This window comes from Bos taurus, chromosome 13 (assembly GCF_002263795.3).
Source record: "Bos taurus isolate L1 Dominette 01449 registration number 42190680 breed Hereford chromosome 13, ARS-UCD2.0, whole genome shotgun sequence".
In the NCBI taxonomy this organism is placed as follows: domain Eukaryota; kingdom Metazoa; phylum Chordata; class Mammalia; order Artiodactyla; family Bovidae; genus Bos; species Bos taurus.
Genome location: NC_037340.1, coordinates 18,321,013 through 19,474,445, shown reverse-complemented (window position 1 = coordinate 19,474,445; position 1,153,433 = coordinate 18,321,013). Strand labels below are relative to the sequence as shown.

The following is a 1,153,433-nucleotide window of genomic DNA, read 5'->3' as shown; positions in this document are numbered from 1 at the left end:
TGCTTCTCCAGGGACCTCCTAGGGGCTTCATCTCTCCCTGACATGGGCCACGTTAATGACCTCACAAACAGGGGCAAGTCTACTTTCTCCAAGGCTGTGTCTTTCCTTCTGCCGACAATCTCCCATCATCTCAGCCTATCCAGTGCTGTGCTTCATCCCACTTAGGTGCTATGGTCTAAGAAACACGACCTTTCTTTCCTATTCCCATTTCACCTTTCGCCCCTATGTCATCAGATAGTGATGTATGACATTATTTCTTATACATGCTGAAATACTCATCATTGAGAGCAAGGAAAAGATCAAATCTGCAAAAACAAGACATGATTTCAGCCCTTAAGTACAATATGGTAATATAATGAAACTCGTCATTTATTGCTGCCTATTCAACTGTACTTTAATATTCATTATTTCTATTGAGACCTATCTATTTAAACATCAGCTCTGCACAGTCAAGCCTGTAAGTATCTGTTGAATGAGTGAATGGATGTCTGATGTTCAGTCTGAACTGGTAAGGCGGCCACGGGTTCCATTTTCAGGTTTTCTAGTGCTATGATACACTTTTCCTATTTTGATATTTTTCTTTAGGTTCTCTGTTCATTTCTAAAGAATGGCAAAGAGCGGCATGCACTGTGGGAGGTAAATTTTGGCGAATTTCACTTTTGGGTGAATTTCATTATCTTTACCTGTCAGCTAACTTCCAGAAATGCATGAACTGGGAGACGGGGAGAGGAGAAAACACAGCACACGATCGCTGACAGTTGGTGGAGCAGCAAGTGCCCCAGAGTGGGTGTCACTAGCCCCTGCTTCCACGCTCTGATCTGAAGCTTGTACAACAGATGTACTGGGGGTTGGAGAACAGGGTGCTCATTTGCGGAGGTGAAAGAGCAGGGAAAACGCGCCGGCCATGATGGTTGGGGGAGGGTGGGGAAGCCGAGACAGTGCCGCGGGCTGGTGACCCTGTTGCTTCTGCTGGGTGTTTTTCCTTCAGAAATAGTTTTAACCATTTGCAAGGCTAGAAGCTACAGAAAACATTGCTAATTTACCCTTTCTTTCGAAGGCCAGAGCACTGGGACTGGCTTGCATGGAGCTTCTTGTTAATTTCATGTTTATTTCTGAGTAGGATTTAACCTCCCTCTTGACAAATATAACATCCCAGAAGGTTTCTGTTAATCATAAAATATTGCATGAACGTAATATAATTCTGGTGTAAAAAACTGAGTAATTTTTTTTTCCCGGTAATTAACTGGGAGGTTTTTTTATACTTGAGTACTGAATACTTATTAGCCCTGTTTTTATTTTTAATCTTTTCTTTTATTTTTCTTTTGGTCTTCCTGTCTCTCACATAAGCCCACAATTTACATTCTCATTTCCATATTTCTCCAAGTAAAAGAAAATTCCTAGGAAGTTGAAGCAATACCTATCTATTTGACATGCCAAATACATTCTTCCAATGATCTAATGGTATATTTCCACAATAAAGATGGTTTAAAAAAAAAAAGTTTCTGACAAAGGAGCAGTTAACTCACAATTATCATTTCAGAGTTAATCCGTAACTTCATATTTTAATTAATGTGTATATTTTACTAAATGACTTTTCTGTCTTTATTTGACCAATAAAAAGTTGAAATTGCATAGATTTTTCTGCTCCTCAGAATGTAAAAAATGGGAAGCTATAGAAGATGCAGAACATTCTGACTTTTGAAAAAGCTGGTAGAGGGAGAGACCATGTCTGCTTCTAGTTACACAAACTAGTTAAGAAAAAGAATTTTAAGCCAGCTAATATTTTTCCTTTCATTATTTGTGATTTAAACCAGCTCATCTTTTTCCTTTCATTATTTTCATGACATCTAATAACTGGTCTGATTGAATTGGAACATTTGCAATGGGTTTGTGTATGTTAGAACAAGAGTCTAAAAAAGTCACATATTTCACTAACAGTTTTATACTTTTCATGAAATACAGAACTGAAAAAGGCTATTTCTCTATTCCCTCCGTTCTGATCCTCTGCAATGCAAATTAGGTCATTAGTTATTGACAATACTGTCAATTAAGAGAGTAAAATCAGTATCAACCCACATGCCTGACCTCCAATTGTGTATTTCATTTTAGAGGAATGTTGCATCAATGACAAACCCAATATTTCTGCTTATCACTTCGATTCTAAAGCCACTGAAAGGATCATGGTATAGAATCTTTGTGAAGGTGAAAGTGTTAGCCTCTCAGTCCTGTCTCTTTGCGACCCCATGGACTGTAGCCCTCCAGGCTCCTCTGTCCATGGAATTTTCCAGGCAACAGTATTGGAGTTGGTTACCATTCCCTTCTCCAGGGGATCTTCCTGACTCAGGGATCAAACCCAAGTGTCCTGCATTGCAGGCGGATTCTTTACTCTCTGAGCTACCATGGAAAAGAACTTTTAAAAAAATTATCATCATCATACCTAGTATCTGCTTTAGCTTAAATAGTCTCAGGCCCTAGCACTGCAGCGAGTGGAGATGGAATCATGAAAGATATTGACTGCCCTTGTACCTGCAAGGCAGTCCATGCCCCCTTCACATAGTGAGTCCCCGTAGAAGAGAATAATGAGATAGAGTTGTTAGAAAATGCTTCATGATCGTGAAACTGAGGAGAAATTAGCCTGGTAACAATCAGAAACAGCTTTTGTGGGTTTGGCCTTAGAGCTTGGCCTTCTCTCTCATCTGCACACAAATTTATTAACTGCAGGGGTAGGGGGCTGGGGTTTCCTCTACCTTGCATTCCTCTGTAGCCATGAATTAATTCCCAAATGCCAATGTGAGTCTGTTTTCCTTTTCATGCATCATATGTGGCGAGGCAGCTGGAAATACTACTCTTTGTGCCCCCTGCACTCACTCATCTCAGCCTCTTGTTCACGCAGGGGGGTAAAGCAGTTAAAAGAAATTATTCATCCTTTTCCTTATCTCCATGTGTGCACAATAATTGTCTCAAAATTGGTACAGCTTACTTTGCTAATGAAAACATCCAAAATATGGACAGAAAATAATAAAGTCCATGTCAGTTAAAAAAAAAAAGCCCTAACTTTTATATTCCATCAGTCAATAATCATAGAATTGTAAAGCAAAAAGAATTTTACAGATCTTGAAAAAAGCACAAGAGTAGAGATGAGTTGGTCTAAAGAGAAAACAACAACACTGAATTTGGAATCAGAAAATCCAGGGAGGTCAAATGTTGTATGAACAAGGAAAGTTCACTGTAGCTTATATGACTTTTATTTTTATGTTTTATTTTACACTGGAGTATAGCCAATGAAATGGCAGAAAGTGAAAAAGAACTAAAGAGGGCATCAAAAGATGAGATAGCTGGATGGCATTACTGATGCAATGAACATGAACTTGGGCAAACTCCAGGAGATGATAAGGGACAGAGAGGCCTGGAGAGCTGCAGTCCATGGGATCACAAAGGATCAAACATGTTGAAAACAACATCGTAGCCAATGAACAATGTTGTGGTAGTTTCAGGTGAACAGTGAGGGGACTCAGCTGTATATGTACGTGTATCCATTCTCCCCCAGGCTCCCCTCTCTTCAGCCTGCCACATAACACTGAGCAAGAGTTCCCTGTGCTGTGTAGTAGATCCTTGTTGGTTATGCATTTTAAATATAGCAGACTTTTATATGTCAATCTTCTGAATGTCAAGATGATACCTTTTAAGGAGTTTTCAACAGAGACCAAGCACTGAGTACAGCATGCTTCTTTTCAAAAGACATGCAAATAAGAAGACAGAGATGTGGCCATTTTAGTACTAAAGGAGACTTTCAACCCAGAATTCTATATCCAGACAAAATAGCCTTCAGAATAAACTCAAAAAAAACAAAAAGACTTTTTCAAACAAACAAAAACTGAGTGATTGAACGTACTGGTAGGAGAGCTGCTTCAGATCAGACAGAGACTTCAGTTCAGTCGCTCAGTCGTGTCCGACTCTTTGCGACCCCATGAATTGCAGCGTGCCAGGCCTCCCTGTCCATCACCAACTCCCAGAGTTCACTCAAACTCATGTCCATCAAGTCAATGATGCCTTCCAGCCATCTCATCCTCTGTCGTCCCCTTCTCCTCCTGCCCCCAATCCCTCCCAGCATCAGAGTCTTTTCCAATGAGTCAACTCTTCGCATGAGGTGGCCAAAGTACTGGAGTTTCAGCTTTAGCATCATTCCTTCCAAAGAAATCCCAGGGCTGATCTCCTTCAGAATGGACTGGTTGGATCTCCTTGCAGTCCAAGGGACTCTCATCTACACAAAGAAATGAAGAGCATTAGAGATGGGATGAACAGCAGTAAAACACATTTTTTCTCATTAATTGCCTTAAAAAATAGCTGTTTAAAGCATAAATAGTGAAAATGTCTTAAATGTTTACAGAATACACAGAAGTAAAGTTTATGACAATACTGCAAAGAATTGGAATGAGGAATTGGAAATACACCATAATGAGGTGCTTTCCCAACAAGAAGCAATAAAGTTTATTTGAAACTGAACACAAATTATAGAAAAATTATATTGTAAATCTTAAGACAACCACTAGCAATTATCTTAAAGAAGTTAAATAATTCAATAGAGGAGATGAAATTGAATTATAATTGCTTAATTAAACCTAGACAAGTCAGAAAAAGAAGAGAATAAACAAAGAACAGATGGAACAAATAGAAATCAGACAGCAAGCTAGTTGATTTTAACCCAACCATTTCAAAAAATCACTAAGTGTGAAGGGAGGAACTGGATGTTTGGGCCAGATTTGTGCTTCAAATCTTCAGGTAAAATTTTTTAGAGTTACCTATTTTATTCCCCAAGCTCACCTTTCCAGAAAAGAACTGGCTCCCTATGTGAAGCTGGGGTCCCTGTATGCTATCTCCTGGGAAACACTGCCAAGTGCAGTGAGAGTTGTCTAGACTGGAATTCAAGGTTTGGGGATTCCAGCTGGACTGGACTCTTGTGGGCCAGTGCTCAATAGTGCAGCGAAGATTATATCAGAGGCCTCTTGATCCAGGAAGAGAGCCGCCTGTAGAACAGAAGAGTCCAAGAGGGCTTTGCAGAGCAGTAGGACTTGAGCTGTGCCTTCCCCAGTGGCTCAGAGGTAAAGAATCTGCCTGCAGTGCAGGAGACTCGGGTTTGATCCCTGATCTGGTAAGATCCCTAGAGAAAGAAATGGCAACCCATTTCAGTATTCTTGCCTGGAGAATCCCAAGGACAAAGGAACCTGGAAGGCTAGAGTCCATGGGATCACTAAGAGTTGGACATGACTTATCAACTAAACAACAATAGGACTTAAGTTGCATCCAGAAGTTGCTCAGTGGCAAACAGCTTCGAATGAAGGGAAGATGGCAGGGTGGTGGAATGAGGCCCAGAGGTATTTGATTTTGCCTAAGATTTCTATCCTACTAAATATTTCAGTGGTTGCTGACCTGAAAAGTGTTTGTCAGCTTTGCAGACTTCCTATTTGCTGCTTCAGAGGTAGAATCTGAATATAGCTATTAAAACATCTTTGGTGGCTGTTTGATCTCTTGTCTGAAGCCTTTGAAATGATTTTCCATCAACTTCATTCATGGTGATTTTGGAGGGAGGTAGGGCCTTTGAGTTACTCTCATTTTTACCTGAAGGTACAGCCTATCCTTTTGTTAAATGCATTTTACTGGTATTTATGGAACAATTTATGCTGTCTAATCAAACAAATTAGAACACTTATTTTTGCTTTCCTCAATTCAGTCAATTGTTAATAATCATGTTGTCATTTTTTCTCAGACTTGGCACCAAAACTTTATTCATTTTCCTTAGAAATTCTGTCACCAACCTACTATAAAAACTGTCATTATCTCTCAAAGTCACAGTCCTGACATCTGTTAAGTAAAGGTTTATTTTACACTTCAAAAGTCAATCTGCACAGCTGACTAAACTCCTTCAGAATTTTACAGCTTGCTCTTGTCAAATATTTGGGAAAATAAAATTTGCTTGTAGAAAAATATTTGGTTTTCATAGAAAAGAAAATACTCTTTATTTATCAAAAGATTCTTTTGTTTCTTCCCCCCCAAAAGAAAAGAACTTTGCTTATCGATTGGTTTTTAGAAAAAGAAATAAGAAAGTTGAATTAATGTCTGTGTGTTTTATTTCAAGTGACACACCGATTTCTTTCTTCTAACATCCCTGAAGGTTGAATAGGTCATCTAAATTCCACAGAACTTAATGGAAAGCAAAGCTGAACAACCTTCTCTAGTTGGCCTGGAGAAGGAGGGGAGACACTGCTTGCTGTTCCTCTGGGTGCCCCTCCAGTCTCTCTCCATAGCTCCCTCACATCCACCCCAATAAACTTGGATTTGACCATGGCTCTCTGTGCTAATGAGCCTCTGTGATTCATTATATTAATCTAGGGCTAACTTTTGGGCCTTGGACTGGTATCTCCCATAAGATCAGCAGCAGCATTAGATTAGAAATAAAATGCATGACAAATGTAATGCACTTGAATTGTCCTAAAAGCATCCCCCCTCCCCCCGGTCCATGGAAAAATTGTCTTCCACAAAATCGGTCCCTGGAGCCAAAAAGTTGGGGACTGCTGTTTTGGGGGACAAATTCCTACTAGTCCTCTAATGTCTCTGAAAGCAAAGGAAGGTAATGAAGATCTAATAGAGTATTTTCTTTATATTGAGGTTTATGCTAAGAATATTCCACAGGCTTCTTTGTTTAATCCTTGCAAGTCCTACAAGATAGGTATTGTCTCCACGTCCCAAGTCAAAGCTTATGATTGGACTCTCAATCTTTGCTGCTTCCCAGCAGCCTCCCTGATACCCTGTTTGATCCTTTTACTAATACACCTTTTTTTTTTTGCTGTGTTTGGCATCTTGTGATTCCAAGCTTCCAACTTTTCTTTAGTGAGAGTGTGTGACTTGGTAGCTACACAAAATTGTGAGCCTGTAAATTCTTAACTGTCCTTTTGTGCTTTAGAATTATTTCCAGACAAGCTCTGTTCTTGGACTGCTACCTACTTTCTCATGTGGATTTAGTATCTAATATAAATAGAGGTGGGGATGAGCATGGAGTGTACAAGAATCTCTATAGGTGAGTTTAGGTTCCAAGCTTAAATGATTCACTACTGCTTCTGACATCAGATCAGATCAGTCGCTCAGTTGTGTCCAACTCTTTGTGACCCCATGAATAGCCATGAAACAGAAGATGCAATGTACATGAAGTCAGAAGACCTGATCTCTGACATTTGTTCTGTAATTAATTCATCAACTGTTTCACTTTGGATTCTTCCAATGACATTCTTATTTTGGTGCCAAATGGAGAGATGATAGTAACTATCTCTGGTTTCTGTAAAAACCAAGTAAGTCATGTGGAAGTAGTTTGAAAACTAAAGGACTTTCAGAGATGTTTCTAATCAACTTCATTCTTGTTACACCTCTAATGGAGTCTTTTCAGGCTTCTGTTGTCCTTAAGTTAGAAACCAACCTCCTGATCAGTCTTCACTGATCCGGCTTCTAGGTTCTAGGTGACTGAGTTCTGATGGACTTAGACAGACAGGGGGGTTTTGTGAAGATGGTGGCAGGCTCACAGAATCCCTGTTTGGCTTGGAAACTAGAAGGACGGAGGGGACTCTAGAGGCCAGATGGAAGGACCAGCCCCTGGATGGCTCTGCTGCCACTGCTGGATGCACAGGTGCCAGTGCCATGAATAAATGCCACATTCTTCCTTTGACTTTGCAACTCCTGCCCAGAGCCAGAGACCAGAGTGATCCAGGGTATGTGAGTGAACAAACACAGGTCCTGTGACTATGCCTTGGATGCCGGGAGATGGGAGGTGAAGGGTCTCTCTGCTTCATTCTCCATAGCAGGAGATTATAGCTGTGGATACAACTGATGTCATGGAGAGTGGGAGATGCCTGCCAACGAAAGAGTGGGTGCATGCTAGATGGTGAAACCGAAACAAAAACAGTTCAAACCTGCGTAACCTAGCCGTGCTTCACTCATTAGCTTTATGTGGCACCACCAACACCCTCACACCCATGCTGTACTGACTAATGTTATTTCATTTCCTCTTTTGTGCCAAGCTCTTTATCACCTCCAAGCCACCCAACTGGGACGTTTCCCCATTTCATACCTTCTTCGGTGAACCCCTCTCAGCCTCTAAGTTTCAGCTTCGGTGAAACTTCTATGGGAAATACTTTTTGGATCACCACTACTTTTGGCCAAATTGAGGTTAGCCCCTTCCTCACACACCCATTGTATACTTCCACATAAACCCACGCTTCTTTTTCATTGCACTTACAATGAAACAATCATTGGTATTAGTTTGTAAATATCTGTCTCACTCACTAGACCAAGAGCTTCATGAGTATAATGTGTTTATCTACCTTATTCACATGTATATCCCAGTTTCCAGTCAAGATTCAATAAATATTTATTGGGCAAATGACTGAGTTAATAGACAAGGGTATGAGGATATGTTTACCAGCAACCTGAGACCCTCAGGTAGTCCCACGTCCCTAAATATTAGCAGCCATGGCCCTCTCTTCCTGCCTATGGTGCTGTGAGGTCCTGAAGGACACGCCCACATGCTTATTCCTTTTTGGACCCCGCTCGTTGGTATAATTTTAGGAATATGGAGTAAATGGATTACCAGATGAATGGATGGATAGATGCATGAATGAAGCATCTGGAGTTGCGATGAAAAAGCTCTTCCTACTGTTCTCCTCTGAGCCCCTCCAGTATGTCTTAGATTAAATTCCTTTTGTTACTTCAAACTAGGAGAAAAAAATGAGTATGAGCATATTCTTTTATCAGCTGATCGATACGTACTAGATGTTCTGTTAGGTATCAACAGGGGTTAAAAATAATTTTAAAACTTCATTTTCCCCTCTCCAGGAGCTTATCAACAAGGCAGGGAGACAGGTCAATAATACATGAGGAAGTAAACAATAAAGGTTGAAGCCAATAACGCAAGACAGTAGTAAGAGAGACGTAACAGAATGCTGTATCATTAATTGCCAATAGAGTGCGGACCAGAAGACTATTCATTCCAAGGAGACTGAGGTTTTAGCTTTTAGATTGGCCCTGCTTTCTATACCTGACTACCGTTCATTCACACAGTGGATATGCAAATTCTTCCCAAAGGAATTGCATCTTCTAAAAAACATTTTCTCTGCCCTCTCATGGCATCCCCTCCCTGGCCTCTCCACTTTCCCAAGTACCCTTTGAATTGTGCATCCTGGAAACAAGTACCATCCTGTGCTCTAGGCTTGGGGCAGCTGTAATTCTGTGTCTTTCCCAAGAAACTCCAAATGTGAACCCTTGTCAGCCCAGAGGCCCCATAGGAGCTGTTCCATAGAAGATCATCATGAAGGAGAAGATTGGTTAGGAGTTGCCCATTATCTGTTTTGGCTAGACAACTCCTTCATAACAAATTGTAGAAGTTGCTATGTTTCATCTAGTTTTGTTAACTGGAAATGTGTCTATCCTTCAGAATCTTGGATTTTCTCTGTGTCTATTGGACACTCAGCTTGTTCAGGAGTTTGGGCCAAGTCTGAAGCCAGACTAATGAGTTTGAATTCTGGCCCTGCCACTTCCTATGTGTTTTTAATCTCTTTAGGCCTCAGCCTTCTCATCTGTAAAATGGGCACCATAAAAGACCTTGCCTATAAGATTTAGTATGAACGTTAATAAAGAGCATGCAAGTGAAGACAGCACAATCCCTGCTACGGAAGCAGTGCCTGGTCAACTTTAGCTTGTGTGTGTATGCTCAGTTACTCATTTGTGTCTGACTTTTTGCTACTCCATAGACTGTAGCCTGCCAGGTTCCTCTGTCCATGGGATTTCCTAGGCAAGAATACTGGGTTGTCGTTTCCTTCTTTGGGGGATCTTCCTGATCCAGGGATCAAACCTGTGTCTCTTGCATCCCTTGCATTGCAAGCACCCTTTGAATTGTGCCACTGCGCCACCCAGGAAGGCCACCTCCAACTGTCGTTCTTAGGTAGCCAAAACCTCTCGGTCTGCCTTCTTTTTTTCCTCTGTGGATTTATTTCCCCCAGTTCCTTCATGTCCTTTCACTCTTTCCCAGCACTGAACTTCATAGGGAAGTTTTCTGATTGGACAGATGAGTGCTGTGAACTTGCCCCTTTGTATGGAAGTCTCAGGGGAACAAGCCAATGTGAGTCCTTCACAGCCAACAGTAGCGTGACTCCCTCCTAGAAAGTGTGTGCTGTTAGGAGTGATCCTGGGGACAGGAACCACACTAGGAGTCAGAGTGAGAAGTGTGAATATTGTGGAGTGAGTACCAGGCAGGAGCAAACAGCTTCAAGATTGCTGCTGGGGCCCTTACAGCCAGATGACAGAAAGTGGGCCTCTCTGATCCGGCCTGGGCTCATCTCAGGGTCTCTGGGTAGGGAGATGCCTTTCCATCTCATCAGGGCTCTTGCCAATCCAGGGTCAGAGTGATTGCCAAGACCAATTGCTCTGGTGCGTCAGTAATCAGCAGCCTAAATTGTGCTCATCTCTGTGAGATTAGAAAAAAATTCCCAACCGCACTCTGGACCTCGCAGTCTGTGCAAGCACACTAATCAGAAAAACAATTTCCACCTGGGCAACTCCGCATCCAGGACAACAAACACCATGTCATTTTCGGGCAATTAGAGACGGTGGCTTCCCTCTCACCAAGGACGTTAAATTGTGTGCATACATCGTAAGACAGAAACACTGCACAGAAAGGGGAGAAAGAGACCTGTGATCACACTTTAATTAGCTTCTTCTCTGACATTAGTCAGGTCTCCCTCTGTCCACCTGTCCTAGGTCCTGTAATCATCTCTTACCAAGGGCGATGAACATATGTCCCTCCTGTTCTAACAGGTACCTGTCTGAACAAGGAAGGAGACCAAGGCTCGCCCCTCCCTCCCTGCCGATGGAGATGTTTAAGCTTTCAATTTCATTCCAGGCCCCTGGGTCTGAGGCCCAATTTTGAACAAGTTGGCATGGGGTGGGTTCTGGTGGTGTACTTTTTAATTGCATTATCCTGAGTGATGAAAATCTTTTCATTCTTCACGCATAAAAGCTCAGGCTGCACGGGGTACACGCTCCCCACCGTGACTTTGAGCTAGGGCCCAGTTCCCTCCCAGGGCCACTTTGTCAGCTGTTCCAAGATCTTTTGTCATCTCGGTGCTATTAATTGCCCTTGAGCAGCACCAGGCTTTTTAATTCAGATTTTCCTAGAACAGCAGGAGGGAAAATGGAATGATTGTAAAAGGGAGTTAATGATAATTGCTAATGTAGGTAGAGGTTTTTGTTGTTGTTTAAGACGGTCCTTTAAATTTTGTAATCTTGAAATAAAGAAGCAAAGATTGGATAAAGCGTCGCAGTGCAAGGACCTTCTTGATAAGCTGGAGGAGAGGCAATGACTATGATTTCTTTTCTCTCCTTGTTTTATGGAATGAAGTTGTCCCACAATCAGAACATCCAAAAGATCTTGCTTGAGTCAGAAATGCAGGAGATTCCTGTGAAGACCACCAGTGTATGTCCTGATTTCAGAGACTTGAAGGGGAAAAGAAACATTCAACCTGAGAAACATAAAGGAAAATGTACATAGACATCTTAGGAGACTTTAAATGCCATCCATATTGGGATTTCCCTGGGAGTCCAGGGGTTAAGAATCTGCCTTCAGTTGCAGGGAACTTGGGTTCAATCCCTGGTCAGGGAACTAAGATCTCACGTGCTGTGGGGCAGCTAAGCCCATGCTCCATAACTACTGAGCCCATGGGACACAATAAAGATTCTGAGTGATGCAGCTGAAACCAGACACAGCCAATACACACACACACACACACACACACACATACACACCAACTATAGTTCTGACTGCAGGTGAAATAATAAAGTCTTAAAGAAAAGCTCCCAGGGCTTCCCTGGTGGCTCAGTTTGTAAAGAATCCATCTGCAATGGTAGGAGACCTAGTTTCGATCCCTGGGTCTGGAAGATCTCCTGGAGAAGGAAATGGCGACTCATTCCAGCATTCTCGCCTGGAGAATCCCACAGACAGAGAAGACTGGCAGACTACAATCCATGGGGTCGCAAAGAGTTGGACATGACTAAGTGACTAATACACCACCACCACCAAAGAAAATCTCCTAACCTTTGAGGAGTTTGGAATAAATATTTGAAGGATCAGGCCCTTGACATAGACTTTAAAAGAATCCAGAGAGATTTTTAGCATTAACACGTAAGTTAACCCACCATCTTGATACCAAGTAAAGGAAGCTGTCTTTTTTTTAAGACAGAATTATCAACCATTTCCATGGCAACCCCTTCCAGTATTCTTGCGTAGAGAATCCCATGGACAGAGGAGCCTGGTGTGCTACAATCTATGGGGTCACAAAGAGTTGGACGTGACTGAGTGACCAAACAGCAATAGCCATTAAAATTGTGTTTTAATTCTGCTCAAAATGTATCCTTACACAATTTCTTAATATAAAACATCAATTATTGTATTGTGATAGATGAACATTCCTCTTTCCTTAAATAGTAGTCATCAGAAATCCAAAGAAGTGTGGCGTTTTGTCCTCACTGAGCTCCCATTCCAGTCTCTTCTGCATCAGTCTCTCCCCTGCCTCATGCATCAGATGGGAAGACGCAGCCCCTCAAAACCCAGTGGCTTCTTGCCAGCATTTTGGAGGCCACGGTAGTTTTCTTGAGAAACCACTTATGACCTCCACCCTGGATCTGATGTAAGTTCTGTGGAAGGTCAGTCTCTCCGCATGGAGACCTTGAAAATGATGAACCATCTCCCTGCCCTTGGGCTTTGAAGCCTTTCAGGATGGTTTCAAATGGTGAGAGGCAAGTTGATTTCAAGGTCACTCTGGGTTTTTTGCTTCAGCCACTCTCCTCTCTGAGTTTCAGTTCAGTTCAGTTCAGTTGCTCAGTTGTGTCCAATTCTTTGCAAAACCCCATGAACCACAGCACTCCAGGCCTCCCTGTCCATCACCAACCCCTGGAGTCCACCCAAACCCATGTCCATTGAGTCAGTGATGCCATCCAACCATCTCATCCTCTGTCATCCCCTTCTCCTCCTGTCCTCAATCTTTCCCAGCATCAGGGTCTTCTCCAATGAGTCAGGTCTTCGCATCAGGTGGCCAAAGTATTGGAGTTTCAGCTTCAAAATCAGTCCTTCGAATGAACACCCAGGACTGATCTCCTTTAGGATGGACTGGTTGGATCTCCTTGCAGTCCAAGGGACTCTCAAGAGTCTTCTCCAACACCACAGTTCAAAAGCATCAATTCTTTGGCGCTCAGCATTCTTCACAGTCCAACTCTCACATCCATACATGACCACAGGAAAAACCATAGCCTTGACTAGACGGACATTTGTTGGCAAAGTAATGTCTCTGCTTTTTAATATGCTGTCTAGGTTGGTCATAACTTTCCTTCCAAGGAGTAAGTGTCTTTTAATTTCATGGCTGCAATCACCATCTGCAGTGATTTTGGAGCCCAGAAAAATAAAGTCAGTCACTGTTTCCACTGTTTCCCCATCTATTTCCCATGAAGTGGTGGGACCAGATGCCATGATCTTCATTTTCTGAATGTTGAGCTTTAAGCCAACTTTTTCAGTCTCCACTTTCACTTTCATCAAGAGGCTTTTTAGTTCTTCTTCACTTTCTGCCATAAAGGTGGTGTCATCTGCATATCTGAGGTTATTGATATTTCTCCCAACAATCTTGATTCCAGCTTGTGCTTCCTCCAGCGCAGTGTTTCTCATGATGTACCCTGCATAGAAGTTAAATAAGCAGGGTGACAATACATAGCCGTGACGTCCTCCTTTTCCTATTTGGAACCAGTCTGCTGTTGCTCACATCTAAATTCCAGGAAGGGGATGCACAACTCCAAAGTGGCAGGGACTCCTCTGCGGCAGATGTGGACTCATGAGGGATGAAAGAGCCGGCACCTCACAGAGGACAAAGGGCTGTAAGTTGGAACCCTCTAAGTGAAGGGTTTCTGATGCGGGTGCAAGCACCCCACACACCAACCTCTCCTGGCAACAAATATCCTCACTGAGGTCAGATTCAATGGCTAACACTTAATCAAAAATATTGCCATCTTCAAGTCTCAATATCTTCTTCCAGGATGTGATTAAAGACCCATTTACGTGACAGTTGCTTAGAACTGGCAAGAAATGGGCACCTCAAGGTATTGTTAGTATTATTTTAAAATTCTCTGGTCCTGTTAAAAACTCACTCTTCCTTACACACATTGGGTCCCTACTCTGCAAAGGCACACTTCTGTGGCACTGTGAGAAATAAGAGTTTATAGGTACAGGTGTCACTTGATACCTTTCCCATTCAGAGTTGGAGAAATTTGCACTTTGTTATCCAGCCCAGCATCCCACTTGAAGGCAAATGATTTCTGCTTATTGTATTCCCTTTTCAAACTAGGCAGGAAGGCAGACCTTAGGTTCATCCTATGCCTGAAAACCCTGGGAAACTTGTTTCTGGGAATCAGCCAACAACCTGAGTAGGACAGTGTACTCGGATTCTGTCTTGCACTTAAGAACCCTGTGAAGAGCTGTAACAGGCCCCAGGCCCAGGCGGCCCCTCAGGGTGGAGCTGGGCTGGGGTTCTGACAGTGCCACTTCCCCTCTGGGTGGCTCTAGGCCAGTGATAGAGTCACTCTAAGCCCGTGCCCTCAGCCGCGTCCTGGGAGAAGGACACCTGGGTGGTAGGGCTCATGGGAAGATTAAAGTACAATCAGAGCACTGAGCAGACGCAGAGAAAGGACATGTGGACATGGGGAGGACGGGGAGGGAGGGGCAAATTGGGAGCACAGCACTGACATACATACACTGCCATGTGGGCTCAGACGGTCAAGAATCTGCCTGCCAGGCGGGAGGCCCGGCTTCGATCCCTGGGTTGGGAATATTCCCTGGAGAAGGAACTGGCAACCCACTCCAGTATTCTCTCCTGGAGAATCCCATGGACAGAGGAGCCTGGAGGGCTATAGTCCACGGGGTGACAATGAGTCAGACATGACTGAGTGACTAACACACACACACACACGGGTGTGTAAAATAGAGAGCTAGTGAGAAGCTGCTGTATAGCACAGGGAGCTTGTACAGCTTGGTGCTCTGTGATGGCCTAGAGGGATGGGTGGGGGAAAGATGGGAGGGAGGCTAACAAGGGAGGGGATACATGTATGCATATAGCTGATTCACTTTGTGGTACAGCACAAACCAACACAACATTGTAAAACAATTATACTCCAATAGTAAAAGTTTTTTTTTTTTTTAAGAGTATTTAGAATTATGGGTGGTACATGACAAGTACTTGGTAAACGTCAGCCTGCACTGTGTCCTTGGGCACCTGGGTTACATCGTAGGCACACACCTAAGATGAGAGGGACATTTGGGAGAGTGAGAAGGAGTGCCGTTTTTAATCACACTAGGACAAAAGCTGGAGAAGGCAATGGCACCCCACTCCAGTACTCTTGCCTGGAAAATCCCATGGACGGAGGAGCCTGGTAGGTTGCAGTCCATGGGGTCACGAAGAGTCGGACACGACTGAGTGACTTCACTTTCACTTTTCACTTTCATGCTTTGGAGAAGGAAATGGCAACCCACTCCAGTGTTCTTGCCTGGAGAATCCCAGGGACGGGGGAGCCTGGTGGGCTGCCGTCTGTGGGGTTGCACAGAGTCAGACACGACTGAAGCGACTTAGCAGCAGCAGGACAAAAGCAGGAGCTAGGACAGCCCCAGACTTAGGTCATCCTCAAGAAGATCACGTCCTACTTCCCCAGCAGAGGTCTTGCCTGAAGCTTTTGGTAGTTCCCGCCTTTGCTTTACTTCCAGTGTGGCATCCCCTCTCCTGGCTCAGATGTGCCTGATGGAGATCCAGGCACTCTTTATCCCTCTCCTCTGGACCCCAACCTAAGCAAGCCCAGCCACTCTGGAGTGTGGGCAGGCCCCAAGCTCTAATGCCACCAGGCTTTGTAGCTAATGCAAAGTGCAAAGCCCTTTCCCGGTGTCTGGCCGCTGGCTCCTTTCATCGAGATAAGGCCCTCTCCAGCAGGGAATTCTAGCCCTCATCTCACTTCTGGCCGCCCAAACATGCCAGCCCCACTCCATCAGCCTGCAGCCGCTGCAGCACTTAGAGCTGCAAATGACAAAGACACTTCGCAGAGGGGATCGATGGCGGTGTGAGCAGAGCCGTTTGAGCGTGGGCAGCAACAAAGATGCTCCGGTGCTCAGGCACTGCTCTACCCTCTGGGGAAAAGCGAGTCAACATTTTGTTCTCTGGAGTTGCCACTCCTGCCCACCTGCCTATCCTGAACACAAGCCCCCCCCCCTTTTTTTTTTGAAGACGATCTCCACTAAAAAAATAAAAATCCAGCCATTTGATTTAGCTCTTCTTTGTTCTCACAGGTAGCCATACCAAATTTGCTGTTTGTAAAGTGAAGATTGAAAGGAGAAACACCTCTTTCTGACTATTCTCCCAGAGGAACTTTTAGAGACTTAGAAGAAGTAAAATGAAATCAAACCATATTATTTAAACTTGCAATTGTTGTATGAGAAAAGAGTTTGTAAAATCTACCGTTTTATTTCCTTTCTTCCGGAACAGTAAGCAGCCACAGCTTTTCTGAGTCTGTGAACTGCATATTCTTCCCTTTCCTCTGTGTTCTGTCAACTCAAAAATGTGGGTTAATAATGCCTTCCTCCCAGCCTCTTGAGATTTTCTGTGTAGATTGATGATAATAAAATAACAGGAATAATCTGTGTTTATATGGTGCTGTACAGTTTATAGAGAAAGCAGTTTCACTTAATCCTCACAACGACCCAGTGAGGTGGGTAATATGAGATTCTACACATGATGGGGGTTAAGAGCATCACGCTACAAAAAGCTGGGCATTGTGCTTATTGATGGTGTAACTTAACAAATGATGACAAATTGTGTCCATGTGCTTGGCTCTTCCTGGAGGAGGGTTGGAGCCCCCTTCAGCAGCCTGAGTAAGTCTCAGCCTCAGTATTTTGGCTTCCCAAACAGCTGGGTGAGCCGAGAAGCAGGGTGGGGGTTGCTGGAGGAAGGGCTAGGACTAGGTCTCTCCTGCTCATGGCCACAGTCTTCCAGGGAAGCCCTTTCTGGATCATGACTCCCTTAGAGTCTAGTATCATCTTCCCCTTCTCCGCTCCAGTTTGGCCTCACTCTTGCCCCCTGTCCTGCTCACTGCCTCCCACAGAAAGAACCTACTTGCCAGGTGTGTTCAACATCAATGACACAGTAGAGAAACCCACCTCCACATCAGCCCAGAAAGCCAACAGGGATTCAGTCTCTTTTTCCCAGGAGGACCAGCACCATCACTCCATTGGCACAAACATCACCTCTTCCATCCCTGACTGAACTTCAGAGATTAGACTTCTGGAAGTGAATGGATTTTGCAAACGATCACTTGAAATTATTAAATTTCCAATCTGGATTTCTGCTCCATAAATACCAGCCCCTCCACTATGGAATATTTTTCTCTTTGGTCTTGGATGTCACTTCTTTGAGGCACCTGTGTCCTTCTCCAAACTGGTTGCTCTTCCTGGGGCTCCCCTGGCTTCCTTAGGGGTCACCCTACTGAGACAGTGTAAGCCTTTATGTTCCCTTTTCCCTCTCTCAGAAGACTATGAGTTACTTGAAGGCAAGCACTGTAATCTCCTATCTTTCTACTTCAGGGATCTAGCACCTGGATGAAAAATAATTTTCAAATGAGTCAATAAATCTAATGAATTCATCAAAGCAGCCTAGAAAGGAGAGGAAGGTAAACTCAGCACATTCCTGGATTGCACATCATGCGTGACTCATCGGCGCCCATTGGATGACTATATTTGCCAGAATCAAAGTGGCTCAAATGAATCTCTCACCCTCAAGGTTATCCCCACTTTGTCCTATTTTTAGACTACAAAAGCATCATCCTTAAACCAACAAGCTGCAAGATGATTACAAAAGGGAGTTGGGAGGGTACATGTGAATTTTTTTTCTAAAATGCTTAAAGAAAAATATGAAAATGATTAATAAAAATGATGAACTAACTTTGTCTAAGGCTCACTACCCTGATTTCTTTGGGCTCATGAACACAGAAAAAGCTCACCATCTTTGCTGGTTAAATTGTCCAGCTCGCATGGACAACTGGTCTACTCAAGCTGATGTGGCTGTTGAAGAGCGTAAGTGGATACCACGCTGTCAGGAAGCAGTGCAAGGGCTCTGGGGATGACCCCCTATCAATCTGGGCCAAACATTAGTGAGGAATCTCCTGGCTTGATAGCCAGTGTCTGCTGCTGTGCATTCTTAGCACTCAACTTCTGTCGCACTTCAGTTATTTCAGACAAGTACCACTCTGGGTGATTGATCATTATTTTTACTTTCATGAGGTTTAGGTGGCTGGGAAGAAAACCACAGCAAAAGAGCATGGCAGGAAGTTTCTTTGCAAAAGATTCATGTATTACTTCTGGGTTATGGCTTCTTAAAACCCAAATTCTTAAGTGTTCTGAGGTTAAAAGCTTCCTATTTGCCACAAAGTTGAAGGATGATGATTTACCTGGTGTTATTTTACAAGCACAATTTTACATTCGGCCATCTCTAGATGAATGAGTCTTTAATTTTCACTTGGGAAGGTCATTATTAGAGAAGGAGATTCTGGATCCTGACAGAGCTCGTCAGGGAAACGAAATGAAGGGATTACACTTAAAGTGTACAGCCTACTTCTTCCCTGGAAATGTTTTTGGCTATGGGTGGGAAGGAGACTGGCTGAGTCATCCAGATATGGAAGTTGTATTAGTCTGCTTCCCAATTACTTGAGAAAAATGGAGGGAAAAGTAAGAGTATGGTCATAACTTGTAAACTTTCCCCTTAATTTCATCTTTCTCTCTTGATACATAGATTGACTAGAAAGGAGCATTCAATTCAATGAATCTAATCACAATATAGTATTAATTTTATAATTATAGCTACCATTCACTGGAACAGAATATGTGTACTCCAGTGAGCTGAGTACTGTCATTATCTCTGTATTTCTGATGAGGAAACTCCAACTCTGAAATGGGGAAAGTTACCTCCTTAGGGTCACACTGCTGGAAACATGCAGAGCCAGGATGAACACAGAGGTCTGTCAGATGCCACAGACCAGCTGTGCACTCTTAGTCTACGATTCTTCTCTTCCTTAGAGCATGAGACGAGGATCTCTGCAGGTACTGAAGGACTCGGTCTGCATCTCACCGCACTACTGGTACCGCTATGATGACAGCAAAGGTCTCCAGACCCGAGGCTCTCATTTTGTTATAGCTCTGTGGCACTGTGACCTGACCTGGCAACCATTCAGACATGTACCTGCGATACCCTGAGAAATGTCCAATTGCTTATCATTTCTTGCTTTCTAATAAGCATTCTTTTTGTTCTAACAATTTTTTTTGTAGATTTCTCTTTGTTCTGCCAATAAATTTATAGCTAAGAAGTCCATTTTCTTAGCTCATGTATCTTAATTTCTGACTGGAAAACATGACCACTCTGAAGAGCTGCCCTACGTATAGGTTTGGAACAAAAGTGCCCGTGAGGGATGACTAAGCTACCCTAAGGCTGGTCTGAGTAGGCGGCACTGAGGGAGCAAGTGGGAGCTGAGGGGCTCTGAAAAGACTGACCTGATGTATTTGGACTCATCCACCCACTGTCCTCCTGAGAGTCTCAAATTCCTGGTATTGCAGTCCTTGCTTTGGATTAAAGCCTCACATCACCAATTAAAGCAGGTCCATGCTGTTGTTTAATGTCTCTAGCTATCTTACTGCATTGCATTGAACCAGACAGCTGGCTGACTGGGAACAGGTAGGTGGATGGGATAGGATACAGAGGAGGTAGATTTCAGTGTAAGAAGCAGATTCAGGAAAGAACTGAGGCAGGGGAATGCACTGTCTGGTCAGGGTCAGTCAGGTAGATCAGTGCCCGCTAGGGCACTTTGAGTTGAGGCAGGTAAATACTGAAGAAACAGTTTGCCAGGGAGTAAAAGTAATGGTTCTCCGGTTGGCTAAGAGGCTTTTAGGAAACACTGATGAATAGGTTGTGTAGTTGGTGGATGACATAGCACCAAGTGTTCAAGGTAGAGAACCCGAGAAAGGAGAGGGGTGTGAGAGGGGCAACAAGGGACTGAAGAAGGTAAGTCTGTGAAATACTGATGGACCCAATGTCAGGGCTCCTAACAGAGAGGCCCCAGAAGAACTCAGACCACGTGGCTTCTGGTGTGAGAACAGCAAGGGGCATTGAGACCTGTTGAGTCTGTAAAGGACACTCAGCTCTGGGGGTCCCAGCTTCCTCCCTTATCTGCAAAGCAGGAGTAGCCGCCACCGCCTCCTGCAGCTCTGTGTCCACTGCGAGTCATCGCATTGCCACCCAGTTGGTTCCCTGTTTACTTCTGAGGCCTGGCAGGCATTCACTCCAGGGGGATGAAGGTGGAGAAGGGTCATGGACACCACCGAACTCCAGCATCTCTCTCTGCCACCACTGCATCCATTCTACACCCGAGATCTAACCAGCCTCACAACAACTAACCCCCCGCATTCCCATCAGATCGGTCTTCATTTATTCTAAGATGCGGATGAACACGATGCAAAGCACAAATTAGGCCCCAAGAGTGCCTTGCTGCTAAATTGGTTGGATAAGTGGCAAGTGTGGCGAATCAGCCCTTAGCGAATTTAGAATTTGAGAATCTTGATGATTATCCCTGGATGGGAGAGGAGGCGGTGGGGAGCCGGGTAACCCATCCCTGACCTCCCGTTGTCGAGTAATCAAGGCCAATCATAGACTCGGGCTGAGAGGAGAGGGCTCTGCCAATCATGTGTGCAGAAAATGCTATTTAGGCAAAGGAAAGCCTCTTGAGCACGCATCTTGCCTATTTTGCGGGTTCGCGGGAGAAATTATGTAAGGAGAGGTGTGCTCACAGGAAGTGAAGCGCAGCCTCCAGGGGGCGGCCCCTCCCTCTCGGATTCCCAAGACCGGCCTCCCTTTTCCTAGCTCTACTCAGGCAACAGCACCCCTTCTGCCATCAGTGACTAGCTAGCCCGCCCCCGGCCTCCTGGCATTGGCGTTTGCCCCCTTGGCAGCTATCTAGGTCGATTGCTCCTATTTCATCTGGTACAAGTTTATTCTGAAGGGTTCTCCTGAGCCCTGGCTTCACTGTGAATCCAGAGGCTCTCTCTAAGGTTCAAAGGGCACGTGCCTCTTTTGAGAGTCAAAGAGAGAATGTGGTTGGCTTACTCAACGGCTGCCAGCGAAACAGGCCCTTCCCCACTCCCTGGGGAGGACTCAACCCAGAGGATGACAGATCCTAGGGAGCCTCTTCTCCCAACACGAGGTTCACTCCAGTGGTCTTTCCCCACACAGACTCAGGAGATGTCAACCATGTTTAATAGCAGCTTGAGTTCACCAAAGATGGTTCCAGAAGGATTTTTCCTTGGCCTATTTGTTTTTGGGTTTTTCGTTTTTTTTTTGTTAAAGAGAACAGCAATAGAACTAAACATATATACGATGGCATTTTGAAGTCAGGCGTCTTAGGAAAGTAATACCATCGTTGTTTTTCAGGCAGCCTAGGCTGTGGTCACATGATTTCATTTCTTTATTTAACACATAATTATTAAACACATGCTACATGCTGAGAATTGTGCTGTGCATTCAAGATATGACTGAGCTTGGGAGAGATGACAGGTTTTTTTTTGTTTTTTTTTTTTTTGGTCCAGGGGAAAGAAACACAGGCTGTCTAGAGAGACCATCAGAATAAAGAGATCTTTAAATAAGATCCTCTCCTGTGCTGGGTAAGACAGTGTCTCCTCCTTAGATATGTACCTTAATACTTAATAGCTCAACGTTTCTATAGCTCTACCTCCCTGATAAAACTGTTTTTATTCCTTAAAATAAGGAATTAAAAAAACCTTTATTCCTTAGAAATCGATTCCTTAGTGATTCCTTAGAATCACTGCTTTGAGGCTATTATTACTGACCACTTTTTTCTGCCCTAGGATGAAATCTGGACTCTAGCTCAATCAAGTGTTGGCCTGAATATTTGTTTAATAATGTCTGTGAGTCAAAAACATCATTATGAAGCCATTCCTCGAGGTAACGGAAGAAACAGGTAGATTATGAAGACTTCATTGCTGTGCAGGGTTTCTAGCCCCCATTATAAAATTGATGGATCCAGCACATAGGAGAAATTACAAATATGTCACCCTGATAATTGGTACAAGAGGAAATGCAAATAAGAAACACAGGGAAATCATTTATATTTTCACAAGGATAACCAAAGAAGTGCATACCAAAGCAAGTTTGGGGAATCATTTGCTTCTGAATTAGAAAAAAAAAAAAAAAACTTTTATCTAAACTTTATGAAAAGAATGATCTTATACATTTACTTCAGTTTGTTTACTGTTGGCATTGTTCAGTTCAGTTCAGTTGCTCAGTCGTGTCTGACTGTTAGCAACCCCATGAACTGCAGCATGCCAGGCTTCCCTGTCTATCAACAACTCCCACAGCTTGCTCAAACTCATGTCCCTCGAGTTGGTGATGCCATCCAACCATCTCATCCTCTGTCATCACCTTCTCCTCCTGCCTTCAATCTTTCCCAGCATCAGAGTCTTTTCAATCCTAAAGGAAATCAGTCCTGAATGTTGATTGAAAGGACTGATGTTGATTTCCCAGAAATCTTGATTCCAGCTTGTGCATCACCCAGCCCAGCATTTTGCAAGATGCACTCTGCATGTAAGTTAAATAAACAGGGTGACAATATACAGCCTTGATGCACTCCTTTTCCTATTTGGACCTAGTCTGTTCTGTGTTGGGTTCTAACTGTTGCTTCTTGACCTGCATACAGACTTCTCAGGAGGCAGGTCAGGTGGTCTGGTATTCCCATCTCTTCCAGAATTTAACACAGTTTGTTATGATCCACACAGTCAAAGCCTTTGTTGTAGTCAATAAAGCAGAAGTAGATGTTTTTCTGAAACTCTCTTGCTTTGTCAATGATCCAATGGATGTTGACAATTTGATCTCTGGTTCCTCTGCCTTTTCTAAATCCAGCTTGAATATCTGGAATTTCATGGTTCACGTACTGCTGAAGCCTGGCTTGGAGAATTTTGAACATTACTTTCCTCGTGTGTGAGATGAGTGCAATTGTGCTGTAGTTTGAACATTCTTTGGCATTGCCTTTCTTTGGGATTGGAATGAAAACTGACCTGTGTCTTGTGGCCACTGCTGAGTTTTTCAGATTTGCTGGCATATTAGTGCAGCACTTTCACAGCATCATCTTTCAGGATTTGAAATAGCTCAACTGGAATTCCATCACCTCCACTAGCTTTGTAGTGATGCTTCGTAAGGCCCACTTGACTTCGTACTCTAGGATGTCTATCTCTAGGTGAGTGATCACACCATCATGGTTATCTGGGTCATGAAGATCTTTTTTGTACAGTTCTTCTGTGTATTCTTGCCACCTCTTCTAATATCTTCTGCTTCTGTTAGGGCCACATTATTTCTATCCTTTATTGTGCCTACCTTTGCATAAAATGTTCCCTTGGTAGCTCTAATTTTCTTGAAGAGATCTCTAGTCTTTCCGATTCTATTATTTCTTTGCATTGATCACTGAGGAAGGCTTTCTTATCTCTCCTGGCTGTTCTTTGGAACTCTGCATTCAGATAAATATATCTTTCATTTTCTCCTTTGCCTTTAGCTTCTCTTCTCAGTTATTTGTAAGGCCTCCTCAGACAACCATTTTGCCTTTTTGCATTTATTTTTCTCGGGGATGGTCTTGATCACTGCCTCCTGTACAATGTCACAAATCTCCATCCATAGTTTTCCAGGCACTAAATCAGATCTAATCCCTTGAATCTATTTGTAACTTCCACTGTATAATCATAAGGGATTTGATTTAAATCATACCTGAATGGTCTAGTGGTTTTCCCTACTTTCTTCAATTTAAGTCTGAATTTTGCAGTAAGGAGTTCATGGTCTGAGCCACAGTCAGCTCCTGGTCTTGTTTTTGCTGACTGTATAGAGTTTCTCCATCTTTGGCTGCATAGAATATAATCAATCTGATTTCAGTATTAACCATCTAGTGATGTCCATGTGTAGAGTTTTCTCTTGTGTTGTTGGAAGAGGGTGTTTGCTATGACCAGTGCGTCCTTTTGGCAAAACTCTGTTACCCTTTGCCCTGCTTCATTTTGTACTCCAAAGCCAAATTTGCCTGTTACTCCAGGAATCTCTTGACTTCCTACTTTTGCATTCCAGTCCCCTATGATGAAAAGAACATCTTTTTTGGGTGTTAGTTCTAGAAGGTCTTCATAGAACCTTTCAACTCCAGCTTCTTTAGCATTACTAGTTGGGGCATAGACTTGGATTACTATGATATTGAATGGTTTGCCTTGGAAACGAACAGAGATCATTCTGTTGTTTTTGAGATTGAATCCAAGTACTGCATTTCAGACTCTTTTGTTGACCATGATGGCTACTCCATTTCTTCTAAGGGATTCCTGCCCACAGTAGTAGATATAATGGTCATCTGAACTAAATTCGCCCATTCCAGTCCATTTTAGTTCAGTGATTCCTAAAATGTCGATGTTCACTCTTGCCATCTCCTGTTTGACCACTTCCAATTTACCTTGATTCATGAACCTAACATTCCAGGTTCCTATGCAGTATTGTTCTTTACAGCATCAGACTTTACTTCCATCACCAGTCACATCCACAACTGGGCATTGTTTTTGCTTTGGCTCTGTCTCTTCATTTTTTCTGGAGTTTTTTCTCCACTCTTCTCCAGTAACATATTGAGCACCACGTACCAACCTGGCAAGTTCATCTTTCAGTGTCATATTTTTTTGCTTTTTCATACTGTTCATGGGGTTCTCAAGGCAAAAATACTGAAGTGGTTTGCCATTCGCTTCCTGTGGACCACATTTTGTCAGAACTCTCCACCATGACCTGTCCGTCTTGGGTGGCCTTACATGATGTGGCTTATAGTTTCATTGAGTTAAACAAGGCTGTGGTCCATGTGATCAGTTTGATTAGTTTTATGTGATTGTAGTTTTCATTCTGTTTGCCCTCTGATGGATAAGGATAAGAGTTGGCATTGTGAATTGGTATAAACCTTTTGGGGAAAGTAATTTGACACAGAATAGGGCAACAAAGAAGTTTGTCATAAAGTTTGACCTAGTAATTTCTCTCCTAAGACTTTATCTTAAGAAAATAATTTAGTAGAAGCCAAAGCTCTATGAAGAGTATTCTCTAAAACATTACCAACATGAAGGGGAAAGGACACTCTCTAAATGTCCAACCATAGGATCATGTGGGTACAGTATACAATGAATTAACATGTAGTCACCAAGAGAAATAGCTTAAGAAGAATATATGAACAATGTGAGAAATGTGATGAAACATTATTTTAAAAAAGTTAAGACCTTACTGTGTAGCACAGGGAACTCTACTGGATACTCTTTACTGGCCTATAAGGGAAAACAATGTTAAAAAAGAGTGGATATATGTATATGTGTAACTGACTCACTTTGCTGCATACCTGAAACTGACACAACATTGTAAATCAACTACATGCCAATAAAGTTATTTTTAAAATCAGAATTAAAAATGATACTATGATTGTCATATGTAAAATATGCACAATAAGGAAATTGTAGCCATTGTGTTAAGATGACATTTTTCAATATCTTTCTTACATTTTTATGACTCATTTTTAATGAAAAAGTATTCACAAATGAAATCTAAGTCCTCTGTCAAATACATGATGGTCATGCACCATCTCCTAACAGTCTCATGAGTTACAGTTGCACTTTGGGGACTGGGAAATGACTTTTAACCAAGATCTATCCCAAGGATGCTGGGGCTTCCCAGGTGGCTCAGTGGTAAAGAACCCGCCTGCCAATGCAAGAGATGCACATTCAATCCCTGGGTCAGGAAGATCCCCTGGAGAAGGAAATGGCAACCCGCTCCAGTATTCTTGTCTGGGAAATCCCATGGACAGAGCAGCCTGGTGGGTGACAGTGCATGGGGTTGCTAAGAGCTGGACATGACTGAGTGACTAAACAACAACATCCTGTGTTGCTGAGTAGTGTGAAGTGTATTAGAGTAGCAGCAGCAAGGAGAAAATGGTCATACTGGTTCAGGCACCACATATCCAGCTCCGTATTGCAGAGCACATTGGACTCAGTGGCAGGCTTCCCAGAACTCCAGCATCCTGGTGGAAATACCCTCTAGAAAGCATGGAAAAGCCAAACCCATGGAGCTAGGCTGAAAGGTTTTTAATTAGATAAGAAGGACTGACTGTGGCCTGGGTTTCACATGACACATGTATTTTTTTCATCTATTTTCTCAGGCAAATACTATTGTTGTTAGTGTCTCTAGGATACAGTCAGCCTAGATTTAATATAATATTATTTGGTTACCTTTTTAGATATATGATAAAAGTCTGACTCTTCATAAGACTTACAGATTCTTTTCTGGGCGTTTGAAAATGAGTCTGTCCTTCACCTAAGTGTACTCTCCAAAATGTCCCCATCTTTTTAATTCAAGTAAAGAGAGACAAAGACCTGAGAGCTGCCAGGAAGCTGGGCTGCCCTTTTGTCTGTACTTAGCACTTTTGATCCAAGACTTCCTGAGAGGAGAGACAGCACAAACCACCCATGCAGGGGGCCAGAGGGCAGCGAGTTTTATATTGCTCTCATTTCCTCTGGAGGACCCCCTGGGTGTGACCTCTTGGCTTTCCACAAGAAACATGGGGACCCTGACGCCGCCTATTTTAATAAATAGATGGTACCCAAAGCTCTCTGATGACACTTTATAAACCCCCCTCCACGAGAGGACCTCTGAGCCTCCAGGCCCCAGGTAACTTCTGAGTCCAGGGTCACCCAGCTTCACCTCCTGCAAAGACTTGGTCCCCTCCAGAGTACTTGTGAGCAGGGAAGAAACACAATTGCTTCCTTTGAGCTGTAACTCATTATTCAAAAGGAATGGCTCCCCCTCTGGGAGTGTTTCTCTGCTTCTTTGTTACTAAATAATAAGTGCAGAATATAATGAAGTTACCACTGTTGATGTATTAATGAGGGCATTGAAATTTGACTAAAAATTCATAACCACTGAACTTACATCATCATCTATATTTTGCCTTCTAACAGTCATGTGAAAATCCCAAGGATGTCAGATTTTATGCCTCTATTATTGGCCCGGGCATGATTCTTTCTGTGGAATCACACCCTACTTTGAAGAGGGGTGTCAGTAAAACAGTTTCAAAGCTGCTTAGCAAGATGCAAAGGGAAAGACTGTATCAAACCTATTTGCTGTAAAACAAGCATCACATGGGGTGAGCATGTCTTGAGTTTTGGAATCCAGCCAATGTTGCTCTCATGGAGAAAAATTCAGAAACTTAGAAAACCATCACCCTCTTCAGGGCAATTTCTAGAGCAAATTCCATCAGTATATATTTCCACTCTGTTCCTTATAAATTAGCACCATCTGTTTCCCCAACAATTTTTAAAATGTAAACTATCTTGTAAGCTATTGTAAAATTTCAATTTAATTCATATACATCAGAATAAAAGTGCTGGAAGTTTTTAAGGGGCATGAGGTAGTATGTATGTGTTTTTAGTCATGTCCAACTCTTTGCAACCCAATGGATGATAGCCCATCAGGCTCCTCTGTCCATGGGATTTCCCAGGTGAGAATACTGGAGTGGGTTGCCATTTCCACTTCCAGAGGATCTTACTGACCCAGGGATGAACCTACATCTCTTACGTCACTTGCATTGGCAGGTGGATTCTTTACTGATCAGCCATTGGGGAAGCCCAGCATAAGGTTGATAGGTATGATGACAAGGAGGGAAAGTTAGCATTCTAGCCCTTTCTGTACCGTGCTGCTTAGACTGGCTTGTAATTGCCTCCCTTGGAGCCTAGATTACTAAATTAGCCCCAAGACGGTATCATACAGAGCATCCTGAGAAACTTTGCTCTTTACAAAGCATTTCCTTCTCAAATTTCCAGCTACAGGACTTCCCTAGCAGTACAGTGGTTAAGACTCCGGGATCCCAATGCAGGGTTCAATCCCTGGTCAGGGAACTAGATCCTGCATGTTTCAACTAAGACACGGCACTGTCAAATAAATTTTAAAAAAAACAGCTATTTATCCACAGCTACTATTCCTTGGTGACTGAGCAGAGCTTTTACCACTTGAGCTGTTTTGTATCAAGACCAAATAAAATGAACAAGTACAGTGTTTTCAGCCAAAGTCCTGTGTGATAATTTTATTGTGATCCTACTTCATGACTTCATGCCTACATTCAGAAAGAAGTTCTTATACAGTCCTCAGTAGCATTCTTAATCTGTAAGAGAAATAATCATAAGGCTGTTATCTTATCTGTGTGCCAGAAGACCAACATAGCAATGGGAGTCTTTCTTCTCTCCTTCATCTGTGGAGCCAGAATTTCAAAAGTAATGGTGGTGGTTGGCAAGGGATTTTATTGGGTATGATTTCACCATCAAAGTTCAAATACAACTTTTCTCATTTCCTATGCATTTACCTCCTTCTCTAAATATAAAACCACAATTTTCTCTCCACATCCTTTATTATCTCCTAAGGAATTGATAAGCCACTCTCTTCCAGCTTCACCTCTAAGGTCTCCCTCCTAGTTTCAGTCTCTTTAGATGTTCAACAAAGCAGAATCAACAGAATTATCTAAGGAGACACATTAGAGTTACTGTGAGAACGGAGGGCAGCCTTTCTCCTAGTGTTGTTTGCTTTTATGACTGCATGCATTAAAATACTCAACATTGTAACTCTGAGTAAAATAGGATTTTGAAAAAAGTCAGTTCTCTGGTGGGAGGGGAGTGAAGAAGGGGAGGAGGGAGGAAATGTCTCATCAGAACTTACAGATGTTGGGGAGGAAAACCTTCCCCTTCTTCTAGGTTCTTTGGCTACTCTCATAATTAAATTGACACAAGACAGATTAACCAGAGAAAAACAAATTTAATTGTGTACACTAGGGCGCCTATAAAATGTGATTCCCCAATTTGGTCCAAGCAAGAAACTTTAATATCTTTTGGACAAGGAAACAATACATTTGTGAAGAATTGACAAAGCAGAAGGGTTGATCTTGGGGTAGTAAATTTGTGAAGAAAGTAACAAGGTTTGTTTATGCAGCCTTCTTGGCACTGAATTCCCTATTTTGGGTGATAAGGATGCCTTTTATCCTCACAGTAAAGGGAGTAGACCTCTGCATGTGAAACTTATTTCCTGCTTTAATAGGGACACAGTGTCCTTCTTGCACTTGTACGTTTGGGGTGGCTTATTTTGCTCCTCTTCAGCTCTGCCTTTGAAACTGAGTCCATAGATTGCTCTATTGAACTCGTCTCCTAGTCTTGGAAGTACACCAGTTTAGTTAAACGACTGTGTCTCATTTAGGAGGTGTGGTAGGTGGGATTCCCAAAGTTAGTCCTACATGATGTGAGTATTTCCACCAGGTTTAAAAATATTAATGAATTTATTTACTTGGCCATACCAGGTCTTAGTTGCAGCACCATAGATCTTTAGCTGTGGCACAAGAACACTTATTGGCTTATGGGATCTAGTTCCCTGACCAGGGATCGAACCTGGGTCCCCTGCACTGGGAGCACAGAGTCGTAGCCTCTGGACCACCAGGGAAGTCTGTCCATCAGGTTTTCAATAAGACACATTTCTGTGAAAACAAAAACAATGGTTAATGGTCAGAGCAAACCATAATCCCAGTTTCTGAATTTTGAAGGCAGTCAGTCCAGAAGATTATCTCTATGTCAGTCTAGAAGTATCTTCAGAGGCTTAAGACCAGCAGTAGCAGTCTGACAGATTTTCCTGGTTTGTGTACCAAAGGTCTTGTACGGTTTTTCCCAGTGGTCATACAGCAAGAGGCATGAAGGTTGGCCATATGTGGGCCACTGTAGCGATCTCTTCAGAACTGACATCAAGTTGTCCAACGTTACCTTATGTGGCTTTGAGAAAAAAAAAGCACTTTAGTTCTCAATGATTCTGAGTCAGAAGAGTGAGAGAAAAATTGGAAACTTTAGTTCGGAGAGTTGCTGCCAAATATTGGAGGAGTTGAGAACAATTCAGTTTCTTGTTCAGTTTACAGATAGAAAACAAAACTTAAAAAAAAAAAAAAAAGCTAACAACTAGAATCTAATATCCACAAGTGTGTATTATAGTTTCTACGAAACTACAATTTTTCTCTCTACACAGAAGATGCTATAACTGGAAACTCAGGCTAGAAATAGGGAACAGGGAGCAGTCCAACAAGATTATCAAACTTTCAACTAAATGAGAAATCTTCTGCTAGTTATGACAAGAAAAATGCATATGTTTGCCCTAGGGAAGACACAACCGCTATTAAAACCACATTATTAAGGGCAAAAAAGCCACATCTTGATGAATAGAATCAGGCTCCCATGCTCTCAGAAACTGGTGAAGCAGTACCGCTTCTTGAAAATTCTTAAGTAATTATTCATAAGAGATGGTAAATATTGTACCTGCCAAAGATCCTTGGGGGGTAGCACCTGAAATTACGTTCTATAAGCCAGAAATTTATTTATAATTTCTTATTTTCACTTAAAAAAGTTCTGTAAATTGTGCTTTCTACCCTTTCATATACTAGTGTTGATTTTAATATAAAAATAAAGTTTTAAATTTTCTTCTGTGTGTGTCTGGCACACTACAGGGTGTACATGCTTCAATTTAATAAGCACCCAAGTGGAGGTGCTTTTGACCTGCAGGAAGCACTTGGAAACCTTATTAAGATTCAGATTCCATACATCCAGGATGGGATCCCAGATACCGGATATCTAAAGAACTCCAGGTTGTCCCTATGCAGTTGGTCCAACAGCTACATTTAAAATGTCAAGACTGTGGACCAACAGATTGCACAGAGTAATCTCTGACCAGCAGCTTTAGCATCTTCTGGGAACTTATTAGTAACACAGACTCTTGGCCACTTGTTAAGATCTACTGAATCCAAAACTCTGGGGGTGGGATCCAGAAACCTGTGATTTTAAACAAGCCCTCCATGAGGGCTTCTGATTTAGACTTCTTAACCAGGTTAGTAAGCGTTAAGCCAACTGAGAGTACAGGTTATGGAGGAAACCTGTGATATACGGATGGCTTGAAGATCCATGCAGACAACTTCTAACTAAGAAAAGGAATTTCCTGGACCTGACTCAGGAGTCAAGAATCAGAGCTGAACTCATTGTGACCAGGCAACCTAAACATATTGTACATAAAGATCCATAGGAGATCATCTGGAGGTAAAGCTACAGCAGAGATTAGGAGGAAGGTTCCAAGAGGAAATGAAAGTCCACTAAGACCATTTTATCCTCTTGAGGCTTGGATTTTAGATACCTGAGGTCAGCATTCGAGCCTGATGAGTGGGCAGAGGGGGTTAGGGAAGGGATGGGGAATACTCCTGCATAGCCAATGTGCCATCTTATTGTAATAAACCTGGTATGCGGAACATTGATTTCTACATGTTAGCAGTCACTCTTTTGGGAAACTTTGTTTTAGCCATTTTAGAGTCTCCATCAGTTTCCTAAGGGAAGCTCCCAAATACGTTCTTTAAAAAAATAAAAGGTAAAAAAAAAAAAAAAGAAAATATATTCGCCAATTTGATTAAAAAAAAAAAAAAGAGAAAGAGAGAGAGAATACAGATACATTAGGCTTCTTCAACAGGCGTATCATCTTGTTTAACATTTAAGAAAGCAACAGAAGGTATTTCAGACCATGAGGCTATGTACTAATGAAAAATGAAAGAAGAAACTTACGACCAAAGCAAAAAGAAACAAATGCTGCCTGAAAAATAGAAATGACCAAAACAAAACAAAAATGATTTAAAAAACCACCTGCAGGATAATCCTGATTCTGTTCTTAAGGAGCACAACAAATCCATTCAATTTCGTCAAAATCAAGATAAGGCTTAAGGGAAATTTGAGATGCATACAATAGTAGTTTAGCAATACTGTCTACTACCCAAGTAAAAATATTGTATGTTAATTAATAAAGAAACAATGGTAGGAGATTTCATGAAGTGTGAATAAAAAGGTTGACATGAATCTTTGTGCAAAATGCTTAAAACTGGGTTAAAACAAAATCTTTAATAAAAATTTAAGATCTAAGTATATAAAAAAAACAATGAATCTGTATAAACTTTTGCTTCTAATGGGGAGAGAAATATGTCCAAATCCATATAGAATTAACTATAGAAAGAGTACAAGGGGTCATGTCTGGGAGTACTCTAGCCCCAAGGAAAGTAGCAGGAGCCTCTGGTGAAATGATCAAGCCTCTTGGCTCTCCTGGTGGCTCAGATGGTAAAGAATCTGCCTGCAATGCAAGAGACCCAGGTTTTACCTCTGGGTTGGGAAGATCCCCTGGAGAAGGAAATGGCACCCCACTCCAGCATTCTTGCCTGGAAAATCCCATGGACAGAGGAGCCTGGAGGGCTGCAGTCCATGGGGTCCCAAAGAGTCGGACACGACTGAGCAACTAACACGCATCTTCTGGCTGCCCAAAGGTGCTCTCACTACTTCACCATATTGCTAAAGCTGGACAGCCTCATAGCAAAAAAAAAAAAACCCCAAAAACCCTGGCATTCAGTTTGGAATGAAGCCAAGACTGCAGTCCCCAAATATTTGATATTAGTTCTCAGAAATGAGGTGTTTAGAGATATGAGGTGCAGCTTGTGATTTTATCATCATGTTTCTACCAAAGAGTAAGTGGCAGAGTCATAGCTTCAGCAAAGGATTTCATTTTGTTCTGTTCTCTTTGAGTGTTTTATTTTTTAAGTTTTTAGAGCCAGCCTCTAGTTCATAAGCAGTCTCTGTACGGCAGGAGCTTTGAGGAGTCCCTGGGCTGCCAGCTTTCCCCAAGGCCCCCCAATAGCCTGCTGTAGCTCTGCCCCTTTCTCTGGCCTGTCTGGAGGTTATCCTCACCTCTCCTCCAGATGACAGAGGCCAGGCCTGGTGGACCAGCAGGTGAGAGGATGTGATACCTTGTGTGAACAGCCCTGGCCTGAGTGGGGTTCTTGAGTGGATCAGGATATAGGAACCAGGTCATGGGCTGTCACAGACTCCCATAAACTGTAAGAATCAGAGGCAGGACTGCCCTGGTGGTCGATTGGTTAAGAATCTGCCTGTAAATGCAGGCAACTTGAGTTTGATTCCTGGTCTGGGAATATTCCACATGCTGAGTAACTAAGCCTGGGTACCACAACTACTGATGCCCACACACTCAAGAGCCTGTACTCTGGGACAGAGAAGCCACCCCAGTGAGAGGCCTTGCACTGCAAACATAGAGCAGCTCCCCCTCGCCTTAACTAGAGACAGCCACGCACACAGACCCAGCACAGACAAAAATAAATAAAATAAATAAATTTACAATAGCATTCAAGAAACAATAAGATGTTTCACTCAAAAAATAATAATAATAATTCAGGGGCTTTCTTCTTGTCCTGGCCCCATTTATTCTCTTCATCCTCTATCTAGGACCCTTGATCTTCTTCACCAACTTTCCCTGCACCCTACAATGAATACTTTAGGAAAAAGAAAGGTAACAGTCTAGATGACTGCTCTGAGAGAATTTGGACAAAATACATTTATATAGAAGCCTACATATAAACAGATTGTGTGATCACCCTGCCCCCTTAAATGCTCCATCCAAAGAACACAAAAGATTTAAGTCGAAGAGGTTAACCCCTAAGACCTAACAGGATATTCAGAACAAGAACATCAAATAATTAAACATAGCTATCAAATTGTTAACAGGTGCTAGGTACTATAATCTATAAGGAGACTAAGCAGCCTATGTGCACAGTGAGTTTCTCAACAGCTGTTTCTAGTTATGCTAAGTTTTTCTACAATGTATCCACTTGGTTTTCAGAGAGACAAGGCTTCCATCTGAAGGAAGATCCTGAAGCATAAATCAGACACCCAAACACAGATATTATGAAGATAAAAACTGAACTATACCATTTGTTTTATTGTGTTTTCAAAAGAAAACTTCATTAACCAGCATAGAATATATCTTCTTCATAATCACAGCGTGATGCCCAACATTTATTGGACAATTACTAAGAGAAAGTGATATGCTAGTTACTATAGCTCTACTTAACATGATTTAGTCCTTACCAGATCCAACACTGGGGCTTCCCAGTTGGCTTTAGTGGTAAAGAATCCACCTGCCAATGCAGGAGACATGGGCTTGATCCCTGGGTCGGGAAGATCCCCTGGAGTAGGACATGGCTACCCCCTCTGGTATTCTTGCCTGGAAAAATCCCATGGACAGAGGAGCCTGGTGGGCTACAGTCCATAGAGTCACAAAGAGTTGGACACAATTTCTAAGTCAGAAGTGACTTAGCAGCAGCAGATCCTACACGGCAGAGGTGGAAACAGGACAGGAACTACTTGAATGCCAGTCAGTTCCACTGGAATGGATGAACTGAAACCAGTTAATCTTCAGCTTTGCATCGTCACCCCATTGAATCACCAGAATAACTTTGCAGTTAGCTGAGCCCCGGATTTGTGCCTGGTCCTCGGCTCTGCTGTGATAGGTGAAGAAGGAGTTGGGAGAAGGAGTCTCCAGGGACACAGATGTCTTCCTGACTGGAAGGCGTGCTCCTAATCTGTGCCACCAAGGTTGTGCCCCATGGTAAAGAGGAAAGTCTCCGGGAAAAAAAAAAAAAAAAACCACAACAATCAGAGCAGTTGTTAAAAAGGCAAAATGTTGGGTACTCAGAAAAGGGAAAAATTCTACTTCAGAAACACCAAAATACACTCAATATAAGTTTTACTTTAAAAAACTAACAAACTTGCTTCCAGCAATGTTATACTATCCAGAATGACAACTGAATAAAACTTACTAATAAATAAATCTGTTGAAATTCTGTGTCCACTGATGCTATGTCCTAAGGCCTAGTCTCTAAGGTCTTAAGTATCAAGAATTAGTTTCCAATTTAATTCCTGGAAACTAAGAATTTACTAATGTTGTTGACTTTTCAGTTTCCTCTCTACCCCAAAGGGAGCATTAGAAATGTTCTCCAATTTGGAGAACAAAAAAGTTGTCCTTTCCATCCTTAATGAGTCCTCAGAGCCTGGCTCTAAGACCTGAGGCTGAAAAATGAGGAGCAGGAGGAGAAATAAAACGCAGGAAAGGTGGGGAAATGGGCAAAATTTGAAAGGAAAGAAAATAGATAACAAAGTATGGTGGGATGAATGTGTGTGTGTGTGTTTGATTAAAATCAATCAAATTTGATTTGATTGAAATCAATCTGATTGAAATCAGAACAAATTGGAGGAGGATTATGGAAACAGGGATGGAAGAAGGAGATGATAAGATGAGCAATGAAAGGAGAGAGGGCAGAGAACGCACTGGTCATAACAAATACTCTTCCCACAACAAAAGAGAAGACTCTATACATGGACATCACCAGATGGTCAACACCGAAATCAGATTGATTATATTCTTTGCAGCCAAAGATGGAGAAGGTCTATACAGTCAGCAAAAACAAGACCGGGAGCTGACTGTGGCTCAGATCATGAACTCCTTATCGCCAAATTCAGATTTAAATTAAAGAAGGTGGGGAAAACCACTAGACCATTCAGATATGACCTAAATCAAATCCCTTATGACTATACACTGGAAGTGAGAAATAGATTTAAGGGACTAGATCTGATAGAGTGCCTGATGAACTATGGACAGAGGTTCATGACATTGTACAGGAGACAGGGATCAAGACCATCCCCATGGCAAAGAAATGCAAAAAAGCAACATGGCTGTCTGAGGAGGCCTTACAAACAGCTGTGAAAAGAAGACAAGTGAAAAGCAGAGGTGAAAAGGAAAGATATAAGCATCTGAATGCAGAGTTCCAAAGTATAGTAAGGAGAGATAAGAAAGCCTTCCTCAGTGATCAATGCAAAGAAATAGAGGAAAACAACAGAATGGGGAAGACTAGAGATTTCTTCAAGAAAATTAGAGATAACAAGGGAACATTTCATGCAAAGATGGGCTCGATAAAGGACAGAAATGGATGGACCTAACAGAAGCAGAAGATATGAAGAAGAGGTGTCAAGAATACACAGAAGAACTGTACAAAAAAGATCTTCATGACCCAGATAATCACGATGGTGTGATCACTCACCTAGAGCCAGACATCCTGGAATGTGAAGTCAGGTGGGCCTTAGAAAGCATCACTACGAACAAAGCTAATGGAAGTGATGGAATTCCAGTTAAGCTATTTCAAATCCTGAAACATGATTCTGTGAAAGTGCTGCACTCAATATGCCAGCAAATTTGGAAAAGTCAGCAGTGGCCACAGGACTGGAAAAGGTCAGTTTTCATTTCAATCCCGAAGAAAGGCAATGCCAAAGAATGCTCAAACTACCGCACAATTGCACTCATCTCACATGCTAGTAAAGTAATGCTCAAAATTCTCCAAGCCAGGCTTCAGCAATACGTGAACTGTGAACTTCCAGATGTTCAAGCTGGTTTTAGAAAAGGCAGAGGAACCAGAGATCAAGTTGCCAACACCTGCTGGATCATCAAAGAAACAAGAGAGTTCCAGAAAAACATCTATTTCTGCTTTATTGACTATGCCAAAGCCTTTGACTGTGTGGATCACAATAAACTGTGGAAAATTCTAAAAGACATGGGAATACCAGACCACCTGACCTGCCTCTTGAGAAACCTATATGCAGGTCAGGAAGCAACAGTTAGAACTGGACATGGGACAACAGACTGGTTCCAAATAGGAAAAGGAGTACATCAAGGCTGTATATTGTCACCCTGCTTATTTAACTTATATGCAGAATACATCATGAGAAACTGGATGGAAGAAGCACAAGTTGGAATCAAGATTGCCGGGAGAAATATCAATAACCTCAGATATGCAGATGACACCACCCTTATGGCAGAAAGTGAAGAGGAACTAAAAAGCCTCTTGATGAAAGTGAAAGAGGAGAGGGAAAAAGTTGGCTTAAAGCTCAACATTCAGAAAACGAAGATCATGGCATCTGGGCCCACCACTTCATGGGAAATAGATGGGGAAACAGTGGAAACAGTGTCAGACTTTATTTTTCTGGGCTCCAAAATCACTGCAGATGGTGACTGCAGCCATGAAATTAAAAGATGCTTACTCCTTGGAAGTAAAGTTATGACCAACCTAGACAGTATATTGAAAAGCAGAGATATTACTTTGCCAACAGAGGTCCATCTAGTCAAGGCTATGGTTTTTCCAGTGGTCATGTATGGATGTGAGAGTTGGACTGTGAAGAAAGCTGAGCGCTGAAGAATTGATGCTTTTGAACTGTGGTGTTGGAGAAGACTCTTGAGAGTCCCTTGGACTGCAAGGAGGTCCAACCAGTCCATCCTAAAGGAGATCAGTCCTGGGTGTTCACTGGAAGGACTGATGCTGAAGCTGAAACTCCGATTCTTTGGCCACCTCATGCAAAGAGTTAATTCATTGGAAAAGACCCTGATGCTGGGAGGGATTGGGGCAGGAGGAGAAGGGGACAACAGAGGATGAGATGGCTTGATGGCATCACGGACTCGATGGACGTGAGTTTGAGTGAACTCCGGGAGTTAGTGATGGACAGAGAGGCCTGGCGTGCTGTGATCATGGGGTCGCAAAGAGCTGGACATGACTGAGCAACTGAACTGAACTGAAGTCTTTGATAAAACTTTTTTTCTCATCATGAAAAGGTAAGGGTGGTATAAAGGGATGTGACAGCAAAAATTTGGCCACATGCAGCATTTTTATGGCTTCATAGAAAAAAATCTTCCTAGGATTAGAAAGAGACCTTAAAATTCATGCAGCCTTACCCCAAAGTTGAATCATAAATTCCTCTTTCATAACTTCCAAACGGAAGAATCATGGTGGAGAAACAGAATAAGTAGCCAGCTGGATAAATTCACACATCTGTGATAGGACCTTGATTGACTGTAACTTGACCATTCCTATCCACTACTTCTTTTCTCTAACACAATGTGAAGCTGATTTTTCCATGAGATTTTGCCATAGGCTAGAACAAATCTGACTCCATATTGTATCTGTCTCTTTAACCTTTATATTCTATTGCTTTTGCTTCGATTGTTATTGCCTAATTCTTTTGCTATTGCCTATCACCTCAAATGGACAGGATAGCCCATTCTCAAGGCTCTGACCTTTAAAGGTATAACACTTTCCCCTTCCTATAAAGATAAAAAGTTGAAGAACAGAGAATAACACTTATCCTGTTGGAGGTTTACAGGAACATCATGACATGACCTCCATGGACAGCTGCACAAATGAAGGATTCCAATACCAAGAAGTCTGCAACAACCAACCACACCCTCCCCCTCACCTTGCCTTTAAAAATGCTTTGCTGAAAGCCTTCAAAGAGTTCAAGGTTTTGAGGGATATGGACCACCTATTCTTTTTCATGGCCCTGCAATAAATCTCTGCTCCCAACATTGATATTTCGGTGATGTACGGACTCAGTGTAGGTCAGGTACATGAACTTCTATTTAGTAACAATTGGAGAAACCGTGTTCTTCTATGACGTCAACACATGCAGAGTGAATAGTTGCATTCTGTACTTTAAGGGTTGTATATATTTTTGTTTTTAGGCAACTTCAAGTTATAATTATTGATGAATAAGCATCCCATTGGCCAACCCAGGAAAGCTGATACTCTTTTAGAAGTAAATTTACAAAAAATGGCCTTCCTTCAGCCAATATCCTTGCCTGCCTCCTGCCTTTCCTTTCATCATGTTTATCCCCAATTTCCAAACTGTGGTCACAGAAAACTGATGGGGTGAGGAAGCAGATTCTTACCTTTATCTTTGTTCTCCTTTTGTCAACTTAGAAATTCTGTACAAAATGGATGTTTTCTGCATGCATCTAACAAAAAAATGCCTGAAAAATCCACGGTATACATGGCTGTCTGTGAGAGGTATCTGCTTTTGTTGAAAGTTTCAAATCACTAGTTTTAAATTAAAATTAACACTTGATGTCAAAGGGTAGGCATTCATGGCAGAAAATTAACATCTTGGGGAAAAAATTAACTGGTGAGATAAATACACACATACTTTATGGTATGTCCTGTACATTACCTAGTACATCTCATGCATGTTTCCTGGGAATTGTACATGCATGGTTAAAAGCAATAGTTTTTCCATAAACTATCTTGTGCCAGTGACTTGCTTTGTACAGATATAAAAGGTGTACATGGATGAATGCTGTCTTTGAATGTAAACCTCCTGGACTCGTACATTTTGCTGGTCACAGCAGTAGATCCGGGAAATATTCAGTTGGTTGGACCTTTCTAGTAGTTTCCTTTTTAAAAAATCAAAAGCAAAAATCAAAACTATTTTCACTGCAAAACCAAATTCTAAATAACACCCACCAGAATTAGCCAAGCAACATTTCACCTGAAAATCACCTGCGGAATTTAGAAGGCAATTTAGAATTAGTAATGGGTGTGTTAAATGGATATATTGAGAAAATGCTGTGGTGATGAGTCAACACTTCTGAAAGAAACCTCATTTCAGGGTTTCCTGAGTGAGGGCTCTAAATTATAAGCCTACCTACACATTAGCACATGGGTGAGAGAAGTCAGGTCACCCAGACATTGGTTGTGTGCGTAACTTCGAAAAGAATAAACACTACTTTGGAAATTGCTCTGGTTCGTTCTGCCAAAAGGAACACCCTTTCTGGGCACATAGCCACTCGATAGTTGCCCTGCTTTCTTTGTGACTATGGAACCCTGAAACACTGTTTGCAATTTTATCAAAGGATTCACTGACTCAGGGTAATCAGGGAGAACTATTGGTGATTAAAATGTAAAAAGGCGGGCCTGAGGTTCCTTCAAAGAAATTTAGCCTTCATCTTAATACACTGCTGACCTTTTAGGTATTTATTTAAACTTGAATCCTGTCATCTATCTCTATTGCCACACAACCAACATTTCTTATCAACTCCTTTTAAAATTATTTAAATATATTTATTGAAGTATAGTTGATTTACAATATTGCCTTAGTTTTAGGTGTACAGCAAAGTGATGCAATTTATATGTATGTAACTTTTTCAGATTCTTTTCCATTACAAGGTTATTACAAGATACTAATATAGTTCCCTCTGCTATATAGTTTGTTATCTATTTTATATATAGGTCCTAGTTGGTTATCTATTTTATGTATAGTCATGTATATCTGCTAATTCCAAATGCCTAATTTATCCTCCCCCCCCCCCCACTTTCCCTTTTGATAGCCATAAGTTTGTTTTCTGTATCTGTGAGTCTATCTCTGTTTTGTAAATAAATACAACAGGAGGTCTATAAGACACATTTTCATGTCTGCCACATGGATCCCATATAATTTCAGTCAAAATCCCATTGGTATTTTTTTCCCACAAGGTGATGAGCTAGTTCTAAAAGGTACGTGGAAATGTAAAGGAATACCTAAAATAATTTGGAGAAAAAAATAACAAAATTTGAAAACACTCATCACCTAATTTCAAGGCTAACTATAAAGCTGCACAATCACACATACATCTGAATCAATGAAACAGCATAGAATCTAGAAATAAATGCATGCATATATGGTCTATTGGGTTTTTTTTAAGGTGCAAAGATAATGAAGAAATGATATTCTTTCAATAAATGATGCTGGAAAAATTGAATATTGACATGCAAAAAAATGAACTTGGACTCTTACCTCACATTGCATATTAAAATTAACTCGAAATAGCTCATAGATGTAAATGTAAAATCAAAACCCAAAACCTCTAGAGGAAAATATACTAAGATAATATTTATAATTCTTATTTAGGCAAACATTTCTTAGGACATGAAAATCAAGAACTATAAAATAAAAAATTTATAAATTAGAATTTATCATAATTAAAAGCTTTTGCAAATACATTATTAAGAAAATAAAAAGCAAGAAACAGACTGGAAGAAAATGTTTTCAGAAATATACAGTTGGCCACCAACTTACAATGGTTCGATTTACAATATTTTCAAATTACAATGGGCTTATTGGGAGATAACCTCATGATAAGTTAAGGAAGATTTGTATCCAGAATATATAAGCAAAGCATGTAAAGAGCTCTTACAACCCAGTAATAAGAGAAACAGCTCAATTTTAAAAAGATAGGAGAGTCAAAACTTTTGACCAGATGCTTCATAAAAGAAGATATATATATATATATATATATATATATATATATATGACAAATAACATAAAGATATGTCTAATATAAAAAACTATTGGAAAAATGCAAATTAAAGCCACAATACTACACCACTACATATGCACTAGAATATATAAGACGAAAAAGACTGACAATGCCATGTGTTGCTAAGGATATGCAAACACTGGAATGCTCATATATTGCTTGTAAAATGCAAATGGTACAACCAATTTGGACACCACTTTGGCGGTTTGTTATAGAGTTAAACAGGCACTTAACATATGATCCAATAACTCCATGTTTTTGTATTAATATTTACCCGAGATAATGAAAAATATATGTCCACACAAATACTTGTAAATTAAAGTTCATTGCAGCTTTATTTATAATAGCCCCAAATTGGAATCAATCTGTATCTTAGAATATCCATATATTCACATAAGGAAATTACTATTTACCAATAGAAAGGAATGCTCTGCTGGTACACACACATAGATAAATCTCAAAAGGACCATGCTAAGTGGAAAAGGCCAGATATAAAAAGCTGTATGATTCTATTTTATATGAAATTCTAGAAAAGGCAAAACTATAGTGGCTTATATAGTTTCAGAAAGATCAGTGGCTTCTAAAACCTGGAGATGGTAAATGGAGATTGATGGAAAATGAGCACTGCTGCTGCTGCTGCTAAGTCGCTTCAGTCGTGTCCGACTCTGTGCGACCCCCATAGACGGCAGCCCACCAGGCTCCCCTGTCCCTGGGATTCTCCAGGCAAGAACAATGGAGTGGGCTGCCATTTCCTTCTCCAATGCATGAAAGTGAAAAGTGAAAAGTGAAAGTGAAGTTGCTCAGTCGTGTCCTACTCTTCTCAACCCCATGGACTGCAGCCTACCAGGCTCCTCTATCCATGGGATTTTCTAGGCAAGAGTACTGGAGTGGGGTGCCATTGCCTTTTCCGAAAATGAGCACTAGGGAACATTATTTGGGTGATGGGGTTGTTCTTTATACTATCAGGGCAGTGGTGGTTACAGAACACTGCATGTTTTTCAAAATTCATTGACTTTTACCCTTAACATTGGCAAATTTCACTGCACATAAATCATAGCTCAATAAGGTTGATTTTAAAAATTAAGAGAAAACAAATATAAAGTGCAGGGACATAAAGTACAGCTGGAATAAGATTAAGAAAAATGGTGCTTATTCATTAAAGGACCATGGATTTGGTTCTAAGATTTCTCACTGCCATCCTGAAAATGGAAATCTAATTATTTACAAAAGTCACTGTTCTTGGATTTCAGTCCAGATAAGAATTCCCCTATTTTAAAGCAGACACCATATGAAATCAGAACAATATTATTATAATATAATCCACAGTGAATTTCACTGTACTATTTCTCACATTGACCCCATTTTACAGGCAACTCAGTGAAGCAATTGGGGAGATAGTCCTTAAAATATTTTAAATAAGCAGTTCTTTACTGAGTTGTCTTAATTCATGGTGAGATTTCAGAGCATCTGAGGGTACTCTGCACTCTGTAATCTTCAATTATTTTTTCTGAAATGTTATTTCTCTCAACAGAACATTTAACAAACATTGGCAATGAGCTCAAGGTTGCATTTCTTGGCGTGAGCAGAGATATAAGCTATTCTATGGTGCCACCAACTCCCGTCCCAAACATTCTACTCTGAGTAAAAGTCAAGGGTTCTAACAAGAAAGGACTGTGTGAGCTTAACCCTTTGAGCAATATTCTCTTTTAGTATTTTCACATGAGAAATACACAGAGGTTAATGCCTTTTAGCTATTAACCTTCTCTAAAGCTTCTCAGAGATTAAGAAATTCAAGCCAATTGTATGTTTTTATGAGGTTCAAGTTTATTAAAAATGAAGATATGCTAAAACAAGCCCCTAAATATTATAATAAAAACAATGCTAGGAATTAATAACTTACTATGAATTAATAGTAGTTCATAAACCTTGTCAGTGTATCTGTATTACTGCTTGTCTACCTTTATTTGGAGATAATGTCAAAAATTTACATTGAAGCCCTCAGAAGTCCACATTCTTAACCATCACATTATAAGGCTGAACTGTACAAAGATGCCAATTGTTCATCATTTGCTACCTACAAAATTAGCAATTTCATGTGGTTCCACTTAATAGAATGCTGAGGTTGACTCCAGCCGTGTTCATATGAGTCTGCATATATGGGACACACTGGTTTACTGCCACTCAAGAATACACATCCACCTTTTATCTGACTTTGGCAAATGCAGTATTTATATCTGAGTGCTTTTTTGCTCCGGGGCAAAGACATTTTAAAATTCATGTCTCCTTTGTGAAGACATGGGAGGCATAGGAAAGTTGATGAGGGCTTAACCAAAAGAAAAGCTTCCTAACGATTAGAGCTGTCAAAGGTGGGCTGAAGGCCAATGTGGACCATGGTGGGGGCCTCTTGCCTGAGAGGCATCCTCGGAGGTGGGACCTGCTATTATCCAAAACGTTTATTAAGGTTCATTCTCTCAAGGTGACTCACCCGGGGCAGGAGGTGGGCACGCATCTGCTTGCCCACAGAGTGGTAAGCTTGCTCTGCTGCCCCCTGTACTGTGGATGCTCTGATATTTATGCTAGATGCCAACATTTAGAAATCAAAAGCAGGGATTTCCCTGAGTGGTTAAGAAGCGTGCCTTGCAATGCAGGGGACACAGGTTTGATCCCTGGTTGGGAAGCTAAGATTCCACATGCCACGAAGCAATTAAGCTTTCACTCCACAGCTACTGAGGCTTCGAGCTACAACTAGCCAGTCTGTGTGCCACAACGCAATGAAGATCCTGTGTGCAGCAAGAGCGACACAAACTAATAAATAAATATTTTTAAGATTACAAAAAAGTAAATCAAAAGCAAGGAAATTCTACTGGAAAATAGTAAACATTCCTTTTGTTTCAGCTGAAAACTTTTGTAATTTACAAAAGATTTAGAGAGAAATAATGCTATGTCTTTAAGAAGCCAAAGTTTGAGAAACTGTATAGTTAATTATGATAAATTCCTTTCCTGCCTAACAGCTTACTAAAACCATCCATTCTTTCTTTTGGACAGATCCCGTAGGGCTCTTTAGATATTCAGCATTGGGATTTAGTAGCATTGAATTTGCTATAAATTGACTCTGGAGAGTAATCTGATCATGGCTACTGCCCTCATCTGCATTTTATTGGTATATGGTGCTTACCTGTGTTCACCTTGATAACAGAACCACTCAAGAGACCTGCTCTAAACAGTGGCCAGATCCCAGGGTCCCGACTAGAGCTGGAAGCCAAAAACTGCTGCCACATTCCACTAACCAGCTCATCCTGACTAGTAGGACCACCAAGGTGAACAACATCCAAGAAACAAAACCCAGGTGTCCTTGAGGCTGCACAGAACTAGGTGGAACATTTCTGCAGGCTAGAACATTTCTCTTTCCTTCCACACTACGTCCACACAGGGCTCGCCTGAGCTGGACAAGGACAAGCAGAGTCCTGTTATCTGTGAAGTTTGGTTTCACTGATTACAGATTGTCATGATCATCGGGCTCAGTTAATTCAGTCTTAATTTTCCCAAAAGGCATTTTACGTGGGGACTAATGTGTTTGTCCCTCGATCATCCTCATCAGCAGAGTGTTCAGTGGTAAGGATCAGATTAGAAATCATTTCTTTGATTTTCCTCTAATGTCTCCAAAGGGAGGAGACTCTCTGCCTCTCCCCAAGTGTTCTCTGATGATGCAGACAGCCCTGGGACAGTTGGGATGGGGGTGTCCTGTTTGCGACTCCTAGTCACTCATTGTCATTGGCCAGTCTTTTGACATGTGACTCAGCCATGAGACAAGTGGTTTACCCCTCAAGACTGCATCCTGTTTTACAGCTGTTCTTGGATCTCTGGAGCCAAGAGCAGGGTGAGATACTCATCACTGCCTCCCCAGTTCTATCAGAGGCTGGTACAAGCTTCACTTTCTGCTCATTAGTTTTCTCTGGCTTATAGATCTTCCCTGATGGCACAAGCAGTAAAGAATCCACCTGCAATGCAGGAGACACAGGAGACATGGGTTTGATCTCCAGGTCAGGAAGATCCCCTGGGGGAGGAAATGGCAACCCACTCCAGTATTCTTGCCTGGAAAATTTCATGGACAGAGGAGCCTGGCGGGCTATAGTCCATAGGGTTGCAAAGAATCAGACATGACTGAGCACACATGAACTTATAGATCTTAAACAAAAGCAGCAGCCAAGAGTCTCCTACCCAGCAAAAGTGACCAAGAGCAGGACAGCAGGGCCATGCACCCTGGGTCTCCTCTCCCTGGAGGTCTGCACTGCTTCATGCTGGCCTTGTCTCTTTCCCCACTCCCCATGCCTGCCAGACAGCCCCCAGGCACATGCAAAGTGCCTCCATTTTCTGTATCACTTTACTCCTCTGCTCCCAGGCCTTGGAATAATAAATTCTAGTTCCCTGGATTGGTTCCCCTTTGCATTATATTATTCAATCCTTTCTCCTCCAAGTTTTCGCTTAACATAGTGCGTGCTCAAGGCTGCTGTCTGGGTCTTTATCAGAGGAGAATTTTAAGGTTTTGGCAATTAAGAGAAAGAACCATGGAAAATTCCTTCCACTGCCCCCAGCCAGGTCAAACAGAGGAGAGGAGAGGACAGCAAATATTAAACTAATGCCAGCCATCATCTTCGAATAAAGGCCAGAAAGCAGAAATTATTGCTCTGTGTCAGTGCACATGTGTATTTTAGTCAGCAAATGAAACTGCTGTGGACCCAACACCCCACTCTTCTGTGTAGGTGGCTGGCCCAGACTGAAGGATGGATCTGATATTACATTCTGCGATGTCGCACCAGTGACTTCAATAACCACATTTTCTTTTTACATCCAGATCACATTAGGAACCCATTTGCTTTACTCAAAAAAACTGTAAGCTGTTTAGTCCTGAGTCTCCGGTTATTGTTGACATTTGTACATGACTGAGCACAGTGACTAAAGCCTCTGCTCTTGTCACCAAACATTCAGAAACATTTAGAACTGTGATTTTTACGTTTTAACCTGGGGCTCTTCAGTTTTCCTAATGGAAGAAATCCAGATGATAACATTAGACATTATGCTATCAGATTAGCTATTTTACAAAAAAGAAAACAATAGGGAACAAGAATAAATGAAATAACACCAGTCAGGTGAGATAATTAAACCCATCTTCACACTGAGAGAGGAATGTCAGCCCATTCCTTCTTCTTCTTCTTCTTTTTTTTTTAACTGTGTAAGCTTTAGCTCTTATTTCATTTCAAACAGCTTTCCATATCACTGCTTGTTTTACAGATATAAATTGGCAGAATGAATTAAGTTTTGCTCGCAGCATTTAGTTTAGTGATAATCTGCTTCTCAGAGGAAGGGAAACGAATGGGGGAAAAATTAGCAAAGTGCATCCACCCTACAATGCCAGGTCTGCAATGAGATCTAAAGAGGCTGAGAGAAAAGCACTGTTCAAGAGTATTACAGCCAGGTTTTGACATTATTACTGAACCCTACTGGAGAAAGCACTGTCAAGACCCATCTGAAGTGTAAATGTGAAATGAAAGTTATTCTTTAATGTGGATGAGGAGTGGAAGGATAAAGTGCAGCCGTTAAGGGAGGCCAATAGGTGATGTCCCCAAAGGAGGTGAGATCCCGGTCACGGAGCACTGTGGAAACAAGCCACAAAGCTCAGAAGCCCAGGTGGGCAAGAGTTAGTTTCTCTGTAGTGGTCCTGTGGTATCGTGGAAGGAGCAACCAAAAGGAGAATATATCTGCTTGAGCCTGGGGTCTACCACCTTGGGGCAGTCTGTTTGATGCAGGCAAGCAACTATGACTTTTCATTGTCTGGACCATCTTTTTTGGCACACTCTTTAAGAGCAAAAAGTAAAAGGATAGCAGAAGGGTATGAAAAGAAAAAAAGTTTTTTTTTTTTTGGTTCTCACCAATTTTAGAACACTTTGATAGATTCCTTTGTTTTTACTTTTTAAATGCAAAGTTCATAGAAAAACAGTAATTTTTAAGAGGATATCTGGTCACATGATCCCTCTGTTTAAAATCTCATGGTGGTTTCTCCAGGAGAAAATTCAAATTTCTCAGAATGGCATGCCTGGCATAAAGGGGATATTCTACTTCAGTTAAGTGAATAAGTGAAAAACTAGTATCACTGGCCACTAATCTGTGGTGCCAACAATAATAAGTATGAAAAATGGAGTATTGATAATACTTTGATAACACTAAGCCCAGAGCTTAAGACAATTTTCTTGGCTTCCGTGGAAGATTCACACAGGCGACAAAGGTGTTAAGAACTTTCCAGAACTAAAATGAGAAGTTATCTTTAATCAAAAAGATTGAACGAGAATTAAAGAGACCAGCTTCCACTCAGTGGCTCAACATTGTCTTACACAAAATCACTGGAAAACCATTGGATGCCTGTACTACAGATCTCTCCCTTGGTCTGAGAAACATTATCTTACATCATCCCTTTACACTCTTACTGTTTTTCTACAAAAGCTGACCATCTCTGAGTTCCAGCCCATTAGGAGACTAAAACTAATTTGATAAACTCACTTAAATGGAGGCGTTCATGGATGATAATGGCTAAATTGGTGACGAAATCCCAAAGGGGATCATCCCTGTGTGTATGAATCAAGTCCCAGGGCACAAAACAAAAAATGGTCCAGAGGCACCTTGACAGCCAAGAAGGAAGGAATTGGCATGATTTTCTCCTTTAGGTTGGGATGAAGGAAAGATTCTGGGTGGCCCACCCTCGGAAGTACAAGCCCAGCCCTATCATTTATGTAGTGTAGTTTACATCCATGTGTTGTTAATCCACAGATACTATTGTCGGTCTTCATTCTTCCTCCAGTTTTGTGCTTCCTTCTGGAATCATTTTCCTTCAGCTGAAATTTCTTCAATGTTTCTAAGAGAATTCCTAGAGAAAACTGTTCTCAACTTTGGCTTGTCTGAAAATGCCTTTGTTTTTGCCTTCAGTTTTGATCTCCATTTCCCTGCCATTTTCTCATAGAATTTTAGCTTTTCTTTCTTTTACTTTAGCACTTTACAGGTGTCATTCTATTGTCTTCTGGCTTTCATGATTCCTGTTGAAATGTCAGCCATCAATTTTATTGTCCCTCATTTAAATGTAATGTGCTTTTTCCTCAGGCTAAAGATTTTTTCCTTTGTTTTTGGTTTTTTAGAAGTTTGACTGTGATATACATAGGGGTAGTTTCTCTGAATTTATTCTACTTAAAGCGTACTGAGTTTTGTGAATCTATCGGTTTGTGTCTTCAATCAGTTTGAAAACCTCAGCAATTATCACTTCAAATATTTCTTTGAACCTCTTCTCTATCTCCTCCTGGGATTCCATTAACACATATGTTAGACCTTTTATTGAGCCCCACATTTCTCTTGTGCTTTATCTGTTTCCTCCATTCACTCAACACTCCCCTGAAATGTGTGCTTCACTTTGTTTCTTATTGATCCACCTTTGAGTTCATTAATCTGTGTTTTTATTGTCTTAGTTTTAACATCCAAAGAGATCTTAATTTTGAATACTGTATTTTCCATTTCTAAACCATCCATTTGGTTCTTTTTTCTGGATTACAATCCCCTGTTGATATTCTTCATTGTCATCCTTTTTTGTACATCTTTTGCTATATTTTCTTTAACATATTAATAGTGACTTTAAAGCCCTTATCTCTATGTTTGAGTCAGGAGGTATACGGGCCCCCTAGGGTAAAATAATTGGAGATTCAATCTCTATTGACCAAAACTCCAAGATAAGAATAGCAGGACAATTAAGCGAGAAGGCTGGATTCTGCACAGATCACATGTTTCTTGTTCCTGAAGTCAGGAGACCTCCTTGACCACACATGTGCAGAAAAGGCTCTTTGGAAGCCAAAGGGGCATCATGTCAAGGGATGTTCTACCCGTAGGCCTTTGCAGTAGAATCCATCTTGGCTAAGAGATGCATGTGCACACATGGGAGGATCCTGAGATACACCAAATATGGACTGTGAACCAGACAAATCAAAATGATTGCCCAAAGGAAACCCAGAAGAAATGCCCCATAAAAGTAATTCAAACTACCTTGAGGGCATGACTCAGGAACTCTCCTGCTGAGTCTGCCTGTGTGTCTATCTACACATACTGTACTCTTTTTCCTCTAATAAATACTTTACTTGCTACTCTACTTTCCATCTTTGTGGAATTTCTTTTCTACAAAGCTTAAGGGCCAGGGCCCTTGTCACTGACCACTTGTCTAGTGTCTAGGATCTGGTGCTTTCACCACTGTGACCCAGTCCAATTTCTGGCTGGGAACCTAAGCCCCCACTTTAAGCCATTGTAGGCCGAACCCACCTGAGATCATGTTCATGTCTATGGGTCTCCTACTGCCTCTTATTTTCTCCTGAGTATAGGTGACATACCTACAAAGGTCCATATAGTCAAAGCTATGGTTTTCCCAGTAGTCATGTGTGGATGTGAGAGCTGGACAATAAAAAAGGCTGAGCGTCAAAGAATTGATGCTTTTGAACTGTGGTGTTGGAGAAGACTCTTGAAAGTCCCTTGGACTTTGAAGAGATAAAGCCAGTCAGTCCTAAAGGAAATCAGTTCTGACTATTCATTGGAAGGACTGATGCTGAAGCTCCGATACTTTGGCCACCTGATGTGGAGAGCCAACTTATTGGAAAAGACCCTGATGCTGGGAAAGATTGAAGGCAGGAAGAGAAGGGAATGACAGGATGAGATGGTTGGATGGCATCACCAACTCAATAGACATGAGTTTGAACAAACTCAGAAAGATAGTGAAGGACAAGGAAGCCTGGTGTGATGCAGTCTATGGGGTCTCAAAGAGTCAGACACGATTGAGTGGCTGAACAGCAATAGGTCACATATTTTTGCTAATCACTAGTCTAGTAAGTTTTGATAATATTTTGGACAGTATCCATTTAAAAAGTCATAAAATCTCCAGAAGACATCTTTCACCAGTAAGTATTTACTCTGTTTTCCTGTCAGGTAGCTAAAGCAATGGGTTAATCACTGTGATCCACTTATAGATTGAGCTCACACAGGAGCAGTGAGTAGTCTTAGTGTGACTAACTTCATTTTTTATCCAGCCTTTTTTTGGGGGGAGTGGAGGGAGAAGAGGGGAATGGCCCTTCTGAGATTTCTGATTAAGAGCCTGATGTATATCTATCTATTCAGTCCTGGAAGACTGCAGGGAATTAAATTTTGTACTTCAAAAGTATTAGACTTGGTTATTATATCTCTTATTTTCCTCTCCAACACCCTTCAACTCTTCTCCAACTTTTCCCAATGGCTCTGAAATCTTGTACATCAGTACATATCTTGAAAGGGAAGTCACTCAGTCGTGTCCGACTCTTAGCGACCCCATGGACGGCAGCCTACAAGGCTCCTCTGTCCATAAGATTTTCCAGGCAAGAGTACTGGAGTGGGGAGCCATTGCCTTCTCCGAAATGCAACTTAGGCCTTAGGAATTTTGTACCACCTTGGCCAGTTCTGTGTGGCTGGTAACCTTAGCCACCAAAAAAAAAAAAAAAAAAAAAAAAAGCTTTTAAATCATTTCCATGTAACAATTAGATTAAAATTTGTCCTTTGAAGTCTGCTTGAGTTGGCATTTTGGATATCACTTAAATTGACAATCAGGGTGTTTGAAGCAGGCCATCTCTCTCTAGTAGAACTTTCTTCTGTAAACCTCCTAAGACTATGGAAAATTTCAAAATTTCTGTGTTTTTGAGAAGCACGTGGAACTGTTTTCAAACCATCTATCTCATCCCAGCTATCTACTGCTGCTTTGCAAACCAGTCCCAAAGGTAGTTGCTTAAAAGAGCAACAATCATTTCTTTTGATCGTGAATCTACCATTTGGGTAAGTCCTGATAGGGATGCCTCATCTCTGTTTCATAGGGCATCTGCTGGAGTGCCTCACCTGGAACGATTTGATCCTGTGTTTGAAAGGATCTGGTTCCATGATAAGTTAACACATGTCTGGCTATTTGGTGATATCTGTCATCTGGGAGATTAGCGGGAGCTATTGGCTGAGATTCCTTTCCACATGGACCTCTCCATGGAGCTGTTTGGATATTCCCACAGTATGGAGTCTAAGTTCTAACAGGCAGGAAATGGAAACTGCAAATCTCTTAAAACCTAGACTTAGGATTTGTTACAGCATCACTTCTGCAGCATTTTGCTTGTCAAAGCAGTCACTTAGCTTGCCCAGATTCAACAGTAGGGGACATAGAGCCTTTGATCAATTGCAGAAATGTCTAAGAAGCTGTAAGTCACCTCATTCATGCCATCCCATAACTAAATAAATGTCCTATGAGACAAATAGACCTCAATTTTAGACCCCCTAAGTCTCTAATATATAATTTCAGCCTTTCATAATCACCAAAAGCCTCCCTAGTTTCTCTTTCCTTTAGAAGAGTGCCTCTGAGTGGGTCACTCGAAGTATAACCCTCTGTCTGGGCCCAGAGTCTGAGAATGTTCTCAGAGCTGAAATTACTCACCTCTGAATGGCATCCCCTGGCTAGGATTCAAGTCCATCTTTGCTGCTTCCAAAGTTCCTCAGCAACTTGAAACCGTGGTTCTTGTTGAGACTGCCTTGTACAATATATTAAAGTAAGAAGAGAAGAGGGCCCAAGAGAGAATCCCAAGAACCTCCAAAGTTAAAGAAATAGAAGTTAGATTAGACTGAGAAGTACCAGCCAAAGAAGTAGGAAGGAAACCAGGGGAGAGCAGAGCCACAGAAGCTAAGGTTGAGTGTTGAACGGGTGAGAGTGGTCTCATGCCACAGACGGACCATTAAGTTAAGGAATGAAGACTGCCTTAGATCTAGGGACAAAGAGACGGTGCAAGCGGTGTTTTGGTACAAGGATGGGTGTAGAAGCCAGAAGTATATGGTTAAGGAGTAAATGGGAGGTGATTGATCAGGTGAAGACACGGTGAGCACACAGTTCTTCCAGTTTATCTAGTTGTAAAGAGGAGGAGAAAGAGGGTGAAAGCTGAAAAGGGACATGAGATTGAGTCAAGGATTTTTTTAATTTAAATATAGGATTAACTTGAATGTGCTTGAATTCTAATGGAAGGAGGCCAATAGAAAGAAAGATATTGAGACTATAGAAGACAAAGGGGTAACAGACAAACATCAACATCTCTTGAGACGCAGCGAGAGAGCTGATCCAGGACAGACGTGGAGAAATCAGCCCTAGGCTAGGATTTGCACAGTGTGACTGAGGAGGAACTGGGTAAATTCTTTTCTTCTATTAAATCGGGAAACAAAAAGGAAAGAATGGGATGCCTGAGCAGCTCAGTTTCAGGTAGGGCAGCAGAAAATGGTAGGGGTTTCTAGAAAATTATTCCGTTTTCTGAGTGAAATAGGAACATAGCTCCCTTCTAAAAGTATGATAAGACATGCAGAGGTAGAAGATTTGAGAAGAGATTAGGTTTGAAATAAGCACTGTGGGGAATAAGAAAGATAGATAAAGATTACTGGGCATCTTTGAGTCTAATCGAGGCTATAAATCAGCATTACGCAGTCTGAGAGGTTTTTGATAAAAGGAAACATAGAAGTCAAACAGTTAAGCTAACTTGGAGTTGGAATTTTATGGAGCACGTGTCTCTGAAGAATAATAGATCAAAGACACTGAGAATTTTGGCAACCAAGTGCTTAAAGCAGTGGTCCAAGTAGTCTAGGCTGGAAGGATGGAAAGATAAGATAAAGCATTAGAACGAATGAATTAAAGCAGTCAGAGATGTGTGCATATGGTCAAGGATCAGGGTGAGAGTTAAGGTAAAAGTTTACAACTAGAGAGTAAGATACAGAAAGTTAAACTTTCAGAGCAAAAGAGTTCTGAGCAATAGCAAAGCAAACAGCAGAAACCTGAGCAGATGGCTAAAGTGAGGGATTGATAAAAGACCACTGATGGTGAGGGAGTCTGAGAGCTTCAAGGCCTGGTTGCTAAACCAGCAGCACAAATGAAATGATAAAAATTGCTGAGTGGATTAGAGGTGTTGATGGGGATTCTGAAGTATGTGACTGAGAGACTCAGACCCAAGGAGTGGGTAAGTGTTGAGTGTGGAGTGTGGGCATAGATGAGGCAGAGGAGAGGACCCAAACTGTAGACGAGAGGACCAGTGCAGTGTGAGAAGTGGTACTGGGCTTCCAGAAGAATGAGAATGCCATCTTCCAAGACTGTGGATCACAGAGCTACCATGGGTCAGTGGGCATCATTCTTTTACGGAGACCATCGGCACTAATGGTCTTCAGGGGTAAACCAGGTGTCATCTGCAGCAGAGAAGCTACTCTGTTAGTGCCACCTGCCTTCTGCTGTCACGGGGAATAGATGGGGCTCCACCAATAAATGGGCTGTTTTCAGTTGTGTGCTTGTGACTGCTGCCCTGACCAAGAGGGAGCAAGTCTGCCATCACTTCCTCCAAACCCCTCACCCTTCTGAAGATACCAAGGAGACCCTAGACCCCAAAGCTCTCAGCATGTTAACTCAGGCACAGCTACCTTCCCAGGGAGTTGTCCCTGGCCTGGGCAACCAACAGGGTCTCCCTCCCCCAATCTCATTCTCTGCTGGAGCATCATGATATTAACCGTCGTGGGCCAGCACAGGAAGAACAGAGGCAGATGTCATACATAAATAGACACTCACTTCATGAAAGACCATGGCTCAGAGTGCTAACAAATGAAAACTTCGCTTTGATTCCAGTGCAGTAAAGCGAGGCAAGGACCGTGTCATCACGTGCTCCCTTTGTAGCTTTGGATGCGTGAGCAGAACATGGCAGCCGTGCTTCCTACTGAGACATAGCTGATGTGGTTTCTGCAGAACGAGATCAGTCATCCCTTTGGATTAAAGCTGACCATTGGGATGTCACTGACTTTATAGGTTTGCTTCTATTTTGTTTGTAGATTTTTTTCAAAGCAAAGTGTTTTATTATTTAAGTAACATTATAAAGGAACACTGAAATCTACAGATTATTTTTCTGGAAAGAGGGTCTCTCTGTACATGATTGTGAGAAGCAAGTGACAAAAAAAGAAAGTTCAACAGTACAGAAGTCTCGGCTGAAGTCCAACGACAAACAGTTATGCTGGGCGAAGCCTTGTAGGTCCTCCATGTTTGCCTGGGAAGCTTGAGGATGAGATCATAGGTCTTCAGTCTTCACTGCAGGTTCCTGGGAAAAAAGAACTCAGTTTTGCAAACACTTTCTTGTTCACGCTCTGCTTTCACTTAAAAAGAAGGGATGGGAGGAGGGAGGGAAGAGATACTTTCATCTATATCTGGGGGTACCCTGGGGAACATGTGTATGGAATTACACTATCTCTTACAAGCACTTTTCATTTGCTATGCTGGCAATTCAAGGATGGCAGAATGTAAGATACCCTAGACTATCAAGATGGCCTCCACTCGAAGTGCTTGGAAATGCCACTTGTAATCTTAAAACAAAACCCACCTTCCCTCTCCAAGAACAGTCAGCAGTTTAATTATGCTAAGTACTTTTCACCCCAGGAGGCTTCAGGTTGCTGTATTAAGCAACAGAGCAGCATTCTTTTAAGGCTTAAGGCTATACATTTAGAAAGCTAGTAAATGTCTCACATCAGAAAGCCTAAAGTCTTTTAGGTAATTTCCAAGGATCGCATCTTACAAACGCACTTTGCAGTTCATGCAAAGAGAAGCCGTATTACCCCTAGCTCTTTACAAAGCCTCCTTGGCCTTGCTAAGCTTTCTTAGATAAATATGGATGGAGACTTTTCCCAACAAAGACAAAAACATTTGGTTGAACATGTAAATGCAATTGTTCAAGCTGTAAATTAAATTCAATTACATACAGAAAGTAGTATCTTAAGCCTAGTGCTAATTATACTGGTGAGTTTCAACTCATTCAACTCGGATAATGCTCAGAAAGAAGAAATCTGGCGGCAGCCAGCCATGCGTCCAACCGGCCTGTCCCCTTTTGTCACTGGGGTTCTGTGTGTTGGCAGAATCATTTGACATTCAGAGTCTAAGGAAAGTAGAGAGAGACATCCAGGGTGTGATGATGGAAAATGTAGACAAGAGTAGGGTTGATGTGCACCCCACGAGGGTATTGAAGAACAAAAAAGCTGCTTCAAGGTACAAAGAAGCAGAGGAGGCCTTTTGAGGGAATATGCTAGGAGGTGATGGATCTGTCCTTGTATCCAACCACCCCGCCCCCAGGGCAACAGTCCAAAGCCAGGCAGATTCCATCGCTCCTCTCCTTGGTGGGGCCATTGCACTCTTGGCTGGGAGTCTCCCCGGGAAGATTAGCTGACTCATCACCCTGTTGGTCGCTGGGGGCTCGTCCCCTCTTTCAGCATTGCTCCCCCTTTTTGCTGTTTACTTTCACTCTGACTTTGACCCCTTGGTGACCAAGTTATCTGATAAGTGCATTCCAGGGAAGGAGATGACAGTGTGCTAACCAAGCCAGAACTGTTTATTCTTAAAAAGCCCTCATGGGGAGTACAACTTCGGCCCAGAGAACCAATTGCTGAGGTTGAGATTTCAAGCATTCATCAAGGAGATGTGTCAAGAGAGGCAGCCCCTATCCCTGCAACCCCGCAACACTCCAAATCACACTCTGGGTCATTCCTGCTGCTAGGCTGGACTGGATCACAGGCATTGGATTTGTTCAGAAGATGTTGATCCTAAAATCCAGGCATTGCCCTGGGCTTCTGTTGTGGAGAAGATCTTACTGAGAGAGAGAGAGAGCGAGAAAGAAAGAAAGAGATGTGTACCTCTTGAAGAACACAGATCTGAGATTCCAAATTCACTTTTAGCCAAAAGATGTTGTCATATCCTATACAGCCAAGATAATCTCAGCTATCTTTCACAATGTTTTAAAGACTTGACACTGCATCTTTGTGTCAGTTATCTACTGCCATGTAATAAACCACCTCCAAACACAGTGGCTTAAACAGCAAGTCACCCCTTAATTAGCTCAGTGTTCTGCTGAGCCGTTCCTGCCTGGCCCTGGTGGTCTCTGCTGGGCTCTGTCACGTGTCTGTGCTGGCTCATTCCACTAGCCTCATTCACACAGCTGGCAGTTGGCTGGATATGGACAATGGCGGACACTAGGCCACCTGCCTCTCGTCAACCATCAGGTTAGCCTAGGCACCTTAATCTGGAAGAAGCAGGGCCCCAAGGGTAGCTACAGGGCAAGCCCAATGTGCAAGGACTTTTCCAGCGGTTGTGTGTGTTAGCTTCATTGCTGTTCCACCAGTACAAGCAAACCACACAGCCCAGCCCAACCCACTGTCAGAAGGGGCTACCCAGAGATGTAGATCCTGTCGATTTCTACTTAGTGGACTCAGATACTACTCAGAAAGAAGGAATCTGGCAGCAGTAAGAGGGACCATTACTGGAAAAATCAACCCAAGCTACACAAGATATATACATGGTTTTAAACAAAGAAGCAAAATCAGGAGTCCTGCCCTCTAAAGCAGGGCTTCCCAGGCTTTTGAGTTTCACGGACAAATAAAATTTAGTTATTTGACATGAGAGTAAAGCATAGGATTGTCGAGACTCTTATTTTGTGGAAAAAGAATATTAAAAACACTCAGGTAGTTACCATCGACCATCCCGATTATTTTGATAAAAGAAAGGACATTTCAATACCAGAGTAGGAACGAGGCATCATTTTAGAATATACTAGTCCTCTAAACAGAATAAATTTGGTTTTATGAAAAGCTATCTATGTTGCCTTCATTTTTCTCATTTCACTGAAGATCAATGGAAACCTCAATTAGAGTCGCCCTAGTCAGGTGACTGACATCTTGGAGTCATTGAGCTACAGAAAGATAATAGGATAAGGCAGACTGTGCTGATGAGGAGTCATTACGTGTGTATTGAGTGTGCATGAGAGCACCATCTCTGTGCTCAAAGGAGTGAGAGGAAGGGAAGACAGCAATTTTCCTCAAGACATTTATAGTCTTGACTAGAAGTAAATACTAGGCATTCATATGTATGTGTGCTTAATTGCTCAGTCGTGTCTGACTCTTTGTGACCCCATGGACTGTAGCCTGCCAGGCTTCTCTGTCTATGGGATTCTCCAGATAAGAATACTGAAATGGGTAGCCATTCCTTTTTCCAACAGATCTTTCCAACCCAGGGATCGAACCTGCGTCTCCTACATTACATTACTCCTACTCTTTTCTATCTGAGCCTATCAGGGAAGCCCCGGCATTCATATAAATGGTCAAAAATTTGCAAAACAAAAATTCCAAGTGCAGAAAAGAATTGCAAAATTAATAGAGATGAGCCTGGCATACTGCTGTAGCACCAGCTCAAAGGCAAAAGAGAAGAATCATGTTGTTAATTAATTTTCCATTTAGTTCATTAATCCCAGCTTACATGGAAGAGTCCAAGAAGGACCTTGAGAATGATTTTCTTACTTATCTCCAGTGTTTTGACTTGTCAGCTTAGATTCCAGCTCTGCTGTGCAAAAATGCGTCTACATCTAAGCCGCGAGCATGGTAGACTGGCGGGGCTGTACTGGTTGCGTTCACTCTGCAGTCCTCCAAACATGTATCACTTTCACCAATCTGCCTGAGCTGATTACACTGAAATGAAGAATGAGAAAATAGAATTTGTGAGCCCATTGCTTTTTAATATTCTTGGAATCTTTCTGCAGAAGAAATAACCTGTTGAGACAGCATATGCTTGCAAGGATGACTGTCATTCTTCCTCTTTTTGAGAACCTGCCCACATTTTCTCTAGTGACGTAGAAAGCACCATTCTGGTGCACCCAGAATGGTTTTGCTTGATTTGGGAGTTTTTTCCGAATTTCTTGTCTGTATTCCTTCTACTCAGCACAGCAGATGGGGGAGATTCTCACTTGAAGATCAGCCCACCAGAAGCTGAAGAGAAACCACTGCCAAAATCTCACCACTTCATTGTTATTCAATGCGATCCTCCATTCAAAGAAGATGCCTTCTGTAAGAAACCACTTTTGGGGAGAGACCTAATTTTAGAATGGCTATAATACAAACATACTGAATGCAGAAGTGAAACCTCAGATCCCATTTTTTGTACAATTTCATAAACACCATTCCCTTTCATGGCTTGTCTCTTCGCCAAAAGAATGGCACAGCAGCTAACCTCCTTCGCTATTTCTAAGCGAATGGTTCTTTGCCATCGAGCGTGCTTTTGAAGGTGTGGCGAAAGATCTTACAAGTTCCGAAGCATGCCGCCTTCACTCACATCACTGAGAGAAACATATGGCCATTTGCACTGGAATGATCTAGTCCAACTTTTCCCTCTTCAGATTGGGAAACTGAGATCCTAGTATCTAATACAAGGTTTAAAATCTAGGTCTTTGAGATGTCGATGCTTTATTCTCTGAAATCTCCCCCCTAAACTAGGTTCTGCCTGAGGAAAAAGCCCTGGCAGAAATGACATGATGTGTTACCATTTGTTCTGAAAGGCTCAGAAAACACTACCCCTAGATCAGAGCTGCCTTCCTCCAGAATCAACTTCTTTTTGTTCATTTCTTCTAGTCCATTCACACCGAAGCAAGAATTTTTTTTTTTCTTTTGCTGCAACCACAGTTTATCATAGCCTGAGTCCTGGGAGCATTATTTCCATTCATAAACTCAGGTTTCTATAAGGAAAAGAGTCAGAATTTAACTAAGAGATAACCTCAGTAATTTGAAAACCTAATCAAAGGGACTTTCCTTCCAGTTCCAGCTTTACTCTAAGTCAGTCTCCTTTAACACAGGGCATCTGTCACTCCTGTGTGCAAAGTCACTCACCTGTGCAGCTCTTTTAAATCACCACCAGATACCATTTTCAGATAAGCAGAGACTCGCGCTGCACGGGGGCTTGAATTAAACATCAGAAGCTCACTTCGGCCCCACCAGCCTTTAGCAGGAACACAGTAGACACTAACAGATGGCCTCTGCTGCTCTCCAGAAGTGACTCCCTTGCTGCGGAGGTCACCAGGATCAGAAGGTACAGGATTGGTCTCCCCTCCCACAGTTACTAACTTTCACCCACCACTGAGCTCCTGTGGTTCTCAGCTTCAGTCTTCATGCTTAGAAAAATTATTCAAAATTCCTTCTTTGCATGAACACGTCTTTTTTTTTTTTTTCATGTGCATGTAGGATCCGAATCCAAATTTCTCATTATGTACACTCTTCAGAATGGTGACCAAGCAAAAATGTTACTCCCTATTCTGCAACATGTCCAGTTTTCCCGCTTTTGTCTATCATGATTGTACCAAGACATGAGTGTGTAGAAAACCATGTCTAGATCAGCAGGACTCAGGGGCTGCCTAAGGAGCTGTTGTGTGTTGAAAGAGAGTGGGAGAGTGGTAATGTGGGTTGTCTTTCTAACACTTGTAAGAAACATTCGTCTCAGTTCAGTTCAGTTTCTTAGTCGTACAACCCCATGGACAGCAGCACTTCAGGCTTCCCTGTCCATCGCCAACTCCCGGAGTTGCTCAGACTCATGTCCATCGAGTTGATGATGCCATCCAAGGTGATGTTGTCCCCTTCTCCTCCTGCTTTCAATCCTTCCCAGCATCAGGGTCTTTTTCAATGAGTCAGTTCTTCGCATCAGATGAGCAAAGTATTGGAGCTTCCGCTTCAGCATCAATCCCTCCAATGAATATTCAGGACTGATTTCCTTTAGGATTGACTGGTTGGATCTCCTTGCACTTCAAGGGACTCTCAATTATACCTGACTACTGGAAAAACTATAGTTCTGACTATATGGACCTTTGTCAGTAAAGTAATGTCTCTGATTTTTAATATGCTGTCTAGGTTTGTCATAGCTTTTCTTTCAAGGAGCAAGTGTATTTTAATTCATGTTCAAGTTGGATTTAGAAAAGGCAGAAGAACCAGAGATTGAATTGCCAATGACCATTGGATCATAGAAAAAGCACGAGAATTCCAGAAAAACATCTGTTTCATTGACTACACTAAAGCCTTTGACTGTGTGGATCACAATAAACTTTGTGAAATAATTAAAGAGATGGGAATATCAGATCACCTTACCTGCCTCCTGAGAAATCTGTATGCAGGCCAAGAGTCAATAGTTAGAATCAAACATGGAACAAAAGACTGGTTTCAAATTGGGAAAGGAGTACATCAAGGCTGTGTATTGCTACCTTGCTTATTTAACTTATATGCAGAGTACATCATGCAAAATGCCATACTGGATGAAGCACAAGCTGGAATCAAGGTTGCCAGGAGAAATATCAATAACCTCAGATATGCAGATGACACCACCCTTATGGCAGAAAGTGAAGACTAACTAAAGAGCCTTTTGATGAAAGTGAAAGAGGAGAGTGAAAAAGTTGGCTTAAAATTCAACATTCAAAAAACTAAGATCATGGCATCCGGTCCCATCACTTCGTGGCAAATAAATGGGGAAACAGTGGAGGCACTGTGTGTTGAAAGAGAGTGATAATGTGCGTTGTTGTCTTTCTAACATTGTAAGAGACATTCCTCTCAGCTTCCCACAAGCCATCACCACTCTCTAGCTTGTGTCACATTTGGCAGTAGTTCAAGGGAATTTTAAGTTTCCACTTGATTTGCCTATCAGTTTAAAACTCAGAACAATCTAAAGATTCTCCTTGAAAAACTAATCCAGGCTCCTCTGTCCGTGGAATTTTCCGGGCAAGAATACTGGAGTGAGTTACCATTTCCTCCTCCAGAGGATCTTCCCGACCCAGGGATCAAACCTGCATCCCTAGCATCTACTACATGGACAGGCAGTTTCTTTACCACTAGTGCCACCTGGGAAGCCCATTATCCTTCAATTTAAAAATAAATAAATTTAAAATTAAAAAAAAAGTAAGAACAAAACTCCCATGTATAAAATAAGCTATAAAGATATATTGTACAGCACAGGAAATATAGCCAGTATTTTATAATAAATAGATATATAGTTTCATTAGTGTCATCTTAGGCAATAATGTCCATTAAAAAAAAAAAGCTAATCCAAGTTCACTGTATTCTGAAGTAGAGTACCTCATGGAACAAAATTGCAATTAGCAGAATTCCTGGTCTCTTTGTTAGGGGGCTCACTTACAGTGGCATTGGTGAATGTTCTCTGTGATCAGGGAAGATGGAGGGAGGAGAATAATTTCTCCCCTGCAGTTATTCTTCGTACCTTATAGTTTCTTTGTATTTTGTTGCCCAAGGAGATGTTTGTCCAGGTGCAAGCATTGCAACAAAGGGTCCCGTGTCCCAGCCTGTGTCAGTATCGATCCGAGGAAAAATTTTCCAAAGTAGGGAAATCCTATCGGGTTAAGTAATATGAATAGAAACTTGGCCTTAAAAGAGGTGCTGTCTGCGATTCTATGTTTCTTATGCTTTGTTAGTAGAAAAAGAATTTATTGAATAAGTAAAAATTAGGCAAACACATTTTTGTCAGCAAAAAAATACATGTCTCAGTCAGCAAGACACACAGAGACACAGGAATAATAAAGAGGAAGAAACTCTTCAGTTTGGGCATTTTTCGAAGAGGAACTAGAGTGGGGTTTGGCAGATTTGTACAGTGGGCATAGAGTGATGATATAAGGATGGGTGTCAACAGAGGACCCCAGGACTCACTGAACCTGTGTGCTTGGGGACACTTTGACTTGCTACCTCTTTAGGGGTCCTTGGGGGCATGCTGGCCATTTCCACAAATAAACCAAAGCTTTGAAGGCCCTCAATTACTCCATTATCTGTCTGATGCCCACTGAATGAGGGACAGCAAAGCTCATTTCCAGGAAGCCTCTAGAGTTGGCTGGAGATGCTGAAGACCCAGAGAAGGCAGCTTTTAATCTGGCTAATTGTTATTCCTCTCCATAGAGGGCTTCCCTGGTGGCTCAGATGGTAAAGAAGCTGCCTGCAATGCAGGAGACCCCAGGTTCAATCCTTGGGTCAGAAAGATCTCCTGGAGAAGAGCATGGCAACCCACTCCAATATTCTTGCCTGGAGAATTTCATGGACAGAGGGATCTTATGGGCTATAGTCCATGGGGTTGCAAAGAGTGACTAATGACTGAGTAACTAACCACTTTCCTCCACAGAGGCTTGGAGCTTGCCTTGCATGAGAGGGCATCAGCAACAAGAATCATCCTTATATTTTTTTAATTTTTATTGAAGTATGGTTGATGTATGATATTATATGTGATTGATGTAAAACACAGTGATTCACAATATTTAAAAATTATACTTTATTTATAGTTACCATGGGCTTCCCTGGTGGCTCAGCAGTAAAGAATTCACCTACAATACAGAGACATGGGTTTGATACCCGGGTTGGAAAGATTCCCTGGAGAAGGAAAATGCAACCCACTCCAGCATTTTTGCCTTGGAAATCCCATGGACAGGGGAGACTGGTGGGCTACAGTTCATGAGGTCTCAAAAGAGTTAGGCATGACTTAGTGACTAAGCAACAACAATAACATAGTTACTATAAAAATACAGCTATATTCCCTGTGTTGTAAGCATATCCTTATAGCTTATTTATTTTATACATAGTAGTTTATACCATTTAATCCCCTGCCCCTATCTTGGTTTTTGAACCAAGATTCTTTGCTCTATCAACCTATCTCTCATAATCTAACCAAGTAAGGAAATAAAATAGCAAACCCAGCTGCACCAGAGAATAAATACCTTACAAGTGATTTAACTCTCAGATGTATTTTCTGAGATTGTAAGAGCCTCTTTATACACTGGCCATGTTCTTGGCTAGTGAGGGATCTGTCTTTGAGGCAATACTTAGAGCAAAAGAATTTTCAGTCACTTGTAATTGCTAAGCCTAGAGATGAAAAGGGTACCTGATCCCACACCTTGTGGGTCACGTGACCGATTATGGCTCCACCTCTGTCCTTTGCAATGATCACATTTTTACTTTACGAAAATTCTCTCCTCCTCTGGAATGTGAATCTTCAAGCTAATGTCCTTCTACCTTTTTGTTTCTCTTATGGCAACACCTACCTTAAGCATGGTAGAATAAAAGGGCTCAAAATGGAACTTTCTAGAGCTTAGAATCATTGCATGGAACATTTTCTCCTCAAGTCCTGCACCAATGCCTGCCATACCTCAGTTAGAGTCACCCACTGAGCAGGCACTTTCCTTCAGACGATGCTTCCAGGGCAAACTCGTCAGTCAGGAGGGATAAAACCTGATTCCCTCACACCTATTATCTTGCCTTGGGTTCTCACATTAGCTGGCCAGGCTATGCTTCGGGTATTTCTTAGTTTCCACATATTTTCATAAACAAGATTTGAGCTGATGTTCCCAACAGCCCAAGAGAATCATAAGTGTATATGATCTCCCCATTGCTGGTGAAAAATGTCATATGCAAAGGGTATTCAAGCTATAATGTGGCAGCAAGGGTTAGCACCAGATCTTATACGCCCTTCCATGTACATTACGTACAGCTAAGTGTAGACAAATGTGGAAGGAAAGAGGAATAAGTGAGGGGATCTGTTAGGCAGGGGAAAACTACTAGCCAGGATGCTGAGAGAGGGGTGGGGGGTAGGCAGGAGGATGTGCAGGTCTGAACCTGCAGGTGGGGGGTGGGAAGGGAGAACAAGAGAAGCTGAGCCAGGGATGGCAAGGAACAGTGGTCAACATAAGGAGCCCCATGGAAGAACCACTATGGACCACTGTGTAAGTCACCAAGAGACCTGGGGAGAAACCTGCGGTATTTGGGGCTTGGAGGGAGGCAGTATCAGAAAGAGGGCGCTGGACTGAGCACAAAAGAACTCCCACTGGCTGGGCTCTGCCAGCAACAAGCACAAATGATTTAACCACCTTGTGTCCTCAGGTGTGAAATAAAAGGCTTAACTCAGATTTGCTCCAGTGTCCTGGGAGGTCTTGAGCAGTTGAGACCTGGATGCATGAATGACGTGAGAGGGAGGGAGGTGGGGGCTGAGAGCAGTGGAGGGTGACACGGGCCCCAGGTCTGTCTACACCAACTCCTCATTTCATGGCCTGTCTTGAAGCAGCCTGGTCAGAACTAGATGCTGGTCTTTGCCATCTGCGGACGGGATCCCGGTGACAGCGTTTGAGTCGTATCTGTGATAAGAAAGGACACTTTGACCAAACGGGACTAAATTGAAACCATTTTCTCAAAGTGGAGTCTCTTTATTGGCCACTTGCAGATGCCTTCAGGAGCATAACAAGGATTAAGAGAATTTTAAGCCCATAAATTAGAAGCAGCCCTGAAGCCCTGGGGAATTTGTCTGTCTGGGGCTGTGCCTTGGGGCCAAGACACTTCAACATCCATCCAGCCTTCCATCAGCCACCTTTGACCAACACTAAAAGCCCGTTACCAAGCAGGGAGTGAGAATAATTTCCCTTCTATTATCCTCCCTCTTCTCCAAATGTGGTGCTAGCCACTGGGACTTGTAATTGCAGACATCACCCAAGGACTATGGATATAAATTTCACAAAGGGCAAGACCTTCCATTATGAGTGGGAAGATAGCTTTAATTAAAAAAAAAAAATCAATATATTGTTTCCAATCATTAGAATCCCATGTCAGTGGCAAAAATCAATCCTTTTCATATGAAAATGCTTACATTCACACTCGGATGTTATATTACACATGAGTCATTGAGGGGCGTGGCAAGTGGGTCAACCTGGAAGCCTAGCATGGCCTTTGCAGAGAGTCAGGGGGTTTTGGGGGACCCCTGGGAAAGAAGAGATTCTACATGACACCACTGAGATCTGAAATTCTGTGAGATGGAAAGGGCGTCTATCCCATCTTGATAGATTCTCTCCTCATTCTTCCAAATCCTCAAATGAAAGCAAAAATAAAAAGAAAAGTTGAAATCCATTTTAAAGAGTGAGAGGGGATTCCCTGGTGGCTCAGTGGTAGAGAATCCTCCTGCCGGTGCAGGAGACATGGGTTTGATCCCTGGTCCAGGAAGATCCCACACGCCTCGGGGCAACTAAGCCGGTGTGGCACAACTCCTGAGCCTGAGTGGTGCCACTACTGAAACCCACACACCCTGGAGCCCGTGCTCTGCAACAAGAGAAGCCACGGCAGTGAGACGCCACGCACCTCCAACCAGAGGGTAGCTCCCGCTCTCCACAAAGAGAGCGAAAAGCCCACGAACCAACAAAGACCCAACATAGCCAAAATAAATAAATACATAAAATTATTTTTTTTTTAAAGAGTGGGAGTTTTTTTGTTTTGGGAGTGATGTCTCTCCCTCCACTGTGATGGCCGATTTTGACAATCGGGTTCAACTAACAAGCACCAGGACAAAAAGGGCTCCATTTTTTAAAAAGATAATTTATCTATTCATGCAAGAAGATGCCTTTGATTTTAATCATCGGCAGGATTGGATGGTCTCCTCTGGTTTCCTGCGACGTAGCAGCAATGGAGACAGGGTGAACTGACTGGAGAGCATCACATGTTACCGAAATAGACTCTTGACAGCATCCAATTCCCAGAGGGGCTATTCCATTTCCCATACAACATAATAGTAATGATCTTATGAAGAAATTTTGCTTTTATGGAAACTGTTTATTTCTGAGAACATTCGAATGTCAGGCTAAGTGTACAACTTCCCTAATAAAGAAGTAAGAAGAAAACAAGGATTCTAATTAAAAACATTGTTTAAGGAGACACTTGTGAGATAAAAGAAAATCTCACTTTACAAGGAAAACTTAATCATGTATATTGCTGAAATGCACTGCAGATTATTCAAGCTGATTTCCCCAGACTCCACGCCTTGTCATTATTTATGCTCTTCTAGCCCAATTCTTCTGGGTCTGGTTTCCCTTCACTCCAGTTCAGCAGTTGCTCCCTTTGAAGTCAGTGTGAACCCTATGCCCGGAGGGGAGAGGGATGCCTGAAGAATATCTAGTCTATTTGCTGCTTCTTCACATTTCGCTGGGTTAGAAAATGATGGAATGGTCTTGCTGTCTGTCAAGGGCTGCCCAGTTTGATTTCCTGACTGTGTGGACTGAGCAAACATGCCTGGCTGCAGTGTGCAGTTAGGGCCAGGATAATGCTTTTGTTAGCATTTGAGGACATCATGGGGCTGATTTCAAAAGCTCATCTATTTACCACTTCTTGATTGTTTTCCTGCCTCTGCAAACTAGATGCTACCCAAGTTATTCCTTGCTGCTGATGTGAACGTGGACTCAGCCTGGCTGGACCTGAAAGCCCTTAGGGTTTTCCCATTCCGTAACCGTGGGAAAAGACTTCACCTTCCTGTGCTTCATTGCTTCTTATACCACTTGGGGATAATTCTGGTACCCATATGATAAGGGCTTTTTTTTGTATTAGGTCATTAAATTTATACAAAAAGCCTTTCTCAGCTAGATAGTAATATCATCCCCATGTTACAGAGAAGGAACTCGGAACTAGGGAAGCTGAGCTGCCCAATACAGAGCCTTTGGGAGGGTCTGTGAATATGATGACATCAAGTATAGCACCATCTATATAGGGAGGGTGCATGTTAACACACCTTATAATAGTTTACATCATCCCCAGTGATATTTAAAAATATTGAACAGAGGGGACTTCCCTGGCAATCCAATGGTTAGGACTCCCCACTTTCACTGCCAAGGGCTCCCCTGGTTGGGGAACTAAGATCCTGCAAGTTGCATGGTCTGGCAAATATAAAATAAAATAAAGTAAAATACAGTGGATACAGATAGAACTCTGGGGAACACCAAGAATCAGGGAGCAGGTCAAAAAAAGAGAGAACTGAGTTCTCAGTCATAAGGGCACAAGGAGCAGCACTTAGGGTCTGACTGTGCCCCCAAGCACTGTGCTGAGGTTTCGCCTGTTTTGACCCATTGCATCAATCATCCATTGATGAGAAGACTGGGGCATGAAAGTTTGGGGATTTTCCCAAGGGAACCTATTTCCTTAAGTATCATACTCTATAGTCCGAAGGGGACTGATCAGAAGAGCGAGAGGCTGAGGAGGAGAACAAGAGACAGCTTAAGACCAGCTTAAGGCGACACTGATTTCTGCCTCCTTCTAATAACTTTGGGTTCTGTTTGCTCTTCTTTCATATGATACTGCTTATATGTAGAATCTATAAACATGGCACAAATGACCTTATTTATAAAATAGAAATACAGTCACCGATGTAGAACACAGACTTATGGTTAGTAGGGGAGGAAGGAAAGGGGTGGATAAGTTGGGAGACTGGTATTAACATATATAAACTACCATATATAAAATCAGTCCTGAATATTTATTAGAAGGACTGATGTTAAATCTGAAGCTCCAATACTTTGGCCACCTGATGCAAAGAGCTGACTCATTGGAAAAGACCCTGATGCTGGGAAAGACTGAAGGCGAAAGAAGAAGAGGGTGGCACAGAATGAGATGGTTAGATAACATCACCAACTCAATGGACATGAACTTGAGCAAACTCTGGGAGATAGTGGAGCACAAAGGAGCCTGGTATGCTGCAGTCCATGGGACTGCAGAGTCAGACATGACTTAGCGACTGCACAACAACAACAAATATATAAAATATAACGAATAAGGACCTACTGTACAGCACAGGGAACTCTATGCAATACTCTGTAATGGCCTATACAGGAAAACAACTAAAAAAGACTGGGGATACATCTATATAGAACATTCTCTTTGCTGTACAGAAGATGTTGTAAATCAACTATCAGTTCAGTTCAGTTCAGTCGCTCAGTTGTGTCTGGCTCTTTGCAACCCCATGAATCGCAGCACGCCAGGCCTCCCTGTCCATCACCACCTCCCGGAGTTCACTCAAACTCTCGTCCATTGAGTAGGTGATGCCATCCAGCCATCTCATCCTCTGTCGTCCCCTTCTCCTCCTGCCCCCAATCCCTCCCAGCATCAGAGTCTTTTCCAATGAGTCAACTCTTTGCGTGAAGTGGCCAAAGTACTGGAGTTTCAGCTTCAACATCAGTCCTTCCAATGAACATCCAATCAACCATACTCAAACACTAAAAAAATAAAGACCATGGAGGGAGGGATCCAGTGATTGCAGGACCTGAGCATTTTAAGAAGCTGTTCAACAACTCAGTCTGAAAAATTAAAAGACTTATGAAAGACTTTTACTTGATACTAGGACAGGATTTGACCATCTTTCAACTCTGAGTTCACCAAGGGGAATTTATTTCAGAATATTTGGATGTCACCCCTTACTTTAAACTCTTCTTTTCTTTTGAGGGGTTGGTGGGTGGAGAGAGTAATCAAAACATTTCTTTAATTAGAAGAAGTCTAAAATGAAGGAGGGGATCAAGATTTCATTGCTTTTTTCTTTTTTGGTTTTTCAAGAAGTGTACCCAATTAAATGCTGTTGGGTAGTTCTGGGAAGAAGTTAATAAATAGGGAGTAGGGGAAATGCAGACACAGAGGGAAGAGAGTGTTCCCAAGTTGAGGTTTTGTTTGCCAAGTTTCATCACAGAGCAAAGCTTAGCTCTAAAGGAGAACCTCTAGGGAGACAGAGTTTAGAATAGCAATGCAAAGAGAAACTCTAAACAGGCGAGCTGGGGAGATGTTTCTCAAAGACAGCTCATCCTCAACAGGTGCTGGCAACATCTGTAACAAGACTATCTATGATAAAAAGCTTCTTATACCTTAATCCACCTTATATTACATTCACTAACATTCTGCTGTCCTCCTTCCCCTGAGAAGCAGGAATAAATAATGTGCCCTTAAACTCACATCTCTGCTTTCTGCCTAAGAACATTCAAAGTAAAAAGAAAGTAAAAAAGTAGTTCCCACCACTACCTTTTCCCCAGGAGAATGCAGATTGTAAACATGAAGATACATCTGGGGTGAGCCAATGGAAGAAGCCCTGCTATAAACAATCCATCTATTAAAAAACCTGAACATGATGCACTCAGTTGACCCTAGGAAAGATGCAAATGATGGAGAGATCTTAATTTAATTCCAGTGTTGTTACTATGATACAAGTGTCCATGTTTGGGAAATAGAATCAAGTTCCTCCTGAGAGATGCATGACAACATCAGGGCCTTCATCCATTCATGCATGCATCCATCCACTCATTTGTTCTCCAACAAATACACATTAACTATTTACAATGTGTAAAACCCAGAACTACAGAAATACAAAGTCTAGAAAAAACTCCAGGAAGCACTGTGTATCACTTGTGTTTTGTGGTGTGTGGCAAAGGTAGCTGGGAATTGGATATATTCCCAGTATTCTTGCCACCTGCTCTAGTATTCTTGCCTGGAAAATCCTATGGACAGAGAAGCCTGGTGGGCTACAGTCCATGGGGTCGCAAGAGTCGGACACGACTGAGCGACTAAACCACCACCACCTGTCTTCCCACCTCAATTACCCACCTTTAAAGTGGGTCTGCTGCAAAATTCAGTTAACCCAGTTCACCGTGTAGCTGAAGGTAGAGCTTGGTAACTTAGTACATAGCCACTCTTCATAGAAATAACATGAGATGATCAGATTTCACGGTGCTGCTCCTTTTGGACTGTACAAGACGAGCATAGCTTTGGCTTCCTCATCCATACCTCACTTTTGACTCACTCATTCCTGCATCCATCAGGACTCTTGCACTGAATTTGAATGACAAGCAGCCATGTGGGATAAGAAAAAAGAAAGCTATCATAGGTGAAGGGAGTGGTGGGAACCATGGCATGGATTGGTGAAGCCACATTTCCCTGGCATGCTTGGGAAACGGTTTACACCTGTTCGGTCAAGGCCTGATGCACAGGTCCAGAGTAGGTGGAGGAGGACTGGAGAAGTGTGAAAGGGGAAGATCCACTGGGTGGTAGCCCTGGAGGTGCTTCCTGCTCCACAGAAGTTTTTCTCTGCTATGACAGCTAGAGAATCCTTTACCTATGACATAATTCAAGCCTATCTTTCTTGAGGATTTTTAAAAAACTAATACAGACTGAGAAAGAAATACAGAGGACCTGAGAGGTATATCTGAGGATGCTAGTTAAAGTGATTCTACAGTTTATTGACTGAATACATGGGAACATGTCAAGAAATTGCTAAAAATAAAAAGCCTATAATTTCAAAATAGCTGACTATAACAATTTTATTCTGCAAAAGAGAGCTTACTGTAATTTACCAAATCAACATGGATTTTTTTAAAATTAGGGGATGATTACCCTGCAACAAGCCATATAGAAAATACTTCTTGAATGTTGAAATAAAGAATATCAATAAATGCCCACAGAAGAATAAACAGCAATATAAACCTCACGATCTCTGTAAGAGAATATACTGTGTATATACACGTATTCACTTGTCTATTTTTATCTTCACTGGTATCCTTTTAAGATTAATAATACCACTGAAACTGACAAAATAAATAGGTTATATAATTCAATGCCAATTTACAGAAAAAAAATCTTGGATCAAACAGAAGTCAGTAAAGTTTTGTTATGTGTTATACACAGAGCATTTGAAGCCCCATCCCCAATACACACAAACACACAGACACATGTACACACACATATATATACATATACAAGATGCACATGTACATACAGGGACTTGTAAATGCATACACAATGCACACACAGAGACACACATAGTTACACACACACATAAACACATACACGTTCAGTACACACACATACACACACATAAAAAGACATGTACACACACACACAAACACAATGTACACACGTACACACACAGAGATACACACACACACATTACACACATACAAATACATGCATACACAAAGATACACACACACATTCAATGATGCAGTGCACCGAGCATCACCTTGTGTGTTTTCGTATCCAAATGGACTTGAACCATCTAATCTGGGTCTATCCCATAAAAAAACATTCACAAGAGGGCTGTGAAAAGCAACTCCGATTTGATTGGCCATTTTGTTTTTTACTTTGCTTCGTACCTGAGTCTGCCAAGCAAAGGGCAGAAGGGGCCTTTCGGACCCAGGTCACCAGACTTTGTGGGACACACACTCTCTTGCATCTCCATTCCTTAAATGCCCCCTTTGTCTTTTATCAGATAGGTATCTTCTGTGTCACCAGGCAGCCTGTCAGCTCTGAGTGTGGATCAAGTCTGCATGTCAGAACGTGCCAGGCTCATGGCAATCACCACCCGGTGAGCTGAACTCTGATCAGGTCTGCAGTCTGAAATTTCATTCTTGGTGAACCGAAGACAGTCACCTAATATCATTTCAGCTAAACTGAAATTTATGTTGATGGCAGACCTTTTCCAAAGCACTGGACAGCGTCTTCCAGAGGATCAGCTTTGGGGACAAAAGGGGACATTTTGATCAACCTCAGACCTACCACAGGATGAAAGCTCTGGCTCTTCATCACAAAGGTGAAAGATCAGAGATACCAGCTCAAAACTTCAAAGTGACAATCACATCTGCTTCATTTCAGGGTCACTTGTATTAGATTTATCAAGGTGTTGTTTCAAGAAAATGCAACATCCCAGGCTCAAGCCTCAACTCCCCAAATAGTCTCTCTAAAGGCAGAGCTCCAGAATCTGGATGCATAGAATGTTTCCAGGAGGTTTATTCATTCGCTGAAGTTTGAGGACAACTATTAATGCCTCATGGCTTCCAGAGAATGATGTTCTAGGCAGAAGGACAGATCTATTTTGGAGAGAATGGAGTCCTCAGAGAAGCATCCAGTTTTCCAAGATAGTCACCATGAATCTCATAGATCACAAAGTTGAACCTTTTCCATCCTCTGACCACTTTGAAAATGCACTCCATTGTTTCTCTCTCATCCAAATTATCCTTCCTCAACTTTCCAGTAATTACAAGTGCATGTCCAAAGAGCCTCTTGATGAAAGTGAAAGAGGAGAGTGAAAAAGCTGGCTTAAAACTCAACATTCAGAAAACTAAGAACATGGCATCTGGTCCCATTACTTCATGACAAATAGATGGGGAAACAATGGAAACAGTGACAGACTATTTTCTTGAGCTCCAAAATCACTGCAGATGGTGACTGCAGCCATGAAATTAAAAGACACTTGCTCCTTGGAAGAAAAGTTATTACAAACCTAGACAGCATATTAAAAAGCAGAGACATTACTTTGCCAACAAAGGTCCATCTAGTCAAAGCTATGGTTTTTCTAGTAGTCATGAATGAATCTGGGAGTTGGACCATAAAGAAAGCTGAGTGCCGAAAAATTGATGTTTTGAACTGTGGTGTTGGAGAAGACTCTTGAGAGTCCCTTGGACTGCAAGGAGATCAAACCAGTCAATCCTAAAGGAAATCAGTCCTGAATATTCATTGGAAAGACTGATGCTGAAACTCCAATACTCTGGCCACCTGATGCAAAGAACTGACTCATTAGAAAAGACCCTGGAAAAGAGTGAAGGTGGGAGTAGAAGGGGATGACAGAGGATGAGATGGTTGGATGGCATCACCAACTCGATGGACATGAGTTTGAGCAAGCTCCAGGAGTTGGTGATGGACAGGGAGGCCTGGTCAATGGAGTCGCAAAGAGTCAGACATGACTGAGTGACTGAACTGAACTGAACTTCCAAGGTGACAAGATGTTTGTGAGGTTTAATTCATTAGGAGTTGGAGAGTTACTAGAGAAGTTTTGTATCAGCATCAATATTATTATTTATTTGTCATGCAGTTTGAGAATTTTGGACAGGGAAGCCTACAGTCAATGGACTCGCAGAGTCAGATATGATTGAGCGACTGAAATGAACTGAACTTCTAAGGTGACAAGATGTTTGTGAGGTTTAATTCATTAAGGCTTGGAGAGTGACTAGAGAAGTTTTGTATCAGCATCAATATTATTATTTATTTGTCATGCAGTTTGAGAATTTTCTCTCCATCATGGGCAAAAATGACAAACATCCATTTCATTCCTCAGGGTATATGAGTAAAAACCTGGCTATTGGAAAGCAGGAAATTAGCTCAGTGTTTGCTATAATAACCACCAGTGTGGAGATGAAATAAGAATCTATTAGCTGCAGGTGGAAGGTTATCTGAAGCCCCTAAAGGGGGCTGCTGCTGATACATTCAGAGCTGGTATAAGCAGAGAATCAGACATCCCAGCCCCTCTCCTGTTTCCCTTTAAGAGGTCAGCAGAAAAGCCCAGAAACACCCAGTGTGTGAAGATATCAGTGACAATAAATATTTTTTTTTCAGTTAATGGGTTTCATGGATATGGAGATTTTTAAGTTAAGGCAATTATCTAATTTCAACTCACCACTTGCTAATTTACTAATTCATTAACTTGAGGAAACTGCCACGCTGTGAGATACTGGCCTCCCGACAACGGAGCTGAGTCTTGGCGAGGATTTATTTCCAACAACGCCAGGGACAAAAAGCATGAGATATTTTTGAAGAATAATAAAAAATGGATTAAAGGGAACAGAAATAATTTATCATGTGCAGATGTGCAGAAACAAAAGATGGCGGCTGTGCAGTCTGGTTTTATAAAAACAAAATTACAGTGAAGGCATATCACCCAATCACCCATTTGTGAACACAGGGCTCTGGGCATCTGATGAGCTATCAGGCGTATTAGCTTTCATAAAAATTACATCATCAAAGGAACAGTCAGTAAATTTCCCCTCTTCTGACTAACCCACTTCAGACCTTGCAACCTTGATGAGATGAGAAAGCAAAAAAAAAAAAAAAAATATATATATATATATATATATATATATATATGGCAGATTCTTTGTTGAACTCCAAAGACTGTGTGCCTGCCAGTGCCTCTCTAAGGAAGTATACAGCTGCCGAAGGACTTAAAAGTCCTCTGCCATTCTCTCAGTAAGAAAAGATGAAAGAGATAAATTGAAGAAAGGAAGAAAATATAGATTGAGGTATGACTTGCAGCTTCCAGAATCTTCCAAGGGGGAAAGCACTTCCAGAAAATACTTAGGGAAATCTTAGAAGTATATTAATTACCAAGCAATCCTGCTTTCATAGAGGGCTGAAATATTTTATCCAGGACACTTACTTAAAAAAAACACAAGAAAAACTGTCATGGTTTTCAGAAGGATTAGCAATCAAAATAGTTACAATTTTTTCCTATTTTGTGTGCTTTTCACACTCTTAAATGTGCCCTTTGATGAGTAATTTATTAATCCTTTTCTATCAAATTAGTGCTTTCCTGTATTATTCAAAAAATAATTCCATACCTTAAGGTCATAAAAATATACTTCTATATAATCCCCTAAGATAGCTTCTAAAAATTCTACTGTTCTGGCTTTTACACTTTGGTCGAGACTCCACTTGGGACTGATTTTTTTCCAATAGAGATATTTGTTTGTTTCAGAGTTTTTTTAATTAAGAAGACTACCCTTTCTCCAGAGATCAAATTGGCAACATCTGTTGGATCATTGAAAAACCAAGAGTTCCAGAAAAACACCTACTTCTGTTTTATTGAGTATGCCAAAGCCTTTGATGTGGACCACAACAAACTATGGAAAAGTCTTAAAGAGATGGGAATACCAGATCACCTGACCTGCCTCCTGAGAAATCTGTATGCAGGTCAAGAAGCAACAGTTAGAACTAGACATGGAACAACAGACTGGTTCCAAATTAGGAAACAAGTATGTCAAGGCTGTATATTGTCACCTTGCTTATTTAACTTATATGTAGAGTACATCATGAGAAACGCTGGGCTGGATGAAGCACAAGCTGGAATCAAGATTTACAGGAGAAATATCAATAGCCTCAGATATGTTGATACGACCCTTATGGCAGAAAGCGAAGAAGAGCTAAAGAACCTCTTGAAAGTGAGAGGAGAGTGAAAAAGTTGGCTTAAACCTCAACATTCAGAAAACTAAGATCATGGCATCTGGTCCCACCACTTCATAGCAAATAGATGGGGAAGCAATGGAAACAGTGACAGACTTTATTTTGGGGGGCTCCAAAAATCACTACAGATGGTGACTGCAGCCATGAAATTAAAAGACGCTTGCTCCTTGGAAGAAAAGTTATGACCAACCTAGATAGCATATTAAAAAGCAGAGACATTACTTTGCCAACAAAGGTCCATCTAGTCAAAGTTATGGTTTTTCCAGTAGCCATGTATGGATGTGAGAGTTGGACTATAAAGAAAGCTGAGCGCCAAAGAATTGATGCTTTTGAACTGTGGTGTTGGAGAAGACTCTTGAGAGTCCCTTGGATTGCAAGGAGATCCAACCAGTCCATCCTAAAGGAAATCAGTCCTGAATATTCATTGGAAGGACTGATGCTGAAACTGAAACTCCAATACTTTGGCCACCTGATGCAAAGAACTGACTCATTGGAAAAGACTCTGATGCTGGGATAGATTAAAGGCAGGAGGAAAAGGGGGCGACAGAGGATGAGAGTGTCATCACTGACTCAATGGACATGAGTTTGAATAAACTTTGAGTGTTGGTGATGGACAGGGAGGCCTGGCGTGCTGCAGTCTATGGGGTCTCAAAAGGTTGGACCTGACTGAGCAACTGAACTGAACTGAACTGAACCCTTTCTCCATGACTGTGCAGGGTCACCTCTTGCTATACAGCAAGTCTCTCTGTGTATAAGGGGCTATCTCTGGAGTTTCTGTTCTATTCCACTCATCTACATTCTTATCTTTGCACCAATACCATGGTGCCCTGTGCTTGAGTTTCCAAGGAGCCTTGATACAGCAAGTCCTCTTTCTCCTCCTCCTTTGTCATCATCTTCTTCAAGAATACCTTGACTATACCTGTCTGCCTTTGCTTTTCTACACAAATTCCACAAAAAAAGAGGAAAAAAAAACTATTGATATTTCAACTAGAGGTATGTTACACTATAGAACAATTTTGGGAAGAATTTAAGTCTGTAATATTAATCTTTTAATACATGAGTCCTTTGTGTCTACTTATTTAGACTTTCTCTAATTGCTGACAATAAATTCGATTTTTACAATTTAATTTTAAAAGAGTCATACCTGACTCTCTAAAGTTTGTGGATTGAGTCTGTAGGTGTGTAATGCAATGCAGAGAATGTGTGCTGGTGCCTGTGTATTTCAAACCTTCAGTTGCTAATTTACCAATTCAATAACTTGAATAACCTTTATGATATAAGCCTGTTGATTAAAATGCTCAGCTCTTAAGAAATTTGTTTTCAGCACTGTATTATATATATCAACATGTTTTTAATTGTAAATATACGCCCACAAAAAATATTTAGGAATTCATACTTTTTGCATGAAGCTTAGTAAATAGGTACTTTTGATAATGAGCTTTCTCCTGGGAGAAAGCATGAGTCCAATTACATTCTGCTTTGCATTTTCTGTTGGGTACTCTTTTGGTTTTTGAATTTATAAACATTTAGATGATATGAGTATAATTTCCCATAAAGCCGTTGAATTATTTTTATATGCCTTAGGAATGACCAGAAATAATTTCCTTTCCTCATTGGCTAACATGAGACCTCTTATGACCTTCATAAATAACAAAAAATGATTAAACAGAGTGGATCTCTATTAGAAAGACATGATGCTACTTGAATAGATTTATATTATTTTACCCATTTATAGTGGGTAAACTATAACTTTTATTTTACCCATTTGTAGTGTGTGGGAAGCACCCTGTATATACCCTCACACACCTCTTGTAATGTATCACAGAAGCAATTCCATGAGGAGTTATTGTAAATAATGATAGATTACTGACTGGTTCTCTAGTAGATTCTCAGTAATCAGTAGTTGAAGAAAGAAGGGAGAAAGAAAAATAAGGAGATAGAGAAGGAAGGCAAGATAGAAGGGTAGGAAAGTAAAACAAACTTTAAGACAAAGTTACAGCCTAAAGAATCAATGCATGAAGCACTAGATGAATAAATGGATTAAAAAATTAATGGATGGATGAAAATGAATAGAGGAATAAAATAGTGATGCTTTAAAATCAATGGATGAATGAGTAAATAATTAAGAAATATATAAGAAGAATAGAAGGAAACAAATAAAAAAATGGATGGATGGATTAATAAAAGTGAGTGAATGACAGAAACAGTAGATGGATAGATGAAGGAAGAATAAAAATGAGTGAATGAAAGAAGACGTGACTGTGTGAACGAAAAATGAGTAAATAACCGAATTTGTGAAAGTATGAGAACCAAAGCGATTAGTCTGAAGCCTTCAATTTACAGACACGGAAACAAGAGCTCCATGGGATTAAGTGATTTCTCGTGATAGTGATGGAGCAGCTGGACGCTAGGTTTGCTGAATATGAATGAATCTTGTACACTTTTCACAGCGTGATTCAGCTTGATTCTCTTGAGAGCAGAGCCCAAGACAAGGACTTTGTCCAGACAGTTTATTTGGGAGGTTATGAAGGAGCAGGAGGAAAGCTACAGAAGTAGGGAGTGGAAAAAAAAATGCACATGCTACAAGTTGAGAAGTATGTTTTATTTAGTGGATTTTCTGAAAACTCAAGACTGCTCTGAGGGACTGCTCTGAAAAGGTAAGGGAGGAGTCAGGATACATAGTAGTTTTTGCAACAAAAACCGGTAAACACCATGGACTGTAGCCCTCCAGGCTCCTCTGTCCATGGAATTCTCCGGGCAAGAATACTGGAATGGGTTGCCATTTCCTTCTCCAGGGGATCTTTCCAAACCAGGGATGAAACCTGGGCCTCCTGCATTGCAGACAAATTCTTTACCATCTGAGCCACCAGGGAAGCCCCCAGTCAAAATATTACTGTCAATTAAAAAAAAAAAAGAAATCTCAATACTTTAGCACTTTTCTGCATATAGGAAGATTGTAAGAGTCTGGGCTCATTGAAATCACTTCTTTGATAGACACCTTAGCTAGCTAGGTTTAGCATCCTGCTTTTTTTCCATCCTAAATCCCCTCAGGGTACACAATCAGGGATGGCTGTATCATCTGATGGCTTGATGACCACAGCCACTTCTGTTTACTGATATGGTGGGCAACATGTTTCATCCACTTCTGCAGTGGCATTGAATCCTTGAGAACTCATCTCCCAGAATCATCCACCCACAGGGCCAGTGAAGTGAAGAGAAAGTTGGTCAGTTCGGTTCAGTTCAGTCACTCATATCCAACTCCTTGTGACTTCATGAACCACAGCACGCCAGGCCTCCCTGTCCATCACTAACTCCTGGAGTTTACTCAAACTCATGTCCATTGAGTCAGTGATGCCATCCAACCACCTCATCCTCTGTCGTCCCCTTCTCCTCCTGTCCTCAATCTTTCCCAGCATCAGGGTCTTTTCCAATGAGTCAACACTTCACGTGAGGTGGCCAAAGTACTGGAGCTTTAGCTTCAACATCAGTCCTTCCAATGAACACCCAGGACTAATCTCCTTTAGGGTGGACAGGTCGGATCTCCTTGCAGTCCAAGGGACTCTCAAGAGTCTTCTCCAACACCACAGTTCGAAAGCATCAATTCTTCGGTACTCAGCTTTCTTTATAGTCCAACTCTCACATTCATTCATGACCATTGGAAAAACCATAGCCTTGACTATGACAAAGCCTTGACCTTTGTTGACAAAGTAATGTCTCTGCTTTTTAATATGCTGTCTAGGTTGGTCAGTGTTGTCCAACTCTTTGCGACCCCACAGACTGTATAGTCCTAGAATTCTCCAGGCCAAACTACTGGACTGGGTGGCCTATCCCTTCTCCAGCAGATCTTCCCAACCCAGGGATTGAACTGGGGTCTCCTGCATTGCAGGTGATTCTTTACTAACTGAGCTATCAGGCAAGTTCCAAAGGCCTGGAGGCAGCAGCATACATCTGTCACTGCCCACTCACCTTTGGTTGAGGATGATGGTAGGGGATGTGAACCCAGGCTGTCAGTGTGTACCAGCAGAGACTCCCAGCAGGCGTTGGAGGAGCGCAGGGGACAAAAAGGAAGAAGGAAGCTTATGCTTGAAGTGAAGATTACTGGCCGGAAGTGAGTGAAAGCCTTACTGCCTGTCCATCTAGGTAGCTAAAATCAGAGGTGAACTTGTAAGCATGTGAGTCATAGAGCCAGAAGAACCAAGAGCACTCGAGCAAATGGATTTGTTCTAGAAAAGTTCTAGAAGATGCTAGAAAAATGTTAGAGAAAAGAAGATGAGTAATCATTCATGATTTAGTGGTATGGCTAATTATTACCTACTCAGCCACAAAAATAAACTCAGGTTTAAGTTTCACTTTTCTTCAGGTTCCAGACAGTTTATAATCCTGTAATAAATCGTAGTACTAATAATAAACTGTTAGAGTATGCTACTGGAGATCAGTGGAGAAATAACTCCAGAAAGAATGAAGGGATGGAGCCAAAGCAAAATCAATACCCAGTTGTGGATGTGACTGGTGATAGAAGCAAGGTCCGATGCTGTAAAGAGTAATATTGCATAGGAACCTGGAATGTCAGGTCCATGAATCAAGGCAAATTGGAAGTGGTCAAACAAGAGATGGCAAGAGTGAACATTGACATTCTAGGAATCAGCGAACTGAAATGACTGGAATGGGTGAATTTAACTCAGATGACCATTATATCTACTACTGCAGGCAGGCATCCTCAGAAGAAATGGAGTAGCCATCATGGTCAACAAAAGAGTTCGAAATGCAGTACTTTGATGCAATCTCAAAAATGACAGAATGGTCTCTGTTCGTTTCCAAGGCAAACCATTCACTATCACAGTAATCCAAGTCTATGCCCCAACCAGTAATGCTGAAGAAGTTGAAGTTGAACGGTTCTATGAAGACCTACAAGACCTTTTAGAACTAACACCCAAAAAAGATGTCCTTTTCATTATAGGGGACTGGAATGCAAAAGTAGGAAGTCAAGAAACACCTGGACTAACAGGCAAATTTGGCCTTGGAATATGGAATCAAGCAGGGCAAAGACTAATAGAGTTTTGCCAAGAAAATGCACTGGTCATAGCAAACACCCTCTTCCAACAACACAAGAGAAGACTCTACATATGGACATCACCAGATGGTCAACACCGAAATCAGATTGATTATATTCTTTGCAGCCATAGATGGAGAAGCTCTATACAGTCAACAAAAACAAGACCAGGAGCTGACTGTGGCTCAGATCATGAGCTCCTTATTGCCAAATTCAGACTTAAATTGAAGAAAGTAGGGAAAATCACTAGACCATTCAGGTATGACCTAAATCAAATCCCTTATGATTATACAGTGGAAGTGAGAAATAGATTTAAGGGCCTAGATCTGATAGATAGAGTGCCTGATGAACTATGGACAGAGGTTCATGACATTGTACAGGAGACAGGGATCAAGACCATCCCAATGGAAAAGAAATGCAAAAAAGCAAAATGGCCATCTGGGGAGGCCTTACAAATAGCTGTGAAAAGAAGAGAAGCGAAAAGCAAAGGAGAAGAGGAAAGATATAAGCATCTGAATGCAGAGTTCCAAAGAATAGCAAGGAGAGATAAGAAAGCCTTCCTCAGCGATCAATGCAAAGAAATAGAGGCAAACAACAGAATGGGAAAGACTAGAGATCTCTCCAAGAAAATTAGAGCTACCAAGGGAACATTTCATGCAAAGATGGGCTCGATAAAGGACAGAAATGCTATGGACCTAACAGAAGTAGAAGATATTAAGAAGAGGTGGCAAGAATACACAGAAGAACTGTACAAAAAAGATCTTCACGACCCAGATAATCACGATGGTGTGATCACTCACCTAGAGTCAAATATCCTGGAATGTGAAGTCAAGTGGGCCTTAGAAAACATCACTGCGAACAAAGCTAGTGGAGGCGACGGAATTCCAGTTGAGCTGTTTCAAATCCTGAAAGATGATGCTGTGAAAGTGCTGCACTCAATGTGCCAGCAAATTTGGAAAACTCAGCAGTGGCCACAGCACTGGAAAAGGTCAGTTTTCATTCCAATTCCAAAGAAAGGCAATGCAAAAGAATGCTCAAACTACCACACAATTGCACTCATGCATTGGAGAAAGAAATGGCAACCCACTCCGGTGTTCTTGCCTGGAGAATCCCCGGGACAGAGGAGCCTGGTGGGCTGCCGTCTCTGGGGTCGCACAGAGTCGGACAAGACTGAAGCGACTTAGCAGCAGCAGCAGCACACGCTGGTAAAGTAATGCTCAAAATTCTCCAACCCAGGCCTCAGCAATATGTGAACCATGAACTTCCATATGTTCAAGATGATTTTAGAAAAGGCAGAGGAACCAGAGACCAAATTGCCAACATCCGCTGGATCATGGAAAAAGCAAGAGAGTTCCAGAAAAACATCTATTTCTGCTTTATTGACTATGCCAAAGCCTTTGACTGTGTGGATCACAATAAACTGTGGAAAATTCTGAAAGAGATAGGAATACCAGACCACCTGACCTGCCTCTTGAGAAATTTGTATGCAGGTCAGGAAGCAACTGTTGGAACTGGACATGGAGCAATAGACTGGTTCCAAATAGGAAAAGGAGTACGCCAAGGCTGTATATTGTCACCCTGCTTATTTAACTTATATGCAGAGTAGATCATGAGAAATGCTGGGCTGGAAGAAGCACAAGCTGGAATCAAGATTGCTGGGAAAAATATCAATCACCTCAGATATGCAGATGACACCACTCTTATGGCAGAAAGTGAAGAGGAACTAAAAAGCTTCTTGATGAAGGTTCATCAACATTCAGAAAATGAAGATCATGGCATCCGGTCCCATCACTTCATAGCAAATAGATGGGGAAACAGTGGAAACAGTGTCAGACTTTATTTTGGGGGGCTCCAAAGTCACTGCAGATGGTGACTGCAGCCATGAAATTAAAGACCCTTACTCCTTGGAAGAAAAGTTATGACCAACCTAGATAGCATATTGAAAAGCAGAGACATTACTTTGCCAACAAAGGTCTGTCTAGTCAAGGCTATGGTTTTTTCTGTGGTCGTGTATGGATGTGAGAGTTAGACTGTGAAGAAAGCTGAGTGCCGAAGAATTGATGCTTTTGAATTAACTTCAAAAGCATCAGCGGTGTTGGAGAAGACTCTTGAGAGTCTCTTGGACTGCAAGGAGATCCAACCAGTCCATTCTGAAGGAGATCAGCCCTGGGATTTCTTTGGAAGGAATGATGCTAAAGCTGAAACTCCAGTACTTTGGCCACCTCATGCGAAGAGTTGACTCATTGGAAAAGACTCTGATGCTGGGAGGGATTGGGGGCAGGAGGGGAAGGGGATGACAGAGGATGAGATGGTTGGATGGCATCACCGACTCGATGGACATGGGTTTGGGTGGACTCTGGGAGTTGGTGATGGACAGGGAGGCTTGGCGTGCTGAGATTCATGTGGTCACAAAGAGTCGGACACGACTGAGCAACTGAACTGAACTAGAGTCTTAAGAGTTACTTTTATTTTTCTTTCAACTCAAGGCAAATTATTAAATTTGAAATAAAAAAGAGAAGGCTTTTAAAAAAGTCAGTACATAGAAACGTGAAGAAAATAGGGTATTTCTCCTGTTGAAATGCCCTTTGCATGTGTGCTCAGTCACTTCAGTCATGTCCAAGTCTTTGTGACGCTATGGACGATCCACCAGGTTCCTCTGTCCATGGGGGTTCTCCAGGCAATACTGGAGTGGGTTGCCATGCCCTCCTCCACGGAATCTTCCTGACCCAGGGATTGAACTGCATCTCTTATGTCTCCTTCACTGACAGAAGGGTTCTTTACCACAATGTTCTTTAGCCCAACAATGTGTGTAGCTCTTACAAGTGTAGGAGAGGGAAAAAACTTTTCTTTCATCCTCTTACATTTAGTGCCTAGGGCCCACAGATTAAACTTACAAAAGAAGATAAACTTACAAAAGATAGAGTCACAGGAGAAAAGGCATAAAAATCTTATTTGATGTTAATATTTTAATATCACATGCATGGGAGCCATCATAAAAAAGAAGTGAAACTCGAAAGAAGGAGTTAGAGCTAGGGGCTTATATGTCATTTTCACAAAGGGCAATGGATTCATGGAGAAGTGACAGGGGAAAGGAAAAGGGAATTGGATTCTAGGAGCAGCAAATTGCAGGGAAGTAAATATATGGGAAACTAATGGAAGATAAGGATTTTGTTAATATGGTTCTTTGGTGTAGACCCATCTATGTGCTGACTTTATGTCTCTTGGGATAGTGGTAGTTTTTCCTCCTCCTAGGGTGGGGTGGGGGATTGGAGGGAAGGAGACCTTCTCAAAGAGAAATTTATGTCCCACTTTTAGGCAGAGGTCAGAGAGCAGAGTGCTTGCTACTTCTTCAGGTCAAAACCACCCTTACATCAATGTGGTAGATCTGGGGGTGATGTAGTCTCATGCTCTTCGTAGGGAAAGCCCACACTCCACGTGTTGTTTCTTGTTTTCCCTCTTATCACAAGTTACGGCAACTTTGCCGGAGGACACTTTAAACTGTGAGAGTGGCTATTTTTTAAGTCTCTGCACCGATAACGGCCAGCTCAGGGTCCTGTCCTCTTCCATAGGCTGAGCAGGAAATACAGCATTCACTGTTTAGGGAATGTTTTCCTTTAAGCTCATGCTTGTCAGGTTCTTCCAGCCATGCCTCTCTAATACCCCCTTAGCCTCCTAATGTGTTCTCACCTGCCTTCACCAGCAAGACCCATGACCTCTGGATATCACCCGCCTTCCTTCCAATGCCAAGGATTCCAATGCCAGAGGGCCAAGCTGATAACCTAGTTCAAACTAACTCATTTAAGGTTGGTCATGGCAAAGCAGGTATCCTTCCAAAGGAGTGTTTCTATTTTAATGTGAATATTGGTGTTGTAATCCCTCAGAAGAAATAATATAGAAATTTCTGGAACTCTGGAAGGTCCAAGAGAGAGACTGTGAAGGTCCTGAAAGACATTGTCTCCACTGCCCAGCCCTGCAATTAGCCTTCCCTAGGCCAAGAGTTTGACTCCCAAATCTCCCTCCTAACTGGGAACCTTATTGTCCTTCTTCAATCTTTATCTCAGTAATGATCATTGTCGCCAATCCAGTTCTTAATCCAGGAACCTGGACATCAATCTCCACTCCTTTCCTGCTCTAAATCTTCCCCATGCCAATCCTGCCAGCTTTCCTGCCTAATCACCTTGCCCAGTCGTACTTTCCTCTCTTTCAACTACTCAGGCTTCCAGAGAAGTCTTCAGGTAACTTGTACTTGATCAGGATGCCGTCTGCTTACAATCCTTCAGTGCCCCTTGTTGCCCTTAAAGTCTGTGGTCCCTTTCGCATGACCCTCTGCCTGGCAACGCCACCTTTGTCCACTGTCTCCTCACCTTGGAAGTTACATCGTGCTCTCAGTTTCAGAATTTCACACAATGTATTTTTTTTTAAAGGATAGAAACAGATTTACATTTTCTTCTCATCAAAGTGAGACCTCTCAACTAAAAGATCCCTGCACAAATCTCGCCTCTCCTCACCTACCAGCAGCCATCACATCCGCCTCCTTTCATTCTCAGACCCCAAAGTCTTCCTCTAACTGCTCCTTTGTTGTTGTTCCGTCATGCAGTCGTGTCTGACTCTTTGTGACCTCATGAATATAGACCACCAGGCTCCTCTGTCCATGGGCAGGCAAGAACACTGGAGTGGGTAGCCATTTCCTTCTCCAGGGGATCTTCCTGACCCAGGAATCAAACCTGTGTGTCCCACGTCTCCTGCATTGGCAGACTGATTCCTTACCACTCAGCCTTCTTCCCAAATTCCAGGTAGTCCCTGGTTGAACCTACACTGTTAAAAAGCCAGATTCTCTGTGGGCAAGGAAAACCTAGCCCTTCCTCTCAACTTAACTCTTAAGACATGGACACACAACAAGGAAACTGGATGATAAATGCAGTGCACAGAGTTATCACTTCTTCCTGCCTCTACCCCCTGAATACCAATCTTAAATCATTCTTTTATTTCCATCCAAACAAAAGCATCTACTTCTGGAGAGCAGGATGGTCCGGGAGAGACAGATCTAGTTGAATGTGGACAAAGATCAGAGTGGCCCAGCAAAAAAGGCAGGGCTATGTTGATCCTTGGAATTGCAGACCTAAGGATTCTTTCCAAAGCAAACTACTGCACAATCCCCTGTGGGGCTAATGTCTGCAAAGTGCCATTGGCATTTTATGAATTGTATTAATTACACTCTTAAACCCCATGCAAATTACAAAATCATTTTTTCCAATTGAGTTAATAAAGCCAGTTTAGTACAGGCATGCTGCCTTTCAGCAGAAAATTAACCCTGTGCACTATTTGCAGATAACCAAAATTTGGTGGAGGGTGTTCCTGGGTTATGAGTGCAGTACATGCCAGGGTGTCTGCTCTGTGATTTTTTTCTTCTGTGTGAGTGTGATCCATTTCCCTCTGACAGAGTTGGACGTGCAGGGCACGGTCACACTTTCTGATGGTGTTTTATCCATCACTGGGGAGCTGCAAATTCATTCTCGAAGTCTCAATCCTGAGAGATGCTTATTATCACTTGGAGACTTTCAGAGAAAGCAAGATGATTTTTGAAAGTGGCTGGCTAATTCTGACTGATCTCACCTCTGACAGCCTTAGTATCCTTTCCTCAAGAAATCCAGGCAGTGAAAGATAAAGAATCTCCTCTCCTAATCCTGACTGTCTGCAGAGGGACCCTGGAAGAACCAGAATGCCTCCAAGTTTTCTGACCTTGCAGTCAAAGCAGCTGGCCTGAGCCATTCAATAGAGCCCGTGACCATCTTGCTTCATGGCTATTATCAAGCTTGTAGGATGCCTTCGGGAGGTTTAGAAATAGATGTCACCTCCAGGTAGAGCATTTGCAATTAGCTGCCCCTCTGGGAAGTACCCTCTTTTGTGTATTATGGTCTGTGGTAGCAGCCGTTTGCTGTCTACTGATGGCTTGTGTGGGACACACCTGTTCCCGGTGGCCTTTCCCTAAGACAAGTCATGAGATGTAAATAGATGGTTTCTCATCTGTGTTTTGTAAGGTGCCTATCCTTTATTTTGGCTTCCCCAGTGGCTCAGTGGTAAAGAATCTGCCTGCAATGCACGAGATGTGGGTTCAATCTCCCTCGGGAAGGGGACATCTCCTGGAGAAAGAAATGGTAACCCACTCTGGTATTTTCACCTGGGAAATCCCATGGTTAGAGGAGCCTGGCAGGCTATAGTCCATGGGGTCGCAAAAGAGTCAGACACGGCTGAAGAGACTAAACAACAACATTCTTTCTTTCATATCCTCACGGTTACATCTATGGCAGGAATGAACCCAATGAAGTAAAATCAGTAAAAAGCAAGAATGGATATTAATAGTTTAATGTGTTCTCTCCCAGGAGATGTATCTTTATTCAATGTTTTCTGACAAAAAACAAGACTAAAAATGTTGAAATATTCCATATGAGGGTTAGCCAGTGCTGGAATCGTATTTGGGTGAGGAGATTTCAGCTTAGGCCTCTCAGGCAAGACAGCTCTGGACCCTTCAGTCAAGGCAGGAACCGGTCGGTTGCCTCCGATCACCAGGGGACGTGATTTGAAACTGGTTTTGCTGTGGTACAGTCCCGGGCAGCAGGACGACTCACTAACTAGTTTCCCTGTTTCCCCTGCTTTCTGCCATGTTGGTCCCTTCTCTTCCATTGCCCGGAGTAAGGAACCTCCAGGCATTGTTCACTTCACTTTGGTTTGGTACTGAGCCTCGCCCTGACTCTGAAAGCAGAGTTCTCAGCTCTCAACACTGGGCTTCTCTGGGAGGGGATGGTTCTGCTCCCATCCAGACACTGACCCACTGAGAATGACCTGTGTTCATGGAGCATGCGACTGACTTCTCTGGAGGGTCCAGCCTGCATCAGGAATGACTTTCCAGCCCCTGGCACTGCTTACCCATATTTATTCCTGCCCCATGTAGGTGGTCCCTGCAGGTCCCAGCATATCTAGCATTTTGAATCATCCCAAATTAATATCAAACAAGGCTTTTCTATATGGTTCCTCAGATCAAATATGTTTGGTCCCTGGACTTTTGTGTAATTCCATTTATTGCACAAAAAAAATATGATTACCATCTCATTTTATCCTGGCAATGATTTGAGTGAGGTAGATAAATTAGGCATGACTATTCCAGGTTAAGAAACAGGGAGAGATGAGCAAACAGAGGTTCAACAGTGACCGATTCAGACTCACACAGCCAACCCATAGTGGAGCATTTGCCCCGATGTTCAATTCCACCTCTTGTCACAATGCCAGGCTTTCCTCACTGTCAATCAAGGTTGATTTTAATCTAGAGATGGTTCCCATGGGAGAGCATGGTGTGCTGAAGTTCAAACTCCACGGGCTAAAGAACACTTTAAACTTCAGTTCTTACAGTTTTTCAAAATGGAACAGTTCTTTAGGCTGCAAGTGAAGGTTGCAGTTTTCAGGAAACGCAAGAGGTGCCCTGCTGGGAGGTAATTGAGATTTGGGAAATACAAATAGGAAAGACTTCATGATTCTGCCTCCAGCAGAGAACCCACAGGGTTCCATGTTCTTGGTTCCTGGTGACCCGTCCCACCCACACTGGGGTCCAGCAGGCTATGTACCCTCTACAGTCTGCACAGATGACTCCAAGGGATTCTAAGGGAAGTGAAATGATGAATGTGGGCTGGGTCAGGCAGGCATGTTGAATACGAATTTTAACAGGGGAACAGTTGTCCCACAATTGTGGGCAGAATTCTGAATGTGGTGGAGACTACAGTTTTTAAACTCTATTTCCTTTCCAAGTCCCAAAATAAAAGTGATTTATTTATTTTTTATTTTTGTGGTTGACCTTGATCTTATTTTATCCAGTGCAATTTAGCCCAGGTGTCAGCAAATGTTTTTCCTAAAGGATCTGTTAGTAAATATTTTTAGTCTTTGAGGGCATTATTTATGTAACTAAAGGGTGTGGCTGTGTTCCAATAAAACTTTATTTACAGAAACAAGTAGTGGGGACACAGTGTGCCAAGCCCTGGTTTAGACTGATGTTGTCTGTGTGTTTCTGAAACTTAAAAAAAAGTGACAACATTCATTATCAGCAAGTGGCATTCCTACTTCCATACTTACTCAAAACCGTTATTCCAAGCATAAGGGTCTCACCAGAAATCAAAGTCCACTGAGGCTCAATAAGAAAACCTTGTTACTGAATTCAGGAGTAAAATCTGTTTACCATTTCATATCCAAAGTCAACTTACTGCTTGTGTAAGAGTTGTTGTTCAGTCACTAAGTTGTGTCTGACTTCTTTGCAACCCCATGGACTGCAGCATTCCAGGCTTCCCTTTCCTTCACTATCTCCTAGAGTTTGCTCAGACTCATGTCTGTTGAGTTGGTGATGCCATCTAACCATCTCATCCTCTGTCGCTCCCTTCACCTCTTGCCCTCAATCTTTCCCAGCATCAGGGGCTTTTTCAATGAATCGGCTCTTTGCATCAGGTGGCCAAAGTATTGGAGCTTCAGCTTCAGCATCAGTCCTTACACACACACACACGGAAGTCGCTCAGTCGTGTCTGACTCTTTGCGACCCCATGGATTGTAGCCCACCAGGCTCCTCGGTCCGTGGGATTTTCCAGGCATGAATACTGGAGTGGGTTGCCGTTTCCTTCTCCGCATCAGTCCTTAGTACACCTTTATTAACCATGGGATTAATGGAGACAGTTTGCATTATATAAGAATTTTGGAATGTGAGAAATCTCACCTTTTATAGGAAAGATTAGGTGATTTTCATTCTTTGACAGAGGTAGATGCTTTATCTAAACAACCTGGTGGGTAAAGACAACCATGACAAAAAAAATGCAAGCAATAAAGTATGAATAATTCTGTATGTTATGGAAATATATATGTCAATATATAAGGATATATAATATTCCTTTAACATTCAGATTTATTCATATTTTATTTATGATTTAGCATATTTATGATATAGAAGGAATTTCAGCTAATATTTATAACATGAATTAAAAGTAGGTCTATTATGCATTATTATAGAGTATGTGTAATTAGGATATTCTATCTCTCTAATCTCTTTAGATCTCTGTGGAAATGTTGCTTACAGGACAATACTCAGTTGATTAGAGTTTGAACATCTGAACAGTCCTCTGCATCTTCATCTCCAGGCTGGCAGGGCCCTGGCGCCTAACCTCTTTGTCATCCTGCCTCCCAGAAGTGAGAGATGCTATTAGTGGGAATTTGCTGTTCGGGTAAATGGTGTTAGACATGAAAAAAAACCTCATTAGAGTTTCTACACTAAGGCAATCAACTTCTGTGCATCGTGATAATGGGTTGACTTTCCAGGGGCTTGGGTTTCTTCCAGAGGCTCAGCGTCAGCACCGTCAGGTCCAGTGGCTCTCCTGTCACACCACACAGTCCTAGTGGCCGCGTCTTCATGTACATGGTGCGGAAAGAGCACATTAAAGCAGCACAAGGACCATGCTCGATGCCTTTTCCAGCGTCAGACTCCAGTAAAGATACTGAAGCAGGATGCACCAAGGCTGAAGGTGCATCACGTATAAGATTTTATGAAGCAGCACCTGGTGAACCCTAAACAAAATGAAAAGGGGCTGGATGTGTGGAGTCCCAAAGGGACACCTCTACTCAGTCTTCCTTAAGCTCATCATCACAGAGGAAATAGAAGGCAGAATCCAGAGGGGGAAATTCTTCAGCCTTGACTCTGGAGGTGCACCCATTGAGCATCCTTACCCTTGACCACCGGACTAAATCTATACATGGATCTGAAGGTAAACTCTTACCAAGAGCAGATTTAATCTAAACCCCAGTTCAATGTCTTTAATGAAATAGTTCTGTAAGAATCTGAAGCTCCTAAATGGGTTGCATACACTTGGCACTTTCTGCCAATGTATGAAGTGCATACTTTAAGCATGGAGGGGCGCCCTCATGGTTTCAGCTGGTCATTTAAGCAAGTTCGTCAAGTAAATACACATCCTGAAGCAAGAGGAAAAAGGCCAGCCTCTCCAATTCCTTTAGAGGCTTTTCAGCCACCCTCATTGAAATAAATGTACTGGAAACAGCAGAAGTAGAAAATAGCACAAAGACGATAACGTTTGCATAAAGAAGCCATTAGGAAGGTGTGCCGATGGAACGGTTGTGTGATGTCGCATAACAAATGCACGCTCTCGTTTAGTTATTTTAAAGATTTCGTTTATCTAGTAGTTTTTAGCAGTTAAAGAGTATGATACTGAGTGATTCTGCTGAGATGCCAGCAGTTCTTGAAAAAGCATTCACAGAATGATTAAAAACCTAATAAAAGAGTAAATCCCAATGTAATATTTATCCAGCCCGAATTTTCGGCTTAATACATCCAAACTCATCCCATCCCCCCATCTGCGCAATCACAGCTTAATAAAGGACATATTTTAAAATGCAGGCTGTTAGAAAACAGTGAGAGGAGCCAGAAACAGAACCACAAAACTCTTCCAAATGCCTCCAACATGGAGACTTACACACACTCGAAACTGGATGGAGATTTTTGGGTGCTGTCTTGAAGTCCCTGTTAAAGGCAGGAGCTGATATATCCTGGATGGCCCGGCAGGAGTGGTCCTGCAGGAGACTGAAGTTCAAGAAAGCTAAATGTAGATGCTCAAAAAGAATATAGAAAAGGCAGCCTCACAAGTTATGCAGATTAAAAGAAGAAATATTTTCTCATCTATCAAATTAGCACCAAGTAGGTTGGGTTTCCCAGGTGGTGCCAGTGGTAAAGAACCCACCTGCCAATGCAGGAGATGTAAGAGACGTGGATTTGATCCCTAGGTGATGGACGATCCTCTGGAGGAAGGCATGGCAACCCACTCCGGTATTCTTGCCTGGAGAATCCCATAGACAGAGGAGCCTGGCAGGCTACAGTCCATATGTCTGCAAAAAGTCGGGCATGACTAAAGAGACTTAGCACGCACGTACAGGTGATGCCTTAACTGGGGGCCCTTTAGTCTCAAAATGGCAACCCACTCCAGTATTCTTGCCTGGAGACTCCCACGGACGGAGAAGCCTGGGGGGCTACAGTCCACGGGGTCACAAAGAGTCGGACACGACTGAGAGACTTCACTCACTCACTCAAGATCCATCTAGCAGGATAGGCTGAGTGAGCCTCACCAGCCTGGAGTCTCTCTCCTGCTTAGAGATTTCCAGGCTCCCTTCCCACTAGGAACAGCAGTGTATCACCTGCTGCCCTCCATCTGCAGCTCCAAGCCCACACTACCCCCAGCCCCTCTCACTGCCCTGCTCATACCAGCCACCTGCCCAGCCCTCAAATTGATGGGGGGCAAGGACAACCTCAGGGCCCTTGTACCTGGATGCTGCCTGGATGTTGTTTCCTTGCATCTTCACAAGGCTTCTTTTCACCGTGTTCCAGGCTTAGGTGTCATTTCCTATCTAAACTAGATAGATCCAGTCCAAAACAACGTCAGCCTGGGACTTCCCTGGCAGTTCAGTGGCTAAGAATCCGCACTTCCATTGCTGGGACCCAGGTTCAATCCCTCCCTGGTCAGGGAACTAAGATCCTGAATGCCTTGTGGCACAGCCAAAAAATAAATAAAAATAAAATTTTTAAATAGCATCAGCCAGCAAGCTCTAATGCTGCTTTACTTTCTTCACAGGACTAATGGTTTCACCAACAATATACTGTGAATGTATTTATTTATTTTTGCCCATCTTCCCACAGGAACTGAGTGCCTTGAAGACAGGAAACTCTGTTGTTGTTCATGGCTATTATCTCAAGAGCCCAGAAGCATACCCAACACACAGTAATAAGTGCTGATGGGATGGACTTAAATGGCATGACATGGGATCATCAAGGTTGTTCTACCTGCATTCCTGTTCCAGGACAGCGTGGAGAGATGTGGGTACAATCAGGATGGGAAATCATCTGACACAGGTTATCAAACACCTCTAAAAAGTTTCTATTCTTTGACTTCATTTACTGCTTTTAGAAATTTACTCTAGAGAAATAATCAGAGATCCAGACAGTTTACATACGAAGACATTCACTGCAGTGTTATTTATAACAAAGGAAAATGGAAATGATTGGAATACATAGTAATACTGGTAAGGAAACAGAATGGCTCCGCTGATTGAGGGCAGTTATCAAGTGTGGAGTAAGGTGCTAAGTGATTTAAATGTTCTGTACACAAGCTGTGTTGAATTTGCAGATGAGGACACAGAGGTAACTAGTCCAGGGCATCATTTAGAGGCGTTGGGGAAAATTGGGACTCAATTTCTTGCTGCCCAGCCCAAGCTCAGAAATCATAGACTGTGCCTGAATTACAAAACGATGCTAAGCATCGTCTAGTATTGGGGAGAGGCTGACTAGGAGAAGGGAGGGTCAGGGGTGTACTGGGGAGGCCGGGATCTAGGGGACCTTTCAGCTCTGAGCATTTCCAGCTCCCCCTTGTCCTCTGAAGTTCTTTGTATGCAAAGGACTTTGCAAATATGTCTCAGTGACCTTTAGTAGATCAACATTCAGCAAACAAACCTTTCCTCTACTCCCACCCTCCCGCGTTCCTATTGTTGCCAGGGCTTCCTCTCAAATCCCTGAACTATCCTCCATGGAGTCTCACTCATTTCCTGTCCAGAGAGCCTTGGCATCCAATCTGTGGGTCAGAAGCAGACGGAGGAGTTAGCAACGCCAGGGCTGGTGTCTCCTATTGTCCTTGGGGAGCCTACAGGCTGTTCTGCTGACCTCCCAGCCCTGGGTGCTGCCACCTGGGTAGAAGGCCACTGGCCCTGCCCCCAAACCTGTGGACGGGTCCCCTTCCAGCCTTGCATCCCCTCCCCTAGAAGGACACTTAGCATCCCAGACGCTTGCAGCTCCATTGACTTCCTGTCTTCAGCTCCAGATGGTCTGGATTCACTTTTCCAAATGGCTCTGCCTCTAATTCCTGTGCTCCTTTTAAGATTGTGTCCCATCCATGTTTTCTCTTGCTACATTTGAAATTGTTTTAAAGTTGATGCTGCTCAGCGAATTAATCAAATTTCTGCCAGCCACACCACCCTCCATGGGCATTTCAGTGTATGTGAGTGCATGTGTGAGTGTGTGTGAGTGTGTGTGTATAAAGGGAAAATTCCTTTCACATGGCCTCTTGTCTCCAGAAATCTGAAAGTGTCTTTGTCTTGGCAGTTGTCCCAGCAACACCACCCTCTGCCCTTTCTTTGGCTTACTCTTAGGGTATTTTGAGAAAAGCCCAAGGGTTTTGCAACAGCTACAAGTAACAAGACCAGTTTAACCCAGTTAGGGAAATCCAAATTTACCCAACAGAGGATTTGCTGGAGCTGAACTGTGACTGTGTGCCTTGGACCTCGGACCCCTTTCCTGGCTCCCTTTGGCACGTCCTCTTCTCCTTCCCCTGATTTCAGTCAGCAGAGGACCCCTAATTACAAGCAGAGTTTCCAGACCACTTCTCTTTTACCTGCTTTGTGTCAATTCCTTGGGGACTTCTGGGGAAAATGAAGACTTGATATGATCAGTTCATTAAACAGGCATTCAGTGTCGACGGACAATGGCAACCTCAGGTGGTATCTCAACTATTTAACGTTTTCCTATAGTATCAACAACATCTTAATCCAAAGGGGTCCTTCCTATGGGAACTTCAACCCCACAGAGTAGACAAATATTCTCAATCACCCCGTTTCTCAAGTTGCTGTGTTTTTGGCCTCTTTCCTTTCACTCTAGACCAGTAGGCTGTGCCTGTCCATAAGAGTGGCTCTGACCTCAGCCCTGAGAGGGGCATATTCTTGGAGGCAAAGCCCTGAAGCTACTTAGGGCGCCTCCGCTCACCGTGGACCTTACCCTGGGAACATGAATGTTCAAAGCAACAAATCCCACGAGAATCTGAATATGGATTGGATTTCTAGCAGTGAGAATCAAAAGTGAACTTCCTTCCTCTTTAACTTACGCTGAGGGTTTCACTTCTCTTTGCTTTTCTTGAAGCAGGATGAAGCAGGATAGGGGAGGAACTAGCCAGAGGACAGGGCCTTCTTTCTAATACTGTTTTTATTGATGAATAGCCATCTCACCCCATTTCCTGGCGTTCTCCACGGCTGCAGTGCAGTCAATTATACTCTCAGGGTTGTCTGCTACAGAGATCATTCTGCCTTATTCTTTTAGAAATTGGTTGGAATTTCAAACAAAGGGGAACATGTTTTTAAGGAGGAAGAAAAGAGGGGGAAGACTGTTCTGTCTTTCTGGCTGCAGACAAATAACTGTTTGGTGAGCTTGCAAAATCTACCAGGCTGATGCCTTCATGCCTGGGTTCATTTCTCCAGTTCCAAAGGATGCCCCGAGTCTCTGCCAAAAGGCCCTACTCTAAGGTATGGCACCCCCAGTTGCTGGAAATAAAGAGGTTGAATGTGGACCAGTGTGCAGGGCAGACCAGGCCCCCTGGTTCTTCTACACCAGAATGACCAGTCAACTCAGACAGAAGAAAAAAAAAAAAAAACCTATCAAACCAAACCACCAGTGTCAACAAGCAAGTGTCAACAACAAGTAAGTTGACTGAAGTCATCTTCCAGTGGCAGAATGGGTCAGTAGCCAAGAGAGCTATGTGTAATTTTTAGCTCTGCCACTCTGCCAACTGTAGGTCACAAAACACGCCTTTTACATCCCTCCAGGTCCTAGTCTGCTACTCGATGGGACAAAACTCAGAACACTGGAGCTGTAGGGAGGATAGGATAAAATGTCATTGGTGAAATATGCATCTTAGTTGTGAGTGTTAAGGATACATAAAGGGAATTCCCTGGTGGTTCAGTGGTAAAGAATCTGCCTGACAATGCAGGAGATGCAAGAGATGTGGGTTTGAACCCTGGGTCAGGAAGATCCCCAGAAGGAGGGCATGACAACCCATTCCAGTTTTCTTGCCTGGAGAGTCCCATGGACAGAGGAAAGTGGTGGGTTACAGCCCATGGGGTCGCAAAGAGTGTCCTTTGGTTTCAAAGGAGCATTGGGGAACAAGAAAACAAAAAAGGATTCAACTACAGAAAACTGGGGCTTTATTTTAAATTTTAAGAAACTGCCACTGGAAATCTCCAAGGTATGTCTTTGGAACTAATTTTGGATGTGGCCGCTCACCCTTGTGCCGTGAGCTAATCCCTCAGGTTCATGTACCTATCCCCATGGGGACACAAATGAACACAACGACGATGACAAGGATACATAACCTGTTGATCTGTGTAACGGGAAGTAGTTTGGTCTCAAGAGAAGGTCTACCATGCCCATCCCACAAAAGGGAAGGCACCCTGTCTGGGCCCCAATCTGAAGGGGAGGAGAAGATCATGCAAGAAACTGGATGGCTCGGAGCATTGTGGGCCCTTCCTAGGACTAAAGGAAACCATGCACTTCCTGTATAGTTTTGTAGATCCTGCAGAGTGACGGTGGGGTCCATCCTGAGTTGGAGATGCAGTCTCTGTTTCTCAAGGATGCAGCATTTCTGCAAAGGACCAGCTCTCTTATACACACACAGCTGCCCACAGGGCCTCTGTACATGGGCCCCATCAGGCCACTCCTTTCTTGTGAAGAGGAAGGAGATGCATGATTTATGGTAAAGTGGGGGTGTGATTCACTTGCTGGTGTATCAGCTTCTGCAAAAGAGTATTAGCTGTTATAACTACCAGCTAAGCATTTCTCAACCAAACTTCATAGGCCCGTGAACTGGAGGGATTAGCTCCTGGCACAGGGCTGAGCCGCCACATCCAAAATTAGTTCCAAAGACATACCTTGGAGATTTCCAGTGGCAGTTTCTTAAATTTTAAAATAAAGCCCCAGTTTTCTGTAGTTGAGTCCTTTTATGTTTTCTTGTTCCTGAATGCTCCTTTGAAACCAAAGGTATTGATATATTCTACCCTGCAGGGAAATCAATAAAAACTTTAATCACAAAATTAAATAAAAACCAAAGCTACTGACATTACACGGTAATACTCACTGAAGCAACAACTTGAAGTTTTATGGTTCTCCTGCGGCTGGACTTATTATTTGCAGGAAAATCAATATCATCTTTAGAGTAATTTGCAACGCATCTTGTCGTCACAGAAAACAAGTTCCTAGTAGGCTTTACTGAAAAAAGGTACAGATGAGGTATCAGAATGTGTCTGCCCATCCAGAAATGGATTATTCCTTGACTGCAGGGAAAAAATACAAATAGAGTGGCCCCAGATGTTGTGGCCCACTGGGTGCCAAAGCTTGTCAACATCCAGCTCTGGGCCACTTTCTACAAGCAGACTCTGCTGCTCTTGTCAATGGGTCACAGGCCTGTCCTGGAATAATGAAAAGCTGGAGGGAGTACATGAGTTAAAACGTCCCCGGAAATGCTGCCCACGCTTCAGAGAACTTGCAGTAATAGCACCCATTTGTCTTATGACCTTAGTGTTGTTAGGTAACGAAAGGTCCTATTTCATGTTTCGGGGGAGGAAAAAAACGGCTTTTGCAAGTCACAGTATCATGGAATCAGATGTAACCTTAAGAGGAGTTAAGCTCAGTAAGTCTAGCCTCTCTGGAACATGGCGAGCAGCCGTAGCTACCCGGAGGGATGTGATTCCTCTCAACTGTCGTATTTCTGGCCTCATCATTCAGCAGCGATGCAGATCCAGAAACATGTGTCTGTGTACAAACTTTTATCTTCATGAGCCTCATGCTTTCCAGTTCTAATGAATTATTAGGCTGCAAGCTTGTTCCTCTCCCCATAACGCTGTCTGTGTGGTAAGCCGCAGAGTGTAAAGTGAAACCATTGGCAGTCTGTACCATCAGGAGTCTCCCAAACAGGGATGTGGTAACACACTTTCAGTGAACTTTTGGAGAACCCTGAGTTGCTACAAAGGTTTATTGGAGTCTAATTCAATATGCTCAGTATGCTCCAGTCCCCCATACTCTTGTGTTAGAACTTCAGAACACCGGGTTTTCAGGATCTGAGGCTGTTCGCTCAGAATCAAAAGCAGAACCAGAGAAGGCGGCCCACTTCATACATGGCAGGAACCCGATGGAGCAGGAGTGGACATTTTGAAATTCAGGAAATGAAAACCAAGAAATGTTGCAAGGGTGAGAACAATCATAAACCCAGCCAAGGTCAGTGCTCATGGGCCTGGAGTCGCCAACCTTGAATCGGCGGAGCTGGGCTTAGAATCCAGACGTTGAGCTTGAGGACTGTTTCCCAAGGCAAGAGTCAGAAATCCTTGGCTGGATGACACCATCCTTGGGAAGCAGGAGGTCTCTACATATGAGATGACTGTGAATCAGGAGGCTGCTCGAGGTCTAATACCAGGGTATTATCTTTTACAGGGATTACTGGTCAGGAAGCCCACTCCAGCAACTGTGGTGGGAGGCCGACAGATAGAGGGTGTGGGACTCTCCGGGTCAGTAACAGCAAAGAAATCAAGGGTCATTCTGACACTTGCTGGCTTCTATGTCAGCTCCCTAGTTCATAGCCCTTCAGTTCTAATATGCTCTTTTGGAACAACTTCCCTGATTAAACCAATAATTGGCTCATCAAGATAACTTCCTAAAGACAGTCTGTTCCAGAAAGTTCTTCTCACGTACACAGTCCGCATCTTCCTCTTTTGTGACCAGGGCTCACCTCCGCCCCTTTTCCAATCCATGCTCCCTCAGCTGAACAGCCCTTTCTTATGCTAAATGCAAACAACAAACAAACCCCAGCCACACATGTTTCTATCACTGAGCAACAAATTGCATCTGAAAGGTTACACCACAGGAAATGGTCAAGAGCCATCATTTTGGACATAAAAATGGGCATTTCATATGGTTCAAATGAAGAATTCTCCCTCTCTGTGTCCGTATCCTCAGCCAGACCGTGAGGAAAGGCTTTGTTTGGTTTTCTGCTTGTATAATCAGACTTTAATATGTCCTGGCACATCACTGGTCTTGGTCAACGGCCGATGGATGAGTGATGGAGTTGATCCTGGGCTTTGGGAGCCAGGCCATCTTCTTGGGGAGACTGTTGGGGCTGAGCATCTTCTGATAATAAAGAAGTTATGTGACCTAGAAACAACCCTTCCGCCTGACAGAACTATAAACAGTACACATTTCTCTGGATAATCTATTTCCTCAATAAAACCATGACCACACTGACAGATAAACACACCATTTTATGCCCTGGCCCAGTGGTTTTTCCCTCAAGTTAGCATGTCCTCAGCACCTCATGGGATGGGAGCCAGGGCCCAGGTCTTACTTTTTTTTTTTCTTCTGCTATTTACATGTGGTAGGCTGACAACAAAGGTCGAGCCATATTGGCTGAAGACACTGGCTTTAAACATTTCTGTACAGCATCACGCAGGGCCAGTCTAGTTCCTGGTTAGGTGCCGACACCCACAGACATTGCCTTCTCTAAAGTGTTGGCTGTTGTGAACTCATGCCCCTGCTGTTTCTTATACCATATATGCTTCAAGGAGCCATGATTAATTTGCCAATTTGTGATCAGGCTGCCTTAATCACTAACGTGTGAAATTCCTGAGAAATCTTGCAGAAGTGTCTTTAAACCAAGATATTTTCTTCATGATTATCTTTGGACTTTTCCCAGAATCAAATGAAGACATCCTTCCAACTAAACATAGGATAATTTCTAGCATAAAAACTTCTTGAGAGCTAAGTGACATCACTTAAAGACCAGGAACTTCGAGGAAAAAGATGGAGGAGGACAAGGAAAAACATTCTGCTAAGAAACATTTGAAGAAGATTTTGGCTAAAAACGATGCTCATTTCAAAATACATATGTCACTGGCTTTAACAACTCTTCAATGAATCTCTGGGTAAAATTAGCACATTTGGTTTTTTTGTTCTGCTTTCACCATTTATTTTCTCTTTTTGGTGGGTGTTGTTGGGGGCAGGTGGAAATTTCAGTGACTTTGGAAAAATAAAGTTTTTGATCTTAACATTGAAATTTCATTCCTAAAGTCAGTGAAGCAATTGCTCTAATGACTAGGCTTCTTTAAGATCTTCTCAGAGTTTAGGAGTCAGATACTGTTCAGAGGGAGGGTCAGGGCAACAGACGATGTATGGGGAGGGAATGCTGCTGAGCTGGGGCGGTCATCGACATTTCAGACTGAATCTCAGGGTCCACACTGCTTTGGCTCCTGGGGCGAAAGGCAGAAGCCGTTGGAGAGATCAAGCTCCACAGGGTTGAAAAGGCATGTTTTACGCCAGTGAGTTGATCTGCACTTGCCCTTCTGATATCAGCACCTATCCAGGAGGAATCAAATCAGATTAGCAGTTTCTTGGTCCTGAGAGTGGTGGGTGGCTTAAGTGATAAACTATAAAGCCCACTTTAAAGTTTCAAGCAGACAGTGAAAAGCAGAGTTCCGCTTATGGATGGTGAAATTTTGTCTCCCACTGCCCCTCTGGGTTTGCCTGATTTAGGGGATCAAGAGGAACAGGTGGTGAGATCTGCCATAATGTAACGTGTTCAGTTCAGTTCAGTTCAGTTGCTTAGTCGTGTCCTACTCTTTGCGACCCCATGAATTGCAGCATGCCAAGCGTGTAGCTGAAGTCAAATGTGTTCTATTTATGTTTGAATTTAGATGACGTGGTGCAACACCTAACTCCTGGTTTCCTAGACTCTGTCTGCCAACGGATCATCCAGGGCTTAGGTGACAATCCCAGTGGTGTTTGGTGCTAGGGTCTGACACTGCTTCGTCACTGAATTCCATATCTCTCGACCAAGGGGCCCAGGAGGCTCAGGCTGCCTTGTCCTCCCCGGTGGTCATCACCGTACCCCTGTTCACCTGGCAGATACCTCTGCCATGTCTGGCACCATGTTGGATCAGCCCTGAAAGTTTCCCCTCTCATCACCTGCTGATGTCCTGAATAGGGGACACTCCAATCTCTCTGTGCAGAACATATGCTCAGCTTTCTGAGGACATAGTCCAGTTGGACCTTCTATACTTCTCTCTTTGTTCCAGAGTTTTCAGAGTCTTTTTTTAATAGCATAGTTGATGTATAATGTTGTGTTAATTACTGCTGTACAGCAAAGTGATTCAGTTACACACACGCACACACACACACACACACATACATACATGTGCTCAGTCGTGCCTGACTCTTTGCAATGCCATGGACTGTAGCCCACCAGGCTCCTCTATCCATGGGATTTCCCAGGCAAGAATACTGGAGTGGGTTGCCATTTCCTACTCCAGGGGATCTTCTTGACGGAAGGATTGATTGAAACTGCGTCTCCTGCACTGGCAGGCAGATTCTTCACCACTGAGCCACCTGGAAAGCCCATACATATACACACACACACGTTTTTTTAATATTCTTTTCCATTGTGGTTCATCATAAGATATTGAATATAGTTCTCTGTGCTATACAGTAGGACATTATTGTGTATCTATTTATGTAAAAGTTTAGATATGCTAACGCCAACTTCCCACTCCTTCCCTCTCCCAATCCCCTCTCCCTCGGCAGCTACCCGTCTGTTCTCTGTGTCTTTGAGTCTGTTTCTGTTTCATGGTGGTGGTGGTTTAGTCACTAAGTCATGTCCGACTCATATAATCCCATGGATTGTAGCCTGCCAGGCTCCTCTGTCCGTGGGATTTCCCAGGCAAGAATTCTAGAGTGGGTTGCCATTTCCTTCTCCAGAGGATCTTCCCGACCCAGGAATCGAACCCAGGTCTCCCGCATTGCAGATTCTGAGCTCATACCAACTGAGCTATGAGGGACACTCCTTTCTGTTTGACAGGTAGGTTCATGTGTGCCATATTTTAGACTCCACATATAAGTGATGTTGCTGCTGTTGTTCAGTCACTAAGTCACGCCCAACTCGTTATGACTTCACGGACTGCAGCACGCCAGGCCTTCTTGTCCTTCACCATCTCCCGGAACTTGCTCAAACTCATGTCTGTTGAGTCAGTGATGCCATCCAACCATCTCATCCTCTGTCACCCCTTTCTCCTCCTGCCCTCAGTCACCACATATAAGTGATATCGCATGGTATTTGTCCTTCTCTTTGTGAAGACTCTTAAGTGTCTTAATTGCATGTCCTTGCTGCTGCTGCTGCTGCTGCTAAGTCGCTTCAGTCGTGTCCGACTCTGTGCGACCCCATAGACGGAAGCCCACCAGGCCTCCCCCGTCCCTGGGATTCTCCAGGCAAGAGCACTGGAGTGGGTTGCCGTTTCCTTCTCCAATGCATGAAAGTGAAAAGTGAAAGGGAAGTTGCTCAGTCGTGTCCAACTCTTAGCGACCCCATGGACTACAGTCTACCAGGCTCCTCCATCCATGGGATTTTCCAGGCAAGAGTACTGGAGTGGGGTGAGATCGCCTTCTCCATTGCATGTCCTTAGGACTTGATTATTGTCATTTATTTGCTAAGTTAAGTCTTACTCTTTTGTGACCCCATGAGCTGTAGCCTGCCAGACTCCTCTGTCCATTGGATTTCCCAGGCAAGAATACTGGAATAGGTTGCCATTTTCTTCTCCAGGGGATCTTCCCGACCCAGGGATCAAACCCACCTCTCCTGTGTTGGCAGGTGGATTCTTCACCACTGGCCCACCAGGGAAGCCCCAAGGACCTGATTAGCAGTCCCAAAATTCATTTTACCATTTCTCCGCGGGATGCATGAGGACCATAGCATTTTATGCATCAAAAAAATCTGCATTGATACACCAGAGTTCTTGAATAAAGGTTACCTTCCCCTACCCACATCTCAGACATGACCCTCAAAATAATCACAGATCTTCAAACGGCTAGTAGAAACCTCCTAGGAATAAAGTTTAACAGCTCTGTTTATGGAAAAGTAAATGGAAACAAAAGTGGTCGTCATTTAAGTAGTGAACTATTTGTAGGGACTGGTCATTTATAGAAATCGTCTAGTTAGGAAAGAAGGCAGTGAGTTACTTGTCACTGCCCTGACCCAGAGCTGCCTGGTGGGACAGAGACCTCTTCCAGAATTGAAAATAACACCTGTGATGGAAGAAAACACAAGATTCTCACTTACCTTCTCCAAGGAAAAATGGTATTTCCTTTAAAAGAAGTTCTATTTTTTCTTTTAAATGGAAAAAAAAAAAAGACTGGTCAATAGGCAACTATGCTTTAAAACATCCACTTGGATGTATTTTCATATGGTTTTTAGTAGACACATCTCCTTGGGCTAAAATAACATTTAAAAGAAAATCTTTGGACAATGTGTAAATGTTCAGTAGGTCATATAAATGCATGGATTTTTTTGTGTATTTGACTTCTCAGCATGTGAAATGTTAGGGTTGCTGACTGTATTTCACGATATCCCAGAACTACTTTGCCTGAGCTTGAATTTTAATTTTGGAAAGCTTTCTCACAGAAGTGGGGAGATTTATGCAGAAGTGAGAACCACACTTGATCAGGGGTGATAAAGCTCCTCTCCAGAGAACATACAGATGTTTCAGGCAAGCACTCAGGATTTTAAAGGACTTGCTAGGAACCAGAAGAAGCCTTTCAGAAGGCATTGGCCTGGGGCTTCAGCCTTGAGAGCAAACCCTGGGAGTTTAGAAATCACTTCCCAGAGACAATGAAGCTATACCAGCGTGTTGGAGCCAAGACTGGCCCTCAGCATAATTACAAGTTTGTTCTGAATACTTCTTTGCTTCATCTTCCCCGTCCACCTGACACCATTACGCTCTTGAGATTCCCATCTGAGAATGAAGGCCCCGAGGTGCAGACCTTCCCTCCATCACTGTGTTCTCTGTCTGAGCCCCCGGCCCTGAACCCTGGCTGCCTTGATGTTCGTGAACCCATCCAGGCTCATGGATTGCCCTCCACTCGGAAGAGATGTTCATTTAAACAGGGGCACCTTGAAAAAGCTATTCGCCTTCATCCAAATGAATTCAATCATAGAAATGTTAAATGCCAGAGACTCAAGTGGGGACCTATTCGGGGGGCAAGAGGGGCCCCTTAAATTACATCATGTAAATGGCTCTTCTGTCACATGTAAGTGTGACATGCTCTTATACTCCGAGGAGGTCCTTTCTACATCCCCCAGACATCAGAGATCAATGTCAGCATTATCACTAAGAGCTGTTCTCGCTCCAAGAGCAAGCGGAAACCTTTCTCCCTCAGACTGTCAAAAAGGACAATCTGAATTAGCAGAGGATGAACTGTGGAATGTGTTCCTTTTTTCAAATGTATACAATTTATAGATCTCAATTTTTTAAAAAGTTTAGCAGAGGTCCTTGGGGAGTTTTAATGAACTGATAAGAATGATTTGTAATTCAGGCAATAATTGCTTATATGTAAATAGCTGCTTCTGAGATGCTGAACGTTCTGTTTGAAACCAGTTGTTCTCTTTAAACCTTGGCCTGCCATTTAATTTGCATTTGCAGTTTACCCCCAGACACTTTATTTTGTAGCTCATGCAAAGGTAAATTTCAGCAAACTAATCCACATATGAGGTCCAAATTTCTGTGGCTTTTACCAGAGTTGCTGATTTTTGAAACCTGGGGTATCTGATGTTTTATTATGATGGATACTCAGTTTTAAGGCACATTTAAAACATGCAGTTTTGCTGTCTTTTCTTTGTGATGCTAATTTTAGCCAAGGCTGCAGTTATAAAAAAAATCTACATAAATAAATACATAAATAAAATCTACAAGGCTTCCTGGAACTATCCCTTTCCTGAAACAATAGTTTCCAGAAATGATTCTAATTAGTGAGCATTCCATTGGCTTCAGTGGGCAGCTTTATAGATGGTTTGCATTTGCAGGAACTTGTTCACAGCACACATCTACTTTCATAAACACACACAATACACGTGTGCATTTTCCGTTAGTTTGTTGGCTTCGATTACGTACCATCCACAGTCCAAATCATCCTGCAGCTAAATATTAAACATGGACGTGTAGGGTTCAGCTGACACTCTGAGCACATAGCATGGTGGAAATAACACAGAGCTCTCGTTCAGAGATCTGGTTGCTGATAAATCTGTAATCCCTTTTCTAACATTTCTGTACATTGAAAAATAGGGATTCAAGATCCCAGAAATACACACAATGGAAATCCCAATGGCAACGAAAGGGATATTGTGCAGGTGGCCCCCTTCAGTCTTGGGAAAGAGTTGACTTCCCATGTAGCTCTTCCAAACAGCTGGAGAAATCCAACCCCAGTGTCAATCAGATTCCAGCAAGTGGGGGTCAGCGCTCACATCTGGCTAGCCCAGTTTCCTGCAGCATACCCTCACACCCTGCTCCTTCCCGCACGTGTTCACTCTTCAGGAAATATTTTATTTATTCCACCATCTGCAAAACAAGATGGCCTCTGGAGCATAGACGAGCACTGGACCTCTTCTTCCAATTCGTCTTAGGTCAGGGAACAACTGTGCAGCAGAAAGGAATCTTTCCACACTGACAGGGTGATTAACAGTGCTCACCTCTCTTTGGGGGGAGCTGGTGCTTTTATTACATCTCCTATGAGCAGAGATGAAGCCATGAACTTACAGCGATTTTCTTTTACAGGGTGAGAGAACGACAGCATCGTATCAATTAGTGTTGGCACGAGAAAAATGAAACTCAATAGTTTTCTACGTCCCAGCCTCAGGAAAACACTTTCTGTCAGAGTTACCCAAGAGGCTTGTGACAAGCCGCAGCCTCACCAAAGGTCCACACCCCTGACTTTCCTCTTCTGATCCAGGGGGAGGGGCTGCCAGGGCACCGCGAGCAGTGGACTGGCTCCAGACTCGGGGACTCTAAAGATGTAAATTTCTGTTTGTGTTGGAGGAGCACCTTCAAAATGTTGGCGGACCATGTAAGGGATTTTTCCTTTGTTTTGGAACTTGCTTGAATGGAACCAAGCTCTGCTGGAATTCTCGTCAGAACAGGCTCTCTCATGGTTTCTACTATTTCCTGTCTCTGGCCAGCTTGTTGTGATCCCAACAAAGCTTCTCATGGTATTTTATCCTGTTTGGACTCAGTTCCAGGACAAACCTGAGATTAAGTTGAGGCAACGGAAAATGGAAGAGAAACATTGTTGAGGAAAAGCTTGGCCTGGCCCCTCCATCCCAGCTAAAAGACCGTGAAAGTTTATTTTTGTTGTTTATTTTAGTGGCAGGTCGGTGGAGAGGAAAGTTCACCATATTAAAGCCAAGGACCCGAGCTCCACCTCTTATTCTGCTGTTGCTTAAGATTGAATTTGCAAAGATATTTGGCCTGATCTATAAAGGAGACTGGAATTTCTGTAAAAGTTCATCCAGCTTTCTCAGAGCCTACGCATATTCCGGGTGCTAATGCATTTCATTCTGAAAAGGCTTCAACACTTGGAAAGGCTATTTTTCTGACTGAGTTCTTGACAACTTAGGTCACAGCACTGATCATCCATGGAGAGTCTATAACTCGACATTTTTACTTTACCACTGATAGTAATATTCCAAGCAGGTACTCTGGGAATTAGTCACAAACACCTTTACTCTAGTTGATGGTTTTGCTGATCCAGGAAAATTGAAAGATTTTTGTCCTTTTGAAAATGGGAACATCTGGACTTCCCTGGTAGTTTAGTCATTAAGAATCTGCCTATCAATGCGGGGGCCATGGGTTCGAGAGCTGGTCTGGGAAGATTCTGCATGCCACGGGACAGCTAAGCCCATGTGCTTACTGAGCACTCGCTCTAGAGCCCATGCTCTACAAGAGAAGCCACTGCAGCGAGAAGCCACACACTGCAGCTAGGGTAGCCCCTGGTCTCTGCAAGTAGATAAAGCCCTCATGCAGCAATGAAGACCCAGAACATCCAAACATAAATAAAAATTGCAAGAAAAACGTTAATAGGAAAATCTGATGCTGTTTCTCCCTTTAAATCTTTCCCTAACATAACAAAAGAAAAGGAGAGAAGGGACGCCCCCCCCCCCTTTCCAAGCTTACCCAGGTCCTCCCTGTCCAACTTCTCAGGTCGTGCGCTAGACAATAGAAGGCTCTATTCACCTGGAGGTGGTGAAATGACACTTTTGGAATCCTGCAGAGTGGTGGCCTCTCCCGTCACACCTTCCTACTCTAATTGCAATGGATGACCTGCCTTTTCTGAAACAAGTCGGACACGTTCCTGCTTCTTCTATCTTTGTTCACAGATTCCCCTGCTTGAGACCTCCACTACTGCATTATAAGTATTGCTTTTGGCCTCTTTCCTCAAACACAATAAAATCCTCAAAGGTGGGCATGCTGCACGGCGCCTCCCCACACAGGTAAACAGAAGTCTTCAGAAAGCAGCCCGTCTTGCTGTGTTTTGCCTAGTTTACATTTTCCAGAAAGACAACTATTAAGAAGAGGGAGAGATCACACGTAACATTTTAAGTGACACACAATTAAAAATGCCTCATGGGAATCTATGCAAACCAATTATAACCTGTCTTCTCTTGCACCTAACGGAACAGCCCCAACTCAGTCAGGGTCTGTCTCCCTTCATCGTTGTTCTCTGTACTGGCTTGTTCTTGAGGCCCCCAATGTTCAGAACATTCGAGAGAGGCAATAACAAGTTTCCATATTTCTTTCAGTTTGATCTTTCTTCTGTTATTCTGATTATTGCCATTTTTAACAGCATTATAATACCAAAAGAAAAAACTTAAATGAAGGCCCACAGAACATTAAAATCCAGGTAACGGGGATAAGAGATAACATGTAAGGGGGTCAGCAAAGATAAAATGCGTAGATGGAACTGTAATATTAGCAGAGTCCTGACAGGGATACGCTACAGGAAAACAGTTAGGAGCACTGGACCCTGAAGCCTACAGACTGAATCAGAGCTCTAACACCTGTTTACCTTCTCTGTGCCTCAGAGTTCTCACCTTTGAAATGGAAATAATCTGCAGTTATGTGCAGTATTTATGTTCTATAAAGTCATCAAGAACTCTGAATTAGTGAATACCGAACCATGACTCGAGAAGAAACATGGGCTTAGCTTCCCCGAGTCTCTGGTCCCAACATTTTTGTCAGTTGACCAGTATATAACCTTACTTGGTGTGTGTGCGCGTGTTTATGAGACTTTTTAACTGAAGTATAGTTGATTTACAATGCTGTGTTAGTTTCACGAGTACAGCAAGGTGCTTCGGTTATATGCATTCTTTTTCAGATTCTTTTCCATTGAAGGTTATTAGAAGATACTAGATATACAATTCCCTGAATTATAAAGCAGATCCTTGTTGTTAATCCTTTTTATATATAGTAATGTGTATCTGTTAATCCCAGACTCCTTATTTGTCTACCACCCCCTTTTTCTTTGGTAACCATGAGTTTGTTTTCTATGGCTATTAGTCTATTTATGATTTGTAAATAATTTCATTTGTATCACTTCCTCTAGATCTGCACATCTAAAGCAACATCGTATGGTATTTGTCTTTCTCTATATGGCTTACTTCACTTAGTGTGAAAATCTCTAGGTCTATCCCTGTTGCTGCAAATGGCATTATTTCATTCTTTTCTATGACAGAGATAGTCCGTGTGTGTGTGTGTGTGTGTGCTACATCTTTTTCCATTCATCTGTCAATGGACACTGAAGCTCTTTCCACACCTTGGCTGTTGTAAATAGTGTTACTGTGAACACTGGGGTGCATGTAACTTTTCAAGTTAGAGTTTCCCTTTTTTCCGGATAAATGCCCAGTTATATGTGTTTCTTTAAATCCACTTTATTTACTATACACTGTTGACTCATTAGCACTGAACTCACATTCACAGCCAATAGCACTGTGTAGCTCATGACTGAATGAAGCTTATCCGACACCCACATTTTCTTCGTAAAGCCCCGCTCAGCCTTCTTGTGCTTAGGACACTGGACAGCACTTCAGCACATGTCAGGGATCTACTTTAAACAGCAAAGCCACCACCAAGACACGCAAAGATGCAAAGCCATGGCACCAAATAGACAGCAGAAAGGATGACTGTTTACAGTCGGAGCTGAAACAAGCAGGCAGAATGTTGCTCTGCTTAGCCTCAGATGGAAATATGCATGTGTGGTGACAACAATCTCTCATCCGTGTCTACAAAGGACCATGAAGTGACCACATTGATTTATTTGGAGATTATAAGTAGTTTTTAGTGTGTAGATGAATTTACATATACAGAATCCACAAACGATGAAGATCCATCATTTAAGAACTAAGGATTTTTTTTGGCACATGCTAAGCCCCGTATACAGTGCTTGTTATTATCACACAAGATATTATTATACCAGGTTTTATACCCATGTGATGGCTCATTTCTTTGCTGTGGTGGTGAATTTTATGTGCCAACTAGGTTACTCAGGTATTTAACCAAATAGTAGTCTAAATGCTGCTGTGAAGATACTTTGTCGACATGACTAACATCAACAATTAGTTGAATAAGTAAGGGAGATTACCCTCAACAGTGTGGGTGGGCCCCACCCGAGTAGGTGAAGTCTCTAAGAGCAAATATGGAGGTTTCCTGGGGAAAAAACATTCTACCTCAGCATCGACTCCTATCTATTTAGCCTGTTATCTTGTTACTCCCCACTGTCACATGAGTGAATTCCTTAAAGTAAATCTCACTCTCTCTCATACACACACACACACACACACACACACACACACACACACACACCTCCTATTGGTTCCTCTGGAGAGACCTAATTGATAAATTCACTTTGGATACTTTTCTCTCTTGCGATGACACAGTCAAGTGGGGGGGTGCTGGACTGAAAATCAGGAGGACCAGACCTTGTCTCATGAGCATTTCCCCATCCCGTGTCTAGACTGGCCATTCTCTGCGGTTTTTCTCAGCGCCCAGATTCCCCAGATGGTGGAAATACCTGAGCACAGGCCTTCCCCTCCCCTCCCCTCTCTTAGGATTCTTTCCCTAGAATCATGGAGTGTGAGAGTTGGATAGAACCTTGGAGATTATATCATCCAGGCTCTTTGTTTCTTTATTTCTTCAAGTACAAATGGCTCACATTCCCTTTCTCCTTCCTGACAAGGGGCATAAACTCTTGTAAGACCTACTCGATTTGCTGCCAGATTCTCTGAACCTTAGGGAAGTCCTGCCAAGTGAGGCCCCAATGACAAAAAATTAGGAGAAATTAGTGGTGGGGGTGGAAGGGGTAGGCGAGATGGGATTCTTTGAAAGCCCTGAAATGCTAGCAGAAAATTGATCAAAGCCGAGATGAATTTCGCCCATCTCTTCTAACGAGCTGCTAATATTGGAGTGGCAGTCCTGTCAGGATAATTTGTCACACATGTCCCCGTGTGGGCTGGAGCCCCTTCAGAGTCATCTTCCCAACTCACTGCCACAGGCAACTTGTCTGAAACAAAGCTCGAAGACATAATGGAAAGGGAAATGTGGGCGGTGGAGGGAGAGGGATGGCCACCCACTCCTCAGGTCTCCCAGCCTCCAGCATCCACCATCATTAGGCTGGAAGAACCCGATGGGACTTCCACTACATTTGTGCTCCTGCCAAGGCTGCAGTGTCCACTGCTGCAAATACGCTGTCCAGAAAAGAACACCACCTCCTGAAAAATAACACGGTGTCAACACTAGTTAGCAGACCCATTAAGCTCTGTGATAAGCGAGATTTCTCGCTGAGGCAGGCTGGCAGGAATTTCTCTGCCAGGGCAAAGTTCTCTTGGGCAGAATGACTGCCTGTGACCCCAGAGGGGCCTGGGTCCGAGCACCCGCTGTGGGATGCTGCTTACACAGCTTGTCCATCCATCAGAGGGGACCCTGGAACTTGCCTAAGTGGCTCTCAGGCACACCATCAATTGCACACTCTGTTGTCACCACTGAGCCTTACAAAGGTTCCATTCTTTCTCTCTGCTTTTAACATACAAACAGCAACAAAACATCTGTTGTGTGTTGACCAGAGAACAAAACGATGGAACAGAATTCAAGGTGCAGTGGGTATTGGGGTTAAAAATAATGCCGATGTTGGAGGCCAGTTTATAGAAGGTCTCTTCTGGACTGAGCTGTTAGTGCAGAGAAGAGAAGGTGAAATCTCCCCTTATTTTTCCTTAGCTTTAACAATATGCCAAATACTTTAAAAACTGTATTGTGCTTCTTTAAGGAAGACTTCTGAATTATTTCTATGTTTATAGACCTATTTACACATACCCTGTTCCAACTAAGGGCTTCCCTGGTGGCTCAGATGGTAAAGAATCTGCCTGCAATGTGGGAGGCACAGGTTTGATCCCTGGGTAGGGAAGATGTCCTAGAGAAGGGAAAGGCTACACATGCCAGTATTCTTGCCTGGAGAATCCCACAGACAGAGGAGCCTGGCAAGCTACAGTCTATGGGTTCGCTAAGAGTCGGACATGACTGAGAGATTAACACTTTCACTTCTCCAACCAAAGTAGGTTTGAGGATGCATCGTTTCTGAAACAACATTAATTGCATACTCTCTTTATATGGAAGCTATTTGACTAAGTCATGTTAAAGAAAGACCAGTCACAAGTATCCAAGGATGCTGTGGCTTGAGGCATCTTCCACACCACCCAGCCAGGCCAAATCCATCATTTATCAGAAAAGTGTTTTGTCCAGATTAGTGAAGTGAGTTTTCAAAACTCATATTAACACATATGTGTGGAACCTAGAAAAATGGTACTTGTTTGCTGGGTAGGAATAGAGATGCAGACATAGGAAATGGACATGGGGACAGTGGTGCAGGGGATTGATTGGGGGGTTGGGATTTAAATATGTATACTACCGTGTGTAAAATAGATGGCTAGTGGGAAGCTGCTGTATAACACTGGAATCTCAACTTGGTGCTCTGTGATGACCTAGAGGGATGGAATGAGGGATGGAAGAGAGGTCCAAGAGGGAGGAGATATATGTATACATACAGCAGATTCACTTCACTGTACAGCAAAAATTAACACAAAAGTGTAAACAACTATATCCTAATAAGTTTTTAAAAAACCGCTCATACAGAAGCATGTTTCAAACCTAGATGTCCTCAAAATCCAATGTTTCTCCTATGTGTTAGTGTTAGTTGCTCAGTCGTGTCCGACTCCTTGCAACCCAGTGGACTGTAGCCCAGCCGGCTCCTCTGTCCCTGAGATTCTCCAGGCAAAAACACTGGAGTGTGTTACCACTTTCTTCTCCAGGGGAATCTTCCTGACCCAGGGATTGAACCCGGTCTCCCACATTGTGGGCAGATTCTTTACCATCTGAGCTACCCCACCATGTTAGTTTTATAGGAGTAAAAAAGTGAAAATCTGGGAGAGCTCTCTGTGGACAGAGAGGAGCATCTCAAATCCAAATCGTCAAGGCTCAAAACTCAAGCCATCTGGACTGGACAGGTACCTGGAAAGTCAGGCTTAATGCCAGACAGCAAGGAAAGAGTATCCTAGCAGGGGAAGGACATAAGAATGCAGGCCACCAGGAGATAAGACCAACTGGAATAGCTGAACAGAGAAAGAGTTAGGTTAATATGGAGTAGACTTGAAAATCTTAGGAAAAAACTACTCTGACTATGAAATCACTAAATCCAACTTAAATTTTATACTAGGAAAAGTAGAATCTATAACCTTGTTCAAAGACTCTTCTGAGAAATGCACAGGATCACTTACCCATCCGTCAAGGAGTTCCTTAACATGCAGATGTGAAATTGCCAACATTGTTGATGACTGGCAACCCAGGTAAAGTCAAGGCAAGTTAGAGAACACAGCATAGGTACGTCCCCACACCCCGGCCAAAGGTGGGTGATAACAGTGTAGGGGAAGACAGGGAAGCAAAGCTCGATAAAGTTTTAATTAATCTTCCAGGAGGAACGGCAAGGGAGTATCATGCTATAGAAATAGCTAAGGAGAATGAACAAATGTTTTCTTGTACCTTTACTCCGCTCTCTGCCTTTTCCTCTGCTGTATTTCATGCCTTTTTTCCATCTGGGTTTTATATAGAAGGATATATATAGCAAGTTAATTTGGTAGGCATTTTTGGGGGGCAAAAGTCCAGAGAGAAATATTCCTCTAGCTAGACGTTAGAACTCACCTTTACTCATCTTTGTTCTATTGTTCTTGTTTGTTCATGTTCTTCTTCCCCAGTCAGCCAAAATCAACAGAATCTAGATGTTAATGGTCTCCATGAGGCAGAGTTTTAAAGAGACCCATTTATCATCCAGCATAAAAGCAAATGGGAAGCAGAGGAGTAAAAGGGCTCCAATACATGACCCCAGCAACTGGGAGTCTCCGTGTCTTGCAACTTTTCCCAACACAGAAATTGTTGCAGAGTTTCTCATCCTTGCTTAAATCTGTTGCTGAATTGTTGAATTCACCTGCCTCTTTTCTGACATGCGAATGATTCAAATCCTTAACTGCAAAGCACAGAGAGGTTCTGGACAGGTAAAGAAGACGATGCTTGTAAAGCACAAAGAGCCTGGCGTGCATAAGCGTGTTGAAGCCACTCTCGTCATACTTTCTGTCTCTGCCTCCTCCTCTCTTGCTCCTCCTTCTCCTCATCATCTTTATTATCATCTCTAAGCCGTGGTCTGACTGATAGGTCACATTTTGTTTTTCTGAGTTTCCTATCAGGGATGAATGAATGTTAAATTTTATTATAGCCTTTCAAATATCTCTAGGGTCTTTGATGAGTAAGTATACAGAGTTGGGAGAGTAGCTCAGGGTTTAGCAAATACAGAGTTTTCTTCTCTCTCCCTCCCTCTTTTTATCTTCCATTCTCTCTCTCTTTTTCCATGAGTATCTCTCTTTAACTTGTTTCCTGGGAAGATAGAATGTCTTAAATATTTTGAACCGATATAAGACTGTATGAGATCACATGATTTTTTAACTATAAAATTTCACTCTCATGGTATATATAGTTGAAAAATCATTTAAAGGTTTAGTGATCAAGTTTGACAAGTAAAACTATGAATCACCTTGCATTTAATATCATTTTGTATTATTATAACATTTTTAACATTATGCAAGTAATGCAACTGCTTTCTCCATTGCTTCTCATTATTTCCCTGAAAATGTTTTTTTTTTTTTTTAAATTATAGTCTGTCTTTAAATGATAGTTTAGCTAGGTAGAGAAGACTAGCTTCTATAAATTAGGAATTGCATCTGGCTGCATGCCATGTGATCAATAAGGCTGGTTTGGGAGACTTGTCAAAATAGAGATCTTTTTAATGTAGTAAGAAGTTGGATATTGGAAGTCTTATGCTATTGCAATGGCTCAGAGAAGTCATCAAAAGCTTCTGCTTTACAAATCTGCACCCCTCACCGTGCGGTTTTAGTTCTCAGTGTCATAAATGGTTCACGTATCAATAATCATTAAGTCTATGTTCCAGGCAGAAAAAAGGAAACGGATAAGGAAAACATGTACAAGGCAATTTTGTCCTTTTTATTGGGAAAATAACTTATTTCCAGGAACCACTGCTCAAATAACTTTCTGCTTTTATTTCTGTGTCACATGGCCAATCCTCATCCTGAGGGAGTTTGGGGAAGTGAGTATTTTTAAGTGCAAACATTGCTGTTCCAAGTAATGCTAGAATTTTATTAGTCAGCAAGAGATGAGAATAAAATAGATACTATATAGAAAACCAACAGTGTTGGCCACACAGATGTATAATTATTTCTTTTCCATACAAGAAATTGCCCAATATTTGTTTTAATCTAGTTGGTGGGAAACCTGATGCTCGTCTGTTTTTTAAGTCCTCTTCTACTTATTCCATTGTTCCTGTAGTCCTTGCGTAAGTTCTTCCATTTGTTGATGGCATTGCTTCTCTTTCATTTTGTTGAATTTCATCAAATATTAGAGGATCCCCAGGCGCCTGTTTCTGAAGTTGAGATTCTAGGTTAGTCCACTGGCTGCCTTTATGGCACTGCTGCTTGACTTGACCTTCCAGGGTAATTTGGGGTAACGATGTGGGGGACAACTGTAGCACACGATATCTCAGCATCTAATCCTCCAAATGGTGCAACTCCGTACTTTCTGGGAGCTGCAAGCCAGCCCAGATTCTGCCAGTTCTTTCATAAGATCTGACAGTCACTCTTCTTTTATGAGTCAGATGCGTCTACTGCTGTTGCTTGTAGGGTGGGGAGAGCAAAGCTCAGGGGTAAACCCTGAATAAAGGGGTTAACCTGACCCCTCCCTCTGAGGTATCACAACGAATCACCCTCCTGGTTGTTCTCTTGCCTCCAGCTCCCACCACCCCCAGGCAGGAAGTTCGTTAGTGCTTCTCCCATCTGTATGTTATGGCTTCCTCCTAGGCCTGTCCTGGTCTCCAGCCTTGTTCCTTGGCTGATGGCCCCTCTGAAGATTTTCATTTACATTCTTTTAAGATTTCTCATAGTTCCTGTTCTCTCTTTTTTCCAAGTAAGACAATGCATATACATTCATTTCCATGGTTATGATGGATTTGATGTGAGAAAAGCAAGTCTGCAGTGTTTTTCTCCAACTAAAAAATTAAAGCCTGATTCAAATATATTGTGAAACACATTTATATCCTTTCTTTCATGAGATTATCTCTGTTGCCCCATAAAGTAGCTTGCGTAGTTATTATGACACACAATTCACAGATGAGGAAATAGAGAGTAGGGTTAATCATGCTTATCTCCTACATCTAAGATATACCTTACTCTTTGCATGGTATTGTTTTTATAGTTTTTTTTGTCATATGTCCTTCTGCTTATGTTTTCATTTCTGAAAGCTACTTATTGCACCACTGGGGAAATATGAAAGACAAAACTCAGCTCTTTCTTTTCTGAGTGATAAAGCTCAGATTCCAAAACAGAACCCTAACTCACACGGCATCCCAGATCACAGCTGTCTCCTATCTTCTCTTGGGCCTGATGTTCTTGCTTCCACAGCGAGGTTTCTGCTTGATCTCTCCAGTGCCTTCTAAAACTTCAGAATCGTTCTCTTTTGTGTCTTCAGTTCCTTACCCTCTAGTCTAGAAAGAAGCCAGGAAAGTAACTGACCCCAAGCTTTGGTGCTTAGAACCAGAGCTATAATAGCTTAAAATTCATGTCCCCAAAATCCAAGGTACAGAGAGTCCAAAATGAATCTAATCTTGTCCTTTACAAAGTTAAAAGGAAGAAACTCAAGGAAATGAACAACAGTAGTTAATCTCAAGAGATAAACATGGTACTAGGATCAGAGCCAAAGAGTAAAAAATACAGAAGAATAAGAATAGCAAAGAGGAACAAAAAGAAGAAGGAAGAGAAAGAGAAGAGGAGGAGGAGGAAGAGGAGGAGAAGCAAGCAAGGGAGAGAAGGGCGGGGGAAGAAGAGAAGCAAAAGAACAATCATCACCACTACCATCACCTTCACCATGGAGTAAGGGCCTTAAGCAATTTTCTCAAATTGGATTATGGTACGTGAGCTCAGTGTTCCAGCTCCCGGTAATCTGGTCCATTGGTGGGTATGGTTGGTGTAAACACACAGGGTTGGAGTCAGCATCCCTCATCTTTTCTCTCAGGCCCCATTTCTCCATCAGACAAATTAGCTGTTCTGATGAATTTAAGTGAAGACTAATATGTTATTTTCTTCTATGTAGTGTATTTAGAACTAATTTCAGGTCCTATAAACATCTCTTTAATTTACTAATGAGATTTTGAGGCTTCATAAGAATACTAGAGTAGGTCATTTGGGAAATGTGATCTTCTATATTTTGTGCAAATTTGGAATTATCTTATTGTCGAAGGCAAGCCTTCCCAAGAACAACAGTAATTATTTTCAGCTACTCTAAATGGTCCTGAGTGAGTGAAGATGAGGTGTGTTTATGCCTATCATATATTAATGGAAGACACACCCATTTTGCTATCAATACCTCTTTTAAGTTAGAGCAACCAATAACAGATTTAATAATGATTAGTAGAAAGAGAAATATTAGTTTTGGAAAGCTTTGATACACTCACAAAGTAGATGTTAATGGGCAAAATATATTTGCCCAGTTTCAATTTAGAGTTATTTCCCCTGACTGTTACAGACAAAAGCCTAATGAAACTGATGGGTAGAAGATGACGGAGTATGCTGTGTTTCTAGCATATTCTCTATGAGTGATGCCTCCTTATAGATTTTGCCATCTTTCCTGGTACACGTGACTCCTTTCCTTTCTACCAGATTTAGCAAGAAAACTTGCTTCCTGAGAGTTTGTTTTTGTAACTTCCAGGATCTTGATATTCCTGTGGCATACTTGCTCCTGCAGAGCAAGCAAGAAGAATGTAAGATGACAGAAACAAGCTGCAAAGTTCAAAGCTCAGTTCTCTAGATCCCTGCAAAATCTTGCAGCTGCGATCCGGAGAGATGCCCATTTTGCATATTTCTCCACTAAACTCTCTCAGGTGTACCCTCACGCCACCAGCTTTGTTAGGAAATAACCCCATTTTTCCTGTGGGTTCTGGAGGAAAGAGCTTGAAATGACCCGAGGGATAGGCTAATGGTCCCAGAAAGAATGTTTAACGGGGATGAAGGTTGCTCCAAGCTTACTTAAATTTCATCTCCTTCATAAAAATTTATCTGACTACCCAACTGAGGATGTTTTTCCAGTTCTCTGAATTCCTAAAACCCTCGGAATATATCACAGAAATAGTAACAACGTGAAGTGATAGATACGTTCATTAATTTGATTGTGGCAACATTTCACACGGTACACTTATGTCAATCAAGGTACACTTTAAATATACACAATTGTATTTGTGAATGTTACCTCAGTAAAGTTGATAAATAAATAGATATCTGCTTACACAAATGAACAAATACATACATACAAAAGGGCTTCCCTGGTGGTTCGTTGGTAAAGAATCTACAATACAGGAGACACAGGTTCAATCACTGGGTCAGGGAAATCTCCTGGAGAAGGAAATGGCTTCCCACTCCAGCGTTCTTGCCTGGGAAACCCCATGGACAGAGGAGCCCTGGTGGGATACAGTCCATGGGGTTGCAGAAGAGTTGGACATGATTTAGTGACTGAACAGCAACACACACACACATACATTTTTAAACAGAGACTCCTTTCCACATTGAATTACCTTGGCACCTCTTTCAAAATCAGTGAGCCATATAAGAGCAAGAGTGTTTCTGGATTCTCTATTTTCCATGGGTGTACATATTATTTTTATGCCAGTATTCAACTTTCCTGATTACTGTAGCTTTATCGTAATGTTTGAAATCTTGTAACGTAGGTTTTTCAGCTGTATTCTAGTTCTCTTCTCTTTTTCTGAAAACTGCTTTTTTTTTTTTTTAAGCCCCTTACTTTTATAATATCAACAGAACCCACTTGCTTACTGGGATTTGTATTATGAAAGCACTGATTCTATCGACCAACATAGGGAGAACTGTCATTTTAATAATATTAAATCTGCCAATTCATGAAAATAATATATTTCTCCATCTGTGTACAGTTTGCTTCCTTTCTCTCAGGTTTGTCAATATGCTTTTTAGTCTACAGGTATTAAGTATGTTTTGTTAAATTTGTCTCTAAGTATTACATGTTTCGGATACTAATAATGGTATTATTTTATTTCGATTTTCAGTTTTTCAATCATCTCCCTTCCTATTGAGGTGGCCTGCACATGATAAAGCTAGGGTTCCACCCCTGCTTCTTGTACCAGCTCTCACAATTCTTCGCATGAGCGCTGGGTGTCTATAACTTGGCTGTGGAAACAAGATGCTAAATAAAGATGTGTCTTCAGAAACTCAGCTGTCTGACCATCCTCCCCTTCGAACTTTGGTCCACAGGCTTCTTCCTCTGCTTAAGATTTTCAATTGTTCAGAAAATTAAGACGATATTTATTAAAGAGGTCTGCAGTGTCTGGATTCCAGTTGTTGTTTTCTAAACAGTGGCTACTAGCAACTGTGCTTGCTGGGTTCTGATTGCTACACACACTTCCTCTTCTATTCATTAAGGGGTGAATCATGTGTTTACTAGTTGAAGCACACCCCCCTGAAGAGTGCTCATATTATTAGTCCCATCTGAGAGCAAAGGAAACAGTTTCAGTAAAAGCACATTATAAAAATGCTTCTTCCTTGCACATCAGGCTATACCTTTGCTTGCATGAGCTCATCTGCTTTTCAGAGAGACCCTCCTGGCTGGGTGAGTTACTTGCTATGACCTCTGTTGCAGCCGATAAAGAGACAAGAAGGGTTTGGGGCTAATTATTGGGTCCAAGGTCCCATGGAAGGTCGGCGGGGGAGCATAAAACAGAACATTGGCCTCCTGCTTCCTTGGCTCAACGCTCTGTCCACCCCCACATCCTCTTAAATTATAGTGACTCAGTGGGGTGGCAGGATGGGGTTTGGACAGAAGACAAGGCGGCGCTGACATCAGTGAAATGAAAAGAAGCCAAGTCAAGGACATGTCCTGATTGCCCAGAAGACGATGAGGACTCTGGTGAAGGTCCTTGCTGACTGAACACACATCTTTCACTGCGTGGGCACAGCTCCCAGCCCCGGTCTCCTCCAGCCTAGAGAGCTCAGGGACTAGAGCCTTGAGCTCCAGATCTCCACACACTACTAGCCTAGAAGTTTCTCCTGCATCACCCCTGCGTCTCCTCTTCTTTCAGCCTATTGGAGCTCATCAGGAGGAGCGCTCACCAGAATGCAAGATGACTTCAGAGGGGAGGTACCCTCAGGAAAAACGACGCTCTCCTCTTGCCCAGGTACTGATCTGGGTGTTCACTGCGGCTGGTGTCCTTTGCTCAAGAGAAGGGAGCTGGGTTTTTCTTTTTTCCTAGTGCATTTTCAAGCACTTAGAACTATTTCTCTAGAGAGCAAAAGGGTGATTATTAGTAGGAAGAAAGAGGTGACCGAGGAGCAAGTCCAAACAAGTTCTGCAGGAAAGTGGCTCAGTATTTCCCTTGATTTGCTCTAGTGGAAAGAAAACGCCAAAGGTGACTCCAAGGTCAGCAACGGACAGCTCTTCTCCTCTACTTTGAAAGAGATTTTTGCAGCAATTCTACTTGGTTTTGGATCAGAGGCAGAAAAGGAAACTGACGTTTAAAACTGACATGGGAAGAATAATATATGGGGAGAAGCCCCGTGAATATTACAATTTCAGGGTTAAGAGGCAAACAACAAGATGATCCCAAAGATAACTGCGATATTTGTAAGGATGATTGTTATTAAAGTAGCCACTATGTACTAGGCACACCAGCATATCTATCTGTCTGTGGATATGCACGTGTATATGCACACAACTCATTAAGTAGGCATGACTATTCCTATTTTATAAATTAAAACAGAAAAACAGAAACAATTGCTCAAGCTCATCAAGGCAAAATGATTTTCCCAAGGCCTGAAGTTTGTAAATAGCGTAAATAGAGTTTGGAATTAATTCTATTTGGGTCCCCAGATCACAATCTTTGCTAAATGTTTACGTGTTTAGTGCTGCAATCAAAATATGTATTTCTCTAAAATTGACAATATCAGGGACTGGTGCCTCAGACTGAGGCCATTGCACCTCAGTGGGATTACCACATACGTCAAACATTAAGGGTTCAGAAATTCAGCTCTATGCATCCATCCAATGGTGGCAAAACATTGATGAATTGATTGGACTGAAGGCAAAAGGAAAAGGGGCGGCAGAGGATGAAGTGGTTAGATAGCATCATTGACTTAATGAACATGAATTTGAGCAAACTCTAGGAGATAATGAAGGACAGGGAAGCATGGTGTGCTGCAGTGCATGGGGTAGCAAAGAGACAGACACAACTTACTTACTCAACAACAACAAACAAAGCCAACTTTATAAAAGTGTGTTTTTCATACCAGTAAATTGTTCACTTTTAGCAGAGTGACTTTTCCTTTTTGAGCATATTTAGTCAATTCCTTATAAAGATTAATCTAGCACTTGGAAGTAGATAGAACTGGATCAAATCAAAGAGGAAGATGGAGCGAGCAGTTTGAATAAAAGTAATAAGTAGGATAAGGGAACTGGAAATAGACAAAGAGATATTTAAACTAGACACCTGCAGACTTGGCAGATGCCTGAACTTAGGTGGAGAGAGGAAGAGGAATTAAAGATGTTTCTGGGTTTTCCTTCATGATGAACAGACAGGGGTTCCCATCTTAGGGAGATAACTGATTACAACATGAGATGCCTTTAAACTTGAACATGGGGACTTTAAAGTTCAAGTAAGTTCAACAGAAGATGCCAATTAGCACCTAACATTGCAGGATCAATTAGGATAAAACAAAACTTTAGGATTTTCAGGGAGCACTGCTGCTACAGAGGATACTAGATTGAAATTTTATTGGGGGCAGAGATTATGACTATTTACTATTTGCATCCCCTGTAACACATCCCCTCTACCATCCAGCCACAATGCCAACTCCATTCTCAGCACCCTAGATTCTTCTATAACATCATGTCATGGGCTATGAACAAGCTTTGGTTACTTGATGGAGTAAAGGATATATACTGGGATGCCTTTGTTCTCAGCACAAGAGAAGCACTACCGGCTTTCAGGAAGGTGGTCTTTATTCTGGGGAGGATGTTTCCCTCCTCAGTTTAGATACTGAGTATTTCTATAGGGCCACCTATAGACTTTTCCCTTCCCCACCTGTGGAGAAAAGAAATCCTAGGAGAGGAGGATGCAGCCAGCTGATGTATTTGGTGGGTATCCCAGGGCCTATCACTTTAAGCACAGCTGGAAAACGGAAAGAGTTTTAAATACTGTGGGAAGGAGAACTGACTCCTTTCCCACATGGAGCCTCCAAACGACCTGGAAATGTCCGCGGACCAGGCATCTTGCCATAGACGGTATGAGTCAGGTTCCCTGAGGCGCTCAGACATGTCCAAAAGCCTCATTTGGCTTCTTCTCCTCTCTGAGACACTCAAGACTCAGAGCAAATCTCACCATAGTGGTGAACAGCAAGGGCTGAGTAGAAGCGTCCAGCCAGAGGGTAACTAGGAAGTCTTCCTCGTGACCATCATTTGTTTAAAAAAAAAAAAATTGCTTAGTCAGAAATGCTCCCAGGACCCCCCAAACTACTATTCTTTCTCCTTGTAAAAAACTATTTTAATAATAAAATAATTATATCTATAAATTATAATATGTATTATGTATTAGATAATATTAGCTCAGTTGGTAAAGAATCAGCCTGCAATGCAGGAGACCCTGGTTTGATTCCTGGGTTGGGAAGATCTGCTGGAGAAGGGATAGGCTACCCACTCCAATATTCTTGGGCTTCCCTTGTGGCTCAGCTGGTAAAGAATTTACCTGCAATGTGGGAGACCTGGGTTCGATCCCTGGGTTGGGAAGATCCCCTGGAGAAGGGAAAGGCTACCCACTCCAGTATTCTAGCCTGGAGAATTCCATGGACTGTATAGTCCATGAGATTGCAAAGAGTCAGACATGACTGAACAACTTTTACTTCACTTCAACATATCATGTATATTAATATAATTAACATTTATATTGTAATATATAATATACATAATATACAATTATAGCATATATAATATATTTGTTGTAGTCGTTTAGTCACTCAGTCGTGTCTGACTCTTTGCAACCCCATGGACTGCAACACGCCAGGCTTCTCAGTCCTTCACTATCTCCCGGAGTTTGCTCAAACTCATGTTCATTGAGTTGGTGATACTGTGTAACCATCTCATCCTCTGTTGCCCCCTTCTCCTCCTGCCCTCAATCTTTTCCAGCCTCAGGGTCTTTTCCAATAGGTCGGCTCTTCACATCAGGTGGCCAAAATATTGGAGCTTCAGCATCAGTCCTTTCAATGAATATTCAGGGGTTGATTTCCTTTAGAACTGACTGGTTGATTTACTTGCAGTCCAAGGGACTCTCAAGAGTCTTCTCCAGCACCACAGTTCAAAAGCATCAATTCTTCAGTGCTCAGCCTTCTTTATGGTCCAACCATCATATCTCTACATGACTACTGGAAAAATCATAGCTTTGACTATACAAACCTTTGTTAACAAAGTGATGTCTCTGCTTTTCAATATGCTGTCTAGGTTTGCCATAGGTTTCCTTCCATGCAGCAGGTGTCTTTTAATTTCATGGCTGCAGTCTTTAGACTATATTAATAGAATGGATTTATCTTATTTGATTTTCCTGGTGGCTCAGTCGGTAAAGAGTCTGCCTGCAATACAGGAGACCTGGATTCAATCTCTGGGTTGGGAAGAGTCTCTGGAGAAAGAAATGGCAATCCACTCCAGTATTCTTGCCTGGAGAATGTCATGGACAGAGAAGCCTAGTGGGCTACAGTCTGTAGGGTCACAAAGAGTCGGACACGACTGAGTGGCTCACTTTCACTTTATCTTATTAATAATCATCTAACAATAGCAATAGTTTACACTTATTTTGTGTCAAGTACTGTGTGATGCACTTCACAGTCATCAAATTTAATCCTCACAGCAATTTTGTAAAATTTTTTTGGTTAAGTAATTTTTAACCCCTAATTTGTTACCTATTTTGTAATCCTAGACTCTCAGAAGGAAGAGCTTTTTCAAGACCATGCAGGCTAGACTGAGTCATGAACTTGGCAGTGCCTGTTATCTAAGAGTAAGCCTATCTGATTCCCACTGTTTCTAGGCTTTTTGAACCAACCTACCAGTTATATCTTGGATTCTATATCTCTTGGAGTGTTTGCCTCAATCTTCATCCTCCTGACTACCAATGGACACCTAATCCTGATCCCTTAAGCCCACAAGACTCTGAGAGGTTCTTTTGTCCATGTAAAAATACTAAATTCATTTACTCCCATTAATCTCACCCAGTATGTGGCAGAAACCACTTCTTTATTCTAAAGTTATAGGAAGCATTTGTGAATGAATGACGTGCCCTGTGCAAAGCAAGTGAGGAGCCCTGCTCTACAGTTTTGCAGTGACCTTATATGGCTTATGGCAGAAACCCTGTCAGGGGTTTATACCAACCTGCCAAAGGACTTCCCTGGTGGCTTAGACGGTAAAGTGTCTGCCTACAATGTGGGAGACCCAGGTTCAATCCCTGGGTCAGGAAGATCTCCTGGAGAAGGAAATGGCAACCCACTCCAGTGTTCTTGCCTGGAAAATCCCATGGGCAGAGGAGCCTGGTAGGCTACAGTCCATGGGGTCGCAAAGAGTCAGACACAACTGAGAGACTTCACTTTCTTGTATACTCATATGAACACCCTTTTCTACCCTACCTGCACATCAATATTGAGTTATTTGTTGTTCAGTTGCTCAGTCGTGTCCGACTCTTTGCAACCCCACGGACTGCAGCACTCCAGGCTTCGCAGTCCTTCACCATCTCCCAGAGTTTGCTGAAACTCATGTCCATTAAGTCAGTGATGCCATCCAACTATCTCATCCTCTGTTGTACCTTTCTTCTCCTGCCTTCACTCTTTCCCAGCATCAGGTCTTTTCCAATGAGTTGGCTCTTCGCATCAGGTGGACAAAGTATTGGAGCTTCAGTTTCAGCAATAATCCTTCCAATGAATATTCAGGGTTGATTAATTTTAGGATTGACTGGTTTGATCTCCTTTCTGTAAAAGGAACAGTCCAAAGAACTCTTGAGAGTCTTCTCCAACACCACAGCTTGAAGACATCATTTCTTCAGGTCTTAGCCTTTTTTATTGTCCAGCTCTCACATCCGTACATGACTACTAGAAAACCACATCTTTAACTATAAGGACCTTTGTAGGCAAAGTAATATCTCTGCTTTTTAATATGCTGTCTGGATTTGTCATTTCTTTCCTTCTAAGGAGAAAGCGTCTTTTAATTTCATGGCTGCAGTCACCATCCATAGTGATTTTGGAGCCCAAGAAAATAAAGTCAGTCACTGTTTCCATTGCTTCCCCATCTATTTGCCATGAAGCGATGACACTAGATTCCATGATTGAATATTGAGATTTACATCAGGTTTTTCACTCTTCTCTTTCACTTTCATCAAGAGGCTCTTTAGTTTCTCTTTGCTTTCTGCAATAAGGGTGGTATCATCTGCATATCTGAGGTTATTGATATCTCTCCTGACAATCTTGATTCCAGCTTGTGTTTCATCCAGCCTGGCATTTTACATGCTGTACTCTGCATATAAGTTAAATAAGCAGGGTGACAATACACAGCCTTGATGTACTCCTTTCCCAATTTGGAACCAGTCTGTTGTTCCATGTCCAGTTCTAACTGTTGCTTCTTGTTCTGCATACAGGTTTCTCAGTAGACAGATAAGATTGTATTCCCATCTCCTGAAGAATTTTCCACAGTTTGTTGTGATCTACACAGTCAAAGGCTTTAGCATAGTCATGATATAGAAGTGAATGTTTGCCTGAAATTCTCTAGCTTTTTCTATGATACAAAAGATGTTGGCAATTTGATGTGGGCAAATTGAATTATTGGGAAGTGCTTATTCAACGCCATCAATCTCTACCTTAACAAAGTCACTAACAATCTAGCCACTCACCAAACAGCAAATGATGGCATTGAAAAGTATGCCCCAGGACTTCCCTGGTGACGTACTGCATAAGAATCAGCCTGCCAGTGCAGAGGTCATGACTACCATCCCTGGTCTGGGAAGATCCCATATGCCACAGAGCAACTAAGCCCGTGGGCCACAACTCATGAGGCCTGCATTCCCAGAGCCTACGTTCCCCAACAAGAAAAACTGCTGCAATGAGAAGCTCATGAACTACAACTGGAGAGTAGCCGCCGCTCGCCACAGCTGGGGAAAAGCCCAAGCAGCAGTGAGGACCCGGGACAGCCAAAAATAAATAAATACAATTAAAAACATATATATTTAATAAAAAATTGTGCAGAAAATTATTATTATTTTTTTAAAGTATACCCATGAAAATACACCAAATCTCGATTCAGAGTCTCCTCTAGGGACTACCCTGATAGTTCAGTGGTTAAGAATCCACCTGCCACAGGCTATGGAGCGACTAAGTCCACACACTGCAGCTGCTGAAGCCGTGTGCTCTGGAGCCCGTGTGCCACAACTAGGACCTGGCCCAGCCAAATGAAATAGATAAATAAATGTTTTTAAAAAAGAATCTCCTCTAGATGGTTAAGTCATCTATTAAGTCATATAAGACAAAAGAGTTTGAAATTTCACATCACAAATGTTTGCTTAGAACAGATTGGTGAGTCTCTTAACACACATGGAGTGGGCTGTCCTAGATTTGAATTTGACGTCATCCAGATAGACTTTGATCCACCAACACCTTGCCTATAGGCAGCTGGGTCTTGGCTGCTGTAATGTGAGTTGGTAACCTGTGTGGAGGATCTAGTTGGCAGGTGGCATGAGAACCCCCCACCTCCACAGTGGACACCGTTGTAGGAATTCTCAAGATGGAATGCACAGAGCAAGTCGACAGCAGCATGAGTTAAGCGGCCTCCCTCGCCGGTCAACACAAGGGGGCTGCTGTGTCGTGGTTCACATGTTAGCGGTGCACCTGTGCCGAGGGGATCAAGAACAGCCAATACCCACAGTCTCAGTGAATTTCCACTTCTAGAACAGTAGAGTTCAAAAGAATCTGAGGCATTTCTTTTATCTCCCAAATTCCCTGCCAACATAGGTCCATTGAGCCAAATCGTTCTGTTCAGTCTTTTTTCTACAAAGATAGCAGGGACTTGGGATGAAGACAACTGGAGTGCTGTGACTGGTTTCATGTTGGCTCAGGTATATTTTAATTGAAGAAATACTTAGTTCCACTGCAGATCTTATCATCTCTGCTTCAAAATCAGAATGGGGTGCCCTAATATGCAAACAGTGATGGCTAACTTTGAGTTCTGGCACCCTATGGCCTGCAGGAAGAATGGCCAACTCCCCGGGCCTGATTTACTAGGAGGCATTAACTCTACTGCATCACATCCCCAAGGGCTGGGAGCAACACGGAGCGTGTCCAGCTTTCTGGAAAAAACTAGTCCCTGTCTTGAAACCAGATCCACTCGTGCTTTGGTTAATTGCATCTGAATTTTATTTTTCCAAGAATCCCAAATTAAACCACTTTTAAGGGCATGATTCAAATATTTTTCAATCTATGGTGGTTTCTGTGTTTTTCATCTCCATTTTGCCCATTTTTTTTTTTTTTTCTGCTGCAAAACAAAGGCAGACTTGAAGGGAGACAGATGGGGCAAACATGTGTAAGGTGGGGCTGTTTTAAATGACAGCTCTGGGGAGGGACAGAAATGGGCTCTCCTCATTATGTTTATGGAACACTAAATACAAAGGAATCAAGCTGCTTTAGGACTCAAACGCTTATGGTAGCTCATATTGCATTGGGAGAAAATGTTAACATTAATAAGTTATGTAAGAATAGTCTCCAAGATCAACACATTCAAGGCCAGTATAAACACCAGCATATACATTCAGATATGCAATTCCACCAGCTTCATGAACTCACAGGAAAAGAAAATTCCAGTTTGCGTGGCTGTGAGGTTTCTTTCAGTTGCCAGCAGTTTCAAGGGTGTATTGGAATTTTTCAAATTAACTGAGGACATTTTACTCAATTTTATCTCTCAGTGCTTTTGTGTCACTTTTTCTTCAAGGTCTGTGCATTCTACTGATTGAAGTGCTCATACGTTGATTCCTTGAAAAGGAACAGATCATCATTATGAGATTTTTTTTTTTTAAAGAAGAGTGTCAGAACAGTCCTGTCTGACTCTTTGCAACCCCATGAACTGCAGCACGCCAAGTTCCTCTGTCCTCCAGTATCTCCTGGAGTTTGCTCAAATTCACGTCTATTGAATTGGTGATGCTATCTAACCATCTCATCTTCTGATGCCCTTTTCTCCTTTTGCCTTCAATCTTTCCCAGTATCAGAGTCTTTTCTCTCCATTTACTTTCCCTCTTTCTAACCCTGCCCTCTCTTTATTTCCATCACTTCCCTGCTTAGTCATTTATTTCTTCTCTGAGAAACTTTCGCAACACCTGGTCTTTAAAAAGGATCCTTCATTAATCCTAAAGCATTCTATGAAGAATCAGCTTCCTAAAGTCAGAAAGAGGATTCCCTGTGCATGCCTGGGTCTGGGACAGGGTACAGGAGACCTGGAAATGCTGGCATATTAATACAATCTTACATTTCAAATTCTGCTCAGTGGAGCCATGCTATCTGAGCTCGCTGTAAATGGTGAATAAACCCAGCTTGTAACTTAATGATCCTTGTGTTTGTGTGTCTGTGAATACATTAAGAGCTCTCAAAGCAAAAATTGTGTAGTCATAAATAAGATAGAAGTGAATCACAGGTAGTCACATAGAAACAGGTCTCAACCCTCCCACTCTATCAGTGGGGTTATGAACACAGGATTCTTTCCCTGTTCAGCTCACAATGGCAGCTTGAATCCCACTCCAAGATGCAGTGGCTTGGGCCGTGAGGTTTAAGGGTCTTCATTTCATATCATCTGTACTGCAAAAATCATCCACTTTACTTGGAATTGATTTCAAAATCAGATTCATGTGGTGCCTGCTATACCACAATAAACAAATAAATTAGCTGCTGAGATACGGAAATTTACATGATTCAGTGTACTTAAAAACTGTTAACTATGAACTTATTAATTGAAAAACCACAGGATAATAATCAGCATGTCCTTCAGTGGGGAAATAAAAAACGAATCTCTGGTTTAAAGTGAATTTGTAAGGTAATAAAGATGTATTTCTTCAAACAAACCTATGCCTCCAGCCACCTGATGTGATATTTTTATCTTTATCTTTGGACATCCATGCTTTGTTTGTGGACTCCATATTGATTTCCTTCTGAAAATACGTAGTAGAACTCTACCTCTCTACATGGGCTTTTTTTTTTCCCACTGCTCCATGCAGGTTATATTCATTTCAGTCAATCTTGTTTTTCTGCCTCCTGTCTAGAGAACTTTAATTAAAATGATCTGCTAAAGCTTGAATCTCTTAAAGGGAGCACTTGGAATCTTAAATGACGTTTTCATCACAGAAGTTTTCAGGAAATATGCCTTCCCCCTCAAACATATGCTCCAAGGGGAATGTTTGTCTAGAAGCGACTAGGTGGCACTGAGGATCAGCATATAACAAACTGTAGGGGGAAATAACAATGATCTTTACATCCAGGCATTCAAGCAGGCACATTTGTGAGGTCTGGCTGGTCGAGCTGGCCAACGCACAGTTCATCATGATCCTCGTTCAATCTCAAAGAAGAGGTCAGTAGAAGATGAGGCTGCCTGTTCACTGTCGCAGCAGGCAGATCCTGTGGCCTCTTGGAAGTTGTCTTCTGAAACTGTCCAGCTGTCGCCGATGTGCACAGACCGACTTGAGGAGGTTCCTGAATGGTTCTTTCATGTAATGATTAAAAACATGAAATCTGGTGGTGGTGGTGGTGGTGGTTTAGGAGCCAAGTCAGCTAAATGCCTGACTCTTGGGCCCCCACGGACTGTAGCCCATCAGCTTCCTCTAGGATTTTTCCAGGCAAGAATACTGGAGTGGGTTGTCATATCCTTTTCCAGGGGATCTTACAGATCCAGGGGTTGAACCTGTGCCTGCTGCATTGTAAGCATATTTTTTACCATCTGAGCTACCAGGGAAGCCCTCATGTAATGATTAAAAAAAAAAACAAAACATGAAACCTGGCTTAGACCATTTAGTTAAAATTTAGTTTAAATTTGTTTCCAATGTCTTTACCAATGTTACTGTTCCCTCTAAGAATTGTATGGAAACCATCCCCTTCACTCTTCATCTTTTTCCCTTGTATTCTCCTTTTCTGGTTGACTTATCAAGACCTACTTATGAAGTGGAAAAAAAACAAAAACAAAAACAACAACACCTGTTGCTCTTGAGGGTTTCCTTCCCACAGAATTTAATTCTGAGGGTTGTGAGAGTTTCAGAAAGGGCTGGTGCCATGAGCCGTCAGCTCTCCTGGGACAGACAGGACGCCCCCACCTGTGGTGAGCTGGAGTTCCTGGCTTCAACAGCAGCTTGGCCCCAGTGGCCATGTTTAGGATCGAGCATCAGACCACTTATGAAGACGGCATTGATGAACTGCAGAAATTATATGCATAGTTCATTAGAACCTTGACCATCACACGTCACTGTAATGTACTCAATCCGCCAAGTGTGTGTTAGTCATTCAGTCGTGTCTGACTCTTTGCAACCCCATGGATCATAGCCTGTCAGGCTCCTCTGTCCATGGAGTTCTTCAGACAAGAATACTTGAGTGGGTTGCCCTTCTCTTCTCCAGGGGATCTTCCTGGCCCAGGGATAGAACCCAGGTCTCTGGCATTGCAGGCAGATTTTGTTCCCTTCTGAACCACCAGCAAATGCAATGCTTTTAAGTATTCTACTGATCTTTGGACATGTCTCCAAAGCTGACACGTAAAAACAAACAGAAGCTCCATGTGAGTCGAGCATTACAAAGGCGTAGCCTTTTTGCGAGTTCATCCTTTCTCTCTCTGAAGAAAGCCTTAACAAAAATGTATTCTCATTTTATGAGACTGGATAGATTTGGCAAGCTGTTAATCAGATGCCAGTTAGATGCGGTTTTTTAAAATATGACTTCAACTTCTTTGACATTATTCCACTGATAGATGGGGTGCAGGGGCCTCTTTCCTTACATCTGGACAGGCTGGTAACTGCTTCAACCAACACAATGAAAGATGCTTTGTGACATGTGAGACTAGGTCAGTGAAGACTAGGCAGCTTCTCCTCTGGTTCTCTCAGAACGCTCTCTCCAGATGCTTCTTCTTGGACCCAGTCCCATGCTGTGAGAAGCCTGAGCCATGTGGAGAGGCCACATGTCAGTGCTCAGGGGACAGCCCCAGCTTAGCCCATGTGCCTGGCGTGTGAGTGAAGAAGCCTCCAGATGATTCTGGCTCCCAGCTTTTTGAGTCACCAGCGGCCATTCACATCTTCCCAGCTGAGACTCCAAACATCACAGAGCGGAGATAAGCCACCCTGCTGTGCCCTGTCCAAATTCCTGAGACATCATCTGCAAGCATCAATAAAGCGATGATTGTTTCAGGTCACTACATCTACAAATAACTGGGACATACAAAGTAACAGCTGTCAAGGAAGGTAAGTACAGAATAAAAATAAAGATGCCTTCATATATTCCAGCCAAATGCTTTTAAAGGGGAAAAGAGACTCAAAAGCCACTGGCATATCCTTTGCGGTAGACTTAGATGAAGACACGGAAGGTGGCTTTATTTGCTCTGCAGTTCACACAAGGTTTAGAGGGATAGGAAAAAGGTGGGATTATGAAACCAGCTCAATAAGTGCTTGTCAGAATGATACAATAAACCAAATCTCACAAGATGAAACAAGATGAAATATAACAGCGATACATGCAAATGTCCCATCTGTGTTAAGAAATGAATAACCCTGAACAATATGGTATGAAGAAGATGTGACTTAACTAACCAGGAACAGCATAAAAGGCTTAGATGTTGAGAGTAAGCTTCGCATAAACCAAGAGCCCATGGAGGTTGTCTTGAGAAAGAACGTGGTCTGAGGTTGCCTAAGAGAAAGGATGTAGCCAGAATAAAAATAAGATGGCGTGTTGGAGGTCCCCCTCTGCTCTCTGGTATCTGGGAGTTCATTCTGGCCATTTCTCTTCAAGACCAACTGAAGCATCCCACATGGTCTAGACCAGTGGTCCCCAACCTTTTTGGCACCAGGGGCCAGTTTTGTGGAAGACAATTTTTTCATGAATGAGGGCAGGGGATTTTTGGGGGATGATTAAAATGTATTTGTGCATTTTATTTCTGTTATTATTACATCAGCTGCACCTCAGATCATCAGGCATTAGATCAGGCATTAGTTAAAAGATCTTGAAGGTTGGGGAATCCCTGGCCTAGAGGGTATTTGTGAAAGACCTCTTATGGGGAATGGATGGAGAACCTGGGATATTTACTCAGAAAATGGAAGCATATGGGTTTCACAAAAACTGCTTTCAATTATATGGAAGGAAGTAAAGTTACAGTGGATGAGAATCCTCAAGCACAGATCCAAGGATGGGGCCATGAACACTCTGAGTGAAAACTCAGGGGAGCCACAGACGTGCATGCGTGCTAAGTGGCTTCAGTTGTGTGAGACTCTTTGTGACCCCATGGACTGTAGCCCACCAGGTTCCTCTGTCCATGGGGATTCTCCAGCCAAGAACATTGGAGTGGGTTGCCTCACCCTCCTCCAGGGGATCTTTCCAACCCAAGGATCAAACCCGCATCTCCTGTGGCTCCTGCATAGCAGGTGGATTCTTTACCACTGGAGAAACCCCAGGGAACCACATGGAACCAATAGAAAGAACAGTTTAACACAAAGGCATCCATTCCAACCAAAGCTGGAACTAAGCGCTGACAGGGGCAGTGAGTATCTCAAAAGAAAAGTGTTTGGTAGAAATGACCCAGAGGGGATTGGAAAAACAAAGTCTTTAACATTTAGCCACTGAGTTTCTCTAATTCTTTTGGAGATCGCTTCTAGTTCAGTTTGTTTGAATGAATAAAATGTCTTTTATCCACTTATTTGTCCATGTATTCAACAAATAATTAAGTGCCTATGAGCTAGGTACTGTGCCAGGCCATGTAGGGGACAGAAGAATGACTAAAACTTCATCCTTACTCTCTAGGATCTCTCGATATGGTAAATGGCTTGAGGTGAATAACAGAGTTAAAAGTATAAAAGAAAAACCTGTAAAGAAAGTCAAAATGCTTTTTTAAAGAAACTTTTTTTATTTTATAGTGGATTAGTGATAGTTTCAGGTGAACAGAGAAGGAACTAGCCATACATACATATGTATCCATTCTGCCCAAACTGCCCTCCCATCCAGGCTGTCACATAACACTGAGCAGAGTTCCCTGTGCTAAACAGTAGGACCTTGTTGGTTATCCATTTTAAACAGCAGTGTGTACATGTCCATCCCAAACTCCCAACTGTCTCTTAATTACATGGAGAGTGCAGTGCAATGGTCCTGAAGTGTTTCACTGTTGCCTTTTAGTGGTATGCTGAAATAGACCCTGACCCACGGTACAGTAAGAATCTCACATCACTACCTTATTTGCATCAACTTCAGGCTCAATGTTGGGCCTCTGTGTGAGAAATCTATGAAATCAATATTGACATTTTGTTCTAGAAACACTCATTCAGAGCTCCCCAGTTCCCAAATTTTCTGATTTTGGTCCCTTAAAAAAAAAGCTTTAGCAATAGGAGATAGTGATAAACGAGGAAGGTTATTTGTGTGTGTGTGTGTGTGGTTAAAGAGAAAGAGTAGGATATCCCCTGGGTGTTCAAACCAAACACAAAGGTTACAATATTCATCACTATGCTAATGATGTGCCATTCGTTGTAAGTATCACCTTAACGATAATTATATCAGCTTGCCCAGGAGAACTCTCAGTATCAAATAAATTCAAGGGACTCACTTAAGGTTGGTTTAGTGTCGAACATATTGTCTGCTCTCTTATTGCTGCAGTGAAATCTCATTCCCTCCCCCTGCTCGCAAGCAGAGACTACTGGGTGCTTTGACAGTTGACATCAGGGCTCTTCATTGGCCAGCTGTCAGGGGTGTCTCTCCCCAACAGGCGGCGTGCCTTACAGAAGCGGCACATGCGTGCTGCTCCTCCTAGCCTGGCAGCCAAGGCAGGCAGACCCTCAAGCATGCAGTCCTGGCTTCCTAGTGCCTCCTGTTGCTGCACACGGAGCACCTCAGCTCTCCATCAGGAGGGAGGACAAAGAGCCAGAGAGGGTCCTACAGCCATCTTAAAACTTCTTAAACCCAAACCAGGCCTACAGCTTTGGGTTTGAGAAGGTTTAGGGTCAATCCTAAAGGAAATCAACCCTAAATAGTCATTGGAAGGACTGATGCTGAAGCTGAAGCTCCAATACTTTGGCCACCTGATGAGAAGAGCTGACTCACTGGAAAAGACCCTGATGCCGGGAAAGATTGATGGCAGGAGGAGAAGGGGACGACAGAGGATGAGATGGTTGGATGGCATCACCGATTCAATGGACGAGTTTGAGCAAGCTCTGGGAAACAGTGAAGGACAGGGAAGCCTGATGTGCTGTGGTCCATGTGGTCACAAAGAGTTGGACACGACTGACTAAACAACAACATCATCTATTAAACACCATTGAAAGATGGCTGTTCTGAGTAGAGGGAGATGGCTACCTTGGGGTGATTACTCATTCTTTCCATCTTCAAAGTCTTTTATTGAACATGTCAAAATATTGATTTTGTTGTTTATATTTTGATTTTTCAGCCACGAGGCATGTGGGATCTTAACTCCCCAACCAGGGATTGAACCTGCACCCTCTGCATTGGAAGGCGAAGTCTTAACCCCTGGATCACCAGGGAAGTCCCTCCCCATCCTTTTACAAGTTCTCTCTGTATTAAAATAAGACTGGAATCCCCATGATAGTTGATGTGGCCCTCATGGTCCTGCCCTCCTCCATTTTTAGAACATATAGAAAGTAGCATATGTCCATGCCCAACCTCCAATCTTCTCCATCCAGAACAACCCTCATGCCTCTTATCATTTCTTCTATGGCCTGATTTCCATCTTCTCATCTTCACTGTGACCTACTTGGACACTTTCTAGTTTACTCCTTGTCATATGGTTTCCAGACTTTGATTCAATACTGCAGCTGAATTAACCTGTCCAGGGAACCATGCAGCTACCACTTCCTTAAATTGGCACATCTTTCCTGGATTTGACATCTTTATATTCTGTGTCTTCATTTCATGCCCATTCCAAGGCCATACAGAGCTCGGACAGAAACCCTGATAAAGACCTTCCTCCATGTAAATATAGATCCATTGCTCAAACTTCACAAGTCCACCTAACCTCGGAATCCAGATCACGGTTTCTTTCTCTTCCTGAGGATCTTGCTCATGTGTTAATTCACCAAGATTAATTGAGCACCTATTCTGTGCTAAGTGCCATACTAACATTGTTAAATTCTTGGCTGAAATCGATTTATGTTAAAATTAAGACTATTTCACATTTCCTTCTCCAAGGGGGAGGGAGATGGGTTTGATGTGGTGAAACCATGCTGTTTCCCAGCTGTTGTTGTTTAGTCTCTCTGTCTTGTCCAATTCTTTGTGACCCCCTGGACTGTAATCTACCAGGCTCCTCTATCCATGAGATTTCCTAGGCAAAAATACTGCAGTGGGTTGCCATTTCCTTCTCCAGGGGATCTTCTCGAGCCCATGTCTCCTGCATTGCACGTTGCCAGCAGGGAAGCCCACTATTTCCCAGACACTCCTCTTATTTTCAAAGTACATGCAAGCCCTCACACAAATAATCTATTTCAGGGGTTCCTGTGGGTCTCTATTAAGCTTATCAAACTGGGGTTGCCATCACCTCCTTTTCTCAGCTTTTTGAAAATCTGAATGTTTGCCCATCTCTAGGATCCTGATTCTCAATCTATAAATTCTCAGAAGCCTAGAGGGTAAACTTCACTGAAGCCTAGAGGTCTGGACCCATTTTAAAGGTTAGGTGATCTCCTTGCCCAGCTAGATGTCATCCTTTCCAATTCTTGAAGAAGAGCGAAAAAGCAAAGCAGGGCTGGGAGGCTGTCTTCCGTCTGATAGCCATGAGCTTCACACTATTGTTCTGGTCAGGATCTGGTTCCTTTCTGCCTCTCCTCTCAACAGAAGGAGAAGTTGTTTCTGTTGCCTCAGGTTCCAGCTTTTCCTGACACATGACGCTTGATAATTTCATGAAGTGTATGCCATATCTTGGACTTACCCTTTTATAAGAGAACATTGTGAACAGCAGTAAAGTTTCCTCTGGCCTCTGCCTCCCTTTTTCTTCCTCAATGTAATCGTGAATGATTGTGCTGTCAGAGTTTGCTTTTCCCTTAGATCCTTCCCTCTTTAATGAACCACATTCGCATTTATGGTCTATAACCAGGAGGCTATAACATATTTCCTTTGAAGTCTTTGAAATCTGCTTTCCTAAAATTCCATGTTTATGCCTAACTGCTGCATATTTAATTTCCTTGCTCATCTGGACTCCTGGGTGAGACTTTCACTTCATTCCAACATCTCCATTCTATCTTCATCCTCAGTAAGATCAGGACGAGTCTAAAGTAGACTGTATCTTCTGGACCAGAGAGTTATCAGCTAGGAAAAGCAAAGCTTTATGAGCCCCTGCATTGCAGTAATCACAGTGGTTATGTAATTTTATTGAAGCAACCACCAGAGGATGCTCATATAATTATTCTCCTTTACTAATGGGGACATGGAAGTTGGCAAGGATAAGCTCCTCATATGAACTTGGGCAGGTGGCTTCTTTCTGGGACTGAACACGCTTCCCAGCTTCCCTTGAAGTTCAAGCCAGTGGAATGTGAGTGGAAGCAATTCACTCCATTCTAGTCCAACCCGTTAAAAAAAAAATCCCATTTACCCAACCCACGCACTTTCTTCATCTACTGGTGTGACGCAGATGCAGGCAGGTCCTGGAAGCCAAATGTGGAATGTGGCAGAGCTAAAAAGATAAAGGAAGCTGAGTTACTGAAGCTGTGTTTGAGAAAAGTCTCCCATTAATCAGGAACACCTTTCTGAACATTAAGTAAGAATGAATTTTTCATAAACCATTGAGAGTTGAGATTTTACCCACTCTTGCCACCAATGCTACCCTCATTAAAACAGCAGAGCAATTAAAGGTACCTGGAACGAAAGTCTATACTTAATTTTAACCTTCCATCTTCAAGTTTCTCCCTTATAAAAGCGTGATGGTAAACGTACTATCTCAGTGCTTGCTATGGGAGCTGTGTGAGATAACACTGGTCAAGTGCTTTGTAATGAGCAGTATGCCCAACATTTAGGATCTGCTCAGCAAAAAGTCTGATGCGACTTAGCAACTAAACCACCACCACAGCAAATACACGGCAGGACTAATGTTATCACTATGTTGCACTTCCATGGAGCCATATCTGCCTCTAAATCTACCGTGTGATCTCTTTACAGAGACTTTATCTTTGTCATTTCCTTGGCTGTGTTGTCTGGTATATCATAATACCAGCACATTTTTTTTCTAATTAGCCTTCCCTTGCATATACACACATGTTTTTCTCTGTGATTCCATCCTTAGGTTAGTGCAATCTTACATAGAATAATGAAAACCTTTTTTATTATTATGTGTGTAATCCACTCATTGCAGATTAACTATACCTTTTCTCTTTCGTCATGATAAAGCTCATGTTGTCAACTATCCTTCGGTATTCATGGGAGATTCGTGGATACCAAAATCCAGGGATGCTCAAACCTCATATAAAGTGGCATGTGTGTGTGTATATGTGCATGCATGCTGTCACTTCAGTCACATCTGACTCTTGAGACCCTATGGAGTCCCTAGCCTTCCAGGTTACTCTGGCCATGTGATTCTCCAGGCAAGAATACTAGAGTGGGTTTCCATGTCCTCTTCCAGGGGATCTTCTCGACCCAGGGATTGAATCACATCTCTTACATCTCCTGCATTGGCAGGCGAGATACTTACCACTAGCACCACCTAGGAAGCCCATAAAATGGCATAGTATTTCCAAAAACCAATGTAGATACTATAATATACTTTAAACCATCTCTAGATGGCTCATAATACCTAATAAAATGTAAGTGCTATGTAAATAGTTGCCAGCATGTGGCAAATTCAAGTTTTGCTTTTTGGAACTTTCTGGAATTAATTTTTCTGAATATTTTCAGAATATATTTTATCAGTATTTTCTATCTGTGGTGGCTTGAATATCCAAATTCAGAACCCAGAGATATGGAGGACCAATTGAATTACCTTGGAGATAAAATCTGACTGCTTGGTTAAAATTTTCAAGTGACTTTATTCCAACTTCTGAAACAATCATCCCATTGAAGTTCTAATATAGTCTTTTAGAGCTGTGCATCACAAACTTTAATTTATAGACAAATGACCTGGAGATCTTAGTAGAAGACAGAATCTGATTCAGTGGAGCTGGGGCAGAGACAGATTTTGCAGAATCAATAGCCTGGAGTAACAAGACTCTAGAGTTTTACATAAAAAAAATTCATTAACCACCAATTTGGTTGCATTTCATTTAATTCATGCCAGATGATAAACTTATTCTTTGCCAAAGCCCAATAAAGAGGAAGCTAAGCCATTCAATAAAGAAGAGAAATTAATAGGTCCTTTACAGCCAAAATAAGAAAAGTCCATGTAGAAAATAGAATTCTATTTTTGAAAGATTTAGAAAAACAGTCTCATAGTCTTTTAATGTATTATATAAGAAAGTAGAGAAATGCATTAAGAATGAGAAGGGTAAGAGAAAATGTTGTCTTTTACTAGCAAGAGTTCTTAAATTCTCAGATTTAGCACACATCAGTATCACCTTAAGGCTGTTTAAAATTTGGATTGGGCTTGTCTGGTGGTCTGGTGTTAAGACTCCAAGCTTTTAATGCAGGGGCATGGGTTTGATCCCTGGGTCAGGAAGATCCCTGGGGAAGAAAATGGGAACCCACTCTGGTATTCTTACCTGGAGAATCCCATGGACAGAGGAGTCTGGTGGGATATAGTCCATGGGATTGCAAAGAGTTTAACACAATTTAGCAATTAAACCACCACCACTGGGAACTATGATTCCACATGCTTGCTACATGGTGCAGCCAAAAAAAGACTAAAACATGTACTTACTATTCTGTGGTCAGATTGCCTGATACTTTGCATTTCTTCCAAGTGCCCACATAATGCAGATGCTGTTGGTCAGAGGACCATGCACTAAGAATCTCTGGATGAAAGGACAAGGGAAAATTGCTGGCAAATTTCCACAAAGTCAAGCTATTCTGTTTTAGTCTGGACACAGAGAAACCTGGGGATAGAAGAAAGAAAAATATGGCAAAATAAGAGAAACAGTTAAAATCCATTGCAGTCCCTGACAGCTTGAACTACAAACACTTAAGGACATGCCCAGAGTAATTTCAGCATCATTAGCTATCCTTTTAAAGATTTTTTTCTTTTGACCAAAGCAAGGATGGAACAATTCAGATTCCTCTTCAAAATGGAGAAGGAAAATGACCCCCAAAAAGCCTGGACTTCTAACTTCTCTACATAGGAAGTTAGAAAAAAGGACAGAAAAAAATAATCACAAAATCTATCTGTCAAGCACCTTGAAAAGAACAGGGCAATGAGTAATAACAAGAATTGCTTTCCAAAGAAAGCGTTCTTTCACATGGTTTTATATTTGGAAAAGACCTTAAAATCACACGGCTCCAGCAACTTATTCTAAAGATAAGAAAACTGATGTACAAAGACACTTTTGGCACCCAGGTTCATGCAGCAGATGGAGGTGAGGTCTTGGTCTCCCGGGTCATTCCTAAAGCAGTTTCGAGTTCTGCTGCTTTCAACTGCAGGCTCAACTATACTTAGAACTTGAGCCCATCTGATGATGGAAGACACCTATTGGGAGCCCCAGGGTGCATCGTGGCCAAGTTCAACCCATGTGCAGCATCCTGGGTTCTATTTCCAAGCCCTGTCCTGTATGTTGCATGGCCTCTCAGACTCTTCCAGTCATACAGGGCAGGGAAGGCAGACAGTGAGCGGGTTGGGCGTCCGAAGGAAGCCTTGCATCACACTGCCCTATGACAAGACCTCTCATTCCACGTGTGAAATAGACTCATCGATACCCTGAATAAGACTAAAGTGTACAGTCACCCATATGGCACTAATAAGAGCCTGCAACACACAGGGAAGCATTGCTCGACACCTGAAAGTACGAAAGGAGAAAGGTTTCCTTATCCTTAAGTGCTTACTGGGTCCACAGCTGTATCATCAAAGGTCCATCATCTGCACATTCGTGCATAGTACCATCTTTAGCACAAAGTGTGCAATGTGAGGTGGGTTAGAACTCTTCCAGTCTGACACCTCCAGATTACAGTGCCCACAGGTGAGGCTTGGTACATTAGGTCGTGATTCTTTGGTAAAAACATGGACTGAGGGCCCTCCATGCCCTTCCCCCAAGTGTCATTTCCCTTTAGGGATCTCTTTTACTAACATCACCACCACCATCACCATAACCATCAGCTTGTCATTGTTGTCATTTTGTTGTTAAGTCGTGTCTGACTCTTTGTGATACCATGGACCGTAGCCCGCTAGACTCCTCTGTCCATGAAATTCTCCAGGCAAGAATACTGGAGTGGGTTGCCATTCCCTTCTCTGGGGGATCTTCCCCTGGAGAACCAGGTCTCCTGCTTGGCAGGCAGATTCTTTACCACTGAGCCACCTGGGAAGCCCTATCACCATCAGCATCACCTCTAAATGTTGGATCAGCTGTTCCCCTCAGCCTTTTCCTTGGCTCCTGTTATGCAGATGATCAAGGCTCTAACATCAGTCACTTTGCCGAGAGCAAGAGGAGAGAAGCAGAAACAGGGCATGGGATAGACACAGGCTGCTTTCCAAAGCACAGCTTCTGGAGTCCACCTGAGCCAGCTAGCCCCCTGAAACTTATAGATGCCTTCCCATTCCAGTCATAAGTCCAGTAAAGAGGGCCCCTTTCAGGGAAGACTCCTCACAGCCCCCTTTTAATTCTTGGCCTCTTTTTCCCAATTGAGATCAGGTCCTGCGTGGCTCTCCAGCAGTGGCTTCTGTGACAAGAAGAATGTTGTTCTGCACAGCCCTGTCCAATTCAGTAGGCACCAGTCAACAGCCAACGAGCCACTGAGCATTCCAAAGGTGGCTTGTGCAACCGACGAAATGAATTCTTGCTGTATTTAATTTTAATCACTTTAAGTTTAAATTGTCATATGTGGTCAGTGGTACTACACAATAATGCCATTTAAGGCGTATTCCATTCTGCATAAGAGTTGGACCTTAAAGAAGGCTGAGTGCCGAAGAATTGATGCCTTCGGATTGTGGTACTGGAGAAAACTCTTGAGAGTCGCTTAGACTGCAAGGAGATCAAACCTGTCAATCCTAATGAACCCTGAATATTCATTGCAAGGGCTGATGCTGAAACTGAAGCTCCAATAATTTGGCCACCTGATGTGAAGAACTGACTCATTGAAAAAGACCCTGACGTCTGGAAAGATTGGGGGAAAGAGAAGAAGAGGGCGGCAGAGGATGAGATGGTTGTATGGCATCATTGACTCAATGGGCATGAGTCTGAGCAAACTCTGGGAGATAGTGAAAGACAGAGAAGCCTGACGTGCTGCAGTCCCTAGGGTCGCAAAGAGTGGGGCATGACTGACTGAAAACCAGCAAAATTCTGCAATATCTTTCAGCCTCACTCAAGTAAAAATGAGTTCTTAGTTCTGAAATGAAAAACAAAATAAAATAGATAGGGCCCTTTTGTGGAGTTGCTTCAGAAAGAAGGGCAGTGAAATATAGTCCATGACCTCAACATGAGCTAGAAAACTCTGCCATTCGGCTGAGCCACAGCCTGGATAAAAATTAAATGAACCACTAGCTTCATCATTGACAAAAACCTCTAACACACCAACACTTGATTTGCACTAGGGGGAAAAGTCAAGTTGAAATGTTGCAACAGCCACCTTTTTTCAAGTTTCCAGCACTTCCTGATTTCTTTGGTATCAAATGACTGCTTGTCACATTCCTGTGACATTAGCACTTCCTGGTTCCATAAATACTGGACATGGACATTTTGGGATCCCCAAACCAAACAAAGCAAGGCACCAAGGTTTTTGTTTTTAGTAACTTAACCTTTTGAACCTCCTTGTTGTTCATTCCAATGGGTAACAAGGGCGGGACTTAGATCCCCAGATAATCTGAAAAGCAAGAAAGCAACACTTAATTCTGAGAGTTAGAAAGTAAACGATTAGTTAAAATCTCTAATTAACAACTGAGCTTTTTAAACCTTTGGTGGTTCAGACCGTAAAGAATCTGCCTGCAATGCAGGAGACCCGGGTTTGTTCCCTGGGTCAGGAAGATCCCTTGGAGGAGGGCATAGGAACCCACTCCAATATTCTTGCCTGGAGAATTCAGATTGCAGAGCATTGAGAAATGGAAGAGGGAAGAGAGAGTAGGCCAGCGCCTCGGAAGCAATCCAGACCTTCACAAGAAGGGGCCGCTGCATGGAGGCAGGAGATGGGATAGCACAGCCTGTGCATTTACCCCAGCCTCTCCAGCCCAAGGTCCATGGGCGTAGACATGACTGAGCGACTAACATTTTCACTTTCCTCACACCCTTAACAGTTGTCTCAACCTGAATTAAGTTGCCTCTCCCACCCTCTCCCTTCCCTGTGTCTGGCCCCTTGAGCTCCATGCACAAATGTTTAAGAGCTGGTCTTTGGACTCAGACTGCCTGGAGTTGAAAATTCACCTGAGTATCTGGGTGACCTTGGGCCAGCTACTTAATACTCTAGCCATATTCTCTTTACATGCTAAATGGGGATGATAACAGCCTCATTCACAGAGTTAAGAAATAGATGAGTTAATGTTCCTAAAACGCTTAGAAGGTCTAGTGCATTTGCTATTGTTTACTCTCTAAGTCGTGTCTGACTCTCTTTTTCGACTCATTTCTTAACTGCATTTAAGCAGTCACAGTTAGTGACATGAAATTTTCGCTCTGCAGCCCACTGGTTATCGAAACTTTGTCTGTGTGCTTCCCTTCTAGGACCTTCTGTTTGTCTTCATTAAAAAAGAACAATCCACTCACGCTAAGAGGACTGTCATGAAGAACGCAGGAGAGGGTGCTTGTGGAAGTGACATTAGATAGGAAGCTGGTGGACGTTCTCAAAGGTTCAAGGGTAATGGCAGCTGGACTCCCCCAGAGCCTCGGGAGTGTCCACATCCACATCCAAGTCCGCTTTGCAGACTGGAAATCTGATGGGCAGCATGAGAGGCAGACACATCCCGCAGCAGCAGGGCAGAGGGGGCTACTGACCACAGCCACGCCATCGTGCGCTCCAGAAAAGGCATTTCCTGGGTGGAGGAGGTGACCCCAGGTACATCCCTCTCTGCAACAGGCTGAGGGTCCACTCCGGGTCAGACTGGTTCCTTCCTCAGCCTGAGCACTCTCTCCCAGTGCTGAAATAAGCATTGCCAAAATCTTGCCCCCTAGACCCACTCACACGAGTTGCTGACCAGCACGTTGCTTCCTAGAGGCACACAGGCTCGCTGGTTATTTCCTGGTCCTGCTGACCAGGAAGTCATCTGGTCTCTTTTTACCTTTAGACGTAGATATCATCGATTGATGCTCACAGGGTAATCTTTTTCCTTCTGCTTCTCAGGGACTGCCTCCCAAGTGCCTATAACCAAAAGGCTAAAACAGTATGTGATTGTTTCAACGCAGCTAGTGGTTAAAGGTTATAGTTTCATCCTGAAAGCGTCTGAAGCCATTTTGTCCCTAGGGTGTGTTTATTTGTTTTCTTTGTGTGCCAGTGCTTTCTCTTTGATCTTCCAGATCTACACTCTGTCTTCTCCACCCTGCTTCCTGCCCCAGAAAGCTGGTGGATATGGATTCCATCAATGGACTCCCTGACTCCAGGCTTGGCGGAAGGCAGGGAGGGCAGGGAGGAGCTCGGGTTATTTACTACCCTTGGCCCCTTTCTGAGATATTGCCGTGGCCTATTTGCATTGCTCCAGCAAACGTCCCTGCCCCTCTCCGGAAGGTCTCCTCTATTAGTGGCTTAAGAATTCCAGACACCACTGGCCCCCTCCCTCCCGTTGTCTCCCCAGTCCTAGTCGTGGTGACTTCTCTGCTGCTATTAACCCCAGGTTACTACCATATTCCTTTGTGCTTCTCCACATTTTCATAAAGGGCCTCTTTGTGAACCAACCTTTGAAATGTCCTAATTCCAGTGAGCCATCTGTTCCTTGTTGCTGTCTTGAATGATGCACTTTGTTTCGGGTCTTAGTGTTTGCAATTTTCCACGTAGATGTATGGAATGTTAACATGTTAAGTAGTGAGCAAATGACCTCACGGCAGAAATACTTCAATGGCGTGGGAGGCAGGGATGCTGGATTCCCGGGCTCAGACCCTGATGGCATCATCCACCAGCCAAAATCGCCACCCACAGCCTCATGCCCTGAGCCACAGCTGCCGGGACACAGGAAATGAATGTCTCACCAGTACACACAGCCCCTCCAATATCCAAAAGGACCAGTCACAGCCATGAAGACCAGCAGTAGGAAAATTCACAGTCAGTGTATTTTTTATTAATTACAGACTCAATTTTTAGTAGTAAAGAGCCCGCCTGCCAATGCAGGAAAAGAGACTTGGGTTCAATCCCTAGGTCAGGAAGATCCCCTGGAGGAGGGCCTGGCAACCCACTCCAGTATTCTTGCTTGGAGAATCCCGTGGACAGAGGAGCTTAGTGGGCTACAGTCCATAGGGTCGCAAAGAGTCGGACACAACTGAAGCGACTTGGCACACATACACATAAAATTTTTAGAGCTAGAAATTTCGTTAAGACCCCCACCTTTCATTTCCCATGTAAAGAAATAAACCCAGTCCTACCAAGCCATTGAGCCTAGATGTTTCACAGAACCTGGTCAGGGACCCAGTTTCTTTAATTTCCAGTCCAGTAACTTCTAGAAGAAGACAGCTACTCCTGAAAATTTAAGAAGCCAGTCTTCCATCAGAGGTTTTTAAACATTTAAGGCATTTCATTTGCTTAATACAGAAACTGTACCAACTTGCTTTCAATTTAGAGTTCCACTAAACCTCATCAAAAAGAAAAAAACAAAGCATGGGGATAAAAAGATTTTTTTCAGATATATCTATTCTATTAGCACAAATGTGTGTGAAGGTATGTGCATGCCCACATGTGTGTATGTGCCTGTGTGCTAACCTGTGTGTATATTTCCTTTTCAGCCTGATCCTGGCTGTCATTAGTTTAGCTTGCTGTAGCCCTAGGCATGTGCCTCTCTTTATGGCTGGGTTAGCATTCACACTGGGGAATCGTGACAGGCTTTTCCAAACCACGAGGAACAAGTTGGATACTGGATAGAAAAATTACCCATCAAATCACATTTTCTTGATGTGAGTTAACTTACAAAAAAATTAAGAAGAGTCATTTCTTAAACCTGCTATCTGAAGGTAAAAAGGAACTTCAGGCAATGCCAGAATATTGAAATATAGGCAAAATAGGGAGGATTGGATTCACTAAAGGCTTGTCATAAGTACTTTGACTTTTTATTCAAATTTTATTTGGGGCGATTTTTAGGAATTGGAAGTTTCATTTTGTCACTTGAGAATGCCAAAAGCGAACATTTTCCATTTTAATATAATTTTCTTGTTTGGACAAAATCAAGTGTAAAAAGCCAGATGGCATCTACGAAGAAATATTGTTCTTTGAAACCCATCACTTTGGCTAAGCCCAAACTCTGGGGGCCCAAACCCCAAGAATCAGGGAGTGAGATTTCCTTCTGGGCTGTGTCTTGTCTCTGGTGACCTGGAAGACACAGTACCGCATGGACAAAAAGACCGACTCTACATTCTGCAACAGAAAAAGTGACTCTTAAGAAGAAAAGCCAGGAGGGGACCCAGTTGAAGGGTCTGGAGGCCCCTGTGCATTTTTCCAACTTCCCTCTCAGAGCAGCAGCTGCTGGACTGGGGTCCCAAGGCCTGGGGGAGTCAGTGGGTAGATGTCAGGGTTGAGCCAAAGACAGCATCCAGGAGGAAGCTGTGCCTGAAGGCTCACCGGACTGCCCAGAAGGGCTCTGCAGTGGCTGTTCAAGGCAAGTCCAGGTGCAAAGCTGCAGTACCCAAGGCAGGAGTGAAAGCGGTTGTCATGGGGACAGAGCGGCATCTGGATAAAACACCTGAGTCACTGGAGCACAGAAACCAGGATGCTTTACCAGGACCTCAGAGGGGCTTTTGGGATGCCTCGCTGCCCCAGAGACAGAGGGCCTCGCTTTGCAAAGCAGTTTTTCTTTGTCTGACAACATGTATTTGAAAATGGGCCTACTTAGAAAGCCAAACTAAGAGAAACTAAGGCACAAAAGGAAAGTCTAACGATTTCTTATATATTGGTTTGCAAATGTCTGGGTGGCATCTGAAAGGCAGGAGTGGAACATACGCTGGGGATGTGCCCCAGCCTGTGCTGTTCAGCTCAGCCTTGTGGAAGATTCCATGATCTTCTCCGCCTGGGTCAGGGCAGGCCCACCTGGGTGCAGTGGTTTTGCAGCATTAGAAAGAGTTCACATGGTCTGAGGACCCTTCAGTGCAAGAAGCATAGATGCCTATGGAAGTTTCATCAAATAGACATTCCTGCCACCACATACCACAGGGAGCCTCCCTGAGGAAAGGACCTCCCCCTGAAGGGACTCTGGGGCATAAGAATGGATGAAAGTGCAGCTGTTGTTGGTTTCATTCCTGCCTTCACGACTCCCTTGTCTTTATCTACCCTCTAGTCCCATCCACAAATGAAGCATTTAAACATCTGCTGATGCCAAGACCCTGGTGAGCCTCACACACGTAAACATGGCTATAATCAGGCAGCCAGTCCCCAGTGCTGACCACAACCTGCCATCTGCTATTTTTCCACTTTCCTTGTTTATGTGTATTTACTATGCAGCCACCGTATTATCTCATTTAAAACATAGATTTAAAAGGTCTGGTGGGTTTGAGCTTTTTTCCCCTCCAAAATTATTGATCTGGGGAGAGGACAAATGACAGGAGAAACTGTCGAGTTGAGCTCCTCAAGGGACAAGACTCTGATATGTTAAAACAGCCTTAGGTGCCTGCTCCCCTCTCTCAGATGCTGGGTTTGAAAGCCAGCCAACTGGGTTTGTGACTTGTCTCCACCATGGACTGGCTGTGAGAACATCTTCCACGAGCTATTAGACCTTTCCTAGCCTCAGCTTCCTCCTCTAGCCACTGGGGATAATGAGAGGGTCTAGCTGAGATTGTTGGGAAGGTTAAATGTGTTTGCATCTGTAAACGTGCAGAATGGAGTGGGCCTCAGACTAAGCACTGGGTGTGGGTACGGGTGTTGGTGGTGACTGCACCCTGCATTGGTGTGGGAACTTTCCCGGGTTCCAGGAGCTGAGTTACAAAACCAAACAGGCCTGGAATAAAGGGAACCTTTTCCCTAACACTGGGAAAGCCCTGTCACGCGTATTTAGCTTGAAAACGTATGCCCCTGCAGTAATGCATGCAGACATAGAGAAGAGGCTTGTGGACATAGTTGGGGAAGGAGACGGTGGGGTGAACTGAGAGACTAACATTGAAACATGTATATTACCATATGTACAATAGATAGCCAGTGAGCATTTGCTGTATGACTCAGGGAACTCAAACCTGGTGCTCTGTGACAACCTAGAGGGGTGGAATGGTCCCCTCTAGGAAGGTCCAAGAGAGAGGGGACATAATGTGTACCTGTGGCTGATTCATGTTGATGTATGGCAGAAGCCAACACAATATTGCAAATAAGTTATCCTCCAATTAAAAATAAGTAAATTAAAAAAAAATACTGATAGTTTTCAGGGCTCTACAAGTGACTGTTAAATAAACCTCTCCATTTCCCAGTGTCATCAAGTATCAATGCCTTCTCCTCACTTACGTGCTGACATTTTTCCTTGAGATGTTGAGCCCTCTCTCTAAATAGATCAGCAAGGATTCTTTCAGAAATCTGTGTTTATTAATGTACCTTCATCTTCTGTTCCAAATGTTCTTAATCTTGTAAATTAGTAACCAGTGAAGGTGACCATTGCTGATTTTAAATACTTCATGTTGTTTTTAATGGGTTTTACAGAGCTGGGGTCTGATGAGCATACATGTAATAAAAATACATCCTCCTCTTTTTTTTTTTTTCCTTAAACACATTTTCCTCATACGATTTGGCAAAAAGGCAGATACTTATAGAGTAAGTTCTTTTGCTGTTTATATTTCTCCTGGCAGGGCTCCAAAGAGCATTTAGCAGTGTATCAATCAGCCAGAATGGGAGCTCAACAGACCACTGCATTTTCCCTACTGCACCTGAGAACTCCAGCTGAATACTCAGCACTCTTGTTGAGCCAAAAATATCTTTTCAGGGTGTATTGAATTCATGGATTGCCTATTCTCACCTTTCCCTTCCAGGTGAAGGCAGAGATTGCTAGTGGGACCTCCTAGCCCTGGGATTGTGGCAAATGGGAACCATTCGCTCCTCTAGATGCCGGGAGAAAAATGGTGGCTTGGCTCTTACTCATATTACACCTTAGTGTTCAGACGAATTGCCAATAAGGGTGTAAGATGAACATAGCCATGAAAATGGGACAGTGTGATTAGTTTATCCTCTCCTTCGTGATGAATTTGAACAGGGGTGGCAGGAGCAAGCTAGACTTGAATGAAACTCAGCTGTTAGGTTTTAAGTAAAAATGGAATAAAAGGATGAAATGGATTTTTGATATTTTAGTACAAGAAAATCCAAAAAGTCAATTTATCTTCCTTTATTAGATTTGTGCAGATCTAGGAAATATCATACATTTCAAGTAATAATAGCAGCTTTTCTCTCTGCAAAGATGCTGTGCTTCTAGGTCTTCCCTGGGCAAGAACTGCTTCTTGCCTTGTCAGTTCTTCTTGGAGACTCTTTATATAATAAGCTGAACGTGTGAGTCGCCAGCTCTCAATTACACAAGAGAAAGGAACGCTGATCTCAGAGGCAGAGAACTGGAGTAATTGCCTCAAGGAAGATGAAGTCAACAGTGTGCCCAACGCTGGAGAAATAGTCTAGAAGGAACAACCACCTTTTAACAGTGTTGACATATCAGCAAAATTAAACCTCTGGACATGAGCATTCTTTAAATTGGCCTCATTGCCTCTGCTTGTGAAGAGTGGGTGTGGATGTGGGTGGGTGGGTGGTTGTGTAATGGCTTTTGCATGCAAAGCTATGCTGTGAAAACATAGCTTGGCTTACGAACTGCCCCAAAACAAACTTCTGAGCATAGTATTTCCTTAAAGGTATATCTTGCATACAAGGAAGGCTCCCATATTTGTATATTTTCTCTGACTTTGTTTTATTCTTGGAAATCTGAGGAGTTGATTCCCTGGAGCCTATTTATAACGATGCTCCAGGTTCAGCTGCGTGTCCCCTCTGGCTTTCCTCCTAAAGCAGAGAAGCATTTGCACAGAGCACACCAGGTGTTACTTTCATATTCTCAGACATACTAGAATACATTAGCACAAACACTAAATCAAAACATAGCGAAATTAATGATCATTGCCTGGATACCTAGACCAAACTCCTTATTACCGCGCAGGGTCTGTGTGCTTTGCGTCTCTGTTCTCATTTGATACTGAGATTGGACAATTTGGTACTGATACTAATCAGTATTTTTAACTGTGAGTGGATGTTCACATAAATTACAGACCAGAATTCATCATCTCTTTCAGTCAGCATCATGTCATCCATTTCCTTTGGCTTGTTAGATAATGACATATCCAAAGCCTGGGTTCTTGGGGTTTCATTTTGCTGGACTGGACCCAAAGAAAACTCACCCTGCTGGCTTGAGCCCCAATTTCATGCCTGGGAGCTAAAGCACATGACAACCGTTCGTCATCCCCATTTCTTTCTTTTATTTTTTCCCCTACTATTTGGAAACCAATTCACCAAAGGAAACTAGTAAAAAGTCTCTTGTAAAACATTAAAGAAACTGAAGCGTGTGGGTGTAGCTTTCCTAAAGATGCTGAAGGGCTCAGAGATCCTGGACATTCCATAGAGCTTTCTAATTGTATCCATGCCAGGCAGCTGTATATGTGCCTCGTCCTTTCAGAGATAAACTATATCCCATGTAGCTCCTGGTGGTTCAGACTGTAAAGAATTTGCCTGCAGTGAAGAAGACCTAGGTTTGATCCCCTGGTCAGGAAGATCCCCTGGAAAAGGGAATGGCCACCCACTCCAGTATTCTTGCCTGGAGAATTCCATGGATAGAGGAACCTGGTGGGCTACAGTCCATGGGGTCGCAAAGAGTCGGACATGACTGAGCAACTAACACTTCTACTTTCTTTCATGCAATTAAAGCAAAAGCATAATTATCTGTCATGGCCTCTATTATCTGTACACTCTTTTATTAGGCACTAATACAAATGTTTCTATATAAAATATCATCTTATTGTCTTTCTAATTATACTTTTAGCCATAGTAACCCAGAAAAAGGAAATGTAGACTTTTCTCAAAACCTATAGGTTAGGAAAATAAAATTACTATCAGGTACCTGTATTCTTCCAGCTTACAAAAACTGCAGAAGTGAACAGAATCGGTTGCCATGAAGAAAGGAATGAAAACAAATACATCTCATTCAAATTTCTCAGTCACTGGGTGTTTCCCATTCCCCACAAAGGAATGACCAGTTTTCTGCTTACAGTAGTAATGGAGGATTGAGGAGGATTCTGTTGATCCACTGGGAAAAATACCAGGGAAGGATCTGATCCAGAGCATCCCTCAGAGACCACCTTTCCAGACTCTAGGTCCATCTTTCTGTCCAAGATAAATCTGAACAACAGTCCTGAGAAAGTTCCTGAAAGGCCAGGAACGTGTATTGAGTAATAGGTGACCAAAGGAGATATAGAATTCCCTGAAGAAAGCAGAAAAAGATTTACTCATCAACAAGGGAGGTAGATATTGCTAAAATTATTGAGTCAAAACTTTGCCCTTTTGTTCACAGAGGAAGCTGGAGAGAGCTCACGGAAGCAGATGGTAATTTCCAAGTTGGGGATGGAGGAAACCCTATGTAAAGAATAACAAATATTCTGGTCTTCCAATGAGTCGAGGATTCAGAATTTTCAGGAGCTTGTGCAATTTCATTGCCCCGTAGATCTGCCACTAATTTCTGAGGATGAAATGAAAAGAATTAACCCGTCTAAGACCCCATGAGTAACTGTAAATTAGAGGAACTATTTTAAAACTTGAGTGAGGACAAAGGATGAGAGGGTGACAGGGCAGGGGGTTATTTTAGGGTCTATCCGTGGTGTTTCTCTGTACCTGCTTCCTCAACCTCTCCAATTTTCTCTCTGCTCGATATCTACTCCTAGGCACTAACCGGCAAAGGAGTTAATGTTTGGTGCATTTTCTGAGTTCCCAGGATCCTGACAAAAAGAAGACGCCTACAACAAACCTGTTTGCCTCAGAAACTGCTGCAGGTGTTTCTTCCTACTCTCTCTCTTTTTTTTTTTTCAGTTTGATTTTTTCAGTTTGAACCAGAAAGTGACTGGTATGCACTTAGTGTGTGCTAAGTTCTGTGCTGGACACAGGGATACAAAGATGGGCAGGACCAAGTCCTGACCACAGGATGCTCAGAATGTAGTGGGAGGGGCAGATGAAGAAACCAGCCAGTGACTGGGTGCTGGGTGTGAAGCAGTGATGAGGAGGAGGAAGTACAGAGGAAAAGATGACTCTGACTCTTTACTAGGGGATCTGGGAAGGCTTCCCAGAGGACATCAGAGACATGTCTCAAAAAGGGAGGTACAAGGTGCAGAGAGGCAAGGTGAAGAGGCATCCAGAGATGAGAGTGTGGGGAAGGGTGCTAAGGAGGTGCCAGGAACGTGCAGGCTTTAGAAGCTACCAGGAGTTGGATGCGGGTAGATTTTTGTCTGTGGCGGATGAAAGGGAGAGAAGAGGCTGGAGAGGAGGGCAGAGTCCAGAGCCTCTCCTCACATGACAGACCAAGGAGCTCACAGTGGTCTGTAGAGGATGCAGTGCCGCTAAAGGACTGTAAGCAGAGAAGTGACACCATCAGCTCTGGGGCCCAGTGTAAGGTATGAGCTGAAATCTGGCAAAACTAGAGAGTTTGGGTGTTGTCAATTTAGTCACTAGGTTGTGTTAGACTCTTTTGTGAACCCATAGCCTGCCAGGCTCCTCTGTCCATGCCAATGTAGGAGACAAGGGTTTGATTCCTGGGTGGGGAAGATCCCCTTGGAGAAGGAAATGGCAACCCATTCCAGTATTCTTGCCCGGGAAATCCCATGGAAAGAGGAGCCTGGTGGACTACAGTCCATAGGGTCACAAAAGAGTCAGACCTGACTTAACAACTACACAACAACAATAAAAAGATAGTCCAGTAGACATGAGGTCCCTGCAGTGCTCCAGGGGAGGAAGAGGAACATCCAGCTGACCAGTCACCGGAAGTCCTCCTGTTGAGCGGAACAGACTGAAGCAAAGGCTCTGCCTTCTATCTGGTCCTGCTTCCCTTCTCGGAGCAGTGCTGTGATCCTCTAAGTTCCCACAGATTATGCAGGCAGGAAAGGACTCTCTGGCGGTATGGAAAGAGAATAAAAATGGGCTGATTCTCTAGGCTGCACGTGGTCCCAAAGGTACCTGATGGAAAGTGTCCACATGAGTGGTACCTGCCACGGAGTTCCATGGGTGGCGACCCTGGAGGCGACCAGGGGAGCAGCCCCCCCGTCACAAAATGGCACTCGAGTCCATACCCTGCCTCAAGACCAGCCAGGGTAAACTCACCTTCCAGAGTCACCTTAGTAAGTGCAGGGTTTTGCACACTGGCCAATTTAAATCTATAATTCAACTAAAAAGTGAAAATAAAAAGTTTTTTTGAAATTTTCTCTTGATATGATTTTCCCAAGGTTTAGAATCTCCTCATCCATCAGCCTCACCACCAAAGTCAAGACCTGAAACAACAGAAAAAATGCATTCCTGATTGCTTAAATAATATTTTTTATATCAGAATTTACTTCCTCTACTGGTCAACATTTAGAGCTTTAGTTCACCAATATAACGTGAATTAAAGCAGGTTTCATCTGTCAGCAAGTGAACAAACCTTTATGGCATGCCTCTTGGGTCTGGATGTTTTCAGTTAAGGAAGATCAAGACCTAGTTAGGAGTGGCTTAAGCAACCACAGATACACCTTATCTCACATAAGAAGTCTGAAGGTGGGCTGGTTCCAAGTTTTGGTTAATTGGCAGTAGCTTGACAATGTTGTTCAAGTCCCAGAGTGTCTCTCCTTCCCATTCTGCCTGGGAGCTAAAGGAGTGGATCTTAGCTTGTGTTCTCGAGTTGGGTCCCCTCATGATGCCAAGATGGTTGCCACAGATCCAGATGGTTGCCCTTTTCAAGGGCAAGGATAACAGTCACAAAAGCCTAGATGGGTCCATTTCTAAACCAACCACTAGCAACAAGAATAGGAAAACCTACGATTGACTTAAAATGATTAAAGTGCACCCTCTGGGCCAGGCTGAGGACTGGCTTTTCTGAAGCAGTGAAAATTAAGGATTGTGTTGGCAAGGAAGAAAGTGTAGTGGCTGATAGATAATCAATTAACAATGTTGTTTAGTTGCCAAGTTCTGCCCGACCCTTTTGTGACCCCAAGTACTGTAGTCTACCATGCTCCTCGGTTCATGGGATTCTCCAGGCAAGAATACTGTAGTGGGTTGCCTTTCCATATCCAGGGGATCTTCCTCACCCAGGGATTGAACTCACATTTCCTGAATTGGCAGGTGGATTCTTTACCATTGAGTCACTTGGGAAGCCCAGTCAATTAAAAATAGCTGCTCCTTTATTCTTAGTACAGGAGACCCATTAGCACACAAGCCCCAGGAGATTCTAGTGTCAAGAAGCTTGCCTTCTAGTTGAGGGGTGAGGATGCTAGTGGCCAACTTAGAAGAAGAGGGGGCCTTAGCTGTAGAGTTACCAGCCTCAAGAAGTGAAGAACATGAGGCATCTCTCTCTCAGTGGGTGGGTTTTAGTTTCATCAAGTGTATACTAAATATATTAAGTATATTTAACATACACTTAAGCAAGACATCCCCAGCTCATGCCCGATGCTTAGCTTGCTCTTGCTTCTCAGACCAGCCTCCCCTTGGTGGCCCCAAGCTTGTCTTTCAGCATCGTGGTTGTCAGTTTTTGTAGTTCCCAGCTTGTCGTCTGTCTCATAAAAAGGCCCCCACTGGGTTCCCTCACAGCTTCTCCCCAGCTACTCCACGGCTGGGAACCGGGGCCCTTGGCCATCCTACAGACGCTGAAAACTACGAAACAAAAGAACTGAAATTGTCCCCAGCCTAGCAGAGGTCCCTCGGCCTCGCCCACTTGGAGATGCTCTGCATAGTGAGAATACTGAATCAGGCTGAGGCAAGCCTGGAGCACCAGCTCTCAGAGCAATTTCAGACACATTACGTAAATTGCACAGCCTGTTTAATACCTCAGTTTCACCAGCTGTAAAATAGCAATAAAACACTCTGACGCCTGCAAAGGATCATAAAGGTATTATGAGACTCAAACGAAACGTCATGCATGAAAGCCATCTGAGAGGGACGAGTCAGAGGACAACAAGGTGAGCATGGGATTATGGTTCTGGAGTCCTGGAGCCACAAGCCTGTCATGAGGAGGTGCTCACCCTTGCCAGGGGGCCCAGCCTGCCGCCACCCCCCACCCGTCCGTCACCATATGAGCAGCAAGGCTTGAGGGTCCCTCTCAAGACACCATAGCACGGAGGCTTACACAGCACAGACCTACTTTCTCATGGCTCTGGACACTTGGAGTTCAAGGTCAAGGTGTTGGCAGGGTTGGGGTCTGATGAGGCCTCTCCTCCTGGCTTGATGATAGCTGCCCTCTCCATCCACATAGCTTGTGTGCAAATAGGAGAGCGATCTCTGGCATCTCTTCCTCTCCTCATGAGGACACCAGTCCTATTCGATCAGGGCCCCACCCTTACGACCTCACCGAGCCTTAATTATCCCCTCAATGGGCCCATCTCTGAGGACAGTCACTTTAGGGGTTAGGTCTTCAAACCTGGATTTTAGGGGCTTCCCTGGTGGCTCAGACAGTAAAGAATCTGCCTGTAATGCAGGAGAGCCGGGTTCGATCCCTGGGTAGGGGAGATCCCCTAGAGAAAGGAATGGTAACCCACTCCAGTATTTTTGCCTGGAGAATCCCATGGACAGAGGAGCCTGGAGGGCTACAGTTCATGGCGTCACAAAGAGCCGGACATGACTGAGCCACTAACACTAATGCTTTCAGTTCAGTTCATAACAGACGCCCAGAGAAAGGACCGGGCTGATTGAGTATTTTTAAGGAGTCAGGTGATCTCTGCCCTGTGCTGTGGGCGTTGTCTGTTACAGAGTCCTAGCCAAGCCCATGGGGCTTCTATTTTGACGGATTCCAGAACAGGAGGACTGCTGACCAGTCAGTATCCATGAATATAAGTCAACCTGCAGGAGGGTGCTGTACTTTTAAATGGAAGGAGAGATGTTTTTGTTAATGTCGTTGCTGTTTTATTAATTTGAATAGAACCACCTGAGAACATGGAGTAGGAAATGGCAACCCACTCCAGGATTCTTGCCTGGAGAATTCCATGGACAGAGGAGCCTGGCAGGCTACAGTCCACGGGGCCACAGAGAGCTGGTCATGACTGAGTGACTAAACAAGAACCTGAGAACAGGGCGGTTAATTCCACCCCAAGGCACACTTCCCGGGGCTGGGGAAGAGGGGTGGCGCAGGGCTTGGAGTCCTCTGCAGGGAAGTTAGTGACGGAAGCTGAAGGGAGCTTAGAGCCCACCATTCCTGGTACGAGGTAGATCTGAAAAGTGGCAGTCTAGGACATCACACCTCTTCAGTCAGGCTCCTGCCAGCAGGGCTGGATGGACAGCTGCAGAGGGAGGTGGAAGAGAGATTGGCTTCACAAGGAGGAGGGCAAGAATATTTCAATACCATATTTCCATTACTTCTTTGTCTCCACAAGCTGGTGAGCCCTGGGGCATTTGGGTTAGATGATGACAGTGCTGGATTTCAAAACCCAGATTGAGGCAAGGGACAAAAAGAAGCAGAGAGGAGGAATTTCTGAAGATGACTGAGCCTTATCTTCCCAGTATAGGTGGAGATCAGTCCTTCAGATATTGGTGCAGAGAGGTTTGAGGTGGACTCTACTGGCCCCACGTCTCTTGGGACAGGACACTCATGGTGTCTAATCAAAGCATAATGGATAAGGAGATTAACCAGTTCAAGGATTGTGGCCGAATAAAGGATACAGCAGCCAAGGCTCTCTTCTCCTCTGGAGCAAGGTCAGCGGGACTCAGAAGACCAGCTCTTATCTTGACCTTGTTTGTCTGACCAGAGAGGGTAGCCAGTACCTATCAAAGGAAAGATTTAGCAGCTGTATCTACACCCCGATAGAGGTCAGGTGTGGGGACCTTAAACTTTACTGATGCTTTAACAAGGGGAGCAGTTCCCTTGGATGGCTCACCTGCTTATGTGAACACCATCTGAAAAAGCCCATGGGATCACAGCAGGGGCAGGATGCCAAGAGCAGAGCAGCCTGATGCCAGGGATGGGGCCTCAGGAACACACTGCCACAGGCTCAGAAATCTCCCTAGGCATGGCTCTGTCACCAGAGGAGACAGCCGGAGTGTGCGATGACTCTATCAGAATTGGGCGCTCCAGCCAACAGGGCAGGTGGGACGCTGTTTGGAAGTTGATCTTGGAAAAGCCAGAGAGAATAAGCATCCGCCTCTAGTTCACTGGAGGATCTTCAGCAGGCAGGCAGGGAGGCTGGACTCTGAATAAAGCTCATGATTTCGAAAGGAAGAAAAAAAAAATCTCCATTAAGATCTCCTGCTCACAATCTCTGAATGAGTTCCGATTTATTTCAAGAACACATTTCCCCCCTCCCCCCAGCCCTGAAATAAGTGTGAACCGAACTGTGAAAAACAGACCGTGACCATATTGTTGTCACTAGCAATTCACAGCAACAATCTTCAGTTTCGAATTCTCACCCTCTTTTTCTTTTTTGCATGGAAGGATTTGGAGATCCAAAGAAATCTCCAGCCAAGATGACTCAAAAGATTTCCATGTTGGAAATCATGATCCTTCTTCTCCCAGCCTGCAGCTCTGCAGAGTATCACCCAGGGGTGCTCCCTGAGACATGCTTTGGGAGCAGAGGCCTTCCTTGCCCTGGCTTCCGGAGAAGTCCCTCCAACATAACTGAGCCCTTCTCTGCAAAGACAGGAAACTCCCCAGGGAAGTCAGACCTCAGCAAACCTCCTGCACAAACCAAGCCTGTTCTTTTCCATCACATCCTCAGCCCATCTGAATGCATTACAAACCACAGAGTTGCAAATTGTACTTGATTATTTATAACCATGAAATAAATGGAATAATGTAGGTCTTGTGAATTTTTTTTTTCAATGACAGATAAGGCAAGGAATAGAAAACCCCCTGGTGCAGCTAAATGATGAATGCATGATGAATTCATAGCCTGCTTGCCTTTGACGACCTTTCTGGAATGAGTGGGAACCAGTTTCCAGGATGCAAAGCCCATATGTAGTTTCCACAACTTTCAGATTTCGTAGCCCTGAGTTCCTTCATAAAACACTGGGGTTCAGAGAAATACATAAATTTTGAAGAAGAACACATATTCCGCCCCCCTCCCACCCACTCCCCAACCCAGGGAAGCTCATCTTCTTGTGGCAAAGGCCACAAAATAGCATCCTCTCACCTGATTCTAATTTGGGATAAAGGCAGAAATAATATGCCTAGATATTTACTTCTGAAATCATGCTGGAAGAATACTCTGAGATGAAAGGAAGCCTTGTGAGTTGCTGTCATTGGTTTCGTATGATTAAAGGTAGGGTACCTACACAACCTGGACAAGCCACATCAAAGCCTTCATTAGGCCAGCAGGTACAGTCCCTAGCGTCTGACTACAGTGAGGCTCTGAAGCTAATATGCTTTTGTTTGATAAAAGTCCAGATTCCTGACGAAACAGCGATATGGAGACAGCGATGCTGCCCCTCTGTACTCCTTTCTTTGGACGGACATCTGTCCTTGGTGAAGCTCTGGGTAGCTGGACCACAAACTTCCCATAGCTGTTGTTGGTGTCAGTTTGATGACAGCCAACATTTGTTGACTTACACACTCGGCACTGTGTCAAATACCCCAGCCATGCTAGCTCACGCCATCTTCCCACTGAGAGTGTGAGATGGGTTTTACAGGTAAGGAAGGTGTCTAACCTCTCACAGCAAGGAAGGTGCACTGCCAGAGCCCCCAGGGGGCCCCACTTACCTAGACTGCTTCCTCATTTCAACTTCCTACTTTCCACTCAGGGAGGGTAAAGGAAAAACCCAGAGCAGACTGGCCTGTGAATTCATTCAAGGGTTCTTTCTAAGGGCCCCTAATCAGTGAGGAGTCATGGAAAAGGCAGATGAACCTGACTGAGGCTGCTCTATTTTGGAGCCAAAGCTAAGGGAAAAAAATCACCCATTTGATTCTTTCTGTTCCTAAACCTTATAACCTCTACAAAGAAAACTAAATGAGCTCAAGAACTACTCTGCCTTCCTAAAGCATTCATAATCTCTTGTGCTGTGCTGTGCTCTGCTCAGTCGCTTCAGTCATGTACAACTCTTTGCAACCCTATGGACTGTAGCCCACAAGGCTCCTCTGTCCATGGGATTCTCCAGGCAAGAATACTGGAGTGGGTAGTCATGCCCTCCTCCAGTGGATCTCCCTGATTCGGGGCTCGAACCTGGGTCTCCTGCATTGCTGGAGGATTTTTTACCCACTGAGCCACCGGGGAAGCCCTCATAATCCTATCCTGGTCCCCTAAGTATTACTATGGGCTTCCCTGGTGGCTCAGTGGTAAAGAAATCTGTCTGCCAATGCAGTAGATGCAGTTTTGATCCCTGGGTTGAAGAGATCCCCTGGAGGAAGAAATGGCAACCCACTCCAGTATTCTCGCCTGAGAAATCCCATGAACAGAGAAGCCTGGTGGGCCATGGGGTCACAAGAGAGTCAGACGTGACTTAGCAACTCAGCACGCAAGGGTTACAGCAGTGAAGACCTTACACTCCAGCAGAGGGAAAGGGAGAAGCAGTAAATACAAGAAGCTTCCACTCCCACAGCACAAGAACCCTCTTTGAGAACACCTGCTTTCCATGGGCAGACATGCAAGCTGAAAGTAATCACCTATAAAGTGGATGTCAAGGCTGTGAGCACTGCCAACACTCCCGGCCAACGTGAGCTGACTGGTCACACATACGATGCATGGACCTACCCAGCGGGAGAACTCCTGAGCCATGCAAGTACAGCTGCCACAGCTCCCCTGAGTGTGTGTGTGTGTGTGTGTGTGTGTGTGTGTGTGTGTGTATTTAGTCGCTCAGTCATGTCCAGCTCTTTGCAATGCCATGGATTGTAGCTGCCCAGGCTCCTCTGTCCATGGGATTTTCCAGGCAAGAACACTGGAGTGGGTTCCCATTTCTTCTCCAGGGGACCTTCCTGACCCAGGGATGGAACTCGAGTCTCCTGCATTGGCAGGTGGATTCTTGACCAGGCTTCACGGTGAAAACCACCCCCACTTTTAAAAGAGACTGTGCTAGAAACTTAGCACCTCTCCTACACCAAGATGTAAGACAGAATATCCACCACGCCTCTGCAAACAGCTGTGAAGTCTAAACCCATACAGTAAACTGATGTTGCTGCTGAAACAAGCACACTTACCACAGGGAACTACTGTGCCTATGACATTCTCTTTTTAAGCTGTTTAAAATTATAATATAATTGCTTTGCACGTTGTGTTAGTTTCTGCTGTACAACATTGTGAATCAGCCATATGTATACATATATCCCCTCCCTCTAGAACTCCCCACCCGTCTTGGTCATCACAGAGCACCGAGCTGAGCTCCCTGTGTTATGCAACAGCTTCCCACTCACTATCTAATTTTACACACAGAAGTGTATATAAGTCAAAGCTACTCTCTCAATTCGCTGCCCCTCTTCTTCCCCCATTGTGCCCACAAGTCCATTCTCTATGTCAGTGTCTCTCTTCCTGCCCTGCAAATAGGTTCATCGGTACCGTTTTTCTAGATTCCATATATATGCGTTGCTCTTAAGTGGTAACAAACTCCATGGCTGCAGAATTGGACACGCATCATCTGTATACATGGATACCATCACGCTTCCTGGCATTCCCGAAAGTTCATCTAGAGAAAAACGGTCCACATCTTAATGTCTTTCCATACATTTTATTTTCCAGAATCAGGGAAAGATAAATGTTTGCTAATACAGAATTAAATCAGCAGGTGCCAAAACACTCTGGTGCTTTCCTCTGCCCGACACTTTGCGTGGTGGGAGGACAGAAAGGTCCACAGGAAGCAACCAGCACTGCAAGGATGCTGATGTCTCTGAAATCTGGACTTTTTTTCCTGTCTTTTATGGCTAACTTTCAGAAGTAATTAGGGCACTCATTTCTAAGCTAATGCCTTCTAATGGTCACTTAATTCTGGACAAACTGCAGAGTAGAATGCTTTTGAAACTAGAATTAATTGTTTAAAAGACATTATTGGGATTAGTCTGGTAAATGTAGAGAGAGAGAAAAAAGATGTTTTACTGAGACATTAAAAATAATGAAGTCCCCTCCAGTCCCAGACCTCATACGTTTTGTGGGTTTCTTTCTTTCTTTCTCTCTCTGAAAGTAATCAGCCCAGAGAATGAGGCAATACCAGAGACCTTTACACCTGTTTATGAGAGTTCAATGATGTCTCCTATCATCGCATCAAATCAGTCAGGCTAAGAAAGGGAACGCACAGAGCAGGAATGGGCTTTGCTGCAATTATTTTTCTCTCCTCTCTCATTTCAAAACATCCATCTAATCACTGCTGTGCTCAGAGTCTCAAAAAAGCCAGTAGAAAGCACAAAGGGAATAAGTTGCAATCTTCTACAGCTGCAGGCTACTGAGGGACTAAAGCGTGGAAACAGCAAAGCACACTGAGGCAAAGGTGACGAGCGGAGTGGAGGGAGACTTCTGAAAGAGTCCATAAAGTGAGAGAATTTTGAGTGGGAAAAACCTGGGCAGGTTTCAAAGCCTTGACGTGTATGTGGAGAAGGAAAAGAAGGAAATGCTGGTTTCAGGGAACAGCTGGAGCAGAGATCCCGAGGTAGGAAAATGGACAAGCAGCTTAGGCGTATCTGACCGTCCTGGGTGTAAGGTAAGAGGGTGGCCACAACAGGGGAAAGTCCAAACGCTACAGAGTCAGGACACTGATGCAGGAGAAACCGTGAGTCATGAATGGTTTTTGAGTAGAAAACTACATTAATCAAAGCTGTAATTTCAAGTTTTCATGGTGAGTTTCTTTTCTCCGCATAGGAAAGATGAGACAGCTATAATTGAAAGGGAAAGGAAAAAAGAGGGAGACTTCCTTGATAGTCCAGTGGTAAAGAATCCACCTTTCAGTGCAGGGTTCAATCCCTGATCGGGGAACTAAGATTCCATATACCTCAGGGCAGCTAAGCCTGAGTGCCACAACCAAAGAAGTGCACACCCCCCAACCAGAGAGCCTGTGTGCCACAACTACTAAGCCCTTACGCTCCAGAACCTGCACAGCACAGCTAGAGAGAAGGCCACACACTGCAATCAGAGATGCTTGGACACTGTGATGAAGACCCAGCACAGCCCGTAAAATAAGATAAAATAAATTTGAAAAAAGAAAGAAAATTGATTAAAAAAAAAAAAAAGGATGAAGAATCATGGGGGAAAAGGTGGAAAACAGGACTGGGAGCCTCAGTGATACATATTTCTACTTTGGCATGCTGTTTGGGGAAAACATTTTCTTTATCTACCTTGGCATTTCCTATTTGTTGTTTAAGTGTTGACAGTCTACTCTCTTTAACTTCTTTGCAATATTTAAATATCACTTCAAAACTACATCACTGTACTGGACTTCCATCCTGAGCTTTTGTCCCAAATGTTCAAATGCCAACTTGGCATATGAAGATAGATACGCCATTGATCTTCAAATGCAAGTTTGGCATATGAAGATAGATATATGCAATTGATCTTCAGACTGGACAGAGCCAAATTTCTCTTCCAAAATCTCCCTGATTTATTCGGTCTTCCCATCACTTGACATCACCTCCATCCTCCAAATCACCCAGACAGGAACTACAGAAGTTATTTTAGGTTATGCTTCCTCTCAACCCATCAACATAAAACACCTGGTCAAATCCTGTTACAAATCCTCTCTTAATATCTCTGCATCCACCCCATTCACTTAATCCCCTCTGCTGTGGGCCTGTTTCAAGCCCACTAGCTTCTTATCACCCCTGGACAAGCAGATGAAGCTCCTGATTGGTGTCCTTGTCTCCAGTCTCTTCCCTCGCTAATCTGTCCTTCAACGTGTGGCCAAAATCACAGATCAGAAGGTGTTAGACTTTTTCTCACAAACCTTTGTTGATCTCTCCACACTGCTACACAGTTAAGGCCACCACCTGAATATGACATCCAGCATCTTGGAAGGATCCACCCAAACCTCCATTAAGCCCTCTGTGATTTCTGGATCCCTTGTTCTCCAAGCCTGGACCTTTTCCTCCAGATTTGCCTGTTGAACTCCTGCTGATTTTTCAAGTCCTAGCTCATTCCATGGGGTCGGGAAGAGTCGGACACGACTGAGCGATTTCACTTTCACTTTTCACTTTCATGCATTGGAGAAAGAAATGGCAACCCACTCCAGGGTTCTTGCCTGGAGAATCCCAGGGATGGGGGAGCCTGGTGGGCTTCCGTCTATGGGGTCGCACAGAGTCGGACACTACTGAAGTGACTTAGCAGCAGCAGCTCATAGGTTGTTCTTGTTTTTTAGTCACTAAGTTGTATCCGACTTTTTTGCAACCCCATGGATTATAGCGTACCAGACTCCTCTGTCCATGGATTTCCCAGGCAAGAATACTGGAGTGGGTTGCCATTTCCTTGTCCAAGGGATCTTCCAGAACCAGGGATTGAACCTGCATCTCCTGCATTAGCAGGCGGATGGATTCTTTACCGCTGGCCCACTGGGGAAGCCCAGCTCTTAGGTTACTACTGCCGCAAAACCTTTCTGATTTCCCCAGCACAGCTGAATAAATGGCTACTTCCTCTTCATGTGCATGCATGCATGTGTGCACACACACACTCAAACACACACACATACAAACACACACACACACACATATATAAAAACACGGAGTTCCTCAAGTGTCCTACTTCTGTCTGTTATTTATTATTTTCTGTGTTTCCCAATTTTAAACTCCTTGAGTATAGGGTCATGTTACATCCATAGTATGTTCCCTACGATCTAGCATAATGGCTTGCAAGTAATGGACTCTCAGAGAATGAATGTAGATTTGATTTATCCTTGAATTTCTTCCCAAGCATTAAAATTTCTATAAGATTCCTGACCAGGAACCAAATCAGCCAATTAAAATGAAAATTGTATCCTTACCTGTTTATTAAGTAATTTGGGCCTTAAGTTCTTAATGGTTAATCCAATATGTCTTGGGTCTTAACTATGCATTCTAATAAATAATTTATTCGTATACTCGTTAAACAAATATTTATTAAACCTTGGCTTTGCTCCTAGGACTGTTCTAGGTGCTACAGACATGGTAACGAACAAATGAACTAGTTCAATTGCATCTAGTTTAATTTCTAATGGGAAACTGATGTTTAAAACTGGAGAGAAATACATAGGCGGATGAAGATAAAACAAAGGAATAAGATACTTGGGTATCTTATTGGGTAGTCAGTTACTTGGGTAGTCAGTGAAATCTCTCCAAGGAGATGACATTTCATCCTACAAACCCAGGTGCCTACAGCAATAAGGGTACATATTAGAGACTGCAAGGAACACCAGGCTTTTATTTTGTATATAGGTGAATTCCTGGATCAGAAGCAACACTGTGCATTAGACCTTAATGATATTTTCTTGCCAAGATGGAAAGGCTGCCACTGGATTGCTACTGTCTACCCATACCCTCACCCTAGGAATATACTCTATCAGGGTTTCAAGGCTACTTACTGATGCTAATAAGTCTCTTAGGGAGGGCAGTATCAGATAAACTCTACTGACAAAACATCCAAGCTGTTGAAGCTATGCTGAGTCTCACCTCTGACACCATGGTCACTTCGGTCATACACCCATGGAAGAGTCTAAAACAGCTGGACAATGAGGTTGGCTAATATCCACAAGGATTGTTGTTTAGTTGCTCAGTTGAGTCTGACTCTTCGTGAACCCAGGGCCTGTAGCCCGTCAGGCTCCTCTGCTTATGGGACTTGCCAGACAAGAATACTGGAGTTGGTTGCCATTTTCTTCTCCAGGGAATCTTTCCGACCCAGAGATCGAAGACACATCTCCTGCCTTGGCAGGCAGATTCCCTACCTTTGAACCACCTGGGAAGCCCTCATCCATAGAGATAACTCATCTTGAAAATCTAACAGCCAAGACATATTTCTGTCACAGAATCCTTTTGGTGAGCATTTGTGTGCATCAAGAATATCTCAGTCTGGACCCATTCCAGTAGGTCCATCCACATGACGCCCTCCCTCCCTCATCGTCTGGCGAGTCCTTCAGTATCCTTCCTCCATGTATCCAACTATAGAGCCACATCATTAACTATCCCCAGAGCATAAGCTGGTACAGATTCTGATCTCAGGCTCTCTCTCCTTTCTGACAGTGTGGCTTTGAGATATTTCTATTCAGTTATTTGTGCTGGAAAAATGTCCTTTCTCCCCTCCCCTCAGGACCACCTGTGATAAATGCAGCTGTAATAACACAGCAGTCCCTTCCCAGTGGGCCCAGCACACTTGCACTTAGCAGAGCCATCTGGAAACCAGGCTTAAAAATGATGCCTCTGTAGCCATCTTTTCATGGGACCTCCTAGGGGTTTGCAGGGCAGATTAAGGAGGGTGTGGCAGATGAGGGGGGCAGTTACCCTGGGAATGTGAGCCGTGTGCTTACATAACTGACTTGTACCCTCACAACCTGCTGATTCCTGCCTCACGGACATTGCTTCCATGTGATGAAGGCCTGCTGGGGATGTCTGATTTTCTGGCAACAGCAATCAGATAATCCTTACTCCATCATGGGCAATGTGAGTCACATGGTGGCTTGGAGTTTGTGATACCAAAGCCGGGTATAGAAAAGCTTTCTTTCAAAAGAAGAATATGTTCTCCAAAATATGTTTTGCTCCCCAATTCTGGTGATATCCCATTAGATGCTTTCGTGTTTCATTTGGTGTCTCATGTGGGCATTTTTATTTTTTAAGACGTTTAAAGCACCAGCAATATGTGAACTGTGAACTTCCTGATGTTCAAGCTGGTTTTAGAAAAGGCAGAGGAACCAGAGATCAAATTGCCAACATCTGCTGCATCATCGAAAAAGCAAGAGAGTTCCAGAAAAACATCTATTTCTGCTTTATTGACTATGCCAAAGCCTTTGACTGTGTGGATCACAATAAACTGTGGGAAATTCTGAAAGAGATGGGAATACCACACCACCTGACCTGCCTCTTGAGAAACCTGTATGCAGGTCAGGAAGCAACAATTAGAACTGGACATGGAACAACAGATGGTTCCAAATAGGAAAAGGAGTATGTCAAGGCTGTATACTGTCATCCTGCTTATTTAACTTCTATGCAGAGTACATCATGAGAAACGCTGGGCTGGAAGAAGCACAAGCTGGAATCAAGATTGCTGGGAGAAATATCAATCACCTCAGATATGCAGATGACACCACCCTTATGGCAGAAAGTGAAGAGGAACTAAAAAGCCTCTTGATGAAAGTGAAAGAGGAGAGGGAAAAAGTTGGCTTAAAGCTCAACATTCAGAAAACGAAGATCATGGCATCTGGTCTCATCACTTCATGGGAAATAGATGGGGAAACAGTGGAAACAGTGTCAGACTACTTTTTTGGGCTCCAAAATCACTGCAGATGGTGATTGCAGCCATGAAATTAAAAGACGCTTACTCCTTGGAAGGAAAGTTATGACCAACCTAGATAGCATATTCAAAAACAGAGACCTTACTTTGTCAACAAAGGTCCGTCTAGTCAAGGCTATGGTTTTTCCAGTGGTCATGTATGGATGTGAGAGTTGGACTGTGAAGAAAGCTGAGCACTGAAGAATTGATGCTTTTGAACTGTGGTATTGGAGAAGACTCTTGAGAGTCCCTTGGACTGCAAGGAGATCCAACCAGTCCATTCTAAAGGAGATCAGTCTGAGTGTTCTTTGGAAGGACTGATGCTAAAGCAGAAACTCCAATATTTTGGCCACCTCGTGTGATGAGTTGACGCATTGGAAAAGACTCTGATGCTGGGAGGGATTGGGGGCAGGAGGAGGAGGGGACAACAGAGGATGAGATGGCTGGATGGCATCACTGACTTGATGGACGTGAGTTTGAGTGAATTCCGGGAGTTGGTGATGGACAGGGAGGCCTGGCGTGCTGCAATTCATGGGGTCGCAAAGAGACGGACACAACTGAGCAACTGAACTGAACTGAAAGCACCAGAATGCTGCTAGGCCAGGAGAACTGAACAAATGGCTCATCCTCAGCTTGCACTGACCAGAAATGAACATTTTTCTGTAGCTTCTCCCCAGTCTTGTAATTCACCTTGTATTAATAAATGGATTAGAGTGGGGCATGCAGACATTGTATATATTACCTCTCAAACCCAAAGAGGCTCCCACTTAGTGATATGAAGTCCAAGTACGGTTTTTTCAGGACCGCCTAGAAGTTAGCAGTCACCATAATGTCACCAAAGTGGTTGTGCCCATATTTTCAAGAGATCTACCTTAGATCTTCTGGTTTGCATGTGTCTTACAGGAACATCATGACCTGACCTGCAGTGGACAGCTGAAGAAAGAAAGGATTCTGACCCCACCTGGCTGTGTGTAAGTTCAGACTTAGAGGTGGAGAAATGACAGGCACCGTGTTGGAACAGGAAATGAGCCAGCATAGCCCAAAGCAAAGGGTAGTGCTAAGGAAGCTTAGTGGAATTAAGACATTAAATGAATCCACGATTCGGCCATTGGAGGGTTCATCTTTAAGTGTATTTGAATAATCTTAACTCCACAGAGTCCAACAGGAATGGGAAATGTTAGTAGGCATTCTAGTCGCCCCAATTCCCTAGTAACTCATTATCAAATGCTAGCTCATCCAAACTCCAGGAGCAGAGGGACCATAAACATCTTTTATGAGAAGCTTTTTCTTTGATCCGTTCAGGTGAGACAGATGAATCCTCGAGTCCTTGTTCCAAGAAAGCTCTCTAACTGCTGAGACTAGACTTGGTTTCATCAATAAATGAGCTGTTAAAATTGATTTCTCCTCATTGAAAGGCACTTCATTCACAAACATTCTCTGCCACATGGAGACCGTTTTAGTCCACAGTCTGGGCTGTTCCAAATGGAACTCTTTCATGACAAACACGCCTTTCAGAACTCTTATTGGTGGTGTCAGTGTGTAAAATCTTATTTTTCCACAGATTCACAGTACCTCCAACTTGAATGTCAGCCAGGGTTTCAGGGCTCTTTCATCCTTAGAAACAAAACTCGTGAGTTTAGAAACTCTTTTATTCCTATCGCAGCCCCACCAGTCAACTATTTGGGAAAGATGTGTGTGTGTGTGTGTGTGTGTGTGGTAGTTGCTCAGTTGTGTCTGACTCTTTGCGACCCTATGGACTATAGCCCTCCAAGCTCCTCTGTCCATGGGATTCTCCAGGCCAGAATACTGGAGTGAGTTGCCATTCTCTTCTCCAGGAGATCTACCCAACCCAAGGATCAAACCCAGGTCTCCCACATTGCAGGCAGATGCTTTACCACCTGAGCCACCGGGGACGACCTCTATTTGGGAAGGATAAATATCACTTAAGGAAAGACAGTTTGTGATTTTCTTCTCGATATCTCATGATAGCACGATTCAGTGTAGCACACGAGTGAGAGAACATTTACTCTGTTACTCCCATTCTCGGGGAGAAAAACACCTCTGCCAGAATAACAGTGGTCATATTTTTGGAAATCAGGGAAATGTATAAAAATTCAGCTTAAAAAAATGTGTGGGCTGTCAAATACCGTCTCCATTCTTTTGACAGACAGGCAAGAGCAAGAAATTAAGAAGCCGGCACAGGGTTAGGAGAACTCTGCAGGGGGAACTGCCGATGGACACCGTCTCCCTGTCCCAATTTTGCTGCCTGTCTCTTGTTTCCCTCCGAAACTCAAAGAGGGAACCTACAACAACGTGCAGATTCATTGGTGAGCACATTTGAAAAGATGTCTGGGATCAACCTGTTGTGAAATAAATATAATTATGGATAGTATGCTAAAACTGCCTGACCGGAAATGTTTAAATTTCCAAGATGATTAATACTGTTCAGACTCGGCCAAACTCCTTGCTGAACTCCTGGTCCACTGTCGCCCTCCTCCACAGTCCAAGGTGGACGCTCCCTCTTCTCTATTACACACCCCCAAAGCATTCTGTATTTGCCTGTGCCTAGTTCTATACGTTTCTTGTGACATCTGCTGGTATTTCCAGTTAAAATAAGAAGAGTATTGTAATTTCCAACCATGTCTCTTCTCATTTGGCGATGTGAGCCATTTTACAGCGCCTTATCCATGAAGGCTAGGATTTGTTTGGCTTCCATGTGAAACATCTTGGTTTAGGAAAATGCCTTTTGTTTTTTTTGCAGAAATACTTGAAAACAGTCCAGGGTAGGGAGCTCAGCTCTGGGGTAGGCATGGGACAATGAGGCATTCTTATTTACTTCACCTTTTGCTTTTTCTCAAACTGTTTACAATAAGAAAGGGAGGGAAGCTTTTGTTCCTTAGAAACTGAGAAGGAAAGAAGAAAAATGATTATCCTCTACAGATAATGGGTGGTCAGCAATTATATAAAAATGGAACAAACACTCGGAAGGGCCAAGCTATTCTATCAGCACAGCTGCACAATGACAACCATATGCTCTGGCCTGAGGGGTTAACTATTACACTGAAACTGATTAGAGTAGTTTATCTTCATGGAAAACAGCTCCATCTGAACAGATCATTACCCGCAATAGGTAAACATCAATGGGTTAAGAGCTTGCTTTATGTACCTCCAACTATGCTCAGAGTATTATCCAAGAATTGATTATCCAATCAGACTTGAATTCACACACTAACATTAAGGAAATGTTTTAATAGCATGAGGTTCTAAACAGCTGAAAGGATTAGAAAAAAAGGCAGTAGACTGTCCAAGAAAGGTTCCCATTTAGTTGGAACCCCATGTTAGAGAGATAGAGCCCTAAAAATGTTAGATCGCAGTTCTTAGTGGATGGGAGAGATGGACAGAGCTGTCTGGGTGACTTTTTCAGTCTGTCCACCAACCTCACACTTGCTGTCTTCAATTCTGATGTGTTTCCATAAGATTAAGCAGTGTATGTGAGTGTGTGTGCATGTGTGCGCACATGTGTTCACAGGTCAGTCTTTTTTCCACTGTTTTTATTCTTTGTCCAGAATTAGAAAATACCATGTGTGGATCCAAATGGAAAGTGGCTTCTTTTCTCCTGCCTTGATTAACTGATTCATCCATTCATTCAATGGCATTTATTGAGATATTGTCTTAGGTGTTGGGATATATTGGTAAATGAGACGTAGAAAGGCACTAAATAAATAGCATATGTAAATGTAAACTCATCTCAAACCTAAACTAGGATGTAAAGAAGGACAGAGACCATCCCTAAAGTAATCTGCATGATGAGAAAGTGGTAAAGATGATTATACTCATTATTAATAATAGCATGATGCTTGTGCACTAATTTTATATGCATAGTATTTCAATTGTTTAAAACTATTATCATGTGGTATGCCATCTGTCTACATTATATTATATATATATATATGTATATATACAGTTTATAATGACTTATGAGACTAATTATTTTACACGTGTATGTGTGTGATCTTCCTGAGTAGGTTGTAAATTCCACAAAGGCAGGTCATGTGCATTTCATTTATTTATTAGCTGAGTTTTTGAATTTATTTTTTAATTGGAGGAAAATTGCTTTACAATGTTGTGTTGGCCTCTGCCTTACAGCAATGCAAATCAGCCGTAATTATCTGTATATCACCTCCCTCCCATCTCCCAACCCAGCCCTCTAGGTCATCACAGAGCATCAAGCTGGGCCCCCTGTTTTATGTAGTAACTTTTCCCCAACTATCTATTTTACACATGGTAGTGTTTATATGTTGATGCTGCTTTCTCCGTTCATCCCACTCTTTCCTTCCCCCACTGTGGGGGAGGAGATTAGTCCGTTCTGTGTATCTGTGTCTCTGTCCCTTCCTGCAACTAGGTTCATCGATACCAATCTCTAGAGTCCATATATATCCATTAATGTATGATATTCGTTTTTCTCTTTCTGATTTACTTCACTCTGTGTAACAGGCTCTAGGTTCATCCACCTCTTTTCATTTCTTGATCTTTCCTAATGACTATCAATATGCTGGGGTTAAAGTATGTAGTAAAATATTGCCTCCCATTTATACAAATCTTAATCGTTTCCAAACACTTTGATAGATTATCTCATTTGATTTTTATAATATCTTGTTAGTGAATTCCAATGATGAGAAACGAGAAGTTCGACGAGAATACCTTATTTATTTATTCAAGATCACATAATTAGTTAGAAGCCAAGTCCTCTGTCCTTTGTCTTTCTCTTTCGCTTAATGCTTTCTTTTTTTTCATTGTGCCATGTGGCTTCTCATGTGGCTGTGTGTATCGGATTTTTCAGGCACATGTCAGATATATATCAAATATCTATTTATATACTGTGAGGAATGAACTCATTTTGGGAAATTAGGGATGCAAGCAGAGAAGATTAGATTGCCTGATAACTCAAATCAAGCTGCTTATCTTCGGGTAGCCAAGATGGTCTGAGAATTATGTGAGCAAAGGCAGAGATGTGACTGCACCACAGCTGTGGTTCAGGGGGACTGATGAGCTGAGGCCATTCACAGAGTAAGTCATGAACACCCAGAGTCAAATGAAGATGAGTCTCTGTCATCAAAGAAAGCATTTGAGGGCGTGGCAAGAAACAAGGGGCTGTGGAAATGATAACAGGGCCAAAGTGAAGCAGTTGCCCCAGCCTGCATCCCAGCCTTGCTCTTCGTGCCTTCTCCCTGCTTTTCTGAAAATGAATGCCAGTGCCATTCCAGGGCTTTCTTCATTCATGTTGCAGGTCTTGACATAGAATATATTAGTCTGTCCACAGAAATGTGTAGCTTGTGTCTGATTATCAAGCAAGAGATATAAAAACAATTAAAGCCACTACCAGCCCTAGAACTCGATGGGGGGACGGGACACAAACTGTGTTTCTCCTGTTTCTGAACATCACATGGTTCCAGCCAGACTCAGCCTCGTTTGTTGCAAATACACATCCAGAAAAATCAATCAGGGATTCATGTCCTGCTTTTCTACAATTTAGCAGCAAGCATCAAACAGCAGCAATGTCAGCCATGAGACATAACTTTTATGCTAGTTTCGGCTATGCCCTATAAAGTTTTTTTTTTTTTTCCCTCAAATCCGTAAGGTCACAAAGACCTTCTCCTTCAATAACATAACTTAGATGTACAAATTAAAATTCCATTTCCTGCATCCTTTCCATTCATAAGATGCAATTAAAGTAGAGGATCTAATATACTCTGTGATGTTGGCAAGGACCTTAATCTTTATTTGCCTCAATGGGTGCTGCCAAAATAGCTCTTTCATTTATTAAAGCCATTTATGATCCCCACCAACTTTGAGCTGAATGGCATCCCAAGGCCAATATGTTCATTCTTCCACTTGTTTCAAGAAGCAAAACCCACTAGGTGAGCCATCAACTGATTGCATGCTAAGTCGTTAGAGTCGTGTCCGACTCTTTGTGAACCCATTGACTGTGGCCCACCAGGCTCCTGTTTCCATGGGGATTCTCCAGGCAAGAGTACTGGAGTGGGTTGCCATGCCCTCCTCCAGGGGATCTTCCCAACCCAGGGGAACCCTCATCTCTTACATCTCCTGCATTGACAGGTGGGTTCTTCACCGCTAGCTCCACCTGGGAAGCCTGTGCCAGTTTTTTATATTAGCATCTTTATCTCCATATTGAAACAAAATACACAATAATGAATACTGTTGCTTTTTTTTTGTTGCAGGAAACTGCCCTCAGCCAGAAACCTCTTTTCTTGTCAATTTAGCCAAGGTACATTGTAACTAACTTTTAAATAAGGCACCCCCAAGCTCTGGCCCTAGCACATTTTTCTAATCTTTGATAGCACAATTCCTTGCCTAACCTGTTAGCTATATCCAGAGATCAAAGAAGTAGAAATGAAGAATAAGTGTTTAACAAAGGCCCAGATCTCTTCCCTGCTTCCTCTTCAGTTATCTCATGAACAAACTGTGTGAACTGTGTGAACAAGATCACATATGAAGATAGATCACGAGAAGCCGACAAGCTTGCATGCAGTGGGGGGATGCTGACGATGCTGACCCCCTATCTCAACGAGTAACTGTGCGTACATCCCTGTTTCTCCTTAACAACTGTCATGGCTGAGCAGAGTCTTCGGAGCTGGTTTTGGGGGACATGAGTCTTCCTCCTCCTGATATTGCCAGCTTTCTGATCAAAAGCAACTTCCCTTGCTACAAACACTTGCCTCTCTTTGTGTTGATTTTTGAGCAGCAAAAAGCCGGACCTGAGTTTAGTAACAGTAAGCCTCTATAGAACATGCAAAACTGTGCCAGCAGTGACAGGGAGATTGTTCTGCAGTTTTAGCCTTTTGTTTGGGATGGTCAGAGTTTGGCTGCCTGTGGCAATACACCCTCAGAAATCAAGCTGGGCTGTCCTGGGAGTAACAGAAGCCCACCTGGCAACCCCACCTTGGGCTGCTGGTCGTTGCAGGCTAGGAATCACAGAAGGCAGCTATTGTGGTAGGAAGCAAGCCCCGGGAAGAAAGCTCGTGGTTTCACTTTGTGGGAGGTGAGAAAATGCACACTGATTTTCCTCTATTTGTCAGGCCCCTCCACACAAATTGGGCTTCCCTTGTGGTTCAGGTGGTAAAGAATCTGCCTGCAATGCTGGAGACCTGGGTTCAATCCCTGGGTTGGGAAGATCCCCTGGAGAAGGGAACAGCTACCCACTCCAGTATTCTGGCCTGGAGAATTCCATGGACTGTATAGTCCATGGGGTCGCAAAGAGTCAGACATGACTAAGTAACTTTCACTTTCACACAAATTATCTCATTTATTTCCCACAAGCGTGTGAACTAGGTATTATCTCACTGTGTAGATGAAACAACCAAGGATCCGACAGTAGCTTGACCCAAGTTCAGAGAGCTATTAAGCTATGAAACCAGGCTTTCAACCCAAATCTGGCTTACTCTGGAGTCTCTTTCTACTTCAACAGTTTTCATGTAAACTCAGTAAGATCTCTGAGTCATAAAAGTGTACTTATACACATAATACAGAAGCAGCATAACAACTCTAAAATAGCCCGAATAAGTACAGTGTGAAAATACAAATAACAAAGTGGAGAAATACACATAGTCTTCCAACCATTATCTTAGATGGTTAGAGGGGGGAGAAAACCCCTTTTTGACTATTTTATCTATAGGCTTCCTAGGTGGAACTAGTGGTAAAGAACCCACCTGCCAATGCAGGTTAGATGAAAGAGACATGGATTTGATCCCTGGGTAGGGAAGATCCCAGGAGGAAGGCATGGCAACCTGCTTCAGTATTCTTGCCTGGAGAATCCCATCATGTCTGACCCTTTGCAATCCTGTGGACTGTAGCCCGCCAGACTTCTTAGTCCATGGGATTCTCCAGGCAAGAATACTGGAATGGGTTGCCATTTCCTTCTCCAGGGGATCTTCCTAACCCAGAAATCAAACCTGGGTCTCCTGAATTGCAGGCAGATCCTTTACCATCTGAGCCATTAGGGAAGCCCATAGACAGATAGATAGAGATATACATATCTATAGATATAGATATAGGCTCCAAATGGCAGGTTTGGTGAATGATAACAAAAATACTATGTTAAGGGTGGAAACTGGAAAAAACAGTCCATTGGAACCCTGTCCCTGGTGGCAATGCCCTGAACATTTGCCTGAAGTGGAACCCGCATGATAACCCAAGTAGAAACTGCCCAGCTTCTGTGTATGTGCATGTGGGTGCTCAGTCGTGTCCGACTCTTTTTGACCCCATGGGCTGTAGCCCACCAGGCTCCTCTGCCCACCAGATTTTCCCAGGCAGGTATACTGGAGTGGGTTGCCATTGCCTTCTCCAGGACATTTTCCTGATTCAAGAATTGAACCCACATCTCCTGTGTATCCCGCATTGGAAGGCTGGCTTCTTTACCACTGAGCTACCTGGGGAGACCTGCCCAGCACCTGAGAACCCTCCAAATGGGTTCGGTCATGATTTTTTAAAAAGTATTTGTTGATTCAATTCCCTCCTAAAAATTAATCATACAGAAAGATCTATTAGATTATCTGTCTTAACAACAGAGGTCATGTCTAATTTATCTTTATTTTTTATTTACTTTAAAAAAATTTGAGGGAAAAGTCACATAATATAAAATATACTCCTTGAACCATTTTTAACTGTATATTTCAGTGTCACTAAGTACATTCACATTGTTGTGAAACTCTCACCATCATCCATCTCCTGAATTCTTCACTTTCCTAAAAGGGAACTCTGTGCCCATTAAACACTAAGTCCCCATTCCTCCTCCCTCCCCCTCCCTCCACTCCCCCGCTACCCCCCACCTCCAAAGGTATCTTGTTGTGGTGGCTGTTTATTAAGTGTCAGGTTTAGAAAGGAACATCAGCCATGTGAAACCTACCCTTCAAGAACTGGCATCATGTTAGCTGACTCGGCCAGTCAAGCCTTCACTGGAAGCTTGCCAGTTAATTGGGACTACAGCAAGGACACAGCCCATTTCCCCAACCAAGGGCTTAACAGTCTGGCTCAGGGAAAATAACATATTTTTTTAACGTGTATACTACACAGAAGGGGCTTCCCCAGTGGCTCAGGGGTAAAGAATCTGCCTGCCAATGCAGGAGATACAGGTTCGATCCCTGGGTCAGGAAGATTTCCTGGAGAAGGAAATGGCAACCGACTCCAGTATTTTTGCCTGGAAAATCCCATGGATAGAAGAGCCTGGCAGGCTACAGTCCACAGGGTCGTAAAGAGTCAGACAAGAGTGAGCACTCACATACACAGTGATACTACACTGTGATACCAAAAAAGGAGATACCAAAAAAGTGTGACTGAGATCTCACTCTACAGAGAACTTATTATGCTTGGGACATCTTCTTAGTTCACAAGGATTCTTCTTTCCAATGTCCAGATCTTTCTCCAGAGAAGGCAGATATGTCTCTACAAAACACCCATCCTCTTGGCTCTAAGCCCTTCATGCAGGACTGGACCGTTGGGTAACCAAAGCTAAACTGGCTCTATCAGATCTTCTCTGTGGGAAGTCAGAATTTCCCATCAAGAGTCTCCTGGGTAGGAGTCCTTGCAGCTGAATACTGTTGGCTTTGATACTCAAGAGAGGAAGTTTATGCTGTTTGGTCCCTGAAGTCACTAGAGCTGCCCTTCTTTCTTCCCTTCTGAAGTTTTATTTCTTCATTTTTTCCTGGAATTCTATTCTATCCTTTCAATGAATTCCTTCTCTTGATTTCCTCAGAGGTGGTTTCTACTAAGTGCAACCAAACGAAATTTCAGCATTTCAGAAGTGCGACTAGATGACTCTAAGAATCAGCATAGCCAGAACTAAGTGAGCTGAAACTGGAAAGAAAGCAAATATGCAAAGCTGAATATAGAAAGAAACATTTTTTGTAGTACAACAGAGTGAAACAAAGTGACTCAAAGTGAAGGAGGGGACTAAATGACATGGAAAACATAGCATGGAGTCGACTGGGAGACTGGGAGTGAGGAGGAGAGCTCTGTTGCCAGGGGAACCATGGGCTCTATGCCAACAGTCAAGAGAAGATAATTGTGATGGAGGCGGTTGGCCAGATACCTAGGTAAAATTTAAGGGTTTCTTTTTTTGTTATTCCTTTGGGCTGGGACTTTATGAAGTAGCATTCCATTTTACAGGTGCATGTCACAGTAACTTTGTGCGGTGGCTTGGCATATCATAGCACTGATGGCTTTGCTATATGAAAGGACATTTAACAAGGAACATCTTATATAGAACTTCATATCTGATGCATTTTGAGGGATGAGTGACCCTGATGGCTGTCACAGGACAGTTAAACCCCACCTGCAACATGGGATTACCTGGGGCTTGGCCAAGGCCTTCCACGCCATGGTGGCTAGACCTGCCCAAGGACTGGTTGAGGCAGTCATGATCAAATGCAACATCTCGTTGGCAGGAGAGATCTCCTGGAGCCATACACTGACAAAATCGGGGAAGATTACTTGATTTGAGTTTTTTATTTTGGAAGATGCAGACCAAGCTCTCTGTTGGCCCTTGGGGGTGGGTGGGTCCAGCCCATCTCAGTGTCAGTATGAGGAAGTGGTCCACGCAGGAACAGCACTTGTGACTTCACAGCCCATCATGGGTCTGGTTTCCTCAGACCCTCATCCCCTGCCGCAGCTTTGGATTCAGTTCCCTAGCCCTGTCAGCCCAGAGAAGCGTGTGAGGCATTTATCAGTTTTACTTATTTAACACAGTGAAAGCAAAGTTACATATATTTTGCTTAAAAAATTTAGTTCCGAGGTCTGGTTTTCCTGAACCAAGTTCATACATATCAAAAGCCCAAGGAATCAGAATGCAGTGTGTTTTTTTGGCTAAATCTGTTTCCATCACATCTTCTATTCAATGTCTTCCAATATGTCCTTTGAATCCTTCCAGTAAATTTTCTTAGCATGAGGTGTCAGAGACTAAAAGGTAATTTTGAGAGTGATGACTGAATGTATTTGACCAATTGGATCTTCTTCAATTAAAAGTTAAGGCTGATGTAGTAAATCGGTACAGTTTACTGTGGAGAACAGTGTAGAGGAAGTATGGAGGTTACTTAAAAAACTAAGAATGGAGCTACCATATGACCCAGCAACATCACTCCTGGCTATATATCCAGAGAAAGCATAATTCGAAAAGACACATGCACCCCAGTACTCCTGGTAGCTTTATTTATAGTAGCCAGGGCATAGAAACAACCTAAGTGTTCATCAACAGAGGAATGGATAAAGATGTGGTACATACATACGATGAAGTATTAGTCATAAAAAGGAATGAAATCATGCCATTAACAGAGATGTGGATAGACCTAGAGACTGTCACACAGAGTGAAATAAGTCAGAAAGAGAAAAACAGATATTAGTATCATATAAAATTGCTTAGATGTGGAATTTAGAAAATGGTACAAATGAATTTACTTGCAAAGCAGAGAGAGAAACACAGATGTAGAGAACAAATGTATGAATACCAAGGGGGTAAGGAGCATGGGATGAATTGGGAGATAGGGATTGACATATATCTAACACTATATATATAAAACAGATAACTAATGAGAACCGACTGTGTATTGCACAGAGAACTCTACTCGGTGTTCTGTGGTGACCTAAATGGGAAGAAAATCCAAAACAGAGGGATATATGTATACATATAGCTGATTCAATTTGCTGTACAGCAGAAACTAACATAACATTGTAAAGCAACTATAGTCCAATGAAAATTGTTTTATAAAACCCATGACTTCCCAAATTTTACCATATGAGAACAAATTATGCCTCCAGAAAATGACATTGGCTATCAAAATCTAATAGTATTAGTAATTTGCTTCAGGGCTCACTGACCCAGTAAGTAAATACTTTCCTTAAAAAATAATTTCTCACCATGCTAAAAGCATTTAGAGAAATGGTTAATTCTTAAAATGATAAGCAACTATCTTCATTTCAGTAGGTTCCTCTAATTATAATTTTCATTGAGGACTATGATTTAGTTCTATAAATTTAAGTGCTAAATAAACAGCATACCCTAAACTTCAGTCCAGACTCTGTCCTGGCCCAAAGGAAACTGATGAACAATTTTTCTTTTGCACTTTTTCTTTTTGTCAGAGTCCTAAGTGAAGCACAGAAATATCCCCAGAAAATCCGTCCTCTTGGTATTTGCAACATGAGGAAGTTCTGAAAGTCTTCTGAGAGCAGGTTAGGGAAGTTCTATGACGTTTCCTGCCTACTGTAGGATATTTATCCCAACCCAAATCTTGTTTTTTAAAAAGATTCATTTATTCCTAGTTTTGGGTTTCACACTGGGCTTTTCCACTGACCACAGAAATGCAGCAATAATCTTTGCTTGAGTCTCTGCAGAAAATATTAGACATCTGAAGCAGAATCTTGAATTATAACAGCTCTTAAGTAACCAGTTCATCTTAATAACAAATCTCCCCCACAAACTTTCCAAAACCATTCCAAGGCATTTGGAACCTGTCTTTTCATATTGTTGCTTTGAGAACAAAATGAGTTTCTCTTGCAAGATTAATTAAAACGGACATGTTGTGGAAGCACAAACAAAACTAGAATTTGTTCACTATAAATGCTTGTCATGACAACATTTGCTATAATGTCAGTTGACATCTTGCTTTATTTCTTTAAATATGAAAAAACAAATAAGGGAGGAAGACTTGCAGTAAAAGAAAAAAATTATGTCAATCCCATTTCTTATCACAAACATAAAGGAATAAGGGTTAAAAGTTCTCTCTTCTCTCCAGCTGGATAAAAGTTGCACTAGGAAAAACAAAGAGACAAATTTGGCATTAATAAGAAGATTATTAGCAATAATCAATACAGAGAGAAATGCTTTCTGAAGACTAGTGTCTGGCAAATTTGTTGTTTTTCAGTTGTTAAGTCTTATCTGACGCTTTGCAACCCCATGGTCTGCATCACGCCAGACTTCCCTGTCCTTCACTATATCCTGGAGTTTGCTCAAACTCATGCCGATTGAGTTGGTAATGCTATCTAAACATTTCATCCTCTGCTGCCCTCTTCCCCTTTTGCCTTCTATCTTTCCCAGCATCAGGGTCTTTTTCAGTGAATCAGCACTTCACATCAGGTGGCCAAAGTATTGGAGCTTCAGCTATAGCATCAGTCTTTCCAATGAATATTCAGGGTTGATTTCCTTTAGGATTGACTGGTTTGATCTCCTTGCTATCCAAGGGACTCTCAAGAGTCTTCTCCAGCACCACAATTTGAAAGCATCAGTTCCTCAGCCCTCAGCCTTTTTATGGTCCAACTCTCACATCCATACATGACTACTGGAAAAACCATAGCTTTGTCTATAATTATCTTTGTTGGCAAAGTGATGTCTTTGCTTTTTAATATGCTATCTAGGTTTGTCATAGCTCTCCTTCCAAGAAGCAAGCATCATCTAACTTCATGGCTGCAGTCACCACCTGCAGTGATTTTGGAGCCCAAGAAAAGGAAATCTGTCACTGCTTCTACTTTTTCCCCTTCTATTTGCTATGAAGTGATGGGACCTGATGCCATGATCTTAGCTTTTTTTAATGTTGAGATTTATGCTAGCTTTTTCACTCTCCTCTTTCACCCTCATCAAGAGACTCTTTAGTTCCTCTTCACTTTCTGCCATAAGAGTGGTATCATCAGCATATCTGAGACTCCAGCATGTGACTTATCCAGCCCAGCATTTTGCATGATGTACTCTGCATTTAAGTTAAATAAACAGGGTGACAATATACAGCCTTATCATATTCATTTGCAAATAATCGCAAACAATACAAAATACGTGCATGTATATGCATAACTGAAATGCATTGCTGTACACCTGAAAGTAACGCAACATTGTTAATCAACTAGACTCCAATATAGAATAAAAATTTTAAAGTAAGTCCTTCTAATAACTTACCTGCAGAGTAAGAGATGAGAATATGAGGCACTTTATAAAAGAAATAAGGTATAATAAGTTCTTTCTGAAAATGGACTTGATTTTTGAGGTTAGGATGATTGAAAAAGGGAAGGAAAGAAGAAAGTCTTCAAATTTGAGTATTATGTGCAAAGTCAAGGAGAAACTGACTTAAGGAGGAAGATAAGTTCCTTGGGAATGGAAATGTTGGGAGGGCTGCAGACTCTCCCCCCCCCATGTGGAGTCTGATAAAGGTAGAAACATGGAACTGGAACTCAGGGGCCTTCTGGGCTGGAGATGGAGGCAGCAGATGTCAGGGTGGGAGCATTAAAGGAAGTCGTGGTCAGAGTTTAGCCAATTCAGGAAACTGAAGGAGGGGCTTGCTAAAGACAGGTACCTGCAATATTCCAGAGTGGAACAGGGGAAGCATTTCATGAGAAATACAAAGAAAAGAAGGAAGAAAAACAAAGAGGGAGTGGTATCATGAAAGACAAAAAAAGGACCTATGTACAATGAGAGTGTAGACAGCAGTGACAAATGTTCTGGGGGAGTAAGGGTCTGAGTGTGTGGGGTCTTCAGACCCTGTGACCTTATGCCTGCAGTGCTCTTATAAGGTGGAGAAGACAATGGCACCCCACTCCAGAACTCTTGCCTGGAAAATCCCATGGAAGGAGGAGCCTGGTAGGCTGCAGTCCATGGGGTCGCTAGGACTCGGACACAACTGAGAGACTTCATTTTCACTTTCATTCATTGGAGAAGGAAATGGCAACCTGCTCCAGTATTCTTGCCTGGAGAATCCCAGGGACAGGGGAGCCTGGTGGGCTGCCATCTATGGGGTTGCACAGAGTCGGACACGACTGAAGTGACTTAGCAGCAGCAGCAGCAGCAGCTGTTAAGGAAACAAAGACCAAGGAAAATTAAAGCACTTGTTACTCATACAGCCAGTTAGGAGGGAGCCAAGACCAGAACTTAGATCCTGGACTTCTTGCTATGCTGTCTCTGCTCTGTCAGCCTGCACCTTGGGTTAATGGAACCCAGTTTCACCAAAGGAAAAATGTAGGAGATCAGGTTTAGCAAGATAAGTCCAGGTGATGCTGAAAAGATACTAAAGTAGGGGTTTTAAATGTTATTCTAAGGAATGAAGATTCACTAAAGAACTTTGAGCAGGAGAGTCTTCCTAGCCAAAGAGGTATTGGGGAAATATTTATGTGGTAGTTTTCAGATGAACTGTCAATATTTTGCTCAGATCAGTCTTAGATTGAAGAGTTATGAATTAATTGCTTCCCCAAATGATTTATACTGAATAAAATGCCTTAATTTTATCAGAAATTAATAATGATAAGAAAGGGAAAATCTCAACTCTAAAGTCATCTATTATTTAACTCTATCATACCACCTAAGAAATATCTAGAAATAAAACGAAAGGTCCAACGATATTTGGAATCACCCCAATCTTTAGGTAGAAGCCTGATTTGGCCTGAGTCCTCTATAGCCCACCCCTACATACATCCATATCTCTCCTAAGACTAATGATTAGTGCCATATGGTGATAGCTTATTTTACAAGATCCCTCCCTTTTTCTCCTGTACATGTGCATCTGTTAGAAAGAAGAATAAAAGCATATTCTTGTACCTTTGGAAGAATGCCTTAGGGAAAATGCCTTGCACACAGGGCAGACTTTGTCTAAAGGGGCTGCCCTCCATGAGCGGGTTGCTCTGGTTCCAGCCAAAGCCCTGGATGAGCTCTGCTGGGTCCTCCTCTCTCCACTCAGATCTTTACAGCTTTGAGATTCTCCAAAGTCAAGGTAATGGTCTGCCTCACTGAGGGGCAATACACTGATGGGTAGAAATTGACCTGACACTACGAAAACCCCAAGGTCCCATGGTTCCCGAAGTCTGATTAGCTGGTTCATTGCAAGACGAACATCAAGCACTGGAACACAGGGGGGAAAATGCCACAAATAGTGCTTCAAATTGATTTTAGGGTCACGGCCATCTGCACTTCTGACCCTGACTTTGACCCCCCTCACATCTCACTTTCCATCTCTGCTGCTATCCTGACTGTACACGCTCTGAGCAGAGAGCACGCCCGCTTTACATGTGCTTGGGCTGAACACCGCCGTGGGATTGTTGCCGGGCAACAGCAGCCAGAACAATTTGTTTGGGGAGCATTTTGAGAATGATTGCACTTGCGGGTTGGGGTGGGTTGGTAGTGTGTCGTCGTTCTTTTTTTTCTTCCTGTGGTACCTATTCCTGGATGTTGTAAATATTCATCTGAATTTTGCATATATGAGGGGAAAACGTTATTTAAATGAGCTTGGGAGGGTAATTTGCTCGGGTGCATCACTACACTCTTTTATGTTTTGCAGGCAGTCTGCTGCAGAAGGAGGAAAAGCCATTTTGTGACCGTTATTGACACAGATGACAATGCTATGCTGGCTTGTTTCAGTTCCGTAGAACAATGGGAGCAGAAGAAGATGCAGTTTAATGAAGGCATTTAGCAAATTGTTGGTAAATGGTGGGGATACAAGGGCCCCAGCGAAGTCATCAGGCACATTTCCTCTCTAATGTGGCTGCAGTTACTCTCCTGGCCTCCCCGCTCCTCCTCTCCAAGAGACAGACTTCCTCTTCCTCTCCTTTCCACGCTGGAATACAGCACTTGGCTAAACCCAGGAGAGCTGATTTGAAAGGTAATGGGAAGAAACAGTTCCTTTCCAAAGGAATCTGGCAGCCTTAAAGATCTGCAGCGCACCGATTTCAGATAAATGCGTTGGAGAGGAATCGCAAATAACTCAGAAAATCATCAGTGTCAATACTGCCCACACCCTTGGAATATTAATATGTACACACACCCACCACCCCCATGGAGATGCGTTTATTTCACAATTCACAAATGGTAAAGAAACCTTTCCTTAATTTCTTTTCTTTAGGGACTTGGGGAGCCAGGAGTAAAATTGTGATTCTTCCAAATGCTTCCCCATATGACTTATATACTCCCATTAAAGTGAATTTCCTCAGTCTACACACATTCTGTGGGTCTTAGTGACCAACTTCCTGACTCATGAAAGAGAAACTCTCCTTGAGGCTGCTATGTCCCCTCTCTCGTCTGTGACTTAGTCAGGAGCCTCTGACCCTATATGACAGAATTCGAGGTTGTAACACCATCCAAACACAGCAGTTGTGTTTAGGGCTCAGTCAGTTACAAACTCCATCTCTCCATCCCCAGGGACATGTCTGTGGATGTAAGACAGGCCTCTAGGCCATCTGAACATGTGAGCCCCTAAGTTGTGGGCTTCTGGTCCAAACTGTGTTCAAGTAGATATTTTTTCTAAAGGAGTCCCATCCCAGGGCTATCATCCCAGATCTTCGAGCTTATTTTTTAAGTTGTTTTATACAGGAGGCAGCTTTTGGCCAAGAATTCAGTAAAACTCTTTCTGGTTCATGGTTACCGCAAGAACAAGTCAAAGATGAAGTTTCATTTTGGGTGAGAGCACTCAAATATCCAGGATTCAAACTGGTGTGGAAGGAGCCTCCACACTGTTCTCCATAGAGTTACCGCGTGTTGTTGTTCGGTTGTTCAGTCGTGTCCAACTCTTTGTGAGCCCATGGACTGTCATGTGATCCAGTAATCCCACTCTAGGCATATATCCAGAGAAAAAGCTAATTCAAAAAGATACATGCATCCCAATGTTCAGAGCAGCACTGTTTACAATAGCCAAGACATGGAAGCAACCTAAGTGTTCATTGACAGATGAATAGATAAAGAAGATGTGGTTAAACATATACAATGGAATATTACCCAGCCATCAAAAAAGAATGAAATAATACCATTTGCAGCAACTTGGATGGACCTAGAGATTATCATACTAAGTGAAGTAAGTAAGACTGCTGCTGCTGCTGCTGCAGCAAAGTCGCTTCAGTCGTGTCCGACTCTGTGCGACCCCATGGACTGCAGCCCACCAGGCTCCTCCACCCATGGGATTTTCCAGGCAAGAGTACTGGAGTAGGGTGTCATCGCCTTCTCTGAAGTAAGACTGAAAAAGACAAATATCATATGATATTGCTTATATGTGAATCTGAAAAAAAAGATACAAATTAGCTTATTTATAAATCAGAAATAGACACACAGACATAGAAAGCAAACTCATGGTTAGCAAAGGAGAAAAGTGGAGTGGGGTATAAATTAGGGGGATTAACATACACACTACGAAGTATAAAATAAATATCAAGTACCTAATGTATAGCACAAAGAATTATACTCAAATTTAGTAATAACCTATAAGGGAAAAGAATCTGAAAAAGAATATATATATTCATATATATATATATATGACTGAATCGCTTTGGTGTACACCTTGAAACTAACACGATACTGTAAATCAACTATACTTCAATTTAAAAGAAACACAAACTGGGGTGAAAGGTCAATAGTAAAGAGGATAGAGACGTAGGGGGAAGCGAATTCAAAAGTGAAGGCATTGTTTACCATTCATCAAGGCATCCAGCGCTGGATTAGAACACCAGGTCCCTCAAAAGTTTCCATCTGGACATCGCCTTCAAGACAACCTTGAAAGCCCACAACTTCTACGAAAGTGAAAGTCGCTCAGTTGCGTCCAACTCTTTGTGACCCCATGGACTACAGAGTCCATGGAATTTTCCAGGGCTGAATACTGGAGTGGGTAGCCTTTCCCTTCTCCAGTGGATCTTCCCGACTCAGGAATTGAACCGGGGTCTTCTGCATTGCAGGTGGATTCTTTACCAACTGAGCTATCAGGCAAGCCCCCGCAACTTCCATATTTCCACCAAACCTGTTTGTTGAGCATGTGTTAGGTGTAAGCCATGTTCATAGGTCTTGCATAGGCTATTTGATGGTAAGATGCAGACTCTCCCCTCAAGATTGCAGGCACAAGCTTTCTCGTGGCTTTGGCAGGAGAGATTCAGCCTCAGGCAACAGCACCTCCATCAATCCAACACCACTGTGATACAGCACCCAGCCCCTCAGAGAGGACGTCTGACTCTAGCAATGACCTGCAGCCCCCTTTGCTTCTACTTCCCTTTGAAAGATATCCTTTATCTCCTGATTCAGAGTTTACCTCCGGGAACAACCCTTCTCTTTTGCTCACACCTCTAGGCGAAGAGCGTATGTTACAAATGCCACAGCCATATTTAGATGTGTCTGTTGTTCAGCTCCTCCGAGCCTGCCCCCAAGTTACCTTCTCCATGGCAATTACTCATGAAATCTGAACAAGCCTGCAAATTAGTGTTAGGTTGCTTTCATTTCCCAATTAAATGCCTACCTGCTAGTATACGATTCTGGTTTGGCGTGGTCAACCTTTTCCCCTTCAGCTTTTAGGAAGAATAAAAAAAGGTACCCACCTTCTTTACACAGAGAATAATTATCGTGCAGAGCTGTCCACCTACGGCAACAATGCAACATGCATTGTGAGTGTATTCGAAGAAGAGCCGGACAAGGATGAAGAAAGTTCCATGGTATAAACATTAGACAGACAGGTGGATGGGTTTGTATAGACCATATGGCCCCCTTCTGCCTTGAAACATACAGAATTATATTTTGTGAAAATCCCTTCAAGAACTGTGTCTAAACAGAAAATCATGGCAAAGAAAATTCTCGTGATGCCTTAGCCGTGTCCATTATTTTGATGTCGATTTTGTATTTCTGGGGATATGTTTTCAAGATAGAGCTAACACACTTGTTGTAGCATAAATGAGGTGGCAGAGGGTAAGGGGGAGAGACAGGGAAGAGGAATTCAGTCTTGTTTTCTCAAGAGGAATGGATATATACTTGACTAACTCGTAGACGAGGAAAACGCTTGTACCCCTGCGCAGCCCCTGGAAGCAACCACTGTGATGCGAATCCAACGTTCCGAGCTGAACGACAGACACAAAACGCACCAGATAATGAGAAACAGTGTCATTTCTGGAAAACATTAGAGAATATTTTTCTCCCCCTCAGGAAGGCAGAGCATATGATTCCCATTCTCACATTATGACAGAAAACGCTGCGTGCACTCTATGTGGAGGATTGCCGCCTGAAATTCCGAGAGCCCATACTTGATGAGGGGCTTCAAACATGCTTCTTCAAGCCCAGTTTAATTGACATCCTGATTGACAAGATAACACAGTTTTGACAGCAACTCTGCACTAAAAGCATTTCTCTTCCGATTTTCAAGAGGTTCTCTCCCAGAGGTTGGGATATGAGAAATCCATAGCCTTTCCAAGCAACTTAGTCTGAGCTGTTGAAATATGGCCAGTGTTTGGTGAGACCACTCCAGCCTAAGAACAGCAGTAAGGTCCTTTGCATTGTGACAAAATGGTACTTCTCTGTCTCACTCACCTCTGGCCACACACGGGCAGAACGGCCTGCCCCTCTAATCCGCACGCTCCATCCCAGGGGACCCTGGAGGTTACTCCTTTGTGCCTGAGGCCTCTTAGGTCGTCGGTGGCCCCTTCCATGGCCCTTTGATCTGGCTTCTTGCTGAGATGCCTCTAGTTGCTACTGACACTCAACTTGTCACAGTGATGCCAGCAGCCTGATCCTTCCACTAACTCCTTCAGTGTCCAGGGCCACCATGATACTTCCAAGGTGGCACCAGAGCCTGCAATGCTTATGGAAATGCACCAACCCAGAAATACCTGTGTGGCTACTGGGGCAAAGGCCCTTGCTGGAGCTATGTCATGTCCCGGCAACAAGCTGGAAGGGAGAGCACTCCCTCCATCTGCACTGGTGCTGTGCTCTCATGCCAGCCAGGATGCCGTGGCTCCTCGCATGTGACACAGGGCTCTCAGGGAAACAGCGCTTGTCTGTGACATTGAGGTCTTTGTCATTACTTCCTCTTCCTAGGGCTGCTGTCTGAGTCCTTGGGGGTTTGGGTGAAAGATATTAGAGAGACAGTTGCTACAGTGCCCTTAATCATGTTCTTCCACGTGCCTCAATACATACTCAGGCCGAGACCTTCCCCAGGAGGATTCCCCGTCGTCACGCAACTAGACACCCAGCAGGGTGACATCAGCACCCTCAGGACACTGTCACCAAACTGGGCCCCATGTCACAGTGCTAAGAATGGAACAGAGCAGTATTTCTACACACCCTTGAATTTCACTTTTATGTAAACTAATACCAAATCTCGTGAGAAAGTCTAGCAGGTGTTAGATGATTCTACTGCAAGTAAAAACAGATTCCATGAATCTGTAAAGAGGAATAATTTCACTTTTTCCTCTGTTCTCTTGTCATGGATGAGACTACTGGAGAGTGTCAGGAGGTAGTCCATCCCTCCGAAGTTTGGGAGAATCACATTGTTTACAACAAAGAGAAGAGCAAGTAAAATATAGTAATACTAAACATCAAAAAAGCAAAGGAGCTAATCAGATAGTCTTTTCAATCTTTTGTCTACTCTGCTGGCAAAACTAATTTAGATGATAACTACAAGATATCATACTAACCTATTGGCCAGCAAAAAAAAAAAAATTAGGCATTTAACCAATCCTTTTAGCTATATAGGGCCAAGTAATTGGTTTGATTCACTTTTTCCCACCAACATGACTGATTCATAGATTGCCTTGGTTGGCTGGCATTTGATAAACACACTAACGGGAGACTCCAGAAGGAAGTCATCACCAGCCTCCATTTAAAAACATCCTTTCTTTTTTAATGCATCAAATACAATAAAAATAATTTTGTAGGCAATGTTATATGTTTTCTCAGTTCGTTTAATCATGCAATCCATATGGCTCAAGAAATAAGGAACATGTTTATAACCTTTAAAGGAATATGATATCCTTCTAAACTTTTAAAAAACTTCTTCTAAGCTTCTTTCTAAAAGTTCAAGTCTGGGTAAAAGATTATGCTTTTCAACTATTTCTCATTATGAAAATGCCAACAGTACCAACCTCCTTGTTTTATTTTATTGCTTAGACTTACTGAAGCTACGCAAGATGACTGCAATCGATATTTGTGAGAAGACCAAAGTGAGAAGTCCATCTTTTAGACCCTGAAAACTGAAAAAGGGGACTGTGCCCCTCTCCATAAACAACATAAAATGCTACCCATCAGGGTTCATCCTGAGGTTAGAAACCTGCCAGTTTCAGAGGGAGATAAGCATCTCCTTCAAGAATTTTAGCCTTTTCCCCATTTCCTTGTATCACTTAACAAAACAAATACAGTCAGCCAATACACCCCAAGAAGAGTATCAGTGTATTGCCTTTTCAGTTTCTTGTGAATTCAAAGCCATCAAAGACATAATTAAAACACTTCCACAAAAAGAAAGCCCAGCCTGAGACAGCTTCAATCCACAATCCCTGTCTCTTCAGAACCTGTAATTACTCCGTGTACTCAGTGCACAAAATAAGGTTTGCTTATAATTTGGGGACCATGCTTTCTCTTCAATGTGTAAAGAAACACTTGTGTCAAATGATACCGCATTTTACAGAATGGCAGCTCTTGGTGGCTCAGTGGTAAAGAATCTGCCTGCCATGCAGGAAACATAGGAGACATGGGTTCGAGTCCTGGGTCAGGAAGATCCCCTGGAGAAGGAAATGGCAAACCACTCCAGCATTCTTGCCTGGAGAATCACATGGACGGAGGAGCCTGGCGGGCTAGAGTCCATGGGATCATAAAGAGTCGAACATCGCTGAGCGACAAGACAGAGACAACAAAGGTCTCCCTGCACTAAAAGACAACAGCACTTGGCTACCTGGACGTGGTCCTGGGAGGGGACGATTACAGTGAATGCGACAGAAACTCACACCCTTTTATAAACTACCTCAAGAGACAACAATAATTTTAATTTTCCTGACACCCTAGCTCACGGGTCTAAAATATATGCTTTTAGAAGACAAGGACTGCAGAACACCAGCGACAAAGTGTGGTAGTTACCCAAAGGTTGGGAATTCCCCGGATAATTCGTCTATCAGAAAGGATCATCAAGACTTCCCTCGCAGTCCAGTGGTTAAGATTTTGCCTTCCAAAGCAGGGGCCGTGGGGTGGATCCCTGGTTGGGGAACTAAAATCCCACATGCCTCAACAGCCAGTAAACCAAAACCTAAAACAAAAGCAATATTGTAACAAATTCAATAAAGACTTTTAAAATGGTACACATAAAAAAAATTTTTTTAAATAAGGAGCATCATCTGTATTTGGGAAATCTGCACCAAACAGAGGCTTCTCAGATTTCTCACCATTTCCAATTTACCCTGAATTATGGGCTATACTTTTGTCTCTGAGGGGGTCTGGTGAAGCACAGAGGTAGAGAGGATGGATTTCTTGTAGAGATCCCTCTGTGTATATCCTGATAGAGTGAAGGGGTTGAAGAAGGAAAAAAAAAAAAAAAAAAACAAGCATTTGTGCTCATCCACTCCCCTTAAGACATCAAAGCACCCACCAGAGCACTCATTTTGTGCTAAATACTGTGATAGATGCTTAAGACGAGAAGCCTTCAAATGCGCTTTACAACCAGGGGCTGGCACACATCCATCATTGGTTGAATCTCTCATTTCTCAGCTACTCTCTGATGCCTAAGTGTGAAAAAATCAGTATGCCTGAATTGAATTTTTAGATCGCTTTACGTCAATACACATTTGTTTGTTTTCTAAATCAACAACAAATGCAACAGTGAACATTCGGGCTGCTCAGTTGTGCGGCCTCGCCTGCTGCCTGGTGCTGAAATGGGGTTCAGCTTGTTCACGTCTGGATTAAGCCTCATTCCGTGAAGGGGAGTAAATGATTTCCTTATAGAAAACCAGCACGGTGGCTTGTGCACACCTCTGTGTGTGTGTCTGTGCATGTGGCATACGTGCCTGCGTGTATACATGCTGGCAGTTGTTTCCACATTGTTCAGAAATAGCTAAGGAACAGTCTTAAAGAGGTGGATGCAAAGGCAGGGTACTCAGTTTTGTCTGGGGCTGACCGAGCCAATTGGAACCCCATATTTAGTTCTGATTTTAAAGTGAAGTTGCAGTTTGCACTGTCCACAAGCTGGAGAAAGCTCTAGTCCCTCTGAAGAAGCAAACATGTGGGGAAAGGCTGACTGGATTAAATATCAGAAATTTTGTTTCCAATTAGTCTCACAAATCCCATGGATATAGCCTTGAGTTAAAAAAATGCAAATGTGAAGAATATCCATAATTTAATAAAGACAAACCCTTCATGATTTCTGAAAAGAATTTCTGCCTAACCAAGCAAGGGAAGATGGACCAGCTGTTCTTGCTGAGTGAGGGAGCAATGCTGTTTCTCTCAGATCCCAGAGGGCATGCCTGCTCTCTAGGGAAGCACCACCCACCCGAGTATCTCCTCTCCTGCTCTTTCACCCTGCAAAAGAAACCAGGTTGAGAAGCTTCAGCATGGTAATTTAGGGTTTGAAAGACTTGTCTTCACTTATTCATTCATTCAATTGTACATTAGCTCTTTCCATCTATGTAAGTCTATAGATGCCTCCTTGCTGCCAAGTTCAAGCTCATACCGCTGATCTCACGACAGGCTGATAAATCAAGAGCTAGGGTGTTGAGGAAAGAAGTAGTACTGCTATTTGGAAAGTCAGCAGACAGAGAAGATGGTGGACTAGTGCCCCCGAGAACAATCTTACCAGAGTTAGAATTCAGACTGCTTTTATACTAAAAGGGAGGGCTTGTGGCTGGTTATTGCAAACCTCTTGATGCTGGAATCCTTTGTTCTTACAGCTGTCCAAGTAGGTCTGGTCACAATGTTTCTGTAAACCTGCAACAAGACAATTGCTATTCTCTGTTCTGCAAATTTTTATGTCTATGCGAATGGGAAAATGTTATACCTTTAAAGGGCAGAGCCTTGAGAATGGGCTCTACTATGTATTTCAGGGTACAGGCACCATTCTTTTACAAAAGGTACACAGTCAGCATGGCTAAGCTCAGACAACACAGCACAGCGTTAGAGCTAAAGGAATACACTCAATATGGAAGTCTGTTCTTCTCTCAGATTTGTTCTTCTCTGTTACATCCTCAGTGCCACTTGAAAAGACTTAAACTTCACAGCATGTCCTTGAACTGAAGTCAGAGAAAGTAGCAATGGATAAAGAGAGCAAAATGAAGAAACTAAAGGAAATGTATTCACATCTTTTATAGTTCCCTTGCAGCTAGAGTCTGACCTCCAAGATTAAAGCCATGTTTGACCATGGGCTTGGTCTAGTGCCCACAGTAGAGCCACGAGCAGTTTATCTATTGTGAGGGTTTCCTCCAGCTGCGGTGGCAGTGAGTCCACTCCTAGGTAACCTGACCAGGGATAGGCTTCCTCTGAGGACGTCTTTCCTCTGGGGCTCCCGGTCTTATGACGCGCATACCCGCTAATTCCCCTGCATTCACTGACAGGGAGGGAGGTGAGGTGATATGTTAGTTTCCTAGGGCTGCTTGTAGAAACTACCACACACTGGGTGATGTAAAACATCAGGAATGTATTGTTTCGTGGTTCTGGAAATCAGAAGTCCAAATCAAGGTGCTGACTCTTCTGGAGGCTCTGAGGAAGAGTCTGTTCCATGCTCCTCTCTGAGCTCTGCTAGCTCCCTGGCCTTGTGGTTGTATCACATGTTTCTGTAGTCACACGGCATTCCTCTGTCTGCATGAATGTCCCTGTCTTTTTTTCCATCTTCATATGAGTCGTGTTCGATTAGTGACCTACCCTACTATTCAGGATGACCTCAGTTCAGTTCAGTTCAGTTTCTCCATCATGTCTGACTCTTTGTAACCCCATGGACTGCAGCACGCCAGGCTTTTCTGTCCATCACCAACTCCCAGAACTTAATCAAATTCACATGTACCGAATCAGTGATGCCATCCAGCCATCTCATCCTCTGTCGTCCCCTTCTCCTCCTGCCTTCAATCTTTCCCAGCATCAGGGTCTTTTCCAGTGAGTCAGATCTTCGCATCAGGTGGCCAAAGTAATGGAGCTTCAGCTTCAGCATCAGTCCTTCCAATGAATATTCAGGACCGATTTCCTTTAGAATGGACTTGTTGGATCTCCTTGCAGTCCAAGGGACTCTCAAGAGTCTTCTCCAACATCACAGTTCAAAAGCATCAATTCTTTAGCAGTCAGCTTTCTTTATGCTCCACCTCTCACATCCATACATGACTACTAGAAAAAACATAGCTTTGACTAGATGGACCTTTGTCGGTGGCTTCATTTGAACTAATTTTATCTGCAAAGATCCTGTTTCCAAAAAGGGTCACATTCACAGGTATCAAAAATACGATTTGAATCTTACTGTGGCACACAGTTCAGCCCACAATAGATGGCAAGTCATGTCATACTCAAGGGCCTCTGTATACTAAAATAAAGTATAATGCTTTTTCATTAGAGTATAGTTGGTTTACAATATTGTGTTGATTTCTGCTGTACAGTTAAGTGAATCAGCTATATGTATTACTCAGGTATTAAAAGGAATGGAATTGGGTCATTTGTAGAGACATGGATGGACCTAGAGACTGTCATACAGAATGAAATGTCAGAAAGAGAAAAACAAATATCATATATTAATATAAATAGGTAGAATCTAGGAAAATGAGCAGGGAACCTATTTGCAGGGCAGGAATAGAGATGCAGACATAGAGAGCAGAAATGTGGATGTGGCAAGGGTGGGGGATAAAATGAACTGGATATTTACATATAGTTTTAATATTATTCAGTAGGCAGCACAAGGGAATGGAGGAAAGACACGGGAGACATAACGAGAGGAGAATCCTAGAGACCTAGACAGAGGCCATTGCGGCAGCTCAGACAGTGGAGGTGTGGCAGGAGCAGTGGCCCAGCTTGAAGAGGGGAGGAGAAGCCACAAACCCCTTCTGTTTGCCTGCTCTGTGAACAGGACAGCCCACACACAGCCAAGGTCCAGAGCTTGGACCTAACAGACTGTTCCTACCACATCAAATCTACAATTGGCTGCATGTTTATAGTGCAGTATCTTGAAAGACATAGACAGCAGGATATTTCCAACTGATAGGGGGAGGAATTTACTTGTAAGTAACTCTACGACCCTGAAAAACTCACAGGCAGAAGGAATCCTTCAGTGTTCAGATTACCCTGACTTGGGAAGAGGTGGCCGTGTGTCTTCTCAAGACTCCCTTGGGATGGAGGAAGGCATGCGACTGAAAGTGAAAGTCACTCAGTCATGTCCGACTCTTTGTGACCCATGGACTTCACAGTCTGTGGAATTCTCCAGTCCAAAATACTGAAGTGAATAGCTGTTTGCTTCTCCAGGGGATCTTCCCAACCCAGGGATGGAACCCAAGTCTCCTGCATTGCAGGCAGATTCTTTACCAGCTGAGCCACCAGGCATGAGAGAGAAGGAGCCAATTCCATTTAGGAATCCCTCTGTCGGGACCTGAAAGAGAAGGGATGATGGCAGATCCCAGGCTGCAAGTGGCCCTGCTCACTACACCCAGCCACCCACTCAGGGGGTAGAGCTCCTGTGGGGACTCAAGAGGCTGGTAGATGGGCCGATGGGCTAGAAGTCCATCCAGAATTTCAGAGGCAGGAGGACCAAATGATTGATGCTTTATTCACAAGATCTGCATTCTCTGATGCTGTGTTCTGTTCAACATATGCTTTTCATCAATTTGTGTAGATGGAAACCACCTATGAAAGACATTTTAAAAAATATTCAGAAACTACTGAAGAAGGGAAAGCTTCTAGAACTTGTCAGTGCTGGCTTTCACTTTCACATCACGCTGGGGTTCAGTTGGCAAGGATGGGGTGAGACCAACATCATCATTTGATGTGAGAAATCTAATAGGCCCAAGGAGTGAAATTAAAGACCGGGGCACCCCACCTTCTCTGTGAATGGTTGTACCATTTCCCATAGATTCAATCTGCTGCCCTTGACCTCTTACCACCAACCAAAGATGGAATTTTCTATTTGTCTCTCATCATAAAGCTCATCACTTTAAAAAAAGAAAATTGTGTTAAATTTGACTCAGGTAATAGAATTCTACAGGCTGCTGACTTGTGAGGAAAGTAAGACAGCTGTTTTCATGTGTTAAGAAGAACTTGAATCGACAGTTCACATAATCTTCTGTGAACATTTTTCCCCACCGTGTGTAGATAACTATGTTTGGCTTGAGTTGTTGAATCTCTGAATTTGCACTTATGTATTGATATGCAATGAGCCGCAGAGAACTAATCGTCCACAGCATAGTCTGACAGCTCATGTTCCAAAGGAGCACTCTTTCCTGGGGTCAATCACCTTCTAAAAGAAAAATAAATCTTAATGTTTTCCTCTCAACCAACAGGGACCTTTCCTGTGTGCCGTTGACAAGACGTGGACAGACCTGGTCCAGAGTCCTGAGGCTAAGACCGCACAGGTGTCTGTGCTGGTGTTCAAGCAAGCAGTCAGCAAGAAGAGCGACTGTCCAGCAGCCCTGAGAGTGGAGCTGAGAACTGTGCCCCTCCAGGGGGAAGGGGAAGCTGGCTTGGTTGAAGGCAAGCCAGCTGGAGGCCTTGCAACAGGCAGAAAGCACTGACTGCATTCTCTGAATTTTCAAAAATGCCCAACAGGAAGGGAAACCCAGAAAAATAAGCATCAGCTCTATCAAAAAGGGGAAGATCTCAACTTAGCAGAAGGAAGAAGATCTGTGCTCCAGGACATGAGATGCTTAAATGGCATACCACATTTGGCGATCTCTAGGACAACACGGGGCTTCCCAGGTGATGCTAGTGGTAAAGAATCCACCTGCCAATGCAGGAAACTTTAGAGATGCAGTTTCAATCCCTGGGTCAGGAAGATCCCCTGGAAAAGAGTGTGGCAACCCAACCAGTATTCTTGCCTAAAGAATCCCCACAGAGAGAGAAGCCTAACAGGCTACACTGGCTAGTCCATAGGGTAGCAAAGAGTCATACACAACTCAAGTGACTTAGCATACATGATGCATGCACGCATGACCACCAACTATCTTGCTCTCAGGAGATTTTCTTCTACTTCTTTAAAAATAAGGGGTAGGAATGGGTGGGAAGTGGGAAAGAGATTTAAGAAAGAGGGGATTTGTGTCCATCTGTGGTTAATTCATTTTAACATATGACAGAAATCAAACCAATATTGTAAAGCAATCATCAATCAATTAAAAATAAATAAATAAATATTAAAAATAAATAAAAATAATATTTAATAAATGTATATAATATGTAAATCCTACAATGAAGCAATAGTGTAATATCAAGAGTAAAGTAATAAATACATGAATAAAATACATAAGTAATAAACACTAGTTATACAAATTATAAACATTGCAAATAAAGCTGAGCTTCTCCCATCAATGCTCTTCCCCAGACCTGATTTCTGTTTCAAAATATGTGTTATGCAAATAGGTAATCTTCTCTGTCCTTTTCCAGATCTTTTTCTTACATGCGCACACATGCACATACCCAGTACATATTCTTGTAGGGAGTATTCTATTCACACATGATGATAGATACTATCTTACTACACATGTTATTCTATATTTTTCATTTCAAAAATATTCGTTTTGCTTATCTTCCCATGTCAGTATATACTGAGCCACCTTTTGCAAAGTATTCCATGATATGGATCTAAAGAGTTTATTCCCTTATTATAGATATTTAAGCTATTCTTAATTTTTTTTGCAGACAATGGTGAAAGTATCAACTTACAGGCAGCAATGTATAGAGAACACATTTCCTTCCACACTTGCCAACACTTGGTATCATTATTGGGTCCTTTAAAAAGAAAGTGTAAGCCTGATCTCTCCTGGGTGACTTGGTCATTCACTTACTGAAAGACAGAAAGTCAGAAGATCCCTCAAGGTCCACAGCAACTCTTTGATTCAATGATGATGAGTAAAAGGATTCTGCGTGATGTTCTACAGGAAGATTACCTGGAATGGCATATTTTTTAAAGGTTTGTGTGTGTGTGTGTACCCCAAATTCGGAGAAGGCAATGGCACCCCACTCCAGTACTCTTGCCTGGAAAATCCCATGGACGGAGGAGCCTGGTAGGCTGCAGACCATAGGGTCACTAAAAGTCAGACACAACTGAGCGACTTCACTTTCACTTTTCACTTTCATGCATTGGAGAAGGAAATGGCAACCCACTCCAGTGTTCTTGCCTGGAGAATCCCAAGGATGGGGGAGACTGGTGGGCTGCCGTCTATGGGGTCACACAGAGTCGGACATGACTGAAGCAACTTAGCAGCAGCAACAGTACCCCAAATTAATATTACTTCATTGTATGCCACTTAGAGTTTCTAATTTTTAGTTATTATAAAGGGTTACCTCAGTGGACAATTGCATATGTGTTTGTGTGTAGATAGCTGGATAAATAGATCATTTTCTTAGAATAAGGCCTACTAGAAGACTGACTAGGTCAAAGATGATGAGCATTTTTGCAATCCAAATATGGATCCCAGGTCAGCTTTTCAGAGTCATCTGTGCCAGGAGCTGCTGATTTGGGGCCAGTTTCCTTTGGCGAGGGGTGGACCATCCTAATGGACAGTTTTAATTTATCATGGGTATCATACCAGTTGGCAGACTCAAGCCTCTGTGAGCTTGGCAGCAATGGGTTCCATCCAAGGCTGATTGTTACCTCCACCTGCCCAGAGTTCATTATGGACCCTGGAGGAAGGCCCATCCATCCACAATGAGCTCCTCATGGGCAGAGAGAACAATGGTGGCCATTGAGGTGCTGGCAGGAGATGTCAGCTTTGTGAAGACAGCTGCCTCTCCCCTTCAGTTCACCAGCCGCCTCTGGAGAGCTAAGTGAACTGCTCCCCCATCAAATGTCCTTCCTCTCTGTATGAGGGAGAAGGATAACGAATGTCTACTACATGAAGCAATTAATCTTTAGAAAAAATAAGAACTAACGTGGGAAGAGCATCTGTAGAAGACGCTGCATTCTATTTTCGGCAAAACGTGAGCATCTATAGATAAATTGCTCTGTCTACAGCACATTCAGATTTTACCACCTGTGAATTTAATTGAGTCAGTACCTAAGTACCGATTTAAGTAATATGCTCACTTATAAAGTTGGTGCCTGTAATGTATCCTTACAACAAAGAGGAGTTGGTTTTCTTTGGATTTTCAAAGTTAAAAACATGGTTATCTTACCTTAGGTTAGCTTAAAGTTTAAAGGAGGGCAATGACCCAGGGTCATCGGTCACTTTGTGCAAACATCTGTTTTCCTCTGGGTCACAAAGGCACGTAGCCTCCCTGTTTTCAATTATTGCATCATTCTCAGGGCTTCAGGGAGTCCCTGTCCAGCCACTGTGGGTTCCCCAGGCTGCCCTCAAATAGCAGCTCTGAAATGGCAGCCAGTGCATGGCAACACATGGACAAGGGAAAGGATGTGTTTGGGAATGAAGCAGTTGACACATCTGTATAACGAATGTGCGGGTGTTTGATAATTATGATCAACCTTGGATCACTCACGGGAGGCATCTGCACTGTGCAGGTAGCTCGGCTTTGCCTCAGCAAGTCAGTCTCTCTGTGGTTTGAACTGGAAGCTGATGGATTCTGGATGTGCATTCTTTGCAAGGAGAGATGGCCACAGTATCCTCCATATCCATTTTCAGAGCCCAGCACTTGACTGAGCCCACACCGTGGCAGGAAAAGGGCCTTAACATAACAGATACTTCTCATGGCATTCAGATTCATTCTAGGGATAAAACTTGGGAAGAGATGTCTCCACTGATCCCACGGCCAACATTGTTCCTCTAGTGAGTATGTATGAATGTATCGTTCCTTTGTGTGTATAGGTGTGTGTTTCCCTGCCAGACTCCCAAAGTATTTAAAGGTGGTAGGATTATGAATAGTTCTATTGAAAGGTGCTTTATATTCTTCTGTATTTCCCATTTCTACCATAAACATATTATATTAGAAAATAAATATGTATTTAAAATTCTTAGGTTTACAGTTGAAATTTGTCTTTATCATTCAGAATCTCCTGAAGACATTTACTGGATTCCTAACTGTATTATTTTTTAAGAAGTGCTAACCCAGTTGTCTCAAACTACCCTAAGTCTTTCTAGATACTTCTAGACCTATGGACTTTGAAATTCCAGTCTATTAATCCCTTGATACTGTCTTTGAAATATTTAGCAGGAGATGGGTGGGGGTTAAAAGGAAAAAAATTTTTTTAAATGAAGAGTAGATATTTAAGGGATTTCCCTGGCTGTCCAGTGATTAAGACTTTCTTCTAGTGCATGGGGTGCAGGTTCAATCCTGGCTGGGGAACTAAGATCCCACATGCCTTGGGGCCAAAAAATCAAAACATGAAACAGAAGCGATACTATAAGAAATTCAATAAAGACTAAAAATGGTCCAAATACAAAAAAAAGAGAGAGAGAGAAGATGTTTAACATCTTATATTTTCTCACTTATAGATCTTTAAATAAGCTTTCTGGTTGTTGGAACCTAAAAAGATGCCAGAGGTACTGACAACCCTGCATTTTGTTTACCTACTAGAAGGCAATGGCATCCCACTCCAGTACTCTTGCCTGGAAAATCCCGTGGACAGAGGAGCCTGGTAGGCTACAGTCCATGGGGTCGCTAAGAGTTGGACACAACTGAGCGACTTCACTTTCACTTTTCACTTTCATGCATTGGAGAAGGAAATGGCAACCCACTCCAGTGCTCTTGCCTGGAGAATCCCAGGGACGGGGGAGCCTGGTGGGCTGCGGTCTATCGGGTCGCACAGAGTCGGACATGACTGAAGTGACTTAGCATAGCATAGCATTAGGTGCAACCAGGATCCTCCAATGGTTTTATTCCATTCCATCCTCATTCGGACCTTCCAGAAGTAAAGGAGTTAGGCATCAGGCAAACGCACTGAGAAAAACTCATTTCTGGTTTGGCTTGATTCTCTGGAAACCCCTCCACTCAAGCCCTGCATCCCAGAGCCACAACTGATGGTCTCATGTCCGACAAGCACTTTACTCTGGGGTTAACACAGCATTTGTAGCAACCCAGGACATTTACCATGGGCTGGAGGCCTTTGTGTAAAGCACCTTGTCATTTTTATTGCCTTTCTTTGAAGAAATATTTGCCCAACAATTTTTTTTATTAATAGATATATTTTTCTTGTAGCAAGAAGGGATTATTTGCAGACACTAAAGTATTTATTTTTCCCATAACCTTTCAAAGTATTGGCCTCGGGTTTGGAATTCACTTTCCCTATCAGGAGACTAGGATAGAAAGAATTCCTCAAACGTGACCCGTGAAGATAAACAGGCCAGTTGAGGAGCCTGCTTTCAGCAACGCCAGTCATGCGAACATCTTTGTCTTGCCAGAGCAGAAAGGGCATGTTCTGACCTTCTCCCTACCATGTTCCCTTCTGAAGGAGCCCAGGGACTCAGCTGTGAAAAAGAATGAAATAATTCCTTTTGCAGCAAGATGGATGGACCTAGAGATTATCTCACTAACTGAAGTAAGGCAGACAGAGAAAGACAAATATCATATGATGTCACTTATATGTGAAATAAAAAAAACGATGCAAGTGAACTTACAAAACAGAAATAGACTCACAAACAGAGACAAGAAACTTATAGCTACCAAAGTGGAAAGGGGGTCAGAGGGATAAGCTGGGATTTGGGGAGTAACATGTGTGCGTGCATGCTAAGTCGCTTCAGTCATGTCCAACTCCTTGCGACCCACTGGACTGCAGCCCTCCAGGCTCCTACGTCCATGGGGATTCTCCAGGCGAGAATACTGGAGTGAGTTGCCATGTCCTGCTCCAGGGGATCTTCCTGACCCAGGGACTGAACCTGCATCTCCTGAATTGGAAGGCGGGTTCTTTTCGACCAGCACCACCTGGAAGCCACTGGGGAGTTAACAGATACACACTGTTTTATATAAAATAGATAAGCAACAGGGACCTACTGAATAGCACAGGGAACTATGCTTAATATTTTATAATGACCTATAAGGGAAAAGATTCTGAAAAAATAAATTTATGTGTGTATGTATAAATGAAGAATTTTATACATACACACACACACACACACATATATAACTGAATCACTTTTCTGTACACCTGAAACTAACATAACATTGTAAATCCGATATACTTCAGTTTTATAAAATCTTAAAAAAAAAAAAAAAAGAATGAAGGAGCCCAGGGCACTCAAATACCCTGAGAGTCAAAAAGGATCCAAAAAGACGGTAGCTGAAAATCTCCTAAGTTGATGAAAAAAGATAAGGCAAATCAAAAGGAATCAAAATGCCAAGTATGTTACTGTTAAATTAGACTTTTAAATACGCCATTGATATCAGAGGGGTTGGAGTGCAATTGTCTCCTTAAATTTGGCAGGGAAATCATTAATCATTCAATGTTAAAATTATACAGATTGTTGAATAAATGAGCGGCAGTAGGCCCACATGGTGGTGAACCAAAAGGAAAAAAAAAAGAAAGAGGGAGACGAGAGAAAGGAGAGGGAAGAAATAAAAAATTCCTCTTTGCAGGCAAATGAAAAAGTAAACCCAAACTTCATGGTCATTTCAAGCCCCAGTCTTTGGACTCTTGCCTTCCTAAATGGCAAGTTGTTTTAAAAGTTTGAAAAAGCTTCCCAGGTCCAAAGATAGAGCTTACTCTAGTATCAGGCAGCTTTTAATAGATGTGAACTCAGCGCAGATACGAGTGTTGCATAACTTTGGGGCTTATGGCGTCCACTTGCTTGTCATCTGGTGAGCTGCCAGGGCTCCTGTCATCACTGGGCACCAACATCTACAGTCCAGATGCTGAATGGCGTTCAGGGGACACAACGCTTCTGCTTTAATGGGGCTTCATGAGTGTGACTTTACAACTTTCAATCCACGTGGCTTCCAGATGACACGGATTCCCCCCTGCCTCCTAACACAGTTGTACCAAACCAGGTTTAGGGACCCTGAGTTCTACTTTTGCTGTTTGCCTAACAGCATGGTGAGGGAAAGCCTGCAACCTAACACATGCAGATGGCAGATCGAGGAAGCCAGAGAGGTAAAAATTTACCAGATTTCTGGAACAAGCTGTTTTAGCATATCTTCTATTAACTGGACATCTTATCCAGTGAAAAACTGTCAGTTGTGTAAACTTCAGTAGAACAGCCATCCTGGGCCTGCTTTGTCTTATGACAATATGTCGTAATAATGTGTCATATTATTCAAATGTTCACAAGTTACTCAGTCAATTATCCATCAGAGTTTTTAATTGAGCATCTATGTACTTAGGTCATAACACTGTATAAATACTACAGAGATCATGGGAATGGAGATGAGGTCCCTGCCATCAAAGACCATGTCCGTAGCAAGCTTGCTATCTGTTTCCTAGCAGGAATTCCCAAATCACCTCCCCTTCCAGTCAAAGACATTTATTATTTCCTTGAGCAACTTGAGACTCTGAGTTATCTCGGTCGGTGAGAATATTAAGCCATCACCAACCTTCTTTATCCACCCTGCACCCATCAGATGTGTTTCCCACACCCCAGGTCATGGTTCCCAGCCCACCTGGCCTCACTGGTGATGGTCTTCTCCTATGTCTCCATAGATCCGCCAATCAACCTGCACAGGTGAACGGATTTATCTTACAAAAATTCCAGTTCCATTATATCACCTTCCTGAAGAACCCGCTGAAGCTCCCCACCAAGATCCAATCTGGATTCCTTCCTGGGCACTCGGATGGAACCCCGTTATGGCACCGATGCAAAATTAGGAGATGTGCTAAGCTACTCAGTCATGTCTGACTCTTTGCAACCCTATGGACTGTATCGCAGCAGGCTTCTCTGTCCATGGGATTCTCTAGGCAAGAATACTGGAGTGGGTTGCCATTTCCTCCTCCAAGGGATCTTTCTGATCCAGGGATTGAACCTGAGTCTCCTGCATTGGCAGGCAGATTTTTTACCTCTGAGACACTGGGGAAGCCCAGTAGGAGATGTGGCAAAACTAAAATAATCTAGCCAGCGGAGTTCCCCATCCAATCTAAATACGTTAAGTGAGAATCACAGTTGAATCGGCCTTACCTGTGGTATTTTGGGCTGCATTAATTTTTGTGAGTGGCACCCACCTTTATGCATATAAATTAAGTAATTATACTAGTAAATTGGAACTTTTGCATTTAGAATCAGCACCTGTAAATAACAGGAGTCAAGAGAAAGAAGTCCAATTGAAACTTTGGCCCTTAATATTTGAAAGCAGCACCTTGTAGACAGCTTGAAGACTGAAAGATTTTGAAGAGACCTCACAGATAAAGAGAGGAAACAAAAAAAGAGCACCTAATCGTTTTGTTTGTACATTATTTTCTATTTAAAGATAATAAGGTGGTACAGAAAAGTTGAAACACGAAAATTATATATTTGGTCATCTCATCTCAACTTCCTGCAGAGTAACAGTTGTCACAAAATTACCATACTTGTGTTGGACATAATTTGTTACAACTTGATGGCCTGAAAGCTCACATCTACCCTGATACTGTGAATCCTGCCCTCTCTGACTTTCCAGGAAAAGCAGGGATGATAAATGGAGTTTGTTGAGGATTAACTCTGTCAATCAGCCATCATTGATAATATTCTGTCAGTGCTGATCTGGAGTAAAACTGGATTAAATCAAAGCCTCATTTCTGCCACGAGGAAATTGACCATTTGGAAAGTGACATTAACATTGTAGGTAAGCCTGCAATGCATCTGGCCATTTACCTGTGCTATGTCAACCCATCTCAGTGACACTGTGAATTAGGCAGTGTTGTCCCTGTCTTATAAATTTAGGAAACTAAGAAAAGTTCACTAACCTATCCAAAGCCCCTCGGCTGGTGAGTGGCAGAACTAGGACTCAACACCCTCTGGTTTTGGTGTGGGTCGGTTCTTAACCAGAGATGGAGACGCTGGCAGAAGACCTAGTATCTTTCAAGCTACCCCCCTAGCAGGATGCCCCGGGAGTCTGAGTGGCGAGACAGCTCAGTCACTGTGGCCACCAGGATCTTCTTCAGTAATGTTAACATACAAAGCAAGACGGAAAGCTTTCAAAACTCTGTCATTATGTGTCTCCCTGCCATTTTAAAGTCCTCTTCCAACAATAAACATTAAACATTTTAAATCGCTAGTCGTGAAGCATCAGGACCTTTGGATTTGGCCTCTGTATCATTTTATCTCTAATATTATTTTCAAAGCCAACATAATATTCAGGCTACTCATAGCAGGACCTGAGAGAGGAAACGACTTTCCTGGACAACTTTCCCTACTGGTCTGGACTCCGTGCTCCTTCCCAGGGCTCTGCTTTTGGCATTAGCGCATCACCAACGTTTGCTAAAATTTAAACTGAATCTGGGAGTTTAACAAGCTCAGCCACTAACATCTTCTGCAAGCCTGCGCTTGTGCTTCTATGCATACACACACACACACACACGCATACATGGACACACCCACACGCATACGGACACAGAGTAAAAGACACACACACACACGTGCTCAGGCAGTTCATGGCAACTAGACTGAGTCTATCAGGTTATTCTTTGCCAAGTGCAGAGTCCGAAGAAGGTGGGCAAGAAAGGAAATCTGTTTAGACGGAAAATGAGATCAGAGCAGATGCAGAGCCTGGGCCCTTGCTGGGTGGCCGTCAGGTGGGGCACCAAGCAGCACAGAAGGAGAGCCGAAGAAGCTGATCCAGGGCCCTGAGAGGCCAGAGCAAGCCCTCTACTTTCCAGACACTCCCAGAACTGCCTCCAAGGATGCTCCGGTCCCCAGCACTCTGACTTGACTGTGTTGACTTTCAGGACCTGGGCCGTTATAATCCACTCTACATAAAGCTGTTTCGAGGCCAAGAAAGAATGAACTGTGGTTCCCACAACGCCTGCATGAGGCCGGAGATGGGAGGACACAGATGCTCTCACAGTGGCTGTGATCCACTTGCTCTAGAAAGTTTACCTAGACGCGCTTGCAGCACTCAGAGGCCATCTTTACATACGAGTGGGGCCAAGTGTGTTTATGGAAATAGCCACGTTCCGATTTAGCCAGGGTTTATCTGTGAAATCCTCATTCACAGTAGTGAAGAGCAAAGTTTGGCCTGGATGGGGGAACTGTGATTATTTGTTGAAACAGTTGATGCTACATATTAAACAAGCAGCTGTTTTTAGGCTCTGAAGTTCTCTTTTATTTCCACAGCAGCACTTACATTCTGTACTCACTCCCAAGGAAAATAAAAAGAGCCGTAGCCCAAAAAGGTGCTCAGAGCTCCAGAAAGCTACAGGAAGAGATGCCATAAATAGGAAAGTTAAGTAAGACACTAATTTACTTAAAATGATGGCAGTGATAGCAGCCATCTCTGACCTCGACATTAGTGCATTGTTAACTCATGAACCGGAGAAGGCAATGGCACCCCACTCCAGTACTCTTGCCTGGAAAATCCCATGGACAGAGGAGCCTGGTAGCTGCAGTCCACGGGGTCGCTAAGAGTCGGACACGACTGAGCGACTTCACTTTCACTTTTCACTTTCATGCATTGGAGAAGGAAATGGCAACCCACTCCAGTGTTCTTGCCTGGAGAATCCCAGGGACCGGGGAGACTGGTGGGCTGCCGTCTATGGGGTCGCACAGAGTCAGACACGACTGAAGCGACTTAGCAGCAGCAACCCATGAACTCTCCCAACAACAGCCACAGGAGGTGGGTACTCATATTACCCCTGTTTTATGGATGGAGACACCCAGGTACAGGAAGACTAAGTTGTCCAGGGTCATCGAGATATAAACCCAGGCAGCTGTGTCCTTACCTTCTTGAGATCTGAGTAAACACACTTGGACCAAGTCAGCCTGGAGTTCTTATAGCCCTGCCTTTCTGCAGAAGAGCATTTATCCCAGGGGGGCGGGGACAGAGGTGTAAAATCAGAAGTTAATGCGAATGACCCACATCCGTGCAGTATCATATGCCAAGTCAAAGTGCGGAAAACTGGAAGTTTTTCACTTTCTTGGAAAACTCCAAGTTTTCACTTTTCTTCCACTCTTGGCATTTCGAGGTGATAGAATCTCTGTTTGTCATAAACAGACTAAAACAACAGCAACAAAAGGGACCAAAAACACACAAAAACTTAGGAACCGCTTCAAGGTTTCTCTCTGGGAACTAAATACATGCAGGATTTCTGTTATCTCTGGCATATTTTTGCAATAATCAACAAGAGATTTTCTCCCCAGGGAGAAAATGAGGACTGGAAATACCAGCTGTATTAGACGATGTTGTTTTCTTTCTTTTTTTAAAAGTTTTTTAACCTATGGATCTATTTTTCTAGAAAAAATGAGCTACTGTCACCTCAAACAAGTAGCTTTGCCCCTGAGTGTCATTGACAGGACTTCTGAGATAAGTCAAACATGTAGTCCCTTTAGACAGGTCTCGGCATCTGTTGTTCGTCTAGAATTGTAGGCAGGGCAGAAGCTAGGAAGGCTGAAAGGAAGCTATTTACAGAGAGAAGCCTAAACAATACTTGAAAGCTAATTTAGAATGCTGGAAATGCTATCTTCCTTTCTCATCAGGCAGCACTTTTTTCCAACAAGATTTGGGGATAATGATCTGGTCTTTGAATGTAGGTAAAGTTTATGCTCAGAAAGGACCACAGCATTTAGTTACTGTTTTACTGCAAAACTGAACCCAATTTTGACCACAGCCCTTACTAGCAACTTGGCTTTTCCATAACCCATCAGCTCTGCCCTAGGCTTCTGTGGCTTAAGGCATCATTTGTTCTTTTAAGCACTGGCACTCGGCCATCTTTTCTCTCACACATTCCACCTTCACATGGCTGTCTGGTGATAGGCTTTCCACTTTTCTCTCCTTACTCCACGAACGTGCCCTGTCCTATGGCAGGGTTTTTTTTAATTGACTCTCAAATGATCTTGAAGGTAGCTCATAAAATCAGAACCCCAGGCTCTCCTCATGGCTGCCAGCTCTGAGAGCTCTGTGTGATCTTTTAAACATTTTTGAAGAAAGGTGTCTGTGTGTACTAATCCTAGCAGCCCCCAGGGACCCTTTCTTCCCCAGACCCCAGTGGCCTCAGGCTGCATTTCCCATTAAGGATTTATTTTCTGCTAAGAAGTGATGTTCCTGCCCCCTTGCAAAAGGTTCTATTCCCATTTAGTGCCTGTTAGAAGCTCCTGGGTTGAGCAGGCGGTCTCAGGGTACAGGTTTCAAAGCACGTTATTCATACAGAAAATAAAATTAGGGCTGAGAAAGCCCAGTTTTGTGATAGGTGGGAGGGAGGCAAGCCGTCATTCTTGCTTGATCCTGGGCGATGCACTGAGCCTGTGTCTTCACCCCTGCAGAGAGTAGAGGGAACCAAACTAGTTCCCCTCCCCACCTTGTGAGAGCCTCCTGGGGGCAGTGACATGATGCTTTCGGAGTTCTTCGGTGTCCTTGCCTGGGGGCTGGAAGAATGATGGGTACTACACTTACCAATGGTCCCATGTGAGATGGGCATTTTTTGGCTGACACGCCATCAGAACTGGATCTGAATTGTTTGCGATGCACCGAGGCACAGCCTGTTGATAAATAGGAATCCAGGACTCTCACATGGGCTGGCCTCGGGTAAACCACAGCTCACGCTCTATTTTTAGTTAATAGAGCTGTGCTGAAATATGGCGCTGAGTACAAGCCTCCTCACCCGTGGTTCGTCTGGGTCACACGTAATAGCTGAATAGAGTAAGGAGGTCACGCTGAGCCATGTTAAGGTATACAAGAAAAACTGAGCCTGGTGTGGGGGTCAATGGCCATACACACCCCAGCATCACTGTCTCCCTTTGGGCGGTGATCTCCACACCGTGCCCCACTGTTCCCCCCAGGAGCCTGGCCAGGTGCTCAGAGCTCACCCTGCTTTGTGCTGAGCACCCCATGCTCCCACAACGGGTGTCTACTCTGATCGAGACAATTACGGCCATCTCACTTTCTGCAGCAAATTGTCTCCACTCTGTTTCATCCCTCCTGCCACAGCCAAGCCCCTGCCTGTTGACTCTGATGCATTTTTCACACAATCTCATTTTCATCCCTGTCACCAGAGTCCAAATGCCAACGTCCTGATTATTCTCGCTGTGACAAATACACTCTCTTCAGCAGTCTCTTCAGATCTCGGTCTCCTGGGAAAACAATTCCCTCCTCTCTGAGCCTTCTCATAATACCACACCCTCAGATCACCGCCATTCTCCTGCCTCCGAATCCTTCACAAGCTCATCTTGCCCATTTTTCATATCTATTCTGAGATGGCATCTTTGTCCATGTTCCGCTTCACCTGCTTCCTGCCTGTCAGTGTGTCTCTGGGCAGCTCCTTGGTCCACGAGACATATCCTGCTGCCCCTGTAGGTGGCTGCCAGGCTTAATTTTAGCGCTCCACCAATTACAGTAAGTCCTGTCATCAGATCAAAGCATCTGCTTGCTGGCCAGAATGGGGATAATTCTTCAGACACAGCAAACAAACTCGAGAATTTCTTCTGAGTCAGCTGTGGGGTGCTCAGGCATGCGAAATCACAGGGCAAGTTCACACGTTCAAACCTAATGACGGGGAAGTTCATTTGATATGAAAGTCAGGCTTGTATGCTAGCTGCCCCATAGGCCAGGCTGAAGGACGCGCTTCTTTGGAAATGTTCTTTGGAGCTTAGTCCATCTCAAAACACCCCCACTCAGGTAACTGTGTCCTAGGAGTAAATTTGATGTCCTTTTGATAAAGAAGCCCAGGATGCCCAGCCAGTCCCTCCCATCTGTGACCACAGAGAGGTCTTCCTTAAGCTTTTGGATTGAAAAACAGTCAAATGACTGTTTCTATAAATATTTTACAATGTTGATAAGTTATCAATAAAAAATTATCAAATGAATTATCAACCTTACTTCTTTCTGTTTTATATATGCCCACTAAACTTTTCAGCAAGGAAACCATCATTCAGTTTCACAAATAGCAGGTCAAGGACATTCAGATCATTACTCAACTGGTCCACCAAGAATATCCAGGTCAGTAGACAAGGCCCAATATGCCCATGAGGAAAGGTGGAACTCAGATTATAAAACCAGATACTGCCCACCATTGCCTCAGCTCTAGAACCGCCCCCTTACCCCTGGATGGTCTCAGCAAATGCCTCCCTATATAGAAATGATGTGTTCCAAAGAATCTCCCCTGATCAGTGGTTCCAGGTTTGTAGAATCTTTTTATTGGCCTATTTTGCTATTAAAAAAACAATTGAAAAGACCTCTCCTCGGCTCTTACCAGTGGCGTTGGGGAGAGTGGTGTTGGGGAGAGTGGTGTGTGCCCACAGTCGACTCCGGACTGCTCTCTCTGAGTATCTCTGGTATCCCAGGAATTTAAACCTTAGGGATGTTGACAGGAGGGCTGACATTTCCCATCTGAAGTCTGGAAGGAGATCAGTCCTGTGAAACAGATAGGCTGCTCTTGAAATAAAGTTCATTGGAGTATGATTAAGGGAAAATCTCAGAAGCCAAGGATTATCAGGTAACAGAGGTGACTGCCAGGCCTACTGTGAGCAGTTAAGTTGCTATATATGTGAAATGTATTTTGTTTCAGAAAATGAGTAAAATTTTAAAAATAAATCAGGGAAGTGAATTTTTGTTCTTTTGTTCACATTCCCTTCCTTCATCATATAAAAATGTGGAGAAAACAGATCATTCGCTCTTCTTGTTCCACCCTACTTGCTACACATTTTTATTATCTTCCTATATATTAATTATTACAAAAATATTTTAAAGTAAGTGAAAGTGAAGTCGCTCAGTCATGTCTGATTCTTTGTGACCCCGTGGACTATAGCCCACCAGGCTTTTCCATTCATGGGATTCTTCAGGCAAGAATACTGGAGTGGGTTGCCATTTTTAATCACCAAGTTAAATTAAAAATTGATTCATGTCATATAAATGAAGATATACACAGTATTCAAAGGTCCTAGAAGGCAAGGAACACTGAGTTCCAGCACTTTTCACAATGCCCGGCACATAGTAAGCACTCACTAAACACTTCAATTAATGGATGAATGGAGGAATTTAAGAAATCTACTTTACAGGCTTGGGTTAAGAATTCAATGAGATGACTGTTCCTGGTACAGAGTAGATATTCAATACTTTCTCTTTTCCTTCCCCCACAAAATAGAGAAATCTATTTCAGACCACCAGTCAGTATTCACAAATAGCAGGTCAAGGACATTCAGGTCTTCACTTGACCAGTCCACCAAGAATACCCAGATCAACAGGCAAGGGCCAATATGCCCATGAGGAGAGGTAGAACTCAGATTATAAAATCAAATACTTCTCTATATTGCCTGAGCTCTAGAATCCCCTGGATGGTCTCAGCAAATGCCTCCCTAGAGAAAAGATGTGTTTCAGAGAATCTTTCCCCCATCAGTAAGTTGCCAAGGCCATGTCCAGCTCTGTGTCCCTGCCCGAGGCTGCCCTTGGCCAGAGAGAAGTTTGAAGAAGGAATCTAGTTCTCGTTTATCTGGTCAGCAACAAGAGCTGAGCAGCAAAGGGATGGTGAGTAATTCTATATTGCTCTACACTTTTTATTTTAAGGATAAGCTGGGATCTTGCTCAGATAATTTGAGTATGCTGCTGCTAAGTCACTTCAGTCGTGTCCGACTCTGTGCAACCCCATAGACGGCAGCCCACCAGGCTCCCCCGTCCCTGGGATTCTCCAGGCAAGAACACTGGAGTGGGTTGCCATTTCTTTCTCCAATGCATGAAAGTGAAAAGTGAAAGTGAAGTTGCGCGGTCGTGTCCGACTCTTTGCGACCCCATGGACTGCAGCCTACCAGGCTCCTCCGTCCGTGGGATTTTCCAGACAAGAGTACTGGAGTGGGGTGCCATATAATCCTTACCTAAAATATGGCAACAGGCTTCAGACCTCTTGAGTGCTTTCCATCCCTAGAAATCTTGGAATGATTTAAAATACCTGCTTCGTTCCTCCACTGGGAAACTCCCTCAGGTGGTGGGACACACAGTATTACCTAAGCATGCGTGAGTACAATCTGGCCAAAGGAAACCACAGTTGAATAAACTTAAACATCACTCCTTGGAACAATTCCTTCCAACTCATCATTTTTCTCAAATAAAATGGCAATACCAACTGTACATTTTGTTTAAGCAAATGTTTGAAAAGTCATTATAAAGTAACCATGGAAGATCAGAATGTTTTTATTATAACCTTAGATCAGTATTTGCACTAAAGAATTAGAGAGAAATGGAACCAATATGCAACAATTTTATTATTTTCATGTGAAGTTTCAATCATGTTTGGTGTCAATTTCCTTGGTTATATCTTTAAATTTTACATTCGGTAATTAAGACCCCTAGGAAACAACAAGTAGAGACCTGGCAGCCATCTCCATGGCCAAGTAACCCAAGTTAACATCGCCAGGCATGGCACCACAGCTGCACGTCTCCCTATGTGATGCACTAAGAAGGAGATGGCTTCATTTTTGTAGTATTATTACCAAAAATTCACAACTTGAATCTATTCACAAGGAAACATCACATAAACACACACTGAGAGCGGCTAACAAAATAAACCTGTACTTTCCAAAAATGGCAAGGTGTGGATGATTAACACTGAAAGGAAGTTTCATAATCATTTCCACTTCTACTTTTCCTCCTATGCTCTCCTCCCCTCTTCATCTCCTAGTGTCTTGGCTGGGGTGAATTCATGCCTACTTATTCAATCAACAACCAGTGGCAAGAACTGGAATTTAGCTTTGACCTCTGATGAGTCTGGGTGGCACAACAATCCAGGTTTCGGTTTGGCCAGAACCATAAGCAAAGATCAGCAAATTCTGGCACAGATAAGAGGGAAATTCGATTAACGATCATTTGATGGAATGGACATAAGGTGAGTCTTGACTGTTTTGGTTGCAGAAATTTTCACACACTACGTGTGAACACCACCTGCTATCTTTCTTTGTACCTAAACAGAGACACTGGAAATGAACCGAGATACCAGAGACGGTCAGAATAATTCTTGATGTATAAGGTTTAATGTACAAAAATCTGACCCATAGAAAAATGTTGCATTAGTTCTATCCAGTTTAGATAGGAGATTCCAAGTGGATTCCTGTAATATATAGTTTACAAATCCTCTCTAATCCTCACACTTCCTCTCTTTTAGAGACCACAGAGAAGCAATAAATGTCAGTGACATATCCACAGAGCCCTTGTTCATTCTAAGAGCTTGGGGGTGGGGGGTGGTCCACACATTTTTCAACAGTATGTGAAACCATTAGAAATCATGGCACCACTGCATGGCTTTTTTCACACCCCTATAGATAGCACTGACCCACTGAAATAGATTACTTCAAAAAACATAAAAGAAGTAGATGTAGCACCTTTATTTTGTCAAGTTGGATGAAATCAGACTCCTTGCATTTGGTACTATCATGACAAAAGGAACAATTTCAGCTTCACTGTACAGTAGAAAGATTTACGGCTGGAACGCATTCTTCCCTCCCCTGGGCAAGAACATTTGGAATTATTAACAAAAATGCTGTGACTATTTCTTGGCTGGAATTTTTTGTACTACTGGTGTGGTCCAATCAACTGGAGAAAAAACTTGGTTTACATATATATAGATATTTATATATGTATTGACATAGTGAGAGAGAGGGGAGAAAACATTTTTATAATTTAATTCATGAGTTTGGGGCTTTTCATGCACAAGATTATGCTTTTAGCCATCATATTCTTAGGTAGTTAAAAATGACAGTTTCTCAATGTAAATATTTGCAAAATTCCAGTTTAGTTCAGGGCACTTGAAAAATAGTGTATTTACAATCCTCCAGTAAAGACCTCTAAAGTTACTATCAGCAGTGGGACTCTGTTTATTTGTAGTTGGGATGACCAAGAAAATTGAGGTGAGATATTAATCACAGGGAAAATTCACTTATAATGTATGCAAACATTCAAGAGATGAAACTGGCTAGTTGTAGGCCTAAATATGTTCTTTATCATGGGAAGCTTCAAAAGATACTCATAATCTGCACTTGGAATCCCTGCCTTTTACTGCCCTGGCTTAATTTTCCTCTGTCTGAAGCCAAATGGAAAAGGGAGATGAAGGAAGTTAAGAACATTAATCCACTTTAGAGGTCCTGAGAGCAATGGATGAAATTGTTCAGCAAAAAGCAAAGTCTTTGGGGGCACATCAGAGGTGCAACTTAGGTATATAATATGACTAAGAACTGGGGCCTCTGTTTTACATTCCCATCACAACCCCCATGTAGATCCCCAGCTTCCTGTTGCCTCCAGGTTTGGACCACCTGGTTCCCATGTGACAGCTTAGACGTCTCACCATCCCACCCAACACGAGGTCCCCTCCCTCCTCACATTCAAAGTTTGATGAATCCTTCTCATTATTCTGGACGTTAACCATTGATTTATTTTGACCAAACTTCATCTCTGATTTAAGTGTCTCCCTTTTTTGTTTTTCTCACCAATTAATGCTTGGCCTTTTCAAAACCCTGTATAAAAAGACGTATCACCTCTGATACTTGAACTTTCTTAGTTTGCTCCCCTGCAACTAACTTCACAGTTCTTTTGTTGCCTTTTTTGCTCAGCTTCAGCTATAATTATTTACTTGTCGGTGTTTTCCTTCTCTGTTACCTATTTTCCATTAAAATTTTTTTTTTTTACTGGAGTATAGTTGATTTCCAGTGTTGAGTAAATTTTAGATGTACAGCAGAGCAAATCAGTCATACATACGGTGGCTCAGATAGTTAAGAATCTGTCTGAAATGCAGGAGACCTGAGTTTAACCCATGGGTCTGGAAGACCCCTGGAGAAGGGAATGGCTATTCACTCCAGCATTCTTGCCTGAAAAATTCCATGGACAGAGGAGCCTTGCGGGCCACGGCTACAGTCCATGGGGTCGCAAAGTGTTGGACATGACTGAGAAACTAACACTTTCACTTTCACATACATATATCCATTCTTTTTCAGATTCTTTCCCATATAGGTGAATACAGAGTACTGAATAGGGTTCCTTGTGCTATAAGTGGGTCTTTATTAGTTATCTATTCTGTACATATAGTATAGAGCTTCTCCATCTTTGGCTGCAAAGAATATAATCAATCTGATTTTGTTATTGACCATCTGGTGATGCCCATGTGTAGAGTCTTCTCTTGCATTGTTGGAAGAGGGTGTTTACTATGATCAGTGTATTCTCTTGGCAAAACTCTATTAGCCTTTGCCCTGCTTCATTCTGTACTCCAAGGCCAAATTTCCCTATTACTCCAGGTATTTATTGACTTCCCACTTTTGCATTCCAGTCCCCTATAGTAAAAATGACATCTTTTTTGGGTGTTAGTTCTAGAAGGTCTTGTAAGTCTTCATAGAACTGTTCAACTTCAGCTTCTTCAGCATTACTGGTCAGGGCATAGACTTGGATTACTGTGATATTGAATGGTTTGCCTTGGAAACAAACAGAGATAATTCTGTCATTTTTGAGATTGCATTCAAGTACTGCATTTTGGACTCTTTTGTTGACTGTGATGGCTACTCCATTTCTTCTAAGGGATTCTTGCCCACAGTACTAGATATAATGGTCATCTGAGTTAAATTCACCCATTCCAGTCCATCTTAGTTTGCTGATTCCTAAAATGCTAAAGCTTTTGATTGTGTGGATCACCACAAACTGTGGAAAATTTTTCAAGAGATGGGAATACCAGACCACCTGACCTCCCTCTTGAGAAATCTGTATGCAGGTCAGCAAGCAACAGTTAGAACTGGACATGGAACAACAGACTGGTTCCAAATCAGGAAAGGAATACATCAAGGCTGTATATTGTCACCCTGCTTATATAACTTATATGCAGAGACCATCATGAGAAATGCTGGGCTGGATGAAGCACAAGCTGAAATCAAGATTGCCGGGAGAAATATCAATAACCTCAGATACGCAGATGACATGACCTTTACAGCAGAAAGTGAAGAGGAACTAAAAAGCCTCTTGATGAAAGTGAAAGAGGAGAGTGAAAAAATTAGCTTAAAGCTCAACATTCAGAAAACAAAGATCATGGCATCTGGTCCCATCACTTCATGGCAAATAGATGGGGAAACAGTGAAAATAGTGACAAACTTCATTTTGGGGGGCTCCAAAATCACTGCAGATGGTGACTGCAGCCATAAAATTAAGACACTTGCTCCTTGGAAGAAAAGTTATGACCAACCTAGACCGCATATTAAAAAGCAGAGACATTATTTTGCAACAAAGGTCCATCTAGTCAAAGTGATGGTTTTTCCAGTAGTCGTGTATAGATGTGAGAGTTTGACTGTAAAGAAAGCTGAGCACCGAAGAATTGATGCTTTTGAACTGTGCTGTTGGAGAAGACTCTTGAGAGTCCCTCGGACTGCAAGGAGATCCAACCAATCCATCCTAAAGGAAATCTATCCTGAATATTCATTGGAAGGACTGATGCTGAAGCTGAAACTCCAGTACTTTGGCTACCTGATATGAAGGACTGACTCATTGGAAAAGACCTTAATGCTGGGCAAGATTGAAGGCAGGAGGAGAAGGGGACGACAGAGCTTGAGATGGTTGGATGGCATCACTGACTCAATGGATATGGTTTGAGTAAACTCCAGGAGTTGGTGATGGACAGGGAGGCCTGGAGTGCTGCAGTCCATGGGGTCGTAGAGTTGGAAACGACTAAGCGACTGAACTGGACTGCATATATATAGTAGTGTATATTTTCCATGTTTTTTCTCATCTGCTGGGGTCTTTAACTCTAGAACTACATTGAAAACCGTGATGCACTTGGATACAGGTTGTGTGAAGAGCATTACTTCAAAGAAAATTGCCCAAATGTGTGGCAAAAGCTTCAACCTCCTGGCTTGCTCTTCCCAAAGGATTGTTTGGAAAAGTGTCTGGTTTCTACCATTTTCCCTGATTTGATTAGTTTATTCTCAGTCCCAAACCACAAAGTTGGTTAGACACTTAAGGGAAAATTTTAAGTTATTAGAATGAAAAAAAACCCCACAATTTTTTGTGTTTTTTTTTAAACAAAGTAGTGAAAGATATAAGTAAGAACATAATAAACCATTAACTGAAGACCATTGAAAAGGGATCTTTCTAATTTGGCAAATTGTTTAGTATTTATTCCTGTTAACAAAGTTTAGGTCCCTACTTGGACCGTATTCCATGGGACAGAAAGATGGAGAAGAACTTTTTGTTTTCCCTCTCAAGCTGAGAGCAGCAAGAATGCATTTTGTTAGTTGAACTTATTATAAATCATTGCCAAAGGGAGAAACTTTTTTGGAAGTTTGTCACGGTAAATCAATGTATTTGTCATGGGTTAAAGAATGGCAGAAGATACATGAAAACCTGATGCTGATCACTTGGTTACAAATGACTTGCAGATGTTAAAATGTGTTTCCTAATAAAAAGGGGAAAAAAAGACAAAATGCCAAGCTGCCTGGCAAGAAGGGGCCAGACACCTGCCTAAAAAAAAAATTGAGAATCAAAATAAGCGGCAACCACTGAGATAGTCTGGAAACTTCCTTCCTAAAAGCTAAGAATAGCCCCTTCCATATTCTTTTTTTTTCATGTGAACCACAGATTTCTAGACTAAATACATACCAAGTGCATCATGATCATTTCTTTCTCAGCGCAGATGAGACTGACTTGCTTTTGCAACTTTGGTGACATTGTGATTTAGCAAGGGTCTGGTGCTAATCCCCTCATGGCTCTATCTAATGATAGTAGAACACTCCTTCAGATATTCTGGCAAAGTCCTATCACCTGCCTGCTTGTTCTTCATGTTCATCATAGAAGTTCAAAGAAATGTTTACAATGTGACAAACACCATTGCAATAAACCCTCAGAGTCTCTTACCAGTATGAGATAGAGATCAACTCTTAAGTTGGATCATTTCTCAGAAACAGGTCAATCAAATTCCTGGAAGGCATTCTAGCCTGAGATGAAGGAGCTACAGGTCACCCAACACAAAAAGCAAGTGTATTTCTCAGGTCAAGAGGCAAATACCCAATTACCTTCTAGAATAATCAGACCTCACTGAGACCCAACTTTCACATTTATAGGCAAGTCTGATGAGTGGATTAAAGGATTTGCAGGCTCAAGAAGCACATACAGAAAATGGATTATGATAGTCCTCAAGGATTAATCAAACACTCTGAACTTCTTATTTTACTGTAAATGTTATAAAGATATCATTGTGATATGGTTGTAGATACACTGCAGTTAGACTCTGTGAATATAAAATTTTGATTCAAAGACCAAACAAAGAATCCTTTTCAAAGTCCTTTTAAAATAAATTTAGGAAAACATCAAATCAGTAAGCTCTTCAGATAAGAAGACAATAGGCACTACTTTTAAAAGAAATCTCTTTCTCTCCACAAATAGTAGGAAATGTTATTTCTTTATTCACACACAAGGGCTCTTCCCCAATGGCTCAGTGGGTAAATAATCCTACTGCCAATGCAGGAGATGCAATGAATGTGGGTTCGATCCCTGGGTCAGGAAAATCCCTTGGAGGAGGAAATGGCAACCCACTCCAATATTCTTGCCTGAAACATTCCATGGACAGAGGAGCCTGGTTGGCTACAGTCCATGGGGTTGCAAAGAGTCATGCACGACTGAGTGACTAAGCAAACAAACATCTTATTTGTGCTTTGGGAGGATTTTATTTTCCAGTAGAAATTGGTATGGGGACTTTCAGAATTTGAGTTAATGTTTATTCTTTAAATATTTGTTTTGGTCAATTGTGAGCTAACTGCATCTAAACCCATTTAAAAGGTATAATTAAAAATAGGATGTTGAGGCCAAACATTTTTAGAGTCTATTGCTTTGGCAGTTTAATTTTATGCAAAAAAACAAAAAACAAAAAACAATGAAGCCCACTTAAATGAACACCTGCTCAAAGAATAGCCTTGTGGAAAAGATCATTTCTGAAATCAAACAAATATAAATTTAAAAAAGCCACACTATAAAATGATACATCGTTACTCTTGGTAAGCCTACAATGAAATAATGAACATTTATACAATACAAGTATATAGACAACCACATAGTCTATTTTTCACTTCCAGTCTCAGTTAATCACAATCATTCTTGGTAAAACAATTCTCAGGTGAAAATATAAACAGATATAAAAGCTATTAAAATGAAGATATTCATAAATTTATTCATAGTCTCGCATGGCACACAATGCATGATAAAGGTACACATGCAAATATCGAACCAGCAGCTGAAAAATGTCCAGAGATCCGCCTAATTAAAGTAATCTTCATTTCTAACATTTCCATAGTTTAATTAAAGGATAAGCTATCTGTTTGTGATATATCATTCCTATGGAATTTTGTAAATGTCATTTACTTTTATAAATTCAAAAACTCAGAAAAGATATGGCTTATCTTAGATATTACTTAGATATTGTCCGTCCAATTCCATCATCTAATAGCTATTCAGAAAATTTGTACTCTAAGATTATCCTATTTTACATTATTTTTACATAAGCTAAGGCTATAAATTACATTTAGGGCCCTGAGATAAGATTTCAGCTTCTCCTTAAGCATAATGATCTGATCGTACTTCAAACATTTCTCCAGAGTCAAAATTCTTTGGACAGAGTCCATGCAAGAAAAGTAATATTTATTTCATTACAGAATTTTTTTTTCTGATGTAGAATGTGTAAGCTCGATCACTGTAGTCCGTGACTCATTCTGTATTTAATTAGTCATAGAAGATTCCTGAGTTCGCATCTGATATGGCAGCCACCTCACATGAAAACTCTAGAAGCTTTCTGACCAGCATTTCAGGAGTCCTATCTAGTGGAGTTTCTACAGAGTAACACTGTTGGGAAACGTGCTCTCAGAACATGTTTACAGTCTTAAAGAGCTGGCATGACTCCTGAGGTGGTTTACAGAGTTCGTATCCCAAACTTACAGAAGAGGAAGTCTTGATAAGATATTGACATTAGGGGAATAAAAAGCAAAACAGGCTTTTCCTGTGATTAGCACAATGGAAACATATGACCATTCTATTTTTATTTATCCCATGTTATTAGCAGAGCTTTTGTACACTCTAATTCCCCTAGAAAAACGAGGAGATTGTTAAGAATTTCTATTAAGTTTTGTAAATGCTGAAATGGAAGTGAAGTTCATTCGGGTCTAGGGGATCGTCATGTTTCAGAGATTCCCATGAATAGAACTGCAGCCCCTGAGATGTGCACAAACCCTGGTGGCCATATTTTCACAGGAACACACCAAGCAGAAGGAAGGGCAGCTTGAGAGCCAGAGGCAGTGCCTTCTCATGTAATCTGTGCAATTACTTGCTGCCTTGAAGGATGCAAATTTGCCTAGAGAAGGGGCTGGCTCCTGCAAAGTGGAGGAAAATAATAGAGGAAACCCATAAACAGCAAAGAGCAATGTCTTTCTTAGCTCACCATTCCCACTCCTGGTTCCATGATGCATCTTCTTCCTAGTTACTAAAGATGAATCCTGGCCATGGTGCCAACCAAGGTTCAAGCACTGATCTCTCTTTAATTTTGGTCTTTATGGACCAAATTTTCATCATAATTCAAGGCAATGAATTAATAACAACAGTATCAATATGTCTGGAGTTTCTATCATGGGTCAGGGGCTTCACACATGCTGTTGCTTAAACTTCATAATAACCCTACCGAAGAGGAATTATTCTCAGATGTTCCAAATGAAGGCTTGGAGAGGTAAGGAATTTGTCCAATGGCAACCTCTCATCAGTGGCAAATCCAGGATTTGGAATCAGGTAGGTTGAATGCCAAATCCAGTGGTCATGCCACTTCACCACACTACTTAGGTATGAACTTTCAGAATATGTGACAAAAGATAGGGGAGAGATTGTTTTATAAAGGTGTCCTTCTTGTCCACCTTTATTCCCATCACCTTTCCACCTGGCTGACTTCAAGACCATATTTCTTCTAAGGGTTACTCAGTCTTTTTTTTTATATATTGCTTTACCAAATCCAAGTACAGTCTCTTAACCCATAACTCTTAACTACATGACTTAGACAGTATCCCAGATAAAAACTTTATAAATCATCACTAGATTAGAGTGAGAGTTTAGGTTAATTGAGTGGCCCCAAATGGGATTTATTTCATCTTGGGGACAATTTGGTAATGCAGGGAACTGCTGCATCAAGACAGCCTCTGAATCCTCTGGCCTGGATTGGCTAAGACCAGGGAAGCCTGTTAAGGCTCCTCCCATCCCTGCCCCACACTGTATAGTGTAACTGCCCAAAGGAGATGAACTTTGTCTCATCTTCCAGTTTCTTGCTTTCAGTGCACTGTACGAGCCTCTGTTCCCCTATCTGTTCTGTCCTTCCCCACCACAGCCTTCATCTTGTGTCTCAAACTTCCTGGGTCTGTAATACTCCTATGTGTTCACTGATTCATTAATAAATATTTATTTTCTACCATGTGTTCAGCATCATGAACACGGACAGTGAGGAAGACATAGACTTCTCAAGGGTTCTTATCTCTTACTCCTGATTGCCTTGGTTGGTAGAGATCAGACATAGAGCACGTTGCCCAGAACTAGCTCAATAGGTCTCTGCTAGTCATAGTCCAAGAGAGAAGAACAAACCTGACTCCATATTGGATGTATTCCTTCAGCTCTAACTCTGTGCTCTGTTGCCTGAGCTTAGCCATGCTGGCTCTGCACCTTTCCTAAAAGAATGTTGCCTACAACCAGGAAAGCACATCCTTGAGGTTCTGGTACAACACTTTTCCATTCATATAGAAATTAAAAAATTGCAGAACAGAGAATAACTATTGCCTTCTTGGAGGTTTACAGAAACATGTGACCAGATCTATCTGGACAGGTGCAAGAACAAAGGATTCTAGCACTGAGAAGTTTGCAAGAAGTTCACAGCCCCTCATCTTTGACTATAAAAGAAGCCCACAGTCTAACTCAGGTAAAATAGTAATTCGTGGCGCTAGTCCACCATTTTCTCTGTCTGCTGGATTTTCAAATAAAGTCAGTATTCCTTGCCCAAACTCCTCATCTCCCAATTTATCAGCCTGTTGTGTAGCAAGCACTATGGGCTTGGACTAGGTAACAGTAAGCAAGCATGGATGAAGTTGATAGAGAGTTAGTGCTCATTTCCAGAGCAGCAAAGACTGCTACAGAAAGTACTACTTCCTCTGTTGCCAGAAGGGCTGGTGTCTCTTGAAGAGTGTGGATTCTTCTAAGCATCTGGGTTTGGATGATTAAAGAACATCCCTAATCTTGATAAATTGTCCCTTGGTCTTTGTTATTTTATACGCAGGTTTGATAACATCTTTTTATCTGGCAGCAGAGGGGCTTCTGAACCAGAATGGGTGGATGATTTTCTCTGGAAAATGGAGAAAGGTGATCTGGTTGGTTTCCTTTGATGTTTTTGAACAAGACAGATGATTATCCTGGGTCCAGTGATTCGCATGTGTGGGAGACCCTCCTTTGTAGTAGGGAGTTTCTTTCTTCCCAGGCCTTCCCTAAATGAAGTTTTATCTTACAGATCCATCTCTAATTTGAAATTCCTTGTGAATGACGTGAATAAACCTTTGGCTCTTGAACTGTATGATCCTCTTGGCTTCTTCAATATTGAAATGAATTCTTGAGTAAGATCTGTAGGAGGACAGTTTGCATTAATTATGATCACATCTGAAATTCTTGTCTTGACCGTTCACTAATCTAATTATTCTCATTTTTGTCGTCAACCTAAAACAGAAGGAAATGATAGAGTAGTTAGAAGGATTTGTCTGGGAGGTATTTAGATCAGATAAGTGATTTTAAAATCACATCCTCTTTTTTTTTTTCTTTTTGTTTTTTTGCAGTAGTGTCCTTTCTTCCAACAGTATTATATATTCATATATAAAAAGATCATAGAATTGTTCTTATTGAAACAGAGTACAGAACCTTCTTCCATCTTGCCCCTGCTTTCCTTTCCTGTCTACACTCTTTCCCATCATGTGGGACTTTGGGAAGGGTCTATGTGAACCTCTAGAAGTAGAGTTTGAAAATGATAAGACTAGATTATCTATGTCGGCAATCAGGCTAGCTCTAAAATTAACATCATTGATTCCAAGGTCAGTCTCAGCCTTATCACGATCTTGTCTCTCCAACATGACTGTTTCAAGATCTTTGGAATCTGAATTTTGGTGCAGATTATAATTACTGCTCCCGTCACAATGTTAGTTGCTCTTTCACTGTGTCATATGAGGCGTCCATTTCCTGAGTTGCCCTAGTAAAACTGTATCTTCCATAGAACCAAGCATAGAATGAGATACATTATATGTTTTTCAGTTTATAGATATTTGGCCCCCTACAGATCAAATTTTTTTTTTAAATGTCTGTTGCTTTATGGAATTCTCTTAACAAGCCCAAGAATTAAAAACACTACGCAGGACAAGGTCTACGAGGGCAGGAACCATGTCTGTCTTCCTCACCTTTGCAGTGCCAATGGCACGGAGCAGGTGCTCAATAAATACTCATTGAATGAATAACATTAATTAATTTCCATTAATCTACTAAATGTTCATTTTATCTTGTTTTTCTAATTTATATCACTCTATGCTTCTGTATTTTCAGCTGCAAAACAGTATCTGGCCCCTAGGGATTGTTGGAGAAATTAGATGCATTTAGTGCAAAGTAAGCACTTAGTTAATATTTGTCAGTAAGAGAAGAATGCTGCCTTTTTAACATAAGCCAAGTGTTCGAATTCACTGAATTAGTCATTTGCTTTATTATCTTACTGAGGAAGGATTATTTTTTTTTTTAACCTGGAAATCAGACTGACCAACAAATAGTAATAAATCTGCCTTTTACATAACTCTTAGAATGTTATGAGGATTTCTGTTCAGATAACTTTCTTTGTTGAGTTTTGCAGAGATTATAAAACAAAGTATTTTACAATGGAAATAGCCATTTTGATTTAATTCACCAATAACTCAGAAGCAGCTGCAGGCAATCTTTCTCTTATGTTCCAAAAAGAAAAGAAAAAAAAAAAAAAAAAAACTGGCCTAAAAAAAGAAGCAAGGAAGAACTTAACCCCAAAGGATAATGTTTTGGAAAGTTTCAATGGACTGAAACTTGGGGTTACAATAGAAATTTCTTACAAACCTAACTACAGCTTCCACTAGAGTGAAGAGCATAATGCATATTGTGGTACCAACTTAATTTACTCTGTAATTGTACCAGACGGCAAACAGGACTCAGACAAAGAGAACAGCAACGCCTTGTGAGATGAATAGCTGGTCAGAGAATATTGACAAAGGGTATTTGTCAGCAAAAAAAAAAAGGCAGAAGTGGGGCTATATGGACATAGTTTTTCCCTCCATTCCTTGACAAGGTATTCATTTAAAAGGAATTCGCTATTCTCTCATGTAGTTTACTTGTCAGATGGTACAATTACAGTTATTTTGCAGAGTCAATTTTCTGTTATATAATCACACAGACTTGTGTCTAATGCAACAGAAAATTGCCCGGGTGGAATAACTTTCAGGTGTTGGTTTGACTCTTGGGGGTTTCCGTTTGCTTTTTGGTCCCAAAGTTTCCTTTCTGTTCAAATCCATCCCAGAGAAATCTGAGTCCCAACCCCACTCAGAAGAAGCACTATGTGTCGCTGTTAAGGGAATGAGTGTTCAAATCAGACACACCAGTGTTCACAGGGGTGAGATTCTGGTCCTACTGCCTAGCTGCCATTTATTTGTGAGTCTATCCAGTTGCCAACACATCTTATGAGACAAAGATGAGTTTAGTACTTACTGCCTTGATGGACAGTACCACCTCCAAACTGTTCTGGAAGCATCTTGGGAAGAAAAAGAGAAGATTGCATCCTACTGAGGATTTGAAGTGTAGTTCAAAGGGAAGTTTTTCAAAAGCTGAGCCCTGATTCAAATTGAGTTAGGATTACAGTACAGCAGTCCAGATGAATGAAAAAGAGTGAGGTGAGGGTTTTCAGACTAAGGATTCAAAGAATGTTAGGACATCAACCATCCATTTATACTTTCCATTGAAGGGGTGGTGGATCTTGTGGTTACATTTCTGGCATGAACATTCCAACCGTTTGGCCGGCAACATGCTTCCCGGAACAATAAAGCAAGGCTAATTCTACCCGGTGACAAACTTCTTGAAAAGAAGTATCATACTTCTACGTTGTCTGTGCCACGGAACCGACTGCATGGCCTGAGCTCAAGAAACAGCTGCTGATCAGTAGTCTCCCCACTCCATGCCTCCCTCACCCCACAACCCCTCTAGTCCCAGACAGAGGGTTAGAGCCTGGGCTCAGAAGATACCGTGTTTCCAAGGTCACAATGGAGCTGTATCTGCTTGACATTTTAACAGTGTAGTCAAATTCAGTCTAAAAATCGAACCACTCCAGGTGTCTTTAACTGGGGAGAGAATGCCTGAGGCGTTGGGAAACATGCTTCAAGACTTACTGTCTTCCCTTCAGCCTACTGGAGTCGTTGGGCAAGGGAGCATTAGAGGTTGCAAATAGGAGCTGAGGTTTTCCTGCTCAGAAGCAGACCTTCCTGTGGATCTTGGGAATCTCAGCAACATGGAAGGCACTGCCCATGCAACTTCTTTGTGGAAGATTTCCTGCCATTGCACATTCTCCCTGGCAGTCATGTTCCAGACCGAGATGTGCTGTGAGCCGGATGGACTTGTTCTCCTCATTAGAATCTCAAACGTCCCAGAAGAAGAAAAGGACCATTGTATCTGGCACACCTTGGCACTACCTGGTCTCAGCTCAGTTCTGCCTATTTATTTCCTGTGCTTTCTTTTTCTCTGAAGCCCTTTGGTATTATTCCAGCTCTTAATAGCCTACATTCTGATGTTTTTCCCAAACAAAGCATCCTTGTGTCAGCTGTCAAATACTTATATTCGACTTTGCTTTTTTTGGACAAATAGAAGGAGAAATGTTTTAGTTCTCTTCATTACTCTAAAACAGCAATTAAGACACTGACCAGAACTCTCTTGCGCCCGATTGGAAACAAAGCCATCCCACTCAGCCTTCCCTAGAATTGAATTATGGAAGCTTGATGTCATTTTGGTTTCCATGCAGTACAACCCCTTAAGAGCAATTTCATCCTTTCTTAGGCCTGATAACCAGTCCGAGTGCCAATTCTCTGAGGTACCAGGGATCGAATCTTACAAGACCATAATTTCATTTTCCTTATCTGTATTATATCATTTCTTGCCACATAACATCTCTTAACATTGTTTGTATTGCCTTTATTATATCTGTGAATGAAGTTAATAAAACTTAGGCCATTTAAAATACATGGAAGATTTTAAAATCATTTTGGTAAAATAATTTTAGCATGCCTGGTGGAGCTGGCTTGCCTCTTCCAAATGATACTGCAATCACACCATTCCAACACCTCATAATAATTTTTTATATTTTTCTTACGAATTAAATTCTTTTGATCAATTTTGTTATCTACCTAATACCTTTCTGCTCAGTTTAAGACTATCAGTGACCAAGTTCTTTACATGTGTTTTGTACCAACCCCTTGTAATAGGCTTCAGAGTTGAAAGATCAGTCTCTTTTCTTATAGATAACCAATTTTCATTTTAATGGAAAAATAATAATTATTTTAGTTGTACTATTTCTTTAATGGAAATAGCAATCAATGACTCTGGAACTAGTCTAACCATCTTGGCTGCACTTTGAAATAACAGTCTTATTATTACAGGAAAGAACTGAATTTGTACTGTCATTTTAACTTAATCTAAAAAAACAGAAAAATGTTCTACAAATTATTGTCATGGAACTGAAGAAGGTTATACTGCCTTGTAACTAGTTTCCAGGAAACCAAGATGCCCATCTCTTCCTCAGGCTTGCTCTTTACGTTTTGCTAAAATCCCTTGAGTCCCTTGGAAGAGGACAGGGCAGGATCCCCTAAATATGTGTGGGCTGCCTCTGTCATCTGCTACTGTATTAGCATCTCAGGAGCCAGCAAAGTGATCTGGTGAGCTATGGCTAACTGTTTAATAAACTCTGCTGTAGTCATGGCTTCCCTGGTAGCTCAGTTGGTAAAGAATCCACTTGCAAAGCAGGCGACCCCAGTTTGATTCCTGGGGCAGGAAGATCTGCTAGAGAAGGGATAAGCTACCCACTCCAGTATTCTTGGCCTTCCCTCATGGCTCAGCTGGTAAAGAATCTACTTGCAATGCAGGTGACCTGGGTTCGATCCCTGGGTTGGGAAGATCCCCTGGAGAAGAGAAAGGCTACTCTCTCCAGTATTCTGACCTGGAGAATTCAATGGACTATACAGTCCATGGAAAGGACTACTCCAGACACCGTGTGTGGGTGCTTCCCCCACACCAGGCAACTCTGCGACACCAGCAGCATGTCCTAGAATTTGATTCAATATGTGCTCCAGGCTTATTTGTGTCCGACTCTTTGCACCCCATGGACTACAGCCTGCCAGGCTCCTCTGTCTGTGGGCTTCTCCAGGCAAGAATACTGGAGTGGACTGCCATTTCCTCCTCCAGGAGATCTTCCCGACCCAGGGATCAAACCCACATCTCTTGTGTCTCCTGCATTGGCAGGTGGGTTCTTTACAATTTAACTCAATTCTGACACTATTTACCTGCAGGTAGCACCACATCTCACAGGTTAAGGGCTCAGTCCCACTTGGGATGCCAGTCACAAAGAGTAGGTCCCCAAATTAGCTGCAACTTCCATCTGACTTGGCTACAATTCAGAGGTTCCCACAATGTCCTCCTCAGGTTCTATTAAATTGCCAGAGTAGGTCACAGAACTCAGGGAAACAGAACTTATATTCACAGAACTTATATATCCACTCTAAAGGATAAAGTGGGCTTCCCTGGTGGCTCAGTAGTAAAGAATGCTCCTGCCAATGCAGGAGATGCGAGTTCGATCCCTGGGGCGGGAAAATCCCCTGGAGAAGGAAATGGCAACCCACTCCAGTATTCTTGCCTGGGAAATCCCATGGACAGGAAAGGGATCACAGAGTCGGACACGACTGAGCGACTAAACAACAACCAAAGGATAGAGTAAAGGATGCAGAAGAATAGCCAGATGAGCGGATTCACAGGGCAGTTCTGGGAGGGCCCTGAGGGCAGACTCCTCAGACCCGTGGACTTGGGCTGCATTACCTCCTGGTCCGTGGATGTGTTCATCAGCCTAGATACTCCCAGAACTCCACACCTTTGGGATTTTGTGGAGGTTCCGTCACATACAGATTAATATGCTCTCTCTCTCCAGCCTCTCTCCCCTCTGGAGGACATGGGTAGGGCTAAAAATTCCAAGCCTCTCATCATGATTTGATCTTTTTGGTGATTGCCCCCTGAGTCAGGAGTCTACCTAGAATAGCCTTTGCTGCTGCTAAGTCGCTTCAGTCGTGTCTGACTCTGTGCGACCCCATAGACGGCAGCCCACCAGGCTCCCCTGTCCCTGGGATTCTCCAGGCAAGAACACTGGAGTGGGTTGCCATTTCCTTCTCCCATGCATGAAAGTGAAAAGTGAAAGTGAAGTTGCTCAGTCGTGTCCGACTCTTAGTGACCCCATGGACTGTAGCCCACCAGGCTCCTCCATCCATGGGATTTTCCAGGCAAGAGTACTGGAGTGGGATGCCATTGCCTTCTCCGAAGAGTGCTGGAGTAGGGTGCCATTGCCTTCTCTGAATAGCTTCAGTGGAACAAAAAACATTCCTATCACCCAGGAAATCCCCAGGGATTTAGGAGTTCAGTGTCAGGAACTGGTGTCAAGGACCAAACGTTAGAACAAAGGGTGATCCTGGTGCTCTTATCACTTAGGAAATTACAAGGGTTTTAAAACCTCTGTCCCAGGAATCGGGGCTGAAGCCAAACTAAAAAATATATTTTCTATGACAAGGCACAATATCTTCATCATGAAAAACAGAAGCTCAGGTCCTCTCAGAGAACTAAGCTGGAGTTAATATTGGTGTAAGCAGGGTTGCTGTGTACAGTTATACATGTTCCGCACTGCACAACCAATTGAGTGGTGTTCCCTGGAGCTGTATGGATATCCTGTCATCCTTCAAGTGACATGGTATAGATGTTTCCATTTAGCCGTAGACTCACCATAAAAGGAACGCACATTTTGCTTTCTTAGCAGGGCTGCTGCTGCTGCTAAGTCGTTTCATTAGATGCCAACTCACTCATCGCCATTCCCTTTGTCACTGTGAAATTTGGCTGGCTGGCTCAGTCAACAACTTCTGTCTGCAGTGCTCATGTGAAGGAGAAGAGACTTTTATGTTATATTAATTTTTTCTCATAGTTTCAATGATACACTTCATACATCAGTTTTAAGCCAATGTGTCTCGAGAGTTATGAATTATAAGTAGATAAGGATGAGGTCTCTGAGTTCTCGAGAGGATGATCAGAATTCTTTGCAGGATGGGGAATTATGTGTCATTGCAAAGAGCTATAAAATAGCCTTTTATATTAGGGAGAAACAATTCTTAGCAACATAATCTGAAGAAAGCAAAGATTGACAAGATCTTCCCTGGGCTGATAGTCAGGTGACTTTCAGGCAGGTGGGATGTTCTCCTTCAGGGAACATATTGGGACCCTTACGGGAGGGGGAGTAAGGGGACAGTGGTTTCATTTTTCTAAACAACATAGAGCATGGGTTATAAAAGAACACTCCACAAACTACCACGCGTAGATTAACCTCTAGTCCGACTAGAGGTCATATGTGCAAATGTGTTGAGATTCTACCAGAAAATAGCAATAAAAGCAGACTTGCAATCAGACGGACCCTTGGCTCTACCATCTTCTAGCTCTGTGATCTTGAACAAATTATTTAACCTCTCTGAGCCTCAGTTTTATCATCATAAATTGGGGTTACTTACTACTCATGATCTCTTAGGAAAAAGCGTATGAAAAAATAATGCACACAAAAAGCAAGTTGCAGAAAACCCTCACTAGATTATTTAAATTTAAATTTAGACCATCTTTTGATTTCATAACTGTTACTCAAACTCTTCCTTTTCTTAAAGAAATCAGAGATCCAGAATCTATTTGTGTGTATTTAAAAGTTTTAGTGTGAAATGCAAGTGACATTTGCCTGTATCCACTGTCAGAGAAACGTCAGCAGAGGCTTAGCTTACTACCAAACCAGTCACAAAAGACAAGTGAGAATGTCTTTGCCTCCAGGAAGTTCTCCTGGTCTTTGGAGGCAAAAGAGTCAATTTCCAGGACAGAGAATTTCCTGGGAGCCCCGGAGCAGAGAAAAATTACCAGGCAGAAGAACACATCAGAGTGCAGTTACTTCCATAGTCAAGGGTGCTACTTGCTTGCAGGACGCAGCTCTGGACAATTTTCCAAATCCAGATAAAAGAGAGAGATATCGAGCCAACTCAGGCTCTGTCTCTTTGACTCTCCACTCCCACCCATATTCAAAGACAGCCAAAAAATCTGGCTGTGTAGATAAAATACTCATTTTTAAGTTGAATATTTCATATTTTTATTTGGATGTTTGACAGCATGTATTTATGTACTTATGTATGCCCTACGTACCACCCCCGAGGGTTTGAGATGGCAACATCACAAAGACAGCCTTAGGTTATAATTTGCTCTAAAAACCCTCCAACACACGCCTTACAAAAACAGTGTTTGAAGAGGAGTTCTCAGCCTACATAAACATAACACCACTAATTTCGGTAGTAAATGAAATTAATAAACAACGTATTAGGCATAAAATCAAATCCACAAATGTATCTTAAAATGCCAGCATGTACGCAATCATTTTAACCAGATGAGAACACTCATCATTATTATAAAATTAATCTGCAAACCCACTTGTATTTTTCTTCATATCTGACACTAAGACACAATTTAAAAAGCAAACTTCCTAAAGCTAATGTTATTCCCACACCACTCTGGTCAAATGTGACCAGAGTGAAAATTCAGTGGGTCCGTAAATGAAAAAAGAAAGAACATATTAGGGAATTCCCTGGTGGCCCAGTGGTTGAGACTCAGTGCTTTCAGGGCTGAGGCCCGGGTTCAATCCCTGGTAGGAGACCTGAGATCTCATAAGCTGAGTGGTGCAGCCAAAAAAAAAAAAGAAAGAAAGAACACACATAATATCACACCAGGATAAAGGCTTCATTTCTTCACATCAATCACATAATACAGCCAAAAAAGGAACTCATCAAATAATAAATAGTGACCACAAGAGTGACAGCCACCATTGCTTTAAACACACAAAATATACTGGTACTGAACGAAAGCCTGCCCCTAGTTTGGGTTGGGTACTTCACATCACTAGATCTTCATGGTCATCATTATATTTTATTAATAACAAATTAAAAATAAGGAAAGGGGTTAGTTTATAAATGGTGCAAGCATTCAGTTCCGGCCTGTAGTAGTCCAGCAGCACTCGGCAAAGGATGCATTTTCTCAGCCCAGTAGATAGAAACATTCCCCCAAGTGTGAAACTGCGCCCATGGCTGCCTCACCAAGATTCCATCAGGCTCCATCCAGGCTCACGTATTTGTAGCTGTCTTCAGAGCACACATCTCTCTACTCGCCAGACACAAGATGACCTCCTTCGGCTTCACCATAAGTCCATGAGAAAGTTAGTGTGCTTGCCTTACAGTGGAAGGAACAGGAGCCCAGAGACCTCAGACCACAAGTAGGACAACAGAGTCTTATCTGCTGGGTCCCAAAGGCCTTGCCTAGAACCTCCACACTGTCTACCCTGTCCCCAGACTCTTGTTGGTATTGTTATTGTTTAGTCACTTAGCTGTGTCCAATTCTTTTGCAACCCCATGGACTGTAGCCTGCCAGGCTTCTCTGTCCATGGGATTTCCCAGGCAAGAATACTGGAGTGGGTTGCCATTTCCTTCTCCACAGGATCTTCTCAACCCAGGGACGAATTCACGTCCCCTGCGTTGGCAGGAGGATTCTTTACCACCATGCCTCAAGGAAGCCCGTCCCCACATTCTTATCTCATGTTTAATTCTTACTCTTATTTCACATGACTTCTCATCCCCAGTACCAAGAGTATTAGTGAAATGAAGCTCACTGTCAGATTTCTATCATTTTCTTTAATTGTCTGTGAGTAAAATCAAAACACTAAAATTATGGGTTTGGGGACTTTTCCGGTGGTCCAGTGGCTAAGACTTTGCCTTCCAAGGCCGGGGGTGTGGGTTTGATCCCTGGCTGGGGAGCAAAGATCTCACATGCCTCATGGCCAACAAACCAAAACATAAAACAGAAGCAATATTGTAATAAATTCAAAAAAGACTTTAAAAATGGTCCACATTAAAAAATCCTTTTAATAAATTAAAAAAATAAAATTATGGGCTTACAGTTCAAGGCCCTGGCACATAGACCCTGGGGTATGGCCACACCTGAAGGTCAATACAGTCAACGACAAAGGAGGATAATCTGATGACCTCCATGCTGACTCTTGGTGACCGAAGTACAAACTTCTTTCTCACTCACAGCATGGGTCTCAGTTAGCTGCCCAGAGAGACTGTCAGTTAGTTGAGAACAAGGACAGAACCTTACACAGTAATTCTCCTCATGGAGGTTAAAACATGCAGCATAGTCCTGTGCTTTGATATAGTGAGTGTATATTTTTATCTGATGTGTTCAGTAAATATAACTTGCTTGCATCAAGATGGTGAGTTCAGGTTCCCAGCCTGCCTCTCCACCCCGTGCCGCTCCAGCCCTCAGAAAATGCTGAGAAGATGACAACAGATATAAGCCTCACGGGTACTTGAACTTAACCTCCATGGCACTTTGGAAGCTCACAGTCATCACTGAAAACCCAGCCTTTTTAATAACCACAAAGAACAGCTCAGTGCTAAACCACCTCCTAATCTTACTGTTGTCTCTCTAAATTCCTCCGTATTAATCTAGTCAATCATTCAGCAATACCTTAAGGATCTAATTCGGGGCAGGAGGAAAGAGAGATGAAAGATGACTGTAACCACCTTCAGGGATCACACCATCCAGTGGAGAAAAGGTGAGAAAAACATCCATTGCGATCCAATGAGGTTTGGAGAGGTGCCTAAGGGCCACTGTGAGGGGGTGCCTTCTTGAAAAAGTCAGTGTGGACCCTCCCCAGTCCTCTACCTGGTCAAGCTGAGTCGGTCCAAGCATCCTTCTCCTCCCCTTTCCATCCTGCATGTTCTTAGCAAAACCAAGGGGAGAAGGGCCCCCACACTTAGAGCATCTGCATTCCCGTCTGCCCCCTCACCCTTAGCTCTTGGCTCAGCCCTGTCAATGACAGAGGCTAGCCACCAGACACAAATCCCTGAACGTCTCACATCCTGGAAATGCATTTATCACAGTGCATACTCTCTTCCTGGGTGCCTGCATGGAGCTTTGGGCTGGCACCCTCTCCTGCCTCCTCAGGGCACTGGTTGCCTTAACAACACCTCATCCAGTTTCCCCAGCCAGAAACCAGCCCGTCAAGATCCTCACTTGCACAGCCTCCCATTGAATCAATTACAGTGTTTGGCTACATAAGTCTCTTTCAAAAGATTTCTCCTGAATTACCTCTCAAAAATGCCCATTCATCTCCAAAGCAATAATAAGGTGAGCAATGGAAGTTGGGTCACATGACTCCTTTTGCTTTTCCATGGGCATTCAAGGCCTTTCATCATTTCCCTCCTGTTTACTTCCCAGGATTCAAGTATTCCAAGGCGGACCACTTTCATTCACAGCTTTTTCGTCATGTGATCCAGACTTCTTTCTCACCAAATGCTAAGTTCCAGAAACCCGGAAACTACTTCCTTGGACATGCCATGCTTTTTCACATCCTTGAGGTTTTCTTAAAGTTTGCGTCTGAATTACCCTAGACCCCTTCTTTTCCTTCACTGTCATGTCCCCATGGTCACTCTGTCTAGCTACTTCTATCTCTTCAATGGCTGTTTAACATGGCATTTCTATATCCGACTAAGTCTTGTTTGACGGAAAATTGCTCCTGCTCCTCCAGGAACTCTTCCCTGGGACCTTTCCTCCAAAGGCTGCCTCAGGTGCTTCTTCCCATCCTTGTTTCACAAGGGATAATCTGGCCTCGTTTTCTGGCCTGGTTTTCTTGCTTCTATGTGGGTGATGGGCCCCTTGGGGTTAATGGTGACCTTGCTTCTCTGTAATCTCAGTGGCTACTATGATGGCCAGGACATAGCAAATACTCAAATTGTTGCAGAATGGATGAGTATGGTAGAATTAGGAGAAAAATTAGAATGAAATGGGCTATTTGGTCCTTCTTTCTGTCCACGGCTGTCTAAGTTTTGGGTTCTTAGTGCCTGTTCTCATGTAAAAAGGATAAATGGCCAATATTTGGCCCCGTTTCAGCCAACCCCTCCCTGACCATTGAAATACTATTCATCTCAAAGATACGAATCGGGGGAGGGAGACTAACTGTAGATGGTGGAGAGAAATTGACCCAGTTTCATGGTTTTGTTATGAAAAAGCTGGTTTAAATAGCTAAGACACACACTTCCCTGGTGGTCCAATGGCCAGGACGCCTCACTCCCAGGGCTGGGGACCCGTGTTCGATCCCTAGTCAGGGAGATGGATCCCACGTGCAGCAACTAAGAGTCCACATGGCACAGGGAAGATTGGGGATCCTAGAGCGCTGCAGCTGAGACCTGGCACAACCAAACAAATAAATAAATTGGATTCCTTCTTTCTCTTGTCTTCGATCAGCCAGCCCAGCCTTTGAAGCTGAGGGTAAGAGGTGAGCCAGGGGCTGCTACGAACGAGGGGGCTGGGCAGTTGGTTCCACTCATATGGGCTCATGCGTGCTATTACATATGGTGATGTTGCCTGCTTCCCATTCTAGGAGCAAAGATTTTTTTTCAAGCATTTGTCTTTCTCTATGGATTTTTCTTTGAGAATCTTGAAAAGACAATACAAAACTGCTGTTAAACTGTGGGAACATGTAGATCATCCAGGACAAATATGTGCCACTTCCTTCCTGCCATTTTCTCCCCCTTCCAAAGAATAGCAGGGTTTTTCACTGGTGTTTTTGAACATGATCAGAAGGGCTACCCTGTAGCACCATTGATGGAGGCCTCCCAGCTGAAAGCTTATAGCCACCGCCATTCTTACAAGCCATATCCTGCCATTGATTTTTACATAGAACTCCCCATTGATTGCAATAGGGAGTTTTTCCCCTAGATCGATGGCAGGATATAGCTAGTGACATTAAGCATAGATAAAAGATCCTGGCGTTAACTGTCAACAGAACGAAAATTTAGATGTAAACTCATTTAACAAAAATTGACTTTCAAAGGTTCATCAGAAAAGAAGGCATTTCAAAATGCCTCCCCTCCACCCCTTAAGTTCAATGTAAATAAGATTTCTTATTCCCAAACCATGATTTCCTTAGATATGTCTTTTTACTTTTTATGTTTATCTAAATCCAATTTTCATTAGTACTTCCAATGGCTTTAAAGATTTTTTTTTAAAGAAATGTGGATTTTGCCCTCAAATAGCACTAATATCTAGAGGGGTAGAGAGATGGGTGCAGGTATAACTCTAGCACAAAGAGGGAGGGAAAAAGAAAGCAAACGAAGAAGGGACAGGGTGTTTCAAACTCTGGAATGTTAAGAAAGATGTGTGTGGAGTATTTATATGGGTTCTCAAGTACTAGAAGGAAAAAATCAAAGACTTAACCATCCAAATTTTTCATTTCATATGATGCACACATTTATCAATCCTAATAGAATACCAATAGGTATACCTATATTCCCAGCCAAAAAAGGGAAATTACCGGTAGGCACAATGGGAAGGAAAGCTATGACAAACCTAGACAGCATATTAAAAAGTAGAGACATCACTTTGCCAACAAAGGTCCATATATTCAAAGCTGTGGTTTTTCCAGTAGTCATGTATAAATAGGAGAGTTGGACCATAAAGAAGGCTGAGCGCTGACGAGTTGATGCTTTCAAATTGTGGTGCTGGAGAAGACTCTTGAGAGCCCCCTGGACTGCAAGGAGATCAAACCAGTCAATCCTAAAGGAAATCAACCCTGACAATTCATTGAAAAGACTGATGCTGAAGCTGAAGCTCCAGTACTTTGGCCACCTGATGTGAAGAGCCGACTCATTGGAAAAGACCCTGATGCTGGGAAAGATTGTGGGCAGGAGGAGAAAGGGGCAGCAGAGGATGAGATAGTTGGATGGCATCACTGACCGAATGGACATGAGTCTGAGCAAACTCCGGGAGATAGTGGAGAACAGAGGAACCTGGCATGCTGCAGTCCACGAGGTCACAAAGAGCAGGACAGGACTTAGCAACTGAACAACAAGAAGCATGGGCTGTTAGCAGGGTCACCTTACCTCCCGGGATTTCCAGGAAGTCCCAGTTGCCCTGATGCAATAATTAAGTAATTATTAAGAGTGCCCCTTACACTCTCAAAGGTAACTCAGTTAAGCTGATAAGACTCCACGCCCGCACTGTTAGCAATGCTGATGTCAAAATCTTAGTTGTGGGAAGTGAATAAATGAGAATAGAATAGTGGGATGTGGAGGACAATGATGTGCCAGTTGGGGGTTCAGAGCCTGAGGGCCTGAGGCTGGAGGGTGGGGGCACAGTGTTGCCCCCCGGCCACCTGCGGCAGTGGAGATGGGAACCTTGCTGTGAAATTAGATTCTTTTCGATCTTGCCTCTCCTTTTCCTCTTTTTTTCCTTTTGTCCATTGTTCTCTGTCATTTTCCCATTCTCTGCTTTTCCCTCCCTCCTAGAGTCACCAGTTGGTTTGGTTGGTTTAGTCACTAAGTTGTATCTGACTCTTGTGACCCCATGGACTGTAGTCCTCCAGGCTCCTCTGTCCATAGGATTTTCCAGGCAAAAACGGAGTGTGTTGCCATTTCCTTCTCCAGACTCACCAGTTGCTGGATGGCTATTCCCAACATCACCTGCTCCTCTGGCCAGAATCTCTTGTTGGGAAGCCATCCTTTCTGATCTGCCAGCTGGTCTGTCAACAAACATTGACTCGACAACTGTTTGACACTGGGCAGAGTGCTAAGTACTATGGATCTCATGGGGGAAAAGTCATCAAGAGCTGTGATTGTTTATAGATGTGGATTTTAACATGGGTCCACCTTGCAGGACTGGCTTCCCTGGTGGCTCAGCGGTAAAGAATCTGCCTGGAATGCAGGAGACACAGGAGACACAGGTTCAGTCTCTAAGTCAGGAAGATCCCGTGGAGGAGGGCATGGCATCCCACTCCAGTATTCTTGCCTGAGAAATCCCATGAACAGAGGAGACTGGCAGGCTACAGTCCATGAGGTCCCAAAGGGTTGGACATGACTGAATAGACTTGAGCATGCACATACATACCATGCAAGACAGGCATATAAACATGATTTCAAATTCGTAGACAAACTTGAGGTTTCCAGTCTAGCTGATAAAGAGCTTAGAAGTCATCGCCCCATCCTAACAGCAAGTAAAACCTTAACAAACTGAAAATCAACAACGGTCATTTGAGCCAGCCTAGAGGCGAGGTCCGGAGAAGGCAATGGCAACCCACTCCAGTACTCTTGCCTGGAAACTCCCATAGACAGAGGAACCTGGTAGGCTGCAGTCCATGGGGTCACTAAGAGTCAGACACGACTGGGCGACTTCACTTTCACTTTTCACTTTCATGTATTGGAGAAGGAAATGGCAACCCACTCCTGTGTTTTTGCCTGGAGTCCCATGGACAGGGGAGCCTTGTAGGCTGCCGTCTATGGGGTCACACAGGGTCAGACACGGCGACTGAAGTGACTTAGCAGCAGCAGCAGCAGCAGAGGTGAGGTCACAGGACAAACTGCTGCTTCCCAAATTGGAGACACTGAGAGGCAAATACAGAAAATCATGACTTACTGGAGCAGAAACCCACAAGCCACAACCCTCCTGGGAAACAGTGCTGGGGCAGGGAAACTTCAACTGTCATGGACTGAACTTGAACTGAATTCCTGGAGCCTCAGTGTGGACAAGTCTGAGAGTTAAAAACTCCAGGGAGGCCCAGTCACGGTGGAGGGGACGAAGGAGGACATTCCTAGTCTTGGGTGAGTTTTTGCCTCCTGGAGATCTACCTGGTTCTCATAAGGAAGAGCAGAGCAAACTCTCTGAGTGCTTCAGTTGGGGAGGGAAAAGCAACCATCACGAAATATTCCAGACATTTTGTTCCATTAACCAGGGCTGCCCTCAGGAGAGACTAGTTAACCTCAGCCTCACCTACTGGGGTTTCATCAGACCCCACTGACCACCAGGAGGGGAAATACCCAACTGCAGCCCACTATCCTGTGCCATCTAAGGGACAGACTATGGAGCCAAGAAGCATGTTTGAAGTTCATGGTCCAGAGTCACAGGCTCACCAAGACTGAGACCTCTTCCTAGGACCCCAGCATACTCCCCACCAACCACCACCCAACCTCACCATCACAGCCCTAAAGACCTCCTTACAGCAGTGCCTTCTACCCAGCTCAGCATGTCCACTATCAAGAAAAAATTCTGAATTTGCTGATAAATTTGTGAACATATAAAACTGTCTTGAAGGTTTCATCAGTCTGGACAACTTAAGTTAGAGTCAGGAACTCTGAAACATTTTTCTAATTAGTGGGGGAATCAGGTGAGGTTGATTCATGTATATTTGAAAATTGACATTAATCTCATTCAAACATGTTTAATGAATAATCATTAAAATTTGATATAAGTAGACTTCACAAATTATTCCATTTATAACAGAGGAATTATGTGGATAAAATGAAGCACAGTAGAGCTTTGCTCTCTGCACATAACATTATCTGACCAGCAGATTAAAAAGATGTGTAAGGCTCATGTGTCAAAAAATACTTTTATATTTTTAGGTGCTTTCTTTCTTTTTCTCCCTGTTCATACACCCACGTAATGAATCTCAGATTTTACACAAAATAAGCTGCTTACGTTGACATCCTGGAAGTGAAATCTTAAATTTGAGGAAACGGCTATGAACCCTCGTAAACTTACAGTTCGTACATCTCAGACGTTTGGCTTCCAGAAATTTCAGTGCACAAAGGGAAGTTTATATAGCTCTTGAAATTATTTTACAGGAAGCTGAATTGTGTGGCTCTCCCATCCCAGGAGACCTGCCATCTTTGTCCACTGATTACCCGCTCATTGCACCCAGCAATTCAGAATGGGCCTGGATCTGGATATTCAGATGTGAGTGTGGCATTTGGATTTAGCCTGATTTGCAAACAGCATAATTCCCAAAAACCCATGTGAGTAACGAAAGAAAGAGGACAGAGTGGTGGGAAGCTGTAATTAACATGAACCCGAGGATTCACAAGCTGGGAGGCAGAAGCTCCCATGTTGACCTGGATTCCAGAAGAGTTTGCCACATCCATAAAGCACTAATCATGCAAAAGATAGGTTAGAGCTGGGAAGATGATCAAAAAAGATCACCCTCTTTTTAAGGATTATCCTTCGGGTGAAAAGGGAAGAAAAGATGTGCATGACCCCCAATTTCTTCTGTGACAGATAAAATCATTACACAAGATTAGAAACCCAGAGGGTGGGAACTGCTTCCCTACCAGAAAAGCCTTTCTTTTCTTCTCCAAACCACCAGGCTTCCTGCTGGTGTCCTGAGCGGATGGCCAGCTTTTGGCCTCCTGTTTGAGACAGTTTGATTCCTCTCTCCTCTCCGGGGCAGAGAAGCTGTTCAACCATACTCAGCTGTCCCAGCTTGTTTCTAGCTCAGCAGACAGGGGTTCTTTATTATTATTATTATTAATTTTTATTGGAATATAATTGCTTAAATGTTGTGTTAGTTTCTACTGTACAGCAAAGTGAATTAGCTGTCCATAAACGTATATTCTCTCTTTTTTGGATTTCCTCCCCGTTTAGGTCACCACGGAGCACTGAGTGGAGTTCCCTTAGCTATACAGTAGGTTTTCATTAGTTATCTATTTTATACATAGTATCAATAGTGTATACATATTGATCACAATCTTCCATTTCCTCCCACCTCCTCCCTTTCCCCCTTGGTATCCATATGTTTGTTCTTTACATCTGTGTCTCTATCTCTGCTTTGCAAATAAAATCATCTATACCATTTTTCTAGATTCCACACATATGTGTTTGTATACAATGTTTTTCTCTTTCTTACTTACTTCACCCTGTATACAGTCTCTAGGTCCACCCATGTCTCTCAGTTCAGTTCAGTTCAGTCCCTCAGTCGTGTCCGACTCTTTGCGACCCCATGAATCGCAGCACGCCAGGCCTCCCTGTCCTTCACCAACTCCTGGAGTTCACTCACACTCACGTCCATTGAGTCGGTGATGCCATCCAGCCATCTCATCCTCTGTCGTCCCCTTCTCCTCCTGCCCCCACTCTCTCCCAGCATCAGAGTCTTTGCCAATGAGTCAATTCTTCGCATGAGGTGGCCAAAGTACTGGAGTTTCAGCTTCAGCATCATTCCTTCCAAAGAAATCCCAGGGCTGATCTCCTTCAGAATGGACTGGTTGGATCTCCTTGCAGTCCAAGGGACTCTCAAGAGTCTTTTCCAACACAATGAAGCAGTTCTACTGTAGTTAAACACCTGGATGCATAAGAGATTTATGGGGGCTGGGGTGGGTACTATTCATATTTCTATAAGGTTGTTTATAGTCAGTCTTAGTTCTTCACTTCTGCATGCACACACACACGCATGCACACACACACTCACTGGAAGTTAGGAAGGGCTTTCTGGAGTTTTGCATCCCCCACCCGGCTATCTGGGGTTGGCTTGCATGCAGTGTGCAGTGTTTGTAGCTGTGAACATCATCAGAGCTGTCCAGAACATCTTCCTGGATTTTCTTCTGAGCACATAGTAGGATTGCAATTCCTTGCCCTCCTAGACAAGTATGGACCTGTGATCAGCTCTGGCAAGAAAAGGAATAGGAGTGACATGCTCCCGTCCAGGGCAAGCTTGAAAAGCCTGCGTATGACTCGCATTCTTTTTCCTCTCTGTTGAGTTGACTGGCAATTTTTTAGCTGATGTTCTATCAGACTAGGTCCCAGACACGGGACAAGGCAGAAAATGGACAAGTGCACAGACAGAACGTGTATCCTGTTTTTTCACACTGCTGAGATTTAGAAGTTGCCTGTCACCCCAGTTTAACCTCAAAAATTTCCCGGACTTCTGAGAAATTCTTGTGTTTACACGGCCTGTCTTAGAGCAGAGTCTCAGAGACCAACACTTTCTCTGTGCGCTTTCTTTATACCCCGATGGAAGTCCGTCCCGCCAAGGCCAGCACAGACGCCTGCTGGTTTCCATATCAGCCAAGTGCTTCATAAAACCTCCCCAAAGCTCTTGACATCAGATTTAGGCTGTGCACCTCTTCAAAGAAGAAAGGGTCACTTTAAGAGTCTGAGCCCTTAGTTGTTGAAACGAGCTCTTGGTCTTTATCCCTTTCCTACCTGAACTCACTCTCTCATAAAATTCTAACAAAGACAACTAGCCCATTAGACATTAATAAAGACATAGGGCCGCCAATCCATTTTGGGAAATACACACTGAGTCATCCATTTCTCCACCTAACTATTCATCTGCCCCCACTTCCAGGAATTATTTCTGTCGAGAACAGCAGTTATTCATTCTCCAGTCCCCAGTCTTCCTTGGCTCGGCCATCTCTCAACCCATAATAGGGCAATTTGAAACACAAACCAACTCGGGGAAGCGGTCTGTCTCTGAGCACGTGTGTTGCTGCCTCGGTCTCCTCCAGGAGCCCCTCTGCTGGCGTTGCCCTGTCAGCAGCCTCTAAGATTAGTTGCTGCTCTAAGATTCTCACCTTCCGTCAGCTCACAAATAATCACAGACTCTCTGCATGCGGCTCTCAGCAAACTCTAGATTCATTAGCCTGCATTTAAAAAAAATCAATTGATAATATCAGAACCTACTCACTCCCACAGATCTGAAAGGAAAGAAACTTAGGTGGGAAAAAGCACAGTGATGCTGGAATATTCAAATATGGGATTTACATGATAATGGAGGAATAGATTCCATTCTGCACCATCCTACCTGCAAATGATCACAGCTCCCTTGGCACAGCAAAAGCAGATCGTTAGATTAAACCTGGAAGTTCAAAAGATTGATGGACATCTTTTGCTCATTTCCAAAACAAAGACAGCAAGAGACTCCTGACTACACCCTGGATAACTGGTCTTTCTTTCCAATCTGCATAACTGAGCTTTTTATCTCACGTCAAAATCCTCTCTGCTGAGACTACCTGTAAAGTGGATTCAATTATGCCACGTTGTTCTGAAGACATTTCTGTTTCTGGAAAGTGAGGCCTCTCTTTGGGTTGGGTGCCCCTTCTCTGTGTTGCCCCAGTAGCCCTGGCACCCTGCTTGTGTGTGCTGTTCACGCTGATGGGAGCCTAGCATCCTTATCTGACTGCATTCCTCCAGGGAGGGACCACATCTGACTTCATTGCTGCATCCTTGGCAGTGAGCAACATGCCTGGCACAGAGCAGACACTTGATAAATACTGAATGTTGAGGGCTTTCAATGATGCCACTTTTGAGTATCCCAGACTCTCCTGCTACCAGGATGGCAGTCAAGGGAGAGCTGGGGTCCCCTTACAAGCTGTCTTCCCAGGAGACTCCAAGGAGCTCTCCTCACCAAGAGGATGGCTCAGTTACCAGGAGCATTGTGGGTCTGCTGAGAAATCAAATTCAGCAGACGGCATGACGTCTGTGATTACCAAATGGGAGTGTATTCCACTCCTAAGCCGACTGACAGCTTGATTTGGGCTCAGAGGTTACTGAAGAAGGATGTGCCATCTCTTTCCATGCATGATTCATACAACAGGAAAAGCTTAAGAGAAGTGCATTTCTTTGGCTCAACACCGCACTCTCCCAAAATAAAAGACATTTCCACATGAAGTCACAGGTGCCTAATTTTTGCAAATATACAAGCAGCAACCACCTAGAATACTATAAAATGAATTTCTGCAAGATTGTGGGAGACACTCTCTAGTGCTCCTTCCAACCCTAAAAATTGTATAACTTTGGAGATTTATTTCACTTGCAGAAGATTTCAGATATGCAGATATTTCTAGTTCAGTGAAAGAGAGATCAGAAAAGAATAACTTTATAAATGATACAGAAGGAATTTAATCATGGCCACAGCACACAAAAAGAGCAGCCGAGACTCCACTTTGAAGCAAGTGTCTCAGAAAATCACCAATGGTGGTTTCATCTTCAGAGGCTGATTTGTCCAAACAGGAAGGACCAGGGCCATGGAGCCATTTCAGAGGGTGGCCGTAGGACAGGTGATCAGAAAAATCAAGTCATCCTCCATCTAAAACAGTCTTAACTAGATACTCTTTCTTCAAGAATTTAGGGCTTTCCTGGTGGCTCTGATGGTAAAGAATCTGCCTGCAATGCAGGAGACCCAGGTTCAGTTTCTGGGTTGGGAAGATCCCCTGGAGGAGGGCATGACAACACACTCTAATATTCTTGCCTGGAGAATCCCATGGACAGAGGAGCCTGGCGGACTACAGTCCCTGGAGTCACAAACAGTCGGACACCCTTCAAGAATTTCTTTTTGTAGCACTGGTTCTAAAATTGAGGGAGAGGGTAGAGCAGGGTTCTAATAACCATATTAGAATTAACCCAGGAGTCTTTCTAAATTACATGTCCTTTCATACAACTGACTAAAAAATGTTTACTTTCATTTAGTAGTCAAAGAAAATAAAATAATTAGACTACAGGGAAATATTCTCTTCCTTCTCAAAATTTTCAAGGATTGTTGAAAAAAGAATACATGCAATATAAATCGATGCATACTATTTTGGACTCCAATTTGGCAATAGATCAAGAACTTTGAAACTTTCTTTAACCAAATGATTCCATTTCATGGAGTTTGTTCCAACAGAATAGTTTGAACTATGCACCCTGGTTTAACTATTCAACTTATCATTACTTGTAATGATGATAATTATATACTCCATATCCCAAATAAATGGAGAAACCTGGAAAAAAATAAAATAAAAATTAAGAAATAAATACGTCCTTATGGAGAGGCTGAGAGAGTGGGTGGGGGAGGGGTGATAAGGCAAGAGTATGTTTGAAAGGTTCCTCAGGTGATTCTCTGCTTCAGAATCATTTCACAGAAAATAGAATAAAAAGAATTTTCCTTCCTTTCCATCTATTTTGTTAACCATTTTTCCTCCAAAGTTGGCTTCACTTCTCACATGGCCTGACTTTCCTTCTTCTGGGTAGGCTGTTAAGGAAATGACTATAACAATTTATTCAGTAAAACTGTCTTAGCCAAGTCTAAAAGGTTCTCTCTTTTTTTTTTTCTCAATTTCAAAAATTCTATTAATTTGTGGTGATAAAAATCTTTCTCATCTTGAGAGTTCAGTGAAAAAATTCAAAAAATACGTGACTGCCAAAAGCTGTGGTAAATTCCCCTTTGTGTTGCTGCATAAATAAAAATTTACCCCAATCAGACCTCCCATGTTTAGGGACCTTCCTCAAACCCCTTGACTTTTTAAGATTATGAAACATGCTCTGGGTCCAAGCCTCTCTGAGTCCACACCCTCCCACTCCAGGAGGAGACGGAACATCTGTTCCTCAGCTCTGTGGGAAAGTATATTAAATTATTGGATGCTTTCCTTTTCAAAATGGTGCTGGCTTTTTTCTTTCCTTTTTTTCCCCCTAAAGTCTCCAGGGCACAAACAAAATAAAATAATCCCTTCGATGTTTAAATCAGATAACAGCATCCGCATCAACAAAAATAACAGTTAATAGCACAAAATCAGGTCTTATAGACCTGCAGAGAATCAAGAGTCGGGATCAGGCATTGCTCTTCTCAGCCTCCATGAAATAAATTTACCTCAGGAGAGTTGTGGACTTCCTTGGTGGCTCAGACTGTAAAGAATACGCCTGCAATGCAGGAGACCGGGGTTTGATCCCTGGTTTGGGAAGTTCCCCTGGAGGAGGCGTGGCAACCCACTCCAGTATTCTTGCCTGGAGAATCCCATGGACAGTGCAGTCTGGTAGACTACCATTCATGGGGTTGCAACAGACCCGACTGAGGGACTAACAGTTTTAGGAGACTTGTAGATGCGAGGGTGGGCTGAAAACTGCACAGTGGGAGAGTAGGGGAAGATGATGGAATTCTGCACATTTGAGAATCCCACACGATTCAATTTGTGTGTTTCAATCCTGGCAGACTCTATGGAGAATTGTGTAGGTGCGTGTGCCTGAGAGAGAGAGAGAGAAAAGGGATACATCGGAGGAGGATGGAAACAAAGTACGTAAGTTTTCTTCCTGAGAAAATATGACATCTTTCACATCATGTTATGAAAGACTGAAAAAATTAGAAAAGGGATTTCACTGGAGTCAATCTTGAAAAAAAAAAAAAAAGTTTAAGTAAGTGTGAGCCCAGCATCATTCACATTTAAACACCAACCAAGGACCAGTAAGACCTTTGTTTTTGTTGCAGATTTGTAATGTGCCTACCGTCTTCTTTTTTAAGTCATGCTTTTCTAAAAAAACAACAAAAACTAGCCAAAAAGAAGTTTGCTTTTGTTTTAGCAAGAGCAGAGAGGAATAAAGAAACCCACCTCAGTTTTGATTCAGTTCAGTGGTTATTTTCGAACACTTCTAAGCCTGAGTCTCTGCCCTCATGAAGTGGATGTTTAACAGAGACACACAATCAAAGACATTGTAGTTCAGCTTGGAAAGGAAGATTCCCAGAGAAGTGTATTCACACTTGGCTCCCAAACTTCCAGAATTTCCAGGTGAGCCTTTGAGACTGCTCAAGCCTGGATGTCTCTCTCTGGATTTTTGGAATCAGAGTATCAAGGAGAGGATAGTCTGTTCAAATTTCCCCTGGAGAAGTGGAAGCAGTGGTCCGACCCTGGGTTCTGGGAGGAGGAAAATGATAAAGGATGTCTAGGAGGCTGTAGGTGAGACAAGCTCATTGGAGGGAGAGCTGAGAACTGGATGGGAGTGCTTGGCTCTTGGGAGCAGCTCAAGCTTAGCTGCATGATCAAACTGGAGAACTGAAGTGGACAGATCAGAAAGGGCTTTGTGTGTACTGTCAAGATGGTTGGACTTCACCCCGGGACAATACAGTTGGATGAATGGAAGGTGACAAGTTACCAGGAGCAGCAGAAGTGCTGGGGGCTATGGGAATAAAGCTGAGAGGTGTCAGGAGCCATTCCAGATCCACACTCCTCCCACTCGGGGTTTAGAGCACTGTTTATCCCTCCACCTTTACCCTTCTGTCTACACTCTACACAATTCACCTTCAGGGAAAAAAGATGAGGTGGAAACATCCACGTTGTTTAGGATGGGCTGGTCCAGCTCCCCTTTCTCACAAAAAGTAACAGAAATGCACACAGCTTCACCCAGGGAGAAAAGACACAGCCCTCCATGCTTTGCACCAAACTCTCCAGGCTGCCTGGTGTGCCTTCTTGCTCCACCTAAGGCTACTTTAGATGCTCATTTTAGCTGATCTCACTCGAAAATAAATTGTTGGTTTCAGTCTCTCTCTGACACTGGTGCTCACCCGCCATAGGATGACACGCATCCTGTCGTCCTGGTCACATGACCATGGCCTCGGAGTGTGACTCTCCTCTCTGGCTTCATTAGAAAGTCTTGATGTCCTAAGCATCTGAGTGCACACAGCAGGGAGGAGCGGCTCTATCACAGAGGAAAGGCTGAGCTTTGTCTTCAGGAGTATTGATGCAGCTCAACCAGCGAAACTGGAAAATGGGGACAGACACTGGTGGGAAGATTTAACAAAAACATCTCGTGGTAACAGGTCAGGAAGGTGGATCTTTGAAAACCACACATTTCTCTTCTGTTTAAGTAAATATACTTGTACTAATAAGTGAGGTTTCCCTACGTGGAGGAAGTGAGAGATAAGTGAGAGGAAAAGCACCCCTAGATAACAGAGGTTTTTTATCTTTGGCAGTAGCCACATAGAAAACAAACTGTATTGGGGAGGATTTAAAGCCATCACACACTGCTATATTTTAAATGGATAATCAACAAGGACCTACTGTATATCAGACGGAACTCTGCTCAATTTAGGTGGCAGCCTGGATGGGAGGGGGACTTTGGGGGAGAAATGGATACATGTGTATGTATGGCTAGTCCCTTCGCTGTTCACCTGAAACTATCACAACATTGTTTGCTAATATGCAATACTCCAATACAGAATAAAAACGTTTTTTAAAAAATGAAAGCAACCCTCCTTCATCCAGAAGGTCTGTAAACAGCGCTGTTGTTGAAAGCATCAACCCTTGTGGAGAATCTCGGTTTAACGTAACTGCTGCTACTAAGTCGCTTCAGTCGTGTCCGACTCTGTGTGACCCCGTAGACGGCAGCCCACAAGGCTCCCCCATCCCTGGGATTCTCCAGGCAAGAACACTGGAGTGGGTTGCCATTTCCTTCTCCCATGCATGAAAGTGAAAAGTGAAAGTGAAGGCACTCAGTTGTGTCCGACTCTTAGCGACGTCATGGACTGCAGCCTGCCAGGCTCCTCCATCCATGGGATTTTCCAGGCAAGAGTACTGGAGTGGGGTGCCATTGCCTTCTCCAAACGTAATTGCAGACATTTTCTAACAGGCCACTACCTTCTCCCCACAGCTGCCCATGCCTGGCTTTCGATGTTCTCAACTTTACTACGCCTTCATACATTGCTGTGGGGAAAGCAAGGGGCCGAGATTAAGAGGATTTATCAAAGAATGACTGACCCAAAACTTTGTCTTCTACACTGTCTGACCCGAACAAACAATTTGAACCCTTATTCAAAAGAAAACTCAGAAATCTCCATCTCCCCTACTCAGAAAATTTTTCTCTTAAAGCTCTGTTAGTACATTGGAAAGAATATTCAGAGGTTGAAACTAGTAAAAGCCATTATGAAGATCTAGAAATTAATTTGGGTGAAAGGAAGCCTTAACCAACACATGATTTTATGGAGTAGGGAGAAGTGTCTTTGCATTAAATTCTTGTTTGGGGGAAAAAAAAACCTAAATGTGAATTGAATTACTATTCAAATGCTACGGTTTAATTCATTTGTTGAATGAAGCCAAGATCCAGATTAAAAGAAAAGCAATTTAAAATACAAATCTAAAAGATGAGCTCATAAGTGAACTCTTGAAAAAAAAGAGAGAAAATCTTTCACAACAGAAGCATCCCAGTTTTGAGCTATTCTCTCTTCCCAGGAGAAGAAAAGAGAAATGGAGTAATAAGCAGAAATAGAAAGACACAAGGGGGAGAGGGAAGCCAGAATATTCTGTTTTCTGTGGGCAGGTAACTTGTCTATGTCTCATATCCCATGTGTGCATGCCTGCTAAGTCACTTCAGTCATGACCGACTCTTTGCAACTCTATGGGCTGTAGCCCACCAGGATCCTCCATCCATGAGATTCTTCAGGCAAGAATACTGGAGTGGGTTGCCATTCCCTCCGGGGGATGCTCCCAGCCCAGGGACTGAACCCACATCTCCTATGGCTCCAGCATTACAGGCAAATTCTTTACTGTTGAGCCACCAAGGAAGGCCATCTCACACCCCACCTGAACCCAAATGCTGAATGTTTAAGTAAGAATAATAACCCTTTTAGGGGGTGTTTGACATAGTCTAGTAAAACTTTTGACTGTAGTTTCAGAAACATCTGTCTCCTGCATCCATCATTTGTCTTTGGTGTGCCTTAGACTACAGTCTTGGGTGGAACTAATAGCTTAATTCTGCAAGCTCATGCCTCCAGGAGAAGGAGGTGAGAGCACAGAAATATTAGGTCACCATCAGAGAAACGACTTGAAAGCCAGCAGCTGACAGCGTTTAGTTTCATCGACTTAAGACGGACTATGTAGCTTTTAAAAGTGAATTATGAAAGCAGTCAGGGGTTTGCTCAAGGCAAATGTTGGTAGGTATCACAATCAGACTGCTTGTGGCTACTTCTAAGCTTCCAGCAGACAGGACTTTGTGGTCAAGATGGCACAGAGGATTTTTCAGGACCCGGAGTTCAGCTTTTCTTAGTCTGATGCCAAACCCAAGAGGGGCATGAAAACCGATTTTTATAGAGTCCAAGGCACTGACAGTATATAAAGTTTTATAATCTGATTTCTACAACACGATCCTTGCTGTGTAAATTCTCATCCTGCTGAGAAGGCAGAATGGAAGACATGGGTTGTGAGGGGCAAGTCTAGACCTGCTCAAAGCCCAGGGGTTAACAAGTTGATACCGGTAATTACTTAGGCGGTAAGCCTGAAAAATTCAATATCGAAATCAGGGCTGGTTCGACAGAGATAACCCTGGGTGCTAGGAGGGTGGACACAGAGGCAGCAGGCATGTGGCAACTGCCTGGCCTCCAACACTTTGGAGCTGTGGGATCTTGCTAAGTTTTCTTATGAAATCAAAGGCAGGGCAGATTTCTATGTGCAGCCCCTTCGTGCTGTCCTGACAGCAAATATCAATATGTGCAATATCAAGGCAATTGTCTTCCTTTTTGGCTCAAAAACCAGATTAAGTACATGCGACTGAAATTTAAAAATTTAGCCTCACTAATGACCATCCCCCGCCTCAAAAAAAGATCTGTGATATAAGCAAGTAAACAAGGCATTAATTCTGACCCTGCACAGCCCCCCTCTAGATGTATGCTGATATTAATAAATCAGGTATTCCTTCTGACTCTGCACTTAAGACATGCTCAGCATTAGCACTCTGCTTTTCACTTATTTTATTCATAATTATTCAAAATCATCCACTGAGGCATAGAATGATTTCTATGGCAATTTCATGGTCCTGACTTCAAAGAAGTCACATTATTTTCTGAGATTCACCCAACAGTCTGAATGACAAAATCAGAGAAGTGCTTATTTCTAGCTCTCTGCTTGGCAGTGACCCAGATGAGTGATGGTGTGACGTGGGCAAACACTTCATTTCGGGTCCTGGGACCTGGTTCGGGGCCCCAGCTCCAGACCCCTCCTGGCCCGGTGGTGTCAGATGAGTCTTCAGTGAGGCCTTGCTTTATTTTTGTTTCCTTTAAAACCATAGAGCACTGACATATATACTCTACCATGTGTAAAATAGCTCATGGGAAGCTGCTGCATAACATAGGGAGCTCAGCTTGGTGCTCTGTGATGGTCTAGAGGGGTGGGATGGGGGTGGGGTGAGATGGAGGTTCAAGAGGAAAGGGATATACATACACTTACAGCTGATCCACGTTATTATACACAGAAATCAGCACAATATTGTAAAGCAGTTATCCTCCAATTTAAAAAGAGAGAGAAAATAAAGGGGGAAAGAGAAGGGGGAACCATATTCCCATTGTTTCCCTCCCTTCTGAAATTCTTCAGCCTTGCCATCAAACATTTTTACTATGCTCACTAGAATTATGCTTTTATGAAACATTGATATGCTAAAGAATACAATTTCAAGCTACCTAACCATTGCATAAATACAGCCTGGAAGGAGATACCATAGTGACTCACATAAAGTTAATGAAAAAGAACGACTAATGCATAGCAGAGTGTTAGATGGTCTGTTTTTATTAAATCAATATTCGTGCATAATTTACAGAGTAAAATGTACTACAAAGTTTATCATGGATAACGAGAGTCATTCCCTTCCCCACACCTCTTTCCACCAAAGTCCTGCTGCCCAGTGGCAAGAGCTTCAGCTTTTTAGCTGATTCTTTCAGTGCTTGCTTTCATGTTGCGAAATATTATAATTAAATTCAGACCGGATATATCAATTCTCTTTTAAAATAGGGGAGGATTTAACTCTCTTATACCAATAAATACACACACACACACACACACACACACACACACACACACACACACAGTTCTCTGTTACCCATTATCCTCCCATAACATTATGTAACAAATTTGCTACCCTGTGCAATTATTGTTTCCAGCTGAATCACAGAGTGAACTGTGACAACGTTTCCTTTTTCATATAAATTTTTTTTCAGTTCACAATTGCCTCAGTTTGGTTGGCTGATTTGATTTGTTTTGATGCCCCATCACTCAATCATTCTTTGATAGAGATGAGGCCTGCTAGTATGCCCACATGCGTCATAAATCCTGACCCTTTTTTTGATTCGTGTTTCTGGAGCCTCCTGTCGCTTGCTCTAATCTGTTCTGTTTTCAATGAATGGCTGCAGTTCTGTGCCTTCTCTTCACCATCAACCCAGGAACATTTTTTTTCTCCTCCTTTTCATACAAAATCCAGTTTCCTGGTCTCCTATCTTTCTCTTTACTCCTTTGTCTTTCTAGAGCAATGTTCTAGTGGCTTCCATAGACAAGACCTAGGGATGCTCACTGTTTTGAGATTTTAATAAGCCTTTGAAAAATCTTCACTTTCATTTGCTAATTTTATTCGCTCAATAATTTCAGGTTAGAAAACAATTGATTTACAATTTTAAGGGCATTGTGATCTGTTTTTCCAGTTTCCACTAACTCAATCCTTTGTGTGTGCCTGTGTGTGTGTCTGTTTGTTTTTTTTTTTTTAATCTGTAGAAGCTTCTCGGGTTTTTTTCTTTATTTCTGTTGCTCTGGAATTCCATATTAATGAATCTTGGGTGCTTTTCTTTGTATTTTTCTGTTTTTAGTATTTTGGAATCAGTGTAGAAACTCAGGTCCTTCAGTTTTGCAATTTTTTCTTGGATTATATCTTCGATAATTTTCTCCCTTCTTTTTCCTGTTTATCTTTCTGGAATTCCTATTAATTAGATATTTTACTTACTGGATTGTAAGTAAAATACTTACGTATTACTTACTGTACTTTTCTTCTTTTTTTCTTTTGATGAGGATAAAAGTCATCTTCATTCTTCTACTTTTTGAATAATTTTTAATTTTTCCCCTCTCTATTAAATATTTTTTTACTATTATTAATTTCTAAAAGCTCCTTCTAGTTTTCCCATTGCATATTATTCTTATTGAACTACACATGCTCAGTCCACCTTGATGTTGAATAAGGACAATTTTACTATTGTCATTATTATCAATGATAATAAGTTTATCCATTAGTATTTCTATTAATAACCGTTGCTCATGTCCCCTGGCCACTGTGAATAAGAGGTAGTTTAAAAAAGAAGTGTTATTGGTGAGAACTCAGAACCTGGAATATTTCACATGTTTTTTGCCTGACTCTGAATAGCTCTTTCTTCTCCCTTTCAACTTGATGGCACCTTTTCATTGGCTTTCCCCAAACTTTCTGGGCTCCTTTCCTCCAGTCACTTTCTAATCAGCCCCTGACTACACCATGACCTCGCTGTGAACCCTCTGGCTCCTGGCAAGTCTTTCTCTCGCAAACCCATCTTCGTGTTTCCACATTTTCTTCACCTCTTCCTGGTTCCAATCGCCCTGGTTGGCTTTCTCCTTGTCAGGTCATCAGCAGGATCTTGATAATTTGGCTCACAGATCACTGACCCAGCAAGGCATAATTGAGCTTCAAATTAAGTCCTTTAATTGCAGCATGTGGCCCTGAGCTCCTCAGAGAAAAGGCTTCGTGTGGAGCGGAAAATAATCGAGGAAATAAGAACAAACAATGGCTTCTCAGAACACATCCCACGATTCCACACACAAACAGTGAAGGGAAACTGCGCATATCCAAGTCAGAGGGGCTTATTCTCTGACCTGAGCTCATAGAGAAAACACAGGAGGGAGGCTGCTCTGAAGTCTGCAAAGACCTCACCTCTGCCCTGGATGACACAGATGGAGAAATATTGGGGTATCTTTCCCCCTTCTTAACCTGGAGTTGTTCACTGAGACAAGCCAAAATCCTTTCTTTGCCTGGAATATGAATTACTGGCAACCCTTCCCCATTGACCTTTGAATGCAGAGACTCAGATTTCTGAAGAAAGTGTCCATTTCCATTCCTGGGTCTTTCCGTCATTCTCCCTAAGTACCGCATCGTCTTCCTGCAGAGAACTGGAACTGTGGTTGCAAATGAGATCTCTGCTCTTTTGAATATTTCTCATGCCCTTGGGATTCTCCAGCTTACTTATTTATTTATATACAACAGAGATGGAAGTGCCCCAAAGAAGACCTTCGTGTGCTGAAACTTCTTGGTTTTTGCTAGAGCTTTCAATTCTGGAGTGAAAGGGCAGAGGAGAAAAAGAATGCGAGGAAATATCAAAGGCACAACAGCAAAAGTAACAGCACCTGCAGGGGACACGAGCGAAGGGTAATTGTTTGACAACTTTCTGCATGAGACCACAGTGCAAGAGCAACCTAGGAAAAGATACACAGTGAATCTTGCAAGCATGTGAGTATGGTTTAACAACAATACTGTTGTCTGGCCGAAAGCTCCTGAATTGTTAACTGTTTAATACAAAGAAATGCTGGCAATACCTCAAGTTAGAAACCCCTGGTTAACTCTCTACTCCCACCCTCCCTCAGTAAACCTCCCAGTGAGTTCAGGAGGTTTGCCAGTCCCACAAAATATTTTGGTTTAGAATAGAAGATTGTTTATCTTGGCTGCTAAAATTTCACATGTCATCTCCGACCTTTTCTTGGGTTGAAAAATACTGAATTCGCAGAAGAGATAAGAAACCTCGCCCTTCAGAATAAAATAAAGAAAATACATTTTGATTCCTCGAATACGTCATAGGAAGATTAAGTCATGCATGTTCTTTAAATGTCCCCCCACCCTCTGTTGCCTCCCCAGACCATACTCCCTGCAGACGGACATTAGTAAGGCTGAAAAGGGGGACTTTATACCAGCCTCAGACCATTCAGGATACACTCCTTGCCTTTTTATAATAAAGCCCAAATTTAAAAATTTTGCCCAATCACAACAGTGAGGTAATCAGTTTTCACCATCAATATCCAATTGTGAATAAAATAATAAAAATAAAAGTGTAATTTATCCCAAAAGTGACTTTCAAATAATTCTTTCATTGATATTTTTCCTGGTAAATAAGGGATCTTTGTAATTTCCGTAGGAAAATTGAAGTAATTTATGTAAAAGAAAGTTTGGGTGCTTTTTAATCAATTGAGAGAACCATAGCCAGTGGAACAAAGTGGAAGATAAAAGTGATAATTTGGGAGGGGGGGAAGTATTTCACTAACCAACCCTTAAAAATACCAATATTGCTAGTTTCTTTATCTTTCCCAAAGCAGGGACTTTGAGATTAATATTTTAAAGCCTGCCCTGTGAAAGCAAGGATGCAGCTGCTGGCCTGTTTTTCTTGGCAGGCACCCGGACCCTTTGTGGGTACTGAATAAATCCAACGTTTGGGCTGAGCAACTCTAGAACGAGGCTGCTGCATGGTTCTCCTGAGAGTTCAAACACTTGAGTGAAAAGATATGTATAAAACTCACTTGTTGGGATGCCAGGAAATACGGACACTTAACCAGGTGTGAAAACATGGCTGAGCTTCTGTAAACGTGGTGTCGGATGTCACCGGTCTCAGGAGGTGATGGGAAATGCGCCTTCTCGGGCTGCAGACTCTTGGCAAAAAAAACCTCAGCTCCCCAACCTGCACCAAGAAATGACCATCTATGCTTTGTGGACCATCTCTACTTTGCAGTTTCCTTGAGGCTTTCAATTACGAAAACATTCCTTTTCTCTTTTGTCTGTTTTCAAGTTTGGTCCAGGTCAGTAAGCACCTGAAGCTTTTTTTTTTTTTTGGACAGCAAATAACAAGCTTCATCAACTTCCTGATGAGGGAAAATGCTTTTGGAGTCTTAGCACTTGAGCCTTCGGCATTCTCCTATGCTAGCTAAGGCTAGATAATATCTGAGATCAAATGCACTTGATGAAGTTTGAAGTGCCCCAAAGCTTACTCCATTTTTTTTTAAAAGAGAACTTAGTCCAATTACACTCAAATAAAAGTGGACCACTTAGCTTCCTCACCAGAAAGCTACCATTTTTAAATAAGTTTTTTTTAGAGCCAGTATCTAAATGTACCGAGAAATTTTTATAGCAAATGAGTTGCCCCTGGGATGCTAAGAAGCCAGGAAGAGAATGCTGCCACTTGGAAGACAGCGGAAAAACATAATCTTAACATTTGTAGAAGTTACTAAAGTATTTCATTTAAGAAGGGCTGAGAGAAATTGAAAGAATAGTTTTATAGAAATAAACAATCCTTAAGGAAATCCTGGTGGCCCTTTCACAAGCACAGCAACTGTGACTTTCTTTGGCCAATTTGCTTAGTTCAAGCTACTATTCAAAAACAAAAGAAGACATTCACTATTTTATATTTACCTATTGTTGCTAGGATTAAATCCATAATTCTCAGGTATTTTTCTTGATTTGTGTAAATCACTGGGTGACCAAGACGCTCTGTACGTTTCCTCACGCAGCTCACTTACAGAAGATGATCACTGCTCCTGATGACCAGAGCATCTTTCAGAGCACCTGAATCAGTCCCTTCAAGATGTATTTTACCTCATACTCATGATTAACTGATAGGCAGAAACATACACAAAGCAATTACACTCCTTGTTAAAGAGCCGAGAGTCTCCTTTTTCTCCATGTGGTCTCTAAGCCCCTGGATGGAACTGGAAGGGAAGATCTGAGTCATCCCATTAAGACGGGGACTTGTTTCAGTCAACTCAACCACAAAGCTCATCTGCCCAGAAGACATCTATCCAGTGGCACCTGACTTGTGGCTCTCCCTTTTAACGTCTACTTAAAGTCTCACAGACACAACTTCCTCCTGATTCTGCCTCCTCTGGCTCACTCCAACCCCCTCCTTCCCTGCCTAGCCCCAAGGTCTGCTCTGCACATGAGGCTCCCGGCAGTGTGCCAGGCAATGGTCACCTCATCCCTGCTTCATAATCACAGTGAAAGCACATTGCCGTGATGTCATGGGTAATCACAACAAAGCGAACATCATCCCTGTGACCCAGTGGAGGAAACTAAAGGATGACACCTGTCCTGGTCAAAATCAGCCTGTTGAGAGAGATGGGAGGGAACTGAGAAGTGAAGTTTGTATTTTAGACAAAGCTAGGGCACATTGGTTTGAAAACAATACCATGTTACTAGATCTCCAGCAAATAATAATGTTTCAAATAGATTCAGCTTATTCCATATGCTGGATTACAAGAAAGTTGAGAAGAGCTGTACAAAGAGGCAAGCCTTGAGCAAGATTTTGAAGAAGAGGCAGAATAAGGACTCATCATGCAGAGGTACCTGACTTGTGTGGTCCCTGTTTTTTTACAAGAAGAAGAAATAGTAGCAGCAAAGGTGAGAGGGCAGCAGGGGAGGGGGGAGGCGAGACCCCAGGAAGGCAGCTGGAAGGTCTCTAGTTGGCTGGTCTGATTTCCGTGTGGAAGTAGGTAGACTCTTCTGCAGACAGAGGGGAGCCCTTGATGGCTTCTGAGCAGAAGATTGTCATAATCAGAGTAGTATTCTCAAGGAAGATGAATCTGACCATGCAAGTGGGTTGGAGGCAGAAGAGCAGAGCAGACAGTACCTGGGAAGCTGGGGCACTCATCTTCAAGGGAGATGAAGGTCTGAGTCACTGGTGAAAGTGGGGCTGGAAGTAGGGGACAGAGGATGCATCAAAGACTTGGATATGAGTTGGACCTGAGGAGTGAGGAAGGAACTGCAATTACTCTGAGGTTCACAGCCCAAATGACCAGGAAGGCTGTGTCACCAAACAGGGACCCGAGGAACTTATCCTAGATGTTTCAGTGAGGGAACAATCAGATGTCCAAGTCCGGCCTTGAAGACACGGGCCTGCAGGAGAGAAATGAGCTAAGAGCCAGAAATGGGGATGAGTGTGTGGTGTGGGGGGCAGGGATGGGGTCTGCATAAGGTAAGATCCCAGGGTGACTGGCAAGGTGCTATTCACTTCCTAAGTATCAGTTTCTAAAATGGATGAGAAAGGGAGAAAAATATGAATATATATTCATTAGCACCCCCCCCCAACTTACAGCAAAAATGGAATCAATGAAATTCAGAGACAAATAAGAGCTGGAAAGTACAAGAGACCCAAGGAAGCAAGTGCTCTGAAAAAATTTAGTTAAATTGAAACCATTCCTGCCATCTAGAAATTACTTAATAAAATAGGCATAACGTGATGTAATTATATCACAGAGCATAACTTGCCCTAATGAACGACAACAACCACTAGCAAAATTCAAGACTATTTTTTAAAGTACCAAGAGTACTGCTCTGTTCAATAAATCACGTAATCAAATAGACCTATGACATTCTTTCAAAATAGTAGGTATTTCTGAATTTGAGCATCCGAGCATCCTGCTTGCCAGAAGTGGCTTATTACATGGGATGTCCAATCTTTGGAATCTCTCATTGAGAACAATGTTTCAGGTCATCAGCTGTTGTAAATAATTTGGTTTGTTTGTTTATTGCCTCCTGAAACTAGTAACAGGTCATAGCAATGAAGTTATAGACAATAGTTATCCCTTTAAACGATTGCTTTCTCACTTCTTGAGAGGTTGGTTGTTAGTGGAAAATCTGAGTGTACTTGTCCAAAAAATTGTCAGGGGCAGAGAAGAAATGGGGACATGTAATAATATTAACAATTTGTATTCCCAAAGCATCCTCACTTCAAAGACTTGAGGGTGATTTTAGAGCTATTTTGTAACACCAGTGTAGATAGAAAATGTGATGGTTTTCATTCATGCTAGTGATTTTTGAGCTTGGTCAATAAAATTTTCTGTACTCTGTGTGTGATCAGTCACCGAGTCATATTCGACTCTTTGCGACCCCATGGACTGTAGCCCATCAGGCTTCTCTGTCCTTGGAATTTCCCAGGCAAGAATACTGGAGTGGGTTGCCATTTTCTCCTCCAGGGGATCTTCTCAACCCAGGGCTCGAACCCACATCTCCAGCATCTCCTGCATTGCAGGGGGATTTTTTACCACTGAGACATAGGGGAGGCCCTTGCGGTACTCCACCAATAGAGTTTTATTAAGATGTCAATTCTTAGATCTGAGTCCTCTTTGAAACAACGGTCAGTCCTTTCTAAACCTTCACGGTTAATATCTCATCTGAAATAACCCGCACTAAAGTTCCCCTGGCTCCAGGACTAAGAAGAAATAATAATTGGAGGAATCATAGCCTTCCATTTCAAAAGAAAATAAGTTTGCTACAGGAGTGATGGTGGGGGATAGAGGTAGAAAGGAGGGCTTTTGCTGGGAGATGGGAGTTGTATAGGGAAGCCACCGTATGCAAAATTTAACTTCCATCAATATGTAAATAAATAAACAGACAGATGGACATTCCAACTCTGTTAGTGAAGTCCAGGAACATCTGTCTCCACATTTTCTCAACCCAGCTGCCAAAGATAAAGTAAAATGTATTCCAGCTATTGGAATTCATAAATAATTTGTACAAAGTCCAGGCATCTTTCAATTTCCACATCCTTTTGTGTGGTTCTCAAGCAAGTTGGCAGCTAAGGGATCTAAAATCACGCTCAGCCACCATCCTCCCCCCACAGCCACGAACCCTCAAAGGCGCAGAGGATGAGGTCCCCACGATTCTGCCTTCCTGGTCCATCAGGTGGTTTCCCTGAGGACAGAGGGGAGCAGAGGAATGATCTGTTCCAGTTATGAGAGAATTAGCAAAGGTGGAGAAGCCCAGCCCAGACACCCTTGCACTGAGTCCACTGACACTCCTGGAGAGCTGGTCTTGGAGGGATTCCAACTCCTGCCCTTGGGGCTTCCCAGGCGGCACTTGTGGTAGAGAACATGGCTGCCAACACATGAGGCTTAAGAGATGAGGGTTCAATCCCTGGGTCGGGAAGATCCCCTGGAGGAGGGCATGGCAATCTACTCCAGGATTCTTGCCTGGAGAATCCCATGAACAAAGGAGCTTGACAGGCTACAGTCCATGGGGTAGCAAAGAGTCGGACACGACTGAAGCGACTGAGCATGCATGTGGGCACACACTTGCCCTTAAAAAATATATCAACAGGGAAACTATGATGCTCCCCACTTGCTGTCACTGTTGGAGATGGCTGGGCCCAGGGATGGACCTTTGCTCGAGGGCCCCCTTGGGCTGTGTGTATCCCTCCCACTACCGCCTCTTCTCAGCCCAGGGAATGGAGAGGGCAAAAGTGTGAATTGCTTCCTTTGTCTTGGCCCCCACTCTTTCCTCTGTCACCATGCTGCGTCCTGTCTCCCTCACCAGCTGTCTCAGAAACACCAGCCTCCAGCTCCCACCTCCCTCCTGTCTCTGAGGAAAGGGTCTGAGGTCAGTGGTTGAAGAAGAAATGCCAGCCTTAAGATCTCAGGCTTTCAGGGAGAGGTGTCGGGACAAAGCCAATTGGTTGGGAGTAACCCAAGTTACTTTTTTGTCTTCAGGCTGGATGAGAAGACTGCATTGAAATAGATAAACAGGGCTGAGCCTGTTTCAAAGCTTATAAGGAAAGGGAAGTAAAACTGGCTTCTAAGCTGCTCTGTGACGCCACCAAGACCACAGTTTTCATTGTATTTGGTGGATGAGCTAATTGTGGTCAGAGAAAGTGCTGGGGCTTGCAATGAACTGACACATTTTTTTTTTCCCCTAGGAAACACAGCACACAGGTGACATCCTTATGCAATTCAAGTGTTTCCTCAAGGGTTTGGAAAGATATTTAAACCAAAAGAGTTCAAGATAAAGGGGAAGGGGGCAGAAAAGAATATCTGTGTGTGATTGTGAAGGTTGAGTGGTGAGCAGGAAGAGAAGTTCAAAAGAGATAGAATAATGGCTCACAAAAGACAGCGATATGTGGGAAGGAACAATTAATTGAATCAGTCTGTTAAGGCTCAAAACAGTCTGATAGAGACGACGTAATATCCTGATTCCAAGCTAGGAGCCCGAGTCTTCCATATGATTAGTAATTAAAGCCAGCTCTGGGGAAATGCATTCTTTAATTTGTATATTCAAAAAGGGCAATGCAGTTAGCTCTCTGACCTCAGTCCAAACTTTCTTTTGGGAAGGTAAATTCTTCAAGATCCTTGAAAAAAAAAATGTGTGGAAGCATTCTATGTAACCATGACGAACTTGAGGTCCTAATGAAAGAACCAGGAAACAGCCTTCACTTCCTAATGTGCAGCCAACCACATCCTACCCAAAACCCCAAAGTCTGCCTTTGATGACTCAACTGCTAACCTTCATGAACTTAAAGGGATCTTACTGACAATGATGTCACTAGCTTTTCTATTTCTTCCTCCATCTTGTTAGCTGACGCACATACTCACCATACCCAATGTGTGCTAAGTTCGGTCTAACTCTATGCAACCTTATGGATTGCAGTCCGCCAGGCTTCTCTGTCCATGGGATTCTCCAAACAAGAATACTGGAGTGGATTGCCATGCCCTCCTCCAGGGAATCTTCCATGACCCATAGATCAAATCTGTGTCCCTGCATCTCCTGCATTGGCAGGCGGGTTCTTTACCACTAGTGCCATCTGGGAAGCCCCGGGTACCCATATCCATTCACTAAAGCCACCAGGAGCCTATGGCCACAAACAGAATCATATCAGCCCTGGCTTGGGGAGAGCCATGGGTACCAGAGGAATGGTGTTCCTGATCTCTGTCAAACAAGTCACTAGCACAGTTAAGCTGAGTGTGGAAGAATTCTTGATCATCTTATGCTGTTTTCAAACTGGATAAGGCTCCTCCTCCTCCTCCAACTCTGGGAAGGTGAGTTATACAAGCTTTATGACCTAGATCATGATAAGCAAGAAAAAGCCACGTAATGCAGTACTTGGATGCAATCTCAAAAATGACAGAATGATCTCTGTTTGTTTCCAAGGCAAACCATTCAACATCACGGTAATCCAAGCCTATGCTCCAACCAGTAACGCTGAAGAAACTGAAGTTGAACAGTTCTATGAAGACCTACCGGAGAAGGCAATGGCACCCCACTCCAGTACTCTTGCCTGGAAAATCCCATGGACAGAGGAGCCCGGTAGGCTGCAGTCCATGGGGTCGCTCAGAGTCGGACAGGACTGAGCAACTTACTTTCACTTTTCACCTTCATGCATTGGAGAAGGAAATGGCACCCCACTCCAGTGTTCTTGACTGGAGAATCCCAGGGACAGGGGAGCCTGGTGGGCTGCTGTCTATGGGGTCGCACAGAGTCAGACACAACTGAAGTGACTTAGCAGCAGCAGTAGCAGTATAAAGACCTACAAGACCTTTCAGAACTAACACCCAAAAAAGATGTCCTTTTCATTATAGAGGACTGGAATGCAAAAGTAGGAAGTCAAGAAACACCTGGAGTAACAGGCAAATTTGGCCTTGGAGTACGAAATGAAGCAGGGCAAAGGCTAATAGAGTTTTGCCAAGAGAATGCACTGGTCATAGCAAACACCCTCTTCCAACAACACAAGAGAAGACTCTACACATGGACATCACCAGATGGTCAACACTAAAATCAGATTAATTATATTCTTTGCAGCCAAAGATGGAGAAGCTCTATACAGTCAGCAAAAAACAAGACCGGGAGCTAACTGTGGCTCAGATCATGAACTCCTTATTGCCAAATTCAGACTTAAATTGAAGAAAGGAGGGAAAACCACTAGACCATTCAGGTATGACCTAAATCAAATCCCTTATGATTATACAGTAGAAGTGAGAAATAGATTTAAGGGACTAGACCAGATAGACATAGTGCCTGAAGAACTATGGACGGAGGTTTGTGGCATCGTACAGGAGACAGGGATCAAGACCATCCCCATGGAAAAGAAATGCAAAAAAGCAAAATGGCTGTCTGAGGAGGCCTTACAAATAGCTGTGAAAAGAAGAGAAGCGAAAAGCAAAGGAGAAAAGGAAAGATATAAGCATCAAAATGCAGAGTTCCAAAGAATAGCAAGGAGAGATAAGAAAGCCTTCCTCTGCTATTAATGCAAAGAAATAGAGGAAAACAACAGAATGGGAAAGACTAGAGATCTCTTCAAGAAAATTACAGATACCAAGGGAACAATTCATGCAAAGATGGGCTCGATAAGGAACAGAAATGGTATGGACCTAACAGAAGCAGAAGATATTAAGAAGAGGTGGCAAGAATACATAGAAGAACTGTACAAAAAAGATCTTCATGACCCAGATAATCACGATGGTGTGATCACTAACTAGAGGCAGACATCCTGAAATGTGAAGTCAAGTGGGCCTTAGAAAGCATCACTACGAACAAAGGTAGAGGAGGTGAAGGAATTCCAATTGAGCTATTTCAAATCCTGGAAGATGATGCTGTGAAAGTGCTGCACTCAATATGCCAGCAAATTTGGAAAACTCCTCAGTGGCCACAGGACTGGAAAAGGTCAGTTTCATTCCAATCCTAAAGAAAAGCAATGCCAAAGAATGCTCAAACTACTGCACAATTGCACTCATCTCACACTCTAGTAAAGTAATGCTCAAAATTCTCCAAGCCAGGCTTCAGCAATATGTGAACTATGAACTTCCAGATGTTCAAGCTAGTTTTAGAAAAGGCAGAGGAACCAGAGATCAAATTGCCAACATCCGCTGGATCATGGAAAAAGCAAGAGAGTTCCAGAAAAACATCTATGTCTGCTTTATTGACTATGCCAAAGCCTTTGACTGTGTGGATCACAATCAACTGTGGAAAATTCTGAAAGAAATGGGAACACCGGACCACGTGACTTGCCTCTTGAGAAACCTATATGCAGATCAGGAAGCAACAGTTAGAACTGGACATGGAACAACAGACTGGTTCCAAATAGGAAAAGGAGTATGTCAAGGCTGTATATTGTCACCCTGCTTATTTAACTTCTATGCAGAGTACATCATGAGAAACGCTGGGCTGGAAGAAGCACAAGCTGGAATCAAAATTGCTGGGAGGTTATATTAATAACCTCAGATATGCAGATGACACCACTCTTATGGCAGAAAGTGAAGAGGAACTAAAAAGCCTCTTGATGAAAGTGAAAGTGGAGACTGAAAAAGTTGGCTTAAAGCTCAACATTCAGAAAACGAAGATCATGGCATCTGGTCCCATCACTTCATGGCAAATAGATGGGGAAACAGTGTCAGACTTTATTTTTGGGGCTCCAAAATCACTGCAGATGGTGACTGCAGCCATGAAATTAAGACACTTACTCCTTGGAAGGGAAGTTATGTCCAACCTAGATAGCATATTGAAAAGCAGAGACATTACTTTGCCAACAAAGGTCCGTCTAGTCAAGGCTATGGTTTTTCCAGTGGTCATGTATGGATGTGAGAGTTGTACTGTGAAGAAAGCTGAGTGCCGAAGAATTGATGGTTTTGAACTGTGGTGTTGGAGAAGACTCTTGAGAGTCCCTTGGACTGCAAGGAGATCCAACCAGTCCATCCTAAAAGAGATCAGTCCTGGGTGTTCATTGGTAGGACTGATGCTAAAGCTGAAGCTCCAATACTCTGGCCACCTCATGCAAAGAGTTGACCCATTGGAAAAGCCCCTGATGCTGGGAGGGATCGGGGGCAGGAGGAAAAGGGGATGACAGAGGATGAGATGGCTCAATGGCATCACCGATTTGATGGACATGAGTTTGAATAGACTCATGAATTGGTGATTGACAGGGAGGCCTGGCATGCTGCGATTCATGGGATCACAAAGAGTCGGACACAACTGAGCGACTGAACTGAAGTGATTGGAGAGAAAGATATAAAAAGGAAAAATTTATTTTCTTGCAGGGGGATTTTATTCTCTGCTTCCAGGAATAGACAAGGGTTCTCTCCACACAATAGGGAGAAAGCAAGCATAAAGTGGCCACAGGGTTAGGAAGAAACAATGGAGGATACACTGTCCTGCTGGTGGGCCAGTGGGGCTGCGGGATACACCACCTGGGAGGAAGCAGTCACAGAGCGTGCCGTGGAGTCTGTGAATGAAGGTCCCATGTTGAGGGTGGATGAGAGCAAGGCCAACACCAAGGCTTAAAGAGCCCAGAGAGCAGAAAGTACCTCTAATCAGGGTTCAGCATCCACAGAATCACCTGTCATCATGCCGGGAGGGAGGGGAAGGGGGGGTAAGGCCTCCAGCCCCAGAGGTTCTGGTTTGGCAGGTCTGGGATGGGGCCAGTACATTTGCATGTCCTACAAATTCCCAGGTGGTGCCAAGACTGCTGACACTGTTGATAGATATATTTCTGCAAGGGAGCTTGGTTACTATGCAGGACTATGACAGGAAACGAGGTGTCCACGTGCCTTTCATGGGCAGTGCAACAGTCTATTCTAGCTCATCGCTGAGAGGCACAGAGTGTCCAGTGGGGCCCATGGTCTCAGGAACCAGAGACAGAGCTCATCGCTAAGTGTCATTTCTCTGCCTTGGGGAAAAGTTTGGTTCAAATATATACACAGCTTTTCGAGCCCTTCTCTAAACTAATGGAAGGTGTCGCTATTCCGTGGTTCCACTTCTTTGTGTTCTCCATTTCAAGATAACACAAGAAATCCCTATATTTTAGGCCAGGATTTTTTTTTTTCCTCTCCTTCTTCAGAAGCAATGGTTTGTATCCAGGCCTATTTAAAGTCCTTGGAGATATCTGAACACCTGTTCAGAAAACCGAGAATCACATTAGCTCTGGAGAAAGCTAATATGGATCAACACCTTGGCTGTTTGGTGTTGAGTCGCTCTCCATGGGAAATTACGGTAATACACACCATCCTTTTAACTGAAAGAGTCAGTGACTCCCAGACAGATATATTCCATTTGGCCATCCAGAAATTGTGTCCCCAGGTGATCAGAGTGAGACAGTCACTTTAGCTATTGGTTCAAAAGCCTCACTTCCACTGTAAAACCATTTCAGCACTTGTTCATTAAATTTAAAACATCAAAGAGGATTCGCCAATCTGGAAAACATTTATGAAAAATTTAAATGGGGTGTCACTTTGGCAGTGTAAGTGGCACAACTGTTTGATTTTCAACTATTTACAGATGTATCTGACTCTGGGATTAATGCTTATATTTTTCCTGGAGAAATGGTGTAGGCAAAATTTTGACCAAATTGGCCTGAAAGAAAATTGGTCTAAATATATGTAAGGTGGAACGATTCTCCTGACTATGGTCTATGTCTCTTTGTGCATGAGAAACGAGAAGCATCTTTTTTCAAATTCATCTTGTTTTATAGCTCTTGATACCAGAAATTCTACATCAGAAAATTTAAGGACTTCATGTCCTAGCCTCATTTTTGTTTGGAACTCCTGAGTCCCAGAGTTGCCAAATCCTTTCTTTCCTAATTCATATTTATGTTTGAAAACTTTCTTTAAATAACTATTTGGGAACTGGTCACATAAGACAGCGCCAAAAGACAATATGAATTGGGAACATGTCTGGCCGTCCACAAGTCTAGAAGTTTTCTCTGATATTGTTTTTCTACTGTAGATTCCAGTAAATGAATGATGCTATGACTCATAGCTTCAACCCTTGGGGAAAAAGAGGAGAAAGTTCAAGTCTTAGCCTAGAATATATTTGAAAGATTAAACATTTTCTGTAACATATTTTAGTTATTATTTATGTCACTTCTAACTCTTAAAATGATTTGCTGTGACTTACGTAAGCATATACAATACTTTTAAAAGCAAGCCAAGAAAATGAGGGGAAAAAGAAACAATAATCGCTATAAGTACACTTCACTAAAATTCTGCTGTATATTGGGATCTACAATTTCTAGCAGCCAGCCCAAAGAAGGAAACACTCTTTTTGAAACTATTAGGAAAGAAAGCAATTGCTCAAGAGAAGTATAATTGGTTTTGGTTCCAAGACCCGAGTGAAGAGTTTAACCTGGGTCAGTTTTGAAAGAATTCTCTGTATTCTCAACAGCTTTCCTACTTGATAGAATAATGATTTTTAAAAGACTTGGATTCTATACATCCCTGAATGCATGCCAGTGGTTCAACCCCAGAGGAGAGTTCAATCAGAGAATGCCATGATGTGGTCCAGAGAATTCCAGAACATTCCAGAGAATCCACTGTACCCTGGTGTGGCTTAATCCAAGACAATGTGGTCTATTTAGAAAAAAATGGATGGATTGCACATCTTTAAGGCAATTGTCCCTTTCAATTATCTTGAAAACAAGCCTTTGGACAATGTAAAGCACTGACTCATAATCCACCTCGTGCATTTCACTTGCGGAGCTTTACAAATGCAGTCATCTTCATGGTCTTCCTGAAATCTCAACCCTTGATCTCAACCTTCTCTGCTTGCTCTCTGCTCCTGTCCTAGATCGGGTCACTGCACCTCCCCTGGAATTACAACTCCAAGATCCTTCAGTCTCAACACTTTGGGAAGAGTTAGAATAGTTCAGATGGAATTATTAATAAGTTTTAGATTTCTAAAGTACACTTCTGACTTACTTATTTTCTTTTACTTACAAAATTAGCTATATCATCTTTGGATCTCATCCTGTCTTTCCAAGCATTTTTATCCCATACAGATTCTGCCCTTGCATCTCTTTGCCAGTGCTCACACTGTTTCCTCCAGGGGAAATACCTCTCTGATACCAACAGAAATGAAACCCCATACCCATCTAGCACTCAAAGTCAGTTAGCTGTGTATCCCACAGATCGAATAGAACAATGTCTTTCCCAAGTTTGGTGTCCAGTTAATATTGAATGAATAAGTGAATGCATGAATGTTCATCTCAGAAGTTTCTCTTGGCTGTGTTAGGCAGAAAAGTCAGAATTCTCCCACTCTTTTTACTTTATTTAACACAATCCTTTTGTGAGAAAATAGTCATTTGGCCCTGTTTTGGCATTTCTTAAAAACCAAAGAGAAAAGCTTTCATATGTGTTCCCTTCAAGGATCCTTCAAGCGAGCCACGTGTCGTACCCTCTTAAGGAGACCTTGTGTCACACTACGAATCAGAGCATCTGTGAGGGGCGAGTCCAGGCATGGCACAGGGAAACCCACAGGACAGGAATTTGCTCAAGACCTTGAAACCGGGCACCTCTGCTGCTGAGCAATAGCTCAGTTAGTTAGGAAACGAGGTTGCTCTTCACCTGCCTGCTGTTACAGGTTTTGTGACACTACAGGACACTGTGATTTAGCAAAGGAAAATTGCCTGGTAATAGGAATAGAACCTCATTAAGATGAAACAGTGTCTGACATCCTCGAGTCAGACAAAAGAGAATACGAAATTGATGTGGTCAGCATTATTGCCAAGCTGCATTTGAGAAGAATCAAACCAAGTGCAATTGACAGCTCTTGAGGAAGAAAATACCCACAAATGAAACAGTAGCACACTGAATGTAAACCTCGAGTCCTAACTGCATTAAAATATGACTTTGTGTTTGGTTTCCTTCCACAGTGAGATCATTCAGAGCAAATCTGAAAAAGGAACAAGGTGTGTACACTCCACAAAGCCCTCCGGCAGAGGGTGGTGGGAGGGTTAATTTAATTACCCAACTCTCATAATCCTAAAATAAGTGTGGACTTGTTTCTCATGCTGGAAAGACCAAAAGTGCTCAGGAAAAGGTGACAGAGAAGAACTGGTTTTGTTTGGTGATGCTTGATTGGGAGGGCACCGCTGTCATTGGCCACCGCCCTCAAAAGACCCTTCACCATAAGATAAAGGCCATGTCAGTTACCTGATCTTGTTTCCAGCCACCTCCCAAAATTTGTAGGTGGCATGGAGGCATTTGTCTATAGCGCCCTTAGCTTGTGAGCCATACAGTCTCTATGTATATACAGCCTTGATTCACTGGAATGGAAGGTGGTCGTCAAGCGTCTATCTGAAAAAAAGTGACGACTAGTGGCAGCCTTGGTATCCACCTTGATGATATTGTTGTTGTTTAGTGTTATTTATTATTAATAGAAGAAAACCTGGTGATCCTTTCTTTTTCCAACAAAAATATTTTTATGCATGATTTTCATACAAATTCTCCCAAGATACAACCGCTTCTCTCCCACCAAGGAGACCATGCTGCTGCTGCTGCTTGGTCATTCAGTTGTGTCTGACTCTGTGCAACCTCACGGACGGTAGCCCATCAGGCTCCTATGTCCATGGGATTCTCAGGCAAGAATACTGGAGTGGGCTGCCATGCCCTCTTCCAGAAGATCTTCCCAACCCAGGGATCAAACTGGGGTCTCCTACATTGCAGGCAGACCCTTTACCACTGAGAACCAGAGAAGCCCACAAGGGGATCACGTCCAACCTTTTATCCCCAGCCTTTGATGTCCCTCCCATCCTGAGCACATTTCCAATACAGACAAAGAGCAGCAGCAGGCAAAAGAAAGAGGAGTCGAACGTCTTTTAGAAACCCAACCTCAAGGGCGGCTCAAGGAATGGGTAGATTCCACTGCTGCCTCCTGGCTAAGACCCCTCTTCTTCCTTCTGTTTATTCTTTTCCAAGTGAAAAAAATTATTATTTTTGAAATAATGTGAAGCCATATTTTACAAAGTATGGACACTTAACATAGTCTGCTTCTTTTTATGTTCGTTTATTGATTTTGGCTGCATCAGGTCTTAGCTGAAGTACACAGGCTTCTCTCTAGATGTGGTCCATGGGCTCAGTTGTTGTGGTCCCAGGGGCTTAGTTTGCCCTGAGGCATGTGTGGAATCTTAGTTCCCTGACCAGGGATCAAACCCAAGACCCCTGTATTGGAAGGTGGATTCTTAACCACTGGACTACTAGGGAAATCCCCATAGCCTACTTCTTAATTTTAAACACTTCAATTGAAATGCACTTATATGTGATCAATGTTACAGTTTTAAAGAATAAATGTCTTGTGTTAGACTATTTCTCTAGAACAGAATGTTTGCAGAGAGTAAATCTGCAGAGATCATCATCTTACTGGACACATGACTCTTTTCAGCCAGCTGTGATGGCAATAATCAGTCAGCTCTGTTCAGTCGCTAGTCATGTCCGACTCTTTGTAACCCCATGGACTGCAGCACGCCAGATCTCCCTGTCCATCACCAACTCCTGGAGTTTACTCAAACTCATGTCCATCGAGTCAGTGATGCCATCCAACCATCTCATCCTCTGTCGTCCCCTTTTCCTCCTGCCTTCAATCTTTCCCAGCATCAGGGTCTTTTTCAATGAGTCAGTTCTTCGCATCAGGTGGTCAAAGTATTGGAGTTTCAGCTTCAGCATCAGTCTTTCCAATTAATATTCAGGACTGATTTCCTTTAGGATGGATTGGTTGGATCTCCTTGCAGCCTAAGGGACTCTCAAGAGTCTTCTCCAACACCATCATTCAAAAGCATCAATTCTTCGGCGCTCAGTTTTCTTTATAGTCAGACTTTCACATCCATACACGACTACTGGAAAAACCATAGTTTGACTAGAGGGACCTTTGTTGGCAAACTAATGTCTCTGCTTTTTAATATGCTGTCCAGGTTGGTCATAACTTTTCTTTCAAGGAGCAAGTGTCTTTTAATTTCATGGCTGCAATCACCATCTGCAGCGATTTTGGAGCCCAAAAAAATAGTCTGACACTGTTTCCCATGAAGTGATGGGACCAGATGCCATGATCTTAGTTTTCTGAATGTTGAGCTTTAAGCCAGTTTTTTCACTCTCCTCTTTCACTTTCATCAAGAGGCTTTTTAGTTCCTCTTCACTTTCTGCCATAAGGGTGGTGTCATCTGCATATCTGAGGTTATTGATATTTCTCCCAGCAATTTTGATTCCAGTTTGTGCTTCATTCAGCCCAGCATTTCACGTGATGTACTCTGCATATAAGTTAAATAAGCAAGGTGACAATATACAGCCTTGACATACTCCTTTCCCAATTTGGAACCAGTCTGTTGTTCCATGTCCAGTTCTAACAGTTGCTTCCTGACCTGCGTACAGATTTCTCAGGAGGCAGGTCAGGTGGTCTGGTGTTCCCATCTCTTGAAGAACTTTCCATAGTTTGTTGTGATCCACACAGTCAAAGGCTTTGGCAGTCAATAAAGCAGAAATAGATGATTTTCTGGAACTCTCCTGCTTTTTCAATGATCCAACAGATGCTGGCAATTTGATCTCTGGTTCCTCTACCTTTTCTAAACTCAGCTCAAACATCTGGATGTTCACACTTCACGTATTGCTGAAGCCTGGCTTGGAGAATTTTGAGCATTCCTTTACTAGCATATGAGATGAGTGCAATTGTGCAGTAGTTTGAGCATTCTTTGGCATTGCCTTTCTTTGGGATTGGAATGAAACTGACCTTTTCCAGTCCTGTGGCCACTGCTGAGTTTTCCAAATTTGCTGGCATATTGAGTGCAGCACTTTTACAGCATCATCTTTTAGGATTTGAAATAGGTCAGCTGGAATTCCATCACCTCCACTAGCTTTGTTCATAGTGATGCTTCCTAAGGCCCACTTCACTTCACATTCTAGGATATCTAGCTGTAGGAGAGTGATCACACCATTGTGATTATCTGGATCATGAAGATCTTTTTTGTATAGTTCTTGTATAGCTTTTGTATAGATGGCAATAATAAAGGGTAGGAAAAAGCAGAATAAACCAAAAAGTGCAATATTTGCCTTACAGGGATTTACTTGGAAATGTGACCCATAATAATTGCAAAAGAGAGAAACACTGTCCTGTCATTTTTTAGAAACCCACCTCATCTGAACAAGTTGATCTAAAATGAAGGAACAAAGGACTTTGCTCACTTTAATCTCATTTCCTAAAGTAAGTTCTTCAAAAGGGCAAAGAGACAATGTGGTGACAGACAAAGTAATGGCCTGGCAATGCCGAGTCTCAGCTCTGCCTCTGGGTGATGAGGACCCCAGGAGTCAGTTACTGAAACTGATCCAGCTTTCCCCACTTGCGAGGTGAGATTCAATAATTGACTTCTCATAGATTGAAAAAGCTGTTCTAATAATAATAATAATAATTCATAAATAAGATGGAGGAGAAGAAAGCTTCTTTTGAAAAATTCTGAACTTCATGAATCAAATCACAGTATTTACATTATTCAAGACATTCTCTTAAAAGACTCACCTTCTAGCTTTGACTCTCCTGGAAGATTTTTTTCTAAAGAGCGTTACCATGAGAAATAGAGTTTTTTGGGTCTTTTTTCTACTACAAGATAAAGATGGTGCATGTTATCCATGGAAGGATGAGAGGGAAGGTGAGTAACTTCATGAGTTGCTCCAGGAGACTGTGCCAACAACCCTATGGAGTCATTTTGCCAGTTATGGGGAGATGGCAAAGTCCACTCCAAAAGTGATGCTGGGGTCAGAAAACAAGTAAGCACTACAAAAAAATTATAACCCTTTAATTCTTCTGTGAAATGTGAACATTTTATTTTCTCTGTGTTTATCATACTGCAAAGACTTGTTAATGAGTTCTGTATTTGGGAAGGAGTTTTTGTGATTTAAGGGAAAAAAAAGTGAAAACCCCACAAATAGAAGAACCATCATTTCAACATTAATATAATTCCTTTTCCCACCCATTTCTCACAATCATGTATACTCTTGATATATTTAATCTTTTGCAATGGTTCCCATAGCAACTCCTCCTGGTAGTGGCAGAGCTGAAGGCTACTGGAATCTTGAAACTCAGCCTGCCCTGGGCAGGTTTCTCTCTCTCTCTCTCTTTCTACATTTACTTGTTTATATTAAATCTTGGGTGTTTTAGAACTCCCTTGTATTTGCCTTCAAAATCCTGCCAGAGTTGAGAACGTGAGAGCATGAGATCCTTTTAAGGACAAAAAGATGTATCATTTTTGTTTTGTTTCATTTGGGGGTTTCCAAGCAGAGGTCCTGACTCATTTAAATCTGAACTCTCCATCACCATTTACAAATTCCTTAACAGCACTTAACCAACATGAGGAGGTACTACTTAAGTGATAGGTAGTCCTTAGAATTTGTCCCTAGAGAGTAAAATCATCACCTCTGCTCTGCCCTCAGTTCTGGGGTGACCAGGAAATCAAGGTACTGAAAATCTGTAGAAATTCCTGGGTGACACAGGCAGGGTTTGCAAAGGCAGCTTTGGGACCATGTAATGCTTATAAATTCAAATGGTAGAACATTCTTCTCATTTCCTTCCTGCAATTTGTTTCTCTGCCTCCAGATAATACCAGCTCTGAGGAGTGGGCTTGGGGACCAGAAAATCAAATATTATTATTAATCACTGTAATTACTTTTCTTGGCCAAACTGGAGAGCTGGGAAGCAAATCAAATTCTCTTGAGTTCAGTCTTAACTAAAACACGTTACTGAGCCATGATTACTTCATCCTTAGTCATCTTAAACTAGGACTATTACTGCAAAAAAAAAAAAAAAATGGTTTCTAAAATATAATCGATCTTGTTTATTTACATATATTCAACTCATAGGGTTTAAAGCACTTCTTCCTAAAGATGGAGAAAGATCTTGTCTAATTCCCAAACATACTGAAAACTTCAAGAGAAACAATATTAGTTTAAACGTTACTTACAAATACTGGTATGAGAATATACTTCTGTTTACTAGTTGAGAAAGATTAAAATTTCAGAGTTAATAATACTTAAATGTATTGGTTGAAATTATAGCAGTTATACTTCTAATAAATTAGCTGTACATTCTCTTTTTTAAAAATTTACTTTATTTTTACTTTATGCATATTCTTTTTTGCACCATGCCACATGGCTTGTGCAAGCTTAGTTTTCCCAACCAAGGATTGAACTTGCACCTCCTGCATTGGGAGCATGCAGTCTTAACTGCTGGACCACCGGGGAAGTCCTTGTATTCCCTTTTTCTGATAAAAATACATCTAGGGCCTCCATTGTTGCCAAACTCTATAGAGTACCACTCACATTGAAAAAAGTCATAGATTTAGGTATTTATTACAATTCTCCAGCAAATGAGATTAAACTCCTTTGATCTTAAACAAACTGAAAAGAGCATATTGTGACAATTTTCTGAGAGCAGAAAGCAAAATTACCCCGAGGAAAGTAAACCTTTTTCGAATTTGCACAGAAGCAAATACTAAATATATTAAATGCATTCCATTTAAAGCCACTGATATGGTCTATAGAATACACCAAAATATTTCGATTGGGATTTATGGTTAGATGAAACTCGTGGATATTTTGTGCTACATTCAACAATGATTCAAAAGATTGCTTGAATGTTTCAGCCAGTAGATTTCACCATCAGGAAGTCAGGTTTGAGACCACATGAGTATGACATTCTAGCCATTTGTTAAAATGTCACAGTGACTTAGCTTTACAGGTGGCAGGAAACCAAAACTTTGATTTCTGTGAGCTAGTTTAGACACACTGCATTGTTATGTGATTCAAGGCACATCAATTTACCCCATCCAGGCTAGCTTCTTCACCTAAAAAACACCAGTGCTGAAACCCTAAAGTCTCTTGATTGTATATTTTATAAGATTATAAATTTGATCCATAACCTTCAGAAATTCACAATTGCATTGTAGTCAAAGAGATACAGCCTTTTTTAAAAAGCTGGCTTTTCATAGGTCAAATGGCAGCATGAGACATTCAAATATGTCAGCTTCTATTTCCTTTTTGAAAAACATATATTGAGCTATAAATGACATATAATAAACTGTACATAATTAAAGTATGCAATTTGATAAGTTTTGATTCATGCATATACCCATCATCACCACAATCAGGATAATGATCATCTCCATCACCCAGACAAATTCCTTATGTTCCTCTGTAATCCCCCTTTCCTGTTCCCCTGTCCCTCCCTTCCCCTCAACCCCATTCCAATCCCTAGGCAACCACAGATCTGCTTTATTCACTACAGATTAGGGTGTGTTTTTTTTAATTTTATATAAAATTTTTACATTTAAAAATACACAGTAGGAATTATTTTTTGACTTGACTTCTTTCACTCAGCATAATTATTTTGAGATTCATTCCTATTCTTGCAAATATTGATAATCTATTCCTCTTTATTGTTTAGCATTATTCGATTGTATGGAGATACCAGAATTTGTTTATCCATTAACCTGTTAATGGACATCACAGTTGTTTCCAGTTTGGGATTACTACACATAAAGCTTCTAAGAACATTTATGTATAAATCTTTGGACATATATTTTTATTTCTAAGAACAGAGTGGCTAGATCATATAGTAAGTGTATCTTCAACTTCTTAAGAAGCGGACACACTGTTTCCAAAGGATTATGTGCATATACATTCCCACCTGCAGAATATGAGAATTCCAGTTTCTCCACATCCTTGCCAACTTTGGTATCATCAGTGTTTCTAATTTTACACATTCTAATCAGTGTGCATCAAAATGTAATTGAGGCTTTAATTTGCATTTTCCTATGATCAGCGTGGGCTTCCCTGATGGCTCAGTTGGTAAAGAATCCACCTGCAATGTGGGAGACCTGGGTTTGATCCCTGGGTTGGGAAGGTCCCCTGGAGAAGGGAATGGCAACCCACTCCAGTTTTCTTGCCCAAAGAATCCCCATGGACAGAGGAGCCTGGTGAGCCACACTCCATGGGGTTGCAAAGAGTCAGGCATGACTGAGCGACTGAGCACAGCACAGCATGTTCAGCATATTTCCATGAGTTTATTTGCCACCCATATGTCTTCTTTGATGAAATATCTTTTCAAATAATTTGCTCGTTTTGGTTTTGGCTGTTTATCTTATTTGTTGTTATTCAGTTGCTCAGTTGTGTCCAACTCTTTGCAACCCCATGGACTGCAGCATGCCTGGCCTTGCCAGGCCTTATTACTGAGTCTTAAAACTTCTTTCTGTATTTTGAATTCTAAGTTCCTTAGCTGACATGTGATTTGCAAATATTTTGTTCCCATCAGTGGCTGACAGTTTCTGCCTTTTAATTGGAGTGTTAGGCCATTGTGATTTAATGTAATTATAGGTATGATAGGGTTATATCCACCATCGTGTTTATTTTTTTTGTCGCATCTATTTCTTGTTAAATGGTTGAATTATATCTATCTTTTCACTATTTATTTGTATATGTCCTGTCTGTTTCTCCCTCTCTTTTTTCTTCTTTCTCTGCTTTCCTTTGGATACATTGTTGTTATGTGTGTGGGCTCAGTCACTCAGTCCTGTCCAACTCTATGCAACTCCATGGACTGTAGCCTTCTAGCCTCCTCTGTCTATGGTATTTTCCAGGCAAGAAAACTGGAGTGGGTTGCCATTTCCTTCTCCAGGGGATCTTCCTGACCCAGGGATCCAACCTGTGTCTCTTGCATTGGCAGGCTGATTCTTTATCACTGTGCCACTTGGAAAGTGACTTTAAGATACAGTATCCCTGCTGGCTCAGACAGTAAAGAATCCACCTGCAGTATGGGAAACCTGGGTTCAATCCCTGGGTTGGGAAGATCCCTTGGAGGAGGGCATGGCAACCCACTCCAGTATTCTTGGCTTGGAAAATACCATGGACAGAGGAGTCTGGTGGGCTACATCACATGGTGTCACAAAGAGTTGGACACAACTGAGTGACTAAGCACAGCAAATTTTTTAAATTGCATATTTATTTCAGAGCTATTCATTTTCATCTACTTGATGACAGGCATTAGTCCAGACACTGGAAATACAATAGTGAGTAAAGCAGACAAAATCTCTGTTACTCCCTAGAGATGTAACCTCTAGCTGGGGAGAGAAAGGTGACCAGGATGACTGGAGCAGGGTGTGCCAGGAGAAGATGGGAGGAAGCTGAAGTAAGAGGTTCAGCCAGGACTCAGATCACATAAGATCTTGTAGATCATGTTAGGGTGTTTGCCTTTTATTCTCGGTGTCATGAGAAGCTACTGACAGGTTTTGAGCATGAAAGACACATAATCTCGTTTACATTTTAAAAGAATGACTCTGGTTACCGGCTGGCAAACCTAGAGGAAAAGCAGAAAGTGCAATTAGGAGGCTGTTGCATTTTTCCAAGGGAGAGAAAGTGGTGGTGTAGAGTAGAATGAAGCAGTTCAGATGTTAAATGGCTGGATTCTAGCTATATTTTTAAGACATAATGGACAGAACCTACTAATAGGTCAGATTTGGGGGAGAAAAAAGAGAAATCAGGGATGATTCCCAGGCTTTTTTCTGAGCAGCTACATGAAAGCTAGTGCCATTTGCTGAGGAAGATTAGGTTTTGCTTTGGATATATGAAACTTGACGTGTTTATTAGATATTCAAACGGAGAAGTCAATTAGAATGACGGACAGGAGCCTCAAAGATGAGGGGAAAGGTCATGTTGTAGCAGAATAATTCAGAGTCACCAGGGGGCTGTGTAAACTTTTAAGAAAATATTTCCATTGGTGCATCCCAGGAGGAGAAGCCCTTATTTTCTTGTGAAGCATATATGCTGCGTTTCTTTGCACTCCAAGTCCAATGCACAGCCTATACTTAGTGTGTTAGTGTAGGTTCTTTCGATCACATACAACAGAAGCTGACTCTGGATAACTAAAGCCAAAAAAAAAAAAAAGGGGGGAGGAATTAGCTAAAAGGCATTTTCCAATACAGTCACAGAATTGAAGGAATATTGGAAACCATGACACAGGAAGGGCAGCATGAAGGGCCAGCTTAGAGACCTCTGTGATAAGAGTTTGAGGAAATGCTATGAATGAAACTCAGGTCCATTGGTGCTAAGTCCTCCATAGTCATTGCGATGCTCTAAAAAGCCAGAAGGACCACCTATCCCTCATATGTTAGAGAAAGAGATTGAAAGAAATCCTTGCTATTAAAGTGTAGTCTTTTGCCAAATGGTGCAGCCAGTATTACCCACTCCAGTGTTCTTGCCTGGAGAATCCCAGGGACGGGGGAGCCCAGTGGGCTGCCGTCTATGGGGTCGCACAGAGTCGGACACGACTGAAGCGACTTAGCAGCAGCAGCAGCCAGTATTTACTTGAATACTCTTTCAGTCCCACTTTCTTTCTCTTCTTCTTCTGAGACTCCACTGATACAAATGTTAGATCTCCTGATATTGTCCCTCAGGTTCCTGTCATTCTTTTTATTTTTTCTATTTCCTTCTGTTGTTCAGATTGGATAAATTCTATCAATCTGTCTTCAATTTCACTGATTCTATTCTCTGCTATTCTCTGCTATACTCAACCTAGATTTTGTTTCTCTTATTTCTTTATTTAGTTGTATAATTTCCATTTGGCTCTTTCTTAAATCACTTTAATTTCTTTGCTGAGATTTTCCTTTTTTTTTTTTTTCATTTGTTTCAAGAGAATTTGTAATACCTTGGTGAGGCATTTTTATGATCATTGTTTTTTTTTTAATTTTTTAAAATTTATTTTTGGTTGTGATGGGTCTTCATTGCTGCATGCAGGCTTTCTCTAATTGCAAGAAGGGGCCACTTTTCATTGGGTGCACGTGCTTCTCATTTCAGGGACTTCTCTTGTTGCAGAGGAGCACAGGCCTCTGGGCGCACAGGCTTCAGTAGCTGCAACTCAGCAGTTGTGGCATACTGGCTTAATTCTCCACAGCAAGTGGAATCTTCCTAAACCAGGGATTGAACCCATGTCCCTTGCATAGGCAGGCAGATTCTTATCCACTGTACCACCAGGGAACTCCTGATCACTGCTTTAAAAGTCTGGCTTTTTAAAATTATTTCCTGGACTTTTTTTTTTTTTTTTTCCTTAGCAGACTCTAGGTCCTATTTATTAAAGGCTCTTTTATGATACTAGGCAGTCACCACATTTGGGTTTAGCCCACAGGTCCTGGCCTAATTGTGAGACCGTGGTTTCAGCACAAGTTAGTTTTCAGGGCCATGTGATATTACTTTGCTGCTTGTTTTCTTTGGTGCCACTGGGGCTCCCGCTGGTCCCTGATGGTACTTCTTGGGGTGATGGGATGTAGTTTTCTCAAAGTATCAAGTGCCTTTAGGTGGGGGAAGGGGTTCTCTGTCCAAGAGGACCAAGAGTCAACCTGGACCAGGTTCTCATTGTGGTTGGGTTCCTTTTATTTGTGCCACCCAACCATGCTGTGTGGAGGATGCCAATCTCAGGCCTGGAGGGAATTAGAGCACTTCCCTGGCCATTTGCTGTTTTGCAGTAGGATTCCCCTTGAGAGTGCCTCCCGGTGAGGAGCGAGAGTTCTTCTCCTGGTCGTTCATCATTACAGGGCTCCCAGTCAGTCCCCCTGCTGGTGCCCCTGAGCTTCTTGTGTGGCTGGCAAAACTCTCATTCAATTGAGGGGAGGTTCAGCTTCTCTAGCTGGCATCATGACCTGGAAATGTTCTCCACATCATACCCTGGGTCATTCATGGGACTCAGCCTGGCTTGTTTCCTTGTCTCGTATCTCTGTCTTTTATTGCCTGGTGGGCCTGATGTCCAATGTCCTGAGGACTTTTGTTTCACCTATTTTTCCTAGTCTTCTAGCTTTTCAAGTGAAAGGGTAAATCTGGTCCATTTTAATTTGTCTTGGCTTACAATACAAATGTTACCCTTATGCCCTTCTATGTAGAAAAGTGACTTAGAATTAACGAGTCAATGTGGGATTTCATTTAGGAGGCTGTGTCCAAGTAAGCCTAAACAGGGAGAGAAGTGGATGGATTTGAGAGGTATTAGGAGGACTCAAGATTGCCGGGAGAATTATCAATAACCTCAGATATGCAGATGACACCACCCTTATGGCAGAAAGTGAAGAGGAACAAAAAAGCCTCTTGATGAAAATGAAAGTGGAGAGTGATAAAGTTGGCTTAAAGCTCAACATTCAGAAAATGAAGACCATGGCATCTGGTCCCATCACTTCATGGAAAATAGATGGAGAAACAGTGGAAACAATGTCAGACTTTATTTTGGGGGGCTCCAAAATCACTGCAGATGGTGACTGCAGCCATGAAATTAAAAGACGCTTACTCCTTGGAAGAAAAGTTATGATCAACCTAGATAGCATATTGAAAAGCAGAGACATTACTTTGCCAACAAATGTCTGTCTAGTCAAGGCTATGGTTTTTCCAGTAGTCATGTATGGATGTGAGAGTTGGACTGTGAAGAAGGTTGAGTGCCTAAGAACTGATGCTTTTGAACTGTGGTATTGGAGTAGACTCTTGAGAGTCCCTTGGACTGCAAGGAGATCCAACCAGTCCATTCTGAAGGAGATCAGCCCTGGGATTTCTTTGGAAGGAATGATGCTAAAGCTGAAACTCCAGTACTTTGGCCACCTCATGTAAAGAGTTGACTCATTGGAAAAGACTCTGATGCTGGGAGGGATTGAGGGCAGAAGGAGAAGGGGACGACAGAGGATGAGATGGCTGGATGGCATCACTGACTCGATGGACGTGAGTCTGAGTGAACTCCGGGAGTTGGTGATGGACAGGGAGGCCCGGCGTGCTGCGATTCATGGGGTCGCAAAGAGTCAGACACGACTGAGCGACTGAACTGAACTGAACTGAGGAGGACTCAACAGTATTTGGTGACTGATTGGCAGAGGAAGGAGGAGAAGATGTTAGCATGGCATGGATGCACGGTGACACTGCTCACTGACACAGGGAACTCTAGAGGAGGAGCTGGTTTGGAGTGACATATGTTTGGTTTGGAATACATCCAATTTGACTTGGATAAGCAGGATGTTTATGGAGTGAGGGGTGAAAACTCATTAAAAGGTAAGGCTAGAGAATGAAATAGTCAGAAAGAAAGTAGATTATAAAGAATAGAAATAGAAGAATAGAAGATGAGAATTGTGACCATGGGACTTCCCTGGTGTTCCAGTGATTAAGACCTTACCCTTCCACTGTGTGGGATGTGGGTTCAATCCCTGGGTGGGAAACTTAGATCCTGCATTCTGCATGATATGGTCTAAAAAAAAAAAAAAAGAATTGCAATCACGCCTTTTTGTAGTATTTTATGGGATCACTGCTACTCTCCTTTGTGAGAAGCATTTATTTAGCACTTAGAAACAGACATTTCACTGACCACTTTGAACACATCAATAAAAAGTAAAGTTGGCTTCGACTTCTGACTTTAGAATTAGCAAAGTTAAAGCTTCGTATTAATGGAATAGGTCTTTCATAACGAATTCCTTGCTAGTTGCTTTACTTTTACAAGAGTGAAAAGTCATGATTTGTACCATCAGGCTGTTATAAGCTTACATCCTATTAAGAAAACACTGATCCCAAATGTAGATGGCAGGCTGATGTCCAGAGCTGTCAGGGCATTGAGCCAAATTGACAAAGCAAGGTATGAGGATTCACCTCAGGATTCAGACAAGGTAATGGGTTTGGTTGTAACACATCACAGAGAAAAAAGGGAACCTCCTGCCGTCAACTAAGAATTTCCAAAATGAAAAAGTAATTACTTACAAGAAATCTTCATTATAAAATATTTATTCCAGTAATAATAATAATAAAACTAACAGTCCTAATTCTAAAATTGGAGGTGGAAACCATTTCTATTTTTATTGACATGTGAAAATCAGAATTGTTTCAGGCTGACTCTGAACGATCTGATTATGAGCCAACATCAAAAGTGCAGACAGTTTTCGGCAAGGAAAGCAAACACCTGCTGAACTTCCCATCATGGTTAATACTGTGCTGAATTTTGAGATATAAGATCAGAGTTTAAATACTTGTCTAACAAAACAGCATCTGGCTGAAGACATTGATCTTTATTTGTCTAAAACACACAGAACACTCTCTCTCCTGTCAGTGAGCATCGCTGTCAAATGCTCTGGGTGTAGCCACGAATGCTGGCGGGATTGCACGTTGAGGCATGGATGTTAAGCGTGCATTTAATCAGCTGCAGAAGGTGAGATGGAGCATCACACTGACTAATTTCAGGAGTAACTGTAATAGGCTCTTAATTACATGTAGTGTCTGGTAGATTCATTTAGTTGCTGATTGCAAGATGTAGAGGCAAATATTGAGCAGGTTATAGATGGTGCACATTTTAAAAAGAAACCCATATTCTCAAGCCACATTATTGTGAGTCTAAATTGGGGGAACGTCTTTGGAGAGCAATTCGACAACACCTATGGAAACTGAATGTGTTTCTATTGCCTTCAACTGAGCAGTGTGGGTCTAATAGTCCACCCTGCAGGTAGTTTCACAGTTGTGCACAAAGACATATGGACAAGGGCGGTTATTGCAGAGTGAAGGGTAATAGCAAACTATTGGAAAAAACTTAGGTGTTCATCAGTATGGAACTGGTTAAATAAATTATGGTATTTCCATACGCGAGAATAAAGTGCAACGAGGTGGTTCAGTGGTTAAGGATCGGCCTGCCAATGAAGGAGACACGGGTTCAATCTCTTGGCTGGGAAGATCCCCTGGAGAAGGAAATGGCAACCCGCTCCAGTATTCTTGCCTGGGAAATCTCATGGACAGAGGAATCTGGCGGGTTGCAGTCCATGGGGTTACAAAATAGCTGGACACAACTTAGTGACTAAGCAACAACAACAAAAATAATGAGATGGTATTTCAATAAATACCAATTTGGAACATTTTCTGAGATATGTAGATATGTGAGGAAAACAAAATTCAGAACAGTGTGTAACATACTCCTATTTGTACAAAGAAGGAGGGGCAAGTATAAATACTCTGCATATATAAGTATATGTTTGGAAGATACATAAGAAATGAGTAATCTTGCTTGTTTCTGGAAAATAGGGAAACGCAGGCAGGGAATGTGGAAAGGTTTACTTTTCATATATAACCTTTATAGGCTTTGAATATTTTACTATGTCATATATAAGCTATTCAAATATCAAAAATTAAAAATCCATCAAATATTTAAAATTATATCAAACTCCATTATGAATTTTGACATGGCTTCATGAAAAAATACTTGCTAAAAGATGGAGTAGAGATACTTAAGAATGTACCAAATCCTCTTAAAATTGCATATTTCAAGGAAATGAGAAGTTTCTGATAAAACAGATGATGATTAACACGGTCGGAAATATAGAAACAAAGGAGTTCCGGTGTTTTCCTTGCTGGGCACATTAGCGTCACATGCTGAGGGGGAAAAAAAAAATCATGACAGTCTTTCTGAACCGAAGATCCTTAGTTCCTCACCATCCCTCCTCTTCCTCTCAGAAGCTCAGACCCAGGAGTTGCATAGCATTCGTTAGGCTTTTATTAATATATAGGTTTGCCTGACCAACAAGGGAATCAGGAAAGTGAGAAAAGAAAACATTTGAAATTGTACACACACGAAAGAGCATGTTACTGGGATAAAACATTGTACTGGAATAAAAATGCGAGGATAAAAATATTTATCAAATTTCTAGGTAATGAACAGTAACTATCGAAATGACCTTCGTTTGCGTGACTTGACCTCCAAGTTTGTAGAAGAACACAGGCCATAAACAAATGCACGTGATAAAACAGGATAAGGGAGTAGTTAGCTCCTGAGCAGCCTGATGGCCCAGAGAAAGAACATCCAGGTGATGGCGAGTGAAAGCGAAAGTCGATCAGTCGTGTCTGACTCTTTGAGACTATGGACTATACAGTCCACGGAATTCTCCAGGCCAGAATACTGGAGTGGGTAGCCTTTCCCTTCTCCAGGGGGACCTTCCCAACCCAGGGATCAAACCCAGGTCTCCCGATTTCAGGTGGATGCTTTACCAGCTGAGCCACAAGGGAAATCAAAGATTACTGGAGTGAATAGCCTATCCTTCCCAACCCAGGAATCGAACCAGGGCCTCCTGCATTGCAGGCAGATTCTTTACCAACTGAGCCACCAGTAGAGTCCGAGAATACTGGAGTGGTGAGTACTTCTTGGCAAATTTTGCTTGAAGACATAAACTCTAAACTTAAAGTCATTATTTTGCATTTATAAATATTAGAAGCTTTGTTAACTCCTTTTCATATTGAAAACAATTTTCTTTTAATGGACATGGTTCAAGACCTTACTGCATTAAGGGAGTTTTAGTTTTAGTTAGACATTTTTAAAAAACGTGTTTTGTTTTCTCTTTTTGGCCAGTTTTAACAATTATAAGCTGATGGACTAAAAGGCTGAATAAGGACAGTAGCCACCAGTTAGAGAAGCGTGTCACCAGGTGGAGGACATGCTTCAAAAATCCAATTGGCCTGGTCATGAACTGTCAGTGAGAAAAGTCACTTTTTAGCTTAAGAATTGCCCTCATCACTCATGAGAGATGCTCAACATTGCTAATCCTCAGGGAAATGCAAATCAAAACAGCAATGAGTTATCACCCCACACCTGTCAGAACTGCTGTCATCAAAAAAGAACACAAATAACAAATGTTGATGAGGATGTGGAGAAAAGGGAACCCTCATACACTGTTGGTAGGAATGTGAATTGGTGCAGTCACTGTAGAAAATGGTCCAGAGGTTTCTCAAAAAACTAAAAATATAACTATCATATGACCCAGCAATTTCTCTCCTGTGTTTATATCTTTAAAAAAAAACAACACTAATTCAAAAAGACACATGCACTGCAGTGTTCATAGCAGTATTATTTACAGTTGGCAAGATTTAGAAGCAACCTAAGTATCCATCAGTAGATGGATGGATAAAGAAGATATAGTGTAAATATACAATGGAATACTACTCAGCCATAAAGAACAAAACTTGCCATTTGCCTGGATGGACGTGGAGGGCATTATGCTAAGTGAAAGAAGTCAAAGAAAAAGACTGCATGACATCACTTACATGTGGTATCTAAAAAAATACAAGGAACTAGTGAATATAACAAAAAAGCAGCCGACTCACAGATACAGAGAACAAACTAGTGGTTACCAATGGGGCAAGGGAAGAAGGGAGGGGCAATTTTATAGAGGTAGGGGATTAAGAGGTACAGACTATTAGGTTTAAAATAAGCTACAAGGATATATTGTACAATACAGGAAACACAACCAATATTTTATAATAGCTATAAATGGAGTACAACTTTTAAAAATTCTGAATCACTGTATCGTACCCCTATATTTATATCATAATATACATCAGCTATACTTCAATCTAGAAATAAAAGAACTGTCTTTATCAAAGTTTAATCACATTCCACAAGTTGCTGGATGTTTTCTTGGGCATAGTCCATGCTGGTAGAACTTAACGGACTCTAAAGGCAACTTAGCAGAAGATGAAAAGCATATGCTCCCCAGCACACACAGGTGGCTGCATTTTAAAGAACTGAACTGTTGCCAGAGACAGACAGCAATTTCTATGGGAGAAACACAAGGAGAGAAGAAAACGAAAAGCAAGAGATAATGAAAAGAGGATACATCAGAGGATAAAAAAAAGTTAATTTCCTCTAGAGAAGCCATCTCCTCCCCTTCCTTCCTGCCTCATAGCTCCTCCAGACACCAGACTCAAGTCTCACCTCCATTCACCTAATAAAAACCATTTCCACCCCCTCCTCTCCACTTGAATCTGTCTCAGGCGTTCTACCCTAAACTTGAACGGTTCCTCTCTCTCTACCTTGAAATTGTTCTCTGAACGTCTCTGCACGCGTGGGGCTGCAAGATGGCAGATGAGTAACTCATGATTCATCATCAAGCTCACAGCCGAGTAAGTGTTTGATGGCCCTTGACTCTGAAGCTTGAACTCAACAAAGCAGAACAGACTTCAACATAATCTATCGTGACACAAAGGTCCTACCTGTTGTAGTGACTAGAACTTAGGCTAACGGCTGAACGGAAGTATCTTCTCGCACTTTGGTTATTATTATTTCTGTTCACAGATTTTCTGCAGCTCCAAACACTACGTATTTGGTATTTGCATCACTTCCTGTGATTCAGCTAAAACATGTGTCATCTATAACATGGAGGGTTAGAAATGGTCGTATACATTCCCTCATGCCTCCAGTTTTATCAATCTATGATTCTGTACATGGGATAACACAAAATCAGAGTAGCCTCAGTAAATTAGTCGTTCACTGATTCTATAACATATTTATTGAATGTTCAGTATGTGCCCGATGCTATACAAGGCCCCTAGGATACAAAATGTGAACAAGACATAGATCTTGCTTTAAAATTGCAAGACATTGAACATGAGTGTTGAGCTGAAGGGAGGGCTGGAGAAAGCAGGTCACAGAAATAAACAATTGGCTAAAATAAGGGTGATCCTTGCTATGGCAGAAATACACCTTCCATGGTAGAATAGCACAAAGGAAGGAAACCTAAAGCCCGGGGTCAGAGAAGATCTCTGGGAACAAGTGGGTTGTGAGAGAAATCACTAAGTTGTAAATGCTGTCTATCAGAGAAGGGTGAGCAAGTAACAGAGCATCCAGAAGGGATGAGCCTGCTCTGGAGAGAACTCACCAGTGGGACCCATTTGTCCACTGATTTTCTCCAGTTTTTTTTTTTTTGGCCACACTCTACAGCATGCATGGAATGCATGGATCTTAGATCCACAACCAGGGGTGGAACCTGCGCTTCCTGCAGTGAAGCCCAGGTTCTTAACCACTGGACGGCCAGGGAAGTCCTTGCCCCAGTTCTAACACAGACCTGCTTTACCACGTGCCAGCAATGGATGCTTGTTGAGTGAATAAATGTTGATGACTAATCTGTAACATAACGTGGAGGTGGGGGTGCGGTGGGGAGGAATGTTAAAGAACAAAGTTTTAGGAGTAACACAGTCATAAAGAGATATATGCCTCCTGGAAAGGAGTTTGCAGTTTATTCTATAGGTGGGTTTCCCAGGTGGCACAGTGGTAGAAAATCTGCCTGCCAATGCAGGAGATGCAAGAGACATCGGCTCAATCCCTGGGTCAGGAAAATCCCCTGGAGTAGGAAATAGCAACCCGCTCCAGTACTCTTGCCTGGAATGTTCCATAGAGAAGCCTGGAGGGCTACAATTCCTGAGGTTGCAAAGAGTCGGACATGGCACACACACTTCGGGTAGCACAAAGCAGTGAAGAATTATCCCCAGAAACAGACTTGGAAACATTCATCATCGTTTTTCCCAAGAGTGAAATGCTATGTGTCTGCCCATCCTGCCTCAGTCCCCAAGAGCACGTGTGAGTACCTGGAAGCATCCTTTGAGCATATCTCTGCTGGTACATCCTTCTTTGATGAAACGTTTCTGTAAGGAAGTTCAGAAGGATGAGAAGCAGACTGTGTGGGTTGGTACAAAGTACAGCCATATCCTTGATATAATCCTAACACCTTGGGGAAGGGGAGGGTCTGTCATCGTTATCAAAGAATGAAAATCCCTGGAGGCTCTATCATACTGAATGGAGTAAGTCAAAGACAAGTATCATACACCACTTACATATGGAATCTAAACAAATGATACAAATGAACTTCTTTACAAAACAGACCCATAGATTTCAGAAACAAACTCATGGTTACCAAAGGTGAAAGATGAGGGGAGGGATAAATTAGGATTTTGGAATTAGCATGTATGCACTACTGTATAAAAAATACTCAACAAGGACAATACTGTACAGTGCAGGGAAATTTATGAAACAATGTATATGGGAAAAGAAGCTAAAAAAGAACGGATATATGTATATGTATAACTGAATTACTACCATACACCTGAAACTAACACAACATTGTAAATCAACTATACTCTAGTATAAAACAAAATCTAAATTTAAAAAATTTAAATTAATAAGTAAAACTGAAAACAAAAAGAAAATAGTTGGAGGCTAATTTCAAGGAATCTGTCGAGTCTGCCTTTCCAATAAGGACGTGCCTGGGCCAGCGCCGTGACCAGCCTGTTGCTGTTCAGTTGCTAAGTCATGTCTGACGCTTTGTGACCTCATGGACTGTAGCCCATGAGTGGGGTCTGGCCTGAGTCTCTGGGCTGCACACGAGGGCAGTCCCAGGCAGGGTGGTTCTACCACTGTGAGTCAGGAGGCATTCCTCATATGACTGTCCATGGAGTCACCTAGGATGGGACTCAGATTAACTCTTAGTAAATGGGGTTGGTCAAGGCAGGAAAGTGGTGGCTTGGTGCTTCCGATGAAGAGGGGTGAAGTGGCGGTGTTATCAGAGTTGCCCAGGGACAAGAGTGAGACGGTGTAAGATGTACCTTGTGAGGGCTGGGAATCTGAGTGCCAACTCTAGGGCAGCCTTGCAAGGGTTGAGCTGCTCTCCTCCCAGTGTGGGTACCTGAAAACCAGAAACACAGAAACCAGAAATTTCTGAAAACCAGAAATACCTGGTAAAATAGAAAGACCCAAAATAGGAACACACCCAAAGAACAGAGAACCTGAGGGAGATAAAGTTTTAAAAGACCGACCACTTGCCAAGGCTCTTAGTTCCCATACCCAACTCCCAGATTCATCATGCTGCACATCTTTGTTTTATAAAACTCTGTACCGCTGTATGGAGGAGGATGTACAAGGTTTGTGCCCTGGAGGGGGATGACCGACACTGTCCACACACCTAAGGTACTTACAGAGGCTATGATCAGAGACAAGGACATGATTCTAACCAAAGATGCTCTAAAAGGAAGGGTGTAAATACCAAATGTACACGAGTACACAATTCAGGCCTTGAGACACACGAAAGGTGGAAGCGACACGTGTATCTACTGACATCCGATCCTTCCAGGTCTCTAGAAAGAACGTCCTCATCTTGGGTAAAATCTCCATGCTTACCTGTCATTTCTTCACCACCACCCTCCAAACCTCAAGATGATTTCTTGTCCGGATGCTTCATTCAATCAGCTTTATGGTTCTCTGATACCTTAGAGACAACATTCAACCTGAAATCTGCCTATTATAGTGAACAAAGCTAGAGTGTGAAGTCACAAAGATCTTTGGAGAAATTTTTAGATGATATTTCCTTTCTTTTTTACATCTTGTAACATGAGAAATAAATCAGGTTCTTAGTTTCAAGTATTCCAAACCAAAATAGAAGATAAGTACCTCTTCTCACCTTTATTTTGAGATGTTGCCATTTGTGAATAATATTTTAAGGTTAAGAATCAGGAAATTATATAATTAACACCCTAGAAAAGCTCATTTATGGTTGAGAGGAGTTTCCATGTAGGTTACAGCACATTCTCAACAGCTCCATTTTCACATGCACATGTCAATGAAAAAAAAGCAATGACTAGGTAACAGACCACAGGACAGCTCAAGGGCAAATCATAAACAGTATCGGAGACAAAGGAATTTACAACCAGGGCATGTCGCTTTATTATTAGTCATACATGTTGCTGCCTACCGTAGTATCTACTTAAAAGACTTTATTCCAGATTCCAAATTATAATTATCCAATTATGTATCACCTGGTTCGAGAATTATAGGTAAAGAGACTTTGGATGATTAAATAGTGCCTCATAACACTTGTCTTAAAATTTGACTCTTTGTTGTTTAAAAAGAGAGAAAACACCTTATTTTTTGAAGGGGAGAAAACCCAGAAGATGTTAATAACGGTAGCATTTAAGTCGAATCACTTTATTTGGTGTCACGTGCTATGTTCATTTCAGTTTTCCTGCAGAAGAGGAAGGCTCACTGAAGGTTTATCTGATATTTCCTCTCTCAGGGCTGTGGGCTCTTTTCTTTGCCACATCTCTCTGACAAATAGATGTACACTATTACTTTCTGAGCATGCTCGGAGGCAGCGGCTTCAGCAGAAGTCCCCTTTTCTGAACTCCACAGATTGAACCAGGGACCCATTAGAGAAGACAGCTTTGGCATGGGATTCAGGAGCTGGGCTGCTGGTCCTGGCTCCTCCACCAGCTTCCACATGACCTTGAAGATGCCATCACCACTCTGGGGCCTGAGTCTTCATGTCAGATTGAAAGCGGGCTGCACGGGATAATCTCAAGGATCCCCCTCTACCCCTCAGATCATCATCTCTGGTTATGGAAAAGAACAGTCACGGAGAGAACAGAGAACAAAGGTAAGAGACAGTGGTCTGGAAGAAAACTAGTTCAAGCTGAAAATCCAGGCCAGCAATGTAAGCCAAAAAAATGGCAGGTGGTGGAATTGCAAGAGCCTGTTTTTCAGTTTCACAGTTTCCATCTCAGATCTCGGAATGCCAGCATCTCCAGTCTTTTCTCCACATTGGCATCTCTGACTCCAAGTCAGCCCTAAGCCCAACCATTGGCTCCCGAAGTCCCTAGCGAGGGCTGCTCCTGGTCCCCGCGTGTCTCTCTTCCCACGCTCCCTTTGTCTCACACGGACTCATCAACAGTACACAGAGTGAAGGGGCTGAGAAAAAATGAAGGGGATGTGCAGACACGCAGCAAGGACAATGACACAGTGAAGGCGGGAGGAAAGCTTGCGTCGCAAAGGAATCCACAGTGAACAGAGAGGAGCAAATGGATGACTACGAATTGGAGGTCTGAGACAAGCCTCATCCCCCTTGGTGGGTAAATATCAGAAAATACCCAGAGGAGGAGGAGGAGGGAGGAAGCCCTAAAGAGAGTCAGCTTCCCAGGAATGATTGAAAAAAACTCAAGAAATGGGGAAAAAAAATTGAATCCAAAAGAGAATATATTATCCACTCCCAAGTGAACACACTGACGACCCACTCCTGGCATTACTCAAATCCAAGCAAGTCCAGGCATCAGAGAGACACACCAGAGGGATCAGATGATAGGGCTACGTGACTTAACAAGTCTTTCCTCGCGTGTCTATGCTGGTCCCTGGGTGGGAGCCGCAGCAAGGGCCCGAGGGCTTCTCGAACAAGAATAAAATCGGTGTAATCAATTGGACCTTGGTTGATGGGGCAGGGTATTAAATTGCTAGTCTGAGCCAAGGGTATAGCAATATACAAGTGTGTTTTCTCTGCGGGTTCTCAAGTTCTCCATCGCCATAAAAGCAAACTGCTTCTTGACAATAAACACCCACATTTCTTAAGAACATTTGGGTCCTTGAGGGATTTTCAGGTGGCTGATGGGGTATGTTTGGGGAAGGGAGGCATTTTACATTTACATCTAACTAAACATAAGGATGTAAACATATTTTTCTGACCTAGATAAAAATAACATCAGGAGAAGATTCTGACAAAGACCACAGCACTTCAGCCCAAATGGAAGTGGTGACTATCTGCAGACAGTGTAGCCCATGTCCCCTTCGCCACAGACAGCTCCTGTGAGTGCCCTGCTAAGAAAAGACTGGTGGCCTCATCTGTGATATCAAAGAACAGCCAGGCGTGCTGGAGCCCATCCAAATGTATTCCTGTTCCTCCCAGAGGACGGTACTCCGTGACAGGACAGTCTCTGTTTTTAGAGATGGGGAACTCCCAGAGCGAGATAAAACAGGTTTGCAAGTGAATTCTGCTCTGACATGGAAGCACCAAAGAAACTAGCTACCGAAGCAAAACAACTCAGGCAGCAACCCAGAGCCCAGGTCACCGGCTCCCCACTCCCTGGGATGGGTTTTTCTGTTGCTGTTGTGGAGCAGGTCAGTTCCCAGTTAACAAGAATTCCAGATTCATTTTCCTTGCAGGTTCTAACCAAGCTCCACCTGACTGACGAGTTCTTAGATTCTAACAACCTTTCTGCAAGAATGGCGTGTCTTCCAGGATGAAACCTGATCACCTTCTTAAATAGCTTGGATCCTAATGAAAGGTTGTAAGAGACAATACAAGAAGTTTCCTCCCTAAAAATCCAAATTTACGGCCTGATAATTCACTCCAAAGAAATCAGACCGACTCAAAGCTATCCCTGGGTTCATTAGAGCTTCAGTATCATACCTACTGCTGAGCTGATGACAGGCGGGGATTTTACAGAAAATCAGTGAATCCAATTAGCTCCAGGGGTCCCCAAGTCAAGCACTCCCAGGCTAGAAATTATTGGTGAAATTTCTAGACACAGATTGACAACAGGAGCCAGGACAGCCTTCTCCTCACCTTCGGAACATGATTAGGGAGCACGTACCCTAGCCAACTTTTTTAATTTACAATAGAAAAAAAAGTGCATCCTAGGAATTCTGTCACCTCACGGACTCATGCTCAGGGGACTGGCATGTGCTTACACTAATGAACCCCAAACAAACTTGTCAGAGATGTTCACATTATGCACTTGTAGGAACATACATATCCAGGCACCCAGACTGTATAAAAATCATTGTCATGGTACAATTATATAGTTGTTGGTTGATGATGGAGTCACTTTGAGATTCTCTCCCTGGAAAATTTCAGGCACCAGTCTTGCAATAAAGGACTGAAGAGTTCACTTGTGTTTTAGACTATTCATTCTCAAACTGTTTTCTTAAAATAACAGGGCTCCAGAAGCCAGGCCAAAATATTCCACAAGTAGTGTCCAACAACACCAGGCAGAGACAACTGCGAGGAAAAAGATGGAGTTATGATTGTCAAGTGGGTTTCCTCACATATATCTTTCTTAAATCCTTGATGCTGCTTCCCCACAAGGCCATTAGAATACACTGGCAGATGACAACGTGGGTGAACAAATAGCAAATAGTCAAGGAAACTCAGTAACAGAGGACCCTGCTGATTCAACAGCTTGTTTCTCTTCCCCTGTAGGTGTGTGCTCATGGTGGTGGTTTATATCACTAACATGTCACACACCTGTGTTCAGTTTTTCAGGTTTCAGAGGAGGGGCAGTGTCTCTACCCCCAGCTCAACCGACTGTTTAAAAATACCTGTCTTGGGACTTCCCTGGTGGTCCAGTGGTTAAGATTCCACGCTGCCACTGCAGGGGGTGCAGACTTGGTCCCCAGTTGGGGAATGAAGATCCCACACGCTGCATGGCGCAGCCAAGAAAAATAATAAAAAAAATTTTTTTAAAGTCTATCCTACCTTAATAGGAGGAAAAGAACACGCACACACCCCCGCTACCTACTCATCAGGGACTTTCTCGTAAGAAAAACAAGATGGAAGGCGATTCGGTCCGTCCGTCCCCTTCAAGCTTTCTCTGTAAAGGCCAGCTAGTAAATATTTCAGACCTTGTGAGCAGCATGTTCTGTTCCAACTATGTAACTGCTCTTATAGTACAAACGCAGGCATAGAAAATATGTGACTAAATGAGAATTATGTGTTCTGATAAGGTTTTAATTATTAATACTGAAATTGGAATTTTATATAATTTTCATGCCATAAAATCTTTTTTCAACCACTTATAAATACAAAAAAAAAAAAAAACACATTTGACCCACAGGCCATAATTTACTGACTTACCCTAAGGTCTAGCTGCTTTCAAATGCATCCTTGATCACTGGGGAACAGAGTGCCTGACTCTGATTTTGGTCCTTGACTAGATTACACCCACTGAATTGGCTTTGCTGCAGTTCCATCAAACTATTAATACACAAAGAAAGCTGTAGAAATGGCAGATGAACTTCCTTCTTGAAGGAAATGTTAGATAGAAGCCCAATAATGCATCCAACATGACAAGGAGTTGATTTAAGTGAAGTGGAACCACAGGCCCAGGGAAAGAGGATATAGGAGTCACCCTTCGGACAGTCACTGGGAGTGCTTAATAGAATGACAGTTTTTCGGACTTCACTTAGAACCTCTGGATCATCTTCTTTCAGGCATGGAGAATGGTCATCTGCGTTTTAAATGAGATCCTTAGACAACTCTTTGAAACAGTAAAAGTTGAATAACATCACCCAAAGAGCTCTGCTAAGGATAATTGGAAAAACATAATTCCAGGTTATAACACCAATTACTGAAGAATTTGGAGAAAATGAGCCGAGAGAGACGGAGCCACCTGGGAAACGGGGAAGGTTCTTGGCGTACATGATGAGGAGATCAGCCCCAAGACTCATTTGTCTGCGTTCAAATCTTGGCTCTGCAGGTTACTAACTGGGTAACCTTGGGCAAGTCACTTAACCTCTCGGTAAGTACCTTCATTCTAATTGATATCACCCATTGTAGAAGGAGGATGTTGATATGCAAACATTGGGAAGATTCTGTGAGTGCCTGTAAGCTTTTAGAATAATTCCCACCTTCCAGAATCCTTCCCTGTCCAATCAGACACATTCTAATGCCTTTCCCAATGTCTCCTCCTGTTGTTTCTCTTTCTTTTCATCTCCTAGTCTGCTATTTTACTGTCTTGGAAACAAAAACACAGCATTATAGAACCAAAGTGGAGAAAGCAAAGCTGATCCTGGTTGAAGGTGTCAGGGTCAGATTGAAGAGATTAGGAGGAGGCTTGGAGGGAGATAAACTGTGTTACCTTGAAGCCACACTAAGGTGAAAACCCCACAATATAATACGTAGTGTCCTGACCAGGTGTGGCTGAAGGCACTTTGGCTTCCTTAATGGACTGGGCTGAATTCTGATGACACACCTGTAGACCAAGACCAGTTTTTGGATGTCCAGCTTGAGTCCAGCTGAGTCCTCACTGCCCCTTATGGCCCAGCAGCAGCAGTGTCCACATTAACCCAGAGGATGTGTACACTCAATGAGTATCATCTTTTACTACAAGTACACATTAAGTGTAATAAGTATTTTCCAAAGGACTTTCCTGGTGATCCAGTTGCTAAGACTCTGCACTCCCAAAGCAGGGGAAAGGGGGTTCGATCTCTGGTTAAGGAACTAGAGCCCACATGTCAAAACTAAGAGTTCTTGAGGTACAACCAAAGATCCCACAAGCAGCGAACTAAAACCCAGCATAGCCAGATAAATAATAAGTACTTTTCAATCATTAGCAATCATTTCAATAGGTTTTTGGCACATACAGTGCCTTAAGGAAACAAAATGTAAGAGTGACTTGATTGAAGTGTTGTGTGTATATTTCAGTATATGTAAGGAGTGGGAATACTGCCCCAAGGTGATAACATCCATTCTTTGGAGGCAAAAGAATCTCAGCATTATACAATAGTTTATGGTCATCTGGGGGCTCCCCTGGTGGCTCAGGGGTAAAGAATCCACTTGCAATGCGGGAGACCCAAGTTCAACCCCAGTGTAAGGAAGATCCCCTGGAGGAGGAAAGAGCAACCCACTCCAGAATTCTTGCCTGGGAAACCCCATGGACAGAAGAGACTGGCAGGCTATACAGTCCACGGGATCGCAAAACAGTCAGACACAACTTAGCACCTAAACAACAATGGTCATCCGGAGGGCCACAGCACATTGACAGGTATACAGTACATCTGAAGCATTAAAATCTCACAGGGAAAAGGAGCAATTGAGAAAAAAGTGAATGTGAAGTTGCTCAGTCGTGTCCGACTCTTTGCGACCCCATGGACTGCAGCCTTCCAGGCTCCTCTGTCCATGGGATTTTCCAGGCAAGAGTACTGGAGTGGGTTGGCATTTCCTTCTTCAGGGGATCTTCCCAACTCAGGGACTGAACCTGGGTCTCCTGCATTGCAGGCGGACACTTTATCCTCTAAACCACCAGGGAAACCCAATTGAGAAAAAAGGTGTCTAAAAATCTTGGCAGGGTGGTGTAGGAGAAGATTAATTCATTAATCTTGAAATACTGTTTCAGTGAACAAGGCTGATGCAAATTTGGTGGCAGAAAAAACTCAGGATGCTCAGATAAAAAGAACCGCTAAAATAAACCCGATGCCTGCTGAAGATTCCAAGGGGGGCCGCACAGTTTCTGGAAGACATCGTCACTGGCAAAAGTTTTAAGACGGGCCATGATGGGGTGAAATTAAAGCAACGCATCGTAACGCACACTCCATTGTGTTGTCAGTTAGCTCCGAGCCGGATTTTAAAGAGCCTTATCGCTGGAAACTGAGAAATCATTTTTTTTTTTCCAAGAGAAAAATCCACTCTATTCTTGAATTAAAAATTATGCCCCATGAATTCTGAACGATAACAATAGCTACAATAAAATGATTGAGATGCCAAAATTCATCTAATCACACATTCTGTCTGGCCTATTCAAGCACAAAAGAATGAGACCCAGCCTTTCTTCTCACTGCTATCTGTAAATAGGCAAGAATGTATGAAAGATTGTGATCAAGTTCTGTCGGAAACTCTCATATTTCCACAAAATGTCGCTTGCCTTCTAGAGAAGAAATCGGCTGCAAATTTAGTTTATTAAACCAGGATACGAACACTGGGGTTTAAAAGAGCAATATTAATATTCTGTTCAAATCATCTCCTGATTTCTATTTTGAAGGGCACCCTCTGACAGCTTGATTTTTATTACACTGAAGAAAAAGAAAAACGGCTCCTTGCCATTAATCAAAAGAACCAAAAAAAAATAGGTCTCACTAAAAGCTGACTCTGACAAGTCCAAATGGAAAGTTTGATTTTTGTGAAGAGGTAAAGAATATCTTTCGAAATATTGCAATCAGTTCCGAAAAACTTAATTTTTTTTTTCTCCGTAGCTTTGCAGCTATTGGGATCGTCCATCTCAAAGGCTTCCCTGAGTGATTTCCTTCTGTCTCATGGCAGAAAATGAACTATTTAGCTCCACACATAATGGCAAACTCCATTTCAGCGTAGCATTACACCAGACTTGCTCAGACCCCGATCGATACATTTGGTTATGAAGCATCAGTCCTTCCCACAGTGGAGATGCTCACTGGAGATAAAGACGGGAGAGCATTCCTGATTTATGCCCTCTCAGCAGCACACTGACAGGCCAGGCCCCAGGAAGCAGCGTGGAAAACCAGATGAGGACAGCCAGAGGGTCCTTGGGGAAATGCTGACCAGCAGGGACCCGGGATCACACCTCAAAACCAGCAGGACACAGCCCTGTTGCAGCACATCCTGCCCCGTGGGAAACCTGGACTCTACTTCCGGCTGAAGCAGGTCTGTGAGCCACAGGGCTCTCCTGAAGCAGCTGAGGGCCTGTCCCCGAGGTGGGCTCATGGGGCACTCATCAGCGGGGCGCTGCTCCTGCCCCTCTGTGCTCACTCCTTACAGCTTGCTTTGACCAACCGCTAGGATTGAAGCATCATTGCAGCTACAGCCCCCAAGGTGTTGGGGCTCAGCCTAAGACACCCCGCAGATTGAACACCTCGAAGCACAAGTGGTAACGGAGAATTCTCGATAGCAGAGTCCTGGTCACAGGCAGCCCCCCAGTGTTGAGCAGCCCCTTCTCTTTGAGGATGTGGTTCACCTCGGTCAGAGTCTGAGGTCCTTGCAGTTTCTGCCCATTCAGCATCTCCTTCTCCAGTTCTTTATCAGTTTTCCAGTCCTGGTGAAGGCCTGCTTAAGACTTAGATTTATTTCACAGGACAGGTCTGTAAAAAGGCATAAAAAAGAAAACTTTGCAACTATCATGCAGTTTTGCTGGAGAACTCTGAAATTTGTTGAACGTTTTGAGGGTAGCTGTGCTAGATCAACAGGCTTTAGTAAAGACCAAAGAGTAAAAGAAAAGTAGCCATCAGGAACATTCTAGCAGCCAAGCACGGATGACCCACCTAGGTCCACAGAGAGAAGGTATACATGTTCCTGGATTTATGCTTTTATATCTTCTCCGGTAAAAGTAAGTGTTAGTCGCTCAGTTGTGTCCAACTCTTTGTGATCCCATGGACTGTAGCCCACTAGGCTCTTCTGTCCGTGGGATTCTCCAGGCACGAACACTGGAGTGGATTGCCATGCCCTGCTCCAGGGGATATTACCCACCGAAGGATTGAAACTACATCTGTTATGTCTCCTGCATAGACAGGCAGGTTCTTTACCACTAATCCACCTGGGAAGCCTGTAAGACAAACCACAAATAGCTTTTTGCTGCTGTTGTTTAATCTACATGTATGTGTAATACTCCATAGAGATGACTGGAACCAAAGAGTCAAACATCCAAAACCTTTAAATTCATGCTTGGCTGTTAAACAGAAAGAAAATAATAAAGGGGTAAAACAGGTTCCTCGAAAAAACTGACATCAAAAACTGACATTGGAGTTCAAAAGGATCCATTTGGACAAACTCATACATCGAGCACAGGAGATGAAATGATTACTCAACTTCCTTTAAGGCATCTGCCCATCAGCTATTAATACAAGCACTGCTGCTGCTAAGTCACTTCAGTCGTGTCCAACTCTGTGCGACCCCAGAGACAGCAGCCCACCAGGCTCCCCCATCCCTGGGATTCTCTAGGCAAGAACGCTGGAGTGGGTTGCCATTTCCTTCTCCAATGCATGAAAGTGAAAAGTGAAAGTGAAGTCGCTCAGTTGTGTCCGACTCTTCATGACCCCATGGACTGCAGCCCTCCAGATTCTTCCATCCATGGGATTTTCCAGGCAAGAGTACTGGAGTGGGGTGCCATTGCCTTCTCTGAATACAAGCACAGAGGATCCATATTTTCTGTCAGCAATTTCATACAGTATGAATGTTCTGAGGAAAATCATTGTTTAAATCAGATAACCCACGTGAGGGGTCCTGCACACAGCAGACAACTGATGGAGGCTAGGCTCCTTCCTATGACTTGATAAGTTATTGTTGTTCAGTCGCTAAGTCGTGTTTGACTCTTGGTGACCCCATGGACTGCAGCACACCAGGCTTCCCTGCCCTTCACCATCTCCCAGAGTTTGCTCAAACTCATGTCCATTAAGTCAGTGATGCCATCCAACTATCTCTCCTCCTGTTGTCCCCTTATTCTCCTGCCTTCAGTCTTTCCCAGCATCAGAGTCTTTTCCAATGAGTCTCTTCGCGTCAGGTGGCCAAGTTTTGGAGCTTTAGCTTCAGCATCAGTCCTTCGAATGAACATTCAGGGTTGCTTTCCTTTAGAATTGACTGCTTTGATCTCCTTGCTGTCCAAGGGACTCTCCAGAGTGCTCTCCAACACGACAGTTGGAAAGCATCAATTCTTGGGCTCTCGGGCTTCTTTGATAGGTTAACGTGCTATTTTAGAGGATATCCACCTACACAGGGAAAAGACCAATAACAAAATCCCCCTATGCACTCCCAGAAGACCTGTATTTATTCCAACACAGTGGCCCAAACATTCCCCCTCTGGTTTAGAGGTGAATTCTGATGAGAAATATCGTTTGTGAGTATTTCAGGTAATCCATTTGAGATTATATTTTGCCAAGTCTCTCTTTTCCTTTTCTTGTTTTGATTTGGGTTTTCATAACAACAGCTGGGCTCTGAATCAGCTTCTTTTTGTTCCTTCTAAAGTGGCTGGAATCTGAGGGGGCTTTGAAAGATGCCTCTCCATGCCATTGATCAAAGATTCTTTTCCCTGAGAACGGGTTCCCTCCCTATCTGTACATTCATCAAATCCTCCCCTTTTTCTCAAGCTCCAGGAGTGTTTTCTTTCCCTCCCTCTAGCCTGAAGTCCGAGTCCATATTAGGAAAGTTGATGGAGTGGTTCTGTTGTGAGGGAGATCCCGAGGGGCTTTCATCTCCAAGACCACAGACTCCATCTCCGGGTTAGCAAACTCATCAGGCTGTGCCTTATCTGTCCCCTCGGAGCCCCTCCATTGCGGGGTCAGAGTCCACACCTGAGAACTAGCAGCGACCAATCTGGCATGTTTGTGAAGCAATGACCTCCAAGGGACAGCTCCCCCCTCCCCAGGGGGGACTTGACCCTTGAACACACATCCGGGATCCTTTTCCAAATGACAATTTCTCACTTTCTTTGCTGTCAGCCACTCAGCCATTTGTCTTCCGTGAGTCATTTTATCTTTTGCAATAAATTTTTATTGCGCAACTATAATTCTCTTAGACTTGAAGCTCTAATTAGGAATCATCTTAGTCATGTAAAACTTTGGGGGTTTTTTGGTTAGAATAGCATTAGGTAGCCACTCTTTCACTCCACAGAGCAAATGCTTTATTTATTTCCATACACAGTGTTGCCTTCCTAATCGTATTCTAATTGCCTGCATTTGGACTCTTTCTGGCTTAGCCAGTCTTGTTCTGAGACTAGCCCCTCTAATTCACAGTGAAGAAGTAAATAAATGGCTAGTATTTACAGAACTAAAACATTGCACCCGTCCTTTAAGAAAGGAAGAGAACTCAGCTTGGGAATCTGTTGCCTAGCAACATGGCAATAACTTTTCTCTCCATTTCCCAAACCAGTTGATAGCCTCCTGTTGGTTTGTCAGCATTCCAATGCAAAACTCCCCCACCCCACCACCACCTTTTTAAAATTAGGAATGAATGTTTGGTACTTTAGTTTCAGAGAATTGACTTAAACTGTCACCACTTTTTTTTTTCCCCGAATTTCAAAGTCATCTTGATTTCCTCATTCTCACTAGGCCCCAGTTTGTTTTCCTTCCCTGATAAAAACTGCTCTTATCCTCCAATTAAGTACTACATCTAAGAACAATTTGCATATTTCTCAGAAAAGGACACCAGCCTCAAATAGAAGTTGAATAGATTTTAATTAATAATAATAACACCAGGCAATTAAATGGCAATTTATACTTTGCAAAATCCTTTCATGTCCACTCATTCATTGAATTCAACTTTTAGAAACTCATCCAAGCTTCTTCCTTGGTTTATGACACCATGCTGAAACATTTCTGAACTTTGGTAAAGAGGTTGGTGGTACTGTTTTTGGTGATTTTGCTCTAAGGAGACGCTGTCGAGAGGCTAGGCTTTTGCATGGTAATGTTGGGATTACCATCCTCAGCCTGGTCAGAAATCCAGAGGAAAATCAGAATCTTTCCTCTGCTCCTTTTTTTCTTTCTCCCACATGAAGCTTGATTTTATAGGTGGTGAAAAGCCCCATTTTTCTTGCTTCTTCCATTCCAGCCCCTCTGGGTCTGTGATGGAAAGCAATGTCTCTGAGCACCCAGGACAATGGCTAAACTGAGGAGGCTCCCAGGCTCATCCTTATCTTGATGCCTTTTTCTGACTATTCAAGGCCTTTGAAATATGCTCCAGACAGAAAGTAAAGAGACACTCTGACAAAGCATCTCCTTATAGCTTATAGCACATTTGCCGTCAGTGCCACTGTGAACCACATTAGCTGTGTTAAGTGGTTCATGAGTTTTCGTTTTGACTCTGGTCCTTCTTGGCAGTTCGCTTCAAGTGGGCTTCCACTTGACTCCCAAATCCTGGGATAGTGTAAGGAGCTACAAAGCACAGTGATTCCTAGACTTCATTCATTCAGTCAGGGAGCAGTTTCCGGGATGGCTGGGCCCAGGTTCAGCACAATGAATAGACAAATTTATGAAAACCACCCATGTCTCCTCTGTTCAGTGAAAATACTCCGAGAAGTTTTGGTCTGTGCTTTCAGAGGTTGGAAACAAAGCTTTAGCACAACCAGTCTCAAAACCGCTCAGGGAGTCAATGTAAAGATGTGAATAAATTAAACTAGATGAGGGAATTTTCACTTCGAAGGCTTGTGTTTAGACATCAACAAAATGTAAGAGAAACAAACGTGTCCTAAAATATCAAAATCCTTTGGCAGCTGTATTATTTGGTTTGTGTTTTAGTGTATGTGAATATGTATATTTTAAGGCTCCAAATATGTAACGTTTAAAAAAAAGAGAGAAAATATACTTAAATATTCACCCTGACATCCCACAATGCTTTCACTGACCAAGTAAACCTTAGGAGAAATTATGTCTCTTTCATTCCTTTTTTTTTTTCTTAATTCTTTCATACCAGAAAGAGGATCTCCGGAGAGTCTTTCTCATCCTCCTCCGTCATTTCCCCACATCCGGCAGCTGATCTAGTCTTCGCCTCAAAGAGGCTCATCTCCTTAGAACGGGGAGTAACAATGCGCATGCGTGCCTGCGGAACCAGGCCAAGCACCGAGAAAGCATCCTTTACCAGGACGTAACATTGGAGATCAGTCCTGGGTGTTCATTGGAAGGACTGGTGCTGAAGCTGAAATTCCAATTCTTTGGCCACCTCATGCGAAGAGCTGATTCATTGGAAAAGACCTTGATGCTGGGAGGGATTGGGGGCAGGAGGAGAAGGGGATGACAGAGGATGAGATGGCCGGATGGCATCACTGACTCGATGGACGTGAGTCTGAGTGAACTCCAGGAGTTGGTGATGGACAGGGAGGCCTGGCGTGCTGCAATTCATGGGGCTGCAAAGAGTCGGACACGACTGAGTGACTGAACTCAACTGAACTGAACTGAACATTGGAGAAGGAAATGGCAACCCATTCCAGTATTCTTGCCTTAAGAATCCCGTGGACAGAGGAGCCTGGTAGGCTGCTGTCCATAGGTTCGCACAGAGTCGGACACGACTGAAGCGACTTAGCATGCATGCATGCATTGGAGAAAGAAATGGCAACCCACTCCAGTATTCTTGCCTGGAGAATCCCAGGGACAGAGGAGCCTGGTGGGCTGCCGTCTATGGGGCTGCACAGAGTCGGACACAACTGAAGTGACTTAGCAGCAGCAGCAGCAATGTCCTGGTAAAGGATGAGATCCGAACCCAAATGAAACATCAACCTCTGTTTCAAACATGATTAAGGATTTCCAAGTGGCCATAGTGGACCATGACATCAAGTCCAGCCTCTCTCTTGGCTCTGGTCCCACACCAGAAGCCCACCTTGTCTCTCGGAGAGGAAGCCCTCTCAAACGGGGCTAGAACAAGTGCCCAGGAGAGGTCTCAGAGGGAACAGGAGACAGAAGAGTGAGGCCGCTGTTCTCCCTTCATCTCACATCCTGCTGGGTTAGTAGGAAAGTAGTTTGGGTCCAGAGGACAAGAAGAGCATCCATCAGTCACGCATGACACCGGACAGTTGTATTTAATATCTGCTTTTGCAGCAAACACCAGTAACAACGTTCTGAAGAAGGTATGTCAGTTTAACCGGTGAAAGAAACTCGTAGAATGGAGCACCCTTCTCAGCTTTTACAACTTAAGTGTTGGAGATTGTATTTTTATTCCCGATCTGGCTTCTCCCAAAACTTGCCCCCACTGTTGTGTTCTGTAGGTTCAGAAAAGCCTATTCTTAGTGACCCTTCTTTTCTGTTCAATTTTTTTTCCATTGTGGTAAAAAGAGCATAATATAAAACATATTGCTGCTGCTGCTGCTGCTGCTAAGTCGCTTCAGTCGTGTCTGACTCTGTGCGACCCCACTGACGGCAGCCCACCAGGCTACCCCGTCCCTGGGATTCTCCAGGCAAGAACACTGGAGTGGGTTGCCATTTCCTTCTCCAATGCATCAAAGTGAAAAGTGAAAGTGAAGACGCTCAGTCGTGTCCGACTCTTCGAGACTCCATGGACTGCAGCCTACCAGCCTCCTCTCTCCATGGGATTCTCCAGGCAAGAGTCCTGGAGTGGGGTGCCATTGCCTTCTCCATAAAACATACTACTGTTACCATATTTAACTGTGCAGCTCAGTGGCACTAAGTACATTCACATTGTTTTGCAGCTTTCATCATTTCCTGAATTTTTCACCTTTCTAAACTGAAATTCTCTTCCCATTAAACATGAACTCTCCCTCTCCCCTTTCTCCCCCTCTGCCCACTTCCCCTCCCATCCCCCAACCTCCCCCCATCTACCAGTATATTTTCTGACTCTATGAATTTGACTATTCTGCTGCTGCTAAATCGCTTCAGTTGTGTCCGACTCTGTGCGACCCCAGAGACGGCAGCCCACCCATCCCTGGGGTTCTCCAGGCAAGAACACTGGAGTGGGCTGCCATTTCCTTCTCCAATGCATAAAAGTGAAAAGTGAAAGTGAAGTCGCTCAGTCGTGTCCGACCCTCAGCGACCCCATGGACTGCAGCCCACCAGGCTCCTCCGTCCATGGGATTTTCCAGGCAGGAGTACTGTACCCCCTATAAGTGGAATCAGTATTGGTATCTAATGTATTAATATATTGGAATGCATTTTTAATACTGGAGACAAGCCTATTCAGTTGAGTGAAAGAGGAAAACTGGAGTAGATGAGTACGTTGGTGGAAATAACACACTTGGTGCTTCCCTAATAACCCCATCTGCGCCCTCCTCTCTCTGGGGTTCACCCTCTTTCCAGGAGCCCCGTGCGCTCACTGTCCTCTGGCCCACGACTGTCACCTTGATGCTTACAGCATGCCTTCCACACAACATCCCAAACCCTAGATCTTTCCCAAACTTTCTTTTCATCAAATGTCCCCAATCTATATCCTTTCACCCCAGCCCCGAGGTGGGAGTTCTCTGCCAAAATAGCTAATCAGATCAACTTATTCATAAACCAATACCTTAACTTAACCCCACAAAAATGTAAATAATGTGTGAATCTCAAGGTTCTATAATGAGGTCATTTAGGTAAACTTTTTCCTTTTCTGAACCCCTTAAATTATACCTCCTAGTCAAATTCAGTCTGTAGTTTAACAGCATCTTTATCCATATAAAACAAAATAAATGATTTAGCCATGGTTATCAGGTTTACAGATCAGTTAGAGATTGCAGAAAATAGCCTTAAGTACCAGCAAACTTTCCTAGGGAAAAGCGATAAAACACTTTACATCTGATCTGTAATATCCTGTACCCTGGGAGCGCTAGCCCTGCAGTGAACAAAATTGCCATTTCTGCCAGATTTCATGGTCAGTGATTCTATGATATGGAGAAATGGCCAGTATGAATTAAAATGAAATCATCAATGGCCCCACACTGACAACCTATGACAGACTTGAACCATGTCTCCCAAAAGTGTGTTCATAACTCACCCCACTTCACCATGGAGTCCACTAAAACAGTATTAGGTATATGGGGAAGTGTCCGTATAAAAACATAACATAAAACACTCAAATGCACCATATTATTCTTACTGATACACTGTGCTATCTCAGGATGTCCTGAGTTCAATAGTCAAAAGTCCATTTTTGACAAAAAAAGAAGCTATACTATGTGTTCCAATACAACACACTAGAAAAACACACAACTCAAGGCCTGCAGGCTCTCCTTGGTTCCCACACAGCTCCTTTGTATTCAGAGAGGGTGCTGGGCTCCACACTGCCCCTGGGTCTATAGAGCCTTCCTCCCAGCTCTGATTGCACAAATTCACTTCCACTCTCCCAAAAAGCCCCCAATCTCCATCTTTCACTTACTACCCTAAACTTCTTACATATTACTGTCATTGTTGTTCAGCCTCCAAGAGACCACTTTGTGAATTCATGGACTGTAGCCCGCCAGACTCCCATGGGGTTCTCCAGGCAAGAATACTGGAGTGGGTTGCCATTCCCTTTTCCAGGGGACCTTCCCAACCCAGAGACTAAACCTGCATCTCCTGCATTGGCAGGTGGATTCTTTACCACTGAACCACTAGGGAAGCCCTCTTGCATATTTAACCAGACTCAATTTCCATTCTCATTAAAAAAAGAAGAACATCTCCTAGTGTACTTGGGAGTCTCATAGTCCCCCTTAGGTTCATTTTCACTCACCATCTCACCAGATTGTTTATCTCATTTTAAGATCTGCAACCACCTTCCAGTCTCCTGAAATCCTTACCCATTTCATACCCTGGTACCAAATGAATCGTCACAGAATATCAATTTGTCTTAATTTCCTACTCAGAGGTGCTCAGTGAATGATTTCTCCTTACCTGTTGAACAGAGTCCAATCTTAAGCCTCATGGTTAAATCCCTCCCAAATGTCTTCAACTACACGTCCCCATCTTGTCATGGTCCCTGATGACCAGGATATTTCACTCATTCTAACTCTCCACCATCCACTTCTCTCTAGGGTTGAAGACCTCCTGCTACTTCTAGCTATTAAAATTCTATGCATTCTTAAAGACCCAAGCAACTATATCTTTATTGCCTAAGCTTCTCCCCCAGTTTCAGTCAGAAATATGTAGTCTCTTCCTTTTCACGTATTTATTCTCTAAGATTATATATCAAGTAGGTGATGGTGTCTCATGTCCAGAGTATTATAATTACCATATTTGTGTTTAATTTTTTCACATAGCCCAGCTTTTCCACATAGTTCACCTCTTGGATGTCTAATACTTCTGTGTAAATATCACAATATTAAATATAGTGTCTTACATGCAGTAGGAATTTGAAAAGTTTTCATCAGCCAACTAAATGAATGAATGAATAAGCCATCCTTGGCAACACCTTTGCTAATAATAGACTATTTTTAAACAGTTAAAAATTTTGCTCTCTCAATATTTTTTGTGGGAGGCAAGTAGTTTGGCTTCAAAAGATGTCTATACAAAAAAAAAAAAAAAATAGAGTTGAGAGGTGAACGAGGCTATAATTAATTAGTTACTATCAATGATGCATGCACAAGTTTTTGTTTTTCTAAGTACAGTACTTAGCATGGGTGAAAGAAGGGTTTTTCTCAGGTAAATTAATCCACAGTTATCAAGCATCACTAGGGGTAGCTACATGTGGGTACTCCTATTCCATCATAGCTAGATGCAATTGGCCAACTTCCCTGGAACAAAATTAGTATATGACCACTAAGTTTAAAATGCCAACTTAAGTCCAGGTAAAATAATAGATACAAAAACTCATAAAATATAAATGAGACAAGACCTCCACAGTCAATTCTAATAAACGCTCTTATAAGATATACAGCACTCTCAAAATATTTCCTCTTTTTGCTCTAGCATACTGATAAAGGGAGGTCATTGCTAGCTCAGAAATGACTAGTTTCCTGTCTCAAAAGCATGGAAGTCTATCCATTGTGATAATACCCATTTGAAAGGAGATTTTATGAGATGCTGCTTGTGCTGTATGGGTGAAGAACCATCTGTCTGGCATCAGAGTTGCTATGTTCAAATTACCAATGTTTCTATGCGTTTAAAACCCAAAAGGATGTGGAGACCAATAACATGATTTGAGTTTTTAAAACCACCATGTGGATTATGCCCCTCCGGCAGTGTTCAACAAAGTCCGCACACTTCTAGTATCTATAGCTTTGACACTAGTTATTCCTCCAAGCAGTTGACAATTGTCAGGTGCTGTGTTAAGTTTCAGGGATAAAAAGATGGACAAGATATGACTCTCAAGGAACTCTCAGCCCAGGCTGAGAAACTGACATGTAACTAGCATTTAGCATGAGGTGACAGCTTTACAGGGGCTTCCCAGGTGGCGCTAGTGGTAAAGAACCCATCTGCCAATGCAGGAGATGTAAGAGATGTGGGTTTGATCCCTGGGTTGGGAAGATGCCCTGGAGCAGATCATGGTAACCCATCCAGTATTCTTGCCTGGAGAATCCCATGGATAGAGGAGCCTGGCGAGCTTCAGTCTGGACACGACTGAAGCGACTGAGCACAGCACAGCACAGGAGCTTAACAGAGGCATGTTCCATGTGATGGAAAGACACAAAAGAAGGAGCCCCCAAATCTGCTAGGGAAATAAAGAGAGAGAGATTCTTATAATAACTAATACAATGTAAATGCTATGCAAATAGCTGCTGCTGTGTGGCAAATTCAAGTTTAATAGCATTTTGGAACTTTTTGGACTCTTTTTCCTGAATACTTTTCAATTTACTATTGGTTGAACCCATGGATGTAGACCTGCAGACACAGGGGGCTGACTGCATACCAAACTTACAAGCTTTTCTCTGGGCAGTAACAAAAAATATAATGTTCTATTGTATTTACATAAATATTTTTTCTATTTCCTACAATTGGCATATAAAGAATTTTTAAACAAAAAACACTTTAAAGTTAGCTGACTACATTCATAATTTTCAACATCTTTCTCTGTGAACCCACAGGCATATTAAAAGATCATAATTTAGAGAAGAAAACTAGATGATAATTAAAACAAGTCCTACAGAGCCTGTGTTTTCATTGTTTGAAACTATATCATATCTGAATGAAATATCATATCTCACTCCTCTGTATGCCTCAGTCAGATCGGACCTCCTGAATCATTTTGAGGAGACACAATTCATAGTGTTCATCTAACACTTTCTAAACAATCCTCTTGATCTTTTTTATTTTCTGCAGTTCAACTCCTCCCAACACTGAGTCGGAAAGCACACTACAGACCTTCTCTTTCAAACTCCAGTTCAGGGTTTATTAAGAGATTTGGATCTCAACACAAGGCAGGGAAATCTGCATCTCAGCCTTGATGATGAAATTGGTTAATTACTGTGATAAGCAAGGCTAGATCTCTCTGCATTTTGCTGGTACTCATCAAACTTACACCATTTTCAGTTCAGTTTAGTTCAGTTGCTCAGTCGTGTCCGACTCTTTGCAACCCCATGGATCTCTACACCATTTTGGAAAGCAGAAAACTTGGAGTGGCACTTATTTGTATACTTACTTTATTTCACTATTTATTATACTAAATACAAGTCAGTTAAGTTTCAATCATGTTGTTGGCCAGCAAGAGAGAATCAAAAAATCAAAAAGAGTAAATGCAGGTGGGTGAGGAATTCAGGATGGGAAACACATGTATACCCATGGCTGATTCATGTCAACCACTACAATATTGTAAAGTAATTAGCCTCCAATTAAAATAAATAAATTATTTTTAAAAAGTAAATGCAGACACATTGGACATAGTTTCTTCACACCTTGTAAGCAGCCACTGCGAGGAAGTATAGTATCCATCACTTGAAACCCTCTTGCTTGGCCCCTTCCACATCTTCAGATAATAACTTCATCACCATGCCCATATTCTTGGGTTCTTGAGAACAGACTGGTTGAGAGGGTGCATTGTGCTGTAAAGTACAATTTGCCTGGAAAGGAGATTGCCATCTCACTCATTAATTTTACATTACCATACTGTGCTTCTATTGATGTTTATCACAATGCTTTTTACAGCTACTTACAACGATGGCAAAAATACACAGATTGTTCTGTCGTTAAGCAGAGTAAACAATTTTTTTTGAGTGATGCAAAGGAAGGAAAAACTTATATGATCACCTTCTCTGACTCTAGCAAACTATTCTACGATCACAAGTGTGTGTTTGTGTGTAAACAGTTGTGGGCAACATACATCGAGGCGATAGAATTACTTCATTGCCCTTAGATTGTTGAACTGTTGGAGATCTTGGGCTCTTCTGCAGAATGTTGGGTTAATGGCACATTATAAAGATGTGTTATAAAGATGTGACTCAATCTCAATTTTCTCTTTTATCCCTACATCATTGGAAAATGAATGAGATGCAATAGTCGTAGAACTTCTAGCCTAGTTGTTTGCTTAAGATTTAGTGTATCTGTGCATGTCAATTCCTCTCCCCGCAAAAGACAAAACCATCATAGAGAACACTTTGGAAGCAAAAATAGTAATTTTATGTAGAGAAAGCACTGGACTGGGAATCAGAAAAAGGATTTCAGATGCCCATTCAGATGATCATTTAAGCACATTCATTTAACAAGAGTCTGGAACTGATAAATGAGACAGACCTTGGTTTAAATTGAAACTCTACCACATATATCTGTGTGACCTTCAGCAAATTACTGCCTGAGCCTCAGTTTTTTGCTATAAAAGGGACACAATAATAGTAACCAACTCATGAGGTTGTTGTAAACATTGCATGCAATAAAGCATATGAAGCATTTAGCACAGCATCTGGTACATAATAACATACAAGAAATAATGTGTATCATTATTACTCCTAAGACATTATTTATAGGCAACAAATTCTTCAGCCCTATAACATGATTAGCGACTAAACAACAACAATAACGCAAATGTTCATATCTGAGGGTTCATCCAGTTGCAAGAGTCTCTGATTGAATTGGACGATGATTACACTTTACAAAAGAATTCTTCACAAAACAATTCGAATGACAAAAATAGCAAGTCAAGTCATTCACAGAAATATGAACGCTATTTTATTATAGAAATCTTATATGAGGTAAAGACCTGAGATAAATGATAGTGTGAGGGAATTGAGACTGTGTTTCTCTGTATTTGTTTATCTTTCCCAATAGACTATAAACTTTTTGAGGCAGGGATTATGTCTTATTTACCTTTGGGATCCCAATATAAATGAATGAATCATTTAATGATGGAAACAAGCAACCTAATATCTCTGATTTTGTGAAGAATACAGTCAAGTGATAGACACGTTAAAAAAAAGTATGCACAACATTGCTAATTATTAGAGAAATGCAAGTCAAAACTACAGTGGGGTATCGCCTCACACTGGTCACAATGGTCATCATCAAAAAGTCTACAAATAGTAAATACTGAAGAGCGTGTGGAAGAAAAGGAGCCATCCTACTCTGTTGGTGGGAGTATGAATTGGTGCAGCCCCTATGGAGAACAGTATGGAGGTCCCTTAAAAATCTAAAAATAGAACTACCATATGATCCAGCAATCCCACTCCTGGGCATGTATCCAGAAACTATGAAAATGAATTTAAAAACACACATGCACGCCCATGTTCATAGCAGCTCTATTTAAAGTAGCCAAGACATGGAAGCAATCTAAATGTCCATTGACAGATGAATGGATAGAGAAGATATGGTGTTTATATATATATAGAGAGAGAGAGAGTATAAAGGCATATATTATATATAAATATATATGTATGTATGTATGAGTGTGCTTGTAGGTCAGGTAAAATAATGACCAAGAACTGACCACTGGGATTAGCAACATGAAAGTCATCTATGACCTTGAAGATGGAGGTTTGGAGAGGTGGTGAAGCAATCAAGAGGATGCAAGAGAGAATGACTAGAGGGAAATTACAGAGAACGTATGTAAGAAACTTTCAGTTTTTATAAAAAGATAAACAGAGTAGTAGCAACAGGGGAAGTGCTCTCTAGAAAGATTTTTAGTTTGTTGCGTTTTTTCTAAAATGAGAAATAATTGCATATCCATGTGCTGATGGGAATAATCCACTGGAAATGGAGAATGATGGTGTAGGAGAGAAAAGAATTGTTAGAACAATGTCCTAGTTTAGGATGGGATAAGATCTAGTGGACCAAGGGAGCAGTTGGCTTTAGCTAAAGATCAAGTATGGTTCCTTGGCAATCCTCAGCAGTGAAGGTGAAGGAGAAGTAAGCACGTTTAATCATGTGGTTCTTTGTATTCATTCTGTTCTAACGATGAAAAAAGATTGGCTTCTTTCTTAAATTCACATGTGATGACTAGAACAGCCCTGAAATTATTATTCCAAATTGCAAATGTTATGGAAATAATTTTAATTCAGCAAATAACTGTTTCACCTGGCTTTTCAGGAATGTACCTATTGCCTGAAGCAAACTACCACCCGACAATATAGCTCACTTCTGGAACCAGCCATGGAACAGTGCTTTTTTTTAGAATAGACGTTTAAATTTAGATTTACTATATAGCTTATTATCTCAGTACAACAGCAATCTGTAATAATACTTCGTATCTGAATTATCATTCTATATTATGAAGCAATAGTCTTTAAAGTTCTTTTTGATTACTCTCCATCTGCTCAGAATGCTCATAGTCCTTATCAGATATGTCATTTATTTCACACTTTATCAGTTGGAACGTTGTGCACTTTATTTCATGGATGTGTGATACATGTGTGTGCACACATGTCAATAAACATAATATTATAACTAACTGGAGAATATGGGCCACATTTTCTTGTATTTCTGCATTACTGATGATGACTGAAGTGGTGACCTAAAAACAAGCAAAACCAGGAAATCTCTGGAGACACATTCCATTGTCATATAGCCATAAAAAACAGAGGTAGAAAATAAATTTAGCTATGAGTCCATGGAAAAATTATTCTGGACTACCAGAAATAAATGGCAAGCTTATATGTATTCTTCAAAGAAGAAGGCAACTTACCAAAATGAACATCCAATCATGTTTAAAAACAGTATCTTTCTTTTAAAAATTGGAGGAAAAGTTTCCTGAGAGAGTGCCTGAAAATAGAAGGCTAGAATTAAAGATCTTTCATATAAACCTCATACAGAGAAGTTGGCTGCTCATCTATACAGATAATGAAAGGTAAAATATAATCCCACGTTGGGAGTTGCATTCTAAAGGTCTCCATTGGTACACCAGCAAGTGAAACTTGTATGCTTCTTCTTTCCTGTCTGAGGTTGAGCCTCTTCTGCGTGGTAGACCATATCTACCTGCTGTGGGCTTCTCAAGGGAATATCTTATACCATCCTATGTCATGGTCTCAAGTACACTTGACCTATACCTGTTAAATTTAATTTTCACAGAGAAATCTTCCAGGGATGACAAATATTTCTGTAGACCACAGTTTCTAATTACTGGAGAGTACATGTCAAAGCAAAATTCAGACTTAAATTGAAGAATGTAGGGAAAACCACTAGCCCATTCAGGTATGACCTAAATCAAATCTGCTAAAATTATATGGTAGAAATGACAGATTCAAGGGATTAGATCTGATAGACAGAATGTCTGAAGAACTATGAACAGAGGTTCATAACATTGTACAGGAGATGGTGAACAAAACCAACTGCAGCAGAAAGAAATGCAAAAAGGCAAATGGTTGTCTGAGGAGGCCTTACAGATAGCTGGGAAAAGAGAAGCAAAAGGCAAAGGAGAAAAGGAAAGATAGTTCCATCTGACTGCAGAGTTCCAAAGAATAGCAACGAAGATAAGAAAGCCTTCCTAAGTTGATCATGCAAAGAAATAGAGGAAAACAATAGAATGGAAAAGACTAGTGGCCTCGTCAAGAAAATTAGAGATACCAAGGGAAATTTTCAGGCAAAGATGGGCCAATAAAGAACAGAAATGGTATGGACCGAACAGAAGCAGAAGATATTAAGAAGAGGTGGCAAGAATACACAGAAGAACTATACAAAAAAAATCTTCATGACCCAGATAATCATGATGGTGTGATCACTCACCTACAGCTGGATATCCTAGAATGTGAAGTAAAGTGGGCCTTAGGAAGCATCACTACAAACAAAGCTAGTGGAGGTGATGGAATTCCAGTTGAGCTATTTAAAATCCTTAAAGATGATGCTGTGAAAGTGCTGCAGTCAATATGTCAGCAAATTTGGAAAACTTAGCAGTAGCCACAGGACTGGAAAAGGTCAGTTTTCATTCCAATCCCAAAGAAAGGCCATGCCAAAGAATGCTCAAACTACCCCACAATTGCACTCATCTCACATGCTAGTAAAGTAATGCTCAAAATTCTCCAAGCCAGGCTACAACAGTACATGGACCAAGAACCTCCAGATGTTCAAGCTGGATTTTAAAAAGGCAGAGGAACCAGAGATCAAATTGCCAACATCTATCTGTTGGATCACAGAAAAAGCAAGAGAATTCCAGAAAAACATCTACTTCTGCTTTATTGTCTACACCAAAGCCTTTGTCTGTGTGGATCACAACAAACTGTGGAAAATTCTTCAAGAGATGGGAATACCTAACCACCTTACCTGTCTCCTAAGAAATTTGTATGCAGGTCAAGAAGCAACTGTTAGAACAACATGGAACAACGGACTAGTTCCAAATTGGGAAAAGAATATGTCAAGGCTATCTATTGTCACCCTGCTTATTTAACTTATATGCAGAGTACATCATACAAAATGGCAGGCTGGATGAAGCACAAGCTGAAAATGTCGATAACTTCAGATATGCAGATGACACCACCCTTATGGCAGAAAGTGAAGAGGTACTAAAAAGCCTTTTGATAAATGTGAAAGAGGAGCGTGAAAAAGCTTGCTTAAAAAGATCATGGCATCTGTTCCCATCACTTCATGGCAAATAGATGGGGAAACAATGGAAACAGTGACAGACTTTTATTTTCTTGGGCTCCAAAACCACTGCAGGTGGTGACTGCAGCCATGAAATTAAAAGACATTTGCTCCTTGGAAGGAAGGTTTTGACCAACCTAGACAGCATATTACAAAGCAGAGACATTACTTTTCTGAGAAAGGTCATCTAGTCAAAGCTGTGGTTTTCCAGTAGTCATGTATGGATGTGAGAGTTGGACCATAAAGAAAGCTGAGCACTGAAGAATTGATGCTTTTGAACTGTGATGTTGGAGAAGACTCTTGAGAGTCCCTTGGAATGCAAGGAGATCCAACCAGTCAATCCTAAAGGAAGTTAGTCCTGAATATTCATTGGAAGGACTCATGCTGAAGCTGAAGCTCCAATACTTTGGCCACCTGATGCGAAGAACAGACTCACTGGAAAAGCCCTTGATGTTGGGAAAGATTGAAGGCAGGAGAAGGGGATGACAGAGGGTGAGATGGTTGGATGGCATCACTGACTCAATGGACATGAGTTTGAGCAAGCTCCAGGAGTTTGTGATGGACAGGGAACCTAGGGTGCTGCAGTCCATGGGGTCAGTCTATGACTGAGCAACTGAACTGAACATGTCAAAGCAAAATTCTGGTGCTTATTATTTGTATTTATAAATTATAAAGTGCAAATTACTCTGTTAATCAATGGTTTCCTAAAATGTGATTAAAGTGACATATATTGTTAACATTTATTAATTAGGCTTTGTTAGAAAATTCATTGTTCTATACTGAATTGTTACAGTTCATTATAGAACAATTAGGAAATATGGAAATAAACAAGGAAAAAGAAAAGCACAAAGAAGTAATTTTATATTATCATTCCAAAACCATGTCCCCAATTCACTAGTGTATCTTCCCAGTAAATATTTTTCTAGCTAGTTGGCATTTTATGATACCTGTTTATAACATGGGTTTCTTCATCATAATTAATAATATCAATATAACATAAATGATATTCCATGTCATTAGTAGTTTTCTAAAATACCATTTCTACTGGCTGTATCAGTTAACAAATGCACTATACCATAATTTATTTAACAAATATTCTGTCATTGGTCACTGATGTTTTTTCCTAATTTTTCATTATTATAAGAGAAGCTAAAATAAATATTTCTATTAATGAATTTCCAAAATCTGAGGCTATTTCCTTAGGTTAAATTCATCAGAGTGGAATTACTTAGGTAAAAGTTGTAAGTATTACTGAGACTAAATATATACTGCCAAATGACCCTATAGAGAGACTGAGCAATTTACACTCACCACAAAGTAAGAGAAAAATCCTGTTTTCTCTGTAACGTGATATTAGTTTGGGGTAATTTCTCCATTCTTTACAATGAGAGGGTAGTGTGCATTTTGAACATTCTGACATGAAAAATATCTCATTTTTTAAAATTTTCATTTTGTTGAACGCTGGTGACTTGAAATTTTTTATAAATTTCCTGGCTGTTTACTGTTCATATTTTGGAAATTTCTGCTTACGTCTTTTGCATTGGGATAACCTTCTACTGGTGTCATCTTTTACCTTTCATTTGTGCATTTATATGTTTAAGATATTAGCCTTTTGCTCTCACATGTTACAAATATTTTTTGTTCATTTTTTCTTTAATTGTATTAAAAGGTGTTTTCAATGTACTGAACTTTTTAGTGGGGAAATCTACTGGTTTTTAGTACTAAATGTGTGTATGTTGGCTTCCCAGTATCCATATCCTTCTTAGTCAAAGTGAAAGTGTTAGTCGCTCAGTCACATCTGATTATTTGCAACCTCATGGACTGTAGCCTGCCAGCCTCCTCTGTCCATGGAATTCTCCAGACAAGAATATTGGAGTGGGTAGCCATTGCCTTCTCCAGGGCATCTGCTCAACCCAGGGATTGAACTTAGCTCTCCTGCACTGCAGGCAGATTCTTTACCTTCTGAGCCACCAAGGATACCCTCCTTAACAGCACTCCCTGTGGATATCCTCGAGAGCAGTGGTCCCCAACCTTTTTGGCCCCAGAGACTGGTTTCATTGAAGACAATATTTTCACGGAGCAGGGTGGGAGGAATTGTTTCAGGATGATTCAAGAGTATTACTTTTATTGTGTACTTTATTTCCATTATTATTACATTAGCTCCATCTCAGATTGTCAGGTATTAGATCCTGGAGGTTGAGGACTCCTGCTCTAGGGTGACTATAATTAGAAGCTTCACCTCTCTTAGCCAGAGCATGGATACATGATAAAATTAGTCCTTTAGTGCATGCTGTCTTTGAAATTTAAAGTTTGAGCTGGGGAACAAAAGATACTGAAAAAGATTTGAGTTCCTCCAACTCCAGTTGAAGTGCCCTGTTCGCTGCTCAAAATCATTCTTAGGATTTTAATTTCCTAGTCTCCAAAGCTCTTAGGATAACTCCCTGAGTGCTCAGTCACTAAGTCGTGTCTGACACTTTTGCGACTCCGTGGACTGTAGCCCATCAGGCTCCTCTGTCCATGGGATTTCCCAGGCAAGAATACTGCAGTGGGTTGCCATTTCCTTCTACAGGGGATCTTCCCGACCCAGGGATTGAACCTATGTCTCCTGAATTGGCAGGCAGATTCTTTACCACTGGGCCACCTGGGAAGCCCCTTAGGATAACTGCCATTTCCCAAGCCTGCCTATTTCCAGACATCCACTCTGTGAGCTCCAGATATTAATCCAACAACTGTCCTTTTCCTTAATGAATTAGCCTGGGTAAGAGCAATGCTGTGGTAATTGAACAAAGAACCTGACAAACCTCACCCAAGTTCATCTCTCACTCAAGTTCTGTGCTGTTGAGAAAGTTCTGCTCTTGAAAGCCAATCAGGACCCACACTGGCAGAACTTTCATATGAATACATATGTCCATGGCGATAGGGGCAAAGGAGAGAGTAAGTTAAACATCTCTGAAATTTCCTGCCTGGAAGTAGCATACCATTGTTTCTGCTTACTCTTCCTTGATCAGAGAAGGTCATGTGACCAAGCCAGATATTACAGAGGCAGAAAGGTATAACTTTTACCCATTGAGCAAATGTGAGTATTTGGAACCAATATCAGTATAATATTGACTATGCTTAATTCATCAGAGAGGTTTCCTGCTGTTTAGAACCAAAAATCTTTTATAATACAGTTTTCCTTTTGGAGATCTACCTTCAATACTATATCTAGAAAGTCCTTCCAAACACCAAAATTATAAAAATGTTTCTTGGAACTGACCTCTAGTTTTTTGTAGATTTTAAATCCAAATTTCCCAAGTTGGTATTATACTTTGAAAATAAAAATAGTTCTACATAATTATGCCAAATGCTGCAGTCTAATGCAGCTCCTGAATTCACAATGCACATTAACTTCATTTTTAGAGTTTTTTTGCTGTGAAGAACCCAGCTTAATTTAGTTTAATTTGGCACTTCGCAAACTTATGTATCCATAGAATTAGTTTTCATGTTAATTCTATTAACAGCCTACAAGTTAATGTTCCTTTGAACACGTTTAGGAATTGCTATTTTCTCTCTTACTTGGGATTTATGCTGTTATTCTGGAGGTAGAGTTCTGTATCTGTAATCCAAAGAGTTAGTGAATTGTTCTAGCACCATATGTTAAATAGATTTTAGTTTATGCAGTAATCCTGTGGACTTTGGTATCCACTGGGGGTCCTAGAACCAACCCCCCATAGATACCTAGAGGTGATTGTTTCCTGTTTCAATGATCTTTCTTTTAGTTCTGATACAAGCAATACTTGTTTTAAACAATATGGCTTTGCTGTTATCCATTACTACAGGTCCTCTGTTTCTCTTTTTATATTTTTCTTCCTGGTTTCCATTCAGTATTCCACAAAACTGTTAATGGCAGGAATTGTGACCAGCAAAAGAATACACAGGTGAATAATACACAAGAGGGTCTGCAGACACGAGACTTATATTCTTGCAGGATATGCAACCATTAAGCAGTTAATTATACAAACTATTCTTTAGAATTTTTATGCACATGAAGAAGTATGGGGCTACAGGGAAACAAGAGGGGATGAACTGAAGTCTGCCTTGATGTTGAACTGGTTCTTAGAGGACATGGAAGACATAACCAGGGGAAGAGAAAGAGTCAAACAGAAGGAATAGTAAAGACCGTGGGGTGCAAATACACTAGCAATTTGTAGACTAAAGTTACATGCCCAGAGCATCCATGTGTCAGACCAGAAAGCCAAGATGCAGTGCATGAGGTCAGAGGGGGCTGTGTGATGCAGGACTCTGTGGACTACAGTGGGTCAGAGCTTGTGTTTGAACAGCAATAAGAAGCTGTGAATGCAGAAGACCCCAGTTTGATTCCTGGGTCAGGGAGATCCCCTGGAGAAGGGATAGACTACCCACTCCAGTATTCTTGGGCTTCCCTGGTGGCTCAGATGGTAAAGAATCCTACAGCAATGTGGGAGACCTGGGTTTGATCCCTGGAGTTGGGAAGATCCCCTGGAGGAGGGCATGGGAACCTACTCCAGTATTCTTGCCTGGAGAATCCCCATGGACAGAGGAGCCTGGTGGGTTATAGTCCATGGAGTTGCAAAGAGTCCAATACAACCAGTAACTAAGCACAGCACAGTAAGAAGCTACGGAAGGATTTGAAGCAGTGGAGTTATAAGATCAAAGATGTTCCTTATTATTACTGTTTAAGAAAAAATAAAGAATGGAGGTTGCCAAGGGCAATGATTGAAAAGGGAGACTACTTAGAAGGCAATCCAAGAAATGATAGCTGCCTGGATGGTAGGAGAGCTGACATGATGTGGAGGAATGGAAAATATTTAGGGGATTTGATAGTCTATGAGATTTTCTCAGATCAATTCAGAATCCAAAGCCCAATGTGATTTAATTAAGATTAAATTCAATCTATGAATAGCTTTGTGAACAGTGGATGGTTTTGTGCCATATTTATCCTCTAACCAGGAACATAGTTTGCCCTTCCGTTTATTCACATCCTGCTTTATCCCTCTTTGGCAATATTTCCTTCTCTTCTTCATATAAATCACATGTACTTCTTGCAAGGCCCACTTTAAGGAGTTGTGTTTTCTTGTTATGAATTAGAATCCTTTTTTCCAAATGTATTTTTCACCTGATTACCACATTGTCTGATATACAAGAAAGCTTCCAGCTTTGGTAATGATTTTGTGACTCATTACTTTGCAATACTATTCACAATTACATCTAATTGGAGAAGGAAATGGCAACCCACTCCAGTACTCTTGCCTGGAGAGTCCCATGGACAGAGGAGCCTGGCAGGCTACAGTCCACGGGGTCGCAAAGAGTCAGCCACGACTGAGCACATCAGCACATTACATCTAATTTTTTTCCCAATTGATTATCTTGGGGTTTCTGTGGATAACAACTACTTAATCTCTCCTTTCAATGGCTATACTTCTCTGCCAAACCCCTTCTCCAACTTACTACATTGCCAAAAGTTCTAGAGATGATATCACATATTCTTGTCTTGCTCCTAACTTTATGGGAGATACAAGGTACAGTACTTTCTAAAGAACATTCCATAGGATTTTGATACATGGTTATACAAATAAGAGATTGCTGGGTCAAATAAGCTTGGAAAACACCATCTTGAGCAAAGCAAAACTGATTTCTTGATTGCATTTGATTCTCAGAAAACGTAAATGTTAATGTTCTTTTTTTTTTTTTTTTTTTTGGTTAGCATTCATTTTGAACATTAAAAAAAGAATCTGGCAATAGAGTATTTCCCAAATTTACATACACATACATACCCCTTTCCTTTTCTCTCCTCTTCAGTATCTCTTAGGCTTCATGAAACACAAATTTGGGAAATGCTGCCTATTTCACCACTGTTTTTCTCTATATCACCTCAGTTGTAGGCAAGGGCTACTCGAAGTAACTAGCTTTCAGTCCCAAACTCCTGGGATGGGGACTTTGTTGATCCCCAGCTACAGCCAGGGAAGCACTTCACCTCCAGGCCTGGGACAAGTCCTGCACCCATGTCCCCTGGGGCCAGTCCAAGACTGACAAGGGACAATTCTCAATTCTCCAAGTTCTGTGAAGTCAGGCTATCAGGAAAATCATCTGTGTCCTCCCAGTGTGGATACAGGAGGATTACTCAAGAAAAATCCCCTGTGGATTTCCTGATGCATCCCCTGTTGGCACCAAACCACTAGACTCACTTAAAAATGAAGGACTGAGTCATTTACCCTCCGTCCATTTTATTCAGTGATCTGTGATTCTAGCATCATCTAACTACTTGATACCTGTCTGTGAAAGTGTGAAGACTGCATAAGTGGGAATAATAAATCTTAGTCTTTTTAGCGATGGCACAATTCCAGGGTGATCCTTGTCCACATGACAGCTTCCCAAAATTCAACCAACTTAAAAAAAAATTATTATATGTACCATTTTTCGTCTTTACTGAGTTTGTTGCAATATTGCTTCTGTTAAATGTTTTGGTTTTGGAGCGCAATGCCCCTGGGTCTTAGGTCCCCAACCAGGGATTGAACTCACATCCTCTGCTCTGGAAGGCGAAGTCTTAGCCATTGGACCACCACATAAGTCCCAACGTTTTATTTTAGAATTAAGCAAAAACACTCTATCGCCCTTCACTTAACATTGCTTTCTTTTTTTTTAAATCTCATATCAAAGCAATCCATATATAGTACAAACTGTAACACAAGTTGAATGGATGCGTTAGAAGAAAAAAGTCACCTCCGTTGCTGCCTGATGAGGGAACCTAACAGGTGAGTTGTCTGGACTGGCACCACAGTGCCTCAAAGATGCAACCTTTCTACACAAACACATTAACCATCTGCAGCACTGTTATAGCACTGGCGGTTCTCTTTGCCCAGCAACTCCCCCACAGCGCATGTACCCACAGTCACACTCAGAACTCAAATTGTTTCACACCCAGAAAGCCCCAAAATATGAATGTGTAGCTATACTATACACATAACCAAAGACGCCGCTTGAATAAAGATATTTTTATTGCCACTCATTAAATTGCTATGTTTGAAATGTCTCAAACAAATGCTGTGGAACAGCATCGTGCCAAACTACCCACACAAACAGAAAGGCAACTCAGCTTAAAAAAACAAAGTGCTAACAGCCACCGTGCTCTGATTGGAGCCACATGGGACTCGGGGCTGCCATGTGCTGCTTTTTCCACCCGAATTCACTGGGAACTTTCCCTCCTGAGGGCCCCTCTCTCCCATTTCCTCCCCACTCCCTGGTTTAGAGCACACTGCATGAAAATTGAATGCTTTTTATCTTTTACCCAAGGAGAGAGGGCAATGCAAATTGATTATGATCAAATAGAGAGACCTGTTTATTTTGATCCGTGAGCCACCTAGACTACATGTTACGTGTTTCAAGAAGGACTCACCCAACTACCAGCCATAATCAGGATGCAGCTCATTTTCAGGAGGACTGTTGGCCCACCTGAGGTGTAGCCCGTGGTGTGAATGTCCCCGGCTGCGTTCTCAATGGAGACACTGCTTATGGCACAGCCCAGGCCCCTGGGGGAGAAAAGAGGAGATGATGAAAGCATCTTTTACTGAGGAAGAAACAGAGATGTGAAGTTTCTTTCCCTTATCCAAGATCCCCAAACTCCTAACAGATGGCAGAAGGACAGAGATTGAGGGTAACTGACACCGAAGCCCCAGATGTGTCTGCCCTGTGGTTTAACTCCTGAGGTCAGCTTGCAGCAAGGTTTCCCTTTTGCCTAAGAAAACAATAGTGGTTGATGGTTTAGTCACTAAGTCGTGTCCAACTGTAGCCCGCCAGGCTCCCTTGTCCATGGGATTTCCCAGACAAGAATACTGGAGTGGGTTGCCATTTCCTTCTCCAGGGGATCTTCCCAACCCAGGGATCGAACCTGTGGACTGGCATCTCCTGCATTGCAGGCAGATTCTTTACCCACTGAGCCACCAGGGAAGCCTCAGCCTAAGAAAATAGCATATTTTAATCATGAAATAGACATTTATTTCATTGAATATGCAATTTGCTATATTTAGGACTATTGAAAAGCAGAGTTTTACTTTAAAAAAAACAAAAAAACTTTTCTTTTGCCTTGACTAGAGCAAAGCATCCAAATCTGTTTCTTTACTGCAGGGTCTCCTAAGTGCCACTATGTGGACTATCACAACAGCACCGTAGGGTATGTTCCCCACATAATGGATGGAAGAAGTGTCTCAGGATAAGCACAACATCCAGTTGAATGCCCTGTGTCTTGCCAGCACTTGATGCAGATGGGCGTTCTGTAAACATGGTACCCTGCCCTGCAGCTCATGAGGGCAGATTCCAAAGCATCGCAGCTGCACAGGTGCACTAAGTCAGCACATCCTCTGCGCACTATCAGGAGCACACTCAGCATTTACACATACACTGTCACCACCCTGCCTCCCTGTCCCTTGGCCTCCTATAAATGCCTGGACCTTGCCTGCACTTCAAGGAAAGTTAGAAGCCACTCATTTGTTGTAAAAGAGAATGTGGGGAGAGCTCCTCTGAGCCAAGAAAACATATGGTCTAATTTCCTGGAAGAAAGAATGGAAGGAAAGGATTCTAAAAGAGTTCTATTTTTAGAGGGAAAAGGTATTGAACAGGGTAGTGCATTGGCTAGATTGTTTTCAAGAATAATTTTGAAAAACAGACGTGCTGGACCAGGTGTGATGTTTCCTGAAACCAGATCACCTTAAAAAAAAAGCTAAAAAGGAAGTGCAGGTCAGTGTTTCACTCCCTGGACATTGGAGGTGATAAGGTTAACCACCCATGCCACCACCTTCTTGCCACCAGCAGCCTCAATTCCTAGCTACACAACCAGGCAGGATGGAGGACAAAGGTCTACAAAGTGACCGTCTCTCCACACGAGTAGAACCCTTTCCGCTCTGACCTAGTCAGGGACTTAATTATCCATCCAAAAGAATGATATTTCCAATTCCTCCTGTTACCCAAAGCACAACACAAAACACCACAGCTATGGGCAAAAACCTAGAATACACTCAGAAGGAGAAACCTGCAGGACCATGCAGACAGAGAAAAGGCCATTCGCAGACAGCACTGTGACACAGGCTTGGCGAGTACAGGGGAGAAGCAAAGCCCCCTAGCACATGTCTGGTAAATTTTCGTCCTCTTGGTGAACCTGGAACACAAGCAGAGGGTGAGGTTCTCTTCCAGCTGGTTCTGGGGACCCTGCTACAAGAAGTTCTCTTACTAGGACCAAAGGCAGAGTTCAGAGAGGCCCACTGAGAAACAAATCTGATGGGTTCAAAGCAAGAGAAATACTGCCTGATTCTAAAAGCTTTCTCATCCCCAAATGAGGCTCAGCATTCTCACCAGTTGAAACTAGGAAGAAAATGGATTTTTCCCCCCTCAAATCCTGATAAACAGTGGGGCCAGGATTCAAGCACAGACCAGGTAATTTGTTGCATAGTGATGCTTTATTAACTACATAGAAACCACACAGAAACCTCATCCCACTCCTGGGTTCACTTGTTTGTTGATTATTGTTGCTGCATTACTGTTGTCTGGAGCGAGATGGACTCTTCCTTAGGAGGGTTGACTGGGTGGGTGACTCTCTCCTTCAAGGGTCTTGGGTCCCTGTGGGGAGACCAGGTGAGTAAGCTGTGTTGATGAGTAGCCCAAGCTGACTTCAGTCTGCATGGACTACGCCTGACATAGAGAAAGGGGAACTAGGCATAGAATAACGAGATGAGATGGTTCAATAGTTTAAGAGTCTGCACTTCCAGGGCAGAGGGCACAGGTCTGATCCCTGGTCAGGGAACTAAGATCCCACATGCTGTGCGGTGTAGCCAAAAATTTTTTTAAAATAATTAATTAAAAATAATGACATGACATGTTTACTGCATTCTTAAAACACAGTCTCAGATCATGTCTTTCTGCCTCAGTTGTCACCCCACAATGGCCTGAGGCCCTACACTGTGACCATCACCTCCCAAGAAGGGTCCTGAGAGAGAGACTTCTCTGGAGGGCAGGGAGCTTGGCTTGCTCATCTCTGTGGCTTGTACCCTGTGTGCTGTATTCCCGCAATTCCCAGAACAGCAGCTTCCATACCACCAGCGCTCAATAAATATTTATTGGAGTCAGTCTGCTGTAACCTTCTTCATACTAGCACTTTGACGATGCTAAACATCTTAGCCAGTCAACTTGAGAATAACAAAACTGTTTTTCTAAAGGAGGAAGCATATTTCCAAATGACACGTGTAAGCTTTTTCTGATTACAAAAGTAATACATATTCATGGTAGAAATTTGGAAAATTCAGAAAAGCATAAATAAAAAGTAAAATAATTAATACTCCCATCATTTACAAAAGAACCACTGTGAACATGCTTATTCTTCCAGGTTTCTTCCTATGCCTCTATTCACATATATTATAAAACTGAGATCACAGCGATTACTATTTTTAATCTTTTTAACATAACTTATGAGCTCTATCATGCATGTCCTTAAATATTCTTGAAGAACATGATTTCTAATGGTTGCAATGTGTTCTACCATATGGATGCTTCAGCATTCTGTAATTTAACCAATTTCCTTTGTTGGGTATTTTGGTTGTTTTTAATTTCCCACTATTATAAATAAAGTTTCAGTGAACATCCTAGCACATAAATCTTTGCACCCATTTTAATTATTTCCATATGTGAAGTTCGTAGAAGTGGAATGGCTCAAGGACTAAAAAGCAAGAGTATACTGAAGATGAAAAATGATACGCAGGCCAGAGTCTAACTTCATCCATTTAGGGCGGTGAGGATGAAGGAACCATCTCTCGGGCTCAAAGCACAACCCTGACGTTTTTGGTTCATCTTCCACTCTATGAGTAGACTATTCTGTTGAGCGTTGATGCCACTTAACAAAAGGAAGCTATGGAGCCAGACAGACCTGTGTTCTAATCCTGACACCTCCACTTGTCAGCCATGTGACCTTGGGTGATGCCCTGAGCCCTACTTTCTCCAAAGACACAGTGAAGATAAGAGAAAGAAGCGTCCAAAACTGCGAGCTTGTTCTCCTCTCTTTCTTACTAGCAGGACCCTGTTTCTCATTTGAGGAAACACTGTACCGAGTGAAGTTATGACAAAGTCAGGTTCCCTGGGCAGTTAAATGTGGCTAGAGGTGACCTTAACTATTAATACTTAATCCTAAGATGTAGGGGGAAATTGTGGAACTCCTAGACAGACTTTTTTCCTAGCTTTTTTTAAGATTGGAATATAATTGCTTTACAGTGTTGTGTTAGTTTCTGCTATACAACAATGAGAATCATATATATATATATATATATATCCCCTCCTTTTTGAGCTTCCCCCCCACCTTCCATAACACCAACGTCCCCACCTCCCAGGTCATCGCAGGGCCCAGAGCTGAGCTCCCTGTGCCATACAACAGCTTCCCACCAGCCATCTATTTTACACATGGCAGTGTATAGATGTCAGTGCCACTCTATCAACTGTCCCTCCTCCTCCGTCCCCTCTGTGTCCACAAGTCCATTCTCTGCATCTGTGTCTATATTCCTGCCCTGCAAATAGGTTCATCAGTACCATTTTTCTAGACTCCATATATATGTGTTCAGTTCAGTTCAGTTCAGGTGCTCAGTCGCGTCCGACTCTTTGCGACCCCATGGACTACAGCACGCCAGGCCTCCCTGTCCATCACCAACTCCCGGAGTTCACTCAAAGTCATTGAGTCAGTGATGCCATCCCACTAGCTCATCCTGTGTTGTTTCCTTCTCCTCTTGCCTTCAATCTTTCCCACCACCAGGGTCTTTGCAAATGAGTCAGTTCTTTACATCAGGTGGCCAAAGTATTGAAGTTTCAGCTTCAGCATCAGACCTTCCAATGAACACTCAGAACTGATCTCCTTTAGGATGGACTGGTTGAATCTCCTTGCACTCCAAGGGGCTCTCAAGAGTCTTCTCCAACACCAATATTCTAAAGCATCAATTCTTCGGTGCTCAGCTATCTTGATAGTCCAACTCTCACATCCATACATGATTACTGGAAAAACCATAGCCTTGACGAAACAGAATTTTGTTGGCAAAGTAATGTCTCTGCTTTTTAATATGCTGTCTAGGTTGGTCAAAACCTTCCTTCCAAGGAGCAAACGTCTTTTAATTTCATGGCTGCAGTCACCATCTGCAGTGATTTTGGAGCCCCAAAATATAAAGTCAGCCACTGTTTCCCCATCTATTTGCCATGAAGTGATGGGATCAGATGCCATGATCTTCGTTTTCTGAATGTTGAGCTTTAAGCCAACTTTTTCACTCTCCTCTTTCACTTTCATCAAGAGGCTTTTGAGTTCCTCTTCACTTTCTGCCATAGGGTGGTGTCATCTGCATATCTGAGGTTATTGATATTTCTTGCGGCAATCTTGATTCCAGCTTGTGTTTCTTCCAGTCCAGTGCTTCTCATAAGATACTCTGCATATAAGTTAAATAAGCGGGGTAACACTATACAGGCTTGATGTACTCCTTTTCCTATTTGGAACCAGTCTGCTGTTCCATGTCGAGTTCTAACTGTTTCTTCCTGACCTGCATATAGATTTATCAAGAGGCAGGTCAGGTGGTCTGGTATTCCCATCTCTTTCAGAATTTTCCACAGTTTATTGTGATCCACACAGTCAAAGCCTTTGGCATAGTCAATAAAGCAGAAATAGATGTTTTTCTGGAACTCTCTTGCTTTTTCCATGATCCAGAGGATGTTGGCAATTTGATCTCTGGTTCCTCTGCCTTTTCTAAAACCAGCTTGAGCATCTGGAAGTTCACAGTTCACATATTGCTGAAGCCTGGCTTGGAGAATTTTGAGCATTACTTTACTAGTGTGTGAGATGAGTGTAATTGTGTGGTAGTTTGAGCATTCTCTGGTATTGCCTTTCTTTGGGATTGGAATGAAAACTGACCTTTTCCAGTCCTGTGGCCACTGCTGAGTTTTCCAAATTTGCTGGCATATTGAGTGCAGCACTTTCACAGCATCATCTTTCAGGATTTGAAATAGCTCAACTGGAATTCCATCACCTCCACTAGCTTTGTTCGTAGTGATGCTTCCTAAGGCCCACTTGACTTCACATTCCTGGATGTCTGGCTCTAGGTGAGTGATCACACCATCGTGATTATCTGGGTCATGAAGATCTTTTTTGTATAGTTCTTCTGTGTATTCTTGCCACCTCTTTTTAATATCTTCTGCTTCTGTTAGGTCCATACCCTTTCTGTCCTTTATTGAGCCCATCTTTGCATGAAATGTTCCCTTGGTATCTCTAATTTTCTTGAAGAGATCTCTAGTCTTTCCCATTCTGTGGTTTTCCTCTATTTATTTGCACTGATCACTGAGAATGGCTTTCTTATCTCTCCTTGCTATTCTTTGGAACTCTGCATTCAGATAGGTATGTCTTTCCTTTTCTCCTTTGCTTTTCACTTCTCTTCTTTTCACACCTATTTGTAAGGCTTCCTCAGACAGCCATTTTGTTTTTTTGCATTTCTTTTTCTTGGGGATGGTCTTGATCCCTATCTCCTGTACAATGTCACAAACCTCCATCCATAGCTCATCAGGCACTCTGTCTATCAGATCTAGTCCGTTAAATCTATTTCTAACTTCTACTGTGTAATTGTAAGGGATTTGATTTAGGTCATATCTGAATGGTTTAGTGGTTTTCCCTACATTCTTCAATTTAAGTCTGAATTTGGCAATAAGGAGTTCATGATCTGAGCCATAGTCAGCTCCCAGTCTTGTTTTTGCTAACTGTATAGAGCTTCTCCATTTTTGGCTGCAGAGAATATAATCAATCTAACTTTGGTGTTGACCATCTGGTGATGTCCATGTGTAGAGTCTTCTCTTGTGTTGTTGGAAGAGGGTGTTTGCTATGACCAGTGCATTCTCTTGGCAAAATTCTATTAGCCTTTGCCCCCTTCATTCTGAATTCCAAGGCCAAATTTGCCTGTTACTCCAGGTGTTTCTTGACTTCCTACTTTTGCATTCCAGTCCCCTATTATGAAAAAGACATCTTTTGGGGATGTTAGTTCTAGAAGGTCTTGTAGGTCTTCATAGAACTATTCAACTTCAGCTTTCTCAGCATTACTGGTTGGGGCATGTGTTAATATACTATATTTGTTTTTCTCTTTCTGACTTACTTCACTCTGTATGACAAACTCTTGGGTCATACACTTTACACAAATGAATCAGTTTTGTTCCTTTTTACGGCTGAGTAATATTCCATTGTGTGTTTATATGTACTGTGCTGTGCTGTGCTTAGTCACTCAGTTGTGTCTGACTCTCTGTGACCCCATGGACTATAGCCTGCCAGGCTCCCCTGTCCATGGGAATTCTCCAGGCAAGAATACTGGAGTGGGTTGCCATACCCAGTGGATCTTCCCAACCCAGGGATCAAACCCAGGCCTCCCACGTTGGAGGCGGATTCTTTACCATCTGAGCCACCAGGGTAGCCCATCTATATATTACACAGACATAATTATCATACAACATCATGCAAGTTTAAGGTGTACAACATGATGATGTAATACACATATGTATTGCAAAATGATCACCTCATTGAGATTAGTTAACACACCCATCACCTCATGTACTTATCTTGTTTTGTGTGTGTGGTGAGAACATTTAAGATCTACCCTCTTAGAAACTTTCAAGTATAAGATACAATCTTATTAACTGTAGTCACCATGCCTTACACGTTTTTCCAGGGCCCATTCATCCTCTAACTCAAGTTTGTACTTTTGACCAATATCCATTTCCCCCTCAACCCTGGAAACCACCAATCTGTTCCTTATTTCTATGAGTTTTTCTTGTTCAGATTCCACATATAAGTGAGATCCTACAGTATTCATCATCCTCTGTCTGACTTATTTCACTTAGCATAAGACTCTTAAGGTCCATTCAAGTTGTTGCAAACAGCAGGATTTCCTTCTTTTTAATGACTAAACAATACTTCTGCATGTATATGTACATGGCATTTGTAACATTTGTATAATGTGCCATATAAAAATATAATATAAACATCATTTTCTTCATCCATTCATCTGTGGATGTACACTTGATCTGTTTTCGTGTCTTGGATGTTGTAATGCTGCAATGAACTTGGGAGAACAGCTATCTCTTTTTTACTTCTTTCTTTTTTTATTAAGGCATAATTGACATACAATATTATGTCAGTTATTATTATATTATTATATTTTTTCATTCCAATCCCAAAGAAAGGCAATGCCAAAGAATGCTCAAACTACTGCACAATTGTACTCATCTCACACACTAGTAAAGTAATGCTCAAAATTCTCCAAGCCAGGCTTCAGCAATATGTGAACCGTGAACTTCCTGATGTTCAAGCTGGTTTTAGAAAAGGCAGAGGAACCAGAGATCAAATTGCCAACATCCGCTGGATCATGGAAAAAGCAAGAGAGTTCCAGAAAAGCATCTATTTCTGCTTTATTGACTATGCCAAAGGCTTTGACTGTGTGGATCACAATAAACTGTGGAAAATTCTGAAAGAGATGGGAATACCAGACCACCTGACCTGCCTCTTGATAAATCTATATGCAGGTCAGGAAGCAACAGTTCGAACTGGACATAGAACAACAGACTGGTTCCAAATAGGAAAAGGAGTTCGTCAAGGCTGTATATTGTCACCCTGTTTATTTAACTTATATGCAGAGTACATCATGAGAAACGCTGGGCTGGAAGAAACACAAACTGGAATCAAGATTGCCGGGAAAAATATCAATAACCTCAGATATGCAGATGACACCACCCTTATGGCAGAAAATGAAGAGGAACTCAAAAGCCTCTTGATGAAAGTGAAAGAGGAGAGTGAAAAAGTTGGCTTAAAGCTCAACATTCAGAAAACAAAGATCATGGCATCCGGTCCCACCACTTCATGGGAAATAGATGGGGAAACAGTGTCAGAATTTATTTTTCTGGGCTCCAAAATCACTACAGATGGTGACTGCAGCCATGAAATTAAAAGACGCAAAAAAAAATAAATAAATAAAAAAATAAAAGACGCTTACTCCTTGGAAGGAAAGTTATGACAAAACTAGATAGCATATTCAAAAGCAGAGACATTACTTTGCCAACAAAGGTTCGTCTAGTCAAGGCTATGGTTTTTCCTGTGGTCATGTATGGATGTGAGAGTTGGACTGTGAAGAAGGCTGAGCGTCGAAGAATTGATGCTTTTGAACTGTGGTGTTGGAGAAGACTCTTGAGAGTCCCTTGGATTGCAAGGAGATCCAACCCGTCCCTTCTGAAGGAGATCAGCCCTGAGATTTCTTTGGAAGGATGGATGCTAAAGCTGAAACTCTAGTACTTTGGCCACCTGATGCGAAGAGTTGACTCATTGGAAAAGACTCTGATGCTGGGAGGGATTGGGGGCAGGAGGAGAAGGGGACGACAGAGGATGAGATGGCTGGATGGCATCATTGACTCGATGGACGTGAGTCTGAGTGAACTCAGGGAGCTGGTGATGGACAGGGAGGCCTGGCGTGCTGCGATTCATGGGGTCGCAAAGAGTCAGACACGACTGAGTGACTGATCTGATCTGATTATGTCAGTTTCAGGTATACAGCATAATGATTCAATATTCATACACACTATGAAGTGATCGGCACAATAAGCCTAGTTAACATCTGTCACAATATATAGCATTCTTTTCTTGAAGTAAGAACTTATAAGACTTACTCTCCCAGCAACTTTAAAGTATGCAATACAGTATTATTAACTATAGTTGCATGCTGGAAATTATATTTCCAAGACTTGTTTATTTCATAGCTGGAAGTTTGTACATTTTGACTCCCTTCACACGTTTTGCCCCCTCCCCATCCCTAGATAGCTGTTTGAGATAATGGTTTATTTCCTTCAGATATTATCCAGAAGTGGGATTGTTCGATCATGGTAGTTCTAAGTTTATTTTTTTTTAAATCTCCATACTGTTTTCCATAGTGGCTGGCCCAATTTACATTTGGGGAAGACTTCTTAAAAGCAGGACTATTTGAGGAAGAAACTCTCTCACATTCCCTCCTTCCTGATGCTTGGAACTCAGATGTGATGGCTGGAGCTCTGGCAGTCATCTTGTGATCTTAATGAAGCAATTCTTTAAGAACATTAGAAAAGAAAAGCTAGTGTCCAAGTCCCTTGGGATACCATGGAGCTGTCACATTTGCCCTGGACTGACTCATTCACTTTCTTATAACTGTGCCAAGAAATATTGTTTAAGCCAGCCTTGTTTAGAATTTTCTCTTATCAGCAGCCAAACCTAATTCTAGTTGATGAGAATACCTCTATTACATAATCATTGTGAGGATTAAATAGAGTAATTTATTAATATGCTTGGCATAGAGCTGGCTCTCCGTGAAGGTTTAGTCCTTTACTGTTCTAATTGTATCCAGTTTTTATTCCCAGCACATGCTAACCTCCTCCTGACCCTCTACCCCTTACCCTTTTCCCTCCCAATATGAAACCACAAAAAAGACCTACTCCTCCAACTTCCAGTGGAGACTTTCTTCCTGATAATCTTAGCAGTCTACCTGCTGACACAAATTTTTCCATTTTTCACCATTTTCTGCTTCCCTCCTTGAAGCCTAGGTTTCCATTGATTTACTGGGATTTCTGGACTTATATGCCTCTCTTAGGTATTCAGAACCATTCCTGATTTTCCAACAATTAATCCAGAAATTTACTTTCTATTTCTCATCTAGACATAGTCATAAACCACTCCAAATAGCTTCAAACAGCTATCATACACTCAGACATATTTGTGCCTGAAGTTCTAATTGACTGTTTAGATCACCTCACAGATCAGATCTGACAAATTCCCTGGTCAGAAGAAACTCAGAATACTTTATTCTCAATTTGGAAACCAGAAAAATAGCTAACTGTTCATCTAAAGTGCTGAGCATGCCCTACCTACCTATCTTCTACATTCTCTTAGTGGGCTGGGAACCCAAAATGATAACCAGGGCAGGGCCAATGCCTTGAATGGTGGGAATAAAATTAGTTTAACCAGTCAACAGAGTGACATTATGAAATGTGATCACAGTTGTTCAATTAAAAGGCAAAACCATTGTTTGAACTGAAAGTTGTCTTCAATTTTGGTTGCAAATATACACAGAATTAAAGAGACTAAACTACATTTACTAAATAGGTTTAATATTGAAAAATTAGAAACAACTGAAATGTAGCAAGAGATTCATAAATATGTTATAAGCATAGATATAATCCTCAGTTACAAAAGTATAACTGTATATAAAGTAGATCGCAACAAGGAAAACATTTGTAGTATTAGGAAAATGAACTACACAGATGGCATACACAACAAGGCCATTCTATCCGTCTTCGTCACTGTTAGCTGCTGATTTTTCAGTTTCTCCCACACATTTGTGGAGCATTTTGGCACCTACTTCACAATGTTGCTCTCCACCCTAGTTCTATTCAACCCTCCTGATGGCGTGGTTATCTGATATAATATACATCCATGAACCTGGTGTATGGCTCTTCATATCTGGAATTCCAGTGTTCCACTATCCTAAGGTTCATGGCTTTGATCCATTTTGAGCTAATTTTTATATATGGTGTGAGATGGGAGTCGATCTTGACGGCCTCAATACTTGAAATTCTCTCTCTTCTTGACCTTCAATCTGGCTTCCCTCCAATTTTCACCCCATCTCACTTCACTTTCATTCTAGTTTTATAAAAAGTGTTGTTTTCTTTTCTACAGGTCTCTATTGTCATTGTTGATTTAATTTTAGACTCCCTTTCTTGACTGCAAGTTTGTGAACAGAAACCTCCATATTTGACTTTCTATTCACCAAAACCTCTGATGAAGCCTGGAACTCTGTGGGTATTAATCCATGTTTATGTGAAAAAACAAAGATGACGTCAGGAAAAAGGTTTCAAAGTAAAATATAGAATTCATATGTTTGTGTGTTTTATGTGTGTGTGCATACACACAGAGAGATATAGATCTTGTCTTTTTTCTTGTATTTTTTATAGTAAAGAAATATGGAAATAACAGGAAAACATCTGTATTTAAGGAGAAGAGGGAGAAGAGCTAAAATTCTGACAAACAGGAAAAATAACTTATTATGCTGACAACCTCATGTGGTTGTGAGATCAAATGAAACCATGTAATTGAAAGCAACTTTTATTTGTAGCTCTCTACAAACACAAGGTAAAGCTCTAAACAAGCCTCAGATGTTTATGCCCTTGTCATCATCCAGTAAAGTCTGAATTCCTTTAGGGAAAGACCCATTTCATGTGGCTCTCCTGCACCTCGCACCGTGTCTGGCAAAGAGCAATCCAAATTCTTTTGCTTATTCAATTAATATGTCTTGAGTAGGTACCACGTGCCAGACTATGCATTGTTCTGGAGACTATAAACATCTGCCATCGTGACCTACTGTGCAGTTGAAACAGCGAATAGGTTTATATGAACAAAATTAAATCTGCTGGTGTTCTTGACATGCTGTCCTTTCATAATCTCAATGATGATGACCATGCAACATATTTCAAATGATTTTTAAGGAAGTGGGACCTCCCTGGTAGTCCAGTGGTTGAGAATCCACCTGCCAATGCAGGGGACACAGGTTTGATCCTTGGTCTGGGGAGTTTCCATCTGCCACAGAGCAACGAACCCCATGTGCCACAACTATGATGCCTGTGCTCTAGAGCCCGCGCTCTGTGACAAGAGAAGCCACAGCAGTGAGAAGCCCACACACCGCAATGAGAGTGTAGCCGTCGCTCGCTGCAACCAGAGAAAGACAATGAGCAGCAAGGAGGACTCAGTGCAGCCAAAGATAAAGGTTTGCTAATTAATTTAAAGAAAGAAAGGTGAAGAAAACCTAAGGCAATACTAGCAAAACCAAAACCTCTCAGGCATTTCCAGAGTACCTATTCTGGGTAAATTGCCCTAGAATCTGTGAGGAATAAGGGGATATCTGAGACTTGCCTCCTGCATAAAAGGTGCAAAGACCAGTGGAGAGAAGGGTAGAAGGGTAGGCTCTGAGGCATGCTGGAAGGGAGGCTTGAACAAAATGCCGAGACCGTTCAGCGCAGGGCAGGATGACAAGGAGAACATCATGTTATCTTAGGCACATTTCTGCTCATGCCTACCTGTTGGGCCACTTAAGAGGGCTAGCTTTACAAAGAGATTGGGGCATCTGTGCAGTCATCTCCCTGCCCACACTGATGGAAAGACGGCTTCTGCAGGAGTCATCACTGAACACTGGGCTCCTGTGAACGTACTGGATGAGCCCCGAGTGTAGTGGGCTTTCCATTTCTTCCAGAACAAGTAAGTGGGCAGGACAGGAAGCTGGGGACCATCTAATCCAATCTCCCACTCTGCTTCATTAATTGTTTTTTATATCTCTGAGTCTATGACCTCACTCAAGGATGAATGTCTTTCGACCCCACCTTTCAGGAGACCCTTGGATTTTTTTGATGGTACCCATTGTTAAAGAAAAAGTTGAAGAAATGAGCATTCAATTAAATATATAACTCAGACAATCTGTTTTATCAAAGCAGATTGATCATAAATCAGAAGAAGAGGTACATTCCGAATCACATACATGAAACAGAAACTTGGCAACGGGCCCATCCTGGACTGCCATCCTCCCAGGTCTATACAAGGTCAATATGGTAATTCATTTCCAGAAATTACTTAATTCTAGTGTCTGTAACCAAATGGTGATTTATCTTCAAGTACAGAAGCATGTCATGTCAGGTAAAACTGTTATTTGAAAATTCAAGTTTACACTCAGGTGAATTGTTACTATATCATAAAACTGACTCTTTTATAGAAGGAACATTTCTTAAACACGCTAAAATTGGACTCCACTGACAAAAGTCCTCTCTCGCTACCTTTCCTAGAGCACTGTGCCTACCCAGAGCTGGGCGTATCTCTACAGAAACCTTCCGCTGCGGTCAGCAGATAATGTCTGTGCTCAGGCAAGTTCCAAAAGTCTGAGTGGTAAAAGTCTTTACGCTGCCAAGCCAGACTGCTGGAGGTCAGTCGTAACTTCCTTTCAAATTATTGTAATTAATAACAGATTTCCTTCCTGTTATTGACCCAGGCATAAATGCAGGCTTGAAAAATAGCCAAGACAGATTTACATGATGCCCTACCAGAAAGTTTCCCTCTATGGCACCAACATAAGCCTTACTCCAGATTTCTGGCAGAGCGCATCTCCGTTGCCTTGCTCCAGCAAAGTGGGCCTACGCACACTGCAAAATAAACTCAGAGAATGCTCAGCAATCTGCTGGCGGAGGTGCTTGCTAAGTGAGCAGCTCTCCCCTCCGCCAGCCAAAGCGTGATCATTTCTCTGTTCACCTCATTTGCATTATCTAGTGAAAAATGCACAACCTTGGACCATATTTGAAGCCATGAATTTACTAGAACTTGACAATGAGAAGTCAAACCCAGTATGGAGGACTTCTCTGAATGCCTGTTCAATGATACAGGACAGCAGACACATTTTATGATGATGTGGGTGACATGCTTTATCTGTAAAAGTTTCATGCATTTATTTAATAAACATTTAACAAACACCAAGAAGACAAGGTAAGAATCTTACCCTTTGGTAGAAAGAGATAAACTTGGGGTAGGTTGGAGGGCTGGCTGGACGTGACACAGTCTGAGAGAAATGGACGCCCCTCTGGAGACAGGTTGATTCTATCTTGGGCTGGAGAATGGCTGGACTCTTTGTATATTTAATGTAAAATTTGGGGAGATAATCTACCCTAGTGACCCTATAAACATCCTTCCTTCCTTGTGCAAACATGAAAGCCTTCAAATGATGATCTCCTTAACAGAGACGTAAATCTGTTGGTTTTTTTCCCTAGAATTGAAAGTGTGTTTGGAAGAATCCCAGTGACAATGAAAACTCTTGTTTTGTTTTGTTTTCCAAAAAAGAAAAGGCTATCTTCTTTTGTGCAGATGTAGGACATTTTACAGCCTTTCTTACTCTCCTGAGCGATCTCTTTCCTATTGGAAGTTTGGTGCTGCACGTAAGCTGATGATACCTAATTTCCCCTCTACTCTTTAAAGGAAGAAAATGATAGCCAGACCGGGCACAAGACATTGCCATCTGTAGGCATTGCTGCTGCTGCTAAGTCACTTCAGTCGTGTCCGACTCTGTGCGACCCCATAGAAGGCAGCCTACCAGGCTCCCCTGTCCCTGGGATTCTCCAGGCAAGAACACTAGAGTGGGTTGCCATTTCCTTCTCCAATGCATGAAAGTGAAAAGTGAAAGTGAAGTCGCTCAGTCGTGTCCGACTCTGTGCGACCCCATAGACAGCAGCCCACCAGGCTCCTCCGTCCATGGGATTTTCCAGGCAAGAGTACTGGAGTGGGGTGCCATTGCCTTCTCCGTTGTAGGCATTAGAAGAAACCAATTTAATTTTTAGGATTTTCCAAGTCTTCGAAGCTAAAGGCAAAGAAGAGGGGAAACCAGCATAGACTTGCTGGGATTCTGGAAGTGATTTTTCTCTCTTATGTAAACTATTAAGATGATGGAAACTGACATCATTATATTTACTCCATAAGATCTTGTTTTGTAATTGCATTTGAATATAGTAATATATTACAGCAAAGGAAATAAGGAAAAGTAAGGTGGGATGCTCTGTCAGTGTGGGAGCTGAGAGACACATTCACAGCAACCTGGACTTCTGGTGGGGGGTTGTGGACATCGGAACATATCAGGGAATCAGAAGCCATCAGCAAATCCAACATGTTGTCAATGTACAAAGTAGTTCTGGGCTCCCTACAGAAAGGCACAAGCAGAATCAATCAAACTTGGCTTTAATGAAGACACGAGTCAATCATTAGAATTAGCCAGGGCTAATTCTAGCACTGTCTAAAACAAAAACCAAAAAAAAAAAAAAATTCAATTTATTGTCTTCTGGTCCTCCTCTAAAATGTAACTATCAGCTTAATTAGAAAAAGACTTCATTCATCCAAGACAAATGAGGAGACTCATCGCTGATGTGTGGAGGGCTAAGAATTTCTATAACTCCCAAGAACGTATTTACAGAATTACACAGCCTCTGATGAAATTCTCATTGCATCCCACTCGTGGAGGTAGCGGAAGGGAGTTATCCTCATCTTTAAATGAACAAATGCCGAGAATATCCCACCCAATAGCCTCTCTCCACAGAGCAAGGAAATGTGTGATTTTGGGGACTGAATGCACATTTAGCTTCCTCTTTCTGTGTTGACTATATTTCTCAAATTCATTTTTATTGAACTGGTCCAGCTTAAAATGTAATTGGCTTCAGAGAAGACAAAAATAGGTCTCCTAACAGTTGTACTGAATTTTTAAAATGTAAAATAGAAAAATTAAATGATGCGAGCACACTGATTCAAGGATGCCAGTTCCAGCCCACGTTATATCCCACACATGTGCAGTTCCATCCAGATGGTATAGCTTTCCTTTTAAGATGCCCAGAAAATGATTACATGTGTAACCATATTAAGCAATTTATCATTTGGCTTGGAGGGAGCAATTTTACCTACATTACAGTTCTGCATTTTATTTTTTTAATTTTTATTGAAATATAGTTGATTTACAATGTTGTGTTAAGTCTCAGATGTACAGCAAAGTAATGCAGTTATACGTATATATGTTCTTTTTTACATTCTCTTTCTTTATAAGTTATTACAAGATACTGAAATAGTTCCCTGTGCTTTAGAGGAGGTCCTTGATGGTTATCTATTTTGCATATAGTACTGTGTATACGTTTATCCTTAACTTCGAATTTATCCCTCTTCTCCACTTTAATGTAAGGAAAGCCAATACATGTAGTTGCACATTTAGCAAGAGTTCCTATGAGGGAACTTCCCTGGTGAGCTTCCCTGGTGGCTCATACGGTAAAGCATCTGCCCGTAATGCAGGAGACCCAGGTTCGATCCCTGGGTTGGGAAGATCCCATGGAGAAGGAAATGGTGACCCACTCCAGTACTCTTGCCTGGAAAATTCCATGAACTGAGGAGCCTGATAGGCTACAGTCCATGGGATCGCAGAGTCGGACGTGACTGAACAACTTCACTTTCACTTTCCTACCAGGGAACATCTATTAAGGATTCACTTGCAGGTATGGCTGTAGTGAGTGTTCAATAGAGCTCACATGTGTCTGAGGAAGCCAAGTACCTTCCTGTAAATCACATACCATGAAACATCTTATTTTGTCCTCAGAATTCAGTTTTCATGTACAGACTAAATTTTTAATGATGGTCTTTTTATGTTTCTCCACCAAAATATCATTCCCAGAATATTCTTAAGAGGCAAAAAAGCATATAGTCATTTAGACTCATCCATTTTTTTTCAGTTCAGCTTGCATTTTTATATTAAGATCATAATGTATTATATTAATAAAATGACTCTGTGTGCAGTGATGGCTCTAGTTACCTGATGGGTTGTAAAAGTGCTTGTGTTTCTTCATTCAGATTTTTTTTCCTCATTTGAGAGCAAGTCAGGGCAGTTGGTATGAATCAAGTCCCCAGACCAGAGAAGAGCCCCACAGGTAAAAGGTCATGGGAATGACTCAATTGCAACACAAAGGAAAATGGTCAAAATGGTCCACGCAGTAATATTTCTCCTTAACCCTTTCCCAATCTCCTTTGTAGAATGCAGCCCATACCCTTGAGATGCTTGGAAGGGAAAATACCTTCTCTCCAATATTTCTGTGGAAGATTGTTATAGGGCCACAAACCACTTGCCCTTGTAGGAACTCCTGGCAGAGAATTGAGTGTAGACAGGCTTCTCCAAAGAGGAGGAGGAAAAATTGTTCATCTTTCTCTGTTCCTTGTCTCCAATCCTCTTTCTGCTCTAAGTGCCTCCCTTTTTTTTTTTTTTTTTTTTTTTAACCTCTAACACACACCTCAAATACCTTTCCCCAGTGTGGTCTAAACTCCCCTTTCTTTAATCTTGGAGAAGGAAATGGCAATCCACTCCAGTATTCTTAACCTGGAGAATTCCATGGACAGAGGAGCCTGGCGGGCTACAGTCCACGGGGTCGCAACAAGTCCGACATGACTGAGCGACTACATTTTCTTTAATCTAGAATGTGATTCAACTGCTCCGTCCAGTCTTCTTTACTTCTTCCACAATAAGCCTCTAGAGGATCCTTCACCTCTTTCATTGCCAAGATTTTCCATTTGCTCCTTTGACAAAAGTACCATAGCACCCGTGTCCTCTCCATTCTTTGTTTGGTGTAAAACGTGGCACATCCAAGCTGAATTGGATAGCGTTGAGATGTTCATGGAGCCAGTCACAGCCATGCTCCACCAGCAGTCCCTGCCCTCCGAGACTGCCCTGCAGAGATCTCCCACAGCACCAGAGTGCAGCTTTGTGACATGAATAGCCCTCTCCAACAGCATCCAAGGTAGAGAACCAACCAGAATGGGGATTTGGGCTAGACATGCAAGGAATGGTCAGTTGGTATCATAAGAATGGAACAAAAAGAAAGACACATCATGACAAAAGATTGTGCTAATCTTAAGGGAGCACCTGTGCTGTGCTTAGTCTCTCAGTTGTGTCCAACTTTGCGACCCCAAGGACTGTAGTTCATGGGGATTCTCCAGGCAAATACTGAAGTAGGTTGCCATGCCCTCCTCCAGTAGATCTTCTCAACCCAGGGGTCGAACCCAGGTCTCCCACATGGCAGGCGGATTCTTTACCGTCTGACTACCAGGGAAGCCCAAGACAGCACCTGACCTATCTCTATTTCCATGGCTTCCATACTGCTGCTGCTGCTGCTAAGTCGCTTCAGTCATGTCCGACTCTGTGTGACCCCATAGAGGGCAGCCCACCAGGCTCTCCTGTCCCTGGAATTCTCCAGGCAAGAACACTGGAGTGGGTTGCCATTTCCTTCTCCAATGCATGAAAGTGAAAAGTGAAAGTGAAGTCGCTCAGTCATGTCTGACCCTCAGCGACCCCATGGACTGCAGCCCACCAGGTTCCTCCATTCATGGGATTTTCCAGGCAAGAGTACTGGAGTGGGGTGCCACTGCCTTCTCCGGGCTTCCATACTAGCCCACATCTATCTTGAGTGAGTGTTGCTTAAGGTAGAAAATGCCTAGTTAAATTGGTACTAGCCCATCCATTTTCTCTTGACACTCAACCTCCTTCGCCCTTCCTCCTACATCCAGGAATCCCAATACTGTTGCTGATGGTTCTAGAACTTTCTCTCCACCCCTTAACCCTTGCTTCTTCAGCAATGCATCTCCACTCACCAACCATGGAGGTTGTTAGACACAGCTAAAGGGCACAGACAGACACAGCTAAAGGGCACACTCCTATTCCATTTCTTGAACTCACAAGACTGTCCTAAAGACACTTTAGTTAAATGCACTGGCTAGCTGAGTGCATATGAGAACAGCTGGGAAAGACATGTATGAAATATAGAAGGCAAGCAGTTTTTGGAGCTGGTATCTAGGATCTAGTGGAGGTCAGAACAAGTAAACATGTAATCACTTAACTAGTTCCAGAAGACAGTTTAAGCAAATGAGGAAGACTGGGGGTCAGAACCAGTGATTAAAATATGGTTCAGAGTAGTCTGGAGTGATAATTCATGGACCATTTGGGAAATGCAATAGGTGCCTGAATGAAGATGGTTTTTCATGATGACCATTTTCATCTCCCGGAGTTTAATCGGCAGTTTTCTTTTTCCTGGAAATTTTATTTTTTATGTTTATTTCTGGTTCCTGATATTGGATTAAAAGCAATGAAATCAACCCGTCTTAAACTGTACTAAGTAGTGTTGAGCCCTCTGCTAGTCTGCAATTTATTATCTGGCCCATCTTTACCACCCCAGTGATGGCTTGCTTTGCAATAATGTTGCAGTTTAAAGCATTTTGATAAAGGGTAGACAGAGCCTATTGTGAAGGAATGAAATTTGTGTTTCTACAATAAAACAAATGTCGTTTTGTCTTTTAAAGCCAAAGAGACTCTCTCCTCCAACCCCTTTAATTTGATTCCACTCTGAAAAACTATCTCCTTTCCTTTGCTTCACTGGAAAATGGTATTCTTATGTAAAAGCTGATGTAGACACTTTTATTTCTTAACCCCAATTTTTGTGTCCTCTGTCCCAGCAAGTGATCAAGTCTACTTACAATGGTTGTCAGAATCTCAAGTGACCCACTGCCCTCTCTTTCCAAACAGCTCATTGTCAACAAAATTCAGGGACACCAGGGAGATCCCATAGATTAAAATTTCATTTGCTATAGAATGCAAGTACTTGAACTAAAGGAAACCAGTCAAAGTTAATTTGGCCTTAAAATCCCCATTGAGAAGTAAAACCTATCTTTGATATTTACTTTGTGGCAGAAAATATTCCTTCAATCAGTCAAAAACAACAAGGAAACTTCTTGGAGATGCATGAACTAAAACATCATCAGCTCTACTCTAATTTTGTAATTATCTCTAATTATTCGGGACAAAATTAATTTTAGTTTAGGTATGTATGTGAGCAGGCTTCCCAGGTGGCGCTAGTGGTAAGAACCCACCTGCCAATGCAGGAGACATAAGAGACGTGGGTTTGATCCCTGGGTTGAGAAGATTCCTGGAGGAGGGCATGGCCACCCACTCCAGTACTCTTGCCTGGAGGATCCCACAGATGGAGAAGCCTGGTGGGCTACAGTCCATGGAGCCACAAAGAGTCAGACATGACTAAAGCAATCTAGCATGCATGTACCCACATGTGTGTGAGCACACACATACAACTATGGGTTTCACAAAGCACGTGCAGAAAAAAACAGGGACTTGAAAAGCAAGGTGAAGCCAACAATATTAGAAACTAACAAAAATCGGGAATTACTGGACTAGACAATGTACACAGATTTTTGTCTTTTGCCTTGGACTGCAAGGAGGTCAAACCAGTCAATCCTATAGGAAATCAGTCCTGAATAATCACTGGAAGGACTAATGCTCAAGCTGAAGTTCCAATACTTCGGCCACCTGATGCAAAGAACTGACTCATTGGAAAAGACCGGGATGCTGGGAAAGATTGAAGGCAGGAGGATAGGGGGATGACAGAGGATGAGATAGTTGGATGGTATCACCGACTCGGTGGACATGAGTTTGAGCAAACTCCAGGAGTTGGTGATGGACAGGGAAGCCTGGTGTGCTGCAGTCCACGGGGTCGCAAAGAGTCAGATACGACTGAGCGACTGAACTGATACTTTTCAACATTAAGTACCACTCGAACTGCACGATGACCGGGTTCTCTTCTTTCTCTGCTTCTCACATGATCTCTGTCTGCTTAGCAGAGCACAACTTCAACAGGAAATAGAACAGAACAAGATGCAGATCATCCTGGCTCTGGGTCATGGCTGTAAGCCCAAGACTTCAGGTCAATGCCTGGCTGAGAGGGAGGGGTCTTGTCAGACCCAGACATCAGTCCACAGGGGGCTGGCGGTCCTGCTGCCTCCCTCCCTCTGAAATAGAGTTATCCCGGACAGTGACAGATGACCAACCCCGAGGCGACAGTCCGTGGCTGCCTCCAACAGACAGAGAGCCTGCAGAGGGAAGGAGAGCCACATCACCCATTTCAACTGGGTCAATAGCTGATCTTTGTTTTCAAAACTGCCCTCAGGCTACCAGGGTTTTACTCCTCCAGTCTCTTGGCTGAGCTTTTTGGAAAACCAACCACGCCCATTTCCTACAAACTGGCTTAAAGCGGCAGACAGGTTACAACCATCTCAGCTCACATGAGATGAGTAACTCTTTCTCTGATAAGAGACTTGTGCCTTCCCACTCCAGACCAGGAGTCGTGTTCCATTTAGAATGTTATCTCTTTTAAGGAGGACCCTGTCTCTTCTTGGCTTCATTTCAGTTCGGTTCAGTTCAGTCGCTCAGTCATCTCCGACTCTTTGCAACCCCATGGACTACAGTACACCAGGCTTCCCTGTCCATCACCAACTCCCGGAGCTTACTCAAACTCAAGCCCATTGAGTTGGTGATGCCATCCAACCATCTCATCCTCTGTCATCCCCTTCTCCTCCCACCTTCAATCATTCCCACATAATAGAGAAATGTTAATAAATATTTAAAATGGGTAACCAGCAAGGACCCATTGTATAGCACAGGAAAAACTATGCTATACCCAAGTATTTAGTGCAGGGAACTCTGCTCAATATTGTTTAACAACCTAAATGGGGAAAGGATTTGGAAAAGAATAGCTACGTGTGTATGTATGACTGAATCACTTTGCTCTACACCTGAAACTAACACCACATTATTAATCAACTCTACTCCCATATAAAATAAAAAGTAAAAGCAAAGAAAGAGTATGTTATCCTTCTCCACTCATGTTTTTAGGCCCCTTAAGTACAAAATGTTCTGATATCTGATAGATTATGATGATGATTCACAGGGACAACAGAAGCTGGCTCTTGGGTGCAAATGACACATACAAAATTAGTTGACTTTATCAGCTATTTGCATCTAGAATCAATAGCTCTCCTGGTTGGTGCCTCCCAGGTTTGACTATCTGGCCTGTTGATTTACACTCTCAGCATCCCCTTGCTAACATCTTGCCTTCAACACACGAAATGAGACAAGGTGGCCTCGTCTAATTCTCACTGCTCTAAGGCAATCTGTGCACTTACGTCTTTGCTAAAAATGTCTCCTGAAAGGTCCATCTAAAGAATCTATTTCCCACTTACATACTATTAAGTTAAAAAAAAAAATCAAATATTTGCATACAATATTTACCTGAGTTTCTATGTTGAATCACTGAGACACAACACCGTATATGAATCATCTATTACCCAAAACTTGGGAAGGGTCTGCATGACAAAGACATGTAGAAAATAAAGACAAACTGTTAGCATTATTTGGAAGAAAAAACAAGTGATATGCTACCTAAATGTTTAGGACACAAAAAGTACTTCACAGAATATTCCTTTGTGTTATGATGTCTGTCCTGATTTTTCCAGGTAAAGTTGATTTACTGAATAAAGGACAGAGTAGGCTGCCACTTCCCTCCCCCTGACATGGTACACTAGCCTAGAGACAGTTGTTCTGTGGTTTTCAAGTTTTGTATATTTTGGCAAATTGATCAGAGACGAACCTTACTCATCTCATTTCACAGCTCTCTCATAGGTTTTTTATATGCAGTGAAGATTGGTGTGTTGTTTTGTAACCTACATTGAGTAGCAAAATACTAAATTTTTCCTTCCTATTTTAATAAATGTACCTTAAAAAAAAAAACCTTGGGAATTTACCACATATTGGATTTTTAAGAATTCAATTATCAGATTAATTATTCATTTAGAAAATATTAAGGACCTACCACCTACTAGACACCAAAAAAGTAAGAAGAAAAGCTATGGTCTTTGTTCCACAAAATTCCCATACTACAAATGGCTGAAAATGAACCATTATCTGGTTAGGTAATACTGGGTCATTTTAGCAAAGGAAATGTTGAGAGACAAGTCATAGAAAATGGGCCCCTGAAGGCTATTGGTCATCTATCTGTTAAACTACACTGCACTTGAACTTTAGAAAAAGGAGAAAAAGCATACCTTTGAATGAAGTAAGCTACTTGCAATATGTCAGACAAACATGATGCATTTTGTTCACACCTTTTCTTATAACAGGTTTCTTTCAAAGGTAAGGTATATTTTTACACTAGCAATTCTTTTTAAGATCAGTAAATGCTGAGTTAAAAAAAAAAAAAATCTGCAAAGTGCCTAATTCACATATGGACGTTTTAGGAGGGATAGAGTTGGTTAGATACAAGAAGACGTTCAGCATTTTCTAAATGCATACTAGTTCATCACTTTCCTCAGGAGGAAGGGTGAAGGCTGGCTTGCATTTTTCCCTTGCTGGAAACATCAGTGTATTCATTTTCTGAACATAAAATAATAATGATTTATAATAGCATCCCCTCCTAGGGTAGAATCTATTGGCTAGAATCATATTACTAATGGAATCTAAGCTATTTTCACTTATTATTCATAGTTAGACTCAGGTTCAGCTCTAGGCAAAATTGTTAAATAGGCAAAACTTATCGCTGGTGCTGTCCCCTTTGGTAGAAATTTCCCCTAGTGGGGAAATCTAGACCTATATTTACTAAGGTGTTTATAGCAAATGCAGCAAAACATTCAAATTACCTCTTCCAGGGATATTTGTGCACTAACAAGGAATTGTTAACATTCCAGAAAAAGGTAACACTTAATTTGAGATTTCAGGTCCTTATGGGCAGCCAGAGAAGAACTATTTGGTTCAGATTGCTCCAAGGAGTGCCCTTCATGGTCGTCCATGCTTCTCTGTCTTTGTCGAGCTTAACTCTTATAAAAAAAAAAAAAGAAAGAAAGAGAGAAAGAAAAAAAGAAAAACAGCAAATGGTTCCATTTTAAGCATAAATCTTGCTATTACTCATAAGTATGTATTAGATGAGGTATTTCAATTTGACATTACAGAATAGCACTTTGCAAAATGTTGCACAATCTGATTATACATGTAGCATTCCTATTCTCCATGCTTTTTCAAAATACAGAAGGCAAGACACTCAACACATTTTCTTTGTTTATCTGAAGGAAATTTCCCTGAACTGAGGAAGAGGAGAAATTGTAGAATACAGACAACATCAGTGGTCTCCTTATCTACAGATATCTTATACATGAGAAAGAACAACAGAATTTCCGTTGACCTGATAGCCAAATCAACTCTTCATTTTTAGTCTCTCCCAGAGAAAGAGTGAGTAGAATGAAATTAATTTTGGACTAAGAACCAAAGCTATAAGTTCAAATCATGGACTTCCTGCTGTGAGATCTTGAACAAATCACGTCTTCCTGGGCTGCTGCTGCTGCTGCTAAGTCGCTTCAGTCATGTCCAACTCTGTGCGACCCCATAGACGGCAGCTCACCAGGCTCCCCTGTCCCTGGGATTTTTCCAGGCAAGAGTATTGGAGTGGGTTGCCATTTCCTTCTCCAGTGCGTGAAGGTGAAAAGTGAAAATGAAGACACTCAGTCATGTCCGACTCTTAGCAACCCCATGGACTGCAGCCCACCAGGCTCCTCCGTCCATGGGATTTTCCAGGCAAGAGTACTGGAGTGAGGTGCTATTGCCTTCTCCTCTTCCTGGGCTAGGATCTAAAATTCTCACCCAGATGGAGAGCTTGATTTCAAAAATCCCCACCAGCAATAAAGCCCCTTGAATTTTAGAGCACAATATTAGACAAAAATGAATAATAGCCCAATAAAAAAACCCCAACGTGGAATGACAAAGTATGGCTTTAAATCTTTGAGCTACTTGGAATAATGAATGGAATCCTTTCCCAAGTTCACATTCGCACCTCTTATAGCCTTCCAATTTATGATTCATTAAGGAAAAAAAAAAAACCTTTCTTCCTGATTTAGTGAAAAGCTCATTTTAAATGTAATTCAGGTCAAAGTTTCCTTTTCTATGTCGGGTGAAATTACATAACTAACTCCAGAAATAGGATTACAGAATGGGTAGGATAATAGCATTTCCAATAATTAATGAGTCTGGTTGTCTTGGTAGACGCAGTGAACATTTCATGCAGATCTGTATTTATTCTGTAGTCAAATATAGGCCAAAATGAGACAGATAGCATTTGACTTGTACATCATAGTGGGGGAAAGCCTTGCCCGTTGCCCTGCTCCTTTCCGTGAATTGCTTAATATCACTTAAGTGGCTTTTGAGAAATTGGATTTTCCCCACTTTTCCTCAGGCAGGAACCAGAAACAGGAAAAGCTCTAAATACAGTTAACGGGACCCTCTCCTCCAGACTATTTCCTGAAGCTGAATACAGATCAGAGCTCAGATCGGTCCCTTTATTTTCATTTAACATCATCTTCAGAGGAACACTTTTAAATAATAATAAACTACTCTTTGAGTCTCTGATTTAAGTAGTGACTATTGATTGGCTGGTTAGAACTTCCGTGCTTTATGAATTGTTCTCTGGAGGTGATGAAATGAGGAAATCAATGCTCCTATGTGTGTTTATAGTCAGTCTAGAGAGCGAATTGGATTTTCAAACACCAGAGACAAAAGGATATTTTAGAATGCCATTACTTAAGGAATACAGCTTTAAAAGGCCTAAGCACATCAAGGCCAATATTGCTCAAAATATCCCTAAATGTTCTGAAATGAGTCGTTAATGTGGAGAGTCCATCCTCAACCACTTTCTATAAAAGAGAAATTGTCATATGCATCTTTGTTCCCTGGCTGTTTAATTCATGCAGAGCAACATCATCGGATGACTCAGAGCATGCCGTGGAGTCACATGGACCGGGGTTGGTCCCAGCTATGGGGCCTTAAGCACATGGCTTTGCGTATCTAAGCTTTCGTGCCTTATCTATCAAAGGGAATCATAATAGTCCTTCCCCCAAGGACTGCAAGGAGGATTAAATAATGTGAACCGTTTGTAACAAGTCTATGGGAGGTAACATCACAGATGGTGACTATGTGCTTAGTTGTGTCCAAATCTTTGTGACCCTTTGGACTGTAGCCCACCAGGCTCCTCTGTCCAGGGGGTTTTCCAGGCAAGATTACTGGAGTGAGTTGTCATTTCCTGCTCCAGGGGATCTTCCTGACCCAGGGATCGAGCCTGTGTCTCCTGTGTGTCCTGCATTGCAGGCAGATTCTTACCCGCTGAGCCATCGGGGAAGCCTGATGGTAGCTGTCATATTACTATTATCGTCACTACATAGTAAGTAGATACTCAATAACTATTGATGGAGGGAACTTTGGAAAAGAGTTTTCAGAGGTCTGTGCTCCCTGGTCTGCCCCAATGTCTCTCCCATGGCCCACCCTCATTCCCACTGACTTAGGGTATCTATTTAGAATTTGGTGGTGCAAAACAAGACCCCTGTCTCTTCCATTTGGACCTTGGGTGGGTATTCATTAACTACACATTCCTCCAACCATGCTCAACCTGTTGAGCTCACCTCCATACTCATCCCATAAAACTAACCCTTCGCAGCTGGCCTTGTTTCGGTAGTCCCTAACCATGGAGCACTAGATTTAAATCCCACTTTGATGTGGGATTTGGTGTTTGAATCCGAATTGCACTCAATCTTTTCCCCTGCAGGGTGGAAAAGGCTGGATTTCCCCCAGATGCCACAGGAAGGAAGGGAAATGGGTACTGGGAAGAAAAGCAATAACTATCCACCAGATTACTTGTCCAGAAAAAAGTAATTGTAACCACATATGATGTTAGATATTAACCAGACTTAGTGTGGTGGTGATTTTGCAATATATGCAAATATCGAATCATTAGGCCGTAACCTAAAACTATTATCAGTATAATTGATATGTATGTCAGTAAAAATGACCCAGTTCAAATTTTGCTTCTTTAATGTAAATTCAAGTCATCTCCATTGACAGTAATTCATCTCTCCTGTAAACTCCAATTAGGGTTTGTGCTTACCTTTCTCTCTCTATGGTTTTGTTTTTGGCTGTGCTGCAAAACTTGCGGGATCGTAATTCCCAGACCAGGAATTGAACCTGGACCCTCAGGAGTGAAAGCATGGAGTCCTAACCACTGGACCACCAGGGAATTCCCCGTGTCTACCTTTCCAATATCACTTGATCACATTGTGCCTAATAGACCGTCATTTCTGCAAACTCCAAGCCCTGAGTTATACTACGTGATTCTTTGTTTTGCTACCCAGTGCCCCACTATAAATAGTGTTTTATAAATGTTTATCAAAGGAATAAATTAATAAACTCCGTAATGGAAGATTTACAATCAATAATAATTTTTCATTATAATAACTGGTTATTACATTTTGTTTCCTATCATTTTTACCAGTTATTTAATCTTTCTATCAGCCGCTTTCTCTAGGGAAAGAATAACTTTAAATAATCACTTGTAAAAGCTTGAATGGTTATACTAAAGTGCAGGTGAGATTAATAATACTCTGACTTAAGGGTATATATCAAACAAAAGGTTGTTTTCTTTCTCTTTTTCTCATTGTATTCTCCAAAGGAAAATGGAGTCATTTCAATGTGTTTAAGTAAAGGGAGGTGTCCATAGGTTTACAAATAACAGCAAGCACAAATACACTCTTAAAAATGCTCAGGTCGGTACTTCCCTGGTGGTCCGGTGGCTAAAACTTCGCACTCCCAAGGCAGAGGGCCTGGATTCAGTCCCTGGTCAGGGAGCTAGATCCCATGTGTCGAAACTAAGAACCTGGTGCAGCCAGATTAATTAATTAATTTTAAAAAGTCTCCAGGTCATCTCATCTTAGTGGAAATTGAAAAAGAAATTGTCTGCATAATGCTTCTAGAAGACAAAATTTTTTCCTGGGAATGAGAATCTCTCCTACGCTCAAAGTTCACTGACTTGCAGGACAGGCCAAGGAGATAAGTGACACAGATGGATGGAGGCAAAGACTAGCAGAGCACCCAGGACTGAAGCTAGGAGTACTGCCCCCTAAATGGGCTACTATCCTCCCCCATCGTGAACACAAATGCTTGGGACAGTGAGCACTAATGTGGGAGAAAACAGTCACATATCCTTCAGGATATGTGAAGGAGAGAAGTCCAAAGGAAACACGTTTGTGCAAGTAAAGGTTATCTTCTTTAATTATCATTATAATTAAAGGTATAAAACATCCCAAACTTAACCATTAAATGTCCAAAAGAACTAGGAAATCATTGGTCTATCTCCCCACCCAATGCTGAAATCATCAACGAACCTTTATTTTTCCCCTTAAAATAAACATCATTACTATACTCATCAACTGGATCTTTTAAAGGTTTTGAGGTTAGCATTTAATCACATGGGTGTAATTTCCATCCCATCTTGCCTTACAATAATTTGAGCAGAGTCACAGCCCCCCAAAAATGTGTTTGAATGGACACACTTGACAATTAGCACACTCTAATGTATTTCCTGAGTTGCACTGCAAATCATTACGAACATTTTAAATGACGTTTCTGTGCAGCTGGAAACTCTGTACATTATATTTTACAGGTCCTTCCCTTACTCTACTAGCCTGGAAGCTTGCTGTAAAGAGTGTGAGCAACAATTGTTGTTGTTTATTTGCTAAGTCACGTCTGACTCTTTTTGAGACCCCATGGACTGTAGCCGGCCAGGCTTCTCTGCCAATGGGATGTTCCAGGCAAGAAACCTGGAGTGGGTTGCCATTTCCTTCTCCAGGGGATCTTCCTGACCCAGAGGTTTCACACACATCACCTTCATTGGCAGGCAGATTCTTTACCACTGAGCCACCTAGAAAGCCTGAGTGATAGGCTTCTAATAAATCAAATTCTAGGAAAGTGACTGTTTCAGGATCATCACAGCAACACCTGTTAACGTAGGTTACTTCTGGATCCAGATCCTCCAGATCTCTGGAATGATACTTTTTATTCTTTATATTAGTGGGAGTATAAAATACATTCTATAAATATTCTCAGTATTACCTATTTCAGTATCGTAAATGTTATCAGTTTATTTGCTGCCATAAATTCCAGGGTGGAGAAGAGAGAATGAGAATTTTATGGGAAGTTTTGTGTTGTTATTCTTTTTAAATTATTTACAAGGCTAGTAAAATACATGTCCAATGTTTTGATTTCAATCAGAAACAGAAGTTTCCTTTCGTCACTGCTTGTCAGTATTTCTTAGTGCAGCCAGCTTTACAGAATTTCATTCCATTTAAAATCATCTTATCTTACAAGTAAAAGTGACAGCTCTGAGTGAAATAAAGATATTTTCTTGAGTAGAAGCAGTAATTATTTCCATTTTTCATTAAAGTAACCCATTCAGTAGTAAAGATTAGAGAAAATTTAAATGATGAAATAAAATTGCCATGAAAGCAGAAATGAGCTAATGGAAGAAAACACATAAACAAGATATTCAAATATGAATTATGTTTGAAAATTAAAAATGCAAGTGATGATAAACATGAACAGCAAATACCTTGCATTTCCACAATACCTTATATCTAAAAATGTAAGGCAAATGAGCAAACTCCTGCAAACAACTTCCACCTTTCTTTGCAGGAAGAAAGGTGAAAGAAGACAGGATTCTCTTTCATCTTTAGCAGAAAGAAATAGAAGTCAAAAGAAAAACAAAGATTTAAGGAATTTTTTTTTCTGCCTCACTCTTCACCTTTTAGCATTCTTCTGAGAAATGAATTTTCTTTGAAGATATTTGTCTCTCCATGGGTTTTCTATACTCCATAATTCCACTGGATCGTAGAGTGAGATAGTCTTGGTGTGCAGGGCCAAGATGGTAATGTGTGTGTATTTTGGAAGGAATACACTCCTTTCTTGCCTTACCTCATTTTTTCTCTTTGGTGTTTCTGAGTGGAGGGCAAAGACGGAATGGAAAGGCGGGAACTAAAAATCCCTCCACTCCAGCTCTGAGGCTTCTGGAAACCTCCTGCAGGTAATGTAAACCCATGCCAAGCTCATCAGAAAATGGACACAAGATCTGGAAACTACAGCATTTACTGGTTGTACCAAGTGGCAGCCCTAATATCTCAGTCTTTGGTGGTATTTTCTCTGCCATGCAAAGCCATACTGTTATTATTAGAATAAACTGGGGCTATACATTTCTCCACCAACTAGAAACTCTGGAAAGATCTTAATCCCAGCTTAATTAAGAAAAGAAAAAACAGGCATCTGTTTTATTTATTTTTTTAAATCTCAAAATTCTCATCAAGATTATTTGAAATGTTATCCATTCTTCCAGGTGTAGTCAAGGGAAAGAAAAATATGTTAAAAGAAACAGCTCTCAGGACAAAAAGCAATGCTGTTTTGGAGCACTCTATCACCTATTACACCCACCCAGTGGCCACCACAAAGCACACCCTCCATCTGGTTTTGTTCCCCTGGCCCCCCTGCCCCCACAGTGACAGACACAGTGCTCAGAGGCCCTGTGACAGGCAGTGTGTCCAACATGAGTCGGATTTCTCACATCCAGGTTTGGGTAAGTCACTTAATTTCTTTGAGCTTAAATTCTTTCATCTATAAGATGGAAATTATATTAGATGGGGGGTGGGGGGCTTCCCTTGTGGCTCAGCTGGTAAAGAATCCGCCTGCAATGCGGGAGACCTGGGTTCGATCCCTGAATTGAGAAGATCCCTTGGAGAAGGGAACGGCTCCCCACTTAGTATTCTGGCCTGGAGAAGTCCATGAACTATATAGTCCATGGGGTCACAAAGAGCTGGACACGACTAAGCGACTTTCACTTCAGTGTGACCTGGCATTGCTAGTGCTCAGCAGCTATTCCATATTTCTTATTAATTCTAGCCAGTGATCATTATAAGTGTGTTTTAGAAATATTTTTTTTAGTTCCTCACACATTTAAATGAGTAGTTGATATCCCTGAGCTCAAAAGGGAACTAAACATAACCATTCTACTGCAGAATCCTGTAGGAGGTGACTTGAGAATAGAGACAGATCAGGACTTGAACTCACTGTGAATTTTCCCTACGTTCTCAAAAACCTGTAAGTCTTCTGCACAGCAAGAGAAGCAGCCAACAAATGAAAAGACAACCTGTGGAATGGGAAAAACATACTTACAAATCACATATCTGATAAGGGGTTAATACCAAAAACACGTAAAGAACTTACAGCTCAATAGCAAACAAACAATCCAACTAAGATATGGGCAGCAAATATTTTTCTAAAGAAGACACACAAATGGCCAACAGGTACATGAAAAGATGCTCAATATCATTAATCATCAGAGAAATGCAAATCAAAACCACAGTGAGATAACAGCTCACAGCTGTTAGAATGTCTGTTGTCAAAAAGACATGAGATAATAAGTGTTGATGAGGATGTGGAGAAAAGGGAACCCTTGTGTACTATTGGTGAGAATGTAAATGGTATAGCCACTGTGGAAGAACTTGGATATGCCTCAAAAAATTACAAATAGAACTACTGTATCACCCAGCAATCTCACTTTTGGGTACATATCCAAAGAAAATGAAAACAGGATGTCAAAGAGATATTGTATTCCCATGTTCATTGCAGCATTATTCACAATAACCAAAATATGGAAACAGCCTAAGTATCTGTCAATAGATAGATGGATAAAAAGATGTGGTATTTTTATACAATGGAATATTATTCAGTCATTAGAAAGAAGGAAATACTGTCATTTGAGATAACATAGATGGGCCTTAAGAGCACTGTGTTAAGTGAAAGAAGTTGGGCAGAAAAAAACAAATGTGTATGATATATGGAATCTGAAAAAGCCAAATTTATAGAAACAGAGTAGAATGGTAGTTAACCAGGGGCTGGAGAGAGGAGGGAGGGGAATAAGAAGACAGTAGTCAAAGGTACAAAGTTCCAGTTAGAAAATGAGTAAGTTCTGGGACTGTAATGCAGACTATGGTGATTACAGTTGATAAAACTGTATTATTCACTTGAAAGAGGCTGCTGCTGCTGCTAAGTCGCTTCAGTCGTGTCCAACTCTGTGCGACCCCATAGACGGCAGCCCACCAGGCTTCCCCGTCCCTGGGATTCTCCAGGCAAGAACACTGGAGTGGGTTCCCATTTCCTTCTCCAACGCATGAAAGTGAAAAGTGAAAGTGAAGTCTAAGACAGTAGATCTTAAATGTTCCCACCACAAAAAGAAATGATAATCATGAGATGCGATGTGGGTGTTAGCTAAGCTAGAGTGGTAACCATTTTGTAATATAAAAGTGTATCAAATCAACTTGTACAACTTAAATTTACAGTGTTACATAAACGTAGTGGGGCGGTGGGGAAACCTAGGTATCGTTGGTCCAGTGAAAGGCTGCACTTGGAAGTGACGTTGTATCTTTCAGGTGCGGTGGGCACCAAGCGAGATACTCTACTGAGAAAAGTGCAAGGATTTCATGCCTTCAGCTCCTCTCTCCTCTCACATCTATGCAACCTTGGGCAGGTCACTTCATCTTTTTAAGCAAGCGTCTGCACGTCTGAAAAATGGTGGATTTACCAGAATCTCCTCCATTGGTGGTTTTCAAGAGTCAAGTAAGCTCAAATGCTTGGCAAGTGGTAGGCTTAAAATAAAGACTGGCTGTTGTTTATTAATAGGATTCTCTCCTAAATTAAAAAGGTGAGGTAGACTGAGAAGATATGTCTATAACAAGGTCAGTTCGAGCATGCTGCCCTCAACCCCGGGAGCGACCACTGCAGCACTAAGGTCCACGTGGCAATGTTCTCAAATGACAGATGAAATGCCTGCTCTGGAATCTGAACAGGCAGAGAGCTCTTGGCTTTGGGTTATAAAACCAGCACTCACCCCATCCGTTTCAGTCCTATGCGGACCTTCCCCTTCCTTGCTCAGTGACTAGCGTGTCCCCCTGGCCGGTATAGGCAGAGCCACCAATACCGCAAGGTGATGGGGGGTCCTGCAGTCGGCTGCCCCGTTATCTCTGAGCAGGTGACCAGCGTCCAGAGGTGACCATCATTTCCAACCAGCTAGGAGAGGAAGGAGGAGAGAACTATAATAATGTTAGTCAGGTAGCCACTTCTACCTTATCAGCCCCAGCAGATGCAAACACGCGCAGACAAATACTATACCAGAGGGTAGGATAAAAGTGGAATTAGAAAATAGCTACCTTCAGGAGATCCTGAGCTTCCGAACTTGATATGCAATTGTCATATAGATAACATGGAAAAACAGATAATAAACACAGCTTTTAATTCAAACATGACCTTCAAAGAGCTTTTCCCTTAGAAACACAAATGAAAGGCCCCCAGATATTTGAAAGAGCAGATTCAAAGAGTAAGCCTCCCCCTGGGGGTTCCCCACACCCCGAGCTCAGGGCACACCCCAGACAGCTCTTCCCAAGAACAGTGTTGGACTTTTTATCACATTTTACCACAAATTCTGAAGTTCCTTATCACATGGGAAAGCTTCCTTTACCACGTTCTTATCTCATTCCAAATGTATCTTATCAATATTCACGGGGTGAGTGCGTGAGTATTTCTAAGGGACAGCAGAGAACAGTGTATGATAAATGGAACACTGCTGCCATTCTGATCGGTGGGAGAGATCAAGAGAAAGTGGCCAGCTGGAAAGATCAGCTGGGCTCGGCTGAAGCGCCAGGATCATCTATAATGTGGCAGGAGTGATGCATCGCTGAGCCCAGGGACCCTTCCGAAAAGGCAGGGGACCGAGAGACCCAAGTTCGGAGTGGACCGGGGTTTCCTGCAGAAGTGGCTTCTAACTGCAGCCAAGTAGAAGCCACTTAGTGTCCTTGAGAGGCAAGCAAGTCTCTGCATTAAAACTGTCCTCTCCTCAAGCCATATTTTATGGGTGCCAGAGCAGAGCATTTTAAATGAGCTGAACTACGTGTGCAGTCCTCTTAAGGATCAGGCAGGCCCTTCTCACCGTGACATTGAACCAGAGACTGTTCCCGCTCCTTAGCAGTTTGTAAATCACACAGGAAATTCTGAAAGGACCAAGTCCCCTCCCACGCCCCTGTTGTCTGCCCTTGTTCTCCCCCATCTCCTTGGCTTCCATTCTGAAATAGATCGTTAGTGTCTTGTGTAGAAAACTTTCCAGAGGATAGGATGGGTAAACATACAGCTTGCTCTCTCAAAACAAGCATTCAAAATGCTTTACTCCTTCCCAAGAGAACTGTAAAATATGATTTTCTTAATGAGCTTGTATGAATGGCCTGGTTAAGAAAGATGATTACACCAAGGAATTAAATTCCACCAAATATAACAAGACACACACATACTGGATCTTGATATGAAGACCCAGAAGCATTCTCGGATGAATCAAATAAAAAGGCATAAACTCGATCTGTAAGAAAAGAGGAATTTGATCCTAATAACGAATATATTGTTCGATCAAAAAGTAGATGAAGTGATACCTTTCAGAAAACTTCCTAACTCTTATCAGTCCAGCCCCTGGACACCAGGTGCAAAGCCAAGACTGAAAGTTGTCATTTACGGATGACCTAGGAGGCAGGTCAGTGACCCCAATAGACACCGGGGCCCTTTTACTGGACAGAGAAGTTGCAATTCACAAGCAATTGAGCGGAAATGATTTCCTCTCTGGGGCGGTTGAGCTGGCATAACAAAGTCACGAAAGCTGTGACGGGGTTAGCTGACTTGTTTCAAAAACAATGCTAATGTTGTCAGGGTGGCAGGGTCAAACCCCATATGGGCTCATTGTCTTTGGAGAGGGAGAAATGATAAACACGGTCAGGGAGGCTTCACGAGCAAACATCTCAGGTCACATGGGGACCCAGTACCAAGACTTCACCAAACCCCATCAGTACTTTTGGAAAAGCAATCCAAAGGGCAAACTCTCTAGCTAATTTTACCCACTATGTGTGACCCTGTGCAAGGAAGACATGAGGTTATGATAGCATCGTGTCAGCCAAGAATCCTGGACAAGGCAATGATCCTATTTCATTGGATGTTGTCAAGGAGATCAGAGGAAAGAAAACTGGGAAATCAGGGCCGGAAGTATGACAGTTTTAAGAATAGAGCGTGATATCTCCCAAATAAAATCTAATAGGACAATCATAAACAACCCTAAAAGGGAGAACAAAATGAATAATCTTAAAAGGTCCAAGGAGCCCCAAAGAAAGACTCTCTTATGGCTATTCTTAACAGTCAACAAAAGTCTCACCTCAGGGGGTCCCTCCCCAACCCCAAAACCTAACACAGCCTCCCTGCTCCATCAATGAACTGCACTGCTGCTTTGCAGGGTAAAACAGACTTAAGACACATGGCTCTTTCTTTTTTGATCTGTGTTCTCAGTGGGAAGTAAAATTGCTATTCAACATGTCAGTGGATACTTGTGAATAAACACCACATTCTCAAGTAACTTAGATTTTTCCCAGTTTAAGTTTTGCACCATTATGAATTAAAGATAAACTACCACCTCTAAATAGGAATTTGGTGACTCAGCTCCTGGAAAACAAATTATTTCAACAGCTTCAGCATCAAAGAGCTGATAGGTAAGCATCACCACCAGTTCAGAATTCAGCCCTGTTGTATAAATATGTTTAGATCCTGCCTTCTAGCCAGGCTGTTGTGTGTGCCAAACATAAGCCTCAACTCTGTTTGAAAAGTGAGAAGATAGAAAGGGACCATCTTTTTTAATGATTGGCTGACCAATCATTCAGAAAGTTGGACTGGATCCTGATGCTAAGCATTTCCGCAATAAACACTTACAGGAAGAAGGCCATTCTTAAAAATGTAAGGGACAACTCACCAATGGCAAGGTTAGAAAACAAGTAGAGGCTGTAAGGACTCAGGATTGAGATTTGACAGCTGAGCATGAGAGAGGTGTCAATTATGTCTTTGAGAAAGTCAGTATTTCAAATCTCAGTTTCTCTGAAGGATCACCCCCTCTTCAGCCCTACAAATAAACTCCCTGATGTTTTTCATAGCTTCTACAATGAAGATCGCAACCAACACAATTACATCTCGTAATTCTGGGCCATTTAATATTACCACTCTCAGGCTGGGCTTCCAAATTCCACAGACCTTCGTTTTTCTACTATTAATTTATATTAGAGCAGAGTTGCTTTACAATGGTGTGTTAGTCTCTGCCATACAGAAAAATGAATCATCTATCTGTTTACATATATCCCCTCTTTTTTGGATTTCCTTTTCATTTAGGTCACCACAGAGCACTGTGCTATACAAAGGTTCTTATTAGATATCTCTTTTATATATAGCATCAAGAGTATATATGTGTCAATCTCAATATCAATCTGTAAGGAGTAAGATGAATTTGATCTTCCCATCCCTGTTCCCCCTCAGTATCCATATGCTTGTCCTACGTCTGTGTAGCTGTTTCTGCAGATAAGATCTTCTATACCAGTTTTCTAGAGTCCACATATATATGTTAATATACAGTGTTTGTTTTTCTCTTTCTGATTGACTTCACTCTGGATAACAGTGTCTAGGTCCATCTGTGTCTCTCCACAGGCCCTTAGGACAAAGTCTCAGAGATCCACACTGACAGAAAAGTCTAGATACGGACACCTCTATCATTTTTATATTATTATTGAAGTATAGGTGATTTAGAATATTGTGTTAGTTTCAGGTGTACAGCAAAGCGATTTAGTTGTGTACCTTTTGCAGACTGTTTTCCACAATAAGTCATTACAAGATGTTGAACATAATGTTCCATGCCATGCAGTAGGTCCTTGTTGTTTATATATACTAGTTTGTATCTGTTAATCCCATCAGTTTCAGTTCAGTTGCTAAGTCAGTCCAACTCTTTGAGACCCCATGGACTGCAGCACGCCACATTTCCCTGTCCACCACCAACTCCCAGCGTTTGCTCAGACTCATGTCCATTGAGTCGGTGATGCCATCCAACCATCTCATTCTCTGCCGTCCCCTTCTCCTCCTGCCTTATTAATATGCCTAATTTATCCCTCCTCTCTCTGCCTCTCTTTTTTGGTTACTTTCTCCCTAAGTTTGTTTTCTATGTCTGTAACAGACACATACACTTATAAATGGAAACTATGATTTGATGGATATGCTGCAAACCATTTTCCTTGAGAACATATTTCTAGCTCTCTTTGAAGAGGAGAAAGTGGGAGAGAAAAGGTCAACAGCCAAAGAGATGATGCTGACATGTCAGATGATCCAAATAATCAACTTTAAAAAAAGCAAAAACCTGGGTAATAAGGAAAATGAGAAATGTAATTAAGCTTTCCCAGTTCTATTATAAACAGAAGAATGATTTACTGTCTCAGCATCCTAATGATTGCTGCTCACACACCTTCACAGAGTGAAGCTTTCCACAAAGGATTCAGCCTGGGGAATTTCACTGTTCACATTGAACCATCTCGTTCGTCAAGCCCTTCCCCTGGACTCACAATGTCACATCTGAATTCTCCCTCAGCGTGACTCCAGCCCCTCCTGGGAACATGGGATTGTCTCATTGATGTTCAGGGAAAACAGACAAGGAAAAGAAGAATGGACTGTGCTCAGTGGTGACCTAAATGGGAAGGAAATCCAAAAGAGAGGGGATACATGTATATGCACAGCTAATTCACTTTGCTGTGTAGCAGAAACTAACACAATATTCTAAAGCAACTATACTCCAATAAAAATTAATTAAAAAAAATAAGAAGGGTCAATACTGGGATTGACATCCTTACAATGATGTCTCGTATTTTCAGGCCTTTTCCTGACCAGCCCAGCCCAAAGTTCCTGTATCTCTCTTCCTCTCCACAAGCTCTTATCTTGAACATTCACTGGGTACTTGCCCTAACTGGTAGAGTTAGTTGTCTGTTTATGCAAACTTATCATGCTGTCAGAGTAGAAGGTGAACTAATTGACACAGAAGCCATTGGAAATGAGATAATGTGATAAGGTCATATATTTTTATAACTCTCCCCAACTTCATTTAACACAATAGCTTATATAGTAAATAATCAATAAATCTGTTAATTAAACGTATGTAGGTAAAGTATTTTGTTGGAGAGCCAAAACTTCATTATTCAACAACCCAGTCAGGCATTTAACTTAGATGATCTTTAAATTCCTTCTGAGCTTTAATAGTCTGTGGTTCTTATTCATTAATTTGCAATCAAATGTTATAGTAAGGTTTATCTTTGCATGGTATAACAGTATAAGGAAAAAAAGATGTTTGTTGAAAAACTAATAGAGTCTGACATATAAGACTCAGGGAAAATGAGCAAAAACTTCCTTTTTTCTCTCTCTCGCTTTTTCCCCCCTGCACTTCAAGTACATCTATTTGATTCAAATTGATTATTTAATTATACATCCTTATTCATTTTGATAAGTTTCATTTGGTGCTCTAAATCAAATTATAATAAATATATATGTATAATCTGTGATGCTGTGCCTGGATCACTGAAATGGATTTCACTCCAGCTAATTAGTGGCAAACTCAGGCTTCAGTCACTGATCTATTTCCCCAAGACCCACAACCTTTTGAAAATCTTGCAAAGTGGAAAATATCCAAATCATCTTATTAATTGGCTATTCAAGTCACCATCTATCCTTTCTCTGCCACATCTATTAATAACAGCTCATTCACAGCCAATTCAATAAATATTTACTAAGGGGCTATTATATTTCAGGCAATGTACTCCCCACTAGAGTCAAGAAAAACATATAAACTAGGTTACAATTCAGGAGAGGCAGGCAGAATTATACAAGCAGTCATGACTCGGCAGTCACATGACAGAGAAGAGCTGCAGACTCTCCTGGCTTCAGGAGTGGTTCCCAAAGGAAGAGCATCTCCCCAAAGGAAGAGATCCCGGCTGAAATCTGAGGGCTTAGTAGCATCTGGCGAGATGTGATAGTTCTGTCAAGGGATACTCTGTAGTCATGAATACTCTTTGGAAGGACTGATGCTCCAATACTTTGGTCATCTGATGTGAAGAGCTGACTCAATGGAAAAGACCCTGATGCTGGGAAAGTTTGAACGCAAAAGGAGAAGAGGACAGCAGAGGATGAGGTGGTTGGATAGCATCACTGAGTCTATGGGCATGAACTTGGGCAAACTCCAGGAGATGGTGCGGGACAGGGAGGAGGCCTGGAGTGCTGCAGTCCTTGGGGTCACAAAGAGTCGGACATGACTTAGCAACTGAAAAACAACAACAACAAATTCTCTAGTCAGGAGGAACTGGTCATATGAAAGAGAGGAGGTGAGAAAGAGCATGTTGTTAGGGGAGCAATTTTAAGCTGGACTGGAGTTCAAGGGTGTAGAGGTGGAAGGAAGGAAGGGAGGGAGGGAGGGAGGGAAGGGGAAACCAGAAAAACAAGTGTGAGCAGTGCTAAGATCAGCCAGGATTTGTGAGCCGTATTCAGAAGTTTGGACTTTATCTTCTGGGTGATGGCAAAGCCCACTGAAGTGGCCTAAGATACAGGAATAGGGACTTCCCAGGTGGCTCAGTGGTAAAGAATCCACCTGCAAAAGAGGAGACACAGGGGATACGGGTTCCATCCCTGTATTGGGAAGATCCCCTGGAGGAGGACACAGCAACCCACTGCAGTGTCTTTGCCTGGAGAAGCCCATGGAGAGAGGAGCCTCGTGGGCTACAGTCCATTAGGTCACAAACAGTCAGACCCAACTGAAGCTACTGAGCACACACACATGCAAGATAGAGGAATAAAATGATACAATGATATGAAACTGTAGTGTAGATAATTAATGAAAGATGGTCAAGACGTGCCCAAGGAGAGCAGTTAGGAGAAGGTGGAATGACCTAGACCAGGGCAGTTGCTTTGGAGACAGAGAGATGTGGTTGGTCTTTTCAGACTTTGAGGTAACATCTAGAGGAGTCAGTGATTGGTTGAATTTGGGATGAGCAGATGGAGAAGTCAAGGATGACTCATGCCTAAAGTTTTGCTCACTCCTTCCCTGCCTTCCATTACACACCCACCATTCTGGTTTAGGCCACTCTTCCTCTTTACCAACAGATCTTTCATTGGCCATCTTAACATTCTGTTTCTTCAGCAGGCTGTACATTTTGGTGGAAGGTCCAGCTCCACTCAAATTTCTGCTGCTTAGAAGTTTTCATGTTTCCCTGCTGTCTGCTGAATTAGGTACAAGGCTCTCCTATAGGCCTTCAGAGCCCTCCAAAACTTGACACTTCATAGCCCACCTTTCTGGTTTACTGTTTCTCTGCCTGCCCTCTAAATCCTAAGCAAATGACACTGTTCACCTTTCAACAAATTAAACCCACATTTCTCACCTTGTTTCCTCTCTGGAAATCCTTCCATTCCATGAGGATCGTCTCCAACGTCATGTCCACCATCAACTCCTCTCCATCAGCATGTCCCTTCCAAGTCCCTCAAAAATTCCTCATAGCATTTCTACTGTACTTCTGTTGTGACACTCACTGTTTTGTTTTGTTTTTTTCTTAATTATAATCATTTGTGTCTTGGAATTATCACCCTCTGCTGCAATCCAAGATTCCTCTAGGCCAAATCCATGTCTGTTAACCCAGGAGCTTTGGGTGGGTAGTAATTGTCTGTTGGCCTGAATTAATGAGATTCCATTGCACATGTGTAAGCATTTGTTAATAAGAGTTAATTTTTTTCTTTTCTAGTGGCATCTAGAACAGAGGTCCCAAATTGGCAGTTAGAAGCTGAATCTGGCCCACAGATGTGCTTTGTTGAATCCACAGTTATTTTTTTAATTGAGTCAACATTTTTCAATGGAACATTTTAGGTAAAATGCCAGATTTTCAGCTTCTCTAAAAGTAGAGTATTCTGGCAACAGCGAGCCCATATTCATTTCCGAGAGAAAACGACTAAAGTGGGAGCCAACCTGCCCCCTTTGGATGGAGCATGCACACCTCACTTCACCCCACAGCCCAGCCCTCGCTGGTCCGCTGCCTCACTGATGTAACAATGCCTCCCCTGCGGGCAGTAGAGCTTGCCACCCCTGCTCTCAAGTCCTTGCAAGGGCAATCCATAGCACCTCCATTGACTGATGTTACTAGCCCAGGACTGTCTTTCAAATCAAATTTGAGGGGTACATGAATTGGACCATGGTGTTCCTTTGCCTTGTGCCCTCCACAACATCTCCCCTACAGTGCCAAAAGTTCTCCGAGTACTGAGCTACACTCTTTTCTCATCAAAATGCACCTGCCTTCTAATGCAAGTTAGATGATTAGTATGTGTTCAATGTTAACAAATTAATAATGATAATATTTCCTGCATGGGTGTAGTATAAGTATAGCAAGTCTGTGTCAAGAACAATGTAACACACGCATGCACACGAACACACGTAGACACCATGGCTGACATCACAAATCAACCACAGGTCTCTTTCCAGGTAGATCCTCAGAAATCATCTCTCTACAGCCCTTCAGGGAGCCACCACCAATGGCTTGGAGCTGGCACTGAGGCAGGCACCCTGCATCCATCAGGTACATCACCTCTTTATTCACACAGCAGGGAGGTGGGTGGACAGAACAGGCAACATTATTATCATTTTGGTGAGAAAACTGATTCCAAACAAAGTCTGCCACTTGTTCCACATTAAGGAAGATAAAGGTATCTGAGATAAATTTTAAATCCTGCCCTCAGAGTCACAAATCCACTCCCCTATAGGAAGGAGGGGAGGAGTGACTTAACTATTCAACAGGAAAAGATTTAGAAGCTCTGGTTGATTTTAAATGAAAAGAAATGAAAATATGACGTGGCTCGCCCACAGTTAATGTGAACACAGGTGCTCTCCGCTCCAGGCTTCCTAGGGCACTTGTACCTCTGCTGAGCTCCTGAATGCCCCAGTGGCTTCCATTTAACAGAAATAAACTCACTGGGGATGGACAGTCCAGCATAAGGACAAAGGGTGACTCAGCTGGAAGAGGGAGGAGGTGGCGATTACATGCACCACACCAGAAAACTGCCCTGGACTCGAGAAAGAGGAGATGCCAGTGCATAATGTTGCTCACTTTGGGACCCACCCATGTCACTGGAAACATGGAGGAGGCTTTAGGAGGATTTTTTCACACACTGGGGGTGGAGAATCACTTCATGTCTTCAAGACACCTTCCGTGATTAGTATTCTGTGCTTCCACACAAAGGTCACTTAGCTAGAAAGGGTGGAAGTCCAACTTTGCTGATGCCCTCTCTGGCAGACTTTCTTTCAGATAGTATATTTGGATTTTAACAGAGGAGATCGATGCCTTAGATAACATGATCCATCCATACAACACAATGCACTAGAGACACACAGTTTCTGTATGTCTCTGCAGGAGACACAGGTTTGATCCCTGGGTCAGGAAGATCCCCTGGAGAAGTGTTCTTGCCTGGGAAATCCCATGGACCCCAGTCCATGGAGTTGCAAAGAATCAGACACAACTTATCAACTCAACAACAAAAAATCCTATCTTGTATGTTATCTTGTATCCTGAAATGTGACTGAATTTGTTCATTAGTTCTAACAGTTTTTGATGGAATATTTGGGGGTTTATCTATATAATATCAGAGAAGGCAATGGCACCCCACTCCAGTACTCTTGCCTGGAAAATCCCATGGACGGAGGAGCCTGGTAGGCTGCAGTCCATGGGGTCACTAAGAGTCGGATACGACTGAGCGACTTCACTTTCACTTTTCACTTTCATGCATTGGAGAAGGAAATGGCAACCCACTCCAGTGTTTTTGCCTGGAGAATCCCAGGGGTAGGGGAGCCTCGTGGGCTGCCGTCCATGGGGTTGCGCAGAGTAGGACACGACTGAAGCGACTTAGCAGCAGCAGCAGCAGCTATATAATATAATGCCATCTGCAAATACAGAAATTTTATTTTTTTCTTTCCTTTCCAATTTAGATGTTTTTTTCCTTTCTTTTTCTTGCCTGATTGTTCTGGCTACAACTTTCAGGACTATGCTGAAGGAAAATGATGATATTGGGCATCCTTGTATTGTCCTGATCCTAGAAGAAAAGATTTTTTTAATATGATATTAGCTGTGGAACTTGTTATATATGGCCATTATTGCATTGAGGTATGTTACTTCAATACTGTTTGTTGAGCATTTTTATCATGAAAGACTGTTGAATTTTGTTGAGTGGTTTTTCTGCATCTCTTGAGATAAATGTATGATTTTATCCTTCATATTGTTAATGTGGTACATCACCTTGATTTGTGGGTGTTGTTCAACACCCTTGTATCCCTTAAATAAATCCCACTTGATCATGGTGTATAATCCTTGTAACATATTATTGAATTCCGTTTGCTAATATTTTGCTGAGGATTTTTGCATATGTGTCCATCAGGGATATGGTAAGTCATTTGAGTTGCCCCTGGCAGTCCATCACTCTCCTTGTATTGCTTAGTCCTTCCTCATAGCCAAGGTATTTACATGATGGGATGTAAATGATGAAACTAGGGATTTGGGAGGCTCAGGGGACCTGAAAGATGGACTATCACTCAGCCTGGAGTGATACTCCAAGAAATCAAGACCCTAAATAATGGGACATGCCACTCAGGAAGTTTTCATAGCAAAAGATACTCCATAAAAACAAGCTTAACTGTAGTACAAAAGGGAGCACAACCAGGGCAGGAGAGAAAGATGTCTCATCGCAGCACGGTAGTCAAATAGGCAACACTATGTATTACAGCCTTTCTGTGAACGTCGGGATGAAATGAGGACATGGTCCAGAGCCTAGAGTTTTCTGAGTTTAAGACATGGCCATTCGTCAGTGAAGTAAGTCAGAAAGAGAAAACGAATATTGTATATGAATGTATACATATATAGTCTAGAAAAATGGTACTGATGAGCCTGTTTGCAGGGCACGAGTAGGGACACAGACATAAAGAACAGATTTGTGGACACAGCAAGGGGAAGGAACAAATTGAGAGAGTAGCACTGAAACATGTACTTTAGCATATGGAAAATAGATGGCTAATGGGAAGTTGCGGATAACACAGGGAGCTCAGCCTGGGGCTCTGTGACAGCCTGGAGGGGTGGGGCTCGAGAGGGAGGGGACGTACGTATACCTGTAGCTAAAGCATGTTGTTGTATGGCAGAAGCAACGCGACGTTGTAAAGCAATTATCCTCCAATTGAACATTTTTTAAAGGACACAACCGTGAGGCTGGCCAGTAGACAGCCCTGACAATCACTCTCAGGCACCAACACCCAGAGGATGGTGAGTGGTTCGGCCTGTGGAGGCAGAGCTCTGGGCCAGCTACGAGCTTCAGGGAGGCTTCCCCGAGGTCAGGAGCTGAACCCAGGCCAACTATAGCCCAAAGTGTAAAGGGGCAGTGAGGGATTATGCTGCCAAGAGAGGACAGAATGTGAGAGCTCGAGGACAATTCGAGCCCATTGCAACGAGGGAACCTCTCAGACTCGGACCTGCTTTCCAGAGTCCTCATCCTGCCACGCGTTGACTAAGATCTCCAGAAGTAGTGTAGAAGAATGGCCATTACCTTCTACCTTTCCAGAGCCCAGAATCAGTAAGCACATCACAGCTAGTATATGTTTATATGTTCCTGCAGGTCCCTGTACAAGCATGCATGTGCATGCATGCACGCACACACACACACACACACATTTTTACATACACACATTTTACTTCCTCATGTTCTGAGCCAAAATATAGCGCATCTACATAGCTTGACAAGAACACAAGTGGAGCGAAATAGAAACAGAGTATTCCAGCACTTCATGATCTGGCAACACTAATCTTACTGCAGTCTACTCCCCAGTGGGGGACAAGCCTCACCTTCTGCTGGATTTTCAAAAGTGGTAAAACCAAGCGCACATTCCCAGAGAGCAAGTATTCCTCTGCTTCCTATGTGGCTGTGTCCTAGACACCACTGCACACAGCTGGCTGCCGAGTGAATGCCTTTTCATGATTCTGGTAGGACACCAAACTCATACCAACACAGAGTTTCCTAGAACAGCAGTCCCCAACCTATTTGGCCCCATGGACCCATTTTATGGACGATAATCTGTCCATAGATCGAGGTTGAAGAGGGATGGTTTCAGGATGATTCAAGTGCATTACACGTATTTCTATTATTATTACATCAGCTGCACCTCAGATCATCAGGCGTTAGATCCTGGAGATGGGGACCCCCCATTTTAGACTGTATAGCTACAGTAGGTTGAATTCCTTGAACACTCTAGGCCAATTCCATGGGGAAGAAAATCTTAAAAGCATCAAGTCTCCCTCAAATAGTTGACTGAATAGCTCTGTCGGAAGGCAAACTAAAACTAAAAAATAAAAGAAAAAAATTTGCTTGTTGAAAAATTCCAAAAATAGTGATTAATGGATATACTTAACAGGGTATTGCTTACATTTATCTCTGTCATAAGTTGCCCTGATAGCTTTTGGAGACCTTTATCTGTGTTAATTTTGAAAGAGATTATCATGAAAAGTATGTTCCGAGATGTCATCTTTCATTTCTTAGGACTGGGTGGTAGGCTCGCCAGGGGTACAGCCTGGAGCTTAATGACGAGGCCACTTCTATGCCACTGCAGCACAAGGGACTGGAGAGCACTGCCCACTCTTCTCCGAACAGAAAATACTACTATTTCTTCCTGGGCCACGTTCAGGGGTAGGATCAATATCTGTTTCTGAGAGTCAGGCTTGGGTGATAACTCAATATTAAATGCTTGACTGAATGGGGTTCCTTCTAATCAGCTAGAGGAGATCATCTAAGCCCACTTTCTGGGCACACAGAGGCAGAGAAAAGGGGCTGCAAACTATCCATATACTGCATAAAGAAGGATGCGAGGTCTGCTGTGAATGAGGGAGTTGGAATAGCTCAGCACGAACCTGGGATCCTGTGACTCTAATGAAACTCTGTTGTGATTTGTGGAAATGGCTAGCAGGTGATGGGAGACTATTAGTTCCAGAAGCTGGAAATTCTGATCTAGAAAAATAGTGCTGATGAGCCTATTTGCAGGGTAGGAATAGAGACACAGATACAGAGAATGGACTTGTAGACACAGAGGAAGAAGGAGAGGGTGAGACGAATTGAGACAGTAGCGTTGATATATACATACTATGATTTGTAAGTATTAGTAGGTAACGAGTAGGAAGCTGCTATACAGCACAGGGAACTCTGCTGGGTGTTCTGTGATGACAGAGGCGTGGGATGGGGGAGAGGGAGGGAAGCTCAGAAGGGAGGGGATATATGTATGCATATAGCTGCTTCACTTGTACAACAGAAACTAACACAATATTGTAAAGTAATTATAGCCCAATAAAAAGAAAAAGAAAGAAAGAAAGTTGAAGTTTTTGGTCTTCTTTCTGAATGCCTCCTAAAGTAATGGAGATTTTTATAAACATCCATATTCACTCAACCTCTCTTATAGAAGCAATCTAAATGTATAAAGTGTTCACTCGAGATCCATTGGCCTATTTACAACCCGTAAGGAAGTTATAGGAAACAAGATACAACTTTAAAGAAAGAACTCAGGAGAAAAGGAGAGGCCAAGCTTGGCCAACCCCTTCCTGAGGCTTGGCCTCACCATCCATCTGCTTCTGCTGGGCTCCGTGGCTCGTGGCAAACACCCACGAGGCCTGTCCATGCTTGCCTGTGGTCACCACACAGATGCCACCATGCCACGCAACCCAGACTCCTGGGTCATAGCCTCAGGCTGGCTTTGTAGACACAGGACACAGAATCTTTCACCGAATGGGACACATAGGGAATCGTGGCATTTCCATCCAGACAGCAAATGGCTATGGTACAAATTTTGACTTAATATGGACAAATCACAGTGCTCTTTTCATTGCAGATTCGGGTCTGCATTAAAGGTGACAACAGAAGATGAGATGGTTGGATGGCATCACCGACTCAACGGACATGAATGTGAGCAAACTCCAAGAGATGGTGAAGGACAGGGAAGCCTGATGTGCTTCAGTCCATGGGGTCACAAAGAGTCAGACACAACTTAGCGACTGAAAAACAACAAATGAGATTTCATCAATGATTGAGCCAGTCCCCTGATGGAGAGGCACGGTTGTAGTGCTCACCACATGCAAAGGATACCTGTGACCCTGGTGACAATGCTACGGTTGTTGTGACTTTACCTGTGAAAGAAATAGGGCTCATGGAGGTTGAGGAGCTCCCCCAGTGCCCAGGACAAGAAAGCGGCTAAGCTAGAATTCAAACTCGGGTCTGCACGGTTGCAAAGCTCTCTCTTCACATGATCCTTGTCATCTCTCACTGATTCGCTTAAACTTGATGTCTCTGATGGGGGAAAGGGCTGGGAAAAGAGCACAGAAAGGAGAAAGGGGGACTAGACAGTGATATGCTCTGAGGCCCCATGAGCCAACAGTGTTCAAGAGGGCAGCTCAGAAAGTCAGGGCAAGGCAAGAAACCCAGAGTCCAAGCAAAGAGCATCCTCGATGGCAGCACAGGGCAGGGATGGTGCTAGAGAAACAGACCAAGGGTCCACATGTTGGGAGCAGGCCCCGAGATGCTCTGGGACCCGAGCACCAGTACACGGGGAGACAGAGCCTGATGCTCAGGCAGCGGACACCCCCGCGACCAGATGTTCTTCTTCTGTCTCTGCTGGCCCGGCCCTGTGGGTCCTCAGAGAGTCTGGCCTCAAGCCCCACAGGTGAGGAGAATGAGAAGCAGCTGCCGGGCAGCGCGCCGGGGAACGGGAAGCAGACCCTCTTCTCTGGCAAATGCGGTTCCCTGACAGGTGGCGGGAGGAGAAGCTGTTCCCACTCACACGGAGTTGGATGGAAAAAGTGAAGATGAAAACCAAACGCGATGCCATCCCTCCAGAATCTCCACATGCCCAGGGAAGTGGCTGCTGGCTGGACCCTGGTGGGGGAGGAGGAAGCCTCCTAGCTGAGAACTACCACCCAGATGAGGGTCAGCAGAGACCCCCACCCAGATGAGGTCCTGACTCATGGGAACAGTCGTGATCTGAGTAACAGCAGCGCTCACTGAAAACTCTTTATGACCTAACATGTGCACGCCTTTCCCTGTGTTATCACTCCAACCATCCTGGGGTTTCCCATTTCACGGGCAAGGAGCCGGTGGTCCCCAGTGGCTGAGGGACTCGCCCCCGGCGAGGAGAAACACACGCTGCTGTAGAAGAATGTGCCACCGTCTGGAAAGGATGTCAGAGCCCAGAGCCTGCAGCCCTCCTGCTGCAGCCCATGGACGCGTTCTTCCCCCAGCAAGCAGCTCAGCCTGGAATTCACTGGGAAGAAACATACACCCACACACACACTGAAACAGACACATACAGACACACAGACACACAAACATTCAAACATACATAGACACAGCTACACAGACATGTACACAGGGACACAAACATTCAGACACACATGTACACAGAGACACTGGAAGACACACATAGGCACACAAACACACAGATACACACACACGCTCCCTGAATCACATTTGGCAGGATTCAAAAGTAATCCCAAATCTTTTGATTTCTGAAATTACCATACACATCCCTTTTTCTCCCAGAAGACATATCTTAAAATATATTTAAATGGAAACATACATTTTAAACAGGAATATAAAATCCTTTCTTCACATCCCTCTTAAGAGCAATTTGCTTGTTAATCTTTTCCCCAAATTTAACTTTTTTCAGAATGGAAATCATATATGTCCATTTAAAAAAATTAGAAAACATTATTTTAACTTCCTAGATCCAATTTCTTTCATCCAATATTTCTTAATTATTCCAGTTGAATTCGATAATAGTTAAGGGACTTGGATAAAATTCTCAGAACTATTCCCAGCTAGCCTATTAAATTCCCTTCTTCCAGACCAGGAATTATGGGATCTACAAGTCAAAATATAAGTACCCTCCACATGAGAAACCATTTTAAAAGACATTTTTCCCATACCATTCACTAAAATGTGTATTTAGCACTTTGGGCCTATCAACAGGACAAGAATGAGAGAGCTTCACGGGAAAAAAATAAATGTATTTCACTCATTCATCAGCAAGCTCTGTTTTTAATTTTAAACACACTGTGTCTTTAGAAAATCAGTTTTATGGAAGTCGGTTTAAGGGCACGTAGACATTAAGAGTGGGTTGTTCTTATCTGTCATTTTACTAACAACACCAGCAAGCCCCTTCAAAGAAACTTCCTAGGACTGTCATGCCTCTAAGGGGTTCCTTTACTCAGTCCTACTGTCCTTGTTCCCAAAAGGGCTCTTCCTAACAAGCACAGAAGCTGCAAACAACCCCGGAAAAAAATATCCTGGAAAATGGTAAGCAGCCTTCTAATGGCTTACAGATGGGCTGGGACCCTTCCTGCCGTTTTTTATTGTTTGCTAGCTTCCTTTCTTCTGCCGTTTTATTGTTTGCTTTCCTTGTTCGCCTCCTGGACGCTTGAATCAACCCACTGAATCTTTCCATTCCATAGACGGGGATCGGCTGGGGGAGACAGAAGCAGGGCGGACAGCCCTTGGCCGTGACTGTATCCAGTGGATGGATGGAGCGGGTCCTTAGGCTGTGGGCTGTTTCCACAGAAGGTGCTCAGATGCTTCAGACCCAGCAAGGAGGTTGTAAAGTGTATTCCCGTAAAGACGTTAAACTGACTTTAACAAAAAAAAATTTTTTTTGTTTTACTCTTCACAGGGAGAAGCATGTCCTTGGAGACCAGGAAGCTTATCCAGGTCAGCTTTATTAGGCCGAATATCAATCAGTAAAGCTCAGGCCGCCGGAGGACGATTATGTTAGAAAAGTAAGTCGCCGTGTTAATGGTTCTGCCTGTTTACAGCGCTAACTGGTTCGCAAGACTGAGACGGATCATGACCTGACGCTTGTGTGTCCTTGCTAATGTGGAATGTGACGGTTCAAAAGCAGCCAACATCAGCTGTGTTCCCAACACGGAAACAACAATCAACAGAGCCAGACAACAGAAGCAAAGGAGAAACTTGGGCAGTGCCCTGGATGACGAATCAGAAAACTCGAATCCAGTCCTCAGGGGCCATCCCAGGTCCATAAAGGCACCTCCAAGGTGGTTGCCCACTTCCTCCTCCACCGTTTCTTCTGGGAGATGCTCTTCCTCCCAGACATCAAGCGCTTCTTCTAATGGGGATGTGGATCGGGGTGCTCACTGAATGAGACCTGAGCTGTCCTGGGCATTTCTGACCGTTAACTAAGAGAGGATGGCTCCCTGTGCTCTGTGGAGAAACTGAGAGCCACCAGTGACCACTGGTCTTCAAGCCCGTATCCTAGCACCCTGTCAACTTCTTGCAAATTTCCTTCCTTTCTGGGGCTGGCTGGGTCCTGCCATGAGGGGAAGAGACTCTTAATGCCATTTTCCAGCCTTCCTTCTCTGGCCATGCAGAGCCCATCACATGGTCGATCGATCAATCCATAAATAGATAGATAGATGTCATATATCACTGACACCTACCTAACCACTCTCAGGAGTGTTGTGAGGATTGTAGTTTGAAGCTCTGGATTCAGGACACCTGGATGCAAACTCTACTTCCATCAAAGTCTTGGCCAGGTTATCCTTTCTAAGCTTCAGCAGCTTAATCTTCAAAATAAAGAGGATAATATCTACCTCGTGGTCTAGTTATAAGAGTTGGATGGTACATAATAAGCAGTAGATAAAGTGTAGCTGATCTGTGCCATTAAACCTGAGCTTCCTACCCACTTGGCCATCGCTCTGAGGCCATTAGCATAAGCCTCCATGGCTCAGACATTCTCCCCCTCCATCCAGTCCTGGCTTCTGTCTCTGTTTACCTGCCAGTGTTTCTGACTCACTGCTGAGTGTGCTCAGTTCCACACAAAGCATGACACCTCCTTGGTGGTAGACCCTCAGGAGGTATTTACAGAATCAGTGAGTAAATGAGCTCAGGAATTAAATCTGGTGCCAACATCCACTGTTCTCTAAATACCAGTAATCTACTCAAAGCAAAAACCTGTTCAGTTGCTGTGTCGATGAGCACGGTGGCCCTCCCCACTGGATCCATCCTCTGTCCTTCAATGTCACTGTCAGAAAGGAGCCACTTGACACATCACGCCTTCACGTCCTAGGACTTACAGGGACAGAACTAGCATGAAGGCAGTTCATACTTGGTTCTGCTGCTGCTGCTAAGTCGCTTCAGTCATGTCCGACTCTGTGTGACCCCATAGACGGCAGCCTACCAGGCTCCTCTGTCCCTGGGATTCCCCAGGCAAGAATACTGGAGTGGGTTGCCATTTCCTTCTCCAACTTGGTTCTGAGTTCCTGGGATTTACTCAACTCTAACACTCTGGTGGCCTCCGTGTAGACATGAGTCAGTCAACGCAATCTGTGCTCTGACTCCTGCAGTGGGACTGCCCCACTGTGGGGGTTAGTCATCAGGGATCAAGGGAGGTAACAAGGCTGTGAATGCCACCCAGAGCTTCCCACTGGGAATGAATTCTCAGGCGCTGGCACGGTACCTGGGAGCAGCTGCTCCTGCCCTGGGAACTGCACTGGCCTCTGATAGAGAGAAGAGTTAAAAAAGGTCAGAAAGGGAAAACTTCCCTATTCGGCTTACAAATACCTGGTCCATGAACTAAGGTTCCCTCTGTCATCCCAGAGCATCACCCCTGAGTACGACCCTAGGGTTTAGAATCAAGAACAATGTCCACATGGCTTTGCTCCACTGATCGTCTCAAACTTGCTTAGGGGACCCATCTACATAGGCTGAAAATACATCTCTTTTATTCTCATTCTCTATTCTCAAGTGTAAGTATCAGGTTCTGGAAAAATTTAGAAAGCAGTAGGAAGGAAAATGGTGTTAGGAAAGCTAGAGTAACAAAGGAGAAGAAGGAGGCAATTTGATGAAAAGAGTGTGAAGATCAAGACAGATGGAAGAGAGGTGAGAATGAATCCTGAATAATCAGTCAGTGGGGTTACATAACCAGGAACACACGAGCCAAGGACGCTCTGCCTGTCTTATGACTGCAGGAACCCATCCACCTGCAGACCTCCAAGAGACACAGGTGATTGAACTTGGAGTTTGAGTGCATCATGGCAGAGTGAGAAACATCACCAAAATATTTCACAACCATTTCCCCTTTGCAGTCCATCCTGTCACATCAGTGGTATAAGCACAAGCAGTGTCCCCAGAGAGGTTCCGCCCCCATGAGGCATGTGGTTGCTAAGCTGCAGACTTGGCCATGGACACCTTCTCCCCACTTCCCTCTCTCATGGCTTCTATCCACTGGGCATTGCTCCAGGATCGTGTCCAGCCATGTGGCCCTAGAGGGCAGGCATGGCTGCAGGGCCGGTAGGACATTAGCTGTCACTAAGGAATCAAGGACTCCCCGGGGCTCTGCACATCTTCGGGCCAGCCCTGCAGTTCAGGGTACAGGCTTCCCCTACTGTCCGCAAAGAGAGCTCCTTGCAAAGCCTTTCGTAAGTGGAGATGGCATACAGTGAAGAAGAAATGACCTTTTTTACCATAAAAGTGAAAATCCTCTTTAGATTTCTTTTGACTGGTGAAAACAGAGGCTCACGTAAGTTTTTCATCAAAGCAAAGTGGTGGAAAGGGAACTTTCAAAAAGTGGGGGATACCTGTATCCTGCAAGCCAAAGGGAAAGCTATTTATTTTGGCACTTGACTTGATTCACTGTCATGGCTGATTAATGGCTTGGCATACGTCAGCTGTTTCCGCTGCATCGGTTACATAGGCTCTTTAAGGATGAGGACGGTATCCAGGGGGAATGACTTCCCACACAGTGTGGAGCTGGGGGCCAACTATGTCCTGGAACAGAGCGTTTGAAGGTGGACACGTAGACGTCGGGACTGGGCGCTTCAGCCTTGTTCCCCGTCCTGACTGTCCTCTACATATGGAAATATGACTTCCATCTGTGGCAAAGGAGCGTGGGAGTTTGCCAAAATTCTCCCCGCCGCCAAGCTTTTCTCCCGCCAAAGATGACTCATCCGGGTTTTAAGCGAAAGACCTGGAAGGCCTGTCACTTGCCGGGGCCGTGTGCCAAGCACGGGATGGAAGAGCTCACGTCTTTCTCTCTGCCCACGTCCCACTCTGCACAGCATCAATCTCCCCTCCAGCCTCAGGTGACCTTCCTTTTGGGAGTACAAAGGCACCAGCTCACTCTGGGCACAGCTTTGCCAGCAGTCACAGATTTCTGCGCTGTGGTGTCTCCCCTCTTTCCCTGGAGAGCATCCCAAACCTCCTCTCACCTTGGAATACGTGGGGGCACTGGGAGCCGGGTGGGAATGGCAGCGTGAGGGACTGAAAGGAGCTGAACTTTCCCCATTCCCTTCTCTACTCCAGCCTTCCCTTGTCTCAGTGGAAATAGAGAAAGGGGGTAATCGTGAACAGTACATAGAAGACACTCTATAAATGGTGTTGAAATATTTGGTCTCCAAACACAAACTGTGATAGATTCTCAAGCATCACTAAAAAGACTGATCCTTATAGGATTCATCCTGGAATTGTTAATTAAAGGACTCCTGAACCATGGGAAAGAATACAGTATCTGGTATGTAGAGTGTGTCCACATCCCTGCATGTGTGTGTGCGTGCATGCTTAGTCGCTTCAGTTGTGTCTGACTCTTTGTGACCCTATGGACCGTAGCCTGCCAGGCTCCTCTGTCCATGGGATTCTCCAGGCAAGGATGCTGGAGTGGGTTGCCATTTCCTCCTCCAGAGGATCTTTCTGGTCCAGGGATGGAACCCAGGTCTCTTATGTCTCCTGCATTGGCAGGCGGGTTCTTTACCACTGGGAAGACCTCCACATCAGTGGGTAATCAACAGAGAATTATTTCCCTATCATTTCTGTTAAACTCAGCAAACGTGAAGTGACTAGTCTATGCAAACCTCTGTGCCACATTCCAGGCCAGAATGAGAAGGACACAGTGTCTGCTTTCAGGCAGCACAACTGTACTGGGAGAAGGAAGGGTTCGCAATTCATAAAGATGTGTTGAGACCCAGGTATGGTGACACTCCCTGGCATGAGTCTTCCTTGAGGTGGGACTGGTGGATGGAGGCAAGGAGAGGTTGATTTACAAAGCAAGGTTTCGCTGGGCTCTGAAGAAGGGCTGAGTTTCGTAAATATTGATATCGGGTGTTGCATGATGTACTTGGGTGGGGCTGAGAGTGAGGATGGACCAGCATTCCTGGAAAAGGAAAGTCACAAGCAAAGGCATGGAAGAGTGAAGACACATGAGTTCTTGGGGAGCCTGGCTGATCCAATGTGCCTTCAGTGGAGGGTGTATAGAGATGCGGAGAGCCAGAGGGCTGGAGGGACGCAGGGGGTCTGACTGTAAACGCCATTGCCCTCTGTGCTTGGGAGACATCCTGGAGGCCCCCATACAATCTTCTCCAGGAAAGCACTTGATTACATCTGCATTTTATAAAATGGATTACTTTCACCTGTTAAGGAACCACAAGACCCTCCCTCACCTCCGTTACCAATGTATTGATAGAAAAATGGCACCCTGACAAGGAGAATTAAAGAGCCACTGGTGTGCTACGTAAAGGGGTGTATATCACATTGTCCTGGCTCCAGGTGGTTCCTGCGTCCACCTGCATACCAAGAGAGGCGTGTCCTTTTCCTCTCCACTATACTGCTGGGTGTTCAGAGTCCCACATCTTTTTTTATTTTAAATATTTTTATGTGGACCATTTTTTAAGTCCTTATGGAATCTGTTACAGTATGGCTTCTGTTTGATGTTTCGGTTTTTTGGCCTCGAGGTACATGGGATCTTATCTCCCCAACCAGGGATAGAACCTGCACCCCCTGCATTGGAAGGTGAGGTCTTAAACACTGGGCCACCAGGGAGGTCCCCTCCATAGCTTTCTCTTGAACATTTTCAAGGATATTTTCAGGGGAGCTCCCCGCCCACAGTTAATCAGACCAGAAGGTGTTGGTGAGGACCCAGACAGTCCTCACCAGCTGAGCAGCTGGGCGGGATGCTGGCTCAGCCTCCCCCCAGGGAGGGAGGGCGACCTGCACCCTGGTTCTCTCCGATCTCTTTGCATGGTCTCCATCCTCTGGCTCCATCTTCCCCTACTCCACTTCCATCCTGGTGCAGGGGCCGAGGGAGGAGGATCAAGTGGGAACCTTGTTTTCACTCATGAGGTTTTCTTCTCCCTAATTTTGTCGAGGTTGAGTCCTTGCCTTTTCCATTAAAAGGAAAAATGATCTAGGAAGACCTTTCTTTTTTTCTGTTTGCTATTCTCATTTCCCCTTTAAGAGTCAAGAGTTACAGACCAGTCCAGATCTTGAATGGGAAACAGGAAAAAAATAAAAAAGGAAACATTGAGGCACAGGAAATATTGCCAATATTTTATAATAGCTATTAGTGGAGTGTTGGAGAAGGCAATGGCAACCCACTCCAGTACTCTCGCCTGGAAAATCCCATGGATGGAGGAGCCTGGTGGGCTGCAGTCCATGGGGTTGCTAAGAGTCAGACACGACTGAGCGACTTCCCTTTCACTTTTCACTTTCATGCATTGGAGAAGGAAATGGCAACCCACTCCAGTGTTCTTGCCTGGAGAATCCCAGGGGCGGGGGAGCCTGGTGGGCTGCCGTCTCTGGGGTCGCACAGAGTCAGACACGACTGCAGCGACGTCGTAGTAGTAGTAGTAGTAGTAGTGGTAGTGGAGTGTAAACTTAAAAAATTGTGAATCACTATATTGTACACCTGTAACTTATATAATATTGTACATCAACTATACTTTAATTTAAAAAATTCTGATATTTTTCCCACAAAAAGGAAAGAGAGATTGGAGGACAGCTGATTCATATCTCAAAAATATCCTACAGCAAAGAGATTCTTTTAAGTTTACTGGGCTTTATTAATATATGTATTATATACATAAAATGCAAAATTCTTGAAATTGATCAAATACTTTCCTATAGGCATTTAAACATATTCAAGTCACCAGAGCACAGGTATTCACAGACCAGCAAATACTAGTAAATCCATCTGGATGCTAATTAATACAGTTATACTTCCACAAAGATAAAACTTGAATGCTTATTACAATCATTCAACCAGCTGGCTGGTTCCTCCCCGACGACATACTACTCTGAGTGATTGTGCATAAGAAATATCTCAGCAAATCACTTTCTCTATGAAAAAGGAATTCAGAGATAATTCGTTCCATCCCTCATCTGTAAATCCTAATCCAGTCTAAGTATATTCATATCTCTCAAATAGTCTCCTTAGACTCCTTAAGCCTTTGAGTCTCTTTCCAAAAATTGCTCAGTTCTGAAAAATGTCTCTTACCTGGCTCCCTGAAGTCTGCCCTGGACTCCAACCAGCTCTGGCGACTCTACCTCTGAGGTCCCAACTCTTGGTAAAATCTCTGGGCACTGTAATACTGTTCTCATGTCATATTTCACCCTTTGGAAAAGCGCCAGAAGGTTTTCTTTCTGTTCTGATAGATGACATGGCCCAAAGAGTTTGAGCGAGATCATCCTCAATGTGGTCCACCCAGGAATGTCCCAATGACCCCAAGGCTGTTGTATTTCAAGATCCACCCACACCCAAGATCCTTAGATAGGTCATGTTAGATAGATCCTGAATCTCTGTTAAGCCTAGAGGAAGTTCTTCCAAGAGTAAGTGGGAGCCACTGATGCAGTCTATTGAAGATTCTTGCCCCGGCTTTATTTTTTCTGGACCTAATGCAGATAGTTTTGAAAAGTCTTTATTCTGTCTGGTCATCCAATCCAGATATTTTTCTGATGGCCAGGAGAGCATGGTCTGGAAAGATGCTCTTGACTTGGGTTCTTTATATTCTGCTTTACATTACCTGAAATTAAATCGTTCTGATTACTTTTAGGGTGCTTGATTTTCGTCTGACATTGCTCTTTCCAAAATTATATGTAAGTGGAATCACTAGTCACATGGTGTGGTGACAGGTAGGAAAGCCCTTCATCACTTCAAAACATTATCTTTGCACCAGTAAGTGAGTCCCTGTGCATGTGTGTATGTGAGAGCAATTTTTTGCCTAGAAGCCCATCATTAGGGAATCACTAACTTGGAATTTAAAAATGTATATGCTTGACCACAAAGGAATTTTTGAAGTATATCTCTAACAGGCCTAACTTATTAAGTCATTATTTCTTCAAGTATCAAAGTCCACAGGAATGTCCTTTGAAGCTACAACTTTCTAGGTCCTACTCCTATGAAGTCAGGATCTTTGGTAGGAGAGGCTAAGGATCTGTGCTTTTAATGTTATATGAGCTTTTTAAAAAAATTATATTTATTCATTTTTTTTGGTCGCTCAGTTGTGTCCGACTCTTTGCAATCCCATGGATTGCAGCACACCAGGCTTCCCCGTCCATCACCGACTTTCAGAACTTGCTCAGACTCATGTCCATCGAGTTGGTGATGCCATCCAACCATCTCATCCTCTGTCATCCCCTTCTCCTCCTGACTTTACTTTTTCCCAGAATCAGGGGCTTTTCTAAGGAGTCAGTTCTTTGCATCAGGTGGCCAAAGTAATGGAGTTTCAGCTTCAGCATCAGTCCTTTCAATAAATATTTAGGACTGATTTCCTTTAGGATTGACTGGTTTGATCTCCTCAGAGTCCAAGGGATTCTCAAGAGTCTTCTCCAACACCACAGTTCAAAAGCACCAATTCTTCAGCATTCACCTTTCTTTATAGTTCAGCTCTCACATCCATACATGACTACTGGAAAAACCATCGCTTTGACTAGATGGACCTTTGTTGGCAAAGTAATATCTCTGCTTTTTAATACATTTTAATTCATTTTTTTGGCTGTACTCAATTTCAGCACATGGGATCTTCATTGCCACATACTGAAGCTGAAACTCCAATACTCTGGCCACCTGATGCAAAGGGCTGACTCATTTGAAAAGACCCTGATGTTGGGAAGGACGGAGGGCAGGAGGAGAAGGACAGAGGATGAGATGGTTGGATGGCATCACTGACCTAATGGACATGACTTTTGTTTTTTTGGTTTTTGTTTCTGTTGCAACCTGCTGGATTCTGGCATTTAGTTCTGGCATGCAAACTCTTAGTTGCAGCATGTTGGTCCAGTTCCCTGACCAGGGGTTTCATTCAGGCCCCCGGGGTTGGAAGAGTGGAGTCTTAGCCACTGGAACACCAGGGAAGTCCTCCTAAGAGTTTCTTAAGGAACAGAAAGTCTGGAACCATCAACAAAATGAAAGGAAAATCTACTGAACAAGAAATATTTGCAAATGAAATGACAAGTAAGGGGTTAATATACAAAATATATAAATGCTCATTCAACTTAATTTCAAAAAACCCAATTGAGAAATGGGCAGAAGACCGGAATAGGTGTTTTTCCAAAGAAAATATACAGATGGCTAACAGGCACTTGAAAAGATGTTCAACATCACTAATCATCAGAGAAATGCAAATCAAACTACAAGGAGATATTATCTCACACCTGTCAAAAAGACTATCATCAAAACATCTACAAATAACAAACTTGAGGAGGATGCAGAGAAAAGGGACCGCTTGCACACTGTTAGTGGGAATGGGTACAGCCACTACAGAAAACAGTATGGAAGTTCTTCAAAAAATTAAAGAGAACTATCATTGTGGTTGTTGTCATTCAGTTGCTAAGTCATGTCCAGCTCTTTGTGACTCCACAGACTCCACAGGCACGCCAGGCTTCCCTGTCCTTCACCATCTCCCTGAGTCTGGTCAAACTCATGTCCATCGAGTCAGTGATGCCATCCAACCATTTCATCCTCCATCATCCCCTTCTCCTCCTGCCCTCAATCTTTTTCAGCATCAGGGTCTTTTCCAATGAGCTGGCTCTTCACATCAGGTGGCCAGAGTATTGGAGTTTCAGCTTCAACATCAGTCCTTCCAATGAATATTCAGGGATGATTTCCTTTTGGATTGACTGGTTTGATCTCCTTGCTGTCCAAGGGACTCTCAAGAGCCTTCTTCAGCACCATAATTTGAAACCACCAATCCTTCAGCACTCTGATCCAGCAATTCCACTCCTTGCTAAATATCTAAGTAAAACAAAAACACTAATTTGAAAATATATGTTCAAAGCAGCATTATTTACAACAGCCAAGATATGGAAGCAAACTAAATATCCATCAACAGATGAATAAGTAAGAAAAATGTGGTATGTGTATCTATGTGCACACACACACACACACACACACACACAATGGAATATTACTCAGGCACAAAAAAGAATGAAATTCTGCCATTTGAAAAAACATGGATGGACTTACAGGGTATTATGATTATACTTACTGAAAGAAGTCAGATAGAGAAAGACAATTACTGTATTTTAACCCTTATATGTGGAATAGAAAAAAAACAAAACAAATGAACAATTATAACAAAGCAGAAACAAACTCACAGGTATAGAAAACAAACTAGAGGTTACCAGTGGGGAGAGGGAAGGGCAGAGGGCAAGACAGGGGTAGGGGATTAAGAGACACAAACTACTATGAGTAAAATAAGTAAGCTACAAGCATACAGTGCACAGCACAGGGACATATAGCCATTATTTTATAATACTACTTCATAGTATTGTATATAAAAATATTGAATTATGTTTACACCTGAAACTAGTATAATACTGTAAAACAACCATACTTCAATTTTAAAAAGAAAATAAATTAGCTGAAATTAATTTGATAGCTGAGTTATGTCTCAGATTAGGCAGAGGAGGAGAAAGCATTTTTCTCATTACCCCAAAGAGAGGAAAAAACAAAAAGCTTTAAGTCTGAGAACCACTAGATCAAATACTGGCTTATACCACACGCTGGAGAGATACACGTGGTTGAGAACTTCCTCAAGGAAGTTCTATTCCAGGGCGTCTGGATGAGAACAGAAAGATACTCATGGTGTGGAGCAAGTGGAGAGCTAAGGAGCCGGGCGGGATGCGGAGCGAGGCACCACAGCCAGTTCAGAGACAGATGGAAGGCTTCAGCGAGGTTCCCCAAAGAGGGCCGTGATTTACACGGGCCCTGGAGATGGGAAGGGCTGTGACAGATGGCAGAGGGGCGGGAACAGCTGGGACCTGCTCACATAAGGGCCGGAAGCCCGCCATGGGTGGCGCTCAGTGGACACGCTTACATCCACTCACTCCAAATGCAAACGCTGTTCCTCAACCAGGAGGCTCTGCTTGCGCCTTTAGGGTCAGTACAAGGTACGGAGAAGGGCAGAGTGTTTAAACCAAGGCCCAGCACTGCTTCCGCCCGAGAAAGAGAAGCCGACTAGTCCCTTTGGAGCTAATCTTCACTCTCGCGAGAGGAGTCACTTGGGTTGCTTTTCTTAGTTAAAGAATTGCAGAACCAGCAAGTGCCACAAGCATAAGGGAGACCTAGAGAGACACTCAAGGCTGGAGGAATGCATCCCCCATCCCGGAACCCTTGGTGGAGGGTTCTGCAGAGAGGGCGTGGCCATGGCCAGAACAGGCTCCTGGAATCTGAAAATCGGTAAGGCCAGCCAATATGGCTAGGGACTCTGGCTGTGGACTGTGGCAGAAAAGCCAAGGAGCCTGAATAGGAAGTTCATGAGGGAAGGGGGTCTGTGCTGATGACCTGAGCTCAGCCAAGGGTGAAGGTCATAGGATGGACTAGTCCAGGCCCCTCCAGATCCACAAGGCTAGTGCAGTGCAGTGTTCTGGAACACATACCTGGGGATGTGAACAGGAACTAAAGAGACCATAATATTGGAGCCTAATCAGTATGGGTTGTGGGGCTTCCCTGGTGGCTCAGTGATAAAGAACTCACCTCCCAATGCAGGAGAGGTGGGTTCAATCCCTGGGTCAGGAAGATGCCCTGGAGAAGGAAATGGCAACCCACTCCAGTATTGCTGCCTGGGAAATCCCATGGACAGAGGATCCTGGTGGGCTACAGTAGTCATGGGGTCGCAAAGAGTCAGACTGACTTAGTGACTAAGCAACAACAACAACAATCATTAGGGGATCAACCATTGAGCATAATCTACAATCCAAGCTGGGGAGCCCCCTTTTCCCCCCATCCCTTCCCAACAGAGAAGCACCCACCAGACAGCGCAGGACCCCTCCTCCAGGTAACAACTACCTCACTCTCAGCATAGAAGCAGCTGTGCTGGGCAACTTGGAGAAAGAGAAGCGTGTTTATCACATTAGTCCCAGCTGGCCAGAAAACTCCCGCCATTTCCACACTGTTTTGTTCACTGTTCAACATGGATTTCAGTGTATGCCGATATTGACATGCACACCAGTATCCATGCCATCTCTTCCACGCAGTGAATTCCTAGCTGAGACTGTGGCTGTGTAATATGCAGGTTCCTCCCAGAGAGGGGAGCCACCCAGACCACAGAATGATTTTTGATGAGGACATTGATGAGCAAGTACTTGTTAAACATCTTAAAAATCTTTCCTGTAGCAGGTTACATGTAGATTATATTAAATTCATAAGTACAAGCCTTGTCAATTTGCCTCATTTATATTCAATCCTAGATAAAAGTCCCTTTTCTCCATGGTTTCCTGTCTATTATTTTTTAATCAGATAATTTAACATCAAACTACACTGGTGTGGAAGAAAGCAGAAGAATGGAAGGGACACCGGGTCATTTTGACTGATCTTCTTAGGTATAAATCAAGGTGCTGGGCAGAGCAACTGGTTACATTCTTTGGAGTCTCAAATTCACCGAGATCAATAGCTATACTTGCTCACTAACTCGCCTTATCTCCTATCTGTCTCTCCAACTGCACCATATTGTGTGATCACGGAGTGAAGGACAGCTCCCCGGACCCTCAGGGGACGGTCCTTGTGGGACTTGTACCTTGAACGTGCTGTCAGAAGGAACTGCGGGGGGGCAGCGACAATGGCCCGGGGCTGCTGACCTGGGGACCCTGTCTCTGGTTTCACCAGAGACACAGGGACAGACAGCTGCTCCAGGCATGTTTGTGTATATGTAAATATCCATATACTCCCTCTGAACCCTGAGAGCAGTCTGGCCATCTGCCACAAATTCAGTGTATGTCTCATCCATACAGCAGTGTCACAGATGGAGTTGGGATACCCACTGGGCATTGCTGCCCCGGTCTCAAGCATGCAGACCATCCCAGGGCTGCAGTTCTCAGCCTTTGAGATTTTCCCATCCTATGATTACGAAAAATAGAGAGGACAATTCAAATGAAATGTTGCCCTATTATTCCACTGTTCCTAACGGGGCGGGAAAACGCCAAAGCGTTATTAACAAGACAAGGTTGAAAACGCTCAGACAATGGTACATCCATACCCCCTCCTGTCTCATTCAAAGCTGTTCTTGAAATACCACCAATAACTCTCTCTCTCTCAGATCCAAGTCATCAGCGCATTGAGAAAGTTCCTTACTTCAGATCTCAGAGACAAAAGTGAACAGCTGAGCAGAGTCCCCAATAAATTCTATTGTGCCTCGTCCCACCCTCCCCTCGCCCCCACCCCAGGCTTCGCTGCCTCAGCTCTTCTTTCTTTCCCTGGATTCTCAGCACTGCTGCCTAGACTCCATAGAGTCACAGAAGCCAAGGCTAAAAAAGATTTTATGTGATTTTCCGCTTCACACAAACCCCAAGGGCAAAATGTTACCAAACTCTAACACTTAGAGCCATAGCAGATTTTCCTGTGGGGGCGTCGGGTCTAAGCAGAGTCACATGTGATGGGTCCTGTCATCCGCTCGGAGAACAACACTGGGCTTGGCAGGTCTAAGACGGCTGCGGGAACGCTCTCTCCTTCCAAAAGAGCTTTCATCCCTCACCTCAGTTTTCATTTCCTGCTCAGGATTCAATGCCTCGAGTTCATGTATATTTCTAAAGCACTCTCATGGCAAAACCTACCCATCACTAATGCGCAGTGTGTACCCCAAGCCAAGAAACACTCAGGGAGATGGGTGGAGCAGGAGGCAGGGGAGGGGGGCAGGTCAACTCCACAGAGCTTTCTTCAGTCTGTGCCACAGGGTGACCTAGGGAGCTGTCCAGCCCACGGCAGGCCAGCAGGAAGCCAACTGTTCCAGAGATGACGATATTTTGTAACATCTGTCTTGGAGGCTGGTTTCCTGTGACCCAGTTATATGCCTTCCCTTCCTTCCCCCAGACCAAAAACCGTCTCTTGTACTGTTGTTATGGGGCCCGCCTTGACTGGCTTTGGGCTTCCCTTGTGGCTCAGAGAGTAAAGAGTCTGCCTGCAATGCAAGAGACCCAGGTTCCATCCCCGGATCTGGAGAAGGGACTGGCCACCCACTCCAGTATTCTTGCCTGGGAAATCCCACAGACACAGGAGCCTGGCAGGCTACATACAGTCCATGGGGTCCCAAAGCGTCGCACATGACTGAGCAACTGACACTTTTACTTTTGGCTGACTTTACAGGATCAGTGCAGTATCAAGATTTGGTTCCATGACCTAGGTAGTACCTTTGATATCTTAACAGTGAAAGTATTGTCTAATGACAGAAAGGTAGAGTTTTGAGAGCTGGCCCATGGAAGAAATATTTCAGAACCCAAATTAGTGATGGTAGATGACCATCAGCTGTTTGGTGGGTTCCTGTGTTTATTCTTGAGCAATAAAACAAAACATATGAAGTTGATTTTCCAGTCTTCCCATTATATGATCTTTCTATCATGGATAAGTCTCCAGGTAGTGTATCAAATATTCAGACCATAGCGACAAGAAAATATCCCCGGATTTTCCAGTCTATAAGTCTGGCAATGTGGGGCATGTGCCATGGCCCAGGGCAAGTCCTTCCTGCTGGATCAGCTCACTCGGGCACCTGTGCCCACTGACTGACCCTGTCCATCTGTGGAGAGCTGGTTCACACACATAACAAACACTTGATCATGAGCTGTCCAACTTCACAACTGTCGGGGTCTGCTCTCCACACCAGTCTGAAAATCAGCTCTGTTAATCTCCATCAGACCTTATCAATCACTTCTCTCAGCATCTCTTTGAGGGATTCTCTAGATACACTTGACTGAGCTGGATTTAATTTAAACACTTGGCTATCTATAGATCCTATCAGGTTAGCTTTGTGGAAATTATGACATGAAGGTCCCAGCTTCTCTAAGGGAGCATTGAGTCCCAATGTTCTCAATGTCTTCTGCTTCCCCAGCTTGAGGAAGGATTTGGGTACATCTGCTCCTCTTTTCCACATGAACTCTGAGCTATCGTCACCTGCTTCATCTCACCATGCCTTCTTGTCCCCCAGATTTCTCTCTCTGATGAGCAATGGCTTTCAGAGCAGTCTCTCTCCCAAGACCACACCACTCTCAACATTCCACTCCACTCCAAGAAGCAACTTTCCTGCCCACGTAGAAAAATAAGGCAATTTAAAGGAGCCACATCCCCTTCCTACTGTGTTTTTAAAAAATCATCTTTGACACCTCTAGAGAAGGTTGTCCTCGCCAGCATCCGCTGGCCTGATTCTTTGATTCGTTGACAGTGGGGCAGAGTGGGAATTACAGGTGCGCAGAAGAGATGGATTTTCAACCCCTTCATTTTCTCGAAAATATTTCCTCTGATCATGTGAATGGAATTTTAAAAATGATATCTAAAGCACAGCAGGAAAATAATGTAAATCTAGTGCTAGGAAATTCTTCCCTCCAGGCATCATTCAAAAGCCAAACTCATTTGAAAGAAGGTGCAGGGGTTCAGAACAGTTGAGAGGGCACTTGCTCTGCGTGGCCCGATTACATCAAAGAAAGAGAGGCCGGTACAGAGGGGATGAGCTTGGAGACCCTGGCAGCTGGGAGCGTGGAGCCGTGAGTCAGCCCCGGAGACACCCACTGAAATCAGGCATTCAGATTTGTCGAGATGATCATCTGGAGGCGTGTGTAGGTGGAGCTCGTGTTGCAGATGCTTTCAGAGTATTTTGTCATGTCATTTGTTCCATTAAGGTTTGTTTAAAAGAAGAAAAATAATTCCAGGAAGCTAATGTCAACAGCTTAGAGGATTTTTTTTTTTTTAAATACCATCCCTCCCACTTCAAGTGCCATTGCCTACATCAACACTTAGCCATACATCAGGAATGCTTTTGAAAGGAATTATGTGAAAACGGCAGTCAAAAGTTCCTATTATTTCAGGAAGCTTTTCCCAAAACACCTACTTTGATTTCACACTTCCGAACACGAGTAGCCAAGCCGTCCTTTTAAGTGGAAGCCCGTCCTGAAATGGATGAGTGGCGCTGCCGTGAAACAAGAAGCTGGCGAACAGCAAAACGCAGGCGTGACCTGGGACGGTGGCGGCCCTTGTAAGCCGCCCTCGCTCTAGTCGTGTGTGACGTGGGGCTAGCCTGGGTGAAATCCATCCCCAAGCGATGAAGATCTGAATGGCAATAGGTGCTAGAAGTCCCCTCCCGGTGGAATGGTTGTAGCAAGACCCCAAAAGCACCAGAGAGGAAAGTGAGGTTGAGTGAATTCCTAGTCTTTGGGGTAACACTTGGATTGCAAAGGACTTCTGTTTTGCTCTGTATGTTTTTTTTTTTTTTTTTTTTTTCATTTTCTCACCTAAGACCATAATCTTGTAAACTTTTCCCGCTGCATCAGTGGAAGGCATCAGTGGTCAGGAACGTTGTGTTCGTTTGCTGGATTTGGGAAGCATAAGCCAAGAACTGAGAACAGTAACAAGAGGAGTAGAAACACAGCTGGCGAACATGTGAGGCTGGGGACGGAGACCTTTGCTCCCCGTGATCTTATCAGAGAACACGGAGAGGGGATCACCTGCAAGTACTAGACGAGAACATCCTACCTTAGCTGCGGGGCTTCTGTCCCAGCCCAGGGAGGGGTCTCACACCAGCTCAAGTTTCAGGGTGATTCAATCTAACTAGGACGGTCTTTCAAACTAAGGAAAGACTTATATTCCAAATCCAAAAAACCCGGTGTGGTTCTTTCTATTCCGACCATTTTCTGAAATGCCCAGTCCTAGAGCTGTTAGGTGAGGCAGAGCAAGGGCTGGACGGAGGGGGCCACAGTGGCCCAGAGTGGGCTGAAGATGCCACAGAGGATAAGGAGGATACTCGCATAGAAGGGTCAGCGACTAAGGATAGGAACCCTAGCTGGGTGACGGGGTATCTATGCAGAGTTGGCTTCACTGGGGACTGGACTCACAGCCCAACCTAGACTGAGTGATGCTCTACATTGCTGCTGCTGCTGCTGCTAAGTCGCTTCAGTCATGTCCAACTCTGTGCGACCCCACAGACAGCAGCCCACCAGGCTCCCCTGTCCTTGGGATTCTCCAGGCAAGAACACTGGAGTGGGTTGCCATTTCTTTCTCCAATGCATGTAAGTGAAAAGTGAAAGTGAAGTCGCTCAGTCGTGTTCTACTCTTAGTGACCCCATGGACTGCAGCCTACCAGGCTCCTCCTTCCATGGGATTTTCCAGGCAAGAGTACTGGAGTGGGGTGCCATTGCCTTCTCTGGCTACATTGCTACTAGGCTGTAATCTTTTAAAATGTCAACATCCTGATCATCAAGCAGAAACTGAGAAAATTTCCAGACAGAGACTAAAATGGCATGATTACTACATTCAGGGCATGTTATTGGACTGGATCCCTTTGCAATACAGGATTGGGACAATGGGTAAAACTGGAATAAAGTCAGAGGATTGGATTATAAAAATGTACCCTTTTCAATATCCTAATTTTGAGGGTTACACTGTGCTTAGACAGAAAAACGTTCTTGTTTACAAGAAATATACACTGAAGTACAGAAAGGTGCACTATTAGGTTGCCACTCGATCTCAAACACTTCTGTTAAAATGAATTGCTGTATTTGTAACTTGAAAATAGATTCTTTCAAAAAAATGTTTTTAAAAAATCTTGTAAGACAGGTAAATTCTGCAAGGATTTTTGCATAAGTTAATATGGCAGTGCAGCTTCCTGAATAGTGATTCTAAGCCAACAAGCATAACAGAAATGTTTCAAAAATTTTCAAAACACACACACATATAGAGAAGTGTCTGAATTTAGCTGCTAATCCAAGCAGAGTGAGCTTTAGAAAGGAGACACTGTTACTAAACCACAGAATTGGCCTGTGGTTATGTGCACCTATTAATATAACACAAGTGAAGGTTCAAAAGAAAAGTGAGTTAGTGCAAGGAAGCATTTGCTATCTCTCCTCTTAATGATAGGGTACCCAGATTATCACACAAGACTGATAACTCCTTCTGTAATCTATATGATTAATTCTCAAAGTTTAGGTCAGAATAATAGCAGGTACTCAATAAATGGCAGTGAATATCATTACTGTATGCCAGCAAGGCATTTATCAAGGGAAATATAATTACCCTCTAAGTGGTAAGTGGCTTCTCTGGTGGCTCAGATGGTAAAGGATCTGCCTTCAGTGCAGGAGATCTGGGTTCGATCCCCGGATCAGGAAGATCCCCTGGAGAAGGGAAAGGCAACCCAGTATTCTTGCCTGGAGAATCCCCATGGACAGAGGAGCCTGGGGGGCTACAGTCCATGGGGTCGCAAAGAGTCAGACACAACTGAGTGACTAGCACATGCAAGTGGTGATAACCTGTCTACCTGAGGCTCAGAGAGACTCAAGTTCTTGCTCAAGGTCACACAGCTCGAAATGTCATTAGTACTTTCTCTTCCTGACCCTGGGTGGAGGCCAGATAGCCCAGCCTCCAAAGTACCCTTCACTCAGTTGGATGAGCCTAGAAGAAAAATATGAAGAGACTTTGGAAAAACAACACTTTCTCCTGTTAGAGCACCTTGGAATTGAGCAAAGTCACTCTGCTGTCAAGACACATCGTCACATCTAACCTGGGGAGGAGACTGAGGGTGCAGCTCTCCCTTCCCCTCTGATGAAATCACAGTGCAGCACCCCGTGGGAGCCTGAGTCCTCCCCGCCTGCCAGCCTACTGCCCCTGGAGGAGACAGCCTTGTCCCTACTGCCCATGCTGGACGGTGCTACCGCCTCTCTGACTCTCCAAGTCAACCCTCTCACTGCCTCAGCTTCAAAGAAAACGTTATGGGACAGAATCTGAAGGCCTGGCTCTCACATGGCTTCTCTATCCAAGCCATTCTAAAGCCTAAACACACCAACTCTTTATGTAATGCCTGAGCAGGGCCCACTAGCTAGGGAAATGGCAATTTTGTCAGACGTACTTAGATCTGACATTAAGATCCACTCAAACCTCACGTCATCTCTTGCAAACTTCCAAAGGGAAATACCTACAGATGTTGTCTTTAAGAAGTCTGTAAACCGGATACTGCATTTCAGGCCCTATCTTCATGTCCCACGTTGATAAACAGGCAGTTTGCATTAGCCCCAGCCATAGTTTTGGGATCAGCTCAGGTATTGGAGGACCCCCAACAAGGAAGCAGGGGAAATAAGTATGGGGACCCTGAAGGCAGTGAGAAATGGGCAGGAACGCAAATGATTAAATGATACAAAAATGGACTCAGTTGCAAGAATTACCTTCCAGAGGCGAATGGCTGAATCCGTTCACACATTCAACAAAGATTTATCGAAAGTCTGCCGCTTATCAGGCACTGTTCTTGCCTCAGAATACAGAGATGAACACAACAAATAAAATCTCTGTCCCTGTGGAGAATCAATTGCTCAGTCATTCACTCTACACCTGCTTATTTGCTCATACAATATTCAAAGCCCTGGGCTGGCGTGGCTGGTGACTTTCTGGCTCTTCCAGCCCCAGCTTCATCCAACTACTTAGCTTGATGGCTGTGTTGGCCACCCATGATCCTCCCCATCCAGTCTATGAAGAAAAGAATATGGAACTCTTCCTTTCTTTCAACTAACCATACAGAAGTCAGGAGTTGACAATCGTGATTTTTTTTTTTTAAATATTTACTTCTTTGGCTACATAAGGTCTTAGTTGCAGCGTGTGGGGTCTAGTTCTTTGAGGAGGGATCAAATCCAGGCCCCCTGCACTGGGAGTGTGGAGTCTTAGCCACAGAGCCACCAGGGAAATCCCAGACAAAATCGAGATTTCTATCTCAAAGATGAGCACAGTGATACCAGCTATCAACTGAGTAAATTTTTTTTTTATGAAGGGCAACTACAGAGTCATTAATGAAAATCAGGCACTTCGTACTCTACCTGGACACTAGCGTCATCTAACAGCAAAGCTTTCAATACTCCAGAAGGCAAAGCTAAAAGAGGGGCCTCCCCTCTGCAGTCTGATCAGAGCGAAACGCACCACCAGTGCGTTCCCAGGGACAATTAACCAGCCAGCCCGTATCCTGTCTGGGTGCTGCGAGATAGCTTTCAATGAATTCCACTATTTTTATGGCAAACACAAACTCCTCGAGTTGTCTGGGGTTTATTTCAGGCCCTCCTTATGATGGGAAAGAAAAGCCTCCCTATTTGTACAAGCCGCTGCATGTTTGCAGAGGGATTCTAAACATACTGCCAACTGGACGGCATGGAGCTGGCCTAGTTTTGACAAGAATCTTAATTAGTAACACCAGCAAAAAAAATCCCATTTGGACCAAAATTTCATGTACCAAAAGTTTTCATCTCAACTCCCCGAAGGCTTACAGATGATTATTTCTGGAACAGTCTAGAGAAGAGAGAGTAAGATAATCCAACACCATATATTTATCTCATTATATCAAAGCAAAAACCTCAGGCAACTGCAAACTCACAAGTTGGAGCATGAAAATGAGTCCATATAAACACTGATGATCCAGAACCTTGGGTTCAGTTGAGAGGTCCTTCTATTTCAGAAAGTTTACCGAGAGGCCCCATCTCCTTTCCTGGCCAGCCCGCAGGGTCAGTTCCCCAAACTTGGTTAAGGAAGGGCATTTTCAGTTAAAACAATGTATCTGTTTTCTAGGAGGACATTTCTCAATCATTAATAGGTATGTGAAACTACCAGGGGATCTTATTAAAAATCAGGTTTTGATCCAGGAGATCTGGGGTGAGACCTGAAAACCCACATTCCTCAGAAGCCCCCTTAAAATGCTGACGCTGCTGGTCCCTGGATCACAACTTTGAGGGGCAAGGTTCTAGGTGATGACCACGCGTGAGAACTTGGTGCCACCTTATGCAGAAGTGACTCCCATCAAGTTGGAGGAGGGATGTGGTGCTGGAGAGCAGAGCAGAGGAGAAATGTTCACTGGTTCCTGGACCACTTAACCCAGCGATCCTTAATATTTTTGGCGCCAGGTACCCATTTTGTGGAAGGCAATTTTTCTACAAAGAGTCCAGGGAGGGGATGGTTCAAGTGGTAACGCCAGTGATAGACAGCATTGGGGAGCAGATGAAGCTTCACTAGCTCGCCCACCACTTACCTCCTGCTGTGCAGCCTGGTTCCTAACAGGCCATGCAAAAAGTACTGGGTCCACAGCCTGGGGGTCCAGGATCCCTGATAACCCCTGTATATCCCAGTCCAGCCTTTCATGAGAGATGTTCCTCAATAACAAACCACCTAATGCCCAGCAAGATACTTTCAATGTTTTTCCACACACCCATCCAGGGATGCTCAAATCTTATGCTACTGGAAAATGGAGAATTCCACTGATGATTTAGCTTTACCATTTAGGGTCTTACTTTGGGAACTTTGTTCATTAGTATACACTGACTGACAGCCTTCCTCCCCATCTGAGCAGATCTTTTTTGAAGACCTTTGATTTATTCCTTGCTCAACAATCAAGCACATTGGTCCTCCCTTGGATATGCAGCAAGACTAGATCACTATACAAGTTTTAGATTCTCACTTTTCTGTACTCTGTGGTGGTAACTGATGGTTTGAAGGCTGGCAGTCTTTCTGGGGACCACACTTTCAGTAGCACAGCTTTGAAGCATGCACTTTAGGCAGAAGGAAAGTGATCCCATATGGGTTGTCTGAGATACAAGAAAGAAGACAGAGCCAAGAAAGTGACTGATCTTGTTGAGGACACATTGGTAAGGAATCTGAATGTCAAGTTTTACATGGGAGCAATTTCACATTTCTTTTTAAATTAAGTGAAGCTGAGTTCTCTGTGGTGGCTCATTAAAGCAGTTTTGCAACCCAGCTTTTGATACGTGGCAGGAAAGAGTGAATCTCACTGCAGACAGAGAGAGAGACTTTTCCTCCTCTTTACAAAATCACGTACATTGTATGCTACACAGTCTTTTCACGATTATCGCCTCTCCCTGATGATACAGGTAATTGTGAAAAACCACTTGAGAAAATTGCCCCAGAAAAATCTACTAAAACAAACTTTAAAATCAACTATATTTTCTCTCTCATATCATCACAAATAACAAGCTAAAACAAACTGTGGCTGGGTGATTTAAGTTACGGAGTTCTCAAGTAGAGCGCCGGTTGGGACCCGGCAGTATCAGAAGTGTTTCTCTTTTGATTGGTTTAATAAATAATAATGTCACGGCCTAAAAGAAACATTTACAACCCAAGTCTAGTATTCTTCAAAATTAACAATTAACAATAAGATTCCGATTGTTGACTACTGAGGAGTTTATCCTACCAACTAAATCAGAAACTGGCATTCCACTATTGTATGTCTTTTATATGAGCACCCAAAATATGTATTCGGATCTCATCTTTATCTTTCCCCATCTCAACTAATTAATTAATTAATTCCCTTTGTCTTCACATACCACTTCTTTGTAGTTCAGTCATTAAATTGTGTCCAACTCTTTGCGACCCTATGGACTACAGCACACCAGGCTTCCCTGTCCTTCACTATCTCCCGGAGTTTGCTCAGACTCATGTCCATTGACTTGGTGATGCCATCCAACCATCTCGTCCTCTGTCATCCCCTTCTCCTCTTGCCCTCATCACCACTTCTGCTCCCCACTAAATGTGATTCAATTGTGTTTAATGTGTATGTAATCTTACAAAATAAATATTCTAAAATGCATAGTTTATCGCATGGGTATCTTCATTATATGCAAATACATGCAGATAGTGTTGTCTTATATTCTTTAACAATCTGGATGGCTTCTTATTTCATTGACTCATAGATTCACAGAAGTTACATTGACCTTTGAAGTCTAATTCATCCTTCCTCCCAAGGTCATTCCCAGGACAAGGGGCTGGATGTCCAGGTTGACTCAAATACTCTCAGTAATGGGAGCCTCAGCCTTTGTCAGGGGGGCCAATTTCATGGTGATGGTCAAATTCCTTCTCCTAACACCCACCCCTAAATGCCACCCTTTATGAGGTCTCTGTACCAGCACCCACAGTGGCACCATCATGACATAGTGGATGCCTCACCAGGTCCCACTCTACCATCTCGTTCCCCAGGCTCAGACTTAGGAACTGGGTTTTTTAAGGCCTATTCCCTGACTTCTAATAACGTTGCTTCCCTCAGGTCATTTCCCTATTTAGAACCCTTCCTCCTTCCCTCTGTTTCCACTGCACCACAATGCCAGGGCTCTCCCGGCCCCTTACACACCGGTCTGTCCCTCCCTGGCGCCTCCCTTGCACACCTGCGTTACAACAGGCACCCATCTCTGGCTCCCATGTTCACTTTGCTGGTTCCTGCCCCCATGGATTTGTTCACACCACTCTTTTCTCCTGACACCTTTTCCTCTCTCTCTTCTAAGACCCAGGGTAACTTCCACTTCCTCGCCAAGAGTTGGAATCCCTCCTACACTGGAATTCTGGAGCTGTCCCGTAGACCAATTGAACAAATTACTTTCTCCTGACATTTGAATCTCAAAGTAATAAAAATACAGGAAATGGTAGAAGCCACTGTGTTCTGATTTCAGGGTCCTTTAGGCACCCTCTTGTGGATCCCTGGCTGTTCAAATGGTTTTTTAAGATATATTTGCCACTCGATATCATTTTAATAAACTCCTGTTCAAATGATGGTCAGCAGTATTGCTGTTGCCTTCACTTAAAGAACCCTGGCTGTCACAGATGGAGTACCACCTGTTAGTGGGGGAACAGGGAGGGGGGATGACTTTAAAAAAAAAAAAGCCCTCTAATTCTATCCACTAAGAGATGTTTAAAAACCAACTTTTGAACTACTTTGATGTTATTTAGGCCACGTTTTAAACACTAAAACAACTCTCAGCCCATTACGGTGAGAAGCAGAGCATCTACTCAAGTCCTCGTTCTCATCAGCACCCTCAACCCACCAGTGCTCGTATCTGACTTCTTAGCAAACAGACATGAACCCACCTTGTGGCCTACGGTATCTGTGTGCTAGGAAAGTGCCTGGAAAACAGTGTATGACCGTCCTCTGGCTCTAAAGTCAAAGAACACATTAATTTTATCAGGGCTTTCAGAGCTAGGGTTATTCGCCTGCTTCTCTCACCTCCCCCTAGAGATTCAGCCAAACGCAGTCTCTCAGCTGTGAAAAACGAAACAGAAAGCAATTACTATTAGGAATATTAAACTTTGATCTTTGTTTTTTTCGGTGACACTAAAGACCTTTTGCCAAAGGGATCTTCTCTCAGGTTCCTGTCCTTTACTACGGAAGAAATCGAGACCTCCATGAAGCAAGGATTATGAGATCAGGTCCACAAGAGCCAGCCAGTCCAATGCAAGTAACGGTATTTCACTGCCCTGCATCAAATGAGTGCACCATTAGAATGATCTGGTCATTAGGAGAGTGGTTCACTCAGACCAATAGCCTGCAAGATGTTGTTTGTTGCTTGGTGACTAAATCATGTCCAGCTCTTTGCAGTCCCACAGACTGCAGCCCCACAGACTGCAGCCCACCAGGCTCCTCCATCCATGGGACTTCCCAGGCCAGAATACTGGAGTGGGTTACCATTTCCTTCTTCAAGCCTGCAAGATATCGTCAGCCTATAAAACCAAGCTGAGTTGGGTTCTAGCCGCAGATTGCTCAGTGATGGACCATGCCTCAGAACTAGGCAGGGACTCCTGTGTTTGCAATCACAAATGAGCACCTTGGCACCTGGTGAGGAAAACCTGGGAAAACACTTGTGTGGTATGATGTGCCTGTCCCAAGAAACGGTCCGCCGTCACCTGAGCACTGTGCTGTTCTCCCGACTTCTGGGCGGCGCATCATTGTACTGAACCATTCAGCCCCATGTTCAATTAAGAGCGTTTCTTAGCAACCAAAACAAGATTATTTTGAAGCCAGAAGAAAAGCATCCAATTAGCACAAAACCCCAATTCCAAATTCTGAATCGGGACTTCTCCCCAAACACAGGGTCCACCGCCCTGGATGCAAAGAGGTATCCAAGGTGACTACCCCAAATGGGGCTCTCCTCCCCATCCATGGTGTGGCTGGCACCCCTCAGGGGCTGGAGGCCAGGTGGAACAGCAGCCCAAGTGCTGGAAAAGGGTGGCAGAGGTGCTGTGGGAGGCTCAGGAGGCCCCGCCCGGAAGGACCTGAGGACACGGGCTGTCACAGAGCAGCTGTGAGGCCCAGATTGTTCCCACACAGTCCCAGGCCTCGTCGTACTTTGTTCCTGGAGCCGCCTCCCTCCCGAGCCTCCTGACACCATTTTAGTGGGTGTAACACGATGTCCTTGGAGCTCGGCTCTTCCCACGGCTTGAATCCCTCCCCTGGGGAGCTGGGAGCCATCCTTCTCCCGACATGAACTCGGGAGTGTCTGTCTGGGAGGAGAGACAGAGCAGACGAGGGTTCTGGGCGTGGCCAAAGACCGCAAAGACTGTTTCTGAGAAAAAAGGAAGAATCGAGTGAAAATTTGAGCAATGTTTAGGAACCAAAAAGAAGCTAGCCAACAAATTAAAACATTAGATTTTACCAGCCAGCAATGGATACATCCAATCTCTGATTGGTCCCCCTGCCCAGAAGTGACTAGATCATTTCTTCGCAAACACGTTGGGCATTTGTAAATCTGGAGAAGACATTGGCTGTACTGTCCTGCCATCCCCACACAGGATGGGGCTGGAATTACTGTTCCAAAGCCTGGCCCATCCACAGCACCTTGTGCATGCACGCTAAGTCACTTCGGTCAAGTCCAACTTTTTGTGACACTATGGACCCTACATAGCCCACCAGGCTCCTTTTTCCATGCAATTTTCCAGGCAAGAATACTGGAGTGGGTTGTTATGCTCTCCTCCAGGAGATCTTCCTGACCCAGGGATCTAACCCATGTCTCTTACGTCTCCTGCGTTGGCTGGTGGGTTCTTTACCACCAGTACCACTTGGGAAACCTCCACAGCACCTTTAACAACCTCATTGAAGACAACACAGCCCCTCTTCACAATCAGGTCATACTGGATCACTGACAGTGATCCATAGGTAAGCCAGTGTTTCTGTTGGTCAATGACATCCTCCTCAAAAAATATGGGACATGCTTATCAGAAATCTGAACTGTGAAACCAAATCAAGCCAACAGCAAGAACAGTACCTGAAAAGATGCAAAGAGAACGTTCCCAGAACAGCGGGAGCTCCACATGTTTACTGATGAGATAAAAGGAGTTGGAAGGTGGAGCTGGGGTCACAGCAAGCCAAGTGCCGAAGAAGCAGACACTGAAAGGTGTAGAAGTGGTGAACAACACAGCGGCTGCCTTTCAAAGTCAGCTCAGAACATCATACTTTTATGAAGACGCTGTTGAATCTTCAGGGCTCCACTTTAGGGCTGTGTATTCTGTTGGGAAGCCCTCAGTGTGTCATGATTTTTTTTGATGGTGGATTTGCTCTTACCTCAGAATGCATTGTGGCCACATCTTATATACGTCGTTTGACAATCAACCAGCTTGAGAGAATCCCTGAGCCTCTCCCTGGGCTTCAGTTGATGAGGAATTTTGGTGAGGGTCACCAACGTCTTTTCCAGTGCTAATGTTTTCAGCACAGCTAATGTTTTGTCACCATGATTTTCACCAATGCCTTCTCCTCACTGCACCTAGACATGAAAAAATACCAGTACGTTATCAAGGAGGGGGAGGATCCCTTAAATAGGCAGACTTGGTGCCATTTGACCCCCCAAAATCCACAAAATTTAGAAACACACAGCTGCTGCAGGCAACATCAGCCTATTTGGTCACTTGGCTTCCCTGTGCCACCCCTGTCTGCTCTTGAGCCAGGATCACAGATCTCCCTTCTCTCATGTCCCAGGCTCGCTTCCAGGCAGGGGATGGTTGGAGTCACTTTTACCAACATCTCCTGCATCTCAGCTGCAGGACCTACATACAATTTCCAAAGGCTATGTCACCAAGGGAACATGTGATTGCAAACATCGACTTTCAATTTTCTGATTTCCTCTGTTAGCACAATCCCATAAACCTAATCCCCGGAGACCCTGGGATACAAGCACAGAAACACACATTGAGTCCAAGTTCCCAGGAAGAAGGAGGCCAGGGGACTGTGGGGAGGAGGCCAGACAGTGCTGCGCACTGCCTCAGGCAGTTGTGAAAAGAGAAAGGATACTGCTCCCGGCTCTGGGCTCGGAAAACTCATGCCCACGCATTTGGCAGATCAGACTGCCTAATTTTCTGGACACATACACATCCGGCCTTCCAGCATTTGCTTCTTAATCTTCTTAGCTGTTTGCTGCCCGGAAGATTCAGGTCCAAGGCAGAAGGTGGAGATTAGATGTAGTAACGCCCCCTACTCGGGAGCATGTTATGGAGCACATGGTTGCTCTCTCAGTCACTGCATTTTCAAAGGCCTGTTGGAAATGTCAGGAAAAATTAGCTTAAAAGGGTTTCTGAAGTAAAGGCTGGTCAAAGGGACCTAGCAGGAGTCCTTTATGTGCCTGTCCACCCTGCGGGGCCTGGAGCGAGATAATGCAGCAACTTCAGGACAAAGCAAGGTGGGTGGCTGAGCAGCACCCGCCCCAAGAATGACGCTTTGGGAAGTCATGGAGCTGTTTTCCCTAATCCTCCTTGCATCCATTTGGGAAGGATTTGGGTCCGGAGAGGTAGATAGCATTGAAACCTCTCATGAGGAAAAAACCACAATGGACCAGTGTCTGGAGTTCACCAGCTTTGCTAAGAAGGGCTGTTTAACAAAAGCACCAGCCTGAACTTCTTGTTGTGTGACTGCATTGCCGCCAGTACCTCCGCCAGGCGTCCAGCACAGCCACCAAGGCTGCTCTTATTCTAGACTGAGCCGAGGGGAAAGTCAGATAGTGCCCTGATGGGCCAGCGGACAAGGATGGGCGGGGCCGTCTGTGACTGACAGCCCCAGCACTCAGGCCTGGAAGCCTCAAGACCCTTTGCACTCAGTGACAGACAGCACACTTTTTGCGTGCGTTCGTGCTCAGTCATGTCCGACTCTTTGCAACACCCTGACTGTAGCCCACCAGGCCCCTATGTCTATGGAATTCACCAGGCACGGATACTGGAGTGGGTTGCCATTTCCTTCTCCAGGGGATCTTCCCGACCCAGGGATCAAACCTGCATCTCTTGCATCTCCAGCATTGGCAGGCAGATTCTTTACCACTGAGCCACCAGGGAAGCCCATATATGTCTTTTATGAGGATGCAAAAGAACTACATTCCCCACACTGTTGGTGGGGGTGTAAAATGGTACAAACACTGCCAAATTACTACATAATTTCACTTATTTAGAAGTCTAGGAAATTCATACTAATCTGTATTGACAGCATCAGTGGTTTCCTATGGATGAAGTGGACAGCAGGAAGAGGTTACAGAAGGGCATGAGAAAATTTGGGGCTAATGAGTATATTCCTTATCTTTACTGTGATGGTGATTTTGCAGGTGTAAACACAGAACAGAGTTTATCAATTACATCCTTTTAACGTGTGTAGTTTATTGTATGGTAATTAGGCCCCATTAAAGCTGTTTTAAAAACACCCCTGTCTTTTAGTCTTCTGCCTCTTCCTTATCCTTTGAGCACTGAGCACCTTCTCTGGGAAGGTTTCTTGGCCACCACCCCTCCTCTTTTCCCCCCCACACTCTGTTTAGGCCCACACCTTGCCCCCCTTCCATCCCTCTATGATAACACTCTTTAGGGTATTTTGTAAGGACTGATCATCTTGTGTGATACTGAGAGTTGGGCTCCAGCTTTCATTTTTGCATCTTTGGCACCTACCGTGGCACCAGGAATGTCATGTTCAGTGAATATTTGTTGAATGAATGACTAAATGAAAGAATTTTAAATATTTACTTTGCATCTTCTAAAACACTAGATACCAAAGAATGAAGATAATATATGCTTAATATTCAACAAAAGATGGAGGGAAGGCTAGATGGATGGACGGACAGGTGGATGAATGGATAGACGGATGGATGGATGGACAGGTGGACTGATGGACAGACAGGTAGATGGATGGATGGATGGGTAGATGGATGAATGGGTGATTGGATGGATGGATGGATGCAGCCCACATCCCATGTATTAGCATGCAGGAGGCACAGTAATAACCTACCCTTGCAGCTGATGTAAGCTTCCAAGTTACACACAAAATGGCCTCATCACACCTGACCCTGCAGCATTTGAGGTTATAATTCCTCACGACCTGGAGTAAGCTTCTGAACTCTCCCCTTGAAACTTTCCCAATAGCCACAGTGCCCCCAGGCCAGCAGCTCAGACCCCATGCTCCCTCCATGTCAGGCATCACGAGGTTCAGTCCAACCCAGAGCCCTGTTGTGATGTCAAGAATTTTTTCAGGCCTTTCCAAATCAAACTTTACCTGAAAATGTTCTATTTTGTCATGGCATTGAGTGGAGAAAAACGGAATAAATTGTTCCAGTCCAATACCTTCTTTTTTTCTAATAAACCCCAATTTCCCAAATTATAATTAAAAGAAAAATATTAGAGCACAAACAGCATTATAATTTTGAATTGCTGTGTTCGGTGGAGTTTCCTCTCTAAATCCACATCAATAGGTAATTTAACAAAAGGCGAAATCGCAATGGGAGTTCAACAGATGAAATTAACACAGCACACAGCTCCGGACTGAAATATTTCTTTGCCTATGTAATTGCTTGCAGCCACCCTTGTGTAAAAGCCCCCATCAGATTACAGGATTTGTTGTATGTAAATTGAAGACTAAATGGTTGGTAGCACCTTTCAGCTCTGCGATGCTGGAAATGAGTTTTTTAATAGGAAATTAGATGAGTAATATTTTAGTCAACAAAAATGTGGGGAAATTCTGCATAAAGATGAGAAAATCATTCATGCAAAGAGACTTTAGACTCAAGAACGAACAATTGTTGAAATTTGTGAATGGTTATTCACAAAAGAATTTCTCCACATTTCTCCTGGCCAAAGTCCAGGGCAGAAAAAATGATTTTCTTTATACCTTTATCACAAGAGTCCACCACAATGAGTATTCTAGATAACGATAGTGGAGTCCCTTCCTCCAATTCCCAGCATTTTGTGCGTAACCTGAAAGCTTAAATCAGCTGCAAGGTTAGGTAATTACTGCGTCTCCTGCACGCTAATACACGTGATAGCGGCTGCATCCTAAGAACATGGTCCCTGGAAGGCTGGAGATGGGAACTATTGAGAGGGGGAGGGCGTCCCCGGGGAGGGAGGTGAAATCTGGTGTCTGGTTCTTTGTTCCAGGAAATGGACCTGGCTGTGTTCTAGGAACCAGGGTGAGGCACCTGTCGTTCTAGGCCAGAAGAAAAAGGAAATCTGATACCTAGCTCTTGCTCTAAACCCAGGAAACTTGGAAGCCAGGACAGAACACGCTGTCCTGGTAAGCGGGAGAGACCAAGGCAGAGAGAACCGGACTTAGGAGCTGGTCACTGAGCCCCCGAGAGGCAGGCTGAGGGTGAGCAGATGCTGGCAGCATCCCTTCCTCGCATGCTGGACTTGGGGGGCCCTCGGTCCCTGGCTACATGGGCCCCTCCGGACCGCAACTTGTCTTATCACAGGGAACATAAGAGGAAAGTCAGAGAGAGAAAGTGCCAGCAGGACTGAGGTCACCGTCTGTTATAACCTGGTCATGGAAAAGCCCACCACTTTTGCTGTAATTGACGCACTAGAAACATGTCACAGGGGCAGCCCGCATATGTGTGGGGTTGGGGGGCACGCTTCATGCAGGGGGAGAATAGCAGGAGGTAGGGATCATGGGGAGCCATTGTAGAGGCGGCTGAGAATGGGTCTCTTCCCTAAGTTGAACAATTCCTCCCTTCTGAACTGCATCTGAGAAGAGAGAGCGGGTCCTAAACAGGGGGTGCTGCTCCAGCGATGGCGTTTCCTCCCTAAACTCCGCCCCTCCCTCAACGACGGAGTGGTGCTCGGAGCTGTGCTGGTCATTGAGCAGAATGTACTGCCTGTGTGTTGGGCAAGTTACTCAGTCTCCTGCAGTGATTCTTCCTCTGTGATCAGAATATAAGAAGAGCCTTGCAGGGACTTATGGAACGAATGAGTTGGCATCTACATAATGCCTGATGCGTAAGGAGCACTCAGTCACTTTCTTTTCCTCACTCCGTATTTTGAGCTATTTGTTGTCCCTCTGACCAAAAGCATCCCCCATCTTGTCTTCTCCCCTGAAACTTCTGACTCTTCTCTGGAGCCCCCTAAGGTCCCTTCTCTGCTCCCCCACATCTCGGAACCCACACCTGTTACTACATATTCTACCACATATGGACTTGGGAATTTGATCAATTCAAAACTTGAATGCATATGACCTCTTACTTTGGGGCAAGCATTTCCTAATTTCATATTGGAAATGATGTCTCGTAAACAGCGAGCTGTTTGGAGGGAGAAGCTGTGCCCAATATATCATCTTGTATATTCTTTTTCAGATTCTTTTAGGTTATTACAAGAAATCGAGTGGAGTTTCCTGTGCTATACAGTAGGTTCTTGCTGGTTATCTAGTTTACATATTGTAGTGTCTATATGTTAATCCCAAACTCTTAATTTATTCCTTCTCCTCTTTTCCCCTTTAGTAACCATAAGTTTGTTTTCTGTGTCTGAAGTTGATTTCTATTCTGTAAATAAGTCCCTTTGTATAATTTTTTTTAGATTCCACATATAAATGATATTACGTGATAGTTGCCTTTCTCTTTCTGGCTTATTCCACTTAGCATGATAATCTCTAGGTCCATTCATGTTGCTGCAAATGACATTTCATCCTTTATTTTACACACACACACACACACACATATACTCAGCCAATGTATATTCGTTTTTAAAAAATATCTGTGGCTTCCCTCATGGTCCAGTGGCTAAGATCCTCCCTCCCACTGCAGTGGGCACAGGTTTTATCCCTGGTTGCAGACGATTTTGCATGCCGTGTGGCACAGCCAAAACAAAGAAAAAAATATCTGGCACAGGGTGCAGCCGACAGCACCCGCTGGACTGATTTGAGCTAGTTGTCCTCCCTCAATCAGAGTGAAATGGATTCCATCATACTGCCTTTCTGCACCGCTCTCAGGCAGGGAATTACAGGATTGCTGAGCTGACAGTTTCCCAAAGAGTCTGGACTTGCTTTAAGTTAATCAATGAATCTGAAACGTGGCAGGGATGCTTCCAGGAGAGAAGGCCCACTGAGAAGACACAGAAACGCAGAATATGGGTTTTGCCCCAGGGAGGTTGACAGACCAGGGAGCCCAGTAAGACGTGAGCACAGAGAAGCATAACCAACAATGAGAAGCCAAGCAGGAGGAGAGCTCGGTGGGTGGTGTCTGCAATCTAAGAGCTGTGTGTGGAGGGGAATCGAGGAGCAGCTGGGCAGAGTTTTAAAGGAAAGAGACAGGAATCGAGTTGGATATTGAAAGGTGAGCAGGATCCAGGTGGGCAGAAAAGTTGGTGGCTAGGGAAGGGCTGAGGGAGACCTTTCAGTCCAGGGAATGTCATGGACCCAAATCAGACAGGAAGGTGGGATGCAGTTTGACAGAAGGGAAAGTTAGAGATGCAACCTAGAGGAGAAAGATTCAGAAAGGTGCATCTGGGCCACAGAAAGCCTTGAAGTCAAGCTAAGAAAGTTGGACGTATTGTCACAGACCATGAGGCTCCATGGGTCCCTTAAGCAGCAGAGTGACTTAATGTTGATTAAGGAAGGTTGGTCTAGCCTCAGGATATAGCCCCAACCATATGCTCCCAGTGCAGATGGCACCGAATAATCTAGCAAGTCACCCTCTGGCCATGGGACAGCCTGGTCCTGACCACCAGGGCCTATCCCTGCGCTCCTCGCCCTGGCATGTCCGCCTGCACTGCACGCTCCTCACTCACTGTTGAATGTTCCTTCTACAGGCTTCTATGTTCTCAGAGGGGCCATTCCTACTGCAGGAGGAACAAAACAAAAACAAAAGCAAGAGGGAACTGTTCGAGAATTATTGCAACAGCTGTGCAGGCTGAGTAATGGACAAATATTCTCTTACCTGAGACTGAGCAGGAGAATTAGGAAAAAGAATAGACTTAATAGGTTTTTTTAGTGGGTCCCTTCCCAAGACAATATCCAAGTGTTCCCTGCAGTAGAAAATGACTCTAAAACACAACTACCTCCCAAGAAACCAGATCATCATAATCATTTAAGGAACTTAAGCAGAATAATAAGCTTCAAAAACAAATTATGGAGTTATTTAAATGACTACCCTATCGACATGTTAGGAAATTCCCTCTGAAGCATAACAGACCCCAAAAAGGAGTTAAATATCCTGATGATCCCCCCAGTCTTCAGGAAGCAAGGGTCTGTCACTTGCCAGCAGGCTGGGCAAGTGAGCTGGCTCTTTTGGGAACAGGAGTGGGGTGGCCTCTGCTCCTGGGGTTACCATTGAATCCTTAACGCTGGGCAGATTGTTGAGGGTTCCAGCCTGGATGCACAAGCTCTGAGCATGTGATGAATCGGAGCCCAAAGTTTCTAACAGTCAATTTCTATAAAACACATCTGCTGGAGGGGAGGAAGAAACAGGAGAGGGATCAGTGGGTGGAGGATGAAGAACTCAGTGACTGTCTAAGGTCCAGTTTTCTGAACGTCCCTGAAAACTCCCTTCTGAGCTGCGTGGATAGAAGGGGACTGCCAGGAAAAACTGAAGGAGACACCCTTACAAAGGAATCTGTGAAGAAAAACAGCATTTGGTGGGGGTGAGGGACACAGGTTTTAATCACAGGACTAAGCAGTTGCATTATTGATGAATCCTCTTATCAGCTCTGTGAGGTAGGTACTGAAATGGGGAACTGTCCCCATTTCACAGATGGGAACACTGAGGCTTCCAGAGGTTAAAATGGAAGATTATCCAGTAAGTGGCAAAGCTAGAATCCAAACTCAGGCCAGTTGACTCAAGCCCCTGCCATTTAATATTGCACAAAATTGTGTCACAAGCAAGGCTGGGGACAATACTATGCAGAACAGGAGGCAATGGGGGGAACAATGAGCCCCAGTGACAGGTGGAGGGTTCCCAGAGACCAGGGCCTCAGGCACAGGCACTGCTGAGTCCATACAGGGCACCACCACCAGAGGGAGTGGCTCCTTGGGGCTGCAGACAGGAGCAGAGTGAAGACCATGGGCAAGATGGGGGTTCCAGGGACACAGTGGCTGGGTGTCCTCTGTGTGTTTATGGCAGTGGAAGGGGTGAGCAAGAAGGGGACAAAGAAGAGACATGAAAAGAGCCCAGCACAAAGCCCAGAGGAAGAGCAACATTTCAGGGATGAAGAGGGGGGTCAATATTCCAACTGCATATGGAATCTTCCCAACCCAGGGATCAAACCTGAGTCTCTGGCACTGGCAGGCGGACTCTTTACCACTGAGTGACCAGTGAGCCCCTCCGTAGGAATAACTCCCTAACAGTCACTCAAGAGTCTAGGGGTATTTGCCTTCTTCAGGTTTTTCTACTTCAACTGTATTTACATCTCTTTCCTTTTTTTTTTTATAAAGTATTTTTTATGTGGAGCATTTTTAAAGTCTTTATTGACTTTGTTATAATATTGCTTCTGTTGTTTATGTTCTGGTCTGCAGGCCGTGAAGCCTGTGGGATCTCAGTTCCCCAACCAGCAATCAAACCTGCACCCCCTGTATTGGAAGGCGATGTCTTAACCACTGGACCACCAGGGAAGTCCCTACATCTCTTTTCTCGTACCGTGCTCTGCCTCTTTCTGTCTCTCTCTCTCTCACTGTTTACAGAAACACTACGCACTTGGCGTAAGTGCAAAGAAGGAAATCAGAAGGCTGTCACCACCAAACCTTAAAGTCCTTTAAATAAAGTTTCAGGCGAAGCATTCACTCAACAAATATTTATTGAGTGTCTACTACAAAAAAGAAGCCAGGTTAATTTTATGGTCAATTAATTTCGCCAAGTTAAGCTATCAGAGGTGATGGATGCAGTGTCCTGGGTGCCATCTGGGGACAGCAAATGTGGTCCAAGGCTGGAGCATGTTTGAAGAGATGCAGCTGAGCAGCTTGGTCAAACGAAAGGACAGTGGAGGATGAGCACGGAAAGAAGGACTTGCATAGGGGAGATGTGAACCAAAGCCAGAAATAAGCCTGAAATAGAGCGCTGGGATTAAACAAGTCCCTGAGGTTATGGGGTGAAAAGATCATTTGGCAATTTAAGCATCAGTATCGGCTCTCAGGGACTTCCCTGGTGGCTCAGTTGGTAAAGAATCTGCCTGCAGTGCAGGAGACTCAGGTTCTGTCCCTGGGTCAGGAAGATCCCCTGGAGGAGGGCATGGCAACCCTCTCCAGTGTTCTTGTCTGGAGAAACCCATAGACAGAGGAACCTGGCGGGCTACAGTCCATAGAATTGCATAGAGTTGGATACAACTGAAGCGACTTAGCACGCACGCATGCACCGGGGCCTCAGAGCTTACCTGAAATCCAGGATTCAGGTGTACCTCTGGGGTCTCCAAGGGCTTCAGCTGTTTCTAAAACAATGAGCTGAAGTCTCATCTGGATTTGAATGGACCCGAGGCCTGCAGCCTGCAGATGGATCACTTTGCATGGTGTTGCGATATCTTACCTTCAGATTCATCAGAATGGGATTAAACATGCATGTCCTTAAAAATCTTAGTATTTGTGCTTTTTTTTAAAATCCAACCGATGGTCCTATTTGCATAGGAAAAGCCATAGATCTTTGCAAAGAAAGGTTTATAAAGAAAATGGATAGAGCTTGCCTGGTGGCCCAGTGGTAAAGAATGCATCTGCCAATGCAGGAGACATGGGTTCAATCCCTGATCCAGGAAAATCCCACAGGCCATGGAGCAACTAAGTCTGCGCAGCACAACTGTTGAGCCTATGCTCTAGAGCCTGGGAAGCACGACTACTGAAGCCTGCAGGCCCAAGAGTCTGTGCTCTGCAACAAGAGAAGCCAGCTAAACAAGAAGACCGTGTACTGCAGCTAGAGAACAACCCCCTCTTGCTGCAACTAGAGAAAGCCTGTATAAGAGCAACAAGGACCCAGAGCAGCCAAAAAGAAAATACATAAATTAAATTAAAAATTTTAAAAGAATATGGGTAAAGAGAAGATGCACGATGATTGAGTCAGAACAACACAGCATCTGAAAGGGAAAAGGAAGACTGTCAGACCTATTAAAGTTACATGGTGGCAACAATCGGGATGGACGCTCTGGCAGCAGACACTCCTTAATGTAGAGGTTTCTTTAATGTAGGCTATTAACCATGCTGACCACCTTAGGCATGTGCTTGCCTTGGTAAGAAACTTTTAATCAGAGAGAGAGAGTAGCATTTCCTGCCCTGCGAGGGTGATCAATACTCCCACTCATGCCAAGAGCCCATCTGCCAAAGCCAGCATTTTTGCCAGTCTCTCCAAGTTTCAAAAGGAAAGTTGGCACTTCTGAGCAGAGCATGAATCTTTGACAGTCTCCTAATGGCCAACATTATTAAATAGTAATCAGACGGCTCTAGACTCCTCTGCATCTTGTCATCTCAGGATTTGAAGGCCTGCCTATGTGCCAAGCACCTGCTCCTCATCCCAGCTCCTTCATCCCCCCGCAAGGATGAGGTGGAAAACTTGTACCTCAACTTTCAGTATGTTACCTGACTTCTCTGTGTCTCTGGCTCGCCCTCAGTTTGAGTTCTAGTAAAAAAGAAAAAAAAAATTGTCATTGTTTGAACTCATTCTGGAGAAGCTGTGATTTGGGTCATAAATGAGAGGAGGGAGATCCTAGGGAGGTCCTCACCCTGTAGAGAATGGCCAATGCTCTTCCCCCACTAGAACTGGACTCTCCATCCTGAAGATCAACCTGTGGCTAAGTGACAGCTCTTACTTCTAGCATTTGCAAAAGCAAAGCTTTTAAACAATGCTTTTTTCTTACTAAACTTTAAAATCTTTTGATAAAGGCCAGTCAGAAAAGACCAGGCCAAGCGTTCATCATGGTAAGAGATGTAAACTTGTTCCAGGTACTGAATCGATGATTAAAACAGGCAAATGGTATGTAAGGCTTTTGCTGCTGAACCAAACTGAGGGTTTAGAAAACTTCTCAGGCTCCTCTTTACTGCACCCAGCTTTTTTTTTTTTAAGGAAAAAATAAAACTCTTCTAATCCCCTGAACCAACTCATCGGAAAAGACCCTGATGCTGGGATAGATTGAGGGCAGGAGGAGAAGGGGACAACAGAGGATGAGGTGATCAGATGGCATCACCAACTCAATGGACAGGGGTTTGAGCAAACTCTGGGAGACGGTGAAGGACTGGGAAGCCTGGCATGCTGCAGTTCTTTGGGTCTCAAAGAGTTGAATGGCTTAGTGAGTGAACAACAACAACAAACCTCTCTCATATGTGCTCAATGGAAAATAGTCTCTCTTAATTTTTTTAGCTGAAGTCACTGGTTAATACCAATGAATTCCCACAGAGCAAGCAGATTTGAAGAGAAGTCAACATAATTTTGGAGAAGGCTATGGCAACCCACTCCAGTGTTCTTGCCTGGAGAATCCCAGGGACGGGGGAGCCTGGTGGGCTGCCATCTCTGGGGTCGCACAGAGTCAGACACGACTGAAGCGACTTAGCAGCAGCAGTAGCAGCAAAATAATTTTGATCAATGTCATTTACCCAGAGAACATGGGATGGTTACTAGTTAGGAAGTTGAGGCAAGAGAAATTGGAACATTTCAAGGACTTTAAACTGGCAGTAACTTGAGGACCTGTGAGGGCAGCTGTTTCGGGTACAGTGGCTGTAAGACTCCACTATTCTCAGTCCATAAGTAAGAAAACTCAAAGTTTTGTCAAAAGTCACCCAATTCAAGACCTCTTCTCTTTGTGGGCTTCTTGTAACATATTATGGAACAGTAAGAACCTTAGGGAAAGAAAAGGAACTGATTAAACTGTGGCATATTTATATTATTCAGTTCAGTTGCTCAGTCGTGTCTGACTCTTTTCGACCCCACGAATTGCAGCTCGCCAGGCCTCCCTGTCCATCACCAATTCCCGGAGTTCACTCAAACTCACGTCCATCGAGTCGGTGATGCCATCCAGCTATCTCATCCTCTGTCGTCCCCTTCTCCTCCTGCCCCCAATCCCTCTCAGCATCAGAGTCTTTTCCAATGAGTCAACTCTTCGCATGAGGTGGCCAAAGTACTGGAGTTTCAGCTTTAGCATCATTCCTTCCAAAGAACACCCAGGACTGATCTCCTTTAGAATGGACTGGTTGGATCTCCTTGCAGTCCAAGGGACTCTCAGGAGTCTTCTCCAACACCACAGTTCAAAAGCATCAATTCTTCGGCACTCAGCTTTCTTCACAGTCCAACTCATTACACATCAACAATATTTCTGATTTTGGTTATTACGCTTCATACTAAGTGATGTAGTAAAATATATCAGCAATATTCACATGTTAAAGCTTTCATGATCTGCATGGAGTGACTTCCTGAGTAAAAGTTAACCTCCTACACATACATGCTACATTTAAAGCTCATTTATTGAACTTTTGAGGGCTTCCCTGATAGCTCAGTTGGTAAAAAATCCGCCTGCAATGCAGGAGACCCCAGTTGGATTCCTGGGTCTGGAAGGTCTTCTGATGAACTGATAGACCACCCACTCCAGTGTTCTTGGGCTTCCTTTGTGGCTCAGCTGGTAGAGAATCCACCTGCAATGCAGGAGACCTGGGTTCGATCCCTGGGTTGGGAAGATCCCCTGGAGAAGGGAAAGACTACCCACTCCAGTATTCTGGCCTGGAGAATGACTATATAGTCCATGGGGTCACAAAGAGTCAGACACGACTGACCGACTTTCACTGTTGGACTTTTGAGATATTATTGCACCTCTGCTCAGTTGCGATCCCCATCTGCTCCCCCTGAAAGAGCAGACCCCTGGCTTCCTTTGCTTCTCTGTTTCCTAATCTTCCTTCATTTCCCTCATGCCAGCATCACCCTCTGACAATTATCAAAGATTCCTCCTTAGAATAAGACCTGTGTTACTCACTGGAGTGTTTCTAGCATCTAACCCAACACTCACTGCACAGCAGGAACTACAAACGAGTGAGTGAGTGAGTGAGTGAAGGAAGGAATAAATGATTTTTCCTAAACTGACTCCACATTACACATGGTGCATTTCAGGCCCTATACAGTGGCACCTTCTTTAAAAATCAATATTGGCCTCTTCATGGGCTTACAATTACCTTGAATAGATCACACATACAGGATATCCGTGACTTTCAATTAATCCAGAGGGAACCCTAAAAGGACTTAAGATGAGCAGCAGAAGATACTCACAGAGTGTATGAAGTAGCCAATCAGAAATTAGAAGTCCCTGGTGAGCCATCCCCTAACGAACAGAGAGAGAGCATTTCCTGGCTTACGGGAAGGAGAGCAGAGCCCGGGGAAGTGCCTCATACAGCTGGATTAGTTATTGGAAACTCGTTTCCTTGGGCCAGCCAGTCCTTCCAGACGCTGAGTCTGTGGCTGTCTGTGTCTCTCCTTCAGGGGCACAGATCAGGGGAACGGAGTGGGCCCTGTAGCATCTGCTGCTGGCTTCCGCCTCACAACTCCACAGTCCATTTAAAGGAGCAGAGGATGGACACAGCTGTGCGGTGAAGCAACAGACAAACCCCAGAGAGCCTCCTGGAAGAGGTGTCCCATCCTCCTGAGCCACCCAACCCTGCTCATTGCCTGGAAAGACACCCAGTAACCACTTGTGTTTCTCTCCAGACTCTGTGACTGTGTTTGATTAGGATCTTGAGTGAAATAAGCTGGGAATGTCTTCAGAGCTAAAAGTTCCTTTCTATGCATAATTAATATTCCACCTCTTTGGAGATAAATTTTATCTATCCAACTCTGTAAATGGATCGTTTCCCCTTGGCTATTAGTATGTCGTCTCTTTACCAAAAATACAATAAAACACAAAGAAAAATGATAGGTAAAGAAGAACGCCTCGCTAAAAATGATTTAAATTTTTCTTCCAACGTGAAACGTTTAAGAATGTTTTTAATGCCTGTCCAGCTTGAAACCCGCTGCAAATGTCTTACAACATTTTGTTACAGGCTTTACCCATCTGTGCTGAAAACAGCTGATGATTTAATGCAAATTGTTATTGTGTTTTTGCACAATCTCCCGGCGATCTTTTCTATTTTGTACTAGCATTTGGGGGTCTCCTTTGCATCTGCTTCAGAAACTTGCCTGCTAGGGTTGGCTTTCTGTTGAGGCCACTCTCTTCAAATGCACACTGCCTTCCCCATGGTGCAGACCCTACTCATTTTTTTTTTTTTTTCACTGTCTTTAATCTCATAGGACTCTTTCTCTTTTCTCAGCATTAAAACCTGGCTGAGAAATGCATACTTTCAGGTCTAAGAGGTTTAAATAGTGAAGTGATGGATCCAAAGCATGGAACAGTGGTTTCCAACAAGGGACCCAGTGGGGTCTGCAGGTCCACACGGAGGCTTGGCTGGTTGTCTATTTCAAAGGCACCTGGGGACTAAAGTAAACTGTTATAGAACCATTATATTTATCTCACACTATGTGTATAATATATGTACATATGTAATTTTCAAGTGTATGCAAATACTATTATGATTAATAAAATTTATTTTGAGAGTGTTGTTAATTCTCTCTTACTGCATACTATTGTGTTTGTTTTGCCAATTGATGAATTACCATCAAGTAAGGAATTTTAAATTGGTTCAAAACAAAAACCTTCCTTTTACTAAAACCCTCATAACCCCACAGGTTCAGGACAATGGATTCCACCTTCCAATCGGGCAGTTCTCCAACCGGCAAGTCACAAACTCTCCCGGTTTCCTCATGCGTAAAATTGGACTCTCGTTGCTCTAGCGTGCTTCACAGGGTTTGGGGATGCAAAAGAAGCGAACACTGTACAAATTGTAAAGCCCTGCACGCTTAAGTCCACCAAGAAATGTGGGAGCCAGGGGCCTCTCTGCACTCTGACGGCCGCTTCAGATTTTGTGTTAACACTTTGGTTGCTTGGACCAGAGGGTGAGCTCCTTAGGCTCCGATGGGAGGCCAGTCACACAGGAAACATTAAAGGAGGCTAGGAAATGGAGTTGCAAGTCAAGGGCATGTGCAGAACAAGCTTACGTGGAAGCCCTGCAAGCCAAGTTCATAGGTTTACATTATTCCAAGATACCTGGCTTGCGGGGTGAGTCCTCATTCCAGCCCTCTCTGGGGCTGTCAGGCTGATGTTTGGTCCCATTTCATCCCAAGGTAAACAACCGTGGTGAGTTTGTTGCCGCTGACAGCAGGAGATAGGAACTGAGTGAACCCCGAAGCCAGATCGTTCACCAAGGTCACGACTGATTTAGACATGTGGGGCCGTTTCCTTCCTGTCACTTGCCAGCAATTTATGGCACGTCGCCCCTTCTAGTTTGCAGTCGGCTGGGCCCTGAGCCACATGAGACTGTTTTTAATGGCAAAATCTTCAAAGTTGTACTTAAAATATTTGCATCATAAAATCCCACATGGAAGCCAAACTTGAGCTTCAGGAGGAGTCTCCTAGCAAGTACGACTCGCCTTCAGAGAGGGGAGAAGGATTCCTCCCGGGCACCGCCTTCCAGAACTGACGGCACCCCAGGAGGAGACTCAGCTCCACAGGAGACACAGGAGAGATAGAAGAAACTCCACGTGGCTCTCCTAAGCCAGCAACGGCGCACGGCGACTCGGCAGTTAGCTGAGCAATTCAAAAAAGTGTGTTTTTCACACATTTAATTGATCCTGTGAGGAAATAAGTGTTAAGGATGAAAGATGAGTAACTGTTCAAACTCACTGTGGGAAACCTTCCTCCCTGTTTCTTGCACTTTTCTCCCAAGTCCAGACTTAAATTGACTCACCTGGGGAGTGACAGGCTGATGCACAGGTAACTCGCTTTAAAAAATTAAAAATGAGGAAATAAAAATTGATTGGTGGGATTTAAACTCAGAAAGGAAAATAAAACTTATGAAGGAATATGATTATCCTCTTTAGCAAAAACATTTGATCTTATCTGGCTCATAGTGAAATCTTTTATAAAAATGAAATTCTCCACTATAGGGTTTCCTCTAAAACTAAATTTATGGACAAAGGACACCTATTGATTTTTCCTTTGCTGAATATGAAAGCTGAGGGAAGAGAAAAAAGAGGCAGAGGAAGATATATGTTGACTGGGGAGATGATGAATTTTTGGAGGGAATAACAACCTTCTAACGAGAAAATAAGTTCCTTCTGTGGAGAGTGCAATGATAACCCCACCTTTTCTCCATGAAATCTGAAGTAAAATATCAGTTTCTTGTTTAAAAAAAAAAAAAAAAAAAGCTTATGCTCAGAATTACAACCCTCATCCTCCACGCATTAAAAAAAATAAAAGTCAATTTAATTCAGCCAGCTTCGTGATCTAATCATTAGTCAGAGATGAAGGTGGTTTTCCATTAAAGTGTCTCCATCACTCTCACTTTCTGACCTGCGAACGTTCTTATTAGCTGCCTTATTAAGATGATATCCTGTCTCTGAAGTAAGAAAAGAAGATTATCTCTTTACCTGACATGTCATTGTCGAAGTAATCTTTGTTAAAAAAAAAAAAGAGAGAGAGAGAGAACTGTTAAATAGACATTTAAATGTATAGCCCTTGGTGTCATAGAAGGGCATTTATGATGGGACAAACGTGATGGAACCTCAGTCACTTCCTCCACTAGGACCAGCAAAGCCAGCCAGAAACAAATTGCTGTCTGCTTAAGCTTAGGTTGGTATTAACTGGCGTCAAGACTTTTTTTTTTAATCCTGATTCAACAACTTTAGTATGTTTTTAAATTAGTGTTCCATTGCTTTTATAGCTACCCCTTTATGCTTTAAAATTTAGTAAAACAAAATATATACTGTGTTGTGAGTCAGCAATCATTGTGTTAAAACAAAACTCTGGCATCTTGTTATTATACCAGAGGAACAGCTGTCTTCATTTGTTAGGGACTTTAACTTACTGAGGCTTTTTTTTTTTTTTCTTACAAATAGCAGCTTATTTCAATTCTGTTGGCTAAATAGCTAGTGGCTATTCCATGGTGGCTCAGATGGTAAAGAATCTGCTTGCAATGCAGGAGCTACAGGAGACGCAGGTTCAATCCCTGGGTCGGGAAGATCCCCTGGAGAAGGGCATGGTAACCCACTCCAGTATTCTTGCCTGGAGAATCCCATGGACAGAGGAGCCTGGTGGGCTACAGTCCATGGGGTCACAAAGAGTTGGACACGACTGAAGTGACTTAGCACGCACACACTGCCTGCAGGGCAGGAGACCCAGGTTCGATCCCTGGGTTGGGAAGATCCCCTGGAGATGGAAATGGCAAACCACTCCAGTATTCTTGTCTTGGACAATCCCATGGACAGAGGAGCCTATAGGCCATGGGGTCGCAAGAGTCGGACATGATTGAGCGACTAAAGCTAACCTAACCTAACCTGACCTAACCTAAATAGCTAAAAATGGGATTTCTGGATCGTATGGTAGTTTTATTCCTTTTAACTTTTTATTTTATATTAAAGTATAGTTGATTAAGACTTGGGTTTTAAGGATGAAATAAGCGACACATGAAAATAAGCAGCTAAATATAGAATTCCGTATGCATTTCACACTTGCTGCACGTACCTCTCGTGTGTATACGTGAACACTCTACTTCCTAATGGCAGCTCTGGGAGGACGGAAGCAGTCCAGGAGATGCGAGCCCTTTGGGATAAGTCACGTGGAGACAGCCTCTGGGGCCTGGCCTCTTCTTCCCTCTGGCCTCTTGTTCAGACTTATGCTGGTGACTCATGGTTCAGACAAGTGGTGGTCAGCAAGCTTTGCTTATTTTCTGCTCATTTTCAGAAAGGGTTTGCAGTAGAACCAAAGGCTCTCACTCAACAAACAAAATTCATTTGGCTTACTGACTCAGAGTTGATAGATTAAAAATAAAAAAAGAATTGATAGATCTGACTTCCTTGACAGAAAACCTGAGAAGCCTGGGTTTATATCTCTTTCCTTTTAGTGAGGCAGCCTGACAGTGGTGGGGTGCATGCACCCGTGAGCTGTTGTTGGTCTACCTGAACCCAGGAAGAGGAGGTGGGTATGATGACTGGGTTATACAGACTATCCATACATTACTTAATGTTGTTTTTATAATGGATAATTACACATACATATTTATAGACTTTCTACAGTCTCAATTGGCTAAGAAGGGTGGTAACAGTGAGACCATCCTTTTTGAAGAACTGTTGAGTGACTGCACTTTGATCCTCAGCTTTGTGGGTGCCTTGAGGTTGACACTCACCCCCATTCAAGACTCAGGACTTCTCAGTGCGAACATGTTCTTCCACTGGTCCCAGCAAGTCCTTGTGGGATGCCCTGGAGTAGAGGCCAGTCCATTTTTAGACAAGGCGGCATCACAGGCATATTCTCATTTCTGTGCTGACCCATAACCATTCCTCCCCTTCTTCTCCGTGCAGCTCCAATTGTCAGTTCTGATCTACAAATCTCCTGTGATTTGGGCCCCTGTAACATTCACTACTGCCTCTCCTGCTCTGCTTCTCACTGTCAGTTGAGATAAATAATCTGCGAGTTTTGGCATTTGCAGCGGGCCTCCTGGTCAGTGAGAAAATTAACAAATCTATCCATCTTTCTCTCTCCTCCTTTCCCACACCTTGTAGGCATATGAGAACCAAAGACGTGTTATCTATCACCTTGGCTTGCTATACACCTCTCATCACTAATCCTGAGGTGAGAGAATTTGGATTTAGTGTCAAGATGAGGGTAGCTGTGACAACTAGCTGATGCTTGGCCCTCCATGGGAGGGTATTTTGAACAGGTCTTTGCAAAGCCTGCCTTTTGGACAGGGACCCACCCGGGGATCTAGTACCCTTTGTGCCTTCAAAGCACCATACAAATATTAACTAGTGTCCTTCTGGAAGAAAGAGCGAAGTCTCATTGTGTAATTTGGGAAATAAGCACTGGACTAGTTGAAAGTGGGCTTGAATTTGGACTGCTGTCTGAGCTCCTGGTACACATGGCTAGGACTCAGTCAGAACATTTGGCTGTCTAAATGGTCCATAGAGCAAAGGGCAATGGTGGAAGTCTTACTAACACATTGCTCTCTGTCCAATTATTCTTTTATTTATTCTAGTGTATCATCAGCTCCTTCCATTCAGAATTTCCCAGCTACTCTGGGCAGCCCGGGCCTTCCAGTGGACTCATTAATTAGGTCCTTCTCTCTTCCCGGTCCCCTCTCTCCTCAGGTGTTCAAATAAACAATCAATCATCCATTTCCATGTTTGCACAGATAAAGACGTGGAAATTTTCAACTTTCTCTAAATATAAGGGGAAGAAAGATCACATCTGCTAATAGACTTTTGAAAAACCCAGCTAGGAGAGTTTTCACAGGAATACTAGAGAGACACAGAGAACAGGAAGAAATATGCCTTTTATTAGAAGTCTCGTATGTACAGAAAGCTGTTCCTCACAGCACAGGGGAGGCCGTGAGGAAGAGCCGCTGTCGTCAGAGGTCACCACGCTTGCACCGGTCACATCATTTCAACACCGCCACGCTCCGTGAACAAACAGAACCATTACACAGAGATGCAAAAGAGACGCGGGGATGGGGAAGGACCCCTCACATATTTTCTAAAAACAAATGGACACAAAAAATACAATGTGCCAGTAAAAAAAAAAATAGGCATATCCGTACATGTCTTTTTTTTTTTTTTTCTTTTTGTTAACACACAATATGCTGAGCTTTCATCTCAAGCTCTTTTCACGTCGGGATTCGCAGGCACTTTAGCAATCCAGCCATGGTTTACAACAGGATGTTCAGACCAACAGAGGAGAAGATGGAAACATGGGAGCAACCCGGGTCCTCACGACCCACACATACGTTAACATAGCGACACAAGGGCAATCTTTTGTCACCGCTGTCTGGGGACACCAGAATGTTCTGTGGGATGTGGAATGTCTGTCCTCTTATTTACCTTTTATGTTTCATGGCAGAATTCTCTACAAGAAGCCTGATGGCATCACCAGGCAGGGAGATAGCAGGTGGAGGAATAGACAAACATCGATTCCAATTGACTTTAAAAGCCGGAGACAGCAGGTGAGATTTTGGAATCCCAAAATGAGTGTCTGGCTGATCTTTGTCCCACACTATGCCCTTCTTGCCAACTCATCAAATAAAAACTAATGAAGAGGGCAACTGGAAGGGACTGGGCCAGACGCTCATCCTGGGAGAACTCTTTCTCTAGCTATCGCCCCCTCCATGTCATGACACGCACCGGGCCGGTGGGCGAGCAGCCCCCTGCCCCACCGGGGCTGAAGCCCGTCTCCTATGTTCTCCACGCAGAGCTGTGACGGCTCAACACACGCGTGAGGGAACAGGACTAAACGAGGGTGTTTATAAATGCAGACAGAATGATCACATCACTGGTAACACTGAGTTATAAGGCAGTTACAAAAGGACCCCCCTGATAACCAGACAGTGTTGGAATATGGCTTAGCTTCTTTTAGACGAAGGAAATTCCCGTTACAAGGAGCTGAGAAAGAAAAGGGAAACCATACTGGTCACAAGGGGTTAAAAATGACTGTGCTGGGAAGTACCACAGAGCCCCAATTTCTGGTGTATGCCACCCACTTTCATCCACCAGAGATGGAGATGTCACTTCGTCTGAGACACTCAAAGGGGATAAAAAAGAGGGATCAACATCACCTGTGACTTCAGGATGATCTGTTGCCACAAGCTGCACAGGGCGGTAACACAAAGCCACGGGCTCTCCCAGGCTGGGCCAGGTTCCCAGTACCCAAGAGATGAGGAGCGTAGGATGCTTTGAACAGGTGATTGTCACATGGCGGGAAATTCTTCCATGAAATAGACATGTGAAACACAGTGGCAAAGACATTAAGGCCTTCCATCAAACTGCCCACACTGCTTAAAGGCACTGATACCAGCAACAGAAATACTCTGTAGTACCACCAGGGTGTTAAAAAAAAAACTCCCGAATACAAGTCTTCGTAGGAAAGTGTCCTTTATTGCATGACACGAAGTGTCCGCTCTCCTCCTGCTCAGGAATAGAAGGGCCTCCCTTTCTCAGGAGTCTGGAGTCTGTTCAGCCTGGCGACCTGAGAAGGTGAGGGGGGCACGTCCTGCCGGAAGGGCCCCTTGGCGGAGATATGACTGGGGTCCTGGACTTTCTTATATGAATCATAGTTGTTGAGCCCCTCGGGGGCCGGAGGTTGCTTCTTCATCTGCTGCTCTTTCCGCCTCTGCTCCTGGCGGAGCAGCTCCTGGGTCTCCAGCATGACCCTGGCGTTGAAGCCGTGCCCACCCAGATAGCCATTCCGGGAACCTTGGTAGCTCGAGTACCTGGGGTTCTCCTTGGCACTCTGGAAGCCTTCCCCGGGAGGGTAGTTCTGCTCCCAAGAATCCTGGGAGACAGAGCTGGCATTCTTCCTGCTTTGCCTAGGAAGCAAAGCCCAAGGTGAGTGTGAGTGTTTGGAAAAGGGGAGGGAGGGAGATGAAGGGGAAGAGTCGGGGGTGGTAGGGGGGGAGCCAGAATAGCATTTCTATATCTCAACAAACATCACAGTAAGTCCTCTCTATATGAACCTTAAGTCATGAACTTTCAGACAAGCAAGTGCGCATTCGTGTGTCCAATCACGTAAGTTAGTTCCCGTGTCTGGCGTACATTGTCACGTGCATGCATGCTCTGTAAATGGCTGTGCTTTTCTGTACTTTACTGTGCAGTACTGTAGAGTATGGTAGTACAGTATCTTTACTCCAAGCCCAGCATCACTGGAGGTACACAGACATCACTGGATCGTTTTGTCAAGAGGGTAGATTGAACTGAATCAAGCAAGGAACCAGAACCTGTGCCATCATTGTCAGGCATGAGTGAAACTCCAGCTTGCCCTCCGTCTCCTGTTGCTGATGACCCTTCAGCTCTACCATCTCCCACCTCCTCTCCCTGCTCCAGTCAGTAACTCTTCTTGCCTGTTCATTCCACGCCAGCCCCTGTATGCCAGCTGTTGTACTGGACTATATAGTTTTCAAGGTACTGTACTCTAAGAGTAAAAATGTTTTCTTTATTTTCCGCGTTTGTTGTTTATGTATTATTTGTGTGAAAAGTATTATAAACCTATTCCAGTACAGTACTGTATAGCCGATTGTGTTAGTCAGGTACCTGGGCTAACTTTGTTGGACTTATGAACAAATGGGACTTTCAAACGCACACTCAGAATGGAACTCATTCATATGTTCCCAGTAAGGGGACTTACTATATTGGGCTTCAGCTGATTCTCAGACATTGTGATAGGAGCTGAAGGATGAAAACGTGACTGACTCCGGCAAGCTCAATCTGAGACAAGTCTGCATGAACAATGGCTACACAGGAGAGACAGCAAATAGACTCCACAGCTACTCAGAAACAGGGTCTTCCTTCTGCGTCTGGGCGGGTGTGATCTGTTCCGCTTAGGGTAACAATATATCCTGCAATTGAGACTCATTGGCAGGATGCTCTGTAGGGGTATTAGAGATTTGGCAGCTTCCGTACCAGCAATAATTGCTCGCTTTACAACATTACGATTCAATTCTAAACAAGCCAAACAAATATTTTACACAGCTGCCACCCTCATGCCAGAGATGCTAGCTAATATGAAGTACATGGAATGGATTACAATATGACTTCAGTTATGAAAGATTTAAGTCTAGACTCCTCTATGATTAAAAATGCAACAGGCAGTCCCTTAAAGCCACGGCTTTCAAGTTACATATGTCAGCAACTGACAACCTCTGGAATACATGCACATCAAGATTGCAGAACCTGGGTGTGTGAGGAGTAAGCACCATTCTCTACCCACAGTATCCTCATCCAAGGCCAGGGTAACTTACTCATATTCTGTCACCCCGAGATGGGGAAATAAGTCAGAGTCCTCTAGAAATTTCAACTTCTCATCCTTTCTGCAATAAAGTTGCACATCATTTTCAGGAAACATTATTGTTTTGAAACATCTTTAATTTACTATCAAGTCTCTAGATGCTTTTATGAATTTACAATAAGATTGGCTATGATAAAGTAAAACAATTTTGTGCTAGAAAGACAGACATGCCCTAATTTTTTCGCCTTGAAAATGGAAGAGAGGGAGCGAGAATTGAGTCATAAAACAAAATATATTGCTTCATTTATCAATAAAAAAATGATTCGGTGACAGTATGTATTGTTCAGCCTTTCACATCAACGCACACATGACGGAGTGTTCAAAAAGGCTCGGGTAGGGGAAAAGTAAGGTCTATGCAGCATTGGGTCTCCCATAGGAATGAAGCCATTTGCATTTCTGAACACTCAGACGTGCCATCAATATGGTTTGGGATGAAATCAGCCCATTTTCCATATGACCTAAAATGTAGTCAAGGGTATTCTCAATAAGGAAGATGAACTACTGTTCAGAATCATCTTTGGAAATGACTGTTTTATAATGAATTAAACAGTCTAAAGTATATTCATCCTTGTAATGGGAATCAGGCCCTGGGTACAATCAGCTCAGGCAAGAATCCTTAGATTTGACGGAATAGTTTATTTGCCTAAAGCACTGATTATCTCCACTTAAAGAGTCATAAATTAATCTGCTCAGAGCTGTGAATGATGGAAAGTGCCAGCATGAAACCAAGGGATTTGATATTAATCATGAAACTTTAATTAAAACAACAAACTTGTTACTGATGTTATAGCAACAACATGGGATTCTTTCATGGGTTAGCTATCAATTTAAGGATAACTGGAGATAAGCTTCTTCAGCCTTGGTCCACGGGGATCCACTAGTCCTGCCCATCCTGGTCCCCAGCTGCACGAAGCCTGAGGCTTTGCTCCACATGGTCATGGACCAGAATCATTCCAGGAAGATAGAGTCTTTTTGTATTAGGACACATTGAAAATTCATTAACAGTTTGTTTATGGATGGAAATTATGACAATGTGGGAAAAAGAATTTCTTGTAGCTAAAATTTTCTTCAGATTAAGCAGTTTAGAGAGAAGGAAGAAAACCTCCCTGAGGTTTGAAGTAAGACATGTGGGGAAAGTTCATACACACAGATGTGTACACGTGGACACATGTACATACATACACACACTACCTTGGAAAGGAAGCTAGTGTATCAGCAAGCTCTTGATTAAAGAACAGGACAAGAAACGAGCAGGCTGTGGAGAAACACGAGAAAGCAGCAGACAGTAAGCTTCCTGCACTTACTGGAAGATGAGGCATGCAGGCACAGGGAACAGTGGAAGACCAGCTGGGCGTCCCAGGGACATGGATCCAGCCCTGGGTCTGCACGTGCAGCTGGGAGCCTGGGAAGGTTCTCTATTCTGGGCTCAGGTGGCTTCATTAATGCAACAGGCAGAATCTCTAACATCATAGGATTATGGGGAGCAATAAAAGAAATCACATCTGTAAAATGCTCACAAAAGTGTAGCACACAAAGTTCATGGGTGACCAATCAGTGACTTTGCCTCCAATGATTAGCCTCTGAGTTTTGGGGGAGCATCTTTCTGACCAAAGAAGAAAATAAACAAAAAGATTAGCATTTTGTCTTTTGGGATGGAAGGGTTGGTAGAGATCAAGGAGCAAAGAAAGGCACCAAAGACAAACTGGAGAATCTTCACTCAGAGAAGCAACTCACAAACACGTCCTAGAGTGAGAATCAGAAGCAAGCCTTCCATTGTCCCAGGGTGGCTCAAAGGCCACCAATAACCTCGGGAGCAACAAAGCATCATTCCTTCCAGTGATTCTCTTTACGACCAACACACAGGTTTGTTGGGTCCTGGAATGAGCTCACTGGAGATGCCTGAGGCCACCCAAAGCCCACACCCTGGTTTGGCAATAATTGCCTCTTAGTGATTATGTGTGAAGACCACCCTCACATAGAGGACACCCAGAAAAGCCCCCACACCTGAGGAAAGCTGTCAGGCATCACACTGAGGAGGGCACAGGGGGATGAAGACAGACAGACCTGGGCTGACAAGGTGACAAACAGTGGAGACACATAATACATGGGCATGGTGGGGAGACTGAGTCAGAGCATGGAGACACAGCCAGGAAACAAGGAGGGTGAGCAAGAAACCACTGGCGGCAGGAGGAGAGCTGGAGAGGAAACAGACGCCGGGAAAAGGGAAGAAAGCAAAACATCCCCAAAGGGTCTTGAATACACTTTTTTATCAGTGACTATGACCCAACCTACTTCTACTGCTCAGATTTAGAGCTGCCTTTTGGATACTAGAACTTCTGTGGTAGCTCAGACTATAAAGAACCTGCCTGCAATGCAGGAGACCTGGGTTCGATCCTTGGGTTAGGAAGATCCCCTGAAGAAGGAAATGGCAATCCACTCCAATTTTCTTAACCTGGAGAATTTTATGGACAGAGGAGCCTGGTGGGCTACAGTACATGGGGTTGCATAGAGTCGGACGTGACTGAGCGACCAACACTTTAACACTTTGGATACTAAGGAATAAAGCTAGAAATTTTAAAAAGGATTTTTTAAAAAAGAGAGTAAAACAGAAAAAAGAAAACTAATTTAGGAATTAAAAAAAAAAATCCACCTCCAGTTAAGAACTGAGTGTTGGGCTGCTCAGGTCTCCTTTCCCCACTGATCTCACATTACCATCTGGCTAGTGTTTCTCATTGACATTTCACAGTGGAACCTGAATTCAGCCTATAGGTTTCCCTAATCATGGCAAGCCTTTACAAACCCCTCTGGCGAGTATATAGCCCTCTAATTCAAACCACCTCATCTAGCGTGCCTGATCCCAAGTCCCATTTGTTTTCTTTTATGCTCCACTTTGCAACTGAACTCTCTCTGTGTGTGTGAAGTCTTTTTGGTATCAAATGCCACAGTGACTTGTTTAGACCAAACTCTGTCAATTGTCCATATCCAAAAGAGCAGAGGTCAAGTGTCTTTGAAAAATATCATATGTCAGAAACTGGGATTTGCTTCCAGTTCATGTGGGTCACAGCCCCCCTCAACCTCCCTCCAGCCTCTAGCTGAGTAAGGTGGCTCTGCAAGGAACCAAGCTGTGTGCAAGACCCCGAGTTTCTGATTTCCTCAATCAGAGGTGCACACTGAGGAGTTACGGTTGATCCTTGAACTGTGTGTGTTCGACTGCATGAATCCACTTATACATGGATATTTTCCAATAATGAATACCTCAGGACAACATGTCTGTGCTTGGTTGAATCTGAGGATACAGAGAAGCCATGGATGGAATCACGGATATGGAGGGCAGACTACAGTAAGTCCCCTACATACAAACGGGTTCCGTTCTGAGAGCATGTTCGAGTCCAATTTGTTCGTAAGTCCAACAAAGTTAGCCTAGGTACCCAACTAACACAATTGACCCTATAGTGCTGTACTGGAATAGGCTTATAATACTTTTCACATAAGTAATATATAAAAAACAAACACACAAAATAAAGAAATCATTTTAAATCTTACAGTACAGTACCTTGTAAAGGACGGTGGGCAAGCTTCAGTTTCACTCAAGCCTATCGTTGATGGAACGCATGTTTGCATCTTTGAAGGCTCACAACTTGAAGATTTGTATGTAGGGGACTTACTGTAAAAGTTACATGCAAATTACCACCACCCCCACACACACACACCTGTACTCTGTAAAAAGAGTGAAGACGGTATAGAGGTCAACCAGCCCGCACGCCTAAGCTCATGGCACTCTTTTATAGGGTTTCTACTTTTCTCCTATCCACACAGAACAAAATGGCTGACCAGAAGGGGGCTACAGTTGATCAAAGGGCAAGTTCTGGTTCTTTAGGGAATCATTGACTGACAGCAGTGGTCCCACAGCAGCAAGCCTCAGGTCTATGGAGTCACAGGTGCTTCAGAGGAGACGTGGGAGGGAGGTATGGGGTGGGGTGCAGGAGAGGGTTAGCAGTGGACATGGAGAGGGGTACGCCAGGACGAAAGGATTGGTTTGGAGGACCGATCCTTTGGAAGGTGAGCAGGAGAAACCCGGTGGATGTACTTGCTTCTCTCTTGTCCTCTTCCCGAGGATGGAGCCCCAGGTCTCCTCCCAACTTCCCACCAGGCCCTCCCACCCCCGTCCCTCCCCTTTCCGAGTCCTAGGCATTTCTCTTCTCACTTCTCACACACTTTATGAGAGCTCTTCCCCATCCCTTAAAAAATAACCTCAAACGCAACTAAAATACAGGAAGCCAAACATTTGGCCAAGAAGACCACAGCCCCTTGAGCTTTTATACTAGTTACACCTGTCCTTCTGGAGAACTCTAGATTTACAAGGTCCATTTATGCTAGTTACCACTGAGCCGTGCAAAGCAAAAGTTCTGTTTCCATTTCTCAACGGAGGAATCTGTCTCCGGCCCCACGGGAGGTCGCAGAACAAACACCAGATCCCAGGTCTGACCCCTAAGCCCCGTCCTTGCGGGGAACAGGTCACTTCACTTTCCAGGAGGGAGCTGCCAGCTAGGGATGCTGGCATCTCCTGAAACACCTTCCTGCCTGGTCCCCCTGCCAGGCAATGGTCTGGCCAAGTAAGCCACGGTTCCCACCGTCTATGAGCGGTTCCTCGGAGGTGGAAAAGCCAGTGCATTGGGAAGGAGGGATTTCCCAAGGGACAGGGACAGGGCGTGGGGGCTGGGGGTGTGTGGCGCGTACCGGGGCAGCGAGCTGTACTGGCGCTGGGCCTGCTGGAAGCTCTCGCGCTCCTCCTGCCGCTGCCGTTGCATCTGCACCTCCACCGACACCGAGTGTCGCCCGCTCTGCGCTGACGGCCTGGAGTTGGGCTGCAGGAGAGAAGGCAACACAGGTCACGGGAAAGGAACTCTGAATAGCATAGGACTCGGTGACTATTTCAGTTCTGAGACTGACATAGAAACAATATGTGACTTCCGTGAGTTTTTTAAAAATCAAGTGCAGCTTTCTCAAGAGGCAGCTTTTTGGTCTTGTGAGCCACAAGCACCCCATCACCCTAAATTTTAATTACAGCCTTAGAATGGTTTAAAATTGAGAGATCCACCTTTCTAGTCTGCCTAGTGAGGCTTGGTAAATACAGACATTAGACACTAGTTTACATCCCTTGTATAGACAGCAAATATAGGGGAACAACCCTGCTTGGAAGACTAGGATAGTTTGTGGGAAGCTTCTGCACAGTACAGGGAGCACAGCTCGATGCTCTGTGATGACCTGGAGGGGTAGGATGAGGTGGGGAAGGGAGCCAAGAGGGAGGGGATGCAAGTATACACATAGCTGATTCACTTCCTTGTACCGCAGAAACTAATACAACATTGTAAAGCAACTATAGCCCAGTTTCAAAAGTGCCAAAAACATAAAAATTTGCTTCAATAATTCACAACAGTGGGAAAGTCCCAGGCTGTACACTGGAAGGTTGGCCATGCTGGTGAAGCTTTCAGTAATTATGCATCTTAGTATAGCAGTAGGATGCAATGTAGCTGACCTTCCTTTTGTTAAAGAATGACAGTTACATTTTGAACTGAGATTAGCTGAAACTGGCCACAGTTCACCATATACAGGTCTTCTTATCCCCCGTGGCAGCCACATGCAAACAGAACAGCTTATCCAAAGAATAAACCTGCAAGCTAATAGCTCCTGGAACTGGTTGTGAAATAATACACTTTGCCTTAGTTATTAAGAAACGGCATTTTTACCCAGGTTAATTATACGCTACAGAGAAACAGTCAATCCTTCTGGCTAGACGCTTCATGCAGCAGGTCGTCTGCTGACAGCTGCCGCTGACCGAATCCAGATACTGGGGGAGTGTGTGGTGCTGGGCCACCGTGCGTGCTTTAGCTTCTACCAATGGCTTGGAGCTCACCTTTACGATGGTGCGTTTTGAAAGCAGCTCCACTCAAAACAGGCAACGATGCCTGTAACTTTACCAACACCCGACAAAGGTTGATCATAACCATCAATGGCACGCACTCTTAAGTGACCCTTTTTGGCACTCGCCAGCCTCTGTCCCCTTTGTGTTATGCAACACTGTGCAACAGATTTATTCCAAACAAAGAATGTCTGTGACAAACAAGTTATTGATTTTTTTTTTTAGAGCTGAAAGCCAATAGCAGACTTGGACTCAATAATCACTTTCTAAAATAATATGAGTCTCAGCACTCATTTGGAACCTGGAAAGATAACACGTAGGCTTGTTCCTTAAAGAGTGGTTCCTCTGGTGGCTTTTGTGCAAAGAGAAAGGCAGTAACCTCTATTGTCCCCTTTCTGCCTGGCCAGCATATCCCATTTGTTGGTAAGCAATAATGAAGCAATATGCAGGACAAAATTTCAAAGCATATGGGCGTCGTCAGCGAACATATTAAAAATATCCCGATACAAAAATAATATGTGAAGAGATTAGACTTTATGATACCCCAGTCTCTACTAGTGGTTGTTTATGACCACACACATTGGAACAAATGTGTGTTCGGAGACCCACTCCACAACACGGTTCAAATAACATCCGTGGTGCCTTCAGTAAAGAAAACATGTTGCCGAATGAGTTCTGCTTATGCAAACAAAGCATGAAGCAATTGTTCGTCAACAACATTAAGGAGACAAACAGTTTCTTCCGTGACCCTGGATGAGGCTGGCCCAGAACAGCGCTGGGGTGATCTGTTGTTGGTGGGGAGCCCGGGGAAGGGCCAGTGGACAGGAAAAGCGAAGCAAGAAAAAATGCCTTCAAAAAGAACCCCATTTTCATTTCCTTTACACTCAGTCTAAGCTACACACATGTGTCAAACAGTCTTGAAAGACCTGGCATTCTGCTGCAAGATTTACTAACCAGCTTTTCAAGCTCATGCTGTTCTATGACATGCTGCTTGTGGAGTTGTGAAAAGAAAATGCAAGGTCTTGTAGAAATTTCAGGTGTATTTTTAAGTTGCTTCTCCCAGAGGCCTGAAAATTTGATATTGATGGAGGGAAGAAAAAAAGTTGAAGGGCTTTTGTTTCCTCCACTGTGTGTTTTCTGGGACTGTTCACCTCCAGCCTTATCAGTGGCATATCTCAGTGCATCTGGATGAATCCCAGTAATGAAATTATCATCGAGTGGTATCTGAAAACTTAGAATGAGGGAAGGAGTCTGGAATCAGCAAACTGACAGATTTCATTGTTTGCTTCATTCTGATGAAATACACACCCCAGCCTTGCTATTAATATTTTACTCTCTCTTTTCAGAGTGTGCGAAAGAATAGGTTATTAGAAAGAATCCCCCTTATCTTTAGGATGAAACTTGACTGGGCCACAGATATCCAGGGAGATTGTGTGCATGATGGACCCAGAGCAACAGCGAAAGAAGTTTGTCCTGGCCTGTTCTCTACTTGGGCTGCATCAAAAATAATCGGATTCATGATTTCAATGAAGAGCTCATAAAAATGTGAATTGTGGAAACAGTATTACCACCAGGAACCCTGACTTTAAGACACTGGGGTTTTGTGGTTTCCATCCCAATGGCAGAAGTATAACGAAACGGCAGAAAGAGAAACATCTAGAGTCCAAAATCACAAAAATAAAGACAGAAATGAAGAAAGAGATCATGTGTAACCCCAGAGAGAAGGGCATGTTTTCAGATAAAACAGTAACAGCAACTACAGTGACCAAGTAGCATCTATATGGGGAAACATACAGGCAAAGCACAATGGTAATGATTCTAGAGATTCACCAGATAACAAGACGGCAGCTCTGTTTTAAGAGAGCAAATTATAAATAACCCTGGCCTTGTTTGTGATGAAACTGGTGACAAGAAATGACCTTTTAAGGAAAAAAAATAGCCAAGGTTGCCACGGCCATAATAATGACAGGGGTTGTAAGACAGAAGTAAATACATGATTATCTCTTACACAATATGCTGGAAAACCACAGATACGTGACTCTCTTCACGGCTTATGTTTAAAAACCACCAGTCAAGGCTATGCAGGTTGCTTTTGTAAATGAGCTGCAAAGTACTAGTGTTTATCATGATTACGAAGAGATTTTACTATTTATATTATATTTAAAAATTACATAAAACTTTGAAAGTTCCACAATTTTGGTATTACTCACTAGTGTAGAACAAAATGTGAAAATCTCTTCTGTGTACTATTTCAGTAAATCAAGAAATGCTTCAGCATTAAGTAAAATCATCCTTATTTTTCCAAATTAAAAAAGACAATACATAAAAATAAAAATACAAAGCCCAAACTGTTAATATACTAAAGAAAAAACAAATATACACCCTACAAGTTTCAGAACTGATTAGAACTAGGTGATATTATAAGACTTTTAGAGCTTCATGTAAAAATGTGCCTCATGAATAAAATTCATTAGTTCTATTAACATTTACATAAAGCATTTAATAATTTTAAATACACTAATTTTTCTTCTTATAGATAAGAAAAAGCATGTAAGAATATGTGTGTGTTCTTTTGTATGTATTCACACATATATGTAATAGTCTTATAAGTGATTATTTGGGGTGGGTTTTCTACTTAAACTATGAATAACAAAATTTTCAGCTCTGTAATGACCTAGAGGGATAGATGTGGGGAGGTGGGAGGGAATATGTGTATACATATAGCTGATTCATGTTATTGTACAGCAGATACTAACACAACATTGTAAAGCAATTATACTTCAATTAAAATTTTTTTTTCAAATTTTCACATATGTCCAGGGCATGTAGAGAAAGCAAAAATAAAATACAAAAAGTCTGTGTGCTTTAGATGAAAACCTGTGATGAAGATGCTGACAATGAAGATGACAATAATAACACAAAGAACAATGATATCCCTTGAGATTTAAAGTTCTCATTTTAGTGATTCAAATATACTGTGAACCTAGTATGAATTCCATGTTCTGATAACAAAAGGTCACTGAATCATGTTAAGGGTGTACGTTTTTGACTCTGTTTAAAAGTGGCCATTGCTAACACTGGTAAATGATTTTCTATTGTGGACTTAATTGCCAACTTCTAATCCAAACAAAGTTAACTTCTGTCTCTGGATCCTGTCCTCCCAGCCCTCCTCCCCTCTACCCATCACACACTGTACTGACACAGCTATCGATTGAACTCTGTGGGCTCTGAATGTTGAAAAGCTTAATTGCTACTAATGATGTGAGTAATGGTTGAAAAATGGCAGTGCATACCAATTTCCCTCATCAAGATTTTATAAATATGTGTTTTGGTCTTAACACACTATTTGTCTTCTTCTCATCTTTCCCAACCAGGGCTAGGATCTGGTTTCCTGTCGGAATCAGCAGATAGGTTGAAAATAAAGGAGCAGCCCTCCAGCGTCGCTGATGAGAGGCAGGCAGCCTCATGCACTTCACCACCAGAGGGCTCCTTGGGTATAACAGCCCTCAGGTCATGGGACTCCAAGAAACAGGGCTGCTCTACAGCAGCACAGGGACACCCTTACACGACTCCAGGGCACCCCTTTGCTGCTAGAATGGCTCCCTCCAGGTGGATTTCCAAGGGAGGTGATGGCCACCCAATGTGAACTGGAGTCAAACTCCACACAGTAAGGCTATCAACTAAGAAGGCATTTCCTGAGTCCAGGCGTGGAGGCCTGCTAGGAGGGGATCACAGCAGATGCCTTTAAGTCTTAAGAAAGAGGAAGACAAAAAGAGAACCATCATTTCCTCAAACTCCCCTGGTCCAGGGAAGGCAGTCTAGGGGTGTAGGATGGCTGTGCAGTCTGACCAACCCTCTAATTAAAGCAGGTGAGACACTAAGTGGTAAGAGGAGCCAATAAAAGCCCACGGTAGGGGCGGCCCTGATGGTCCAGTGACTAAGACTCTGTGCACCCAATACACAGGTCCTGGATTCAATCTCCGGTCAGGGAACTAGACCCCACATGCCTTAACTAAAGACCCTGCATGCTGCAACAAAGATCGAAGATCCCAAGTGCTGCAACTAAGACCCGGCATGGCCAAGTAAATAAATAAACATGTAAAATAAAAAATTTCGTTCTTTAAAAACAAAAGTCCAAAGTGGGAAAATGGAGAAAGGAGCAGGTTTGGTTTTGTTTAAGGACAGACAGCTAGGAAGCAAGCTTGGGGGAGAAGAGGATTTTCACATTATGGAGGATCAATTTTCTATCTGAAGGACTAAACTACTTTCAGTCCCTACCCACCCAGGATGGAAGGGATTTAGCAATAGAGCTATTAAAGGCTCCATTATCCCATCCATCAGCCGTCTCAGTCAGTGAGTCTGCTGCGGGCAACAGTCAGGTATCTGCAAAGTTTTAACAGCATACTGTACTTAGGTCTGCAGTCTGCAATTCAATTCTTTTAAAAGCAACACACTAAGTCCTGTCCATATCTGAGCTCTGGGATAATAACCCTAACCTCAGCTATTGTGCCATTCTCTTAACAAAGATTTAAAGCAACTTGCTGCTTTATTTATGCTGCACCTGGCACTTGGTGGGGAAGAAGTTGCTTTTCCTGCTTCTTCTTCTTTTACTCAACTTGGGAGATAACTCACTTCAATTATGGAGCTAAGGAAATTTTCTAGGCCTCTGCTCATCTAAAGACCTTTTGTGCCAAAAATCAGCTTCCTCCAGCCCAAATGTTATTTTGAACAAAAGCCCGGGAACAGGTGCATTCTGTGTTGCCAGAGTCAAGAGAACATTCTGAAAAATGGAAGAGTTAAAAAGGACCACTTGGGGGAATTTTCTGTAGCAACTCTCTCTGTGTGTGAAGTCATTGGCTTGGGTATTTTTCTGTATGATACATCTGACTGCACTGCACATGTGGGCATTTCCAACAAGCAGGACAACTTCAGCTAACATGGTCTAAGTTGTACCCACAGCTTGAAGATATGCTTGTGGTTCCTTAACACTAAAATGATTTCAAACTGTTCCAGTAGGTGAGATCATGGTCTCATCTTTTCCAAATACAGTGATCTTTCAAGGTCAGAATATATATGAGAAGAGAATAAACAGTCCAAGATACTCAAAACTCTTTTTGTAAAACAGATAATAAAAACCATAGACCACGCTACATTCTGAACAACTGAGCAGCTCTTCCTAAGGCAAGAGTGAGAATTGGTATGAAAATTAACACACTACATAGAATTACAGTCACTTGAAGCTCATTTACATGATCTGTAGAATGGGGAGTACCCAGCAAGATCTTAGCTGTTTGAAAATGAAAAAATAAATAGATAAAAAGTCAACTTTTGACCCACAATTTAGGAAATTATTCCATTCCCAAGGTAATCAGCCTGTCCTCCAAATAACTCCCTGCTCAATAGGAAAAGATCCTACAAGTCAAGTGGTCCATCTGAAGTTGCTATGGTGTTTTGATACACAAATTATTTTGACACACAATAATTTGGCCTGTGAACTTCAGTAGTTGAGTTTCCTAATGTATAAGATAGTCTCAGATTTCCAACATGATTGCTCATATTCAATAGATAACATAGAAATATATGCCAAAATGTTCATGTCCTACATTAAAAAGAAAACTTAGAAAGACATCAAATGGATACCAAATTGTTGCCACATCTCTCAGTACACAACTTTTAGAGCTGAGGAGTAGGAAGTGCTCGTTTTGCTTCCAACAAACCTGTAGAGCTTGCATGTGGACATGATGTTACTATCCGGAAATAATTCCAATTAATCTTACGTCCCAAAGATGGTTTCCTCTGTTTCTCAAAGTTATATACTTGCAATATCTTTCAACTTAAAAGATGTGTTCTCTCAAGCTTTTTGTGCACACCCACAACCAATTTGGGTGTGGTTCCTTTGTCTTCAAACGTCCCTGCTTTTCCCTATCAAGACTGCACGCAGCATTCCTTCTTTCGTATCAGCTTGATTCTAGGATTCTAAGGGCTTGCTTTCTTTGTTTTCCCTAGCCAAACACAATAATAAACAGAAACATAATGAACACTCAAGAAATTTGATGAGTTAAATAATTAATTTTAGAATGAAACATGCTGCTTGGAAATTCACAGACCCAGGTAAAGTAAAATGGCACAACGCTGCCCCTGCTGGGCTGGAGCTCTATAGAGCTGGGGGTGAGAACCATTTTCATATGCCTATCCCTTCAGGTTGCACTGGCCTCATTCTTCCTTTCAGCACCTTTGTGAAAATATACATAGTTAAGGATGTTTATCCCACAACACAAAGAGGTCTGCTTTAAGAAGCCTAACAGGACTAGGTTGAGTCATTAACCCAAACAATAGAAGTAAATGAACATAACTCCATCCTGTTGCTACATGGGAATGACTCATTTTACTTACCATTTAGGAAAATAAACTACATATTATTAATAGTGATGTTGCAGAGGACAATTAGATTTTCATAGGTATTTATGTGTTTTATAACCTCTCAAAGTTGGCTACCATTGATTTCTTCCAGGATGCAGTTCTCATATTGTCTCTTCTAAGGCCCCTGTCTTTCTCACCTGAGCCAAGGTGAAGTCCTTCAAACTGGGATGACTTCTCCAATTTTCCCTTCTTTCATTTACAAAATGAACTTTCCACAAACTCCAACTTGATCACCAAATTCCAGATAATAATGTCTATGGGTTTCTGGCTTTGTGTGGAATGTACTAACCATGCTGGATTTTAGGTCCAAAGAGGACCTCAGCAGTGATCTAAACTCTGGAGCAGGGCTTCTCATAGGTGGTCCATGGACCACACTTGGAGAAGCTCTGGACCATGGCTGCAGTCACCTGGGTCCACGGAGACCTCTGTATGCAACCGAGGAGCTCTACTGATTTCTGCTTTACATACCCAGCTTCCTTTTAAATGTTTATTCTAACAAAAAGTTTAGTAACTGACACTCATCAGCTACACTAATCCCCTTGGTTTACAAATAAGAAAACTGATGCCCGGAGAAAAAAAATTATTTTCTGACCTGGCTAGTGGGCCAGCATTCTGTTCTGATACCATCTGTGTTCAGACTTTCCAACTAGCATGGAAAGCTCCTACCATCTTCCCATGTTCGTCTCTCCTTCCCTACAATATGATCACACTCAGTTCTATGTCAGCCTTTTCTCATTCTCCCTTCTCATTCTCCCAAATATTGAATGTAATCATATTCCCAACACAGTGAACTGAACTCATTCATTTTTGGGACCCTAATCACTCCTCCGCTTTAGGAATTTACATGCATGGATGGGACACCTTTGATCCCAACACCATCCAGATGTTCCAAGACTCCGAAAACTCACTCTTTTGACCACAGACTCCTAGGCTTCATAATCCTAGACTGCTGATACCCCAACCCCACTCCAGCATCCTCTCGGGCTATCAGGGCAACACCTCCCTGAGCTGCACTGACCACCTGCCCAGACAGGGCAGTGCTTCACCAGCATCCTCCCCAGGCTCGCCTTCCTTGACTTTCTGCCATGTCTATCTTGCCATTCCTCATCATGGAATTAATCTAAAAAATTATTTTGCTAAATGACAAGGTCCTACTATATTGAACTCTATTCAATATCCTGTGATAAACCATAATGGAAAAGAATGTGAAAAGAATCTATGAGTAAAACTGAATCATTTGCTGTACAGCAGAAATGAACACAACACTGTAAATCGACTCTACTTCAATAAAATAAATTAAAAATAATTATTTTTCTATTCCCAGCCCTTAAAGTGTTGTTGGCTATGATCCCACCACCATGTGGACTACACTTAACTAATACACTACTTCAGCTAGATGTTCCTGCCTCCAGCAGCCTATTTACTCATTTCTAATTGACTCTCTCCCTCAAGTTTTCAAAGAGTCTTCACAATTCCCATCATCTTGAACCCCCAAATCTGCTTCAACACCTCCCATCCGCACATGGGCTATCATCTCTAAGACAAAACACAAGATCAGAGCTCAAGTCTGGGGCTGGATTGGGGAGGATTAATTAGCCTGCCACACTGTGGAATCTGGACTTATCTTGGGGGCATTGAGAAGCCCATTCAAAGCTTTGCTGTAGAAAGACCACTCTGGAGGCTTTGGGAGGAAGAAATGGAATTGATCTACAGGAAGATACATGGCGGGGTTCAATGAACACACATAGGGGATGGGGGAGAATCAAGAATCTCTATATACTGTACTTCGTGCAGAGTAGATACACCATAGATATATAGAACTAATTTATTTAGGCTCTGATTCTCAGAAAAATATATATAGAAAATGTTTAGTACACTTTAAAAAAGGCATGGTTGCGAGTCAGAATATTCCTGCTGTGTCTTGTCATCAGGCAAATGAAACCTATTATGCAATGGACAGATGGTGCAACAAGATATAAAATGAAATTAGCAATGATGAAACCCAGAAGGAAATGAGGAAAAAGGTCAATATGCTAAAGGTCAAAGGAATTTGGCTCCATCTCGTCTCGTTTTGTAAAGGTCTGAGGTCACAGCTATTAATGGCTTTTACTGCAGGGAAGTTGTAGGACTTCCTACAACTGTGTGGAGGCACCAGACACTCACCCAGGGTTGTTCAAAGCTATAGGTACGTCGCCGATCCTCCACGTCTTCATCCTGTTTTGCTTGCTGAAATTCTTGCCGGAGACGCTGTATCCGATCATGGTTGCTAGGAGTTGATCTGTTGCTGAAAGACAAAATGGGCAACAATGAACACTCTTCAGAAATACAATCTGTGGATGGCAGTTACTAGGGGAAAAATGGCAGCTTGCTGTGAAATGGTGCTGTTTGGGAGGAAGTGAAATTTTAAGACCATATCTAGGCATTTCAAATATGTGTTCATTTTGTTCTTATGATTAAGACTTATGGAGGGGATTTCAGGCAGATATTCAAGACGGTGAGCAGTTTTTTTAGACATTCCTTTTTTACACAGCTCTTTAAAAGCCTCATTTCCTCTCTGTAATCTGGTAAGGTGTTGGCAACAACAATGGTTTAGAAAGGACATTGCATGAAAAATCATAAATACCAAGGTCTTCTACCTTCTTGGAATAAGACACAGTGCCTCTGGGCTGTGGCTTCTTTGCATACAAAAAGTGCACATAAGAATCCCTTCTGCTCTAAATATCACAGTTGTAACAATCAAGTGAGATAACCCCATACATTATAGCCTCACAAACGTGCAGTATTATTTACATAATGCCATTATATGACATTCCTATTTATGAGTTATCAGAGGTCTAAAGAAAAAAGCTCACACAGCATAAACAAAAAACAGTTTAAAAACAACTTCAGGTGGTAGTTGAATCAATAAGTTAATAATATTGTTGCCTTCATTTTGATAACTTTGAATTCTGTTTTATCCTCACAGAAAGCTTATAAGATAGGTGCAGAAGGTAGTATTTCTCACATACACACACACACACAGATATAAACTGCCATTCAGAGAAGATAAGTAACTTGTTTCCAGTCTTTCCCTGGTCAGTAGGGAAATGTGAGACTAGAATTCAGAATTTTCTGGCCACTCTCAGACAGTAAAGAATCTGCCTGCAACGCAGGAGAACCAGGTTCGATCCCTAGGTCAGGAAGATCCCCTGGAATGGAGCATGACAACCCAGTCCAGCATTCTTGCCTGGAGAATCCTTTGGACAGAGGAGCCTATCAAGGACCCTACAGTCCATTCAATTCAGTTGCTCAGTCGTGTCCGACTCTTTGCGACCCCATGAACTGCAGCACGCCAGGCTTCCCTATCCATCACCATCTCCCGGAGTCCACTTAAACCCATGTCCATTGAGTTGGTAATGCCATCCAACCATTTTATCCTCTGTTGTCCCCTTCTCCTCCTGCCCTCAATCTTTCCCAGCATCAGGGTCTTTTCCAATGAGTCAGCTCTTCGCATCAGGTGGCCAAAATATTGGAGTTCAGGGTCACAAAAAATTGGACATGACTGAAGCGACTGAGTATGCACAAATCAATCTTAAATCTCCTGGTGCTTTTGGTCGATTCCATTCCCTAGCACAAAATCACATCCAATCCAGACATCTACTCAAGTACATTTGGTATACAGTTTTCCAATGAAACTTTAGACTTCTTGAGGACAAGAACCAAGTCTCGTATTTATCACATATACCCTCCAAGCTGCTGGTAGAATGGGAAGCTGTCAGCCAACACAAGGATGAGTCTCTTCATGGAACACACATTGCCCTGGTTACATAGAGTGGATCTGACTTCTCTTGGCCACACAGCTTCTGGGGTAATGGCATTTGTGAGGGGTGGCCTAGAAAGAGAATGTGTCAGAGAAGAGAATATAAAATTCTCAAACTAACATAGGTCTTTGTATTATTTCACAAATTTTGAGGGATTCTATAGGTTTAAAAATCTCAAATTGAAATGATAGCATTGAGGACCATAACATGAATACCTTCTAAGAAGACAGGATTGCTCTCATCACTTCATCTCCTGGGTGGGTTCCTATCCCCTTCACATTTCTGTTAATTTCATGAGAGGTTTTGCAATAGCCGGTTGACACATTCAATTTGATGGTTTTCCCATCAATAAAAACTCATCTTCCCTTTGTTTCTCTTCTGACAAATCTTTGGGATTCATCAGCTGGAGGACATGGAAAGTTAATGCGTCTGTAAGATGTGCAACTTGACACATGAGGCATCCTTCCACTGCTTCAGACTTCCCTTCCACACTCCTGAGCCTGGCAGGCTGTTATTCCTACTGGCTTTTAAGTCACATATACAGCATCTTATCTTGTCCCAGCCCACACATTTTCCCAGTGTAATGCCCAATCCACAGAACTCCTCACTCTCCACGGGAAAACTGTGAGGGTATAGGCATGCATGTACACTCCTCAGACAAAGAGTTGGAGAGCAAGCATTCATTCATCTCACTCCTCTTTCCAGCTGTGACTCTTGTTCCTGGCTAACTTTATAGCATTTTTTTTTTTTTTTTTTTTTTTTTTGACCAGATAGCTCAGTTTGTAGAATCTTAGTTCCCCAAACAGGGATCAAATACAGGTCCCTTGCCGTGTAAAGGGGGAGTCCTAACCACTGGACTATCAGAGAATTCCCTAAGTGTTCCTCTAGCGTTCTTTCGTTCTTTCTTTTTGACTGTGCTGGGTCTTCAATGCTGTGCGCGGGCTCTCTCTAGTTGGATTAGTGGGGGCTACTCTTTGCTGTGGGTGTGCAGGCTTTCATTGTAGCGGCTTCTCTTGCTGTGTGTGGAGCACAGGCTCTAGGCACGTGGGCTTCAGTCATTGCAGCACAGGCCTCAGTAGTTGCGGTTCGCAGTCCCTAGAGTGCGGGCTCAGAAGTTCAGGCACATGGGCTTAAGTTGCCTGCAGGATGTGGAATCTTCCTGGATTAGGGATTGAACCCATGTCCCCTTTATTGGTGGTGGACCCCCATCCACTGTACTGTCAGAGAAGTCCTACTTCACAGTTTTTAGTAGAGGGATTTAGGAGGCTTGCCTGATGAAGTATTTTACAAGTCCAAGTAGAAATATTTTCCTATTATTTATTTTCATGTAGCACAGTTTGAACCTCATAATTATTAGGTCCATGAAGTCCAAGCCATTGGTGAAAACAGACCTCTTTTTACTATTTGTGATTACTTGAACATACAGTCTCCCAACAAGGGAAGTGGACCCAGGGTCCTTAATGTTCAATTCTAGTGACCTTCTTGTTTCTCATAGGATAAGACAAGTCCTGGAAGTCATTTCTGACCTTATTTCCAAATCTGAGCTGCTGGTGAGACCAGTTTCACTCTCTTTTCCTTGCTTCCTTTCTTCCTATGCTCTAGAAGTGGACTGACCTGCCCGAGACTAGTAAAGCACCTGGGGGTTGAAGGCTGCAGCGGTTTCCTGATGGATGGAGGTTCCCGAAGACTGGGAGCCCATTAAGCAGCCTTGGGTGATAGCAGCCGGCAGCCTGCAGGTGAGACTCTGGCTTCCAGAGATGTAACACTGCAACTGCTCAGCTCTGCCTCTTGGGGCAGGTCCTAAGCGTCAATAACACATCTGGATTTCTAAAGTTTTTGGTTACCTCTTCTGCCAAGAAGGCCAAAGGAAATTTGAAATGCTTATTAGCATTAGTGATGAGTTCCTAAAGACCCCAATCAACTTACATTTGGGTTCATCGCCAACTTAAAGTTGCTCATTATTATTACTTTTTGGTGAGGAATATAATAAAGATATCACCTAAGTTATCAGATAGGTGAGTAAAACAATAAAACTCTTTATGAGGAGTCAGTCAGTCAATCAATTATCATTGACTCTCCTCATATGGAGAGGAATCAGAGATGCTTTTTATGCAAAAAAATCCACACAGTTTACATTCAACACTAGCATTTAGCATGTTGGTGTTTATACACGTGCACACACACATGTGTGTGTGTGTGAGGGAATGGGTGTGTGTATTTTAAACTAAATGAAGATTTTAACAGAATCAAGAAAGTGTACATTGGATCAGACACTATACAGATCCCTAAACCACATGTACAACCTACCCTTGACTTAGACGGAACTCAGATCTTTCCCATTCAATTACCATGGGGATGTACCCTTTCCTATCAGAGGTAGATCACACAGAGTGCTAAGCCTTAAAACCTTCCGATTGGACTCCAGTGATGTGCTTCACAAATGAAAGTAGCTGAAAACACTAATCCATGCCAAATGCAGCCACAATCCTATTTGTAGATAAGTATCAGAGCCCATCCTCCACCCAAGCTGCGCAGGCGTGTGTACTCCAGCCATCTTCTTAGGTGCCCTGAATGAGGAAAAAACTTCATAACCATGGTTCTCACCACTACACACGTCTTGCATATGAATCTCATCATCCAGAACGCTTGTTTAAAAATGCTGATTAAGACTTACCTTGAGATATTCTGAGCCAGTCAGCCCATCCACTGCAGGCCCAGGAACCTGCATGCATTTGAAAGCACTGGAAGTGCTCTGAAAACTATGCCTGCAGGCTTCATTTGTTGTTGTCCAGTTATTAAGTCGTGTCTGACTCTGTGACCCCCATGAACAGCAGCATGCCAGGCTTTCCTGCCCTTCACTATCTCCCGGAGTTTGCTTAAACTCAAGTCTGTTGAGTCGATGATGTTATCCAACCATGTCACCCTCTACCACTCTCTTCTCCTTTTGACTTCAATCTTTCCCTGCACCAGGGTCTTTTCCAATGAGCTGGCTCTTCATGTCAGATGACCAAAGTTTTGGAGCTTCAGCTTCAGCGTCAGTCCTTCCAATGAATATTCAGGGTTGATTTCCTTTAGGATTGACTGGTTTGATCTCCTTGCTGTCCAAGGGACTCTCAAGAGTCTTCTCTAGCACCACAGTTCGAAAGCATCAATTCTTTAGCACTCAGCCTTTTGGTCCAACTCTCACATCTGTATATGACTACTAGAAAAATCATAGCTTTGACTATACGGATCTTTGTCAGCAAAGTGATGTCTTTGCTTTTTAATATGCTAGAGGAGGAAATGGCTACCCACTCCAGTACTGTTGTCTCGAGAAGCCCATGAACAGTATGAAAAGGCAGGCTTCATAGTTGGGACAAATTCTAATGCCTGCAGGGCAATTAACTAAGAAGTGAAGGAGACCCACTGTGCTGTGACAATTGGGGGAAATATGCTTGGTCTACAAAGGGAGGCCCTTACTTGGCTCCAGTAGATTATTGTCCTGAAAGAGTACAGGTCTGATGTTGCCTTCTAAGCTTTTTTGAGAGAGAAGTCAGAAATACAGTCTTCCCATCTTCTAATTTTAAATATTGGCTTGTTTTATTTTTTCAGTCCTAGGTGAGACAAAAAATGTTTGTTGCCTGCTAGCTTGTAATCTCTACTTTATATTCTGTAGATGTTGCTTATCTTGTATGTTGCCTTTCTAGTCTATTTACTTTCACTGCACTGAGATAAGGCTACTGGATCCCTAGTAAGAGGCCCAAGAAACAAATATCAAAAAAAAAAAAAAAAAAAACCATTTAGCATTGTCCATGGAGCCTTGCTTCTGCTCCTGAGTTCTCTAACACATGGCACACTGGCCTGCAAGCTTGAGTTCTGACCTATCTTTTCAGATCAGCATTTGCTGAGATAGAAGCGTTTGTGACGTAACTGATGAATTCTTTATGGACTAAAAATACTTTACCATTTTCATGTTTAATTATGCAGAGGAAATCCAGAAAGCTGGAATAGAGGGCAAGGGAGAAAAACCACTCGTGGTTCTGGACAAGGAGGTATCTCCTTGGGACACATTTCCCTTCCTATGGAAGGAAGGAGAACGTGAAAGGAAAGAGAGGAGCTAGACAGAGGGAGGGGATGGATGCAGGGGCTCAGGAAGGGGAGAAGATTCTAGTTTCTAAGAGAAGAGAGGCTCCCAAGGAAGAGAGGAGATAAATTTGCTCATATCTTTCTTTCTGAGATAACCTCTCCTTTTCTTCCCATCTTTCCATTTCTACTAAGAAGTAGAAGAAGTCAAATTCCACTTCCTTGAAGCCTTTCCTTATACTGCAGCCCCTGTTCATTTATTTCTTTAACTCCTCAATAATCCTTGTCCTCTGGCACGTATATATTTTGTACGTCACATCCCCATGGCGGGTAAATTGTTAGCAAATATTTGTAATGGATAGACTTTTCAGGTGTCCCACAATCCCTGTCTCTGGGCTTCACACCTTTGTGAGTAAGTCACACTCAAACAAGTGAGTGTGGGCAGGGGCCCGTGACTTGCTGCTATCCACAGAAGCGTGGCAAAGGTCACGAAATAGATATGATTATATGTATGTGGTTACGTAAGAATGCAGGGTCCATCTTGCTAGTCCACCTCTCTCCTTTCTGGCACTGAAGAAGAAAGCCACTATGAATCCTACAGCTTCTAAGAACTGAATGCTGCCAACAACTCCAAAAGCGGGAAGTGGTGCTTCCCTAGAAGAGGAGCCTCTAGGTGAGAACACAGCCTGGCTGACATCTTGGCTGCAGCAGGATGAGACCCTGAGCAGGGGATTCTGCTAAGCTGTTGTCACACTCCAGACCCATGAAAACTGATACAATAAGCATGTGTTGTTTGAAGCTGCTGAGTCTGTGTTAACTTGCTCTCCAGCAAGGAAACAGATACCATTGATGATGGCCTTGGCCATGTGACTTGATCTGGTCAGTAGGATGTTAGTGGATGTGATGCAAACAGGGATTTGCAATGTGATTGCATGGTGGGTCTCCCCCTGGTGACCACAAAAGATAACACATAAATTCCCTAAACCTTTCTCTCTTCCACACACATATGTATCCCCCACCACCATCACCACCACACCACCCTTTGACAATGCAAAGGGGTTGTACACACTAACTAAACATCAAGTGGCCTAGAAGGGCCCACAGAACTATGCCTTGCCGTCACTTGCAACTTAATAAATACTGCCTGTTGCAAAGCCTGTTGGATAAAAGAGGAAGAGAGAGGAAACTTACTTAGGAATGAGTTTCACCACTACCATTTATACAGTTAGTCACTCCAAAGTTTTGGTCTTTGAGAAAAATTGCCCGAAGTAAATATAATTGCACAAGATGTCAGTGAAAGATGGTAACTGCCAGATCTTAATGCACACAACCAACAGAGCATGCTTTCCTCTCGACACCAGTTACAGCCAAAAACGCCCCATGGAAGTCTATCCAATGGCTTAGGATGACTCCTCTGGTCAAACTCCTCATCACTTTACCAAAACACCCACTCTGACTCTGTGCTCTCTGTAATCAGCCCTCATAAGGTCAAAGCAGCATTGCAGGGGTTTTCCCAGAGTGTAGTGAGAACAGACCCCTCAACCAGGTTGTTTGGTAAAACTAAACTCAAGGACTCATTCTAGTTTTCTCTTTCTGGCAGAGACTGGTAACCAGCTAGGATGTGGGTCACACACAACCCCCAAGGAGATATTCCTGGTTAAAATGGGTTTTACTTAGTTTGCCAAGGACTCAGTTCATAACAGGTGGTGCAGTAGTAAAGAATCCACCTGCCAATGCAGGAGATGTGGGTTTGATCCCTGAGTTGGGAAGATCCCTGGAGAAAGGAATGGCAACCCACTCCATTATTCATGCCTGGGAAATCCCATGGACAGAGGAGCCTGGCAGGCTACAGTCCATAGGGTCACAAAGAGATGGACACGACTGAGCAACCGAGCATGCACACACTACGTAACAGATTTCCTTCAAATCCCCAATTTACAAAAGAATAGATACATAGTAAAAATTTTGGTTAACCATATCAGCTCATACCTTCAGCCCCTTCATTTTTGTTATATACTTCTCAGCTCTACCAATTTACTTTTTTGGCCTAAGTACAAAATTCTATTCTAAATGCTAGTGAATTTCACACCTGTACTTGGCATCCAATTACTAGGGATGCAAGAGGATATTATTCTTTTTCTCAATTAAAAAAATGCAAAAGCCGATTTCCAAACTATATCTGAGATGGTGGAAACAATACCGCTTCACACTGAAAGCATTTTCCTGGTGCATATCTATCACCTCCCCGCAGGTATTCCATGGGCACACCAGAGGGGAACACTGCCAACTTTTCTGCTGAAGGTACTCTTTCTCCTCCACCTGCAGGGACTTCAAAGACCTACCCTCTCCAGATCCTAGGATTCCGCAGTTAAGATGCTGAACCCTCATTATGGTCTGCATCACAGCACATTTAGAAAGGAGAGAGTAAATTAAAGCTTCCAGAACTCCATTCATTTACACTCAGATAATGTTCTGCTGACATCTGTCTTCTCCAAGACTTGGCGATGTCTTCAGGTAACAACTCAGCCTTCTTGTGAGGTTCCTGGGTTCTAGTCGACTTTATAAGGGAAGTGTATCTTTTTATTGATTTCCTCAGTATTTACACAGATGGAAAGACTAAGGATCCAGAACCTTATGGGAACAACCCATCCTGCAAGATTACTTGTTATTTTTGGAAACATTTTCATTGGAGAAAAATTAAAGGCTATTTCCCTCCCTTGTTCCATTAATTCTTCTAACATTCTAGGAAAGGAAAATCTTTTAGTCCCTTTATTCATACCAACGGCAAGTCTAAAATCCAACTATTTCTAGGATGTCACTTAAATCAGGCACCAGGACTGGAGCAGGCCAGCAGTGACACTGGGAAAAACATGTAGGGCAGACCTGTCACATAGCTTGGAAACAGGCAGCCAGTGATGACCACGAGCGTCTCAGATCATTAAGCAATGTCTGACTATGATGTCACGCGTGGATATACAGAGTTGTAATCCTTTCAAAACAGACAGATTGTCAGCATGATAAAGTGGATATAAACAAGTTCTTGAACAGGGATGACTAAAGTGTTGGGGGTGGGAATGTTACTGAACTAACAAGGGATGCTGGCTCAGGGACCAGGAACCAATGCTGTTCAGAGGCTGCAGGTAAACAGCACTATTCTCAGATATTTTTCCATACTGATTAGCAATTCCATCAAATATTCCTGATCTTGTAATCGCCAGACAAGTAGTTATAATCTACAGATGTCAGATCTGAGTTCTTAATTGCTGTAAATTAGTGAGCAAACACAGGTTTCTCATTAAACCCATTACACCCCGTATGGTAAAACGGAGCGCGTGTCACGCGTTCTCTTTCCTGGCATCCTTTGTGAAATCCTAGGGGCAGACAGAGCAGCAGACAGAGATGGTAGGGTACATGTGGCAGGTTCCTGTCCCTGAAGCTATGTTTATTCTAGGGGGAAAAAAAACAACCTCTAAATGGCAATGAATGTGTTGCCTATATTTTAACAATGAGCTACATTGCATCCCATCTTTGCTTCTTTAAGGCAAAGTGGTGTCACCCCTCTGAAAACTGCTGCTTCTCTCAGAACAGTGGTCCCCACCCCAACCTTTTTGGCACCAGGGATCAATTTTATGAAGACAGTTTTTCCACAGACCCAGATAGGGTATGGTTTGGGGATGATTCAAGCACATCACATTTATTGTATACTTCCTTTCTTTCTTTTTAAAATTTATTTTCAGTTGGAGGATAATTGCTTTACAATATTGTGTTGGCTTCTTCCATACAACAACATGAATCAACCATAAGTAATCATACATCCTCTCCCTCTTGAACTCCCTCCCATTCCATCCTACCCCTCTAGGTTGTCACAAAGCACCAGGTTAAGCTCCCAGCGTTATATAGAAACTTCCCATTAGCTATCTATTTTACATATGGTAATGTACATGTTTATTTCTATTATTATTACTTCAGCTGCACCTCAGATCATCAGGCATTAGATCCCAGAGATTGGGGACCCTGTCTTAGAGGAACCTGGAGATACTTCCTCCCAAGGCCCTGTCTTCTGTCCCCTGTGTAGGCAAAGAAGCATAAATTGCTAAATTAAAAGGGAAGGAAGGAACAGGCTAAAATGCCACGACAAAGCCAACTCTGAACTTCAGCTTAGCTACACGCCTTAGCGCAACCTGGCTGAGAGAACTGGCTTTCTGCTGTGGCTTTACCTCTCAGACTGGAAGATTTATGAGGAATGGGGGAAAGGGTGGGAGGGTTAAACCAAGAAATGTATCAATTACCAAACTACAAATAAAAATAGCTCCTCTGCACAAGCTTCATTAAGTTTTATCAGCAAGTATCTTGGGGTTTTACACTCAAACCACAGGTCATAAATTCACAGTAAATTCTCCATATGTTCACCAAACACCTGAATTCAATTTCTCTTCTGGTTGTGAAGTAGGAATGTGGTGCTCAAATTAATTATGCATGCAAAGTTAGTTTCTAACAAGGGCAGTTTTTTTGTGTGATGCTGAAAGGTATTTATAACATCTGAAATTTGAAGATAGATCTTTCTTCAGTCTTAGTATTTTCCTACTGGCATAAATTCTCTCTTCCAAGTTTGTACAGTGAAAAATAAATTTGGTGAATACCTTGTTATAATATAATTTTCTCATTTTTCTGTAGATAATCCCAGATATTTATGAGATGTAACAAACAGTCTTAACGTTTACTCTAAGGATTTTAGACAAATATTTCTATGAGCAGGTACAAATCACCTTGAATTACAGGGAAAGTCTACAGTGAGACTAAATGGCTATATTTATATATGTCTATGTGTACATGTGAAATTAGCTACCTGGGAAATATCGTGTCATTTTCGGTTTATTTTCACAGTTTTACTCATCATCTGAAATATGAAAAGAATTATGAGAAACTTATGCAAATCCCAAAGGCACTTACTTTCCTCAGCTGATAAAATTCATTTTCAGATTCTGACAGCTATGATTTGTTGTCCATTTCACACCAATTTCAGTGTAATAAATCATAACAAATTAAAAACACACAGCTCTGTTCTCTGGGTTGAAAAGGTGGTCACCAAAGCTGTTAATACTGCATCTGCTTCTGATGTGATGCGTCAGAGGGAGGGTCACCTCTCTCCATCCGAAAGACCTGGGACTAAGGCTCTAGCCCGAGTCCCTCTGTGGTCATTTGGTAAAAGGGCTATCATTTTATCAGCAGCAGAATCTCAGGAATGTACCCCTCGCCCCCTTTTATTACTATCATCATTCTTCCTTATTAGCCTGTCACTGGGTTCAGGCAGGAGTGAGAAAAATTTAGCTTTACTTTTTTCGAGGGGAATTCCTCCAGTTGCAAAGAATACACACACGCATAAACATACATAATTTCAGGACCCAACAATAAATACACGAAAAAAGACGTTCCATTGTGAGCCTGAGGTGGCTCCTCCTGACTAGTAAATTTCACAGAAATAATCCAAGTTGGTTGCTACCCAAAAAGGTTGCTCAGTCTTCCAGTCACACCTCCAGGGAGGCAAATGGTAAAACTCCATATCAAAAGTAATATTGTTTAACAAGCTTTAAAAAATCATCAATGTAAAATTATCAAAGAGATCATATTCTAATAAATCTTGCTAAATAGTCTTTGAATATTGTGAGGGTGAATGTTAGGATCTAAAACCCCAGGATGGTGGAGAAATTCATACTGAACCTACATAAGCCCGTGTGAGAGAAGAGTGCTGAGCTGTGGACAGAAGCAGAGTCCTGCAGGCGTGAGTCTTCTAGCAGGCAACTCTGTGTGGCTTTACGAATAAATGATGGGAGAGAAAACGTTTTCCAGGTATACCTTTGAATTTAAATGCACTCTTGAAAATAAAATGTTACTGCCTATAAGAAACCACATATGTCATTTTTCTTTGCACAATGCAAGAACCAGTTATAATTTGGGGTTAATGCCCAAAGTGCATTTACTTTTCATAAATCGTGTGATTTTCTTGAACTGTCTATTAAATGGCAAGGACATGTAAGGTTATTCTAATGGGTTACAGAGTTGAGGAAAGTTTATGGATTATACTCTTCATTCAATAAAACCACTGAGAATACAAAGGTTAGTGAGTTGTGACCTACAGTTAAAGTCTATGCTTCAAACTAAAATATACATTTGGGTGTTTGAATAAAGAGTGAATGGATTTTTAATATTGCAGGTGAAAACCTTGAAGAACTAAAAGTAGAGTGAAAATCAGGAATACATTATGGAAATTTGAAATAAAAAAGCAATGGAAATTAAATTACAAAACCTGATGAGTTTTGATGACAAAATAAAACGATTATCATGTTCTTTTTCACATTACAGAGGTTTTATCATACAAGCATAGAAACTAATTATAGAACCATTATTTTAATTCTTTAATCATGAAATGATTACATAGAATTTAAGACTAACATGTCTTTGTTTTTGCATTCTCTGTCTTTAATGACAGCATAAATGCAAAATACTATATAAAACTTAGATTTTTTTTTTAAGATAGAAATTCTAATGCAATGCAATGCTTTATGCTCATAATTCTAAATAATGGTTAAATTCTATATGGCTTTTCTGAAATGACTTAAAGTGGAAAATAATGTAATGGAAGATATAATGCCTGTAGGCTTCATGAGTGCCTAACTCTAGAAGGTTTTGATACCTAAAATAAAAGTAGAAACATAAATTTATTCATTTTCTACAAAACAGAACACTGGATGGGCCCAAATAGAGAGTCTTCATCTATTATTTTCAAACATTTTAAAGAGCATTAGAATTTTTTTGACTGGTAATTTTTTTTTTTTTTTTTAACTTCTATTTGTGCTCTGAGTTAAATTCATAATTATTAGTTAACAATTTACTCTTCTTCTATTCATGATTTGACCATGACCTAATTTACAAATTATTTATCTGGAAATAAATGAGACAAAAATGTCAATCCACTGAACTTCTCATTCCATGTTTAGCTGAATTATTACAAGAAAGCACAAAATGTGTGACCATATTGATTTGGAATTAATGGTGGACATCATTAATGATGCTTTTTGTTTTATGCTTATATTTTTATTTGTGTTATACATATGTATAACACATGTGTATACACATATATATAAACTTGGAGACTCAGTTTCTAAAGCATTGCCCTTGTAATCTGCAAGGCTCCAAATATAAGTAAATCCTACTTTAATGATTTACCCAAATCCTCAAACTTTCTCCCCTAAACACATGTTCTAACATTAACATTCAAAACAGTTTTCCTTTCTTTGACATGTGATGAAATTCACAGTTGGGCTTTATGTTTATTATACAGGTTTACTCCCACTGATGGTTATGATTTATCATTTTTAATCCTCTACTTCAGTATTTTCTGGGATCCACTCTTAATCGTCCTGCCCAAGAGTAACCAGCTCCCATTTGGATCTCTTAAAAGCATTCCACTGGTACTCATGACAAAGAATGCATCATGACTTTCCTGTTGTGCAATCGTGCCCCAGCTACAGAGCATACTTTTATTAGAATACAGCTCCAGACTTCACAGACGTCACCGTGAAGCTGATATCATGGTTCAGGTAAGAGCATAGCTTTATGGCTACTACATGTGAATTAATATAAGCAAATCAAATGTGCAACGTTGTTGTTTAGTCACTAAGTAGTGTCTCTTTTGCGATCCCATGGACTATAGCCCACCAGGCTTCTCTGTCCATATTTCCTGGGTAAGAATAGTGCAGTGGGTTGCCATTTCCTTCTCCAGGGCATCTTCCCAACCCTAGGATCGAACCGTGCATTGGCAGGTGGGTTCTTTATCACTAAGTCAACCAGGGAAGCCCCCCAAAAAACCTATCATGAGATCCCAAATAATCATTGTCTTAGAAGAACCAGTCAATACTCTGATTAACTAAAAGTTTATCAAAATCTTTTTTTGTATGTTTCAATCCTTATGTTCAAAAATCCTTACAGAAAGCACTAAAGTCTCTATCATCTTTGAAAGAAGGAAAAATGAGTATCATTTAACTTTTTAAAAAGTTTTAAGATTCTCATGGCCTTTAGTTCTGATTACTGAGTACTCTGAGTAGAAAAAAGGGAAGAAATTGAGCTGAATCACACTCTATTGACTATAGGTATTACTCCCAAAGCTCTTTCACCTTTCTAACTTTTTTCTTCTTTTTTAAACAAATTCCCCATAATGGCACTCCTCATGCACCTACTTCTTTCTCCTAAAAAGGGCAATTTGCATGCTCACTGGCTAATTGTGGATCTGCTTAATTGACTTTTAGTTAATGGAAACTCCATTGTATCATTTTGCTTAAATATTTATACATTTTAGAATTATACTGTAGCTGAATGAGAAAAGAATATTTCTTTTGTTGCCATAGTATTCATAGAAGAGCTTCTTTTCTTTCATTTGACTTTTTCTTTCTCAACTTCAGGGATTTTTCAAATTACCAAAAAAAAAAAATAATCAATAATATTGAATTCCAGACAAATCATTTAAAATGTGGAAAAGAACGTTTTGACCTATATCAGTTCAGTTCAGTTCAGTTGCTCAATCGTGTCCGACAATTGTGACCCCATGGACTGCAACATGCCAGGCCTCCCTGTCCATCACCAACTGCCGGAGTTTACTCAAACTCATGTCTATTGAGTCGGTGATGCCATCCAACTATCTCATCCTCTGTCATCCCCTTCTCCTCCCGCCTTCAATCTTTCCCAGCATCAGGGTTTTTTCAAATGAATCAGCTCTTCCCATCAGGTAGCCAAAGTATTGGCGTTTCAGCTTCAAAATCAGTCCTTCCAATGAATATTCAGAACTGATTTCCTTTAGGAACGGACTGGTTGGATATCCTTGCAGTCCAAGGAACTCTCAAGAGTCTTCTCCAATACCACAATTCAAAAGCATCAATTCTTCGGCACTCAGCTTTCTTCTCAGTCCAACTCTCACATCTATACATGACTACTGGAAAAACCATAGCCTTTATTAGATGGACCTTTGTTGGCAAAGTAATATCTCTGCTTTTCAAAATGCTGTCTAGGTTGGTCATAACTTTCCTTCCAAGGAGTAAGCGTCTTTTAATTTCATGGCTGCAATCACCATCTACAGTGATTTTGGAGCCCAGAAGAATAAAGTCTGCCACTGTTTCCATTGTTTCCCCATCTATTTGCCATTAAGTAATGGGACCGGATGCCATGATCTTTGTTTTCTGAATGTTGAGCTTTAAGCCAAATTTTTCACTCTCCTCTTTCACTTTCATCAAGAGGCCTTTAAGTCTTCTTCACTTTCAGCCATAAGGGTGGTGTCATCTGCATATCTGAGGTTACTGATATTTCTCCCAGCAATCTAGATTCCAGCTTGTACTGCATCCAGCCCAGCATTTCTCATGATGTACTCTGCATAGAAGTTAAATAAGCAGGGTGACAATATACAGCCTTGACGTACTCCTTTTCCTATTTGGACCCAGTCTGTTGTTCCATGTCCAGTTCGAACTGTTGTTGCTTCCTGACCTGCATAGAGGTTTCTCAAGAGGCAGGTCAGGTGGTCTGGTATTCCCATCTCTTTCAGAATTTTCCACAGTTTATTGTGATCCACACAGTCAAAGGCTTGGCATAGTCAATAAAGCAGAAATAGGTGCTTTTTTGTTCTAGAACTCTGGAACTCTCTTGGTTTTTCAATGATCCAGCGGATGTTGGCAATTTGATCTCTGGTTCCTCTGCCTTTTCTAAAACAGCTTGAACATCTGGAAGTTCATGGTTCATGTATTGCTGAAGCCTGGCTTGGAGAATTTTGAGAGTTACTTTACTAGTGTGTGAGATGAGTGCAATTAGTTTGAACATTCTTTGGCATTGCCTTTTTGGAATTGGAATGAAAACTGACCTTTTCCAGTCCTGTGGCCACTGCTGAGTTTTCCAAATTTCCTGGCATATTGAGTGCAGCACTTTCACAGCATCATCTTTTAGGATTTGAAATAGCTCAACTGGAATTCCACCACCTCCGCTAGCTTTGTTCATAGTGATGCTTCCTAAGGCCCACTTGACTTCACATTCCAGGATGTCTGGCTCTAGGTGAGTGATCACACCATCGTGATTATCTGGGTCATGAAGATCTTTTTTGTACAGTTCTTCTGTGTAGTCTTGCCACCTCTTCTTAATATCTTCTGCTTCTGTTAGGTCCATACCATTTCTATCCTTTACTGAGCCCATCTTTGCATGAAATGTTCCTTTGGTATCTCTAATTTTCTTGAAGAGATCTCTAGTCTTTCCCATTCCATTGTTTTCCTTTATTTCTTTGCATTGATCACTGAGGAAGGCTTTCTTATCTCTCCTTGCTATTCTTTGGAACTCTGCATTCAAATGGGTGTATCTTTCCTTTTCTCCTTTGCTTTTCACTTCTCTTCTTTTCTCAGCTATTTGTAAGGCCTCCTCAGACAGCCATTTTGCCTTTTTGTATTTTTTTTTCTTGGGAATGGTCTTGATCCCTGTCTCCTGTACACTGTCATGAACTTTTGTCCATAGCTCATAAGGCACTCTATCAGATCTAGTCTCTTAAATCTATTTCTCACTTCCACTGTATAATTGTAAGGGATTTGATTTAGGTCATACCTGAATTGTCCAGTGGTTTTTCTTACTTTCTTCAGTTTAAGTCTAAATTTGACAATAAGGAGTTCATGATCTGAGCCACAGTCAGCTCCCAGTCTTGTTTTTGCTGACTATATAGAGCTTCTCCATCTTTGGCTGCAAAGAATATAAGCAATCTGATTTCAGTGTTGACCATCTGGTGATGTCCATGTGTAGAGTCTTCTCTTGTGTTGTTGGAAGGGGGTGTTTGCTATGATCAGTGCATTCTGTTGGCAAAACTCTATTAGCCCTTGCCCTGCTTCATTCTGTACTCCAAGGCCAAATTTGCCTGTTACTCCCGGTGTTTCTTGACTTCCTACTTTTGCATTCCAGTCCCCTATAATGAAAAGGACATCTTTTTTGGGTGTTAGTTCTAGAAGGTCTTATAGGTCTTCATAGAATTGTTTAACCTCTTCAGCATTACTGGTTGGGGCACAGACTTGGATTACTGTGATATTGTGAATGGTTTGCCTTGGAAACGAACAGAGATCATTCTGTCATTTTTGAGAGTGCATCTAAGTACTGCATTTTGGACTCTCTCATTGACTATGATGGCCACTCCATTTCTTCTAAGGGATTCTTGCCCAAGTAGTAGATATAATAGTCATCTGAGTTAAATTCATCCATTCCAGTCCATTTTAGTTCGCTGATTCCTAAGATGTCAACCTTTATAAGGTGATTTATATGGTGAAATTTTCACTTCTCTATGTCTAATGTGGTATTCAAAGACTCTAACCTGACACTGAATTCATTTAAATAACTTTCTTTAGGGGAAAAAACCCTAATTGAACATGATTACAGATTTTAATAAAGATTTGTTTTTCTGCCATAAACACAGAATATTTTTTTATCTTTCAATTAATGTTGAAGAGCTGGAAAACAGAATAACTACCCAGCCAAGGTGCTATTGAACCATGAGTGGGAGGGGTAAAGGTCATGAGAATTCAGGTGTACATTTCAAAACCAGCCTTGATGCTTGAAGGCTCCTCAAGGCAACAGTAGTGCCAGCTACACCTGAGGACAGAGGAGAAAGAAATGGGACAAAGCAGCTGCTAAAGCCCAGTATGGTCCCTTACAAGCAGATTGTAACACCGCCTGTCCCATATTTTTATGTTCAACTGATGTCCAAGTACTGGTGTGCAGAGAAGCTAAGCCAAGACCAAACAGAACTAATTATGTGTATAGTAGAAAGAAGGCCAGAATGAATGTAGACAGAGACTTTGACAGAGGTTTAGATGTAAACATTAGCAATTTTCTAACACAGTCATTTACACTAAAGAACTAGTTTGGGATATTTTCTTGAGTGGCAAAAGAAGGATTTAGAAAATATACACCAAAATATTTCCCATGTTTGTTACAAACCACTTAACCTGACATGAAGCTTCACTGAGTCTCAGGAGTCACGGATCTCAACGATACTGTTTTGTCTTTTCTCATATTGTAATGTCTCTACAGACTGGCACTGATATTGTTTCATTTTGATATCACAATAGTGTCTCCATGGATTTTGGCTGACATTTTGTTTTGACATCATGCTACAATAGACCTCTACTGACATTTCACTTTGCCACTGCGACACTGTTTCTAGAGGTTTCTGTTACATTATTTTGTTTTGACATCAAAATGTCATCTCCATGGTCTTGGCACGACATTATCTACAGAACTTTGTGAAGATGTATGGAGTCCATGGAATAGATAGGTAAATTGCAGAACATTTAATAAATTTGAAGGTGTTTTTGATAAACACAAATATATATGAAACTTACTGCAAATTTTGCAAAATTGTTTCCATCAAATCACTAGGGTTTATTACAACAGGGATTCAGTTAAGGAGTTGATTTTCAATCTTTCCAATAACATGTCAAAAACTTGGAGAAGTAATCCACTGCTCTTCTGTTGCCAGAATCTAGCTGTTGTTGTTGTTTTCTTTTAATCAATATAGTCTGTTTTTTGTGTGTGTTGCAAACTGTACTAAAATATAAGAAGTATGCATGGAGTATACAATTATAACTATGTTTTGCTGAATTTAAGACATCATTAAATTGCCATTTGTAGCAACATGAATGGACCTAGAGATTATCACACTGAAGCAAAGCAAGTCAGAAAGACAAATATTATATGATATCACTTATACGTGGAATCTAAAATATGACACAAACGAACTTATTTAGAAGACAGAAACAGACTCAGAGATACACAAAACAAATTTATGGTTACTAAAGGGGAAAGGAGGTGGGGGAGGGATAAATTAAGAGTTTGGAATTAGTAGATACAAACTAGTATTTATAATATAGATAAACAACAAGGCCCTACTGTACAGCACAGGGAAATGTATTCAATTTCCTATAAAAACCACAATGAAAAAGAATATGTATACATATGTATGGGCTTCCCAGGTGGCTCAGTGGCAGAGACTCCACCTGCCTATATTTACAAACCCTATACAAACATAATCCAATTTGTCATACAATTTTAATTTTAGAAAATATATGTGTGAGAAATTACTTCTAATATATAACACTAGAGAAGGTATTCCTATATATGACCTCATATCTTTCCATTTATTGCACAATTGATCATAATAAAAACAGTAATAAATCTCATACAACCCTTCCATTGAAAATGGTCATTTTGTTATACAATTTCCCTTTTACAAGTATGTATGTTAAAAATGACTCCTGGAACTTAGTGCTAATGAGAGCATTTCTCCAGATAAACTCATACAATTCCTTTTGTCATAGAGGATGGTTTTCATGCTGTCTTTTTGCCTTAGCTACCAATAAACTCTGAGATATACTTAATGTCCAATTAAAATTACTCGTTCAACTTTCTAATATACTTTTTACTTTTGCGAGTTCTTTTAAACTTCATCTTAATAACTATTTTGAAGAACTGCTTCCAATAATTTTTAGAAATCTCATGGTCAATTCTCCCACAAGAATAAATTTTGTTTCACTAACGACAGTGCGTAGAGGTCCACAATGACCACTCGATTGAGTGTGGACTATAAAGCCTAGACTTTCTTTCCCTAGTTTGAATAGTTATTTATTCTGACTCTTCTAATAGAAATAACATTTGGCTAATAGTAAGTGTATACAAATAATGTGAGATGATGTCTAAGAAAGCATGTAACCCAGGCACTTGATAAACGCTGAAAACTATGACTTCTGAGAGAGGCATGGAGTAGACTATACATCTGGTCCTGTAGCTCAGGAAAGAAGTGATTTCGAAGGGAATATCAGCTGCCATCAACACGTGCCATGCATATTTAAGCCATGACAGTGGATTAGATACAGAAAGAACATGTTGAAAGAGAAGAGGGATGAATATATACGATAAATCCAACAAATGTTGTTAGGAAAGGAGTGGGTTTACTTTTTGCAGCAATAGAGAAGCAAAAAGGAAGGCTGGATTGTGCTTATGAAGGGGAGGATCTCATGATATAAAAATGTGCCCAGTTTGAGCAGCACCTTAAGTAACCTGGCAGGCTCTGCTGCTAAAGGCTCATTTCAGGGAATCCCCACAGGTGCAGACACTAGCCTCTCTGCTCCCTTCAGGCTGGGCCTCGGGCTTGTGATACCTGGACTGCTGGCAGGTGGCATCTGCTGCTGTGCTGGTGACAAAGTAGAGTGTCCTCAGGGGTTGTCAATCTAGTACCTTTCATGAGAGCTAAGGTTTCACTAATTGAAAGAAATTTTAGAGTAACTTAAAATTCTGTTTGAGTGAACTAAACACGACAGCTCTGATATACTGTTGTCTTGAGTATCCTAGGTCCAAATGTCTAACCTTCTCATTTCCCTGATGTTAGATGAATATGTGTTATCAAGTATGTTCCACCAAGAGTTTCGTTAACGCTTCTCAAGAAAAGAGTACAAGAAAGATTCTAGTATGTGCCCTCTCCTGATAAAGGCTACCATTCACTATATTCTCAGTATTTCTTTACAGATCAGTTACTCAATTTGTGTAACTTCTAAGTCCCAATGGATATTACTATGAAGGAGACTTAAAAAAAAAAAAGTTGATTGGACAAGTTCAATTAATTTAAGCACTTTCCAAAAAAAAAAAAAAGACCCCCCAAACTTAATAAGCTTTATTTTTTGTCCTTTTAATCTTGTAACTAAGATCTCAGGATTTTAGAAGCAATTAAAATATCATTTTAAAGATTTTTTACCAATAATGTAAGTCTAATTAATGAACAAAAGGAGCACAAAAGGAAAACGAGGTTTTGAATTTTTAAGAGAAAAGCCAGGATTTATCAGTAACGATGACCATAATCTGTGTTTGGAAGATCAAGCTGTTTAGCATTACAGAAATCTTTTATTTGATAACATTTTAAGTAAAACTTTCATTCAAAACATGGGTGTATATGGACTATAGCCCCCTAGGCTCCTCTGTCCATGTGATTTTTCAGGCAAGAATACTGGAGTGGGTTGCCATTTCCTCTTCCAGGAGATCTTCCTGACCCAGGGATTAAACCCGCATCTCTTGAGTCTCCTGCATTGACAGGTGGATTCTTTACCACTGAGCCACCTGGGAAAACCAAACTTTCCAACTAAAGCTTAAGTTTGACATATGCATTTGTTACCCCCTTTGTATCCGCTTGTGGGGGGCAGGCTCTGAGACTTTAGTCAAATTCAATCCATGAATAACCTCCAACCCTAGTCATATCACATCTTGCCAAGTTGTAACTGATGGTATAAAGGGTTGAAAAGCTTATATTTTTAAAAAGGCAGGCATTCTCAACTTTTTGCCACAGTGTGTTCCTAAAAACCACATCATAAAGTGAATCACATTTTCCCATAGAAGCAATCTTATAATTGGAGGTTACGTTTCTGACCAAGGAGTTGGCGCCAGACAAGGCCATGATACAGTAACAATGGCTCATATAAGCAAAGATATAATAATTCTAAATCTTTATAGTTAGCTTAATAGTAAAAGTAGACTGAAAACACTGTAAAATGAGTTTAACTGTGATCTATGTATTACTTATACAAGAAAACACAAGATTCTAGAGAATATATATATATATAGCTATAGCTATCTATCTATAGTACTAAGAAATTTTTAGAAATTTGGCACCAAATGAATGTGCCAACTAAATATCGTAATAGTTTTTTTTTTTTTAACCTAAAATGGCTTTACAGAGGATCAAGATTAGATTTTGTTTTGGAAGATGAAAAAAGATATCTAGTTAAATCCTTTAATTTTACCCTGTAGACCCAACATGCTTTTTATGTGATTTTTCACCGGATCTTTCAGTTACTTTGAAAAAATTTCCCTGTAGCTAACAGAGACTTTCTAATAAAATAAAGTCATCAACTTCAGAACTCTTCCAAAATGCTAGAGCCAGGACAACACAGATTGTCCAATTAAGTGTTTGGGTGTGTGTTGATCTCCATCATGGCATTTAACATTTTATTCAAATGCCATTTAAAAAACAAACCCAGCTTTAAAAAAAGGAATATTCAATCATTTCCTAGATAATTGGTAGAACTGGCATAGAACAACATTCAGGCTGTCCTTGGACTGTCTGGCTTTCCTGTCTTCTAGTTCAGACACTGGCTGGGAAGGTTAAGGCAAAGAAAAGGAAACGCTAAGTGCTTCTTACACAGTGTGGAATGAACAGCCGACACTCAAATAAATTTTATACTGCAGACTCTAGTTTACCATCACAGGACCACTTTAAAAGAAGAACTGAAGAACACTCAAATCATAAGGGAGCTTTGAGACCCTTCTCTTTATCAAAAAAGAAATTGAGGCCCAGAGATAAAATGGCCTGCCAAGGTTATTAACAAACTAGGAGACGGCGGATTCAAGATGATGCAAATATACAGATTCTTAGCCCAGGGCTATGCCAGGTTGGCTCATGTCGTAACATTCTGTTGTTGCTGTTGTCTTCCTGATGAATAGAAATTGGAGAAAAAGCTTTCTCATCTGTGCCAGACTCAAACAGGATCTCTCTCTCTCACACACACACGTATATATAATAAACTTTCAGATCATAATATGAATTTAAAGCAAGCATATGTATCTGCAGGGCTCCCACCCGTTAGGCATTGAGACCTCCACACACCACCCACCATCAACTGTGGCAGAAGCAGCCCTCAGTGTGATCTGGAAACAATCTGTCAGATCCAGGGAAAAGGGGGCTTTTTAGAGGTGAGTGTAGCCTAGGGTTTGAAAGCAGAGAGCAGGGTTCTATCAGGGCTCCTCCATCTCTGATCAGTTGTGTAAATTGAGTCAGATGACAAACTGTTTAAACCTCTTCTGCGAAGTGGGAGTTTCCTTGCAGGCTCACTGTGGGGATTAAATAAGAAAAATAGAACAGCCCGACCTTCGTAAACCCTGCCTTAACAGGGTTTCTTCCCTCTACAGAAATTCATCCTTAAGAGGTTGGGATTAGCAAATACACACTGCTATATATAAATTAAACAACCAGGACCTACTGTGTATCAGGGAACTCTATTCAATATTCTGTAATAATAAAATAATAAAAAAATAATATTCTTTTCCTGTAAGGAAAAGGAATCTGAAAAAGCATATATATATATATATATATATATATATATATATAAATATAACTGAATCGGTTTGCTGTACACATGAAACTAATATATTGTAAGTCAACTATATTTCAATTTAAGAAAAGCCACCGTAAAGAGTTGAATTCAAAATAAATAAATAAACATAAAACTACTCCTTATTTACTCCACATGGGATCAACCAAGTAAAGTCTTTAATGTATATTATTCCTAAAAGAGCACCTTATTTGAGGTATGACCAACACAAAAATAAGAAGAACAGCAGCCTCTGCCATTTTAACGTGGATCCTCTAAAATCAGTCAAATTTATAGGAGCCCTTTGTCCAAGCTCTGTCTTTTATTAGTAGTTGGTTGAATTCAAAGTCTGGTAGAAAAGATGAATTAAATATTAATCAAAGTCCAGTGAATTTTAAGCATCTATCCCATTATCTTAAATGCAACTGCAGACAAACCACCAAAGCAAATCTCTTTCCTTCCCCCTAACCCTTCAACATAAATAAGCCTTTTAGTCTTTTCCCTGATGGTGTAACTCATACCAAATGATGACACTATTTACAGTATCTGCTTTAAAAGGGCATAGCTTCCATTCCTATTTCAATTAAAGCCATTGTGCAATTATGCTTTCAAGAAACAATTAACAGAGGAAAAAACCATTTCCCTGGCTCCAGCCTTTTTAGAGCTGGGTAGTGCGGGCCCTTTCTTACCACGAGTGGCATTGAAGTAATTATTTAATGTTAAGGTTCACTTCCTCGGGTGTAAATTTTGGTTTTAGTTGACACTAAAAAGAAACATCAATTTATTAGGAGATAAAACTTGTTCTGCAGTAATGGAGCAGCTGCGTACATAAATTTATCGTAGTTTAATGTTCTCACACATAAAGCAATTAGAGTTTTCTGACAAACAGACTTGCCACTGACATGGCAGTGTGTATGGAGGTGGGGATGGTGGAGGGACAGGACACAGAACATGAGGCTTCAGCGGGAAACTCTCCGAGGAAACATAAACTGATAATAATATGTGTTGGGCAAATACAAGTGAAGCTCTCTCTTCAGTGAGTGTGAATGAAAAGAAATACTGCACATTTTACAGCTGTGGGGGAATCCTTTCAGCACCCACAGCTTTCCTGGCAATGGACCGACTTCAGAATGCCTGGAACTGAGCCCTCCTGGATTCTGAGCAAAGGACGACACAGACAGTCCCAGACAGCCATCACCTGATTCTCCCCATCAATAAGGAACGACCGCAGACAGAAGAGCAGCCGCAAAGATTTCCAATCGCTGAATGCCTGGGCCGCGCTCACTGGGCAGGAAAACTAAGGCACATTTCCCCAAGAGTGTGCCTCTCTCTACACTGTCCCTGTCTTTCACACACCACCCCTCCTTTTTAAAAAAAAAAAAATTTTTTTTAATTTTTTATTTTATATTGGAGTACAGTTGATGAATGACATTATAGTTTCAGATGTACAGCAGAGTGATTCAGTTATACATACACATGTATCTATTCTTTTTCAAATTCTTTTCCCATTTAGGTTGTTATATAATACTGAGCAGATAATACACAGTAGGATCTTGTTGGTTATGTATTTTAAACATAGCAGTATGTGCATGTTGATCCCAACCTCCCTAACCATCCCCTTTCCTCACCCTTACCCCCTGGTACCCGTAAGTTCATTCCTTGTGTGTGGGTCTGTTTCTGTTTTGTAAATAAGTTCATTTGTATAATTGTTTTTAGATTCAACATATAAGCACTATCATACAATATTTCTCTTTCTCAGACTGACTCACTTCACTCAGTGTGACAATCTCTAGGTTCATTCATGTTGCAGTAAATGGCATTATTTCATTCTTTTTATGGCTGAGAAATATTCCACTGTTGTTCCTCTGTCAATGGACATAGGTGGTTTGTATGTCTTGGCTGTTGTAGACAGTGCTGCAATGAACATTGGGGTGCATGTATCCTTTCAGATCATGTTTTTCTCTGGATGTGTGTCCAGAGAGGAGTGGGACTATGGAACCATATGGTAGCTCTGTTTTTAGTTTTTTAAGGAACCTCCATACTGTTCCAGTTGGTACGGTGGCTGTACCAATTTACATTCCCACCAACAGTGTAGGAGGGGCCTCCTTTTTAATACAAGAGAGAGAAGTGGCAGGAACATGTGTTTAATTTCTTTGCACCCCTGTCCCTCCCCCAAACACCATGCCTACAGGGTTGTAGCTGCCTCGTTGCTTTTGGTGGAAAACGTTTTTCCCAGTTCCTATGGGAAGATTGGCTGAGACATAAAACTGCTATAACATATTTCTGTAATTTGTAATCCATGGCAATAATCACCATTGTAATTTACTAATCATCTATTAGATGCCAGGTATCCTGCCAATTGTGGAGAATACCAAAGTGTGAAAAATGGTAGTAAAGAATCCAACTGCCAATGCAGGAGACACAGGTTCAATCCGTGCATCAGGAAGATCCCCTGGAGTAGAAAACGACAACTTGCTCCAGTATTTTTGCCTGGAAATTTCCACGGGCAGAGGAGCCTGCTGGGCTACATTCCATGGGACCTTGAAGAGTTGTATATGACTGAGTGACTAAGCACAGCACAGCATACTCAACAGTCAAGTAACATAACAAAAAAACAAGGTCTTAAGTCAGAAAATAAATGTATACTTTTTTTATGATGCTAAGAAGAGAAGGCAACCAACTCTTCAGGGAAGGCAGACCCAGCCAGGTGCATTTTCATGGGCTCCCTGGATTTGGGATGGGCTTGGAGTAAGGAACAGCTGGAGATGGACCACAGGTGTTGCGGGATTGAAAAGCAAGTGGCTCAGGAGTGCCTGACTGGATGCTGAAAGTTCCTATGGAGAGGCTGCTGAGACGCCAACTGGACAGGCAGGCAGCTCGGCTCTCTTCCAAAACTCCTCTAGAATAACAACAGAGGAATACAACGTCTTAACACCAAAAGAATAAAAAAACTGACGATAGAGGAAAGTGAAAGTGGAAGTCGCTCAGCCGTGTCCAACTCTTTGTGATCGCATGGAGTGTAGCCCACCAGGCTCCTGTCCATGGAATTCTCCCGGCCAGAATACTGGAGTGGGTAGCCGTTCCCTTCTCCAGAGGATCTTCTCCCACACTGCAGGCAAATTCTTTACTGTCTGCACCACCAGGGAAGCCTGACAATAGAGGATACTGAAATAAATAAATAAAAGATAAGATTTTAGAAGCTGGAAGACTAAGGGACAGGACTTAGCACATCTGAGAAGGTGAAAAGCGAGCCTTCATGGAAGAAAAAGCAAGAGGCAAAGTGTCCGCTCTGCAGGACCCCAGAGGGACTCGAGAATTAAAGCCCAGGAACCTCTGAAGATCAGCCAGGGAGGAAGATGACCCTTTGGACATTTTTTATTTGTACAGTTTTCCCCTTTCTCCATCCTCAGAAACCACAAGCACTTTAAAGACATGTGTGTGAGTACACATGTGTATACATGGTATGTATACGAACGTGTATATTTATACTAATATTTTCAGTTCCCATGGCAGCAGCAGTGGTGCCGGTGAAAGGAAGCTCAGTGGAGAAGTGTGGCCACTGGTGGACAGACAGGTCTTCCGGGAATGGGGCATCTGTGCGGGGATCATCTGCACGGACCATCTTGCTCACAGGTAGGAAGTGGAAGCAACACCACCTGTGTACAACTTGATGCTCTGCCCAAGCAGGGCGACACTCAGCTGCTCAGCACAGTCCAAAGGTCACCCCTGTGACCCAGGAAGCTGCCTCCCTCTGATGATGGTCCTTGAGGAAGAAGAGGGGAAGGAGACACAAGCCACATGGTCCGCAGGCAGGGGGTCAGTATTACACTGCAGAGTTCAAATTCCTATTTTTATAGGGTAGCTACAAGTCCTAGATATTGTTGGAAAGCCACAATTTCAAATACTCTGTCCATGAACAGAGTGCTCAGGGTCAAACTGCATGCCCTGATTTTTCAGTTGGTCCTAGCTGGTCAGCCTGGCGTAAGGAAAGTGCTCCCTCAAGAGAACTCAGGAGGGACAGGTAAGTTGCAGTCAAGGTTCTGCATGAGGAGGTCTTGCTTCCTCGAAGCCAGGAATTGAGCATAGCTGCTCAATTCCACTTCTGGAGGGAGCGCAGCCCCCCTGGAGCTTCAGGGGTTGAGCTCAGCTGCTCCAAGTCTCCAGGCTGCCGGGGGATGCACTTCTCATTAGACCAAACCACCGCCCAGGCACTCATGAAACTCCTCATCTCTTTGGTTTACATGAATGGGAAGAACAGCTTCGGCACATTTAATCTTCTTACTATAAATACCTCGGTGAAGAAAAACGGCGACAATGAAGGCTCATCCACTCAATTTATTCTTGTTAGCATTCTTTCAGTGGAAAAAAGGAGGGGGGAAGAAACCCAGCCCTTGAGTATGAATGCAACATAAAAAAACCCTCTGCTGAATCACAAGTGTGATTATGATATGAAAAGATTAAAGCTGAATTTTAAAATCTCCTTTTATAGCTACTTATAAATCCTTGGAATGGCTGTGCATGGAACCCAGTGAACTTCACACTCTAGCGAAGGACGGATATTCTCAAACTCAGGATGATGAGGGTGACGTAGGGCAGGAGATCCTACTTGGACCAGGGAAGGCCCAGGGATGATGATAACACCCTTCCGCGCCTCCAGCCCCCACGCCCAGCTGTCTTAGTGTTTTGGCTCTCCCTGGAAACAGGCAGCAAGCTTTCTGAGTGGAGGGACCTTGCCCTTTTCCTGTTTGTTCCCATAGCCCTGATCCCTATGCCAGGGAAATGCATGCTCCCTGAATTTGCTGAATGAATGAGAACTTGTGATCTATGCTTTCCGGGGATATGCTCCCTTCTCTCCCATTTCCTTTGATAAGGAGTTATATTTCATGCCTGTACCTCCCAATATAGAATATCACGAGTACATTACACAGTGTTTCCCCATGAAAACAAACAGAAAGCATTCCCTCTACTCAAATCTGCAAATTTCACAACAAAACTCTTTCCATCCTATATTTCCAAGATTTCCAAACTCGTGACTTATGTGTTTTGAGATCTCAGACCATCATGTGCTTCCTGGACAGGATCCCCTACTCCAACCACACACCCCCAGAATGAGGCACTCATTTTTCATGGTTGTGATAGCCATAAAAAGATGACATAAACTTTGACAAAGCAAGTCTAACACTATTATAGACATGGGCATTGGAAAATGAGAAAAAGAATCCTATCTATTGCATTAGCTACAATTCTAACTCAGGGTTATTCAGACTTTGACCACAACCCACAATAAAAAGCACATTTTACATAGCAACTGGTACAATGTGTATATATAAATCTATAACTGAAATAGAAATTATGAAACAAAACAAAATGTTTTCTACTCTATTCCTGCTCTTTCTCTTTAAAAACCCTTGATGCTGACCTACTAAAATGATTTTATCAACTGACAATGGGAAGTGACCCATGGCTTAAAATCTAAGAGTTTTCCATCTCCCATTTCATCTCAAGAAAGAAGTTCTGATATGATTCAAAGGACATAGGGTAATCTGAATAAAAATTTCCCAGTTTACAATCCACCCTATTAGCCAATGCCCAAAGCTAGAGTACAGCTGGCCAAAATCAGTTCTCTGTGCTATGCGTGTGCTCAGTTGCTCAGCTGTGTCTGACTCTTTGCGACCCCATGGACTATAGCCCACCGGGCTCCGTGCTCTGTCATCCATGAGTGTATCCATGGCAAAAGCAGCTAACACAGCCATGCAACTCCTTCCACATAGGAGGCCTGTCCTAGGCATCTAATTTCCAAAGTTCTAGGAAGTGAGAACAATTATGCACATTCAACAGATGAGACACCAAGGAAAGAAGTGGAAAACTTAGGTAACTTGTCCAAGATCAACAGCTCTCTGATAGCAGAACAGGGATTAAAATGTAGGATGCACACTTTTAATCATTATACAAAACTCGCTTTATATGAGGAGGGTTTTTTTTTTTTTCAACAGAGTATAGGCATCTTAACGTATTTACTCAGGAACTCGTATTTAAAATAAGATAGTAACTGAAGAGCATCAAGGGCACAATAGCAGAAGTGAGAAACGGTAGATGACTCTGGAAGAAGTGTTATAAAAGCAGACTAAAATATTTCAACAATCTGAAGTGACTTAATATAGGAGCCATCAGTTCTTTCTATCTTAGGAACCCAATAATTAATGCAAATAGATAACCTAAAAATCATTAAGTAAGGTTCAATTATCATTCGAATAACTGCTGGGGCAAGTCAGGGAGTCACCATATTTACTAAAGGACAATTCCCATTCAGTACTGCAGATAATACAGGGAACTGTTTTATCCAACAGAATGGGAAAGACTAGAGATTTCTTCAAGAAAATCAGAGATACCAAAGGAACATTTCATGCAAAGATGGGCTCGATAAAGGATAGAAATGGTATGGACCTAACAGAAGCAGAAGATATTAAGAAGAGATGGCAAGAGTACTCAAAAGAACTGTACAAAAAAGATCTTCACGACCCAGATAATCATGATGGTGTGATCACTGACCTAGAGCCAGACATCCTGGAATGTGAAGTCAAGTGGGCCTTAGAAAGCATCATTACGAACAAAGCTAGTGGAGATGATAGAATTCCAGTTGAGCTATTTCAAATCCTAAAGATGATGCTGTGAAAGTGCTACACTCAATATGCCAGGAAATTTGGAAAACTCAGCAGTGGCCACAGGACTGGAAAAGGTCAGTTTTCATTCCAATCCCAAAGAAAGGCAACGCCAAAGAATGCTCAAACTATCGCACAATTGCACTCATCTCACATGCTAGTAAAGTAATGCTCAAAATTCTCCAAGCCAGGCTTCAGCAATATGTGAACCATGAACTTCCTGATGTTCAAGCTGTTTTAGAAAAGGCAGAGGAACCAGAGATCAAATTGCCAACATCCGCTGCATCATAGAAAAAGCAAGAGAGTTCCAGAAAAACATCTATTTCTGCTTTATTGACTATGCCAAAGCCTTTGACTGTGTGGATCACAATAAACTGTGGAAAATTCTGAAAGAGATGAGAATACCAGACCACCTGATCTGCCTCTGAGAAACCTCTATGCAGGTCAGGAAGCAACAACAGTTCGAACTGGACATGGAACAACAGACTGGTTCCAAATAGGAAAAGGAGTACGTCAAGGCTGTATATTGTCACCCTGCTTATTTAACTTATATGCAGAGTACATCATGAGAAATGCTGGACTAGAAGAAACACAAGCTGGAATCAAGATTGCCGGGAGAAATATCAATAACCTCAGATATGCAGATGACACCACCCTTATGGCAGAAAGTGAAGAGGAACTCAAAAGCCTCTTGATGAAAGTGAAAGAAGAGAGTGAAAAAGTTGGCTTAAAGCTCAACATTCAGAAAACGAAGATCATGGCATCTGGTCCCATCACTTCATGGGAAATAGATGGGGAAACAGTGGAAACAGTGTCAGACTTTATTTTTCTGGGCTCCAAAATCACTGCAGATGGTGACTGCAGACATGAAATTAAAAGATGCTTACTCCTTGGAAGGAAAGTTATGACCAACCTAGATAGCATATTGAAAAAGAGAGACATTACTTTGCCAACAAAGGTTCGTCTAGTCAAAGCTATGGTTTTTCCTGTGGTCATGTATGGATGTGAGGATTGGACTGTGAAGGCTGAGCGCCAAAGAATTGATGCTTTTGAACTGTGGTGTTGGAGAAGACTCTTGAGAGTCCCTTGGACTGCAAGGAGATCCAACCAGTCCATTCTGAAGGAGATCAGCCCCGGGATTTCTTTGGAAGGAATGATGCTAAAGCTGAAACTCCAGTACTTAGGCCACCTCATGCGAAGAGTTGACTCATTGGAAAAGACCCTGATGCTGGGAGGGATTGGGGGCAGGAGGAGAAGGGGACGACAGAGGATGAGATGGCTGGATGGTATTGCCAACTCGATGGTGATGGACAGGGAGGCCTGGCGTGCTGCGATTCATGGGGTCGCAAAGAGTTGGACACGACTGAGCAACTGAACTGAACTGAACTGAAGTGCTTACATTCAAAAAAGAGTCTGTAGTCCAGTGCAGTCAGTAAGCATCTACACAACAGCCTTCAAGAGACTTGCAGTGTCAACACTGCTGTTGGGTACATTGAAAAAATGTGCTAAAATAATGAGCCAAGGAGGCATTCTGAAATTAGATCTAACAAGGGGAGTAACTGCTGTGCTAGTCACACTCCATCTTGCCAGCTGTGTTCTCACAGAGTGAGGTGCAGAGATTGCCTTTCAAAGGCATCATCTCCGTCATCGTACTTCAGTGTTCCACACCCTTGTTTTCCAGTGGAGGAAGAAAGCAAGAGAACAATGGTGTGTATTCCCCAGATTGCAGACATGGAAGCTCCTTTCAGTGTGCAGTGACTGGTCAGCTGGACAGAAGGACTGCAGTGCTCATGGGTAAAGAAATGCTATGCCTTTGGGACCTGTTTCTAGGATGTAGGCCCAGCTAAGTGAGCACATAGAGAAGGTTTATCACCCCACGTGACATTCTAGGCCCGTGCAAACTAGGGAGAAGCATCATAAAAGAAAATAAAGGCAGTATGAATTGGGGGTGGTGCTCACCTGAAATTCAATGCCGAGAGGCTAACGAATGGATTCTTTCCCACATCTCTATGGTGTATGGTGAGTGAAAGGCACAGTGTTATACCCAGAGAATAAAACGATGAATAAGACGCAGTCTCAAGAGCAGGGAGGGTACACACAGGGTGTGTGGAACTATTCACGTCATTCCATGCCTCTTGGCAGAGTCTGCTGTGCCACGTGCTGGGCACAGTGATGCCTAGAACAGGAGAGTGTCCTGTCCTTTTCGAGTAAGTGCGCCCATAAAAAGTTTTAACTAGAATTGTGTTACATGCCAGCCAGGGGAAAAGAAAGGCGCACCTGGACCGAATCCACCCCGAATTCTGACTTGATGAAATGGGTTGAAATGATTATTACAAATACTCCAGTAAATGTTGACCTGATAGGCTAGAAGGACCCACAGTGATGAAAGTGCCTTCGGATGGGCATCTAAAGCCCAGCCACACACTCCAGACAGGACTGTGAGAATTCAGACGCGTCCCCTTAGCCCTGGGGTGAGCTGCTCGGATAGAGGTCACCCCCTTGTGGGAATCTGAAACCCCGTAATTTCAGAGCTGGAAATGCTTCCTCAAACTGACAAGTTGAGTTGTAAGGGGATAAGGGCACATATAGCTAAAAGCCAGCTAAGACTCCAGCAGAGCAGAAACAAGCCCAGGTTCCTACTGATGCCCCTGAAGGGTAGCTTTTCACATCACTATAGACTAATTTAAATGCTCCTGTGTTTGTCAGGTGATCAAATCTGCTACTTTTGACTTTAGAAACAAGTGACTGTCACCCACTAGACTATGGATGATGGGGATGTAAGCCCAGCACTCAGGCTGGGACTCAGAGCAGCCACACCTGGGAAGGGCTGAGCCCTTAGAAGTTAAGTCTGGGGGAGACACCTGAGCTCCTGGACACTCTATGGGCCAGGTTAGAACATACCATAAGGTGCAGCACAGACAGATTAAAAGTGGAGTAATCCTTGCTGGTAGAATCAAAGAAGACTTCTTAGGGGAGGTAGCATGTATGTTGGATCTTAGAATTTGAAAAGACTAGGAAAAGATAATGTAACCTTGATGATGTGGTTGGATTTTTTTAAAAAAAGGAATGTTAGTCAAAAATAGGCTGAGACACATGATACTCAACTGGTGAGAGAGGAAAGTGAAAGACAGAAGTGGGAAGATACAGGGGACAAATCGTTTACAGTGGGATTGAGAATTCCTAGCAAAGTTTTTCTATAAAGGGCCATATAGCAAATATTTTTTGCCAAACAGTTTGTTTTAACCACTCAGCTCTGCCCTTGCAGGAGACAAAGTACCATAGACAAACAGCATCTCCCGAGATGTCTCGTGGGACACTTGGTCTGATCCTGTGTTAGAAGACTCCAGAAAGAGAAGATCTGCTCAAGAACAGCTGTGTGGGGGCGGGGGGTGGCCACTGGGACAGCAGAGGTCAAATCAGGGGTGTCCTGCAGGAGGACCCAGATGAGAGGGGGTCCAGTGATAGTGCCAACACTCAGGAGTAAGGGTTCTTGCTATTCACACCATACAGTTCCCCAAGCGATACATACCAGACAGAAAGAGGTAACAAGGAGCGAAGGAACCCAACGGGGGTATTACTCCCTGTTGTTGCTTTCCCTAGTTTTTATAGTCTTAATATATAAAGAGTAAACACAGACCCAAAAATGGTTACATGAAATACCACGCACCTTAGCTGACTTGTGGAAAGCAGGGAACAAAAATCACTGAGACAGACTTTCCCTAAAGCAGAGAAGAAGCTTGTAAAAGGCTTTGTATTTCCAACAAAGGGCTACCAAACAATGAAGAAAATGATGAGACAGCCATAAAAACCATTTCTTCTCTTTTTGACTAACTTGTGAGAGATGAGCGGAAAGGTATCTGTTTATTTCAGATGGGCAGTTTTTCCAGTGAGCCGTTCAGATTGGGGAGCACGCTGAAGCACAATCACGGTTTACTGCTGCCATTGGCGAGTGCAAACAGCTTCTGTGTGAACTGTCATAATGCTTGCAATTTCCAAGAATTAGCCCAAAAGAGATACCTTCAGGTCATTCAATGCCTTAAGACTGTTGTCCTGCAGTCCCTAAGTCATGTCCAACTCTTTGCGACCCCATGGACTGCAGCATGCCAGACTCCTCTGTTCTCCACTATCTCCTGGAGTTTGCTCAAATTCATGTTCATAGAGTCAGTGAGGTTACCTAACCACTCATCCTCTGCCACCGCCTTTTCCTTTTGCCTTTCCCAGCATCAGGGTCTTTTCCAATGAGTTGGCTCTTTGCATCAGGTTGTCAAAGTATTGGAGCTTCAGCATCAGTCCTTTCAGTGAATATTCAGGGTTGCTTTCCTCTAGGATTGACTGGTTTGATCTCCTGGCTGTCCAAGGGACTCTCAACAATCTTATATAGCACCACAATTCGAAAGCATCAATTCTTCAGCACTCAACCTTCTTCATGGACCAACTCTCACATACGTACACGATTACTGGAAAAGTCATGGACTACACTTATCATAAATATATTCTATAATATATCAGAATGTTCTAAACAGGAACATGCCAAAGCTTTCAATGAGGAATAGCAGCTGTTGAATTCTTCTCGCCAAGATACAGGACAATGCAAGGCAAAGAATCCCAGTCTGCAGCAGACAGAACAGGAGACCAGTCCTTTTTTTTTTTAAACTTTGACAAACATTTAAGTAAATTTCAGCAACAAGTTTTGCAGACATTTTACAATTACTGCTGAGCACGTCTTGTAGCTTTGCTATGGGCAAACAATCAAAAGCTGACTTCCATATATAGAAATTGTTCTTCTCCCACCTGGAAGGAGGGGAGTTTAGGGGAGAATACGTATAACTGAGTTTCTTTACTGCCTACCAGAAACTATCACAGCACTGTTAATCAGCTATACTCCAATATAGAATAATAAAGAGGTTTTTCAAAAAAGAAATTGTTCTTTTTCAAAATTTACAAAGTAATACTTCTGGTTTCTCTCCTCAATGGATAGAGACACACACATATACACACACACAGTACTGCAATATCATAGTCCTTTTTGTTTGCTTTTTAAAGGCACATGGTAGCATTTCTGAAACAAACTGACTGAAAACATCCATAGACGTTATCAAGTCATTAAATGGAAAGTTTTCAAGAAATCACCTGGCCTTGACCCTTGACTTCAGTCAATTGAGTATCAGTTATTTAAAACAGATAAGTCTTTCTTTTTCCTTACAAAAGAGGGGGCTTTTCTCTTCAGCCCCTGACAGAATCTAACCCTACCATTTCCTTAAATTCTAAGACACAGACAAAAAGAAAATCTTTAAACTCATTTCACCCTTATTTTAGCTTTCAGAAGAGTAGGAAAATACTTGTCAGACTCAGCCTCATAAAACCCATTGTGTTTCTGAGAATAAGAACTAGGTCTCCATCCAGTTTTCTCTTTCATAAGCTGAGTAAATCTCAGTTCTCTAGCTTTGACACAAAGCCTCCCCTCCATCCCTTCAGTCCCGTTTGTGAAGCCCGCCATAAGCAGACATCAAATTTCACTCTGGCCTTCTATCACATCTCCAGCACACCAGAACCTTCTATTAAAAATCAGGAAAATAAGAAATGTAAGAAGCCAGAGTCTGTGTTTCCTGAAACTGTACTGAGTATCTAACATGTTCTGAGGCTCTGTCTTGGGGACAAACTTCATCACGGCTCCAAAGGAAAAATGGTCCATGTTATTTTTCCCAAGGCCAGCTCGAGCTTTTGTGTCTTTATTTTACACTCTCCTCCACCCACCTGCCAGCACACTGCCCTCTCTACTCCTGCTCATTCTGGACGAACAACTAGGACAGCCCTACCTGAGTTATTTTTCTCTTACATCATCAGTGCCTCCTTCATCGCTGGCTGATTTAATTCAGCTTCATAACATTTCCTTGACCTTTCTTCCTCTTCTGCTGAGTTATAGATGCTCAGTTCCATCTCTACCTTCCATGTCCACTGCTGCCCGAGAACCACTATATCCCCCATGCCCGCTTCACACTGCCTTCTCAGCACCCAGCAGCAGGTGGGCATCAACTCCACCCACTACACCCTCACAGGACATTCTGATAGCTACATAAGTGAATGACCTCTTTAGGGGCTCATTTCCAGCGCTAATTGATGCTGCTGCCTCTCTTCCCTTGGCAAAAATATGAATCCCCCATATTTGTTAAGGAGTACCCCAGACTGACACATCTCTTATCTTTGCTGCAGCCCTAGACTGGCACATTCCTTTCCTGCAGCTCTGACTTCTCTCCTAAAACCCACATCCATCATTCTAATGGCCTGCCTGCCTGCCTGTATCTCACCTGCATACACTGATGACATCTCTAACCTGGTATACACAGTTGGCCCTCTGCATCTGCGAGTTCTCCATCTTTGAACTCAACAAACTGAGGATAAACAAAAAAAATTGGAAAAAAAATTCAAGAAAGGTCCAAAAAACAAAACTTAAATTTGTCATGTGCAGGCAACTATTTACACAGTATTAGTGTTGTCTTAGGTATTATAAGTCATCTGTGCTGTGCTGTGCTTAGTCGCTCAATCATGTCTGGCTCTTTGCGACCCCATGCACTGTAACCCGCCAGGCTCCTCTGTCCATGGGATTCTCCAAGTAAGAATATTGAAAAGGGTTGTCATGCCCTTCTCTAGGGGATCTTCCCCACCCAGGGATCGAACCCAGTCATCTAGAGATGATCTAAAGTACACAGAGGGTGTATGCAGGTTCTATGCAAACATTATGCCATTTTACAGCAGTGGATTTTGGTATCTGTAAATGGGGGGGTCCTGGAACCAATCCCCCATGGATACAGAGGGACAACCAAACAAAAATGAAGTTTTTCTACCTAGAACTTCCCCTATTTCTCTCATCCTTATATTGGTTAATATGACCACCATTTTGTCTTTAAAATCAGCCACTTCTTTCTCCCTAATTCTTCCCTCAAACTCAATGAGCTGGACTCAAAGATATAAAGAAGGAATAAGGGATTTTACTTTAATGTTGATAAAACAATAAACTATGGAAAATAGTTCTCTTCTATAATTTAGTAATAATTTTATTACTAAAATTGAATTTAGTAATAAAGCATGGTGTGTTCCAAAGTATGGATGATACTCTTTCTTAAGAAGTACTGGTGGATGTCAATTCTTCTCCTGAGTCTCACAGAAAATTCTATTTTGACCTTGACAAATGGAAACACCAGAAATTTCACTTGCATTAAAAAGAGCTCAGAAAAATCTCAAAGACTCTGAACCCCTGTACGGCTGTCTGAGGCCCTTTCACCCCCCTAGAAGAGAGGACAGTCACAAACCAGTGGGCACACACCCTCCACAACTCACACACGCAATACCTAACCTATAATTCTGAAACACTTCTTTTAATTTTCCCCCCAGATTTATTGAGAAACGATTGACATATGTCACTGTATAAGTTTAAGGCACACAGCATGTTGGTTTGATTTATATTTATTAAGAAATGATTACCACAGTAGATTCGGCAAACATCCATCTCCTCTTAGAGACATAATGAAAAGAAAGAACAAAAAAGGATTTTTCCTTGTGATGAGAATTCTTAGGATTTACTCCCTAAAGAACTTCTCTACAGATCATATTGTACATTACCTCCCTGCTCTTTGTGACCTATGCTTTCCTCCATTTCTAGTTCAGGATGGGCAGCTGCTATCATTCAGTACCCACATTCTGAATACTCCATCTGAAACAATGCACTGTGTTGGGGCCACTATTTGAGAAAAATCAAAAAATAAAACTATGGCGCCAACTAAGAGAGTGATTTGTGAGAACAGATAATGCACGGCCTAAAACCGGGCGCACCACGGAAGATTTACACCTGCTGTGGCGTCAGCTCAAGCTCTCTGCTGCTTTCCCCTCGGCTGCTGGCACGCTGCGTCTGTGTGTCTGTCTGAGGCAGTAACCTCAGGGAAGGGAGTAGCTGAGTTTGGCTACCGAAATCTCCCACTTCTCCACAGAAGCATATTAAATATTGTTGACTAACAATTGTTCATCCAGATCTTACTTCCCCAAAGACAAACTACGATTGAGTATCCTTAGCCCCAATTATACTGAGCACCTGAGGGTCACTAAGAAGGTCCGCCATCATTGTCGGCTTCCGCCAGCATTTGCATGTTGGTGTGATGGGCTGCATGGAGAAGGAAATGGCAACCCACTGCAGTGTTCTTGCCTGGAGAATCCCAGGGACGGGGGAGCCTGGTGGGCTGTCGTCTCTGGGGTCGCTCAGAATCGGACACGACTGAAGCGACTTAGCAGCAGCAGCAGCAGTGACGGGCTGCAGCGCCTGAAGGCGTGCCTTCCCGCACACAGTTAGGCTCCCAGGAAAGCCTTTTCATTACACTTTCTACACTACGAACAGTACTGAGTGTGTTTCAAGAAAGGGTGCTCCATAAGTGACAAGAGTTCTTCATTCTCTAAAGAAAAAGAAAAAAATTAAAAACAAAAAAAAAAAAACAAAAAAAACCTCTCAAGTCAAGAAATTACTCCTCTGGTTAGCAGGAGAAAATGGAAAAAAAGCAATATTCAGGTAAATGGAAAAAAGAACATCTTCTGAAATGAAAAAAAGTAGAAGGCACATAAAGGACCAGAACTGAGGAAAATAGAAAAATGTCTTCCTTAAGGGTAATTTATCTGTGATATAGTCTAAACTTATTCTACCAATTTCAAACAGAATAACATGTTTATGCTTGAACCTGTCTCTACTCTAGTAATGGAAGATAGTTTTATAAGACGTGAATTTCTCATTTGTTTTCTAATTATTTTCATAGCTACGCACGTGTGTCCTTGGGAACAATAATAGACTCTTGGTGCTAATTGAAACACCCACTGACCCTGTCCTAAAATCCTGTACCACCATCAACAGAAAGGGCTGCCCTCTGGCCTTCACTGATCCCAGGGGTGCAAGCGTACTATGTTGAAACATGGATCTTTTGGAGCAAAGGTCATGTCACTAGTAATGGTTTCAGGTTCAGTTCTTCTTTTCTCCTCAATCAAAAGGCTGAATATTTGACAGAACTGTAACTTGTGAGCTATCCTCACTTTATAGCTTTAGTATCAGTTACTGAAATAGAGTTCTGAGACCCTTAGCTTAAATATTTTATGAAAAATGCCTCCTCCGACAGAAATGTTAATAATTTACTACATGATGGGCTATACTCTGCGATTCAGAAGTACTTATTTAGTAATAGGTTTGTATTTGGTAGGAAAGCTTAGTAGATAATTCTTTTGATGTACACTTTTATCTGAAATGGTGAGTTTTTTTCTGCTAAACTATGTTAGCATAAAAAGGTGTATGAGTGAATACTCATTTTAAAATGAGTTTCTAATTTTTTATTTTTTTTTCTTTAATCCAGAGAACCGACAGAGAACACCCAAAACGTGTTTTGGGGCTATGCCAACATGTTTTGCCAAAGCCTGGTTTGGATGTTAAATATTCAAAGCCCACACATTGCTATGTGGTTCCATTTAGCCAAGAACTTTCCTGAGACATCGAGGGAAATCTCCTGGACAGGCACAGGATTTGGTAAGTCGTCAAGAGGATGATGTGGTTTGCTTTGATTGTCCTGACGGGATCTCCCTACACAGGGTTTACTGGCTCTGAGGTAGATACTAAAGAGAGCATCTATAATCAACAGCTGTGTCCTGATGTTTTGCCAATCTGAGCTCATAAAATATGACATCGGTAACATATTTTAAACATGATTTGCTTTTGTCTTTTCAACACCAAAACTCCCACTTTTGCATTTTCTTTCATCCAAAGCTTTCTACTACTTTAAGGGCATTAATTATGCCATACAAAATCCTCCCAGAGTAATTACTGGTGTTACTGTTATCCTAATTATCCATAATACCAACAAATCCACTTTCTATATTGGCTTGCATCATAGATATACCTTCATGAAATATGCTTTAATGTTACCTAGAAACGGCTGTTGTCTTGTTGACAAAGAATTCTGAAATGCACACCACAGACTCTTCCCTGTTTCACAGTGTGCTTTCCACATTACATTTTGGCGTTCAACTTCTTTTTCTAAAATGCCTCTTCCCTACACAGAGTTTTCCCTGTGAGTAGGAATTAAGTTCACCAGCTACACTTCCTAATTAATTTCAGACAGACTGATGCTATGCACATCAAAGAAAGAAACAGCTGCTGAAAACCCAACTTTGACTTACTACCCATTGCAGGAAAATACAAAGAGGAGTGCAATCTTTCTAGAAGCTTACAATTGTAGGGGCAGATCAGATGCAGAACAGAGCACAGGAGTAAGTCTGGTGTCCCATGATGGTGACAAAAGGAGACAGGAAAACAGTCTGGGAGGAAGACACGTAGGGGAGCTGGAGTTGACAAAGCAAGCTGGATATTCTGGTGATAAACTTGAAGCTGAAAGTTCAAGTTTGTTTTTATAAATATAATGAGAAACTTTTGGAAACCCTAAGGAGATGATAACGTGATCCAAGAGGTGGCCAAGGAAGACCCCTTGGAGGTGGCCAGCTGTCTCCCCATCTCTCCTGGAGACCGAATGGCGGAAAACGGGCATTGAGGGATTTAGATTACAGCAAAAGAATACATTTCCAACAGTGAGACTTTATTAAACAAATAATGGAAGAGGTTAGAGAAGGAAACTGTGAAAATTTCATCTGTGCACGTCTTTAAAATTGGGATATATTTTCAACAACCTAAAGAATGGAGCAGGCTTCCCAGGTACCTCAGTGGGAAAGAATCTGCCTGCCAATGCAGGAGATGTGGGTTCGATCCCTGGGTCGGTAAGATCCCCTGGAAAAGGAAATGGAAACTCACTCCAGTGTTCTTGCTTAGGAAATCCCATGGACAGAGAAGCCTGATGGGCTACAGTCCATGGGGTCACAAAGAGTCAGACATGACTGAATGACTCAACAACAACAGAATGGGGCAGTGAGGCATGGAGTGTACTGAGTCGCAACCACAACCATTAACCTCCAAGGATTAACAAAGGCTCCTTGTCTCTCTCCGCTTGGATTCCTCCTCCAGGCTTGATGGTCAGAGTGAATCCCCATGGTCCTTCACATAACAACCCCTGACCCAGAGAGAGTGTCTGCAAGGTAACCAGCACAGGGGAGCCCGGATCAGATGCAGGGAATCAAGATTCAGCTTCTGTATGACATGAACCCACAGCATTAGATTCGTTTGCAGAATCCTTCACAAACTCAGTTCACCCATTCAGATTTTAAATCTGGCATCTTCAGAAGATGTTTAGCCTTTGGTTTAAGATACTACTGAAATCACAGGTTTATCCATCCAACAACTCAGATGCTTACTGTGTATAGGTGGTAGACACAGAGTAACAGAGTCACCACCATCCTGGGAAAGACAGGCATGTAAAGAGTTAATTATGCACCAGAGCGACCCATGTTAGGACAGAGGGAAGCTTAGAATGTGGGGAAGCACATATGGCAGACAGTGACCCTAGACAGAGGGTACAGGGACACAGGCAGACACAGAGTGATCCTGGGAGAAAGAGTCAGGCAGTTGACTGCAGGGCAGAAAAGGGTTCTTCCCAGATAAAGGGCAAGGCATGTTGGAAGGCATTAGGTGCCATCACAAAAGAGGATGATGAGAAAGCCTATGGCACAGGGAAATCTGGCAAAATCACCATTACAATCTCAACTGGCATTCTCTCTGCCTTCCAGAGATGAGGGTGCTTTTTACAATATTTAAGTAAGACCTTCAGCCTTGATTAGAGCGTCTGTCATATGAATATGTATTTGCTGGCTCCTAAGAAGAATGTGTTAGACATGGAATTCGAATGCCCTTTTGTTTATCAACGGCCACTAAGAACTGTAATCAAGCCAAGTCCTCTTATCTAAACAAAACTCACTAAATGTAAGGGTAGATGTCTAAACAGAAAACATGATTTACTGATCACTGATTTCTCCCCCCGTAAACATTCACTCTTCATTCGTGACATATATTCTCATATGTGGACACATGTGTTTATGCATAATATCCATCAATCGAGGGGGAAAAAAGGGTGTCACGTGGAATATATGATTTGGCAAGCTAGAACTCAAGCTTTACCAAGAGGCAAAAAGAAGCGTCAATGAATATTTTTAAGTTTTTCCGGTTATATATCAGCTCAAACTATAAAACTCAGAGTAAAGATAACCAAAGTTGTGTTTGTAGGTTCATCACCCACTGGGCCTTCTTCACAGCCTTTGTCCACTTCATCAGCATGGCTAAGAGGTCGCTAATAGGAACTATGGATAAGGTCTCTGCCAGGGGTCAAATCATAGAAATCTCACGAAGGGATATAAATTCAATTTGTACAAGAAAGGGAGAGGAATGTCCATGTATGATTAGTAGAAATATGGGTTTGGGCTAGGCTGCCTGGCCTACACACGTCCTGTTTCTTTTCAGCACGGAAACCTGTACCATTCTCCAACCCCACCCCCATCAAAGGTGTGTAAACCAGAAACTGTCCACACGGGGAGGCTGCTCAAATCGGCCTCCAGGTTCAGAAGCAGGAACCCGAACCCCAACTTCTCTGGGGTCTTTCCAATGATTTCCCCCCATTTCCTTCTCCCCATCTCTTTGCCCTTACGAAGGATTTACTCAAAGACTGAGATTTTTTTGGACAGGCAATTGCTGTTGTAACACAACCTTCTCAAGGGTTAAGTGTAAATGAATCAGAAACATGTGGCTTAAATTTCCCACAAAAATTGAATTCATATGGACTCAGATATGAAAGGGAAAACAGTGTTTTCCAAAGAATGGTTTGAGTTTTGAAAAACTTCAAGTGCTGGGAAAATGGTTTAGGTATTCACTTTGACTTTTAACTATGGCCAGAAATCAGTCATCCATAAAACTCCACAACTTCTTTCTCTTCAATAATGCGTCATGCTCAGGGAAAGCTACATATATAGTGATTATATATACTGATATATAGAGAAGCACCCATCTTCAAAATTTTGTAAAGACCTCCCACATAATCAGATGAGAATGAAACCAAGAAAGGTGCATGTGTATTGTCTGAGAATTGTGAAAATTCACTCTGATTTGGCAGGTCTCGGGTGGGACCTAAAATGCTGTACTGACAGCAAGCTCCCAGGTAACGATGATGTTGATGGTCCATGGAGCCCACCAGGGCAGCAAGTCCCCATGCTGATCGTCATGTAAGTCATTTAATACCATGTTTATAGATCTCTGGGATGCCTGAGATTCCTATTTGTTTGATGACAAAAAAAAAAAAATCCAAGCAAAATTACATAAATGAAAATTAAAATATCCTGCTAAAAAGGTATAGATAATTGCTCTGAAATTTACATGACAATATTCACTGATTAGCAGTAATGAGTAATGTATTCATTACGACACAGGAACAATGAGAAAACAAATAAGAAACAGTAAATATTCATCATTAGCAGCTCTGCTACCACTTACACCCTAATCCAACGGGGAATTCTCTCACAAAATCTTCCAAATCATTCTGGACATCAGAGAGACGGCCCGTTTGAATTCAAGCACTTCGTGTTTATCACGTGACTAATTAGGAAGACATCCGCTGGTCTTGTGCACGCATGGGTTTTGTACATACAGATGTCTTATTTTCACAACTAGATTTTAACCTCTGCGAGGGTGGGGACTGCCTTCTTCCTTCCTGAATTCCCCAGAACCCTCAGTGTGCTTTCTCAGTTGACTATGAAACCACCCGCAGGGCCTGTGTAACCATACAGGGTCCTGGTAAACTGCAGATGGCGATTCTTCATGGCTGTCCAATAGCCATAGCCGTTTCTACAATGTCAGAATTCATGCCGCTCAGCACGCAATAAAGCAGGTTCTATTTGTCACCTGGAGGGAGGGGATGCGGGCAGGGGCTGAAGTTGGAGCTGGATAAGGAAACATGCAAGCTCTGAGAAAACATTCACTCTTTACCCACAAGGCTTGTTGAAAAATGTGTGCCTTCTTTCTTCCCTCCGGGGTTGAATGGGCCCATTTTTCATACATGCAGCTTTAGAGGAACCTTGTTAAGATGAAGAATGCTACCTTTCTCCTGCTGGGTAAAGGAAAGCAGAGAAGCAGCATCCCTAGCATCCCACCACAATGGCAACATGAGCAAAGAGAAGAGCAAGCCCCTCAACTTCCAAACCATGACCTCTGACTGCATCTCCAAGAGCAAAGTGATCCCAGCTTCTGAAAAACCCACTCGCAGACCTGCCACTGAAGGAACCACTGGTCACTGCCCTTCCTTTTCCACAGAACAGCACCTGGGCTGCACTAACACAGAAGGTCCTCCCAGGAGCTGAAGAAGGGCAACCAGCCAGTGTGGCCCCAGAATCCTAGCTGTGGGTTCCCATCCCTACTCTGAGTTTTTCTGCAGCTGAGACCCTAAAGCCACAACCCCTATCACCAAGGGAGCCGCACAGTCTGCTGACCACCCTCAAGCAGGGATAGGAACCATTTCCACCTTGCAGCATGTTACATGGTTGGCCACTTGGTCACAGATGTGACGTCCTATGTGCTGGTTGGCTAGCTGACCCAAGCATGAGTCACGAAACCTGATGACGGTCTCCAGGAAAAGGTACCCCAATATACACAGGGCCAAACAGAAATAATAGTGCTATCTATTTGAGTAGGACTGTTCAAACTGAACTTCTCAAAGATGCGATGTCAAATTCACCCTTCAAGTGTTAGTTGAACAGCAACAATATGCACAGCATGATGCTAGACTGAGTTTTTGAACAGTGCTGATTTTCCTTCTTTTAACTGCAGAGGGTTGCAGTCTAGGTGGGAAGACAAGAGACATACATGTAAGCAGTTAAGCTGTGTTACAGAGCCAAGGATGTTCATGTCATGAAATGGTAAGAACTACAAGAAAGAAAGAGGGTCCTGAGCTATGTCTTGAAAGTCAGGAAAAACGAGGAAAGAAAGATAAAGGTAAAGCACCCCAGATTGCAGGTATGCAGTCCTGAAACCCTGAGGCTCACCTGTCTGACTGGTGCAACAAGGGCAAATAAGGTAGGAATGTAGGATGTGGTGAAGTTAAGAGAACCATCAAATCAAAGTCTGGCTGCCAGCCAGAGTGGACGCTTTCCAAATAATGCCTCAGAATTCTAAGATGCTACAGAGATGACTCAGAATTCTCAAGGACTTGTATTAAAAGTATATGAATGTAATACATTTAACCTTAAAAATAAGTTCATACTAATAAAATAAGGCTGTTTTGATTAGTTCTATGTACTGAGTTTCTATATAGCTTCAATGAAAAGAAAAGAATAAATGATAAGGGAGAGCTATCTTTTTTAGTTATTACAGGGAAGAACAACATTAGTTAATTTCAAGTATTTTTCTTTTCTTTACAATACAAATTTGCTTCAAGATTAATTTAAAATTCATTGTACTTTAAAATAATACAAATGCTTCATTTGACACTTGGAGGTCCTAGTACCTATGATGGCAAAGTTATTACAGCATCATATTATTAATTATATTCACATGATATGATGAGAACTAATTAAGTCAGAACATGTACTGTTATGGGATTTAACTGCACATGGTCAAAAAAGAACTGCCTTCTGCTTCCTTAAATATACAACATCCACATTAACTTCACGGCGAGTTAAGCATCAGGCAGGGCTGGCCGATATGGGCTTTTGTCCTTGATGACTACAGAAAGATATTAATTTCAGTTTTGCAACTCATTCAGAAAATTGCCTTGATAACTTGGAAAAGCCCTGTTTATGCTTTCTGCCTGTGTGTGTGTGTGTGTGTGTGTGTGTGTATGTGCAAACACATGTGAGTAAATGTGCATGTGTCTGAACCCAAAGAAACCATGCCAGCCGTAAAGGAAATTAAAAATAAACTTAAATATGCTTCCATATGCCAGTGCAGGGGCCCCAGAGACTCGATCATAAACTTGCACATTTAAATTGTCTCCATGAATTTTTGATTCAAAAAGTGTACCGAGCAATTTCATCATCACAATCACATAAAACAAAATATATTTCCACTTGGGGAAAAATATTCCTCGGGCAAGCAATGGGATATTTTATTTAGACATTCAAGTATCAGACAATTTATAATAAATGAACATTCTGGATTTTAAAAAGCCTAATAAAGCTACTACTTTGACTTGTGTTAGAAGGTAATATAGAGTGACGAATATAGGAGATATAAGAAAGGGAATTTAAAACAATCAAATTTATGGGATGATTGAGAGTTTTAAAGTAAAATTGTATTAACAATATAAGTGTTAAATCCCCATGTGTCAGCTCATTCCAACCCACTTATATTGCTAAAGAGAAAACAGGTGTTTAAGTTCTTACACTACATTTTTCATACTTCACCACTGTTCTCCTCTAGCTGTATCAAGATAATTTTCAAATAGTGACTTTAGTTACTGAGCATCCTTCATACAAGGATGACTGAAAACAACCCATCAGTAGAGAAAGAGGTCATTCTCTTATTCAAATATCCAACAAACACACCCCTCTAAAATTTTATTTCAGATTTTTGGATTAAAAGTTATCTCTTTGACATGATTTTTAAAATAAGAGGTTGTTATAAAACTGGAGGGTGTCACCATGCTCCTACAATGACTGGCACTTGTCTGCATGTGGACTGCTGGCACTTGATTTATTAGATTCAAGAAAATAAAAAAAAAAGAATTGAATCAATTTAATTTTAATTCCAATTAAAAAAATGTGTCTGGCAATTAAATGACAGTCACAGACTTTTAAGCCATGAGGATGCAAAAATAGGGACAGCGAGTCTCACTAATGTGTAACGTTATTAAGAAAAATTTCAGCAAGCATCAATTAAATGGGGGGAAAGGCAACAGAGCGCTGGCGATTAAATTCGTAAAACTGCTTGTTAGCAGAAAATCCACTTGTTTATTGAGAGACAGCCTCAATTAGCTGATGGTGGAAGTGGATAATTTGTTTATTGTTTCCCCTTTGAGGAAAGGTTTTCTTACGTATTTCCAACCAAAATAATGGCCCCAGTGGTGCTGTGTTTTGTCTCTGGGGCAGCTCCTGCCACCTGTACCAGCCGCCTTGGTCCCCATCCCCACCTCCACCCTAGGCTTGCCAATCACTCTCTACACCATCACACACCTTGGAAGAGGCCTGGATTTCTTGGGTTAAGGGACTTAGGTGTTGCCAAGGCTGGTGCAATCAGATCCGAAAATGACTACAATTAAAAAAAAAAAAGTTTGCAAGGGGTAAGCCCCACCATAGGGATGAAAGAGAGCCAAGGATAAAACCTTAAATAACAAAAGCGCCTGAAGTCTCAGTGCTTCCATTGGTACAAGATTGTCAGTGGGAAGTGATTTGCAGTTATGCACAATGAAGGTTTTTTCCTTTACAAATCCTTCCTAGGATCTTCCCTGGGGATCCAGTGGTTAAAACCTGCATTTCCACTGCAGTGGGCACGGGTTTGATCCCTAGTCAGGGAACTAAGATCCCGCATGCCATGCAGCATGGATGAAAAGATAAGATTTAAAAAATAAAATAACATTAAAAAATCCTTCCTAAGAGGAGTGCAGTTGGAGGAATCTGTGCCATTATTTGTTTCTTTTATAAATGTCTTGATCTTCGAATCTAAGGCTAGTGCTAGTATGGATATATATACGCAGAGACATTATGTGTATTCATATGTATAAAAAGATACAACATATATATAGACATTATATACATGCATATGGAAGGCAAGAAAGTAGTGAAAGGACATGCAGTCTCCTAAAAATATACCAAATATTGAACACTGCACTCAGGCACAGCAAATGCTAAAAACGGGGGCAGGAAATAACCAAGTGCTGGGCACTGCTGTGACCAGCGCTCTGCCCACTGCCCTCCCCGCCCTCTGCACAGCTCCTGGGCTGCTATTCTTCTTGTGGACACGTCTTGGTCTATACCTCTTTTAGAGCTGAGATTTGCATTCCTGAGTTGATGGAAGAAGATAAAAGATAAGACAAAGACCTCCCAAATCAATTTGACAAGTATTCATCAAGCAAGATTTCAAAATGTTTAAGAAAGAAAATCTCTATCTTAGACAAAATAAAGTTTAAAAAAAGTCATCCTTTCTTCTCTCCAATTTGGTCTGCTCACTGAGCTGCCAGCTTTCAAGCCTGACCCTTCCTTGATATCCACTTATTGTCCCCAAACCTCAACCCACTGGGCAATTAGAACACAAGAACTGCTCAGCAGCCGCCGCAGTTTAGTCGAATGCCTGATCAAGGAGTTCCCTTGAAAGGGCAGGAAGCCTGCGCCAGGCTGGGGAACATCACAGCCGCTTTCAAGATGCTGCGACGTCCGCCCTCACAGTTAACAGAGCGACACCAGGGAGAGGGAGTCCTTGCTTCCCCGGCCCTCGCCTCTTCATCTGCTGCGGTAGCTCTGCCCTGATGGGGACCACAGCCCTTGGCCACTCTGATTTCTTCAAGTGTTTCCGACCTTATAAAGCTGTTTACGCAAATTACTATCACTGGGGCTGAGAATGTACTGCAATAACACATAACCTAAAGCAGTGGTTCCCCAACCTTCTCGGCACCAGGGACCAGTTTCGTGGAAGACAATTTTTCCATGGACCAGAGGTTTTGGGATGATTCAACCACATCACATTTATTGCGCACTTTATTTCTTTCTATTATTATTACATCAGCTCCACTTCAGATCACCAGGCATCAGATCTCAGAGGTTGGGAACCCCTGACCTTAAGGATACAGAAAAATACTTCTGCAGAAGTATCTTCTATTGTCTTTGCTATAAAAACTAACATATATAAAATTTTTACATTTGATCAAAATGATTTCATTAGAACAATATATTTTGGATTGCAGATCTCGGTAAACTCTACATTTATAGAGACAAGGAGGATAAAAGATGTATCGTGAATAGATTGAGATTTTTCTAACAAAACAACCAATCAACTTTCCTCTAACATAATCACCTGTAGGAAAGTTGGTTTCTTTTATTCATATATCCAAGTACAGAAAATGGAAAAACCTAAGATTTCAGCAGCAAAAGGGAAGATTATGACAGTCAAGGCATCCTGGGGATGGCTTAACCCACAGCCCACTTTCCACCAGACCACAGAGACACAAATGCACGTGCGCTAAGTCGATTCAGTCTTGTCCGACTCTTTGCGACCCTATAGACTGGAGCCCACCAGGTTCCTCTGTCCACAGGATTCTCCAGGCAAGAATAGTGGAGTGGGTTGCCCATTTCCTCCTCCAGGGGATCTTCCTCACCCAGGGATTGAACCCACGTCTCACGTCTCCTGCATTGGCAGGCAGGTTCTTTACCACTAGTGCCGCCTGGAAAGCCCCACAGAGACGTGGGTGCAAACATAATTTTTTTCTTCTTAAGACAAGACAGTGAGTTTTCATGTTTCTGTGAAAAAAAGAAACCCAGGAGCGAGAATGCTTCACAAACACTGACTTTTAGTGTAACAATTTCTCCTAAGGAAAATCAGGGATAAGAGATCCTCCTTACTGAGTGGCTTCTATGGAATTATCTGCAATCACCATGTAGAAATGGACAGAGCTGCCTCCGTCTAAACTCGTCATTAAATGCTTGATGCATAGGGGTTGGCGTTTATAGAGGGATGAACACAACTCCAAAGAAGAACGCTTTGGGATAGAAGGAATGGAAAAAACAATTTGGTGATCAAGGATATATATGATCATTTTCACTTCCCATAGTCTGCATGGCATGCTGCAGTCCACGGGGTCGCAAAGAGTCAGACGTGACTGAACAACTGAACTGAACTGAGTCTACATGGTGGTTAGCTAACTCAGTGCTTTCATAATTTTTAGATGATTATAACTGTTTCACTAATGATGCAGTTGAGGTTCAAAGAAGATACATGATTTGGTTAGACTGTGATATGAAAGAAGCTCTGGAATGAGGACTGGATACCAGGGTCCTGGAGCTGTCAGTGACTGGTGGCCTCTGCCAGGTCACCCAGCCAGCCAGGCAAGAACACTGCCGCCGCCCCTAGGCCCCCCTCCCGTGGGAACCGAGGGAGAGGAAAGCCAGGAATACACTAGGGTGGGGGGAAAAAAGATACCAATATTTCTCCCTGCCCTTCTAACACAGACATAACACACAGGTGATTCATTTAGAGCATCCCCACATCACACACCAAGTTAGTGAGTGTATTTTTAAATTTACTGCAGGTCACAGAGGCCCTGAGTGGAGGCATCTATAAATAGCATGGGGATAGCCCTCTGGTGGGACATTTCAGCCGTGTTACTGCTGCTGCTGGAGCAGTCCTCGAGGACACGTGGCATCCTTCAGCTGGCGACAGCCTGTGAGTGTGGCGGGCGTGGAACCGAGAGGTGGTTTCTATCATCTGGTAACACGAGAAACCTGGGTGTTTCCGTGAAGGGAAAGCAAAGCTTCACATAAATCAACTCAAAATGTAAACATACCACTTAAAGATTAATCAAGGTGATTACAGAAAAATAGTGCAGAAAATCTCCGGGACAATCCAAGATAAATAAATGTCCCCAGACTCGAAAGAAATTCAGAACTCATTTGTTCATAACGTGACTTGACTTTCTTCACATAACTCATGCCAAATACCACATGTCTGACTACATCTGTCCTAAATGAAATTACCTTCCAGTTACTATCTGATTCTCATCCAGCAAACATACACAAAGCACATATTCAGGTTTATGAACAGGAAAAACGAAGTCCAGGGTTAAAAAAAAAAAAAAATCAACAAAAATAATCAAAAGATCCATCAAAGAGAACCATGCTATATTTTTAATAAAGCCAGATTCTCAACTGCTTCCTTTGGGAACATGTGAAAAAAAGAAGAATGAGCATGTATACAGGGGACAGGTATACTTAGGCCAGCCTGTGGCTACAACCCCTTACTAGGACAGAACGCCAGTAACCCAGGCAGGCAGAGAAATAGGAGAGGCCAGTTCTTAGCATCCACCAGGAGAACAATCTCTAGAGGGGTCTGAGTTGTGGTTTTGTTGAGGCAGTGAGGTTTGATGGACTCCCCAAGAAGGAGAAAACCACATCTATGGTACACGGTGATCTGGGCAAACAGGATTGCAGACAGAAGAAACAGCAAGTGAAAAGGCCCTGGGGCATCAAAAAAAATGTACTTTTGAACAAGAAAAGCCTCATTAGCAGGGGTACGAGTGCTCAGCTCAGTGTGTAGTACTCACCATGCATACTCAAGAACCTTAAGTTCCTTTTCATCCTCTGAGCTCTTTCAAATTGGAGAAGGGGCTAGGTTAAGTAATCCAAGATGATTACCTAAGCTGCAACATAGTTTTGGTCACCAGGGAGGCAACTAACACAGGAACTTACTAGCTGGGTGACCTGGGGCCAGCTGCTTCACCTCTCTGAGCCTCAGTGTAAAATGAGGATAATTATTACCATCTTGATGTGATTGTCATGAAGATACATGCCTGGCACACAATAGCCGTGCTAAATTACTATTGACATGATACAAATACTCCTGGCTTGACCAGTCTCTTTTAAGAAGGTTCTCTCGTGGATTTTCTTTTAACAAGTCATTAACTTCTCGAGACACTTCAAGCTAATACACCAAGGCCAATGACAAGAGCAGACCAATTATAAACATGGATCAGTCAGCTCTGAAGCCTTAACACGGTGGGAAGCCATGATCCAATTAAGCAACGTTTGGTTTGTGGATTGCTGTTCAAAAATACGAATCTGTACAATGTCCATTTTGCAAGTTAAAACAGTCACAGGCCAAAATTCAGAGACAGATTTACAGGAAGCTTCAGTTTCAACATCTCCGGACCACTTCTGTAAAGTGCTGAAGAAGAAAAGAGCCACCAAACCAGAAAGCATGCTTTCAGAAGGTAAATACAACCAAGAGTCCCGTCACCATAATTTGTAGTTGTTTATCCGTTTGTGTCTAGTAGATACATACAAACCTCTCCAGTTTACAAATTTCTTTTTTCCCTCGCAAATCAGTTCACACCAGAAGTCTTAACGGCCATAGGTAACAAGCCATCTTTCTGGAACCTGCTGACATCTGCTTACATGGGATTGCTCTGCAGCTTCATAATTCAGGAGGTCCCTACAGGAAACATTGTGTTTGACCTCTATGCAAATCATATGGGTACTTTCATACATGGCTGCTGGTGTTGCATTTGAAAATGTTAAAATCCAGATTCTTCCAAAGGCAAAGGGAGGGATAGAAAAGTCGCACAGCTGGAAACAGGATTCAGCCTCAGAAACTGCCCCAACTTGTCATATCAGGGTCAACTAAATGTGTCAGATAAGAATTCGGTGAATTTACTTTGGCCAGTGCAGCTCTCCTTCTGAGTACACACGGCTGGTGAAAAGCCAGATGTTTTCAATCTGCAAAGCTTAACACCACCACACAGCAAAACCAGCTGGCAACAGCCTGAAAGAAAGCGTGTGTCTTGCTGGGAGGAGTCCCAGTCCCGGCGTGTTTGATCTTTTACACGCATCAAACAGAGCTCCCCTCTTCCCGAAGTCCATGCCTGTGTCACTGTCCTGGCAGCCGGCTCAGCAAGGACTTTGGAAGCAATAGCATCACCTCATTTTTTTGTTGTTGTTCTAGAGCTCAAAAGTACTTAAAAAAATATACACATCTCCCCAGAAGTAGATCTCTCCTTATATACTAGTTAACCTGAAAGTAACATAAAAATTATTTAACGCCCCCCTCCAATAATCTGGTTTTGCCATAGTACAGACATACATGTGCATGAACACAGGATAAATCTCAGCAAGTCATATTCCGTTTATTCTTATAACTTCGGAAAAGCCAGATTGAAGTTGGCTTGTGCACCAGTCTATGAAGGGTTGTTGTGTAATTACTTGTATTTTTAAAAAATCTAACACAATGAGGGAATCTATCATAGCAAACAACTGCTAAAACCAGCTCTCAAGCACTTCAAAATTACCCATCCATCTAGGTGATACAAGGGCCCAGGCTCAATCCCTGGTCAGGAAATGAAAATCCCACAAGCCACGCAGTGTGGCAATAAATAAATAAATAAAACATCTAGGAAAATAGCGACTTCCTGTATGGCCCAGCTGCTGCCCATCCTCCTATACTGAGCCAAGGTGAGCTGAGCCCAGATCCCTACTCTTAGGTTTTAAACCAAGTACAAGCAGAGCTTGGATAATGAAGAAGGAACAGCAAGAGGTGAAACAATCACACAGCACACTTCCTGACAAGTGCCTGGAATCGCAGGAGAGAAGTTGAATTGTTAGTGGACAGGCCTTCACTCAAAGCAGTCATAAAATCCAGGTTTATTCCCCACTCAGGCTGATCCACATTCTATATCTGTGGTTCTTTCTCCTAAAAATTCCACACAACCTTCCTGGCTCCCACGCCCGCAGAGCTGGACTGACTTGTATACTCACTCTGGCGCGAATCTCTGGCCCTCCTTTGTGATTGGTTACTGAAGGCACCCTCTGGCTCATAGGGGGTTTAGAGAATTAATTAACGTTTGTGAAGCGCTTGTAGATCCACAAGCCGAGGGGTATTATATAAATGCAAATTACTAGCATTATTCTGTTTTCCATAGGGGCAGATTGCCCAGAGCACTCATTCATGCCTTAGAAGAAAACCAAGTCTCCCTATCTAGGTCTTCCTCTGTGAAGTGGGTTGTGGATTTACAACCCAGATCACCAACTTCTGCACATCACCCTGAGCAGGCCTTTGTGGATTTTTAATTTTTTTTTTCCTAGGGGACCTATTTTGGAACTCAGGTTCCTATTTTGGTTCTTAGGCTCGAAGCCTGCAAAAAAGATCAGAACTCATCATGGAGAGCAAATCCCACCTCCAGAAAGGAATTTCAGCTCTCCTCTTCTCTTCATTGGGAGGAGATAAGACGGAGGTCTTGGTTTTTTGGAAAGTTCGCAGTGTCCCCTGGTAGACACAGGAGGCCCTGGCCGAATTCCACTATGAGTGATTACATTCTGCTCACCTCAAGGTCTCCAGCCACTCCAACCGCGAGAAGTATTTATTGCCACTTTCTGCCCTTGAAATGTTTTGCAGTCTCTCTAGGTTCTGTTTAAACACGCGCTGCTTGTACCTGCTGCAGCCCCTCCTCCGGAATAAGGGGAGCAGGCCACCACTACCACGGCATCGCTTTTAGGGCCTAGACCCCTGGTTTATTTTGCTATGTAGATTGGAGGAGCCGTTCATATATTGTGTTTACACATGTACTCTCTGCCTTATCTCTGTTATTTTCACTTTAGACCTAGGAAAACAGTTGGGAGGTTATGTAAGCATTACCCTGGGTCTCGATCCTCAAATACCTTTGGCAACTTTTATTGGTCTCTGAGAACTCCATTGCTTAGCACTGAAAAACACTCTTTCCTATCATGTCATTCCAACACAACTTTAGGGCATGCTGCCGCAGAGGTCTCCAAAGATGCTAGAGGAAGGGGAAAAGGATTTACATGAGTCTTTTTGTATGTTAAAAACAGAAACAGGAGCAAAGGGAAAGAAAAGGATCTCTGTAAGGAATGCTTCATTTGCAGGATATTTATTGAACTCTCCTATGGAACTCAGCCTTGGAAGAAGGTGACAAGGGCAAGCAGTGGCCACAACTCCCACTCAGGGCTTCATCTCAGAACCAGAACAGTTAATGGGAACGTTGACGGGCTCCAGAGTAGGTAAAGAGGAACAGTTAAGATTGAAAAAGTAAAATAACTCTTTACCTATCATATTACATACACACGTGTGTACATATCGTATATTCCATGGTAGACTTCCACAGTTTTGAAAGTGCTTTACGGTGAGCTCATTTAACTCTCACAACAAACCCACAAGTACTACACCCACTCAACAGATAGGGAAACTCTGCCTCCAAGGAGTGGGTGACAAGCCTAATCACAGAGCTGGTCAAGGTGCATGTCCCAGACTTGGACCCGGGAGCTTGTTCTCCAGGGAGCAGTGGAAAGGGGTCAGCCTCTCGCACTCTAACTCAACTGATGATATGGAGGAAGAGAACACAGGAGAGAGGAAATGCAGGAGGAGCGGGCCAGGGATGTTCAAGGAGATGGGTTACAGCTTTCCCAGACACCGGCTTCTCACCAGCACTTCTGTCAGACTTTCCCACATGGATCTGCTTATACGCACTTCCGTCAGACTTTCCCACATGGATCTGCTTATACAAGTTGGAATATGAGGTCTGACCCTCAGTCACAGCTCAGTGTGGTCCCCTGGCCTCCACTGGCGAGTCTGAGAGGCTTTCTGGAAGAAGGCATCCCAGAGACTGTGGCTGGCCCCAGATTTTATGCCTCAGTTTCCCTCTGATCAGCCTAGAGTGAGTTACTATCCCCAGGGAACACTGAGTGGGACCGCTGGGCAGGAAGTGGGGAAGGGGAAACACATAAGCAACGCCCACTTCAAAGGCCCATGTGACCCCCTGCCTCTTCTTCGCTCGATATTGAGGGTTCAGCCATCTGTCTCCCCACCAGCCTTGCCCTTCTGGGGTCAGCTCCTTTCTCCTGTGTCCCTCACATTTGATGTCTCCCCCTCTTTGCTCCAACTCTTCCCAACAGGATTGTGACTTCCTGCGGCCAGAAACAGAACTTCATTTTTCTTGGTATTCCATATAATACTAACTCCAAGCCAGACATTCCAAAACTGTCTACCGAATTAGCTCTGGAAAAATCCCAAGTCCCTGCAGAACCCATCTTTGCTCTCTCCCACTGTTCAGTTGATAGCATGGACTCTATTCAATGTGTAAGAACATTTCCTTCTGGAGATAGGACCCTGTGCCAGCTGCTACCAATAGGTTGGATTTCAGTTTATTGGTGTGTGGAGTCTTGGTCCCAGGAGGTCATGGGGGGCAGGAGTGGAGACTTCAAGGATTGGCCCTGAAGGCTGCTGGACACCTTCACAGCTGGCCATTTAGAGATACCATAGCAGCAGCAAGCGGCATGGTACTGAGCAAGAACTGTAACAGAACATCTCGATGCTTCTATTAATATAAGGATAATGAGGGAATTGTGGCTGAAAATTCCCATCTGTTAGAATCACGTCTGAAAGCTCCTGGCCAAGACCCATTCACTCCTGGACACTCCATGAGAACAACCCCAACAGGTGCTTGGAAACTCTTCCTGGGGCTGAAGGTGGGCTCGACCTTGGTACAGATCATTCTCTTCTGCATGTCACCTCAGGGAAAAAAAGTAGCAAACCACAATATTCATCAGGACATTGCCTGAAAAGGCAAAGCAATCAATTCCAGATTGGAAAGTCTTAGCATAAGGAAGTCACAAAGCATCTTCAGTGACAGCAGTCATGTGGCGGGTTATACAAACCCAGCCCCAAATGCTTTCCACCTGAATCTCCTTCTGTGACCCCAGTCTCCCCGTGTTTTCAGGATAAACTAACATGACATTTATTAATATACCCACCATAGTAAAGTGCTTTCCAACTGGAAGGAAATTAACAATATGTTCCTTCTTTTTCTAGGGCAGTGTTAACTATGCTTTCAAAAGTGAAGCCACCAGGCTTTGTTTCTAAGGCATTTAAGTAAATCACTTTAATCAACCTAGTCAATCAAAGATGAGCTATATATTCTCTTTCTCTCATGGCAATGAAAACCTTCCTGTCACCCTTGCCAGGGTGGGACAGCAAACCACCAGGTGGGTATGGCTGAGAAGGGAGGATGGAGCAGCAGATAATTAAAGTGCTCAGGACCACTTGCCCATTGATTTTCCTCTTGTAAAGGTAGCTCAATTGAAATGTTCAGAATAAATCATGTGTTCAAATTATCTTCTGAAGTAAGAGCTGAGAGCATATTGATTAATAATTATTTGCACTAACAGACTCAACTATGGCAATATCATCAATTACCTTAAAAATTGTCTCAGATCAATCACAATGGAATCAGACGAGTTTGAAGATTCATTGTCTTCTGCTTAGTATTTTTAAAGAGATCCACAGAGAGGCTGTGCTTCAGAATGGAATCCTAGACAAGCACTGCTGGCCAGGCAGATGACATGATCACTTCTGCACATACATTGACCTGGAGCTTTTAACTGAGGAACCAGTCTCCCACACTTCCCCAGAGTGGCAGGTCTCCATGGTAAACAAATATTTTCTACATATGATACAGGATAAATGTGTATCATCCAAGGAATGTACTGCTGGTGATAAAACATAAAGTAACAGGCTGGGAGGCCAACCAGTCAACGGTGCCCAAACATCCAAGCTTACACACATGGATATATGTGTATATGCCTAGGATTCATCCACCAAGTAACACCCACATTGTAGATACGAGAACACCCAGAAGTACCTCCAATCTAATTTATTTGTGCAGCTAAATATGACTTGAGTAGACACCACTCCAAAGTTTTGAAAAATGAAGACCATACTCAAGCTTATATATCCACTTGGCCACTCAAAAAAACATGGCTAATTTTGGCAGTGATGCCCAGCGCCAATTTCCCAAGTCCCCAGAAGATGTTCCACCTGCAGCCACCACAGTCCCTCTAAAGTACAAATCTGACCATGTGGCTCCTCCGTCCTGTCCTTCCTGGCACAGCACTGACTAACTCTGCACCCCTGCCAAGGACCTCATCCTGACCCTCTGGTCCGGTAGTACTCAAAGTGTAGTCTGTGCAGTCCTGGGTCTCCAAGACCCTTTCCAAGGGTCCAGAACTATTTTATAATAATACTAAGGCATTGTTTGCCTTCTGTACTGGATTAACATTTGCAGTGATGGTGCAAAAAAGTGCACCAGGGAGCTGGTGAAACCGCTGGCGATTTGGCACAAACCAATGATCAGTATTCAGCGCCAAACGATAGTAGTGGTTGTGCTCTTCAGCTCCGAGCACTTGAAGGAAAATGAGTGCCATTTTCACTCAGGCACAAACTTGATGAAGCGGTAAATATTAATGTTAGCAAACCTGACTCCAAATATACCTCTTTTTAATTTTCTCTCCCGAGAAAGCACGCATGTATAAAGCCACTGTGATACCTACAGACTGTAGTATGATGTTTGTCTCAAGAAAAAGCACTTGTGGGATTGAGTTGCAAGCTGAACTAGCCTTGCCCCTCTCCCCCACAAAACACCACTTTTAATTAAAAAGAACAAGTAACAAAAATCTGCTATTCCGACGTAACTATTTAAAAGGAACTTTCTTGAAAATAAACAAAGTGTGTATTTGTCATTTTGAGGAAAATTAACTGACAATATTTGTGCCAATGATAAAATCTGGGCTTTTTAGTAATAATTCAAACTGTGGAAAATTCACCATGAGTTTGATAAACCCCCTAACACTTTCAGCTTTCTGTTCTGTTTTCTCTTACTGTATAATAAAATTATCACCATTTGGAAGATCTTTAGAACTTAGTCGACCCATATTTTCCAAGTGACCAATGCCTGGTGTAAGTAAATCATTCAGGGCTAAAAAACAAAAAACAAAAAAAACAGGTTTGGAGAGCAGGAGAGGTCAATAGTTTCAAGGTAACAGAGAAAAGTTCATCCCTGTGATGCCAGGTTTCACATTAGAATTGAATGAAAGAAATTACCTCATGTCAGCTTTGGTGTAGAAAACCACCCACAATCAGGTGAACTGTCTTCATAAACTTTAAACAAAACCACCCAGTGAACCAGGTTGAATGTAGAGGCAGTTAAGAGAATCCAGCTGTCTTCTCTTAATAAGCCAGACATTCTAAAAACATGAAGAGCTTTGAAAAAATATAAAACAATGTCCATCTTAGTACATTTTGAAGAATAGTTGTCTTAAATAAAAATGTACTTTGTACTACCGCATAATGAATTATTGTTGATTTTAAAGGAATGAATAAATAAATGTCTCAGTTTAAATTTCAAACATGGCAAGTATCAATATCTGTTTACCACACAATAAACCAAAGGTCCTTTGAAGGCCTCAGTGCAGCACTATGCAATGAGCGTGTGACCAGGGCCCAGCATACAACAGAAGAGAACACAAAAAAGAAAGAAAGAACGCCGCGCACAGCGACACGGATGGACCTGGAGACTATCATCTTAACTGAACTGAGGCAGACAAAGACAAACATCATATGAGACCACTTATACACGAAATCTAAAAAAAAAAGATACAAATGAACTTATTTGCAAAACAGACTCACAAACGTAGAAAGCAAACCTGGTTACCAAGGGGGAAAGGGGGATAGACTAGGAAGTTAGGATTAAAATATACACACTGCTACACATGAAGGAGATGATCGACAAGGACCTACTGTATAGCACAGGGAACTACACTCAATATCTTGTAATAACCTGTAATGGAAAAGAACCTGAAAAAAAATAGATACTACATATATATGTAGTACACTACACATTTACATACACATATATACAACTGATTCTTTTTGCTGTATATCTGAAACTAACACAACATTGTAAATCAACTGTACTTCAATAAAAATATTTTTATTTAAAATAGTAAAAAAAAAGAAAAAGAAAGCACAACATGCCCAGCCCAGGCAGGTGACAGAAGGCCCACGAAGAGGAGTAGCAGGTTTCCAGGCAGATTATGGAAGATGCTGCTGGGGAAGGAGCATTTCAGGCAGAGAACACAGCATATGCAAAGGCTTAAAAATATGAATGACATGGCATTTTACAAGTCCCAATTTGCGACAACGAGGTGGAGCACAGAATGTGGGGAAGAATAGAGAGAGAGGACAGGTTGAATTCCATGCCCAAAAGGTGAGAACGGGTACCAGAAAGTCTTTCATCGGGGATGTGAGAGATGATTTGTGTTTTAAGATAAATCTGTTTGGTCAGCAGCATGAAAAGAACAGAGGGGCATAGGATGAGAGTGGGAGAGAGCAGTTAGGATGCTATAGCAGTAAATTTAGGTAAGAAATAAAGCAGCCTAGGTAGTGGCATCGACAATTTGGAGGGAGAGGAGAGCAAACGGAGCATCATTAGCCAGAGGGACGGGTAGGGAAGAGGCCAGTTTGGAACAAAGTTACCAAGTTGAATTGGGATAGGTTGATTGTGTTGAATGCGGGACCTGCAGGAAAGGGACTCCAGGTGGGCAGCTGGATGGACTCTAGGCTGTGACTGTAGCAATCACTAAAACCAACTAACTGACAGAGAGGCAGTCACTGAAAGCACTAAGGAATCAGAGCGAAAGAAAGAGGAAGGTAAACAGACAGGAAGGCACACTCTAAGCTCCATATCACAAACATCCCCTGGTCCAAGGAGGAACATCAACAACCAGGACCCTTCTGATCAAACCTAAATTGACTTGTTGGATCAAAAGTGGACATCACCAATCAGATGTTCTCCAACTCACAATCCCAAAGGCTCAGTATAGTAGGAGCTTCAGCCCCGGGGCTGGGTGGGGGTGAGGATGGGTCAGGGGAAGAAGAGGGAGGAAGGCTCAAGGAGGCTGGCATTGAGTCAGAAGGGTTTCTGTGACTGCTGAAAAGAGGGAACAGAGTCGACGCCCCAGATGGACAACGACAGCATCACCATCACCCTTTAATTCCTCATGGCAGACACGGAGTTATTCCAGAGGAGGGAACCCAAGTCCAAGAGACTTTTGTACATGACATGTGATCAAAACTGTTTCATAACAAGGAACTATTTTTATCTCTGAAGCCAGGAAATAGATTCTCTGGGCTAACACATGGGCTGCATTTCAATCAGAGGACTTGGTCTGAATACACAATCCAGCAGGAAGGCAGAACTTCACCATGGGAAGTGGAACTTTGTGGAATGCTTCAAAATCAAGCATCAACCACTTTCCTGCCTACTTCTTGGATGGACGTGTCTGAGGAGGAAGCAGTATCAATCTTAGAGGACAGTTCATATCTTCTCAACACACATCTTATATTTTTCAATTATTTGCTTGTTTCATGTGTTATAAATAAGTCTTCCACTTATTTAAAAGCTTCCAAATGGAGATCAATTTCTTCTCCTTTTCTTCTCGCCCTGGCAAGGCTGGAAGATGCCTGTGAATGGATGGCTTGGGCTACCATCCTTCCTGTCTTGCTTAAAAAAAACCTTCTTAGGATCTAGGGGTAGCTGGCTGGCTGTGGTCTGTGTTTCAAGGCTTTCCATGAACTCAGTGCACAAAAGTATCATGGGAGCTTCATGTGAAATGGGTAGAAACAGTGATATCCAAACCTCCACCCTCACTCTCCTGTCTGTTAGGGGGAAAGGCATTAAAAGCAGAATGCATTTTGATGGCATTCTTACTATTAGGTTAAACTCAATCTAAAAGTTTGGCTGAGCCAGAGACATCTCCTAAAACTGATTTTTGAAGGAAATGGGAAGACTGCTAAGAAGAAGTCTTCCCTGAATTATACAAAACATTCTTTGAATTAACAAGTAATTCTTCCCACTGAAGTATCTAATTTGAATTTAAACATTTCTTTACATGCTACCTTAATTAGATGCACGTTTCTCTCAGCATCTTAATTTTATGCATTTTACACTTCTAAGCAGCTTGCTAGTGAGGATTGCTTATTTGCATTCATTTACATACAATTTGCAAGAAATGTTGAAAAACCTAGAAAGGGAGAGATTGTAAATTCCTGGATTTTTTTTCCCCTAAATAAAAATGTCAACTCTATGAGGAAACAAACAGTGCATTTCTTCCTTGCTTGTCTATAGTACTTTCAAGACTACTTTTAATATTTGTACACACAAAGAGATCCATTTAATGACTACTGCAGGAGGAAGATTTTCCCCTGCAAGTTAATCAGAACGATGAAAAAGTCTCCAAACTTCTAATCGCCTTCTTAATAAGAACGTGAAACATCCTCAAGCAGATAATGTCTCCTCAAAAATATTATTTGCCAAGTGCATCCTCTCAGACAATAAGGACATAGTTTATCAATTCTCCTCTAAAGATTCATCCAATTTAAAAACTATTTCTACTAGCTCAGGGTATTTATTCTATATGACTTTCACTCCAGTTAATTGGATTTTTCTCCACATCCCTCTCTCTTCCTGAGCTTAAATTTATCTTCACAATAACTCCACCATCCTTATGAGAAGCTGGGGGAACAGTTCTGGCCACTCTATACACAAGAAAATTCAAGTTGGTTATTTTGCAGAGATGGAAGCTGTTGATACTTCCCTGGCTTTCAATGCCTTGCATTTCCACTAACATTATAAATATGGGGTGGCCCTCTCCCTGTGACCTTGAGCATGGGGTCTGATGGGGCGCTGGGATGAGATTTCCTCAGGCAGCCATTTCTGCAAGGCTGCAGAGAGAGCAAAATGGTAGCACACACTTAAAATATAAGTGCCTTCCACATTAAAATTTTATCTCTCTAATTTCACTGGAACATGGCAGGGAGTGCTCCCACCCAAGCTTCATAAATAACCACTGCACTTCCAGAAGGCGCTCCCCTCTCCATATTGGGAATAATTCTGGATTACTGGTCTGAGCTTCGGGAAAGAAAGCTGCCTGTCCTAAAGAAGACGTGCCTAAGCAGAATGAGAGTTCTGACAATCTTCTGGGTGTAAAATAATGTTAACCGGCAGATGGAGTTTATCTGTGAAAGACAGTGGAAAAGGCAGGGTGGAAGCTGCCTTCACAGAGCAGTTGGGGAGGCTGGGGCCCCCAGGGGCTGGAGGAGGCCCCAGCAGCTTCCTGTGTGGGCTCCGAGGGTCATGTGATTCCACTGCCTCAGTCCCCCTAATGTAAAACCAAGATCTCGCAGAGAAAGCAAAAACAGATGCTGCACTTGAGATGATCTCTCTAAAGTAAACAAATTAGGGAATTTATACATCAGCTGTGGTCTCTGGAAATGAGCGAGAACTGAGTTTCCTAAAATAATTCAAGAAATCACTGTTAATATCCTGCAACATGCCAAAGCCATGTTGTTGTTGTTGTTCTTTTTTTTTAATGCTTCTCTCCCTTCATTTTCAAGGAGAACGGGACGTTAGGTGGATGATGGGAGACAGATTGTGAATGAAAGATCTAAGGTCTCACCCTAGCCCCTGAAGGGTACCACGGAAAAAGAAACACCGTTTTTATCTTAGGGCTTTAAGAAAACTTTGTAAACTTAAATTGTACAGCAGGTGTCATTACATACATTAGAGAAAGTAAAATCTGATGAACTTAATCTATTAAGTTAAAATGTCAGCATATGCTTGTTTATAAAACAGATTTGCTACTTTTGGACTAGCAGAATAATTCCTAGTACTGATTTTGCAACTTCCTGAATTGTCTTCAAATACTTCAAGATGCTCCAAAAGTGATTTCTCCATGCTCAGTAAATGGGAGAATCCAAGTTGTTTTATCTTACAAATAAATAATGCCAAATGATGTCTCTTAAGGAAAAGCATATTGATAATCAATCAAACAGAATAAGCTACAAAATAATTGAACACAATTAACATAATGTTTGTGGCTTCTTCCTTCAATTTTCATCTTATCTAATCCCAACCTTAAAATAAAATTTATTTTTTATGTCATTTTCAGACTTAAACAAATAATAGGATTCTTAGTGCTGACAGTGGACTTTCTTCACCACGCCAAGCAAGGTGTCTGCTCTTTTCTGAGCTGTTCTAGCAATGTCTGGCACTTAGAACAGGCATTCTGTGAATATAATGTATAATATGCATGTTCGCAGAAAGCCTGCTATGAATACACACACACACAGAGTTCAAAGTACTACTATTAACTGATGAGACACACTAGGTGCCTGTCAGAGGAAATGTCTTTAAAAGAGACAGATCATAAGTTTACACATCATAAACAAACATTTATGGAGTGTTTATGTACTGGGGCAGGAGACACATTTACCATCCTCAAGAAACCAGTTCCAGTTTGGAAGACAAGCTCTATTTATACAACTAACAATATAAGGCATCATATGTTACATGTGAAAGAGAAGGGACAGAAGGTGCCAGAAGAAGCAACACTTAGAAATGTATTTAGAGTCATATATATGGGCACAAATATCCCAAACAGAATCTTAGGAAGAGGTGTGTGATGTCAGCAAGCAGAACAGGACAGGCTCTCTGTGTATACACAAACACATCCTCACACCCTCACACACAGAGAAGCCTGCCACTCTCTGGCTATGAAAACTTGGGCAAGCTCATAGCCATCTCTCTAAATCTTAGTTTCCTGATCCAGTCACCGTGGATCATAGCAGTCACGCACAGAGCTGTTGTGAAAGCAAAATGTACAAATGCCACCTGAGTCCATGTAAAGCACTTACCTGGTGCCTGGTACACGGACCACGCTTTCAAGAAATACTAGCTTTAATGGGACTGATTGACGTTAAACTTACCTCACCCCTCTTAGCCCAATTATTCATTCTCATGTCATTTGATCTGCTCTCTTCATCAGCCTCGCAGCTGGCCTGGGAGCCTCTTTTCTATACTTTCTAGAACCAAGTGACCCAGGCAGAGTTTGGTGTTGGTTACACAGGATGACTGAGCTGAGTGACACACAGCTTGTAGACAGAAGGCATGGATGCAATCACACCCACCCGTACGCGATCAAATCTCATGAAACAGCACCCTAAGGCAAGAGTCACTTTTTTTTTTAATCACTGTTACTCTTAAGGTCTCTGAGTGTCTTTGCATCGTGGACTGGTTCCTGTTGTTTGTGATTATTTTTGACACACTACAGGGATGATCCTACCTCCCATTATAAGTGGAACAATGTGTGAAATAAACAGGGAGAGCAGATTTCCCTGGTGGTCCAGTGGTGAAAAATTCACCTGCCAATGCAGAGGACAGGGGTTTGATCGCTGGTCTGGAAAGATCCCACATGCCGAGAAGCAACAAAGCCCATGCAGCAGAACTACTGAGCCCGCGCTCTCCAGCCGCGGAGCCACAGCAAGAGAAACCAGCACACTGAGAAGCCCACACTGTGAGGAAGAGCGGACCCGCCACTGCAAGGAGAAAGACCTCTGGAAGCAACGAAGGCCCAGTGCAGCCAAAAACCACCATAAACAAATAATTTTTAAAAAAGAAACAAGGGAAGCCTGGAACTCATTCTGTCATATAGATTTTCATGACAGTGGCATTTTGTGTTACTTATTTTTGACCTGTATTACCTTTTAAGTTACAAATACTTTGTACACTTTCTGTCCCGATTACTAAAGGCTTTAAGGGGAAGACCAGAACTAAAACCAGTATTTGTGGGGCATCCCATGAGGGGCCCTCCTCAGCTCCTTCTTTTGTTCCTGATGTAAATTTGCAGTGCAAGCTTTGTGTGTCCCTCTCAGGAAATGGCTGGTTGTGCCTGGACACGGGTAGTCATCCTTCTTTCCCACCTTGTCCTTTCCCACCTGTACTCAATAGATGAGAAGTGTGTGTACACACACACACACACACACACACACACAGATGCACAAACATCTAGCACACCATCTTGAACAACTCCTTGCAGTGACCAAACACCACGTATGTATTCTTAGGAAAACACTTGCTTTTAGGATTCAGTTGGCTTCTGAGTACACACAGATGGTCTTCATGTTTTAATTATTCAGTCTGAGGAATTGATTGGACCAGAACTGGAAGGAAACCTTCAACCTCCTGTTTTGTGTCCCATCGGCACTCTGTTCAGACAACTCTTAGGACGATATATTGTTTTCCTCTAAGAAAAAATGCAGATCACCTGCCCAACTCTAACAAATTTAAAACAAAAAAACAAACATAAAAAACACCCCACCACCAACTGCCAAGTTCCTGGCGTGGATTCCTTCAACAATGTAAATATAGTTAGTTTTTGTTTAATTCCTTTGGGACAAAAAAAAAAATTGCTCAGTTCTACTCTCCTCCTTAGACCAGGTGCATACAGAACTAGCAAATTCAGGACTCCAGGTTAACACATAAGAGATTTTTTTTTTCTTATACATAAATTAACTAGTTATTAGCTTGAATTCTCCATTATTGTTTACTGTACAAACCTTAGTTCCTACTACAGAACAATGTAAATCTGTTATTATTTTATGAAAAGAATGAGAAATTCTTAGACCTTGAAGTTCACAATATAATTTTTAACATCAGCGATAGCAGCAAGATTTTAGAAGATGGTGCAGTAATTAAAATTGTGGGGGGATAAATCTATAAGCCAAGTACAAGCAAAATTTCTAGACAACTTACATTTAAAATTATGTTTTGATTATCAAAGAACTATAATAAATTCTGATAACACAGCTATATAAAAAAGAAGAAAAGAAATCATTTGTTATCTCAGCAATTATGAGTTTAATGTTTTGGTCTTTTTTCCTTCTACAGACAGACCTCATTTTATTGTGCTTACAAGTAACTGTAGCTTTTCCCCTTTTTTTACAAACTGAAGGTGTGTGGCAACCCTTCGTGGAGCAAGTGTATTGGCACCCATTTTCCAGTAGCATTTGCTCACTTTATGTCTCTGTGTCACATTTTGGTAATTTTCATACTCTGTCAAACTTTTACATTATAATTTTATTTGTTTGATGATCTGTGATCAGGGATCTCTGATGTTACTGCTACCATTGCTGAAGGTTCCAATCATGGTTAGCAATTTTTAGCAACAGTATGCTTTTGAACTGTGGTGTTGGAGAAGACTCTTGAGAGTCCCTTGGACTGCAAAGAGATCCAACCAGTCCATTCTGAAGGAGATCAGCCCTGGGATTTCTTTGGAAGGAATGATGCTAAAGCTGAAACTCCAGTACTTTGGTCACCTCATGTGAAGAGTTGACTCATTGGAAAAGACCCTGATGCTGGGAGGGATTGGGGGCAGGAGGAGAAGGGGACGACAGAGGATGAGATGGCTGGATGGCATCACTGACTCGATGGACGTGAGTCTGGGTGAACTGCGATTCATGGGGTCGCAAAGAGTCGGACACGACTGAGCGACTGATCTGATCTGATCTGACTAATATTTTTAATCAAGGTATGTACATTTTTTAGACACAGTGCTACTGCACACTTAATAGACTACAATATAGTGTAAACATAACTTTCATAGACACTGGGGAACCAAAAAATTCTGGTGTGTTGCTTTACTGCAATATTCACTGTACTGCAGTGGTCCAGAACCCAATCGACACTTTCTCCAAGGAATGCCTACAGTCGACATCCAACTAGTGACACAATGAAGACTTATCATATTTCAATACATTCCACCTGGGCATCGATTCTAACTAATATTAATTTAGAATCTAGAAGAATGCCCATTTGAAATCACGGGTTGGCATGTGTACACACATAAAGAGACTTCTGGAAGGCTAATCCTAGATGGATGTTGATAGGATATGGGATCACCTTAATTTTTTTCTTTATGCTTTTCTGCATTTTAAAATTTTTATAAAGAACAATATTTTTTATTCTTAAAAATTATTCCATTTGGTGGGAAGTTTTCACTGTCATTTTGTTTTATGATTGTCCACTGAGCCCCAGATGCTCCCCGATATCCCTTTACAGCTGACAAAATTGTTACAAGCAGTTAATTTCTCCAAAAGGTGTCACAAAATATGCAAACACAAAGGAAAAGACAAATTGCTGGGTTGAACCCCAGACCTTCAATGTACTGGGGCAATACTTGAGGCCGTGGGTTCAGACTAACATGAGTGATGCCCTGCTCCCCAGGTGGGGGCTGTTTAAAGGCAGTACTGGCCCCAGCCTGGAGAAGCCACAGACATGGAGGCTGGCTCCATGGAGCTGTAGACATACCACACGTAGCCTTGAGGGAGGACCTTCCCAGAAGCAGGGATGTGAGGACCACGAGATACCCATGAGTGCTGTAAGCTGACATCCATCCCCGGTGGCTGGTTAACACAGTCAGAGCCCAGAGTTAACCAGGCCACAGTCACAGCTTCAAGCTGATGACCAAGGAGCCTGCTCGGCTGACAGCTGTTGTTGTGCACATGTGTGCTCAGTCATGTCCAACTCTTTGCAACCCCATAGACTGTGGCCCGCCAGGCTTGTCTGTCCATGGAATTTTCCAGGCAAGAATACTTGAGTGGGTTGTCATTTCCTCCTCCAGGGGATCTTCCTGACCCAGGGATCTAATCTTTGTCTCCAGCCACCGAGGATGCCCCCAACTCCAGTTACCTGTTAGCAAAGGTGCCTGTTGTGTTGAGGAAGCTCAAATAAGGACATGAGAATAAAGCACTCAGAGTACTAAAAGTTCACCTTCCTAAGAGGTTCTCAATAGCAGCCCCCTCCTACTGTTGAGAACAGAGGATACAACCTTTCTATTTTGAGCACATTCTCCCTATTACAAAACAGGAAACTCAGTAGATGGTCAAAAGGAAGGTGTGAGTTCTTAGTTACAGCCCAGTTCTTTTTCCCTGGCATTCTCCTAGGTTCTTTAACCACAAAGACCAACCTTCAAATATGAGTAGCAACACTGTAGCCCAACAAAAAGCTGAATATTACACCCATGAAAAATGGGCTAGTGATTCCTGAACATCATGCATATATCCTGCATTTCACTGAGGTAAGGAAATCATCAAGATAGCCATGAAATGGGATTTGGAAGTAAAGACCTGCTCAAAAAAGTGCAATTTTATAAAAGAGCTATCTTTGAGACTATGATCATGTGGATCTTTGTCGCAAATAGCAAAAACAGTGAAAATTTACTGACCTCTGGCTGTTAAGCAGTTTATGCATTGTCTCACTTAATCTCCAAATCAACCCCAGGAGACGGGAGAACCATGATTCTTCTTTCGTGGAGTACAGCTTAGACAGGCTGAGTCACTGGTCTCATGTCACCTATCAACGTTAGGGTCAGGAAGAGTGAGCTCCCAAGAGTATTGACTTTCAAACCTCTTAACAACAGGAAAAGGAAACCATAGATTTCCTGTGGACAGTTAACTTACTGAGGGATGTGTGATATTTTCACTGGTTGGGAGGGGAGGTTAAAAGAACATGTCTGCTGAACAAGGATGGACTCAGAGATTACCACACTAAATGAAGTAAGAAAGAGAAAGACAAATACCATATGATATTTCTTATATGTGGAATCTAAAATATGACACAAAAGGGCTCATCTACGAAATAGAAACAGACTCACAGACATAAAGGACAGACTTGTAGTTGCTAGGGGGAGGAAGGTTGGGGAGGGATGGACTGGGAGTTTGAGATTAGCAGATGCAAACTACTATATACAGAGTGGATAAGTTCCTACTATACAGTACAGGGAACTATATTCAATATTCTGTGATAAACCATAATGGAAAAGAGTATGAAAAAGAGTGTATATATATATATATTATATATATATATATAATATATATATAACTGAATTACTATGCTGTAGAGTAGAAGTTTACACATCATTGTAAATCAACTACACTTCGATAAGATAAATTAGAAAAAAATAGCTGCAGCTCTGTGGACATTTGCCCAAAATGGAGGGAGTTAAAAACCTCACTTTAGAAAAGAAACACATCAGGAAAGGAATTTGTGTCAATACATGGGGCCTAGCTGCTATTTGCTCATCTCTAGTGGAGGAGTCTCAGCCTGTCTTAGAAAAAGGAAACTGTTAGCTGCCTTCCATCCATCCATCATATGACTTGCTACCTACCGAATTCCAATAAGGCATCAATAGCTCATTGGGGTTGGTCCAACCGCTCAGCTAGATATGCGATAAAGAACGGGCTTGCTAGGGGACTGAGCATCAATAGACCCCGAGCAGTGACAACAGGAAGGCAGAGACAAAGCATTAGCTATTAGCCTCTCTCCGCCCCAGGGCTCCTGCTGCCTTATAGAACCACGGCCCCAGCTCACCAGCAGGGCTACCACAGCAAGTGATTTTCAGCGGCTGTGAGGCCCACCCAGGCACCTGGACCAGTGTGGCCGACTTGGCATCAGTCTTCACCATTTCATGAACAGGGCAGATGTCAAACAAACTCTCTGGCAGCTTCTTGGCAAACCCCCACTTTTCTCCCTCCAATAGATGTGTAAGTGCTTGTGTGTGCAACAGACACATGCACCATCCAAGTTATCTAATCCCTGTGTCTGCTCATGAGGAGGCAGCCTGGAACAGGAAAGGTGTGGGCTTGGAGACAGAGGGAGAACTGGGTTCCAGTCCACTCTCTGTCCCCAGAGATGATCACGCTTTACATCTCCCACCTGTCAATGAAGGAGGCACTCACCTACTTGCAAGGAGCTCTGAGGATGAAGCCACGTCACAATGCACACAGTATACTCAGTGAACGCGACTTACTAAAGCTATTGTTAGGAGCCACTGTGCAGGAAATGCTGATAAATCACATTGTATTTCCACTGTGAGAAACTTCTGGGTAGAAAACAGGTAGTCTCTCATTGTTTAAAAACAATATTTTATATAACAAAGGAAGATCTTTATCTCAGCATAAGTAAAACTTTAAATAAATTATTAGAAAACCAAAGAGAAATATAAACTTAAAATTAGAAAGAAATGAAAAGCCACAGATATTAAGAAGGCTGACATATTTTGGAGAGAGAAATTCCAGCTGCTGGCTCATCTCTTCAGAGTGATGACAGTGACTCTCTCAGGAGGGGAGACTCTCTCAGGAGGGAAAGGCAGTTTTAGACAGTCAACCATAATTAAGCATAATGATTGTACCAGCTTTATTAAGGCAAATGTAAGGCATAATTTGAGTCTGGGGACAATCATCTTCAAAAAAATTGGAAAACAACATACTGTAAACCTTTGCATCATAAGCACATTTCGTCAACAGCAGCCTCAGGGCTCCAGTGAAATCAATTAGGTGTGTTACATATTTAACAATGGAAAAAGACTTTCATCTTTGTACTTCTCAACTAAGAGACATCTGATGCTGAAGCCACTGGAACTTTCAGGTGAATATCAGCAGGAGCCGAGAAACCTTTGTGTTGAACTTGCCTAATCTGACTATATTTATTCTGTTATATTGATATCTGAACTCAAGTTTAAAATATTCCTATGCTGGCCTAAATTCTCTTGAAATGCTTCATAGGCTGGGTGTAAATGAGAAATAACTTTTCAGTGTATTAGAAAACAGTTAATAGTGCATTCAAATCTTTCTGTAGTTTTTTTTTAAACTTTTTTTGTTGTTGTTAAGAAAAAAAACTCTTCCAGGTCTATTCCCTTGATCAGTTTTCAGAAGGAAGTCCACGAACATTCATCATGTAGGCCTCTGGTGAAGTGTCACATGCAAGGGCCTGGATTTTGGAGAAGGATGCCAAGTCCTAAGGAAGCGAGGGGACAGACAGGGAGAGAGGGTACCAGACCGAGAAGGCAAAGTCAGGGTAAAGCCATGAAGGGAGCAGAGACTGGGTCCTGGAGAAATGCAAGGACTCACCTCCTGATACTGCTCTTCAGGGCTCCCCACTTTTTAAACTTCATCTGGGGTCCAGGAAAAGCAGCAGATTGCGAGGACTCTCTGCCTGGTTTCTGCTGTGGCTACCTGCACTGGAAGCAGGCAGCACCCTGGGACACTTGCTCTGGATAGTTTCCCACCCCTTGGGCTGGGTGAGCTGCTGTCATCAAACCCCAGGGGGCGGTGGCTGAGGACTGATGCTGAGTGTGGGAGGAAGGGCAGCCCTGGTGGAGGGTGGCCTGAGAGGGAGGGCAAAATGATGGAGAGACGCGTGCACGGATCCACAACTTGACCTTCAACCCCACACAGCATCTCACTAGACACTCACTTCAGTCTCATGGGAGACAGAAGTAGGGGGGTGGTCCAGAAGCAAGTGTGAGAGGTGGCTGTACCTGAGAAGGACCGAGGTGTGCCTACCTGACGGCCCAGAGACAGCGAGGGAATTGCAGGCTGGCTGGTCAAGCGCTCTAGCGCCCCCTGGCTGTAACTCGCAGACCTTTAGTATATGGAAGTGAAGTGAAAGTCTCTCAGTCGTGTCCGCCTCTTTGCGACCCCACGGACTGGTCCGTGGAATTCTCCAGGCCAGAATACTGGAGTAGGTAGCTATTCCCTTCTCCAGGGGATTTTGCCAAGCCAGGGATCGAACCCAGGTCTCCTGCATTGCAGGAGGATTCTTTACCAGCTGAGCCACAAGAGAAGCCCTTAGTACCTGGGGCGTGAAACTAGTCTAGCGCTTGCAGTTGGCAAGATCCTGACAGATTAGCAGATCCAGCAGTGTCAGAAAGCAGAAGACAGGTGACATTTTCCTTGAGTGAGCCCCTAATGCCCTGGTTATGCCTCTCCCTCTGCTACTGGGAACCTGTTGAGGTCCAGGCCTATCCCATTTGTATGATACTGTAGGAAGTTCCCCGGAGATCAGGGACCTTACTGGAGGAAGTTTCCCCGAGATCAGAGAAAACTTGCAAAATCTCTGTGTAATTCAGGCGGAGCAATGCAGGAGGCTACGCAGATTCATCCACCAACAGGCATCTAGCCCTCCCTCGCCCTGCACCGAGTTTGAAGCCACCATCTGCTGTGGTGTATGAGTGCCCGCAGGTGTGCTTGTTGGTCTGAGTGTCACAGAGTTCGGGCAGGTAAGTTCTCTCTGTTTACAGTTTAACTGGAGGAACAAGACTGATGAAGCTCACATCAGCAATTTGCTCCTATAGACTCCCCCTTTATCTTATAGAGGGATTTATACTTCATTAAGATTCAGTCTTCTGATTATTTCTCATTCAGATGGTTGTTTGTTTTGCAACTCTTGGGCAAAAAAGAAAAAAAAAGTAATAAAATAAATAAAAATAAGCAGGGTGGTGAGTGTTTTCAATAAGTAATCCTCACACTAACTGCTGGGCAGTGGAGCCCATTTTCTGCAAGCTAATTTAATGTAAACAAGTCAGGACATAGAAAAAGTGAAACCCCAGCCATGGAATTCCTGGTAAGAGCATTTACTGAGTGGGTGGAGAACAACTCCCCACCCCCACCCCTATCCTCAGAGGGAGAGAGTGTTAGAGGTCATGGCAGGCTGGGACACCATGGATTGAGTTTCACTCTCAGGACAAAGCTGGTTATATAAATAAGGCTAGAGGCACCGAAGGGTTAAATGCATGTTCCACCTTTTCTTTTACCAAGAAAAGATGATTCTTCCCCCTTTTTTTACAAATCCCCCAAAGCACACTCTATTAGAGATACACACTAAACCTTATGGGAATTCCCAATTGATATTTATCAAAAGGGTTTCATTTCAGATTTCTCAATTCCAACTTTAAATAAAAATAACCAGTATGATCTTAGTTTTTAAGATGATATCAATTCCCTTCGGAGTGGACACTGAGGATTTAGTAGAAAAGTTCAAATATCTGATTTTTTTTTAAAAACTCCTTTTTTCCAGAAAATAGATATTTGATGTCAAAAGAGGCAGTGATCTAACTTTTTAAAAAAGAAAAAAAGTAATGAGCTCTCTCTGGACAAATTATGCCTGGGATTCTCATGCAAAGAATGTACAGATCCAATTTTTCAAAGCTTGAATATTCTCTATGGTGTAAAACAATTGTAAGTACCTTTGCTAATTAATGAGCTGCTTTTAGCTGTAAATCAGCAGAATTGTTTTTTTTTTTTTTTTTTTTTAGAAACACATAGCCATGAATGTAAGATTTTCTTTTTTTTTCCCGTCTCTGTATATGTCATTTTTAAAAAATTCGATCTTTGTCACGGACACAAGTCAAATCAGGACTAATGAGCCATTCTCTAAAATGCAAATAATAGTATTCATTAAAGAAGAAGTATTTTAGCAAAAAGTAACTGACAATAAGGATGACGTGTAAGTGAAGATTGCCTGCAGGTGGCCCGAATGTGGGATGCTGCACCGAATTACAGAGGTTTTACATGACTCTTTATTCAATTGTTCAAGATGAGAAGAGTAATATTCCTGAGTTCTCTTCTAACATTACTAACAATATTCCTTTTGTCTTCCATCTTCAGAATCCTTGCCAACACCACCAGGGGATGCCAGGCCTTTTAATACATCTTTAACAAGGCTTTTTACTAATATATCATACCTCATGGCATAGGTTCACCTATGGCTGATTTCTTGTGACTCATTTTATACCAAGTTACCCCTTGAAAGGAAAGCTATGACAAACCTAGACAGCATATTAAAAAGTAGAGACATTACTTTGCTGACAAAGGTCTGTATAGTCAAACCTATGGTTTTTCCAGTAGTCATGTACAGATATGAGTCAGTCCATAAAGAAGGCTGAGTGCCGAAGAATTGATGCTTTCAAACTGTGGTGCTGAAGAAGACTCTTAGAATCCCTTGGACATCAAGGAGATCAAACCAGTCAATCCTAAAGGAAATCAACCCTGAATATTCATTGGAAGGACTGATGCTGAAGCTGAAGCTCCGGTACTTGGGCCACCTGCTTTGAAGAGCCCACTCCTGGAAAAGACCCTGATGCTGGGAAAGACTGAAGGCAAAAGGAGAAGGGAGCCACAGAGGATGAGATGGTTAGATACCATCACTGACTCCATGGACATGAATTTGAGTAAACTCTGGGAGATGGTGGAAGACAGAGGAGACTGGTGTGCTGCAGCCCATGGAATTACAGTCAGACATGACTTAGTGACTGAACAACAACAACAGGTAACAGACAAAGTAGAAAAGATCCAGCAAAGACGGCAGGATGTGGTGGTTCCCAGGTACCCCTCTCAGGACAGTCTGGTAGTGAACAGGAGCTGTGTACTCAGCGATCAGTCCTTTACCAGTTGTATTCCAGAAATAAATTTGTCTGACATATTTGAATATTTTTACTAAAGGAGAAAAGTAATATTTGAGGACAACCATTTCAATGCAAACTAGATGTTCACATATGATATTTTGACACTCCCCACCCCCAGAGAAAGAGAGGTAAAACAAAGCAAACTCATCCTGTCATTTAAAATTAACTAGAAGGGGGGAAAATGGCTTCAGATTTTCTTTCTACTTCGGTAACCTAAGAATCTCTGATTCTTTTAAATTCTATTTCTTGGGTCAAGAGAGGAAGAATATATGAATGCATTTATTCATATATATTGTTTTAATGAGAAAAAAACTTCATTTTGCAGGAAATGTCTTCTCATCAAAAGTCTAGCAGAATATTTAGTTGGAGGATTATTTGGTTATCGGGAGCCCAAAGGATTCAATCTTACTTACTTCTTTTAACATGATGCTATTAAGTAGTCTAGAGGTGAAGGAGGGGTGGAATTTACATGGAGATGTTGCTGGTGCCAAGAGTAGAGTCTGGACCTGGGAGAGAAGTGTTTTGAGAAGCAAAGCTTGGCTGATTCTGTTCTTTGTGAGATAACTGATATTAATGTTTAACATTAATGTACTGGGGAAGAATCACCATAGGAGTAAACATCTAGAATCTTTTATAAATAGGAAAAAGAGTTCTTAACTTAGTTTTCTTAACCAAGAGCAAAGAAACCTGAGTCAGAGAGACCCAGGTTCAAATGCTGCCTCAACTCTTTAGTGGCGGCTGGAGCTTGGCTGGGTCACCCTGCTAAGTCTTCTGTGTACTGTTAAATGGCTTTAAAAAATGCCCACCTCACAGAGATGGTGCTGAAAACAAAATGAGAAAATGCATGCAAATTCTTGCATGAGAAAGCACTTAATAAATGTTAGCTATTATTAGTTATCATTAACATCCTTATTTTTATCCCAAAGTTGTGGTAATAATAAAACTATATTAGGTGAGATATTCATGGACAGAAATCCAAAATAGGTACCGGGTTTGATTATCATGCACATGTAACCTTCATCCTCAGTTACCAAAAATCCTCCCTAGTGGCAATGAGATTCACTGAAGTTTTAATATGTTGCTTTTTAAAATTATGCACATACTGCAAGGATAGAAAGATTTTATAGGTTCACACCAAATTGTGAACCTTTGCATGATACTTTGTCTATGATGTTGTCAATACAAGACCAGAACTAAGGATTTCCCATGTAACATAAGATTTCTTTCATGTAACATAAGAAAATATCTCACACATCACTTCTGTTACCATGATAAATGTAAAGATGGGTTGTGTGTGTGAGTGCATATGTGTTGTGCGCACATGTGGTATGTGTTTGGAGGTGGTGGAAAGGAGAGAAATGGGAACAATAATAAGTGTATTTATTTGGTTTTTCCTTCTTTTCTCTGTTAGGAGGGTTGTTTAATGCCTCAGTGACTTAATATAAATCTAAACTGCTCTTCCATGGATGGATTGCCCCCACGTGTCTTGCTTGTGAATGTAGGAGGAGGCGTTTGATGAGACCAGAGGAGACAGAAAGTATTTCAGGTAGGTACCACCTACCAGAAAGGGAGCCCAGGGATCAGCAGCATCTGAAACAGCTCAACTTGTTATGACTCCTCCATACAAAAAAGGAAAGATCTAGCCAGTGGTACAACATGGGAATAGTCTATCCCTGTCTCGTGACTGAAGGAATAAGTATTAATTATCACAAACTTGCGACCTGAGATGACATCATGACTCGGAAGCAGGAGTGACTCACCTCTGCACCACAGCAGCCACAGCTTGGCCTCCTTTCCCAGGGCCTGCGATGGTCTGGGAGGACCCCTACCCGCTGATTCCCAAGAAAACTAGAATTCAGTGCACAATGGCCATTCACAAACTGACAATTTCCTCTTGACTTAGATTTGCAACACAGGAAGGGAGTGAGGGGTCGTGCCAGACCTGCTGTGATCCCCTTCCCCCAACACCAGGAGAAGGTGACCGTGTCCTGCTTCCTACTTGCTGTGTCATGGTGGTCACATGTGTTATCTCGCTGAACGCCTGCTCCATAGGGCTGTCAGGAGGATTGAGAACGCATGCACACACATCCCTATGTTCATTCTAGCACTATTCACAGTGGCCAAGACATGGAAACAATCTAAATGTCCATCAACAGGTGAATGAATAAACAAGATGTGGTGTGTAAACACACACACAGAAAACAGAATATTACTCAGCCATAAAAAGGATGAAACAATGCCATCTATAGCAATATAAATACAAGTAGAGATTATCATACTAAGTGATATAAGAAAGAGGAAGAGGAAGACAAACACCATATGATATCACTTATATGTGGAATCTAAAATGTGATACAAATGAACCCTCTATGAAACAGAACAAATTCATGGACAAAGAAAACAAACCTGTGGTTGCCAAGGGGGAGGGAGTTGGGGAAGGGATGGAGTAGAAGGTTGGGGTTGCTGCTGCTAAGTCACTTCAGTCGTGTCCGATTCTGTGCGACCCCAGAGACGGCAGCCCACCAGGCTCCCCCGTCCCTGGGATTCTCCAGGCAAGAACACCGGAGTGGGCTGCCATTTCCTTCTCCAATGCATGAAAGTGAAAAGTGAAAGTGAAGTCACTCAGTCGTGTCCGACTCCTAGCGACCCCATGGACTGCAGCCTACCAGGCTCCTCCGTCCATGGGATTTTCCAGGCAAGAGTACTGGAGTGGGGTGCCATGAAGGTTGGGGTTAGCAAATGTAAATTACTGTATATGGAATGGATAAACAGCAAGGTCCTACAGTGTAGCACAGGGAACTCTATTTAATATTCTATGATAAGCCATAATGGAAAAGAATATTTTAAAAAAGAATGTATGTGAATCATACACATTAATGAATCACTTTGCTCTATGGCAGAAATTAACACAGCATTGTAAATCAACTGTACATCAACTAATAAAAAGAGACAGAGAACATATGTATAGCCCTTTGGCCTCCGCCTAGCACATTATAAGCACTAGTAAACATTCCTTCTCTGCCCTTTACCCTTAATGCTTACCCTTCTGTAACGCCTGTGTAATCACCCCCCAACCCATAGATTCAGAAACATGTCTCGAGTCCTCAAGACAGGAAGTCACTGAGTAAGGATTTATGCCCAGTTTTGGCCCATCTGACCCCAAAGTCTGGGCAGACCCTTTCCTCTCTGCCAAGTCACCTCCTCAAGTATATGCTTCCTCTTTAAGATCAGAGCCCTGATATTGGGAAATGACTCCACACTTAGAAATGCTTAGAATCTGGTGGGGGCAGGGGAGTGAAGAAAAAGACAAAGCAAAAGGAGGTGGAGGCAGAAAGAAGGATAAAGAGCAGGAAACAAAGTTCCAGCTGGAAAACTGAGTAGAGATGTGGGTTCCTTTCCCACGAGTCCCCCCGATCAAATAGCACCCCACCACCACTTACCCTAACGCCCCTTCCCCACACCTGCTGTCAGGAATCTGGAAGACCATGTTTCCTCCTTTCTATCATTACAAAAGGTGACTTTTTGGTGTTCCACGTAAGATGTTATTTCTTTAGAATCTGTCAGTGCCCTAGACCAGGGATCCCCAACCTCCGGGATCTCATGCCTGATGATCTGAGGTGGAGCTGATGTCATAATCAAGTGAAATAAAATGCACAATAATTGTAATGCCCTTGAATGTTCTGAAAACCATCCCCCACACTTTGTGGAAAAATTGTCTTCCATGAAACCAGTTCTTGGTACCAAAAAGCTTGGGGACAGTTGCCCTAGACCACTTTTTTTTGGGGGGGGAGGGGAGCGGGGAGGGCTTCAATGTAGATTTCTGCCCACTCCTCCCGTTTTCAGGTCTCCTTATTGCAATGTGCTCAAATCACCCTGGTCCCAGCTGAATTTAGGACACTATTAGATGAGCCATGTTGGGGAATCCAATGCTCATAATTATTATTCTCCCCCCACGTTTTTATTTCCCTACATCCCCACAATTTGGCCAATATATACTTTTAAAACTTCTTTAATGAACTCATGTCAGAATGTGAAGTTCTGCTATCTAGGACGGTTCCTCTGGACCTCGTGGCTGCTTTCCCATGAGATCCTGCATCTTCCACATTGTTCTAGCCTGACACCTAACAGCAATCTCTTCTAGCCCAACTTAGCTTCATTATTTTGTCCTCCGCCTTCTGTTTTCCAAGCTTTTTGTTTCCATCATTAAAAGTCAGAATATTCTTCTAGGCAGTGAGATCTAGAAAGTTATTCAGAAAAGGACCTCAATTAGGCAGGGAAATAACTCCCAAGGTGAAACCATAAAATGTTGAAGACAAGGGAGACAAGAAATAGGTGAGGGAGATTAAGAGGTAAAAACTCCCAGTTGCAAAATAAAGGAGTCACAGGTACAGAATGTATGGTGTGGGGAATACAGTCAATAACTATGCGGTATCTTTGTATGGTAACAGATGGTAACTAGACTTACTGTGGTGATCATTTTGAAATGTATAGAAATTTTGAATCACTGTGTTGTGAAACAGGAACTACCAGTGTTTCAGGTCAATTATACTTCCAAAATAAACAAACTCATAGAAAAAGAGGTAATAATTATGGTTACCAGAGGCAGGGGTTGAGGGCAGGGAAACTGGATGCGCTAGTCAAAAGGTAAAAACTTCTAGTTATAAATAAGCATTAGGGATGCAATGTGTGTGTGTGCCTAGCTGCTCAGTCGTATTGGACTCTTTTGTGACCCTGTGGACTATAGCCTGCCAGGCTCCTGTTTCCATGGGATTTTCCAGCCATGAATATTGGAGTGTGTTGCCATTTCCTTCTCCAGGGGATCTTCCCAACCCAGGGATCAAACCCACGTCTCCTGCTTTGGCAGGCAGGTTCTTTACCAGTGAGCCACTGGGGAGCCTCAGGGATGCAACATTCAGTTCAGTTCAGTTTAGTCGCTCAGTTGTGTCCAACTCTTTGCGACCTCATGAATCGCAGCACGCCAGGCCTCCCTGTCCATCACCAACTCCCGGAGTTCACTCAGACTCAAGTCCATCGAATCAGTGATGCCATGCAGCCATCTCATCCTCTGTCGTCCCCTTCTCCTCCTGCCCCCAATCCCTCCCAGCATCAGAGTCTTTTCCGATGAGTCAACTCTTCGCATCAGGTGGCCAAAGGTACTGGAGTTTCAGCTTTAGCATCATTCCTTCCAAAGAATTCCCAGGGCTGATCTCCTTCAGAATGGACTGGTTGGATCTCCTTGCAGTCCAAGGGACTCTCAAGAGTCTTCTCCAACACCACAGTTGAAAAGCATCAATTCTTCGGTGCTCAGCTTTCTTCACAGTACAACTCTCACATCCATACATGACCACAGGAAAAACCACAGCCTTGACTAGACGGACCTTTGTCGGCAAAGTGGTGTCTCTGCTTTTGAATATGCTATCTAGATTGGTCATAACTTTCCTTCCAAGGAGTAAGTGTTTTTTAATTTCATGGCTGCAGTCACCATCTGCAGTGATGATGCAACACTCAGATCAGATCAGATCAGTCACTCAGTTGTGTTCGACTCTTTGTGAGCCCATGAATCGCAGAACGCCAGGCCTCCCTGTCCATCACCAACTCCTGGAGTTCACTCAGACTCACGTCCATTGAGTCAGTGATGCCATCCAGCCATCTCATCCTCTGTCGTCCCCTTTTCCTCCTGCCCCCAATCCCTCCCAGCATCAGAGTCTTTTCCGATGAGTCAACTCTTCACATGAGGTGGCCAAAGTACTGGAGTTTCAGCTTTAGCATCATTCCTTCCAAAGAATTCCCAGGGCTGATCTCCTTCAGAACGGACTGGTTGGATCTCCTTGCCGTCCAACATTAGATAAATACAATTAAACGCTGCAGCATGTTATGTATGAAAGTTGTCAAGAGAGGAAATCCTAAGAGTTCTCATTGCAATGAAATTTTTTTTTCTATTTGTTTTATTTTATATCCATATGAGATGAGGGATGTTCACTGAACTTTTTGTAATAATCATCTCACGATGTATGTAAGTCATATTATTATGCTGTACATCTTAAACTCATACAGTGCTGTATGTCATTCATATCTCTGTAAATCTGGGAGAAAAAAAAAATATATATACACACATACATATATAAAGGAAATAAGACCAAGACATATCTTGTATGTCTTCAGCCCTCGTGGAGAAGGGAACGATGGCAAGGTGGGTGGAAGATTCACAGGGGGTGCAGGGTACGACCGTGGGAGAAGAGGACCATGGATGGGCCTCAGTTCACTGTAAGATGCTGAGACGCCTGGATATGACCCTTTAGCTAATGCAGGGCATGGGGCAGGAGTGGGGAGGGAGGAGCAGCGAGAAAGGCTATTCAAGAATCAGCAAACCCTATATTGAGGATGGATTTGGAGAGACCAGAAACTCATGAATAAATCAGATAGGAAGCACTTGCAAGAGTCCAGGAAAGAGATATATCCCCATCAACACTTGTTCCAGCCCTCAGGCTCATCAGACCCATTGGGACATTCTTTTTGAAAGCCCTTTCATCTCCAGTGTTCCTCTTCTATCCTGCTCCTAAAATCATCTTAAATCAACCTAAAATTTTCCTGGCTTCTCCTTGTTCTTCACATGACCTCAGGCCTTTAGAAACCTCCCCGCCCCCAGGTCTTTTATCAGATGAAGCCAATCATAATTTCACCCCCACTTCTTGTGCTCCATTCAGACCGAGAAAACCAATTGGCCTAACTTAATTCAAGTCAATGACCAAGTAAGTGTTTACTGAGGATGCTAAGTGCAGACCAGCTGCTCATCTGGTTGTCGGGGGATGTCAGGAGAGGCTCACGTCCAGAGGCGGAGACTGGATGTAAACAACACGGAGGAGGGCAAAGTACAACCTAGCAGCTCAGAGGCTGGGAGGGGAAGCAGTCACTGCTGCTCCGTGTCCTAGAACCTTTGATTCGATGATGACTAACCGCTGACTTTTTCTGTGACACATTTGTCAACTTTTTGAGATTTCTTATGCAGTAACTTCTCATGATGGTTTCTATACGTGGAGTCTTTTGATTAAGTAGAGTGCTTTCATTTATAGCTCTTCAGGGTCTGCAAATTGGGAGCAGGGTGGGTGTTTGTGATTTCAGAAGCCATAGTGAAGCCACTGGTGTTATTAATATGGCCACACGTGCAATTTGAATGAAAGAATTCAGCAATTCTCCCCTCCCCATGGTCAGTGACAAGTTAAACTGACCACAAAGGACTCTGTGGTGTCAAGCAAAGTGGGGCGGGGTGGGGGTGCCTGGTCTGTACACACGGGAGACCAGCCCAAGGGTCTCCCACCAGCCCTCCTTCTCATTGCCACCACCATTACACAAACAGGAAGAAACTGGTTCTCATGGCAAAGGCCACTACAATATTGTAAAGTAACTAGCCTCCAATTAAAATAAATAAATTAAAAAAACAAAAAGAAACTGTGGTTCTCTTCATTGTGTTTCACATAATCAATGCCTGCAAATAGAATATATGAAGGGCCTTGAATAATTCTTCCTCAGGAGAAATCTAATATCAGAAAATGACATTCTGAAGATAATTAAAAACTTGACAAAGTCAGGACTTTGCAGGAAGGGAAAACTACAAGATGAACTTTCAGCAAGTCAAAGAGTCTATGCTCCTTTTTGAAAAACCTAAAGTCATCAGGCGTGGGTTCCCTTAGCGACCAGCCCTGTCAGGAAGTTAACACATGAGCTTTGCTGAGGGACATCATATTAGCATTAATGGCCCGTTGACTTATTGGGTCCCCCTTGCCTATCGGCATTCCAGGCACCTTGCATAAATCCTGCAATAAAACCAATTAAAAACTCATTAAAAGATAAAACCTAAAACTATGCCAATAAATGCTAAACACACTTGAAGTACATTCATTTGCATCATTCTTAGAGGGCATAAAATGGAAAAGAATAGCGTGAATGCTGCAAAGCCTTCTTGCGGACAGTGCCAGACTCAGGAGATCAAAACAGAGAATGCAATTAAGTTAGTAAAATGTGTCCAGACTTGTTAGATTTCCAGGTCTGGTTTTCGTCAGTACCATATTTAAGGTATTTCCTAAGTTTTATATGAAAATGTTGCTACCTGTAATAAAGTAAGGGAGCTATTTCTGAGATAAATGTATATTGAAAAATACAGAAACTGTCACAATAAGCAAACTGAAATGTCACTTACAAAAAATTTATCCTTTTATCCAAATCATAGCACATATGTCTTACCAGAAAGCATGGAATTTGCTCTGTGAGCATCCCTTACAGGAACAAGGAGTTGCATTTTAAGTATGAAATGTAACAACTTGTGCGAACAGACTCAAAGAGCTGACCCATAGAGAATTTTTGAAGAGTCCCAACCTCATGGATTATAAAAATGCCTTTCTGTCACTTTCTAAGAAGTATATAAACATACGTTTGACAACTCTCCTTCCCGTTATATTTGAAGCAAGAAAAGCCACATTTCCTTTATCCAGAAAGAAAAAAAGAAAGAAAATGAAAACAAATTATATGCACAATTAAATGAGTGTTTAGTGAAGAAAAGAAACGTCTGCATGTGTGTGTATACATGAGCAGGAGTCAGGGGGACGTGGGAGACAGATGTATCCAAAAATAATACCTGAAATACTCTATCCACAGCCACAAAATAATTATCACTGAAGGTGACATTTGTGTTTTTCACTGTGCTTTTCTGTATTCTCCATGCTTCTGGCCTTAAAGATATAGTGTTTAGGAAAATAAGTGCGCTCTGAAAATACATGAGGAGGTAGTAGAAATACAAAGAAGGTAGTTGATTCAATCTACTCAATTGGCCCCTTAAAAAGAGGGGGGAAATGCACATCAAATTGCTGACACTTATTTTTGGCACTACCTGCATTCTCTCACGTGGGCATAGCCATGGTCCAAGATGGTGCCACCATGTCCTTGCCCTGCCACCCAATTCAACCTCTTTATGCAAATATATAAGAAACATGCATGAAATTGAGTAAGTGAGTTACACTGCTCTAACAATAACCATTCATAATGCTATTTGTACTACTACCTACAGAGAATAACACTGGATCACCTCTTTGGAAATGTTATAAATGGAACACTGTCAAATTTATAAGCAACGTTTTAGACAGCAAATATGCGGCTTGGATTTTAGCAGTCTTAAATACTGCAAGCAGCTTACTCTTATCTCCCAGTGCCACTGCCTTCCTGGAGTAATTGATGCTTGGAGTCCCCAATTTCACATAAACCAGGCCACTGTGTTATTGTATACAGCAATCTGACTGCTGGCAGGGACAGGAAACTGCGCTGAACCCAGATCAATAGACTTGTCAACAGTAAGCAGCTTAATCTAATTCAGCCTATCTCATCTCAGGGCACAGAGTTTGCAATTTTGCTATTGGGTCCCTCTGGCAGGAAATGGTTTAGAAAGTTTAGTCTTAAGAAGTTTAAGTGATATGCTTATCCTTCAGGCTCTTGAATGTTTATTCAGCAGAATGGCTGTTTTAAATGTTTTATAAATGGCAATAATGTAAACAAGGCATGTCTGACTTCCCTCTCCCGTGAAAACTATAATGGTGACTTCCTTGATCACGGACATTGGAATTAATACCACAGCCAGTCACACTTTAGAGGAAATTGCTCTGGTTCACATGTTCTGAGCTCTTGTCATGTTTAAACTCTATCCCCACATCCCAGCCAATGACATTTTTCCGAGAAAACTCTTCATTTTAAATATAGATTTGTTTCTTCTCTAACTCTATTTTGGACAAATGACTTCTTTAGTTATGAAACCTCCAGTGATTACCCATCAAAGCATCATTCTTCTTCCTCAGAAGAGTGTGCAAGATAGAGAGTTGGCACGTTGGGAGAAGGGAGCATTCTTGGCAAGGAGGCTGAGAGCCTGAAATCATGAATTCCAGCCCCGCCTGAGACCTCACCCTCTCAGGATGGGCTGGGCCACCTGACTGCCCTCCTGCCACTGAGCGCTTTCCACTCTCCACATCATCACTTGGGAGATGGTGGCGAGTGCCAAGGACCTGACACCACTCACGGTGCTGGTGCCAGCTGTCCTTCAACTGTCAAACAGGAAGGGCACAGACCACTTCTCACGTGTGTAAAAAGGTCCCATTTGTACAAGTCTCCATACTTTTTTATAAGCCTCTGGAGATGACAATTCATTATCACAATTACCCTTAAAATGACCTTCAATGGAAGTAAAACAGGTGATGAGATACCATCTTGTGGGTGGAGAGGGCATGGAGGATGAGGAACAAGATGCCTGGAGGATGGGGAAGAGGGGTCATGAGGATCGGAAGATGGGGGCAAGGAGGATTACGGATGCAGAAGAAGAGAGAAGGGCAAAAAAACTGTTCATTCTGTGATCAGTGGTATCTGAGGACAGCAGAGTGTGAGAATATTTTAAGATCAGGTCTGTGTTTAAAAACTGAGTAAGGGCTCCTCTACGTCACTTAAACCAGCCCAATACTTTCTATGGCAAGACAGCGAGGAAGCCCTGCCAAGTGCTGGCTGGAAGGGAAGCTCACATAAGAGCTGAAGCGTTTAAGAAAGATCCACGTGAAAGGGCTGAGAGTTCAACTGGAAGAGACCATGTCAAGGCCGGTGCCCAGGACTAAGAGCCCAGGAAAAAGTAATGATGGGAAATGTGGAGAGCTTCCGCAATGCAAACTGAGGGCCAAAGGCAGAGGCGGAGCTGCAGATACAGCATTCACAGGCCTAGAGAAGAAGGAATAGATTGCTTCACACATCCGCATTAAAAATCAAAATCCATGGTAGGAATTGGATTTTAATCAATTAATAATTGGGAATTGTTCATTCCCCCTCTCAGTTGGGTCTGTCCATTTAACACACTAAAATCAAAATGAAAGTCTAGTAACCTTTCTTTTGGGTTTCTAAATAATCTCAACCTCTCTTTTTCTTCAAGGTGAATCATACAAACACGATGCTTCTTAGGAAACTGGGAAACAAAGTACTGAAAAACCAGAGAGAAAAGAAGAATCCTAGGAAGAACTGGTCCCATTTATTATGGTAAGTATTTTTAATTAAGGACGAGGAAAAGCCCCAAAGAAACAGGCCATTAGCTCTTTCATGGTAGCTGGACTATGCATCGCCCCCTAATTATGAAACAAGGTACACCTTTATGCACCTGGCGATTTTCTAGGTAACGCGTGGTACAGTGTGCAGTGGGGATCATTTTAATAGGCCTGGTAATGAGATCTGGGTGAAAAATCTCTCTGTTAATTTAGCAGTCCTCCTGAGATGTTAAAGTTCTAGTTGGCAAGTGTTTTAAACCTCCTTGCCAATCCCGGCCCCAGCCCACCCCAAGTCTTGACAATAGATTCTAAATATCACCTGTAAACGGCAATCTGCCCTCAGCAACCATCACTTCTGCTCCCTTCCTGCCTCTCTACCACTGTGAGTCTCTTTTGATTTACCCGGTACTAACTAAAACGTTATTAAATGAATAATTTGACACTCTAATAATCCATACATTTTGAAAGCAAATTGCTGCAAGCTTTAAACCCTCAGATCTTTCCTATCAAAGGTGAAGCATCCTCAAACAGTCAGCACTGAAACAAGCAGCTGTGGTCACTTCTCCACCTTTTTGTTTAAAGAATACATCAGTCCCTGTAAGCAGACTTAAATAAATGACTTGCAAATTAAAAGAAACATTTCTCTGATTCACTGCAGTAGCTTGCTTTTTGGGATACAAGGTTAAATGTGAACAGTAAACCTTTTAAGGTTATTGGAACTAAATTATTAACGCTGTGTTTCCCCTTCTTTTTGTCCTCTGTGTGGCATTCTTCCTGATTACTCACTGCAACTCCACTCCTACAAGTTGTAAATCAAATGAAAAATCTTTAAAGCACAAAAACAGCTGATTAAAATGTTCAACCACAGGGGAACTACAGAGATGATGGGGAGTGGCACGTTGCAATTTTTTTTTTCAATGAAGCTTTTCATATAGCCATTGAAAAAAATATGTTGTGAAAACTGTCCACTTTCATCTCAGGAGGAAGTGAAAGGGGCACTCCCACTTTTGAATCCATTTGCAACCTTCAAACTAATGAGTGCTTTTCCCACTTGGGTCCCACCTAGTGCCTCACACCTAGAGTGCATTTTACATATATGTTTTTATGCTCAAACACTGCTTAAAGGGGACTGGGGACTTAGCCAGGGCTAAGAAGGAAGCTTTTTTTCAGGCCTCACATTAGGGGGTTATCGACAAAGCTCTGAAATCAGAATATGGGGATCTGTACTGTAAATGAGGAAAATCAAAGCCATGTTACCTGCCTGGGGCCTCAATTTCCTCGTCTGTAAGACGGGCTGATGATATTTTCTTCTTAGGTCATAGTTGCGAGTATGCACTTCCCAGCATACATTTAATAAAATATTCATTGGAAAACCTGTGCTGCACACATCTTAGAAAACTGTGGTTCTGGGATTCACAGATAGTTTGAATTACTTAAATGTATTCTGATTAATGAAGCACATCCAGACCCATCTCTTAGAGCTGCCACCTGACATCTGGAATTCCAGGGCAAGAGCCATTGAAGTGAGGAAGGGGATAAAGTGGGGGCAGGGTGAGACCTCAGGAGACTGATTTCAAGACTCTGCATGGTCTGATTTAATTAAGAAAATTCCAAGAGTAGTGTGATTCCCAGAATCTTCCCCTCCTGCAACGATGTGTAAGATATCTACCAGGGACAGGGTCAGCTCCATGGGTGTGTGACCTGGTGGACACTTGGGCCTGTGTTTCGAAAGGGCTCTGCTTCAACTGTCTTGGTCATTTATCTTTGTTGTTATTGTTTTTTTAAGTCTTTATTGAATTTGTTACAATTTTGCTTCTGGCTTATCTTTTGTTTTTTTTGGCCCCAAGGCATGTGGGATCTTAGTTTCCCGACTAGGGATTGAACCCTCACCCCCTGCATTGGAAGGCAAAGTCTTAACCACTGGACCTCTTGAACTTGTGTTGTGGAAGTGAAGTCTCCTGGGACAATGGAGAGTGTGTGTGAGGATAGGAGATCCTAGCAATACCAGATCCACTGAGGGTCCTCCTCACCCCATGTCCATGTCCTGTTCTGGACGCTCCCAGAGCACAGGAGCTGATGATCTGGAGAAACCACGCTTGCCATTCAAACTAGAACTTATTTCAAATGCAGAAAGGAGGTAACAGTGTTCTAAGAAATAGGAATGTTCAGGGAGCCCTGCTATATCCTTTCTCGTGTGTATGCTAAGTTGCTTCAGTCGTGTTCGCTGCTTTGCAACCCTAAGGACTGTAGCCCACCAGACTTCTCTGTCTGTGGGATTCTGTCCAGGAGTGGGTCACCTTGCCCTCCTCCAGGGGATCTTCCCGACTCAAGGATCGAACCCGTGCCCCTTATGTCTCCTGCATTGTCAGACAGATTCTTTACCATGAGCACCACCTGGGAAGCCCTGTATCCCTTCTTCTGTTAATTCCTGAACCGAGGAAATACAGTATAAAAGAGGTACAGAGGCAAGGGAAGGAAAAGACAGGGCAACCATAGCTCCTTTTCCTTTAATTCTTCCTTACTCCCTCAGTAAGTCAAAGGCAGGGAGTGTGGGTACAATACACATTCATCCAGTGGTTAGGACGTTGCCTTCCTACTGAGTGGGTGTCGGTTCCATCCCTGGGCAGGGAGCTAAGATCTCACATGCCTTGCAGCCAAAAACCGAAATATAAACCAGAAGCAATATTGTAACAAATTCCATAAAGACTTTTAAAATGGTCCATATTTTATAAAAATCTTGAAAAAAAAAAAGGAACACACAAACAGCCGAGTTAGTTTCGTGCAGTATTTCATTGCTCTATTGACAATGCAATCCACGTGCATGCATGCTTTATGAAAAATTATATAATTTCAGTGATTCTGTGCATGAGTTAAATGCTCTTCTATTTGCATTTAACACTGGCATTGATCACTACAATGTGAATGTACTTAGCACTGCTGAGCTGAACACTTAAAAATAGTTAAGATGGTAAATTTTTTGTTATGTGGTTTTGACCACTAAAAAAAGACTGGCATTGTGCAAGATAAAGATGAACGGTAAAAGTCATGCTAAGAAGCTAAAATGTCAATGTTTCTTTATTTGGAACAACATCCAATAACAAATTAAAAACATCATGACAAGTCAGAAAAGAGAAAATAGAAGAAAGGAGCTTTGAATTTTCGTGCCTTTTGCAGCGTTTTTTTTTTCCCTTGCATTTCAGATAAGGGGCCCCATTTTGCATTAGGCCTTACCATGCACACAGCTGACCCTGAACTCTAGCCAGGTGTCTAAGCACAAGTCTTTGTCCTCAGTGTGACCTGGAAAAAACTGAGGCTTGCCCCAAGGATGGGGAGCTGCCTGCCCACAGAAAACAGATTGCAGAGCCCCTCCCAAGAGGGACTGCCAGCACCGGACTGCAAGTGGAGAGACACTGTAAAGATTCAGGAATGCTTCATAGACCCTACTGCTCTGGCAATAAATGCAATAACAGAAGCAGCAGAAGAGCAGCAGCGTCCTGGCACAACCAGATAATAACTCACGGAGAGAAGGAGGGATCCACCTGGTGGTGGTGAAGGGAGAGGGTGCACTTCTTACCTGCAGGCTACGCTGTGTCCGCAAGCATCCCTGGGGTAAGAAAGGGCCTGCTAGAGAACCAGGACTGGACCAGAAGTTTGGCTCTGGGAACAGAAGCCACCAGCAATGCCTTCTCTAACTTCCACCCTTAAAGGGCGCTTTTCTGCCCTCGCAGCCCTTTAGAATTGTTGCCCGACTCTCTTGCTCTAACGCTCCAGCTGTCCAGCTCCTTCTGGATGCCAAATCCCAGCACAATAGATCCCAATCCTACATTTGAGATGCGAAGCAGGCTCTGAGAGATGGAGTGGTACATGTGACGTCACAGAGAGAGCAGGGAGATCCAGCTGAGTTTGCAGCCGCACTTCCCATCAGCGCTCAGGGCTCCTGGGCCTCGAGGAAAGCACGGGCTCAGGGCAACCCAGGATGTTATACAAGACCACCAGCTGGACTCATAAATGTCACCGTCAAAACAGACATGAAAAGGGGGTGCATGGGGGAGACCGTTCTAGATGGGAAGAATCTGAGAAAGAGTACAAGCAAATGTACTACACGGAACTGAGCTGATTCTGGATCAAAACAACTATACCAATGGGGGGAACCTGGATGTGGATTACACATTAGGTACTATGGAGTCAATATTAATAGATGGGCATGAGTTTTAAAGAATGGGCTAGAGCACAAATGTCAGTTTCAGAACATTGCTCATGTGTTTGTGAGGGGAGGCGAACAGAATGGCAGGTGCATTGGACCATATCTGTAATCCATGATTTCTTTCACAAGAAATCTAGAGCATTAAAAAAGAGAATCAGAGCAAGGGACACTATGTGAGGCACTGAATGCTATGTTGAGATCATACGGGTGTAACAATCAAGCTCGAGTCAGCACAGAAATTGTCAAAAATATTAATAATGATGCTCATTTAATAAGAGCTTATTATGTGCCAGGCTTAGGTCCACACGCCTTCTCGTATTCCTCAGTCAATCTTTACAGCCTCTCTAGGTCTGAACACCATTGCTACAGAACAAGAAACAGAGACCTTCCTTGGGTCACGTACTCAAGGACACACAGACTCAAGATTCCAACCCAGATCTCCGTGGCTCCAAACCCCAGCCTGATCATTATTCCACATGGCATATTTTAAACTTAAGTGAAGGTGAGGACATAAAGGTGGATCTTCAAAAGCTCATTCTTAAACCATGAGAATGTATTTGATCCCTACTGTTTGATATGTTCAGCTACCAGAGCGGGTCAGCCTCTGGAGGGAGAATTCTAGGATCATAGCTGCCCTTACCTTCCCGTCTCAAAATAACAAACCTTAAGAGATTGACCTAAAAGCTTTTCCTAAGACATAGTTAAGAAGATCAATATCCAGAATACACTGCTCACCGAATCCTGCTTACACTGACAATATGGAAAGATTATTTCTCAGTCGGATTTGGGAAAATCTCACCAGATTTTGCAGGGGCACATAGGGGAATTGCAGCCTTACTTCTTCTTTTTTCATCAACGTTCAAACATACTGAAAACCCCCCATGGGGGAAGGTCCAGGTCTCAAGCACATATGCGTGCGTGTGTATGCATGTGTATCTGCCATAGGGCATGGAGCTTAATACATGCTAAATCCTCAGTAAGTGTCTGTAGAGAAAATGAGCTAGATTCTGTCTCACCTGATCACAAAGAAATACAAACAAACCTTTATTGCAGCAAATTTAAAATAAATCCCTAAGGCACATGTTGTCCCTCCTTGTGGAGTAGAGAAACGATGTGTCAGGGGCCACAGTGGGAAGCGCACAGGACAGGGAGATGGAAAAATGTGCATCTCTGGATCATCAGGGATGAGGAGGGCCCTCAGTGGAACTCAGCACAGGAGGCCCACGAGTGAATAATAACAGAGGTGGAGCTGGTCACACGACTGCTGTCGTCCTAGGTTTCCAGGCGCTCTCAGATATACTCTTTCATTAGGTCTGTAGCAGTTATCCATCACCCTATTCAAGTCCCATCAAACCCCCGTCCCTTTTTATACGTCTGTCGCACAAAGCTACAATGCAGCTCCGCAGAAACCTGGGTCCTGTCAGCTAGGATGATTTATTCCTTTTCCTGAACAAGCCGGCTCCCTGGACTATGTTCATTGTTGCCGGTGGTTCAAACGCTAGCACGTTTCAAATTTTAAAAGAGAAAAAGAGGGAAAGAGATGTTCAAGTCTCACGGAGGCTGATATTTAATCAAATTCAACCCCAAATACTTTAGGTCTTACTAGGTTTCCAGCACTGAGGCTCTGGAGATGAAGAGTGGGGGAGACAACATAAACACATTCTGATCACACGGAGTTCACATTTAACAGCAGCAAATGTACAAAGACTCAGAGAAGAAGCAAGTTCCTATCCAAGTGGAGAAGAGAGGACACTGAATACATCAGAAAGAACTTAATTATCCAACTGTGTTCTCAAGGATGAATAAACGAATGAATGAATGGGTTTGCCAGGCAGACTCTTGTCTATCTTGAGTTAATTGTTGGTTAGGATATCCACATGTAAATAAAATTACTTTAGTTCTTAATGTCACGTTACACACAAAAGTCATCTGGACCACAAACTTGAATGTAGGAGTTAATTTGTAAAATTCTGGAAGAAAACATAAGAGAAGCTCTTTCAGGTCTTGGGTTAGTGAAAGAGTTCTTAGCTATGACCCCAAAAGTATAATCAAGAAAAGGAAAAAAGTGATAAATTGGATTAGTCAAAACTAAAGACTTCAAAAGACATCATTAAGAAAACTGACAAGCTACAAACTGTGAGAAATATTGGTAAATCATATTTCTGTTCAAGTACTTATATCCAAAGCATACAAAGGGTTCTTATAACCCAATAATGAGACAACAAGCCTTATTAAAACATAGGCAAAAGATATAGTTTACCAGAAAAAAAGACATACAAATGGTTAATAAACAGACGAAAATATGTTCCATGTCATTAGTCATTAGGAAAATGCAAATTAAAATCATAATACTGTTTCACACCCATGAGGATGGCCATAATCAAAAAACCAAATAATAACAAGGGTTGACAGGGATGTAAATAACTGAAACTCTCATACCTTGCTGGTAGGAATGTAAAATAGTACACCCACTTTGAGAAAACAGTGTGGCAGGTTTTCTAAAAAATTAAACATAAACCAATGATATAACCCAGCAACCCCACCCCTTAATCCCTCTCCTGGATGGGATTAAAGAGAAATAAAATGTGTGTTCACAGAAAAGTCTGTATGCAAAAGTTCATAGCAGCATTATTCATAATACCCTCACACTGAAAAAAAAATCCATCTACTGGTGAACGAACAAACAAAATGTAGAATATGCACACACTAGAATATTATGAGGCAATAAAAAGGGAGGAACTATTAATATATGCTACCATATAGATGGGGCTTCCTTGGTGGCTCAGATGGTAAAGAATCACGTAGGCCATACAGATCCATATAGATGAACATGAAAACAATAAGCAAAGCTAAAGACACCAAATGTAAAAAAAATATAATGTATCATTCCACTTAGACGAAATGTGAAATGTCCAGAAAAGGCAAATCTATAAAGACAGAAAGCAGGTAAATGGTTGCCTAGGGTTGGGGATGAGCAGAGAGATTACTTGCCAACAGGCACGGAGGACTTTTGGGGATGATGGAAAATGTTGTAAAACTGGATTATAATGATGGTTGCACAATTCTATAAATTTATTTTAAATAAATGAATTCTATACCTAAAACAGGTAAATTTTATGGTTTGTAGATTATACCTCAATAAAGTTATTAAAATTATTGGTTAGGGTGAAAAATAGGGAAGCAAAGATTTGGGGGCAGCATGACCGTTGATTAGCCTGGAGTGTGATAAAAATGTTTACACAAATGAACAGAAAAATAAAAGAATGAACATCATGTCCCCAGCATAATGTTGATAAACAGCCCCCATCATGTGGAAACTCCTTCACCTTCTCCTTTGTGGAAAACATGTACTTTTGTGACTGGAGGGTAACTCTGGGACTACTCTGAAGTCTCTCCTCTGCTTTCACTTCTGCAGTCACCTTACTTTGCCTGTGAGTGTGCTGTCTTCCTTTTATATCCCAATTACCCAAGTCTCAGAGTTACCAACAGTGTCTCTGTATCATCTTCCTCAGCCTCAAAACCTCCAGCAACTGGCACCCTGCTCCTTTTGGTCTAAGCCTCAGCCACGCAGTCAGCTCCGTGTCACAGCCCTGGGCTGCCCCTCCCGAGCCCAGCTTCTCAGTGTCAGTCCAGGACTCTTCCCGTGTGGGCTGTCTCCCCTTCTCTCCTGGGGCCGTTCACGTCTGCTCCTCCAAAGGTGGCTTAGCACTTTTCTTTCTAAACATATCCCATGACTATTAAGCTTACATAAGTCTCTTTAATGGTATTATTTTGTTATTATTCATATGTCGTTTTGTCATTCTTCTGTAGTTGGAGGAATGTATGCATGTGTAACCGGATTGAAAGCTCAAGATCACAAACCCTGTTCTATCCTGTTTCTGATGCTTTAAACATGCCTAATCCATCTTTACTATTTTTGTTGTTGGGTAATCCAAGAGCAAAAGGCCAAAGGAATGAATGGATGAAGGCAGATGCACTAAAGAAAACATTGCTTTCATTCTAAATGATTCATTTGATTTGCCCATCTGAATACTTTGGGTCACATAAGGAAAGTCCTAAGTGCGAACTCTTTATCCACTAATACTTATCATGTGGCTCTCATATTAATTCCTATTTACATTTGGGTGATTTGAAAACACCATAGCTTTGGTTCATAATTACGCATTTGGTCAGCTATGAGGTGAGAGAGAAAAGTGAAATACATTCATGTCAAATATGGATTACCTTTCTTCGCCCAGCTTCAGAAGACCCTGGGCACAGAAAACAACTTGGCACTTGGGCTCTGTTTAGTACATGGAACAACTACTAATCAAAGACGGCAACCAATAAAAAAACATACACAAGAGAACATAAGCCACCCTGGCCACAGAAACCAGGAGAACTTCAACCTGCCGATTCCCTGGATGGAGCCAAATACCCCCGGCTTAGCCCAGTCCAGGCCACAGCACCAGCTGGTACCAGAAGCACTCCATCCCCATTCCATTCTCACCCAAGCTCTACCCAGCCTACTCTACGAAGACAGACTTCCTTCTAGACTCACACTGGTCAAAGCTAAGCATTTTGTTTATATGTGTCAAAAAGTAATAGTAAAAAGACACTTGGATATAGCCAATATCTATGTTTGCTTAGGGAAGACAGAGATTCTGCAATAACCTCTATGAGGAAAGAATCTGAAAAAGAATGTATGTATGAATATGTTTAAATGATTCACTTTGCTGTACACTGGAAGTTATGTTTCTTTTAATCCACTTGGCACCAGGCTGTCTTGCCCTTTTTTGAACTTTAACTGTTCAAGCCAGCCACCTGCAAAACAAGAACTCCTTTTCCTGGTCTCCCTAAAATGACATCAGGTTGAGAAAGCAGAGGAGAAAATGTATAAGTAATAACTTTAAAAGACATAAGTCTCCTCTAACACTGGTTTCCTTTCTTAGGTTCCTCCACCTGCATGCAAAGGAGAGGCTCCTCCTAGCCACGGACACCTGCCAGTTTGTCAAGTTCGATTTACACATCCCCACATCCGTATGTACACATGAAATTATCATCTCCACCCTTAACAGGAAAAAGGGTATGTAACATGAGATTTTGCTCTGCTTTATCTGCCACAAGTTTTAGTGCTAAAATCTTAAAAGACAAATACAGAACTTACTCATGAACTGTTTGGTTACTGAACTTCATTATTTCCAGAAGTCACACTAGCTGGAAATATATGAGTTACCTCTGAAGGTCATAACATTTTGATCAGTTCTAGAATGTCAGGGCTGTCTGTGGCATGGTCTGAAAGTCAACATTCAACGTGGCAGCTGTGACTTAACGGTGATCGACTTTCACGTCCACCACTGCTTAAACACGGTTTTCCCAAGGCGGAGACACGTGGTAAACTTGTCTGAGGGAAGGGTGGCCTCGGGACAGTCTCCAGCACTCTCCACAAACAGCCACCTGCCGTTCTCCAACAGAGACAGACTTCTGCTTTAAATCTTCATCTTTTTTCGCCTGTCAATGCCCTGACCTTGGCATCTGTGCTTGAACACCAGCTAATGTGATCTGCTCCAACAATGCCGACGACTGGCAGGGAACACAAGCAGGCTCAGTGATGTCACTGAACTCATTAGGGTTATATTTGACATTTGGCCCAAGAGAACACACTTACGAAACACCACCTGAGTGAACAGCAGTGTGGCCTGCTGGTAAGTGAAGTAAAACAATGCATGTTTTGTCCTCCTATAAAAGTAGCACTTTGACCAACACGTAGGATTTCTGCTTTTATCCCCCTAGTTACAGCAAAGCAAACTGAAAGATAACTTCTGTAAGATGAGATAAGAGTCTAAACTCTCAAGGTTAGGTCAGGCATTTTAAAGACATCCATATTAACTGATCACTTAGCGAACAATCCCCTTCCCAATCCAGGTCCAAGAGAAGAGGCAGGTGTTACTAGAGAAACATCTTATATGTACACAAGTGCATTAATGTGTGTACTCAGTCATGTCCGACTCTTTGTAACCCCATGGACTAGCCCGTGAGGCTCCTTTATCCGTGGGATTTCCCAGGCAAGAATACAGGAGTGGGTTGTCATTTCCTCCTCCAGGGGATCTTCCCAACCCAGGGATTGAACCCACATCTCTTTCATCTTCTTCATTGGCAGGCAGATTCTTTACCACTGAGCCACCTGGGAAACCCAGAGGAACATCTAAATTATGCTTTTGGTCCAGATGGGATATTTAGGACCTGAGAAAGCTGACAAAATGTCAGTTTCCAAAGACCCCATCAATGGCAGTTTTATCCCTCTGATCATTCAGTGAAGCTGGCTTCCCCTGGCTGCAACCGGCAGGCAGCAAAGCTTGAAAAGGTTACGGTGACACTGCTCTCTGGCATCCCAGAGCAGACCTACAAGTTTAGAAAACCTGCTAAAATGCAGCTTCACTCTGGCACTTGGGATAGGCAAGTCTTTAAATAGCTCTTAAGTCCCAACAACATCTTTTCTGATTTTTCCAGACGAGGATTTTTCACCTGTGAATGGAGTTTTCCTCATTTATTGAACAGCATGACTGAATGAAGTTGGTCATAAAAAGGATCAAGTAATGGATCTGTGAAATGTACACACTGGAGACTCAGTCAAATTATACAGCGGAGAAAGCAACCTAGAAGCCTAGGTGGGGTCTTCATCTCATGGCAGGTAGAGAATAAAGGCGAGGAGACTATCAGGACCCCCATTCATCAGTGCCAACCAGGAATAACCTTTGTGTGTATGTGCCTAGCCCTGCATGGGCCCCTGAGCTAGAGAAAGTGTGGCCTCTCCGAACCCTCAGGACACTTTGTGTCAGCATGGAGTGAGTGTCCTAGCCTTCTATGACGTCTTCCATCGCTCACCCTATCAAGCACGTCATCAACTGTCTTCATGAGGCTACATCCATGGCCATCTTTCTGTCTGCATCTCATTCCACACACTCAGCACCATTACAAACGGGACCGCTGCCTCCCTCTGCTTTTGGTTTCTATAGAAACACCCTGTCTTGATTTCCCTCCCACTGTTCTTGCCATCCTCATTCTTCACTCTCTCCCACTCCTGTGCTGACCTCTCACAACAGGAGAACTGCAGGGCTCGGAACTCGCCCTTCCCTCTCTCCATCCTTTCCCTAGATCAGGGATCCACAACTTCTGGGATTTAATGCCTGATTATCTGAGGAGAAACTGACATCATCATCATCATCATCATCATCATCAGAATAGAAATAAAGTGCACAATAGATGCAATGTGCTTGAATCATCCCGAAACCATTCTCCACCTCCCATCCCATGGAAAAACTGTCTTCCAAAAAACTGGTCCCTGGTGCCAGAATGGTTGGAGACTGCTGCTCTAGGTGACATAGTGCATTTCTAGTTTTTAAATATTATCTGAAAATCAATGATTCCCATATTTGTCTCACTTCTGACCACCTCACACATGAACCCAACAGTTTACCTGACATCCCAACTTGACAAGGAAATCAACCCTGAATATTCATTGAAAGGACTGTTGCTGAAGCTCCAATACTTTGGCCACCTGATGCAAAGAGCTGACTCATTGGAAAAGACCCTGATGCTGGGCAAGACTGAAGGCAGGAGGAGAAGGCGATGGCAGAGGATGAGATGGTTGGATGGCATCACCGACTCAATGGACATGAATTTGAGCAAGCTCTGGGAGATGTTGAAGGACAGGGAAGCCTGGCGTGCTGCGGCCTATGGGGTTACAAGGAGTCGGACATGACTGAGTGACTGAACAACTTGATATGTTCAAAATCAATCCTTATATCACTCGGCACACCTGCCCCTCTTGGTTTCCCAACCTCCACCCATCAGTCTGAAGCTTGGGATTTGCTCTTAACTTCCTTCTCAGTGAAATCACACCATCAAAACAGGTCCTACTGGTTCCAGCTCCAATATCTCTCTCAAATCAACTCCATTCCCATCCCACAAACTAGTCCAAACCCCACTGCTTCGCCTTCAGGACCAGGCAGTTCTCCTGCATCCGCTGCTGCGTATTTATCTTCCTCTGCTCCAAAGCCACCTTATACTCTACTCTGTGCTGTGAGGGTTATTCCTGCACTTGTTATCGCTAGAAACTTCTGTGTTGTCTTTTTCCTCTGTACCCCCTGTGTCATCAGGCCCCTTACTGTTTGAAAAGTCTAGTGTGGTTTCTGTTTTCCTGACGACACCTGATATACCCACCCTATAATCTACTTTGCACAGAGCAGCCATTGGTGTATTTAAAAATTATAAACCCGATTGTGCTCACGAGGTAAAAACACTAGGCAATTCCTTGGAGTTCCAGCCATTAGGACTTGGCACTCTTATTGTTGAGGGTCTCAGTTCAATCCCTGGTCTGGGAACTAAGATCCCACAAATTGTGTGGCATGACCAATAAATACATAAGTAAGTTAAAATAATTAAAAACTCTATAATAACTCCCTCATGACACTGAACAAAGCTCATCTCATAAGCCTTGCCTGGATAGATTCAATTTCCACACACCTTTCCAATTTCATCCCAGATCACCTTGGCTTCCTTCTAGTTTCTGGAACACACTGACCATTTCCCTGCCTCTCACCAGCTCATGCAGCTCCCTCTGCCCAGATTGTTCTGTTCTCCACATCTGACCTCTCTCTATCCTTCGGGATTCGGCCCAAATGGCATCATGTCAAAGAAATCTCTTTCTTCCTAAAGTATTTCTGCACTGTGATTACATCCTTAGCATAATTGGTAACTACATATTTATTCATTAAAATGTACTTCCTTAACTCCAGCCCACAGGATGTAGACAGCGGGGGCTACGTTGAACTTGCCACTGGGTCCCCAGCACAATGACCTCCCGTTTGCTTAGTGAGTGAATGCAAGAACGAATGAGTAAATGAAGGACTTCCAAATACCACAAATAATTTAAAAATCAGGAATATCTCTCCTATGTCTCATAGAGAATCATTTTTTTGCAAGGCAAATTCATAACCTGCATATACTTCAGGGAGCAAAACCACTTAAAAATCCTAGTCCACGGTGGATTCTTTAGAAATATTGCTTTATTTACCCACTGATGTGCTATTTGTAAATTTTTCTTAGCTACTTACCAAAGCGATTTCTCCAAGGAACTCCATGAATCTGAAAGTAATTAAATTACTATTAAATTTTTTAAAGATTCTATAATTCAGGCCACTAATTTGGTTAGGTCTTTCTCCTACTCAATGTGAATTTATTAAGTTTTGCTGTGCTTTCTGCATCCATTTTTTTTTCAAAGTAAGATTATTTTGTTATAGAAGTATAAATATCCTTTTAATTCCAAAGGTTGGAATGTCACAAAAAGTTATCCTGAAAATATAATACTGAAACAGGGAAGAGGCAGAGAAGAGATTTGCAAATTCAGTCCCAAGGCTGAAGATGAAGTCAAGGGCTGGGAAGGTTCTAGGCCCTCTTCCAGTCTCCCATTTGGACTTTTTTTGTCTAGTCTCATTCAATCAGTGGCCTTTGTCCTATTTTTTCCTATTCATAGGTATTGAATAATGTCATGCAATGGACGTGACATTATTTACAGATGGTCACTCTTTGAGAATAATTTACTTTTTTCTGATTCATTTATGTGTTTATAAAATGCCACATTAACTACCACTGCCATTCAGCTGCTGCTGTCCCATGACTGACATAAGCAAACAAACCTGTGCGTGCGTGCATGTGACTGCATGAAACCAGATCTCACCAAGTTCTGACTGACGATATTCACTGGTGGTTTCATTGACCTAAATACAGTGCAGGTTTACAAGAGTGAAGGTCATCATCACTGATTTGGCATTTGCATGTCTTTTATATCTGACATAGTATTAAATGATTTTTATTTGTACTGAGAAAATGTCTGACGATATCCATGTCAATGCATTTTCCAGCTGAAACCTTTCCCCTCTAAAAGAATCCAACCGTATAAAAACATTCATACATTTTTAAATGTCTTTATATTAATGGAGACAGAAGTTATCAAGAAAATCCTATACAACCACCAGGTTCCAGTAGGATAGCGTCATCTGTTCCAGAGTTGGTGAAATCCTAAATGCTAGAAACAGAGTTCTTTAAGTAGGAAACGGCACCCACTCCAGTATTCTTGCCTGGAAAATCCCATGGATAAAGGAGTCTGGCGGGCTACAGTCCATAGGACCGCAAAGAGTTGGATGTGACTGAGCGCGTGCCCACACACAGAATTGGAGTCACAAAAGACCTCGACCATTATACCTGACCCAGTCTTACTAGAGTACAAGGCCAATGTTGAGGTCTGTGATCAGCTATGACAGGAGTCATCTACAGTTTAGGATGCTGGAGGACAGGGAGAGAGTCCACAGTCTGCACAGCCTGTCGTCCAGTGACACAATGTCAAACAAAGAAAACCATATGAAGTAACAGACAGTATATGCCAGCTCTCAGATGCTGAAATGTACTCTTATTCCCCATCCCCAGCCACCTCTGTTTGTAGGCTTGCCTTATAGGTATAGTTGTTATTATTATTTTTTTTAATGTGAACCATTTTTAAAGTCTTTATTGAACTTGTTGTTAAAGCATTGCTTCCGTTTTATGTTTTGGTTTGTTGGCCAAGAACCATGTAGGGTCTTAGCTCCCCAACCAGGGATGGAACCCACACCCCCTGCATCGGAAGATGAAGTCCAACCACTGGACTGCCAGGGGAGTGCCAGTACAGTTCTAATACCACACTTGCTCAAGTTTTCCCACAATTCTAATAAACAAGGGGTAATTTATTTAATTGTGTCAAATGAAAGAATTAAAAATAATAGCATTTTCCTATAATGAGTATATAATAGCCATTAAAAGCTTTAATTTATGAAAAATGTTCTTCCACCCTAGTAAAGCAGAAGCCTTTCCACTGTTGTTTTCCCATTTATAGTACATACAAATCATCTTGTAACTTGACTGTCTTGCAACCCTAGCTCATGGGAGGGAAGGGCCTTAAACCCATTGTGATGCTGAAGTTCAGAAAATGTGAACAGATGCCCAAATTTTTGAGCCAAGGTAAAACTTTCAAAAGTTTTATTGGGATTCAAGAAAGAATAATGTGGGATCACAGTTTTCACAGTGCTCTTGGCACCAATCAAGCCTGTTCTCCAGTCAGTCTGAGTGACTTGTAACATTATGCAAATATGTTATTGGCAAGGGGGGAGGGATGGCTGAAAATTACACGTTTGGAAACTTTAAGAATAACTGAACTCCTGGAAAAATATTATTGCCAATCTTTATAATAGTGGATGTTAAAATAACGTAGACTGAGATGCTCTACAAAGAGAAGTGTAGAATTCCTACTAAGAGCAGAGAAGCTGTAAGTGACAGATGCTGAGGTCAAACCAGGCAGCCTTTTACAGCTAATATGAGACCTATTACAGCACTCTGTACAGAGCGCCGGGTTGTCAGAAAGAGCCTGTGTCTTTAAACTCTTAACCACAGATTAGAGGCTTGCTTCCTGAGGGTTTTTAGTTTCTTTTAAACAGATGGTCCAAAGTGAGGATGAAGGAAGCTGTTTTGATCCATTGTGTAGGTACAGAATGTTATCTTTGTTTTGTTTAAGCATTACACTGCCTAGAGTTAAATAATTGGGTGAAAATTCTCAGCTTTACTTTGAAGCCAGAGCACAGGGAAATGTTTGATAATTTCTCTTAGTGTATTTGCATAAATGTTTACTCTCCTGCAAATATGAATATAAATACAACTATTCTTAGCGATTACACATTTATTTAAGGGATAGGCATACTTCTATATATATTGTTTATCTATTTCCTTAAGCAACTGTAATCATCTTTTGTAGAAACAGGGGAAATGCTGGCATTGAACAAAGTTCAACTAAAGAAAGGAGGATAAAGCCTCAAACAGCTCTCAAAAGTCTATCTTCCTGACACTTCTTTTGATTTTACAAGCTATGGATACATACATGTGAATTTAACTCTAAAGTTTTGATTTACTTATGAGCATTTGATTATGACATTATTCTGATATATGTTCTGATCAGAAATTTTTTATGACATTATTCTGATATATGTTCTGATCTGAAATTGCATTGTGAAAATAATAGGACTCAGAGTAGTATTTCAGGCACACAGAGTTGAGAATAAAGAACACTGTCTTTTTAAGCTTAGTATCTGAATGCACTTTTTTACATGCCCCTCCTGGCTTGGCTTCACACTGGTAAATGGTGTTTCATCAAGCCCAAATGATTGGGAAGATGGTTCATGAATTTACTTTATGAATATTGACACATTTCAACCCACAAATTGGGATGTAACACTGCATTAAATTGGAGCTAAAAGGAAAAAGACTAGAGCAGCCAATAGGAAATCTAGATGAACTGAACAAAGGCACTTAATTTAATAATGAAAACCACTCCAAGCTACAGTGTACTGTACTATACCTCCAGCTATTCAATTATTAAAATAAATGCATATTCAGATGTTTCCCAAAGACGCATGCCTTCTCTTTCAGATTCAAAAGAACGCCTTTCTAATCCAATACAATTCTTTTCACTCCGCATTTCAGCAGCTGCCTTTCCTGATTTCTAATCAAAGCTGATGATAACTGGCTTTGGCAACAGCCTGTAGTATCCCAAATGAGTAATTAAAGCTATAAATGGGCTCACTTCTTCCTCAAAACCCAGGGTGCATTTCAGAGTCTAACAGATTCAGGCTCAACAAGGCTCTCCCGGTTTTGAAATGTGGTCAGGATCTCTCGAATGCGCCGGTAAAGGAATGGCGGAGGCTTTGTGTTAGCATTTCTCAATGGCGGGTCCCACTTCCACAATACAGATGTCAGGAGAGTGACAAACTCTCTCAGTCTCAAATATCTCCCACACATATGGGCCCAGAACAAAGGAGCTGGCAGCCAACATTTGGTTTAGACTAAGAAAGAGAAATATGGGTTTTGCGGGGGATGGGGGGAGAAGATGTGTAATTTCTAGAGAAAACATAAGAAAAATAATGGGTTGGCCAAAAAGTTCATTTCGGTTTCCATGAAAAACCCAAACTAACTTTCAAAATCAGAAAAAAAGGGCTTTTAAAAGATGATGCTGTAGCAAACACTTTAAATTTTCTCTATTTGGGATACAGGAGTCCAAGCAAGAGATGTTCACTCTCTACCCCCTGTAAAAAAGATTAATTCATGAAATGGAGGAAAAAAAATAACAGATATACTGTGTTAACCTAAATAAAGCCTAAACAGGATTTTCTTTCCAACTCTAAAGACTGCATTATACAACCATGAATACAGATTTTTTAATATACAAAACTTCAGAATAGAAATTTATTTTTGACATATTTTAAAAGGGGACTAGATCTTCCCTAGAATTAAAAATTAGTATTTTTTTTAAATCCAAAATTGTAAAAATAGTCCAACCTTAATAAATTTTTTACTTTCATGCTTCAACTAATGAGAGAAAAGAACATCTAAATTAAATCAAAAAACTTTTTATTTAAGGTCACGTGTACTCTGAAAGATTACTGGTGAGTTCCTCAACTCTGATAGACAATTTCTTTGACCTAATATCACTCTGAGGCTAGCAGCCCAATGAGCCCTGAGAGAGAAGAAATAAAGACCAGGAGGGGAGCTGTCCAGACCCAACGCAGGGGTGCTCCAGCATGTCTTTCTGGAACAGCCTAGGGGATCATTGACCTGTGGCACAAGGTCCGATGAAAGAGGCCACAGAGGCCCAAAGGCCAAGGATGAAACTGCCTGAGGGAAGCGAGAAGAACTTCTACTTTCAGAAGGAAATCTGTAAGGCAAATCCCAAAGTGTTTTAAATTCAGGCTTTGCCTTCAGTAGAAATATCCTACCATCTTTTGATAATGCTATTTGAAAATGAAGAACACATATATTTATGGAGTTTAAAAATGTTTGATGGATGAAATGCAAGTACATATTTATATTTGCAAGAAATTACAGACGACAGACCATAAGACATGTTAAGTTGTTGAAAGACAGTAGGAAATGGATAAATATAAACTGAAACTAAAATCAATTGACATGAGTTTGAGCAGGCTCTGGGAATTGGTGATGGACAGGGAAGCCTGGCATGCTGCAGTCCATGGGGTCACAAAGAATTGGACACGACTGAGCAACTGAACTGAACTGAACTGAATAATCAATTGAGTACTTTCTGTGACAGGCATTATTCTCAGTACTTCCTGTGTGTTATCTCGTTTAATTCCCTGAGACTGTTTAAGGCAATATTATTGTTCCTTTTTACACATGAGAAGACTGAAGCTTGGGCAGTTCATCAATTTGAGCAAGAAAAATCCATGAAATGAAATATAGCTGGAATTTTATAAAATGTTTTCTAAGAGACTATTTCCTGGCATGGAAGGATGTTTGTGACATAGTAAGTAAAAGGCAGATTCCTAGAGAGGTATGTATATAACTCTAGTTTTAGTTTTGTATAAGTACATATATGCAGATATCAGTCTATGTGTTTAAAGAATATACTTAAAAAGTTATTATTGGCTTCGGGTGAGATCATTAATTTTTCTGTATTTTCTAAGTTTTATACAAAAAAGTTCTACTTCTTAATAGTAAGATAACTTTTAGGTTTAGTGAAAAGAATTAAACCCTTACTGTGTGTTATTTCATGTTAACAGCTTCTACAAGCTCTCCATGACATATTATTGAAGAGGAATTTTTAGAAGGCATGCAAGAAGGCTTAAAAGCAAAATCTTTGATAAATAGCCTTTTACATATAGCTGCCTGGAGACAACATAGGATTTTTAGATTTGGTGAAAAGAAGATGCTGTGAAAACCAGAAACAGGAAGCATCATAAAGAGAGAGAGGGCTTAAGGGACTTCCCTGCTGGTCCAGTGGTTAAGACTCCACACTCCCAATGCTGCAGGCACAGGTTCAATACCTGGTCAGGGAACTAAGATCCCACATGCTGCATGGCCAGAAAATAGAATAAAATAATTTTTTTAAAGAGAAGGTTGCTCTGTTCCTGGTGGGGATGGTCTTCTCAGAGGCACAGCCAGTAGTCAGTCAACCCCCACTCCCATCCAGCAGGATTTTCTGCAAATAGGTGAGAGTGCTTACCAGGCAAGAGACAGGGAGCCCACACCCCACAAACAGACAAACATATAAACATACATACAAATAGACATACATGCAAACACATTCACAATACACACAATACATCAATAAACACACTTGCAAGCACACACACAGAAACCCATAAAAACACATTATAAACATGCATAAAACTTACCATGTACATGCACACATACATGAAACACACGCACATGAGTCAGTTCAGTCGCTCAGTAGTGTCCGACTCTTTGCGATCCCATGAATCGCAGCACGCCAGGCCTCCCTGTCCATCACCAACTCCCGGAGTTCACTCAGACTCGCGTCCATCAAGTCGGTGATGCCATCCAGCCATCTCATCCTCTGTCATCCCCTTCTCCTCCTGCCCCCAATCCCTCCCAGCATCAGAGGCTTTTCCACTGAGTCAATTATTCGCATGAGGTGGCCAAAGTACTGGAGTTTCAGCTTCAGCATCAGTCCTTCCAAAGAACACCCAGGACTGATCTCCTTTAGAATGGACTGGTTGGATCTCCTTGCAGTCCAAGGAACTCTCAAGAGTCTTCTCCAACACCACAGTTCAAAGCATCAATTCTTTGGCGTTCAGCTTTCTTCACAGTCCAACTCTCACATCCATACATGACCACTGGAAAAACCATAGCCTTGACTAGACGGACCTTTGTTGGCAAAGTAATGTCTCTGCTTTTCAATATGCTATCTAGGTTGGTCATAACTTTCCTTCCAAGGAGTAAGCGTCTTTTAAGTTCATGGCTGCAGTCACCATCTGCAGTGATTTTAGAGCCCAAAAAATTAAGTCTGACACTGTTTCCACTGTTTCCCCATCTATTTCCCATGAAGTGATGGGACCAGATGCCATGATCTTTGTTTTCTGAATGTTGAGCTTTAAGCCAACTTTTTCACTCTCCTCTTTCACTTTCATCAAGAGGCTTTTCAGTTCCTCTTCACTTTCTGCCATAAGGGTGGTGTCATCTGCATATCTGAGGTTATTGATATTTCTCCCGGCAATCTTGATTCCAGCTTGTGCTTCTTCCAGCCCAGCGTTTCTCACGATGTACTCTGCATATAAGTTAAATAAGCAGGGTGACAATATACAGCCTTGATGTACTCCTTTTCCTATTTGGAACCAGTCTGTTGTTCCATGTCCAGTTCTAACTGTTGCTTCCTGACCTGCATATAGGTTTCTCAAGAGGCAGGTCAGGTGGTCTGGTATTCCCATCTCTTTTAGAATTTTCCACGAGTGCAGCCATTAAACAAATAGCAGACAGCACCTGCTGCTTGCGAGCCACCGTGTGAGAACTTACAGACACACAGGTGGATGCAACAGGTGGGGTCTGCTCCTGCAGAATTAGGAGTAATAAGACACGTGGATAAAGGCAGCATTTGGGAGAGAGGAATACACGTATGCAAGGAATTACAGAAGAGGGACCAGCCAGAGAGGGCCTGTGGGGAGGGGGCCTGGGCAGGGAGAAAGGAATAAAAGAACCAAACTGAAGAGGAGGAAGCACCCTGAGGCAAGTAAAGGATGGATGGAGCAGGGGGCAAGGGAACACGTGATACAGAATGGTTTATGTGCCTCGGCCCACATGCAGTGAAGGGACACCCAGATGCTAGGTGGGAACCTGTAACAGACTGTAAACGACCCCAGACACAGTCAAAGGCACCATGACCTCCCTGGCCAGTGGGAGCAGCAAGGATGACAAGGTGGGATTTAGTGGAAATGGACTTGGATGTCGCAGGCCAGAGCATCTTCCCAGGTTCTCAATAAAAGGGATGATAAACATGCACATCACACACGCACTGTTTACTCAGAGACACACATCTGTGTCTGCTGCATTTAACTTTGAAGGAAATATGGTTATGATTCTCAAGATGGTGCATTTTGAGTTCTCTTTAAAAAAAATCTCATGTGAAGTCCAATTAGACTCTTACTTATTACTTATAAAAATGTATTTATATCTAAGTCTAGGAGTAGTCCAATGAACCGCTGGCATGGTGAGATGTACTCAACTTCTCAAAGCTGCCTTCATATCTGTCTTTGAATTAACTCACCCACTCAACATAATTCTGTAGGTTGCAGAAGAGGTCAAGAGGCAGGCAAAATTATAACAGCATGATACATCACAGGTAGATATTTGTGTTTGTAAGTACGCTTTCACAAATATACTTTATTTGATGAATATATATTTCTTCTGTAAGTGGCCAACCAGGAGTGATTATCCCTGTTTTATAAATCTGTAAAAAGGCTGCTTGTGATCAGGATTTCACCCAAGGCAGCACCGCTACTTAAGGACAGCGCCCCCACCTCACCTCAGCCTGCAGGTCTCCTGATCCCCATCAGGTATGCCTGCCATGGTACCAAGACTTTCTTAACTGAAAAGATGGGGATAAGAAACAGTCACCTTCTTCCACACCTCCACCCCTCTGTCCCCACTTTTGTAAAACAGGAGGCTTTTAAATCAAGTTTCTTCACGCTCTAAAATGGTAGAAATCTATGACTCCAAATAAGGGCTTTTAACATAAAATTTAATGAAAACCAGTATTTCATTACCCATGAAAGCGACAGTATGGCTGTCAAACCATCACTACCCCTCGACGCTGGAAACCGAAACATGATTACCACTTTAAGAACCTTGTTAAAAAGTGTGCACATTAAAAATAATTTACAGAACCAATTCTCTGTTTGCAGCCACAGTTTAAGAAACAGGAAAATGTATTTGCATTTCTATCTTGTTACGCTGGTGTTACTAATAACATAAAATATTTAAAATTTGTGTTACACACAGAGCCAATTATAATTATCTAGTGAGAAAACAATTTTACATGGGAATCTAAAAATAATCTATTTTACCACTGCAACGGATCACACACATTATGAAATAAATTCTATTGCCAATTAATATTACAGTGGTTCATCTACCAACCATCCAGGTTTGAAAAACTCTCATCTCAGCTGATGCTGATGTTTTAACACTATTGCAGGACACACTAGAGAAATACAGAATTGTTATCATGTACATGTGACATAGATTGGCTTCCCTGGTAGCTCAGACAGTAAAGAATCTGCCTGCAATTCAGGAGACCTGGGTTTGATCCCTTGGTCAGGAAGATCCCCTGGGGAAGAGAATGGCTGCCCACTTCCAGTATTCTTGCCTGGAGAACTTCAGAGACAGAGGAGCCTGGTGGGCTACAGTCCATGGGGTCACAAAGAGTAGGACACAACTGACATATGTGACATATTTTAAGTAAACTGCCAACTATGTCACATTCAAGGATTATCTCACTTTATTCCATAGTTAGGCCAGCAGTTTATACAGATTAAATTCCATTTAAAAATAAGTCCAAGAAGTTGCCCAAAATTTTATAATATGTTAAAACAGAATGCTTGTTCAAGTGACTGTGCTTCTCACTGAATTTTCAAGATCTACTTAGAAGACTTTTTAATCATAACATTAAAAATTTTATGAAAGTATAGTTGATTTACAATATTGTGTTAATCTCTGCTGTATGGTAAAGTGACTCAGCTATACAAATACATACCCTTTTTCATATTCTTTTCCATTATGGTTTATCACAGGATATTGAATACAGTTCCCTGTGTTCTACAGTAGGACCTTGTTATTTATCCATCCTATACATAATAGTTTGCATCTCATAACAGAGTTTGACATGAAATTTGACCTCCACCACCATTAAATATATGTATTTATAATACTGCCAGCAGTTACTATATCAAATAATTTACTTGCATTATCTCATTTATCCCACACAACCCTACAAGAGAGTGATTATTATTTACTTATTTAAAATCATTATTTATTTGTATATAGTTATTCAATCTTACAAAAGAGGAGAGAAGTGTTGTTTCCCAAAGTCACATAATGTTGAAGTTTGAGAGGAAAAGAATTCCTTTACATCAGTATATAGTCCTTCAGTGTAGTTGATCAATGAAATTGATGAAAGTGCTAACAAGCTTAATGTTGTTTCTACTATATGCAGAGTACATCATGAGAAACGCTGGGCTGGAAGAAGCACAAGCTGGAATCAAGATTGTCGGGAGAAATATCAATAACCTCAGATATGCAGATGATACCACCCTCATGGCAGAAAGTGAAGAGGAACTAAAAAGCCTCTTGATGAAAGTGAAAGAGGAGAGGGAAAAAGTTGGCTTAAAGCTCAACATTCAGAAAACTAAGATTATGGCATCTGGTCCCATCACTTCATGGGAAATAGATGGGGAAACAGTGGAAACAGTGTCAGACTTTATTTTGGGGCTCCAAAATCACTGCAGATGGTGACTGCAGCCATGAACTTAAAAGACGCTTACTCCTTGGAAGGAAAGTTATGACCAATATATAGATAGCATATTGAAAAGCAGAGACATTACTTTGCCAACAAAGGTCAGTTTAGTCAAGGCTATGGTTTTTCCAGTGGTCATGTATGGATGTGAGAGTTGGATTGTGAAGAAAGCTGAGTGCCGAAGAATTGATGCTTTTGAACTGTGGTGTTGGAGAAGACTCTTGAGAGTCCCTTGGACTGCAAGGAGATCCAACCAGTCCATTCTAAAGGAGACCAGTCCTGGGTGTTCTTTGGAATTACTGATGCTAAAGCTGAAACTCCAGTACTTTGGCCACCTCATGCAAAGAGTTGACTCATTGGAAAAGACTGATGCTGGGAGGGATTGGGGGCAGGAGGAGAAGGGGATGACAGAGGATGAGATGGCTGGATAGCATCACCGACTCTATGGACGTGAGTTTGAGTGAACTCCTGGAGTTGGTGATGGACAGGAAGGCCTGGTGTGCTGCGATTCATGGGGTCGCAAACACAAAGAGTTGGACACGACTGAGCGACTGAACTGAACTGTACCTCAATTTCAATGCTGCAGTACAGTAAGGGGATGTTCCTTCAGACAATGTTTAATTACCAGAACTTTTGCTTAGAATTTGAAACTAATTGGAATAGGACTATGTTTAGTGTAAACAGGCATCTCAAAAGAAGCTGATTAAGGGATTATATGGTTCTTACCCAGGAAACACTTGAAGGAAATCAGCAAAATGTTGCACCTAGTTCAACAGTGCCCAGTACTGGTTTGAGTAGCTAGCTGCACAGGAAGAAAACAGACAGGATAGAGATACCAAAGGGTCTCAAAATAACCTAAGCTCTTTGTTTCTCAGTCTTGAATCCAGCATTATTGGTAGAATTACCATTATGGCTGGCTTAAGAAATGTACAAATAAAAAATATATATGCAAGTTTATTAACACTGAATTACAATTATTGTGGGGGGAAAAGTCCTAGCCAAAAACAAAAATAGTATAATAATGGATTTGTAAAGCAATCTATTCTGTTCCATGTCATTGATAGGTTACTGGAAAGTTACAGGTACTTAACATTTATGAACTGAATTATCCTTACATGTTGAAGTCACATATTAGGTAAATGACTCTTCTCAAATAAATCAAATCACTAAACTACTTGAAGCCAAATTTTTTTTTTCATTTATTCCTCCTACATACCTACTTTAAAATTCTCCAAACATAAACAAAAGCATTTCAAAGATATGAGGCTAAATAAAGCATGATCCTTATCTTTACCTCCTTATAGATAAGTCCTCATTTCCTAACAGGAAAAGTAACCTGTGTACATGTGTAACAGAGTGATCATGACCCTATTTCTAAGATAACTTTCTAACAGCAGTCAGGTCCTAACCACAGTTCTCGGGAATGACTTAACAACGATTTCCCACCATTGCTAAAGACAATGTATAGAAAAATGTGGAGGAAAAAAAAAATCATGCAAAAAGTAGAGGGGAGACAGATCGTTTCCAACTATGCTGTCCAAGCACTTAAGGAAGTCATTTGTAGACGTACAAACTATTTTGAATCCAAGGAAAAGGACAGACTCATTCCAAATAGTTGTTACTATACTGCAGAAAGATGGCATTTGGAGAACCGGGATTTTAACAACAGAGATAAAGAGAGCTGAATGCATCAATTCCAGACTGATCAAAAATAAACAAATAAAAGTACATGCAGTGGGAACTGAGGTAGAAAAATAGTTGATGTATTCTAGGATGGTAAACAGCCTGGAGTGACTAGAGTTTTGAAGAGGACGATACAGAGGGTTAAGACCTTGCTGGTTCTCTGGGAGGAGACTGCCACACCAAGAAGTCTGGACTTGATTCTGCAGTCAGGTTTTTTTGGGCAGAACTGATGCCACCCAAACTAAACTTTAGGGAGGTAATTCTGACTGGACAGAACAACATATAATCCTCCACATCCTAAATTTCAACATATCTGACAGCTGATGAAAAAATTATTAGATATAAGAAGAAGGAGGGGGTCTTACCTAGTGGTTCAGTGGCAAAGAATCCACCTGCTAAAGCAGGAGACATGGGTTTGATCCCTGATCCGGGAAGATCCCACATGATGCAGAGCAACCAAGCCCATGTGCCACAGTTACTCAGCTTGTGCTCTAGAGCCCGGGAGCTGCACCTATGAGCCCCTGTGCTGCAACTGCTGAAGCCTGGTGCCCCAGAGCCCGTGCTCCACAGGAGAAGCCACCACAATGGCAAGTCCGTACACGGCGACTAGAGAGTAGCCCCCGCTCGCCGCAGTTAGAGAAAAGCCCGTTAGCAACAAAGACCTACACAGTCTAAATGAAATAAACTCAAAAAGAGAAAAAGCAGGAAAATATGACCCAGAACTAGGAAAAAAATCAGTCCATAGAGACAGATCCTGAAAGGGCTGTGAGGATGGAAGAGGCAAAAGGACTTTTTAGAAGCTAATTTAAATATGGTATATATGCTGAAGGATGTAAAGGAAGACACAAACATGAGGAGAGAAAATGAAAGATACAAATAGTCTGATGGTATGAGGAAGCCAGAAATGCCATGAACTCTTTTAAGAATTGATCGATTAGAGGACAAACTAATCCCGTTACATCATTACATTGCTATACACAGGAATTAGTGGTTATTATTCAGAAGAATTTGCACATTGAGCCCTTTGTATAAAAAGTTGTCATAAATGAGGGAAGCACAAAGTCATTCTATTTTAAACCCTATCTCAAAAAAATATGTTATTGCAAAGTATTACTAAACACGTTTGTACATTCTTCTCATGTTACATCATTCAAAAGAACATAACCTGCACTGTGTACCCACAACCAACTGATTTAGGGTAGTTTTATAACATTTTTCAGGCATCCCTAACCATATTATGTACCTTCCACTCTGGGTCATCTCATAGACAGGTGGTCTATGGTCCTTTGGTGCAACAAATTTTCAGTGACTAATGTTTGGTAATCTACACTTTATCTTTTAAGATGGTGTTTATATCACCAAGAGCTTGGAAAATGGATCAATTCACAATAAAACATTTTGCTAACAACTTTCATGGTTCACTGGCAGAGAAAAGAAGGCTTATTAGCTTGGCACCCTAGATATGGCTTTGGCCATATGGTAAAAAACATACCAGATTTTTAAAAAGTCAATCAAACCATTCTGGTCTAGCTATTAGAATAAACAGCATGGTCCATAAAACCGGTTGTGTTATTTAAATCCGTCTGTTGTTCTCCCAGAAGACTAGAAGAGCATTACTATCAGAGGCTGGACCTGTATTTCTCTTTTACCCCCAACAGTCGCTAACACAGATCATGATGGACGGTTATAAAGAATGTATTTTCTAAATATAAAAATCAGGACACAGCTGACATATGGTCCAACAATGGGACAAAAACTTTTAAATACAGATGAGTTTAACGAGGCTCACGGAGGTTAAATAACTTGCCAGCCATTCACGTAAACGGCAGAGCCAAGATCTAAATCTAAAACCACCGCAGTGGACAATGTAACCTGCTGTGCCTCCTCAGACCTGTGTTCAAGGGCAGAAGGAACAAAGAGTGTTAAGCAGGACAGGCAGGTTGAGAAGCTCACAGAGGTAAAGGAGAAGTCTAGCAAAGAGACCTTGTCCACTCTACCTCCACACTGGCTCCCAGAATTGTGAAGAGCATCATATGCCAAGAATAGAATTACGGAAATCTACATACTCTCCCAAAGCAAGTCATGTTAACTCCAATAAATCTATTTTATGGAAAGGGTTTCCAACAAACATTCTGAAGCAAGATGTAAAAAGTAGCTCCGGGCAAACAACGACTTTTAATTTTTAGTGGTGGCTAATATCTCCAAATGCATAAGTGTTCTTTAAATTCTCCATAAGCAGATATCTATATATCTGCTGGTGGTTCATTCATTTTTTCCAGACATATTTCTGTAACAGAAATCTTGGACATAAGGAAAGTCAGCACTACTTTTTCTAGGAAATATTTAAAAGGTAAGAAGGCTTCCTGTCCAATGAAAATATTTATAATTCAATATATATTTACCAAATTTTGAAGCACACAAGTTTTTATTTCTTTACATGAAGTAATTTTTACTTAGCCTCAAAACTGCTACAGTTGGTGAATGTTAATAATATGTAATTTATACAAATTGTTTAACATGGATATAGGAGACAGACATAGAGTATTTATAGTTAATCTGGAAAAGTAAAAATATTTATTTATTAATGTGTCTTTTTTTTCATTACTAGCATCAGCTTGTCAGAATCTCAGTCTGTGTTAGGGATCTAACCTGTTTCCATGTTTTAGATCAATGACTTCTAAAAAAATTAAGGACTTTCTACACATTTAAGGATAGTGATTGAAATCTGGGGTTTTAAGAGGTTCCAATCAGATCCCCACCTCTCGCATGGACTGTCTGCGGCTAAGATCAGGCACATAGTCAATGGACAATTTAAGAAGAGGAATGGCTGTCTTCCGCACATGCACCATATTAATGTGAGGATCATCTCTCAGCCTCCCTGCGTCCATGCAGCACCCCTAAGGGGGCGTCACAGAAGTCGGGGATGATGCCAGTACCTGAGGACACAAAGGTGTGCAGAGATGAAGCGCGGGTCTGCATCTAAAGCAACAGAGAACTGTACTGAAAACAAGGTATATGCACAGAGTATAGTCTCATCTGCTGCGTGTGCCACATACAAGATGTTTTCAGATTAATGGCACAGTCTAAGACTGCACCCAAACTATTACTTCCTGACTTCTGTATACGAGAAATCAGCCCTTACTCCCAGAACATAGGAAATAGAAAATTTGCACATTACCAGATATTCAAGTAATGAAAGAAAACTGACTTTGCACACACACACACACACACACACACACAGAGCTTTCCATAGCCTAGAACCCTCAGCTTTAAGTACAGTTTAAAGAAGAAAAAAAAAGTTGGGTCAATTAGCAGCCCCATGAATGTTGGAAACATCTTAACAGTGTCTCACAGATGAAAGAGTACAATACAGAATGGGAAAAAGAGGGAAAGTTAAATTATGTCTGCAGTCATAATGAATCAAAGCCCAGAAGGAGGTCTGCAAATCAGCAGGTTCTAATGAAATATTAAGGTAAGTGATTATTGATGAAAAATGAATAAGCCTTTTTGATTTTGGCAACCTTTAAATCACACCTAGCTAATTAAAACAACTCAAATGCATTCATTGACTCCTTGATGGGCATTTAGCTATCCTTGGGTGCAGTCAGACTTGATTTTGTGAGGGGCGTATGTAGCTGATGCCAGTTACATGGATGTGTGTGCCAGAAAAGACACACCATTAAAGAAAAACATCTAGTTCCTTTTCATATTTGATTTATCATTTCTAAACTGGGAGTAAAAAAAAAAAATCACCAGGGACATTTCCTGTGTACCATAAATAAAACATCCATAATACTCTTACTACATATTAACACTGAACCTTATTTTAATTAATTATCATATAATGAATACAAGGCATTTATAGTACCAATATTATGCAATTAAGTGGTCATTTTTATTTAAATATATCACAGAGCTATTGAAAATGCTCTTGAAAAAATTCCACTCACACCTCCAGAGGGGAGCCAAACAGTGAGTCCAAAGGTGAGCTTGTCCACACGTCACGTCACAGGCTGGGGAGGGTCCGACCACAGTCCCAGGCCCTCACCGTCTTCGCTTGTGTCTCAAAGGTCATAATCCTTGTCACCCTAGTCCCCTGGTTTAGAAATGAATCTGTGACTATTCGAGCTTAAGTCCTGTACCAAATTTCTGCAGGTTTAGTTGCTTCTTAATTACAGAAATCAATCAAATGTCCTCAGCCAGGCACATCTGAGCATCCGTATAGAATGTAAAAAGCCACAGGCATCAACTGTAGCATCAGAATTAAAAGTCGAGGAACCTAAAAGTTTCACACACAGAAGATGCTTTAAAAATACAGAGAATTCTCCAATATCATGCTCGTGAAAAAACAACTTTTTTTTTAAGTAGAAAACTGCATAATTTGGTTTTTTTTAGGCCACAAACTGCATAATTCCTCCACAGGCCTGAGACTCCAGCAAGGCCCCAGAATCCACTTGGAATGGCAACCAGTCTGGTATCACCCAACCTGCCTTCCCCTCCCTACTGAATTCATATCACTCTGTGTATAACACAGGGCATGGTCTGTCACATGGCACCAAGTGAGAGGAAATGGGAGGGGAATCTCTTATTCATTTCTGTATCCAGACCCCTCCCACATCCTTGTACATTGTAGCTGCCAAATAAGTGTTGGGGAGGGGGAGGGACGGAGGCTAGAAGAAGAATCCATTCCAGAATCCAGGGCTTGTTCAAAGAATTTAAGCCCTTGACCATTTAGCAAAGCTTGAATATCCACGTGAAAGGAAAAAAAGAAAGAGAAGGAAAAGAGAATAATTTGAATTAAGTATTTATCCTCAGCTTTAGTTTCTGTCACAAAGCAGGTGATTTTTTTTTTTAAGCTACGCCAACACAGCGTGTAAAACCAAAACTGAAATCAGAACTCTCCTGCATCAGAATTAGAATTTTATAGAATCAAAGTCATTTCTAGGTCTTCCTTTCCTTCATAGGCCACATGGAGACTGTGAAATTTAGAGAAAATCCTCATGCCTCAAGAAATGGGGTGCCAGAATTCACTGTCCTTGTCCGAGTCCACAACAGCTGGCAGTTCCACGGAACTCCCAGGAGTCATGCTGTCTGTTAACTTGTTCCATGGATACCCCATGTTCTCCAGTAAGCCCCAGTTCCTTCTGCATCCTGCCCATCTCTGCTCCCAACCTTCTTTAAGAATTCTAAGTGTCATCAGAAAAAAGCTAAGCTGAAAGAGCCACCCACCCACTCCACCATCCTACCAAAAGGACCCACCCTGGAAATGCTTATCTGGCCCCAAGGTACTTAATTTCAAAGACAAATATTTTGAAAACTCTTTATTCCTAAGGATTCAGCAATATAACCCTGTGTAGTTTATTCACTAGAACTAATTATGAAAGGTATAAAGTAAGAAAATTGTTTTTAAAATATTTTTTTAGTTTTACAGAAATGTATATAATAATATTCATTCATTCATTCTACAAAGATTTGTTGATTCCCTTTTATGCAATTTTAAGTGTATATTAAGTAATTACTACAGAGCCACAGAATATATGAATTATCTCATCATTTTCTGTTCTGTGATAATACAGAAGGTTTTGAATTTTCACGCTCCTATCTCCACATCTGTTTTAGTGGAAGAATCTAAGGACTAAGGATTGGAAAAGAAAAAAAAACATCATTACTAATCAACTACTTAAGTTACACAAAATCAACCAATGGGGCACTAAAGGAAGTAGAAAGGAAAAAGAATCAAACAGAGAATAATCAAACAGCTATCCACAGTGAGTGCTGGAAGTGTCCAAGGAAAAGCTCTAGAATATCTGAGAAGTTAATTTAAAAATGGATTTTGAATTCAGATCTTGATAAGTCTCCCAAGAAGTTGAAAATGCATCTCACAATAGGGCTCCACATAAATCCTCATGAATTTATATTAAGAACTGATTGATATTCCATCTTGGTGCAGAAGCAAGAAGGAAAGAACCACCAACCTAAGACCACTAAATACCAGTAAGATTGGTACTTGAATCCACAGGTCTGGACTGCCTAAAAGGACAGAAGAACCAGGTGGTTGGGTCAAAATAAAAAGATGAGTTGTCATGATGAGTTGCATGTAAAGCAGGATTTTAGAGTTTCTGTGTGAAGGCTAAAATCAAATGAAATACCAAGTGGCTAATGGGAATTTCCAAAAGTGTGGCCAGCTCATCATCAAAGACCCCAAAGTTCAGTGCCTTGAAAAGGAAAGACATTAAAACAAAACGAACGCACTCTGCTGGGGCACTGTTTGCCAAGTAAGTACCCAGGTCTAAAATAGTTTCCATTTATCCTCATATTTCTGCAGAATATTTAAACTTTCTCTAAGGCTAAAATAAATATATAAATAAACAACCCCCATTACACATTAGTTCTCCAAACAAATTATGGTTTCAGGCAATGTTAATCAACAAAAAGAATTAAACAAGAAGTCTTTAAAATTAGCCATGACCTTATTTATGGCTTCATTACATTCAGGATTTCATTTGTTGGGTTGTTTATGTCACCTCAGCCTTTAATTTAATTGCTGCATCTCTAACTATATTAGATAGCTTAATGAATGGTGATGGCTTGTTTTTACTCACCAAAATGTAACATTTGCAGAACATATAACACTAAAGAGCCACTTAATTCATCCATGAATTAGTAGAAGTTGGATTTATACTTTGAGGCTGATCCTCTATTAGGAAAAGTATGATGTGAGCCAATATGACATAATTAAGGATGAGGCTAAAACGAGAGACTGGGGCCCATAGACATCGTGCTGAGGGCTTGGACTGCATCTTGGAGACAATGAGCAGCTGGAGAACAAATTTAAGCAAGAGAATGAGATGTCAGATTTTAATTTTAGATAGAAAACTCCAGGTATTGTGGGAATTTGAAGAGAACAAGACTGGAGGCTGGGAGAAGAGCTAGGAGATGACTGCCAGCATCTGTGAGTAAGAACAGGAGAGAAGGAGTTTGGAATTATTCAGAATGTAAAATCATTAGGCCTTTGTCACTGACTGATGTCTGGTGTGGGAGGCTGCAGAAGAAAACACTGTCTAGAGTCAATGTGAGGGTCGTGACAGCATTCTCTGAGATTAGGCTGATGATAGCAGAGGAGGTCTGGACTGAGAAACCATGAACTTGGTTTTGGATGGGGTTTAGGTGCCTGGGAGACACAGAAAGCACATGCTGGTAGTTAGCTCCAAGAATCTAGGGTTTATGGAGGACTGAGTTAGTGCAGAATAAACATCACCAGTGCTTCAGAGCAGTTAAAGCTACAACCCAAAGAACACATAGGAATTATCAGTGGTCAGAGCTATTTCCTCAGGCAATCCCAAATTAGGAGACAAATAGAAGAGAATCTCTTAAGAGACAGTGAAGAAAGAGTCAGAAAGGAAGCAAGAGATAGCAGTACCGGACATAAAAACTAAAAGAACAGAGCTTCAGGGAGGCCAGAGTGACCCAGAGGGAAGAAACAGAAGCATTCACTGAACCAGGAGTCCAGGATTGGGAAACTAACACACCATGGCTGCTGTAACCCAATGCCCACAAACCTACTGCCTTAAGATAACTCCAGTTTATCACATTTGAGTGCTGGAGGTGGGTTTTGCTGGACTTTAAGCCAATGGGTTAACAGAGATGGTTCCTCTGGAGGCTTTCAAGGAGAACCTGCTTCCTGGCTTTTAGCAGCTTCTAGAATCCACTGACCTCCTGGGCTGATGGCCCCTTCCTACCTTTATGGCAGCAGTCTGCATCTTCAAGTCTTTCTCTGACCTTGATTCTCTCGCCTTCTTCACTTATGATCCACTGGGCCCAGCTGGAGAATCCAGGGAAACATCCTCACTTTAAGATAATGTAATCAGATCTGCAGCGTCCTTTTGGCTGCATGAAGGAGCCTATTTACAGGTTCCAGGGACCACAGAGTCAGACATGACTGCAGGGATTTAGCAGCAGCAGCAGCAGAAGCAGCAGGGACTAGAGCGGGGCATCTTTGCAGGGGCCATTATTCCCCCTACCACATGGAGAGAACAAGATGCAGGAAAGAAGAAACAGCAGTCTCTATCAATTCTAGATTAGTCTTTCAAGAAGTTTGGATTAGAAGTGAAGAGGGAAAATAGGGCAGAGAATAGCCAGAGGGTAAAAAAGACTTTTTTTTTTTTTTAAGCAACATGATCAAGACATCAGCAAGCTCACCAGCTATGAGGAAGTGGCAGCAGAGACACACAGGCTAAAAAGGGACAAAAAGGGGGACCAAGGAGCAGGCTCCTTGCAGGGGTAGGACTGGGATCTGGAATAGTGTTCACAGGGCTAGCCAAGAAGAAGGAAAGTGGATCCTCAGTAAGTAGGGACAGAGAGGTGGTCCAGGCAGATGGAGGAGGTGGATGGAGCTGGCCAAGGTCAGAGATGGGTAGGAGGAACACTGAGATGAGGTCAGTGTAGAGCTCATTCATCAGCAAGGGCATCAACTTGCAAAACACACGTTACAATGAGATGGACTCCATTTGAAATATCTTTCTCACATCTCAAGAAAAGCAGAGATTTAAAAAAAAAAATACTAAGTAAATGTAAGTAAATAAAACGGTCTTTGACTTTTTGAATAGCAAATACAACTTTGTTATATGACCCAACCTTTTAAGAAGAGCGCATGTTTAATAATGGCCCATAACTAAGAAAATTAGTTTTCTCCGTGTTTGGCAGACTTCCTTTTGACACAACTGGATTCCGGTTTTTAATGGGGGAGAAAACAAGTTCACAGAGGTCTTTTCTTTTAAAATCGGCATTTTCACTTTAGTCATAAAATGCATGCAAAAAGCTTGTGATTATGGTATTTATGTTTCCATTAAGGTGTCCTCAGCAAGCTGGGGGAGTCTAGCCTACTATTTTCCTGCTATTTAGATTTATAGCAGCACAGTAACTATTTTATTTCAATTATATTTGAGGACAGTGCTCTCTTGGTGGCAAATGATTGCATGGTGACAGTCAGCAAATGTCCATTAGAACTATCCTTCTGTAGAGTTTTTAACTACAGATTCTGGGATCTTACTATAAAAATACGAATTGTTGGTGCTCTCAAATAATAAAAAACATACTGACTGTCATTCCATCAATATTTTTTTTTAAGAATTCGAAGCACACAAAACTTTTGGATTGAAATTGTATAACTTACAAAAAGAAACTTTTTGCTACGTGTCAAGAAACATTGAATAAAGTTTATGATAACACACCTGCAGGCTGACATTTTGAATAAAATGATGATTCGGTCATAGGTAAACAATGGGCATTTATGAATGCCCAGATAAAGTCATACCCAATATGGAAATTATATATTATTTCACAGCTTCACTGTAAACAGCCCTTACTAAACAAACTGATATTAGAGTTCTGATTTGATTTTGATCAGCTGCATCACACTCTGAAGACACAGCAATCAAATAGGATATACACTCCACCAAGGAGACATAGGATTAGAAATCATTGACAATAGAATCTGGTTACAAGCAGGATAAAAGTTAAATATGCCAAAACTTTTGTACGTTTGAGCTTTGTTATTCACAGAAAATAGAAGAATATGTCTGGTTTCTCTGGCATCCACCCAATACGAAAACACAGAATGTTATCAAGAGCATTAATAAAAAGTAATAACAATGACACTATGACCAAAGGGTACAGTCAGATAACAGTACACATGTCAAGTCGATTAAACAGGCATGGATATATTGCCAGAGTATGAAGCGATTCTAGAAAAAAAAATATTTTATAAATAATATGCGGAAATGGAGAAAGTGTCCCATTCTGACATCAAATTCACAGCACTTAATAAATGATCCCTGGTTATTTCCACGTGGGGCTACCAGATCCACATTTCCATCAGATCAATCAAAATGATAAACAGTGAAATTCAGAATATGGCTTTCTTACTGAACAATAAAAATCCCAGAACAGATTCAGGCTACACTTCACACTGTCAGTGGACTGGAGATGCTCCCATGAAATCCAAAAATTTGAATAGTAAAGTTCATCTGACACCAACAGCAAACTTGGGTGAAATTTAGTTAGTTGCTGGGAGATTCCTTACTGGGTATAAACTCTCTCTGAGGAGTTTCAAGTTTTAGGTTTCCATTATTTAACTTTTCAGAAAGTTAATGGAACCATATTGTAGGTCATCTTGTATGTTATTTCCCTGTCTGAATTTAAGCTTATACATACAGAGGCATCAAGAAATGCTACTTTCACCGATGTCTTGAGTTAATGATAGAGAAGCACGTTGAACTTCATGCCTTAGGATACATCGATAGGGTGCACAGGTCAAAGATCGCTGGCTACAGACATGCAAAAGAGCCGCAGAATCTAATTGAGAAGAGCGACGGCTGAACTGAGTCAGCCAAACTGCAACAAACCTGCCACGGAGCATCCACCACCACGTTCATGCTTGTGATTTGTGTGAGACTTCAGATTTGGAAAAAAAAAAACATTATTGGCCACATTAAAGTAATGTTGTTCATTTGCATGTAATGGTTTTGCTGTTTTGTTTGTATTTAATTTGTAAAGATGTTTGGTTTTATAGTTATATAATGGCTATAAACAGAAGGAGTTCAGCCCTATTTTATTTTTATACATATTTAAATAACATTATAATCAAAGCAATTTAATTCTATACTGCAGTATCAAGAGATGGTTCTTTGAAGAGTCTCTACACTACTCTAGTCTGAGAAACACTTTTTTACAGCTTTCATTCTGACAGAAAAAGGCAATGGAGGTGAAGCCATTATTTCCAAGCCAAATTCATATTCATAGGTTGATGAAGAAATACTTCACAGGTACCATAATTCCCAACTTTTTGGATTAGCAATATCATTGTTCAATGGATAGCTTATCTCTGAAAAAAATAATTACAAAACACAAAATTTTAATTTCTGTGATTTCTCCAGAATTTTGATTTTGGAAAAGGGTTAGACCATCTGTGTTTTAAGAAGCCCTCCAGGTATCTGATGCATGCTAAAGAACCACTAGTTTGAAGGGAAACCTACTACTTTTAATATTCAAAGCACAGCTCCACTACAGAGCAATGATTATGACACCATTATAAGATGGGATGGAATGAGTGTATTGTTTATGACAATAGCATGCATGTGTTTCAAATAAAAAGAAATGTGTACTATTTTCTTCATGAACTAAATTTTATATGGTGCATGAATATATAAATGGAGGGATGGAAAAAGATGTTCCTAAATTGTTTCAGATAAAATTTGAAATATATATATCCATTAACACAGGGTCAGCATCACACTCCTTTGTGCTGCACTAATGTATACAATCAGACCTGTGGCTTGTTAACGAGCAGTTTGAAGACTGGCTATACTATACATCTCATTCAGTAATTCTTTCATGACATGAAAATCATGTCACCAAAAAAAAAAAATAGGTCCAAATAAACCATAATTAAAACAACTCATGTCATTGCTCGTCTATCATAACTAGAGGCTCACCTCACAATAAAAAAAAAAAGTCTTAAATTGAAGAACCACTTTCAACTTTTTCTTATCTGAGTTTTAAACTACAGGTTAGTTCTCCCATCAGAACCCATTTTAAGAACAAGATGAAATACGCTGGGATCATGAGACAAGCTATCAAAATCTCTACTGTTCCTTCCATTAGGCTTTGATTTGTGTAAACTTGATGCTCTTAGACTCAACAGCTTTTTAAAGCCCGTTAATAAAAGGCAGTTCTTGCTTGAGAATTGATGAACAATCTACTCCCTTGTCACAAACTATATAATAGCTGATTTGGAAGCAATACTCTGATTGCTCCTGGAGCCTACCTGTCTGCAGGTAAAGGTTTGGAATTCCGCGGCTTCTTCACTTGGGCGTACAAAGCATCCATCATATGTCCTTCTCTTGGGCTCTGAGGTCTGGTGCTGAGAGCCATGGAACCTTCATAGGAAGAAATTCCCCCGTACATCAGCTCATCATCACAGCCAAATGTCCGATGAAAATCTTGGATTTCAGCATAGTCACGTTCCCGAGCCTGTCGCTCCCTAAATTCTCGAGTTTTGGCTTGAATCCTGTAAAATTAAAATAAGTTGGAGCAAGAAAAACTATGCCTTTCCTAAGAACTGGATATAGAACATTCATCAAAATACATTGCAAAATACATATTCTTTCATGCAATTCTAAGAAGCTGGATAGGATAAACAATGTTATATTCATTTTAGATTATCAAGGTAATGTCATGGATTCTCAAAAATTATCATTTCAGATAGCTTTGTTCATGTCAATAAGACATACTCATAATTTACATCTTATTTTAAATTATCACTTATTAACTAACTCTAAAAATCCACAAGGAATAGTTTTAGGCATCCACTTGCATTTTATTCATGAAATTTTTTGAGGCAAAAAGTCACTTTTTAAAAAGTTATACACACATATACTGTAGTTGCATACATTTATGTATGTATATACATGTACGATCTTCTCATTATGATACCATACACATTCAACATACTTTGAAACTTAAGTATGAATCCACACTATTATTCTTTATTAGTGGCAAAAGATCTCAGTTTAATGATACTGACTTTGATTTTTTGTGATGTATACAAAGCTCACAAAATCCTGAGTTTCAGGACAAGAAGGCATGCATTCAACCAAATTCTGAAATCAATCTATTGATATTGTGCTAAGCTGGTCTTAGTTAGCTGAAGATAATTCAACAACCCTTGATAGAACTTTGATAACTTTTAATGGGAAAAATTTTTCTATTACATACTTATAAATTTAAATGTTTACTTAAAAGTGAAGTCTTATTTATAAAAGCAATACTTTGGGCTTTGTTTAACATTTTATTGCAAAGTTATTGACTTTTTTATATTCAAAGTAGACCACTGCTAGAATAAATGATACATAAATGTATTTAAAAGAATACAGAAAAGATACAAAATCAGATGAACATAGGGCATTAATAAAAGAGAAAACTACAGGTCAGTATTTCTCATGAATATAGAAACAAAATTCCTTACCAAAATATTAGCAAATAGAATTTGGTAATATATAAAAATAATTATACACCATGACAAAGTGATGTTTATTGCCTGAATGCAAGGCTGGTTCAATATTTTAAAAATCAAACAATGTAATACATCATATTAATAGATAAAGAAGAAAAGTTACAAGATTATATCAACTGATGCAGAAAATGCATCTGACAAAATGCATTCAATAGTTATCATGAGAGAATTCCTCAAAAAAACTAAATAGAGCAAAACTAACTTCCTAAACTTGATAAAAAGCATCTATAAAAAACCCACTGATAACATAATGGAGGAAGACTGAATGCTTTCCCTTAAGATCAGGAAAAAGGTAAGGATATCTGCTCCTACCACCATAATTCAACATAGTGAAATTCTATACAATGAAGTCAGCTTAAGAAAGGAAATAACTGGCATACAGGTTGGAAAGGAAAAAATAAAACCATTCTTATTTGTAGACAGCATAGTGGTCTTTGTAGAAAATCCCAAGGAATCTACAAAAAATCTCCTATAACTAAAAGGAAAGTTCAGTAAGGTAACAGAATAGCAATACAATATTAATAAGCAAAAATCCATTATATTTCTATATGTTGGCAGTGAACACAGATGCCAAAATTAAACTACAATGTCATTTACAACCACTAAAAGAATGAAATACACTGACTAGAAAGGTTTGTTTATAGATATGAATAAAATACATAGGTGTAAACCTAACACAACATGTACAGGACTTACATGCTGAAAATTATACAATGATGATGAAAGAAATCAAGGAAGATCTAAAAACTGGAGAGACATATAATTTTCATGAATGAAAGACTCAACATAGTAAAGTCAGTTCTCCCCAAGTTGATAAACAGCTTAATGTAATTCCTATAAAACTCCAGCAAGACTCTAGTAGATACAAACAAGATTATTTTTAAATTTATATGAAAAGGCAAAGGATAGAATAGCTAAACAATTGGGATAAGAACAAAAAAAGTGGGAGGAATCACACTTGATGGTGTGGTTTCTATGGAGGGAGAGACACTTAGATCAGTTGAACAGGATAAAAAAACTCAGAGCTAACAAGTATGGCCAATTGATTTCTCATAATTATACGAAAGCAATTCAGTGAAGTAAGTCTTTTCAACAAACAGTGCTGGAGCAATTAGACATCCATAGGCAAAAACGAAAACAAAACCAAACAGAGCAAAACCCACTTTGAATTTAAACTTCATCCCTGATACAAAAATTAACTAAAAATGGATCACAAATTTAGATGTAAAATGTAAAACTACAGTTTACCTGTGGCCACCAACAGTGAGATAGGACTCAAGAACAGACAAATCTGGTTACCCTGAACCAACGTGTATTCTAATGTTCATCCTAGAAATAGATGCTAACAAAGCTTGCTGCATCAGTGGCACTAAAAGTAAAGCTTTAGAACGAGGAATGCACTGTGGTTTCGGTGCACTTCAGTGACAATTGAGCCAATAAAAGTCACACAATGATTTTATTTTATACTTTTACATTTGAATGTCTTATTTATTATAAAGCGAGAAAAGAGACTACAACACAACCAAAAGTTATATATTCATGTCATATATTTTCATGTTTATTACTCATTGTCATATTTTTCTCATTTCAGAAAAAAAAAATTTTTTTTGGTTCAGGAGAGAAAATGCTTTTAAGGAAAATCACATAGTTTAAGGAAACTTTTCAAAAAGAGGGTGTCTCGCAGTGTAGCCCTTAACAGCTCCAGATGGTCAATGCCATAAAAGGACACCCCCTCTGCTGTTTCACGGTGACCCTGGGGTCACAAATTATCTCTAAGATGTAAGACTCATCCGTTTTTCTGAACAGTCAGGTTGTTGTTTAGCAGTATCCATCTAATTTATCTTGGGCCAAATCTCAGCAATGACAAAAGTAACTGATTAGCACAAAACTTAGCCAAAGAAATAAATGTCTATTGATTTAAGCAGCCCAGAAAGTCATTCTGAGCCATAAACAAGAGACCCATTCTGAGGTTTAAATGATGGCAGACAGCTGTTCTGACATGGATGGGCAACACATTCAGGCACTATTTCCCGATTCTTGGAACGTTAAGAAAAAAATGTGAAAACAACTACTAAAACTTTTTATTAAGACCTTTAAACATTTTAATAAAGAATTTATCATTTCAATTTGGTATATTCAAACATAAATATTCACACCTTTCTTTTCTGTTAGAAAAAAAAAAGTATTTTCCATTATGATAATGAAATTGCCTTGAACCTGCATAGAAAATAATACACAAAATAATGTAATATACTAAATAAAGTAATAAGGTTAATTTCTTTCCTGCTGTCACTAAATTCATGCTAACAGTCTCTCTTCAGCTTGACATCAATTAATGATTTTCATTCCAGACTCTTGTCACAGTGTTCACCACCCTTTTCTCTAATTAAAATGGATGATGCATGATGAAGATAAAACACACAAGACTTCTGTTCTTGTAACATTTCTATTCATTAGAATTTTTGCTTTTACAATAAATGGCTTTTAACACTAATTGCAGTAGAGTAAAATGAAAATAACTTTTTTATGACTATGAAGTATAGTCCTTACATATCCAGAAAAGACACAAGGCTTAATAAGCACTACTATTAAGGAATCAACTTCTCAAGATAGAAAAATCAATGGTTCCTTAAATTACTCTACTGTATTCAAAATACTTCTACCTCCAACATTATGAATGCTCAATACATGGAATGTTCTGAATAATAAGTTTTTAGAAACTCCAAGAAGCAGAAATTGACCTCTAATGTTTTTAATTTAAAAAAAAAATGCTTTTAACATCTACAAAAGATAGGATATACTCATGTTACTTTAACATACAAATTAAAATAAATTTCAGATTGCTATATATTAGATAAGTGTAAACTATCTTCAAAACAATGTTCAAGAGCTTGAAATCAACTCTTTTGGGGAACATTTTGTCCTCAACTTATTATACTACCATATGGAAGCTTGTTTCTGGGAACAAAGTTCCTGGATCTTTTCCCAACAATATTTCCTGTCTAAAAATCGGTATTAGAGAAATTCATCAAAGAAAATCCTACTTTCGTGGCAGAATGAAATGTAAGCAACAAGGCAACTGGAAAAAACAGTTTGGCCAAAGAGAGGTTGTGGTCAACTGACTGAATGCTGACTTGCCCCTCAAAACAGTTGAGCAAATGGCAGACATCAAAAATCTTCAATCTTCACCTTACCCTGCTGGGCAAATCAAACAACTGCCACCTACCTAGATGTAAGCTGCCAATGGAGTATCTATGCTGAATTCCCAAAAGAAGGAAAATATCCCACTGAATATGAAGAATTATCATTTTAAGTAGGATTTTAATATGCTTATAGTATTGGGGCAAAAGTTGACTGGAAAAGCCTTCCAATGTTCTGAATGGATTCTTAGAAAAAATTCTTGAATAGGAACAATTGTTTTAAAGATACATTTCCAATTCAAGGGAAGAAGGCAGCTGTTGAAAACTACAGTGGTTATAGTAGATTAGGGATGGGGGAGTCAAACTTCATCCCTCAAAGCTACAATGAGGAAACAGCAGATTTATTATATAAAATAATTAAAAGTTGAAAAAAAGATCAAAGAAAAGCTTTCACAGAAACAATACTATCCACTAACACAACCACAATTTTTCCAGAATCTACGCAGTTACAAGAATGTACACCCATCAGCAGCCCTTTGTCTAAGCATGGGTACAGAACTACTCACTTTGCTAAATGCTGAGTTCTTGAGAACTAGATCTAGACCCCAATTATCATCTCTGTACAGTGTTCCTTATTAACTCCAGCCCTACCAACCTCTCCCCTTCCCAAAGCTCTGTGGTCATCAACTTTCACAACTGATTATAATGTCTTATGTTGATTTTTTAATGTTATGAGGTTTAGATCTTTTCTCCATCTTAACAAAGGTAAGAAATTCTTGACAGAGGAAGAATTATAATAAGAATAAAAATTTTATACCATCATTTTATTTAATATATTGTGAACAAGAAAAATTTCTCTTTTATGCTAATAAACCACTAGAATGATATTTGACTAACCAAAACACACACACACACACACACACACACACTCACTATTCTCTCTCATAGATACTTACTCATTCACTCACATTATGTTCTGGCTTTCACAAATGTCAAATCACCTACAATTATTTCTAACTCAAAGAGATGCTATAATGCCAAATCTAAGAAAGCTCTAATCAAAAATAAAACTGACTTTCCTACTCTAGTTACAGACTGTCAATAAAATCTGCTTCAATTTGCCCAAGTATTGGTCTATTTTGGACTTCCATGATGTTCATAGATTCTTTAAAAATTTGTTCACCTGAACAATAAGTTCTTAAAATATGTCTGATGAACTAATCTCATTGATTAGAACTGACTTTTCTGAAGGATTTAAGGGGCCAGAGAAAATATGAAGAACCCTGCTAAATTATAGAAAAATATATTTTTGCATTAAAAGGATAAGCTTTAAAAGTTGACTTGTATTTTAATGACAATATGTGACGTGCATGCAAATATTATCCAGAATATCTGGGTTCTGATGTCAGAATTCAGGGAATCTGAATCCTAAGGTTCAAGTAAAACAGAAGTGAAAATTGTTTATTCTTTTAGATGCACAGGAAATGTACCTATTGTTGCTATATAGTCTATTCCTTCTGTAATTTCACTAATTCTTACTCATGCACTTACAGAAACCTTACTACTATATTCTGATACACATTTTTTAAATGATAATCCTGCAAAAACTAACAAATAAACACATGCCATCTCTGAAAAGGATCTTATAACTAAGAAAGACCACAAAAAAGTTCCTATCAAAATTTCAAGAACTTACTCAAAGCAGATATTGGAAACACTTGGTAAAAGTGAAAAGAGAAATGCCAGTGATTGGAAACTGGAGGCAAAAAGGCCAGAAAATTTTATTTCCTGAATGTTGTATCTATATGAGATGATGAATGTTCACTAAACTTATTGTGGTCATCATATAAAAAAAAAAAAAAAAAAAACTCAATTCTGCCAATTAGGTGAATGACCTGGCCATGGCTAAACTAAGAGCCAATGGTCTTTACTTGTCATCAGTATTTCCCAAATGACTCTTAATTCTGAGAGATACTGGGATTTTGTGGGAAGAAATAGTGAAGAAGGATATATATCTATGAGTAAGTAAGTTAGGAAGTGATGATTCTCTAGGCTGTGGGCTTTCCAGGTGGTGCTAGTGGTAAAGAACCTGCCTGCTGATGCACAAGATGTATGAAACATGGATTCAACTCCTGGGTCAGGAAGATTCCCTGGAGGAGGGCATGGCCACCCACTCCAGTATTGCCTGGAGAATCCCATGGACAGAGGAGCCTGGCGTGCTACAGTCCCTAGAGCCAAAGAGACTCGGACACGACTGAAGCAACTTAGCACAAACATGCCCACACACATTTTGGTGACTCACAATGTACATGAACAGAATTAGGCTGTTGAGAAATAAATAATGGAGTAAAGAAATATGCATAAGCTGCTTTTAACCAAGTGTTTCTCAAATATATTTGCATGTGGAGCCCTTTTTCTGCTGATGAATGCTGTTTGGGAAACCCCAAACCGCAATATTTATATACCATTAAAATATAAATGAAGCTATCAACAGAGCAAGAATACAGTAGAAAGCCAAAGATTACTTCTGACACTGAGTTAACAGAAAAATCCACTGATGTGCTTTATACTTGAAGCTGAGTGGGCCCAAAGTTACAGAGATCATGTAATTGAACCTGTGTTATTTGGGAATCAGAGCCCCATCCTTTTGTGAGGTGGAATGAGCTAATGTGTGTGCATGCATGCTCAGTTGCTCAGTCATGTCTTGACTCTTTGTGACCACATAGACTGTAGCCCACCAGGCTCCTCTGTCCATGGGATTCTCCAGGCCAGAAGAAGTCCCTAAATGTACTTAGTCACTCAGTCATGTCTGACCCTTTGCAACCCCATGGACTGTAGCCTGCCAGGCACCTCTGTCCATGTGGATTCTCCAGACTAGAATACTAGAGTGAGTTGCCATGCCCTCCTCCAGGGGATCTTCCCAACCCAGGAATTGAACTGGGGTCTCCTGCATTGCAGGCAGATTCTTTACCAGCTGAGCTACCAGGGAAGCCCAAATGAGCTAATAGGGCCTACCAAATGTTGTCAACAGCATCACTGAACAGGTAGGGTACCAGGCTCAGTGCTCAAAGCTAGAAATCAAAATAGCACATCTCAGGATCAGCAAACTTCACCCTTACTGTTTTCCTTCTGAAGAGGAGACCTCAGGCACAGAGGCTTTGGTTCTGACAGGGGACAGCTGGTGAAGCCCAAAGACAGACCCACAGCAGGATCCTTCTCCTCTTTTCTCCCGGTAGACAGCTTGTATCCGAGACCCCAGCTCCCAGTGACGGCAGCAAGTGGAAGGAAAAGCAGGGAAGGGAGCAAGAATGAAGGCAAATTCCATCTCAGACCCCTGCTCTGAAGAATCTAACTTACTTTCACTATCTAAATAGATATTAACATGGTAGAAAAAATCATTTTCAGCTATATTTATTGTCCTTTCAATTTTTCAATATTCTATCGAGTCATATTCAGGCTTCATGGATTTGTACAGACAAAAAAAAATATTTTGGTATGTGGACCTGACATAACTAATAACTAAGGAATATCAGGTTTTCTATTTTTAGATAGAATCAGCTGAAATTATTTTTGGAATTCAAATAGCTACAGTAGTAAATAATATTACAGGAGATGTTTCACTGCCCATCAGCAGTGAAGGAAAAGCTGTCATGAGAATATAGGCAGTGGCTTATTTAGTTTTCTCTATTACCTCCAGTCAGCTTCTTCCCAAAGAGGCTGCAGTTTTCATTCTCAAAAGGAGCAATGCCAATGCCAATAGACAGAATAGGAAAGAGGTTTTACAAAAGCAGAATTGCTTTATCAAAATAACACACACTAAACAAGTATTGCTTATGCAATTCAATGAGTCTCATATATTTCCCTGCTCAGTTACAGGATCCATGAGTTTAAATAAAACATACTTGTAAAAACTGTTATTGAAACACGCAAACAGTTTTCTTACATTATGAGGCTAATTGATTTTTTTAATGGACCATTCACTTGTTCCCTGACCCTAAAAGATTCTTTATTCTAGGCCTCTTGTACGTTGTAAATTCATTAGGACCAACCTAGTTCCCAGAAGTATTGCATCATTAGAGGTAGAGATGCAGATTAAAAGCAAAGTGGAGAGGTGAACTGTGCCTTAGGCAAATTAATAATACAAGTGAAGCCATTATGTAAAACCATTGTTTGGCTGTAAAAATTTGACTATGCATTATAGAGGATTTTGGATGACGTGGATAGAATTCTGCATTGAAACAGAGCAGTTCATCTTAAACTGCAAAAAAGGGAATATGAAAAATGGTGCAGATTAATGACACTCTTCCCCTAAGCTGGCATCAAGATAGGGAGAAGTATAATGTTTCTTCCTACCCATTAAATTATTCTCTAACTAAATCACATATTTGCCTGTGGATAAATCTGAATTCATACATTTACCTGGTACATACTCTTCCTTAAGGGATAAGAAAGTCTTTTAAGGTAGATGTTTATACTACTGAACACTTAAATGCCATACTCAAACACTGAGAACACTACGTGTCCTGTTCTAAAAATAGTGAGTTTATTAAGTTTGGGGATGTCTAAATTGGTGAGGATTAGAGAGAGTCAGAAAAGCAAGAAAGGTGGAATGACTTTTTTTTTAATTGGAGAAGAACTGGAAGAATAGACTCAATTTTGTAAAATAGATTAAAAGTGCATATTTTTCCCCACTTACATATTTTATAAACTGCGAAGCTACAAATAGAGAATCACACCATTCCAGAAAAACACAAAAACATAACCCTCAGGGGTATAAGAAAGATGAATGAAAAATATCCAAACACGAGTCACTTCTGACAGAAAAGCCTGTCTTTTCTTTCTGTCCTAGTTAAGAATGAGATCAAAGGTGCCACAACTCTAGAATTATAGTAAGAATAGCCGACTTAGCTTTAGAGATGCTGGGTTACAACCCTAGCTATGGATGATATTTAGCTTTATAACCTTGATCAGAGTAACCTTTCATCCATTTCATTGGTCTGTGGGTCCCCACCATGAAATGATTCAACAGTAGATAACAATCTTTCAGGAAGAGATGGAGAAACATTTAAGTAAAAAATGTCACACAAAATATGATAGCAAAAGAGGAGGAGGAAAAAGATGTCTGCCTTCATAGGAAAACAACATAGTAAATAATCAATAGCCTCCTCAATTCTTACTAAAAATCAAAATATTTTAAATGATATGTAAAAACTCAAATAGTTTTATTTCCATATGAACATTTCTTTAAAATTATTACAATATACTATATACTCATAGGTGAATGAGACAGAATATTACATATTTTTGCCATTTTCAGTGATCGTTAATGCTGATTTATTTTCTCTTAATATCCATGCTCATATGCCCTACCATCTTCTATGCAAAGATCTTAACCAAAACCAATAAAATTCATTTCAATGCCACAAAGTAAAATAAGGTTTTTTTCTTTTAATTGTTTCTACATTGTATTCACCCAACCATCAGTATTTGGACTGACATAGAAAGATAAAAATAAATGTATAAAATACAATTTCATAAATAAATGTCTTTATATTAAAAAAAGAAAGAGTAGAAAGGAACAGAAGTGCCTCCCTTGAATGAGGTCCACCCAAATAACTGGAATCTACCTTTCCTGCTCCTGCTTCATCCGTACTCTCTCCTCTTCTGACGTAAGGGAGTCCTGTATTTTTATTTTACCCGTTTTCTCAATCTTGTCATCTTTTCGATGTTTGCCAAACCTGTTGATAACAAAAAATTCTAACTTGTCAATGTATACAAAATGCATTGTCATTCTCCTGGGATAAGACCTATGCACTCAACAAAGTGTGAGCATCCTCAAAATGAGGCCCCAATGCCTTCTGCCCAGTATTAATATTTTCAGACAGATTACTTTAATCCACTTTAATTGCAACTTTCCAGAGAAAAACCATCTTTGGAATTGGCCTCCATAGCTGTTTTTCTTTAGCCAACAGAAAAATAACAAAATCCTTATGGTTCATCCTTATTAAACACACAATCCATAAATGTATAGAACTGACTTCTGGAGGATAAAAGTCTGCATCAGAGTGGGTTTCTCTTAGGACTACAGAATGAAAATCCACAAACATCGTTTTAATGATATCTTCACAAACAACTATTCTTTATTTTCACAGTCAGGTTTATTGGCAACATGTGTCATATTTTAAACGCTGACAAACAAGGTCATATTTGCAAGATTCAAAACAAAAAAGGATAATTTACATTCTGACCATACTTTGGGCTTATTAAACTGAAAGCTTTAAGGCAGTCTCAACAAATACTGTTCCTAAACTTGATGAAACGCTATTGCTGAATGTGGCATCTCTGACTTGGAAATCTGTATCCGATCAAAAACAAACATGAGGAACAAACATGTGATTCAAAAACAGTCCACACACATTTCCACAGATGGGCACGGAATTCTAGGCTTTCCAAGAAAACACTAATGTTGTTCCCTTCTGTATCCGAAATGCCTCAGAAACCCCAGACTTGGTTTCCATTCTTCTTCCTGCTCTGTTGCTTTTTTCTACTTTTCTCTAGACCAGACCATGTTGCCTGGAAGGCATGTGCTCCATCCCCAGAAATAACATTCATCTGGAGTGATTTGGTCACCAGATGTTTCAAAAAACAACTCTTTTATAGACAGTTACTCAACTACACATTCACAAGTATATAAGGTATATTGAGAATTCTCAATTGAGCACAAAGTAGGAATTTGGCTTATGCTGATAATCATACTGAAAAAGAGAAGAGTAAAAGGGTAGGATCAAAGCTGATATAAAAGAGAGAGAGAAAAAAAATGTGACTTTGCTGGCAGTCCAGTGGTTGGACTTTGACTTCCAATGCAGGGGGCATGGTTTCAATCCCTAGTCAGGGAGCTAAGACCCCACAAGCCTCAAGGTGAAAACACCAAAGCATAAAACAGAAGCAATATTGTAACAAATTTAATAAAGGCTTTTAAAAAACTGGTTCACTTAAAAAAAAATCTTTAAAAACAAACAAAAAAGAGACAGAAATCTCAATTACTAGAATGGTTGGGAGCATACATCTTTTTATATATATATATATATATATATATATAAATGTGATTGCAAATATGCAGCATTGAGTACACGGGAATACCTCCTGTGTCACTAAAGTAACACTATGTTATAAATAAGTAAGGGAAAGCATTCTGAAAAGGTTAAAACAGAAAATAGTTAAAGCATCACCACCACTATTCCTTTAAAATTATCTGTGTCATTAAATGGCATTGAAAACTGCCTGTGAAATTAACTTTCACAAAGCAAACATATCCCTAAATTTTAATGTTATTTAGAAATTAGAAGATCATTTCCATCGCAAAAAGCAAAAAGAAAAAAAAAAAAAAAACCTCCCTAGAAACCTAAGCCCAGAAACTAATGACTTCTTACAAGGCAGAAAATATGTAGCATGCTTTTAAAACTAATAAATACAAAGCTTTAAAAATAAAAAAACTTTCTCTTTCCTTTGTTTTTGTCAATATATCAATAATGCCTAGGAGGTAAACATAATGAGTATTTTTGTGGTTGTTGTTCAGTCTCTAAGTCATGTCCGACTGTGAACCCAAGGACTGCAGCGTGCCAGGCTTCCCTGTCCTTCACTAACTCCCAGAGTTTGCTCAAATGCATGTCCATTGAATCGGTAAAGCGATTCAACCATCTCAGCCTCTGTTGTCTCCTTCTCCTCCTGCCCTCAATCTTTCCCAGCACCAGGGTCTTTTCCAAGGAGTCAGTTCTTTGCATCAGGTGGCCAAAATATTGGAGCTTCAGCTTCAACATCAGTCTTCCAATGAATATTCAGGCTTGATTTCCTTTAGGACTGACTGGTTTGATCTCCTTGCTGTCCAAGGGACTCTCAAGAGTCTTCTCCAGCACCACAATTTGAAAGTATTAATTCTGCGGTGCTCAACCTTCCTTATAGTTCAACTCACATCCATACATGACTACTGGAAAAAACCATAGCTTTGACTGTGCCGATCTTTGTCAGCAAAGTGATGTCTCTGCTTTTTAATATGCTGCTAGGTTTGTCATAGCTTTTCTGCCAAGGAGCAAGCGTCTTTTAATTTCGTAATGACCATCTTGATAGAATGAATTAACAAAAGAGCAAACCAAAACAACTGACACATCTCAGGAGGAGCCATCATCTAAAACATAATGTTCATTCATTTGACAGAAATTTATTGAGCATCTACAAGGGGTTCAGGGAAGAGTGCAGGGCTGGACAAATTAATTTGTGTGTCGTCAGCATGTAGATGTTATTTAAAGCCCATGTGAATCCCATTGTGAAAATTCTGCAACACTGAGGCATCTGGAAATATAAAAGGCATTAACTTCTAACTTTAAGAAAAATGTCAAGTTCACATCTTAATGCATGACATTTGCTTATAACAGGGATTCCTAAGGTAAATCATTTAACCATTTAGTTTCTCAGTTCATAAATACCCTTGAAATATTACATTGTCACCGTATTGACCTGTTTCTTTTGTGGTGCTGGTTCTCATTCTGGATTATATACATTCAATCCTGTATCATATTTGAGAAATACTACCATGGCACCAGCAATATCATCTATCTGAACCAAAGTGAAAGTGAAAGTTGCTCAGTTGTGTCCAACTCTTTGCAACCCCATACAGTCCATGCAATTCTCCAGGCCAGAACACTGGGGTGGGAAGCTTCTCCCTTCTCTAGGGGATCTTCCCAACCCAGGGATCGAACCCACGTCTCCCACAGTGCAGGCAAATTCTTTACCAGCTGAGCCATAAGGGAAGTCGAAGAATACTGGAGTGGGTGGTACAGCTTAGTCTTACAAGAGTCTGCCCTTTGAGTTAATAATCCAAGAGAAAACTGAGGTGCTTGACTTCTCCATGTTTTAAAGCAGTTTAGCTATTTTCAGTCCCAATCTAACACTGAGTTTAATTAGCTATTGTTAAAATATTTTTTTTCAAAAGGTCTTTGTCCTATTTTGTTAAGAAAGTTTCTGTTTTCTAACTCAGTCTACCAACTTTTAGTTTTTTTTATCTAAAATACACGATTAAAAAGAAAAAAAACCTGTGAATCCAAACTCATATTTAAGAACTGCATTTTTCTTTAACTGTATTTGTTGTCAAAATATTAGTTTCCTAGGCTGCCTGCTGGGGCTTCTCAGGTGGCTCAGTCAGGAGACACAGGTTCAATCCCTGGGTTGGGAAGATCCCCTGGAGAAGGCAATGGCTACCCACTCAAGTATTCTTGCCTGGAAAATCCCATGGACAGAGAATACCAGTGGGCTACCAGTATTTGCGTCCATGGGGTAGCAAATAATCAGACACAACTTAGCGACAGACTTTTTACTTTTCAGGCTGCTGCCAATCATCAGAATATACTATTTTATTATTTGTAAACTTATTATCAAACTGCTATACTTTCCTTTTTAAAATTATAGATTCAAATTAATATAGGAAAAAAGTGAATGAACCATAGATAAAATGTGTATAGGTTAGCTTTTGGACATTTCCCTTCATGCCTGCTTTAATTAATAAATTATGTGATTTCTTTAAGGCATACTATAAAAGCATAGCACATTACTTGATAATTGGAGTAAAAACGGATCCCTCAGCTGTAATTTTTTGACAGAAGGAAATAAAGACTGTAAATGAAAAAAAAAATACACCAACCATTCTACAGTATAAAAAGAAAGAAAAAAAACAGGTAGCTATATCCTCATCACTCTAATTGCCAATCTATTCTAGTGTTCATCTTAATTTACAGTTGCTTAATTCTTCCTGAAAGAGGGACAGAGAGGTCATCGAGAAATTCCAGCCACACTTATACTCACACAGTCAGCTTCAGAGTTGAAATCAGTAATCAACCTATGAAGACAATCATTTAATAGCAAGATGCTTAGAAACTTGGAGGATATCAATTACATTTATTTTATTATCTTTGAAAAGCCACCAATGAATTTCAACTAGGTCATTTTCCAAGGAACAGAATAACTGAAAAAAATATTTTGTTAATAATATGTCCAGGAAGTAAACCCATTCCCAAGAAAGAATCAGTCTCACGAACTGCCTTCTGACTACCCCATACATATGTTCAAAGAGAAATCACCACCACTTCTGGAAGAATTTGTTGGGTAAATCTTATGATATATTAATACAGTACAATGACCTTTATTTGTTTTTAATAGGGACAAAAAGACAAATAGAGAGCTTGAGAAAAAATTGATAGGGAAAAATTTCTCTATTGGTACTGCCCTATAGAGACAAAAGGTGCAATGAAAAAAAAATGCCAACAAGCCACTGAAGTCTCCTTCACAGAAAGATACGGTGGATGAGCCCGTCTTATCAGAGTGAAATTGATTGCTTAAACATATGGCTTTCTTCACAAAGCATACAGCAATGCTTTCATTCAGCTAAAGTAATCTCCACGTAATCTGCTAAATGGGTTCCACCATGACGCACTACAAATGAGATCACGGCTGTCTGCCAGATCAGCCATATATATTATTACTGCAAAGGGTGATGGGCAAGATGTGCACTTGTTGATGAATGGAGGAAAAAAAAGCAAAACCCACAAACCAACAGTCATAATGGCTTGCAACCAAATTCTGTTGTTTTTTTACAGAAAGAGCTGTCGTGGGAAATTAACTACTGTAAGACGTTTGTGCTTTTCAACCAACATTTCGGTTTTTAGGAAATTAACCTCATTCTCTCTGTGGTATGAATAACACTGAACTCTTCCTATATTTTATACTGCTACTAAAATCAGAGATATTTTTTTAATTGGACAATAACTGCTCTGCAATATTGTGTTGGTTTCTGCCATACATCAACATGAATCAGCCACAAGTTTTCATACATCCCATCCCTTCTAAACCCCTCCCATCTCCCTCGCCATCCCACCCCTCTAGGTTGTCAGAGCACTGGGTTGGGTTCCCTCACACAGCTAAATTCCCATTTGCTCTCTATTTTACGTATGGTAATGTACATGTTTCCGTACTATTCTCTCAATTCGTCGCCCTCCTCCTTCCCCCATTGTGTCCCCAAGTCTGTTTTCTATGTCTGCATCTCCATTGCTGCTAAGTCGCTTCAGTCGTTCGGACTCTGTGCAACCCCACAGAAGGCAGCCCTTCAGGCTCCCCCGTCCCTGGGATTCTCCAGGCAAGAACACTGGAGTGGGTTGCCACTTCCTTCTCCAATGCATGAAAATGAAAAGTGAAAGTGAAGTCGCTCAGTCATGTCCAACTCTTAGCGACCCCATGGACTGCAGCCCACCAGGTTCCTCCGTCCATGGGATTCTCCAGGCACGAGTACTGGAGTGGGTGCCGTCGCCTTCTCCTTTGCTCCCCTGCAAATAGGTTCATCAGCACCATCTCTCTAGACTCCATATGCATGTGTTAATATACAATATTTGTCTTTATCTTTCTGAATTACTTCACTTAGTACAATAGGCTCTAGTTTCATCCTCCTCAAAATCAGAGATCTTAAGGAGGGACTAGACTGAACAATAACACACAACAGGCTGCTATAAAGAAAATAAAATGAGTTTTGTAATGAAAGGGTTTGTCCTAACATCATACTTGAAAACACAAGAGGAAAAACAAAGTCTTAAATCTGCTGCCATACTTAAAAATCAACACACAGACTAACTAGAACCAATTAACTTGTAAGTTTTGAGGAATAATTTTTAAAAGAAGATTTTCTTGCAAAAACCTCACTGAAATGTCACCTAGAAATCTGGTATTTCTCACTGCTAATTACCGAGGTCTTCATGTCTAAGGAGTGCTTTGCTATAAAGATTTGTCTTCCTATTTACCCTGAGAAATGTATAGGTTAAATGATGCGACTTGGCTGAGGAGAGAAGTGAAAATGGCAGACATTCAGTACCAGCTACCAGAAGCCTTGTGCACCCACACCCCAAGCGACCCTGTCCCCAGCCAATAGCAAGTCCTGCACTGGTGCGGGCAACATGTCATCTGACTCCATCCCCTGCCCTTCATTTCTGCATATGCTTTGCCCTTCATTTCTGCATACTTGCACCATTATGTGCTTTAATCACTTCCTTTCTCCAGGAACTCGGTATCTCTTTCTGGAAATTTCCAGTTTCTGGCAGACACCTGTGCGGTACAGCCATTGTGCTACACCATCTTTGAACACTGCTTGCTATAACAATGTGCCAGGGCCCTAAGGATCCCTGGGAGATGCCAGCTACCCAGTGGGCCAAGTTCAAGAACCTGTAAAGCAAAACTGAAGACTCTGTCCTGCATTCCTGCATCACCATGAGAAACCTGCATGCCTTGGGCAAGGCACATGTTCACACAAGCAAAATCACCTCACCAGCATTTAACCTCATTCTTCTGTAGTCCTTTGAGTCGTGTGAAAAAACTGAAAGTGTTAGTCACTCAGTTAGTCCAACTCTTTGCCACTCCTTGGACTGTAGCCCGCCAGGCTCCTCTGTCCCCGGAATTCTCCAAGCAAGAACATGGAGTGGGTGTAGCTATTCTCTTCTCCAGGGGATCTTCCCAACCCAGGGATTGAACCTGGGTCTCCTGCATTGTAGGTGGATTCTTTACTGTCTGAAACACCAGGGAAGCCCCCTTTGAGTCATACTTTTCGTAAATGGGTTTAGATCCAAGTTTCTCTAGAAGCTCTTTTTCGATTGATTCTGGTACAATCTTTCCCCACATTCTTGGTATGAGCAGTGACTTCCCTCAATTTAACTTGCCTTAAAGTCCTAAAAATCAACTTCTCTAAACTTTAGCTGAAGAAAATAAACATCTAGCCATGTGTCTCTGCAGGCTGTTCTGTGCATTCCTGTCCCAGTGCACTGAAGCTCTATGTGCGTATCTATCTGAAGACAGAGGCCCTGAGATGAGTCCACCTTGTCTGATGTCTTCATCTGACAGTCAAGGAAACTGACGCCCAAAAGGTATGCACTCAGAGCTGTCCAAAGTCAGCGTGCAAGGAAGGAGCAGAGTTCAAGTTGCCTCACTGAGTTTAAGAGACCCTGGGGGCTCTGAACTTGGGCCCTCTAGAGAAAATGAAATCCCCAGACCAGTGAAGTTCACTCTGTAAATCCTATGTGAGATGTATAATTGAGCACCTGTTGAAGGCTTTTTTGCTCATTTAATTACACTTAACTAGAATTTATTGAATTCTTCTTTATGTACTTGATCTTATTGATTCCCACAACCAGCATATTAGACAGGTATTCTAGCCTTCCTGTTTAGGGAAAACCTCAGGAAGCAAAGGGGGATTTAGTGATTTAACAGGTCATCTAGCAACTAAGAGCCATGCCCTGGTGGCTCAGTGGTAAAGACTCCACCTGCCAGCGCAAGAGACGCAGAAGATTGGGTTCGATCCCTGGGTCAGGAAGATCCCCAGAAGGAAGAAACGGCAAGCCGCTCCAGTATTCTTGCCTGGGAAATCCCATGGACAGAGGAGCCTGGCGGGCTACAATCCATGGGGTCACAAAGAGTCGAACACGACTCAATGACTGAGCACACACAGAATACAGAAAATCTGGGGCTTGCCAGATAGCGCTAGTGCTCAAGAACCTGCCTGCCAATGCAGGATATGTAAGAGATGTGGGTTTGATCCCTGGGTTGGGAAGATGCCCTGGAGAAGGAAATGTCAACCCACTCTAGTATTCTTGCCTGGGAAACCCCATGGACAGAGGAGCCTGGCAGACTACAGTCCATGGGGTTCACAAAGAGTTGGACACGACTGAGCGCACATGCAGTCTAGCCACTAAGCAGCAAAGCCAGGACTCCAGCCTAAGGCTCTCTTTATAACCACACTCAGCCACCTCCAAAGCTTTAGGAACCAAAGACAGCTAGCCACTCTATGCCTTTGTACTGAAAGTAGTTGGTTCAAACATCTTCATTGAAGTTACTGAGACAAATCTTGCTTTGCCAGCAGCAAGGAGGTCCAGGAGACATTGTTCCCAAATGAACTTTTCTATGGAGGCCAGGAGTCCAGACTCAAGGTCAAGAACTGCTCCTTGAGTTTGGGGGAGAATGGATACACCTCTATGTAAGGCTGAATCCCTTTGCTGTCCACCTGAAACTATCACAGCATCGTAAATCAGCTATACTCCAACACAAAATAAAAAGTTTAAAAAAAAGGGGGGTGGGTCTGATCCTAACCATTGGAAAGGATCACACCAACGGCCACATCCCCATCTCTAGAACATTCCAACATTTCTAAGTGCAATGACTCTAGAAGTCAAAGCGGTCTGCGTGACACATGCAAATCCTGCCAGGCAACAGCAGAAGCGGGTCAAATCACCCAAACCCAATCAGAGGGTAAAATAGCAAGAAGTCACTGGGTGTACTTCTCTGTATAATAATGGGTTCATGGTGTCTGGCCCTATTTTTTTTTTTTTTTTTGCCTCAGCCTCCATTTTATCAATGAGAAAAAAAAATCCTTTCCAACTTTCCAATGTATCTTTCCAATACAGGATCTTTCATATTTTAGTGACATTTAAAGAAATTGCTACCATGATCATGTACTGATTTGCTCAGCAGTGGTTTGTGGTGATGCTAGATGAATCAGGGAAGACAGATCTGATTAGGAAAAGCAGAAAAAGCTCCCATTTAGGCAAAAAACATCTTGGTAATCAACCATGATGAGAAGCAGCCCTGGAAAGTGTACATGACAACTCGATAGTGCTTTTGTCAAATAGGATGCTGTTTTAAGCCAGTGCAGTGTAGCGGCGGTTCTCTTTAAAAGGAAATTCACAAACTTGAGGATCATTATTTGATTGTGTACGGTTTTCATCAGCGCTAGTCTGATTAGATTTAATAAACGAAATTTGTGTTGCTTGGCATCCAGGAAAAAAATAGGTGACTTTTTTTTTTTTTTTTAAAGAAAACATAGCTTTTACTCAACCAAGCTAGAACAGCCTTCAGAAATGAGATGGTCCCTTAATGGACAACGTGCCCTTCTTGGGACTCCCACTAAGTGTCCTTACAAGCACGTTTCCCCTGTGGGGCTTGTGTTATCAAATCAAGGATGCCCAGATATGCCTAGTAACCCGACACTGCAGGAGTCCTGGAAGGATACAGACCAGGAAATAGTAAAGCAATTAAGAAACTGAGCCTAGCACAGTATCAATTTTGACTTTACCAGCATCATCATAAACTCCAAAGATTTTAAAAACCAAACCAAACACACACACACACACACACACACACACACCAGAAAGCGTGAGATCCAGATATAAAGTCTTAAGGGGGGGAAAAAAAAAGCAAGCACAGTAATCTTTCAAAACATAAGATGACTACATAAATAACCTGAAATAATATTCATAATCTATACGTGGAGGCATTCAAGTCAAATGACAGGAGATGGGTGAAAGTGTATCTTAATTATGATGTTAAAGCTTCCCTGACATCAGCTAGTTCATGGACCACACAATATATTTTCTGTAGTAAATAAACTCCCTCTTTGTAAAAAGGGGTCAATCAGTAATGACTGCTCCATACAGGGTTTTTATAAGGTTTGATATACTTCATTTTTTTTCAAAACATACCCACACAGGCAATCAAACCACATTAACCCAAAACACCAAAAATGCAAATACAAAGTAATTTGTTTCCCCTCCTAGCTACTACACTGACTTTATAATGAATTATATCTATATACATACACACACACATACGCACACTTAAATAAGGTAACAACAAGACACAATTCTGATTTTTCTAAATGCTTAATTTGGCACTGAAATCAGCCATGTCCACTTTACATGATTTTTGAGAGAGTCTTCCAGCCAACTACTTCTCTGAATCCTTTCTTTACCACTGTGCTCTTAATTCTTGCATGGTTCATTTTAATGCATTATTGTTTCATAATACAATACTACAAATTGCAAATTACATTTGGCTCAAGGAGTGATTATGAAAAACACCATCACTGCTGCCTTTGCTCGAATAACTCTGATAATAATGAGAGACTGATTGAGCACTAAGCAGTCCAAGTGATGAGAAGGGTCAATTTGAACATTTCTATTAAGCTTCTTTTGTTAAACCCAACACTTTGCCAGGTTAGAGGCAAATAATCATACCCTACATCTGGTTACCATGGTTTTCCTTTTCCTAAAGCATCAGAACAATTTAGTAAGTGGTACTGCCCCAAAGGCAATTCCTCAAATGCTAATAAGACCTAAGTCAAAAAACACATCTATGTAACAGGCACTTGAGAGAAGAAAAGGTAAGAGAGAACGATACTTTACTGCACACACTTTTTTTTTTTTTTCTTCTATTAGGACAAAGAATCTGGAGTATTTAGTAACAAAGATAGATAATCCCAATAATTTCTGTTACCCTCTGCCTATTTGATACTCACCCTGGTATCCGGGTTATACATGCTTAGAAGCGAATGCAAACACATGCATACAGCTTCAGGGTATCTTTTTTGAGTCAGAAATACTCACCATCAATTAAATATGTATTGTGATTCAAATTCAATGCTTTGACACTTGATAAGAGATACCTAATGAAAGGGCCAGCTTAAGCCCCTTCCATTATATCGTGATGTTTACTGAGTAAATGAGAGATGCAAAGAGAGAGAGATAATGTGGTCATTGGAGTTTGGGTGGAAGGGCAGGGAGAGGAAGGAAACAGATTTTTGGATAGCTCCCGGAAACTTTGAAAGATGAAAACTTCCCCAAAGAGCTCATTATCTATAAAGTGAAGGTGTCAGTCAGCACTTTTTTCTGTCGATGATAGGAAACAGTTTCTGTTGATTCACATTTCTGAGAATGCTCTCTGCAGAATAAATTAGGACACAGAGCTTTTCATTTTTTATCTTTCAGTGGATTTGCATATTCAAATTTAACATTAAGGAGCTGACATGTTCTTTTAAGGCCCAATGGGGCTGTGCAGGCAAATAACCAGGAGCTGGTGGTGGTGGTTTAGTCGCTAAGTTGTGTCTGACTCTCGCGACCCCGTGGACTATAGCCCACCAGGCTCCTCTGTCCATGGGATCTCCCAGGCATGAATACTGGAGTGGGTGGCCATTTCCTTCTCCAGGGGACCTTTCTGATCCTGGAATCCAACCCAGTGTCTCCTGCATTACAGGCAGATTCTTTAGCGACTGAGCTATGAGGGAACCCCCACCAGGAGCTGGAGGCCACACCTAATTCTTAGGCCTAGAGAAACAAGCAGGCGCCCTCAGAGGGTGCAGCTCCCTAGGCCTTGGTGCCCACACTCACCGTCTACTGACTCACACCACCCTCTTAAAGAACAAAGCATCAAGGTCACGTATTTGGTTAAAATCAGTGTTCTTACTGGGTTCTGGTGAGTCTGCACACATGGAAGATGGTCACACGGCACCAAAAAATGGCAAATGGCTAGAAAAGATTCTCCATCCTTCTGTGCTGCGGCTTCGTTCTATCAGGAAGCACAGCGCTGAGTACTGTTTATGACTCAGTGTGGTAAAAACCCAGCTGGTAACTAGGATCCACAACCTAGGGATGGGTTCAGGGACTGAAGGCAGGCACTTAGGAGGAAGAGGCGTGTTTAGGGACTCAACCCCAGGCAACATACTCCTCCTGGGAAGGGCAACGTGAAATCCAACAATTGGTCAACCACCCCATTTCCCCCATATTTGGCTGAAGAGTTCAATAAGCATTCCGATATAAAACTTGTAGATTTGTGCCCTGGCCTGGAACTTCTCTCATCCCAGCTCACTCCCACCTCCTAAGAGCTGTCACGTCTGTCTGCATTGCCTGCTGTGTGGTCTGAGGATCCAGGACACTCTGGCAGACACATGGCAAAAGTGGGGCTCCGTCATAACACATGTGTGTGTCCAACCAACGTTTCTGGAATCGAAGCCAACACCACTCACATCGGTTTAAATTCCCAAGTTGCCTCATTTACAGCTGCTGTTATAGGATATCATCATGTTGCTTTTCCTGGGTTGACGCTTGATCTGTCTGGTCTAAACTAGTATAATCATGGTACATTAGTAAACCTCACTTCATTGAGGTCAACACACATACACACTCCTCCTTGGAAGGGTAGCTCCAATTTGGTAGGGAAAGGAAATACCCCTAGTTGAGATAAAACTATTTTCCCCAGCCTCTTTCAAAAAGAAGAGAAGACATTAGTTAAGAGCATGCCACTGGAGCCAGATTCCTGGGTCAGAATCCCAGCTTTGCCTGTCACTAGCTATGTGACTCCCTACGCTTGGCCAAGTTGCTGAATCTCTTGGCTAAAAAGCAACCACCCTCACAGCTTCATTTTGAGAATGAAGTGAATTATACATTCACTGTGTGTTGGCACAATAAAGCACTCAGTACATATTAACTATTTTATTATCATTGTTAGTCTTTATTTCTGGCTTACAAAAATTGATGGCACTTCCAGAAAGATCCTTAAAAAGGGGGCTGCCTCCACTAGCAGCTGCCTCTTCCCCTTCTTGCTTCTTCCTGCTTAGAATTCTCATACGACACCCAGAGTTGTCACCACGAAGTGACAGTGAGGACAGAAATACATGTTGGGAGATTCGTGTTCACAGCAGCACTATACACAACAGCCAAAAGATAGATGCAAGTGAAGTGTCTGTGGATGAGGAAAATGGGGTCTATACACACAATGGAATATTATTCAACCTTAAAAAGGATGGACATTCTGACATGTGTAACATGTTTGAAACTTAAGGACATTATGCTAAGTGAAATCAGCCAGTCACAAAAAGATAACACTGTATGATTCTACTTATATGAAATATCTCGAGTAGCGAAGTTCAGAAAGACAAAAAGGTAGATCAGTGGTTGCTAGGGATGGGAGATGGAGAATGGGAAATTACTGTTTCAAAAGGACACAGTTTGCATTTTAACAAGATCAAAAGACTTCTGGAAATGGATGGTGCTGATGGTTGCCCAACAAGGTGAAGATGGTTAAGATGGAGCCAAGACATGTAAGCAAACTAAATGTCCATGGGCCGATACATGAATAAAGAAGTGGGAGGGTGTGTGTGTATACACGTGTGTGCAGGCACAATGGAATATTATTCATCCATAAAAAGGATGAAACTCTGCCAACTGTAGCAAAATGGATGAACCTAGCGATTAGCACATTAAGTCAGACAAAGACAAATACCATATGATATACTTATATCTGCAATCTAAAATACATGATACAAATGTACAAATGAACTGGTCAGAAACAGACTCACAGACATAGAAAACAAGCTTATGGTTACCAAAGGGGATGAGGAGAGGGGAGGTATATTGGGAGGTATGTTATAACTGAATCACTTTGCTGCACACTTGAAGCTAATACAACACTGTACATTAACTATATACTTCAATGAAATTTTTTTAAATGGTTAAGAGGGTAAATGTTATACTTTGCCACAATTTAAGAAATAAAGAAATATACATTAAGGATGGCTCAATAAAAAAGGAGGTACTGACAGTGCTGACACTCTGGGACCACATACAAGTCTTGGTCAATCTTCAGACTTCTTTTAGAGAAAAATAAGCAGTGTCTTGTTACAACCATAGTTACTTGGGTCTGTGCTATAACCAGAACAATTTCTCCCAGAAAAAATCATGGAGGTGAGGAGCAAAGAAAATTTCCTTTCAGGGATTTGGCTTCCCCAACAGAGGATCTTTGTAAAAGATCCCATCTTCATGTCAGTACCTCAGCTGGTTGGGTCCTACAGTTCCCAGCAACCAACTTTCTCCAGACATCTCCCCCCACAGTCAGTCCACAGTGGCCAAGGAACAGCAGGATGGAGACAACAGCCTTCCAAAAGAGAATGAGCAGAACTAACTGAGAACCAAAACCCACCAATCAGAGCCTCTTCGATTCAGGCCAACACCACCATTCCAGCTGACAAAGACTTCTCAGCAGATAAACAAGAAGAAAACAACATTCCCTGAGTCAGAATGATTTCATTTCCCTTCATTGTTCCTGAGGCTATGTGGGCATTTCTCCAGTTGGGGTGCAAAAACGCCTTCACACACTTCTTTTTATTTGGCTGTTAATAGAATTTCTCTCTAATCAGATGGCTACCTCTCAGCTGTGTGTATTTAGGACAGTGGAGGATACTTCTAGAAGAAAATATCCTTTTCCATTACAGACCCAGAATACTAGGAAATAATATGAAAATTCTATAACTCCTACCTCACAAGAATAATAATGTTCAAAGGAGTTTTGCCAGACTAAATAGACAAGTAGGGGTCGACTCTAAGACAAAAAGCATAAAACTTTGACAGTGAAGATAATAAGACCCATATGGATAAAATTATATTTAAATACGGGACCTTTCAGAAAAAAAGAGTTCCATAGGAAAAATGTTATATATTTTTCTATCTGTTCATTAAAGTTGAGAAGACAGATCTAAAAGCTTTGAAAAAACCTTTTCAAGCATCACAATGGTTTCTAACTATGACCAAACAGTAGCTAACTGGTTACATTTCCTGCTCCTTAAAAATTAGTTTATCTTATTACTGAAATTATAAAAGAAGGCAAAATTGTGTCACAGCAGGAAATACACACATAATTCTACACTTTCCTGGGAAATATATTTCCAGAAAGAAATCTAGTTGCAGCATTTTTGAATGCAACAATGGCTATCAAGTCCAGAATACACAGATTGATTTGTGATATTAAAAAATGCATGTAAAAAATAACATAAAGGTTCTTAACAAAGGATGCATAGGCAGAAAACAGCCAGGAACCCTTCAGGAAAGGTCTACAAACTAAATAAAATCACAGGCACTATTCTATATACCAATTCAATGGTCTATATAAACCATTAATAGCTTGAACATACCCAAAACTTCATACGCTCTTGAATGGAACATGAAACATGAGCTGTGTGGCCTTGAAAAGCAAAGATATCTGCAAATCACAGTTTATTAAATTTTCTTTGAAGCCACGGGAAAGGCAGAACTCATAAATATTAGGGAAATCAGTCCTGGGAAAACACAGTCTGAAAATGAATGCATTGTAGAGTGAGGACTCCTGAGTATGTCGTAATGGTTAAATATCACAATATTTAAAAAAGAAAAAACCTTGCACACAAGGTAATTTTAGAGCTGGTGTCTTGATGAAGCAAGCGATTTTTTCCAACCCCAGGCCTTGTTTTGCAAGCGTGAGAGAAAGCTGGAGGCGGTCCTATTGTTACTTAGCATCTGAGTCCTCAGGGTCCACCCTCTCTGGTCCTGTGCAAGGCAGCCCCACTACTGCCAACAGGAGGGGACAGGGCAGAGACGGAGATGATAAGTTCTCCCACCTCTGAAGGAAAAAGAGATCCCACAGTCAGCAAAATCATTGCATCACTCTATTCCTCCTTCCTCCAATTACATTTTGGTAATAACTTACTTTTAAAAAAAGTTAATTCCTCATGTCCTAATTTCTATGAAGAGTGAAAGTCACTCAGTCATGTCTGACTCTTTGCAACTCCATGGGCTATATAGTCCATGGAATTCTCCAGGCCAGAATACTGGGGTGGGTAGCCTTTCCCTTCTCCAGGGGATCTTTCCAACCCAGGAATGGAAACTTTTGTAAAAGTCTGCAGTTGGGATTAACACACCACTTAAAACATCAATTCTATTGCTCAAAAACACAGACATCTGGCACAGGTTTCTGTACTTGTGTAGAGTGGGGCCAGGGGGGAGAAGAACTTTGCTTCTTGAAATGGGAGTTAATACATGATATCCTTGGAACAAGCTTTAGTGTCAGGAGATTGTGCTGGCGTCACACAGAGACACTGAACGACGAAACAATGGCAACCACTCAACACGCGTCCAGGGACATCTGTCGCCAGCAGCTCCCATGCAGCCAAGGCCACGAGCACCTGTAGCCCCTCAGGGGAAGCACTTCTGCAAGTCCTTCTAGTGAATAAGAAACACACTCCTAGCCTGCTGTACGTTTTTGATTCCACATGTAAGCGACATCACACAGTATTTGTCTTTCTGTGATTTATTTCACTTGGCACAATAATGCCCTCCAAATCCATCCACACTGTTGCAAATGGCAAACTTTCACTTTTTTAAAGAAGCAGACTCACAGGTAAAGAGAACTAGTGGTTAATAGCGGGGAGAGGGAAGGATGGGAGAAGCAATTTAGGGTTTAGGGGTGGGGGATGAAGAGGTACAGATTATTGGGTCTAAGACAGGCTACAAGGATCTATTATACAACACAGGGAATATAGCCAATGGTTTGTAATAACTATAAATGGAGCAGAATGTTTAAAAATTGTGAATCACTATATTGACATCCTGTAACTTATAGAATACTACACAGCACATATACTGTAATTAAAAAAAAAAAAAAAATTTTAAAAGAGAAACGCAGCCCTGCCCTGGCTTTGACGACCATACTTCTGCTCTCCTCGTCCCTATGCACTGGCCTCTCCTAGGTCCCCAGCATCTCCTTCTGCCAACTGAGTCCCCATGCTGAGCCCTCGGGCATCTGAAGGGTCCTCGGAGCTCGGCCTCTGCCCTTCTGACCGGCACATACTTCCTGGGCAGCCACTCGGTTGACTCTGCCCCAAACTCTGAGTCACCCTTTCCATCCTCAGCTCCCAAACCTCCACATCACCAGGCCTCCCCATGTGCCCCGGCGTCTCTACTTTTACCTGCAGACAAGTAAACACCAGTTTCAACACGTCATGTCTCCCCAAATTGATCCTCTGGAGTTCTCCTGTCAGCACCTGACTATCCACCCAGCTGACTGGGCCGAAGCACAGAATTGTTGCTGACTGTTCTTCCTCTCTTATTTTTTATATCTAACCAAGGATTCAAGTCCCCTAGATTCTGCCTGAGAAATACATATTGCATCTCTGTCCCCTCCACCACCATCATCTCTGGTGATGATTTTTTGCAACAGCAGCTTAGCAGAGTTTTTAAAGTTAAAAATTACAATTTTCTGAACATTTTTTTCAAGCCATTCTCCTTTTTCTTAAAGAGACACATGTAAAATTTGATCTATAGAAAATTAGGGGAAAAAAACAATTTAAATATTAACCAACTGAAATCCAGTTTAGCCATATTAAAAGACGAAAGTATAAAAGTAAATAAGGTAAAAATTAATTTTACAAAAAGAAAAGAAAGGACATGTGATCCTCTGTGCTGACTCTGCAGTAAAAATGAGGTACTGAGCAAGGTTTCCCTGTTTAGGTATCAAGTATTTCCTGAGCATTTTCCATGTGCCAGAAACTGTGACAGGCAATGGGAATCGGGGGAGAAAGGGCAATGATCAGGTCCTTAAGCAAAGTTAAATGACAAAAACAAACCAGTAGAATAAAGAGCAAAAGATATGAATTAGTAGTTCACAAAAAAGGAGTAACACATGAAAGTGTCCAATCGCACTCAACAGAGAAATGTGTATTAAATATTTTCCACTTGTGAGATGGTCAAGCCATTCTTCTGAACAGCTTCACAGTGTCCTCAGGATAATGTCCTAACTGTATCACAAGTCCTTTACGACAGGCCACCCTGCCTCCCAAATGCCTCCAGGCTCCTCCTTCTACACCTTTGCAGACCTAGAGGACTTCTACCATCTAAACAGCATCTTTCAAATTGTGTGTTGTAATCCATTAAAGACATAAAATTGATTTGGTGGGACTCACCTACCATTTTTTTTAACAAATTACAGAGTAATAATAATGGCTACAACAGCTAGCATTTACCAAGTGCATTCTTTGTGCCAGGAGGGTTCTAAAGTGCTTAGTACACATTAACTCACTTGAGCTTCCAGGCACCTCTGTGATGCAGGCACTGTTATGATCCATACTTTACAGCTGAGAAAAGTAAAGTGTGTTCATGAACTTGCCCCAAACACAGGCTGCTGAGGATACAGCTAGAATTTGGACCTGAGCCATCGATCTTCAAAGTCCAGGCCCTTGACCTCTATACCCCGCTGCCTCTCAACATCAGAGCCCATCATGAGGAGGAAGGGCAAGGATCACACTGCTAAAATGTTTACTGGAGTTACTGGTGCATATATGGCTCCCACCGTGGCTCAGATGGTAAAGAATCTGCCTGCAATGCAGACTTGGGTTGATCCCTGGATCAGAAACATCCCCTGGAGGAGGAAATGGCAACCCACTTCAGAATTCTTGCCTAGAGAATCCCTTGGACCAAGGAGCCTGGTGGGCTACAGTCCATGGGGTCACAAAGAGTCAGACACAACTGAAGCGACCGAGCATGCACGCACGTGTTACAGGTGGAATGTGTTTCTTGCCAAAGATCACATCAAAAGAGTTTGAATCCCTTTGATGCAAAAGGCTCCTCTCCCCCAGAAGCCCAATCAGATACAGAACGCACAACCTCTCTAGGTCCTCGGTTTTGAGGTCATCTTCTGGAGGAAGGCCGACTCTGCCTGCAGGGCTGGCCCACTTGCTCTGATCCCCCACCTCCACAATCCCTCTCCCACTGGCTCCCTGCCTCCTGCTCTTCTTACTCCCACCGCTTCATCCCCCACACCTGATGTGGAGCCTCCCCTGGAGTAAGCCTCCAGTATTTGTGGAATGTGCAGAGTAAAGCTTTTATCCCTCAGTTACTGAAAATCATACACACTCCGTAAACAGACTTGAAAAACATTCACCCCCTCATGCTCAGAAACAAACTTTCCAGGTGAGCGGTGAAAATTCTCAGAATTCGTTTCACTGCCCAGGTGACGTTTGTGGGCGGTGCATGGCCGCACATGCCTACCGCACATGCGTCTGAATCATGTGATGTGACAGCTGACAGAGGGATGCAGAGACGGGACTAGATACGGCAGGAGAAGGAGGCAGTTCCCTTCAGAAGTAATCAGGAGAAGAGTATTTTTTAAAAATGTCTGTATGTGTATAACTGAGTCATTTTACTGTATGGCAGTTTGGCACAACACTGTAAAACAACTATACTTCAATTAAAATTTTTTTTAATTTTTAAAAAAAGAAACCAAAAGAAAAAAAAAGCAATCAGGAGCAGAGGCCCCTGGCCACCCCACACCAGGTAACTGCCTTTCCTGCCCAAAGCACCATCTGGGGAGCACACTACCCTTCACGGAACTGTTTTGGCTTCAGATCTGCAGCCCTCAGCCGCCAGTTTGCAAAGGAGCCCTGAAAGTTAATCTTTAATAGAACTACTCGTCAATATGATGGCCCATCAGGAGGTTTCCTGCTCATTTATACTTACCTGAACATGGAGAAACCAAATTTATTTGAGGGGAATCACCTTTCCCCTGTGTGCTGAGGACAACTCAGGTGTGCAATAGAGAGTGCCCAACACAGATGGTTGTCAGTGCTCTGACTCTGCCAGGCGGCTGCAGCTAGGCTCCTAGACACACTCCAAAGGAAAGCCGCCCGCCTGTGACACTGCCTGTCGACAGTGGCTTTACTTTCTTAAAACTGTTTCAGGATCAACCTATCCTGAGATAAAGTAAGTAGATGCTCTCATTTTCTCTGTTAAAAATGTTTTTATCTTCTAAAAGAAGACAAAATTCAAAAGGAAAGAAAAAAAAACCTGAAACTCTCCGAATTCAAAAGTACAGGTGAGATGGTTCCCTAAGGACTAGGAAATTAGGAATTAGGTCAATGAGTTCCCCGCAAGCAGCAGTGGGAATCTGCCAAGGCCAGGGGTGAGGCTCCCAGGGAGCTGGATGTGGGACCAGCCTCCCAGAGTGGGGACCCAGGGCTGGGCACTTCCAAGCTCCAGGCAGGTGCTGATATGGGCAGCAGGGATAAGAGAGGGGGAAGGATTAGGAGAGGAAGAAGAGGCTGAGAGCTTATTCTCAGGAAAGGAAGAACTGCCTTGAAATTATTTTAATAAAAATAATAAATAAAACAGCAGTGATGGAGCCAGCAGGAAGGTGTGTAGAAAGAGAAGGCGAATGAGGTGTGAGAACAGAAGTCAGAGCCTTCCCAGGACTCTGGGGCCATCCTGAGACGGGGGAGCAGGAGGAAAGATGGCCTTCTTATCATCATCACCGCCATTCAGGTCACCAACAGAGCACTGAGAGTTCCCTGTGCTGTAGAGTGGGTTCCCGTTAGTCATCTATTTAATACATAGTATCAATAGTGTATATGTGAAACGAACACAACACTGATAATCTATATGTGAAGCTAGCACAAACGTTGTAAAGCAACTATGCTCCAATCAAAATTAATTAAAAAAAATAAAATCATCATCACTAGCATTCCAGACACAGAATAGACAAGTTTGAGGGTCCATTGTGAACAAGCAGATGTGGATGTTAATTTTTAATTAACAGTTAAATTCTTGAGTCCTTAAGAATTAATTTGGAGAGAGTCGTAATGACCAGCCCATCACCCTCAAGATCAGAAACATGGGCCAAAAAGTGGTCGAGGATGGACAGCCCTCTAAATTAACTGGAAGAGCAGAAATGGAGAGAGCTTAGTACAGAAAGTGGGGATGTTTTCTAGTTTGTATCAGTTCAGTTCAAGGTCCCTGTTCCTTTGTGTGGACAGAGAATGTAAAGTTCTTCTTTGAGTTTCTTTTTTTAGGGACCGGAATTGTTATATAAAGCAATAGATCATGAGAAAGAGAGATGATGTTTTCCATACAGGTGGAAGGTAAGCACATTACAGATGCTGTGGCAGGAGAGATGAAGGAGGTGAGCATCATTCCCCATCCTGGTCAAGCCACACCTCAATGGTCAGGACCATGCCAGACCTGGGGCTGGGAGGGAAAAGGGGAAAGCTCCAGAGTGCCACGTAGGTGTGGGGCTGTCTGTAAGCTAACCTAGTGGGAGTGGGCCCCAGAAGGGAAAAAGCTAGCCACCAGGTCATTCTCTCTGGGTAAAACCCAGAGAGCTGGTTGGACAGCTTGTGAAAAGTAAAGCCAAGGTTCTGACGTCTTGTAAGAACAAGATCTTACACCATCTCCTGGAGCCTGACATTTGAGGCTTAGGAAGACAGTCAAAGGCAATCTTAACACTTACTCCTTGTTTGAATCTATGACCCCCTCAACCAGACAATCCCCAGCCTGAAACTTCGGGTCTGCCCAACGAGAGGAACCTAACTTGGAAATCCTATCATCTTTTGTTTTTTTGCAAGTTTGATGTAATAGAAAATTCTTAAATCATTTATGGCTACTCAGAGCAGAGAAAATGGGCACTTCCAGAGCAAACGAAAGAACTTGATGTAGCTCCTTGAGCATGAAAAGGCTTGCTCCCTAGGGACCATCTCCTGAGTCACAGGCCGACTCGGGAAGTAACTTCAGCTCCCAAAGGCAGGAACAAGCACAGCCCTGCCCTGGCGCAGCCACTGCTCATCACCTGCAAAACCACTCCAGGCAGAAATTCCTCACGGGCCCTGTCACCACTTATTCTAGCAATTTCATGGACTTATTTATCTGTTCACACAGCAAACACATTATCTTAGTCTGGGTTTTGCCAGTAGCAGATCCTGAGTCAGGGTTCGGGGCTGTGGTCTACTGGAAGCTGAAGAATTTGGGTCAGGAAGTGGCGATGGGACAGAAGGAAGGAAAGGCAGCTGGGCAGGATGGTTCCCAAGCCTGGAAGCAGGGTGGCTGATGCCCAGACAAACTCTGGGAGCTAGAGGAAGGAAGGCCTCTCTACCCCGGGCTCCCCGGGGCAGATGAGCGCCGATTCTGATGTCAGTAGGTCAGGGTGGGGCCTAGGGTGCTGCGTTTCTGCTAGGTTCCCAGGTCCTGCCGTGCATATTCATGGCTAAGGGCACAGACTTAACACCTCAGCGTTCTAACCCTAAGGCTATTCTTGGGTCACTGGGCTTTCTTGGGTCACTGGTTGAGGCTGCCCTGAGCAGGCATTGTTGCGGGTGCTGCCGGCAGTTCTGCACAGCAGAGCTGGGGCATCCGGGCAAGCCAGCATCTGGTACCTTCAGCTTTTACTCTTAGAGACTTGGAAGGCTGCTGGGGTTTGAGAGGGGGTACATGCCATGACTGCTAGCTGCAAGGTTCAGACTGCGGCAGAGCAGCAAGGGCAGGAGTAGGGAGTGTAGCTGGCAGACTATTGCCCAGATCTGAGGGACAAGGATGCTGCAAAGTACGAGGATTACAGAGACGTGCTGAAAACAGATCAAATAGACCTTTGCTTTCATACATTATAGATTAAATGTGGAGTGTGAGGGAAAAGGAATCGGAGTACTCCAAGCTTTCAGACCTAAGCAACTGAAAGAACCGAGCTGCCATTACACAAGAAAGGAAGATGGGCAGGAACAGTCCGGAGAAACACCTGAGCCGCATGGGGAACACACATTAGGTTTCAGATGCCTGCTCGGCATCCAAGCAATTGCATGAAGAGGTAGCACCTGCCCATCCAGAGGTCAAAAGAAGCTGCCCAAGCGAGGGATGTGAAGCTGGGAATCGTCTGCCTGCAGTCTGTCTTTAAGTTCTAAGGCTCTGTTTCCTAAGAATGCAAACATTCTGTGTTACAGAAAAGAGACAGACAGAGACCGAGGCCTGACCTTTGGGCACCACAATATGTGGAGGATGGGGCAGGACCAGAACTGGCAAAGGAGAAGACGATGGGGTAAGCAGGGAGGAAGGAGGCCCCAGGAGCGTGATCTCAGAGAAGAGCAAGAACTGACGTGCCGAATGCTCCCGCAGACCGAGGAGAGCGTGCAAATACGGCAGGAGGGTACAGCAGGGGAGGCCACTGGTGGCCAGATGAGAACAGGCCTTATGGAGCCACGGGGTGCAAGGGCTTCATTAAAGGGGGTTTAAGAGAAAACAGGAAAATGGAGGCAGCAGACAGAAACTGATCCCACGGTTTGCTGTAATGGGTAAAAGAGAAAATGAGGCAGTAGCTGGAAAGGGAGGTGGGGTAAGACAGATTTTCTCTAAGGTGGAGGAGAATACAGAGTGGATGCTCCAGGAGGGAAGGGCCAGAATCAGGGTGAAGGAGAGAGAAGCAAGCATTGCTGGAGCAACGTCCCAACATAAGCAAGCTTAAAGCGTGGGTCCTAGAAAAAAGTAAGTAGAAAGTTTACCAGGAGACCATAGGTTATCTCAGTATGATAGGAAACCTAATCAAATTTTACTCTTTTGATTCTAAATAGAGTATTATTAAACATAGGTCAGAAAAAAAAAAATTCCAACATTCAATTAGGTAAGAGGTCACTTCCCCAGTGACTCCTTTAAAAGACAGTTGTAAAGGATATCAAATGGTTTCTTTCATATAATACATTGTGGCTTGACAAAAATCCATTTAGGAATAACATATACTTGATCCAGTACATTTAATGTAAAAGATTCAGAGAGTCTCTCTGATGGTAACAAATAAAAACATTCAGAAAGAATATTTCCTGTCTTGGCGATGGTAAATGTCATTAGCCAAGTTCGTCTTCTGGTGCATTTTTCGATGGTGTGTGGTATTTATTTACCCCATGTTAGTAAGGAGTGAATAGTCACTGGCTTTCAATTTTCACATCAATCACAGCAAAAAGATTCTATTTTCTACACAGTCTGGTATTGAAATTGACTTAGCATCTCAGAACTGTCAAAAATTTCTTTTACGAAAGGTTTGCTTTACACAGACTATAAAGCAGGTGTCATCCTTGACACGTGCATTCTGTATTCAGGCCGCTGTTCTCTGGAAAAGCAGCATTAAAGAACGTCAGAAAAGGTCTTAGCGAGGCCCAGCCGTCACGCTCGGCACCCCTCGGCTCCCTCTGCAGTCAGTTTCCGAGCTGGAGATGTCAGAGGCTCTGTGCTTCAGCTTCTAACGAGGACGAGAAGGATGCTATCAGCTGCCCCAAAACTCATCTTTGCTAACAGGTCAGCCTGTCACTTACTTTCCTCTGTTAAAAACGGGAACCTCTGTTTCCATTCAAATTAGAAGAAGTCTATATTAAGTATGGGATTAAGGAATTCAGAACTTACTCCAAGGAAACCTCTCAACAGGTATACTTATATAAAGGACCTGTTCTCTGCCCAGATGACAAACAGAAAAATAATGCAAAATCGCTCTCTTCCAGCTCTTTCTTTCCCATGACAAAGTACTGCTCCTGTGTTTCATTAAGTGGGCCTAATTTTCTCCACATTTATTTTAACTGTGTCCCCTGAATCACCAGCAGGCTGCAAGGGATGTCATTCAATTTTACCAATGAGAAACCGCTAACTTTAATCCACAGGGCAACCGGGCCTGAGGCAAAATCCACAAGTCCAGGTGTTTCTGACAGGAGCAAATGGACATTGTTGCAGGTGCCTCCATCCTGCAGCAAAGAGGGCTTGCTCAGCTCGGGAGGGGGCGAGGGGATGAAGGGAGGGCTGCAAACTGCTACCAGGTCAGACAGAGGCAACTCCTTCTCACAGGCACCCACCCCAATGCCTTAAGCCCACTTAGGACACGGCTTTCCTCTTCATCATCCCACTTCTCTTTGAGTGGGATGCAGTTCTACACATCTTGGAAACAGAGCTAACTCAGCAGTCTTTCTGAAAACCCAAGGGGCCATGAAGCATGACGGGGCTGTGGAAGAAGGCTTTGCCCTAAAGCAGGGGTCCCCAACCTCCAGGATCTACTGCCTGCTGATCTGATATGGAGCTCATATAATAACAATAGAAATAAAGTGCACAACAAATGTAATGCGCTTGAATCATCCCGAACCATCCCCACCCCACCCCTACTCCGTGGAAAAACTGTCTTCCGTGAAACCGGTTCTTGGTGCAAAAAGGTTGGGGATTGCTGTTCTAAAGGAAGCAGAGTCTGAGACACACTTGCAAGAGCTCTCACCCCTGTGAAGACAACACCTGGGCTGGCAGCTCTGTCCAGAAAAGTTTTTATAAAGGAACATGCGCCCTCATCCTTGGGGTCTCTGCAAACCTCAGTGTCACTATTTGCCAATATCTCTCTACTTTTCCACACTGGAAGAATGTCCTGGTTCAGCCATCCCTGACCAAAGATATTTATTTGTTCAGAAGCTCCCCCACCCCAGTTTTGCTTTTTTTTTTTTTGGTCTAAACTGTATAATCCATCAAGGGATGAACCTTTGCCAAAAATTGCCTTTCAAACTGGCCTGTCTGTCCATCAATGGATGAGTGACTATCCCAACCTACACACCTCATCACCCACAGGCTGTTCCTCTGCCTGCCTGTGACCCCAGCCATCATGTCACTTAATGAAACCAAACCAGCATATCATCTCCTCCCAAAGCACCCATCCTCACAATCGTTGGGTACAGTTGGGTGAGCTCTGAGTACACCAGCAGTGAGGATGATGGTTTTCCACTATGAAAAGGGGCCAAGAAAAGAGGGGATTAAAAACACTTCTCTGCCAAGCAGTAAACCCCAAAGCTTGACATCAAGAACACAAAGTTCCAGGGGACTTCCCTGGCGGTCCAGTGGCTAAGACTCTGAGCTCCCAGTGCCAGGCACCCCGGTTCAAACTCTGATTGGGGAATTAGACCCCACATGTCTCAGCTAAGACCCGGCTCAGCCAAATAAATAAATAATAAATACAAAATAACAATAATAATAAAAAGTTCCAAAGCAATCAATACAAACATTATGAAACCATCAAAACTGCTGATGTCGTAAACAAAATTTGTCAACAGCCACTAAGAATTCATTAAAAGTAAATTTATTGTTTTTTTAAAAAAAAAAAACAAAACTGTGCAATATGTGCTTCTCAAGACATTTGGACTCTGGCTTGTTGCTCATCTCTTCTCAGGCTTCAGTTTGGCCAGGCTAAACGAGAAACACGGTACAGACACACGGTTAGTGAGCACAGGTAAGGGAGACAACCACGACGCGTGTTTGCTATTCTCTCATAAGCCTACGTGTGATCCAGACTACAACATCGCGTTTTAAGATCTGATCGTGTTCATTGTGTTCTTAAGACAATTATATACTGAAAAGGGAACGACAGCCATATATCTGATTTCAACCAAACAAGGTTTCAAACGAAATTATCCTTTACCTCGTACAGAACAGGATAAAACCATGCTGGAGGGACCCAGGGAATCATTGTCAATGTAATTGGAGGATTCAATTTTAATGGTGACAAAGCACCATGGCTTTTGCTTTCATGGTCCAGGGGGTGACGGGCCCTCAGCCGTCATGTGTCACAACAGCAAACGAAGCACCCTTATGAGGCGTGCGTGGGGTCACGTCCAGGAAGCTTCAATTTTAGATGGCAGACAATTCTATGACATTGAGAATGATTCTAATTTTTCAGGCAAAGTAGCATCAAATTACACTTATTCCAGGGTGAAAAGTGGGGAATACATCGATTTTAAGTGCTTACTATCTGAACATACTGTCCCAAATAAGGGAGTTTATTTTCTTTTTGATTATTTCATTCTGGAGATAGAAACTCACCAAAAAACACATTGCTTAATGATGCTGTTGCTTTCTTTGAAAAGTAGACACATTTAAAACATTAAACAACAGATCTCTCTCCTTCTAAAGGATAGACTTAGTTCCCTCTTTGGTGGCAATTTCAGACAATTGCAGAATTCTAGGAAACATTTTATGGTATTAAATTTGAATAGCCAAGCATTCGAGAACCAGAATATCCAAAGGAATCTGTGATATCAGAGGGCAGACCATTCCATGATATTCGAAAAAGAACGAAGGCTCTAAATCAGACCCTCCTTCTGCCCTGCACTTTCACAAAGAATGATCACATCAACAAAGTCATGTTTATCTGTTTCGTAGAGAAACTCGGGTTTCTCAGATCCAAAGCCATTTTAATTAAGGCTGTGGGAGTGCCTTTGGGGCAAGAGAAGATGTCATACAAGGACAAATTCATACAAACAAGGAACACTTTACATTTGTCACTTGATTCCTTATAGATTTAAATTTGTGATTTAAAACTTGCATTAAGGTAGCTTTTGCATTTCATATACTCCATAATTTATAAGCAGACATATAAATATGACTCCCAATATTCTTTCCTAGAGCTGTTTATCAATAATTAAACCATTTTTATGACTACTATTCAATACTCAAAGTAGAAAACCATGTCATCTGTATAGACCAACGAATAAAAATACCTATTCAGGGTGCCATGGATTCCTGCAGTACAGTTTTAAAATATATATATATTACCATGTGTAAAACGGAAGCTAGTGGAAAGCTGCTATGTCGCACAGGGACCTCAGCTCCGTGCTCTGTGATGACTGAGAGGGGTGGAATGGCAGGGAGGCTCGAGAGGGAGGGGATATACGTATACAGAGCTGATTCAGTTGTATAGCGGAAACACAACACTGAAAAGCAATCATACTCCAATTACAAAATTTTTTACAAATATGGTATATCTATTTGGCCCTCATCAAATGTAACCAAAACTCACAGACAACTTACAGGGGAAGGAAGAGAGTGTGTGTGTGTTTTGGGAGCAGGGGAGGGGGATGGTGGGGAGCAGAGCCTGCGAGCCTAATTTGAAGGAAAGTATATCATTCCCTCAAGAGACTAAAAAGAAGAAGTTCACATGCCTAAAAAGCCAGACGTGTAACATCTAATGCTCCTTACCCTTCCTCTTTGCTTTCTGTTAACTAAAAACAGAAACAAATCATAACATCCCCCACCACACACACCCCGCATCTCCTTACAAAGTGTTCTAAGAAATTAAATGCACATACACTTTTTGATTAAGGTATTTTAAAGCAACAGCACTAAAAGAATCTCATCCTGTTTTCCTCAACAGAACAAAAAAAAAAGGAAGAGATTCATTTTAAATCTTACTATCTTCCCCTTTGTTGTTACAAAAAAAAAGGAAACATAAAAGAATCAACCCAAAAGTCTATTTAGTCTCAAATAATTAGATTTAGCAGGTATGGAGGCAGTATAAAAAATGCTTTGAAAAATCTAACAGTGCTTTCAGAGTCTTCTCAAATACTAAGGGCATATCATAATGGTATGAAGGAGTGCCAATAGACAACCAAAGAAAAAGTTTATTTTACTCTAATAAAGGGTCCTCAACTCATTTTCAAGGAGGTGTATTCGGCAAGCTTCAATCATTTCCCTAAAGAAAACCAGTGGGAAGAGAGCCACGTTCTAGGGAACTCGACAAGTTACTGCAACATGTTCGGATATATCTGCATTGTCCATGTGGTGGTGTGTGGCTCTCCTGGGAGGAAAAAATAAATTGTTTTGTGGAATTCATACACTTCCTGGGGTAAAAGGACTCCCGACACAGCTAATTTGAAGCTGTCTGCATGTAGCATCAGCGCTCTGCCGATACAGTGGGCATAAATCACCTAAAAAGCAGAGATCATAGTATATAATAAAAGGATTAGGAAGTGATGAGTTTTGAGTAGTCGTTATCTTTGTCATAGAAGTTATCTAATTTTTAATAATGGCTGGGTTTAACAGTCAGTGGCAAAATTTCCAAAATTGAACAACTCTCACAAGTCAGCATGAGCTTACTCCAGCATATCTGTCCCAGAAAAGTGTGAATGTCCATGTGTTTCTCAGTAGCCATTCTTAAGCATTGGGAGGCTATAAACTTAGTTTTTAGGAAAAAACTTTCAGGCTGCACTTAAACAAAAAATGTGATTTTCAAGAACACTCAGGCCTCTGAAGTTACAAATCAGTCGTCATTGTCACAGAGCTGGCTTTCACTACAGGTTAGAGGCATAACCTATAGCATTTGATCTAGTGTACATGTTCGCAGTCGCTAAGTTGTGTCCAACTCTTGGCAACCCTGTGGACTGTAGCCCACCAGGCTCCTCTGTGCGTGGGATTTCCCAGGCAAAAATACTGGAGTGGGTTGCCATTTCCTCCTCCAGGGAGCTTCCTGACCCAGGAATTGAACCCGTCTCCTGCACCGGCAGACAGATTCTTTACCACTGAGCCATCAAGGAAGCCCACATGTTTTACAGAACTTTTAGCTCAGAAAACATTGCATAGGGTTGCATTTAGGGTCCCTTTGAAAGAAAATAAATTTGCCAAGTGCCCCCACACTCACCATTCCTCTAGCCCCAAAAAGAAAACTCTACCATAAAGCCTCTCTTATTCTGGAGTTGCAAGTTACAGAAAAAAATAATGTCTAATTAAAATAATGTATAAATTTCTAAAATAATTTACAAACAAACTAGAATTTTGCTTATTTCGTATTCCATGAGGTGACCAGAGCACTGAATCCATCAGATAATGGTTGGCTGATGAAGGACACCTACAAGCCTTCAGGAAGACTTCACTCAGGAGCGGGTTGTAGAAGCAGGATTGGTCTCCAGGCCAAATGTATACATTTTAGGGGAGGTTTCCTCTAATTTCATAGTTTTTGATTCAAAGAAGACAGGGGTGCAAATTCCCTCAATGTTAATTGATGGGCAACAGCCTAATTTCTGTGTGTTATTTAGATGCCTGATTATGAGCTGAGAAGCCTTCTGACTAACACCAAAATGGAAATAAAGTGGCAGTTAGAGCAATTCCATCCATCAGTGCCCCTGGACATGAAAATATAATGATGAAAGATGATCTGACTAAAAATGCATTCAGGAGGAGTGGTATATCAACAAGAAAAACTCCCGTATAAAAGGATGCTAATTCTAGTGTTCTGAAGCACTGAATATGGAAATGTGATCGTATTTAATTTAAAGCTGATACTGCTCATGGGCCAAGCTCTGTGTTATCTACGCCTATAGTTTACTTCCTCCATGCACTTGACTTAGCTCTGGCTGAGTCCATCCACAGGACACATCTGGTGTGTGTATAGCCTGCAGGTTGGGCTTGAGTCCTCAACTTCATGGTCTTGACTTATCTATAACTCCCTGAGTTATTGAGGTCAACCCCAGGACCATAAATCAGGAAATTCTATGAAAATAAAAACTCTTGTTCACATTTTACAATTAAAAAAAGCTAAAAGGAAGGGATTCATAATGCAGGATAACGACTTTTTGAAGAGTTAAGTGGTGATACCATCTGTTTTCAATTTTAAACCATCATCTTGATATGTTTAGGGTTTTAATTTATGGAACAATCAAGCAATCTTTATATTTAACATTAAATACCTGAATATTATAAATCACCTCCAATGAACATTTATGGGAGAGTTTCAGAGCAACTTCTGAACAACTTGTCACTTTTATTGTGTAGCCATGATTTGTAAAAAAAATGATATGCTAAGTAATCCTAGAGTATAATTTAGGGGCACAAAAACAACTGTCAGGAAACAGCCAGAGACTGCATTTAATGAAATCTTTACTGACTGAAGCAATAAGTATTAAATTAATCAACACAGCTTAATTGAAGCTCTATTTGTAACATTTTTTTAGACTTGTTATTAATGAGCCTTTATGCACTACCACTAACTTGAGCTCCATGTTCAGTGTCAACAATGAACCATTGTTCACACACACAAAAGAATAAACAGGGGCTGTGAGGGCCCTTTGTCTCTGTCCCTCCTTCCTCTCAACAGTTATTTACATGGTTGGCAAGATAGCATCTTTCAGGCACTTTAAAAGGGTCTGAAATAGCTCCAGTGAAATCCTTAAGAAAGTAAAAACACGGCAATGAAACCTGGGAGTTAGAGAGGAGTCTCAGCTGACCTCAAAGTCCTCACATCTGGCGCTGGCCTGGCACTCACAGTGGGGACGGGCCAGCCCCGCCCGGTAGCACCTACCTGAACATGTCTCCCAAGCCCCTCAGCTTCCCCTTCTTGGCTTTCATCTTCTCCTTCTCCTTGTCTCTGTCTTTCTTCTTTTCTTTGCCTATTTTCTCTTTCCTCCGATCGGGCTTCTCGCCTCTGTCTTGGTTTCCATTCATCTGTCTCTCCAGAGAGTGGGAAGGCTGGTCGCTGGCTGTGGATACAGATTCCCTTCCTGATCTCGAACTTTCTTCCGTGTCTTCTTCCACTTAAAAGGAAACAAACACACAAAAAAGATAAGGAACATGGGGAACCAAAGGAATAAAAATAAGGAGGTTGAAGTAGTGTGAGGGTTTCTTTCCCATATTTCCAATGAGGCTTGCAAACACTGTTTATCCTGCGTAGAATTAGAATGGAACACGTGATGTAGATGACCACCATGCATGTGTGTACTCCTGCATGAAGATGACGGGCCAACGGTAAGAGAGTAATAGTCACAGTAACAGTAATAGCAATGGTAACAGTATAGCATTAGTAATAGCAACAATGTATTATTAGTAATGGTATAGTATTAGTATAGTGATAGTAATCTGAGTCCCAGACCAGATGGATTCCCTCATGTTGATACGGAGCCTGTACTGCTGTGGGGATAAGCAAGCCCTCATCACACAGCTGACCCCAAAGATCCTCAGTATCACATTTGCAAAATGAAAACAAGCAGCCTCTCACCAACAGTTTCCTTTCCTCCTGTGTAAGGGGGATGAAGCTCCACCCCAGTCCCTCATGGATTTGTTCAGTTGCACCCCTCACTAGTAAGCACACCAATGTCAACACAGGACTTCTTTCCTCAGCCTCCCAAATATGCCCGTTTGTGATTTCTGCATAGAGAAGAGTGGATGTTCACAGCCTCTCTAACTTTTTCCTTATATAGTACTACATTGTTATTGTGAGGCCAGCATTACAAGCCAATGTTACTATATGTTCTAATCTGAAATAATGTTGCGTTTTGGTTGACACAATGATAGGTGAACAGAGAGGTGGATGGAGCCATGAAGGCATAAATCCACAGCCTCACAGTCCTTTGAACTTTGCAGATAAAAGCTATACTTTAGTGATAACAATATTCCATCCTTTGAAGCAACACTTAGTCAGCACATGGTCCAATGGTACCCCCAAAACCTTTTGCATTTGAAAGAATGACAAGTCTCCACCTCCAAAAGAGCTTCAGGAATTTCTATTTTAGGACGCAATAGATGTACACACGCACAGCCATCCTCATAAATCCTTTTCCAGATTAGTTGCCTAAGGTTTTTCCAAATATAGTAAGAATTATTGGGGCTCCAGGGTACCGCTTGAAATCTGAGGTCATTTCCACCCCCCTGCATCAACAAAAAAAGTAGGAATCACTGTTTTTGAGCTTCTTTTAACACAGAACCATATAAGACAGAAATCTTTCACAAAGAACCAACCTCTAGATCAAGTTAATATACCTTCAAGTGAAATTCAGTCTTGCCTCTCCACCAGAACTTGAGTTAGCAATACACAAAATTACGAGTATAAGAAGACCAGTCTCAGTATCATCTTATTTACAAGACAGAAACACTCACAGCCTTGGAAAACAACCTTAGGATTACAAAAGGGGAAGAGTGGGGGGAGGGATAAATTAGAAGTTTGTAAAATATACATGCTATTATACATAAAATATATAACCAACAAGGACCCACTATATAGCAAAGGGAACTCTGTCCAATATTCTTTAATAACCTATATGGGAAAAACATCTGAAAAAGTATGGATATATGTATATATATCACTGAATCACTTTGCTGTACACTGGAAACTAACACAACATCGCAAATAAACTATGTTCTATTGTGAAATAAAAATCAAATTAAAAAAAACAACATCTTAGTATCTTAGTGTCCTATTAAACTCTCACAGATCTTAGATGATACTAACAAATGATGTACACAGATCTTAGAAGATACTAACAAATGATGTAAACTTGGTTAAGGTACAACCTTAACCAAGTTTAAAAAAATTTTAATGCTAATTATTTAGCTAATAACCAAAGAAAGTGTAGAATTCTTTTGTTTTCACATTTGATTAAAAATATGAGGCAACCTATTTTCCATACCATCCCAGTCTACAGCCAAAGAGTAAAAATACCACTGTGTCTAAATCCAAAAGGTACTTTGGAAGTCACTTAGACCAACATCTTCCATTTCTTGCTAAGGAAACAGAAGTTTGGGGCCAGCACACCGCCAGTGTGGGGCTCTCTGTACTATATTCTGGCACAGTTGTACCTCAGCCAGACCTTCACATGTTTCTTTGATCAACTCTGTTTGTGATTGCTCAATCCCATGCTTCATTCAGCATGGATGCAGGTCATCTATCATCCAGTCACTCCACTCTCTGCCCAGAAGATCATTCCAGCAGCCAGCACCGTGTCTCAAGAAACCCACTGCCAGTCTCATGTGGTCGTCCAGCCCTGTGACTAGTAGCTGCTACTGAGGAAATCACTCCCGTGGTTAGAACCAGTGTGCACAGGGACTCAAGGACAGGCTTCCAACCAAAGCAAGGCTGGCTTCCCTCTGCACTGGGGTAACTAACTGGGAGCCACCCTCCTCCTCCAAGGGACAAGCACGCATTTTCAAAAGCTGATCATTTTAGTCTCTGTCAGTTCATATGGAAATAGGAATTGAGAGGGTTTGTTAGAAAAAGCCAGTTCCAACTTTCAGATGGACATTGCTAGAGAAAATCCATAGCCTTACAAATAACTGCTGAGTTAAGGCTGTGATTGTTGTGTTGTACACACAGAGCAGGGAAAGAATAATGGTCCTGGCCCAGGGAGGTCTCACTGTATAGCCTTTTCCAGTGGGTGCTCCCCAAGAGAATGTAAAATATAGCTTAAGCAGGGTTGCAGCCTCTTGTCTGAAAACATCCTTGAACTTCACTGTGCTCTATCTGGTTACAAACTACTGCTTCCACATTTTGTGGGAAATGAGTGTGGCCTCGACTTGGAGGCAATGGACCAAATCATGAAAAGACAGTTCTCAAAAGTTCTCAGGAGCTACAAAACCTATATATATATACTCAAGTTAGATACAGGTAAGTAAGTCAGGTCGCTCAGTCGTGCCCGACTCTTTGTGACCCCATGGACTGTAGCTCACCAGGCTCCTCTGTTCATGGGATTCTCCAGGCAAGAATTCTGGAGTGGGTTGCCATTTCCTTCTCCAGGGGAACTTCCCAACCCAGGGATCGAACCCAGGTCTCCCACATTGCAGGCAGATGGTTTAACCTCTTAGCCACCAGGGAAGACCCAGATAAAGGGATGCTAGTCAATATTCTACAAGTCCTGCAGGCAAAACTCATTTTACCTACCTGTCCAAAGCGCTTTGTACAAATTTTATGATTGTACTTCTCATATGATACAATCACAGGTCTGTTTCCCACTCTCTAAGCTTCTAAAATGAGGACCACTGGCCAGACAGAAGCTGCCTATGAATGACTGTTTCACAGAAAGATTAGTGGTAAACTTGACTCATGACTTTACCCCAACCAGACAAACTTTTACCCACATATCAAACTTTTATCTCCACATATCACTATCCTCTGACTTCAGAATAATGCCTATGTTCCTCTCATTAAGCCTGACAACACCAGCCACACCCCAGTGACAGTAGCCACAGGGAGGTCGTTGCTCTTGGTTATCTCATCAGTTTCTGGTAGGGTTTTAACTATTATTGTTAATGCTGTACATATTGTCTAATGGATTGTATGACCCTCTACAATGTCTGAAACTATAAACAAAAAAACGAGCTCAATAAACATAAATGACTTTGTCTTCCACAGCGACCATTATCATAAATCATGAATGGAAGATCAGAAGCGATTCTGCTAGTTTTCTGCCTAATAGTTTTGGCAGAAGCACACGGGGCATATGTCTGCTCTTGGCTCTGACACAGAAAAAAGGCAGCGCCTTCATAACTAACTATATGCTGAAGGCACATTTGGTGCCAATTCCTTTCATATTCCCAATAATTTCCTGGTGTATGTAATACGACTTATCTTCAAAAGTGGGTGAAGCAGAGAAAATTAGTATTAAATCATTTACTAACTCCAGGTTTTGTAACCTCATTTTGTAAAATCAAAACTCCTAGCTCAGTTTCCTGCTCAAAGCAAGTGGACTGTTTTACAATAATACTTGTACATTTGAGAATTCTTTATGCTTGTTCTGAACATTCTGATTTAGATAATACACTATCACAGAAACTCTTCTGGGGGTGTATGGGTGTAACTAATCCTTTCAAATGCCAACTAATTAAAAATATTTAGCAATATGTGGCTTCCTATGTATAAACATAAGATGTTCTTTTAGAGTATTACATTATATATGCTTCAAACACTAAAATTATTTGATAGAGAAAAATAAGAATCTCACTTTACCCCATTTCTAGGCAGAATTACTTTGGTTTTTAAAAGCTTATGTAAATTGGTTACACATGCTTAATTTTTTAAAAAAATGTATATATTCAAGGTCATTGATAGACTACTCAAATTATTTTCAGTTTTAAAACCAATCTTTGTATAATTCATATCAGCTTTATAATAAGGTAAATAAAATACTTTATTCCCTTAAAAAACACAAAAGATATTCAGATAAACAATTTTCAAGGAAGAAAAGCACTGGTGATATATAATGCACAAATGACTTGATCTATTGTGTTCATACAGTAAATTACAATGAAAGAATGAATCATAAACCTACATTTAGGTAATTTACTATTTTAAATGCTATATAAATTTACATTTTTTTTCTCTTTATTGTTTCCTTTCTTTTTGCAGATAGTCTGCCCAAAGAAAGATGATTACCTCCTTCCAAACAAATGGAAATTTCTATTTTTGACGAACATTTCTGCCTGTTTCAACCTGCTCTATGCACTACACTATCAATTGCTTTCCCATGTGATTATCTGTAAAGACAGATATTCTGAAGTTTCTCTTTTTAAAGAAGGTATAACATGAAGCTGCTTATTTCTCTTCCAGGCAGCACATTCTGCAATTAAGACATACCTAATTACCATATTTTCAACAGATGCAAATACAGCGCAATTAAAATTCTATTCCATGTGACAAATTCAGCTACTCAGTTCTGCAAGTTATCCTATTAGCACTGGGTCAAGAAGTTTGGAAAAGATTAAGCCCTTAGATAGTAACAGTCATTGGGAAAATGACCTTAGGTGTGCACCGAATCTCAAAGTTCTGTAACTTCTGCCACAAATAAACACTTCATTCAATCTGGTCATCACACACAATTCACTGTCAAGAGTTGACTCTAAGCCACATGGTAGTTCACCATTTTTTTCCATTGAGAAGCAATACAGTTTGGGGGACTGTAATGATCTCTGTTGCCTGCTCATCCCAAATCTATTTCTCCCTTCCTCCTTTCTAATGGAACTCTGATTGTGTTCAGGAATGCGGTCCAGCTTTGAGGGATGAATCCATTACTAGATTTACCCTGGCCTATGGGTCCCTGCCCCTGTCCACTCTTATTAGCATAGGAACGGCCCCGACACCCTGAAAGGACATACTCTATGCTTGGGGAGATGACTCACTCCCTTCACTTGGATGGGATCAAGAAAGTACTAGGATTTTGAGCACTGCAGTTACCTTCTGGATAAGCTGACTTGTGGATGGTGTGGCAGAAGGATCAGAAAGATAGCAGTGCTTTGATAACACCATTACGCTGTGTAATCAGTAATCCCCGAAGCTGCCCAACTATAGAACCAGGTAGGACAGTGTATTCCCTCAAGGTTTGAACTGGTCTAAACTGATTTTTCTACTAAATGCAGCTGAAAGCATCTTAATAGGTACATTACATAAATCAAACTTCAGAGCAGCTGTGGAATATCCACTGTACTATTTATCACAAGTGTAAGATTTAGCAGTTAATATCACTCTAGGCAGCTTTGACAATTTTACTAAAATTAAGTGATTTGCTCAGACTTGTTACTAGTGTGAAATGAGTTGGTACAAACATTTAGAGAAATAAAAAACAGAGAAATACAAAGTTAAAATGGTAACATTACTTCTTATTCATCAGTGAACAAGTACTCTCCTTTGAGGGCATAGCTCAAAAGAGTGTTATTAAATATTTGTTGAATAGATTGAACAAATAGCCCATTATATGAAAAACATCCTTTATTGCTCCCTGTTTAGAAAGAGCTACTCTAGTAATAGCAATATCGAATAAAGAAACACATACTCTTGAGTAATTTACAATTTACTTTGCAAGACAAAGGATTAAAGGTAGTAATTAGACACAAGAGCATGCAGTCTTCAGAATCTACCTGCTTAAAATTTTAAATGAATGAGTTAAAATGTGGCATTAATAACTGGAAAATTTCACTAGATTTAGCAAATCCACTGACCACTACCAATTTCTACTGACTAATGTTAGTTAAAATACAGTGTAATAAAAATAAATGAGGACTGAACTCCCAGGTACTGCAAAGTCCAGTATAGTATTTAAGAAATTTTTATTATTAATAAATATATGTTATCTTTGTTTCTTATTTTAGTGGAATATTGACTTTGGAAAAGGAATAAAAGATGTAGGAAATGAACAGCTAGTGACACAGATGGTGTCGAATAATAGGATCTGCTTTTCTGGACCCTGACTTTTAACATTAGAATGATGAGCTCTTGGCAATGGAAAAACTTAGCTTTTTCAGAACATTTGAAAAACACACACACACACACAAAGCTGGCAAGACACACGAAGAATTAAACAGCTTTTACACTAAAATGTGGGGTGAGAATAATAACTGATATTATGAAGAACAGAGAGTATGACTGAAAGGAGAAAAAGGCACGAAGGAAGTGGTTGACATTTATCAGCGGTCTTAGAGAAGGGGTTTCTGTAACTGGAGGAATGTTCAAATAGTTGATTCCTAAAACCCAGTGTTCTAAAATTAGATTATTTCACTAAAAAAAAAAAAAAAACCACTTAGTTTACATAGGGGTAAGGAGTAGAGAGAACAAAAACAATAAAATCACACTTCTGGAGATTAAGACTTATTACCAAAAACAATTCTTCATTTCTACTTTATGTTCTAAAGTTTCCTTTAATGCCTCCCTTCAAACAAACAGGCAGAATGTTGCTGAAGATCTTGGTAGAATGTCACTTCCTCTATCTCTCCCTGTCCAAGAGAATGTAGCAGAACAAATACAAGGGCGGTCGGACCCTCCAGTTTCTGAACCTTTGTAAATTTGCTTTCAGTGTATAATTAAATTTCACATTCAAATAATGATCTATAATGGGTACTGTTTCCTGTCCACAGAGAACAACGTATAAAGAAGCTGAAGGCTTTCCTTTCAACAGACCCAATGGACCGACTACATAATGAAAACAGTAGCACTTATAACTCCACTGTTGGAATTGCCACTAAGAATTTTATTTTTATCATGGATTCAACTGGTGTCAAATGTATATTTTAACATATACAAAAAATTTATGGTGTCAAGGAAAGGGAGTCCAGGTCACTGCTCTGACTCTCTTAAGTGGGAAAACAAGAGCAAAAATAAAGAACAACATAAGAATGTGCAAATGTGATGGAACAGTGAAAGGTGAGCTTTGCTATTTAATGAGAAGTCAAAATGACTGTCCCCTAAAAGTCAGTGTTCTTCTCTCCCATGCCATGCAACCCTTATTGAGAGATCCATAAAAATTCCTCGATGTTATAAAAATACTAAGAAGGCTCATACACATCTGTATACAGATTTCTCTTAACTTCTAGTGGGGTTATGGCACGATAAACTTCAGCATCAATGGAAAATACCGAAGTCAAAAATGTACAGAATATACCTAACCTACCAAACATCACAGCTTAGGCTCATCTACCTTAAAAGTGCTCCGAACACTGACATTAGCCCACAATTGGGCTCAGTCATCTAACACAGGGCCTAAGTTATAACAAAGTGTCAAATGTCTCATGTAATTTAGCGACTACAGTACTGAAAGTGAAAACCAGAATGGTTTGGGGCTGTTTCCTTTATGATCACATGGCTGGCTGGGAGCTGCTGTTTCCTTTGTGATCACATGGTTGACTGGGAGCTGAAGCTGCTGCCACTGCCCATCATCTCCAGAGAAAATCTGCATTATCACCAGCCAGGAAAAGACCCAAGTTGAAAGTTAGATGTACAATTTCTACTAAAACCACGTCACTTTCAAACCACTGTAAAGTCAAAAAATCCTAAGTTGAACCACTGTTAAGTCAGGGAACGCCCATACTCAGAGCTCTAGAAAGTCAAGAGGAAACTAGCTAGGTTGGGGGAAAGTGTCTTGAAGAAGGAAGACAACAGTCATATACAGGAGAGGGTAGGGGACAGTCAGGGCAGGGAGAAGACAAACCTCAGGGACGACACGTGGTCTGGATGAGAACGCATGCGGGAGCTTGAAGGACCGTGAGGACAGTGTGACTCCAGAGCTTACTCAGCAAATAGAGAGACAGTCAGACCAGTTATGAGATCCTAATAGTAACTTCAGATATTAAATAATGAGAATTGGGGCTGGATTGGGTAGAAGGAGTGAAATTATGAGATTTCATGCAGAAGAATTAAGAAAATTTGGTAATGGAGGGATTATGCAGTGAGATGATAATTCTAAGTTTCTGTGCCTGGAGGTACTAGTGAGAAAAACCTCATCACTATCATCCATCTATATGTGTGGGATGCTAAGCATGTAAATGCAGTTTCTTCCTTTCTTCTGGCTTTGCCAAGCATCATTACTGACCTGGATTACTGCATTACTGTCCTAGAACCAATCTTGCCACCAACACTGCTATTTACCAGCCCACCCCCAATAACCCACCCTCGATTCTACAGCCCCAACACTCATATTCTTTCACTTGAAATTCTTCAAATGCTCTTTAAGGTCCTTAGTATGAACAAAAATTATTTAAACAAGGCTGTCTGCAAGCTGTTCTCTGCACATGTCTTACATCTCACTCCTCACCACGCTCTCATCTGCACACATCAACCTCAATAGGATAATGGTGGTCCAGAGATGGTCCCCCTCCCTAAGCTCCCGACAAACCCCAATGAAGACCACTCAAGCAGGATTACTCATCTCAACTCATACCTCTTGTGAGAAGCTTCCCCTCCCTCCCCTCTTCCACACGGGCTGAGTGGGTGCCCCACGCTTTGGTGCCATGGCAACCTGTGCATTACAACGGCCCTTAACCATTAACCATACTGCTTCCCAAGAGTTGGTTTGCCCAGTGGGTTGAAGCACCCTTGGCCTCTCTGAAACTTACAGCCTAAATATCAGATTTTAGGTCCCATGACTCATTAATACTTTATTGCAGTTTTAATGTAACGGATTTTCCCATTAGGAAGTTTGTTTAATATTGTAGAAAACTCGCAGGACTGCAAATCACAAGGCACGCATTCTGATTTAATTCCTAAGTACTATCTTAGTCAAATATTTACATACTTTTTCTTATCAGAAAATGCTTCAAATGAGGAATCTATAATTCAGACGCTTCAGATGTGACTTTTCGTCATACTTTTAGCCTAACTTACTTTTCACCTAAAAAAAGAAATATAAGGAATTGACAGCTTTGGCTTTGTCACATGGTTATACTTCTATTGCATTCAGAAATGTCCTAAAATTATCCAAAGCTCCTTTTCTTAAACTGCAAGTGATACTTAAGTATACAAATTGTCATAAGAGGATTAGACAGGTTATCCTTATTCCCAGCACTTCAGAATAAATATTTTTAATAGATCAACATCCAATTATCCAAAAAGATAGATTAACCAAATGGTAAATCCTTTATAAAGTACTTCTGAAAACCATACACTGAATTCTTCCACTATAGATTTATGGTAATCTGCTGGAGATTCTTAAGATAACTACCTAATTTACATAATTTTGGCTCAAATAAGTAGTGACAAAAGATGGCTAGAAATGTAGAGCATGCTAAGAGTCGAAAAATCTGAGATACTCGTGTAATCTACTATTTTGAAGCTAACAAAATAAATGAAAATTAATCTTGAAGCTCTCAGATTAGCTAACTTCCTAACATAAATTCAGTTTCTTCAAATCTCATACTGCTAACCTAAGTTATGCATACTTTAGAGCAATGCTTTTTTTTTTCCCCTTAGCTCCTGTTAAGAGTACTATAAGAAAGCAGGCAAGCTCCTTAAATGCAATCTGTCTCTGTGTTTTCAAGGAATACCGTTCTCACATTTAAAATTGTAAACTGGATAGATCTTAAAATCAAGAGTACAATGAATAGGACAGTCTTTGGTTTTGCTGTGTATCACCTCCTCGACCTCGACAGAAAGCTGTTCCTGAAATGATAGCAAGGCTGACGACTTTTAATAGAGGGTAAAAAGGGGGTGGGGGTTGTACTCTATATTTTCAAAAGTAAAACAAGTCAATTTTATGTAGCATCCATGTTCTTGGTTTCAACAGAAGCTGATTTATGACGGGGGCTGTAGGAGCCTCTTGCTGAGAGCCAGGCGGGAAGTATGATTTGCATAGAAGAGGGAGCAGATTGTAGATGCCCTGACCTGTCAAACACAGGTAGGGCCTCAGAGATAATGGGTCCCAGAATACAAAGCTCCATCTTGATCCAGACAGACACAGACAACGTGGAGAGGCCAGATGGATTAAATGAGAGACAAAAACGCCGACTTCTGCCATCTCCACAGGAAGCACATAAGTGTTACAGAAGATGACAGATACCAGATACCACATGGATCCCGCCCGGGTCTCCTGGCCCCCACTGTTGTGCGCATGCCACGACTGCAGCACTGCTGAGAGGAGGCAAGCCTGCTCCAAGCCTGAAAGAGCGTCACCGGGGAGGAGCTTGACCCAGCTGACAAGAACAATCAAGTTCGCCCTCCACGTGTGTGACTTCCGCCTGTAAAGAGGGAAAGGACTGCATGGGACAGACACAGGCTGGGCGGGACAGGTTATGCCCGCCCCCACCCCTCCACCCATGCTTCCAGGGTGTACAGACGGCATCCTCACAGGATGGCCGTCTAACAGAGACCGTCAGCTCGGACAGGGTCCTCTCTCAGAGCACTGCACAACAGTGACGTGGCGGCCATAACTGGCCCCTGAGGCCCACCTCTGTACAAGAAGGGACCTCAGCCACAGGGTCCCACAAAGCACGAAGCCATCGGAGCTCAGACATGCGGCCAGTGACAGCGTCCACATAGTAAGGATGCAGGGTAGGGCTGCACAGTGAGGGCATGAGCATAGACACGAATGCAGACAGAGAAAGAGCGTGTGCAGAACGCGCCTCCAGAATCTGCTCTGCAAAGGGTGGGGTTTAGGCAACTAGAAGAGGGAGCCAGACTCCTTTCTCACACCTGTACCTAGCCATAAGGAGAGTCGACAGTCTCATAACCACCAGCAGTAACACCAGCCTTGACAGATCTTTTCTTAGAGAAGACCAAAGAGTTTGCTGAGGCGCGGAGGTCTCGGACGCCCAGGTCCAGAGTGGGACACAAGCGGGAGGAGTCAAACGTCAGTGCCACCCCACGCGCTGCTGCCGTCGCACGCTGCATCTGGGTGTGTGTCTCTCACGCACGCAGTGGTGCTAGTCAAGCAGGAGCCCATTCACTGATGTGACAGTCACTGACTCCGACACCTGGCCGAGCTCTGAGCCTGGTCACGCAGGAATAAATCATGGTAGCATCTTTCCTTGTGGATTTTACAGATGGTGAGCGAAGCAGGAATGCAGGACTGAGGTCGGTGGGTAAGTGAAGGAGGACAGAGTCGTGGGAAGTTAAAACTGGAAAGCAACTCAGAAACGGAAGCAGAGCTTTTCCAACTTTCTCTGGCAAACTGTGGACTTCCCTTTTTTAAACTTACAATTGACAAAGAATCATAAAGTATGAAGAGTGATTTAAAAACCCCACAACAAGGAGTTCCCTGGTGGTCCAGTGATTAGGACTTTGTGTTTTTACTGCCAAGGGCCCGGGTTCAATCCTTGCTGGGGAACTAAGATCCCATAAGCCTCATGGGAATAAATAAATCTCCAAGACTGTTGCAGTGACAGTGGGTGCGGGGGGATCCGGTGGCCTTGATAGAGACCACCCGCTCAGCCTCCCACGAATGTCCCAACTCCCGCAAACCACCGAGCCGAGCCTCCTCACTAGACACTGAGACAATCTGAGCATTAATGGCCTCGGCATCCAAAGCTTTGGTTTCACAACTGAAGGAATTAAAGAAGAATTTTAAGCAACTTGACCCAAATTCCAAATGGGTGAGAAGAATGTGGAGGGACTCCAGGCCAGTGCTCAGATCACTTTAGTCGTATAGTTGTGACAACCCGCACTGCAGACATTTGAAATACACAACAGTGGCCTCTCTCTGGCCATACCAAGTTCACCAGACTGTTCTGGGAGAAAATATCGTCAAGTCAGGACTCTGTGGAAAGCCAGCACTTTGTGGTTGCAGGTGCACGAGTCAGGGTGTGTCTCCCAGTTCTTATCTAGAACTTCCCCTCCGGTTCACACATTGTAGTTCATCTACTCACTTGGTTTTGTCTTGATGATAGTTGAGTACAAAAGTTTTAATATGAAATACTTAAATTGGTTATTTCCAGTTAAAACCGGAAGCTAAGTTTATGTCAGAGACAAATTTAGACATTCACACGGTGGGAAGCTCTAGAGGCTACAGAATTAAGAACATGCCTGGTACTGATCGCTATTCCATCCCCTGCTGCATTTGAAATACGTGGTGTATGTGAGAAAATTGCATTCTATGAAGGAATTTAAATAACATGTGAACTAGGACAGGAAAAAAAGCTCAGGAGCCAAAACTGTATTTGTTAAAAAAAAAAAAACAAATACTGAGGTGCCAGAGCACTGGCTCTCTTATTAAATGTGCACCCAGGACAGAGGCAAGATCTCTAAGTGATAGAGGGTCCCCACCCTAGAAAGGCAACGCAAGTAACACTGGGTGAGACTGGCAAGGAGCCCCTGAGACGCCAGGAAAAACCCGAGAGGGTTGGAAGCTCATATGACTCAGGAGCCTGGAGACCAGGCTTGGCAGCAAAAATAGGAAATATGTTCTTCATCTGGCAAGAATGGGCTGCATATATTTGAAATCACTGGCTGGCTGGAGTGAGAAGCTGTCCAGATTTAAACTAAGAATTAGGCGGGGGCTGGGGGGATGCAGCGCTCCTCTACTAAGTTTTGCTTTGCATGTTACATTGTAGCAGAAATATTCATCTTTCCAAACACACTATATGTGACAGGCAAAGATGATATAATTTTGCTTTGCATCTCCTCAGAATCTGATTTCCATTTGAAACTCTCCTTCCCCACCACAGTCTTCCTTAGGCATGTGTGATGGAAGTGGTCCCCCAAAAGGTACACTGTCGTCGTTTATAATTCACCTAAATGATCTCTGCTTTAATTTTGGGTAGGGGTGGGTGTCTCCTGCTTTTCTTTATCCTTTCTTTCTTTCTTCTTTCTTTTCCCAACAGTGTTTCTTACAATGGTTAGCTGGGTAGAGTTACTTTAAGTTAAAAAACTAAAATATGAATCAGTAGTTACGAACAATATAAGCGAATCAGCAGTGTTTTCTATTAGAACTCAAGTCCATTCTCTTCTAAATAAATACAATGCTGAGTTTCCTTCTTATGTTTAAACTGAATGGGTATTTTTATATTCATTTATAAATGTTTAACTTCAACAACTCCCTGAAGCATACATTTATATATATTTATAAATGTTACTTTTTTCTCAATATATCAATACTATGGAAAACACATTGCTCATTCACAGTAACCTTTAACTTTCAATAATCTTGGCTTAAAATGTTTGGCAATTTGGAAATACATATACATAAATATATCTTACTAGCCTAGTTCAAGGAAAGAGTAATTCATAAAAACAAAACAAAAATATGTTATCAAAATCACAGATGATTACACATATTCATTTGAGATATATTACAGATATACTGGACAGCAGTGGTTTTCAAATATTTTGGTCTCAGGATACCTTTATACTCCTAAAATTTATTAAGGGCTCGAAATTTTTCTGTGGAATTTATCTATCAATATTTACTGAACTAACACTGAGAAAGTTTAAAAATACAAATTACTTTTTAAAAAATTATAGATTTCATATTAGCTGAAATCACATTTAAAAAAAAAAAAGAAAGAAATCTGTATTTTCCAAAAACAATTATTGAGAAGAATGGAAAATCTCTTTAATATCTAGTTGAAAAGATTCTTCTATCTGCTTTGCATTTAATCTCTTGCAATATCACATGATATGTTGCCTCTAGACAAACCACTGTACATTTGTGAGAAAATAAGAGTAAAAATGGTAAATAACATCTTCTTTGTATTATGAAAATAGTTTAGACCTCCTAGATCCCTCTGAAGGGATGCTGAGGTCCCCGAGGGTTCCCTGAAGCACACTTTAAGAACTGCTTCACTATAGAGATGCTTGTCATGGCTGTTCCTTCGGATGCTGTACACTTACACGTCTCCATGCCTTCGTCATCATCGTCCACTGCAGGTTTGTCATAGGACTTGTCAATGGCAGCTCTGAAGCTCTCATTGCATCCCCTTCCTCGGATTATCCGTGGCCTAGGGCGATGGAAAGGAATGTCCCCATTCAAAGTCACCTCGGCAACTGCTGTCTGCAGACTCTCTAAAGAGCTCGACTTCTTCAGACCCAGGGAAGGCCCCACATCTCTGCTGGGGGAACCTTGGAAGTTGGCAAAAACAAAATGTTAGAATGAGTGGTGAAAATTACATGGCTGAATATCTATGAATTGTAGAAAATATCAGGGACAAATTATTTGTTCAGTGTCTACTTCTGGAATGTGGGTAGCAAGATATAAAAAGTAAAGTGACAGTAACTAATTTTAACTTTTCCCAAATGGGCATTAAATTTGGTCTATTTTCTCTATTCTCATTAGGAGACAATTTTAAGCTAATAGTTTTCATTTTTAGCTCAACAGATAAAATCTTTGTCAAATCATTTGCTTCAAGTTATGTTAATAATCTAAAAAACCAGAATAACGCAGAAAATCATTCTGCAAAGCAGGATGATGAAATGGCTAAGGGAAGCAACCAAGAGTACACTTTGTGACTTAGCTTAAAACACTTTTTAGCAGTTTACAGTTATTTACAATGGAAGTGAAACTTTCGTCTCAGTAAGTTTCAGCAAGTTGTCCTCATATGGCACAGGTTCAGACAACTCAGCAAGTGAGAAAAGCACAAGACACCACATGTCGCCAACAGGGCGCCCTAGCACCAGGTAGAAGCCTATTTCTGGAAAATGGTGGTTCTCTGGGAAGAGCAATACAAGATGTGAATAGAAGTAAACTACATAAGGACCATCGAGAGAGAGAGAAGTAAAGGAGGAAAGATGCCAGAGCTGTAGGTGAGGACTTATGCCTCCAGGTCAGCAGAGAGAAACAGGTGATGAACAGAAGGAAGAAGACATCACAATTACCATGAAATTTTCAGTAGAGAAGAATTCAGAGCACTAAAATCGTGGCTTGGTGACTTGAGGATCTAGCAAGACTAAGATTGTAACCCAGCTTTAGAAGGCAATCTAAATGGATTTCTTTAACCAGGTAAGACAACTTCATCAATGATTGCCTGACCTGGCACTCAAATAGATGAGTTTAGCCTCGAGATGACTGAAATACCTGCAACCACCAGTTGGGCAATCCAGGTTACAGAACTAGTTCTTCACTTACACTGTTAACAAGACAGGTACAAAGAAGAAAAAAAAAAAAAAAAAAAGGCAGGGGGTAGAAGAGGTGAGATTGGATATCTTATCTCTACATGGGGCCATCAGCCCATATGTGGATCAATAATTAAGGAGTAACCTTGATATGTTTTCGCATAGAAGTCAAATAGTTCTGAGATGGTCGTTCCATGGCTCAGAGTACAAAACAGAATAGAAATTGGGAGAGTCAAAACAAGAATTATCTTTTTAAAATTCATTTACATGACAACTTTCACATAATCTTCACAATGGGGTAGCAGTTTTAAGTTAGAACAAGTATGTTAAAAATGTAACATAGGCAGAAAGGCAGACAGATGATTCTAATGAAGAAAAAATACTCCATAAATTAGAGTGCTTGAGAGAAAAAGATGATTTATTTAACTTTCTCCATGCAGGTTTGTCTATATTTGATTATTTCATGACAAAAATTCACAAGGAATATTTCTTGCCAGGATGATCAATCTTACTTTTTCTCTTGATAGCACTATAATGTTTGACAAGTTCATGTTTTAAATATCCATAAAAGTCATGTCACAGGAAGGAAAATGATTTTGTTCCAAAAAGCTAAAGAAAAAGTAAGAGATTAAAGAATCAAAGAGAATGGGAAAAGATGATTTCTGGGCAGGGACATTTACCTTCACATTTTCAAGAATTAACATTGGGAAGATCTTTTCCTGAATAAATCATGCCTATTAATTTTCATAACTTACTTGCTACATTTAGGTCCTATAAACATTTATATGGCAAACATTTGGTGTTTTCTTGGATTCATAAAGGACATATGTATGTATGTGTGTGTTTATATATATATACACACATATATCTATGTTTCGGAGAAGGCGATGGCACCCCTCTCCAGTACTCTTGCCTGGAAAATCCCATGGACGGAGGGGCCTGGTGGGCTGCAGTCCATGGGGTCTCTAGGAGTCGGACACGACTGAGCGACTTCACTTTATTTTTCCACTTTCATGCATTGGAGAAGGAAATGGCAACCCACTCCAGTGTTCTTGCCTGGAGAATCCCAGGGACGGGGGAGCCTGGTGGGCTGCCGTCTATGGGGTCGCACAGAGTTGGACACGACTGAAGCGACTTAGCACCAGCAGCAGCATCTATGTTTCCATCTCCAATAAAGATACATATGTATATATGCTCCCAGTAAAGATTAGCATTAAAACATAATTTATATATAAAAAGTTAGCTGAGATTTGATTTAATATACTCAGCACCCTAAAAACTTTAACAGTTAATTTCAGAAATGGCATGAGTATTCAAATAAATGTACATATACATACTACATACATATAAATATTGATACATTTATATCTGTATATATGTATTTATGAAGAAACATAAACACAAAGCAAATCTAGGATAAAAAAATAGTGAAACTGTAACAAAATAAGCAATAGATTATAATGTAGGAATCACTGGAAGCTTACCTAACTACGCTTTTGTCTAATTCTTAACACCATAGTATAACATTCTGGCAAAATGTTGATAATTAAATATGGTGAGTATTGGGTATAAGAGATTAATAAATTACAGTCTCTCTATTTATACATAGTTGAAATTTTTCATAACATCTATTATTTGTGTATCTATAACAGGGATCAGCAAAATATGGGTCAAATCTGGAAATTTTTACTAGAACACAGCCATGGGTCCATTTGTTTCCATATTCTCCATGGCTGCCTTCACATTCAGAATTAAGCAATTGTTCCAAAGGCTGTCTGGTTTGAAAGATCTACAATATTTACTCCCTGGTTCTTTACAGAAAGAGCTTGCTGATTCCTGATCTAAAACATAGATTTCATTCATGTAAGGTGGTATATTCATCAAAGACACTTTAACAAAAGAGTTAGTTAATGTATTAGTAAGATTGCTAAATGATGGTCACTGAGATTTATAACATCATAAACTTATAAAAGTTGAAAATGTCTTTCCCTATACAAGGTATAGGCAAAAGGTTAGTTTTATTTACATACACACAATATCAATGCCTTTAATTTTTAAATAATATTTTGAAGCTCTTAATGTAAATCCATTAAGTCATTAGGATGCTTCATTTATTTTTATATTCAAAGATTAAATTGTTAGAAACCCAATTCTCTTATTCCCATTCTCTCTTTTCCTGTAGAAAATAAATTTACTCTCAAACTATCATACAGGATTCCTAAATCCAAGAATAAAAGGGGAAATCATAATCATACTATTTTCTTTAGGTCTCTTTTTCTACTCTTATCTACTAATACCTCTCTTGCCAGAAAAAAAGAAGAGGATGTCTTTTGCAAGGGCAAAGGGAAATGGAATTCAATTTTCATTATGAAAGGCTTATGGCTAGACAGACAATCTACACTAAAATGCCACTGTGACTCTACTAAAAACCTTTGGACTAAACTGTAAAATCATGATAATCTTAGCAATGCAAGTGAAGTGAAGAAAGGAAAATAATAAAATCTGTTCACTGTCTAATACTGGAGGGTGGGAAGAATCCAGTGGAGATATTTTATTCATTGTAGATTTAAAATCAATAGACCAGCAAATACTTCTACCTCTATGTCATAATTTTGGTCCTAAGTTTTTCCAGTTTAATTCAGTAAAACAGACTGCACGTAGTATTTTTAAAATGCTCTTTTTATCTAGGCTCTAACTATCATTTTAAACACTATAAAAGCAGATGATTCAATTAGATGATAAAATCTGCCTACTCACCATAAAAGGTATTTAATGTTTTCAGTTGACATCTGGATATTATTATTATTTCTTAATCACAATAAATTGTTCTTTTCCTGTTAGTAACAGTGATTTGGTTAAATTAACAATTTTTTTCACTCTACCAATTGGCATATTATATAAAATCATGTTCTTTAACCTGAGCAACTCAATTTGGTTTTTATAAACATTAAATTGGACAAGGGTTACTTCTTGAAAAGCACTGAATACTATTAACTCCAAAAACTAATTACTAATTTACATATGTAAACTATCAAATAATGTTTTTCTTTAGCCCTGCTCCAGAATTCCAATGAATTTTATGTTTGATAAAAGAAATAACTCCTTAATAAGGGCTGAGGCTATTGTTAATTGCCTTGCACTACAGTTAATCCAGTGATTTACTGGATGCAGTTTTTACAATCTATCTTTACAGAATGTGAAAACTCTAGGCATGTCCACAGTTATCTTTACATATGTATATGGGATACACACTTTCTAAGAAGCCTAAAACTAATTACTATTGCAGGTGAAAAAGGTGAATTGAAGCTAATTAGCACTAAGTGGTGTAACTACATCGTACTGGATCTACAATAATTAAAACTCTATTCCAAACCTATAATAATAAATCAAAATGCTGAGCTGTACAAAGCACATGACTTTAATTACACATAAAGATTTTCCTCTGATTACTGTCGTAAGATAACATGTAAGGTAAAATCTATGATGTAAAACCCAGGTCAACATAATCCATTATTTATACAGAAGGATTTAGGTAGCATTTTAGCAGCAAGTCCTAAATAGTTAAAAACAAAAACAAAAAGCTTTTCAAGCACGTTCACAAAGTTAACATACAGATGCAATATATAGCCTAATTCAATGCTATGTTAACAAGGAACTAAAGGCTGCGTTAGAAAAAGAACTAAGGTTTTCTGAGCGACTAATGAGAGCTATATTGAACACTGTCCTTCAGTGAAAATATTTATATATATGCTGTTATCCTCCTAACCAAAATCACCTTTTGACAATCATTTTTTTGGATGTTAAGCTAAGCATCAGATAGATGACTTCAAAACTTAAAGAATCAACCCTAAGAGATCATGCTTTCAGGATTTTGATTTTTTCTTAACCGTGACAAAACATTCCTACACAAATATAATTAAGAGAATCTGGGCTGTGTTAGCATTCCTGAAGCACTAAATTATATTTCCACTTAGTATATACTACATTGATAAATTTCTGCTCGAAGAAAACTTTCCTTTCCTTGTACAATTTGATTTCCTACAATGAAAACATCCATGGCAGCCTGGAATATTTATGTTTACAGCCATATGATTGGCAGCTCTATAATTATGATAAACTCCTTGGACCACAGTTTCTATGGCAACAGTCTAAATGTCCATTCTTACCTGTTTTCTGGTCATCCACTGTATTGAGTTTAGTCTCGTCAGCTACTGTTAAAAGGTAAATGTATAATGGTTAGCCCAGTTAGTCCCACAGCCCAACATGCTTCAACCATTCCCAGATCTTTCCAGTTAGGTGATAATTCTTAAATAATATTTCATGCAAATAATATGAAACATCAAGCAAACATAATCAAAAAAGGGGGAAAAGCCGTGTCTCCATGCAATGCCAGTCATCTCATTTCATGACACGTGTGTTACTGATATGTTAGCATATCATCATTAGCCAGGCAAGTCATCGCCCAATTTCCGTTTATGCATGGGATAAATTAATGCTTTTAGTCTCAAAGTAAAAACAGCCACCAGACAACAGCGTAAATACGTTACAGTTGATTAAGAAAGGGTTTTCTAATCATTCAATCAGTGCATGGATATAATTAATTAATTAATTACTTTTTTTTGTTTGTTTTGGTTTTCTGTGGATTTGGATTTAAAACGAGACACTACCTGATTGGTATGTGATTGAACAACTAGGATTATTTTCCTTCTCTCATTTGCTTCCAAACACTTTCTACAATAAATATGCTCTCAAATTATGATTCCAATTAAAGGCCTTAATTATTAACACAGAAGAGTTTTCATTAAATAAACCTTAAAGGACAGTGATGGAAGGAAAATATCACGAAGTAACCAAACTCTAGACATGGATTGAGATAATGGTTTCTCTCCAAAACTTTTTCTTCTAGTTCAAGAATCCCCACAACCAACCAAATCGTAAGACCAATGAAATTGGTTTTAAACAGCTAACGTGTTAAAACATTTCATTTTTTCAAATAAAGATACATGAACAGAGCATGATATGCACATGTGTTTGTTTCTTTTCTCATCAGAAAACATATATATTAACATATTGCACATGATGTAAACATGCCACTTAGGAGAAATGTAGTTATCTCAAACTTCGAGAAAAACTAATTTTTGCCAAATTGCCTCATTTCACATTTATTTTCTTTATTGCTCACAGTAAACAGACATGTGTTTGGGACCATCAGTTCTCATCCGAAAGCATCTAAACCTTATTTAGATAAAGATTCATGGAGATTGTACTCACTACCTAAATCCATGCTTTTTGATTTTCGCGTTTTAACGAAATCCAACTGACTGGCATCTGAAAATTGCTTTGTGCGTTTTTCTGACATACTCTGACGTCCAAATCCTTCTCGTTGAAAAGCAAGAACTGGATCAACGTCGGGACTCAAAGAGCTGGCGTGAAGAGGAAAGAGAAACAAAAACATTTACTGAAAATAGGAGACATGCCATTCAGCAAAGTTTATCCACACCTGTGTGTATGAATGTGTGTGTGTGTGTGTGTGTGTGTGTGTGTTCCTCAGAAATATTTAAACTAAAGAGTACAAATATAGTCCATCAGAAAAACTGTGGTTGTGTAGGAGACGATAGAAAAACATGACATTAATTTACACTTAGAGCAATTCTTTCTCCATGTGAGAAAGACTGAATATTTGAGGAAAACCTTCATATATTAATACAAATACTGGCAACAAATAAGTGACTACCTGTATTGCAATTGAATAGAAGTTTTAAAAAGGGTTTGTTCTGTGGATTTGCGGTTGGCAAGGGGGAGAAGAGATGGAGGAAGGGTAGACTGGGAGTTTGGGATTAGCAGACGCAAAATATTATTTATAGACTGGGTAAACCACCAGGTCCGACTCTAGAGCACAGTTTGGCATGCTGTTTTATGAGGATGTAGTCTCACTGCAACACTTAAGCAACAGAGAAGAAATCAACTCAACAAATCATAATTAGAACCTATTCAGATGGAGACATTGTGCTGGATACCAAAGTCAAGGTAATAAATAAGAAAAGATCTCTATTCCCTAAGAAAAATACCAAAGCAGAAGCAAGAAGCAGGCATTGGGGATGGGTAGGAGAGTGAACTGCAGTTCAGGATTAAGGCTGGATGGCACTGGATTCATGTGACACCAACACAGTAGCTCCAGCAGAGAAGATGAAGCACAGGGCAGATCAGTGGTGACAGGATACAGTATCAGGTGTCTTTGTGATGTCAGTGGCAGGGGAACCGGTCCTCCTTGTAGAACCCTGGGAACAGTTTCAGAAGCACCACCAGGGGTTGTGAGCCAAGCTGCCAGAATGAACTGGTTTTTGTCTATGCTGAGCACACTGAATAAATAGAGAGCTCTCCCATCTGAGGGTGGAGCACCTTGCATATGTGGTCAGGTAGGAGAACGTCCCTCCACAGCTCACTGGGCGCCATAGAATGTGGTGGCCCTCCACCATGTCACCTTCCACTATACAAGCCCTCCTTATGCCTCCGTGGAAACCAGCTTCTCTAATCCCATATTGGCCCTATGAGAAAGACCAGGCATATTAATAAAAAGGTACTGATTTGGTTTGGATACACAGCAGAAATTTAGCTGCAATTCATGGTGCATGAAATGACCTAAACCAAAAATTATGACAAGAAAGACATCAAGGTAGTGATTCCCATCGGATGACGTGGCTTGAATGCTTTGGGTCCCTATGTCTTCATTGGCTCCAGGAAGAGAAAAATGGCCCCACTCACCAGTAAGGGCCAATCAGGGCCACTAAGATAATTCAAGCACCCAAGGGGAAAGCCCTCTGTCAACTGCAAACAGCTATACAAGATGAGTTATTATCACCCAAACAATACTTGCTAACTCAAATTATCGATGTAATGCAAATTATGATAACAGAAATAGGGTCTTTAAAAACCAACCCAAGCCTTAAAAAGGAACTGAAAAATCCTTCTTCATCTTTTCCACCACATAGAGAACAGGGTCCAAGGAGGAGGCAAGACAGGTGCCTGAACTCAGGATATAAGGCAGATCTAATCTCAGGGTCCAGCAAGTTCAGGGGCCACATCTGAGTGAGACCTTACATCAAATACTACCCTGGGCACCTAGCTTGCCCACCCTTCTTCTAACCCAGAGACCGAGCAAAGAGCATCCCACAGTGACTAGGTGTTCAGTCCAAAGCAAAAACAACTTCTGTTATATTCTAATTCATGTTATTTTTTTGCATCCTACAGAAAATCTTTTCATTTTTAATGTGTCATATTTCTCCTATAAAACTTTGAGTAAATATGATGTTCCAGGAAGAAGCAGGGTCATGTTCATCTTGAAGCCTCAGATGCCCCTTCACATCCTACTCTGCTTGGACATATGTGTGTGTATATATATACACATACATATGCACAGCTCTAGCATATATTATTTATATAAATATATGTGTGTGTGTATTATGCTTAGCTTACCATACTATGCTTATAATTTTCAGGGTACATACACCCCAATTCAGAAACACAGCCCTAGAAGTGAAAATTTAAAACCCATATCATTAAAACTATGATCTAATTTTGCAACAGCAAAGAAAGAGTAATTCCTTTAAATACTGGAAGTTGGTCTCTCTAACCATTTTGCATATACTCATTAACCCTTTTCCATATCATGTGAAATACACTAAACCTGAACTCCAAGTAGGCATCAAATTTGCATACAAAGCAAATCTGCAATATATTTTTAATAGAAATTATTGGTTAATGGTTTTTCAAAGGTGTGCAAATTATTGTTACTGAAAACTACATATTGCTGTATTTTTTAAACTAATTTTCTGTCCTCTGAAATTACATTGTCACTAATATTAGAATATGCTGTTTTTGCCTTTTTCACCTTACAAACATTGTCTGTTATGTTTCCTAAATCAATTCATGGATTGAATAAAAGGATATTCTGTCAGTGAAGAAATGCAAAGTTTAGCCATTTGACATATTTAACCTTCCACAATTGTGCAGCGAACTGTAAACATACACAATTGAATATGTCAAATAAGTCTGTGAGTTAATAAGCATCTTAAAATAACTAAATATTCTTAAACCATAACATAATTAATTCTGCCCTATCAATATACCTAGTAAACTAATTTCAGACTCAGGAAACAATACACTAGCATACTTCGCAACTTTGTCTGCAGGACTGACAGCTGATTCTTTAAAGAATGTAACCATATCCTGGTCGCCCCCCCAGCGTTATTAAAATTCCAGTTATTAATCCTGCCTTATTGCCCTTTTGTTTTCATAACATTTTCATCAAGGATTAGGGAGATATTGTCAGACTGGAAAAGCTTACATTTTCTGCTGTGATTCAGAACAGCTGCCATTCTTGTTTGGATAACCCTTCATTCATATTCTTTTCCAACTCCTGCACATTCCCCACAGCAAAATCATACAAGTCCTCACCATTTTATGAATCCCCTTAGGGATATTAATGCCACACTCCGGCCCTGTTCGTTATTCATTTATTTTCACCAGTACAGAGCTTCTTAAGGCCCCAAACAGATCTATTCCTATGACTGCCTTCATAATTCCTCATCACAGTGTCGACTTAAAGGCTTTTGTACCTATGATGAATATTACAAATATTTAATCCTTACTTTGTCATCACTTTCACATTCAGAAAAAGACATAAAATGCAGCAGTAAATGTGACAGCATCTGAGGATTTCAAGTGGTGGGTTTCTCCTTTATATGGCAGTTCTTTCTCTATGCTGAACCAAAAAACTCATTCAAAGATAAGCTATTATCACGTGGACTTGAGTGTAGCTCAAAGCCACAACAATGAAATATCATTTTGCTGACAGATTCATAAAAGACCCCAGAGAAAGGGCAGTAAGAAAATTCGGCTATAATGCTTCACATGGTTTGTGTTAATTGTCACTAAAGCCTTCCATGGTCATCCCTAGGAGGGATGGTCCTTTTGCTTATTGATGTATATAATTACTAGGCATGTAATTGATGTATATAATTACTAGGCACATCCTCATTTCTGTGCTGCCCACTGACTCAATAATATCAAATACTTTTGTCTATTTTAAGGGATAGAGGAGAAAAAATAGGATTCGACTGCCTCAGAAGTCATGATGTTAGACAAGTATAGGGATTTCCCTGGTGGTCCAGTGGATACAGGAGGCGCAGGTTTGATCCTTGGCTGAGGAACTAAGATCCCACATGCAGCATCATGAAGCCAAAATAATAATAATAATAATGATAGAAGTAAGTACAAAGACTAGAACAGTCACAACACTCTAAAAAGAAAACCTGTAAAAGCCTCTTCTCTACTCCCAAAACATAACAACTATTCATCTGGCCAAAGTCATCTAGCTGTTACAAATTCTCAGTCACCATTAGGGATTTGCTTAGAATTTATTTCTCGAATAGAAAAACAATTCATCAAATTAACACAGATCTAAAATAATTAAAGGGCTTCCCAGGAGGCGCTAGTGGTATAGAAGGTGACTACCAATGCAGGAGACATAAGAGATACAGCTTCAGTCCCTGCATTGAGAAGATCCCCTGGAGGAGGGCATGGCAACCCACTCCTGTATTCTTGCCTGGAGAACCCCACGGATGGAGGAGCCTGGCGGCCTATGGTTCATTGGGTTGCGCAGAGTCGGACACAACTGAAACAACTTGGTACAAAATAATTAAAAGTGAAACTTAACAAATGTGTGGGGTTTCGGAGTTAGTGAGAGTTTTCTTGTTGGTTTTGTTCAATTCCTAACCATAGACCTGGAAAGGCTACCACAATTGGGCAGGTTTATGAGGTTGAGGGAAATCTTTTGTTCAGAGTGATAATTATGAGCATTAAAATCATGAGAACAGAACTTAGCTATAAAAGACACCCATTTCACTGAGCTCAATGACAGAATATTTAAACATAAAATCAAGTGTGACTGCAATTACCCAGTGTTTTCCAGCCCTGGAGTGCTCTTACCAGTCTGCAGAGTCGCTGATGCCAACCTTGGCCCATGTGCCAGCGTCTGTCGTCACAAATCCTACATCATCATGGGAGCTGGAAGATGACTGGTCAGAGAGATGTGGCGGAAGCACTGGCAACCTGTCATCCTCAATAATGACAGTGTCATCCTGGGGCATATTCACCGTGGGGGACAGCTGGTATTTACCTGTCCAATGGAAAAACAAAAGAGACATTCTAGACATCCATCTAAGGGTGAGATGCATTAATGTTAATACTTTGCTACATCAGAAAAAGTATGAATTTCCAAAATGTCTCAACCTGGTAGAACAAAACAGAATTAAGAAAATTTATTTTTCATAAATGAATGTCCATTGGAGACCTCCAGTCTATTCCTTCTTCTGATGCTATGCAGCTCTGGGTGTGGTATTCCATGTCTCTGGTTTTATGCTTCCTAAGGCCAGAGTTGATCTCTAGAAAGACTTCTAACATGAAAATGCCACATGGATTCTAAGTCGTTAAAGTTGTTTGAAAATTTTTACCAGGAAATTTGGAGGGAAGCCCTGCAGACTTACATCAATCATTTACTGGGCACCTACCACCTAGAAGATCTGTAAGAAAGACAATCTCTGTTTCTCAATGGCTCACAGCCTGAAGAAGGAGACAGACCAGATACAGTGTTAATTGACTGGTGCTGTGACTGATGTCCCACAAGTGCCCTGGCATTCACTAGTGCTGGTAGCTGAAGGCAGAGGATGCTGGAAATCATAGCAAAGTCAACACCTGAGAGGGGTTTTGAATGATGACTGTGATTTATTCTGCTAGAAGAAATGATGACATTCATTACAGACATCAGCAATAGCATCTTTAAATGCACGAGGGAGAAAAGCCCACAGTGCACGCAGGTGACACTTCAGAGACAGCAGGAGTGATCTTAAAAGACTAGGATCTCATTGCCGTGAGGTCTTTCAAGCCAAGACACAGGAGCTTGTGAATTCTGATTTATTCAATTAGGATATGGTGTTCTTGGTAAGAAAAGACCCAGAAATGTCCACATTGATCAGTTTCTTTCAGGAAAATCTGCTCAAGTTCACGGATCCGCATGAGAGGTGTTTATCTTTCTTAGGATAAAATTATAATTCAAGGGCCTGAATCCTTATAGATAAAGCTGGGGTCCAAATGCTGCCATCTTCCTGCCCCAAGACACCCACAGCTCTTCTGGCTTCCTCCCCAAACCTTGTGCTGTATTTCCTCTGAGCAAAACTCATGGGCGAGGCTTCAGTTCACATGAATATCTTGAGAAAGGCTGTCCTCAGAGATACATTCATCACAGTGTGATGCGGTCACGCTGGTCTGGCTCTTCCAACAGAGCAAGGAAAATGGACACACTGCCTCTCACCTTACAGGAGGATGGAAACACGCTCATTGCAAGTCCAACATCCACATCTGTGAAATCAGCTCTCCTGGTTCCTATGCAAATAAACAGGACTGCTGCCCTCTCCAAATCCTATCACTGTTCTAAAAGGGTGTCCTTGTCCTCTATGATAAATTACTTTTAAAAACAGCACAACTGCAATGTGACCACAGTTCATGACACTTTAATATCTGTCTTAAGATCTCATTTTTAAACATTCATAAGAGTGTGTACATAATAATTTTTGTTTTAACACCATTTTGGAAATTAGAGAATGGCATACATATAGACTTAAAGGATTTTAAATATATATTATTGTTCTAGACATTTAAACAAAGGAGAAACACGAAGTTGATAGAGAGTTTTTCAGAACAACCCAAAGCACAATTGCTAGAAATTTCCAATGAATTCATTACTTAGCACCAACTACTCTATTACAGAAATACTATATGTTCACTGAAATCTCTCCTCAGCAAATTATCAAGAAAAATACTCGATTCTGATTTGAAATACATCCATTTTGACAAACTGTAAAAACTAGCAACTTTTTATGAATGTTCATAATAAAAATGGGAGTCAAATTTAATACTTCACTGTTTCCTTTTCCTGAATTCAAATGACTCATTTATGCCCACTCCAGTTTTAGGATATTAGTACAGAAAGACAGAAATCTATTCAATAAAATATCATTCATAAATAAGGTTGGACATGGCAGCACTATTACCCAAAGAAATATTTCCTACTCAAGACATACTTCCCCTCCAAAATACATGTAGACAATGAAAAAACACAAGTTATCCCTAATAGCACACCACTGACATGTCACAGCATTAAATGTCATGTCCTCACACAGGCAAAATTTATTGGAAGAAACTATTATGGTGTAATAATAGCAAACTAATTTCTAAACATAAAAATGAGAACTTGTATGCAATATATTCTGAGAGGCAATCTAGCAAGCAATATGAAATACAGAATGGTTCTGCATGTGACAGTCCTTTTCCATGTTGTTTTGAGTAGAAATATTGTTCCTTAAGTGATCCAAAATTTTATACTTCAATAAACAGGACAAAATGTCCCTATTAACAGCAAAACAAGGACTCAGCTTTTTTTTCTCTCACCCGCGATTCTGGAGGCTAATATTTCAAGTCTTGAAAATACATATTTTTCCATCAATTTTCCACTTTGCAGCAATAACAAACTTGTCAGGAATATTGTTTTGGGATCCAACTTCAGGAACATATTGGGGGTAATAAATAAGTTGTCAAACTACATATTCTACCAAACTCCACCTAGTCTGCAGGTACGTGGCACATCCTGAATGTGAACCCTTCGAGGGCTGACTTCAGAAGCCTTTGATCTGGTTTTCAGTGAATGAACTTTCCTCTTTCCACAACTAGTTAAAAAACAAGCTAAGATTTAAACTGTAGCAGAGTGAAACAATGCGATACAGGATGACTTTACCAAACATTTATTCATCGGTACATTTACATAGAAGGCAGCACCATGCATGACACTAGAAACCAATGAAAACTTTGCCAGTGATTTGACTCACAATAAAAAACATTAATGTTCCATTTCTCTATGTTTAATTTCTAACAAGTTCAAACTACTCTGAACAAAATTATTTTTTAAACTCACCACAAGTATATGAATATAAAAACTACTGAATTACATTTGAAAATGGAGTCAACAGATTTCAGTTGTGCTTTAAACAGAAAAATTCTTCAGATAAAAAATGTTGGAAAACATGTTAAGGCTCCATGCTCCCAAAGGTCAGCTTGTGATGGTGTCCTATGAAGTGCACATGTTGGTGAAATTAGCTGCACCTCTTACTGCTATTGTTAGTAGTAGTAGTAGTAGTAGTAGCAGCTAAGACAGTTGAGGATCTGTAAAATACTTTCAAGGCTTTTAAAAGGAAGAAATCCTACGTAGACTCCATACAGATCTCTCTTTGATGAGTGTCCAAGACCACTCCTTGAAAATCCATGGGAGTGGAGAGTCAGCCAATACAGAAGATACCTGGAGAACTCTTGTCTTTGTTTGCAAGTCTGGCTGACCTCACCAAAAGCTAAGGAGATGAATCAGGTTTCAATAACATGGGATTCATGACTCAGAAAAATATACATCATAATTTTGGTTCAGAAACACGGAATTCTGGGGCTTCAGACCTGTCAATTTCTTTAATCCAAAATTCCCCTGCACAGATGTTAAGCAGGCGGGGGCAAATGGTTTGTAAGGTGGTTTCCTCTGAAACAACTTCTTTGATTTAAATCACAGTGTTGGCCAGAACGGAAGATTCTGCAGACTGTGTAATGCCAGGTGCTTGAAAATGTGGATACTTAAAAATGGATGTTAATAAAGGTTAAATGTCACTAACACTTACTGTGTGATCCCACTAATCCCCAGAGAGGGCTATTTTTAGAAAGAGGAAATAGCCAAGAACAAAATAAAACTAAAATCATCATGGGATCTTGGGGCTTAGCTCTTTTATTTAAGTGCGAAAGTGTGGCTGGTGACATCTGACATGTTCCCAACTAGAATCTCTCCTTTTTTTGGTCTATTTTTTGGAAGCTTCTCTCCTGAGTTATGTTCCCATAGAAATGAGTCAGCTTCAAAGCTCCTTTTGGACCTAGAGTTGCACAGGAGGAATATTCTATGTGAAAATTTACCCTGTCCACATGAAATTAATCATTTCTTAATGTAGTCATCTGGAATTTCAACACAAAGTTCTATCTGAATCATAGCAGATCATGAAGCAGATACCACCACCTCCACTGGTGTCCAAACAGGGGTTAAACGGATAGAAGACAACCACTACCCAAACAAGATCTGTCTGAGAAATTTTCATGCACCCAGATACGGCGCCCATTAGTAAATGAGGGTGCTATTGAGTTTAGCTTAACTGAAATTCAGTGCTTTAATTTCTTATATTTGGTACCTTGCTTTGGTATCTTTTTGTAAGACACTATTTTTTGCAAGATTTCTAACTCTAAGTGGGAAGTGACATTATGAATACTGTTTGTTTCTTAGGGTCAATGATGCTGAAATAGGGACTGACAAGACTAAAGAATTCTCAAATTTTTAAAACTCAAGATAAAAACTCAAATTCAGCACATACATTTCTCAGAGTAAAATATATGAGACTCCTAGTTTCTAGCACAACTTGTAAAAAAATGTCTTAAAATATCCAAATCATACAATATCAGTTTGGCCTTCCAGAGAAGGAGTCTGTCACCCCCAGCCCAGAACAGAACCCACAATACATTACAAAGCACAGAGCTGAAAGGGAAGTTACTACCCAGCAGAAGCATCTGGAATTTTAAAGTCCATTACATCTCCAGCAGAGGGAAAGGAAAACAATGCCAACTCTAAAGCAAACTTAGGGCTAATGAGGTCATTACTAACAAAAGCAGGGCACAAGACCAAAGAAAAAGAAGGAATCCTCAACCCATATATACAGCATTTCCAAAGGTCACTAGGTGAATTGGGGGCTTTTGGTTTGTTTTTTAGTTTTAGTTTTTCGCCTTCCTCTGAAGCATCAGGGATTGGAGGCAGGATGCAGGTTACAGGAACTGGTGGACCAATGGTCTGATTCAGTATGGCAAGTCCTATGTTCCTATAATAAAGGGGAAATTACAGCAAATCACTTTGTATGCATACAGATCCAGGGACACATATACTCTCTTTCTCTCTTAAGAGGTCTGAATTTTCAACAATAAAAAAAGCGTTTAATGAAGATCAACTGACACACCAAAACTGGAAAAGTAGGGAAAACCTCACAGCAGTGAGGAGAGTGATTATTAATAAATGAAGGTTAATCTAACACACCATGTGCAATGCCTGTCATCTGACAGGTATGCAATACCTTCAGCATTCTTCCCCTGCTCACACCACACCAAGAAGATCAAACAAAAATGTTGACAAAATTAAACCAGAGCGCTGGCATGTCTTTATTCTACGTGTAATAAAATAAGAAATGGGGAATTTAGCAGTATGTCCAAATAAGAAAGCTAGAAGGATTAGAGGAAGAACAACAGAAAATTCTACTAGTCATGTTCATATATTTTTCCGATCATGCCTGGTAGAAAGTTCTTTGAAGGCAGACTGTTTCTCTCTCCTCTTTGCATCTACAGCAAAAGTAAATACAGTGTCTTGCCAACAGCAGGCTTTCCATAAACATACACTGATGAAGAAAACAAATTCCTGTCCCAATGAAGCTTCCTAATGGAGACATGGATTGTATTCAATCTCCAGTAAATGTGCTGAGAATGGAGTTAAATTTAGGCTTGTACTTCATATTAGAGGCTTGCAAAACACACCAGCAATCAAAGCATTTTAGGTCACGTGCTATTTTAATCAAAACAGCTTCTTACATTTTAAATTTGACAACTCTCACAAGCTAATCCCAAGATGAGCAACTCAGTAAATCCAACCACTCTGGTGGCAGAGCAAGTCTTTATTAACCGGATCTGTTAGCAGAGAGCTGAACGGCTGCAGAGCAAGTGCTAATAACCTCATTACCCACTGGGGGCCACACAGACAGAATGGTGCTGAATGCAAACAAAGGACGCAAAACACTGGTTTCAGGATTTTCAAATGAAGCCTTTGAAAAAGTCGAGATGCAATTACAACAGGGTAACACTTTAGTCCATAACAACCACAAAATGTGAATATTTCATATACACATATCTATGTATTTTTTCCTCTCCCTGTAAAGGGTGCTATTATAAAAATATGACTTTGAAATCTTGCCATAAACCTCTAAATTTTGATTAAAAAAAAAAGCCCAAAACACAGCTTCATTTAACATCTCAGACACACTAAGAATATCTTGATCACTGGAAAGCACTTCTGTGTGATCCCCTTCTTTTTCTCCTTTCCCACGTGTTATAGGATCTAAACCTCACTTAACAAAATCAATGTATCGATTGCCTCTCTTGGCATTAACACTTCCTGAATAATTATAACGAACCTGCTCCTTTTCCTCTTGAAAACATGGGACTCCTTTACATTAATATTACATTAATAACCTCTCTGTGAACCAGTAAAAGCATAAACATAAGATGGGACCAACAGGGTTGTACCTGACTCACCCATTATCCTACTGAGCGCAGCGTTTCTTGTGGGTGATTCATCAAGACCCTCGAGCCCGCTGTAGAGGGAGTGGGAAATCCTTCGTTCTCTATCATCCAACACTGTTTCAATGGGCAGCTCGGGTCCAGAGGGGCTCCCAGGTGACTTCAGCTGCAGAGAAAGATGGAGAAAGGCAAAATCAGAAGTGGAGGCCCAGGAGCAGCATGGGGGAATTATAACAACTTGCCCAAGGCCTGCATCCAACTGAGTACCAAATGAACTAGAACTTTTCACCCTGTACCAAAATAATTTGTGATGACAGCTCTGCCTAATGACCAACTTTCTGTGCCACTTTACACTGTGCCTCCCATGAAGTTCTGTCAGATTTCAAGCACTGGAGGAAAAATATGTATATTAAGGGCTTTTTTCCAAACTTATCTTGTTGCTTATTTTTTCAGTTTGATGGTTAAGTATCTGTTGAAGTCAATTTAAGTTATGGTTTAATTCAGAACTTTTTATGACATGCTGCTCTGTGCAACACATGCTTTATCATTACCAAAATGGAAGCTGAAATTTAACTCTGCTTTTTACGTTTAGAGTGTGTAAATACAGCTAACCATTAGCACACCATGGTGTGTGTGCAGGGGAGAATGACCACCTACACTCTAAGACCTAAAGGCCACTTGTTAGCTCAGGTGTCTTCAACAACACCCTGAGCCTCCGTTTTTTCTGCTGAAATTAGAAACAAATTCTATTCTCTCATTGTAATCCTAAGTATGAGAGAAAATAAACCATATAGGATAGGGACCTTCCTGGTGGCCCAGTGGTTAAGATTTTGCCTTCCAATGCAGGAGGTGTGGGTTCAATCCCTGGTTGGGGAACTAAGATCCCACGTGCCTCATGGCCAAAAAAAGCCAAAACATAAAACAGAAGTAAAACTGTCACAAATTCAATAAAGACTTAAAAACCAAAAAAAAAAAAGCTATATAGGATATTGACAATACAGAAGTAAAGATTAAGTATTCTAATGAAGCAGGCAAAGATGCCTATTTCACAAACATACAATCTGCTAGATAAGTGGAGAATATAGGTTGATTCCCATCACTGAGAATTAAAACAGTGAGTGGCATAACAGTTGTGCCTTATAAGTTATGAATTTCATAAAAATAATAGGAAAGAGAAATCTATGCTAGTAAGGCCATGAAACAATAGTGAACAGAACATATAAATACAAATCCTCCCAATGGGGGCTCCAAGGTTAACCACACCTGATGCTTTGGCAAAGGCCTACAGCCAGAGGCAGGGAGGACTTAGGTAGTGGGGGCGGCATGGAGGCAGGGGTTCCAGCACAGCAAAGCGAACAGTGCACGTTCCAAACACAGAGGAAACTACAACCGTGGCTTCTCCACTGGAACAAATTCTTATTTCTGTTAGAAGCTATCATCTGTGTAATATAAATGAGATATTTAATGAAGTTCCGAATTGTAGACTTATCTCGCCCAGTTTGATAAGCACTGGGGAGATTTAATGCATTGAAGGGTCAACACAATTACAACTGGAGGCACGTCAAACTGCAGGAGAATAATAAACGTGCAGTGCTGGTGAATTAGACTCAATAAGGTTTAAATTGTGAAATGAGGATTTGTTTTATTAGTTTTTTTTTTTTAATTGCAGATTACAACGACAGCTTTACTGAAAAGAAAATTAAATACTCAAGGTCTCGGATATAAAAAAATAAAAGAATATTTTCTGAAAGGACATGATGCCATAATTCCAGGGGACTCTGGGGAGGCAAAAACAAAAATAAACACAGCAAATACCTGATATCTTTAAAAATAGACATGCATGAGTACTTTTAATGAGCATAATATTAAAGAGACTCACTATACAAGTCTCAACATGCAAAACCTGCATCCTACACAATAATTTATTTCATCATAAGACAGACAACACATCCTTGAGTTTGCTTAACAAATACATTTAATTGAACTACATAACTGCAATTTTTTAGATGATAAACTCTTTATAAAGCATCTTTATGTGAAACCCCTAAATATCCCGAGAGGCTATTTCAGAATTTTATAAAGTCAAATAAAAATTCCATTTAGAGAATTGTACACGCAGGCTTTCCAGAGAAAAACAATAAGATGCCTGTTCATTAGGAAAGTCATACTTGAGCACTTTCCTGGGAAAGCATCTGCACCTCCCCACCTCCCTAACTGTGTCTAATTTGCATCTCAAAAGACAGATTTAAATGAAGACATCAATGGCCTCCTACATAAATATTTAACAGAAGATACAATGCCTTTTAATTTCTAAAAAAAAAAAAAAAAAAAAAACACCGATTGGAGTACTGAGTTTTGTTTTAAATCTTTTGATGATTCTTTTTGTTGTTGCAAGCAAAGAGTTTAAGAAAGAAGAGTGTATCACATTGGAGGTGGGAGTGGCCACTCCAAGTAAGGTGGTCCTAGAAGAGTGGGTGGCCTTCCTGCAATATGGTTTGCTCCCAGGCAGACCATATATTCTCCTTATATGAAAACCTTATCAAATTAAGCTTAATTTGAAGAGGACGCCAAAATAAAAGGACTGCAATTTTCACTTTGTCTTTTCAGCTGCAAAAAAAATGTTCTTCCATGCAACAGAATTCAGTCCCAAGTAGGAGCAGAAGTTTGGGACCCCATCAACTCCAGTGCTAGGAAAATAGGAACGCCTTTTCACCCATTTAAGAGAATTCAGCTCTAGGCTGCAACAAGATAACCTATACTGGAGATCAGCATGAAGTGATACAGTCTTTTCCCAAAGGAATGTGCAAGTGCACGCCATGGGCCAAGAAATATCCTACACTCTTTGACCAGTCCATTTATTTCATTTTCCAGTTGCTAGCCTCACAAAGTAAGAAGCTAAGTGAATAACAAAGATTCATGCCAATCAATATTTATCAGAACTTCATTTACGAAGCCATAAACATTGGGAATTATTCCATACCTAAAAACGATGGAAATATAGCATTCTCTTAAAAAGATATGTGGCTTTTATAATCAGGAAATAATAAGTGCTATTTAATAACAAAAAGCTGGATACTGTCCAATGAATATGCTTTATATTATACACTTGGCCTACTCTTCCTGGGAAAAGGTGAAAGATTGGTTTCTTTTTAAAAACGAATACAGTATCTATAGGGCTTTGTAAAATCTCATGTTGTTGTAAGTGTGCATTAGCAGATCAAATCATGTCTTTCCCATAAAGAGAATGTATCCCACCATCTCAACTATAAACAGTGAAAAGCTGGCACAGATACTGCCCTAATCCCCTTCAGCAAGCCTAAAACTGGGTCCGAGTTAGTAATTGGCACGATCTCATTATCTGATATTTCAGTCTTTATAAGCTTATTCTATTTTATCCCCAATTCCTGGCACAGAGCAGGCACTGGGTGAATAATTGGATGAATAAATTCATTTCTGAGTGAATGACTCAGAGTTTCCTTAAAATGGTTTAGGGATACCATACATATAGGCCATGTGGAAGGACACAGCACAACACTGGAAGTAAAACAAAGTTGATTGAGATGAAAAATCACACACTGTAGAAAGTACTGGTTTGGTCAAAAAGTTTGTTCAGGTTTTCCATACCACTTAAAGGAAAAACCCAAACGAACTTCTTGGACAACTCAATGCTAATATCCAAAGGACAAGTTAACACAAAACAATGGATAAAAAGACGGGGTTTAACTTTGGAAAAGAGTGACCAGAGTTTCAGGGCACAGTTCTGGGTTCTGCTTTTATGAAGAACCATTGCTAATGACCTTCACTCCATGTGGTTGAGAGCAAGGACCAGAGTGTAAAGTAAGCCTGGACGCGGCAGACGCAGAACAGATGGCCTACCTGACTCAGGGTTACTGTCCACACTTCCCAACACAGCCAGAGTATCAACTGCCCAAACAACACACATGCCATCAGACCCTCTCATGTGCCTAAGAGGGATGGACACCTTGCTTCTCAATTTCTTAAATTACTTGCTGGCATTAAGCACATCATTTGACCTCCCTGTGTTTATTTCTTCACACATAAAGAGAATCATAAATGATACCTTAGGCTCCTTTCTATTCTAATATAGCTTTCTAATTCTAAGAGGATTAAACTGAGAGACAGAATTCATTTTAAAGTAGTCCTTGGTCAGTTCAGTGAGTTTTGACAAATTGATAAATCCATGTAACATACACCTCTCTCTGGATAAAGGGCATTCCCATTACCTTATTAAATTCCTCCCTATTATTTCCCACTCAATCCCAACTTGCTCAAAAGCAACCAATGATATTTTCATCCTAGTTTTCCCAGTTCTAGATTTTCATATAAATTAAATAATGTTAATAATAATAATATTAGTAACAGTATAAAAAATTAATAATCCCAACTGATATCACCTTATTCATTGCTATGAAAATGCCTGCTGCGATGATTAACAAGAGCTTATTATATCTATAGGCCAATTTGAGAGAACTGATACTTCAATGATACTGAATCTGCTAATCATGTATCACTCCACTGATTTCGATCTAACTTAATTCTTCAGCAATGTTTTATAGAATTATGAGTACAGAGACTACCTGCATTGTTCAATTCATCCCAAAGTATTTTACAGTTTTTGATATATAGAGCAGGATCAGCTTGCTTTGTGGGAAGACAGGCTTTACTGCAGTGTAAACAAAACGGGTTGAGGGGAAGATCCTTCAGGGAGCTGCAGCACAGAGCCCTGCCAGGTGACTGGGCAGCTGCAGGGGATGGAGGAGAGTAGGGAGGAGAGATTCCAGAGGAGGAGGTGACAGAGACAAGAAAGGCAACTGAGAGGTCAGGGTCACCCCAGATTCCCAGCTTCAATTGCAGAAACAGTGGAGCTATTTCTTCGGGGAAGGACAAAGGCAGATGAAGACCTCGAGGAGGAACTCTAAGAAGAAAAAGTAGAGGTGCCTCAGAGACACACCAGTCCACGTCTCCACTGAAGAGGCGGGTCTGGAACTAGAATAGGTCCCTGAGATGGTAACATGATCGCAGGATTCATCACAACGAACACAGTACCCGAACACCAGGGAACAAAGGTCTCCCAGGGAGCGTGTGCAGAAGACACAGCCTAGGAAATGCCCTGAAGAATACTAACCGATAAAGGAATAGGCAGAAGAGAGCAACCTTAGAGGAGACAGAAGGGCCAGACTGAAGTAGGAGAAAAATGGAGAGAATTGACAGGAAAGGATTCAAGAACGAGGCAGCATTCACAGACTCCTGAGAAGTCAAGAGGAAGAGACTGAGAAACATCTTCTAGAAAATGTCTCAAATGTGCTGTATGGAAACAAAGAACAGAGACGTGCAAGGGAAGATGTACCTAGTGCAACGAGTTGCCATTTTTTTTTTTTTTTTATCTTTGGCCAAACCACACAGAATGTGGGGTCTTAGTTCCCCAACCAGGGATCAAACCTGCACCGCCTGCTTTGGAAGCCCCGAATCTTAATCACAGGACTCCCAGGGAATTCCGCAGAGTTGCTAATTTTTAAAGAAAACATATTGAGATAGCACACAGCACTTCCCACATATAAGAGAGGGCAAGGAAAGATGTGACAAAGCACAAAAGATGAGCCTTTTGCAAATTTTCATCTTCTCTAGCTTGAAATTAAGTATGCAAACCCTTGATTTAAAGATGAGTCAGTGAAATAAAGTTCTGTGATACTGTCCAAGGCCGGACTACACAGCTGATGGATAGACCCAGAAGGAGGGAACTTAGCACATTATTCTGGCTTGAGGTTCATGCAGGACAAGACATGCTCTGGTTACATCAATATTTACGGTAACATAATTTACACATACCCTCTCAGTAATTCAGGGAGATGTTTCTCCAAAGGTAATATATAATATAAGTACAACAGCAGCAAAATCATGTCTTAAGACTTATGGGAAGCTGAAATGAGCTCTTCTGTCTTCATATAATTCTTTAGTTAAATCCTGTCAGTACAAAAGGCTTTTCACTGGTATTACAAAGAGAACACAGCACTCGTGATAAGATTTTTTTTTTATCTAATTGCTTTATAAGCTTACTCTATCCTAAGAAATAGTAATAACCAGCAATGTATGAAAGTGATACCGTAAAGAATATTGAATATTAAAGTCTATTACTGCCTACTGCCGCTGTTCCCTTACTTATATCATTTTCATTCACATAAATTCATATGCAGAAGTGAATGAGACAAAAAGATATTGCAGTGGGATTTCAATTCCATGCTTCTTATAGGGAGACAGGGGATCAAATCAGTGCCTTTATCAAAATATTTTCAGGCTAGTACAGGTTTGTTTGGGGAACAAGAGGGAATCCCCTGAACCAGATGAAAGCACGTCAAGATTCAGGATGCTGACCTTGGGTGTGTTTCTCACAGTCTAAGTGCCCATATAATGTTTCAATGCTTTTCTCTGAAGGAAAACGTTGAGAAGGCGACAACAATATGATATACTGTCCAGGAGAACATCCAGGGATGGAACCCCCACCAGTTCTTTTTGTTTGTTTTTTATTTGCACTGGGTCTTAGTTGCAGCATGTGGGATCTAGTTCCCTGACCAGGAATCGAACCCAGACCCCCTGCACTGGGAGATTGGCGTCTCAGTCACTGGGCCACCAGGGAAGCCCCTCAGTGTTTTTATTCACCGCTATCCCCCAGGATCTAACACATTTTCTCAATGAGCATCAGTCTAATGAATACAGTCTTAGGGAAAATCAAATTCTTCCATTTTTTAAAAAGACCTAATAAAGAACAATGTGTCTTGTGAACTAACTGTGGAGATAGCTCTTTACAGGACTTAACGATTAAAATATCAGTGAATGATTTGGAAACCAATAAAAATAACCATTCAAGAAAATCAATCCAGTAGCCTAGTCTGAGGGACTAGAATTTATATTTAAGAATGCAAATGTTTTACTTTCACAGTTTTTCACTATGAAGTTTCTAGTTAAGGTGACACTCTTCTCTTGCTGTCATGGAAATTAACTTGTTAATTAACATTAAGTCATTCTTCATTTGGAAAATAAAAATGTAAAAGTAAGTCTATGGTCAATAATTTTTCAAAAATTGGTCACCTCTCCACTAACTACCCCCTGAGCTCAAAGGTATGTTGCAAAATCCAGTTGTATTAACCAATTGGATGAGCCATCATCATGACCTGAAAAGTTTTCTTTATATATTAAACACAGATTTTAAAATTAAGAAAAACACCTAAGCAGGTTAGGTATACTTTCCAGTTTGTGTGATTTGCTAAACATTTTCTCTTAGTTGATTTAAAAGTATGGGGAGTTGAACATAGAGAAAAACAACAAACAATACTTTCAGCAAGCAGGTCCCACCTCTTTCCTATAGATGGCACATACTTTATAAAATGTCTTAAAAAAATCGTTTTTTTTTTTTTTCAGGTTCTAATATTCATTAACAAATCTATATTTAATTCCCTTTAAATTTTCAAATGCTCTGCTATTGAAACGTAAGTAGTATGTTTCTACTTGCTATGTTTTTGCTATCTGGGAAAACAAAAGCTCACGTTCTTCGAGAAAGAAAACCTTCCCACTCACAGCTGGTTAGACACAGCACAGGTGCAGAACCCACCATGGTTTCATGCAGCAGATATCACTGAACAGCAGGTTCTCCAGAGGAAAATGCCCAGCCCTACAGTAAAGGACGAAGCAGGCCAGGCGTGGGAAGGGAGGCTTCCACTTCTGACCACGTCACAAGAGAAACGGGCTCTCCCCCTTGAGGGACTTTGCAAGAGGCACCCAGTCTAGATAAGCAATCGCTGCTTCGGTGTTTCTCCCTCCTGGTTCAACACTGATGAACAGAAAAGAAACGGGACTCTGAGCAGGAATGTGTGGCACCCAGCTAAACAAAGGTGCCTTCCAGATCCCGGCATTAACTCTTGAGGTGGCAACAGAAATATTACTGCATGCTCAGGAATATTTTGAGCACAGAATTAAGAAAATAAATCACAATCTAATGACAATGAAATAAACTCTAGCCACCAGAGATAACTGAGAATCTTCTGCGGTAAAGCCCAGGGACCTGTAATCCTTCGTCCAATGTTAGGAGAGAACTTGGTACTAGGGCCATTTCAGATGCCTTTTGTCTTTCTCATCTTTACCTCAGTGCATTTGCTTATTCTCCTCGCCACAATGAGCTGGATCATTCCTCGCTTGTTCCCTTCAGTGGACATGGACCTCCGGAGGGTTTCCATGGCATCCTGGTTTGTCTTGCCCAACAGGGATTCTCCATTCACTGCTATCAGTTGATCATTCACCCGAAGCCTCCCATCCTGGGAAGGAAGCAGGTAAAAATAAGTGCCATTAAATAGTTTGTGATAAAAGAAGCTGCTTTCCCCTTCGTTAGAAAAATAAAATGAAAACAAAGCAAAAAAAGGGGGGGGGGGCTTTAATACTAATGGATTATGCCCAATTGAACACTAGCATAATAATGTGTAAGCAGCCCTTGCAGCCTGTGTCTACTTCAATCATTTATACATTTGTAAATCAAGTCATTATCATAATCTGTTTACCAAAATAGCATACTAATTCAAAGGACACAAAGTGATTACTTTCCTGCTTCCACAGACACCCAGAGAGGTTATTTACAACCCAAGACGTGCAAAAGCTCCAGGCTATTAGACAATTGCAGAGAAGAGCAGCACCCCCTCAACAGACAGCCAGGACATTTTCTCTCCTCTGGGAAACAGAAGTGACCCACGAGAGGGGAGGGGAAAGAAGAGGGAGGGATTAACCTTTCCTGTCAGGCAGGTCTGTGCCAGAACCTGAGCTAAGTCTCTGCAAAGATAATCTTCATTTCACTAGCATGAACCTGGGCTGTGAACTCAGAGATCAAAAATGAGGAGCTGAAGATAAGACTTGCATCCCCAAATGGAACATCACTGAGATTTCAGCAGTTGTTTGATCCTGTTTGGGTTATTAGGCAAAAAGCCAGAAAACATTTAAGTGTTACAGGGGATCAGAAATATGCCATCCCAAAACACACCACTTTGGCATAGGGATTATTCTCAGCGGAAGGCAAGTGAGAAATGTCAGACACAGAGAGAGGGCTCTGTCCTCCGTGCCTCTGGCTGAACCCAGGGGAGAAGGTCCTCCTTGTGAAGGTGCCAGTTCTCTTCTCTCTAACCTGGAAGTGGAGAACGACCCTCACACCAGAGACAGAGACTTACTGAGATGAGTCTTCAGAAACAAACCTTATAAAAGGAGACTTTTCTTCCATGGGTTCCCTTCAGAGCTTTACTATCCCACAACTGACTGCCCCTGGAAGCCCAAACCCTCTTTCTTTGTCTAATCCCTACTCTACAACTTATCACCATTTGCTAAAATGGTATACAAGCTTCTAAATCTAACTGCTTCCCTAGGTTTTCACTTCTTCCTGGGGAGTCCCCATACACATAAAATTGGAAATTTTACCATCAGTAAAATTTGTAAACTTTTTCTCCTATTAATCTGTTTTTTGTCAGTTTACTTCACAGGCCACAGAAATGAACATACATAGGGAAGAGGAATGATTTCACCCCAACCACTTAAATGTTTCCAAGGAATAGGGCTATAAATTAAACATTTTTGTGAGTGCGCACACACTTGATAAGACTGACATTGGCTTACTTTCGATGCTGCTCCTCCATTAATAATGGACTTGACGAAGATTCCCAAATCTGCGTGGTTCTCTTTCGACCGGTTACCTTTGACACTGACGCCAAGACCAGCAGATCCTGAATCATTCAGCGGAACTTCAAACGTCAGAAATTCCCGGGTGCCATCAGGTGTGAGAACAGTATCCTCATCTTCTGCTTTCTAACAGGAAACAAAATCGCACAGTTATATTCCAATGTTTCTGTTATTTTGAAGGACTGCTAATGAGCAGTTCTTTAATCATAACAGGCACAGTATTTCCATGGAAGTTCCACAACAGGATCCATGATAACAGCATATTCTGCATCCCCTCCAGATGATTCCTGGAGCCAGCTGCTAATATTTTTATGTGACTCTTGTTTCAATATTGAAACAAACCTAAACCAGATTCTGAGAAATATAGGAGAAAAAATGTAGCAGAAGGATTAAAGACATGTAGACTCCTAGAGTTTTGGTTTGTTTTTCTTTTTTGTGGGGGGTTTTCATCTGTTTATATATTCTAAACCACAGGAGAAAAACAGAAACAGCAGGAAATCAAAATAAATATAATTCATTTGTCCCTTTGTTTTTCACTAGAAATTTTCAATGTTATTAATAGCTTAATGTTCATTAAGGGTGTATTATCTTATTCTCAAACAACAACAAATCCTGATAATACAAAGTCAGCAGAAAAAGGGGTTCATTTTCAGAGAGTTGCTAGAGAGTTTTAACCTTCAACATTTGTGAGACAAAGTAGAGATAAACAACTTTAGAACAAAATTTTTTTCCACAGTACTGTATGATACATACTGCAGCTGGTGGATATTATTCAAGCAATATCATTTAATTAAGAGTTGTATATGCCAATCTTGATTTTGTAATAGTAGACATCAAGTGCATAAGAAGATTGCTGCAGAACCCAACACATTTGAGATGCACAAACTTTGCCCAGCTCCTCCCCAAAAGCAAGGAGCAAGTGAATGTCTCAGGTATAACTGATGAAAGGCAGTGTGATGACATATAAGTATTTGGACACCGGAAGAGGACCTTGGTAGTGTTCCCAACTGTACGCTGGCCATCTAGACATGTGGCACAAGTTCTTTGAATCACAACTAAATGCCTCATCTAAGCTTACAAAGTTTTCCTCCTTCTCTTTTCGGACTTTCGGAATATTTTTCCTGCATCCACCTAGTCATTCAGACTGAGATTATCAAAATACGCTTGAAGAATGGTTAAACATCTAATGGTACTTCATGAGGCTGGATTATAAGGCATGCTTAAAGACTGCACTTTTAAGAACTGTTCAGTTGCACATGTGTAAGCCTACTGCAGAGCAGTGGAACTGTGGGCAGACTTCAGCGTTTTTCTTTGCACCTCAACAAATTTTTAAAAATTTTCTAATAATTATCAAAATTAACATAATAATATAAACTAATTGTTAAAAGGCCTTTGGGAAGTTAACGTGCAATCTGAGATATCTCAATCAGATGAAATAATTTTTGGACATACAGAGTTTATCAGTAAGAGTCTTTTTTTAGATTATCATAATACAAGAGGTACATTATCCAAATCCACAATAATGTGATTTATTTGTTGTTTCTAACTTACTAATATTCAATGCTAACACTCACTGTGCCATCTGAAAAGATAGCCTCAAAGTTATCAGGACAAGGTATGTTTAAAAAAAAAAACTCTAATATGTTAAAAATATGAAAATTATATACTAAAGAATATTTTTAAAAGGACTTGAAAACATACAGAGGGATAGTATGTTAACTATAAAAAGTACCCAAATCAAAATAAATCCTATACCTGTGCATTATAAAAGCCTTCTTACATTTAAAATATTCCAAGAGAATAATTATAGCTCAAATAAAAATCAATGGATTGGGGAAAAATAAACATTAAATATTCTATTAAAATACTGACATCTTAGTTACTATGCAAAAGTATCTTTATATATTTGTTTTGCTCTATAAATTTTATTTTCATCCATATGGTTCAAAACAATTGGAGAGCATAAATAAAAACCTTGCATGAATGAACATAGCTACCTCAATATAAAATGTTTCTGATGTTTGAAATACAAAATAGTTTCAGAACACAATACAGCCCTTCTAGTTTAAATTCAGAGGAAACTGAAAGATAAAATTCACTTTGTGAATCAGAACCAGTACTTATATTCCTGGGAAAACTGCATTTGAAAAGACACAGAAACCAAAGACAGTCCCTTACAAGGGCACTTTTAAGTCTGATCATTCAGTACATTTATTTGCCCCAAATCTGGAAGGTTCTTAATTGTCACTTACTGATTTGTAGCTTCAGTTTGATTTTTTAATGTTTACTTACATTGACATTTCCATAATGTTCTACTAAGACTTAAAATTTTCATTTTTCTTCTACTCGAAAAATCAAGATAAGGAGCTGACTGAATACGTGAACAGAAATTTTAATGAAGTTCAAATCATTTCCTGACATGTTGCCCTGCTCCGAACCTGTTTTAAAGGAGACTGTATTCTCCATGGAAAAGTTTCATTTCTTATGAAAACTGCAGGATGGGAGTAATACTCTTTCTCAGCTTTCTTATCGAGTCTTAAGTCATTATTGTCATTAAAACATTTAAGTGAGAGACTGTACTTTTCATTTGATATTGTATTATTAATCCATTTCACTCCTGACATGAGTGAAATTAACACCAGTTTTTACAACTTAATTCTCCAGCAGCAAAATGTTTTTAAAAAATTTGCTCTTCAAAAACTATTTCAAAGTCTACTTTATAGAGAATTTTTCCAAAAATCTTACTAGTATGGGGATCTCTTCATTCTGATACAAGGAGAAGCTAATTTTCTATCATCTTCAACTGTTACTCCATCCAGATTCTGTACTGTATCAACTGTTTCTTGAGTCAAGATTTTTTGTAAAGAAACACAATAAATACTTTGTTTCCCTTTAATTTGCCCCTTAAGCCATTTGGACATGAATGTCACTCAAATACACATCATGTCCCTCATATGCACAAGTGATTTTTTTTTCTGTCAATACAATCTGGCATGTTTTCCCTTAGCCATTACTCTATAGGCATTTTTGCCTTCTAATGCCCAGGAAAAAAAAAAAAAAAAGAGCATTTTTGCTAAGCATATTAGAAACAGAAAACTTAATGCATAGGCAGTATGAAGGCTATTTATTTTCCCAATAATCCTCAGGATGGCAGAAAAGATGCACACGTATGTGCAGCGAGACAGAAAAATAGCCACAAGTGATCTGCACTAAAGCCTAGTTTTCCTTTCTGCCCCAAACAACAGTCCCAATAGCCGAGGGGACACAGGTGGACCACAGGCCACTCTGAGCCTGCAGTTAATCTGCAAACTTGGTAGCAAAAAGTAGAAGTTGATTATATTATGTGGCCAAAACATGGTCATTGGGCAGGGATTAGCGCTAGGATGGGCAAGACAGGGCTGAAAATTTTATGATGGATCTTACAAAATAAGTACGGCGTCATATTCTCATGCCTAACTTGAGTTTTCATACAAGTTAAAGACAGAATACACTAACTCAACATCTAGAGTTTAAATAATATGCAAGTGTAGCAGACAAATAATAATAACCATTTACAGTTTTAATCGAGCAGGATTTTTTAAAGTAAGAGATGGTAGGAAAGGAAAGTGAAGTCGCTCAGTCGTGTCCGACTCTTTGCGACCCCATGGACTGTAGCCTACCAGGCTCCTCTGTCCATGGGATTTTCCAGGCAATAGTACTGGAGAGGATTGCCATTTCCTTCTCCAGGGGATCTTCCCAACCCAGGGATCGAACCCAGGTCTCCCGCATTGTAGACAGACGCTTTACTGTCTGAGCCACCAGGGAAGTCCAAGAGATCGTACTGTGTTTATATTTTAGGCATAAAGGAATAACCCTACAGTTTAAGCTATAGATTTTATTTTATCCCATATGCAAGATGAATGTTTATGCATGATATTTGTGCTGATATTTTAAGGTTAATTACTCTTATTAGCAAAGTTAAAATGTCACATCTGGTTTTATGTGCTCTTTTCTGATTCAAACAGTAGATCTAAAATAAATAATATTTAAAAAATTTTTAATGTTTTGCTTGATGCTACAAATACTGAGGAGGGGGAAAAAAAAGGTTTTGTACCATTGTTAATCTGTAATGTGAAGCCAGAAAAATCATTTCTCAAAGAAACCCCACAAACCCAAATTGAGGGACATTCTCAAAGTAATTTGCTCTTCAAAAATGAAAACCAAAGATAAACTGAAGAAACGCTCTGGATTAAGAAGGACTAAAGAGACATGACAACGAGACGCCAGGCTGACTGTACAGTGGAAACTGGACCAGAATGCGATGCACGTGTATTCATTCGTTTGTTCACGTCTGCACACCAAGAGGGCCACTAACTGAGACAGCAGGTAATCCAACACTGGTAAGTCGATGTTGGCTTCATGGCTTTGATGACTATAACCTGGTTACATGCAAAATGTCATTCTTTAGGATACACACACTGAAAGGTTTACAGGTGAAGGGGAATTATGTCTACAATTTATCTCAACTCTGAAAAAAATTATACAGTGGAAAGGAAAGATGGAGATATTAGAGGGAGGGAGAGGGAAGAATGGAAGAAAATTACATATCAAATGTGGTTAAATATTAACAAAAAGACAAATATACTGGAGCTCCTCAGACTATTCTCGAAACTTTTCTGAAAGAATGATGTTTTAGGATAAAAATTACACATAGCAATTAATCCAGAATAGTATTGCTATATCTAAAACAGTCCTTATTTTTAAAACAAACATTACTACCAATATAATCTTTAAAATGACATGAGCTCAATAGCAAAAAAAAAAAAAATAGAATAAATTTTAAAGATAATTTTTATCACTCTACCATTAAAGGACGACAATAAAAAATAACTAAATTTCCCAAGGGAAAATACACCAAACATTAGGAAAACTTTAACTTACTTTAGTAAAAGTAGGGAATTTCAAATGAATCCCCTAAACATGGATACAGATTAATTATACAAAATCATTACTATTTTTGTAAGATCATGAAAATATTATTCTATCCCAATCTTGGAATAAGATTGTTTTAAAGTAAGTTTGAATCATTTGAATTGAAAAGTATTTCACTGAATCATAACTTTAAGCTTGAGTACTTAAAGCACTAGAAATAGCACATATTTTATAAAATTCTTGGTGATAATAGCAACATTTGATGGTCAAAGCCAAACTATTGTGATTACTTTAACATATGATTAGGTTAACATATGATTACGTTAACATATATTTGATTAGGTTAACATGTGATTAATGTGTGATAGTAGAAATCTTCAACAAAAACTCAAACTAGAGAATTTTGTATTCTTCCATCAGTGTTAGCCAGGAGAGCCCATGTTTGAGGATCAGAAATGTGTGATGATCAGAAATGTTTGATGAACAGTTTATCCCAAAGAATTTATAAAAGGCTATGAATGAAGAAGTACCAACCCATAATTCAACCCCCCATTAGGCTCACTATGTGCTTTGTCTGACTTTGGGCTGTTTTTCCCCCAGCTTTTTGAGATATATTTGACATATAACACTGTGTGAGTCTAGGACGTACAAAGTGTTCATTTGGTACATTTATATATTGCAAAACCATCAACACCATCGTTTAGCTAACACACCTCCATCACCTCACAAAACTACACTTTTTTGTGGTGAGAACATTTAAGATCTACTGTCTTAGCAATTTTTGAGTATACAACACAGTATTATTAGCTATAATCATCATGCTCTACATTAGACCTCCAGAATTCACTCATCCTATACCTAGTAGAAGTTTATTCTCCTTGACAGTGTCTCCTCTCCCCCACGCTCCTGATACTCCAGTCCACCATTCTTATCTCTGTCAGTGTGCGGGTCTTTCATCTCCTTGGTTAAACTTATTCCTAAGTGTTTTTGGGGTTTTTTTTGATCCTATTATAAATGGGATTGTTTTCTTACTTTATAATGGGGTCAACACGGTAGGCTCTACCTGATCTACCACAACCATTACATTAATAAGCCTATGGCCAGACTTACTGATGAGCTCATTAATTTTCCAGATCAAGATTATAACCTATCAGTTAGCTTATCCCCAAATTTCCTCAGTGTATCCTTGCAGCTTCTATAGGGAGATTCCCCTGGCTCTGCAAGGGATCCCAAGTGGAGATTCCATGCATGTTAAATTTTTGACCTTTAAGCATGTTTCATATCTTATCCATATGCTCTAGCATCATCTCTAAAAACTATTATTTTCTAAAGCCCTACTTATATCCAGTAGCTCTGAATTTGTTTTACATACAGTGATATTCTTACATGGATCTTAGGAAGAGTTCTTGGGGGCCTTCCTAAGCAGTTTTGCACTGTCCTTTAAGCCCAAGGAAGAAACTGGCACTTTGGTAAGTTAAGGCCTGATAGCCTGTAGGTAAATTCACTACATCATTGTGATGCTTAATTTTGTGTCCACTTGGAAGGTGTTTTGGGATAAGATTAACGTTTAAATTTGTGAATCTGAATAAAACAGATTACCCTCCATATCATCCAATCAGTTAAAGAAGAACAGTAAGACAGGCCTGCCTGAGCAAGGGGGATTCTCAAGCAGACTGTCTTTGAACTTCATCTGCGCTGTGGACTCTCCTAGGTCTCTGTCTGCTGGCCCACACTGCAGACTTAGACTTCCCAGCCTTCATAATCACACAAACCAATATCTTTTAACGAGTCTCTCTATAACTATCTACATATCCCATTGGTCCCATTTCTCTGGAGAACCCTGGCTAATACATACATGTATTATCTTGTCCAATCTGGATGAGCACAAAAATAAACTATCAAGTGAATAAACTTTCCAAAGGCAATGAGTTTGTTCAAGTCATGCAATAAGTGACCTTGAGCCTATGCTAAATAATTCAGCTTTTTGTCCAATTTTGAATGGATAACCTAAAACTCAGTAGGGTCTAGCTACCCACTCTGGCTAATTAAAACAAAATTTAGAAGATGTACAAGAAATCCAAGTCTCAGATATTTAAAAGGTCTATCAGCCATTGATACAGCTTGGCTCGTCTACCTAAATGACCTTTTTTACAATTTCTAAGACTTAATCAGTTCTGAGAGTCATTATGATCAACTAATTGGGTTTTAGGGCATTCCATTCTCACGGTGCTTACAATCTGAAAGTTTAACGAATATAATGTCAGAGAACTTCACTACGAGAATGAATTTAAGACCTGCCACCAAAAGGCAGAGAGAGACCCTGAAAGCCAATTTTTAAACTGTAATTTTAAAATACAACCTCTAACAGCCCAAAATGATTTTGCCTATCAAAAGTAGAAAAAGAGACCCAGGTGTGAGATGACCAAAGAACAATAAACTGAAAAGAAAACATTTAGACAAAAGAAAAAAAGAAACTTTACTTTTTTTTACCTAGCTTGGAAAACCCTCATCAGAAACAATTTCCATTTGCTATCTCAAGTCAGATTCACATACGCACATACCATCTCTTTTGTTCAGGTGCCTGAATTGGCATTTGCTCTGGCATGCTATCAGAGAAGGCAATGGCACCCCACTCCAGAACTCTTGCCTGGAGAGTCCAATGGACAGAGGAGCCTGGTGGGCTGCAGTCCATGGGGTCGCTGAGAGTCAGACATGACTGAGAGACTTCACTTTCACTTTTCACTTTTATGCATTGGAGAAGGAAATGGCAACTCACTCCAGTGTTCTTGCCTGGAGAATCCCAGGGACAGGGGAGCCTGGTGGGCTGCCTTCTATGGGGTCGCACAAAGTCAGACACGACTGAAGCAACGCAGCAGCGGCAGCAGCAGCCTGGCATGCTATCATGACCACAAAAGGTTTGGGGTGAAGCACAGAATAGAAGGCACCTGGACATTCCCAGTGGAATACCACCTTTAAAGCCAAAGCTGCTTCTTCCCAGTGGTGATCTAAAACTTCAGAGCTAGTCCTCAATTTCCTCACCAGGACGGATTACATGTTCCAAAAGAACACGCTTATCTTATGGCATCATTCTCCATCTCAGATCATCTTAGGCATTAACAGATATAGTTTACTTGTGACGCCATTCACTTTTCCAAAAAGTTCTATGATATTAAGGTTCCAAACACCAAACAGTGGTTCTTCACCCAAGGAACACAGTGCAAAATACTTCCTGCTTTTAGTATCTACCTTGCAACTCTTTCATGGTGCGGTTATTGCTATACAAGTTTTTTACTACATATAAACAAACCCATCAATCTGCTCTCTTAGGACATTTTGACTTTGTCATGCCAGGACAACCATTCACTAGCCAAATTTAACAGAGAAATCTTTCACATATTTCCTCAATACTTTTTGGTATGTTTTTAGATTTAATTTCATAATCAATTGAGATTTATTTTTTATGGTGAATAAAAATGAATCTAAATTTTTAAAATCAATGGCCAATTGTTCTAAATACTAAATAAACCACTCTTTACCACTATTTTGAAATGCCTCCTTTAACAAACATGCACACACATGTAAACACTGGGACCGCTTCCATCATCAATGTGTTTAAATTATCTACTTGTCTGTTCCTACAACAACATCATGCTATTTCAATGCTTAGCTTTATAATACATTTTGCTAGCATTGTTGTTTGTTAAAATAGGAAATAAAAAAGACATTCTTAAGGCCCACTTGATTCTTTAGAATTAATCTGTCTGATTTTGCCTCAACCTACCCCACCCATAACCACACACACACACACACACACACACACACCCCATTGTGATTTTGATTAATTATCACAGACCTATTGATTTAATGGATAAAAAATGGAGGCTGTGAATTTCCTACAACCTATACTTATAAACATGTGATATTCTCCAGGTTGTTTCCTGACCTTTCTCTGAGGTCTGATTATACATCCATTTTTTGTAACAATGGAATATTTCAAATGATATTTTGCTTGTTTATTAGGTTCAAAGCTGTCTGGCTATGAATGTGTCAATGAAAATTAAATTATGTTATACTATATTTTAATAGTGTTAATTATGTCATTCAGATTCATAATATTCATGTTAGACATATTATTTGTCTAACATGCCAAATTTGGAAAAATATGTACTAGCATCACCCACTGTAGATATGGTTTTGCAAATTTTCATTTTCTTCACAAGGGTTTGAGAATGACATGTTTTTGTGCTGTGATGTTTAATGTATAAAATATCCTGTCTGTTAGATTTTCTACTGGATAATATCATGTGTCAATATAAAATACTCTCTCTTTTTTTCCCCATGTAGTGCATCCACATACACAAAAACATAAGCTTAGAAACTAATATGGCAATTCTTTCTCCTTCATTATGTTAGTACTGTCTGCTTATTCTTTTATTTTCAGCCTATATTAAGATTTGTCTTCTAAACACCTATTTTTGCATTTTAATCAAAGCTGTGAAAACTTACTTCTGTTAGAATTTTTAGTCCCATATAAAATGTCATAATAACTGATAATAAATTAAAAAATTATTAAATATGTTATTATGACAATATGTTTAGTCTAACTGCTGACATATTTTAGTTTTCCTATTTATGACACATTTTTATGCCTTATAGTCCTCCCTATTTTTTTTGAATTGAGTTTTCTTTTTCTTTTTTTCATTTTTGTAGCCAGTTGTAATATAGCACTTCACAACTCATAAAATACTTTACATATATATATGTATGTATGTGTCATATATATATGTGTGTGTGTGTGTGTGTCTTATATGTGTGTGAGTGTGTGTGGGTGTGTGTATATGAAATTACGAAGCTCAAGAATTTTAGTCCCTCTTATTACGCAGGTAAATAGGAGAGTCTTTAACGTCCATTTTTTAGCCCTGTCTGATCAAAAATAATCATGAAATATTCTTCATTTGGGGTAGTAGCAATAAGTCACTTAAAGCAAGACCAGTTTAAGATTTAACGAATCTATGTAGGATCTATTATGAGCCAGGAAAAGAGAGGACAAGTAACTTCATAATTAGTAAGAAGTTAGTTTGATTTATCTTTCCAACATCTCTGCATCCTGCAAAAGACGAAGCTCTTACCGTTTCTTTTGGAATCTGCATCTGGCTTGGCTCTGCATTCTAGAAGAATTGAAGAAAAACATAAATACAGACTGACCAAAGCCATCTTCAACACACAGGGAGACACAGCTTTACTTTCAAGGAAAAATTGTTTTTTCTTAAAATCAACAAAATTTATAGGTGATCAAATTATGGTTGATATATTACTCTGTCTTGCAAAGTTTCATTGATATGGTTATGTTATTATCTTGTGTGTGTGTGTGTGTGTGTGCTGTTGGGGGTGGTTCTTTTAAAATTTTTCTCTAGATGTAAATTTTTAGTTGCTCATTTGGAGTACATCATGAATTTATTACTGGGAGGAAAACAAATCCCACAAAACTGCTTCTCTATTCCTGGCACTGTTTCTAATTTTGTTTTCTAATTTTCCTAACTAAGTCTAAATTATAAAGTATATTGTAATTTGATAGCTAGGCCAGATAATAACAGTCTGAACCACAGTCTGAACCGCAAGCATTATACTTTATAATATTACACAGGTTATAAATGTGATACGGTTTTCATGTACTATAGAGTTGCTTTAATTAATATAGTTATATGGTTGACTTACTAAAAAGGTACCTATTGATAAATTTTGCTTTAGACATAGAATTTAAATACAAACACCCCAAAGAAAGGAAAAGCGTTCTGTTAACTGGATTGAAAGATCATTTTAAACACCACCCCCCACCTTTAAGTTTTCAGAATTTTCTTTTTTTAAATCTTGTATAGCAGCTGCAATGTGAATAATAAACTGACGGCCTACTGGCTCACTCCTTAATGAAAAGCTCACAAGCAATAAATTAAATAACCAAGAAAAAAAAAAAAGAAGGCAGCAGAAGGGGAAAACAGAAGCCTGGAAGATCAAACTTGGGCCAGGAGAACCTGATTAACCTTAAGCTGGTCTATGCTGGCAGGAACTCAGAAAAGGCTGTAGAAGCAGCAGTTAAGCTTTGGCAACCTAATAATGCCAACTATCACCCAGGCTCAGACACACTGAGGAAGGGCTAAAGCTTCACTGCATAGAAAGTTCAGTCTTTTTTTTTTTTTTAAGTGCTCATTTACAATTTAATAGAGACAACTCCAGATTTAGGATCAGGTGGCATTTTAAGCACAAAATTGGATAACAGTGGGGGGAAATGGAAAACTGAATTTAAATTGAGAAATAATGCATTAAACATTTTTAAACAGAAATAAAGAAGTTTTTGTCATTTCTTAAAATCTATTTAAAACACAAGTGTTCAGTTTTCAGCCCTATCACAATCTGAAATTGTGTGTCACCAAGGGATGAGATATTTCCATGACTAAAAGGTTTTATAATAAAGGGGAATTTTTACTAACCATGACACATCTATATTTGAAGGATTAGCCTAAGAGAATTAGGGTAATCAGAAGAATTTTGAAACTGCATCCCTAAAACCTACCCACTCTAGTCTATATGGAGTAATTATTGTTTAAAGCTAAAAGCTATCTGAAAGACAGGTTAAATGCCCTAAAATGACCCAACTAGAATATCTTTTGAAATATATCAAATACCACTTGTTTTTGAAGTAAATTGATTTTCCTACTACATCAAAACAAAAAAATTAAGGTGATTTCTTATATTACCAAGAACCATGTCAATTTAATATACATATTTCACTCACATCAATACTGCACAAATACCAGTATCTAATATTTAGATACATTGACATATGTATAAAAAGTGAAATAAATAGTTTGCAAACAAACCGCTTTTATGTCATCCCAAATAATGTCTATATTAGGAATTAATGCCCCCAGGGCTTCCTGCATCTCAGGTCTTTTTACTTTCAGTAAGACTATTTAATGAAGGCCCTCTTTTTCATACAACAGTAAGCAAGCATGTTTATTTGGCTTAGCTACATGTACCATGAAAACTTGAAATATGAAAATTTGTCATATGTAGTGGAGAATATGGCAAGCTTTCAATAACAGCCTTTGAAGTGACAGTTATGGAATAATCGACATCTCTGTATTCAATCAGTTCATCTAAAAGTGTTCAGTAATAAACATTTGCTGTCCTAGAAAATATTCCTGCAATTTGATTTTCAAATATTCCTGCATGCAACATTGTGGATATTTATTTCCAAAACGGAGGAAATGTGAGTAAAGAATGCTTATATTATGTTAAGGCTGAAATATATATAAAATGTAGAAATGGCTTGGAAAATGTTTTAATAAACATTGGCTAGCAGGTAGCTAGCCCAGATCCCTGACTCATGTGTGTCGGAAACCATTCATCTGCTCTGAAGTTACACACCAGTTCCCTCGGGTGGAAGGCATCTTCTTGGCGAAAGACCAGAAGGCTCACAGTCCCTTCCATCTTGGTGCTTCTCAACAAGGAAACAACTTCCTCCTGGGATTTGCCAGCTAGATCGACTCCATTAACCTAAAACAAACAAAAAGTTTTCAGCAGTGATACCACGCAAACAGATTAACAGGAGACGAGACACATTCTAGAACTGACCATGTCTGCCATGGAACAAGACTCATTGCATGGTATATTCTGCCCTGATCTGGTAATCACCAGGCTGCTGGGGCTAATAATGAAAGGCATACCAGTTATCTTTAAGCAAAGCAGGAAACAGTCAATCTTTCAGATCTCATCAATAAATCAAAAGCATAGCCACTAGCACATTAACAAGTAACCAGAGATACAAATATATCTACAATGCCACACTGGCACAAAACTTTCTATTTTTGAATTGAGATTCTGTGATGCCCTATTCATCACAGATTTTCTTATATCAAAATTAAAAAGTGCCGCCCTTACAAGGGTAGTGCTGCTACTGCTGCTGCTACCAAGTCGCTTCAGTCGTGTCCAACTCTGTGCGACCCCATAGACGGCAGCCCACCAGACTTCCCCGCCCCTGGGACTCTCCAGGCAAGAAAAACACACTAAAAATATTTTGGTAAAAGCATCTTAGCTTTCATTGAAATGTTATTGAAAATTATGACAATAACTTTTTATCACTAAATAGCAAACACAGAAGAATCTCTACAAAATAAAAAGAGGGCAAGCAGTATTTCATCTCAAGATTTTTCAATGTTTTAAGAGAATTCTACCAGGAAAAAAAAAAGACAGAGATAGATTTTAAACAACCACATCCTGGGGAATCTCATCACTGTTGTAGAAAGTATAATAACATTATCAGCAACAGGACATAGCTAACAGAAATGAGAATGGAAATTTCTTTTAAAAAGTATTCAATACTACTCTCTCCAGACAGAAATAACATTGAGTTAAGGCAATTAAGTGTATCACTTAAATAGTAACATCAAGACTTTCCTGTAGTTAAAATATGTTTTGGAACCTTTCAGTAGTAACAGGTTTAAAGAAAGCAAAAATTTTCTAGATCATTTTAAAAAATTAATCACATGATACTTGTTTTAAATGTACAGGCTTGAAAATATCCTACTCAAAAAAAAAAAAAAGAAAATATCCTACTCAGAAAACTTTTTTGCCCCTGGAACTGTTGGTATTGTGTAGATATAACTATGGATACTATAAAGTTGGGGCAAAATATGCCTTGACAGCTAGAGAAAAGAAAGCCTAATTCTGAAGAGTTATAGGTCACAGGCCCCTCCATTCCATAAAAGGTAGAGCCAAAGCCTCTGTAATGTGTCACCAAGTAAAGCGAGTACATGATGAAAGGGAGACACAAAAATAAAGTGATTACTTTCTGCGAGGAAGAAGGCGGCAGGGGCGGGGGGTGTGCAAGGAGAGGCAGGGAAAAGGACAGGGAGACAGACTGGTTTTTTTATTTAGGGGCAAAAAATAACTAGGCTCATGTCCCAGATGAGACACTTTCTAAATGAAACAAGCTACAGCTACAAATGGGGACTAATACCCACCCTCACTCATAGCCTGAGGACAAGAGGCTCTTTCAGCAAACAATATCAGAAACACAATTTGTACTCAAACCTTTCTTTTCATTGGGCTTCTATCTGTATCCCTTTAAAACGTGGTGTCATGCTAACAGACAAAGAGGAAAGAGGAAGATTGAAGGAATCTAGGCCTGAAGTGCATATGCGGAAAAAAATCTGGAAGCTATTCCTTGGTTTCATTACTTTTCAAAAAATCTTTAGGAGGACAGCTAGAGCTGGAGAGATTCAAGCTACATATGAGACTACAAGTTAAGAAAAAAGGATAACATCATAAACATTTACCTTAACATTAGTATATTTTTTAAAGTATAGTTGATTTACAATGTTGCATTAATTTCTGATGTACAGCAAAGTGAGTTAGTTATACACATACATATACACTATTTTTTAAAATAACCTTTTCCAACTCCATGCTCCCCATGCAGAAGGCACAGGTTCAATCCCTGGTTGGGGAACTAAGATCCTACATGTGCACAGCACAGCCAAAAAGAGAAAATACTCTTTTCCAAAGAGGGCATATATGGATATGTACAGTTGATTCACTTTGATATACAGTAGATATTAACATAACACTGTAAAGCAACTATACTCCAAATAATAAAATAAATACTCTTTTTCATTATAGTTTATCATAAGATATTGAATATAGTTCTCTGTGTTGGACAGAAGGACCTTGCTGTTTACCCCTTCCATATATTTAAAGTTAGTTTTTGAATGCTAGTCAATAATTACAAAACACAGCACTTACCACTAAAAGACTGTTTTCTAAGGAAAACACTAAGAAAAACCACTAATAAGGTGCCCTCTTTCTCAATCATCTTCACCTTAATTTCTACATGCACAAAACTCAGGCAAACAGAAATAAGCCATCCTACATATGTCAAAGAGAGCCTCGAAGACCAATGAACCGAAACCCATGAGGTACAGAAAGGAAACTTTGAAAAACTATCTTTTTTTTCCCCCTGACATTTGATTTTTATGTCTCAATTCATTCTCCACGCTGACATTTCCAAATTTCCTTGTTCTTCTCATCAAGACACACTGTTTTCATTTACTTCATTTGTCTCTGCTCTGATTCCAGAGGAGATAACATTTCTATACTGCCAGACATAAATTTAAAGTCATCCAGAAATATAACCTAACAGACACTGTACTTACATAATGACAAATGTTATGTTATCTCATAAACCAAATGTCCAAGTAACTAAAAATTTATGAGTGAACTAAATGAAAGACATTTCTCATCAAATAACAAGGAGAAATGTAAAACTGAAGCGGAAATACATTGTTTTAGGATGCATACTACTTCTAAAATATATAATTTAATTTCAAATTTTATGAAAATGTTAGGAAAACCTTGACCCTTCAAAAGAGAGCTTTTCAAGAATTATGGAACTTGGGATGCGGGAAGCTACTCACCTCTATGAGTCTATCACCAGCCTTCAGCCGGCCATCTTGGATGGCAGCACCCCTTGGGAGGATGTTTTTCACATAAATTGGTGCTGAGCCACCTATTGTTACATCCCTGGAAGTGATGCTGAATCCCAAACCTTCTGTACCTGAATGTATAACAGGCAAAAAAAAAAAAAAAAAAAGGCGAGATTTCACAGGTAAATATACATAAAGGATTTGCTATTATTCTCTACTTCATCTTGACACAGGTATCCATTTTCACACAGGTATCCGTTTCTTTCAATACTCTAAAATTTTTTAATAGATTTTCAAAATAGACTAAATTGTAGCAGGTTTAAATGGTACATATATGAAGATTCATTAGTCTAAGAAGTAATGGGAACATACTCAGGTGAAAATAATATACAAATATGCCTGCTGAATGTTTTTAAATCTTTGATTATGAAAATAAACAATTTCTCTACACACATACACACACACACAAAACAAACCCTTCTTTTAAAATTCTTAGTATCTCAAATATCAAGTGTTATTGTGCAATAATGGTATTCAGATTTGAAGGGTAGGCAGTAAAGAAAAGGAAGAGAACAAGTCCAGGATGATGGAAAAGAAACAGTGAAATGTTTCTAGATATGGATAACAGGACCTCCCCAACTGACAGGATAAACCATATTATCTTTGCCTCATTCTTTGCTAATTCACCTAAATCTTACCATGTATATTCCTTTAAAACAACAAAAGCAAATTGCCCATCTGAGATCACAGCTACCAAGTCTGAGGATCACCATCTAATGTTTAAAAGTACTGAAACCAATGACACAATTACCCATCACTGTGCTGGTTTGTATAATTTCAATTCCAGGCTCTTTGGCAGCTTTCTCAACAGGCACCCTTGTAAGTTCAATACAGTGAAAAGTTCAATGCAAAAAGTTCAAAATCAATGAAACCAACAATGCAGCAAGTCAGAATAACTCAGGATAAAGTATGGAGATAATGACAAATTTCTAATGATTCACACAATTTTTATCTCTTCCAATGATGATTAATTTCTACCAGAGTTTCTTAAAGAGTTATTTTTTAAGGTATTGGGTTCAATTCCAGTTAAATTACATGAGGACAAATACTTGTTCATAAAGGAAGAATAAAGAGATGTGTAAAGGGATGAAAAATCTTTATAGAAGAATTCATTAATTGGATGTAGCACTCAGAAAAAAATGGTAAGTAAGGGTTTGAATCTCTAGGTAAACAAACATCCATGGGAAAATAAATATGAATAAAAATGTGGGTTAAAGAAGAAACAAAGTAGAAATGAAAAAAAAAACATGGTACTTAAAACCTACAGCAAATATTCTCAAATTCAAATAAAACATTCATTTACTTCAAGTCTGAAATCACTTTAATGTGCCTGGGCTGTTAATTTCTTAAGCCTTTTGTGAAGAGTTGAATGGCATATTGTCTATATGAAATTTTCCTAATTATTCTGCTGGGACTTTTCCATATGTCTCTGTGCTTTCATGAAACTCTAATGACTTGCAATAACATTTATTAAAAAAAATCTAAATGATTCTCCTTCTGTAATATTAATTTCTATGAACTACAAAGACTGATTATTATATGAACCTCAATACTATTAAAATATCAGCAATAACCCCTAAATCTGTAAGCCAAAAGTTCAGACAATGACCTTTCAAAGAAAGATAAATAGATATCAATTTTCATTTAGCAAAGCCAACAAAACATTTTGCACTGACTGAAATAGATCACTGACCTTCTCCTCTGACTTTATTAAAAAGCTAATTTCTACAAAAGAGCAGGGTACTTGAGAATGCCAAAATGACAATAAATATTAAGAAATCATAATTATGGAAGGAAGTACATGGGAGCTATTCTCTTTTGACATGTTATATGACACAGTTCCAAAATTATGCCAAAGAATCATTATAATGAAGCCTTTCCTTAGGATTGACCTCAGTTTATAAAGAGCTTCTGTCATTCAAATTGTATCAGTTAACTTTGAACTGAATTTAAAGTTTAACACTGACAAACACTATGTTTTTGATGTACTTCCTTAAAAATGTTAAATGCAACAATAATAATTAGAAAAAATAGTATCTGTTAACTAGAATGAAAGCTTGTCCAACTTCAATCATTAAAGCATCTATATTTAGTACTTAATCCAATGAGCATTCTTTGTCACTGTTGTTTAGAGTGAACACAGTTTTTTTTTTAATATATAAAATATTTGTAAGTATTGGCAGAATGCACAGGCAGTTTCTGCCTTTTGCCATATAATCTCATATTTAATAAATGAAAATCAAGCCAGATTCTATGAGGCTCCATATCAATTATATAACTCAAGGTCAGAAAAATGTTTAAAAGAAAACCATTATTTCTATTTTATGTTGAGTGAGCATAATCTTTCTAAATTAGCTTCTGTAACATATGTAATTAGCTTCTGTAATACATGTAATCATTTATTTTTAAATACCATCAAAATAAACTATTCATTTCTGTATTCAAAAGAGTGATTCCTTTAATGGCAAATAAAATTTCACTTCATTTAAAAAGTTCATACTAGAGCATAAGGTGGTAATATAACAATTGTATATTAAACGATGAATATGCCTATATCAGAGTAAAAAGGCAGAGGTACTTATGAACTAACACCTCGGTGACAATGGAAAATATTCTTCCTCTGTTGAGACACCCCAAGCAGAATTTTATGTTGTATACAACTCTATTTGTGCTCCTTGATATGCTTTTGCTTAAAAACCAAGTCCTGTCATTTACCTGATATTCCTGTATTAACAGGAGGAGACAGGTTTAAGCTGATATGATTCTGTATTTGCAAGGGGCTTCAAAACTGGAGTGAGACTGTCAATTCCTGATCAGGTCAACCAAGTATTTGGAGGTTAAAAAAGCCAGTCACCAGAAAGAAGGCTTTTGTGGTTCACATAAAGTCCAATGAAAGAGTATGATTTAGGAAGGAAATAGGAATCTCAGAGTTTACAGCACTGGAAATCCTACACCAGATGAAAAGAATTGAATGGTCTCAGTGTCAGGATAGGGAAAAGTTTCTAGTAAAAATCTGCCACCAATGGCCACGTGACCTGCAGCAATCACTCAACCTCTCTTGGGTTCCTTTCCAACTAACCGTGGGAGATGGTTGACCTCATAAAAGGAGAAACATTCTTTATAATGACACCATTTTGAGGGACATGATTTAAAAACACATAAAAATGCTCAGCTAGAAGGGATGATTAACGGCAGTGTCTGAGGGGACAGTGACAGGGAGTCAGAAAAGAGCCTAGCAGTTTGCTTGCTCTGAGTCGTGGAGAAGGCCAGGGCAGACACACGTCACCCAGCATGCAGGGTTTTCTCATCTGCAGGTGGAGATCCTTACAAAACACACTGATGTAAGGCATGGGTGAAGTATTAGCCAGGGCCACTCCGATTCTCCTTGGCACATTAAGAAAGGGAAGCAACAGGATATTCTAGAAGAGCAGGAGACAAGGGGCCAAAGGCCTCCAGCATTCCACCAGGAATCGCCCATAGCTCCAAAGGACTCAATCCCTTTCCTCTAGTTCTCTTGGACATCAAATGGGGCACTCAAAACAGTCAAAGCCTCCCTGTTGCTTTGGGCTTGATGGTAACATCCGGAATCCTATTTCCTTCGCTGTCAACAATTATACTGCAGTCATAACCACTACCTCTTTCCTAGAAACATCAGGTTTAAAGCCTTATCCTCTGAACTTGTAGATGTAAATTTTTATACAGCAAAGGGAATCTGAAAAGCATAAAAAAACACAACTTGAAATACTTTCTTTAAAAGTCATGTCAGTTGTAATAATGAGATAAGACTTAAGGTGCTTGGGGTTAGTTGACAGAAAGCTGACTTGACGGGAAGATCGGTTGTACCTTTCTTGAGCTGGATGTTAAGCTTCTTGCCAATTTTTTTGGTGTTGTAACCACTGCTGGGACTGAACACATGGTGTCCTGCCAGGGCCGGAGCGGCAGGCGGCTTTCCCGAGGGCTGCGCGCTCTGAGGTAGGAGTCGGGGGTGAGGGTCCGCGTGCTCGGGTGGGGGGTTCAGCCGGGACGCCCTGGGCAGAGCCTGCGGCCCTGCGCTGGTCACGCCCCTGTGATCCACATGCTGGCTGTCGGGGCTGAAGCGGCTCGAGTAGTAATTATTCCTCTCGCTTTGGGACAGTTGTTCGTACTGCTCTTTATTGGCTGCAGGAACCACATGGAACCAAATGATGGATGTCCGCATGGCTTGGCGAAACATATGTTGTGCTCTGGGTTTGAGGAAGAATGGAAAGTTAGCAAAAAAAGACTGGCAAATTCAATTAAGTATATGCATTAAGCAACAAGGATGGACAGACTTTGTTGAAACTAAAAACAACCCCAATATAAATTTTCATTCTCAAAAATGACAAAACTGTCTACAACTACAGTTGAAATGCTGGTTCCTGCACTGTCAATCATTCGGTTATACTGTAGCTTTAAGCATAAGAGGTATTATCATTTCAATATTAAGAGAAATTAAATATAACCTCTCTATAACATTATCCAATAGGACTTTTAAAAATCATTATTAAGTATTTCCTTGCAAGGAGACCAATCGAGTTTTTAAAGAAACATACTTAAAAATACACTTAGAAAACTATACAAAGTGACGATCTATTATTTATTGGAAAAATTAATCCAAGTCTCTACATGCAAAAAACCCGCAAGAATGCCAATACAGCTTCAGTGACCCAAGAGCAGTTGGTCGCAGTGCAACTCCAAGACCAGTACAAGAAGCTCCTCCGTTTCATCTGGATCCCTAGTCAGGTCTTAAACTGGGTCCTCATGATTCCTGCTCATTCTTGCCTTACTTGATAGGAACTGGAGAATTTGTAGCTTTTTAATTGAGTAAGGGCTTGAATCAAGATAAGGAAAATCTGCCTGCTTGTCATGTTATGTGTGACAAAGTTGGTAGTATGAGCTAAAAGTATAATAAAAACTAGCAACCTGGTGAATTTTCCAGAAGGTGAGGAAGTTGCCAAATTGTAAAGCCTAAACTGGGCCCATAACATCTGAAGAAGTGCCGTTAAAGACTATAGTCTAATGGTAGTGATTACCTGGAGTTTGATGAAATTTTTAAAAGCTAGAGAATGGCAGAAAATTCCCCTCTCCGGCAGGAAGGCAAAGACCACAGACACGTGGTCCGAGGCACTCCCATGGCCTGCACTCCGTCATGCCTGATGCAGAAAAGAGCAGCAATGAGGCAGCCCACACTTACTGTTCAAATCTTCTATTTCGAAGGTCGCCATCATTAATCCTGACAATGCAATCATTCTCATGAAAAAGGTTTTCTTGTTCAGCTTTACCACCTTTCTCCAATCGTTTTACTAATAACCCCAGGGTTCTGGAACATTAAGAATGCAAATCGTTACACGTGTAATATTGCCACTGTGCACAATACCCTACTGCTTTAATGTTGGTATTATATTTACAAAGACTGCCTAATAAAGGGGTGCATTAAATAGCTATTCAGACATTTTAAAATAACACCAACACAAAAATCATGATGGTATAAATGGTGCATAGAAAGGGATCTTTTCAATAAATATGAGCAATTGTTTCTGGAGTGTCAGAGTTATGCTTCTGAAATAAAGTGTACACTTCTCTCTATGCTTACAAATGCTCCCAACAGAGTGGGCCTAATGGTTTGGTGGCTGAGGCAGCGGGCAGAGTCAATGAGCATGGATTTGTGAGCAGTCTGGCAGTTTCCTGTTTCAAGCCAGCTGGTACAGTGCTGATGGCAACCCCAACTTTCCATGAAAGGAAAGGTAAGGAGGAGAAGCTAACCCGGGTGCATTGCACATTTGAGAAGGAGAATTGGGAAGATTTCAAAAATAGAAGAGTTTCCATTCCTGGCATCTGAATTTGATATTGCCTCATGTTCTGAATTTCAAAACTTGTTAGGTCTCCCAGAAGTACGTAATTTGTTGCCATTATTCCCTTCGGAAGAAAATAGGAAGCCAGGGACAAGTTCCAATCTTGGCAGTCACCATTCAGCTCTCAGTGTTAAGTCAAACTTCAAGTAGAAAGAAAAGCCTGAGTGAACTTTTAGAGACCAAGATGGAGGGGGGAAAAAGATTATTGCAAATGTACTTGGTCTGGAGCACCAACTCCTTGGCTGACAGGATGGACATTCTATACACCCCACAGAAATAGCAAACACTATATATGATTACAGCTTCATAAGTAACAGGAATCCTCACCTAGTCCTGATGCTCTGATTTACTTGACGGTTAGCATCTATTCTGTATCATGATCATGTTAAAATTTTTATGAATTTACTTTCAGTTTGTCCCCAGCTTAGATTTTCTTTCATAATCCTAATATTTAAAGACATAAAAAATACCCATATGGAAACTAGCATTTAGAATCCTGCATAAAGTTGAAGACACCAAATTTCCAATCACCTATCTGTATCTTCCCTCGGAATACAATCTGCAGTATGTACTGTCCAATAGAAAGATGCCCCAATATTGGAGACTGCATCCTGCTTTTAAACCTTTGAGGTAATTGTTGCTGTTGATCTCACTGCCCTGTCACTGTCACTTACACACACATCTTATCTCTATTGTCGCCCTGTCAGCTCCTGGAAAGTGGGGAACATGGGCCTGAGCTTGTAGTAAGGTCTTGACAAATGAAAACTGAATGAATGGGTGCTTAGGTTTATCTGAGGCAAACAAGTCTCCCAACAAGTTTTTGCAAAATAGAATAAATGAAATAAAACGCAGAATCAGATCCTCTTTTCATGATGGTATCATTTATACCAAATACAGGACTGAGCTGAAATGCATTGAGGTGAAGGCCCTTTTGTTTTTTGGGTGTTATTCTACAGTTTAACCCTGTTTCTTTAACGAATACTTACTGAGTCACTATTGATGTCATTCTAATTTTTACTATTAAATATAGTGAAGAGGCACAGTGTTTTACTATGGTTAAGTATACCTACTGCAAGAATTAAGAGGAGATGACATTTAAATTGCCTTTTGGTCATGTTAATAATTGGGGATTAACATCCACTAGTGGAAGAGTCTAAGAAACGTGGTGACTAGTGAGAAATACGGCGTGGGTCATTGTTAGTTACTTGCCATCATATATTGGAACTAAATCAATATAAAACTCCTCTAAGCTCAAAGGTAAGAAAAAGTACACTGACCCAGCAGCGTGAGAGGAGCTGTCAGAGTCCCTGCTTGGCAGGAAGTGATGTCTTACTATGCGTCACCAAAGTGCACAGTAAGTGTAAAGTGACCCCTAAAATGTAATCAGGCCCACAGTGTACCTTCCTAAGCTTTCCTGTGATTTGTCTGTGTCTATGCGCTTCCCAGGTGGCTCAGTGGTAAAGAATCCACCTGCCAATGCGGACACACAGGTTTGATCCCTGAGTTGGGAAGATCCCCTGGAGAAGGAAATGGCAACCCACTCCAATATTCTTGCCTGGGAAATCCCATGGACAGAGGAGACTGGCAGGATACAGTCCATGAGGCCGCAGAGTCAGATGGGAAAGAGTGACTGAGCGCGCACACACACATGGGCAACTGAACAAAGTGTTCTATCACATCATTAAGTTATACCCAAGTCTCTGTTGAGTGGGACAAAATAACAAGAGAAATCAAATTGAATCACAGTTATTGGTAATAGTGGAACCAGAAGAAGACATGAGGCCACTTTGCCATCCAAGCATCCACATGAGAGCACAGCAGAAAGAAAAGATGACTCAGCCACCCACAGGCAATCCTAACAGAACCACGACTTGGTATCACTTCTGCTGCTAAAAGCTGCCTCAAAGGACCAGCAACAGTTCTTTCAAGTTCATGTGTTCAGCCCCTGAGTAAAAGCATGCCCTACCAAGAGTCACTCCAGTTAATTAGTTTTTAATCACTGAGATCACGAGCAATTTCTCAATACAGTTACAACATTGCTGTGATCTCAAGTGTCTAAAAATTATTATGTTTTTATATATTCTGAAGTACTTTGTGTATTCTGAAATAGAATATTTTTAGGGAAATGGATAAAGTCAGACCAAGTTTAATGGAAATTACTTAGCAGGTAGCTAGTATGAGTCATTTGTTTAAATTTATAAATGTATCTCCAATAAAACCTTTCAGTATCTATAACAGTTTAAATAATCTAACTTGGAAATCTGTAATTTAATTCTACAAGTGGCATTAATATTCTTCAGATGAATAGGTCCATGGATTTATATTCATCTGGATAATCATTTTTCTTTTCTTAAATCTACTTTTCCCCCCATGGGAATCATTCCAGGATAATAATATACAGTAAAAAGGCCTGACATGCTTCATTCCTGACATGCTTCATTCATGGAATGGCTTGTCTTTCTATACAAGCCCTCTTATACAACCAAATGCTTGAGTAATCCTCACAAACAGTAAAAACGCTACAAGTCAAAAACAAGTATGCTATCATATTTACATGAAACATTGCCAAGGTTTATTAAATGAGTTTTTAGAATCCAATATTATTAAAGTAGTCGCAGAAACCTCAGAATCCTCTTTCACAGCACTAGAGACTAGAGAGCTGATGGGGTGGTTGAGGGTGGGGGGGTAGAGGAGCAGAAAGGGAAAAATTTCACCCTGAGTGACACAGCAAGTGATCAGGGAAACAACAGAACAGACTGAATTAAGGAGATGTCAGTAGCCTGCTGATTTCCAAGTACTTGACCACACTATTAGAATCATTCTCTTCAAAAGAATGGATTAATTGAAAAGGAAAATGGTACAATCTGCAAAATTATCCTATTTGCTTCACTAGGTGAAAATGATTACAAAAGGAATGGGAATGAACCGAACGATCAAAAAACTTCACAAGAAAATTGAACTGATAACATGACAGCCAAACAGAATGAAGAGGACCCTCTGAAGGGAAATCAATGGGAAGTAATAACAGAGATTTTCATCTTCCTGGAAAGTTGTGTTTGCCAGCAGAGACGTCTCCACCCCTCCTGCCCCCACTGCCCACGAAAAGGCAGTTCAGACAGTATTTATAATTAGAAACAAATTTTAGGAGTCTGTTTTGCAAATTCAACCAGCAACTAAGAATTCCCTCTAAAGGAATAAAGAAGCGAGTGCCGACGCTGTTGTGATTCCCTTAACACTCTTATTAGAGAGAATAATTAAAGGTCGTGAAGGTCAGAGCGTTTTGGCATGACTCTATGCCAGAGTAGAGTGGTTTTCCTTCTTGGCAGTCAGTACCAGAATTCCTTATTAGGGCAACCACTTTTCATCAGAAGAAACCACTTTGCGAAAGATACAAGAGCGAGGAGACGGAGAAGAGGAGTCAGGCAGTGGGGAGGGGGGTCGCCTGGGGAAAGGACCAGGGGCGAAGCACCAGCCTGACTGGGCTGGAGGGTGCAGGAGGACAGAGCGGTGCTGGAAGGTGCAGGAGGACAGAGCGGTGCTGGAGGGTGCAGGAGGACAGAGCGGGGCATTATCACACAGAGGGAGCTCAGCTCCGGTGACTGTGCTGGAGGGTGCAGGAGGACAGAGCGGGGCATTATCACACAGAGGGAGCTCAGCTCCGGTGACTGTGCTGGAAGGTGCAGGAGGACAGAGCGGTGCTGGAGGGTGCAGGAGGACAGAACGGGGCATTATCACACAGAGGGAGGTCAGCTCCGGGAAGCCACAGCACCAGGGCTCCCGGTTACATGGGGCAGCACCTCCTCACCTCCTGCATGAATTTAATGTGAACCCGACTTGGCAAGATGCTTTCTGGGCAAGTGGATTTCTCCTGGTAAACCGAAAACATCCCCCAAACTACCTCTCTTCCCTGGTCCCTCTATCTTATCAAAAATTTAGGGGAAAACACACTACATCCGCTATGTACAAATCCCACTTCTGAATGAATTTCCTACATTAAAAAATATGTAAATACACACATATTTCTTTGAAGTCTTTCACCATGGCTTTTGTACAATGTTTCTTATCCCCAAAAGGGGGCAAAGAAGGAGAATACAGCCCCAGAGAGCCAGCCGTGGAAAGGCAGCATCTCTGTACATGATTTTGGATGCATAATTAGAAATTTAACTGCTTAGATTATATTAAGGATTGCACCACTACAGTTTTACAAGGTTCATTAGCCTAATTATACACTTAATTAAAACAAACTCAGTCACACATGTTAACATTTTCAATCCTAAGTATAAATTACAGCCAATGATAAAACTGAAAATAAGTAACAAATGTTTTATTGACATCTAAATTGGCTGAGCAAGTCTGAGTTTTGCTTTGATAACGTAAACTCCCACAACTGCCACCCAGCTGTATGGAAATGATCATAATTCATCTTAATAAAAGCTGACACAGTGTAAACACCACAACTACAGCAAAAGCAGAGAAGGCATGAGCAGAACGAGCTCCCAGCAGCAGGACTCTCTCCCCTCACTGAGCCTGGGACACTGGGCTGGCAATGACCTACATTCAATCCCTCAGAACCACAGTAAGAACTCCAAGTTAATATAAATTTTTTTAACCTTTAGTGGATGAGATAAAGTGGACCAAAACATGGCAAAGTGAAAATAGAGAATTCCTTAAAATTAGGGCAGAAATTATAGGCATCATACTACTACCTTTAAAAAAGCAAGTTTTATCTAAATGTAAAATACAACTCTTCTCTCTAAAACAAATGCATTTAGTGTGTCCCCTTGATTTGAACAAAATGAATCTGCAGCTGAGAATGAACAACTGAAATCTTCCAGACAAAAGGATACAGATTCAGTAAATAAATTGTGTTTTTTGGGAAATGAATTGAAATAGAGTACTCAAAGTGCAAGAGGATATTTATTCTTTTAAAAGTGAATATTCAGCTTAAAAACTCTAAGGTGAACTGAAATATACAAGCCTCAAATAAAGCTCTTCTTAACACCTGAGCTGTTTCCATGAAATTCAAATTGGCTGTAATTCTTCTTAAAAAATACACCCAACTACCTAAATAAGTGTGTACTGAAATTCTCAAATTTATTATGTAACAGTAAATTTTCATCTCATATTCATAATAGAAGAGATCATTTTGAGATCATATTCCACTATTATATAGTCTCATTAGCACTTGCCTAGACAACAAGAGCCAAAGAATTGATGCTTTTGACCTGTGGTGTTGGGGAAGTCTCTTGAGAGTCCCTTGGACTGCAAGGAGATCCAACCAGTCTATCCTAAAAGAGATCAGTCCTGGGTGTTCATTGGAAGGACTGATGCTGAAGCTGAAACTCCAATACTTTGGCCACCTCATGCGAAGAGTTGACTCACTGGAAAAGACTCTGATGCTGGGAGGGATTGAGGGCAGGAGGAGAAGGAAACGACAGAGATATGGTTGGATGGCATCACTGACTTGATGCACATGAGTTTGGGTAAACTCCAGGAGTTGGTGATGGACAGGGAGGCCTAGCGTGCTGCAGTTGATGGGGTCACAAAGAGTCAGACATGACTCAGCGACTGAACTGAACTGAGACAACCAGAACACACAGCATTTAAAGGTAATCTTAAAGCGCATCACAGGTAGATAAGTGGAAGGTGAAATGTCAACACCATTCTTATTATATTAGCTGCCACTGCCAAATACCTCACTAAAGGAATTTTACACGCATTTTGTAAGTTTCTGTATTTTCTTATTTAAACCATATAAAGTCACAGGAGTGTCCTAGCCTTCAGATATGAAGACTGAGGCTAAGTGAAGGAAACCTGCTCAGGCCGCACTTACTCGAAAGACAGAGCCAGGAACTGTCCCAACTATCTGTGGTCTCAAAAAAGGTGCATCAAAATGTGTCTCTTATCCTGGACTATTCCTAACAAGCCCTTGGCCAATAACATGAAGACTCAGCGTGTGGTTGAGGCCATCACTGTCTGCCACAAAGTGGGAAGACGGCACAGGTAACTGGGAATTCTGGAAAGAAGATGAGCTTTCTGATTTTCATGTCTTTTACAGCAAAAAGTAATATAATAAAGGTTCAGTGACCTAAGAGTTAAAACTAACACTATTTATAACTCATGTAAGTATTAGAGGAGTCAAGTTCATAGAATTTCACTGAATTATTAAGTAGATGAGTATTTTTCTTAAGACCTTCCAAATATGTCTACTAACTTTTATACAGACTAGTTAAAACTTAATAAACACTTGAGTTTTATTTGAGACAAAAATTATTCAATTATGTCCATTACAGAAAAGAAACAGAGAAGCAGGCGGCACTTTATTAAGAATAATATGCTTTAAAAAATAAAATAAAGAATAAAATTTAATTTAAAAAAGAATAATATGCTTTAGCCATATGTGTTTCCATAGGGGAAAAGATTAAGAATGTCTTCTATAAGTTAGACTGGAACCGAATAGAAGAATAATAGCTAATCTAAAAAATAATACAATGATATTTCTCGAAAACCTTCAACAATTTCTCTACTATTTACAGAATGAAGTCTCACAGGCCGTTCATAAAGTGCTTTCTAAGAGCCATTTCCAATACACTCTGTTTCGAATCATTATTTCTCAGCAAATCACACAGATTTGTATGGAACATCTTCCTTTCGTGTATCTTCTTCCTGGAAAGAAGATCTTTTCAGACATCACTAGCATTAAGTCGTATATTTTCTTTAAAGAACAGATCAAGATCCGCTGCTTCACGGCTCCACTTCCTCTAAATCCTCCCACACACATGCATCACGTTCTCTGGACACACAGTATAGACCTCTTTATATAGTACATATTTCTCAGTTAGACTTTAAGTCCCTTAAAACTACAAAATCTTATTATTTCAAAAGCCCAGCCCCTATTTCAGAATATACATTTTATCTTGCTTTCTAAATATTTAATATTACAACACAATCATATTCCTAAGTAATTGGAAAGGCTCGGCAAACCTCGTTAACATCAAACCAGGATACATCCTTATTGTTTTATTTCTAATGTACATCAGATATTTATTTTTACATGTATTTTATTTCAATAGCAATGCAGAGTTAGTAGGGATAGTCACAGTAAGCTTCGCTGAGCAATACTGTTGGGCTAGGTCCTAGAAATATAAAAAACTTTAACATGAAACATGGTTTTTCTGCCAAAGGAAATGACAATTACTTGGCAGAGCCTTCCTGAAAGTAGTAGCACTTGTGATTTAAATAAGGAGGTTATGTTTGACATTTAAATCAAGAGGAAATGAAATTATACGTGTGAAGTGAAAATTGATTTCAAGGTAGCGAAACTGTGAATAAAGAATTCTGGGTGGGGATCAGCTAATTTTATATTTTTGAGTAAAATACAGGATGATAACTATAGAAAAACAGAGCATCAAGGGATATTAACACAGTCTCTCCTGTGCAGCCATTTGTCTCCGTTTTTAATGCCCAAAGCAGTGGCTAGGGGAAGGGCAGCCACAAGCCAGTTGTCACAAGAACATTCAACCCACTCCAGAAAATGGCCTTTTTAAAATTGATCCAGCAGAATCTTTATTCAAAAAACTTCTTTAACTGCAGGCCAAAATAATACTGAATACATAAGTAGCTTTAAAAATTTCTCTAACATTGACTTCACTTTTTTTCCAATTTCCCTGAATTATGTTTGATATTTGAGATGTTTTGCATGGAGTTTCTTCTCTTTAGGATGTGTGATTCCCATTCTGTACTGTTCCTTAAAACTTTTTGACTTTGAAATTGAAATCAGAAAGCAATACTGACATGTATATGTCACTTTTAGAAAAATAAGTATTCAGTAAGTTGTTATTCAATTAATTACATTTCCAAAACTGAGAGGGGCCCAAGTATGACTGGAATTTTGCACAAAGGAACTTATTCTCAGAAATTTCAACTTACATCCCACAAATATGTATTCTTATATTCCCACTGGATAATATATGCAATTTCTTCACGAGTTCCACTTAATTTCCCCCTTTATGCTATATTGCATTGCTTAATTTGCCCTCACAGTCACCATGGAGCTGAGGTAGCTTCCTTCATAAGGTGTCATCTCAATTAAAATCACCTTCTACAACAAGCCAGCTTCAGTTACCTAATTCAGACAACCCCTCCTCTATCAACTCACAATGTCGGCATTTATCACATAATTATAATAGTGTGAGTTCCTGGCTATCACTCCATCTTGACTGCAAATCCCTGGAGAGAGACCATGTCCCATTCATCCTTGTTTCCCAACACCTAACACAGGAACCGTCACTCAGTAAATGCCTGGGAAGGTTTCTGACAGACTGGCAAGAATTTACTTGTCAGCATTTCTGAGAACAAGGGAGATGGGTGTGTCTGGCTCCTGAAGATTGGCGTCTAGGATTCTGGAGGAGCCCTCCCATTGTTCTCTGCATTTTCCGCCTCTCTCCAGAGAACCAGGAATGTCAAGACAAGGAGGAAGCTCAAAGACGCATTACAGGTGTTAGAGGGAAAGAATTCTGCTCTGTTTCCCAGTATGAAAACTGCTGATGCCTAGAAAGGGTTTATAAAGAATCTCATTGTCTTAATCTCTTTGTCCCTTGTACAAGAATGCTGTACAGGATTTTCTTCATTACATTGCCAAATCAACAGGGAGTAAAAATGACACCTTCTAGTTCTGCAAAGGGATCCTTGTCTAGTTGAATGAGTTCTGTATATCAAAATGAAATGCCATGGTAACCAGTAAAAATACCTTCCACTGAATTAATCTGCAGTAGATTAATTTTTCTATCTTACAGTTTTTTTGCTTTAGGCTTTTTACCTACCTATTTTATCCCAATATCCTTTCACGATGCAGTAGAAAATGTGTAATAAATGACAGAAAATAATATGTTTGAAATACTGGTTCAAAGCTGGTCCGTACACAATTAAGTCTCAGTTGTGATGAGTTATATCCCACAAGCAGTTAAAGGCACACTAGTATTGGGAAGCTATCATTCATGCATTTTACCCTCTTAGCTTATTTTTCTACTCATGAAATAAATGGAAAAGGGATTTAACTTTTGAGATCACTTAAAATTATAGTTTTTAAAGGAGATAAAGGCAAGGGCCATTTTGAAAACAACTGAGCTCATTTAAATGAAAGTTCTTTGACGAAAGTTTAATGTTTCTCTAGAGTTTTAAAAAAAGAAGAGAAGGGAAAAAAGTAAAAGTGGTCATAAGTCTGTGAATTTAACACCCCGCTGTCAATTCCAGGAGAATTTCACATCTTGCTAAATAATGCTCACTTTCAAGCCTCCTACTCCAACAGTGAAAGTGAAAGTGAAGTCACTCGGTCGTGTCCGATTCTTTTCGACCCCATAGACTGTAGCCTACCAGGCTCCTCCATCCATGGGATTTTCCAGGCAGGAATACTGGAGTGGGTTGCCATTTCCTTCTCCAGAGGATCTTCCCGACCCAGGGATCGAACCCGGGTCTCCCGCACTGTAGGCAGACGCTTTACGATCTGAGCCACCAGGGAAGCCTAAGGTAAATCAATGCATCAGCTTCCAGACCTTCCATAAAGCATGTGCTTTATCAGAAACATGAAGTCTGGACACAGCACGGTCAGGAACATATACTAGGAAGGTGGTACAATTGTTCAAACACTTTTTTAAAAAATTAAACAGATAATTCAGTCACATGCCTGTAATTGACATTCCAATGTCTCTTACAACATACTAGATGCTTATAATTCCTTGGCAAGAGTTGAAAGAATGTTCTATGTTCTCACTCACTGGCCTAAGGTGACTTTCCAGCTCCCTGTTTTCTTCTCCCAGCATAAAGGAAGTTTAAAAATAAATAGATAAAAAATAAATAAATAAATAGATAAAGGGATAACAATAAAAGAAAGAAGTTCAAACTAAAAAGCCAAATAGATCATAAATATGTTTCAGCTGGTAATAACTAGATGGATAAATAAGAGAGGATGAGATTAAACCTCAAAGGTTAATGCCTCTCCCCAAGCCCTAGGAGGAGGCAGTATTTCACGGATGATGAAAGACTCATCAAACATTTGATTAGTTGATGTGATTAGCTGCAAAATCAGTTCTTAGTATTTGAATATATATAAAACAAACAATAATTCTGTCATTGAAAACAAGCTGTAGGGTAAAAGAAACTCATGTAACATTTGACAATTTTAAGGATACATGTTTTATGAAGTAATGAAGTCATACTAACAAACAGTGCAAAACTGTGCCATTTGTGTGGGCAGATAGAACAGGAGACAGATCACATGGGAGGAAATAAATCTATAGCTTCTCTAACTTAAAAATTTTAGGAACACAATTATAAAAATCATATATAATTAAAGAACTAAACAAACATATAAACAAATTTTCAATGAATCATTTTCTATGTTATCCAGATAACTTATACTGGATACATGTTTTCCAGAAAAATGCCTGAAGAACTTCCTTACCTTTGCACATTCAGCTGGAGTTCTGGCAATAAAGCCTATCATCAATTTGCAGCGTAGTAAAATGTTTGCATGGATGTGATGAACAATAAAATTATTAGAATAATTTAAATGCCCATTTCTTCATCAGCCTAAGTGCTTTTGTGATTATGATGCATACGTGTGAAGGAAGGCACAGTGGCCCCCAAATGAAAAGGCTTCTTTTAAGCATACACTAACTCAACACTACTCTACATCTGAGCATAAATGAAGATAAAACACTGTACATTATGATTCAATTAAAAACCTGCAAGATACGTTACCTGCCGCCTCGAGCACTGAAAGGCACTACATGGATTCCCAGAGGCCCTCCATCGTTGGGGACTTGTACGAGCTTTACCATATCACTGTGAGACAATGATGAATGAGGGAGCATGAACATGTACTGTCACAAACCAAATCAAACCAAACACAAAACTGCAACGGCACAGACACACAGTAAACAACAAAAGAGGACAAAACGAAAATTCCAAGGGGCACACACACGTATACATTCACATTCTGGAGAGAAGCATGGTGATGAAAGCACATTCAACACTACATACCTGCACGCTAGTCTGATGGCATGGGAGGGGAGCAATCATCAGAAATAACTACATTAAAAATCACCCAGGACATTGCTCTTCTGTATAGTCCAAGTCCACATTTTGTAATCAGATCTCTAGACTTGCACTGAAAGTTTCCCATCCTAATATCTAATCAAGGATTACGAAGACTAATGGGCTAAAGAGGTTTCCATTGCACAGCACTTTATAATTTACAAAGCGCTCCTGCACAGGTCACCTCATTGATCCTTCCAATAGTCCAGTAAGGGCACAGCTCTGCCGCTGCAGGTAGCCGTCCACATAGGATGCCACCACCCTTACTCCTAATATCCTACCTGCTGTAAGCTCAGTCCACGTGCAGGTGACACAACCCCACTGGACACCCATGAAAAATCAAACAATTACCTTAAGAGCGTTTGTGATTGAACTCTAAAGTCTTTACACTATTTATATGAAGTTACACGACTTCATTTGTAGATTTCTACTACGTAAGTACAGTACTTCAATATTAATATCATAAGCCCAAATTTACTGCAAATTGGTGTAATCAGGAGAATGTAAATTTTCTAAACCATTTCAGTGAGATTTCACTTTCTTTGTAGATATTTCTGTGGGTATGAGCATGGCACAGAAATCTAAACAGTACTGATCCAATGATCAATATTTGGAAATACTATTTCAACTAGATATTAGGTATCTAGTTTAAGGAAACCTGGACAAACATCAGTAACTACCAATGGACTTGATCAGGATCCCAGGACAGTTCTTATGCACTGGAAAATGCCAATACTTCAACTGTATGCCTTAAATAAAAACCTGAGGTAATCCTATGTACTGTAAGTGCCCTGGTTATGTAATACAAAGACTCAAGAAAATTAAAGATAGGAATATCAAACAAATCAAAATTGAAAATATGTATACAGATTTAATCATATACACTACTTAGGACATTAGTTAATATTCTAATTAGCTAAATTAAAATTTTGTCATATTGCAAAATATTTACTAAAGTAATACTATTTACATGGATATTTAATTTTTTGATGTTTTCATAGAATGTCCTAAAATCCTATTTCAGATATCATTAATAGCATTTGAACATCTATTTAATGTCTGTTTGTCAACTAAGGATAGTATGGTATTTTTAATACATTTATTTATTTCATAGTCTTTCTCAAAAGAACTACAACAGTACAAGTATTTCTTAAATGTAATTATTTAGAGAGCACTGGGTGCTGAATATACAAACATAATCTGATTCGGGAGCCTGTTCAATTTCACTGAGAAAATTCTTATAACCCTTTCTTGGAAAACCAAGAAAAGACAAAATTAAGAGTCTAATTATTAATATCTCCACTCCAACTTTTACCCAAAGTCAAAGAAAAAATTTAGAATGACTGCTCTAAGGTAACTCAGACGAAGTCTTAAAAACATCTTCCATTCAAACCTGACGTTATTTAAGATAATTGCAAAGTTGTGACAATATATGAAAGCTTTTCTTTGACCTTTTATACTTAAAACATGTTCAAGGTCCCTAACCTCTTACAAGGTCCCCATCAAATATCTTGAGAGATACTATTTCTTCAAATCAATACAAAACATATACTAAAATGACTAATGCTTACCTGATCCAACTAGTTTTTCAAGTAAAGTATGTCTACAATATCTTTTTTAACTTGGCAAAGTTGAAGAACAAACAAAACGCTGACATACAAAAGCAACCTGAACACAGTTGACAGCACCATGAACGTGCCAAAAGTCTTCAATCAAACACTGCTTTAGACTATCATTTAATAGTACTTGCCAAGGCATGAGACTCAGAGCAGGTACGTGTGAATTTCCATGCTATCGTTCTTACATTATACCATTAACTCAGTAGATGAAAGATGCTCCTTGGAAAACAAACCAGTGCAAAGCATGTTTTAAATAAGCACAGACATTCCGCATGCCATACGCTTTCGGAATATTCGCTGCCATCAGTGAAGCTACACGGATGTTACAAACTTAGCTGAGACTGTCAGTAACTTACTCCAGAGAGAAGTTGGGGATGTTCTCCACACCAGTGTCGGCGTGGCCCACGGGTTCCACACGACTGCTGTCTTCCTCTGCGACATCCTCATCCTAAACAAAGAGAAGCACACCCTGGGTCAGGTTTACTCTTAGAAAGTGCATGAAAAGAAACTGGATAAAACTGGAATCTAACAGGCACTATGATCACATTAACTACGTCTCTCGTCTAGTGAGGATGACCTTTAACGATAACATGGGTTTGAACATGTGAAAAGTTGCATTTTAAAGCCGTAAGTCTCCCGAGTTAGTATATCTCAGGGGGTGAACAAGATGCCTCTGCAATAAGGAAAAAAACATTAGGACTTATACCTATGTTAACTTCTTATCATTTTTACTTCACCTTTTGGTATATTTAATATGTAAAAATCAAACCCAAGATGGCGGAGCAGAAGGACACACGCTCATCTTCTCCTGTGAGAATACCAAAATTGTAACTAGCTACTGAACAACTACCGACAGGAGAATGTCGGAACCCACCGAGAAAAGATACCCCACAAGCAAGGGCAAAGGAGAAGCTGCAATAAGATGGTAAGAGGGACCCAATCACATTTAAACTCAACCTCATACCTGCCAGAGACAGCTGGAGGGCACAAACAGAGCCTGTGTGCACCAAGACCAAGGGAAGGAGCAGTGAGTCCCACAAGAGACTGCGGAGACCTGCCTTTGAGTGTTGGAGGGTCTCCTGCAGAGGCCTGAGTCAGCAGTGGCCTGCTGCAGAGACAGAGGCTCTAACAACAGCAGTCCTGGGAGTCGCAGCGTGTGGCATTAAGTCCTCTTGAAGGAGGTGATCATTAGCTACACAATAGAGCCGCCAGGCGGGTGAGTCACAAACTGGAGAACAGCTATACCAAAGAAGTTCTCATACTGCTGGGAAAGTTTGAAACCTCACAACAGACTTCTCTGACACCTGTATATGACTACTGGAAAAACCGCACCTTTGACTATATGGACCTTTGTCGGCAAAGTGATGTCCCTGCTTTTTAATACACTGTCTAGGTTTGTCATAGCTTTTTTTCCCAAGGAGCAAGCGTCTTTTAATTTTATGGCTGCAGTCATTGTCCCCAGTGATTTTTGGAGCCCAAGAAAATAAAGTCTATCACTGTTTCCATTTTTCCCTCATCTATTTGTCATGAAGTGATGGGACCAGATCCCATGATCTTTGTTTTTTGAATGTTGAGTTTTAAGCCAGCTTTTCCTCTCTCCTCTTTCACCTTCATCAAGAGGCTCTTTAATTCCTCTTCACTTTCTGCCATTCACGTGGTATCATGTGCAAATCTGTTGCTGCTGCTGCTGCTGCTGCTAAGTCGCTTCAGTCGTGTCCAACTCTGTGTGACCCCATAGACAGCAGCCTACTAGGCTTCCCCGTCCCTGGGATTCTCCAGGCAAGAGCACTGGAGTGGGTTGCCATTTCCTTCTCCAATGCATGAAAGTGAAAAGTGAAAGTGAAGTCACTCAGTCGTGCCCGACTCTTAGTGACCCCATGGACTGCAGCCTACCAGGCTCCTCCGTCCAGGGGATTTTCCAGGCAAGAGTACTGAAGTGGGGTGCCATTGCCTTCTCTGTCTACATATCTGAGGTTATTGATATTATATACCGGGTGTCCCTGATGGCTCAGTGGGTAAGGAATCTGCTTGCAATGCAGGAGACACAGATTCGATCTCTGGGTCAGGAAGATCCTCTGGAGGAGGAAATGGCAATCCATTCCAGTATTCTTGCCTGAAAAATTCCATGGACAGAGAAGCCTGGCAGGCTACAGTCCAAAGGGTTGCCAAAGAGTTGGACATGACTGAGCGACTAAGCATACATGCATGCATGCATACTACTGCTCTGAATATACTACAATGTTATAATATACAAATAAATGTACATTACACTGGGGACAGATATTTAACATTTTAGTAATCCAAACAGTTGAGACCATTATAAATCTTAAAGATTAGCAAAATCTTCAGTCCAATTGTCAGTTCCCTAGTTCCTATTAACATAGGTTGTCAAAATGAACATGAAGTTAGTACAACCCTAGACTTAAACACTTCATCCTGTGAAATGTCACATAAGGTTATCCTAAGCCCACTGACTGATCATTTAGAGGTAAAGGCAGTAAAATCTTAGCCATGAAGAAGGACTTCTGTTTACTTCTGTTACAAACGACCAGGTGCACGAAAAGGAACAAAGAGTAAGCTAATCAACTCCCAGCGTTGCACTCTTCCTTTCAGAAAGGCAGAGTATTTTAGTTTGTAAAAAAAAAAAAAAATTATATTCCAACATATATTGTAGAAATTGAGTAAATATGCCAGTGCTTCAAAAAGTACATGTGGAATAAATGTGATGGTTCATAAAAGTAAATGAAATGTCACCCAAGAATACACCTCTCTTTGTCATCTTGTCCACTGTCTTTTCACTAAGCACTTCACTAACAGTGATGCTGGCTTTGCAGGATCATCTGAATAAGGATAAACATGTCTGATGACATCAATGGTTTTATTATCCAAATTAGAATACTTAGAAAAGACTCAGAATCTCCAAACACAGTGGCTCACGTGGGCTTTACTTTGGCTCTTATACCCAGCAGGTAGTATGCAAGTATTTGCTAATGAAAACAAAATCATCCTCAGGAATCTCTGGGGTAACATGCTTCCAAATACAACTCAATAAAATTTATTTAATTTACATCTTGGAAGTTTACGTGTATAATTTACATACCCATAATTTGTTAGGTTTATCTTTTTCTACTATATATACTTGATAACAGTGAGCTTATATATGAACTTATTAAACCACCTAATGAGAGTCTACCATTACAGAAAAATTGTATATTTTTAACTCATAGTATAAATGTAAAAGCCATTAACAGAGACATCAATCAACAAAATGATAAGCAATGGCTCTAAGTTCAAGATAGAGCATCAAATTTATTTCAAGTCACTAAGGCAATATGAAGGCAAGGTAGCTGGTAATGCCCAATTGACATTTCCTCTGAGAATCCAGCAAAATAAGCTGGATGTGCCGAGTTCTTCTATGAATTTACATAGACCCCATGCATCCTCAATGGCGGAGCACTGCGTGAAGCCAAGCTACTTGAAGACTGATGGTCCTGTGCTTTGAGGGGCCCTGCTACGTCCTTCTTAGTCATTTATCTCTTTTAAGCACCATTGCATAATACATTTTAAAGGTGAACCAGCATCTTGAACCTGCCTAAGAGTCACACTTACAATGTAAACAACAAACTCCCAAAATTAAGCTTTTCCATTGGGGGTTGGGATAGACAGAAGAGAAACACAGCAGTATCTAAATCAGGTGGAAAACATACAAATAGTTTATGGGTTAAAGACATTTAGTTTCAGGATTCATTAATAATTTAAGCCCTGCTAAAACACCACCACAATATACAACTGGCAGAAACACCTATGCGGCACTGGGAGACAGCCACATAAATGAAATGCCCCAAACTACAGTGATGAAATAGCAACTGATAACTGACACATTCACTGTTCCCACAGTGGCCATTATCAGGGCCCCAAGAGTATGGAGAATATTATTTCATGTCACTGCATATGGTGTTCAGTTATTTTGCAAAATTCACTACCCTGAGGCTGGGCTGCAATTGCTGTGGGAACTACAGTTTCTGAATGTGTACCCATCAACTCCTATACTGCTGTATTTTGTTGTTTTGTACTTTTAAGAGGGGCTGAACACAGTCACTTTTAACAGGAGTTATACACTGAATTCCACTGTAACCATAGTAAATGAAGCTCAGTTATGAACTATGTCAAATCAAGATGGAAGGCCTAGAGTATTAATTTAAACTACACAGTGTGAAGAAAAATGTTCAGGCGAGTCAATGTACTTTTTGTCCTATCCCGTCTATTTTACAGTAGAGAATAGGGATTGAGAGCTCAGTTTCAAAAATTAAACAGACCTGGATGTGAAAAGTGAGTGTGCCATCTGCCAATTTTACATCCTTAAACAAGTTATATATCCCTTCTGTATTTCTATTGCTTTTTCTGTAAACTAGGAACAACAAAACCATCTAATTCTTCTTAAGATTACTGAGAGGAATAAGTAAGATAACCCACGTCACAAATCATAACATAGTACCTGACACATGGTAATGGACAATAAATGTTAGCTGTTATTGAAAAGAGAAACAATGAATACATGACATATAAAACATACCTCAGTAATTCTTTTAGGGTAATGTTACACAACTATAAGATATTTTAAGAGTATATATTCACCCTTTCATACTTTATGCCTTGCAGTAAAATTTAATATTAAACATATTACCCACTCAATTAAATACAGAATGTATCATATGCATTTTAGAAAGTTGCATAAAACCCATAATTTCTTGCACTTTGCTGTATACAAAGTACTTTCATCATAAAAGGGTTTCAGAATGAGAAAACATATCAAAAAGTATAAACGACTAAATGCTGCATTGTTGTAGTTGTTCATCCACTAAGTCGTGTTCGACTCTTTGTCACCCCGTGGACCATTAGCAAGCCAGGCTCCTCTGTCCTCTACTATCTCCTGGAGTTTGCTCAAATTTTTGCCCATTGAGTCAGTGATGCTCTCTAACCATCTCATCCTCTGCTACCCCATTCTCCTGTTGCCTTCAATCTTTCCCAGCATCGGGGTCTTTTCTAATGACTTGGCTCTTCACATCAGGTGGCCAAAGTATTAGAGCTTCAGCTTCAACAACAGTCCTTCCAATGAATATTCTACAATCCAATAAATGGCAGGAAAAAGAAAACCCCATGGGTTGCTAGTTGAGGAAATTTTCAGAGGAAACAGATTTGAAGACCTGTGATGGGGCTATGACTTCATCCTGCTTGAAAGCTCTAAGTTAGCCTGCCACATAGCTTCATGCGTGTCACAGAGGACACCTTGGTTCACAGACAAAGGACAGTTCATTACAGCAGTGGCATTAGCCAGACTATCATCCATTTGTGTACTGACTCCTAAGCTAAAATTCTCAAAGGTGATATGAAGAAGGCCAGGGGACACTGGTCTACTCAGGAGAAACTGAGCCCAGGGAACTGGAGCCCTTTACACAAACAGTCTGCATGCCTGCTCACTGCTTTGGAGGGAGACACCATGTCTGTCTTCCAAGGTTGTTTGCTGTACACATATCGTTGAAAGCAGAGTGCAGCACAAAGGTCTTCATTCTCAAGATGTACAGAAATACAAAAGAACCATGGAAAATTATCTCCCAATAACAGAATTTAATCTGAGCATTGCCAAGTGGTAGCATCTGTAGGCCCCTGGGGGAGGGCATGGCAACCCACTCCAGTATTCTTGCCTGGAGAATTCTATGGACAGAGGAGCCTGGCGGGCTACGGTCCATGGGGTTGCAAAGAGTCGGACACGACTGAAGCGACTGAGCACACACACACACACAGCATTTGTATGATCACTAGCAAAGTATACTGGGAACATGCTCTATGATAAGAACGTCTTTTGAATAGTAAACATTAAATTCGACTACATGAAAGAGTTAAACCCTCTATATCAAGGGAAAAACATATTTTTCAACATAGAACAATATACTCAACCAAACAAAAACAAAAATCAAGTGTGAAAAGTAAAACAAACAAACAAACAATTAGACAAGTAAAGTCTTTACTTCCCCTGGTCCCCTTCCTATAAAATTATTTTTGGATGCCTTCCAGTAAAACCCAGAAAACTCAATGAGACAATGGACAGAACCCAAGGTAAACCCAGAATATGGTGACAGTCCAGAGAAGATTAGAGCAGCAGGACACAGAGGTCTGGGAAGTCCATCTCCATGAGAAAAATCATAATAATAATTACTCTGATATTTTTTAATATTTGGGAGATATTTCCAGAGACCTGATAGAGAATGACGGGGCAGGACACAGATTAAAGATATAGACAGAGAAAACAAACCAAATTGTCAAAATGCCAGAGCAATTAGCTCCAAGAACAGCGAAGGGAAATGTGTAGGAAAGGAAACGTAATCAGAGAACCCACTCGGCTAAGCCGCGAGCAGCCCTCACACCGCCATATAACGTGACACTGGGTATTGATTCCACTTGGGGTTTTCATGTAACAAGACTTAGAGGAGGGGAGCTGGGAAGGTAAAAGTGGCATTAAAGGGAAACCCCATCTTCCATAATGACAAATCAAAAGATGTCAATAGCTAGTAACCACAAAGCAACAACATAAATACTTCATTCAGAAACATGGAAGTAAATACCAGAACCAACCAACATCTGCATAGATTGGGCGTTGCTGCCTCTAGTGAGAGGGGCTGGGGGAACACAGAGTGCTAGTTTTTTCATTAAATGCCTTCCAGTACGCTGTATTTAATTTTCATTTAAATCTGGCACCAGGTTTACTTCAAACAATAAAAGATAGGAAACCCAAGGTGCCAGGAAGGCAGTATCATGCTCGTGTCCCTGGCAGGTGCCTTCCTGGAAGATGCCCACGACCTTCTCCTGTGGGTCCCCCAGATGACTGTTCAGTTGCACAGGAAGACACTTACAGGGGCTGGATGCAAAGTGCTACCCTGGCTCAGGAGACTTCTGCCTCAGAGAAGCCAGTATGTCCCATGACATCACCAAAGGGACAGCTGCTTGTCAGATACTTACAGTTTTTCCAGTCCACATACAATTTACCAATCAGAATAATTTAATTACCATACAAAGACTGTTCACAGAAACCTTTATCAGGTTTCCAGGAACAGGGAACAAAACCAAACCAAAACCCTCATCAAAGTTTATACTCTCGTGCAGAGGGGGAAATAATTTTTGTTAACCCTTTATCTGTAATATAATACTGATCTAAGCAATGTTTTTAAGATCGAAGAGTCAAGTAGTAAGAGGAGAGGGAAAAAAATGAAATTAGGCTAAATCCTTAATTATCTTTTTAATTTCAAAAATTATCTAGTTGTATTTTTTCCTTCTTGGGCACTAAATATTTTCTCTATATTCACAGATTTTTGTTAATGATATCATTAACAAAAGTGGATACTATTGCAAAATAGTACAGAATTGGTAGTTAGAACACTTAAAATCTGAATCCTGCTTCCATCATTCATACAAGAGGATAAACTTTGTAATCGGTTTGTTTACAAAACAAGGAAAATTGTCTGTTTTATGGAACACAATAAAAATTTACCCAGAAAGCAATCACCTGCATCTCTGCATTCATACTCTTGAGTTCTGAGGATATAAATATTTTGAATAGCTATTACTTTAAAGAAAAGCCTACAATTTCAAGAAATAATTTACTTACTGTCTAAATGTTTTTTAAAAACTTAAGTTATACTTGCTTACTTAAATTTCCATCATACCAATCTGATTTTTATGTTTAGGAAGCAAGAAAGGAAAAGAAAGTTCTGATGATATCCTGCTCAACAAATTTATAATATTCTTCCTCAAATGTTGTTATTATTATTTTTCATGTAAAATAATTTAACCAGTTCAATTACACTGCTACACAAATGCTCAACTAAATGATCTTTTTCACCTTTTTGGAGTTTTGGAATTCCAAAAGTTTCCAAATTTAATGAGAGATACATTAACTCTTAGTGAACCATAGTAGCTTCCAGAGAAAGTATTTACTTAAATGTTGACAGTATGAATTAAACCACTTTGGGGGATCACATTTGGTGGAAAATAAATTCTGAGGGGAATCTGTTTCCAAGTCCCCTGAGTATCACAAATTGGATTCCAGAAGGCTTTTGTGTTAAGGTTGCCACTATTTGATTAATTAGCCTAATCCCCAGGGAAAAATAATTTTCCATCATATGTGGAAAACAATTGAAAACATTTGGTGGGGGAGGGGATTTCACTGTTGAAAATGATAAACCTATAAGCAAACTTCCAAAGAAATAAAATCAGGAAATGTGTAATATAATTTTATTTGAAGATCATTGTATTCTACTAGAGTAAAAGCACTATTAAAAAAAGAATTAGAAAAGACAGTACTAGATACTAAGCAAGACTTTTAAAAATAAAACTGTCTTCTTATATTATAGAGGGAAAATAATAGCTCTTATACCTTTAAAGACAGTACAGTTCACCTTAATATAAACTTGCTCCACAGAACTCCAGAGTTCAATGTCAAATAACTTTGGATTAAATGAAGAATAATTCAGTACCTGTGATGTTGAATATTATACGTGAGTTGCCCACCCTCAACAGGATGCCTAACACCCTCATCTCAAATTAATACTGATCAAATGGAATGGCAAACACAGTCCTGAACACAGTCCATGAAATTTCCATTTCCCACAGAAATGAAACATTTCCTGTCTTGAAACATACACAACATGACTCCACACAACCCAAGGCAAGAGAAGAGTCTTTTAGAAGAAGAACAGATGGTGCTGATTTATGAAGCTATCTAACCACAGAGAACAACAAATAGTATGTATCTTTGCACCTGTTACATGCACAGTGGAATCCTGAAATTAAGTTTCAAAATCTAAGCTTGCTTCTTATAGATTATTAGAGTTTCTGGGGGTGGAGGAATCCTATCGGGCATACTTAGTCTGACATCCAGTCATATGCAGGAATCTTCCTCCACGATTCCTGTGCTCCAAGACACACACAGGAAGCCTTACTAAGTATCACTGGGTTCAGTAACTAACTCCAGCATCCCACCTGCCTGACTCCTAACATATTTATCCCAAGACTTGACCATTATCACCACTTCAACAATATGGAAGTCATTTCTTTTGCAGGAAGTAGCTCTCACTGCTCAGATTCCCTACCACACACCAAGGGCTAAGTGTATCCAATAGGTGACTTTAACCGGCGTAATCAATCTGGTTCAAGTGTGGCTTCCTTATCAGACTAATACCCACTGGATTCTTTTGAACATTCCCCAAAAAAATACTCTAATTTACGGATTGTAGAAACGTACTGATTTTCTGATCTGACCAATTTTGCTGTTCTAACTAACATTTAATCCTTACAGAGGTGACATTTTAAAATGCTTTATCTTCAGGGTGAAATAAGTGTAATATATGAGTAAGTAAATATCTAGATTTATATTTAAAAAACAATTTATAACTATTTTCTTTCAAAAAATCAATTTCTCCTTGGCTTAAAAATGATTTCAAAATTAATCATCAATTTGTTAAAGTAGAAACTTGTTGTTGTTCAGTTGCTCAGTCGTGTCAGACTCTTTGCGACCCCATGGACTGTAGCACACCAGGCTTTCCTGTCCTTCAATAACTCCTCGAGTTTGCTCCAACTCATGTCCATTGAGTTGATGATGCCATCCAACCATCTCTTCTCCTCCTGCCATCAATCTTTCCAGCATCAGGGCTTTTCCATTCATCATCAATCTTTCCATTCACTAAAAGGCTCTTCAGTTTAAATAAACTTTTACTTAAATCAGTAAGAAAGAAAAAGTCTAAACAAATATTTCTTGCTACAATAAGGACAAATCACTTCTTCGAAAGGCAAGGCACTTATGAATTTTAAATTTTATAAATTTTAATTAACAAAAAGTGATAATTGCTAGTATATACGGAGGACTTCTGATGTGCCAATTACTAAAGAACACACTTCTCTAGTCCTCAATACAATCTCAATTTAATCAACAATACAACCCTTAAATATATTTCAGTAAACAAAACAGATGGGATCTTTTTTGTGAATTAAGTTTCTGCTAGTCTTTTTTCAATGATAACTGAGCTAACCATGTGGTAAGTTCACAAATCTTTGAGCACAGCGTAACTTGGATAACAGAGCTGTGTTGCTGACATGCAAAGTATTCTTTAATAAAGTTTACTGAATGCTCTACTTGAAATTTTAACTAGACATGCAATGGATCCATCCAATACATTAATCCAAATTAAAGAAATACAACATTCTCCATCTCATGAGCTTACTGGAATAGATTCATGGCTATCCCTACATGCAAAACATCCTACCTATTAAAGCAAAATTTTTAGGAAAAAGAGAAAGAACTAGTTTTATGAAACATCTATAACACACAACAAACTGCCTATACAATCTCTCATTTAATCCTCACAACAAGGCAGGAATTCTTATTATGAAGAAATTAGGCCTAGAAAAGATTGCAGATTTCTCTGCAGCAGCAGCCCTGTGATTTTGAGAATGGTCTTATGGCCTGTTGTTCTTTGGTTTCGCTCTTTATGACCCAGAGAAGAGGAACCAAACACAATTCAGTACTGGATGTGACCCTCGCCAACTAGTAAGTCAGGGCCAGGGACTGTGAGAAAATATGATAATAATCATGTTGTAACAAATATTAAACTCCGAACATATAATAAATGTACTTTCATATAGAGTGAGAATTACTGTTAAAATATTTTTGTCTATGAATTTTCATTTTAGGCTGTTGTTCAGTAGCTCAGTTATGCCCGACTCCCTCTGACCCCATCAACTACAGCATGCCAGGCTTCCCTGTTCTTCACTATCTCCTGGAGTTTGTTCAAACTCATGTCCATTGAGTCAATGATGCCATCCAACCATCTCATCATTTTAGGAGAAACATGTAAATAATGGTCTCCTAGGTGGTGCAGCATTAAAGAATCTACCTGCTGATTAAGGAGACCTAGGTTTAATCCCTGGGTCGGGAAGATCCCCTGGAGAAGGAAATGGCAACCCACTCCAATATTCTTGCCTGGAAAATTCCATGGACAGATGAGCCTGGTGGGCTTATATAGTCCATGGGGTCACAAAAAGTCAGACCCGACTGAGCAAACAGCACACACACATACATACAAACAATGAACATCAGGAAATCTTACCAGTTATCACATCTGGATGGCAGTGATTTTTACTGTGTCTTTATAACATTAAGTACTTTTACAATGAGCATAAATCTTTTAGGAATAAAGGGTATTTTTATTTTTTAAAAATGTTACAAAACCTTCATAAATTGCTTTTATTATGTGATATCGCTACTTTATAACTCCTTTGAAAAGTGACTCTACAAAAAATTAAGGATCTAGAACGAAAATTAGAACATTATAGGTAAGTAATAAGATGGAACTGGGCATTGATGCTGAATGTATATCGTACTGAATCAGTTCCAGCAGAGAGTTGTTGTTTTTTTCTTAATCATTTTGGTGTAGAATCTGAATGGTAGAAAAGTTTAAAAAAGGAAGATTGGTAAGATGCCATACAAATAAATTAGAAGAAATTTCAATTAAAAAAAATTGAAAAAAGAGTACAGAGTGAAGAAGAGTCCCTACAAGGCAAGTTCATCACTGAGCTTTGTGGTCCATAAAAACCTCACGTTGCTTCCAACGGGGACTAACATATGTTTATTTAACCCTTTTTCCTTGATGATAAATATATATTTCACAATTATTAATTTTGAAGGGCTTATTAAAAAATGTTTGTAGTCCTCAAAGTTCTACACCTCATTATTTTAAATTGTTAAGAAACAAGTAAAGAACAACACATGGGTCCCATAACAAAATCCACTCGTGTAAACATCTATTAGAGCTTGTACTTTATTACTTTCCAATGAAGTCTTTTAATTCACATAAGAAACACAGTCATTAACTTACTTGAAATGGCTTAGAGAAAGTAGCTTTCCAAAACCAAAAATTCCTCAATTTCCTAGTTAAAGTCAGTGACGCAAAAGCTAGTTGGTAGCTTTCCTGGGGATCAAGAGATTGTATTCTCAAACAAAACAAAACCTATTATGTGTTTAAAACAAGGCACATGGCCATGATGACTAGTCTGAATGCTCAATTTTAGATCATGGATCAAAAGTTTATAATAAATGCAGAGGTTAACATTGATAAAGCTAATTAGCGGTGCATTGTTGCATTGCCCTAATGCTGAAATGTGACGCAAATACCAAACAAAAATTAAGATGTTAAACAAATACGTTAATTTAAACTAATAAACATGTTACAGTTGTTTTAGAACCTTAGTGAAAGTAAAAGTCACTCAGTCGTGTCCAATTTTTTGCAACCCCATGGACTATACAGTCCATGGAATTCTCTAGGCCAGAATACTAGGGTGGGGAGCCTTCCCTTCTCCAGGGGATCTTCTTGACCCAGGAATCAAACTAGGGTCTCCTGCATTGCAGGCGGATTCTTTACCAGCTGAGCTACCAGCTGAGCACATTGGCCTTGTGGTTAAAAACAGAATCTCCATGCAAAATGGTTTTGACAAATGATGTCACTTCTCTGATTTAGTTGATTCATTTTATAAACTGACAAGAATAATATAATACTATATACTGATAATCTGGTGGCTCAGACAGTAAAGCATCTCTCTACAATGCGGGAGACCCGGGTTCGAGCCCTGGGTTGGGAAGATCCCCTGGAGAAGGAAATGGCAATCCACTCCAGTACTATTGCCTGGAAAATCCCATGGACAGAGGAGCCTGGTAAGCTACAGTCTATGGGGTCGCAATGGAGAAAGCATTGGCAACCCACTCTAGCGTTCTTGCCTGGAGAATCTCAAGGATGGAGGAGCCTGGTAGGCTGCCGTCTACGGGGTCGCACAGAGATGGACACGACTGAAGCGATTTAGCAGCAGCAGCATGGGGTTGCAAAGAGTAGGACATGACTTCACTTTCACTTTTAATCTATGAGGATAAGTTAACATAAAATGCTTGGAATACTGCCTTCTACATAAATAAAATAGGACTAAAACTTCATGTATAGCATGTGACTTCATATATAGAATAGACTCTCTGTTCTAAGGTTTAAACTTCAGAAATATTTCAACCAAAAACAGTCTGGAGAAAAGGACTATTTAGGAAGAGTACCTGCTCAGAATATCCCTTTCAACACACTTATCACTAAAATTTCTGGAATCAGAGAAATGAATTAAATGCTGGGAAATCATTTCATTAGGATTAATAACCACATCATTTGCTTTTGATTACACAATTTGATCCAATTATGTCAGTTCTTTTGGTTTCCTCAGGTTGTTCCCTTGAGATATAATTAAAACCAGAATTTGTGATTTGCACATGGCCTAAAAAACTTGAGCTCATTTTGTATCAAAGACTGTCTTATCAATATTTACTAGAAAGAGAGGTCTTCAGAGCAAGAGGCTCATTTTATACAATTTTCAGTATAAAATGATTGCAGCAGTGATAGCACAAATTAAAATATTAACAGAAAATGTAACAGATACCTGGTGACTTTCAGTTACAAAAATAAAAGTCTTGAAATACTTAAGATTTTAGGTCATTCACGGGGATAGAAACTGTTTGACTCTTGAAATATTTACTCCTGAATGTTGAGATAAAAAGATCAAGTTGTCTGCTGCTTGGTCATGTACGGATGTGAGAGTTGGACTGTGAAGAAAGCTGAGAGCCAAAGAATTGATGCTTTTGAACTGTGGTGTTGGAGAAGACTCTTGAGAGTCCCTTGGACTGCAAGGAGATCCAACCAGTCCATCTTAAAGGAGACCAGTCCTGAGTGTTCATTGAAAGGACTGATGCTGAGGCTGAAACTCCAATACTTTGGCCACCTCATGTGAAAAGTTGACTCATTGGAAAAGACTCTGATGCTGGGAGGGATTGGGGGCAGGGGGAGAAGGGGACGACAGAGGATGAGATGGCTGGATGGCATCACCGACTCGATGCACGTGAGTTTGGGTGAACTCCTGGAGTTGGTGATGGACAGGGGGGCCTGGTGTGCTGTGATTCACAGGGTCACAAAGAGTCAGACACAACTGAGTGACTGAACTGAACTGAACTGTGATTCAGTAGAAAACAGACTTCGTAACTGATAACAAACTGAAATAAAATTTAAGGTATTAGACAATCCATGTATTTTTAAAAAGCTCAGCAGCTATCTTCAGCATCACAACCCAGAGCAAGGACTTATTTCACCCTTGTGAACAACCTGCAGTATCTTCAGATGGAGACAATACAAGGGAAACCTTCAGAAACCTTTCACACTTTCCCTGTAGAGTCAGCCCAGATTAGCTTTAAATCTAGAATACCAAATACTATTTCCTATTCAAAACCCTGAATGTCATTCCACAATTTCTAAAATAAGTCTCACAGTCCTTTCATCCTGATTCTTGCCTCTCTGTGAGCCCTAGTGGCCAGATCCCTTCTTCCTGAAGTGCCTTTCCTCTCTCCCTTGGGCATTAAATGTGAAACCCAGCCTCCTTAGGGCACACTGGCCTTTGTCTCTATTCTCCATCATTTTGAAAATCATCTCCACATGAGAATTCTTGGTCAAAATAGAACTGCAGGTGGTTTTTGTGCCTGCACATATTCTTGAGGATAGCAATCAGATACTAATAAAATTCCAACTTCTTAAAAGAATCATTAAAAAGACACTATTACTAGTGAAGCTATGAAAGTTATATAGTTGAGTCAAACATGCTTGAGGAAGTCAGAGACCTGCAATCACAGAACTTACTTCTAACAGTCTAAAGAGATACCATCAAGGTACAAATGTATGTTAAAAATAGCAACACATATACTGTCCTGCACACGTCTAAGGAGCAGGTGTCTTCTCAAGGCACTTAATCCATGACACCCCAAAGAATACTTGCATCCTGCCTGGCTTTTCTGATAGGACTGCAAGTTTGAAAGGGTTAGTTTCACATCATATCCTCATGTGCTTCCCTGATAGCTCAGTTGGTAAAGAATCCACCAACAATGCAGGAGACCCCAGTTCATTCCTGGGTCAGAAAGATCCACCAGAGAAGGGGTAGGCTATGCACTCCAGTATCCTTGGGCTTCCCTTGTGGCTCAGCTGGTGAAGAATCCACCCTCAATACAGGAGACCTGGGTTGCGAAGATCCCCTGGAGGAGGGAAAGGCTACCCACTCCAGTATTGTGGCCTGGAGAATTCCATGGACTGTATAGGCCACGGGGTTGCAAAGAATCGGATGTGACTGAGCGACTTTCACTCTCCTCAGGTCAGATCCTGAGAAGACTCACAGCAAGGTCACTGAGAAAGCACAAGGAGATGGACCTGAACCATCCTAAGCACAGCTCTTTGGGGGGCTCCAGCGGAGAAGGTGCGGGCAGACACTGAAACACAGAAGCTCATTTGGGCTAAATAGAAGTCTGATCACTCAGGTTAGAGAAAAATTCAATACAATGACGGGCTCTCAAAGCAGAGACCTGGAGGGATAACCAAAAAATTAGAAAATGCCGTGAAGGTGTGACATAACTAGGAGTGTGCTAGACTTGGCTCTCCAAAAAAAAAAGAAAAGAAAAAAATTGTTAAACAGGAAAAAGACCTTATTTGTAATGTCTGCCAATACAAATACTCCCCCCATGGCAGACTGCAAACCACCAATATCACGTCACTGAACAGTGTGGAAGACATATGACCTTTGGGTAGGAGCCATCTATGATTACCCAGGTGGGACTGGGATGAGTGAAAAAAAAAGAGCTCTTAGCAGATTAATAACAGATATTAATAATATAAAAATACCAGTATCATTTTTGACAGTTAATCATACGTGGCCAGAATACTGCTTAGTTTTATATCCTAACAGGGCTATTCATCTATCAGATGTTTATCATTTGAACCAACTAACGGATGAATTATAGACCTCCTATGACGGAGTTAGGTCCCAACAAACCCACAGGAAGTTAAAAATATTGTTAAGTCCAAAATGCATCTAATACTCCTAACCTACTGACTATCACAGCTTCAGTTCTGTTCAGTTCAGTCACTCAGTTGTGTCCAACACTTTGCACGCCAGGCCTCCCTGTCCATCATCAACTCCCGGAGTCCACCCAAACCCATGTCCATCGAGTCGGTGATGCCATTGAACCATCTCATCCTCTGTTGTACCCTTCTCCTTCTGCCCTCAATCTTTCCCAGCATCAGGGTCTTTTCAAATTAGTCAGCTCTTCACATCAGGTGGCCAAAGTATTGGAGTTTCAGCTTCAACATCAGCCAAGCCTGATTTACATGTGCTCCAAACACATTAGCAGAGAGTTAGGCAAAATTATCTAACACAAAGCCTATTTTATAATAAAGTGTTGGCTATCTCATGTAATTTATTGAACACTGTATTGAAAGGGAAGAACAGATGTTTGTTGGTGCACTGATTGTTTACCCTCCTGATCACACACTGACTGGGAGTTGTGAATCACTGCCACCACCCAGCATCACAAGAGAGAATGCGACGGTACGTGACTAGATCCAAATTCAAAATTCGAAATAAGTTTCTGATGAATGCAAACTGAACATTCTTAAGTAGGGAACCATGTGGACGATAAGCCAATGAATTTCTAACAACTACCACCACCACTCTGACAGCAAAGTGTAATTCTTATCTGAAATGGTAATTTAATGTCCTAAAAATCAGTTAGAGATTAGACACCGAAGTACATCTGGTACCTCTGTGGCACCTAAGTGAGCCTAGAGAAAGGTATCGCCTTGGAGGGTCTGACTTGGGGTGTAAAACACGTTATAATTCCCCCCAATTCTTCCCTTCAGCAAAGCAACTAAAAGGTCGTGGCCTTGAGCATAACATTGATTTCAGTTCAGTTCAGTTGCTCAGTCGTGTCCGACTCTTTGTGACCCCATGAATCGCAGCACGCCAGGCCTCCCTTTCCATCACCAACTCCGGGAGTTCACCAAAACTCATGTCCATCGAGTCGGTGATGCCATCCAGCCATCTCATCCTCTGTTGTCCCCTTCTCCTCCTTCCACCAATCCTTCCCAGCATCAGCTTTCAGTGCTTAATAATTATACCTCTTAAGTGCACACATTTTGAACAAAACACTTATGTTTTCTTATAGATATTTTTATTTTATTTTATAGATATTTTAGAGAAACATTGAAAAGAACTTTATATATAGAGTACTTCCTTCAGAGGATAAAGATGGGTAGGAAGAGAGAAAACACTTTATTGAGAGTTGTGATAATATTAAACATCTCTACAAATGTGCCAGACCCTATACATATGTTGTTTCTGTTCTACAAACAGAGAATTGCAGCTCAGAGTAATTAAGTAACCCGTCCTTTGTTATACAGCCGTCAGTCCACATGGTAATCTACCAGACTCAAAGGCAAGCTCCTACAGAGCAGGGCAGGTGACCTGTACAGGGCCCAAACACACGTTCCCAGTGCCACAAGGTGAACTGCAAAGAGACCCTACAGGCAGGGAAGGAAGGAACACCCACAATCACCCCTACTGAGCCAGGTCAGAGGACCTCAGGGGCATCTTTACAAACTCACACCATCCAACTCAGCTCCTGACTCCAGGGTCCTACTTGTGAGGCCAGGCCTGGACCACTCTGGATTGATAAAGTGACAACCTACGGACTTCCCTGGTCCAGTGGTTAAGACTTCCCTTCCAGTTCAGGGAGTGTGGGTCTGATCCCTTATTGAGGAGCTAAGATCCCACATGCCTTGCAGCCAAAAACACAAAACATTTTTAAAAAGAAAGAAAGAAAACAGCATATTGTAACAAATCCAATAAAGTCCTCAAAAAAAAAAAAAAAAGTAAAAAACTAAGTGCACCATGAAAATGAAAACACGGCCTGACCCAGTCTGCCAACATCCACATCCTCATCCATTGTTGAGGACGGTGAGGACAGGGAACTTATAAACAGAGGAGGCTGCAGATGAAATGGAACCTGAGTTCTGTGGCCCAATATTTCTTAAATCAAGGTCTTAAGCTAAGGCTGAAATACTTTTTACTTCCTGAGCCACAGTGACCACATTCAGATAGGAATGAGTTAACTGTTGTTTTAAAGAAAATGCAAAAAATTTGGATTACAGGCAACTTGATTTCCCCCCAGATTTGGGAGGGTGGGGGCGTGGGCGTGGCGGGGTGGGGGGATGTCCAACCTACAGAAAATTGAATAAATACACTCAACAGACTCTTCACCTAAATTCACTAATTGCAAACATTTGTTATCTATCTCATATATGTTTTATTTTCAAAACCAGAAGGTGACTTGAGGATAATAAATTGTTTTTGAAAATAGAAAATGGAGTGCAATTGGCTAGGTTTAGTTTTAATTTGGAGAAAATTTTCTAAGAAAATGGCAAGAGTATACATCATAATGGTTTTCAAGTACCAAATGCATGTACTTCTGTTCGCCTTTGCTGATATTTTAAACTATCTCCCTCAAAAAAAAAAAAAATGAAAGTAGAAGAGAGAAAAGTTAACCTTAAGTTACAAAAAATTAGACATTTAGTCAAAGATTTCACAGGTGCTTTCCCATACATTACAACTAAAAATACCCTTGTTTTAAAAGATTATAATGTGATTTTATAAAAGTTTTCATAGAGGGAAATGACCAATGACCAAACTAGAAGGATAAGGTTTGGCTTCAGAGAATGTGGTTGGAAAGTAGTTAGGCAAGTCTAAAATAAAATTTTAAAGAATAAATCCAATTTCTGTTTACTAAAAGTATATTTATAAAGGCTGTTCTTAAGCCTATAAAATAAATTCATTTCATAATTGTATACTTTCAAAGATTTAAATGTACTAATTCCCAAAAAACCACAATTCTACATGCTAGATGGTGGGTGATAATTTTTGATATTTAAAACGTAAATTTTTAGCAGTTTATAATGAAACTCTTCAAGACAGTAAAGTAATCATGGTTGGTGATTATCTATTCTTTATTTTGGACACTGTCCACATTCCTGATGGAAATAGGAAGTGACTGTTATTCCATCAGACTTAATCTAGTGTTTCATAAAATGAGAGCAAATAAATTCATGGTCCATTTAAATATCCATGATTACAGTTCTTCAGAAAATTAATCTGATTAGAAATCTTTAATTTACTAGTGTTTACTGTACAAAAAAGAACTATACAAAAAGATCTTCACAACCCAGATAATCACGATGGTGTGATCACTCACCTAGAGCCAGACATTGTGGAATGTGAAGTCAAGTGGGCCTTAGGAATCATTACTACAAAGAAAGCTAGTGGAGGTGATGGAATTCCAGCTGAGCTATTTCAAATCCTGAAAGATGATGCTATGAAAGTGCTGCACTCAATATGCCAGTAAATGTGGAAAACTCACCAGTGGCCACAGGACTGGAAAAGGTCAGTTTTCACTCAATTTTCACTACAATCCCTAAGAAAGGCAATGCCAAAGAATGCTCAAACTACTGAAAAATTGCATTCATCTCACTCACTAGCAAAGTAATGCTCAAAATTCTCCAACCCAGGTTTCAGCAATACGTGAACTGTGAACTTCCAGATATTCAAGCTGGTTTTAGAAAAGGCAGAGGAACCAGAGATCAAATTGCCAACATCTGCTGGATCATTGAAAAAGCAAGAGAGTTCCAGAAAAACATCTATTTCTGCCTTATTGACTATGCCAAAGCCTTTGACTGTGTGAATCACAATAAACTGTGGAAAATTCTGAAAGACATGGGAATACCAGACCACCTGACCTGCCTCTTGAAAAATCTGTATGCAGGTCAGGAAGCAACAGTTAGAACTGGACATGGAACAACAAACTGGTTCCAAATAGGAAAAGGAGTACGTCAAGGCTGTACATTGTCACCCTGCTTATTTAACTTATATGCAGAGTGCATCATGAAAAACACTGGGCTAGAAGAAGCACAAGCTGGAATCAAGATTTCCAGGAGAAATCCCAATAACCTCAGATATGCAGATGACACCACCCTTATGGCAGAAAGTGAAGAGGAACTAAAAGAGCCTCTTGATGAAAGTGAAAGTGGAGAGTGAAAAAGTTGGCTTAAAGCTCAACATTCAGAAAACGAAGACCATGGCATCCAGTTCCATCACTTCATGGCAAATAGATGGGGAAACAGTGGAAACAGTGGCACACTTTATTTTGGGGGGCTCCAAAAGCACTGCAGATGGTGACTGCAACCACGAAATTAAAAGACATTTGCTCCTTGGAATAAAAGTTATGACCAACCTAGACAGCTTATTAAAAAACAGAGACATTACTTTGCCAACAAAGGTTCATCTAGTCAAAGCTATGGTTTTTCCAGTGGTCATGTATGGATGTGAGAGTCAGACTATAAAGAAAGCTGAATGCTGAAGAATTGATGCTTTTGAACTGTGGTGTTGGAGAAGACTCTTGACAGTCTCTTGGACTGCAAGGAGATTCAACCAGTCCATTCTAAAGGAGATCAGTCCTGAACATTCATTGGAAGGACTGATGCTGAAGCTGAAACTCCAATACTTTGTCCACCTGATGCCAAGAACTGACTCATTGGAAAAGACCCTGATGCTGGGAAAGACTGAAGGCGGGAGGAGAAGGGGACGACAGAGGATGAGATGCTGGAACAGCATCACCAACTCAGTGGACACAAATTTGAGTAAACTCCAGGAGTTGGTGATGGACAGGGAGGCCTGGTGTGCTGCAGTATATGGGGTCGCAAAGAGTCGGACATGGCTGAGCAACTGAACTGAACTGAACTGAACTAAGTGTTTACTGAGTGACCACCTTCACATCAGGGCACAAAACATGAGGACATGTGTCTGTTCATGTGCCACCTTTCACAGGGCAAGCAACTCCAATCTCGCATTAAACTTTTTAATGAAAGACACTATGCATTCATAAAATTGAATATAAAAAACAGTAGGATAATTTATTTAAAAATTAATAAAAATTAATAAAATGAAAATTAATTTAAAACAGATCATAAAGTAAATGTTAAAGAAGATGTTGGATGTTGAGAGAATAGAATAGAAGTAATACAAAGAAACATTATCAGAAGCAGGGGAAACCAACCCACCTCAGTGTTGGAAGTGTGTCTCCTTAGTAATTCCTTTTAATGTTATAGGGAGTATTTCCCCATCATCAAATCATCTCATACAAGATTAACTGGTGCTAAAGCATACAGAATAAAGCATGGAAGTCCCATGTCATCACTATGCTCCTAGTCCAAGTTTCCTCTTTAGAATGATTCACAAGTGCAATTTAGAATCATACCTGCAATTTGGAAAATATCCCTCCAATTTCCTCTCTATACTTACATATGCATGAGATGCCCATATACTCAGGTATAATTTTTATGTGAAGTGAAACATATAATATATACCCTGTGAAACTTGTTCTTTTCATTTAATGACACATCTTGGAAATCTTTCAATAATTTTACCTCAATTCTTTTAAAGGCTGCACTAAGAGTATCCCTCAATACAAATATAAAATAATTGACATAGATACTCCTCCATAAATGGACAACAGTAGGTTGTTTCTAGCACTTTTTACTACTGTAACAATTAACATACTTATCCAACAGCAAACATTTCTCTGTAAACAGTACTCACATTAGTAAAATATTGAAATCAAAGACAGGCACTGCCAGATTCACTCATCAATTACATTCCAATCTATAGTACACAAGTTTGCCTTTAGGGCCACTGCCTTATTACCACTTGATTACTAAAAAATTTTTGCTAAACTACAGTAAAAAAAAAAATTCAATATTTTAATTTGTACACATTAGCTTCTTACCTAATAGTAGAAAAACAATAGAAGAAAGAAGCTATAAAGTTTGATGATAAACAGTTCCATCATCTCATTACGTAGAGCAAAGCATGCAGAGGGTAAAAAAGAAAAAACAAAATCACCAGCCATATCACATTTTCTACCAAACAAAAAGTTCTTTAGCATGAGCAGAAATTTTAATAGTCAGAATCCCTTGAGATAAGAGTCAAGCTCAGTGTTATTTAATATTTCCATAGCAATCTGTTGGAAGAAATAGACAACAAGATAAATTCCAGTAACACAAAACCATTCAGGTTAGGAGAAACCAGAGGGCCGTTGGAAGACTCCAGGAGGAACTAATCAGATATGAAGCCTGATGAAAGCTGGCTTATTAATGCAAGGTAATCAAGGTTCTTTTTAAATTTTGAGTGAACAGCTCTATCCCAATGAGCAATGACTTCTTCATACCAACAGGCAATTAGGGAACCACTCCCCCCATCATTGAAAAAAAGACAAAAAGCCTTCCTCTTTTTCTCTTAGTTTTTCACATTTTATACCCCCTACTAATCCTGGTGCAGGCATGCTAAGTCACTTCAGCTGTGTCTGACTGTTTGCAACCCTCTGGACTGTCGCCCACCAGGCTCCTCTGTGCATGGGGATTCTCCAAGCAAAAATATTGGAATGGGTTGCCGTGCTCACTTCCATGGGATCTTCCCGACCCAGGGATCAAACTTGTATCTCTTATGTCTCCTGCACTGGCAGGCGGGCTCTTTACCACTGGCACCACCTGGGGAGACCCACTATTCCTCAACCCCTAGAAATCTGGTGCCTGGCCCTTTGGTTCTACTGAAATTATTGTCAGCAATTTTTAATATCTCAACCAGAGAAAATCACACCTTGAATAATCACATTATTACCAAGACCAACAGATTCTTCCTCCTGGTACCTGTCAAATTTATTCTTTTTTATCTCTGCTGCAACAGCATGGATTTAAGACATTTCTTATCTTCTTAATAGAGCTTTCTCATCTCAAATCCATTTTTGGTGGACTTTAATGGTTAAAGAAATTTGTTGTTTGAACCAATGTGACAGATTTGACCCCCTTTCTCCATCACCAGTGTTGCCTTTGCATAATATATATTTGAATATCTGTGCAAATCTGAACCCAACTGAACTTCTAATATCCATCTTATCCACACATGTCACTAAAACCCAGCATATCAGACGTTTACCAACAAAACTTCCCCTATCTTCATGTTTCTATAACCTGGCTTTACCAGGGGTACCGCTGTCATCTTTCAAGACCCAAAGTGAATACCATCCACTATTTTACAAATAACATAATTTTTAAGATAACAAAATTTTTAAGAGCCAAAGAGTCAAATCAAAGTGACCATAGTTTTTCAGGGTTTAGGAGCATAAGCTGTTAACCACTATGAGGAGGTCATTAAAGCTTCTGAAAAACTGTTAGTAAAAAAAGAAAAAAGAAAAAAAAGGGTATCAATAATTTCCCTAATTGCCCAGAGAAGGAAAGAGCATCTCATAGCGGTCAGACTAGGAAGTCCCTCAAAGCGGAAGTCAAGTCTGAGCATGTGGTTATGAGCACAGGACATCACCTCCTCACACCAGAACATCTCTGACTCAAAAGCAATGAAAATAACACCCGATCAATTCAGTTCAGTTCAGTTCAGTTCAGTCACTCAGTCGTGTCCAACTCTTTGCGACCTCATGAACCGCAGCATGCCAGGCCTTCCTGTCCATCATAAACTCCCAGAGTTCACTCAAACTCATGTCCATTGAGTCCGTGATGCCATCCAGCCATCTCATCCTCTGTTGTCCCCTTCTCCTCCTGCCCCCAATCCCTCCCAGCATCAGAGTTTTTTCCAGTGAGTCAACTCTTCACATGAGGTGGCCAAAGTATTGGAGTTTCAGCTTTAGCATCAGTCCTTCCAATGAACACCCAGGACTCATCTCCTTTAGAATGGACTGGTTGAATCTCCTTGCAGTCCAAGGGACTCTCAAGAGTCTTCACCAACACCACAGTTCAAAAGCATCAATTCTTCGGCACTCAGCTTTCTTCACAGTCCAACTCTCTCATCCATACATGACCACTGGAAAAACCATAGCCTTGACTAGATGGACCTTCGCTGGCAAAGTAATGTCTTTGCTTTTGAATACGCTATCTAAATTGGTCATAACTTTCCTTCCAAGGAGTAAGCGTCTTTTAATTTCATGGCTGCAATCACCATCTGCAGTGATTTTGGATCCCAGAAATATAAAGTCTGCCACTGTTTCCACTGTTTCCCCATCTATTTGCCATGAAGTAATGGGACCAGATGCCATGATCTTAGTTTTCTGAATGTTGAGCTTTAAGTCAGCTTTTCTACTCTCCTCTTTCACTTTCATCAAGAGGCTTTTTAGTTCCTCTTCACTTTCTGCCATAAGGGTGGTGTCATCTGCATATCTGAGGTTACTGAGATTTCTCTTGGCAATCTTGATTCCAGCTTGTGCTTCTTCCAGCCCAGTGTTTTTCATGATGCACTCTGCATATAAGTTAAATAAGCAGGGTGACAATATACAGCCTTGACGTACTCCTTTTCCTATTTGGAACCAGTCTGTTGTTCCATGTCCAGTTCTAACTGTTGCTTCCTGACCTGCATATAGGTTTCTCAAGAGGCAGGTCAGGTGGTCTGGTATTCCCATCTCTTGAAGAATTTTCCACAGTTTATTGTGATCCACACAGTCAAAGGCTTTGGCATAGTCAATAAGGCAGAAATAGATGTTTTTCTGGAACTCTCTTGCTTTTTCAGTGATCCAGTGGATGTTGGCAATTTGATTTCTGGTTCCTCTGCTTTTTCTAAAATCAGCTTGAACATCTGGAAGTTCACGGTTCACATATTGCAAAGCCTGGGTTGGAGAATTTTGAGCGTTACTTTGCTAGTGTGTGAGATGAGTGCAATTGTACAGTAGTTTGAGCATTCTTTGGAGAACGCAATGGCACCCCACTCCAGTACTCTTGCCTGGGAAATCCCATGGACAGGGGAGCCTAGTAGGCTGCAGTCCATGGGGTCGCAAAGAGTCGGACACGACTGAGTGACTTCCCTTTCCCTTGAGCATTCTTTGGCATTGCCTTTCTTTGGGATTGGACTGAAAACTGACCTTTTCCAGTTCTGTGGCCACTGCTGAGTTTTCCAAATTTGCTGGCATATTGAGTGCACCTGATGCATGAGACAAAAACTGACTGGTGCTTTGTGGAAAGATCATTAACTGAAATCAATGATTGGGAGTTCCTAAAAATTTTACCAGCCTCCTTGTTCTCCAGAGAGGCTTTTGGAATACTGCTTTTCCGTAAGTGACAATTTCCATCCAGGTTATGCCCACCCCTCTAGGAAGTTAGAGATTAAGCAGCTTATTTAGGATCCCAGTTAAGAAGCATGAACTAGGACCTAATCTGGACCTCTTCTTGTTCTAACCACTCTGTTCTCAAGCAGGTTGATGTCTCAGAGTGAGCACTCAAAACATATGTGACTTCCCTGGCAGTCCAGGGGTTAGGACTCAGCACTTTCACTGTTGAGGGTCCGGGTTCAATCCCTGGCCTGGGAACTAAGATCTCTCAAATGGTGCAGCACAGCCAAAAACAAAACACACCAGAGACTGGACTAAGCTAATAATGACACAACACTGACTCTAAAGGTGGGGGGACACTGGAGGCAGAAGAAAGAGAATGTTCATTAAAAAGGAAGGCACAGAAGTCTGACATAGGAGCTGCATGAGGCCACAGTAGGAGATAAAGCCTAAAAAAAGTTAACTAGGATTCTGGATTGCAGAATTCTCAGAACACCCAGCTAATGCGGTTAATTTTAAATCAGTGCAGGAGAGAGATTTTTAATGCCTTTACACTTGGAGGTGATGCAATACAAATGGTGGTTTGAAAGGTGAAGCAAACAGGAAGATGCAGCATTGACTAAGGAAGGGACAGATGGTGGAGGGAGACAAATGCTACACGAGTCCAGTCGAAGGGAGTGAGGCTGAAGTGCGAACAGGTGCAAAGAAAGTAGAAAGGCACAGATACACGCCAGACTAAAGGTATAATATGTAGCACCTGGCAACAGATAAAACAAGAAGCAGTAGAAGGAAGAGAAAAAGCAAAATTAGTTTGAAACCTGGGAGACTCATGGCAAAATGACAAAAAATAAGAAAGTCACCGACAATCATAGAATTTTCTAGCTCTAGGAAACATTCGGAAATGAACTGCAGACCATTTCACAGGGGGTGAGGTCATCCTGGCATCCAGAGGCTGCGACGGATCACACAACTGGATGTGGACGGCAGGTCAGGTCCGGAACTAGGGGCTTTACCTCACACTGCCCTTCAGACTAGGGACCACTTCCCCTCTGCTTGGAAGAAAGTGTAAAAAATGGCTAAAAGATATCTAGAAAGAAGTAGTTGGCTAGTATTTGTGGGTAACATAAGGCTGGAGGGATGGGAAGAGAAACTAAAAGGTCATGCCAAAGAAGAGCACATAAAATTCCATTTAGAAAAATGACCTGCACACACTCAGGCAGAGCAAAAGAAAGGGATTTCTGCAAATAAAGCAGTGAGTGAGCTTACGGACAGAATGGCAGAGAAGCCAAGAGAAAGACTTCCTAGGGATCCAGTAGATACAAAATGCTAGTCCAGCCACTTACAGAAAGAAAAATGCACAACACACCTTAAAGAAGACATGTTCACCATCAATAAAATCCCCCGCATATTTTACGGTTTCCAATATATTGAAGGAAATAAGACGTGGGATGTATCTTTTTATATAAATCTACAAAATAAATAATAAAAGTTAATTAAATAATTATGTATACCCTAATTCAACTTAACTCCTACTCAAGAGCAAAATTGTAAAAACTCAAATAGTCATTATATTGAGCCACAGAAAGTATATCAAATTGCTGGCTAAGTCATGTCCAATATTAGACAACTAAATTAGCAAAAGTTTAACACATAACTCAGTGGAAAAAATCTTTTTAAAATAACAAACATTATTTTTATTTGAATTGAGACCTATTTTTCTTGGCCAATCCACAAAAATATGTTTCTCTTTCTATGAGTTCAGGACATTAATGCCAAACTCTCAGCCAAAGGTTTATGAAAGTATTACTGAATCAGGTCTGTTTATGATTAAAATACAAAGTTCTCAGGAAAATTAGTTCCTCCAGGGACTTAAAATAGGAGTAAGTCCAAAAGCCTAGATTTCTGCTGATATAATCTAACTTTCCTTGCCCTCCCTTCAAATTTTCCCCAACTTAATCTAGAAGAGATTCTTGAAAACTTAAACATTCAATGTAAGGAAAGATATACTAAGGAATAGTATATTTTTTATCGAAATGTTTGCTACAAAAATGTTTCACGAGAAGAACTGTTTAGATACAAAAATTAAAAATAGGTAGCCCTTTACAACTACAAGTGCATTCAATGAAAGTAAAGTTGTGTTTAGATGCAAAGGTTGTGAAAGAGATCTCATGCCACCAGAAGTTAACGCATGCCTCCCTCAAAAACAGAACCCAGAGCAACAAATACAGGCATGCTCTCATTAAAAGAAAAAGACACATTTAAAATGAAGCCTGATGCTAGGCTATGCTAAACATAATTGCTATGTTGGAAAGAAAGGGAATCAGCAGTTGCTGTGTGCACCTTCTTTTGGTTTGGCCAGAAGGAAGAGGAGAGGATAATGGGTCACGGGAGGCAGGTGTCAGGACCTCTCCAGAGGTGGAGCTCTCCTAGTTCTGATCAAAGGAGAGGAGTTAGGAAGAGAGGAAGGGAGAGTCAACCAGCATGTTCAAAAAGCCAGCGATGGAAGAGCAACATGAATCTGGAGACCAAAGAAGGTGCAGGCAGGTGGCAGTGCCAGAGTAAGGGGAAAAGCACTGGGATGTCGGTGAAAGAGCAGCAGGAAGACCCACCCACAGCAGAAACACTGACTTCCCTGGCAGTCCAGCAGTTAAGATCCCATGCTTCCAAAGCAGGTGGTGTTGGTTTGATCCCTGCTCGGAGAACTAAGATCCCACATGCCACACGGCATGGCCAAAAAACAAATAGAATGGAAAGAATTAAAAACAGAAAAAAACTACTACTACTGTGTCTTTTGTCTGTGAAGGAATAACAAGAACCTCCACCCCTACCCCTAAGGCTTCCTTTTCCTTCCAGGAAGACAGGGATTGAGTGACACGCTCTCCTGAAGAGGAAAGGAAGCCCATTCTCAGCTCACATGCTGCCAACTGAGTCAACACCGCTTCTGTTCTAGAGAGCATGGAAAGGGAGGAATTTTAAAGGCACATCTTGTCAGCTGAACAGATTTCACAGAACCTCATATTGTAAGGTAACATGACAGAGTGCAGGGGGTCTCCTGGGCATTGTTGATGGGTGTATGCTGCTGCTGCTAAGTCACTCCAGTCATGTCCGACTCTGTGTGACCCCAGAGACAGCAGCCCACCAGGCTCCCCCGTACCTGGGATTCTCCAGGCAAGAACACTGGAGTGGGTTGCCATTTCCTTCTCCAATGCATGAAAGTGAAAAGTGAAAGTAAAGTCGCTCAGTCATGTCTGACTCTTAGCGACCCCATGGACTGCAGCCTACCAGGCTCTGCCATCCATGGGATTTTCCAGGCAAGTGTACTGGAGTGGGGTGCCATTGCCTTTTCCGGTTGATGGGAGTATAAGCTAGTCCAATATCTACTGAGGTCAGTCTGGAAACATCCATCAAAGTTACATGTGTATATACTCTCATACAAACCCACAAATGTACAATTTCAATTTTAGGTATCTATCCACGAGACAGTCAATGCCAAGTAGCTTAAGGACAAACGTTATTCATTGGGGTGCAAAGCCCAGTGAACAGCAGAGTGCTTATCAGCAGACAATGTCCCATCTGTACAAAGGAAAATTACTAAACTGTTTCATAAACAGACACTATTTATGTTTCAATATAAAAAGACTGCCCAATCATTCTCAGCAGAGAAGTCAAAGCTCAGAAGATGATGGATAGTATTCATGCAAAAATGTGAAAAAAGAATATATTTTCACGTTAGCTTAGAAAAGAATGGTACTATGTGAAAGGATCCCTAAGAATCCAGGAACAGTGATTGCATAAAGGGAGGAGAGCCGGACACTGGAAGGCAGTATTTTGTAATATCCATGTGTAATGTGTGATTTGTGGACTATGAATATATCACCTTTACCAAACTTAAATAACATATCTTAACATTTTTATTTAAAAAAAGAAATCATATCATCAAATTAATCTCCATATAGTCCAACGAGTATACTATTTTTCAGGATAACAGAGAAGACCCCATAATTCTCATCACTCATCTCACTAGATATCCAATGAGCCCAGATTATAGAAATAAACAGGGACACCTATTAGTATTAATTTCTTTTTAAAAATTCTCTACAGACTGTGTGGGTTATCTTTCTATAAGAATCAGTTCATTTTACTAAAAAACCTTTTGTTCAGTTCCATAAGAAATAAAGGACATCACATCTCTTTTGGAAAATAATTTCTAAAATTCAATTTTATATGAAATATCCGTGTATAAGAAGAGATGTTACTCAGAATTGGAAGAATAAAATAATATCAAAAATCTATATACTAGATCTAAAATGCTAATGGTAGCTCAGAATTTATAATATCCACATGTTATACACTGAACATGTAAATATGAAACTCCAATGTTCCCAGAATAAGAAAATTTGTCCCTAAAAGAAAATAAAATTTTTGCTAGCCTGGGGTACAAGAGTAATAACTATAATTCATATTCATTCTAATGACAATACAAACCTCAGAACTCTCTGAAAAACAATTTTTAAACAGCAAGAAAACAGCTCTGAAACAAACAAAATATATGATATATTCAGGAGAGAATATATTACATTCAACTTACTTGCTTATAAAATATTAAATATAATCAAACAACTTGTTCAAATATTGTTTTCCAATTAAATGGAAAATTAATCTGTCGCTTTAGCTACAACCACAGAGTAATTTCACATTTTCTGATAATTAAATATTTTAAATATTCAAGTAATTAAAAACTTTAGAGCTAATAGAATCGGTGACTATGTTGGAACGTGAGCAACATTTTAGGGGGCTTTTTTTAATGTCCCACTAATGCCTCCCTTAAGTAAGTCCCAGCAGCTTGCACCTTCTACGATCATGATGTTCTCTAGAAAGCTTTAAAAGCCTGAAAAGCCTCAGGTGTCTTTCCCAGGGCAACTGTAACCTGTGATACAGCAAAAATTATAAGGATGCAGAGACACTGCTGGTAACAGACTGCTCAGGCTCACCTTTTAACACCATGTTCAGTTACAAGACACTCTCAGGGAAAGGTAAGAAGTGATTAAATAAGTCTATAAATGACGAAGACCACGCTCTCCATCAGACCTGGGTTTTGGTGTAAAACTTGCACCCCTTGCAAAACAAGCAAGGATGTGGCCAAACATTGATGACTGAGAAGTATAACCACATGCATAAGGCTGACTTATGTACATGTCTTAATATTTAACAGTTTTTCTTTGCTTTACCTATAACCTGCAGTTTTTAGCTGGTAACTAATAAAAATCACAGGATCATATCATATGGCATAAAAATAGCCAATCTAGTCCACCCAACAAAGAATCAACCTGCAATACATGGTATCAGGAAAAGTAAAATCATTATGGACTTTCTCCTTCCAATTTCTCAAAACACTTATTCACTCAAAAACACATGGGGGATGAGTCAGAGCTACAAACAAATAGTAACCAGGATGATGCCTGTGCCATTTTGGTGCATGGAAACAGACATAAACAAAGATAAATTCAAATTCATAAGTGTAATAAAGAAAAGGCTAAGGAAAGAAGAGACAATAGCCTGAGGCTGCAGGAATGTGCCCCTCCTTCAAGCATGAGGATTAGGGAGGGGTGGGGGGTGGGGGGAGACATGAAAGATAAAGAACATAAAGAACAAACCTGTGGACACCAAGGAGGGTGGTGTGGGATGGGTTGGGAGATTGGGATTGATGCATGTACACTATTACATATGAGACAGACGGCTGGTGAGGGCCCGCTGTATAACATGGCCGGAGCGGGGGCGGAAGGTGGGGCGTGCAGGGGGCAGATGGTGCAATCTGTTTGTAGGATGTATGTTAAGTTAACCTTAAAAATGCATTCCAACATACAGAAGGGGCAGATGAATACGGTTTGATTCCACTTATACAAGGTACCTAGAATAGTCAAATCATGGTCAGAAAGTACATCAGGAGATGCCAGGGGCCAGGTGGTGGGGGTGGGCTGTGGGGAGGGGGACTTACTGCTTAATGAGGACAGAGCTTCAGTTTCAGGTGAAAACTTCAGGAGATGGATGATGGTCAGAGATGCACAACAACGTGAATGGGCTTAGTGCCACTGAACTGCACAATTAAATATGGCTAAAATAGTATTTTATATTTTGTGATTTTTACCACAATTTTAAAATAGACATTTAAAAAAAAGGAAGGAAGGAACTAAGTCTGAATTGGCAGGGCAACCAGGAGACAAGAGCTTGTGGGACAGGGCCAGTGTTAATGAGTGTGCTGGGTTTAGTTGCTCAGTCGTGGCCCACTGTTTGTGACCCCATGGACTGTAGCCCACCAGGCTCCTCTGTTCGTGGGATTCTCCAAGCAAGAACATTAGAGTGGGTTGCCATGCTTTCCTCCAGGGGATCTTCCCAACCCAGCAATCAAACCCAGGTCTCTTGCATTGCAGGCGGATTCTTTCCTGTCTGAGCCACCAGGGAAGCCCAAGAATGCGGCAGTGGGTAGCCTATAGCTGCTGACTAGACGACCGAGTGCAGAGACACACACATACACATACTCAGGGCTGCGTAGGGAAGAAATAAACACAAAGGCAAAGTCCTCTGACTGAGAAGGCACAGCGGACAAAGCAGAGGTGAGGGCTGCTGACCTTAGGGAAATTTCCTCCAGGTATGAGGAGGGCGGCAGCACGCGCCAAGGTAGGTGTGTAAACACACTGCTGGGAACAGGAGGAACCAGAGAACACAAGAATGACTTCAGAGAAGTGAAGGAATACAGCAGGCAGGAAGAAACACTCTGCTTCTCAAAAGTTTTAACTTGATTCTGATAAATATCCACATTGCCATTTTATCTTATAACTTGGTGATTACAGTATTTGCTTAATAAAGAGAAAGAGAGAAAACATTACTCCATCTTTCAATCTTATAAAGCTTGATTTGCTAAAAATAAAAATATTACAAGTAATACATTCTTATTGCAAAGGAGTATGTATTTCTATAAAAACATGAAGTAAAACCCAAAAAGCCCACTCCAAACCCATCTCCCTTGCAATGCTATTGAGGTTATATTATGGAAATGGGTGTGTTAGTCTCTCAGTCATGTCCGACAATTTGCAACCCCACAGACTGTAGCCCACAGGCTCCTCTGTCCATGGGATTCTCCAGGCAAGAATACTGGAGTAACTTGCCACTCCCTTCTCCAGAGGATCTTCCCAACCTAGGGATCGAATCCTGGTCTCTTGCATTGCAGGCTGATTCTTTATCATTTGAGCTACAGGGAAGTCCTTTATATTATGGAAACTACATGTTTATTTTCAGTACTTTCTTCTTTAAAATCTTTTCAGATATTGAAGAAAGCGGATCAACAACCTCCTTCAGCCATAAGAGCAGAAAGAGAAAGAAAGGAGGGAAAAACTGAAGGAAAAAATAGCTCACAGATACACAGACCCAATGAAAATACTACAGGGCACATATACCCTGTGGGAGAAAAGAACACACAACCATTGAGCAAAACGCTTTAGTGTTTAAAAATAGCCATTTTTTTCAGGACCATTCCAGAATCCTGTTGAAGGTAGCTGGAAAAAGCCTGTATGAGACTGACTTTGAAAAAACTATACCTACCTAGATCACAAAACCCCCAAATTTAAAATGGCCTATGAGGGATTCACTTGCTATAGGCAGGCTGCAGGACACGGGCAGGGAAGACAACATACTGTAAGCTAAAGATTTTAATGCAACTTCTTCACCAAATTTCTTTAAAAGAGAGCAGTTCACTGCTCAGTGAATGTAGAAGAGAGAGGAGAAAACCTGTATTCTTTTCATAGTCATATTTAATCGTGCGGCTCACAACAAAAATCTTGAAGACTGCCTGCAATGAATATATGAAAAGGCACCTGAGGGTCGTAGCTAAAAAAGAAAATGGGCCTTTATCCACAGCACAAGCTCTAAACATCGAGTTATAGCAGCTATATTCACAGGCAAGGAAATCATCAGCTACTAACAGATACCCCGTGAAGGTTAATCCACACACCACGAAAGATTTTTCACTCAGTAGAATTTCAGACGCACTTCCCTGCTGCTCCCAGGCTTTTAGCTCCATAGGCCAAAGAAGCAATAAAAAGGGCCAGTCATAAAGGAACAGGAGAATTGACTAGTTCCCATTAAACCGCACTACCCCCAACCCAACACTCCAAAAACCAAAGAGCAGCACTACGCCTCCGGAGCGTCCTCCATTCACAAAGGGACCCAGATGCTTAGAAAGTGGCAGAACAGAAGCCCTCCTAAGACACTTAGCATTCTTAAGCGGTATCCTTAGGTCTGCTGCTGCTGCTACTGCTGCTAAGTTGCTTCAGTCGTGTCCGACTCTGTGCGACCCCATAGACGGCAGCCCACCAGGCTCCCCCGTCCCTGGGATTCTCCAGGCAAGAACACTGGAGTGGGTTGCCATTTCCTTCTCCAATGCATGAAAGTGAAAAGTGAAAGTAAAGTTGCTCAGTCATGTCTGACTCTTCGCAACCCATGGACTGCAGCCCACCAGGCTCCTCTGTCCATGGGATTTTCCAGGCAAGAGTACGGGAGTGGGCTGCCATTGGTCTAATCGTATCAAAACCACACTTGTTTGCCAAAAACAGAAGGGAATATAAAACACGGACACAGACACAGAAATTAACACTAATGTCATTCTTATGTCAGACTAGGTTCTTCAGAGAAGAACCAGAGATGATTTAAAATGATTAACTTGTATTCTAATTCTGATAAGATGCCATGGAAGCAAGAATCCAATTCTGGAAGGATGATGATGGCATTAGAATACACCAGGGATGAAAACGAACCAGCCCAGCACACCAAGTGGGACACCTAATATGCTTGGAGAAAATAACATTTCAGTGACTCAAAACTAGAGAGCGTTAAGTGAGGTGTAACCATTAAGCCCATTCTCCCCTAAAATTGAGACAGGAAAGCAGCACTGAGCAAGTGCCCATGATGCACCAAAAGCTGGATCTGAGTTTGGGTATGTGTTCGCTCACTTCATCTGCACACACTCCAACAGTGGGCATTATTTTCCCATTTTGTCTGCACTGAAAATGAAGTTTGCAGAGTTTACACAACCCAGTCAAGGCCCCGCCAGTGAATTATGAGTTTAGATAAGAGTAAAATGCAGCTTATCGCTCTCATGAAAGTGGCCCTGCATGTGCTTTGGCAAGGCTCCCCGGCAAACTAGTGTGCCCTTCTTAAATGTCCACCAGCCCCTTGCCTTCCAGTCCTGATTTTGTATTTGATGCTATGAGTCCACAGTTCTTTGATAATACAAGTAGAAAATGTGTAGGGTTTATGAGAAATAATATGTGTCATGTACACAGAAGTCACTTTAATCATGTTTTAAACCTTAACTAATGTAAAGACATGTCTTATTATGGTAGGCACCCCGTTATCAAAGTCCAAGACAATCTGCTCTTGGCATATCCAAGAGACATGACACCTCACTTCAGAGGTTGTTTGGGTTTTATTTTTGGTGTTATTGTGAACATGACAGGTTTCTGCTATGAAGAAACTCTCTGGCATTTTATAATGAAAACTAAATTTAATTTTAAAACGATCAATGTTTCTTGTTTCTACATTTGCTGCTGCTAGAGGGGAACGCAATTATACTTGCTTCTGCACAAGTTCTGCCAAACTTTGCCAACTAGGAAATAATATTAATAGATCTCCTACCTTTTAATAGAAAATTGTAGAATTTGAGAATTGGGAGGCAAGGACCTTTGATTATTTTTAACCAGATAATCCAGTCTTTTGGTTCCTCAGTGTCTATGTGCTAAAGAAACAACAAACAAAACACATTCTAATTACTACCTGGCAGCACCAGACCCTAACCTCCTGTTCCGTTAATGTCGGCAGAGACCACAAAGCCCGGCCAGTTCCCCGGTCAGAATTTCCATCGTGATTCCCGGTTCTAACTGGATGACCCTGCAGTCATTTCAGTGACGGGTTTGCAGCTGTTGTTATCAGGTTTCTGAGGAAGCCACCTCCTAATTTTGTCATTAAGAAAGTATGATCAGTTCATATTCTGGAAAACAACTTATTTATGTCATCTGGATGGTTCTAAGTGTCATTGAAAGGAGATTTTTTTTTTCCCCGTTTAGAAAAGGATTTTAAGCACTTGGGAAAGAATGAGGATCTGCCCCTGTGCATGTAGATGAAAGAAAACTCAGCCTCAAAGAGAGGTGTGCAGACAGGGCCCATGGCGTGACTCTTGGCCCCTGTCATTCATCACACCAGGGCGAAACAGGCAAGACCTAGGACCGTGAGGAATTACTGACCGACTTACTCATTGTTTAAACTATCCCTGTATAAAAATCTGGATAAGCTTAAAAGTTTCTCTTTTTTTCCCCTAAATAAAGCTTTTTATTTTGTATTTGTAGCCAATTAACAATGTTGTGGCAGTTTCTGGTGAACAGTGAAGGGGCCCAGCCATACCTATACACGTATCCATTCTAAAAATGTTTCTTCACACACTGCTTATTCACATCCAAAACAGACTCTAACTTTTATGTTTTAACACTTATTTTTACTTATTTATTTATTTGGCTGCACTGGGTCTTAGTTGCAGCATTAGAACTCTTAGATGCAATATGTAAGATCTAGTTCCCTGATCAAGAATGGAAGCCAGGCCCCCTGCATTGGGAGTGTGGAGGCTTCAGACACCTGACCACCAGGGAAGTCCCCAGGCTCTAATTTTTAAAATTTACTCCTGCCCCAGATCTTCAAAAATTTGGCCTTAAACAAATTATAACGAAAAATAAAAACCTTTTCTATGATTTGTGAGTATACTCAATGTGTAGCACGTGAGTAGTAGTCATAATGTGTAAATATTTTCAAAAATTTAAAAAGCATCAGGATAAGCAGACAATGTTGGACTCTCTTTTTTTTGCAAATAAAACCAACGATAAACATTCATTCTCTGGCATTATTTTATTACATCTGTTTTCTATTTAACAGTCAATTATTTTCTCATTATAATCTCTAGGACTCAACAAACACAGCTGACATAAAAACAAACCTATCCCTCCCTGGATTAGCCACCTTCATTTCGAAGGAAGAAGTGCTCATAAGTCAGAAATGTCCTGTCAACATGAAAAAGTATGGGGCAAGAGCATCCCGTCTGGAGACAGGGACAGAAGTACACAAAATCAGAAGGAAAAAGGCAGGTCAGCGCTTCTAAAACTCACAGCCTCACAGGCTCCAGCGGGGCGGGGGCAGCACATTCAATGTCAAGCCTGAATCTCGCCATCACCACACATTTAAGGCTTTCCCCGAGTCTGCCTCCCTCAGTATAACCTGCCAATTAGATGAAGTTTTTGCTTGATGGAAAAAACCTTAAAGCATGGACTTTCCTCTAAAGGTCAGGGCAGTCGTCCCCTGTAACACAGCGTAAGTGGGGGCTGGAATGTGCCTTCCACCTGACCACTCTTTCTGTTAATTGGCTTCAGGCCTGTTCACCCAGACAAGGTAGTGGAAATGGCAGGCTCCCAATTAGCTTAAATTTCCCTTAAGGTCCCTCTACAGTTCTGGTCCCAAATTCTCCCAATCACATATTGTAAAGATCCTGCCTCCTCTTTTGTGGAATTTATTAGCTGCAATAAACCGTGGGGATATAAGAACAAAGGCAGCTTATGATCTATTATCTGCCGATATTATAGTCCATGCAGAGTCAGGGAAGTGGTAATCATAAAAAGAAATTCAGATTTCTTAAAACACAGCCACACATCAAAACTAAGGACTTCATTGCATTTTTTGTTACTTAGATCTTAGAATCAAAATTTTTAAAGCAGGAGAATTTTTCTTTTTTTACGTTTTATTTATTTAAGACCTAATTTTATTATTTTTATAAAACTTGTTGGCTGCATGGCATGTGGGATTTTAGTGCCCCCACCAGGGTTCCAACTAATGCCCCCTGCAGGGAAAGCTCAGAGTCCTAGCTATTGGACCACCAGGGAAGTCCCAGGAGAACTTTTTAAAGGCAACACAACAAACACTGATTTAGTCTTCACATCCTCTGTGCTTCCTCTGAGTGCTCTCAGAAGAAGGAAGTCAACTGACTGAGGTAAGAAAAGGTTGCTTTTGAAGGATGCTCAGTCCTACCTTCCGGAGAAGGCAATGGCACCCTACTCCAGTACTCTTGCCTGGAAAATCCCATGGACAGAGGAGCCTGGTAGGCTGCAGTCCATGGGGTCACTAAGAGTCGGGCACGACTGAGTGACTTCACTTTCACTTTTCACTCTCATGCATTGGAGAAGGAAATGGCAACCCACTCCAGTGTTCTTGCCTGGAGAATCCCAGGGACAGAGGAGCCTAGTGGGCTACCGTCTATGGAGTTGCACAGGGTCAGACACGACTGAAGCGACTTAGCAGCAGCAGCAGCAGTCCTACCTTCTGAGATGATCTTGATGTAGGATGCAGCTACAGGCTATTCTGAGCAGTGAGTCAGTCATGATTCCATAATCATGTTAAGTTTGACTCCAAGTGCTTCCTGGGTCAGAGTTCAGTATACTGCCTACCTCTGGTCACAGAGGTGTAACTTAGCAACACTCAGAGGGAAGGAAGATTCAGTAGCCCTCTTATGTAGGGTCCATCCACAAAAGGGAAAGCACCTCAGCTTCCAGATGTGCCTGCTAACTCAGCATTCACACCCTCCTTTGTCCTTTTCATCCCTACTGTTTATTCCCATTGGCACAGCTGATGTGGGCATAATTGCCTTCAAAAAACAGATAATGAGAAGCACTCTAGTAGGAAATAGAGCAAAAACAAAACCACTGCAGGCATATAAAATCTGGAACTCTCTTGACCTCTTCAGGACAGATGGCATAACTAAGAGAAGATATCAGTTCCACCCTTGTGATCTCAAATCCTAAAGGCAAGGGCTGACTTTTTTTTTAAAAACATATGAAACATTCTTTTATCTACCTGATGCCACTCCTTTACTTTATTTTTAATGGCAAAAATTAAGGCAGGGAAAAAAAAAAGCCACAGAGGAGGCATCAGGCCATTAAAGTCAGATGACTCGTGGCAACAATTAAATGAATAAATCCACAATTAAATGAGAATGGCTGGACTAGATTTCCAGTGTATCCAGCATAACTTATTTGTCCTCTTCTATCCAAACAACTGTGTTTACTTTAAGCCAAAGTTTTAATATGAATTTTGTTTTTGCTCTTCCTGTCTAGTTAAGTAGTTTTCAGGTTGGTTAATTATCCAGCTCCTGGTAAACCACTAAATTTAATGAATGAATCATCATTTCTTAAGCTAAGGAAAAAGATGCTGTGGGCTCAGGAATCAATTAGCAATTAGCTAATGTCATCTACAGTGGGCTACATAGACTAAAAAAATACTTTTTTAAAAAAAAACTTTTTTATCATAGAACAAATACTTTAGATAACTTCGACAGAAGCAAACAAGGCTTATTTGGGGTTGGGGTAGGTATTTGTGTGGCTTCTCAATGAGTCCCTTTTGCTTAAAAAGAAATTCCAAAATTACAAAGAAAAGCTATTTTACTTTCTTTACAGGCCTACAATCGCAACAGTAAGACAAAGTTATATTTTCGGAAATAATTAAATGTATCATATTTTAGAAACTCTGGGCTGCCAATATTTTTTTTTCTTCTGAATCTTGCAAACAGAAAAAAAGATCAGATTCAGCAACTTTTGCTGGAACAGAGCCCTGATTTGTGTGTGTGTGTGTGTGTGTGTGTGTGTGTGTGTGCGCGCGCGCGCGCGTGGTTTTGTTTAGTGACGAGCAACTGTGTTTCAGGAAAGGTAAACCCCCATTTCCACCCCCAGTTCCAGGAGGTCAAGTTTGATTAGTCTAAACCAAGGCAGGTACTTTACTGCCTTTGATTTAGAAATGGGCAGGCAAGTCACGTGATTCTGAACAACAAAATACGGAAGGCATCTGGTGGGTAAGGAAAGAGGCAAGCTGGCAGGAAAAGCTTATCTGCTTTCAAGTGAGCCACAGTGAAGAGAAGGGCATGGCCTCCTTCCTCTGCAAGGACTTGATGGTCTGAATCAGGCAGGAAAAGACTAGTGGAGACCTCGGGAGACTCCCAGAAAAGCTGGGGACCCCAGGCCTTGAGGGAGGCCACCGGGCCAAAAATGAAGCCCCCTCTGCCCTTCCCCCAGACTTCTTGTTACAGGAGCAAGGAGTGCTTCCTTATCACGCAATCCAGATGTTCTGTATTCACACCCAATGTTTTTCCAACAAATACACTAAGACACAGTGAGTCTTTCTGGGTACCAGGCCTGACTGTAAACCCTCAGCAGGTATTACATCACTGATGAGGCAGGTTCGATGATAAACTCATCTGCTATATGAATAAACTGAGGGGCAGACAAGGTGACCAAGTGCCCAAACACCATACAAGGTGAACAGAGGGTAGCTTCCAGTCTGATCCCAGGCCCAGCTAAACCATCTTCATTTTAAAAAGTTACTTCAGTGAGAGCTGAAGTAGCACAGGGAACTCTACTCAACACAGTGCGGTGACCTAAATGGGAAGGAAATCCACAAAAGAGGGGGATGTATGTATATGTATAGCTGATTCACTTTGCCATCCTGCAGAAACTAACACTGTAAAGCAACTACACTCCAAAAAGAAATTTTTCATAAATTTATACATCAAAACCCCTGCAGAAGGAAACGGCAACAGAGGAGACTGGTGGGCTATAATCCATGGAATCACAAAGAGTCGGACATGACTGAGCGACTAACACACATACATCAAAAGAATGCAAGTAAAAACTGGTAGAAACCAAATAATAGTTTAGTTAATAGTGTTGTTTCAACTTTTTGATAATGTGGTTATTTATGTTAGCTGTTATCACTAAGCCAAGTGAAGTGTGCATCAGAACTCCGTGCTGTCTTTATAATTTATTGTACTACTTTTTTTTTTCAAATAAAAAGTAAACAATAAAAAAACTTTACTTCAAAGTGATAATCTCATGGACTTTAATCGGTATTACTATTTCATTACCACTGGTTTTTCACTTGTTTTTATCACTTGTTCTTCCTACTAGAACTTCAATGGCTTTTTAATTATTTAAAAAATTTTCCATCACACAAAGTTTTATGCTCCTTACTATAGGATAAAAATCATACCATTGCAGGTATCAAAGGCAAACTGTCATTTTTTATTGTTCAAATATCCCACATACATAGAACTCTTTTAGGAGATTATACTGAAAAAATAGACTGAGATGAATTCAGTAGAATAGGGTTTCCTTCCACTGATATCATTAATCTAAATTGAAAAACAGCTTATTCCAGTATCTAGGCAACCACATTATCAATAATTTTAGAAATTACTGAAACAAATACACAACAAAGCATTCTGTCACTGAGTACTCACCTAGTTTGTGATCCATATGAACTTTTTAAAGAAAATAAGTGATGCGGGAACCAAATACACAGATTTTTAATATCAATACTATTAAAACTACAGAGAAAACACTGTGACTAACAATAAGCAATTAACACTTTTTTTTAAATGACACTGCAAGAATTTTTTTATACATCAAAACTTAGCAGAAAACCTCTTAGTTTTCATACAAACGGCAAACAGTCCCCTTCCTAAGATAGGAAGCCATTATGTATGCTGAGTGGTGACCAATTTTTGATTTTGTGAATTGGAGGTGGCTACCCTGCAGAGTGAACTAAGCAACTGCGAAAACACAGATGCCTACAACAGGTCCTGGTCTTAACCTGACAATTGCTGAAACAATAATAGAATGTCTATTTCTCCCATTAAGTGAAGTCAGGGGTAACAGAAATTTTTATTTCATCCCTTCAGATCTTTCGACTTTATTGCCTCTCAATAGAGAGGGGAACCCATGGGTGATTTTTTTTAAGTCCCCCTTTTTTATATAGACCATTTTTAAAGTTTTTATTAAATTTGTTACAATATTACTTCTGTTTTTTTATGTTTTGGTTTTTCGGCTGTGAGGCATGTGGGATCTCAGCTCCCCAACCAGGGGTCAAACCTGCAGCCCCTGCATTGGAAGGTGAAGTCTTAACCCCTGGACTGCCAGGGAAGTCCCCCATGGGTGGCCTTGAAAGTCTACTTATAAACTGCATTATTCATACCAAATATCTGTGCCTCACAACCTAAAAAGCTCTATGGTGGTAATTTTTGAGAATCTACAGCAACTGCTTAGGAGAAATCTTTGATCAGGGACCACCATCAAAACAGTCTACATTTACGTTAGACACACTCAGATACAGAGCCTGGTATTTAACTACAGTTGGGCAGAACCACTTATCTCCAAGCATCACTGTGATGGAGGGAAATGCCTAGGGGGTGGGCCAGGAAGTTATATCACCGACACATGTAGAAGGATGCGTTTATGTTACCTGTTCTTGCTTCTCCAGCCACTTGTCCACCATTGGGTGACTGGCACTTAGAGATGAGCGAGCATTGTCTCTCTGAAATTGGTTAGACCAATTACTAGTGTCCCGTGGGAGGCTTCTGTAGTTTTCATCTTTCTATTCAAAAAGAAACAAAAAGGTGTCTTGTAAAAAACCAGACTTTGCAAATTAATGATGCACCTGGTTTTTCTAAAGTAGCAGAAAAAAAAAATGATTCTACATATTTAAAATGGTTTCCCCTAGTCGATATCAAAGAGCTGATATAGGTCATTTCCTCCAGGTTAGACCTCAGAAATGCAGTCACCTGCCTGAGAAAGGGAGTCTGATGGCTGTGGCCACACAGGTAGGAGCACAGTAGACAGAACAACACACTCTGCCCTCCTCTGGGGTCAACCTCTGCAGGGAAATACTTCTATACTAGACTTTCATCATCACTCAATCATGGCATTTCTCTTTTCTTCTTCTTTCCAATCTTAGAATAATGTTGTAAGATGTTTTCTATAATTTACCAAAAACATTTAGAACAGAAGATGAATGAATTTGCTCTTTATTTAGATCCTCATAGTTTCAGGAATTTGGGTAAGATCTGGGCTCTTCAGTTACCTCCTTCACAAGCTAGTTGTAAACATTAATTCAAATAGTGAGAGAAGAAAAAAATTAGCCTATCCCAACACGTGGTACATAATCAGATCAGATCAGATCAGTCGCTCAGTCGTGTCTGACTCTTTGCGACCCCATGAATCGCAGACACATTATTTGTTCACCCCAACATACTTGAGATGAGATGTCTTTGATTGATAAATATTTATTTAATATACCCCAGAGCAGCCAAGGTATTTCTTTCAAATAATAATTTATAACAACTTGCTTTGGCTTTAGAGCTTTGGCTTAATCTCAATGTTCTGAAAAGATATGAGAAGGCTAGGATAAGGTAGGAAAATTGAGCATTTCAGTTCAATAGCTAAATCTAAGTATCTTCTAAAAGAACAAATTTAAAATGTTAGCCTCACTTCAGCTAACTTACATCAGTGCCCCACATTAAATACCCAAATATTTTCCTTAAAAACTTTGTTGAGGGTAGTCTGGCTGTAAAAATCTTCATACACATGATTGATTCTTATTCTTCATTACTTAAACCACATTAGCAACAAACACACACATAGAAACAAAAAGTGTAACATAATAGGATTGATTGTATAGACCTTGGAATAAACCAGGATACTGTTTTCTGTTCCATCAGAGGATAAAACTTAAAAATGAACTGGTCATCCTGAACCTAGGCCAATATTGTGACTTTTGAAAAACAATTTAATCTATAATTATAATTACAGTATAAACTGTAGCGTGAAATAGCTACAGTATAAACTGTAGCGTGAAACTTTTTAACTTTTTAAAACCAAACTACAGAAAGTAAACATTAAAAACACAATAGTAGAATTTACCATTAGCGGCAACTACTTTTTACTAGAAAAACTCTGTATCCTTCTGGTTACTGTGGGTCAAAGTTGTGATGAGGCACAACCACAAGTACAAGGAAAATGCTGGTGAGATTAGGCTGCTGCTCCACACCCACGATGAAGTGCGGACCTTGCTTATAAGAACGTGGAAAGGGTAAAGCAGAAGACACAGACAAAGTCTAAAGAAAGGAATCAAGCAAATGAAGCAACTAAAGTTCACTGTGTCTCAAAATATTAAGAGCCCTTCCTTGACCATAATAACTTCAGAACAAAGCAAATCTATGCTTCACATGGTAGTCCCTAAACTTACTGACCAGACATTCAAATAAGTCATAAAAGGCAGATAAACTTATTAATGACAGAAACTAAAAGATCCATGAAGACAGGAAAGATGGAAGGGTGGAGAAACAGAAGCACAAGTTTTACATCAAGGATCTTGTGCTCCTAACATTGACTAGGGACCTGGTTTTGCTATTCATTTGCCACCATTAGAAAGTATTATTATACCAACTCTCTACTTTGAAAATGAACAATCAAACAGAGAGCATTAAAAAAATACATCCTACTTTTTCTGTAGGAATGGTATTTCAAAGTAACCAATAGTCAAGGAGGAAAACTTGTCCTTTCAGAAAACATAGTAACTTATATGCAGAGTACATGATGAGAAACGCTGGGTTGGAAGAAGCACAAGCTGGAATCAAGATTGCCAGGAGAAATATCGATAACCTCAGATATACAGATGACACCACCCTTACGGCAGAAAGTGAAGAGGAACTAAAAAACCTCTTGATGAAAGTGAAAGAGGAGAGGGAAAAGTTGGCTTAAAGCTCAACATTCAGAAAATGAAGATTATGGCATCCGGTCCCATCACTTCATGGGAAATAGATGGGGAAACAGTGGAAACAGTGGCAGACTTTATCTTTTTGGGCTCCAAAATCACTGCAGATGGTGACTGCAGCCATGAAATTAAAAGATGCTTACTCCTTGGAAGAAAAGTTATGACCAACCTAGATAGCATATTGAAAAGCAGAGACATTACTTTGCCAACAAAGGTCCATTTAGTCAAGGCTATGGTTTTTCCAGTGGTCATGTATGGATGTGAGAGATGAACTGTGAAGAAAGCTGAGCACCAAAGAATTGATGCTTTTGAACTGTGGTGTTGGAGAAGACTCTTGAGAGTCCCTTGGACTGCAAGGAGATCCAACCAGTCCATTCTAAAGGAGATCAGCCCTGGGTGTTCTTTGGAAGGAATGATGCTAAAGCTGAAACTCCAGTACTTTGGCCACCTCATGCGAAGAGTTGACTCATTGGAAGACTGTGATGCTGGGAGGGATTGGGGGCAGGAGGAAAAGGGGACGACAGAGGATGAGATGGCTGGATGGTATCACCAACTCGATGGACGTGAGTCTGAGTGAACTCCAGGGGTTGGTGATGGACAGGGAGGCCTGGCGTGCTGCAATTCATGGGGTCGCAAAGAACCAGACACGACTGAGCGAATGAACTGAACTGACCTGAATTGAATGCACGTAATAATCGAATAATTAATAGAATTAGAAAAATCACCATTTTCAACTCCTAATGAAATCATTCATTCAGGCAAAGATAATTAATGGATGCTAAAACCGTTAGGTGAAAAGTTGACAATGAACACGGTGTATGTGACATGATGAAATACCACTTGCAAAGGGGAAAATCTATCTTTAAAATGATGAGACAAGATGCTACAAAACACTCTTGTTGATGTCTAGAATCCAAGAAGCTGCTGGTGCTTTTGATTCCTCTTGAATCTCCATAATGATGGAGATTCCTCATCTTTTAAATGGCCCCTGTGGGCTCTTACTATGGACCACTCACCACCGTCTCTCTGAACAAGCCCAAGAGTGTACAGTTGTACAGTTTCAAAATCTGCACACATGCTAAGTCACTTCAGTTGTATCTTGATTCTTTGCAAACCCATGGACCTCAGCCCGCCAGGCTCCCCTGTCCATGGGATTCTCCAGGCAAGATGATTGGAGTGGGTTACCACACCCTCCTCCAGGGGATCTTCTCCACCCAGGGATGGTCCTTAAGTCTCCTGTATTGGCAGGTATGTTCTTTACCACTGGCGCCACCTGGGAAGCCATTTAAAACCTAACCCATGAAAGTATCTACACACAGGTCACCAACACTAAATATTTTTTCTGAATTCATGATCTAAATTACCAACAGGATGTCCCAAAGATATCTCAAAATCAGTAGATCAAAATGAAACCCAACTCCTATATCAATTCTGGCACCCTTCTGAAAAACAGAATCACCTGTTTCACATCTTTCCATCCTGCCTAATCCCCACAGTTGCTAGGTCTTGTGAATCCAGAGTTCATGGCCAAGATCTTAGATTTGGGCAATCACCCTCGTACAGAATCAATGTGCCTCTCATCTGAACAATCAGCAGCCCTCAAATTGGAGGCTTGGTCAATCCTCATCCTCTCCAACAACCTGCCACAGAGGATTCTTCTACAATGCCCTCTAGGTCACGTCACACCTAGAACAAACACGAGGCCGAGCTGGGGACCTTCAGTGCCACAGGCCTCCCATCTCCATCAGGATCTTCCTGAGTCTAGACTCCCAGTAATGCTGCTTCTGTAAAAACACTCACCACTCTTCAACACCCAGTCCCCAAGCTACTTTCTGTAAGAGGCATTCCCTGATTCTCACCAGAACTAATAATGTCATGCATCTTGTTATCACTATATTCCAATTTTAGTTCTAATTATAATTCTAACTTATAATTCAGTTAATTTTTAAAATGGCTATTTTCATGATCACAGTGACACCTGGGCAGAAGATCACCAGTCACCTTTAAACCCTAGCACTTAGCTCAGTGGCCTACACCTACGTGGATGGCTTTTTCTGGAATACTTATTATGTTCTCTATTTTCATGAGGTTTCAGAATCCCATAATTTTAAAGGAACATTTCTATCAGTTGTTTTAAAAATCAAATTGAGGGACTTCCCTGGAAGCCCAGTGGTTAGGGCTCCATGCTTCCATGGCAGGAGGCGCAGATTCTATCTCTGGTAGGGGAACTAGGATCCCACATGCCACAGCTCGGCAAATAATCATAATAAGAAACTAATAAAATAATCTTGAAAAACAGAAACTCAAGAAATAAAAATGAAAAAATGTTTTAAATAAAAATCAAATTGAAATGGGATACTTTAATAAAGGTATCATGACAAAATTTAGTGGAAATGCACTTTCACTGAAATACAAAGACTGTACTTTTAAATTTATACTAAAAGACGTATTGCTGTCATCAGCCACTAAGTCGTGTTCGACACTTTGCGACCCCATGGACTGCAGCATGCTACTGTTAGATGCCTATTTCAATTTTATGTCACACCTACAGTACTACAGTATACAATGTCTGCGGAAAATATGATTATTTCCAATTGCATCTAAAAAGTAGTGTGGCATTTCTCCATTTATGTCAATTATGACACATAATTCATGCAGCAGGCTACCATAAAGTAATCATATTAAGGCAGATAAGGGCTTAAAAAAAAATCAAAAGATCTATCAGTAGAATCAACTTTGAGCATTTAAATGGTAAGAAAAATAAAATATTATATCCCTCATAAAAAAAGTTTTCCTAATTCAATATTGATATGGTAAAGCCAGTAATAAACTCATATATTAATGTGTTTACGAAAAGTCCAGTTACAGTCAGTCACCTTAGTCATCACCAGGTAAGTGAAGAATTTCTAAAATGTGTTACCAGTTGTTACCCCACAGTATCTGTTATTTTGTTGACTGCACCATCTCATGCTACTGGCATTTCAGCAACGTTCTTCCTCAAAATCCTGCCTGAAGTCTGGATCAAGTACAAACACTTTACAATTCTATTAAGCTGTGATTCGTATTCAGTGATGTAAGCACATGCTTAAACCTAATAGCACACTATGTGTTTCTACTTGTATTTTCTACAATATGTGCGTGGACAGTCACCATTTTCAAATGAAATGTATACCGTGTGCTCTATTTTCAATTTGAAAATATTTTTTCCAGTGTAAATGATTTTAAAATTACGGTACTCTTAACTACGTCTTTGCAAGACCACATTTTCCATGGACCAAACTATAGCTAACTACATAAAAGTCAAAAATATTTTTTGAACGTATTTGCAAAACTTATATACCATAACCTAAAGAAAAAAATAAACCAACCAAAATGTTAGTCAGTGATAGTTTCACACTGAATTTATAATAAATTGAAGAATGGGCTTTTAAATCTATTTTATTCTATGATCAAGTTAATGTCTCAATTCTGCATATTGGTAAACTTAAAGCAAAACATGAAATCTTTTTCTTGAGACTTATAAAAATCTAGCAGTATGACCAATATATTAGTAGAAATAGACCAACAGACCAATAGAAAGCCCTAATAAGTACTAAATTTGCAAACAGCAAAAAATTATTAAAGCCACAACTTTATATCTAAAAGATTATATAAGAAAAATACCATAAGGAATTACTCTTCTTTTAAATTAGAAGACACTGGACCAAACAGCCATTTAAGCTTCTACACAAGGTAGGAAACTTGCGCTCTTGCCAGAAAAACCCAGATGTTCCTGCTGTGATCAGGGATTTTCCTTATCATCTAAATGTACTGCCACATCATCAGGTGTCAAAAAGCCACCCAGGCTGAGAAATGCATATTAATTTGCTGCTCCCTGGTAGCAGTACCCTGGGTATGGAGTAAATCTCTTCCAGGGTAAGCTAAGTAGCTGTTCTCTCTCCCCTCTTCCTGAGCCAATTACAATTCAATAAAAAGAAATCACACAGAACCCACCCAATGCCTTGGGACTGAGGCTTATTCCTGGCATAATAAGCTGCAGCTTCGAGGCTTTATCTCTCAGAAACAGCTATTTAGCTGATGGTCAGATTTCCTGGCAGACCTACATCCCTACTGCAGAAATAAAGGAAAATTTCATGAGCATTATAGAAGTCATGGATATTTCTAAGTTAGCACAGGAAACTCAATTCTATTTCCACTTTATCTCAAAACAAAAATTCCAAACGTCTTTTAAAAAATCATTAGGAATTGTGCCATGTTTTGAAACACTAAACACCCAACGCATATAGATTTCACTTTTACACCCTCTATGAATCCTATGGGTTTGAATATTCCTGTGTGGTTTTAAGATTTTAATTTACAATATTTTTCAACTCTGCAATTGTGGTCCAAGAGAATTCAATTTTCCACTTTATCGTCTCTCCAAGAAAAAACAGACGGAAAACAAAGGAAATTCTTTTCAGGATGTCTAACCTCAGATTATGAGGCTGAAGTGAAATGAGTAGTTATAGCTTAGACCATTTTTTTAACTGCATCAAGCTTGCTAAAATCTTCAATAGTCATATTGTCAAGTCAATGTGGCAGACCCAGTCCCCTCTGGGTCAGAGTTTATCTTTTGTGCCTCTTGATGGCTGCACCAGACCATGACCTTGGAAGCAACGCCAAAGCTAAAGTTTAAAGATAACCATAAAATGGTCTGTAAATAGGATTGCTGTCAATGTACTGTTCTGACCTTCATACCACTTCACAGATATAAAGAAGAGTAGAGGGGGTTGGTCAGGAGGAGAGAGAGGGTGAGGATAAATAAAGTGACGCACACACACACACAAACATAGGTTCAACAACCAACTTGTAACTGCAGTCAGACAGTGTGGCAGCCCCTATCAGTTTAAACCATCTGCATGCCTATTAAGGCACTTTTTGAGGGCTTCCCAGGTGGCTCAACGGTAAAGAATCTGTCTGCCAATGCAGGAGACACAGGAGATACAAGTTCAAACCGTGGTTCAGGAAGATCCCCTGGAGAAGGGAATGGCAAACCATTCCAGTATTCTTGCTTGGAGAATCCCATGGACAGAGGAGCCTGGCAGGCTACAGTCCATAGAGTTGCAAAGAACTGGACATGACTGAAGTGACTTTTAGCACACACACGTATTAGGGACACATCTATTTTCAAGTGGAATGAACTGAAAAGCATTGTTTGAAACTTTGGTAGGTCAAGCAATCATTTCCATATTAGCAGTAATTCCCATCTCTAAATGAGCATAAATACTGGTACATATACGTATACATCTTCCTTTCCATTTTTTTTTCTTCCTTTCCATTTTGATAATTGCCATCTTTCACAGTCTTAACCATTATTAATAAGAGGGGTAGAGGAGACAAAGAAAAGGATATGTGTTTAAAATCTGTTCCTACTTCTGAGCAGAACTATGACAAGACAAAAAGGAAATTCAAAATTCATGCTATTTTTGTCAAAACAAAATTGTCTAGTAGTAGACTATATATCTATTTATAAATGATATAGTCTACTAATATGTGGTAGAATTTGCAACAAGAGACACTAATTGCACTTTACACTGTAACTTGTTTAAAATTTTAAACTTAAAGAGTCAAAATCCAAAGATTTTGAATGCCAAAACTGTATTAGCATGTCTTCAGCTCAAATTTCACAACTATTTTATTGTTAACTATTTTAATTTTCCTGATAAACTGAAGTTTAAGTATTGAACAGGAGTTATAAAAAAAAATTGAAGATATTAATTGATTCAAGCCAATTTTTAAATTAAGGTATAAAGTAATATCTCCTAGCAGGCACATCAAATTTCATCAGTTTTTCTTTTTTTTTCCTTGAAATGTTAAAAGTACTATAAACAGTTCTCAAAACTCATTCTGGCCTTAAATTCTGAAGTATAACTCATATCTTTTCTAGCCTTTATGATATATGCACAATAGTTTATAGGTTGTAAAATTATATTTATATCAGTGGGACACTGAGGAATGTTAAATACGCCCAAAAAAAAAAAAAAAATCACATTGGAACTCTTCAATATGGAAGAACACATGTGAGAATTAAAAGTAATTTTGCAATTAAGTTTCCCATCACACAGCAAATCTTTCAGGGTGGTATATTTGCAAAACCAGAAGCTTGATGCTGTAGTTTTATCTCATAACTTACAACTGAGCTTGGTAATAGTCTTGATATCAGGTAAGAAAAACAACCCCTGGAACACAGACGTGTATCAGGCTATGCACATAAAGGATCTGACCTTAAAGGGGGTGTTCAAACCTCTCATGGAGGTACATCTACTTATGTTCGCCATAACGCTTCCAGAGGTGAGCATCGGAGCACAGGGTTCTCTGAAGCGGCCGGATTTGCTTGTGGAGCAGATCAGGAAATCCAAGAAAAGCAAAATCAGTGAAACTCAGTCTCAGTCAGGCTCCTTCTTCGAACCAATGTCCCCAGCTGTTCCTAACCCACCTCAGCAGTTTGAATGCCATGAAAAACTTCAGAAACAGAGTTTTAAACGCTGGAAGGTAAAGGGTAGGGAATATCCAACTGAACCTCTCACTGTCTAAAAGAAGAAACAGGGATTCGGGGAAGTTCTGACAAATACTGTACGAAGATTAAGATGCTTAACCAGCTCCCAAGGTTCTACCTCCCCACTTCAGTGCCCGGTTCTACATGATGACATTTCCAGGCTCTCCCTCTCAATCTACGCAGGAATTGTGGTTTACCTGAGTAATGACATAATTCTGACATCCAGCCATTCTTACACAATGACCCTCTCCCATGGGAAAGTACCACCCAAGTTCTTGAATCACAAAATATATTTATCTTAGAGACGGTTGGTTCATTCATAAATACTACATAGTCTTGGGAATAATCATGAGCAATAAAATGCTTGCTTTACAACTGTTTTAAATACAATGACCTCTTGTCTGATACAGCTAGGATTAGCTCCTTTATCCTATGACAATATGTATCAGGAGTGAGGAGAAGGTAGAGGCAGAGGAAAATGTCATATTTTCTCAAGTTTCAAAGATGCTGTCTCCATCTGGATTCTGAGCAACAAAGGAAAAGAGCTCACAGGGAAGCAGCAGTTGCAGCGGCTCCCATTTCGTTTCTTTCACTGTATTTCATATAAAATCAACACGGTCACCTAGCTGGCCAACAGCCACGTGCAGCCCACAGTCAGTAAGGTCGGGCTGACCACTTCTGACAGTCTTCCCTCCACCAAGAGCAACTGTATAAGAAAAAAACAGGATGCAAATGCTGTGAGTCAGAGCACACTGCGGAGCCTAGCTCATTTTCCAAACAATTAATACAATAAAGATGACAAGCAACACTTGTTTGACTCTGCAAAACAAATTTGAATCTGAAACAATTTTCAAACATATTAGAAAGTGCTATTTGTTTCTTATTTTGAAGGTACAAAATACCCATCTACATTTCATTTTCTTTCAAAAACACATAACTCCAAATGTTCATATCTCAAACTAAAATTGCAAGTAACAATCGCATTTTGCATCAGGAGCAAACTGCGAGGGAGAAAGGGAACAGATGCAAGGAGGTGAGGGAGAGAGAGAAAAACACTTAGAGTGGCCCTCTGAATCCAAAATATCTGCTGTGTTAATATCACCTAAATGTGCAATGTGAATCTCTTAGGTTTACCTATCTAAATATTTCACCTTGATTTTAAAGCATATATGATAGTAAAAGAGGGTGCTAAAATCTGAAAATATTTTACCTTAATTTTAAAGCAATGTATATCCAAAGAACTTACTAAAATAGACACCACATACAATTGATGTGACAATGTAAATATCTGCAGCTCCTTCTTACATTTTTCTGTTTATATAAGTTCAATGGGCTGAGTGGATTAGCAGAACAACTGAGTCATTTTTGTGAAAAGTTCTCAGGGACCATCTATTAATACAATTTAGTTCTGGTAAAGCTTTCCCCTTAATTGTGAAATTGTTTCCTTGGGTAAAGCATCTCCACAGATATATTTTTGAAAAATATAGAACATCATTTTTATCCTCCTCTAAAACTTTCTCTTAAGCAATTAATAGGAATATAAGAACTGTCAGCACTAATCAACAATAAGTAATAAAGTTTATTAATTATAAAGGGCTTCCCTCGTAGCTCAGTTGGTAAAGAATCTGTCTGCAGTTCAGGAGACCTGGGTTTGATTCCTGGGTCGAGAAGATCCCCTGGAGAAGGAAATGGCAACCCACTCTGGTATTCTTACCTGGAGAATCCCATGGACAGAGGAGCCTGGCAGGCTACAGTCCATGGGGTCACAAGAGTCCGACATGACATAGCAACTAAACCACCACCACCACTGTGATAAAAGTCACATAATATAAAACATACTATTTTAACTATATTTAACTGTACAGCTCAGTGGTACTCACCAAGAGGATTAGTGACACTAATGAAGCTAGTGTATTTTTACTCAAGACTAAGATGCTAAGATATAATATAGACTTGGTAAGGTTTTAAAAATTATGCCAGTTTTTTAATAACAAATGCTGATTATTCTTATATTTCTATTTTAATTGCCTACCAGAAAATTTTAGAGGCAACAGAAGTGAGGTTGTTATGAAATATTTTACAGTTTAAAATATACAACTAAATGAACATTGGGGCAATATGTAAAGTCTGTAAGCGTGTAGGAAAGTGGGCAGGAAAATCAAAAGCACAGAATAGGAAACTGGATAATCCAAGTTAATAACTTTATTGTTTAGCAGTTGGTTTAACTCTAAGGTGAGTTCAGACTCTACCTCTTGGTCAATGAATTGCAACAATACTTAGACTTCAGAGAGTGAACAGATGAGATACAGCACATAATACACCCTGCAAGTACTCAGATCAACTTGGCTTATCACTACACAAAAACACCAAAACTTCAAAAACAGTACACTTGGAGATGGCACAGATGGAAACCACTTCTACCCCCACTCTGTAAGAAATGCTGACTGGAATACATCTTCCCACAGGAGCCCACATGATGGCCCCTAGAGCACATGCAAGTCATTAGTAAAATAGAGCAGGAGGGCAAACGCCAGGGAACCAGTCCCAGCAGCCCACCAAGGCTCTGCTCTTTAGTGACAGGCCATGACTTCATGACCCGAATTGGTAGGTTTAGAACTAAAGTATTAAATATTAAAAATAGAAACCACTTAGAGAGACGGAATGAGGCCAAAATACTTTTATATGTCCAAAGAATACCTGAATTTTTCTTCAATGTAAGTTAATGAGTTCCTGGTCTCCTCCCTCAAGAAAACGGGTTTATGATCTTCATTTCCATCTGTAGGATGTGTAACTTTGAGGGTGCTAAACAAGAATCCTGACATTGCTTTGGATTTATATTCTTGGAATGCTTTGTGAGCTCTAAAAATATCACATCCAGGCTTAACCATTTTCTCAGTAGCACCTTAGGATTTCATAACTATGAACACAAATTATACTATTTAAAGCATCTGAAGGAAGATTACATTCCTAAACATGGCACAGAAGTAGAAGATGAATCTGAGTTATTAAAAACTCAGACTAGTAGAGCTTGGCACTTGAGGTTAGCCTATTGCAGAAATGAGTAGGTTCATTAGGTACTGAAAGCACAAAAATGCAGTGCATTCAAATTAAGATCTTTTAATATGCAAAATAAAAAGGTGATATTTATAGTTTTAGTGGCCTTTTGCAGAAAGTACAAATGTTGTACCAGGTTAGTGATAGACCTGGGTCTCTGCTGGATTTCCCTCAAAGCTAATCAGATAGGGGAAAAGTGGAAACAGTGACATATTTTATTTTCTTGGGCTCCAAAATCACTGCAGACAGTGACTATAGCCATAAAATTAAAAAACACTTTTAATTTTAATTAGGTCCCATTTGTTTATTTTTGCTTTTATTTCCAATATTCTGGGAGGTGGGTCATAGAGGATCCTGCTTGTGATTTATGTCGGAGAGTGTTTTGCCTATGTTCTCCTCTAGGAGTTTTATTGTTTCTGGTCTTACGTTTAGATCTTTAATCTATTTTGAGTTTATTTTTGTGTATGGTGTTAGAAAGTGTTCTAGTTTCATTCTTTTACAAGTGGTTGACCAGTTTTCCCAGCACCACTTGTTAAAGAGATTGTCTTTTCTCCGTTGTATATTCTTGCCTCCTTTGTCAAAGATAAGGTGTCTATAGGTGCGTGGATTTATCTCTGGGCTTTCTATTTTGTTCCATTGATCTATATTTCTGTCTTTGTGCCAGTACCATACTGTCTTGATGACTGTGGCTTTGTAGCAGAGCCTGAAGTCAGGCAGGTTGATTCCTCCAGTTCCGTTCTTCTTTCTCAAGATCGCTTTGGCTATTCGAGGTTTTTTGTATTTCCATACAAATTGTGAAATTATTTGTTCTAGCTCTGTGAAAAATAGCTTCTGCACAACAAAGGAAACTATAAGCAAGGTGAAAAGACAGCCTTCAGAATGGGAGAAAATAATAGCAAATGAAGCAACAGACGGACAACTAATCTCAAAAATATACAAGCAACTACTGCAGCTCAATTCCAGAAAAATAAAAGACCCAATCAAAAAATGGACCAAAGAACTAAATAGACATTTCTCCAAAGAAGACATACAGATGGCTAACAAACACATGAAAAGATGCTCAACATCACTCATTATCAGAGAAATGCAAATCAAAACCACTATGAGGTACCATTTCACGCCAGTCAGAATGGCTGCGATCCAGAAGTCTACAAGCAATACATGCTAGAGAGGGTGTGGAGAAAAGGGAACCCTCTTACACTGTTGGTGGGAATGCAAACTAGTACAGCCACTATGGAGAACAGTGTGGAGATTCCTTAAAAAACTGGAAATAGAACTGCCTTATGACCCAGCAATCCCACTGCTGGGCATACACATCGAGGAAACCAGAATTGAAACAGACACGTGTACCCCAATGTTCATTGCAGCACTGTTTATAGTAGCCAGTACATGGAAGCAACCTAACTGTTCATCAGCAGGTGAATGGATAAGAAAGCTGTGGTACATATACACAATGGAGTATTAGTCAGCCATTAAAAAGAATACATTTGAATCAGTTCTAATGAGGTGGATGAAACTGGAGCCTATTATACAGAGTGAAGTAAGCCAGAAAGAAAAACACCAATACAGTATACTCACGCATATATATGGAATTTAGAACGATGGTAATGATAACCCTGTATGCGAGACAGCAAAAGAGACACTGATGTATAGAACAGTCTTTTGGACTCTGTGGGAGAGGGAGAGGGTGGAATGATTTGGGAGAATGGCATTGAAACATGTATAATATCATATAAGAAATGAATCGCCAGTCCAGGTTCGATGCAGGATACAGGATGCTTTGGGCTGGTGCACTGGGATGACCCAGAGGGATGGTACAGGGAGGGAGGTGGGAGGGGGGGTTCAGGATGGGGAGCACGTGTACACCCGTGGCAGATTCATGATGATGTATGGCAAAACCAATACAATATTGTAAAGTAATTAGCCTCCAATTAAAATAAATAAATTTAAATTTTAAAAAAATTAAAAATAAAGTAATGTAAAGGAAAAAGTACTATAAAAAATAATAATAATAATAAAATAATAATAAAAAACGTTTGCTCCTTGGAAGAAAAGCTATGACAAACTGAGACAGTATATTAAAAAAGAGAAAGATCACTTTGCCAGAAAAGGTCCACATAGTCAAAGCTATGGTTTTTCCACTAGTCGTGTATGGATGTGAGAGCTATATCATAAAGAAGGCTAAGCAATGAAGAATTGATGCTTTTGAACTGTGGTGCTGAATAAGTCTCTTAAGAGTCCCTTGGATAGCAAGAAGATAAAGCCAGTGAATCCTAAAGGAAATCAACCCTGAATATTCATTAGAAGGACTGATGCTGAAGCTCCAATATTGTGGCCACCTGATGCAAAGAGCAGACTCATTGGAAAAGACCCTGAAGATGGAAAAGATTGAGGGCAAGAGGAGAAGGAGATGACAGAGGATGAGATGGTTAGATGGCATCACTGACTCAATGGACATGAGTTTGAGCAAATTCCAGGAGATAGTGAAGGACAGGGAAGCCTGGTGTGCTGCAGTTCATGGAGTCACAAAGAGTCTGACACAACTTAGCAACTTAACAACAATCTAGCAGAAAATTAAGGACAGCTATACACAGAGAAAACATGGTTTTAAAAAACTTCTTAGCCCATCCTTTGCGGTTTTAGATGGTTATTGTAACTAGATGGCATGAACAACTTTTTTTAATAGCCTCCTGCTAAAATGGACTAGTATTTTCAAATTTACCAATATGTCTGGTCTTCTACACTAGAAAGAAAAATGAGAAGAAGCAGACTAAGAAGCCAAAGGTTCAAGAAGAGCAGAAGGAAGCAAAAAAGAGCTAAATATGGAGTACGTTTTACAATGAATGAACAAATGAATGAATGACTGAGCCGGCAAGGCAGCTACTTTACAATCACATGAAATAGGGTTCAAAGATTATTGCTATTTTATTGTCTGCATATCAACTGTAAAAGTTTTCTTACTCCCACTCTCAATAAAACAGGTAGTCAGAGTTTTCTGGAGGTTTCTTGTGTCTGATCAGTATTGGTGACTCTAATGCTAGGAATCTGATGTCCCAGAAAATGACCTTATGTATTCAAATGCACTTTCAACTAAGATTAGGGGGCAGGATGGATGCACAAATTAACAATAAACAAAAATACTGCTTTTATCATAGCTTCTATCTAGAAAAATATCTCCTATTCTAGCTTTGTATCGATAAGATAGGATCTAATATCTCAATGGGATGTTGTTATACTTTTTAAAAAGACTCAATAATAGATTTTCATTTAAAAATGATAATTATGAGCTGAGTGTGAAATGAAGTGAAATGTCACAAAATCAAATATGCTAAATGCTCCAGATTCTATTCTAAGAGAGAAAACCTAGCCTAAAAAGAAAACATCTCAAAAACAGAATTATACTATTATTTGCCTTCTCTTAACAGGCAAAAACATCATCCCTTTTGAACTGGACCCAAGTTCTTTAAAAAAAAGACTCTCCTGGAATCAACAGAAGAGCTTTAAATAAACACACACAAATGTCCTGAAACAGATACATGACTCTATTGGTATCAATGTGTTTTATCTTTAGAAGTCCATAGGTAATTCTGATGCACAGTCAAATGGAACCATTAAGCTATTCAGTAGGAGAGTAAGTACTGGAATTCAGAAGTAGTATCAGTTGCTTCACTTCCCAGCCCACCCCTCTAGGACTTATCACAAACCTTTTTATATAATGTAAGTACTTTTCACTTTATCATTTATGAATTTATGGGAAATAACTATCAATAGCCTTAAAAACGTTTGTTTCCTTGGTCAAATAAGTCTGCTTAAGGAATCTATTCTAAGAAAATAATCAGAGATGTCAACATCTGACTGGTATATTAGGATATCCTCTGAAAGGTACTTATAAAGATTATTTATAAGAGCAAAAAAAGGCAAACATATAAATATGTTAAATAACAACAACGAACACCAAAGTTAATAAACAAGTCTGAAAAATTGTTACATAACAGAACATTGTGCAAGCTATCAATATTTACAAGACACAGAAAAATGCTCTCAGTATAACACAAATTAGCAAAAAAAAGGCAGGAAATTAAACTATACTTATTGAATAGAGATACCAAGGGAACACTTCATGCAAAGATGAGCACAATAAAGGACAGAAATGGCATAGACCTAACAGAAGCAGAAGATATTCAGAAGAGGTGGCAGAATACACAGAAGGACTATACAAAAAAGATCTTCATGATCCAGATAACAATGGTGTGATCACTCACCTAAAGTCAAGTGGGCCTTAGGAAGCATCACTACCAACAAAGTTAGTGGAGGTGATGAAATTCCAGACGAGCTATTTCAAATCCTAAAAGATGATGCTATTAAAGTGCTGCACTCCATATGTCAGCAAATGTGGAAAATTCAGCAGTGGCCACAGGAATAGAAAAGGTCAGTTTTCATTTCAATCCCAAAGAAAGGCAATGCCAAAGAATGTTCAAACTACCACACAATTGCACTCATCTCAAATGCTAGCAAACTAATGCTCAAAATTCTCCAAGCCCAGGCTTCAACAGTACATGAACCGAGAACTTCCAGATGTTCAAGCTGGTTTTAGAAAGGGCAAAGGAACCAGAGATCAAATTTTCAACATCTGCTGGATCATCAAAAAAGCAAGAGCATTCCAGAAAAACATCTACTTCTACCTTAAAAAAGCAACACCTCTTACTATTCATCAGAAAGAAACTACAGCTTATAACCACTGCCCAATGAACAGAACAGAGACCTTGTCCCTGAAATCCCATGGGAGGCTGGTTGTGATAAGCGCCTCATTACACTGAATTGAGTGAAACCGTGTCCACATCCTAGGTTGCCACTTCATTCATAGGGGTATGGACCTAACAAGGATGGCTGAACAGGTGGCAAGACAACTTAAATATTCACGCTGACTGAAATATCTTGACTCTTTCCCAAGATGAAATATTAATTTGCACACACAAAATCTCAAAGGACAATACATCTTCTAGCAAGATACTTTCCACACACAGTGTGAGCAAATTGGTCTCAAAGAGGTGGAAAGGGCAGTCAGCCACAGAATGTTGAGAAACAGGAATGAGCCAATGTTCCAGAGAACTCTGAAAAAAAAAAAAAAAAAGCCAAGATTCTCTTCCCTTCTATGCCTCACTGCCAGGTAAAACTGACATAATTGAAGGAATTCGGAAGTTTGTAGCACTCCTGGTTTCCAAGTTCTCATCTGGCTTAGTAGCATCTAAGTCTGTGCGTTGTGCCCTCTAAACTCGAAAGCACAGCATCACTGTTTAACCTGGTTAGACTCCACCTCTCGTCTGTGGTTTTGAGCCACAAGGCAGAACTCACTGTGGCTGCCTTGTTCAGAAAGAAGAGGCTCTAGCTGATTAGTTACTCCAAAACCATTTTGTTTAACTTGGAAAAATAAAAAACTACTTACATAGGCAGATGAGTTATACAAGAACAGAACCATGAACCGTTAACTAATTTATTTCCATGTTTTTATACAGAAAACCTAAATCTCTACACACTGATAAGAATTTATAACATCTTGAAATTGCCCAGCATGAGTGAGTGCTCGTGGATGCAACACAAATAAAATTTAATACCAATAAGCAAGTATGCTTTCCTTCAAGCATTCTTCCTTAATACTGTAAACATCGCAAGTCATTTACAGAAAAGAAGACAGCATTTATTAGACATATACATGCTAAAAAAACAAAAAACACTCCTCAGATTAACTTACAAACAGCTTAAAATCTAGACCAGGAAACTTAGTAAATAGGTATTGAAAAGTAAAGCCAAAGATAATTCAAAAGACAAATTCCCTGCACACTACCTTTTACATGTGCCATACGTGAATACGATGTCATCTAGAGATTTGTGTATGAATCAAGGACATTGCTAAGGAATAGTGTGGCTATCTGGCTACATTAAATACCACTCCCCATAGGAAAAAAGTTTGTTGGGTAAAGTAACCGTTTTTAAAACCAATAAAATTATATTCAAGTTTATCTCATAGCAATGATGTTTATAATGTGAAAAAATAGTATAAATGTCCAACAATTAGAGAATGATGAAGTATACTCTACATTGGAATATCTTGCATTCATCAAAAATATTTTCTAACAAAATTCACACCAGGGGAAATCCCCAGGAAATGGAAAGAAATGTAGAAATCATCAGGATGCAACTATGTAGACAGAGAATGACTTCAACTTTGTGTGTGTGATCATTAACATCTGTATTAAAATGAGTTTCAAAATAGGCTATTATAGTTTTGTTCCATGCTACTAGTTGCCCACATTTTTACAATGACAGATACATGTTATTTTAAAAAGAACTGGCCAGAAGGATCCCCATCTGCTCCGGGTAGCCTCTGTGGGCTCTGGAGGCTGGAACACTAAAGTTCATTTCCCAGGAAAAAAATCCCCCTGTAGACAAGTATCTGGAGTAAACTTCATTCTACTCATTTGGATTCAAGAGCCTGTGATGTTAATGATAACTGTGAAACAGAGGTTTTTCTTGGGCTATTTTTAGTGGCAAGCAGTGGAGATGGCAGTGTTCTCTGGGGTATTCCTGGGTTCGGGTCAGGTACACAGGTGGCAGGGGGCAAGGGGAGCACATGAGAAGACGGTGCTGACGTCTGCTGAGCAGACGAGGCACAGGGACATGAGGTCTTGTGCCCACTCCTGAGACCAGCCAGACACCGTCCAGAAAGCCCTGGGGGCCCAGACTATGGCCTGCTCTGCCAGCCCTTCCAGTGAAATTTCTGAAACACAAATTCTCAATATTAAGTCCTTTTATGTTTAAAATAGCTCCTGTGGTTCTCTTCACTACAAGTGAAGCTGACTCATACAGACAAGATGTTGAATGAGTTAAAAAGAAAACCTTCATTTCTTCAATGAGTTCTGACCCACTATCCTACAACTAAGCAAAAACCTTTTTAAAAGGATAAAATTTTTTAAACTACCAACTTGACTTGTTATATATTTGTGAAATGAAGTGGCTCAGTTGTGTCCGATTCTTTGCAACCCCTTGGACTGTAGCCTACCAGGATCCTCCATCCATGGGATTCTCCAGGCAGGAATACTGGAGTGGGTTGCCATCTCCTTCTCCAGAGGATCTGCCCAACCCACGGATCAAATCAAGGTCTCCCACATTGCAGGCAGATGCTTTACCGTCTGAGTCACCAGGGAAGCCATATATTTGTGAATATCCAAGTAAATCAGGTCTATTCCAAACATAAATGAAAGGTTGTGAGGCCTATTCAGAAACCAGATTCTTTGAATAGTTTGTTGTGTGATAAAAAATTCTAAATTTTCAGGCTAATCTCAATAAGATACTCATCACATATCTAATAAAATAGGTCAGAAGAATGAGCCTAACAGTTAAATCTCTCATCCAAAATAAGCAGAGACTACAGTACATTGCTTTTTCTTAAAAGAATCTTCTCAGTTTAAACTTTTATATTCCTTCTTTTTTCTTTACACAAACTAGTACAAAAAAGAGTTTGTTGAAATGTGAAACTGTGTTAAAAGATATGAAAAAGGTATTTTAACATAGATGCAAAGGCTAAACCAAGCAAATATCAAATTACATTTATTTTACTATTAATATGTGATTAATATCAAGAGTTCCAGAAAAACATCTATTTATGCTTTATTGACTATGCCAAAGCCTTTGACTGTGTGGATCACAATAAACTGTGGAAAATTCTGAAAGACATGGGAATACCAGACCACCTGACCTGCCTCTTGAGAAACCTATATGCAGGTCAGGAAGCAACAGTTAGAACTGGACATGGAAAAACAGACAGGTTCCAAATAGGAAAAGGAGTACGTCAAGGCTGTATATTGTCACCCTGCTTATTTAACTTATATGCAGACTACTTCATGAGAAACGATGGGCTGGAAGAAATGCTGGGCTGGAAGAAACACAAGCTGGAATCAAGATTGCCAGGAGAAATATCAATAACCTCAGATATGCAGATGCCACCACCCTTATGGCAGAAAGTGAAGACAAACTAAAAAGCCTCTTGATGAAAGTGAAAGTGGAGAGGGAAAAAGTTGGCTTAAAGCTCAACATTCAGAAAACGAAGATCATAGCATCTGGTCCCATCACTTCATGGCAAATAGATGGGGAAACAGTGGAAACAGTGTCAGACTTGATTTTTGGGGCTCCAAAATCACTGCAGACGGTGACTGCAGCCATGAAAGTAAAAGATGCTTACTCCTTGGAAGGAAAGTTATGACCAATTTAGATAGCATATTGAAAAGCAGAGACATTACTTTGCCAACAAAGGTCCATTTAGTCAAGGCTATGGTTTTTCCAGTGGTCATGTATGGATGAGAGAGTTGGACTGTGAAGAAAGCTGAGCACCGAAGAATTGATGCTTTTGAACTGTGGTGTTGGAGAAGACTCTTGAGAGTCCCTTGGACTGCAAGGAGATCCAACCAGTCCATTCTAAAGGAGATCAGCCCTGGGTGTTCTTTGGAAGGAATGATGCTAAAGCTGAAACTCCAGTACTTTGGCCACCTCATGCGAAGAGTTGACTCATTGGAAAAGACCCTGATGCTGAGAGGGATTGGGGGCAGGAGGAAAAGGGGACAACAGAGGATGAAATGGCTGGAAGGCATCATGGACTCAATGGACGTGAGTTTGAGTGAACTCCAGGAGTTGGTGATGGACAGGGAGGCCTGGCGTGTTGCGATTCATGGGGTCATGAAGAGTCAGACATGACTGCGTGACTGAACTGAACTGAATATGTTTCCTTACTTCTCAATACATACAGTGCTCAGTTACAGTCTGCACTGAAAAATGGTCATTAATTTATTCAATGGATGTTCACTGAGAATCTATTTTATAAATTCAGCAGTGAAAATGACAAGCATAGCTTAAAGCTCATTGGGTAAAAGGTTAGAGGCCTAACAGAACAGGATCATAAGGAATATATGACAAAGACCATTAATACAAAGTAGAAAAAAGTAGGCTACATAGACTAAAATAACATTTGTTTATTTAGACTAAATAAATTAGGTCATGGACAAAATTAAATCAGGTCAAAGAAGAGAATATTATTAAGACTAGACAGTGAGCTTTCATTTTGTATGAAGATAAAATTATCAATTGAATAGTGAGAGCAAATGACCACGGATAACGTCCACTTTCATCCTCAACAGTCCATATGCTGTGATTTCCTTAGTATACCTCAGGGGCCAATATACGCTTACACATTGACAAAGTCCTGCTTTAAGGACACGGAAAAAGCTCCCAAGAGGGTTGCTGAAGAGGACAGAGACAAGGGTAACCAGGAGACAAGTTTGGAGAGGGACTTTAAGTATATATTTCATGTTGTACGTTTTCATGTTTAATCATATGAACATGTTATCAATTCAAAAAAATGGAAAAATAATACAGATTTTTATCAGAAAATTCGAGGGCAATACAATACAGGAAATGCTTGGAACTTTGGTGTGAAGGTCACGGAGGACACAGTGGGGATGTTGTGGACACAGAGTTGTGGCCCTTGGGTGCCAGCCCTCACTGGTGTGAAGGAGACACGAATGGGAGGCGCTCACCTTCCTGTCACAGGCTGCAGGACTGCCCGCAGTGTTCTGCTTGAGGAAGCCAGCGGTTGTCGACCAGCGTGTGGGGTTTTTCCTTGAAGGCTCTTCGGAGAAGTTATTATCACTGACAGACGTGGAAAGGCCAATTAACGCTGGGTCACTGCTTCGTCGGACGTGAAGAGGCATATCTGTAACACAAAAGAGCATTGTGTTTTTAAAAGATAACCTAACACCTGAAAACTGTGTGTGAGAATAAAGGTAGTTAAATCCCAAAGATTAGAGTAGAGTAACACTTTAAGGTGACAGTGGGTAGCATCCTAAGTAGAAATTCCAGTCGTTTCTTTAAAAGACTTCACTGTGAAAGAAACAGGATGTCTACAAGATGAAAGAATACTTATCTATAGGATGACCTGCTCTGGAGTAAGACGGCCAGGTGTATCTGCATTTCACACCTGTTACCTGTGTGGCTCTAGGCAAGTGGCTTCACTGTCCTCTCCCCGGTCCCTTCCTACACAAAGAGCAATAAAACATCACTTCTCACCTAAGGGCACTGCAAGGACTAAATGAAATAGACTGCTTAAAACAGTTCCTGATACATGGTGTGCACTCAACAGAGAGTGACAAAAATAACCATTGCTGCTATTATCATCCCGACATTGGTTTGGCTTTTCTAGTAAAGAAATCTGTTGAATAAAATATTTCTTTTGCTCAACAAAGTATTATCAAAAAGTACAAAGCACAAACATATTTCTTATCCTTCAGATAATGAAATCTTAAAAGTAGAACACCAATACACAAGTGTGCATGCTCAGTCAATCAGTCACGTCCAAGACTCTTTGCAATCCCATGGACTATAGCCCACCAGGCTCCTCTGTGCATGGAATTTTCCAGGCAAGAATACTGAAGTGGGTTGCCATGCCTTCTCTAGGGGATCTCCCCAACCCAAGGAGCGAACTCTTGTCTCTTGCCATCTCCTGCACTGGCAGGCGGGTTCTTGACCCCTGCGCCACCTGGCAGTAAACTCAGGTAGTACCTGCCACATACGTACACGATTACATAAAAGGTGGTGTTTTATCAGCTGTACTCTGTTTGCAATTACTCTAACAAAAATCAGTAACAAACTCAGGTTAGTACTGGGTACATGCTAGCAGATGTGATCACTGTGACAACGGAAAAGAAACACTACAAAACCAGGTAGAAGAACACAGGCACAGGCATCTGTAACTCTGAGAATGAGAACCAAAAGCCTCACACATCAACTGAGCGGAGAGCATAATAAACATATGGCAAAATTTTAGATTAAATTAATGCTTAGAGCAATTTGTTTACAAAACCTAGGATGCAGGGTAAATATTTATTAAAAGCCTCAAATAAAACAGCTTTAGTGGAGAAGGAATAAACTCATCATTTATTCTATGAGAAACAATTTTGGAATACTGATGCATCTGGTCAATGTATGGCTATAGAGATCCTTGAGGATGTGAAACTAAGGAAAGATGATTTATATATGTTAACGGTTACATTTAAACCACTGTCAATTCAATAGTCTTAAATATGTTAAAGCAAATTAGAAACGATCAGAGAAAACATATGAATGATCAGAGAAGCATATGAATCATACTAAAATGTTGCATTTAACATTTGCTTCCACATCATGAGGATTTGATAACCAATAAAGAGTCTGAGTAACATAACCAGAGAAAAAAATATGTTGAACATTTAATTTAATACTATTGGTGTTTATCTTAATTTGCTAAGAGAAACACATACAGGAAAATTACAGGAAAGAATAATTTCCAATTTTTAAGTGTATGTAAAAAAAGTGTGACAGTCCTTATTGCTTACAATTTATACCAAAAAAAAAAAAAAAGAAACAAAACAAAACAAAGAACTCTACAGTCACTCTCAAAAACAAGTTCACAAAAATATACCTCTAAGGATCGAAGTGTGTTAATAGTACTATGCTCTTACCATAAAAAAAGTCCTCTCCCAATTAACAAAATTGTTCTCAGATTCAAAAATCAAAAATGTAAGCAGAAAAGCAACAAAATGGGGAGGAGGGAGAATAAAATACTTCTGGGAAATTACAATACTGCTCCTTAGATATGGGTTCTGTTGCCTCCAGTTATAGGGTTGCTGATTGCTTGGTTGTTAAGGAACTGTGTATACGTGTGTGTGTGTGTGTGTGTGTGTGTGTGTGTACGTGTGTGTGTGTGTGTGTGTGTGTGTGTTAAGTCTAAAAGAAGCACTATTAGTTCACAAAAGGCCTTAAAAATGGTCCAGAAGTAATGACTAAAAGCAGACAATGATAAAATTTTAACGTACCTGAAAGTACGTTTCAACCCCAAATAAATTCAGGGACAATAAATTTCAATGAATTCGATTGGACACAATAAAACAGCTTACTCAACTTGTTTCTGAAATTCTGCCCAAGAGAAATACACTGCAGACCTGATTCAGATTAGATAAATAATTGGGATCATCGTCTTCTGAAAAGTCATAATCACTGTGTTAATCTGTTAGTCTGAAACAGACACAAATAATTAGCACTTTGCACCTCTTTGCATCTGTAACCCTCAACATTCGAGATGCAGGGGAAGAAAGTGGATTCAAGGAGAGGTGGGGTTACAGCGGGACTGCAGACCTTTCAGTTGGCCCTTCTGGCGAGACGCCAGGGCACAGACACAAACCACAGGGTGAAGGATGCCGCAGGAGTTCAAACTCATTTTGAAAAGTAAACAATATGTTCTCAGCAAAGGAATGCCAAGTGACAGCATGATGATCTCGAAGTCAGGTTTTCTTGCAGTTGATGAACTGTGAGAACAGAGTCAGCAAAGAGCACACGGGCAGCAAATGTGAGGACACCAGAACACATCACATGTCCAGCTCACGCTGGCTGCGATTTAGACAGTGTCTCACACTGATAGTGACAATTTACATTTTTATTGGTTTATAATTTCTTCATTTTATGGCTGTATGAAAATTATGTCATTTTCATCCAGTTTACACTCATGCATGCACATATTAAATAACATTAAGAAGTCAATGACTTGAAAGGATCTGAATCTTTATATTAAGCATTAATCCTAGTGGAGAAGGGGGCTTCCCTGGTGGCTTAGTGGTAAAGAATCCACCTGCAATGCAGGAGCTGCAGGAGATGCAGGTTCGATCCCTGGGACAGGAAGATCCCCTGGAGGAGGGAATGGCAACCCACTCCAGTCAGTATTCTTGCCTGGAGAATCCCATCGACAGAGGATCCTGGTGGGCTTCAGTCCAGAGGGTTGCAGAGTTGGACACAACTGAAGTGACTTAGCACACGTGCAGGACCAGTGGAGAAACATGTGACTCACTCCACAGACCAGTAAGTGGAGCCTGAGAGGTGACAGGAAGAGCATGGGGAGAGTTTTCTGGCCAGAACTTCAGGCTCCTTGGTCAGCACTTCATCACCACCCAAATCATGAAATTAATTCTATTATTCGACCATTCATTGAAAAATAAACTCCACTTCTAGCTAGTTGCAGATATAAATGTCAGTCTCAATTTTGTAAAGGGGAAGAATTTTGCAGTGTTTCCAAAGTAAAATTACATACACTGAGAAATCAAACATGGATTTTAATAGCATCATTAGATTTGGGAGAGTTGAAGAACTATTACATTAGCTATACATATAAACTGAAACAAGAGCAATCCCAATTTCAAAAATGTTAAAAGGAGAAGGAAAAAAAAAATGAAGGAAAAAAATAAAAAATCTCTACTAGTCCAATAAAGGAAGTATGATGCCTAAGATGACGAAGCATGCCCCAGGGGATAGACACCTATACTGGTATTTCTCAACTTTGACCTCAGGACCCTTTCTCACTCTAAAAGTTACTGGAGAACCCAAAAAACTTTTGTTTATGTGGGTTATAGCTAGGCATATACCACGCTAGAAATGAAAATGAAAAAAAAAAGGTTTTTAATATTTATTCATTCATTTTTAAGTTAACAATAATAAACCTATTACATGTTAACATAAACAACAGAATTTTATGAAAATGATTTTACAAAACAAAGCATATGAAGCTGGAGAGGGGCATTGTCTCACATGTTGCTTAGCAGCAGACATCTGGATTCTCATTTCTGCTTCTTCATTAACCTGCTGCAATATGACCAAGCATACAAAGAAAAAAAGAACTCCACAAACACTTAGCTGCGACAGGAAGTAGGATTTTAATAATCTTCTCAGATGGACTTCCCTGGTGGTCCAGTGGCTAAGACGCCACACTCCCAATGCAAGGGGCCCAGGTTTGATCCCTGTTCAGGGAACTAGATACCACACACAGCAACTAAAAGCCCATGTGCCATAACTAAGTGGCTCAGCTGGTAAAGACTCTGCCTGCAATGTGGGAGACTTGGGTTCAATCACTCGGTCGGGAAGATCCCCCAGAGAAGGGAAAGGCTACCCGCTCCAGGATTCTGGCCTAGAGAACTAAGACTCAGTGCAGACAAATAAATAAAATAAAAATTAATCTCCTCAGATAATGATATATCTTTGATACCACACCAAAACTTGACTCGAAGGTTAGCTGCAATATAGAATGCAAACTTCTTGTTCTCTTGTTACATCTTACTCTTCAAATGGATCTTCTACCCATGAAAAATTTTGCAACAATTACTTGGAATATATTAGTAATTAGGTTAAACCAACCCTCCAAATGTTGATATATTTCTTTTTTTTTTTAATTCAAAAACCCTTTTTTGTATTTATTCTACTATCTGCTGTTTTCTTTCTTTTTTTTTTTTTTACTTTGAGTTGATTTTATTTTATTTTATTTTATTTTTAAACTTTACATAATTGTATTAGTTTTGCCAAATATAGCAGAAAATCACATATGTGAATATCACTACCAATTCCATCAGAAAAATCATTAAGTATTGGGACATTATCATGCTCACAATGGGATATAAGTTTTCCAGAATCTAATTCTACTAGAATTTAAAGCTTGAATGTTATCTTTGGCAATGAACACTATAAGTTGTTTTCCATGTAATGACAAGGCTCAGTTCATCCATTTTCTAGAAACCCTGCCAGATAACCAAAGTCTGAATAGACACAGCTTTTCCATTCTTCTTTCAAATAAAAGCGCTGCTCCATTAAAAATGGTTATCTTAGCTTACAACTCAAATCATCACATGCAAGTTTTTCTCAATACGTGGTTTCCCTGGTGGCTCAGATGAGAGAGTTCACCTGCAACGCACGAGACTAGGGTTGGATCCCTGGGCCAGGAAGATCCCTTGGAGAAGAAAAGGGCAACCCACTGCAGTACTCTTGCCTGGGAAATCATTTGGATAGATGAGCTGTGTCTGGAGGGCTAGAGTCCATGGGGTAACAAAAAGCTGGACATGACTGGGAGAGCGACACTTTCACTACTTTCAATATGTACAGGCACTTTATGCCTGCCTCCCACATTGTTACGCAAAATGTTAAATTGATGTTCAACGGTCAGGATTTTTTAAAAGTTATCATTTTGCTGCCTCATCAAGAATACCAGATAAAATGGCTTTTTTCCTTAAACTGCAGCTGTGCTGAGTGAGGAATACATTTGGGGCTACCATCTTATTTTGTGCCAAGGGGACTATCTTACCCATTAGTGTCTGGACACCTTTGGTTCAGTATCAACTCAGTGAACAACACAAAATAAGTTTCTGGATCACTATGAATACAGTTTTGCCTAACAGTCTCCCTGAGATGTTCTTAGTGATGCAAAGGACCCAAATCTCCATTAAAATTAATAGATGTTCATTAAATGATACCATTAGAAAGATAAAAAATTGAATACAGATTAGGAGAAGCTATGACTTGGAGTATTATAGTACTGACCATGTACTTGAACACGAACTTTCATATGTTCAAACTGGATTTAGAAAAGGCAAAGGAACCAGAGATCAAATTGCCAACATCCGTTGGATCACTGAAAAAGCAAGAGCGTTCCAGAAAAACATCAACTTCTACTTTATTGACTATGCCAAAGCCTTTTACTGTGTGTATCAAAACAAACTGTGGAAAATTCTTCAAGAGATGGGAATACCAGACCACCTGAGATATATGTATGCAAGTAAGGAAGCAACAGTTAGAACTGGACATAGAACAACAGACTGGTTCCAATTCAGGAAAGGAGTATGTAAAGACTGTATATTGTCACCCTGCTTATTTAACTTATATGCAGAGTACATCATAAGAAATGCTGGGCTAGAGGAAGCACAAGCCAGAATCAAGATTGCCGGGAGAAATATCAATAACCTCAGATACGCAGATGATATCACCCTTATGGCAGAAAGTGAAGAAGAACTGAAGAGCCTCTTGATGAAAGTGAAAGAGGAGAGTGAAAAAGTTGGCTTAAAGCTCAACATTCAGAAAACTAAGATCACAGCATCCAGTCCCATCACTTCATAGCAAATAGATGGGGAAGCAATGGAAACAGTGGCAGACTTTATTTTGGGGGCTCCAAAATCACTGCGGATTGTGACTGCAGCCATGAAATTAAAAGACACTTGCTCTATGGAAGAAAAGTTATGACCAACCTAGACAGCTTATTAAAAAGCAGAGACATTACTTTGCCAACAAAGGTCCGTCTAGTCAAAGCTATGGTTTTTCCAGTGGTCATGTATGGATGTGAGAGTTGGACTATATAAAGAAAGCTGAGTGCCGAAGAATTGATGCTTTTGAACTGTGATGTGGAGAAGACTCTTGAGAGTTCCTAGGACTGCAAGAAGATCCAACCAGTCCATCCTAAAGGAAATCAGTCCTGAATATTCATTGAAAGGACTGATGCTAAAGCTGAAACTCCAATACTTTGGCCACCTGATGCAAAGAACTGACTCATTGGAAAAGACCCTAATGCTGGGAGACTGAAGGCAGGAGGAGAAGGGATGACAGAGAATGAGATGGTTGGATGGCATCACCGACTCCATGGACATGAGTTTGAATAAGCTCCAGGAGTTGGTGATGGACAGGGGAGCCTGGCATGCTATAGTCCACAGGGTCGCAAAGAGTCAGACACAACTGAGCAACTGAACTGAACTGACCTGACCACGTACTTGGATGAAGAATTATAAAAAGCTGTAATTTTTATGATTTTGGTTAACATTCACTTCAGCCTTTGCCTTTAGTTTTTGTATTCCTAGTGTGTTTCTGCTTTATTTCACTAAAACGGGCTCATACTGTGCGTGTTGGTTTGTACCTTTTCCCCCCTAGTAGTCTAGGGACTACTAGGTGAAGGACAGGGAAGCCTGGCTTGATGCAGTCCACTAGGCCGTAAGAGTCAGACCCAACTTATTGACTGACCAACAACAGTTTATCAAGTAAGCAGATTTTAGAACCATAAGGCACAAATAAAATTGTTTAGTCTACCAAAAAAAAAAAAAGAAGAAGAACCACCACTTGCCTAGATGTGTAATCCCAACATGTCAGTCCACCTCACTGGACCTCAGTGTCCCCATCTATAAAATCAGAGATTTACCATTAAAACTAAAAACTATATGATTCCATATAGGATCATATACTCCTACACTGATAATCATCCACCAAACCTCATCCTAAACAGAACTTAAAACCATTTATGAAGAGGTGCTAGAAAAAAATATAAAAGCATCTCAAAGTAGTATCATTACCAGTTGCCTCAGAGAAGAATGAAAAATGCACAAGAGTTGTGGGTTACAATGCAGAAGTAGCCACAACTGCCTTGAGGTCTCTGAATGACCTGAACATGATTCTAAGGAAAGAGACTACTCCAGATGTCTGGCCTTATCAACAAAATGAAGCATGAAACACAACTGCTTGATTCATTTGACAAGCTCCCCACCTCTCACTGTCCTGAAATGCTGCATAAAAGAACTCAATTTTGTCTTGGCCTCAGAGAAATAAAATACAAAAACAGCCTTTTTGCCTATAATTTGCTTCATGTTTCTAGGGCTCACAATTTTTCAGCATTACTAATAATCCAATGCAATTTGCATTCTTGCAAGCAATTAGAAATAATGGGAGCTTCTCATTTAAGGTAATTTGCTCATTATTATTATGATTCCTTACCGTCCATTTTAGGAAAATCAATACTTTTCAAAACACAATAATAAAACTTTCTCTCCTGGTAATCTTCTGATTTATTTAATATATAGATTTTCAAAGTATGGCCTCTGAAATATTAACAGGAAAATTCAAAGATGAGGATCTTCAATAATTAAGCTCCTGGATGAAGCACCCAGAGACAGGGACGATGTCACCAGGTCCCAGGTGGAGGTGGAGGCTGTTTGATGTGTGCCTTCCTTTGAAGAGGGGATAAACCTTCAAATTCTCTGTGGCACCAATGCACTGTAAATATTGATTTGCCTCTCTAGACAAGGGGCCTTTCAAATAAGTGAAAAAAATGGAACATCTAATAATGAATTAGAGCAAATACTTAAAGGTCAGATATATACATTTTTAACAGTTATACATCATACCCCCTACTCCTAATCAGTTTTTCCAATGTTTCTCTTCTTTTATTCTTCCAGTGATTTTTAAATCATTTAACCACTCAAGGCAACGAAGAAACCTTTTCCAAGAAGACAGACACCAGCCATCAAGGTATTTAATCAAATCTAAAACTAATATGCAGTTGACACACACATTAGAACTTATGATGCAAGCAGCAAAATTACGCTTCATGCAAAATGAAGACCATCTCTGCCATCTTTGGCAATTATACATTTCTTAAAGACACATATCACAGTGAGGAGAGAAGTTATTAACACAAGCCATGTGGAGAAAAACATGACCTCAGAATTGCCACTTTCCAATATAAGAGTCCCCCTTTTTATAAAGATATTTATCTGTATTTCACTTACTGAGATAAAATCCTTGGAAGAAATCTGAGGAAAGGCAAGATAGGAAATAAGCTTGAAAAAATAGCAGATGACTCAGAGAGAATGACATAAAATGAATTTTATTACCCTGTTATCATATATAAACACACACACACACACACACACAGAATTTACAAGCTATAAATAAAGAATACTGTAGTTGGGAGGTGTCTGAGAGATAAATTGGAAGATCACATTTACAGATGAGTGCACTGAGTCCAGAAAGAGATGTAGGGCTGGGTCAAAGGTTACACTGCCCCTCTGAGCCTAGCTGTCCCTGGAGTGCTTGTCAATGGACTCCCCATCCCATGTCATTTGGATATGACTACACTGCTATCCAGGAGGAATTAAGACGTGTCAAAGCCACCACAGTATGCTTACCCTTCACTAGAAATAACAGGAGATTTCTTGGGAAGACTGAGTTTAAAACCCATTTCTATAGATAAGAGGATGAGTTCAAAGGTCCCACTGAATCTTAGATACATATGAGGAAGGGAGAGAGACTCAAGAGGGAAATAAATATTCAGTGTTCTAATGTCATGTGAATATTTACAAAGAAAAACCTAAGAATTTCTCTGACGCATATGAAATTGGAATCATTAGGATTCCAATTCTGGAAAACAAATAATACATCCACCCTCATCAGGAACCTCCCAAATATTCATATGAGTACAAGTAAACGGAGAGAAGTGAATAAGATCAATGGGTTGTCTCAATGTTGTTAGGATCTAAAACTTCAGTGTTTCAAAATCTTACCAGTGAGGGAAATAGACAAAGGACCTGTAGATATTATTTCTTACAGCTGCATGTGATTCTCAGTTCTCTCAATTTTAAATATTAAATAAAAGCCCCCTCAAAAAAAGCAGAAAGCCACAGGTAAGCTGTCTTGAGGTCTAGGCCTGTAGCCACCAGGACTGAAGACATTTTTCTTACCTCATCTTCTAGAACAGTCTCCTCACCTCTGCACACAGCCAAGTGCCTTGCTGACTGTCCACACCGATGGCTCCCCGAAATGTGCTCCCAGCTCAGATGCCTCCATGTCTCCCCTCCTGGGCGGCTTTTGGCGTCCACCCACCCCAGTCCTCAATGCCCAGTGGCCCCCCGCCGCTGCTCCTCAAAGAGCACCAACTCCTCAAACCCGTCTGATCCAGCAGCAGATTCAGAAAGAGACAACTAAAGGGAAATTTAAAGGAAGGACAAATATACAGCAGGATTGAGGAAAAGCAGTGTGGGGGAAGTGGGGGGAATAAAGTACCCGAGAGAGAGGAGTTGAGAGCATGCATGGGGAGCCAGGAGCAGGCAGGAGCTACTCCTGAGCTACTCTCCTGAGAAAATGAACACAATACGGGAAAGGACAGGAAAAGGTGTATGCTGCGGCCAGGAGGATCTTGTGTTACTGTGAGTGGTAATGCTTCCCCCCACAGATGAGTGCTGGGCCCTGCACACGCCCTCTATTTCCAGGGACAGTCGCCCAGCTGGTGGGGAGAGCTTGAGGGTCAAGTCCAGCTCTGTCTGTCCTCGCTGCCTGATCCCAGGACCCGGAGCGGCCCCTAGAAGAGAAAGTCCCCAATTCCTGCCACTCGTGGCAGCCACGCTGTGAGGCCGCTGCCCACCCTTCCTGAACTCAGAACACCGAGGCCTTCGTCCAGGAGGAGCCACAAGTGAGGTCGGAGCCATGTTTTCGGCGAGTTTCTGTTTAAAGACTCTTCATCACATTGATTTGGTTGATTCGTGAATGTTAAACTCACAGCCAACAGGACTGAATCTCATGCCTGGCTGAAGCTGAAATAACATGTATTTTCTCCATGAGGTACATCTGACTTGCTGGGTTTAGGAGCACAAAACTGCATTTTACATTCAGGGGGTCATTTTGAACAGCAAGATCACCAACCAAAAGCACAAAAATGTGAAAAACATGACACCCAATAGACCATGAAAGGGACCCTGTTTACAGTATAAGCGCTGAAAAAGAGGCAGGGTCCTTGCTCACTATCAGCTGGAGATACATGTGTTGGGATTCAATACTTGCGGGAACCTCCATAAAGAGTGAGGTCCAACTGTACCTTCTTCCACTAATATTTGTCGATTGAATAATCAACTCAGAAATCTTAAGAACCGACCCCACTTCCTCTAAGTTCCTCTCCAGATGCTGCTCTCTTGTGTTCTTTCCTTGATAAGCAACTTTTGAGAAAGAAGGCTGCTTTATCCTCACTTTTCCTTTAACCCACCCTAGTGTGGGTTAAAGCCTTCTCCCCACCAGCCCACAATACAGAACCATAAACCGCCCTCTCTTCCTCAATGGATGCTTTTGACCACCAGTCCCCGGGGAGCTCAGTGTGTGGCACAGATATGGCTCTGCCCTTGTGCAGGCTGTGGTGCCATGGAGAGGGCAGATGAATCACCCAGCCCTGTGCAGGGTAACACAGTGCTAAAGGAGAAATACTGAGAGCCTCCGGGAGGGTGGGGGTGGGGCACTTTCTAAGAGCATCCTCGAAGCCTTCAGACAGAAGGGACAGCTCAATCTTTCCTTGCTATCCTTTCTCACTCTTGATGTCTCCTCTCTTACGAAGCCACTAACCACATCTTCAGCAGCAAGGTGCTCCTTTAACGGCCTGACCCCACCAGAGTATCTGCCATGCTGTCACCCTCAGTTTGGGGGTCTGCCTCCCCTAAGCACACAGCTCCTAGGAAATAACACTACACTTGTTATTGTCACAACTCCCCAGAGGGTCACCCTGAATAAGCATTTGCTGAACCAGCAAAGAAGTGAATAAGTCATCAGAACTGAAAGTTTGGGTTTGTCTGGGGTTTTGTTCCATCGTGCAGATGGTGGTGTTTGGCCAGTGGGATGGTGAGAGAGGAAGAAAACACATAGCTAGAGAAAACTGCAGGGACAGAGGGCAGATGCTTAATTCTACACAATTAAAAGGATTGCGAGACATCTGTGCGGCTAAAATGTAGCGTTAAAGAAGTGATGGAGAAAGTGAACACCAGGGAGGGAGCCCTGGATGAGCCAACCAGGGTGATTTAAGTCAGAAATTCTCCAACCTTAATGTGCATACAACACACCAAGGGATCTTGTTAAGATGATTCCACAGACCTTGGGTCATGGAAGATGAAATTCTGCATTTCTGGTGTAACCGTGACATCCAGGCTGCTGCTCCCGCCATTGCACTTGAAGACTCCGCAGGGCTGTGTGTGTGCTCAGTCGCTCAGTCAGGTCCAACTCTTTGCAATCCCATTGGCTATACCCAGGCTTCTGGGTTGATGGGATTTTCCAGGCAAGAATACCAGAGTGGGTTGCCATTTCCTTCTCCAGGGGATCTTCCCAACCCAGGGATTCAACCCTCGTCTCTCACATCTCCTGCATTGGCAAGGCAGATTCTTTACCACTATACCACATGTTAAAACTTTCTGTAGCTGTGCTACAACATTTTGATAGGCTCTCATCAGCTCATGTGTTCCTTGCCTCCAGCCCAGACCTCTGAATGCATGAATGCATCCTCTGCATATCACTCACAACACCTTTACTAAAGTACATGTCAGACGTCACAACTCGGAGAGGTTGATCCGGTAGGGTCACAAGACATCAGATTAAGCCCTGGCACCTCTCCACCCAATGCTGAGATCCAGTTGGAGTGCTCTGAAGTGACCAGAGGCCACAGACCCCTCCATCCCTTCTTGTCCATTGTCTTGACCACTCTAAGAGCCTGGAGGGCACCTCCTTCTCTAAGAAGTCCCTAGGTTCTGAAAGCATAGTGAATCCATGCCTTGTGTTAATTTCACTGATTAGAACCAGTGCTCTCTTACCCCTCTCCCTTGTTAATCTCAGAGGTTCCACTCTTAGATCCCAGCCCAGCAAATGTTTGCTAAAATGTTGTTGTATGAATAAATGTGACTACCCATCTATCTCCATCCTTTCACATTGACTGTCTCAAGTATTATAAGGGCAACCTTTTTAGCAAAGAAAAAACAATTACAGATATTAGATGGCCAGAGAAGACAAAAAAAAAAAAGGTGGGGGGTGGGGGGGGTGGTTTCTACTAGGAGAAGCTCAAAGAATTATGAACTGATATATTAGTGATAAACTCTCTCGTCCAGAATCTCATCAACATTCTACTAACTATTTATTATTAACTTTGTACTATTGTTCTTCACTCAGTGTTTGCTCTCCTCTGAGAATATTTGAGCCCGAGTAAATCTAAATTCTTCATATATAATTTTATATGTATATCTATCAAATCCCTTATATGACTTCCACTGTACCAATTTAGTTCAACCACCATGTAAATTAAATTTTGAAATTATCAGCTTCACCTGACAAGTTATTTGTCTTTCAAAATTGATGTTACCTATTGATGGTTTCGGAGATACTCTCTAAATGCGCACTGCCCTTTCTCCTTTGACATTTGTCTTCTATTATTTTATTAAGGATTCAAGTAACTCAGTAACTGTCAAGTTAACTTTTGATTAGAATTATTCTCCCATTCCTTTATTATTTTAACCTTTATTTCATAATACTCTACAAAAGTGTAATATTTTTCTCCTAACCAGGGACCAGCGTTTCACCTATTTCATGAGCCAACTTTCTCTTCTTTAAGAATGTAATCTTTTCTATTATTTAAGGAAAGTACAACTTTCTGTTATATAAGGAAGGTCCTCTATGTAAGTAGACTTTATAATTATTTCACGAGCACATTAACCATCATCAGCTACTTCACAATGACAAGGAACTCCTTAAGTGTTTTTTTTTTTTAATGTGGATTATTTTTAAAATCTTTATTGAATTTGTTATAATTTTGCTTCTGTTTTATGTTTTTGTTTCTTGGCCACAAGGCACATGGGATCTTAGCTGCCCAACAAGGGATCAAACCCATACCCCCTACATTGGAAGGCAAAGTCTTAACCACTGGACCATGAGGGAATTTCTTAGCTGGAAGGGCCAGCTAAGAAGCAAAGCCCTTCTTAGCGCTCAGGTGGTAAACCTCCACCAGAGTCGCTACACATCATTATGCTCATATATAGATTCTTCATCTTGAATTTGAATCTTCATGGTACTAAAAGCTATACAAGAAGGTATCAAAAGTCATTCATTCAATACAAATATCTGATAGTCATTCATTCAATACAAATATCTGGTAAGCACCTACTGTGTGCTAGGCACACTTCTAGTTGCTGCCAGTAAGTGATCCCTCGAGGACTATACACTCTGGTGATACAAATCACCAGGGAGATTCCTTGTCCATTTCCCTTACTAGTGATGAGAAGGACATGGATAAACAAATAAGAACAAATAATGTCACGAGGTGATCAGTGCTGTAAAGTGAAGCTGAGGAAGGAATCAGGGGCTGGGGAAGGTCGAGAAATGCTAGTTTATCTGGGGGAGTCTGACAGCAGCACCAAGAAAGCATTCAAACAGCTCATTATCCACTTTCCTGTCCTGAGTGTTCCAGTTTCGAATTAATTCCTTGCCACGAGCCTTATACATCCTGGCTATTCATAAAGCCATTTGGCCCTAGTTGCTGCAAGGCGGCAATAAGACTGGATATTTCTGAAACATATGGCCTTATGTCTGTCTGTGTTACCTTCAAAGTGCAGAGATCTTTCAGAGCTAATCTAATCCAGTCCTCCTTTTTGTTGAGGAAAGAATCATGTAAAAGTAAATACATCCTGATCATTTGTAACGAGCCAATTAAGTCTGTAATCACTAATACTCAGTGAACATTTACTATGGGGTCATGTGTGTGCTATGAATCTTACTGCATTAATTGATAATCTCCTCAGAACAAGGCTAAATACAGGTTACATTATTACTCCCACTTAATAAGTAGGGAAACTGGTGAAGCTAACCTACCACTAACTGGTGGAGACAAATCCAAGCCATGATAGTCAAGCCATGGAGAGCATACCCTTTTCCAGGAAGCATGGAGTCCTGCAACACCAAGAACTGAAAGATCAGGGCTCTGACTTCCCCACCAACCTGGAAGAAGAGCAGTAAACGCATATGCGTTTGCTCAGGGATGCAAGAACACCACTAAGCTAGCAGCTCCCCTGATGCTGGGATCTTTGCAATCCTTTCCACGGGTAAAAAGAAAGGTCATGAAAGAACTTCAGAATGAGACATTTCCCTTCCGCTAAGACTGGCAGACAAATGAGACTTTTAACTTCATCACAATTTATTTTATTCTTAGGGGATTTGTGGGGAGAAATGGGCAGTGGCACACACTGAAGTGGAGTGACATCATGGAGAGAGAGAGAGAGAGAGAGAGAGAGAGAGAGAGAGAGAGTGTGTGTGTGTGTGTGTGTGTGTGTGTGTGTGTGTAAAACTAAATGCTTCATATCCATATAGGGAACACTGATCGGGATTAATAGGTTCAATCTATATGTTCACACAGTATGTCTCTATAACCTTGTGATGTAGGTTATATATTTGCTGAAAAGACTCTTTTCAGTCAAATATGTAGTCTGTTTAGGACAATAATGCCTGAAATATACTAAGTACTCAACAAGGGCCAGTTCTCTCATCTGCAGCCTTGCTATACCTGACCTTAATAAAAGGTCAGAAATGCACATCAGTACTAAGGCCTTCCCATCCCCACCGTGCTCTTGTTGGTAACTCTTTGAGTTACACCCATGGGTGCAAATAATCACTAGTCATTAAAAATGATCTGGGAGTATCCTGTAAAATGTGGGTTCCTGGGCCCCCACAAAGAAATCCGGAAACTTGGATCTAGGGTCTAGGACAAAGTCCAGACATTACTTTTACAAGCTCTCCAGGAAATTCTATTTGCAACCAAGATGGGGAATCACTACTCTCGACTAGAGAGCACTGCACATCTAGCCTGGGAGATCTTTTTAAAAATACAGGTGCTGATTCAGTAGGTTCTGGGCAGGGCTGAGAGACTGCAAATGGTGCCTTGGACTGGGAAGACCCCTATCTGTGCTGCGAGGTAGGTAGCCACTAGCCACAGTGTGGAAAACATGTCATCTCAAGTTTTTATATAGTAAACAATTCTGTCAGATATTGAATTTAGCTAAACAAAAATATAATTAAATAATCAGTAATTTTATACTCTCCATTTTATTAAGTACTAATCACTAAGAAAGGATAAAATGTGAAACAGTCCTCCTGCATCTTTTTAATTTGAAAATGTTATAAAGAGAAAACAATCTTTCAACTTGTTAGGTATAGGGCAAATAACGTGCATTTTCTAAAATCTCATTGGACTTTTTTATGTAATATTTTCATGTTTATATTTGCATATTTGGAGAATCATAATACATGACCATGACTCCCCAAAGAAACAAATATTTACAGAAGAATTTTTTTTATTAAATTGATATATTTGGAATGAACCTATGTGACAATTCAAATCCTACTGCAAATCTGTACACAACATAGAAAATTCCAATAGTAATGGGAGGTGGGGAGGAATCCTCTATTATTTTAAGAAAACCAAACAACTGCTTGGCTGCTTTTTAATTGAGGTGATAAAGCACTTTAATATAGATAAAACATTTCTAATATTTAGGAAGCACTTTTCCAACTATAAAGTCACGAACTTTATCCATAACTCTGACAGCCTGACAAGCAAGCAAACAGAATTCAACCCAAGAGTAGTTTCCTAGGCAACAAGCACAGATACGACCAATGGAAAATATGAAAAGGAGAAAAAGCATTGCAGCATTTCCAGTGAGCTTGAGAAATACATTTTAATTGTCAAAATGCCACAAAGACAACAATATTGAAAATCATTTCACTGAAAATGATTCAAAGCGGAAAGCCATTTTCATTACAGCAAACGAGGTGTGGAAAAATAGAAAAATTAGGTTCCCTTCCTTTGCTCTGAATTAAGTAGGGACGGTGATCAATCTTGGTTGATTCTACAAAATTTATCTACATTAGTACAGATTTTTAATATGCCTCCTTAGTTTTCTCGACAAATGGGACCGTACATTAATTCAACGGACAAAAGAAGAGAGTCACCCAGAAAGATGAGGTAGCACAGGATACAGGATGCGTCTGAGCATCTTCTTCACAAAGACATGCTCATCATACCTGCTTAGGTCGTAACTCAAACAGTAAACCACACACTTCACAGCACAGATTAAAAAGCACTAGGCTGTCCATATTCTCACCTGGCTTCTGTTTCTTCATCTGTAACAAGAAGGGCTTGGATTCCATTGCAAAACCCTTCCTGACTCTAACAGCTTCTGATTTTTAGAAATAAAGTATAGAAGGGCTGTTTTGTCTAAAAACACTGAGAACAAACAAAGACTAGATTCTAAGCCATTTTAAAACTTTTTCTTCACAGGATGTAAACTTTGACAGCTAACCTTTAGAAAATATTATTGGAAATGTTCTACTACACAGCTATTTAAATGTCTACGTCTTATATCAGCTTTTGTGATGGCATTTGCTCTTATATTTAGGTCAGGAACATTTACTTGGATTAACTAAAATATGTTGGATGCTCATAATCTATATTTTCACACAATGTGTCACTACAAACTTATGAAATAGTCTATATTTTTACCAAGAGTCTTTTCAGCCAAATGTTTAGTCAATTTAGGAACTTAGGTTGAATTGATCAACTAATTCAGACAACACTACCAATTTAGTAGCTGCAGGCAAATGTCACTGAAATGTTTTTCTGATAATTCACCTTTCAATGATTGATGAATTAAGGGAATGAATAGCAAAATGGTGCTTCTAAACAAGAATATGTTCACAGTTTTTCTTTTTCTCTCTTGTCTACCCAACAAAGTCAGATTAATACATTATAATTAATTCTCCAAAGCCAATCACCTACCATTGAACTTCATTAGATCCCTTTAATTTCTTCAGGAATCAGGTGCTTTCCTGAAATCAACTTGGGTATCTGGGTGCACTGACATGCCTCCCTCTTTTTTTATATATACACACTTGTTCTCATATAAAAGTTATTACAGTGAAAGAAATGTAAGTTACAACAGAAAAAGTTAATAATTCAAAAGCTGAGACATAAGCATTCCATGAAATATCAGCACATATGTTGGTAAGTGGGGGCCCCCGGTAGCTCAGCTGGTAAAGGACCTCCCTGCAATGCAGGAGATCCTGGTTCAATTCCTGGGTTGGGAAGATCCCTGGGAGAAGAGATAGGCTACCCATTCCAGTATTCTTCGGCTTCCCTGGTGACTCAGATGGTAAAGAATCCTCCGGCAATGCGGGAGACCTCGGTTCGATTCCTGGGTGGGGAAGATCCCCTAGGGGAGGGCATGGCAACCCACTCCAGTATTCTTCCCTGGAGAATCCCCATGAACAGAGAAGCCTAGCAGACTACAGTTCATGGTGTCACAAAGAGTCGGACACGACTGAGTGACTGAACACAGCACAGCACAGCATGTTGGTAAATACATCCTTATAAATTAATTTCAGTTCACTTATAATTGCCTTACTTTTTGCTTTTAATCTTACTATCTAGATTCTTCAACTGTCTACTCTTCAGAACACTGAACATCATTAAGCGTCCGTAGACATAAGCTCTTTAAAACAGGATACATATAAGATCAGCTGAAAGAAAATGTAAGCAATTTGGCCATTAAAAGAAAAATGAGAAGAGTAAATCCTAGAAGAATCTCATGAGTAGACAGACTGAAATTCTATGTATGTCTGTGAGGAGTCTGACAAAGCCTGAACTTGATTAGGAAGGAAATGTTAAAAGATTTCTTTTCCTTTTCATGTGAGCTGCCAGGAAGCAACCCAAAGATCTGTAGATTTAACTACTATGTGATAGGTGGTATAGATATATAGATTATATACAGATAAAATTTTCTTTGTCTTGGTTTTCAACTTACATTTTCCTTTTTCACAATTCTCTATTTTTATTTTCTAATTATTGTTTTTAGTGTTATTTTTAGAAATTCAACATAAATCCACCTGTGCTAGATAATCAGAGAACATATCTAACATTATTGACTCTGTATAGTATCAACATTATAATTATACAAAGGGAGATAAGCTTTAACGTATCAAAAGTAACAGGATATATACAACCAATTTATTCTAACATATCTAGAACTTAATATGCTTAAAAAGTATATGTTGAAGAAATTAGTTAATTGGCATTTATTCCAAGCAACAATATTCCAATTAAGCATCACACATTTCATAAGAGACCTGGGACTGAATACAGGTCTTCCTTTATGGAAAAAAAAAAAAGGTAACAGCAAATCTTTGAATCCTCAAATTTGAAAAACTCATCATATGCTCTAAAGCAAATTATGGGGAAAAAATGATCATGACCTAAGTGTAAGATCTTTACAAGGGATTAAACAGTGACTTGACAGGCCACAAACTTTTTGTGCTTGCATTTCTAAAAAGAGAAATTCCTATTAAAAAAAAAAAAATAGTATTCAGTATCATTCCAAATTAATCATAAGATTCATTCAGAATGAACTGGCTATTAGAGAGCTGATTCCATGTCAAAATCCTACCGAATTACAATATCAAAAATAAAAATCAACTACGTTTCTGGGATAGCTAAGTCGCTGGAAAAGAGCAAGCAGGAAAGAGAACCCTACCTTTGCTTCTCATCAGGATAAACTGGAGCAGGCTGACGTGTACCACTAGGAGTGCATGTCAGCTATGCTGTGCATATCCAAGAATGGGTAATCATCACACAGGGTTCAAAAATACAGTATGAAAATAAATGCCAAGGATAACAGGAAAATAAACATTCACGGGGGAAGGAGATTATGCACATTTTTAGTACAAACATGGCCAAAAATCTGAACATTCTCTTTCCCTTCTTTCTCCGGATCCAGTGCAGTGTCCAAATGTTGCTAATCTATATAGCGATCTACCTGAAACACTCTCTCTTCCTCCTCCACAGACTTGTCCCAAAATTGCTCCAGGCCCCTCACAACTGGAACTGTCTGCAGTAAATACCTATCATACTTGCCTTATCCCACTATTTTTAATCAAAATCAAAATGTTATGACTTGTCTGTGTTTCCACAGGAGATGTCTCAAGTTGGTGCAAATCATCTTATGAGAAAAAATGAAGATTTAAGAAATTTTTGAGAGTTGGTCATTGAACAGAACTATTATTCAAATTCAAATTATATAAATTTATAATTAAATAGGGGCGTCCCAGGTGGGGCTACTGGTAAAGAACCCACCTGCCAATGCAGGAGACCTAAGAGACGTGGGTTTGATCCCTCAGTTGGGAATGATCCCCTGGGGAAGGACATGGCAACCCACTCCAGTATTCTTGCCTGGAGAATCCCATGGACAGAGGAGCCTGGTGGGCTACAGTCCATAGCATTGCAAAGAGCTGGACACAGTTGAACGACTAAGCATGCATGCATATACGATCACAGAGGAATCCTCACCTAGTCCTGATGCTCTGACTTATCTGATGGTTAGCACCTATTCTGTATCATAATCATGTTAAAATTTTTATGAATTTATTTTTGGCTTGTCCAAAGCTTGCATTTTCTTTCATAATCCTAATATTTAGAGACCAAAAAAAAAAAATGCCCATAAGAGACTAGGATTTAGAATCCTGTGTAAATTAAAGTTGAAGACACCAAACTTCCAATTGCCTATCTGTATTTCCCAACAGAGAACAATTTGCAGTACCCTGTATTTGTTTTCCAGTAGAAAGATACTCCCGGAGAAGGCAATGGCACCCCACTCCAGTACTCTTGCCTGGAAAATCCCAAGGATGGAGGAGCCTGGTAGGCTGCCGTCTCTGGGGTCGCACAGAGTCAGACACGACTGAAGCAACTTAGCAGCAGCAGCAGCAGAAAGATACTCCAATTGATAGCATCCTTCTTCTTTTAAACCTTTGCAGTAATTGTTGTTGATCCAGAGGGTCACAAAGAGTCGGACATGACTAAAGTGACTTAGCACACACACATGCATGCATAATTAAATAGATTATATTAAAACACTCCAGTATTCTTGGGCTTTCCTGGTGGCTCAACTGGTAAAGATTCCATCTGCAATGTGGGAGACCTGGGTTGGATCCCTGGGTTGGTAAGATCCCCTGGGGAAGTGAAAGGGCTACCCACTCCAGTATTCTGGCCTGGAGAAATCCATGGACTGTATAGTCCATGGGGTCGCAAAGAGTGGAACATGACCGTGTGACTTTCATTTTCACTTCGAAACACATCACTTTCCAAGTCCTTCACAACAAGTTGTTATCATGTATGCTCGTGGCACATCAATGCATCTGTGTGGTGGAAACAGCGTATATTAGTGCATCTCTCACCAGTTCTGTGCTCAGGGACATGGCCCTGGGAACATAAAACTGGCCAGTGAGAATGTTTACACCACGGAAATGGGCAAATGCCACAAGCCAGGTCTTCTTTGGTTTTCAGAGGCACAGCCGTTAAAAGGTTACCAGCGCACCAGTGGATCTGCTGCTAAGTCGCTTCAGTCGTGTCCAACTCTGTGCGACCCCATAGATGGCAGCCCACCAGGCTCCTCCATTGCTGGGACTCTCCAGGCAAGAACACTGGAGTGGGTTGCCATTTCCTTCTCCAATGCATGAAAGTGAAAAGTGAAAGTGAATTCGCTCAGTCGTGTCTGACTTTTCGCAACCCCATGGACTGCAACCCACCAGGCTCCTCCATCCATGGGATTTTCCAGGCAAGAGTACTGGAGTGGAGTGCCAATGAAACAGACAAATCCTCTTCTCCTGGAGTCAAGAAAAGCACAAGACACCACAGGACTGCACTGCGAGTCTGTGCGATCAGGAAAGACCATGGGAAAAACTGTGACTTCGAGCAGAGTCCTGAGAGATAAGTCGAGGTGAGGCAGGTGAGCAGCGAGGACAGAGAAAGCTTCACCACACTTGTGGGGAAGCAGGGAGCTTAGGGCCCTGAAGGTCTGAGACCCATCCAAGAAACTCAAGCAAGGGAACTTGTTACAGGGTAAAAAAGACAGACACCAGACAGTTCTTGCAAACTTTACCAAAACTTACTGATGTTAAGTTCAGTTCAGTTCAGTTCAGTTGCGTCCGACTCTTTGCGACCCCATGAACCGCAGCACGCCAGGCCTCCCTGTCCATCACCAACTCCGAGATTTCACTCAAACTCATGTCCATCGAGTTGGTGATGCCATCCAGCCATCTCATTCTCTGTTGTCCCCTTCTCCTCCTGCCCTCAATCTTTCTAGCATCAGGGTCTTTTCCAATGAGTCAGCTCTTCGCATCAGGTGGCCAAAGTACTGGAGTTTCAGCTTCAGCATCAGTCCTTCCAATGAACACCCAGGACTGATCTCCTTCAGGATGGACTGGTTGCACCTCCTCGCAGTCCAAGGGACTCTCAAGAGTCTTCTCCAACACCACAGTTCAAAATTCTTCAGTGCTCAGCTTTCTTTATAGTCCAACTCTCACATCCATACATGACCACTGGAAAAACCATAGCCTTGACTAGGGGGACCTTTGTTGACAAAGTGATGTCTCTGCTTTTTAATATGCAGTCTACGTTGGTCATAACTTTCCTTCCAAGGAGTAACCGTCTTTTAATTTCGTGGCTACAGTCACCATCTGCAGTGATTTTGGAGCCCAGAAAAATAAAGTCAGCCACTGTTCCCCATCTATTTGCCATGAAGTGATATTACTGATGTATTTAAAAACATTGGGAAGCCATGGAACGTTTTCAGGCACTGGGGTGAAAGGATGAGATGTGGGGGTTACAACAATCACTCCTGCTATTGCAGAACAGACTGCAGGGCTGCCCTACAGAGGACGAGGAGAGAACAGCCAAGACGGGCCCAGGAGCTCTGCTTTCCTGACAACAGAGCACTAACAGCAAAATCTTGAGCATGCAGGTTTTTGTTTATTTATTATTTAAATGCATGCTCAACTAACAGAGGCACTATTAACCACATGCAAGAAATGGAAAATTCTTGAATACAATAAAGTAAACAATAAACTAACGTTAAGTTCTAGCATTCTGTTTCCCTATGTCCCCAGTCATGACCCCACTGCAGAGACCACCAGCAACACCATCCTTGGGAACTCAAAGGCAGGTCGTGAAGTCACAGGACCTGGTGAGGCTGTGAGAGCTGGGGATAGCACCACCCTTGGTGACAGTTACAACAGGCCTCTCCAGACTCCAGCATCCCTGGCCAAGGCCACAGTCTCCTAGAGTGCCCACCAGAGACGGCACAGGGATCTAGAGCCATCCTCTGGGCACTCACTTTCACCAGGGGCACAGATAGCACCAAATTCACTAACTGAGAGGCCATTTCTTCTTCACAACTTGAACAATAACAACAACAACAAAAAAAAAAAACCACGAAAACACTGGTTGCCGATCATGATACAAACACCCTGGATTCCTTTTGAGGGACTCCCTGCAAACACCAGCATGCTGGCAGCTCTGTGTTCTGGCATCTACTGACAGCCAAGGAGAACATCCACCAATGCTTCTGACACCGGCCAAGGATGACCTCATCACACTCATGGTCACAGTGCCCAGGGAAACATGACAGAGTCCTTTCTTTTTTTTCCCAGCTGTGCCTCACAGCTTGCAGGATCTCAGTTCCCCAATCAGGGACTGAACCTGGGTCCTGGCAGTGAAAGCACGTAGTCCTAACCACTGGACCACCAGGAAACTCATACCACCAGTCTTTCAGTTACCATAAAACTTCACCACCCAAATCAAGGAAACCTGGAATTGGCATGAACAACCTCTGCTGACTAGTACCACTAGAAAGACTCACTCTCAAATAATCAAATCATCAGACTTTGAGGCACCACTTTGAAAACTGAAATTAGACCAGGATGCTCTTAATTTTAACTCACTTTTAGGCTTAGCGAAATAAAACCAATGTACCCACACAGCAGTCTCTGAATACCTTTCCCTATTAAAAGGACAAGGCTGCTTCAGGAAGTGACTGATTGCAGATGTGGGGCAGAAAATATATAAGATGAACATGGAACACATTTCATGGCAGAAAGTGAGGATGCTGCCATGAAGGGCTCTCAGGACCCAGTTTAGAGAGGTCACATCACTACAAACATGGATGATCTGAACAATAACAGAACAGACAGAAACAAGAACTATACTAGAGCTTATGAGTTCCTGCAACTTTTTTAAAGAGGGAAAGAGGAAAAAATGAAACCAGAAGAATGCCAGCCAAAAAAAAACCATGTTATTGTGAAAACTAATACAGAGACAGAATTAGGTATCTGGTCTGTTCTTCTTAGATATAGGGTATCTCAGAGTAACAAACCAGTTGACAAAAAGATTAACTTTATAGAAATACTGTGGCCAATAAGTGAAAGAATTGGAATGTCAACATGCTGCAAACATTAAAAAATAGTAATGGATCTAGGCAAAAATTACCAATGCTGCTAATATCACAAAATGAGAACCAAGAACCAGGCTGTATGTGTCTCCAGAGTAAACCATACAATAGCACCCAGAGACACTGTTGTCAGAGAATCAAATCAGAAACACATCAAGACACTGCATCTAATAACTACCAGGTTACAAGAAGTACAGGGTACATGAGGATACAGCAGATGCCACAGGGATGTTGCTGTTCATTGTTGTTCAGTCACGCAGTTGGGTCCGAATCTTTTCAACCCCATGGACTGAAGGACAGCAGGCTTCCCTGTCCATCACCATCTTCCAGAGCATGGTCAAACTCATGTGCATTGAGTCCATGATGGCATCCAACCATCTCATCCTCTGTCGTCCCCTTCTCCTCCCGCCTTCAATCTTTCCTGGCACCAGGGTCTTTTCTAATGATGGGTTTGGCAGAAGAAAACCACAGGAAAAAACAGTCCAAGGAATAAATTGCAGTGTGTGTGTGTGTGTGTGTGTGTGTGTGTGTATACACAAATACTCATACCCATGTATAGATACATGCAGACACCCAAACAGAAAAAGGAACTCACAGACCAAAAGAAACATATCAATCAGATGTTGTGTCTGGATTTTCCCAAGATGCCGATTTAAACAAGCCAAATAGAAAAACTAAATTTACAAAATAGAGTAATTTTAATACTAATATTACATTACATACATTAAGAAAGTATTATATAAGGTTATATATTTAAAGTTTTACTTTTTAGAAATAAACACAGTACTGAAATATTTTCAGAAGAAATGATATAAGATCTAGAACTTACTTTGAAATAACGCTATTTGGGGGAGTACAGATGAAACAAGACTGGCCACCAACTGATAATTGTTAGAACTGAGAGTGGAGCATGGCATTTCCTTATAGTATTCTCTTTAATCATGTATGTGCTTGAAATTTTCTATGATGAAAAATTGAACAGAAGACAAGTGACCTTGCAATATTGAAAATTATAAAGATAAGTGAAAATAAGCAATGTAATGATACTGAGTAATAGTCTTTTTTTCTTAATTAGGATTAAAATTTTTAAAAAACTATGCAAAGTTGCCTATTCATCATGACACTTTCTTTAATATTTTGTGTACTACAACTGAATGAATCTCCTCCGAACAGACTGTGCAGACTTAATGCATTTATTCAGAAGAGGCTCGGTTTCCCCAAAAAGATTTGCTAAGTCAAGCCTCTTAAAATGCTGCTTCTCACAAATTACAGGGCTGAGCAGCAGCAAGAAGTCTAACAACATGATGAGTGGGTGCAGGTGTGGCCCCTGAGCCCCATGGCTCAGCTGTGCCTTGGTTTTGGAAAGGTAAGGAACAAGTGCTACTGTCGTCTGATTTCTCCCATTTTTCAGAAAGATGAAGCACATTTGATCAAAATCAAGGTACAGATATAAAGCAGTTGCATTTTCCCATCACACACCTAGTAGATCTTTTCAAGCAGCAATGGAGTGACAGTAAGTAATGGTAGAGAAGTGAAAAATATTCTTACATTATTTTGATGTCTTAAAGTTTATTATGAGAAAATGCTCAAAAATGTAATAGTTACCAATATAGTTAGCAGATGAGTAGACAGGAAAAAAAAAATCAAAATTTTCAAATATGAGTAGCATAAAAACTTAAAGCTTGGAACCCATAGAAATTGAAAGCAAATTATAAAAACCAGTCACAAGTAGATAGAGAGTCTTCACTGTTTATTATCTTCATCTGATTAATAACTTCCTCAAAAGTCTGATGTGTACTTATTTCAAGGGCAGAGTTTATGAGAGTAAATGAAGAAAAAAATCTAGACAGACATTTCATTTATTTAGAAATGTAACATATTCATCATACAGAAAAAAAAAACTGTCCCATTAGTCTTATGACAAATATCTTCACGTTATGTAATATTCTTTAATATTGCTATGGACATTTGAAGTTAAAAAGCCCATATTAAAATTCAGTTTTCTGTCCGTCAAAAAGGGCAATACTTGTGAAAATACAAAAACAAAGACAAAGAATCACTGCAAATCACACATACACACACACCTTCTCCAGACATGTTTAGTACACCACGGACATGACAGTACTGACTCTTGCATATGAAAGTAGATTCCACAACCAACATTTGTGTTACCCATGATAGTGAAGCATCATTTGCTGTAAATAAGTAAATAGGAACCAAGGTCTACAATAGCCAAGCTCCAGAGAATAAAACTGTGCCACTAGCAGTTACTCTATTTGTAGCTCAAAGTGTTTTTCCCCCTAAGTATATACTCTGTCTTTAAAATTGGTAAGGTACAATAACCACAACTACGAAACCATCTATAGCTAAACCAAACTTCTCCTCTAAACAATTAAGTCTTATAGTAAGATGTATCACAAATGCAGTGATTCAGTATGTCTTGATAACAAAGGAAGCGAACGAAGATGGATGATGTAACCACCAAACAGAGAGGGGTCATTTTAGATGCGTTTTCAGTAGAATTTTTTTCTAATTAAGGGTCTCAATTTTCTACACTAACAGAGGATTGCGTCAAGCATATCCAATTGAGGATATAAATGCAGAAAACTGAAAGTGTTAGTCACTCAGTCACGTCTGACTCTTTGCAACCCCTGGGCTGTAGCCTGCCAGGCTCCCTTGTCCATGGAATTCTCCAGGCAAGAATACTGAAGTGAGTTGCCATTCCCTTCTCCGGAGGATCTCCCCCACTCAGGAATCAAACCCGAGTCTCATGCATTGCAGGCAGATTCTTTACCAACTGAGCCACCAGTGAAGCCCCTGGTGACTGTTTGCAAAGTTTTCATATAAATTTACAGTCTTTGAGAATGTAGGAATATTGAAATATATATAAAATAGTGTTCAGTTGCAAATGTTATCAAACATTTCTTCAGTGTAAAAAAAAATAATCCTATTAAAGGAATGTTAGCACCCTTGTAAATAAAATTAAGAGATCAAATACACATTTGAACTTGGATCAGTTGAAATTTTATGTTCAAAGTTATGAAGAGTCTTTTATCACATTTCATTATGTAGCAACTGAACTGCCAGAGAGGTACATAAGCAGTTACAAAATAAAGCAGCATATCAGGAAACCCAGAAACAGGAAAGAGCGCTGTGTTTTAGAAAACATTTCTTTCTTTTAAAAAAATTTAGTAAATGCCTAACAATCGGCTTCTTTACAAGCAAACAAATGAAGATGCGGTAACACAAAATAAAAGGTCTTTAGATGAATGAGCCCATGAAGGCTTATTAGAAGTGGTCTTCAGTCACTTCAACACCTCTGTTCAAAGCAGAATTATTAGAAACTCCTAGGAGAGCCCACGGAGAAGGCAATGGCACCCCACTCCAGTACTCTTGCCTGGAAAATCCCATGGATGGAGGACCCTGGAAGGCTGCAGTCCTTGGGGTCGCTGAGGGTCGGACATGACTGAGCGACTTCCCTTTCACTTTTCACTTTCATGCATTGGAGAAGGAAATGGCAACCCACTCCAGTGTTCTTGCCTGGAGAGTCCCAGGGACGGGGGAGCCTGGTGGGCTGCCGTCTATGGGGTTGCACAGAGTCGGACACGACTGAAGTGACTTAGCAGTAGCAGGAGAGCTCAAGAATGTGAACTGGAGGTTCAGGAGGTGAGGTGATATGGAGGTTCAAGAATGGAGGTGAGGTGATATGGAGGTTCAAGAATGAAAATTACATCTAATACTCACAAGTTCCATCAATTTATGTAATCATCCTAACAGCCATGCAGATCTTAGTTCCTTAACCAGGGATTGAACCTGTGCCTTCAGCAGTGGAAGCATGGACTCCTAACCACTGGACCACCAGGGACGTCCCTGTGACTCATCACTGACCTTGCTTCTGCCTCCCATTCCCGACTTCCTGACTCTGGTTACAAAAAGAACAGTTATTATCCAGCATTAGTAGATAACCCTACACTACTTATGCAAACTGATCATCAGCTGGTTTTTGTTGTTCTAAATCATAAATCTTTAGGCTGTAACATCTCTGCCAAGCAAGAGAATATTCTTTTCCAATGCATTAACACAAATTCTGTATTTGAAATAAATACTTCTCAAGCTGATCTAAATAACAAATTAACCAGTAGATCAGCTATGGCACAAATTGACATTTTAGTCAAATGTGATGATGGGTTGACTAATCTAGCAGTAGTCTGAAATGCCCTTTGGCTCCTGCTCTTTCCATATTACGATTAGCCCTAGATGGATCCAGCTGCAATCTTCCATCTTTGAACACATGAATTATTTCTATAAATGATTATTTTCCTGAAGGTACATGCTACTCCTATACTCCTTCCTCATATAACCTCACAAAGTATCAGCTGTATATGTGTGTGTATGTATTGGATGGGCCCAAAAAGTTCATTAGAGTTTTTCCAAAGATTGTATGGAAAAACCCAACGAACATTTTGGCCAACCTTAACCATACAAACACTTATTACTAAGGTACCACTACAAAGACAAGAAAACGACGCTTATATAACACTGTCAAAACAGAACTGCAGCCCAGGCAAAAAGCTGTCATTGCTGTATTTACCCTTGACTCTGTAAGAAAGAGCTGAAGTGCAAGGAATACCACAGAAAGTGGTGGAAGAAAGCTGAACGAAAATAAGGCTTTGACCTCAAAAAAAGCAAGGTTTGATCCATATGGAAAGAATAAGTTCTCCACTTGCACAATTTGTAAAAGTTCTGTACACCAGCCGGGTTCTCATTATTGCCAGGGCTGTGCCTACAAAAAGGGCATCTGCGCTATGTGTGGGAAAAAGGTTTTGGATACCAAAAACTACAAGCAAACGTCTGTTTAGATGTATTGAAATTTCTGGTTTTCTGTATGATTTTACTTTTTGCTTTGAATTTTCAAGGCATAACTTAGATGTTCAAGTTACAAGATAACATGTCTTAAGTAAACCAGGGAAGCAGACTGGTATTCTTTCTTTTGCTGTCAAGAAGTTCAGAGCAATGAAACTAGTTTTCTGCCTCAAGCTTTTCTTTACAAACATCTTATGTAACTGGAGTAAGTAACAAATCTAACAAAAATATTTTCCTGGTTCTGTATGCACTTTTTAATTTATCATTACTCATATAATTTTTATTCTTTTTCCCTCTACATTATAGATAGCGCAAAAGTAAGAAGGAAGTTATTGATATATGGCTTTGAATTTGGCATTCAGACTTGTAATCCTTCCCTCATTCCCTGTTGGTTGTATAGTTTTAGGATCAGCAGTTCCTTAATTAATGGCAGCATCATAGGGCATTTAAATATCTGAGCCCATTATTGTTAAATAGTTCCTTAAATAAATTAGCCCAGACCCAAATTAAACAAAAGTTGTTTTTATGTTATTTTTTATTCATTTGTGAAGCCAAAGTGCCAATACCTTTCATATGAGAACAGGAACTCAGGGGACAACCCACATATGTCCAAAAAAATACACTGGATTTCAGAAAAACACATATCACCTTGAATTCAGGCCATCATGAAAGCCAGAAGAACACTGTGCACCCATAATGATGTATAGTGAATGAATCACCATTCTTCGGGAAAGTGCTTTGAAGCAGACACCAAGCATTTTTTTAACCTCCTCTTCTTTTCCCTCCCCCACCAAAAATAAATAGACAAAGCAAAAAAAAAAAAAAAAAAAGAGAGCTGAAAAAGAAAATACCGAGATTGCTTAATCTTCAGAACAGGTAGAAAACATAGGTGATGTAGAAAAATGTAGAGATAGAAAGCTTTCTACAAATTTTAGAGAGAACACAAATGGAAAGGCATTCCACAAAGGAACAAGCAGGGTGACAGTATCTGAGAATAAGCCAGGTCCATGGTCTGGATCATTTTTGAGAGGAAGAGAGGGAAACAGGAGGGTTTGGTAAATGGATGCACAGTCCCCCTTTTGCTGTTATGAAAATTCTGGATTCATTTAAGTCCTGTCAAATGCCAACAGGAGGGAACTACGTAACAGAAGCATCAACTTTAAGCCACAGAGAGTGCTGGATAGATATGATCTCGTTGTGAGAAGGGGCTGTCCTCTCTATGTGTGTCTGGGACCATAAGCACTCACGCCACTATGCCCACACAATACAGCGCCCAGGCTCTTTGTTAAGGAGAAGGATCATTTGCTGAAATGTAGGCAATGAAGCGGTAAATAATTATTACATTAACTTAAATGTCAATATAAATAAATTTGTAAATGCAAAATAATTTAATTAATTCATACAGTGATTTAGACATGTTAGTTTTTCTTCAAAACATGGCCACCACAGAGATCACTAGCTTTCCATTCCAGGGAAAAGACAGAAGGGATGACAACCTCAGGGGTGCCTTTAAAAATCACCCTGCCTCTGGGTCCCTCCCCATTTGGGACTCACACAAGGATTCTGAGAGATGCAGTCGGTCTCTAGCTGCAGACAAGAGCAAACAGGATGAGGAACACAAGGCCGTTTCTGACATTAAAAGCAATGAAAGGATAAATAAGCAAACACAGTTTCAAGAAGAGCTATACAAGAGATCTATATCAAGTGCAACAAGAAGAGAAGAAAAGATGTTATCTGCCAGGCTTTCATGCTGACAAAATAATCCACATATGGGTCTCTCTGCGACATCCGCTAATAGAAAAAAGAATCTAGATACCTGGTTAGAATGGAGGATGAAAATGAAAAAGAAAGCTTGTTTACAATCCAATTGTGTCTGCTCAAACATTTTCATACAATTATTTTCTCTCTGTAATGCACTTCTTATTGCGATGTGAAAATGGGCTTTCTTGCTTCGATTTAAATTGTACTTTCTTAACGTATTCATAGCTATATCACTTTTACCAATTTTCAAGTGTCAGTAACTGTTTCTGTACCTGATAAACACTGGGCACATAGGGTATATTCCCATACAAAGACAAGAGTACAAGGCAAGACTTTAGGGTCAAATAAAATAGACTAGCCAAGGACGGAAAGAAGTGAAGAATACAGAGGTGACTGACCATGGGGAAATCTGGGGCTTGGGGTTAGGGGGAGGTGGGAAATCTGTAAAACTGTTCTTCCCTAGATTTCAGCTGGTGTGACAGACACAGAGACTCCATCCACAGGTGTCCAGTTCTCTAAGGTTTAGGGTTTGGAGACCACACACAGGTGGTGCTGTGAACCCTGCAGGAAACCTTTTCTCTGACCAACGATCGCCTGCTAACTACAGTCCAAAGTCCATCTGACCACCCGAGGCAGAGAGTTTCTAAAACATACTCCTCCTCCCCATGGTCCACAGTCATCATTATTAAGAGTGAAATATTGTACACATGTGATGTGTGGAGGGTTTTTTTTTTAATTAAGTACTTCACAGAAATGCAGTTAAGCAATGTAGTAAACAAGTGGTTATTCTGCTGAAAGATAATTGGGAAATACTGGAGTCAGACAGGAAGTGCAACAGTGCTCTGACTGCAAGTCTGGTATCTCGAAATGTCACACAGGGACCTTGGTGTACAGTAAGTATCCATGCATTTTCAGCAATAACTCCACTTGTGTTGAACGTGAAGACGTGCACTATGGTTGCCCTGTCAGCACAGCCTGTGTTAGTTCACTCCGCTGAGCCTCAGATGCCTGATGGTAAAGTAGGGGAGAGGACCTGGTGGTTTCCCAAGGGACTGCCCCCCACTACAAGGATATGGAAACCTGTCCCAGAGTCCTTTTTACAGTACACTGACAGCCTCTGTGGGGAGAAGCCATCCATATGCCTAGACTGTCATGTGCTGCATGGAAGGAAAGGATTCTTGGGTTAAAGAAGCAGATATAAATGACACAGTTTGCTGAAAAGACTACATTGTTTCTTTGTCAAGTGTTAAGCTCCAACTTAAAGACCACAGACAAAATGCTTCAGCCCAAGGAGGCAAGGATGGCTTACATTTTATCAGCATTTTAAAACCTAACATTTCTTGTGTTCTGGTGTGGGGGAAACATATATTGGCCTTTTTTTCTTTTTTAAATGGATGAACCGTATGAAAAGGCAAGTTTAAAAATAATTTTGCAACCAAAATCACCATATGTTGATGTCTGGTTACTTCACTGGAAAATCGACGGATGAAATAAACATATTTGCCACACCAGATACCAACCGAAAAAGCTTTCTTTATGGTATTGAAATGCTGTCTCTGGAACAAGCATCTTGGTCTGCAGACAGTACGCCTGCTGCTGAACTGCTGTCGCCTGACAGCCCGTCTTATCTGCCAAATTGCTCATTAGGCCTGGCAATTTTCACCTGCGCCTCCAGTTTATACTCCAGCAGGGAATAAACATCAGTCTGCCTGCACCATCCTAGGTAGTGAGCTTCCAACACCCCCCCAGTAACGCGGCCCCCACCCACCAGGAACTCTCCAAACATACTCACCTTAGGTACACACCATTATTTTTAAAATGTCAATTCGGCTTCCAGCTCTTAGAAGCTGGCTTAGTTTAAATGAAGCAAAAAACACACAAAAAAGAGATGATATGCAAAATAAGCCATATATTACAATGCGAAATGGGCTGACCAATAATTATTTAATTATTCATGCCAAAAAAGAACATAAACAATGTGAATGGAGTGAAGAACGTTCGTATTGGGGAGTATTTCTGAGCGCACAGGTGACAGCAGAGCAGGCGGAGGAGCCCTCTCCCAATTGGACATGACCCATTCACCTTGGTTTTAAGTCTGAAAGGAGAGTGCTCGAATTTACAAATAAACAATAGAGGTACCGTGGCAACCAGAACAAAGAGGCAGTGAGCGTACTCCAGGCTCTCCGCCTTTGCTGCTTCCACTGATGCCTGCCAGTGAGCACTCTGACATCCAAAGGCGGACTGATACACAAAAAATAGATACAAAAGAGGTACTTTGTGGGCAAAAAGCACCAAAGATATGAAACAAAATGTCTGAAACCCCATAGAACAACTTCTGATGGAATACTGTTTTCCATTTTGCAGAAGTAAAATATTCACCACCAACCCTGCAATTAGCTAGAAAATTACAATAATTACAGCAATTTTGTATCCCATCTCCAATCCAATTAATAGATATATGACCTTGTCAACATGTAATAATCAGATTGCATCTACAACAAAACTGGATGAGTTTTGTAGGCTGAACAGAACTTGCACAGTAAGAAGGTAATTATTTGAAATACTGAGAATGCCGTTTGTATGCCATGCTCCACTTCACAAGTTAAAAGGAAATACAATAGGAATATTATTTCTATTTTCAATATATATTTAAATTAAATCTGGAAAATAGTATTCTAATACCAGTTAAGAGGATAGATCTCTAAACCAAAGATCTTAGATCTCCTAGCAAGAGAAAACCAATCTGTATATTCTTGAGTAAGAAAAAAATTTAGAGCTCAAGAAAGACGCAGGGGCGCTAACTTCATAACACGAGCTTGTATAGCAATTGTTGATGTCTCTATAAGTTCTAAAAGCCAGGGAGCTAGTAAAATCTTACCAACTAGTTACAGAGCACCATGTCAGAAACATTTTGCCAGAAATGGTAAAAATTCACTATAAAATTAAAATAGCTCAGAAAAGTTAAAATGTTAAAAGACAATCTAATCACATACTTTCTTTCTCAGAACTTCTACAGCAATTTTATTTCTAGGACTTTTTCCATCACTAGGGCAAATGCCACTGCCAAGGTATCTTGAATCTTTAGTCTGGCTCTTCCAAAGGAAATACTAAATCAGCATTCTGGGGTGAAAAGGAATCGTGCCAGCATTCTAAAGCTAGACTACCCTCAGAATGCCTGGCCCTATAAACAGCCTTTAGAAAAAAAAAATTTTTTTTTTTTTTTTTTTAAAGGAAAAAAACATCATAGAGTGAGAAAAATAAGAATTGGTCTCAATGATCTGCTCCAGAAATTGTGCCCCTGAGCACAGTAAGTCTCTCTAAATCTGGATTTGTGAACATTAAAAACAGAAGAAGCTAAGTATCTATGACAGAACTGTGAGGCTAGGAGAACACAGTTCCAATTTCACTCTATATGAGAGTACTCCACCCTACCCCACCCAAGAAAGGCAATATGTTCTATCCAGGAAGACACATGCTCTATACTTGGGCTCTGTAACTCCTCAAACCTTTAAAACATCCAGAACTGGGTCTGCACTCAAGACATGTCATTATCACCATCCCCTTTCTACAATTTCCCATTACTCTAGTGTTCATCATGTGTCAGACACTATCAAGAGTTCAAGCATCTCATTTACTCTTCACGGTCCCAGGAGAGTTATCCCGAGATGAAGGAACTGAAGCCGAGCGAGGCCACTCGCTTGATGTGGTTTTGCCTTACTTTTTCTGAACCATGAATACTCTAAACCATGTTCTAGAAAGGAGTGTCTGCAGAGTAAGCTCATGTCAAAAGTGTAAAGTACAGTAGACTCTCAAACTTATCAAAAGTCTGTTTTTTTTTTTAAAAAAAAAAAGAACAGGTTACCAGCATCTGGTTATCATTAAATCAAAGTATACCTATCTATGACTGAAGGATGCAGAAACCTGCCAAGAGATGCCAGAACAACAGTTTGAAGTGTCTGCTGTCAAATCATTACCTTCCTCATTTACCACTCCTTAAAATGGCTCTATTGGTCTGAAAACCTCCGGATTTCTTCACTGTGGCAGAGGAGATCCACTGCCCAGGGCTCACAGCACTTCTGGAGGCCCAAATGTCTTGATATTTTTTAATCAGAAGAGGAAAAGTAAACTTTGGGAGAAAAATAAAACATTTTCATTTTTTTCCTCACATCACAAGACAATAATACTTGTAGAGTTTTCTTAGCTTCCATCAGTTCTTTATAGAAAAAAAGAGATGAGTGAATTAATTTGTAGAAAAACCATCACTTTATTTCTTCAAGATAAGTATTGAGGCTTATTTATCTGAAATCCTGTATTAACTATGCCTCTAAGTCCAGCTGATTATTGCATGACTGAACAGATCTCTACATATTGTTAGTTTCTTTCCTTTCATACCTGAAAATGAGGAAGATCACTGAACATAAACTCCTTGATAGCAAAGACTTACTAACTCAACCCTAGACTCTGATCGCCTAGCACAAAGCCTGGCCAGCACTGACTGACCCTTGTTTTATTTCTGAATGAATAGTATTAATACTATAGAAAATGACTCATATGTATTGAGTAACTTGTACATAGTCACCAAACCTTGTATTTAGTATATGTTTAACATGCATTTACCCAATGCCTGCCAAGGACATAAAATCTAAATAACCTTAGCAAATAAAAGTCAGGGCTTTTTGTTCTTAAAATTTGTGTATTTTCCCACTGGTGGCTACAAGACAACATATATGCTTCAAATATAGCTTCCTTTTCTCAATAAAAACAAGGTAAAAGAGATGTTTGGGGTTGAAAACAGCATTAAAATTTTAACACACAGAGCCAGCCAAATGTGGGTGGTGGTGGTATAGAAATTTTGTTGAATCAGTGAAGTCAAAAGATACAAACGGATGGGCAGCAAGCCATTCCAATTCTTCCTAACTTAAAGATAGGACTGGCCTTTCTTCCAGCACATATCTAAATTTAAGGTGTATCCTACTATATAAAACACATGAATAAAAAAACTACAATAACACAACAAAAAACTCTGTACTTCATTATATATATTGGTGTAATTACTCACATAAAGACACTGCTTTCCAAACATCAGGCACCTATGAATATTTTCACTATTATTTAATTAAAATTTTCTTTAAATTGAAACTAGGCAATCCATTTTTTAAACACATTTGCTCCAAGCAGAAAATCATTGAAGCATGGACTTTTAAGTCAGTATATAATAAAAGAAAATGACCTATGCACACCCTACATATTACTTCACATGTGTACACATGGTACACATCATGTCACATTTTGGATCATCAGATGTGTTAACTATTAAATTGATGTTCTTTCCTTATTCTCCATAGACAGACAGAAATATGGAGATATTATATAGTAATATAATAATACATATGTATACATATTAATATATGTGTGTGTGTATGTATATATCTTCAAGGGACAGTGGGAGCAGAAATAGTTTATAAATATCTAGAAGCAAATTACCAAGATGCTGTGGACTGCTACCAATACAGAAAGTGGGGACAAAGATACATTTTGCAAGAAAAAACTGCATATTTTCAAAATTATCTAACTATATTCTATATATTACTTTTATATATCATTCCAAATCTCTATGTGAAGATCCACTGAAGACTACCAATAATATCACACAAGATTAAATTTTCTACTTGAAAACTTAAATGTTTCTAAATTAGATGTGCCTAAAAGATAAGTGATTTCTAACATAAATTTCTTGAAATAGGCCTTCTTTCTCTTACCAACTGCTCAATGATAAGATTATACAATTACAAACACTAAATAGTATATTCAGCAGACATTCTTCACATTTGTGAGTAAAAGAAGTGAAGGAATGGCAGGAGTGGCTACAGAATTCTTCAAGCTAGTGTCCTGGAACCTGGGCACTCTGCATCCTAGGATTTCTACTCTAAACTCACTAAGTCCGATATTTTCTTTCTTTGAGATGGTATCTCATAGCAGCTCTTCCAGATCCCTGAAGATAACGCAGACCCCCTCCAGATAAAGATCAAGAAACGATTATAACCAAGTTGACTGTCAATCAAACATGCTCTGCTTTGTTTCAATGGAAGGCTTTTGATTACTTCCATTTGTTCTAGCATTCAGACAAAATACATAGGAAGAAAAATTCAAGTAATATAACTTTATATTATCCTTATTGATCTTTAGTGAGCTATTAAAAGTTTACCAGTCCAAAGTAATCTAAGCTCAATCCAAAAATGTAAAGAATCTTACTTATCTCTCTTGCAAAAGACATTTGCCCAGATTCTAAACTTAATCAATTTTAAACAGATAATGAATTCCATTCACAGGAGCATGCCTGAATAACAAAAGTTGGCATCCCTGTAAATGAAGATGAAATATGCACTTACTCGCACGGAGGACTGAAGGGGTGACCTCGATCTCACTTGTTGCTTGGTAAGGCTGGAAGGCTGAGACATTGCTGGTGCCAAGCTCACTGCCGAATATCTCTGGGCTCTGGGTGCCCGTGGAGCTGGCACTGGTGCCATCACCTCCATGATGTGGGTCTTGCTCATCAAACACAGCTACCAGCTAGAAATGACAGGTGAATTTGCAGTTATATACAAAGGCATTTAAAAGGACAACCCCAAACTTACACCATCTTTGGTGTAAATAGTGAGATTTACACACCCGGGAATGTTACATTTTAGGAAGAGGAACTTTAGAGAAATAGGCTTGCCCTGGGTTTTGAAACTTTTACGTTTCTAAGTTGTACATTTCATATCCAAAATTCTACAGGTGGAAAATAATACAACGGTTTTGTGTCACAGAATGCTAAAGGGGATAGAGTGGATTTAAATCTTTTCGTAGATAGTATATCAAGCGGAAAAGAAAGTGCAAATACCTATATATAAATACACATACATATATACGACATGTAGTATACACAGCATAGGGTAATAAGGGGCCCTTCATGTGGGAAAAGGGGATATGAACTGTCATAAAGCATCTGCTCATGGTGCATAAGAAACACGGGAAGGATAAAAGAAACTAATGAGGCTGGTAGCCTAATGAGGGAACAAGGCTGAAAGAAAGAGAATGGGAGCAGGTAATGAAGATAATGGGGTGGTGACACTTTCCTGAACATATTTTTCTGTAACTCTGACTCTTAGAGCCATCATAGTAATTAAAATATTTAAAACAAATAAATAATTGAAATCAACCAAGAGGCAAGGTGAGGGTCTGGAGGCCGGATAATCTAAAATGGAACACAATCAAATAAACCTGATACAAATGAAAAACACAACCACACAGAAAAGGGTGGGGAAGAAAAGAACTAAGTAACTCTGTAAAATTATTTTCACTGTTTAAAGTACATCTAAAGGAAAAAGGACAGGAACAGAAACATTGTATTCAATTAGTAAGCTTGTTTCCCATAAGCATATGGTTTAGAAATTCATGTTACTCCTACCATTACTACTACTATTACTATTCCTTCTCCTCCTCCCCCTACTACACACACACCTCAAGAATGAATGAAAAAGAAAAATATTTTGGATAATGAGAGCCAAAGTTCTTACAAAGTTCAGAAACAGAAGTGACAAAAAAAGGAAATTAACTGTAGTATTCGATTTGAATTGGAGGCATCGAAATGAACTCAAGGTTTTCATAAGTAGGTAGGGAGGCAGGCAAGATGGGTGTGAATCCATGTGTGGTGTGCAGACCACACATGTGTCCTAGTTCTGTCCACTGAGAGATCCTTAAAGCAATGACATTGCTTCAATGTCAAGTTACTGACTCAAGAACCAATGGATACAAATGACCAAATCTTGGTTTCTAATACCATTTTCCAGTAAAGGAACTAGAAGTCCGCAGAAAAACAGTTAACTCCAGGGGCAGGGTAAGAAAAATACATGATGAGCCTGAAACACCTTATGATGCTAGAGAGAACATTTAAGGGAATCAGGGGCCAACCTGAAGGAGCTCTGAATCACCAAAGCCATCTGGGACACTTGTAAACAGATAATGATAGCATTAGATTATAACTCAAGAGAAAACTAAACCTCCTTGAGTCCATAATGACATAATCAAATAATCAAAGAAATAAATGATGGAGAATGGACAGCTCTTCCTTACTGGAGCATCCAAATTAGTAAACATGGAAAAAATAGAGAGAACTCATCACTAGGCAATCTCCACAGTCAGAACTGTTGCAGGCAAGATGTACCAGTGGATGCTAACATTAATTGTAAGAATATGATCAGAGGTGGGCATATCTCAGAGTATCTCCCCATAAGATGCTTTTTAATTAAAAAGAGAAAATAGTATCTTGCAGGACAGAAACTTGGCAGACAGCATTTAGCTAAGTAATAAGACATATTGACAGCATGTACTCTGTGAAAAATACACCAAGAAGTATATGACGTTACTTCCATGGTACTCCTGCCCAAAACACATAACTTTGCTCTAATCATGAGGAAACAACAGACAAATCCAAACTAAGGAACATTCCATAAAATAACTCCTGTTCTTTAAAAATATCAAGACTAGGAAAGTAAAGGGCTGACCAAATCATGCACCTTGGAGGAGACTGGGGAGAAATACAAACTGCATGCAGTATGAGGTCTTTGCCTGGATCCTGGACTAGAAAACGGGCATTAGTAGAAAAGAGGCAATCAGATGAGAGCTATAGATTAGTGGTATGTACTAGCTAACAGTGGTATGTACAGTACTGTTCGTTTCCTTACTTTGATAACGATACTGTGGTTATGTCAGATGTTAACGTTAGGGATAGGTGAAGAGTACATGAAAACACTCTGTACTATTTTTGTAACTTTTCTGAAAATTGAAAACTTTCATAATACAGTATTACCAAGTACTGTATAAATTCTATTCAACTCACTCTATTTCTTCTTACAACTAGAGAGTGGCAGCGCTTCTTCAAAATCTCAAAGAAGACAAAAGTTCCATGGCACAGAACACCTGGCCGTTCACCCTCCAACCTCATGCCTAGAAAACTCAGCTTAGCGTTCCAAGGAAAGAAGAGACAGGGCCACACCCCAAAAGAACCAAGCCTTCAGCTTCCAACCCAAGCCTTTTCAACTCCTTTTAGCTAACAGACTGAAAGAATTCACAGATGGTGAAAAGTATTTATAATTACAGTTTTAATTAATTCTATTTACATCCATCAATTGATAAGACAAAGAAGAAAACCACCATAAGGTCATCGAGATATGTAGACAAACAGGAAGCTCAGAATCCTGCTGTGGCATCTTATATAATTAGCTGATTAAACAATCTGAAGGAAGGCTAAGTGTAAGAAGAAATTAAAGTCGGATGAGGAGTTGGGCCACTCAACCTTATAATAAGCAACATCAGTGGGAAAAGAAATCCTTAGCAATTGTAAAAAATGGAAAAGTATTTGTATGTATACACTAGTTTTCACAAACGGTATATATATGTATACATTATCAACCTGTTTATCTCACAAGCATCTCCTCTGATTAAAAATAGACATTCTACAGATCAGGGTCAGCAAACATTTTTCTAAAAATGTACAGAGACTAAATATTTTTGGAGCTGTGCAAGTCATATAGTCTCTGTCACAACATTCTACTTTGCATTCTATCATGAAAATAGCCATTCACAAAACATAAATAAATGACAGTGACTGTGTTTAAATAAAATTTTATTTACAAAGCAGATAATGAACCAAACTTAACCCATGGGCCATAGTTTGATGATTCTGCACTAGATTGCTCATCCCTCTCATAACATCCAATTTAAAAATTTCCGTGTGGGAAATAAAACTAAAAGTCAAGGTTCCTTGGTAACCCTGCTAAGCTACGAATATTCATTTCAAGCTCTTCATCGGGATTTTGAATTTCTGTACTTGATTTTAATTTCATCAGACTTCTTACAAGGTGTGTGGCTTCATATGCATTTTGAAGATATTAAGTTTTGACATTTTGGCGCTTAATTGGAAGCAAATGAAATTCAAGTTTTGTTATTAACTTTTCACAATGATGTGTTCTCCTAAGAATAAAGTCCTTTCTGCAAACGGAAAATGGAGATTGAAAATTACAGAGAACAAGTCCTTAAATGCCACACATGATGGAAGAACTTACACACGTATATTAGTTTCAATAATTATCTCCAGCATTTTTAGAAAACACAAGTATTATAAAATCTGGACTGTGTCATGAACAAATGCTGTTTGAATTTCAGTGGCAGAATCACAGTTGGTGATTTGCAATATGCCAAAAACATACAATTCTACAGCTCTCTTTTAAACCGAAATTTAAATGCCAGGTGCAGATATAAAGTAATTTTGTGTTAAATTGGGAAGGATATATAATTTTAGAAAATCTACTCTACAAGAATACACAGTAGCACAGCAAAAGAAAACAAGACCTTCACAGAAACATCACATATTAAAAAACTCTATCGTGCCCTTCAAAAAATAAAGGAAACGTCTTGCTCTTCAATTTGTGAAACATGACTCAAACCCATATTTTAACAGATGGAACCTTCACTGCTGCCCATGAAGTAGACTGTTTTTGAAAGTTCATTTTTAATTTTGACAGTTATTATTTCATCACTCTTGTGATCCATTCACCCAAAAAGTATCCACAAGAAAAGAGAGAATTTAGGATAACAGCCATGACGAAAGTGAAAGTGACGGATGCTCAGTCATGTCCGACTCTGCGACCCTGTGGACTGTAGCCCAACGGGCTTCTCTGTCCCTGGAAACACCTAAGATGACCCACCTATAAATAAAACTCCGAACTTGGCCACATATTTCCACCTCCCTTGGAACAAGTCATTTCAGCTGCCTGAGACACCAGAACCTTACAGCAGAAAACCCATGTCATAAACATTGCATGCAAATGCATATGTAAACCACTTGAGGATCGAGGGTGGCCTCTTTTATGAATAAAAAACTGCATGGAGCAAAGTGGATAAGGACATAGAACCCACAATCAGAGAGAACTACAATCAAAACCAGCTCTAACCTTACTTCGTGGATGGGTGTTGGCCCAATCCACTGGCCTCTCTGCCATCCCTAAGCCTTACGTCTCCTCATCTCAAAAGAGGATGGTGGTGAGGTTGGCAGAATAATGCTCATGACTGCCCACCCACGTCCTCAGAATCTGTGGGTACTGCCCTTCCACAGCGAAAGGGACTTGAAGATGTGATTCAGATTAAGGACCTTCAAACAGGGAGACTGTCCAGTGGGCCCCATCTAATCACACAAGTCTGGATAAATGGAGACTGTTTCCCAGCTGTGGTCAGAGAAGAAACGTGACAATGGTTAGACACATGGTACACTGCTGCCTTTACGGAAGGTGGGGGTCTCCGGAAGGCAAGGGGATGAATTGTCCCCTCGGGCCTCCAGGAAAGAATGGATTTTACCTATGTCAGACCCCTACCCTACAAAATTATAAGTTTAAAAATGTGCAATGCAGCTGGAGAGCCTGTGTGCCACAACCAGAGAGTCTGAGCGCCACAGTGAAGATTCCACATGCCACAACCAAGACTCAATGCAGCCCAATAAATACTATTCAAAAATGATGACAGATATTAATAAATGTGTGGTATTTCAAACCACTGGTCTGTGGGAATTAGCTGTGGCAACAACAGGAAACTACTCGAAGCCCTGGCCTCTCCTCCTGGACTTGGGACACATAAGAAAGAAGGCACATCAGCTTCCAGAACATAAGCACACCCTCACTGTTACCTAAAATTAAAGCGATATCGTGGTGGTTGATGAACACAGACTTCTGGGATTTTGAGGATGAGTTCCAAGAGTAACTGGAAGCTGAGGCAAAGTTCTTTGACACCAGTAATAAGAGGGAAAAACAACAGGAAAACGAAAGGAGAAGGCTTGTTGGAAAAATTCAGCATCGTAATAACCACAGAGTGAAGTTCTTCTGCAGATGCCCTGCAACCTGCCTCAACCCCTCACAGAAACATGGAGCAGCTTTTTACATTTTGTTTCAGGGAAAAGAAAACTGAGACTCAAAAAGATTCATATGACTAGAGTTTAGCTGGAAGTATACAATGAATCTGAAATTGGAAGTTCAAATCTAACTTCCCACCTCGCTGCCCTGGAGCATCTAAAAAATCAACAGCACGGCCTGCGCGGAATCTCCAGGCTATGAGCACCTGCAAGTCTTGGAATTGAATTCTGTTCATTCAGGATAAACCACAGGTAATACCCCACCTTACCAAGTTCACATTATTTTGATACCACTACATAAAAGTTTCTGAACATACTTGAGGTAATTGCGCTAAAGATATTGTCACTCAGTTTTAATCAGACAAGCCTTTTATTTATTTGGGAGTTGGGGATGGCATGTGGGATCCTAGCTCCCTGACCCAGGGATCAAACCCATGCCCCCTGCATTGGAAGCACAGAGTCTTAATCACTGGAGTCCCAGGGAAGTCCCAGATTTTTTTTTTTTTTTTTTTAAAGAATCAAAAGATCTTGTGGATTCTATCTTTATACAGGAAATGGCAGGGGACTTAAGTAGCTGTCCAAGTGAAGTCACCAAGACTCTGGGCCTGGGCTCCACACACCCTCTAAAGCTGTTTTACTGCCCTAGCCTTAAAGTAACCCAACTGTCTCTGTTGATTTCTTCATGTACAGTCTGCATATATCCAGAAAAAGTTAATTATTATGGGTCTCATGAATGTCTTTAGCATGTTCAACATTAATGTATTGAATTGTTTGACTTTGAAATAAAGACCTATAACTCTTTAGAAAGGCATCATATTTCTGGCCCTGGAGAAGGTCCAACGCATATGGAAAAATACTAAAAATGACAAGGAACTTGAAGATGCCTTCAAGACCCTTTCTTCACCTAAGAAATATGAGTAAGCCAGACTTCACTGAATCACTTGGTCTACAGTATCAAAACAAAATCACCAATCACCAAAAAAGAGTGACTGTGCTTCTGGTGGGGAACTTTGCTTGCCACATTTTTCAATATTCTTCCTAACAAGAGACTATGGTGATGATGCTTTTGAACCCCAAAGTAATGATGACATCATGTAAAATAACACCTCTGAACAATGGCAGGGAGGTTTCATAGGCAGATGTGCCTATAAAGAAAAAACGCAACAGAGAGAAAATGCATTACAAAGGTGGGAGCTGTAGCACAGTGCAGCATTCCCAAAAAATCACAATAAAAACCAAGTAGTTGGAGATGCGTGCACCTCACGACAAAAGTGAGGCTGTTCTGTGACACACTGTTCTAAACTATCACTATTCCAGAAACGGCTTTTCCTTCTCCTAGGTCCACACGCATCAAGACCTTTACTTGTTTTTTTTTTTGTCTTTTGACTCAAGGCAGCACTTTTAAAAACAAGGTAAAATAGATCAAGTATTTAGGTTCCTGGATTTTGCTTTATCCATTCCTTTAAAAAAAAAATCCACATACAGTTGTTTCCCATAAAGCACACTTGATAACCTGTGGCACACAAATAAAAGTAAAGAAAAACTACGGAAGTCCCTGGTGATCCAGTGGTTAGGACTCAGTGCTCTCACTGCATGGGCCCAGGTTCAATCCCTGATCCAACAACTAAAACCTGTAAGCCATGTAGCACGGCCAAAAAAAAAAAAAATGAAAGCTAAGAGACACTAGCAGATTATGTTATCTACTCACAAAAAGGGAAACTAACGAGAAAAATATTTAACAGTGCCATTTCAAACAATATACCACATAGGGGGATAAGATATTCCCTTGCTACCTGAGCAACCAAGGAGACCATCACAATCAGAAGCTCCCACCTGTCTATGATCGAAGTCACTGTCCCACAAGAGCCAACAGCATCCCTTAAGAAGGTACCATCTCTTGGTCACTGCTGCTGCTACTGCTAAGTCGCTTCAGTCGTGTCCGACTCTGTGGGACCCCATAGACGGCAGCCCACCAGGCTCCCCCGTCCCTGGGATTCTCCAGGCAAGAACGCTGGAGTGGGTTGCCATTTCCTTCTCCAATGCATGAAAGTGAAAAGTGAAAGTGAAGTCACTCAGTCGTGTCCAACCCTCAGCAACCCCATGGACTGCAGCCTTCCAGGCTCCTCCGTCCATGGGATTTTCCAGGCAAGGGTACTGGAGTGGGGTGCCAGGATGCCTAATAAATATATCATGCTTCATCGGAAGTCACAGTGAAATATATATTCACCTACGACACTCCCCAGCTTACATTTTAGACCTGGGATTTAATTCTGCTGTCCCTCAGGGTGACACACTCTGTCACCCAATGAGCCTTCAGACTAATTAGATTCTCAATTTGAGTTATGCTCAACTAATAGCCTTGAGTGTGTCAACCGCAAACCACAATGAACATATGCAAATGCTGTAGCCATGAGCTGGCTGACCCACTTGTCAGACAATGCAAACTTCTCCCCATCCCAAGCCCATCCCCAAGAGCCACTGTTCTGTTTGTACCCATCCATGAGGTTACAACTATTGTTGAAGTGTTAATAAAAAGCAAGACTGCAGAGTAAGACAGAACAAAGTAATCTTGAAACTGGCTAATCAAACATATATAGGTTGACTCCAAATTGGAGGAGGTGGCATTTGTTGTAACTTTACAACACATGCAGGTTTCCCTTGAAGAGATGATGGTAAAATTGGGAAAGAATCATATGAACCTCAGAATCAAATGTAATGATGTAATAACAAATTATTATGTAGACATGACAAAAAAACAAAAACACCCATTAAATCAATTCATAAGCTTTCTAATGACTGAATTCATTTTAAAGACGGGGCAACACTAAATCCTTAGCTATTCTCTGAGCCTTACTTGCTCTCCTGGTTCATTAAAAACTCATTTAAACAAAGCTACTGTTTTTACTGGTCGAGTAAGCAAAACGTTAGTAAAAGAATATATTTGCACCAATGGTGGTTTATAATAGTAGTAATGCTGATAACAGCTAACTCATGGCAGACAGAGAATCTCAAGTTTGCCACAGAAAAACTTTAAATGTTATGTATGCAAGATTAATTCTCTGCTTCATCAGCATTTCAAGAACTAAGTGTATCTTGTCTGATGCAAAAAAAAAAAAAAAAAGACACCAACAACAAAAAACGAATGATCAAAACAAAAGAGCCCAAAGCTTAGAAAAGAACTCTAAATGCCATAAGCACACTGAAGGCTTAGCTATTTTTCCTCCTGGCTAAGCTAGGAACAGCAAAGAGTGGGAGTCCTTTCCCTGCACAGTACCAGGAGCCTTGACCTCAATCTGTCTTCACCTCCAGCTCCGGAGCTTAAGATTTGAGAGGCAGCAGGTCCTCATCCATGGGTAGCCCCCTGCCACCTTGCCACTCTTCCAACCTTCTCACATACATCTCTCCAAAAATCAGCAAGGTATGGAGACAGGATTCAACCACAAGTTGTTTTATTCTGTACACAATTTAGCTTGACAATCAATAAGTGTTACATATTGACTCAGGAACAGCTGCATCAACAAATCACAAATTAGAGATCCCACCAAGAGTGACTCCTTCATGAATGCCGTGGTCTGGGGATTAGGGATCTAAATTTAAAAATGTATATTTTATTAACCAAAAGCCCAACATCACACAGGAAACAGACAGACACAATGGCAAGCCAAAATCATACGCACACATAGAAAAGACACACAGAGAGAGCCTTTCTGTCAATACCTGTGATTTAAAGGTTCACTACCAAAACCCACAGCCCCAACTATGCCACCTGAGCTTTGAGGAGTAAGTATGCCTGAGTGACCCTCCCTTCTTTGTCCCACAAAGATGTGTCATTTCTGGGGCACCAGATTCAACTCTCCCCAAACCCCAACACACACACCTAAGGGATGACAGCTGCAATGTGACTGCTCAGCCCAGAAACACAGCACCACAATTACCCACGCAGGACCACTGGGTCATGAGACGTAAGAGCTCATCCTACCATCCTGTACTTCAGAACTTCTGCCTCCATTTGGAGAGCCTGCAGAAACCAAGTTGAGACCTCCACCAGGAAGACCCTCTAGTCTTTTTACCTCCTCAGCTAGCCAGGTTAAATTCAGCCAGTGCCTCTTCCACTGGCCTGAAAGCCTTGTCTCCATATGCCCTCACCACCCCTGCATCTAGCATGAGAGAAACATCTACATAAGAGGGAAGCAGGGATGCATTTAAGCTTCAAGTCACAAGCACAGCCTCCCACCAACCTACGCCCTGACTCTGTGCTCGATGGACTGCAGATCAGGTGATTCCAGGCTCCCAGGAGAAACCCACCCGATTCATCAAAATAACCACCTAACAGAACAATGCATTCACAGGGATCCTCTCCCTAATCACCCATTGCTGATCCCACTGTTGAATATATGACTCATCACTAAAATTCCTTGCCAGTCAAATCCAGGGAGCCATAGTACTTTCATTTTTTTTGGCAATCAGCAAAGGAGAATTTCCTATCCTAAAATAGAAATTTAAAGGATTGCTTCCTTAGTTCTAAATTTTGCAGGTTGTGTTTAAAATTAAAAGCACAAGAAATGAAAACTTGGCTCTGGCTCCATCAAGGCATCAGTACTGAGAAGGAGTCAAGCAGAAAGCCTCTCAGTACGCTAGTCCTAGAGGTGGTGCAATAAAGGTAAAAACCATCATCCCCGGCATTTACAGACAATATCACACTTCCAACTAAAGGAACCAGCCTGTTTCCAAGGCAACTTGCCATTTGTATAGGGGACTTACTCAGGGTTAGTAATCCCTTAACTGCTGACTTCACAATTTGAACCAGACTCCCACTGATAGCTTAGCTTCCAACTAAAAGGCATCATCGGAAAAAAAGAGAGTTTAACTGCTTTAACAGACAGAAATTCAGAAGATTCTACAGCACTGACTTTGAGGAGCAGCAGGGGACACAGGAGAAAAAAGGTGAGTCAGAAAAGGTGACAGTGAAAGAACTGGGAGTCACCGCTTCTCGGTGATTTCTTTCCCACTGAAAACGCATCAAACCCATCACTTCTGCTCCCTCCAAGCTCGGAATGAAAGTTGGCTTTATGCTGATTCGTAACAGAGTCAGTCTTCATTCTGACAACCACAAGCCAATATTAGCAAAAGATCAGAGTTCAACAAATTTGTTTTGTAAAATATAACTCTAATGTTACATTACAAAATGCCTTTCAGATTAATTTGCATGCAAAAAGACAAAGTGTGATTTTTAAATATCCAGCCAGAGGCAGAGATGAAAAACTTCAAACATGTTCTGACTCCTTTTTGCTACACTCATTATCTCACCACCTTCCACAAAGAAGAGAGAACGTGTCCTTGACATTATCCCAAATTATCTTCAGTATGCAACACAATGCTGATTAAATTAGGTTCATTTTAATCAGCTGGCAGGTTTATTCAAAAAGTAACTAAATAATAAAATTCTTTATAACAACTCTTCATTAGTATAACTTGCTTAGTACTGTTTAAAAAAAAAAAAAAAGAACACAGAATAAATACTAATTGTGTGTCAATCCTTTCTCCCCTGTATTTGACAGATGAAAAGAAATACCTTAGAAGTTAAACATATCCCCCAATCCACAGATTGCTTTAATACTAAAACTGCACAAAAATCTTTTGAAATCCAGTGCCACCTAATGGATTTAGACAAGCACAAAGAGTTTGGAAAGCTTAACTTCTAGGAGAATGTATTCTAAAGATAGCCAAGCTCTCTACTTCCATTTACGTCTCACAGAAAACTTCCCCACCGTGGACCTGGAATAGGGGTTCGAGTCAAGGTCACCCATCATGTGCAGTGTCCTCCACTCATTTCAATAGGGTGAGACTGCCTGTCCCGGATGGGTTTCCCGGGATGGGTGAGGCTCATAGAGATGACCCCCAGCTGGAGGGCCTGGACAGCTCCGCCTCACTCTTGTCTCTGCTCTGCACAGGACTGTTTCATGTGTATTTAATTCTGACCACGTGTTTGGAAGTTCCTGCAGGTTACAAGTATTTAATAAATGTCAGCTACCCTGATGATTTGAGAGAGAGAGCATCAAGAGATTGAGGCTATCAAGGGAGGGAGATGAAGGGCTGCCACAAGGAAACCATGAATGCACAGCAGTGTGATCTGCATTTATTCTGCAGAAGGTTTGGAGGAGTTTGGAGAAAGGACTGGAAGGGTAAACACAACTCGTTAGCCCAATAATGAAGTCAGGAGAGGTTAGACTCATGGGAAAGCAGTGGAGTAAAAAGACAATTAAATAATTATGAAAATACAGAATTGAGACTTAGTTCAAAGGCTTTGGTACTTGGTAGATGGGGCCACTGTGGAGGAAAGGATTGAACCTGAGATCTCTAGGTTTGTCTGCCTTGGGTGGCTGGTCAGGGGGCAAGGACAAGGACAAAGAAGTTTGAGACAAAAGATGATGCCTTCAGTTGAGGTACCCACTGGATTAAGCTCCCAGGAGACACCTGGAGATGGGGTTCCAGGATGGGAAGGGGAGTTCAAGGTTAAAGATACGGAACTGGCGATGTCATCAGTGGGTGGTGGGTGAAACCAGGAGTTTAGTTAAGGTCCCAGTCTGGATGTGGAACATGTAGGGAACTCCAAACCAAACAGGCACAAAGCTGAGATGGCAGGCTTCTCTTCTCTTCCTCCAATTTCACTTTGGAAGAAATTTAAGAATTGACTAGCGAATAGAAGTAAACTCAAGGAAACATGGTTTCGCAGAAGCCAGGAAGAGGAGAGTGTCACGGAGTCATGATAAGTAGTACTGAACTACCACGAGGAGGCACATTAGCACTTTCTCAAGGAAGGTGACATCGATATATATTTTCAACAAGTGGGACCTAAAGTTACCGTAACACTCGTGCTAAAATAATTTTACTGATAGGGGATGAATAATAAAAGAATAGGAAAAAGCTAAATTTTTAGTCCACTGATATACAAAATATAGATACTCAGATATTTGTTCAAATAACACTAAGTAGGTAATTCATCTTCATAATATGCTTGTCTCAACAAATGAGGATTCTGTAAACAGCTCTTGGCTTTTTTGTGAAAGGGTCTATTTCTTTAACCTCTGTGTTCCACCCTGCTCCTGTCTGAAAGATGCTGCAATAAATACATGATGAATTAATGTCACGTTGCATGATTTTGCAACCCCTTTGAGAAGTGTAGGCAAGCTAATACCAGCAGCTGAGTCACTGCAAGTCCTCTGGGCCCCATGTCCTAACCTCACCCCTCTGCTCACACACCCAGAAAAACACAGCCTGCGAGAGGAGAGAAGTGAGCAGCGCAGCATGCACCTCAGTCCAAGGCATCAGACCAACTGCCCCCGTTACCGTCTTCCTGCTTCTCAACACCCTAACATCCCGGTCTCATTATTCTCAGAAGCCAGAAGTACGTTTCAACTAGCTGCGTCTAGAATCCCAGGAAACAGCAGACTGATGCAAAACAAGGGGTCTTGCATATTCCTAGAGCCCCTAACCCTCCAGCTGTGATTTCTGCCTTTCCTCTAAGAAGGATCACAACGTGTTGCTGATTATACAATGCTACACCAGATCATAAGGCTAAAGATCATAAGCTAGCTTTATTCTTGTACTCACACCACACACCTACTATGTGGCAAGCAATGAATGAATGAACCTTCTCCACAGAACAAAACTGCACAGACACATTGCATTCTGGATGTAATTTCAGTAGGTTCACAGATCTCCCCTCTAAGACAATGAAGACAGAATTTAAAACACATTTTCTAACATTCAATTAAATACCAATTCATATTTCTTAAGTTCCATCACATCACTCTGATAACCACAGTTATATAGTATCAGAGTGTACATCTCTTCTCAATATCCTCAAATTCTTTTTATTTCCTTGAAGCACACCCCTGCTACTTTTTCTGCTTCATCTTCTCATTTTACTCTATAAATATTTTAATGTTAAATGTTAAAACCTAGTATAAATAGGTTTTAATTTAAATTTATTTATAAATTTAATTTAAATTAAATTTATTTATAAACCTAGATATTAAATGTTAAAACCTAGAAATAAGGTTTTACTTTACACGGATTAGAATAAGAGAATCGGCAACCCACTCCCGTGTTCTTGCCTGGAGAATCCCAGGGACAGGGGAGCCTGGTGGGCTGCCATCTATGGGCTCACACAGAGTCGGACATGATTGAAGTGACTTAGCAGCAGCAGCAGCAAGAGAATCATAAACAAAATTCCTAACTATTTAAAAAGTGTGATTACAGTAACAGCAATAACAACCAAGTTATACTAAATGACAGGAGCTGACCCTTCTTAGCCTCGAAATACAAAGAGCATCCACTCAATACTGGCAGGGACATCCCTGGTGGTCCAGTGGTTAAGACTTCACTTTCCAACACAAGGGGTGCAGGTTTGATCCCTGGTCAGGGAATTAAAATCCCACATGTCTTACAGCCAAAAGACCAAAACATAAAACAGAAGCCATATTGTAACAAATTCAATAAAGACTTTAAAAATGGTCCACATTAGAAAAACAAACAAACAGTGGAAGGGAAACCGATCGGGTTGCATTAACTGGCTTTGATCCAGCACTGCTTATATGTAGCAGAACTGCCCACGCGCATTTCAGACCAATGGTTTGGCTTCAAACCCTGCAGGATACTGCCCAGGACACACCCTCCATCATGGCCAACAGCAGAGGGGCCTTGCTAAGGGCAGCAACAGATACTCAAGAAGAACAATGTTAAAGCAAAACAGTTTTAAAAAACTAGCATCTGATTTGCAATAATTTTGAAAATACACTTAGGCTGTAAAAAGTCAATCTGAGTACAACGAACTCAAAATGCTTACATTTTTGTTGGTATTGGTACTAAATCTACAGGACAATTACCCAAACCAGTTTTTGTAAAGGAATTAAGTTAGTGTTGTTAGTGTTTTTCCTTTAAATGTGAGCATAAAAGTGTAGAGTATCCTGTTGTCAGAAGTATGAAGAAATATTCCAAACACAATCCAGCCCAAGTGCTTAGCGCTGATCCACTTTGGGATCTAGTATACCAGTCACCTCAGCCTCCAGTTACTACCTGTGTTTCCACAAAGCAGAACCAATGTGTAGGGTTTCAGTATAGTGTAATAACATTTTAAATATTCTAACTGTTTATCCCCGCCTCAAACATAAGCATGTCTATTAAAGACATTTAAATCACTGAGTGTTATTATGCTTTCAAATCAAAAAGTGACATAAATTTACCAAACATAAGAAAACCTAGGGAAGGGCTAAAGCAATATTAACAATCACCCCCATCATCTACAAAAGGAGAAATGGGCTGTAGTCCTTCCCAAAACCAATATGTCTCCAATGACATAAAGATGTCAAGGAGACAATCAGAACCAGAACTAAGCTCTTTATAGCTTCAACCATTCAGTTTTCTAAAGATACGAATCCTATACCAAGGCATTACAAGGAGACATAGCTCAGAACCATTATCTCCCCAAGGTTCCTTTCAGAAGGATCTCACAATTTTTTTAGAAGACAGCACCCACCCCAGAAAACCAACCACCACGTGGGGTCCTGAACCCTGGATTTGACGGTCCTGGGTGGAACCTTTGTGGTGACACTTCACCCCAACTGGAAGGGCACATCATCCCAGCACATCACCCTGCTCTCCTCTGAGGAAGTGAACATACTCAATACATCGGATGTAAGGAATTTAAAAACAGCAATCCCAATGACCCAAGGACTGAAAGGTAAGGTGAGAGAGACAACGGAAAAGAAAGTAACAACGGGAGACCATCTGCATTTGGTGTTTTGGATCCAGTAGCAGACCAACCAGTGGATGCTGTGGAGCCCACATGCCTCATCAACAGTTTTATCTCTGAAGCCATGGAAAATACTGGAAATATCTTAATGACCCAGAAGCTGGAAACTGCTCAGACAATAAAATCGCCTCCCATACAAGAGACTCTACAGCACAGGGTCTGCCTACACAGGTGTGAGAGCAAAAGCAGAAAAGGCCACGGCTCGGATGTGTAAACACAGTCTATGCTTGCAAAATAGCCTAAAAGATAGGAAAACACAAACTCCTCAACTGGCCAGATCAGTGTTTATTCTAAAATACAAATCTGATGAGACAATTAGCATCAAAATTGCCAGAAATAAACACAAATTTCATGTAAACAAACCATTAATAGGCTGCTGCTTTTTCTTTGGAAGAAGCACATTATTTATAAATCCCTGCCGCCTTAAAACTTGCCTGATTCAATCCTGTCAGACAGTGAAACACACTTAGGTAAGTGGTAAATTACAAGGGAGAAAAGTCACTTCATAAATTGTGGCATTGCTAAGTGTAATAAATGAATAAAATAGACTATTATGCAAGATTGTGAAATCTTGATATATAATATTCTCACCAAGAAAGGTTGAATTAAACTTCCACATAAAGTGATTAAAACATAAGTTCAACTCAATTATTAGTTTGCCTGCAGAAAATAATATGAACGAAGGGAACTCACTGGCAGTCCAGTGGTTAAGGCTCTGCTTCTAAGGCAAGGGGTGTGGGTTCAGTCCCTGATTGGGTAACTAAGACCCACATGCCTGCCATGCAGTGCTACCAATCCATAAATAGTAAATAAAATAAATACTAATGGAAAGCCTCTGAAATTAGTGATTGAGAGTTCCTATTCTCAAACATTCCCAGCAGAACCTTAAAAACCACAAGAGAGTTAGGAAAGCTGAATGCCACCATGCACGGGCGCTCCAGAAGACTGGCTGCTCTTCCCTAATGCGGTCGCCTTCGTGGGTGCCACCACAGATAATGTCCCTCAGATATATGCTCCTTGTAAACAAGTGTGCAAGGAAACAGGCCTGATTGATGAGAATCTCACTGAAGCTGTCTCAGGAGTTGAAAGGAAAGAAGCTTTGTTAAGACACAACTCTGAGCAATTGGAATGAAGTGCCCCTGGGAATCAGATCTTCAGAGGAAGCTCTCCACTCCAATCCACTTCCTGGAGGATGAGCTCGGGGGCTGGACCCCAGATGCTGTGGCTTCTGCACCGTCAGTGCTCAGCTGGATACTGCAAACACTGGGTGAGCAGAACAGCAGCAGCAGGCTGTGCAGATCACTGGTGCCCAGACTTTTTGGCACCAGGGACCAGTTTCATGGAAGATATCCCTTTCTATTTACATGATTGCATTTCACTGCTATGTGTCATCTGAGGATATGTATATATCTACCTCATCCATGCATCTGTGCTCAGTTGAGTCTAACTCTTTGTAGCCCATCAGGCTCCTCTGTCCATGGGAGTCTCCAGGCAAGAACACTGGAGTGGGTTGCCATCCTCTCCTCCAGGGAATCTTCCTGACCCAGAAATTGAACACGTGTCTCCTCTGGCTCCTATATTGGCAGGTGGATGCTTTACCACTGAGCCACCTGGGAAAGAGCAGAAATACTACAAAATGGTATGTACAGTGTGTTTCCAAGTTCACACTCACTGACATCACACTGGTTCTTGAAATTGGCTGCAGTAAAGCATTCACACCACAGAAACCAATGAACATTACAAATACGTTGGATGTTAGACATCAACAAGCACATCAGTGCTTTAGGCTCTCTTGACACTGTGAAGACAAAGAAGAACGAGGACGACGTCAGGATGGCAGAGCTCAGGAATGGCTCCCGTGCATAACAGACAGCTAGAAGGGAAATTTGGGAGCCAGGTTGATGGAGCAGAGGCTTCAGGAACCCCAGAGCCCCTTTTCCAAGGTTCTATTAGCCATTGGAGGACAAGGCCTCAAGGCAGCCTCCTTCCTGGCCTCCTACCTCATTCCCAGGGCATGAAATTAGAGGTCAGCTCCCCACTGCCAGTAGGCACTGGGGGAGCGACTAGCATCGTTTTATTTGATGCTAGGGTCTCAACCAGTGCCTTGCAAATAGTAGGGACACAGTAAATATTTACTACAGGAATGAATAAATCCTCCAAAGCCCCTTGTGGTTCAATACACCCTATATTTCAAATCCTATAAAGTAAGAAAAGGAGTTTCCCTGGTGGCTCAGAGGCAAAGAATCCTCCTGCCAATGCAGGAGATGCAGGTTCAATCCCAGGGTCAGGAAGATCACCTGGAGAAGGAAATGGCAACCCACTCCAGTATTCTTGCCTGGGAAATCCCAGGGACAGAAGAGCCTGGCAGGCTACAGTCCATGCAGTTATAAAGAGTCAGACATGGCTGACTGACTAAATAACAATAAGGTAAGAAAAAGCACAAAACAAACAAACCATCTGCTAAACTTCTTCTTATTGGAGAATTCATGAGGGAAAAAACTGAGTATATGAAATTTCCTTTACTTTCTGGTTTAAGTAAGTTTTCTGCTTGAGTCTAAAACCTAACTATTACTTTCAATACTGTTTCTGTGGAAAAAGTAACAGTTCCGAATAACTGATTTTAAAATAAGGTTTTAGACCGCAAATCCATTCCTAAATTAGAGAAGAAAGCCTAAATATATAGTCACCATAGCAACTTTTTCGCAAGCTCTCATAGCTTTAATCTGAGATACAGGTAAAATTTTAAAGGAAAAAAAAATTATCCAAAAAAATTAAATAACTAAAACGTTCCATAAAGATACATTCAAAAGAATGTTGAAAATGCAGGAGCTGATTTTTCAGGAGATAAAGTTAATGCTTCTTTTTGAATCTTAACACATTATTTTTAAGGCAGTCGGAAGGTTTCTTACTTGTGGCCTAGAAGGATCATCATCTCGGACATAACTGTGCATAACTGATATTTCACACACAGTATCTGCATAAGAAAAACAAATGCAAAGAGAAGGGAAGAGCTTCCAACGCACACACACATAACATAAATGCTTCCTTTAGAGAAATGCAACTAAATGTTGTGGGATGAGACTCAAAAAACCCTCTACCCCAAGATCTAATCTATGTCCCTAAAGGAATAACAACATTCTCTTGTTCTATGGATGCTCTACAGATGAAGAGCTGACTCACTGGAAACAACCCTGATGCTGGGAAAGACTGAGGGCAGGAGGAGAAGGAGGTGAGAGAGGATGAGATGGTTGGATGGAATCGAGTGCAGAACAGGGAAGCCTGGCGTGCTGCAGTCCATGGAGTCTTTAAAGAGACATGACTGAATGACTGAACAACAACAGATGAATTCGAGCCTCACAGGCATCTTCCATTGTGAACTGTGTGCAAAATCCCTGAAGCCCAAAACAACACACCTTCTCCTGCTAACAGCATAAACTATGTCTCCTACACCATGGCAGCCACAATTCTAGACCAGAACCATTCATCTTGGGTGGTATGCATTGGATCACAGGCTGGAGGGGCCCTGGGCAGTTCTGCTGCCTCACCTGGTGCTACTTTTCAGAACCATCTCTGCACGTAGCAGCTACTGATAGCCCCGGAAAAGCATGTTCTTCAGCCTGGTGCCTCACTTTAAGAAAACCCTTAGTAAATCATTATCCCACATACAGTTTTAAGTGCAAACTAAGTGCCTTAGGGACCTACTAGAAAAATATGCTTACAAGAATTTTTAAATAAAATGGTATGGGACTAATGAAATGGAATAGGAAAGAATAGAAAATATCAACATACATCTTATGCAGGGAGGCTGTTTACAAGTTTACATTTTTCTTCATCTGGCTGCCAAGCCAAGAGTACCTTTTACTATAGGGGACTTGTTGAGGGGACATTGACAGGAGACACTTTCGGTTGTCATAACTCCAGGAGGGTGCTATCGACATCTAGGTGGTACAGGTCAGGGAAAACCACGAAACCTCCTACAACATACAGGACAGACCACACAGCCAAGAACAATCTAGTCGCAAATGTCACCACTGCCAACCCTGGAGACAGTCACAAGTTTCAAGGCCACTAACTGAGTTGTATTTCACACCATCTGGGGGTCATTCCTATAGGACACATATGTGCACCACTGTAAGCAGAGTCTGCTAATACTTAAGAAATGAATGTAACAATAGCTTCTCAATGGACACAGTTAAAACTTAGTTCCAATTTTTTTCCTAAAAATAAAAATTACGATGCTCACTTCAGAGAGGTGTGAAACTAAAAGAGAATAAAGGATGTTGTCACAAACTAACAAAAAGATAGAGCAAGGCAGGACAGTTTCATAATTTGTAAATCCTTACTCAGAAAGTACAAAATCTCTACACATTGTGAAGAAGCCAACAGTTTCAGATCTTTTGACTTGACGGTCCTTCCATCATCAAAATCACCAGAGTAAGTTACTAGAGTTGACTAAAAAATCCTAAAACCGAAGGCAGTAAATAAGAAAGAGAGGACCAGAAAGAGAGAAATAAAGCAGAAAAAAACAAAAAAAAAAAAGCCAGGAAAACACAAGCAGAAACCAACTTCCTATTCACCACTCACACTTTTCAAAATACAGTGTGAGCTGGAGGTTTTCTGGTTTGAAACTGCTAAACTTCACACCTGCAGACACAGGCTTTACCTTGGAAAAGCACAGCCTGATGAAGGACTGAACACAGACAAGCTCCTCTTTGCTTTTCAAACTGTTGAGAAAGAAACAAGGCAACAGAACCACAAACTATACAGTTGCCAAGTTAAGCCTTTTTTTAACCACAGTCTGGTCTAATACATTTTAATCATTATATTTAAAAGAAACCTAACCACATTCAAAAGAAGATATGTTTTCTGTCAGTAATGAGATCTCAGGGCATGCGAATTTTTCAGAAGCAGCAGCTAGTATCCAAGGGTGCATTTTTTTCATCATTTGCATTAAGCAGAAATTTTATCAGAAGGCCAATTAATAGTCAATGTAATAGCTTTGTGGAAGGAGTACTAAATTAAGTGTGTCAACACCATACATTCATGCCTGCCCTTGTCTTGCACTCATCAAGAAAATTACAAGTGAAGCTTTGTTCTCACAATGATAGCCAATCACTGGCAACTCATGACAATACTCTAGATGATTCCAGTTGCTTTAAACATCTGGCAGAAACAATGCCATGAGAGGAACCTAGTCCCTGCAGATCTTTCACAAGGAAGCAAAGAAAAAACAGTCAAGGCTCACAGTCTAACATCATTTTAAATTCTGCATCTATTTTAAAATTCTGGAAAATATCTCATGTTCAAGTGTTCTATATCCAACAGAAATATATACAGAGTCCATATCAAAGGAAAATGACTTTTATTAAACCATTTTATTTAAAAATCAAGCCAATATTGGTGGCTCAGACAGTAAAGAATCCACCTGCAATGTGGGAGACCTGGGTTCGATCCCTAGGTTGGGAAGAGCCCCTGGAGAAGGAACAACCAACCATTACAGTATTCTTGCTAGAGAATTCCATGAACAAAGGAGCCTGGCAGAATACAATCCATGGGGTCACAAAGAGACGGACACAACTGACTGAGCACATTATATACTCATAGAATATTACATACTCATATATTATGTGTATACTTAAAGGCTATCAAAATCCTCAAAATTCTAGACTTTAAATTCTAAAATTTAAAGTAACTATGTAATTCTAGCTTTAAATTTCTACAGTAATCCAAAACAATTCAGATCTGATCACTTACAAAAAATGGGACTAGAAGATAAGTTGGAAGTGATTTAAATGTTATCTATGCAGGTGGCCAAAAAGAAAGAGTTCAATCATATACTGGTTCAAGATAATACCTGCCTTTATAATGCCCTACAGGTTCTCAAAGTGTGGTCTCTGGCCAAGAGCATCAGCACCATGTGGCAACTCATTAGAAATGTAAATGATTAGGCCTCAAGCCAGACCTACTGAGTAAGAAACTTGGGGGCTGGAAGTCTGTTTTTCTGAACCCTCCAGCAACTCTAATCCAAAGTCAAGTTGGAGAAGCACTATCCTAACCTGCAAGAAAGTGCTAAGACTTCCTGTGCTAAGCAACATCCACAACTCAGCCCATTTCACCCTCATGATAGTTTCATGATGTAGGAACTTGTATTCTCATGACTCTGGAGCAGCTCTGGCTCAGTCATATTAAACACTAAGCTGAGGCTCTAAGAAGTAGTATGAAACCAAAGTCTGCTGCTAACCACGATTGCCCACCACACACGGGGAGTGTCCCTCCCTTCCTGCTTTCACAGAACCAGGTTCATCCACTCGGTAACTTGCACACGCTTTGTGCAAATGGATAGCTTTCCTGAGGATGTAATTCCAGTTTCTATAACACACAGAAAGTCCCACACTCATTGATGCTACTCCCTCATCAAAAAATAGGCAGGGTGTGGATTTCAGATAGCCATTGGAGTCCTCTTCCATTAATTCAATTTTTTATTTAATTGCTTGAAAGAGTAACTTATGTGCAGCCCATCTTGCCATCTTTACAATGTGATCACCCATTCCTAAATCAAGGCCAGGTTTCCACAACTCGCTCATCTCTAACCAAAATCCTAACTGCTTCAATTTAAGGGGCGAGTTGAGAGAGACAGAAGTAACAGACCCTCTGGGACAGACTCTCTGGGAGTAGAGCTTTCAAAGTAGCCTGAGGCCCCTAAAGATCTAGGAAATGAGAGATGTGAGGCACCAAATATCACATTGCTGGAAAGCACTTGTCAAGAGAGAGAGATATGTGGAAGACATGTCCGTGAGAATCTAGACACATGGATGTTGAGAGGGAAAACACTGAGAAGAATTCTATCACGAATATATAACCACACCCTTCACTATACACAGGAGGAGATGTTTTAAATAAATCACTGAACATCCATAGTATTTTAAACCAATATAGCTATTACAATATATGTCCACAGACATTGAAAGGAGAACAAACGGTATACTCCAAAACATTAACAGCTTTTAAAATAATTTTTATTATTTTTTGGCTGCCTCCCTGCTGCATGAGGGATCATCATTCCCAAAGAGGGATGGAACCCGAGTCCCCTGCAGTGGAAGTGCAGTCTTAACCACTAGACTGCTACGGAAGTCCCTCAAATACTAACATATTGTAGTCGACATCTGATGTTGTAGAATTACAGGAGACTTATTTTCCAGCTTTTACTCCTTTGTTTTTCAACATCTTATACTCCTGCATTGCAGGTGGATTCTTTATGATCTGAGCCACAACCAAAGCCAATCTTACAAGTTTGTTTTAATGTACAATGTATATTTACGATAAAATAAAATTAGAAAAAAATACCATATGTAAATTATATGTTCTATAGTTCTAGAACCTAGTAAATATTCAACATATAGAATGATGTCAATGTAATAATAAAAAATTGTTTAAAATTCTGAAGTTAATACTTTATATTATTCACTAAAACACTGAATATACTAGATGAAGACATTTTTGTACAAAGAAGAAAAATAGTACTTTGCAGATCACAGCAATTAGCAATACTCATTTTATTAACAAGATTCAGGCTTCCACTGAAAACAAATATATAGCTTTTGTTTTCACTGTATTAACTAAGTAGCATCTCTCTCCTTTTATACTGTTTTAAATATTTAATGTATTCTCCTGGTTCAATACAATGAATGAGCACATTAGAATTTAAGGCCACTTAGGTCTGCCTAGTCAAGGCTATGGTTTTTCCAGTGGTCATGTATGGATGTGAGAGTTGGACTGTGAAGAAGGCTGAGCGTCGAAGAATTGATGCTTTTGAACTGTGGTGTTGGAGAAGACTCTTGAGAGTCCCTTGGACTGCAAGGAGATCCAACCAGTCCATCCTAAAGGAGATCAGTCCTGGGTGTTCATTGGAAGGACTGATGCTAAAGCTGAAACTCCAGTACTTTGGCCACCTCATGTGAAGAGTTGACTCATTGGAAAAGACTCTGATGCTGGGAGGGATTGGGGGCAGGAGGAGAAGGGGACGACAGAGGATGAGATGGCTGGATAGCATCACCGACTCTATGGACATGAGTTTGAGTGAACTCCGGGAGTTGGTGATGGACACGGAGGCCTGACGTGCTGCAATTCATGGGGTCGCAAAGAGTCGGGCACAACTGAGAGATTGAACTGAACTGAACTGAACTGATTATTGCCAGAACACAAATGAAATTATCTGAAAAGGCAAAAAATTATTAGCCTGCTGTCTAGTTTTCAAACACACAAAGCAAGAAATATTTTTAAATTGCTTAACTTACTACAAGAGTTATTTTTATAAAATTTACTTATTCAATATTTGATAAGATTGCAGAAATTTTCCTAGTATCCAGTGGCAAATGAAACTTTCAAATCTTCATGCAAATTTATGCAAGGGGTGACATTATTGAACTATCCATAAAAAAGTTAGGGGGACACTCCCACTGTCAGCCAATTCCCACCAGCCAGTCAATTCAATGAATGTTCACCATTTATAGTAATTGACAAGAGGAAATAGGTAAAAACAAGATTACTCTGCTTAGTTTCTTTATTTTCATACAACTGTTTAAAAATAGAACAGTAGGGGTGTTTCCAAGACAGATACGTAGAATTTTTTACCAAACATTTGAAGGATAAATAATATAAATAATCTGCCAGAATTACACATCATTTTTCCCCTTGGGAAGATAAATGTTACATATACCATGTGTATTAAATAATTATGGCTGGAGATAATCACAGTACACATAAAACATATGCATCACTGCCCAGAATTCAGCTAGAGATTTATGATACTGAGACATACAGCTTCTAAGCTCTGTTAGGAAATGGCACGTTTAGCTCTTAATAATACCTAGAAGTGCTCATCAAGACTGAGGAAGACTACCAGGGGGGAAAGTAGCAGGGAGATTGGGATTGACAGATACACACTACATTATATAAAACAGATGACTTACTGTCTAGCACAGGGAACTCTACTCAATACTCTGTAATGGCCTAAATGGAAAAAAAATCTAAAAAAGAGAGGATATATGTACATGTCTAAGTAAGTCACTGCGCTGTATAGCAGAAACTAATACAACATGTAAATCAACTATACTCCAATAAAATTTTTTTAAAAAAGAAAAAAGATTGGCGAGGCAATGCTAAGTTTGCAATCGGATGGATTACTACTGAGAGTTTTCTTCTTCTCCTCAAATAACCTGACATCTATTGCTCAAGTAGCAACTCAAATTAAAATACTGCTTAATGATGAGAGAAAAAATATGCTGTGTAACAGAAAAACATATTTCAGGCAATGACTATGTTTAAAATGGCTAATTAACCAGCAAACTCTGACCATCACTTCTAGTAACTACTGAAAAATTAGTTGACATAAACATAAACAATCCCCCATGACTTCATATATGTATGTGGTTGTGGTTCTCTGGGCTCTAAAAGCTAACAAGATGGTGACAACTTATACAATGGGGGCCTCAGTCTCTATGATCAAGCTCACCAACTCCCCATTTGATGTTTTGGATTTTATCAGTTAGCCAGGCTGTTCTTTAAAATTTTATTTGAAAGGAGTAACACTGATTTACCCTGGAAACCCAGTTTTCTATAATTCAAAATGATCTCTTTCTCTCTTCCTTTCATTTTTAAATATCATTTCCCACAGAAGTTTCTCCACTGTTTAAAAGAGGATGAAGCTCACTCCCCGAACAGCATTAAAATCTGACCTTAAGCATAGTGGTTTATGAACAATCCTCCTCAACACACCAGCCTTCCGAACAAGAAGTGCTGTTCTTCTCTTTTATTTGAAGACCAACGTGAAGAACTAAAGAAAAGTGGTAGTAGAGTCTCCTTTGCTTGACTTCACTTTGTAAACACTTTGAACAGGATTGCCCCCTACAAGTTCTTGTTCAGCCTCTATCACACCCCAAATCCTCTTGCCTGTTCATCATTCTCAGAAGTTAGGTCATCTGTAGTGGTCAGCTTTCAACTGACCAGGAGCAAAATGATTCAGGGAATATCCACCACTGGATCTTCTTTCTGCTGAATCAGACCAACCAAACTACCCTAACATCTATACAGAAGATGAGCAGGAGCTGGAAAACCAAACTGCAACAATCAGATACTCTCATCTCAACAGTCACACTTTTCAAAGGTTTTAGCTGGTATCTTTCAACAATGGAAACTTCAAGCCACTATGTCTTTCCATATATTAACTGTGATATCTTTTAAAATCCAGTATCTTGGAAACTGCTCACAAATAATGCTGATTCTCCCATGAGAAACTTTGGATTACAAGCCCTGCTGGGATACGCTATGGGTTTATCTCAACAGAACTTGGATGGTTCCCTTGGATTTGGAGCACTTGACCACCTTCCTCCTCTGAAGGTCTTAGATTTTATGATGCACCTTTTATCTAAAGTTGAAAATGCAATGTAGCCCCACACCTTCACTTTACAAAGGTGAGAATCTCCTGTCTGTATTGAATCCACAATAGTAAGACCAAAATATGATGGGCTTCCTATTGGCTCAGTGGTAAAGAACCTGCCTGCCAATGCAGAAGACTCAAGAGACCAAGTTCTATCCCTGGGTCAGGAAGATCCCCTAGAGAAGGAAATGGCAAACTCACTCCAGTATTCTTGCCTGGAAAATTCCATGGACAGAGGATCGTGGCAGGCTACAGTCCATGGGGCCACAAAGACTCAGACATGACTGAGCATGCACACATGCATGCATGCAGTACGTGATGGGATGAGTTTTGTTGCTGTTGTTGAACTTGGCTCTAGGAATTGATCAGCAGCCAGATTCAGAGCTGGGAAATGACTCACTGTGAGTCACAGTGGTCACCAGACAGGGCTCAGGTCAAAACCAGTGCAGACACAGTTGACAGAGGAACCCCAGGCCTCCTCTCTGGTCCCCGGAACCTGAGTCCCCAGGGCAGGCCCCAGGAGACATACAAGAAAACAGCCTGGAGCTGGGGGTTCCTAGTCAGGTTCTACATTCAGAGGAGAAAAGGCCTTTGTACATCTCTGAACAATAGCAAAATAATTGCAAAAATGATGTATTGGATAAACTGCAAATTCTCAGGGCAACTACAGAGAGGTAAAGGGGGATGAACAGATGAGGCGGACAAGATGCCTGGCTCAGTGGAACATGACCCATCTGAAGGATGCATGTTTTTATGAAACATACGAATGACACTGGGAGAAAATGTGGGAAGAATAACAAGCATGAAACAAAAAGCAAGAGTGAGAAACAAAAGATGACATTAATCACATATTTGGGTTTTAGAAGAAAGGTGGGTTTTTGTTTTTATAAAGTCCATTGGGCCAAATAAGCTGTAACATATAAACAGGCAATGTTCTGTTAAGAAAGAAAAAAAAAAACAGAGTTTCACCATAACATATACAATTCTACAAAATAATCCATCAAATTCTGCCGAGGCAGACCCCGGAGCTGGCATCCAAGGCCCAGGAAAGGTAAAAGCTGAAACTGCACACTGCCGTTTCATGCATTTTACGGCTAGGCCAGGATGCATTTAATGCACAAATGCCAGCAATTCCAGGGCAGGATACAAAAACTTATTATGGATGTGCTTAAGTTAATGTTTACTATCCATCAGCTATTCTAGTGCCAATTAGCACCTTTAAAATCATGTGTAAATATTTGAAAAACATGTTAGCAATTAAAGAGAGGAAATATTCCACATTAAAATCAGGAAGAGACTTTAGGTTAAATCCTAAAAGGTAACTATATTCTCAGAACATCAAGCTTCATGGCATAACCCAAAATGCTATATGTGCTCTAAACTAAAAATACAATGCGTAGATCCTATTTAAAATTCAGTAAATGCCAATTATTATTTACTGCTTTCAAAGCTAACAGGTCCTCTAATTGAATACAAGAGGTTTTAAACTTAGTGCATCATTAACTTATACTCCATGTTAGTGATGAAGTGTTAACAAATGCTTTCAGTGAACTAAGAAGGTGAAAAATTTTGAAGAAAGGTAGCTTAGGTTCTTTCTTTGTACTAACCTTTTAATGCTTGCCTTTTTTAAATAATAGAAAAAGCTAGAGTGCCTGGCCCATGAATTACTGTCAAGCTTCCTTCTTATACAATCTAAAAAGAAGATAAATTCTTCATCATTTAAAGAGTTTATTTTCTAAGAAGACTAATTCCCATGTGTTAAAAAAAGAAATGTAATATAAATGTATATAAATAATATAAATTTATAAATAATATAAAATATAAATGTAATATAAATTTTGTACAATAAAATGAACCCTTTGGAGGTGCAAAAAAAAAATGGTTACATGGTAGATTTTATGTAAAAAAAAAAAAAGAAATGTAATATAAATCGAAAGAAACTTAAAATGCCAAGTTAACCAACTTACGAATAAGGCCAATGACAACTCAATAGCCTTTCATCAGGAATCAGGATACCACAGAATGGGGGCCATTTTTTAAGTGTTGAGCTTTAAGAATGGGACAAAAAAACTTTTAATAGTAGGAACTGATATAGTTTTATTAAACCACACTTTTCTGCTTTATTGACTATGCCTAAGCCTTTGACTGTGTGGATCACAATAAACTGTGGGAAATTCTGAAAGAGATAGGAATACCAGACCACCTGACCTGCCTCTTGAGAAACCTATATGCAGGTCAGGAAGCAACAGTTAGAACTGGACATGGAACAACAGACTGGTTCCAAATAGGAAAAGGAGTACGTCAAGGCTGTATATTGTCACCCTGATTATTTAACTTACATGCAGAGTACATCATGAGAAATGCTGGACTGGAAGAAACACAAGCTGGAATCAAGATTGACAGGAGAAATATCAATAACCTCAGATGTGCAGATGACACCACCCTTATGGCACAAAGTGAAGAGGAACTCAAAAGCCTCTTGATGAAAGTGAAAGAGGAGAGTGAAAAAGTTGGCTTAAAGCTCAACATTCAGAAAACGAAGATCATGGCATCCGGTCCCATCACTTCATGGGAAATAGATGGGGAAACAGTGGAAACAGTGTCAGACTTTATTTTTGGGGGCTCCAAAATCACTGCAGATGGTGACTGCAGCCATGAAATCAAAAGATGCTTACTCCTTGGAAGGAAAGTTATGTCCAACCTAGATAGCATATTGAAAAGCAGAGACATTACTTTGCCAACAAAGGTCCGTCTAGTCAAGGCTATGATTTTTCCTATGGTCATGTATGGATGTGAGAGTTGGACTGTGAAGAAGGCTGAGCGCTGAAGAATTGATGCTTTTGAACTGTGGTGTTGGAGAAGACTCTTGAGAGTCCCTTGGACTGCAAGGAGATCCAACCAGTCCATTCTGAAGGAGATCAGCCCTGGGTGTTCTTTGGAAGGAATGATGCTAAAGCTGAAACTCCAGTACTTTGGCCACCTCATGTGAAGAGTTGACTCATTGGAAAAGACTCTGATGCTGGGAGGGATTGGGGGCAGGAGGAGAAGGGGACGACAGAGGATGAGATGGCTGGATGGCATCACTGACTCGATGAACGTGAGTCTCAGTGAACTCCGGGAGTTGGTGATGGACAGGGAGGCCTGGTGTGCTGCGATTCATGGGGTGGCAAAGAGTCGGACACGACTGAGTGATGGAACTGAACTGAACTGAACTGAACACTTTCACAATGAGAAAAATAAAAATGAATCACAAAATCATTCACTCAAGGGGAAAAGAGTAAGATATTTTGAGGGTAGTGAATAAAATATTTGAAGATGAACTGATTGAAAATGGACACATAGTTTTGCCTTTTAAAAAGAGTAACTATACTGTTAGCTTTCAAGACATGGACTGTGGTCCCAGTCCATTCAAACAGGACAATGCTGCCACTATTCCTCTTGAAGAACATGTTGGGAAGTTATACTTCCATTTTTAAAATTCCATTAGAAAACAAAATCTTGTCTATTGCATGTATGGCAAAATGATCTAGAAAAAATTTAAATCAAAATAACTAAGGAACAAAACAAAGTTATAAGATCAAAGAAGAATGAATACTTCAAGTTTTGCTTCAACTACTACAAAGTTTTTTTCCAAAGAGGTGGATCATGAAACCTTCACAACTGAATACATACCTTTCATTATTATTTTATTATCCTTATTATTTTCTAATGTCCTCAAGATGTTTCAGGTTCTTTTTATAATCATAGGACCACTTTGCCCAAGTTCAGTGCCATCTCTCATTTTCTGAGAAACGCCTCCACTTAACTGCACACCCACCAGCCAAAGGGGTGTGTGGGTCCACTTCATCTCCACACACACTGTCGTCATCACTGCGTCCACACCCTCCCCTTCCCGTGACACTGATGACATCAGAGGTGGACCTTTGATCTAAATTAGACCGACTGAAAACCTACAAGGAAACTTACATGTGCGACTGACAGACTGAAAGGGGCGGAGACTAATATAAGGCACAGGTGTGGATGTTGAGACAGACAAATAATAACATGGAAACAGGAGCGAAGCAAGCTGCTCTTGGGGAGGAAAAATAAAAAAGAATTCCAGAAGCAAGCAAGAAAGCACAGCATAAAAAGAGACCTTCTGGTTTTCCTAAGGACTTTACAGTCTCTGTTCCCATTAACTTCTTGCACTATTGAGGTCATGAAGAACCCCTCTGGTACTGTTCCATTTTTCTTATGCTAATCTGACTTGGCTATTGTTATGTGGAATATCAAGAAACTCAACTGAATAGGCCCTAACATCCTATGTGGAACAAAGATTTAATATATGCAACATGCTACCTCTCTTCAATCCCGCGGCTTAAGATCTTTTAGATGGACAACATTATTACGATTGGGTTTTTTATGTCCAGGTCTGTTTCGATCATGAATCTCAAGGGTGATAACTATCCCTCCCCAGCAACTCGTTCCCCTCCCCACCCAGCCCACTGTCCTTCACCTTTCTAAGTTCCACCCAAAGTACCTATACAAGGATATTTCTGATTCACAGATAGTCTATATTTCATTCAAAATCTTTCTGAACACATACACATATCTGACCCAACCCACCAGCAGGGGCGGGTGATAGAAACAGGTACAATAGTCCATTTAGCTTTTTCTCACAGCCTGTAGCACAGCAATGCTTAAAGGACCCAGAGGTTCACACAGGACAGAGGAGTGTCCAAACAACATCCATACCCAAGGAAGTCACTGTAACCACTATAAGGTGCTTTTATTCTGAGTGGTTTGGGCATGAAAATAGATGAGGATTACTAAGCTACTTGAAAAGTAGGAACTGTACTGAATATTTGTTCAAAAAAATAAATTCAACTTTATTTAAGAAAGTTCAAATTGATTCAAAATTGCTTTATTCAATTTTGTATCCTTGGCACCCAAAACATCTTGTAGAATATAGTACATACACAGAAAATAATTACCAATCAGAATAACTAGAAAATACAAAAAGCATGATGATGCCAGGATTGTTTCTCAATCAAAGATGCAGACAACTGTGGTGTTCCTGTTGTTGCTGTTGTTTAGTAGCTCAGTCATGTCCGACTCTTTGCAACCCCATGGACTGCAGCCCGCCAGGTTCCGCTGTCCATGGGATTTCCCAGGCAAGAATACAGGAGTAGGTTGCGATTTCCTTCTCCAGGGGATCTTCGCAATCCAGGGACTGAACCCAGATCTCCTGCATTGCAGGCAAATTCTTTACCACTGAGCCACCTGGGAAGCCCAAATTTTTGTGACTGTGGCACACAGCATGCTAGATTATAGTTCCCCAACCATGGATCGAACCTGTACCACCTACAGTGAAGACACAGAGTCTTAACCGCTGGACCACTTGTCCATATATAACAGCTATGGGTAAAGATCTTCCAAAACACACTTCTCTGTAGAAGATGCCAAATGTTTCTCAGCCCTGACTTGCTCGTGCATGTGGCTGCACATGCCTCTGCTCTGAAGTATTGAATGAGTCATTATACCCTTCCCTGTTACAGCCCAAATGACCTAGCACAGCCACACCAGAGGTGCATTTGTGACTGGAGTATTCCAAAAACACTTGGAGTGGATGCCGTTACAAAGTTGTAGTTCTTAACAGAAATACTGCTTCGTTTTATCAGCTATGGGTATGGAATTACAGAAAAGATGCACGTTGTAAACTATCTCATTGCCTTCACCTTTAGGAGAGAGAAAATTCTTACCATTCCTACTAATTCCTTTTCTCCACATGTTAAGTCCTAAGTAACCTGAGAACAAGTCCTATTTCCTTTCTGATGGTCCCCCTGACTCTCTAATATGCAAGAGTGTGAAGATGCCTACTGCAAACACAGTGTCTGTGCCTCAGCTTCCATGATGTCCCCTCCCGCTAAGTGTGCACACTGAGCTTTTATTCCAATTACAGGGAACCAGAGATCAATTAGATGCTCACTTCCAAACCCACACATTTGCTATTTCTTCTCCCTGAAATAAACAACTCATCTAGAATTAAAAGATTTTTTTTCCCAAAGTCTTAAGTTTTCTGGAGCCTCTATCCCCAAACACTCCCTCTTGTCATTCTTCTGTCCTTGGTCCACACACCCTGTTAATCCTGGCCCCACGCTCTGCCTTCTACTCCAGCTCATTGTGCACATCTTACAAGAGATCGATCTGCCTGAATTGATTTTATTGGCAAAGTAGTATTTTTCATGGATCTAAGATAAAAAGGCTTGTAGGCTAATTGGTGCAAATTTGTTATGATTTTCTATAAACCATGGTTGAGGTGTCTTGCTCTCCTATTTGTAACTACTAAGTACCTGTGCATTTTTAGGCAAGGGTCACAAAACCTAGTGGAGAAGGAAATGGCAACCCACTCCAGTATTCTTGCCTGGAGAATTCCATGGATAGGGGAGCCTGGCAGGCAACAGTCCATGGGGTCACAAAGAGTCGGACATGACTGGGCAACTCACACTTTAATAAGCATACTCACCTGTGATAATATTGCATAGAACTATTCACACACATAGACTCAAAGGCACAGAAAACACAGGACATCTAGACAAGTTCCATGGAAGAATGTCAGAATGCAGGCGGTAACACTGTATGCACTATAGTTACGTGAGATGTTAACATTCACTCACTCATGAGATCTAGAGAATTAGACAGAAATGGTTTCTAAGCCCAATTTTATTGTGAACTGCCAGCATCTAGAGCTTTTATAACACTTTCTAAAAGGAAAATAAAACATTGAGCTATAAATTCTACCTGAGTCTCAATAGTTACCAGTCAGAATAGACACACACCAATGAAAGAAAAAAACAGTATTACTGCCTTTTTAACATCTCAGCAAGTCAAGGTTCCTTAAGTGAATGCCCACATGTCAATGCCAGAATGTCCTCCATAAATCATTATTTCATAGTTTAATAAAGAGTTACTCATCGAAAAGAAAGACACACAATAACTGGTGAAAAGGATGACTCCCAGGACAGCAATATAATCTGACCTTACTTACTCAGTAAGAACAGAAATGATCATAACAACAAAAACACACTTGAGAGGCTTCTACCACGTGTCAAAGTGAAGAAGATTGGGTGCATTTAAGAAGAAATGGATGTACTTATTTTAATATTACCCTGGAAGATGAATGAAGATCTTTCACGTTGTATAGAAATGGGCATTTAAAATGAGTCTGTGAAGACAGTTTTCTTTTTTAACAAAATATTGTTTACAAAGTAAAAAAAATTTAAGCTTGAATTAGAAGCTGACATAGGTCATATGCTTTAATCATGTGTATCATAAACACCAGTATATTCTACTGAGTAACTCAAAATAGTGGTAAATGTTTGGCTTTCCAGAAAAAAAAAAGTGCTTAATTTATAAGAATTATATATGAGGAACCGCAACTAACCATGATTCCTAAAGAAGGAATCAGAGTCCAAAGCAGCATTTTTTAGGGTACTTTTCCTAACCTTTTGAAGGCTGACTTTACCATACCCTGAGTATTTTTTCTAGTATGTTTTGTACTGGCACATTGGCATGTAATATCACTACTTTTCAAACCCAGAACAATTGTTCTTCAAAACTAGGCCATGCAGAAAAAGTTAATGATACCAAATATCAAAAGCAAAAACTTTTATATATGTTAATTCTAATTCTTAATCTCTAATGCAGAAAGAGTTTAAGAGGTTCTTACATGTGTAGGGCTTGAGGATGAAAAAAGGATACAAGCCTAGTACAGACAATGTCACAGAAAACTAAAACAATCTGCTAAATGGAAATACATTCATTTTTGGTTTCCTCCATGTAATGCATTTTTTAAATTTATCTTTTTAATCCATGAATCAGTGAGGACAATATTTTACTATTTATGAGTACAAAGCAACACTCTCCGAGGTACACCAGGGTATACTTAAGTCTGTAACATCATTAACTACAGTAAATGCACTTTGCTGCTGCTGCTGCTAAGTCGCTTCAGTCGTGTCCGACTCTGTGCGACCCCAGAGAAGGCAGCCCTAGGCAGTGTATCACGCAGAAGGCAATGGCACCCCACTCCAGTACTCTTGAGTGGAAAGTCCCATGGACGGAGGAGCCTGGTGGGCTGCAGTCCATGGGGTTGCAAAGAGTCGGACATGACTGAGCAACTTCACTTTCACTTTTCACTTTCACGCATTGGAGGAGGAAATGGCAACCCACTCCAGTGTTCTTGCCTGGAGAATCCCAGGGACAGGGGCGCCTGGTGGGCTGCTGTCTACGGGGTCGCACAGAGTCGGACACGACTGAAGCAACTTAGCGGCGGCAGCAGCAGGAAGTATATCAAAGTAGAATTAACTAAAGATATATTTCAATTAGAAAATGCTTTAAAGTAACAAAATCAATGAAAATTTAAATTTATTCTGTCAAATATAAATGTTTGTCACTGTATGTGTGTAAATTATACTGTCAGTCTCAACATAGCCACGTGGTTTGTTAAGGTGCAAAAAAATCAATAAGCAATTCTCTAAAGGGTATACCAAAAACTTCCAGAATACACTAGATATCTGGTCATAGATAAAGGACTTTTTTTTTTAATTTTTGATACACGGTTATAGTATTAAAAAAATTTCCTATGTTTGAAAGTTAATGTCAACAGATGCAAGAACTTTATGCTTAAAACTCCAGGGAGACAAAGCCTTGCAAGAATGGGGCCAGTACCTTGTCATCTAGTTTGGGATTGGGGGAGTGACTGGGAACAGCAGAAGGCACGCAGGTCCAAGGAGCTCTTTTATGCCTTTTTAAGACAATAGTATTAAATTTTGATCACATTTTCATGAGTTCCAAAGGATAGCAAGGGGAACAAAGTGTCAGCTCTCCTTTTGATCTGAAGCATTTGGAACTAACTCAGCATTTTTACGCAAAAATGACAGGATCTAAGGTCAAATTAGTCTCTATCCTTTCCTTCTGGGAATGTACTCAGATGAGGGCTCTCTCAAACCACTGTTTAGGGTAAGGTTTTAGAGCAAAAACAAACAAAAAGATTAAAAATTAATTAATTAAACAAATAGTATTGTTCAAACAAATTAAACAATACTATTGGTAAAACAGGTGACACAGCTAGTCAATATTAAGAACACCAACAGCTGAGTTTCTGATCCTGAGAAGGGTACAGGGAACAGAAATACTCTTGATTACTCCAATTACTGATGCAGATTACACCCTGTCTCTAATCTTGGCAGCAGTGAGGTAAGAAGAGGATTGATACAAGAAATCCCCTTTACCACTACCAAACATTTCGTGTTACAGGAATTAAATTATTCCAACCTCCAGTGTTCATCATGGCAACAGCAAAGATGAAATGATGGGAATCTTATCTTGCTAAAAGTTGACCAATTGCTTTGCCTTTTTCCTCTAATTTCAAACCAGTATCTGATTTGTCACTTCCAATTTCCATTTATCCTTGTCCAAAATCATATTCAGTAAAACCAAGTACAGGGTAGAAGCCACGTTGAAATGTCTTCCTCCAAGTAACTGGACGCACACTTAGGACCATCAGTGGAGCCGCCACACCCTCCTCCAAGGACAGGCACACGGAGCTCTTGTTACTCTACTCGTCCATTTCAGTTTTCCATCTCCCAAGTTTCTTACAGGAAATTTCACAGGAGGGATCACCATTTAAAGTTTTTTTAAGTCTATCATTTATATAACTATTAAAACCATTTTTTAAACCAATCAGAACATAGTTTCAACCAAATGAATCATCATCTTCTGGTAAGAAAATGAGAGGCATAAAGAAAAATATGGTCTTTTTAACTCACTAAAAGTAATGAGATTTGTTTAACTTAAATAAAGTAATACAAGATTGCCTGGAGAAGTATCAATAACCTCAGATATGCAGATGACACCACCCTTATGGCAGAAAGTGAAGAAGAACTAAAGAGCCTCTTGATGAAAGCAAAAGGGGAGAGTGAAAAAGTTGGCTTAAAGCTCAACATTCAGAAAACTAAGATCATGGTATATGGTCCCATCACTTCATGGGAAATAATGGGGAAACAGTGGTGGAAACAGTGGCTGATTTTATTTTTTTAGGCTCCAAAATCACTGTAGATGGTGATTGCAGCCATCAAATTAAAAGACGCGGAAAGAAGGTGAAGATGGCGGCGGCCAGGGCGGGGGTCCTGGGAGTCCGATGGCTGCAAAAGGCAGCCCGAAACGTGGTGCCGCTGGGTGCACGGACAGCCTCCCACATTACCAAGGACATGCTCCTGGGACCCTATCCCAAGACCCCAGAAGAACGGGCTGCCGCCGCCAAGAAGTATAATATGCGGGTTAAAAAAAAAAAAAAAAAATTAAAAGACGCTTACTCCTTGGAAGGAACGTTATGACCAACCTAGATAGCATATTAAAAAGCAGAGACGTTACTTTGCCAACAAAGGTCCGTCTAGTCAAGGCTACGGTTTTTTCCAGTGGCCGTGCATGGATGTGAGAGTTGGACTATGAAGAAAGCTGAGCACCGAAGAATTGATGCTTTTGAACTGTGGTGTTGGAGAAGACTCTTGAGAGTCCCTTGGACTGCAAGGAGATCAAACCAATCCATCCTAAAGGAAATCAGTCCTGAATATTCATTGGAAGGACTGATGTTGAAGCTGAAACTCTAATACTTTGGCTACCTGATGCGAAGAGCTGACTCACTTGAAAAGACCCTGATGCTGGGAAAGATTGAAGCGGGGAGGAGAAGAGGAGAAGAGGATGACAGAGGATGAGACGGTTGGATGGCATCACTGACTCAATGGACATGAGTTTGAGTACACTCCTGGAGTTGGTGATGGACAGGGAGGCCTGGCGTGCTGCGATTCATGGGGTCGCAAAGAGTTGGACATGACTGCGCGACTGAAGTGAACTGAACCATGACACTGCAATCATTCAACCTTCTAAAGGCAACCACATTTTGTATTGCCATTCTTTTAGTTACCCAGGTTATAAACTTAATATGTTGAGGACAGACAAAACTGACTGTTTGAGGGGATTTTGTTTTAATATCTTGAAAATTAGAAGTTAAAATATGTGCTTTAGAATGAGTTGCTGGAGTGGCAGTGCTAAACAGACGTACTTACATATTCTCTGTAAGATTATTATGAAGCATTTTACAAGTTCTATATCCAATTTCCATTTACTAAAACAGTTTATTCATTAAGAAAATTTTTGCTAATATGAGAATATGGAACACTATGTCTTGGAGATAGAATCTGTTCATACATGAAATTCATACCTGTCTTCAAAAAGAACTAAGGTAAATCAGTTTACCATAAAGTAAAATTAAGAGCATCAGTTAATATTCTGATGTCCAAAAGGAATAAGAAACCGCATTTTATAATAGAAAGAGCTTCAACTTCAGAGAACCACGTTTCTTTCAGCAGATCCTGGCCCCACCACCTTGGACTGCTTAACCCTGTCTATCCATGAAATGGAGTTAATAGTTTCTACCTCATGGGGATTTTATGAGGAGAAATTATATAGTAATTAATTCATCCTCTGGTTGGTAGGCTCTAGATACCCAAATATTAGCTTTTGTTCACATATAAATAAATACTACTTATCTATGTCTTTATAATGCACCCGACTGTGGATCAAAAGATCCCAGGCTCGCCTCCTGGCTGGTTCCGTGGGACAAGTGCTCTCTGGGCTTCCCAGGTGGCACTGGTGGTAAAGAACCCACTGCCACTGCAGGCCCCATAGGAGATGCAGGCTCGATCCCTTGGTTGGGACTGATTCCCCGGAGGAGGGCATGGCAATCCACTTCTGTATTCTTGGCTGAAGAGTCCCATGGACAGAGGAGTCCGGCAGCCTACAGTCTATAGGGTTGCAAAGAGTTGGACAGACTGAAGCAACTTAGCAGACACACACATTTACGTATCAGTAAAATATAAAAATAAATGCTACAACGTTACTCAGTATCCTTTCCAAACTCTTGTGTCACTAACTGAACCCCAATTTTTCAGTATCTATTTGTCTCTGATTGGCTCTATGACTTCTTATAATTTCTTTTCATTTTCAAGGTCTGCTCAGAGAAGAATAAGGGACTCAGTTCTAGCCCACAGGTCAGCAGGTGAAGCCTTCCTAGGGCTTTGGAGATGGGCTTCACACTCATATTGCTGGAATGTGCGAGACGGAGCGACTACAGTTCTTTTGTGATTCTGGGAAGAACCAGCCTCGATGCTGAGGATGACAGAAAAGAAAGAATTGGGTCCCTCTTATTGAACATTATTGAATTCCATGATTAATGAAATAATCTCAGTCTATAGTTATGTCATTAATATATAATTTTTCATTTACTGATAGAATAAAAACAACTAACACTTCTCAAATGTTCACTGTAATTCATGTATTTCTTACTACAAAGTTATGCGGTAAGTATATCTCTTATCCCCACTTTAGAGACAGGTCAACCGAGGCCCAAAAAAGCCAAGTAACTTGTCCAGATGCACAGAAGTATTAACTTGATGAATCAAGATTAAGTTCAGGAAACTGGCTCTCAAGTCCACTCATTATTGTTAACCAATACTGTCTGTGGAAGGAACAGCATTAAAACAAATTCAGACCATCAGTGATATTAATTGCTGACCAGAAACCCAAGATAACTTATTGTCCAATTATACTCAATTATGAGAGCTAGTTTAATTATATAAAGAGTTCTTCATCTGGTCACTATTGAAAACCATATGGCCAGACAGAAGATATAATGTCGAAAGATTTAATACCATTTTTCCTGTCTCAATAAACTCAAGAAAACACAGAGTTATTTGCAGCAACTCTGTGCTGCAAATTATTTATTCCTAAAGTCTGAATTTTCACAAAGTGATTTTGATGCATAGTACACCTGGGAAGCTCTGCCTTGGGGTTTTATGGATGATGACCTTCACTTTTCAAATGGGAAAGGACAGTGGTACTTTCCTTTAAGAGTGTGTGTAAGTGCACAACACTAATTAGAGCACCAGAGTTGGTGCAAGGAAGACAACCTTCAAAAAAATGTAGAATTCAAATAATCGTGATTATTGGCTTTTCCTAATTTGGCCCATTTTCTAAATGGCAAAAAAACAAAAATGAAAGTCAGGATTCAGCTATTGTTCCACTCTATCAAAAGGAAAATACCAGTCAAAGATTAAACAAAATCCCTTTAAAGTCCAACTGAACACATTCCATTGATCCTAGGGTCACCCCAAGGAAAAAGCAGGAAGGGGGCTCTTCATAGTGTGGGGGGATTCCAAAGTTCAGTCAACAGCCCCCTGCAGCGTGGGTGAGGGTTCCACCCATGAGGGTTCCACAATGGCCAGCCCTGTCAACACCATGGCACAGTATGAAAATTTCTACTTTGCAGAAAGTTTTGAACTATTTTTTTTTTCCAGAGATTGACAGATAGAGCTGTGCATTCTTGAAAATGATGTGAAAACAACACGAAGCACCCCTTGAGGGACATTTCTCTAATGGTCATTATAAGCATATGCAAAGAGGTTTAACCTTACAGAAAAGCACAGATAGTGACTAATTCCAAATACAGATTAAAAATCCTTAAAAACCAAGTCAGGTCATGACTTGACCCTTTGACAGGCAAGTGCAAAAACATCCTGGGGGAAACCAGGTGGAGAGTTAGGGGTTGAGGAGTAAAATGTATGGTAAATACATTATTCAGGAAATTCAGTGAGAACGTCTGACCGAAAGCGGTAAAGTGGTGCAGAATGGATCACAGTGCAAAATTTACCTGTGTAATGTCAAAACGAAGAAGAGAAGCGGGTTTGGAACATGAGTTGTGTGTTTTCTTCTTCATATACTGCTTTTGCTTTTCCAATGCAAAATATCACGTAGAAGTCCCATGGTAGCTCATTTATGGTACTCTATCTGGAATCTAATTAAACAAATTAATCCAAGAGCTTTTGCAATTGGCATATCCACCCCACATCAGGCCAAACAACACACATGATGCTGATCAGATGGCTATAAAGCCAATATTGCTTTAAGACAATAACATGTCTTTAAATGTTTTCTGAATGTACTATATTAAGGGGTAAACTTTTTTAAAAATAAAATTCTGTAACTGTTCAGATACTTTCCGGATGCTTTTTTTTTTTTTAATGTATTTTAGGGTAAAATTTAACTTCTCTATTTATAGTTACTTCCTCTATAAAGACTTGGAAATAAAGAGCACTATAGACTAGTTAAGAAAGATCGCTACACAGGAAACTAATAACAGGAAATGCAATTTATAGCTGCTAGCACAGTGCCCCACGCAAAGAAAACAAGAGGTTAATGAGAGCTTGTCGCGCCAACCTTCCCTGAAAACAGGGTTGCTAGTTAATGTGCGACAGAGAAAAAAGATATTCAACAGAATGTCAATATCAACCTTTGGAGCATAGTCCTATTATACCACGAACTGGTTTAGTATATGTTCTGAAAACAAACTCTGAACCTACTAAAAAAAAATTAAAAAACTATGTCAATATAGACAAGCACTCATGTCAAAAATAGTGATAAGAACTGGGACCATTTTTAATTAAAATAGTAACTAAATATGTGTGTGGCCATACATATGAGTGTTTGCTTGGGTGTAGCATCTATTATAAAAATTTAAATCCCCAAGACATTTCCAAAACAGTTTTAAACTGATTTGACTTCACATTAAACAACTGGCCTAGATAGAATTTCAAACAGTCAGAGGCTAAACTCACCCTTAGAGTACTACCTCGAATCATTCATTAACACAAATACAGAGAGAAGCAAACATCAGTTATGTGCTTTGACAATTTAATCTAATTTTAAAATTTCTAATGGCTTTTAAAGTAGTAAGAGCATTATTCATTTAAATAATAAGATAAACATGGGAAGAGCAGAACCAGCAGTTACAGCTGGACACTAAGCTATCAATATTTTAGCAAGAAGCCTTGCACAACAGACTTAACTTGACATTTACAGATTTATGCTCCAGCCATCTGTCCTCAGATCCTAAGATGTGTCTCATTGTTGGAGGAGCTAGCCAGTAAGGACGAGTAGTTGACTCCCAAGTATAGTAGGTTCTGCCTGACAAAGAACTGATAGGTGGGCTAAAAGAGAAGGAAACCAACTATCTTCCATTTACTATGCATTTCTCTTCCTGTGGGGCCATCAAATAGACATTGTACCTCTCCCTCCCTTCCAGAGTCTACCAGTCACCATCAGGACCAACCTTCCATCCTGCTAGCTACACTTCCTACTGAATAGAGGAGGAGTTTCAGGAACAGTCTTCCCAAAAAACTGCATTTTATCTGGGCTGGGACTATCATTGGACAGAAGAGTGAAATCAAAATTCACCTAACTGAAAATACTAACTGAAGTTAGTATTACAGATGTGAATGACCTCCACTACAATAATCACACTTTGACAATCAACCAGTGCTGTAGGAATCATGCCATTATTGGCAAAAGAGACACCCTATGAAGAAGCTTGAATTCATTATGATTTTAAATACTTTTGTTATGAACTAAAACCTTGCTCAATTTGAAAGTGTCTACACAATAAAAACGGAGAAGGCAATGGCACCCCACTCCAGTACTCTTGCCTGGAAAATCCCATGGATTGAGAAGTCTGGTGGGCTACAGTCCATGGGGTCGCTAAGGGTCGGACACGACTGAGTGACTTCCCTTTCACTTTTCACTTTCATGAATTGGAGAAGGAAATGGCAACCCACTCCAGTGTTCTTGCCTGGAGAATCCCAGGGATAGGGGAGCCTGGTGGGCTACTGTCTATGGGGTCACACAGAGTCGGACACGACTGAAGCGACTTAGTAGTAGTAGTAGTAGTAGTAGTAGTAGTAGTAGTAGTAGTATACAATGAAAAAGAAAATGTATATCCCTCCCAATTACACCAGGAAACATAAATCGTATCTTTAAATTTTTAAAGAAATAATAAAAGGGGGAATATTTTATTTTTAAAAAACCTTGGAGATTATTTTCATAAATGATACAACTCTGAGGTCTAAGGATAAGAATAACAACGTGACAATTAATAATATACTAACAGAGTCACGCAGCTAAGAGGTGGCAGAGCGGGGATTACCCACTCTGTTCTTCTCAGATGCAGCAATTTGCAAGTTAAAGAACAGAGAGACACTGGAGTCAAACTCTGAAGTTCTGTTCCAGAACTTGCTTGCTATTTGACTTCGGGCAATTAACCTCTCTGAACTTCAATTCCCTGAGCTGTAGGAAGGATGCACTCAAATGTCAATTGCCCAATGCCCTTCCTAACTTTTATTTCTAATAGTATTGAGTATGAAATACTTCAACTGACACAAGCAATTACAATTACAGTGTGTATTATTATCTCCAGATAAAAATGTTAATAAAGCCTTCCAAAAACAAAAAATCATTCCTTAGAATGTTTAATAATTAACAGGTATTAATATTCAAAGCTAAACTCACCATACTACTTTTCATACCATCTAAAAATGTATGAAAACTTTTAAAATGCCAGATAAACAGCCAGAGCCCTTCAGAACAAGACAAGACAGTAACACAACATTAGCCAAGTGCAAAATAAGAAAAGTTTTACTGCATTAATATTTAAACATCAGCATATGGAAACTATAGAGAAATGGAAAAATAATCCTACAGAAGAATGAGGGCAGGGGACAGGCTGATCTTACTACCACAAGAAAACTTAGATAGACAAGGTTTTGATTTTTAAATTATGAGGTAGAATATGATTCAAAATAAATATGCAATGCTATGTAATCCTGTATTATAAGTGACAGTAATTTTTTAAAAAGTTAATACAAGTCACCATCACTAAATGTTACCAGAACATGAAGAAAAGTTGTGGTATCAGAAAAAATGATGAAGCTAAGTTCTTCCCCACCTAAATGAGTGAGGATTAGCTGGCCCTTGGTTAACCAAGCCTTTCCTTACTACTCAGACAACTAGAAACAATAGACTACGTGTAAATATTTTCCATACCACTACTAAAGATTTCCTATGGAAATCTTGCTAAAATAAAAGCAGGAATAAGTGATTCTAATGCCACCAATACATATTCTTACTTTCCTCAAACAGGGACAAATAATAGGCTCAGATGAAGTTTTCTAAAAGTAGACAAACTAAACAACATACATGTATCTAATCATATAAAAATTTTCAGTCTTAAACTCCCAAAGCTGCTTCCTCACTTAGTTTTAGCCAAAACACTTGAAAATATTTTCAAAGTTTTACCTGTTGTTTGAGTTCCTTCATAAAAGAAAATACAGTAAGCTATGTTAGTTTCATAAACTACCACACAATTGCACTCATCTCACGCGCTAGTAAAGTAATGCTCAAAATTCTCCAAGCCAGGCTTCAGCAATACGTGAACCATGAACTTCCAGATGTTCAAGCTGGTTTTAGAAAAGGCAGAGGAACCAGAGATCAAATTGCCAACATCCGCTAGATCATTGAAAAAGCAAGAGAGTTCCAGAAAAACATCTATTTCTGCTTTATTGACTATGCCAAAGCCTTTGACTGTGTGGATCACAATAAACTGTGGGAAATTCTGAAAGAGATGGGAATACCAGACCACCTGACCTGCCTCTTGAGAAACCTATTACAGGTCAGGAAGCAACAGTTAGAACTGGACATGGAACAACAGACTGGTTCCAAATAGGAAAAGGAGTACATCAAGGCTGTATATTGTCACCCTGCTTATTTAACTTCTATGCAGAGTACTTCAAGAGAAACGCTGGGCTGAAGTTAGAATCAAGATTGCGGGGAGAAATATCAATAACCTCAGATGTGCAGATGACACCACCCTTATGGCACAAAGTGAAGAGGAACTCAAAAGCCTCTTGATGAAAGTGAAAGAGGAGAGTGAAAAAGCTGGCTTAAAGCTCAACATTCAGAAAACGAAGATCATGGCATCCGGTCCCATCACTTCATGGGAAATAGATGGGGAAATAGTGGAAACAGTGTCAGACTTTATTTTGGGGGGCTTCAAAATCACTGCAGATGGTGTTTTCAGCCATGAAATTAAAAGACACCTACTCCTTAGAAGGAAAGTTGTGACCAACCTAGACAGCATGTTCAAAAGCAGAGATATTACTTTGCCAACAAAGGTCCGTCTAGACAAGGTTATGGTTTTTCCAGTGGTCATGTATGGATGTGAGAGTTGGACTGTGAAGAAAGCTGAGCACTAAAGAATTGATGCTTTTGAAACTGTGGTATTGGAGAAGACTCTTGAGAGTCCCTTGGACTGCAAGGAGATTCAACCAGTCCATCCTAAAGGAGATCAGTCCTGGATGTTCATTGGAAGGACTAATGCTGAAGCTGAAACTCCAATTATTTGGCTACCCCATGCGAAGAGTCGACTCATTGGAAAAGACCCTGATGCTGGGAGGGATTGCGGGCAGGTAGAGAAGGGGACGACAGAGGATTAGATGGCTGGATGGCATCACCGACTCGATGGACGTGAGTTTGGGTGAACTCTGGGAGTTGGTAATGGACAGGGAGGCCTGGCGTGCTGCAATTCATGGGGTCGCAATGAAGTCGGACACAACTGAGAGACTGAACTGAACTGATGTTAGTTTACAACACAGCTGAGCAATGTTTTCCTTCTCAGTGGTAAAGGTGGGCTACAAAGGACTATTCAGGAAAAATTAAGAAGCAATGGACTGTTTTTGTCTCCACTTAAAACTACAAAAGGTTATGAAGTTCCAGTCGTTTATTCTTAAAGCTAGATGAATGTGAAAAGAATCAGCACCCCTCTTCACATAGTAAAAATTTAAATCCTGGGATTCTATGAAAAGTTACACAGAAGTGTAACTTTTTAATTTTTTATCCTCAGGCATCAGGGAGTAAATGGAGCTACAAAGCTTGGCCGCAACCTGGGACCGAGGAATTGCTGGCTTACACCTCACCTGTTTTGATCAAAGTTAGATGCTTCAGGAATATTTCTGCTCTAAGAAGTTAGTGGAAACTCCACAGAGATTTTGTTTCTATGGGGTATGCCGTTTAGTCACTAAGTCATGTCCAACTCTTTTGAGAGCCCATGGAATGTAGCTTGCCAAGTTCCTTTCTCCATGGGATTCTCCAGGCAAGAATACTGCAGTGGGTTGCCATTTCCTTCTCCAGGGGATCTTCCCGACCCAAGGACTGAACCCACATCTCCTGCATTGTAGGCAGGTTCTTTACCATTGAGCCACTGGGGGAGCCCTTCACGGGATATACCTATCGACATTACCCATTTCAGAAATTAACATTTAGATATTGTCTGATCACACTGAGAACCCACAGAACTAAATCAAGTGTCTTGTGGATTCATCAACCATAGAAAAATCACCCTCGGCCAAGAAGACAGCACAGGAGCAAAAGTAAATACATCAGGCATTTATAGTCCTATGAATAGGAAAGTTTTTAAAAGTGTTTAATTGATTATAAGCTTGGCAAAGACATACTTAGAAGACTAAATTTTCTCCTCTGGAGAAGTTAAAGGAATAATATGGATTAATATTAACAGATTAATCATAATAACAGTGTAATTATGATGATGCTGTGATAATGTCAACAGCTAACATTAATGTACACACTTAATATGGGCTAAGCATTGCTCCCAGCCTTTTATGCATATAATTCATTTGGTCTTTATAACCCTGTGAGGTAGCACCAAGCACTGTACACCTTACTATAAAACATAAACAGGGACTTCCCTGGTGGTCCAGTGGTTAAGAATCCATGCTTCCATTGCAGGGGGCATGGGGTTCCATTCTGTGGGCAGGGAACTAAGATCCCTCATGCCGTTTTGCAAAAAAAATAAATAAATAAATGCATAAAAATGAATAAATAAATAAGTAACACAATTACAAGACTTCCTCTTCAGTATGAGGTCGTAAAACTGAGCTGTGACCGAGTTAATCTTAGAATATCCAACATCATGTTCATAGTTTTTCTGTTCTGCTCATCATCTCTAACACAAGATCTGATAAAATGATTTTTTTCTGAAAAAAAAAATTAATAAAATACTAGATGTCACAGTAAAAGTAAATGATAGTGAAGCTGTCAAATCTAATGATGCAATGTGATATAAAATTCATTTTGGTAGTAGAAATTTTTAACGATGATTTATTTCTATACTAAAGGAAGTATCTAATGTTTTCTGCCTTATGTAACATATTTTGTGGGGCTCATTATATTATATACTGGTATTACAATTTTTGGATAAAATAGTCTCTCTGATGTACACCAGAAATTTCAAGGATCCATTATAGCTGTGGTTTAGAAGGAAATCAAAGTGTCAGCTTCAATGCAGTTTCTGGATTGAATTGCTTCGTGCATCCCCTTTTCATGAAACACTATCAAGAAGTGTAACCTTAACAGGGAGCTCCTCAAGAGGTCTTTTGATACTGTGAAGCCATTTGTTTTCTGGTTAGATAAGACTTGAATATTTCCATTTGGGATTAATATTTTTATTATAAGTAACTTCCTTTGTATTTGCAATCTTATTATGATAAGTCACTAATTATCATATAATATAATCCATCATATATACGTTAACATTATAGACTAATATAATATATCCTATAAGAATTTAGACAATTTGCTTTTCTACTAAATCAGAATCTGTTAAGAGCAAGACAAGGAATAAGCACCGATTTTTCAAGCTCCAAAGGTGATTCTTATGTGTTGTCTTGAAGAAAGAAGAATTGGTTTTAAATGTGCTTGGAAGGTCCCTGGTAGCCTAGTGGTTAGGATTCCAGGCTTTTGCTGCCTAGGCCTGTATTCAATCCCTGGTCAGGGAACTGAGATCCCAGAGGCCACACAGTGTGTTAAACATCTTTATAATCATATATATATATATATGATATTAGGGCCTCCCCAAAGTTCAATGTATTCATTTCAATGGGAGTCCTTGGTAGAACACATTTATGACCAAAGGCACTATGCTTTCAGCACACAAGCTGGCTTAGGCACTGCACAGGAGAGGGCTACAGACCCAAAACACAGTTGTCCCCTTGGCTTGCCTCTAGCCCCTCTTCCTACCCCAGGTCAACCCATTCTAACCTCAGAGAGGTGGCAGCTTATCTAACTTTCTCTCATGTGCTCTGTTCCTCTTTCAGCTTTTAAGAGCTCTTAATAGCCAAATCAGAAAAATCTTTAAAGAGGAATTCAAGTCCAATAAAACCAACCACAGAAACACATTGTATTCATGCCTTTACCTTTTAGGGCAAGACATTTTTGAAGATGACAATCTTACCAGAAGGAGTGGAGAAAAGAAAAAAAATGACAAAAGAATTTTTGGACCATAAAAATTAGAGGTGATCAGCTGGTGGCTGGTTTTCATCTCAGCCCTCTCCCCTACCCCAATTTCACGTGTCACTCCCTGACTGTGCTAATCAGAACTCTATTGAAGGAGACGCTGTGTGAATTTATTGGAAACCAAAGAAATCACTACAGAAACAGTCTCCAAAACCAAAGAGGATTTGTAAGCTAACCAGAGTCAAGATCTGAATACTAACACGTACAAATCCAAATTCAGACGCCTCTACGATCGTTTTAGTTTCAGTGCAACGAGTCACCGTAGTTTCTCCACATCCAACACATAAAAAGGAAAGGGACTGCAGTTTTCAACATCACACAACATCTAAAACAACTTGCAATCAATTAACGTTGTCAGCAGCAAAACTCAATTTTCTCCCCTGTGTGCAGAGGTGAACGCACAGGACAGATTGATAATTCCCGTGGAGAGTGTGGCTAACTGTTTCTAGGCAACCTTGCTCCATCATCTTCCCTGACAAAAACAAGGGAAAAGAGTCTGAGCTGTGGGCTGATGAATACTAATGACCAGGCAAAGAGGGGAGCTGCCTCACCGACTTTGGGGAGAGACACATAGGAGCAGCTTCCAGTTGTGAATTGTGCAGCTCCTACTACTGAACCCAAGCCTAACGATGAGGTTCCCTGTGACTGTCCATCCACATAAGTGGGACTCGTTCATGTACCTGATGTTTAGCTTAGCAAATGATTCCTGTGTGTTTTCTAGAAACTAACTTGGGGGAAAACCTTCTAAACATGTCCATTTATTTACTGTGGAATTTGTTTAATCCTCTTAGGAAAATTTAGACTGGTAACATTCTTAGATTAGTATCTTTGCCCAAGAGACCATTCCAGTCACAAGCACTGAACTATATGACAACACAGAAGCAAAATTTAAAACATTTCAAAAAGCTGGCCATGCTGGAAACGCCACGCAGCACAGCAGAAATGAATCCAATTTGAAAGGGAATCAAGGATGCCTGCCTCCTCACACCCTCTCCTTCGCTGCAAATCCATCACTCTCACTGCTCTTGTGAGTACCATTTTACGACTCATCTTCCCTGCCTGTGAAATGTGAAGGACAGATAACTTTTTCCAGTAAAAAGAACCCCCAGAACATTTTACTTTTTTTAAATATATGTGTTTAAAACTATATATATATATGTATGTGTGTGTGTGTGTATACATATATATGAAACAGTTTTATACTGTTCAGGGATATGAATCATTCATTTAATGTGTCAGTTGATACTAGAATAAAGTAAAAACTGTAACACTTCCTCAATACTTCAACTACTACTGAATAAAAATATCATAGAAAAATTTTTGAAAATGTTTGAAAATTTTAAAGGAAACTAATTTTTAACTGAATCACATTCGAGGCTCACTGCAGGTGTCGGGGGGATCTATTTAGAGGACTTTCTATAGAGTCTTTAAAATAACTAACATAAAAAATACACCCAATATTAATTAGTAAGTCTTCATTTTTTATTTTTAAAATTCTTAACACGTTATTTTTCTTGACTCAAATGAGAAGGCATTCCCATGCCAATGAACAATAAACTTACCCCAAAAGAGCAAGAGCAACTCAAATATTGCCAAGCACTATGCTTATGATTCAAACATCATTTCACTTTAACCTGACAGCCCTGAAGTAAGTTTAACTTATGTGGAAACTGAAGCTCTTAAGAGGTCATATGTCAATACTTGGTGGAGCTAGGATTCAAACCCGGGGTCTCTGTCTACACAGCCTGTGCCTTTAATTCACACTGATATTTGCAACTCTCCAAAGGCACTAAGTCCCTGAGGTAACGTACATGGTTTACATGTCTAAGAGTATTAGGATGCACACAAGTACATGTACTGGGCTTTCCGAGTGGCACTAGTAATAAAGAACCTGCCTGCCGATGCGGGAGACATAAGAGACAAGGGTTCAATCCCTGGATAGGAAGACCCCCTGAAGGAGGGCAAGGCAACCCACTCCAGTCTTCTTGCCTGGAAAATCCCATGGACGGGGAGCTTGATGGGCTACAGCCACAAAGGGCTACAGGGTCGCAGAGAGTCGTACACAACTAAAGAGACTTAGCACAGTACAGCACAAGTCAATGTATTAATCAGATTTTATGTGGGCAAAAAAATTTTTTTTTATTTTTTTTCTGAATCAGTTCAGGCTGAATTCCTATTACTTACAAGTTCTAAGGTAGGGGAAGAGGAAGATATACCAGTTATATAAAATTTCAAGAGATTTGCTTAATCAGGAAAGCAAAATATTAAATAAACCACTTTAGCAACATCCTTCTCAATAAATACTAGTGTCTAAGTACTCTCAGGTAAGGGTGAGCCCCCCTCAACTCTGCCTTCCTGTCACTCATTCTGGATGACCTCAGTTTCCCCACCTGTGAAATAGGTGTGAACCCTGTGGAGATATTAAATGCAAAAAATAAATGTGAAGAGGCTAGTTCATTGCCAGACAGTAGATACTAAGTAAATAATACCTACCACTTTCACTAAAACTAATTTTAAATCTCCCAATTAAACATTCCAGATAGAATCTCAAAAAGCAATTTAACCCATTTGCTAAAAATCGCAAAATGAAATTTCTTTTTTAAAGGCTGTATCTATTCCCCTATAGTTTTTACTGATTCTGGCTGTTATCCTTAAAATATATTCTAAAAACCTGAACTCTCCCATATTTAAATTCTTTAAGTCTGAAATCGTAATCACATACATAAAGCACATAAAGATTTACAAAGACAATAGACACATTGTACTGAGGACAGGGACCAAGCTTCAGAACAATGGCAGCTGCTAATCCAAGGAGACTTGCTGTTTGAATACAAATAAAATTGAATGTCATCAAGGAGGCTGACAGACTATTCAGCTTTGGAGATGGTTCCTCCTTATCTGACTTCAGTAATTCAACACATTTATCATTAAATTTCGAACAGAAAATGTAGAATATGATTAGGGTTTGAAAGTAATGTTTTCGCTGCAACTTTTTTTCCCCACAAAATATAGGTATCGTAAAAATTAAGCTTAGCTACTTGAGCTCATAATCACAAATATTCAAACTTTTTTTACTTCAATTCCTTTTAAAAAGCTGGTAATTTAAATAACTTAAATGTAGCATCTTTAAAATAAATTAACATGTTTGGGATTATTGGAAAAACATGTTCTAGAAAATTTTTTTGCTAATTTTTAAAGAAACCATTGCACTGAGTTTCAGATTTTCGTAAGTGGAAGAGAATAATACTGTAATTCAAGTTATTGTTTTAAATGTGGGAATACTGAGGCCTCAAAACACACATCAATTTGCCTTAATTTATACCCTGTCCTTCAACAGCAAATCTAGAACTAAGATCCAGGTCTCTGAGAAGCTAGGACTTGCTCTGCTGGGTTAGAGCTGAACCTGATGAAAATAGATTGTGAGAAAGAACCAGAAGGCTGGGAGCCTGGCTGAGCAGTGGTGGACAGGAAGGATTTCACTTGGTTATGGATGAGAAAGAGAATCACACAATTATGACATTATGGGCAATCCTTCAAGTGCCTAAAAACTACTACTTAATATGTTTGACACAGAAACACACGTGAGTTGATTCATAGTCTTACTAAAAGGCATTCTTTGTAACACAGCAAGGTTTTTTCCCACTAGCTCTACAAAAACAGAAACGAAAGAATAGAAAGCTGATATTAACTATTAAAAAATTTACACCAAGCACCAAGGAATTCCCCAGTAGAAATATAAAGACTTGCTAGAAGTTTCATTATGTGAATTTATTGCCAATTCAGTTGTCCTAAAAGTTGTGCTATAAAACATATTGTCCTTTGCTGCTCCAAATCACATTTAAGAGAAAATAATAACTTTCTTAAGAGTGTTTCTGGAATTTTCTTCTATGCTCCACAGCCAAATCTCAGACCTTAAAGACACAGTGGCTGGCATTTTGCCCATTGTTCTCTATGCACTTTATTGTTCCTTTAAAGAAAAAGGAGAGGAAATCACATAGAAAACTGTTCTAGCATCAAGCTGCTCACATTTCCCCCTGAAGCCTTAGGAAATAATGTAAAAATCAGAAACAGTACAGAAATCTAACCTTACTCAGTGACTTCTGAGAACAAATACCCTCTCCTTTTACAGGCAGGAGTTTAAACGAATCAGGTGACTATTCTAATATATGTGCATCTCTACATGAAGAGCAGTAAGTCACAGCACCCTATCATTATAAACCAATCAGTGCAGCCAGACAATGGACAGACGGCAGAGGCACCCTCACTGCTCACCGATGGTGCCCTACATCACATGTGCAAGACGAGAGGTCCTTGCGCCAGCACTCACTCTCCTCTCCCCCTCAGTAAGGAACTCTGGTCTTGAGCTGAGCTTACCTGGCAGCAGGTTGTTCCTCGTCGGCCCTCTAACTAGAGCAGAAATAAAAACAGGAAAGCTATTTGGTATATCAAAAAAAAAAACATCCTAAAAGGGAAATCAGGCGCCCTTCTTTCCTCCTGATGCCTAGAATGTGGACCTAATGGTTGACACTCAAGCAACCCCTCTGGACCACGAGGTTGACAGTCTGAAGATAACACTGAAGTGAGTCAGGCACCTGGTTCTCTGCCTCTGGAGCTATCACACAATCAGTTCTGGGATGCAGACTGCTTGACTGCTTTACCTAAGAGGGAAATAAACTTTTAGCATGTTTAAGACCCTGCTGTTATTTGGGGAATCAGGGGTTGTACAGTGCCACGCTTAATCCTAACTAACAAAGTCAGAAAGTGAAAGTGAAGTCGCTCAGTCATGTCCAACTCTTTGTGACCCCATGGACCCCATGACCCTACCAGGCTCCTCTGTCCATGGGATTTTCCAGGCAATAGTACTGGAGTGGATTTCCATTTCCTTCTCCAGGGGATCTTCCCGACCCAGGGATCAGACCCGGGTCTCCTGCGTTGTAGACAGACATTTTACTGTCTGAGCACTAGGGAAGTCATAATTATGAAAAGAATGATACAGAGGTCTCAATTTTTGTTTTAATGAGATGAAATATAAATCCCAGTATAAGCATATGCCAGTAAAACAAGACACTGAGGAGAAAAAACAAAGTTGACTTTGCAGAACAGACAGCCAAAGCAAATTCCTCCTCAAGGCACAGCAGGAAGGCCCTGCTCCACTGCCAAGTTCAAAGACACACGTGCTCCCTGCTTTCCTTTGGGTTGTATTTTGTTTTCAGCCTTTGGATAAAGAAGTGAGATTGTTGGCGAAATCACTTCAGGGGTGGTTTCTATCATGTAGAATCTCTAGCTCTTCCTTTCCTCTGCCTCCTTGAATATCCCATCATACAGTTAATCCGACCAGCCTTCGAAATTGAGGAAATGGAGTTCAATCAATCTGCTTTTAGACAGAGTTAAGAAATAGACAGTAAAAAACATAATTAGGAAATCTTGTCTTCCAGAGGTCATTACACAGATGAAATATGAGAATATATGCGAATCCACTTGGTGAACACTAAAGTACAATACAAATAGTATTAGCATCGATTCTATGCTAAACTCATCAGGAGAGGGGAAAAAGGACATTTTCTACCAGAAGGAGAGTGTGCTTTACAGTTTTCTATCACTTTAATTCTTCAAAAGTTTCCATAAAATTGATGTCTTCTTTAAAAAAAATCAATGCAAATTAGGAACTAATTTTAATTCTAGCATCTCCACCAGTTTAACATACATCAATAATGCTACTATTCTGGGGTATTTAATTATTACAGCCTCTGGTATACATGAGTCATGCACTATGATAAATTCTTAGGATCACTCAGGTTAGAAAATCTATGCTTGATCCACAAATTTGATGACACAAAACTGACTGGCATGTCCTCCTGGCTCTTCAAGCTATGAGATTTCAAACTACTATTTCTTCCTGGTCCAAAGCAGACATGAATTTGTTGCTGTGAGACACTGTAAGTCAAAAGGGCAACCCATCATGACTGCCTTAGAGACTGAAATCTTATCCTCCTCCTTGTCCATGCAGACATAATACCCCTACTGCTTGCTAACATGAAGAATGACTACTGATGTTACCTCAGGAAACCCAGTGCAAAGACTCTAGTCTAGTAAGCCGGAGACAACTATATGCCTAAACACCCACTGTCTATAACACACTTCACAAGACGCTGCAACTTCTCTAAGCTAAAGCCCAACCGTGTAAAACAAGGGACAGCATCTACGATGAAGGGCATTCAGAGGCCAGCTCCTTGCTCCCACTATACTTTCTCAAGTGATCGTGTGCAGCTCCTTCAGGAAGACAGCAACATGGTACCCAACTCATGCCAATAATTCACAATAAAACAAATGTCATCTGACTCAACAAGTTTTCACGTGTCTCTACAATGTATGTGCACTTTGTTGAAAGACACTTCTTTTTAGAAAATTTTCCTTTATTGCAGTACAACCTCTTGCTTTTGCAGTCAAGATGCCATCTAATGACAGTATCGTAATGAAACTGACAAATATGTATAATATTATACCTAGATTAGCACTTGATATTTGTTCATCATATGAACTAAAAATCTTTAGGTTAATTGTACATCAAGATCTTATCAAATTCACATAATAATGAACTGCTATTATACTGCCAGCTCCTGAAATGGTCATCTGGTCACTGTGTTTTTCCCATTGATTTGATGATTTCTCGCAAATACAATAGGTTTTTGAAAATAAGTCTGCTTCACCTTTTGCTGTTACACTCAACGTGCATTTTGACTCCTATGCTTCATTCTCACTAATACAAAAAAAAAGAAAAAAGAGGCACCCTCCCATTCACCATTATCTGTAGATGTCATTAATACACTGCTTAGCTAATTCTTCCAGATCATTAAAAAATACATACACATTACCCTGTGGGTCTCTTCAATTTGATATGTTTTCAATAATCATTATCTCTTTGGATAATTCATTATACATTTACCATTTCTTATCCAATTCAGTTAATTCGGTACATAAGATTTCAAAAAACACTGTTTTCTTAAAATCATGATATTTAACATATATAGCCTTTTTAATCAAGTAATTGTATAAAGCTATCAAGGAAAGCAATCAGGTTTTTGTGTGATGATTGCTGCTTTAAAGTCTTTGGTTCTGTTTCCATTATCTTATAGATGTTTACACATTCTTGTTAATGTTATTTCATCAGTCTATTAGGAACTGAAATTAAACTAACTGGATGATAATTTTTCTTTTTAAAAACAATCTACTATATTTCCCCTGGTAATTCTTTATTATTTCTAATACAAAAGCCCACCACTTTTTCTAATATTCCTTTTTCGGGGCAAAACTCTGAAAGCCTAGGAACAGCACCAACTCTAAGAGCAGTAAGAAAATGTGACTGTGGCAGCAGGTGGGATCTCTGGCTACTAAGCACACACACTTCTCACCCCTCAAATCTCCCACCTGCATTGCTTACAGTCCTAAAGGTTATTACCTTTCACAAAATCCTGTATTATAGTTTAGATAATTTTTAAAATGTGCAAAACCATGAAAATAGTTTCCTAGAGGGGAGGGTGGGCGCATTTGCTCATGTAAGCCTAAACTAACTTTAGAGGACACACACACAGCGGGGAGCCTTCCAGGAAGGCACTGAAGGGCTTGAGGCTGGTGGTGGCAATCATACCTTTTTAATTTTGAGCTGTATGGACAAACACAGACAGCATATTAAAAAGCAGAGACATCACTTTGCCAACAAAAGTCCATACAGTCAAAACTATAGTGTTTGCAGTAGTCATGTACAGATGTGAGAGTTGGACCATAAAGAAGGCTGAGCACTGAAGAACTGATGCTTTCGAACTATGGTGCTAGAGAAGACTCCTGAGAGTCCTTGGACAGAACGGCGATCAAACCAGTCAATTCCAAGGGAAATCAACCCTGAATGCTCATTGGAAGGACTGATACTAAAGTTGAAACTCCAATACTTTGGCCACCTGATGCGAACAGCCGACTCACTGCAAAAGACCCTGATGCTGGGAAAGATTGAAGGCAAAAGGAGAACAGGATGGCAGAGAAGGAGATGGTTGGATAGAGTTGCCGACTCAATACACATGAATTTGAGCAAACTCCAGGAGATACTGGAGGACAGGGGAGCCTAGGTGCTGCAGCCCATGGGGTCGCAAAGAGTAAGACACGACTCGGTGACTGAATAACAACAACAAATGGAAATAGCACTTATTCAAAAAATTCAGGTTACCATTCCAGACCAAGACAATCACAATCCTCCACAAGATGTTTATCAGAATTTTTTTAAGGAAACTATTTTCCCTTAAATTGCATAATTCAGGGACTGGTGGTCCAGTGGTTAAGGCTCCATGCTTCCACTGCAGGGAGTACTTGGTCACAAGGAAGATCCCACATGCTATGCAGTATGACCAAAAAAATTAATTTACAAAAATTCCATAATTCATATAGAAATAATAAATACATGAAGATAAAGATATAGAAAAGAAGTATTTAAAAACACAACTATAAAAGAAGTAATCACTCCATAGAAACCTGACCGTTGTCTTTGCAATAATTACTTGATTACAGGAACTCAGTGCCAAGGACTTGGAAAAGTACCAAGAAATCTAGTAGGATGAAAGAGTAGGAAGAGACCTCAGACCATTCTCATCAAACCTCGGGTTTCTCCTTGGGCTAATCCTAAATGAAAACCATTTCCTCAGCTTCTGGAATTATCTACCTATACAGTTCTCTTAATGAAGAGGAGAGGAGGGGAGAAGGAAGCAGGAAAATGGGGAGACAACTCTAAGATGTACAACTCAGTACATGGGTGGTTGTTTGTTCCCTGCACAGAAAATTGCCAAATCCATGTATATGAGTCACCCAAGTTTTTAAAATGTTTTATTATTATAATGATCTTCATCTCAAAAAAAAAAAAAATACAATGGATTTTGCTCCTAAACTCAGCTATAAAAAGAAGGCTTAGTGCTATCTCAAGGACAAAAAAGAAGAATCATCATTTTTTCCAAGGAATTCACATGTCATGGCCTAGATGCCTTTGCACCTTTCCAAATGAAGGATGAGTTGTGTATCACAGTCACTGTGCTGGCGGGGACAAAGTTCTGTTTTATACACAGGGATATGCAGAGTGTCAGGGCAACTCTATTCATGCTTCCCACGTGCTCATGCTTCCCTACATCTTCAGAGTTTTGTGCAAACATTATGTAAAACCATGAGTGGTTAGCAGTACAAAGATTTTATATGGGTCAATAAGGGTAATCACTGCACAGATCAGTGTGAGTAAGTGGCCTGAGATCATTTCCAACTAGCGCTTCAAAAGCAGCTCAGGGCTGGCTCGTGGGCATTTTAATGGTGTCACAACACTCTGCTGGTACAGTTTCAAATTTATTAATCCGTTTTGAAAACGAGGGGCCACACTCTGATTCTGCATTGCAACCTGTCACCTGTGGAGCCAGTCCTGCCTGCTTCTCAAGGTGTGGTCTCAGCAGCATCAGTGCCATCCGCAGTACAGGTGAGATGCAGCATCTCAGCCTCCGAGGAAGACCTGGCGAATTGACTGCATGTGAACAAGATCCCTCCAGGAGTAATGTGCACGTTAAAGTCTGAGGCGTATTGCTCTGGCAGAAGTAATTCTACATGAACATACAAAGTTCCTTCAAAATCCTGTGCTTTAGAGGATACGTGACAAATGGGTCAGTTCCTCTGAGCTTAATGTGATTAATCAAGTATTCTGTTTTGCAGAAACCAATAGAAGAAGTTTGATTAAGCAGAGCTGGTCTATCCTTCCCTTTGCCCCAAGAAAAGCCAATTCATTTAACAAGAGCTTCAGATCACATTTTTAAAGTGTTGCACTGTTAGAAGACTTACCCATATTCCCCACCCCACACTGCCCAAAATCATATGTCAAAACCCTAACTTCTAGTACCTCAGAATGTGACTGTATTTGAAGAGTCTTTAAAGAGGTAATTAAAATAGGTCCTATGGGTAGGTCCTAAAGCAGTATGACTGCTGTCCTTATAGGAGGAGGACACACACATAGGAACACCTAGGACAGAACATTCAAAGAGAACCAACTGTGAACGCCTCCTACATTCTAGGCAGCACAGAAGGAATTTCACTTAAATAACCTTATTAACCCTCAATCCCGTGACATGGATATAATAATGCATATTTTTCAAATAAAGAACTAAACAGAGGAAACAACTGGTCCAAAGTGATGCAAAAGGGGCAGAATCATAGAATGAACCCTCCCCAGGACCCTGGACATTGCCCTGGTTTCTTCACATTCCGCCTTCATTCAGCACTGAATACCTTCATTCAACGGTGAATACCTACACTGGGCCAGAAACTGCTCAGATCCTACAGGTGCCAACGTGAACAAAATGAAACTGCATCACACTGTAACCTTTTGAAAGAAGCAAGTAGTGAGAAAGACACAAGTATTTATTAACGTGGTTTTAGGCAAAAATGTTATAGATTAGAGAGTATGAGGCATGGGAGGAAAATAAAAGCTATAAATGAGGGAAATGATGGATTATGGAAAACTAATGTTTGCATAATAGCAGTTTATAGTATAATCAAATAAGAATAAATCTTGAACTTTCTTGAAAATAAATCATTAAACACAGATATCAATGTTGACAAATATATAGATACAGACAGATATTCATGTCCACATCTGCATATGAACATCCATAGGTAAAGGTTTTATAAAAATTCAACAAATAGTTCTTAATGGAGCACTACTTTGTATTAGGTGTATAACATAATCAATGTTACACTGACAGGCACAAATAAACCATACTAACATTCACCATAGAGTTAATACATATTTTTATAGTATAGAATGTGTATCATTTTTAACCATCTATTTAGATTAACTACTGCACACAACACACACACCTTCCAGCATCGAAACCTATAAATCACTGAATACCTCAGAGCTATTAGAAAACATTAATTCAATTCCTCGAGCTAAATTACATTTCAGCATTTCCATCAATGGACTTGAATAGAACCTTGAGATGATTAATGTTTCATCAGTGATTATCCCGACAGCAGAACAGAGAGAATGCCATCTCGAATTTAGAATGTTAGCTCAGCGCCACTGAGGAAGTGCTGGCCTGAGCTATCATCTGTAAGGAGCATTATTATTATTCAAATTTAGTAAAAATTTTGAAAAAGTTTAACTTATTTAGGAATCATTTCTGTCATTTAAGACTCGATATTTGTTTTCTTGCAGGAAGCCAAGAGACTGGAGATTGTAAGAATCCTTCAAAATTTCATGGCTTAAAAAAAAGATGAATAATTCTTCTGTGATCTGGGCCCCAGAAAGGAGGACTAGGGCATGGTTTTACAAGCTTCTGCTACCTAGCTGTTTGAAGCTGAACCATTTCTCATGGATTTATATTTATTACAGCCTACAATTATGACTTACGCCTTTTCCCAAACAGACTGCTGCTGCTGCTGCTAAGTCACTTCAGTCGTGCCCAAACAGACTACAGCCTCCCTTTCAGCTCTCAGACAGCAAAGAGGTTTATTACTTCAACAGTCGATCGCATGTCCTGAGAACAATGCCAAGCACTGGGAACGTGTGCGGCTGGTAAAGACTGTCCCGTCCAAGACGGCTACATGAAAGACCTAGCTTGTTGTCATCAATTTGTAAAAACAATGTCTTTGAAATGACCCACAATTCATACTTAATGGCTACTACATTTCAACTCCTATTTCCAACTTGTACTGGAAAGCTTCAATAGAATAGTACACAGGCAGCTCTGTCATAAGGAAGTGTACTTGGGTGGATTCTGAGGCTCATTTACACAAATACATCACTGAAGCCTGGGTAAAAAGCTCCTCAACTCTCCTCTTATACAACTTTGCTAGAAAACAGAAAAACCCGAGAACGAGCAGTAAGTGATGCCAACAGTTAGAGACAGGGCCATGAAGTTCCTCTGAAGGCAGATGGGGACAGTGAAAAGACATGGCCCTAAAATAAGTCAGATTTGGGCTTTTATCTTAACACTGGCCTTTTGAATGCAGGGCATCTTGGCCCAGCAGCGCTTGAAAGTTTAGTTTCTTCAGATCAGCACCATGGAGTTATTTGCCTGTTGAATAAACAGCTACATTTAAAACACCTAGGACAGAACCAAGCGAATAGCAGACCAGAGTGAAGGACAACAGTAAAGGACACTGTCATCACCATCATTATTATTCAGTTCTTTATCCAAGTCCTGTGGCCCAGGAATATATGAAAACTACTGAAGACTTCAAAATCAAAATATCCCCTAAAAATGACTCAGACTATCACTGGTGAAATTCTCCACTCCTCATTCTAGTTTTAAAGTCAAATCAGCCTTGATTAAATTTTTTAAAGTCATTCTTGTCAAATGGGGGAAAGGGAAAGAGATTTTTCTCTCAGCATAGCAAAGATTAATCAACTGAACATACGAAATATAATACAATAGAAATTTCTGCTGCGAAATATTGGCTTAAGTATTCACAGAATATTCAGAGTCTTAAAGAAACCCTTCAGAAATTTAGAAATAAAAGATTTTTTCGCTTCCAACTATAACTTCTGAAATCTACTAAAAAGTAGTACAAAACATGGCTATACTCCATAAAGCACCCTACAAGGTATGATGTCTCCAAGTTGGTTAAATTTCAAGTTGATTTCATGACATTTTCTCCTTTATCCTCATGCATACCCAATGGCATTTCAAATACCAATTATGGTGTTGGTGGTGATGGTGGTCAGAATTACCCATCTAAAATATTTCAAGGAAGGAGAGTGTGTCACCATAACTAAGTCACTTTTTAAAATAAAAAGTAAAGTTTATTATAGTGTAGTGTAATAAGTTTTAAGTATTATAGCATGAAGAAGGCAATGGCACCCCACTCCAGTGCTCTTGCCTGGAGAATGCCATGGACGGAAGAGCCTGGTGGGCTGCAGTCCATGGGGTCGCCAGGTGTTGGATACAACTGAGCAACTTCACTGTCACTTTTCACTTTCATGCATTGGAGAAGGAAATGGCAACCCACTCCGGTGTTCTTGCCTGGAGAGTCCCAGGGACGGGGGAGCCTGGTTGGCTGCCATCTATGGGGTCGCACAGAGTTGGACACAACTAAAGCGACTTAGCAGTGTGGTGTAATAAGTTTTTCCATTGAAACATTCAAATTCTTCCATTGAAACATTCAAGACAAAGTAAAATTTTATTTTTCACTTTGTTACCTCAACTAGAGCTCATTATTTAGGTCAAAAAATATTCTGCCTTGGTTTTTGCATTAGAATTACTGCAGTTTTCTTCTTCCTCTTCTTGCTGAAATATCAAATAGATGAGGATAGAAACTTAATTTTATCCTTAATTTTTTTTCCATGAAAAAGAAAAAAAAGTGAGTGTTCCAGTCACTGCTTTTGTTCCTGAGCCCTAATTCCAGTTAAACCCTGTACAGTCAAGATAGATTCAGTGAGATTTGGCATGTCTGTGCAGATAACCTTGGGAGCATTCAAGTTTGCAAGCGATATTCATCCAACTCTAATTTTTACCTCTTTTTGGAATATGTGCTTGTTTAAACATAACTGCATCAGACTTTCCTTCTATTACACACACACACACGTTGTTCAAAGCTCTGTAGGAAATGTGAACACACACCAAAGGTGCCTAACCCAGTTCTAGAGTGGAGAAGATGAGAAAGTGGTGGGAGGTAAGGGTGGCGTGGAGGGCGTCCTGCAAAGAGCAGCAGAGGTGTGCCCCAGCAGTATTTCAATGCATTATCTCCACCTTAAATAAATCTAGAGAGAGACTGCGAAACAGAGAAGGGATGTGACTAGCTTTAGGCACGTAAATAAGAAATCGCTCCCAGCTGTAGAGTTTAAATGGGAAGAGGGTAGATTTTGCACTCCCAGTGCCAAAGACATTTCAAGAATCTGCTTAATCAAAGAAACACCAACAAGTCCCAAAGTCTCTAGGTTCCTAACAGAATGGTCAAGGAAATGGTCCTGGAGGGCTAAACTGGAACAAGGCATGAGTTAGTAGCTTATGATAGGCTTGCAAGGTCACACTGGAATGAGAGCTGGGAAGACTGAGGTGTTCTCAACTTCACTGTGGTCCGGCAGAAACAGGGGCTGCAGAGGCTGCTAAGAGAAGCTGGACGGATGACTGCACCTCCTTGCTTATATTTATAATTTGTCACTGATTTGTTGGTTTTGCTTATATAATATTATTATATATTCTATAATGCAATATATGTTATATATGTATATATTTCTTGCTTGTTTTACTGGGACACACAATTTGTTTAGAAAAACACTTATCAGGAATTCCCTGATGGCCCAGTGGTTAGGACTCAGCCCTTTCACTCCCAGAACTAGAGTTTGATCCCTGGTCAGGAAACTAAGATATATACATACTTCAATGTTTAAAGGCCTTTTCTACTGTCCCTATAATGCCCACAATGAACAGAAAGAGAAACTGAGGTACAGAACAGTGTAAAATATGTATCCAACATCACTAAGACTTAAAATTCTTATAGTTTAAAATACTTGACAAATAGTAATGCTGTAGTTTTAAAATTCAAAATGTTTCTTTTCATGTGGTTGTTTGGTAGAAAGAGATGAGTGGAAAGAAGAAAGTGCCATTGAATACTAGAGCAGCAAATGGCTGTCAAAATTAAGCACTGTATGTAGGACCTGAGAGAGTGTATCCGAAAAATTTTGTTGTGCTTTGAAAATTACGCTTTGCTGGCAGCTTGTCAAGGTGTCCCAGAGTGAAGCAATGGCGCCTGGGTGGGCTGCAAGTTTTTAAATTAGAAGGGACCCCCTGCCTGGTGCTTTGCAGTTCCAGTGCTAATAAAGTTACATCCTTGTTTCCCTGAAAAGTTCATCTCTGTCCTCGATGGCATCCTTCCCTTGGCAGAAAAGACCTGACATATTCCAAGAACCCCAGGGGTTAATACTCTTTGCCCAACGACAACATTAACTTGCCTGGGTTTAATCTGCAAAGACTGTCCCTTCTGCCTAGTTCCCTCCAAAATCAAGCAGGAAAGAAAGGCAAGGGAAAGGCAACATAATGAAAAGTGGATATGCAGTCCAGGATGGGGCTCCTAAGTCAATCAGAGTTCAAAACTCAGAAGGAATCTCAGTTATCTAAGCCGTCCATTAGCAGGGTGGACTTGGACAACTCACTTCTTTGCCAAAGACTTCATAACCAGAAACATGTAACAGGATCGGAGGTTATCATATCCACCCAGCACACCAGACAGGGAGTAGAGGAGTAGGGAAGAGAAAGTGAGGAAGGAATGGAAATAGGAAAAACATATCAGAAAACGTACGTGTAGCAGTCATGGGGAAAAGAAAAAGGTGTGAAGATGCTAAGCTGGTGTAGACCACTGCTCCGGGTTCAGAGAAAGACAATTACACGTAGAAATTCATCTGACATGCCACCAACCCCTTTAAAGCCAAATCCTGGAGGAATAAGGTGACTGAAGATGCCTTCAGTCCCAGATACTTTCAAGAACAAGAAATTCAAAAAACCTCACTTCCCCCAGCCACCACCAAAAATGGCTACCCTGAAATTTTAACAAGTTGATTCCCTCATTTCACAAAAGGGCCCCCAAAGCAAAGGACACACACCCAAATATACTCAGTGATATAAAACTGTGCCCAGCCAAGCAGCAAATGCAAGTGATTTCTTGTTAGTCTTGCTGGTTTTCATAGGAGAAATTATATCTGTTCATGTGCACAGGTACAGGGGAGAGGGGGACACGTGTGGGAGCCTGGGTCCCTCAAACCAAGAGAGCAGCCAAGAGAAAGGGGAGGTGGAGACAGATGGGCGGGAAGCGGGAAAGCACAGCTGACCCAATCCCCTCCATCAAGTCCACACGCTGTGCAGCATGCATTTCCAGGATTCTCGTTTTTGGTGGTTCTTTGGCTCTTCATGGGTCTAGCAGGGCAGAGAAGTTAACAGTATCCAGGAGACAGCCCTAACACAGCTGGGACGTGGAAGGAGTGGCCCAGATCCACAGATAGATGTGTTGTTTTTGTGGTGCAAGGAGAACTTGAGAAATGTGCTTTGGCGTAAATTTTCATCTTTGGAGGCCAATCTAAGTGCCTCAAAAGGCAAGACCAAGCTTTCTGCATTTTACACATTTCAAAACTGTCAGAGCTTCACCTCATCCCACCCACAAAGTCATTACTCCAGGTACATTAAAACCATAAAAATATTCCATCATTTTACAGATAAATTCACAACACATGTGATCTGTGTTTGCAAACAACCCTCCAGGGTACATACAAATGTGCTAAAATCCACATTTCATGGTCATATCAGAAATAATAAGGATGAGTGCATTCCCAAGAGGAGGCTTAAGTGATGGGTTTTGTGCCAACAATAGGAATTCTTAATGTGTAACAGCTAGAAGCACAGTTAAATAATTAACTTCCTAGGATTCTTGGGAGGGAAAACAGTATGAATGGAAAATGAATAGATTAAAAGAAAGGGATCCTCCATGTTTTATACAAACTCTACTAATTATACAAATTCTGAATGGCAGTTATCCGAGGTGATGTCTGTTTTTATGATCCTTTTTCTGTTCCAAGCATGTTGAGAAAAGGAAGGAAAGGTAAATTCCTCTTCTGGCACCTCTCAGACATTTCTGCTTGTGTGCCTGGCACCTCTCAGAGCTCATTCTGTAGCTGGAGGAAGACTGGGGGTGAATCAGCAGGGAAAACTCGATTCCAAGATCTGGAATAGGGCTTCCCTGATGTCTCAGATGGGAAGGAATTTCTCTATAATGCAGGAGATATGGTTTCGATCCCTGAGTCAGGAAGATGCCCTCGAAGAGGGAATGACTACCCTCTCCAGTATTCTTGCCTGGAGAATCCCACGGACAGAGGAGCCTGGCATCCATGGGGATGCAAAGAGTTGGACACGACTGAGCGACTAACACTTAACTCTGCTCAGGCCTCAAGCATTAGGATTGAGAAAGCTTTGTGAGAAACATTTAGGTGTGCTTCATTTGTTTGAGAGGAAGAGCAGGGCGGGCTTCAGGGGTGCACCCACCCAGGCCTCAGCACAGAGCCCCACACAGTGTTTCCACTGTTGCTGATGTCTTGAATGGCGACTTTTTGAATCAAGTACCGGGCACTTTGAATCACTCTGCATGGGGCATCCCAGCGAGTTACTCAGCTGGTCCTGAGTTAGGGTCTGGGGCTCACTAGTCTCTGGCTGCTCCTCAGAGTCTTCTACATGTGAACATGTGAAACATGCTAGGCTGTGTCCCTGCTCAAAATGACAGAAAAGAGTAACACTCATCAAAACCCAGTGGGCATTGGGCAACCAGGACACTCTTCAAAGCAAGAAATCTTTTTTTTTTTTTTATATCAGATAACTGGTGCACCAACCCCTCTGAAATCGTGTTAAAGCAGCAGCAAAAACTGTAACACCTTGAGTCTATGATATATTTTGGGAAAGAACCTCTTACAACCTTCAAATTAGTATGAAAAGCTAAAATATCAAGATTTCCATAGCAAAGCCATAGGATGAAGCCTCCCACGCAACAGTGACATAAAAAGTAATTCCTGAAACTTTGGAAAGCCACTAATAATATATGGTACAATCATCAGAGGTGAAGATAGGATTGTAACTAGCTTAGAATAACCAATAAAAACTCTCATGGCGTTGATATGGCAAGTGTAAACTGTAGGGTTACCACAAAATTTGAAATTATAGCATACTATAGTAACTAAGATTTGATTCTTTAATGGGACTGTTTAATATTCAGTTATCCAATGGACATTGAATGTATTTCAACTTGTCCTTTTATAAATTAATAAATATATTAGAATAGAAGTCAATTTCTGTTTCTGTGGTAACTGTCCTACAGGTAATCCTAGCAGCTTTTAATGAAGTAGGCATGGAATCCTTTTTGGGGGGAACTTATTAAGTAGAAATTCACACTTCCATATTAGGTATATGTATTTTTTTCAGGCTTATGTCATAGTGCAATGTAAATCTTAGCTAGGGTACTTGGAAGGTCAGAATGTCATACTTTGTGCTGATCTGCATACTTCAATAGTCTGGAGCAGTTGAAGCAGCTAAACTATTTAGCTCTGGGAAGGCAGGAGTTCCCATAAGAATTAGAGTGTTCTACGGGTAACATAACATAAGAATCAGACTCCTTGAAGTATAAACTACTAGAGGTATTACTGATAACAAAGGGCCCCCAAAGAGGAGAAATTTCTTCAAATGAGTATGGATCAGTTCTTTTAGCCAATCTATGATTTTAACTTTTGCCTGATGGAGTTCACTTTCATCTTAGTCGAGGCATGCCTGTTCTTCACCACTGGCCCTTCTGCCATCCATGCTCTTTTCCAAAGCAAGAAATCTTGATGCAGACAGTCTCAGCAGAAATCAGCCTTCCAGGACAGCTCAGAGGGTTAGCAAGTACACCCCAAAATGTTACCTGTAGACTTGTGTCAATCACAGGAAAAGAGGCAGGTCTGTGCAGAGATGTCATAAGAGGAAAATTCGAAGGAACCAATAGGATCAGGGTTGAACTAGATTCATGTTCCAAAGAACATTTATGGAGTTCCTACAGTATGCTGTTAGGAGATTTTTTTAATGATAGGGAGGAGTTTTGTTTTGTTTCATTTCATGATCGTCATTGACTGTAAAATGAAATTGCTGAATGGTGTATATGATTAACTCTAGGTTTTATAGAGTGTGGTACTAAGTGGAACAACTAGAAAATAGCCATAGATTTTGATTCTTTAAAATTTAACACAAAGATTATTTATATTTGCACATCCAGTTGACAAGGCTGTGTGTGTGTGCTGACAGCAAACTTGAAAATTTTCAACTCTTCCATGACTTTAAAAAGTAAGCAGCACCAAGGGAAATACATTCATACAAAAGGGGGAGGGGGGGGGAAATGGATGGTTTTCTTTTCTGTGTAAAGTGTTGGAGAAAACATCCTAGTCCCTAAACAATTTAGGAGATAAATCAGCCTATTGCCACAATGCCTGCCAAATTCCGCACTAAAAATGGAAGAAACCCATGAATCTACGATTAGGCAGAATAAGGACCAATTTATTTTTACATTCATTGTTCAGTGCTTACATAAAAGTAAAAATCAGTGATGGCTAAGAAATTTAATTATAGTTTTCAGAGGTATTCTGTGTTTACTAGTTACTTACAAAACACAAGGTCATACAAACATGAATGTTTTTCCATCCCAATTCTGTACCGTTTTAGGAACATAACCTTGCCTAACAACTAAGTCAGTTTACTGTTATACAACTGTGGTCCTCAACCTAAAAATAAAGAGAAGGTAAGCTAACCAAAATGTGAAATTTTAACTTTTTCTAGAAATTCAAGACAATAAGACCCTTAGAGATGCATTATCTAACCAAGCAATATCTGGACAAAACTGGAAGACAGAAGAGATTAAAAACCAAATAGGAGGACTCATATATTGAGGAAGGCAAGGAAAAGAAGCATAAGGGAGTTATTTTAGATTTTTCTAATGCCTTTACAAATTTCAGATATGGCCAGAAAAATTAACTTGGCAAATTAAAAAATATCATTTTTTCCTATGAAACTTCTAATAGGACAAATTAAAGTAAAAGTATAAGAGGTCCAGGCAAAAATTTAGATCTTCAACCAACCACAAGAATTCCACCCTCGAGGCCCGAATTGTGCATAATGAAATCAGGGGGAGGCAGCTAAAAACTGTTAAATTTATCTTAATCCATGTACACAAAAGTGGGAAATAAAATTAATGTCTGACATTTAGAATAAAACAGTTCAAATATAGTGTGTGTTCAGTCGCTCAGTTGTGTCCGACTTTTTGCAACCCCATAGACTGTAGCCGCCAGGCTCCTCTGTCCCTGGAATTCTCCAGGTAAGAATACTGGAGTGGGTTGTCATTTCCTATTCCAGGGGATCTTCCTGGCCCAGGAATCGAACCCACATCTCTTGAATGTCCTGCACTGGCAGGCAGATTCTTTACCACTGCGCCACCTGGGAAGTCTTCAGATATAGTACACGACTATAAACACAGTGTGTAAGATATAAACATAGACAGAAGTAAGAAATACGTATAACTAATCGTATGCATACACCTAAGTGTTCTAAGGCTATGTTTAAAATGCATTAAAAATATAAAATTTAAAAACATATAAAATCCATATACCCCCAAATCCTTAAACATACAGACTTTTGCCCTATCAGTGAAAAATTATCCCTTAGGAAGAGGAAAACCATGATTTTTGAAAAGGCAAAAAAAAAAGTCCAAGACAATGTCATATTTAAAAAATTAGTTTTTACCTCTTTACACACGTTTCTCCAGTGGTTACTGTGGATCTATAACAACCACAGCAATGTGAGAGGATGGTGCTGGGTGCTCTACGTGCAGTGTCCCAACACAGCGTCTTAGGAACTGTGTGCAGCCCTGGGCGAGCGTGGGAAACCCGCATGATTCACTTCCCTAGTGAGAAAACTAGGGCAACAGTTTCTACGCAAAAGTGCAGTAGCAAGGTTTAATGACAGAATAGATGCAGAAAGCCTCTTAATTCTGAAGCACAGTACTGGACCCGGTGAGTGGAATCTAATATTGCCAGGAACACAGCAAGGTGAGTCTCCTTATTCTCTTTACGGGAGAAATGACAACCCAGGACATAAGCTAGTTGCAAAAAGACTGGGCAACCTTGGGCTGGAAACGAGCTGAAGGGGAGATGATAAAGTACTCTGCCAGCCAATCAAGCCAACAATAATAATTAATCTTAAATGAAAATTAAATGTAATTTATCTTTCAAGTTAATGTACATAATTTTCCAAGCAGCTATAAAACCTAAACCCATATAGGTGACCATAATTCTACCAAAGCTACTTGTAGTACAAATACCAATAAATATTTTAAAAGTCTATCACACAAAATAACTTTGTTTCTGAATTCAAAACCCAGCTCAGAACAAATCCACAATGGCTGAATTCTTCCAAGTATTTTAAGTCATTCACAAAAACTTACTCTTGCACTCTTATAAAAATATGTAAAAACATACAAAGATATGTAAAAAATGACTTAAAAAATTAGTCACTCACAAAAACTTACTTTTGCACATTTATAAAAATGTGTAAACAACACACAAATCAAGCCAACACGCATCCTGATTAAAGTGCATCACATGTGTGCTACTGGCCACCTGCTTTCTTTTCCAGTCACCTCTCAGTTTTCACCTTTCTGAGGTCTAACCTGTGAAACACAAAGATACATGAAACCTTATTTTCATTAGAAAGCAGTCCCAGAATATTTTTATGGCTTGAAATTTGAGCTCAACGACATCTGTGCGATTACAAAGTATATCTTATACGAACAAGAGAGCTATGCATCATAAATACGTACCAGTAGCCCAATGTTAAAATCATTAAGTTTTATTTAATTACAACCCACTCTCAGAAATGCACATGGTCTAGCTCACAATTAATCATAATTATTCAACCCCACAGCATAGCACCGCACAGCATCAAGAGGATTAGCAAATGTGTGGCCTTCTTACTCTTTCTGCCCATTATGAGTACAGAATAGAAATTCAGACAATATGGCACCACAGGAAAAGAGCAAACACATTCATTTCCTGTAGAATAAAAAAAGGCTTAAAAAAATGGTTTTCTGCCCAATATTCTCTAGGGACCAGCTTCCAAGTTTCTAAATTTATGGAGGAAACCCTTTAGGGTCAAAGTGCCAAAAATATTTTGCAAACGAAAATAAATAAATATAAAAAATTTTAATTAAAAAAAAGGTTTTAAATAAGTCCCATGTAGTTCTAAAATAAAACACACACACACACTTTCCATCTTTTTCTAAAACCATTGTCACTTCTTATTTTAATTTGCTTTTTGACATTATGATGCATCACAACCTACAAATGTATAATGCTCTATCGATCAGCAGACCCTCCCTTCCGTGAATCAACTTATAGAAATAACTAAAATTAAGGCAATCACTAAGAATATACTCCAAGGCCATACTAATAACAGATATACTCATATACACATATTTGTTCTTATGGATGTGTTTGCTTTGCTGGATCCAGCTTTCAAAGGCAAAGAGCTAAATTTGGAGAGAGGGGAAAAAAACGTTTTTTCTCCTTTAAAGTTTTGTTTCTTCTGGGGAAAAGTGTTCGTGACATTTGAAGTCAGCCAACATCCGTCATTCAAGTGCACAAACCCCCTCCTTCTGCTCCTCTGCGTGGGGCGGCAGAAGGACCACAGGTCTCCGAGGAAGAGACAGAATCCTCTGGGAAATTATTTCAGAGCTGCCTATGAAGAAGAGTTAATAAGAGCTGAAGCTCTGGAGACGACAAATTTGAATATATCAGGAAGTTCTCTAACAGAAAATTGAGAGAAAAGGAATATAAAGTTCAAGAAGTATTAGAGTGAGACCAAAAAAAGTATGCTGTTCAAGGATAAAAAAACTAATGAATAATGACATTTATTAACAAATAATCTAAAGGTACCCAGATCACTTCTTTAACTCATATTCTAAATGTCTAGCACGTATTTTTAAAGCACTGTTAATACTAATTAACATTTTTACCTAACTTTTTCAAAAAATAAAGTTATTTTTAAGTGCACTTCAATGGGTAATCTGGCCCACAGAACTGGATCAGCTTACTGTCACACAAACGGAAGCAGAGTTCACGTGGTAGGGACAGTTTTTTCACAGGACTGGTCTTGGACGCTTAGATTCACAAAGGGACAGCCACCCTCAGAGAGTACGGGGCTAGTCTCCAGGACTCGGAGCTTAAAGAGATCAAACTTAGAGCTTTACATTTTTATTTTTAAACCCTTTAACTTCTTAGTTTTGGTAAAAATTGTGAGAAGTAAAACCCAAGTGCAATTCAGCTTGAAAAAAATTTTTAAAGGAAAAGGTCTGTAAGTACCAGCTATGGCTTCTCTAAAAATACTGATACTCAACTGTATTGTCTGGTACAAATTATAGTTTAACAACAGAGGATCCTCCAAACCATGGCCTTTTTAAGCCATAGCATTAGATGGGCAGGGGGAAGGAGGAGGAAGGAGAAGAAGGGAGGAAAGGCACAATTCCTCCATCACTTCCTCTAAAATTCAGGCTTCCTCATCTTTACTTTAAAACATTAGGGCTTTCACGCTCGATTCTATTTGTTTATATAAACGTCCAGTGATGTCCCACCAATAATGCCCTAGAAACAAAGGACCAGAATAAAATCGAAAGCCTTTTAACAAGACCTCCCAAGAACGCACAAGTGCCCAAGCTCCTTAAAAATACTCAGCTTTGTTCAAAAACTCAGGGGCTCCTTTAAAACCTGAAATACATTTCCTTTGCCACCCCACTTAAAATAGCTTTTCTCAGCTCCTGGTGACATGACGTGACATCTTACACCAGTGAAGCCAGCATGTGAGAACACTTCCATAGCGGTGACAGTCAGTCACAATTAGTGCAGAAATGAGAAAGTGATAAATGCCAATGAATCCACATGAAAGGAAAATGAACCCCAAAAAAGAATAGGCCCCAAATGCACTAAATGTACATTTAAACTGGCAAACAGATGAGCCACCAACAAAACATAAGAAGTCTTTTTAGCTATGATATGTCCCTGATGGACTCTGTACAGTTGGATCTCCATGTCATTTTCGCCTAGTCCTCCTTCCTCTCTGGAGGAGGCAAAAACTTTTCTAAATGCACTTGAACCACACACACCTCTCCCTCCACACTGGATCACAGGATCAACTCAGTGCCTAGGTGACACCCAAGGTCAACCATGAAGTGACTCCAGCTCCCTGCCTGGTGTCCCTGCATTATTTCTTAAGCAAGGTTTCCTCACTGTTGGAGGCACCTCCTCATCCCCGCACCAGCTTTCCACACTTCCCACTGCCCACCGCTGATGCTCTTCTGTAATTTCTTCACAGTCAGCCTGACCCCATCCCCTCTCAGATTTTGCTGTTCTCTCCAACTACAAACACAACCACTGTATCTACAATGCCTATGGGCATTCAAATTTTTATTGAGTGAATGGTTTAAATATCTTGAATTTCATCGTATCTATTATAATTTGTTATTCACTAAGTTTTACTTTAAAATTTTTATCTTACTATCAAGATGCAGTTGGGAATGCCCAAGCCTAGGTAGGCATCTTGTTGCACACACTGTGGGATCTCTCCCTGGTGACTCACACATTGTTATGGAAACAGGAGATGCTCAAATATTTAATGGAGTCTCAGAATATAAATAGCACTTTAGAATCATCTGGCTTAACTGGCCATTAAAACTCTTTGAGTGCCCTCTGCTCCGTTTCTACCACTCGTCCTCCGCCTAGAGGCCCTCCCTCCCCAGGCAGCTCACAGCAATCTCGGGGAGCTCTGACTCAGAAGATTCTCCTAACACAGGACCATGCACTTCCCCTTGGCACTGAGCTGAGCAAGCCTGGGTCTGCGTCTGCCTGATAGCAGAACCTGCTTCTAGGTGTATGCCTTCATTTGTTTATTCATCAAAAGCTTCCTGAGGACCTACTATGAGCTCCTACCCCTATGCCAGGCACCGGGGATGTAACGAACACTCCCACCAGCTCTGCAGCAAGACCCATGGGCCCTGCGCTTGTGAAGTGAGAACAGGTGGAAAAACAGGCATTGTTCAGACAACCACACACAAGAGGTGTCCCCAGGTCATCAGTCACTCGTGCATGATGTCATCTTGCCTCCCTTTGGCTTCTCCTTCTCAAATGCCGCCAACTTATTACCAAAAAGAGAAAAAAAGCAACAAAATGCATCCTGCATCCCTAACAACCAAGAGGTGACTCACACCATCAACAGCTCAGAGCACTTGAACCCACACCAAGTCTGTGCTCTCCAGACTTCATCCACACCTTTTTCCTGCCTTGTTTCCAGACGCACTTGCTCCAAACTCTCTGTCACTGGAGAGCAAGAGGTCTGGGGGTATGGACGGCACTCCTCTCTTTCTGAATCACTGTACAATAAAACCTTTCACAGGGTCCTCATACAAAGACAAGCTAAAATTTAGACTTACATAAATTTATCTTTTCATTTGGAATGTATATCATTTCTTATTAAAAAGACAATGGAAGAAAACAATGCTGCAGTTTGATGAATACAGCAGAAAAGTCAAAATGGGTTGAGCGTTTCATCTACCTCAGAATCCTGTTTCTGCATTTCTGTTCTGCTTCCAAGACAGCAGCTTAAAAGTCTCACGAATAAACAGACAGAAGCTCACCCTGCAATTTCAGGGCACTTTTTAATTAAACTAATTCCAAAGCTTGAAAGAGAAGTGGAAATTTTCTGATTCCAAGTTAAATCATTAATGATGAACCAGCTCTCATTCTTTATGAAAGCAACAGGAGATGAGAAGCACTTCAATCTTAGACGAGGATAGCAGGGCCACATGCATGCCCAGGCACCTCACTGCGGGCCTGCAAGTGCCCTCAAGCCCACAGATGGTCCCCTTTCACCCAGGTGGGCTGGCATGACCTCTTCCTTTGTCATGATCCAATGAAGAGAAACCTCTGAACAGAGATGGAAGGAGAATCCCACTCTATTCTAGGTTTGCACACACACACAAAAATATCAAATCAGGCAGGGCCCATTAAAGAATTCATAGTTCCAACATTGAACAACAGAATATGACTTACCTGCACATTCCTAGCTGCTCAAGAACACCCTTGAAAACTGTTAAGACAGAATCCAGATGCCAGACTCACACCATGACCTGAAATAAACAGCAACTCTGCCTTCTCACCTCCTTAAAATGATCACATTAATTTTTTCATGTAAATATAAGCCCTTTAAAGAAGCATGTATAGTACGTTTCTAGGCTCTAGAAGTTTCCATGGCAGGCTATACCAATAAGGACAAATACAGTCATATGATGGACAGATTTTTTTTTTTTTCCAGTGTCAGACTTTTGTCTTTTTAAATCTACTTTGCAGTACCTAAACTGAAGGAAAAAAAAAAAAAAAGATTGTATATCTAAATATAATTTGTATACCTAAATATATGTGGATGAAATAAGTATCAAAACCCTGGTGTTCATGTTTATATAACATTCTGTACAGCTGAGGGAGAAAGAGTTCTCAAGCAACACATGAATCCCAATCATTTATTTAATCATTATTCAATTTTCACACCTTTCCTAAAATTCAGTAGAAGAACTAGGTACTTCTACAGGTGGCCATTCATTTGTTTTCAATTAGAGATTTTTACTTATTAATCCAAGTCACAACTCATGTCGGACCACATTACTTGCTAAAAACAAAGAACAGAATTCCTCTAGACAGGGCAACATTACCAATCTATTAGAAACATATAGAAAAAAAGATACATTTACAGAACTTGATTTGGAAAATAGTGACAGAAATCCAAGATCATCATTTATTCTGAAGAACTTCATTTTTTTCTGACTTACCCATTTTGCATAAATTTCATAGAAATATCAACTTTGCATTTGCAGGCGAATGCTGCTTTAAATTAAAACCCAAAGTCTCAAGATATTAATTAAATTAACATAGAAAAGAGATATCAAATAAGAAAGTTATATGTGAGAAAGGAAATTATGTTTCCTTTATTGAAGCTTCTGAAAATAATTCTATATTATAACTTTCACCTAAAATGTCAGCCATTTCAATTCTTATAAAAGGTTGACAGATAATATTTGTCAGAAGAGGTTTTTTTCCCCTTTCTATGGGGACAGGGAGGAGCCACTGCAGAGATAAAGATGAGTTTGTATCTGTAAGCAAGATAACAATTACAATTAGTCCCAGTGGGCTACATACAAACACTGAATAAATTAGGGTTGAGAGAATATATTGGATAAACTTTAGTCAGCTGCTTTTAGTGTCTTTTATAAAAACAAGACGCTCCGGGGGAAGATTCTGCAAAGACCAAATTCATGACAGGACAATACTGCCTGGGATGCGTTTGGTTTTTAGTGCCCAGGGCATGCACAGTCCATATTAATAGCATTTCTCATAATCCTCCTGAGAAAATCACTAGAGAAGAGTGGGAATGAAGCTTTGTGGGGAGCTTTTTCACTTATTTCTTTTTTTCCTGACAAACAGACTGTTTTCTTTCTCCTGACCCTTCAGTGCCATGTCAGAAGCTTGAGAGTTTGTAGGTCACGTGTGAAACGTCAGTGTTTCTGGCTCCTGAAGGCAGAGTGAGAAAAGTGATGAAATAGCAAAAATCCACCCCAAAGTGCTCTACAAAGACACACAAAAGCATATGGGAATATACGTTGGGCTTAAGCAGCCCAGAAGTGAAAACTGACACTTCACAGGGCTGTGTCTGCAGCATGTGGGGCAGGGAGCCACGGGACAGCCCCCAAGGCTGTTCCCACGTGTGAAGGAACAGCTTCGCACCCTGTCTGACGGCATCTATTTATAGCAGACCTGCCGACTCCAGACACACGATTATTTATGCACATTAAATATGCATTATTTAACAGTGCAACTAAACCAAAATGGGGATTTTCTAGGCATCTTTTAATAGGCTATCAAACTTTCTTCTCCTATATAATTATGTTCAGTTTTAAATAACTTCAATCTTCGACTTTAATCGTGAACAAGGCATTTGAAATGAAAACCTCTAGGACAACAGTGTTTTATCATCTGAACAAAAGTGTCTAAAGGCGCGCAGTGTGGGGAGGGGGCGTTGGTGAGGGGGGTGTCCGTGTAAACAGTGGAATTCATTCAGTGCAACAAGATGTTGGCACTGGGCGGCCAGGAGGAGCTGGGATGGAGGGAAGAGCAGGCTTCACTGGATGCCCATTCTTCATCCATCCACTGAACTGGAAGGGCAGGTCCACAGGCAATCCTTCTGGAATCACTCTCCCTCTGTGTGTGTTTCCTTGCTCTCTCCTCCTGTCTGTGTGGGGAAATGTATTCTGTGTCTTTCTCACTCTCTGACTCTCATCCTCTCTCTCTCCAAGAATAAAACTTGTCTTTTCTAATCTCTTTCTTTCTAGAGGGGACAGGGGAAGGAAATCGAGCAAAAAGAACAATATCGTTGGACATGATTATGTGGTTAACTCATAGTTCTACACTTGGCAGTACAGAGTCTCTGAAAGCACTCTCAGAATATGTGTTATGGCTAAGGTGTAAAATCAAGAAGAAAATTCTGACTGGTTTGAGGGGTGAAACTCACATTTGGATACAACTATCTGAAAATTGGCCAAGAACATGACAAAACATATGAGAAGAACGTGGTTACAATCCTGACATCTAACACTTGTGTACACTGTGATTTCAGGGCAAACTTTCAAAAACAGTTCCCTTCTTTCTAACCATATCCAAACATGAATGTGTGTATCCAGAAAGAGACATGGAGACCAACACAATCAACATATGAGCCCATTTATGAAGCCTAAGCAGTCATATCCAACACTGTTTTAGCTCAGAGAATGACATGTTACCTTTTCTTGGCCATGTTTCTGTACGACTTCACTTTTGAAGCCAAACATCCTTTTGAATTATACTGATCTGAGATACCCATCTATTACGCATTGAATTGTGTCCCCTTGAAATGATCTGCGAAAGTCCTGAGCCCCAGGACCTCAGAAGGTGACCTTACATGGAGACAGGGTCTTCAAAGAAGCAATTAAGTTGAAATGAGTTCACTACAGCAGGCCCTAGGGAAACACGACTGGTATCCTTATAAATCAGGGAAATTTGAACAGAGACGGACACACATCGAGGTAAGACAGTGTGAACACACACAGGACTAGAATGATGTGTCCTCAAGCCAAGGAGCACGTGCGGCACCACGAGCCAGGCAGCACTCCTTCTCCCAAGGCTTCGGAGGAAAGGCTGCCCTGCTGACACCTTGACCAGCTATCTCGTCTCGGGAACTGAGAGACAACACATTTCTGCTGTTTAACCCACCCATCTGTGGGTCCTCCATTACAGCATCCCTCCAAAACCAACAGAGTATCCATAAGCACTCTGATTAAAACAGTTTTTCAAGTTTCATGTGGGAAATAAGATCAATGCTTTTAGCAGGACGTGAAGTACACACAGAAGTTGCCCTGTCCATTTTTTTAAATGTCTGAAGCTGTTGGTACACAGGTTCACCAGCTCACTCTGTGGGCGTGGCCTGTCATCCCATATGAAGGCAGACAGACGGCAAGCATCTCCCTGGTTCCGACCTCACCTGCCTGACTCTCCAGGGACCTGCACCACCAAGACTAAGGGACTAATTCTCAATGCATGTGGGATGCCCGTCCATGCTACCTGGGAATATTTTGCAGTCCAGAAACTTCCTTCCCCAAGTCTTCCCTTTTCTTCTGAGAGGTGCCGCACAGAAGCTTACACAACATTCACACTCAACAGTGGCGTGACAGGATGATACACACCTGTGTGGACTCAAGCACATGCTCTGACAGATCTTCCCCACAGGGGCACCAGGAGTCCAAGCACCCGGGACCAGCGGGTCTGTTTCTATACTAAGTAAAACCTGATTGGGAAGTCCTTCATACACCAATTCATTCAGCAGCTAGTAAATACCTACTATGATTTAGGTCAGGGGTCAGCAACCTGTTCTTGAGAAGGACCTGACAGCAGGTGTGGCAGGCTCTGAGGCCGCTTCTCAGCAACGCCCAGCACCGCCCAGTGAAAGCGGCCACGGACAGTGCATGGGAACAGCAGCTGGGTCCAACCCCCGGGCCGGTTTGGCACGTGGGCTGTAGTCTGTCACCCCGACCTTGATGATGGAGACTAGCAACGTGTCCCCAACAAGTGTGGCCATACCTGTGCTCTAAGTGTGTGATATGGGCAACAAAATTGGAAATCAACAAAAAGAGGGAAGAAAAGTATAGAAAGGATAGAAAGAAAAAAAACGAAGCAAAATGCACTACAGCTGGGAGGGGGTCACAAGACACCATTCAGTGTCACACGCGACAGTAATATGATGTGTCTACATACTTCAGATATGATTTTTAAAATCCCGGTGAAAAGCCAAATGATCTAAGAATAGGTCCATAAACCCTCCCCCAGGAGGGGGAGACAAGGTGTTAAATTCCCCTTCCCCGCGGTCTCCAGCAGCCATTCAATTTCTCAGAGTTACAAGGTGACTGCAGCGTGCTGGTCGGGGCAGCAGCGAGAGTCCCGGGAGGGACCTGAGCGCCCACCCCCGAGGATGCTGATTTAACAAGCCCACAGGTGACTTACTGCCTCAACTCCATATTAAACATTTTCAATATCTTTCAGCAGTTTGATAAAACCTGTTAAAATTAAATTCTAACCACAGCACACTCATCCACACCTTAAGGGGCAAAGGTTACACTAATATGATCTCTCTTTATAGCCCTTGCCAAAAAAAGAGGAAGTCTTCCAGTCTCCATCACGAAAGCAGTAATCCCAAAGCACAGGAGTGGGGGATTCTCTTAACTTACACACACACACACACACACACACACACACACACACACCACCCAAGCAAGGACAGTGTGGTGCTATGGTCTCCTGCTCAGAACATCTACTGACTGCAACCCCAGAAAGAAAACAACCTCCAGTCTGCTAGCAGAGAGCCTCTCAGAGAGGGCCTCAACTAAGCATATTTCATTCATCAAAATTAATATCGCATTACATTATCTGGAAGCCAAGGAAAAGAGACCACCCAGTTGCTCAAATGCTTCAGATAAAACACTCATCCAGTTGTCATAACTTCTGTTTAGTGACCTGATTAAAATAACAAGCACCAAAATACTCAAGACCCTCAGCTTTCATTAGTTTTTAAGACTATTTTTTTAATAATTTGTCATTTTCCTGAGGTCAACAGTACATAGCATTTAGTTATTCACTAAGCAACATTACAGATCTTTAGACACTGAATACATGCAGGATATAGATGTTTACATAAATATCTAATGCCTGGGATAAAATACGCCTGGGAATACACGTAGCTGTCCCCACTGTGCTAGGTGAACGTGGCCTGTATCCCCTCCATAATGAGCAGCCCCTGCAGAAGTCACCTGACCATACAGACCATCAGTCGAGAAGAGGACTCGAGCCAGTGGTGGGACAGGAGATCTACCAGGAGACACAGGAACCCAGGGCTTTGGGATTAACGTTTCAACTTCCTATGGGCGTGGAGCTGGTTCCCAGGTCACCAAAACTGGAAAAACAGATTCCCTCTGCGTCCGCTGCCAGGCCACATTTGGTTTGACAGAGGTTTAATCCATGGCCACAGCCCCTACCCAGATCTGGCGGGCACACAGAGAAGCCACCTCCTACCTGCCCAGGTTTCCAACCTCCAAAGACACTACCAGGATCCCAGGCTGGCCCCTTACTCAGCCTCTCTCTTTTCAGGACCCACTGGAAGGAGCAAACGCACAGGGTGACTTCTGTGAACAAAGATCTTTGCTTTCCAACATTCCCATCCTGGCTGAGTGACCGCAGAGGCAAAGCACCCATGTAGTCAACTTGCCAAAAGCACCCGCTTGGCCTCCCCCTGCTGCCCTCCATGCACCGGCCAGCTGTTTCCTTCTGATTATGGTATGAAACCACAGTCATGTGTGGCCCAGGAAGGTAGAGATAGGAAGGCAAGTGGACCGGTGAGGATAATGTGAGAAGCAGGGGGCTGTGGAGAGAGAATATTCTCTAGGCCAAGCAGTCAGCCCACACACCTCAGCAGGGTCAGGGTCTACAGGAGAACCCAGAGCCTCATTTTTCTATTTCTGTTCCAGTGAGGACCTGACGCCGCTTTCCCACCAGCTGCTGCCCCAGTAACTGGCATCCACAGCATCACAGGAACTGCAAACAAATCCTGCTACTCTGACATAACGCGTACAGGGCTGGGAGTGGACTCGGAATAACTGGGTGTGCTTGCATGTGCTGAGTCACTTCACTCGTGTCCGACTCTTCATGACCCTATGAACCATAGCCTGCCAGGCTCCTCTGTCCGTGAGATTCTCCAGGCAAGAATACTGGAGTAGGTTGCCACACCCTCCTCTAGGGGATCTTCCTGACCCAGGGATCGAATCTGTGTCTCTTACATCTCCTGCACTGGAGGCAGGATCTTTATCACCTGAGAAGCCCCCGAATGACTGGGCACCTACACTCAAACATTACTAGGCGAGACCTAGAAATTCACAGTGCTGTCAGTTATAAAGAAAGAAAGAAAAACCTCAGCTATTACAACCACAGTGACTGGCTCTTCGCAGGCTTTACCTGTTCCACTTTGTGGGTCTCCTCCTGGCCCCATCACCCAAACCCAGAACCCAACTCAAAACCCATGCCAAGGGGATGCCACAACCTCCATGTCACTTCATAGTCAAAAAAGGCTGCCTTTCCCCCAAGCACTTCAGACAGACTTCGAATAAAGGAGTTAATGCTGATTTTAAGAGCCTGACGCAAAACATACAGAAAAGAAAAGTCAATAAGAAGGTCTGAATAGTTTGACACAGATGATCGTAGATAAAGGTGCTCACACTAGTTCTATGGCATTTATACCAGGTAGCTAACACTCAGAAATGTTGCTTTTAAAGAGAAATTAGAAAATGGATTAGCTAAAAGTGCATATTTTGAAAGCAAGAATCTTAAGCAGGTGAATGCTAATTATACTGAGTATATACAAATACAAATTCTCGGTCACATACAGTTCTAGAAAATGAACCTAGTAAGCTATACTGCCATAGAAACATTGATAATATTTACACTGGTTCAAATAAAAGGAGTCAATTATATTTTTAATTGTGATTTTTTTTTTTTTCTAATGCACTCTTTGACTGCCTTTTTATGTCTCACTGAATTCAAATGGTGAATGGAGCCCTGTGGCCAAAGACAACTCAGGAAAGAACAAAGAGGGTGAGACCTAAAGGGGGGCCCAGGTCGCTGGTCAAATAACCGGGAGAGCTTTCATCTCCAGAAGTTCTCCTGAGTGGGAGGCTCCAGGTTTTAACATTGTGCATAACAGGTCATTGCTCCATCTTGATCCCCAATTCCCTGTCCAACTGCATTTGCCTCTGGTGGCCAACTTAAGTTCTGAGACCCATACCTTTCTTATTAGAAATGTAATTGGTAACACACCTAAGTAATTGAAAGCCACAAAAAGTTGAGTGGGTGACATTAGCAGATGAAACTCTCCTTAAAGGAAGCAGGGCTGGACGAGCACTGAACACAGGAAGTGGTACAGGGAGAATATGGGAACCGATCCAGAGCATCTTGCTTTGGAACCAAAAAATAGGAGAGTTGTAAGAAATTATCCCCTAATTACTAAGGAGCTGCTAACAGATGAAGTCAATCTATATTTGCTGATGTGGAAACACATCCAAGATATACTGGCAGAACAGTATGTAGAGCAGGAAACCATTTGTGTGTGGGGGTGTGTTTAAAATGCTCATATATGTGCAGAAATTTCTGGAAGAATGCTGCCAAAAAAAGATGATTGTGTTTTCTCTCCAAGGGAGGGTAGGGGTGTGGTATTCAGTGCATTTTTTATTTTCCATTTTATACACTTTTTTTTTCCATCAGTATTACAATTTAGAGGGAAGGAAAAAAAAAAAAAAAACCCTCAGACTTGAAAGGAACAGAGAGATTCTCAGAGTAGGGTTTTTAAGAGATGTTCTGTTGAATAAGAAGAAAAGAAAGAACACCATGGCTCACAGTCCCCTCACAGGCACCAGGAGTAACAGACAACAAAAACACCTCCAGTGAAACAGGGGGATGGCTTTGTTTTTTTGCAGAGATCCTACAGGTGGTGCTTCCGAATACTCCCGTATTGAGTGAAAGCCACAAAATGCCATTCCCACAATTCGGAGTCTTTTCAATTGGTTGGGTGATTTCTAGTTAAGATTGAAGCTGTGGTGCTTGGAACAAAAAGATCATGAAACACAGGGGAGACAGCCCGATGTGAAGGAGATGGAGGCAGGCAAGGGCCAGCACGGGTACCTGCCCGGTTCTCTACCCTAAATCTTCACCAAACATACGGCTCTAAGCGGGGGAGGACCCAGGGTCCCCTTCTGGCCTCCACACAGGTTCCTCCCGCATGGCAGCTGCAAGTGGTCACGTGGCCTGTGCTCTGACCATATTTCAGGAAAGGGCCCACGGGTGCGGGTTTAGAGTGATGGGTTTAGAGTTCAGCCTGCTTTCGCGAGGTCAGCTCCAGGCTACCTCTGTGGGTGGGGGGCTTGGCCCTGGGGCCACACAGGGGACATCTGAGTCCCCACCCCTTTCTTCTCAAGAAAAGTTTCCTGGGCTTCCTGATTGTCCCGAGGGACCTCGGGGGTGAATGGAGGGTAATAAATTGATGGGGGTGGCTAAAAGGACTCAGTGACATAAGAAAGCACTCAGAACCTGGTACCAGGTCACACATCACTCAAATCTCCTGAACTGTTCCTTCCTTGAGATCAGACAACTAGCACATAGGAAGTAATGTATTTGTTTTGATGCTTGTTTTTTCCATTAATTCAGTTGCAAAGGATGATGGAGAGAGAGAACATGTGAGCGCCTGCCTGAATGCACCAGGCAGCGTGCTGGGTTTTTACAAACACGATGTGACATCGTCCCACAAGCAGTGTGGGCACAGAGCACACACACCAGTGGACAAAATCGGGGAAGGATCTGGCCACAAGCTGATGGTGAAGAGCAAACCGAACCCTCAAGCCCACACACCCCCAGAACAGCACCACAGCACCATGGGGTCTGGTCTAATGAGGATGAGGATGCTGTCTCAATGCATTGTTCTTTAAAAAAGCAAAACCCAAAAACTCTATACTCGTCTTTCTTACTCTGCCCAAAGGTTATATGCAAGCTTTGTTTTAGCCAAACCAACAGGCAGCCGCAGGTCCCTGGACACCCAAATTCAAGAGCTGCCATCCCCAAGTCGAGCCCAGCTGCTGCGCTCTCAGCCAGGTCTCAGCCACCCAGGCCATCCATGTGGCCGCAGGAGCCCACCTTCTCCACCAGGCCCGAGGCAAGCACCTTGTCGGGCTACGGGCGGTACCGGCCTCTGACACCAGTTCACCACTGGCATGTCGACAATCTCACACCGGTAGGTGGGAGGTTTTGAAAACCTTGGACAAACAGCTGAGCCGCAACTGAGCCGGTGACTGCAAAAGCGCTTCTGCAGGGCTGGAGGAAGACAGACAAAGCCACACTGAACCTCAAGTCATCTCACCCAGAGTCAAAGCAACAGTGATGCTGAAGATAACCCGCAGTTCCCGGCAGCCTGTTGTCAACCAGTTAGTAGGATAAACTGATTTACTTCACGATGCTCTATGTCCCCGTGTTAATTTACCTGTGGGACCAGCAAGGAAAGAACCAGTGGGCGTGGCACGCGGCCGTGATGGACAGGCAGGAAGACCCGGATGCAGGCGCACGCATCCGGGCAGAGAGAGGGAAAAGTATGTTAACAGGCAAACTGAGCCGGGGGTGGGGATGGTGCAGTTGTTCACATAAAAGCCTATCAAACAAATGTTGGCTATAACTTGCATTCAAAACTCTATGTTAAGCACCAGGATCGTTGGGGAAAAAAAGAAAAACATGAAACCTAAAGAAGGAACTTAAAATCAAGATGATAGTCCAAGACACGAGTTACACAAGTAACAGAGAAACACATCTGATACTGTAATTATACCCCTTTGCAAAGATTTACTAGTTAAATGGTCCAGTTTCCAGAAATCAACAAGTAAAATAAGTCCATCAGCAAGGACTCCATCAGGTGCTGTGAGTGTAGTTTCCTGCCATTCCTTTCACAAACGGATGAATCCAGATAACAAGCCTCCTCCCAACTAGCTCTTATTTCTGTACCTCATAAGTATTCAAGGGATAAGAGGCACTGGCTCCGCGGGCTTGCCACAGCTTTCCAAAGCCCCACAATGAGCCGCCCGGTAACGTCGGCGCTCACCCCATCCACAAGTGTGAGCTTTAATTACAAGTGATCAGTGTCTCAGGCTCGCCCTAGAGACCAGTCCCGGGGACCCTGAGAATTTTCCCGGATCATGTATTTGAATTCACGACAATGCTCTGTCGCTGGGGGTTTCTGTGTTCGGTAATAATGTGCTTTGTTCTCACAAGTGCCCCTCGCACCTGCCAACTGAAAAGAAAGCCCCGAGACTTTGCCGGGCAGTGTGCAGTCGTGCTGCCCTCCAGCGGACCATGCCGGCCCAGCGCCTATAAAGGAGAAGGGCAGACAGGCAGGGAAAGCCTGTGAACTGGATCAAGGAGGGGGAAAAAAAAAAAACAAACGGAAACACAAGCTAACCCCAGAAAATATAAAGAGGTCTCTCCTAAAACTTCGACATTTGATGGACATCAAATAATCAAGTCTTACAGGCATGAAAGATACTCAAACCTCAGACATGTATGGACATGCCAACACATCACTTAAAAATTTTCACACTAAAGAACTTAAGCCAAAATATATCTGCATCCACATGCGTATGTATAGACAAAACACACATATATACACAGACATCTACTGCGCCCACCGTTCTTGTGCTGAGAAAACACTGACAAGTCAAGTCCACAGAATATAAGGGTTGTACGGGTCTGGCAGACAAAGTACAGGAGAGAGAACGTGGACACTGTAGAGAGCGGAGAAGTGGGCGTCACAAAGCCATGTCAGTCTCCATTGAAGATGCAGTCGCCAGGACCCAGAGCTGGTAAAGAAATACTTGAAATTTAAAAACAATTAAAAATCAACAGGAAATCACAGAGCCACCAATAAGGAATTGTCATGCGTTCTTCTTTGCTACATAATAAAAATTACCCCCAAAATTGTATGCGTCCCCTGAATTCAAATTAGTAAGATTTCCTTTATAAAACCCAAATCAAGCTGGGGGGCAGGGGTGGGGAAGGGAGTGGGCTAAGTAGAGATTCAAGCCATAGTCAGTAACAACCCCTTTTGTTGTTCAGCTGCTAAGTCGTGTCCAACTCTTTGTGACCCCATGAATTGCAGCACACCAGGCTTCCCTGTCCTTCACTATCTCCTGGAGTTTGCTCAAACTCATGTCCATTGTGTCGGTGATGCCATCCGACCAATTTTATGTCAAACCTCACTAGGTAGCTAATTGCAAAATGTTCATTACATTCAGGTAATAAGAAACAGTCCCATCTTCTGAGATACCTTACAAATGCTATTATGACACCTACAATAGTTTTCATGATAACATCCTAAAATAAAATCTAACTATTTGCACATCACACTCAGATCCATTTCCTCTGGCAAGCACCACATACACAGACAGGCTCACTGAACTGCCAGCAGTAAAACTCAACCACAAACTGGCAGTGCCCTCTGCTGGAAGGTCCAGAAATCACACCCTGAAAACCGAGAGACTATTGACTTTCATTTGTGGGTATTCTGAAATAAAAATATCACCAAACAGCACAACTACTTAGTCTTATAATAGCCCCTTCAACCGGGTGTTACAAAGCACTTGAAAAGCCTAGCTTTTAAGTGGGTTTGCTTTGATTTGAAAATCAGTTATGAATTGAGCTCTGTCATCCACAAACATCTCTGTTAGTATTTATGTGATTTATAGTTCTCCTTCCAGGAAAAATAAAATTAAATTCCTTTCCAATTCTTAGAAGAGAATATATAAAATACGAAATACACTTGTGAGAGTTCATTTCAAAGAATATTTCTTTTTAGGCCTAAGGTCCTCGTGCCATTGGCATAATATCTAAGATTTTCTCTGGCTTCAGAGTTATTCTAATCTACAAAATAAGATCTGATGAGACGTGAAGGTGGATACATAAAGATGACAAAAAACCTCTTTTTGAAAAAGTGTGCATAGGAAAACACAACATATATTATGACCACTACTCTTTTTTTAAATGCACAGGAGGGGCTTCCCTAGTGGTCCAATGTTTAAGACACCACACTTATACTGCAGGGGACACAGGTTTGATCCCGGGGGTGTGGGGGGGTGTGGAATTAAGATCCCACAAGTCCTTGCAGTGGGACAAAACAAAAGAAAAATAGAAATAATTTTAAAAAGTAAAAATAAATAAAATGCATAGGAAAACATAGGGAGAAATACAACACATGCTTTTAAACCAACAGGACTGGGGCAGCTCTCCCCATCTGCATGGGGGAGGGCACAGCGTTAGGGACCACCTCACAGGTGAGTGGCCAGAGCCCCGCTTCCTCCCCTAAAACCCAGGAACCATGAGCCACAGAGCAGAGCTTTTGTGAGAATCCAACCACGCACCTCGCCAGCACACATCCACACTTAACAGGAGACTTTTGTGCAGGCACACACACACACACACACACAGAAGACAGAGCTCCCCTACTCTCCCCACGACGTGTTCAGGGCAAAGGTCCACCCAGGCAAAGGTCCTTCCCTGAGATGGTCTAACGAGCAGAAGGGCTTCTGCTGCACGAGGCAGAAATGATGCAGCTTCGAGCTGCTTCCTTACGCTCTCCTGTGATGGATGACTTTCTTATCATGAGCACACTGTGTTATATAATTAAAACAACTCCCATCTTGAATTCTTGCTTGGGCTAAAACACATCCAAGGCCGGCAAGGAAACCACAGAGGCCAAAACTGCAAAGCAATTAAATGGAGCTGCCTTCCTGCAGGCACCTGGAGCAGCCCGTCTGTGGGGGAGGACGGGCCCATCTCTGCTCCTTCTGCGCAAAATCTCGATCCTCCCTTGGCCAACTCCTGCACAGGTAGAAGCTGAGAGCATCCAAGCTCTACCTTCCCATCCAATCTCCTCCCAGACAGTGGCCTTGGCTGGCAGATTGTGCGATTCTAACTCGCACCAGCTGAGAGTTTCGGGGCCCTAGGGTGATCCATCCTCAGAGCACACACCCCAGAGACAGGGGGGTGTGGAGAAAACTGAGCAGGAGGCCTTGAGCACAACTCACCCCAAGGCCACATCCCAGAGCTCCAGGGCCACCGGAAGTGCTGGGCCCACCAGGATGCAGCTCCTCATCTCTAAGTTGGTCCCCTGGTCTGTAAAGTGGGGAGGCTGGGAGGGAGCTGTCGTAGGGCAGCACTCGGCAGTTAACTGCTGACTGATCTTTAATCCCATGTTGTGTGTCATTAAGTGCAGGATGCGATGCGCTGAGAGCAAAAGGTGGGCAAGAGGCACTGGTGATGTGCTTCAAGGGACCAGAAGATGCATCGAGGTCTCCCTACCAGGCGGCAGGCATCTCCCCAGCAAATTCCCATGGGACTGGGAGGACTCGGTGGCATGTGGGCACCAGGTCCCTGCAAATGCCTGCCTGGGTCCCTGCAAACGCACGCCAGGTCTCCTGCGTCTCGTGGCACAGCCATCCCGCCTCCTCAGCGCCCTGGACTACCCACTAGCCCTGCCCCTCTGCCCCCGCCTCCTCTGCTCCCCCACCAGTCCCTCCAGCTGCCTGTGAACGTGCTGTTGTCACGAACCCTTCGCTTTCCACTCCCTCCCAGCCTCCTCACCGTGCCCCCTCAGCCACAGCCCAGCTGCTTCCCTCAATCCCCTCCCCACTATGGTTCCCCCAGCCTGTGGACCCAGGCCTACTCAGCTGGCATCCCTCTCCACCCACCCTCCCCGGTCCCCAGGGTCCCCACTGAAGTGTGGGGCTCACCCTCGCTGCAGGCCCCAAGGCTCAGCCTGGGACCTCATCGCTTTCACTGACCTAGGCTCTCCCTAGACCGCCTTGCCAATCCTCAGCCACACCCAAGTTCACCACCCCAGCCTAGACCTCTCCTCAATACTACACAGCACATGCCAAAATGTCCCTCATGATCACCAGCACCCCCTAACTTTGACCCGGTTTCTGCTGTACTGGCCAGAAACTGTGGCCTGTCACTCCACCTCCTAACTAGCCTTTCTGATCCACCCACTCTTCCCTCTTTCCTTGGCCAGAGCTGCCCTCCACCCACCTCCTAGATTCTGCAAGAGCCTCCTAACTGCTTTATGGTCCGCAGAGGAGCCAGACCACCTTTATAAAGACACATCTTGTCACTCCCCAGAGCCCGCTCCATGCTTCCGATGCTCTTATTACTGATCCAGAAACTCTAATACGCCTTCAAGGGCCTCGCTGACATGTGGCCCCATCAGAGAAAATGGACTCAGGCAGCCTATCAGACCAGCATCCACCTCTGGTCATTCTGCCTCCCTTGTTTACGGGTGTTGTCAGTACTCAGGCCTCCTGACGCCCTCCATGTCATTTCTGTAACTGCCCGTGCCTGCCCCCCAAACATGAAGATCACAGTTTCCCTGAACCTCCGATCGCATTGGCCCCTGCAGTCACTCAGATGTCTGCTGAGGGACAGGGTGGCCTTGCTGCCCTAACCGTCTGCCTGAGCCCTCCCGCTCTGCTGGGGAGCCCTCCAACACTGCTGGCTTCCCACCGGAAGGAAAGACCTGTCCTCCCCCTCCGAGCTTCCCTTCCCCCTCCGTCACCTGCTGACTCCTTCCCAAGCCTTTGTTTTAAAAGTAGGCATCTCAGGGGCCACTTTCCTGACAAGCCCCCAGGATGAAGTCATGGGAACATGTGAGTGCCCTAACAGCACAACCTCAGCTCCTGAACAGTGAGTGTCTACTATGCAAGGGGCACTTCGTGGGCTGCACACAGCTGGGCCTGGGTGTCCTTTGCCTGGAGTTGGCCTGGTGCCCCCTAACAGCTCATACACAGAAAGGGTTCAAGGCAATTAAGCACGAAAAAGAGATTAAAAGGCATCCAAATTGAAAAGGAAAACTGTCTCTATTTGCAGATGACATGATATTATACACAGAAAACCCTGAAGATTCCACCAAAAGAAAAAAAAAAAAAATGTGAGAGCTAGTAAACAAATTCAGTAAGATTACAGCATACAAACCAATATACAAATATCCATTGCATTTCAATAGAACACTCAGGAATAAACTTAACCAAGGAGGTGAAAGATAATAGTGAAAAAATTAAAAGGAGACACATACATTGGAAGAATTAATGTTATTGAAATGCCTATGCTACCTAAAGCTATCTATAGATGGAAAATAGTATGGAGGTTCCTAAACAAAAAAATTAAAATAAAACTACTATATGATCCAGCAATCCCACTGCTGGTTATATATCCAGAGGAAATGAAATCACTATCTTGAAGAGACTGCATCCCTATGTTCATTCCATCTTTATTCACAGTAGCTGAGATGGATAAACAACGTGCCTGTCAATGGATAAAGGGATAAAGAAAATATGCTATGTATGTGCAATGGAATATTATTCAGCCATGAGAAAGAAGAAAGTCCTGCCATTTGTGACAATGTGGATGAAACTTAAGGGTGTTGTGCTAAGTGAAAAATAAGTCAGAGAGAGAAAGATCAATACTGTATAATCTCACTCATAAGTGGAAACTAAAAAAACTGAACTAATCAAAACACAGGGTTGACTGGTAGTTACCAGAGACTGGCGGCGAGGGGGAAGAGAAGAGATGTTAGCCAAAAGGCAAAAACTTCCAGCTTTAGGATGAATAAATCAATTCTGGGGGTGTAGTGTACTATCTTGTATACATGGAGGTTGCACAGACAGGAAATCTTGATCTCATCTCACAGACACACACATACACACACACACAGTAACTCTGTGAAGTGATAGGTGTGTTAACCAACCTTAGTATGATATCATTATACAGCATATAAGTACACTGCACACCTTAAACTTACAGTGTTATATGTCAATTACATCTCAATATAGGTGGAGAAAAAGAAACAGCTCAGGGAACATCCATGCAGTGAGTAAACAGGAGATTCTGTGTACATTTTAGTTCTACATTGACTAAATATATTAAAGTGTCCTTTACTGACAGAAATATAAAATAAATAAGTCAAAGGAGCACAAAGACCTTTTCTAATTCTGTTACTTTCTGCTTTCACACTTACAAATACAACAACACTGAACTTCCTTCTCCACATTGTAATATATTTTCTCATGTAACTCTAACAGATAATTTAAAAAAAAAATAAAATGAAACTAAAGAGAAGTATAACCTGTACAAAAGACCCCTTAGTGGTGAGATATGTATGTTGTGTCTGTGTGTCAGACTTTTTTTTATTTACCGCCTGCATGACATTTTTAGGCTGCAAAACCTGGCAAAGCTGTCCACAGTGGCTGGGTACTGAACTCTGAGACAAACATGCCAAATTTAGAACCATCTCCCTGTGCCTTTGGGGGCTTCCAGAGTCAAACCTGCCAGTTCCACATCCCAGGGTCTGAACCTCGGCCACGGTGAGGGGAGGGGTCAGCAGGCAGGGGGAATGTCTGCCCTGCAGCCGGAAACCAATAAAACAGGCGAGACCCAAAGGACACCAAGTCTTTATCCAGCTCAGCAGGAGCTTTCCAAGCTTAATATATTAAAACTGCTTCACAGAGGCAGTAGCTGGGTCCCCAGGGCCCAGCTCAGCGCCCTGACAACCATCTGACCACTGAGATGCAAGGGTAATTGGTGCCGACGGACGCGGCCAAGGGTGGCTGCAGCGGGGAGCCGGTTCCCAGGGCCCAGACACCTTGGCGCTGCATGCATCACTGTGCGGCTAAGGCCCTGGGATTCTTCCTGGCAGCCCATTCCAGGCACCCCTCTACGGAATAAGGATAAAGCATGCACCCCATTTCCAGGATGCCGTTTACAGGGTACACAACAGCTATGCAGTCTTTACACTAAATACCCCCCTGACCAACAGGACTGGGCATCCATTTGGCCTGAGGGTCTCTGCGGGTGCCATAGCATTCTCAGTGATAAGGAAACTGGCATTCAGTGTCTTAAGCCATTTATGAATTTTAAGAAATGTATTTGCTTAATAAGTGAGGGTAAAAAGACATATTTTATACAAGTAAAAGAAAACCTGTGTATTTCACAAAGTTTCTTCATGGTGCTGGGATGCTCACCAAATTTTCCAAGGGAAGAGGGGATGTCTGTCATGATCAGAGCAGCAGACAGTTTAAAGAAAATGACAATAAAGATACTGATAAATATACTGATAAATATAAATATTTATAATATAAATATAATGATATAAATATAATGATAAATCCCAACCAAGATAATGGGGTTCCAGACTCAACATTGCCACTAAAAGCAGTCAAGAATTTTTTGCAGACATGTGTTTCCACCAGCACACTAAGAAACCAAGTTTTTCATATGTACAGACATTCAGAACAGACTTATAGATGCGAAGGGTAGAGATGGCAGGGAGAGGGGAATAGACTGGAGTTAGGGGCTAGCGGATGTAAACTATCATGGATAAAAGGGCCTAACTATCATACAGCACAGGGAACTACACTCAGCCTCCTATGATAAACCATAATGGAAAAGAATATGAAAAAAGAATGTGCATGTATATAACCAAGTCACTTTGCTGTACAGCAGAAATTAGCACAACATTGTTAACCAACAATTTAAAAAAAGAAAGAAACCAAGTTTTTCAAATTAGAAATAGCAATCTGGCAATGAGCCGGCCTGGGGCTCCTGGTCTCAGTCCCTAGAGCCAGGGGGTTCAAGGAGACTCTGCCCAGACCCTCAGGGTTACCATCCCCCTCCTCTTGGGGAGAGCAGAGACGGGGCACCACGCAGCTTCCCGGGCCTCTGCAAGGCACTCAGAGAGGGAGCCAGTGTGACCCCCCATTATCCCAGCGGGCCTGATGCCAGGGTGGGTCCAGCTTGGCCCCTGCCTCATGGTTGGAAGGGGACCCAGTGAGGGGGGAGGAGAAGGCCGGCAGGGGGGCAGCTGCCTCAATGCGAGCACAGCCAGACCCTCTTGGCTCCTTTAGATATTAGATCAATGAGCAAATAAAAGCCCGCCTAAGAAATGAGGGGGGAAAAGACCAAATTCAGGTAAGCAGAGATTACCTATTAACAGATTTTTAGAGCAAACTATTAAAGTGTGTTACTATATTTGACATGTTCTAATTCTTCCCTGTTACATAGTTAAAGAATATTTGACAACTAAGAGTAAAACTTGAGGCTAAAATCTGAAATGGAAAAGAAAATCTCTTTAACTGATTAGGTCTCTGGAGAATCACTAGGACAAGACTGAAGCTTGATAAAAGTATATATGATAGTAAGTAGGACATAATCTCCCCCAACACAGAAGAGTACAGAAATATGACTTTTCAGAAAAGAAGCAAGATAAAATACTAAGGACGTGATTATAATATCTAACTGCTTACAGTCAAATGATTAATTGTGTTTTCTCTAAATAACTACATTAATAACTTTTCTTTTTTGTTTTTGGATTAGTACAGATGAGTGACTAAAATTAACCAAACTTTTTTTTTGTGGGGGTGGGGACGGTGAGTAGCCATAATTAAGTCCAGGTACATGAAAAAAACAGACTTTCATGAATAGTTTAGAAAATAACACACTTTTATTGAAATTTTGCCCTGAAGCTTTCTCTCCTGTCCAAATAATTTCCAAACTGCATTTCAAATTAAATTCCTAAGTTTTCATCTCTCCCCCCTAGGGTGTTCTTCCACATTACAACATATTTTAATATGTGTAAATGACAGCAATGCTATAAAGTGTTATTTCTCATTGTAAATGGTCATTAATATCACTTCATACCTCAGAGAGCATAATAGTCATTTGGCAATAAAACGAAGTGTGAGCATCATCCACTAATAACCTGAGAGGGGGCCCTGCTAGGACTTTATGTCTCTCACAGAATATTCTTCACATAAAGCACATTCTGGTCATTACTTAGATGGGAACATGTCCCCATCATGTTGCTAATGTAGTAACTGCAGGATCTTTTATGAGATTATTGGTTCCCTCTCCAAATTTCCATTCACCTCTCATGGTCCTCTCTAGCATCACAGCCATACGCCTTCCACTTAGGACTGCTTTTTTGGGAAATGTGGGAGTATCTGCTCTTATTTAAGAGAGCTTTACTAATTACTCTTCCACCTTGATTGCTACTACACACATTAAGAGGAAAGAGAGGAGGGTAAGTTGCTTTAAATATAACCAGAGAGCTGCTCACACGCGAAAATTCGTTCTGTCTACACGGAGTGGAACCTCATTGTGAACTGCACCCACAACACCTCCCTCCCCAAACCCTCCATCATCATGTACACAGCTGGCGTGTGGGCTCTCAGGGCAGGGCTCTGTCCCCTGGCTGCCATGCCCCTCATCTGCAGAGCACATTACAAGATTCACAAATGGCAGTCTGGCTGAATTAAATAAAGCAGGCAATTTCAGAATGTCTGCTGGGTGAAGCTTCCACAAAACCAGCAGCCCTACCAATACAACTCCACCAACTTATAGCTGTTCTGTATTCTAAGATATAACCAGTACCCAGGGGCTGACAATGGAATCTTTAAAGCCTTCCCTTCAAGCCCCCAGGAGGCGATCTACACCAGACATAAAAATCCAGAAAAAATCTGAAAAGCCCTCTTTTAGTGTCGGAACCAGGCGACACGCACCCTTAATTTCCTCGTGATGCTTGAGCTAAAAAGCCAGCAAGCATAACACAGCTTCACTCTTTGTCTTCTAATCAGTATGACCAGCTGCTAAGACCTATGTGAGAGAAACTCTAGGACGTGTCAGCTTTTGAAAATATTCAATCAAGAAATGATAAACATATTTGGAAACTGAGTTTTGTACTGTTTAAACTGCAGGTGGAAGTGAGAGCATTTAAGCATTGTTTCTACTAAAACCTTCAAGAATAGGGTCCAAGGTATATGTGTGTGGCAGGGGGTGGGGGGGATAGGCATCATTACTATTACTATTCTCTGTAGAGATTGCTCCTAGATAGACATGCAATCTGCAAATCACACCTAAAATCCTCACCAGCATATTTGTTTATAAATAGAAACATATTCTTCAGCCCGATACTGCCATGTGGCACGCACATGGGTTTGAAGACTGCATTTGGTTTTTATAAACAGACTGAAACTGCATATAATGCTATATCATCTTAAAACGCATATGGGAACCCAAGATTAAAAACCTATAAAGCAGAGTTGAACTGCAGAGTGACTGTAATAAATGCTACAATGTTAAGTCAGCTTCAAAGCAATTCTTAAAAGGACTCCAAAAACTTTCATGACTGTTTTATGCTTTATTTTTCATATTGATGCATTTCATCTGAAAACAAATGCCAAGAGCTGCGGGAAAGCTCCTCTTTTCATGTCGGCCACGCTCTGAGGAGCCCATGATAAGACCCCATGACACATGGAGATCTGAGGAGCCCCACGCCAACTGCAAGCACCTTCCTCCAGCACATGACACTTTATAGGGGCTGGGACATCAGCTCACACTTTCGGGGGCACTGTCCTTGGGGAGCGGCTGGGATGAACTTATTACAGTCACTGTCCAATGACACCTCCGAAATGGGAAGCCGTTTCCTCAGTTTTATACATGGCAGTGAAGCCATGCATCCTCCAAGTTAAAGAGGCTGAGTCAGAAGATTCCTGAACTTCTGGAACCCCCAGTAACCTCCTTTGCCCCACACCAATGTGGCCAGAGAAGTGCACCACCGGGTACTTGCACTCCTGTGAGTGACCATGACACCCAGAGACCAAATGTGTCTCGAATGATGAACTCAAGCACAGTGGAGCTGCTGGCTGGGCAGTGGCGCAACCCCGATGATGGAAGGGCGTGGTTTTTAAGGTGCTTACATACTGTAGAAGGCCTAGGAAAACTGAGCGCCTTTACGGTTAGCCTAGAAACTATCTTCACCATCCGCTCATTCAGCAATGCAGCTGCTACCAGCACTGGGGTCAGAAAACACAGGAACAGGGAGGGAGAGCTGAGAAGCCTGGACCCAGGACCATGATCACACTCTAGGGGTCTGACCACAGTGCCCCTGCTCTGACAGGGAGGAAGGGCATCGCCAACACCCCAGCCGAACTCAGGGACCCACAGGCATAGATCACTTGCTCCCGCCATCACTAACACAAAAAGGAGATTTTTTTTTTTTTTGCTCCAAAAGGCAAAAATCAACATAGCCAAAGACTTCCCATGTGCTTTTCCACTGGTCTGAGCAGAGAACGACACACTCTCTGAACAGAAGACTCTTGCCCTCACATGCCTTCTATGGGGGCATGTGACACCCTACTTCTCTCAGGAATTCCTCCCACAGAACAGCCCACCAGCCTCCCCAGGCAGCTGCACAGGGAGGGATAGTGCCCCCCCTTCCCGCCCCCATACAGAGAAGGCTCCCCCTCACCAAGAGGGTCCCTGCAGAGAAGTCCCCACGGGCCTGACGTTCACTCTGTGGCCAGACCCAGCGGCAGCACCTTCAGGCCCTGGGAGCCTGGGAGCTGGTCCGCAGAGCTGCCTCAGGAAGGCCTCCCAGGCTCTGGGACCGCACAGCACTGAGACCACCCTCTGGCCAGAGGTGCCAAGTGATGGAGCCACTAACTGCATCCTCTGGAACCAAGCTGCCTTCAGTGAATAAGACCACAAACTCAGCTGCTGAGTCACAAAGGCACACCACCCAGGAGGCTGAGCAATTTTACTAGTGTGAGAGACATGGACAGCTTTAGGAAATGTTCATCACATGAATTACTTTAGGGTCTCTTTTGTTTTGGATAACAAGAGTTCAGGGTTTTTTTTTCAGAACAAAATGAGCCAATCGGTCCCCTATCTCCTACTCACATTGTAGACCACAGCACACACTACCAACCCTCCTCACAAATGTCACACTCAGCACACAGTCCTGTGGTTGGTAGCTGGCCCCCAAAGAGAAGCAAGTCCCAGGGAAAAGACACAGCACTTATTCGTGCTGGACAAACAGCCCCTCACCTCCGGCATCTCCCTCCCAATTCTCCCACAGCCACCAGCCAGCTGGCTCTGATTATGCAGACATGCCCAGTCTGTGCACAACTTCAAGACACAGGGCCACTTCACAGTCCACTGTTGGCCGCGGAGACACAGGTCAGTGTACGCGGGTGGTCTGGGCTGAAGACAAGAACAAGGTGATGGCCTCAGAAGCTTTCATGCCTTTTTTTCCTTTTCCTTTTTTTTTTTTTGTTAAAAATCTACATTTTACTCCTGAAGAGTTTCAGAAGTAAATACATCATTTTCCCTAAATTTCTAGAAAAGAAAGTTAAAAAAAAAAAAAAAAAAACAACTCCTCTCTTTATGCAAAGACCTACAGATTATTTTGATAATCTGGCTGTGAGTGAGTCACCAGCTCAACCAAGATGATTCACAACCTGAAATGATCTCTGAGGAAACAGGCAAGCAGCCTGGAACCCCCTTGCTCACCCTTCCATCGATTATCAGTTTGGATGATAAGCCTTTTTTTTCTAATCCTGTTTCCTTAGGGGATTTGAGACAGAGATTTCCTTTCACTTTCTGCCAAATCTGAACAGTAGATCCCAGACAATAGGGAAGGTACCTGGTTTGAGATGTTCTACAAATAACCAACCACATGGATGCTGAGGACAGCTCAGAAATGCTGAGACTCCAAAACGGCCAACATCCGCCAAGTAAAAGACACGAGCACAGGTGCGGCGGGAACCTGGGGGCTGACTGGGGTGTGTGCTGTTTGTGGGAAGGGTCCTGTCTCAGCTGGCAGGGCAGCTCTGAGCTTGCAGAGTCACCAGAAGATCCGGAGGGGAAATACAGACTCAGATTCTAGATAATGAAGCGCACTCATATCCAGGCTCGCTGCAACCATATACAACAAATACGCAAACTCCTCAGCTGTAACGAGGAATCTATACGGAAAGCAACAAAGTGTGTAAGTAGGTCAGACTTCGGCTTGTTACTTAGAGATTTGCATTTCAAATAAAAAGCTGGTCACTAAGGCAAAGGGAACGGAGAGCTACAGCATGTTAAACCAAAAGTGCTCATGTACATGACCAGCCCTAGAGCTCTGAGGCTGCTAAGGGGCCATAAATAAATTAAAAAAGACAAATCACATGCTTGAGAGGGGGAAATGTGGTAGCTTAGATCCTCCCTTTTAAGGAAAAGAAAGATCTGGAGGGTCTTACATAATGAATAATAATCAGAAAAATAATATTTGGGGCCAGTACAAGGACTACGCTACTCAGGAGGGAACAAATTATTCTCACCCTTTAAAAAGGAGACGATATTTGGGAGCAGAACCACCCGAGAAGCAGAACCTGGGGGTCAGACGTCTTTCCTTGTGATCTGCGGTCAGCCTGCCCCTCGCACGTCCCCTAATACATGTCATTGTCAGTCCCCACAGAGATCTGCTCACTGTGTTTAAGGGCTGAAAAATCATACCTACTCATCTTTTTCCCTGTTTTGACAAACTTTGCCTCCTCTGAAAAGAAAATGCTCCCACAGCAAACATAACAGTAGCATGGTGTGGAGGGGCATTTGGAAGGGAGAGATGAAGGACTCAGATGCACAGAACACCTCTACCAAGATGCTCACAGAGATCAAACCCATGGCCCGGGCAAGCCCAGAGGACCCTGGCGCAGCTCTTGGGGTGGCCACGGGGCACCCAGCTGTGAAGGATGAGTCTGTCCTCTGTGACCTGTTACCCAGAGATGCGATTACAGGGCAGAAAGAAATCTGGAAGAGACATGTTTGTAGCCTTGTACACACACTCATTCAATGATGGTAGAATCTTTAAATCTGCGAAACACAGAGGCATGAGCGAACAGAATTCACACCTTGTCTTTATTAATTGCTCTAATAGTAAACTGAAAACCTTTATAAAAATATGAATATGATTACATGGTTCTAATAGGGACTGGATGAAAATAAACATATTTGGTGCCAGTAAAATTGTGAAAAACAGTTCAGAAGTGTCACAAAGACGATGCCACTGTTGGTTTCTGGGGAAGTCTATGCAAATACAAAAAGAATGAAATAATAACAGCTAACATATATAAAGGGGCTTCCCTAATGGCTCAGCAGTAAAGATTCCAACTGCAACGCAGCAGATACAGGTTGGAACCCAGAGTCGGAAAGACTACTGGAGGAAGAAATGGCAAGCCACTCCGGTATTCTTGTTGGTAAAACCCCATGGACAGAGGAGCGAGCCTGGCGGGCTACAGTCCACAGGGTCACAAGAGTCGGACACGACTGAGCGACTAAATCACCACCAACGTGTGTAAGGCCACACTACAGACCACATACTGTTTCCACCCTCACAACCACCCCCTGCAAATAGAACTATTATAATCACTGCCTTTTTTGCAGATGGGCAGAAAGTTTTGGTAACTTGCCCAGAGTCACAAAGCCAGATACCTGGGCTGAACTTGAACCCGAGCCATCCAAATCCAGACTCTGCTCTAGAATCCAAGATGCACTCCCAGCTTTTCTATGGAAAAATATCTGTGACTCTCAGCAGAAAGGCTGAGGACAAACAAAACCAGAGCACCATGCTGGCTGCGCTGCTAAATCCGATCAAGCCGAGCACCAAATCCAATCACAAAATCTGTTTCCTTCTGTCTCTCCGTCCTTTTCCTCATGAGCACCTGGCACTTTTTCCTAAACTCAGCTCTGACGTCTGCCTTTCAAGATCTTCCATTTGGGCTCTTCTTCAGCTGCTTCCTATAAACACAGCCCACACAACAAGCATTTCCATAGCTGTACTCCCCGAATGCTGGTGCCCACAACACTTGTGAACCCTGTGCCTCTCCTTTCTAAAATCACAGTCCATTCCTGATTGCTTATCCCCTTCCACCTGCCAACTGTCTAATAACAGAACCATAAAATTTGTGATAAAAATCGCTAGTCTTTCCTATGATGAAAATAGAAGAGCAGAATAGAAAATAGAAATGCTTTTCGGAGCCAAAAACTCTGCCCAAGATCCACGAAGCACAGCTTGGGACAATATTTGCCCTTCAAACCCCTGTTACGAAAACAGCCATTCCCCTTACGTGATATCAAGTGATTCTTCTGTGCTTACCTGTGTGACACTATTCAAAAGAGAAGGTCTCTCCTAGAGTCACCTGGTTAGCATTTGCACACTGCACAGTGTTTGTCTATAAATCTTTCCAGCATATTAGTTCTCAGTGATTTATCTGTGTGTTTTCTCTGTAAAAGACAACAGGAATGGCCCTAATCTGAGTTTCTCCCGATCACAGGGTGTGGTAAGGGGTGTCATGTGCGTGATATTACTATAAAGTGTGTGAAATAGGGCAGAATGCTGGGAAGAGTCAATAAGGAAATGAGAACTCCGAAGGATATGGTCATTTGCACTTGGGCCTTTTACCAAGAGCCTTGGGAGTGACAATACAGAGGTTTCCCACAAGGGGGAGCCAGTGGGTCCATCTTCAAAGTAACACACTAGGAAATTTGCTTTAAAAACCAAAACTGTACCTAAACACTAAACTTTAAATTCCACTAAGACAAACCATGAGAGGGAATGAAAAAATACTAAGAGTAACAAGAGGAGCAGTGAAAGAAATCAGTAAAGAATAACATACAGGAATTCCTTATGCTCCTCAGAACTGAATTCAAAAAAGAAAAGGACTTTTTACAGTAATCTTCAGTGTGAGCGTTTCTGAAACAAACATTTCAGATGGATGGCTTGACAACAGCCCTTTCACACAGTAGTTAAAAATAAAAAATTTTTATGACATACAAACTTGAGATTGAAGAAAGTCAAACGAGCATTTTCTTCAAAATTTCCTTCCTTTGACAAGTTTCATTACTAGGACCACCTCACATGCCACCATAAATTTTTAAAATTATAATGTTATCAGAATGGTTCATTCTAACAGATTTCTCTCGACCTCTCCTATCTCTCATTTTATTTTTAACCTTCAAAATTAAAAAAAGAATCTGGAACACATTCCACTCCAATATTTTCTTGAGTTTCCAGACAACTGACCTTAATTCTAGAAAATATTATCTAATAAATATATTGTCAGTAAAGATTTAAATATTGCTACTAAATACATAATTATGGATGTTCACATTTTCATACTATTGAAGCACATTAATTAAAAGTTGGCACAGCTGAAGAAAATCAGGAAACAAATGAAAAGGAAGATGGCGTGCATCTCACATTCAGTGTAGCATAATTATTACCTCTTTTTGATGAAGATATTCAGAGGAAGGCTCCAGCATTGTGCCTGTAATCACTTTAATCATCGTTCAACACAGAAGAACCAATCCGTCAAAATCCAAAGGGATTTGCTTATTGTTATGCTTTTAGAAAGCTCACCAGGTATTTCCAAATGCTTTCTAATGACAATAATTAAACATCTGGTAATGGTGACCTACTTGTGGCTGCTAAACTTCCTGGGATAGTCTCTTCATTAATTATGTACATGCTGGGAACCGGGAGAGAGTTTACATTATGAATAATAACTCAAGACACAGGAGGAGTCAGAAGCCGACAGGGGCAGCTCCCTGCTGTCTTGACTGCTATCTGTATTAAGGTCTTGTTAGCGCCCTCGGATTGGGGAACAGATGCTACATAAAAATTGCAAAAGCACCAAGCTAAGGCATGCATGCAAGCTTGATGGAAACTCGGTGTGAAGAAACATCCTTTTATTAAACATTCCAAACTATGCCTGAGGGGGAAGAACCAAGCTGTCACAGCTCTACTTTTTACTCCACAAGGAATTATGTTCAGATGCAAACTTGGACCCTAAACTTTTGCTACAGTGACTGGGTCTTTTAGAGTCTTGGCAAAGGCACAAATAAGAAAAGCCAGAACAAGCACACACACACTTTCAAGCACCGCTTCATGCTTCCTTAAATTGAGGATGATGAGAAAGGAATAAACACAGAGGTTTGTGATCAAAGATCATGAAATTTGAAATTCATTTGATGAAATAATTTTCTTTCAGTCCAACAGGAGTTCATTAAAATCAACTGATATTTGTTTATTCTAACTGGATCAGCAGCTTTCCCAAAAGCCACAGATTTTCACTAATTAATAATTGAGAACTATCTCCTACTTTCTTCCAGCCTCATTTTAACTTTTTTGGAGCTCAGTAAAGGAATCATTCCATTTTTAAAAAAAGATGGTTTGGGTTTTATATCCTTTGGCAAATATTTGAAAATAAATACTAGTACTAATTCATAATTAGATACTGGTTTAAATTACAATATTTCTTAGGATAAGTTCACCAAAATTATTTTATGAGCTAATATGCTTAATCCTGAATATTATTTAATATATGCCAAAAGAGCAATCAGGGTCCAGTAAGGAAAACAGAAGTCATAACAGAGAGTATAAGGAAGGGTAAACAGGTGAGCTTGGAGCTGGGAATACCAGAGGAGGAGGGAGACAGGGGTTCGCAGAACCAAGAGCCTTGGAGGAAGGTCCTGGGCAGCAGGTACCGAGGCCACAGCAGAGGGTGCTGCCTGCTGGGGCTGGGATGTAGGGCACTTAGTGGAGGGCTTTTGTGGAACAAGGACACAGCAGGGTGGGCTGGCCCCTGGGAGCTCAGAGGAAGCTCAAAGCAGAGCACGTGCTGGGGCATCTGAGACGGAAACCTGGCTGCTGCCTCCTGGGATGCTTCTGGGGCTTCCAGAAAAAGAGCTGAAAACTAGAATCAGTTGCCACTGAATTGCCCTGGCTGGGCAATGCTGACAGGAAGAGCTAACAGGAAAAGCCAGGCACCTCCTCTCCATCCTCCCTTCTAGACTTCCTCCAGCACCAACGGCAGGGAGCAGCAGACAAGCAAGACATGCAGTGCAGCACTTAGTGCCCTGGTCGGGGCTGATCAATAATTTACTGTGTGAGAGAACGTCTATCGTGCCGCGGTGTCCTCACCCATGGAGAAGAAATGGAGAAGATACCAGAACCTGCTCACAGATGGTGTGCATCATGTTTGTTAAAAAGTTCTTATAGTTATGCCTGGCACAGGATAAGTGTTAAATTTATACATGACATTATTTTATTTTCAAAGTATTTGTTATTTAATGTGTATGACTTTATTGGTTAAAATTCACACACAAAATCCACTTTAATAGAAAACTCTCATGCAAAGCAAAAGCACACATAGCCTGGGTGTGGACTACACCCTTAGGAAGCAAACTCTAAAAAGGAGGTGGGTTTTAAGGAGTGAGGACCCAGGAGACCCTGGCCTGAGGCAAGTCCTGCCTCCAACACACCACCTGGGCCTGTGGTTCTTTCCCCAAAGGAGGAAGCCTAATAAACATTTATTTCTAAACTTCCTTCCAGTGTTTGAAATTTTTATAATTATAAAAATCCTCTTTCATTTCAAATTTGAAACTAATTTTCTAAAAGTCTTTTGTTTTAATGAAGGCATCTCATAGAACAGAAGTTTGGTTGAATCACATACAGTACCCACATAAATGCCTGCACTGCATGTTTCTTTTTCTGAAAAGACAGACCATTTAAAACTTAGATTAAAACTGTAGAACATAAAGGATATTTTAAATGTGGCAGTGTTTTCGGAGGAGCATCCGCTGAGGAGTCCATGACTGTGCACAAGGCTGCCACGCACACGGGGTGCACAGCGTGCTCCCCCCAGCGCTGCAGAGGGGGAGCTGTGCAGGGCGGGCCCCGAGCGCAGAGCCACTGAAAGCCACAGCTGAAAAGGGCACAGTGAAGACACACGTGGGGATGAAGACTGCCATTCTCCCACTGGCCCCAGGACGCAGCAGTGCACACACGGATAGACAGCCTCGGGTTTCCACATGCGGGTGCAGCAGGCTTTCTGTGGCTGAACCAGCCTGACCAGACTCCCGAGAGCCCCAGTCAGCACCCAGGGTAGTGCCGCCGGCAGCAAGAACTTAGGAACTGAACCGAGCAACACAGCCAGCCTCAGTTCTGTCCAGATGGGAAAGTTACTTTAAAACAAAGCACGGAAGCATGGTGCTCTAGCTGAATGTTTTAAGCCACTTTTGCAGTGGTAGATGCTATAACCCAATCTGCCCTCGTATTCTGTGCTGGTGTATAAGAGCGGACCCTGCTGACCCCGTCAACAAGGAACTAATAGACGTTCTTTCACACATTAAATTATCTACCAAAAGCCCCTTCTTACGTGTGGTAGAAGGGCTAGGATTATAACTAAATGGACTGACAGAAATAATTTGGTCGAACAAATATGCTTTCATCTTTACACATAATACAGCCCTTCGGGTCACACTGGACACCTCAAGTCAAAAAGTACTTATTAATTGAAGCTGCAGTTATTCTCCCTGAGAAACAAGAGACAGAAAAGATGCATCTCCTTTACCCAACAAGCTGACAAAGCTAGTTCTTCTGTAACTAATAAAGCAACAGCTTCTTAGGAAATAAAACTTACTTGCAAACATCCTAAAACGAACGAATAAAGGAACCTGGGACATCCGTTCAGCAAACATGCAAACTTTTTTTTCCCTGAAGTGGCCTGATGAAGGACCTGTGGTTTTTCCCAAACTGCTCACATCTAGTCAAAGGAGGGCTTGAGGGTCATGGCAGAGAAACTGAGACAAACCCCTTTCTATGGAGGTCAGGAAAGTAGGTGACAACAATTAAGCATCATTTTTGCATAAAATAAAGGGGAAAGAAAAAACAATGGACGGGATCTATTTATTCATCTGTAGCCCAAACTGGGCCTGGGTTGTGGTCCACAGGCCTTCATCCAAGTTCAGTGACACAGAGAAAAGAACCACAGAAGGAGAGTTGTTATCACCATGACTTTGCAGAGCTCAGGGTCAGTGAACTTTGCTGCAGTGGAAAGAGAGACACGGACAAGAGCCCTTGACCTTCAGGTAAGCCCTTCAGGGGAGGGAGGGGTTGGCACAGTCAGTGGTGCACTAAGGTTCCCCCTCACCGAGGGAGTGCTGCACAGAAAGGGGTACACCTCCTGAAAATATCACACACCCTTAGGAAGAGGGACAGATCTTGCTCCTCGGATCTCAGTCCCTAAAATGTGTAGGCAGAGAGCCACACTCTCCACCTTCCTGGAGGTACACATGTCATGGGACCAGTGATCAATTTCTCTAAAGCAGGCTAAGCTGACATCTGAGGTTGGCTGAAAGGGTGGCCCTTTCTCTCTCCAAGATCAGCTTTTGTTATTGTTCGGTCACTCAGTCGTGTTGGACTCTTTGTGACCCCATGGACTGCAGCACACCAGGCTTCTCTGTCCTTCACTATCTCCCGGAGTTTGCTCAAATTCATGTTCATTGAGTCAGTGATGCCATCCAACCATCTCATCCTGTCGCCCCCTTCTCTTCCCGCCCTCAGTATTTGCCAGCATCAGGGTCTTTTCCAGTCAGTCAGCTCTTTGCATCAGGTGGCCAAAGGGTTGGAGCTTCAGGATCAGTCCTTCCAATGCATATTTTGAGGTTGATTTCCTTTTGGATTGCCTAGTTTGATATCCTTGCAGTCCAAGGAACTCTCAAGAGTCTTCTCCAACAGCACAGTTCAAAAGCATCAATTCTTTAGTGCTCAGCCTTCTTTATGGTCCAACTCTCACATCCATACATGACTACTGGAAAAACCATAGCTTTGACTATTCAGACCTTTGTCAGCAAAATGATGTCTCTGCTTTTTAACACACTGTATAGGTTGGTCATACCTTTGTCAAAACTTGGTCCACTGGAGAAGAGAATGGTAAATCACTTAAGCATTCTTGCCTTGAGAACCCCAAGAACAGTATGATCAGCTTTCCTCAGTCTCAAAACACCCCTCCTCTCTACTTCCAGACACTTGGTTATAGGCAAATACTGATGTGACAAGCAGCCACACTTAACACGAGGTGGGCTGCTGTGTGTGACCCACCTGGCCTGGGAGGCACCACGCATGGCAAATGTTTTAAAGACACTGTGTCGTCCTATTCATCCACAGAACACTACATATTCTACTTTTTTTTCCAAAAAGAGTGCTTTTAATATATTTATGTCAATGTCAGTATCAACAGCAAATGCAATCAGAACCTGTTTGTTAGTCAAATTAGTGGCCACTGCTTCCATCATCATGCCGCTGCTGCTGCTAAGTTGCTTCAGTCGTGTCCGACTCTGTGCGACCCCATAGACGGCAGCCCACTAGAATCCCCATCCCTGGGATTCTCCAGGCAAGAACACTGGAGTGGGTTGCCATTTCCTTCTCCAATGCATGAAAGTGAAAAGTGAAAGTGAAGTCGCTCAGTTGTGTCCGACTCCTAGTGACCCCATGGATTGCAGCCCACCAAGCCCCTCCGTCTATGGGATTTTCTAGGCAAGAGTACTGGAGTGGTGTGCCATCGCCTTCTCCGTCCATCATCCTAGACAAGGCTATTAAGAGGCTCATCCTAAGCATGTCTTTCTGTGCAAAATATTAAATACCTCTTTCTAAAGACTTCTGGGTTCTCAAGCACACTCTGTCCCACTCTCTGTAACAGCTTACACAGAATCTGCAGGCAGTTCAGAAATGCTTAATAAAGGACATACGTGTTTACATGTGTGTCTTAGATAGAAGGGTAGATAGCCCATAAGATAGAATAAGCACCTTTCTACAAAGGCATCCCATTAAACAGGGACACAACATAAGTAAAACCACAACTACCAGGAAAATCATATCTTTTAAGTAAGAAGAAAACTTGTCTGGAGAAGTTCTCTGTTTTAATACAATCTGTACAAGTTATTAATAATAAAGATTGCTAGATTGTCTTTATCGAAACAGGTATAGCAATTCAAATAAGCTAGAGGATAATGACACTTTAGTAGAGATTCTTATGAATTACCTAATTTACTTCTAAATAAAAGTCAGTCCTCAAAAAACCCCAGTTTAAATATAGGAAATATATTACTGAGGCATAAATTATTTTTTATACCATAGCCTGTGTATTCATGCAATGTATATTGACTAATTATGTGGCTAATCAAGGAGCAAGAAATTGCTGCTGACTTGCTGCTTTTGGTTCACAACACAACACAAAGGATCTAAGAATCTCAACCTCTCGTTTTGTCAAAGCCAGGGGAAAGCCTGGTGCTGGCGACAGGAGCTAATACAGTATCACTAGCAGACTCTAGATGGTGCTACAGGAATCACTCAACAAGACTCTAAACTTCAAATACTCAGGTTTGTCCTATTCACCTCCTACCATCTGTCCAGTGAGGGCTCCTCATTTCTTGTTCTGCCCCTGGGCTTGATTATCTCCTCCTCATCGTTAAAGGCAGGAAGAATGGGAGTAGCACATGTACACATCATATAGGATTAGGAGTTCCAGACACTAAAGACGGATGTGTTGAACAAGACCTTGTTTGGACCTAATTTGATAACTGACCTTGATATGCATATCCAACAACCAAAATATCTGCTCCAGGTCTTTCAGAAACATGCTAAGGTAAATTATAACATAATTATTGACACACAAGTTGAGAAACTGGTTTGGAAATTCAAGAAAAAAATCCAAAACACTAAAATGAACCACTCAACAAGGGCCAATCAGCTGGAAGATGCAAACTTTCTGTTTACACAATGCCAGAAATTAGAATTTGATGTCTAAGGAAAGAATGGATTGTATTCCAAGCGTCATTCCATAGTTCCTCAAGACATACTGATAGACATCCAGAGCAAGCAGTGGTGCTGAGACCACCGGCCCTACAACAGCATTCTCTGTGGCTGCACAGCAGTAGCACGACAGTCCGGGCCACAGTGCAGTCACCTTATTCACCAGAGTCAAAAGAACATTATGCAAAGAGGTGTTTTTATCGGCCAGCCTTTAGCACTGAAAAATGCACACTGATTTTAAATGGTTTTGTATCTAGCATATTTGAGAAATGTTTGCAGTAGAGAATTCTAAGCACCAAAGTGCTCACACGTGGGTGTCGTGGGACAAAGCCAGAGTGCTCCCCTTTCGAGCCCAGTCCAGATGCAGGCACCCAATGACTGACAGCTGAATGCCCAGCCGAGGTAGACTTGGTCTTGGTAAATTAAGCCAAATGTAAATAGTACCCACCGTAGCTAATGTTTATTCTTAAATCCCACAGGAAATGTTTATTATACTGTGATGACTTTTTTTAAAGTAATAATAATAAGTTTTACTATCGTAAGTTCCATCCTTATTTTTAAGGCCTGAAGGAGAAACTGCCTGCTGCTTCACTGTTCTAAGGTCGTAACAGAAAAATCCAATGGATGGAGTTTCCAAAAACCCAGGGAGGAAGGAGGTACCGCACAGCCATGTGGCACATCTCTCCTTGGTCCTTCACCTTCCTGGATGAGCTGATGACGGACATGGGTTTTCACCAGAAGCCTGCAGTGATTAAGGTAGAATGTGGGTGGAAGAGTAACCACTACCTGTTCTCAGCCTAAGCTACAAAGACAAGCGAAAACAACAAAGACCAGGACAGGCCCAGACAAACCACAACTCGGGTCAGTTTCTCGGTCGTAATAAAAAAAAAGTCCATTTCCACCGGCATAAAATCTTGACTTTACTGTAAACGCACACAACATAAATGTCTCCAGAGCCTTCTTTGTAGTTTTATTTGAAGCCAATGGCAAATATTTAATTAGATAAGCAAAAGAAAAAGAAAAAAAATGTACTCACACAATCAGGCCTTCTCAAAGCAAAGATACTTTGGGCAATATCTCTATTCTGATTCATTCAACAAATATTTGAGAACTTCCTATGTGTCAGGCATTGTTCTAGGTTGAGAATACAGAGATGGAAATATGGGAGACAGGGAAGGGGGGAGGGGAATTCCCGTAATACTGGGATAATTATTAGGAGTTGAGTTCACTGAAATACCTTAAATGTGACAGAACCACATATCCATGAGCCAGAGTAGATTTGGGGCAGGTAAGTAGTAAACAAGGGCATCCCCCATGACTCAGTGGTAAAGAATTCACCTGCAATGCAGGAGCTGCAGGAAATACGGGTTCAATCCCTGGGTCAGGAAGATTCCCTGGAGGAGGGCATGGCAACTCACACCAGTATTCTTGCCTGGAGAATCCCATAAATAGATGAGCCTAGCAGGCTATAGTCCATAGGGTCGCCAAGAGTCAAACACAACTAAAGCGACTTAGCACGCATATACAGTAGTAAACAATAGTGATTTTACTTATTTTTACTCTCTGCAAAGAGAGATAACACAGTTCCAGAAAGTTCAGCCAGGTGTATAAGGTTAAGAATCACTTTCACTGCAACCAGAATAGTCTTGTGCACAGAACAGGTGCTTGACGTGTTGGTAGTAAAAAAATGTAAGCTGGTAAACCTTGTGCTTTTCCTCAAGGATGGCTTAAGTATAAAACTGCTTTTTTTAAACACTTGAAAAGTTAAAGGATTTGTTTTATTTATGAAATAATATATTTACTAATGTAACTATCATTGTAAGAAAAGGAGGTGCTAGTCTAGAATGAATGAAAAGAAATAGGCTCCTTTGACAAAAATGCCAGTTTTCCCACATCTTGGTGATTTGAGTGTTCCCAAGATCAGCATCCGGAGAAGTCTCCGGTACTCCAATACTCTTGCCTGGCAAATCCCATGGATGGAGCGGCCTGGTAGGCTGCAGTCCATGGGGTCGCTAAGAGTCGGACAAGACTAAGCGACTTCACTTTCACTTTTAACTTTCATGCATTGGAGAAGGAAATGGCAACCCACTCCAGTGGTCTTGCCTGGAGAATCCCAGGGACGGGGGAGCCTGGTGGGCTGCCGTCTATGGGGTCGCACAGAGTTGGACACGACTGAAGCGACTTAGCAGCAGCAGCAGCAGCAGCAAGATCAGCATCATGTTATTAAAAAAAATAATACACACATTTTACCTAAGGTGTCTAGACTCCTCAGATGGTCTTCAATTTAAAGGAGCTAAGAGTTTTATTTCTGTTAAAATCATGGCTTCAATGAAAGGGTAAGTTACATGATAAGGCCAGACCACTACTTTTGCATTTAAGAAATAGTTTTGAATCAAGGAAAATCCAAATGTATCAGCAGATATTCAAATTGTATAGAAATGCCAATTTCAATAAGGAAAAATAAAGTGATATCCCACAAATCAAACTTTAAAAGAGCGTGAATTCGAATTTCAAACCATTTCCTCAAATAATGCATTAATCCCATGCACACCGAAATCAGATTGATTATATTCTTTGCAGCCAAAGATAGAGAAGCTCTATACAGTCAGCAAAAACAAGACCGGGAGCTGACTGTGGCTCAGATCCTGAACTCCTTATTGCCAAATTCAGACTGAAATTGAAGAAAGTGGAGAAAACCACTAGACCACTCAGATATGACCTAAATCAAGTCCCTTATGATTATACAGTGGAAGTGAGAAATAGACTTAAGGGACTAGATCTGATAGAATGCCTGATGAACTATGGACGGAGGTTCGTGACATTGTACAGAAGACAGGAATCAAGACCATCCCAGAGAAAAAGAAATGCAAAAAAGCAAAATAGCTGTCTGAGGAGGCCTTACAAATAGCTGTGAAAAGAAGGTAAGTGAAAAGCAAAGGAGAAAAGGAAGGATACACCCATTTGAATGCAGAGTTCCAAAGAATAGCAAGGAGAGATAAGAAAGCCTTCTTCGGCAATCAATATAAAGAAATAGAGGAAAACAATAGAATAGGAAAGACTAGAGATCTCTTCAAGAAAATTAGAGATATCAAGGGAAGATTTTATGCAAAGATGGGCTCAATAAAGAACAGAAATGATATGGACCTAAGAGAAGCAGAAGATATTAAGAAGAGGTGGAAAGAATACATGGAAGATACAAAAAAAGATCTTCATGACCCAGATAACCATGATGGTGTGATCACTGACCTAGAGCCAGACATCCTGGAATGTGAAGTCAAGTGGGCCTTAGGAAGCATCACTATGAACAAAGCTAGTGGAGGTGATGGAATTCCAGTTGAGCTATTTCAAATCCTGAAAGATGATGCTATGAAAGTGTTGCACTCAATATGCCAGCAAATTTGGAAAACTCAGCAGTGGCCACAGGACTGGAAAAGGTCAGTTTTCAGTCCAATCCCAAAGGAAGGCAATGCCAAAGAATGCTCAAACTACCACACAATTGCACTCATCTCACACGCTAGTAAAGTAATGCTCAAAATTCTCCAAGCCATGCTTCAGCAATACGTGAACCTTGAGCTTCCAGATGTTCAAGCTGGTTTTAGAAAAGGAAGAGGAACCAGAGATCAAATTGCCAACATCTGTTGGATCATTAAAAAAGCAAAAGAGTTTCAGAAAAACATCTATTTCTGCTTTATTGACTATGCCAAAGCCTTTGACTGTGTGGATCACAATAAACTATGGAAAATTCTGAAAGAGATGGGAATACCAGACCACCTGGCCTGCCTCCTGAGAAATCTGTATGCAGGTCAGGAAGCAACAGTTAGAACTGGACATGGAACAACAGACTGGTTCCAAATAGGAAAAGGAGTACGTCAAGGCTGTATATTGCCACCCTACTTATTTAACTTCTATGCAGAGTACATCATGAGAAATGCTGGGCTGGAGGAAGCACAAGCTGGAATCAAGATTGCCAGGAGAAATATCAATAACCTCAGATATGCAGATGACACTACCCTTATGGCAGAAAGTGAAGAAGAACTAAAGAGCCTCTTGATGAAAGTGAAAGAGGAGAGTGAAAAAGTTGGCTTAAAGCTCAACATTCAGAAAACTAAGATCATACATTCTGGTCCCATCACTTCATGGCAAATAGATGGAGAAACAGTGGCTGACTTTATTTTTCTGGGCTCCAAAATCACTGCATATGGTGATTACAGCCATGAAATTAAAAGACGCTTACTCCTTGGAAGGAAAGCTATGACCAACCTAGACAGCATATTAAAAAGCAGAGATACTACTTTGCCAACAAAGGTCTGTCTAGTCAAGGCTATGGTTTTTCCAGTAGTCATGTACGGATGTGAGAGTTAGACTATAAAGAAAGCTGAGTGCCAAAGAATTGATGCTTTTGAACTGTGGTGTTGGAGAAGACTCTTGAGAGTCCCTTGGACTGCAAGGAGATCCAACCAGTCCTTCCTAAAGGAGATCAGTCCTGGGTGTTCATTGGAAGGACTGATGTTGAAGCCAAAACTCTAATACTTTGGCCACCTGATGCCAAGAGCTGACTCATTTGAAAAGACCCTGATGCTGGGAAAGATTGAGGGCAGGAGGAGAAGGGGACAACAGAGGATGAGATGGTTGGATGGAATCACCGATTCAATAGACATGGGTTTGGGTGGACTCCGGGAGTTGGTGATGGACAGGGAGGCCTGGCGTGCTGAGGTTCATGCGGTTGCAAAAAGTTGGACATGACTGAGCGACTGAACTGAACTGAACTCCTCCATAAACTTCAAAAAACTTAAAAAAAAAAAAAAAAAAACACCTTGAAAGTTTGTTTGGCTCTTGATAGTTAGAACACAGTCCTAAAAAACATTTAAAAATTGTTTTACTCTTTGCATCATAGTAATATGTATTTCAAGCTTCATGTGAAAATTAAATTCAAAAAAATTTTAAAACCAAGAGCCAATGGGTTAGGAGAAACTGGAATGGAAAAATGCTTGCCAAAATATGATTATATGTGTTTCCAAATCAGAGAGAACTGATTGTTTGAAAATGAATGTCAGTCGTTCCAGCTGTTACAAAGAGCCACACAAGCTGTTAGGCTTAAGAACTCAGGAGCAGAGTCCCTAAGGGACAGAGAAACAGGTCGCAAATTTCAAAATCAACTCGTTTTGTGGTTTTAAAGACACAGCTTGAAAATCGATATATCACTTTAAAAAAAGCTGAGTTTATTTACCTATGACTCTGATTCAAAAGGTTAACCACTCTCCCTTTCCCCAGGAACACTGTTATTCATACGCACTTCATCTTTGTTACCCGCCCTTATGATCAAGTACAAAATTGAAGACTTTTAAAAGCACAAATTAACATAAATTACAGTACATTTAGTTCACAGCCCAAAAAGGTAAACAAGGAATTTACCACCAGCCAAGCACCCAGTCACTCTCACCAGGCAACCACAGGTCCCACGTGGCAGGAACAACTATTCATTTTAATTCGACAGAGAGGACTTCTCCTTGGGAACATGTATAACCAACAGCACATAAAATATAAATCATATCCACCACATGGATGGGCTGCATTGCTTCCACCCTGTTTGAAGACACTCCTTACGTAAGAGCTGCTGCCTTTCGAAAGAACATACAACCTCCAACTACATGGCCTTAATTTTTTACTCAAAATGAGCCACATTTCATGCTGGTCCTTCTTTCTTGGTCACCAAGGCCTGCTAGGGCTGGTATTATGATGTGGTGAGGACTTCCCTGGGGGCTCAGGTGGTAAGGACTCTACCTGTAATGCAGAAGATTTGGGTACGATCCCTGGGTCAGGAAAATCCCCTGGAGAAGGGAATGGCAAGCCACTCCAGGATTCTTGCCTAGAGAATTCCATGGACAGAGGAGCCTAGCAGGCTACAGTCCACGGGGTCACAGAGAATGGGACAGGACTGAGTGACTAACACGTGTGACCTGGTGAGATGCTAACTACAGAAAGGGGTGTAGAATAAGAGAAGCTAAAGACCCTGGCCACCTGACCTGCCTCTTGAGAAATTTGTATGCAGGTCAAGAAGCAACAGTTAGAACTGGACATGGAACAACAGACTGGTTCCAAATAGGAAAAGGAGTACGTCAAGGCTGTATATTGTCACCCTGCTTATTTAACTTATATGCAGAGTACATCATGAGAAACGCTGGGCTGGAAGAAACACAAGCTGGAATCAAGATTGCCGGGAGAAATATCAATAACCTCAGATATGCAGATGACACCACCCTTAGGGCAGAAAGTGAAGAGGAACTAAAAAGCCTCTTGATGAAAGTGAAAGTGGAGAGTGAAAAGGTTGGCTTAAAGCTCAACATTCAGAAAACGAAGATCATGGCATCTGGTCCCATCACTTCATGGCAAATAGATGGGGAAACAGTGGAAACTGTGTCAGACTTTATTTTTCTGGGCTCCAAAATCACTGCAGATGGTGAATGCAGCCATGAAATTAAAAGATGCTTACTCCTTGGAAGGAAAGTTATGACCAACCTAGATAGCATATTCAAAAGCAGAGACATTACTTTGCCAACAAAGGTCTGTCTAGTCAAGGCTATGGTTTTTCCTGTGGTCACGTATGGATGTGAGAGTTGGACTGTGAAGAAGGCTGAGCGCCGAAGAATTGATGCTTATGAATTGTGGTGTTGGAGAAGACTCTTGAGAGTCCCTTGGACTGCAAGGAGATCCAACCAGTCCATTCTGATGGAGATCAGCCCTGGGATGTCTTTGGAAGGAATGATGATAAAGCTGAAACTCCAGTACTTTGGCCACCTCATGCGAAGAGTTGACTCATTGGAAAAGACTCTGATGCTGGGAGGGACTGGGGGCAAGAGGAGAAAGGGACGACAGAGCATGAGACGGCTGGATGGCATCACTGACTCGATGGACGTGAGTCTCAGTGAACTCCGGGAGTTGGTGTTGGACAGGGAGGCCTAGCGTGCTGCGATTCATGGGGTCGCAAAGAGTCGGACACGACTGAGCGACTGATCTGATCTGATCTGATCTGAAAGACCCTGGCCTGTTTGATTCTTTTAGCAGTTCACTGTTCAGCAGTCTTCCTTTGCTCACCTCAAGGATGATACAATTCATCATTAACACCTACATGCATTTATTTCACTTCCCTTTATGTATTAAAAGCTCTGGATTAATCTATTCCTAAATTCAAAATTATCTCAGCCTACTTTAACTTGGCTGCTATTTTAGATCAAACTACCTAATCAAGAAATGTCAAAGGATAACTAAGGAGTACAATTAATGCTGGAACAAATCCCTCGAAAAATAACTAAAGAGAACTTGCTGCTGCTGCTGCTAAGTCACTTCAGTCGTGTCCAACTCTGTGCAACCCCATAGACGGCAGCCTACCAGGCTCCCCCGTCCCTGGGATTCTCCAGGCAAGAACACTGGAGCGGGTTGCCACTTTACTTCAATCCAAATCAAAACTCTCTCAATCTGGGGACAACGTGTTTTCACAAGAAAATGTATTCACCCTAGAATAATGCGAGGGTATTAAATACTAAAGGTTTGTATTTTTTAAACTGATACTTTGTGTAATACCATCTGCACAGTTCATCTAATTACACAGGGTAAAGCTAAACCTAATATTAAAAAATATATAAGCTATTCTTGAAAACATGAATTGCATTTAAGTTTAGGAGCTTCTCATTAATTGAGGTTGTGAGAAAAGCAAGAATATACAACTTTTGCAACCCAAAAGTGAAAGAGAATTGAACTTGATGACATTTTATCATGTACACAGCAAAGCTATGTCACAAAACTCATCAAGAACACACTTCTTCCCACCTGGGTGACATCAGCAGCACTATCTTTTCTGCTATGATTAGAAAAACTATTCTGGTAACAAAAAAACAAAAACAAAAAATTCTTCCAAGTTATCCACACATATACATTCTATTTCTAAATCATTCCCTCTTTAAAAAAAAAAGTGGCTACATTTTATGAAATAAGAGAACCGCTACATATTCCTAACTTGTTAAATATTTTCCAAGTAGTTTTCTCAAAAGCACTGAACAAGGACATATGTTTTAGTGTTTTACAATACAGTGCTATACGTCAAATTACTCTGGACATAACTGCAGTCTCTCACTGATGAGCACTGGCACTGTCTATTGTTAAGGAATGGTTGGTATAAGAAGACAACTTCATTCAACCAGAGCTACACTTTGACCAACTGTGATCTTTCTACAAGTCACTCTTAATAGAACATGGAAAAAGACTTAGCATGTTATCTTCACACACACACTATAGATAAAACAATTTTCTACTCTGTTTGAATACAAAATCCACGCAATTTCCTTTGCTTTGTACTTGAAGATAACCAATAAACGGATCCAAAATAACTACCTTCAGGCCCTAAAAGACCAAGGCAACTTTATTCTAAGGTCTTTGCCTTCTACTTAAAAATGAAGGCTCTTTAGCAGATAAAATACATGTCTATATAACCTAAGGCTCTTAAAGTTCCTTTTTGTTGAATTAAAAAACCATCTAACTTTCTGAGTTAGCTTCCTTGTTCTTCCATCATTAATCATTAAGCAGAATGTGTCATTCTGCTGACTTTTGAGTCTACATGCTGATTTTCTATATACTCAGGATGTAGAAGTAAGTCAGCATAGAGACAGAGACACACAGATGACTGACAGCAATGATGGTGTCATAGCAAATGACGGACATCCACACACTGGGCCACACACAGATCCTGGAGGCACAAATTCTGACCACTGACTCCAAAAACCTTGGTTGTGTTTTTGCTGAGACAGATTTTCAACCACACACACTAAACTGCTTTGCCTTGTGAGCCCAGTAAACTGTCCACTACACAACATTTCTGCTTAGTTTTTTTGCACTTAATATGAGATCTTAATTCCCTTGACAAGTCTCAAAGGTTTACACTCTTGTCCTAACCATTACTACCCCCTCCCCCCACCCACAACCAAAAGTATACAAAACCCTGATTTTGAAACCTATGGAAACCTTTCCTAAAGCAAAACAATGCAGGAATCTGAAATTATATGGCTGCTGACATTTCACACACTGGCTTCAAGGAGAGAAACAAGGTTGTGAGGAGGCGATGTGTCTTCCTTGGGGGGAGGGTAGGTGCCTTTCTTGGTCAAGAGTGTCACCAACTGTACATACAAGATGACCCAGGAACTCTGCATAGGAATCTGAACTCATCACCAATACAGCCGACATCCCCGTGCGTCCTCCAAAAAACCAAGTCTTTTTCATCTTTAACGTGAAAAAGTAACCTCATCTTCCCCGACAGGTTGGAATGTAATCACTTAAACACATGTTTACCAGAGCAGAACACCATCACTATTATTACCACCACTGGAACCACAAGCAATTAGAATGCGTTTCAGGCAGGAAGTTAGAAATGCTCAGCAGAATTTAATTAGACAAATTGGATTTTGGCGGAGAACTGGAGGTGAACACCCTACTTCTGTAAACAATGCGTGGAATCGTTAATGACAAGACAGGGTGCTCCTGTTGAAATTCTCAAGCACAGAATGCTGTCACACAGGTCCCACCCTCAAGTTCAAGCAGAGTTTTCAACTCTGTACTTCCTCGAGGATGTAGAGAAAAGATTCTGACATCTGAATCAGCGCCCTTGATTTCCTCATTAATTTCTCATCTTCTTTTATGTACACTCTACGTAGAAAGTTTAATTTCTTAAAAACAGGTTTTAATCTGTGTCCGCAATTCAAATTACACTGATCTGTGCATAAATAACTAGGAAAAAAAAATCAGGATTGTTGAGAATCCCTAATCAACAAACATCTACTATGGCTGTGATTTCTGCAGGAGAAAATAGGTTAGTGATTTGGAATGTCTTGGACTTGATTCGTATCTGAAATGTCAACGTTCTTCATGGTAAAAAGGAAAAGAAGGGAAAAAAGAAGAAATTAAAATTACTCAATATTAGCAGTCAGGTCCAAAATAAAGATCAAAGTGATGGTACATACTAACATGAGTTTTCACTGTCCGGTCCTACAAACCACTGAGAGATGTTCCGAAACACACATCCTTCAGAAAGTATCCAAATAAATATCACATATTTGAGCTGGGTCTGAACTGTATGAAGGAAGTTGTTCTGAAGAACTTCTCTGTAATGTTAAAAGCACAATTCTTCCCCTAGTAGTGGTGTGGATATTACCACTGCTTCTTAATGGAGCTCAAAAATAACCATTCTACAAAAGACCACTGGAGGGCACACATAACCCAGGGCCCTTGTCCAAAAATAAATGATGAAGTAAAAAGAAAATCACATTCTATGTGAGATGTTAGTTGACTTTTTATTCAATTATTACTGTTCTTTGGTAACTGAAAGGGAGCTCCAAAAATATTAACATTAAGAGGAGGAATCTTTTCAATCCTAATAGACAATACTATTTTAAAAATTCTATGTACTATTCTATGTACTATTTTGGGCTTCCCTGGAATCCGCCTACAATGCAAGAGACCTGGGTTTGATCCCTGGATTGGGAAGATCCCCTATAGGAGGTCATGGCAACCCACTCCGGTATTCTTGCCTGGAGAATCCCCATGGACAGAGGAGCTTGGCTGACTACAGTTCATGGGGTCACAAAGAGGTGGACATGACTGAGCGACTAAGCACAGCACAGCACACAGCACACATGTATTCTTTTAACAGCTGTTAAGTTACAGTATAACACATAGATAGTAAAACTAAACAAGAAAGCACACAGCCAGAATCGCTTCCTATCATTTTTTATATTCCCAAGGAGTAGCCTCCAATTATTTTTTTAATATAAAAAATATTCTTTTAATTTAAGTTTAATTCCATATAGTCCTATAGAACAATATTCCTATGAAAGTATATAAACACTAATTTGCATTCAGCGTAATATTTTGTTTATGCACAAAAGTCAACTAATCCTTTCAGTGAGATGTTTTGGTACTATGAGAGTCTTCATTGAAACAAACTTTTAGGAGAAGAATTCATATTAGGAATCAGAATCTTCTGATACCATGACAACTTTGTGTTGTAACAGTGAATAATTTAAACCCATGTAATAAATGAACACACACAAATAATACACATCCATTAACTGATGGATGGCGCAGAAAATAGCAATGTTTTTGAAACCTTGAAAGAATTTTCAAATTAAATTTTCAAATCAAATTTTCAAAGCTTTTCTCAAAAGTTTCAACTACTTTCGACTCCAAAGGAAACTTGAAGAGATCAGAAATTTCTGTACCAACCTGCCTTTTGCTGATTTCTGAAGTGGCTCTTTTAAGGTTCAATGACCTTGAAAATCTCAGGGCCTTCACTGAATCTTTCCGAGAGGTTCCAGAAAAGGAGTAATATCTCTTTGCAGGTTTCCTTGTCAATCTGTCTGCCATCTCAGTCCATCAGAAGGCAAAAATCCACAGTGACTCAGGTTCCAAAACTAACTACAGGAAAAAACAAAAATGATCCCCCAAACCCAGATATAAGCCCTGTGTTTCGCTCAGTCCTCTAGAAAGGGCAACAAATGAGAGACAGGTGGGAAACACAGGAAAGAACCCTTTCCATATATGTAAGCCCCCAGGAAGACGAGAGCTTTGCATAGGGCAGGGAGACCAAGCACACGGCTTCCTCTGCACCAGACGAAAACACCCTCCACCAGTTAAACAGTCCAGAAGTACTTGTCAGGAGTGACACAGGGTGTAACAACACACCTAGGAGTCAGCAAGGTGTGAGTAAACACAGCAGGTTCAGAGAAGTCTCTTTAACTCATTCCTTGCCAAAACAGACAGCTGGTGCCAGGACAGGACGGAGCCCCAACCCCTACTTCAAAGGCAGAGCCCTCTTAATTAGCAAACACTGTTTTCTAAACTCCTCGAACATTCTCTTCTTCCAATGAATGAGAACTGAAGAGATCCAATGCTCAAATACTTTTACCCAGAAAAGTATAGGACAAAAGAGTCACAGGAGAAATGAACAGGAGTCTGGAATACCTGTCCTCTGCCCCAGAAAGGAGAGGAGGGTGTTTTACATCCTTTCCAAAGGCAGCATCATACCTTCAGCTTGTCTCAAGTCCAGCTGAATGAAGCTTGAGTGGGAGGAGGGGTCAGGAAAATGAACGATGAAAACTCAGAGAACTCAATCACAAATATTCACAACACAATGAATGTTCCTGGCATGGTTAATACTAGAGTCTCCCACAAAACTCAGTGCTGTGGGACACACACAGCCTAACCCAAGGACTGAAAGGAAGTGTAGTCAAGGCAATATTTTTAAACTTAGCTCATAATCCTAAGAGTTCATTTTTGTAACAAGTGGTGTAACATTATTGTTTTTAAAAACACACATATACCAATCATTAAAGAAACTACATAACTGTAAAAACTACATAACCAAACATTAGATTATACCAGAATATATAGCTGATAAATCATACAAGTACAAGAACTTTAATGGGGACAATACTAAACAAAGCAATCATCTGCTATGTCAAATGAAGGTAGAATTATCTTTACTTAAGGCTGCCGCTCTGTAAGAGGGAAAGTCAGAAATGGCACACAGGATTAGAACCTTTCATCTTCCTGTTTTACAATGGATGGTGAAAAGTAAGCATTTGTCTATTCCCTTCTATATCTCAAGTTCTGCCTGGAATGGAAGGGGTGCTCAAAAAACACATCTGAGCTAAATTAAAGAAAATGATGCTGTTATTAAAAAAAGAAAATGTAAGCACAGCTAGGTTTCAGTCTCAAGTTCCTAGAACTGAGAAATCTCTGCCAACACTACACACTGCTGCTAATAACAAAATGCCTGAGAGCAGTCAGCATTGGACTATCCCCTTAAAAAGAAGTGTTGCTTCATATTTTATAAGAAATTAAGCAATCTATTGGGCATTTCAATGGAGGGACTATCAAAATTCTGAAATACAGGATACAGATTATAGGATCCCGCTATTCCAAGTGAGTTTCTGATTTTAACTACATGCTTTTATTGTATTAAATAAGCTCTTTCCTAGGAGACAATCATGTCCAGACCATCTAAGATCAAATGGTTACAGCATTCACACATTTCTGTGCATGTCTTAGAAATAATACTACCAGTCTTGTGTCTGAGGCGTCATCTCCCTGAGCTGTCTCTTTATAGCCTTTTACACTCAGTTGTTTTCCTCAATATCTAAACCTAAAGTTATTCTAATTCAAAAGTTTTGACTCAGAAGAATTTAAGGAGTTTCTTTTCCACATTTTAATACTAATTTCTAATTAAAATGTTACTAGTATTTTCCATCACAGTGAAGGCAAGCAATGAGATGAGAGTGTGCAATCTTGGAGGAACCAATAAAGGTGACCAGAATGACTGCAAACTTTGCCACATGGAAATACTATTTGTCACACGCCTTTAGATACCATCTATTCTATGTAGTAGCTATTTCCAAATTCATATCTCCAACTACGATCTTCCCCTTGAGCTTCAGAATTATATGTCCAATGACCTACTGATGTCAAGTAGGTCAATGTCAATGTCTGTTTGGATGTCTCACAGGCATTGCAAAATCAGTTCAGTGTCTCAACAGGAAGAAGACTTGACTGTCCCCAACCCTGAATCCTTATTCCACTTGTGACATCTTCCATGTATATGAAATGGAACCTCTGTATACCCATCTTGCTCCAGTTAAGACTCTTAAATCATTCTCAATATATCTTCTTTGCCCTCACTCCTCACACCTAGAATGCATTCTTCCCAAATCCACCTTCTAAAATTATCTCTCTGTGTCACCTCTCAGTTTCACAGTTTAATGGCTTTCTATTGAATTTAGTAGCTTAATGTAGTCCTCAATACCCGCCTTCCTCTCCAACCCTCTCCCAGCCGCTCACTGCAACCCAGCCACACTCATCCCCTTCAGATCCCACATCCTTTTTTCCATTTCAGGTTGCTGCTCCCTCTGCCTCTGGCTATTCCCAGATCTGCTCCTTCTCATTCACTGAAATCAGCACACCTGTGTCCTGAGAGCTGTCCTTCCCACCCATGCTCCACTACAGCCAAGACTCACTGTCTTCAGGGTCTCTTTTTCTCACTGCAAGGAGAGCTTTGTGAGATAAGAGGACATCATACCACAAATATGCCCTCAGCACCTCCATCTGTTTCTCCAGTATATTAGAGACTGAAAAGCATTTGTTGAATGGGCGTCAGAAGGATGAAATGAATGAAGAAATGAGTGAATCTGTAAGATCTGCTTAACCTTTGTTCAAACAGATGCTGTAATCTTAGTCTTACATAGGAACATGGGGCATCAATAATTGTGATAATAATCAATCATTTTGATAATCATTGTGATACAATTACACATGACAAAACTTTTGGCATTTGAATACTCATATAAGATTACATACAAGTAGTCTGACAAAATTAAGTATAGTAGTTAAAATCAATATTTTTACTAGCTAAACTAGCCTCTTTCTCCAACCCCAACCAGCAATTAAAATGTTTGTTATCTGAGGCCAGGCAGGATCCCAAGGAAGTGAAAGAGATTTGCAGGTTTAGAAAGTATATTTGGTTTTCCCACTGCTCAAACCAAGGACACTACCATACCCAACTCCCAGGGCTGATACAAAGTTACATCTCTATCCTGCTATGATATGTAGCATATGAGGGTTCAGTTTTATTAGTTGACTTATTTTGGAATTATAAGAGGGTCAAATGATCCACACTTTTCCTATTTTCCTCCTTTTTTACTACACAATCCAGGAAGGGAAAAAAATGCTACTTTCTACATGATTTCTATCCTTTATTAATAGTTGCATGAATGAATAGGATGATCATGTTTATCATTTATAATTACTTCTCCAAAATCATTCAGAAAATATCAATGAGGCAGAAGCCAACAGTCACCAACCTTCCTCCTTTTTTTCCTTTTTGTGATGATAACAGTTTATTGTACATGTGAAAAGTTGAATTTTATACATTGCACTTGAGATATGAGAGAAAGGAAAACCTACACAAAACATTTTAAAAGATGAAAGTTGTTATAAAATACCTTTTCACAGCATTTATTCAGGAGTACTTGTTTTGAGATGTGCTGTTTTTTCTGGAGAACTGTCAGTGTTGGCCAAGTAATATCTTAAAACCATAAACAAGGCCTTCCTTCCTGTCCTTCCCCAGCTTGAGATGTAACTGACATATGACATTATGTAAGTTTAAGGTGTACAAAGTGTTGATTTGATGCACTGATTATACTGCAAAACAATTACCACTGGAGTATTAGTAACATTTGTATCACAGCACATAATTACCATATCTTTCTTGGGTGAGAACATTTAAAATCTACTGTCAGTAGCAACATTCAAGCATGTAATACAATATTACTAGCTCTAATCATTATGTTGTTCTTATTCATCTTAACTGTGTACCCTTTAACCAACATCACCCCTTTTTTTTCTCCCACTTTCCAGCCCCTAGTAACCACCATTCTTTTAATCTCTGCTTCTGCAGGTTTGGCTTTTTTTTGGTTTCCATATACAAATGAGATCGTACAATACATATTTGTCTTTCTCTGACTTACTTCACTTAGCACAAATTCCCTACGGTCCACCCATGTTGTCACAGACGATGGGATTTTCTTCTTCCTTACGGCTGAATAGTACTCCTGTGAGTGTATGTGTGCGTGTAAACGCTCTTTTGTCCATTCATCCATGGATGACACTGGGGTTGTTTCTATATCTTGGCAACTGTGAATAATATAGTACAATGAACATGGGAGGGCGGATATCATTTCAAGACAGTGTTTTCATTTGATTTACATACACACCCAGAGGAAGGATTGCTGGATACTTTGGTAATTTTAGTTTTGATTTTTTGAGAGTTTTACATGCAGTTTTTCCCTGCAGCTACACCAGTTTACATTCCCACCAACAGTGAACAAGGCCTCGGTCTCCCTTTACCCGACATTCCCACCAAAACCTGCTGTCTCCTGTTTTCTGATACCAGCCACTCTAACAGGCGTGAGCTGATGCTGTGGTTTTGAGTTGTGTTTCCCTAATGATCAGTCATGTTGAGTACATGTTCGATACCTGATGGTAATTCTGCATGTCTTCTTTGGGAAAATATCTCTTCATTTCCTCAGTCCATTACTTGACCCAGTTGGGTTTTGTTTTTGGTGTTCTTTTTTTAGTTATTTGAGTTATTAGATAAATGGTTTCCAAATATTTTTTCCCATTCTGTAGGTTGCATTTTCCTAATATTGGTAGTTTCCTTTGCTGAGCAGAAACTTTTTAATTTGATATATTCCTACTCATTTATTTTGCTTTTTGTTGCCTTTGCTTTTGATGTCAAAACTTTTGGTTTGTTTGTAAGAAAATAACCTATTTCCCCCCTCAGCTATCCCTGAGCATCTATTTCGTACCAAGTTCTCTTCAAATTGATAGAAATACTAAAGTAAGTAAATAAAAATGGATATCTATGTAAATTATTTTTATAAAACAAATACCTAAGATAGCCCAGCTTATATGTTTGTTTTTGAATCATTAGAAGGTGGTATTTAAGAATGAATAGTTACCCTAATCCAAAGATGGTAGCAGCAACAGTGATCAAGGATGATCAAATTACCGTTTCCTGGGGTCTTATTTTTGCCAAGCACAATGCTGAAACCTTAACACAAATTCTCAAGTTTAAACTTAATACAAACTTACAAGGTAATACAATTACTATTCACCATTTAGAGATGGGAAAACTGAGATTACAGAGATTAAATACTTTGCCAAAGGTCATAAAGAAGTCAAGATTTACCACAGGTCATTAAGAAGTCAGGCCAGGATTCAGACAGGAGCACTGTAGCCTCTTAGCCACCTCCCAGCAGCCACCCCCAAGATGCCCCTTGCTGATGAAGCAATAGAAAAGCAACATGCAGCAGACCAGGGAAGCCAGCCCCAGCCTACCGTTAACAATGATAATTTACCCCCACTCCCCCTGACTCACCGGTGGCCCCAGCCAAGCTAAGTCCTCAAAGCCTCCCCCAGGAAGGCTGCCCAGCCATGATTCCACAGGCAGCCCCCACCAGCAAAGGTCCTACTGCTTCCGTCCCCCTCAGCTAACTCCCCTCACCCACCACCACCTCGGATACACCTGGCCCTGTGCTCCCCGACCCACCCACCCACAAACTAATGAGCAGTGGGTGAACCAGTACTCACGAAATAATTAAATGTTGGGAAATAATCCCTTCGAATTAATTAATTAGACATTTGGTGCTCTGTTGGCATTTAATTTAAATATTTTCTTATTTAGAACCTAACTCAAATAAATCCATTTAGGAGGAAATTAATCAAGTCATCTAGTTAAATGAAGTCTATTTATACAAATTATTTCAATTTCAAGTTAGCAAAGTCTTTAAATCATCGCTATGCCAATTCACACACAAGTTTTGTTTTTTGGGGTTTTTTTTTTTTGTTTTTTTTTTTAAGAAAAAAAAAGGATGTTCCTATTATAACCTAAATTTAGAACTGACTAATGCTCTCTTCATATTGGAATTAGGCAGAAGGAGAACTACAGAGAAAGTGAAAAAAAGAAAGTAAAAAAATCTCCAGTTATTCACCTATTCCACCCTCAGAGATAACTATTTCAATTGGTCCCTTAAAACCTTTCCAAAGATGTATAATTATTTTCATTAAAATTAGACTATATTTTCAATGCTGTTTTACTCTGATTTTTTAACAGTTTTATATCAGATTCACACATTTATCTGTGCTTTGGTTCCAAATATTCACCTGACAAACTGATCCTCCAGGGCACCTCAACCAGCTAACGTCAGGACTAAATCCTGATCCCCCACCTGGGTCCCCTCCAACACTCCTGACCTTGGGGAATAATCCCACCATTAAATTTACCTATTAAGCTACCTCAGATCTGCCTATGTACCTACTTCCCACTCCACCACCAGATCCAGCCTCCATCCATCTCCCATCCCCCACAAAGCCCACCAACTGGCCCCTGGGACCACTATGCCTCCTGTTCATTCATTCCTTTCCACTATGACTCCTGTTCATTCATTCCTTTTTTACCTTTTTGCCAAACCACCCAGTTTCTAGGATCTTAGCTCCCCACCCAGGGATGGAACCTATAACTCACTGCTTTGTAAGCGCAAAATTTTAACCAGTGGACTATCAGGGAAATTCGCCCATTCATTCTTGACACATTCAACTGGGGATATTTCTCAAATGTAAATCTGAACACCTAACACTTCCTTGTTCTCACCTGGCTATCCTTCAAATTCCAGCTCACTCACATTTTTTTTAAGTATTGTTTCCCCCTGAGCATGGTCAGGGGACTTTAATCACGTATTTCACAGGACCGTTCCTTTTCTTCAAAATCATTATCTATCAGTAAGTCTGACTCTCATAATAGACCCTAAGCCCCAAGAAAGCAGAAACTACATCTACTTGTGTGTTCAACAATGTACCATGGCACTAAGCACAATGTCTGACACACAACAGGTGCTCAGTCAATAAATAGGTTAAATTAACTAAGAATAATTTTTAAAAATATATATCAAAAGTCTTATCCTTCAAGGGAGATTATTACATGTGTTGTCTTTTCATTATTACTATTATATTATTACTATTATTATTCAGCACCCTGGTTTGAAAACTTCTCCACTTAAGCTTTCTTCAACAGCAGGAGGGGCACTTGGCTTTGGTTCAGAAATGCAGTTTTAACTTGTCTATTCCACAAATGTCTCTGTGCTAGCTTCCACTGACAAGTGGAAATGGTTGCTTGTCCACAATGCCAATACATTTTAAAAGTTTCTTTTTCTCAATATTCTTCTACGTTAGGACACTGGCCAGCCAGACTGTCCCCCAGAGAATCCTGGCTTCTTTCCAACAAGCAGCAGACAGCTGGCTCCACAGCAACCAGCCCTTCGACAACCCGGACCCCATTCTAAACAAACAAACTCTGCAAAGAGTTGAAATTGCTATCCCATCCAACGTTCCTACAAAGAGCTAGACATGGATAAATGAAAGATATTTCCCAAGGTCATCACCAAGATAGAACCACATGACATCATCCTTGGTCAAAACAAAACTACATCCCAGTGTGACAGAGGAAATGCTTGATACCGCATCTTGAATCACCTTCAACACCGAAGACTTAGGAGAAGACAATACTGTGAGTGAGAAAGACTCTCTTCCTGCTGACTGCTCCCCCACAAAGCATCCTTCCCCAACTCTAAGTGCTGATCACGTCTGCCTGAAACGTCCATTTCCACCCTTCAGTCAGTGTAAGGTGCCAGCTTGCAGGGAGAAGTAAATGCCCAGTATTCCTACCCAGACATCTATGTACCCAGTTTACTAGAGTTTACAGAGGGAATGACAGGAGGGACAGAGAACTAGGAGAAGCTCAGAGATAGTAAATAATAAATAATGGAGAGCAAATCAGGAAGAAATTCAGACAAAACATAGTGTACCGTTCAGGAAGGCTCGAGTTACCGCTGCTGTCAACCGTGCTAGAGAATGCATGAAAGCCACTTTGGTTTTTCACAATCTGGGAGGATGTCAATGAGAAGACTGAGAATCAGATTCTGAGAGTAAACAGACCAGCATAACAGCACGTGCAGGCTGACTCTGTACCCTGTCTGGAAGAACCAATGTCCAGAAGAGAGGAACACACACAGCACATCCTCATGCTCAACCTAACTCTAGAATATTCTGTGTCTTTGGAAATCAAACCTACTCCAGGAACCCAAGACAACCCACACTCACACCATTTTGAATACATCTGGATAAGCCCTGGTATTGGAATCGTATAGGCACTGAATGAAAACTTCTCGGTGCTATGCATTGAACTTTAATAACTAAAGGATAGTGACCAAAATTACAGCTAAATAGATACTTCCATTTTCTTATGTGATCATTTGAATTATTTCCTGTTAATCCTAATTTCCCTGTTAAAAATATTTTTTCATAATTTTACAAATTCAATGACCAGGTATAAAATCTGTATCTCTGAGTTTGCCCTTTTACGGAGACTGCCAGGAGGACAAGCCAATGAAGTCTTGTCTTCACAGTTTGGGAGCAAAAACAGCACCTGGGGCACTTGAGGAGTTGTTGCTCAGTCACTGAGTTGGGTCCATCTCTTTGCAACCCCATGGACTACAGCACACCAGGCTTCCCTGTCCTTTGCTATCTCCCGGAGTTCGCTCTAACTCATGCGCATTGATTCAGTGATGTCATCCAGCCATCTCATCCTCTGTCACCCTCTTCTCCTCCTGCCCTCAAACTTTCCCAGCATCAGGGTCTTTCCAATGAGTTGGCTCACTTGAGGGGTGGAGGGTATAAAAGGCAGGAGCCCAGAGGAGTTCCAAAAAGCAGGACTGTTTTTTTTTTTAAAGAAGGATTATATTATTTAGAAGATTGCTTTTCTAACCTAAAAGCAAAATAAGTGGCAAGATTCTTAGTCAGAGAACCTGCCAAAAAAAGTTGAAAACACTCCAAGGTGATTATACAGAATCAAATTTCAGAACCATGGAAAACAGCCATGCAGCTGACTACACACAATCCCTCACTTTGAATAACTTTATCACTTCAAATAATACTTTTCTTTGAACTCAAAATAATACACAAAATAATACAACAATCACCCAACAACACTCATGTGGTGCTGAGATTCTGGATTAGTTATATTTTTTTAGTTACAACTTAAAAGTGGGTCCATGAAGATGATCCTTCAAAAACTGAAATTAATTATACACATACACATATTTGGACTTCTCTTATGGCTTAGATGGTAGAGAATCTTCCTGCAATGCACAAGACCTGAGTTCAATCCCTGGGTTGGGAAGATCCCCTGCAGAAGGCAATAGCTACCTGCTCCAGTATTCTTGTCTGGAGAATCCCATGGACAGAGGAGACTGGTGGGCTACAGTCCATTGGGTCACAAAGATTTGGACACAACTGAGTGACTAACACACATGCACACACACACACATTTAAATATTTTGGAACAAATAAAACAATGATTTAAAAATTATTTTAGTCAGTGGTATTTTTCTTTTTGAAAACTAAATTTAATCTATATGATATAAAGTTGTCTGAAAACTTATTTCTCTTACTATATTTTAAGTATTTCTTTCTCAGGTTAAAAATATATTTTTTGACCTATAAAGGATATATAAAAAAAGATTCCAGAAAATCCAGATTCAGCATCAAATTTACATAAGAATATAAAATCTAAAACAGTTTATTAAGTACCCTATGATTTTAATATGCAACTGTTTTAGATCACAGTTGGCCTTATTCTCTTTCTCCCTCTCTCTTTTTTCTTTCTCTCCCCCTGCCCCCACCTTCTCTTTCTCTCCTTATCTCTCCCTCTCTCTTCCTCTCTCTCCAAACACCCACCAAAAAGACCATATACTGGGCCATAAAATAAGTCTCAATAACCCAATAGCCGAACACCTACGTCTCAATACCGACTCAGAATGTGAACTGTGTCTGGAGTGTGAATGCTGATGGGGGTGCTTCGTGAACCTGCCAGGTGCTATACCATCCTGCTCCTATGGCAACTGCGGTTCCAACAACACACCAGGGCGAGACACAGCACGGAGGCAATCTCAGAGCCAATTCTTACTCCCTCTCTTTACTTGGACATAAAGTCAAAATGTAGAGTGAAAAGGCACCAACTTGGGGGAAACCTACATCTGTGCTCAACACAGAAAAGAAACAGTATGCAATTTCCTGTAATAACTGATAATGGAAAAGAATATATGCACAAGTGTAACTGAATCACTCTGCTGTACACCTGAAACTAACACAAAATTGTAAATTAACTATGCTTCAATTGAAAGGAAACAGGTGAAGAAACAGGCATGCTCATCACTGCTGCTGGGGGCAGGGACACACCCTGGACCACAGGGCCTCCTCCACAGAAATCCAAGAATCCAAACCAGGAAGAATGAACCAGCACAAAACTCCCTAAAACAGAACACTGTGCAGTTCTGTCAGCAAAGCCACCATCAGTGGACATGGAAATATGTTTATAAGCAACTCCAAAAAGGCAGGCTACTACTCATTCCCTCCTATTTAAGAGAAAAAGTGTGTGTGTGTCTGAAGGAAAAGAGTGTCAGGAAAAGCAAAGCCCACTCAAACAGCATCAGTAATGAGGTTCAGGCAGCACTGGGCTCATGGGTAGCTATGTCCTTGCCGGTATTTTTCTCTTTCTGCACAAGAAGCCATATTATCTTACAGAAGAAAAACAACCAAGAAAAGAAAAGAAAGAAGAGGAAGGGAGAAGAAAAAATATTAAAAGATCAATACAACATTAGCTCATCTCTTTGCAGCATTATGACTGGGAAAGGACACCTGTTTAAATCCTTCATAAATCTCTGTAGTTGTCTAAGCTCTGGAGCTGAGCTGCACAATAAAATGATTATAAATTGGAGTCTCGAGAGGGGCTTCTTCATGTGGATTGCAGCAAAAGGATTTGAGAGCCTCTAGCTCCTGGAGCCTCATGAGAAGAACGGACACCTGGAGAAACAGCAGCAAATCACATATGGGCAGGAAAGTTCTGTATTTTCAACACAAGGTGCTCCCAGCCCACAGGAGCTGCAGGGTACAAACCCCACTATGGCAGGTGCTAGTGAATCAAATATCCTTGATGTTACACAATATCTGGAACCTGGAAATTTTCCTTTTCCTTAAGATTTCAAGAAAACACATAAGACATCAAGCGGTTCTGAACCAGGTACCATGCTAACTGTCGGGAATGCAGGTGTAAAGAAGACGCAGCAGCCCACAGCCCAGGAGGCAAGGGGCCAGTGGCTGGAATGATCACCTGGGAGGAACAGGAGTGATAGCTGGGAGAGTCACCTTCCTTGATCCCATGACGTAACATCACTGCGGAGCCCACCCTGAGCTATCACAGGCCGTGATGACCAGGTGAGGATGCGGCGGCCAGTCCTCCCCATCATCTCACTGCCAGACATGAGGGGTGTGGCCACAGCCTGCTCAAGTCAGCACCTCATCCAACCAAGAATTTGCACTACTTTGGTTGTATCACATGCAATCTCTTGATCAAGCCTATTTTTAAACTCTGGTAGAGTATCATATTATACATGTTGCCAGCTGCAGAATTGGTATTGCTTATCTCAGCAAAAGAGATTGTTTGCATGGAAAGATCAATGGCACTCATTGACTTTCTAATACTTCACACTTTTTGAAATGTTTGGTTTTTACGTGATTATATTTAAAACTTCAGTAAATACTGAAATAAAATCATATTAACCAGCTGCCTAAAAAAAAAGCGGGAGGCGGCAGGGGAGGATTGAGAGGGGTGGAATCTGTGAATTCCTGTGCCAGAGCCCAGCATCCCATCACACTCCTAGCACACCCTGAGTCATTCCTCTGCCCCCTCCCTCAGTGAGGACAGACAGGAGGTGGATCCAGGCCATGGCTTCAGCGCTGACAGTGAAGATGGTGTTGCAGTATGACAGTACCCAAAGAGGAGCTACAGAGGAAAGGGTGGCTTCCTGGAAGCCAAGCCCACTGGGAGGACGCTGGAATGTAGCCAGGGAATGCCAGCCACTAGGATCAAAACAGAAACGATGATCATAATGACAGGCCTGAGTTGTCAAGAAAGATGTTACGTTTGGTGAAAATAAGGGGGAAATGGCATGGAAACGTCTTAAAATGTTTCCAGTTAAAAGGCTGCAATTTTAAAATTTCCAAAACCTAGTATTGAGTCCCCAGGGTTCAGGAAAGCAAAGATTCATGACACTTACGATAAAACAAACAAACCAGTATGAGTGGCCCAAATGCTCTTTAAAATAGTGTCTGAAACAGAAAGGAAAGTGCTCCCCTCCACCCACACCCTCCCCAGTCTTCACAAAATGCACCAGAGCTGCTTCCCTGGACTTGAACTCACTCTGTCTTTGTCATCTGCCACATCACAGAGGATGTCATCGAGATCCAGAATTCCTCCATCTCCGTGTTCCAGTCGATGCACTTGTATCCAGTAGCTTGGATCCTGTATGAGAGTATACGGCAAGTTAGCACCACCAAAAGGGAACGCAACAATTTAAACTGGGATAAACTCCTGCCATGAAAAGGAATTGACCTCATCAACAATACGGCACTTGATTGAAAATTCAGGTGGCTCCCTATGTTTGAGTCCATTTTGCTTTTTTTTATGATGGAGTCACTCATGCATGTACACCCCTTTGGCTCAGACACTGATATACTATTGTGATAGGAGCTGCAGAAACCAGCACAACTCACGGCACACAAAATAGTAATTCCTCTGAAGTATGCTGAGTTTCCCATGGCCCAATATGAAATACTTAATAATCTCCCCAATCCAATCTATTGAGATATTCTAATAAGCAAGCAACACATACTGTGTGTCTGAAAAACTCTTGTTGCAGCCTATCTGAAGAAAAGGAGGCTGTCTGCCTTGGTGGCTCTAAGTAATCACTACAAACAGGTCTAAAATATACTGATGCAGAAGAATGTTAAGACCACAAGTGAACAAAGCAAGCTCAGAACAGCGTGTGTGCTTTAGTCTGTTTTATAAAGACAAAATTACATACGCTCGTATGTGTGCATAGAAAAATGTCCCCAGATATACACACCAACATTTTAATATTTATCCCTGAAGGGTGGGGCTGGGGAAGAAAGAAGACAAAGGACTTCATTTTAAGTGTTACACACTTCTACCTGGGTGTGTGTGCACACTTATACATGTACACATATATACATGCACACCCACACATACACACACAAAATATATACCCCAGAATATAACATCAAACCAAGTTCTAAAACGACATGAGGAAAAAACATAGCTGTTTTTCAACTTCTACAATCATTCTCATTTGTATATTCAAAAATGAAAATACACTAAACTATTACCTTTGCCATTAGCTACTGAATCATCCATAGCACAGAATTACTAATAAAAAGTTCAATTCACATTAACACTCTATTTTACCAACTTAAACAGTGATGTCAGGTACAGCTCTTTCTGAGAGGAAAGGCTGGGGTGGAGGAGGCACAAGATTAATGACAGTTATTAATAAAAACACAGACTGTGGACCCTACCCCATATCTACTGACTCAGACCTTCCAAGGGTGAAGCCAGGGACTCCAAAGCCCTCCAAGGCAATCATTAAAATGGAACATGTATTATCAATCCCTGTCACTTTTTAATCAGCACAGAAAACCGTTCAGGTTCCAGTTCTCAAAGTTATTAAACATGACCACTATGCCAACACTCCACAGTTGCTCTGCACGCACCCTCATTTATCTGGACTTCTTTAAAAGGAAATTCAGGGAATTCCCTGGAGGTGCAGAGGTTAAGACTCAGCACTTTCAGCCGGGGAACTAAGATGCCACACGGACAAAAAATTTAAAAAGAGAGATTCAGTACTGAAATCAACTGTTCATCCAGAACACAGACAGTAAGCTTGTAGAACACACAAGCGCATGTGCGCGCGCGCGCACACACACACACACACACACACACACCCCTCTCTTGGCATCCCCTTCATACATGGGCCTTATTCGGCTAATTCCCTGGTTATATTAATCACGTCACCTAGAGAGTTCTTAGGAAACCCGCTGCTGTTAGTCCAGCCAGGCTCCAGAATTTTTCATTTCTAGATTTGTTGAGCTGTTAAAGAACAAAGTCCTGAAACAAACTATACTTCTACTCTTCCTTCCCAAGTGGCACTCACTCTGCAAGAGAAATGGGGAAGAATGAATAACCCGGGGGCTGAATAAAGAGAAGGTGGTCCTTCATCATCAAATCCAGCCATTTATCACTGGTCCACCCTGTCCTCCACTTCCCCCAAGCAGGATGACCTAACCAGCTTGAATATCCGCTTTCATTTCTGAAACACTTTTATGCACACAAAAGCAGCATGGGTGCATGCTCAGTTGAGTCTAATCGTCTGCAACCCCATGGAGCCCACCAGGCTCCCCTGTCCATGGAATTTCCCAGGCAAGAATACTGGAGTGGGTTGCCATTTCCTACTCCAACACAGAAGCAGACTGACCTCTAAAATGTAGCTTATAAAACACGTTCTTAAAGCTTCTTGACCCTCCTCACTCTTTCCACATGAGACCATAATCTACTGCTTTTCTATAACATTTGGAGGTACTCCCTGGAAATAAATTCCCTCCTAAAGATTTCCCAATCTCTTAAACTGATACTGGAGAACCTACCACAGTCCCGCCTCCTTCACACCACTTCGCCTCTCGCAGCCTGCACTGTGTCCTGTATAAATGCACCCCTCCACACTGTGCCCAATGTTTGGAGCCCCACTTACCCCCCAGGCTGACCACTTCCATCCCTCAAGACTCCTCAGCCATCCTCTTCCCCAAGAGCTTCTCCTGACTGGAACACCCCAAGAAAGGTTAAAAGTCTATCTCTAGCCTTACTGTTAAAGTTCCTAAAAACTGTTAACAGTATGATGCAAACTAGCATATATCGGATGGATAAACAACAAGGTCCCCTTATATAGCACAGGGAACTATATTCAATGTACCTGTGATAAACCATAATGGAAAAAAGTATTTTTAAAAAAGAATGTATATATGTGTATGACTAAATCAGTCATACAGTAGAAATTAACACAACAGTGTAAATCAACTATACTTCAATAAAACTAATTTTTTAAAACCATAACAGCATGGAAAATAGCACTCAGATGTCAACTCAGAGTCTTCAAAAGTTGTTAATATTGTATTTTTGCAGATGCGAAAATAATTGTATGAAATCTTCTATGGACCCTACTTTTGTCCTTGAGCTACCACACTTTGATCCTCTTGACAGCAACATTTTTTAAAGGTCCGTCACCTCCGATTCTTCTTCTCCTATAGCCCCACCACAAGTGCCAAGACTGCCCATTGAGGTCACCAACAGCCTCCGTGCTGCTAGCGAGTTCTCAAGACCCATCTTCCTTGGTCTGTCAGCAGAATCTGACACTGCTGGTCACTCCCTCCTCCTTGAAATATTCTCCAGACTTGGCTGATCATCCTTCAACTGTCTGATCAGGGTGTGTCCACTTCTGAGATTCAGTTGTTGATTCCTGCCTCCAGAGAAGTCCTGATTCAGAGGTCAGCTATGCCAAGTAGCCACGACAACATGTCAAGGCTTTCATCAGGCTGGTACTTACTAAATATCACTCTGAACCATGTGCTGAATGGAAACAACCACTTGGAGAGAAGACACAGAGTGGAATCATCAGTAATCCTAACAGAGCAAAGGACACTAAAAAAGTCAGATCTGAGCAGCACACATGAAAATTACCTCCTCCCACAAGAGTATAAAACCAGGATGCTTTTCGCCACTGAGAAATACATCTCCTCGGAAGAGCTCTCTCTCAGGAGATGTTAACTGACAGCCTTCGTCCACACAATTCTCTCTAAATACCCAGAGGACTGGCTGTATTTTCAAGGAATGGTCAAGTACCCAGGAGAAAAACTTGTTTTCTAAACAAGCTGGCACATACTCGTTGATTCCACTTCACAGTAGTTTTCACTAAGAAGTTTGAAATAATTAATAGCAGAAATCATTGCTGTCCTGGCTACAGCAACTTATACATACAACTGAACAGAAAGCAGTGATGAGCCACTTTTAAAAATGCCAAAAACATTAATTCTACAATCAGTAGACTTGTCATTGGATTAAAAAACAAATGTGACACATACTCAATTTTTTTAAAAGGTTTCACTTACAGTATATGCATAAAAATAACCAAAGATCTGAACAGTAACAATAAGTTTACATTATGAAAAAAATCCAGAAATGAGAGACAAGGTTCACAACAAGTGGCTAGATAGAGGACCACTGCTGCTCCTGCTGCTAAGTCGCTTCAGTCGTGTCCGACTCTGTGCGACCCCATAGATGGCAGCCCACCAGGCTCCCCTGTCCCTGGGATTCTCCAGGCAAGAACACTGGAGTGGATTGCCATTTCCTTCTCCAATGCAGGAAAGTGAAAAGTGAAAGGGAGGTCGCTCAGTCATGTCCAACTCTTCACAACCCCATGGACCGCAGCCCACCGGGCCTCTCTGTCCATGGGATTTTCCAAGCAAGAGTGTTGGAGTGGGGTGTCATTGCCTTCTCCGGGATAGAGGACTAGCAAGAAGCAAATGTCTCCACCAGGCAACACTCTCCAAGATGGATCAGAGCCCAGAGAAGAAACCAGGAGACAAACCAGCACACAGAATCACTGCTTCTTGCCCAAGATGACTGGGGAAAAGATGGAGGGGATAGTTCTATGATTGGCTAGAAAGAAAACAGAGATTTGATAAGGTGCAAACTGCAAAGAATGCTGATGTCACTCTATCCCAGGACACAGGAAGAGAAACAGAGGAGGGAAAATCATAATGAAAGAATGATCCCTACCCAAACTTCAAGAAATCTCTCACCACTCCACAAAGAGCATCACCACACTGTTCAGTTCAGTTCAGTGGCTCAGTCCTGTCCAACTCTTTGCGACCCCATGGACTACAGTACATCAGGCCTCCCTGTCCATCACCAACTCCTGGAGCCCACTCAAACTCACGTCCATCGAGTCGCTGATGCCACCCAACCATCTCATCCTCTGTTGTCCTCTTCTCCTCCTGTCTTCAATCTTTCCCAGCATCAGGGTCTTTTCAAATGAGTCAGTTCTTTGCATCAGGTGGCCAAAGTATTGGAGTTTCAGCTTCAGCATCAGTCCTTCCAATGAATATTCAGGACTGATTTCCTTTAGGATTGACTGGTTGGATCTCCTTGTAGTCCAAGGTACTCTCAAGACACCACACCATACAACAAGGTAATGAGCTTTTTCAAGTGGTGACACACAAGTGCTACATGTTTTATGCCCACGTGAGCTTCAAGAAAACCATCTGCAAATAGAAACGGTACCCTACTCTTGCCTCAATCACGGTGTATAGTAATGGTCTATATCCTGTGAAATCTTCAAAGGAGAATAGATTTGTAAACGTATGACTAGAAAATTCACATTGATCCAAAAAAAATTGAGTATACACACTGACAATCATGACCTACTGTGAGAAATTAAAATTTATCAGCTAAGAAAAAAAAAGCAAACCGTTAGAAACAGACAGACCATGGGTCATAAGAAAATGAGACATATAAATGATTTGTGAAGGTTAAAGAAGGAAAGGAAACATGTATACCTCCAGGTGACTCATGTTGATGTACGGCAGAGGCTTCACAATACTGTGAAGCAATTTTCCTCCACTTAAAAATAAGTAAGTTTAAAAAATGCTTTGTGAGTTCTGAAGAGAAAAAGATTACATTCAGTGAGAAGATTTGGGAAAGGTTGGTGGTGAGGTTTTAGAAGAATCAGATCCCAGAAGAGGGAGGCATAGAATGAAGGAATGAAGAAAGGAAGGAACTTCCACAAAGTAAAATACAAGTCACCACAACAAAGGCAAAAGCAATCCGAAATCAGAACGGGTTGGACCTTTTTAAGAGCAACACCAAAATCTGTATAACAGCACAGGGACTTCAAAACTCGTAAGAGAAATGTTCTACAACATAGAATTCTAGACCTCACCGACCAACTATCAGAAAAGCATGAGTGCCGGGAGAAAACAACATTTTCAGAGATGAAGTGTCGCCAAAAAGTTACCCTCTCTCTGTCTCAGGTGAGTCCTAGAAGATGTGTGCCGACAGAGACCTAACCATGAATGAGGACATCATGGCACGTGAAGCTGGGGACAGACCCATGAGAGAACGCACAGGGTGCTTACCAGGGGTGGGAAGGGCAGGTCATGGTGGAAGCTGTCGTCAGACGAGGCCGGGAGAGGACCCCATGCAACTCAACGCAATGAGACGCTACTTAACAGCTGGCCAAGCTGGGATGGAATTAGCTGCAAGTTCACAGAAGACCAACCAAAGAGGGGTGGGGGGCAGAATTGTTCATTCCAGAGAAAACACACAAGTTGTCAAAGAATAAGTAATAAAGGTATCTTACATGGTTCAGCTCTGAGCAGTTTTAAAAGAAAATAATGTGACATCAGTCTCATTTGTATGTGTGTGTGTGAGAGAGAGAGAGAGAAAGAGACAGAAATCCAAGAAGTGGTTGCAAGAGAGGGAGGCAAAGCACACACAGGGTAGTGAAACAGGGTTAAATCTTCCACACTGAGTCAAAAAACAGACAAAAAGAGGAAGTAACATAACTGTTCACACAGAAATACGGAGGAGAATGTGGAACAGACCAGGTTCAAAGTTGGAAACGACAACCTCTCTAGGAGATGCCGCTCTTTTTCATAAGAATCCTGGTAGAACCACTTGACTCTGCACATCTATAATGTTCAGAAACCAAAAGACATTGTTGGAAAACATCCTTAAAATAATGGGCATGGTGACACAAGGCTTCAAGGTTAGCATGTGTCCATCCTATGAGCCAAGGAAAGTTATGTTGCAGAGACAAATGAAGTCACTGGTAATGACATCACAAATAGCATATTCTCTTTAAAGTCAGTAGAACAGCAATATAAAGTCAGTAGGATTGATGCCTCTTGCTAGATTATCTTGCTAAGTATCCTTCCAATCTACTTAAAGCAAAAGCAAGAAACTTTAAGTATGTTGTAAAGTTTTTTGTTTTTTTTTTTTAATGAACATTGGTAGTTCAAGATAGACATGATATATTTCCCCCTCAGTATGGGGTTCTAAGACTTATGGGGACATCAAAATCCACAGATGTTCAATCCCTGGTACAAAATGATGTAGTATTTGTATATAACCTACCACCTCCTCCTGTATACTTTAGATGATGTATAATACCTAAAACAATGCAAGAACTGTGTAGTCATCTGTGTGGATGGCAAATTCAAGTTATGCTTTTGGAATTTTCTGAGATTTTTAAAGATATTTTCAATAGAAATCTATAGATCAATTGATCAATCTCTGCTGCCCCCCTTTTTCCACCCCAAACCACACCCAGCACTCATGACACCACCTCACCACAACAACACAGCAGAGCAAACCACAAACCTGCTGCCTCCCTTGAAGGGTGGATGGCTTCATTTAATATGTCGATCAAAAAAGAAAAAGGCAGCCTGAAACCAAAGGTGAACTCCAACCTCAAGGAAATAACTGCCTGGCGTTCTGCTTTATTAGAATCAGCACGTAATCACTCTACAGTCGCACATTAGCCCAGTAATATGGGAAATCAGCCCATGATCGACGTCTGTACCTGTGACATTACTTTCATAACAGCAAAGACATCACCCGAGCCACGGATGCTCCCCAATTCCTGCTCCACCCCATGGAAATCACCTAACAGAGATCACAGAGTTGGCTTGGGACAGAGCCAAGGCAAGAATGAGAATGTGGTAACCCCGAGTGAGATTTGCATTACATTCGTGTGCACTATCTAACGTGATGGGAGGGTTTATAACCCCTATTTTCAGATGAGAAAACTTAAGACTCAGAGAGCATAAACTCCTGCCAAGAAGTCACAACTAATAAACGCTGTCAGCCAAGACGGCCGCAGGTCTGCCGATGGTTCCTGGCCCTTTCTAAGACCCAGACGGGCGGTTTCCAACAGCAGCTTCACAGTTTATTGTCTTCCTACAGCCCGTCCTCCCAATCTCTTCCCAATAGAATCATTTTTTAATGTTTCACATAGTGAGTAGGTCTGTAAAATATTTAATAGAAAAGTTTCGATTGTTTAAAAAAACCAAGGTTGCAAAACCACTCACCTAAGTATTATATTGCAGTCTGAACCTTGTCCTAGTTGAAGCAGTGGTTCTCTAAGTAGGATTCCATCCCAGATCAGCATCACCTGACTACTAGTCAGAAGTTCCAAATTTCAGCTCTACTGAATCACAACTTCTCAAGGCTGAAATGCTTTGTATTTCTTCTAGGTACTATTGTTATTATGTTTTAGCTCATAAATTCATGGGCTAATGCCCCCATGAACACCTCTTTTCTTTCCCACGCCATGTGGCATGCAGGATCTTAGTCCCCTGACCAGGTGTCAAACCCGTGCCCCCTGCAGTGGAAGCACGCTGTCCTAACCACTGGACCGCCAGGGAAGTCCCATGAACATTTCTTAAACAGATGTTTGTTACTACATCTTAAAAAAACATCATCATGAATACATACATACAGATCACATAGATGGTTATATATGTATTCACAGCCAGTGTCAGATACAAACTCTTTCTCAGAATCATTTCATCTCAAAGCTCTCCCGACATTCAAACATCAACCTCTCTCACTGCACGTGACTTTGGGAGCTGTCTGAGTTCCCCAAGGAGCTTGTTTTAATTGCTCGCCAGGAAATTTTAATGCAATGAATAAAAGGATGTCCATTTGGGAATAACTGATAACTAAACAATATTTTTATCAAGTCCTATTTTAATTCTAATTTATGAAGCTTTTATCCCTTATCTTGCCCCTAAAATCAACATTTTGTCTTCATTCCTACTGGCAGTACCATCCTCCTCTGACTTAACCTAATCAAGCCATAAACCTCACCTCCCCACAGAAAATACAGGGACAGAAAATCAAGTCAAATGACACCAGACAAGTCCAGAATATGAGACCTTAAGAACACAACTGCACTGACTTCTTTTTTTGAAATGCACATTATCTAGTATCTAGATGCAATGTATGATACTGGAGTAGATCCTGCATCTGGAGAGAAATTTTATTTAAATAAAAAGCTGGGACAATTGAAAAATCTGTCATATCGTGACAAAATTGATAAATGGAAAATTTCCTGGAAGTGATCAGTACGTGACCCAGGAATTTAAAATGTTTGTCTACAAGGTCAAGACGTATATAGAAAATCAGATGTTTTAATAAACAGTAGTACAAAATAGGAAACCAGCTACACACCCAACAATTAGAAACTGATGACATATAACCCATGAAACACTGTACAGCAATTTAAATGCTGTGCACAGAACACCATGAAAGGTAGCATCTCATCTTTAGTCTGAAGTAGAGTCAGCAGCCATAGGCAACGGGAAAGAACTGCTAAACACAACTGGCCACCCTTCTGATTTTCCATAAGAAACATATATGTATAATTTTATAATTTTATCACCTTAAGTAACAAGTGAACACATCCCTTCCTTTCCCCTTCCTTCCTCTCTTGTTCTCAGTAGTGGAATCACCTGCTAACTCATCTCACTACTTCCAGGCTCCTCTCTTAATTCTCTCCACATCCTGAGACTACATTCATCTTCACAAAACACCTATTTCATCATGTCCCTGCCCTGTGATGAGTCACTTCCACTGACTCACTATATCCTAAACACTAAAACCCAACATCCTCGGCCAAGCCCTCAACACTCTCCAAGCCTGCTTTTCCGGGCTCTCTGTGGATCCTACCCCAGGCACCCAGAGCCAAGCCCGAGACAGAGCAGGTGCTCAGGAAACACTGGTTCCTTCCCCTCCACACAGCTGAGAGCATTCACCCCACGATTCCAGTGACCCAGGCTGTCCGTACCTCTCCCGACCAAGATCGTAACCACCTCCCCTGTGAAATGCCCTCCAACCCCAAGGTGTTCATCTAGACCACAGATGTGTCACATAATCACCTATTTCCTTGCACATGCATGGTGATATTTTTTATCTCTAGATAAGTTCCCAAATGCAGGGATCATCTTCTTCTCTTTAGCACAAAACAATGAACAAAACACCACGCTGTTGCACAAATAATGTATAAAATATGTATAATAAATAACCCAATTGGACAAAAAAGAAATTTCAACAAGACTTTCTCAGAAAACTAGAATCCACAAAGAGGTTTATGCTCCCCTAACCACCAAAAGAAACCCCATGGACACGGGTACCTTGTTGGGATCAACGCTCCCTTCATCCTGTATCCTCTGACTTCAGAGCTCGCTCAAGTACCTCAGTGTGACTATCCTGGCTGACACTCCAGATGGCCTGAGCTGTGGGGGAAGAAGCCTTCCAGGTACTCTACCCTTCCAATGTAAAGGAACCCAATTTCCTGCAGAAACGCCTTCATGCTCATGCGCAGAGCTGCGTCCCCAGCACCGCTAGCCTGGAAGACCGGGCAGAAGTTGAGTTTATGCTGGTCACACCTGCTTCAGTTCAGTTCAGTCGCTCAGTCATGTCCGACTCTATGTGACCCCATGAATCGCAGCCTGCCAATGCAAGAGACATAAGAGACCCCTGGGTTGGGAAGATCCCCTGGAGGAGGACAGGGCAACCCACTCCAGTATTCTTGCCTGGAGAATCCTATGGACAGAGGAACCTGACAGGCTACAGTCCATAAGGTTGCAAAGAGTCGGACACAAACTGAAGCGACTTAGCACACACATACAACCATTAAAACCAGGTCTCAGACCCCTCAGGGCAGAGACCCACCCTGGGGCATCAGCAGCCCACAGCACCTATGCAGATCAGGCAACAACTGAGATCTTCTAAAGTGAACTAAGATGCTGAATGTTTTTCTATTGTTTATAAAGAAATAACCAACCTAAGAGATCCCTCAAGGTTCTCACACAGCTTCACAAAAGAAAAACGTCCCCTCTCCTATTTAGTCTCCAACCAGCCAACAAGAGAGGCTGACTCAGACCAAAAGGAATTTCTCCGACGGAAAGAAAGCCTCTCTGAAACATGATAAACTCTAATAGTGCAGAATTCTAAAACAAACCAACCAAATTTGACCCCAAAGCAGTTCTCCACTCCCCCATCCTATGATTTAATCCAAAAACCACCTCCCAGTTTTTCTTTAAAGATGTTATCTCAAGTTGCTTAAAAATCCACAATTAATTCCTTACATCTGGCAGTACCCAACCGGACTGAATCAGAAGAATGACTCGTGAACTAATAGAGGAGACTGAGGAAATGGTGGGTTTTGATAGATAACTTGCACCTACCTGGGGTCTCCTTTTTAGAAGCCTGGGCATGCAGCCATCTAGCCGCACTCTGTGGCCCCTACACTCAAATGCGGCATAGCCCTCGCTGCGCAGGGTCCGGCGAGGAAGGCTACAGCACCACCACATCGCAGGGGTAGACCCAAGGTAAGGGACAGCAGGTGCTGGTGCTCAGAACGCAGCTCCAACTGCAGGCACTCGGGAGGTGGAGGGGCCTGTCCCAGTGTTTCCTGGGGCCGCTGAGGCCAGAGGTGGAGCACCCTCCTCCTCCCAGGACACTCCCAGCACGGGTCCAGGGCGGGAGCTATGATGGTATCTTCAAAAGATGTGCCAGAGATCAGAGTCCCCTCAGAGTCTCATTACCATGGACATATTTGCAGGCGAGGAACACGCATCAGCTTTTAGGATGATTTTCAGCAGAGAAGAGAGTGACAGACAGACAAAGCACACAGTCACCACGAACACCGAGACCCAGGCCAGTGAATGCACGGGATCTCCTTGTCACTCAGACTTGCTGTAGCTCGTTGGTACCCTCCTGGAAACTCCATGGAAAGCTTACCCAAATGTCAATTCCTGCTAACATCTGCCTCAGCACAGCATCAGTCTCCGATCTCATTTTGCCTCCCACCCTGTCTCTCCACGGCACTCACGACAATGTCTTGAAGATGTGCATGTTTCACAATATCACCCTAATCAAGCCTCAGGACCTGATCCACACACTAACGGAGCATCTATTCAATGGCAGGCACTGAACAGACACAGGGCTACAGCAGCAAATGGTCCCTAGTCCCAAGTCGCGTAAACACAGCCCCACACCCCAGAACTCATCGGTGTTACTGGTGATTCCATACCAAAGGTCAATTTGTATTCCTTTACTAACTCATCTGTTTCCAAGTGTGTTGGCACTTAAAATTTTTCCTTGAAAATCCTTAGTGTGACTCACAAACTTATCTGGCTTCATCTGGTCAATTTCAAAGTCATTTGAAATGGGGGAATTTGAAAGGGCTTCAAGATACCTTATGAAGTATGTGAGCAGATTATAGAGGTTAACGCCGTATCATTTCTTAATCCCTTAGTTTGCTGTCCTTGTAAAGTTTTCCTTTATGAGGTATTTGAAATTTAGTTAACTGTGCCTTCAATGTATTACTTCTAAGAAAATATGGTACACAGTGTTCCCAAAGAAACAAAACAAAATGCTAACCAGTGCAACTGAAGCACTAAAACAGGAAATATAGCAGGCACAGACCCAATATATTCTGCATCATACCTAAAGTCTCCGATAAAAATCCTGCATGGAAGCAAAGAAACAAATTAGCTGTTTGGGAACTCAGGCAAAACCTAATTATACAACTAGTAATTAAAGCATGAAATGGACTACCTCAAACAACAATACAATGTGTCACTATAAACTTATCAGACAGGGCGGGAAGACAGCAAAACAGAAGCAAAGCTGGTTTGTGAAGCACTGAAGATGCACAGATACAGTGGCCCAGGCACAAAGGCAGAGCTTTAATGACATAGGCAGCCAGTGGGCACGTAGCCTGTCTACCAAAAGCAACAACGAAAAGGCAGTGAAAAGACCCCATGGACTCAGTGGCCCAATGTTGCACAGTCATTTCCTGTCTGCAGACACTCAAGGCCGCGTGTGTAGCAATGAAGGAGGTAAGTTGTCACTGAGGGTCACACATTGCTCAAGCAGACACAAAAATTGAACACACTCCAAATAGCTCTCCTTTTCAAAGTGGAAGGAAGATAAGCATTTTCACAACCACCATAATCTGATCTTGAAAGCAACTCGTCATACAAAATTAAAACTACCTAACCTCCCCTACCTACAACATCCTCTGCTGAGCACATGTTTACAGACATATGTCTGGGCAGTAGCAGACTTCTGAGCTGCCGATCCATCCACCCTTCCAAACACAGGGAGCCTCCTGATGGCAGCAGAACCACGCTCTGCACCATCCAGAGTAGGAAGCAGGAAGCAAGGCCACGGGCCCATCCAAGTTTCTAGAAGACTCCTGCCAGCAGGAACAGTCGAGGATATGGAAGAACATCCATTCAGCGGCTCCTAATGACTGAAAACACTGTGCTCTTATTACCCAGTTTAACAGCTGCAGGTGACAGGATGGCATGTGACACGCCACCAGCCAATGAAAACCTTAACGCTCAGTCTCAAAGTCGAGCTTGTGTTTTAGGATAAAGGGGTCCAGCCAGGTCTATGGAGGCCCCTGCCCTCCAAGACGTCAAATCAACTTTGGGAGGCAAACCACAGGTTTGTGGAAAGTTCACTAACAATTCCTAGGTATCAAAATTAACTGCCAATCAAGTGGTACAGGAATTACAAAAACAAATAGCAGAAACAAAGAACACTTCACAAAGGAATTATGTCCCCTCAAGTGGGGGACATCTTCAGACAAAGGCGAGGAGGCCAAGATGTGCATGGCATGATTGGACAGTGGGGAGTAAAGCCCAGACACGACACACACACACCCCCTCAGCACCTTGTACTCGACTCCTCTCTTCACAGGCCCGGGATGCAGGGAGCTGAGCCGCACACACAGGAACTCTGGGGGCCAGGCTGCAGAAGAGGCTCTCTAAACCTGAGTGGGAATCACTGACACTCAAGCCCCCAACCCAAACATCATCTCCAGCTTCGTGTTTGCTCTAAACAACTATTTAAGCAAGCTGTCATCCACAGAAGCTGCACGTGTGAACCCAGTTCGAGATCCAACAAGCATTTTGAAAGACCCCAAATCACACTGGTTAAAATTCCAAAACTGTAAGGACTGTGGGATTATCTTGGGTAATCTTACATTCTCCAACCCCTCATCTCTCCTCTTTTTAAAATGAAATCCTATATGGGCTTAACAGTAAAAGTCCTTCAGACACCCCCTCTCAGCCCTGCAGCAGCACTTCCTGTTTATCAAAAGACTAACGTGAAAAGCAGGTCAACAAAACTCCACAAGGAAAACAGAAAACCCATCTGACATGTGCTGTGTGAGCCAGAGAAGCACCCCACCTTTCAGTCACCAGCCCCACATACCGGCGGCATCAGGCGTGTCCAGCCCAGCCCTCTGACCACCTCCCACCACCATGACAGGGCTCTGTTCACATCACAGCAGAGCCTGGACTAGCACACAGGAGACTCAAGCAGCATAACATCAACATATCCAAGCATCTGAACACCAGAGCCCCTTCTTAACTAAAAATCTCCGACAAACAAGAGGCAAAGTCCATTTGGACCAGGTGAGTGTTTGTTTTGACACAAAGCCTCTCTGGGGCCCATCTCACAGTCACATGACATTCCTGCAAAAACCTGCCTCCATTCTGGATGGAACCCCACACCAGGGTACTGGCACCAAAATTTCAGTTTATGATGCAAGATATGTGGGAAACAATTGCTCCCACGGGTAAATATAAACCAAGCGTAGACTACTGACACTCGTTTTTCTTTTTTTCCCCTTACTTTTTGGGAAAAAAAAGTGCCTTTGAATTGATGCCATTTTGTACCTTGTCAAGAATTCTTCTCAACGCACCTAAAATAATACCTATATATACACATATAAATGCCACTAGAGTCCTAAAAATGTGCCGTTATTTAGGAAAGCAAAATCCATTGTAATTTAAATAAGATAATTTGCCTTTAAGGACTGTCACTGTCATTTAATGAGAAGTCACAATGTTATGAACTAAGAAAGAATTTTTCAGACTGATTTGAGGGCACTTGACACAGTGTTGAGCCCCATCACAGCAGAAGGGCAATGGAAGTACCTTGAGAAGGGCGATGCATTAATTCTGAATCTACAGCAAATATTCAAGCCCCCTTGACAAAGCTTATGCAAAGTAATACGATATTGAAGCAAACTTGACTAGGTTACATATAAATCCTAAGCAAGGTCCACTCTTCACAAAGACCAGTGACAACCAAGTGAAATCAATTCCAGGGCTGAGGAGACTGCATTCTAAAAATAACAATCTAACCTTCAAATTAGGTTTCTTTCTATCCTGTATCTCCATGCTGTCTTTGAAAACAGTCAAACAACTGTGGAAAGAATACAGTGTAAATTAAGCCATGTGAAAAGAAGGAAAGTGATGGAGGCTAATGCTGCAAGGATGTTTGACTGGCCCCTGGATTTAGCAAGACAGCAAGCAGGAGGACATGGAAGAACTGACCCCTTTCCTCCAAAGACAGGGTGAGCATGCTGAGTTGGATGAGGTGGGGCAGGATTGGGGCTGAGAGGTGGGGGGAGGGGGATCCCTCTCCCTGGGAGTGTCCAGTGTGCACAAGCGATGAGCAAGTGACCAGGGAACTCAATCCCCACAAGGTCAACAGGCCAGCAAGGCACTGAGGTTCCACTGCTCTAACCACAGAGGCTGCTGGAGCATCATCTCCTGGAGCTGTGAAAAGCCACGCTTTCACCTTCAGGACAAGACTGAAGAAGAATGTGAGAGATCTAACTAGTAGGTGGATTCAGTAACTGATGGAAGATACAAACAAAGCATTAAGTATAACTTTCAATCTACATTAGATGAAAAAAAAAAAATGTGTACTGGGGTTTATACCAATACCTTTAATGAAGCATATATTAAACTGCAATCATATAGTGAGTTTGAGTGAACTCCGGGAGTTGGTGATGGACAGGGAGGCCTGGCGTGCTGCGATTCATGGGATCGCAAAGACTCAGACATGACTGAGTGACTGATCTGATCTGATCTGAAGCTATAACACTGGCTTTGTTATTTTCTAAAGAGTAATAAGTAAGATTTCACCCACCGCCACCCTTTCTTTCACCCTTGCACTTCCAGGGGAAGTCACCTACAGAGAAAACAAGTTATAGTTTATCAACTGCATGTTGTAAGAATAAATTGGTTCAGTGCAAGGGGGCCCTGCCAACCACAATCACAAGAAGCATCCATGGAGGCATCTTGACTGGCAGGGACAGAGGGAAAGACCTGGCTGCTCCATCTCCAGTGTGGGCAGGGCCACTCACACTTCCTCCTCATGTCAGGACACATGCTCAAGGCCTCCATCTCAAAAACTTTTGACTTCAAATTGTTTGCTTCTGCATCTGGCATATCGCAGAGCTTGTTCAAAACCCCCTTCCAAAATAGAATCATCTTTACAAAGCACAGCCAAGAGCAGGGTGTTCTTAGTTCACTGGTCTTGTTTGCCAAATACATATATTGACTTGAAGGGTAGAGGCTGCCCTTGATTCACATGTTCTCCATAAAACCATAAGAGGAAAAGTAGTCAGTGACAGCTGAAACACACACACAGCAGCAGCAGCAAAGTCATCATGCCTATTGTGACTTTCTGGAGTTTTTTCCCCCTTAAACAAACACAGTGCCTTACTAACTCCCCAGATTTTCTCTGTCAGAGATCCTCTTTCAACTTCTTTCAGCTCAGATCACTGAGTAATTCTAGCAATCTCTTGAAAAACAAAATGTATGAAGTATCAATCAGATCAGAGTAATTAATCTTGGCTTTATTATGTCAAGAAAACTGAAACTTCTCACTTTTGCTAGTTCGATGCTTTGCAGGTGGCAGGGAAAACCCAATTACCTCATAAATTTTGCATTATCCTGGTACATTGTGTTTTAAAATACACTCAAGTATTGACCACAATGATGCAGCAGAGGCACTGAAAGCACCCGCTGCCCTGGGCTTGGCAACTCCACAGGGATACAGGGTGGGGATGGGGAAGCAGGACCAGGATGGGGAGGCAGGACCGGGATGGGGAGGCAGGACCAGGATGGGGATACAGGACCGGGATGGGGAGGCAGGACCGGGATGGGGAGGCAGGACCGGGATGGGGAGGCAGGACCAGGATGGGGATACAGGACTGGGATGGGGAGGCAGGATGGGGATGGGGAGGCAAGACCGGGATGAGGATACAGGACTGGGATGGGGAGGCAGGACGGGGATGGGGAAGAAGGACCGGGATGTGGAGGCAGGATGGGTATGGGGAGGCAGGACCAGGAAGGGGCTGCTTTGTCCCTCCTCAGGGGCTGCCTTACACTGTAGGCCCCAGGGCAGAGGGATGCTGCTGCTGGGAGTGGGTGCTACAGTGCCTTTGACTCTCAAGTCCACATTCCTTCTACTACTTAGAGGATGCTGGCTTTGTGACTACTACTAAAACACAGAGCCACCAGCACAGTGCACTCTGCGAGCAGAGGTTCCTTTCCTCTGTGGAGGGAAACAGTTCTTCACCCCAATCAAGGCAAAATGCATTCTTAACTGATACTTCATATTTAGCATGGGAGCAATTTAATAAGAAATTAGAATAAACTCGTGTTCATGATAAAATAAACAGGCAATTTGAGGATGCTATGAAATAAATCCTATACTGTTTAAAACATTTTTCTATATAAAACACTTTTTAAGGGTGGGGGAAACCCAGAGCAGTGCATCCGGAAGCTGCATTGTGGTCTATGGCTTTCTCCATGCAATTAAAATGTCCTTCCAAATTATGTCCAGGTTGAAAGACTTGTACGATCATCTACTGTCTCACGATGGTAGAGAAAAATCTCTTTATTTCCCTTCAGTTCCCTACATTTTTTAAAAAAAAAAAAAAAAAGCTCATACATTTCTGTATTTGTTAGTAAAATGTTTCTAAATTTATTAGTACTTTTCTAAAGTTGCTTGTAAAAAATTAAATTATATGTAATAAACCTCTCTGTTCCTAATCTCAATAAACTATTTAAATAACTTGATTACTGGGACATCCCTGGTGGTCCAGTGGCTAAGACTCCAGGTTCCCAATGCAGGGGGCCCAGGTTTGATTTCTGTCCAGGGAACTAGATCCCACATGCTGCAACTAAAAAAAGATCTCGTGTGCCACAACTAAGACCGGGTACAGCCAAATCAATAAACATTTGTTTAAAAAATAACAATTCTAAGTACAGTAAACATAGCACAGAAAGCCAGAGGAAACGCTACGGTGAATATATACATATTCATATATACGTACACATACACGGTGCAGAACTCCGGGCTAAGCCCGCCCTGCAGCAGGTGTTTCCAGAACTGTTGCACATCACAGAGAGTTTTGGCCTCCATGGTCTAAGACATGCTGTGGAGCAAGCGCACAGCAGTAGAAATGCCAAGACTTTGAATCAGCCTCATGAGCTAAGGGGCTTCTGTGGATCATCAATATGAAGGGAGGGTTCAGTTCAGTTCAGTTTCTCAGTCGTGTCCGACTCTTTGCGACCCCATGAATCGCAGCACACCAGGCCTCCCTGTCCATCACCAACTCCCGGAGTTCACTGAGACTCACGTCCATTGAGTTGGTGATGCCATCCAGCCATCTCATCCTCTGTCGTCCCCTTCTCCTCCTGCCACCAATCCCTCCCAGCATCAGAGTCTTTTCCAATGAGTCAACTCTTCGCATGAGGTGCCCAAAGTACTGGAGTTTCAGCTTTAGCATCATTCCTTCCAAAGAACACCCAGGACTGATCTCCTTCAGAATGGACTGGTTGGATCCCCTTGCAGTCCAAGGGACTCTCAAGAGTCTTCTCCAACATCACAGCTCAAAAGCATCAATTCTTCGGCGCTCAGCCTTCTTCACAGTCCAACTCTCACATCCATACATGACTACTGGAAAAACCATAGCCTTGACTTGACTAGACTAGAAGGGAGGGTTAGCTGCTTCCAAACAAGCAACAGAGCCAAGAGTCAGCGTCCAGGCTCTGGGCCTCACTAAGCAAACTACTGAACCTCTTCTCACAGCACTCTCCTCGGCTGAGAAATGAGAGTAACAGAGAGTCCCCAACAAACATAGTGGTTAAAACAATTACAGGAGTCTAAACCTTTAAAGCAGTTAAAATAGCTCATGGGATTGAGTCACTGCTAAGTTTAGTTGCTATTATTATAGCCAAGGTTCCTTCCTCAACTGTGGATGGGTATTGTACATTGCAAACCCTACCCTTTTGGGGGTGCAAATACCTAGGGCCAATCTACTTCAAAAGGGAGCAGGTTGTACACAGGAGTTCTCATTCCTGACTATCCAAAACACCCACAGAGCTTTATTAATTAGCTACCCAACATCCCAATCCAGACCATCTAGTCTAGGAATGAGCACAGGGAACTCCCCCCACCCCATAAGGGTGATAACTGAATAAAAAGGTTCTCTGCAACCCAGAATATGATTTCCTTGGTGTAGACTGACTCTGCTGTCCTGGGTAAGTGCACTCCTGGTTTATAAAGAAATCCCCTGTTCTCCTATTCTCAGCCCTGCAACAGCTAGATGCACTATCTAAGCATAAATTTCTCTAGACAGATTTGATCCAAGCTTAACGGTCAGTACAGATCATCAATTAGCTCCTCGTGGATTTCGGCCTAAATTTAACCATCAACAGCCAACCGTCTCTGAGCCAGATGTAATATAACATTCCTAAAGCTCTTAGTGATAACTACGTTTATCCTTAGAAGTTGGCGGTTTCCTAAAACAAAAGCTGATTTCTCTTAAACGTAGGGGACTGGCCAACATTCCATCTGTCCAGCATCTTCCGTGAGTCCAGCCCTGGAACGGGCTCTCTTACAGCCACAGTATCCCTGAGCCCCAATGGCTGGCAGCTTTCCATGAGATTCTGTGGACTGGAGTCAGCTCTACTCCCTGCTTTGCCAATAACTAGCTGTGTGCGCTCAGGCAATTAAAAGCTCTGGGCATTTCCCCATCTGTAATCACAGAGGAGAAGTACAAGATCTAAGGGCCCCACTACCCTTAACATATATCTTCCTGTAAGCCACAAAAGCTGGACCACCCATTCCCCTTCACAGTGGGCTGGGCCAGTCCCTCATTGGGAGAAGTCAAGCTTAAACACTCTGGCACAAGAATCCCAAGCGCACATGACTACAAGAACCGAGAAAGCAAATGATGGGGGCGGGATGGGGGTTCCAGCAGCCTGGAGAGGAAAATCAGGCGTGTGGGGTGGGCTTGCTCCTGCTTCGATGCCCCGGGTCTCAGGAGAAGCTGTGCATTGTGAGGGCCATGGGGGATCTTCTCAACTGCTCAAGTGGCCGTGACAGACGCCATCAAAGCCCTGCTGTCCAGACCAGCTTCACTTGCAGGCAGGTCAAGTCCCACTGGACCCTAAGCAGGCCTGTCCTCCGAGGCTTAAGCCTTAAAGCTCAAAGAATTCCCACCTGGTATTTTGGAAAGAGGTCAAAATTCATTTCCCTGGAACAAGTCTGAGCACAGCCACTAGAGAGAGAATTGAGTTTTTCTCTGCATCAATGATTTATGAGCAGCTCAAAGCCTTTTCGATTTTCTTTCTGTCTCTGGTCACGTCTTTCTCCATCCCAGATCCTTTAACGGTGCCAGAATAAAACTCTTCTGGCCTTCTTGTTAAACACTGTCTTTGACAACTGTAAGTGAGTTTCCTATTGGAAATGATGGAAATATTAATCCCACCCCACCACCACATGCCCCTCCATCACCACTGTGTACTGGGCACATCTGACATTGGACCTTAACACCAGACGCCTGCATGCATTCTGGTTTAAAGACCACATTTATTCAATCTATTTGATTAGATTTCACCAATTTGAGGCTCAGTAGTGTATTGGCAACCCACTCCAGTGTTCTTGCCTGGAGAATCCCATGGATGGAGGAGCCTGGTAGGCTGCCGTCTATGGGGTTGCACAGAGTCGGACACAACTGAAGCGACTTAGGAGCAGCAGCAGTGTGTTGTGTATGATAGGTCATAGGCAAGAACCATGCAGAGGAAAACCTCTTCATTGTCTTCCTCAATTTCTCATTAATACAGCACAGCTTTTAGAAAACGCTCCCACATTTTGGCTGTCAAAGGCTTAATAAAGGTATACAGTGCTTCAAATACATACAAATAGCCTTTGGGAAACCTGTAGATTGAAACACAACAAATAAAACGTATAACAGATTCCGATACTGGTTATTAGTGAACATCTTCACAGATTAGAAAAAGCCCAGTTAGTAGCCAGAGAGTCCCAATCTTAAATATTTCCACTGACTGCAACAAAATAGGGCATTTTAGAAACTGAAGCAGCAAAATTCTCTTCAATCCTGAAACATCTCCTAAATGATAAATATAAGAGAATGGAACATACGCACCTAAAAGTGCCTTTTCACTTTAAAAAGATTCATTTCCAATAAGCTACTACCCAGTTTTGGAGAAGGAAATGGCAACCCACTCCAGTACTCCTGCCTGGAGAATCCCATGGACAGAGAAGCCTGGCAGGCGACAGTCCATAGGGCTGCAAAGAGTCGGACACAACTGAGCGACTTAGCACGCACAAGCACTACCCAGTTTACAGTAAATGTGTCACATTGTTGCTTGTTTTTAAATGCTCCCCAATCATCTGATGTCATCACAGGCTGCAGTAAAATGTTTCTGTTTTCCAATAGAACACAACCATTTCAATACTTAACTATTTCTTTCTCATTACCTAGAAGCAGCAAACAAAGATTCCACATTTTAGGAAGCCCAATAACGTTTAAAATAGTTTGTCGTGTGTGTGTGTGTGCTACATCACTTTGGTCGCGTCTGACTCTATGCGACCCTATGGGCTGTAGCCCACCAGGTTCCTCTGTCCATGGGATTCTCCAGGCAGGAATACTGGAGTGGGTTTTCATGCCCTCCTCCAGGGGATCTTCCCAACCCAGGGATCAAACCGGTATCTCTTACATCTCTGTCTCCTGCATCAGCAGGCAGGTTTTTTACCACTAGCGCCACCATATATAGCACAATATTCCGAATCCTCACATTAGACAAAATTATTGAATTATCCTCAAATGTAAAACCCTTCAAATGCTGAAAGTAGTCTACCTTTTTAAAAAAGATAACTCTCTGAATAAAAATCTCCTGTAAGAATTTGAAATATTCTGCATGTGAAATATACGCTGCTACTGCTGCTGCTGTTGCTGCTAAGTCGCTTCAGTCGTGTCCAACTCTGTGCGACCCCATAGACAGCAGCCCGCCAGGCTCCCCCGTCCCTGGGATTCTCCAGGAAAGAACACTGGAGTGGGTTGCCATTTCCTTCTCCAACGCATGAAAGTGAAAAGTGAAAGTGAAGTCGCTCAGTCATGTCCGACTCTAGCGACCCCATGGACTGCAGCCTACCAGGCTCCTCCGTCCATGGGATTTTCCAGGCAAAAGTACTGGAGTGGGGTGCCATTGCCTTCTCCGGAAATACACGCTAAACATCTTCAAATAGTGTGGCTTGACTTAATATAGAAAGTTTACTATAAGCCAATCTGACCAGTAGCTCAGTTGGTAAAGAATCTGCCTGCAATGCAGGAGACCTGGATTCTTTTCTTCGGTTGGGAAGATCCACTGGAGAAGGAAATGGCAACCCACTCCAGTACTCTTGCCTGGAGAATTCCACCCAACAGAGGAGGCTGGCAGGCTACTGTCCATTGAGTCACAAGAGTTGGACATGACTTAGCAACTAAATCACCACCAATCTGACCAGAACATTTTCACAAAAACTCCACTTAATTAAAAGTACACTAAGGAAGTTACAACAAATTAACTCATTATGCAATGAACAACCCTCTACAGGAGCCAGAAAGTAATCTGACAGCAGCCCTACAGCTCACGGTGCTCACTCTGGCGGCTGTGCACTCATCTGTGATCTATCCCCAGGGAGAGATTCAATTTAAAAGGATGGGAAAAGAAGGGAGGATCCTTCTTAGAAAAAACACTTCCAACATCCCCTTTGCCTCGCTTTTGCAAAACCATGGGCTTTCCAATATGTATTACAGAATTTTAATAGGTCTTATCATCTAAATCAGAACTAAAGAGCATTTCATAAAGAAGTTTTGTGTGGTTCTTAAAATGTTCAAGAAAATAATTTCTCAGGGCTATATCCTGACCAAAGATAGGTGTTATCAGTCCCGGAGCATCTCATAGCACAGAGAAATACCAAGGTTTGGCTTTTGAAATGTGAGATACTTCTGATGCCTGTATCTGATCTAATCTCCAGGCTCATCTTTTAGAAATTATGCCCTTCTGTACTAACATACAGATGTGGGAATGCCAGACTACTGAGAGTGAGACTCTGGGCCTGGAAAACTCATCAAGAGGCAATGAAAATTTAATGTCACCAAGGTTTTCAAAAAATATAGTTAATATTTCAAAACTTTCAATTAGGTAATAAATCTACAAGTGGTTGAAATCAGACTTTTACACCAGTGCCTCCTTTGCCCTGTATTCACCCTAATAGGAGCTGAACAATACATTAGCATTATTAGTACTGAGGTAGAAACTTTGGTTGCAGTTGTGATTTGCCATGAATTTAAAATTATCACAATTCAGTATGAGCAAAATGCTTTTTTAAACATTCACTGTTTAGGGATTAGTGAAATTCACTTAGGTCAGTATCCCTAGAAAACAAAATGTACGTTGCCAAGTAGCTTTATTTACCTGACAGAGTCCGTTGTTCATCTAAGTTCTATGAGAGGAGGTGATGATCATTTCTGTCCTGACTATCCCAGAGAACTTATTCTAGCTGCCTCACTCTAGCTACAAAATTCTAAGACAGAAAAGGCTCAAGGCATCAAATTTTAGTATTTATTTTAATAGGAAATGCATAGTGGATAAATTGTTATTTCACAACAAAACAGCCTGAGCCATCCACCTATGTGAAATTATCACCCTTAGCACAGGAATATTAAGCTGTCTGTACCCCCAGGTTTTGCATCCAAGGATTCAAGCAACTATGTGGATCAAAAATATTCAGGAAAAAATTTTTTCCAGAAAGGTCTACAAGCAAAACTTCAATTTGTCATGTTTCAGTATATTTGCATAGTATTTACATTGTATAACCTAATAAATAATCTAGAGATGATTTAAAGTATACAGGAGGATGTGCTTAGGTTACACACAAATACCACACCATTTTATATAAGGGACCTGAGCATCCATAGATCTTGGTGTCCAAGGGGCTCCTGGAACTAAGCCCCGATGGATACTGAGGGACTTGTTGTATGTATACTATTACATGAAAGCCCTCCTGCTAAAAAATGGAATTTCAGTAAGATGAATTATTCCTATCATTTCTTGAGTTGCCCACAAAATGAGCAAATTTGCAATTTGAGGAAGGAACCAATTAAGCAATCCTCCTTCTATAGACTACAATTGCCTCCTGTTTCGTTATTACAGCTTTGCGGTCAGTCATACAGCGAGGGGACCCCATATCCCCTCCCACATAAAATACACCAAGAAAGTCACTGTGAACAGAGCTGCCTGCATCACTCCCACACCTCAGCCTGGACAAAGATGCTGTTTTGTTCTCAGTCCAACTTGTCTTTCCTTTTCTGGCTAAAATAAGAAGCGAAAACAGCTTCAAGTGCACATGGAACATTCACCCAGATTCAACCACAGGCTGAATTATAAAACAAGCCTCAGTAAATTTCAAAGGACTGAAATAATACTGCATATGCTCTCAGAGTTAAATTATAAATCAATGATAAAAATATTTGGAAAATCTCCAAATGTTTGGATATTTGAAGGTTAAGGGACATACTTCTAAATAACCCACGGCTAAGGGAAATTAAAAAGATTTTGAACCAAATAATAATAAAAATTTAGCATATCACAATTTGTGGACTGGAGCTAAAGCTTGATGGTGAATTTATAGGTCTATGTGCTTATTTTAAAAAGAAAAAAAAGGTAGATGGCAAGATAGAGAGCAAGTGGGAATTTGCTGTGTGACACAGGAGCTCAGTCCAGTGATCTGTGACAACCTGGAGGGATGGGATGGGGTGAGAGATGGGAGGGGGATTCAGGACAGAGGGGATATATATACACACCTGTGGCTGATTCATGTTGATATGTGGCAGAGCCCAACACAATATTGTAAAGCAATCATCCTCCAATTAAAAAGGAAGGAAAAGGGCCTAAAAACAATTATCTATGGTTCTAGCTTAAGAAGCTGGAAAAACAGACAAGCAAATTAAACCAAAGTAAGCAGAAAGGAAATACTAAAGTTAAGTGAGAAACCAATAAAATGGAAAGTAGACAAACACAGAATATAAACTAAAGGCTGGGTCCTTGAAAATTAATAAAAGTGATAAACCCCTAGCTATACTAATCAAATAAAAAGTGAAATCACAGATTATATCTGTGAATGCAAAAGGGACATCACTACAAATCCTAGATATTAAACAGTTAATAACAGAATATTATGAGCAACTTTATGCTGATAAATTTGACAACTTGGAAGAAATGACCAATTCCTTGAAAGACACAAATTACCAAAATTTATACCAAAAGATATAGAAAATTTGAATAACCCTGTTAAACATCACTTCATAATTTTAAACCTTCCCGCAAAGAAAACTCCAAATTCGAATGGTTTCACTGCTGAATTCTCTCATTAACATTTAAGGGAGAATTAATGTCAATTTTACATAAACTTTCTATGTGAATATGAGGGAAAACTTTTCAACTCATGTTGAAAGGTCAGCATAACCTGATACCAACATCAGACAAAGACATTAAAATATATGTTATCTCCCTCATGAACACAGGCACAAAAATCCTTAACAAAATATTAGCAAAGTAAAGCCAGCAACATATAAAAGCAGTCAGATACAAAGTGATTTCATCCACAACCACAACTCTTTCCCTCTCCAAAATCCAAACCTTTTTTGTTTTCTAAAGGACAAATTAACTATGTGTGGAAATCAATGAGCCTGCATTGTAGATTGTACTATAAGCTACAAAGTTGCATAATGCAGTGGGATGTTTTTAATAATCTAAAATCAAGAGTAGAGAAATTAAATTTGGAAAACTACAATGAAGCCAAAGGTATTCAAAATGACTTCCATGAAGTCTCCAGACTGGCTTAGGAGGAAAGCCAGCAGCCTGGCCCAGGAGGGAATGAATCCCTCTCACGAGTACATTCATGTAAGAGGCAAACCACCATGGTGTGTGTCACCAGGAAGAAGTTTCCCTTGCAGATTCCCAAGATGAATGTGGTGTGAGACACAGTAAACTCATGTCCTCAAAACCATTCTTTAATAAACCTAACAATGAGTTTCATGTGTGTTTATTTTACAGTCTCCCAATTAAAAGGAAATGACCTATTGTAATGGGGGAGGGACAGGAGTCCGAAATTTGATCTGGTTACACATCTCTATCACCGTAAGTTACCCAACTTTGTACCCCAAAGTTAAGAATTTTACAGCTACAAATTGCCATTGGCAAGGTTTCTGTATCATAAAGGTATTTGTATCTGTGTGAATGCATACATTTATAAACATCTGTAAAATATGCTTTGAGCTATTTCTTTAAACTATTTTCTCTGTGCCTATCATTTTTCTCTGATTCAGAAAACTGTCAGAATACGAAATGATAACTGATCATCTTCTTTCAAGAACTCTCGTATAGAGCAGGTACGAGTTTGAGGCTGTATGCAAAGAAAATGTATTCTAGCATGAGGTCTTCAGTTCCCCTATAAATTCCACTCAACTCTTATTTGGTGAGGGGTTCTTTTACACAAGTCCTTTACACTAACTGCTGACTTTGCTGCCTGAACTACTGTACCAAGATTTTTCAGAAGCAGCACAAATAAACCCTTTATGTCCTATAAATTAGGGTTCTTCCTAAAATAACACTTTTTAGGCCATAAAACAATATAAAACAAATTTTATTTGCCATTAAAACCACTAAGATTTAAGCAAACACAAAGAATTTGTAGATCATGAATAACAACTGAGAAAGTCAAGGCTCAAAATTAAATGTTAACTGGAGAGCAAGATCTAAAAACCTCCAACTCCCAAATACTATTCCAATAATTCTTCAGCATGCTACACATTTTGCCAAAATCTTTAAAAAAAAAACAAAACTTAAACCACAGGGAAAGTAAATACTGTAATGAATTTGCAAATATTTACAAAAGGAGAGCAAAGAATTAAGTCAACTAAATTTAAGGAGACAGACATAATACGAAATAAGCCCCAGGTTCAGGGGTCCCTGCTTCTCAGAATTGACAGGGTAAAAACAAAAGGCAAAGGAATAATCTTTTAAGGCGAAATGTTGAAAAGAATAGTTTTTGCAAGATTAATCACAGCTATTGGCGCAGGAGCGGCGGCTACTACAGAATTGATACTTTTGAACTGTGGTGTTGGAGAAGACTCTTGAGAGTCCCTTGGACTGCAAGGAGATCCAACCAGTCCATCCAAAAGGAGATCAGTCCTGGGTGTTCATTGGAAGGACTGATGTTGAAGCTGAAACTCCAATACTCTGACCACCTGAGGCAAACAGCTGACTCATTTGAAAAGACCCTGATGCTGGGAAAGATTAAGGGCAGGAGAAGGGGACGACAGAGGATGAGATGGCTGGATGGCATCACCGACTCAATGGACCTGGGTTTGGGTGGACTCCGGGAGTTGGTGATGGACAGCGAGGGCTGGCGTGCTGCGGTTCATGGGATCGCAAAGAGTCGGACACGACTGAGCAACTGAACTGAACTGAATCAAAGCTATTAACTATTCTTTGAAAAACAGACAGCAGGGAAGCCCCCTTCTCTCTAACCTAAAAGAGTCAATGAAAGAGCTATTAGAGGAAACACCACCAGGATGTGCAACCTAATGAAAATGTAAAACTAAGGGAACAGTCAATGTACCCCATGCATTGATAATCCATGTTTGGTTAGACTGAATTTAGAGTTGATTTTTCTCATTAACAAACTGTGTTATAAAAGAAATTAGACAGAAGCAGATTGCTTAAATAATTGGATTGCAGGCTCAGGCGTGTTTGACTCTTTGTGATCCCATGGACTGTATCCCGCCAGGCTCCTCTGTCCATGGAATTTTCAAGGCAAGAATACTGGAGGCGGTTGCCATTTCCTCCTCCAGGGGAATCTTCCTGACCCAGGGGTTAAACCTGAGTCTCCTATAACTCCTACATTGACAGACATAGACACTATTGTTTATGTTCAATAAAAAGTGAGAACTACAGAGAATAAACCTGAAGAATGATCTCGAAATGTTGGAAACAGGTTGCTTTAGACATCCCATTACATGGGAAGCAACCAGTCTCATGTCTCCATCCCCTTTTATAGCTGAGACTCTCCACGATCTCAACTGAGAACCGCAGTATCCAAACCCAAGTTCAGAAATATGAACGACCAGAGCCAGAGGGACAGAGGGAGAAGCGGGAGTGTGCAGCGCGGATCTGGTCCCAGGGACTCGCTGTGTATTTAGGTGGCTGAGCTAACAGTTGTGAGGTCAAAGGTATCTCATTCGTACAATTTGCCTTTCATTTTTTAACAGAAGCCAAAGTTTATTCTGTGATTATGCGGTCAGGCAAGGAGGATTTCCTATTTTGGCAGTCACAATAGGCAAAAGCAGAAAGCCCTTCTAGGTACTTGGCTGTATTCACCTTCAAGGACAGGTGAAGTCATGCCCTTAATCTTGGCCCAAACAAGGAACGGAAAAGAGGTCTGCCACAAACAGCCCAGAGCAGCAATTACCCGAAGGCCGGAGAGACGAAAGGCAGATCCCCTCCCTCAACACGCTTATATCACTGTGGAGGCAAAATCACAGCAAGGCAGTCTGCTGCCCACTTAAGAAAACAGGGACACGAGCGTGCCAGGTGCACGCGCAGAAGCCTGGGCCAGAGGACATCCCCTCCCTCAACACGCTTATATCACTGTGGAGGCAAAATCACAGCAAGGCAGTCTGCTGCCCACTTAAGAAAACAGGGACACGAGCGTGCCAGGTGCACGCGCAGAAGCCTGGGCCAGAGGACACACCCGGGCTAAGAGCAAGGAGGGAGGCAAGACCAGCTGTGGGGCTCTCACTGGACAAGTGAAGACTGTATTTTCCCTAAAGGCTATGGGTCTTACTACACGCAATGTCCTCAACTATTTTCTTTTCATTTGTTTTTTTTAAGTGCCAGTTTTAACCTACTAAGAAACAAACTCCCCTCCCTCTCCCAGATGAACTATCCTGCATCCACAATTTTAAGGAAAATACCTTTATTAGCTAGCTGGACAGAACAATCACACTTTTACAAGTACCACTGGTCCTGGAAAAGCTGGTACTAGACTCATCCATCATACAAATAGAATCCTAGATTTTTTTTAAGTATAGTTGATTTACAATGTTGTGTTAGTTTCAGATGTATAGCACAGTGATTCAGCTATTATATATATATATATATTCTTTTTCAGATTTTTCTTCCTTATAAATTATTACAAAATGTTGATAAAATCCCATTTTTAATCAGCTCCATGGCACACAAAACTACTGTATATTCAAACCTCATTAAAATGCAGGGAAGTATGTTGCCGCTTCATACAAAATACTACTAATTTTACTTGTAAATATAAAGTGTTTAAAGAACACACTACTACAAAACATAAACCAGAGCAAACACAAATGAGGGTGTTCAGTGAAAGGCTATGGATGATGTATCTGAACAAAATACTGACCAGAGGAAGTGAGAAAGATGACACCCAGGAGAAGGTAACTAACTCTCTGTATCACCATCCCATTAAATAAAATAACTAAGCACTGAAACATAAGTTTTTATTAATATACAGTCAACAACTAACTAAAATGGAACAGAAAGGGGACATTAATGGAAAAACTAGTGAAAACCAAATAAAATCTGGAGTTAAGTAACACAAGCCATGGTAAGCCGTGGTGGAAGTCGGGGCACAGACAACCAACCACTAGGGTTCACCTCCCACGGGCTCACAGGAGGCAAAGCGGAGTGGGGAGGATGTCAGAGACTTTAGCTCAAGAGAGGAAACACAAAGAGAGCAGCTGGTGGGAGCCAGGCCCCCCAGCCACCCCCAGAGGAGGAGGGAAGGAAATATGAAACCAGTGCAAGCGGCAGGTGGGGCGGGGGTGGGGGTGGGGGGTGCGTCCTTTCCAGACGACCACCAGTGCAGCAAGAGCTGAGAAACAGACACATCAAAATGGAAAAGGCTCCAAGCTGATTGGCAGGAGATGTCCCTAACAGCTCTCCTAGATGCGGAGACAGTAGTTAATTCAAGCAGAAACAGATGCTCTGAATGCAAAATGATGAAAAAGCGTATCAGCAGATCTGTCTCCTGGGAAATACATGTGCTATTAGGGTTCAGCCTCTTTCATGACCTCAAAGTTACCAGCTTTTTGAATCGGTGGCAGTGGCTCTAGACAACATTCTCTGCCAATCGCCTTTGCAGTTACAACAAAACAGAGGTTTACCATGAGTTCTTGGCAGGACGTTAGGAAGAATGCTCTTTTGGCTCCACCCCATCTCACACTCCCACTCCTCCCACCTGTCACCCCGGGTGTCCTCCTCATTCATGTCAATCTATTCCGAAGCTTCACAACATCTCCCCTACCAGCCTCTTCTGTATTTTATGAACAACAAACTCTCTTTCCTTCCCTCTCCTCCTGAGGGCTCAGTGACGAATTTTTATTCTGAGCCAAAAAAAAAATTAATTGGCATGTATCTTTTTTTTACTTCAACAGTAATCTTAAACGTTTAAAATGTGAAACAACTCTACAAGTCTATTTATGAAGAATACATCAATAATCTACTGGGCACACAACACTGGAGGGGTCCCAAATCGCTGGCTTTTTTTTTTTTTTTTTGCTGCACCACCCAACTTGTGAGATCTTAGCTCCCGAACTAGGGATCCAACCTGCATCCCATGGATTGGGAGCACAGAGTCTTAACCACTGGACCGTCAAGGAAGTTCCTCAAATCTCTGACTCTTGAGTTCAACTTTGAACACTCTGAGGCTCCATTTAGTGCCAAGGGTCCTCCTTGTATGATGTGAAGATAGCACCTAGTTCATGGGTTACAAATCTGAGTTACAAAGGTCTAGGAGAGTGCCCTGGACTTAGATGACATTCAATTAAAGTGTATTATCATCTTCTCATTATTCTCTACTACATCTTTCTCCCAAACAGGAAACTTCTTGGAACGTCTTGGTTCCAGGGCATGTACACAAAAAGGACCAGAAGCCAAGCAAAACCCCACACCCAGGCCTCGGCGCTTGTCTGCGTGTGTGTGTGTGGGGGGGGGGACCAGAAGCCAAGCAAAACCCCACACCCAGGCCTCGGCGCTTGTCTGCCTCTGTGTGTGTGTGTGTGTGTGTGTGTGTGTGTGTGTGTGTGTGGACCAGAAGCCAAGCAAAACCCCACACCCAGGCCTCAGCGCTTGTCTGCCTGTGTGTGTGTGTGTGTGTGTGTGTGTGTGTGTGTGTGGACCAGAAGCCAAGCAAAACCCCACACCCAGGCCTCAGCGCTTGTCTGCCTGTGTGTGTGTGTGTGTGTGTGTGTGTGTGTGTGTGTGTGTGTGTGTGGACCAGAAGCCAAGCAAAACCCCACACCCAGGCCTCAGCGCTTGTCTGCCTGTGTGTGTGTGTGTGTGTGTGTGTGTGTGTGTGTGTGTGTGTGGACCAGAAGCCAAGCAAAACCCCACACCCAGGCCTCAGCGCTTGTCTGCCTGTGTGTGTGTGTGTGTGTGTGTGTGTGTGTGTGTGTGTGTGTGTGTAGTCAGTCCTGTCCAACTCTTTGTGACCCTTTGGACTGTAGCCAACCAGGCTTCTCTGTCCATGGGATTTTCCAGGCAAGAATACTGGAGTGGGTTGCCATTTCCTCCCGCAGGGGATCTTCCTAACCCAAGGATCAAACCCGAGTTTCCTGTGTCTCCTGCATTGCAGGCAGATTCTTTACCCACTGAGCCATCAAAGCAGTTTCCTAAGGAACCAGAGCCACAGGTCTGGTCAGTAACTTCAGTCCTCTCATCTGCGCAGCTCAGAGTCAAAGACCCAACAGAGCTTCCTCAGCTCAGGAGAGAAGCCTGAGACCAGCTTCTGCGATAGATCTGATAAATAGCTGGATTTAGGATAAATCAACCCCGGTAAGACCCCATTTGATCAGTACCTGACATACTGAGAACTGTCCCTCAAACTCGTCTTTCAAAATGAATTGAAATCAACTCTGAATTTCAGACCCTTAAAACTCCTGCCAATTAATGCAGCACACAGAGCCGAAGGCAAGCAGCCAAGTTCTCCTCTACCTAAAACCTGCGTCCTCTGAACACCAGACCATCCTCACCAGCCGCGATGGATTTCTACATGCAGCACTGACTAGCAATGGCTATTGGAAGCTGAAGTGATGGCTGCAGGTAACATGAAGACTGATCCTGCATATCAGCTGCCCAAAGTCAATGCCACATCAGGGGACTTCCCTGGCAGTCCAGGGTTAAACTTTGCCTTCCAATGCAAGGGGTTCGGGTTCAGTTCCTGGTCAGGGAGCTGAGATCCCATACGCCTCCTGGCCAAAAGAACCAAAGCATAAACCAGAAGCAGTGTTGTAATCAATTCAGTAAAGACTTTAAAAATGGTCCATGTTTTAAAAAAAAAAAAAAAAAGTCAGTGCCACAGTCAGAGGAGGGAAGAGGAAAACAGAGCTGGCCTGAGGGCTGGCAAGCCACATGACTGCCCCTGCATGGCTCTGCGTCCCTGATGGGCCCTCCCACTGCGGCCCGTCCCTGCCTTATACAGCAGCGCTGGGTACCTGGCACAGACACCATCGGCACTCAGGACCGCCTGCAAGACTGCTCCAAGGAGAAGCCTGCCTCTGCCCGGCGAAGAGATTCCTAGACACAATTGAGCCCATGCAAGCAGCAGCAAACAGCCAGCCCGGGCCCTCCTGGTGACAGACGGAGCACAGCAATCCCAGGGCCCAGACAGCCACCACAGCCCCACTCCTGTATCTCCTTCTGCTCCACGGACCCTCCACGGTATCATTCAGAAATGATCATAAATAGCACAACAGCTCAATTTTACAGTTAAAGGCAACAAACCAGTTGGCTATGCTTCTCTTAACATCACTCATGTTGGAGGAAGATTTGCATTATCCATGTAAATCTTGAAATATTTGCTGTAAGAAATTCCAGTTTAAAAAAAAAAATGTTCACTGTGAAGAGGAATTTAGTAGCAAGATCATTATATTTCCCATCTCAAAAGTAATAACATTTTTAAGTTAGTCCAATATTTGGCTGTTTACCTTCCAGGATTGAAAGACTGAAAGGTTCCCTTTCACACTAATGGGAGAGACTGCCGCCCTGCCCACTGCCCACCTCACTGCTCTGTCTTCACTTCAGGGTTTTGCAACTGCTATTGCCTGGCCACTAAGTCAGCATAAACAGGCATCTGTTTACCAGCATATCAGTGAAATCTCTTGTCTACACCTCCAAATTACTTGGCTTTGATAACCACTCTTTATGACAAACAACAAAGAATTATAGTCTTTACAAGCCTGTGACTGGAGCAGGGCCAGGACTGGGGTGAGACAAGGGGGACCTGTCTAGGAGACAAAACTTAAGTGAGGTGGGGGGCAGAATCTCAGTAGTTGTGATAAGCACTTTTAATGAAAATTTGGGGGGGAAAAGTCAAAATTAATGTCAAAATCCATGATGAATAAAACGTCAAAACCTCAAATAAAAACAGGACCATTTGAGGAGAGTTTAGAAAACTTCCCTCCAAATGTTCATTATAATCACAGGCCACATTGACCCCCCACCCCCAGGGATCAGAAGAGGGTCAGCTGGTACAACTATACTTTTCAAGGTACTGTACTATGAGATTAAAAAAAAATTTTAATTTTTGTTTTTTAATATATTATTTATAAGAAAAGTATTATACATCTATTACAATACAGTCCTATATAGCCTATTGAGTTAGTTGAGTACTTAGGCTAACTTGGTTGGCTTAAGAAACGTGCTCTCAGAACAGAACTCATTTGCACATAGGGACTTACTGTATGTAATTGCATGACAGTAATTAACCTTGAAATTTTTCTATGCAAAAAAGCTCTCCTCATTTGTCCTCTTCAATTACAACTCTTCAAAAATCAAAACTAGAGCAGTAACTAAATAATACTCTCTAATATATTAGAACTTCTAAAGAATATTTGCCTCGTTCCAGCAGGAACAGCCTTGGAAATGCATACGTGCAACTTTTAAACTTTTAAACTTTTAACTTCTTTCAAACATTTCTAATATTTTAACCTACTGGTAGTCCTGTTTCATGGCCATTTCATATGACCCTTTTGGCTAAAAAACTAAAGAACTGATGCTTTGCAGCTTTGAAAAAGGCAGATCACAGTTTTGTAATAGTGCCAGCAAGGCATCCAACAGTTTGCAACTGTCAGATATTTATCATCAACAGAAACAGGTATTTTCTCTGTCCCAATATAACCGTCAGGTGACCAATACGCTTTTCTTCAAGTGCCAAAGTTTCTCCCTTTTGTTTCCCATCATAAGAAATAATGGGAAATGCATCGTTAGGTTTTATTTTTTAAAATCACTTTGCAGTTAGCAGATATTCCCATTTTACAAAGATCTGCAAGTTGCAGCACAAAAGTCTCCTGAAGTTGCTTTTTATAGTGCATGCCGAGTGATCATGTGTGGTCCACAATTCCTCTGAGAAGCTCCCATAGCTGTCAGTTTGAGTGTACAGCATCTTATCTAGGGGAACAGGCAACAGAACCTTGAGTTCTCAGGTCAGGGAGAAATCCCGGGGCCCTCTCCCTCTCTAGCTGAGCCCCTACCACTGCAGTGTGTGCTTTGTAGTTAAATGGTCACATTACCTCACAGCCCGAGACCTGACCTCCTCCACCCCAGCTAGGAACTCCACTCAGACATTCCTAGGTTCCAATCCTGCCTGTCTCACCCACAGGCTCTGAGAGACGGTGCCAATTACTTAACCACACCAAGCTTCAATTTCGTCTCCTATCAAAATGGGGATAATATCACCCACATCATAGGATCGGTGTGAGGACTTAATCAAATAACATACACAAAACCACTAGACTGTGATATATATCCCGGCCATGAACACCAGTGTCACCCCCAGAACACTGGAATTGCAAGCGCCTTGCAGCACAGCCAAAAAATTAAAAAAAAAAAAACAACAGTTCTTAATACTGTTGTTAGAATATTGAAAACATTATTTTTAAATCATGCAAGTCAAACGTTTCATCCTTAAACAACATAAAAGCAAACACTAGGAGCTGACTTTATATAGCACTAACTTCTCTGGCACCCTCACCGCTGCTCATCCAAAATTGAGTATTACCACGTTACAACTCTACAGAAGTTTGCTGATATTCTTCCTGAGCTTCCGGCAGCATCCTCAAGACCTGGCCCAACACCCTCAAACTCCCCAGACAGATGGTCTCATCTCTTCCCTTCCCTCTTCCCCAAACTCAAAGCAGTCTTTTCATCATATGTTCTTCCAACTGGGCTCTCTCTCCTCACAGTCCATTTAATCAAAGGACTCATGACTAACAGTGACTGAAAGTCATTCATGAAAGAAAGATGCTGAGACATGTTCCCAACAGTCAGAGGATGGCTCACATCTGCTCTTACATCCTGGCTCTGTGGGTAGACCTGCAAATGCCTTGCTCTCTGTCCACTCTGACACCCTGTGCCCTTGCAGGCTTCCCTGAGGTGGACAGAGAAGCTCAAGCCTTGTGCCCACTGCTCTCTGACCCAGGAGCCCCAACAGCAGCTGTCTGAAGATGGAGTATAGGCGCGGGGTTTGGGCAGCTCCTTGGACCATCCGCTTTCCTGTCTTCACAGCATGAAACACAGAGAAAATGTGGGTGCAGGAGCCAAAGACAGCCAGCCCCTCCACGCTCCCCCTGAGGGCTCCAACCCAATCTCAGCCACCAGGAGCCCTCCAGCTGCCCCCAACCCACCTGCCCCTGCAAAGCCCCACATGGCAAACAGGACCCCTGTCCAGACCCCATCTGGAACAGTTCACCTGCATCCAGCTCTCCACCTCTGGGCAGCAGGCCCTCCCTCTACTCCCACCTTCCTTTCCCTTCATTTACCAAGCCCCCCTCTGTCACAGGCACTTCATAAAAGGATGCCATCTTCAGAGCATCCAACCGAAATGAAGCCTGATGCACAGCTGGTTTCAGAATCTGGACTGACTCAGCAGGTGGACACACAGCCTCCGGTGCAACCTTTCTGCCTGGATTGACCTTACTTTTCTTCCATTAGATTTTCTCATTATTTATTCTTCGAATTCTAGTCCTAGTCTATTACCTGCCCCCTGTACTTGGGTTTCAACTTACTTTCTCTTTATCCATTTTCACAGTTATAAATTTAACAGTTACGTATTTTTATGGTAGACCTTGATATCCTTTATACCAAAACCATTATTATGTGTCTGGCATATAGTCGACTGGATGCTCATTAACGCCACTCTCACTTAACATTACCCTGAAAGTGCTAGCCAGGCAATAAACAGAGAAGTAAATATTTGCTAAGAATACAGAAAAGGAAACAATTATCATTATTTGCATATGATAAAATTACATACCTGGAAAACCCAAAAGAATAACTTGAATTATTATAACACTTAAATGATAAATTTTATAAAAATTAAATATAATAACATCTTCCCTATACATAAATTATAGCCACTATGAAAATATGATGATGGGAAAAAGTAAAAACATTATGAGAAAAGTTGACAATAGCAATCAAAAGGGTTTAAGTACCTAGGAAATAATAAATGTATTAGACTTACACGATATTTAGAATTCTAAGTGACCAAAAAAGACAAGTAAAAGGGAAATTATACATATTCTTGGAATTTTCTTTTGTTTCTTTTCTTTTTTTTTTTTGGTTAGAGTTAACTATTTTAAAGATGTCAGGACTTCGCTAGCAGTGCAATGGTTAAGACTCCAAGATTCCACTACAGCAGAAGCAGGTTCCAACACTGGTTGGGGAACTAAGATCTCGCAAACTTGGAGGTTTGATCAGATAAATAAATAAAATAAAGATCTCAACTCCTTCCCTGAAGTAACTGATCATTGCAATGCATTCTCAATTACAATATTAATAGATTTCCATTTGTCTTGCTTCTGTGCAATGGGTCACCTTTGGCAAAATGAGTCTAAAGTTACAGTCTTAAAAAGAAAAAATGAAAAATTGAGAAATTGAGAAAAATTATGAAAACAAAAAGTAACATGAGGTGCTTTGTCAGAATTAAAAATAGTTTGGGACTGAGGGGTGGAAAGGAGAAAAAATAAACAGAATAGATACAGAATACAGAAAAAGAATCAAACATATCTTAATTTGTGGAAGATACATTTCAAGCAAAGGCAAAAATGAGAGACTATGAAAAGAAAGAGAGCCCAGCAATTCCACTTCTAGAAAGCAGCAGACCCACTTGTAGTATTACCAAAATTGGGATTATATCCTCCCCGTCTCCTCTGTCTGACACACATTCACACACACACCCCTACCTAAAAGCCTAGAAGGCTGCAAGGCTATGCAGAAGGCACAATTAATGCGTTTACATTTGGAGGCGAGGAGCTAGAGCAGGAGCCTTTATTTCTTGTTTATACTGATTAAGCTGTCTAAACGTTTATACACTAAGTCCATTTGGATTATTCTTGGAGGTGACATAAGAAACATTTTTCTTTTCTTAGTTATAACTCTTTCGTACTGTAAATTCGGAGTGGAAGGCACATAAAGAAGCACAGGCATTGACATCAGACAAAACCAGGCTCAAAATCCCTCCCTTCCAGGCACTGCTGACATGAGCCTGGGGCAGTTGCTGAAGCAACTTCATTGGCAAGACAAGACAAAGCCCTCATGAGTTGCTCTAAGTATTAAACACAAAAATACTCAGCCTAGTACCTTGGCACATAATTACCCAATAGAAGGAAACAGCCGCTGTGCTGATGAGGACTATGGTTAAAACAGCAGGAGCGGGGGGACTTCCCTGGTGGTCCAGTGACTAAGACTCTGAGCCCCCAGTGCACAGGGCCGGGGCTTGATCCCTGGTCAGGGAACCAGATCCCACACACCACAACTAAAGATCCCGCACGCTGCAGTGAAGATCGAAGATCCTACATGCTGCGACTAAGACCTGGCACATCAAAAAAACAATAATAATCATTTTTATTTTAAAAAAAAACCCACAAGAGCACCTCAATCCTGCATAGTAAGTACTTGTAAGTAAGTACAAGTAAGCACACTTGTAAGACAGGGAGGTCAAATTGGTTACATATCTGAAATACGTAGTTCTCTTAATTTGTTAATCTAGTGCTTATCCCAGTAAACTAAAATTTAGTTTTATCTTCTTAGAGAATAATTTATTTTTGTGGGATATTTTTCTGTGGGACAACAAAAACCCAGTTTCTCAGGTGACCGTGAACTAGAAGTACTAGTGGGGACAAGCTTAACCAGGAGACAGCAACCCATCTGCTAATCACAGACGTGTACAAGAAAGGCCGTCTCCTGCTTGTCCCCAGTTCAAACTCAGTGAGACAACCTGAAAATAACGTATTCACAGCAGCCTATTATTATGCAGATAGCATTTCCGACCTGGCAGCTTCACCAACTTAAGGCACCTTTTTGTATTATTTAAGGGGATAAAGTTTTTACGAAGTCATTTAAATGCCCCGAAACCAGGGCAAAAGCTAAGAAAGTATTGCGGGGGGCGGGGGCGGGGGGTGGGGGGGTGGAGAATATATATATAGGTACTTACACTGAGGTTGTTGGAGCTGATGGATGGGAAGACCATTTTAGAGTATCTTATGGGGTCAAGTGTAGTCACTGACCTCAAATACTTCTCTCAATTCAATGGAATCTCTTTACAAAGTATCCAAACAAAATTCAATAGGCAGATCCAACTCATGATACCTGTTCTTAACCAACAGGAGGATGCTGTCACCTGTCACACCACTGAACCTGAAAAGACTAGTATTTGGCAACCCCGAAAGACAGGGTTTTGATGGGTGGCCATTCTCCCCAAGTGCACGGCCAAGGGCTGTCTGAGAATACCTCAGCCAAAAGTTTTCATTCCAGGGCAGCCTATACTTACTAATCCGAATACTGACAGGGACTGGTCTCCAATTTAGAGTGGAAACGCTTCTTCTACCACAACCAATTTTTCCAAATGTCCCATCATGAGATGTCATAATGGAAGAAAGGAACCAAAGCAGCAGGTGAACCCCTTCTGATGCACTCGGTGGCCTCGGCCTTGTGGTCCTGGACCCAGGATGGGCCTCAGAATCCAACCCGGCTACATGTGTACACCCAGGAAGCCTCTCCTCTCTACCCACAATGCTGAGAAGCAGTCGCATTAGCCACAACCCATGGGCACCTGGACTGACCAAAAGAAAAACAAACCAAGAGCACCAGGCACCTTTGGAGAGGCTGGCAGCCACGCTCCAGGCAAACCCTGAAGAACAGGTGCGCTGCTGCCAATCATGAGCCAGGGCTGCCACTTCTGCCTGACACACCACTGATTTTACCTGCACGTCCTCCCACCACATGAGACCAGACCACTGTAAGTAAAGCCCTGAATGCAGTCATTCAAAATGCCAAAGGCACAAATATTCCTGAGACCTTACCATGTGGCATGGAAAGTAACACAGAAAGGAACTGAGGCTCTGTTTAATTAGTCTGTTGCTGCTTATCTATCAAAATACCAGTTGGGATACAGGTAAGTATTCAGCTACTTACAACAGTTGTAACAGGACACCAGTTAGAGCCTGCACAAATTCTAGCAGAGGACTGGAAGCAAAGTTTTTACTAAGACTGAAAGGGTAAAAAGAAATATTTTAATTGTGATTGATTTAGCAATGCTTTCCTCTCCTCCCCCCTCCCTTCAATCCTAACCCACCAAATGAAGTATACACACCAGTGACTTCACACCACAAAATGCAAGCTCTACTGTATACGGTTAAAGCCTTCATTTAAAGCATGTGGGCATTTTGTTTCTAACCTAAACAATCCTCAACTGATCTGGGTTGAATCTTTTAGTAGAAGATTCACCAAAAACAAGATGATTTAACCCTCCTTCCTCTGTGCCCCCATGTGCTTTCCAGGGCTAGTTTCTCAGCCTGGATTCTGAGACTTCATAACTGAACATCAGTATGAACTAAAAATAAATAAATAAATAAAGTTTGCCTTCTTAGACAACAGTATCTGGTGAAGGAAATTCACAGAAGCTGTGAGCTCAGGGACCTACCTGCCCCTCACCTCCTGTCTCCTTATCCACTCACTGAGACTCGGAAACACTCTGTTGTCTTAGAGTACATCCTGAAAACCACTGCAAATTCCCCTGGACAATCTAAAACCATGCCCAAGCTTCTGGTCCCCTCTTGCCCTTTTAAGGGACACATTTTTTCTCACAACTGTTGTAAAATACCCAACATGTGATGCCTCATTTTGCCCTTACACCTGCATGGATTCACTGTTGGTGCTTCACAGAGATGTTCTAAAAATCTCTCTTTTAAGGCAAAGCTGCCTTTTTACACATAAACTATGGGGGCATGAAATCACTCTTCTAAACTAACTCCTTACTGTCAACTCAGTTATGAGCCCACCTTGCTCTTAACTTCTAAATCACATCTGTTTCTGACCTGCTATACCTGCTAGGTGTTTCTCTGTTATTCACTAGCTGCCTAGACCATGCTGGACATGCTACCATCATCATTGAAAGGTGCCACTTTAACAAAACCTCACACAACTCAGGTCGTAGCATTGACACAGAAGGAATCAACTGAATAAAGAGAGAGTGTGGCTGCTGCTGCTGCTGCTAAGTCGCTTCAGTTGTGTCTGACTCTGTGTGACCCCATAGATGGCAGACCACCAGGCTCCTCTGTCCCTGGGATTCTCCAGGCAAGAATACTGGAGTAGGTTGCCATTTCCTTCTCCAATGCATGCATGCATGCTAAGTTGCTTCAGTCGTGACCGACTCTGTGCAACCCCACGGACAGCAGCCCACCAGGCTCCTCCGTCCACAGGATCCTCCAGGCAAGAATACTGGAGTGGGTTGCCATTTCCTTCTCCGGAGAGAGTGTGGAATACCCACCAATTACCACCCACTGTGCTAGATGTTATTTCACACATTCTTATAGAACCTCCAGCCAATCTCTCAAGGAAACTGGCAATCTCCCCATTTTACAGATGAGGAAACCCAGGTCCAGAGAGATTAAGTAATTTTTCCAAGCACTGTGGCTGCAAAGTAGTAGGTAATTCCAAAACCTCCCCACCACACTGAGGTCCATCTGACGTTCAAGTGAAGGAGAGACGTTTCAAAACGAAGGACTTTAGAGAAGCCAAGTGAATTTCAGAGTCACTGTTTCACTGGCAGTTTCCTTTTTGCTCTACCACATCATGCTCTCTACATAACTACACCTGATGATGAATTATTTTCTCACTGGGGCAGGTAAGTACTATGGACCTTCGACTTAACACTGTAATATGCAAATGTGCTTTCATTTCAGCACTGAGCTTGGATTAATTTCACTGTTACTCATTCACAGAAAAAACAACCCCTAAAATGAGCTCCCACCTAAAATGTAAGACCTGGAGAGTTCTGGCCCTGCCCTCTGAAAGGCACACCTTGGACCCCAGGGACAAGGGAGGGCTTAACAGCACTGGAAATCCCCCATTGTATAAAGGGTGTGACCGAAACAGCTAAACCAAGTCATGACAGAAGGCTGTGTCAGACAAAATAGGTTATGCAAACAGAGGATTCACGGGGGATGCTTTTAGATATTGCTGCCCAAGAAGAGCAGAAAGGGGAAAGAGAAAAGAAAAGCTATGGAAGCGCAGGCGCTGAAGGTAAGTGAGGACGGAAATAAACAAAGAGAAAATACTACTGCTTCCAGTAGTCAACACTCAGTACTAAGCAGAAATAGGAAATCACAGAAATACACTGCACAGAAGAGAATACAAAGAGATCTGACAGAGGATTTTAGCCACAATGTCAAATTTCTAAACTTAAGACCTATCACCTTCAAAGAAAAACTAAGTATAAATGTAACCCATAAATACTGTATCTGCACTAAACAGACCTCATAGTAGATACAATGTACTCTTGAGACCTGTTTCACAAGGGGCCCTGCTTAAGGAAAACATCTCATCCTTGGTTAGAATCCTCCAGATTATCTCCCAGGAGATTTGTAGTCTATTCAGCACCCCAGCGAAAAGAGAAAATAAGCTTCTAGAACTTTCTGCCTCAAACATTTCATTTAAGGATGACATACTTAGCAATCAAATATTCCAAATTAAAGCAAGTGAAAAGAGGGTAAAGAAAAAGTATCAATCTAAAAAAGAATTGAGAGAACTGATTTAGGGCAGCCAATTCATCACTCTGTACCCAAAATCAAGGTAAAATTCTTTGAAGCAAACAACATGTTAAGTGCTTAGATTTCAGCCCACATAATAATGCTGAGGTAAAAACTAATATTAAAGAAGATGACTGAATGAAAGCTCACCCCCAGTGGTGATTCATAAGTCAGTTCACATATGAAATACAACTTTTACAGTGTAATGTTTTAATATAGTGAAGCTCTGCATATATTTTCTGTTTCCACTACATTTTCTGTTTCCCCTTTACTTTCAAGATCAGCTCTGAATATTTATGAATTTTAAAAATCCTTCATTTTCCTTGGAGATTTATTAATTTTCAGAAACATAATGTTACCCATCAAAATCTTTCACGTTGCCATGAGGTATTCAATTTTCAACAAGTTCAGTATAATTCCAAGATCTAGAAAACTGTACATTATATAAGTAAATGTAATAAGGGAGACAGCCTCTAAAACACCCCCATGATCTTCATCTCTTGTTTATGCCCCTGTGTGATCCCTTCTCCTTGGTCTACTTCTAATGAACAGAATATAGAAGAAGGAACAGACTGTCACTTCCAAATTGGTAATAAAAAGCAGGTGGCCTCTGTTTTAGGTGTTCACTGATTGTAGTGAGGAACCAGGGCCTCCAGCTGACAGCAATATGAGTGGAGCTCAGCAGATTCCCCAGTCCCACTCCCACCTTCAGTCCCCTGAGAGATGAGCCAAAGCCCCCAGCCCAGCCACGCTTCAAGTCCTGCCCCCCAGAAACAAGTTAATAAGCACCTGGGGTTTTAAGCCATTATATTTTGGGGTAATTTTTATCCGACAATAGATAAATTATATAAATTAGAGCCCATCATAGAAGACAAAACATTGTTTGGCCATAACGTTCAGCCAATCTTTTTGTTTGTTTAAAGGCACAAATACATTCAAGTATCTGGCCTTATTGAAAACAAAAAGAATCCTAATTTGGATTTATTATTCTTCAAACATTAAAAAAAAGGTTACACACATACTATATTAGCTAAGGTAGTTTAAAACTAAGCAATTAGGATTTATTCTTTAACTCTAAGAAAATGATCAGCGAAATATTTTAGAAGTATAGCCAAATTATAGCATTCCTAGATTTTCAGAGGCAAATGATGGCACATTTCTTCTACCAAGTCACATAAATGATACTGGCATTCCTCCCATGACACTTAAATGAGTAGATTTCCCTGGAGAATCAACGTTAAGCAAAGACATATGCCTTCCTTCTGTAGTATCTTTGTAGTACTTTACTCTCTTCTCTCCCTAAAAAGGTCTATTACTTTCTATTTAAGAATAGGATATCTCAAAGGAACAAAGTGCTATGACAAAGGAAATGATGGATGTCATGATAAAGGAACTAGGAAGGAAGAGGGCTCAAGGATGGAGCTTGAAAAACTGCTTCCACATGCATAGGCAGCTTTATACACACTGCTTGAGAACCCATGAGATGTATCAATATAACACATACATGTATATGAACAACACCCACAAAAGAGAATTCAATTTCACTTAACAGTGCTATTTTGATGCACTAGTTTACACTCATAATTTTAACGGCACAAACAAGTTCATCTTGACCACAAGTCTGTTCTCTATGTCTGTGACTCTCAAAAACCTGTACTTTCAAACAGAAACTGTCCACAGACATTACACATCCCAGGGAACAGCTGGCACAATCAGCACCTTAGAAAGTGAAACAAAGCCAAGCTGGGCAGACCACACAGAGGTCTCAGCTGGACACTCCTTATTCAGATCTGGCCCTTATTCCAGTCTCTTGTACTGTGCACATGGGCAGCAAGGGCTCCAGCTTCTCAGATGAGGATGGCAATGATGATACATTGATGATATTAGTGACAGAGCTAATATTTCTGCAGTGACTACGAGCCAGTAAGCATTCTTGGCACTTTCCATTCATAAACTCATGTAACCCCTACTCAGTCCGAAAAGTAATACTATTATAACCACCCTTGCTCACTCCCATTTTACAGATGAGGAAACTGAAGCACAGCATTGCAAGGTCATGCCTAAATCTACATTGGTCTTATGACACAGCTAACTTTCCACCATGCAATCCACCAACAGCCTGAGTTCAACAGATAATCTGAAGAGTCAAACTATATTTAAGTGAAATGACTTTTTCAGAGTTATGATCAGCAGTTCATGTTAACAGAGTGTTAATCAACAAATTACCACTTACCCAGTCAATCAAGACATTGGACTTGCACTCAGATAAGCATGTGGATTAACCAATACTAACTTACTTATGTTCTAGTCATACTTTATCAGACTTCTTTGTAAGGATCTATATAGCCCCTCAGCAGGGAAAAACACCCAAAACTGAAACAAGTAGGTCAGAAGTGAGTATTTGCCAAGGGAAACACCTCAAGGTACAGAGCAGATTAAAAGGCTCTGATTCAACACAGACATCTGTTCTGTCATAAGCGACCATCTGCTTCATATCCCAGACAGCAAAACATTTCAATAGGAAGTGTCAAATCTGACTCCTAATCAGGAAACAATTGTCTACATTTGCTACCAGCCCCAAAGCTAATCCGAAACTCCTGGGGCAAAGCTTAATGGAAAAACCCCAGTACAGGTACATATTCCAATGAGGCTAGATATAGGCCAAGATCCCCACCGGCTGTAATGTTTTAACTATTTCACAGACCAAAAAATACAACTGAAGAGGTAAAATGAGAAACAAATTGAGAAAAGGGGCGGGGAGGCGGGGGGCGCGGACAGACAGTTTGAGAAACAAAGACTTTTGAATGAAAAGTCCAGTGAGCCTTTAGCTGCCTGAGCCCCAAGCACTGCTGGGCCAAGAACTTGGGTGAGCAGAGAGTCCCCACTCTAGAGGCACAAAGACATAACTACACACAGCTAGAAGTCACTCTTAAGACACAGGATGACTTTCCGGGATGCAGAGAAGCAAGACTAGAGCCAGTTAGGATGTGAGGGAAGGTTTTGTCAGGGATATCAGCAAAACACTGAGTTGAACGCTAAACACTCAACAAGTCCTCTGCCAGGCCCCATGTGAAACGGGGCGTCAGAGACAGGAAGCCCCCGGGCAGCCGGGCACCACAGGCAGGGCGCACATGTGGATGCAGGGCAATGTCATTCAGGAAGATGCTCTGGGAAAGCCGCTGGGGCAAACTGAAGATGGGGTGGCAGTCTACACTTGTCTCCACGGGCAACAGGGAGCCTCCTTCAGCACCGCTTACAGGCCAGATTCTGGGGAGATAGCACAAGCCAGAAAAACCAAGTGCTTGTTATAATAGAGCCTGGATTCTAGGGAGACAAGACTGACTCAAAGACGTAAATGATTTTAGTTGGAAGACGGGCACTTAAAAATTAGACGGGAAAAGGAGACAGAGGGGCAGGAGGAGCCCAGCAGCTGATCAATGCGGCACCTCGCTCCTCTGGGCGCAGGGAAGCAAGAAACAAATGCAGCTCTGGGGCCCTGAGGGACGGACAGGCCCCCGCGAAGTGCTCCTGCACTCTGAGCATCCCAAGAAAGTCAACCGGCTCCATGTCTTTTTAATTCAACCTCAATTAACTGAACTAATTCGAGGTGACCAATAATGGCTTATTGCTATTACAAACAGAAGCATTTTGAAAAGTGGCCTCCCGTTCTCTCTGGGGTTCTAGTTAACCAACATGTCCACTCCTGCTACTGCTGCAATCCAAATACTGCTGGACACAAGTGTAGTAGGGGACACTTTGCCTCGGTAGTTACAGGAAACCTAGGACAACAGCAGACTAAAAAATATTTATTTATATATCTATTAGGCTGGGCCGGCCTTGGTTGCCACGTGCGGAAAGTTTAGTTGGAGCGTGCGGATCTTACAGTTGCGGCATGTGGGTCTAGTTTCCCAACCAGGGACAAACCCGTGCCCCCTGCACGGGGAGCCCAGTCTTAACCACTGGACCACCAGGACAGCAGACTTTTTAATTATGATTTCTGAATAAATCTAGCAAAAAATTTTAAATAATACAATCTAGTAGAGAAAGGTGAAATGCATTACCTTCATAAATGTTGGTATGCTGATGAGGCTATACAGTTACAGCCCTTCTAAAAAGAATACGGCAATATATGCAGTTTGTTTCTTTAGAATAATTCCTCTTTTAGAATCTAAAGACTATATTAGACATTTAGATAAGTATTTACATACAAACAAGCTCAATGCAAGGTTATTTATAAAAACAATTTAAATATCCCAGAAGAAAAGTAAATAGTATATCCATACAAAGAAACATATAAGCCTCTGAGAATGTTTAAAATTATATTAATAGAAGAAAAATTATGTTTTTAAAGTAGTAAATAATCATCTTTGTGTGACCTCCAAATTTCTAAGAATTTGAGAGAAATAAAAGATCAAAATACAAAATGTTAGGTGATAAGATTCCACTCTATCTGAAAGAAGCATGAGTTTGTTTTTTAAAAGGACACGTACAGCTGTTTTGTCTCCTTATGTTGTCTGTTCCATTACTTCACTGGACTTCAGTGCTCAAAGGATCTTCCGACGTCCAAGTTTACCATATACAGCCCTGAAAGTATCGCTCAGAGTGTCACCACAGAGGGACAAGGGAAAAGAGCCCTTACTTGGCCCTTGTCCACCTTTATCCTCAAACAGCTTGGTCGCTGGCTCCCAGCCCTGGCTGCAGCTCTGCACACATGCCACCACCTGTGAGCACAGTCGGGGGGTGGCTCCAGCCCAGCACAGAGACAGAGCTCTAATAGGTGTCACTGCCTTAGGTCTAAACAGGAAGATACCCAGTTCTTAGCACTGAGCCCAAGTTCACTGTCAAACTCTGTGCTCAGCCCTCACAGCTCATCAACCAAAGAAGAGGCATGCATGTCACCTCCCCTTCCTAGGCTTCCATCAGTAAATTCAATAAACTCCTTTGATGTCAGCCTCCTGACAAAGCCGAATGATGTCCATCATCCCATCCAATCTCAACCTCACACTGATGTCGCTGTCAACAAAGCCAGGCTCTCCAGAGAACCACACTGCCCCACATTCTGCTCTGAGGCAGGCTCTGCAGCTGTCCAACAGGGGTGAGGACGTGGCTGAACCTCAGGACTGGCTCTGCCAGTGACACGGCACTGCAGCCTCAACCACAGTGCTGAGACTCCCACCCTGACCAACTCTGTCACTGCCTACTGACCCACCTCTACAGCCAAGTTCTTTCTCCCTTAAAAGACTGCCTTCAACGGATTTCATTGAAAGTCTCTGAACACAAAATTCAGCATCACCGAAGAACGCAGCCAGCCTTGAATTCATCCTGAGCCCCCTTTCTACCATACTCACATTTAAACCCCCATTCAAAAGGTGCCAGTCTTCAACTGGTGAACAAGAGCTAGCCCAACTTTTGCCCACTGTCCAAAATGTCTTCAGTGACTCTTCAATTAGACTGTCCCTGGACCACAGACACACTCTCATAAATGTCATGGGTTCTACATCTGTATATTACACTACCATTTCAGTGACAGCCCTTCCAGGATCAAGGCATGACTAATCTTTTTCGTGCACTGCAAACCCTATGAGTACCCTAAAATAATCAATCTGAAGGCTTTTCACAGGCATTAAGATACGAAAATGAAGAGATCCATCAATGCCTTTTCTGCATCCTCTGACATTCTCTGGGTGACCTATAAGCCTCACTCTTCTGATCTATAAAGTAAGGGAAGGAATGCTCAACAGTATCTACCTCCCTCATATACTGAAGCGTTTGCATGCTGCTGCTGCTGCTGCTGCTAAGTTGCTTCAGTTGTGTCCAACTCTTAGCAACCCCATGGACTGTAGCCCACCAGGCTCCTCCATCCATGGGATTTTCCAGGCAAGAGTACTGGAGTGGGGTGCCATTGCCTTCTCCGGAAGCGTTTGCATATATTCCAGCAATTACAAGAGCTCTCATTTTACTCCCAAAAGCCCACTCGAGTTTCACTGTAAGTGCATATTGGTTCCTCAGTTTATTTGACATCCACCCAGCACATACACAGAGGGGTGGAAGATGAACAGGATCTGTGCTCTCATGGAGACCATGGTCTGACAGGAACACAAGTGGGTGAGAGCACGTATAAACACATTACATACAGTGAAAGCACACCAGAAGCTCTAAGGGATCACTGAGAACAACAGGCGTGGGTGAGGCAGGGTGAGCAAAGGACTGACTAGTGTGTTTAAGGAGGTAGCAGGAAGGGGTACATTTAGGGAAGATGGGTTTGGTCAAAAAAGACTTCTTAACCAAACACTGATGGAGAGTCACTGAGGAAAATCACAACAGAACATAGAACCACCCTCTTCTCCATCAAACTACTTCAGCTGGGAAAGGATTATACAAATGAAAAGGCCTCAAGATTTCTCAGGTTCTTTCATTCAAAGAATAAAACAATAGTTTTAGCACTTTACATACCATGAAAAAACAACCAAAACACTCCAAATAATTCAAAGGTCTTTAAAAAAAACTAGGTTATACATCAGCACAGTCATTAACCCTGACAGACTGATTACTGAGACTTTTAAAGAATGACATTAGACAAAAATCTGTCCATTTTTCCTTTGTTTAAAACCATACCCAGTGTTCTTCAATTATACATCCATCCACATCACACACAACACGCCACAACCATGCCACACTCCCGAGAATGACAACTCCCCACATCGTGCCTTCTAATTAACACCCGCCTCAGCAACACAATTGCTGCCATTTACATTCAAAATGCTCGCTGCAGCATATCCTCCTTCTAGACTGACAACATCCACTTGTGTCTGAAATTGGGTGTGAGGCCTAAGTGCCTCTAAGGCCTAAACCCTCAGTTGCTGAGTCTCTGTGGCTCTTTCCCTAAATGACATTAACTCAATGAGGGGGAGGGGTCCTCTGTTCTCATCTGCCCTTTCCACCAAAGCCAGCTTTGTGTTACTAAAATATAGCCCCGATTACTTAACTCCCCTGCTCAAAAATCTTCAGTGGCTCCCAATAACTTCCTAAATTAGATTTCAGCTGATGGCCCTACATGCAAGACCGTCTATTACAGATGCTCTTTTCCCATCTTGTCTGCCACATGCAGCTACATTATCCAGTCAAATATTCCCTGCACCTCAGATATGAGCCATTCTGCTGCCTCTGTGGCTCACCAACACTGTCTCAGCCAACATGCCCACTTATCTGTTCTATTAAGATCTACTAAGTGCTATCTCCCCTCCAACATCTTTCCTCGTTATTCAGCCAATGATCATCTCTCCAGCTGCAAAAGCATTTCCTCCCTCTGTTTAAAATCATTCCTTTTGCCTGGTATTCTCAATATTCCTGAACTCAGCTTATACCTCTAGCCCTGAGCTTGCCTGTAAACTCCCTGAAGACAGAGCTTTGAGCTGTGATCATCCCATCACTTCTGCTAAAAACCCCAAACAGAATGGCTTACCTGGATTTGATAAAGTATCCTTCACCCAACTTTTCATGTTGGGTAGCCATTTTTGAGCAGGTGTGTCATGGGATTGGAGCTCACTCGCAGAGCAGCAGGGTGGCCTACTAGAGAGGCAAGCATAAGACCAGGAGTCCAAACTTGCCTGCCACTTACCAGGTATGTAACTGTGGACAGATGACTCACCCCGCAGACCACAGGAACCTGACCCAGAATGTCTGCTCTGAGAGTAAATTAGAGGGGACGAATAAACTGCATGTCAAGTTCCAGTTTCAATGTCCCAGTGGTGGCGTCTGCGATGACTGAGGTTACGTGGGGACTCCAGACAAAGAGCATGAGACCAGTTCTCAAAAACCACCAGATTCGAAAGTTGGGCAGCAACAAGAGGCCATGGATTTGCCATCCTCAGACTCCATGACCTTCAAGGTCTAAAATCACTGGATTTGGGGAGGTTTTGCGATGTTCCTCTGGGAACTCAAACCCTAAAAGTGTATGAGGTTGCTCTGGAATGAACAACCAAACAACAAGCAAATGCTCTTCCGGCTGATGAGGAGGAGGGGCGAGGGAGGAAGACCTGGTATTAAAATCGGTCATTTTAGGAACTTCCCTGGAGGCCCAGTGATTAAGACTCCCATCTTCCACTGCAGGGAGTATGAGTTCGATCCTGGTTGGGGAGTTAAGATCCCAGAGGCCTCATGGCAAAAAAAAAAAAAACATAAAACAAGCAATATTTTAACAAATTCAATAAATTTTTTTAATGGTCCACATCAAAAAAAAAACTTAAAAAAAAATACAATCTGTCATTTTAAAATATGCAAGCATTCACGATTTTCTTCAAGAAACTACACAAAATTCGTAGCAGTTTTTAAGTTTGTACTCCTTTGATTTTAAGTGTTCTGGCCTCTGAAAGCAAATGTGGACAAAGCACAGCAGTAATGAAGCCATTCACCAGGACGGGTACCCTGAAAAGGCAGGGGTGCAGCTCTGCCCATCCCAGCTGTGAGACTCAGCCTCCCTCAGCCTCCCAGGCTCATTTTCTGAGAACAGCAGTAGTCATCGCACCCGCCAGATGGGAGACGCTGAAGGAGTCTCCCTGTGTGAAGCACCGTGCCTGGCACACGGGCATAAGCAATGGACGCTGCTGCTCCTGTTCCCACCACTGCCAAGATGACTGCCGTGCAATTAGCAGGGCACACCAACCCGCATGTTATTAGCGCAAAACAATTTTCTAAAGCCAAAAATACTTAGCACAGAACTAAGAAAGAAAAGGAACGTCGGCCAGTCCCACCCATGTAAGCCTTATAACAACTTGCTACCTTTTTTTTTTTTTTTGGTGTCTGCTTTTAATGCCAGCTGAGGAACAGTTTTCCCTGCCTCTTCCAATTCTGTGGTATACTTATGAAGCAATAGGTGTTTAAGTAAAGACACACACATGCCCAGGCTGGTTTATTTAAAGGAACTGATCTGATAGAAATGAACGCCCTGTCCTTTTAGGCAGAAACAAAGGAGTTTTTCCATGGGGTGAGCTCAGACCTTGTTTAATGGAGCTTCACAGAAATAGAGCAAATTAAAATGACAGTATTTCCCAACAGCTCACAGGATAAGCCAACAAGGACAGGTCATGCCTGGAAACAAGCTCAGGTCAGCCCTTGACAGTGGGAAGAAGTCATGAATCCAAATACCAAGGAAGTTTTTCAACCTGGAAGGCAGAACTGCCTATGCTCATCCCAACTAGCAAAGGGTTCTGCTTTTTCCAACAACTCTGTAATGCCCCAGTCCACTCTACAGCAGAAATATACCCATCGGATTACAATACCTGCTTAAAATAGACACTCAGTCCCATGTGAACTGAATGAATAAACCAAATGAACAGAGTTGGATATAAACAGGATTCAAAGATAAAAAACAGATTTTGCACAGTACACATTATCAGGTTTGAAGCCCACCCTCTCAAGGCAGCTAACCTCTCTAACAATCCTCTGTGTTGGAGCAAAATTTCCCACATTTGCTATGGAAGCAGCGGCTAAAGCAGTTGGCAGGCAGGCCGGTCCATCGGCAGCAGCCAGTGCTAACAGAACTGGGGCAGGAGCACTGTCTGCCCTGCATTATACGTGTGTGTACACATTGTTTCCTAGTTGCCACTATAGGTGGCTGACACGTAGAACTTGAGCCAGTAACTCTTCGGCATAGCTAGGGCAAATATAACCAGACTAGAATTTGAACAAACAGAATTACACTAAAGTTGGCAAAAAATCAAGTTGTTCCCTGAAAGATTCAATTATATTAAAAATGTGAATGGGAAATCATCCAAGTGACTTTATTACCAGACTGTCATAATGTTGTATTTCCTATCTAGAAGTGTATTACAACACAATACATCAAGGATGTTGTTCAAGTTTTTATACACACATCCTTAAGAATTCTTAATACAATAAAAAGTAGGTATCAGTTTAATAAAGTGACCCCTTTTAAGGTTGATTACCTATACATGATGGAGAAGGCATGGCACCCTATTCTGGTACTCTTGCCTGGAAAATCCCATGGATGGAGGAGCCTGGTAGGCTGCAGTCCATGGGATCGCCAAGAGTCAGACCCGACTGAGCAACTTCACTTTCACTTTTCACTTTCATGCATTGGAGAAGGAAATGGCAACCCACTCCAGTGTTCTTGCCTGGAGAATCCCAGGGACGGGGGAGCCTGGTGGGCTGCCGTCTATGGGGTCGCACAGAGTTGGACACGACTGATGCAACGCAGCAGCAGCAGCAGCACCAACACATAAAATACATATGTTTAGGTGTGTGTGTAATTCCCTGGCGGTCCCACGGTTAGCACTTTGTGCATCCACTGCAAGGGGAATGCGTTCAATTCCCAGTTGGAGAATTCCCCAAGACAAGTAGCGTGACCAAAAAAGTAAAAATTTCTTAAAAAATATAGATATAAAATGTCTTAAGTACCTAAATGTTAGCAATTAAACAATAAACAGATTAAAATTTTCCAAAATACCAGGTAATTAATAAATGGATGCTATAAATTGGACAAGTTTAATACTTTCTTAACCTGTTTCTTTTCTTGGCCTCTGCCATACATCAACATGAATCAGACACAGGTATACATATGTCACCTCCCTCCTGAACCCCCAACTTGTTTTTTAAAATTGATTTCTCTGTATTTCCTTTTATTTAAAATGCCTATTTATAGATATTTTTCTTAAAAAAGGATAATAAAATCAAGAGCTAAACTCCCAAAGAAAGAAAAATTTCATTCTGTATCATGAGTACCTTCTTAAACAGCTAAAATCACTTTTGTTTCAAATCATTTTCTACCAAAATATGACAGATGTACAGTGATGTTGAAAATTTCACTAACCTAATTCCAAAATTTTTCATGGGACATCATTTTATTCCACTGTGAAGTCATGATTCAAAATAAAAGGAAGCCATTTTGCTCAAACTATTAAAATAAACCCTGCTCATTTTTCTTGTGTCTACTCTGAACTGCAGGTTGCAGAAAGTCATTTGGAAACTACTATACATATACCGAAGCTACTATTAAGCATCTTAGGTTACTTCAATGGTAGAAAGTATCACTATTCAAACCTCAGGTTTATTTTAACAGGTAAAACTTCTTCTAAATATTAACATTTCTATAATGTAAGTTCTAGAAGGGAGATGGGGGGAATTCTTTTTGATATTTCAGTAATATGGAAATCAGGTTGCAAATGAAATCCGCCTTCACAACAATGTTCAAATAACACTAAAAGCCTGAAGCAGTAGAGTTCTTTCCCATCATCAAAAAGTAATTTCAAAGCATGCAGTTTAAGTAGAAGCGCCCTGCAGAGCCTTGCTGTGCCTGACCATCAAAGGTCCAGCATCACCCGCACCACCTGGGGTCCTGTCTGAAGTGGAGACTCTTGGCCCACCTTGGACCCGCTGAATCAGAACCTGCACTTTCACAAGATCCCCAGTGTGCAGGTGAGCTGAAGAAGCGCTGCTCTAGAGGAGCATGGCATTTTGAAAACACAGTAAACTCCGAAACAAGAGAAGCCACCACAAAGACAATGCCTCATACTGCAGCTAAAGAAAGCCCATGAGAGACAATAAAGACCCAGCACAGCCAATAATAAATAAAACTTTTTCTTTAAAAGAAAAAAAAATTAAACCCACCGGTGGAAAAATGTAATAAAATATCAGCAGCAAAACAGTATAACTCATCAAACAGGATCACTCCCACATGTGGCAGTGATGAAATCCCAACAGTCTTCCTATAACATCCCACCGACAAAATGTGTACACCAAAAATCAGGGGTCAGAAATTATCCTCAATCACAACCTAGGACTGTCCTCAGAAAACAGGAAGTGTGATTACATAAAAGTGGATAATCATTGCACTTCCAAGTTTAAGGGAACCTTCGGGTTAATTTTGTAGTCTCTAAGTAAGAAAATTAATATGCAGGGTTACAAAAAATGATCGCTGACCTGGAATTGAGTTATGATTGAATAATTCTCTATCCCTCTCAGTCCAAATTCCAGTGGCATCTTTGCCTCCCTCCTCTCACGTTGTATCAAAAGAAGCATCCATGTCTCTTGCATTAGCCCTTTCTATTCCCACTGATATCTTAGTTAGATGCTCATCACTCACTGTCTAAAACAACATACTTCCCCTGGGTCCTCCGGCTAATCCCTGCAACTGAGATCCCCTACAGGGCCCTGCCCACAGTCTTGCTCAGATAGCATCAGGAATCCCATCTGCCCCAAACTTCACAAGATCCCATTTCTTAGGGAATAAGGGAGAAAAGGCCAAGCTACACATGCAGCCTGCCACACAGGTAGGTCTCTCCCACCTCAACTTCCAGGACACCAACTGCCCATTCTGTGCACTGGGCCACCTGTCATATGTAGATCACAATACCCTGCAGATTCCTCATTGCTCAGACTTGTCTCCTGACCTGTAACATTTTCTCTATAAATCCACTACAGTAAGGAAAATACGTACAAATAAAAAACACAACTGGGAGGTCACCAATACACAGTGTGCATGCATGCTCAGCCATGCCCCACTTCTTGGACTGTAGCCTCCGGGACTCTTCTGTCCATGAGATTTTCCAGGCAAGAATAATGGAATGGGTTGCCATTACATCTCCAGTTGGTAAGTGGATTTTTTTTTTACCAATGAGCCACTTTGGCTAAGACCCACTTACACTGTATGAATAAGCATTTGTGCAAATTTCAACCTTCATCCAAAAACGTGTGATCTTAATTACTTAGTAAAGATTGAGTATCTTTGAGAGATTTGTATAAAGAAAAATGTAGTAATTACTTCACTAAAAAGCATATCATTAATATATCAATTACATCTCAAAGGTAGGACAGAACTTCTGTAAACAGGATAATAGAAATGATCCAAAATGAGGAGTAAAAGAGAGTCAAAATATTTGATGATTCAAAGATTTACTCTAAAACACTTAAGAAAAAAACCATCTATTCCTATATGGTTCTCTGGTCTGTATTCTCATTAGAGCAAAGGAAGATGCAATAAATACCTTTAGCAAAAACAAACATTCAGCAGATGGAATTCGAACTTTAAAATATGGCCTCGACATGTTCATTTAGCTACCAAAATTACTTCTCTTTCATACCCAGGTGATAGGAAAGTGAAATCCACTTAGACAGCAAATGAACTGCTGGCAGAACCAGGCGGCACACCAAAGAAGCCAACACATTCCCTTGGATTCAAAATATAGTCATCCCAGCATCTCATTTTCATCCTACCATAGCCTTATCTAATTCTTTGATTTTCTCTTTACTTTGATGAAGCTCTTAATTATAAACAAACAAAAAAATCCATTAACTCTCCACCCTCAACAAATAACATTTGGGTTTTACCTTAGCATGTTTAATGTTTTTCTAACTGTAGGGTACACTTTAATTTTGTACCTTTTTTCACTTAACCTAGTATAACCTTTTTTCACTTTACTATAAAGCCTTTATATTCATTTAAAGGCTACATACTATTTCTTCTAATGAATAAACTGTGGCTTACATAATGATTTTCCTGATGTTAGACCTTTGAAGTCATGCTGAGGATTTCAGAATTTAAATAATGCTGGCTGAATATCCTCACCCATGATTTTAATTTCCTAGGGATAAACAATATCTCAGAGGACAATATTCCAGGAACTGAATGAAAGAGTAGGAACATTTTTGCAGATCTTCATAATCTTGCCAAATTGCTTTTCAAAGGAAATATACAGTTGCACAAAAGCACCAGCAATAACATGATGATCCAAACACACAGGGTCACCGTGACTTTGGAGCATTGAGTATGTTATGCAGTTTTGTTTTACCAATTTAATAAGATAAATGGTAATTTAATTTGTGAGTCTGTGAATAGCAGGTTTATTCAATGTTTTTCCATGGTTTTTTACTAGTTGATTCTCTCCTTTTAAACTGCTCATTTGAGTCCTTTGGCCAACCATCCACTGGGCTCTTAATATTCTTGTCTTTAGTTTGATGGCTTCAAAGTGCCCCGTAAGCGCCTTGCATTTTCAATGAGAAGCTTTCGTGTTAGACAAAGAATAATAGGGACTTAATTCTACCACTGCAGTTGGATGAATGTTCAGAAGTAAACAACACATCGCTGCTCCCAGGGAGGACTCCCACCTCTTTGCTTTAAACCAGTGGCTCTCCAGTTTACTTAACACAGCCCACATTTCTCAGCCATTACTACTTCTCAACAGAAAACAAGCTCGATGACAAAAATGCACTGTCACTGTGTGAACAAATTGAGCGTGAAAATATGTAGCTATTTAAATAGGGTCATGGGTGGTTCACGCTTGAACAGTAAAGCATACCTAGCTTAAATTCTCAATATTAAAAAATTATAATCCTTCAATGCTGTTGATAATAAAGTACACCACTACACCCTGTAGATCTGGCCAAAGAATTCACAGCAAACCTTTGATGCAGAGCTCCTAAGACCAAGGCTAAGGTTTAAGACAAAATTATCCCCAAAAATTACTTGAATAGACCACACAATACAGCGTGCGTGGTGTTTTGAGTACTGCGTTCTCTCTCACAAAGGCCAGTTCGCCTGTGGTGCCAGTGCTGCCAGGTTTTCCTGTGGTGTTGGCAGAGACTGCACTTTCTTTGGTTGAATACAAGAAGTGTGGTAAATACAAGTCTGACTTGTTCAAGAGAATGCTGCATGGAAAATATATATATACTATTAATTATTTTTAAGCAAACATTTACAGTTAAGTTAGCATAAGTTAAATACACATGACCCAATGACACTGTAAATGGATAATGATGACATCAAATGAACTAATTTGTCATTTAAAAGCAGCCATTGAAAACCACAACCAACTCAAAGACCACACTGACTTATGATGGTAAAACAGTTTTACCTGAATTAAAATCAACTGCATGTACGTACCTGTCACTGTTTTGCAATCCTGCCAAATGTAATACTGACATCCAGACATTAAAATACTGAACTCAAATCACGCACTAATTTTTCATTTACAGATACCAAATTTCAGTAATTCAAATGTTTACTTAGTTTAAAAAAAAAATAAAAGTATATGAAATGGAAAAACCCAAGAGATACTCTGTATCAGCATTTCAGGCTTGTCAGAAGTTATGCTTTGAAGATAAGTACCAACCAGATAAAGGAAACATACTTTGAGGAAAAAGTGGAGCAATTTTACCTCCAAAATCCCTTTCCTCTGGAGACGGGTACAACACAGAAAGAAGTACCATAGTACCCAGATGTTCAAGGTTATGCGACAGAGAACTTGCTCAAAATACGGCAATACTCTAACCTTTATGTGCCGTTAGATAAAGACTGATCAGCAAAAAAAAGAACAAATTCTTCATAGGATCAAGACTGGACAGACAATGGAACACAAGGTTGCCAGTTAAAGGTAACCCTTTGTTCAGAAAATGTATCATAAGGGGAAATATTGGATGTACTTGTGGGAGCATGAAGAAATTTGGGTGCAAATAAGAAGGAAACAAAATAGACAAAGCCCTGCTAAGAGCATTTGCCACTTACTGTCCAGAGAAAACAAAGATAGATAGATAAATATACAAAAAAGATCTTCATGACCCAGATAATCACGATGGTGTGATTACTCACCTAGAGCCAGATATCCTGGAATGTGAAGTCAAGTGGGCCTTAGGAAGCATCACTATGAACAAAGCTAGTGGAGGTGATGGAATTCCAGTTGAGCTATTTCAAATCCTAAAAGATGATGCTGTGAAAAGTGTTGCACTCAATATACCAGCAAATCTGGAAAACTCAGCAGTGGCCACAGGACTGGAAAAGGTCAGTTTTCATTCCAATCCCAAAGAAAGGCTATGCCAAAGAATGCTCAAACTACTACACAATTGCACTTATCTCACATGCTAGCAAAGTAATGCTCAAAATTCTCCAAGCCAGGCTTCAATAGTATATGAACCATGAACTTCCAGATGTTCAAGCTGGATTTATAAAAGGCAGAGGAACCAGAGATCAAATTGCCAAAATCCGTTGGATCATCAAAAAACCAAGAGAGTTCCAGAAAAACATCTACTTCTGCTTTATTGACTATACCAAAGCCTTTGATTGTGTGGAAAATTGTTCAAGAGATGGGAAATACCAGTCCACCTTACCTGCCTCCTGAGAAATCTGTATGCAGGTCAAGAAGCAACAGTTAGAACTGGACATGGAACAACAGACTGGTTCCAAATTGGGAAAGGAGTACGTCAAGGCTGTATATTGTCACCCTGCTTATTTAACTTGTATGCAGAGTACAAATGCTGGGCTAAATGAAGCACAAGCTGAAATCAAGATTGCCTGGAGAAGCATCAATTACCTCACATATGCAGATAACACCACCCTTATGGCAGAAAGTAAAGAAGAACTAAAGAGCCTCTTGATGAAAGAGGAGAGTGAAAGTTGGCTTAAAACTTTAAGCTGGCTTAAAACTCAACATTCAGAAAACTAAGATCATGGCATCTGGTCCCCTCACTTTATGGCAAATAGATAGGAAAACAGTGGAAACAGTGACAGACTGTATTTTGGGGGGCTCCAAAATCACTGCAGATGGTGACTACAGCCATGAAATTAAAAGACTCTTGCTAAAAATAAATAAATAAATAAAATTAAAGACTCTTCCTCCTTGAAAGAAAAGCTATGACCAACCTAGACAGCATATTAAAAAGCAGAGACATTACTTTACCAACAAATGTCCATCTAGTCAAAGCTATGGTTTTTCCAGTAGTCATGTATGGATTTGAGAGTTGGGCTATAAAGAAAGCTGAGCACCAAAGAATTGATGCTTTTGAACTATGGTGTTGGAGAAGACTCTTGAGAGTCCCTTGGACTGCAAGGAGATCCAACCAGTCCATCCTAAAGGAAATCAGTCCTGAATATTCATTGGAAGGACTGATGTTGAAGCTGAAACTCCAATACTTTGGCCACCTGATGCGAAGAGCTGACTCATTTGAAATGACCCTGATGCTAGGAAAGATTGAAGGCAGGAGGAGAAGGGGACAACAGAGGATGAGATGGTTGGATGGCATCACCGACTCAATGGACATGAGTTCGAGTAATATATACACATATATCAACCTCTCTTATTTTTAACCACAAATTTGTGCAGAATCAAGACATAAGGGAAACCTCCTGGTATGACTCTAGAATTCTAAAAGCATGTCATAAGAACTCTCGACTTGCCTCTGAAGAAGCAGTAAGAAAAGTTATCATTCTCAGTTTCACTCTTTGTAATTAATAACACTTTGTTCTTTAACAAAATTAATGTAGCTCATTGAAGAAATGTTGGAAAAGTATGAAGAAAATCAAATTCACCCATAATTTGGACCAAACAGGAGTTCATCAGTCAGACCCTTAAGACTCCTGGAAGAAGTGAGAATGCAGTTGTAGAACTAGAAATAACAATACAAGGGACTAAGCAGATACCATCTCTAGACTTAAATTCGAAAAGTCCAAGAAAACACACATTACACACCTGAAAGAGATCACCGCTTTTGCAGCACTCAAGACACTAAAGCATGACAATCTGAGAAAGATGAATCAGCATTATCCAAAGCAATTAATCTGACTAACTGGGTAGTTCCATTTTTAAAACAGTTTATCTAAAAACTGGAGGGGCAGGCCCATGGCCAAGAAGGAAACAAAAATGTGGTATGAACCACAAAGAACTCTGTCAGAAAGATAAACCCCAGAATTAGCTGAAGTGCAGGAACAATTTTTTTTTAAGAAACTAAAGGAGGAAAGTAAGATTCTAAGCTATATTTGGAGCTTGAAAGAGGCAGGCTACAGTGTGGAGAGTGTAGGCTACTACTAACCAATTGTATTTCTTATTGGTCTTTTATAACAGAAGAATTTCAAGCTAAAAAAGGAACAAGAAAATCAGTAGCCTCTCTTTCACTCCAAAATAATAAAAATAATAAACTAAGAACATTTCCAAAGCATTTTCAGTAATTTTGTGCTATTTCCCCCACATTAGAACCTTCATCTGCTTGGAGGCAGGTACAAATTCCTCTGCTGGACAATAAGCCCCTTCCCTCCAAGGTCAGTCCCTCTTCCCCTAGAGGATTCACCCAAATCCATCTCCAACATCATCTTCTCTGGATGGGCTCTTACTTGCCATCAGACCAAGAAGAACAAAGGTGACCTTCCCTGGGTCCCATGACACATGGGACCTCGGTCTCTACCCCATTTCCCACTCTTGCTGATGCTGTTTCCCACCAGACTGAGGGTCTAAGTGGACATTTCATATCACTAACACCATAAACTCAGTAAGAGATGTTCATTTCTTAATCAATCAACTGATGACTGAATCCCTGAAGAATGGTCATGAGACCAGGAAAAAGATCAGAAAATGAAGATAAGCAGTGCTGCCTCCCCAAGGACATGGAGACCAGTTAGGCTCTGAGTTAAAGCTTTATTCTCCAACATCCTTCCAAGGGAGGGAGTGCCCTGCCCTTCAAAAAAAGAAAAATCTGCAACTCAGTGGCTGACTTGTCTGAGCTAAGAAATGGTTCCAAACCCCATGTCCACATGTCTCTAAAGCTTCTCCCATCTCCCTTAGATTCCAGTGAACTCTGGACACCTGAAAGGGGCAGGGACGCTGTGACCTACCCTGGGACCACTCAGGCCAGGTACATGAAACTAGCGTCGTTTTTTCCTACTACAGCCATCAAAAGTCAACAAGGTACTTTAAAAATTTCCCAAATTACTATTATTACATTAAACAGTGAAACCGTGAACAAATAGTAAATGTCCTTGAGTGTCGAACCTCATCAAAACCACACTCAGAAACAAGAGCTAGCAACTTCCAACATGGAGATCAAAGTACGTTTTCACTATTGAACCCAAACCTGAAACAAAATTCACCGGGCTCACAGCCAACATGTGTGGCTTTGGACAGTACATGTAAGCTTGTGGGTCTCCTGGTGTCCCCCATAAGTGGGCAGGGAGGGATAGAGGAAGGGAGGGAGCACCAGGTAACCTCCAGGTCTGACTCGCAGTCTGTTTGATTGTACACCCCTTGGCCAAGGACAAATGTAAGACAGCAGCTGGTTCGGAGTCACTTGTCTGGCAAACAGCAATCTCCCTGTGCTGCCTGATTCTCATGTTGGGTTCTTAGCTTCCAGATCTTGATGTCACGGATGGAGGTGAAGAGACTTGTCTGTCTTGCTGAATGATAAGCAACATGAATTGCCAAGGATGAAAATGAAGCAGGTATCAGGCCAACAGAACTTTTCCAGTAAGTCTTTAACCCTTTGAACTGGCTGCTGTGAGCAGTGCTGAATGTGTCACCACAGATGTGATCCCTGGGCAAACATCTGGTGAACAAAGTCTCTCTGCAGTGCTCAGAAGGCCTACATACTTAGAAGCCATCTCTTAGGACCCACAGTTACCCCACATTCTATCAGTTACACAGGTAATCGCATGTATGCTGAACTGATGTAAATGACAAATCATATTTTCAATGAAGAACTTGCTGTTTAAACAACCTAGTGTGGTTTTTTCCCTCTTAGTGCATTCTGTTTAAAAATGCATCTCCTTTCCCTTAAAATGCATCTCCATTCTCTTAAAATGAGGCAGATAAACCAGGATTTTTGCTCACGAGGGATGGTTAATCGTCAATAATAGTTAATGATCACAACTGACAGACTCTGACTCAGAATACCCTCGCGTCCTACAGCATATGCAATATATGTAATCAATCAAGATTAATATGGATAAAGTTTGGAAAAGGAAACGGCAACCCACTCCAGTATTCTTGCCCGGAGAATCCCATGGACAGAGGAACCTGGTGAGCTACAGTCCATGGGGTTGCAAAGACTCAGACACAACTGAGCGACTGAACAACAACAAACATAAAAGTAAGATATGGAGCTAGACTGAAAATTTAAATTTTTTGCTTCCCAGTCCAGAGTTCTTTTTACCAGAATACTATAGCTCTGTGACTTTTGGACAAGGCTTTTGCCTTTTCTGAGTCTCTGTCATTATTAAATTTAATGGTTTAACACTACCCAAGCCTACTCATTGAGCTGTTTTGACACAACACATTCACATAACAGTACAATATAAAATATACGTATAAGATATTCTGTCCTTGAAAAATAATAAAAATTGAAATATCAAAACATTAAAAAAATATATGGATACAGTTACAGTCACCACCCATACAACATAAAGCAACTATGTGTAAATCATTCTCTTCTGAATTTGCTATAAAAACCCATGGAATTCACTTCTATGAAGTGACATGTAGACAATGAAAGCAAGAGGAAATGCTCATTGTAACATTTCAATCACGTCATGCAAAACTGCAAATACTATCCAGATGAGATCACACCTGAAAAAACCCAACACAGCTCTCTCACTTGGCATTTTCAAGAAGATGTGCTTATTTCAGAGAAATCCCTATATGGGGCAAATTCCTCCGTGGTTTTCCTGGGTCCCTGTCTTCTTGGACGCCTTGTAACTGAGGATCCAGATGCTTAGAAATGAATGAATGATGACACTGATGCCACCGAGTGACACATGTAATCAACACTAGCCGTCACACTCTGTGTCTTCTCTCCATCAATCTCTTTGAACGGGAGATGCCTTATACCTATTGGCTATCCCCATGGAAACACTGTGAAGTTTGTTTTGAATCTACATCTTTTACATGAATGGTTTTAAAGTTGCTGACACATATTTATTTTGCCCTTGACCTAACCTAAACTCAAAAACCAATCACCAAATAAGTCCCTGGTTTCCCATTTCTTCCCCAAAAGTTGGATGCTATTCAACAATGGGAGTGTGGGTACAACTTGTTAGGTGCTTGGTGGACATGATGGATACTGTCTATAAGTCCAAGTACTGCTCTATGGGAGAACTCTTGGTCAACAGCCTTCTCAGTACATTTTTTGAAATGATGAAGACTGTAAGATAACAATTTACATGATAAGGTACACAAGCATTTCCCTTGCACTACTAAGAAAATTTTATGGCATTTTTTTTTCTGGAGATAAACATCTAATTATTACAAGCCTATAATCAGAAAGAGGTCATATGAGTACTTTCCTAAAGAATTGTTATCTTGGAGGTCATCAAGAATCATAATAGGAGGAAATCCTGCTCTGCTGTTAAAACTCTCCTGGGATTCATTAAGAAAACCATTGCTAAGTGGAAATGGAGTTGCCTTTGGTCCCCTGCCTAGTTTATCCCCAGAAACAGAACACCCCTTCTTTTCTCCTGCCGTAGATTTTACAGAAGTGGTATCCTTCTTTTAAAAATGAAAAAGGAGAGAGCTGCAATTCAAAATGCTGTTATTTTTCTGTTCTCCTTCTCTGGGTAAAACAGGACTTCTAAACTAACAAAGAACAATCATCCGTGTAGGTGAGAAATACAATACACTGTAATAAGGAAATACTGAAAATCAACCCCTAGGATGCCACACAGTAAAAGGAGCTGAAGTTCAATGTTACGGCTAAATTGCAAGATATTTCACACAGCTGTGAGGGGAAACATAAAAGCGACTGGGGATTTCCTGTATTTGAAGGGAAGTACTTCCGTTTACTCTGTACTTTTCTTGAACTTGGTGGGGCAGATGCCTCTCCCATCCCAGGCTTCCCAGTCCCAGCACAGCATCCAAGTGAAGCTCTGCCCCTTCGGGGATCGGGGGCACCCCCCGCCCAGCTCCCTGAGTGCCTGCATCTGCAGAGGCCCACAGGAGCATCAACCTAGGAATCTGGGTGGCACCGCGAGGCTGCCCAGCTACAGACGCTGTGGGTCGGGGCAGAGCGCCCCCTGCAGGGGCGGCTGTGCTACTCACTCCCCCTCTGACCTCGGGCTCATGATGAGCTGCGGTGCTTCGCTGGGGAGACTGGTATTTCCTGTCTGCTCTCCAGTCACTTCCCATTCTTTTTATTGGTTTCTGGTGGTTTCCACATTGGGCGGGGGTGAGGCGGGGGGGGGGGGGGGAGGGGTAGTGAGGGGAGGGAAATAAAGAGGCCCACCAGATTTTGGCTTTCTTTCACAGCTAGTACTTGATGCAAAAGGAAAACTGGTAGGTGAAGACCCCTAAAACCAAGAGCCTACAACAGAATGTTTAAACAAAGTTAGATCTGATTCTCTAAATTGATCATGCCTTTTCCTATAAGACATTTAACTTTAGTTCTTTGAATAAACAAGGCTTTCTGGGAGTAAAAGTAGGACAGAAATTAATGATTTCTCAGCACAGTCCATACTCCGTGTATAAAACACACAAAGAATCACCCCTGGCCTGGAGCTCACGGTTCTGTGGATTCGGGAAAGAGGGCTCCTGAACCCAGGGGAGCACACAAGCTGCTCTGAACACCTAGGACCGAACTACACGGTCCCAGCAAGACAGCAGTAAGGATGATTTTTAACTTATTAGAAAAACAGAACTTTATGATTAATGGAATTCTCTCTTCACAGTGCTTAAGCACTCTAAAAGGTGATACCTAAATCTGGCACCTATGAGAAATTGTGAAATGCTTGCCACACTTTTTAGATATTTTTAACTTGTAAAACGCAGAGTAAGGGAATACACTTTAACTCCACTATTTACCACATAATTGTCCTTCAAATATCATCCTAACTTGCTTCTGGACCCAACTGCATCCTAGCAGAAGTCTCCTACAAATTGCAGAGGCCCGATTTAAGGTCAGGGTGTAACCCAAGCCCACTCTGATCAAGCAGCGTGAGAAGACCCGCCCATCTGAAGATCCTGAGAGGGCCTAGGGGAGGAGAGGCAACACCCAGCTCCTTCACTGGGTGCTGGAGATATTTAGAAAGGCTGCGATGGAGTCTGGAATCCCCAGTACCCCTGAGGTACTCAGCCAACACTGGGGCACAGAGAAAGGTCTTCTTTGAGGAGCTCCATCTTCCATAATCTCCAGAGTTGAGATGAGCTCTACATCTGTTCTTTATAACTAACTGCAATTCTCACAATGATGTCCACATACCTAAGAGCTGGCCACTCCACTTCCAGATACTCAGATCTTCAGTACTAGCAATTATGCCCCAAACACTTCAGTCCTGCCACTTTTACCCAATAACTTACACACAAAGGTTTCCTCCTACATGCCAACTATATTCCAAGAAGGACTTACAGTAAGTATTTTTTTTAACTTTTTATATTGGAGTATAGATGACTAACAATGTGTTAGTTTCAGGTGTACAGCAAAGTGATTCTGTTATACATATGTGTGCATGCTCAGTCACTTCAGTTGTACTCTTTGCAACCCTATGGACTATAGCCCACCATGCTCCTCTGTCCACTGGAGTCTCCAGGCAAGAATACTAGAGAAGGTAGCTATGCCCTCCTCCAGGGGTTCTTCCCAACACAGGGACTGAACCCCCAACTCCTGCATTACAGGTGGATTCTTTACCACTGAGCCACCAGGGAAGCCCTCAATTATACATACACATTTCAATTTTTTTTTTACTAGGTTTTACTAGGTTTTAGGTTATTACAGCGGAGAAGGCAATGGCACCCCACTCCAGTACTCTTGCCTGGAAAATCCCATGGGTGGAGGAGCCTGGTAGGCTGCAGTCCATGGGGTCGCTAAGAGTCGGACATGACTGAGCGACTTCACTTTCACTTTTCACTTTCATGCATTGGAGAAGGAAATGGCAACCCACTCCAGTGTTCTTGCCTGGAGAATCCCAGGGACGGGGGAGCCTGGTGGGCTGCCGTCTATGGGGTCACACACAGTTGGACACGACTGAAGTGACTTAGCAGCAGCAGCAGGTTATTACAGAGTACTGAGCAGAGTTCCCTGTGCTATACAGTAGGTCCTTGTTGGTTATCTATTTTAAATATAGAAGCTTTTACATTTAAACTTTAGCTTAAAACATTTTTTAAATACCATTTTTATCAATGTGCTGAAATTGAAACCTTGATTGGGTCAAGTTGAATTTATTTTCATCCAAGGGACAATAGTTAAAATGCATTAATCTGGGTCTGATGTGACTCCCACCTAGAAATTTTGGTTTCTAAATATTTTCTGTAAGGTACATTTATTTGAACTTTCAGATATTTGATTTCAGTTTTAATGTGGAATAATTGCCTCAGGGTGTATACTATTTGAGACTATAATAAGTCCTCTAGTCCATTTAAGAAGAGAAGGAAATGGCAACCCACTCCAGTATTCTTGCCTAGAGAATCCCAGGGACAGGGGAGCCTGGTGGGCTGCTATCTATGGGGTCCACAGAGTCGGACACGACTGAAGCGACGCAGCAGCAGCAGCAGCAGCAGCACATTTAAAATAAAAAGAGTATATAGTTTTCATTTATCACAAATATATATAACCACATTATAAAAATTTTAGAATAAAAAAAGGGAAAACCACCCTATTTCATCACTCTAAAACAAATACTGCTGTTGGTCTAGTATGTTTCCAAATCATCTAATGCCTTCCTTTAACTATTTGCAAGCAAACTCTGTATAAAATATGCATCTTATAAGTGGTTTCTGAAACAGCTACAGTTTTTATAACCATCATTCTAATATTTAAAGTAGGCAATAAATAAATAAAAATTAAATAAAACACTAGTTCCCTTCAAGACGGCCAGAGAAAACAACTCAAGAGTCTTAGGATGTTTTGCTTTGTCCTAAGAAGATCTGAATAACAAAAGAGCAAGTGTAAGTGGAGATGAGCATTCTCCTGGTATTTTCAAATATTTTTTTAAAAAGATTTTCTTCCCTTTTCTTTTCCTATGTCTCTATCTAACCTTGTGGAACTGGAAATGTATCTTGAACTTTCCCACACATGAACATAACTGTTCATGGGCATTGAAACCCTCTTAATCAATGCATTTCAGTAGTAATAATTCCTAGTATTTATTCTTCTCAATCTTCACCTCAACATCCTCTTTGAAAAACTGGTGCCAGAAATCCAATCACCAACTAAGCTTCTTCACTGCCCTAAATCTATTGGAAATGGTTTAAGTGGATATTGGAGTTTATTTAAATTCATTTATGGGAATATTAAAGTGCTTCATACTAGAAAATAATTGCTAGAGCTTCATAAAAATGTCACTAATCATTCAGTCCACACAGTGAAGCTACCTGGAACATTAGGTGACACTTTTACTTAAATACACAAAAGAAAAATGATTTCATACTTTTAAAAATGAATGGTTTTAGCAGATATATGAATACTTGTAACTGATTAATGGTTTTGTACAGCAGAAACTAACAACATTGTAAAGCAATTATCCTCCAACCAAAAAAAAAAAAAAGTTTAATAAATGTTTTTTCTAATGTCAAATGACCTCAACCTCCCAAACTAGCACAAGTATCACATAGTCATATTTTAAAAGCCAGACATCTAAATCTATGATTTAACAGTTTTCTTCTTATTTCCTTAACTTTGCACTTTGAAATTCACACTCCAGTAGCAGCTTGGGATGAGACTTCCCCAGTGGTTCAGTGGTGAGGAATCCACCTGCAATGCAGGAGTCGGAGGAGACGCAGATTCAATCTTTGGGTCAGGAAAATCCCCTGGAAGAGGAAATGGCAACCCACTCCAGTATTCTTGCCTGGAGAATCCCCATGGACAGAGGAACCCAGTGGCCTACAGTCCTTAGGGTTGCAAAGAGTCAGACATGACTAAAGCGACTTAGCACGCATGCACGCAGCAGCTTGGGGTAACCCAACTGACTTTTTCTGGCAACCATTTTTTAATTCTGGCCAAAGTTTTGACCCATAATCACTGAACTGAATGTAGCCAAGTGATGCTAGAGCATTGATTGTATGCTGGAAGAGCCCAAGTCAACACACAACACTCCAACGGTCTGAGTGATGTGAGTCTCACGAGGGAAGGGCAAGTGGGCTCTGACAGTCTGAAAGGCACTAGAACCACCACCCCCTGAGAGGTCTGGCCACCAGTTTTATGAATGGCAGTTGGAAGTAACGAGAGTCAGAGGCATCCTGTTATATCTGGGGATTAAAAGGAACAGAGGTGCCTGCCAGTGTCTAATGGTATAGGAGAGCCACACACAGATTCTTATCCCATTCAAGTAACAAGCCCAAAAGATCCACTTAAAATCTACCCATTTCTGACACTCACTGCCTTGTTAGAAACTTAAAAATGGGCTTTAGGATTTTATGTCTATTTCTTTTTCCAATATGTACATATAGATTTGCTTTCAGAAGTCCAAAGATGTCATGCAGACTTCAGTGAAAATGTGACTGCTGTGCATCATTATATCAGGAGAATCAAACACCCGGAAGTGGGACACACAGCTTCAAGGCTTGTAAAGAGTTCTCCAAAGCAATTAATCTAAAAACTAGCACCACATCCAGTTCAGAGTCAAGTAGCTGAAAAACTACTGGGTGTTTGCCAACTTTTCTCAGTCCTAGGAAATTTAACAAAAATCCTCATAGATCTATGATGCACCTCACGAATACAAAGATAAAGCCCAGTTCATGTGAACACTACTAAGGTAGTACAGATCCAAACCCAGTAGATAACAAGGACACACCCTTTCCATATCAGGGGAGCTGGGACACACTTAAAAGAATGAAACAAGTATGATTCCAACAGCAGAATCTGAACAAAAGATGGAATGTTGATCACATAACACCTCAGTGAGGTGAGCGGGCTTAGAGCTGTCATGGAAATGCTAAGACCAGATGTGCTTTACAATTCACTAAGGTCTGGGAGCATGTAAGCTGGACAAACTATGGTGAAGATATGGAATGTTTCTGTATCTCAGGCAAGATGGAAGAAATCCTAGAAAACCATAATGGCAAAGGAAATGTTTTAAGTCTTAAAGTGGAAAACAGACACTGTACAGTCATAACCCTGTCAGACTAGCAGGAAAGTAGTGGAAAATGTCATTCCACACCCAAAGCACAGGGCAGAGGGGCACCGTAGTGCACTGATGAAGCACCGCGGCATCCCTAAAATGCAGGGGGTCCATGTGGACAGGTGGGAGATGCTCTAGACACGGGGACACCTTTGCATTTTATGCCCAGAGCATCCTCAGGAAAAAAAAAAAAGCTATTTTTTTCTGTTTGTTAATATTAAACTTTGGTTGTCAAACTGTTTTACACAGAATCCCAGTTCAGAAAAGCACTTGTGCCTCTTCCTGAAAGACAAGCTGATACAGTTACCATTCATCTCCGAAGTCACTGTCTTGCTCTAGTAACAAGGAAGAATCTACATGCTGCACATTAGCTCAGCCATCTTCTCCACAACAACCAAGCACCAGATGCCTGCACTGGACAAGCTCAAGGTCACACCCTTTACATAAGTGTCTCTCTTTAATCTTCAAAGAGAAGGTACAGACGTATTACAGCCCAGCTAACAGATGATCAAAATGAGGCTGCGGACTTCATTCCTGGGCCCAGGGGCTCACAGCTGTGAGTGTGATGTACCACCTACTAAGCCCGAGGTCTCCCCAGAGGAGGCAGGAAGAACCTCCCAGGCCAGCCAAGCAAACACTGGTGCAACTTCTGGAAAGCAAACTGGCAAAATGTATAAACTGAGAGCCTTAAAAAAAGTTCATGACTTCCTCACCCCAAAAAAAATTATACACCCAATTTAAATAAATAATCCAAACCACTGACCAAATTTTATGCACCAGGATTGTTACAATATTTTTAAATGGTGAAAAATGGGGCAACAAATTTCCAACAATAGGCAAATATGTATATATTCACACAGTGAAACACTATATAGCCTTTAAATTTTGTTATGACAATTTTTAAAAGACATGAGAAGGACTGGAGGGGACCATGTTCAGTCCCTAGTCAGGGAACTAAGATCCTGCATGCCACACAACAAGGCCAAAAACAAAAAAAGAAAAAGACATGGGAAGATGTAAACATATCAAGTAAACAAAGTCGGAACAATCATACATCGTGATTTCAACTTATTTTTAAAAAGCATCTGTATTTATATACACACAAACATACAGAAATTCAGACTGAAAATACTCGAATTTTAGATTATTCTGGGTGGCAAGACTGTAGGTGAGGTAATTTGCTCTACAAAAACATCTGTACATTGCAAACTCCCTATAATAAGTATTTATGTTCTTGTAATTAATGCAAACAAACATTTTTCAAGAAAGCATTCATCACACCTCTCAAACCAGCAACTCTGAAGAAGAATTCAGTGTTCACAGATGCTTCAGAGAGATTTCATCTGCACAGGCAGACTGTCTCAAACTCTCTGCAGCTTTGGATTGGGATAAAACTTCTCAAATTCCTGGTTAATTATCGATGAATGTGGAAATTGCCTCATTTATTAAACACTTATGTGCTTCCAAAGGCAAAGCAACACATTTTGAGGCTTGTAATCTGGTGTGAGCAAGCAGTTTCTAGTCTGTAATAGGATTACTCGTGGCATTCTCATTCAAAGGACAAAATCCAATAAAATAAATTGTAGAGTGTGTTTGTTTAAGTAAAACACTTGTGCATTGTCTTCCACTTCCTCTGCCAGCTCTAATTTACCAATCAGTCAGATCCCCAAAGAGGCAGGCACAACAATGATGCTGATGCATAAACGAGGTGGGGAAGATGCTGAAATGACTTTACGGGTGCACCGAGCACCCACGCAGATGAGCAGAGAGGCAGAGGGGGCCTCGGAGGCTCTGCCCTGTGTGGAACTGGCATTCACGCAACACAGCACTTGTAAGTAAATGAGAAGTTTGCAAATGAAGCAGGGAAAATCAAGTTACAACTGAGCTAATACAAACTGAGGGGAGGGGTGGGGTATGAAGCTTTTTGTGAATTGTTTTCTAAATATTTCGGCAATGTACCCCAGTATAAATGGATTTTAAAAAGATTTAATGAGCCATACAAAAACTGACTGCATTTCTTTAATCCATGGAATTACATGAGAGGTATTTATTCCCGGGAAGACAAAAAAAAAAAAGCCCGTCTATGACCGTGAAATAAATCCCAAGTCTCTGGCCAAAGAACTCACACAGTGCAGTAACCACCTTCCACCCCAGCCTCTCACACAGACACACATACATGATGCACCCACACTCTGGTTGATAGTTTAAGAGCATCACAGAATAGACAATCACCCCACTGGGAGAAAAAGAAACCAAACTGAAGGCCTAGAAAGATTGAAGGCTGGAAGAGAAGGGGATGACAGAGGATGAGATGGTTGGATGGCATCACTGACTTGATAGACATGAGTCTGAGCAAGCTCCGGGAGTTGGTGAAGGACAGGGAAGCCTGGTGGGCTGCAGTCCATGGGGTCACAAAGAGTCGGACACAACTGAGCGACTGAACTGAACTCTCCTATACAACGTTCCATCATCTAACTGCTCCAACCCATCATTTCACTGTCCCTGACCCATTGTTACCAAAACACCAGTCCATGGGCCCAATGCACAGCGAGGCCAAACACCACCAAATGGTCAGAGTTTGGAGCAAAGAAAGGTTTACTTCAGGGTCACGCAAGGAGATGAGTGGCTCATGCCTTCAAAAACCCCAAACTCCCCCAAGAACTCTCAGCAAAGCCCTTTCCTAGAGAAGGAAAGGGAAGGGCGAGCGAGTTGTTGCAAACGTCTTGGTGGCAGAGCCTGTGTTCCTGAGGTCAGGTCACACAAAGTAAGGGAACGATGCTCCTCTAAACCTCCACCAACTGAATGTTATTCTCTGTTCTAACAAGAAAGGACACGGTCCCTAGGCACAACCATCACCTCCGAGGTCCAGTCCTGGCTGAGATGAGCAGATCTCAGCTGGCGGCTCCCTCAGGGCCAGGTCCCCAGACCCTCTCCAGCCATCATCACTGAGAGAGCAAGGGCACAGGATCCAACCAGTCCTCAGGCTCTTCAGGCCACTCACACAACGGTGGGAGGAAGAGCAGGTCCCACAGATGGTGACCCATACCATGAGGTTGCAGAGGTGGGGATGGGGGAGAGGGTCATCACCACCTCAAGGCCTAGGCACAGCTAGTGGGTGGCCTTAGTGAGGGCTCTGGAGCCTGCAGGACATGGCCCCAGCCTGTTCCCTGGGCCCCAGCTCACCTGTTGGTTTGAGGCCTGGTAAGCTGGAGAGCCCGGGGGAGAAGGCCAGGATCTGCCTCTTACTTCTCTCTCTGCCTGATGACCACCACTCTACAGGAAGTTGACTGAACGCCTCACTAATGGGCCCTCACTGACCGTTGGTTGCTTGTGGGTGGGGCCTAACACCAACCAATGGCTGAGCAAGACTACTAACGGTCCCTCACTGACAACTGGTTGCTTGTGGGTGGGGTCTAGCACCAACCAATGGCTGAGCGGGACCTCTACCAGTCACTCATTGACAGTTGGTTGCTTGGGGGAGGGGCCCACAGCTGTGCCAATCAATGGCTGAGCCGGACCACTAACAGTCATGCAGTAATGGGGTACAGGTTAATGGCAGCACAGCAATGGCCAGTGCTAAGGTCTGTGCCCAGCCATGCTCTATTACACCATCATCTAACGGCCCCTGATCCATCATCTAACTGCCCTACTGTCTAACTGCTCCGATCCATCGGGATGCAGCCACAGCATTCTGGAAGGTGCGTTTGCACCACTCACTCTGCATGGACTTCCTGCTCTGCCCAACCCTGGGGCTAAGGAGATGGGTGATAATAGAACAGAGTCCAAAGGGTCTTGCCAATCCTCTGAGGTAAGAAGAGATGAACATTTCAAATACCCGGCTAAGGCTACCAGTTCACTTTCCTCCCTCGATTCAAAAATGGTCATTAATCAAGCAGCACCTGTTCCCTGTCTCTTGACGCTTCACAGACTCCACTCCTCAGCACAGCAAATGCAAAAAAAACCCTTAATGTTCATTCAGGTTTAAAGCTGTGCTGTGCTTAGTCGCTCAGTCAAGTCCCACTCTTTGCGATCCCATGGACTGTAGCCCGCCAAGCTCCTCTGTCCATGAGGTTCTCCAGGCAAGAATACTGGAGTAGGTAACCTATCCCTTCTCCAGGGGAATCTTTCCTGGAATCAAACCGGGGTCTCCTGCATTGCAGGCAGATTCTTTACCAGCTGAGCTACCAGGGAAGCCCCGATAAAAGACACAGACACGTAAAAAAGTGGCTCCTCACTTCCAGAGGAGTATTTCTTAATCAATTCCAAGCATTAGTCATAGCTGCGGTGCAGTTTCCAAGGACACTGTTTTTCCACTAAGGACATACCTCCCCCTCTTTTAGCCACTTTATGGAAAAGTTATCCACCCCCTGGAACGTGCGTATCCACCCACAATCTTTACAGCGACATCTGAGTGCAGTAAATCCAACATGTCAAGCCACAGTTGTCAGCAGGGGAAGCTGGACAGTACCAAGGATTCCCAGTGGAGAACCAGCACCATGCTGCAGAAGGAACATTCAAAAGGTCCTTCTTGATGATATCAGCACACTGTCTCCTAAAAATTCCTTCATGCATGCTCAGTCACTTAGCCATGTCTCTTTGCAACTCATGGACTGTAGCCCACTAGGTTCCTCTGTTCCCAGGTAAGGATACTGGAGTGGGTTGCCATTTCCTTTTCCAGGGGATCATCTCAACCCAGAGATTGAACCCACGTCTCCTGTGTCTCCTGCATTGGCAGGCAGATTCTTATCACTGAGCCACCTGGGAAGCCCCTTAAAAGTTCATCCTCTTCTAATTATTTACAACTAATAAAACACGTGATAACACAGTCGAAATTATTGGGGTAACTTCCTTTCAAAAATAAAATGTTTGTGTTAGCGATGCTTTATATCCCTATAACCGGATGTGTCTATTTTTGGATCTCGCTAGTTTGTGGGTGGGGAGGAGCAGAGGGTACCTTTTGGGCCACACCTGGGTCTGTGGCATAGATGACCCTGAGTGGTTTAGGCAATGGCACATGGTGCCAGGCAAGGAGAAACAGAGACTGGGGCAGAGCCTTGAATCCTCCCTGGGAGGGTGGGAAGAAGACTGTCCTGGGGGCAACAGGAAAGCCCTGAATCTATCTGAACATAAAGGCACAGCTCTGTCAACAACACAGAGGAAAGAATGGGAGAACCCAAGTGAGAAGAGAAATGAGGGCAACAGGATTCCAGGCTAGGGAACCAGGAAACAGCACAGCTTTGGGGAAATATAAGAGTCCATTCTATTCAGATGGGCAGGTGAAGAGAGGTGGTGGGAGTCAAGGGGAAAGGCTGATACAGGTTGTTTTTGCCTGGAAGCCCTGCCAAGCTTCATGGACTTTTCTGAGCTGGAGAGTGTTGTGACAGAAGCTGTCCTTGGGGACTTTCCCTGCTGGGAATATGCAGGGTGGGTTACTGCACACTTGGTGGGGGAGGGGTGGTGGTGGTGAGGGGGTCATGAACCAGGAGATGCCCTTAACAAGTAGTGACTAGAGAATTTTATTCCCAAAGCCTGATACCTATCAATTACATGTAAAGCGTTTCATTTTAAGTAAAACTGAATGAATGCAACCAGCACCACATTTAGAGCATTACAGTGGAGCAGGATATTACCCAAAAGTAAGGCACTAAATAGCATGGTGAACTTAACATATGGTTAAACTACTCTCAGAAAACTCCATTGAATTACCCATAAGCACCAGGGGATGCTCCCACAATGAGAGGACTTGGGAATGGACACCACACAGGGGACAAGGTTCTCCCACTTCCAAAGCCACCCTCCATCCACAGCACACACTCATGAGAGAGCAGCTGCCTTCACCAGGCCTTCTGCCTATCTCTGCTGAACCCACAGAATTTAACTCATTATAGTGAAACACCCCAGTGATGCAATATCCATAAGCTTCTACCGCCCCCCTCAAAAAAATCCACATTAGAAAAATAATTGACTCTTCTTTAAACTTGACACTGGTTTTGGCAGGAAACATATAATTCAAAATACTACCAGATGTTCAAAAGTCCATCTCCAGCATCTTCCAGAATCCCCTCTAAAAAAGGTAAACCCATACTCCAGTTCTAATTAGTACATGGAACATTGGAAGAGCTGCATTCTGAACACTGTTGCTTAGCAGACTGATGGAATTACTTCATTTCCTCATCGGTACATGAACTTGAAGATACATGACTAATTTACCTCAGGAGACATTCCAATAAAGGAATCCTGAGCGGCGCAGCCACTTTGAACCTCTCAGAGGAGATGCCATGTAAACCCAAGGTGTTATTATTTTTATCTCTTTCTGCTGTACAGCCTGGGAAAGCTGACAGATCCTCTGGACTCATGAATTAGGAACTCCAATGACTTCTTAGATTTGTCAGCGTTGACAGTTCAGGATATACACTTTATTACTGTGCCCAGACCAAGAAAAGGAGAACTTTACAACATGACACAGAACAATTAAAAGACTGAATGTTTTATATTATCTGCAATACACACACACACACATATACACACACACACCCCTCTATAGTGACAGCAAAATAAAGATGCTCACAAGTTCCTGGACTCTCATGGCTTTGAGAAGTACAGCCAGCATCCCCTGCCTTGGAATCTCTGCTGTTTAGTGACTGGTTTGGCACAGAGAATATAAGGTTAGTGATTCTGTGCTGGCTTCCATATTAGGGTCTTTATAAAGTGACAGCTTCCTCTTCTGACTCATAGGACACCCTCTCCAGGAGCCCTGAGACCTCCATGCTGGAGACGCAAAAACTAGGTGCCCTGGTCAACAGTCCCAGTGAAGCCCAAGCTTCTACCAACCCCACCAGCACCAAACATGTGAATGAATGCAGCCATCTAGGACCTTCCAGACCAGGTCACCTGCCAGCTGAATATCCCCAAGTAACTCCAAATGAAGCAAAAGAATCACCCAGCTGAGCCCTGAACAAATTCTGACCCACTACATCATAAGATATAATTAGTTATTGATTTAAGCCATTAAGTTCTGAGTAGTTTGTTAAGCAGCAATACCTAAACATACATAAATTTTCAAACAACATTTTCACTAATCAACTCATGGTTAAGTGCTATTTGAAACTGCCAAATAAGAAAAAATTCTCACAAGGGCAGTGCTCCCAAACACGTTACACCTTTAACTAAAGTAATTTCTAACAGGTCTGTAAGTAAGTTCTTACAGCTACGGTACCTTTGAAGACACTGTTTTCTCTGAAATCTCCCTTGAGGAAAGCATGTCCTGTCTTTACCATCTCTGGCTGGTGAGCCCTGTACTGGGTCTTCCTGGCACTATGACTGGAGTTGGGGGGTGGGCAGGGAGTGGCAGGAAGCCCCATCCCATGTGCAAACTTTCCAAATGAAGGTCAGTTGGCAAATCCATGTGAAGAAAGACAGCTGGTCATCTGTCCTTTTTCCTACTTCAAGTAACAAAGGAAATGTATAAAAATGTAGGGATAGTATAAGGAGCTACAATGCCAGGAAAAGCAAAGACTACAATGCCATTTGTTGTTGTCTTTGTTGTGTGCACCACTAAGTCGTGTCCGACTCTTTGCGACCCCATGGACTGTAGCATGTCATGTTCCTCTGCCCTTTACTATCTCCTGGAGTTTGCTAAGATTCATGTCCACTGAGTCGGTGATGAATATCTAACTATCTCATTCTCTGTCACTCTCTTCTCCTTTTGCCTTCAATCTTTCCCAACATCGGGGTCTTTTCTAATGAGTTGGCTCTTCGCGTCGGGTGGCCAAAGTGTTGGAGTTTCAGCTTCAGCATCCGTCCTTCCAATGAATATTCAGGGTTGATTTTCTATGGGATCAACTGGTTTGATCTCCCTGCAGTCCAAGGGACTCTCAAGAGTCTACTCCAACACCACAATTTGAAGGCATCAATTCTTCATTGCTCAGCCTTCTTAATGGTCCAACTCTCACATTCATACATGACTACTGGAAAAACCATAGCTTTGACTATACGCACCTTTGTTGGCAAAGTGATGTCTTTGCTTTTTAAATACACTGTCTAGATTTGTCATAGCTTTCCTTCCAAGGAGCAAACGTCTTTTCATTTCATGCCCAAGTTAATAAAATGGACCCAGATGGCAGGCTTCAGGTCCCCGAGGCCTCAGGCCAGAGGCACCTGTTGCCCTTGCTCCCTGGTGTGGGGGTGGGGACTGTCTGACTGGAACATTCCAACAAGCTGAGAGTGGATGTGTGTGATAGGAATGCCCTTTGGCCTGGTGAGGGTGTGCCTTCTCCTACATAGGCAGGCACAGCCACAAACAAGCCTGAAGAGAAGCTCTAGCAAAAGGAGTGCTCAGTCCACTGCTCACAAGCCTGCTTTACCCAGAACCAAAAGTCTTAGCTGTCCTGTCACTACACATCACAAACACCAAGAGGACAGCACATGACTTGCACCAAATCTCATGTGTCTGACTCAGTATGACCTTTCCTTTCCCCCTTATTTCTATCTCTTGGGCTGTCAGTTTTACTGCTCCTCTGAACCTTTTAAGCCATTTCTGTCATTAAACTCAGACTAGATGTCCTTAAGAGTTAACAGCTGAAACCTCAGGAATACCTAGTACCGATGCTGTCAACTGCATCCACAAATACAACTCAAAATTAATTAACAGGCAGGAGAAGAGAGTGATTTCATTTTGAAAAAGAATAGATTCTTGTATATTTATACCTTGAATCACTTTTGCTGTACACTAGAAACTAACACAAAACTGTCAGTCAACTGTGAGTTCAGTCGCTCAGCCTTGTCCGACTCTTTGCAACCCCATGGACTGCAGCACATCAGGCTTCCCTGTCCATCACCAACTCCTGGAGCTTGCGCAAACTCATGCCCATCGAGCCGGTGATACCATCCAACCATCTCATCCTCTGTCAACCCCTTCTCCTCCTGCCTTCAATCCTTTCCCAGCATCAGGGTCTTTTCAAATGAGTCAGTTCTTCACATCAGGTCAATCAACTATACTCCAATATAAAATAGAAAAATTTTAAGGGGGGGAGTGACCAACCTCAAAAGTCAGAAATGAAAATGTACAGATGGAGCCATTGTCACTTAAGTGACCAGCCTGTGAGCACCCTGGCTCATCCTCTCAACTTATGTTCTGGAAATTTCCATGTATAGCTACAAGGCGGCAGGTCCCAGGTCACATAACACAACAACCCCTAAGGGCCTGGAAGCTGCTCTAAACCAGTGGTTCTTCACCCTGGAAGCACAGAGAAATCCTGGAGGAGCAATACCAGTATCCACTCCCACCCGGAGACCTGATTCCCTTGGTTCGTGGGGAGCCTGAGCATCCAGTTCTTAAAACCCTTTCAGATGTTCCTACCTGCAGCCAGAGTTGAGAGCAACTGCTCTGAATCATCTGTTGTTGTTTTAGTCAATAAGTTGTGGCCAACTCTTTGCAATCCCATGGATTATAGACAGCCAGGCTCCTCTTTCCATGGGATTCTCTAGGCAAGAACAGCAGAGTGGGTTGCCATTTCCTCCTCCAGGGGATCTACCTGACCCAGGGATCAAACTCGAGTCTCCTTCATTGGTAGACAGGTTCTTTATCACTGAACCACCAGGGAAGCCCCTGGAATCACCTGAGTGAGTGAAAGTCTCTCAGTCGTGTCTGACTCTGTGACCCCATGGACTGTAGCCTGCCAGGCTCCCTGTCCATGGAATTTTCCAGGTCACAATACTGGAGAGGGTACCCATTTGGATTCTTTACCAGCTGAGCTATCAGGGAAGCTTAGAATCATCTGAGGATCTGACTAAAACGCAGATTTTGAGAGCATCTCTCAGGGATGGGGTCCATGATTCTCCATTCCTAACAATCTTCCAAGCAAAGCCAGCACTGCTGACCCATAGACCACACCTGAGCAGCAAGGGGCTTCGACGTCTAGCCTCCCTTGAACCAGCCAGCTCCATCATCCCAAATGTGCACTTCTTCCCTTCACTCATGAGCCACTAGATGAAACCTAGATCAGAAAAGAACTTGTCTTCTCCAATGGGTGCTGTTCATTCTTTCCTGTAGAACAATACAGGCTCTCCAGCCAGAGGGGTCACATCAGATGTACAACTGTTTGCCACCTTCTTAATCTTCTTTAGCCCAAGCGTCCTCACCCATAAACTCAGAGTTGCCTCCCTACCACTCCATGGGTTTACTGAGCATGAGCCCAGACTTAGGGCCTGATGTTACAAAATGCCCCCAGAGTGCTAACCATGCCTGTTGATAACAGGCGTTATCACTGCTACTCTTTACCTGATACCACTGTGTCCTGCTTACCCTCCTACCTGTCAGAAACTCCTCAACTAATTGGGACTGAGATGTGATGGGTATCACTGTTAAAAGTACTTTCTCAACAGCTCCCCAATGTGACAGGCAGATACATAATGCCCTTGATACAGCACCTCTTGTGCAAGAGCTTTCTATCATCCATTCTGACCTAAAAAGGTTATTGACACCAAAAGACTGACCTGAAAATACCACTCCCCTGAATCTATAAAGGAGGCGGCTTCCCTCCTCATAGGTGGAAAAACAGCCCAGGACCAAAAACTCTTTTGCTTTAGACTAAAACTCCACTCCAATCACCCATCAGAACAGATCTGTCTAAAATGCTCCCAAGTCAAAGAGTACAATTTAAGTGTTCCCAGAGAACATAAAGAAATACTCAAGATGAGATGAATGCGTTAATTAACTCAATGGGAGGAAGTCTGCACAATGTACAGGTGTATCAAATAACGGTGCACACTTTTAAATATCTTACAATTTTATTTGTCAATTACACCTCAATAAAGCTGGGGAGAAAAAAACTCCCCCAGAGCTATTTCTCTACAGTTTTGTTATAAAATGCTGGGGTATTCTGGAAAGGTTCTGAAAGCACTATTTATCACTTTCATTACAAAGCACAAAAACACAGGAAATTGTGAATGGAAATGATATATATAAATTCCAATCAACAGTGTTGCTGTATCTCTTTTTAGGCCTTGTGTGAATCAAAAGCTTTGGATTTCAAATGCACTCACCTGACACAATGTTTATAAACAAATATGGAAGGAATCAAAGTCAAAATATGAATGCTGCACAACTAGATAAGCTTTATTATTTTAATCACTACCTAGCAACTTCCCTAAAGATATATGCAGAGAGGGAGGAAGCTTGAATTAATAAGGTGTTTAAAGTCCTCAAAGAGAGGAAGACAACTCTCAATACTGTGAAAGGGAAAAGGTAAGTAAGAAGTGGTCCTCTTGGGCATGAACTCAGTTGAGTTTTGATGAGTTGGCAAGTCTGGCATTTTAGCACAGCCCCACCCAGAACCCTGAGGAAGCCTCTCAGGCACCACTCCTGGTTCAGAATGATAAATAGGTCAACTCTTGGGCGAAGTCTTCAGGTGATTGGCATTGGGTGCCTTTAGCTGAACGAAAGTATTAAAAGTTGTATCAATCTGTCAACCCTTACAACTATCTACCCAAGCAAAAGATGTTTGGTGTGCATTTACTGCTGATTTAGCTGCCCCAAATCACCATCTTAAAGATACAGAAAAGAGTGAAGAAGTGTTACGGGCATGTGAATTATAGAGGCCTATTGAATAAAGGATTAGAGGGGTCACAAAACTGTCAACCTTCCCATTTTTTTTTTATAACTCAGATTATCTCTTTGTGCTCCAGTGTACTCTCAGAACTACTAGTTAATAAATGCTAAAGGTCTTTAAAACAGCTGTCTTAAAGATCTTTAGGATTTTTTAAATATCAATAGTATTTACAATTTCTAGTTTTACTCTTTCCAACTTTCAAAAGATTTCTTTAATGGAATAATGTGTAACCAGTGCCTTTTAAAATATTGTAAATATAGCAAAGTAAAGTCCCATAATCTCCATTCATCTAGCAGTATGGCAGCTGCAATTATTTTAGAAAATAAGAAGGGCTAATAGGACTTCCCTGGTGGTCCAGTGGTTAAGAATCTGCATGCCACTTCAGGGGACAGGAGTTCAATCCTGGTCCAGGTGGATCCCATATGCCACAGAGCAACTAAGCTCGAGTGCAGCTGCCGAAACCCACTCACCCTAGAGCCTGAGCTCTGCAACAAGTCACCGAAATGAGAAGCCCAAGCACCACAACAAGTAGCCCCAGCTTGCCTCAACTTGAGCAAGTCCATGGGGAGCAATGAAGACCCAGCACAGCCAAAAATAGATAAAGTTAAAAAAAAAAGAAAAGAAAAGGCTAATAACAGAAAAAGCTACAGTTAGGATAAACACACTTCTTGATCTGTAAAAGAATCAGCTACTGGATTATTAGAACATTTTTTTCCCCCTATTTCCAACTGATTTAGTAAAAGTACCAAAACTGGAATACTAAATACTGGAATTTCTATAGTACTTTTAAGAAGAAAGTGCTAACTCTTTGACAAACCATCTTGAAAAATGACAACTAGAATTATAAATCAAATAAAAATCAAGTTGATTTTATGAATTAGCCATTAAAAGTGTGTCTAATTTCTGTGTGAAACTTGAAGGAAAGGAAAAGATATAAAATTGACTAAGAGTCTATAACATGGCAGGGGAATTATCTATAATAAATCCCTTGATCTCTATGACTGCTAACTAAAGAAAATACTCCCAAATTGCAGATGAGAAAACTGCGGCTCAGACAGCTGGTGAGACTTATCGAAGTTCAAAACTGCCATGGCCAAAACCAAAAACGACGAAAGATATTCCTCTATGGACATCTTTGGAGCATCTATAACAATGTCACTGGGATTTTATTTCTCAAACAACAAAATACTTTCAAGACTTTTAAAGGGAGAACTCTTTTTTCCCCCGAAATATTCAATATTCCACATCTAGAGCAGTTCTAAGGAAGATGAGAAGAAACAATTTAGAAGCATTTATTCAAGTGAGCCTTAATCACTTGTGACCATTCTTAGCAAGAGCGAAAGAACAGTATAGCTCTCAAAATCTCTGTTTTCCTTCCTGCAAGGCCTTTCTATAACATTCTCTCTTTAAACGTTCACAACAATCCCATGAAGGACATGGATCCTAGGCTGACAGAGGTTACCGTTCTTGCTTTCTGATACACAAATGACGTAATCTGTTCTTCTGAATCCTGGCCCAGACTGTGTCATACTGATGTGCTTGCCTCCTAGAAGGAGAAAAACAAAAAAACATCCACCACCAAACTTTCCACCTCCAGCTAATTGTGTTTTACCAAACATCTGTGTTTTTAAAAAGTGGGTCATGAAATACAAAAGATAAAACTGACTCCACTATAAAAAATTCAGGGTTTTATTAGCTTTCCAGGTTTCCTTGAAAAAAAAATTCCCAATAGTATATGCCTTCATAATTTAAAATATGACTCATTTCATATTCCTCAGGCAGTACCAATGCAGAAATGCCACCACCTTCCAGATGCAGTTGTTTAAGTAGTTATCAATCCAAATGAGGCACTTTCATGTAGCAATCCCCTTGATTTATCTGAAAGGTTTTTTCCCAGATCTCTAACAAAACAATAAAAATACCAAATCCTACATTCAGCTTTCATGGATTTAGAGATTAGTCATATCCTGTATGGTGGCTCACCAGGAACCAATAACATGCACATCTCCCCTCCTTCTTCTGCAGGTGCTGCTGGCTGGAATGAGAGAATCTCAGGTTAGACTATACCCCTGTTGGGCAGGAATCTGGCTAAGTAGTATTCACATATGACTTTGCACAACAGGTTTCAGAATTACAAATGGTGTATCTTAAAAGCCTTCCTGTGTTCCCTGGGAAATGGATTATTTTTTAATTCTGGATTCAATATTAGATTTGGAAAAAATTAAATCACGAACATGAAAAAATATTTCCCAGTTTTTATTGTATACTGCAAAGAACTAGAACAAAATAGCCCATTCTCATCTCAACCACTTACACAGAAACAGCCTTTCTGTGTTTTTCATCTGTTAATACCACATTGTTTTAGTATTTAGGAACCCTAGGTTTTTTTTATATATAGTGAGTTGTTTTCTAAAATAAACAGAGAAGGAAAGATTGCTTTGTATAATAGAATATCTCAAAGAGGTCTTTTCAGATACATAAATCCTATCATACAGGGATGCAGTACAAAAACAAGAAAAACTACACACCAGGAAAAAATAAACCTGAGTTCCAAAAACTTGCCTTATCATTTCTGAATATTAAAGAACATTAAAAGTAGGGACCAGTCATCTCTAAAACCCCTTAAATTGATATCACCATAAAAATACCAAATTCATGAATACATTTGTGCATGTATGTGTATACACATGCCATACATTTAGAACCATGCAGAATCATACCTTTAGTAACACTTCATAAAGGACACAGTCTTATTAAGTTACTTCTGAGCATGTAATTTATTTTAAGAGATATTTATCTTGGGACAGTAAGGAATTCTGAGGGACAGTCCAAGCAAAATACATCCTAACTTTCAAACAGCATATGTCTGACCTGCAGGTCAAGCCCATCATTTCAAAGTAAAGGAAGCAAAACATTCTCACAGGGAGGGTCGGAGGAGTTGAGATCTACTCTGTTCGCACCTCTGAAAAGCCTCTCATGCCTGATGGTCCCACAGGCACAACCACCAACCACGCAGACTCAGGGTGGCTGTTGCCCAGGGGGCCAGAAAGCAGAAGCCAGCCCAGAACTTCTGAGTATAGGGAGATGAAGATGGGAAAACTGATGCGCACAGAGCTTGTGAGATCTGCCAAAGCTCAAACCCAAAAACTGGAAAAGTTCTTCCATGATGGACATCTTAGATCATCTGAATCAACCACCGGGGCAGCTGGTGGACTGGGCTGAGGGAGAAGAAGGCAGAACAGGTGAACGGTCAGTTGGTGAAGCCTTTCCAGGGGGTACTAGGGAACGCGGATTCTCACCAGTCAAGGGCTGAGCAGACAGCACCAGGAGAGAGCGGGCAACCTCGAGAAAGCAGGTTCACACATTGTATGGAAAACTCCTAAAAATAGCCAGTCTTCATTTCAACATCTCTAACACAGAAAAACATGTTTTATGGAACTCTCAGAACTATTAAATACCTAAAAAATGGAGCTCTGTCCATAGTGGCTTATGCAGTCTATTTTTTTAAGCATCTTTATTGAGACATAACAATATATTACACAATTCACCCATTTAAAGTGTACAATTCAGTGATGTTTATAGTATACTTACAGAGGCATACAACCATCATCACTATCTAAATTGAGAACACTTTCATCATCCCAAAGATCAACCCCATCCCCATAAACAGCCACCTACCATTCTTCAACCCCCCGGCCCCAGCAACTCTACTCTACTTTCTGCGTCTACAGATTTGCCTATTCTGGTCCTTTTGTAAATTTGGACTCATAGTATGTGGGCCTTTATGACTGGCTTCCTTTATGTAGCATACGGTTTGCAAGGTGCCTCTCTAGTGAGGCATGCATCACAGCTTCATTCATCTTTACAGCTTAATAATATTCTAATGTTATAGATATACCACATTTTCTTCAGTTGATGAACAATTGACTTGTTCTATTTTTTGGCTGTTACAAATCATGTCATAGACATTCGTGTATATATTTTTTCTATAGATGTGTTTTCAATTTCTCATGTGTGTGTATAAGCTAGTATCGAGAGTGAAAAAACTAAATAATTCACATTTCAAGTCATTTGGAAAGAAGCTGGAAATTGTATTTCTAAGTTCCAATATTAGTTGAAGGAGGAGAAATGAATAAACAAAAGTAATATTTAATGGCAGGAACACTTAAAGATGGAAGGTCAGATGCAGGAAGACAGAGCCATGAAGGAAAAGCATTTTTACATAATCCTTCCAAATGGAAAAAAATTTTCAATTGGATAAAATAATGACTGTAAGACAAAAAACAATCACCTTCCTACTATGATGACAGAACTTTACATTTCTTTTTATTAAGATTTTTCTCTTTTCCATGTAAAAGATACCAAAGATACCACAGAAAAGATGCCAAAAACTGGTAAAAAAAAAAAAAATTGGCATAAATTTTCTGAGCCCTGTTCCACTGCCATTGACCTTGGTGGCACCTTGGACTGCTACGTGAGTGGCCAAGTGGGAGAAAAGTCGCCTGTGTGGGCTGCCCACCTCTACGCCATGGAAGAGCACCTCCACTTGGGGAAAGCACTTTCCTAGACCAATCGTATGTGTTTCTTTCCATCCTTGAAAAAGGGCAGAGGGCTCGGGTCATCTTTCAAGTGTTCACCACCACCCACCTGCATCCAAATCTAGGCCTGAACAAACCTTCCAGCACAGATGGAGATTCTGTGCACGTGGCCCTTTGACGTGCACAGGTTACCTCCCGTGCCCAATTCACAACATTCGTCACAAGCCAGGAAGCACCATGCATCGCCAGATTCTCCCTGTGAATCTCAGATCCTAAACATTTCTGTTTACTCCTGGCACTTACCCACGGATCCCAACTGACAGAATTAGAAGCGCCAGACCCAGCACAGGTGTGTCTTGGGGCCAGATTCCTGCATTGCCCTGGCCACCAGCCTTGAAACAGGCCCAAAGCAAACCCCAGGATGATTCCTCTGCTCTGGCTGAAAAACAGACCAAACTCCTTGAAAACAAATGACACCAGAGAATAACTTCCAGGTACCCTGAAACCACACTAAATCAATCTCTGTCCCAATACGCCAAACATACAAAACTTTAAAGTCTTCAAAATCATACAGTCTTCCAAGCAAAAGTGCATTTTTTGTCTGAGAATACGTGCCACGTATTTATCCTCAATTTTGCACCTACTCAGCTTGTAAGATGGACTACATGGCAGATACCGGTAAGACTGAGGCAGGACCATCACCTTCAAGCACCTCATCTGGAGGAGAAGGGGCATAGTTCTGTTCCAAAACAAATACCCCGAAGCACCCACAACAAGGCACATTCCTCCAGGTCAGTACGGGAGCTGTGGGAAGCGGGGAGAACCTCAAACAGCCTTGGGTGCGGGGCCAGCCGGAGCTGAGCTGAGGCTCAAGAGAGGAGCAGATGTGAAGCAAGCAAGTGATCTAGGTGGGGGAAACTGAAAATGCCAGAGCAAAGGCAGGAAAGTGCAAGCAAGGCCAAATGGGTAGGGATGAAGTGGGAGGGTTTGAGGTGGAAGAGGCAGGAGGGGTCCTACAAGGGACAGGCCCTGCTGAGGTGGTAGGACCTGGCCTCTGGGGAAAGCTGATATTGGGGTCCTTAAGCAGAAGAGTACATGGAAATGTGCATTTTAGAAAGATCAACCATTCAGACATGTTTCTTCTTTTTTTTCTTTTTGAAGAGGAAGATGAGAAAATGTTAACAAAATAATAAAATGTATTTCATTTCACTATTCAAAAATAGGGTCATTCAAACTCTGCAACAATTTCCTAAAAGTTTCCTATTTTCCTAAAAGTTTCAATAAACATGCGAATGTGTAACAACATGCAGTCAGCCATCTGTCCACAAGAAATCACACACCAAACACAAGATTCTTCATACAAACCATGACTTACATGGTTTTGGTAATCAACAGTCCTCCCCACCCCCCAAAAAGGAAAGTGTATTTTCAAAAGTTACTGCCCATAAATTTATGTTTGTGTGTTTTTTTTTTTTATGTACCAACAAACTGAAAGTGAAAGTTGCTCAGTCGTGTCCGACTCTTTTCTCCAGGCCAGAATACTGGAGTGGGTAGCCTTTCCCTTCTCCAGTGGATCTTTCCAACCCAGGGATGGAACCCAGGTCTCCCACATTGCAGGTGGATTCTTTACCAGCTGAGCCACAAATAAATTGCTATTAAATAACTCAAGGTTTCCATGCTCAAAGAACAGAAGCAGTGCCCCTCCCCCCAAATAAAAATGGAGGCCCAGAAGTCAACCCAGAGTAAAGCTGTAACATCCGCGATTTTTACATTCTCTACACACACACACAAACACACACACACACACACACACAATGTGCTCTTCATTGCGGTGTTGCTTAGGCAAATATTAACATTCCTACCTATTCTTTAATTAAATTACACACTGTCTTCCCGAGCAAAGAGGAAAAACCCAAACAGAACTAGCAGACTACTCAGGAAAGTCTCACAGGCAGTAAAACCATTTGGTGAGTAAAACCAATTAGGGATCCAGATGCAGAGCTGAGGAGCTGCCCATTCATCACCCCTCAGTACTCACAGGAACCCTGCTGGGGAGGAACCTGTTCAAGAGATGAGGAAATGAGGCTCCGTAGGGCTGGTCTGCCCAAGGTTAAACGGTGAGAAAACCCAGGTCTCCAAATTCAATCCAAAGCTCCCCCTCAACCCCTAAAAGAGGGGTTGAGACCTAAAAGAGGTCTGGGGGTGAGACGGAAGGGAGCTAAGAGGTTCCAGTCACAGCCCTCCCTCACTTTTTTCTTCCCTTCATTACTCCTCAGGGACCAGCAGTGTTTCTGTGGACTGAAGGTGATCCTGGTCCTCTGCCCGGAAGAGAACTAATCCTGCCCAAACACCTCAGTCCCCCCGGACCATCAGACTATACGAAGCCTCAGGGTCTCATCCTGGCATTCCCGGCCCTCCTCAGCTTGGTCCTGCCCCACCATCTGACAGGACAGCAGCACAGGAGCCAAACCAGCCCTGATGCTCACCGACAATGCCCTCCCTTTCACCCCTCAGCATGGCAGCCAACACATTCCAGATTCACCTGTCAAACCAGGACACCTAAGCCAGGCAGATGGATTTGGGGGTTACTCCACTACCCAGTTAGGAAGTGCCGTCCAAAATCCAGGCCAGCCTTCCCACTGACTAAGCCTAGTATACGCAAACCCCAGTGATTCCAGGAGATTGCCACCCCCAGGCTATAATGACCACTTCCATCTCTGAAATCCAGAAGCAGCTACTCTCTGTATGTACCACTCTATTGCTAATTAATGTTATTGCCTACTGTTATTTCTAGTTTAATATATTCACCCTGTTTCCCAGATTACATTCTTCTTGAAAGCAAGAATTCAGCCTTACATTTCTTCATAGAGCATGACATTTTGCATACAGTAGCCCTTCAACAAATAAACAATTTTTTTTTAAAAAGAATGGAGATTTTTTTTTCCTGCTAACCAGAGTTAAGGTGCACAGCAGGAAAAAATGGGAAGTCAGGCCAGCCCTGATCCACTGAGAATAAAGAAAGAGCAGGCAAAGCCCTGAGAAGCCAAGTCACCACATTATAGAGTCCGGGCAGTTGGTGCTCTGCACCGTGTGTCCATCGGGGGCCATGGATGAGTCAGGCCACAGGTAGGAGCAGAACAGTCCACATGACACGGTCCTCCACGTCTAGCAGGGCACCCTCCTCAGAGATGGTCTGGATGAGGATGGGTGGATGGGGAAGAACAGCCAACCCATTTTCACCCATCAGGGATCATAAACAGAAAAAGTTTTTAACTGGAGGGGGGAAAAAGTGCTATGAATAACTGTAAGCCTTCAAATATCTGCTTATTGAGGACATTTCTGGTATTCAGTCACACCACTCCACTGCCCAGAAAAACGTATTTGTTTAACCTGAAAACAGCTTAAATATAATGCCAAAAATTAGCCCCACCACACCACAAAATGCTCACTGCAGAGAAAGTCTTAGTGGCTTGGGATCATTCTTTCTCTTTCCTTTTTCCTTTAATTTCTTTCTTTCTTTTTCCAGCTTAGCTGGTTTTTATACAAAGCCATAAACATGATCTTCCCCCATTTTTCCCCACCAGATGGGAGTTCGGCATGGCACATGTCACCTAGCAACCAAACACCACTCTACAGCTACCCAGTTACCCAGTTCTTCATACAAAATTTATCTTGTTCTATTCAACAGTAAGGGGTAAGGAAGAGATAAGAGGATAAAAGTTAAAACAAGTGTTAATAAGTGTTTGCTGCATAACCATTTTAAAGGAGGTGGACAAAATGGAAAGAACCACTAAAGTTTCATCTTAGCCATTACCTAATCATTTAAGAGGAAAAAAATACAAATGGACCTGGAAGAAACTCCAGCTCATGCAACACTGGAGAGTCAACAGTCTTGTGATCTGATGACTGAACTTTGTAGACCACAAAGCCCATTTTAAAATTTACCTGCTGAACTGTGAATTGTACTTAAAGAGAATTTAAACAATTTTGGAAGCCTCTGAGTCATTTATTTCCAACTCCAACAACACCGTCACTTTCTGAGCATGACCCTTCCTTCCTTCCATCTCCACCAGGAACAGTAATCAGTCTCACGCCTACCCTTCAAAACTCAGCTCTGATGCTGCTTCTCTTGGGCGCTTTCCCAGGTGCCCTGTAGAAACCTATGTTTCCTTCTTCATGCTCCCCAGTCATTGCAAAACCACCACCGATACCTAAAGACAAAGTCCAGCTCTCTCACCAAGGCTTCTCAACTCCATCTACTCAAAACCCCAGAGGCCTGTCTTCTCCCCACTGCACTGTAACTCGCCAATCCAAAGGCTGGCTACCCTCACTTGCAGGACCGTGTGGCCTATATCTCCTTGAGTCTCACAGTCCAATTTCCACAAGCAGCCAGTGGATCTCACAGATGTCCAGCACCCAGAACAATGCCTCAGTCACAGTAAATGCTTAAGAATTTCTGTGGAGCATACAAATGACCCAAACAACTACATTTGTATCTCCCAAACAAGCTGTTCCACCCACATGCATCATGTGCATAATGAAATATGACTAATGTTAAGCATGTTAATGTTTAAGCATGTAAATGACTAATGTTAAGCAGGTCCATTTTAAGCATGTAAGCCAAGAAACGTCCATCACTCCTCTGTACTCGGAACCTGGGCACACTGCAAAGTATATATTATTTTCTTTCCTCTCACAGTTTATTCTGTTGGTTTCCTGAGTACATGTGCAATCTGATTATTGGTACCGAACATTTAGATCACAAACTGTCATCCATAAACAACCCTTTAAAATATTTAAGGTAGGTTCAGAGGTTGACAGTGGTTCAATTTCCACTAATTTTATTTGATTTTCAATAAAAGTTCAACCAACTGTAAGGAACATTTTAGAGCCCTGAAATAAAGTCAACATATTCCATCACTGTGTCAGGTTCTTAACCGTCCCCAAGGTTATCTTTAAAAGGCCAAACGCGGGCTAATTTTCCTCTCTCCTCAAAACAGGAGTGTAAAAAAATTTTTTCCTCTGTGGCCCCCAGACCCACAGGGCTCAAACCACTCCAAGATCGGAGACAAAACGGGAATTCTGAAAGTGACTGTGCTTTCCAACCAACGTTCCTCTGGCGCAAAGGAAATATCCTCAGGTGCTTGAGAGAAACTTGGGAAGCGTGGGCTGTTGTCAAACAGACACAGACGATAAAACAATTTAACAAAAAGCCTTTTCACTTCTGACACATTGTAGAGGAATGCAGGGAAGTGGAGACAATGTTATCACTCCACGGGGAAAAGGGAAATCCACTCCACTCCAGGCCGGGGCGCGGCCCGGGCTCCGCAGGGAGCTCGGTGCAGACGGGTCCACGGCGAGGTGCCGGCAGGAACACTCGGAATTCGGTGACCCATCTCCAGGCTGTGCTCCTCCCAGGAGCCAGCTGTGCTCCCGGGCCTCTCGGTCTCCGAAGTGCAGGGTTCCAGCAACGATCGCGAGCCAGCTGGAGCTGGTCGCTCCCGGCGCCGCGCCCCCACCCGCCCCGGGACCCCCGCCCGGCAGGGCACGCAGGAGGGGCTCCCCCCACCGCCCGGCGAGGGGCGCAGAGGCACCAGCGAGCCACTCTCCCCGCGCGCGGGGCGAACTCCGCTCCAGCAGGAAAAGTTCCCTCGCCCGGCCTCCGCCCGCGGCCCAGGGCGGGGAGCCGGGGCCGCAGCCCGCGGCCGGGAGCAGGCTCCGCACGCCCTGCCGCGGCTCCGGCTCGGCTCCCCGGAGGCTCGGGGCGCCGGCGGCCGGACCTCGAAGGAACAGCGGGGGCTGGGGCGTGGGGGCCGGGCGCGGGGAAGTTTGCGGCCCGCAGCCCGGCCGGGGGGCGCAGGCCGGGCCGGCCGCCGCGCGCTCCCTCTCCCCGCCTCCGCCGCCGCCTCCCCTTCCAGGAAGCGCCATATTGATCCCGGCGCCTTCCCTCCTCCCGCTCCTCCGCCCCTCCTCCGCCCCCTCGGCCGCCCGCCCGCCCCCGCCCGCGCCCCCGGCCCCTCACCTTGGCGATGGCCTTCCGGTAGCGGGTCACCGCTTGCTGGATGAGGCTGAAAACTTTCATGTGGCCGTCCCCGCACGGCACGACCACCCGGGTCCTCCCGAAGCACACGGTCACTTTCATGCCGCCGCCGCCGCCGCCGCCGCGGGCCGGCCCGCGCCCCTCGGTGACCGCGGCCGGAGGGGCCGGAGCGCCCTGGGCCGAGGCGACTGCACGCGGGGCGCGCGGCGCGGGGCGCGCGGCGCGAGGCTAGGGGCCGCGGCCGGGAGCCCGATCGGCTCGCATGCCCGGCCTGCAGCCCTCGCCGCGCCTAGCCCGGCCTGGCCCCGGGCTCGCCCGCCTGTGCCCGCGCGGCGCCGCAGCCTCCGGCCACCTGTTCGGTGTGTGTCGTCGCGCTCGGCGGCCGGGCCGTGTGGCGCTGGCGCGGCGCTCGCTCCGGGCCGCGGGGGAGGGGACGCGGCGAGGGGAGGGACGGGGAGGAGGCGAGGGGAGGGGAGAGGAGGGGAGGGACGAGGAGGGAGGGGAAGGGACCAGACGGGAGGGAGGGGAGGGGAGGGGAGGGGAGGGGCGCGGCCGGCCCACAACACACTGCACACGCGGAGACCTGGCGCGGGGTGCTGGGCGGCCTCCCTCCTCCGCCGCCCAGCAAGCCTGGGCGCCGCAGCCCCCGGCCCCCGCCTCCCGCACCCCCTTCCTTTGTCGCTGTGAATCCCCCTCCTGGCGCTGGAGGGGCCCAAGAGGAATCGCGGCTGACTCCACACTGCCCCAAAGGTCCGGGGGAGGGGGCGGCTCCCGCCCGATCCCCCCAACTCCCAACCCCGCCCAACCTCGTCCCCAGAATGAGGGGCTGCTCTGCGGGGAGGCCTTTCTCCCCAGGCCACCACTTACCTTGAAGTTCCTGTGACCCCATGGCGACCCACCCGCTTTGTCGTATGCAACTCCGACATCAGCAATTGGCATCGTTTTATTTCTTAGAATTCTGCAACCCAAGCAATCTGAACGCAAAGTTAGGAACAATGCACTAGGAAGGCCACCGCAGCCCTGGGGAAGAAAGCAGCGCCGCATGGAGTCACCTGCGTGGGGACCCGCGACAGTTAATAGAGGAACCGACACCACGTCAAAAAAGTAACTGAGGCTCCTCTGTAATGGCAGGAATCTGAGTGTTCCTGGCAACTGTGTGTCTCTCTGTTCAAAGAATGCAAGTGTCAACAAAGAGTCATCGCTGGCCCAGGTCTGTCCCAAACGATAGTGGATTCATTTTTGCCAGCGTCTCGAGGGCTTGTGAAAGTGATCAACAGCTCTATCGGCTCGAGGAGAACTTCAGCAGGTACAGTTGGTGACCGTCCACCTCCCTTTTTAAACTAAGGAAACAAGACAGGTTAATCTGCTTTTTGGATCCCTGCACTTTCCACTGCCCCAGGTATAGTATGGTTTGTCATACACAAGGTAATTCCATTCCTCTGCAGCCCTTGACCAGTACAATCAATTATCCTGGCAAAGCAGTGCAATAAATAGGCACCATGTGTCATCATCCCATCTTACCCCAGGATGCTAAGGAGTGTTGAAATCACTAGCCCAAGGCCACCCAGAGAAAGCTAGAGGATGACCCAGAAAGAGAGCCCAAGTTTCCTGCCATGGATTCATGGGAAAGGCTCTCTTACTCCTCTTCTGTTTAGAGGCAACCTTCAACATTTCTACCCAATAATTAAGTTTGTAACAGCGACGACAACAAATCTTGCAGAGGTCTCCTTGCTTCTGTATTAATACTTGGATCCACAACAACAATTACTGATAATTATAGATGTTGTCTCTGTTTTAATGCTTTGGGAAGAGAGGAGTATACTAGTTCAGAGTGGGGCTTTCTCAAAATAGTTCTGGTTGAAAGGCAAGTTCAGGAATAGCCAGAGGACATCAGACAATGCTGGGATGTAAGTAGAAATAGTAATTGTACCATTTACTTGTGCTTTAGACATGCCACTCAGTCTCTCTCCAGCCTCAGTTTTATTCGCTGAAAAGTGGGGCTGATGATCTCCATAAATTATGAGATAAATTATTAAGATTAAAATAATGTGTTAAGATACTTAGTGCATGCTGCCACGTGGGAGTGTGTAGTTTAGTAGAGTCCAGTTACTCTAATGTAGGGCTTCCCAGGTGGCGCAGTGGTAAAGAATCCACCTGCCAGTGCTGGAGACAGGTTTGATCCCTGTGTCTGGAAGAGCCCCTGGAGAAGGGAATGGCAACTGGCTTCAGTATTCTTGCCTAGAAAATTCCATGAACAGAAGAGCCTGGCAGGCTACAGTTCATGGGGTCACAAAGAGTCAGACATGACTAAGGGACTGAGCACACACACACATATCATGATGTGGGTGAAGGGTAACAAAGTCAGGACCAGATAGCAAAGGAGGATGCTGAGGGAGAGGGATAGCCTGGGGGAGGAGTCCAAGGCTTAGAGAAATTGCTGAATTGGCCAGACAGCTGTTTAGTGTCTGGACCAGGACTCATGACCTTCAATCAAACCTGTACTCACTTCCCTTAATTTGATCCCACAAGCAGAATTTTTTTTTAAGTGAGTAAGAAAAATTTAGATTTTAAAATAAGATAGCTACTCCAATAACTGTAATTCAAGACATTACAGATTCAAGCCAGCAAAGTGTTTACAGCCGAACTTGGGAGGGAGGCCTGAATTCAGAAAAGAGACAGCATCCAAGTACTCCTGTACCATTTTGTGTACATCAATTCCTTCCACTATTAAATCATTAATAAGTTTAGACAGCTTTTCAAAAATATGATCGTAAGATTAATAATTACAATGTGATTTAGCTAACCAGATAAAACCTTAAGTCTTTATTTAAATCTACCAAGTTTATCTAGATACAGTGATTCCCTCTATATTAATAACTGATGAAAAACTAATGCTGTGTTAATTTTAGATACCAGACACTTTGGTGTCTTGAGTCAAACTCATAAAATTTTCTTACAAATAATAAATCTGTTTTCACTAATATACTTATCTAATGTCTAACCATAAAGATGCATTAGGGCCAGGCTGCGTTCACGTCTACAAAATGTTCAGTTTGACCATATTGATTCTGACCTGAGATGAGCATAAAAGCAAACCCAGACCCCTGAGAAGCAAACTCATCAAAGTTAAGGGTTAAACGTTAAGTAAATATTTTCTAGTGTGTTTACTGTCTTAAATTCTGCTTATTTTGGTTAAAAAAAATTATGACTCTTACCTAACTTATACTTCTCTTTTATAATTGATTGATTTCAATTGGTTTTGAAAACATCAGAGAATTTTGAAAATTGATTAGAATCTAGCTGGGTTTTGTGTCTATTTTGTAAATGGGCAGGTGTGACCACATGGACCATAAATTCAACTCTATCCAGCAGCATTCATGTACACTGTGAAATAAATACACACCCCCATGTGTATAGGAACAGTACTGAATTACCTAGCACCATACCCTTAAAAGTTTTAATAATTAGGAAAAAAATATTTCCAGGAATTTTTAAAATTCATATGTATTTTAGAAATTATCTCTGAAATGTTTCCCACACATACTGAATGCCTATGCAGTATTATACTTAAGACCACGTTAACAATTGTAAATGCCTTGCCTCATACAAGTTTAGTCTAATAGGAGCAATTGATCAGTATTCACCAATTAATTATTGTCTGTCTATTTTATAACAAGCACAGCACTGTGGGCTGGGTATGAAAGTTCCTCCTTCAAGAGGTTCTGACGCTGGAAACGGTTTTCAGACGTGAATAGGCAGCCACTAGGGTATGAGAGGTGCTACATATGGAGATAATGATGGTACCCAGAGGAAATGCTCCTTCCTGGGAGAGAAGAAAGTGAAGGGGGTGGAAGCAGGCCATCTAGAGTGAAACTGTCCAAGAGAAACACCAAGCGAACTATATTCCTAACTTAAAAATCTTCTAGTAGCCACAGATGAAATTAATTTCAATGATATATTTTATTCAACCTAGTATATCCTATTATCATTTCAACATATAATCAACTTTTAAAAAATACTAATGAACATTTTCTTTGCAGGACACTTGGTCCTGTCCGAAACATCATGAGGGCTTCCCAGGTGGCACTAGTGGTAAAGAACCTGCCTGCCAATGCAGGAGACATAAGAGACTCAAGTTCAATCCCTGGGTCAAGAAGATCCCCTGGAGGAGGGCACGGCAACCCACTCCAGTATTCTTGCTTGGAGAATCCCATGGACACAGGAGCCTGGTGGGCTGCAGTCGATAGGGTTGCAAAGAGTCAGACAGGACTGAATCGACATAGCACGCACGCACACAAAACATCATGGGCATATTTGTTCCATGTCAGATGGTTTGGGACAGGACCAAATATCAAGGACCTTTTGACATGGACCAAATGTCGCCATGGATGTTTTGGACAGGGCCAAAAGTGACCAAATATCGAGAACCTTTTGGTGTAGACCAAATGTCCTGTGAAAGTTTTGGACAGAACCAAATGTCTACTAACCACTATTTTTCATACATTTTTTGGCCTACTAATTCTTCACAACCCTGTGCATAGTTTAAACATGCAGCACATCTTCCTTTGAACCAGTCCTCCATATTCATTCACTTATGCATTCACTCTTCCGTCAAAGACGGAGTAACCAGCACGTGTCTGACCTTGTGAGAGCTCAGTGGCTGCATGTGGCTGGTGGCCACCATATTGGACAGCAGAGCTCTACAGGATGGCACTGCTAATGGCTGGAAGCCACATGCACTGTTGAGGAATTTACAAGTGCCCTCTCTGACAGCACTTTCCCAGAATTGTTCTCCCAAGGCTATCTGCACACTAGCTTTTAAGTGTGATGAAAGAGTGAATGAATACAGAGGGATGGGAGAAAGATGGCTTCTTAACATATGTACAAATATTGTAAAAGTACAGCTGTTTAGGATAGAATGCAAAGATTGAGGAAAATTAGAATGGCATGTAAGGGACTTCCCTGGTGGTCCTTTGATTAAGACTCCACACTTCCACTGCAGGTAACCTGGGTTCAATCTCTGGTCGGCAAACTAAGATCCAAGGCTGAGTCGCAGCCGGAAAAAAAAAAAAAAGAATGGCATTTAGACTCCACAGATCTTCCTATTGTGCAACATTAAACAGAAGTCTAAAAACAGTGCTTTTTCTAATGAAGCTTGAGCTCATATGAATTGCTTGGGTGATAGTAATAAGTCAATGAAAGAAAAGGAAAAGAACAAGAGACAGGAGGAGCCTTAATGATCCCCCATCATCAGACATGAAAAGTACACAGATTGACCTGGTTCTGATCAGAAGAAAATCTCACAGGATGAGGTTGGCCCATCTCCTTTTCCCTTGCATCCAACACTGTCTTTACTCTAGAGGCTGGTGTAATCCAAAAGGCACCTGACTCACCAGCTTGTGATTTCCAATGGGGTGGTGTTGACTTTCATACCCAACCATGGGCATCCAAGTCCTCCGTTCAAAATAGTCCAGGTTGCCCTCAACCAGTCCATCGGTAGTCACCAGAGTGTCTACTGTATTCTTGCTGCCCTATGCCAGTCCCCAGAAATGCCTGGAAGCTGTGTCAGCCCCACTGCCTTGCTTGGAAAACACTTCTAGATGCCCCCATGTCACCCAATCTCAGTGTGCAGGAAGAGATCCCCAAGTTCCTTACAGAAAGCCATCCCCTGCATCCTTTTATCCATCCATCCAGCATCGTGATCCACCACTCAAGATCCATGGTTCCTTCATCAAATGCCTCTCTGCTTTCCATGCTCTAAAGCCTAAGAATGAGGGAGCTTGTCAATCAAGTCCTCAAAGGCCAGCCCAGAAACACATGGAGCAGAGTTAAGGTAGCACCAATGGTGATATTAAAACCCAGCTATTGGAGACAGATCTGTAAGAAAGTGAAAGTGGCTCAGTCATGTCCAACTCTTTGTGGCCCCGTGGACTACACAGTCCATGGAATTCTCCAGGCTAGAATACTAAAGTGGGTAGCCTTTCCCTTCTCCAGGGGATCTTCCCAACCCAGGGATCGAACCCAAGTCTCCTGCATTGCAGGCAGATTCTTTACCAGCTGAGCCACAAGGGAAGAGCAAGAATACTGGAGTGGACAGCCTGTCCCTTCTCCAGCAGATCTTCCCAACTCAGGAATCGAACCAGGTCTCCTGCATTGAAGGTGGATTCTTTACCAACTGAGCTATTGGAGACAGATCTATAGGAGAGTCAAGCAAAGCAGTCTGAGCTGCCTACTTGCCAGTGGCCACTTGACCTGAGGCAGATGGGAGCAGCCAGTAGTATGGAGAGGTGTCTCCACCTGAGGTTCTTTCAGCTGAATCTTTGAGAGCAAAGTCCTGGGTCAAGTTCTCCAGCAAGGCCTAGAGTGCTGACCTTCTAAGCTGGAGGAGTCCAGAGGCATAGGAAGTGAGACTCCTAGTCTAAGTTGGGATTCCCAGCTGGGAGGACCACTCTGCCGTCTCTCCAAGGTGGGCGTGGCTCTTCTAGAAACACGAAGTACTGAAGTCGTTGTTTGTTTTTTATTTTTACTCCAAGACTTTGAGAAAATGAGGTAGGAAGGGGAACAGATCAGGGAAATGATTGTAATCATTTCTTAAGAAGAGAAATTCTCCTCGCCCAGAGGATACTTAACCTTTGATGATTAAAAGGAAAAGGATGAAATGAGTTCACATAAAGCCTCGCACCAATGCTTGGATAAATCTCAGCTCTAAAGGACTTCAGGTTAGGGGATATGAATCAGCTTTTAAAGACTGTTTTTTTAGCAAATGTGGCTGAGCAGCTTCATTCAGTAAAGAAGGGGAAAAATGCATTGTGGTTGATCATTAGAACAATATACTTTTTCCTGAGCTTGTCAAGATTAAATGTCTGAAATTCTCAAATCTTGAAACAATGAGGCTGGGTGACAGGGAAGCTTTAATTGCAGTCACCGTGATGGAATTAACCATGCGGCAGGACTTCCCCAGTGGTCCAGTGGTTAAGAATCCACCTTGCAATGCAGGGGACGTGGGTTCAATCTCTGGTTAGGGAACTAAGATCCCACCTGTCCGGGGGCAACTAAGCCCACATGCCACAACTAAGACCCAATGCGGCCAAATTAATCTACATTTAAAAACAACAAATTAATCTACATGCAGGACCTTCTGGGCAGTGGGCCAACCTGGGTTACCTGTCCTGAGACACACCCAAAGTCCCCCATCTCCACCCCCACCCAGAGTCCCCACCTCCACCTCCACCCAAAGTTCTCCACCTCCACCCCCCAACCTCACCCAGCTGACCACAGGAAGTCTTCCTTCCACAAAGCCAGACTGCTCATGTCAGAAGGAGCCATGTGGCAGCGAGGCTGCTCTGTGATAAAATCCAGCACCCGGGTGCTGGTGTTCTAAGCAGTAATGCAAGTGTGCTGAGCAGCACACACCCAGCCCGGCTGCTCCTCTGCCCCTGACATGAGATGGCTGAGTCACCCTCCCTCCTCTTACTACGCTGCTAAGCTAGGAGTTCAGTTTCAAAAGCTCGCTCTCTCTGTGCTTTGGAATGTCATCTGCTCAGCATCTCAGCAGAGGCTACCAGCTTGTTCCAGGTAGGGAAGTTCTCTGAGGCAAGCTGCCCTTTGTGGCCCTGGGTCTCTGCTCAGCTCAGAGATAGCATGGAGACATTCCTGCCAGCATCCTGAGGGTGACTCCCAGGAACTTCAGGAAGGGAGGCCCACTGAGCAAGAAGCAGGATGATCCAGGCTTTGGGCAAAGCAGTGATGAGCAGACAGGCCTTAAGGAAGTGGAAGACTCTTGGAAGTGAGTGGCTGGAAGTAAAGGGTGAAAATGTGTGTTAGGGGCCTTTTATACCAAAGTCTCTCTTTTAGGACTTCCCTGGTAGTCCAGTGGTTAAGAGGCTGCCTGCCAATGCAGGAGACACGGGTTCAATCCCTGGACTGGAAAGACCCTACATGCGGTGGTACAGCTTGGCCGTCTCTCTCCCTCTGACACCCAGCACTCTTCTTCCCACTTGTGACACCCAGAGTTCATGTGCTTCAGATATGTCCCTTTGTAAAAAATTTACTCATTCACTCATTCAGCTTTCATTGGGAAATTAGCATTTTGTCAAGCACTGTGCTAAACAGTGATAAAAGGTAAGATGCAATCATGTCCTCAAGGATGGCCTTCCTCTTGGGATGGAGACAGCCAGAGAGCAATGTGAACAGACTGTTAAAACACAGAGTGTATAACTGGAAACACAGAGGCTGAAGCCTTGGTGGTCAGACAAAGCTTCCAGAAAAGGGCAAATTTGAAAATGGACAATTGGCAGTGAGCCACATAGGAAATTAAACATCTGAACCAAGGGGGGATGTCCAATCCAGGGAAATGGATTATGAACAGATCTAAGTTCCTCTAGAAGAGAAGCTAAAAGACTTAAAAATGACCAACTTTGGAATAAAATGAGGTGGAGAAATCAAAGAAAACTGAAGTTTGAGACTGTGATACTAGAAAAATGATGGAGTCATTGACAGGCAAGGCATCCAGCAAGAATATCAGTTTGAAGGTGGGAGGGAACACATAGAGATCCTCTTTAAAGAGGAAAGTGGAATATAATTCAGAAAAATACTGTCAATGCAGGCCATGCCAACATGGCTTTATTGTGTCATGTCAGCAGGGGACCACGTACCCTCCACAGGGAGTGGGCTGGGCGAATGCTTCCTGACAACTCAATGTTCTTTCAGGGCAGCACTTGATGTTATGCAATAGGAGGAATATGGGACTCACAGGCAGAGACTTAAATCTGAGCCTTCTCATTACTAGCAGTGTTGTTGGCCAAGCAAAGTAACCAACAATTATGACTGTTTCTGTTTCTACATCTGCACAATGTGAATAATTCAAATGCACATCTCCAGGGTTGCTGAAACAATCAAATGAGATCATTAAGATGAAAATCTTCTGGAAAATGGAATGGCCTCTACAAATGTTAGCTACAATGATTGCTATGTTGTTTTTCAACTTGCTCTCTTTCTACCATATTTTTTTTTCACTCACGGAGATGACTTTTTGCCCTACTATTTTAGATGGGCATATTTGTCATCACAGCTTTTCTGATTACAAAAGTCCCCATGCTCTGCTTCCATAATTCAAACACAGTGGAAACAGATAAGAGAAAAAAAGGACAACTTCCTGTCCCCACCCTGCTGGAGATAACCGGAGCTGGTGGTTCTCTTCTGGGACCTCTTACCTTGTTTATGAAACCAGTCTTTCCATGAAGCACAACGAAGAGGTGTGAGAATAACGCTGCTGTATTTTTGTTTCCAAGGCCCCTTAAAATTGATCCAGCAGGGAAATTTTCCCCTGCCACTGGCTAATCACTGGGCAGTCTCCTCAATTTTCTTGCTCAGTTTTTAGGAACTAGACTGTCATGCAATCTCAAAACACAGTAGCAAATCAGAAACTAGATATCTAGAAACTAGATATCCAAGCTTTGGTTCATGAATTCAGCCTTCGTTCAAAGAAGATACTTCCTTTCCTGCAAATGGTGCATCTGGTTCTCTCTCTCTTTTTTTTTTTTCTCCTCATGGTGGCTCAGATGGTAAAGTGTCTGCCAGCAATGCAGGAGACCTGGGGTCGATCCCTAGTTCAGGAAGATCCCCTGGAGAAGGAAATGGCAACCCACTCCAGAACTCTTGCCTGGAAAATTCCATGGATGGAAGAGGCTGGTAGGCTACAGTCCATGGGGTTGCAAAGAGTCGGACACGACTGAGCAATTTCACTTTCTTTCTTTCATTCCCACTTGCTGGCTTGGCCAAGTCGAGGGTGGGGAACACAAGTGATGAGAGACGCGGACCTCCCCACTCGGCTGCTGGCTACTACACTGGGCGGAAAAAATGCTTTGAGTCAACACCTCCTTTCCGGGGTGTTTCAGGGTCACCTTGTGGGTCCCCTGCTAGGCCCTCAGGCCTAGAGGATGCCTCTGCTTCGACTGGATCCTGCCCAGTTCAGGTCTCAGTATCCACTCCTGGCTCAGACTCTCTGTGATGGAGGCCCTGGCCCTTCCCACCCCTCCTTTTGGACTTTAATGGACTTTAAGTGACAGCAGACTGGCTCTCTCACCAGGATCTGCAAGAAACAGCCATGCGTTACATCTCCATACACACAGATCTATGGGAGCGTGGTCACTTTGCACAAACAGCCCTCTGCTCTTCGCCCTGCCACAAGCCGCTTTTGCTTTGTCGGGCATGAATCAGGCACCAATCCGTGAGGTCCCCCAACTCTGAGGGACGCAAACCCAGCTCTGCAAGGGTCTGGAGGAGCCCATCCTCAAGGGGCTCCAGCACTTCCCTGTTCCTGGCCTCGGTAGCAGAACTCTTCAAATTCACTTTCTCCCAAAGCCCCCCCATCTCCACTCGCTTATATTCTCAAAATAGGCACCAGGATTCAATGGGCCCAGAACTAGTTCTCTGTATTTACTTTGAAGATTCCTCCAGGGTGACCTGTGTCATGCTCTGCATGGTATCTGACATCTATCCTACCTACAGTGTTGATGTCATTGAATCTTCCATTTTAATGTCCAGTTCCATGAACTAATATATATGTCAATACCAATAATTTAGCAAAATGTTTTATTATAGATACAGTTTTGCACATTTTTGTTGACTTAATATATCTCGGGCAGCTTTTCACATTAGTACAAGTAGATTCATCTCATTAACGGAGATTGCTGTACTCTGGATAGCATGTAACCTACAGACATAAGACAGTGGTTTAAGACAGTGCTTCTTGAAAGGATGGTCATCTAACATTGGTTTAGACCTTAGCAGAGCATTGGAAGTGGTGGCTCTGGGCCTGGGCTGGGCAGCAGTGATTCGGAGGGTGGGGTGGTAGAGAGGGAGGTTGGACGGAGCATGACGACATTCCCCGAAGGGCTGTAATTAGAGCAGCTGCTGCAGGGAGCTACGCCTTGGTCCCTGGGGTGTGCTGAGAATTTAAATTATGGGATGGGGACTAAAGGTGCAATCCTCCTACCTTTTCTCAGGGCCTAAATCCATGTCCTCATTGTTTAAGGGGCCCTGTCTCTTGGAGAAGCACTTTTATCTTCCAGGCCCTTCTAGGCTCTCTCCCTCAGTGCTTGGGGTTGGGGAAAAGAGTGGGTGGTAGGAAACATTAGTAACTGTGGCTAACAGACTTGGGGTTGAAACAGGAGGAAGGATGTGATTCCAGAGAAATATAGAACGTTGAGAGAGCTGAATGGGATGAAGTGAGAAAGGCAGTTAAAAGCGAATTCTCTTCTGTATGTGTGAGCGATCAGTCATGTCCGGCTCTTTGCGACCCCATGGATTGTAGCCCACCAGGCTCCTCTGCCCATGGGATTTCCCAAGCAAGAATACTGGAGTGGGCTGCATTTTTTCCTTCTCCAGGGGATCTTCCCAACCCAGGGATTGAACCTACATCTCTTATATCTCCTGCATTGGCAAGTGAATTCTTTACCACTTGTGCCACCTGGGAAGCGTCTTTTTCTGTCTTCCCCCCTCTCCCTCCATCCCACCACTTCAAGTTGGGATGGGCAAATATTTTTCTCTTAACTCCAAACTCACATAACGTAGAGAAACAACAACCAAAATGAACCACTAATGGAGCTCCATGCACAACCATGATGATGTCTCTTTCTGCTCCATGACCATATCTCCATTGCCATCTAGGTCACCAAGTCATAAGTCATTAGGATCTGATGGTCTGAGGTTATAAACATCTGGTTTAGATGGGCACAGAGCAAAACTGTAATCTCATAAAATAGCTGGGTTTTCATGGAAACAATATGGACAACCGTCCTCATCACAGGCAGCGCTGTGGACCAGGGAAGTTCCACCCGGGTTGGACTGTTGAAGACGGAAGAGGGTCCACAAGGGTAATGAAGATGAGCTTCAGAAAAAGAATGATTTGAATATCAAAGGATTAAGAAAGGCCCTTAGGAAAACTGATGAAACTGGGGCACATTTTTGTAGAAACAGTTCTTTCCATGGTCAGAGTGTAAAATCAGCAGAGGATTATACGATTATGTCAGAAAGGTTCTCTCTCTCCTCAGATTAATTTCCTTTGAGTCTATTCTGAGACTTAGTTCAGGGCTTCCCTGGTGGCTCAGTGGTAAAGAATCTGCCTGCCAATGCAGGAGCGACACAGGTTCGATCCCTGATCCAGGAAGATTCCACATGCCACGGAACAACTAAGCCCGTGCCCCACGACTATCGAGCCTGTGCTCTAGAGCCCATGAGCCGCAACTACTGAAGCCCTTACAGGCTAAGCCCATGCTCCACAAGAGAAGCCACTGCCATGAGAAGCCCAGACTCTGCAACCAAAGAGTAGCCCTGGCTCACCAAAACTAGAGAAAGCGCAAGCAGCAACGAAAACCCAACACAGGCAAAAATACATAGATAAATAGCATTATTTTTTAAAAAGACATAGTTCATATTATAATGTGACCTAATCTAAACCTTCTTAATACACGTTTTTTAAAATTTAGGTTTTTTGCTATCTAGTTTCATTTTCTAGATAAATCCCAATCAAAAAAAAATCTAAAAAATTTAATTAATATGAGGCTTATGTGTGAAAAGAATATAAATAAGAGTAGATATAACACATTAATTTTGCTGTACACCTGAAACTAATACTACACTGTAAATCTACTAACCCCAATAATTTTTTTTAATTTAACTAACATGAAAATTAGAAGTGGATTCCATTGTATTGGTTTTTTATGCTAAGATAATGAGGGCTTCTTCTATGGCATACATGCACCAAAAAAAAAAATTTTTTTTCAAAGTTTAGCAATCGATCGATCATTCCCCAGGTTGATGTTAAAAACTTGTTCAATCATGGATCCAATCCAATAAGGTTCTCATTCCCTGGAGTTCTTCATGACCTAGATAGGAGGAAACTCATTAAGTCTGAGATTTCCACACACACTTGCCATCAACCAGACAGCATCTCCACTATTGAACACCTCTCCAGAATACCAAGCTCTTAGAGAACGATAAAGGAAATATAAAAACAGTGAAAAACACATGTCCTGATCTCCAGAAGATTGCCATACAAAGATGCACATTTATCTATGAACTGGAAATAAGGAGACTTTGGAAAGTACAAATAACCTTAAACACAACTTCCTAGAACTTGTCCTGAACAGGTTGTATTTATTCTCATGGGACTTTTTGTTTTCAGGCAATAGCTTGTATGTGAAAATAGCTCTTGCATTAACGGTGGTAACCATTTCAGTCATGGGAGAGATAACGTCACCATTTCAAATGGGAAAAAATGTTCTAAACAAAACAGTGAGACAGGTTCCCAATTGTGATACATCTTGCTCTATGGGAGCAACAGCCCAGGGCCTATGGGGTTTGCAGAAGCACAGGGTGGAGGGAGGTGGAGGGGCTTGCCAGACCCAGATCTGAACATCACTGGGCAGTCAGAGCACCTAGGCATTAATCAAGAGTCTGGATTTGGATCCTAGACCGGCCATCTATTCATCACCTATCTGTGACTTATTCACTGCCAGCCCATGAAATGCTCTGAGTCTCAACTTCTTCATTTGTAAACATTTCAAAAAATAAATAAATAAATTTGGGGACTTCCCTGGTGGCCCAGTGGTTAAGACTTCATCTTCCAATGTAGGGGGTGTGGGTTTGACCCCTGATTGGAGAGCTAAGATCCCACATGCCTCACGACCAAAACATAAAACAAAAGCAAAAAAAAAAAAAAAGAAACCCAGAAGCAATATCATAACAAATTCAATAAAGACTTTTAAAAAATGGTCCACATCAAGAAAAAAATCTTAATAAATTTTTCATCTGTGTGTTGTCAGAGTAATACAGTGACTAAAGCAGCAGAGTCTCTGACTTACAGAAGGTACTTGATAAACATGGTTCTTACCTTACACTGTCATTATTGTTATCATTAATATGTATTTTATAGTCTATTTTATAGAGTTAGGGAGAATGATTTTTTTTCAAAATACATTTTTCGTAACACGCATGTTGACAATAATCTGAATTCTATGTTCCTTATGTAATCCTCTTGCCTTGAGAACGTTGGTTCCCCAAATTTTTTATCAGAATTTCCCTCTGTTGTTAAATCATTCCCATTAGCATACAAACAAGTTCCAGAAACTCATATCCTGAACAAAAAACAAAAACCCCAACACCTTCCTTTGTCCCCACATCTCCCAGAAAGGACTTCCGTTTCTCTGCTGCTCTTCAGAGCATGAGTTTGTAAAGGACTGACTTGGTTCAGCCACCCACACTCTCATTCCCATTTTCTCTTAAATCCACTTGAATCATGTTCCTGTCTCCACAATTCCACTGAGATCCCTCAAGGTCGCACACACCTTCCTTGTTTCCGCGTCCAACGGTCTTTTCTTACTTGACCCTTGTACTTGGCACTGTCCCTTCCTCTGGAAGCGCTTCTTTCAGGAGCTTCCAGGATATCACACACTTTGATCTTTTTTCCTGCCGTTCTGGCCACTCCTTTTCCGTGACCTTGGCTGGATATCTCAAGTCTGAAGAATCATTAAATGGTGGAGCACAGCAAGGTTCAGTCCCAATATCTTCTCCATTTCTCTTGGCTGCCTAGATATCCCATCCAGTCCATGGGCTTAAATAGCATTCATGATCTTGATTCTGATGGAGAGACAAACAGATGGGAGGACAGAAGGATGGGCATAGGAACCCAGCCCCCAGCTCTCCTCTGATTCCCAGACTCCTTTTTCCATCTGCTCATAAGATACTACATCCTGGATGCAGAAAAGGCATCTGCAATCTAAAAAGGACCCTGGATACCCACCCCACTCTTCTAGGCTTCCAAATCTCAGTAAGTGGCACTGCCATCAGCTCCAGCCCTAAACCGGAAAATCACCCAGAGTTCTCCCTCCCCTGCCTTCCCCTCCACAGGCACAGCTGCCCTGGATTTGCCCAGTTTGGTCCAGATTCTTTGTGAGCACTATCTAGGATATATTTCTCAGGAGTTGGGTGTCTTGGCTGTAGGTCCCGCACATGTTGGCTTCACTAGTCACGGCCAAATTTGTTTCCCAAGTGGAAATTTCCATGTCTCTACATCTTCTCCAGTATGTAGGATTGTTAGACTTTTTAACTTGGGGGTGAGTGTGAAATCGTATCTAATTGGTGCCCTTAATTTTCCTTACCTTGATTGCTATATGAGACTGTGCGCCTTTTCATCTATTTGTGGACCATTCGTGTTGCCTTTTCTATGAGGTACATTTTCATGCCTCTGTCTGTTTCCCTATCGGGTGGTCTGTCTTATTTTTGTACCTACTTGTTTTATTAATTTGTATATTGATCCTTTGTCAGTGGTATGTATTGCAAATGTCCTACCCCAGGTTGTTACTTTCTTTTTAACTCTCATAAGTTGTCTTATAATGAGCAAACATTTTTATTTTTAACATAGTTCAACTTATCTTTATTTTCCTTCATAGTTTGTTTTTTGCATCTCATTTTAAAAATCTGTACCTACTTCAAGCTTATATATTCTCCTAATTGTCTTTTAAATTTTGTCATAGTTTTGCCTTTTGATTTTGTCTTTAAATTCACATAGAATGGATTTTTAATGTGAGAGGAAGCAATCCAACTTCATGTTTTTCTATATGGATAGCCATTGTTTGGATCAATAGCATTTGCTGAATTGTCCACTCTTTTTTTCACGAATCTTTGATGCCTCTCCAGTCATAAATAGAGCTTCCATATTTGCATTAGTCTGTCCATTTGTCTGGAGAAGGAAATGGCAACCCACTCCAGTGTTCTTGCCTGGAGAATCCCAGGGACGGGGGAGCCTGGTGGGCTGCCGTCTGTGGGGTCGCACAGAGTCGGACACGACTGAAGCGACTTAGCAGCAGCAACAGCAGTCCATTTGTCTGTCTAGCTTTGTGCCAATACCAACAGTCATTGCTGCCATATGATGGGTCTTATGTAACTAGTCAAGACACATTTTCAGGAGTCTCTTAACCATTCTTCATGCTTTTCTCTTCTTTATTCATTTTTGAATCATTTTGTCGAGTTTCCAGTAGGGAGGGATGGGGCAGAACCTTTGGGACCTTGATTTAAAATGACCATTATAGGAATACTTGATATTGACTCTTTCCATCTATGAATATAATACATCTTTCCACTTACTTTGCCCTTCTTTACTGTCAGTCCACAACGGTCTAAAATGTTTTCCTAAAGAGCTTACTCATTTTGCAAGATTTCTCCCTTGCTCCTTCATACTTTTGCTACTACTGTCATTGTTTTTGTTTTTTCAAAATTATACTTTTTACTTTCGGTGGTACATAAAAAGGCAATTGGCATTAGTGTGTTGATTTTGTATTCAACAGCCTAGCCAAACTCTTATTGGTTTTCATAATTTTTCTATATATTCTTTTGGGTTTTCTATGCAGACAAGCATATCATCAATAAATAATAAGAGGTTTATTTCTTCCTTTCTACTCTTCATGTGGCAGACAAAGACGAAAAATACTTCGTAGTTATAATCAGAAAGCCCTGAGATTTGTTGGATTAAAGGGTTAGAAAAAAGGGAAGAATGAGAATATTACCCTATCCAGATTCTTTAGAGTCTATATGGTGGCAGATGGTGTCTCTATCTGAAGGCTACAAAGGAAAAAAACACCTTAAATTAATTAAAAACAAGCAATATACACAGACAGGTAAATGAAACTTGCTTTATCCTATATAGTGGAACCATATCCTTAGCTTTTATCATCACCAGTTTTTCGGAATGATGTCGATGTAGTCAGGGCTTTATTATGTGATTGCAAAGTACAACATCCTTCAAGTGTAACCATGTAGATTCATTTTTCCAAGGAATTTTGGAAAATAAATGAACAATATTTTTGTCACCTCATTACCATGGTCTCCTTTTAAAACTTAACTGTATCACTTCAATATAAATTTTGTACATTATGGTTTTATCATATAAACTCTATTGAGGTAATACATCTTTGAAGGTATTTCTTTTCAATGATCAAAAAGCTCCCTAAGAAAAGCTGAAAGGTGAGGGAAGGAAATGAATCAGGTCAGTAAATATATGCTTTTGGGAAGTGGTGGGGTGGCCCTTGGGAGGACCCTGAGGATGTGGAGGAGAAGAGATCTCAGCAGATATTTGGAAATGGTCTTTGGAGGAGGGCATGATCTGTTAAATTAAATGGGGAAATGCAGAAAAGGAACATGGTTTTCCCAATAAAAACTAAAAATATAGAGATCTGGATTAGAAACTTTGAGGTCTATATCCACTTAAATATTTTCAGACCCAATCAAAGGAGTATAAAATAAATCAAAGATAAAAATCTAATGTTTTTAACAAGGAAACTTGAGAAAACTAGTCTTATGAAAATTATCTGGTAAGAAAAAGGTTTGTGTTTTTCCAAAGTGTCTACATTTACAAAGAAAGAATTTCCTACAATTACAAAAAGAAAAAACTGCTGAAGAGTCATAATGTGAGACATAAATATTCAACCAAGTTAACTGATATTTGTTTGAAAAATAAAAGTAGGAGATGAATTGCTTTCTCATGGAAGAGATTCTTCTAGTTTACTGTGTAGGGGAGCAATGGGCTTTGGGATCTGACAATTTCATGGTGCATTTTTCTGCACATTTCATATGACTCAGGCTTCATGTTTGTATTATCTCAGAAGTCTAGTCAAATGGAGAGGTTTAAACTAAGAGTGAGTGAATGAAGCTTGAAGACCAGTAGTATGGAGAAGGGGACTCTGGGGTGGGATTGCCTGAGTCCGATTCTGCCTCTGCCCCTATAGCCGTGTAACCTTGGACAATCTCAAGTCACCTCTCTGGAACTCAGTTAGCTCATCTGTAAAATAGAAAGCCTCACGAATAGCTTCTGAATAGAATAGTGACGAAGTTTAAATGAACCAGTGAAGTCCCGAGAGTACTACCTGCCGACCTGCACGGGGGTTTGTTTATCCACCCACTCAGTCCCCAGTGGACTCTGACACTTGTTGTGGCTTTCTTGTTTGTTTATTTTTTGGCTGAATCCAAATGACCTTTTATTTTTTTTATTTTTGTCCGTGTCACATGGCATGTGGGATCTCAGTTCCCTGACCAGGGATTGAACCTGAGTCCCCTGCATTGGAAGTTCAGAGTCCTAACCACTGGACCACCAGGAAAGTCTCTCTGATACTTGTTGAAGGTAGAAAGCTCCATAAGTGTTACTTATTTTTATTTTGTTATTGTTATTATTAGAGAAAAAGACCACAGAATCCATGAAGTAATCATTAAAGAGATTTGGACTGATTGAGTTCATGATGACAATGAAAGCTGTGAATCTAACTGAAGAAACAGTCCGTTCCCTGTTCCCTCGGGGAACTAAACGCACGTTAGGAACAGCCGAAGGCAGCTCAGGTCCCAAACATTCAGGGCATCCTGCATTCAGACCACGTGTTCTCAGCCCCTCGGGGTCTCTGCTCCTCGTCTTTCCTTCACCCCGGAGCTTCTTCCCGTGATTCCTTCAGGTCACATCCAGCCTCTTGACTGTGTCTTTGTTCTTGGTTGTTTTCTGCTGCTTCCTGAATTTCTGTCAGCAGTCCAGTTTTACAAATTACTTGGCTGAGATCTGTGTTTGTCGTCTTCCTTTGAAACTGTGATTCACAGTGTACACCCTTTACACAGGATCCTCGCAGCCGAGAGACTGAAAAGCTTGTTTTCAAAACAAATTGCAGAACAGGCCGGCTACCCGGGGTTTCCACGCAGCTGCTCAAATGGTCAAATGTAATTAAGGGAGCACGTTCGAGATCTCTATTTTTTTTAACGTAGCTGAAATGTTTTTAGATGCTGATCAGATGGTGATGTCACTTCGCCCACAATCTAGTCAGCTGAGAAAACAAACTCGAAGAAGAAAAAGAGAACACTTGGGCTTGAGGATTTGTGTAAGAGGCATACAGACTGGACTTTTTTGGTTTTTTATTTTCATCATTTTAGGACTTTTGATGTGGACCGTTTTTAAAAGTCTGTATTGAATTCATTACAATATTGCTTCTGTTGTATGTTTTAGGGGGTTTTTTGGCCCCAAGGCATGTGGGCTCTTAGGTCCCCAGCCAGGGATCAAACCCACACTCTCTGCACTGGAAGCTCAGAGTCCTAACCACTGGACTGCCAGGGAAGTCCTGAGACTGGGCTTTTTAATTGAGTAAGAAAAGGGTGATGTTCACAGTAAGCTTGAAGGATCCTTGGTTCCTAAGCTTTTAACTTAGGACAGACACAGGAATAGCTCTTGTCCCATTCCGTCATGTGTAAGGTGGGAAGCACTGGCACTAACTTCTGTGTATTATTTTGGGGTTAAGTAAGACTGTGCATGTAAACGCTTAGTGCCACGCCTGGGGCAGGCAAATGCGCAGGTGTTGCTGTCATTGTTATTATTTATTGCATGGACTGAGCTGCGTGTACTTGCCCGAGGGGGAAATAGGGTCATGGTAACAAAGTGTATGTCCGTGACCTTGTCCACTGGCAGAATTTAAGAACCAGCTCTGGTGGACAGAAGTCCCAGTGGTTCACAGAAGCCCTAGGAGTGTCATTGGTCTGTTTGAGAACTGAACCCTCTTGGCTGCTACAAAGGAGACCTCATTTTCCTCTGCCTGGTCCCTGAAGCCATCCCCAATGAATCCTGCATCTCCAAACACCCTGACAAGGGCTGCGCAACCCACATATCCTCCCCGAGCCTCGGGCCTCCAGTCCTCCCAAGGTGGCCAGTGCGTTCTGCCCCCCAACCCCTGCTGCACAGCCCCCTAAGCAGCCCTCCTGGAAATAGACCTTTCATTTTTACTATCTGCTTGATTCAGTGTTCCTGTACCAGCCCCTAGGACAGTGTGGGCTGGATGCTCACATCCCCTCCTTTCCTGGCCCGTTTCTGTCCCCCAGATGGGGGGATCGGCCCACCCTGTTCTCCAAAATGCTGGAACACTTCAGACTTTCACACTGAGGCCACACCTCCTACTTCTGGAAAGGCAGCAAACATACACGGTGGCGAAGGGAGGAGATGGGCAGACGTGGGTGTCATATGCAGCTCAGCCTCCTGTGTAAATGTGGGCAGCCACCCCACCCTTCTGCATCCCGGCCCTCCTCTCACCCGGGGATCCTCCCCTCCAGGGGCTGCTGTAAGTGTCAGTGGCACAAACCCAGTGAAGGGTCAGCTCAGCCCTGCTGAGAGAGCGCTCACTGCTCCACACCCAGACCCCTGCGACCACAGGACGACTCCAACCTGAGCATCATCCTCCTTCCTTGCTTCATCCAGCATCTCAACATCCTGCCATTTCTAGTCCAGAGACAGCTCCAGGTTCTACTGACCCCTCCTGTCACCACCAGCACCATCTTCCTTCAGACCTTAGGGTCCCCAGAAGCACCGCTCCAGCCTCCTAACTAAACATCAACTCCTGTCTTGGCTCCTTTCCTTCCGGAATGTTCTCCACACTGCAAAGGTGTGCAGACAGTCTACCAGCTCACCCGCACCTGCAGGGAAAGGCAGAATGCAACACCTCAGAAAAGTCATCAAAGGCGCTTCATGAGCCCTGAGCTTGCACCTCTCAGCCGCTGGAGTGCCTGTGCTGCCCTGGCTTCTGCAAACCAGTCCCCTCAAGCTCACCCTCCCCCCACAGCTGTCAGGGGTTATACCATGACCTCTGCTCAGGTGAATCATTTCACAAGTTTCTGGAGCCTCATAAGCTTGGTGGTCCCTCTTGGAAATGAATTAGTGCCCTGCTCCCCGTCTGAGCATCAGAGTTATGGGTGATCGCTGCTCTCATCTTTTGCTGAGCTCTGAGCAGTGTGGCTGGTGTGGGTACCTGCTCAGCAGAGAGAGAAGGGTACTGTGCCCTGGTCACTCCAGCCTTCTCACTCATCTGATCAGTAATCTGTGGTCTTGGCTGACTGTTAACCTTTTGCACATGCTATACAGCATCTCTCTAGAATGGCCTTTTCTCCCATTTTCATCTTGACAAACCCCTACTTCTCCTCCAAGTAATAATATCACCCGCTCATATCACCTTGTTCTTACATTCATACCTGGGGTTTCCCAGGTGGCAGAGTGGTAAAAAATGTGTCTGCAGTGCAGAAGACTAAGATTTGATCTCTGGGTCAGGAAGACCCCCTTGAGTAGGAAATGGCAACCCATTTGAGTGTTCTTACCTGGAAAATTCCATGGACAGAGGAGCCTGGTGGGCTACAGTCCCAGGGGTCTCAAAGAGTTGGACATGATTGAGCCACTGAGCATGCTTCTATCCCTAACTTTAAGCTCCTCAAAGTTAAGGAACTTGTTCATCTTTGGATATACAACTCCTAGCAAAGAACATAATAATTTCTCAACAAATACATGTTGCTATTCAGTCTCTAAGGCATGTCTGACTCTTTGCGACCCCATGGACTGCAGCACACCAGGCTTCCCTGTTCTTTACTATCTCCGGGAGTTTGCTCAAATTCATGTCCATTGAGTCACTGATGCCATCTAACCTGGAAGCTGGAGTTTTTGCTTTTCTTTTCTTTGTGGATAATTCACAGTTCCAAGACTTTGTATTCTGGGAAAGTAGAAAATAGTTCTTTATAAAAGGCAGGTTCCCAGGGCTTTGAAACAAGTTCCCAGATAAATCTCACTAACTTGACCTATCTGAAGCTACCTTCGTTCTCTGCTTGGCTTTGTGTGGGAGGAGCAGGTCCTTGGGCATCTGACAAGAAGGGCTAGCTACATAGAACCTTGGAAGGTTGTCCTACAGTGTGAATCTAGACCTCTGGGCTAACTCAATAAAATGCAAAAGTTCCTGCTATTTTAGAGTTTTAGAGAAATAAATATGGGGTCTTGAAAACAAATCTCTAGGGAAATGTGGAGCGCTTTCTAGCTGTGGGCTGTCCTCCACAGAGTGTTGCAAGACCTGCAGTTGAAAGAGGGTTTAAACCTCATGGCAAGTGAACAAAAGTGGTAATAATAGATTAACATTAAAGTGCATCTGAGGCTGACTGTGAGAGAAGCATTTTAAGTGCTTTAAAAATGCATTAACTCAGCTCTTGCAATCATCATGACAACCCCATTTACAGACAAGTAAACTGAACAAACCCCCAGTCTGACCCCCAGTCAGGGCCCTGGAACTTAACCCTGTACCTCCCCCACTCCCCAAAAAGGGAAAGAACTCAAAAATTCTCTATTGAGAGCTACATTTACAGTCTTAATGTTGTCTCTCACAGCATTGCTTTTTTAAAAAGGAAACTCCGAATAGTGTGAGATCTGCACTCAAATTCTAAAGCCTGACAAGGCTGCTGCCCACAAACCCATGGCAAGACAGGCAGTCCCCCCCTCGAGAGTGCCCTCCCACCACCATATCCATACAGCCCTTTTGTCCATGGGGCAGAGGGAAAGCACAGCCAGCCTCTCTGGGTGTGTCCAGCTGCCCTGGAGCACCACTTCCTGCTCCATGATGAGAGTCTGGTCAGACAGGGCACCAAGGGCCCGCTATCCAAAAAGCTCTTGACATGGACCTCGATGCATCCGCACGAGGTTTTCTTTCTATTCAGCTCCCTTGGAGAACAGAGCTCACTACCTGCCTCTTCCATTTGTACCTACTGAACCTCACAAAAAAGAAGCATGGGACTCAAAAATGAAAAAAAAAATGAGAGAAAGAGAAAGAAAACCTTCTTTCCTTCTGATTCAGGTCAGTAGACTGGATTTGGGTTTCTCCCACTCTCCCAGCCAGAATGAAGACAGAACTTCAGCGACCTCTGCAGCGAGAGGAGCTGAAAATGCTGCCAGGTACAGAAGATGAAATAACAGCAATAACAATGGCAGGATCTATTAATTTATGTTAAATGGCATATATTTATCACTGTGTGCTGTGCTTAGTTGCTCAGTCGTGTCCAACTCTTTGCGACCTCCATGGACTGTAGCCCGCCAGGCTCCTCTGTCCATGGGGATTTTCCAGGCAAGAATACTGGAGTGGGTTGCCATGCCCTTCTCCAGGGGATCTTCCCAACCCAGGGGTCGAAGCCAGGTCTCCCACATTGCAGGTGGATTCTTTACCATTTGAGCCACCAGGGAAGCCCATATTTATCACTACTAAATAGTATATAGTAGTATAGTACATTCAGAAAACTAAGATCATGGCATCTGGCCCCATCACTTCATGGGAAATAAATGGGGAAACAGTGGAAACAGTGGCTGACTTTATTTTGGGGGGCTCCAAAATCACTGCAGATGGTGATTTCAGCCATGAAATTAAAAGACACTTACTCCTTGGAAGGAAAGTTATGACCAACCTAGACAGCATAGTAAAAAGCAGAGACATTACTCTGCCAACAAAGGTCCATCTAGTCAAGGCTATGATTTTTCCAGTAGTCATGTATGGATGTGGGAGTTGGACTATAAAGAAAGCCGAGTCCTGAAGAACTGATGCTTTTGAACTGTGATGTTGGAGAAGACTCTTGAAAGTCCCTTGGAGTACAAGGAGATCCAACCAGTCCATCCTAAAGGAGATCAGTCCTGGGTGTTCATTGGAAGGACTGATGCTGAAGCTGAAACTCCAATACTTTGGCCACCTGATGTGAAGAGCTGACTCATTTGAAAAGACCCTGATGCTAGGAAAGATTGAGGGCAGGAGGAGAAGGGGACGACGGAGGATGAGATGGTTGGATGGCATCACCGACTCAATGGACATGAGTTTGGGTGGGCTCGAGGAGTTGGTGATGGACAGGGAGGCCTGGCATGCTGCAGTTCATGGGGTCGCAAAGAGTTGGACACGACTGAGTGACTGAACTGAACTGAAATAGTATATGTTTAGGGGCCCAGAAAATCCAGTGTTCTATCAGATAAAAACCAAATAGGACATAATCACGTGGAAGACTTCAAAGGAGACCCCTATCCTATTTTTCAAAGTGACGAGTACCACACTTGACTCAGTTTGGGCAAATAGGACTCTTGGAACTGCCTCTGAAACCAGCTACCTTCTCAGGGGTGTGGCCCTGCCTTCTGTACTTACATGCCCCAAGAGGCATCAGCCTGCTCCCTGAAATCCAAAGCACACAGTGTCAATGCAAGGCTCCCATGCAAATATTCGCTGCAGGAAAAAAAAAAGTCTTAAATGCCTGTTCACCCAATTTTCTAGCAGGCGGCAGAATGAAAAGGAGAATTCATGCATGCATTGAGAGATTTCTTATCTGGGTCCTATCAACTCCATGCCGCCTTCATCACCGCACATTAAATGGCTTTTTCCTTCCTCCCTCCCCTTTCCCTCCCACCTGGCTCTGCTATTAATAATAAAAAGCACGCTAAGTCTTTAGCTCTGTTGGCAAGGAGAATTAAATTGGTACTTGCCACCTGGTGTTGTCTTAACGTATTTCCAAATTATTCTTAAATCTCCTTTTGGAATTCTGAGTATAAATACTAGAAGGAAGGAAAGGGAGTAAGAAGAAAGAAAAACAGTAGTACAGCAGAAACTAACACAACACAAGCAAATATACTCCAGTAAAAAAATTGTTTAATTAAAAAAAAGAAACAGATAAAAAAAATAAAGTGACCCAGCTATAGTAACTCCTCCATAATTATTTGCTCATTGTAATATTAAAAATATCCAGGCAAGAATACTGGAGTGGGTTGCCCTGCCCTCCTCCAGGGGATCTTCCCAACCCAGAGACTGAACCCAGGTCTCCTGCATTGCAGGTGGATTCTTTACCATCTGAGGGAAGCCCGTATTTATCACTACTAAATAGTATCTGTTTGATCAGACATCTTGAGATCAGATGTCTGATCTCAAGTTTGAAGAATAAAGGTGGGAGATTTATCTCTGAAAAAAAGAAAAGAAAAACAGAAATGTGCTCACATTTCTGTTTGTTTTCCTTTTACCAAACTCATCTGTTTTTCTTCTTCGCCTTTATTTTCTGTTCACCTCATTCAACTTCTCCTGGCATTCATCTTTTTTTCACCCCTTTTCTTTCTCTAAAATGTTATTCAAAAAAAAGAAACACATGCTTTCCCCATGACAAAAATCATACTCATGCTCACAACAGTCTGAATGTTTTTAATTGAATTTCATCCCAGGAGCTGAGATCTTACATCATGACTGTTTTTAAATTTTCAGGGCTCCTTTTCATTCATTTATTCAGCAAATATTTGTTGAGAATCTATTCTTGCCTGGCACTGTGCTCTCTTCTTTTTCCTCTGTTTTCTGACTTATTTCCTTTCCCGTTCAATTATCAACTCCAAGGAATGAGTAGAGTCGTAAATTTAAAGAACTCACGTGAAAAAATTCCACTCTTAGCAACTGTAAGGCACTCTTCTTTCTACAGCTTTTGGTAATAAAATGAGGCATTATATTTAGCACAAAGTTCTAGAAGACTCATCAAATGACAAATACTTAATTTCTACTAAAATGTGTTACTTTCAAAGGGTAAAACTGAGTCATTCTTCATGATCCATTTAAAGTGTTGTTTGGGGGACTTGCCCAGTGGTCCAGTGGTTAAGACTACCTTTCAACACAGGAGGCATGGGTTCAACCCCTGGTGGGACTAAGGTCCCACATGCTGTGACATGTAACCAAAAATAAAAAAATAAAGGGATGTTTTCATTCTAAGTGGGGTTTCTATGTGTTCTCAGAGGCCCATTGGAAGCTGCATTTCATTCATTATAGCATGCATTTCAGTCTTTTCATTCATTTCTGAAGCTTACAACAGAAACAAAGGGGGGGAAATCAGTTGACAAACCAATAGGAATCACAGAATCAATGTTAGGCCCCTTGCTGCTAAGTCGCTTCAGTCGTGTCCGACTCTGTGCGACCCCATAGACAGCAGCCCACCAGGCCCCGCCGTCCCTGGGATTCTCCAGGCAAGAACACTGGGGTGGGTTGCCATTTCCTCCTCCAATGCATGAAAGTGAAAAGTGAAAGTGAAGTCGCTCAGTCGTGTCCGACTCCCAGTGACTCCATGGACTGCAGCCTACCAGGCTCCTCCGTCCATGGGATTTTCCAGGCAAGAGTACTGGAGTGGGGTGCCATTGTCTTCTCCCGTTAGGCCCCTTAGGGAATTTAAAATCAGAGGGAAAAGATAATAGAGCCCAAGAATGAAAGCAAACCATAATAAAGCACCAGCCTTCACCTATGGATGGCCCAGTAGTGGGAACAAGCCCAGCCAGGGTTACACAGCATGGAGAGAAACTGTAGTTTTCAAACAAGCTGGACAGACCTGGGATGAGAAGGAGCCTCTGACATGTTTGGACACATCCTGTTAACGAGATGTTTAAGATGTTTAGAATTAGGATTATTTTATTCAACTCAGACTAAGGTCTGCCTTAGTCGGGACTTCAGTGAAGACAGAGGAAGTATCAGGTCTGTACTTCTGCCTGGAGGGCATATCCATGTCCCTCTAACCGGGGCTGGTGGGGAGAGGAGTCCGAGTTGGGCTGCTCTGAGAAACCAGAAGCAAGGTTTGGGTGTTGAGAACCTCATAGCTGCTTGGGGGCATTCGAGGCTTCTAGCAAGGAGCAGGGAGATGTTAAGGAGTTAATTAACATCTGTATTCTAAATAGCAGCGAGTACAGGTTGGAACAGATGGGTTCAGAAACCATAAAAATAGCCTGGATAGTCTGTAGGTAGAAGAAAGAGCTTCTGAATACGTGTGAGCATGTGAGCGACAAGATACTACAGGAAATGGTTCATTAGGGTGTCTTTTCTCTAAACACTTGCTTTTACTGTGTAGTTTGGCCATTAAAGAGAAAGTGTCTTTGTATTATCATCTAAATGAATAACTCCTCTGAAAAAAGTACCCGTGAATGTTAATGAGTGTATATCTGCATCTCTCTTCTCTGTATCTGGAAGTCAATCCAATCCTTGTCAGGAACTATCCATAAAACAGCAGAAACTGTTAGTCCAAAAGCCGTATGTACAGACAGTATCTTGTAGGAGTCTCATTCTATGTCGAGTCCTTCACCATGAAAAGTTCACCTTCGGTAAAAGGTGCTGGGTAAAATCTAGAGAACATGAGTGCGTTCATATATGACAGTCAATCGAAAATGTGTCAAAAATGGTACAAGAAAAGTCTCATGCAGTTAAGTAAAACCTAGCAGAAGCACTTGCTTTCAAAAGGTTAAATTCTAAATAGCAAAGAATTCACTGATTTTGTGGACATTAAAAAAAAGATCTAAATGTTATATGCTTCAGAAGCACCTTGAATCAACTTATATACACTACTATATAAACATAATAGATAATCAATAGGAACCTATGGTAGAGCACAGGGAAATATACTTAATATTTGGTAATGACCTATAATGGAAGAGAATCTGAAAAAGAATATATGCGTATGAAAAAGAATGCATACGTAAATGACTGAATCACTTGGCTGTGCACCTAAATTAACACAACATTGTAAACCCACTATACATCAATAAAACAAAAAAGGAAGCACCTTGAATTTTGAAGAGCTCAGAATAGAGAAAGTGTAGATGCTCAGAGGAAAACATTAATTCACGTCTGGTCTTGTTTTCTGCTTAATGAGGTACTTCACAGGAGGACTTTGAGTTTGCAGTAACAAAATGACATTTAAAAATAAAACGAAACATTTCATTACCATTTAACACAATTATCTGTGTGCTTAACCCTCATTTAAGTTGAATGCTTCAAGCTGATTCTTTTTTTATAGAAGCACGTCTTGTCCCAAATGCTCTCCCTTACCATATTCTTTATTTACAGACAATTAAACATGTAAATATTGCTGAATACTGAAGTTAAAGCTCCAGTATTTTGGTCATCTGATGCAAACAGACGACTCATTGGAAAAGACCCTGATGCTGGGAAAAATTGAGGGCAGAAGAAGAGGATATCAGAGGATGAGATGGCTGGATGGCATCACTGGTGCAATGAACATGAACTTGGGCAAACTCCAGAGATGGTGAGGGACAGGGAGGCCTGGTGTGCTGCAGCCCATGGAGTCCCAGAGTCGGACACAACTGGGTGACTGAACAACAGCAACGATAAATGTATAAATACAGCCTTTAATAAGACATGGATCGACGAATTTGAAAACAGGGAGCATTCTTTTTTTTTTGTCTAGAAAGTTCCCCAGGATCATAGTAACTAAAGCGCCATGAAGACAGAGCAAATCCAAACTAAATATTGCCACCTACAAGGATTTGATCCAATTTCTAACTTGCTGAAAACACTTGACAATGTACTATTTATCTCCATGTTTGTTTATTCCACAGGCTGTTAAATTAGATTTGCAATGCGATCATGATAGCAGAAAGGCATGTTCATTTGGTGTTTGCTGAAAAGAAAAAATTCAACAGTAATTAGCATGCGGTAATTACCAAGTAATACTGGAAATTCTATAGGTTTGTATTGAAAACCGAAACTGAATCCCAGAGGCTGGAACACAGGAAGGAGGACCATTTGGAAGCAGGCCTCAAAACGAGAACACATCTCACTGGCAATGCGTCCATGGACTTACGAAGGCGAGCCAATGGGATGCATGGAGGACAGAATGACTTGGTTGAAATATGGGGGTGGAATTTGGGATGAAGCATCAGAGGAAAGGATCTACGCCAGCTTCCTGGGTCCTCCTTCTCATAAAAGGAATTGTTTAAACTACCAATGTCGTATGACACTTCCCGTGTAGATCACTGACAATTTTTTAACATTGGCAAAGGGCTATGCTTCACTTGTTTCCAGAATTTGACCCTTTCTCACCTCCTCTGCTGTCCCCTCCCAGGTCCAAGCCACCTGGTCTTCTCACCTGAATGGTCATCATAGCCCCCTGCCAGGTTACCTTGCATGCATGCTTGCCTCCGTCACACTAAGGCGTTATGAAAATACCCAAGAACACAAGCTAGGCCCCAGTGCCTCCTGGCTGAAGAACAGCTGTGCTTCAGACAGCTGCCAACAGAGCAGCTGGGGTAACCCTGTTATAGCAGACGTCTGGCTGGGCCGTTCCTCTCACCAGAAGCCTCCATGTCTGCCAGTGAGTCTTGACAATGGCCCTGAGGCCCTGCACTGACTGTGGCCCCACGTCTTATTGCTTATTCTCCTTCATCCTGCTCCCCAGTTCATTCTCTACCCCAGGGCCTTTGCACCTACCACCCCTGCTTCCTGGACTGGGGCTCTGCACGATACTAGACCAATCCCCTGGATCCTTCAAATCTATGCAGAATGTCACCTCCTCAGGAATCCTAGCCCAGCCACCCCAGTGCTAAATTGAAACCCTAGACAGTTCAATCCTCTATCCTCCTCCCTGCTTTAGTTTCTTCCACAGCTCACTATTTTAAATCTGTCTGTATTACTGTGTTATTCTTACCATAGCGGACACTTTATTTGTGGAATAAATAAATGATTGACTGAATGAACAAATAATGGTGAGTAAGAGGAAAACATCCCTAAGACTTATACCATGATTATGCTGCAGGGATAGGGAGAGGATTACAGGGGTAAAAATGAGCCAAAGCAATATATATATATATAATCAGAGCAAACTGGACAAAGAAATGACACCAATAAAAATGAGGATAATGAAAAACTAGGCATTTTTTCACAGCAGATATCATTCCCTAAAGGAATTATAATATCTTAATATAATATAGAATAACATTATAGAAAAGTACATTTGGTCTGCTAAAAACCCAAGTTAAAATAGTTTAAAATAAATTCAGGTGTAAACTGAGTCTTTTGAGCAGAGATAGATGCAGAAAGGGCTTCCCAGGCGCCTCAGTGTTAAAGAATCTGCTTGTCAGTGCAGGAGATGCAAGAAACTCATGTTCGATCCCTGGGTAGGGAAGACCACTGAAGAAGAAAATGGCAACCCACTCCGGTATTCTTGCCTGGAAAATTCCATAGGCAGAGGAGCCTGGCAGGCTACAGTCCATAGGGTTGCGGAGAGTCAGACACGACAGAGCACAGCGGCAGACAAGATAATTAGCAGTGTTTCTACTTGGACACACCCTCTCCCCACTTACTCTCTTTACCTCCCTGTGTCTCCCCTTCCCCCTCAGCCTTCTGCTCCTTTCCCGCTACATCCGCTCTTTTTATCCCTTCACACTGTTCACTATTCACTTACCTTCTCTCACAAGACTCCTGTGGCCACACCCAAAGTAAGTCCAAGTCCTGCAACTAGCAAGACCTGTCCGTGTAGCTCATCACAGCACACTAGCTCAGGCCTTCAAGTCTGAACTCTTGAGACGCAGCAGCTGATTGGGCCAGGTGTGTGGGGCGTCCACCTGATTTAATCACTTGTGGCCGGAGGAGGAGGGGCAAGATCATACCTGTGTTGGTCTGTGGCTTCTAGGGCTGTGAAAGTTTCTTTAAATTAGGACAGTGGTACCTCTGGTGGGAGAAGGGAGGAGAGGTACCCAAGTGTCTGCAACTACTTTAGTTCGGGTTTATTTCTTAAATTCTGTGTTGGGTTCCCTGGTGTTAAACATTCTTTTTCACACTATTTTGAATGTCTGAAATCCTTCTTGAAAGTTTCCAAATGAAAAGAAAATTGCACTTCTTGAAATTAAAAGGAAGAAAATGTGAATAAAATTGCATGTATATGGACACTGACATTTCTACCCATGATCAGTTTTTTTTTTTAACGTTTTTAATGTTTACTTATGTATCTACTTGCATTTCTGGCTCTCTTTATTATTAATTTTTTGATGGCATTTTGTTGTTATTTTATTTTTATTCATTTATTTATCTTTAGGCTGTGCCACATGTGGTATCTTAGTTCCCTGAGCAGGGGGATCAAACCCCTGCCCCCTCCATTGGGAGCTCAGAGTCATTACCACTGGGTCACCAGGGAAATCCCCAATCAGCAGCAATTAACAGGATTATTAGATCATTCTGTACCCATCCTTTGGTTCTCAAACCCTGGTTTACTGATAGGCATGAATTTTTTCAGGAATTGGTGATACAATCATTCAGCAAGAACTGACTGTCTGCCCACCATGTGCCATGATGAAGCTGAGGTTCTGAGGCTTAAACTGGAGACAGCCATGCAGTACGATGGAGTCTTTTTTTAAAAAACCTAAAGTGAGCTTCCATTTAAAAGTTTCTCACAGTCTTTATCTAGACAAACCCTCAGTTATTCAGGGATAAATTGTCTTTGTGTTGGAAAGGCTCACTTGAGTGGCCCTTCTTGGTCACAGGAGGTGAGCGACACCTTTACTCTAGAGCAAGGGGATGGAAGGCCCATGTCTGAGTGCCTAACTGCAGCTGCTCTCCACCTCCTCCAGGCAAGCCGGCGAGGGCAACTCAGACAGGGGCCAGGCCTTCCTAGGATGAAGGGGAAGGAGCCCTTGATAGTGGGTGAAGATTGTACGGCTGGAGGATGAGATGGTTTCAGCCATCAGCTAGCAGAGAAAATCACAAGGGTGCTGATGGGAACTCATCTTGGGGAAGAGGGTCTCAAGTCCCCTCCTGCAGCCACGGACCCTGAGGTGAAAGCATTATCAGTACATGTTTCCAGGGTGTGGCTTGTGTGTGGGAGGCAGGACCACAAAGAGGCAAAGAGGGAGGGAAAGTAGCTGGATCCCACAAGGGACATTGGAGTGTAAGCTGTCTACACTGCAGGGGGCTGGAGTCCTCAGGGATCTCCCCTGAACCCATTCTCCAATGTCTCAAAGCAGCCATGCTGGCTGTAGGGCCTGTTATAGAACCAGGACACCCATGGCCATTGGGCAGGGGTGGGACACCAGGATTGAGCCCCGGAGTCACACCAGACACCCCCTCATGCGGTGTGCCCCAAAGTGTGAGCTCAGCCAATGGAGGTGGACCAGCAGCAGTGGACACTGACCCCTCAAGGTGCATGGGGTCAGCTCTCAACAAGGAGCGCAGCCCTTTAAAATAACAACCAGGGACTTCCCTGGTGGTCCAGGGGTTAAGAATCTGCCTTGCAATGCAGGGGACACGGGTTCAATCCCTGACTGGGGAACTAACTTTCCACATGCTGTCCGAGAAGCAATTAAGCCTGCACACCACAACTACTGAACCTGCTGGAACCTGCGTGCCACAATGAAATAATTTATATTAAATAAATAATTATTTGTTTTTAAATAAGTAAATAGTTTAAAATTTTTTTAAATAAGTCAACTACTTTATAAAAGTAAAATAAGGGAGCCAATTACTGAACTCTTCAGAGGCTCCAACTGACTCTTTTTCTTTTTTTTTTTTAAATTTTTAGCAGAGCATAGCTGCTTTACAATGTTGTGTTAGTTTCTACTGTACAGCAAATTGAATCCACTATGTTTATATATATCCACTCTTTTTTGGATTTCCTTCCCATTTGGGTCACCACCAAGTACTGAGTAGAGTTCCCTGTGCTATTCAGCACATTCTCCTTAGTCATCTACTTTATACACAGTACTCTTGACAAGATGTTTGGGGTCAGGACTGGCCCCTTTGAAGCAAGTAAACCCCTGAAGTTATTGGACAACTTGATGGGAAAAGAACCTCCCCTAACCTCAGGAAGGGCGTAAGCTTCCTGGAAATCTGGCTCATGGAACCAGAGCCAGTTCTGACTTGAAGATTTAAGCACTGTGACTTAATTTTCACCCCAAGCTGGTGAAGCAGGTCATACCAGTTATGCACAGGAAGGGAAAATAATGTCAAATTGTGATAAGTGCCATGGTTGTAAAAGATAGGTGAAAAAGAGACAGGATAATAGGGAGATACCATTGGATAAGGGGCTTAGAGGGGCCTCTCTAAAAATGTGGTGTTTCAACACAGCCTGAAGAACCAGCAGTGGGGGGAGAGCCTTGTGTTAAAGAACACTGGTTGTGCAAAGGTCCTGAGGCAGGAAGCCATTTGATGTGCCTGACAAAAGAGGCCCCAGAAGAGGAAGTGAGGAGAAAACTGCTTCTGCAAGGCTGAAAAGAAGGTGGCAGGGTATTATGAACCATATCAACCATTTCCTACTTTTTAAATAAGTCCACTGTCCCTAGGCTTCAGGATCACCAGCATAGGGATGCATATATGCAATTTCTATGTAATGTTCTAGGTCTCTTGAGGGAATATGATACATATTTCTTCAAAAAATGTTTTTTTAAACCTTGAACTGTATTGCCAATATCTTGGGCACGAAATATGAATTAATATGGCTCTGAAGATCTTAGTTCAATAGACCATGAGATAGGCCAGTAGGGGTAAGTAAACATTTAGCTGTGATAAAGATAATGAAATCAAGAATGACGTGATTTTTCATGGCCAAGCAACACCAAGTCAAACTAAGAACTACATTCCTGTGCATCACGAACAGCCAGCAGGCTCCCATTAAATTTCATGGATCCTGGACCAATTAAATTAATTTTTTTAAAAGAAAGTTTGTTAGCTGATACTTCTGGGAAGACTGGGATACAGCTAGCTGCAGACCAAGCTGAGTCCAGATGCTCAGAGGATGTTATCAGGCTCATCTCTACCCCTTGGCTCTGTTTCTGCTTGCTCAGCAGGTGAAAGTCACTCAGTCTTGTGCGACTCTTTGCGACTTCATGGACTATACAGTCCATGGGATTCTCCAGGCCAGAATACTGGGGTGGGTAGTCTTTGCCTTCTCCAGGGGATCTTTCCAACCCAGGGACCAAACCCAGGTCTCCCACACTGCTGATTCTCTACAGCTGAGCTACAAGGGAAGCCCCACTCAGCAAGTGGTGACTAACAAATCCAGCCTTAAATCCTTTAAGGGGAAAGAAGAGCTCCACTGAAGTCCTAGCAGGAAATAAATGGTTAGGTGATGTGAGGGTTATCTAATGAAGGGGCTATTCATGGTGGTGAGTGCAAGTTTATGAAAGAGGATAGTGAAAAAGTTGGCTTAAAGCTCAACATTCAGAAAACTAAGATCACGGCATCTGGTCTCATCACTTCATGGGAAATAGATGGGGAAACAGTGGAAACGGTGTCAGACTTTACTTTGGGGGGCTCCAAAATCACTGCAGATGGTGATTGTAGCCATGAAATTAAAAGACGCTTACTCCTTGGAAGGAAAGTTATGACCAACCTAGATAGCATATTGAAAAGCAGAGATATTACTTTGCCAACAAAGGTCTGTCTAGTCAAAACTATGGTTTTTCCAGTGGTCATGTATGGATGTGAGAGTTGGACTATGAAGAAAGCTGAGCACCAAAGAATTGATGCCTTTGAACTGTGGTGTTGGAGAAGACTCTTGAGAGTCCCTTGGACTGCAAGGAGATCCAACCAGTCCATTCTGAAGGAGATCAGTCCTGGGTGTTCTTTGGAAGAAATGATGCTAAAGCTGAAACTCCAGTACTTTGGCCACCTCATTCGAAGAGTTGACTCATTGGAAAAGACTCTGATGCTGGGAGGGATTGGGGACAGGAGGAGAAGGGGACGACAGAGGATGAGATGGCTGGAAGGCATCACTGACTCGACGGACATGAGTTTGGGTAAACTCTGGGAGTTGGTGATGGACAGGGAAGCCTGGCGTGCTGCGATTCATGGGGTCACAAAGAGTCGGACACAACTGAGAGACCAAACTGAACTGAACTGAGTGCTGTCCTTAGTGCTATAAACCACAGAACCTATCATTTATATAATATTATTCCCAGGCCTGAGGACGCTGTAGAAAGAAGCAGTTTGGAGCAGCTGGAGTGGGGAGAGGTGTGGAGAGGGCTTACTGGCAGGAGCTGTGGCATTCTGGGGGAGCACAGTGAACCCAGGCTATCTGGCCTTCGCTTGCCCTCTCACTGGTTTCCAGGGAGTGCCCCACGGGTTCAGTCCAGTGGGAGGCTGTGAGATCAGGGAGCCTCTCCACAGTGAGCAGGCAAGCGTAGGACAAGAACATGTCTGGACAGGCAACACAAGATAGGCAGCACAGTGGGGTTTTTCCCCCTCAGATGTGTTATTAATATTAACCACACTGGCCTTGCTTGAGCTCCCATGACTATCTTTGTGGTCAGATGAAGGACACCATGATTGACCAACCCCACAAATGAGAGGGAGGCGATTCTCCTAAGAAGTGCTTTCAAACAAATACCACATGGTCCATCCAGACCCACACCCACAACCTCAGTCTTAACGAAAGCAAAGTCCATTGTTTGAATGGATAGAGAAGTCTGCTAGAACTTTCTTCTTTCTATCCCTTTCTTTATAAATATATTTGTTCTTGTTCATTGTATCATTCCATAACAAAAGCAGGGACTCAATAGGGAGTTACCCAGACAAATGGTCAATCATTTGTAAAGGGGAATCATGACAACTTAAGATATGTGAAGTCTCCAAAAAATTTGCCTTCTATGCACATTACTTTGCTGACAAAGGTCCATCTAGTCAAAGCTATGGTTTTTCCAGTAGTCATGAATGGATGTGAGTTGGGCCATAAAGAAAGCTGAGCACCGAAGAATTGATGCTTTCGATGCTGTTGTGGTGTTGGAGAAGACTTTTGAGAGTCCCTTGGACTGCAAAGAGATCAAACCAGTCAATCCTAAAGGAAATCAGTCCTGAATATTCATTGGAAGGACTGATGCTGAAGCTGAAACTCCAATACTTTGGCCACCAGATGGGAAGAATTGACTCATTGGAAAAGACCCTGATGCTGGGAAAGATTGAAGACAGGAGAAGGGGATGACAGAGGATGAGATGGTTGGATAGCATCACAGATTCAATGGACACGAGTTTGAGCAAGCTCCAGGAGTTGGTGATGGATAGGGAAGCCTGGTGTGCTGCAGTCCATAGAGTTGCAAAGAGTCAGACACGACTGAGCAACTGAACGGCTGCACTTTCTTAGTAATATTCTAGGGGATATGCTTCATCAAATGAGGGAATAAACCAAAAGAGAAGACATGAGACTCAGGACACAAGAAGTCTAGAATGGGAGGGAAAGAAAGTAATTTCTAGAAGGGCTATCACAAGACGACAACTGTGGGGAGAACAGCTGAAAGGGAGTGAAGGCTGAGGTGGAGGATTTCAGAAGACATGTTCTCAAGGGGAAAAAACAAACATAAAAAAAGTAGATTACTTAATGAATCTGAATGTATCAGAGATTTATTGTGGAAGTTAGGAGGTGAATCAGCAATAGGTAAATGCAAAATAAAGTGAACAAAAACTCAGAAGAACCAAGGAACAAAATCCAAGTTAACTACTATCACTAGAGGAAAATAGTACAAGAAAGAAAATGTATTCCTAGTAGGACCAGCGACTCTGTTGTGAATAATATCACACATGATCATAAAATATAAACAATGAATTTGAATTTAATAAAAAGTGTGATATAACCCTACAGATAAGGTGAGGGTGTCAATAGGAAGTGATAATGTGTGTGGAGTAGAAAATAAATCCTTTCTTCCACTGGCAGCCAGTGTATTGAATGAATTAGCACAGAGAAATTTTATTGTTATCAAACCACTGCCCTTTTTTCAAATACACTCTAGCTGAATTATTTTTCACTATCCAAGACAATAAGTTCACACAGATCTCACAGGTAACTTTCAGTTAATAACCAGAAGTCTCTTTTTTGGATATTAAAGGTCTAATCATGTCTGTTCTGATAGCAAAACTGCAATTAAAATTCTGCTTTCCTTCCTTCCTCCCCTCCCTCCTTCCTTCCCTCCTTTCTTTCTCTCATTCTTTCTTTCTCACTGTCTCACATCAGACCCCTCAAGCCATATGGCATTCAGGAGTCCTCTCTCCCTCTGGTCATTACCAGGCTCCCGTGAGTTCCTCGGTGACCCGTGTGGAGGAAATGCAGCTGCTCTCTCCAGTCCTCCCAGCCGTCTGTTGCTATTTCTGTAGCAAAATCTCCTTAGAATCTTCTTCCCTTAAAAAAAAAAAAAAAAAAGACTATCTCTAGATTTAACGGACTAAAACGCAATCAGACAAGCCCTCAACACCCTCCCTGTAGGAAATCTGAATATGAAACAACAAGCACTGGACATGGAACAGAAGCTGACAGTCTGGGGGGTGTGGGGAGGGGTACACATTTATTGGGGAAGGTGAGGTGGGCCATGCAAGTAAGTTCCCAACTCTGGCGTTTTGCCAGGGGCTAAGGCTGGTCTGTGCAGCATGCACAGCAGCACTATGGCAAACAAGGAAAACCCCACAGGTTTTCTATCCCGGGAAACAAAAAAAAAAAAATAAAGACAGGAAGCCGGAAAAATGAAGGCAAGAAACCATGAATGGTGAAGAGAGAGACAGGGGAGTCCCAGGAGGGAGAAACTCAGAGGTGGGATCCTCCATTGGTCTCTGACAGACCCTGAGCCATGTGTGTGTGAAACAGGCCTAAGTCAGCTCAGCTAAGGAAACGAGATCTAGACCGAGACCCATACTCATATCGAAAAACTGAATTTTGCCATAAAACTCTCCTGTGAACATATGAAACACACTCATTGAAGAACAATAGCAGAATCCAGAATCTCTACAACCTAACATTCATAATGTCCAGGATCACTCCAAAATGACCTGTCATCTGAAAAATCAAGAAAATGGAATTTGTTCTCAAGAGGAAAGAGAAGCAAGGAAGCCGTATCTCAATATGAATCCAAGATGGAACCCACAGGCAAGACTTTGAAGTGAATATTGTAGCTCTTGTCTGTGAAGTGAAGGAAATATGTTTTAAATAAATGGAAAACAAGACATCTCATCAGAGATACTGACACAATTTTTAAAAAATACTAAATGGAAATTCTAGAACCGAAACCCCTCAAATTTCTGAAATAAAAATTTCACAGGAATAGACTTATGCTGGAATAGACACACTAGAGTAATAAATGAAAGAAATGCAAGATAGGTCAATTAAAATGATTCAAAATGAAGAATACAGAGGAGAGAAAATTCTGAAAAGTTTGAACAGAAATTCAAGGACCAGTTAAATGATATCAAGTGGTCTAATACTTGAGTCATTGGAACACTAAAGGGAGAGAAGAGAGAATGGGCAGAAAAAAAATTTTTTAAGAATAAAGGCCACAATTTCCCCAAATTGAATGAAGTTATAGAACTTTGTAGATGCAAAATGGTAAGCAAACACCAAACAGGATAAACATAAAGAAGCTTATGAGTTACATCCAAGTCAAACTGTTAAAAACCAAGAATAAAGAGTAGTATTTGGATATTTCAGTTCATCCACAGCAACCAGTAGACAAAGGACACCATTTAAAGCCCTTCAGTCTTTGGCCTGATTGTTCTCAGGTACAATCCTTGCCCTTTGGCTCCTCTGGCTAATATCACAAGAAGGCTGATCCCAGCAAGTTGTATGGTTGCATCCTGGGCCTGATGTCTGTGGCTAGGTTGCTAGAAGGAGCCTGTGGGAGGCTGGAGGGTGGGGGCAGGAAGCCTTGGGCGACAGCAGCTGAGGGACAGCACCTCAAGGTACCTCTGGTCCCTGACTCAGTAACACCACCTCCTCCAGCCCCGAGGGGAAGTGCCAGCTTACCACTTCTACTAATCTGCAGAGTCTTACTGGGGCTTCTTAGCATTTCTGCCATCTGTGTACCCACTTCCTTGGTTTACAGTCATGCACGCTCAGTTGTTCAGTTGTGTTCAACTCTTTGCAACTCTATGGACGGTAACCCACAAGGCTCCTCTGTCCAGGCAAGGATTTTCCAGGCAAGAATACTGAAGTGGGCTGCCATTTCCTCTTTCAGGGGTTCTTCCTGATCCAGTCACTTTGGTTTATCATGGTTTCTGTTTTCCTAGGCCCTGACTGACATAAGACCTGACAACTCAAGTAAAAAAACTAGAAGCTTGTTTAAAGAACAAAGATGGATTGTAACAAATATTAAATTATTGTTGAAAATGAGCTGATAGTAGAATGACGACAAAGAGGAAATATACTAATTTTGCCATTGCTTGTAGTAGGGAAATAACCAGTTCAGTTCAGTTGCTCAGTCGTGTCCGACTTTTTGTGATCCCATGGACAGCAGCATGCCAGGACTCCCTGTCCATCACCAACTCCCAGAGATTGCACAAACTCATGTCCATCGAGTCAGTGATGTCATCCAACTATCTCATCCTCTATTGTCTCCTTCTCCTCCTGCCTTCAATCTTTCTCAGCATCAGGGTCTTTTCTAATAAGTCAGTTCTTCACATCATGTGGCCAAAGTATTGAAGCTTCAGCTTCAGCATCAGTTCTTCCAATGAATATTCAGGACTAGTTTGCTTTAGGATGGACTGGTTGGATCTCCTTGCAGTCCAAGGGACTCTCAAGAGTCTTCTCCAGCACCACAGTTCAAAAGCATCAATTCTTCAGCCCTCAGCTTTCTTTATAGTCCAACTCTCACATCCATACATGACTATTGGAAAAACCATAGCTTTGACTAGATGGACTTTTGTTGCCAAAGTGATGTCTCCGCTTTTTAATATGCTGTCTAGAAGAGATTAGTAACAGTGATAAGTTGCTTAGGGAACTAATAGATACTTTCTATACAAATATTGGGTTTGTTTGTTCAAGTTTTTCTGTCACATCAGATGGAAAAACCCAAAGAACTTTTTGGCCAACCCAGTAGAATGTTAATATTATTATTGTAAAGATATCTACTAGAAAATATATTAGTTTCCTAAATATCACAAAGATGACACTAAAAAACAAAGGCAAACAAACAGACCAACAAATAAAATGGAATTATGTTGACTTATAAAGAAACTCTAAAAACAAATCATAATATAAAATAATATAACAGAACTAAAACTAAACATATGCTAGTTTCATCAATAAACAAATACAAACAGGGTTAATGCTCAAAGAGAAAGAATATTTCCAGATCTGATTATAAAGCAGAGCTGAATTCTATATACCTGGGACACAACTAAAGCAAATCAGAATATTGAAAGTAAAAGGGTAAGTAAAGGTAGTTTAGTGGAAAATATCCCCAAAGTCTTCCCTAGTGGCTCAGGTGGTAAAGACTCCCCCTGCAATGTGGGAAACCTGGGTTCAATCCCTGGGTTGGCAAGATCCCCTGGGGGAGGGCATGGCAACCCACTCTAGTATTCTCGCCTGGAGAATCCCCACGGACAGAAGATCCTGGTGGGTTACAGTCCATGGGGTCACAAAGATTTGGACATGACTGAGTGACTAAGCATACACACACACCCAAAGGAAGCAGGGGTCCTGGTTTTTCAGGCAAGTTGGAATTCAGACCAAAAAAGTGATTAAGCAAGACCAATAAAAGCACCTTATAAAGCTAAAGGGCATGATTCACAGTGAAGATAAAATAGCTATAAATTTATAACTATTAGTCTGTATAAATATAAATAGATAAAATAGTTATAAAGCACCAAGTAACCAAGCAATAGCATCCATAAACTTGAAATTATAGGAGAGGAAAGGAGAAATAAAGAGAAACATGCTGGCCTCCTCCCTTGTCTCTATGGTTTATAAGTCAAGTGAGTAAAATGCAATCAATAATATAGAACTTGTGTATAGCATATAGTAAATATGGTAGCTCTGATTAATGCATGTATCAAACTCTCTTCTCTACACATAGAGTATTCTTATCTTCTTTCTATTGAGGGGGCATGATTACATTTTTATTGAGTATCAGGTTGATGTTGTTCACTTGCTAAGTCATGTTCTACTCTTTGCAACCCCAGGGACTACAGCATGCCAGGCTCCTATGTCCTCCACGAACTCCCAGAGTTTGCTCAAATTAATGTCCATTGAGTCAGTGATACTATCTAACCATATCATCCTCTGTCGCCCCCTTCTGAATTTGGCTTCAGTCTTTCCCAGCATCAGGATCTTTTTCAATGAGCTGGCTCTTCACATCAGGTGGCCAAAGTATTGGAGCTTCAGCATCAGTCCTTCCTGTGAATATTCAGGGTTGATTTCCTTTCAGATTGACTGGTTTGATTTCCTTGCTGTTCAGGGGCTCACAAGAGTCTTCTCCAACACAACTCAAAAACATCAATTCTTCAGCATTCAGCCATCTTTACGGTCCAACTCAGTGGTAAAGAATCTACCTGCCCATGTAGGAGACACAGGAGACACATGTTCGATCCCTGGGTTGGGAAGATTCCCTGGAGTAGGAAATGGCAACCCACAACAGTATTCTTGCCTGGAGAATTCCATGGACATGGACAGAAGAGCCTGGCGGGCTCAGTCCTGAGTATCACAATGAGTCAGACACCACTGAGCAACTGAGCACACACATATGTACCAGGGTTTCGATGATAACCATGGGTGGATTTCCTTGACTCTTTGGTTGAATAAGTGATTTTAGCTCTAGCAACACTGCGGCATGTTAAGAAAAAGAACCCGAGGCTTGTAGGTACCTGGTGGCGGGGGACACGTGCACACCTATGGCCAATTCATGTTGAGGTATGGCAAAAAACCATCATAGCATTGTTGAGTAACTATCCTCAAATTAAAACAAATAAATTAACTTTAAAAAAATTGACAAGTCTACAGCTCCTGGTTAAATGCAATCAATTAGCCACATACACGCATCTCCTTTCCCTTCAAAAGAAAAAATATACAAAGCCACAGGGGCAAAGATTTTGGTAGAGGAGATACCAGAGGATGAAAGATTTGAACACATTTCTGAGAGCTACAGGTGGAGGGCTGGCCAATTTGCAGAGTAAAGGAAGACAAACTGGATCAATGGTCCAGTTTGCAGGTTGACTCAGAGCCCTTTCCCTGTCCTGCACCTGGATAGAGTGCATCCAGCAGGCTGGAAAGGGACTGGCAGACAGACTCAGCGGTCCCCACCCTTTGGAAGAAGCCCCCTCAAGCTGTTCTCTGTTTCAGGCTGGACTTGCTTGGCCAGGTGGGATCCGGCTTCAGGGAAGTCCCGCAGACACCCCAGAGTTTCAGCCCTCTGCCAGGTCTGCCTGTGGACAACCGTGCCTGTCCCAGCACCCACCACCATATTTGCTGATTTGCTTTTTGGTTTCTTCAGCCCACCCTTCCTCTGCCCTGGAGCCGTGGTCTGTGTGTGCAGCCCCAGGCACAGAGTGACTTGTGTTAGAAGCACAGAGGGGAAGAAGGACACAAGGGGATTTTCAGGGAAAAATGGATTTCGGGTTTATAGACACAACATTTGCAGCTCTATGGTCTTCCAAACAGACCATCACCTCCTCTTGGACCTCAGCTTTACAAGGAGTTTAGAACAGGAGGCAGACTTTTGGCCACATCAGCTGGGCACGGGGAGAAAACCAGCCTACCCAGGGCCTTTCCTGCTTTCCTGCTTCCCTGAAGCAGTCTCTGCCACTGTGGGCAGAAGAGGGAAGACATGCAAATTAGAAAAACAAGAGACTGTGGTAGAAGATCAGCTTTCAAAATCTGGGCTGTGGGCATAATAAGCTGGAGACACAATCCCATCAGGACACCTAGGGTGGGACAAGAGGGAAATTCCATTTTAAAACCACAGGAGTTGTTTGATTGAGTACTTTGATGGCTCCAACTGCCTTCACAAAGAAATCCAAAGACACCTTAGGATGGGTGGATAAGCCCTGCCCTCTGCATCATATCAGCAGACTTGAGATAAACCTGAGTTTAAGCCATAAGAACAAATGGGACTAAAAACAGTTTTATTCCACTGGAAGATGCCAAGTCCAATTCACCAACATGGGGGCCCGTGTGGTTTAGAATAAACCTGGTCACCACAAGACACATCTATGACGAATCTTGGTGGGGCGGGGCGGGGGGCTCCACCCTCTCATGGGCATGGGAGCCTGACCTGTGATGCAGGCGTGCTATGCTATTCGCTCAGTTGTGTTCAACTCTTTGCGACCCCATGGACTGCAACCCACCAGGCTCCACTGTCCATGGGATTTTTCAGGCAAGAATACTGGAGTGGGTTTCCATTTCCTCCTCCAGGGGATCTTCCCCACCTAGGGATCGAACCCACATCTCCTGCATTGCAAGCGGATTCTTTACCATATGAGCCATTCGGGACACTGGAGTGAAGTGGAGTTCCAGCCCACAAGCCGGTCAGGGCACACAAAGTGTGGCAAAGAGGAGGAGGCTGATGTCTGACCACATGGCACAGCCCGGGCCAGAGGGACACCAAGGCAGCTCTCTCACCCCTGAGATGGAACCAGAGGCTCAGCACGTGCCTCTGGAGACTTGGGAAGTAACAGAATCTGAGGTGTTCAGTCTCTCTATGGAAGGGGAGCAATTCAAGCCCATTGACATCATCCTAACAGAACGGAAATGCTCCCTAAGTGTAACGCACAGCTACCTGGCTACCAGCACCACTCCCCATTTCATCTTTGCAAATAGAACCCTACCCGCTTTTTTTTTCTTTTCTTTTCTTGATCACAAGGCTTGTAGGATCTCAGTTGCCTGACCAGGGATCAAACCCAGGCTCCCTGCAGTAGAAGCACAGAGTATTAGCCACTGGACCACTGGGGAACTCTCAAGAGAGCCTACTTTTGTCGCCACAGTGTCTGGGCTTCTCTGTGACTCATGCATAAGCCAGTTCCATCCCCTGGACAGTGATTTATCTAGGGATGTCCCTGTGCCCATTTCTGGGCACGTGTCATAAGGGGAGGTCTTCTGGAGGAGGAGGGAATTTTAAGAAACACTTTCTTGTTTATGAAAAGTGTCACAAGTGAAGAAATGATGATTTTTCTTCCACCCACATGGCCATATCTGGATGTGAGGCTTGGGTCTACCGTCATGATCTTGTGAACACGGGGTGAATAGTCAGAGTTTTTGCTGAGGCTGCAAGGGAGAAAAGAATGGAGAGCCCCACTGACAGTGACTAAATGAACCAGCCCCAAAGTTCTCAAAAAGTATTGTGATCGCAAAAACATGATATTGATACATAGGACTACAAAATAAGCCAAATATATGGAAATATATGTATTAAAATATTTAAGGGGAGTTCTCTAGTCACTTAGTGGTTAGGACGCAGCATTTTCATTGTTGTGGGCCAGGTTCAATCCCTGATCAGGGAACTGAGATCCTGCAAGTCAAGTGGTATGACCAAAAAAAAAAAAAAAAATTAAGTTGTTACCTCATGCTTCTATTAAAAAAATAAGACCGACAGGTCTGATGAGTACCATAATTTCCAGTGATCATAATTTCCAAATCATAATTAGAGGTATCCAGAACCACTGTTTTGTGATATGAAAACATCAGTGATTTCTGTTGGTAATGAAGTTACAAATATTTCCATTACTTACCTCTGTGGTTTGTTGCAGCATTCATGATTGAATTTCAACGAGAAGTTATTGAAAATACAGATATGAAAAAAAAAGATATGATATTTCTCCCATCCAACTTCATGCACGTTTTAACCACAGACTCCCCCAACTACCACCATTTCATGGATCCCGAGTTAAGAAAGTGTGAGTCAAAAGATTTTTCTCTGCCTTTCTGATGTATCATTTTTGCCCAAAGTCATGAATGTGGCTGACCAATTTAGGGAAGGTCTAAAAGATGAAAGGAAGTTTCCAGAAACAGAATTTCATCCTGCCTCGGTTGGGAGAATAACCCATCCAGTTCCACTGGGTGCTGAGTGGACACTGGACAGGTCACCACCCAGAAGTGTAGGAACCCTCTGCTCTCTCCCTCATCACCGACGCCAGTCAAATTACGTTAGCAAAACTGATGTGTCTAAGCCTCCTGGGGAAACAGTGGAAACAGTGTCAGACTTTATTTTCTGGGGCTGCAAAATCACTGCCGATGGTGACTGCAGCCGTGAAATTAAAAGACACTTACTCCTTGGAAGGAAAGTTCTTCCTTTGAAGAACTTTCAAAGGAAGTTCTTTGGTATCTATGACCAACCTAGATAGCATATTGAAAAGCAGAGACATTACTTTGCCAACAAAGGTCCGTCTAGTCAAGGCTATGGTTTTTCCAGTGGTCATGTATGGATGTGAGAGTTGGACTGTGAAGAAGGCTGAGCGCCGAAGAATTGATGCTTTTGAACTGTGGTGTTGGAGAAGACTCTTGAGAGTCCCTTGGACTGCAAGGAGATCCAACCAGTCCATTCTGAAGGAGATCAGCCCTGGGATTTCTTTGGAAGGAATGATGCTAAAGCTGAAACTCCAGTACTTTGGCCACCCCATGCGCAGAATTGACTCACTGGAAAAGACTCTATGCTGGGAGGGATTGGGGACAGGAGGAGAAGGGGACGACAGAGTATGAGATGGTTGGGTGGCATCACTGACTTGATGGACGTGAGTCTGAGTGAACTCTGAGAGTTGGTGATGGACAGGGAGGCCTGGTGTGCTGCGATTCATGGGGTCGCAAAGAGTCAGACATGACTGAGCGACTCTGAACTGAACTGAAGGCTCCTGGTTAAATGAGATCAATTAGCCACATACATGCATCTCCTTTCCCTTTAAAATAAAAAATATACAAAGCCACAAGGACAAAGATTTTGGTAGAGGGGACATCAGAGGATGAAAGATTTGAACACATTTCTGAAAGCTACAGGCAGTTAACATGCAGAGTGAAAGAACATAGATCACTGGAATAGTGATCAGTACTGGGTCAGTACTTTGCAGTGAAGTGTTAGTTGCTCAGTCATGGCTGGCTTTTTGCAACCCCATGGACTGTAGCCCTCCAGGCGCCTCTGTCCATGGGATTTTCCAGGCAAGAATATTGGAGTAGGTTGCCATTCCCTTCTCCACAGGATTTTGCTGAGCCGGGGATAGAACCCAGGTCTCCCACACTGGAAGCAGGTTCTTCACCATCTGATCCACCGAGAAGCCCATATAGTTTGAAGAGGGGATGCTAAAAAAAGCATCAGTTTTTTCCCATGGGATTCAGGAAGGCTCAGAACTGAAGACAGGGAGGTGGGAAGTGGAGTTCATTCCCCCACCCCTGTCCAGAAATCAGGAGCCTGCCCACCCCAACCCACCCCCACCCATGCACCCTCCTTACCATCCCAAATGCCAAGACCAAAAATAGATAGAGAAAGCAGGATGAGCCTGGGCCTTGAACACACAGTTTTTAAGTGAAATTCTTCTAGTTGATTCCCTTCATTCCTAATTTGCTTCCAGAATCCCAGGAGGGTGCCCTCTGGCCCCTTGGAAAATGGAGGCTGGGAGCAGTTGGGATTGTAGGAATCTTCTCCTAACACCCTGAAAATGCTGACTTAGGGGCCAACAAGGAGGCCACACAATCATTCAATGCACAAGTTCCTGAGCTGACAAGCTCCATCTGCATAGCGAGCTTCCAAAGAACATCCCAAGGACCTCCCTCTCAAGTACAAATGGACAGGCAAAGAACAAAGAGCACCTGAGAAAAATCTCCAATACAAGTTTTGCACAGACTCAAATTTACCTACCGTACATTCTTCCACGAGAATGAAGCGTTTCCCCCTGCAAATCAAGAGCATTAATGAAGAAGAAAAGCAACCCAGGAAGCAGGATTCAATACAGACAGCAGTAAGTAGTACAGGTCTTTTCTATGAGGACAGCTTTGTCCAGGCCAGCACAGAGGGGAACAGTTTATAAAAAAGCAAAACAAACAAATAAACAAAAAACCGTAACAACAAAACACTGATTATTTATTCCAGGAAGAAGGGAAATGTTGTATGAGAAAGGAAACAGCACACTCCATGGCTAAGCTGCTGCTGCTGCTGCTGCTGCTAAGTCGCTTCAGTCATGTCCAACTCCCACCAGGCTCCCCGTCCCTGGGATTCTCCAAGCAAGAACACTGGAGTGGGTTGCTATTTCCTTCTCCAATGCATGAAAGGGAAAAGTGAAAGTGAAGTTGCTCAGTCGTGTCCAACTCTTAGTGACCCCAAGGACTGCAGCGCACCAGGCTCCTCCGTCCATGAGATTTTCCAGGCAAGAGTACTGGAGTGGGGTGCCATAGCCTTCTCCAGTGAGCAGTAGTTAAAAGTGCCTAACAATGCCGACACTATTGACACAGCCTTCTCTTTTTTAAGAATTTATTTTATTGATCTATAGTTGACTTACACAGTTGTGTTAATTTAGACTGTACAGCAAAATGACTCAGTTATACACATATATATATTATTTTTCATATTCTTTGTCATTATGGTTTGACACAGGATATTGAACATAGCTCCCTGTGCAATGCAAAAGGACCTTGTTGTTTATCCGTATCCTGTATGTACTAGTTTGCATCAGTGCAATTCTTTCAAGATACAACTGAATGGAGGATGGAGGAAAAAGGCTATGTTACAGAGAATGCTCAGCTGTTACAAGTCCCCAGAAAATGTCCGGATGTGATGAAATGAAAAACAGCAGAGAAAGTGAGAAATATGAAGGTAAAGACTGGAAGAAACAGCCACAAGAAACTAAAGTGTTTGCCCCAGGGAATGTACAACGGGGGGCTCCTTACTGGACCAAGCTGCCCGGAAGAGGCAACATGAGAGAAAGTAGAGTTGGTGATGGACAGGGAAGTCTGGTATGCAGCAGTCCATGGGGTCGCAAAAAGGCAGACACAACTGAGCGACTGAACTGAACTGATCAGGCAGATGCTGTGAGACAGAGCCTGGACTCTTAACCAGCCCCTCCCCAGATCCCAGTGCGGGATGGCTGCCCCCACTCTGCTTAGGTTAGCTGTTAGCTGACTTCTTACCAAATGAATCAGAGTTTCAGATGAAGCTCCTATAAAACCATGGGCCGCTTGGAGACTGCAAATTGCTAACAGATGTCTTTTGGGTTACAGTACAGTCACATTTCTGCCAACGATAAAAATGAGAGGTTAGAGAACAGATCATTTTATTATCACACAAAGAAAACCAGCCAATTGAGCATTTGTGTTTTTCAGGTATATGTGGAGTGAATTTTGAAATCTCCTGAAAAGGACCATATTTTCAAAGTTAAAGAAGGCCTTGGCTGTTAGAGGTGCCCTGTGTATCTAAATTGTATTAATTCAAAAACAGAGTAAAATAGAGTGTGTGTGTCTGCATTGCTTATATATTGGGATGGGGGGGTTCTTTTAAACTTTATTTATGCTCTGCTACCACAAACCATTCCAACATATTTTATTGATAAAATTTCATCAGTGCCTAAACCATTTCCGTATTTGTTCCTATTCTATAATCATATACAATAAATTACAGGATTTCAGCTAAAAGAAGATATATGTATGTACATGCATAGGCTATAATTTTTCCCTTTGTGGCTAATGGGTGAGGTGTCCATTACATATTTTTACTTATCCAGCTTACAGTGTGGTTATCATACGATTGCTATTTTAAGAGCACTCATTAGCCTGGTTAAACACTCCTAAAATGTCCATTGTCAAAAATCTTTAAAATTAATCAGCTGAGCTTGATTAGGGCAAGCTCAATTTAGCAATTCATCTGACCAAATTGTCTTTTACTATCTAAGAAGAGTTTACAATAACGAACATTCCTCTGTATAATTATTTTTGCCAGGCACCGTTATTCCAAAAATCAAAACCCATACACGTACAGAGTCAGCTCCAAGCAAAGAGATGCCAGCTAAAAATGTCACTGTCTTATAACGAAATTCAGGTCCTCAGCGTTCCAGGTTAAACCTAAAGACGAAGATAAGCATTGCAGCGTCAAAACTACCAGGGGAATTAGACTCTCCCTGTGCTGTTTGGATGTACACAGTCACTAGCTCCCTTGTAGCAGGAGTTAGAAAGTTCAGAGGGGGGCATTTTGACCATATTTCTGATTAGTTCATTCTGCCAGAAGCCAGCAGGCCTCTAGCACTTATTTTTATTTGGCTGCAGAGAGCCCTGAGCCAGAGAAGACAGCAAAGCCTGGGTTTGCCACAGGTACAATCTCTTCTCCTGCCTCCTACCCCATCTCCACCAAGGCTTGTTAGTCCTGAGGCTTTGAGCACTTTGATGCCCCTCTGGATTTAATCATGCAAATGTGAGTCTTGGAGCTGGGTGGCTTGGAGGAAGAGGCCTCTAAGGCTAAGCTGGGTGCAGCCCATCCCTCAAAAGCACATTGTCCATCACTCTGTCCCTGGGGGGATGCACTGCCGTGACTTAAGCAAAAAGCAGGGAGCTCCAATCAATCAACCAATTAGTCACCCACTCACTCAATCAATTGATCGCTCGCTCTGTTTACTGAGCATCTGCCAACTGCCCAGCTCTTTGCACTCTGCACACCATGCCTGGAGGTGAAGATGAGTGAGTGGAAAAGAGGGGCCGCTGCATCACCAGGAAACTAGAGCGGTATTTGCAGACTCAGTGCCAAGAGCCTAATTCAGAAATAACACCAAACAGTGCAATGTGAGGAAGACGTTCTGGGGAAGGCGGAAGTTCAGAGGAGAATGACAGGGAGGGAGTGTGGTGTGTCTGGAGTAGCTGCTCCCCAGAGTTAGCAGGGCGGGGGGCGAGAGCTCCAGGCTCGGCAGCCACCAGCCCCTCACTCCAGGCGGGTCCCAGCCAGAAGGGACTCAGGGACGCTGTCCTATGTCCCCAAGTAGTAGGATCCACGTCATATCCATACATGAACCCTGGTGAACAGACACCACAAGTATGAGCTTTCAGAAAAGGCAACCACCGAGACGACCATCTAGGTGGATCAACTTCACTCCAGCCACCAACTGAGGCAGTTTGGCTGAGAACTAATTAACTCCTCCGAGTGGACTTGGAGGAACAGTGACAGGCATTGTCATGATGAATCACAGGCTGAAATCTAGACCTTTCCTCTCTAGGGGCTGAGCACCTGGCCTCATACGTGAGGAACGGGCTTGTGGGGATGCTTGGGAGGAGAGAAAGGGCCGCGCATGTCTCATTTTGATTAAAAATGATCATCCCTTAGCTTCATCTTAATGTATTTTCAGAGTAGCCTCCATCTGTCCAACTACACTAGCATAATAGAGAAATGCACATGGAAAGTATCACCTGGCCCCTTAAATGATCGATTTTGTTGACCATTTTGAGTAGTGAAAAATAGTGAAAGTTCTAGTCGCTTAGTCCTGTCTGACTCTTTGCAACCCCATGGACTATAGCCTGCCAGGCTCCTCTCTCCATGGACTTCTCCAGGCAAGAATACTGGAGTGGGTGGCCATTTCCTTCTCCAGGAGATCTTTGCAACCCAGGGACTGAACCCAGGTCTCCTGCATTGCAGGCAAATTCTTTACCATTTGAGCCACCAGGGAAGCCCATTTTTGAGGAGATGATCAAGCAATTCTAATGGTAACTGTTTCCTTGAGCATCTCTGAAGTAGTCACAGAGAAATACGACTCATCTTCAGAAAAGTCATCTTAATGATGTTTACTTGCTTCTTTATGGCAGACTGAAAACTTGCTTTCGTTTTCTAGAACTAAAACCCTGCCTGCTGTGAACCCTTTGAGGTGCAAATCTATGCCGAAAGGCCAATCCCACTGACAATATGCACTTTTTGAAGAAGTCAAAAGATGGTGGTTATTTCTACCCATTCTTTTCCATTCTAAAACTAGTTATTCAGGGAAACAGGATTGCACTGGTCCTCTCGGAAGCACTAAATCTGCCACCATGGAAAACCGTCCAGTATAATATGGATAATAATGGAAGCAAAAGTTAAACCCCAAGTAATTTACAGCCAAGTAATTATAAAACCAGAAAAAGCTCTCAGAATTTGGGGGGAGGGGCGGGGCACTGTTCTTTTGTCTGAGGCTTCACTGGTGGCTCAGCAGTAAAGAATCCACCTGCAACACAGGAGACTCAGGTTCGATCCCTGGGTGGGAAAGATCCCCTGGAGGAGGAAATGGCAACCCATTCCAGTATTCTTGTCTGGAGAATCCCATGGACTGGTGGGCTACTGTCCAGAGGGTTGCAGAGTTGGACATGACTGAGCAGACACACTTGTCTACTCTAAGCCAAAAGCAAGGGTGGGTCCCGAATGGTAAGTTTATTTCTACAAATGTGTGGCCACCTCACAAGGGAAGAAGGATCCAGAAGATGTACCCTTTAAAGAAAATTGAAGTCCACAGGATAAAAAAATGAGTTTCCTCTACTCTCACTGAAGACCAGGATTCCTACACAGACCACGAAAGAGCTTTAACTCAGCAGACTTACCCCTCTCAGATTCTTACAGACAGAACTTAGAAGCTTCAGCTTATAAGCCTTCTAGCTACTTCTTCCCTTCTGCAGTCCAAGTAGAAGTTGTCACTGATGGCAAGCAGAGATGCCACCTGGAAATCCCCCTATCTACATAAAAAATGGTATTTTCCATTTTTCTTTCAATCCGAGTTCCTTTAGGCTTGGCTCAGTTCCGTTCAGGCCCTGAAACAGTGAGTCAAAATCAATTTGTTGCGCAGACCTACAATGTTCTGAGTTTCGATAGTGTTACACAAGAAAGAAAACAACGACAGAAGGACTATTTCAGCATCTGAATTTATTAGTTCCACGTGACATGTGTCTGAGAATGGCCTCTGAGTGACATAGTGTTGATGTTTCTGCATGTGTTGGATTTCGTGATTTCACTAACAGCTTGAATTTTTAAAAAACTTCTTCTGACTCCTGCACAGGTGGTGCCTGACATGAGCCCACACACCATTTGCTCACAAATATGTCGAAGATCTCATTTACTAAGAGCCTTGTCCTGAAAACCCCGGGCCTAAACTACCAGGAAACTATTCCAGTAAGTCTAATGTCTAACAACTCCCTCACCTCTCAGCTCCTTGTTCAGAGGAGCTGTGTTAACATGGGTTCTCCCTTACAGACACATGCACAGCTTTGGCAAAATGCTGTTTTGGTCTGGTGAACTCTGAGTTGATGTTAGGGCATTTTTTTTTTTTCCCCAAATATTGAAGATATACAGATACCATCTGTATCTGTCTGTATCTGTCAGATGTCTATTCAGGTCCTTTGCCCACCTTTTAATAAGACAGTCTTTTGAAAATCCAGTTCTTAACTGAGTAGATTGGGCTTTCCAGGTGGCTCAATGGTAAAGAATTTGCCTGCTAATGCAGGAGTCATGGGTTCGATCCCTGGGTCATGAAGATTCCCTAGAGGAGGAAATGGCAACCCACTCCAGTCTTCTTGCCTGGGAAATCTCACAGACAGAGGAGCCTGGCAGGGCTACAAGTCTATGAGGCTGTGAAAGAGTCAGGTGCAATTTAGCGACTAAAACAACAACAACAATAAAATCAGAGAAGACTACAGGCCTCAGAGAGAAGCCAGGTGCAGGGAGATTACAAGCGCAGACTCTGGAGGAAGATTGTATGGATTTGAAACTCATATCTGGCCCTTTCTAGCTGTGTGTCTTTGAGCAAGTTCCTCACCTCTCTGAGCCTCCATTTCCTTATCTCTAAAATGGGAATAATAATAATAGTATCTACCTTGGAGGGTTGTTGTTATGAGAGTTCCACACATTAATACATGTCAATCACTTTAATCAGCCCTGGGCATTTGGGGTGCACTTGGCATTCAGCAGGCCTTCCAAACAAAGGACATCCACCTAAGATCTGCTCTGTTACCAACTTATCATCAAAGCTCACCTGTAAACGCCCATCAATTAGTAAGAGCATTCTTCCAGATCATGAATTTTAAGGTTGAATTTGGTATTATTACCTCCGTTTAAGAACTGAGGGAGACAGTGACCCACATTAGACAGCCAGGGGGTAGCATCAGGGTTTCAACTCAGGCCCTTCTGATTCCTCAAACTGAATGCCTAATCACTTCTGTGATCCCTTAGGCTATTAGTTAAAATAATTTATCTGTTTCTTTCAATCTGACATCTATTAGGTGAACTCTCTGAGACTGCTGATTTTTGACCACTGCTGCCCTCAATTTTGTATGGATCATCTTAGTAGGGAAGAGCTACTTTATTTAGAACGTGATCCACGAGGGGTCTGGAGAAAGATGGCTGTGCCGAGCTCCCCAGGGAAGAAAATGCTTGTTCCAGATAGCCTCGGGGGTTCCTGGGAGCAGTGGGCACTCAGTCCTGGAGGGAGGTTCCTGAGAGCTGGACCTGGGTGGGAAAGACCAGCACTGTCCACTTTCCCACTTGGCCAAGGGCAGCCTCTGTGGGGCCACCCAGCCAGAAACAGCAGCATGGGTGGGCTCAGCCATTAGAATATCAGGGGAAATTTTTTCTTTACTATCTAAAAAACTGTGATTACTGTGCTTTCAAAACTGACTCTGAGAGCAAGAACCATCTTATTAGATACCCTATAAATAGTATTTGGCTCATTTGAAAGCTTAATAGATATTTTAGAATTAGAAGAAAAGTCATAGTAAGTCCTTTGTTTCTGGAAACACAAAAGCTCTCTGGGTTCTGCCAGCTCCCCTCCCCAACCCCAAGGGGCCTCTGAGATGCCCAGATGCAGATGGTGGGCTGGACTGGTTGAGCCCATGAAGGACAATCTCCCCTCAGTCCCTGGTCCCTGCATCTTCCGTCTGGGGTTCTCCTCCACTTCTGTCCGGGGAATGATGGTCCCACCATCTTATCAAAGGCAGTCACTTTAATTCCAACTTGGGTTAGACTAACAGGACACTCTGCAAAACTATTATATACTGTCAACACCACCTTTTTTATCTTGTGACCAAAAAAGCAGGTGCTCAGGGGTTCCTTAGATCTCCCCACTGGCTACTTCCACCAGACAAACAGAGGGCGCATTTCTGGCCTTGGGGTTAGGAATCTACTCAGGCAGACCGACAGATGTGGCAGGCAGTTAGAGGCACACTGTCACTCCTGAGTGTGAAATTCGGAGGAAATCAGTGACACCCCACCTGGGGGACAATTACAGCTAAAACTCAGGGAGAGTTGGATCTGAACGGTGATGGGAGAAAAAAGGAAATGGGAGACCAAGATAACAGCGGGAAGGTGTGGAGGCGGCAGGAAGATGACTGGGGAGAGCGATGTGTGTGTGTGTGTGCGGGCATGCACGCAGGCACATGGGGGCAGGGAGAGGGCCAGGGTGGGTCAGAGCTTGGGCAGGAGCAGGGATTCCCGGAAGGCCCGTGTCCCCAGCACAAGGGCTGCCTTACAGTTGGCACTGCCCACTATAGTGGGCAGATCGTCCACTTCGCTCACTCCCCTCACTCGACTCCAAATGACCATCTGAGACCTGTCCTGTCCCCGTTCGCAGGTGGGGACACTGAGCCCAGGACACGACCACGGCCACACAGTTTGCAAGAGGCAGAACCTACACAACCCAGGTTCAACCCCAAATGCTCTGTGTTCTTTGCACGGAGACCTGCTGCTCACAGGAGGAACAGTCATTCCTGGCCAGGCCCTTTCCAACCTGTGGTCCAGTAATAACAACAGCGCCTCACATGTGTGACTTTTCACCCAGCTGTTCGCTCTGATCACAGGTCTATTACTGCCGCCCGATTGTCGCATTATAGATTTTCTCTTCTCTTTTCACAGAACCAATAATTATGGGGAAATGACACTAAAAACTTAATGTTCCAAAAGCCGTTTCTGAAAAAATGAGATGTCGGTCCGGGTACCAGATAGCATCCATGGAAAGGCAGTTGGGCCAGGAGCTGAAGGAGCATCCATGAGGATGTGGTGATAATCAGGGCAAGGATGCTGCCTGCGCTCCAGGACTTGAGCCATGCCTCAATTAGCAGTTTTTACAGGAGCCGCGGGAGTGGATTAACCTCGTGACCCGAGGACTTGCTCAGAAGTGGGCTCTTTTTCCACTCTCCCTGCCTCTGTGGACGGCTGGCTTCATCCCTTAATACCAACGTGAAATGAAATATGTGAAACAGTAACCAAATCACTGACACCAGATGTGACGCCAAATGTTCGGAATTAATCCCAAACAGCTGAATCGGGGTCGCTGTCCTCACTTCCCCAGCTTCCGGCCTGGAGGATGGCCCTGTGGGGTCCACTGGGGCTGTGGCCGCAGCTGTCACCTGGCAGCTCAATCCCAGATCCCTGCCTTCCCGGCCTGCCAGGTTGGTGGCGCTATGTGGGACAGGGACCCCCACCCAGGAGGCTCCCCTGCGGCTGCTCTCCTTTTGTGTAATCAGTAGTTCACCCCCTGGTAGGACTTCATAGCTGCCCCAGGAAAGAGCCACCTCCCACACCCAAGCACTTTGTTCTCATTGCCTTTCCCTGAGAAGTCAGAACTTGCAGTCTTATCAAGAGATTAATGAATTTAACAAAGACATCCCCTTAGATGTCGCTAAATGCCCACCACTCGGAGCACAGCTGTGTCTTCCATGCGTCCCTTGCATGTTTCACCCGCACTGGACATCTGATGGACGTGTGGAAGCTTTGTCCCGCTCTGTGCAGCTGCCACTCTGTACCACACATCAAAGGAGGTGCATCTCCACCCACATCTCCTGGCGCACTGCATGCGGCATTTGAGGGAGTTTTAAGGAATTGTCTGAGCAAGTACTTGCACTTAATAAAATTCATCCTTCATTTGTTCCCACTCCCAGCAAGATGGTTTTGCGTTAACAAAATTATAAGGCCATAACGCTCCATTTTAATTATGGCCAGTGACAGCTGGCACCCCATTTCATGTTAATGACATGCAACTCGCAGACACTAATTCCTACTCAAAGTTGGGAGCACTCTGTCAAGTGGCGGACCCAAGACTGGAAGGGCTAACCTGCTCGTCACAAGCCAGGATGGACAAATGGTTACATTCAAGCAAATAACCCCCACTAGCTGCCGTGCTCGATGATACTCATGCTCCCCATCCCTTCAATAAACCTTCTTTCCCTCTTAGTACTCACACCTTTCTGCTTACTTCCCTCGTTTATTGTTTGTCTTCTCACTAAAATATAAGCTTCAAGAGGCAGGAACATTCTCTCTTGTTCTATCTGTGGTGCCTAGAGAGTGCCCGGCCCTCAACAACAGCCCGCAGGCACTGGATGATAACTGTCCCATGAATGAGTGAAACTTCCACTCGGGAATTCAGTGCTCCTGCCCATGGGCACACACCACTGGGGCACAAGGCCTGTGTCCATACCTGCTGATGAGAGAGAACAGGCCACAGGAGCCAGCCCTCAGGGGCCTGTCCAGCCCCGGAAAGCCTAGATGAGGGCCACTGGAGACAGTGCTGAGCTCAGTGGGCCCCAGGGCATCACCCTCCATAGGAAAATGGAAACTTTCATTGCAAAATTCCTTTTAAAAGTATTTTTGAAGAAAGGATGCTGGAATTTTTCTGATCAGTCACTGTCTTTTGGGCACCATGCATCAAAGCCAAGACTATTTGTTTTCACATGTGTGGTTTCAGATCAGCAGCTCAAGATTAATATCGTCAAATTGGCCAAAAGAACAGTTGCGTCTATTTCCTTGCTATTAACCCCACTGAGCATATAGCTTGGAGAAGGAAATAGCAATCCATTCCAGTATTCTTGCCTGGAGAATCCCGTGGACAGGGGAGCCTGGTGGGCTGCCGTCTATAGGGTCACACAGAGTCAGGCACAACTGAAGCGACTTAGCAGCAGCAGCGGAAGCAGCAGAGCATATACCTTGCTAATGTACAAATGGCAAATGACATTGACACTACTTGTTTCTACACTTGGAGGAATCCAACAGCTAGAAAGGATGGTGACCCATCTTTGAAAATATGGTGAACACCTTGTAGTTAAACTTTACATAAAAATTCTGGAGAAAATAAAGGTGTTTCATTTCTAATTTCCTTATAGGAGACTAAATGGAAAACCACCATCATCTTCTTATAGAAGCTGAGAATAAACCATGGGTTTTATTAGGCCAAGAGTCACAATGCATTTGAACTTGAGCCAAGACAACTGTACGTGAACCATTGCAGTTTATCTATATTTAGTACCCAGAATTTACTTCCTTCAAGCTGAAGAATATTAGGACAGAGATGACACTATTAACAGCGAGTAGATGTGTGAGGCTGGGTCCTACTTCAACAGAACTAGACTCAATTGGATCTTTTAAGTAGTAAACTGCATTGCAGGAACAGCAACTTTTGGGAGTCTGCCAGCCCCTGGTGTAGAGTTTAGAGACCTTAGGCAACGTGAAGCTAGAGTGTGATCTCTGGGAAGACCCGTCACCATCACGAGGTCTTTCTGTGTGTCTTCTCCCCAACACCTTATTTGTCTCCTCTGGCCACTCTTCACGTGGGAACATAAATGCCTAAGCTTTCCCGGTTTCTGCTCCCTCCTCTGCATCTCCAGAATTTACACTAACAAAGAGATTGTGTTTACTATGACCCTCCTCTGGCCACACATTGGTGTTTTTATGGCACCTGCTCAGAAGTCACTTAGAAACCCCAGAGAAACATCTTTAATGCTGAGGCCCTCTGTCAGTGGGGAGAGAAATACTCCACAAGGCTGCCTGGACTCTAATTAGATTTGTGATCTACGGGGACACTTTTAAAGATTTTGCCTTGTGCTGTTATTTATTTTTCAGGGCTTTGGAAATGCCCTTAGAATTTTATAGAAAGCAAACAAGACTCCAGGCCATGAGAGAGACTGCACACGGAGTGCACTCCTAATGGCCTCACCAGAGCTCCAGGGCTCATCCTGGACAACACATGAAGCCTGACATTTCTCATCACTTATACCCTGAAGCCATCACTAAAATGTAGTCAAGAGTAATTTTCCATTGAATGTAAATCATATTGTTTGAGTAATAAACACTTTGTTAAGAGACAGGTATTAGAGTATGTGGGCTTCCCAGGTGGTCAGGGGTAAAGAATCCATCTGCCAGTTCAGGAGATGCAAGAGATGTTCTCTGGGTTGGGAAGATTCCCCTGGAGAAGGGCATGGCAAGCCACTCCAGTATTCTTGCCTGGGAAATCCCATGGACAGAGGAGACTGGTGGGCTGCAGTCCACGTGGTCTCAAAAAGTCAGACATGATTGAGTGACCAAGCATTCACACATGCATTAGAGCAGGTATCAATAACAATGTCAAGAGATGCAGACAACCTTCCTCAGAAGCCTGAGTTGATGTGTGCTTACTCAGGCCATGAGTCATGGGGATCCTGGGAGAGATGGAGGAACTCTGGGTATAACAGCTAATAATAGTTGTAATATGCTTTGATTTAATCATTGCTTCTCTCCACAAAAAGTTTAATTAAGATCATTCTAAAGGTTGTATGATATTTAATACATATCTATGTAAGTGTGTATGTGTATTGTATGTGGAGAGATGATAGATGGATAGATAAGTAGATACATAATCAGTCAGTTCAGTCCCTCAGTTGTGTCCAATTCTTTGCGACCCCATGGACTGCAGCATGCCAGGACTCCCTGTCCTTCACCAACTCCCGGAGCTTGTGCACACTCATGTCCAGAGAGTTGGTGATGCCATCCAACCATCTCATCCTCTGTCATCTCCTTTTCCTCCTACCTTCAATCTTTCCTAGCATCAGGGTCTTTTCCAATGAGTCGGTTCTTTGCATCAGGTGGCCAGAGTATTGGGGTTTCAGCTTCAGCATCAGTCTTTCCAATGAATATTCAAGACTGATATTCTTTAGGATTGACTGGTTTGATCTCCTTGCCGTCCAAGGGACTCTCAAGAGTCTTCTCCAACACCACAGTTCAAAAGCATCAATTCTTCAGCACTCAGCTTTCTTTATAGTCCAACTCTCACATCCATACATGACTACTGGAAAAACTGTAGCTTTGACTAGATGGACTTTGTTGGGAAAGTAATGTCTCTGCTTTTTAATATGCTGTCTAGGTTGGTCATAGCTTTTCTTCCAAGGAGCAAGTGTCTTTTAATTTCATGGCTGCAGTCACCATCTGCAGTGATTTTGGAGATAAAAGTAAATCTGGTTTTTAAAAAAATATTCTCTCATTTACTGGTTTGTTGGCTTATAACAAATGGATTAAGGAAATTTTGATAGGAAAATGTAAATTGTATATTCACAGAAAAGAACATAAAACTATTCATGATAGATAAGATTTTTTCAAATATGCCTCTATTAACAAAGGGTGCCTTTGGGGATGAATATGGGGAGGAAGTTCCATGTTTTTCTTTTTATGTTTTTTATATACTTCTATGGTTTGATTTTTTTGGTCCCGAGCATTTGAAAATGGCATTTCTATTTTGAAATGAAAATGATATTTTGACAATAATACTGTATATTTCCCTTTCAATCATGGTCACATAATGTAGGAGTGAAAGACAGAAAAAGTGAAGACAAGTGAGAGAAAAAGAAAATCTAAAGTAAAAATAAGGTTGATAGCAGTTTGTTTGAGCAACTTTAGAGAATAACCTTTCAAGCATTCTAAAACAGTTTGGAAATATTCGGTTACTAATTGCCCTCAGCAGTGACTTAGAGTTAATTTCTGCAGAGCCACTTCTGGGCTACTTTTGTTTCAGTCATTTTGTACAGATATCTAAAAAGTTTATAATTCATATTGTTCTTTTCTTAATGGAACTGAAAAGTCCAACTGGGGTGTGCAGAATTCCAGCCTCACTGCACCATAGCCTAAGGTTGTTCAGGAAGGTATGGAGTGAGCAGTGTGGAGCCACCTGCTGCCTTCAGGGTTTAAGGATGGTGAGCACATGGCTTTGTCATCTGCTGACATCACTTGAGACTAGGAATCAACTCAGGATGGATATTTCCATTATATAAGTCAATTACCACAAATAGATGAACCTATTTTCAAAGCAGAAATAAAGACACAGACGTAGAGAACAAACATATGGACACCAAGACCGGGAAGGAGGGTAGGATGGATAGGAAGATTGGGATTGATATATACACCATTATGAATAAACAGATAACTAATGAGAACCTACTGTATAGCACAGGAAGTTCTACTCAATGCTCTGCAGTGACAAAGAGAGGATCTATGTATACACACAGCTGATTCACTTAGCTCACAGCAGAAACTAACACGATATTGTAAAGCAACTTCAATTAAAAAAAATTTTTTTTAATAATCCAGTTACTACCACCAGCCTTTTTTTGTGTGCACTTAAATTGTTTGGTTATCCTATGAGCAAAAAAAAAGAAAGGCTTCATGGCTAACTTCAAGATGAATAGTCGAGTGTTATTCTGTATTGCATTCATGGTGTTCCATGTAAAGTTCAATGTACAGTCCTCCTCCATCAAGGAGGGACTTCGTGTTGCCCTCTTGCTCACTCTCTCCAAGCAGAGCACCTCTAACTTCTCAGGCCCTCCAACCTCCCCTCTCTCTCTTCTTGGACACAAGCACAAGCTTGAGTTTCCCACACATCCTTCTTTACACTCAAGTCGCCCCTAACTGTGCCTACAGCAGATATTCCTAATACATCGCAGCTTTCTTCTCTGAACCTGAAAAATCTTAATTTAGTGCTCCAAGAAGCCATTAAGAATTAATCACAGGTAACGTGGGAACAAAAACAGATCATCTGTCCTTCTCTTGAATTAGATTCTCACCGCATGGGGCCCAAACACTCAGCCCTCCATCCAGCGCTTCACTCTTTGGGATGGGACCTGAGGTCTCAGCAGCATCACTCACTCCATTTGCCAGCTCTGACCTTCCATTTCTCAATGGGAGTCTTCCGGGCTGGACTTCAGAAATGTACCAGTGTCGCCTGCCACTGGCCCTGGGAAGTCTTATTCTTATTCTGCAGTGGGATAGGGCCCATGCAGCCCTATCCCTCAGAGGAACAATACTGGCAGGCCTGTGAGGTGTGTGGGATCTGCTTACTGTTTGTGCTCGAGCCTCACTCTAATGTGCCTCCTGTCCTGGGACCTAGGGTAAGAAAGGGCACTTCTGGAGCTCCTGAGCAGCTAGGGCTCTACGTGAGGTTCAGCTGCTGCTAATTGGAGGCATTCATGCAAGACTTGAATATAGAAGGGAATTATATGGGGAGAGGCGGGGCACAGAGCCCCCAGCTTGCTGGTATGCACTGTAGCCGAATCCTGTAGATCTGGGGCCAGTCGCTGCAGGGGAGGTCTCCCAGGTCTGCAGGCAGCTTTCGCATGTGCCCTGGCCCTCAGCTCTCCTGTGCCTGCTGCTGGAATGTGGAAGCTGGCCACTCAGCCCAACTCGGCTTCTTCTGCCCTCCCCCTGCTCCTTTCAGCCAGTCAATATCCTGTACTAAATCCCTTCTGCTTCAAGCACAACTGCACAGTATGGACACAGGATGCAGTCATGAGATACTTCCCAAACATCTTCCTGTTGCTTCTTTGATCTGACCTGGCTCCACTCTCAGAAACTACTGGGCTTCAAAGAGTGAGAGTACAGGACCACGCCAGGTAATCCAATCACCAACACCATAGATAAGAAAGGAAATATGGTACGTTTTTGGCAGTCCTTGGCCAGAAGATACATTGAATATAGGAGAACACAGAAGGTTCTTGATTGATTACTGCAGAGAATGAATTGTTTCTTTTTAAAACAGGATAACTTATTTGCAGCACAGGGAGAAAATGATAATGATAATTGTAACCTTAATGAATCACAGGACACCTCCCATGCTTGTCCGATATTTATGTTGAGAACTCTTTTTCCACTGTGCTCCTACCAAAATACGACCATTACTTTCACATTACACACAGGTTTTAGCAGCTGAGATACCTGTATTTTCTCTGGTATCATTTCTGTTCATACACACTCAACAGAAACTAGAAGGATCTTATAAAAGTTTTCTTATTTATGAACACCTTTTAAAAACCTGGCCAAGAAATTAATGCCGACACAAAAATGAGGTCCATGCAGGTATTACACTTCCTCATGTGGAACCCATACACAAATTCTGGGATCTCCATCTTATTAGACAATCATAAAGTATCAGAGTTCATATCAACTCTATCTCTTTCCAACTCACTTACGCTCACACTGGCTGAGATGAAGACATATAACTTTAAATGCTTACAGTATTGCCCATCAGGAAATTTTAAAGTATGCTGTTATTTATAGCCCACCTGAGAAAGGCAAAAATATCTTGAAAGTTAAAAAGTCCAGTTGGTAAAATTACTAATAGAGTAGAGAGAGAGCTGGAATTCTTTCCAAAAACTCTAAAAGCACACCTGAATACAAGATCTGTCTGCAGGTGTTGGCCCAATCTTGCCTAAAACAGGATGGACCAGAGTGAAGACATGAACATCTCCTAGGAGCAGGTAGGGGGGTGGTGCCCTGCTGCCTACTTAATCCCTCAGAGTGCACAGCCTGCTTGCTGGGCGTGTAGGTTCACCATTCCCTGAGAAGGGTAAGGCGGGTCCCATAGACCTTAGGAAACAGGCTTGCAGAGAGAAAGTAAGTTAACAGAACCCAACAGCTCTTAAGAAGCAAAGGCAAGAACCAAACCCAGGTCCACCTGGGTCCACTGAGAAGCCAAGAACCAAACCCAGGTCCACCTGGGTTCACTGAGAACAGATCCTGCTTCACTGGCACTTCACCATTTACTGAGAAGCATTTCTGCATCTGATTAAAAAGGACTTTCAAAGGCTTTGGGAAATCTTTTCACTTCCATTTTACTTTAATTTTATTTTTGTAGCTTTTGCAAGATGAGGTCGAAAGGCCCTGACAGCCGCACGGAAGACTGTATTTCCACCTTCACCAGTTCTCCTGTTCTAAACTCAGGCTCAGAAGAAGATCCTGGGGGCTGAGTGGCGGAGTCCTTCTCCCTGACTTCATGGCGAGGCAGCCAGCAAGACTAGGCAGTAATTACCCCCCCCAGGTGATTGTACAATGTCTGCGGGTGCCTTGCAAAGCTGGTTGGGAGCCATGTAGATACGTGCAGGCTGAGAAGTCTCTGCATGACGGGATCTGCTGCTGCCTGCACGGCTCTTGCCACCCCCAAGGGGATGATAAGGAAATAACTGGTTGGGCCATGCCAGAGTTTTTTTTGGTGATCATACATAGGGGACCCAGCCCTAAGAGAGTTAGACCCTGAAGATCTTAAACATCCTTGACATTTACATAGCAAACACCAGTGTTTGAAACATTTGGAATAAATCTACAGATGGAGCACCAGATTTCATTGTGTTTCTAATGGCAAATGTGGATGTGAACTGAGATTGCGTAAAACTAAAAGTCCCCTAACAGGACTTCCCTGGTGCTGTAAGAACAGTTCTTTTCATGGCCAGACTGTAAAACCAGCAAAGGATGCTATATTATACGACTGTATCAGAAAAGTGCTTCCCCCTCCCCAAATAAATTTACTAAGAGTTGACTCTAAGACTTAGTTCAGGGCTTCCCTGGTGGCTCAGTAGTAAAGAATCTGCCTGCCAAATGCAGGAGAGACACAGGTTCGATCCCTGATCCAGGAAGATTCCGCATGCCACGGAGCAACTAAGCCGGTGCTCTGCAACTACTGAGCCTGTGCTCTAGAGCCCATGAGCCGCAATTACTGAAGCCTGCTAGACCTAAGGCCCGTGCTCCACAACCAGAGAAGCCGCCACAGTGAGAGGCCCGAGCACCGCAGCTAGAGAGCAGCCTCCACTTGTCACAACTAGAGAAAACCCCCCCAACAACAGACCCAGGACAGCCAAAAATACGTGAAATTATAAAAAAAGATTTAAAGAAGAAAAGTCCTGTGACAAAAGCAGAGAGAGGGGGAGGGGGTCCTTCATGAAGCCTTTGCACCGTTGGAACTTTTAAACCAGATGCATGTACCATTGTGACCATGTTCAGTAGCTTATTAAAGATGAGAAACAAATCATTTATATCCAGCCAGCAGCCCACGGCAAGGCACAAAAGGCAACCTGGGCCTTCGGAGTCTGGGGACCGTATTTCAAGACATCCCTGATGTGAAGTACTTGGTGTTTCTTGAAGATGGAGGCTATATACAAATACCCATGATGCTTTTCTCGTATTCCTTTCCATTTCACGTTGAAGTCACCAGTTCTTTACTGCTTGTTTCAGGAAGTTTTAAGGAATAGGCACAGACATTCAGCTATCTGATGCAAAGAACTAACTCACTGGAAAATGAGATGCTGAGATAAGATTGAAGGCAGGAGGAGAAGGGGCAACAGAGGATGAGATGATTGGATGACATCACTGACTCAGTGGACATGAGTTTGAACAAACTCTGGGAGTTGGTGATGGACAGGGAAGCCTGGTGTGCTGCAGTGCATGGGGTCGCAAAGAGCTGGACACGACTGAGCAACTGAATAACAGTAACAACAGTGAAGCTTTTCTCTTACCCCGTTTCATTTCACATTGATGTCACCGGTTCTTCACTGCCAGTTTCAGGAAGTTTTAAGGAATGAGCACAGACATTCAACCAGAGAAGTGCTCAGAAGGCAATCAGCCCTCATAATCCAAGATGGCAGAAGCCTAACTCCAAGACCCTTGGCCTCCCCATAATCAACCCCTACCAGGAATGTGGGAGGCAGTGAGCTTAGCACACTGAGTGCTCTGGGCTTTCTGGTCTTTGAGGATTAATTACCATAAGTAGTTGCAGGCAGGCCAGGCTGACCCCTTGCCAAAGGTCAGGCAGCCCCTGGCTCCTCCTGCCTCTTTGTCAGAAAGAATATTTTTTATGACTTGATATGATTTTAAATCTGTTCTGTAGAAGGCTTTCCCTGGAAGAGGAGATTCTGACATTCTGAAAAACATGTCAGCAGTCTCTGCAAAAGCCATCAGAACACGGGGTGCCAGTAGCAGTTCTTGGCTGCATCACAAGTGGCAGGCTCCCTCCTGGGGCCGGAGAGGGCTTGGTGGAGGATGAAGGCCCAGGTCAGGCTGCCTGTGACTTGCATCCTGGGCAGGGGCTATTAGCAGATCCACGTGGACCCTGGCAGGACACTGGAACCACTGTTGTTCCAGATAATTTTCCTTTTTTCCTGCCAGTAAGTCCCAAGGAGTCCACATACTGTTTCTCCAAGGATCATCCCAACCCTGGAAGAATGGAAACTCCCCATGTCCCCAAGAATGATGGCTTTTCTGGTGTCAGATGGATGGTAGAAAGGATGAGTCTCTTCTAAATGAACCAAGCACCCCGAGTAATTTGCCTTTAAAAGCATCCTTAAAAATTCCCAACCTTTACTTTTTAAAGAATACTGCTAGAATGTTATTTTTCTTTCAGGTTTACAAACACCGCTTTCAAGACATTTCTTTTTCTTTACAGGATTTCCCTGCAATGAAGAGTATGTGGCTGCAAGGTGGCCCTGTGGCTCCGGCTGCCTGGGTTCACCTAGCTCATGAGCTGTGCAGTTAATTACTCTCTAAAGGGCAAAAATCTTTCTTAAAGGTGGTTATGTAAACCAATGTTAAAGACTGCTTTATTTCAAAAGATTGAGTTTTCTGGAAAAAAAGGTAAAGAAACAGATATTCATTCATCAGTGCAGCTATTCAACAAATCTTTATGGAGTGGGTGCCACTCTAGAGCAGGCCTGGTCTCAGTCTGGGGCCACAGTGATGCACAACAGAGAAAACAATTCCTACTCTCCCGGGACACAGCCTAGTGGCGGAGGACGGGCAATAACCAAGTGAACCGTAGCAGTGTTAGATGGTGACAGTGCTGTGGATAAATCAGAGCCGGCGAATGGAGGGGGAGTGTGGGGGGAAGGAAGGGTGCAACCCCAGTAGGGTGGTCAGGGAAGGCCTCCTGCAAGAGAGGAGGACACAGTGCATGAGGAACAGCTGGAAAGCAGGGTGACTAGATCGAAGGGTGCTGAGTTCAGATAGGACATGGCCGAGGGGGACATAGATGTAAAGGCTTGGAGGCCATTCTTCTGTTTGTTTTTTTTCTTACGAAATGTGTTTTTTAAATTTATTTTTAACTGAATGATAATTGCTTTACAATATTGTGTTGGTTTCTGCCATACATCAACATCAATCAGTCAAGTCAACCATTTTTAAAGTCTTTCTTGGATTTGTTACACTATTGCTTCTGTTGTTTATGTTATGGTTTTATGGCTCCGAGGCACGTGGGATCCTAGCTCCCTACCCCTCAGAGGTTGAACACACCCCCCTCACATTAGAGGATGAAGTTCTAACCACCGGACTGCCAGGGAAGTCCCCTTGGAGGCCATTCTTAAAGATGAAGGCTTTTGTCTGAACAAGAGGAGAAGCCTATGCAAGGTGCTCAAGCCCAGAAGTGATACACTCTGTTTCAGCAATAAAAGCATTGCTCTGGCAATAATGCCATTTGCAGAAATATGGATGGACCTAGAGATGATCATTCTAAGTGAAGTAAATCAGAAAGACAAAGACATATAATACCATTCAGATGTGGAATCTAAAAACATGATACAAATGAACTTATTTACAAAACAGAAACAGACTCATAGACATAGAAAGCAAACATGGTTACTAAACGGGAGGGGAAAGTGAAAGTGAAAGTGAGGTCACTCAGTCGTGTCTGACTCTTTGCAACCCCATGGACTGTAGCCCACCAGGCTCCTCCGTCCATGGGATTCTCCAGGCAAGAATACTGGAGTGGGTTGCCATTTCCTTCTCCAGGAGATCTTCCCAACCCAGGGATCGAACCCAGGTCTCCCGTATTGCAGGCAGACACTTTAACCTCTGAGCCACCAGGGAAGCCCTCAAAGGGGAGGGGAGATGGGGATAAATTAAAAGTTTGGAATTAATACATATACAATACTATACATGGCTTCCCGGGACTCCGTGGTAAAGAATCCGCCTGCCAATGCAGGAGACGCCAGTTCAGTCCCTGGGTCAGGAAGATCCCCTGTAGGAGGAAATGGCAACCCACTCCAGGATTTTCCCTGGAAAATCCCATGAACAGAGGAGCATGGCAGACTCCAGTCCACAGGGTTGTAAAGAGTTGGACACGACTGAGCATGCAGGCACACACCACTACATGTAAAACATAAACAACAAGGACCAAAACCGTACAGTACGCTGAGCCATATCCAATATCTTATAATAATCGATAATAGGAAAGAATCCGAAAAATAGTTTCACTTCGCAGTACACCAGGAAGTAACACATTGTAAGTCAACTGTTTGTTGTCCAGTCACTGCTGCTAAGCTAAGTCACTTCAGTCTTGTCCGACTCTGTGCGACCCCATAGACGGCAGCCCACCAGGCTCCCCCGTCCCTGGGATTCTCCAGGCAAGAACACTGGAGTGGGTTGCCATTTCCTTCTCCAATGCATGAAAGTGAAAAGTGAAAGTGAAGTTGCTCAGTCGTGTCCGACCCTCAGCGACCCCATGGACTGCAGCCTACCAGGCTCCTCTGTCCATGGGATTTTCCAGGCAAGAGTACTGGAGTGGGTTGCCATTGCCTTCTCCGTGTCCAGTCACTAAATCATGTATAACTCTTTGCAACCCCATGAACTGTAGCCCTCCAGGCTCTTCTGTCTATGGGATTCTCCAGGAAGGAATATTGGAGTGGGTTGCAATTTCCTTCTCCAGGGAATCTTCCCAGGCCAGGGATTGAATCCAGTCTCCTCAACTGGCAGGCAAATTCTTTACCACTGAGCGATCAGGAAAGCCTACATCAACTATACTTCAATAAAAAATAAATCCATAGGTATATAAAATAAAAGCATTACTCTGGCTATTTTGTTTCATTTTTGTTTGTTTATTTTGATAGGTGAACAGACTGGGGTGCGGATGTGACAAATCCAACATAGAAAGATGAGCTAAGAGGTTATAGCAATCACCCAACAGCCTGAACACTGTCAGTGATTAGTGGCAGGTTAAGGCTGACTGTAGTTTGAAGACAAATTTGTTGACAGGTCTCTCTGTATCTCCTTCTCTTCTTAAAAGGATGCCAATTCTATGGGATCAAGGCTACCTTTATGACCTCATTTAAATTACCATAAGGTTTTCTCTCCAGAACACTCACACGGGGGGCTTAGGGCTTCAATATGAGGATTTGGGGGACACAATTCAGTCCAAAGCAGCAGCTGAAAGCACGAAATTGTCATTTACTAAAATGAGAAGCAGCAAGATTTGAGGGAAGGAGAAAAACCTGGAGGCGTGATTCTGGGACTATGCCCTTTCTATTTTTAAAATGTCAACACATCCTTTTGTGAAATGAAGGTGATTTTAAATAGTCAGGTCTTTTTTTTTTTTTCTTTTAACATCCTTCCTGGACAAAATCAAGTTGGTGTTCCTAAGTCAAAAAAGAAGAAGAGTTGGAGGCTTGAGATGTCTATTCACCTAGGGTTTTGCCCATGAACTTGGAAATAAGGGGGCAGGTCTGGGCCTGAGATACGAACGTGGAAGACATCACACTGCTGCTGGCTGGGAGACTGATGAGATCCCTGGAAGGAAGAGGACTCCTGACTATGCCTGAGCACCCCAGTGGGCAGCATTTGGGGGTGCACTTGAGACTCCAAAGCAGCAGTGAGGGACAGGAGAAAACCAAGGGAGCGTGGTGTTCCCCAAGCCAACTGAAAACAGTCATGTCACGAGGAGGAATTGGTCGAATGTGGCCAGAGCCACAAACCGGTCAAGAAAGAGGAAGACTGAGATGTGCGGGTTGATGGAACCCCACGAAGGTCACTGGGGACTCTGTCATTGGCAGCCTTCAGAGTAAAGGCTAAGGGAGCAGGCAGGAGAGGCAACAAGTCAAAGCACAGGAGGATGGTGCAAGAGGCCGCCCTCACCTGGAGCCCTGCTGCGGACGTGGGAGGGAAGGGAGGGCCCTGCTGGGAGCTGGGAGCAGACAGAGGAGAGAGGATGCAGTAACTGAAGGGGCGTGCAGGCCAGAGAGGGATCCCTTTCTGGGCAACGTCATCTCCATCACATTCGCATGTTGAGAAAAGGGAGGAATGAGGAAAAACTACAGTTTCTCTCCTCTCACTAGGTGATTGCTGACCAAACCTTCTCTTCCCGATGGAGCCATAGGCGCTGTTTTACCCTCACCCACCATGTTTGGGCTTGTTCAAAACTGAACTTGGCCTCTTAGGCGCCATCTGGTTCACCCCATCCTGCACCTGGTTTCTCTACTGCTTGCTTCTGCACGATGCTGACCTTCATGAATCCTAAGGGCCGGGATCTATAGCTCCTCTCTAATTTAATCTTCAGTATGGTCATGTATAGGGCTCCCAGATGGCATTTGTGGTAAAGAACCCGCCTGCCAATGCAGGAGACATAAGAGATACAGGTTCGATCCCTGGGTTGGGAAGATCCCCTGGAGGAGGGCATGGCAACTCATTCCAGTATTTGTGCCTGGGAAATCTTCATGGACAGGGGAGCCTGGCAGGCTACAGTCCATAGGCTGGCAGAGAGTCGAACATGACTGAAATGATACGCATGGTCATTTGTGGGCTTCCTGGTGGCTCCGTGGTAAAGAATCCATCTGCCAATGCAGGAGATGTAGGTTCAGTCCCTAAGTTGGAAAGATCCCCTGGAGAAGGAAATGGCAACCCACTCCAGTATTCTTGCGTAGAAAACACTATGGATAGAGGAACTTGGTGGGCTCCAGTCCATGGGATGGCAAAGAGTTAGACACAACTTAGTGACTCAACAACAAAAACATGGTCCTTTATATATGGGACAGTGAGAGAGAACCATATCTCAAATGTCTATCACATGACATCATCTCAAGCGTTTTGCCTGTATTTTCTTGGTTTTCACCCAAGCTCATTTCCATCTTGTACAGGAGAAGCTGAAGCTCAGAGGTTAGGTTAACGAGGTCAAGATTCCACATTAATGAGAGGAGAAGCTGAGAATGGGAGCTGGTTCCTCTCATTCCAAGTCTGTGTGGGCTCCCTATATGACACTGGCTCCTGAATCCAAACTCACTCTGGACTGGCTCGTGGCACTGCCGAGTGTTAACACACTCACTCCCAACGGAGAGGTGCATTGTGACAGGACGTGTTTTAACCAGCCGTCAGCCCTGTCTCTCCCCAGAAAGAAAACACACATTGAAATGCAAAGGAAGCCAAGAAAGTTACTTACTGGATATAAAGACAGATCAAAGGAGAACCGATATCCTTAAATGATCCCCTTATCAGGTCCTTTTGGCCATGGCTGTCCTGCTGCAACTGAAGGTCGAGGTCAGCCTGCTGGGGCAGCCGCTTCTGACACATTCTTGGAGTCGCCTGGCAAACCCTTAACCCGACTTCTCCTTGTGACCACATTTTCTCACCTGTGATTCACTCTCCCTTGCCCAGCTACAGCTGAAACATGTCACAACTCACGGCTTGTTTGGCGTTGGGTACGTTTTAGGTTGCCTGCTTCTTACTGGGATCTGGGGAGCCTCTTTGCCCTTCTCCAGACAATAGCTAGGAGGCATTGTCTCCAGAAAATGGTGAGCTCTTTAAATCTCATCTACAGGGCTTTCCTGCTGGCTCAGAGGTAAAGAATACACCTGCTGATGCAGGAGACACAGGTTCAATCCCTGATCTGGGAAGATTCCACCTGCCAAGGAACAACTAAGCCTGAGTGCCACAATGCCTGTGCTCTGGAGCCCAGGAGCCACAAATACTGAAGCCTTTGGGCCCGAAAGCCCATGCTCTGCAACAAGAAAAGCTGCCAAAATGAGAGGCCCGAGCACCGCGACTAGAGAGCAGTCTCCACTTGCCACAACTAGAGAGAAGTCCACACACAGTGAAGACCCAGCACAGCCAAATGTAAATAAATGAAACTATATATATAAAAAACTCATCTACAGTAAGTGCACCAAGTAACTCTCACTGACTTTGGACCCTGCTTGGATGGCTCCCAGAGCCAATGAAAATTCCAATTTCCCTCGGTCTGTAGAAGCCACTGTTTACCAGGCGCAGCCATTGTTTTTGGTTTTTTGGTTTATTTTTAATGACAGCATGTGCTCATATTAAATTAACAGTATAAAAGGACATTTTGTGCAAAAAAACTCTCCTGCCCGCTGACCTCCTGACCTCTGATCCCCAGTTGACTCTTCCTAGAGGCAAAGGGTCTTTCCCACTGTTGGGGCATATTTACGTTTAGCTTTTAAAATCAAAAGAACAGTGTGGGGGCTTCCCAGATGGTCCAGTGGTTAAGAATCTGCCTTCTGTAAAATAGATGCCAGTGGGAATTTGCTGTATGACTGAAGGAATTCAAACCGGGGCTCTGTGACAACCTAGAGGGGTGGGATGGGGTGGGAGGTGGGAGAGAGGTTCAAGAGGGAGGGGACAAGTGTATACTTGTGGCTGATTCACTTTGATGTATGGCAGAAACCAACTCAATATTATAAAGCAATTATTCTTCAATTAAAAATAAATAACTTTTTTTTTTAAATAAATAACTTTTTTAAAAAAGAAAAAGAATTTTCCTTCCGATGTAGATGTTGAAGGTTTGATCCCTAGTTGAGGAACTAAGATCCCACGTGCCTCAGGGCAACTAAGCCCGTGCACCACAGTTACTGAAGCCTGGGTGCGTAGAGCCTGTGCTCTGCAACAGGAGTAGCCACTGCAACGAGAAGCCCACACACCACAACTAGAGAATAGCCCCCATTCACCACAACTAGAGAAAGACCTCGAACACCAGCGAAGACCCAGCACAGCCAAAAATAATAAATAGGTTTTTTTTTAGAGTAGCAACGTGTGTTTCAAATTATAGTTACATGTGTCCAGATTACATAAACATGTCATAAATGTTAACTCCGTTTCTAACCTAAGCCCTGGCTCTGCGTCCGGCAGCCAGCTCCTCTCCTTGATACGGTTTGTGCAAGCCTTGGCTAACCTGGACAACAGAACTAAGATCCATCTGGCACCCCAACAGTAGATCAATCTAGCAGTGGGCTTAGTACACGAATAAGTTGAATCCAGGAACTTTGCTGGCTGTCCTGTGATTAGGACCCCACGCTTCAAATGCAGGGGCCTGGGTTTGATTCCCAGTCAGGGAACTAGATACCACATGCCGAAATGAAGACTTGGCACAGCCAAATACATAAATAAATAAATATTTAAAAAATAAAGAATGATTCTGAAGATTTGGCCTCAGCAAGTAAAAATGTGCAGTTGCCATCCATTTAGGCTAGAAATTGTTTATGCAGCATTGTCTATATATTGTAATAAAGTATGCAATCCTCCTAAAAAGACACTTAGACACTGAATCTGCCTGAATCATCATGAAATAGAATGTAAAGCATGATCCAATGTCACTGACGTGTAGCAAACTGCCAGAACTTAAGTAGAAAAGTTGAAATCTGGAGACCATACCTGACTCTTTAAAGTGTATACTAAGGACATGTGGTACATGGTTTTTCTGTGAGGTAAATTTCCAGAAACTTCCTTGCACCCAAATCTAATCATAGAACCTAGCAAATGAATGGAAAATAAAACATTAAGAACATTCTCTGAGGGTTTAAAGTACGTATAAACAGTGTTAACTATCTGCATCTTTTAATCTGATTTTTATCATGTATCTCATTTCCCAAGTGAAAATAGACATTTGCTTTTTATGGCAACTGCAGAAAATAAATTAGATCCCAGATTATCCCTTTCCTAATTGTCTGTGTCGATGTGAATACAGAAGGACAGTTATTTTCTATCATGTATATTATACCCTGGGGAATGGTATAATTCTTTTTTCACTTAGATCTAACTATCCATGGTAAAAACCCTAAAATAAGTTAAATAGCATAGAGCCAGATATGGGCAATTTAAAAATGAAGTAAAGATTCTTCTGAAATGTATTTTTCTACCCTAAAGTTTTTTTTTTAATTTTATTTTTTCAGAGTGAAATATAAAATAATACATCAGTCCCTGGATTGATAAAGTGAACCCGAACATATTTTTGCAGCTTTAGTTATGACTTCCTAAAATACAGATAAGCTGTGCCAAATTCCAGGAGTGTGTGGGTCTATGTGTTGGATATCTGCAGCTAATACGATTGCCAAAATTATTGATTTGCCACAGTCTCACATATAGATTGAAAAACTGTATTCAGTTCAGCTGTACATTGTGTGTGTGAATATCATTCATGACACAAATCAACTGTTGGTATGACGTGCATTTTTATGTCCTTAACGTTAGTTTATTCTTTAAACACCCAGTGTACCTGTTGGATGAGATTTCTGGAGACAGATACCCGAATCTCACTAATTGCACCCCCATTAACTCTTTCTGGATGGTCTCATTGGCCTTTTGAGTCATTTCTCTGCCTTTTGCCATTTTCTCAATGAGCTGTCCCTCTCCCGTGAGGGACCCTGAGCCATCCTGCCCAAAAGACGTCAAAACCACCAGCAGACCGCATGTGAGCCCTTCTGGGTGGAGTGGATGGATGGGCCAGCCCTGAGCAGGGTACGATTTCTTGATTCAGCAGAAGGCCTCCTGAACCTCTTCAGACTGTGTTTCCATGAGACATATGTTTTTGTCTCGTATTTCTTTTCTTCTTAGATTTTTTTTGAATGTGTGCCATTTTTAAAGTCTTCATTGAATTTGTTACCCGATTGCTTCCGTTGCATGTTTTGGTTTCTCGGCCCCGAGGCATGTGGGATCTTAGCTCCCTGATCAGGATCAAAACCAAACCCTCTGGATTGGAAGGTGAAATCTCAACCACTGGACCGCCAGGAAAGTTCCCATATTTATTTTCTTTAAAACCAAGTTTGTTCTCCATTCTTCAATTTCCATGGTGCTGCTTTAAATTAAACATCAGCCTGTTAGGATGCAGGCAGGCCCACATAAGGAGACCCTTGTCTTTCAAACACAGCTCAGTTCTAGGAATTCAACTGAGAGGCAGCTCCCCAGGCTGGCAGGGGTGTGAGCTCCGGAAGAAATGGTCCCAGATTTCAGTCTGGGCCTTGCTGCTCACAGGGTCATTGCTAACTTGGCCAGCTGCTCAGGGTGCTTCCCCAGAACTCCCAGCCAAGTGCAGCACGGTGGGAGAGCCAACCTGGAACTGCCTTCTCTTCCCCTTCTCTGGCCATGACCTGAAGCCCTGCATCGATCACCCTTTCTGCCTGGCCCAAACAACGTCACTGCTGCCCAGGCCTGGGCCACCAGCTTCTTTTCAAACAGCACCTCCACCAGCTATTGACAGACTGGAACTTCAGAGATGAGCTACGTAGCTTCATGCCAGAGGAAGGGCCCGTCTCCGTATCTACCTCAAGCGCAACGTGGAGGCTAGAACAGTCATCTTTTGTCTTAATTCACAGGTTTAGTCACTAACCCAGGAAAGTGCTCTCAAAGCCGCAGAGCGTTACTCAAATACCAAGTGGTGTTTTGATTGCCGCGGCCGGCCTGCTAGAATCTGGCTGCTGTTGGATTTCACAATCTCCTTCCCTCTGAAAGTGTGCGCTTGTAAAGACTGCAAGGTGTGAGCTTATTTGAAAGTGCAGGGACTTAAAATCGTTTTAGTTTTAGAATTTCGCAATCGCCCTTGGAATAAAGACACCTGGGGGTGTCCTAAAACCCGGCGCTGGTATTCATTGACTTTAACCACTTGGAAAGTCGTATAAACAGGGTTGGGTGCTCAGGCAGACTTGAAAATCGAGTTTGCGTTTTTTCCACTGCTCTCTGTCAGCTGGCCACTGTTGTCACTCCTGTGTTGTTTTCTGCTTTGGGGGCTGGGAGGGTAGGGGTGAGTAGGAAGAAACAAGGAGAGGATGCAGGGAGTTTGATACATACAACTCTCCGCTTTTGTCAGGGTCTCTGGGCAGCTTCCCAAGGAGGACCCTGCTGACTCCTTTCTTTGAGCACTCAGAGGCACCCATGGGCACAATGATTATTTTTCTAAATGCTCAGAACTGTAGCTGCCCAGCTCCCCAGGGCAAAGCCTGACCCCACAGCCCTGCCACGGTATGTGCGAGATGCAGGGAACGAGGCTCATGTCTGCCCACTCCCAGGTCTCCCATTAGTATGCTTCTTCCCAGCTCTCTCTCTCTTGAAAAACACACCTCTTTTTAGAGTTCATGTGTGGGTACCCCCCAGGCACTCCTTGATCAGGCCTCCTCCTCCCTGTGTGTTTTCCTCTCGTTGGCCTTGTCCTCTCCCCAGGGCAGCATATCAGGGGCTCCCTGGCTTCATTCCCTGGATGACTAATCCTGGTGGGCGGTGCCTTGGAGCTGGCATCATATGTGCCAGCGAGTCCAGGCCTGCAACGGGGCTCCCAAGGTCTGTTCTGCATCTGCATCCTGCATGGGGACTTGTTCTGCAGTGGGTCCCCCTAAGGTGGGCAAAGGTCCTCCTCCTGTCTTCCTGGCAGCTTTTTTCTTCCTTCAGAACAGTGTCTTCACCACAAAAGCAGTTTTCTCTAATGTCCCCTCTCTCTCAGGAAGTTCATTTCAATAGATACAATACAATGTACATCAGTGACAAACTTGCCAATAAGTCTTATTATGAATAAAGAGTAACAGTGGGGACTTCAATGGCAGTCCAGTGGTTACGATTTTGCCTTCAAATGCAGGGAGTGCAGGTTCAATCCCTGTTCGGGGAGATAAGATCCCATGTGCCTCACAGCCAAAAACTCAAAACATAAAACAGAAGCAGTATTGTAACAAACTCAATAAAGACTTTAAAAATGGTCCACAATTAAAAAAAAAAAAACAAAGAGTAAGTGTGGGTAGTGATGGGTGTTAAGGAAACATCACCATGATCATTCCTCATATACGTATCTATACAAATATCAAGTCTTTATGCTGTACACCTAAAACTAAGATGGCGTCATATGTTCATTATCTCTCAGTGAAGCTCAGGGGTAAACACCATGATGACATGTGAAACTCTTTGGAAAGTCCTCCCCTGTGCTGCAGATTTCATAAACATGTCCTGCAACTCCCCTCTATGTTCCACGATCTGAGCTCCACCTGGCGAGATGTGGGCAGAGACCTCAGGCTGTAGGTGGCTGGTCACCTCCGGTGGTCCAACCTCCACGTTGCCCATCTCTTCCAGCTTTCTGTGGCAAGAGGCCTTCCTCCTCACCCCACTCAGACCTCAGCACCTCAGGCCTCGCTCATCACAGATTGAGGTCCCCACACCATCTCAACAGGCCCAGGCTTTGGGACCAAGCTGCTTGTATTTTTAACTCCAGCTGCTATAAATATACACCTTGGTGGATCCACTTGCTCCCTCCTTCACAGACACCTGTCCTGTCATGCCTCAATCAGCCATCTGCCCTGACACAGTGTGGTTTAAGATGACTGCTTTAGGATAATCAGTTCTCAAATGTCAATCTTGAGGGGCCTGGGGAAGGAGGAGGGTCAGGAGCCTGGAATAAAACCGAACAGAAGGCATTGGCTTTGCAAACGCTTTTCCTTCCTACGTAAGGACTAGACTCATGAATGCAGTTGCTCTTGAATGCAGCCAGCAAGAGGGCTACACCCATCCTTCAAGAGGAAGTGAGCTAAAAACCCATCTTCAAATAACTTTCCGCCGACCACGTGAAAATGCCAACTCATCCTATTAAGAGTGCTTGATGAGCCTAGAAGCTGGCTCTACTTCCAGCTCATAAAGCCCTTTTCTTTTTTTATTCCTTTTATTTTCATCAAAGTAACATGTACGCTTGGCTTCAAAAAATAAAATCCATTTGAACAGTTCCACATCATGAAAACCTGCCTTCCCAGCAGTGTTTAAGCCTTGATGCTTCTCAGCATGGCTCTGGACTGTGGGAGGTGGGTTCTGCCCATCCCTTGACCTCCCACACCTTTGACCTGGAGCCTGGCAGGGGGACCTGCATTTTGTGGCCCAGGTTGTAGCAAGGAGGCTGTGGCTGACAGCAGGGCAGTGGGTGTCCAGGCAGTGGCCATTTCTGCAGCCCAGCATGGGACCCACCATACAAACCCAGCCTCTTCACATCTCCCTGAGATTCTTGGAGCTCCAGCTAGTCCTTAAACTCCTGTCTTCTTAAGAAAAAAGCTAGAGTAGATTGTTATCTCAACTAAGAACACTGACAGTCAAGGATTATGGGTTTATAATGAAAAACAGCAGCCCCACCCTAAGCCCCACTCCAAGTGGGAACACAGAAAGCGTTTTAGCTTCTGGTACATATTAACTTCAGCTCCAATGTTTTCACACAACTACCTACTTCTATTTTCCCTCTTTCATTCTCCAAATATATTTATATGTTAACGATCCATTTTATAGTAATTATGTAAATATTTATTGTTGAGTTAAGCAGTAGGTTTCCCTTCTCATGAGAGTTTTATGTCTTAACTGTTTTCCAGTTTAACTTTTCGAAGCAAAATAAAAAGATCTATTGCTCTTTTTCCCAAATATTTTAAAAGATCCAGGATAAGAATATTTACACATCTTGCTCAAGATGCCCCAGAGAACAAAGGCTAAAAGTTGCAATGAGAACACAGTTTGTGTTCTGAAGGGGCTTGCCATTCTCGGGTACCCAGATTTATGAAAGACACCCGGAAAAGCCATAAGGTCAGCAGTAATACACAGGAGACGAAATCCAGAGCTGAGTTCTATTTCAGCAAGATGATGGTGGCCAGGGCAACACCACAGACTCTCCACATCTATTGATTTACAGCTATTCGCAAAAGATTATAAAAGTCAATGACGTGGCATAATGCAGTTTTGCCGAGCCTCATTTCTTTCATTTTCTCTTAGGCTTCAAATATTTATTTGTATGGATTAATTGATTGATTTTAATATTGCATTGCTTCTTAAGAATTATCAAGGTAATAAATGGCTCTGGATCAAAGTTGACTGGCTTCCCAGGTGGCCCTAGTGGTAAAGAACCCCACCTGCCAATGTGGGAGACATAAGCAATTCAGATTCAATCCCTGGGGCAGGAAGGTCCCCTGGAGGAGGACATAGCAACCTACTCCAGTATTCTTGCCTGGAGAAGCCCATGGACAGAGGAGCCTGGTGTCCATAGGGTCGTAAAGAGTCAGACATGACTTAGCAATTGAACAACGTTAAAAAAAATTAAGAAAGTAATGGTTCTCAACCAGGAAAATCAAAACTGGGGGTAAACTAAGGGGTGGATTTTAGCTACGGTGTTGCCTTAGAACAAGGACGTGGACCTTGCTCTGCTCTATAAACAGAAAAATAAACGAGGACACTATCTGTGGAACTCTGCTCAGCAGAGGCTCTCAGGGGAGCAGAATCGAGCAGGTGAGAAATATTCCTGAAAATCCAAGCTCTGATTGGCCTTGCAGAGAGGACAGTCCTGGAAACCACGAGAAACTAGATGGAAAGAGGTGTAACCAGCAGTCACAGCAAACATTTTCTTAGCCAAAACATGGACAGATGATAGAAATCTCCAATGCATCCCTTGAAGATCCTTTTCTGGTACCCGAGGAAATTGCCATAGAAGGAGGGGGACTTGCGAGGCTGGACTCAGGGTGGTGCAGAGAGGGCATTGCTCTGAGTGTTAGCATCACTGCTGGGGCAGCACGGGGAGGGTCTGAGGTCCACTCTTCATGAGGAACACCCACCAGGTGCCCAGGGGCTGAGTTCCCTTCATCCTGTCCCAGAAGGAGGTGTCCGCTCTTATCTCCGACCTCAAGTGCCCCGAGCCCGTGCCCCTCACCTTTCCCATGTATATGCTCAGAAAAGAATATGATGAATTCATTTACACTCGTGAGGGCTACGGAGGATTCATCCGTGCCCTTCATAGGCAAGGTTGCCAGAGAGAATACAGGACACTCGGTTAAATCTGAATTTCAAATCAACAATGAATAATTTTTAGTTTAAGTATGAGAATATTACATGGGACATCCTAAGACTAAAGTGATGAATAATCTTTAATGTATACGTGCCCCAGTTATTGCACGGGACATACTTAAAAAAAAAATAGGTTGTTTATCTGAAATGATGATTTAACCAGTGCCCTGTATTTTTATCTGCCAAATCTGGCAGCTCTATCCCAGTCAACAAAGAAAGTACTTCTCATCAACACTCAATAAATATCCACGTACAGGAGAAAGAAATCCACGGGGCTGCAGAGAAAAGCAGGAATATCTAAACAGGCAGGAACATGGCAAATTAAGCTCCTCTTCCTGCCTCAAACAGCTTGAAGGTCATGGTGATGACAGCCCTTGAGAAACTCAACCCAAACACTCCTTTTTTTCCAGACCAAATCCTAGTAAGTTGCAGGAAATCTTGGCTTCTTTTACGGTTCTACCCAAAGACACCATCTTGAATGTAGCTGGCGACGCCAGGGACGTGGTTTGGGATGCGGCCCAGTGCAGTTTTTCCCAGAGCTATTATAAGGAAGTAGTCATGAAACAAAACGAATCTGTGTGGTTGAAAACTGCAGTGCTGACCCAAAATATTTCTAATGTGTGGAACCAGCTGGCAAGCTGAGAGCCTGAGAAAACACAAAGAGCTGTCTGGCCGCTCCGAGATGCCCAGCGCCTCCAAGGGTGGCTTTTGCTCCACGCTATTAGCTGTGTTCCAACGGGCAGGGAGCCAAGGCGGGCAACTCCGGGGGAGATGTATTGGCAGACACAATTCGGCCTTGACAGCTTCATTTGGAGGACAAGGAAGAGTGAGAGGGAGGGAGCACTAGGGGAGCAGAGGCCCCGGCCTGCCTCCAGGGGGCGCCCCAGAGCCCGCCGCCCCATCACTCTGTGACCCGGGATATGCTTCCTCCATTTCACAGACGGGCAATGGGAGGTTCCCTCGGTCATCTGAGGGTGGAAAGTCAAACTCAGCTCTTTGCAATCACACTTTATCTTTTGCCCATGGTTCAAAATCCAAAATGTAGTTTCTCATTGTTGTTTCTGTCACTAAGTCATGTCCGACCCTTTGCGACCCCATGGACTATAGTCCATGGAATTCTCCAGGCCAGAATACTGGAGAAGCCTTTTTTTTTTCAGGAGATCTTCCCAACCTAGGGATTGAACCCAGGTCTCCTGCATTGCAGGCGGATTCTTCACCAGCTGAACCACAAGCAAAGCCCAAGAATACCAGAGTGGGTAGCCTATCCCTCCCCCAGCGGAGCTTCCCGACCCAGTAATCAAACTGGGGTCTCCTGCGTTGCAGGCAGATTCTTTACCAACTGAGCTATCAGGGAAGCCCTGAAGGCATTTCCTTCTCCAGGGGATCTTTCCAACCTAGCGATTGAACCTGCATTTCCTGTATTAGCAGGCAGATTCCCTACCACTGAGCCATCTGGGAAGCTCCAAAACATACTTAGGGACTTGGTGAAAAGCCTGCCTCTCTAGGCCCTGGCCTCCTAGCTCCCCTCCAAGGAAGTGATTGACATTGCCCATATGTGTGTCCTTCAAGAGAAATTTTATAAATATATGTTTTTTTCTGATTTTCTTTTTCTAGACAGATAACCATTTAATATACATACTATTCTGCCTGAAACTAAGCTTTTTCAGTCTTTCTAACAAAAAAGAGAAAAGAAAAAAAGAGTATTTTCCCATTACAAAATATAGTCAATTTAAGAAATTAGAGAAAATGGAACCAATACACTATCATCCCCTGCCCCACTGCCCAGAGGCCACCGCTGTTAACCATTTGGCTTTTCACTCTAGAATTTTCACAGAGATGTTATCTGGAAATGACTTTGTGTGTTCTCTTCCTACAGCGCCATAGTCATCACTGTAGACAGAGAGGCAAAGAAAAGCAGAAAAGATGAAGAAACAGGAGCAAATAATTTGTCCAGAGGGCATGGAGTGTGTGGGCAGGAGAGGTCAGTCAGTCTAGGGAGGAAGTGAACACTTCTTCACACATTTGAGAACACTTTTTTTTTTTGAGCCCCAAGCACCTGCTCTGTGGGAATGCAGATCCGATCATAAATCAGAGAGCAGGGGAAAATAATAAATCAACACCCATTTCAACACTGTGTGATAAGTGTTAAAACAACAGGAAGCCTGGGGAGGTGGGAGGCAGGGCCAGGTCCCTGGGGGGGAATGACACCGGAGCGGAACTTTGACCCCATCAAGCCAGTTGATGAGTGGAGGGGGCATCCCCATGGAGAAAGGGAATGCAGAATTACAAACTGGTTAGTAAGGTGGCAGGAATGGCAAGAGACAGGAAAGGACAGGTGTGTAATATGTAAGGAATGTTGGCTTTATCCTGAGAATAATGTGAAGCCTCTGCAAGTCACAAGGCCAGAAAATGGACACGATTGCATCTGCACTTTGACAACGACCCAGTGTGGCTCCTGGGGGAGGAGTACATTAGGAGTGGACATGCCAGAGGGGCATCTGGAGACTGGAGGACTAGTTAGGGCAGTGCCGTGTCCATCCAGATGAGAGAAAGTGGCGGCTGAATGGAGGTGTGGTGACCTAACGGATGGAGAGACTTGCTCGGTTCTTAAAGCAGTTGAGGATGTAGACTTGGTGACTAGGGAAAAGAATGCCTTCCAGATTGAGTCTTGGGCATTTCTTGACTCAAAATTCTTCTCTGGTTCCTCTTTTTCTATAAAAGTTTAAGCTTCTGAACTTGACCTGAAGACCATCAATGACATAATTTCAACCTTCCTTTGATAATATCCTATCTCTATCTCCCTCTTTCTCGCTCAACTTGTACTTGAGCCATAGCGGAAAGCTAGTGACTCTCCAAGCACACTCTCCTGTCCAATGTCCTCTTTCACCCTTCTGGACTTTCTGAAGCTTTCAAGCCCAGCTCAGTGCCACCTCCTCCAAGAAGCCTTCCTAGACCTGCCCCACCCCTTTCCCTCTACTCATGTGGAACTAATCTCTCCCTCTTGGCTCCAGTAGCACTTTGTTTCTTCATCAGCTGAAATATTCACTACATCACATATTTTGATCACCTGTGGAAGTGTCTTATTTTCACTACAAATTTAAAGGTTTCTTGAAGGCAGAGACTAAAACTCTCCTGGAATCTCAAGGAATGTTTGTTGAGTTGAAATGAGCACTCGCTGGGGAAACCAGAGCCAAGAAGGTTTGTGAAATAAAGGAAAATCAGGTAGGCATGGGGGTTCAGTAGGGTGTGTGCGTGCTAAAGCACTTCAGTTGTGTCCATCTCTTTGTGACCCTATGGACTGTAATCCACCAGGCTCCTCTGTCCATGAAATTCTCCAGGCAAGAATACTGGGGTGGGTCACCATGCCCTCCTCCAGGGGATCTTCCTGACCCCAGAATCAAACCCTCATCTCTTAAGTCTCCTGCATTGGCAGGTGGGTTCTTTACCACTAGCGCCACTTGGGAAGCCCTCAGTGGGGTCAGTTCAGTTGTTCAGTTGTGTCCTACTCTTTGCAACCCCATGGACTGCAACACGCCAGCCTTCCCTGTCCATTACCAACTCCCAAAGCTTGCTTAAACTCATGTCTATCGAGTCAGTGATGCCATCCAACCATCTCATTCTCTGTTGTTCCCTTCTTCTACCTTCAATCTGTCCCAGCATGAGGGTCTTTTCCAATGAGTCAGCTCTTCGCATCAGGTGGCCAAAGTATTGGAGCTTCAGCTTCATCATCAGTCCTTCCAATGTATATTCAGGATTGATTTCCTTTAGGATTGACTGGTTTGATCTCTTTGCAGTCCAAGGGACTCTCAAGAGTCTTCTCCAACACGCAGTTCAAAAGCAATTCTTCAGCACTCAGCCTTCTTTATGGTCTAACTCTCACGGGGTAAAAGGGTCAAATAGGGTCAAACCTGTGAGAAGACCCTGAGGGCAGGAATAGTTCCTATTAAGGCCCTGTCGGCTCTGAAGAAAGAGCAGGATTTTGATCTGAATCAGCCCAGAGATGAAAAGGGAGGCACAGTAAGGAGGCAACAGCCACAGTCAGTAAAGAGATGACAGCTGAGAGGCCGTGAGAGGAGAAGCAGGAGAAAGAGAGAGACCTTGGGATGAGTGCAGCCTCTTCTGAACCGAGGCTTGAAGCAACACTCAAGAGCTAGGCATGGCCTGAGGTAGAACTAGAAAAGGTCGTAGAAAAGGGCCTGAGGGTCAGAGGAGGGGGACTCTGGCATGTCCAGCACCCTTTAGGAAGGTCTTAAGTCACATATCCTGTGACTGGGGACTCGGGTTATGAAACCCTCTGCAGGTCTCAGATTCCCATCCTCCCTGAGGTCCCAGCGTAGGTGAGGGCCCTCAGCCAGCTAGCCTGTCTCCGACGCCCCCGCTGGTCTGGGTCCTCTCAAACCTGGTGAGGGGATAGGGCAGGGGCTGCCACCCACCCCAGCTCCCAGCCCTGAACCCTGCCCTGAGCCAGCACGGCCCTCAGCTTCGGCTCCCCAGGGCCTGTTGACAGCAGCCGGCACAGAGGTGGGGCCCCACCCAGTTCCCTAACTTCCAGGGAAGCTCAATCACCTGCTCAAGACCTGAGCCTCAGGAAGTAGAAGCCAACTTCAAACTGGGGAGAGAGGCGGATGCTGGTCCTGGCAGGTATTCCCTTGAGGGCAGCCAGGTGAGTGAGTGGAGGGAGGAGACCTAGCTCACCTGTTCTAAACCTCGGCTCACTCTCCCATATAAAAGTCTCATGATTACCACCTCAGGGGGTTGACTCTAGATTTAAATTATTGTTAAAATACTGGAGAGGGGGACTTCCCTGGTGCTTCCACTGCAGGGGCACGGATGCGATCCCTGATTAGGGAACTAAGATCCCACAAGCTGCTTGGCGAGGCCAAAAATCAATCAATAAAAAATTTTTTAAATACAAAGAGAAATGCGGGAAGCAGACCCTGGCTCAGAGTATAATTGAGCCAATCCACCCCCCGCCCCCCACCTTCCGCCTTCTGCAGAGAAAGTGGCGGAGGAAGGAGGGCAGGGAGGCTGCTCCGCTGTCTATCCACTTCACAGCAACTCTGGGTCGCAGGGCCCAGGGCCCAGTCCCGAGATCAGAGAGGCCACGGAGCTCTGGAGGAGTCACTCACAGGCAAAGAGATGGGACCCTAGAAAGGAGGAAGGACCCTGTGACCTTGCCAGTCGAGGCGGAGGTGGGAGCGTGCAGCCTCAGACAGTGGTCACAGAGCCCCCCTCCGAGGGCCCAGGCCGGCAGAGCCCCAGCCTCGTGGGCGGTGCAGGCAGCCCGTACCTGCCCTGATGGAGCGTGCGCTCTAGCTGGAGGGTAACCGTAAGCAGCGCGCCTGAGAGGAGGAGCCTGGGGATGAAGTCCAGTATCGGGACTGCTTTTGCCTGGGAACTTCATTCCCTTGATTCCTACCGCATTCTAGACCTTGTCCCTCGTGACTCTTCCCTGTCTGGTTCTTTGAGGCTTTTAGGAAGACTATGTTTTTTAAACACATTGTCTGACTTTTTCCTGGCTTTAGTCAGGTGATTGGGGTATTAAGTAGTTCAGCCCAGACCTAGTAGTAGAGAGGAGCCACTATTCCTTTTTTTTTTTTTTTAATATTATTTATTTGGCTGTGCTAGGTCTTAGTTTTGGCATGCGAGATCTTTTGTTGTGGCAAGTGGCATCTAGTTCTCCACCCAGGGATTGAACCCAAGCCCCCTGCATTGGGAGCGTGGAGAGTTACTCCCTGGACCACCAGGGAAGTCCCCCATCATTCATTCTTTACTGAAAACAGTCTTTATTATGTCCTGTGGGCCATCTGGAGGCTTAGTTCCTATCCTGCCCTGTAGCATCATTTCCCCAGGAAGTCATCTTTGAACATGCACTTTCACATTCCACAATACTCTGGGCATATTTAATTATCAACTTAACACAGTTAGACTGTGAGTTGCTTGAGGGCAAGAACTGTTTTCTCATAGCCTTAGTATTGACTATGGTATGTTGCACGCAGGAGGTATTTGAAACAGCTACCTGAGGTGAAGGTATGATTAATAACAGCTTTGTTCTGATTTCTTCAATTTTTGACATTTCCTCTGCAAAGTTGATCTTATCTTTGGGAGCAAGAGTTCAACCTGCTCTTCAAGGACTGAGTCTTAAAGGAGACCTGAGGAACGTGCCCAGGCTCGCTCCGGATGCCTGTCCGTCCTCCTCTCTCATGCAGAGTGAATCTCTGCTCCACAGATTGCTTCCTTTTCAGGTCAACCTGTTCCAGCACGTCGGGAGGCACATGATGAGACGTGAATGTGATGTCAATAAGTAGTCAGCCTGGGATCACACAACAGATTTTTTAAAGTCCACACACAGAGAATTTATTTATTTCAAAACGCTGTCCAAAGTTATTTTGGGGCCTCAGTTGAGAGGATCAATCACAGATGACCAGAAGCACCTGCTGCCCTGTGACAAGGTAGAGGGGTGGGGTGGGGGAGGGTGGGAGAGAGGTTCAAGAGGGAGGGGATTTATGTATACTCATGACTGATTTGCGCTGTTGTACAGCAGAAACCAACACAACATTGTAAAGCAATTATCCTCCAATTAAAAATAAATTAAAAAAAAACATAAAAAAGATGACCAGGAGCATCCCTGTGTTTGGAAGAGCTGGCCTTATTCTTCATCACAGCACAGCATCTTAGAAGGACCTAACATGTTCGGAGGACGGGACTTGGTACAGGCTTTCCAGGTGGCGCTAGTGGTAAAGAACCTGCCTGCCAATGCAGGAAATGTAAGAGATGCGGGTTTGATCCCTGGGTTGGGAAGATCCTCTGGAGGAAGGCGTGGCCACCCACTCCAGTATTCTTGCCTGGAGAATCCCATGGAGAGAGGAAACCGGGAGGTTTCTGTCCTATCTATGGGGAGGGCAGACTAGAGAAGCCATCACTCACTAGCCAGAGGGGGCATCTGGTACACTGTGGCTTTGGCAATGGTCATGTTTTGTCTGTCTTCAGACATGATTATAGGGTGGTTTTGTCTTTGCCATGATCCAGCGTGGTCACAGAGTGGCCCTGGGGTTCTGCGAGATGGCTGGGGCTCAGCAAGAGGACACCGAGCCCTTCCTGTGGGTGCTGGCCTCCCAAGAGCACCACTGGTGCCCAACCGGCGGCAGCTGCCAGCGCCTAGGTGCCAGGGCGCTTCTCCTTCTCAGGGACATTCTGCAGAACTGCCTCCTGCCTTTCATCAGCTCACGAAGGACAAAGAAATACTGAAAAATGTTTCCCCGTTGAAACAGACTGAGGAGAAACAATACTGCCTGATCTGGGCTTCCATTCCAGATGAGAAAAATATGAAACGTGAATGGAGGTTGTCATTAGGGATGTTGTATAAACACTGTCTCCTGTTTCTGATCACCCTGTGGTTATACAAGAGAACACACTCAGCTATTTAGGGGCACACGGGTACAGGATCAGCACCTTATTCTCAATCAGTTCAGGAAGAAGAATGTTTCCATAGATAAATAATAAACCAAACTGAGCAAATTGTAAATAATTGGCGCATCTGAGAGGGGGGATCACAGAGTTCTTTGTGTTATGCTTCCAACGTTTCTGCATGCTTGAAATTATAAAAAAAAGAATCTTCACACCGTCCCCCACACACACCACCAAAAGGGCAAATCCTAAACAAAGAATGGATTTTCTTAATTTTCTTTTTTGCACATGGTAACAAAAACAGCCCTGCAACTGGGCCTCCAGAGCCTGTACTTGCCTGGAATGGGTTGGACTCGGGCCCTGGTTTCTCCAGGAGGCACAGGGAAGGGAGAGGAGCTGGAAACTACGGGTCTCTGTGTCCTCTGCTGCTCTGACCTGGCAACTTCAGCCGGAAGAGGGTCCATAACCATTCCAGTCTAGGGCATCACTTAGACTAGTTTTTCTTATCCAGACGTGAAAATTTTACCATAATTTTCCATTTCACTAGTGGATACCACTCTATACCTGGTACAATGGACACCTATTTCTCTACTAGTATATGTAACGACAGAAACGCAGAGCAAAATGATGTCTCTCCCACCACCAAACTCCACTCCTTCATCAGTAAGAAACCCTGAGGACATCACAGCTACCCTGCAGGCTCCCAGGCCCAGATGGGGCACGAGGGCCACTGCTCCACCAGGGAGTTTAGTGCTTTCATTTCCCGGCTACTATTACGTTTTGCTGGTAGAACTGTTTCTATTCTAAGATCCTTAGTTAGCATGCACGGTACACATTCCTGACCATGGTATCATTTTACATGTATCACAACACGCACTCTGCAAAGCTCCTTGCGCATCACGCCAACCTTGAGGTCTTTTTTCTGCTTTATTTATAGTCTGATTAGAGGTCTCAAGTATTTTCATCAAATGGAAATAGATGTGCGATTTATTCTCTGAATCTTTGCAGAAAGAATATTCGCCTTTTACCTTAATGGTTACACAGTAATCTTGGCTTCTTTCCTCGAAGCAGTTTTAAATGTTATTCCACTGTTATTCCAATGTTATTTAAATGTTATCCAATGTTTTGGAAGACAAATCTGGTGCAAGCTGATTCTTTCCCTTTCAGTCCAGAGTATGAGAGATTTTTTTTTTTTTCCTTAAATTTCAGGAATTTTTACCAGGATATTCCTCAAGTGGCTGTTTTATTAATCCAGCCTGGGATTTGGTAAACGTACTTGCTTTGAGCACTCTTTTTTAGCACAGAGGAATTTATTATTATTGCTTCTCCTCTGCCTGGCTCTTGTATCTTTCTGGAAATTTTACTACCCATGTGTAAGGTCTTGGCTCTCCCAGGTCTCTGCTGGTGTTTCTGATGCTCATGGCTGCATCACTCCAATCTCCGCCTCTGTCTTCACGTGGCTGTCTCTCCTGTGTGTCTGTGTCCAAACTTCCCTTTCGCTGTAAAGACCTCCATCATTGTATCAGGGCTCACACTAACCCGGCATGACCTCAACTTGGCTTGATTACAACTGCAAAGACCCTGTTTCCAAACAAGGTCACATTCAGAGGTGCTGGGTGGACATGCAGTTTGGGAGGATGCTACCCAACACAGTAAGTAGGAACAATGCGTGGGCTTCCCTGGAGGCTCAGTGATAAAGCATCTGCCTGCCAATGCAGGAGATGCAGGTTCAATCCCTATGTTGGGAAGATCCCCTGGAGAAGGAAATAGCAACCCACTCCCGTATTCTTGCCTGGGGAATCCCATGGACAGAGGAGCCTGGAGAGCTACAGTCTACCAGGTCACAAAGGAGTCAGACACGACTGAGCGATTCAATAACAATCAGTATGCAACCAAAGACAGTATTAGATGAGTCTAATGAAAATGAGCATACACACCCACCCACTGCAAAACAAAGCAGTTAATGAAGTAAGTCCTTCAGGCAGAAAAGGACTGACCCCAATCCTCTGAGTTCACATCACACCTGGCATCCCTCCAGTGTATACTCAGAAACGCCAGCACAGTGCTCCGCTGAGTTCCCTGAGCTTCCTGGTTGGCCCCATTCTTGCCTCTTGAGAGTCACCCCTGGAAGGAGTGACCATCTGACAGGGACATAGATGCATTAGCTAGCGGCTTGGTCCTTGAGTGCTGCTTCTGGGATCGGCAGCTACAAGGAATTCCAATTGGTGTCAGAGCTTTTGGACGGAGCCAGCTGGGATTTAAGTGACTGGGTCAGCAGTGAGCCTGACCGACTTGTCCAGAGCAAGGCTGGCCTCCTGGAGGTGCCACCTCCTCGGGAATGCAAACAGGCTCTCTCTGATTGGACCTGAGCCGATGCCAGCAGAGAAGAGGGCAGAGGCAGTGGGTTAGGCTGCGGACACCTCTTCCTCTCACCCTGCTTCATGGGGCAGTGCCGGGGTTGGGGGGCAAGCCGGGTGAAGCACGTGCTGTGCAATCGGGGACGGCACGTCCCTCCACCCCACCCAGCCTGGCCCCTTCCTACCGCACTGCACGTCCAGTTTACCATTGCACCAGGGGCTGGACGGCTGCTATCTTTCTTGGCTGCCAACATTTAAAGATGGGTATTGTAAGATGTACAGTCTAAAAAAGGTGTCTCCGATGCACAGCATAGATTTGAATTTAGTCACCTCAGCAGTATATAAACAGCTAAAAGAGGCTTTCTTTTTTCCTATTCAACGTTTTCTTTATCAGGGCACTTTTGCTGCATGGGTGACCTCCTTACCATGTTAGGTACAGTTCAGTTCAGTTGCTCAGTTGTGTCTGATTCTTTGCGACCCCATGAACTGCAGCACGCCAGGCCTCCCTGTCCATCACCAGCTCCCGGAGCTTGCTCAAACTCATGTTCATCGAGTTAGTGATGCCATCCAACCTCTGTCGTCCCCTTCTCCTCCTGCCTTCAATCCTTCCCAGCATCAGGGTCTTTTCCAACAAGTCAGTTCTTCGCATCAGGTGGCCAAAATTAGGAACAGTTGATGCTAAACCAGCTTATTTCTGCTAAAAGTAGATCTTTGCTTTTCAAGCTTGTCCTTTCTTCCCCAAAGGAATAAACTAATAAAGCCCACCCATTCTGAGGTCAGGCTGTCAGCGCAGTGCTGAGGTGGGCAATCCCACAAACCAAGTGATACCTCAACAGGGCGGTTACAAAAATCACAGAACAGTTCCGTCGTTTTCCTATAACCCCAAAGTTCTTCCAAGGAAAATACTGAACTGACCACATGGGATAAAATTAGCAACCCATCCACTTTACCCACCCTCCCCTGGACTGTGAACCTCTGACACAGGCTGCAATTCTTCAATTACTGGAACTATAAATAGGAAGCACTAGAGAAAAAACAATAAAGAATCGAAAACTGAACAAACCCTGCCTGCCTTGAGTTCTTTTCCACAAGCTAGTTCTCAAATGTTTCTTCCTTTTGCTGAAAAACTGTACCATAAATGTTGTCAGGAGAATGTAAAACACTGATACGTTCCTTCCTCAAGGTTACTGCTTAACACTAACAAAGATTGTAAACAGAAGAAATAATCATACAACGGAGTTACTTACGGCTCAATTCCTCTACTTCTACAAACATGTCCTTGCCTCCAAGTAGGGTGACAAGGACTACTCTCTGGAGTTCTAGGAAGACAGACCCTAGAACATGTGTTCAGTCGCTCAGTCATATCTGACTCTTTGCAACCCCATGGACTGCAGCACACCAGGCTTCCCTGTCCTTTGCTATCTCCAGAGTTGGTTCAAACTCATGTCCACTGAGTCGATGATGCCATCCAACCATCTCATCCTCTGTCATCCCCTTCTCCTCCTGCCTTCAATCTTTACCAGCATCAGGGTCTTTTCCAATGAGTCGGCTCTCTTCACATCAGGTAGCCAAAGTATTGGAGCCTCAGCTTCAGCATCAGTCCTTCCAGTAAATATTCAGGGTTGATTTCCTTTAGGATGGACTGGTTTGATCTCCTTGCAGTCCAAGGGACTCTCAAGACACGTACCAATGATCAAATATTCTCATTCTTGTCGGTTCTTAGTTTTATTATCTAAGATGTTATGTACTGTACTTGTGTGGGAGTAAATACCTACTACTCATAGTCACAGTTATCTGGGACATTCATTCAAGGGTTGAAGAGTCAGGGGAATGAGGATGGATTCAGAAGCCTCTACAATTGGCTTCTGAGGTTCAGGATCAGAGCACCTACATCAGGAGCATCAGTCCCCTGGGACCAACTGCCAGCTCCACTGGGTCATCTCACACACACACCGCAGGTATCTGGAACCAGGCTCACCCCGCTCCTTCTCCACCTTTGTCTCTGTCCAGGTGCCCCATCTGGCTGGATGGTATTTGCTGTGACAGCCGAGTCTCGGGTCCTCTTTGACTCACCTCCGCCCTCACCCAGTCCACTGGCAAGTGGTGTCGCTTTACCCACTGCCCCCACTGGAGGGCGCCACTGGCCCTCTCCTAACGGCCCACTCCCGCCTGGGCCGCCTGTGTCCTGCCCTCCCTCCAGAGTCCGTTCTACACAAACACAGTGTCTCCATTTCCACTGAAATCGCAAATACTCTGAAACAGTTCATACACACCAAAGAAAAAATATAAATATGTACACTATACGGCATCAGCAAAGGAAATATTCATGCACTCACCACCTATGTTTTAAAAAACATCGTCATTCATTTTTTTTCCGATACAACTATAACTCGGCCAAGTAAACTGTGTAAACACCGCTGAGGCTCAGGTGTTCTGGCCGCTGCTGCCTACCCCGCGCTCTCCCAGCTTCATTTTTCTGCCTTTAACTTCTCCTACCCGACCTCCTGCAAGAGCCCAGGAGGCCCCTTTGTCAGCACTTTCCCTTGGAATGCGGTGTTCACGTCTGACCAACACAAGTCTAAATGCCCCACTTGGGCACAGATCATACCTTGGCTGCTGATGGTCAGAGCCATGGTACCCACACAAGACCTGGCCCCAAGGCATGGCTGTTAGGCGACAAAGGAGGGGGCTTGCCTGAGCCCTAGAGGGAGGCCAGGGAGGTAAACCTCACGTTTTCCCAGGCAGCACAGTCACCAAATGTGAAAATCATTCCTGGCCACCAGGGAAGCCGGCCTTTAATGAACTCCAACCAATGGGGCTTCTGTCTCACCTGAGGATTTTACTGATTCGGCCTTAGATATGCCCCATGAACACGCCAATCCTCAACCAGTGAGCCTTTCCATATTCATTCCCACCCATTTAGCTATGGCCCACATAGAGCTGCCCTTACAACTACTCTTTTAAAAGCCCATATCCTTTTTTTGCTGTGAAGAGCCAAATCTGACTCCTGATGTCATGATGGAACAGTTTCTTTGACTTATTTTCTGTTGCTTTTGTTATTATAATCATACACAATGGCCTGCCTTAGAGAACCCCATCCCTCTGCCTGACTGTTAAAAACTGCTTTTGTTCAGGACTCTGTCCACCTGTAGATGGAGGAGGTTTTGAGCCAACTCACTTAACCATGTATATTTACAGCTTAAATAAGTATCTTAAGAAACTAAAATAGGAAGTGTTTATTACTCACAAATTAACTGGACACAAACTTTTATTATGAAAAGTTAGGAAAGATGATCGTTGTTCACATATAAAATGAAGTTATTTCTATCTAATTCACAGGACACACTACATTAGGTGCACAGTTTTGCCTTGGTTTTAAGTTCACGTTATGCAGTTTCTGGCAACAACTCCTGGAAAGCACTCTAGTTTCCTCATCTATGAAAAGAGAGGAATGCTGCTGATTTTTCAGGATTATTTGAAGACTGCAAACAAATAACAAGTAGAAGCAGCAGCCACAGTCTGCGTTCCATAAAGGTCAAAAAAAAAAATCAACGGAAATGTTATAGCATTGTGGCATATACAGGTTATAAAATCCTATTAAGACCATAAGTTATAAGGTAAAACACAAACTCCAGAATGTCTATCCTATTGTTCATATTAGAGCGACTGTCATACCATACTGGACCAAACTCGAGAATAAACCTGCACCTACAGCAGCAATGAAAGTATCTGGGTTCCAACGGAAAAGACAGTGCTGACAAGAGCTATACGCTGCGCGGCTCTAAGCCCGATCTCTGACTCACATTAACCACCCCAGCACGCGTGATTTTTAAACTTCTCAGAGTTTTGGTCACATTCTTTCTGTTTTCTGAGGCAAAGCACTGACAGCCTTTCCTGTTGCCCCTCGTTCTGCCCTTCTGTCGTTCTGACCCTTCCTGCCCATGGCTCTGGGCACCAAACACAGGGCCGTGTGCCAAGGTTTGGTTGGTGCCACGACGTCACCCGCCTGACCCCACCCGACCCCGCAGCCTCACTCTTCCCCAGCTCCTTGCTGCTCAACGGAAGGAGCACTAAATCCATCCTCTCGGAAGGCACCTTTGTTGAGGGCACCTGGCTCCTTCCTCACGGAGGACAACCGTGACTTCAGTATATCTCCTTTCAGGTCAAACGGAAAAAAGATGGGACAAAAACTGTCGGTCATTTCTGTCAACCTCGGCACAAGTATTTTCTCCATTTTTCAATATATTTTCTTGACAGATAGCAGGTTAAGGCTTAACATTTATAAGTATTTAAGAAAAAAGGAATCAATTTGGAAAACTTTATCAACAAGTTATCAAAACAAAGGTTTGTTTTTTGACAGTGGATGTACAATATTGTATGATTTGCCGTTATTTCCTCTCTAGGGGATAAAAGGGAAAATGAGAAATGCAGTAGAGGAGTCATTAAAAGCTCAGCAGATTTTGTTTTTAAAACACTTAAGAGACATGAGTTAGAAAAAGTACCATCAAACAAAAAAACTGAAAAAGCCACTTTGGCAATAATAAGAGAAACTGGAATACAAGTCATATATGAGATGATATTAAGTAATTATTATTTATTAAGTGTAGTAAAGTAACTATGGTTGTGTTTTCCTACAGGCCTTTTCTGTGACTGAAGTATTGCAAGTGAAATGATCCACGAAGGACATGCTTTAAAATATCAGCTTTTAAGAAAAAATGTGTGTGTAGTGGTGGAGGAAGGGTAGATAATAAATATGGAAATCAACCAGAGCATTCTAATACTGCTGTTGATACACATAAAATAATGCACTTTCATGTCTATAAAAGCGGCACCTGGTGTACTGCACTATACAGAAAAAAAAAGTATTTAGGTTATGCATTGCTAAGAGTATCTGTGATGTAGGAGCGAATCTAGTGTTCAAGTGGAAGGAGGTGGAGAGTAACAGGCAGGCAGGGGTACGGGGGGAACGCACAGGCAGACACCGGTACCGGTACCGCAGGATGACCTCCGACCCCGAGGAAGCGGGAGGGAAGGAGCAGAGGGGCGTCAGACCTCATTAGAACTGATGCACCTCCGAGACAGGAGTAACACAGCCTGGGAATGACGGCGCTTTCTAAGCCAGACGCGGGGTCCCCGCAGTCCCCTCGCTCACGGTTCTGCGCTGCAGCAGGACACCACCAGAAACTCGAACAGAATCACAGCCTCACTCCTCACGAGGCTCACATCCAATGTAGTTCTAATCCATAAAAAGAAAGCATCACTTATGCTGAACGCATCCTTTATGCTGAAGGCATTCAGAAACAATAACTGAGACGTTTTCATGTAGGATTTAAACAGGAACACGAGGACTCACGGACATTTCTGAGCATTGTGATACTCCATCCACATAAAAAAGGCATTCTATTTCTTTATTTTTTTATTTGACAAGCAGCAATATCATGTTTGTCATTTTAATGTAGATACAATTATTAGGTTATCTGTCATATTACAATATTTAGGTTTTTTTTTTTTAATCTTATGTCCTTTAAGATACATTAAAAAAAAAAAACAAACACATCAACTGCAAACGTGAAGGGGAGAAAAAGCATGGTACCCAGCCGGATTTCCACATTTCAGCAATACTTCACTCATCCTTTTTTTTAATAAAGTTTTAAGAAATGTCATAATGACATGAGCTTGAAATATCTCTAGGCATCTTCTCTGACGCTCATGACGTGGCACTGGTGATGTTGTAAACAGCAGAGAAACAGGGGCTGCCAAATGACCAAATTATGGAGGCACAGGCCTGCCTTCTCCCACGGGGACACACCGGACGCTGACGGCAACGACCTCTCACACCAACGCTGGAGGACGCCGCGTCAGGCGACGTAGCTGTACTCATCTGCGGACGCCTGGCTGCGTTCGATGTACTGTTTGTCTATCAGGACTTCAATACACTTCTTAATCATGCTGATACTAGGGTTAAACCGAGCTCTTGACTGGCTAATCACCTGTGGGAGAGAGGCGGATGATAAAAATGCTCTTCTCACCAGGAGCACTTCGTTCAACTCTGATGCAATGCACAAAAATACCTTTTCATGCAAACTGTGGGAATAGTCTTAACGTTGAGGCTATGAAGGAATTTAAACGGTGAAGGGTACAGATACAGCCAAACCTAATAACATACTAAATCAAACCACAAACTAATTAATTTATTCATACACGCCCTCAAGCTTCCATTTAATCCCTCCGCAACTTCTGGCTCTTAGCTGAAAGAACACCTGCTCAAGAAAGCTTTCCCTAACACCCCCTGAGTCAAGACCTGTGTACACTCTCATTGTACCATATCCCTTTTCTTTGTGGCACATTAGTGTAATTTTATATTTACTGACACATTACTTCAGTAACGCATTTCTTCCTTACAACACTGAACTCCCAAAGGGCAGAAGCCATGTCCTGAGCTGGTGTGCACCCCACGGCGACTAGCACAGTGCTCCACCAAACGGGAGATGCGCGAATTCAAGGAATGAGTGAGTGGTGGACACGGTCGACCTCCTTCAGTAAATGGACACGAGGCTCAGACCTCTAAATCTAAACGTGAATTTAATACTGGATTTATGAGCACTGTTCCCCTTCAGAAACAAAAAGCATTTCTTTACGCTATACAGGAGTCACAGGTTTCTGTATCATCTTCACAAAGAAACATGCCTAATTCTAATACCCTCTGCCAAGAAGTCTTCAGGACGTTCCCCTTTTACCTCTTGAATAAGGGCATTATGCCGCAGTACTTTTCTCGCTTTCATGATACGAACTATAGCAGCCTGGAGGTACATTTTCCGGTCTTCGTCTACAGCACTTCTCGTCTGCTCCATTTCCTGTTTTATGAAGCCCATAAAAAGCAAAGGAGACCCTCAGTCATTGCACTTGTTTTTAACTCCTTTTATTTGTGAGTTTAAATAAATCTCCAATCAATACTGAGAATCAAACTATACAATTATGTGCCCAATATAACATAACCATTACCAACAGAATACCTATAAGTTATATATAATTTCTCAAGTTAAAGTGGGGAGGCTATTTTTTAAAAAATGAACACTACTGTACATTGTACTCAGTGTAAATAGTCAAGAAAGTAGAACTTAAGTGACACATTACTTCAGTAATGCATTTCTTCCTTACGACACTGAACTCATAAGTTACTTACTGAGAGTAATAAGTCTCAAGACCATGGACCTATGAGTGAGTAAACACTTATACCACAAAGCTTGCAGACTTTAGCAACTGGCTCCAAGTGGATACTGGATCAGGCTTCAAGGGCAAGAGCTGGGAAGGGCTCCATTTGACTCAAGCAGAGAAGCCAGGAAGGCTGGGCCAGAAGGGCCTCTCTCAGTGGAGGTCAAGGGAAGACAATGGTGGGAAGGCACAGAAGCAGGCAGTGCCACATTAACAGGGATCTCACAGCAGATAAAATACAACAGCACATGTTATCACCATTGCCTATAGGCATGCGATCTTGACCATTTTAGGGGTCAAACTGAATAGCAACTGATTAACATTTGACCTCGGGGGGGAGTTAAGTTCCCAGAGGCGTCTGACATATCTGAGACCTTCACAGCCTGCCTCAAGCCCAAGGTCAGGGTGGCACATGGGAAGCAATAAGGAAACCCCCAGTGACACGAACAGGCTGCCCGAGAACCACCACATCCACAGCGGAAGTTCACGGTGCACACTGGCTCACCCCAGGTCGGACTCTACTCCAGACCTACGAGCTCATCACAGTTTGAGTATTAACATGATCTCCATGCAGTTTATTTGCACAGGGAAGTCTGAAGGCATTTTCAACAGTTTTTCTTTGAAAGAAATGTGTTGCAAAACTTTCCCTTATTTTATGAATGAAAAATATGAGAGATTACATTATTCTTCAAGGTAGAAATTTCTTCAAGGTAGAAAAGAATACAAAACGAATCCATACATTTTAATAAAACTTAAAAGCAAATATGACTATGTTCATTGCAGCATTACTTACAACAGCAAAGATATGGAAGCAATCCAAGTGCCCATCAATAGAAGAATGGATAAAAAGATGTGGTGTATAGACACACAATGGTATATTACTCAGTCATAAAAAAAGAGTAAAGAAAATGTTGCCATTTGTGACAACACAGATGGACCTAGAGAGTATTATGCTGAGTGAAATAGGTTAGAGAAAGACATGCCTCCATGGTTTCATGTATATGTAAAATCTAAAAAAAAAAAAAAGAGCAAACATAGCAAAACAGAGTTACAGATACAAAGAATCAACAGGTGGTTGGAAGGGGGATGGGGGAAAGAGAAAAATCGGTGAGGGAGAGGAAGAGGTATAAACTTCCAGCAGCAAAATAAATGAGTCTTGGGAATGAAATGTGCAGTGTGGGGAAATTTATGTTGTAACTTTGTATGGTGATATATTGTAACTAGGCTTCTCATGGTGATCTAAATCACTATGTTGTGTAACAGGAACTAACGTAGCATCAATTATACTTCAAAAACAAACACACTCATTGAAAAAGAGATCACATTTGGTGTTAGCAGAGGCAGGGGTTGATGGGAGAGGGGAGGAAAATTGGATGAAGGCAGTTAGAAGGTACAGACTCCCAATTATAAAATGAGTATTAGAGATGTAATGTACAACATGAAAAATATAATTAATGCTGCTGTGTGTTATACATGAAAGTGGTTAGGACAGTAAATCCTGAGTTCTCATCACAAGGAAGTTTTTTTCCTACTTCTTTAATTTTGTCTCTATATGAGATGATCAATATTCACTAAACCGACTGTGATCATCATCTCAAGATGTATGTAAATCAAGTCATTATGCTGTACAGCTTAAACTTATACTGTGATGTATGGCAACTATATCTCAATAAAACTGGGAGAAAAAACAAAAGGGCAAATATGACTAAACTATGACACCTTTTTCCTAAGATTATACTGCTAAGTCACTTCAGTCGTGTCCGACTCTGTGCGACCCCATAGACAGCAGCCCACTAAGTTCCTCTGTCCCTGGGATTCTCCAGGCAAGAATACTGGAGTGGGTTGCCATTTCCTTCTCCAATGCATGAAAGCAAAAAGTGAAAGTGAAGTCGCTCAGTCGTGTCCGACTCTTAGTGACACCAAGGACTGCAGCCTACCAGGCTCCTCCGTCCATGGGATTTTCCAGGCAAGAGTACTGGAGTGGGGTGCCATTGTCTTCTCCGAAGATTATACTACTGTTTTTAAAATCTAAATACTGTTTGTGAGGCCAGTCAATGGAAAGAATAAACCAGAGAAGATGTATCCTAATTTTGATGTGCAAAATTCTGCATTGGTCTCAATGTTACTGCTTGTAAAGTCCAATGCTTAAATATTTACAAAAGAAATGACATCAGAAAGCACTTACCTGTGGTGTGTCTTTCTGCATTGACGTAGTAATTTTAAATTTTGTTCTTTTACTGCTAAAGTTCATATTTAATGAAAATGAAGATTCTACATCGATGTCTTCCTATAATTAAAAATAATTCATTTACACTTATAAAAATAAAATCATCAAATAACAACTGCTGCAAATAACACGCCATGAAGTTAAATAATGACCAAGCAAAAAACACTGAACTCTCATAATCTCTTATATTACAAATATTATTTAAGAGAAAATAATTGTCTTTTGTCAAATCATGAAAGAGAAAACAATTCTTTCCTAATTTTATACTTGATAGAATTTTAATCAGCTTAGATTCAGCAAAACTTTTTCTGGCCCAATGTTTAGCAGAATTTTAACATTTTAATTTTTATTAAATACCAAGGCTCATAATTTTTCCATTACATTTTGAAAAACCGAATTAACCAAAAATTTTTGAATACTATTACAATAACAAAATACCAATTAAAAATAACCTAATGATAGAAGCCAATTGGTTTCAATGGCATACAAGCTCACTTCCCTACCACCGAGTGTAATTCTGACATTACCCCCTAATGCACATTTTATCCACTCTGCCAGAAGCCAGTGGTCTTTTCTCAAGTGGAAGTTGTTAAGCCAATCTTTAGCTCTTAAGCTCTATTGAGCTTAAGAAAGCCACTTTTGTCATACACTGGAATTTCTCCACCAGCAGGACCATGGAGCACTTGGCAGATGGCACTTCCTCAGTAATAACCACAAAAAGTCTATTAAAGAAATGACAGCTTTGTATTTCCCATTTAATGTGCATAATATCTATCAATATTTATTTTGTACATTACTGAGCAGCAAAAATATATAATGTTTAGAAAAATACTTACCTTTTTAAGCATTTTAATTAAGCTTAAAAATTTAAACTTAAATTTTTAAGCTTAAAAGCTTTTTAATTAAAACTTTATTAATTCAATATTCTGCTGTTTCTGAAGTCAGAAAAATTAATCATTTCTCAAAATTAAGAAAAGCTTGATTTGAATTACAGCATGCATGCCATTCAGAGGCTACAAAAGTCATCTTTAGCAAGATGAACTGGTGTAGGCCATGAAGTAGAATAAAAACACAACATCATTTGCAAGAAGTTTTCCTTACAGGCACGATAATCTCAAACAGGAGATTGAACCCACATCTGTTGCTTTTTTAACTATTCAAATATCTATGAGATACTATAAAAACAAAAACATGTTACTAGGGGAAAAAAGTTATAAAGAAAAAAAGAAATGTACTATCAGCTTGCTAGTCCCAGGACAGACACTAAAACTATATGGGGCTGAGCTGAATCCTAGAGTTTAGGACTCTAAATTAAATGTGAGAGTGACAGCAGGAAACGGGAGTTACACGTTGTAAATACGCACAGAATAGACATCAATAAGCTGTCATTTCCTATCACAGAACCATGTAATCAAACATTAACTAAACACACAGAAGAGCCCAGAAAAGTTTATGACAGACTACAGTTTTAAAACCTCAATTAATCAGAATCCTTCTGATGCCAACTCTTAAATAATTTTCAAATAAAACTGAACAAAGGGCACTTGAGTACCAACTGACGGAGCCTTCTCTGAGACACTGAAAGAGCCTGAAGTAACGCGGCTTTCAAGCGCTACAAAGTACAAAGGGCATTAACGATTATAACCTTACTTTTAAGACTGCAAAGGTCCCATGAAGCTTTAATGTTTATAATACTTAAATTTCTTAAAGTATTACCCCATACCTTTTCTGAATCATGGTTAATCATTTTCACATCGAGTAATGATTTGATTGTTTTCGTCAGTTCCTTTTCATTCATCTGAGTGCTGTCTTGAAGCTCTTTATAGCTGACGGTTTCACTGTTGTTGAAGGCAAGAAGAACTGCCATTTGGTATGTTGTAACCATAGCTACGTATGGTTTGCCCAAATAGTTCATTTTAACTTCACCTGTAATTAAGACAAAATTGTGACAATAAGCTGATCACTCAAAGAAGCATTCCAAAATTACCTGATAAATAATTATTTCCAATATTTTCTCTTGAAAGAGTGAACCAAGAACTTAATTATTGAAAAGTTATTCCTGCTAGCAATGTAGCACTTGTTTGCTGAGGGGATGGGGGACGAGGGAGAATTGAGTGGAGGGATATTAGTCTGGGGTATCCAATATAATCACAGTTAAGCTATCAAACAGTTAATAGGAAAGCTAAGACCTGGGCAGAAAAAACAGTAAAAAGTGGAGGTGGAAGAGAAACAGACAAAAAGAGAAGACAGTCTGCTACCACAACTGCCTCCTGTGTGTCTATCTGGTCTACCCCAGGGAAGGTTCATGACTATGAGGACACCTCTATTGCAGCTCTGGCTAAAGCATAATTTCTGCTTAACTATAACAATGTTATTTTGTCTCATAAATTAAGTTTTTCTCCCCAGTAATCTTCTAGAAACAAACACAAATGTGAGGAGAGACAAACAGGCAGATTCATTATTTTGTTGAAATCAGTTCCGTTCAGTTGCTCTGAACTGGGTGTCTGACTCTTTGCGACCCCATGCACTGCAGCACGCCAGGCCTCTTTGTCCATCACCAACTCCCGGGGCTTACTCAAACTCATGTCCATTAAGTCGGCGATGCCATCCAACCATCTCATCCTCTGTTATCCCCTTCTCCTCCTGCCCTCAATCTTTCCCAGCATCAGGATCTTTTCCAATGAGTCCGTTCTTCGCATCAGGTGGCCAAAGTACTGGAGTTTCAGCTTCAGCATCAGTCCTTCCAATGAATATTCAGGACTGATTTCCTTTAGGATGGACTGGTTGGATCTCCTTGCAGTCCAAGAGACTCTCAAAGTCTTCTCCAACACCACAGTTCAAAAGCAACTTTCTTTATAGTCTGACTCTCACATCCAAACGTGACTACTGGAAAAACCATAGCTTTGACTAGATGGACCTTTGTTGGCAAAGTAATGTCTCTGCTTTTTAATATGCTGTCTAGGTTAGTCATAGCTTTTCTTCCAAGGAGAAAGCGTCTTTTAATTTCATGGCTGCATCTGCAGTGATTTTGGAAACCCCCAAAATAAAGTCTCTTACTATTTCCATTGTTTCCCCATCTATTTGCTATGAAGTGATGGGACCAGATGCCATGATCTTAGTTTTCTGAATGTTGAGTTTTAAGCCAACTTTTTCACTCTCCTCTTTTACTTTCAACAAGAGGCTCTTTAGTTCTTCTTTGCTTTCTGCCATATGGCTTCCCCTGTGGCTCAGCTGGTAAAGAATCCGCCTGCAATGTGGAAGACCTGGGTTCGATCCCTGGGTTGGGAAGACCCCCTGGAGAAGGGAAAGGCTACTTACTCCAGTATTCTGGCCTGGAGAATTTCATGGACCACAGGCCATGTGGTTACAAAGAGCCAGACACAACTGAACAAGTTTGTTGAAACAGTTGATGGAATAAAAATGTTCTAGACCCTACACTACCCTGAGAGCTGTAAAAACACATCAGGCTTCGGTCAACTACAGTTCTATCCATCTGGGGGCACGGGGGTGGTGGGTGAGCTCACCGAAGAGCTTGTAGCCAACACTGCTGTCAAACAGATACGCACTTGTAACGCAAGAAACGGTTACTACAAGTCAAAGAATCTCTTCCTAGAGCACAAAGTTGGGGTTTAGTGACTGCATTTCTCTTTCTCTTACACGCACATACACATCCTGCATTATTTGACTTTTACTGACTTATAAACTAAATCAGTATGAGATCTGATTTTTGGGTTCTACATTTTAACTCAAGAAAGTTGAATTTTACATGAACTTACCCCAAAGGCTCTGTTGGTGATAATTAGCAACTCTGGTCAAGATTTTGTGCTTCTTTTATTATTTAATAATATATATTTCATTCATTATATAATTAAAGAATTTACAGGCAATAAGTCAATTCTCCAACTTACTATCTATCACCAGACAGATATGCTTATTCTAACTTGTACTTTGCCTCAACTTTAAAAAAAAAAAACTAACACTCAGAAATGTTTTTCAAAATTATTTGAACACCTAGAGAAAAAAAAAAATTCTAATCTCTGAATTTCCACAAAAGGAGGTTTCAATAATTAATGGGAATATCCAATTCACATAGAGTTTAAGAATATTACCATTAGGATTGTCCTACTAACAATTAGTATAAAGAGCATTTTAAGAGCTTCATCTCAACATTAAAGTTTAGGAAATGTGGTGAGAGGCAAAAATATAAACCGCATAAATGGCATTAGACCATTTGTGCAATGACTGCTCGATCATATCCCAGAAACAAAGTATAAAATAATGCCTCAAGCATCTAGATGATTAAGCTAGGACCATCACCCAGCTGTCAAAGATGCTGCAACGTACTGCCAAGGGTCTGAAAACAGAGTGAGTCTCTGGCACAAGAACGCAGAGAGCATCAGGAGACAACGCAATTAAGGGCTCAAAGTATTCACTGATATCAAATCTGCAACTCTTAGAGAAAAAATGAAAACTTGTTAGTTTTCTTGCTATTTTCCACACATTATTAGTATCAGGGGTACATGGACTTCTCACTTTTTCCAGCACCATTCTCTTGTTACTCCTCTCAGAGCTGAAAAGACTGGGGAAAGGGTGAGGAGCATGTGGGGCAGGGAAGAAAACCCGAAATCTGGATGATTCACTTAATTACTGCTGGGTAAACAGGAAAGGAGAATGACAAAGAGGTCATTTAACCTTTAGAATAGGCTGAGAAACTGTGAGAGACTCCAAACTAGAATAAAACATTCTGATACACACATACTTGAAAAATTAGCCAACCATAATTCAAGTGATATTAACAGCTGCCAGAATAAACAGTAGGCAGAACTCTCAAAACACTTTCATCTGAGTTTCTCCCTTGTTACCTATCAGCAACCTAGTCTCTAGCGGAAAGTTTTTCCTTACAGAACAATGTCAGCTGCTAAACTGCTGAGTGCATGACAGAGTGTCATCGATCTGCAACCAGGAGTAAGAACCCGATTCAAGCCATGATCACCAGTGGATGCTCCAGCCAGGAGTGATCAGGACCCCCGAAGAGATATTCTCACCAATATCTTAATACACCTAGTTTCCAAACATCAAAAAGTTAAGTTCCTCATTAAAACTACTTGAAGAGATGGACTGATTACTGCTGAGGTAACTGCAAAGAGAGTTTAAACTCCCCAAGATATTTAGGGAAAGTAAAAGTAACTTTAATTCAAGTACATTAAAACACTGGTCCAGCAATGTATTGTTCCTTAAAACCAATTTACTAAATGAGAATATAAAAACTCACAACAGGTATAAAACTAAAAGCCAACTACTAAGTGACCACATACTAAGAATATCAGCAAACATCTCTTTATTTCACAAACAACTGAAAAATTAAAATGCTCAGCTTGTTCACTAAAGATACACTTGTATAAATATGTATTGAAAGCGAAGGTGAAAGTGAGGCTGCTCAGTCGTGTCCGACTCTCTGCAACCCCATGGACTATAGCCCCCCAGGCTCCTCCATCCATGGGATTCTCCAGGCAAGAGTACTGGAGTGGGTTGCCATTTCCTTCTCCAAGGGGATCTTCCCAACCCAGGGATCGAACCCGGGTCTCCCGCATTATGCTTATTTATTACGTACTAATATGCATTACTAACATAATGAGACATCGTATTTCAAATATAAAGTAATCAAATAAATGGTACTTATGTTTCTCTTTCCAACCCAGGAATCAATCTGCATATTCTGCATTGGCAGGTGGATTCTTTTACCACTGAGCCACCAGAAATTTCTCCAGTCAATTTCCTGACAAAGGTATGGCAACTAATCAGATTTTCCTGTATTATTTCTAAGAGACATTAACATACATGGATATCCTTTCCTTCTTATACAAACTGAAAGTTGATTCAATGCACTTTTCAAAGCATAGCTTTAGCAAAAGTAGACAAAATTCTGAGTGTTTGCTTTGGCTCACATCTTCAGGCAGCTCAGAGCAATATTACATACAAGCTCTCACCACCCAAAATATTAATTCTACTTTCCAATAAGTCGACCCCACTGTTCCAGGAAGAAGTTAAGGAAATGATTAGATTTTGATTAAACTTTTCTAAAACTGGGAAGTACTGGAAGTTAATTGGGACATTCTAGAAAAAGCATTTTCTACAGTAGTTCACTACAGTACCACAAATAAAAATCAAATGGTTAGGTCTCCTTGTGGTGCTGTAATAATTAATGAACTTTCTGAGGATGTCTGGCATATCTAGAAAGAACAGGTTTTTTAAGAGTATATGACTCATCAAGTCTGGGTTTCTAAATAAAATTCCAAATATCTATAAAAAGTGGTTTGTTACAGAAATGTAGGAAACCATTATAAAATTCAGAAATTCTGTATCAGCAGCACACTATTAAAAGTGCTGCATGTGGACTTCTTTATTGTTGCTTTAAGGGTAACCAGAAAGGTAGATGAAGAAGAAAAGGTTAAAAACTATAATTAGAAAAGAAAAAAAAAGACAACTATAATTAGGCTCTAAGAAATCTCTGTCCAAAATTTTAACATAATCATTATCAGGTAAATTTCATTAAACTAGATATAATTAAATGCATTTTACCTGTACAAAGATAGTGTAACCATGTAAGTTTCCTTCCACTGAAATGCTGGCTGTAAAATAATTCAAACTGTAAAAAAGAAAAAAGGAATCAAATTATTTTCAGCTACGACAACCTAACTTACTTGGCTATCACTACAATAAAAAAGCAAAAAGAAAATTCATGTTAGAAAAAGACATTAGAGCCCACAGAGTATATTTACTCATTTTATAGATAAGAAAACGCAAAATAAAAGCTCCTAATAAAGATTATGCAAATATCAGACCAGCCCTTTTCACTTACAACTCGGTCTGTGGTTTTCACGGCCAAACCACAGTCCTGCAAATCTGACTTTTTGCATAAATTCAGAAATTACTGTTTTGAATGATATCAATTTGAACTTTATAAATACAAGTGAAAGTTGCTCAGTCATGTCAGACTCCTTGTGATCCCATGGACTGTAGCCTTCGGGCTCCTCCCTCTATCCAGAGTTCTCCAGGCCAGAATACTGAAGTGGGTAGCTGCTCCCTTTACCAGGGGATCTTCCCAACCCAGGGATCGAACCCAGGTCTCCCGCATTGAAGGTAGATTCTTTATCAACTGAGCCACAAGGGAAGCCCAAGAATACTGGAGTGGGTAACCTATTCCTTCTCCAGCAGATCTTCCTGACCTAGGAATAGAACCGGGGTCTCCTGCATTGCAGGTGGATTCTTTACCAGCTGAGCTACCAGAGAAGCCAATAAAGCACTAAGCGAAAAACATTACTGTGCACATTTCAATACGAAAATATAAATAATAAAATCATACCTTCATCTCTAGTCTCCTTTAACATATACCCTTGTTGAAGGGACCGGTTGACTAGTGTCAACAGTTACTCCAAAAGTGACCACCATGATTTAACTTCCACATACAGTAAAACACTAATACAAGCAAAGCATCAGTCTTGACTCTGTATCCTTTTGTTGATACTACTGTGGAAAATTAAACATTCTAGTAACATAGCTTTGATATTAAAAAAATTCCTCCCTCTGACTGAATGTGGAACATCAGTCCAAAAAGTAGAGAGTTCTTTTTAAAGAGCTAGTACATAATCTACAGTGAGAAAATGATACTGAAATTGGACTTACTAGCCCGGAGAAGGCAATGGCACCCCACTCCAGTACTTTGCCTAGAAAATCCCATGGACGGAGGAGCCTGGTAGGCTGCGGTCCATGGGGTCGCTAGAGTCGGACACGACTTAGCTACTTCACTTTCACTTTTCACTTTCATGCATTGGAGAAGGAAACGGCAACCCACTCCAGTGTTCTTGCCTGGAGAATCCCAGGGACAGGGAAGCCTGGTGGGCTGCAGTCTATGAGGTCGCACAGAGTCGGACACGACTGAAGCGACTTAGCAGCAGCAGCAGCAGCAGGAAAAAAAAAAAAAGGACAAACTCCCTCTACTGGTACTGAAAGAAAGTTCAAATGGAGAAAACAATTTTCTTGAAAGCAAGATTTTACAGTCAGAAAGAAACTCGCTTTTTGTTTGTAAGTAAGGACACTGGAACCTAGGGGTGGTCATATGTTAATAAACAAAGTTTAAGGGGTTTATTCCAGTACTCCAATAAGTACTAGAAAATAATTATTTCAAGGAGAAAGAAAAGAATGACAAAGTTACGAGGAAACTATTACTATTTCTGCCCCCAACTTCTCCTTTAATTTCAATTGGCAAAGTAGGCTCTTAAGAAGAAATAAGTTTTAAGACTGTTAAAGGTGAGGGGCCGGTCAGTCTTCTAACTCTACCTTATGCATGGTATCTTAAAATATACCTGACTGTTCATATTATGCTAGCCTGCTGTTACCACTACCATCAGTGTTAGCATTAACTACTATCAGCTATCGTTTACTGAGTACTTACTTTACACATCTCACTTGATCTTCATATCAGCACTCTGAGTATTAGTATCATCAGTTAACAGAAAATTAGAAAGTTATTTGCCCTGAGTCACAGAGCACAGTAAATGACAGAACATGTAAAACCAGGATTTATGATCCCAAAGCTTACACTGTTATTTGATTTATAATCCTTATTTTGAAAGAAACAAAAACATACGTAATTCAAAGATTCAAACGGCACATTGTGAACTTCTCTAGGAAACAGTGTAATGAAGTATCATTTTCAATTTATTTTTATTTATTCATTTTTAACTGAAGGATAATTGCTTTACAATATTGTGTTGGTTTCTGCCATATATCAACATGAATCAGCTGTAAGTATAAATATGTCCCCTCCCTCTGGAACCCCCTCCCACCTCTCACCCATCCCACTCCTCCAGGGCACTGGTCTGAGCTCCCTAAGTCATAGAGCAAATTCCCACTGGCTACCTGTTTTACATATAGTAGTGTATATGTTTCCAGGCAACTCTCTCCGTTTTCATTTTAAATAACATATGCATACCTTGAGGTTCACAACCTCAAGTTATTGCCCAAATAAAAGACTACTGAAAGATAATGAAAGCCTCTTGGATACATGTATACGTATGACTGAGTCACCTTCACTGTTTACCTGCAACTATCACAAGATTGTTAATAGGCTATGAAGGTGAAATTATCACAAGATTGCTAGTTGGCAGTGAAACTGAAAGTTGCTTGGTCATGTCCAACTCTTTGTGACCCCATGGTCTATATAGTCCACGTATTCTCCAGGCCAGAAGACTGGAGTGGGTAGCCTTTTTCTTTTCCTGGAATCGAATGCAGGTCTCCTGCATTGCAATCAGATTCTTTACCAGCTGAGCCACAAGGAAAGCCCAAGAATACTGGAGTGAGTAGCCGATCCCTTCTCCAGTGGATCTTCCCAACCTACGAATTGAACCAGGGTCTCCTGCATTGCAGGTGTATTCTTTAAGAGCTGAGTTACCAGGGAAGCTCTGGTTAGTTGGCTATACTCCAACATAAAATAAAAAGTTAATGAAAAGGATAATAAAGATTTTGCTAGAAAAAAAAAAAGCTACCTAAACTTCCATCCAATCAAGAAATAAGGCTTGTTTGGTGAGTTAGAGAATCAAAAAGGGTCAGTTGGAAGAGAAATGGAAACACATCCATCCATTCAAAAATTTGTACATGAATGTTCAGAGTAGCATGACTTATACACCCAAAAGATCAAAACAGCTCAAACGCCCATCAACTGATGTTGGATGAGTAAATAAAATGTGGTGACTCCATACAATGGAACATTATTTGGCAGTATTTGGCATAGGCTAAAACATGGATAAACCGCGACATTCTGCAAAATGAATGAAGGCAGTCACAAAAGACCATGTATGACATAGCACTACAACAGATGTCCAGAACGGGTAAATCTACAGAGAAAGAAAGCAGACTGCCTAGGGCTGGGGAGCGGGCAGGGAGCTGGTGAAGGTGAAGAGTGACTGCTAAAGGGTAGGGGGTTTCTTTCAGGGTAATTAAACAATTAAAATGTTCTAAAATTAATGGTGCTGATGAACATACTGTGAATATACTGAAAACCACTGAAAGTGTCCATGTTACATGAATTGTATAGTGCTGTGGCCTGAATGTGTCTCCCCAAATTTGTATGTTGAAATCCTGATGCCCAATGTGATGGTTCTTCAAGGTAGGGCCTTTGGGAGGTGCTTAGATCCCCTCATCTAAGGCATTAAATCCCACAGAGCTCCCCAGCTCCTGCTCCCACGTGAGGTCACAGTCTGTCACCTTCGTGGGCCTTTGCCCCACCATGCTGTCATCCTGGCCTCGAACTTCCAGCCTCGAGAACCATGAGAAATCAATCTGTTGTCTATAAGCCACCTAAGCTGCAGTGTTTTGTTACAGCAGCCTTATGGAATGACTAAGCCATATGGTACATGAATTATAGCTCAACAGCTGCCGACAATGGAGTCTCCACAGTCTCTGAAAACGCTCCAGGTTAGAATTCTCAGGTTTCTATTCAGTCACATTTTAAGACCATGTTTACTTATATTTTCCATCTTCAATACATTTTTTTTCCTAGAATATTTCCCATTTGCTATATATTTACACAAATTATAGCCCAGAAACAAAAATAACCATTATAAAGGATAAATGAATTATAAAAACGGCTCCACATTCAAGCGAAAAATTAGAAGAGGACTGCTTTCAGTCCTGGATTCTAAAACTTTCTTCTAACATCAACATTGTTGTAATTTAGAATTACTCATGACAGATAATCGATTTACTAAGAGTGAGAGACACGTTCTGACAAAGAACCGACACCACCAAGTTGTTTTAGTTTAGTGTTAACTAGAAACTATTATCATTTACGTTCTTCCTACAAGGCAGAATAATCATAACTTGTGACTATGTTTTTACATCACATGAGCCCTTAAGACTTTGAAGAAATATTTAAAGTGATATAACATGAAGACAATTATTAAAATTCCTTTGGTCTTCCAATATATCTTCTGTCCACTTACCATCTGTACACTTTTTTCCAATTCCTGGGGAATTGCAAATGTAGATGAAGGAGCCTGAGTAAGAGGCCATGCACCAGCCTAAAAGGAGAAGAGTAAAACTGTTAAATAGATACACCTCTCACTTGAAAGTGAATGTTTATAAAATGATGCAAGTAACTACAATGGGAATCCCTGGTAACTCAGCAGTAAAGAATCTGCCTGCAATGCAAGAGACTTGAGTTTGATCCCTGGGTCGGAAAGATCCCCGGGAGAAGACATGCCAACTCACTCCAGTATTCCTGCCTGGGAAACCCCTTGGACATTGGCAGACTACAGTCCATGGGATCTTTAGAGCTGGTCACGACACACCAACTAACACCACCACCACAAGCAACTAAAACAACCTTTTCTCCTCCCTTCAAATGCTGATAAAACCCATCAGCATGACTATCAGGGCACAGTTCATTCCATATCAACGTAACATGTAACTTCAGAAGCTATAACCCTCTGACTGAAAGAAAGGCAATCAGGCATCCATCTATTAATCAGTCCTCTGTATCAGAAATGATTAGTAAATGTCCACAATAAAACACCTACCTGTAGAACATATATTTGAAAACTAATTCCCAAATCTATTACTGTGTCCTGATTTTTGATAAAATTGTTGAACTTATTGTTGAGATCTGCACTGACACTCATATCTGTATACATCCGATGTAGCTTGCTGGTAAATTCATAACCACAGGCTTGCTGTAGAAGAAAGTTTTAAAGATTTAAAAACAAAAATAATAAACCATACTGATTATTAAGAATGTGCTACTGCTATGTGTCTGGTCAAAGATCCGGCCTGTACACTCACACCGAAGGCCTACGTTATTCATCACGCAAAACAGCGATTCTAAATATTTCAAAAATTCCTTTCTTTTTTTTTTTAACGTCGATTAAATGAGTGAATGAAAACAAGTATTCATGAAATAAATTTCCATTTAAAACAGCAACTTTTCTATAAATCTGTATGTCATTTCAACACTAAAAACTGCTTCATTACTGTAAGATACCTTAGAAGGTTTACAGATAGTACTGAATACACATGAAAGGTAACTGGGAATATTTGAGCCAGTGTTAATGTTATAAGGAGGACACTGAGGCAGATTTTTAATACTATCAGCTGAATAATGAAGAAATCTATTTCTTTGAAATTATTCCAAACTCTGTGATCATCAGGTCAAAAAATCTGGATCTCTAATCTTGGGATATAAAAAGCTTTGTTAACATTATCTTTAAAAATTAAAAGTTATTTTTGGTATCTTTGAAAAGGACTGCATATTCAATGTGTGCTATACAGGAAAACTATCAACTATTGAATAACTCAGAATAAATATGAATCAGCAACTGCTTATCTCATCATTGTGTAAACTAAAATCACATAAAAGTGAACTGAAATTCAAATGCCCTCCACAAAACCTGTACTTAAAGGAATATTTTAGGTATGCTTGTTTCTAAGTAATACAAATCATACCTTGTAGATGATTCTATATCAACATATAGAGACTCTGTCCTTTAATACAGCATTTGCATGTGCGAACATGAAACTACACTTTACATTTAACCAGTCAACTGCTAATGAATTATTTCCTGTTATTACTCATACTGTGAAAATGACCATCTCTGTGTGCTAGTGAAATAACTTCTAAGACATCATATCAAAGTCCTACAGTACCTTTAATTTATTGATCATGGCTTCTTCGGAATCCATAGACATAGATAACCCATGAATTAAACGCTTCGCCAACATTCTTGCGTAGAACTACATTAAAAAAGATTAAAAGATTATTTCCGTTCTGATTTAAAGTTCAAAGATTAATCAAAGCTGACACATAAAACTTTCAGACTCAAAAATTACCTTTTGAAAAACATCTTTATCATCGATATATTTGAAGACAGTGATAAAGCTCGTGAGCTTGTCCTCTACTTCATTCTCTGTCATCCCCTTTGCTGATTTCTTCAGCAAGTTGTCACAGTACTTAGCGAGCTCAAATAGAAATCAACAGTAACTCTTACAAAGGGTCCTTCTCAAAGGAGGCACCATGGTAACAATGCAAAATAGGATCATGGGTTTTTGTCATCCTCAAGCTTATGTTTTCAAATTATGCACTAAAACTTAAAATACATGTCAATGGGTGAATTTTTTAAAAAAAACTATAAACAAGTAAAATCTAATCAACACTGAATGATCCGATGGAGCACTGATATAAGTAACTAGGTTTTGATGCAACACTTAGGTGAGTTTTGAGCAGCAATGTCATTGACATTAAAAAATACTTATTAAAAATCGTACAACAACCTTATAAGCAAGCTTCCTTTAAAGGCTTTCATTTGTCATCAAATTCTCCCTTTAGAGTTGAAGATAAAATTAAGCTTCTATGAAATGCGATACAAATTATTTTAAAGCAGTCATCCTTTCCAACCCAAAGTTTGTAAGATGGAATATTTTCTCCTTCAATTATTTTTTAAGAAAAGGCTACAGAGATGACCTACTGCATCCCTTATACAAATGCCAAATTATATACAATGTTGATCAGTTTCTATTTTTAATAATAATTTCATTAATTTTTTAAAAAACTGCTACCAAAAAAAATCTGACATTCATCTCAGCTTGCATTCTCTAATGACAATTTTTCATAAGATTACATTTATGCAACCATCAAACTTACCAATTCAGGTGCTTTGCAAACAGACTTGGGTTCTCTGTAATTTACAACTGATGTAAGGGCCTAAATGGAAGACAGAACAGGAATTAGTCGCCAGCAATAGGGTAAAAGACCTTTTAGAACTAACACCCAAAAAAGATGTCCTTTTCATTATAGGGGACAGGAATGCAAAAGTAAGAAGTCAAGAAAACACCTAGGGAACAGGCAAATTTGGCCATGGAGTACAGAATGAAGCAGGGCAAAAGCTAATGCAGTTTTGCCAAGAGAACGTACTAGTCATAGCAAACACCTTCTTCCAACAACACAAGAGAAGACTCTACACATGGATATCACCAAATGGCCAATACCGAAATCAGATTGATTATATTCTTTGCAGCCAAAGATGGAGAAGCTCTATACAGTCAGCAAAAACAAGACCAGAAGCTGACTGTGGCTCAGATCATGAACTCCTTATTGCCAAATTCAGACTAAAATTAAAGAAAAGTGGGGAAAACCAATAGACAATTCAGGCATGACCTAAATCAAATCCCTTATGATTATACAGTGGAAGTGAGAAATAGATTTAAAGGACTAGATCTGATAGAGTGCCTGATGAACTATGGACGGAGGTTCGTGACATTGTATAGGAGACAGGGATCAAGACCATCTTCAAGAAAAAGAAATGAAAAAAAGCAAAATGGCTGTCTGAGGAGGCCTTACAAATAGTTGTGAGAAGAAGAGAAGTGAAAAGAAAAGGAGAAAAGGAAAGGTATACCCATTTGAATGCAGAGTTCCAAAGAATAGCAAGGAGATAAGAAAGCCGACCTCAGAAATCAGTGCAAAGAAACAGAGGAAAACAATAGAATGGGAAAGCCTATAGATCAATCCAAGAAAATCAGAGATACCAAGGGAACATTTCATGCAAATATGGGCTCAATAAATGACAGAAATGGTATGGACCTAACACAAGCAGAAGATATTAAGAAGAAGTAGAAAGAATACACAGAAGAACTGTACAAAAAAGATCTTCACGACCCAGATAATCACGATGGTGTGATCACTCACCTGGAGCCAGACATCCTGGAATGTGAAGTCAAGTGGGCCTTAGAAAGCATCACTATGAACAAAGCTAGTGGAGGTGATGGAATTCCAGTTGAACTATTTCAAATCCTAAAAGATGATGCTGTGAAAGTGCTGCACTCAATGTGTCAGCAAATTTGGAAAACTCAGCAGTGGCCACAGGACTGGAAAAGGTCAGTTTTCATTCCAATCCCAAAGAAAGATAATGCCAAAGAATGCTCAAACTACCGCACAATTGCACTCATCTCACACGCTAGTAAAGTAATGCTCAAAACTCTCCAAGCCAGGCTTCAGCAATATGTGAACCGTTAACTTTCAGATGTTCAAGCTGGTTTTAGAAAAGGCAGAGGAACCAGAGATCAAATTGCCAACATCCGCTAGATCAACAAAAAAGCAACAGAGCTCCAGAAAAACATCTATTTCTGCTTTATTGATTATGCCAAAGCCTTTGACTCTATGGATCACAATAAACTGTGGAAAATTCTGAAAAAGATGGGAATACCAAACCACCTGACCTGCCTCCTGAGAAATCTGTATGCAGGTCAGGAAGCAACAGTTAAAACTGGAGATGGAACAACAGACTGGTTCCAAATAGGAAAAGGAGTACGCCAAGGCTGTATACTGTCACCCTGCTTATTTAACTTCTATGCAGAGTACATCATGAGAAACACTGGGCTGGAAGAAGCACAAGCTGGAATCAAGATTGCCGGGAGAAATATCAATAACCTCAGATATGCAGATGACACCACCCTTATGGCAGAAAATGAAGAGGAACGAAAAAGCCTCTTGATGAAAGTGAAAGAGGAGAGTGAAAAAGTTGGCTTAAAGCTCAACATTCAGAAAACGAAGATCATGGCATCTGGTCCCATCACTTCATGACAAATAAATGTGGAAACGGTGGAAACAGTGGCTGACTTTACTTTTTTGGGCTCCAAAATCACTGCAGATGGTGACTGCAGCCATGAAATTAAAAGACGCTTACTCCTTGGAAGGAAAGTTATGACCAACCTAGATAGCATATTAAAAAGCAGAAACATTATTTTGTCAACAAAGGTCCGTCTAGTCAAGGCTATGGTTCTTCCAATAGTCATGTATGGATGTGAGAGTTGGACTGTGAAGAAGGCTGAGCGCCGAAGAATTGATGCTTTTGAACTGTGGTGTTGGAGAAGACTCTTGAGAGTCCCTTGGACTACAAGGAGATCCAGCCAGTCCATCCTAAAGCAGGTAAGTCCTGGGTGTTCATCATAAGGACTGATGTTGAAGCTGAAACGCCAATACTTTGGCCACCTGATGCAAAGAGCTAACTCATTGAAAAGGACCCTGATGCTGCGAAAGATTGAGGACAGGAGGAGAAGGTGACGACAGAGGATGAGATGGTTAGGTGGTATCACTGACTCAATGGACATGAGTTTGGGTAAACTCCGGGAGTTGGTGATGGACAGGGAGGCCTGGCGTGCTGTGGTTCATGGGGTCACAAAGAGTCGGACACGGCTGAGTGACTGAACTGAACTGAATAGAGTAAAAATACAGTTGGCTTAATATATGCTATAATCGGTACATCCAAAAATTACTACCTGACACAACACATGGCATTTTGGTGGTAGTTTGTTAATATTCTTTTCATATATAATACAGAGTAAACTCCTATCCTTGTATCCCTCGTGACAATTATATAATGATTATATGTATCCTGTTCCTACTGAAAGATGCTCTTTAAAACTTATTTCTAATATCTGAACACTGACAAAATAAAACTATATTTTAAAAAATTTTACAACAAACATGTAAGCAAATTTAAATTCAAGTTTGTAAAATATATTTATTTTTCTTTCAAGTATTTTTCAATATAGCCTAAGTATTATATTCAAAGGAAAAAAGAGCACTAAATAATACTAAAATTATACATGTAATTTTCAGAATGTACTAGTATATTAACAAGTCTCCTTTTACAGAAAAATCATGGGAAATTCAATTCCCATATAATCCAAGCACTCAATTTAATAATTTAGTTATTTACTTAAAAATTATAAGTTACATACTTCCGACTTTCACTATGAAGTTGGTTAAGGTTAAGCTTCATGTACAGATTAGAAATCTCATAATTAGTAGCCCTATTTCTGAAACTACTTAAAGAATAATGATTAAATTAGGAGAATTATATATAGATAAAGATACATGTATTGAAAAGTTACCTTATCCAACGCACTCATAAAGTGCTGATCACCATTCAAAACAGTGTTGATAAGTTGAACAAATTTACCATGTACTTCTAAAACTGACTCCACAAATAGTGTTGGCATCTAAAAGTAAGAAATACAAAACCATATTTTAAGAAGTTCAGGGATAAAACAATTAGGCTTAGTAAAGACTGCTTAAGAGTAAACTTTTCCCCCAGCAAACAATGTTACAAACAACACACATCCTCAAAAAATGTTTTCAGCTGAGACAGTCAAAATCCAAAACTTCAGTGTTGAAATGAGCTGTCACTCAACACCAGAAATGGAGGACTGTGGTTCCTCTTCCAGAAGAACCCATGGAAAACACACTTCTCTCTGGTGCTAGGATTCTGTATCATAAGGGTAACAAGATACAATCCCAGAACTACCAGGCCTATCGATTTCATAGGGGATTACGTAAACAAAAACGGCCTTCAAAGTCACTAACGGCTGAGAGAGGGGAGAGGTTAAAAAGGTATTATCTGTGAAAACTGAGACTCTCAAGAGTTTAGCAGCAGCGTTCTCCACATCTCACAGGGAAGAGATACCTAGTAGTGCAAAAGTGAGTTTTCACTATTAATGGAGATGACTATGGAGTTAGACCTAAGACCTCTAAGTCAGCTAACATTTTCTGAGTTTCCTATGAACACCTTCTCTTGTACTTGCATCTCCCAGGCCGTGACACTAAACTCTATGCCTCTATGACCAATGTCACTCCACACTCTGAATCTGTAAAACTAACACAAACTAAGAAAACTAATAAATAATACAGGCTATTAGATCTAAACAATATAAACCAACAGTTTGACAAAAACAGAAAAGTTTATGCATTAGTGTGACAGGACATGCATCTAAATCTACGGCTAAGGTCCTGTCAATAAGGTCTATAGGGCTTCCCTGATAGCTCAGTTGGTAAAGAATTCCTCGGCAATGCAGGAGACCCAGGTTCGATTCCTGGGTCGGGAAGATCTGCTGGAGAAGGGATAGGCTATCCACTCCAGTATTCCTGGACTTCCCTTGTGGCTCAGGTGGTAAAAAATCCACCTGCAATGCTGGAGACCTGGGTTTAAGCCTTGGGTTGGGAAGATCCCCTGGAGAAGGGAAAGGCTACCCGCTTCAGTATTCTGGCCTGGAGAATTCCATGGACTGTATAGTCCATGGGGTTGCAAAGGGTCAGACACGAGTGAATGACATCTCTTTTCTTTAAATAAGGTCTATACACAGATCACTCCTCATAGGGGAGCAAATAGCTCTACTTAGGGAAGACAAGTGACATATGATGTCATTTCTACCTCAGTTGTCATCCATTACTAGTAAAACCAAGGAAGGTGATCCAACAAAACTTGACAACAGGAGCATACTTTGATAGGAAAGACACCTTGTTGTAACTCATTTAAATGGCAGGGAACTCTTAAGACAGATAAGAATTGGGGACATGAGGATCACTGTTGAGTATTTTGGGTAGTAAGCATGTATTTAGGGAAGATAGTTTTAATCCAAATTTGCTTCCTGGGCTATCATACCCAGGACATGTAAAAGGAAACCAAATTGTAAGTTGTTTATATGATCACTGATTAATACCATTACTACTACAATTAGCTAAACACAGATGCTAGTTATATAGAAACACAACTGTTTTGAAATAGCAAATATACTTTTCTGTGAGAAATTAACGAAGAATTGGTAAATGAACACAGTAGTGTAAGAAGTCTTACTCAACTGATTTCCTAATCACTGATAATTCTAAAACATGTCCAACAAATTCTAGGTTTGAACATTTTAATAAAGATGTCTCGTTTATTAGCATGGTAGGACTTTTCTTTCATGCTTTTAAACAGTAAAGTCAAAAGAAAAACTCCATGATAGTCTGATTAAGAGAAAAATCTTCCCGTTCCTTATGTCACTCACATTTTCCTGAGTAAGATTACTGGTTGCTCTAAGGCCCTCATCATGGATATGATTTTGCAGCTCCTGAATCATATGAGGTAAACCAGTGGACACAGCACGGAGTAAGACATACATATTTGCCATGTCTGAGGGGAGAAAGAAATTTATTACGAAATTTACAAACAGTTTAAAGAATATTTTTAATACAATAGGTAATACATGGTTCGAAATGCAGAATTACAGAAGCATATGCAGACAAGCCCCCCACCCCCGCCTTCTCCTAATCCCCCCGGTACTCCTCCCTTGGGAAAGCAATGCTGTGGCTGTTTAATATCTTCTTAGAGCTGTTTCCTACCCATTCAAGCAATATTCTTCCCTCTGTCCACCTTGTTCAATAAACAATGTAGCGTATTTCATATACTATTTGCGACTGCAGACACATTTTAACTTGAAGATCTTTTCATATGAGTACATAAAGCCTTTCCTCATATTTTACAACTGCTTGACACACCGGAGAAGGCAATGGCAACCCACTCCAGTACTCCTGCCTGGAGAATCCCATGGATGGAGGAGCCTGGTAGGCTATAGTGCATGGGGTCGCTAAGAGTCAGACATGACTAAGCGACTTCACTTTCACTTTTCACTTCCATGCACTGGAGAAGGAAATGGCAACCCACTCCAGTATTCTTGCCTGGAGAATCCCAGGGACAGAGGAGTCTTGGTGGGCTGCCGCCTATGGGGTCACACAGAGTCGGACACGACTGACGCGACTTAGCAGCAGCAACACTCCATTTGACAGCCATACGACAATTATTTAACAACGAATGAGAATTTGGTTGTTTCCAATCTTTTGATATTTACATTGTTACAATTAACAATCCTACATATGGACAAGAGTATCTATAGTATAAATTTCCAGAAGTGGGGCTGCTGTGCAAAAGCTGTCTTACAGAACGACCTTGTAGACAGAGCCCCCAGCAGCCGGGAGCTCTGTCAACAAATGCTTTGATCTTCACACGGAGAGGTGCAAAATTACATCTCAGTGTAGTGGATTTTATTTTAAACTTTTTATTGAAGTATAACATACATATGGAAGAGTATACAATCCCTAAGTGTATAGCTCAATGAATTACCACAAGTGACCCCCCTCCCCAGCCAGGTTCTCACCACCCACAGTAGGAAATGGACACAACCTCCTCCAGGAAGCCCCCTTGCCTTCCCTACTCCTCCTGCTCTTCCACAACGGTAATCACGGTCATGACAACACTATTCAACTACACCACAGATTCGATCTGCCTGTTTGAAACGAAGAACGAGATCATCCAATTCTTTCATGTTTGGTTTCTTTGGTTCAATATAAAAGGTTCATCTGAGTTGTACGCAGCTCTCAGGTGTTCCTTTCCACTCTTCTTTAACATTCCATCGTATATCTGTGTGGCACTTTATTCATTCTACAGCTACAGGACGTCTGCACTGCTTCCAGACTGGGGCTATTACAAACAATGCTGTTGTGAGCATGCTTGCACATATTCTTCTGTGCACGTATGCATGCATTTTGGGTGGGGGCTTTAACACCTAGGAGAGCAATGGCTGGATCCTAAGAGATATGTTTATTCAGTGTTAGTGGCTACTCACTGTCAAGAGTTTCAAGGTGGCTACATCAATTTATACTCTACGTCCGATGTATAACAAGTTCCTATTACTCTATACACTTCCAAACACTTATTTTCAGTCTTTTTCATTTTATATCAAAATGTGATTAACTACTGATACCTTAGTGTGATTTTAATTTGTATTTCTGTTTTAGTGAGATTGAGAGATTTTTTTTTATATGTTTATTGGCCATCTGGATATATATATATATGTGTGTGTGTATATATATATATATTCTGCAGTGCTTGTTCAAATGTCCTAATTATTTTATATTTTGGACATAAACCTTTTTCAACAATTGCAAATATATAACCCTATGACTGTCTTTTTTTCAAGTATAACTGACATATATTAGTTTTAAGGATTATAACAAAATGATTTTCAATATTGTTATATACTGCAAAATGATCATTACAGTCGAGTTAACATCTTTCACCATACATATTTATAACTTTTTTTTCCTGTGATGAGAACTTTTAAAATCTATTCTCTTAGCAACTTTCAAATATGTAACACAGTATTATTAACCAGTCACCATGCTACATATTATTATATCCCCATGACTTATTTTCTTTTTTTAGTAACTGGAAGTTACTAAACTTCTTGACTCCCTTCACCCATCCACCTTGACTTCAGCAACCACCGTATCTGTTCTCTGTATCAATGAGCTCACTTGTTTTGCTTTTTAGATTTCATATATAAGTGAGATCTCCCAGTATTTGTCTTTGTCTGACAATTCACTTAGCACAATGCCCTGGAGAGCCTTCCATGTTGTTACAAATTAGCAATACTTCATTTTGTTTACATAGCTGAATGATATCTATGTGTTTGTGTGTTTATTTTCATCCACTCACCTATTGACAGACACTTGTTTCCTTATTTTGGCTCTTGTAAATAATGCTGCAATGAACATTGGGATGCCTCTATCTTTTTTAGCGTTTTTTTTTTTTTTTTCTTTTTCTTTTTGGATAAATACCCAGAGGCAGAATTGCTAAATCACATGAAAGTTTTACTTTTTAATTTCTGAGAAACCTCCGTACTGTTCTTCATTGTGGCTCCACCAATTTTCATTCTCACCAACAGTACATGAGAGCTCCCTTTTCTTTATATCCTTGCCAACATCTGTTATTTCTAGTCTTTTGGATAATGGCCATGCTAACAGGTGCCAGATAGTACCTCACTGTGCTTGGATTTTTATTTCCCTGATGATTAACAATGGTGAGCACCTTTTCATGTACCTGTTGGCCATTTGGAGTTCTTCTTTAGAAAAATGCCTATTCAGGTCTTCTGCTCATTTTTCAATCAATTTTTTTTGCTATTGAGTTGTATGAGTCCTTTATCAGATATGTGATTTTTTCCATTCAGTAAGTCGCTTTTCCATTTTGTTAATGGTTCCCTTTGCTGGGCAGCTTTTTAGTTTGATGCAGAACCCCATGTTTATTTTTGCTTCCCTTGTGGCTCAGCTGGTAAAGAATCCGCCTGCAATGTGGGAGACCTGGGTTTGATCCCTGGGTTGGGAAAATCCCCTGGAGAAGGGAAATGCTCCCCATTCCAGTATTCTGGCCTGGAGAATCCATGGATAGTCCATGGGGTCACAAAGAGTAGAACACAACTGAGCGGCTTTCACTTTCACTTTAGTGTCAGATTCAAAATATCATCACTAAGACAAGTATCAAGAAGCTTATCACCTTTGCTTTCTTCTAGGAGTTTTATAGTTTCAGGTCTTAAGTTACAGTGTTTAATTCATTTTGAGTTAATTTTTGTGTATGGCATTAAGTCAGTCATCCAGTTTTTTCAAAAACATTTATTAAAGACACTGTCTTTTCCACACTGTGTATTCTTGGTTCCTTTGTCCTATGATTGTTATTGTGATGCTCTTTTGATGATCCAATGGTCTTATGGTTTTGTATTGAGTTTAAGCTTTTAATGATAAAGTAATAAACTTGATCATCTTTCCCTGTGGTTAGTGCTTTCTGTGTCTCATTTAAATTATCTTTCTCTACCCCCAAGTCCTGAAGTTATTCTATGCTATCTTCTGGAAGCATTACTGCTTTATACTGAGATCAAAAGCCCAAGGTGAACTGACTGACTCTGTATACAGTGTTTGAAGTAGTGATCAAATTTCACTTCTTTCCCAACTGGTTATCCAATGGACCTGGTACTGTGTGTTCAAAAAACTATCTTTCACCCACTGCTCTGCAGGCTGCCTTGGTCTTAAATGAAGTAAGTATCTTTGTATGCATGAGTTATTTCCTGGCTTTTTATTTTATTACACTGGTCACTTTGACTACCCTTGTGCTACTTCCTTTTCTTAATTACTGTAATTTTTAGAAGTCATGCTATCCTGCAAAGGTTTCTCACTGTGCTCTTCAAAACTGTCTTGACCGTTCAGGCTAACAGTGTAACTTTCAGAGTTTAAAATTAATCTTGGGTTTTGCAAAGCTTGCCCTGGATCTATCAATGCTGCTTTCAACGATGTTCAGCTTTCTGTGTGAGTCTGGCACATATCTTGTTAGATTTATTCCCTATTATTGAAAAATTCTCATTGCTTTTTTCGAAAAAAATTCCATTTTTTCACTGCTTATTGTTAACATCTCGTATCTTTACTTTGTATTTCTATTTTGACTGAGCATCTTCAAATATTTAAAATCTACTTTTATTTCCCTTTCATGTTCTTTGTTTTTTCTCCTTCTAGAAATTCTTAATGTATTAAAGAAATTAGTCCCTGTGGTTTTTTAAAATGTGCAAACACACTTTCCCAGTTTTTCTTTTGACTTTAGAAAATAGTTTGAAAATATATTTTTCCAAACAGTCTTTTAAAATAGATAATAATCTGTAAAAAGGCATATTGAAAAACGTATCAACATACTACTTAAATATGTTTGAAGCCTAAGGAGGCTTGGAAGATGATATAAAAAGTGGGTTTATAATTTCACTCCTATTCCTATTGATGTTTGGTATCACTTACCATTTTTTTTTTCTTGTCGGATGATATTATGACATTCTGCATGTAAGAACTGTAAGTGGTCTGCTACCATTCGTTGTTGACATTCGTGAATCACTTTAGTATATGAACTTGGATGTAAGTATTTTCGACACCGAATTTCTTCATCTTTTAATCTACCTAGAACCTTTAGAAATATATTCTTACAGTCATGAACTACTATGTGAAAACACCTGAAATATCAGTCAGCAACTTACATGGCAAATTAACAAATAGAATTATTTATATAATTCTATTCACAATTCAAAGTTCCATTCCATAAATCATTTCAAAATCTTATTTAAGCTACACTTCAGCACTGCCTTACATTAATTGCATTTACAATGTTGCACAACTGTCTATTCCCAAAACTTTTTCATTACACCCAACAGAAGCTCAGAAACCATTACGCTATACCTCCCTGTTCTACCCTCCCAAAAACTTTTGATCTACTTTCTGCCTCTCTGACTTTGTCTATTCTAGACATTTTGTATAAGTTAAACCCTAAGATATTTGTTCTTTTGTGTCTGGCTTCTTCAATTCAGCATAATGTCTTCAAAGTTAATCCATGCTGCAGCTTGTGTCAGAACTTTATTGCTTTCTAAGTCTGAATAATAGTTCATTGTATGTACATACATTTTGCCTGTCTTTTCAACTCTTGAAAGACATTTGAGCTGTTTTCAGTGTTTGCCAACAGCCTGTTTTTGAGAGTCAGATATAATGATGAGAGTTTATACATCACTGATACTCTGTGTGTACCTTTCAAGACTGGATCTAGAACCTTGAGTAAGAGTCTAAGATGTAAAAAGGGCTAAAAGCTAAGACCCACTGACTTAGTGTAACTTGCACTTAATGGAGGAAAATGTCCCAGATAACTTACTCAAGGTCCTGGAGCTAATCACTGACAAAGCAAAAGAGAATTATTCAACTCCTGGACCTGGGTTTGTGGAACAGACACCAGTGTATCATATCAGTAAGTACTGATATTTCCTGATCTATGTCCTATGGAGGCTTCACTACAGCTTTTCCACTTCAAACTTTTCTTAAAGGTGAACAAACTAACAAAAATCATCTGATAATAAAATGCCTCAGATCCAGCACTGTGGAAGAAAAAAACTAGTTAAAATGTCTGATATATCTGATGACTGAATTTATCATCTGATTATTCTTTGACTAAGAAAATATATATAGCCATTTTAAATATGGTTATCAATGTGCTGGTTTAATGATTAAAATTTCTCATGCAAGTTTTTCTTAGTCTCCACAAACTTAACAGACCAAAAGACCAAGTATCTAGAATTATTATATTTTTACTATTTTTTTTCCTTGTATTTTACAGGAAGAAAGAGTACTTAGCCTATTCTCTTATTACTAAGCATAAAATATAGCTTATTATTTTGTCAAGAATATGATATATATTAATTTTAGATTAATCAGGATTATCAGAAAGCACTGACCACAATGAAAACTGGAACAGCACTTTTTCTCATGGAAAATGTCAAGCAAGAACAATGACTGATCAAGAAAAACGGAACCTTTTCCACCAAAAGAAAATATTAACTAAGATAACTAATATTAAATAAGCCACACCTGATATATAATAGATGACAATAGTTAACATAATGCTTTCCTACCTTTTCCATATACTGTGAGCAGTTTGATTCTTGTAATAAATTTGAAGCTTCTTGTTTGTAATACTCTCCTGTTTCAGTCAGAAAGGGAGACTCAAAGATTTCCTGATAAAACTAAATAAATCAATTAAATCATATTTTAAAAATAAGAACAAACAACCTAAGAAATTAAAGGTCTAATAATTTATGTTTTAAAGGAAGCTTTGTTACCTTTAAAGGGAATTTTTTCTTATACTGTTCAACATGAACAAAGGAGTTAATAACCCCGTGGATTACTTTCTGGTTTGGGTCTTCTCCACCACGATCACTAAAACAAGGTAAAACAAAAAACATTCTTGAGAATACAAGTATCCATGGAAATATACCAAAGTATGCCAAAATATGGCTGCTTATTCTATTGGTCTGATCACTTTATTTATGAAGTATTTTAAAGGTCAATGCATGCACGATACTTAAAATGCAATTTTTAATACTGCAGCTGAATTAATATTTATGACAGTTAATGTACCCATTAGATGCCATTTCAATAAACAACAGAAAAGCTTAATTGTAAAATTAAAAGATACTATGTTGATACTAAGATAATTCTTCAATTTTAATAGAGTAAATGAACCCATTGTGAACCCATTCAATGAACCCAATGAACCCATAGTTTTTTAGCTATGAACCCATCAATTTAAGACTTGCAATACCAGTGGTTAAGAATATTTGAATTTCACTCACCACAAACTCTGTTACTAGAGGATTTGGTCTGAGAATCCAGTTTTTAAACCATCACAAGTATGCCTACAGTAATCTGACGGGACTCATTCCTCAAAAGTACACTCAATACAGTATTTTGCTCATTGAAATGACTAATAGCTATTGTTCTCTAAGATATCTGCTAGAGCCACTGAGTTGCTTTCATCTAACCACAAAGGTAATTCTCTACTTAGAATTTACTGAGATATGCTTTAATATTTCTATATTCTTTTACAGCTACAAAGGGATCTAAAATCATCTCAATTATTGAGATGTGACTCAATATTTCTCGGTTATTGAGATAGTGACACAATTATGTGACTTTTGATAAGCTCCTCCTCAGTCAAGGGCACTACTGGGATGCAAGTCTTAATCACAATAAGAAATGTAGGTGATTTTTTTATTTTTCTAATTATAGACATAGAAAAAAAAAAAAAGAGGTTTGCCTAAAGCCACAGTAACACAGCCTGGCTCTATGCCGTAAGGTTCTGAATCCAGTAATAATGCCTAAATCAAACCATTATCCAGTCAAAGGTTTACCTTTCTATTGGTAACCTTCCACCTTACTTTTAAATATTTTCTTTCTTTGAATGAATAATTATTTTACAAAAAAAGCAACAGAAAAGTATACTATCATCATTTCTAGTAGAATCATCTGGGTTTTACACTGGGATAGAAAGACTTTCGAACATTTAGGAAAATTACTGAGGCAATAACCTTTGCTTTAAGTTAGTGTTCTTCCCTGTCTCCACCTCCCTCTAAGCCTCTTTCCTTCTTCCTTTAATAATCTGGATATTGTGGAAAAAGTTTTTTGTGATTGAATTAATATGGCTACAGTCTTCTGACAGTCACAAAATCTTGGTTACAAAGTCTACATTTTGTTATCACTAATAAGAGCAATAAATACATACAAGGTAACACTAGGTGAGCTCATATCTTCTGCTCACCTTCCCTCTTAAGCCCAAATTAAATCTGGTGAAAAAATGATATGATTTATCAATTTGGAGCACATAGCTCTTTGCCTTCTAACTCTGGGACAAAGTGAGAAATATCTAAATCAGGTTACCTAAAGTTATTTTCATGACCAAATTCTACTGTCCCTGCTCAGCACCCAGAAAACACCCACTCCTACTCCTGCCCTTTGTTTCTGACACCAAAAGGCCCAGAGAAGCAGGAATCTGGTAAGGTACTGCCTAGAAAGTATATCAATATTCCCAGTGCTTAATGACTAAGTTGTCTTCTACTGTAAGAATAACATCTGAACTCAGAAACCCTTAGGCATAATTATTCAATCTTTAAGATCACCACATACTTTTATAACTGCACAAAATGTACAACAAAATCATTATAGTTTATTTCTATTAAGTTGACAGATAATGAAAATAAACTGAAATGATGCTAATAAGGTAGTACTATATAAAAGCAATGACTAAGCTGGTTATGTGAATAAGCTCTGGATTTATCTAAGAACAGTGATCCCAAGACATGAGCTCTGAGAAAAGAATATAAAGAATTTTTATTATGTGGTTCATTATTTGATCGTGACAGAACTAAGTGGAAAATGCCTACAACAACCATAATGAAATCATTCGGCTGGGAGCTTATAGGAATTGTTTATTGTAGTTCTTAAGACCCGGATTTTGGAGTCAGACTGCCTAAGTTCAAGTTCTGGTTGCATTAATATGTCACCCTGTGCAGGTGCTTAACCTTAGTACTCAGAGATTTTTCCTTCTGTAAAGTGGGGATAACAAATGCACCTACTCTCAGAGGATATGGTAAAGATTAAGCATAATCCAAGAAAGTATATAGCACAGTGCCTAGTAAATGAGTGAAGCATCATTAAGCTAGCATTTTAAGTACTGACTGAGCAAAATGGAAGCAGGAGAAGAAAGCTAAGAGACCAAAAAAAAAAGAAAAAAAAAATGCACTGAGTGTGATTTTAAAACCAAGGCATTTAGAGGGCAGACTAGGTTTGTGATGGTCATAAAAAGTTAGTCTGAGGGACTTCCCTGGTGTAACAGTGGTTAAGAGTCTGCCTGCCAATGCAGGGGACACAGGTGTAATTCCTGGTTTGGGAAGATCCCATATGCCCAAGGTGGCAACTAAGCCTGTGCATCAGTCACAACTACTGAGCCTGTGCTCTAGAGCCTGTGCTCCGCAACAAGAGAAGCCACCGCAGTGAGAAGCCCATGCACCCCAACTAGAGAGTAGCCCCCGCTTGCCACAACTGGAGAAAGCCCTCATGCAGCAACGAAGACCCAGTGCAGCAAAAAAAAAAGGCTGAAACTCTCATAAGTCCTGATTCTGCTATGTGACAATGGGCAAATTAATCTCTTGGTGAAACCTTCATTTGCCTCCTGAGATTAAGATGAGAAGATTAAATTAAATGCAGTCTCCTGCCTCAATCCAAACCTGAGAAGTGATAGGAAGGATACTTTTTAATATTCCATTGTTGGCAGTAGGCCTTGGACCTGTAGAAATTGAAAATAAGATGGAACGAAGACGAGATAGCACAGAAAAACAAAAATGCACAAGAGAAAGGACGGCTACAAGAAGGGGGTGGAAGACGTGAAGGAGGATGGGCGAGGAGTGGCATTATTGAAAGCGGGCTGGCACAAAACCAGTGAGCTCACTGGCAGACTAGCTGCTCAGTGCATCTCTGCAGGAGCAGTGAGCGTAGTCCCAGGAGGAAGTAAACTGTACCCAGACTCTGGTATCCACTCGAGGGCACCTCCGGTGATACTGGGAAATCACGGACTAGCAAGATTTGGTAGCATCAAGACTTGATGAGTGGTAGAGAAATGGGTTTCCATACTCTGCCTTTGGAAGAACAGTTACTTTACAGAGGGCAAAATTCTAAATGCATATACTCTATGGCTCTAAAAAGCTGCACATGTGCGTAACAGAACTCAGAGTTGTACTAATGGAAAGACTGGAAACAACCTAATATACATCAGTAGGAGAAGAGTTTAATAAAATGAGGTAGAACCATACTTGATATAGAGTTTAGGAAGAAGGAGGAAGGTAAGATCTCTTATGTACAAACACAGAAAAATTATCAAGATAGATAAATCAGTATGTCATAAACGATTTTTAAAAGTTAGAAAAAAATGAAAAAATTATACACTTGAAAAAACAAAAAATATTCTGTATCGTATTTATTTCTGTACACAGATATAAAAATTCATAGGAAAATGTTTGAAAAGACAGTTAACCAAATGATAAACAGGGATTACCTCCATGGAGAGGAAAAGATCTGGAGCATTCAATGTTTTTCAAGAATGCATTTACATATCACTTGTGTATTTTGAACTAAGTTTTTCACTGAGTAGCTGGTGCCAGGTCTGAGGAAGAAAATGTACAAGATAAGCCTGGAACATCCTGACACGAGATAGCAAGAAAGTTATCAAGGATGACAATGGTCATAGCAAAAAGATTCTGGCACCAACTAACCAAAGAGAGGCTATTCAAACTTTAATAAAATCGAGACAATAGAAACACATCAAATATATTTAAGTCTTTACATTTCATCATGATATATTGGGTGGAAAAAGCTAACTGGCCATTTTCTGAAGATGACAGCAAACCAATTCATTATCCTGACAAATGGGTAAAGAAAAGGAAAAAAAGCAGTTATTTCATCTTTCGTATATGATAACCAAATAATAGACAAGGGTAAGTATATTTCAATAAAATTTTTCAAGTTAAAAAATGAAAATCAAACAACAGGATTAAAGTGGCACTATTTTACAAATCTCAATAAACTAAAAGATGCCAGCATTTAGCATCAGTGGCTGCTTAAATTTAAAAAAAGAGTAAAAATCATACATTATGAAAGAACAAAATATCTTGGTTTGCCAGGGAGAACTGACCTGAGTCTGAGTAGGCCACTTAACTGCCAATTTACAGGAAACACAGAGGACAAAGGAACACATATAAGTGGGCCTCATACACTCAACTAGAGAAATCTAGACAGTGCGAAAGTGTAAAGATCAAACGGCCAGGATTCCTGAACAAATGTATTACAAGTGGGAAAAAAAATGAAGGATGGAGGAGAAATCTGTTGATTAAAATGTTTTTTAGGATGAACAAGACTAAACTATAGCATCTAGGAATGCACACACGGGTGAAAAAACCATGAAGAAACAGGAAAGTGACTGCGCAGAAGTCAGGACAGTTGTGTCTCTGGGAGAAAGGCAGGGGCTGGGACACACAGGGTTTCAGGGGAGGCTGGCATGGCTCCAGTTCTTAACCTGGGTGGCAGTTAGAAGCGCATTTGCCTTTCAATAATTCATTCAGCTATACATTTGTGTTGTATGGTCTCCTCTGTCTATATTTAATTTTACACGAAGAAGGTTAAATGATACACACACACACACAACAAAATCCCCCAAAATCCAAGGAAACTGTTATAATAATATTAACATGTGACAGAACATGGAAAAAGAGCACAAGATAGATAAAGGTACTACGTAACAGTAAAAAACATGAAGAGAATAATCCTCGTATTTATACAACTAACAACAGAGGCCCAAAATTCATAAAGCAAAAAGAGCCACTGCAAGGATGAAAATCAATAAATCTAAAATGAGCTGGGAAATTTAAACCTCTCTTAGAAACTGACATATGAAAGAATTAAGCCTATTACATTAAATTTTTTGAGACCCTAATGGCTTACATGGTAAAGAATCTGCCTGTAACGCAGGAGACCTGGGTTCAATCCCTGGGTCAGGAAGATCCCCTGGAGAAAGTAATGACAACACACTCCAGAATTCTTGCCTAGAGAATTCCATAGACAGAGGAGTCTGACTGGCTATAGTCCATGGAGTTGCAAAGAGTCAGAGACAACTGAGCAACTAACACACACATTAAATTTTATTTTTATCCACGATTATATTTTTTCTTCAATGAAATCTATATTTTTCCTCAATGAAATCTTAACAGTTTAGAAATAGAATAAAAAGCCTATGAACATGTCAGAGAAAATACAAATCAGTCACAGCAGCCTATGTTATAAATTGCTCCTAATTCACAGGTGAACAAAGAATTTTATTTAAAGTTTTTATTTTTGCTCAAAGACTATCTGACACTAGAAAGCTAACACAGAGCTACTGGGAAAAAGGAAAGCAATTTTGAATTCATTTAACATTAAAGAGTTTGTGTTTTCAGTAGTATCCTTAAGTATCTAAACAATTCCTTTTACTTGCATTAAAAAACTGATCTGCTTTCTTCTCTCCAGTTTCACATTCTTACACTGTAACATTTAGATCCATGAAATTACAGCATTTTATTTATTAAAATTATCAATGTTAGGCTGTTACTACATTGAAAGTCCCAGCTGGCATTCTACTATTTTACTATAAAAGACAAGTTATTGTATGAATAGAATTACTTCTATCTTTCCTTAGTAAAGCAGACACTATGAAAATATGATGCACCATCTATGACTCCATCACTTGTTTCTTTCTTCCTTATATAGAAGGAGCAACTTTACTTTTGGATTATCAATTAAATTTTGTGTGTACACATTTAATGATACCACAAAAAACAAAAATTAAACTAAGAATTGTTTCACTGACTCTCTTAAGCAAACAAAAAAATTCTGCAATCTACATTCTGCTTTTGAAAAAATCCTCCATTAGCCTGACAGATAACTTTACCTCAAGGCTGAGATGGCCCTCAACTTTCTGAAATCTTCAAAGAAGATTAACACATTATAAATGGTAAATCATACCAGAATCCTAGGGTGGCGAGGATTAAATGGGATTAGCATATAAAACTTCAATCGCTGCTTGGTACACAGTTTCCATATTTTATTATTATTACTAAGCCTTAGTACCCCTCACTAGAAAATGTAAGATAATACCTACTTAATAAAGCAGACATAAAAAAATAAATGAGATATTAGTAAAGCATGTCAAATAATACTGTAAAGGAAACTGACTGTAACAACAAAACTAAAATGAGTTGGCCTAATGTCTCTGACCATGGTCTCCATGTCTTTTCCAGAATTAGTATCCTACAGTTGTTACTGTTTTTCTTACATAGTGATGCTTTCCTTAATTTTTCATTAAATTCACTTTTAACAAGCTAACAATCACACTTAAAAATTTACGAGGTTGGATCAAAATTGTTACAAAAGAGACACTCATTAAAAGTGCATTTAGAAAATTTATAATATTTCCATTATACTTGTAAAATAGCTGAATTTCAAGAATAAAGTTGGTATTTTTAGCAAAGGAAATTATATTAGAGCCTAAAACCCTTGTTGAGAGTGCCCTTTCAGTCATTCATAGTTCAGCAGAGAAAAGAGGAAGGAAGAAGACAGTTCCACCCTACCTCTCCACTGCCTCTTTCTCTCTCATCCTCTTTGGAAACAGCGGAATTATTAAAGTGTGAGTGACCATTTTTAAAAACCAAGTTATTAATTCCTACCACATACTTCCTATTTGGTATTAACTATTAAAATAGTGTCTTATCCTTTTTGGTGAACTTTTTTTTTATAACCCCTTATTTCCTATTAGGAGCCCCACAGTAAGAAAAATGCTTTCCTTTTTTCCCTCACATAAAAAAACTCCCTATTTGGGTCTTCTTAAAGAAAGCAGTTTCAGAGGGAGTGGCCAATATCATGTGGCAATTCACTGGTCTAGGGAATTCCCTTCACAGCAGTTCCAGTCACCTAGGGTCTAGTAAGAATCTTCTAGGCCACACCTGAGCCAAGGACGCCCCGCTCTGGACTCCACAGGAAAACTTACACTGTGCCACAATCTATTCACACAGCAGCTTGGACAAGCCATCCTCTCTGGGCCACAAGCACAATCAACCATTCTAGAGCCTTTTTCTCATAAATTTGCCTCATGAGTTAACTGGTTATAACGGTAACCAACTAACTGGAAGCATCTCGTTTCCTGAGCAGGTTATCGTCATCAGGGTTTCAACTGAGAATATGTTCAAAGAACTCAGCAGCACTGCCTACAGGATCCAAGAGGTTTCGGGACTACAGAAGAAGTCACTTCCTTCGGGGACTTACTTATTTACTAAGCATATGTCATAGTAAAATCTTGTGGTTTTGCCCCCCGCCAAAACCAAAAGATTATAAAACCACTTTAAAATACTGGCTTTATTAAAATGGAAAAAGAGGGTCATTACAGTAAAATGGGGCCTATGTGCAGTGGACAGCCAGGCCAGTGTTCACTATTTTAAACCATTTCAATCAGCAAATCAGAACCAACTTAAGAAGATCGATGTCAACACTCACTTTTTGATTTCTCGGAGCAACATTCGGATAAGGATGGCCTGAAGTGGTTCAACCATCAATTTCCTCCACATGTCCAATGCTAGCTGCCAGGAAAAATGAAAATCATTAAGGCTGAATTACTCAGTATTTGACTCACTGAATTACTCAGTGAATTAAAGTGTTTGCTTTAAACATTTGTAAAAGTAAATACCCATCAGAAGAAGTATTTATAACTTTATTTCAAAACTCAAATAAAAACTGAATATACATAAGGAAAATAAATGGCTTAATTTAAAATGACACTGGCTCACATGTCGGACATTCTGAATAAGGAACAGAATTAAGGTTTTATCATTAACTGGAAATCTTACAGAAATAAATGATTTTTATAAAACCTTAGTTAAAATAAGTTTGCTGCATCCACAGATTTCTATTTCATCTCTTCTGGGTTCTCTTTGAAGTCCATGTCCTTCACATTTTTTTTAAATTGTAAACTATAAGAGTCTCAACATTTTCTAAATATATTTTATGAGCTTCTTCATACAGTAAAACTATTAACCTTCTGTCATTCATCCACCATTAATTTAATTATTAAAATAATACTTTTCCCACATCTTTTCTGTTCTTCTCATCTATGTGAAAGTCTTAGTAAATCATAACAGTATTTATTTAACATTTATGATGTTTTAAATCTTGACAATTTTAAGACAGTTAACTCAGCGTTCTTAGGAAGACAGTGGATCACGTTACTTCGGTATATAAAAACAGGTTTATGTTTGCCAGTCTTTAAAGAATGTCCTACCTCTCCTATTTCCATCAGTGGTTCATTCATATCTACACCACCATAACCATACTGAAGGTCAGCTTCTGTCAGTTTATTCTTTTTAATAAACTGTGTGTTGAGATACCTGAAAAACAAATGTACTATCAAGATGCTATGTCAAAATCAGTAGGAAAAGAAATAACTTGGAATTTTAGAACAATAACTTTAGAGTTATAATCAACTACAGAATAGTTCAGTAATACACCCCAAAGAAATTAGAAATATAATTTTTTAAAAAGATAAAAATTATCAGCCAAACTCTCTTTGCAAGGCCCTAAAAGACAAAAAATAAGACCTCTAGGGTAGGGGAAAAAAAAATCCTATTACCACAGTCCCACTTAAAAAAACTCAAGGGTTTTGCTCCCAAAATTTCTAATACTCTTAGACCTGCTATCCAAGGGTCAGACCCTCTACAAGTTAATTTGCTCATTCTCAGATTCTCCTTAAATAAGCTGAGTTCACTTTGCAAAGAATTAAACAGAAAATGCTTAAAAAGATCAAATTCAAGTAAGTTCTCTAATTTATATTTTATCACCATTAAATATGTAACTTTTCATTTTTGAACCAAAAACAAAATCACAATCACTAGGTAAGAAAATGGAGTAGACTGTTACAGACAGGTAGAAGGAAAAATGGACAGAATTAAGACCACCGTGTCAACCAGAGGGAAACAGCTTTATAAAAAAAGACTGACTGTGATGAACTCTTAGAATCTCTGAGATGACAGAGTTCTAAGATTAAAGGAAATGTGTGCAAAGGGTGCACAATACTCAAGTACCATTTGCCACCATCCCAGATTTCACAAGGCCCTTCGTGCTCACCTCCTAAAACTATTCGTTGGACAGGTTCTGCCAAGGTGAAAACGGCTATTGACGATACAAGTATTTAGGCAACAACCACGAAATCTCTGTATTAAAACACACACGTTTGCTGCATCGAAATCAAAGGTCTACTCAGTGTTCACAGACAACTGAAACTGAAAGCAAAGACAACAAAAATCTCAACGGCGTAACTCCTCTGCCAATTCTAGGAAACGATGGGAAATAATAAAGCACAAGGCCACAATCGTTTACACACATTCCCTCCCACGCTCACTCACTTCAAGCTCTGGCCTCCAGGGCTTACACTGTGGAGCTTCATTCAACATTTTAGTCTCTTCTGTCCACTGCTTACAAACTCATTTCCTTCCAAGTACCAATGAACCTTCCCTTCCATTCTCACTATAACCCCCGTAATTTCCTGCTGGGTTTCCAACCATGCTTCCAGCTGAGCAAAGGGGAACTCCAGGAGAGAGAGAGGAAGCCTCAGCTCAAGAGAAAACGCCTGCTTCACCTGAAACCAGACTCTCTGGGGCAGGGAGGCACCTCTGGCCTAGGTCACTCTGGTCTTGGCTCACACACCTCTCAGGCCTGACCTGACCCCCAAGCCAAACCAGCCTTCACTCCCCACCCTCCTGTGAAGTTAGTGTCTGATACACAACTGTTTTCTTTTCTTCACAGTACTTGCCACCATGTGAAATAACCCTGTTCTTTCTTTGTCTACACATACTCTCTAGAATGTGAGGGCTGCCAGACAGTATCCAGAACAGTGGCAGGCAGACAGGCAGTCCTTGAAAAATACTTCTTCGAATTAACAAAATGAATAAACGGGTAACTTTCCAGCAAGCATGGATGGCAAAAGCTAACAGTAGAACACAAGTGTGGAAAAGCAGCCTGGAGCCAGATCATAAAAGCCATGAATGTCAGGAAATAAAAACAGTCACTAATATTTATGGAGTGCCTATTACGCGTCAGAGACAGCCCTAAGCATTGCTGCTGGCTGAATAATAGGAGGCAGGTATTTGTGGTACCATTAGGATCCCCATTTTATGTGTAAGAAAACTGCAGCTTAGAGAGTTTAAAGAATTCGGCAGAGGTCCATCCACTACTAAGTGGCAGAGCTGACTCAGAAAATTCACAAGGGCTCCCTCTCTCATTCAGCGAGTACTGACCAAATGCATACTACACGCCAGGTACAACAAGGCAATGGGGACAGAAAAAAGGAAAACAAAAATGTAGTTTCTGCCCGGTGAGCTTACCCATCTGGCAGGACATAACAACAGGAAGAAATGTAACATTTCTGAGCAGGGGGAACTTAACTGTCATACCTGCACCATTACATGTGCCTTTCTGAAAGAGCCTCTGCTCCAAACCACTCTTTTTCCGGTCAGCATACCATGGCCATCAGCAATCCTACCTAGAATTGAGCGAGCACCACTCACCTCACGCTCCATTTTATCTCCTTTTCATCAGCTGGTCCTCCTGTTCTAAACTATTCATCACCTCCTCCCATTGTTTTCTTTTTTCACTTTCAATACATTTGTTGACTCTTCGTTTGGATCAAGCACATCAACATTCTCATGACTGGTCTCTGTTTCCCATTTCTGGCATCTCTCATTCATCTGAAAACTATTTTCAGGATACCAACTTCCTATCCAGAAGCCTACAGCAGCCCCCTTATTCCTATATTAAATGTAAACTTCTTAGCACTGCTGACTTGGGAGAGAAGCTGCTAGATCTGCAGAAGTCTGGATTCACTGATCCCTTCCCAAGGTCTGTGTGTATATTTCAGAGCCAGTACCCTGTGTCAGGGGAGCTTCATACGCTGTGTTATTTCAGAAGACCAGTCACTAGTCTCTTTCCCTCATGGGATAAATTTTAAACTAACTTTTATTATCTAGATCCTTCTCATTCCAGATATTCTACTCTTGACAGCTTAAGCTTGATAAAGAAGCTTTTAAAATAATTTATAGATATAACTGAAAACAGTAGGGTAGTTGTTCATTTTGATTCAGACATGATTCTTAATTTCTAAGTCACTGTAGCATTTTACAGTAGAATTTATTAACCACACATTTGTTTTTAAACGAACATATATATACTATGAGATCGTAAAATAGCTTCCAATAAATTCTTTAAATAGTCTTTACTCTTTTGCACAGGTAATACCTTCACTGCTCAGGTGCAACTTGTGCAGTAGTACACATTTTTATAATTCATCCTGGCTCAAAGTGGTTAATTATTATCCTTTGCTTTTCTGGAGTACTAGCAGTAACCCAACAGCATTAACTAACAAGAACTAAGAGCCTAAAGGTAAATTTGAAGCCTCTAAGAAATCAGGCATTTCAACCTATCTTAAGAGAATTGCATTACGAGAACTGTTCTCATGCTAATACCTGCTAGATTTCAGGAGTTGTTAGGTCTCAAGCTAACTGCTCCAGTCCATGAGGTCGAAAAGAGTCGGACACAACTTAGGACTAAACAAGTAACCTTGTGTCCCAGCAGTTCCATCAAGGGCCAGCAGGGCCTAAACAGGTATGGAGTAGCAGGAAAAGTGGGACAGGAACATTATTATTTTCCTTTAAGATCAGAATCCTTAAGTCACCTATGCTAAGGCACATCCATCTTATAAATCAACCAGAGTAAAGAAGAGGCTAGAAATTACTTCAAAGTAATATTGAAAAATAATTTTGAAACAAAACTGATTTTTTTTCCTTTACATTTCTTTATACAGATTTCCTTATAGACTGAGATTGCTAACAAAATAGCCTGGATAACCTACTATCCAACAAGTATCAAACACTTTTCATCTAATTACTGCCAAATGTACCTTCGTGAGATCTCATGACTCAGTCTACCGGTATAATTAAGCAATGATGATTATCACATGAAGCCAACCACATGGAGGTCAAACAAAACACTCCAAGTGAATCCTGTGAGCCATTGACTCTAAGCCTTTGCTACAGACAGTGGAAAGGTACTAAATGATCAAATTTGCACTTAAGAAATTTACTAAATTAGAAATCAAAAGCTGGGAAACTGGTTACATTATCATTAACATACAGGTGAGAAATGATAAAAAGGTCGAACTACCATACTATAATAGCAATGCAAAGGAAATAATAAATTCAAGAGACATTTGGAGGATTTGACCAAGAGCCGTCAGGCAGAGAAGATAACCTCAGGTGAAGGATAAGCGACTTCTGGCACATACATCTGGGTGTCTATTACTACCATTAACTGAGATAAGCATTACTGGAGGCAGTGTATGCATAAAAGATAACACGTTTATCATAAACATAAAAGATAACATGCATAAAAGATAAACATGTGCAGCAGTACTATGTACCCACAGAACACCTTAGAGGTACAGGCTGTCAGCTAAGAATACTCCTCTGAAGCTGAGGCTACCTGAAATAAACGTCTATTTTGGTGGTAATCGATATACAGGTTATAGTTAAAACCAGGAGTAACTGAGATCATCCTAGAAAGAATAAGGAGTGTGGCTAAGGAATGAGAATAGAACCTACATGACGACAGTCTCTATCTAGAATGAGACTAGGCAGAATAAAGCCGTTGATCAGGCTGATCTTGGTTTAAATTCTCCCCTTGTCATTTTTCCAGCTCAGGGACTCTGAGCAAAGACATTTAACCTCTATGACCCACAGTTTTCCTCCACTGTAAAAAATCACCTCATATGATTTTATCATACGCACATATATATATGTGTGCATCATATATATTATAAAACTTAATAAAAGTTCTTTAATAGTACTAATTTCAACAGCACCAAACTGATTTTGGTCAAGAGAGATGCAGAAGAACCAAGAGAATGCTGTCTCAGAAAACTAAGAACAGAAAAATAACTTGGATCTTTGCTGAAGCATCTCAGCTACTGAGGGGTCCCACTGCCCACACACGGGTGAAGTGCTTTCTTTTGTCATCTGTACATAAGCAGCCCCAGCTTCTCAGCAGGTGAAAAGGCACTCATGCACCCTCACTCTGATCCTTAAACCTCCCTCTGTTCTCCCTCATAGTTCAGCTAAGGGATTCTCAAAGTTCTATTTATGACTAGGTAAGTTTGGTGGATGAGGTCGGGAAAAAAATCAAATGGTCAGGATGTTTAATGGATGGCAGACACCATTTTATAAAAGCCAAAGCCACAGTAAGCCATGCCTTTGTTAGCCATTGCTGGTTTCTGGTTTGGTTTTATTACATTTTACTCTTCTAAGAAGAAACAGAGCTACTGGCTATTTAGAATTAAGCTCCAGTTTCTAACATAAGCAACCTACATCTAGTAAAGTCCAACGGTAATATAAAAACAAAAGGAACCAAAAAACCCATAAAGCAAAGAAGGACAAACACGAGGAGGTGACCATACTTTGGCCCCGGTTTGGCTTCCTGCAAAGCACCATGTAAATGTGCAAGTCAGCTCGGCTTCTCAGTTTCTCCTCAGTAAGAAACTGAGGCAGCGGTTCATCTGTGGCCCAAGCCACAACACAGAAGGGGCTGCAGTTCTCACTGCAGCCATCACAGGCCTCTGGGGCCAGCATCATTCCTTTATTTATCCACGATCCTTCAATAAATGCAATTCTGCCTGTGTACCCCAGTACCTATTTCCAGTGTTGGTGTGAATGAGTCAGAGAGCACCAGGCCAGAGGGCCGTGGAAACATGCAGGAGGGGGCAGTTAAGGCAGGAGATCTAAGCAGGAGACTGAGGCAAGAAGTTCAGGGCAGGGAATGGGGATTAGTCACTCAGGGAAAGGAAGAAAGGCAATCCAGACAGACGGACAGAATGGCGTGAGGAATGGCAGGACGAGATGAGGCTGGGTACCTCCATGAGACACAAAATACTGAATCCTGGAGTCAAAGAGGAACACGCTGGAGGAGGGTGCTGGCTTAGACCCACTACACGTTTCATCCAAGCTCAAGTTTCACTTTAGATCTGTCAAGATTTAATGCGTGCTACCCAGTCCCAGACAACTGAAGAAACAGAGCTATGCCATCAAATACAGCTTCAGTTTTCACAGACTAAGTTTCCACACATGGCCTGGCTCCCAAATATCCACATGACCCGCACTACAGACCTTTCCCCTTAGCAGAGAAAAGCCCATACATCATGAAATGCTTCAGTTCTGTGCATTTTAATAGGTCATAAAAGCAAAAACTCCTTCAACTGCCAAACACCGGCGTCTGTGAGGGGAGTGAGAGTGAAGCGCACTTACCTGTACAGGCAGCGTCTGTGAGGGGAGTGAGAGCGAAGCGCACTTACCTGTACAGGCAGTCCATATAGTCTGCACCCTTGCTGTACTCCTCCCAATACCTATGGTACATAACAAGCACTTGCTCTTCAGACTCCAGAACTCTCTAAAGAAAAAAACGCTTTTTACTCACAAAGCAGTGGTCATTTTCATTTGTAAGCAATGAAATTTATCAAAAACTAATGTTCTTACATAAGTGACATAATTTGAGCATTGTATATCATATTTACAGATTACATTCTAATTTAACTACCTTCTAGCCAGGACATGGAAGCAACCTAGATGTCCATCAACAGATGAATGGATAAGAAAGCTGTGGTACATATACACAATGGAGTATTACTCAGCCATTAAAAAGAATACATTTGAATCAGTTCTAATGAGGTGGATGAAACTGGAGCCGATTATACAGAATGAAGTAAGCCAGAAAGAAAAACACCAATACAGTATACTAACGCATATATATGGAATTTAGAAAGATGGTAATGATAACCCTGTATGCGAGACAGCAAAAGAGACCCAGATGTATAGAACAGTCTTTGGACTCTGTGGGAGAGGGAGAGGGTGGAATGATTTGGGGGAATGGCATTGAAACATGTATAATAGCATATAAGAAATGGATCACCAGTCCAGGTTCGATACAGGATGCTTGGGGCTGGTGCACTGGGATGACCTGGAGGGATGGTACGGGGAGGGAAGAGGGAGAGGGGTTCAGGATGGGGAACACATGTACGCCCGTGGTGGATTCATGTTGATGTGTGGCAGAACCAATACAATATTGTAAAGTAATTAGTCTCCGATTAAAATAAATAAATTTAAATTAAAAAAAAAATAATTTAACTACCTTCAGTAACAATGAAAGAGCTAGGAAAAAAAAACATGAATCTTAGAGATGAAAATGAAATATCCACATTACAGAGTAAATGCTTCATTTCCTAAGATAAAAAAAACAAAATGTAATGGTTTGATGCTGTTCCTTGGGCTAGAATACTATGTCAGATTAAAACAGAATGTAATTCTATTGCCATGTATCTCTCTTTTTCCCCATGTCCATCAATTTTGATCAGACTGCTAGTTGTACGTCATCACCTCACATTATTCACTTTTCTGAATAAGACTATGAAAATTGACCATTTTTCCACATTCTCCAAATAAGGTATTGTATATTTACTTAATAAAATAAAAATAAAAGCCTACTATTTTTTGAAAAATGAAAATCAGGCTGAAATCTGAGGCCTGAACTTTTTAATTGAAATTCAGTATAACAACAAAAATTCACTGGCTAGGACAGACATTCCCAAAGTCACCCCTTCTTGTACCTCAACTATCCTTCCATCAACTGTCCGTGTGACCTTGGGCAAGTCCTGACCTCAATGCTCATCTAGTAACTCTGATGAAATGCTATGCTTTTAAACTTGGGATTTAAACAATTAAAGCTCACAATGATAGGAACAGCCGACAAACAGTACTTTTTTTGCCTACCATGTGGTAGATAAATTAAATATCCCAACCACTATTAATAATGCCACACTTCCCAGGTGGCATAGTGCGGTACAGAATCCACCTGCCAATGCAGGAGACACAGGTTCAATTCCTGGGTCAGGAAGACTCCCTAAGATTAGGAAAGGGCAACCAACTCCAGTATGCTTGTCTGGGAAATTCCATGGACAGCCTGGCAGGCTATGGTCCATGGCATCACACAGACAGACACGACTGAGAGACTGACATGGCACAGTGTTAACAATGCTAGGGAAATAGGGCCCCCTTAGGAACTTCTGCGGCTGGTGGGATAAAATATAAATCCAGAAACAATTTCTTACTACAGTCATTCCTGAGTATCAGCAGGGACTGTTTGTAGGATGCCCCATGGATACCAAAACCCACAGAGGCTCAACTCCCCTCCAGTCAGGCCTCCACATCCACCAGTATGGAAGACACAGACATGGAAGACCAACCGCGTTAAGTCAAAAAAATAAAAATTGTTCATGACTTAAGACCTAGTCATTCTAAGTCTAGGGACTTACCCTATTTAGAAATAATAATAAACAGATAAAACAGGCTTTGAAAAATTAGCTTTTCTTCAAAGGTTAGAAGGGAAATATCACAGGATCAATTGTGCTCTACTTATTACTCTTTGAAAAAGGCCTCATCCTAGTCATGTGCAGGGTTAGACAACTACACAGTTTATGTTACTTTATCTCTATTTTATAGATAAAAGAACTTAAAGTTCAATCCAGGTTAAGTGAGGTAGGTTAAGTGAGTTGCCCAGAGTCACAGGGCTAATAAAAGGTGGTCAAAAGTTTCTAGCTCAAACAATAAATGATCTCATCCAGTTCCTGATAAGATCACTAATCCGAAATAAGTTAGAAATGCTGCCATTAGCCAAATACTGCAAATTTGTCAATGCGTATACACAGCTCATCAAGTCTGTAATGTTTCCTTCATGTGCATGGCACACTGACCGAAATAACTGGTCACGGGGAGTTCCTGTCGTACTTTCTCATTTACCATTCTCCTTTTTAATCCTAGGATTTTCAAGACCTTACATAGGATTTTAAGAGGCAGCTAAAAGGTTGATTACAGAGATTCACCAAGAGGTGGGGAAGAGACAGTAAAAACAAAAAAACCTGGTTCTACAAACACCATCCGAAGAACATGTGAGGACTTGATTTCAAGTTGAACAAATCTTGATTTGAAACTCTCCTCACTTACTAGTAGCATGACCTTGAGTAACTAAACTGATTTCCCTTGGAGAACCTAACCACACAGTGCTGGACTCATAGCTCTTAAATACATTTTAGAAAAATGCTATTTAGGAAACAAAACAAATAACCTTAATTTGATACAAGTTCTGCACTGGAAAACAGTGAACTAGTCAAATAACTATCTAGCCACAAATACACTTACATCATGTATACAGCAGTCCTTACCTTGTGCAAATGCCGTACATGATTTTCCAAAAAAATCTTAGTTTCTGTATAAAGTCTTTCTCCAAGGGGTTCAGGATAGGCCACACATAAAGCATAGATATCTCTAGTTAAATTGTTAAGGTTTTCATATTCACATTACTTTAAAACAAATGAGATTTAACTCAAGTTTGAACTCAAGTTAAAAAATGGAAAACCTTTATTTCACTCTTATAGTACACACAGAATGAAGGACACTGACCCAACATGTGACAGGACAGGACCACATAAGGTAAGTCACACACCCTACAAATGCTTTGTAAAAAATTAAGTGCTAACATATGGTGCTGCACAATCTTCAGAGGAGAGTGGTGGGCTTTTTTTTTCAGTTTCAAAATATGAAAGATTTATCACTGCTAAAATTTCTACTTAATATCTGAGTATCAGAAGTCAACCTTATATTCCTGGGCAAAATAACAGGAAAAGGAGAGAAACTGGCTGTAGAACAATTAGGGACACAGGTCTTTATTTTTCAAAATAAAATTTTAAAACTGAGATTTCAAGTTTGCTGTTTGCGCAGACTTTTTTTTATTTCAGGGGAGGAGCAGAAAACTCATGATCAGGTGAAGAGTAATTGGATCATCTTAGATCAAACAATAAACATTTTAGAAATATCAATAACTGAAGGGACTTTTCTAGGAAGCTAGCTATCTCAAACCCATTTCCAAACTAACAAGTAACTATATATTCTGTAGAATAAGAACACATTTAATTATTCCATTTTAACTTATGCTCATTTTCTCTTTGTCATCTTCTATGACCAATTCCTTCTCTTCTCTTTTTACTCATTATTTTAGTTAAAATAGCCTTAAAAGTACCTAAGTACTTGCCTAGCCCAACCTCATTCATGCACAAGTAACTTTTAACACTTTTTAAAGTTTTTACTAAGATTCCAATCAGAAACAGTTCATGATGTTCCACACGCACACACACAAAACTTAAAAGAGACTAGTTCAATAATAAGCTCTTCAAAGGCAAAATCCACTATCAATTATCATCTAGATACAATGGAAAGTACAAGAAATCAGATGTTAGAAATCTTGCATAAAGTCTGTGCTCCATCAATGATTACCAGCACAGCGTCAGTGGGTCCCTTTACCGCTGAATACCAGTTTCCACATCTATTATATCTGCCCCACCGGTCTGATAGGCATGTTTGGGGCACCAAATAACACTAAAAATGTAAAAGATCTCTGCAAACTATGAAGTCTTCTAGAAAAGTTACCATCATTTTCTGTATCTGTAGTGACTAGAACACAGATAGCCTATCGAATGTTTCTTACTGACAGCTGCAACAGTAATGAATTCAAAGAACTTCACTGTTCCTGCACCAACATTTGGTTTAATATTAACAACTGGGTTAGGCACTGACAAGAAGTTGAATCACTCTTATGAAATCCCAGCCTTTCTAGAGAACACACACCTTGTTCAGTGAGGCAGCCATCCTTCAGCCCCAGGGCACTGCTGGAGGGGGCAGTGAGCAGGAGACGACAGGAACCTTCACCCACGTAATACCTTCACGTCTCATCTTCCCTTTAGACGAAAAGAGTCTCTGGTTCCTGCAGGGTCTACTCTGTCCATAAAGCCTCCTATAGGGCCCTTCAACCCAGAGACCAGGCCTCAACCCCACTCCCTTCCTTCATGTGGAATATCCCTGTGGTAGAAGGTGAAGGCAGGTCAGCAGTCTGCCAGGGCTGCCCCCAGGCCCTCCCAGCCACGGTGCCTGGCAAACACTGGGCAGAGCTGGTGAGACAGCCACCCACCCCTCTCTCCAGCTACCAGTGGCTGAGGGTTCCTAGAGACCGCTTTAACCTCCCAAATACTAAGAAGCTAAAGTACTGGAATGCTGTGGGTTTTTTCCAGAGTATATATCCTGGGTGCTGGAGGTCACACTGCGTTTTTACCTATATAATGATATTATTAATGCTATAATATACATATAATATACATGTCTGCCCTCTTAACACAGGAGGCAGCATGTCAGTCTCAATCTGAAGGTCCTGAGTTTGAACCTCAGAAAGGGCAGATCACTCTTTTAGGGCTTCCCTGATAGCTCAGTTGGTAAAGAATCCACCTGCAACGCAGGAGACCCCAGTTCGATTCCTGGGTTGGAAAGATCTGCTGGAGAAGGGATAGGCTACCCATTCCAGTATTCTTGGGCTTCCCTTGTGGCTCAGCTGGTAAAGACTCCATTTCCAATGTGGGAGACCTAGGTTCAATCCCTGGGCTGGGAAGATCCCCTGGAGAAGGGAAAGGTTACCCACTTCAGTATTCTGGCCTGGAGAATTCCATGGACTGTACAGATCAAGGGGTTGCAAAGGGTCGGACATGACTGAGCAACTTTCACTTTCATATACATACATTATATTCAGTTCAGTTCAGTCACTCAGTTGTGTCCGACTTTGCAATCCCATGGACTGCAGCACTCCAGGCCTCCCCGTCCATCACCAACTCCCAGAGCTTACTCAAATTCGTGTCCATCGAGTCAGTGATGCCATGCAACCACCTAATCCTCTGTTGTCCCCTTCTCCTCCGGCCTTCAATCTTTCCCAGCATCAGGGTCTTTTCCAATGAGTCAGTTCTTCACATCAGGTGGCCCAAGTACTGGAGTTTCAGGCTTCAGCATCAGTCCTTCCAATGAACGCTGTTAAGTCGCTTCAGTCGTGTCTGACTCTGTGCGACCCCATAGACGGCAGCCCACCAGGCTCCCCCATCCCTGGGATTCTCCAGGCAAGAACACTGGAGTGGGTTGCCATTTCCTTCTCCAATGCATGAAAGTGAAAAGTGAAAGTGAAGTCGCTCAGGCATGTCTGACTCTTTGAGACCCCATGGACTGCAGCCTACCAGGCTCCTCCGTCCATGGGATTTTCCAGGCAAGAGTACTGGAGTGGGGTGCCACTGCCTTCTCCGTTCCAATGAATAGTTAGGACTGATTTCCCTTAGGATTGACTGGTTTGATCCAGTCCAAGGGACTCTCAAGAGTTTTCTCCAACACCACAGTTCAACGTATCAATTCTTCAGCTCCCAGCTTTCTTTATAGTTCAACTCTCACATCCATACATGACCACTGGAAAAACCATAGCTTTGACTAGACAGACCTTTGTCAGCAAAGTAATGTCTCCACTTTTTAATATGCCATCTAGGTTGATCATAGCTTTTCTTCCAAGGAGCAAGTATATTTTAATTTCATGGCTGCAGTCACCATCTGCAGTGATTTTGGAGCCCAAAAAAATAAAGTCTGACACTGTTTCCATTGTTTCCCCATCTATTTGCCATGAAGTGACAGGACCAGATGTCATGATCTTAGTTTTTTGAATGCTGAGTTTTAAGTTGACTTTTTCACTCTCTTCTTTCCCTTTCATCAAGAGCCTCTTTAGTTCTTTCTCACTCTCTGCCATATGCGTGGTGTCATCTGCATATCTGAGGTTATTGATATTTCTCCAAGAAATCTTGATTCCAGTTTGTGCTTCATCCAGTCCAGCATTTCTCAAGATGTACTCTGCATATAAGTAAAATAAGCAGAGTGACAATATACAGCCTTGACATACTCCTTTCCCAATTTGGAACCAGTCTGTTGTTCCATGTCCAGTTCTAACTGTTGCTCCTGACCTGCATACAGGTTTCTCAAGAGGCAGGTCAGGTGGTCTGGTATTCCCATTTCTAAGAATTTTCCAAAGTTTGTTGTCATCCATACAGTCAAAGGCTTTTGCATAGTCAATAAAGCAGAAATAGATGTTTTTCTGGGACTCTCTTGCTTTTTCGATGATCCAGCAAATGTTGGCAATTTGATCTCTGGTTCCTGTGCCTTTTCTAAAACCAGCTTGAACATCTGGAAGTTCACAGTTCACATACTGTTGAAGCCTGGCTTGGAGAGTTTTGAGCATTACGCATGTGAGATGAGTGCAATTGTGCAGTAGTTTGAGCATTCTTTGGGATTGCTTTTCTTTGGGATTGGAATGAAAACTGACCTTTTCCAGTCCTGTGGCCACTGCTGAGTTTTTCAAATTTGCTGGCATACTGAGTGTAGCACTTTCACAGCATCATCTTTTAGGATTTGAAATAGCTCAACTGGAATTCCATCACCTCCACTAGCCTTTGGTCATAGTGATGCGTCCTAAGGCCCACTTGACTTCACATTCCAGGATGTCTGGTTCTAGGTGAGTGATCACACCATCATGGTTATCTGGGCCATGAAGATCTTTTTTGTACAGTTCTTTTGTGTATTCTTGCCACCTCTTAATATCTTCTGCTTCTGTTAGGTCCATACCATTTCTGTCCTTTATTGAGCCCATCTTTGCATGAAATGTTCCCTTGATATCTCTAAATTTCTTGAAGAGATCACTAGTTTTTCATGTTCTATTGTTTTCCTCTATTTCTTTGCACTGATCACTGAGGAAGGCTTTCTTATCTCTCCTTGCTATTCTGCTATTCTTTGGAATTTTGCATTCAAATAGGTTTATCTTTCCTTTTCTCCTTTGCCTTTCGCTTTTCTTCTTTTTACAGCCATCTGTAAGGCCTCCCCAGACAACCATTTTGACTTTTTGCATTTTTTCCCTTGGGGATGGTCTTGATTACTGCCTCCTGTACAATGTCACAAACCTCCGTACATAGTTCATCAGGCACTCTATCACAACTAATTCCTTGAACCCAATCCCTTGAATCTATTTGTCACTTCCACTGTATAATGTAAGGGATCTGATTTAGGTCATACAGGAATCGTCTAATGGTTTTCTCTACTTTCTTCAATTTAAATCTGAATTTGGCAATAAGGAGTTTATGATCTGAGCCATAGTCAGCTCCTGGTCTCGTTTTTGCTGACTGTATAGAGCTTCTCCATATTAGGTATAGTATATCTGTGTGTATGTATATAATGTTTTTAAAATAAGATTGCTTTCATGTAGGAACGCAGGGCAGCAGGTTTTAGGCCACAGGGAAACCACCTACTTATGTTTTCATATACAACCCCTAACTCGCAAATGCAGACAACCCAGGTAAGAACCGTTCCCGCCTCACAGGCGCTGAATGTGCTATGTGCTCTCTGCCTGCAACGCTGCCCCTAGGTCTCTGTGTGACCTGCTCCCTCCCTCTGTCCTAGTCTTTGCTCAAGTTTTGTTTTTTTGTGTTTTTTTTTGCTTTTTTTTTTTTTGCTCAAGTTTTATCACCATCCTCAGAGAGACCTTCCCTGACCACCATCTGCAGAGTCCCACACACACTCCAGCCACACTCAGACACTTGCCCTGCTTCACTCCTCCCCACCGGACCGCCCCGATACTTAACCTGTTACGATTAACAGAAGCACTGGCATGAGGTTTGCTTTACATCTGTTTAATGCCTATCTCCTTCAGTAGAATGAAAGGAAAGTGGCTTGTTTTGTTCACAGCTGTACTCCCAAAGCCTGAAGTGGTGTCTGACATATGCTAAATCTCAGGAAAGTATTTGCTGAACAAAAGGTTATGGAAGACTGTTGACTGCCACATACAGGCAATAAATTTGGAAATGTCAACAATAATACATTTGAAAATAGTTATACTGGAAAGTTCTTCCACTTAGGAAAGCTTAAACCTGTTTTCAACAAGCTTATGAACCCAGAGTGCTGACGGGTGCAGGCGTAGGTGCCACCAAAGGATACGAGAAGCGGTCGTTCCACGTTGCTCTCTCCACGTACTCCAACATGACCACAGCTTTGATTGTCGTGAGGAGTTTGCTCCAGGTTTCATCAAAATCCACTACTCTTGGTTTCAAAGACATTGTGCAAGTTTAGTGTTGAAATCTGTTAATTAAAGACAATGCTAACATTAGCATGAATTACACGGGGTCAGTCATTTGTCTCTAAAACAATCACATCATTAGGCAGCAGGATGCAGGAAGGCGTGAGAACAGAGCCTGGCGCGTGGTGAGAACAATCAACGTTGGCTGTCATCTTTTCATGCCTGTCCAGACAAGGAATTCTTCAGAATGTTTGTATTCACTACAAACTCTAAGAAATAGAGAGCTTTTAACACAAATTATTTATAATTCAGGGTGGTCCAAAGAATGAGAAGCTTCACGTGCTGACAGAAAGAAGCTGGGGCTCAATGAGCCAAAAAGTTAAACTCCAACACGAGAAATCCACAGCAGATACTCAGTCAAGACAAAAAGGCTTCAGCCCCAAATCCTCGTGGTTTGCACTCCTTAAACTGGAGACTAAGCGCATATATGAGGAAACACAAAATCATTAAAGGGTTTCTTTTCTTAAATCATCAGTTTAGCTGGATTCCAAATCCTTCTCCATAACACAGCAGAAGAACAGAATTAAAAGAAAAACCTTGTAAAGCCACATTTAATGGCACAAGGGAGCATTTTTCCTGCGCAAGCCTTCACACCCTCCCCGAAGTTTTCCCTCATTACGGGACTGTGAAGCACCAAGTTAGTCCTGTAGCTAGGGCCAAACAAGGAGGAAACATTCTTCCTCTTTGTGTCCCACTGTGGGGAAAAAAGGAGGTAAAGAGACAGCAGGGAGAAGGCAGGATGCATAGAGAAAAAGGAAACGAGACAAGAGACCAGTTGCATGGTCCACGAACTGGAGGAGGCCCTGGGCTCTTCTTACGTGGTGAAGAAAAGAACTGCAGAGGGGTCCAGGGAACAGACTTCAAGAGAAGAGAAGAAAAGGAATCAGAGAGGTTAAACAAAAGCCCAAAGAGGGTGTGCCACACTGAATCAACTCTCTTCCATCAACAGACCAGGCCTTAAATTTCCTCTAACTAGCAGTAATCCCTGTGTGTGTGTGTATTGGGGGGAAGAGGGGGACCTAAAGCTCCAGTTTTAAAACAGAAAATTAACCTTAACTTCTCATGCTTTTCACACATCCTATCTGTGTGGGATTTCTTAAATCCTTCCATTCTCGTGCAACCCCATAAAAGCTCTGGGGTCAGGCCCTCAACAGTTTCAGTTTGCATTCATCTTTTATTTATCAAAGAAGTACTAATAACTGTTAATACTTATACAGTACTTACTATGAAAGTGAAAGTCACTCAGTCGTGTCTCTTTTCGACCCCATGGACTATATATATAGTTCATGGAATTAATTCTGCAGGCCAGAATACTGGAGTAGGTAGCCTTTCCCTTCTCCAGGGCATCTTCCCAACCCAAGGATCAAACCCGGGTCTCCCACATGGCATACAGATTCTTTACCGGCTGAGCCACAAGGGAAGCCCAAGAATACTGGAGTGGGTAGCCTATCCCTTCTCCAGCAGATCTTCCTGACCAAGGAATCGAACCAGGGTCTCCTGCATTGCAGGCAGATTCTTTAACAACTGAGCTATCAGGGAAGCCCATACTTACTATGAGCCAAACACACATCTAAGTGCTTTATATAAAGTCACTTAATCTTCCCAACAATCTGAAGTAGGGCCCACTGTTCCCTCCATTTTCTGGATAAGAAAACTAATTACATGGTGATTAACAAACTTGCTTAAGGTCGCAGAGCTATTTATTGATGGCATCAGGATTCAGACCTGCGCTGGAACCCCTGCCCTCAACTACCATATACAACTATGTGCTGTGTGCTCAGTGATGGCTGACTCCTTGCGACCCCATGAACTGTAGCCCACCAGGTTTCTCTGTCCATGGGACTTCCCAGGCAAGAATACTAGTAGTGGGTTGCCATGTCCTACTCCAGCAGACTTAGGAACATCCATGCCAGGCATTGTACTAGGTGAGGATAACAGTGGTCAACAGAGTTCTTGACTTCCAAGGAAGTTAGACTCTTGGATCTGGCATTCAGCAACAAAAATAACCTAAACCACAGAGCTGACCATGTCACTCTGGTACTTAAAGCAGCTTGAGATTTTCCACTACGGATAGCATCTGGTTTAAGCTCATTGGCAACAGGATCATCAAGCTTCCATGATGTGACCTTGAACTAAAGCCCATCCTCACCTTGCTCTTCTCATGGGACTCCTTTCCTTGGCATCATAATCTGGAAACTTCTTTGCTTAGAGGTCACTGAACACAACAGGCTGATTCACAAGCACTGAGCGTTACCGTGATTGCTTTCTGTACCTAAAATTCTTCTCTTCTCCATGCCTCCTCCTTTCAATCCATTCACCTAACTCCTACTGATCTTTTAGCCTTGGCCCAGAATATTAGCTTTTAGGAAATTTTCTGGGCCCACTTAAACTAGGTAAGGTGTCCTCTTCTGTGTAACTTGAGAATTCTCTTTAACTGCTATTAGAGGATTAAACTACCCTCAGCCAACTCGATGGACATGAATTTGAGCAAGCTCCAGGAGCTAGTGATAGACAGGGAAGCCTGGCACGTTGCAGTCCATGGAGTCACAAAGAGTCGGACACGATTAAGCAACTGAACTGAACTGAGCCACGATTATCTGAGTGCTTCCTCAGGGTAGGGAGACTACTGTGTAACTGTGTACCAAAAAGCTATCACTGTTTGCTTCACATTCCATTCCTCCCCCTATAAGAATGGGATCATACCACACACCCTACTTATACATTATTTTAATGGTTGCATCGATTACCTTTTAGCTTTATTCAAGTTTTAGCAGAATCACACTGGCATTGATTTCTCTGTTGAGAACAGAGAGAATGGGTTTATGTACAGTGATAATCCACTCTTAGATGGATGGAAAATGTGAACACCAAGGTGAGAGAAGCATCAGCCCAGGGAAATACACTAAAAACTAACAAACCAGTAACAGGAAGTATGCTAAAAGAGTTGGTTAGCTTCTATGCCTGCCCAATAGAAAGCTCCTTTATTTAAGCTCCTTAAATAAAATCTATGTTACTTCATCTTATTTAAATTGTTTAAATGATCTTTACTCATGGAGCATTTATACAAGGATGTAAAAGAGAGAGGGCAAAGAAAGAAATTTTATGGCAATAACATTTATGAAATTTTCATTACATTTGAAAATGATTCATAGATTAGATTTTCTCACTAGGAGCACCATTTCTAAGTATCGTATGGTATCACAGAGCTACCACGTGATTCAGTAATTCACTCCTATGCAATAGAAAACATGTCCACACAAAAACTTGGACATGGGGCTTTCCTGTGGCACAGTGGTAAAGAATCCACCTGGCAATGCAAGAGACTCCGGTTCGATCCCTGATCCAGGAAGATCCCACATGCCACAGAGCAACTAAAGCCCAGGAGCCACAACTACTGACCTTACTTGCCACAACTCCTGAAGCTCAAGTGCCCTACAGCCTTGCTCTGCAACACAAAGAAGCCACTGCAGAGAGAAGCCCAAGCACCACAACTAGGGAAAAGCCCACACAGCAACAAAGACCCAGCCCAGCCAAAAATAAATAAAATAAAATAAAAAAACATAAAAACTTGGACACAAATGTTCATAGCAGCATTTATTTATAAAGGCCAAAAAAGTGGAAATCACTCAAATGTCTATCAAGTAAAAAATGGATAAATAAAATGTAGTATATCCAATGATTATTCTGTAATACAAAGGAATGGAGTACTGATAGATGCTACAATATAGATAAACCTCAAAAACATATTCTGTGAATAAAGTTGGTCATAAAAGACTGCCTATTACTGCCTATTCCGTTTACATGAAATATCCAGAAAAGACAGATCAGCAGACACAGCAAGTATTTTAGTGTTTGCACAGGTTTACAGGACCTGGAGAAAAATGGTTAGTGACTGCTAATTAGGTGATGAAAATGTTTTAAAACTGATTGTCATCATGTTTGCACAACCCTCACATGTGCTAAAAACCACTGAACTGTACAGTTCAAATGAGTACACTGAATGGTATGCAAAGGATAACTCAATAAAGCTGTTAAGACACTTAAGGTGAAATAACCGTACCAAAAATTTTGGAGCAATTTAATGTGGAGGGGAATGTAGGGGAGAACAGGTACATTTACATGATTGCAAATTCTGAAATCTCAGTCTCCTTCTCACTCCTATGCTACAGTCACCATGTCCCATCACTAGAGGGATCTATTATGTGTGTCTGGGAGTACTTTATGCATATATGTCATTATTTCCCCTTTTTACATAGTTGAATATAGAGATGGTCTTTCTTCACCTGTTTTATATAAATGGCATCACACCACTTACTTAACAATATATTCACTTAACAGTACATTTGGAAAAGCATTCCATATTAACACATAAGGATTTCTTTAATCCTAATAGCATTTCTTGGAGAAGGAAATGGCAACCCACTCCAGCATTCTTTGCCTGGAGAATCCCATGGACTGAGGAGCCTCGCAGGCTACAGTCCATGGGGTCGCAAAGAGTCAGACACAACCGAGTGACTAGGCAAATAGCATTTCACTGCTTGGCTGTACTTGGATTCATTCTATTATGTTTGATATGATATGTGATGAGTCCTCCAAAATTCAAGTACCTAGTTTAATATCAGTATTTTTGAGTTAAAATAGTTTTTTAAATGGATTAGTAAGTTCTTTTCACATTGACATCAACAAAGTTTTCTTCTAAAGATACTGTTAACACAACTTAAGTTACAATTGTTACAAATACTTATAAGAAAACTACAATTTATCATTATCCTTACTGTTCATTAAATACCTTCTGAATTCCTCCTATGTGATACATATTATATATACAAACATTACTAACCATCAACCTGCAAGTCTGCAAAATCCAGACTACAGGAAACTACTGGATAATCAGATTTCTTCAATAAATTATGCACACACGTAAGAGAGAGAAAAGAAAATGAGAGTGAGAGACATTTATGGAATAGAAATTAAACTAAAATAGACTGAAAAGGCACATTTAATCTATCACAGTATGACTGTTCCTATTTGGATCTAGATTTATGCTCTTTTTTAAAATTCATATTTATGATAACCTTGGAAATCTGAAAACACTTGAGGAGCTATTTCATGACCTTAAAAATATTTTTTATAACAATTAGGAGAGCTTTAAAAATGACAGTTCTTATCTGTCAAAGACACATCCCAAAATACTTATGAATGTAATAAATGCTGTCTGAGACCTACCTCAAAATTAAACAGCTTGTTTATGCACTGATTGATAATTGTTGAGAATGAGTGACAAGTACATTAGGCATTATTAAACTATTCATTCTCTGTATATGTTTGCAATTTTTCAAAGTAAATGGGTTTAAAAAAAATCTTTACCATCATCATTAACAGTTCCATAAATATGAGGAAGAGTGGGGAGCACATAAATCAGAATCAGAAAGTTATTTTTAAAAGGATTATTCATCCAAAAGATCTAACATTCAATTAATATGCATTCTAGAAAATCAGAATGAGAGGTAATTATTAAAGAAAAAATACTGCAGAACTAATGAACATTAGTTTTCCAACTTAGAAGGACATGTTGAATACCCAGAATATTTGATTTTAAAAATAACAAGGCACCACTTTTTGGCATACTAAACCACTGAGGATAAAGAAAGGACTTTATAATTTTTCAGAAAAGAAAAAAGTCACAACAGACTATAAATTATATATAGATTTACAATTGCAACACTGGATGCTGGAGGTAATATAAAGCAATGCTTTCAAAATGCTCAGGGGAAGATGACTAATCACCTAGAGTTCTCTATCCAGAGTGGTATCAAATAATGTACATGAAATCATTTTACTCAGGAATCTATTGGAAGATATCCTCTATAAGGAGGAAATTAACAAACTAAGAAAGACTTGGGATCCCAAAACAGAGGGATCTAACACAGAAGAGAGGAACAGGAATTTTTCAGCACAGAAGCTTGACAGATTTTAAAAACAACCCGTCTATACAGACACAGAACAAAGGGCTCCAGGAGGGTTCTTTCCAAGAAAAAAAAGACGGAAGGATACTTCCAAACTCATGTTACAAGGCCAGCATTACCATGATTACCAAAGGACACCACAAGAAAAGAAAATCTAGATACATATGTATGTATGGCTGAGTCCCTTCACTGTTCACCTAAAACTTTTATATTTGTTATCAACTATACCTCAATATAAAATACAAAGTTTTTAAAATAAATAAACAAAATGGGTGTCAAAATAAAAAAAATACACACACACCAAAAGAAAAGAAAGCTAAAGGCCAATATTCCTGATGAACACAGATGCAAACATCTGCAAAAAAAAAAAAAAATTTAGCAAGCCAAATTCAACAACACATTAAAAGGACTGATACACCATGATCAACTGTGATATATTCCAGGGATACAAGGTTCAACATCCACAGATCAATCAATGACATTAATACAATGAAGAATGAAAAATCACATGATGATCTCAACAGATGTAGAAAAAGCATCTGTCAAAATTCAACATTCATTTATGACAAAAGCTCTCAACAAAGTGGGCATAGAGGGAATGTACCTCAACATAATAAAGGTCATATAAGACAAGCCCACAGCTAACATACTAAACAGTGACAAGCTGCCTAATAACCACTTAGGCAGTTTCTATTAAAGTTAAGCATATACTTTCCATGGGATCCAGCAACTCCATTTCTGGGTATTTACACAGGAGAAATGAAGACATACATTCACAGGAAAACCTAAACACAAATTTTTAGAGCACCTTTATTAATAACTACCAAAGCGCACAAACCAAATATCCCATCAACTAGTGGATGGAAAACAAAATGTGGTGAATTCACACAACAGTATACTATTCAGTATTAAAGTTGGACAAATCACTGATATGTGGACAACAACAGATGATTCTCAAAAGCATTATGCCAAGTGAAAGCAGACATGTTCATTAAGCTACATATTGTAATGGTTGCTGAAAAAGTCAAAAATACAAAAACATACATCAAATCACTGATTGTCAGAGACTCAGGACAGATACTTGACTAGTTTTCTGACAACAAACATTTTCTAATCAGTTACTAGTTCTAAGAGAATAGCTAGGTAACCCAAGCTAAAGACAAAAATCAAATTGATAAATTATCTAGATTTCTGATAGCAATGTTCTAAAATCTCTTTTCCTTTTCAGTTTTTCTCTTCACACACCTACCTCACTCCCCAGAACACTAAAAGAGAGCCCCTGGAGGAGGAATAGCAACCCACTCCAGTAATCTTGCCTGGAGAATCCCATGGACAGAGAAGCCTGGTGGGTCCACGGACTCACAGAAGAGTTGGACATGACTGAGCAACTGATTATGCACGAACACACTAACATTTCCTTTCTCCCGAGAATCTTAACTTTGAGGTACAGATGCTGAAAGAGCTCTGAAGCAACATGGTACCAGCCCAAAGTGTTAACACAGCCTGACAATGTGTTATGATATGTTAACACAGCCTGACAAAACTCCCACTCCAACAATGTTTTAAAGAAAACAAAGTTGCCAGCAATAGCAGAAATACAAAAGATATAATTTTGCCAACATCAGATGGATTTTAATATGGAGTGATACTGTTTTTCAATCAGACATTTTTCATACAAAGAAGTGATTTGGATAATTACACTTCAGCAGGTAGAGCAGTAACAGCATCTCAAAACATTCATTTTAAGAACAGAACTGATGCTGGTACATAATTAAATATTTTATTTGAAGCACAAACTATTTTAGCAAAATGTAAAACCATGTTCAACATAATGATCAGTATGACTTCAGCTTAATTACTGATAAACATTTCAGTTGCCTTCCAAAAGTATAATTATCAACAATGTAAATGGCTAAACACTTAATGTCTTTTTTAGTAAAAAAAAAAAAAAAAAAATTAAAAATAAATAAAACAAAAAACCTATCAAATTTAACTTTTTATTTCAGTACTGATCATTCCCAGCAATAAAACTCTGGCATTCCAAAAATTATCAAAAGAATCAGTTCAGTTCAGTCACTCAGTCATGTCCGACTCTGCAACCCCATGAATCGCAGCACGCCAGGCCTCCCTGTCCATCACCAACTCCTGGAGTTTACTCAAACTCATGTTCATCAAGTCGGTGATGCCATCCAGCCATCTCATCCTCTGTTGTCCCCTTCTCCTCCTGCCCCCAATCCCTCCCAGCATCAGAGTCTTTTCCAACGAGTCAACTCTTTGCATGAGGTGGCCAAAGTATTGAAGTTTCAGCTTTAGCATCAGTCCTTCCAATGAACACCCAGGACTGATCTCCTTTAGAATAGACTGGATGGATCTCCTTGCAGTCCAAGGGACTCTCAAGAGTCTTCTCCAACACCACATTTCATAAGCATCAATTCTTTAGCACTCACCTTTCTTCACAGTGGGGCTTCCCTGGTGGCTCAGAGCTTAACACATCTGCCTGGAATTCAGGAGACCCGGGTTCGATCCCTGAGTCGGGAAGATCCCCTGGAGAAGGAAATGGCAACCCACTCTAGTACTCTTGCCTGGAGAATCCCATGGAGGGAGGAGCCTGGTAGGCTCAGTCCATGGGGTCGGAAAGAGTCAGACATGACTGAGCGACTTCACTTTCACTTCTCTTCATAGTCCGACTCTCATATCCATACATGACCACTGGAAAAACCATAGCCTTGACTAGATGGACCTGTGTTGGCAAAGTAATGTCTCTGCTTTTTAATATGCTATTTAGGTTGGTCACGGAGAAGGCAATGGCAACCCACTCCAGTACTCTTGCCTGGAAAATCCCATGGACGGAGGAGCCTGGTAGGCTGCAGTCCATGGGGTCGCTAAGAGTCGGACACTACTGAGCAACTTCACTTTCACTTTTCACTTTCATGCACTGGAGAAGGAAATGGCAACCCACTCCAATGTTCTTGCTTGGAGAATCCCAGGGACAGGGGAGCCTGGTGGGCTGCCATCTATGGAGTCGCACAGAGTTGGACATGACTGAAGTGAGTTAGTATAGCATAGGTTGGTCATAACCTTCCTTCCAAGGAGTAATTTCTTTTAATTTCATGGCTGCAATCACCATCTGCAGTGATTTTGGAGCCCCAAAAAATAAAGTCTGACACGGTGTCCACTGTTTCCCCATCTATTTCCCATGAAGTGATGGGACCAGATGCCATGATCTTCGTTTTCTGAATGTTGAGCTTTAAGCCAACTTTTTCACTCTCCTCTTTCACTTTCATCAAGAGGCTCTTTAGTTCCTCTTCACTTTCTGCCATAAGGGTGGTGTCATCTGCACATCTGAGGTTATTGATATTTCTCCCGGCAATCTTGATTCCAGCTTGTGCTTCTTCCAGCCCAGTGTTTCTCATGATGTACTCTGCATAGAAGTTAAATAAGCAAGGTGACAATGTACAGCCTTGACGTACTCCTTTTCCTATTTGGAAAATCTGTTGTTCTATGTCCAGTTCTAACTGTTGTTTCCTGACCTGCATATAGGTTTCTCAAGAGGCAGGTCAGGTGGTCTGGTATTCCCATCTCTTGAAGAATTTTCCACAGTTTATTGTGATCCACACAGTCAAAGGCTTTGGCATAGTCAATAATGCAGAAATAGATGTTTTTCTGGAACTCTCTTGCTTTTTCAATGATCCAGCGGATGTTGGCGATTTGATCTCTGGTTCCTCTACCTTTTCTAAAACCAGCATAACCATCTGAAAGTTCAGGTTCATGTACTGCTGAAGCCCGGCTTGGAGAATTTTGAGCATTACTTTACTAGCATGTGAGATGAGTCCAACTGTGCAGTAGTTTGAGCATTCTTTGGCATTACCTTTCTTTGGGATTGGAATGAAAACGGACCTTTTCCAGTCCTGAGTTTTCCCTCAGGACTGCTAAGTTTTCCAAATTTGCTGGCATATTGAGTGTAGCACTTTCACAGCATCATCTTTTAGGATTTGAAATAGCTCAACTGGAATTCCATCACCTCCACTAGCTTTTTTCGTAGCAATGCTTTCTAAGGCCCACTTGACTTCACATTCCAGGATGTCTGGGTCTAGATGAGTGATCATACCATCGTGATTATCTGGGTCATGAAGATCTTTTTTGTATAGTTCTTCTGTATATTCTTGCCACCTCTTCTTAGTATCTTCTGCTTCTGTTAGGTCCATACCATTTCTATCCTTTATCGAGCCCATCTTTGCATGAAATGTTCCCTTGGTATCTCTAATTTTCTTGAGATCTCTAGTCTTTCCCATTCTGTTGTTTTCCTCTATTTCTTTGCATTGATCAAAAGAATACTGGGGCCTAAATAAATTTCAGGTAAGTCAATATACCCTAGTAAATTTTTAAAATGACATCCAGGGGGCTTATTGAGCAGGTTATAGCCTAAATACACAAAATAAGGAAAATATTTAATACCTAATCAAAGAGCATTATTAATTCTTCAATATTTTCCATTTCTAAGACTATCTCTGGTATACACTGACCAAAAGTTATCGTGATTTCATATGAAGATAAGCTCCAAGCATGCATCTAAACTCTTTCATCTTACTGCACTGAATGTGTGGCCCATGAGCTACAGCCAAGAGGTATCTTTGTTAACTGCAGGCTCAGGGTAAATGTTTACTGTTGCAATAAGGCTTGACACACAGCTCCACACCACAAATGTCATTTCCATCATGTGACTTGCTTACTTAAGAATTTCTAGGGGACCTCCCTGGTGGTCCAGTGGCTAAGAGTCCATGCTCCCAGTGCAGGGGATCCAGGCTCAATTCCTGGTCAGGGAACTAGATCCCATATGCTGTAACTAACAGTTCACAGGCAACAACTAGAGATTATACATGCCGCAACTAAGATCTGGTGCAGCCAAATAAATAAATATTTTTTTAATTAAAAATAAAAAGAATTTCTAGTAGTGTGTTTTTTTAAAAAGGCAGACACTGGTGAAAAAAGTCAAGAGAAACACAGTGGTCTGTAACTTCAATTGGCAAAATGTATAGTGCAGGAAGAAAACCTTAGGAAGGGGGACAGTAGGAAGTACAGAATATATTTATAATACAACAAAAAAATTATAGAAGAATATGCTTCCAAACTAAAGTCAACTTGACCAGAATTAAAGACCTTTCTCCTCCATGACTTGAGACTCTCCCACATGTCTACAAACAGTATTTCTTTCCATGGCTCCTATCTCAATGAAGCTTTATGTCTTTTTCACTTACTTGCTCACTTTTTTCCAATTTTAATAAGCCAAGCAGGAATTTAAGACTCCAACTAGCCTTAAAAAAATTCTTACAGATGTTTCAAGGATGAGTTAGAGAACTTGAATTAATCTGAGTTTCTCATGAGTAGGCAAGCCCACCCACTCTGGCGCACAGGTAAGACAAAGCTGTGACCAATAAGCCTTTCCACAAATAAACATTAAGACTGAATTTTCTTTCTAGTCCTGACCATCTATCCAAATATTAAAAAGGATTACTCAAATTATACTCTAGTTATCCTTTTTAACAACCCAATGACTTGCAATTTTTGTTATCCTGAGAGCTAAATTAAGTCACATTATCTAAAAACCTTGGACTCACTTTGGTAACTTCAAACCATTATTATGACTATTGGAAAAGTATGCTCTATTTCTATCAGAAAACAGCAGTTATAAATAAAAAGGGACAGCAAGTGTAAATCCTATAGTGTTTGACTGGAATGAGAGTTATCAGCATGGTTTTTAACACAGAGAGAGAGATGAAAGATATAGAAATAAACAGATGTTGTGTATGCATGGATTAGTATTCATACATGTATTTCTAGCTCCGTTCACTGAGAGGGCCTAGGAGCAATGACACCCAATGGCAATTAGCACACATAACATCTAGATCTTGGTTTCTAAAAACCATTCTCCAAGAGAAGGAACCAGAGCTCACTGGAGAAGTGATTGGTTCCAGGGCTGCAGCAGGGGCAATATAATGAGTCTGGACATGTTAAGATGTCAGAAAACAGAAAGTGCGTTCTTAAAGAGGCTGGAGGATGTTAAAAAGACAAAGAGCAAACTTGAAAGCCATAGAAGAACAATCTGAGTGATTAAATAAAGATAAAATTAAATTATAAACCATAGAGTAAAACAAGTATCTCTGACTCAACATGGATACAAATATGGAGACGAGACAGTTCTCCCTTATAGAAGGATTCCAATTAATAAGTGTAGAAGGAAATGAGAAAAATACAAAATTGCCATCAGGTGAACACTGCTGTAATTATTGTTATAAGCAAGAACTACCAAAGAACGCTGAAATGAAAGGACAAAAATTTGAGAACAGGATTTCTGCATAGTTTCAAAGAATCTCCCCCCATATATCCAGCAATTACAAATAGAAAAAATAGTAACTTCTACAAGCAAAGAAATTTAACAGACATGACCTTAATGAGAGCTAACATCACCTCTAATACAATATACTGACATCCTGTATCCTGCAATATGATACGCTGTAGACTCAGCATCACTTCTTTAGTATGCCTGCCAAAAATGTACCACCTCAATCTAACTATGAGAAACCATCAGAGAAACCCAAATTGAGTCATTCTACAAAATAAACTGACCATTCATTGCAAGCATGAAGATGATGGAAGACAAGAAAAGATCATCACAGATTAGAAGAGACTTGGGAGACAGATCGGAGAAGGCAATGGCACCCCACTCCAGTATTCTTGCCTTGAAAATCCCATGGGCGGAGGAGCCTGGTAGGCTGCAGTCCATGGGGTCGCTAAGAGTTGGACACGACTGATCGACTTCACTTTCACCTTTCACTTTCATGCATTGGAGAAGGAAATGGCAACCCACTCCAGTGTTCTTGCCTGGAGAATCCCAGGGACGGCGGAGCCTGGTAGGCTGCCATCTATGGGGTCACACAGAGTCGGACACGACTGAAGTGACTTAGCAGCAGCAGCAGTAGGGAGACAGATGCTAAATGCTGTGTCTGATCCTGAACTGAATCTTGAAAAGGTAAAGGACATTACAGGAAAAACAAGTGGGATTCACATAAAGGTCTGTAGTTTAATTAACAGCATGGTACCAATGTTAATTTTCCTCGTTTTGATCATTGTGCCCTGGTTATATAGCTGTTGGCACTAAGGAAATCTAGGGAAAGGTATACCTGAGCTTTCTGTACCATTTGTGCAACTTCTCTGTAGAGTCTGAAATTATTTCAACATTTAAATTTAGGGGACTTCCCTGGCAGTCCAGTGCTTGCCTGAGACTCAGCGCTTCCGCTGCAGGGGCCATGCGTTTGATCCCTGGTTGGGGAACTAAAATCCCACTTGCTACGTGGTGCAGCCAAATCAACAAAAAAGAAACAAAAATAAAATAAAATAAAAATGTAAGTATCCTGTACTTTCCGTCAACTGAAGTAAAGCAAAACTGAGAAATTCAAGAAATATTTACACACGGTAAATCTAATATTTCATTATTTGAAAAGCAACCTACATTAGAACAAGACTTAAGTCATCGAGTTAATAGATATTTATTAAGTATTCACAATACTCAGACCTCTACCAGGTATTAAAGATGTTGCCTTCAAGAAGCTTACAGCTGATAAGAGAAATAAAGATGATAAACTACTAACCTGACTGTATATGTGTCAGAATTTTTCATCAGTCAGGCTATAATTCAATGATTAAATAACAACAGTAACATTTACACTGTTAAAGTACATAAGTGAAAATTCTCTGGATAACTAAAATCTTCAAATAGAACATTAACATCTACATTTACAGAGTTTAAGTAAGCTTAATACACTGCTACTGCTAAGTCACTTCAGTCATGTCCAACTCTGTGCAACCCCATAGACGGCAGCCCACCAGGCTCGCCTGTCCCTGGGATTCTCCAGGCAAGAACACTGGAGTGGGTTGCCATTTCCTTCTCCAATGCATGAAAGTGAAAAGTGAAGTCGCTCAGTCGTGTCCGACTCTTAGCAACCCCATGGACTGCAGCCTACCAGGCTCCTCCGCCCATGGGATTTTCCAGGCAAGAGTACTGGAGTGGGGTGCCATTGCCTAAGCATACATATTTCATAGTATTATTACTAATGCTGCAAAAAAGAAAAACTAAGTATTTTTAAAGATATTTCTCCAACCTAGAAACTAAATACTTACTTATCTCAGACGAAAAAGAAAAAAGGGAGGTAACAATAACATAAATAAAATCAAACTGAACAAAACAGTTCATAAATCCAGAACAATCTCAAGAAAAAAAAAAAGAAACCAAAGAGGTAGATCAATTTACATAGAAAGTGTCTGGCTAAAGACAGCTAAGTGAAAATCAAAATGTCAACCAATATAAAAAATAGTATTAAATTCAGTAGGGAACACAATGATTCTGAGTTTTTTAATTTTTCAAAAAAAATTAAGCTTAAGCAACTTACAGAAAATATTTCATCTCCCCTCCTCTGGGTCAATCAACAGGGGAAGCTAACATTAACCGCACTCCAAAAGTTGTACCAGATGCTAATATCATGACCTTAACTCTAGTCACTGTCTCAAAACTTATTAAGACTTAAAGGAACTTCACTGTTCCAGTATCTTCAACAGGCCTTCCCAAATACAAAGTAGTAACATAGTCTGAATCTTATATAGATCTTCTTCAACTTAAGATCAGGTTACGTCTCCCCAAATCCATCAAAAGTTACAAATATCGTCAAGATGCATTTAATACACCTCACCTACCGAACATCGTACCTTAGCCTAGCCTACCTTCAAAGTGCTCAGGACGCCTACATGAGCCCATAGTTGGGCAAATCATCTAACAGAAAGCCTACTTTGAATAACATGTTGACTGCCTCATGTAATTTTGTGACTACTACATTGATGAAAAACAAAACGGTTGTCCATGTGCAGGATGACTGTTAAGTATACTGGTTGTTCCCTCTCATGACCGCTTGGCTTTCTGGGAGCTGAGGCTCGCTGCCACTGCCCAGCATCACAAGACTATCATACTCCATACTGCTAGACCAAGAAAAGATCAAAATTCAAAATAGGGTTCTACTGAATGCATATTGCTTTTGTACCACCATAAAGCTGAAAAATTGTTAAGGCAAATCATTGTAAATTGGGGACGGTCTGTATTCCTAAAGATGGTAACATAAGAATTATGCTAACATCTGCAACGCAACAGAAACTTGACTGTTAAGATTCAAACCCAGGCAAAGGGCCAGATAACTCTGAACAGAGAGTCTGATTATTAACTGATTACTGAGAGAGAATTCAGTCATACATCTCAAGTAGCAATAACTTTTGTCTCATGAAAACATTCCAAATTTCTGCTTGTTTTTCCAAGCTTTAACATTAGCTAAACTTCCTCAAAACATTAAGATTCAATGCTGGTCTTTTTATCAACTTACTTGAATTTAACTGACAGTACATTCACGGAAATGCTGCTTTCGATCATAATCAAACATTTTTCTAGCACATAAAGAAAACAGGCAGATAAGAAAGATGAAACACACAAGAAACAGTGCACACTTTTGTTTAAAAAAAAAAAAAAAGCCTCACCAAAACAGCTCTTTAAACTAAACTCCATATCTGCAGGTCCTAAACTCACAGAAGATAGGGACCAAATCAGAAAATGCTTCGGTGCCCCAGGACCATCTAATCTTCTTCTGTACTTTCTTATTTCAGATGCCCTCATACTGCTTCATAACCTTTTTAATACTATTTAATACTCTAAAAAATACAAGGTGTCAAATCAAAGCAAGTATGCTACCATTTTTGCCAAGTGGGGAGAAGAAACCTACACACATTTGTCTACATGTCCACAAAATTTATCTTTGGAAAGATGTGTTGAGAGACCGTCAAAATATTTGGCCTCAAATATGTTGGGACAAGAAAGAGAGACTCTCATTCTATATTCCATCAAACATTTCAAATTCTGAATCACGTGAATATAGTTTGTATCTAAAGATAATTATAACAAGAAGCAAAACAGGAGTTTTTTTTTTTTAATTCTTTATAAAAATTAACATAATTATAATAACCAACATATAAAGTCAGATGACTCCCCACATCTTTCTCTGACTAAAAGTTAAATCCTATGAAGGCAGAGATTTTTGTCTATTTTTTCACTATGATGTATCCCCACTGCCTAGTCCATGCTGCTGCTGCTAAGTCACTTCAGTTGCTCAGGGACTCTGTGCGACCCCTGAGATGGCAGCCCACCAGGCTCCCCCGTCCCTGGGATTCTCCAGGCAAGAACACTGGAGTGGGTAGCTGGGGCTTAAAAAATACTTGTTGAATGAATGAATGCCTCCCTAATCTCTCCACTGAATTCCAGACTTGTGTATCCAACCGCCTGCTTCTCATCTCTACATGAATACTGAATAGGTCCTACTTCAAATGTCCCATCCAACCCTACACCCATCTTCACCATCTCAATTCATGGCGTCACCATGATCCAGGTGAAGCCTCAAACCCAGGAGTCACCCCCAACCCAGCCAACTGCGTTCCCATCCGAACCAGGCCAGATCACTACTTTCAACTCCAAAATATAACTCAGCATCTTTTTTCTTTGACTCTGGTCACTACTCAGATCTGCCCCAGCCTTCTCACCAGTAGCCCTGCTTCTTTCCTCTTATCCAATCTCCTTCACAGTCAGATTGTAAACCAGACCATATCCCACTTCACTCCCAGCTTCACAAAAAGGGAACAGCTTTTCAATGTTCCTTAAGAATAAAAGCCAAACAAACTCCTCTGATAACAGACCTCACATGACCTGACCCATGGCTACCACCTAAACTTTTCTTTCTCATGAGGGTCTCAGCCCAACTTCAGTGGGTTGCTTTCAGTTTGCTGACCCTAAGCTTGAAACTACCTTTGGACATATCCATCTGCTGTTTCCTCAGACTTCCAGAGGCCATATCCTTCCCACTTTTCAGATATCAGGTCAAAAGTCTCCTCAGACAGGTCTTTCCTGACCACAGCATCTGAAGCAGTCTCTCCTCGTCACTACCACGACTTCCTATTTTACTTCTTTTATAGCACTTAGGATTGGCTGAAACTTTTTCTATTTCTTACTTTCTGACTTTCCCTTACCTCCCAGAACTGAAGCTCCAGGAGGGCAGAAATTTCACATGTCCTGTTTATGGCTGTATCCCGAAGGCCTCAGGTAATGCTTGTCATACAAACCAGGTGCTTAACAAATAGTGAACTGACAAAGGCAAGGCAATACGGACTTTGAAGAAGGCCTACAACATTCCATTTAGTGACACACTGGTGAAGATAAAAAAACATGAATAAACTACCTTGCCACAGAAAACACTTAAAAATCACCAGAGGCTGGAGAGTGAAGTAAAAGTATTTCAGATGCATGTGAGCATTCAGACATAGAAAGGGTATTTTTCACATACTATGTACAGATGTCCTTCCAACTTATAAACAGTATCTGGGGTAGGGAAGAGTAACTGAGAACACCGTGTACATCTGCTATTTCATCTCCGACTCTTTCGGAAGGGTCTTCCAGCACCGTATTTGGGCAAAAGAGGCAAAATATAAACAATCTGTTCAATTGTCTGCCTTGGAAAGAAACGTGAGATAGTAAAGAGGAGGGAGCAGTCTTTTGAGTGTTCTTAAATGCCTATTATGTAGTCGGTGGTAAGTCAGAACTAAGTGATTATTTCCCCTATCTTACTCTGTATAGATCTGGGACTGGTCTAGTTCAAAGATGCTTACACTGTGAAGCCAAAGTCTGTCTTGAATGTTAATAGTCTTTAATCTTATTATCAGAATGTAAACTTCCAAGGTTCTCCCTTACAACTAGGTATTAGTACTCCCTGGGGAAAGGAGAGGATTTAACGACAAAACAGTCTGCAACTCACAAATGTTTTCTGTACATGCACGTATTTGCAGGGTGGTAGGGAATGGTCCAGACTCCCTGGTGTGTAACTAAGTGCTCTTAAGAGTCTAAGGATCTTATTTCACCAGACCCCAAGGGTTGAGACAGGTCTAGCATGCACGCAGGGCACTCCTCCCCAGAGCTATCAATCTTCGCTGTCTGCGAAAACAAAAGTGAAGACACTCGTGGTAAGGATGTAAGAGATTGATGCCCCCCGCCCCCCACCCCTCACACCGCAAACACACAGAGCTGTGTAACCGCGTGAGCGCGTAAATAAAAGAGAACATGCACTCGCACCTTCCCTCCCTAGGAGCAAAATGGGGCCGAGGGAGGGGCGGCCAAGGCCGGCTGGAGGCCCGGGATCCAGTCCGGGGGCGGCCAGGCTCCGGGGCCGGCGCTCCTGGAGCCGGGGTCACCCTCGGGACACCCGGTCCCCGGCCTCCCCCCATGCCTCCCCTCCCCCTCCGCGCCCCCAACTCCTCTCCCGCCCCAGCCCCGCCACCCACTAACCGGGAGAGGAAGTTTCCCGGAGCCCGCAGCTGGCTCCGGGCCTTCAGCGGGTTACCTGCTGCAGAGGCGGGACGCGGGGCAGGGAGCAGGGGAGGGAGACAGTCCGAGGGCGCGCAGGACGGTGCCCGGCGAGGAGGGTGGGCGGCGGCGGCTGTCAGCTCCGTCCCTGCTCACCGCGCTGCCATTACTGCGCGCAGGCGCCTCCCCGCTGGCCGCCACCACGGCCGAGGAGCGGGGGGGGCAGGCCCGGGGCCGGGGGCCTGGGCGCTCACCTGCCGTCGCGGGAACACGGGAGAGCTCCCGGATGGAACGGCGCAGTGGGGAGCGGACAGGGGAGAAGGGCGGGCGAGCCACGCGAGCGATGAAACAACCGTCCTCCGAGGCCCTGCTTTCCTGGCACAGCCTCGGGATTCCTCTTCCGCGACCACAAAACACCCCCCTCCTGCGCCGGCGTTGGTAGAGTCCGAGTACGGCGAGGGCCGAGGGCCACTCTTGTGCGGTCGCGGAAGGCCGAGAGAACCTTGCTCCAAGCCACTGCGAGCGGTCCCAGCTGTCCACGAGCGCTCGCGGTTCGCTGAGCTGGCGACTGAGGACCCCTAAGTCTGGGGGCTGCTGATAACAATGTGTTAGAAAAATGGTTTCAACACAGGATTTCCCCCTAAAGTTCTTTTAGAACTACGTGAACATTCTGATACACCACCATCTCCCTTCCACCTACTTACTTCTATGGGCGTTTCAAAGGATTGATAGGTATTAGCAAAATTAGTTTCCTCGGACATACTCCTTTTCTAGTGGGTTTTTATCTGTAGACATTCTGAGACATAAATATGTATTTTCAGTAGAGGCCTGTCCCTTCACAGCCTGTGACCCCAACTCCCCGCCTCCCTGCACCTGTCAATCCAAGGGTGTCCTTCGCCTACAAATGCTCAGGGTGATGTTGACAAAAGTTCATACAGTACCCATCTCCTCCCTAGTACGCACAGCGCCCCAGGGAACAAAAGCCTGGCTTTATTCTCTTATCAGCCTTTGGTATCCAAAGATCTCAGAAGTCAGTCTTCTCTTCTCTGTGCGTTTTGAGCCTTTCCCATCCAACACCCTTTCTTAAAACTCTGTACCATTCCTTCAGTGCACGCCTGTAGGCTTAGTCCCTTCAATCGTGTCCGACTCTTGGGGACCCCATGGACTGTAGCCCGCCAGGCTCTACTGTCCATGGGATTTTCCAGGCAAGAATACTGGAGTGGGTTCCATGCCTTCAAGGTCCACGTAAAATCTCCTGACCTGGTAAATCCCACCGAT

At 41.7% G+C, this 1,153,433-nt stretch overlaps 2 protein-coding genes, 4 long non-coding RNA genes and 2 other non-coding genes across 32 annotated transcripts; 1 reads left to right on the top strand and 7 right to left on the bottom strand.

Annotated features, from left to right (window-relative positions):
- Window positions 1-188,065: 188,065 nt before the first annotated feature.
- Window positions 188,066-195,315, bottom strand: LOC132346883 (uncharacterized). The gene is made up of 4 exons (XR_009496850.1): window positions 194,831-195,315; window positions 194,087-194,188; window positions 188,986-189,053; window positions 188,066-188,648 (listed from the first exon to the last, which is right to left on the bottom strand). It is a non-coding gene; the product is annotated as an uncharacterized lncRNA (long non-coding RNA).
- Window positions 195,316-271,504: 76,189 nt separating this feature from the next.
- On the bottom strand, window positions 271,505-287,064 carry LOC132346882 (uncharacterized). The gene is made up of 5 exons (XR_009496849.1): window positions 283,479-287,064; window positions 282,908-282,987; window positions 281,894-281,950; window positions 275,685-275,756; window positions 271,505-271,850 (listed from the first exon to the last, which is right to left on the bottom strand). It is a non-coding gene; the product is annotated as an uncharacterized lncRNA (long non-coding RNA).
- Window positions 287,065-317,577: 30,513 nt separating this feature from the next.
- On the bottom strand, window positions 317,578-356,703 carry LOC112449260 (uncharacterized). The gene is made up of 6 exons (XR_009496847.1): window positions 355,855-356,703; window positions 348,438-348,616; window positions 346,619-346,697; window positions 339,334-339,510; window positions 337,931-338,004; window positions 317,578-317,813 (listed from the first exon to the last, which is right to left on the bottom strand). It is a non-coding gene; the product is annotated as an uncharacterized lncRNA (long non-coding RNA).
- A 34,415-nt stretch (window positions 356,704-391,118) lies between these two features.
- Window positions 391,119-988,671, bottom strand: PARD3 (par-3 family cell polarity regulator). 19 transcript variants are annotated; one of them, XM_059892900.1, is made up of 25 exons: window positions 988,585-988,671; window positions 896,649-896,750; window positions 767,366-767,546; window positions 730,176-730,351; window positions 708,693-708,824; window positions 667,582-667,673; window positions 665,271-665,354; window positions 653,855-653,980; window positions 652,486-652,865; window positions 648,574-648,713; window positions 645,527-645,655; window positions 643,231-643,269; window positions 633,128-633,316; window positions 631,621-631,791; window positions 623,483-623,633; window positions 616,991-617,180; window positions 612,275-612,426; window positions 611,170-611,214; window positions 605,786-606,013; window positions 591,296-591,527; window positions 560,383-560,493; window positions 550,368-550,610; window positions 428,104-428,224; window positions 418,338-418,465; window positions 391,119-391,273 (listed from the first exon to the last, which is right to left on the bottom strand). In XM_059892900.1, the coding sequence occupies exons 1-25, from the start codon at window positions 988,654-988,656 to the stop codon at window positions 391,225-391,227; spliced, it is 3,663 nt and encodes a 1,220-aa protein (XP_059748883.1). In that variant the 5' UTR covers window positions 988,657-988,671; the 3' UTR covers window positions 391,119-391,224. The 19 variants fall into 19 exon arrangements, with proteins under 19 accessions (XP_059748883.1, XP_010809476.1, XP_010809477.1 ...); XM_010811174.3 differs by lacking the exon at window positions 391,119-391,273 and adding an exon at window positions 410,081-412,125; XM_010811175.4 differs by lacking the exon at window positions 391,119-391,273 and adding an exon at window positions 410,081-412,125 and having other exon boundaries at window positions 612,278-612,426.
- Window positions 407,194-410,447, top strand: LOC112449259 (uncharacterized). Of its 2 annotated transcripts, XR_009496848.1 has the most exons (4): window positions 407,194-407,402; window positions 408,673-408,746; window positions 409,331-409,400; window positions 409,916-410,447. It is a non-coding gene; the product is annotated as an uncharacterized lncRNA (long non-coding RNA). The 2 variants fall into 2 exon arrangements; XR_003037729.2 differs by lacking the exon at window positions 408,673-408,746 and having other exon boundaries at window positions 407,217-407,402.
- On the bottom strand, window positions 627,065-627,122 carry MIR2285AW (microRNA mir-2285aw). Its single transcript, NR_162242.1, has one exon. It is a non-coding gene; the product is annotated as a microRNA mir-2285aw (primary transcript).
- A 17,125-nt stretch (window positions 988,672-1,005,796) lies between the features above and the next one.
- TRNAG-UCC (transfer RNA glycine (anticodon UCC)) lies at window positions 1,005,797-1,005,869 on the bottom strand. The gene has a single exon. It is a non-coding gene; the product is annotated as a tRNA-Gly (tRNA).
- Window positions 1,005,870-1,080,978: 75,109 nt separating this feature from the next.
- On the bottom strand, window positions 1,080,979-1,152,498 carry CUL2 (cullin 2). Of its 6 annotated transcripts, none has more exons than XM_025000723.2 (22): window positions 1,152,138-1,152,330; window positions 1,151,611-1,151,786; window positions 1,133,618-1,133,758; window positions 1,127,953-1,128,055; window positions 1,125,034-1,125,128; window positions 1,118,923-1,119,028; window positions 1,118,142-1,118,224; window positions 1,110,353-1,110,449; window positions 1,110,146-1,110,256; window positions 1,108,497-1,108,659; window positions 1,103,897-1,104,021; window positions 1,101,965-1,102,072; window positions 1,098,717-1,098,776; window positions 1,097,906-1,098,034; window positions 1,097,723-1,097,809; window positions 1,096,600-1,096,752; window positions 1,096,024-1,096,101; window positions 1,091,603-1,091,669; window positions 1,086,747-1,086,949; window positions 1,084,982-1,085,083; window positions 1,082,322-1,082,438; window positions 1,080,979-1,081,574 (listed from the first exon to the last, which is right to left on the bottom strand). In XM_025000723.2, exons 3-22 carry the CDS (start codon window positions 1,133,734-1,133,736, stop codon window positions 1,081,443-1,081,445), a joined length of 2,238 nt encoding a protein of 745 aa, XP_024856491.1. In that variant the 5' UTR covers window positions 1,133,737-1,133,758; window positions 1,151,611-1,151,786; window positions 1,152,138-1,152,330; the 3' UTR covers window positions 1,080,979-1,081,442.
- Between the last annotated feature and the right edge of the window lie 935 nt (window positions 1,152,499-1,153,433).

What these genes read in the sequence shown, in the direction of transcription:
- PARD3 (XM_025000920.2), bottom strand. Translation starts at nt 987,819, where the DNA reads ATGAAAGTGACCGTGTGCTTCGGGAGGACCCGGGTGGTCGTGCCGTGC. An exon ending in TGGCAGATGACAAAGACAGA is followed by an intron (nt 767,547 to 896,648) that starts GTGAGTTCAAGT and finishes TGTCATTTCTAG; the next exon opens with CTGGTAGCTGTGTTTGATGA. An exon ending in TAACATCCAGCTCAAGAAAG is followed by an intron (nt 648,714 to 652,485) that starts GTACAACCGATC and finishes TTATACATTCAG; the next exon opens with GTACAGAAGGTTTGGGATTC.
- CUL2 (XM_005214227.5), bottom strand. Translation starts at nt 1,133,736, where the DNA reads ATGTCTTTGAAACCAAGAGTAGTGGATTTTGATGAAACCTGGAGCAAA. An exon ending in CACTGATGGAAATAGGAGAG is followed by an intron (nt 1,118,225 to 1,118,922) that starts GTAGGACATTCT and finishes TTTTCCTGGCAG; the next exon opens with CTAGCATTGGACATGTGGAG. An exon ending in AGAAAAAATTCCCTTTAAAG is followed by an intron (nt 1,110,257 to 1,110,352) that starts GTAACAAAGCTT and finishes TGATTTATTTAG; the next exon opens with TTTTATCAGGAAATCTTTGA.